General features: G+C 42.1%; 2 protein-coding genes and 1 long non-coding RNA gene across 3 annotated transcripts; 2 read left to right on the top strand and 1 right to left on the bottom strand.

Annotated features, from left to right (window-relative positions):
• Nucleotides 1-126642: 126642 nt before the first annotated feature.
• ASCC3 (activating signal cointegrator 1 complex subunit 3) lies at nucleotides 126643-796778 on the top strand. The gene is made up of 42 exons (XM_044289192.1): nucleotides 126643-126762; nucleotides 155223-155372; nucleotides 163309-163456; nucleotides 163813-164387; nucleotides 211932-212052; nucleotides 215952-216159; nucleotides 218393-218531; nucleotides 218615-218740; nucleotides 268596-268796; nucleotides 270899-271039; nucleotides 378365-378529; nucleotides 405480-405656; nucleotides 416758-416829; nucleotides 482575-482709; nucleotides 575251-575442; nucleotides 580993-581217; nucleotides 601366-601485; nucleotides 601833-601997; nucleotides 604646-604732; nucleotides 608370-608546; nucleotides 608786-609011; nucleotides 613809-613963; nucleotides 629250-629348; nucleotides 629898-630066; nucleotides 637294-637514; nucleotides 637849-637934; nucleotides 642412-642578; nucleotides 642660-642805; nucleotides 643627-643747; nucleotides 649343-649485; nucleotides 673180-673317; nucleotides 673402-673522; nucleotides 679981-680113; nucleotides 685125-685250; nucleotides 703671-703782; nucleotides 718446-718580; nucleotides 746357-746581; nucleotides 776770-776921; nucleotides 781448-781598; nucleotides 789591-789797; nucleotides 794534-794709; nucleotides 794797-796778. The coding sequence occupies exons 2-42, from the start codon at nucleotides 155283-155285 to the stop codon at nucleotides 794942-794944; spliced, it is 6621 nt and encodes a 2206-aa protein (XP_044145127.1). The 5' UTR covers nucleotides 126643-126762; nucleotides 155223-155282; the 3' UTR covers nucleotides 794945-796778.
• On the bottom strand, nucleotides 269521-277872 carry LOC122934047. Its single transcript, XR_006388628.1, has 4 exons — nucleotides 277810-277872; nucleotides 277291-277668; nucleotides 276462-276612; nucleotides 269521-270502 (listed from the first exon to the last, which is right to left on the bottom strand). It is a non-coding gene; the product is annotated as an uncharacterized LOC122934047 (long non-coding RNA).
• A 56211-nt stretch (nucleotides 796779-852989) lies between the features above and the next one.
• On the top strand, nucleotides 852990-947016 carry SIM1 (SIM bHLH transcription factor 1). Its single transcript, XM_044290282.1, has 12 exons — nucleotides 852990-853051; nucleotides 854047-854419; nucleotides 879204-879286; nucleotides 880047-880136; nucleotides 880464-880572; nucleotides 880677-880762; nucleotides 881082-881281; nucleotides 881491-881597; nucleotides 885115-885262; nucleotides 936155-936317; nucleotides 943571-943976; nucleotides 944731-947016. The coding sequence occupies exons 2-12, from the start codon at nucleotides 854245-854247 to the stop codon at nucleotides 945447-945449; spliced, it is 2286 nt and encodes a 761-aa protein (XP_044146217.1). The 5' UTR covers nucleotides 852990-853051; nucleotides 854047-854244; the 3' UTR covers nucleotides 945450-947016.
• Nucleotides 947017-1099557: the final 152541 nt, after the last annotated feature.

The raw sequence follows: 1099557 nt of genomic DNA, 5'->3' as shown, positions 1-1099557 counted from the left end.
GATATTGATTCCACTTTGTCATCACTGCTTACTGACCATCACCCAATTCTCTCATCTCCAGGTATGATTGCATTGAAGCTTACTGCTACACCCAGCTTTTCCAGTCTGATATTGTCCACCCCCTCTCATCTCTCCTTCTAAATCTTGGTATGATTGCATTGAACTATTAATGTCTCTTATCCTGCTGGATTTATTGAGTATTTGTTTACATTGACTATTTCACCCCTGTATCTGGTGCTATCTTGATAAGGCCATATGTAGCCCCCTCCCCTCTTGGTCACACCTGATTGATCACTGAGTGGTATAAATCTAAGGTCTTAGGTCTTTTCAGACCTTGGTCTTTCTACATGCAACATCTCTCAAGTGCAACTTTTTAAGTGCACAGACTGAATTATACCAGAATGTAATATTATGGATATTGATTCCACTTTGTCATCACTGCTTACTGACCATCACCCAATTCTCTCATCTCCAGGTATGATTGCATTGAAGCTTACTGCTACACCCAGCTTTTCCAGTCTGATATTGTCCACCCCCTCTCATCTCTCCTTCTAAATCTTGGTATGATTGCATTGAACTATTAATGTCTCTTATCCTGCTGGATTTATTGAGTATTTGTTTACATTGACTATTTCACCCCTGTATCTGGTGCTATCTTGATAAGGCCATATGTAGCCCCCTCCCCTCTTGGTCACACCTGATTGATCACTGAGTGGTATAAATCTAAGGTCTTAGGTCTTTTCAGACCTTGGTCTTTCTACATGCAACATCTCTCAAGTGCAACTTTTTAAGTGCACAGACTGAATTATACCAGAATGTAATATTATGGATATTGATTCCACTTTGTCATCACTGCTTACTGACCATCACCCAATTCTCTCATCTCCAGGTATGATTGCATTGAAGCTTACTGCTACACCCAGCTTTTCCAGTCTGATATTGTCCACCCCCTCTCATCTCTCCTTCTAAATCTTGGTATGATTGCATTGAACTATTAATGTCTCTTATCCTGCTGGATTTATTGAGTATTTGTTTACATTGACTATTTCACCCCTGTATCTGGTGCTATCTTGATAAGGCCATATGTAGCCCCCTCCCCTCTTGGTCACACCTGATTGATCACTGAGTGGTATAAATCTAAGGTCTTAGGTCTTTTCAGACCTTGGTCTTTCTACATGCAACATCTCTCAAGTGCAACTTTTTAAGTGCACAGACTGAATTATACCAGAATGTAATATTATGGATATTGATTCCACTTTGTCATCACTGCTTACTGACCATCACCCAATTCTCTCATCTCCAGGTATGATTGCATTGAAGCTTACTGCTACACCCAGCTTTTCCAGTCTGATATTGTCCACCCCCTCTCATCTCTCCTTCTAAATCTTGGTATGATTGCATTGAACTATTAATGTCTCTTATCCTGCTGGATTTATTGAGTATTTGTTTACATTGACTATTTCACCCCTGTATCTGGTGCTATCTTGATAAGGCCATATGTAGCCCCCTCCCCTCTTGGTCACACCTGATTGATCACTGAGTGGTATAAATCTAAGGTCTTAGGTCTTTTCAGACCTTGGTCTTTCTACATGCAACATCTCTCAAGTGCAACTTTTTAAGTGCACAGACTGAATTATACCAGAATGTAATATTATGGATATTGATTCCACTTTGTCATCACTGCTTACTGACCATCACCCAATTCTCTCATCTCCAGGTATGATTGCATTGAAGCTTACTGCTACACCCAGCTTTTCCAGTCTGATATTGTCCACCCCCTCTCATCTCTCCTTCTAAATCTTGGTATGATTGCATTGAACTATTAATGTCTCTTATCCTGCTGGATTTATTGAGTATTTGTTTACATTGACTATTTCACCCCTGTATCTGGTGCTATCTTGATAAGGCCATATGTAGCCCCCTCCCCTCTTGGTCACACCTGATTGATCACTGAGTGGTATAAATCTAAGGTCTTAGGTCTTTTCAGACCTTGGTCTTTCTACATGCAACATCTCTCAAGTGCAACTTTTTAAGTGCACAGACTGAATTATACCAGAATGTAATATTATGGATATTGATTCCACTTTGTCATCACTGCTTACTGACCATCACCCAATTCTCTCATCTCCAGGTATGATTGCATTGAAGCTTACTGCTACACCCAGCTTTTCCAGTCTGATATTGTCCACCCCCTCTCATCTCTCCTTCTAAATCTTGGTATGATTGCATTGAACTATTAATGTCTCTTATCCTGCTGGATTTATTGAGTATTTGTTTACATTGACTATTTCACCCCTGTATCTGGTGCTATCTTGATTAAGGCCATATGTAGCCCCCTCCCCTCTTGGTCACACCTGATTGATCACTGAGTGGTATAAATCTAAGGTCTTAGGTCTTTTCAGACCTTGGTCTTTCTACATGCAACATCTCTCAAGTGCAACTTTTTAAGTGCACAGACTGAATTATACCAGAATGTAATATTATGGATATTGATTCCACTTTGTCATCACTGCTTACTGACCATCACCCAATTCTCTCATCTCCAGGTATGATTGCATTGAAGCTTACTGCTACACCCAGCTTTTCCAGTCTGATATTGTCCACCCCCTCTCATCTCTCCTTCTAAATCTTGGTATGATTGCATTGAACTATTAATGTCTCTTATCCTGCTGGATTTATTGAGTATTTGTTTACATTGACTATTTCACCCCTGTATCTGGTGCTATCTTGATAGGCCATATGTAGCCCCCTCCCCTCTTGGTCACACCTGATTGATCACTGAGTGGTATAAATCTAAGGTCTTAGGTCTTTTCAGACCTTGGTCTTTCTACATGCAACATCTCTCAAGTGCAACTTTTTAAGTGCACAGACTGAATTATACCAGAATGTAATATTATGGATATTGATTCCACTTTGTCATCACTGCTTACTGACCATCACCCAATTCTCTCATCTCCAGGTATGATTGCATTGAAGCTTACTGCTACACCCAGCTTTTCCAGTCTGATATTGTCCACCCCCTCTCATCTCTCCTTCTAAATCTTGGTATGATTGCATTGAACTATTAATGTCTCTTATCCTGCTGGATTTATTGAGTATTTGTTTACATTGACTATTTCACCCCTGTATCTGGTGCTATCTTGATAAGGCCATATGTAGCCCCCTCCCCTCTTGGTCACACCTGATTGATCACTGAGTGGTATAAATCTAAGGTCTTAGGTCTTTTCAGACCTTGGTCTTTCTACATGCAACATCTCTCAAGTGCAACTTTTTAAGTGCACAGACTGAATTATACCAGAATTGGACCAGAAGGGGACCACAGGTAATTACAGACATAGTCAATGCAAACAATGTTTAATTTTTTCCTCGTACTCCTCCTACTTGTCCATAACCTCCTGAAATACCCCCACATCCATTCACCCAGCAAGGAACTATTCATCTCTTCGTCCATCTTACCTTCTCATCTGACCGCTTGCACAAACCTGTTTGCCAACATAAAACACTTCCTTCCCAAACACACACAGACACCTCATGCCCTCTCCTATTCTCATCTATTAACACTTTCTCTGCTTCTCCTTACTGCTGGTGATATCTCTCCAAATCCAGGACCCCCTCAGCAAATCCCCATTATCACCTCCATGTCCCACTACAAATCTCCGTCTACAAATTTCTACAACCCCTTAAACCTAATAACCATTCCTCTGACCCCTGTGCCTTTAGTTCCTCTTGCAGGAGCATTATGGAACGCGCGCTCCGTCTGTAACAAACTGTCATACATCCATGAACTGTTCATCTCTCAAAACCTTTCCTTTCTGGGTCTCACAGAGACATGGCTGACACCCTCAGACACCACCTCCCCTGCTGCACTCTCTTATAGTGGATTTCAATTCACTCACACCCCCCGCCCTGGCTGCAAACATGGTGGAGGAGTTGGTCTTCTCCTATCAGACACCTGCTCCTACAGCCCAACTCCACTGCCACCCTCCATTACGCTCACCTCATTTGAAGTACACTCTGTTCGCATCTACTCTCCCTCCAACCTTCAAGTAGCAGTCATTTACCGCCCCCCAGGCCCAGCCACCATATTTCTTGACCACTTTAACACCTGGCTACTACACTTTCTTTCTGCCGACATCCCCACTATCATCATGGGTGACTTCAACATCCCTATTGACACATGCCACTCGGCCGCCTCTAAACTCCTGTCGCTCTCTTCCTCCTTCGGCTTATCACAGTGGTCTTCAGCTCCCACCCACAGAGATGGTCACACTCTGGATCTGATCTTTTCCCGCCTCTGCTCCCTATCTAACCTTTCTAATTTGCCTCTCCCCCTATCCGACCACAATCTACTCACCTTCTCTTCATTGGTCTCTTCTGCAGCTCCCCCGGTCCACACACTAGCACACCCCCGCAGGAACCTCAAACAGCTTGACTTTTGCTTGCTTTCTGACTCTCTTCTCCCACTCTCTACCATCTGTTGCCTCCAAGACCCAGAAGCTGCTACCACCCTATATAACACCACATTAAGTACAGCTCTGGACACTGTTGCCCCCCTCACACACAACAAAATCCGGAAAATCAACAGACAACCCTGGCACACCAACCTGACCAAAAAACTCAGACAAGCTTCCAGGGCTGCTGAGCGGCAATGGAAGAAATCCCATTCTAAAGATCATTTCACCGCATACAAGCAATCCCTCCTCATATTCAAATCCTCACTCGCTGATGCAAAACAGGCTTACTTCTCATCTCTCATATCTTCCCTGTCCCACAGCCCTAAACAACTTTTTAGCACTTTTAATTCCCTTCTCCGTCCCCCAGCGCCCCCACCCTCTCCTCTCTTCTCAGCTGAGGACTTTGCCAAATATTTCAAACAAAAGATAGTCCACATCAGAGAAAGCTTTACTACACAGTCCCCACAGACCCTCTACACAACTGCTCGGTCCTCTTCTCCCAAAACCCACTTCTCTACCATTACAGAAGGTAAACTCTCCACTCTACTCTCCAAATCTCATCTGACCACCTGTGCACTTGACCCAATCCCATCCCACCTCATCCCTAACCTCACTGCAGTGTTTATCCCAGCCCTAACTCATCTCTTCAACCTATCACTAAACTCTGGTGTCTTCCCCTCTGCTTTTAAACATGCTACCATTACACCCATCCTCAAAAAACCTTCACTTGACCCATCTTCCTTGTCCAGTTATCGCCCCATATCACTTCTTCCGTATGCCTCAAAGCTACTTGAACAACATGTCCATTCAGAACTGTCCTCCCACCTCTCCTCCTGCTCCCTCTTTGACCGCCTACAATCTGGCTTCCGACTCCACCACTCGACCGAGACTGCCCTTACCAAAGTCACCAATGACCTACTCACAGCCAAAACCAAGAAACAATACTCTGTCCTCCTTCTCCTTGACCTGTCCTCTGCCTTCGACACTGTTGACCACTCCCTTCTGTTGCAAACTCTCTCATCTCTTGGCATCACTGACCTGGCCCTCTCCTGGATCACATCATACCTCACAGACCGGACATTCAGCGTCTCCCACTCCCGCACCACCTCCTCGTCTCATTCCCTCTCTGTTGGTGTCCCGCAAGGCTCTGTCCTAGGACCCCTGCTCTTCTCTATCTACACTTTTGGCCTGGGACAGCTCATAGAGTCCTATGGCTTTCAGTATCACTCCTACGCTGATGACACACAAATCTACCTCTCTGGTCCAGACATCACCACCTTACTATCTAGAATCCCACAATGTCTATCTTCTATATCATCCATCTTCGCCTCTCGCTTTCTTAAACTTAACATGGATAAGACAGAATTCATAATCTTTCCCCCATCTTGTTCAACCCCCCCAACAGACCTATCTATCACGATCAATGGCTGCACATTATCCCCAGTCAACAAAGCCCGCTGCCTTGGAGTGATCTTGGATTCTGCCCTTTCCTTCCGACCGCACATCCAAGCCCTTTCCACCACCTGCCGTCTCCAACTCAAAAACATCTCCCGCATCCGCGCTTTCCTTAACTTTGAATCTGCGAAAATACTTGTACATGCCCTCATTATCTCCCGCCTAGACTACTGCAACATTCTCCTCTGTGGCCTTCCATCTAGCACTCTCGCACCCCTCCAATCTATCCTCAACTCTGCTGCCCGACTAATCCACCTCTCACCCTATTATTCCTCTGCCTCTCCCCTTTGCCAATCCCTTCACTGGCTCCCCATTGCCCAACGAATTCACTTCAAAGTACTTACAAATACATACAAGGCCGTCCATAACCTGTCCCCTCCCTACATCTCTGAGCTAATTTCCCGATACACCCCCACACGCACTCTCCGATCCTCACAAGACCTCCTTCTCTCCTCTCCTCTTATTGCCTCTTCCCACAATCGACTCCAGGATTTCTCCCGTGCATCCCCCATACTCTGGAACTCGCTACCCCAACATATCAGACTCTCACCTACAGTGGAATCCTTCAAAAGAAACCTGAAAACCCACCTCTTCAGACAAGCCTACAACCAGTGACCCTGCTGCCTCTATACCGCCATGACCAACTTAACCCGCACCTACTGTGTCCTTCTCCCATACCATGTAGATTGTAAGCCCTCACGGGCAGGGCCCTCTCTCCTTCTGTACCAGTTTGTAACTCATTTTGTTTATGATTAGTGCAATTGTCTGTATTATGTATGTGCACCCCTTATCATATGTACAGCGCTATGGAATGAATGGCGCTTAAATAATAAATAATAATAATAATAATAATATATATATATATATATATATATATATAGATGTGCCCTCCTGGATGTCCAATTGTGTCCGGGATTGGATCATTGACTACCAATTTATCACATTATATTGATGTTTTGTTACAACCAAGAGTCAAAATGATTCCCTCATATACTAAAGATTCTACACAGATTATTAAGATTCTAGAAGACTTAGATTTTGAATCTAATTGGATTATGGGAACCCTGAATATTCAATCTCTGTATACAGTTATTAATCATGAACAGGGCAAAGCAGCAGTAAGATCTCAACTTCTTAATAATGAGGAACTTCCACAGAGACAAATTGGATTTTTAATTGAAGGTATTGATTTTATACTTAATTATCTTAATTTTAATGAGGATTTTATTTGCAAATGAAAGGAACTGCAATGGGTACCAGGTTCGCCCCCAGTTATGCTAATTTATTCATGGCGGATTGGGAGCAACAATTTATTACCCCGAAACTGGTGTCAGACCTGGTACTACGGCATAGATACATCGATGATGTTTTCTTAGTTTGGAAGACAGGAAAAGAAAAATTGGAACAATTTCTAGTTTATATTAACGATAATAATTGGAACCTCATCTTTTCGGGCACTACTAGCCAGACAGTATTGGAATTCCTGGACTTACAAATTAACGTCCAGGGTAACCAAATTAATTGTAGCACATTTGTTAAACCAATGACCGTAAGAGTTACATTCTCTACAGCAGTTGTCACCTCCCAAATTGGCTATTGAATATTCCACAAGGCCAATTCCGAAGAATTAAAAAGAACTGTACTATAGACTTGCAGTTTGAAATAGAGGCAGAAATAATGAAAAAACTATTTTTTAGAAAAGGACTAACCTGTGGAAGTATTAGATGTGGCAATTAATAAAGTTAGAGGAATGGATAGAGATTCCTTCTTTATAGACAAAAATTAAAACAAGGATAAATTTAGAGATGAATCATTGAGGATAATATTACCTTACCTTTTAGTGAGGAATAAAAAAAAAGTACAATTTGTCATTAAAAAAACATTGGCACTTGATTAAAAAAGATAAAATAATAGGATCTATGATATCGCCACATCCAAAAATCACATTTACTAGAGCTCCAAATTTAGGGATCAAAGTAGCCCCATCTATTAAGAATGTGCATACTAAAACAACTACTATTCAAAATTGGGCTAAAATAACAGACTTTTTTAGATGTGGAAAATGCAAAAATTGTAAACTGACCTCTTTTCCTAAAAAAAAGAAAGGAAATAATTTCAACAACAAATAAACACAAACATGGTTTAAAATAATTCCTTACCTGCAGTTCAGTAGATGTGATATATGTTATAGAATGTCCATGCTGACGTCAGTATGTGGGCAGGACAAAAAGACCCCTAAAAAAAGTATTGCGGGACGTGTCAAATATTAAAAAGGGTTTCGAGAACCATCCCTACCCAATCATTTTAAATTGGCACATGGTCAGGATCCATCTGGACTGAAATTTGCGGCAATTTATAGAATACATAGGGATTGGAGAGGAGGGGACCATATAGAGAAGATGTAAAGATTGGAGACAAAGAGAATTTTCTAATTCAGTACCCTTCTACATATGGGATTGAATGCAGAATTTGAACTCTTTGGTTTCTTGTAGACAGTGGGTGGGCGCCATTTGCCGACAGCAGACTGTCATTTTATATGGCCGGTCTGCTGTTGACAATAGGCCCCCACCCACTATATCCTCATTTAATCATCACCAGAAAAAGTGAGAGAAGATTTCCCTCTGCCTATTTTTAGCAAAATGTCCCCATACTAATTTTATATATTGAATTCCATTTTTTATAATGTACATGTTTTATCTATATTATGTAAAATCTGGCAATGCATACTTTGTAACTTATTTCTTGATGTTATGTATATTTGATATTTTTGCTATGAAGACACTGTTTATTAGTGAAAGAAAGGGTCTATAAAAGCCAATACAGGAGTTTTTACCCAAAATGCATCAAAAACGCACCGGAACCGCACCTTGAGGTTCCATATGTTTTTTGCGGATTTAGAAACTATACTTTATGGTATACAACTGTATGTCTTCTTGACTAATTTTAAGATTGCTATAATGTTTGTTTGAAAGATTATTTTTGACAATTTGAATCCATGCCATGGTTTGAGGATCACTGAATTTCCTATAAATAAGGAGGTATCATGGGAAGGAAATAACCACTGAGGAAGGGACCGTAGTCCCGAAATGCATTTGGTACAATCACCCATGAAAGTTTAAGAAGACTCACTCTTCAAGTATTGCTGGTTTTATTCACTGATGACTCTCTGCGATTGAAAAATGATAGAGAAAAAATCTTCCTTACTTCTTCAATACAGATCCACCTACGTGCAAGAGAGCTTCGGTCCTAAGTGAACCGGCACAGGAACACAAGACAAAGTTCAGAGTGCGGTGCTAGCTAAGCGTAGGAAAAATAAGTGGTGTGGACGCCAAATCGTGAGTTGAACGAGCGCATTGAAGTGTTATATATTTCTCACGAAAACTACATATATCGCATGCCTTTTTACCTAAGAGTGTTCTCGATATTACATGAGAATGAAACCAGAAAATAGAATTTATTAAATAGAGCACTTGAAAATCAGGACGTTACTTATATACTTAGAGTAGCGGGATGCCGCTAACTCATACAAACATTTTCTAACCATACGAACCTATAACCATGTTTTAACACTCTTGAATGTTGAAGATATTTTCGTGGAAACTTTCTTTAAGGACTCGAATATTATTTTCTATGTACCCAGCTACAATTACTCAGCTTTACACCTTATGATTGGGAGGATACTGCGACCCTGACTTTCATTTGATTGTTATTTTCGAACTGTTCCATATAGCAACTGATTTTATGTGACTATATTTTTCGATTTTTATCGATCGATTTTTCTAAGATTGTTGTATGCTGCTAACCACTTTGCACTTTAGAAACCCTCCTCTTTTACACAGGATTGCTGCTATATATTGTACTTATTTTATTTTACTTGCGTACCAAAATATTTTACTGTTTAAATAAATTGCTCTTAATTTTTCTCCATTGTCAGTGAGTGCCCAGTTTTTACTTTATATTTTAACTTATGTAGAATGGGTGATTCTATATGACTGTGAGCACAACATTGTAACATCATGATTCTTGACACATTGGTGCAGCCTCATACCTATATTATTATTATAATATATATATATATATATATATATATATATACACACACACACACATTTAAATGTATATATTCTGGGGGAACATAAATGGGCAGCAATGAGCATAAATTATATATATACAGTACAGACAAAAATTTGGACACACCTTCTCATTCAAAGAGTTTTCTTTATTTTCATGACTATGAAAATTGGAGATTCACACTGAAGGCATCAAAACTATGAATTAACACATGTGGAATTATATACATAACAAAAAAGTGTGAAACAACTAAAAATATGTCATATTTTAGGTTCTTCAAAGTAGCCACCTTTTGCTTTGATTACTGTTTTGCACACTCTTGGCATTCTCTTGATGAGCTTCAAGAGGTAGTCACCTGAAATGGTTTTCACTTCACAGGTGTGCCCTGTCAGGTTTAATAAGTGGGATTTCTTGCCTTATAAATGGGGTTGGGACCATCAGTTGCGTTGTGGAGAAGTCAGGTGGATACACAGCTGATAGTCCTACTGAATAGACTGTTAGAATTTGTATTATAGCAAGAAAAAAGCAGCTAAGTAAAGAAAAACGAGTGGCCATCATTACTTTAAGAAATGAAGGTCAGTCAGTCCGAAAAATTGGGAAAACTTTGAAAGTGTCCCCAAGTGCAGTCACAAAAACCATCAAGCGCTACAAAGAAACTGGCTCACATGCGGACCGCCCCAGGAAAGGAAGACCAAGAGTTACCTCTGCTGCGGAGGATAAGTTCATCCAAGTCACCAGTCTCAGAAATCGCAGGTTAACAGCAGCTCAGATAAGAGACCAGGTCAATGCCACACAGAGTTCTAGCAGCAGACACATCTCTAGAACAACTGTTAAGAGGAGACTGTGTGAATCAGGCCTCCATGGTAGAATATCTGCTAGGAAACCACTGCTAAGGATAGGCAACAAGCAGAAGAGACTTGTTTGGGCTAAAGAACACAAGGAATGGACATTAAACCAGTGGAAATCTGTGCTTTGGTCTGATGAGTCCAAATTTGAGATCTTTGGTTCCAACCACCATGTCTTTGTGCGACGCAGAAAATGTGAACGGATGGACTCTACATGCTTGGTTCCCACCGTGAAGCATGGAGGAGGAGGTGTGATGGTGTGGGGGTGCTTTGCTAGTGACACTGTTGGGGATTTATTCAAAATTGAAGGCATACTGAACCAGCATGGCTACCACAGCATCTTGCAGCAGCATGCTATTCCATCCGGTTTGCGTTTAGTTGGACCATCATTTATTTTTCAACAGGACAATGACCAAAAACACACCTCCAGGCTGTGTGAGGGCTATTTGACCATGAAGGAGAGTGATGGGGTGCTGCGCCAGATGACCTGGCCTCCACAGTCACCGGACCTGAACCCAATCGAGATGGTTTGGGGTGAGCTGGACCGCAGAGTGAAGGCAAAAGGGCCAACAAGTGCTAAGCATCTCTGGGAACTCCTTCAAGACTGTTGGAAGACCATTTCAGGTGACTACCTCTTGAAGCTCATCAAGAGAATGCTAAAAGTGTGCAAAGCAGTAATCAAAGCAAAAGGTGGCTACTTTGAAGAACCTAGAATATGACATATTTTCAGTTGTTTGACACTTGTTTGTTATGTATATAATTCCACATGTGTTAATTCATAGTTTTGATGCCTTCAGTGTGAATCTACAATTTTCATAGTCATGAAAATAAAGAAAACTCTTTGAATGAGAAGGTGTTTCCAAACTTTTGGTCTGTACTGTATATATATATATATATATATATATATATATATATATATACTCACCTAAAGAATTATTAGGAACACCTGTTCTATTTCTCATTAATGCGATTATCTAGTCAACCAATCACATGGCAGTTGCTTCAATGCATGTAGGGTTGTGGTCCTGGTCAAGACAATCTCCTGAACTCCAAACTGAATGTCAGAATGGGAAAGAAAGGTAGGCTACAACAGCAGAAGACCCCATCGGGTACCACTCATCTCCACTACAAATAGGAAAAAGAGGCTACAATTTGCACGAGCTCACCAAAATTGAACTGTTGAAGACTGGAAAAATGTTGCCTGGTCTGATGAGTCTCAATTTCTGTTGAGACATTCAAATGGTAGAGTCCGAATTTGGTGTAAACAGAATGAGAACATGTATCCATCATGCCTTGTTACCACTGTGCAGGCTGGTGGTGGTGTAATGGTGTGGGGGATGTTTTCTGGGCACACTTTAGGCCCCTTAGTGCCAATTGGCAATCGTTTAAATGCCACGGGATACCTGAGCATTGTTTCTGACCATGTCCATCTCTTCATGACCACCATGTACCCATCCTCTGATGGGTACTTCAAGCAGGATAATGCACCATGTCCCAAAGCTCGAATAATTTCAAATTGGTTTCTTGAACATGACAATGAGTTCACTGTACTAAAATGGCCCCCACAGTCACCAGATCTCAACCCAATAGAGCATATTTGGAATGTGGTGGAACGGGAGCTTTGTGCCCTGGATGTGTATCCCTCAAATCTCCATCAACTGCAAGATGCTATGCTATCAATATGGGCCAACATTTCTAAAGAATGCTATCAGCACCTTGTTGAATCAATGCCACGTAGAATTAAGGCAGTTCTGAAGGCAAAAGGGGGTCCCACACCGTATTAGTATGGTGTTCCTAATAATTCTTTAGGTGAGTGTATATTATAGTGCATTTGTATTGTGCAGCAGTTGTGTAGATACCACAGCTATATAGAGGGACAAGCGCTATTCGAACTATTTGCAACAGGTGTGATATACCTGTTGCCCCCCAAAAAAGACTGATTGAGGGGTGTGATATACCTTCTTTTAAAATACTGATTATGGGGTTCGATGTACCTGTTTCCACCAAATATTGATACCTGCTTCCACAAATACTGCTCTTCTCTAGGGACTTAGGCACAGGGTCATTTTGAAAGTGACAGGCACAGGAAGAGGCAGGCCATTCCGCAGGGGTGGTAGGGGTCGGGCAGGTGCACAAGGCCGGAGCTTAAGCGGGAAGTTGGAGAAGGCGCGTGCAATTACTTCAAAGGGCGCACCAGATTTGGTTGAGTGGCTCACTCAACCTTCCGCTTTTGCACCCTCCTCATCTTCTGTATCTGCACCCTCCTCACTATCTGCTGTGTGCATCTCCAAATCCACCACCAACATAGCCCCTCCACTCGATTCAGAGGAATTATTTTCCCATACATTCGCAGACCTTACCGATGCGCAGCCATTCTTGACATCGGATGAGGAAGAGGAGGTAGCAATGGCCGCCACCTAGCGGTCTAATGACAGTACCCAGATGAGCCCAAGGAGGGAGGTCCCTGCTGTTGCTGCCTACTCCGAGATTTCAAATGTCAGTGGTGGTGAAGGTGACTATGATTACGTCCACAAAAAAACCCCAATAACCTCACAAAAAAGGAGGAAAACACTCTTATAAAATATATGTAGCTTTATTAATACATGAGATAATTATACAGTAACATTAGGCACCTGGTCATAGGAGAAAGGGACTCCAAGTGTATCGGAGCAACAGTCCCCCACCCTCACATGCACCGCACTGACAGGGGAACAAACCAGAACATCCAAAGTGTTATACCACACACTGGTAGATCTTATATAAAATTAACCAGAGTAACATATAGCAAAATGCATATCGTAAGTTGATATTATATAATCTGCCACCCGTGCTTTGTCTGTCAGCCCATAAAAATGATAGTGGCCAACCTGCAATGATAAAAAGAAGGCTAAGTCATGAGTATAAGGTGTAAACTGAGCCAGGACACGGCAATGGTAGCATATCAACAAAATGACCACCATATAAGAATACTATAGATAAAAATAGGAGTGCACTAATTACCCATAACTTGTGGAAGCACCGGATGGCTCGACAGGACTATACCTCGACACACGTTTCACCAGGAATGGGCTTTGTCAGGGTGCCGACAAAAGAGGAAGAGGGGAGTTCAGGGGGAGAGACAGCAGTAGAGAAGGAGGAGAAAAAAGCAGAGCTCACAGGGCACAGGAGTAAAAAAGCAGACTGCAAATGTATCTGGAGCGAGCCATCCACCATGCACTGGCACTTCTGGTGCTACCAAGAAGCCGGCACATGGCTCCTCAGTGTGGGCTTTTTTTAATGTGTCCGCTGTTGATAATAGTGTTGCCATTTGCAGCCTGTGCTGTCAAACGCATAAGTCGCGGTAAGCCCAACACTTACCTAGGGACGACCGCCTTAAGAAGGCACATGGCCTCCCATCACTGAGCCCAGTGGGAACAACGCCGTCAGAACCCACAAAGCCACACTCCTGGCGCTCCACATCCTGCCTCTTCTCCTTCTCTCTCCTCCCATTTCTCCTCCACTCCACCTTCCACCGTGCCGTCGTCACGTTCATCTGGCAGAAGGCAGGCTTCTGTGGCCCAAATGTTCAAGTGTAAAAAGTTGATGACGCCGGATAACCCTCTTGCCCAATGGCTGACCGCTGGCTTGTCGGAACTGCTAGCCCGCCAACTACTGCCAAATAAACTGGTGGACTCGGAGGCTTTTAAAAAATTTGTGCCCATTGGCACACTGCAATGGAAGGTCCCCGGAAGGACATCCCAGAGCTATATGGCTATGTTCAGCGGCAAGTCAATATTTCTCTGGCACACAGTGTTGGTGCCAAGATTAATCTGACCACAGACACGTGGTATAGCAAACATGGGCAGAGAATGTACATAACTTTTACTGCCCACTGGGTGAACCTTTTGACGGCCGTCCAGCATGTAACCCATGGCTCCCATGTAGATTTGGTGTTACCGCCAAGGATTGCATGCAGGCCTGCCTCTTCTTCTACTCCTCCTGCTCCATCCTCCGTCGTCTCTTTGGCTGACTCCTCCTTTTCCACTGCTACTGCCTCTTCCGCTGCATCCCCCAAGCTCCCCAGAACCTATTTGATGTGCCAGGTACGACATTGCCATGCTGTGCTGCGGCTGTTGTGCCTGGAAGCCAAGAGCCACACTGGTCCTGCACTGCTTTCAGCTCTGCGGTCACAGGCTGATCAGTGGCTAACCCCGCTCAATTTGACAGTTAGTAAAGTGGTGTGTGACAATGGTACCAATCTGCTAAGCATGCTGAAACAGGGCAAAATGACACACGTGCCGTGAATGGCACACGTCCTGAACTTAGTCGTGCAGAGATTTGTTGCCAAATACCCCGGGGTCTAGGACATCTTGTGGCAGGCCAGGCAAATCTCTGGCCATTTTAGAAGATCTTACATGACCATGGCTCACCTTGCCTGTGCTCCAATGTCCTCCCCCCTCCTTCTCTTCCAGTTCAGCCCCCACAGGGCTCATGTGGCCATGAGATCAAGGCACCACGTCTCCTGTCCCTTGACCAGCCATTGTTACCAGCATCTGTTCCAGGACAAGAAGCAGTGGAATGACGTTGTTCATTCCGTAGTCCTGGTGACTGACAAATAACGTGGCCTCCTCAAATGGCCGTTGTCACGCATGAGCTGCCACTGGCTTACATCGAAGTTACACAGTGGAGTACTCCTATTCGCTTGCATCATCAAGAAATCGTTAATGGCATTTCTCTGTTCGTATAGTTGGTATATGGAGGGTGGAATTCCAATGGGTGGAAACCTTGCATATCAGCCTATGTTGGGGAATGCTGTTCTGCCACTGCAGCTCAAGGAGGGTGTGTTTTGTGGTGTATGAGTGGCCGAAGTGCATGCAAAGTTTCCTGCCCATTTTTAGGATGTCTTGCAGATTGGTGGAAGACTTCAGGAACCGCTTCAAAACCAGATTGAACATGTGTGCCATGCAGGGCACATGGCTCAGCCTTCCTTGACGTAGTGCCGACACCATGTTCTTCCCGTTGTCGGTCAGCATGGTTCCGATTTTCAGTTGTCGCAGAGAAAGCCAGGATTGGATTTCTTGATGCATCACACAGAGCAGTTCCTCCCCTGTGTGACTCCATTCTTGTTAAGAAGGCTTCAGGGCGTCCAAGAAAGTCCAGCAAGCACCAGGATCGTCTCCTAAAGAGGATTCAGCTGCGGGATCGGAGTGCCACAAGTGCAGAACTTGCTCAGGAATGGCAGCAGGCAGGTGTGAGCGCATCTGCACGCACAGTGAGGCAAAGACTTTTGGAAGATGGCCTGGTGTCAAGAAGGGCAGCAAAGAAGCCACTTCTCTCCAAAAAAAACATCAGGGACAGATTGATCTTCTGCAGAAAATATGGTGAATGGACTGCTCAGGACTGGGGCAAAGTCATATTCTCCGATGAAGCCTCTTTCCGATTGTTTGGGGCATCAGGAAAAAGGCTTGTCCGGAGAAGAAAAGGTAAGCGCTACCATCAGTCCTCTGTCATGCCAACAGTAAAGCATCCTGAGACCATTCATGTCTGGGGTTGCTTCTCATTCAAGGGAGTGGGCTCACTCACAATTTTGCCCAAAAACACAGCCATGAATAAAGAATGGTACCAAAACACCCTCCAACAGCAGCTTCTTACAACAATCCAACAACAGTTTGGCGAAGAACAATGCATTTTCCAGCACGATGGAGCACCGTGCCATAAGGCAAAAGTGATAACTAAGTGGCTCGGGGACCAAAACGTTGACATTTTGGGTCCATGGCCTGGAAACTCCCCAGATCTTAATCCCATTGAACACTTGTGGTCAATCCTCAAGAGGCGGGTGGACAAACAAAAACCCACTAATTATGACAAACTCCAAGAAGTGATTATGAAAGAATGGGTTGCTATCAGTCAGGAATTGGCCCAGAAGTTGATTGAGAGCATGCCAAGTAGAATTGCAGAGGTCCTGAAAAAGAAGGGCCAACACTGCAAATACTGACTCTTTGCATAAATGTCATGTAATTGTCGATAAAAAGCCTTTGAAACGTATGAAGTGCGTGTAATTATATTTCACTACATCACAGAAACAACTGAAACAAAGATCTAAAAGCAGTTTAGTAGCAAACTTTGTGAAAACTAATATTTGTGTCATTCTCAAAACTTTTGGCCATGACTGTATGTCTATATAAAGGGTTATACAAATTTCTTATTGAGCAGTGTATCCTGTCTACACTGCTCAATAATCATACGCCCACAGAATCGAAGAGGTAATTGTCCAGATTACCAGTTACATGACCCTTAGGATCCCAATGTGGTATTACCCCGGTTCTGACAACATTTTTGGAACCAATGTAATGACACAGAATGGGTGGATCCTAGATCTGGCAAATGGTATTGTATGGAAGGGTCCCAGACAATCCAAAGTGTTTGTCATCCAACGCCAGTGTCTGGGACCGCCATTGCCAACAGTAGAAAATTCTACTGAAGTCCTCGAACACAAATGGCCGGAGATATCGCATAATTCAGACCTTGAGCCTATTGTGTATGAGTACCCCGATCTGTGGGTCCAGAGCAAAAATTATTGTGGAAGACTGATTGGAGTGTGGTCATAGAGGGCAATTCTAAATGCAACAATGCCCTTTGGCCAGTAAAGAAGGACACCAATGCATGGAGGCTCACCATAGACCACCGGGTCCTTAACAAATACACCCCAATGTCCGCTCCAGTGGTGGCACAGACTCCCGACATCATGGCCAGAATAAGCGGCAAAAGTCGCATATTCTCGACCATAGATGTTGCCAATGGGTTCTTCTCAATTGAACTCACAGAAAACTGTAGGTACAAATTTGCCTTGAAAGTGGATCTTAACCCCTTCACGCAATATCACGTACATGTACGTGGGGGAATGTGGTGCCTCACCGCATCCCCACGTGCATGTACGTGATCGGCTTTCACTGTCAGCGCAGGGACCGAAGCGCTGAAGGTTCAGTGAAGCCGGCGTGCTGGGGTTGCTAGGCAACCAGAGAAGCCGGAAGTAACTGTATTGTAGCCCTGACCCGCCCACGATCGCTGTGATTGGTCCAATACTGCAGAGGGACCAATCGCAGCGCATCGGGGCAGGTAAGGGGGGGTTAGGGAGGGACTGTGTGCCTCTCCTTCTCTGATCGTCCCCATTCCTGTCAGGGAAGCGATCAGAGAAGGAGAGTGTGACAAATATACTGTACCTGACATATGTATACTAGTCATGGAGCACTGCTACTTAGCGCTCCATGACTAGTATACTCCTCATCGCATTTAACTGTCACCATGTCTGCAGACATGGTGACAGCGCTGAGTGCCGGCTGTTACACACAGCCAGGCACTCAGGCTCAATGCCGAGGGGGGTCCTGTGACCCCCCGTATCGGCGATCGCTGCAAACCGCAGGTCAATTCAGACCTGCGGTTTGCAGCGCTCTATGTAGTTTCTGATCCCTGCGGTCCCTGACCGCAGGAATCAGAAACCTAAAAATTGCCCAAAATCTGTATTTTTCCCGTTTTTTTTTAACCCCCCTGCACCCCTGAATTCATTTATGTGGCGGGGTGCAGGGGGGCGGTTTGTGGGCGGTGCGGCAGTTGCGGGAGGCGGGCGGTGCGGCAGTTGCGGGATCGCGATCCCCCGCCCGCCTCCCATTATAATCATCGTTGGCTTCTAGTGGGTATACCAGGGTGCCAGCACATTGCTGGCACCCTGGTATAAACGGCTGACATCGGTGATGCGATGTCAGCTGTTTAACCCTTTCCATACCGCGGTCCATACGGACCGCGGTATGGAAAAGGTTAACAGCTCAGGGAGCTCCCTCCCTCTCCCATCGGAGGGCTGCTGTACCTTTGCAGCCCCCGATGGGAGAGGGAGAGAGCCCCCAGACAGCCCCCCCAGAGCCCCGTCCTTACCCTTCCCCGTCTGCGCAGTTTTAAACATAACTGAGCAGACGGGGAAGGTTCCCATGGCAACAGGACGCCTCTCAGGCGTCCTGCTGTCCATGGTGCTGAACAGATCTATGCTGAAAGCATAGATCTGTTCAGTGTAAGTAAAATATAGTACAGTGCAATATATATTGTACTGTACTGTATTATACAGACATCAGACCCACTGGATCTTCAAGAACCAAGTGGGTCTGGGTCAAAAAAAAAAGTGAAAAAAGTGAAAAAAATGTAAAAATCAAAAAACACATTTATCACTGATTAAACATGAGAAAAATAAAATTCCCTACACATGTTTGGTATCGCCGCGTCCGTAACGACCTGATCTATAAAACGGTCATGTTACTTTTCCCGAACGGTGAACGCCATAAAAATAAAAAATTAAAAACTATGATGAAATTGAAATTTTGCCCACCTTATTTCCCCAAAAAAGGTAATAAAAGTGATCAAAAAAGTCGCATGTACGCCAAAATTGTAACAATAAAACCGTCATCTCATCCCGCAAAAAATGAGACCCTACTTAAGATAATCGCCCAAAAACTGAAAAAACTATAGCTCTTAGACTATGGAAACACTAAAACATCATTTTTTTGGTTTAAAAAATGAAATCATTGTGTAAAACTTATATAAATAAAAAAAAGTATACATATTAGGTATCACCGCGTCGGTATCGACCGGCTCTATAAAAATATCACATGACCTAACCCCTCAGGTGACCACCGTAAAAAAATAAAAATAAAAACGGTGTAGAAAAAGCAATTTTTAGTCATCTTACGTCACAAAAAGTGTAATAGCAAGCGTTAAAAAAGTCATATGCACCCCAACATAGTGCCAATCAAACCGTCATCTCATCTCGCAAAAAATGAGACCCTACTTAAGATAATCGCCCCAAAACTGTAAAAACTATGGCTCTTAGACTATGGAGAAACTAAAAAAAATTTTGTTTTAAAAATGAAATCATTGTGTAAAACTTACATAAATAAAAAAAATGTATACATATTAGGTATCGCCGCGTCCGTGACAACCTGCTCTATAAAATTACCACATTATCTAACCTGTCAGATGAATGTTGTAAATAACAATAAAAAAAAACGATGCCAAAAAAGCTATTTCTTGTTACCTTGCCGCACAAAAAGTGTAATATAGAGCAACCAAAAATCATATGTACCCTAAACTAGTACCAACAAAACTGTCACCCTATCCCGTAGTTTCTACAATGGGGTCACTTTTTTGGAGTTTCTACTCTAGGGGTGCATCAGGGGGGCTTCAAATGGGACATGGTGTCAAAAAACCAGTCCAGCAAAATCTGCCTTCCAAAAACCATATGGCGCACCTTTCACTCTACGCCCCGCTGTGTGGCCGTACAGTAGTTTACGACCACATATAGGGTGTTTCTGTAAACGGCAGAGTCAGGGCAATAAAGATACAGTCTTGTTTGGCTGTTAACCCTTGCTTTGTTAGTGGAAAAAATTGGTTAAAATGGAAAACTAGGCAAAAAAATTAAATTCTCAAATTTTATCCCCATTTGCCAATAACTCTTGTGCAACACCTAAAGGGTTAACGAAGCTTGTAAAATCAGTTTTGAATACCTTGAGGGGTGTAGTTTCTTAGATGGGGTCACTTTTATGAAGTTTCTACTCTGGGGGTGCATCAGGGGGCTTCAAATGGGACATGGTGTAAATAAACCAGTCCAGCAAAACCTGCCTTCCAAAAACCATATGGCGCACCTTTCACTCTACGCCCCGCTGTGTGGCCGTACAGTAGTTTACGGCCACATATGGGGTGTTTCTATAAACGGCAGAGTCAGGGCAATAAAGATACAGTCTTGTTTGGCTGTTAACCCTTGCTTTGTTAGTGGAAAAAATTGGTTAAAATGGAAAATTAGGCAAAAAAATGAAATTCTCAAATTTCATCCCCATTTGCCAATAACTCTTGTGCAACACCTAAAGGGTTAACGAAGTTTGTAAAATCAGTTTTGAATACCTTGAGGGGTGTACTTTCTTAGATGGGGTCACTTTTAGGGAGTTTCTACTCTAGGGGTGCATCAGGGGGCTTCAAATGGGACATGGTGTAAATAAACCAGTCCAGCAAAACCTGCCTTCCAAAAACCATATGGCGCACCTTTCACTCTACGCCCCGCTGTGTGGCCGTACAGTAGTTTACGGCCACATATGGGGTGTTTCTGTAAACGGCAGAGTCAGGGCAATAAAGATACAGTCTTGTTTGGCTGTTAACCCTTGCTTTGTTAGTGGAAAAAAATGGTTAAAATGGAAAATTAGGCAAAAAAATTAAATTCTCAAATTTCATCCCCATTTGCCAATAATTCTTGTGCAACACCTAAAGGGTTAACAAAGTTTGTAAAATCAGTTTTGAATACCTTGAGGGGTGTAGTTTATAGAATAGGGTCATTTTTGGGTGGTTTCTATTATGTAAGCCTCGCAAAGTGACTTCAGACCTGTAGTGGTCCCTAAAAATTGGATTTCTGAAAAATTTCAAGATTTGCTTCTAAGCTTCTAAGCCTTGTAACATCCCCAAAAAATAAAATATCATTCCCAAAATAATTAAAACATGAAGTACACATATGGGGAATGTAAAGTCATCACAATTTTTGGGGGTATTACTATGTATTACAGAAGTAGAGAAACTGAAACTTAGAAATTTGCTAATTTTTCCAAATTTGGGGTAAATTTGGTATTTTTTTATGCTAAAAATTTTTATTTTGGGACTTAATTTTTCCAGTGTCATGAAGTACAATATGTGACGAAAAAACAGTCTCAGAACGGCCTGGATAAGTCAAAGCGTTTTAACGTTATCAGCACTTAAAGTGACACTGGTCAGATTTGCAAAAAATGACCTGGTCCTTAAGGTGAAATAAGGCTGTGTCTTGAAGGGGTTAAAAAAGGAGGATATAGGGCGGCTCTCCCTTTGGTTGGGGATGGCAAGGTGCTCCAAACTGATGTCGCACTCTATTCCCCAAAAATATAGTCAAAAGGAATTGAGTGGGCACTCATATATCTGGATACACATAGACTCAATATAACATCACTAAATATTTTTTTATATAGATGCATGTATCAAAGGTAACTGGAGATATAGAAATATAAAATATATATAATATATAAAAGATGTCCGTTCAGATATCTTCAAATGTTATAGGACAAGTATATCAAAGGCAAAAAATTATGTATAAAATTAGCAGTACTGCGCATATTCAAAACAATATAATAAAATATACATATCAGTTTAAAACTTAGAAAGTAGCTACTGGGATGCAGGTTTTGAAATCCAAGCAGAGTTCATTCCAATCTCAGGCAGAAGCAAGTGAATGAATCATCCTATATTGCAATGCACAAATTATTGAAATAGTGTCTGAAAAAAGTTCAAACTGTGACCTGTAGGTAAAAGAATCCAAGTCTGTGTGAAGTATATATAAATGTGAAAAAATATAACCAAAATTGCAACAAAAAAAATGCTAAGCGTGTGACAAAAAATTGTGGACGTGAACTCACAGAAAACTGTAGGTAGAAATTTGCCTTTACAGTGGGGGACAAACAGTACATGTTCAGTGTACTCCCTCAGGGGTTCCACAGTAGTCGCACGTATTTTCACCAGGCATTGGCTGCCGTTCTGAGTGTGTTTTCCCAGCCATACGTGGACGACTTGTTTTTCCACACAGAAACCATAGAAGAACACTTGGTTCTGTTGAAAGACTCCTGGCCAGGTCAGTCAAGTTGAGTCCCCACAAGGCAAATTTGTCCAGAACAAAGGTGACTTTCCTTGGGGTCTAAATTTCTTTTGGAGCCAAAGGATTCGTGGCAGCCAAAGAAGCCATGGTAAAGTTATCTAGTCCTGGCACTCTACAGAATTTGAGAAAATTCCTGGGAGTCGCCAACTTTATGAGGGAGTTCATAGAGGATTTTGCTGCCAAAGCGAAACCCCTCTATGAACTCCTCCAAGGAGAAGACCCTTCGATCAAAGGTTGGTCTGATGCACAGGAAGAGGCCTTTTCTACTTTGAAAAGGGACCTCTCCTCTGCCCCTGTACTGGCCACTCCCCATCCTAAAGGGGAAATAGCCATACAGGCGCATGCAGGGACGGAGTCTATCTCAGCGGTCCTCCTACAGCAGATAGGGTATGACACTAGACCACTGGGATACTTCTCCAGGTTACTTTCGCTCGTTGAACGAGGGTTCGATGAGTGTGCCAAACAACTGGTAGCCATACACTATGCTGTCAAAACCACCGAGCATATTGTAGGCTTCAGTCCCCTAACTTTGCAGACTCCACACTCTCCATTGGCCATCTTGCCCCATGATACACTTACTGGAGTCTCCCACAGAGATTCGGGAGGTGGATTATGGATCTCAGTGGCCGGAGTCTGCAGGTGAACCACAAAGCCAAGTATGTTCTGTCCCAGTTACTGAACCTGACTGGAACCGAACATGACTGTAGCCAACCAGCGCATATCATTCTACAAATAGAAATTAATGAGCGGCACTCACCATTCGATGCAAATTTATCTTTAATGATGAGTGCAAAGAAGGGGAGAATAAACAGTACAATCACAGGAACATGGCGACGGCCGTTTCGCGTATCACTGCTTCATCTGACATAACTAAAAGTCCCTTGGCGCAAATTACATAATCTTTTATGCGCCACATGCGCTAACTTGGGTGCATAATGCTGGTGTGAACTGTTGCAAATTATTGCAAATACAGACCACGTCAGCAACTGGAGGGGGTGTCAGTGTTCGAGTGAAGTGTCAGTAAAACATTAAAAGCAATAAAAAGACATACATATAATATTGAGTCATCACAAAAAAATATCATATCAAGATTTTCATTCAGTCCCAGGGGGCGGTGGCATTTGAGCGCAAAATCCATCCGCCTTCTTTTCTTAGTAATTCCCATTCTCTATCGCCACCTCTTGGTGGATTCTGGACAACTTCTAAGCCTGCAAATCTGAGGACTGAACTATCCCCGTTGTGTGCGGACTGTATGTGTTCTATGAGGCGCGAACAACTTTGCCAGTGATAATTGAATGTATATGTTTGCGAATGCGTTCAAAAAGGCAGCGGACCGTCTTGCCAATATAGAATCTGCCACATTTGCACAGAATCAGGTAGACTACGTATTTGCTCCTGCATGTAATTAGTGTGTTCACTTTATGGCTAATACCTCCGAAGGATATGTATGACCATTGTGGGTTAAACCTGCAAAAAGAGAAGCTGCCGCACCTCTTATTGCCTTTGGGTGACCAACCATCTAGCCAAGTGTAATTTTTGTTTCTTGAAAACGGCTGCGGACCAATTTGTCACGCAGGGTATGGCACCTCCTGAATGCAATAAGCTGCAATGAGCATCTTTTATATCTTTCAGATTAGTGTCACTTGCTACAATGTTCCAATTGTCTCTGATAACCTTTTTAATTATATCGGCCATTGGACTATCAGAGGCAAAGACTGTGTCCTCTTGGTATTGCGCCATTTCTTTGTAGATCCGAAGACCTCTGTGAACCCGGTTACTTTCTTTATAAGATTTGAGGTAGCTTATAGTCTAATACAGTCGGACTTCTCTTTCGGATAATTGTGTTACCCTCATTTCTAGTGCTTTTGTGCTCAATATTTCAAATACAACTTTCTGATTGCACTGTAAAAAATACAATATTATATGTATGTCTTTTTATTGCTTTTAATGTTTCACTGACACTTCGCTTGAACACTGACACCCCCCCAGTTGCTGAAATGTTCTGTATTTGCAATGATGTGCGACAGTCCAGACCAGCATTATGCGCCCAAGTTAGCGTGTGTGGCGCATAAAAGATGATGTAATTTGCTCCAAGGGGCTTTTAGTTATGGCCAGATGAAGCAGTGATACGCGAAACGGCCGTCGCCATGTTCCTGTGATTGCACTGTTTGTTCTCCCCCTCTCCCCTGCCTGTGTGTGAGAGACTGCAGGCTCAGTCACAGACAGCACTGTGTGCACACCATTCATACAGGGTGTGACAGAAAATACCTTGCAGATAAAAAAAAATTATATTTAATATTTTTCTGTGATATAATCCCAGTTGCAAGCCAGTGTGTGTCAGGCCCACACAAACTGTATTGTGGCCACTGTCTAGGCCTCCACTCAAACCATTACAGGGTGTCACTCACTCAAATACCTTGCAGATAACAAAATGCTATTTAATATTTTTTTGTGATATAATCACATTTGCAAGCCCATGTGTGTCAGGCCCACACAGACTGCATTGTGGCCACTGGCTAGTGGCTAGGCCTCCACTCATACCGTTACAGGGTGTCACTCACTCAAATACCTTGAAAATAAAAAAATTATATTTAATATTTTTCAGTGAAATAATCACATTTGCAATCCAGTGTGTGTCAGGCCCACACAGACTGTATTGTGGCCACTGGCTAGTGGCTAGGCCTCCACTCATACCGTTACAGGGTGTCACTCACTGAAATACCTTGCAAAAAATATATATATATTTAATATTTTTCAGTGATATAATCACAGTTGCAAGCCAGTGTGTGTCAGGCCCACACAGACTGTATTGTGCCCACTGGCTAGTGGCTAGGCCTCCACTCATACCACTACAGGGTGTCACTCACTCAAATACCTTGCAGATAAAAAAAAATCTATTTAATATTTTTCTGTGATATAGTCACATTTGCAAGCCCGTGTGTGTCAGGCCCACACAGACTGTATTGTGGCTACTGGCTAGTGGCTAGGCCTCCACTCATACCATTACAGGGTGTCACTCACCCAAATACCTTGCAAATAAAAAAAATTATATTTAATATTTTCCAGTTATATAATCTCAGTTGCAAGCAAGTGTGTGTCAGGCCCACACAGACTGTGTTGTGCCCACTGGCTAGTGGCTAGGCCTCCACTCATAACGTTACAAGGTCTCACTCACTCAAATACCTTGCAGATAAAAAAATTCTATTTGATTATATCACAGAGAAATATTACATTTGCAAGCCTGTGTGTGTCAGGCCCACACAGACTGTATTGTGGCCATTGGCTAGTGGCTAGGCCTCCACTCATACCGTTACAGGGTGTCACTCACTCAAATACCTTGCAGATAAAAAAATTATATTTAATATTTTTCTGTGATATAATCACAGTTGCAAGCCCCTGTGTGTCAGGCCCACACAGACTGTACTGTGCCCACTGCCCACCACTTATATAGGGTGGCACAGTACCTTGCACGCATGGTACCACTTATCTAAAAAAAAATGGCAGGCAGAGGCAGGCCTCCCCGCAGGGGCCGTCGTGGTCCTGGTGCTATGATTTCCACTGGCCCTGGAATAATGCCCAGTGTTCAGAGGCCACGTACCCTGAACCCCAAAAATTCTGAGAAAATAGTTGTCTGGTTTACATAGGACACCCAATCTTTAACAGCTTCCAGTGTTTTCTGTGTACCGGCCTTGTCCCTGCCATTAGATTCCAGCAGTATTCCACTAGTATCGTTACAAGGCTCAAGGTCTGAATTATGCGAGATCTCCGGTCATTTGTGTTCGAGTACATCAGTAGAATGGTCCCAGACACTGACGTTGGATGACAAACACCTTGGATTGTCTGGGACCCTTCCATACAATACCATTTACCAGATCTAGGATCCACCTATTCTGTGTCATTACATTGGTTCCAATAATGTTGTCAGAACCTGGGTAATACCACATTGGGATCCTAAGGGTCATGTAACTGGTAATCTGGACAATTACCTCTTCGATTCTGTGGGCCTTCACCTCCCTTTGTTGGTGATCAAATCCGATCACCACACACTGAGGGCTGTTGGGATGTAAATCATGTTTGACATTGGTAATTGAAATTTCCGCACCAGTGTCAAGCATGATTTCAGCGTCCTGATTCTTTTTTTTTGGCTTTTATGTGGGGTCTCCCTGAAGAATCCAGTATGATGGGACATACTGGTGCCAGATCTTTTGGGACCCCTGATCTTCAATCTTTCTACCAGACTCCCAGTAGGTACCTGTGAGGTACATACTGCCACTTGTGGGTTCTTGCCTTGGACACTTGGTGTGGATTCCTTGGATTCCACACCCCTTACACTGGGGCATTCACCACAGCCATTTTGGTGTATGGACCTGTGAATGTCCCAGATTTTTGTCAACATATTCCCCCACTGATTTGGCATAATGAGGTTTCATTTTGAAACCATTATTATTGCCTGTTCTCTCAGGATTTGTCTGGTTATTACGTTGCCACTGTGGACAATTCCTCTTTATGTGCCCGTATTGTAAACACAGGAAGCATTAAATGCCTCCTGTCTTTTCTAATGGCGGGGCCGTGGGGCGAACAGCTGAATTAGCCTTTGTGTGCTGTACCCGTTCATCTTGAGATGTAACATGTACAGGCACACGCTCTGTCCCAGATATATTGGCAAGACCGTCGATTTGCAGGCTTAGAAGTTGTCCAGAATCCACCAAGAGTTGGCGATAGAGGACGGGAATTACTAAGAAAAGAAGGCAGATGGATTTTGTGCTCAAATGCCACCGGCCCTCTGGGACTGAATGAAAAACTTGATATGAGTGTTTTTTTGTAATGACTCAATATTATATGTATGTCTTTTTATTGCTTTTAATGTTTCACTGACACTTTACTCGAACACTGACACACACCCCAGTTGCTGACGTGGTCTGTATTTGTAATAATGTGCAACAGTCCACACCAGCATTATGCGCCCAAGTTAGTGTGTGTGGCGCATAAAAGATGATGTAATTTGCGCCAAGGGGCTTTTAGTTATGGCCAGATGAAGCGTGATACACGAAACGGCCATCGCCATGTCCCTGTAATTGCACTGTTTGTTCTCCGTCTCTCTGCACCCATCATTAAAGAAAAATTTGTATCGAATGGTGAGTGCCACTCGTTCATTTCTATTTGTGGAATTATATTCGTATCTTACAAGCTGTGCACCAACAGATTGCGAGAGTACCGTGACCCCCGTTTTCTCAATGTGACCGGTGGTGAAGTGATAGTCTGCTGTAGTGTCACCAATTTCTGGACTCTATATCATTGTTTGCAACCAGCGCATATCAACGCGCCACAAATGTTCAGGACCGATAGACATCCAGAAGACAGAGTCATCTTTGTTGATTGCTTTTGATTCTACATGGAAGGGACCTATATCACAGGTTTTGCTCTGCTGGATGAGACCACAGGTACCCAGAGTCTCATCAGGTTACCAGGTCACATGTCGGCACAGCGGGCAGAACTGGAGTTGGTCAAGGAAGCATTGCTTCTTCAACCCCCAGGGAAACAAACTATATATAGCGACAGTTCATATGTAGTTCGTTCTCTCACCCTGCACCTGGACACGTGGAAAAGAGGAGGATTTGTGGACAGCCAAAACAAACCTCTCGCTCATTTGTCGGTCCCGAAGGAACTATGGGAATGGGGCATGACGGTAGCAGCCATCATTAAAATCCCTGCGCATCAGAAAGAGGACAAGCCTTTGACGCTAGGTAACAACAAGGCGGATGAATTGGCCAAACTAGCGTCAGTTTCTGGGATCCTTCGGGAAACAGACACTGAGCCGCTACCAGCTTACCGGATTGCAGTTTGTACCAACCTAAAAAAAGGCCCCTTGTAATTTGAGGAGGAACAGACCAAAGATCCTCTTCTAATGACACACCTCACATTTCCACAGCATCCCTGGTCAACACAGCAAGGGATCCTGTGTTACGATACTGGTACACAGCAACTTCCTCTTCCCGTGGTTCCGCAGCATCTGCAAGCAGAGCTAACGAGATTGAACCACCAACTATTTGGACACCTTGGTCGGGATAAACTCTTGTCTCTCCTGAGAGACAAATTGTACTGGCCTGAAATGTCCAATACAGTAGAGGAAGTTACATAACAGTGCCTGGTATGTGCTCAGGTTAACCCAAGGGCGTCAGCTGTGAAGCCGGTGTTGCAGCGCGTTCCTTCTGCAGATGGTCCATGGTCCGCAATACAAATTGATTTTATCGGACCTTTATCAACAGGAAGTCGTAACTGTCCTTATGCACTGGTGGTAGTGGATGTCTTCTCTAAATGGGTAGAAGCCATCCCCACAGTCAACGATTCATCTACAACCACTGCCCGTGTTCTCTGGGAACAGGTTCTGTCACAATGGGGTATTCCCAGAGTGATAGAGTCATACAGAGTAACCCATTTCACGGTTAAGGTAATGAAAGCGCTTTGTGGTCTTTTAGACATATAGCAAAGGTTTCATGTGCTTTACTACCCTCAGTCTGCGGGCATCGTGGAGCGGATGAATCGGACCATTAAGACACTACTTTTCCAAAGCACTACTGGAGAAAGGTTCCTCATGGGTAACCTCTCTTCCAGCTGTGCTAATGGGAATCCGAGCTACCGAGGCTACCAGTACCGGTATCACACCATTTGAACTCATGACCAGAAGCAAAATGCCCCTATGCCTGCCCAATGAACCTCTAGTATCAGAACACGTGAAGAACGCCATCGCTAGAAACATGTTTCTCCAACAGGTTCAATAGAACCTGAAGGAGTTATTGCCTCATGCAGCTATACGGCTGCACAAACCGTATCTACAGGGGGAGACACGGATGCCCTCTGTAGGAGAGCTCGTGATGGTAAAAATCTTCAGTCGGACCGGTCCGTGGGACGCAAACTGGGAATGACCCTATCAGGTCCTTGAAGTAATGGGTGACACAATGTTGAAGGTGCAAAGGCCGATGACAACCAAGAAAAAATCATGTAGACGGCAGGAAGTTTTGTGGATCCATATCGACCAGGCCAAGGCCACCCGATCCTCCCCAAGTCAATAGCGTGTACTCGCTTAGAGTTGGGTGAAGGGGGGGGTTTGGTGGGTCAATGGTGGATCCATAAATACTGATTACATTTACATTGAATTAACAGATTCATAGTTTTGATGCCTTCAGTGTGAATCTACAATTTTCAAAGTCATAAAAATAAAGAAAACTCTTTGAATGAGAAGGTGTGTCCAAACTTTTGGTCTCTACTGTGTATATATATAGATATATATATATATATACTGTATATATAGATTATTTGCATGTGGGTTAATTGTGTACCCATGGACACTCTAGGTGCAAATGTGTGACAGCCCATACTACAATATGGCTGGAAACACACACATTTGCATCCTATAGTTGTTTCCCATTGACACGGGGGTCTCTGACCTACCTGTGTCTTTGGAAGTGTAGAGAGATATGCCAGGTTGCATGAGTCTTTATGGGTACACACTAAATCAAATTTGTTGGGAGAGATGTGACCTGTTTGTGTGAATGGGGAACAGTAGATTCCCTACAGACAGGCCCCTCCTTTACCAAGTTATTTGCAACCTTAACCCTAAAAACGGTGACGTTTGTAAGGGTTGGACTGAAGGTTAGTAGTGTGGTGTTCTTTCCCGCAGTTAGAATTTAGGTACTATGACCTCACCTCTTACTCATAAATTCTGACCTGCATTGTAAAGACCTATGTATCTGTCCATGGGAGAACCTCTTTAACAACTGATTCTTCAATCAAGATGGGAGTCGTACTTATGTTGAAAAGAGGCCAGCCTACAGCCGACCGTACCCAAGAAGAAGGTGCTACATGGATTGAGGGTAAAGTCATTCCAGAATCATTGGAAGTGACTGACACGAAAGATTGGCACTGACATTGGGGGTGGCTGACGTCAGAAGAGTAACACTGACAAAGAGAAAGAAGGACAGTCCACGGTTGCTGCATGGATTGACCTAAAGACTGCGAGGATGAAGCCATTCCGGAGTCAGGCATAGACTACATTGGGAGTGGCTGTTGCCTGAAGATCAAAACGAAAGATGTCAAGAAAGTTCTAAGATCCAGAGGGAAGAAGACGGTGTATTCTATCGATGGAGAAGTCTGGCTACGGTGAAGGGCAGGTCGATGATGTAGGTCGCGATAGGTGATGTCTAGGTACCTAAGGACCAGATCATACTTCAGTTCTTCCTGAACTATCACCAAGAGTGGGGTTGAGGGAGGCAAATACGTCACAACCCTTCCCCCCAAAGTTTATTGTCGTATTTCCGACAACAGGGGGATTGTTGAGGGAAGGGTTGAATGTAAATATACACTCACCTAAAGAATTATTAGGAACACCATACTAATATGGTGTTGGACCCTCTTTTGCCTTCAGAACTGCCTTAATTCTATGTGGCATTGATTCAACAAGGTGCTGATAGCATTCTTTAGAAATGTTGGCCCATATTGATAGGATAGCATCTTGCAGTTGATGGAGATTTGAGGGATGCACATCCAGGGCACGAAGCTCCCGTTTCACCACATTCCAAATATGCTCTATTGGGTTGAGATCTGGTGACTGTGGGGGCCATTTTAGTACAGTGAACTCATTGTCATGTTCAAGAAACCATTTTTCCAGTCTTTAACAGTCCAATTTTAGTGAGCTTGTGCAAATTGTAGCCTCTTTTTCCTATTTGTAGTGGAGATGAGTGGTACCCGGTGGGGTCTGCTGTTGTAGCCCATCCGCCTCAAGGTTGTGCTTGTTGTGGCTTCACAAATGCTTTGCTGCATACCTCGGTTGTAACGAGTGGTTATTTCAGTCAACGTTGCTCTTCTATCAGCTTGAATCACTCGGCCCATTCTCCTCTGACCTCTAGCATCAACAAGGCATTTTTGCCCACAGGACTGCCGCATACTGGATGTTTTTCCCTTTTCACACCATTCTTTGTAAACCCTAGAAATGGTTGTGCGTGAAAATCCCAGTAACTAAGCAGATTGTGAAATACTCCGACCAGCCCGTCTGGCACCAACAACCATGTCACGCTCAAAATTGCTTAAATCACCTTTCTTTCTCATTCTGACATTCAGTTTGGAGTTCAGGAGATTGTCTTGACCAGGACCACAACCCTACATGCATTGAAGCAACTGCCATGTGATTGGTTGACTAGATAATCGCATTAATGAGAAATAGAACAGGTGTTCCTAATAATTCTTTAGGTGAGTGTACTTTCTATGTTAAAAAGTATATTATAAGTATATCAAACCCCTCAGTATATCACACCTCTCGATAGCACACCTATACCTTAAAAGGACTTTTGTGGCCTTATTAGCTAGCGTTTGGTGTCCCTAACAGCCTGTCCCTGCACCACAAAGCAACCTCTCCCTATTAATGCCCCCCACGTAGTAATTTTTGCCTCTTTGCGCCAGCACACAGTAGTAATATCCACATTGTGCCCCCTTCACAGTAGCTATGGACAGATATGTGCCCCCTCACAGTAGTTATGCCCAGATGTGCCCCCTCTCACTAATTGTTTCCAGATATTGCCCCCTCAGAGTAGCGATGCTCAGATATGTGCTTCCTCACAGTAGTTATGCCAGATGATGTGTCCCCTCAGAGTAGTTATGCTAGATATGTGCCCACTCACAATAATTATGCCAGAGATGTGCCATCTCACAGTAGTTATGCCCAGATATACAGTGCTGCCCATAATTATTCATACCCCTGGCAAATCTTGACTTAGTTACTTTTCATTTCTCAGCTTTTATTTACATTTGAGCAAAAAGTGTCCAGTCCAAAATTACTCATACCCTTCTCAATAATCAATAGAAAAGCCTTTATTGGCTATTAGAGCAATCAAACGCTTCCTATAATTGCAGACCAGCTTTTTGCATGTCTCCACAGGTATTTTTGCCCATTCATCTTTAGCAATGAGCTCCAAATCTTTCAAGTTTGAGGGTCTTCTTGCCATCACCCTGATCTTTAGCTCCCTCCACAGATTCTCAATTGGATTCAAGTCTGGTTAGGTTCCCTGCTCCATTGACTGAAAAACACCCCCAAGCATTAGGGTCCCACCACCATTTTTGACAGTGGAGATGGTGTTCTTTGGGTTGAAGGCTTCTCCTTGTACATCGTCATATTATCTTTTGGGAGACACCTATGTCATTTCCCATAAAAAAAAATTACTTGCTGGTTGAATAAAAGTAACTTTAAGTCAAAATTTGTGTGGGGTAGGAATAATTATGGGCAGCACTGTATGCCCCCTCATAGTAGTTATACCCAGATTTGTGCCCCCTTACAGTAGTTATGCCAGATATGTGCACCTCACAGTAGTTATGCCAAGAGATGTGCACCTCCACCAGTAATTATAACAGATAGGTGTCACTCAAAGTAGTTATGAGACATACAAGCCCACCACAGTAGTTATGCCAGATGTGTGCCCCTAACAGTAGTAATGCCAGATTATGTGTCCTCCTCACAGTGGTTATTCCCAGATATATGCCCCCTCACCGTAGTTATGCCAGCTTATGTGTCCACTCGCAGTAGTTATGATGCCCGATTATGTGCCCCCTCACAGTAATTATGCTCAGATAAGTGCCAACTTCGCAGTAGTTATTCCAGATATGTGCCCCCTCACAGTAGTTATGCCCAGATGCATGCCCCCTCACACATACCCATTGAAATGAATAGGTCAGGATTCAGTCTGGATGATATACATTTAGAACTGGTGCTGGATGCGTCGAAGTTATGGAGAGGCCTGCAACTCTTCATAACTTCGGCAGAACAGGTGTCTAAAACGCCGGTCTAAATAAATGTGCCCCTGAGTGTGTGAGTAACACTTAACTCATCCATATCTTGCCGATTCGTGGAACGCAAAATACTTTAGATCTTGTGAATGTAGCCTCACAGTATGTGGGTAAGGGACAGTCACAGGAGGGCCAGAGGGGGACAAAAATGGGGTAAAAATATTAACATACCAAGTCATGTTCAGTGCCTGGCAGGGACAGCGGGCACTGGGGCAGGCTCTGGTCCTCCCTTACTTCCTCCTAAGTTGCTGCAGTCCTCACACATTAAGTCAGAAGCGATAGAAGAGATGGGGGTGGGGCTACCACCAGGGGGTGGAGCTACCAAAATTCTAGACAGGGCGGAGCTTCTGACATTGCTAAACGGGAGTCGGAGCTAAGACACTGTGAAGTGGCTCAGCACAAGCCTGGCTGAGCTGGTGTCAAACTCTTCAGGATGCTGCCCACCACACAGAAGGACTGAGCTGTAAGGAGGCGGGGCCATCGTAGATGCAGCTCAGGACATGCAGCCCAGGCCCTGCTCCTCAGAGATGTGGATATGGTACCTCCTGAGACTGAAGTCAGATAGTGAGATGGGCCCCTTCTACATGCTGGATGGAGTGATGAATGGTGAAGTATTGAGCCTGCACAAGAGCAATTCCATTGCGGGAATTACGCTCCGTGTGTGAGTGTGATCCTCTGCTCTGGACTTGCAGGAGCACACGGCATTATCATGATTTATAATGCTATGTGTCTCTGCATGGCCTTTTTTCCACAGAATCATAGTGACATAAAGCTGTCAGTATGATTCTGTAGAAATAAGGTCAAGCAAAGGCACATAGCATTATAAATCATGATAATGCCGTGCGCTCCTGCAAGTCCAGAGCAGAGGATCACACTCACACACGGAGCGCGATTCCCGCAATGGACTCGCTTGTGTTATACAGCCCTTACAAATCAGCTGTCTGTGCGTCCACAGGATGCATAGACAGCTGAGCTGGAGGGCCCCCTCCCACGCTGGGCCCCTGTGCAGCTGAACCAGCTATACAGGCTGTGTTTCTGCCCCTGATCTCAGGCATTCCACGTCCAACTTCCTGACCTTCAGCACTAACTACTGTTCTGTATGCCCTTATATGTCAGGGGCTGCATACAAGCTGCATTGAAAGGATCGTTGTGTGTCTACGCTTTGCTATAAGGTGCGGGTTACCTTCACAACATCGTTAGTCATAGGGATCGGGGATACTGGAGCAAATTTATCTGGTAAAAGACTAATTTATTTGCTAATGGACAAATATATTCTCTACCAGACTAATGTTTTCACTAAAAGACAAATTTTTCCGATAAAAGAATAATGTTTCCGACAAAAAGTGACGATCAACTTGTGGGCAACTCTGCTGCTTATTTGCACTACCCACAGTGTGTTAAATAGGACTGCTCAGTAGCACTAAATCACAGTAACTGTTTGGCTAATAGAAGCAGTTAAATATCAGTGTGCACACACCATGAACAGTTAGAATGAGACAGGCGTATCACCCCAATTTATGAATCAGGACCTAATAGAATTGCTTATCTTGTAGACTGACAGGGCAGGACACAAGTATTGAGGCTGGAATTAGAGGGAGATGCTTATTTGCAGCTCTCCTCCATACCTTCAGAGGGTCAAGGACCTGTCATGATGTTATCACAGATCCTGTACTGTCCTAACCTCAAACTGCACTGATAATGTCAGTGCAGTTACTGTACTCTCTTGAAAGTTAAGGACCTGTGATGATTATGTCATCACAGGTCCTTGAGATTTCCTAGGCTCGGAACTGAACTGATACTGCTAGGTTTGTACTATTAGTGCAGTTTCTATGTAATTATGTCAGAAAGCTCCCTGACAGACTGGCCCACTGGTATTCTGCCCACTAAACTGGCTCACAGTGACTGGGTATCAGTAAGATTTAATATGTCTAGTGTGGGGGTTTAGCTCTATCTCCAGGGTCTCAGTCATAGAATTCTCGCTGACAGTGCATTGATTTTTTTACACCAGCACCAACAAACACTGTGCAAAATGAAAACCTACCCGTCAGGGCTCTACCTAAACATATAACATAAATCCCTGACTCGCCTATACAGAGCGCATTTCACACACTGTCTCTGGTGCGGCTTTCTCAGCCAGTAGTCCACCAGCCCCCAGGCTGTAGCACGGTCAGTCCAGACTATCTCCCAGCCTCATGGTCTCTCAGCCTTGTCCAACTGTGACCACACTCACAGAGCCTCCAGCAGGACTGGGTTTCACAAAAACTCTGTCTCCTTCACCAGACTGGGAGCCACACCCATGCAACAGGATTAAATACCATCCCTGGACATAGGCATATTCCAAAATCCAGGACTGGAGAATGGGGAACAGGCACCCACCCAACACATTGCCTGTTCCCAATAAAAGCCCGTCCCGGACAAGCTGGAGCCAGCTAAGCTAACTGTCCTGGTGTCCACCAACTAACTTGGTGGCCACCTACATCTAGGGCCTTTACTCCACCAAGGCCGGGCCCCTTGGTGACACGTTCCTGGTGCAAATAACACCCCTTTTTAATGCTTCCCGGGACTTTACTGCACCCATCACTAGTCACATTGCCACACTAGTCACAATTCAATGATACTATACAGAATGTCACAGGGCGCCGGATTCGCGCTCCATCTCTCCAGTGCCGCACCGCGATAAGTTCGGAGTGTGGCCAACGTCCTCCGCTCCCATAGTTACTGTGAAGAGTCTGAGCGCCGAACTAGGCACTCTGCGCTCAGCTGCATGCAGGGGGATGAGTCATGTGCAGCTGGGCATGTCACATGACTCTTTCTCTCCCCTATTTAACAGGCAGCCTGCTGGCCACAGGTTGCCTGTGATTAAGGTCCTACACCTTGTGTATATTACCTTTGACATTTCTACTTGGTATTAGTATTTTGGCCCCTTTTTTTACTTTATCCCTTGCTTGCTCCTCTTGTACTGTTGCTTCACTTGATATTTGTGTACTGTTGCTTGACTTTGACGTGTCCTCACCTGCTCCCTGTGTCTTACTTGCTTCGCCTGGCATTTACTCCGGGTTTGTACATTGACACTTCTTTTGCTTGTCCCCTGGTACCGCCTTGACCTCCTGGTTTTGACCTTGCCAGTTTGACCTCTCTGTGTTTGTCTGTTTTTGTTTGTCTCTCCCGCACTTACTCAGGTTAGGGATCGCCGCCCAGTTGCGGTCCATTGCCTAGGACGGTTAAGTGCAAGTAGGCAGGGACAGAGGTGTGGGTGGAGTCAGTTTGCACCTTCCCCACCCCCTTCTCGTGACACAGAATTAATAAAAATCAACATGCAATGGAATAACAGTAAATAAAACATAATAAAAAATAAATTGTTAATAATCAATAAATAACACCCTTAAAGAGCCAAATGCGGGGTCCATGCAACAACAGCTAAGATTACTTAGAAAGTGCCAGATGGTGGAGTAAATCCATGCTCAACTGATTATATTGATAGCCCTTTGGTATGTAGTATATACAGTACAGACCAAAAGTTTGGACACACCTTCTCATTCACAAGAGTTTTCTTTACTTTCATGACTATGAAAATTGTAGATTCACACTGAAGGCATCAAAACTATGAATTAACACATGTGGAATTATATACATAACAAAAAAGTGTGAAACAACTGAAAATATGTCATATTCTAGGTTCTTCAAAGTAGCCACCTTTTGCTTTGATTACTGCTTTGCACACTCTTGGCATTCTCTTGATGAGCTTCAAGAGGTAGTCACCTGAAATGGTCTTCCAACAGTCTTGAAGGAGTTCCCAGAGATGCTTAGCACTTGTTATAGAAAAATCTTCTCACATGCACCCCAATGATTCTGGATGCTGACTCCTCATGGCATATAGCTCCATATTGCTTCTTTGTGGACCTTGCATATTAATCTACAAATACCCAAGGGAAATGCTGAAATAAGAAGGAGGTGATTGTACACAATCAGTGCCGACTCCACTTTATAGTCACAATGCCAAATGCATTTCAGATGTCAAATGGATGTCAAAATATAAAAAGCCAGTTATATGTTAGCTACATTGCCTACATAGGGACCGGGGCATTATCCAACATCCGAACCAGACGGTGTTATCTTACGTCACACATTTTCATATATTTTACAGATTAGAATCTATACATAAAAATAAAATATGTTAAAACAATACCAATAGTACAACCAATACAATGTTCTACCTTCCAAACTCCCCCCCCCCCCAAGAAAATAAATAAATTATAAATGAATAAACATAAATCCATACACATCGTAACATGAGGATGTCAAAGCAGATAATTGGTGCTCTGGCGATGTTACATAGATGGCTCAGTGTTACAGATCCAATGTTACGAATCAAGACATATCAGTGGTAATATGGAACCACTGTGCCAACTTTGACATTGGGCCAAACAATAAGGATGTTATTATGGCGTCTCCTTGGTATTCACCCTTTAATCCCTATACAGGAATGCAGACGTCGCTGTGGATTAACGACCACACCTCAACCTCCTGTATATTTGGCAGGTGACCATCAGACTCAGGATTTCTGGTGCAAGCACCTAGAGAAACTGGAAACCGAAAATGTACCAAAGCCAAAGAGAGAGTCTGCACAGGAACCAAAACTAGGGTGTAGGACTCTGGAATACCAGACTGGATAACAAAATGCAAACAGAAACCAAACAAGCAGGGTAACACAGACAGACTATGGCAGTTACACAGGCATGATCAGGTCAGACACAACAATGGACACAGATCAGATATACACACTGACAATGACTGGACAGGCAAAAAGAGTAACAGAAGCAGATACAGGAACTGTATAGCAGAGCTGATGAGTCCAGAACACAAGGGTTCACATGAATAGAAAGAGGCAATTACCCCTACAATGCACACAGAACACATAGCAAGCAACAGGCGATTAACCCCTGCCTACTGAACAGAGACAAGATACATACACAATGGTCATATTCACACCCAAAGTATCCGTGTCAGTATGCACAAGACAGCGGTGGATGTGCACTGCCACACCAACACACCGACAAGTAAGAACAGAAATCGCAACACTCAGTGGTTAACACGTTCAAATCTAACCATGGGCAACATCTGCATGGAGTTTGTATGTTCTCCACATGTTTGCGCTGGTTTCCTCCCACACTCCAATGACATACTGATAAGGAACTTAGATCGTGAGCTCCAATGGAGACAACAAGCAATGAAAACATCTGTAAAGTGCTGGGGAACATGTCAGAGCTATCTATAAATGAGTAAATAATCCTTTTTTGGACAAACCATATGAGGATTTGGTTCATTTTCTAAAGATGATTAATTCTAGCAAACTTAACTTACAGTTCACATCATATATTAGCTCACAATCAGTAATTTTTTTAGATCTGTCCATCAACATTGAGGGGACAAGGTTTATACGCAGCACATACCAAAAATCAACTGCCCAAAATAGTTTTATCTTCAGTTTATGACTGAAACTTTTAAGTATGATTAAACTTCTCTTACAAGAGCAGACATTCTACCGTGTTTCCCCGAAAATAAGATCTACTTCTAGTTTTGCCTCTCGCTGTAATATAAGGCATCCCCCCGAAAATAAGACCTCCCCGATAATAAGACATCCCCCGAAAATAAGGCATCCCCGATAATAAAACATCCCCCGAAAATAAGGCCTCCCCAATAATAAAACATCCTCCGAAAATAAGGCCTCCCCGATAATAAAGCCACACCAGAATATAATGCCCCCGAAGCTACGGTACCGTAAGGCGTCTGACTCCTCTGGACCCTACGGGCGCCGCCACGCAGCTCATTGATTGGCCGCAGCGCAGGCGGTGCGAGGTCTCTTTAAATCAGAGAGCCCACGCCGCCGCTAGGACAAGCTGGCGCCTTCTTCCGCCCATTGCTCGCTCTGCCCGGACGGAGTCTGGCTGACTCACAACTTGGATGGCACAGACACACAGGGGTGACAGGTAGATGGGGGGAATATCTGATGGAAGGTGGGGGGTATGTCTGGTGAAGGTGGGGGGGACTAAATACGGTAATCCACTGTCCACTGGCACAGGGGAGGGGGATCATTTAAAATGACACAGGGAGATCAGGGTGGGGAGGGAGGTAATTTAAAATGACACAGGGGGATCAGAGGGGGAAATCAAAATGAAACAGGAGGATCAGAAGGGGGTACTAAAATGGTACGGTAATCCCCCTCTGATTCTCCTGTGCCATTTTGATTCCCCCTTCTGATCCCCCTGTGTAATTTTAAGTGATCCCCCTCCCCACTCTGATACCCCTGTGCCATTTTAAGCGATCCCCCTCCCCACCCTGATACCCCTGTGCCATTTTAAGTGATCCCCCTCCCCACCCTGATACCCCTGTGCCATTTTAAGTGATCCCCCTCCCCACCCTGATACCCCTGTGCCATTCTTCTTCATGGAAAAATAAGACATCCCTGAAAATAAGACCTAGCGAATCTTTGCGGGCAAAAATTAATATAAGACACTGTCTTATTTTCGGGGAAGCAGGGTAGTAAAATTTGCGTATGAAACAATGGTCTTAGCAAATCTGGCCCATTGTGCGATAAACACCACCAAACATGCAAGAAACCCCCTGGGGGTTAACACAGAATTTCTTTGTTATTTTGCAACATAAAGAAATATATTCTAACATATTCACATGAATGACCCCAGGGCACAACCTACAATATCTCCATGCACAAGTAACACATTGAATCTTATGATCCAGATGAAACACAAAAAAGAACAAATAAACCTTGTTCTGGGGAAGGAGTAAAGTTCTAGGGGTCCATACAAGATGATTGTCAGCAATGAACATAAATATTATAATACGTAGCTCATCAGTGAAATTTGTAACAAGATTATGATCTGATAAAGTTTCCCTTATGCTAACTCTTCATCATGGGTTCTACTGGGTTTTTAGATTTTGGCCCATGCATCCTGTGGATTTCATCTGCAGAAATGACTGCTGTTTCCAATAGAAATATTGTTATGATAGGAACTCTGCAGTGTAGTGAATTTATGTCCCAACCAGTGAGGGATTGAACATCTCTGCTGCCTGGAGGCTGTTTAAACAATAACTATAAGTCTGTATTGCCCCTAGAACATTTCCCCCCAGTGAATCACAAATACATCTTTCAAATTATTGCGAGAATCAATTTAACATAACTCAGAATTCAGAACAGCTAAAATAGAAGTGCTCGGAGAGCTACAGAATCTGAAACACCATGGGTATGTTTAATGCTTTCCACTGTAAAACTACATTTATTGTCCTAGTGTTGTGTTATATCATTTCATAAAAAGAAAGTTATTAAAAATAAGATGTTCACCGGGGTTTTAATCCATAAAGAAATGTTTTTGCTCAGGGACTTCACCAATAAAATATGAGCAGAGAAGTAAAGAACACAAAGCAGGCATGTCAACTAGCATTTTAGAGGCCACATACAGAACACTGTGATCCCTGGCTACTTCTGTGACTTAGGGCAGCTTCAAGCTTGTAAACTGTGCTGTAGGTTCTGGAATATTTAGTCTTAGTTTTTTAAATAAAGTTGAATTTATTTAATGAACGCAACAAATCTTCCTTAAAGTAACACGATGAACGTCTACTCTGTCACCTCTGCCCGCAAGAAAAATCTTCCAGTGAGATACTACAAATGTGTGTAAACCTACCAATCTGGCAGAATATGAAGTTTACAGCCACACGTGGCAGGTCCACTGTGGATTTTCTGCAGAAAATCAGGCTAAATGAAAATCTGCCCAAAAAGGGCTGGCTTTTGCAGCGACGTTCGTATTCACAGCAGACCTGCAGCATAAATTCACATGCTGTGGATTAAAAAAACTCATCCATTTCGTTTGTCATATTTTTCTCTCTAGATGCCGCTGCGGAAAAACCTCAACTTCTATCTCACATGCGGCTGTAGCCTAAAACATTATTTATGGTCCCATGACCTTCATATATATGCAAATATATGCATATATGCAAATGCAACTATTCAGAATTCTTTCTGGAAATAAATGTCAGGATAAACACCTTAAAAAATTTAAAGTGTAAAAAAGGAAAATAAAGCCAAACTAATCTGAGAATGCCAATTATATTCATGTAAATTTTGCACAATATTTTAAGCAAGCTGCTCTTGATATGAATGATTTTTTGTTTAGGGTCTGTTCACAACTACATTACAAATTCTGTCCGATTGTATGGAAAGAATAGAGCTGCATGCATCTCATGTCATGACCCCAATGAACCTCACTGTCTTTAGTGGGGCCTGTCAGGGAGTCACACAATGGATTTGGAACTACATAGTAACCTCTGTTATAAACAAAAGTGATATGAACAGATGTTAACCGTTTTAAAATGCGGTGGTACATTTTTTAAACTTGAGAAAATCTACCATCACAACTTGTTCATATGACACTTTAAAGTAACATAAACTGGACAGACAACATGGAATTTCACCTTGAGATGATTCCTGTGGATAAATCATTCATATACATTAGCATAAAAAAACATCAAATCTGTTTTGTCAATTAAGGGGTCAAAGCAGTGGCATAACTAGAACTGACTAGGCCCCCCAGCAAATTTTTGAACGTGCCTGCCCTGACCTCAGTCTATCCCTGAGTTTGGTTGTTGCCTGTTCTATTGGTAAGATGCACCAGTTGACCCCTGTGAGTCAGCGGTCACTTGGACAGAGAGTACTCCAAGAGGTAGAGGCCTGGTGGTTTCCTCCTTCTTCCTTCACTACACTAATCATTTAAGGTGTTGCCCCACCATAATAATTAATCAACTAATCACATATCCATATTTCTAATCAGTAGTGTTGATCACAAATATTCGAATTGCAAAAAATTTTATCGCGAATATTGGCACTTTGAGAATTCGCGAATATTTAGAATATAGTGATATATATACATAATTTTTAATATTCAAGATTTAAATCAGTACACAATATCTTTGACTTTAGGAGTAGTGTTTCGTAATGAGAATCAATGAGATTGTGAAAACTCAGATCCGATGATATATTCAAACCCCCAGGCGTTCCCATGGTGACGGGGACGCTTGTCGGGGAGGAGTATGCCAAAGTGGAACAACTGTACAGATTTTTTTTTAAAAGACAAATATTCTAAAAAACAAATATATATTAGTTTTTTAGAATATTCGTAATATTCTAAAATAAGAATATATAGCAATATAGCGAATATTAGGGGAAAAAACGAATGAAGTACAATTTAGCTAATATAGTGCTATAATTATTTTTTCATTCGTAATTTTTTCCAATCTGAACTTCAGATGAAAAAAAAAAATTACAACTATTAGATAAAGAAGATTATAGCACTATATTAGCTAAATTTCTCTATATTCGTTTTTTCAAATATTCGCTAGATTGCTATATATTCTTGTTTTAGAATATTACGAATATTCTTTAGTCATCTTACCTACAAAAAAACTGAACAAGCAATCAAAAATGCTACCAATAAAAATGACAAGTCGTCCTGTAAAAAACAAGCATTCTCATGGTTATCTCATTAGAAAAATAAAAATGTTCTGGGAATGTAGCGACACAAATTATTTAGCAAAAATGTGTTTTTTAATGTTTTAGTAATACAGCATAATGAAACTATATAAATTTGGCATAATCATACTGAGTGATCATGTTTTTATAGCAGGCCTCAGACCCCCACCAATCAGATGCTGATGACTAGTGTTGAGCGAAGCATTCAAAGCAGAACTTGGTCCAAACTTTAGGAAAACTGATTTGCAATGTATACAAATTACCTCACGCTTCGTGGTAACAATTAACTTTTTTCAAAAATGGGGGTTGCATGTATTACAAAGTGAAAGTAAGAATCCAGGAATGCAAGATCACCCATAATGCCATGCAGCCAGCTAATCCGCAGATCCCCTGTAATGTCACAGACCCATAAAATCCTTATCCTGCGCGCTCTCAGTCATTGTCCTGTGAGCTGAACATAGGGAGAGATGTGGCTAGTGCTCATGCGCTAGGGATAGTGTTGCTGAAAATGATTAATAGAAGAATATTGAAGAGGAAGAGTGCAGGAAGAGTACAGAGAGACTGCATTGAGAGTGAAAGGAAAGTGTAAGGAGAGTGAAGGGAGACTTATTCTGCGTCAGTTTTATTTATTTATTCCTACATTTACTTATTCCTGCATCAGTCGTAAAACTAAGATATGTAATTCAATACCAATAAGATGGAAGCCTTTATTTTTCCAATGCCAGCGTGCCAACCAATACCTTCCAGTCTGCACCCCTTTGGGGGCCAGGTCTTAATGAACACCATCCTCATCTATTGTTGGCTTTACTTCTTCCAAATCATCCTTCAAAGTCTCCATATCCTATAAAAGTCAACAAGATGCAGAGAGAGGAAGAGCTGGATGTTCCTGGTGACATATTCTTATCCATATTAGATTATGTGGAAAAGAAGGAAAAGCAGATGGCCGAAGAAGGGCTCTTACCTGTAGGGCAGTAGAGCGCTGGGGTCGGAGAAGTGGGTATGACAGAGCTGATTAATATTCTGTGTTTATCATCAAATAACCTGCAGAAGATTGTAGGCTAGAACAGCAATAATATGCATATTGTTCCCCCAACCTAACCAGCCAAAGCCCCCGTTTAAAGGTGCCACGTGGCCATTAACAATGAAGGTAGAAAATACAGTGCAGTCTTCATTAATAAATGAAAGGCTGCTGGGAGCTAATTGGTCACGTGGTTCTTCACCGCAGCATAGCTGCAACCCACCCGCAGCACAGCCCCTCCGTGTGGCTGTTCCCTAAGGCAGAGTGGCCTGGGTCGACAAATTAAATTTCTTGGCTAACTTCGGCAAAGTTGCTGAATTACATTTTTCAAAGCTCCGCTAAACTCTACTAATGACCTATCCAGAGGATAAAATGAGTCATTTGACTAAGGGTTAAGTCACCCTATTGTGTACCAACAATATTAACTTCAGACATCAATTCAAAATCTAAAATAAAAAAATACATTTTTGAGAGGGTTTTTCTAATTTTAATGTGACCGTGGGTTAACAAGCCACTTTGATGCTCTCATCCCTATGTCTAAATATGTTGTAAACATATTTAAAAAAACATAACTTATTTTTCACTTTATATATGATTTTATATATTTTTTTAAAACTACTAGTTTTTATACAGGAAACTAGAAATAAATACCCTTCTAGATGCTTTCATGCCATCACAAGAAAAGCATAGCTAGTAAGGAGGTGTACATCTTAAACCTTGTAAGTGAATGTAATTTACCTAGCTGTATGTATGTTTGCTCAGTCACAATGAACACATTTTCATTGTTTGCTGCATGACGGCTCACCCTCAGTGAAAGTATTGTATGTTGGACTAATAATGAAAAGAAAACAGGAAGAATAGTGCTTCAATAACCAACGCAGAATAAAAGCAGTAAATGGAAGACACATTCACATAAATTACAACTCAATTTATGAAACTTTGCTTTCTTTTGCAATTGTTTTCATTCAGCTATTATTTGTCTTTTCCCTTTTATCCTGGAGTAGCTTGTGAAGTATGCCTAGTTCATGTCTTGGCAGCAATTGCTTTGAAAATAAGTGAGTTATAATTCTGTCTTCACTTGGATGTCTCAATTGTCTGGTTGGCAAAATCACAAAAAGTTTTTTTGTATATACGAAATGACTTTGTGAAATGCCTTAGATATGGTTATATATATATTTGCCTTTGACATGCTACTTTTTGTGTCACTAAACAGGTGTTTTATATTTTACATTTTTTTCATTTATTCTCCTAAGCTCATTATTTTGACCTAAGAGAACAACCACAGTTCCCACTTTCAGCTATATGGATGGAGTGTATGTCACCTAATCTTACACAAGTGAGGACATATTGGGTGGGTGTACAAAGATTGGGGGGGGGGACACGCCACTCATGGGAAATTTTACAAGACACAAATGCTCCTGAGAGCATTTGCGGTGGTGTTCAATAGTTCCTTTTGCGCAAAAGCGACTAAGTTGCAGCCATATTGGTTGTCTTCTTACTTACTGTTACTTTGCTCTTTTTTATTTTACTTCAATTATTTTTTGCCTTCAATGAAAAAGATCATAGAAATAAAAAAATAATAATGCACTAAGAAAATAGATGCAAGCATTATATATGGACTAAGCCCTCATTCTCATGTAATAAAATCTGAGACTCTTAGCCAATATATTTTGATCAAAACACATCTGTGCCCACCTACCCCCGCCAAGGTGGTCTCCGGTCAGGCAGGCCCTACACTAAACCTACCTATTCGATTGGGCTTCTATGTTCAGGAGCGCAGACGCCGCACATATGGTGCGCTGCTCCTAGTCACCTCCATGTGCATTCAGCAACCAATGGGAGGAGCAGCAAGCACACCTATATGTACCACCTAATCAAGGAGGTTTGTTTGATAGGAAGGGCAATGGTGCACAGGAATGCTACTCCCAAGATAAAATAGGAGCGCATTCACACTTGAAGGTGGCACTCCCTCAAGCACATACTGCAAACAAAAAAAATCACAGAAAATGCATAAAAAACAAAGATAAGAACATCCTGCACAATATGATAAACAAATATTTGGATGTCCCCGGCTACATTATTGAAAAAAAAAACATCACTGAAAAAAAAGTTAATATTGCACTAACAAAATAGATGCAAGCATTTCAATAATGTAGCCGGGGACATCCGCATATTTGTTTATCATATCATGCACAATATTTGTATCTTTTTTTTAATCTCTTTTCTGTGATTTTTGACATTTACCTTCAACTGCAGTGTGTCATATTTCTATATGGGACTACATTATTGCAATGAAAATGCAAAGGGATCTCTTAAGCCATACATAAAGACTAATAGGCATTATTAAAGTACTGAACATCTTAGTAAAATGAGAAACATTGGGGGGATCATTTATCAAAGACCAGTATTTAATGTCGGTCTTTGATAGCCCCTGCACAGCCAGAAGGTGTGCCTAATTTATGACGAGACACATGCGTCCATAAATTTGGCGCATCCTGCAGTAGTCTGTGCACCAAATTGAAATCTTCTCCAGTCCCTGATTAGATTTAAATCGCCATTTAAGCCTCTTTCCAGATGTAAATGTTAGTGTATTTGCCAAGCCAATTTCCCAGCCCTCGCCCCTGTCACTGCCCAGTACTGAGCACCCTGTGAAAACATTGCATATACACCTAAATTTAGGGGAACTGACATTTATAAAGTCGCTATAAGAGTGGTTGTTTCAAGAAGTCAACTCCATTTTTACCCCTTACCCTTTACCCCTTTGACTAAAATTTTAATAAGATGTCCGTAATGCCTTAATAAAACTTTTTCTAATATACTTTATTAATTAATTTTGTATTTTCATTAGACTTTTCCCTACCTAAAGCGCATTCGCTGTTCGCTTAAAACTGACAATTCTGTACACTACTGACCAGGGGCGGACATACCGCATGTGCAGCCTGTTCGATTGCACAGGGGCCCAGAGCAGGAGGGGGCCCCTTCTTACTGGCTGCAGGGGGAGGTAAGCACCTGGGGGGCCCAAGCAGGGGCGTACAGGCCTGGCGGGGGGAGGGGGCCCGCTGCACTCCCATGTAATGGGAGCACTCTGACCGGGCCCAGCATGAAGTACAGTTAGAATGCCGGGCCCAGTCAGAGCGCTCTTCAAACAGGTGACGCAAAGGCGAGGGTGAGGGGGGGCGCACTTACCCGGCCCAGCAGTTCTTGTCACTGTCGGGCTGTTAGTTTCTATAGTGAAGCAGGGAGACCTCTATGTTCCCTGCTTCACTGATATTCAGAGCTCAGGCGCTCCCCCTGCTGGCCGCACATTGCGCTGCTGGCTGTGGGAGGAGCGCTGAATGCCCGGGAATCTGCCTCCAGCACAGCCAACAGCACGATGTGAGTGTGGGAGCTTGTCATTAGGGAAGAAGGTAAGTAATAGTTTTTTTTTTTTTTCTCCCATAAAGCTGCAAAAAGGGGCAACCACTAAAGTGAGGGGGCACAAAAGAGCCACTGTGAGGGGCACATATCTGGGTAAAACAACTACTGTGAGGGGCACAGATACAGGGCTCGAGTCCTGCAGGAACGCGTGGGAACGGCGTTCCTGCACTTTTTTCTTAGCAGGAACGCCGTTCCCTTTCAGCAGGGCAGCGCATTGTGCCCCTCAACACTGCCGGCGCCTCGCTCTGGCGCAGGATGAGAAGAGGGACTGATAGGAGGTAAGCGCCTCAAGTGTAGCGTGGCCGAGCTCTGTCCGGTCCTTGGTACAGGAGCTTTTGTTTCCTGTACCCGGCCGGACTGACAGGAAGTGCTCACTTTCAGTCCGGCCGGGTACAGAAAACAAATGCTCCTGTACCAAGGACCGGACAGAGCTCAGCCACGCTACACTAGAGGTGGGTGGGGAGAAAGAAAGAGTGAGAAGGGAGGGAGGGGGAGAAAGAGAGTGACAATGGGGGAGCGGGGAGAAAGAGAGTGACAAGGGAGGGAGGGGGAGAAAGAGAGTGACAAGGGAGGGAGGGGGAGAAAGAGAGTGACAATGGGGGAGCGGGGAGAAAGAGAGTGACAAGGGAGGAGGGAGAAAGAGAGTGACAAGGGGGGAGGGGGGAGAAAGAGAGAGTGACAAGGGAGGGAGGGGGGAGAAAGAGAGTGACAAGGGAGGGAGGGGGGAGAAAGAGAGTGACAAGGGAGGGAGGGGGAGAAAGAGAGTGACAATAGGGGAGCGGGGAGAAAGAGAGTGACAAGGGAGGGGGAGAAAGAGAGCGACAAGGGAGAGGGGAGAAAGAGAGTGACAAGGGAGGGAGGGATTGAGGAGAAAGAGAGTGACAAGGGAGGGCTGATGGAGAGGCACTGGGGGCTGCTATGAGGCTACTGGGGGCTGATGGAGAGGCACTGGGGCTGCTGGAGAGGCACTGGGAGCTGCTATGAGGCTACTGGGGGCTGGTGGAGAGGCACTGGGGGCTGGTGGAGAGGCACTGGGGGCTGCTATGAGGCTACTGGGGGCTGCTATGAGGCTACTGGGGGCTGATGGAGAGGCACTGGGGGCTGCTGGAGAGGCACTAGGGGCTGCTATGAGGCTACTGGGGGCTGCTGGAGAGGTACTGGGGGCTGCTGAAGAGGTACTGGGGGCTGTTATGAGGCTACTGGGGGCTGCTTTGAGGCTACTGGGGCTGCTATAAGGCATGGGGCTCTTATCTGAGGTCTGATTGGGGGTCATTCATATTGGGGTCTGAGCTGAGGTCTGATCTGAGGTCTTATTGGGTTCTTATTAACATTGGGGATCTTATTGGGGCTGTTAGCTGAGGTATAAAAAATATTTTTTTCTTATTGTCCTCCTCTAAAACCTAGGTGCATCTTATAGGGCGAAAAATAAGGCACTTGCTTGCTCCTCCTCCGGACCTTCCCTGCCCTTTGCATACGCCGCGTGCCGTGACGCGGAGGCACTGAATCTTGGGTGAGTTCCCACACTTTTTTTCCCAGGACTTGACCCCTGCACAGATATATAGGCATAACTACTATGAGGGGCATATATTTGGCATAACTGTTATAAGGCAGCTCATATCTGGCATAACTATGGGCACTGGGCACATATATGGCATAACCACTGTGAGGGGCACATCTGGCAAAACTGCTGTAAGGGGGCTCATATCTAGCATAACTAGGGGCACATATCTGGCATAACTGCTGTGAGGGAGGCACATATCTGGCCATAACGACTGAGGGGGAGCATATCTGGGCATAACGACTGAGGAGGCACATATCTGGGCATAAAGACCAAGGAGGCACATATCTGGCTATAACCACTGTGAGGGAGGCACATATCTGGCCAGAACTACTGTGAGGGGCACATATCTGGCATAATGACTGTGAGGGGGCACATATCTGGCATAACTACTGTTAGGGAGGCACATATTTAGCATAACGACTGTGAGGGAGGCACATATCTTGGCATAACGACTGTGAGGGAGGCACATATCTGGGCATAATGACTGTGAGGGAGGCACATATCTGGGCATAACCACTGTGAGGGAGGCACATATCTGGGCATAACGACTGTGAGGGAGGCACATATCTGGGCATAACCACTGTGAGGGAGGCACATATCTGGGCATAACCACTGTGAGGGAGGCACATATCTGGGCATAACGACTGTGAGGGAGGCACATATCTGGGCATAACCACTGTGAGGGAGGCACATATCTGGGCATAACGACTGTGAGGGAGGCACATATCTGGGCATAACAACTGTGAGGGAGGCACATATCTGAGCATAACTACTGTGAGGGGGCACATATCTGGGCATAACAACTGTGAGGGAGGCACATATCTGGGCATAACAACTGTGAGGGAGGCACATATCTGAGCATAACTACTGTGAGGGGGCACATATCTGGGTATGACTGCTGTGACGGCTTATTTACTGTGAGGGGCCACAATGTGGGCATTAGTACTGTATGGTAGCACTAGATTACCCTGCTATACATTGGCATGGCTCAGTCTTACAAAACCAGCACAGCGCCCCCTGCTGGCGATTTCACAGGGGCAGTCACCATCCCTTCCTTATGTGATTATTCTTTTTCTCTATCACCACAGGGACCTTGTGCTGGATCCAGCGGACATCACACCGACGCCAGCGACATCCTGGATGAGGTAGGACCAGATTTTATTAGGACTCGGTGAGTGTAGCCATTCATTGGGCTTAGAGCTCTTTCACACGAGCGCATCCTGTGCAGGTAATCCGCTGCGTAAAAGAGAGCCAAGCCCCGCACCGGACAGCAGAGACATGGAGCATTAACATGATTGATAATGCTCTTTGCCTTTCTGTGACCTTTTTACTACAAAATCACAATGACACTGTATGTTTTGTATTGCTATAAGTAATCTTAGGACAGAATTGGTTATGTTGAGAACTTGGCTTGGAGGGGAGGGGGCCCAGGCACATTCTTTGCACAGGGGCCCTCTGCTGTCTGTGTCCACCCCTGCTACTGACTACTCAGCAGCGTACGGAGTATGGACTGTGAGTGGAGCGGGCTGTTGCCTGTGCCTGCTTCACTAAGCTAAGAAAACTGCATGTCGGCTCTTAGCTTAGAGCAGGCAGAAGCGGGAGCCCGCTCTGATCAGCTAATCAAGTGTACTCATGTGCTATGCCAAGAGTTAGTAAACCTCCGGGGGGGGGGCAGGAGCAGCAGTATGCGCTCCTGCTCGTACGCACTGCTGCCGTGGCCCCAATCATAAACGTCACAGTCTGTGCTTCGTAAACCGCTGAACAGTCAGCAGTGTACAGAATTGGTAGTTTTATGCGCATAGTGAATGGTGCGCTTTAGGTAGGGAAAAGTCTAATTAAAATACAAAATTCATTATTAAAGTATAGTATAAAAACTTTTATTAGGGCATCAGAGACATCTTATTAAAATTTTAGTCAAAGGTTTAAGGACCAGACCAATTTTCATTGGTCCCCTCCTGCATAACGGAAATGGGACGGATCCATTATGCAGACCATAGACTTCTATTATGACGGAGTGAATAACGGAATGCCTCTAAAGGCCTTCCGTTATACATTCCATCATAGAATTACATTATGATCCATGATAACGAAATCCATAACACAATTAACCTCCTACCAGTAAACCTGAAATTCGCTCATCTCTAATTTTAATAGCTCAGACATGTGCACAGCAAGGCCTGTTATGTTTATTTTTATATGTAAAGTGATGTACTCCCAGTAGAGCATTTGCGATTCCTATTAGAGTCACTTTTTGTGGTCATTGCATCAGAAGGTCTATCTGTTTTAGATTTTAACTATAGAGTAAAGTGGCAGGAGTCTGTATTGTAGGGGGGTTTAGTCTGTATTTATTTCTGGGTCTATATTTACTCATGCAGCTACACAGGGTATGGATGATCTGCAGAAGTGAGAAGAGTTACAACCAGATGGTTTTTGCTTGCTTTGTTGTTTTCTCCTGTTTCTAAGTTTCTTTGGGGCGACTGCTAAACTGACTAACATCTGATCTACTACTGTGGGTGAGCTGATCATATGCAGGTCAAGCTCATTTGGGAAGGAATTTCTGACTGGATAGCCTTGCTTTAAATATTTGTGGTCTCTGTTATGAATTTACCAGAAATATTATACGTTTTGCGCATTTATATCCAGCCAATTCTTGCATCTAGTATCTAGTTCCTCGTCTAGTTGCTCCATGTCTGTGTATTTTGGATCCTATGATTATGATTAGCTATGCTCACTATGGTTTTCTTGTCTGTAGGTCCTAGCATCCCTTTGGGGGTTTTTTCTTACAGGTATCTTCAAGTGCGCTGAGGGGCAGTTGCATTTGATTTGAGGGTCAGTTTTCAGGGATAGATCTAGGGAAAGATTCTGCTTCATTACTTGACTGCCATCGTCAAATGTCTGCTTCATTATCTGACATCTTTCATCTAGTCACAGGTTAACAACCACAGCGCCATACCTTGTATAGCAGCTGTGCTTGGTATTGCAGATAAGCCCCATTAAGCTGTGCCTAGGCCACGTGACCGAAGAAAGCACTCCTCTGCGCCTATTCTAACAGCTGATCCTGAGGATAGGCCATCAATATTAAATTCCCAAACCCCTTTATTAGTCACTGAACTGAAGCGAATACTAAGGTTGGTGGGCCCCTGACTCCAGTACCGCCCTGATGGCAGTCTTGTGTTCAACTTCTGGCTTTGACTTACAATTATATGGATGCAAAATATTGACTAAAAATATGTGAGAGTGATTGAGCCATAAAAATATACATCTAATTGAGGAAAGGTGGTAAACCAGCCAAACATGGTTAGGTGGCTATTATACAGAACCATGTAGGTTCATAATGACTGCAGATAATTCATGAACTTAAATGAACTATGAGCAGAAAAGAAAAATAATGAAGACATAATAGTAATAATGGTGCTTTTCCTATTTAATAATGCAAATCAATTTCAAATTGCTATCACATAAGATGCATTATGTTGAATCCTGAGTCAATTGCAACAAATCAAGCTCATTTTATGGCAGTAAAATTCTACATTTCCTACTGTTAAAGTATAGTGGGTGACCTTTAATGGATTATGAGCAGGACACATTTACTTTATAAAGAAGAAAGAAATGTCTGCAGATTTAAGGAGCAGTAAGGATATATGCTGGAGTTTAGAGACTACATAAATGAATGTCATTTAAACTATGTTCTTCAGAATCCCTTGTATTTCAGTCTATGTAACACTGGTGGCTTAGCCTTAGATCCAAAAGCTGGCAAACCATAACTCTGTAACGTAGCTCTAATGCAATTTAAACAGAACAAAACGAGCAGGACAACATATTGATAATGCAACATGTGCTTAAGAGTTACAGTAGAATGACAAAGGCAGAAAAGAACTGATAAGCCTGGTATAAAAGGTACTGCTAGTCCTTTACCAAGAATAGTCTCCGTAACATTTCACGCAAGGTAAACTTGAACAATGCCTTTGTTACTATATACATGCTCCCTAGTGTGCATGATATATTACAAACAGCAATAGAACACATTCAGCAAACAGAATATGACAAAAAGCCCGTAAAAAAGCAAAGCAAATTACCACGCAGACCTAAAAATACAGCGTTAGTTAAACTGTTTCTTGTTTTTACATCTCATTTCATTTGCAACACTACTTTACATATTCATGTAGAAACCTGCAAATTCCAGTAGGACTGTATCTGATGTTTTTCATCGCCAGTCTTATGGTAATACTATAATAGTGTAGAAATTTATGAATATTATATTCACAGAATGTTCAATTCCTAAACAGTGCTTTATAAGTAAATCAAACTACTAAATACTACTATAGTATAAGGTCATTTTAACACTGTATTTGGTCAGTATTTTGCATCAGTGTTTGAAAGCCAAAACCAAGATACGAATCTACAGAGAAAAATTACCATGGAAATATTTGTGCCTCTTCTGTGTTTTGGACCACTCCTGGTGCAGTTCATGACCCACCAGCTTTCTAGTGTACCAAGATAGATAATGTAGAAATATCAGCTGTGACAAGCCACTTATCTTAGAGGGGTTGTCCAGCTTTGAAGTTGTTTTGGGCGGCTCCCCCTCCCCCACCAGACCTGTGGAAGGAAACATACTTACCTGCTTCCTGCTGCTCAGTTCAGGCTCATTCAGTCCTCCATTCTCCAGTTCCTTGCTTGTCAACTTCCGGAGTGGATGGGGTTTACATGTGCTGTTGCGGTCAATGATTGGCCACAGCAGTGATGTGTCCCCCAAGAGGCACGGGACCCAGTGACATGTCACTTGTGGACACATCACCACTAAGGTCAGTCGTTGACTGCAGCTGAACACATGACTGTGATCCACTCCAGAAGTTGACAAACAGGGAACTAGAGCACGACGGACTGAAGGAGCCAGAATCAAGAGGCAGGGAGCAGGTAAGTATGCTTCCATTCACATGTCTGGCGGGGAGGGGAGCTGCAAAAAAGAAATGGAGAAAAGGCCATGCACTAGATTACCCAATACCACTGACCCACAGAAAATCCCATGTCTTCTGGTCTGAAAATGGCAAAGTTAGCATAACAAAGTCAAGGTTATGCATACAAATAATAAAAGGCATGTATGTGACACAGCAATTAGATCATATATTATATTTTCTACATAAAGAGTAAAAAAGGCTAAAGAAATCCAAGAAGGTAATGGAGTTGCATTAATATATTTATTATTCTACTTAGGCCAAGAGGTTCCAAGGTTTGTAAAGTATGGATCCAAAATGCCTCATGTTTTGAAAGAATGTGACATGGTCACTTCCTGTGCATAGGATTGATACTTGTTCAATCATTTTAAATCTTAATTGGAAAATCCTATGTCCACATAGATTGAAATGAAATGGTATTGGAAGAAGATTCTATTATCGGTGGATAGTAGTTAATGTTGACATATCCTGTCATGTATACATTGTTTGGTCACACCCATCGACACTTGATCATATTGGTCACAAAACTTGAAACGTACATGAAAAAGTCCTTAATGGGATGTTAATGTCCTGATCTAGGATGTATGAAGTGATCCCCTCATATAATAGATGAACATTGTCCAAAGTGTTGGGGACAAATCTTGGGGCTATAATGCGGGTACTTGTGTACCAATTGGGATACATTTGGTATTTGTCTAGGTCTTATCTCATTTGATCTAAGAGGTTGAGCTAACTTATGTTTAGTGTAACGGCAAAATAGAAAACAGTAAATCATTTTTTCTGTATGTTTTATACGTACCGACAGATCGGACACAAGGTGTCCAATAGGGCGGAAATGTAATAGTAGAAGTAATTTCTTAATATTAGGTGAGTGACAACTAGAATGGTGAAGTAGATCTTTTCTGTCAGCAGATTTGTGGTAGACATCAGTGGTAATGAGACTGTTGTCATCTTTAACAATAAGGATGTCCAGAAAATTAATCTTATTGATTGGTGCAATGAAAACTAGTTCCCGGTAAATACTACTGAGAAATATGTGGAACTGAAAAAGGGCTCTCCCAAAGGAAAAATATATTGTCAATATACCGATGCCAACTAATGAAGTGTTGCTAAAACAAAGCAGTATGAATAGTCTTCCTCAAAGATAGTCATGCATATATTTGCATAAGTGAGGGGGGCTACATTCAACCTCATAGTGGTGCCCTGTTTCTAGACGGATAGTTGGTCCCCAATCAAAAAGAAATTATTGGTCAAAACAATCTCTAAAAGGTCTAAGCAAAACTTTTTATCTTCCTGAGAGAAAGTAAGTGAGTCCAGATATCATTCTACTGATAAAAGACCCTTCTCATGATGTATGGATGTGTACAGACGACACATGTCCCACGTGGCTAAAATGGTATGTGGAAGAAGGGGATTAAGGTCATTAATAACTTGTGTGGTATCAAGTAAGAAGAATTGCGTAGTTCCAACCAATGGAATAAAAATTTTTCCGAGAAATATGGACAGGGAGATAACATGGAGTCCATGGATGCCACAATAGGTCTCCCTGGGGATGTTGTAAATTCCTATGTAGTTTTGAAAGCATTGACAGTTGTGATAGGGCGCTGTTTAATTTGAAAATTAAAGGTTTTGGAATCTATTACATTGGACTGCAGGTAATGTAATGTCGTTCTTGTAGTACACCTAATCGTCAAGGTAGGGTATGTGGTAGTATCAGACAGTTGTCTCATAATCTTGGTGATATAATCAGCCTTGTCCATGATGAGCAAAGGAACCTTTTCTAAAAGGGGGTTAAATGATCAAGTTTTTAGACTGCCTGAGAGACTGTAGAGCTTGATGTTCCTTTTGTGTGGTATTAGAATGGTATTTTAATTTTAGCTCTTTCTGCTTAGCTTAAAATTGTTTCAAGTCCCTGTCCACCAGGGAGACATAAGTCTCTATTGGATGTTGGGTCCTAGGTGGATGTATATTTTACTATTATTTAGATTTTTGTGTTAAATTAAAATCAGATATAGAAAAAATAGGAACAGTGTCACTATTTTTGTCAGGAGTGGGGTATGGTGAAGTGAAAAAAAATGCGTCCTAAGTCTAATCTGTTGACAAACATGCGGTATTATCTTCCAATGTAAATGTGCCTAATGGGGGGGGGGGGGCAATAAGATAGGCCTTTGTTAAAAATATTTATTTCTATCGGTGTAAGGTTATGTGTCCAAGTATTGATAACTATATTGAGCCTACCCTGGAATCATATCAGTCTGTCTTTGTCCAGCAGTTACTCTGTTTTACTCTTGTATCACTTGTTCAGCATTTCTTCTACAAAACAGAGAAGACTCTGCACTTTCAGAAGCAAAGCAGCTGACTCAACACACCAGTGATTCCTCCACATACTTGAAGGAGCAAGGCTGAGCATGTGTGTATACCTTGGGGAAGTTACTGAGGTGGACGCAGAAAAGCCTGTTCCATAGAAACAGCGGGTGGAGCCCAAATGACTATACACAATGCAGTCATAGTTAGTCTTTTCTTCATTTAGGGAAAAAAAGTATTCATTCCCATAGACCTGTATCTAAATACCCTATCTGGAAAACTATGTTGCTACAAAATAAAACTTTAAAAGGGGCACTTTTGAAATATTTAGATGGCATATGAACATCATAGAGGGTTGTCATAAAGAAGGTGGCTCTTGCTCTGGTGGACCTGTATATCTAAACAGTACATGGTCGACCATTCATATATGGTTGATTGTAGCATCCTCTGGCCATACCAGTTAATTGCAAGTTTCTGAAGCCAGACCAGGCTTAAACCTGAAACGGAGCCATATTTGACTAGAGATACAGTCGATGACAAAAATAAATCATTAAATTGAACATTTATTGGAATAGAAATTCTATTAGCGTGTCATGTAATATATAAAAGCATTAGTATCTTACCACTCCAAAAACTGTGCATAAGAGGCTTTCCTGTAAATAAAGTATATATTGCAATTAGGGTAGATTTCGATGTGTTTTATTGTACATTTATCAAAGCAAAGTAAAACCATACATTTATTGGTTAAGGGGTTATCTGGATTCAGGGCTTAACCCAGATATAAGCTATTCTTTATTCTTTTACTAAATACAGTATGAATGGAGTATTTCCTTGCTTTGACGCTGTCTTTCATTGCGCTGAAACGCAAGTTCTGTTTGTTTACTACTGGTGACGTACTGGACTTCTCCTCACTATGCTAGAAGACTTCCGCCTAGCAATGAGCCCGGCACAGATGAGCAGTCTGTAGCGCTGCTCTCGGGTGATTTGGAGGTGAGTTCTATGCTACTTTTTATAGTACCTGCCTCCAAAGCAGCCTCTGACAGAGCTATAGACCGCTCATCTGTGCCAGTGACATCACTGGGCTCACTCCTAGGCGATGCTTCATTGCTCCACTCATATGTAGTTAAACAATAGCTTATATCGAGGTTCAGCCCTGAACCTGGACAACCTCTTTAACTGCGTATATATATATATATATATATATGTATATATACAGTACAGACCAAAAGTTTGGACACACCTTCTCATTCAAAGAGTTTTCTTTATTTTCATGACTATGAAAATTGGAGATTCACACTGAAGGCATCAAAACTATGAATTAACATATATGGAATTATATATATAACAAAAAAGTGTGAAACAACAGAAAATATGTCATATTCTAGGTACTTCAAAGGAGCCACCTTTTGCTTTGATTACTGCTTTGCACACTCTTGGCATTCTCTTGATGAGCTTCAAGACGTAGTCACCTGAAATGGTCTTCCAACAGTCTTGAAGGAGTTCCCAGAGATCCTTAGCACTTGTTGGCCCTTTTGCCTTCACTCTGCGGTCCAGCATACCCCAAACCATCTCGATTGGGTTCAGGTCCGGTGACTGTGGAGGCCAGGTCATCTGGCGCAGCACCCCATCACTCTCCTTCATGGTCAAATAGCCCTTATGCAGCCTGGAGGTGTGTTTGGGGTCATTGTCCTGTTGAAAAATAAATGATGGTCCAACTAAACGCAAACCGGATGGAATAGCATGCCGCTGCAAGATGCTGTGGTAGCCATGCTGGTTCAGTATGCCTTCAATTTTGAATAAATCCCCAACAGTGTCACCAGCAAAGCAACCCCACACCATCACACCTCCTCCTCCATGCTTCACGGTGGGAACCAGGCATGTAGAGTCCATCCGTTCACCTTTTCTGAGTCGCATAAAGACACGGTGGTTGGAACCAAAGATCTCAAATTTGTACTCATCAGACCAAAGCACAGATTTCCACTGGTCTTATGTCCATTCCTTGTGTTCATTAGCCCAAACAAGTCTCCTCTGCTTATTGCCTGTCCTTAGCAGTGGTTTCCTAGCAGATATTCTACCATGAAGGCCTGATTCACACAGTCTCCTCTTAACAGTTGTTCTAGAGATGTGTCTGCTGCTAGAACTCTGTGTGGCATTGACCTGGTCTCTAATCTGAGCTGCTGTTTACCTGCGATTTCTGAGGCTGGTGACTCGGATGAACTTCTCCTCCGCAGCAGAGGTGGCTCTTGGTCTTCCTTTCCTCGGGCGCTCCGCATGTGAGCTAGTTTCTTTGTAGTGCTTGATGGTTTTTGTGACTGCACTTGGGGATACTTTCAAAGTTTTCCCAATTTTTCGGACTGACTGACCTTCATTTCTTAAAGTAATGATGGCCACTCGTTTTTCTTTACTTAGCTGCTTTTTTCTTGCCATAATACAAATTCTAACAGTCTATTCAGTAGGAATATCAGCTGTGTATCCACCTGACTTCTCCACAACGCAACTGATGGTCCAAACCCCATTTATAAGGCAAGAAATCCCACTTATTAAACCTGACAGGGCAAACCTGTGAAGTGAAAACCATTTCAGGTGACTACCTCTTGAAGCTCATCAAGAGAATGCCAAGAGTGTGCAAAGCAGTAATCAAAGCAAAAGGTGGCTGCTTTGAAGAACCTAGAATATGACATATTTTCAGTTTTTTCACACTTTTTTGTTATGTATATAATTCCACATGTGTTAATTCATAGTTTTGATGCCTTCAGTGTGAATCTACAATTTTCTTAGTCATGAAAATAAAGAAAACTCTTTGAATGAGAAGGTGTGTCCAAACTTTTGGTCTGTACTGTATATACATTTTATTATTTTTTACAATATAATTATGGGGGAAAAGCATTCATAAATTAAAGACTTATGAGAGATACTCAAGCGAGTGGTCTAAGATCAGCTGATATCCAAATAATTTGCATACATGGTATACATTTCTTAAAATTTAAATAGGAAAAGGCTACAGAAAATACAGCTATATTTGCTTTTAAAACAGCTTAAAAGATACTAAAAGTATTGCAAGGAAAATGGGAGGAAGGGTGAATTGCTGTGCACATCACGTAAAACCTAAGATTGAAAGGCACCCTGAATCGCGCAGTATGGTAAAATAGAACCGGACAGTTAATTACTGCCCGTGTGGTATTAAGGATTATAGATTTTATTATTGTTCCATCCACTGCTGTGAGAACACACATTTCTTATCTCTACAGAAGCATGCAAATTGCAATTGTGCTTCTAATGATTATCCAATTATTTCTTATATTTCACATAGTAATATCATGCTCGGGGGTACAAGTCTTTAATATTGAGACTTGAATAACTGTGGAGTAATAATACTTTATTCCAATCACTCAGTGACCAATATGATTCACAACTGTTCAGGCATGATAGACATGCAAATACCTCTAGGGAGCATTAACTATACTATAGTAATTAAAAGTATTTCAAAGTACTACAATAGATCACCCATAAATGAATTATACTTGGAGGAACAACCTTAGATTAAAATTGAAACTTTAAATATGAAAAAAAACTTTTTTAGAATGAAGCCATCCTGACAATAAGTTGATCGATGTGAGTTTGGCTTCTCCAACCCATGCCTCTAAACTGTTATCACTAGGAGATGCTCCATGCAGCTGCCATTTCCCCTTTGTTGTAGAATGTGATATACGTATGATCACATGGAGTCTATCAGAGCGGGAGGAGGTCTGTATAGCAGCAATCCACATTATCTCATAGAGAAAATTCCCAAGTGGGGCCCCACCATGATGTCCATATAGCGCAATAGGGGATATGTAAAGGAGCATCATGATTTTGTATAAATTCAGCTTAATTACTACATGATGCAAAATGTTGTAATGTTATGTAAATTTTTAAGATTGCCGTCATGAATGGAAATGTACTAGTTTACATCTGAAGACTGAAAACCTGTTCTGATCAATTCCAACTGACAGATACACAAATGCCACTTGGTAAAGCAAGGACAACAAAATTTATACCTAGAATTACAGGGACTCGGATATGCTATGAAAGTCTGATAGGTGTTCAACGACCAGCAGGGGGAGAGCCTGGAGGGGAGTAGTAGGTGTGGCACTGGTAAGAGTGGTGGTGGTTCACGGTGGCTGTTTTCACTACGACGCTCCCTGGGGCTGTGCAGTGAATGGAGGGTGCATCAATTTTTTCCACAGAGCATACCCTGGACTCTTTGGGGTCCTGTCTGGTGCTAGCTGGGGTGCCCTTGATGATGGGTAGATGGGGGAAAGGCTGGAGGGAAGACGTAGGAACCTGCAGATGGATGGTGGTCAATGACCATGTCCATTTGACTACAATGAATTAAGTTATCATTAACACTTTCTGCAATTCCCAGGCTGTGGGGTGCAGATCTTAGATTGGATGTCCAGTTTGTCTCAAAGTGTGGTCGGTGCTGAAGCAATATACCCTTTTCCACAAGCAGTAAAGTATTCTGCCATAAACGAGCATACCTTACTGTCTTTCCGAGCTTGGCCTCTACAGTGGCTCTCAACCATCACAAAAATGTCAGTTCTGTTTCTGTCAGAGGTAGTCATTCTCTTTCTCTCAGGGGATAAGTTGACCTCTTGCAGTTTTTCAGTCTCGGGAATGGTGTTTTCCTGGATGGGATTTCTCTCCAGTGCTCGGGAGCTCACACATGCACGTTTTACCTCTAGCTTTGATGACTAGACACTGCCTCTATTCTACAAGCTGGGTGAGGGGGTGGGACAGGACCTGCCTTTTTCCTGGCAACCAAACTAGAACTGTCAGTGTTGTTTGTTGCCCATGCATAACCATTTGGGATATACATAATGCACAGAAAGGAGTACTTTAAGAATAAATCCCAACAATTAACTCTTTAGGAAAAGGTTAACTCTTTAGGATTAAATTAATCCTCTCCAGTGATCTACTCAGTCACTACAGGTACAGGTCCAACCTATGTGGAGAAAAGGGGTCCCATCTAATTAGGTGACTGATGGCTATCACATCCAAACAGAGAATATAAAGGTGGTTGTGCATGTGAATGTCTCTCTCCATTCACTTCTATGGAAGCTATGGATTTTCCTTTATTTTTATTTTTTTTGGTTGTTTTTCACTCCCTGCCTTCATGGAGCCATAACTTTTTTATTTTTCCATTCATATAGCTCTATGAGTGCTTGCTTTTGTGGGACAAGTTGTACTTTCTAATGGCTCCTTTTAATATCACATATGATATAGTGGAAAGCTGGGAAAAAATTCCAAATGGGGTGAAAAAAAAATTTCCAATGTTTTTACTGTGTCGTAAAACTCACCTATTATCTTCATTCTCCGAGTCAGTACAATTACAACAATACCACATTTATATAGTTTTTATTGTGTTTTAATATAAAAATAAAAAAAACTTTGGGAAATGTTTTTTTTTCTTTTCATCACCATATTCTGACCCCCAAAACCTTTTTATAGTTATGTCTACGGACTCATTTTTTTGCTAGCCAATCTGTAATTTTTATTGTCATTTATTTTATTGTAGAATATGTACAACTTTTTGATTACTTTTTATTATTATTCAAGCAATGAAAAAAGGCAAATTTGCCATTTTTCTTTTTTCTATTACAGGCGTCACCTTACAGGATAAATGCTTTTATACTTTTGGGATTTTGGGATGCAGCAATGACTTTTTTTTTGAGTTTATTTTTATTTTGGGGAAAGAATGGGTAATTTTAACTTTTATATATTTTTACATTTTTAAAAACTTTTTTAAAACTTTTTTTATCCCATGGAGAGGACCCGAACATGCTATCTTCAGATCGCTTCTTACATTGTAATGAATTAGCAGTGCAAGGTATTGCATATTCTCTAGGTTCTTATGGTGTCCTGACACCTACAGGCCTCAATAAGAACTACAGCTGTAATAGCATGGGTTTCTTCAGAAAACATCTCCACATCGGGGAGCCATTTGGGCCCCAGGAGCGCAGTTCTCCAAGGGAAAGTCACCTCAGATTCTGTGGTCACAATAGACCATAGCATAGTTTTTTACCAATCACAGACAATAGCCCAATGGCTATGGTGCTCGCTGCACTTGTGAGCTGTTGCCATCTTTAAAGACCAGACTTCTGCCATAAATGTACAGTGGTGGCCAGGAAGGGTTAAACAGGTTGGCCACTTTCTGGTTACTGTTGATTAATGGGATTGTAAGTTGGTTATATGGCACTTACTTATATAGTCTTTGCCATTTTCTATATTTTATAAGGTATGCCCTTGTGTTGGCCATCTTTTGTGCTGTCTACACAGAAAACCTGTCTATAACATGGCTGCTGATGTAACCAAACAAATAGGCCTCCTCTATTCAAATACACTTCAGCTACTATCTGCACTTGCATTGTTAGGAGTTTAGTGCAGTGAGTTTGAACAGAAAAGGCTGACTAATGTCTCTGGTCACATGACCCTCTATCAGCAGCCATCTTGTGGACAGGACCTCTATGCAGACGGCAAAGAAGATTTGACCAACAAGGGGACATAGCTTATGAAACATAGCAAACAGCACAGAATATTAACAAAGGCTCTAATATTAATAGTCAATAGTCATAGTAACCGTACAAATACATTGGTCAACAGAAAGTGGATATCCCCTTTAGTTATGCTTACTTGACGGTTTCCATAATTCCTATAGAGAAGAATGAAGAAAGTCATACATACAGTACAGACCAAAAGTTTGGACACGCCTTCTCATTCAAAGAGTTTTCTTTATTTTCATGACTATGAAAATTGTAGATTCACACTGAAAGCATCAAAACTATGAATTAACACATGTGGAATTATATACATAACAAAAAAGTGTGAAACAACTGAAAATATGTCATATTCTAGGTTCTTCAAAGTAGCCACCTTTTGCTTTGATTACTGCTTTGCACACTCTTGGCATTCTCTTGATGAGCTTCAAGAGGTAGTCACCTGAAATGGTTTTCACTTCACAGGTGTGCCCTGTCAGGTTTAATAAGTGGGATTTCTTGCCTTATAAATGGGGTTGGGACCATCAGTTGCGTTGTGGAGAAGTCAGGTGGATACACAGCTGATAGTCCTACTGAATAGACTGTTAGAATTTGTATTATAGCAAGAAAAAAGCAGCTAAGTAAAGAAAAACGAGTGGCCATCATTACTTTAAGAAATGAAGGTCAGTCAGTCCGAAAAATTTGGAAAACTTTAAAAGTGTCCCCAAGTGCAGTCACAAAAACCATCAAGCACTACAAAGAAACTAGCTCACATGTGGACCACCCCAGGAAAGGAAGACCAAGAGCCACCTCTGCTGCGGAGGATAAGTTCATCCGAGTCACCAGCCTCAGAAATCGCAGGTTAACAGCAGCTCAGATTAGAGACCAGGTCAATGCCACATAGTTCTAGCAGCAGACACATCTATAGAACAACTGTTAAGAGGAGACTGTGTGAATCAGGCCTTCATGGTAGAATATCTGCTAGGAAACCACTGCTAAGGACAGGCAACAAGCAGAAGAGACTTGTTTGGGCTAAAGAACACAAGGAATGGACATTAGACCAGTGGAAATCTGTGCTTTGGTCTGATGAGTCCAAATTTGAGATCTTTGGTTCCAACCACCGTGTCTTTGTGCGACGCAGAAAAGATGAACGGATGGACTCTACATGCCTGGTTCCCACCGTGAAGCATGGAGGAGGAGGTGTGATGGTGTGGGGGTGCTTTGCTGGTGACACTGTTGGGGATTTATTCAAAATTGAAGGCATACTGAACCAGCATGGCTACCACAGCATCTTGCAGCGGCATGCTATTCCATCCGGTTTGCGTTTAGTTGGACCATCATTTATTTTTCAACAGGACAATGACCCTAAACACACCTCCGGGCTGTGTAAGGGCTATTTGACCATGAAGGAGAGTGATGGGGTGCTGCGCCAGATGACCTGGCCTCCACAGTCACCGGACCTGAACCCAATCGAGATGGTTTGGGGTGAGCTGGACCGCAGAGTGAAGGCAAAGGGGCCAACAAGTGCTAAGGATCTCTGGGAACTCCTTCAAGACTGTTGGAAGACCATTTCAGGTGACTACCTCTTGAAGCTCATCAAGAGAATGCCAAGAGTGTGCAAAGCAGTAACCTAGAATATGACATATTTTCAGTTGTTTCACACTTTTTGATATTTATATAATTCCACATGTGTTAATTCATAGTTTTGATGCCTTCAGTGTGAATCTACAATTTTCATAGTCATGAAAATAAAGAAAACTCTTTGAATGAGAAGGTGTGTCCAAAATTTTGGTCTGTACTGTACATGTGCCTACCTTTTCATTCTTTTTCTGCAGAGATACAGCATTCAGTGTCGACCTGATAAGGTGAATGGAGTACAGTACCAGAGGTAGAACCTGCACATATATCAATGTGACATAAGTTTGGAAATACCATTCAAGTTTGAGTACTGATGTAAAAAAATAAATCTGAGAGAAAAAAAAAAAACAGAAAGACTTTCAGTTACTGCCACCAATATAGAGTCTTCATGTCATAGATATCATAGAGGTGAATTGGGCCTCTACTGTTCATCTCTATATAAAGTTTTTTTCTGTCTGACAAAAAAACGTGTGGCACATTCCATCAAACTTTCATATACGTAGGTACTATCGGATAGAAGCATCACTATAGAGGAGAGTATCTCAATCATACCTCATCCACCAGAGCCTGGAAAGCACTACAGAGACCCTGCGGCTCCAAAGTATAGACCCTCATGATGAACATTTCTGAAGATGTACAAAACATCTATTTAAAATAATATTGTTTGTAAAAAGAACTAAGTGAAATTTAAGTCTCCTATTTCCCCCGCTTGTAAATTAAAATGGACATCTGCTGGTAACAACTACACAGATTGCTTTGCAGGGTAAATCTTGTATCTTCAGTTTTCATAACTGGAATAGATAAATATTATACAACTACATGAATAAATGTGTTACAGACACAGCTCCAAATAGAAACACAAATTTTTTTTTTTTCTGTTTTTCGAGTGCGAATAATATTGGAAAAAGCATCAGTTCTTTTTGTAAACTGAGTGATTCTTAAAGATGTACTGTAGATAGCTGCAGTATTACAACATTATGGGGGGAATTTATCATTAGGAGAATATTTGAAGTCAGTTTTGCTTGAGTCTGTGTTGGAGTACTTTGTGCCACATTTATCAAATGGCGCATGTTGTTTGATAAATTTGGCTTGTCCTTAAACCTAAGACCTCTTGCAGACAAGCGTTCCTCCTGCAGCGAGTCCGCAACGCAGCTCCCGACCTGACCTCCCAGCGCTGCCGGGGGTCACATAGCATTATATTGATTTATGATGCTATGTAACCCTTACAGTTCTGGAATGTATTGGATAACACTGGCATAATGCTGCCAGTGTTATCTAATACATTCCAGAACTGTATGGGTTACATAGCATCATAAATCCATATAATGCTATGTGAATCCCGTCAGTGCTGGGAGGTCAGTCCGGGTGCTGCGTTGCAGACTCTCTTCGGGAGGAACGCTCGTCTGCAAGGAGTCTAACAATTCTGTCTAGAGAAGCTACTCCAGTTTTCCTACTCCACCCTCCTCCTGGAGTGAGATTGCGACTTATTTGTGAATTTTTATAAAAGTCTCAATGATAAATCTAGAGTGAAATTGATTAACATAACTAACCGTACCCACTTTTCCACCCAGATTACAAAACTGGAGGGAGTGGTGTACACATGAAAAAAGTCATAAAATTTTGCGCAAGTGAGTGTAAAAAGTCAAAAAAAAAATTGCGCAATCGCATACATTTTGCACAAGCGAGTGCAAAAAAGTCACAAAAGCCTTATTTTGCAACCCTTTTGATGCCAGAATTCTGGAGTGTAGGTATGATAAATCAGGGCCTATGAATTTTATGATAACCAACTTTTTTAAACTGAACAATACATTGTGAGACTGTTTGACTTTCCTCCTTATTCCTGTCATGTGTTTGCTTTTGTCCTTTCCCTCTGCTCTTCATGTTCTTGCTTGCGTTCTTCTTGGCCATTTGGTTTTAACAACTATCAGGCTGTTTCTAACCTTGCTAAGTCCACTCCATTTTCCACGAGGATAGGTAATAAGTATAAAATGCCACAAAACCCCTTCAAGCTGTTAATAATCCATTACACAGACACCAGAAACATATCCTTCCATATGAATAGTGTGCCTTTTAGTACTTGCTCTGTGACTTCTCACTTCTAGGTCAGTTCAGATACACTAACAGCTCACCATAAAATTGATTTGGTCGTGGAACCAGTGGTATGGTAATTTCTCCAGAGTGTCCCAGGAGCCATTTTTCAACAGGACAGCGCCAGGCCACACATTTTTTGTGCTACTCCGAACAGCCTGTATGGCCTACACATGCAACCATGACCTGCACATCTGAGACATCATTGGTTGACAACTGCAAAGGGAGCTGCCAGCAATGGATTTTGAATATTTGTATACCCAAGTGCATTCAGAGTGGCAGAGCTTTCCTCATACAACCGTTAGTAACCCCATTAATAGCATGACAAGGCATGCAAGTGTGTGTATTTCTGCTTGTGGTGTTTCTACTCAATACTGAATAAATCTAAATGTTTTGTTTCCATTTTTTATCATTTGCATATCACTAAGGGTCCATTCACACGTCCGCAACTTGGGTCCGGATCCATTCCGCACTTCCAGATCCGCAGTTCCGCTCCCGAAAAAAAATAGAACATGTTCTATTCTTGTCCGCAACTGCGGATAAGAAAAGGCATTTTCTATGATAGTGCCAGTGATGTGCGGTCCAAGAAATGCGGAACGCACATTGCTGGTGTCCGTGTTTCGCAGATACGCAATTTGCGGACCCCAAAACACCTACGGATGTCTGAATGGACCTTAACATGCCTATTGTTCCCGTGGTTTCCATAATTCCACAATTTTTCCTTCTTGGTGTTGCAATTTCAATGTTGAGGAGTATAGATTGCATCATTAGAATATTATATTGTTTTAGATTTTCCTTAAAGGGAACCTATCACCAGTTTTATGGTGTCCTAACTAAGGGCAACATAAATAAGTGACTGATTTGCTTAGCAAAATGCTGGGTCACTTTCTTTAATTGACCCAGTCAAACTGCCAACATCTTGTATTGAAAAGCTCCAGCTGATAATGATGAGTCATGAATATTCATGAGCTCCTGACACTGCCCGCCTACCTGCTGCTGATTGACTGAAATTTTCCATATGAATCAGCAGCAGGTGGGCAGGGGAGGGGCTATAGCTCTGAATTAAATATACGCTGGACTCGATGACCTCACGCCGGACTCGAAACAGCTCATTAGCATGCGGCATGTGGCATCTTTGTGTGTATATTATGAAGTAACCATCTGTCACACCAGTAAGTGAATACATCTAAGGCACTTTTTAGTAGTTAATGATTGTATATAATTAGTTAGATTATAATCAAATATCCACATGACAGGTTACCTTTAAATGGGTTGTCCCACGAATAATATTCTACAATTTACAAACCAGCACCTGAATACTTTTGCAAATGCATGTCATTAAAAATGTATTCTAGCTACTGAGTTATTCAATTAAATATATCTGTATATTGCAGCACATGCTCAGTTCCATTCTTCAACTGCCACTAGCTGCAGAGACAGGACATGTCCTGTGAGAAAGGACACACTTCCCCTAAGCTACCAGCTGGAAATAAATCTACCAAAAACTGTGGGAGTAATGAATGGGGAGATCTCAGGGTCCACATGAGTTACAGGGATGATTCTAGCTTTGTTATAAAAAGGTTGTCATGTACTAGATTATGTATGATTTTCATTTTTTACATTAATGATGGGATAACCCTTTTAAGGTAAAGCCCATTTACTTGCGCCAATGATCTAGCAAATGACAGCATTTTCAAATGCTGGTTTACGGTCATTGCCCATATAAACTTGCACAACAATCAGCCAACAAACATGTAAATGTTCATTGGTCATTGACTGTATCTTTTATGAGGCCATAAAAATCATTGGCCATTGGCAGCACATCGCATCATGTAAACAGGGGTATGCTGCCAACAATCAAGAACTTGTATATTCTGTAATGATCAAATGCTCCATATAAACAATTGCTGATTGCTATATTTTTGATTGGTGCTCATTGGTGGCAAAAAATATTCCAGTGTAAATGAACCTGCCCAAAAATGTTTGTTTTTTTACTCTTTGTATATGGTTACAGGTTAAGGTTACATTCATACAGTATATTTAGCAAAAGAGTAAGGTGTCCAAACCCTTCTCAATATTTGTGATAAGTCCTGGGGACTTACATTTGTAAAGGTTCCACATTGTAGGTGAAGTCACAGAGCAAGTGCTAAAAGGCACACTATGCATATGGAAGGATATGTTTCTGGTGTCCGTGTAATGGATTACACGCATTAAAACTTGTTATATGTTTGACCAAATGTAGCAGTCACATTTTTAAGTTGAGAATTTTGTATGGCCCGCGAACGATGTTACAAATATCCAAAAAGGTTCCCCACCCCTGTTGTACAGAGACGAATCTCCATAGAGCATTGGAACAAAGTTTTGACCGGTTCGCTCAACACTATTCACATCAACTGGTCTTTGTAAAGCTCAGTACTATGCAAGTGAACAACAAGCACAGCTGTTTGTACAATGTACAATGCTGTGCCTGGTATACTGCGAGGAGAGCACAGCTCTTCAAATGTTCTAAATTACTTCAATATTTACATATTGCATATTAAGACCTATTTTCAGCAACCTTTACTCCTGTGTTCCAAGTTATCACGTCAAAATCCCACTTCATCATCAGAAACTGTAAATCATTGTGTTGTTTTAAGAGAATATGTCACCAGGAAATGTACTAATAAACCTGGCACAATGCCTTGTAGGGTTGGCTCAGCTGAATGTTAAGTGTAATCTATCATTACAATCTGATCCGTCATTCTGTAGTGTGGCAAGGGCTGGCCAAAGCCATTCTATGCACCCTTGGTCCTCCTGCTTTCTCTGACAGGCCCTCCCTTTTTGAATGACAGGTCCAGGCGAGATGACTATGTAAGAACTTGGCATTGTTAATAAAAGGAGAGGGAGGGGGTGGCAGAGGAAGAAGGAGGAGCAAGGATGCACAGAGTGGCGGGGTCTGTCTTTCATAAACTTAGCTGCTCATCTACATATGGGTTAATAGCTCTTTTTCTCCACAATGAACAACAGATTGCTAAATTAAAGATAACCTTACATTCAGCTGAACTGGCCCTACAAGACACAGTGCTTGGTTTAACAGTGAATTTTCTGGTGACAGATTCCCTCTAAAGACGAAATAAAACTGACACAATTTTGGCTACTTGAGTATCTAAAGAATTAGTATGTCTGGGATTCTTTATGGCATCAATAGACCCAAAAAAGTACTCTCACAAAACTCAGTCTATTATTGCTCTGATAAATGATGGCTATTCCAGGCAACAAATTGCTAAGAACCTGAAAATATTTTAGAAAGATTTGCACTACTCCCTTTGCAGAATAGTACAAACCAAATCAAACCAGGATAAAAATGTGTGGCCCTGATGTACAACTGTGCAGAAGCATAAACACATTAAAGTCTCTAATTTGAGAAACTAGCACCTCACAGGTCCTATTAAAAAGTACCTGCAAATCATCAATCTCATCTTCAACAGTTAAAAGTCAACTCCCGGATATTTGCCTCCTAGGTAAAGTTTCAATGATACGGATATAGCTAAGAATGACCAATAAAAAGTGAATACAATTGGCAAAAGAATGCAAACTTTGGAGAGTCGGTGATAGGAGAAAAGTGGTAAGATAAATCACAGTCAATCACAGAGTATTGAATCACAGAGAAGAACAGCTGTGAGACAAACGGAAAGATGTTGGAGGACTGCATGCAGGAAATTTGTACACGATAAAAGAAATCCTAAACAAGGAAGGCTATAAGGAAAGTTTTGGATCCTCCAAACCATAATCTGATTGGTGCAGGCTAGACTAGGCTGTAGAGAGTAAGGGATTATTTGTTCTCTACCATATACCCCCCACAAGGATGGTAGACTTTCCTACAATGAATCTACAGGGTACACCAACCCGAAGTAGTCTTGGATTGATAGTGACAATGTAGCAATAGCAAACATAGTTCAGCAGGAGGAGATCAGCAGAATTACCAGGGGAATGAAAATATCAGAGTCCAAAGAAGAGAAGTTCAGAGCTATAGAACCACAAGTGTCACCAATCCAAGAGCAAAAAAAGTAACAAGGTGTTGAGCAAGCTTAAATCAAAGCTATAGGACCATAAGGTTTTTGAAATCTAGGAATAAAATAAACAGTGCAGAGAGAGGTCCAAGAGCCAGCAAAAAATGAGGCAATCAGGGAACAGCGGGGCTCAACTGAGACTAGCATTCAGTGGCACTAGCAAAAGACTAGCACTAAAGCTATAATTACACAATCAAACCAGGTAGAGACTTTAAACCTGGCAAACCAGTGCCACCGTAGAGCCTGACAAAGTCTGGCACTGGCAGAAGTAGAAGTAGAGTTGGTACATCCAGATAGATTAGTAACAATAGTACTTGATTGGAGCCAGTTAAATGCCGAAACTGGACAATGGCCCAATGCACTTATCTAGATAAAGCAAGATCCATTTAGGAAAAAAACAGCCATCTGATATTGTCTATAATGGTTTAACCAGCACAATCATCAGATCTCAGCCCTAATACTTTAAGTTCTGGAGATTGGTTTGACTGGTAAGAAAAAGTGACAATCACGCTAATGCAAAGTGTGGGAAAAGCTTCAGAAAGTGTGAGATGAAATTTCTGTAGTGTACCTCAACTTCACAACTATTATGCCAAAGGTCTGCAAAGCTGTAATTGGGTGTAAATCATTTCTTATTATATCAAAGTTTGACAGTACTAAATATACAGTGTTTAATTATGAGTTTTCATAGAAATTGTAAAGTTCAGATACACTTGAACAGTAGTGTATTTGGCACTAGAAACAGAAATTGATCCCTCTAAAGATGAAGCAGATGTTTTCACCAAGAGAAAAAGGTCATACTAACTCCATACCAACATAACCCTCTTGTTTTTCCTACCAGCAGAAGCTGCTGAAGCAAGAATCTTGGTGTGGATTTTCACCTGGCTTGGGCACTATACAGAGGCTTGATATTAATGCTCTGGGTAAAGCTGCATATGTGGAAGCAAATGGTGAATACAGCGAATACACGAATGCAGATACTGCAGGATCATAAACTCTGACTCACTCTAAAGTCTATAAAAATGAAGCATCCAAATGACAGAAACCTTGTACATTTGACCCTGATCTGCCATTTTCCATGCCTAGTCCACATTTTAATAAGCCATTAACAGCTTCCCATTGACTTCAATGTAAAAAAAAATCAGCCATATGCACAACTTATGCTCAATCGTATGTTTTTTCAGCATTTAATTTGAAAGATGCTTGAGAAGTGTCATGTTACTTCTTTTAAGCATATTTTATGGTGTTTTCCAGAAAAGTCAATAGGGAGCAGAAAAACCTCAATTAAGAACTCTAAAACAAAAAAACTACCATAAACAAAAGAAGCTAACCTTACTTTGACAGGAAGCACAGATCTTCATAATATCTGTTTAATAATTTTTGCCATTTAACCACCACTTGCACTTGTTTTGACTGTTGACATTTTTAGTGACTGTGGCACAAAGCCTATTTTCAGCAAAAAACTTTGACTCTTAGCAATAATCTTGTACTGTTATGGTGGCAGTGCCCACCACCACTCCTGTCCTCCTGATTGGCACAGCTGCCACTTTGCTCACCTGCTCCCAGGCTCCGGGACTTCGACCATCTGGTCCCACTGGTGTCCCTCTTCTCCCACCTGGTGGGCCCAGCCATCAGAGCAGTGCCTTCAATATTGCACGGCCACTAACAAAGAATACCTACTATACAGTGCGGTATTTATTAGGTAAATTAAAGGAAGCTGCGGTCCAATTGGCAGCATGGTTCATGACTGCAGCACGGCTACAACCCGACCGTATCACGTACATTGTATCAAATAAGTGGCATAAGTTCTATAAGTATGCGAATATAAAATAATGCAATACCTTCCCAATAAAGTAGAGTATATTTCACCATGTCATCCAGAATTACCTATTTAAAAAAATTCCACAATCCATAGCGACTCATTCCAACAGCTGAACATATCCATTCTCTTCAACAGAAAGAGAGGTCTTAGCAGTAAAACAATGTTAGTAACCGGTATATCAGTAGCAAGTCAACTTTTAGGGGGAACCCTCATACTCCAGCACCTGGTTTCAAGTGTGTGCTTCACTACCTGGTGATCCCCTGGTGTTCCTTCCTGTGCAGCACATCTGGCATTACACCAAGTAAGACCAGTGGGTTTGCATGTCTCATGGTTGCTAAAGAAGTCACTTGTGGTTTAAAGGGGTTTCCAAGACTCCTGGCACCCCCACCAATCAGCATTTTCAAAGCTTCAGAGTTGCAACCTGACGCCAGAATTGCACAGCACTGTCCATGTTTAGTGGCCATGCATGCTCCCATTCACTTGAATAGTACTTTTGGTACCGGGTAGCAGTGCTGGAGCTTGTGAAAGTAGCTGAGCATTGGGAGATTCTGAGAGTTGATTTGATATTGTTCACAAAAAAAAAAATATATAAGTATTAGAAAACCCCTTTAATATTCATGCATACACTGAAAAATGCAATCTACTTTAAAATATAACTTTAATAATCCAAATATACAGTATGTTACAAAATAGACAACGGAATGATATTTACAAACAGTAATACAAAATAAAAATAATTTGTATATGTATGCTGTTCTTGTGTGACCAGTAATAGACATTAAATCAATGTAATGTCAAGTCTTTATAGGCATCTGCATCTTATGCAGGATGTCTAGATATTAGTGACATACTGAACAGATGCAAACATAGTAACATAAAAGCAATAAGGAGGTGGTATAGGAAGTGAAGTAACAGCTCAAGATATACATATTAGGCCTCTTTCACACTTGCGTTGTCCGGATCCGGCGTGTACTCCACTTGCCGGAATCACACGCCGGATCCGGAAAAACGCAAGTGTACTGAAAGCATTTGAAGACGGATCCGTCTTCAAAATGCTTTCAGTGTTACTATGGCAGCCAGGATGCTATTAAAGTCCTGGTTGCTATAGTAGGAGCGGGGAGCGGGGGAGCGGTATACTTACAGTCCGCGCAGCTCCCGGGGCGCTCCAGAATGACGTCAGAGCGCCCCATGCGCATGGATGACGAGCCATGTGATCACGTGATCCATGAGCTTGGGGCGCCCTGACGTCACTCTGGAGCGCCCCGGGAGTCGCGCGGACGGTAAGTATGCTGCTCCCCTGCTCCCCGCTCCACTTTACCATGGCTGCCTGGACTTTAGCGTCCTGGCAGCCATGGTAACCACTCTAAAAAAGCTAAACGTCGGATCCGGCAATGCGCCGAAACGACGTTTAGCTTAAGGCCGGATCCGGGTCAATGCCTTTCAATGGGCATTAATTCCGGATCCGGCCTTGCGGCAAGTCCTTAGGATTTTTGGCCAGAGCAAAAAGCGCAGCATGCTGCGGTATTTTCTCCGGCCAAAAAACGTTCCGTTCCGGAACTGAAGACATCCTGATGCATCCTGAATGGATTTCTCTCCATTCAGAATGCATTAGGATAAAACTGATCAGGATTCTTCCGGCATAGAGCCCCGACGACGGAACTCTATGCCAGAAGAAAAGAACGCAGGTGTGAAAGAGCCCTTAGGCTCCAAGATGCACCAGTGTGTGACCTTTGATAAAGTGAGCACAAATTATAGCAACACAGACACCTGGAAAACAGAGTTTCAAATTTTTCCTCATGATAAATGTTCCCCAATGGGTATATTCATGTCTCAGTTTATACTAATCATCTGTGAGTCTATTTTCCTCAGCTCCTCACACAGAACTGGCCCATTCAAGTTCATGGGTCAGGAAAAAAAACGGAAGCACATAGATAGGGCTCATGCACACAATCGTATGTATTTTACTCTCTGCAAAACCCGGATATGAAAAATGGACAAGAATAGGACATGTTCTATTTTTTTTTGGAGAACGGACTTGCAGACATATGCACACGGAACGTTATTTCCGCTTTTTTTTCATGCCCCATTGAAGTGAATGGTTCCGCATACGGATCTGTAAAAAAAAAAATATATATATATATATGTTTGTGTGCATAAGTCCATAGATGTTTTTGTGGAAAACTGATGAAGACTGCTGCCAACTGATGTCACATGAATGGAAAATACTTACAAAACGCAATCACAGAACAAAAGTGAAATAAATATGAAGCAAACTCGAATTTACTGACAATTCGATGAGTTTTGCATTGTTTGCCGGAAAAATCCATATTAGTGATTAGCGAATGGGATACATTACGAATTTTATATACATTTGTCTGCCAAGCGAATCTGAAGTTTTGGCAGTTTGCTTCAGACAGATCAAGCAAAAACTGTGAAAATTGGTGGGGTAAATAGGAAGGAAGAGGAGGACTTGTCCTGACTGGCTCGGATTCTGACAAACAGCATGATCGGCCAGTCAGGGGCAGAATTCTGCAACGTCCTTCTGCTGACAATGTCATTACACACCATACTGTTCTCAGCTTGTGTTCTGATAGCATGAGTTGTGGCTGTGCCTGCCAAAAGGCTATAGCAGACACAAGCCAGTAATCTAGCTGTACTAGGGTTACTGTAGGGAAACAGAGATATAACTAGGTAGATTTTAGGGTTTTATCAGGGAAAGCTTAGCAAAGAGAGTGAGGGAGGGAATCTTCTATATGAACAGCCAGACAGCTTTTTTTTTTAAGTGTTTTTACAGTTTTATACGTTTTTTATACATTTTTCTGCAATACTGAGCAATTGCCCCTTTAAAAAAAAAAACTCAATATACTGTTTGTAAATGGGCATTTTCAGTGCATAAATATATTCATGTTACTGAACGCATTGTACTACTGCAAGATAATGTTTATTTACCGCAAAACAATTTTAACAGAACAACATCATTAGTATGTCCATGTTAGTGAACGCATTGTAGTACTGCAAAATAACGTTCCGTTACAGCAAATGAGTTTTACTGCAATAACGCCATTAGCTTACCCATGTTAGTGAACACATTGTATTACTGCAGGATATTGTGTAGGTACAGCAAAAACTGCATTACTTTACCTGTAATGGACAGTAAGTGCAGACACGCTATGCCAACTAATCAGTTTAACTTTGGGCTAAACCTAACAGTGTTGTCCCTGGTGTTCACCCTTTAACTCCTGTACAGGGATCTGGACTTCGCACAGGTGACTAACCAGGCCGCTACCTCCTGGAGTAATCCTGTTGACCTACAGGGAACAGAGACACCTGTGCGAACGTCCACAGATCAGGGAAAAAGGCATAGTCTGAACATAGTCCACGGTCAGGGTGGGCTGCGTATGTTGTAGTCCAGGTAGGAATTCCCAGGCAGCAAGGAGCAGAATCTGTAGACAGGCAGGATACAATACACAGGTAGTCAGACAAGAGATCACACCTTCACTGGTTACTATATAAAAAATAAAAATAAACTCAAAACTGAGGCAAGGAGGTGGATCCATAGCCCAGCTAAATAGGGAGGCTTATCAGAACCTTAATCGGCAGCTGGACATAAAGCAAGAAGAGGAGGATTAACTCTCCCAGTGCTGAAAGGAAGTTCACTGAGCGCTGGTTTCAATGCACATAGGGATAGGGTAGTTACACCCGAGCCTGTTTGTGACAGTAGGACAGCGGCAGGCACAAACTGTTGATGTGACAATACCCAGTGTACCCATACCCATACTAGCGTTATTTTCTTCCGGTATTGAAATCCGGTAAAGGGTCTTAATACCGGAAAAAAGCGCATCAGTTTTGTCCTAATGCATTCTGAATGGAAAGCAATCTGTTCAGTATGCATCAGGATGTCTGTTGTTCCGTTCCTTGTACGGTACTTGAACAGACAAAATACCGCAACTTCCTGCAGTATTTTTTTTCTGGCCAAAATCCCAGAACACTACAGCACTTGCCGGCATGTATTGATGCCGGATCTGGTACCAAGTGTTACGGAAATTGACGTGTTGCTGGATCCGGTTTTCCGGTCTGCATATGCACTGGGACATAGGAAGAGCTATTTTTGCTTTTGATCTTTGAAAAAAAAATGTATAGCGGATCCGTTATTAAACATATTTCAGTTTGCATACGGTTTGCCTGATTTGGTAGGCAGTTCCGTTGCCTGAACAACGCTAGTGTTAAAGTACCCTTAGTGAACACATTTTACTGAAAAAACTAAATTACTATACCCACCCTAGGGCTCTTTCACACAAGCAAGTTTTCTGTCTGAATGCAATTAAAACAATAAAACCTGGACCTGGATCAGTTTTCTTTTATTAAATAGCGCAGTAGATTTGTTAGCAGTGAAAATGGAAGATTTCGGCAAAGTCCAGATCTCACCAGATCAGTCAGGGTGGCGTAGTTAGATGTTCCCAGTAAGGGCTCATGCACACAAACATATTTTCTTTCCGCTTCCGTTCCATTTTTTTGTGGACCGTATGCAGAACCATTCACTTCAATGGGTCCGCAAAAAGAATGTAAGATACTCCGTGTGCATTCTGTTTCCGTATTTCCGTTCTGCTAAAAAGTTGTGGAATGTCTTATTATTGTAAGCAAATCACGGTCCGAGGCCCTATTCAAGTCAATGGGTGTGCAAAAAATACAGAACGCACAAGGAACACATGCGTATGTCATCCGTATTTCATCCGTATTTTGAGGATCCATACAGTAGAAATGCTATACCCAGCCCATATTGCTCATGTAATAAATACGATAAAATGAGTCACTAGGTTTAAATGGTACTTGCGCTGCTGGTCTCCCAGGATGAAGTGGGCTCTTCACGATTGTAAAGTGTCAGTATAGTGGGACCGCGCTGCTCCTCATTCACACAGAGCGTTTTTCCTCAAATGCAGGTATTCACTTTATCTGGCTCAAGACAGACACCCTTGGATTGAATCGCAGTGTGCTTCTACGCAGATTGAAAGACTCAGCATGTCATCTCTGTATGGTTCAGAAACGCCCACACCTCTATGCTGGATCGTCGTAAGCTCCTCTGCAAGATGTCATAAACCGCACAATAGGGAGAGTACATCCGGCACAGGTAAAACATTCTGTTTTATTATACGCACAGACATAAAATAATTTTTCATCATATCAATACAGCAATAGTCTGTACAGCAATTGTCTTTCGCACAGCCCGACCCGGGTTTCGCATGTAGCTTTGTCAGGGGCGAGAATCTGACACACCTAGGGTAGGAGGATATTTAACCCCCTCCCCCCCCCCCCATGTTACACACCTGATAATTGCATTATCCATCTAGTTGCAAACAAAGTAAGTTCTCTAAAAATGCTCACATTACAAATAAAATCACATTTCTATTCCTATTCCAAAATCCAAATAAAATATTTGTCAATGATAAAACCTTTTCATGCTGGCTTCCCTCACTGGGACTTGTACGACAGACACGTATTAGTCAACCAATGGCAAACTTCCAAGCACTTTTCATTCATAAAAATCACACATCCTGTAACAGGGTACCAAAGGCGCACTCGGTCTCCCATCAGCCGCAGACCTGCTGCTTAGCTTCGGGAGCGAGGATCTGTGTTTGACCTCGTTCCCAGGGCACCTTTGCTAGCTGGGAGGCTCCCTGCTCCTAGGTCTGCCTTGAGTGCCAAGCTGATCACTTGGTGCTCGACTGGTCGGTCTGTCGGTCATGTGATGCTGCCCATGTCACATGACCCCCACTCCCCACTATAAATACAGGCAGCCTGCTGCCCAAAGGTTGCCTGTTCATTTAGGTTCCTGGCGTTTGTTGGTCACCTGTATACTTACCTGATCCTGTTCCCTGACGATCTTTTGCCTACGCCTCCTGTACTGCACACCTCTCCTGGTATCCTGACCCCGGCTTCCACCTGACGATTCTTTGCGGACTCCTGTTGTACTTAGTTTCTCTCCTGGTATTTGACCTCTGCTTTTCCTGACTATTCTCAGCTCATTCCTTAGTACTGCGTAGCTCTCTAGGTATTGACCAGGTCCGTTCACTATCCGTTATTTGTCTTGTCTGTCCTTCCCGCACATATCGTAAGTTAGGGACTGCCGTCCAGTTGTCCCCTGTCACCAGGACTCTTGAGGCAAGTAGGCAGGGCCAGGGGTGAGGGTGGAGCGCAGTGGTCACTATCCTCCCCCCTGTGTTTGTGTGTACATGACCGTTACAGATTAACGGGCCCAAAAACCACTGTATAATGAATCCTTTGGTGACCCTGACTGACCATGTCTCTAATCTGACGCAGATGGTGCAGGAGCTAGGGGGAAAACTATTTTCTTTTGAGTTAGGGCAAGGTTCTTCCACTCCTCAGGCCTCCAGTCCGCATATTGAGCCCCAGATTAGGCTCCCAGAACCCTTTTCTGGAGACCGGAAGAAGTTTCTCTCTTTTAAGGGGAGTTGCAGACTTTACTTCCGTTTGCGTCCCGTGTCCTCTGGCCCCGAGAGTCAACACGTGGGCATTATAATTTCCCGACTACAGGGTGATCCCCAGGACTGGGCGTTCTCTTTACCTGCTGGCGCCAGTTGTTTAACTTCTGTGAAGGGGTTCTTTCAGGCCCTGGGTACCCTCTAAGATGAACTAGACAGGGTTCTGATAGCCGAGACGGCTCTAAAGGCACTGGTTCAGGGCAATCTACCTGCAGAGGATTATTGCACCCAATTCAAAAGGTGGTGTGTCCCCTCAGGATGGAACGAACCAGCCCTGAAGAGTCAGTTCAGGTCTGGTCTGTCCGATAATTTAAAGGATCTTCTGGTCAGTTATCAACTTCCAGAGACATTAGAGGATGATGGCCCTTGTTGTCCGACTTGACCAACGGGTTAGAGATAGACAAAAGGAACGACAGCTCTCTTCCCAGATGGTGGTCCAGCCAGAGGCCTATCCCAGAGACAACGGTTGGCATGATCCGAGAGAATCCGTGTCGGTGCATTTAACATAAAAATTCCCATTAAACCAGAAGTAGTTGTGGTCTAGGCAGTAATCCAGCTGATTCTCTATAGCTTGCAGTCCTAGGACCTTCGGGATAACTGTGTATATTGATGTCACATGGACTGTCGCAAGCCATACATCCACTCGATGCATGTCTAGTTTTTGTATCAGATCTAATACACTGCCCATATCCTTCAAATATGAAGGAATTAGTGTGACATTCTTTTGTAGATGAAAATCTATGTATTCTGTAATCCTGCTTGTGAGGGAGTCAATGCCCGAAACAATAGGCCTGCCGGGGGGTTTTGAGAGACATTTATGTATTTTTGGTAGATTGTAAATCACTGAGGTTACTAGATATATTACAGTTAGGTACTCATGTGCTTTCTTATTTAAGATCTCATCCCTTAGGCCTTCTTTTAATAATATATCCAATTTCCTCTTATACTCTTTCGTGGGGTCACTCTTGAGTTTCCTATAGGTGGTCTCATCTGCCAACAAATTACGCATTTCCATCTCGTACTTATCCTTATCCATTACAACTACTCCCCCCTTCCCCTCCTTTATCCGCAGGTTTTAATACAATCAGGGGGTTAGCTTCCAGATCTTGTAGGGCTTTTTTTTCTTTAAAAGAAAGGTTGTTATATTTCTTTTTACTCTCCATCTTATCTAACTCATTCAAATGTCCCCTCTTAAAGGCTTCTATACACTTATTACTGGTGTTTTTCGTGAAAAATTTGGATTTTTCTTTTGCAGACGCACCTAATGGTGTATTCACTGCATTCTTCAAGGGTGCACCCTGATTACTCATGCAATAGTTCGCAATGTTCAGTTTGTTCACAAATCTATGTATATCTAGAAATGTCTCAAATTTATTTAGCTGTTTGGTGGGTGCAAATTTTAAACCTCTCCCTAATATTTGTTTTTCCTCCTCTGATAGGTTGTGTGAACTCAAATTAAAAATGCCTCTTATAGTCCCCTGATTTTTTGTGGGATCTGGACTTATTTTTTCTCTTTCCATTTCCTCTCCTACCTCTATGTGGTTTCTTTTTTGTGGGGTCATCATTGTGTTCTTTTCGGGCTCTTGCTTCCCCATCATATTCCTTTGTACTCCTTTTGTTGCCTGATGTGGAAAATTTTGGTTATTGGGTATGGTTTTTCCTTTCTGTATCTCCACTTGCGGGGATTCATCCCTAACTCCATAGCCCTGTGTTTTATATTTCTCTTCATTATCAAATCTGTTACGTCCAGAATACTGGTCGGGATGGTAGTTGTGGTGCCTCCCATATCCTCCCTTTCCCCTATAATTTCCATAGTGTGGTGGTCGTCTCCCTGGTGTTTGATAATATCCTTCCTGTCTATTCCTATTCCACCAGTTATTCGAATTTCCCTGTCTCCTGACATTTTCATTTTGGTAGTGGTAATCATTGGTATACCCTCCATGTATGTTTGCTCTATAATTTCCTCCTTGTTGGTGAGTTCCTCTATAATTATTTTTATTTCTCCCATAGGATTCAAATGTGCCATTTTTCCTCTCTGTGTGATTGCCCTGATTTGGCAAACCTGAGTCAGCTGTTCCTACCTGCATTTCACTGGGAACTATGTTCTCTCTATTTTTATTTTTCCATATATACACTCTGTTGTTTTCATATTCCTCACACACTTTAGCAAACCTCTTCTGTTTTCTCATTTGAATATCACTCTCATATTTTTACATCTATCTCCTTACATTTAATACTCAAATCCTCTTATTCCTTCTTATTCCCAATTTTAAACGGCTGAATTTTCTGTTGAAGTATTTCTATATTTTTGTTGATCTGTTTTAGTTTATTTCTGCTCATATATTTATAATAAATCTCAAGACCTTAAGGCCACACTCATTCATTAGTTGTTCCCATTCCAATAGATCCCCCTCATCTTCAGAATTCAGGGGTAACTGCCATTTTAGACCATCTGGGATTTTGCATTCAGCCAGATAGCGTTCTAAAGACGCAACATCCCATATGGTTCTAACCTCCCTAATTAGCTCTTTTTCCAACTCTGCAAACAAATTCATTGAACCCTTATCTTCTTCAACACATTTCACTAATAAAAAAATCAACATCACACTTGAAGTTTACTCGAAAATCATATAAAATAAATCATATAAATTTAATTAAAATAGAGAGAACATAGTTTCCAGTGAAATGCAGGTAGGAACCGCTGACTCAGGTTTGCCAAATCACGGCAATCACACAGAGAGGAAAAATGGAAATTATAGAGCAAACAGACACGGAGGGTATACCAATGATTACCACTACCAAAATGAAAATGTCAGGAGACAGGGAAATTCGAATAACTAATGGTATAGGAATAGACTGGAAGAATATTTTTAATCACAAGGGAGATGACCACCACACTATGGAAATTATAGGGGAAATGGTAATTATAGGGGAGAGGGAGGATATGGGAGGCACCACAACTACCATCCCGACCAGTATTCTGGACGTAACAGATTTGATCATGAAGAGAGATATAAAACACAGTACTATGGAGTTAGGGATGAATCCCCGCAAGTGGAGATACAGAAAGCAAAAACCATACCCAATAACCAAAATTTTCCACATCAGGCAACAAAAGGAGTACAAAGGAATATGATGGGGAAGCAAGAGCCCGAAAAGAACGCAATGATGACCCCACAAAAAAGAAACCACATAGAGGTAGGAGAGGAAATGGAAAGAGAAAAAATAAGTCCAGATCCCACAAAAATCTGAGGCATTTTTAATTTGAGTTCACACAACCTATCAGAGGAGGAAAAACAAATATTAGGGAGAGGTTTAAAATTTGCGCCCACAAACAGCTAAATAAATTTCAGACATTCCTAGATTTGTGAACAAACTGAACATTGCGAACTATTGCATGAGTAATCAGGGTGCACCCTTGAAGAATGCAGTGAATACACCATTAGGTGCGTCTGCAAAAGAAAAATCTAAATTTTTCACGAAAAACACCAGTAATAAGCGTATAGAAACCTTTAAGAGGGGACATTTGAATGAGTTAGATAAGATGGAGAGTAAAAAGAAATATAACAACCTTTCTTTAAAAAAAAAAAAAAGCCCTACAAGATCTGGAAGCTAACCCCCTGATTGTATTAAAACCTGCGGATAAAGGAGGGGAAGGGGGGAGTAGTTGTAATGGATAAGGATAAGTACGAGATGGAAATGCGTAGATTGTTGGCAGATGAGACCACCTATAGGAAACTCGAGAGTGACCCCACGAAAGAGTATAAGAGGAAATTGGATATATTATTAAAAGAAGGCCTAAGGGATGAGATCTTAAATAAGAAAGCACATGAGTACCTAACTGTAAAATATCCAGTAACCCCAGTGATTTACCATCTACCAAAAATACATAAATGTCTCTCAAAACCCCCCGGCAGGCCTATTGTTTCGGGCATTGACTCCCTCACAAGCAGGATTACAGAATACATAGATTTTCATCTACAAAAGTATGTCACACTAATTCCTTTATATTTGAAGGATTTGGGCAGCGTATTAGATCTGATACAAAAACTAGACATGCATCGAGTGGATGTATGGCTTGCGACAGTCGATGTGACATCATTATACACCGTTATCCTGAAGGTCCTAGGACTGCAAGCTATAGAGAATCAGCTGTTGGAAGATCCACTAATGACAGATACACAAGGTACATTAATTTTGAAGTACGTGGATTACTGCCTAGACCACAACTACTTCTGGTTTGAAATGAATTTATATGTTGAATGCACCGACATGGTGATGGGGGCGAAATTCGCCCCCAGTTTCGCAAATATTTTTATGGGGGCATGGGAGGAGGTAAAAATCAACCCAATATTAGTAAAGAAAATTTATGGCGGTAAATTGCGGTTATGGAGGAGATTCATCGATGACTGCCTTCTTATCTGGGTGGGAGAGAAAGGGAGGCTGGAAGCACTCATCCAAAATTTAAATGAGAACAGCTGGAACTTACACTTTACCAACAGTATTAGCAATGTTGACGTTAATTTCATAGATCTATGTATTTTTGTGGAAAATGGAAAGTTGATCACGAGAACTTATTTCAAAGAAACAGATGTGAATGCATATATTGATAAGACCAGCTGCCATTATGATGTATGGCTAAATAACATCCCAAAAGGATAGTTTAAAAGAATAGCACGTAACTGTACGAAGGTAGAAGATTATAGAAAGCAGAGTACAGTGATTAAAGAAAGGTTTGTGGAAAAAGGGTCTGATGAGGAGGAGCTGGAAGGGTGCCCAAAAAATTTGGAAGTTTTCAAAATAGAAGGTTGTTGTGAAAAAGGAAAGAAGAAAGAAAGGGATTTCCGCTTCATGTTCATGACACAATATAATGCCAATGTAAGGTTCTTGAAAAATGCGATTAAAAGAAATTGGGCAACGCTGAAGAATGACCCTATCCTGGGGAAAGAGATACCTAGAAGGCCAGAGATCATATATAAGAAGGCTCCTAATCTAAATACACGTTTAGAACATAGTGCAATTTCGACTGCCCCCAAAAAGAGCGCTATGCAATTTACATGGTGCGGCTTTTGCATAGGTTGCAAAAATAGAATTTTGAAAGGGAGAACTCAACATGTGGGGGTAGTGAAGTCAACAGTAAGTGGACAAGAGTTTAAAGTGAAGGGGGGCTTGTCCTGTAAGAATGAGGGGGTGATATACGTACTGGAGTGCCCTTGTGGCCTCCAGTACATGGGAAGAACCTTTAGAAAACTGGAAGTTAGGATGCAGGAGCATATACGGAATATCAAAAAAGGTTTAACCACACACAGTGTCTCAATGCACTTTAAAGAGCACCATGAAAACCCCCCGAAGGGTTTGAAATTCATGGGAGTGGAACTAGTCAAGCCTCACTGGCGAGGTGGGGATCCAGATATGCAAATAAATAGAAGAGAGATTGAATAGATATAAAAACTGAACACCCTTCAACCTAGAGCAGGCATGTCCAAACTGCGGCCCTCCAGCTTTTCCAAAACTACAACTCCCAGCATGCCTGGATAGCTTACAGCTATTAGAGCATGCTGGGAGTTGTAGTTTTGCAACAGCTTGAGGGCCGCAGTTTGGACATGGAAAATCTGCCAAAAAAGTGAAATTCAGAAATGTCATCTACATTTTCCTTTAATTATTGCGGAACACCTAAAGGGTTAAGAAAGTTAGCAAAATCAGTTTTGAATACCTTGAGGGTGTACTTTCTAAAATGGGGCCATTTATGGGTGGTTTCTATTATGTAAGCCTCACAAAGTGACTGCAGACCTGAACTGGTCCTTAAAAAGTGGGTTTTGAAAATTTTCTGTAAAATTTCAAGATTTGCTTCTAAACTTCTAAGCCTTCTGTCATCCCAAAAAAGAAAATGTAATTTACAAAATGATCCAACCATGAATTAGACCTATAGGATATGTAAAGTAATAATTATTTTAGGAGGTATCACTATCGGTTTTAAAAGCAGAGAAATATAAATTTTTAAAATTGCTAATTTTTCCAAATTTTGGGCAAAGTTTGTATAAAAAAATAAAGAAATATCTTGACTCAAATTTACCACTGTCATGAAGTACAATATGTGACAAGAAAACAATCTCAGAATGGCTTGAATAAGTAAAAGTGTTTTAAAGTTATCACCACATAAAGTGACACAAGTCAGATTTGCTAAACATGGCCTGGTCCTTAAGTTGAAAAATGTCCTGAAGGGGTTAATTATCTCTGTGCCTAAATTACAGATAAAAACACTTGTAATTTTGCTAGCACTGTTTAATCAGTGTATTAAACCAGTGACTTTTCGTTTACAGGCCTCAAAATAAAATGTCTGGTAAGCGAAGATCGGAAAGATCCAGGCCTTATCATCTGAAAGTCAGAAGGTGGGTATTAGTGCAAACAGCAGTAGCAGCACCAGCACTCTGGCTAGTAGGAGTAGTAGGCCAAAGTTCTCCCTGGCTTCAGATAAGTTCCACACTATTATTGAAGACAAGGAGGATGACATTCTGGACTGGATTGTTCACTCCTCCTCTCAGCCACAGGAGGATAATGTTGATATCATCTCTGAGTCATCTCTGACACATTGCCTTGGAGCCAGGGGTCACCACATTTCTCCTGCTCCCCCTCCTTATGGTCCCAGAAAGTCGTTTTGGTTGCATCATGTATGTCTTCACTTTCCACTCCTAGTGAAGTGCCTTTATTTTTCCTTAAGAAAATGCAACAAAACACTATGTACTATGGAAGATCCCTTTTGATAAGTTGTGTGAGTTGTGTCAGCTTCAGCATTTGGACTAGTATGAGAAGGAGATTCAGGCAGAGGCGAGAGATCCCATACATGGGGTTTTAGGGGCACTGGTAGTGAGCATTGCACTCGAGGCAAATACAGAGCAGAGAGGAGGAGAGTGGTGGCCACTTTGACAATAAAAGGCAGAGGCAACGTATGGCCAAGTCCTCCAAAATAACTGGCAGGGCCAGATCTACTTCCATTGTGGTCAACTATGGAAAGGTCACTGATAATCTGGGCACAGGCTCAAAACATGTCAGACCTAGGCCAAGCTCAGGTGCCACCAGCTCTGTGCAAGTAGTTTCTCTCCATAAGCCTGGCACACAAAATCATAGCCTTGTGAAAGATCTGCAGGATTAAAATAAGCCATGGACATTCAAACACAAACATAGGTACCAGTGCGCTATTGAAGTAGATCCTGTGGGGAAAATTGAACTTGCCAGCATTCCGAATCGGAACAAGTCTGTCCTTTTTCTATACAAACTCAAACATTCAACATTTACTATATAAACTGAAAAAATGTTTGAAGATTTTGATTCCAGCCCAGGATGATTGGACTACATTCCACAGTTCTTCTCTATTTCTTGGTTTTTGCCTCGGAGACTGCATTTTTTATGCCACCCCACAAGTTTTCTATTGGATCAAGATTCGGAGATTGGGCTGACCACTCCATAACATCAACCTTGTTGGTCTGGAACCAAGATGTTGCACGTTTACTGGCGTGTTTTGGGTCGTCGTCTTGTTGGAACACCTATTTCAAGGGCATTTCCTCGTCAGCATAAGGCAGCATGACCTCTTCAAGTATTCTGATGTATTCAAACTGATCCATGATCCCAGGTATGTGATAAATAGACCCAACACTGTAGTATGAGAAACATCCCCATATCATGATGCTTGCGCCACCATGTTTCACTGTCTTCAGAGTGTACTGTGGCTTGAATTCAGTGTTGGGGGTCGTCTGACAAACTGTCTCCGGCCACTAGACCCAAAAATAACAATCTTACTTTCATCAGTTCACAAAATGTCTCTTTAGGCCAGTCAATGTGCTCTTCGGCGCGTCTTTTTTTCAACAGTGGGACTTTGCGGTGGCTTCTTGCAGATAGCTTGGCTTCACATAGGCGTCTTCCAATTGTAACAGTACTCACAGGTAACTTTAGACCTTCTTTGATCTTCCTGGAGCTGGATGTTGGCTGAGTCCTTGCCATTTTGGCTATTCTTCTATCCATTCGAATGGTAGTTTTTTGCTTTCTTCCACATCTTTCAGGTTTTGGTTGCCATTTTAAAGCATTTGCGATCATTTAGGTGAGCAGCCTATCATTTTCTTAACTTCTTTATATGTTTTCCCCTCTCCAATCAACTTTTTAATCACGGTACACTGTTCTTCTGAACAATGTCTGGAACAACCCATATTCCTCCAAATTTCAGAGAGAAATGCACTGTAACCAGCATGTACAACATTTGCTGCCTTCCTTCCTTCAATAAATCCCTGTTTTTCAAAGAATGAATGACTTCACTCATTGAACTTCCCACTGCTATTATTTTGAACATGCCCCTTTCAATTAGTGATTCAATTACACAGAATCAGCAGCATGCATGTCATGACTGTTGGGTCTGTTGGATTTCATTTACTCTACTACACCTGCTAGTAAATCATTTGCCATGTAGAAATATAATTTCTACCAAAAACAGTCATTGATCAGGTTAGTGATGTCTGACTGCTACTATTTTGAACACAACTGTACATCTATTCCACTGCCTTGTATTCCATGCTGTACTGTTACTGCTGCCTCTACTATTGCTGTCACACCCTAAATAGTCACACACACATCTATTGTCTTGTCTGTGCTGCGAATTCTGCTGCTACTATTGCTGTTACATGTCACTATTACCCTAATCTTTCCACATTCACACAGTAGATGTGTGTACTGCTGCTCCTCCAAAAATGGAGCACTGTTCAGAACAAGCCACGGTTTCTTCTGATACTAGCATGTGTGTACAGACAAGGGCAGGCATCTACAAGGAATAATTTTGAATGCTTGTGCAGAAGAAGCCACTGTTTCTTCAGACACTACCATTTCTATGTAAAAATACAGAATGACATAACTATTGAAACTTTTTATTTTAAAAAGCATAGCAAATACAATGGCACATTGTGATATTTAAACAGGTTGTTAACACTGTCAACCAAGTGTTTACCCATAGTTATATATGTTAGTGGCATTCATAATTAAAAAAAACACAAGGTCCTTGGATAGTCTATGTCAGAGTGAGGGCAGGTCACTCTTCACACAGTCATATATATTAAATACCAGATTTGCGCCGCTTTCCAAATATAGTGGAGTTCTAGTGAAACAACAATTCAGACAGATCAACCAGATGTTTCACAGTTCACTTTACAGGTTTCCACCATCCATGCAATCAGTCACTGTTCACATTTCTAGATGCCACTTCTTCAAGCCACTCAGCTCAAGTGGAAAAAAATAAAGGAATTCAATAGTAAAACACTATCACAGCACTGTTCAAAACTGTAAGATTTGTTATACTTACAAAATAGATCAAATCAGAGTAAAATATAATAAAATCGCTTTCAGTTGCTGTAAAACATCATAGCTTGCCCGTTATTTTTTTTTTGACCCAGGGTTTCGCTGCGGAGCATACATCCTTCCTCTCAGCTTCTAAAATGTATACTACTCCCTTCCCATCACATATAAATTTAAAGAAAAACACATTTCACTTTCTATAATTCTTCTGACAAACTCATCACTCCATAAAAACATTAATAATAAATAAAAAAACTTCACAAAAGAAGAGATTGCACATTTAAGTATATCGCTTTCCAGGGTTTTAAAAAAACATGTGATCTCCTAAGCCAATGAAGTTGGGAATACCCTCTCTCATTACATGTCACATGTTGTGGGAAAGGATTCAGTAAAACCTGTATTTTAGACATTTACGTATATTTTAGCTTTTCCTAACAGCTACTGGTATAGGGAGGAGGTGTTATCAGTGACAGCTATCTCTGTATGCACACTTATCAATGCTATCCGTCACTGATAACACCTCCATCCTGTAGTGATATTCACAGGAGGTGTAAAAAGCAAAGCAGCACGATCTGGCGCTGGGAAACGATGATCTTTTGTGCTGCACAAAAGATACAATTACCCGATGAACAATCGTTTTGCTCGTTCATCGGGTAATCGGCAGTGCATTTACACAGTAAGATCATTGCTAACCAGCACTTTTTTTTCACTCAAAAGTGAGGGGAAAATGTCAGTGTCTTATAGTCTGAATTCTAATGATCTCTTACATAATGGATGATTAGCATTCGGGAGGTGCGGGGAGCAGTGAGGGAAGTGATGCGCTGGCTCTACTCACCGTTACCTGGTCTTCCAGGCATCGGTCTGCACTGTGTCCTGAGTACAGAGTCAGGACATAGTACACATAGGTGCGCACCATAACCTGAGGCTGTCTATCATCAGGTCACAGTGCAGTGCGGGCTGGAAGAAGACCAGGGAGCGGGGAATCCTGGATCTGAAGAGTGGCAGCGCCATCTGGAGCAAGCAAAGTAATTGTATTTTATTTTATTGAATGTCTGATAGGGGTATGATCTGAGGCTGATGGGGGTCTGATCTGGGGCTGAAGGGGGACTGATCTGAGGCTGATGGGGGTCTGATGATGATGGAGGCTGGAGGGGTGTGATAGGGGTCTGATCTGAGGCTGATGAAGGATGGTGGCGGATCTGATCTGAGGCTGATAGGGGAATGATTTGAAGCTGATGGAGGCTGGAGGTCGGAGGTCTGATTTTGGATTCCGATCTGAGGTCTAATGGAGTTTGTGGGTCTGATTTTGGGGTCTACTCTGAGGTCTGCTGAAGAATGGGGGTCTGATTTGGAGGTCTGATGAAAAATATTTTTTTCCTCCTCTAAAACTTAGGTGTGTTTTAAAGTCTGGTGCATCTTATATTCCGAAAAATACGGCAAATGTATAAATTACAAGTTTTACTGAAGCTTTTCCTACAAAACTGTTCAGCTTATCCTGCTCTATAAAATGCTGCTTTCACATTGCATTGCACTTTGTGGTGACAGGTTTTATTTAGCACTTTCAGATTTTTATTATGTTTTCTTAAAATGAAGAGAAATGCTACGCATTTCCAATCAATTTTCATTGTTACAAATGTGTTCCTGGATTCTAGCTTTCAATTTGTGTAAAGTGTGGTCCACATACTGGAGGCCACAAGGGGACTCCAGCATGTAAATCACACCTGCCAGTTCACACACAATGTTCCCCTTTATATTCAACTCCTGTTTGTGGCTTTTGGACACCCCACTTTGTACTCTAATGTTCCTTTTTTTCAAATTCTGTGATGTTTGATAGCAACTGAAATAGATATTACTATATATGCTGATTTTATCAGCAATTTTGAAAGTATAATAAAACATACAGATTGGAACAGTGCTGTGACAGTGGAAAAATGGAGTAAAAAAAATTCATTTTTATTTATAAAAAATACCAAATTTCCAAGTTTCAATTTCTCTACTTCTATAACACATAGTAATACCTACAAAAATAGTTATTACTTTACATTCCCCATAGGTCTACTTCATGTTTGGATCATTTTGGGAATGACATTTTATTTTTTGGGGATGTTACAAGGCTTTTTAGTTTAGAAGCAAATCTTTTTAGTTTAGAAGCAAATTTTTTCAGAAATTTTCAAAAACCCACTTTTCAAGGACCAGTCCAGGTCTGAAGTCACTTTGTGAGGCTTACATAATAGAAACCAGGGCGCAGAAGGAAAGGAATGCCATACGGTTTTTGGAAGGCAGATTTTGCTGGACTGTTTTTTTGACACCATGTCCCATTTGAAGGCCCCCTGATGCACCCCTAGAGTAGAAACTCCAAAAAAGTTACCCCATTTTAGAAACTACAGGATAGGGTGGCAGTTTTGATGGTACTATTTTAGGGTACATATGATTTTTGGTTGCTCTATATTACTCTTTTTGTGAGGCAAGGTAACAAGAAATAGCTGTTTTGGCTTAGTTTTTTTGTTATTTACAACATTCATCTGACAGGTTAGATCATGTGGTATTTTTATATACCAGGTTGTAACGGACGCAGTGATACCTAATATGTATTTATTTATTTTTATGTATGTTTTACACAATGATTTCATTTTTTAAAAAAAAAAAATCATGTTTTAGTGTTTCCATAGTCTGAAAGCCATAGTTTTTTCAGTTTTTGGGTGATTATCTTGGGTAGGGTATGATTTTTGCGGGATAAGATGACGGTTTGATTGGCACTATTTTGGGGTGCGTATGACTTTTTGATCACTTGCTATTACACATTTTGTGATGTAAGGTGACACAAAATGGCTTTTTTACACTGTTTTTATTTTTTTACAGTATTCACCTGAGGGGTTAGGTCATGTGATATTTTTATAGAGCAAGTTATTACGGACGCGGCGATACTTAATATATATACTTCTTTATTTATGTAAGTTTTACACAGTGATTTCATTTTTGAAACAATTTTTTTTTTTTTTAGTTTTAGTGTTTCCATAGTCTGAGAGACAGTTTTTTAGGTTTTTAGGCGATTATCATGGGTATGATTTTTGCGGAATGAGATGATGGTTTGGCACTATTTTGGGGTGCATATGACTTTTTGATTGCTTGCTATTACACTTTTTGTGATGTCAGGTGACAAAAATTGTTTATTTAGCACAGTTTTTATTTTTTATGTTTTACGGTGTTCATATGAAGGGTTAGGTCATGTGATATTTTTATAGAGCCGGTCAATACGGACGCGGCGATACCTAATATGTATACTTTATTTTTTTATGTAAGTTTTGCACAATAACAGCTTTTTTAAAACAAAAAAAATTATGTTTTAGTGTCTCCATATTCTGAGCCATTGTTTTTTATTTTTTGGGCGATTGTCTCAGGTAGGGGCACATTTTTTGCGGGATGAGTTGATGGTTAGATTGGTACTATTTTGGTGGGCATACGCCTTTTTAATCGCTTGCTGTTGTAACTTTTGTGATGTAAGGAAATTTTTTTTATTTAGCACAGTTTATTATTTTTTACGGTGTTCATCAGATGGGTTAGGTCGTGTAATATTTTTATAGAGACGGTCAATACGGATACGGCAATACCTAATGTCAATTTTTTTTTAACTTTATTTGGGGAAAATGATGTTTTTGTTTATTTTTACTTGAAACTTTTAATTTTTTTGGGGGAAATTTTTTTTTAACTTTATTTTTTGTCCCACTTTGGCACTTCAAGTTTTGGGGGTCTAATCCTTTACAATGCATTCCAATACTTTTGTATTGGAATGCATTGGCTGTATGAGTAATACAGTGTGTATTACTCATACAGCTTCCTGCCTGTGAGATCCAGGGGGCTGGATCTCACAGGCTCGTCACAGGAAGGCAGCGCCGATGCCTCAGGAAGGCATTGCGCTGCCTTCCATGCCATCGGGTCCCCCCTACAGCCCCACGGGGACCTGATGGCACCTGCGCCCGCCGCCCCACCACAAAAAGCTGCAAACCGCAGGTATGAATTGACCTGCGGTTTGCGGCGATCGCCAACACGGGGGGTCACAGGACCCCCCCGCGCATTTAGCCAAAGTGCCTGCTCAATGATTTGAGCAGGCACCTTGTTCCAATCACCGCCAGCCGGGCGGCGGTGATCGTTAATACACATGGCGTACCGGTACATCATGTGTCCTTAGCTACCGGGACAACATGCCGTACTGGTACGTCATGTGTCCCAAACAGGTTAACAACTTCCTTACCAGGCCAATTTTTCTGTTGTAGCAATAAGCCTATCAAATAACTGATTTATTTCTTTGAAATTATTTTTTATATTTTTTATATTATTTTTCAAGTGACACCTTAGACCTTTCTTTTGTGGCATTAGATAATTTATATATATATTTTTTTTTTTAATTAAAGAAAAACTGAAAATTATAAATAAATAAAAAATTCCTTTCATAGCAAAATCCATCCAAGAATAGCTTCCGTCTTTTCAAAATTATTCATTTCAGCTACAGCACATGTATAAACCGAAAGCTTCTCACTTCTACATACAATATTGGTCAGCCTTAAACTATTTTATTAGAGTCATTTGTTTAATCAGCATTTTGCTACTTGCATACAGAATAACTATAGAGTATAAAGTCAATGATTTTTCTGTCATAGTCTGTTCCTGAAATGTGTTTGCTTGTGACCTTAGTGGATAACTATTATTAAGAAAATAGCTTAAATAACAGATGTCTGATATACTGTAATGTATCTGCGTCTTTTAGCTGCTGGTGTGATACTGTATGTATGTAGCAATTTCCTTTAACACGTTCCCCTACCTAAAATGAATGAGGCAGAAATAGCCTGTAGTCTGTGAACAGGATATAGACTGTAAGTAAAACAAACTATACTTGAAGCTGTATCTTGAGCCCATCTTTGCCTACATGGGAATAGCCAACTTAATGAATAATCTTTGTTTATTCCATCCATAAGTATATGCACTGGATAACGAGGCAGGGGCGGACAAATATACCACACAGGCAACCACAAGTGGCGATGGCCGTTTTGCACTAGTGTGCTTCCTCAGGCCACTGATGTCATGACGTCATTACGTTCTACTCTTTCTATATCGGTTCATCGGGTTGGCATGTTGTTGCCAAAGCTAGTGAGCAACATCAGTTTGAACTATATCAGAATCAGCTACCGATTGGCAACCTTTTAGGTAACAATGTGAAATTTACACATTTGCTGGAGATTGCCGCTGTCTGCCGACCGCATGCGGAGGAATTGCTCACCCTGTTATAGACGCGCTACAGTGTCTGAGTTTGGAGCATTTCCACCCGTTTAGGCCACTTTTTTCAGTGAGTTTTTGTCTTTATGTATATGGAATGTGCCACTTTATTTTGTTGGTAACATTCTTTTGCACCTGGTGGCTTCTGCGGCTCACAGCTTTATCCTACCTCACAGTGCATTGGTGATACCACTATGGAGGCATGTGAGAGCCTGGCTGTGAGGTAATTTCTAGCATTGTTCAGACCCTGTTCACACACCACAGGTGTTTTAGTGGTAGGACCCCATGCGTGCTGAGACACCGTGACGTGGTGCATGAGGGGCTCCGATATGTTCCTGACTGGAAGATATTGGCAAAGTTCTCAGCTTTTAACATCGGCCTGAGGAATTAGCTAGTATTGTCAGTTGCGTATCATTTTGGTGCATTTTCTGCAGTGATTTGTGTGTATATATATTTTTTCATCTGCACAGTGTATCATTTTGTGTAAGATGTCCTTGTGGTGCATGCGGTCCGCACCGGCATCCTCCGTTGTACGCATTTTTTGCTGGGGATTGCCGCTGTCTGCGGACCGCATGCGGAGGAATTGCTCACCTGGCTATGGACGTGCTACAGTGTCTGGGTTTGGAGCATTTCCACCCATTTTCAGTGAGTTTTTAACAATGTGAAATTTACCACATGACAAAATCAGTTGGTTCTAAGCTGTTGGTTACCAGAAAAAAAATAGCACTATAGATAGCATCCACTAAGAACCATTAATGGTGATTGGACAGCACACGTACAAGAGATGCTTATTTGTTGACCAAAAAATGGAAATCTGTAGTGCTTTATGTATTTAATGTACACACTTGTCAAGGGTATGATCGTTGTGATCGTGATGAGATTTTTTAAAGCGTGGAAAAAATTTGTCTTTAGAAAATGACATTGTTTAAATCCCATTTTTATGCTAAACATCAGTGTTGATCGAGCACCAAAGTGCTCGGGTAGAACACTTTGCGATGCTCGGGTGCTCTACAGCGCACCCGAGCACAATGGAAGTCAGTGGGAGAAACCAAGCATTAAACCAGGCACCCCCTGCACTGAATAGGAGAGGGTGTTGGTTCCCACTGAGGTCTATGCAGAAGATTGCTGTACAGTGAGGGGATCCCCCAGTGTGAGTCCGCGGCTTAGGAGTCCCTGCTCTGACTCCATATATAGCTATGTCCTTATATGGAGTCAATGCTTGGGGACACCTAGTGTATTTAAATCTAATTTAGCCTCTATTTCTGAAAAGTTTCTGCTGGGATTTGAACTCACAACCTTCTACATTAGAGGCAAGGACTTATATACAATTCTGCAGTTTTCACAGAATCATTTGGTTGCATTGCAGTAGCGCCATTCGATTCATACTTTTCCTCATCAACATCCTCCCTAACATCATAAATCTTACATGAAAAGGTTATATTCTTTCAATACCATATAAGACTGGTTATATTGATTGATCATCATTAGCAAATGTAATTTAAAGGGGTTGTCCCACAAAAAAGTCTACATTTTTCAAACCAGCACCTAGATCTGAATACTTTTTGTAATTGCATTGATGGACATGAAAATGGTGCATCCTATGTGTTTTTGTCCAGTGTTAGGAGATATCTGGCATACATAAATTATCCCACGAAAAACTAGGGGAACAGTACCTTCTCTGTTTTCTTTTTTTTTTTTTATTCTTTATTTAAGCAAATATCAAAGTCCAAATATGCATTCGTAAGGACATACAATCCTCGTAACAGAAATATAGCACAAAAATATTATTACACCATACATCAATTCCCATAATAATATCTTATGGCACTTGTGGTATAATGGAAGGCACCTCGCCCGAGCAAGGACCCTTTTTAACTGGCCCATAACCAACTCAGACAAAAAAAAAAAAAAGAAAAACCAGATAAGGACATAATCCTAGCCATAAAACAAAATTACCAGAATGAGTAAAATGCATAAATGGACACAGACTAGGAAGAGCCACCTTAAGCAATAACAACAGGAGAAGGCTGACAATACACACAAACAATAGACATTAAAGGGGGGGGGGGGATGGGTACCACATATGGGATAAATAAAAAGTATCAAGTGGAATCCACCGCTTAGGCCAGAAGGTCCTGGAACTCCTGAGACTCCTGAAAAGAAAACCAGGGAGCCCATGAATCAAGAAAGGCTTTATGTTTGGCTCTCAGCTGAGAGGTAAGTTCCTCCATTCTCCGGATCTCCTCTACCTTTTGGATCCAAAAACCGATAGTCGGAGGCACCGAGAGCTTCCATCTCGCGGGGATACAAGACCTAGCCGCTATCACCAGGGAGCACAGACAGGACTTCCGGAGCACACTCATTGGCAGATCCGAGAAAAATAATAAAAAGAAACCAGGGGTGAATGGGATCGTAAATCCCTTCTCTGTTTTCTGTCTAACATTCTGTACTAAGCTGGAGTGAAACTCAGAAGAATGTTTGTGTAAATGTGAACAAGACTAAAATCATGCACATCTCTCAACCATCCACATGATGTTATAGTGTTACAGTAATTTCAATTGTCTTTTATTTTAACGTGTAGAGACAGAGATTTTAAGTGATTTTGTACTACACTTCATTAGAAAAAGAAGTATGTTAACTCTTATTAAAGGCCCCCAACTGAACACTAATAAGGAGAATCCATCTTCAGCACATAATGCATGCTCAAGATGCGCAACTGTAAGATGCAGAGGCAGGCTTCTTAGCCTGCCTCTCCTCTCCCTGACCCTGATCATGGTTATTAATAACAGGTAGAAGTTTTGGGAAACATTACATGTTACCTACAGAAAAATCACAAGACAACTAGAAAAGGACAGCCTTTGTAAGAGGACAGATAGACCTCTCCCTAAAGAATGGGCATGTTCAGAACATTTAAGGGCATGCAGGAGACACCAGGATGTTGAACGAGTGGGAAGTAAGTACAGTGCATCATCTTGCTACGTCTCACCACCCACTCTGGCAGAGTGATTGAAGGTAGCTGCAAATGCAAATATAGGGAAGAAAGGAATGTAGAAGACAGTGGGGTGCTTAAAAGTACATCCTTTCATTAATATCAATTTTTGGGTTTGAATCCTGGAGGGTGATTTAAAAGATAAATTGTTATTATAACCATGTAGTACCTATGTGGATTGTTGATTCTGAAAAGGATGGTGGGTTCATTTAGATATCTTCTGCCTATAAATTGGCTGGTGGTAGCTATTACTCTAATAGAAACATCCAACATAATGAAGTTCAGTTGCTGATGTTGCCCTTTTATTTTTAGACTACTTTATAATTTTGAAATATTTATGTGTAAGAATAGGGTTTGGCTAATTACAATGAGATATGAGTAGACATGCCTGTGTTTCTTTAACAAATTGACTTATTCATTACTAAGTGGAAAATATAGAAATAGTACATATTTCATGGCATTAAGGGTCCATTCACACGTCCTGTTTTTTTTCATCCTGAAAAACGGTCCGTTTTTTGCGGATCCGTTGTTCCTGAAAATGTTTCCGTATGTCATCCGTTTTTTGCGGATCCGCAAAAAACGGGAACATGTATACATTTCAATAATCAAATAAAGTTGTTTGGATTTCTTTGAAAAAAAAAAAAATTAAATAAAATAAAAAAATTATTTGTTATGTGTTTCCAGGAACGGAATCCGCAAAAAACGGATGACATACGGAATGACATCCGAATGTCATCCGTTTTTTGCGGATCCATTGACTTTGTATTGTACCAGGATCCGATTTTTCAGGACAAGAATAGGACATGTTTTATATTTAAACGGACATGCGGAACGGAACAACGGAAACGGACAGCACACATTGTGCTGTCCGATTTTTTCCAGGACCCATTGAAAATGAATGGGTCCAGATCTGGTCCTGATCTGTTCCTGAAAAAACGGAACAGATCAGGAAAGAAAAAACGGACGTGTGAATGGACCCTAATTCTATGCGTACTATGTGCAATGTGACTTAAAACACTACAGATTGGAACATATTCTTTAATGATAACATTATGAGCACAATTCATCAGCACAGGAATGCCATGTTGTAATTCCTATGTTACTCTATATTCTTGGAGTTTTTTCAAGGTAAAATAAAGATGCAAATATTCTCTGTGATTATTTAAAATGCTTAAAGTTAATTTCTGATATTTAAATAGAAGTGAATGGGGCTGAGGGCAATACCCAGCACAGCTGTTGTTCAATGTACAGCACTGTGCTTGGTAAACTCACAGAGGCGCCAGTGCCAGTGCCTTCTCGAACAGTTGATCGGTGGGGGCAGGGGTGCACCCAGCCTGTCTACTGCCGATCCTTCCATGGGGCCACTTCTCATTCTAACTCCTTAGCCCTAATGTTAAATACATTTATGGACATTACATACAGAGCTACAATACAAGAGAGTACAGCGCTACATATACCTTTTCTTTCTTCTTCTCCATTCGGACCTTTCAGCTGCATCTTGGCTCTGCAGAGTTTTTCACACAGACAACTTAGACTCCTCACTTTTCTATCATTCTCCCGACCTGGTCCTCAACAATATTATCCTGCTGCTTCTCCCAATGAGAAAAGGTACACGTCACCATGTAGACCTACCCTTAATACATATTACCGTTATTAATATTTTCTGATTAGGATGTATGAAATCATAACCCTATTTAATGGAAAACCTATTTATAACCATTACAAGGAAGACTCTGTATACACCAGGGTCATGGCTTTCATCCTTAATTCTTAGAGGACCTGGCGATTTGCAATTTTTGCATTTTTGTTTTTCACTCCCCGTTTTCCCAGAGTCATAACTTGTTTTATTTTTCCATTCATATAGCCTTATAAGGGCTTATTTTTTGTAAGACAAATTGTACTTTCTAACAGCACCATGGAATGGCACTTTTTCTGATAATTATATGACTTATATCCCACATTTGTAGTAGTTTTGCCCTCTGCAATGTCAGTAATTAGTTTCTGAGCTTGTGGGTGAAGAATAGCAGACTCATGTCTGCTCATGCACTACATATGAAGAAACAGGGGATCCTGCTTCCTAATTCTCTGCTGTACTGTACAACCTAAAAAGCCTTGTCATTACTGGAAGACATTACAGAACAGAACTAAGCAGTATTGATGTAAATAAAGTATTTACTTAAGACAATAAATTACTTTCAAGTAAACAGGGTTCTCTCTGCTTGTCTCTGTGTCAGTCACCAGTAGCCCCTACCCTCTTCATATACTTCTATGTAATTGGATCCTTGAGTGAGCAGGCAGCCAATCTTAACTGAAGATGAATTTAAGCAGTGAATTGAGAATTAATGACGAGGAAAGAGAACAGGAGAGGAGTCTGATAAGAAGAGAACATGACATCTTTCTCTGATAAGCTATATTACAAAGTTTCTTATGTTCACCTACATTTTTTTATGAAAAAGATGAAACAACAGTTAGGCCTCTTTCACACGGGCGAGATTTCCACATGGGTGCAATGCGTGAGGTGAACTTTTTGCCAAAAACATTTCCCAAACTGTTACCTAAAAAATTTAAGATTTAAATGCATTACTTCTTTAAATGATTTCTATTATATGATGCAAATGTAAAACTTTAGTGCAACATTTACTGCCACTTCAACATTGAAGTCCCATCAATCACCATCACTGTGAACTTAATCAAACTGACAATGGACTATGGTCAACGTTATACTGTAAATCACAGGGGATTTTAAGGGGAATTAAATATAGCTCTTTCATGAATTCCCTGAGATATTCTTCGATAGACATTTCCCTAGCAATAAAAAAAAGAAATTTTAACTACTAGATCCTGAAGTCAATTAGATGAATTACCAGTAAATGTAGTACAAACAGACAAAAGTGCAATTTTTAAAGTGATTTTTGTAAATTATACATTATTCATATTGATGGCATTAAAGACATTAATGTGGCTTTTATCCTTTCTACGTTGGAAACTGATCTTAGAGACCACATAGGTCCATATACTCCTCAACATTGAAAATGCAACACTAAGAATGAAAAGTTGTTGAATTATAGAAATCACAGAATCTATAGACATGTTGATGATATGCAAATTGTAAAAAAAGTAAAACATCTTGCGTTATTGAGTATCAAGTATGAGTGTCACATGCAGAAATACACGTACTTGCAAGCCTTGGCACGCTACTAATGAGGTTATTAATAGTTGGGGAATGCTCTGCTACACTAAATGCACTTGGGCATGCAAATGATTAAGATGCTGCTGGCACCTCCCTTTGCAATTTCCGACCAATGACATTCCATGGTATAATTTTTAGGTCACACAGGCTACACACAGTAGCACTAGCAACATGCATCATGCCAGAGAAATGGCTCCTACGACATTTTGAAGAAAGGCCATGCCACTGTTTCCACGACCAAATCAATATAATCTTGAGCTGTCAGTGCACCTGAAATGAAGATTAGTGGTGTCCAGCTACTGTACATTATGCCACCCCATACCATAATCCCAGGAGTAGGATTGGCATGATGTTTCCTTGTAAAGGCCTCTTCATGACATTGACCACGTAGTCTCCAGGCCAATCTCAGGCTATCATTGCGTTCAAGACAAAAGCGGGACTCATTGCAGAAGAGGACAAACTTTGGCTCCAGCCTCCATTGCTGTGCTCCATGATAGACTTTGAGAGCTGTGGCGTGAGGTCAATAGAAGAGGTGCAGCTGGATGTCTGGATCATATCCCAATATTGTGCAAATGGCCTCTGATGGTTTGTATAGACTCTGTTTTCCACCCTGGGTTTGGGATGTGACATCCAATTTCACTTTTAGTACAGAATGGATCACTATGTGTCATTCTTCAAATCAATCTGTCCATGCAGAGGTTTGCCTCTGTGCACCTCTTGTTGTCATTCCAGTTCGTCGTTGTTATACAATCCCCCAAGACATGCAAGTTTGAACACTGCTGACATCTCAGCCTAGGCATGTAGATATCTGCCAGAGAGATAAACCAAGGCCCTTTGGTTCAAGGATTATGTCCATCTCAGTTTGTAACAAGTGGTGATAACTAGTGTTGATCACGAATATTCGAATTTCGAATTTTTATCGCGAATATAGGTACTTTGAAAATTTGCGAATATTTCGAATATAGTTATATATATTCGTAATTTTGAATATTCGATTTTTTTCCGATTATTATTTTTTTTTTTTTTTATCAGTACACATGATCCCTTCCTGCTTCTAGCTTGTGGGCCAATAAGAAGGCTGCAATATACTTGACTTTAGGAGTAGTGATGAGCGGCAGGGGTCATATTCGAAAATGCACAATTTTTTTTTCTTGAAAAAATCGGCAAGGTAATGATTGTGTAATATGCGAATTTTCGTAATTCGAATTTTCGGATTCAAAATTGTTATTGCGAATTTTTCTACTTTTAGACAAAGATTATAGCACTATATTAGCTAAATTGCTCTATATTCGTTTTTTTCAAATATTCGCTATATTGCTATATATTACGAATATTCGAAAAAACTGTTATAGCAATATAGCGAATATTCAAAAAATCAAATATAGAGCAATTTAGCTAATATAGTGCTATAATCTTCTTATAGAGTCTAATAGTTGTAAGTTGAACAATTCGCAATAAAAATTCAAATCCGAAAATTCGAACTATGAAAATTCGCATATTACACAATCATTACCTTGACGATTTTTTTTTTCAAGAAAAAAAAAATCGCGAATTTTCGACGAATATTCTAAAAAATATTCGCGAAATATTGCGATTTCGAATATGACCCCTGCCGCTCATCACTAGTGATAACTGGCACCTCACAAACAGGAGACTACGCACAATCATCTCATACAACTTGATCCTATCTTTGAGGTTTCATGTTGCTAAAAGACTTTCAATTTGGCCCCTGCCACATTTAGGCGCTCTTCTGTAAGTGATCTGTTCAAAAAATGTTGTGGTATTGCCACTTTAGTAAAAAAATATAAAAAATAAAATATAAAATGTATATAGATTTTATGTTTTTTTCAACTATTCAAGATCTTGCTACGAGCATCAGGGGGTCCCATATTCACTTAGTTAATAATTTTGTTTAGGCAATTGCTATGGAATTGCATCTGAATGTGGGTTTTACTTTGTTTTCATAGTGCCGGAGGCTCTACCTTGCTGCATGCACGCCATCAGAGGCGTGCAGTGTCTACTAGATTAAGATTTGTAAGGTCTGCTTGCACGATATCAGAGGCAAGCAGGCTTGATATATGATCTCACAACTACACACTCACCATCAGAGTGATGTAGTACATCTTCTGAACAACACTTTCTTTGTTTGGGTGCTGTATGCTCCTGAGGAAAGACCGACTGATATCGGCAGAGAAACGCGTCAAGCTAAAAAATGTGCCCTCTTATGTTCAGTGTCTATAGATCTAAACCAGTGAAGAGCCGCTAATTCAGTGGATAGGGGACTCAGTTAGGGGTCCATTTAGGCGACACTAGGGGTCTAGTCTTCTACTCCAGGTTTGAATTGCTGGAGGCAATAGACAAGGCAGACCTCACATATCCTGGTTTGGACCGCACTGAAGTTACCCCACTACCCATGTGGGTTTTAACTGTGCTCCCACATATCAAAAGGGAGAAGATTCATGGTGGTGAGAGCAGAGAAGGTAGTATATATGTACAATTTCTACACTCCGGTTCTCACCACCAGCTTGATTGCTATGTCTGGTGTAGAACCTATCTTTTAATCGTCAATTCAATAAAGTGTTTTTTAACGTACTTTGTTCGCAGTTAATATTTTGTTTTAATAAAGACAGAGTTACTAATTGTATAAACTTTATATATTCTGGACTTATTCCATTCTGGTTGCAAGGTACAGTGCTTGCTAAGTGCATTCCATCTAGACAGTTTGCACTTTGTTCTGTGATCTGTAGTTTCTTTTTGTAGACTGGTGTATTTGCTGTGTATTTTGGTATCTATAGTTACACTGTCTACCTACAGTATATGCTTTTCATCTGCCATCCACTTGATTACTGGATCATCTTCTCCACATTCGATTTGAGTCATCCACCAGTAAATTTGTCAACAGTGTCTTGTTTTGTGCTAGTGTTAACATGTGCTTCATATATGTTGTATTTGTGACTGTCCTGTTGTTGTGCGATTCAGCTCAACTGTAACAAATGGAGATATCTGAATACCAAGATACTAATAGATATAAGGCCTCCCCTAACTAAAGGGCCAGGAGTGCAGATATATAGTGTATACAGATATATAAGTATATACAGTGAATAGCAGCAGTAATATAAACCTCCTGAATCTCCAGTGTAGTTCTAAGGGATTTAGCTTCACACTGGTCTCCATGCCTCCTGCATGTAAGAGCTGATAGAAGAGAGATGACAAGGCAGACAGGCTCAAGCTGCATCACATAGGAAAACATGGAGTCCCTGCAGTGTAAGGCCCCTTGCAGATGAGCGTGAGCGGATTAGGTCCAGATGCGTTCAGTGAAAAATGCGCGATTTTGCAAGCAAGTTCATTCAGTTTTGCATGCGATCGCGTTCAGTTTTTATTGCGCAGGTGCAATGCAATTTAATGCGTTTTGCACGCCCGTGAAAGTATACAAACAACATCCGTGAAAAATGCATCGCATCCTCACTTGCTTGCAGATGCGATTTTTAACGCAGCCCCATTCACTTCTATGGAGCCAGTGTTGCGTGAAAAACGCAGAATATAGAACATGCTGGGACTTTCATGCAACGCACAAGTGATGAGTTAAAAAACATCGCTTATGTACACAGACCCATTGAAATGAATGGGTCCGGATTTAGTGTGGACGCAATGCGTTCGCATCACGCTTTGCACCCGCGCGGAATACTTGCTCGTCTGCAAGGGGCCTAAGGGGACCACAGTTCTCTGTCACAGATCTGTTTTGGCTGCCCAGGAGTCAGAGCAATGCAGTGTGATGAGACTCTGCCCCCTCGGTCCCTGCAAAGCCAGGCATGATGGGAAACGTAGGATTCATTAGGAAAACCATATCTGAGGGGAAGAAGGAATCAGGGTGGTAGACAATTGTTATACATGTATACATAAGGCCTATACAAGAACCTCTATCTTATTCTTTAACCCCTTAACCCCTTAAGGACCGGGCTCATTTTCACCTTAAGGACCGGGCCATTTTTTGCAAATCTGACCAGTGTCACTTTAAGTGCTCATAACTTTCAAACGCTTTGACTTACCCAGGCCGTTCTGAGATTGTTTTTTCGTCACATATTGTACTTCATGACACTGCTAAAATTGGGTCAAAAAAGTTATTTTTTTTGCATAAAAAAATACATTTTTTACCAAAAATTTTGAAAAATTAGAAAATTTCAAAGTTTCAGTTTCTCTACTTCTGTAATACATAGTAATACCCCCAAAAATTGTGATGACTTTACATTCCCCATATGTCTACTTCATGTTTGTAGCATTTTGGGAATGATATTTTATTTTTTGGGGATGTTACAAGGCTTAGAAGTTTAGAAGCAAATTTTGAAATTTTTGAGAAATCTTCAAAATCCCACTTTTTATGGACCAGTTCAGGTTTGAAGTCATATTGTGAGGCTTAGATAATAGAAACCTCCCAAAAATGACCCCATTCTAGAAACTACACCCCTCAAGGTATTCAAAACTGTTTTTTCAAACTTTATTAACCCTTTAGGTGTTCCACAAGAGTTAATGGCAGATGGAGAAACAATTTTGAAATTTCTATTTTTTGGAAAATTTTCCAATATAATACATTTTTTCCAGGAGTAAAATAAGGGTTAACTGCCAAACAACACTCAAAATGGGTTGCCCTGATTCTGTAGTTTGCAAAAACACCCCATATGTGGTCGTAAACTACTGTTTGGCCGAACGGTAGCACATAGAAGGAGGGGAACACCATATGGGTTTTGGAAGGCAGATTTTGCAGGACTGGTTTTGTTTATACCATGTCCCATTTGAAGCCCCCTGTTGCACCCCTAGAATAGAAATTTCAAAAAAGTGACTCCATCTAAGAAAGTACACCCCTCAAGGTATTCAAAACTGGGTTTACAAACTTTGTTAACCCTTTAGGTGTTCCACAAGAGTTAATGGCAGATGGAGAAACAATTATGAAATTTCAATTTTTTGGAAAATTTTCCAATATAATCAATTTTTTCTAGGAGTAAAACAAGGGTTAACTGCCAAACAACACTCAAAATGGGTTGCCCTGATTCTGTAGTTTGCAAAAACACCCCATATGTGGTCGTAAACTACTGTTTGGCCGAACGGTAGCACATAGAAGGAGGGGAACACCATATGGGTTTTGGAAGGCAGATTTTGCAGGACTGGTTTTGTTTATACCATGTCCCATTTGAAGCCCCCTGTTGCACCCCTAGAATAGAAATTTCAAAAAAGTGACTCCATCTAAGAAAGTACACCCCTCAAGGTATTCAAAACTGGGTTTACAAACTTTGTTAACCCTTTAGGTGTTCCACAAGAGTTAATGGCAGATGGAGAAACAATTATGAAATTTCAATTTTTTGGAAAATTTTCCAATATAATCAATTTTTTCTAGGAGTAAAACAAGGGTTAACTGCCAAACAACACTCAAAATGGGTTGCCCTGATTCTGTAGTTTGCAAAAACACCCCATATGTGGTCGTAAACTACTGTTTGGCCGAACGGTAGCACATAGAAGGAGGGGAACACCATATGGGTTTTGGAAGGCAGATTTTGCAGGACTGGTTTTGTTTATACCATGTCCCATTTGAAGCCCCCTGTTGCACCCCTAGAATAGAAATTTCAAAAAAGTGACTCCATCTAAGAAAGTACACCCCTCAAGGTATTCAAAACTGGGTTTACAAACTTTGTTAACCCTTTAGGTGTTCCACAAGAGTTAATGGCAGATGGAGAAACAATTATGAAATTTCAATTTTTTGGAAAATTTTCCAATATAATCAATTTTTTCTAGGAGTAAAACAAGGGTTAACTGCCAAACAACACTCAAAATGGGTTGCCCTGATTCTGTAGTTTGCAAAAACACCCCATATGTGGTCGTAAACTACTGTTTGGCCGAACGGTAGCACATAGAAGGAGGGGAACACCATATGGGTTTTGGAAGGCAGATTTTGCAGGACTGGTTTTGTTTATACCATGTCCCATTTGAAGCCCCCTGTTGCACCCCTAGAATAGAAATTTCAAAAAAGTGACTCCATCTAAGAAAGTACACCCCTCAAGGTATTCAAAACTGGGTTTACAAACTTTGTTAACCCTTTAGGTGTTCCACAAGAGTTAATGGCAGATGGAGAAACAATTATGAAATTTCAATTTTTTGGAAAATTTTCCAATATAATCAATTTTTTCTAGGAGTAAAACAAGGGTTAACTGCCAAACAACACTCAAAATGGGTTGCCCTGATTCTGTAGTTTGCAGAAACACCCCATATGTGGTGGTAAACTACTATTTGGCTAAACGGCAGGACATAGAAGAAGGGGAACGCCATATGGTTTTTGGAAGGCAGATTTTGCTGGACTGGTTTATTTACACCATGTACCCTTTCAAGCCCCCTGATGCACCCCTAGAGTAGAAACTCCATAAAAGTGACCCCATCTAGGAAACTACGGGATAAGGTGGTTGTTGTTTTGGGACTATTTTTGGGGTAAATTTGATATTTGGTTGCTCTATATTACTCTTTTTTGAGGCAATGTAACAAAAAAATTAAAATCTAAAATTGTTTCTACATTCGCTATTTAGTTTTGTGGAACACCTAAAGGGTTAACATAGTTTGTAAAGTAACTTTTGAATACCTTGAGGGGTGTAGTTTCTTAGATGGGGTCACTTTTTTGGAGTTTCTAGTCTGGGCTACATCAGGGGGGGCTTCTAATGGGACATGGTGTCAAAAAAAAAACTGTCCATCAAAATCTGCCTTCCAGAAACCGTATGGCGTTCCCTTCGTTCTATGCCCTGCCGTGCGGCTATATAGCCATTTACGACCACATATGGGGTGTTTCTGCAAACGACAGAATCGGGGCAATAAATATTTAGTTTTGTTTGGCTGTTAACCCTTGCTTTATTACCGGCAAAATGGATTTAAATTGAAATTTTGCCCAAAAATAGGTGTTTTGGCACCGTTTTTATTTTATATTTTTAACACCGTTCATCCGAGGCGTTTGGTCAAAAGTTATTTTTATAGCGACGACTTTTACGCACGCGACGATGCCCAATATGTATGGCTCTCAGACTTTGGAGACACTAAGCAGGCATCCTAAAACTGCGGCCCTCCAGATGTTGTAAAACTACAATTCCCACCATGCCCTGCTGATGGCTGTAGGTTGTCTGGGCATGCTGGGAGTTATAGTTTTACAACATCTGGAGGGCCGCAGTTTGAGGATGCCTGCACTAAAACTAATATTTTTGGGGGAAAGAAAAATAGTTTTCGTGTCTCCAAAGTCTGAGAGCCATAGTGTTTTATGTTCTCTAGTGAACTGTTGGGGATTATAAAAATTTAGTACTCCATGGAAGTGTGATACTCCCTGAAGCAATCGATAACGCAGAGGCCCGGATGATCGGGGCACGTGTCGCACTGAGTGGTGGTGTCCTTCCGTATCCCCCTCCTGCGACACACTCTGCACTTTTTTGGGGTTCGTCCCTTCTTTCCAGTATGGGGGACCACACCTGGAAAGTGTTGGCCAGGGACGATCCGGGCGCCTCCAGTTCCCGAGGTACTCCGGCCTGCTCTTTCCCGGTCCGAAAAGATCAGGTCCTTGAGGACTGCCTCATAGAATTGGAGGAATGTCCCTGTGCTGCCAGCGCTTCGGGATAGTACAAAAGAGTTGTACATGGCAACCTGCACCAAGTAGACCGCAACTTTTTTGTACCATGCCCGGGTTTTGCGCATGGCGTTATATGGCGTGAGGACTTGATCCGAGAGATCAACTCCTCCCATATACCGATTGTAGTCGACGATACAATCGGGCTTGAGGACCGTTGCCGCGGTACCTCGCACAGGGACTGGGGTGGTGCCGTTACCGTGGATTGTGGACAGCATAAGGACATCCCTCTTGTCCTTATACCTGACCAGCAACAGGTTTCCACTGGTAAGTGCACGGGTCTCACCCCTGGGGATAGGTACCTGGAGGGGGTAGGCAGGGAGGCCGCGCTGATTTTTCCGCACGGTCCCACAAGCGAACGTAGATCTGGCGGCAAGGGACCTGAACAAGGGAATGCTGGTATAAAAGTTATCCACGTACAAGTGGTAACCATTATCCAGCAGTGGGTACATAAGGTCCCACACGAGTTTCCCGCTAACACCCAGAGTGGGGGGACATTCTGGGGGTTGAATACGGGAATCTCGCCCCTCGTACACACGAAATTTGTAAGTGTACCCTGAGGTACTCTCACAAATTTTGTATAGCTTCACGCCATACCTCGCTCGCTTTGTGGGAATATATTGGCGGAAACTGAGTCTCCCCTTGAACGCAATGAGCGACTCATCAACCGCGACCTCCCTTCCAGGTACGTAGGCCTGCTGAAATGTGGCCCCAAAGTGATCGATGACAGGCCGTATCTTATACAGCCGGTCATAGGCAGGATCACCTCGGGGTGGACATGCTGCATTATCGGAATAATGCAGACATTTCCGGATGGCCTCAAACCGGGAGCGTGTCATGACCATACTGTACAGTGGGGTCTGGTACAGGACGTCCCCACTCCAGTATTGCCTGACACTGGGTTTTTGGACTAGACCCATATGCAGCACGAGTGGGGGGGCTGGTGGTGGTGGGGGGCTGGTAGGGGGGGGCAAGTGGCAGGGGGGGATCTGGGGTCTGATAGATGGATCAAAAAAGTTTTGTGTAAAAGTTAAAAGTTTTTTTTTTTTTTTTTTTTTTCCTAACTAACTTTTCCCTTCTTTCCCTGCCTAACGATGCCTCTCCCTCACTGACCCTAACCTACCTGGGTGGCGATGGGTGCAGGAGGGTGATGGATGGCGATTAGGGGGACACAGGAGCTGGTGCTGGACGATGCTGCACGGTCAGGGTGCTGGACAGGAAGAGGAGGGGAGAGAGGAGCGCAGGAAGTTTGAATCTCGCTCCTCTCTCCCCTGCACCAATCAGCACCCTGGACAGCAGTGTTCAGCACCAGGGCCAGCACCGCCTCCTCAAATCCTCGGACTGCGATTGGTGGTGTATAATTATGCCACCGATCGCAGTCTTTTTCCGGTTCATCGGGTCACCGGACACCCGAATGGACCGGAAACGCAGAAAACCGCAGGTCTGAATTGACCTGCGGTTTTCTGCGATCGCCGATACGGGGGGGTCAAATGACCCCCCCCTGCGTTGTTACGGGATGCCGGCTGAATGATTTCAGCCGAAATCCCGTTCCGATTAACCCCCGCGGCGCCGGAATGCCGATTTTAAGTCAGGACGTACCGGTACGCCCTTGGTCCTTAAGGACTCGGGAAATAGGGCGTACCGGTACGCCCTGTGTCCTTAAGGGGTTAAGGATCATTGCTAGGAGATGCTTGTGAAATTCCCTTTTCAGCCTAGCACTGCACATGTACAACAGATGACTTATGGAAGGCCTAAAACAGACGTCTCATGGACGCTGTGAGAGATGAAACACTGACCGCTTTTTGACTGACATTTGAATAAAGCCCACCATGTGCAGACGCTGCCATAGATTTCCCTCCAATCTGTGGTAGATAAAACAATCTGTATATGAACATCGACTAACGGATCCCCAAATCTAGTCATCTGGTCTGCTAACAAACAGTATAAATAATAAAGTAGACTCCCGCACTTCAAGTAGTGTTTTCTTTTATTGTGTGGACTCCCAGTAAATATGTTATTTTAAAGGTTTCTAGCCCATAAGGCCTTCATCAGAATAGTGGAAGAGATACATATAAAGTTTCATCAGTGCCAAAATAAATATACGGGAGGTAAGTATCAGATGTCAATAATGTAAATCAATATATGTTACAGCAGAGAATACATAGTATAACACAGGCTCTTGTAAAGGCATCCCATCCAGGGTGTCCGGATAAATCATATTATATACAGGTATATAACAGAACATCAATATATGACATTAGATGCAAAGAAACATATTGAAAACCGTGGTAATGTAGGATATCAGGAGTTACTGTAGCTAGAATGAGAGAGATGCTGATTCAAACAGGAAACCTCCAAGATTGTAAAAAAGGACTACTCCCTCAGTCTATAGAAAGATCCATAGTCCTGTTAGAAGTTAATGCCTAGAAATAATGTATTACGTATTTTACTCACTTATATAGTGCTGCCATATTCCAAAGCACTTTACAGACATTATGATCACTTGCTGTCACCAGTGGGGCTCACAATCTAAGTTCCCTGTCAGTATGTTTTTAAAGTATGACAGGAAACTGAAGTACCTGGAAAAAACCGAGGCAAAAACACAGGGAGAACATACAAATTCCATGCAGATGTTGTCTTTGGTCGGATTTGAATCTGGGACCCCAGTGCTCACCACTGAGCCACTATGCCTCCATCTATTTTCAAAATTTCATCAAAACCTCCCAGTTTTTTCCCATAAAATGTTAGCTTATTTATACTTTTATTTATCAATTTTTATTTTATTTATTTATTAAGATTTTTGGGGTGGGAAAAAAGGAGGAGCTATCATGGGCTCATGGAAAACAGATTACCGGTAAGTCTAATCTCCATATTCCCATTATGCCACATGATGGCACCTGTGAGAGAGAAGCCTAGATAATCTAGGGTGGGTCCACAGCCTGAAGAACCTTCCCAGCAAAGGCCAAATCATCAATAGACAGTTCTAGTCTTTAATGTCTAAAACATGCTTTCCGAGAACTCCAATTACAGTAGCTGCCCTACAGATCTGATCAATAGAGGTGAATGGTCTCTTAGCCAAGAGGTAGAAATGACCCCAATCCAGTGAGCTGAGAAGCCAAAGAAACTTCTAGAAGTATGCTAGCCCAACTGTTCTAGTGATCCCCATAGCAGTCGTATGGCTGGTAACTTTTGCCCCTTTCCTGGAACCCTGAAACTGCACAAACAACTAAGAGGCTTTGCACATTGGTGCAGCAAATTACAGAACATGTCCTATTCTTGTCCATTTTGCAGACAAGAATAGGCATTTTTACAATGGGGCCAGCAAAAACTTTGAGCTACACATGGACTGCATCCGTATTTAGTTGACCAGCGACTTGAGGACTTCCAAACGGATATGGTCGTGTAAATGTAGACTAAGTCTGTGATCTCGAATTTTTCTGGCCTGACGTTACTGCTGAGTGTTATTTTAGGACCGACGTTGGGACTTGAAAAGAAGACCCCTTTCCCAACGGATTGATTTTGGGGTAAAACCACTCTTATGAAAACCAAAGTACTGTGCTATTGTCATATCCCTGCTCATGGTGGTCAGCACACTGGGTGCACTCTCCCTTCTCATGCACAACTGCTTGGAGAGTCTCTTTTTTAGGGATGGATAACTTGCACTGAAGGCACTGCCTCCTTCCCTTGGCAGCTGGTTGGAGTAACATCCTGTAAGGCACTGCTCCCTCTGCTGCCAACCCCTCCTCCTCCTATCAGGTCCACTTTGAAATGCAGATGTTATTTATGCTGTGCCTCTTCTAGTGCTTGTCCACGCTGCGGCCCCAAACACAGTGACACCTCCAGCTCCAGAGAATAGTGCCTCGCAAGCCCACAACCTAGAAGACAAATGACCGTCCTGCACTCGAAAGACCAGACCAGGATGCAGAAGAAAGAAAACTACCCACAACTCCCCTCCTGAAAGGATCACTGTGCGAGGTAGGGGAGCACAGAATCCTCTGCAAGGCAAGAAAGAAACATCCTGGTTACACGGTGGCTTCTAGTGGAAACTTATGCTGATAGGTAACCTAGTGCAGCCAGCAGTAATAAGGCTCTCTACAGTATCACTAAGGCCCACCTGTAATGCCTCCAGTAGTATTAAGGTACTTTTATAGTGTCCCCAGTAGTTATAATGTCCCCTATAGGACCCCCTGTGGTTACTGTCTAATGCCTTCCTATACTGCCCCAGTAGTTATCATGTCCACTGTAATGCCCCTTCTAGTACTCGAAATAATGTGGATAACAAGTATCCACATCATGTAGTTATGTATTTTCCTGATAAAATTGTATCAATGATTCTCATAGATACAATTTCATAAATGTGACGATTTCCCCTTTAGACGGGGTGAAAGTGCAGAGCAGTAAAACCTGCAAGCATGTACTATATGAGCACGATATTGGCATGTAGGACCTGAAAATGAATCATTGGGCTGGTCTGCGCAGGGCATAAAGGGGGGAGGGAGATAGAATATCATAAAATATCGTGGTTTTCACATTATTTGTATATATGTAAAAGATAATAGTAAAATAAAATATAAAAATAAAAAATACGAATAAAAATAAATATGAGTATGAAGAAAAAAACCTTATATATATATATATATATATATATATGAATAAAAAATCTTTCTATTTTTTATTTTTTTTTATTATTATTATATCCTAGATGACTAAATAGTACCTAGGGAACTGTAGCTAGGTGATAAAGACGGTTAATATATCAAAAAGTTCGGCTGGTAAGGAACACCAAGAATAATGACATGTAATGTGGCCATGTCACATTCATGAAATTGTATCTATGAGAATCATTGATACAATTTTATAAGGAAATACAGAACTACATGATGTGGATACTTGCGATCCTCTGCACCTTGCAGTGGACATTGTTTACTACATTTTTTCCTTCTCTTCTTTCTCTTTTCTTTCCTTTTTTGAAACAAACCAGTTTCAAATATTGATTAGCGTGAAAAATCAATGATAAAAACTACCATATTTATACTGTAGATCACCCTTGGTTCTGTCCCCCTGACATACCAGTATGAGATTAATATACTTTTAGATATGGCATAACATAGTCACGTTTATTACATCAGTATCGGCATACTCTACAGTATGTTCCGCAATGAATATCGCCAATAACAAACCAGGATAATTACCAAACAGGTTTGTAGGGATTATTAAGGCTATACGAGGAGGTCACGTTTCCCAGTGTTCCCGATATGCAATTCCTATTAACACACGCCTACATATCCGCCCCCCTTCCTCCCCCTGCTCCACCTCCCCCAGGTCTCACGAGCCAAAAAATTGGAGTTTAAATAACAGCTACATGTGAATGTTGTCTCATGTTATATATTGACCCGATGAAGGGGGCCCTCCACCCCTGAAACGCGTAGACTGTAAATAAATAGTAATGTTTTACCAATACTTACCTGCTTCCGACTCCTGCTGACAGCGCCACCACAAAGGTTCAGTTTTTTTGTCTTCTCCTGTACGGACTATCTCATCCCGACGAATGCTCTCATAGCACGGGCTGGAACCTATGTCATAATGCGTCCCTCGGTATAAATAATGACCCCATTAGTGCCCCCCGGTAATATTAATGCCCCCATAAGTTCCCCCCAGAATTTATAATGCCCCAAATAGTGCCCCCCAGTAATATTAATTCCCCCCGGAATTAAGTGTGCCCATTAGTGCCCCAAGTAATAGTATTGCCCCATTAGTTTCCCCCAGTAAAATGAATGCCCCCATTAGTGCCCCCAGTAATAGTAATGCCCCCATTACTGCCCTCCAGAATTACTAATGCCCCCATTAGTGCCCCCCAATATTAAAGGGGTTGTCCGGGTTCAGAGCTGAACCTGGACATACACATACTGTATTTTCACCCAGGCAGTCCCCCTGACAAGAGCATCGGAGAATTTTATGCTCCGATGCTCTGCTTTGCCCTGCGCCGAATTGCGCAGGGCAATGGCATTTTCAGGAGATCCGATGACGTACCTCCTCAGGGCTGCCAGGCGGAGGCTGTGCTAAAGCCGGGCCCATCAGAGCTGGTGACGTCATCAAATATACTGCTGGGCGGAAGCCTCTGCCCAACATTATATTATTGTAAATAAAAAAGCCCTTGCCATGCACGATCCAGCGCAGGGCAAAGGAGTGCATTGGAGCGTGAGATGCTCTGATGCTAACTAACATCAGAGGGGCTGTCTGGGTGAAAATATGGGTATGTACTAAACCCGGACAACCCCTTTATTAATGCCTCCTTCTCAGCTTGCGTAATAAAAAAAAAGAACTCACCTCATCCATATGATCACGCTGCTGTGAATACTCGCTGCTCACTGGAAGCTCAGGACAGGACCTGCGCTCCAGTGTGCTGACATCTTGCAGGTCCTGTTCAATGATGAGCGGCAGGGGCAATATCCGAACTCGCGATATTTTGCGAATATTTGGGCGAATATTCGTCATATATTCGCAAATTCGTGATCTAAAGTCATTATTTTCTTGATTGCAAAAATCAGCAATCTGAAAATCTAAAGTCAAAGATATTGCAGCAAGAAGCAGTGAGGGATCATGGGTACTGATGAAAAAAAATCTAGAATATTCGCAATTACGAAGATATAGCATTATATTCTAGATATTTGCGAATCTCGAAGTGCCAATATTTGCGATTAGAATATTCGCGATCAACACTAGTTCTGTTGCTTCCAGTCAATGCTGTGAAACATCATCACGCTGGAGCAAAGGTCCTGACCCTGGCGCCATCAAGTGGATGAGGTGAGTTTTTTGTTTTAGGTTTTTTTTAACAGAAGAAGAATAAAATCCCTTTATTGTCTCTCAGTTGGGAAATGTTGGCATAACAGCAGCAATCACATTCACAACAGGAGCAAAATAAGAGTAATTAGCAATTAAAGAGTGAAAGTGGGGGAGGTGGTGGCAGGAGTTAAAAGCTGTACTAATATGCGCTTCACAATGGAAAGCGCTCATTGGTAACAGTCCATATAGGAATACTGGCAATTATTATTGCCGGTAGAATAAAAATTACAGGCAGCGGCAGGGGCACTAAAGTAGTAGCTTGGCCGCTGAGTTACCTGCCGGATGGCAAACCTACCAGGAAGACCTAGAATGGACTATTATTGATTGTCATCAGTTCCTCAATAGTGTCTATCTGGAGTTGTATTTTTTCTTCAGCGTAGAAAGATTTAAATAATTCATTTTCTGGATACACTAGTCAGAAGGGACAGAGGGGAATCACTGACTTAAAGGGGTTGTCCCACTTTGCTGTTTCAATCTTACCAGCAGTAAATGTCCTGATAACTTCCTGCTTCTCAGGCAGTTGAGTGAAGGCCACGCCTCCTCATGACTCACCCTCAGAGCTCAGTCCGTGCTCGTTCATGTGGATGAGTCATCCACATGGAGCCTGCAGAGTAATGTAAAGCCCATCCCCCTGCTGGGGAATCACTCAGTGACCACTGACCAATGCTAGTGAACTAATGGAGTAACTTGTGGCTGTCCTGCATTCTAATACACTTACACATAAAACCTGTGTTACAAACCCATTCTGTGCAGCAAAAACAATAAATCACTACAGCCCAAATGCATGTTAGCTAGTAGCCATATGATCTGTGCTAGATATAGATAGATATATTCACTGACTTATTACCCAGCTTTCCCGATGTCTGATATTATCACTGACTTATTACCCAGCTTTCCCGGTGTACAATATTATTACAGACTTATTACCCAGCTTTCCCGGTGTACAATATTATCACTGACTTATTACCCAGCTTTCCCGGTATCAGATATTATCACTGACTTATTACCCAGCTTTCCCGGTGTACAATATTATCACTGACTTATTACCCAGCTTTCCCCGTATCAGATATTATCACTGACTTATTACCCAGCTTTCCCGGTGTACAATATTATCACTGACTTATTACCCAGCTTTCCCGGTATCAGATATTATCACTGACTTATTACCCAGCTTTCCCGGTGTACAATAATATTACAGACTTATTACCCAGCTTTCCCGGTATCAGATATTATCACTGACTTATTACCCAGCTTTCCCGGTGTACAATATTATCACTGACTTATTACCCAGCTTTCCCGGTATCAGATATTATCACTGACTTATTACCCAGCTTTCCCGGTGTACAATATTATCACTGACTTATTACCCAGCTTTCCCGGTGTACAATATTATTACAGACTTATTACCCAGCTTTCCCGGTGTACAATATTATCACTGACTTATTACCCAGCTTTCCCGGTGTATCAGATATTATCACTGACTTATTACCCAGCTTTCCCGGTATCAGATATTATCACTGACTTATTACCCAGCTTTCCCGGTATCAGATATTATCACTGACTTATTACCCAGCTTTCCCGGTGTACAATATTATCACTGACTTATTACCCAGCTTTCCCGGTGTACAATATTATCACTGACTTATTACCCAGCTTTCCCGGTGTACAATATTATTGTACACCGGGAAAGCTGGGTAATAAGTCAGTGATAATATCTGATACCGGGAAAGCTGGGTAATAAGTCAGTGATATTACCCAGCTTTCCCGGTATCAGATATTATCACTGACTTATTACCCAGCTTTCCCAGTGTACAATAATATTGTACACCGGGAAAGCTGGGTAATAAGTCAGTGATAATATCTGATACCGGGAAAGCTGGGTAATAAGTCAGTGATATTACCCAGCTTTCCCGGTATCAGATATTATCACTGACTTATTACCCAGCTTTCCCAGTGTACAATAATATTGTACACCGGGAAAGCTGGGTAATAAGTCAGTGATAATATTGTACACCGGGAAAGCTGGGTAATAAGTCTGTAATAATATTGTACACCGGGAAAGCTGGGTAATAAGTCAGAAGTCAGTGATAATATCTGATACCGGGAAAGCTGGGTAATAAGTCAGTGATAATATCTGATACCGGGAAAGCTGGGTAATAAGTCAGTGATAATATCTGATACCGGGAAAGCTGGGTAATAAGTCAGTAATAATATCTGATACCGGGAAAGCTGGGTAATAAGTCTTATAGACTTATTACCCAGCTTTCCCGGTGTCTGATATTATCACTGACCTATTACCCAGCTTATATGGAACTCGGCCACATATCAGTGTATTACCCTATCTCTTCACCATTCTTTATATGACATATATTGATAATCCCCACCTCACCAATCACTGAGAATGTACCAGCGCATACCTAGCTCTGCTACATATCCATTTTATGTCAGTCCTACACCTGTACTATCTCTCCACCATTCTTTATATGACATATATTGATAATCCCCACCTCACCAATCACTGAGAATGTACCAGCGCATACCTAGCTCTGCTACATATCCCTGTTATCTCAGTCCTACACCTGTAATATCTCTCCACCATTCTTTATATGCCATATATTGATAATCCCCACCTCACCGATCACTGAGAATGTACCAGCGCATACCTAGCTCTGCTACATATCCCCGTTATCTCAGTCCTACACCTGTAATATCTCTCCACCATTCTTTATATGCCATATATTGATAATCCCCACCTCACCAATCACTGAGAATGTACCAGCGCATACCTAGCTCTGCTACATATCCCGGTTATCTCAGTCCTACACCTGTAATATCTCTCCACCATTCTTTATATGACATATATTGATAATCCCCACCTCACCGATCACTGAGAATGTACCTGCGCATACCTAGCTCTGCTACATATCCCTGTTATCTCAGTCCTACACCTGTAATATCTCTCCACCATTCTTTATATGCCATATATTGATAATACCCACCTCACCGATCACTGAGAATGTACCAGCGCAGACCTAGCTCTGCTACATATCCCTGTTATCCCTGCTGTCCATAGATATAATATAGTTGCCCCCAGTCTGCATAAAATTCATATAGTTGCCCCCAGTGTCCATTCATATAATATAGTTGCCCCCAGTGTCCATTCATATAATATAGTTGCCCCCAGTGTCCATAGATATAATATAGTTGCCCCCAGTCTGCATAAAATTCATATAGTTGCCCCCAGTGTCCATACATATAATATAGTTGCCCCCAGTCTGCATAAAATTCATATAGTTGCCCCCAGTGTCCATAGATATAATATAGTTGCCTACAGTCTGCATAAAATTCATATAGTTGCCCCCAGTGTCCATTCATATAATATAGTTGCCCCCAGTGTCCATAGATATAATATAGTTTCCCCCAGTCTGCATAAAATTCATATAGTTGCCCCCAATGTCCATTCATATAATATAGTTGCCCCCAGTGTCCATAGATATAATATAGTTGCCCCCAGTCTGCATAAAATTCATATAGTTGCCCCCAGTGTCCATACATATAATATAGTTGCCCCCAGTCTGCATAAAATTCATACAGTTGCCCCCAGTGTCCATAGATATAATATAGTGGCCCCCAGTCTGCATAAAATTCATATAGTTGCCCCCAGTGTCCATACATATAATATAGTTGCCCCCAATGTCCAAATATATAATATAGTTGCCCCCAGTTTGCATAAATATAATATAGTTGCCCCCAGTGTCCATAGATAGAATACATTTGCCCCCCCAGTGTACATAAAAATGCCCCCATGGAATTTCCTATGAAACCCCTTTATTGCAGAATATTCAATTATCGTTGGTCGATTAGTGGTTCAGCAGATATTATACTTACAGTATCCTGTTCCTCCGACGTCCGTCCGCTCACTCCGCTGACTCGCCCGAACTGTTGTGACGCCCGCGCATGCGCAGCTTTATCCAAGACGCGGCGGATATACTGCGCATGCGCGGTCGTGCGCGTTCATGTAGTGGAGAGGGCGGACGATAAATTTACTCCACTGTAGTGCGCAGGCGCGGCAAAAGGATGCGGCCGGCGAAAAGCGGCCGTATCCAGGGGAGATCCTAGTAAACAAAGGATAGTAATATAAGCTGTTTTAGGGTGAAGGAAAGTTTTTTTTTAAACACATATATAGGAAGAAATGTTCACTGGGGGACAATAAATTAGGATAAACCGATTTAATGAAGTGGGACAACCCCTTTAAAGGGGTTGTCCGGGATCAAAATTATTTTAAAAAAAAATAGTTTACTCACTATTACTAGCTGAGATGTTTTTAGGTATTTCTTACACTTCTGCATGGCTCCTACAGTCCCCAACTGATTGTTGACATTGATGTTTATGTGTGTGATGACTTCCTGCCGCACTGCACTGTGGGTCCCTTCTGGTTTCTACTGTCTATCTTCTCGTCCCTGCACCCACCCCCCTCATACATATTATGCCCTATTAGCCAGTATTTTACATGGAAGGAGTTTTCTATGCTAAGTAGCATAGTGATTTGTCTCCTTTATTACAAAGCGCCATGCCCGGTGACGTCACCGGACCGGAGGGGCGTGGCTTAGCACAATGTCTTCCAGCCTAGTTACCGCCCCTCCGTGCGATCTGCATAATTACTTAGGCTGACGGTGACGTCACCGGGCTCCCTGAGCAACAGAAGAAGAGGCTACGCTCGCCTGCAAGGGACCCGATACGTAACGGTCTATAAGAAAATAGGCACTACCGGCTAAGAATTTCCTATATCAAAACGGGGCTTCAGAAATATGTGGCTAAGGAAGGACATGAATGTATGTTATATGTATGTCACTCTGTTACTATTACACCAAGGTCCCCAATCCCGGACAACCCCTTTAAATAACAAACCCAGCGACTGAAATAATTTGCTGCGATTTGAAAGCTGTCATCCATGTGCAACTAAAAACTCTCTCCCCCGGTCACAATTCAAGCAGGTCACCAAGATTGTAACTGATCCGGAGACTCGTCGGGCACAGAACGAGGACTGATGTGCCTCAAACATGCTAACACGGAGGTCATCCGATTTCATTGCCTGACTCTGATCCTCTGCCTGTGTAACCACATACCAGTGGCGTAACTACCGGGGAAGCAGGGGAAGCAGCTGCTTCGGGGCCCGGCGCCCCAGTAGCGTGTGTAACAGTTTATTTTCAAGTTAGTTAAATATCGTGTTCAGGGCCCCTTCACAGCCGCTAGTGTGATCTAATTTTACTGTCTGCTAAAGTCTCCTGGTCTGGGATTCAAACCCACAACCTCCAATCTATCAGTGAATCAGTGGCAAAGCATTTACCCTCACAGCCATAAAGGCTGCATTACAACTGACTGGGGAAAAAAAAAATAAAAATACATCTATACATATGACAGCTGCCCAAACACACCTAGCACTGCTATATCTGTATATGACAGCTGTCCCTGCACACTCAGCTCTGCTATATCTCTATATATGACAGCTGCCCCAGCAAACCCAGCTCTACTTCATCTATACACATGACAGCTGCCAAAACACAGCCAGCTCTGCTACATCTATACACATGACAGCTGCCAAAACACAGCCAGCTCTGCTACATCTATACACATGACAGCTGCCAAAACACAGCCAGCTCTGCTACATCTATACACATGACAGCTGCCCCCAACACACCAGACACTGCTATATCTCTATATGACAGCTGTCCCAGCACACTCAGCTCTGCTATATCTCTATATATGACAGCTGCCCCAGCAAACCCAGCTCTACTACATCTATACACATGACAGCTGCCGAAACACAGCCAGCTCTGCTACATCATTACATATGACAGCTGCCCCCAACACACCAGCACTGCTGTATATCTATATGACAGCTGTCCCAGCACACTCAGCTCTACTACATCTATACATGACAGATGCCCAAACACACCCAGCTCTGCTACATCTATACACATGACAGCTGCACCAGCACACTCAGCTCTGCTATATCTCTATATATGACAGCTGCCCCAGCAAACCCAGCTCTACTTCATCTATACACATGACAGCTGCCAAAACACAGCCAGCTCTGCTACATCTATACACATGACAGCTGCCAAAACACAGCCAGCTCTGCTACATCTATACACATGACAGCTGCCAAAACACAGCCAGCTCTGCTACATCTATACACATGACAGCTGCCAAAACACAGCCAGCTCTGCTACATCTATACACATGACAGCTGCCAAAACACAGCCAGCTCTGCTACATCTATACACATGACAGCTGCCCCCAACACACCAGGCACTGCTATATCTCTATATGACAGCTGTCCCAGCACACTCAGCTCTGCTATATCTCTATATATGACAGCTGCCCCAGCAAACCCAGCTCTACTACATCTATACACATGACAGCTGCCAAAACACAGCCAGCTCTGCTACATCTATACACATGACAGCTGCCCAAACACACCTAGCACTGCTATATCTGTATATGACAGCTGTCCCTGCACACTCAGCTCTGCTATATCTCTATATATGACAGCTGCCCCAGCAAACCCAGCTCTACTTCATCTATACACATGACAGCTGCCAAAACACAGCCAGCTCTGCTACATCTATACACATGACAGCTGCCCCAGCAAACCCAGCTCTACTACATCTATACACATGACAGCTGCCGAAACACAGCCAGCTCTGCTACATCATTACACATGACAGCTGCCCCCAACACACCAGCACTGCTATATATCTATATGACAGCTGTCCCAGCACACTCAGCTCTGCTATATCTCTATATATGACAGCTGCCCCAGCAAACCCAGCTCTACTACATCTATACACATGCCTAAACACACCCAGCTCTGCTACATCTATACACATGACAGCTGCACCAGCACACTCAGCTCTGCTATATCTCTATATATGACAGCTGTCCCAGCAAACCCAGCTCTACTACATCTATACATGACAGATGCCCAAACACACCCAGCTCTGCTACATCTATACACATGACAGCTGCACCAGCACACTCAGCTCTACTATATCTCTATATATGACAACTGCCCCAGCAAACCCAGCTCTACTACATCTATACACATGACAGCTGCCGAAACACAGCCAGCTCTGCTACATCTATACACATGACAGCTGCCCCAGCACACTCAGCTCTGCTATATCTCTATATACAGTCATGTGAAAAAATTAGGACACCCTTTGAAAGCATGTGGTTTTTTGTAACATTTTTAATAAAAGGTTATTTCATCTCCGTTTCAACAATACAGAGAGATTAAAGTAATCCAACTAAACAAAGAAAACTGAAGAAAAGTCTTTTCAAGATCTTCTGTAAATGTCATTCTACAAAAATGCCTATTCTAACTGAGGAAAAAGATAGGACACCCTTGCCCCTAATAGCGAGTGTTACCTCCTTTGGCTGAAATAACTGCAGTGAGACGGTTCTTGTAGCCATCTACCAGTCTTCGACATCGGTCTGAGGAAATTTTACCCCACTCCTCAATGCAGAACTTTTTCAGCTGTGAGATGTTTGAGGGGTTTCTTGCACGTACAGCCCTTTTCAAGTCACCCCACAGCATCTCAATGGGATTCAAATCTGGACTTTGACTTGGCCATTCCAGGACTCTCCATTTCTTCTTTTTCAGCCAATCTTTGGTTGATTTACTAGTATGTTTTGGGTCATTGTCATGTTGCATGGTCCAGTTCCGCTTCAGCTTTAATTTTCTAACTGATGGTCTCACATGTTCTTCAAGCACCTTCTGATACACAGTAGAATTCATCGTGGATTCTATGATGGTGAGCTGACCAGGTCCTGCTGCAGCAAAGCAGCCCCAAACCATGACACTTCCACCTCCATGCTTCACAGTTGGTATGAGGTTCTTTTCTTGGAATGCTGTGTTTGGTTTACGCCAAACATGTCCTCTGCTGTTGTGTCCAAATAATTCAATTTTGGACTCATCTGTCCAAAGAACATTATTCCAGAAGTCCTGGTCTTTGTCAACTTTATCTCTGGCAAATGTCAGTCTGGCCTCGATGTTTCTCTTGGAAAGCAAAGGTTTCCTCCTTGCACACCTCCCATGCAAGTTAAACTTGTACAGTCTCTTTCTGATTGTAGAGGCATGTACTTCTACATCAACAGTAGCCAGAGCCTGCTGTAGTTCTCGAGATGACACTTTAGGGTTTTTGGAGACCTCTTTTAGCATCTTGCGGTCTGCTCTTGGGGTGAACTTGCTGGGGCGACCAGTCCTGGGCATGTCGGCAGTTGTTTTGAAAGCCCTCCACTTGTAGACTATCTTCCGGACAGTGGAATGGCTGATTTCAAAATCTTTTGAGATCTTTTTAAATCCCTTCCCAGACTCATAGGCTGCTACAATCTTTTTTCTGAAGTCCTCTGACAGCTCTTTTGCTCTCACCATGGTGCTCACTCTCACTTCAACAGTCAGGAGCACACCAAACTAAATGTCTGAGGTTTAAATAGGGCAAGCCTCATTCAACATGCAGAGTAACGATCTACTAATTATGTGCACCTGGTGTGATATACCTGTGTGAGATCTGAGCCAATTTAAGAGGGAATACATGTGAGGGTGTCCTATCTTTTTCCTCAGTTAGAATAGGCATTTTTGTAGAATGACATTTACAGAAGATCTTGAAAAGACTTTTCTTCAGTTTTCTTTGTTTAGTTGGATTACTTTAATCTCTCTGTATTGTTGAAACGGAGATGAAATAACCTTTTATTAAAAATGTTACAAAAAACCACATGCTTTCAAAGGGTGTCCTAATTTTTTCACATGACTGTATCTATCTACTGTATAGCAATACTTAGAGATATATAGATGTAGCAGGGCTGGTTGTGCTGGAGCAGCTATCATATATAGAGATATAGAAGGGCTGAGTGTGCTGGGGCAGCTGTCATATAGAGATATAGCAGTGCTGGGTGTGTTTGGGCAGCTGTCATGTGTATAGATGTAGCAGAGCTGGGTTTGCTGGGGCAGCTGTCATGTGTATAGATGTAGCAGGGCTGAGTGTGCTGGGACAGCTGTCATATAGAGATATAGCAGTGCTGGGTGTGTTTGGGCAGCTGTCATATGCATAGATGTAGCAGAGCTGGGTTTGCTGGGGCAGCTATCATATATAGAGATATAGCAGAGCTGAGTGTGCTGGAACAGCTGTCATATAGAGATATATCTGAGATACTGCTATATCTGTATATGACAGCTGTCTCAGCACATTCAGCTCTGCTACATCTCTATATATGACCAGCTGCCATGTGTATAGATGTACACTTAGCCAGCTATAACAGTAGAAGTCTCATATTTTTTCAGTCAGCCTCAAGGCAGCTCGTATGGTCTAGTGGTTAGCTGCTCTGCCTCTAAAGCAGAAGGTCGTGGGTTCGAATCCCAGCAGACTCTTTTCTGAAATACAAGCACTGAGTCCATATAAGGACATACAAGGCGGGACACAGGAAGAGGCTGCATCGCATCGCTGACATGGAGAAGTGTTTATTATTATTTTTTAATACCCGACTGTTACTGCCATGGGGGAGCGGAAGGCACCTGATACTGGCACATGGGGGGGGGGGGGGGTTGGCACCTGATACTGGCACATGGGGGGGGGGTTGGCACCTGATACTGGCACATGGGGGGGGAAGAGGCACCTGATACTGGCACATGGGGGGGAGTGGGGTTGGCACCTGATACTGGCATGGGGGGGGAGGGAGAGAGGCACCTGATACTGGCATTGGGGGGGGGGGGAGGGAGAGAGGCACTTGATACTGGCACTTTTTTTGTGGTGGTGGTGGGGGGAGATGGCACTATGATACTGGGACATAGGGGGGGGGGCACCTGATACTGGCACCTGGAGGGGAGAGGGGGGGTTGGCACTTGATACTGGCACATGGGGGGGGGAGGCACCTGATACTGGCACATGGGGAGGGGGGAGGGAGAGAGGCACTTGATATTGGCACTTTTTAGTGTGGGGGGGGGAGATGGCACTATGATACTGGGACATGGGGGGGAGGAGAGAGGCACTTGATACTGGCATGTGGGGGGGGGGGGTTGGCACTATGATACTGGCACATGGGGGGGGAGAGGCACTTAATACTGGCACTTTTTTGCGGGGGAGATGGCACTATGATACTGGCACATGGGGGGAAGAGAGAGGCACTTGATACTGGCACATGGGGGGTGGGAAGGAGAGAGGCACTTGATACTGGCACATGGGGGGAGATGGCACTATGATACTGGGACATGTGGGGGGGGAGAGGCACTTGATACTGGCACATGATGGTGGGCACTTACTGGCACATTATTGGGGGGCATTATGGGGGACACTAGGCCGGCAGCCTATCAGAGGCCGGACACTGAGGGGCATCTACTGGGGCACTATATATGGGGCATTTTATACTGGTACATTTTGGGGGGCACTAGCAGGAAGGGGGGAGAGGAGCACTATGGGGGAATTTACTGGGGGCACTATATAGGGGTATTTTATACTGGCACATTATGGGGGCACTATGGGGACATTAGTTCAACTGGGGGCATTACAAGGGGGTATTTTTTGCACTGTCACATTATAAGGAGAATTATTTCTACTGGGTGGGCATTATGGTGGGTTTTATTACTGCCCCATGGTATGACCCCCTAGTAGCAGCACCAAAGCGCCAAAGTGTGGAAGTGGCGTCCGAGATCCCCAAGGGCAAAGTAACTGTAAGTGTTCATGTGGAGTATGTTTATGTTATGCACATATAGCCTACACTGTGCCCCACAATGTACAGTATACCTCTATATTGTGCCCCACAATGTACAGTATACTGCTACACTGTGCCCCACAATATACAGTATACCTCTACACTGTGCCCCACAATATACAGTATACCGCTACACTGTGCCACACGATATACAGTATACCTCTACACTGTGCCACACGATATACAGTATACCTCTACACTGTGCCTCACAATGTACAGTATACCTCTATACTGTGCCCCACAATATACAGTATACCTCTATACTGTGCCTCACAATGTACAGTATACCTCTATACTGTGCCCAACAATGTACAGTATACCTCTATACTGGGCCCCACAATGTACAGTATACCTCTATACTGTGCCCCACAATATACATTATACCTCTACACTGTGCCTCACAATATACAGTATACTGCTACACTGTGCCCCACAATATACAGTATACCTCTACACTGTGCCTCACAATATACTGCTACTGTGCCACACAATATACAGTATACCGCTACACTGTGCCCCACAATATACAGTACACCTCTACACTGTGCCCCACAATATACAGTATACCTCCACACTGTGCCTCACAATATACAGTATACTGCTACTGTGCCACACAATATACAGTATACCTCTACACTGTGCCCCACAATATACAGTATACCTCTACACTGTGCCTCACAATATACCGCTACACTGTGCCACACAATATACAGTATACCGCTACACTGTGCCTCACAATATACCTCAACACTGTGCCACACAATATACAGTATACCGCTACACTGTGCCTCACAATATACCTCTACACTGTGCCACACAATATACAGTATACCGCTACACTGTGCCACACAATATACAGTATACCTCTACACTGTGCCACACAATATACAGTATACCGCTACACTGTGCCGCACAATATACAGTATACCTCTACACTGTGCCACACAATATACAGTATACCTCTACACTGTGCCACACAATATACAGTATACCTCTACACTGTGCCTCACAATATACCTCTACACTGTGCCACACAATATACAGTATACCGCTACACTGTGCCACACAATATACAGTATACCTCTACACTGTGCCACACAATATACAGTATACCTCTACACTGTGCCGCACAATATACAGTATACCTCTACACTGTGCCACACAATATACAGTATACCGCTACACTGTGCCAAAGGAGTGGGGTTTACACAGGAGGAGGGAGGTGCGAAGCGCGCTGAGGGGGGCCCTTACAAATATTTGCTGTGGGGCCCAGTCACTTCTAGTTACGCCCCTGCCACATACCATCCTCTGCCTGTGTAACCACATACCATCCTCTGCCTGTGTAACCACATACCATCCTCTGCCTGTGTAACCACACACCATCCTCTGTTGCCTAATATTCACCTGGTCACCCGGCAGCACCGGCCATCGCTAGAACATACCTGTCCCTCCGTTGAAGAATTGAAATCACCTCCTCTGACTGATCACAAGAGATTATTGGTAGTTTGTTACTCAGTATGTCTCATCTACAACACATACATATATACAACAGATGTCATTATTTTCACCTCATTTCATCCTTATACTGTGATTATTAATGCTTTATCTTCCCCTCTGCTTTTCTCTTCGCTTTATACTCTTTATCGTTAACTCTTTGCTTTCATTTCTCCCTCCATTCTCGGTTTACACCTTCTCACCACCCTCCCTTTTCTTTCATGCTGTCCTCATGTAACCATAGCGGGTCACATGGCCCTGCCTTTCACCTACGATAGGACGCTTAAACAACGACCAACATCACCATAGTAACGAGCGTCGTGGCTTCGCGGCACACTCGCGTTGTGACATCATGACGCTTCGTCGTCCCCCTCTCACTCCACGTTAGCGAACGTCGTGCGGCGTCTGCGCCGTGACGTCATGACACCACGCTGTCCTGGATGCATGCAGATGTCATAGCAGTGGCCAGTAACGTCCAGGTGTGCCCCCTCAGCTCCGTGTACCTCAGGTAACATCCTCCCTCTTGGCCTGCTCCTGGCTGTGCAGAGGACTTAGGCAGTCTACATGATGTCATTACAGTTAACTGCTGCCCATGTGTTTCATTACCACAGTCATTACTTTCTATTTAGCCAGCTTTCCTCTGGAACTGCTTCCTGCCTTATTCTGGAGGACTTGCTCCCAGCATATGTATTCTGCTATGCAGATTTTGGCTACATATGCTATTTTTCACTTTGTCTGATAATTAGTATTTTTCGTTCTGTGCATTTTCAGGTTTATTTTTTTAGTTCACATTGTTTTAGGTTTGATTACTTTTGTGTTCTTCTCTTACTTTACATCTTATGTAACTTTTTTTATTTTGATCCTATATATGGGATTTCTTCTTTCTCTTTTCTGTTGATTTATTTTGCTTTATGTGTATTTTTATAGCCAGGCAAGTTCTATTCCGTTATACAGTCCAGTGTATTTTTAAATGTTTTTTTTTTTTTTTTATACATGTGGCAATAAGCTAAGGGTACTTTAACACTTGCGTTGTTGGATTCCAGCAGGCAGTTCCATCGCCGGAACGGTCTGTCGGATCTGGCAATCTGTATGCAAACGGATACCATTTGTAGACAGATCTGAATGCGGATTCGTCTGACAAATACGTTGCAATACTGGATCCGTCTCTCCGGTTGTCATCTGGAAAAATGGATCCAGTATTTATCTTTTTCACATTTCTATAGATTTTCCGGAACACTTGGGGCAGGATCTGGCATTAATGCATTTCAATGGAAAATAATGCCAGATCCGGCATTCTGGCAAGTGTTCTGGAATTTTGGACAGAGAAAATACCGCAGCATGCTGCAATATTTTCTTCATCCAAAAACCGTACAGTGACTGAACTGAAGACATCCTGATGCATACTGAACTGATTGCTCTCCATTCAGAATGCATTAGGATAGGGTTGTTGCGGGTATCGAAATTATGATACCCAAGCGATACCGGGATTATTATTTTTTTCGATACTAGCCTGCGCTGCTGCACAGTCTCGTATCTCTGAACATGAGCGCGCTGCTGTCAGCGCGCTCATGTTCTCTCAGCAGCACAGGAGAGAAGGAAGCAGTCTCTCCCTCCCCCCCGTGCTGCTGCTGCTGCCACCAATTAACGGAGAGAGGGGTGGAGGAGGGGCGGGCGTACTGCGCCACCAATGATACGACTTTTCCTACACAGAGCGGCGCCCAGCGATGTCCCATCACTTACTATTATTTCTGGGTGCCGCTCCGTTCGCCTGCTGTGCCCCATTACTGTCTCCTCTCCTGCCCCACATGCTAATTACTATCGGAGCGATGGGGAGGAGACATCAGCTTCTCTAGTGGGCGTTCCTTCTCCCCGCGCTGCGATTGGACAGCGCTACAGCCAGGGAGAAGGAACGCCCACTAGAGAAGCTGCTGTCTCCTTTCCATCACAGTAATGGGGCACTGCGGGCGAATGGAACGGCGCCCAGGAATAATAGTAAGTGCTGGGACATCGCTGGGCGCCACTCTGTGTAGCCTAATACTTAGTCTGGACTCATATAAAGTAGTCTTTAACACATAATACAGTAGGCGGGTGCCGGCAGCAGAATCGCATTGCCGGCACCCTTCCCCTGACAGGGAGCAGCGATCAGCGGCAGTTAACCCCTCCTGAGGGGTTAACTGCCGCTGATCTGCCAGTACCCACCTCCTGTTTTAAGGGGTAATTATCATTGGTGGCGCAGTGCGCCCCCCCCCCCCTTAAAATCATTGGCACAGTGCCCCCTCCTCCCATTATTAAAATCATTGGTGGCAGTGGCCACAGGGTCCTCTCCCCTCCCCCTCATTGGTGGTGCAGTGGCAGCTTCTGATCGGAGCCCCAGCAGTGTAATCCTGGGGCTCCGATCGGTTACCATGGCAGCCAGGATGCTACTGAAGCCCTGGCTGCCATGGTAACATCCCTGAGGCTGTGTGCACAGAGCAGCAGGGACAGTGTGAAATCCTATTCACCCTGATAGACCTCTATCAGGGTGAATAGGACAAGGGATGAAATATCCCAGGTTCTAGAAGGCCCCTAAGGGGGGAAATAGTTTATTAAATAAAAAGTGTAAAAAAAAAAAAAAAGTTTAAAAACTCCCACACCAAAATATTAAGTATGAATCACCCCCTTTTCCAATTTCACATATAAGGGCTCTTTCACATCTGCGTTCTTTTCTTCCGGCATAGAGTTCCGTCGTCGGGGCTCTATGCAGGAAGAATACTGATCAGGATTATCCTAATGCATTCTGAATGGACAATCCGTCCTTCAGGATGTCTTCCGTTCCGGAACGGAACGTTTTTTGGCCGCAGCAAATAGCGCAGCATGCTGCGCTTTTTGCTCCGGCCAAAAATCCGGAACACTTGCCGCAAGGCCGGATCCGGAATGAATGCCCATTGAAAGGCATTGATCCGGATCCGGCCTTAAGCTAAACGTCGTTTCGGCGCATTGCCGGATGCGACGTTTAGCTTTTTCTCAATGGTTACCATGGCTGCCGGGACGCTAAAGTCCTGGCAGCCATGGTAAAGTGTAGTGGGGAGTGGGGAGCAGCATACTTACCGTCCGTGCGGCTCCCGGGGCGCTCCAGAGTGACGTCAGGGCGCCCCAAGCGCATGGATGACGTGATCGCATGGATCACATGATCCATGCGCATGGGGCGCTCTGACGTCATTCTGGAGCGCCCCGGGAGCTGCACGGACTGTAAGTATGCCGCTCCCCCGCTCCCCACTACTACTATGGCAACCAGGACTTTAATCGCGTCCTGGCTGCCATAGTAACACTGAAAGCATTTTGAAGACGGATCCGTCTTCAAATGCTTTCAGTACACTTGCGTTTTTCCAGATCCGGCGTGTAATTCCGGCAAGTGGAGTACACGCCGGATCCGGACAACGCAAGTGTGAAAGAGGCCTAAAATGTATAAATAATAAACATATTACATATCGCCACGTCAGAAAAGTCCATACTATTAAAATATAAAAAAAATCTATGCGGTGAACGCCAGAACAGAAAAAAATAATAAAAACTGTGCGATTCGCCTTTTTTGAAAATGTGGAATGCACGTGGCTTTTTTGGTTTATTTTTTCGCGTGGTATGGAATGTTATCGAGTATCGCAATACTTTTTTATGGTATCGAAACCGAATAAAAAATTTGGTATCGCAACAACTCTACATTAGGATAAAACTGATCAGTTATTTTCCGGTATTGAGCCCCTAGGACAGAACTCTATGCCGGAAAAGAATAACGCTAGTGTGAAACTACCTTAAAACGAAACTGATGCACTTTTACCTGGATTCGCACTAATAAAATCCTAGATTAAATTTCAAAGGCTATTCTGGAGTGCAGTGTGTTCTCTACACTAGCCAGGCTGTCTAGACATGGACCGTACCTCACTCTCGTGTCTGTGAAGGGTCCAGGTTTGGTCTGTGTGTCCGTTTTTGCCCTCCATGTGTCATCTGTATTCCTGGCCACACCACTTCTTTAACTGTCTGATACACACTGTGCATTGGTTACCCAAGACATTTCCTACTTGTCCAGCCCTGCTCTTTGAATTGGCCAGCACTGTTCACATTAGCCCTGCTGGCCAATCCAAAGTCAGCAGGTAGTGTCTTGGGCTACTAAAAACAGTATACAACAGGCTGTATGAGAAGCCTCATACATGTAAATGTATGCCAGATGTTTTGGTCTATAAAGATGGTGCCTGCTCAGCACTCAAGCGGGCACCATAGCCACAAATGAGACACCCAGTGGCAGTATCCGTGATTGGCGGTAACACAAGTCATAAACTTTTAACCTGTCAAGGTCAATTGTGACCATGACATCTGAGGGGTCAATTACCGGGAGTGCTGCGCCCCTGGTGTCTGAACGGCTCCCCTGCAGTGAGATTGTGGGAGCCTTCAGTTGCTATGGCAGCTTTGGTCCTTCTGAAGGCTCTGAGGCCTGTCATAGCAAAGATCCTATGAAGCCTGGCCTGTGAGAGGGCTTTATTGGGCTACACTCAGTCTCCCATAGACTACTATGGTAAATCATTGCAGTCTATGGGAGAGGCAGAGGCAATCGGACAATCTCATGTTAAAGTCCCTTAGGAGGGACTAAAAATTCCCCATTTTACAAATAAATAAAAAACACCATTATTATCGCCACTCCCAAGGTGCCCGAACCATTAAAATATAAATGTATTTATCCTGTATCAAAATGACTGAGTTTCTGTTTTATTGTGTAACCTCTAAAAATGGAATAACAAGCAAAAAGTCATACACAGTCCAAAATGGCTTTAATAAAAAAAATACAAAAGATGAGTTCTTACACAGTTCTGTAGACATAAATATAAAAAAGCTATGGGGGTCAGAATATAGTGATGCAAAGAAAACGAATAGGGAACGCCTTAATGACAAAACCCATAAAACAATGGCAGAATATTTATTTTTTTCCAATTCCACCTCATTAAAAAAATAAATAAATTCTAGATTCCCTCTGCATTGCATGCAATATTAAATGGTGCCTTTAGAAAGTACAAATTGTCCTGCAAAAAACAAGCTCTCGTACGGCTATGTGAGTGGAAAAATCTAAAAAGGTTATGGCTCCAGGAAGGGTGGGAATAAAAACAAAAATGGAAAAAATGGTAAATTGCTGCACCGGGAAGGGGTTAATAGTGTGCACCGTTGGTATTGTGAAATCTGGCGATAGATCCTCTCTAAATCTTGACATTTGTGCTGCTTTTTCAACCATATATGCATTTTATCATTTACCCAATATGTACACGTTTGCACACAAACTGTGGCGAGATTTCTGAAATCTTAAAGGGGTTGGCCACCATAAGTATAAAAGATAATAACTGAAGCCAAGAGGTATTTGTATCATGACAGATATACTGTGTATATATCATTTTTCTACTGCATTCAGCATAGCATGCTCACAGTGATGAGAAGCTGTGTGGGCGGAGCAAAGTGAAAGTAAAAATCCCAGCATGCATCACAGCAAGCATCTTCAGAGGAGCAGTCACATGACCTCTCTGCCTACTTGTGATGCCATAGTGACAACAGCACCTCAGGTGCCATCTCACCAGTCAAACAACTACATAGAGAAATCAACAAAATGATAGCAATCCTACATTCCCCGCGTTGAATAAAGGTTACTGCTTTTCCCACAATGGGATATGTATATATATATATATATATATATATATATATATAAAATACATACATATGTGTGGATGTGTACAGGGTGTGTGTGTGTATGTATGTATATATATATATATATATATATATATATATATATATATACATACATACACACAAACCGGATTCCGAAAAAGTTGGGACACTAAACAAATTGTGAATAAAAACTGAATGCAATGATGTGGAGATGGCAAATGTCAATATTTTATTTGTAATAGAACGTAGATGACAGATCAAACGTTTAATACGAGTAAATGTATCATTTTAAAGGAAAAATATGTTGATTCAAATTTTCACGGTGTCAACAAATCCCCAAAAAGTTGGGACAAGTAGCAATAAGAGGCTGGAAAAAGTAAATTTGAGCATAACGAAGAGCTGGAAGACCAATTAACACTAATTAGGTCAATTGGCAACATGATTGGGTATAAAAAGAGCTTCTCAGAGTGGCAGTGTCTCTCAGAAGCCAAGATGGGTAGAGGATCACCAATTCCCGCAATGTTGCGCAGAAAGATAGTGGAGCAATATCAGAAAGGTGTTACCCAGCGAAAAATTGAAAAGACTTTGCATCTATCATCATCAACTGTGCATAACATCATCCGAAGATTCAGAGAATCTGGAACAATCTCTGTGCGTAAGGGTCAAGGCCGTAAAACCATAGTGGATGCCCGTGATCTCCGGGCCCTTAAACGACTCTGCACCACAAACAGGAATGCTACTGTAAAGGAAATTACAGAATGGGCTCAGGAATACTTCCAGAAACCATTGTCAGTGAACACAATCCACCGTGTCATCCGCCGTTGCCAGCTGAAACTCTACAGTGCAAAGAAGAAGCCATTTCTAAGCAAGATCCACAAGCTCAGGCGTTTTCACTGGGCCAGGGATCATTTAAAGTGGAGTGTGGCAAAATGGAAGACTGTTCTGTGGTCAGACGAGTCACGATTCAAAGTTCTTTTTGGAAATCTGGGACGCCATGTCATCCGGACCAAAGAGGACAAGGACAACCCAAGTTGTTATCAACGCTCAGTTCAGAAGCCTGCATCTCTGATGGTATGGGGTTGCATGAGTGTGTGTGGCATGGGCAGCTTGCATGTCTGGAAAGGCACCATCAATGCAGAAAAATATATTCAGGTTCTAGAACAACATATGCTCCCATCCAGACGTCATCTCTTTCAGGGAAGACCCTACATTTTTCAACAAGATAATGCCAGACCACATTCTGCATCAATCACAACATCATGGCTGCGTAGGAGAAGGATCCGGGTACTGAAATGGCCAGTCTGCAGTCCAGATCTTTCACCTATAGAGAACATTTGGTGCATGATAAAGAGGAAGGTGCAACAAAGAAGGCCCAAGACAATTGAACAGTTAGAGGCCTGTATTAGACAAGACTGGGAGAGCATTCCTATTTCTAAACTTGAGAAACTGGTCTCCTCGGTCCCCAGACGTCTGTTGAGTGTTGTAAGAAGAAGGGGAGATGCCACACAGTGGTGAAAATGGCCTTGTCCCAACTTTTTGGGGATTTGTTGACACCATGAAATTCTGATTCAACATATTTTTCCCTTAAAATGGTACATTTTCTCAGTTTAAACTTTTGTTCCGTGATTTATGTTCTATTCTGAATAAAATATTAGAAGTCGGCACCTCCACATCATTGCATTCAGTTTTTATTCACGATTTGTATAGTGTCCCAACTTTTTGGGAATCCGGTTTGTGTATATATACACTCACCTAAAGAATTATTAGGAACACCATACCAATATGGTGTTGGACCCCCTTTTGCCTTCAGAACTGCCTTAATTCTACGTGGCATTGATTCAGCAAGGTGCTGATAGCATTCTTTAGAAATGTTGGCCCATATTGATAGGATAGCATCTTGCAGTTGATGGAGATTTGAGGGATGCACAACCAGGGCACGAAGCTCCTGTTCCACCACATCCCAAAGGTGCTCTATTGGGTTGAGTTCTGGTGACTGTGGGGGCCATTTTAGTACAGTGAACTCATTGTCCTGTTCACGAAACCATTTTTCCAGTCTTCAACAGTCCAATTTTGGTGAGCTCGTGCAAATTGTAGCCTCTTTTTCCTATTTGTAGTGTAGATGAGTGGTACCCGGTGGGTCTTCTGCTGTTGTAGCCCATCTGCCTCAAGGTTGTCCGTGTTGTGGCTTCCCAAATGCTTTGCTGCATACCTCGGTTGTAACAAGTGGTTATTTCAGTCAACGTTGCTCTTCTATCAGCTTGAATCAGTCGGCCCATTCTCCTCTGACCTCTAGCATCAACAAGGCATTTTCGCCCACAGCACTGCCGCATACTGGATGTTTTTCCCTTTTCACACCATTCTTTGTAAACCCTAGAAATGGTTGTGCGTGAAAATCCCAGTAACTGAGCCAACGGCCCGTCTGGCACCAACAACCATGCCACGCTCAAAATTGCTTAAATCACCTTTCTTTCCCATTCTGACATTCAGTTTGGAGTTCAGGAGATTGTCTTGACCAGGACCACAACCCTACATGCATTGAAGCAACTGCCATGTAAATGGTTGACTAGATAATCGCATTAATGAGAAATAGAACAGGTGTTCCTAATAATTCTTTAGGTGAGTGTATATGTGTGTGTGTGTGTGTGTGTGTGTGTGTGTGTGTGTGTATGTGTGTGTGTATATATATATATATATATATGAGATATCTATCTATCATCATTTACCGTATCTATTTACATCTCTATATCGATCTATATCTACTGTGGTGGAAGGTGAGTGTATCTCACCCAGATACCTCAGATGGGTGAGATAACTGAAATCCAGAAAGCTGCAGTGCTGTCAGCAGGTTTGTTTAGATTCTGTTCTGGATTTCTGCTGTTTTAAAGAGACCCAATGCTAATGTCTGTGATTGACCATAATGCCGATCGCAGACAGATGCCATGGTCTTTTGTAACTGCAGAATCTGAGGTGGGTTTCCCATAGAGTGCTGCACCACATATAGTGAGATGCAATGCACAGATACCAGCCGAGTACACGCAGTTTGCAGATGTGAACCCATTCACTTCAATGGGTCTGCGATCCGCAAGATACGTTCCGCACCACAAAAAGATAGAACAGGTTCTATTATTTTGCGGTGCAGAAGCACGGAGAGAAATCCTTTTGAAGCACTATGTACTGCTTCCGTGGGCTTCTGATCCGTGCCTCTGCTCCATACCACTCTGTATCTTGCAGATTGCAGACCCATTCAAGTCAGGCCTCATGCACACGACCGTTGTGTGCATCCGTGGCCGTTGTGCCGTTTTCAGTTTTTTTCCGCAGACCCATTGACTTTCCAATGGGTCAGTGGAAAAATCAGAAAATGCACCGTTTTGCAGCCGCATCCGTGATCTGTGTTTCCTGTCCGTCCAAAAAATAGGACCTGTCCTATTTTTTTTGACGGACAACGGTTCACGGACCCATTCAAGTCAATGGGTCCGTGGAAAAACACGGATGTACACAACATTGGCATCCGCGTCCGTGGACCGTGGCCGTAGGTTACTTTCATAAAGACGGATCCGAAGATCCGTCTACATAAAAGCTTTTTGAGAGCTGAGTTTTCCCTTTGTGAAAACTCAGATCCGACAGTATATTCTAACACAGAGGCGTTCCCATGGTGATGGGGACGCTTCAAGTTAGAATATACTACGAACTGTGTACATGACTGCCTCCTGCTGCCTGGCAGCACCCGATCTCTTACAGGGGGCTGTGATCAGCACAATTAACCCCTCAGGTGCCTCCCCTGTAGTTAACACATTGGTGGCCAGTGGGGCCGGCCCCCCTCCCCTGTAGTACAGTAGATTCATTGGGGCCGGCCCCCCTCCCTCCCCCTCCTAATTAAAATCTCCCCCCTATTATTGGTGGCAGCGGAGAGTACTGATCGGAGTCCCAGTTTAATCGCTGGGGCTCCGATCGGTAACCATGGCAACCAGGTTGCTACTGCAATCCTGGTTGCCATGGTTACTTAGCAATTTTTCGAAGCATTATACATATCTGCGAGCTGCGATGTCTGTGACCGGCCGGCAGCTCCTCCTACTGGTAAGTGACAGCTCTGTGCTATAAGCAATGCGCCGCACAGACCTTTCACTTACTAGTAGGAGGAGTGGCCGGTCACAGACATCGCAGCTCGAAGGTAAGTATAATGCTTCTAAAAATTGCTAAGTAACCATGGCAACCAGGACTGCAGTAGTGTCCTGGTTGCCATGGTTACCGATCGGAGCCCCAGCGATTAAACTGGGACTCCGATCGGTAATCTCCACTGCCACCAATGATGGGGGGGGGGGGGTGATTTTAATTAGGAGGGAGGGGGAGGTCCACTGGCCACCAATGAATCTACAGTACTACAGGGGAGGGAGGGGGGGGGCCGGCCGCACTGGCCACCAATGTGTTAACTACAGGGGAGAGAGGGGGGCCGGCCGCACTGGCCACCAATGTGTTAAATACAGGAGGGGGAGGGGGCAGTCATGTACACAGTTCGTTTAGTATATTCTAACCTGAAGCGTCCCCATCACCATGGGAACGCCTCTGTGTTAGAATATACTGTCGGATCTGAGTTTCATGATCTAACTCAAATCCGATGGTATATTCTAACATAGAGGCGTTCCCATGGTGATGGGGACGCTTTAAATTCAAATATATCATCTGATTGGAGAAAACTCTGATCCGATGGTATAAAAGGGACTCCTGACTTTACATTGAAAGTCAATGGGGACGGATCCGTTTGCAATTGCACCATATTGTGTCAACATCAAACGGATCCGTCCCCATTGACTTGCATTGTAATTCAGGACGGATCCGTTTGGCTCCGCACGGCCAGGCGGACACCAACACGACTTTATTTTTTATGTCCGTGGATCCTCCAAAAATCAAGGAAGACCCACGGACGGAAAAACGATCACGGACCTACGGACCCCGTTTTTGCGGACCTAAAAAAAAAACGGTCGTGTGCATGAGGCCTCAATGGGATGTTTGCTGTCCGCAATACAGGAACGGGGCACACACACTAGTGTGCATGAGCCCTTAGCCTGAAAATGCTAATTCACAGCAGTCTATATGAGAATCAATCTAAAGATCGCATGTTCAGATCCCGTAGGAGGGCTTTTTAAAATATTACGGTAACATTAAAATCATCCCTCTTTCTCCAAAATAGAGATAAAAATAAATATAAAGTAAAAAAATTAATTCTTTGGCATCACCACTTAAAAAAAAAAAGCTATCACTATTAAAATATGTATCCCATAGGGTGGACGGTATAACAGAAAAAAAAAAAAAAAATTGCCAATTTGACTTTTTTTCATTGCTTCATAAAAAAAAAAAAAAAAAAAAAAAAAAAAAGTGATTCAAAACCCACTCGTCCACACACTCCAAAGTGGTATAAATAATAAAACTACATCACAACGCAAAAAATGAGCCCTCAGTAGATATAATTCTAAAACAGAAATGGGGATCAGAATATGGAGATGCAGAGAAAAGAATATATTTTTTTTGAAATTATCTTTTTCAGTATTAAAATAAGAAAATTGCTAATGTGGTATCATTGTAATTACACTGTGGCAGATTTTACAGCTTTACACCACATCAAATTCAAAAGTAGATGGTGCCAATAGAAAATACTATTTGTCCCGCAAAAAAAACAAGCCCTCATACAGCTATTTGAATGGAAAACTACAAGCACTGGCTCCATTCACCTGAATGGAGTGAGTACTTTTATTACACTGCACTTGTGAGACGGCAATCAGTGTAAGGGTAGATTCACACGTCCGTAGTGTATTGTGGATCCGCAATACACCCGGCCGGCACACCCATGGAACTGCCTATTCTTGTCCGCAATTGCAGACAAGAATAGAACAAGTTATATTTTTTTCCGGAACCGCGGACCGGAAGATCAGGGGCACGCTCTGCAAATGCCACAAATGTCCACATCCATTCCTGCCCCATAGAGAATGAATGGTTCTCCAAGTTGCGGAACAGATGCGGACCCATGCTACGGACGTGTGAATGGACCCTAATAAAGAGCAAACTGTACAAACTTTAACCTTTTAGGTGCTCCACAAGAATTAAAGGAAAATGGAGATGCAATTTCAGAATTTCACTTTTTTGGCAGATTTTTCCAGTAACAAAGCAAGGGTTAACAGCCAAACAAAACTCAATATTTATTGCCCTGATTCTGTAGTTTACAGAAACACCTCATATGTGGTCGTAAACTGCTGTACGGGCACGGAAGGGTGCAGTAGGAAAGGAACGCCATATGGTTTTTAGAAGGCAGATTTCACTGGGATAATTTTAAGCTGACAAGTCACATATGAAGTCCCCCTGATGCACCCGTAGAGTAGAAACTCTGGTTGTTTGTTTCATTTTACATAATAAAGCATTTTTGAAAAAAATGATTTTTTTGTGTCTCCATATTCTGAAAGCCATAGTTTATTTTTTATTTTTTGGGCGACTGTCTTATGTAGGGGCTCATTTTTTGAGGGATGAGATGAAGGTTTGATTGGTACTATTTTAGGGTGCGTATGACTTTTTGACTACTTGGTATTACACTTTTTGTGATGTGAGGTGACAAAAATTGCTTTTTTGACACACTTTTTATTTTAGGTCATGTGATATTTTTATACAGCAGGTTCTTACGTACACGGCGGTACCTAATATGTGTACTTTTTTACATTTATTTTACACAATAACAGCATTTTTGAAAAATGTTATGGTATCATTTTTTGCAGGATGAGATGACTGTTTGGTATAATTTTGGGGTGGGTACGACTTTGATCGCTTGCTATTACAGTTTTTGTGATGTAATAGCAAACTTTTTTTTACGGTGTTCACATACCTAATATGTCAACTTTTTTTATTTATGGAAGTTTTACACAATGAAATCATTTTTGAAACCCAAAAAAATCATATTTTAGTGTCTCCATATTCTAAGAGCCATATTTTTTATTTTTTGAGCGATTGTCTTAGGTAGGATATCATTTTTGCGGGATGAGATGATTGGTACGATTTTGGGGTGCGTACTACTTTTTGATCGCTTGCTATTACAATTTTTGTGATGTAAAGTCACAAAAAATTGCTGTTTTTACACCGTTTTTATATATCTTTTTTAAATTACGGTGTTCATCTAAGGGGTTAGTTCATGTGATATTTTTATACAGCAGGTTCTTACAGATGCGGCAATACCTAATATGTCTACTTTTTTTATTTATGTAACCATCGGGACACTGCCACAGCAGCGCAGCGCTCGATGGGGGAGAGAGGGAGCTCCCTCCATCTCTTAACCCCATTTCATACAGCCGTCCCTATGGACCGCAGCATGGAAGGGGTTAAACGGCCTACCGATGTTGGTCGTTACATGCAGAGAGTGAGCTGTATATTATAGCTCACACTCTGCTAACCGCTCGGCCATCCTGAAACAGATTGAGGCGGAAGTGGGAGCAGCAGCGCTGCCGCCAGCCATCCTGAAATTAAGGGGGCACAATGAGGGCTGGAGCCCATGGGGGAAGGGAGGAGAATATTATATAAACATAAATTTTAGAAGGTTCTGATCCCAACAGTCACGGACTGTGGGGATCAGAACTTTTCAGCCGGCATTAGGATTCTGTGATTGACTAGCCTGTGTAGACTAGCCAATCAGAGCGATCTGCCGGGGACCGCCCTCATTGTAGGCAGGACATCAGACGTGCTCTTACTAGGCTCCCCGCTCCGAAATCACCCTGTCCCTGGCTGTGACGTTCTGTGCTTGTATAGTACTACAGCCAGGGAGAAAGAACGCCCAGGGAAAGAAGCTGATGTCTCCTCCCTGGTGTTCTGATGCTGTTACTTAGCATAAAGCGCAGGAAAATGTAACGGGGGGCCACAGTGGTGCAACGGAGGGCCACAGTGGTGCAACGGAGCAGCGCCCAGAAATAGTAAGTGCAGAGAGATCCCCCATGTATGCCCTACATGTCCTGCTACTTAGTTAATAAAGTATGGACCCATGAAACAACTGCCCCTTTTGCCCCGCGTTAAAGACGGCCCTGGTCACGTATAGATCCTATACGTAGATATGTAAGCCTGCATTGCAGCTGCTATCACTCCTCCTTTGTCCTAGTGGTGGTATATATTCCTCCCCCCTATAGTGGTGAGGTGTTGAATGAGATTATGGCCTATGTTGAGGAGCTTCCTCCATGTTCCATCTTAATAGTGTGTGATTTTAATACTTGTCCATCTGCAAAGTTGGACAGGATGGGAGGATCGGGGCTGGAAAGAGACACTAATTTTGCCAATGTAATAAGAGCTGGATCTACATGAAATGTAAGGAGTGAGGAATCCGAATATACGTCGGTTCTCCTGTTTTTCAAGCTCTCGTCACTCCCTCTCTAGGATTGCCTTGGCTATAGGATCCCCAGATATGTTGTCTTTAGTGGTGAATGCTGATTACCTGCCAAAAAGCTTGTCCAACCATTCCCCTATAGAGGTAGTGCTCCAGTTGGGTGAAAGGAGACCTTTTGGAGTGGGTACAAGGAGGCTTAACCCTTTTTGACTGCAGCTGGTGGATAGGGGGAGGGTATCACGGAGGAGGTCCGGGAATTCTTTACTAACAATACAGGGACGGCACCTATGGGAGTAGTGTGGGATGCATGCAAGGCATTTATCCGTGGATTATACATCCTGCAGATTAGCCGCCATAAATCAAGGTCCAGGAAAACTCAAAAAAGGCTCCAGGATCTAGTCATGGAAACGGAAAAGAGATTTTTTGAACACCCTTCACGTGAGCATGAGGCGGCATTGGTGACGGTGCAGATAGACTTAAAGGAACATCTATTATCGGCTGAAAGAAGTAGAATTTTTTTCCTTAAGCAAAAATACTTTGAGGCTGGAGAGAGCTTTGGCAGACTGCTAGCAAGGGTCGTTCGGGCACAGGATGGATCATCCAAAATCTTGTCCATCCAAAGTCCTGATGGATCTTTGGTTATGACAGATACGGGTATTTTGGCAGTATTACATACGTACTACAAAAAGCTATATCAATCCCAGTCTGTGGCGGGCTCCCAAAATATTGCAGACTACCTTGCCGGGATCACTACCCCACGGCTTTCAGTGGAAGATGCGGTCTATCTAGATCAACCTATTTCACTGAAAGAACTAGAGGTGGTGCTTAAATCATTCCCAAATAAAAAAGCCCCCGGGCTGAATGGTTTACCGGCGGTAAAATTATAGCTCTCTATTATTACCATAGTTGCTATCTGTATTTAATGATTCCCTTCAAAAAGGTGAACTACCCGTATCTATGAAAGAGGCAATAATAGTAGTATTGCCAAAGCCTGGGAAGGACCAGATTCTCCCCGAATCGTATAGACCAATCTCCCTACTAATTTCTGATGTTAAAATACTAGCAAAGGTCTTAGCGAATAGGTTACAAATAGGGATGAGCGAACTCGAACTGTATAGTTCGGGTTCGTACCGAATTTTGGGGTGTCCGTGACACGGACCCGAACCCGGACATTTTCGTAAAAGTCCGGGTTCGGGTTCGGTGTTCGTCGCTTTCTTGGCGCTTTTGTGACGCTTTCTTGGCGCTTTTTGAAAGGCTGCAAAGCAGCCAATCAACAAGCGTCATACTACTTGCCCCAAGAGGCCGTCACAGCCATGCCTACTATTGGCATGGCTGTGATTGGCCAGAGCACCATGTGACCCAGCCTCTATTTAAGCTGGAGTCACATAGCGCCGCCCGTCACTCTGCTCTGATTAGCGTAGGGAGAGGTTGCGGATGCGACAGTAGGGCGAGATTAGGCAGATTAACTCCTCCAAAGGACTTCACTTGATTAATCGATCGATCTGCAGCTGTGCATCATTGAGCTGCTGAAATTCAAATGCTCACTCACTGTTTTTAGGCTGCCCAGACCGTTTGTCAGTCACTTTTTTCTGGGGTGATCGGCGGCCATTTTGTGTCTTGTGCGGTGCTGCGACCAAGTGCATCTAACCCTCAATGGTGTGGTTGTTTTTTGGCTAAAGCCTACATCAGGGTGAAGCTGTCACACCAAGTGCATTTAACCAGCAATAGTCTGTTCATTTTTTGGCCATATACTAAATCAGGGGCAAGCTGCGCCTGTCACCAAGTGCATTTAACCCTCAATGGTGTGGTTGTTTTTTGGCTAAAGCCTACATCAGGGTGAAGCTGTCACACCAAGTGCATTTAACCAGCAATAGTCTGTTTATTTTTTGGCCATATACTACATCAGGGGCAAGCTGCGCCCGTCACCAAGTGCATTTAACCCTCAGTAGTGTGGTTGGTCAAGCTATCACACCAAGTGCATTTAACCAGCAATAGTCTGTTCATTTTTTGGCCACATACTACATCAGGGGCAAGCTGCGCCCGTCACCAAGTGCATTTATCCCTCAGTAGTGTGGTTGGTCAAGCTATCACACCAAGTGCATTTAACCAGCAATAGTCTGTTCATTTTTTGGCCATATACTAAATCAGGGGCAAGCTGCGCCCGTCACCAAGTGCATTTAACCAGCAATAGTCTGTTCATTTTTTGGCCATATACTACATCAGGGGCAAGCTGCGCCCGTCACCAAGTGCATTTAACCCTCAGTAGTGTGGTTGGTCAAGCTATCACACCAAGTGCATTTAACCAGCAATAGTCTGTTCATTTTTTGGCCATATACTAAATCAGGGGCAAGCTGCGCCCGTCACCAAGTGCATTTAACCAGCAATAGTCTGTTCATTTTTTGGCCATATACTACATCAGGGGCAAGCTGCGCCCGTCACCAAGTGCATTTAACCCTCAGTAGTGTGGTTCGTCAAGCTGTGACACCAAGTGCATTTAACCAGCAATAGTCTGTTCACTTTTTGGCCATATACTACATCAGGGGCAAGCTGCGCCCGTCACCAAGTGCATTTAACCAGCAATAGTGTGGTTATTTTTTGGCCATATCCCAGTCTAATTCTGTCACTAAATCCATACCGGTCACCCAGCGCCTAAATACTAGGCCTCAAATTTATATCCCGCTAAATCTCTCGTTACCGCTGTCCTGTTGTGGCTGGGAAAGTTATTTAGTGTCCGTCAAAGCACATTTTTTGTTCTGGGTTGAAATACAATTCCCAATTTAGCAATTTCATAATTTAGTGGTTTCTGCTATATCAGAGCTATTTGAAATCTATCCCTAAAAGGGTATATAATATTCAAGGTGCACATAGGGTCATTCAGAATAACTTCACACGCACGCTACTGTGCATTTCCAAGTCTAATTCTGTCGCTAAATCCATACCGGTCAGCCAGCGCCTAAATACTAGGCCTCAAATTTATATCCCGCTAAATCTCTCGTTACCGCTGTACTGTTGTGGCTGGGAAAGTTATTTAGTGTCCGTCAAAGCACATTTTTTGTTCTGGGTTGAAGTACAATTCCCAATTTAGCAATTTCATAATTTAGTGGTTCCTGCTATATCAGAGCTATTTGAAATCTATCCCTAAAAGGGTATATAATATTCAAGGTGCACATAGGGTCATTCAGAATAACTTCACACACACGCTACTGTGCATTTCCAAGTCTAATTCTGTCGCTAAATCCATACCGGTCACCCAGCGCCTAAATACTAGGCCTCAAATTGATATCCTGCTAAATCTCTCGTTACCGCTGTCCTGTTGTGGCTGGGAAAGTTATTTAGTGTCCGTCAAAGCACATTTTTTGTTCTGGGTTGAAGTACAATTCCCAATTTAGCAATTTCATAATTTAGTGGTTCCTGCTATATCAGAGCTATTTGAAATCTATCCCTAAAAGGGTATATAATATTCAAGGTGCACATAGGGTCATTCAGAATAACTTCACACACACGCTACTGTGCATTTCCAAGTCTAATTCTGTCGCTAAATCCATACCGGTCACCCAGCGCCTAAATACTAGGCCTCAAATTTATATCCCGCTGAATTTGAATACAATACATTGGGCCAAATAATATTTTTGTTGTTGTGGTGAACCATAACAATGAGAAAAACATCTAGTAAGGGACGCGGACGTGGACGTGGACATGGTCGTGGTGGTGTTAGTGGACCCTCTGGTGCTGGGAGAGGACGTGGCCGTTCTGCCACATCCACACGTCCTAGTGTACCAACTACCTCAGGTCCCAGTAGCCGCCAGAATTTACAGCGATATATGGTGGGGCCCAATGCCGTTCTAAGGATGGTAAGGCCTGAGCAGGTACAGGCATTAGTCAATTGGGTGGCCGACAGTGGATCCAGCACGTTCACATTATCTCCCACCCAGTCTTCTGCAGAAACCGCACAGATGGCGCCTGAAAACCAACCCCATCAGTCTGTCACATCACCCCCATGCATACCAGGGAAACTGTCTCAGCCTCAAGTTATGCAGCAGTCTCTTATGCTGTTTGAAGACTCCGCTGGCAGGGTTTCCCAAGGGCATCCACCTAGCCCTTCCCCAGCGGTGAAAGATATAGAATGCACTGACGCACAACCACTTATGTTTCCTGATGATGAGGACATGGGAATACCACCTCAGCATGTCTCTGATGATGACGAAACACAGGTGCCAACTGCTGCGTCTTTCTGCAGTGTGCAGACTGAACAGGAGGTCAGGGATCAAGACTGGGTGGAAGACGATGCAGGGGATGATGAGGTCCTAGACCCCACATGGAATGAAGGTCGTGCCACTGACTTTCACAGTTCGGAGGAAGAGGCAGTGGTGAGACCGAGCCAACAGCGTAGCAAAAGAGGGAGCAGTGGGCAAAAGCAGAACACCCGCCGCCAAGAGACTCCGCCTGCTACTGCCCGCCGCCATCTGGGACCGAGCACCCCAAAGGCAGCTTCAAGGAGTTCCCTGGCATGGCACTTCTTCAAACAATGTGCTGACGACAAGACCCGAGTGGTTTGCACGCTGTGCCATCAGAGCCTTAAGCGAGGCATTAACGTTCTGAACCTGAGCACAACCTGCATGACCAGGCACCTGCATGCAAAGCATGAACTGCAGTGGAGTAAACACCTTAAAACCAAGGAAGTCACTCAGGCTCCCCCTGCTACCTCTTCTGCTGCTGCCGCCTCGGCCTCTTCTGCTGCTGCCGCCTCGGCCTCTTCTGCTGCTGCCGCCTCGGCCTCTTCCTCCGCCTCTGGAGGAACGTTGGCACCTGCCGCCCAGCAAACAGGGGATGTACCACCAACACCACCACCACCACCTCCGTCACCAAGCGTCTCAACCATGTCACACGGCAGCGTTCAGCTCTCCATCTCACAAACATTTGAGAGAAAGCGTAAATTCCCACCTAGCCACCCTCGATCCCTGGCCCTGAATGCCAGCATTTCTAAACTACTGGCCTATGAAATGCTGTCATTTAGGCTGGTGGACACAGACAGCTTCAAACAGCTCATGTCGCTTGCTGTCCCACAGTATGTTGTTCCCAGCCGCCACTACTTCTCCAAGAGAGCCGTGCCTTCCCTGCACAACCAAGTATCCGATAAAATCAAGTGTGCACTGCGCAACGCCATCTGTGGCAAGGGCCACCTAACCACAGATACGTGGACCAGTAAGCACGGCCAGGGACGCTATATCTCCCTAACTGCACACTGGGTAAATGTAGTGGCAGCTGGGCCCCAGGCGGAGAGCTGTTTGGCGCACGTCCTTCCGCCGCCAAGGATCGCAGGGCAACATTCTTTGCCTCCTGTTGCCACCTCCTCCTTCTCGGCTTCCTCCTCCTCTTCTTCCACCTGCTCATCCAGTCAGCCACACACCTTCACCACCAACTTCAGCACAGCCCGGGGTAAACGTCAGCAGGCCATTCTGAAACTCATTTGTTTGGGGGACAGGCCCCACACCGCACAGGAGTTGTGGCGGGGTATAGAACAACAGACCGACGAGTGGTTGCTGCCGGTGAGCCTCAAGCCCGGCCTGGTGGTGTGCGATAATGGGCGAAATCTCGTTGCAGCTCTGGGACTAGCCAATTTGACGCACATCCCTTGCTTGGCGCATGTGCTGAATTTGGTGGTGCAGAAGTTCATTCACAACTACCCCGACATGTCAGAGCTGCTGCATAAAGTGCGGGCCGTCTGTTCGCGCTTCCGGCGTTCACATCCTGCTGCTGCTCGCCTGTCTGCGCTACAGCGTAACTTCGGCCTTCCCGCTCACCGCCTCATATGCGACGTGCCCACCAGGTGGAACTCCACCTTGCACATGCTGGACAGACTGTGCGAGCAGCAGCAGGCCATAGTGGAGTTTCAGCTGCAGCACGCACGGGTCAGTCGCACTACAGAACAGCACCACTTCACCACCAATGACTGGGCCTCCATGCGAGACCTGTGTGCCCTGTTGCGCTGTTTCGAGTACTCCACCAACATGGCCAGTGGCGATGACGCCGTTATCAGCGTTACAATACCATGTTCCATGTCTCCTTGAGAAAACACTTAGGGCGATGATGCAAGAGGAGGTGACCCAGGAGGAGGAGGAGGAGGAGGAGGAGGAGGAGGAAGAGGGGTCATTTTTAGCACTTTCAGGCCAGTCTCTTCGAAGTGACTCAGAGGGAGGTTTTTGGCAACAGCAGAGGCCAGGTACAAATGTGGCCAGACAGGGCCCACTACTGGAGGATGAGGAGGACGAGGATGAGGAGGAGGTGGAGGAGGATGAGGATGAAGCATGGTCACAGCGGGGTGGCACCCAACGCAGCTCGGGTCCATCACTGGTGCGTGGCTGGGGGGAAAGGCAGGACGATGACGATACGCCTCCCACAGAGGACAGCTTGTCCTTACCCCTGGGCAGCCTGGCACACATGAGCGACTACATGCTGCAGTGCCTGCGCAACGACAGCAGAGTTGCCCACATTTTAACCTGTGCGGACTACTGGGTTGCCACCCTGCTGGATCCACGCTACAAAGACAATGTGCCCACCTTACTTCCTGCACTGGAGCGTGATAGGAAGATGCGCGAGTACAAGCGCACGTTGGTAGACGCGCTACTGAGAGCATTCCCAAATGTCACAGGGGAACAAGTGGAAGCCCAAGGCCAAGGCAGAGGAGGAGCAAGAGGTCGCCAAGGCAGCTGTGTCAATGCCAGCTCCTTTGAGGGCAGGGTTAGCATGGCAGAGATGTGGAAAACTTTTGTCAACACGCCACAGCTAACTGCACCACCACCTGATACGCAACGTGTTAGCAGGAGGCAACATTTCACTAACATGGTGGAACAGTACGTGTGCACACCCCTCCACGCACTGACTGATGGTTCGGCCCCATTCAACTTCTGGGTCTCTAAATTGTCCACGTGGCCAGAGCTAGCCTTTTATGCCTTGGAGGTGCTGGCCTGCCCGGCGGCCAGCGTTTTGTCTGAACGTGTATTCAGCACGGCAGGGGGCGTCATTACAGACAAACGCAGCCGCCTGTCTACAGCCAATGTGGACAAGCTGACGTTCATAAAAATGAACCAGGCATGGATCCCACAGGATCTGTCCGTCCCTTGTCCAGATTAGACATTAACTACCTCCCCTTAACCATATATTATTGGACTCCAGGGCACTTCCTCATTCAATCCTATTTTTATTTTCATTTTACCATTATATTGCGAGGCTACCCAAAGTTGAATGAACCTCTCCTGTGTCTGGGTGCCGGGGCCTAAATATATGCCAATGGACTGTTCCAATGTTGGGTGACGTGAAGCCTGATTCTCTGCTATGACATGCAGAATGATTCTCTGCTGACATGAAGCCAGATTGTCTGTTACGGGACCTCTCTCCTCTGCCTGTGTGTGTGCTGGGCCTAAATATATGCCAATGGACTGTTGCAGTGGTGGCTGACGTGAAGCCTCATTCTCTGCTATGACATGCAGACTGATTCTCTGCTGACATGAAGCCAGATTCTCTGTTACGGGACCTCCCTCCTCTGCCTGGGTGCTGGGCCTAAATATATGCCAATGGACTATTGCAGTGGTGGCTGACGTGAAGCCTCATTCTCTGCTATGACATGCAGACTGATTCTCTGCTGACATGAAGCCAGATTCTCTGTTACGGGACCTCTCTCCTCTGCCTGTGTGTGTGCTGGGCCTAAATATATGCCAATGGACTGTTGCAGTGGTGGCTGACGTGAAGCCTCATTCTCTGCTATGACATGCAGACTGATTCTCTGCTGACATGAAGCCAGATTCTCTGTTACGGGACCTCCCTCCTCTGCCTGGGTGCTGGGCCTAAATATATGCCAATGGACTGTTGCAGTGGTGGCTGACGTGAAGCCTCATTCTCTGCTATGACATGCAGACTGATTCTCTGCTGACATGAAGCCAGATTCTCTGTTACGGGACCTCCCTCCTCTGCCTGGGTGCTGGGCCTAAATATATGCCAATGGACTGTTGCAGTGGTGGCTGACGTGAAGCCTCATTCTCTGCTATGACATGCAGACTAATTCTCTGCTGACATGAAGACAGATTCTCTGTTACGGGACCTCTCTCCTCTGCCTGTGTGTGTGCTGGGCCTAAATATATGCCAATGGACTGTTGCAGTGGTGGCTGACGTGAAGCCTCATTCTCTGCTATGACATGCAGACTGATTCTCTGCTGACATGAAGACAGATTCTCTGTTACGGGACCTCCCTCCTCTGCCTGGGTGCTGGGCCTAAATATATGCCAATGGACTGTTGCAGTGGTGGCTGACGTGAAGCCTCATTCTCTGCTATGACATGCAGACTGATTCTCTGCTGACATGAAGACAGATTCTCTGTTACGGGACCTCCCTCCTCTGCCTGGGTGCTGGGCCTAAATATATGCCAATGGACTGTTGCAGTGGTGGCTGACGTGAAGCCTCATTCTCTGCTATGACATGCAGACTAATTCTCTGCTGACATGAAGCCAGATTCTCTGTTACGGGAGCTCTCTCCTCTGCCTGGGTGCTGGGCCTAAATTTATGAAAATGGACTCTTACAGTGGTGGGTGACGTGAAGCCAGATTCTCTGCTATGGGACCTCTCTCCAATTGATTTTGGTTAATTTTTATTTATTTAATTTTTATTTTAATTCATTTCCCTATCCACATTTGTTTGCAGGGGATTTACCTACATGTTGCTGCCTTTTGCAGCCCTCTAGCTCTTTCCTGGGCTGTTTTACAGCCTTTTTAGTGCCGAAAAGTTCGGGTCCCCATTGACTTCAATGGGGTTCGGGTTCGGGACGAAGTTCGGATCGGGTTCGGATCCCGAACCCGAACATTTCCGGGATGTTCGGCCGAACTTCTCGAACCCGAACATCCAGGTGTTCGCTCAACTCTAGTTACAAACAGTTATGTCAACCATTATACATAGTGATCAATCTGGTTCTATGCCTGATAAATCTACCTCTATTAACCTTCGATGGCTATTTCTTTATATTTAGAGGTGGTCGGAATTGGTAGGAGCTCGGGCCATATTATCCCTAAATGCTGCCAAAGCCTTTGATAGCGTTGAATGGAAATATTTATGGAAGGTGCTGTGAGTCATGGGTTTTGGGAACACCTTTATATCTTGTGTCCAACTATTATATTGCGGTCCCAAACCTAGGATCAGAGCTAATGGTGGTACATCAGAAGTCTTTGAGTTGGGAAGAGGTACACGTTGGGGAAGCCCGCTGTCCCCCCTTCTATTTGTCATTGCATCTGAGCCACTTGCATGCCTACTCCGATCTTCGGTTAGAATTGTGGGATTCCCCATGGGAGCCAGAGAGGAACACATGTCCCTGTATGCAGACGACATGCTCATATATGTGGGAGATGTGGAAGGGTCGTTGAGCCTGTTGTGGAAATTTTATTATTCAGACATTTTATCTTAGGATGTGTGTGTGTTTTATAGATTGTCATCATGTCTCTTAGTGGTAATGGTAGATTATTGTATACATGTGTTTTTCAGCTGGCTATGTTATACAAGGATGGGGTGTGTCCATTGTCTGCACAGCCACATTGACTGCCCCTCCCTGTCCTTTGATATTTCATCACTTCCTGTATCCTTGTCTTGGGCCAGCCCCTTTTACACCTTTTGTTTAGTCAATAAAGGACGGACACTGGGCAAGGAGGAGGAGGAGGAGTTGCTCAGAATTTTCAATCAAGATGGTAGCACCTGGGTCTTTCTCTAACTGCAGCTGAGGGAAGATGGACTTACCTTTTTCCTTACACAAACTTTGATGCGAGCTGATTACAACTATTAATAATTTGTCTACAACAAGCCCCATAATGTCCCTTATGCAGGATTTTGGAGACAGGTGTGGTCTTCATATAAATTGGTACAAGTCCGTTCTGTTTCCGTTAGACCCAGCCCCTGCTGGCCTCTCTCTCTTGTCCACCCAGCTACAGGTTGCCCGCAACTTCAAGTATTTGGAAATTGTGGTTTCACCAAACATTGGGCATTACATGAAAAATACCAATGTCTGAAATGGGTAGGATCCCTTAATGGTCAAACAAAAAAGGGAGGGGGAGGTTGGCTCTATCTCAGAGGAACAATGGAAAGCACTATTGGCACTGACACCTCAGTTATCATTGTGTGAGCGCCAACGAATGTCACAATTGTTTCTAGTTCACCGGGTGTATCGGACATCCTTTCTGTTCATGATTGGGGTTAGATATGGGGCGAGTCTGGCGTCCCTGCTACACGTTCTGGGAGTGTACGGAGTTTAGGACTTTTTGGACAGGTGTGCTCACTTGTATTATGGACGCATATCATATTGCGAACCCGCCTGGTCCGAGGACATGTGTGTTTGGGAATATTGGACATTAAAAAACGGAATTCTTGCCTGGGAGTGCAGCGTCTGCTCTGCCACGCCAGGAAGCTTGCTAATTGCTAAATACTGGCTTAGACCCCAGCCCCCATCTAGGGCTGAATTGTTGAACAGAATGGCTGAAATCTTTTGCTTGGAGAAAAGTGTATATACCAAAAGGCGTTGGGACAAAAGGGTAACATATAGGACCATGGTAATATAGTCTGACATATGAATCTTGTGGTTGTGATAGGAGGAGTGACCTCAGAGAGATTTGTGCGATTCTGGAACAGACCTACATGAAACTGGAACAGGGATGAGGAAGTGGGGGTAGGTGATCCGGAGAAAGGGTGCTTAATGCATGGTTTATCTTGGACTGGTTAGGTGTGGAACCTATAGGGAGAGAGTTGGCAACAGTCTTCTTGGCGTTCTGTCATATTATACCGGACTTGGTGGGGTGGTGCCCGTCTCATCGCTGGGTGGGTCTCATAGCTGGGTGGGTGGGGGGGGGGGGGGGTGTTTTATGCAATGTTATTATATACTGCATATGAAGGGGTATTCTCCTGTATCATGCACTTTGTGTATCAAAAGTGGATGGGATATATGAGAATGTCTTGTTTCTTAATGTCCAATAGGAATGTATGTACCCATTCATGTATTTTTTTTTGATATGATGATTTATTAGGGATTTATTTATTTTATTTATTTTTTCTATTGTTTATGTACACTGGGAAAAAAAATTGTAAAAAAAAATTATCTGATAAAAAAAAAAGAAAAAAAAGAAATATACCTCCCTACCATTGAAGTCAATAGGGAATTTTTGTAAGAAATTGGGGATGTATCCGCAAGATAAATTTGACAGTGTGGATTTAAAAATCCACACCACAGGTTAGTTTATGCATGGAAATTATCTGCAGTCTTTAGATGCGATTTTGAACTCGTTGACTTCGCTGATACTGTGTACATATTTTCCTCATAGAAATCTATGATATGCAATGTATACATATGCCTAATTAAAAAGAGCCATTGGGAAAAGTGTACTTAATGGGGTTTTGATGAAGTTCTTCTAAGGCTACTTTCACACCCACGTTTTCCCTTTCTGCTATTGAGATTTATCATAGGATCTCAATAGCGGGGGGGGGGGACATTTCCATTTTGTCCCCATTCATTGTCAAAGGGGACAAAATTTAACTTGCGTCCTCACAGAAAAACGCAAGCAGCATTTTTCTGTCCATGATGTGGTGTGCAGCAAGACAGATCCGTCATGACTCACAATGTAAGTCCATCGGGACGGATCTGTTTTCTCAGACACAATAAAAAAAACGGATCCGTCCCCCATTTACTTTCAATGGTGTTCATGACGAATGGCTATTTTATAGATAATACAACCGGATCCGTTCATGACTGATGCAGAAGTTTATATTATCGTGACAGAAGCATTTTTGAGGTCACGTGTGCCACTGCAGCCAATGATTGGCCTCAGCGGTGATGTGTCCCCAAATGGCACATCGTTTGTGGACTGTGTGCTGTTGGGGACAGGTCACTACTAAGGCTACTCATTGACTGCAACAGCACACATGATCCTCAAAACAGAGGGGGTCCTGCAAACCCCCTTTAATTACTTTTTACTTGGGTTCATGAAACCATGTGAATGAAGCCATGATGATATAGATGAGCAGGTGGAGGTGCTTGTTGATGACCGTCTTTTATGTGTAGACAGCTTTCGGATGGACTGTCATCTGCATTTCCCTTTATCAGTGTCTTCTGCACATACAGGATTAATAATACCAGCAGAGTTCCCATGTTTCCCTTTGTTCACCTTTTGCAGGTCAAGGCTCATATTTCAGTCTTTTCTCCGTTCCTGCTGGATTAAATCCAGCTGCCAGACGCTTAATGTGACAAAAACTGAAATCCAATTTTACCACCCTTCACTCTGTCACTAACCTTTCATTTCCCCTCTTCTCAATTGCTGACAACACATGCATCACCAGCGCCTCAGTTGCCAAAAAGTCCCGTCTTTACTACGGGCCGCAAACTTTTCTCACGCTTGTTTGTCAGCTAAAATCCCGAGCTCTTCAAGGTTTCGCATTATAAATGTGTGTGTGTGTCAGCTGATCTCTGCAAGCCGCGGTATGATGTATTGGAGGGGAACGGCTGCTGCAAAAACACCTTCAGACCTCCTAAGAAATCATTTCCTGAGTGCAGGGTTTACTAAGCGGTGGTCCTGGTATCCAGTCATTGCTTAGTCTCCATACTACCGAGCATCTCCCATGTTTGATATATGCCCCTAGCACTATTCCATCTCATCAGTAGTTTATAATGCGAGCCACAGCACAGTGGACGCCAGCAGTGCCCCACAGAGCCCATGGACTTATAATGGGGTGCATCGGTGAGGTGGCCCCACTGTCATTGACTGCCGAGCAGGTCTGCATGCTTCTGAATATCTTTGTCATTTACATACCTAGAACCGCTGGCACTTCAGCTTCCGTGAAACTACAACTCCCAACATGCACACTTGCTCAGCTGTTCTAGTATCTCCCACAGGAGTGAAAGGAGGAGTGTGGGAGTTGTACTTTCAGAACAACTGGAGTTCTGGAGGTTGCAGTTTGCTGGCCACTGGATTTAAGCTACCGGCACTGTTACGGGTCAGCAGCCCAGAGAAGAAGAATACGGCATAGTACTTGGCGCTGGAGCAAGGTTAGGCCTCATTCGCAAGTCCATTTTTTAGGCACAAATACTTGGACAAATACTTTGCATGCACAAAGGTCCGAGGTCAGGACAGTAAAGAACTGCATTTTGATAACACACTGGTGTGTTTATAACCGGGGGAGGAAGATTCCTCTGCATGTGGTCCGTTGCTAACGGCAATCCCCAGCTAATAAGATCAGAGACAAAAAAAAATTATTAACTTGCTCTCCTGCTTTGGACACCGCTGCTCCTGAGATCCAGCTTACTGCTGCGCCGTGCTGTGACCAGACATTGCACAGCGTAAGGTCACAGAGCGCACCAACAGCGTGCAGCTGAGGAAGACCAGGAAGCGGTATGTACAGAGCCCGCACAGGGAGCACTGCTTTAACCGCTCCCTGGTCCTCCTGTACTAATGACCACTTCCCCAATAGAAGCACTTTTTAGTATTCGCCCCACAAGACTCACTGACATTTTTCCCCCCACTGGTCTTAATAAAGGCCCATAGCGGGCAGTGGATCTTCCGAAGTTGTAAATGTAAGACTGCTTCCTAGCTGTCTTACATTTAGACCATTTTCTATGCTTAAAACAGATGTGGAAAATAGTGAATGAGACGGGCCTAGCAGCCCATCCCCTTCCATACCATGCCCACAATTTTAGACTTGGCGTAAGCTGGATGAAGTTGCAGATTGTGGCGCAATTAACCGTTTCCTCGCCATCTGCGTCTGAAATACATCTAAGGCTACTTTCACACTAGCGTTCGGTGCTCCGCTTGTGAGTTCCATTTGAAGGCTCTCATAAGCGGCCCCGAACGGATCCGTACTGCCCCAATGCATTCTGAGTGGATGTGGATCCGCTCAGAATGCATCAGTCTGGCACCATTTGGCCTCCGTTCCGCTCAGCAGGCGGACACCCAAACGCTGCTTGTAGCGTTCAGGTGTCTGCCTGGCTGTGCGGAGGCAAACGGATCTATCCAGACTTACAATGTAAGTCAATGGGGACGGATCCATTTGAAGTTGACACAATATGGCTCAATTTCAAACGGATCCGTCCCCTATTGACTTTCAATGTAAAATCTGGACGGATCCGTCTGACTTACTTTCACACTTAGAATTTTTTCAGAAATATAATGCAGACGGATCCGTTCTGAACGGATCCCATCGTCTGCATTATAGGAGCGCATCCGTCTGGGCAGACACCAGACGGATCCGCTCCAAACGCAAGTGTGAAAGTAGCCTTACCCTATAAAATAGTTGAATGGTCCTTAGCACGCATGCTTGAGAAAGTGGGCTTGGTTTCCGAAACATCTCAGGGTATGTGCAAGGAGTTACAGCAGTTGTCTGTAAAGTAGCGCGTGGGAATTATTTTGTGTATTTTCTGGCACCACTGACTGCATGAAGCAGCTTATTGGTTTTCTTGTGTGTTAATACTAATAAAAAAAAAACTAAAAACATATTTATTTTTTGTTGCTTAGACGAATTATTATCTGAAACCTCAGGGTCATCATAGAGCTTTAGCTTTATTTTCATATACCAACCATTAAGATTCCAATCTTCATTTGTCTGACGCAGTTGAGAGAATGAAAGTAGAAAACCGATTGAATACTATGAAGCCCTCTTCCTTTGAAATTAAGAAAGTTACTTTTTTTTTTGTAATCTACAGAGTATATGTTTTAGACTAGACATTTTTCACCTTAATGATATTAACATCCAAATATGTTACAGTGCAATCTCTCCACAGGAAATCTGGTCTGGACAAGGGGTGGTCTTCTCAAAGAGGTCCTCTTTTGGAGAGGGTTAACGCCTGTAGATTTTTACGCATTGTTGCAGTTTATTGACACTATGCTTGTTTTCTTAACTGTATTTTTAGCTTATCAAATATTTTCCCCGTTTCATTTTAGGCGTTACAAGTTGCAGCGAAATCCTATTTTTCATCCTATGGATCACTGAATAAGAAAGAGATGGTTTTACCTCGTCTCACAGGAGCGCTGCGCTCCTTTTCAAATGTCACCAGACAAGATGATTACAGGGGAGACTCGACAGACTTGATGGTAAAATGTTTTATCCAAGATGCCAAGTGTCAAACATTCAGAATGACTCATGATAGTAAAATGCTTTATATTTTGTGGTAACTGGTGGTTAAGGCTGTTGTGCCAGCATTCGCACAAACTGCACTTTGTAAATGTAAAGCCACCATAACGTCCCCAATGTGTGTTTGATCCAATTGCTGTACCTGGCCGAGTGCTGTATTCCATGCACTGCAGTTAGAATCCATGACAATATCGTTTCTGGGATTCTTGCTGGCTCCAAAAGACAATATTGTATATGGACTACAGTGTCTACAATCTATGTTTAAGAGACCTCAGCTTAAGGGCTCACGCAAACACGACTGTATGTATTTTGCAGTCTGCAAAAAATACGGAGGACGTCCATGTGCATTCTGTATTGCGGAATGGAACAACTGGCCCCTAATAGAACAGTACTATCCTTGTCCGTGATGCAGACAATAATAGGACATGTTCTATATTTTTGTGGAACGACCATAGAGAAACGTAATGCACACAGAGTAACTTCCGTTTTTTTTGCAGACCCATTGAAATGAATGGTTCTGCTTATGGTCCCCAAGAAAAATGGAACGGACACGGAAAAAAAATACGTTTGTGTGCATGAGCCCTAAAAGGAATGTTTCATCAGAAAATGAGGCTACTTTCACACTGCCATTTTGGTTTCCGTTTGTGAGATCAGTTCAGGGATCTCAAAAGCGGTCCAAAACGGATCTGTTTTGCCCTTAATGCATTCTGAATGGAAGGATGGATGAAAGGATTCGCTCAGAATGCATCAGTTTGGCTCTGTTCAGCCTCTATTCTGCTTTGGAGGTGGACACCAAAACGCTGCTTGCTGAGTTTTGATGTCTGTCTGATGAAACTGAGCCAAACGGATCCGTCCTGTCACACAATGTAAGGCCTATTGCACACGACCGTATGGCTTTTTCGTTTTGTGGTCCGCAAAAAACGGATCCGCAAAAAATACAGATGACATCTGTGTGCATTCCGTTTTTTGCAGAATGGAACATCTGGCCCCTAATAGAACAGGGGCCAGATGTTGCGGATGTGCTAGCGGCGGTCTAGCAGCCAATGTCCTCAGCTCTATACCCAAAACCAGGTGACAGGTTCCCTTTAAGTCAATGGGGACAGATCCGTTTTCACTGACACAATCTGGCACAATAGAAAACTGATTCGTCCCCCATTGACTTTCAATGGTGTTCAAGACGGATCTGTTTTAGCTATGGTAAAGATAATACAAACGGATCGGTTCTGAACGGATGCATGAGGTTGTATTATCTGAACTGATGTGGTTTGTGCAGATCCATGAGGGTTCGGCACTAAACGCGAGTGTGAAAGTAGCCTGACCTACTGTTTAAATCAGATTTTTATATAAATAATTTTTTATGAATTTCTGGCCATGTTTTTTCTTGTCAATATCTATATTAAAAATATTTCTAAAATCCTCCTTCTTTTCTGCACTGCCCAAAGGCTTCCTGGTCTGTACATTTTCAGCAGTCATCTCATTATCACTTAATCCAGGAATACGATGAAAGAAAACCCTTCACTCTGAAATAAAACTGTCACTTCTTTACACCAAACAATTAAAATTCACCCCAGGGGCATATTACATAACTGTCAACGCGTTTCGATCAACAAATCTTACTCATGACACCATGACGTCAACAGTAAGCGCTGTTGATTGAAACCTGTTCACAGCTATGTAATATGCCCCTGGGGTGAATTTTAATTGTTTGGTGTAAAGAAGTGACAGTTTTATTTCAGAGTGTTGGGCAACGTTGTGCGGATTCACTACACTGCTGGAGTGCTACACATTCTCGCTCGGTCTCTCGCTCAGCTATTTCATTGCTCTCGTTAAGCCCTCATGCACATGACCGTGTCCGTATTGCAGTCCTCAACCCACGAATCCACAAAATATGGACACCTTCTTTGTGCCAGCCACATTTTTCTCTCTCCCATCACCAGAAATGACTGTTCTTGTTTGCAATACGGTTATATAATTTGCCTAACAGATGAGGACAACACACGGATGAATATGTCTGCTGCCCGTTTTTTTTTTGCTGACCCATAGAAATAAATGTTTTTTGTGCAATCTGCAAAATGTGTGGTTGAACACAATGCAAAATATCAGGCTGAGTTATTATGTGGCAATGCCACGATCCATTGGCGCTACTATGTGTCAGCAAAGCAGCAGTGTCCCAGGCAGCTCCGTACCTACGCTGCAACAGTGAGTGACAAAACTTCAAATTGGATATGGGGGCACCGCGCACATGTATAAATAAAGTGAAAGGAGATAAATTAGGATAAACAGGAATGCAAGTGCTTTACCTTATTTTATGGATATTCTTGATGTCCTCCTTGCGGCTATGGATAGCTCAACTTATGGAGTGGTTAGAGGTATGACAATATCAGTTGAACACTTGTTCGGCGGGCTTAGAGGGTTCTCTCCGCCGCTGATTGCATACAAGATTCTACTGGAGTCTTTTTCCCAAAAAAGTGCTTTCCAAGGCTGGCCCCGGCCGGTGGCACGGCCTTTTACTGTCAGATTGGAATTTTACTCGTGCTCACTGAGGAGAGCGGGTGACAGTCACCTAAGCTACAATTCCTCACAGACACCAAAAAAGAGAGGGAGTTCATCCAACGCGTTTCTAGCACTACGGTGCTTTTCGTCAGGGATTCCTCCAGGTGTCTTCTTCATCTGTCTTTTATCAGCTGCGGTGTTTATCTGTTTAACCCCTACCCTGCTGTGACATATTCAATCAAAGCCAAAGAGCTCAATTTCTTTATTCAGGCCCCTGGGCTCCATTGAGTCCATATTAAAAATCCACTGTGTCTCTTTTTTAGACATATGTTTAATATAGTCTCCGCCACGTATGTCCATCCTGACTATTTCAACCCCATAAAATGAGGAGCCTTCAAATTTGCCTCTATGACGGTTTTTGTAATGCCTGGACAGGGGGTGATCATCATTCTTCTTTTTTATATTGTATAGATGCTCGCTAATTCTTTTTTTCATAGCATTTTGGTGCGGCCTACATAGATCTGCCCGTGCGACAATGTGCAAAGAGCAAATCGCTCAGAGATGTGGCAAAGTACATTATGCCCTTTGTCCCAGGTTTAAAGGAGAGGTTTGCAGCAGCTCTGTGTGAATGGGCCGTAATAGCCCTGTGTGCCTGTCCTGTCAGATGCAATCCATATGCTAAGTGTACCTGTGTGTGGTACTTCCGGAAACACTCCCCTAAGCATAGGGCAGGGTGGTCAGGGCAGTCAGGACAGAAATAGCGGGTGTCACGCCTTATTCCACTCCTGCTACAGACACAACATCTTTTTCGGAGTGACGGTTGGGTTGAGGTACCAGGAACGACATTGGGGGAATGTCGCTCGTGTAGACGGCTCACTACACTGGTGGTTGGGGCCACGGAACCTCCTGGATACAGGAGGTTCTCGATGATCTCTTCCTGAAAGTTGAGGAAGGATCCTGTTCTCCCAGCCTTACTGTAGAGAACAAAACTATTATATACAGCCAATTGAATCAAATATACAGACACCTTCTTATACCAGCGTCTGGTGCGTCGGGAAACGAAATAAGGAGCCAACATCTGGTCATTGAAGTCCACCCCTCCCATGAGCAAATTATAGTCGTGGACACAGAGGGGCTTTTCAATGACACTGGTTGCTTGTTCTATTTGTATTGTCGTGTCTGCGTGAATGGAGGAGAGCATGTAAATGTCACGCTTGTCTCTCCATTTCACCGCGAGCAGTTCTTCGTTACACAAGGCAGCCCTCTCCCCCCTTGCAAGACGGGTGGTAACGAGCCGTTGGGGGAAGCCCCGCCGACTAGGTCGCGCGGTGCCACAGCAGCCAATCTGTTCTAGGAACAAATGCCTGAAGAGGGGCACACTTGTGTAGAAATTGTCCACATAAAGATGGTACCCCTTGCCAAATAAGGGTGACACCAAGTTCCAGACTGTCTTCCCACTGCTCCCCAGGTAGTCAGGGCAACCGACCGGCTCCAGGGTCTGATCTTTACCCTCATAGATCCAAAATTTGTGGGTATAGCCTGTGGCCCTTTCACAGGGCTTATACAATTAGACCCCATACCGGGCGCGCTTGCTTGGGATGTATTGTTTGAAGCCAAGGCGCCTGGTAAAATGTATAAGGGACTCGTCTACGCAGATTTTTTGCTCAGGGGTATACAAATCTGCAAATTTGTTGTTGAAGTGGTCTATGAGGGACGAATTTTGTGGAGCCGGTCAAAAGCTGGGTGGCCTCTGGGACGAGAGGTGCTGTTGTCGCTGAAGTGCAGGAAACTCAGGATGGCCTCAAATCGTGCCCTGGACATGGCAGCAGAGAACATGGGCATGTGATGAATTGGGTTCGTGGACCAATATGACCGCAATTCATGTTTTTTGGTTAGACCCATGTTGAGGAGAAGGCCCAGAAAAATCTTTAATTCGGAAACTTGGACGGGTTTCCACCGGAAAGGTTGGGCATAATAGCTTCCCTGGTTGGCAGCTATAAATTGAGTGGCATACCGATTTGTTTCTGCCACGACTATGTCCAAGAGCTCCGCAGTCAAGAACAGCAAAAAAAAATCCCAGTGCCGAACCGATCTGAGCTGTCTCAACCTGAACTCCAGACTGGGCGGTGAAAGGGGGAACTAATGGTGCGGCTGAAGTTGGGGACTGCCAATCGGGGTTTGCCAGCACCTCAGGGACTCTAGGGGCTCTACGGGCCTGTCTGTGCGGTGGCTGCGACGGGGTAACTACTGCACGTGCCACCTTCAACTGCCCTTCTGGTGCTCGCCACTTCACCATGTTGAACGGCAGTGCTGGTACTAGGTCCAGGGTGGGCTGCGCTGCTGGTGTATGCCTCACCACGTAATCCGACAGCGCCAGCACCACTCTGCTGCCCTTGAAGCGGATCCTGCGCAACCTGTGGTGTAGCAACACAGGGCCGGGTACGCCTGGTGGTATCAGGGACCTCAACCTCCTCGTCCGAACTTTGTGTCAGACTGCCACTGCTTTCTACAGGTTCATATTCTGACCCGCTGGATTGATCAGATGAGGGTTCCCACTCCTCATCCGACTGTGTCAGAAGCCTGTAGGCCTCTTCAGAAGAATACCCCTTATTTGACATTTGGACTACTAAATTTAGGGGGTATTCCCTGAGACTACCCAAGAAAAAAAGCAAGCCTGTCTTACAAATGGGAGGATAGCCGAGTACCGGAAGCCGTTGCGATTGATAAAAATATCAAAACTGATTTTTATTATCGCCTCAGCGCTTGTGAAGTGATTGTGCAGTGATAAAAAAAAAATTATAATTTTTTGGCACTGCGGCGGGGCGGGTGTGGGTGAACGCACGTGTGGGCGACCGATCAGGCAAACACTAGGTTTTGGGTGGAGGGCGAACTAAGTTGACACTAATACTATTATAGATCTGACTGTGATCAGTTTTGATCACTTACAGATACTATAAAAGTACAAATGCTGATTAGCGAATCGGTGACTGCGGTGGGCTGGGCGCTAAATGATCGCTAACTACCTAATCAAGGGACCTAAACTATCCTAAAACCTAACAGTCAATACCAGTGAAAAAAAAAGTGACAGTTTACACTGATCACTTTTTTTCCCTTTCGCTAGGTGATTGACAGGGGTGATCAAGGGGTTAATTGGGGTGATGGTGGGTGATCTGGGGCTATGTGTGGTGTTTGGTGTGTACTCACTGTGATGTCTGCTCCTCTACTAGAACCAACCGACCAAAAGGACCAGCAGAGGAGCACACAAGCCATTTAACACCTTATATTTATAAATATAAAGTGTTAACTAGCTTCTGATTTGGTTTTTTGAAAACCATCAGACTGCCGGACACTATCATTGGCTGGCAGGCTGATGATGAAATACTCCTCTAACTTTTGCCAGCCCGCGATGTGCATGCGCGGGCCGGCTGTGAGCGTCATCTCGTGTCTCGTGAGATGACGCGCCAATGCGTGACTCTGCCTGAGACAGCCGCCTCCGGACCGCGATCCTGCGTTAGGCGGTCCGGAGGCGGTTAATATACAAATGTATTTTATACATTCCTTGAAGGAAAAAAAAGGCAACATACATGTCATTGCCACAGAACTACTGGCTAGGAAGCCAACAGTCTACTGTATTGAACAGTTTAAGCAAAAGACAAACACAATGAAAACAACAAAGTTTTATTTTATATTTTTATCAAGTGGCTGATGAATAGTAGCAGCAGGCAGAAACATCAGGAACAGGAACTTTACCATTTCAAAAATGGTGCTGCTGCCGCTGCCTTCTCCTTTGTGTGCTGATCTTCTGCTGAAGATAGAGCAGTGGGAGAATCCATGAAGGGGCATTTATTGTAAAACATGATTTCCCTAGTAGAATCCCATAGTCATGTTTAAAGTTTAAGCTAAAAATCTGAGTTTACAAGTTTTTATTGCCTTAGCTGAATGACAGCAGTTTTTCAAATGGTTTACAGCTTCTGTCTTGAACTATTGACTATCTATTCCCGTCACTTATACAAGTGTCTAGTCCTGCAAAAAACATATTTACTTAATCAGTTTGTAGTGAGAGGCTGGGTTAACCATGGGCGTTGCGTTCCCTGTAACAGCGGAACACAACCCAATGGAAAGTATAAGTATTGCTGCTCCTTAACTGTGTGCTGCGTGCCATATAGTGAAGCATATGGAAAGCATGCCTCTTCACGGTCACTTAATGTGTTCGTTTTGCGGTAACGTGACGCACTGCATGCATTGGCCTTTATTCTTACTGTAGAGAAGTAATTAATTTTAACTTTTTGTGAATTGGGACATTTAAACTTGCTTTTTTTAACTTTTTATTCCAATTTGAATTTAGTAGGAGTCGGAGTCGGTTCATTTTTGCCGACTCCAGGTACCCAAAATTTCCTCTGACTCCTCAACTCCGACTCCACAGCCCTGCATATGCACAGGTCTTGGATATCAGGAACCCACTGTGCACTGTGTTTCAGTGGAGAAGGCATGATGACGTATTCGTTCACATGCCCCTCATTCTGCAGCCATCATGGATGGTGGTGCGATCCACACCGGACAGAAGGTTGGTTGAGCTAGGAAACTTGGATTCAGTAATGAGGGAAACAGTGCCGCCACTGAAAAAAGGATATACAAGTCTGTGCCATTTAAAGGTGTATTAGACTGGCAGATAGTCTGCCAAAATATCGCTAACAAGCGATGATCTGGCAGTGCAATACTGCCACTGATTACCTGATGAAGGAGCAAATGCGCATTTATCGGTCAATCCCAATCTTTCAACAAGTTTAAAATTTAGTTTGCCAGCGGCAGATCATGTTGTCTAATTACGATCTGCTGTCAGCAAACAATGATTCAGTATGGGGACAAGCGATGGCATTAGAGATGACTCCTCCCCATACTGAGGAGGAGATCGCTGCATGTTATAACTTCCTTCCTGACAATAACCTGCATAATCTCTGTCTAATATAACCTTTAGTCACCATTAATGCTCATTGGTAAACAGTACCAATAGAGTGGCCATATCCACACCATAGTAAAGTGGATTTGATGGCAAAATTTGAAATCCACAGCAAACCCATAAGTCCCGAAAGATTTCTGATATTCTTCCCATTTACATGCATTGTGCAGGAGTTTGTGGCAGAATCTGTAGAACAGTTTCCCCATTTTGGCCATTATAAAATAAATGACAATCACGTGGCTTCTTGTTTTATATCAAGAATTAGTTTTTCTGCAAAATTTGGTGATCTTTTAGACTTGAGCTGAGAGGGAGAAAACGAATCTTTTTGCGTTTGCTAATCTGTAACACTTATTATGTTCTTCATTTGTACATTTTTCTCTTTTGGACGTTTAGTTTGACGTTCTTTCAGATACGTTTCCGCTAACCATACTGCATTAATTTTACAGAACAAAAGATCGAAGTTGCGTGAGCAAGTTTTGGAGTCTGACCTTACTTGGAAGAAAATAACTCAATTTGTCACTGGCATTGTGGACAAGGAGCATGAAGCAATAAACGAGGGCCTAAAAGAAATATTACAGGCTGCAAAACAGATCGGTAAATTACTTTTTGTTAAAGACAAATTCTTTGAAATTCATGATGTGCTGTGAATTCAACTTGGTAATTTTTCACCTGGCTAGTCAGAGAAGAGGAGAACCTCACTTGATTGTTGTGCCGCGAGTGAATTTCAATCTACTGATCCTTGGTTCAATAATTCAGTCTTAAATATTTACATAAGGGTGACTTTGGGGGCTGTAATTCTCCCAGGTTGTCATTTTTATTGTGGTGCTCATGATTTGGAGTGAAAGGTTTAAGCTATTACAGGGGAGATAGCAGGCATTTATTTAGAGGCCGTTTAAATCAAACACATGTAATATGCCAAAACCATTGTTTTTTCTTCTTCTTTCTTACAGTTGGAACGGACCATGGACAAGAAGCAATCGAAAGTGGAGCTGTGTTCCTTTTCAAGACTTTCTATGATAAGGATTTTGTCAGCCAAGAAGCAACCAAAGCTATCAAACAGATGTTTGGCCCGTTTCCATCGACATGTGCAACCGCAGCTTGTGATGCCACCTATAAAATTGTATCGTTATTGTCTGATGAACAGCTAAAGAAACTTGCACTGATGTTTCAGCAAGACACAGTTGAAGAAACAGTGTCTTTTGGGAGGAATGTGAAATTCTCTCTCGAAATGTATGAACTAGAGGAGACTGAAGACCTACCATTAAATGGTGAATTGGAGATGAATGATCACATCAGCTTGAGCTTCTCAAAACTTGGCCCCAAAGACTGCTTTCTAGACACATCCAAACCAAATCAAAAAGTCGGCAACAGCGACGATGATGGCTATTTTCTCTATGATGAAGTAGAAAAATATGTCTTCCAGAGTTTAGAGACTTCTGTTGGAGGTCCTACGGTTGAAGACTTGTGCAGCACTATATTCGAGATGTTGGCCTCCTCCAAGAGCAACGATGCGCTTCAGAATGAGGTTTGTGAATCTCTTGTGCATTTTCTCTCTTCTCTGTACTTTTTCTGTACTTTCCCACTAGAACCTTAAATTGAGTTACGTTTTCAGAATTTATTATGGGATTATTTAAAGGGATCCATCAACATGAAACTGCAATGCAATCTACACTCAGTGTGTGTAATCTATTAATTTAACCCCTTAAAAGGGTATTGTGGTTATGGCTACTTTCACACTTGCGGCACAGTGATCCGGCAACTGCCTGCCGGATTCGGCAAAACTTATGCCAACTTGATGGCATTTGTAAGACTGATCAGGATCCTGATCCTTCTTACAAATGCATTGAAATGCCGGATCCGTCTTTCCGCTGTCATCCGGAAAAACAGATCCGGCATTTATTTTTTTTCATATTTTTTTTCATTCTGCGCAGACCAGAAGGACTGATCCGGCATTCCGGTATTTTGAATACCGGATCCAGCACTAATACTTTCCTATGAAAAAAATTCTGTCATTTAGAAAAGTGTTCAGTTTTTTGGGCTGGAGATAATACCGCAGATTGCTACGGTTTTATCTCCATCCTGAAAAGTAAAAAAGACTGAACTGAAGACATCCTGATGCATCGTGAACGGATTGCTCTCCATTCAGAATGCATGGGGATAACACTCTTAAGTTCTTTTCCGGTATAGAGCCCCTAGGACGGAACTCTGTGCCAGAAAAGAAAAACGCTAGTGTGAAAGTACCCTAAGTTATCCCCTATCCACGTGAAGACATGGAGGCGGTCCTATCATAGATTGACAGCTATCTCTAAATGCTCACCCATAGGCCCCTTTCACATGAGCGAATTTACCGCGCAGGTGCAGTGTGTGACGTGAACGCATAGCACCCGCATTGAACCCTGACCTATTCATTTCAGTGGGTCTGTGTACATGAGCGTTTTTTTTTTCCACTCATCACTTCTGCATTGCGTGAAAAACGCAGCATGTTCTATATTCTGTGTTTTTCACGAAGTCCTGGCCCCATCTAAGTGAATGGGGCTTTAGTAAAAAACACATTGCATCCCAAGCAAGTGCGGATGCAATGCGTTTTTCACTGATGGTTGCTAAGAGATGTTTGTAAACCTTCCGTTTTTTATCACGCGCGTGAAAAACGCATTGCACCCGCGCGGGGAAAAACTGAACGCAATCGCAGACAAAACTGAATAAACTTGCTTACAAAATAGTGCGAGTTTCACTGAATCCATCACGCTCATGTGAAAGAGGCCATAGAGGGGATGTTGTCAAGGACTGCCTCCTTGACTTCAAAGCCAAGAATAAGCAGGAATTTAAATGAATGACTTTTACTGAATCTTTTCCCATAAAACTGTTTAATAATTTGCTCAGCTCTTCCCGCTCTATAACATGCTGCCTGTAGCTTACATTGCATTTTCATGATAAGTTGTTTACTTTTCCATTCACCACAGCTTTATGAGGGCTAATTTTTGTCGGGACAAGTTGTTTCAATGGCACCATTTTAAGGGGTTGTCTCATCTAAGGGTACTTTCACACTTGCGGCAGAGAGTTCCATCAGGCAGTTCCATCGCCGCAACTGCCTGCCGGTTCCGGCAATCCAGACGCAAATGGATGGCATTTATCAGACGGATGCAGATCCGTCTGACAAATGCATTGAAATACCGGAGCCGTCTCTCCGGAAACACTGATCCGGTATTTATTTATTTTCACAGATTTAAAGGTCTGCGCAAAAGCGGACCGGAAGAACTGGATCCGTCAGTGCGGCAATTTTAATACTAATAGATTTCAATGGAAATTAATGCAGGACCTGGCATTCCAGCAAGTGTTCAGGATTTTGGGCCGGAGAGAAAAATACAGCATGCTGCTGTATTTTCTCCGGCCATAAAACGTAAGATGGACTGAACTGATGCATCCTGAATGGAATGCTCTCCATTCAAAATGCATTAGGATAAAACTGATCAGTTATTTTCCGGTATAGAGCCCCTGTGACGGAACTCAATACCAGAAAAGAAAAATGCTAGTGTGAAAGTACCCGAAGACATTAGGGGCTAGGAACAGGGGCCCCCAAAGTAAACGGGAGAGGAACTTGCAAGAGATTTCACCATTCATTAATCTCTGTGGCAGTTCCGAAAATGGCCTAGGGTTGGCTCGACTATTTCCGGCAGGAATGGAGACGTGGTTTTGCATGTGCAGTGTGTTCACTTCTATGGGACTTCTGGAAACAGCCAAGAGCACTCGTTCAGCTATTTTTGGAACTCCCACAGAAGTGAATAGAGAGCATGCTATGCGTGCGCCATGCAATCTCATTCACTTTGGGGGCTCCATTTTAGAAATAGATGTTGGACCCACACCTATCAGACATTGGTGACATATCCTAGTAATATGCCACTAATGTCTCAGATGACACAACCTGTTTAGTTTACCATTGAAAAACGGGGAAAAAAGTTTGTTATTGAAATAAAAATACATTTTATTTCAATACATTATACACTAAAATTGACATGAAGACCTCATTCTATTGCTCAGTCCAATTCAGACATAACAGTTTTATGTAGTTTTCATTATGCTTTGCTACATAAAAAACAAACAAAACAAAAACCTTTGGGGGAAATTTTTCTTTGTATTTTTTTTCTTTCCATTGTCATAACTTTGTTTTTGTCTGTGTGAGGACTTGCTTTTTTGCAGGTTGAGCTGTGGTTTTTATTGATACATACAACTTTTTCATTACTTTTTATGATTTTGTTTTTTGGCTGGGCAAAGGGACCAAAAAATGGCACGTCACACATTTAGTTTTTAATTTCGCATAGATTTTCCGGTTTTTCATTACAGCAAGGAAATATTCTGCAGCTGGTACTCGTCACTTATGGAGTGAGATCAGCTCATGATTCCACTCCGTACACCTCTCGCGATCCACTGACTTACAATTACGTCAGGAGGCGCAGAGAGGTTAAACTTCTGCTCTTTCTGTGCTTAGGAGTCAAGGGGGTGGTTCTACTTAGTAGTCTACTTCATATATTTTTTTTCTTTTTTGCAGCCCATATGCGGAACCATTTACCTCAATGGGGCTGAAAAAAATAGACTCATTCCGTGCCTGCATGGCCGTTCTGCAAAAAAAATAGAACATGTCCTATTATTGTTTGCATTACGTGCAAGGATAATACTGTTCCAGTAGGGGCCATTCGTTCCATTTCGCAAAATGTGGAATGTACATGGCCGGTATCCATGTTTTGCACACCGCAAAACATCCAACGGTCATGTGCATGAGCCCTTAATCATAAAATCCAGTCTTCATGAACACACTGAAGAACTGCAGGTGATACTTCTTCACAGCAGTGAAGTATGGCTCACCTGTAATGGGAAATCCTACAGTGCTGTGAAGTATCACCTGCGGTTAAATTATACCAGTTAAAAGGGGCTGTTGTACTGCTGCCTAACCCTGTATAGTATGTAAGGCAGTCTTCTTGGGTGATAATCCAGCCTTCTCAAGTGGAGTATTAGGGAACCACACATGGTTACGGCATCCCAACCATGCTGTGTGGTCGGCTGCATCATACACTTCCTAACCGGATCATGACCTCGATATGACAGCACTGTGTGGTCGTACCCTTAGGCTGGTTTCACACGGGTGTTGCGGGAAAAGGTGCGAGTGCATTGCGGGAACATGCACGATTTTTCCATGCGAGTGCAAAACATTGTAATACGTTTTGCACGCGAGTGATAAAAATCGGCATGTTTGGTACCCAAACTTCTTCACAGAAGTTCGGGTTTGGGATTGGTGTTCTGTAGATTGTATTATTTTCCCTTATAACATGGCTATAAGGGAAAATAATAGCATTCTTAATGCAGAATGAATAGTACAATAGTGCTGGAGGGGTTAAAAAAAATATATAATAATTGAACTCCCCTTAATCCACTTGCTCGCGCAGCCCGGCTTCTCTTCTGTCTTCATCTTTGCTGTGTACAGGAAAAGGACCTGTGGTGACGTCGCTCCAGTCATCACATGGTCTTTTACCATGGTGATGGATCATATGATGGACCATGTGATGACTGGAGTGACGTCACCACAGGTCCTTTTCCTGTACACGGCAAACAAGAAGACAGAAGAGAAGCCGGGCTGCGCGAGCAAGTGGATTAAGGTGAGTTAAATTATTATTTATTTATTTTTTAACCCCTCTAGCGCTATTGTACTATGTATTCTGTATTAAGAATGCTATTATTTTCCCTTATAACCATGTTATAAGGGAAAATAGTAATGATCGGGTCTCCATCCCGATCGTCTCCTAGCAACCGTGCGTGAAAATCGCACAGCATCCCCACTTGCTTGCAGATGCTTGCGATTTTCACGCAGCCCCATTCACTTCTATGAGGCCTGCGTTGCGTGATAAATGCACAATATAGAGCATCCTGCGATTTTCACGCAACGTGTGAAAGAGGCCTTAGAGTTCATTACTCCATTTGCATATTTAGAAAAACCAGCAGCTCCCGCTGATGCAGAAAACTGGGTTAGAGGAGGGAAGGGGAAGGGGAAGGGGAGACAACCGAGACATGACAGGACATACTGGTCATCTAAAGGGTGCTGGCTGAAAGTCTGTCACCAAATGTTTACGATGGTGGCATTGCCATGTCAGTGGCAGGGAATATTTGGTTTAGATGACCAAATATAGCCCATTGAGGCAAGAGGGATGTTAGTAGATGTCTTAGTGAGAATGACCTGACTTGTAGCCAAAAGGTTTTAATAATGGGGCCGTCACAAGCAATGGAACAACGGTGGCAGGAATTGGCTGTTATAGTATAGCTTCTTTATTTTATTTTTTTAACCTTTTCCACTACCTATCTAAAATAAAAATAAAAATAAATTGAGCCCATTCTACAACAACTAGCCTTGAACAGTCCAATTACTTCAATTGGCTCCAGGGTCAGTGGGTACCAGGAGAGTATGAATCTCTTTCCAGACCTTGTTGAAGGGCTGGTGTCACGGCGGTGTCACGGCGGTGTCACGATCTTGTTGCTTTGTGTCGTGACACGTTTGCTGTGCTTGCTGGATGCCAGGGGCAACGTGTCGTTTATGCAGCATGTGTGTGCACTGGTTCCTTCCCTATCTGGTGCTGGAGGGGTTAACTACCTGGCTGGCTGTGGCCACTTGGTTTATACTGCATGTGGCCCGTAGGCTGGAGTCAGTTGTCCTCCAGCCTTTGTTGGTGCTGGAGCTTTGCTCATGTCCGGCTTATTCCTTTCTTTTAAATCTCTTTTTATTGCATTAGAAAATAACACATGAAACAGGGGATTACATCTGATATTCCATAGTCAAAAAAGAACGTCACGCAGGGCGTAAATGCATAGTACAGACCGTAAATTACTTTTAGAACAGTCAATGACATATTGGCATTGCTAAACTAGCTGTTGGTAGCCTAGCGATGGAATACAATAATTTTAATCACCTGCATTTGTGCTAAAATGCTTATGAAAGCAATATGAACTTTTTTTATTTTTTTTTTATTTGACACAACCTGTATATAAAAGCTAGAGATTGTGCCTAGAAGTTGTAAGTAAACATAAATAAAAAACTATTAGATACGGACAGGTGGGGAGGGAGAAAAAGGGAAGAGAGGGATGGGAAAGTGGGGGTATGGTCAATGTGCGTCCTGATACATAAATATAGAGGCTACACTGCATATAATATTTCCCTTAAGACTGGGTTACTGTTTCCTCTGTCCGGAAGCTCCTAAAAATCTTCCATGAGTGCCAGATAATATCAAATTTTGTATGATTGCAGAACTCCCAATGGGATATTTTTTATAATCTGTAAATTTGATCCACTTTGGCAATCCATTCAGCAATGGACGGTTGTTTGGTTGACTTCCATGACATTGCTAAGTTCAATCTGGCAGCTGCTATCAGAGAGCGGAGGAGAAGCTTAATATTACTTGGGAGTTCCCCAGGCAGTAGGAGCAGCAGGAAAACCTCAGTTTTTTTTTTTTTGTAGTGATGTAACGAAAAACTTTGTTTATGGTATCTCTAATTTTGAGAAAGGGGAAACTTTGCTACATGTCCACCACATATGAAAGTAGGATGCCGGGTCTGACTTGCATTTCCAACATATGTCAGGCAGGGTATGAGGTATCTATTTTGTGTATTCTTGCTGGGGTCATGTACCACCTAGTAAGAATTTTGAAACCAATTTCTTGAGTGCGTACACATCTTGAAGTGACCTTAGGTGACTTCAGAAGCAGTTTGAGTTGGTTCTCATTAAACTTTGTTTGTAGGTCAGATTCCCAAGCTTTGATAAATGAGAGGTCCAGTGGATTCAGTATATGCTGCGTTAAGAGGTAAAAGAAAGAGAGAGTGTTTTTTTGGGAGGTTTATTTTGATGGGTCATGGATTCAAAACGAGTCAAGGGTCTATTTAGGTCTTCTGTTTTAATAAGATTTTTAAGGGTGCATAGGAGCGTGGAAGAAGACAGAAAGTTAATTGCAAGCATATTTAGAAGAGTCTTAGGTTAGCTTCCTCCATGTTTAGTAAAAGCCCTTGCGAGAGAAGTGAGTGCATAGGTGAGGTAGCAGTGGTTAATTGACCTGTGTCAGAGTTGGCTATATCTCTAACCTGTAGCTGAGGGGTATTTTTTGGTACACATGTATGTATATTGTTGTGATGTTGCCATATGTTCCAGGAATGTAAGGTGAATAGTTTAGGCAATTGGCTAGTTGGTTTAGTGTGTAGTGCGCACGCGCGGGATTTCAAACAGGTTCAGGTATTACGTCAGCGCGGACCGAGGGGTGCGGCTGGGCACCAAGTTAGGAAAGGACATCCCCTTGGGCACCTTATCCACTTCAACCCCCCTAGCTGAAACCCCCTTAATGACCAGGCCACTTTTTACACTTCTGCACTACACTACTTTCACCGTTTATAGCTCGGTCATGCAACTTACCACCCAAATGAATTTTACCTCCTTTTCTTCTCACTAATAGAGCTTTCATTTGGTGGTATTTCATTGCTGCTGACATTTTTGCTTTTTTTGTTATTAATCGAAGTTTAACGATTTTTTTTGCAAAAAAAATGACATTTTTCACTTTCAGTTGTAAAATTTTGCCAAAAAAAACGACATCCATATATAAATTTTTCGCTAAATTTATTGTTCTACATGTCTTTGATAAAAAAAAAGTTTGGGTAAAAAAAAAAAATGGTTTGGGTAAAAGTTATAGCGTTTACAAACTATGGTACAAAAATGTGAATTTCCGCTTTTTGAAGCAGCTCTGACTTTCTGAGCACCTGTCATGTTTCCTGAGGTTCTACAATGCCCAGACAGTACAAACACCCCACAAATGACCCCATTTCGGAAAGTAGACACCCTTAGGTATTCACTGATGGGCATAGTGAGTTCATAGAACTTTTTTATTTTTTGTCATAAGTTAGCGGAAAATTATGATATTTTTTTTTTTTCTTACAAAGTCTCATATTCCACTAACTTGTGACAAAAAATAAAAACTTCCATGAACTCACTATGCCCATCACAAAATATCTTGGGGTGTCTTATTTCCAAAATGGGGTCCCCACAAGTGACATACTGCCCTGGCATTCTAGGGGCCCTAATGTGTGGCAAGTAGTTTGAAATCAAAATGTGTAAAAAATGACCTGTGAAATCCTAAAGGTGCTCTTTGGAATGTGTGCCCCTTTGCCCACCTAGGCGGCAAAAAAGTGTCATACATGTGGTATCGCCGTACTCAGGAGAAGTTGGGGAATGTGTTTTGGGGTGTCATTTTACATATACCCATGCTGGGTGAGAGAAATATCTTGGCAAAAGACAACTTTTCCAATTTTTTTATACAAAGTTGGCATTTGACCAAGATATTTCTCTCACCCAGCATGGGTATATGTAAAATGACACCCCAAAACACATTGCCCAACTTCTCCTGAGTACGGCGATACCACATGTGTGACACTTTTTTGCAGCCTAGATGCGCAAAGCGGCCCAAATTCCTTTTAGGAGGGCATTTTTAGACATTTGGATCCCAGACTTCTTCTCACGCTTTCAGGGCCCCTAAAATGCCAGGGCAGTATAACTACCCCACATGTGACCCCATTTTGGAAAGAAGACACCCCAAGGTATTCAATGAGGGGCATGGCGAGTTCATAGAATTTTTTTTTTTTTTGGCACAAGTTAGCGGAAATTAATATTTTTTATTTTTTTTGTATTTTCTCACAAAGTCTCCTTTTCCGCTAACTTGGAACAAAAATTTAAATCTTTCATGGACTCAATATGCCCCTCACGGAATACCTTGGGGTGTCTTCTTTCCGAAATGGGGTCACATGTGGGGTATTTATAGTGCCCTGGCATTTTAGGGGCCCTAAAGCATGAGAAGAAGTCTGGAATATAAATGTCTAAAACATTTTATGCATTTGGATTCTGTGAGGGGTATGGTGAGTTCATGTGAGATTTTATTTTTTGACACAAGTTAGTGGAATATGAGACTTTGTAAGAAAAATAAAATAAAAATAAAATATCTATTTCCGCTAACTTGTGCCAAAAAAAATGTCTAAATGGAGCCTTACAGGGGGTGATCAATGACAGGGGGTGATCAGGGAGTGTATATGAGGTGATCACCCCCCTGTAAGGCTCCATTCAGACGTCCGTATGTGTTTTGCGGACCCGATCCATGTATCCGTGGATCCGTAAAAATCATACGGACGTCTGAACGGAGCCTGACGGGGGTGATCAATGACAGGGGGGTGATCAGGAAGTCTATATGGGGTGATCAGGGTTCATAAGGGGTTAATAAGTGACAGGGGGGTGGTGTAGTGTAGTTTTGTGGTACTTTACACAGCTACCTGTGTCCTCTGGTGGTCGATCCAAACAAAAGGGACCACCAGAGGACCAGGTAGCAGGTATATTAGACGCTGTTATCAAAACAGCGTCTAATATACCTGTTAGGGGTTTAAAAAATCGCATCTCCAGCCTGCCAGCGAACGATCGCCGCTGGCATGCTGGAGATCCTGTCTCTTACCTTCCGTTGCTGTGAACGCGCGCGCCTGTGTGCGCGCGTTCACAGGAAGTCACGGCTCTCGTGAGATGACGCGTATATGCGTCACTCTGCGCAGAGCTGCCGCCTCGGGACCGCGGATCTGCGTTAGGCGGTCCGGAGGCGGTTATGTAAGTCATTAGCATATCACTAAAATCTATTTTATAAAGAAATAAATCAAGACTATTAGTTAATAAGGGCATAATTTAATACAGCCCAGGGAGACCTACAGGTAGCTATGTTTTACTGTAGGGGGTAAAATGTGGTGACAGAATCCCTTTAAGTCCTCAGATAAAGGTAGTTTTTTGTGCTTTTGTGAGAGCTTTATCTAGAGACACCTGCAGAAAAGATCTTGATAGCTGAAGATCTGAATTCGCCATGGTTTCCTATTTCACTAGCACCTTCTTCTGCTGAATCCTCTCTAGAAGAAGTCCCCAGTTTATTTTCATGTACTCCCGTATTTTTAGAGTTGACATATTTTTACCATTTTGGCAGGCAGACTCAAGAAGTGACAGTGGGAGGTAGCAGGTGGGGAGATCTTTTACATTCCCTCCTGAGGTAGATTTGTCATATTCACCTCTAGGAGGTTAAAAATTGGGCCGCTGGCTCTTCAAGGTATAGAACCTTGTAAAGTTCAGTGTAAGATTGGAAATCTCAAAGTTAGTCCTATACAAAATCTTAACATTTCAAGGTAGATTGCAGTGAAAGTGTGCCTACTTACAGGTGGGCCTGCGGCGTTTATAGCAGAGATGTGCCTCGTGGTGCTCAGGGCATGGATGGCGAGTATACCTTAGGCTGATCGCTTAGTTATACTGGAGGTCCACTGATGGGGACAGCAGGGCGCAGTGCAGGTGAGGAAGTAGGTTATACCCCCAGAGTGCGCACTACGTTTGGTCCTGGCTTTACGGCGTGGCTTGTAGGTCTGTTGCTCGGCAGCAAATCGAGGCCACGGCTTGAGGCTTTTGTAGGCTGTGGTTTGGGATGTTCTCTGATGTGGCCAAAACCTGTCTCAAAATGTGCAGCAGCTCACGCAGTGATGTTTGACGAGTGAATGGCCTGTTTCAAACTTGGCTTTACTGATGAAAATCATTGAGAAAGCAGGCTTTCTGAGGAGCACAGAGATGTGCGTCTTGTTCAGTCAGCAGTTAGCTCTGCCCCCTCCATGTCCGGCTTATTCCATCTGCCGAGTGCTTGAGGGCCACCTTGTTTCACCTATGTCTTCCTGGTGTCTCCTTCCCTTCTGTACCCTGCTTTATGTGTGGTGTAGTTTGTAGGGGTAGGTGTTATGTTTGGTTGTTGTTACATGTCTGGTGGTGTTTGTTGTCCAGCATGTTTGCTAGACATAGTCCTGTCTATCGGTGATTCCTCCGGACAGGGTAACAGGGTTCCACGGAGGAGGAACTACAAGTTTGTATGGAGCTCTGCCTGGGGCCGCCATGCGTCCTGTTTGTATGGGGATCCAGGCAGTAATTGGTGTGCTGGATACCTGGGTGTGGTTGTTTGTACTGTCATGTATTCTGTGTGGGCACCTGTATTCATGCTCTGGTTCCAGTCATTGTGGCTGCAGCAGGTAAGTGTGTTCTGTGTGCTTACCTGCCGATCCAGTAGCTGTATACGGTCTTTACCTTTTCCTTGGCATTTAAGCCGGTTAAGACTCCTGTACTTCAGTGTATTGGAAGAACAGGTCATCTCAGCCCCTTCCCTATTTTTGAAGGATTATCAGGGCGACTCTGGTTCCTGGGTATGAGACTTCCTACCATCCAGGTCCACTCATATGGGTAGGAGTTAAGGCGAGGGTTAGGGAAGCAATAGGAGGTGACCTGCTCTCTTATACCAGTATCTGGCCTAGTTGCTTGTCGGTTTGCCTTACATTGTACGGTGGAAGGAGCAGATTTAAAAATAAAAAAACCTGGGCAGCCCCTTTGAGCAACAGTTCCATGATAGAGACTGTGCTGGCATACTGCATCTCTGCTGCTATTCACTTGAATGAAAGATGAGCTGAAATACTCTGGACTGGCCATTACACCATGGATAGTCTTCTGCTTCTGGCTCTATCCACCTTTGTTTCTAGTGCTGACGGTTGGAAAAAACAGCTGATTGCTAGGGGTGTGGGTTGTCAGGCCCAAACAATCTGAACATCCCCCTTTAATCCCCGTATACATAATTGCAGCACAGTCCAGGTAGAGGAGAAAGTTTCTGTAATATTTCCTCACGGAAAGTTTGCACTCACCCTTGAAGTTTGTTGCCGTGGTCTTCCTTTTGAAATAACAGGACAAATCTCCATTATGTGATATAACGGGCCTTTTTTGTACTCTGCAGGATACAGGATAAGTAACAGAATGCATTTGTGCTGAGAATCTTCTTTGATGACTTGTTTAAGGTGTTATTATTGCTTAGCACATTTCTTCAGCTTAGAGTTATGCCTCTTGGAGTGTGTGACTTTGTGTCATTTTAGAGCGGGATATGATATATGACGGCACGCAAGTGAAATGCAAATGTTGTTGCTTAAGCTTCTGCCAAACTCATTAAAAAAAAAAAAGCCTGTCCTAGAAACAGTCAAGATTTAGGGGACATTAGACTTTGAAAACGACATCAATAAATTTGAAGCATCACAAGTCGAACTTTTTGACCTGCTAAATTTTAGTTTATGACAGTGTGCATGAGATGGTTCAGAAAGTGAGTTGTAATAGGACGTTATGATATGCTATGCTTTCAATTAGTGTTGTCACGTTACCACAATTTTGATTTGGTTTCGATACCAAGAAAAAGTATTGCGATATTAGATATTATTTAATACCACGCACACATGCACATTGTTTGTTTCCGTGTTTTTTTGCGGATAGGATGGGGACCCATTCATTTCACCGTGTGCTGTCTGCATCAGTATGTCCGTTCTGTAGCCCTGCAAAAAAAAAAAAAAAAAAAATAGAACATGTCCTATTCTTGTCCGTTTTAGGCATTGTTACAATGGATCCGCAACAAAAAAAAAAAGGATCTCAATTTGCAGACCGCAAAACACAAACGTTCGTGTGCATGTAGCCTTATTTTCATGTTGCTGGCTCAGCTTTTATTGTGGATAGGGGATAACTTCTAACAACTGCAATACCCCTTCAAAGCGGTTTTCCGAGTTTTTACTACATAATACTCAAAACAGCACTGCTGCCTTCTCAAAACAGCTGATCTGCTGGAGTCCCTGGTTTCGGACCCCCACTGATCAGATACTGGAAAACCTCTTACTCTTTATCTGTTGTTTGCATTTTATAATACTGGTTTACCTGTAACCTTTTCATCATGATAATCACACATAGGCCTATCAGGGCTCCAGACAAAAAAAAATATCAAGGAGCCATTGGCTCCTAACCTCAAAAATTTAGGAGCTAAATTTAAATTTTGTCGCCAAATTAAAAATACATATAATTACAGTATAATAAAAAAAAAAAACACACGTGTTACTGAGGGTTGTCACGATACCAAAATTTTGACTCTATTTCGATACCATAAAAAAGTATTGCGATACTCGATACCACTTGAAAAAAATAAAACGCCAAAAAAAGCTGCGTGCATTCTAGATTTTATGGAATGTCTGGACCATAATAGAACAGTCCTAACCTAATTTTTGTTGGGACAAGGTGACAAAAAAATGGCATATTGCACGTTTAACTTTTCTTTTTCTCTGTCACGGCGTTCACCTTATAGGAGATATTTTTAAATATTTTAATAATTTGCACTTTTTCGGGCGTGGCGATATGTAATTTTTTTTATTGTTTATATATTTTATATGTAAAATCGGGCCAGGGGGGTGATTTAAACGTAATATTTTGGTGTTTTTTTTTTTTTTACTTTTTATTTAATTTCTATTTCAGGGTGATTAGGATTTTACACATCCTCCCTGCTGCTCCGTTCTCTGTGCACACAGCAGCAGGGAGCCGACTATGGCAGCCAGGGCTTCAATAGCGTTCTGGCTGCCATGATAACCGATCGGAGCCCCAGGATTACACTGCTGGGGCTCCGATCGGAACTGCCACCAGTGACGAGGAGGGGAGAGGGGACCCTGTGGCCACTGCACCACCAATGAATATAGTTTATGCTTAATACAAACGCAGGCTGCGGTGCGGGTGCCGGACATATCCCATACCCGACACCCAGCCTCTATGACTGCGTGCTGCGATCTGCCGCTATTAACCCCTCAGGTCCCCCCCCCCCCCCCCAATGTAGCGTGAAAATGTCAGTGCATCCTATGGGGTGAATACTAATGAGTGCTCATTAATATAGGAGGACTGGGAAGCGGTGAATGCAGTGCTCCCTGGGCTCTGTACTCGCCTCCTCCTGGTCCTCAGCCACTTTCTGTGGTGTGATTGTGCAGCGTCAGCGCTCTTTGACCTCACGCTGTGCGAAGTCAGACAATGCAGCGTGCGGCAGGGAGGACAAGGTCTGATCAGAGGTCTCATAAAATATAAATATATATATCTTTTTCTTATTTTCCTCCTCCAAAACCTAGGTGCGTCCTATGGGCAAAATGCAGTAATTTCTTTCAGGCTTAAGAAGTTGCTGTACTGTTCATTTTAAGAAAAAGTGTGTTTACAAAAGATTGTGGAATCTCGATACAGTTATAATAGGATGAATTCTTATTTCAGATAGAGTCTGTATTCAGTAATATAGAAAGTATATAGAAAATAGAGATTTTGTATCATCTCTTTGAGGCTCTGCTTCCATTTGGCCATTGGTGAGATCAGGGAGTGACGTTCGACTTCCTACCGATCCCTGTTCCAGTTTGTTTAATAGGTGATGGAGGGAGAGGAGGTTATTATTTATTTTTCCATAAACTTTGTTCATGGGGCCTAAAGCTGGAAGTAATCCATTCTCTAGACAGCGTATCTTTGTATTCTGTAGTATTACATTTATTATGTAAATTGTCGTGTCCATATCCTCTAATGGGGTCCTCCACCAAACAGTCTGTGAGCCAGAGCTGAGGCCCTGTGCATACCTGCATTGTATTAGCAGCCATTCATTCGGATGGCCACCATGTAGACTTCGCAGCACTGTAATTTAATCACATGCTGATTGCCAAACAGAAGCTGGACTTGTTGAGCTGTACTGGTTATGTTTAAAAGGAATTGTGAGATCTACACTGTCATATATCTTGGTCTAATGAAATTACACATGACCCGTCATTTATTTATTTTTTTATCCAAAAGTTTAAATCGCTGATATAATTCCTATCGAAGACTTTTCCGTTGTGATACAGAAAGGTCTGAGGGCTTCCAGAACACTGTTGGATTGTGTGCTCTCCTGCTTCCCTGAATTCTCACTTTAGTTAGTGACTTTCTCCTTCCACTTTGGTTCAGCAGGGTTAGACTGCAGTGTTATCCTCCATCCCATTCCCAATCCTGCGGGAATCCATTTTTCTTTAGTATTTTCACTTTGTCCTTCTTGATATGTGTATTTTCCTTTCCCCTACTTGCACTCTTGTGCAAATGTTTATCTTTTATTTATATTAGAATAGTTTCAAAAGGCTTTTCATCATGAATGGAGGAAATACTGTAGACGTTATACCTCAGGGGTGTAGAAAGTACTGTAGACTTTAGGAGCCAGTGAGACCAAGCTGAGAGCCAGTAGTGAAGTTTTCTTGTTTTGAGGTAAGAACTTTCATGGACATCAACATAAAATAACACAAAAAAGGGAGTTATGAAAAACAGATCCCAAGAAGTGTTAGCCATTTTATACATCCTCCACCAATTGTTAAGTTTTCTCTTGTGCATTCAGATAAGATATGTAGTTGTAACTCCCACCAAGCCAAGATTATATTTTTCTGCTTTATAGGGCAGTAGCACTGTTCTTTTCACAGCCTTTCCTTGTGCTTGGTCATAAACAGTGATCTCATGCCTATGTGCAGCTGCTAGGCAATGGAACCCAATCTGTCAAGCACCCAACAAACAGTTCCTGTGTTGATATTGCATTATTAGGTTGTTACTATTTCAGTGAAAGTGATCATGGAAGAATTGAAGCTGGTTTGACATTGCCTGCAGCCAATTCATGGCTGCAGTGGTGACCAGATCCCCTTGCGTCATGTGACCATTTATCATGCCGTAAGGGGAGTCGGTCACCTCCGCAGCCAGTGATCGGCTTCAGGCCGTGTTGAACCAGATGTTTTCTGTGAGGATCATCACAGGTTGGGACAGGAATGTGTGGGAGCCAGCGCTAGAAAGCAGACAAGTAAGCTTCCCTTTACAGGTCTTGGCAAGTGGGGAGGGGTTTGTGGAAAGCTTTTAGATCTTCCTATCCACCCCCCATGAATCCGAATAAAGACAAAACGGCACAGTAAAGGGAGCTATGGTGTTTTCATCTCACAAGTTACAGGAACAACAGGGCTTGTTGTACTACACTGTTCCACTCAGCTTTTTCCATAGTTCGGACCACCTTTGGCTGCCATATCCATGTTGGGAATATTCTAGAGATAGGTGCAACCCATATGCTATGAATATTTCATAAATTTTTGGCATGGGAATACTTCTTTAAATGGGTTAGCCTATAATGCCCTCCCCCATATGCCCCGGCCCCTCGTCCTGGTCTTATCTTGCTTCCCGGCACCAGCGTCACTTCTGATGCCGGCACAGCCGCCGCTGCATTGCGACCAGGGGTGGGGGACAGCAAACAGCAGGCCGTGATGGGAACGAGCCTCCCTAGCATTACGGGTGACGCTAGGGAGGCTCATTCCCATTGCTGTGCTGGGACACTGTCAGACACATAGGTTATTGATATTGTGCGATGTGTGCTATGTTTTGGTTGTTATTATATTTATAGTTATTTAAAACCTACTCTTTCACACACATTTTAGTTGTTATATGTGTTGTATGTGTTTTCAGAAAACCAGATGGTACTCTTTGTAATGCCTTCAAAATGTGTGAATAGCTATTTTTAGGGAGCAAAATGCAAGTCCTAGTGATGGACAGCTATCCCTGTGGATTAATTATCCGTCTTCTCTCCAAATCCAATTGACTGATTAATCAAAGACAAAAAAATGCAATAAAATAGAATTCTTAATGCGGTATAACTGCATTTCCTTTATTCTGGATGCTTCCCATTAACAATAATAGATAAACAGCAGTTTTACATGTATATGAAACGCTGCAGAATCGAGCCCCATAGGTCTAAAAAGCAGTCAGAATCTATTAAGATAACAGCCCACAGAAGAGCAACTTGTGTGCATCACGTAAAAGCTGCTGAAGCTCTAAATGCTACTGTAATAGATGTTTTACAGTATCGCCAGCCGGTTTTATTGGACAAACTGTAATTGGGAACCCAGTGCACCCAATTTTATGACATGAAAGCTGTGTATATACAAGCGTGGCTTTTTACTGAGCTGGCTTCATTTCATATAAGAAGACGGCTTTAGCATTTTTAGTTACCAGTACAAACACATACCAGCCAGACAGCTGTTTTTAATCTTTCCGTATAAAAATCATTTGGTGTCCTAGTGTTGGTATTTTTTTTTTTGCAGAAAGCCAAGACTGCATTTCCACATGCACAAGTATTTCCATAGATAAAGGACATAATGAATATACAGCCATCATTAAGCACAGTGGGAGCTGTATAAGGTTAGGTTTACAGGACGTATATAGTATACTTCTGGAGTGCCAATTATGGAGAACTGATTAACCCCCAGTCGCAACTTAAAAGTATCCACAGGGTGTTCTTGCCATTAAAAATATGGAAATTTAACACACACCATTTTGAGTTTTTAGAAGTTATCTGTTGGGAAACGGATACAGCACAGCTGTCATGGCTCCATTATAAACTAAAGCCATGATGGTAGTGTGAACAGCTCTAAAAGCCATCTTTCACGAGTAGCCTGTAGGCATAACCTATCTACAAAAAGCAAAATGTGCCAAAAAATGAATGAAAGGAGTAAAATATTGATTTCCTGTCCTCAGGATAGGTCATCAGTACCAGAACGATGGGCAGTTCAGTTGCTTGACAGGGATGCAGCACTGTACGTTACTCTAGGTGCACATCTGCGTTGTGAAATCCAGCATGCATGACATTGTGTGGCTGAAAGCTGGCATTTATGCCAGGAAGTGGTCGGATCCCATAAGAGTTTGAAGCGTAATCTGGCTATGTTGGATACGGTGAACTGATACGGTGGCAGGCTTTCACAACTCAAATGTGAACGTAGCCTTGTATAGTTCCTTGAATTTACAGTTGTGTTCAAAATAATAGCAGTCAGACATCACTTACCTTATCAATCACTGTTTTTGGTAGAAATGATTTCTCTACATGGCAAATAATTTACTAGCAGGTGTAGTAGAGTAATAGAAACCCAACAGTCATGACATGCATGCTGCTGATTCTCTGTAATTCATTCACTTATTGAAAGGGGCATGATCAAAATAAAAGCAGTGTGGAGTTCAATGAGTGAGGTCATTCATTCATTTGAAAAACAGTTGGCAATTATTGCTCTTATTTAAGGAAGGAAGGCAGCAAATGTTGTACATGCTGGTTACAGTGCATTTCTCTCTGAAATTCTGAGGAAAATGGGTTGTTCCAGACATTGTTCAGAAGAACAGCATGCCTTGATTAAAAAGTTGATTGGAGAGGGGAAAACATATAAAGGAGTGCAGAAAGTGATAGGCTGTTTAGCTAAAATTATGGAAAATGCTTTAAAATGACAACTAAAACCTGAAAGATGTGGAAGAAAGCAAAAAACTACCATTCAAATGGATAGAAGAATAGCCAAAATGGCAAGGCCAGCAATCCGCTCCAGGAAGATCAAAGAAGGTCTAAAGTTACCTGTGAGTACTGTTACAATTAGGAGACTCCTATGTGAAGCCAAGCTATCTGCAAGAAGCCCCCCACAATGTCCCACTGTTGAAAAAGACGTGCTGAAGAGGTTACAATTTGCCAAAGAGCACATTGACTGGCCTAAAGAGACATTTTGTGGACTGATGAAAGTAAGATTGTTCTTTTTGGGTCTAGTGGCCGGAGACAGTTTGTCAGACGACCCCCAAACACTGAATTCAAGCCACAGTATACTGTGAAGACAGTGAAGCATGGTGGCACCAGCATCATGATATGGGAATGTTTCTCATACTACAGTGTTGGGTCTATTTATCGCATACCAGGGATCATGGATCAGTTTGAATACATCAGAATACTTGAAGAGGTCATGCTGCCTTATGCTGAAGAGAAAATGCCCTTGAAATGGGTGTTTCAACAAGACAACGACCCCAAACACACTAGTAAACGTGCAACATCTTGATTCCAGACCAACAAGATTGACGTTATGGAGTGGCCAGCCCAATCTCCGGATCTTGATACAATAGAAAACTTGTGGGGTGACATAAAAAATGCATTTTCTTAGGCAAAACCAAGAAATAGAGAAGAACTGTGGAATGTAGTCCAATCATCCTGGGCTGGAATACCTGTTCACAGGGGCCAGAATGTTGGTTAACTCCATGCAACACAGATGTACAGCAGTTCTCAGAAACACTGGTTATACAACTAAATATTAGTTACGTGATTCAAAGGAAAGCAAAATCTTCAAACATTTTTCATTTTATATAGTGAATGTTTGAGTTTGTAAAGAAGAATACAAACTGCAATTTTTTTGAACAGTCTAATATTAACTTTTCTTCAAATTATTATTTTTCTTTAGAGGAACAACACAAATTTGATATATTTTTCTTCATGTTTTGATTTGGAATAGAATGTGGAGTGTTCCCAATGCATTTGTGTGTATGGAAATTAAAGCTATTAGAAGGATTTTGAGCTTTAGTCACTTTTTTAAACACACTGCTATTATTTTAAACACAACTGTATCTGAGCTGAACACAGGCCATATAACTGACAAATCTTCCATCACTGGCCTAGGGACTGTTACTCTCCCCGGAGTGCCATGGCCTCTGCAAACAGCCAGTCAGTGAGGGTGCCAAGAGTTGATTCCCACACTGATCTGATATTGATGACCTGCCCGAGAATAGGTTATCAATATTTTACTCATAGAAAACCACTTCAAGTTCGGCTGCTTTTCTGCCTTTTTGTCTTGTGAAAGTGCATTTCACTTTGTAATTCTATGTTGTATTATTTAATACTGTGTTTAATAGATTTTTCTGGGATAAGCATGGCCATCAATAACACATTAGTAGGGGTCTATCTGGCTGGGGCACTCGTGCCAGCGCTGTAGCCTCTTCAGTGTATATCTTCGTCCATCTGTGTTCACACAGTCCACTTAGTAGTTGCAGTGCATGATATTGTAGCCTTGCCCCCTTCCCTTTAATGGGACTAAAATGCAATACACTTCACAGCTGCTCCTGTATGTGTGATGTGCAGGTAGAGGAAGACGTTGTTTATGGCTTGAGATGCCCCTGTAGCATGTGGTACATAGTACAAAGAGAGAGATACGGATAAGACTTAATGAACAGAAATCAAATATAAAGAGAGATATGGAATCTGCAGATGGCAAAAAAGAAGAAAAGGATAAAAATAAGTATCAAGAGACTACATTGTTGCAACACTGTCAAGAAAGGAAACCTAAATGAAATGAAATGGGTAATATTAGCATATATGAAGCCTAGAGAAACTCCTGAAGATAATAAATGTAGATTATTGCAACATGAGATTAGGTGGATTATAAAAATGGAAACTTTAAAACCAAAGGGGTTAAATGACATCTGTAATTTTAAAGTATTTTTGTGATATGGTCATTGTGTAACTAAATGAATAGTTTTTAAATAAGGATAGAAACTTGAAACAGACTACGCCCATACCTTGGAATATTTAAGGTCTGTGGTTACACCTGATCTTCACGCATGAGTAAGGGGACATGACCCCCAAAACGTTTAAAAAAACAAAATAAAACAAAAAAACTGAAGGAAATAGACTGGAGTCTAGGCCTCAAAGTTAAGGGAAAGGGATGGTGACCTCCTAGAAATCCCTAGACCTCTCCCTGACTCCTGCCAATATGAGTAGACCCTTTAGGTGGAAATACTCATACACCGGAACCTTATCCCTGGAGACCCTGGAAATCCCTAGGAGTGGTGGCAGGGAATGAGACTACTGGTTCCTTACCAGATGAAGGAACTAGCGTCTCCCTGAGGCCTAGAAAACCACAAACGCAAGTGAACAACAAAATGCAAAACAAAATACACTTAGCTTAAAGAAGAATGGAGGAGCAGGAGATCCAAAGGAACAACCTACCAGCTCAACCAACTCCAGCAGGAAATATCATGGGAAGCAGTGTGAGTCAGAACTAAATAGAGCCTCAGTAAGCTGCACGTGACAAGGGGTGTGGTCATTGCCAAACCACAACACTGCAAGATGAAAACCGAGAAACTGTCAGATACCTTCACGTGCCACCAGTCTCTCGGATCTTCTCACCTCTGTCATGGAAGGGACCTTGACAGTACAGTATTCTAACAACGTTTTATGCGAATCGACTTTGGATGTTTCATCCGAAGTAGATTCGCTCATCCCTAATTATTTACATATAATATCACTTTCCAGTCCAATAATGATAAATTTAGACGACATAGAGAGACATGTAATTATAATATTGATAGTGATAATACTAGTGATCCCTCTCGTTGCCTTCTGCACCATGGGGTTTCATACATATATGATGAAGGGTCACTCAGACAGAGAAGGTACCGTACTCGCTTTATGGCAGTGATTGCCTTTGCTAGACATGCTCAGTAACTTGGACTTGGCTAAGAAGTAAAAAAAAAAAATTACTTGAGCTCTGAACCTGCCACCACACTGCCTCAGTAAACTGGATGTAGTAGTGACATGGCAAGAAGACAGCAGAAAAAAAATAATAATAATATATATATATTATCCAGAAAATCTGCGGCACTCTGGTAAGTTAAGAGCAATTGATTCCTTTAATCACCCGTGCGGTGCAATGTTTCGGCTCAGAACTAGAGCCTTTTTCAATATACACACATATATACGGGCAGCTGGACACCTCAGAAGTACACAGTGCCCGTTTTGGAAGTGGTCAGTGTTGTCAAGTGCAACCACTCCTATGACATCACTAAAATACAGCAGAAATTAAGAAACTGTAATATCGCCATATTGATGATTTTTAATACCGCGGGTATATGGTAGATACCAGTATATTGCCCCACACTAGCAGTTTTGGGATCCCATGGGGAACTTTTCAGTATGCATTGTTGATTTGATTTAATATTTTATATGTTAAACAGAATTAACAGATTTCTGACTATTGTCACAAATCACCCTTGTAAAAAACTGTAATATTCTTGGCTCTTAATTTCTATCCCGTGTTCTCTTGCGGTGTCGTGTTCACGTGGGAGGCCTGATGGTGTGGCTTTGGAAGCTCCTTGTTGACCACATCAGTGATGCCCCAATCAATGTTGTCACTGGTACCAGTGATTGCCTCTGTCGCCATGTGTCCATTACAGGCTTATGTAAACCTCATGTAAAATCTGCATCTTCTAGTCTCCTTTCGATTCCCTTTATAAAGAAATAGAAAATGTAAAATTTCCACCATTTCAAATACATCTGCCGGACAGAGTAGAAACGAAATTACAAGCACATTAAATAGAAATATTAACTATACCTAATTAAGAAGAGATGGAATGGCAACAAATGACTGCTCAGAACCCTGAAAGTAATGAAACAATACTATGAAACGTGTAAGTGAAATGTAGCTTATAATTGAATGTAATTGCTTATGTGTTCCCTTCCCTTTCTGATGTGTCAGAAAACAAAGCCTTTTTAATTTAGGCACTTGTTTCATTGATCCCCAGAGACACTGCATAAATCATTCAGCTTTTGAAGCGTCTTCAAGAAACATTGGATTTTAGGGTCTTTTTACATTTCACTTAAGTACACAATACACTTGAGAGCAAAAGGAAATGCCAGCTAAATGCACTGCTGATGTAGCTATGCATTGAAATCTGTCCACTAGAGTCTCTATTGGACGGACTGAAATGCGTAAGTTATAAGAAAGGAAAGTTTTGTACTAAAAAGAAATTACCATTGGAAAGATCATGGCATGGCCGGTATTTTGGAGTAAAAGTTGTGCAGAAAGTGTTCAGTATTCTAAACAGTGTCTACCCATTTCTGTCTTTTTTGCGGTTTTCGGTGGAAATGGTGCACCTTGTTTATAAAGCACATGCACCACTTTCTTTGCCAAAATGTCGGCTAACTACAGCTCAGACCCGGAGAATGTTTAAGAAACAAATTGCAGGAAAAATATCCACAGATCATGCAGCAAATGTTCAAATCTGTGGTGTGATGTGAACCACTGTGGTACGGCGGTGGGGAGGAAATCTGCATCAAAATCTGCCAAATAGTGACGCCTTTCCTGTGTTTATTGTGGATTTGTTGTAGAATTCTCTGCGGCAAACTGAACTTGTGTGAACATAAGCATAGCCTAAGGTGAGACGTCTCAGTCATCATGAAAGAAGTAATATATGGTGTATTTCTCTGTGACCGTGTGAGGAAAGTACACTAGATGGCCTTTAGATTAAATTAGTGGGTGCCAATTCTCTGGTGGCCATGCACATTAGATAGCTGTTGAGTGAGCGACCCCTACGCATTCATATGTTTCCATAGGGGTTAGTGGAGTACTCCTTGAAATCCAATATACCCTACCCTTCTGTCCCTCAATATCTGGTATCAAAGGAACTTTTAACATCCCATACAGTGTTCCCCAAAGTGTCTTTCCAGCTATTGCAACACTACAACTCCCATCATACCCCAGCAGCCTGTGATTATCCTGCATCATGGGAGTTGTAGTTTTGCAACAGCTGGAGAGCCACTTGTTTGAAATCACTGACATTTACGTTAGATAGTCAAATGGTACTGCTGAAATATGTAGGTTCAGCCAACATTCATCTTGTGTGTGGCCACCTTTGAGATAGGCCATCAACGTTTTATTGGTGGGGGTCTGTGGAACCATGCTGATCGCAATGGTTTGCAACGATCTTGCCAGCATATCTGCTCCTGCATTGGCTCCACAGGTTGAGAGAGGTTTTAATTCTCGGAAAGCCCTTTAAGGATGTAATATTCATACGTCTCGTCAATTGGCCTGACATCTGCTTTGTTCCTTCACTACATGACTACTGCCTTGTAACCTGTATCAGAAGTGAATACAATGTGTCAGTGTTCACTGGTTTATATTACTTCAAATCGGAAAGTAAAGTTGACATCGAAATGAATTATACTTTCTGCCCCCGAGGAGCCCATTTTCTGTACATGTTTCATTAGAAGCACCATGTGGATCTACATGTATGTGGATGTACCGCACTGTTGTGCTTCATCTTTGCCTTAACAAAATACTGTTGGCGCGGTTTCTTCCAGGTAATGGCTTTGGGAGTAATTAATAGCTTTTATTTTGAGGCACCTTATTTGTTAACTACTTTAACAATGCCAAAGCCAAGGTCACTTTACAACTTAATTAAGACTCCTTGTAATGGGAGGATTATTTATTTCTGTATGCTATAATTAATTCAGTGGGCCGTACATAAGGTTAAAAGCAGGTACTTGAGGATTTAAAAGCTCACTCGACATTTTGCTTTCACGAGCGAGCACATTAATTGACAGGTTACCAATGCTGCGGGCAGATGCTAGTTTTGATTGCATCGCTGCAGAGAAGCAATTTCTCGGTTGTAATTTCACTGGGATAAAGTGTTATTATTGAAGCTTATAACTTGTTTCAGTACATATTAGACAAGTAAATTGATTTGAAAAGAAACCACAAGACAGTCTTCCTCTCCGCGTATCTATCACTAATCACAAGGCTTATACTTGGCCTCCCAAGGGGAGGTCTTGTAAAGCGTGTTCAGATCATGCCTCAGAAGCGTGGCGTGTTGCTCTCTTTTAATTTGTCTGAAGTGCCTCCTTCATTCTATGTTCCCATATCTGGATTGATATGTCTGTGCACAGTAATGCATATGGATATGGCAATAAAAAATAATTTTATTTCAAGTGATATAGCACCAGGAAATTCACTGATAAACCAGGCACGATGCCTTGTAGGGCTCAGCTGAATGTAATCCATGACTTAATTTTGGAGGAAAATAAAATGAGCATTTAAGTGCCCCGAGGGCAGGCCCAAGCCTCTCTGTGCCCGGTTGCTCCTCCTTCTGGCACTGTCAATCAAGAAGAGGGGGATGGTAGAGGAAGCATGGGTGCACAAAGTGGCTTTGACCCTCCCTCTCTGCACTTAACTGCTCATTTGCATACAGTGAACAAAAAGGGTTAATAGACCCCAAATATTCCCTCTATTGTGTCCCCCTATTGCAATTCAAACATGGCTTTTATTAAATCCAATAGAAATCTAAACGAGAAAAAGGCCCCGCAAACACTTAAAGCTATCAGATAACTGCAACAGTTGTTGGCGAAACACGTCAGGAGGGTTAGTGTACGTATTTTTACAACATATTTTGCGACAGTGTGCAAGCACGATCACCACTGTTGGATTGCAGGGTGGTAAGTGCAGTAGGCGGGGACAGTTCACTATTGAACATCAGGGAGAGCGTGTGTGAAGAGGTGATTGCAACCTCCCTGTCCCCGATCCATGTGTGGAAGGGATATATTACACGAGTAGATGTTGCAGGACATTGTCGGGAGGGAAGCATTCCTTCCCGGCAATTGCCTGCTCGCTAGCAGAAGAGGGTAATGGGAGGAGTGATTGCTAATGCCAATGCTCGTCCAAATAAAGAATCATTGTTTGCTGGCCGCGGATCGTGATTACACGCGCGATCATCTGCCGGCCAACAAGGATTTAAACCTGCTAGCATTGGCTCATTTATTGGGTAATTGGCGGCAGTATTACACTGCCAGATCATGGCTAACGAGCGTTCATACGAACGCTTGTTAGTGAAGATCTGAAAAATGTTCTGCTGGTGTAATAGAAGCTGAGGAGTTTCTCTCTGTATGTGGAGCAGTTGTAATCTCCAGTAAGGTCTGATAAATGAAACTGTTTTCTGTGTACAGCGCTCTCCCTATTCGATATAAGCTAATTTCTCTGTAGCATGGGTCCGGATGCAATGTGTTCACCTCACGGATTGCACCCGCACGGAATTCTCACCCGTGTGAAAGGGGCCTAAGCGCTTTAGTCAGCGGAAAGAGACAAGTGCTGTGAGCTCTTTAACTGCAGTATGTAACACATCACCAGTCTCATCCAGGTGGCTGTGTCTAGTACTGCAGCTCTGTCTCATATGTGGCCTCATAGACATGCATGGCACTAACTCTGGTATTGTAGTCAAGGGGAAATGTCCATCAAAGCCCTCCTATGTGCATAGTGGTTTGTCTGCGCAAGTGACTAATGGTACATGTATGATATTCTGCAAAAAGTACAGGCTGCTAATGTACCTCGTTTTACGTTAAAGGGGTCCTGTAACCTCTCCTGACACATCTGTTTTAGTAACTGCTTGCATTCCCCATGTAATGGCAATTGTGGAGCATCTATTCTTATAGCGGTTTGCATATGGGTGTCACCAGTTGGGAGTGTGTCCCTCCACAGTCTGACACTAGTCGGTACTAATTAGATAGTGGCAGGCTGTTCAGATTAACCCCCCCCCCCATCTGGTACACCCATCTGGACCCTCATTGCAGACTGCTAGCAATGAAGGAATGCAGTAGAGCAGTGACAAAACACAGAATTATAAGAATTGATGCTCTACTGACCTATCAGCAGATGTGACATCTTCTCCCAAAGTCCCCTTTAAAGGGTTGGTCTTGCTTCAGAAAATGCATTTATCATGTATAGGAAGTTAATGCAAGGGACTTACTAATGTACTGTAATTGTCCATATTGCTTCCTTTGCTACCGTGATTCATTTTCCCATTATATTATACACTGCTAGTTTCCATGGTTACAACCACCCTTCAGTCCAACAGTGGTGGCCATGTTTACATACTATTGGAAAAAACATAGGCCTATCATGCGCACTTTTGATGCCCTGGCCACCAGAGAGCTTGGCGCTATTTCCTATAGTGTGCAAGCGTGGCCACCACTGATGGACTGCAGGGTGGTCATAACCATGGAAACGAGCAGTGTATAATGTGATGGAAAAATGAATCCAGCCAGCAAAGGAAGCAGTATGGGGAATAACAATACATTAGTGAGTGCTTTGTATTAATTTTCTCTACATGATAAATGCAACTTATTGAAGTGAGACAACCCCTTTAACAAGTTACAATAACTGGTACACTTTAACCATATTGTCATAATTCTGCAGTATTACTACGGTAGCTACTTGAAAAAATGACTGTGGCTCCGGGGTGTTATTAGTGAAGCATTGTTAGTTTACTTATATGATGGATAAAGAACATGTGGAGAAAAAACCTGTATAAGAAATTCACCAATCTAATAAACTATTAACAGGTTCTTTGCAGAAGAATCAGAATGTGCTCATTTTGAGCTTCATTTTGGTGGCTTTGGCATGTGTAATGCATAATCCCGTCTCCCTGGTGGCTTTGTGAATAATCAGATTTCTCAGTTCTAAGGTTTAAGTACACTGATTTAGTATACAATTGTAATTTCCAATTTTTTTCCTTCAAACTTAATTAAGATGAGAATAATATAGTAGTAGGATTTGTAGTGGTGACTCATTGAGGGAAATGTATGGAAAACTGATTTTAAAGCAAAACTGGCTTAGCTGCCCATAGCAACGAGTCGCATTTCAGCTTTCATTTTTTAGAGCTCTTTTAGAAAATGAAAGGTGCAATCTGATTGGTTGCTCTGGGCAACTAAGCCAGTTTTCCTTTGCACCTGTTTTGATCTCCATTGTATCTTACTGCAGAAGCCTAAATAAAATGCTAGATATTTCCATGTTTTTTTGTTTTATTTGGTAGGTCATTAATGGTGGATTATTTTGTTTGATGGTCAGGTTTCTTCTTAAAGGCAATGGACACCTGTATTTTTTTGTATTACTGTATTGCACTTATTTTGGGCAAAAAATCCCTTTTTTCCCAGTAGCTCTTTATTAAAAATAAAGTGCCTTGTGTAACTTGCGTATGTTAACATAAAGTGCAGGCTGCTCTGCCTCCTTCTCAATGAAATCTGTCTGACGGCTTCATCTGTAACCCTTATGTCTGCGTAAGGCTACTTTCACACTAGCGTTGTTTAAATCCGGCGTTCAATTCCGACACCGGAACTCCCCGCCGGATCCGTGAAAACGGATTACATTTAAATCCTGATCAGGATTTTGATCACAATGAAAAAATGCATTGGAAAAAATGGATCCGCCATTTATGGACTTTAACTTTTTTTTTTCACATTTTTCGGGTTTAACATGCAAAAGCCGGATCCGGTTTGACTGAACACATGGCGCCGGCGTTAATGCAAGTCAATGGGAAAAAGGCCTGATCCTGCGTTCAGTCAAAGTGTTCAGGATTTTTGGCCGGAGGTAAAAATACAACATGCTACGGTTTTCTGAAAAGCCTGAGCAGTCAAAAAGACTGAACTGAAGACATCCTGATGCATCCTGAACGGATTAGGGCTCTTTCACACTTGCTTTGTTCTGTTCCGGTATAGAGTTCCGTCGTCGGTGCTCTATGCCGGAAGAATCCTGATCAGGATTATCCCCATGCATTCTGAATGGAGAGAAATCTGTTCAGGATGCATCAGGATGTCTTCAGTTCCGGCCAAAAATCCTGAACACTTGCAGCAAAGCCGGATCCGGAATTAATGCCCATTGAAAGGCATTAATCCGGATCCGGCCTTAAGCTAAACGTCGTTTCGGCGCATTAGCAGATCCGACGTTTAGCTTTTTCTGAATGGTTACCATGGCTGCCAGGACGCTAAAGTCCTGTTTGCCATGGTAGTGTAGTGGGGAGCGGGGGAGCAGTATACTTGCCGTCCGTGAGGCTCCCGAGGCGCTTCAGAGTGACGTCAGGGCGCCCCACGCGCATGGATGACGTGATCGCATGGGGCGCTCTGACGTCATTCTGGAGCGAGCCGCACGGACGGTAAGTATACTGCTCCCCTGCTCCCCACTACTACTATGGCAACCAGGACTTTAATAGCGTCCTGGCTGCCATAGTAACACTGAATGCATTTTGAAGACTGATCCGTCTTCAAATGCTTTCAGTTCACTTGCGTTTTTCCGGATCCTGCGTGTAATTCCGGCAAATGGAGTACACAACGGATCCGGACAACGCAAGTGTGAAAGAGCCCTTACTCCATACAGAATGCATTAGGATAAAACTGATCAGTTCTTTTCCGGATTTGAGCCCCTAGGACGGAACTCGAAAAGAAAAACGATAGTGTGAAAGTACCCTTAGGCTACTTTCACACTGGCGTTTTGGCTTTCCGTTTGTGAGATCCGTTTGCATTCTGATGTTTTCTGAATGGAAAAGGATCCGCTCAGAATGCATCAGTTCAGTCTTCATTCAGCTTTGGAGACGGACACCAAAACACTGCTTGCTTGATGAAACTGAACTAAACGGAATCGTCCTGACACACCATGTAAGTCAATGGGGACGGATCCATTTTCACTGACCCAATCTGGCACAATAGAAACCGCATCCGTCCCCCATTGACTTTCAATGGTGTTCAAGACTAATCCGTCTTGGCTATGTTAAAGATATTACAAACTGATCTGTTCTGAACGGATGCAGACTGTTGTATTATCTGAACGGATCCGTCCAAAACGACAGTGTGAGTGCAAGTAACGTTACTGAGAGATCGTAAAACTTAATTAAAAGGGTTGTGTCACTTCAGAAAATAGCATTTAATGTGTAGACAGTTACTGCAAACCACTTACTAATATATTATTATCCATATTGCTTCCTTTACTGGCTTAATTCATTTTTCCATCACATTATACACTGCTTGTTTCCATGGTTACGACCACCGTGCAATCCAGCAGCGGTGGCCATACTTGCACACTATAGGAAAAAGCACCAGCCTGTGTGCACTTCCACACTCCTGGCCACCAAAGAGACCGGCTCTTTTTCCTATAGTGTGCAAGCACAGCCACCACTGACTTATTCTAGGGTGGTCGTAACCATGTATAAAGAGATTCTTTGTTTTGTTTAGTTTTTAGTTGTTTTTTTTTTGTTAAATTGCGCCCCCTTAAATACCCACTTACAGGTGAGGTTGAATGGTGCCCTAGGAAAGTGACTACTTTCACCTACCCCTTATCCTGGCCTTGCTCAGTACTGCGGTATAATGACGTGGTACTACAGAGAGACGGAACCAGGATCTCCATATCTCTACGTGCAGTGTATAGGAGACATTCCAGCAGCTTTTCTCCAACCACTAGCTCAGGGAAGACTAACAATTAACCAAGAGAGCCTGTAGATGGGATTTTTGGTAATAAATGCATATCGTGGTCAGAGATAGTGCTACACACATGACGGCTTATTCTGAAAAGTCACCAGAAACTACAGGAATAATTTCAATATTTTTCTTTGATTCACGGGTACCATAATGCCCTACATATAACTGGAGCCGTAGATACTCATTTTATTGTAAATCAGTTCCTTGTAGTGAATTGGGAACAATTCACACAGCTGCATAGTTTATTTAGCATATTCTGTATAGGCATTTTAACAGTGTTTTGCCGAAAAGCATTTAATCAAATCAAGATCCTTTGCAGGTGCCTCATTTCTTATTGTCACATAGTACAATATAAGACTGCATTCCAAAGCAGTACAAACTGACTTTGCAGTCAGATGTAGATATATTACAGCAATGCTGAAGAGCAAGCGAGAAATTGCTTTCTGTTTTGGGAATTTTCATTGTCCATCCTCGCTGGAGCTAGCCCACAGAGAAAGAAAAAAAAAGATTTAAATGAACAGTGAAAGTAGAGCCCCGCCGTGCGCCTGCTGCTTCAGTAAACTTTAAAAAAAAATAAAAAATTAGTTTCAGTTTTCCTCAAAACATTGCTTATCACAAACTTAACAGTAATTTACACTTCTCATCTTGGTCCCCCCTTCCGTCCTTTTTCCACCCCCCATTCCTTCCCTTTCTAGATCGGTCTTTCTCTCTTACGGCTCATGCACACGGCCGTTGCGTGCATTGGGGACTGCAATTTGTGGTCCCCAATGCACGGGCAACATCCGTGCAGATTCCGCAGACTGATCCAGATCCATTCAACTTGAATGGGTATGTGATTTGTCCGCACCGGACACTTCAGATTGCGGACCCATTCAAGTGAATTGGTCCGTATCCGTGATGTAGTGCAAAAACGGCCCGCTGTTTGTGGGCCGCAATACGGGCACGCGTTTGTGTGCATGAGACCTTAGGCTACTTTCAAACGGCCGTGAAAAATGAGTGGGTCTGTTTTTAACAGTCATTTAGAGGGTTTAGAAAAAGGAGGGGGGGGGGGGGGGTAAAAAAACGGAATCCACTTGCAGCGACACAGGGTACTTATTAGAGGCAGCAGGAGCTGACACACACAGCCTAGTGACATCACGATGCTGGGCACATTATTTCCTGATGCCTCCAGGGAGGAATAGGTGTCTGTGTGTGAGTGCAAGTGGATGATGTGAGTATGTTTTTACATTTTAGTTTTTGGCACTAATGGGGGGGGGAGGCATTATTATGGCCACTATGGGGTTATTATAGATACTGGGGGCACTTCAGAGGGGAATTATATATACTCAAGGTACTGTTGGGGTGGCAAAATACATACTGCAGGAGCTGTGATAAAAAAAATAAAATAAAAAAAAAAGCCTATGAAATGCATCCGTTTTTAATGACCATTTTTAAAAAGCTGTTAAAAACTGATATAAAACGGCTTTTAAAAAGGGAAAATGGATGCGCACACTGATGGAAAATGGCCGTGAAAAACTGACAGTAGTTCCATTTTAATGGCTCTGTGAATGTAGCCTTACTTTATTTCCCCATACAAAGGAGAGAAGGAAAATCCAAATTGATAAGAATTCCTCAATATAAAGTCCCTTTATTTGTCTCGGAGTATAGTGGGGAGGTTTTTAAAGCTGGTGCAGAGGAAAACTGGCATAGTTGCCCATAGCAGATAGTGCTGGTGGAATCCAATGCCATGGGCAGTAACCAGCCTGCTCTCCGGGAAGCACTTCCGTCTGAAGACCCAAAGCTTGTGGAATTTCTTTAGCCACCACTTTCCTCAGCTCTTTTGCAGATACGGTTTCTGTCACTCCAATTATCTGTATATTATTTTGTCTTGATGGTCATTAACCCTCTCATGTAGTACCTAATTTTCTTTTATTTTTGGGTATCCTATAGCTTTATATACAATTCCTCAATTTCATCTTCCATAGTTATCATTTTTTTGCTGTAATTGTTCAACTTTTCTTTTTGATCTTTCACTACTGATGGTATCTTTGAAGAGCTTTTTGTACTGCACTTTCTATATTATCCATTAAGATAGGGAGGATTTCCTTTGCGACAGCTTCTTCTAAGTTTCTTGTGTGTTCCTCGGTAAAAGCTGGTCTACTTCTCTCACCCCTTTATGATGGAGCTGGTGAGCCCACGTTTTAATTGAGCCCCTCTTGTACAAAGCAGTTACTTCTACCTATGTAACAAATAGCAATTGGAAATACTCTTTCCCCCACTCCTTGACCTTCGGATAGTTCCCGATATATCAGGTTTTTTATATTGTTCCCCACAGGCCTTATTACACCTGGTTCAGAGGGATGTAATTACCCTGCGCCACAAACTTCAATACACCATCTACTCATCTTATTGCATGGACCACAGATCTTTTGTAGGGGCCTAATTCCTTATTGTCAGTACAAGCTGACACTGCAGGCAGATGTAGATATATTACAAGAGCAGGCGGCTGAGAAATTGTGTTCTGTTTTGGGAATTTTCACTGTCCTCCTTACTGGAGCTAGCCCATGGGGGGAGGTTTAAATGAACAGTGAAAGTAAAGCCCCGCTGTGTAGACTGCTGGTTCAATAAACTATTAATACAGGTTTTTCTTAAAAGAAATCCCAGGCACAATACCTTAGAGACCATCTCTCAGAATACAGATATTGACATTGTTTCTGTGTTATTTTTAAGGGCTCTCTTCTGGGTTGCTTCATTTTCATATATGGCATTGGTTAAAAAAAATAATTCCTGTAAGATGAAAGATTCTGTGTTGAGTTAAAGCGGTTATTCCATGAATAATGTAAAAAATGAAAATAATACATAATCTAGAACATGACATCCTCTTGCTAACAAAGCTAGAACCGTGTACCTCACATGGATCCAGAGATCTGCCCATTCATTGCTCAGATTGTCCTGCTAGATTTATTTGAAGCTGTCAGCTTAGGGGGCTTGTCCTTTCTCCGATGTGTCCTTTGTGCTGCAGCTGTTGGCAGTTGAAGCATGGAACTGAGCATGTCGTCCATCTCAGTTAGCAGGACGGAGAAATTAGAAAAAGAGCAAACAGCAGGTGGCGCCATACAGAATAAGGGTGCATTCACACAACCGTATAAATGGATCCGCATCCATTCCGCAATTCAGCGGAACGGGTGTGGGCCCATTCATTTCAATGGGGCCACAAAATATGCGGACAGCACACAGTGTGCTGTCCGCATCCGTTGTTCCGTTCCGCGGCCCCGCAAAAAATACGGAGCATGTCCTATTCTTGTCCGCGGTTGTGGACAAGAATGGGCATTCTCTATATAGCGCCGGCCATGTGTCGACTGCAAAACACTTACGTCGTGTTGTAGCTGTAATAATTTGGGAATCTCAGCACCCCCATTGATCAGCTGTTTAAAAGGCCTGCGACGCTGTTAACCTGCATGCCATCTACATTGTAGTGATGGTGCAGTGTAATGACGGCTTCCTCTTCCATTTAAATTTTTTTCAGTATGAGATGACTGGTACAATTTTGGGGTGCATTTGACTTTTTGATCGCTTGCTTTTACACTTTTTGTGATGTAAGGTGACAAAATGGCTTTTTGACACTGTTTTTATTATATTTTTTTTTACGGTGTTCACCTGAGGGGTTAAATCATGTGGTAATTTTTATAGAGAAGGTTGTTACGTACGTAGCGATACCTAATATGTATACTTTTTTTTATTTAAGTTTTATACACAAATTTATTTTCTGGGCGATTCTCTTAGGGTGTCATTTTTGCGAGATTAGATGACTGGTACAAATTTGGGGTGCATATGACTTTTTGATCGCTTGCTATTACACTTTTTGTGATGTCAGGGGACAAAATGGCTTTTTGACCCTTTATTTTTATTTATTTTTTACAGTGTTCACCTAAGGGGTTAGGTCATGTGGTATTTTTATAGAGCAGGTTGTTACGGATGCGGCGATACCTATTATGTATCCTTTTAAAAAAAATTTTTTTTACATTTAACACAATAAAAGCATTTTTGAAACAAACAAACAAAAAAAAATCATGTTTTAGTGTCTCCATGGTCAGAGCCATAGTTTTTTTTTATTTTTTTGGGGCGATTGTCCTATGTAGTGGCTCATTTTTTGCAGAATGCAGTGACTGTTAGATTGGTACTATATTTAGTCGCTTGGTGTTGCACTTTTAGTGATGTAAGGTGACAAAAATTGCTTTTTTTGGCACCGTTTTTATTTTTTATGGTGTCTATCTGTCGGGGTAGAGCATGTGATATATTTTTAGAGCCGGTCATTACGGACGCGGTGATACCTAATATATGCGTGTTTGTTTGTTTTTCTTAAAACTATAAAATCGGGGGAAAGGGGCGTTTTTGTTTTTTTAAATATAACTTTATTTCTGTCCCACTCTGGGACTTCAACTTTTGGGGGTATGATCCCCTCTGCAATGCATTACAATATCTGTATTGTAATGCATTGCCTGTTAGTGTATGACACTGATTCATTCACTAACAGGTTGCCTAGGAGACCCAGCCTGAGGCTGGATCTTCTCGGCACCCGTAGAAGGCAGGTCCTGATGCCGTGCAAGGCATTGGGCAGCCTCTGCACGGCATCGGGCTGCCTTCTGACACATCGAGTCCCCGCCACAGCAGTGTGCGTTCTCTCACCCACCGGAAACAACTTCTATGTTGCAGTCAGCGTGGACGGCAGTTTAGAAGGGGTTAATCCACCGGCATCGATTTAAACAGCGATGTCGGCGGATACAGCAGGGGCCCGGCTACCAGGGACTGCCGGACCCCTGCAGTGATCGGGGTCACCGCTCCGGTGCCCGCCAAATCAGTCCGCCGTGCATGTACGGCGGAATGCATTCTGGCAATGCATCCCCCACCATACATGCACATCGTTTTGCGTTAAGGGTTTTAAGGACTGAACCTATTTTCATTTTTGCTTCTTTGTTCCCCCTCCCAACACTCTTAATTCCATATAACCATATGAGAGCTTATGTTTTGCAGGACAAGTTGTATTTTTTAATGGCACCATTTATTTCCATGTCTTCTATTAGGAAACTGGAAAAAAGAAAATTGTGGAGTGAGACCTCACAATAGCACCAGTTTTTTTTTTTTTGGTGTTTTGATACTACGGCGTTCACTGTGCTCTAAAAATAATGATGTCCTTGCTGATTAATACGATTACGTCAATACCAAATTTATATATATATATTTTTTTTATATTTTTTTTTGGTTTATACTGCGACTTTTCAGGCAGTTAACCATGACAGGTCTGAGAACCTTTAGAAGGCCACAGGCTGTCATGGTAACTGATCAGGTCCTGCAGTTTTGCCACGGATGCTCCCATCAGAAGGCAGAAGAAGCCCCCTCCCTTTGCCTAACTCCACAGATGCTGCAGTATTGACAGTATAGCGATATCTGAGGGGTTAAGTCCGGATTTATTATACAGCCAGCACCCACCATGTATGGATCGAGGTCAGTGTGTGAGCTTACAACCTCTTAAAGGGGTTATCCTAGGAGTAATGTTAAAAATGCTAAATCAGATATTATACTGTACGTGACAGTGTCTATCTAACAATCGTAGATATCACATTGATCCAGAGATCTGCCCATTCATTGCTGCAATTGATCTGCCAGATTTTTCAAGCTGGCTTGTACTTTCTCAGAGGGTGTGACCTTTCTGCTGCAGCTGGTGGCAGTTGAAGGATGGAACTGGGAATGTATGTCAACCTCAATGAGCTGGACAGGGAATTGATAAAAAGAAAAACAGCAGGTGGCGCTATACAGATACATTTTATTGAATAACTCGGAGGCTATACTAAATGTTCAATTACATGCAATTACAAAAGTATTCAGATCCAGGTGCTGGTTTGAAAAATGTAGAATATTTTTTTGTGGGACAACCCCTTTAAGCATAATGACATACATGTACATGATTATGCATGAAGGCTTTAAAGCAAGGAATTTTCGCTTTCAAATGATCGCTGGGTAATTATTTTGTATATGCTTCATTGTGTAAAGGGGGGAAAAGTGCAAATGCCGGATTCTCATCTGCGTTGTGAACTCTGCTTGAGCGTATTGACCTTAGATCCGAATTCAATTCATTCAAATACTTTGATTTTTATTCGGTTTCCGTACAGCATCAAAATGTATTGGCTCCGTGGAGCCAAAGTTAATTTCGCCCGAAGTCGCTCTGTATATAGATAAACAATTTCAAATAAGTGGTCTTTGGTACTGGCTGGTACCTCAGTATCAAAGCCCAGTTCAGATTTCGATTTTAAATTCTTTCAATACGCAGATATGAATACAGTAGGACTTGACCAGAGTCTCGAGTGACTTCGGCCGAGAAGAACTTTGGCTCCACTGAGCCAATACATTTTAATGTTGTATGGATGCAGCATTAAAATGTAAGTATTTGAAGGAATTGACTTGGGATCTTTGATCCAAAGGTCAATTTGCTGAAGCCTAGCTCTAACCTCCCAAAAACATAAACTAAGTAGGGTGTCTTACCTTCTGGGGAGCTACTGTTTGGGTTTTCAGTTAAAGAAGTTCAGCAATGCCTCCCTTGTTTCCTTTATGTTCATTATGAAACTTCACGCAAGAAGTGAAGGTTTCCTTGTGCATCGTCCGATCTGAAGTTATCTGTTGCCAGCCATTTAAAACTTTTCAAAAATCGCTGGAAAAAAAAAAAGTTTGTCATCTCACTGATTTCATGCCACCAAGGTCGTCTTCCAGTTTCCACTTCCTCAGCAAAGACTTGTGACCACTGCAGTCAGTCACTTGCCATAGCCAGTCAACCCTGTGGCACTCCATGCCTGTGCCTCGAGTGACCAGGAAACATCAGAACAGAGTTTTAGATTGGTGAGGTGTATATTACTATTTTTTATTTAAAGCATTCTCTTTTTTTTTTTTTTTCTTTTGTTCAATGGCTGGACAATCATGTTATGATTTGGGGCTCCTAGATCTCTAGGTAGAGGTTTGTCGGTAACTATGCTTATGTTATATTCCAGTTTTTCCAGTCCGTTCTGAAAATTGACATGGGATCATGTAGAGATGCGCAGGCGAGGGTTTATCCGTTGATCCCACCTGGTTTGTTTTCCATTACTGGTATCTCACATTGTATTGCTTTTTATGAGGTAAACTGCTAGAAGAACATGCTAGCTAGCACTAAACCTGATTTTTATTTGCGACATTTAATCTTCATCTCTGGCTTGTTAGATTTACAGTTACAGTTGTCCATTTTTTTTATCCAAAAGGTAAAACATTGGACTCAGACAGATTACACCATTTGGGGAATGTCAGAAGGCCATTAGAAGTAAATTTATCTTGACTAAAACTATTAAGAAATCAATTGGATTTGTTATCTCGTTCCCCAAGCTGTAGCTTGGTTGCGTATCTTGTTGCAGCGTCTCCCTATCACTTTTGTCACGTGAATATATATGCCGTTTATCACACGGAAAATAAGGTTAGTGTGATGCTCCCGGACAAAACTGTCTTTAGATTTTTCTTTGGTGAAAAACATACCAGAGAAAGAGCTTAAGTTATCTGAAGAAGATAGAAAAGACCTCTTGCTACTTTACCCTCCTCGTGCCAGGGATACGGAGATCTCCCGAACCACTTGGCACATCACCACGTCATGCTTCTGTAGCCAATATATTCCCATGTACAGAGCTTTTTTCTCTTTTGTTACATCTGTGCTGTTCTTGTGATTTAAAATGAAAAATTAGTTTTGCTGTTGTAAGATAATGAGCTTAGTATTCATTCATCTTCTGCCATGGAAATCTATAGTCCTAATCATACATATTGTGAGGTTATACACGTGTGGTGGATGTGAGGTCACAAGACATGGTTCTTGGCTACCAGGTGAAGGAGGTATGTGTATTTGTAATATGTAGGCATGTGAGCCTATTGTGTATACATAATTACAAGAACAAATGTAATGAAACTTCCAAAGGCCACTTTTTCTAGACCATCCTTCCTTTAGAAGACCACCCCAACAACATTTTCTGATCACTTCCTAGCTGCACCCCCGTTGACACAAATGTCTGCACTTGGATGTAGAGTACTTGTCTCTGTTCATACTGGTCATGGTTTAGCACATTGGATCCGGCACAGCATCCGTCAGACCCCATTGACTTAAATGGATCCATTATGGTTCCATCAGTTTGAAGTAAAGAACAACACTGCTGCGCTGTTCTTGCTGTCATAGGCGACTGTTACCATGAAGGAACCCCTGATGAAATGCTGTAGTGAACAGTGCCTATAAGGTAATCCACAAGGTAATCGAAGAGATCCTTTTATATGATTTTTAAGCACATCAGCCCTTTGGGTATGTAACATAGTTTATAAGGCTGAAAAAATAGATGCCTCGATCCAGTGCAGCCTGTGGAGGATTTTGGGCATGCGTTTCACTGTGTATTCTGTGCGAAAACTAGGGGACTAATCTATCCATTGTTTTCAATTCAATACCATGCGATACCCCCACAGAATCCTCCGTCTGAACATACCCTTTAGCTGGTTTACACGTTCAGGTTTTTATATGCAGTCCAGCGCAATGGCTCCCATTCTGAAGCGGACTGGGGGAGTGACATCCTGTCTGTGACCATGTGTACCTCTGCAGCCGTTCACTGACCTCAGTGCTGACCGATCCCCAGGTGGCACGTGACAACAGAGCTTCAGAAGTCACTTATGACTTGGGGACACATCACCACTGAAGACAGTAAATGGCTGCAGTGGTGCACATGGCCCCAGACAGGATTTCACACTACTGCAGGGGACTGGAAGGAGCAGGGACAAGAGCTGCAGCGGTGAATAAATGTGATAAGTGACTTTTTTCAGGGCCTTAACAAAAATTATTCTTTGGGGCTGGCCAACCCATTTAAGGAGCCTGGTGCCCTTTGTCTTTGCCTTAAGTTAGGGGTGAAAAGTACACGTTGGGTTTTAAGAGACCAGGAGCAGACACACTTGCATGAGATCCATGGGCCGAGCATCAAGATGCAGTGGTGGTGGAGAGCACTGCACCTACCATTGGATAGATGAGCTGGTGAATCATTTCAAATAGATAGTACAGAATCTATACCTGCTAGCTGGAAGCAGGGATATTATTTGTGTTAATGATGATGATGTTAAATTTAGTAGCATCTTATTTTTTTTTGCTTACATTTTTTTATATTTAATAAATAATTTTAATTATATGTTCTCTGCCACCATCCACTGCTCTATAAACCTGCAGCTGTATAAAGGTGTCTCGTCATGTTGTTAAATTATCCACATTGACTTTACATACAATGTAACTGAAGGATGATCTGTTAGCAGGTTGTGGGTTAAATATAAAAATGTACTTCTTCTCACCTTTTAGGCCTTGCACTTATGAGTAAATGTGTGTCTAATCTTGTTTTAATGGCTTTGTGCTGTGCCTTGTTCAGCATTTGCTTATTTGTCCATTTCATTTACGTCAATGCCCAGTCCAGTAAATATTTTTAGTTGCTTTTCAGCCACTTTCTTTTAAGAAATAGTAACCACATAAAACAATATGCATCTAATTCAACTGCCCATCACATTTGAGATCCATAATTGGAATGCTTTTAGGTTCAGTGCATTCATGAAAACAGCAAATACCTCATCCGATTGACTGTAGTGCTGGAGGTTCTGTCTGTTCTCCATATAATTGGGCATATTTATTTCATAATTGGCTGTGTTGGAGGTCTCAGAGTGGAGCTGACAAGTAATTTACCAGTTTAATGTAAATGCAGGTAGAGCGGAGGATGAGTGCTGCTCACCTACATCTCTCACTTTCAATAATTTCCGGACAATAGCAGCTGCCTTTGCAAAGGTTTATTTGTACATGTACCTTTTTTATCTTCATTTTATATTGTTGGTGTGCTGATTTAAAAAATAAAAATAAATGGACAAATGCTGTGAAGGTAGCGATTTTGAGGAGTGGGCTGAATCATCATGGTGTATTGTAACAAGCCCAGATTGTGTTCTACGATTTGTTTCATTTTACGTTTAGACAACAGAAAATAAGAAAAAATAGTTTCTAGGTCTTCTTTGAAGGTATTGTGGTTAACTGGTGTTTTACTGAAGTGGAAGGGTCAAGGTCAGTAATTTTAGGGTGTAGTGTGGAGGAGGGGGGGGGGGTAGTTTTTGTCAGCTCCTGCTGCCCCTACTGTGTCATCTGCTGACCATTATAACACCCAGCAGTGGTGCATGTGGTCACCTCATTAAATGTACCTAGTTCTGTTGCATACATAAGGCTCTGCTACACCCATACAGTTCTGCTACACACATACAGCTTTACTACACATGTACAGCTCTGATAAATAAGTAGTTTGCTACACACATACAGTTCTGTTATGTACATACAGCTCTGCTACACACGCATGTACACACTTATCTTTAATAAAACCTTTCATTTCCCTGCACTAATGCCGGCTGTATAGATATCCTGCTCTGGCTCCTCCCATTGATGACATAAAAAAAAAAATTCCTTAAGCTGTACTTGGAGTTTTCATTTCCTTCCCATGCTGGATCTCCCTGACTGCCGGTTATAAGATGCAGGGACTTTTTAGAAAGATTTTCTCTTGCTAAAAAAGTGTGTCCTATAAAGCGAAAAATATGGTAATGCACATAATAAAGTTGTCATCCTGCAGATTAAAATTTCTTTGGAAAAGGCAGAATCTGTTGAAAAAAAAAATCTAGCAACACTCACTTCACTGATTCTCTGTTCTGACTCTTTTGGATCCCTCACTGGTCTATATTTCCCTGGTCCCTCTCGACACACACACACACACACACACACACACAATGAGCTCTCAGTCAATCATTGGCCACACTGGTGGCCAGCCTCAGCTAGTGATTGGCTGAGAGGGACCAAGAAGCAGAGACCAGCAGGGGACTTGGAAGGCATCAGAATGGAAGTGGTGAAGGATCGGTGAGGTATCCCCTGCTTTATTTATTTTTATTTTTGTATGCATTCTGCTGTCCAAGAAATTTATATTCGCTGGACAACTCTTCTAAAGGGGTTGTCCGGGATTTTATCTTTGAAATCATAGACATTCTTGCTTCTAATTAGTGCATAAATCCTGTGCCTATTAAGTCTTTCTTACACTGCTGAAGATTTGTTACAGTTTACAGCATCAGAGTAGGTAATAGCTTGCAGTCTGGCTTCATGGAGAGCAGAGAGATTTGTGCCGCCGTGGTGTTTAGCGCATAAAGGACTTCAAAAATTAGATATACGCTAACCTACGGTAACCCTAAGCTATTCATAAAACCAGTTAGAATAGGTTTTCATCCTTTGAATATAATAATGGAATTGGTCATGTCGTGAGGTAGACTGCTAAGCTGCTTTAAGTGCCCCAATTGCGTGTTTCTATGTGCAACCTGGGAAGCAGGGACTTTCTGTTCAAAACTAGACTAGGAATTAATCTAATGAATTCATCTTTCCTATGTAGATAGATGGAGAACTTCAATTCCTGTCTTTCAAAGTGTTGAAATGACCACAATTTGTTATAAATGAGCAAAAAAAAAAAAAAACTGTTACAGAAGGCGGTGTGAGATTGAAAAGAACAAGACAGTACACGAAAGTTCGGATGCCTGTACTTTCTTAATTTCTCAACAATATGTAGACTCTATGTAGAAATTTGTAATGATGATCTAATGACTTAGAAGATAAGGAGAAATTCTATATTGGAATATTGTCCACTGTATTGACCCTTTCTGCAAACTGCATTGATGGGATTTTTTTGGGGGAGGGGCGCATTGGGTTATTTTTAGGGATCAGCGATAGACTTCGGATGGTACACTCGAAATTGATTCGCTAAAAAGTTTGTTGTAATACTGTACGGAGTTCCCGCTCCGTACAGTATTAGAATGTATTGGCTCAGATGAGCCAAAGCGAGACTTTGTGTAATAACTTTGGGAATTAATTATTACTGTAAAAAACCTTGTAACCGAACTCTGGTTTGGTTTCGAGTGGTACCTTGGAACCGAACCTGAGTTTGGTACTAAGGTTAGCGAACTCTTTTTCAATATATTTAAATGGCTTTTGTCACAAGATGGCACGAGATTACACTGTGACTTGTTATCAGAGTCAATTTTACCTCTGCTCCATCTGTATGTAATGATTTTCAGTGATATGTCACAAGTGCATATACTACAGAAACTGCAGTCTACACCAGCTAGGGGTTTCATATAACTTATGCCAGTTTCTGATATATGTATGTGTATATGTATATATATATAGATTCTCTGTCTCTCTCTGTCTCTCTCTCTCTGTCTGTCTCTGTCTCTCTCTCTCCCACGCCTGTTAAATTAATTCTTTTGAAAATGCCCCTAATACATTTATGCTACTACTTTGCCTATGGCTAGGCCATGTGACGTCAGGTTCATCAGTCACATGGCCTAGGCGCGGCCCAGCCCCATTGAAGTGAATGAGGCTGATCTGTGATACCACACACAGCTGCTATACAATGTACAATACTGTGCTTGGTGAACTGAGAGAAGGCTGCGGCACTCCTGTGAGCATCAATGTTTTCTCAAACAGCTGTTTGGCAGGGGTCCCGCGTGTTAAACTCCCACTGATCAGATACTGAAGACCCATCCAGAGAATAAGTCATCAATAAAAAGAAACTCTTGTAAAACCTCTTTAAGAATTCCTTAAAAATGATTTTTGTGAAAAAGTTGAATTATTCCAATGAACTAGTAAATTGGAGGTGACCGCTTGCCATTATGTTTCCAGTGTAAACGCTTATATGTCATTATACAAGGCCGGTAGGAAGTTGATATTGATGTGTATGAGTGATTTGTCCATAACAATATGTCTTTACCTGACCAAAAATAAAGGGATAAATTAACCCTTTCATGACCAAGGGTCATTGATGCCCCAATGTCCAGGTCAAAATTTACAAATCTGACATGCGTCACTTTATGTGGTAATAGCTTTGGAACACTTTTACTTATCCACGCCATTCTGAGATTGTTTTCTCGTGACACATTGTACTTCATGATAGTCATATATTTGAGTCAATATATTTCACCTTTATTTATGAAAAAATCCCAAATTTACCAAAAATTAGGAAAAATTCACAATTTTCCAAATTTCCATTTCTCTGCGTCTAAAACAGAAAGTCATACCTAATAAAATATTTATTACTTAACATTCCCCATATGTCTACTTTATGTTGGCATCATTTTGGAAATGTCATTTTATTTTTTTAGGACCTTAGAAGGCTTAGAAGTTTAGAAGCAATTCTTACAATTTTTAAGAAAATTTCCAAAACCCACTTTTTAAGGACCAGTTCAGGTCTGAAGTCACTTTGTGGGGCCTACATAGTGGAAACCCCCATAAATGACCCCATTATAGAAACTACACCCCTCAAGTTACTCAAAACTGATTTTTACAAACTTTGTTAACCCTTTAGGCGTTCCACAAGAATTAAAGGAAAATGGAGATGAAATTTTAAAATTTCACTTTTTTGGCAGATTTTCCATTTTATATATTTTTTTTCTTTAACACATTGAGGGTTAACAGCCAAACAAAACTCAATATTTATTACCCTGATTCCGCGGTTTACAGAAACACCCCACATGTGGTCGTAAACTGCTGTACGGGCACACGGCAGGGCGCAGAAGGAAAGGAATGCCATACGGTTTTTGGAAGGCAGATTGTGCTGGATTGGTTTTCTGAACGCCATATGTTTTTTATTTTTTTGCCGATCGTCTTGTGCAGGGGCTCGTTTTTTGCAGAAAGTGTTGAGGTTTTTATTGGTATCATTTTTGGGTACATAGGATTTTTTGATCATTCATTATTACACTTTATGGGGCAAGGTGACCCAAAAATTGGCTGTTTTGGAACAGTTTTCATTTATTTATTTTCACAGCGTTCATCTGAGGAGTTAGGTCATGTGATAGTTTTATAGAGAAGATCGTTACGGACGTGGCAATACCTAATATGTATACTTTTTCTTATTTATTTAAGTTTTACACAATAATAGCATTTCTGAAACCAAAAAAATGATGTTTTAGTGTCTCTATAGTCTGAGAGCCATAGCTTTTTTATTTTCTGGGCGATTGTCTTAAATAGGGTATCATTTTTTGCGGGACGAAGTGATGGTTTGATTGATACTATTTTAGGGGTCATAAGCCTTTTTAATCGCTTGCTGTTGCACTTTTTGTGATGTAAGGTGACAAAAATAGCTTTTTTGGCACAGTTTTTTTTAAATTTATTTTTATGGTGTTTATCGGACGGGGTCCATCACGTGATATATTTATAGAGACGGTCGTTACGGACGCGGTGACACCTAATATGTGTATTTTATTTTATTTTTTCATTTTTTTATAGGAAAAGGCAATGTCTTTTTTTTTTTTTTTACATTTTTATTTATTTATTGATTTATTTTTACTTTTATTATTTTCACTTTTTTTTATCAGTTCCCTCTTGGACCTTGAAGATCCAGTGGGGCTGATAGTTGTACTATACTTTGCAATGCTCTTGCATTGCAAAGTATAATACTTCCAGACTGCCTGTAGGTGGCAGCACTGGACGCCTTTGCCATGGCAACCGGACGCTTTTGCAAAGCGTCCGGTTGCCATGGCAACCATCGGGCGCTGCAATCACAGCGCTGCAGCCCCGATGGTGGAGAGGGGGAGCCCCCTCCCTCTGTTAACCCGATGGATGCCGCAACCGCAGCATCTATGGGGTTACAGGAGAGTGTCAGCATAGAGCTGACACTCTCTGCTGATGGCGGCGGCTCAGGAATGGAGCCGCCGCCATCGCACACAGAATGGGGAATCGGGGGCAGCGCTGGGGGGGGGGGGATGCCGGCGGCCAGAAAATGAATGCAGGGGGCGGACCGCATCAGGGCAGGAAGGAGATCAGCGCAGCTGCGCAGGAGGCACAGATCTCCGTGGCACAGGTCAGCGGGGCACAGATGGGGGGACCACAGAGGGGCACACCAAAGGCTTGGAGGATCGGGGGGCACGAGGACACCTTACCGATTTCAGGCTCTGATCTGCAGAGCGCAGATCAGAGCCTGAAACCGGCATTTTAATGCTGCCGCGATCCGATTGGTTAGTCTGCACAGACTAACCAATCGGATCGATTGCCGGCAAGGGGCCACTCTGATTGGTCCCTTGCCGGCATTACTGCACTGTATGCTGTCCGTGACAGCATACAGGGCAGGGGCAGAAGCTTTAATCCAAGCGCTTTGCAGCGCTTGGATTAAAGAGCTGCCAGAACGTATATATACGTGGTAGCTGCACGGGGTATGTGCAGCTATCACGTATATATACAGATTGCAGACGTGAAAGGGTTAAAGAGGTTGTCCAACCTTGGAGCACACAACCCCTGGGGTACTTTCCTGTTCCCATAAACGTATAAAAAAACTAAAAAACACTCACCTGTCCAGGGCACTTCTCTACTTCTCTATGTGGCCACAGCAGTCACGAGACGAAGTCCGTTCCTTATCAGAAGGGCTTGCTTAGGTCGATATCCGAAACCCAACCCCTATAGCATAAGCCCTCCTCCACCAAACTTTACAGTTAACACAGTGCAGTCAGGAAGGTAATGTTCTCCTGGCATCCACAAACACCAGACTTATCCATCACACTGCCAGATAGAGAAACATGGCCGTCACTCGACCGTAGACCTTTTCACTTCCCCAGAGTTCAGTAGCAGTGTATAAGGCTTGCGTTCAACTGCTCGGCCATAAGTCAGCAGAGCAATGGCAACTTTTAAGCACAATGTACCTCAGTACTTGGTGACTCTGCTCTGTAACTTAACTTGGTCTGCCACTTCAAGGCTGGTTTGCTGTGCTTCGTAAACACTTCCATATTGCAATAATGCCACTCACAGTTGATTGTGAAATGACTTCCCTCCTAGAATTTCCACAAATTGACTTTCACAATAGTGGCATTACTAGACTACTTTGCTGAAATTTAGTGAACTCTATAGAGCAGGGATGGCCAACGCGTGGCTCTTGAGCTTCTTCAAGTGCAGCTCTAGCTGTGGAGCTAGGAAGCAGTCAGGCCAGCTCACTCTCCACCCCATGCTCAGATCTCTTTTACTGACCGGGCACTGTTGCTACTTTGCAGCTCCAGCTCACTCTCTACTATGTCCTGATGCACACAGTGTGAGAATGTAGTACATGGAGACACACACTATGACCTGACGTTGTGCTCATCGGGTCACAGTGGAGAGGGTGTCAGACCAGCAGAGTAGCAGGTGCCCGAGCAGGATCCCAGTGCCTGTAGAACTGAGCATGGGGGTCTGATTTAAGCATGGGAGGTTCTCATCTGAGCATGAGGGGGGGTCCTGATCTCGGCAATGGGAGTCTTGATCTCGGCAATGGGAGTCTGATCTGAGCATGGGGGGGTCAGATCTGATCTTGGGTTGGTCAGGTCTGAGAAGACCCTACTCTAGAGTGATCCATTCTTTCACAAACCTGTAAATAAAGCCATCAGCAGTGACCTTGTGCGTCTGAGTCTTTGGATGGATGCCTACAGCAGCTCTCCTCGCCACAGAATTCTATGGGAAATATGTAACCTGATCTCTCAGTAAGCTCATAGACCATCTCATCTCAAGATAGATTTTACCTCTTAATTTGGGTTGAATGATTAGTTCAAGAGGCAGCTAGAGCAGAAGCATCTGATAAGTGTAGAAAGAGACATGTTTGCTAATGAGATCTAGTACAAAGTTTTTCTTATATTCGGTTATATTATTTATTTTAAGTTTGTAGGTTTTCAGTGAAATGTAACCTACTAATCCCTTTGTGTTTTGGCATGCATGCTCCTGAATATTTATTACAGCTAATTGGCGAAGCTGTATTGTGAAATGACTATTTCTGGTATTACTTAGAATTGGAGTATTAATTTAGTTTATATGCATATCATGATTATCAACTTTCATAGAATTAAGATTTTATGGAATTTATTAATTCCATGTAGATTTTAGTTAATCTCAGGGATTCAAATGGTGGCGTTAAGGTGGAGTTTTAAAAACAGTGTGTTATATAGTTAGAGTTGAATATATATTAAAATTGTTATGTTATAATACTTTTTAGTGCTGTCTTTGTGTTTTCCTGTACAACATCAAACTGAAAAGAATAAGAGGAAGATATGTATTTTTGTCTACAATTGAAGACAGTGGCTAATGTGTGCAACTGGATTTGTTTATTTTGAGTTGCATACATGTGCACCGTCATGCATCAGTATAAAAATAAAGCAGACAACCCCTTTAAAAACATCCACACTTCTCAGTTTATCAATACCACCATCAACTATCCTGTGTTAAGGGTGCTTTACACTGCATGATAGTCGGGCAGATTATCACTAGAAAGTGTTTGTATGGATGCTCGTTAGTGGTAATCTGTCGGTGTAAAGGTGCTGCCGAAATGCTCGTTCATCGGTTAATAGGATCGTTAATGTGGTCACATAAAGCTTAATTTGCCGGCAGCAGATCATGTTGTCTAAACAGCACTCTGCCGCCGGCAAATAATGATTCTGTATGGGTATGAGCAATGGCTTGCTTCCAGGCTGCAGCGCGAATACAAAGTGGCCGAGAGAGGATGCCACTTTTTTTCTATAGTATGCTAGATTGCAGTGGTGGCCTCAACCCATGGAAACAAGCAGTGTATAATGCGATTGAAAAATCCAGCAAAGGAGGCAATATGGACAGTCACAATACATTAGTAAGTGCCTTGTATTAACTTTGTCTTCATGATGCTTAAGTGAGACAACCCGTTTAAGTGACTATGCATTCCTGTGTATGCAGACAACAAATATCAGCAATCTAATGGTTCTTGACCTCTAGATCGCTATTATCACAGATCTGCATGTAAATAAAGGCACAAATGTCTTCCTGGCATTCTCTACTCTTAAGGGCTCATTCACATGGCCGTAGTGTTTTGCATATCTGCAAAACATAGATGCTGGCCCATGTGGGTTCTGCATTTTGCTGACCGCACATGGCCAGCTCTATGATAGAAAATGCCTATTGTTGGCTAAAATTGCGGACAAGAATAGGATATGCTCTATCTTTTTGGCTGCGCATGGAACAACACCATGTCCTGTCCGCATCTTTTGTGGCCCCATTGAAACAAATGGGTCTGCACCTGTTCAGCAAAATTGCGGAATGGATGAGGACTCATTCATATGGTCGTCCTAATGAGCCCTAACACTAGGATAACTGTGACATTATTTTGACTATGCAAATAATTCAGTAAAATATGAAATTTGTGGGTTCCGTTGTTTTCAAAATTGTTTAATATATCTTACCTTTTTTGCAGCTATTTGAATTACTTGGACCTGAAGGTATTTCAGTCATAGAAGTTCTCCTGCAGCAGAGGCAGAAAATCGTGGCTAAGTCCATTAATTGGCAAAATGAGAACGGGCAGTATAATTTGCAAGGTAGGAAAGATATAGAAATGTGTGTAACCTCGCCTGACATGTCTATCTTACTCACTACTTGCATTCACCATGTAATAAAGATCCTGCAGCAGGTTTTCAGCACGTTTATCGGCATTCACCCCGTTTGTAGTCAGTCGCACGGCCTGCAGGAGAGTGCGACAAATCTGAGAGGCCAGCAGCTCCATGCCATGGGAAACCGCCTTTGTTTTTCTGCTGCTGCCCTGCCTTTAGTATCAGGAATTCTGCATTTATGAATGCAATATATGGCTAGATGGTATTTGCATAGCTATGGATTCAATTTGATAATGTACAAGAATAAGCTCACCAAAGGAACGCATTAGCACACTGTATCATATAAAAAAAAAAAATGGATCCACATTCCCACTGCATGTGTTTCAGCCTTTGTATTTGGCAAGGAGCCGTATGAGGTTCCGTTTTACTATGGCCAGATGATCAATCAGATGTGCTTTGTGAGCGCCTTTCTCTAATCGCTGCGTTTTAATGGATGAAGACTGCTTTGCATTTGGATTACAGTTAAGAAAGCCTGTTTCCTTCTGCCAGCAAGTGTCAACAATCAATCTGAAGCTATCAGGCCTACAGTATATCATGTCTTCTTGATTTCCCATTAGGATGCCTTTCTACCTATTGCCGTCAGTTATCCTTTGTCTTAATAAAGCTGTCGTCTTTCAGTTTTACCCTTCAGGTAGAGATTCACTTCCTCCTTTGCACTAATTTGATTGTACATGCTCTTCTTCCTTCTGCCATTCTTCTGATTCCCCTTCTCTCACCCTGTCAGTCTGTCTTATTTTATTTTGTTCTTGGCCTCTCTAGTTCTTGTCATGTTTCTTTCACTTCCCTAGCCCTTTATTCATATTGCTGGAGAAAGGTGAGTTGTTTGTATTGCTTCTAAGGGTATTTCCGCTAGCCCTGTCCAGCCTGTAATTATCAATAAGAAATGCTACAGTTTAATTGATACCGCAGCCAGAGAAGGTTGTGCAACTCTGACCTGCAAATTGGATTGAAACTTTTCTCTTGCTCTCATATTTGTTCGCCTTTGACTCTACTCTTTGACTTCTGCTTGTCTGTGAACTACATTGTACCTCTGCTCATTGTGTTGCTCCTGGTATTATTCTTACAGAAGCACGGCTGTATGAGGCAGTGTTCGGTGCTTTCATCCCCTTTTCTGTACACCACCCCCTGATGTTGCACCTCGTAGCTTCCTCCGCATTCTCCCTGCTCTGCGCCCAATCAAAGGTCATCTTCGCTGATCTTACTGTGTAGTCTTTTTGTTTGTTTTTTCCTCTCAGAAGCAGTAAGTTCCGCAACACAGTAATGAAATGGTGCCCGTTGGAGAAATATCTCCATCCACATAAAAATAAAAATCCACAAACTGAAAAGAAATCGATTGCAGATAACATGTATTCCTGTCTTAGCATGAGGAGAACTGTAAAACTGGCATAGAAATCTGCACCGAAACCGGCAAGGATGCACGCATGTTTTACTTGTGGATTTAATTGCTCGTGTTTATGCAGATTTTGTAGACTTCGTTCATTGACTTGCAAGAAACTAAATCTGCAATGAAATCCAGACGATAATCCAGGGAAAGCTAAAAACATTATTAAATATATCACAAAATATATAATTGCTTTCCAGATCTTAACCCCCTATTTGCTTTTCAGTATATGCTCATGTGTCGAGCTATTTCACCTTTGTTTGCATGAGTCCTGAGGTCTAATGCGGGATTTACATTCTTCAGCCAGCCACCAACTATCGGGAGGGAAGCGTTCCTTCCCGACAACTGGCTGCTTGTTCAGTGCTGCGATCACCTCCCCAGAATGAGGACGAGTCATGGCTACTGCGATCGCTCATCCTCATAGAGCTGCAATGTTTCTGGGCAGCTGAGTGCCAATTAAACAGCACGATCTGCTGCCCAGAAACGATGATTTACTTGTCTGCATCAATGACTGTTTCACCAGATGGAGCTCATCTGCTTTCCTTTCTTCCAAAAATTCCAGAGGAGCATGTACAGTATGGCAGATAAGTCTCCTCACAACTATTAAGACACAGTCTCCCCAAGGAGAGATGGTACCCCTAAATCCTGACTTAAGCCTCTTACCCAGTTGAATCAGTACTCTCTGCTCTGCACTGATTAGGGGCAATCACCCCGAAACAGCTGTCTGCAGATGAGGTGCTGACTTACTTATTATCAGAGTCATTTCTGAAGGCCTATTTAAAGGTTCGAACATTGACTTAGGGCTTATGCACATGACCATATGTATTTTGCGGTCTGCAAAAAATACGGAATGCACACGGACATCATCCGTATATTTTGCGGACGGCAAAATACATATGTGTGGAACGGAACATCTGCCACCTAATAGAACAGTACTAGGACATGTTCTGTTTTTTTATGGAACGGGCATATGGAAATGGAATCAGTTTTTTTGTGGACCCATTGAAATGAATGGTTCCGTATACGGTCCGCAAAAAAACCCCGGTACAGACACTAAAAGAAAATACGTTCATGTCCCTTATAGGATAGCTGCCTTTTGTCTGGTGGCATTAGAGGCAGAGCTTGTTAAGAGCTCATTTGCGTCCCTTTCTTACCAGATGGATTAGCATTTTGCTCATTCATCGGGTGATCTTTAGACAGATTATCAGGAATGAGCATTCGTAGGAACCGTTGTCCCCGATAATCCGCCCAACAATCAGACACCTGTCAGCGTTCCTCTCAATGTTTGGTCAGTGATTGTAGCCAAAACCAGGTGCGGGTCATATCCTTCCATTATACCTTCTGTCTGTGGATGCTTCACTCCTGGTTTTGGCTAAGGCCTCTTTCACACGGGCTTCGCGTTTTGACTCCGGAGGCCCGGGTGCAATGCGGCAAACCCACACAAGTAGGTACGCGACTGCTATTGCGTTCCTTTCAGTTTTTATCGCGCGGGTGCAATGTGTTTTGCACGCGCGTGATAAAAAACTGACTGTGGTCACCAGACCCGAACTTCTTCACAGAAGTTCAGGTTTGGGTTCAAGGTTGTGTAGATTGTATTCTTTTTCCTTATAACATGGTTATAAGGGAAAATAATAGCATTCTGAATGCAGAATGCATAGTACGATAGGGCTGGAGGGGTTAAAAATAAATAAAAATAAAACAATTATTTAACTCTCCTTAATCCACTTGTTTGTGCAGCCGGCATCTCTTCGGTCTTCATCTGTGAGGAAAAGAACCTTTTTTGACGTCACTGCGTTCATCACATGGTCCATCACCATGGTAACCATGTTATAAGGGAAAATAATAATGATCGGTTCCCCATCCCGATCGTCTCCTAGCAACCGTGCATGAAAATTGCACCGCATCCGCACTTGCTTGCGAATTATTGCGATTTTCACACAGCCCCATTAATTTCTATGGGGCATGCGTTACGTGAAAAACGCACAAAGAGGAGCATGCTGCGATTTTCACGCAACGCACAAGTGATGCGTGAAAATCACCGCTCATGTGCACAGTCCCATAGAAATGAATAGGTCCGGATTCAGTGCGGGTGCAATGTGTTCACCTCACGCATTGCACCCGCGCGGATATCTTGCCCGTATGAAAGGGGCCTAACAGTTGCAGACTATGTGTATAATTTACCCCAGTCCAAAATTTTAAAAGTATATTCTATTTTTTAAGTTAAGGGAGATTACCATTTAGACAAATTTTGCTGCTCTTGCAGACATGGTCACCCAACTTCCCTAGTCGTGAAGGGCAAATCTTCCTAGCTAAGAAGTCACAGGTTAATATCAGATGTAGCAGTGCATAATCCAGTGCCAGTGTCAGATCCGTAATAGTGACCATATTTTTTCACTCATCTTTTTCCTCATTTAAGGAGTGTGTAATTTTTTTTATTTATTTATAGAATACCGCAAAAGAAATGCCCCGGATAGTGCAAAGCCCAATTACGGGTGTCAAGTCACTGTCCAGTCTGAGCAGGAAAAGCAGCTCATGAAGCAGTATCGACGAGAAGAAAAGCGCATTGCCAGACGAGAAAAACGAGTAGGCGAGGATGGGGAGATTTCTGGTGAAGGACTAATAGGCTTTGATCCGAAGGAACTGCGGATGCAAAGGTAATAAATGCCAAAAGCTGAGAAATGTTTCAGCTGTAATTGGTACTTTAATGTTTCCTAATCATTTATTTTCTTTAAGTTCAGCTTTTGGAGATTACACGATTTCAACTTCAGGTCACGTCTTAGCACAAGTATAGAATTTTTTTTTCCCTCTATGAAAACCTAATTTTCTAGGATAAGGAAGCAGTGATCTGCTTAATTAGAATCTGCTTGGTCGCTTTCATGCGGTTTAGAAATGCAGATTAAGGAGGTAAGCTATCTTCCTTAGGTGCTCTGTACACACCACTAGTTTAAGATTTATGAAGTCTCTACTAAATGCATTGAAACTATCTGTTTTTCCTCTGGAGATTAATGGTTGCTATTTTCTATGTTGTCATCTTGAAATATAGGGAAAAAAGGGAAAGCAAATAAGGCGTTGCATTGCTGCAGTGATGGGAAAAAAAAAACTAGCCTTGTTGGCGTTTTAAATATTGGACCCATAAAACGTGTGATCTCTACATTGTTAGTGGGGACAACAGCACTGTAAATAAGAGCGTCTCTGCGGTTATTGAGTTGCCGGTGCCTACAAATTATGCCTATAATTTGCTGCAATAGTGATTGGGAGAGCGTTTTCAGACTCTCTCGCTGACCTCTTTGTTTTAAAGCAGGTGAATTGCTAAATTGACTGTGACACTGACACCGCACTACTGCATAAACGTCCACCTCTTCCCTGTGCTTTATCTTGTTAGGGTCACCCCAGAGACTTCATTCTAGGGAGCCCTATGCAGAAATATATCTCTGCCTTAAAGGGAACCTGTCACCTGGATTTTGGGTATAGAGCTGAGGACATGGGTGGCTAGATGGCCGCTAGCACATCCGCAATACCCAGTCCCCATAGCTCTGTGTGCTTTTCTTGTGTATAAAAAACGATTTGATACATATGCAAATTACCCTGAGATGAGTCAGAGCTTGAAAATATGACTCTTCTCTGGTCACACAAGTAAGATATGACTCTTTTATGTTAATTTGCATATGTATCAAATCGGTTTTTTTTACACAATAAAAGCACTCAGAGCTATGGGGACTGGGTATTGCGCATGTCCTAGCAGCCATCTAGCAACCCATGTCCTTAGCTCTATACCCAAAATCCCGGTGACAGGTTCCCTTTAATATCATTCACAATTTTATAGGGTTTCTGTCACCTGAAAAATGGGTATTAAGCTGGCTGACATAAGCAATGTGCTAACATAACTATATTAGTGCCGTCTCACTGCCTGCCGCCGTTATTGAGAAAACCCAACTTTTATAATATGCTAATTAGCCTCTAAGAGACGTGGGGGGCGGGGGGGGGGGGGTGTGCATTGAACCTGCTCCTAGAGGCTCCGTTTGCCCACCTCTTTTCACGCCCTTCTCTTGATTGACAGGACCAGGGCAGCGCTGCTCTCCTCCCGCCAGCCGTTTTCGTGCAGTTCGGTATTTGGCCCAGGCGCAGCAAGGAAGCCAGCAGCCGCCGAGCGTCCTTCCCTGCCTGCGCCGAATACTGAACGGCACGAGATTTACACTGCAGACACGGCTGGTGGTAGGAGAGCAGCCCTGGCCTAGCCCTGTCAATCAAGAGAAGAAGGGCGTGAAAAAAGGTGGGCAAGTGGAGCCTCTAGGAGCAGGTGCAACGGCCCCCCCTGCTCCTAGAGGCTAATTAGCATATTATAAAAGTTAGTTTTTCTGAATAAAGGCTTTAGGCAGTGAGATGGCACTAATATAGTTATGTTCAGCTGACATTAGCACATCGCTAATGTAGGCCAGCTTAATACCCATTTTTCAGGTGACAGAAACCCTTTAAGTCTCATTGTGAATCCTAGAGTTTGGCACCAATGTAGCTAAAAATGGTCATATACTATAGACCTTTGTAGCTCAGATTATTATTATTTTTTTCTACCTATTCAGATGTACTCTGAGTGGCCTTGTAACTCACTACAGAGAATTCAGTTTTACTCTTATGTACCATCATCAATATTGTGTGTGCTTTGCAGTTGCTATAAAATCTTTTATTTTTTTGGGGCTTTTTTTCTAATACATATTTTCAAGGATTCGTCTAACTCACCACTGTCCTAAATTAGTTTATTATGCTTTCTTTTTTCATATATATATATACACAATTTGTGCAGATTCCTTTGTACGTGTTTGATTATTCTCACGGTACAGCAATAGTTTGCCTTGATTAAAATAACTTTATTCCTTTTTTTTTTTCCTACAGAGAGCATGCCCTTATAAATGCACGGAATACTCCAGTTTTGGGTAGGGAAAGAGACTACGGTGAAAGAGTTGTGTATCCGCATGTTTATGACTCCTATGCTGAAGCCTTGAAAGCGTCTGCGTTTGTTGGTGGAGCAAAGGTATTTTTACAGCGGTCTTATTTTATTGCTTCATAGTAAAGGAAATATATTTGGCTAATAATTTAATACGTTCACTGTTTTAGCTGCTTCTGCCAGAAGGTATTCAAAGAGAAAACAACAAAATGTATGAAGAAGTTAAGATCCCTGCGACTGAACCAATGCCTATTGGTCTGGAGGAGAAGCCAATCTACATCAAAGACTTGGATGAGGTTTGCATGGTTATTTGCATCATCTGTATCTTATTTGTATGGGCAATAATACTACCACATTCTGAGATAATAGAGGGGGAGGTTCCCCTATTCAGACTCTTCCTTTGGAGGACCCAGCTTGTTCATATATTGCTGGGGGATTAATACTGGGTATAAAAATATCCCTGAACTTTGCAAGGGTCTTATTTAACGAAAAGACAATAAGCAAACATAACCCCTTAAGGCTACTTTCACACTGGCGTTTCTGGGTACGCTTGTGAGATCCGTTTCAGGGCTCTCACTAGCAGCCCAAAACGGATCAGTTCAGCCCCAATGCATTCTGAATGGATAAGGATCCGCTCAGAATGCATCAGTTTGGCTCCGTTCTGCCTCCATTCGGCTCTGTAGGCGGACACCAAAATGCAGCTTGCAGCGTTTTGCTGTCCGCCTGACGATGCAGAGCCAAACGGATCTGTCCTGACTTACAATGTAAGTCAATGGGGACGGATCCGTTTTCACTGACACAATGTGGTGCAATTGAAAACGGATCCGTCCTCCATTCACTTTCAATGTAAGTCAGGACGGATCCGTTTTGATACAGCAGACACCTGGCCATAATGACGAGAAATGGTGATCACGCCGATCCCCATCATTTAGCCCTTCAGTCATTGCTTTCAACAGAATCTCTATTAGGGTTAATGGGACAAGGGATCAAAAGATCCCAGGTGCTAGACACTCTAAAGGGGCTAATTATAAAAATAGTGATTTAAAAAAAAAAAAAAAAATATTAAGTTTAAATCACCCCCTTTCCCATTTTTTTTAAAATATAAGCAACAACAAAAAAAACATTTTTAAATATCGCCATATCCAAAAATGTCCAAACTATTAAAATATTTTTAAAACATTTTCTGTGTGGTGAACGCTGTAACGGGGAAAAAAAAATTATGTGCCATTTTTTAGTCACTTTGTCCCCCCCCCCATCCCCCCAGAAAAATGTAATAACAGTGATCAAAAAGTCATACGTAAAATAATAGTACTATTAAAAACTGCAGTTTGTTCCCCTAAAAAACAAGCCCTCATACATATATGTATAAAAAATGTATGACAGTCAGAAAATAGTGATGCAAAGAAAATGTTTTAATTAAGCTAATTAATTAAAATAAAAACTACAATTTTGGTATCGTGGTAATTGTATTGAGCCGCAGAATAAGGACATGATGTCCTCTTTAGCACACAATGTCAAAACCCCAAACACCTCGTTGCAATTGTGGCGTTTTATTTTCAGTTTCACCTCACAAAGAATTTTTTTCCTGTTTTGCAATACAAGAAATGGTAAATTAAATTAGTGGCATTAAAATGCATCTTGTCCTGCAAAAAATAAGCCCTCATATGGCTGTGTGAATGAAAAAATGAAAAAGTTATGGCTATTGGAACATGGGGAGGAAAAATAAAAAGGGCAAAAATGAAAATAAGCCCAGTCTTTTCATCAAAATGCTATGGGATCTGCAGGCTATAGGGCAGGAGGAGCAGAATGATATACGTATAGTTTTATGAGAAAAGGAGAGGGGCTTATCAGAGACCGATAGTGTTTCCTGCCTGAATACAGAGAGCTGTCAGTCAGTGTGCACTGGGTGTAGTCTTAACCCCATCACAACCATGTAATTTTCCATAAAAAAAAATATTATTTTACTTTACTATCCCAAAGCCATAACTTTTTTTATTTTTTCATTCACGTAGCTGTGTGAGGGCTTCCTGTTTGGGTAACAAGTTGTACTTTCCTTTGGCACAATTTAACATTGCATATGATGTAGTGGGAAGGTGGATAAAATGTTTAAATGGGAGGACATTGGAAAAAAACACAATTCTGCCACAGTTTTATGGGTTTTGTTTTTGTGGCCTTGCCCATATGGTAGCACTGATCTGTTACCTTCATTCTCTGGGTCAGTACAGATACAGTGATAGCACATATATATAATTTTTCACATGTTTTCATAAAATTTTTATTTTTTTTAAAGCTGCATTCTCACCCCCATAACCGTTTTCATTTTTACATCTATGGAGCTGTGTTTGGGCTCATTTTTAATGATACCATTTTGGAGCAGGTATAACTTTTTGATCACTAGTCAGTTCATTTAAACATAGTGCATATAATGTAATGCCTTACACAGACCTTACCCTGGCAGACCCAGAAGGGGTTAAAGAGAACCTGTCACCATGAAGTGTTTCTTCCCAACAATTGCCTGCTTGTAGATGTGGGTGAAGCGCTGCGTTTTCATGCAGTGATCACCTCCACAGTATGGGGACGAGCAATAGCTACACTAGGAGAGTTCATCCCAGATAAGCTTCCCAACAATCGGTCACTTTATCAACTCCCTACACATCTTTTTGGCTTAAAAACACAGACCTTGACTTCATGACTTTAAACGCCACATTGATACAAATTTTGTCACAAGGCATGTTTCTGCTCCTCCCTCGCCACTTTCTGAAAAGAGGGCACAAATAAAGACAGAAATCTATGGCAGGTCTGATCTGCCAAGGCTTGCGCCTTGTCATAAATTAGGGGGGTGCGCACTGCACCACCAATGGTAACGAACGTTTAATACATTACAAATGCAGGCGGTGGCTGAAACACATTGCCGGCACCCGGCCTCTGATAGGGCGCTGCGAACCGCAGCAATTAACCCCTCAGGTGCCGCAGTGGTGGCAGTGGCAGCTTCTGATCGGAGCCCCAGCAGTGTAATCCTGGGGCTCCGATCGCTTACCATGGCAGCCAGGACGCTACTAAAGCCCTGGCTGCCATGGTAAGCTCCCTTCTGCTGTATGTACTATGCACAGGGCAGCAGCGAGAGTTTAAGATCCTATTCACCCTAATAGAGCTCTGGGATTAAAAGATCCCATGTTCTAGCCCTTAAGGGGGGGAAATGGTTATTAAATAAACTGTAGGGGGGAAAAAAAAACATACCAAAATATTAAGTATAAATCCACCCCTTTCCCAATTTTACATATAAAATATATAAACGATAAATAAAATATTACATATCGCCACGTCCAAAAAGTCCAAACTAGTAAAATATAAAAAATATCTCCTATGCGGTGAATGCCATAAAAGAAAATAAAAGAAAATCTGCGCGATTCACCATTTTTATATATTTTTTGTCACCTTGTCTCCCCAAAAAATAGGATAGGACTGTTCGTTTATGGGCCCGGACGTTCCATAAAATGCAGAATGCACGCAGCTTTTTTTGGCGGTTTTTATTTTTTTCGTCTGTTATCGAATGGTTTTGAGTGTCGCAATACTTTTTTTATGGTATCAAAACCGAATCAAAATTTTGGTATTGAAACAACCCTACTCATACGTATTTATCATCTAAGTAGTCTCTATCTTCTTCTGATGGAATCTATTTGTAGAGTAAAAGATTGATCTTATGGGTAAAAAATCCTCCATTGACCAAGTAGAGTCTGGCCTTTCCACATATGTTTTCACAAAGCATGTATAGCTTTTACGGTTGTTTTCTCTGTGCTCAGTGCGATTAAGCAACAGAACTGTTGAGGTTCAGTAATTCATAAAAGCTCAGGCCAACAAAGCTCTCTGAGATATTCGCAGTGTGTAATGATTCAGGCTTTCGCTCTTGCTTTTTTGAATCAGATGAGCTCTCTGCGAGTACAGATATTACAATGTCCTTGAGCTTGAAAATGACAGTATAGGACTGCTTGAGATTTCACTAAACATCCGCAATAGCGCTTTCTCTGACAGACTTCCTCTACTAAATCCATTTGCAAACCATTGATTAGGAGCGTAGAATGGAATAACACGCGTGGACAGAAGATTGCCTAGAACATTTTAAGGAGCACACTGAAATTGCTTTGTGTGTGCAAGAAATTTGCTCATACACGGACGTCAAACCAAATTAGTAGAGCAGTTCAGTCGTCCTCTTTATAATACCGCATTTATGATGTCTCAGGAGACCTATTGAAATTCCTACTGACCCACATTCTCTCCATCATTTCAACCCAATCTAAAAGGGTAAACTGTTTTTACAATGCTAAATTTGGTCTCCCTGGCTCACTATCTACCACTTGTCCTGATAGCAAAATTTTACTGCATGACAGAATAACAGGGTTATTGCTTTAATGTAGCGCTGGGCAATTTTGGCAAAAAAGAAATATATATATTTCTTGATATTTTTTTCCCTTGCAATGTAATAGAGAGGAGTGCACATATCTATTAGAGGGAGTACTGGAGGAGGCTATATAATGTATATAGATGGAGGACTGGAGGAGGGTGCTGATTTTGTTTTTGTTAGCCATCTTGTTGCCTAACTATTGGGATCGTGGTTGTCTCTTCCGAAGAAATAGCTTTTAAAACGTGGTTCTGGAGTGATTGGGTGTGAGAAAACAATTATAACCAGCATGAATTTGATTATATTTCTTGCAGAAGTAAGTTTTAAGGTTGTTCTTGAAAACTTGGATGGTGGAGGAGAGTCTAATATGCTTCGGTAGAGAGTTCCAAAGAAGCCTATGAGAAATCTTGTGTGAGGAGCAGATGAAAGGGGAGCAAAGAAGTAGGTCTTTTCCTGATTGGTGATTATGTGTTGGGTTGTATAGGGAGAGCAGGCCAGAAATGTAAGGTGCGGAGTGCAGACACTTTGTGGATGACTTTGTATGTCAGGTGGTATTTTGAACTGAATTCGCTAGGTAATGGGGAGGCAGTTAAGGGATTGGCAGGGGAGGCAGAAGTGAAACAAGGGAAAGGTGGATTAACCTGTTAGGTGGGAGGCCACAGAGGTTGAAATAGTTTAGGAGGGAAATGATAAGGGTATTCAGTAGCATTTTGGTTGACTCTAGGTTAAGGAGTGGATCTGAGAAAGCAAATTATTTTCTGTCTGTATTTAGCTGCTTTTAGAGAACTGTCACTACAAAATGTAGTAAAATTTTTCTTATTTTTGCAGATTTTTTTATTTAAATCACTGATAAAAATGATAAAACCAGAGGGGTAATTTTATTTGGCCACGTGTGTGCGGCCTACAGTATGTACTGTAGGTAAGACGATCCGGGAGTTCCGGCGATGAATTGGGGGAACACCTCAATGATATCCAGAAGGGCTCGGATACTCCCATCGCACGCCATGTGACCTTGACTCATGACCGCAAAATGGATGCCATAAAGTTTCAAGGGATAGAGGTGATTAGAAGACCTCCTAGAGGTGGCGACTATGACAAAAAAGTGTTACAAAAAGAGGCATTGGATGGGAGATATCACGGCCAGTATATTTAACACCGGGGACCCCTGTTTCTCCTATGAATTTTTGGTGGGTCATATTCCTATGGCTCTCCCTTCTGTGCCCTGCATCGCTAGAGATGTATCATGAAATGACATTCACTTTTGGTCACCACTGACCCCCCTCTATGTTGTCGCACTCATTTCCCCTAGATCCAGAGAGATGCATCATGAATTGACATTAATTTTTGGTCACCACTGACCCCTTTGACATCTAAAGTACAGTACAACTGAGTTTATGCATATATATGTGGATAACAGATATAATTTTCTGTGTCCGCACACACAAGATATCCATCTTGGGAGGTATGGATCCCTTACTCACGGTTTCGCACACAACATAGTTCATATATGCGTGCGGTTATGTGTGTGGGGGGTATCGATGCTATTCAGTTATGTCTAAGCGCAAGCACACTGTGTGCGCTTGATCCTCTTACCTACTTATGTATGTCGCCTCATAGATGCCGACATCACCTAAAATCACCATAATATCCCTGCTACTCTATGGAGTGTTTTGACACCCACTGAGTATGCGGATGATGAAGGCAGTGATCAAGAGCGTCTGAGCCGCACCTTCAGTCTCTCCATTCGCCCGCACAGGAGCTGGACTTTCTTTATTTAAACAGCTTTGGCAGCCGCGTTACGGCCATTCTAGCGCCAATGCCACTGCCTTACCACACAAGACGGGCGGCGTTATATGTTTGTCTGTCTTCAGTTTAACGATCCTTAGCTCCTGATGAGCCCTGCACCGAAACGCCTAGAGCTATAGATAAGATCTGAGTACAGACTCGGTGAACTCTCTATATATAACATGTATAGGGCGCTTAGCCGCTGTAACTGCCGGCAGTAGTGAAGGTGTTTGAGCATATGGGGGGACGGGGTTGTTTACACCCAGAGTGGTAGAAAACTAGACCACTATCAAATGGTGCTCATGTTGGAGGCCCCGATCCCTGGCTCAACACATTCCGGCAAAGAGTGGTCATTGGCTATACAATACATAGTAGCTACTCCCCCTCCAACTATTAGAATGCGCTACAGCAGACGTATATAGTGCAGGGCCAGCTTTACAGCTACATTGTGTCTTTGCGTGCAGTGTATTAAAGGATAACTGTCACACCTTAGACCCTAATTTCAGTTTTCATATATGTAGTTTCTAATAACATGATATTCCAGAATCAGTTACTATTAGACTTACTTACCCCATATTTAATAAGATTCAACCCTTAGCAACCAGTCTGCATAAAACTGCAATTTCACTATTCAGTTAATATGGCCGCCACTGCCCTCACCCTGAGGCTAATCCAGCCTGCCCTCACTAGCCAGTAACAATAGCCTCCCAAAAGTGTCAGTAACCAGAGCCCTCCCCCCTAAAGGGTTAATCTCCTGCAGCACAAAGGGGTCCTCTTACCACATGTTGCTGTCATTTATACACTGAGCAGATGGCAGGTCTCCCTTCCCTGGTCTGCGCTGCTTCAACTCTGCATTGTCCCAGTCTGCTGAGTGAGGGAGCGTCTGCCAAGCGCAGGGACAGGGAGAAGTGCACACAGCCCAGGCACTGTTATCAGCTGCTGGGGAGGACCTGGCTTTAATCATTTACTTACAGTCCCTGGCTGTCAGTAATCTGACCTTGCATGCTTCTGCGTCCTCCGTCCTTCAACAGATAGACGGACCCTGCATAGCAACCTGATTTTAAGCACAGGTAAAAGTAGGCAGTTTAGGGAACAAAACTGTGGAATTAAGGGGTAATTGAATACACAGTGAAAAGTTGAAATAGGGCAACTAAGGAGATATTAATCACCACAATCCAATACTCCAAAAAAAAAAAAAAAAAAAAAAAAGATGACAGTTATACTTTAAATATCTATACTGCCACCCATAACACATTGTAGCCATTGGTCCCCTACATGTCAGTAGGCGCTACAGCAGGCAGACTGGGGAGCTGGATCAAACATTTGGCTGCAATGTGTAGTAGATGTTTGTAGGTCAATAGCAAGTTCTTTTTTTTTTTTTTTTTTTTTTTGATTTGGATGTGTAAAAAAAAAAAAGTCCCTCTGATCTGTTTATTTTGAACACATACCTAATAACATTTAGTGTTTTAATTTAGATTATTTAGTAGTATCAACTGTATCTAATCAATTAAATCAAGGTTTTGCGGAGTACCCTAGGTGTCCAAACTGGTTAATACAGAGAAGTTTTTACATCTTATTGTGTCCTGTTCATATGACCTGACTTTGCATGATTGCATTTCTTTTTCTGTTTACCTTGACAATTAATAGTCAACATTAATCAAGTACCGTTATGTCTTAAGTTCTTTATATGCATTGCTCCGCACTATAATAGTGCGCTTTAACCATGGAGAATAATCCTATTAAAGATTATAAACAGGGACGTGGCTCAGAATTCTGCCACTCGTGATGCCAACTGAAGAGGCACCATTCACCTCCTCCAACAAATAGCCTCAGGTGAATTGTACTGTGTGTGAGGAGACATTATCATGCATTATTAGATATACAAAATATGTCTAGTCTTTTGGCAGCCATTTCAACATGAGATTGATTGAGTATACTAGATGTTATGCACACTCCAATTACAAACTACATTTAGGACCCTAAATCAGACTCCACATTTGAAAAGCACTCCTTGCTTGCCTGTTGTAGTAAATACTTGTATTCCCCATGAAATAACATTACAGACAGTAGATGTGGATCCACTGCGGCAACCAACCAGTCTGACTTTTTGCTAGTTCTAAGGGTGTTATCCTGGTGGTCCCCTGGTTTTTACCTTTTAACCCCTATACAGTGATCTGGCCTTTGCTGCAGGGGAGCCATCAGGCCACTATGTATTGGAATAGTCCCGGTGTAGTTGGCTGCTGACCCATGGGGGTCAGAAACACTAATGCACAGCGCCAAGGGATTATGCAAAGCTTGTTGTCAGTGGCAGGCCAGAGTCAGGGCAGGCAGAGTTCATACAGATCTGAAAATAAATCCAAGGTCAGGGCAGGCAACACTGGGTCATAACGGAGAAAAAGTCAGGCAGCTGAGGGTCAGAGTCAGGAAATCAAGCAGACAAAGCAAATGGATTATAGCACCTTTTGCAGGATCTAGCTAGCAAAAAAAAACACTGTTGCTCCGGTACCTCTCTTGGGAGTCTAACCATTGGCTGGTGAAGATTGATGTATAGGTGCTCTAGCCTATAAAGATCCAAAGAACCACACTTGTGCGCCCTACGGATCAGGGAAAGAATTCTAACAGCAAAGCGCAGGCTGCAGCCTCCAACAAGGGATATAGGATCCCGGCGCCCGACCCTGCTACTGGAAAGCATGGAAGGATTAGATTGACTCTGGCATTGTCAGGATGAGTGATGTGGTGCCCATGTCTGCCCTGGATGGTGGGGCGGCAACGGGCACAGGGCGCTGCCATGAAATAATTCCGGAGTGCCTTCTCACAACTCTGCATTTTGCTGTTCCATTGTTATTCTTCCCATAAATTCATAACAAATGGACAACTGGGTGCCACCTTTCGCCTTGTCAAATAGATGTCTACCTACATAGTCTAGCATAGTTGCTAATGGAAGTGACCACAGTGCAGGGCCACGGCCTCAAGTGGTAGCACCTATAACGGAGGAGATGCACAACCCAGGGCTCCACAAAAAGATGCTAAGGAATTATTATTTTATGAAGAATACAAGTGATTAGTATTGATGTGTGAGACATGTTCCCCAGATTAGTGTTGTGCAAGCATGTGCTTTTGGTACTTTGGAACCAGATATCTATTATTATTATTATTATTATTATTATTATTCAAATGATTATAATCTTTAGATGTATAGCCAACATATTCCACAGTGCTTTACATCTGTATAATCACACATAATTACTACAAATGAACAAACAATGAGACAAAAGGAGAAAGGTCCCTGCCCATAAGACACTTGTTATTAGCTGGTCTGCTCGCATACAAGCAAAGGGAGCACGGCACGCAGCAACTTTCACAGAGGAGGATTACACTCACTACATCTAGGGATCAAAAGCAGAGAATTAGAAAACATGATGAAGTGCTAACCTTATAAATCTATAAAATATTACATATTTAAAAGCCAGAAATAAAAATGTAAAATGAAGCAGTAGATACATTGTAAAAAAAATCTCTCCTTACTGAGATGTATATACAGTGTGTGGCTTACAGGGCCGTTTCAATAAAGACACAAATGGCCAAACATAATCACATGTATTTGTTCATATGGTGAAAAGACGCAGGTATATACGACCACAGATTTCATGAAGAAACTCTTGAGAAATGTGACATCTCAAATTGTACAGAACATGCTGGAGAGCTACTGTCCATGTAATCTATGGAGTCAACCATACTATGAGAGCAGATGAGTACTTTACAAGAAGTCACGACAGCCTGAATGTAGTTTTCAAGATTTTTTTTTTCCTTCCTGTTTTTGTTAAAGGGAACCTGTCATCAACTTTATGCTAACCTCACTGAGGGCACCATAAAATAGCAACAGAAATGCTGATTTCAGTGGTGTGTCACTCATGAGCTGAAAGTAAGTGATTGCCGAGAACCAGCATCATAATCATTGCTGATTAGATCTGGAAAAGAGTCACATCTACCTGAGAAGAGTCATGGTTATACATAATCTCCTGCTCTCCCGCCCACCTGCTGACGATTGGTAGTTCTCTCCTAGAGAGAAAGAGAGAAAACTAGGTAGAGGACTGTCAGTCATCAGCGGGTGGGCAGGAAAGCAGGGATTTTTTGAATAACCAGGACTGTTCTCAGGTGGCCGGGACTCTTCTCCAGCTACAGTCTGCAATGGTTGTGATGTTAGTTCTCTGCAACCACTTACTTTTAACTATTAAATGACAGACTGCTGAAACCAACTCACCTGTGTCTACTTTATACTGTCGCTAGTATGGGCAGCATAAAGTTGATGACAGGTTCCCTTTTTTTTCCTTTGTGCTATTTCATATAAGTACATCTTGGTACCATCAATGCTTAGCAGATGTATTATTGAGTCCCAGACCTCTGCCCTATAGGAATTCCATCCTTCCTGGCCATGCCTGTATTTAATATACTTACAAGTGCTTCATTGACTGCGCTGAGGCAGGTTCAGTTTGCATATAGCAGAAAAAAACGTCACTCCTACGATTCACTATCCCTGATAAATGGCCTGAGCTTTTTACCTAAAGTGGGCTCTCGATGTAGGATTTATTTCTTTGTTACATGCCATTTCCATTTCCTTTTACTTACAGTCCATAATTAATGGCCTAAATAAAAAGTGGATTCCTCTGCTTAATGCATAGGAATTATTACAAAATCAATAAACCCCTTTCTTTCAGTAATGTTTTGTTGCTTTTATAATTTTACCAAGTAAGCAGGGCTGGGTGAAGTGAAACACATTAGTGCATAAATTACCATGTTTATACTGCCCTTTGGAAAGCTTAGCAGTTAATACAACTATGCTTCTGTGGTCATAATTTTCTCCAAGATCTGCAGAAATATTTCTCATTTCTGCACTTATTATCCTCTGACTTTTCTCTCACAACAGTTAGTTGAGTTCTGCTTCTGGGGATCCAACTTGTTTGTATGCAAAATGCCACAAAGAATAATGCAAACCCTCGCCTTCCTTGAAGCTAGTGGTGTTGGATGGCAGGAATTAAAGGGAACGGATCACTTAGGTATTTTCTTATTAATACCAGATAGTGACACGTGTCCTTTTTTTAAAATTATTTTTCATTTTCTGACTGTAGAATTTTAGAACTCTGCTTTTTTGTTAAGCATGATTATGGGGGAAGCCATCTTGCCCGAGCTGCTGTAAACAGCATTTAGAGAAATTAATTTCAGCAGGCACATGCACTATAGGCCACATGGGATATTCCATGACTTACGGTATACGAGAGTGTTTTCTAGACCTGCTCTGTGATCTGTGCAGAGGTCACTGTGCAAGGTGAGGGAGTAGATAAACTGTGGCATCACTTATTATGAATGGTGGATCTACTGTTATCTATACCAAGGTGGTATCTGTCATTGTAATCCTGCCCGTGATAATGAGATTATAGCTGAAGTGTGATTCCCTGCAGAGCAGGGCCTAGTGGCCAATATAATATATTTGAATAAAGATGGTGACATGGAAAATGTAACCCTTTCCCGACAACCACCGTACTTGTACAGAGCATGTCGGATCTTTAAAGATGGAGCCTGCTCTGGAGTGGAGCAAGTGCCATACCAACCATGTACTTGCTGTTTCAAACAGCAAATGCCCAGGGCTAATTTCTGCGATCAGTGATAATGCCGAACCCAGACATTTAACACCTCAAATGTGAACTCTGCATCTAAGAGGTAAAAAAAAAAAAGACAGAATAAAACGAACTATCATAACCATCATCGTCGCATCCCAAAATACCTATACTATTAAAATATAAAAATATTTATATCGAACTTCAAAGATTCACTCTTTTTTTTTTTTGTCACTTCACTTTCCCTAAAAATTTAATAAAAAGTGATGATCAAGAAGCCATACACATTCCAAAGGGGGTGTCAATAAAATGTCTAGATTGTCCTGCAAAAAAAATGAGCAGCTGCATAGACGTAACTATAAAAAAAAATATGGAGGTCAGAATATGGCAATGAAAAGAAAAAAAATGTTTCCAAATTATTAGAGCATGAAGCTAACAGGTCAGTTTTACAGTATAGGGAACACCATGAAAACAAAACCATTTTGGAATTTTTTTTCCAGGATCCCACTACATTCTATGCAATATTATAATAAATGGTGCCATTAGAAAGTGCAACTTGTTCCACAAAAAACAAGCTTTAATACAGCCTTGTACACAAAACAAAAAAACATTATGTCTCCGGGAAAGCAAGGAGTGAAAAACGAAAATTCAAAAATGAAAAATTGCCATGTCAGAAACTGCTTAAAGAGAAAAAAAATCTTTAGTGTAAAAAATTCATAAGTCCCGTCTTGATGACGCATTCCCTTGCAACCAGCTGAGCAGATTGATATATAGTTTTGTGGGGAACCAAAAAATCTGTAAAACGTTATAATACATTCAAATGTCAATTTTAAAAAAATCTAAAATGGGTTGGGCAAGAATGAGGGGTGGGGGTGGCAAAAATTCCCCCGCACACAAACACACACTTACACTTGGAAGATTACCTATTTCCTGGTGCTGGCTCCCTTCTTCTTCAGGCCTGTGATGCTCTGCTTGGCTTCCTCACTAAATATCAGGTTTGACATCTCTGGTTTGTCACAGTGCGGCAGTGACTGGCTTCCCTTATTTCTGGACAAATGGGCACATGACGCAAGGGGATCTGGGCTCCACTGCAGCCAGTGATTGGTTGCGGCGATGTCAAACTGGATGTTTACAGTGACTGAGCCCAGCAGAGCATCACAGGCCTGGAGAAGGAGTAGGGAGCCAGCACCAGGAAGTAAGCTTTCATTTACAGATCTAGACCATTTAAGGTTGTTCTATGCACAACCATAAGTGACAGCTATGTTTACACACTCATACAGGGAACATTATTAATCACTAATATGATTGTTCATGGGTAGAAAGTCACAGAAAATAATGCACTAAAACATCCGATGCAAACATAATATATGGACTAAGCCCTCACTCTAATGATAAAATCTGAGACTCTTAGCCAATATATTTTGATCTAAACACATCTGTGCCCACCTACCTGCGCCACGGTGGTCTCAGTCAGGCAGGTCCTACTCTAAACCTACCTATGCCGTATGGGCATCTATATTCAGGAGAGCGGACACCACACATATGGTGTGCTGCTCCTGGTCACCTCTGTGTGCACCAAGCAACCAATGAGAGGAGGCGCACACACAGCCATATGTACCACCTAATCAAGGTCACCTTGAAGTCGAACTTAGGTTGGTAAGGGCAGAGTTTTAAATTTATAAATTACAAGTTTTGTTAAATAATTTTCAATAAAACTATATATCAACCTGCTCAGCTTCTCCTGCTCTATAACATGCCGCCTGCAGATTACACTGCATTTTGTGGTGGCAGATCCTCTCTGAAACTGAAATTCTTCACTGAATCTTTCATTGTTATTGTGTCGCAGCAGCTCAATGGAATGGCTTTAAATGGAAAGGATGTGATATTTATGGAAAAAGCCTGCTTCAGTCATGGAGAAGTAATAATCTGCAAGTCATTTTAGTCTCAGATATTGTTTTAGGCAGATTTGCTGGTCACCATTTTTATATTCCCTTCACAGCAACCCATCAAATATTCATAGCTGTAAAATGAGGATTTCTTACAGCATTTAGTACATCTATATTTTCCGGTTTCAGGCTAGGAATTCTTCATTCATTTCAGGACATACATAGTCTGTTATAAATGATTTTATGAACTGAGGGAATGCTGTTCCCTCCATTTAAAAACAAACAAACTATATGCCAAATTATGCACCCTATAAGACACACATGCCCATAAGATGCACCTAGGTTTTAAAGGAAAATAAGAAAGATCTTTTCCATCAGACCTCAAGATCAGACCCTCAATGTTAATTAGACCCGAGATAAAAAAATAAATAAAAAAAATCGCCACTTCTGTTCGGGGTGGCGCCGATCCTTTTCCTGCTGCGCTGTGTCCCGACATTGCAGAGTGTGAGGTCACAGAGCGTGCTGACATCCTCACACTATGCACAGATCAGCATGCGTGTTCGGCAGATGAAGACCAGGGAGCGGTAAGTACAGAGCCAGCATAGGGAGTGCTGTGATCACCGCTCCCTGGTCTTATTATACTAATGAGTGCTTCCATGACAGAGGTGCTCATTAGTATTCACGATATAAGATGCGCTGACATTCCCCCCCCCCCCCCCCCCCGCTTGTGTGTCCATATATTTATATACACACAGGTATAGAAGCACACTTCTGGACACTCAGCAGGAAAATTAATTGTGAAACCACTGACCTTTCTGCCCTGTGCAATCGACTGTATAAATAGGGGCCTGTACTCCCTGTAGGCCAGTCTATAGTCATAGCAGGCTTGTCCGTTCATGTAGATAAAGGGGAGTGATATTATGTAAGTTCAATGCAATTGAGCAGTTTGGTAATATATTCTACAAATACATAGCTTCAAGCATGCAAGCAAATTAAGAGTTGATGACAATGCAACCTGTCAGGAGATATACGTTTAAAAACACTGCAGTTAAAGCATGTATAGCATTGAATGATTTGCGCTGTATTCAGGACCCAGTTCATATGTTAGCATGGTGTATGACCAGTTCGCAGTCCCTTTAACTGCATGCCACCTGCAGTCTTTTTTTTTTCATTTTTTTCCCCTTGCTTTTTCAACAATACAATGGGGTCACGCTGAACTTCTCAGTTTCCCTGCCGTGTGGACTAAGAGAGCCTCGAGCAAAGCTAGTAGCGCTCTGTGCTTGGGACTGTCAGATTGCACGGTTCATTGAAAAAGAAATGTAAAGGAATTGATCACAAACTCTTAAGTTCTGAAAAGCCCGGCTGGTGGCAAGGAAATTGAACTCTAGGGCTGGTTGTGTTGACTCTTTTAATTTTCTGCTGGTTTGACAGTGAATCCCAAATGCAAATCTTTTCCAGCTACTTATTCTACGAAAATAATACATAGCAGCTGCACAGTGTAATAAAAGTGGGCCGCTTTGAAAGCTTGAAATAGCTTTGTCACGTAAGATAATAAAATACAATATAAAATAATATATCTTTTATTGCTTCCTATGGAGGAACATATTTTAGTCTTTCTATATTTCATGGTCGCTGTTCAGCTACAGCGGGTTTCTTTTTTTTTTTTTTGCCAGCATTGAAGCTTTGTTCCTTAATATGTGACTTTTAGCAAGCCAGTAGCTGCTTCATTCTATTAATAAAGTGTAATACTTTAATCAGGATTCGTTAGTATCCTGTAATACTATACAATACGGAACCGACTAGCAGGGCTGTGGAGTCGGTAGAAAGAAAAAAATATTATTAGTATTGCGTAAATAAATGTATTAACTTTCATGTCAATTTAGAAATGTGAATCGTAAATACCGTATTTTTCGGCCCATAAGATGCAGTTTTCTTTCCTCCAAAGTGGGGGAAAAATGCCGTTTTGGAAGCGCTTCATTAGTACCGGAGGACCGGGAAGCGGTGAAGGATCTGATCACTGCTTCCTGGTCCTCCGCTCGGCTGTCTGCTGTGCAGGGCTGCGCGCCATGTAACCTCGCTGTGCGCAGCCTTCACAGCTGACAGCCGAGAACCAGGAAGAAGAGAGAGACCGCTGGTGGTGAGGAGCGGCGGCGTCCAGGAGCAGGAGAGGTAAGTTATTATTTTATTTTTTTGCGCTGATGGCTGACATGGGGGGGAGGGGGCAATGATGGTTCAATAGGGGGGCTAATGGATGATGAGGGCTGATGACTGAAATGGGGGGCTGATCTGAGGTCTGATTAACATTGGGGGTCTGATTGCTGGTCTAACCTGAGGTGTAATGGAAAATATTTTTTCTTATCCTCCTCTAAAACCTAGGTGCGGCTTATGGGCCGGAGCGTCTTATAGGGCAAAAATACGGTATATTTTACTTTTCTATCAATCTAATGCCCTAAGTAATTTTTCACTGGTGCCCACAGCCTAATCTTGCTATAGAAAGTATCACACTTACCTACACCGTACGGCTCTGGTTCTGTGTGCTAGAAACTGTGTGTCCTCCTTCTGGTCCGCGGCTTGTTTAATTCATCCCAGCCACAGGCACAATCATCTGCTCCGCTGTAGCCAATAACTGGCTTCAGCGGTGATGTGTCTCTTGATGATTATGCCCGGACCGTATACTGAACCATGCATTCAATGGATCCGAAAAAAAACGGAAGGTACTCCGTATGCCTTCCGTTTCCGTATTTCCATTTTTTGTTCAGTTCAAATATGGAACATGTCCTATTATTTTCCGTTATGCGGACAAGGATAGTACTGTTCTTTTAGGGGCCAGCTGTTCCATTCAGCAAAAAACGGAATGCACACGGAAGTCATCCGTATTTTTTGCGGATCCGTTTTTTTCGGACCGCAAAATACTGAGAAAGCCATACAGTCCTGTGCAAGAGGCCTAAGGGCTCATTCACACAACCGTATAAATGGGTCCGCGTCCGTTCTGCAATCTTGCGAAACTGGAGCAGACCCATTCATTTCAATGGGGCCTCAAGAGATGTGGACAGCACACTGTGTGCTGTCCGCATTGGTAGTTCCGTTCTGTGGTGCTGCAGAAAGTATACAGCATGTCCTATTCTTGTCAGCAATTGCAGACAAGAATAGGCCCTTTCTGTATAGGGCTAGCCGTGTGTGTGATTTGTGGACCGCAAAACACAGCTGTCTGAATGAGCCCTAAATATAGTTTACGTTTTGTCTAAGTAGCCTGATTACTTGATACAATTTTACTACAGTAAATTTATTTGTTAATTGCCAATTATGAAGGCGCCAGACTGGTAGTGTGATAAAATGCTGGAGTTGGTGTTGGAGTCAGAACTTTGGCTCATCAACTCCACAGCCCTGCCAACTAGTATATTTCCAAGTTGACATCCTTGTAAAGCAAAAAGGAAAACATAAGGGTCTATTCATATCTAGCGGTGAGATTGAATTTTCTGCTGCAATTTTAAAAAATCACCAGAGACTTATCACCAGAATCTTATCTTTCTGCTTCTCTAACATATCAATGGCACTAAAACTGGTTCAAACATAATGGTGGACTCCATCTCACCTGCTTCCTTGGAAGTAATTGTGCATGGTTCTGGGCTGATTCATGACCTCTTAGAACAATAAAAAAAGGACGAAACCAGCCCTGATTAAAAATCTTGATAGTCCTTTATTGGATAATGCAGCATTACACACACAAGCAAACACGGCACCCGACTGTAGACACGTTTCGGACAAGTTGCATGTCCTTAGTCATAACCAAGGACATGTAACTTTTCGTTTGTGTAATGCTGGGTTATCAAGATTTTTTTATTAGTGCAGGTTTCACCCTTTGGTTGTCTGCTGTTATGGCCCAGGCATGCTAAAGAACAAGCACATTAGTTTGAGCACCAGCGTTCTATTCGGCTGAAATTTGTTGCGAGTTATTTTCATTAACTGGATCCCTTTTTTTGTTTTTTCTTTGATCACGCCATTCTCTGTAGATATCTACACACTGATGTATGTGAAAACCCCGCAAAGTTGCCAGTTTTTGAAATATTGACCATGTTCGTGTATTGCCGATGACCATGTCTTGTTCAAAGTCAATCAGATTCCTTGATTTCCTCATCATAAGGGCTCATACACACAAATGTATTTTCTTTCTGTGTCCAAAAAAAGCAGAAGTTACTCCATGTAGATTCTGTTTCCGTATGTCCGTTCCGCAAGAAAGTCGAACATTTTTTGCATTACGGACAAAGATAGTACTGTTCTTGTAGGGACCAGCTGTTCTGTTCCGCAAAATACGGAATGCACACGGACGTCATCCTTATTTTTTGGCGGATCGCAAAAGACATACGGTCATGTGCATGAGCCCTAATGAAGATTCACAGTGAAATCTCTGATGCTGTGGGTTTGGATCATTAAACCTGCAGATGGTCTCCAAATCATGTCCGGAATGCAAAAATGTGAATCTAGCCACCTCTTGGGTGGTTTACTTTAGACTAGTATAGTGCACCAAAAACATATGCACATTAATGAATTTGGGGCATTTTACTACTTCACAAAGCCACACTCTCATGCTAAAGATGTTTGAAACAAAAAATAAATATGCCGTTTATGACCCTTTTTGGTGTATTACAAGCCAGTGCTAGCTAGCCTGGGGCCTAGTTCTTATTCAGTGATTTCCATCAATTATTGTGAGCCAAACCAAGTGCCGATCTTTCCATTATGCCTTATCTCTGTGTAGGCGTCACTTCTGGTTTTGGCTCACAAACACTGACCCAATTACTGAAGTGTGAACTAGGCCTCATTAAACCTGAAAACTTTGCTTCCCTAATTTTTCTTGTGTTGGTGCTCAATAGGTGCTCATGGTTGGAGCTCACATATTCAGCTGGTGAGAGTTGCTCTGTTTTTTACAGAATATTTACAAATTGAACATGGCTGACTTCAAATAAACTGTAAATCATGGTGTAATCCGTCTCTTTCTATTGTTTTCTCCTATGCTAATAGCAATGGCTTTGTTTTTCTTGCCCATTAATGGTGTTTGCTGTTTTGTTTCCGGTCTGAAATACCTTGAGTCTAGTTCTTGTAAAGCACAGTATTAATATTTTTAACAAATATAATAAGCGTGTTCAGCAGTTGGCGAATTTGTTTAGAAATCCAATTTTCGCATCATTTGCATAGCAAACATTGAGCTGCTCTTTGCAAAACTGAATACAAAATATGTAATCAGGCAGATACTTCCATTATCTTCAGATTAAAAAAAAATACATTTTACTTTTATTCTCCACTATTAGAGTGACTCATTAAATGCGTCCAGTGCATGTGTTCTCTGCATATAATTTTCTATTTTTATCCCAGATTTCTCAAATAAAAGCGATATGTGGTAGTCCCTAAAATACATGATCCGTGCCTGCTGTGTTGGTAATCTTTGTGAACAATAAAACTCCTCATCAGGGAGCAGTACCTGGGGAATAAAGAGAGATAAATTACCCTGCCATATTCTTTATCTCCTCTTTCCAGCCGTCTGTATACTTGAGGTTTGCTGTTACTACTCTCTCGACACAATAACTTTTTGGTCTTGATTGCTTTCGTTTTTTTTTTTCCTTTTGCTAAATTCACTTATCAGTGCTGTTCATCATGGGCTGCAAACCGCTTATGATATATCAGATCATAAACATTGCAAACCTTAAAAGGCAGAGGGAAAACTGACTCTTCAATGACATTTTTGAGGAGTTTAGGCTACTTTCACACTAGCGTTAATATTTTCCAGTATTGAGATCCGTCATAGGGACTCAATACCGGAAAAAAACGCTTCAGTTTTGTCCCCATTCATTGTCAATAGGGACAAAACTTAACTGAACAGAATGGAGTGCTCCAGAATGCTTGGTTGCGTTCTCATACCGGAGAGCAAACCGGAGCAAGCTGTGGTTTGCTTTCCATCCTGGGATGCGGAGCAAGACTGATCCGGCATGATCCACAATGCAAGTCAATAGAAAACGGATCCGTCCCCTATTGACTTTCAGTGGAGTTCATGACGTCTTTGCTATGTTAAAGATAATACAACCGGATCCATTCATAACAGATGGTTGTATTATCAGTAACGGAAGCGTTTTTGCTGAACCCTGCCGGATCCCGCGAAAACGCTAGTGTGAAAGTAGCCTTAGACCTCTTCATTTTACATGAAATAGTTTTCTAGTGGTTCCAAAGAGATATGCTGCTGATTTATAGCTTTTTAAGTGAAACAATTTCCATCTCCTTTTGTATAGAAAAGAAGCTAAATTATCATTAAATAATGATGAACTAGAAAAACGTACATCCCAACAAGAAATGCTTGGGTCTGTGCCATAGGATTTGAGCTCTGATCTATTTATCCCTTTGGTATCTTGTTTACTTAGGACTGGTTTGTTTGGCGGGCAATAAACAAACCATGACAAAAGAAGGGTTCGGTATATGCTGAAATAAAGCAATGTGTGCATTAACCCCTTAGTGACCAAGCGAAAAGGTTCATTCTTGGCGCAGTCCCCTCACAAAGCCGCAGAGGGAGCCTGCTCACAGGTTTATCCCCCTTTCAATGCAGCTAAACCTAGATCGGGGCCGCATGAAAACCCATGGCACCTCCTTTGAACATTCCCTAAATGGGGGACACCAGCCCCTGTTCTTGTGATTGGTGTGGGTTTCTGTGAATAGCTGATACATGTTTATTCTGGGAAAATGCCTTAAAAAGGACCTTTTACCTGGATATCCCTAATCTAATTATTATCCTACCCCCACTGATGTATTGGCACTTTATTTATTTTTCATCCGCTGTGGTCCCCGTATCTTTTGGCGCCTCATATGCTAATGAGGCGAGTCGGTTATACTAGGCGTGGGGTCAGATTGTCTTTTATTCTCAAAAGGACATTTAAAAAATGTGATCTGGAGTCTGGTTGCTCCACTTTTCTATTGTCCTAGTTTTGATGCATCTGTTCCATGAACTCTTTGGTGGTTGCAGAAAGCTTTCACATTTCCCCATTGCAGACAATCTCTTATCTAATTTGTATATTTGTTCAGCCGGACTTATCATACTGTATGTGATTATGGTGATTTGTAAAATCTCATGATCTAAACTTTGAATTTTCAGATGAACAGAAGTGCTTCTTTTCATACGTACCTGTAGATTCTGTCAGGTCTCTGAGAGCTGATTATAAATGAGTATTTGGTAAAGGTTAATGGAAGGGTTGAAGGTTGATTTCAGTTGATTAGAGAACTTCTTACTGGACTGTTGATGAAGTGACTTTTGTTGGCGGAGTCCAGGTTTTTCATTTCAAGGTGTTACGGTACAAACCTGCTATTCGTTAGCCACTGTAAAACCTAAGTGTAGCTTTTTTGGCCATTATCTGATGTCTGACCGGAGCAGCTTATTCATTGCAAAATAATTGCATAGATGAAGAATGGTAATATATGTACCTGTTATTGACCAGAAGACACCGATTTTAACATTCATAGGTTGTGTGCAGCTAGAATGTTATGTTGCTGACATTTTAAGTAAGTTTTCTTCGAAGTTTAGAAAATAACTAATTAAAGCCACAAACAAATAAAATGTTGTTTATCAGCATAATAAAGCCACGGTTTAATGGAGCAACTGTAATTGCAAGCTTTTTATTGTATTTTTTTTCTCTTTTTAAGTATCCATATATATTTTATTTATTTTTGCGCCTAACAAACTTTATATTTCTTAGACAATTCCAGTTACGGACTGACAGATTATAAACTGTGGAGAGATGCATCGTTTTATTACGTTGCTTTTCCCTGCAATTGTGTTTGTACTTGCATAAGCAAAAAGTCCAGGGCTACATCTACCACCTTAATAGGTTCAGTATGTAAGTTGTATACGTAGCAAGCTTTAATATGCGTCCCTGTGAATTCCTATAAGTCCTGCTGAAACAAGAGGTTAAAGAAAGTGTTACATTTTCCAACCTTTCTCGCTTTGCTTGAAATGCTCAGTTTAACAAAGCTAAATTGTGATCCGTTTTAAACAAGTCAACTTTCTTTGGTGCAAAGAACAAAATCCTTTTATCCGGGTGGATTTGCACAACACATAGCAAGGTATTTTTTATAGACTCCAGTAAAGTTAAGGCAAAGAGCAACACTGCAGACACTAGGGATTGCCACGCTTTGGAAGCATAACACAATTCATATGTATTTTGGCATGCACAGTTACTGGACAGTGATAAATGTTACATTGTGCTTGCTTTTTGGTGTTTTCAGACCTTTTGCAAATAACGGGGTTCATGGGAGACTGCAAGGGCATACTCTTACAACATGTCCGCTATGTTAAGGAAGAACAACAATTATTTTCTTTCTTTCAAAAAAAGGAATGTGTCATCAGCTATTGTTTTAAATTTGTGTTTTTCTATATTAAACACATTTTAAAAGAATGACGTTGGTGACATTATTTTTAAATTTCAGTGTAAAAATCTATATTTTAACAAAACCATAAAATCCAGCAGTTCTGGCATTGGCTGCTAAGAATAATAGACGCCACTACTTGGTCTGTATAGATCACTTACAGATCTGCTTATCATTACAGACAGGATTACCACGACAGATACCACCTCTGTGTTTAGATAATGAAGGATCCACCATTCACAATAGGTGATTGTCAAAGCTTATCTACTCCCTCCTGACCTCTGCACAGGTCACAGAGCATGCCTAGAAAGCTGCTTTATAGACATCAATAGGATTCCCTCCAGTCCATTGTGGCTGCTGTAAAGCAGTTCTCTAAATGCTGTTAAGGACAGCTCAGGCAAGATGGCCACCCCCATAATCATGTTCAGGAATAAGAATAAAAAAATCTGCAATCAGAAAATAAAAACAGATTAGAGAAAAAGGGATGTGTCACTATCTGGTTTAAACGGCCAGAGAAAAAACGTCAGTAACACATTCCCTTTAATATAGAATTTCTGTGTATTCCCAGGATACTACAATTTCTAAAAAGTGCTGAGACCTAATGGAATTAGACTCCAAGTAGGAAAGGTCACCAGCAGCTCTTGGGAGGGTGAATCTGAGCTGTTAAAACAGAAAATATGTACTGTATTTTGTCACCCGCTTTATTTATTAGCAGCGATTTGCAGAGGAATACTGCTTTAGCATATTACATGTTTTTATACTACAATCTGCTTGTTACAATATGCTATCTGTAGTTTATGTCTTTAGTTTCTGACCTATGTTTGAACTTTGGATTTATGGTGCAGTTAATTTTTTTGAAACTGATTTTTTATTTTTTTATTGGTGTAAATTAATCTACATGGGCCTGCATATACTGATGTTAGCACAGATACCATTTTTATAACAGCAGGGTTATGTGTTGGCAGTAATTATACATGAATGTCAGGAGTAGGGTGATTTATTTTGTTGTAAACAAGATGTGCCACTCATAAACTAGCTTGCTTTCAATTAAAGAATGCACCTATGTTATACTAGTTCTGGCTGGTATGTTGCTGGATATTTGTTAGTTTATTTCAGGGGGTCTAAACTTGAAAATGAATGAAGACACTCCCTCTCCCCCAATAATCATAGATTAAGGTAATGGGATGTGGCTTGCCGATCTCCTTGTGAAAGTAGGTGGTGGAGGGGAGACCTCTGCTGTGGTAAACTGCCTCCTATCCAGAAACCACCTTGTCATTCTTTTAACTGTTGGTTGTAGAAAAGGGAGGGGATGCACATTTTGTTTTTTTTAGGACCCTTAAAGGGGTTTTGCAGTTTGTTTAAACTGATGATCTATCCTCTGGATAGATCATAAGCATCTGATCGGCGAGGATCCGAAACCCAGGACCCCCGCCGATCAGCTGCTTGAGAAGGCAGGAGTGCCGCGGGCTTCTCACTGTTTACCGCTGGCCCAGTGACATCACGACCAGTATCAACTTGCCTGGGCGCGGTTAATCTCTGTTCACTTGAATAGAGCTTGGCCCTGCCCAGGAAAGTTGATACTAGTCGTGACGTCACTGGGCCTAAGGGGAAAACAAGAGAAGGCCGCGGCGCTCCTAGAGCGCCGCTGCCTTCTCAAACAGCTGATTGACAGGGGTCCCGGGTGTCGGACACCCGTGTATCAGATGCTAATGATCTTTCTGGGATGATCTCTTTGGGAACATTCTTTTGAAGAAAGATTTTTCGTCCATGAATGATCTTTCTTTTTTTTTTTTCTTTTTTTTTTTAAGATCTTTTGTCCAACTATCAGATGAAAATATTAAACACAGCCTACTTTTCAGATGATAATAGTCTGTCATCAGAAGCTAAAATGATCACTTATTGTTAAATTTTCCCTTGGTTGAAATTGTCTATTAGACTAATGTGTATGGCCATATTAACAGAAGACTACCTTCAGATTAGTGATAACCCTGCATTTTTATCCACCCATTTTCTTTTATAATCATTTTCTTGCCTTCCATGCCTCCTTATTTTTCCTCACTTCATGTTCTCTAACTCATTTCAGTTTATTTTCTGTTAAAATATTTCCAGCTTTTCTTTTCCTGAGCCAGATGACTAACATGAGATAGACTGATTTCCAGGGACAAGCTGCCTAGCTGTGACACCATTTTAATTGGGGTTGTCATGATGTGTATCCATCAGTCAGCCTAAGATTACTCATGTCTTCAGCTTAAAGCTGGCACTCGTGGCGTTGAGTTGAGGTCAGAGCAGGCAGAGGAGTCTTGCAAGTATTAAAATCAAAGTTTTAAATCTACTTTACATATACTTCTCATTGCCCAATTAATTTGTTTTTTGTAAAAGGTAAGTTTGTGGAGAGCCTCTTTAAATTATTGTACTTTTTCTTCAGATGTGCTTAAGGAGTAAAATGGTACAAGTTAAAAGGGTTGTCCTACAAAAATATTCTACAGTTTTCAAACCAGCACCTGGGTCTAAATTCTTTTGTAATTGGATGTAATTAAACATTTAGTATAGCCACTGAGTTATTCAATAAAATGTATCTGTATAGCGCCTGCTGTTTTTTTCCCCTTATTTCTCTGACCTGCTCACTGAGATGGCCGCACATGCTCAGTTTTATCCATCAACCGCCTCCTGAGCTGTGATAGGGAGAGCTGAGACACGCCCCCTTAGCTGCAGCAGAAAAGACACTCCCACTGAGCTGCCAGCTTGATATAAATCTAGCAGAGCAATGCATGGGGAGATATCTGTATCCATGTGAGGTACAGGGCTGGTTCTAGCTTTGTTAGAAAGAGATTGGCATGTACTATATGATGTCTGATTTTCATGATTTACATTAGTCATGGGATAACCCCTATAAGGCTAGTTTGACACCACCTTTCCTTTTTCCATTCTTCTGATCTGTCAGAAAAACAGTAAAAAAAAACGAAAACAAGATCCTGTAAAAAAAAAAACCTGCATCCTGTTGCATCAATTTTGGACATTTGACATCAGCTTTAGCCATTTCCATCTGAGGCCCTTTTTTCATTTTTATTTTATTTTATTTTATTTTGTGGGGGGGCTGTTCTTCTGACGGATCAGAAGAATGGAAAAAGAAACGGTGGTGTGAAACCAGCCTTAACTTGTCTTATTGACTGAAATTACTGAAAACAAAATCACTGATTCCATTTACATTCCTTTCTTTCACAGTGGAGGTTTAGTTGCTTGTACTGCAGTTTATAAGCATTATGTCCTTGATGTAATTGAAATCTGTTCTCAGTGCATTGACATTTTGCTGGGCTTGTGGGAGGTATCAGGTGAAAGTCTAAAGAAAATACATTTTCACTATTTAGTGTTTTATATCTGTGGTTTCATTTTAGCCAGTAACATTAATATGGTCGTTGCTTCTTTGAACATTAATGTGTTGTTAGGCTACTTTTACACTGGTGTTTCTGGGTCCGCTTGCGAGATCCGTTTCAGGGCTCTCGCAATCGGCCCAAAACGGATCAGTTTAGCCCCAATGCATTCTGAATAGATAAGGATCCATTCAGAATGCATCAGTTTGGCTCTGTCGCGCCTCCATTCCGCTGCTTGCAGCGTTTTGGTGTCCGCCTGATGATGCAGAGCCAAATGTAAGTGAATGGGAACAGATCCGTTTTCCCTGACACATTATGCTGCAATTGAAAACTGATCGGTCCACCAGTGACTTTCAATGTAAGTCAGGACGGATCAGTTCTAAACGGATACAAGCGTTTTCATTATGGGTGTGGATCCGCACCGAACGCAGGTGTGAAAGTAGCTTTAGTTTTATCAGAAGTATAAACATTTCTCATACATACAGACTGCATCAGCAAATATAGTAAATGCAAATAGAAAACAAAAAAGTAAAAAAACAGTACCAGTGAGTGTGACGTATAATAATCCATTGTAGACTGATGGGAGTTTTGTTGTCTGAAAGTTAGAAATGAACAAAAATTCTGTTATATAAGTTGTATGTGTACATTGCTTAAAAGGATTATCCTGTGAATAATGTAACAAAATGAAAATCAGACAATATATGACCCATCCCTGTACGTCACTTGGATCCAGAGCTCCCCAATTTATCTACTAGATTTATTTCAAGATGATAGCTCATACAGTGTGTCCTTTCTGCTGCAGCTCTTTCCCCTTTAAAAGGAACCTGTCACCTAGAAAATGCACAATAAACCGCCAGCAGTACCTTATTGCAGCCTGTAGCATGATTATAAAGGTGTTTGTGTCTTTTCTGTACAATGCGCCAAAAGTCTGAAAAGTCTTTTATTCAACTGGCCACGCTATGTAAACCATAGTCTTGGAGTCAAGGGGGCAGGGGGCTTCTCGCCTGAAGTCAAGCGTGCCCCGTCCCCTTTTTCGCCCCGTTAGTATTTGATTGATAGTTTGTCCAATTCCTTCACTGCTGGGCACTTGAGCGTAGTCTCGCGCATGCGCAGGCCCTCATGTGCGAGTACCTTATCATTGAGCCTACCTCACAGCAGAGTGGAACAGTGCGCAGGCGCCAGCACTGCATGGACACAGCGCACGCGCATGACTACGTTTGAGCGTTCAGTGGTGAAGAAATTGAAATTCCTATCAATCAAACGCTAAGGGGCCAGAAAGGGGGCAGGGCACGCTTGACGTCAGGCGAGAAAGCCGCTGCCCCCTTGACTTTAAGACAATCGTTTACATAGCGCACCCAGTTAAATAGAAGTATTTTTTCAGACTTTTGGTGCATTGCACAGAAAAGGCACAGACACCTTTTATAATCCTACTACAGGCTTCAATGTGGTACTGCTGGCGGTTTAATATGCATTCTCTAGGTGACTGGTTCCCTTTAAGGCTACTTTTACACTAGTTTTTCACCATGGTAATGGACCATGTGATGAGCTCAGTGACGTCACCACAGGTCCTTTGACAGGTCCTGAAGAAAGAACAGGAGACCGGCAGCTACGCGATCAATTGGAGGAGGTGAGTTAATTTTTTTATTTTTTTAACCCTCATTGGCACTGCGCCACCAATGAAGATAACTGACCTGTTAATACAAATTCAGGAGGCGGGTGCCGGAATCAAATAGCCGGCACCCGACCTCTATGACAGGGAGCTGCGATCAGCGATAGTTAACCCTTCAGGTACCGCACCTGAAGAGTTAACTCCAGCGGATCGCAGCTCCCTGTCATAAAGGTCGGGTGCCGGCTATTTGATTCCGGCACCCGCCTCCTGTATTTGTATTAACGGGTCAGTTATCTTCATTGGTGGCGCAGTGGCCACAGCCCCTCCCCTCCTCCTCCTCGTCTCTCTTCTTATTGGCGGTGGCAGCAGCACAGGTGGGGAGGGAGAGACTCCTCCACTGTGCTGCTGAGAAGAACATCAGCGGCAGGGCAGAGAACTATCATCTCCTGTGCCCCGCCGCTGTATTCGACTGCAGAGCTGCGGCGGCGGGTCTAGACGCAAATGGCGACAAGACTAAAAAGTCTTGTCGCCATTTGTAAATTCTAAGTCGCATTGGCGACCATTTTGGTTGCCATCTGGAGCCCTGCATGGCTTAACCAGATGGAAAACCACTTAGCAGCCGGTACCCCCCAGGAAGAATTATCCCCTCTTCCAGTTTTGAAACAGGCTTCAAGTTTTCTGGCAGATTCCTCAGCAGATCTGGTGAGGCTCTTTAAACGTTGCCCGTAGAGCCTTCTGGTTAAGGTCCTGGTTGGGTAATGCGGCCTCAGTCGCCTTTATTCCCTGTGAGGGGGATAGGGTCTTTAGGTCCACATTAGACAATATTTTAGATAAAGCCTCAGACAAAAAGAAGGGGTTTCCATCTGAATCCCGTTTTTTTCCATCAAATATTTTTTTTTCGTTCCTTCCCAAGCCAGGTTTAATCAAAATCGGATAAAAAAGAGAGTCATCATGTAGATGGCAATCCTCCAGAGGCCAGGGGAAGGGATTTTTATTCAATCCTGATTCCCCTTTCAAGAAGTTCCAATGACGAGAGGAATTCTGGTAAGGGCAGGCTTTCAAAATGTTGCCAAACTTGGGAGTCTATAGGAGCCTTCCCCTGGGTCTTAGAACTAATAAGATCAGGTCACAAATTAGAGTTCCGTTCCCTTCCACAGAGGGGTGCTGTAAGATTCCTTACAAACAAGATTTTTTCAGATCCTGTCAAACAGAAGGCTCTAGATTCAGTGGTCCCTTCCCTTTTAGACCAGAGGGGTCAGGTGGTCTATTCTCCCTTGTTCCTGATTAAAAAATAAATAAAATAGAAAATCCAGATGGGAAGTTCAGGACAATCTTCAATCTGAAATACCTAAATCTGTTTGTAATTTGCAAAAATTCAAAATGGAATCTATAAGGTACACAGTAAATCTCCTTTTTCAGGATTTTTACATGGTAACAATCGATCTGGCGGATGCCTATTATCATGTTCCTATCCACAGCGAAAGTAAAACATTTCTCAGATTCGCTGTCTACATAAAAGGAGAGCTCGGTCACTTCCAGTATCGGGGTTTACCCTTCGGCCTCTCCAGTGCGCCACGTCTTTTCACAAAGATCATGGCAGATGTGGTAGGATACTTTTGTGAATCGCCCCAGATTGCTATTCTTGTCTTTTTGACCATCTCAGAATTTTGAAAGAAACCCTTGGTTCCTTAGGATGGATCATCAACCAGGAAAAGTCAAAACTAGTCCCAAGCCAGCAAAGGTTATTTCTTGGAGTACTTCTGGACACCCAGCATCTATCTTCCTTTTTGTCCCAAGAAAAACAAATCAACCTGGTAATTCAGGTAAAAATCTTCTGTTCCAAAAGGACAGCATCGACAAGAGACATCATGCGCTTGCTGGGACTTTTAACGTCAACAATACCCTCTGTGAATTGCGCTCAGGCCCACACCAGAATCCTGCAGTCTTTCCTTCTTTCATCTTGGGACAAGACACAGAGTTCCTTGGAAAATAAACTAAAGGTCCCTCACCAAGTGAAAAAAATCACTAAGCTGGTGGACGGTGGAGAAACATCTACAAACAGGAGTGCAGTTGCGGCCGAGGGACCAGATTACAGTGAACACCGACGCAAGCAGCAAATGTTGGGGTGCCCATGATCTACAAGAGCTGGTACAGGGGACATGGAGTCTCCAGATGTCTAGAGAGCCTTCCTAAGTCTGAAACCAACTATCCAACACCACCATATCAAAGTTATTTCAGACAACGCGACGACCGTGGCATACCTAAATCGTCAAGGGGGTACGAGGAGCAAGTCCTTGGCGGCTGTCTCAAGGATGCTACTCAAGTGGGGAAAGGAGAACCTAAAGTCCATCTTAGCGGTTCATTTAAAAGAAGAAGAAAATACCTTAGCGGATTTTCTCGGCAGACAGTCTCACGGATGTGGGGGCTTCCAGTTCTCTTCGCGTCAAGGCAGAACAGGAAGGTAGAAAATGTCTATTCCATCTGCTCCCGGGAGAATCTAAATAAAATAGATGCTCTCTCGTTACCATGGCCCAAGGGTCTGCTCTACGCATTTCCACCTTTCGCTCTAATATCAAGGATTCTGATGAAGTTACAAGAAGAAGAGGCACACAGGTCATAGTGATTGCCCCGTTTTGGCCGAGGAGGTCTTGGTTTCCCCTACTTCAAAAGCTCTTGGCAGGGGAACCCTAGATTCTGCCTCAGGTTCCAGACTCCATACCTCCTCCATCAGGGTCCTGTCCTTTATCCCATTGTTCAGCAGCTAAATTTAGCGGCCTGGAAGTTGAATGGGGCTTGTTAAAAAAAGAGGTTTTTCCGAGGCTGTTATATCTACCCTACTACATAGTAGAAAGCAGATTACTTTGAAGATCTATCTGCGGACCTGGAATGCCTTTTTGTTATTTGCAGGTGACCGTTGGGATCCTCAGAGTAGTTTGGATGTAGGCCTGACTTTAGAGTTCTTGCAATCAGGATTTGATAAGGGGCTTAGAACCATTATCTTAAAGGTTCATGTTTCGGCTCTTGGTGCTTTTCTCGATATCAAAGTGGCGGAGATTACCCTAGTTGGTAGTTTCCTAAAAGGTTCAAGCAGGTTACGTCCTTCTTTTTTTCTGAAAGTCCCCCCTTGGGATCTAAACTTGGTCCTTTCGGCTCTCATGTCATTGCCCTTTGAGCCTCTTTCAGATTTATCCCTAAGAATTTTGACTCTAAAAACCACCTTTCTTATTGCTATAATTACGGCCAGGAGGGTGGGGGAGATCCCCGCCTTCTCCTGTAAACAACCATGCCTCCCTGTTGTGGATGATAGGGTGATTCTTAGGGACTCCCCTGCTTTTCTGGCAAAAGTTTTTTCTAAGTTTCACTGACAGCAGGGAATTGTATTATACCATCCTTTTGTGCATCTCTATCTTCAGATCAGGAAAAAAATGCTACACCATTTAGACGTCAGGATGTGTCTTCTAGCATACCTTAGGGCCACAGATTCATTTAGGAAGTTAGACCATCTCCTTATACAATTTCAGGAAAAAAACAGGGGTCTTGGAGCTTCGAACCATTTATAGCCCATAGGATAAAAATGACCATCATCCTTTGTTATAAAGAAAAGAAAGTCTCTCCTCCCTTGGGGTTGAAAGCCCGTTCCATGAGGGCTTTATCCACCTCTTGGGCTTAAAGGGGTGCGGCCTTGGTGGATCAGATATGTAGGGCTGCCACATGGTCTAACCACATGACCTTCTTCAGGCATAATAAACTTGATGTTATGTCTAATCAGGAATATGACATTTGGACATAAAGTCCTTTCGGCTATGGCCTCTCCCTAAGCAATCTATTCTCTGAAAATCTCCTACCGGTGTGGAGACTTTAGGGAAAGATAACAATTACTGTTACCGGTAATTTGATTTCCCGTAGCCTCCACAATGGCACTGGGGTTCTCTTCCCCCCCCCCAAACAAAAAAAAATAAATTGTGTGTAGTCTATATTTGCATATTTTGTGGTTAAAAAAAATAATTGTGTGTTTATAAGATGTTCTGCTGTTATGAATTATCTTCGGTTCTCTGTTATTAACTGGAGTATGTAGGAGGAGGTGTTTTTTTATTTTTTTATTTGGGCTTCCGCTGTTCTTTCCGGTCCCTGGGAGGCGGGATCAATATCCTACCAGTGCAGTTGTGGAGGCTACAGGAAATCAAATTAGAGTAATTGTCATCTTTTGTAGCTTGTGTTTGCGGCTACAAAAATAACTTTTTTTTTTCTTCAATATTATCACACTCCATACTGGAGCATGGTAATATGTCAATTGCTAATTTCTTATGTTGGCCTTCCCTGCTGGCCGAAATAAGAATTGCAGCTTCAATTCCCTGGGTCTCTTCAGAGAGACCCAGAATATTGAATTAAGTTACCGGCACCCTTATTGGCTGCAGAGGATGCCGTTAAGAAGTCCAGAAGAGCGAGCTTCCGCGTTTTTCACCCGTGATCATTTATAATGGCATCTAAAGGCTTTAATTACCGCGATCGGCATTATTGCTGGTCGCAGTCATTAGCCGTGGGTCTCCGCTGTATGAAACAGTGGAGACCCGCTGTCCATGGTGCCTGCTGTACGCACGAGTGGGCACCATATTTGCATGTCGCTCCAACACCGTACATGTATGGTGCTACATGACTATACTTTTGAGCAAAAGTGTGATTTACACAAAGTACACATAACACATTTCTGTGCAAAATATTTTTGAACTGTTTACAGCAAACTGTAACATTATTACGTAATTACAGGTGGCATTTACCAGTTGGTTTAAGTTATTTTTCCTCTGGCGGTATTGCTAGAAGCACATAAAATTTTAGATGCAACGTCAAGCTCAAAATTATGGTTCTGTCACTTCAGCATAAAAGGACATTTAAATTACATTCTCAGAAAATCATGGTTTATTATGTGTGCTTACAATTCTCTGAAGAGAACATGATATCACTGAAAGGCTTCATCTTGGATAAGAAAAGTTCTAATCTCTGACCATTATGGTAGCATTGAGCTTGGAATTGTGCAGCTGCATAGCTTTAGTATGCTCCAGTTCTGTCCGGTATCTCATTGTTAATGAAACCTTACAAATTGTATCAGTAAACATTCTGGGAAGGCTTCAAGATGGATTAAATAACTATTTGTTCGTATTCTTCTAATTACAACCTCTACAGAACATGTAAAATATATATTGAAGCAGCTGTATGTACCATCAATGATAAAATGCTAACTGTTGGCTTGGAAACCTTTTTATCCTTTTGTTTGTTTTTGTGCTCAGAGGTATGTGTAATCATTAATAATACCTAATTAAAACTGGAGTGTAAATTGCGCAGGAACTAAAAGTACTGTAGTCAGGCAAGGGACCTCAGCTCTTAAAGGAATAATTTTTGTTTTGGCTTGTTTTTCCTTTTGTGAGAATTCTACAGAAATGTTTAATTTCCTCGATTGCTTCACATACCTCCAAAGTGTCCTTTTTTAGTTGGACAGTCCCTAATTTTGAGGCAAGTTCCTCTGTCCCTCTTTTCTCTATAGGGCATTTTACATGGGTGAGTTATTGACCAAAGGACAATTGTAGAAACATTTATTTTTTGATCATTGTCTGGGTCAACAGTCCACAGATCAGACGAGAGATGGGCAAACTCATGTAGGGTGATCAGGAGGACAATCAAGAGAAAGCTGTACATATCACAAAAATATATAATTAACAGTAAAACATTTATGCCAAATTTATAAACATTATTATGACTATATGTCATAATACCAGTGCTTGACTAGGTATAATTTAAAAGATAACTGTTAATATATCAGGTTCAAAAACTACACAGATCAAGAGCAACCAGGTTAGTACTACCACAATAGCATCCAATACCAATACAATCCCTAGAGTCAGATAACCACAACCAACAAGAATCAAATGGTTTTAGGCAGACCAGTTCATTGTTGCCAATGACATAACCACCCTCAATCTTGCTAAGGTTACCCTCTGTCTAGTGGACCAGTGGTGTTTCTTCGTCTGTTCATCCAGTGATCTTGCCTCAACACTTTGTTAATACAGGATGCTTAGTACAAGGTCAATTGAGGGTTAAAAAAATTAAATAAAAATTAACTCACCTTCTCCAATTGATCGCGTAGCTGCCGATCTCCTGTTCTTTCTTCAGGACCTGTCAAAGGACCTGTGGTGACGTCACTGAGCTCATCACATCGTCAAATCACATGGTTTATCACCACGGTGATGGGCCATGTGATTTGACTATGTGATGTAACGTCACCACAGGTCCTTTAGCCGGCAGCTCATAATTAAAGAAGTAAGAAGAGATCGGCAACTACGCGATCAAGAGGAGGAGGTGAGTTAATTAATTTTTTTTAACCCTTGTTAATCCACATTGTGGACACTCATAGCTGTTTTTGTGTCAAGAAGTGACATGCTACTACTTGAAACAGATCTGTACTGCTTTTTATTCAGACGTAGATTTATTTTTTCGGGACATGGAAATAGCTTGGCCCGGTATTCCTGCCATTTCCACGTGGATTTCAGCATGGAATACACCATGTTGATTTTAAACCTTGTGACCATACCCTTGTTTGGATGGTCCTATGCATGACATGGACCACACACAGCTGTGTTAAAGCAGCCTAATGCTGCTCTGATCCTGTCTGTATTAAAAACTTTTAAGGAAGTGATTTTCAGTGATTATATTATTGATGGATTGATGGATTGTCCTGACCGGCCAGTAAGGGGTCCGACTCTCGACATGATTGCTAAGACCTCCTTATTGTTTTTACTACTTCGTTAAGATTGGCTATCAATATTATAATTGCAGAATACCCTATTAATAAACGGGAAGCCACAGCGAGTTTAAAGAGAGCCTGACAATTCTGCCATTGTATTATACAAGCAGAGAATAACAATTATATTGCCCCCTCAAGAATGTTTGAAATACATTTTTCAATATTAATTATTAATCCTAATAATAATGCACATTTCTGTAAGTTAAATTGTCACATATTTAAGCCCCTAACTATGTTGTAAAAAAGGGATAAATGGTAAGAACAGTATTGTTTTTTTTCCCATAAGTTTTGTTTTCTTCTGCAACCTTTCACTATGAGTTGATTATGATTCTGTTGAGATGCTTCACAGTGCTGTGTATTGAATGACTTCATGTTAACAGCAGGAAATCCTACACCAAAGTTATGACTCTTTATATTGAATGGTCACTATTGACTCTTTAGAACTGGATTTCTTACTGTGAATTGGATTTTTCACCTTGTAACTTGAAAATGCAAAGTGAATAGCCTTAAATTATGGTTTATGGAATATATATTCTTTATTTTTATTCTTTAATTCTGTAAGCAATTATTATCTGTAACAGGAAATGCTCAAGGAGGTTTGAGTACATACATATACAGTGATATGAAAATATTTGCTTGCTTACAGATTTCTTTGGCTTTTGCACATTTGTAACCCTTAAATGTTTCAGACTATGAAATAAATATCAGACAAAGATAACCTGAGTAAATAAAAAATGCAGTTTTTAAATGTTTATTTAATTTGAGGTAAAAAAAACTATCCCAAACAACCATGGCCCTATGTGAAAAAATAATTGCCCTCCCATGAGTTAACTGTGATTAACCACAGTTTTTGGAAAGCTCGAACGTTCAATTTTATTAGCCACACCCAGGCCTGATTACTGCCAAACCTGTGGAATCGAGAAATTACTTAAATAGAACATGTCTGACAACATCAAGTAGGCTACAAGATTTCAAAAAGCAACACATCATGCCCCAATCTGAAGAAATTTAAGAACAGATGAGAAAGAAAGTCATTGATATCTATAAGTGTAGAGAGGTTATAAAGCCTTTTTAAAGGCTTTGGGACTCCAGAAAACCACAGAGCTATTATCCACAAATGAGAAAACATTGAACAACGGTGAACCTTCCCAGTAGTGGCCAGCCCAGTAGAAGTACTCCAAAAGCGCATTGATTACTCATCCAGGAGGTCACAAATGAACCCAAAACAACATCTAAAACAATGCAGGCCTTACTTGCCTCATTTAAGGTCGGGGTTAATGATTCAACAATAAGAAAGAGCTTAGGCAAAAATGCTATCGATAGGAAAGTTCCAAGACGAAAACCACTGTTGACCAAAAAGCAACACAAAGGCCCATCTCACATTTGCCCAAAAAAAATCGTAATATTCCCCAACTCTTTGGGGAAAATATTCTGTAGACTGACAAGTTAAAAGTGTGACTTTTTGGAAGGTGAGCATCCTATTACTTCTGGCATAAAACTAACACAGCATTTCAGAAAAACATCATCATGCCAACAGTCAAACATGGTGGTGGTATTGTGATGGTCTGGGGCTGCTTTGCTGCTTCAAGACCTGGACGACTTGCTGTAATTGATGGAACCATGAATTTAGCTCTCTATCATAAAATCCTGAAGGAGAATGTCCGGCCATCAATGTGCGACCTTAAGGTCAAGTGTACTTGGTTTCTGCAGCAGGACAATGATCCGAATCACACTAGCAAGTCCACCTCTGAATGGCTGGAAAAAAATGGAGGTTTTGGAGCAGCCTATTCAAAGTTTGGACATGCTGTGGCATGACCTTAAACAGGCCATTCTTGCTTTCAAATCTTCTAGTGTGGCTGAATTAAAACAATTCTGCAAAGAAGAGTGGGGCAAAATTCCTCCACAGAGATGTGAAAGACTCATTGGCAGTTAACGCAAACACGTGATTGCATTTATTGCAGGGGCAATTACTTTTTCATATAGGACCAGATTAGTTTGGATAGCTTTATTCCATTAATACATTAAATCATCATTTAAAAACTGCATTTTTGTATTTACTCAGGTTACCTTTGTCTGGTATTCAAATTAGTTTGATCTTTAACATGTAAGTGTGACAAATGTGCAAAAACAAAAAGAAATCTGTAAGGTGCAAATACTTTTTCACAGCACTGTACATAAATACATACTTACTGTGTGTATGATGATAGTGTGAATGTATACTGTATACGGTATATTGTTTAACACTATTATACAAATGTACAGTGACATGCAAAAGTTTGCATATCCCTGGTCAAAATTACTGTTATTGTAAACAGTTAAGCAAGTTGAAGATTAAATCATCTCCAAAAGGCATAAAATTAAAGATGACACATTTCCTTTGTATAATTTATTTTCATCTTTTACATTTTCAAAATAAAAAAGGACAAGGGCCCAAAGGAAAACTTTGGGCATCCTGCATGGTTAGTACCTGGTAGCACCCCCTTTGTCATGCATCAAAACTTGTAATCTCTTTCTTTAGCCAGTGAAGAGTCTGTCAATTCTTGTTTGAGGGATTTTCATCCATTCTTCCTTGCAAAAGTATTTCAGTTCTGTGAGATTCCTGGGCCCTCTTGCATGCATTGCTCTTTTGATGTCTATAAACAGATTTTCAATGATGTCTGAATCAGGGGACTGTGAGTACCATGGTAAAACCTTTATCTTGCACCTTTTGAAGTAGTCTGTTGTGGATTTAAAGTGTGTTTAGGATAATTACCCTTTTATAGAAGACAATCTTTCAACTTTAGCTTTTTTACAGTTGGTGTTATGTTTGCTTCTAGAATTTTCTGGAATTTCATTGAAACCATTCTTCCTTCTATCTGTGAAATGTTCCCCATGCCATTGGCTGCAACACAACCTGAAATAAAAAGATAGCAAAGTTGTCTATCCGGACAAAACAGTGCAGTCGCTCCTCTCCCTGGGTACCGGTCAAAGTGTGAATACAGAAAATCAGTGGAGGGGCAGTAACATAATAAAACTAAACTTTTAATATTACTAAGTAAAACCAAATTCTCAAGAAGAAAAACCCCTACAAACATAAACATAAACTGATACAGGACCTCAGACCATTCTCTACAGTGGTGAAGCAGGGTCACATTAACTTAGGTCCGTACGCCAGAATCCTATTGACTTATTTGGGGTCTGACAAAGCCCTCTTCCAAGTAATAAGGAATTGTCTTACTAGTTTAGGTAGATAATCAACGCTGTTCGCAATGAAAGAAATGCAAATAGAAAGGGAGGTCACATTTAGACCCTAATTTCAATTTTCATATATGTAGTTACTAATAACATGATATTCCAGAATCAGTTACTATTAGACTTACTTACCCCATATTTTATAAGATTCAGCCCTTAGCAACCAGTCTGCATAAAACTGCAATTTCACTATTCAGTTAAGATGGCCGCCACTGCCCTCACCCTGAGGCTAATCCCGCCTGCCCTCACTAGCCAGTAACAATAGCCCCCCAAAAGTTTCAGTAACCAGAGCCCTCCCCCCTAAAGGGTTAATCTCCTGCAGCACAAAGGGGTCCTCTTACCACATGTTGCTTTCATTTATACACTGAGCAGATGGCAGACCTCCCTTCCCTGGTCTGCGCTGCTCCAACTCTGCGGGAGCGTCTTCCAAGCGCAGGGACAGAGAGAAGTGCACACAGCCCAGGCACTGTTATCAGCTGCTGAGGAGGACGTTGCTTTAATCATTTACTTACAGACCCTGGCTGTCAGTAATGTGACCCTGCACCCAGCGTGCTCCATCCTTCAACAGATAGACAGACCACGCCCAGCAAACCTATTTTAAGCACAGGTAAAAGTAGGCAGTACAGGGAACAAAAATGTGGAATTAAGGGGTAATTAAATACACAGTGAAAAATTGAAATAGGGCCACCAAGGTGATATTAATCACCACAATCCAATACTCAAAAAAATAAAAAATAAGTAAAAAATACGACAGTTATACTTTAACCACTTTAGTACCACAGGTTATACCCCCCTAGTGACCAGGCCCTTTTTTTTTTTTTTTTTTTTTACAAATCGTCACTTCACAACTTTAACGGTTTATTGCTCGGTCATGCAACTTGCCACCCAAATAAATTTTACCTCCTTTTCTTCTCACAAATACATCTTTCTTTTGGTTGTATTTGATTGCTGCTGAGATTTTTTCGTTTTTCTGATATTAATCAAAATAGACCGCAATTTTCTCAAAAAAAGTGTATTTTTAACTTTCTCTGGTTAAATTGTTCAAATATAATTACATTTCTATTCAAGTTTGTGTCAGAATTTTTTGTGCTACATGTCTTTGATATCCAATAAGTGTATATTTATTGGTTTGCGCAAAAGTTATAGCGTTTACAAACTATGGTACAAAAAGGTGAATTTCCGCATTTTGAAGCAGCTCTGACTTTCTGAGCATCTGTCATGTTTCTTGAGGTGCTAGAATGCCAGGATAGTATAAATACCCCCCAAATGACCCCATTTTAGAAAGAAGACACCCCAAAGTATTTGCGGAGGGGTATGGTGAGTTCATGCATGATTTAATTATTTTTTCACAAGTTAGCAGAAAATGACACTTTCTGAGAAAATAAATAAATAAAGTTTCCATTTCTGCTAACTTCTGGCAAAAAAATAAAATAAAAAAATCTCCCACGGACTCGCTATGCTCCTCAGTGAATACCTTGGGGTGTCTGCTTTCCAAAATGGGGTTATTTGTGGGGTGTGTTTTACTGGCGAGGCTAAATTGTGAGCAACCCTGTAAAGCCTAAAGGTACTCGTTGGACTTTCGGCCCCTAGGCTGCAAAAAAGTGTCACACATGTGGTATCGCCGTACTCAGAAGAAGTAGAGCAATGTATTTTGGGGTGTATTTTTACATATACCCATGCTGGGTGAGAGAAATATCTCTGCAAATTGACAACTTTGTATAATTTTTTTTTTAAGTTGTCATTTACAGAGATCTTTCTCACACACAGTATGGGTATATGTAAAAATACACCCCAAAACACATTGCCCTACTTCTTCTGAGTACGGCGATACCACATGTGTGACACTTTCTTGCAGCCTAGGTGCACAAAGGGGCCCAAATTCCAATGAGTACCTTTAGGATTTCACAGGGCATTTTTTACACAGTGCAGTATAAATACCCCACAAGTGACCCCATTTTGGAAAGAAGACACCACAAGGTATTCCGTGAGGGGCATAGCGGGTTCATGTAAAATTTTATTTTTTGTCACAGGTTAGTGGAATATGAAACTTTGTAAGAAAATAAAATAAACAATAAAATCATTTTCCGCTAACTTTTGCCAAAAAAGAAAATCTTCTATGAACTCGCCATGCCCCTCACAGAATACCTTGGGGTGTCTTCTTGGGGGTCACTTGTGGGGTATTTATACTGCCCTGCCATTTTAGGGGCCCTAAAGCGTGAGAAGCAGTTTGGAATCCAAATGTGTAAAAAAATGCCCTGTGAAATCCTAAAGGTACTCATCGGAATTTGGGCCCCTTTGTGCACTTAGGCTGCAAAAAAGTGTCACACATGTGGTATCGCCGTACTCAGAAGAAGTAGGGCAATGTGTTTTGGGGTGTATTTTTAGAGAAATATCTCTGTAAATTGACAACTTTGTATCATATTTTTTTTTTAAGTTGTCATTTACAGAGATATTTCTCACACACAGGATGGGTATGTGTGAAAAGACACCCCAAAACACATTGCCCTACTTCTCCTGAGTGCGGCGATACCACATGTGTGACACTTTTTTGCAGGCTAGGTGCGCAAAGGGGCCCAAATGCCAATGAGTACCTTTTAGGAGGGCATTTTTAGACATTTGGATTCCAGAATTCTTCTCACGCTTTAGGGCCCCTAAAATGCCAGGGCAGTATAAATACCCCACGTGACCCCATTTTGGAAAGAAGACACCCCAAGGTATTCCGTGAGGGGCATGGCGAGTTCATAGAAGATTTTTGTATTTATTTTTTTTGGCACAAGTTAGCGGAAACTTTTTAATTTTTTTCCTCAAGTCTCCCTTTCCGCTAACTTGGGACAAAAAGTTCAATCTTTCATGGACTCCATATGCCCCTCAGCGAATACCTTGGGGTATCTTCTTTCCAAAATGGGGTCATTTGAGGGGTGTTTGTACTGTCCTGGCATTTGAGGGTCTCCGCAATCATTACATGTATGGCCAGCATTAGGAGTTTCTGCTATTCTCCTTAGGCTCCATTCACACGTCCGCAAAATGGGTCCGCATCCTTTCCGCAATTTTGCGGAAAGGGTGCGGACCCATTCATTCTCTATGGGGACGGAATGTGCTGTCCGCATCCACATTTGCGGATCCGCACTTCCGCATCCGTGCTTCCGTTTCCGCAAAAAAATAGAACATGTCCTATTCTTGTCCAAAATTGCGGACAAGAACAGGCATATTCTATTATGTCGGCAATGTGCGGTCCGCAAAATGCGGAAAGCACTTTGCCGCTTTCCGCGTTTTGCGGATCCGTGTCTCCGTGTATCCGCAAAACACATTGCGGACGTGTGAATGGAGCCTTATATTGAGCATACGGGTAATGAGATTTTTTTTCCGTTCAGCCTCTGGGCTGAAAGAAAACATGAACGGCACAGATTTCTTCATTCGCATTGATCAATGTGAATGAAAAAATCTCTGCCAAAAAATGTGCAAAAAAAAATGAGGCGTCTGCCGGGACATAGGAGCTCCGCCCAACATCCAAACCCACTCAGCTCGTATGCCCTGGCAAACCCGATTTCTCTATTCACATCAATCGATGTGGAGGAATAAATTATTGCTGGAATTTTTTAAATTTTATTTATACAAAGTGCCAAAGCATATGAACACTGCCCCTCAGCTCATAAGCCTTGGCAAACGTATCTTTTTTACTGCAGAGGAGAAATCTCGTCTTGCAGGGCCGCATACACCGACTTTTGTGTAATCTGACAGCAGCGCAATGCTTCTGTCAGAATGCACATCAGTGCTGCAGCTGGTTGATCGCTTGGTCCACCTGGAAGGTAAAAATAAATAACAACAGGCAGCAACGCAATACATTTATTAACATTAACTTTATATAACATTTGAAACAGAACATTAACTTTTTTGTTTACCTGTGATTTTATTTATATTTTTTTGTACCTTTAGAGGATAAACCTCTCCTTCCCATGGGGACAATGTGCAAAGCGCAAATCACCCAGAGATGTGGCGAAGTACATTATGCACTTTGTCCCAGGTGAAAGGAGAGGTTTGTGGCAGCTCTGTGTGAAAGGGGCCTAAGACTCCTGTGTGCCTGTCCTGTGTCACGCAATCCCTACACTAATATTGTACCTGTGTGTACCCCTATGCATAGGGTAGGCTAGTCAGGACAAATAAACCTTGGTGTCACGCCTTATTCCAGCCCTGCTACAGACACAACATCTTTTTCTTGGGGAACAGTGAGTTGGGGTACCAGGATAGACACTCGGGAAGTGTCTGGCATGTAGCCGGCTCACTACATCAGGGACTTGGGGCACGGACCCTCCTGGATACAGGAGTTCCGAAATGATCTCTTCCTGGAATTTTAGGAAGGATCCTGTTCTCCCAGCCTTACTGTAGAGAACAAAACTATTATAGACAGCCAATTGATTTAAATAAACAGACACTTTCTTTTACCTTCGTCTGGTGCGGCGGGACACTAAATAGGGAGCCAACATCTGGTCATTGAAGTCCACCCCTCCCATGTGAAGGTTATAGTCGTGGACAGAGAGGGGTTTCGTAATGACTCCAGTTGCCCTTTCAATTTCTTCTGTCGTGTCTGCGTGAATGGTGGACAGAAGGTAAATGTCCCTCTTGTCCCTCCACTTCACCGCGAGCAGTTCTTGGTCACACAAGGTAGCCCTCTCCCTCCTTGCAAGTCGGGTATTAATGAGCCGTTGGGGGAAGCCCCGGCGACTAGGTCGCGCGGTGCTACAGCATTGAATTCCGACTAGATGTAAGTACCGAAAGAGGGCCACACTTGTGTAAAAATTGTCCACGTATAAGTGGTACCCCTTGTGGAGTAAGGGTGACACCAAGTCCCAGACAATCTTACCACTGCTCCCCAGGTAGTCAGGGCATCCGACCGGCTCCAGTTTTAAGTCTTTTCCCTCATAGACCCTAAAACGATATGTATAGCCTGTGGCTCTTTCACAGAGCTTATACAGTTTGACCCCATACCGGGCGCGCTTGCTGGGGGTGTACTGTTTTATGCCAAGGCTCCCGGTTTGATGTACAAGGGACTCGTCTATGCAGATGTTCTGGTTGGGGGTATAGGCATCTGCAAATCTGGATGACAAATGGTCTGAGGGGCTGAATTTTGTGGAGGCGGTCATAAGCAGGGTGGCCTCTTGGATGACAGGTTTTATTGTCAGTGAAATGCATAAAGCACATGATGACCACAAAACATGCCCTGGGCATTGCAGCAGAGAACATGGGCATGCAATTTATTGGGTCTTTAGACCAATAGGACCACAATAAATAAAATTTAGTTAGACCCGTGCTGAGGATAAGGCCCAAAAATATATTTTCAATTCAGAAACTGTGACTGGTTTCCACCGGAAAGGCTGGGCTTTCCAGATTGGCGGTTATATAGTCTGTGGCGTAGCGGTTGGTTTCTGCCACAACTAATTTATAGAGATCTGCGGTGAAGAACAGCTAAAAAAAAAACTGAAGGGACAATCCTAAATGAGCTGTCTCCATGCGAACTCCAGACTGGGTGGTGAAAAGGGGCAATACGGGTGCGGCGGAAGCAGGGGATTGCCAATTAGGGTTTGCCAGCACCTCTGGGATACTAAGGGCTCTACGGGCCTGTGAACGTGGTGGTTGCGACGGGGGAGTTAATGCACATTCCACCGTTCCAGCTTGAACTGCCCTTCTGGGGCTCGCCACTTCACCAGGGAATACGGCAGTGCTGGTAGAAGGTCCAGGATGTGCTGCGCTGCTGGTGTGTGCCGCACCATAAAAAAGATCAGCGTTAGCACCACTCTGCTAGAAATGAGGCTCATCACGTGGGGTATGCAGAATACTGACATGGGATCGGGTACGCTTGACCATAGCAGGGACCTTGTCATCTTCACTAGCGGTTAGAGTGCCACTGCTGTCTACAGGTTCATATTCTGAACCACTGGTTTCAGTGGGTGAGGCGTCCCCATCGCTTTCATCAATCACTGCCAGAATCCTGTAGGCCTCTTCAGCGGAATACCCCTTGTTTGACATTTTGGGCTAACTAAATTTAGGGGGTATTCCTCTGAGACTACCCAGGAAAAAGAGCAGACCTGCCTTGTAAAAAGGAGTGCTTGCGAAGTAAAGCTGCGATCGCTAATAAAGATCCAAAAAGCTCAAAAATGATCTTTATAGCGGCGCAGCAATTTTACGGTGTTTTTGCAGTGATCAGAAGAAAACAAATTCTGTCACTGCGGTGGAGCGGACTGAACGCAAGTGTGCGCACAAGATCAGGCCTGATCGGGCGCTGCGTTTTTTGTAGAGCCTAAGGTGACCCTAATGTACTTATATAGATCTGATTGCGATCAGTCTTGATCACTTACAGATACTATATAGTACTAGTGCTGATTAGCGACAGCGATGACTCTAATCAGTGACTGCGGTGGGCTGGGCGCTCACTACCTAACAAGTAGCTAACTACCTGGCGGTGATGAGGGACCCTTACAGGGGGGTGATCAATGACAGGGGGGTGATCAGGGAGTCTATATGGGGTGATCAGGGGTTAATAAGGGGTTAATAAGTGACAGGGGTGTGTGTGTAGTGTATGTGTGGTGATTGGTGCTACTTACAGAGCTGCCTGTGTCCTCTGGTGGTCGATCCAAGCAAAAGGGACCACCAGAGGACCAGGTAGCAGGTATATAAGACGCTATTTACAAAATAGCATCTGATATACTAATTTCATTGGATCTTTTAAAAATCTACACCCTGCCAGCTAATGATCGCTGCCGGCAGGCTGTAGTTAAACTTGTTCCCGTGGTTCTGACGTGAACGCGCGCTCATTATGCGCGCGCGTTCACAAGAAATCTCGGGTCTCACGAGATGACGCCTATTGGCGTCATTGAGACCTGAGAGCACCACCGTCCTGACGCCAATCGGAGTTAGTGTGACGGGAGGTGGTTAATCCTGCGAGCTCAATACCAGGTATCCATACTGGAAAAGATGCTTTGGCTGTGAACTCGTCAAGTAATCAGTCTTGGAAGTGGGCAAGCCTCAGGGAGGGAAAACTGACCCTGTTGCGCCCTACTTGACCTGTTGGACCCTAGTAACCTCCTAACGCGGGGTCTGTACCCTGCAACAGGTGGCCCCGTCTGGAACCTTACCCTAATCTAGGATCCCCTGGAAAGCCCTACCGGAAGTTATGCCCGGAAGCTAAATAGCGGGTACCTGATTGGGTGCTAGTAAAATAAGTGTAGTCAATTCGTCATGATACATTCATGTGTCCCAACGCGTTTCATCAAGAGAACGCATTGAACTATGTATATACAGTGGATATAAGAAGTCTACACACCCTTGTTAAAATGTCAGGATTCTGTGCGGTAGAAAAAATTGGACATAGATAAATCATTTCAGAACTTTTTTCATCTTTAATGTGACCTATAAACTGTATCACTCAATTGTAAAACAAACTGAGATATAGGTGGAGAGAAGAAAACTGGGGATGTAGCTGTGTTCAGAATTACGCAATCACATTTAAAATCATGTTAAATAGGAGTCAGCATACACCTGCCATCATTTAAAGTGCCTCTGATTAACCACAAATAAAGTTCAGCTGCTTTAGTTGGTCTTTCCTGAAATTTTCTTAGTCGCATCCCTTAGCAAAAGCCATGGTCTACAGAGAGCTTCCAAAGCATCAGAGGGATCTCATTGTTGAAATGTATCAGTCAGGAGAAGGGTACAAAAGAATTTCCAAGGCATTAGATATACCATGGAACACAGTGAAGACTAAGAGGCCTACAGCAACATTAAAGGAGCTGCTGAATTATCTTGCAAGTATTGGCTGTGTGGTACATGTGACAACAATCTCCCATATTCTTCATATGTCTGGGCTATGAGGTAGAATAACAAGACAAAAGCCATCCAAGCCAGGCTACATTTTGCAAAAACACATCTGAAGTCTCCCAAAAGCATGTGGGAAAAGGTGTTAAACCTTCCTTTCTATTGTCATTTTGTTTATTGCGAACAGCGTTGATTATCTACCTAAACTGGTAAGACCATTCCTTTTTACATGGAAAAGGGTTTTGTTAGACCCCAAATAAGTCAATGGGATTCAGCATACGGACCCGAGTTAATGTGACCCTGCTTCACCATTGTAGAGCATGGTCTGAGGTCCTGTATCTGTGTAGGGGTTTTTCTTCTTGAGTATTTGGTTTTGCTTAGTAATAACACAACCACAAAGCATGATTGATCCACTCCTATGCTTAATCGGGTTCTTTGTGTGGAGAGGTCTTCTTTTCATAAAATTCTGTACACTTTTTTTCTCCAAACATACCTTTGTTCTATTCTAACCTCATTGGTCCACAGGACTTGTTTAGATTTTCCTTCATGTGACGTTGAATTTTGTGGTGAGAACGCAGGAGAGGCTTTTTTCTGATGACTCTTCCATGTAGACCATATTTGTGCAGGTGTCGCTGAACAGTAGAAAAATGTACCACAACTCCAGATTCTACTAAATATTCCTGAAGCTCTGTTGCAGTCAACCGGGGTTCTGATTTGGCTTTCTAGCAATCCTATGAGCAGCTGTCTGAAAATTTTCTTGGTCTTCCAGAGCTTCTCTTGACTTCCACTCTTCTTGTTAACAGCCATGTTTTACTTACATTTCAAACTCAGAAAATTAAAACCTGAAACTACCTCAAAATGCGCAAGCTAAAGGTTTTACCGTGGCCCTCATAGGCTACTTTCACACTAGCGCTTGATCAGATCCGTTCTGAATGGATCCGATCATATTAATGCAGACGGAGGCTCCGTTCAGTACGGATCCGTCTGCATTAATAACTTAGAAAAATTTCTAAGTGCGCAAGATGCCTGAGCGGATCCGTTCAGACCTTCAATGTAAAGTCAATGGGGGACAGATCCGCTTGAAGATTGAGCCATATGGTGTCATCTTCAAGCGGATCCGTTCCCATTGACTTACATTGTAAGTCTGAACGGATCCGCTCGCCTCCGCACGGCCAAGCGGACAGCTGAACGCTGCAAGCAGCGTTCAGCTGTCCGCCTGGCCGTGCGGAGGCTAGCGGAGCGGAGGCTGAACGCCGCCAGACTGATGCAGTCTGAGCGGATCCGCTCCATTCAGACTGCATCAGGGCTGGACGGAGGCGTTCGGGTCCGCTCGTGAGCGCCTTCAAACGGAGCTCACGAGTAGAGATGAGCGAACTTCTGTTTTAAGTTCGGCGTCTAAAGTTCGGGGGCGGGTTACCGGAGAATCCCGATCTGGAACCGGATATGGATTCCGACTTCCGTTGTGGTCCGTGGTAGCGGAATCAATAATGGCCGATTATTGATTCCGCTACCACGGACCACAACGGAAGTCGGAATCCATATCCGGTTCCAGATCGGGATTCTCCGCTAACCCGCCCCCGAACTTTAGACGCCGAACTTAAAACAGAAGTTCGCTCATCTCTACTCACGAGCGGACCGACGAACGCTAGTGTGAAAGGAGCCATAGTCTGTTGACCTGAACTACATTCAAAATCTGTGGATATACCTCAAAAGAGCAGTGCATGCAAGATTGCCCAGGAATCTTACAGACCTGGAAGACTTTTGCAAGAAAGAATTAATGAAAATCCCTCCAACAGCAATTGAAATATCCCTGGATGGCTACAAAACATGATTACAAGCTGTGATTCTTTCCAAAGGGGGAGCTTATGGGTACCAACCATGCATGTTGCCCAAACTTTTGCTTAACCTTTTCTTTTTTTGAAAATGTAAAAGATGAAAAAAAAAAAAAGAAAAATGTTTTGCTTAAAGGGCTTCTGTCACCCCACTAAAACTTTTTTTTTTTTTTTTTTTTTTTTTTTTTTTTGCTTACTTATTAATCATTTTGGTCCAGTAGATTTTGTTTAAAACATGCTTTTAAAATATGCAAATTACCTTGCTACCAGCAAGTAGGGCGGCTACTTGCTGGTAGCAGCCGCATCCTCCGATCCTAAAGACGCCCCCCTCCGCATTGTGATTGACAGGGCCAGGGAACGGAATCGTTCTCTGCTGGGCCTGCCTGTTTGCATTCAAAATCTGGTGCCTCCGCGGCCGTACCTGTCTTCAATCGGCGCAGGCGCACTAAAAGGCGGCCGCTCCATCCTCAATGCGCCTGCGCCGGGTGTAGATGTGACGTCATCTGCGCAGGCGCATTGAGGATGGAGCGGCCGCCTCTCAGTGCGCCTGCGCCGATGCAAGACAGGTACAGCCGCGGCGCAGGCGCCAGATTTTGAATGCAAACAGGCAGGGCCAGCAGAGAACGATTCTGTTCCCTGGCCCTGTCAATCACAATGCGGAGGGGGCGTCTTTAGGATCGGAGGATGCGGCTGCTACCAGCAAGTAGCCGCCCTACTTGGTAGCAAGGTAATTTGCATATTTTAAAAGCATGTTTTAAACAAAATCTACTGGACCAAAATGATTAATTAGATTATGTAGGCATAAATCGCAGTGTAGGGATTATAAGTAAGCAAAAAAAAAAAAAAAAGGTTTAGTGGGTGACAGAAGCCCTTTAAAGTACAAAGGGAATGTGTCCTCCTTAAAGGGGTATTCCCATCTTGCTACTTCATCCTCACCTGCAGCCAGCTATGCTGTTCACTTCCTGGTGTCCTGCAGCTAAGGCTGTTCGGGCTTAGGCAGTTTGAGTGAAGTCCGGCCACGCCTCATTATGACATCACACTGAGAACTGAGTTCTTATGTGCTCCTTCATGTGGATAGTATGACTCATCAGTCTGGCAGCCTGCAGTATCTGTGAGACCCCTCCCCCTGCTGGGGAATCATCAGAGAGCCATGTGAAGTGAGCTCAGTGTACAGTAACACGCGGCTGTTCTGCATGGTTTTACACACAAAATCTCCCTCAGCCCCCCCATGTGCCTCCCTCAGCCCCCCCATGTGCCTCCTTCAGCCCCCCCATGTGCCTTCTTCAGCCCCCCCATGTGCCTCCCTCTGCCCCCCATGTGCCTCCCTCTCCCTCAGCTCTAAAATATCCCCCCAAACTAGAATAAACAATGTATTGTGTAAGTGATGTCGAGTCCGATTATGTAATTTTTATCCTTATACTCGCTTTTGTTCTGACACTGTGCTCCCACAAACACTCAGAAAAATGCATTGTTAATTTAAATTACATAACCACAACCATAAATTACTCTAGTTTGGGGGTGTTTCCGAGCAGATAGATTCCCTTTAATGCATTAATATTATAAATGTCACTGTTATCATTACTGCCCTCATTGTACTAACAGCAGTGTCAAATAATATCTAGCTGAACAATTCCTAAAAGTGCTAGTCAGATTACCCCATGATTTTCAGTCAGACTACCTATTTCCATATGGAGCAATTGCAGTACCCCGGTAATTCGAGCAGCATAATTACTTTGAGTCCAGTGGGCGGTGCTACTCAGTAAATGACAGTCTTCTGCTTTTGCGCAAGCATATGCAGTAATAGCGGTCAGTCATGGAAAAGGATCTGCCACTGGTCTCATAAGACCCAATAGACAGGGATTTTAATAAATACATTTGTGAAGTTCTGATGCTGCTTTTATTACTTGCGGTTTGCATATAGGACAGAATGTTCCAGTGCCCTGGAGTTAATGGTGTTTTAAAGTAAATGTCATTAATAACAACATAACAGGTTACTTTAAAAAAGCTAGGGACACTTGACATGTGAAAAATTGAGTAACAAAAAAAAAAGAGGTTGTACTGAGTTTCAGCCTAAAATCTTCATTCATTTTCAGACCCCCTGATAGTCCCTTTACAACCTTCCCCTAGTTTAGACTGTGTGCCCTGGATGCTGTTGACTTCTCTAGATAGCACGATCATTCATGGATTGATTTCCCCTTTTACAGGTAAAATCAGAATTGTGTTATGGATTCGATTACCACGGACAATAACGCAATTCTATGACGGAATGCATAACGGAAAGCCTTTAGAGGCATTTCATTATTCATTCCGTCATAATAGAAGTCTATGGCCTGCATAACGGATCAGTCCCGTTTCCGTTATGCAGGAGAGGACGAATCTGTTTTTCAGCCCATAGACTTCTATTATGACGGAATGAATAACGGAATGCCTCTAAAGGCATTCCGTTATGCGTTCCGTTATAGAATTGCGTTATGGTCCGTGGTAACGGAATCCATAACGCAATTCTGCTTTTACCACCAAACGAAGTATGGACGAATTTCAAAATATGAAATTTGTTCATCTCTACTGAGATTATGTTACTGTTATACAATACATTCCAGATCTCTATGGGTTACATGGCATCATAAATCAATATAATGCTTTGTGTCCCTGGCAGTGCTGGAAGTTTAGGCCTGCACTGCGGACTCGCAGCGCGACATGCGCTCGTCTGCAAGGGGCTTAGGTGTATTCATAAACAATTTTTGAGAATTGAATTGTTTCTCCTGTTTGGGTTTTTAGGGAAGTGATGGCCCTTCCTGTGTACCAGACTCATCCAGGAAAAACTGTCAGTCATTCTTTGTGGGCAGGGGTAGCAGGAGGCACAGACTTTCTCTATAAATATTTTAGATTTTTTAAGTATCTTTTTACATGAAGATGCAGAGTATAATTATAAAAAAAAACTGAGCTCAGCACCTCCTTCTCTGTCAGATCCTATCTGATATTTTAGGAGTACTGACAAATCCACTTTAATATAGTTTATTAGGAGTTTATTTTTTTTATTCATAACTACTAATGGTAATGTTAGTTGCAGTAGTCTTGACTTGGTGCTGGTTTTATATGTAAGTGCAGTGTTGGCACCATTTCTTGTCTGTCCCCAGCATGACAACCACAGTAAATTGAATGAACTTCTGTTTCTTGTACATTTAGTGTAGAATTGCTAGGACACACACAACCAGCTTAGCATATCATTATATTTTAATATAATTAGCATAACTTTTTTTTCCTGTTGAGGCTTAATGTCACATTAAACTCTTTTAATTGGATTTGCAACGTGGATTAGCTTCTCATCCTATTTTTCACAGCTCCATTCTTTAGACTTTTATTGAACTACAGTGTTGTATGTTACTTTATAACTTGAAACTATAATATTTCTAACTTTTCTGTATTTTTTCCACATCAGATTGGACAGCTTGTCTTCAAGGGTGTGAAGCGACTGAACCGCATCCAGTCCATAGTTTTTGAAACGGCTTATAATACAAATGAAAACATGCTTATCTGTGCACCAACTGGAGCCGGCAAAACTAACATTGCCATGCTAACGGTCATGCATGTAATTCGACAAAATATTCAGCAAGGTGTCATTAAAAAGGATGATTTTAAGGTAAGCCATGGCTCTAGTGCGGTCTTTAATGCCTGTTACACTACTTGGACCACTGTATAAAAAACCCCATTTATTTACAGGGCAGAATGCATGGTTAAGAGGGTATTTCCATTTTCGAACATCGTGACTCCTGTGTCTCACATCATAAAAATGCCATATTTGCTGTTTTTGCTTATCCTGCTTTAAAAATACCATAAAAAGGAATAAAAATGATGGAAAAAGTCATATATATATATATATATATATATATATATATATATATATATATGATGAGCTGAGTAGATTGATACAGTTTGTAGGAAAATAATCAGTGTAAGGGTCCATTCACACGTCCGTTTTTTCTTTCCTGATCTGTTCCGTTTTTTGCGGAACAGATCAGGACCAGTTCTGGACCCATTCATTTTCAATGGGTCCTGGAAAAAAATCGGACAACACAATGTGTGCTGTCCGTTTCCGTTGTTCCGTTCCGCATGTCCGATTAAATATAACACTTGTCCTATTCTTTTCCGCAAAAATCGGATCCTGGTACAATAAAAAGTCAATGGTTCCGCAAAAAACGGAAGACATTCGTATGTCATTACGTATGTCATCCGTTTTATGCGGAATCCGTTCCTGGAAATTAAATCCTGCCCACAGAAATCACTTATTCACTTTTTTTTTTCTTTTTTTTTTCAAAGAAATCCAAACAACTTTATTTGCTTTGTGAAATTTATACATGTTTCTGTTTTTTGCGGATCCGCAAAAAACGGATGACATACGGAAACATTTTCAGGAACAACGGATCGCAAAAAACGGACCGAAATTCGGGATATAGAAAAATACTGACGTGTGAATGTAGCCTTACCTGTATTTCATTCATATAGATTCCTGCTTATTATAGTCCTCGAAGTCAAGAAGTAATCGGGGATTAACAGCCGTCCCTCTATGACTGTGTATACAGAGAGAGCTGTCAGTCACTGATAGCACCGCCTCCTGGAAGTCAAAGCCCAGAATGAGCAGGAATTTATATGAATGAAATACAGGTTATACTAAATTTTTACCACAAAACTATATATCAATCTGGTCAACGCCTCTTGCAATATGACCTGCTTCCCGCAGATTGCGTTGTGTTTTCAAGTTGACAGGTTCGCTTTAAAGTATGTCAACTTATGCTGCGAATAACCCTAGGCAATGTGTAGTGTGAAATCCACAACAAATCCGCGGCATATCCATCTTGAAAATTCCACTGAAAATCTGGTACCATACCCTTCCAATTGGCGCTCTTGCAGGATCATGGGGAATGCTAGGCACTAGTTGGAGAAATGTATGTTTTCCTGTATGGAGAGAATATAACGTTTTGTTTTATTTATGTCAGTGTTCCCCAACTCCAGTCCTGAGGGCCCACCTACCGGTCAGGATTTGAGAATATCCCACAGAAGGAATGCCTGAAGTATCACCTGCTCAATACTAAGGAAATCCTGAAAGCATGACCGGAAGGTGGGCCCCGAGGGCTGGAGTTGGGGAACACAGGTTTATGTGACAAAATCTGTTGTCATCACAACACAATATAGCGGTTACTATAAAATGTGGTGTGTAAATCCACTCGGCGTCCTCTCATCGTAATGTAAAACCAGGACAAGGCCAAATCGGGCAGGAATTGCGTTAGGCTCGAGCTGCTGTACGTCTGATGGAAGCAGTTATGCCTTGTAGAGAAGTTCTGGTGTCTCCTACAAGTAGAGAAAAGGAAAAGTTTTTCCAGGGTGTTAGTCATTTCTAATTCACACAAAGAATTCTGCTTAATTTAGTTCATTAGTATTACAGCAATTGGTGTTTGTGTCCTGCAAATCTTATTACCCATGTGAAAAGCTATGAAAATGCGTTTAGCTTTGATGCAGAACCAATTTTCAAAGTGATGAGGCTACATAAACAGAATCCATTGTCCTCTAAACAGCTGCACACTTATCCAGGGAAGATAACGACTTTTCATATATCACGATTAAGATTTTTCACTGGAAGTGCCTCCAATCATATTTCACAATAAATTGTGATTTGTACTGGTTGCTTTGGGACAAATGACATTGTGAGTTTTGCTCATTTATCAACTTGGTGTCGTTTTTGTACAGATTGTGTATGTAGCTCCTATGAAGGCCCTGGCAGCTGAGATGACAAATTACTTCAGCAAGCGTCTAGAGCCACTGGGTATCGCCGTGAAAGAGCTGACTGGTGATATGCAGTTGTCAAAAGGTGAAATTTTACGCACCCAGGTAAGTTCAGTTAAGGTTAAATGTGTGGTATTTGCTTTATGCCGTTTTTATATCTTTCCTTTCGCGTTATTCATTTTACTTATTGGAATTGAATTTGCAATTTATTATTAGGATAAATGAATATCGTGTTTGCTTTTGAAAAATTCTTTTAGTTGAAAACAGTAAAAAAAAATTGACTTTTGCTGATAATTGATAACTGTTAAAAGTTGAAATACTCTTCCTTGTTGTGTACGGTATAAGTGTTGCTCTTCGATTTATATAGACTCACCCCAAAACACTTTATGGCTGCTTTTCTTTTTTTGGCACAGTGAGGCAGATAAGCTTGTAGATGGCATAAACATGTACCAAATTTTTAACAGAGGCTCAGGCTGGATGATAAATATGGTGCATAAACAGATACTCTTCTTTAACTGTGTACCAACTATTGGTTATTTTAGTTTGAGGCAGACTTTTATGCCAGATTTGTGACACAATTTGAGCCCAAAGCGTCACATCTTTGGCCACACCCATGAAGCCTTGTTGTTTTTTTTTTTTTAAGCCACATCTCTTTTTCAGACCAGGTGCATAATCCTCCTCTAAACCTAGATGTGCCAGATTGTGGCACGCTTTGATACAATTTGCAGTAAAATCTAGTTGCACTAACATTAGTAAATATGTCCCACTGTGTCTCTAGTAGAGTTGTTGCAATACCAAATTTTTTATTCGATTTCGATGCCATAAAAATGTATTGCGATATTCGATACCACGCGAAAAAATAAACCAAAAAAGCCACATGCATTCTGCATTTTTTTTAAATGGCGAATCGCACAGTTTTTTTTTTTTTCTGCTCCTGCGTTCACCACATAGATTTTTTTTAAAAATATATTTTAATAGTTTGGACTTTTCTGACGTGGCGATATGTGATATGTTTATTTATATATTTTATATGTGAAACTGGAAAAGGGGGTGATTTATACTTAATATTATATTATTTTTTTAAACTTTTTATTTAATAACTATTTCTCCCCTTAGGGGCCAGAACCTGGGATCTTTTGATCCCTTGTCCTATTCGCTCTATCAGGGGTGATAGGACTTCACACTGTCCCTGCTGCCCTGTGCTTTGTGCACAGGGAAGCAGGGAGCTGACTATGGCAGCCAGGACTTCAGTAGCGTCCTGGCTGCCATGGTAACCGATCGGAGCCCCAGGATTACACAGCTGGGGCTCCAATCAGAAGCTGCCACTGCCACCAATGAGGGGGAGTGGAGAGGGGACCCTGTGGCCACTGCCAGCAATGATTTTAATACTGAGGGGGTGGGCGCACTGCGCCACCAATGATAATTACCCCTTAATACAGGAAGCTGGTGCCAGCAGCAGGTCAGCGGCAGTTAACCCCTCAGGTGCGGCACCTGAGGGGTTAACTGCTGATGATCGCAGCTCCCTGTTAGAGGCAGGGTGCCGGCTACGCGATTCTGCTGCCGGCACCTGCCTTCTGTATTCAAGGTTAAAGACCACCTTATATGGATCCGGACTTTAAGTATTAGGCTACACAGAGCGGCGCCCAGAAATGTCCCTGCAAATACTATTATTCCTGGGCGCCGCTCCGTTCGCCCCCTGTGCCCCATTACTGTCTCCTGCTCCATATGCTAATTACTATGGAGCAATGAGGAGGAGACATCAGCTTCTCTAGTGGGCGTTCCTTCTCCCTGCGCTGTAGCGCAGTCCAATCGCAGCGCAGGGAGAAGGAACTCCCACTAGAGAAGCTGATGTCTGCTCCCCATTGCTCCCATAGTAATAAGCATATGGAGCAGGAGACAGTAATGGGGCACAGGCGCACAGCGGGCGAACGGAGCGGCGCCCAGGAATAATAGTAAGTGCTGGGACATCTCTGGGTGCCACTCTGTGTAGCCTAATACTTAACGAAGTCCGGACCCAGGAAAATTCCTTATCATTGGTGGCGCAGTGTGCCCGCCCCTCTCTCCCCATTGGTGGCAGCAGAGGCACAGGGGGAGGGAGAGACTGCTTCCTTCTCCCCTGTGCTGCTGAGAGAACATGAGCGTGCCGACAGCAGCGCACTCATGTTCAGAGATACCAGACTGCGCAGAAGAGCAGCCCAGTATCAAACAAATGGAAATCCCGGTATCGATTGGGTATCGAAATTTCGATACCCGCAACAACCCTAGTTTCTAGGCACAGAGGAAAAACAGAGGATGAGATTTTTCAAGGTTTTTAGGTGGCATAAAAAAATTGCAAAGTATGGTGCATGCGCAATTTGCGACTTTTGGCACTTCTCACCACCTTTCTAAAGTGGCAAGAAGAGAGTGGTGGTGCGTCAAGCTTTCCGCTGGGTTACTATCATTTATGTCAGAAACGGGCGTAAATTATTGCTAAAGTGTACATCAGCCCTTGGCTTGCATAGCTTTGAGTTTCTGACGCATGCAGGGTCAGATATGCGCAACATTAATTAAGAGGCATCTGTTTCTTAATAAATTAGGTACATCTCACTCCAGTTCAGATGAGATCAAGATTGGTGTGGGAAACGTCAGTCTTAATTCTCATCCATTGCCTTTTCATAGCTCTATCTGACAACGGCATTATGCCAACTTCAATTTAACCGCTTGGCTAAAATTTATACCAGAAGAAGCCTTGATGCTTGTTAAAGACTATGTTTTAAAATATAACTGTCGTATATATATATTTTTTGGAGTATTGGATTGTGGTGATTAATATCACCTTGGTGGCCCTATTTCAACTTTTCACTGTGTATTCAATTACCCCTTAATTCCACATTTTTGTTCCCTGTACTGCCTACTTTTACCTCTGCTTAAAATAGGGTTGCTAGGCATGTTCCGTCTATCTGTTGAAGGACGGAGGATGCACAAGCACGCTGTGTGCAAGGTCAGATTACTGACAGCCAGGGACTGTAAGTAAATGATTACAGCCAGGTCCTCCCCAGCAGCTGATAACAGTGCCTGGGCTGTGTGCACTTCTCCCTGTCCCTGCGCTTGGCAGACGCTCCCTCACTCAGCAGACTGGGACAATGCAGAGCCGAAGCAGCGCAGACCAGGGAAGGGAGATCTGCCGTCTGCTCAGTGCATAAATGAAAGCAACATGTGGTAAGAGGACCCCTTTGTGCTGCAGGAGATTAACCCTTTGGGGGGAGGGCTCTGGTTACTGACACTTTTGGGGGGCTATTGTTACTGGATAGTGCATGTGAGGAGCTCAATGCATTGGGGGTAGTGAGGGCAGGCGGGATTAGCCTCAGGGTGAGGGCAGTGGCTGCCATCTTAATTGAATAGTGAAATTGCAGTTTTATGCAGACTGGTTGCTAAGGGCTGAACCTTATTAAATATGGGGTAAGTCCGTCTAATAGTAACGGATTCTGGAATATCATGTTATTAGTAACTACATATATGAAAATTGAAATTAGGGTCTAAATGTGACGTTATCCTTTAAATAATTTTTATTGTATTAGCATATGCACACACAACATGCATACTTTATTTTGTAGTTCTTGGTTGCTTCCTGTATCTAGTAGGTGGATGTTTATGCCACAGTTTCCATCTGAGACGGGGCAGATTTACAAAAAGAAATGTCTAAAAACTTTGTTGCCCAAAGCAGCCAGTCACAGCAGCACTTTCATTTTTTGAAGACACTTTGACAAATGATAGCTTTGCAATCTCAAATTATGTTTGTGTTTATATATTCTGTGTGTGTGTGTGTGTGTGTATGTATGTGTAATATATATATATATATATATATATATACACAGTGCCTTGACTTTTTTCGGGTTTTCTTACATTACAGCCTTAAATTCAATGTTTTGTTAATCTGAATTTTAACTGATGGCTCAGAACACAATAGTCTAAGTTGGTGAAGTAAAATGAGAAAAACATATAAATAAAACTGTTGTTTAGAAATAGAAAACAGAAAATTGGCATGTGCGTATGTATTCACCCCCTTTGTTAGGAAGCTCATAAAAAGCTCTGGTTCAACCAATTACCTTCACAAGTCACATAATTAGTGAAATGATGTCCACCTGTGTGCAATCTAAGTGTCACATGATCTGTCATTACATATACATACCTTTTCTGAAAGGCCCCAGGGGCTGCAACACCTAAGTAAGAGGTATCACTAACCAAACACTGCCATGAAGACTAAGGAACTCTCCAAACAAGTAAGGGGCAATGTTGTTAAGTACAAGTCAGGGTTAGGTTATAAAAAAATATCCAAATCTTTGATGATCCTCAGGAGCACCATCAAATCTATCATATCCAAATGGAAAGAACATGGCACAACAGCAAACCTGCCAAGAGACGGCCACCCACCAAAACTCGCAGACCGAGCAAGGAGGGCATTAATCAGAGAGGCAGCACAGAGACCTAAGGTAACCCTGGATGAGCTGCAGAGTTCCACAGCAGAGACTGGATTATCTGTACATAGGACGACAATAAGCCGTACGCTCCATAGAGTTGGGCTTTATGGCAGAGTGGCCAGAAGAAAGCCATTACTTTCAGCTAACAACATAAAGGCACGTTGTGAGTTTGTGAAAAGGCATATCGGAGACTCCCAAAATGTATAAATGAAGGTGCTCTGGTCTGATGAGACTAAAATTTTACTTTTTCGGCCATCATAGGAAACGCTATATCTGGCACAAACCCAACACATCACATTACCCAAAGAACACCATCCCCACAGTGAAACATGGTGGTGGCAGCATCATGCTGTGCACATGTTTTTCAGCAGCCACGACTGGGAAACCGGTCAGAGTTGAGGGAAAGATGGATGGTGCTAAATACAGGGATATTCTTGAGCAAAACCTGTACCACTCTGTGCGTGATTTGAGGCTAAGATGGAGGTTCACCTTCCAGCAGGACAATGACCCCAAACACACTGCTAAAGCAACAATTGAATGGTTTAAGGGGAAACATGTAAATATGTTGGAATGGCCTAGTCAAAGCCCAGATCTCAATCCAATAGAATATCTGTGGTCAGACTTAAAGATTGCTGTTCACAAGCGCAAACCATCCAACTGGAAGGAGCTGGAGGAATGGGCAAATATCCCAGTGGTAAGATGTGGCAAGCTCATAGAGACTTATCCAAAGTGACTTGGAGCTGTGATTGCCGCAAAAGGTGGCTGTACAAAGTATTGACTTTAGAGGGGTGAATAGTTATGCACATTGACCTTTTCTGTTATTTAGTCCTATCTGTTTTTTACCTTGTGCATAGTGAATTGAGATCTACCGCAACACAATGTATTGATATAGTTTGACAATGCTAGTTATTCACAAGACTGTAGAACTGGACTTCATCTATAGTGGGTAGTATTAGTGCTTTCCAGTACTCATATACCCCCAGGACTTGCAGAAGGGCTGGGCTGTCACAAGAATATTATGAAGCATATAGCAATGCTCTCAGGCAATAATCGTTCGCCGGTAAACTCACCAATAGATGACAGGAACTGAATGATGATGGCATATGGATGACAGCGCAAATAGGTGAAGGAGATGACAGTCAGGCAATACAGCACCCGGAAGATTGTGATGGTATACAGACTGAGGATGGATGGATGATGGTGAACAGAAATAAACGACCACTGAAATGAAATGGACTCTGATCTGAATAATACCCAGCGAAACAACAAGAAGGATCTAGGATTTAGAGCCAAATCAAAAAACAACTCAAAAACAGGCAATTAAAGGATCCACAGGGAAATAAAAAAAAAACTCAACCTTCAATGCTGGTAGCAGTTAAGGGCAGAGGGACTACAGATACCAAGCAACACTGATTCAACTCAACATACTAGAATAGGTTACAAAGAATACAAGGATTCTGGATACAAATGCACACACAGTGCTTATGCTTTCCCCAACCAAAGAGCAAAAGGCATGAACATTTAAAAGAAGGCTAATCAAAATTGAAATCCAATCTGAAACTATACTCTAAATTAATTAAACTGAGGAACTGGAAGATCCCTGATGCTCATAATGTTATTTGCACATAGTGTGTGCCGAGTTTACAAATACAAAGGAAATGGCATAAAATATTACAATGTGTAACAATCACTGTATCTGACCTGAAAATCCCTGCAATTTATTGGCTGTGCAATTCAGGGGATGATCTTATTTTTATTTATTTTTTACATGTACAGCTAGGAAGGTTGACCAGTTAAGTATGTAGGTTCAACAAAGTGGAAATAGCCACTGAAAAATCAAATATGCCATTTATCAAAAGAGATTAACTCTACCTAGTGAGTAAAACCAAGTGCACTTACATTTTCCGAGTGCTCAGAAATTGTCTGCTTAGCCTGCTGACATGTACAAACGTCTTGGAAGAGCTGTTATATTGGCAGGAGATCTCATTTCCACGAGCCAGATATAATAAAACATCTCTATAAGCAGCAATAACATTGGTGCCTTAGGTGATGAGATTCACAGAGTAAGCAATGAGACTTGCATTATTTGTGAACGTAACAAAGCTCTTTATCTTATAGAAGAATCTTTGTGTATCTTATTGTTTCCTTTAAGCTGTGTTAACGTTTCCAAAAACTCCTTCAAATGTTTTCATATCTTCAGCTGTTCAGTTTCTTCTACTTGAGTTTCTCAGTGTATGAAATAGTATGTGACATGATGTAATCTTCTTGGCTACATATCTGACATTAAAAACAAAATATGGTGACCTTTTTTAAAGGTTCTACAAAAATCTTGAGATATAAAGTGTGAGAAAGGGATTTATTAAAAAAAAGTTAACCTCAGTCAGCACTTGTGGTAAAATACGGAAATAACATACTCACTTATTATATTTTCCAATGTTTCCAGCACTGCTGTTCTGATCCTCCCTGCAGGGTTGAACTTTCTTGGCTGCACTGATGACATAATTGTATACTCTGTGACCGCTACAGCAATTTATTGTCTTAGCGTTTGTGCCATATAACACTGAGGCCAGTGATTGGCTGCACTGGTATCCAAGGTACATGGACACATCATCGCTGTAGCCAAAAATGGCTGCAACAACAGGGAAGATTGAACGGTAGCAGAAATATAACTTGGACGACCTCTTTAATAGTCTATATTAAAAAGTTTCAGAATGTAGTATTACAGGCTGAAAATATTGTGACTGTAATAATAAAACCTGCTGTGTAGACTAGTAGCATATGATAAAAAAGCACAAACAGTCCATACTGCATGGTTTACTTTCAGAGGGTGAGAAAATGCTCTGGTCATTTAGAGCCCTATCATTCTGCCTCATGGTAATCACTGACCACTAAAGATGAGTGAATTTCTCAAAAATTTTATTTGTCCGGTTTGCCAAATTTTCCAGAAAGATTTGATCCGATCCAAATTTATTCGCGGCAAATCGCGTTAAAAACAGCTATTTCCTGGCTGCAACACTGTGCCTTACAGTAACACGCATAGTGAGTCTGCTGTGGTAGTGAAACAATACTGTGAGTCAGTATGACATGCAGATGACAGGCGTCGCTCTTAGAATCACTGCACACGTCTCTTATTTTGGCAGTTACGGGGCCAAAACTGACCAAATAACTCAAGTGTCAACTCTGCCTTGCAGGTCGATGTTAGCGCCAGGTATAAAGAACCATGCAGAGGCCCAGTATCCTACTGTAGCGTGCAAGAGTGCACTCCTTTTACACAGTTGTCAGCTGATTCTACATAGATGTCTGCAGAACCTCTTCTATGAAACGCTTGTACAAGTAGAGCCCCTCACAGAGTCAAGGGGTGTCAGCAATAGGTTTATATTGATGTCAGTGATTATTTTGCCCTTCCTCTGATCCGTTAGAACAATAACCCCCCCCCCGAAAAAACGGATCCTGTCTGTTGAGCATCTGCCTTCACTCGGTCAGCATTTGATCAGTAATCAATCAGTATTGCTAAAGCCCCCAAAAAATAATAATATAGGAGTGGATCCAAAACAGAGATGACACGTGAATGGAATATTTTCATGTCTTCTGTGTTTTTTGTACCCACTCCTGCTTTTGGCTACAAAATCATAAGCCAGTTCTGATGGGACCATACAGGCCTTACAGCTACTACACAGACAGGATCCGTTGTGAGTCTAATTTTTCCTTCCTGCTGACAGATCAGAAGAAGGGTTAAATAAAGATGTCAACCATGCCAAAAGGCAAAATAGTGACCCAGTCATAGAGTGGGGAGGGTGGGAGAACAGCTTGAGAAGTCCACAGAGTGGCCCAATGACATAGTGGGGAGGTGGCAGCAGCAGCAGCATTAGGAGACCACAGAGTTGCCCATTTACATAGTGTTGAGGTGGCAGCAGCATGAGGAAGCCACAGAGTGGCCCAATGACATAGTGGGGAGGTGGCAGCAGCAGCAGCATTAGGAGACCACAGAGTTGCCCATTTACATAGTGTTGAGGTGGCAGCAGCATGAGGAAGCCACAGAGTGGCCCAATGACATAGTGTTGAGTTAGCAGCAGCATGAGGAGACACCAGAGTTGCACAATGACAGAGTGTGAAGGTGGCATAAGCAGCATGAGGAGGCCACAGACTGACAAGGTGAGATAGTGTGGAGGTGGCAGCAGCATCAGGAGGCCACAGAGTGGCACAATGACATAGTGTGGAGGAAGCAACAGCGGCATGAGGAGACCTGAGTGGTGAGGTGGCAGCAGCATAAGGAGTCTACAGAGTGACCTGGTGACAGAGTGGGGAGGTGGGTGGCAATAACAATACCTGCTGACGATGGTGGGTGTAAGAAGGAGCACTTGGCATCAGATGTGTGGCATCAGGCAGGTGGCAGCATAAGAATAGTAGCTGAGTCAGGTAGCCAGAGGAAACCGGTCTCTTTTGTCAAGGTTTGGGTGAGGCAGCATGGATGATCTAATCTGATGCATCAGGCATTGGTGAGTGAAAATCCTGTCTGATCCACGCCTGATTCATCTTGACAAAGGTCAGTCTCTCCATGTTTTGGGTGGACAGGCGAGTTCTCCTTGGAGTAACTATGGCCCCGGCCGCACTAAACACCCCCTCTGATCCCACACTGCTGGCCGGGCAGGACAGCTTTTCCAGGGAAAACTCAGTTGCGGCCTCCAATCCAATTTGGCTTCCCAGTAGTCCAGCGGATCTTCAATGTGGGGTGGCAGGGTGCTGTAAAAGTATGCCTCCACCTGCTGGTTCCGGTTCTGCTCCAGGTCTAGCTGCTGCTGTTGGTGAATAGTTTTTTTACTAAGTGGGTTAAGAAAGCTGCTCCTCATCGACTCTAGACTCAAGCTTCTGCTAATGCCGCCCCCGCCCCAGAAGCCATGACAATGGAACGTTCAGACCTGCGAGAGGATGAACGATGGCGCAGTTGGCAACTGACTACATAGGATGTCTCTTTAGTAGTTCAGTTTGTTCTCCTTCTCAGCAGTTGTAAAAAAGGCCGCCATTTTAGACCGGTAGCGAGGGTCCAACAAAGTGGAGAGCTAGAAGTCATCCCTCTGTCACTACCAAAGCAAGTGAGCATGCAGCGGGTCATTTGCGCAAAGGACTTCCTGCCTCCATCTCCACTGCATGCTGCCACGGTGTGCCTGGGTCCTCTGCCTTGTCTTCATCATCTCCCTCTTGCTCCTCTGGCTGCTCCTGCTCCTCCCCTGACCAGCCATATTTACCAGCATCTTTTCCAGGATATGAAGCAGTAGAATGACGTTGTTCATCCCGTAGTCCGGCGACTGACAAATAACATGGCATTCTCAAAGGGCCTGAGCAAACGGCAGTTGTCACGCATGAGCTTCCACTGGCTCACATCGAAGTTACACAGGGGAGTATTCCTGTCCGCTTGGATCATCAAGAAATCGTTTGTCTTTTCTCTGTTCGTACATTGAGGAACAGAAGTATTTGAACACCCTGGGATTTTGCAAGTTCTCCCACTTAGAAATCATGGAGGGGTCTGAAAATTACATTGTACGTGTATTCCCACTCTGAGAGACATAATTTAAAAAAGAAAGATCAGGAAATCACATTGTGTGATTTTTAAAGAATTTATTTGTCTTGCACAGCTGAACATAAGTATTTGAACACCTGAGAAACGGCAAGAATTCTGGCTCTCAAAGACCTGTTACCGTGCCTTTAAAAAGTGGACCTCTACTCCACTCATTAATCGAACTTAGTAGCACCTGTCTGAGCTCTTTAAAGGCATCTGTTCACCCCACAGTCAAATACTTCTGTTACTGACTGTATAGTGGGTCTAACATATGGAGGGTGGAATTCCAACAGGTGGAAATGTTGCATATCAGCCTATGTTGGGGGATGCCATTCTGCCGCTGCAGCTCGAGGAGGGTGTACGAGTGGCTGAAGTGCATGCAAAGTTTCCTGGCCATTTTTAGGATATCTTGCAGATGGGTGGAAGACTTCAGGAAACGCTTGACAACCAGATTGAACACGTGTGCCATGCAGGGCGCATGGCTCATCCCTCCTTGATGCAGCACAGACACGATGTTCTTCCCGTTGTTGGTCACCATGTGTCAGGAATCATCCTGCTATGTCTGTTTAGTTCAGATTGTCTTGCCCTCAAGTTCTCCCTCAGTTAAAATGGTGGATTGTGTCTCAGCTGGGTGCCATCTTACTTCCTGTTTCATATTTAACCCTCTCAAGCCTGTTACTAATTGCTTGAGTATTGTGTTCAGCTTCTGCTCGTGGAGTCCTCTTGCTTGGAACTAGCTCTCTGGTCTGTTCCTCCTACTTGCGGTTTACCATGCTACTTTGACATCTTGCTACCTCCTGTTGCCGACCCGGATTGCTTGACTACATTCCTGTGCCGCCTGCCCTGACCCATTGCTCGTCTGACCTCGGCTCTGTGGCATCTTTCGGTCCTGCACGGTTGCTACTGGTAACAGCTCAGCCTGTCTGGCTCTGCTGCATCTTTCGATCCTGCACCATTGCTACTGGTTACGGCTCTGCCTGCTTGGCTCTGCTACATCATTCAGTCCTGCAACCTCCTATTCAAAACTTTGTTGTTTCCTGTGTACAGGCCTTGTCCCTGCCATTGGATTCCAGCAGCATTCCACTAGTATCGTGACACCATGGTTCCGATTTTGAGTTGTCGCCGCGACAGCCAGGATTCGATTTCTCGATGAAGGCGAGGGAGCAGTTCCTCCCCTGTGTACTCCATTTGCCCAGGCAAACTATGTGAGAACAGTGTGACACAGCCGTTCCCTGCACATGTGGTATGCTGGTGGGGAACTGTGAATTGTCCCTGCAGTGGAGGCTGAGGACACGGTGGAGGATGAGGAGGCAGAGGCGGACATTGTCGCAGGACCAACGTCGTGCAAACGTAGGTGCGTAATCGGCATCACCTGGTCAAGTTGCTGGTTTGGCTGGGCAGGAACCACATTTACCCAGTGGGTCATAAAGGACCTATATTGGTCTTGACTGTAGTTACAGTTCCACATGTCGGCACACTTTGACAGACATCAACAGGCTCAAGGACTGGCCCACCTTCTGTTCTATATATTTGTGCAGGTCTGGTACTGCCTTTTTGGCAAAGAAATGATGGCACAAACCATCAGTTCTCTGAAAGGTGCAGAGTCCACCACTTGAAAGGGAGGGACTGCAGCACCAGCAACTTGGCCAGGAGCACGTTCAGCTTCTGCACGGTTGGATGACTGCATGCATACTTTTGTTTCTTAGCAATCGCTTCAGTGATCGATTGCTGACTGAATGACTGACGAGGAGTAAGAGAGCGATGGGCAGGAGCATCAGGACCGATAGCTGATGGGAAGAACAGACAGCTCCCTTCGGCTGAGGTGGAACATTGCCTGAAATCGGGTGTGTGCTACTGGGTGATGCACATTGGAACCACGGTTCTTCCAGGCTACTTTATGGTGACGCTGCACCCTGGCCACACTTCACCTTCTGCCCACAGATTCGGCAAATGGCCATGTTCAACTTTTCCGGCGGCTTAACAAAAAACTTCTTTAGAACATATATTTGCACCGCTGAACGGCCAATAAGCCCTTTTTCTCACTAATATACCCCCCCACCCCAAAAAAAAAAAAAGCTTTAGAACATATAACTGCACCTCTGAATGGAAAATAAGCTATTATTTGTTTCCACTTATACACGCCCAAAAAGGCTGTAATTTTCTCACTTCACCTCACAACGGCTAATAAGCCCTTTTTTCCCCCAGTAATACACCCCAAAAAAGGCTTTAGAACATATAACTGCACTGATGAACGGAAAAAAAGCCCTTATTTTTTCCACTTATACACGCCAAAAAAGGACTTATATGAACATATAACTGCATCGCACAAGGGCTAATAAGACTTAGAAATATTTCCTAGTAATACACTCTGTTAATGGCTGGATCACACAGCACTTTCACGCAAATAACAAGAAAGGTTTGCTGGAATTACAGAGGTATTATCTATTGCAAACCTGAAAGCAGCAGTATAATGGCAATCCAGATCCCCAATTAGTGCAGCAAGGTGTAATAGGATTGTTCCTATTACCCAGGCTGTAAACACCCCTATTGGACCCTCTTCTGGTTCAATACTGTGGAATAATTCCTCCCTATCTTTTCCCTACACTTCTAATGATATTTCCCTGAACTTCTAGTCAGCAAAATAAACGTTTTTAAGTCTTTCCTAGCACTGTCCCTAGCACCTGCTAACTTCTCTCCCTGCACGAAGTACACTGGAAAATGGCTGAATCCACAATGGCTGAGACTATTTATTTATAGGGCTGTGACATCACAGGGCTGGCTGGCTGCTGATTGGCTGCATGCATGGCATTGTTTTGTGGGTGATCCCTTGTTCCCAGAGTTCTTCGCCCTAACATGTCCTAACATGTACAGCAGCCATTAGGAAAAAATGCCTCGGGAAATTCGCATTCAGTGCAAATTGAATTTTTCCTGAAATTCAGATTGAATTCCACATCGTCAACTACGATTCGCTCATCTCTAGTGACCACCCTTGTGCATTTGCTAAAATGCTGCATGGTAATTAATATCTGGTCACCCAGTCAGATTTCGTTTAGGTGGAGGATAGGATTTGAATTGTGAACAATTTCCCTACTTCGCATCTCAGATGGCTACAGTATAGCTCACTGTGGACAATTATTCCTAGTCTAACAATCATATAAAGCAATTGCCAAGTCTTGTTAAAGTGTGCTTTGAACAATGTGAAACTACAGCTCCCAATATGACCTGAACAGTGGTAAATATATGCTAGATTTGTTATTTCAAAAGCTAGAAAGGTGCTAGATATCCTCTCACTGCAGACCTGATTAGTGATTGCAGATTGCTGGTCAGATCAATTCAGAAGTGAAAAACATCCAGTGACTCGCAAGTTATTTCTTTGATTGGAGTTGTTCTTTCCTTGTTCTCGCCAAACAGTCCAGGCCACCATGGCATCTTATGTTCATACCCTCTATAACAGATTTGAAGACTGCCAACAAAAAAATATTCACACAAAGTGTGCTCCTTGAGTATAATAATGGTGCAAGCTGTGCCCTCATAACCAGTAGTTCCAAACACTGTGGCCAAAAGAAAAAACACAACTTAAAGGGACACTGATAGGCCCAATAACCATAATTAGCTGTACATATCCATGCACAGGTCTTCTAATGTGCATTTAAAACATATAAGTATCCCCCCTGTCCACATTATGAATACTGCAAACTCGTGTTTTATAACCTGAACTAATCCCTGTTCTTTCTGCCCAAGGGGCGGGGTTTCAGCTTCTCTTGTGCCCAGAGAAGCTGAAACCCCGCCCCTTGGGCAGAAAGAACAGGGATTACTTCAGGTTATAAAACACGAGTTTGCAGTATTCATAATGTGGACAGGGGGGATACTTATATGTTTTAAATGCACATTAGAAGACCTGTGCATGGATATGTACAGCTAATTATGGTTATTGGGCCTATCAGTGTCCCTTTAAAGGGCTTCTGTCCCCCCACTAAACCTTTTTTTTTTGCTTACTTATAATCCCTACACTGCGATTTACGGCTACATGATCAAATTAATCATTTTGGTCCTGAAGATTTAGTTTAAAACAAGCTTTTTAAATATGCTAATTACCTTGCTACCAGCAAGTAGGGCGGCTACTTGCTGGTAGCAGCCGCATCCTCCGATCGTAAAGACGCCCCCTCCACATTGTGATTGACAGGGCCAGGGAACGGGATCGTTCTCTGCTGGCCCTGCCTGTTTGCATTTAAAATCTTGCGCCTGCGCCGCGGCCGTGCCTGTCTATAATTGGCGCAGGCGCACTGAGAGGCGGCCGCTCCATCCTCAATGCGCCTGCGCCGGGTGTAGATGCGACGTCATCGGCGCAGGCGCATTGAGGATAGAGCGGCTGAGCGAGCGGCCGCCTCTCAGTGCGCCTGCGCCAATTGAAGACAGGTACGGCCGCGGCGCAGGCGCAAGATTTTAAATGCAAACAGGCAGGGCCAGCAGAGAACGATCCCGTTCCCTGGCCCTGTCAATCACAATGTGGAGGGGGCGTCTTTACGATCAGAGGATGCGGCTGCTACCAGCAAGTAGCCGCCCTACTTGCTGGTAGCAAGGTAATTAGCATATTTTAAAAGCTTGTTTTAAACTAAATCTACAGGACCAAAATGATTAATTTGATCATGTAGCCATGTTTGCCCCTACTAATGCGTAATAATAATCTGCACTGCAAGTATGGCCAAGATGATGCATGGTTCGTACATTACACATTTGTTTTACATACCTTATCCCACATACTGTGTTTTACAGATGAAATAACAATATAAGGACTCAAGTGCTATTGAGTGCCACAGTTTTTTAGTTTTTGTTGTTGTTTTACAGGGCACCACTAGGGGGGGGGGGGGGGGTCCCAGATTTTTGTGTCCCCTGCTATCCAAGGCTGCACTCGTTCGGTCTTGGACAGTGGGTGATGATGTACACCATGGGTGTCAAACATGCGGCCCGCGGGCCGCATGCGGCCCGCAATGAATATTTTTGCGGCCCGGCAAGTATTTCTGAACATGAGCGCGCTGCTATCGGCGCGCTCATGTTCTCTCAGCAGCACGGGGAGAAGGAAGCTGTCCTCCCTCCCCCTGTGCTGCTGCCGCTGCCACCAATGAGAAGAGAGGGGGGGGAGGAGGGGCGGGCGCACTGCACCACCAATGAGAATAGAGGGGGGAGGAGGGGCTGGCGCACTGCGCCACCAATGAGAATAGGGGGGGGGGGCGCACTGCGCCACCAATGATTGGACTATTTCCATACAGAGCGGCGCCCAGCACTCACCATTAGTCCTGGGTGCCGCTCCGTTCGCCCGCAGTGCCCCATTACTGTCTCCTCTCCTGCTCCACATGCTGCTTACTATCGGAGCGATGGGAGGAGACATCAGCTTCACTAGTGGGCGTTCCTTCTCCCTGCGCTGCGATTGGACAGCGCTACAGCCAGGAAGAAGGAACGCCCACTAGTGAAGCTGATGTCTCCTCCCATCGCTCCGATAGTAATCAGCAGCATGTGGAGCAGGAGAGGAGACAGTAATGGAGCACTGCAGTCGAACGAGCGGCGCCCAGGACTAATGGTGAGTGCTGAGACATCGCTGGGCGCCGCTCTGTGTGGCCTGATAGTGAAAGTAGTTTAACACAATACAGGAGGCGGGTGCCGGCAGCAGAATCGCATTGCCGGCACCCTGCCGCTGACAGGGAGCTGCGATCATCAGAGGCAGTTAACCCCTTAGGTGCCGCACCTGAGGGGTTAACTGCTGTTCTGCCAGTACCCGCCTCCTGTATAAAGGGGTAATTTATCATTGGTGGTGCAGTGTGCCCCCCCCCCCCCCTCAACCCCCCCATCCCATTAAAATCATTGGTGGCACAGTGCGCCAGCCCCTCTCAACCCCCCCAGTATTGAAATCATTGGTGGCAGTGGCCACAGGGACCTCTCCCCTCCCCCTCATTGGTGGTGCAGTGGCAGCTTCTGATCGGAGCCCCAGCTGTGTAAGCCTGGGCCTCCGATCAGTTACCATGGCAGCCAGGACGCTACAGAAGCCCTGGTTGCCATGGTAACATCCCTGATGCTGTGTGCACAAGGCACAGAGCAGTAGGGACAGTGTGAACTCCTATTCACCCTGATAGAGCTGAATAGGACAAGGGATGAAAGATCCCAGGTTCTCGCCCCTAAGGCTACTTTCACACTTGCGTTCAGAGCGGATCCGTCTGAGACGGATCCGCTCATATAATGCAGACGGTGGATCCGTTCAGAACGGATCCGTCTGCATTATATTGTAAAAAAAATTCTAACTGTGAAAGTAGCCTGAACGGATCCGTCCAGACTTTTACATTGAAAGTCAATGGGGGACGGATCCGTTTGAAGATTGAGCCATATTGTGTCATCTTCAAACGGATCCGTCCCCATTGACTTCCATTGTAAGTCTGGACGGATCCGCACGCCTCCGCACGGCCAGGCGTTTTTTTTTTATGCGGCCCACATAAACTTAAATTATTTTTTTTTGGCCCATGTTAGCCTTTGAGTTTGACATGCTTGATGTACACCATGTCCCCTGACACTGCGCCTGGCTCAGTTACTGCGCTGTCATCTCCCTATGTAGGTGTGGCTTCTTTTGGACTTGGCTGATTACTGCGGAACAACCCAGGCAGTGTGCGCTGACATTAAAGATTAATTACTATATGACAAGATAGGAACCAGGGAGCTTCCTTGAACACCACTGCCTGATTATTAATTTACATCAATACTTAAGAACTTGGATGCAACAAGGGATTCCAGGTCTGGATCCCTCCTCTTCCTGGACTGTTATTTTATCAGCCTATTCAGGGGAAACCTTCCATATCCACCCCTGCTTAAAGGGTTTCTGTCACCACAATTTTTGCTATTATACATGTGCAAATGTCACCTTTAATTTAACTCAGTTTTTATGCAATTATAACTTTTATTATATTCAAATTAGCCTCGGGAGGGGGGTGGGGGGGGGGGGTTGCACCTGCTCCTAGAGGCTCAGTTCTCCCACCTCATGTCACGCCATTCTACTCTTGATGAGGCAAGGACGCTTGCTGGCTTCCTCACTGTGCCTTATAACAAAGGCACCATTACATTTGACTTTACTCTGTTGGCTGTTGTTTATGCTATAGGTGTCTGCAAGAATGTATCAGATTTTTATCGACAGAGATTGGAGTCCTTTTTGAAATGGTGGACACATCTGTAGTATTTTGTTTCCCCACGTTATAAGCCTGTATTGCCTTACGTTAATAAATGTCCTTACTCGTGTGAGGGTGATTTTATTTATTTTTTATATTTTTCCTTTTTTCGGGCTTTAAGAAGTAGAGAGGTCTACATTGCTTACTTTAAGCAAGTGCGTGTATACCATGTTTTCTATGTATTTTCTTAAACTCTGGTCTTCAGAGTATTTTATTTTTGTGGTTTTTCAGTCAAATTAGCTTTGCACATGTTGTGTTGTGTTGTGTCAGAAATCTCAGGATGCACATAATCTCTCAGACAAAAGGTTTCACAATCCAGCAACACAATGGGACTAATTTAAAAAACTCTGCCTTTGTCCTTATTCTAGTTGTTTCATAATGCTCTTTGCTGAGACATACATTTTCAGGGTGAAGAAGAAAAAAAGAGCGTTGGTTTCATTTATCAGAGCATGGCAATATATTTCCTAGGTAATAAGAGTCACATTTTCTGTTTGTTCTATGTGGCAACGGATGCAGCCAGGTCCATTGTTTTACTTCCAAATATGTGTTTATTAAAAATGAACCAACTGTAGTTTACTGCCAACTTTTACGGCGTGCCTAGTTTTGAAACAAATGACACATGTAAGCAGACAAAAGACATTTTACCAGAACAACCTCACTATTTCATTTTGTGCTATTTGGTAAATTTCATTATTCTCAATTGAGTGAAGAGCTTTTACATTTTTTATGGCATAGTGGCAGCATGCAAAATTGCCTTCTAGAAAATGGAATCTATTTTGTACTTTATGGGAGAAAGGTTCCCGACTCCGTCTCATAATGCAATGGTCCGTGCATGTTTTATTCCCTTACAGGTATAAAATTGCTAAGCAGCATTCAAGTAAAGGCACAGTGTTAACAAATGTAGCCTCTCTGCAAACCAAACAAGACCATTCCCTGCTTTCAAAAATAAATCCTAGTGTTCCGAGCTTTCGGAAAAGTGTGCCACGCTGAGGGGTATGATTATTTAAAGTGAGTGGCTTCGGCTCTTCGTATGCCATTAGGGTATTAATGTTACTACAAAATGTAATGTATAGTGATCTCCTAATGGCTGCAGTCACCAAAGTGATTTTCAAGAGGCAAGTAACGCTTTCAGAACAGAGGATCCTTGCCCTTTAGAAACTTTTAGAATTATTTCTATCCCCTTTGTCTGATAGAGTATAATGACATTGTCATTGGGATATTTGTAGAAGGGACTTTGCACTCATGGCATGTTTCATTTAGATGATGTATAGAATATTTTTGCTATAGAACACTTGGTGAAAAATTGTGACGCCATGAAGCTGCTAAATTCTCAATGGAGTAGACTCTGTATTACAAGATTTTTTTTTTTTTTTTTTTTTTATCAGTGCAATGTTCTCTCCGCACAAAGACTGCTATAGTACTTCAAATGCTAATCCGATGCAGGCCTTCCGTGCTCGTTCTTCAATAAAGCATGACTTTCAGCTGACCTTCTGCTTACCCACATCTAAATGTGTTCATCTGAAGGGAAATCTCTTATAAAACCAGGATTACCGCGCTAAAACTTTTGGAATCTATATTCGGAGACCATTTTTTTTTTCTTTCTTTTTCCACATTCCGTCTCTGCTTCTTTTTAGCATAATGAGGCTTTAATTTCCAGCATGCATAAAATAGCCATCTTATTTCCCCATGAAATTGCAGCTTCAGTTTTTTTTTTTTTTTCTTCTTCTTAAAATATCATTTGTTTGAGCTGATGATCTTTTTATATTTGCAGTGAAGCAGGTTCGCTGAAGAACTGAATAGTTTCCGTTCCAATGTGGAGCTCAGATGAAGAGTGTCTAAGCATGTCTTCTCTTGGCTGGTTTTGTTTCTCGGTTTATCGCTGCGCTTCCTGCTGATCAACTTCTTAATCTGTTTTAAGCCTTTTAGATGTGATTTCAATTACTTTTTACATTCAGCCAGAAGAATTAACACATTCTTCTCCTTCATTAATATCTGGCTTAAACCATTAATTAGATCTCTATGCGGTCTTAATGCTGACAGTTACAGGAAGCTTGTGTATTTTACGTGTCCATATGTTTTCAGCTAATCTTATACAGCTGAGGTTAGGGATTGAATGATTTGAACAGTAAGCACCCGTCATCAATTCTGCCGTTTGTGGCCATGTTCTTTGTCTTTCCTTTTGTGTTGCTCTCTGCTGCATATGATGTATGTGCTCAGAGTATTTGTTATTTCTGAGTTCTGGGTCAGTCACTGGAGTCTGAGCTTCAGAAAATACAAAGAAGGATTTCATAAGGACTTTTGTATGTGGCACTAGATCAGATTGCGAAAGAAAGCAATGTTTACTGTAAATAAAGGATGACGTTGCCATTGACCTTCATGGTATGTCGTTTTTTTCCTTAATTCATGGTTTTCTAAATGCTAAAATTTCCTAATTGATATGCCCTTTTTGAAGAGTTTGTGTCACCTTTTTATCAGGAGCTTATTAGGAACTTACTTTACTGTTCATCCTTGATATGCCATTTATGTCCCAAGCACTGTTACCCCTCTTAGAACTAAGTAGTGATGGTTCTGGGAAAGCGTTATGCAACTTTGTCTCTTGTTGGATCTGCTTGGCTATTTCTGGTCATCCACATAACTTAACAAATCTAGTGGGCAGGGCCATCTTTAATGTGGGGCAAAAGGACCCCGCTGGCCTCTTGAGCCCTGCTGGCCACTGCCCACAAATTATTTTTCATCCCATAAGATGCTTTTTTCCCCCCAAAAAAATGCGCCTTATGGGGTGAATATGGGGAGTACTGATTTGTACTGGAGGACCGTGAGGCAGTTAAAGCTCTGTACTCACCGCTTCCTGGTTCTCGGCTGTGCAGTAGCTGCGCACAGCGTGACATCACGCTGTGCGCAGCCTTCACAGCCGACAGCCGAGGACCACGGAGAAGAGAGGGAGTGCTGGTGCTGAGGAGCGGTGTCCAGGAGCAAGAGAAGTAAGTTGTTAGTTTTATTTTATTTGCGCTGATGGCCTGGGGGGCTGATACATGGCATTGGGGGGCTGATATGAGGTCTGATTGAGGGTCTTATTAGCATTGGGGGGCTGATTGGTGCTGTCAGCAGAGGTCTGATTAACATTGGGTGTCTGACTGGTGGTCTGACCTGAGGGGTAATGGAAAATATTTTTTTCTTATTTCCCTCCTCTAAAACCTGCGTCTTATGCGCCGATGTGTCTTATAGGGCGAAAAATATGGTACTTGCTTGCTCCTCCTCCCGACCTCCCTGCCCTTTGTGTTCACCACGACGTCACTCGGAGGCACTGCATCGCTAGGGTGAGCCGATCCCCAGTCTCCTTCCTAAACTTCAGAGCAAGTATTTACAGTAATTCACTGTAAGCTATATTATATATATTACCTTTTTTTTTTTTGTGTGTGTGTTGTAGTGGAGGGTGTGATTGCATGCTAGGGTCTGGGAAGGTGGGATCCAGGGCGCCCAAGTTAAATTCTTGCCCAGCGTCCAATCAATATTAAAGACGGCCCTGAGATGGTGTATCGATTACACGTTCTAGTAATATGCTTAAATCTCAGCCTGATTAGAACATTAAAATGAAAACTGAAAATACAGATTTTTTTATTTTTTTTTCATTTGTTCAATTAGCTTAAAGAGGACCTTTCACCGATCCTGACATTGTGAACTAAGTATTCAGACATAAAGAGCGGTGCCCGGGGATCTCATTGCACTTACTATTATCCCTGGGCGCCGCTCCGTTCTCCCGCTATGCCCTCCGGTATCTCCGGTCACTATGTTATAGTAGGCGGAGTCTGCCCTTGTTCTGCTGTAGCGCTGGCCAATTGAATTGCAGAGCTCACAGCCTGGGAGAAAATAACCTCCCAGGCTGTGAGCTCTGCGCTGCGATTGGCCAGCACTACAGCAGAACAAGGGCTGACTCCGCCTACTGTAACTTAGTGACCGAAATCTCTGCCTACTATAACTTAGTGGCCGGAGATACCGGAGGGCATAGCGGCAGAACGGAGCGGTGCCCAGGGATAATAGTAAGTGCAGTGAGATCCCCGGGCGCCGCTCTCCATGTCTGTATACTTAGTTCACAATGTCAGGATCGGTGAAAGGTCCTCTTTAAACCAGGGTCAAATCAGCCCTAAGTCAAGAAAGGGCTATTAGGGTGCACTAAATGGTGAGAGGTTAGTGATATCAATGTCGCCTCCACCACTTACACACCTTATCGTATAGCTTAGATGTGCAATGTTATGATCAAATAAACTCACTATTGTGACAGTCAGTGTGTAACTGTATCAATTGCACAATGTGGATAACCTAGCCCAGTGGTGGCGAACCTATGGCACGGGTGCCAGAGGCGGTACTTAGAGCCCTCTCTGTGGGCACCTGTACCCTTGAAAAGTCTATAGCATATCAAAATGCCTTACACTTTTCCTGCTAGTCATCAGCGCAGGGCGTACTCTGAACAACACAGGCAGCGCATTAACTGTATGCAGGCTATTATAGCTAAATGATAAAGTACATGGAAGATATACTATATTGGACTGTAGTATTCAGGTTAAATTGCCATGTTGGTACTTTGAGATAAAAAAAAAAGTGGATTTTGGGTTGCAGTTTGGGCACTCGGTCTGTAAAAGGTTCGTCATCACTGACCTAGCCACTAAGAACTGGATCTTCCCAATGAGTTAGCAGGTCCAGTATTCACATGTCAGCCGATTAAATAAACTTTATGGCTGACATGGATATACTGGACCTGCTGATACCTCCGTACCGAAGCCGACTTCGGAACCACGGTTAATAATGGTTTTCAAGTTTAAAAGTCAAAGTCTGAAGTTCGGTGATAACGAATTTCCCAGGCTGGAGCCCATACATTTCAATGCTGTACAGAGCTTTGAACGAAGTGACTTCGGATCTTGGATCCGAAGCGCAATTCGCTAAACACTAATCATAAGAACAATCGTTTGTCCCTCTTTCACTTTACATCAAGCTGGGTGAAAAACACTTTAAACGAACAGCAATCGAAGCTCATACTGCCTGGCATCAGCCTGATTAAAGGTCACCTTCAGCAGATTTGTAACCTATGCAGCTGGATGACCTGTTGCATGTGTGTCCTACACCTGAAGGCATCTGTGTTGGTCCCATGTTCATATGAGAAAAATGATGTTTTAATGTATGCAAATGAGCCTCTAGGAGCAACAAGGGTGTTGCCGTTACACCTAGAGGCTTTGCTTTCTCTGCACCTGCAATGCCCTCTGCACTTTGATTGGTCTACTCCCTGGGGTAATCATGTTTTAACTGCTTGGACCTTTCAATCAAAGAGCCTCTAAATGTAATGACATTGCCCCAGTTGCTCCTAGAGGCTTATATACATATATTAAGCCATTGAGTCCCACCACAGTACATGTATGGTGAAAAGAGAAGTGCAGTGGATACCATAACCATCAGGTCTCTGCTGTTTCAAACAACAGAAGCACAGGGCTAATGTCTGTGACCGGCAATAATGTCAATTGCAAACATTTAACCCTTTAGATGCCGTGGTCAAATCTGACAACAGCATCTAAATGCTAAAAACTGGAAGTGCATGCTTCCAGGTTAGAACCAGCTCCCCCATGCGGCTGTGGAGCTGTTTCCTCTCTGATGTGTTGTGTCTCTCTGAAGAGACCCAGCTTATCAGAGCTGCAGCTCCTATGGAGGCCTTCCCCCCTGCAGGATAAGCGCAAATGGAGCTTAGACTGTAGTTCTATTGAACTACAGTCTAAGCTAAAATAAAACAGAATGTTGCATATTGTAGCATCAAAGGGAGGCAAAAAAATAAATAAAGAATTAAAGATTAATAAAAAATAAAAATGATCTGATGCTTGAAATATTTGTCCAATTGGCGAATTACAATTCGCTTAGTCATAAAATTGAATATAATGTGATCAAAAAGTGATCAATAAAATCTACAGATCATCCTGCAAAAAATGAGCCCCCACACAGCTGCGTATAGTTATATGGGGGTTAGAATATGGCTGTGAAAAGAGAAAAATATTTATTTTCAAAGTTAATTTTTTCAGTATTAAAACACAAGAAAAAGTATAGAAATGTGGTGCCATTGTAATCATACTGATCCAAAGAATGAAGGGCATGGGCCAGTTTTAGCTCATAGGGAACACTGTAGAGACAAAACCCGTAAATCTGTGGTGGAATTGCAGTATGTTTACAATTCCACCCCGTTTGGAATTTTTCCCCGCTTCCCACTACATTTTATGCCACATTAAATTGTGGAATTAGAAAGTACAACTTGTCCTGCAAAAAAAAAAAAAAAATAGCAGAACAGAAAAATAGTTATGGTAAGGCTACTTTCACACTAGCCGTCATAGGATCTCAATAGCGGGAGAAAACTCTTCCGTTCCCCATTCATTGTCAATGGGGACAAAACTGAACTGAACGAAACTGAATGCTCCAAAAGGCATTCCATTCCGTTTGGTTGCGCTCCCATCACGGACAGAATAATGTTGCAATCAGCGTTTTTCTGTCTGTAATGTGGTATGGAGCAAGACAGATCCGTCCTGACACACAGTGTACGTCAATGGGGACGGATCCGTTTTCTCTGACACAATAGAAAACGGATCCATCCCCCATTGACTTTCAGTGGTGTTTATGACGTGTCCGTCATGGCTATATAAGACATAATACAACCGGATCTGTTCATGATGGATGCAAATGATTGTATTATTGTAATGGAAGCGTTTTTGAAGATCCATGGCGGTTCCACAAAAAAACGCTAGTGTGAAAGTAGCCTAAGACGGAGAATAAAATTTAAAACGCAAAAAAGGAAAAAACCTTAGTGACTGAAAGGGTTAAAACGTCATCTTGCTTAGCAATCTGGGTACATATGAACATGGGACCAACACAAATGCCAGGAACAGGTCAACCAGTCTCATAGGTGCAGATCTGCTGACAGATGCCCTTTAATAGGACCCGAGAAGAGAATGTTGTTTATTTATTTTATTTTATTTTTGGAAGGGGGGGGGGGGGGGCGGGAGGAGACCTAAGTGAAGAAAGTGTCATTTTTCACTGATAACACATATTACAAAGTTTACAGTGCCCTTTTAAACCTACTAAGGTAACATTTCTCCTTAATGTGAAATTATGGAGCATATCACAGTTCAGTAACATTCTCTGTATGCTTCCATATGATATCAGAGACTAATGGATGACTTTATAATGTTTTCTTACTGTTCAGTAACTGGTGATGTTATTTACAGTAGATGGTTTAATTTAAATAATTTATATGTGCAATTATTTCTCTGTGTTCTTTGAATAGTCCACACATTGCTCAGAAATTGTCCTTTTGTGAAGGCGTTTTTACTTTGTGTTTTTTTTTTTTTGTTATAAGAGGAGATGCCAATCATAGAATATATGAAATCTTTCCGCAGTGAACAAGATGCTGGTTGAGGGCAGCAGTCACAGAAAATAAATATTGCTTGGCACAACTATTAAAAACTAGTAAAAGGGTTTTGGGCCTACATACTAATTTTGCTGGTTTTCATAGCAATATAGTGGATGGTATTGGTTTATTTTTTCTTTGTGATTTGTGACTGAATCAAATGATTGTGTAAGCACTCAATTTCAGCATTTTCTTTTTTTACTTTTCCTTTCCTGTTCAGTTTAGAAATTAAAATGTACCTTCAACCAAAGATGTACTTTTGACAGTTACCGTACTTTGATCTTGCATATGCAAGAACTTTGTGCAACTTTTTGCTTAGTATAGTAACCGTTTTTTGCTTGAGTTTCTGATATAAGATGCATCATGTCAGCCATATAAGCTCTTTTACATGGCCTGAGGATCGGGACAAACCTTCATAAGGGCTCTTTCACACTTGCGTTGTCCGGATCCGGCGTGTACTCCATTTGCCGGAATTACACGCCGGATCCGGAAAAACGCGAGTGAACTGAAAGCATTTGAAGACGGATCCGTCTTCAAAATGCGTTCAGTGTTACTATAGCAGCCAGGACGCTATTAAAGTACTGGTTGCCATAGTAGTAGTGGGGAGCAGTATACTTACAGTCCGTGCGGCTCCCGGGGCGCTCCAGAATGACGTCAGAGCGCCCCATGCGCATGGATCACGTGTCCATGTGATCACGTCATCCATGCGCGTGGGGCGCCCTGACGTCACTCTGGAGCGCCCCAGGAGCCGCACGGACGGTAAGTATACTGCTTCCCCGCTCCCCACTACACTTTACCATGGCTGCCAGGACTTTAGCGTCCTGGCAGCCATGGTAACCATTCAGAAAAAGCTAAACGTCAGATCCGGCAATGCGCCGAAACAACGTTTAGCTTAAGGCCGGATCCGGATTAATGCCTTTCAATGGGCATTAATTCCGGATCCGGCCTTGCGGCAAGTGTTAAGGCTTTTTGGCCGGAGCAAAAAGCGCAGCATGCTGCTGTATTTTCTCCGGCCAAAAAAACGTTCTGGTCCTGAACTGAAGACATCCTGATGCATCCTGAACGGATTTCTCTCTATTCAGAATGCATTAGGATAAAACTGATCAGGATTCTTCCTGCATAGAGCCCCGACGACGGAACTCTATGCCGGAAGAAAAGAACGCAAGTGTGAAAGAGCCCTAAGGATGCTCATTCACGATAATTACCCCATGTATTTATGCTTTTTGTCTCTCAATGACCATGCAGACACGGCACCTCGAATCATTATTTGTCGGCAGCACATTGCCCTATGTAAAACGGGATGTACTGCCAGCAAACAATTAACAGATTTTTCGCTTTTGTAAGATGCCCCCAGGTTTTAAAGTAGGAAATTAAGATTTTTTTTTTCCATCAGACCCCATGTCAGATCCTCAAATTAGACCCCCATATCAAATTCTCAGATCAGAGCCCCATATCATATTCTCAGATCTGACCCCAAAGACATTAACTCAGACCCCCATAACAGGATATCACATCACATCAGTCCCCCATATCAGGGCATTACATCAGACCCCCATATCAGGACATTACATCAGACCCCCATATCAGGAAATTACACCAGACCCCCATATCAGGACATTACATCAGACCCCCATATCAGACCCTCATCAAAAACCCATCAGATCTCATATTAGCCCTCCATTTTCAGACTCCCATACTAGACCCCTTTCAGACCTCACATCAGACCTTAAAATAAAAGCTTCTCTTACCTCTCTTGCACCGCAACTCCACTGTGGGTCCTGTGGTCTCTTTAGAAGTCGTTGTCCCCTGTCTTCTCCGGCTTGCGCTGAACAGTCACCTAACTGCTGTACGCTGTCAGGAGAGTGCGCGATCTGCCCCAGGAAGGAAGACCAGGGATGGTGAGTACAGGAAGCGCTCGCAGCACTTCACTGCCCTCTCCAGGCACTTAATGCATACTAGTGAGTGCTTCCATCATTAAAGCGCTCACTAGTGTTCACTTTATAAGATGCACAACCATTTTTGCCACTTTTTTTTTGGGGGGGGGGGGGGGTGCGTCTTATAAAGTGAAAAATAGTCATTTGTATGTGGATGAACAATTGCATTAGTAATCCTTTTCCCACAAACGGAGGTGATGATTGCTACTTGTAAATGCAGTTGAACGAGAGGGCAGTGATTAGGAACGAATGGTTAGTTCCTAGTTATTGCTCTGTTGCATTGACCATTTAAATAGGCTTTTGTGTGGGGCTCATCTTGGTTTCCAAACTACAACAGTCACCTCTGGCTTTTCTTATCTCATTCTCTCTGAGCTCACCACTGGAAGCCATGCTATGATATAATCATTAAAAATAAAAGGACTATAGAGTAATATCAAGCACCCAAGCAAAAAAAAACTATTAAAACTATTAACTGTATAATGCATACTATTAAAATTTCCTGGAAACTGATATAGTGAAAAATAAAGGTTCATTCATTGTTCAGGAGAGCTGCCCACACACATTGGAAACTTACTGGCCAGTAAGTGTCAAATATTTAAAAACATGATAAATATAATTTAAGTATACAATAATTCACAGTATTTTGACCATAAGTCCCAACAATAAGCAGAAAAATTTCCTAACTGAGATGTGTAGGGGTATACCGTATATTAACCTCACTTTATTATCCATGCGTTACACATATAGTCACTGGTTATCCACTAAATATGAGAAAGCTGGAATGCAATATAAATTGCGGCATGATATATAGTCAGGTCTATAAATATTGGGACATCTGCACAATTCTAACATTTTTGGCTCTATACACCACCACAATGGATTTGAAATGAAACGAACAAGATGTGATTTAACTGCAGACTGTCAGCGTTAATTTGAGATTATTTACATCTAAATCAGGTGAACGGTGTAGGAATTACAACAGTTTGCATATGTGCCTCCCAATTGTTAAGGGACCAAAAGTAATGGGACAATTGGCTTCTCAGCTGTCCTATGGCCAGGTGTGTGTTATTTCATCATTATCCCAATTGCAATGAGCAGATAAAAGGTCCAGAGTTCATTTCAAGTGTGCTATTTTCATCTGGAATCTATTGCTGTCAACTCTCAAGATGAAATCCAAAGAGCTGTCACTATCAGTGAAGCAAGCCATCATTAGGCTGCAAAAACAAAACATCAGAGAGATAGCAAAAACACCTGTTTGGAACATTCTTAAAAAGAAGGAACGCATCGATGAGCTCAGCAACACCGAAAGACCTGGAAGAGAAGACCACGGAAAACAATTGTGGTGGGTGACCGAAGAATTCTTTCCCTGATGAAGAAAACACCCTTCACAACAGTTGGCCAGATCAAGAACACTCTCCAGGAGGTAGGTGTATGTGTGTTAAAGTCAGCAGAGAAGACTTCACCAGAGTGAATACAGAGGGTTCACTAAAAGATGTAAACCATTAGTGGGCCTCAAAAACAGGAAGGCCAGATTAGAGTTTGCCAAACAACATCTAAAAAGCCTTCACAGTTCTGGAACAACATCCTATGGACAGATGAGACCAAGATCAACTTGTACCAGAGTGATGGGAAGAGAAGAGTATGGAGAAGAAAAGGAACTGCTCATGATCCTAAATATACCACCTCATCAGTGAAGCATGGTGGTGGTAGTGTCAAGGCGTGGGTATGTATGGCGGCCAATGGAACTGGTTCTCTTGTATTTATTGATGATGTGAATGCTGACAAAAGCAGCAGGAGGAATTCTGAAGTATTTCGGGCAATATTATCTGCTCATATTCAGCCAAATGCTTCAGAACTCATTGGACGGCGCTCAATAGTACAGATGGACAATGACCCAAAGCATACTGCAAAAGCAACCAAAGAGTTTTTTTATGGGAAAGAAGTGGAATGTTATGCAATGGCCAAGTCAATCACCTGACCGGAATCTGATTGAGCATGCATTTAACGTGCTGAAGACAAAACTGAAGGGAAAATGCCCCAAGAACAAGCAGGAACTGAAGATAGTTGCAAGAGAGGCCTGGCAGAGCATCACCAGGGATGAAACCCAGCGTCTGGTGATGTCTATGTGTTCCAGACTTCAGGCTGTAATTGATTGCAAAGGATTTGCAACCAAGAATTAAAAAGTGAAAGTTTGATTTATGATTATTACTCTGTCCCATTACTTGTGGTCCCTTAACAAGTGGGAGGCATATATGCAAACTGTTGTAATTCCTACACCGTTCACCTGATTTGGATGCAAATACCCTCAAATTAAAGCCGACAGTCTGCAGTTAAATCACATCTTGTCCGTTTCATTTCAAATCCACTGTGGTGGTGTATAGAGCCAAAAATGTTAGAATTGTATCAATGTCCCAATATTTATGGACCTGACTAGTCAGTGGAACAGGCAGGCCCAGTCCTATTCATGGACTACGATACACATAGTGCTCAAATATGGTCCCATCAGGAGACCGTTAATAGAAAGAATACATGAGCCATGATACGCTTTTACTACAAATATGCTTACCTCCTATGAAGTTTCATTTGTCACAGGTAAAATGTCAAACCAGCCAAGTGAGAAGAAATCCACTCCAAACAAGTAATTAAAATCCCAAACAGCAAATTTATATACTCAGTGCAGTAGTAATCTCTCAGACAAGTTCAATGAGATCCTACAGATAGTAGCCTTTTATCAAACATATTTATCTAGTTACGCATAATACCCTCTGTCTAGTTGTCTGGCATATCCCTATACGAATTGCAATGTACCGGTAATCCTTGTGTTAAATAGCTGAACAAGAGCAGCAGCAACAAAACATTCCTCCACATTGGAATAGCACCTTTAGTCATTTCCAACGCATTTCATCCAAGACCTGACTTCATCAGGTTCAAGGTATGAATCTAACCTTAAAGTTTTCATATATTCAGTGCTCATCATTACATATGTTTAGAAATGCTGTGCAGTGGAATTTTGCAGGGTTGTGATTGCTCCTGGTCCATTTGCCTCTTTGCCATTTACACATAAGTTTGCCACTGATCTGCCCAGTGGGGCAGATTTACTAATCCGTCTAAAATGTAGACATCCATTGATACATGTCTAGATGCTTTTGTCTAACTGGATGCCATCTAGTGGTTGGCCTACCTTGTGATAGTAATAAGCCACCCTCCCTTAACAAACAAGACACAGTGGATTTTATGAATTTGGCAATAATTCTACCCTGTCTTAATTTTTATTTTTTATTTCAATTTTTGTTTTGGGTTTGCAGAGATGATGGTATATTGCATGTAGCGTACTCAGTTGCTTCCATAATTCTCTTAGAGTTTATATGGAGTTACAGTGGACATGCTCAATGATACAAATGTCTACTTATCTCTTATGAAGCGGAAGTGGATCCACTATGTCACGTCAACAGATTTGACTTGGCTCCCGGTCTTCATTCTTTAACCCCTGTCCAGGAATCTGGACTCAGGCACAGGGGAACCACCATGTAACATTTAAAGGGGTTCTGCAGTTTTTTTAAACTGATGATCTATTCTCTGGATTGATCATCAGCATCTGAATGGCGGGGGTCTGACACCCGCTGTTTACCGCTGGCCCAGTGACATCATTGATTACCGCAGGCCATTGATACTAGTCGTGAGGTCACTGGGCCTGCTCAAACAGCTGATAGGCAGGGGTCCTGGATGTCGGGACACCGACAATCAGATACTGATGATCTATCCAGAGGATAGATCATCAGTTTTAAAAAACTGCAGAACCCCTTTAACAGCTGACCCACAAAAGTTAAGAGACACTGGTGAGGAGCACAGAGGGGTCAGGCAAAACCATAAGCAGGATCAGCCAAGGTCAAGGCAGGCAGAGTTTGTGTGTTAAAAATATACAGGGGAGCTCAGAAATGAGATCAGGCAGGGGTCAGGTCCTGAAGTGAAGGGTCATATCTGGTAAACAGGTAGAAGTTTGTATGCAGGAAGACAGATGTTATCAGCACATCTTTGCAGGAACCCAGCCTCTTGGAACCTGTTGCTCAGGCACTATCCCATAAGTAAAATTGCCTTAAATACCCCAGGGTTACCAGCCATTGGCTGGGGTAGAATAGAGTGCACAAACCTTCCCTTTAGGAGCCGGAGAATGTACACACTTGCACCCTAGGGTTAGAAATAGGAAGTACCAGTAAGGAGCAGGCTGCAGCCTGCAGGAAGGAGCAGATCTACTCTGTGGCAGGGCCCGCCAGGTAGTCGGAGAGAGATGCCGGCAGATCTGAGCATAGTGCTGGCCGTATCCCACCATGGATAGCGGAGTGGTGGCTGACATGGGTGATTGCTGTGACATCTCTGTTCTGCTGATGAAGAACAATGGGTATCTGAGACATCATACATAGACACATCATAGGTGGATTACCAGCAATCTAATATTTGACTTATCCTGTAGTTTCGTGATAAATATTTTTTAACCATTTTTTTAGTGTAATGTGGTTACACTAAAAAAGTGGTTGTAAATGAAGAACAGACGATATACAGCTGTCCAGTTGTTTCTTCCTTTTACAGAATTAGTTTTTGCATACAGATATCTGCATGTTCTCCTGTTATATGGCAGAGCAAGTGGAGTCAAGATATTTGAATGCAAGAGCATATGCAGCATTCGTTGTCTTTTGAATGATCTTGAATAAAGCCTCCAGTGTACTTACATATATCAGTGGATATTTTTCCATCAGTGAAGATATTTAGAAGAATTTGACTGCTGACATTATTTCTTTCCTCAGGTGACCTCTTTGGTGTGGCAATGAAATGCAAATGCTTTGGCTCATTCGTTTTTAGCTACAAATGAGAGATTTAGTTCACATGGAGGAGTCATAAAATATGTATTAACTGCTCATTTTGTCTTAAATCCACAGCTGATAAGTACTCAACAGTCTGAGTGTTTTCAGCTTCCTACACTCCTACTTATTGTGTCTTAACTTTCCTTTATATATGTACTTCATTTTCTAACACTGTATAGTTTCCATGTAATTCTTAAAGGGAACCTGTCACTGGATTTTGTGTGTAGAGCTGAGGACATGGGCTGCTAGATGGCCGCTAGCACATCCCCAATACCCAGTCCCCATAGCTCTGTGTGCTTTTAATGTGCAAAAAAACCTGATTTGATACATATGCAAATTAAGCTGAGATGTGTCCCGTATGTGAGATGAGTCAGGGACAGGACTCAGGATAATTTGCATATGTATCAAATCGATTTTTTTCCACATCAAAAGCACACAGATATAGGGATTGGTTATTGCGGATGTGCTAGCGGCGATCTAGCAGCACAAGTCCTCAGCTCTATACATAAAACCCCGGTGACAGGTTCCCTTTAAAGGGGTACACTCAATTGGGACAACTGCACTATCCACAGGCTATGCCATAAATGTTTAATAGGTGCCATCCTCTCCTTTGGCATCCTCACCAGTGTAGAGAACAAGTATTTGGAGACCATTATTTGCTGGTTCCGGACTGTCACATTTTCTGTAAAGTACAAGGGCAAGTTGGCTGGATTTGTATGTTGCTTTCTCCATTGAAGCCTTTGGCGTTACTGAAGTGTCAAACATGTCCAGCTACGAAATGGCAATAGAGGCCATCAGATTTTTCCAGTACTGGAGGGCCCCAGAGTTTGAACCTGTACTATGAGTGTGCCATAAATGCTTAAAGGGCATTTGTCAGCAGATTTGTACCTATGAAACTGCGTTTGGCAGCTGAAGACATCTGTTTTCGTCCCATGTTCATATGTGCCCATGTTGCGGAGTTTGAAGTTTTAAAATATACAAATTGGCCTCTAGCAGCAATGGGGGTGTTGCTGTTGCACCTAGAGGCACTGCTCACTCGACACCTGCTGCACCCTTTGCATTTCGATGGATAGGACCAGGCAGTAAGAACAACATCACACCTGTCCCTGTCAAAGTGGAGAGGACGGAGCAGTCGCAGAGAAAGCCGAGCCTCTAGGTGTAATGGTAACGCCCTCATTGCTCCTAGAGGCTCATTTGCATATATTTAAGCATCATTTTTCTCAGCAACGCTGGCACATATGAACATGGGACCAACACAGATGCTTTCAGCTGCCAAGTGCACATGTAAGCAGTCTGCCAGTTTTATAGGTACAAATCTGCTGAGAGATGCCCTTTAAAATGGAAACACTCCAAAATGTTATACTAAAGTTCTCATGACAGGTTTATAGCCCCAATAGTATTATGGTTTGCAGGCTCTTAACCACCACAGGCCAACTTAAGATGGTACCTTTCATCTATAAATAAGGAAGACTCATGTTTACAATGAGCTTTTTCACTAAAATGAACAGTCGGAGTAGGTCAAGTCTAGCAATTTGATCTGTGCCAGTCTCCAGAGTTTTAAGTAAATGCAATTTTCTCCATGAATCCGGGCTGAATGTATTTGTGTGCCTAATGCTTATCTCAATATTTATCAGAGTCTTTACTCTTTGAATTGCTCCCTGCCTTGCCATTTCAGAGACATAATGTGATTTTATTACTTTTTTGGTAAGCATTGGTAGTAAGTACAAAGCTAGTTACTGCACAAGAGAAGTATAGCAGAAAAGCGGGGGCTTAGTAATTAGGCTTGTGGACATACTTGTGTTTGTCCTGGACAATGTGGCCGATTTTTAGAGCACATTCACCTCACCGTATTGTGACAATGTACAACCACCAAATTGTACGGAAATGTGCCTACCTGCTGAATCCAGTATAAGGCTACTTTCACATTTGCATTTTTGCTGTCCGATTTTAAGATCCAGCATGCAAAAAGCTTCCGTTATAATAATTTAACCAGCTGCATCCCATCAGAACGGATCTGGGTGTATTACATTGAAAAAGAAGAAACCAGATCCGGCACTAAAACCATTGTACGTTAATGGGCACCAGCTCCAGTTTTTTTCATGCCCAAAGCACCATTGACTTGCATGTTTTTTTGGTGCCGGATCCAGCTTCTTCAGTTTCCCATGACGCACACAAAAACGCTTCTTGCAGCAGTTTTGTGTGTAGCATGGAACGCATGAAAATGGGGGTCAGTCAGCACATCCCAATGCGCAAGTGCACGCTGCCATGGCTAGAAAAACGAAGAAAAAAGACTGCAAACACAAATAAAGTACAATAATGCCAAAATTATAGAAAACATTCTGGCGCTAATGCTACACTTATCTTGCCAATTTGAGATTCTTGGCAAATACATTTTGTACAAAATTATTTGGGCCCGTCTGCCAAACGTCAAAGATATCTCTGTAAGACTGGAATCTAACACTGGGCGCGCGCGCTCACAGGAACGGAAGGTAAGCGAGTTGATCTCCAGCCTGCCTGCGGCGATCGCTCGCTGGCAGGCTGGAGATCCGAATTTTTTAACCCCTAACAGGTATATTAGACGCTGTTTTGATAACAGCGTCTAATATACCTCCTACCTGGTCCTCTGGTGGTCCCTTTTGTTAGGATCGACCACCAGAGGACACAGGCAGCTCAGTACAGTCGCACCAAACACCACACTACACTACCCCCCCCCCGTCACTTATTAACCCTTTATGAACCCCTGATCACCCATGATCACCCCATATAAACTCCCTGATCACCCCCCTGTCATTGATCACCCCCCTGTCAGGCTCCGTTCAGACGTCCGTATGATTTTTACGGATACATGGATCGGATCCGCAAAACACATGCGGACGTCTGAATGGAGCCTTACAGGGGGGTGATGAATGACAGGCGGGTGATCACCCATATACACTCCCTGATCACCCCCCTGTCATTGATCACCCCCCTGTAAGGCTCCATTCAGACGTCCGTATGATTTTTACGGATCCATGGATACATGGATCGGATCCGCAAAACACATGCGGACGTCTGAATGGAGCCTTACAGGGGGGTGATCAATGACAGGCGGGTGATCACCCATATACACTCCCTGATCACCCCCCTGTAAGGCTCCATTCAGACGTCCGCATGTGTTTTGCGGATCCGATCCATGTATCCATGGATCCGTAAAAATCATGCGGACGTCTGAATGGAGCGTGACAGGGGGGTGATCACCCCCTGTCATTGATAACCCCCCTGTAAGGCTCCATTCAGACGTCCGCATGTGTTTTGCGGATCCGATCCATGTATCCATGGATCCGTAAAAATCATACGGACGTCTGAATGGAGCCTTACGGGGGGGGGGGGGGGTGATCAGTGACAGGGGGGTAATCACCCTGATCACCCCCTGTCATTGATCACCCCCCTGTAAGGCTCCATTCAGACGTCCGCATGTGTTTTGCGGATCCGATCCATGGATCCGTAAAAATCATACGGACGTCTGAATGGAGCCTTACGGGGGGGGTGATCAGTGACAGGGGGGTGATCACCCTGATCACCCCCTGTCATTGATAACCCCCCTGTAAGGCTCCATTCAGACGTCCGCATGTGTTTTGCGGATCCGATCCATGTATCCGTAAAAATCATACGGACGTCTGAATGGAGCCTTACAGGGGGGTGATCAATGACAGGGGGGTGATCAGGGAGTCTATATGATTGATCACCCCCCTGTCATTGATCACCCCCCTGTAAGGCTCCATTCAGACGTCCGCATGTGTTTTGCGGATCCGAACCATGGATCCGTAAAAATTATACGGTCGTCTGAATGGAGCCTTACCAGGGGGGTGATCAATGACAGGGGGGTGATCCGGGAGTCTATATGGGTGATCACCCCCCTGTCATTGATCACCCCCCCCCCCCTGTAAGGCTCCATTCAGAATTTTTTTTGGCACAAGTTAGCGGAAATTTTTTGTTTGTTTTTGTTTTTTCTTACTAAGTCTCATATTCCACTAACTTGTGTCAAAAAATAAAATCTCACATGAACTCACCATACCCCTCACGGAATCCAAATGCGTAAACATTTTTAGATATTTATATTCCAGACTTCTTCTCACGCTTTAGGGCCCCTAAAAAGCCAGGGCAGTATAAATACCCCACATGTGACCCCATTTCGAAAAGAAGACACCCCAAGGTATTCCGTGAGGGGCATATTGAGTCCATGAAAGATTGAAATTTTTGTCCTAAGTTAGCGGAAAGTGAGACTTTGTGAGAAAAAAACAAAAAAAATCAATATCCGCTAACTTATGCAAAAAAAATTAAAAATTCTAGGAACTCGCCAGGCCCCTCATTGAATACCTTGGGGTGTCTTCTTTCCAAAGTGGGGTCACATGTGGGGTATTTATACTGCCCTGGCTTTTTAGGGGCCCGAAAGTGTGAGAAGAAGTCTGGGATCCAAATGTTTAAAAATGCCCTCCTAAAAGGAATTTGGGCACCTTTGCGCATCTAGGCTGCAAAAAAGTGTCACACATCTGGTATCGCCGTACTCAGAAGAAGTTGGGCAATGTGTTTTGGGGTGTCATTTTACATATACCCATGCTGGGTGATAAAAATATCTTGGTCAAATGCCAACTTTGTATAACAAAAATGGGAAAAGTTATCTTTTGCCAAGATATTTCTCTCACCCAGCATGGTTATATGTAAAATGACACCCCAAAACACATTCCCCAACTTCTCCTGAGTACGGCGATACCAGATGTGTGACACTTTTTTGCAGCCAAGGTGGGCAAAGGGGCACATATTCCAAAGTGCACCTTTCAGATTTCGCAGGCCATTTTTTACAGATTTTGATTGCAAGGTACTTCTTACACATTTGGGCCCCTAAATTGCCAGGGCAGTATAACTACGCCACAAGTGACCCCATTTTGGAAAGAAGACACCCCAAGGTATTCCGTGAGGGGCACGGCGAGTTCCTAGAATTTTTTATTTTTTGTCACAAGTTAGCGGAAAATGATGATTTTTCTTTTTTTTTCTTTTTTCCTTACAAAGTCTCATATTCCACTAACTTGCGACAAAAAATAAAAAATTCTAGGCACTCGCCGTGCCCCTCACGGAATACCTTGGGGTGTCTTCTTTCCAAAATGGGGTCACTTGTGGCGTAGTTATACTGCCCTGGCAATTTAGGGGCCCAAATGTGTAAGAAGTACCTTGCAATCAAAATGTGTAAAAAATGGCCTGCGAAATCCGAAAGGTGCACTTTGGAATATGTGCCCCTTTGCCCACCTTGGCTGCAAAAAAGTGTCACACATCTGGTATCGCCGTACTCAGGAAAAGTTGGGGAATGTGTTTTGGGGTGTCATTTTACATATACCCATGCTGGGTGAGAAAAATATCTTGGTCAAATGCCAACTTTGTATAAAAAAATTGGAAAAGTTGTCTTTTGCCAAGATATTTCTCTCACCCAGCATGGGTATATGTAAAATGACACCCCAAAACACATTCCCCAACTTCTCCTGAGTACGGCGATACCAGATGTGTGACACTTTTTTGCAGCCAAGGTGGGCAAAGGGGCACATATTCCAAAGTGCACCTTTCGGATTTCACCGGTCATTTTTTACACATTTCGATTGCAAAGTTCTTCTCACACATTTGGGCCCCTAAATTGCCAGGGCAGTATAACTACCCCACAAGTGACCCCGTTTTGGAAAGAAGACACCCCAAGGTATTCCGTGAGGGGCATGGCGAGTTCCTAGAATTTTTAATTTTTTGTCGCAAGTTAGTGGAATATGAGACTTTGTAAGAAAAAAATAAAAAATCATCATCATTTTCCGCTAACTTGTGACAAAAAATAAAAAGTTCTATGAACTCACTATGCCCATCAGCGAATACCTTAGGGTGTCTACTTTCCGAAATGGGGTCATTTGTGGGGTTTTTCTACTGTCTGGGCATTGTAGAACCTCAGGAATCATGACAGGTGCTCAGAAAGTCAGAGCTGCTTCAAAAAGCGGAAATTCACATTTTTGTACCATAGTTTGTAAGCGCTATAACTTTTACCCAAACATTTTTTTTTTTATCAAAGACATGTAGAACTATAAATTTAGCGAAAAATTTATATATGGATGTCGTTTTTTTTGCAAAATTTTACAGCTGAAAGTGAAAAATGTCATTTTTTTGCAAAAAAATCGTTACATTTCGATTAATAACAAAAAAAGTAAAAATGTCAGCAGCAATAAAATACCACCAAATGAAAGCTCCATTAGTGAGAAGAAAAGGAGGTAAAATTCATTTGGGTGGTAAGTTGCATGACCGAGCGATAAACGGTGAAAGGAGTGTAGTGCCGAAGTGTAAAAAGTGCTCTGGTCATGAAGGGGGTTTCAGCTAGCGGGGCTGAAGTGGTTAAAGAAGTTCTCCGCTTCTCCTATATTGATGACCCATCCTCAGGATAGGTCATCAATATCAGATCAATGGGAGCCCAACTGCCGCCATCCCCGCCCATCAGCCATGTGAAGAGAAGGCCATGCCATCATTTGGCACATTCTAATGATAAATTTGGCCCACACGTTTTGGAGATTGCTTGGATTTTTTGAAAAGATGACTACTGTATGTTTTCATAAAAAATCTAAGCCTTAATAAAATGTTCTGTTATAGATTATAAGTACATTTAACTTGAACCCACAAATTGGTTGAACTGTTTTTATATTTTAGGCACCTTTTACATGATGATGCATATGATCTGCATTTTGTTCACTCAGTGGGGCAGCAAAAGATGCAGAAAGCTCCCCATATGCTGTCCGCATCCATATGTTTGTTCCATGGCAACTGCAAAAAAATAGAACATATCCTAAACTTGTCCATTTTACATACAAGGATAGGGCTGTTCCATAGAGGCTAGGATGCACATGGCTGGTATCCTTGTTTTGTGGACTGCAAAACAGGCTATGGTAGTGTGCATGAGCCCTTAAAGAGGACCTTTCACCACTCCTGACCTGCCTATTTTAATAGCTCCATACATTCCCCACATACTAACAATTCTGGAGCATCTATTCTTATGGCTCTATGTTGTACCATTCCTGTATTATTTGCACTAGAAGTTATGAATGAATTGCTAGCAGTCTGCAGTAAGGGTACAGAGGTAACCAGTTGGGGCGTGTACCTGCACAGTCTGAAAATGGCAGCACTGATTGGATAGAGTCAGTCTGGATAGGTACACACCCCCAACTGGTTACCTCTGTACCCTTACTGCAGACTGCTAGCAATTCATTCATAACTTCTAGTGCAAATAATACAGGAATGGTACAACATAGAGCCATAAGAATAGATGTATCAGAATTGTTATTACATGGGGAATGCATGGAGCTATTAAAACAGGAATGTCAGGTGAAAGGACCTCTTTAATCTGTTCAGCTTCTGTAAGCCCCAGTGATGCTGAAAAATGATGATGTCTTGGTACTTCATAGAGAAGTGTCTGAACATGTGGGAGTAACTACAAAAATAAAAGGGAATTTTTAAAACAGATCTTTCGTTACTGGGGCATGCACATTCACTTTTCCCTTAAAGGGGTTGTCCGGGTTCAGAGCTGAACCCGGACATACCCTTATTTTCACCCCGGCAGCCCTCCTGAGCCTGGCATCGGAGCATCTCATGCTCCGATGCGCTCCAGTGCCCTGCGCTAGATCGCGCAGGGCACAGGCTCTTGTGTTTTCAATAACACACTGCCGGGCGGTAACTTCCGCCCAGCAGTGTGTTCGGTGACGTCACCGGCTCTGAGGGGCGGGCTTTAGCTCTGCCCTAGCCGTTTTACTGGCTAGGGCAATGCCAAATCCCGCCCATCAGTGCCGGTGACGTCACCGGGCTGCCTGTCAGCCCCATAGAGAGCCCGGTATGTCACCGGAACTCAGAAAAATGCCTTTGCCCTGCGCAATTTAGCGCAGGGCAAAGGAGAGCATCGGAGCATGAACTGCTCCGATGCTCCTGTCAGGGGGGCTGCCGGGGTGAAAATGGAGGGATGTCCAGGTTCAGCTCTGAACCTGGACAACCCCTTTAATTACTTTCATATCTTTTAGGACTGGCATATCTTAAAATTCATATTTTTGGAGGAACCCCTTAAAAATAAAAACTAGGCATCATATACTACATGACAATATCTTTCTAGCCAAGCTAGAAGCAGCTTTGTACCTCACATGGATCCATAGCTCCCCCCATTAATACTCAATTTGTTTTGCTAGATTTTGTGCAAGTTGACAACTCGGGGAGTCTGTCCTTTCTACTACAGCTCTCCCTATAACTATCACAGCTTCTGACAAAAGTTGTAGGATGGAACTGAGCCTGTGAACCCATTTTAGTGGACGGAGAAATAAGGAAAATAACAAACAGCTGGTGGCATTATACAGATAGATACATTTTATTTTATTGTTCAGAGGCTGTACTAAATGTTCAATTACATGAACCTTTCCAAAACTATTCAGATCCAGGTTGCTGGTTTAAAAAATGGAGACTATTTTTCATGGGACAACCCCTTTAAAGCCTCTGATTCACAAAAAAGTATTTTCTGTCTGTGTGCTTCCCCCCCCCCCCCCCCAAAAAAAAAAAAATTGTGCAATTCAGATTTTCACTTCATTTTTCCTCCTGGACCTTTGAAGATTGTCCAAAGAAGATTGCTGCATGCTTTGATCTCATCAGATTTCCATCTGAAACTCATTCATTGAAATAGGTGGCTCTAGAAAAAAATGGATGCCGTCCAGGGGCGATTTTGCCATAGACCCTACAGGGAATTTTCTTGGTGGACTGATGCCCATAGGGCCACCCTAGCCATCCTCACTGCTGCTCGCCTGGGTACATACTACTAGGGGAACAATGGAGGTCATTATTAGATGAAGTCCAAGCGGCATGCTGATGGTTGGGTGCTGTGACTCACATCTTGCCTCCCAAGCACCCTGCTCCATATCCATATTAGAGATAATTGGAGGAGGACAGAACATGACAGCTATTGATGGCCACCGACAACTTCTGAAGAGGTATTTTGTGCTGCACTAGGGTATTTGGGTCTGTGGGATAGTATTCTGAGCACCACCTTCTGTTGATTTGGACCCACCTACAACATTGGGGCCACTTTTAGTTTTTTTTTCCAGGGCCACTTTAAGTTCCCTATCCGCCCCTGAAGCTGTCTGAACATCCAGATAAGTCTTTATTTTGCCATCTTAATCAGGCCTAAAATGTTCATTCATGTCTTTCAGATAGACAAACCTTGTATGAAGACTAACTTATTTGATTCACCACCACAGACATCAGGGTATACACAGGCCTCCATTGCTTTACTTGAACTATAATAGGGTCTTATTGGTTGTTTGTAATTTATAAAAGTTATAGATCATCTCATTACTAATAAGCCGAAACAAAGCCACACATCTAAACCTAGCTATTTCAATGTAAATGTGTTGTATCCCTTGTGCTGGCAAGGGAAAGGATGGAAAGGATTATGCGCTCATTCTGTATACATGAGATCATGCCTTAGATTACCGTTTTGTGATACGGATGTGTGCATAGGAATGTCGATTGGTTAGATAGGCACAGCTCAGTAAAAGAAGTAATGACTTAAACCAGCCAAGTCAGAAAACATTCCATTGGACTGTAGGGTTAATGCTTAAATGAGTTGAAATTCCTTGTGTTTGGCTGGATGTTGTTTTCTGGGCTTTAGCTGCTGAGGATTTTTACTGTGTAATACACGTACAAGGCTTCACCGCTTTGCCGTTCACTTGGGATTGCTGTTCTAGAATGGAAGAAAAAAAGCTTAGAAGGCTGAATAGATTCTGGCGTCCAAAAGATTACAGATGATTAATTGTAGCAGCGATGACAAAGTAGAAGTGAATGGTGAGACAGAGACCATGATAAGGGTGTCAGACTTGAATAAGGTGAGCAGCGCTGAGGATGGCAAGCAGCATCAGGACCTCTGAGTAATATGGATGACCGTACTGATGGTTTTTGTCAGCTGATGGACTGTAATATTGAGTCGTGAGTCTTCAACTCCCAGTTGCAATCTGCTGCGAATAAAATAAAATAATAGTTCTTGATACTTAGTCTCCCGGATAAGTGTAATGATTAGGAATGTAGCGGCCATGTTTATAGCACTCACACTTTAGGTATAGTATACCGAAAGTGCGCGCGTGTGTGTGTGTGTGTATATATATATATATATACAGACGTGGACAAAATTGTTGGTACCCTTTGGTCAATGAAAGAAAAAGTCACAATGGTCACAGAAATAACTTTAATCTGACAAAAGTAATAATAAATTAAAATTCTATAAATGTTAACCAATGAAAGTCAGACATTGTTTTTCAACCATGCTTCAACAGAATTATGTAAAAAAATAAACTCATGAAACAGGCATGGACAAAAATGATGGTACCCCTAGAAAACACAGAACATAATGTGACCAAAGGGACATGTTAATTCAAGGTGTGTCCACTAATTAGCATCACAGGTGTCTACAACCTTGTAATCAGCCATTGGGCCTATATATATGGCTCCAGGTAATCACTGTGTTGTTTGGTGATATGGTGTGTACCACACTCGACATGGACCAGAGGAAGCAAAGGAAAGAGCTGTCTCAAGAGATCAGAAAGAAAATTATAGACAAGCATGTTAAAGGTAAAGGCTATAAGACCATCTCCAAGCAACTAGATGTTCCTGTGAGTACAGTTGCACATATTATTCATAAGTTTAAGATCCATGGGACTGTAGCCAACCTCCCTGGACGTGGCCGCAGGAGGAAAATTGATGACAAATCTAAGAGACGGATAATCCGAATGGTAACAAAAGAGCCTAGAAAGACTTCTAAAGAGATTCAAGGTGAACTTCATGCTCAAGGAACATCAGTGTCAGATCGCACCATCCGTCGTTGTTTGAGCCAAAGTGGACTACATGGGAGACGACCAAGGAGGACACCATTGTTGAAAACGAATCATAAAAAAGCAAGACTGGAATATGCCAAACTACATGTTGACAAGCCACAAAGCTTCTGGGAGAATGTCCTGTGGACAGATGAGACAAAAATCGAAGTTTTTGCCAAGGCACATCAGCTGTATGTTCACAGACGAAAAAATGAAGCATATCAAGAAAAGAACACTGTCCCTACTGTGAAACATGGAGGAGGCTCTGTTATGTTCTGGGGCTGCTTTGCTGCGTCTGGCACAGGGTGTCTTGAATCTGTGCAGGGTACAATGAAATCTCAAGACTATCAAGGAATTCTAGAGAGAAATGTACTAGCCAGTGTCAGAAAGCTTGGTCTCAGTCGCAGGTCATGGGTCTTGCAACAGGACAATGACCCAAAACACACCGCTAAAAACACCCAAGAATGGCTAAGAGGAAAAAATTGGACTATTCTAAAGTGGCCTTCTATGAGCCCTGACCTCAATCCTATTGAGCATCTTTGGAAGGAGCTGAAACATGCAGTCTGGAAAAGGCACCCTTCAAACCGGACACAACTGGAGCAGTTTGCTCATGAGGAGTGGGCCAAAATACCTGCTGAGAGGTGCAGATGTCTCATTGACAGTTACAGGAAGCGTTTGATTGCAGTGATTGCCTCAAAAGGTTGCGCAACAAAATATTAAGTTAGGGGTACCATCATTTTTGTCCATGCCTGTTTCATGAGTTTATTTTTTTTACATAATTCTGTTGAAGCATGGTTGAAAAACAATGTCTGACTTTCATTGGTTAACATTTTTAGAATTTTAATTTATTATTACTTTTGTCAGATTAAAGTTATTTCTGTGACCATTGTGACTTTTTCTTTCATTGACCAAAGGGTACCAACAATTTTGTCCACGTCTGTATATATATATATATATATATATATATATATATATATATATATACTTTTCGTTCGCGCAGTAGACCATTTTATTTCTGTACTGAGAGTACTCAATTCATGACACTTGAGTCTCATGTGGTGCCACAAGTGATTTCTGCTTCAAGACCTTGGTATTTTGGGCCTGTATAGTTGCTGCGGCCACATGACTGCACATACAAAATCAGCCCCGTAAGTCTATGTATTTCAAGGGAAGATCTTCACACAAACTGTAGTGAGCTGAAACTGAACAAGCTAGTTGGACATAATGTACTGAACGAATATTACTTACCTTATTGTGGGTTTCTTGCATTGGTATAAAGGATTGTGTGACAATAAGCAGTAACGCATTGGAAGTACAAAATAAGAGGCAGACGCTTACAGGCAGGAATTGTGAGCGCTTTGCTTTTAGTGGTTTTTGAGGGGGGGTTTAACGCAAGACATAAAGCTGTGATTGGAAGCGGCACATTTTACAGGAGATTACAGATATCAGAAACAACTCCCTTTTTATAGTAGATATTTCCATTGTGAACCAAGTGACTTTTACTACATAAGTATTTTCCTCTGCAGAACTGTCTTTCCCAGGCTGAGATTTTGTTTCAGTTGACTTGCTCTTTTCAACATTTGCATCGTCTAAGTCTCTGGACTCATCAAAAGCAAATAACTTCTTTTTGCGCGCAAGTTTTTCTTTTTATTGCTAGAGAATTCTGTTTTTGCACCGAAAAGTAGAAGCAATAAACATTAGGTTGTTGCGACTATAACTGTGCTAAATGAGGGCAGAGAAATGTAGAAAATAATTGTATTTCTTTCAGATCATTGATCCATGCACGGCATACAAATATTGCGGATAAGCCCAACGGTGTCACCTGCAGGTGAATAAAATGGCCTTGTAAATTCTCCATCTGGCAAATGGAAAAATCCGTCTTTAGGGAAATATCATTTAGATTATGCTCAATCTTTTGACATCTCGAAGCGACATTTTTTTTTTACAGCTTTGTAATATTTGTAGCAAAAGATTTTATTGTTATTCAGTCCTGATTAATAATGGTAATTAATTTCCTGAAGTACTGGAGGGGTCTTTAGCAGTGGTGCAAATACTTTTCGTCATCGACTCTGAACAACTTTTAGGAATAAAATCACCATTTTAAATAGTTGGCCAGCACAAATGTACAGCATATGGACAAAAGTGTTGGGGCACCTACACATTATATCTGCAGGAGCTTTTCTGACCTCCCATTCTAAATCCATAGGCATTAATGTGGGGTTGGTCTTCCCTTCGCTGCTGAAACAGCTTCTTCTCTTCTTGGAAGGTTTTCTGCATGGGTGTGCCCATGGGATTTTTTTGCCTATTCACCCAGAAGGGCATTTGTGAGGTTAGATACTGATGTTAGATGAGAGGGCCTGGCTTACAATATTTATTCTAGTTCCTCCCAAAGGTGTTCAATGGGGATGAGGTCAGTACTTGTGCATTGCGGCACAGTCATGCTGGAACAGAAAAGCACTTCTCCCAAACTGTTCCCAAAAAGTTGAAAGCATACAGCTCTCCAAAATGACTTGGCATGCTGAAACATTAACATTTCCCTTCACTAGAACTAGGGGACTGGGACCAACTACATAGCATTGTCCCTCCTTCACACTAAATGCAGCTGGCACAATGCAGTCAGGCACGTGATGCTTTGGCCTTTTATAGTATCAGTTTTTTGAGAAGTACTGGTACAAGTATACCATATACAGGCTAAGGCTACTTTCACACTAGCGTTCGGGTGTCCGCTTGTGAGTTCCGTTTGAAGGCTCTCACAAGCGGCCCCGAACGGATCCGTCCAGCCCTAATGCATTCTGAGTTGATGCGGATCCGCTCAGAATGCATCAGTATGGCTCCGTCTGTCCTCCGCTCAGCAGGCGGACACCTGAACGCTGCTTGCAGCGTTCGGGTGTCCGTCTGGCTGTGCGGAGGCAAACGGATCCGTCTAGACTTACAATGGAAGTCAATGGGGACGGATCCGTTTGAATTTGACACTATATGGCTCAATTTTCAAACGGATCCGTCCCCCATTGACTTTCAATATAAAGTCAAAACGGATCCGTTTGCATTACCATGAAGAAGAAAAAATATATTTTTTTTTTTTTTATTTATTTTTTTTTGTTCATGGTAATGCAAACGGATCCGTTCTGAACGGATCTAAGCGTTTGCATTATAGGTGCGGATCCGTCTGTGCAGATACCAGACGGATCCGCTCCAAACGCAAGTGTGAAAGTAGCCTAACCAGAACAGTTGTACTATGATAAAATGCTGTTTTTGAAGGGGGTTGACCAGTTCTTAAGCTGCAAATGTTAATAAAGTAACAAAAAAAGCATTACTTACCAAACAACAACAGGATATAGTCATCAGGAGCAGTAGTAGTCAAGAAAATATTTGCCTGGAGTAGATTTACTGTGTCTGTACTAATAATTATTTGCCTCAATATTGTTTACTATAAAGTTACTATATCTACTATCCAAATTGCCTCTTACCCTGATATTACTAAATGATTTACAGAAATCAATGCATTGACTTGATAGAGATGTTTTTTTTTTTTTTTTAATCTTCAAAGGTGGTTATAAATAGTTAAAGGGGTTGTCCGGTTTTAGTTATATTGATGACCTATTCTCCCCCCCCCCCCCCCGATCAGCTGTTTGAAGGGAACACAGCGCTCATTCTCTCTGTTTAAATGCTTGCCCTTGACATTCCAGCAACTCCACCATCCCCATTCATTTCATTTGGAGGGCATCCACAGGCATCCTACAATTGCATTTCGGGGAGACATGGGGTCAGAGAGGGAGCTTCTATTGTCTGTAACCCCTAGGTTCGGCAGTCAGCATTGACTGCGTAATCTGAGGGGTTATCTGCCAGCATCTGAGGTTTCACTAATGCTGGCGTATATATACAGGAAGGGCCTGGTTGTCAGTAACAGCCAGCCCTACCGCTGATCGGGTACAACTCCTGTGCCCACCCGATCAGTGTGTCATACTATTACGGCGCTGGTCAGGAGCTCACTTCCAGCAGCACTGTACATGTACAGCACTGGGCGGGAAGGGGTGAAAAGAAATGTCACCAGTGACCTTCCTATGTGCGTTAGACACTTGACTAAAATGCTGTTTTCCTTTGTTGATCCAAGGCTCCATTCCTGAGTTATGATGCTATTTCTTAATATGTAAAGTAGGCCTTTGGTGCAATGAGGGCTTCACAATTGCTCTTGTTGCACCCACGCTCCACTCATTTCTGTGGAAGATCCTACCCTCGCCGCTTAGATTGACACGGCCAGGCAGTGGCAAAGCAGCAAGGCATGGGCTGGAGTGGAGCTTTGGTGCAATAAGAGCAATGATGATGGCCCCATTGCACTAAAAACCTAATTTGAATGTTAAAAAGTATCATAACTCGGTAACAGAGCCTCAGATCAGCAAAAGAAAAACAGCATTTTAATCAGGTAAACCACAGCTATGTGTCTATGCAAAAGGTTGGATAGGGAGGTCGCATGTGACAGATTCCCTTTAAGAGTACACTAAACAATTAGAAGATGTTAAATGAGTTTTCCAGGACTGTAATTTGATGATCTTTTCTTATAATCCACATCAGATTGGTAGCTGTCCAACTCCTGGCACCCCCACCGATCATCTGTTTGAATAGTCTGCTGTGCTCCATTGAATGGTACTGTTAAGACTCTCCCATTTGCTTTAAAGAGGACTGTAACCTCTCCTGACATCTCTGTTTTAGTAGCTACTTGCATTCCCCATCTAATAACACTTCTGGAGTATATATTCTTATCACTCTGTGTTATGCCATTCCTGTATTATTCCTGCTTGAAGGTTACAAAAAATTGATAGTTTGCAGTAAAGGTACTGCTGGGTGTTACCAGTAGCGGGTGTGTAAGCTGCTGATAATTCCATTCATAATCTTCTAGTAGAAATAGCAAAGGGAAAGGCACAACATGGAGCCATAAGAATAGATTCTCCAGAACTGTTATTACATGGGGAACGCAAGTAGTTACTACAACACACATGTCAGGAGAGGTGACGGGTCCTCTTTAATAAGGTGCTGCAGGACCTTTCACAGCCACTACCTATTTTATGGAGCGGTGTTGTTTCGGCATCTCCTGTTCAAACAGCTGATCGGTAGGAGTCCTGGCAGGCACACTCCCTCCTCCCCGATCTGATATTGATAACACATCAGTATTGGAGGCTAAATTCTGTTTAATGTTCTGATCTCTCCTCTTATTCAATCATGCTTTAAGCGGCTCTCTAGGATTTATTAAAATTAAACTGGGAACAAAGGGCTTTGGTAAATAAAACTTACCTTTAAAATGTCATTCCACTCCTGCTCCAAACTCCACTAGCCCATACACATGCGACTGTAATTGGCTGCAGTGGTCACGTGAAGTATGAATGTGGAATCATCAGAGTCCTAGCTGGGATGGGAGCAACAGGAATTTTTTTTAAGATGAGTCCTATTTTTTTTAATTTATTTTTTAACACAACTTCCTGCCTAATTTCCAAACAAACCCCTTTTAGAAAAATCCACAGACTTTCTGGTCCCTTCTCTCAAGGAGGTACTTACTGTTTGTCTGATCCTTGTATGACCATCTAGCAGGTGTTTTCTAAGTTGTCAATGAGAGTACTTTCAGTAATGTACTATAATATTGCAGGACATTTTTGGGTTGTCAAGCAGCCCAATCCATTTGATACTGGTCGATGGCTCAGTTCTGTGATAACACCTCAACACAGTTTCTAGTACGTGGATTGTTTCCTTCATTGAGATATCTTGGTTGGATGAGTTAAGTCATACTGATAGTAGTATGACATGCTTTTATTTATTGTTGTTCATGTACCAGTCATTAGTTAGCCACATTGTTGGAGGAAGATGTATTCTCGTTTTCAGAAATGTTGTCCAAGTAATTGAAGTTATGATGTTAGTCGGTTCAATAAGTTTTCTCATCCAAGAAGCCGTTTAAAGCTAGATTAGAAGACAGCGGGGATTCTCTTTCTACATTAAGCTACCTCAAACTTATTAGCAAAGATAATTAAACATTACTTCTTTATAACATTTACTTTTTTAGCAGTCAAACTAATTAGTGAAATTACAGTAATTGGATTTTGGAACCAACAACAATATTCTGTAGGAAGTGTTAACTACTCATAGACGGAAATGGATCTGAAACTATAGGAACGTTCCCGTTAAATAGCTGTCCACGGGCCACTTTTATTTTTATTTTTTATTAAGTATTACTTTTTTCACTAGTCCCCACTGTTAGATTTTGATGCTTCCCAGTTTGCCTGGCCATCTCCACTTCCACATCACTCTTGACACCCAGAAAGTGTGACCGCTCAGCCTATCACTGACCGCAGTGGTGGTTCACCTCTTACACACTATCCCATACTTTCCTTTCACATTCCACCATGGCATCTGAGGGGGTTAAATGTGGTTAGGAACCAGCAGAAACCAGGCGGCTATGGCACCTGCTGCATACGTGAGTGGGCACCATTTTTAAAAATGCATGTCGGAGGTCGCTTCACCCCTCTCCATAGACTTTTATAGGAGCTGGTTTTCTGATCCTTCAGTGAGCTGGCAATCCTCTCATCTCTCAAGACGAGATTATTAAAGAATTCAGAGTGAATAGTAATTTAGGAAAGGGTGGGGTGGATAGCAGATAAGTGGATAAAAAGGCATTTCTCTTTGAAGTTATATTTCAGAGTTTCTTTCCTTTTCCTATACTTATTAGGTCAGCAGTTCATGCCCATCATTGGCCTGCAACTCTCCATGCTGTCTGGCATTCTCTAAAAGCTGTTGCCTCTATTGCTACAGTCTCTGTTCCCTTTTGGATTTGCGTGTGCTCACCTTAAAGGACATGTACATTAATCTACAAATACTTTCCCAGCCATTGGTCCCTGGGTATAGTAAGCACTCTCCAGGCAGAGGGTGTTTGAGATTTAAGGTTTCCTTTGACAAGCAAAGATATTTGGAAGGGCTTGTGTCACGAAAAATATTCTGCAGTTTTTGAGCCATCATCTGGATCTGACTACTTTTGTAATTGCATGTAATTAAAAATTTAATATAGCGCCTAACTTATTCAATAAAATGTGGACACACCTCCTGAGCTGTGATGGGGAAAGTATGGACACATCTCCTGAGCTGTGATAGGGAGAGCATGGACACACCTCTTGAGCTGTGATGGGGAAAGTATGGACACACCTCCTGAGCTGTGATAGGGAGAGCATGGACACACCTCCTGAGCTGTGATAGGGAGAGCATGGACACACCTCCTGAGCTGTGATAGGGAGAGCATGGACACACCTCCTGAGCTGTGATAGGGAGAGCATGGACACACCTCCTGAGCTGTGATAGGGAGAGCATGGACACACCTCCTGAGCTGTGATAGGGAGAGCATGGACACACCTCCTGAGCTGTAGCTGAAAAGACAATCCCCTTGAGCTGTCAGCTTTATATAAATCCAGCAGAGTAATGAATGAGGGGATATCTGCGGTACAGGGCCGGTTCTAGCTTTGTTAGAGATTGTCATGTACTATATGATGTCTGATTTACATTTTTTGCACTAATCATGGAATAACTTTTTTAAATGCTTCTGCAGTTCTCTTACAATTTGCCTGTGTTCTTGCTGTGTACCCATCCTGCCTGTATACTCCTGACCTCACAGTTCAGCTTTCGGTTCAGGTTTGTGTTTTAGTTCTCCAAGTCTGTCTGCCTGTCTGTGCTACAGTGTTGGTTCCTACCTGCCTTGTCCCTGCATCCACCACTACCCCGTGTGCAAGCTCTCCTAATGTCTTCAGTTCTCTGTTGCCATTATCTACAGTTCCTGTATAAGAGACTGTCCAGACTGGTTCTGTGATTGTGATGCAGTTTCCTCTGCATCTCAGCCATCCAGTCAACTTTCCTACAGTCTAGTCCTGCCAAAAACGACGTAATCAGTATAAGTAACTGTTTATTGGTGTGTTTTCTGTGTCTAGAGGTTCTTGTGCCTGCACCAGAGTCCCAGACCCCTGTGGGTCAGCTGCCACCTGTACTGGGAATATTTCAAGAGGTAGAGGCCTGGATACTCCAATGCAGCAAAGTCCAGATCCCTCTATAGGGGTTAAAGGATGAATGCCAGGTGAGCGCCGGAATAATGCCTTTAAGATTTAGCCCAAAGCTAAATCAGTTAGTTGACACAGCCGGTCCACTCTCCATTGATCCATGACAATAATATTAATTTTTAAATAGTATTCCAGCACGTGCCGATGAGTCCTCATATTCATGAGCTCTCCTTGCTTACCTGCCACTAAGTGACAGTTTTTTCTCCTACTGCGGTCAGCAGCAAGTTGGCGGGGAGAGCCCTGATGTCATGAATGTCAGGACTCATCAGCATGTGCTGGAGCTGTTCAGTACAAGATTTTAGCAAAACGGCTGGGTCAGAGTACCCCTTTAGTAAGTACAGCATAAAGCTATTAGCAGATTAGCCTTAAACAATTAGAAGATTTTAGAAAATATGTCTGCTTTTGGTTCTTAAACCTCTTAACAATGTTCAAGGGCCTTTCTGCAATTTTGCGGAACAGGTGCGGACCCATTCATTTCAATTGGGCCACAAAAGATGCGGACAGCATGCCGTGTGCTGTGCACATCCGTAGTTCCGTGGCCCCGCAAAAAAATAGAGCATGTCCTATTCTTGCTCTTGTCTGCAATTGCGGACAAACATAGGAATTTTCTATGATAGTGGCGGCATGTGCCATCCGCAAATTGCGGAATGCACATGGGCCGGTATCCGTGTTTTGCGAATCTGCAAAACACTACGGTCGTGTGAGTGTAGCCTAAGTAACTATAGCAGTAGCAAGGAAACATTGTAAACTAATTATGTACAGTGTTCCCACATTTATAGATACATAAACATTTAAAGGGGTTGTCTGGGTTCAGAGCTGAACTTGGACATATCCACTTCTTTCCCTCTCAGCCCCTCTGACATGAGCATTGGAGCATTTTATGCTCCTTTTTTTTTTTCTTTTTTTTCTTTTATATTTTTACACTGCTTGGCGGAGGCTTTAGCACTGATCGACTAGGGCAGCGCTAAAGCCCAGCCATTAGTGCCGGTGATGTCACCAGGCTCACTGCTAGGTGGAAGCCTCTGCCTAGCTTACCCATGGAGAGACCGATACATCACCGGTTCTCCAGAAAAAGTCCTTGCCCTGCTCTATTCAATGCAGGGCCAGGGAGAGCATGGGGCGTGAAATGTCGGGGGGGGGGGGAGAGAATATATCCCTTTTAAGTATATATGCAGATAAAGTATATAAGGCAGAAAATCAGACAGACTAGGTGTAATTCATAGCCTGAAAAGCACACAATATAAAGGGGAGGGCGGGTTGTTAGGCCATTAAGTAAAAATAATGAATTGAGGTAACATTTCATTACTGGAATCTGATAAAATGGGAAAGCTTTTGTGTTTTGGAGGGGAAAGGGGGCTTGGGATTTCCATTTCAGGGGTATTAATAATTTTTCAGCCATAATTATGTGAGTGATTGAGGGTGGAAAGTACCTGAGGGAACCCAGAGAGGAATAAGAGAGGGACCAAGACTTGTTGATAACTTTAGTATTGTGAACAGTTTTGTCGACCAGAGTCATATTCGCCTGTTGAGAATTTACAGTGCCAGAACTGACTGTATTAAAGGGCTTCTGTCACCAGGAACATGGTTATTAAACTGGCTGACTTTACACATGTGCTAATGTCAGCTGAACCTAAGGCCCCTTTTACATGACGTGAATGCTTAGCACCCGCACTGAATCCTAAGCCATTCATTTCAATGGGTCTATGTCCATGAGCATTTTTTTTCTCCACGCTTCAGTTCTGCGTTGTGTGAAAAACGCAGCATGTTCTATATTCTGCATTTTTCACGCAGTCCTGGCCCCATAACCACGCAAGCAAGTGCGGATGCAATGTGGTTTACACTGATGTAGTTTGTAAACCTACAGCTTTTTTATCATTTGCGTGAAAAAACGCATTGCACCCACGCGGAAAAAACTGAACAACTGAACGCAATCGCAGACAAAACTGACTGAACTTGCTTACAACCTCCTCTGTCCACAAGTTCATCATGTTGATTGAGTGTTCACGTGATCCTGCCTGCCCTTGTCAATAAACATGATGAGGTTGTGGCCAGATGAGGGAGAACGGAACCTCTAGGAGTAGGGGAAACACCCTCATTGCTCCTAGAGGATCATTTGCATAAAATAAAAGTTTATTTTTCAGAAAAACAGAGGCACATAGAAAGAAGGGACAAAGACTGTTAGCTTCAGTTGACATTAGGACAGGTCTAAAGTCAGTCAGCTTAATAACCTTTTTCCTGATGACAGAAGCCCTTTAAATTGACCTTAGATTGGAAATCAAGGTTTCTGTATCATTTGGCAACTGTCTTAAAGGAATTTCTTGTATTTTAACATACCTAGAGAAACCATGTGTTTCAATATGTGTGTCCCCTACCTTAAAGCTAGAAGATAGCTGGGTTTATTAGGAGTTCCTTTTAGATTCAGCCTTGGATTGTTCTTGTTTGATAGTTTTCTTCTGCGTCCTCCCCAGACCAGAATCTGTTTGGTAATGCTTTTATATGGTATCAGCAGACCTCTCAGTTTGATTTAAAAGTCATGATGTAGTCATTTATTGGTAGCAGAGCTCTGATTTCTTTGGGAAGTTCTCTAGTAAAGGAGGTAATTAGACTTCTCAAGCAACTACTATTAATAACAACATTTATATTCAGAAACAGTTCTTAGAATATTATTTACATAGACTACAAAATAACTTGAATATAAAATGAAATTTAGGAAGTGTGTGGGCATTTTTTATTTTATTTTTTACTCCATAAGGCTAGGTCTACATGACGACATTTGTCGCACGACATTTTGTTGCACCAATGTCGCGCGACAATTTTTATAATGGCAGTCTATGGTGTCGCACTGCAACATGCGACATGTTGCGACTGCGACGCGACAGTCGCAGAAAATCCATTCAAGATGGATTTTTCTGCGACTGTCGCGTCGCAGTCGCAACATGTCGCATGTTGCAGTGCGACACCATAGACTGCCATTATAAAAATTGTCGCGCGACATTAGTGCAACAAAATGTCGCGCGACAACTGTTGCGCCCTATCTGTCGTGCGACTTTTTGTCGCGCGACAAATGTCGTCGTGTAGACCTAGCCTAAATTGTTAACTTAAGATAGGCTGCTGGGTACGATTCTCGGATCATAACTGGCGACTACAATTTGCATCAACTTAAGGCCTCTCAGTGGGACATATACATGTGACGGCAGCAGGGATTATTCACAAATGGCAGGTTTTGTGAATTGTATGAATGGAATTGTTTCTGCAGTATGTGCATGGATTTCTATTTGCTTTATTCTAATAAATGGGACAGTCATGGAAACTTCTGCAACAAATCAACCCATGTGATCATAGAGTACCATTAAATGGGGTTGTCCAGCCATCAGGACTGTGTTAAAAAATGAGAAAAATCGCACAAAAATGTTAAAGTGCTGTCTGTCTTGGAACCAAGAACTGTTCCCAGTCCAGTCCGATAGAGACCACCGCATTGCTGGAATAAAGGGCCATTTCAGAGGTGAGTGTTTTGTTTTTTAACCCCTTTCCGACCAGCGCCATACTATTTAAAGATGGCATCCGCTCCTGAGCGCTGCGGGCGCCATAGCCGCGGGTGGCTGCCTGCTTCTTATAGCAGACACCCGCGGCTCATATCCGCAACCGTAAGTAATGCTGATTGTGGACATTTAACCCCTCAGATGCCGTGGCCAATCCTGACCATGATATCTGAGCGTGCAGAAAACCGAAAGCGCGCACTTTCAGTAGTGCTCCGGCTCCCCTGTGTGGCGATCGGAGGAGCCGGAGCGTGTGTGCAACACCCCCCTGTCTTTGGAAATACTATGCAGCAGCCTCCTGTCATTCACAATGTAGCCCTTGCCTGTAATAGGGCTCCTTGGGAAACTAGTAAAATCATCATATATTCCAATGCTAGTGCATTGGAGTCTATGATAATAGCAATCTAATGATTGCATGTTATAGTTCCCTATAAAAAAAAAAATGTAAAAAATAAAACTAAAATAAAAATTTTAAAAAAACATAAAAATTCTAATCGCCTCCCTTTTCCCAAAATAAAAATAAAAGAACAAAAAAAAAAATTAACTGCACATCATGGGTGTCGGGATGTGCGAAAATGCCCATAGTATAAAAAATATTTTTCCCAAACGGCAAAACGGAATCAATGTGATCAATGAAAAGTTCAGATCGCCCCGCAAAAAATGAGCCCCATACAGCTCCGTACACATAATTGTAAAAAGTATAGAAGAATAAAAGTAACCTACATCGAACGCCTTAAATAAACCCGTAAAACTGTGGTGGAATTGCTTTATTTTTTATTTATTTTTTGCAATTTCATCCCATTTGGAATTTTTTCCCTGCTTCCCACTAAATCATATGCAATATTAAATGGTGGCGTTGGAAAGTACAACTTGTCCCGCAGAAATCAAGCCCTCATATGGCTATGTGAACAGACGAATAAAAAAGTTATGGCTCTGGGAAGACAGGGATCGCAAAAAAACACACACAAAAAACAACAACCTCTGGGGCTAGTTGTTTTTAATTAGCTGACAACCCCTTTAACCCCTTTAGTACCAAGCCACATTTCACCTTAAAGGACATCTGTCGCGATGTGCGAAAATGCCCATAGTATAAAAATATATTTCCCATACGGCAAACAGCAAAACAGAATCAATGGTATCAATGAAAAGTTCAGATCGCCCCGCAAAAAATGAGCCCCATACAGCATTTTTGCAAAGAAGTGCAAAAAAGTTACAGGGGTCAAAATATGGCAACATATAAAAAAAAAAATGATCACAAGAAAAACTATACATATAAGGTATCGCCAGATTTGTACTGACCTGTAGAATAAAAGTAACCTACATCGAACGCCGTAAATAAACCCGTAAAACTGTGGTGGATTTTTTTTTTTTTTGCATTTTCACCACATTTGGAATTTTTTCCCCCGCTTCCCACTACATAATATGCAATATTAAATGGTGGCGTTGGAAAGTACAACCTGTCCCGCAGAAATCAAGCCCTCATATGGCTATGTGAACAGACAAATAAAAAAGTTATGGCTCTGGGAAGGCAGGGAACACAAAAAAAAAAAGAAACAACCTCCATGGTTAGTTGTTTTTAATCAGCTGACAACCCCTTTAACCCCTTCAGTACCAAGCCACTTTTCACCTTAAAGGACATCTGTCACTAGTTTTATGTTGCTAGGTTCTAACAGCTCCAGCACATGCCAATGAATCCCCATATTCATGAGCTCAAGGCTCTCCCGGTTCACTTTTCCCCAACAGAATTAGCAGTAGGTGGGCTGGGAGAGCCATGAGCTCATAAATATGGGGTTGGCATACTCTGGTGCTATTTAGCACAAGATTTTAGCAAAATGGCAATGTCAGTTAACCCCTTAAGGACCAGGCTCATTTTCACCTTAAGGACCAGGCCATTTTTTGCAAATCTGACCAGTGTCACTTTAAGTGCTCATAACTTTAAAACGCTTCGACTTACCCAGGCCGTTCTGAGATTGTTTTTTCGTCACATATTGTACTTCATGACACTGCTAAAATTGGGTCAAAAAAGTTAATTTTTTTGCATAAAAAAATACATTTTTTACCAAAAATTTTGAAAAATTAGCAAATTTCAAAGTTTCAGTTTCTCTACTTCTGTAATACATAGTAATACCCCCAAAAATTGTGATGACTTTACATTCCCCATATGTCTACTTCATGTTTGAATTGTTTTGGGAATGATATTTTATTTTTTGGGGATGTTACAATGCTTAGAAGTTTAGAAGCAAAATTTGAAATTTTTGAGAAATCTTCAAAATCCCACTTTTTATGGACCAGTTCAGGTTTGCAGTCATATTGTGAGGCTTAGATAATAGAAACCTCCCAAAAATGACCCCATTCTAGAAACTACACCCCTCAAGGTATTCAAAACTGTTTTTTCAAACTTTATTAACCCTTTAGGTCTTCCACAAGAGTTGATGGCAGATGGAGAAACAATTTTGAAATTTCTATTTTTTGGAAAATTTTCCAATATAATCAATTTTTTCCAGGAGTAAAACAAGGGTTAACTGCCAAACAACACTCAAAATGGGTTGCCCTGATTCTGTAGTTTGCAGAAACACCCCATATGTGGTCGTAAACTACTGTTTGGCCGAACGGTAGCACATAGAAGGAGGGGAACACCATATGGGTTTTGGAAGGCAGATTTTGCAGGACTGGTTTTGTTTATACCATGTCCCATTTGAAGCCCCCTGTTGCACCCCTAGAATAGAAATTTCAAAAAAGTGACTCCATCTAAGAAAGTACACCCCTCAAGGTATTCAAAACTGGGTTTACAAACTTTGTTAACCCTTTAGGTGTTCCACAAGAGTTAATGGCAGATGGAGAAACAATTTTGAAATTTCTATTTTTTGGAAAATTTTCCAATATAATCAATTTTTTCCAGGAGTAAAACAAGGGTTAACTGCCAAACAACACTCAAAATGGGTTGCCCTGATTCTGTAGTTTGCAGAAACACCCCATATGTGGTCGTAAACTACTGTTTGGCCGAACGGTAGCACATAGAAGGAGGGGAACACCATATGGGTTTTGGAAGGCAGATTTTGCAGGACTGGTTTTGTTTATACCATGTCCCATTTGAAGCCCCCTGTTGCACCCCTAGAATAGAAATTTCAAAAAAGTGACTCCATCTAAGAAAGTACACCCCTCAAGGTATTCAAAACTGGGTTTACAAACTTTGTTAACCCTTTAGGTGTTCCACAAGAGTTAATGGCAGATGGAGAAACAATTTTGAAATTTCTATTTTTTGGAAAATTTTCCAATATAATCAATTTTTTCCAGGAGTAAAACAAGGGTTAACTGCCAAACAACACTCAAAATGGGTTGCCCTGAATCTGTAGTTTGCAGAAACACCCCATATGTGGTCGTAAACTACTGTTTGGCCGAACGGTAGCACATAGAAGGAGGGGAACACCATATGGGTTTTGGAAGGCAGATTTTGCAGGACTGGTTTTGTTTATACCATGTCCCATTTGAAGCCCCCTGTTGCACCCCTAGAATAGAAATTTCAAAAAAGTGACTCCATCTAAGAAAGTACACCCCTCAAGGTATTCAAAACTGGGTTTACAAACTTTGTTAACCCTTTAGGTGTTCCACAAGAGTTAATGGCAGATGGAGAAACAATTTTGAAATTTCTATTTTTTGGAAAATTTTCCAATATAATCAATTTTTTCCAGGAGTAAAACAAGGGTTAACTGCCAAACAACACTCAAAATGGGTTGCCCTGATTCTGTAGTTTGCAAAAACACCCCATATGTGGTCGTAAACTACTGTTTGGCCGAACGGTAGCACATAGAAGGAGGGGAACACCATATGGGTTTTGGAAGGCAGATTTTGCAGGACTGGTTTTGTTTATACCATGTCCCATTTGAAGCCCCCTGTTGCACCCCTAGAATAGAAATTTCAAAAAAGTGACTCCATCTAAGAAAGTACACCCCTCAAGGTATTCAAAACTGGGTTTACAAACTTTGTTAACCCTTTAGGTGTTCCACAAGAGTTAATGGCAGATGGAGAAACAATTTAGAAATTTCTATTTTTTGGAAAATTTTCCAATATAATCAATTTTTTCCAGGAGTAAAACAAGGGTTAACTGCCAAACAACACTCAAAATGGGTTGCCCTGATTCTGTAGTTTGCAAAAACACCCCATATGTGGTCGTAAACTACTGTTTGGCTAAACGGCAGGACATAGAAGAAGGGGAACGCCATACGGTTTTTGGAAGGCAGATTTTGCTGGACTGGTTTATTTACACCATGTACCCTTTCAAGCCCCCTGATGCACCCCTAGAGTAGAAACTCCATAAAAGTGACCCCATCTAGGAAACTACGGGATAAGGTGGTTGTTGTTTTGGGACAATTTTTGGGGTAAATTAGATTTTTGGTTGCTCTATATTACTCTTTTTTGAGGCAATGTAACAAAAAAATGTAATACTAAAATTGTTTCTACATTCGCTATTTAGTTTTGTGGAACACCTAAAGGGTTAACATAGTTTGTAAAGTAATTTTTGAATACCTTGAGGGGTGTAGTTTCTTAGATGGGGTCACTTTTTTGGAGTTTCTAGTCTAGGCTACATCAGGGGGGGCTTCTAATGGGACATGGTGTAAAAAAAAAAAACTGTCCATCAAAATCTGCCTTCCAGAAACCGTATGGAGTTCCCTTCGTTCTATGCCCTGCCGTGCGGCTATATAGCCATTTACGACCACATATGGGGTGTTTCTGCAAACTACAGAATTGGGGCAATAAATGTTTAGTTTTGTTTGGCTGTTAACCCTTGCTTTATTACCGGCAAAATGGATTTAAATTTAAATTTTGCCCAAAAATAGGTGTTTTGGCACCGTTTTTATTTTATATTTTTAACACCGTTCATCCGAGGCGTTTGGTAAAAAGTTATTTTTATAGCGACGACTTTTACGCACGCGACGATGCCCAATATGTATGGCTCTCAGACTTTGGAGACACTAAGCAGGCATCCTAAAACTGCGGCCCTCCAGATGTTGTAAAACTACAATTCCCACCATGCCCTGATGATGGCTGTAGGTTGTCTGGGCATGCTGGGAGTTATAGTTTTACAACATCTGGAGGGCCGCAGTTTGAGGATGCCTGCACTAAAACTAATATTTTTTGGGGAAAGAAAAATTGTTTTCGTGTCTCCAAAGTCTGAGAGCCATAGTGTTTTATGTTCTCTAGTGAACTGTTGGGGATTATAAAAATTTAGTACTCCATGGAAGTGTGATACTCCCTGAAGCAATCGATAATGCAGAGGCCCGGATGATCGGGGCACGTGTCACATTGAGTTGTGGTGTCCTTCCGTATCCCCCTCTTGTGACACACTCTGCACTTTTTTTGGGTTCGTCCCTTCTTTCCAGTATGGGGGACCACACCTGGAAAGTGTTGGCCAGGGACGATCCGGGCGCCTCCAGTTCCCGAGGTACTCCGGCCTGCTCTTTCCCGGTCCGAAAAGATCAGGTCTTTGAGGACTGCCTCATAGAATTGGAGGAATGTCCCTGTGCTGCCAGCGCTTCGGCATAGTACAAAAGAGTTGTACATGGCAACCTGCACCATGTAGACCGCAACTTTTTTGTACCATGCCCGGGTTTTGCGCATGGCGTTATATGGCGTGAGGACTTGATCAGAGAGATCAACTCCTCCCATATACCGATTGTAGTCGACGATACAATCGGGCTTGAGGACCGTTGCCGCGGTACCTCGCACAGGGACTGGGGTGGTGCTGTTACCGTGGATTGTGGACAGCATAAGGACATCCCTCTTGTCCTTATACCTGACCAGCAACAGGTTTCCACTGGTAAGTGCACGGGTCTCACCCCTGGGGATAGGTACCTGGAGGGGGTAGGCAGGGAGGCCGCGTTGATTTTTCCGCACGGTCCCACAAGCGAACGTGGATCTGGCGGCAAGGGACCTGAACAAGGGAATGCTGGTATAAAAGTTGTCCACGTACAAGTGGTAACCCTTATCCAGCAGTGGGTACATAAGGTCCCACACGAGTTTCCCGGTAACACCCAGAGTGGGGGGACATTCTGGTGGTTGAATCCGGGAATCTCGCCCCTCGTACACACGAAATTTGTAAGTGTACCCTGAGGTACTCTCACAAATTTTGTATAGCTTCACGCCATACCTCGCCCGCTTTGTGGGAATGTATTGGCGGAAACTGAGTCTCCCCTTGAACGCAACGAGAGACTCATCAACCGCGACCTCCCTTCCAGGTACGTAGGCCTGCTGAAATGTGGCCCCAAAGTGATCGATGACCGGCCGTATCTTGTACAGCCGGTCATAGGCAGGATCACCTCGGGGGGGACATGCTGCATTATCGGAATAATGCAGACATTTCCGGATGGCCTCAAACCGGTGACGTGTCATGACCATACTGTACAGTGGGGTCTGGTATAGGACGTCCCCACTCCAGTATTGCCTGACACTGGGTTTTTGGACTAGACCCATATGCAGCACGAGGCCCCAAAATGTCCTCATCTCGGCTGCACTGACCGGCGTCCAGCCACCGGGTCTAGCCAAAACTGAGCCTGGGTTTTGAGCGACGAACTGTTGGGCGTACAGATTCGTCTGCTCCACCATCAAATTCACCAGTGGGTTACTGAAAAAAAAACTAAAAAAGTCTATTTCAGTAAACCCCACTGTGGGAATCTGGATTCCAGGATTGCCAGCGAAATCCGGAATCTCAGGCTCAAAGTCCACTGGGGGACACCAGCTAAGTTCATCGGCAGGGGGCTCCGGTGAACTTATTTGGTGGGCCGGGAAACCAGTACGAACCCCAGGGCGGCTCGTACTAGGGTGGGCCACAGGATCCCTAGCATGTGTGGCCCCTGGCTCCGCCTGGCGGCGTCTCCGCTGCCTTGGTGGCTCATCGTCATCCGATGATGATGAGGAGGATGCGGATGACAAAAGGAACGTGGGGTCATCCTCATCCTCACTGGGGCTCTCAGAGTCGGAGGCAATCTGGGCATATGCCTCCTCGGCTGAGAACACCCGGCGGGCCATGGGTGTGTGTGTGTGCGTGTGTATGTGCGTGCGTGTAAACCTTTATTCTATGTGCGTGTGTGTGGGGGCACGGGTGTTCACGTACTAAAAAGTCCAGGCAAAAAAAATGTGTTAGGAAAAAAAAAAAAAAAAAAAGTTCAAACTTGCTGATCTGCGGTTCAACGCTGATCAGCGGTCGGTGGGGTGGTGGGGCGGGCGATGCGCTAACAGTGGACGGACGCTAAAAAGTGCCGGCCAGTCAGCGCACGCAGAAAAAAAAAAATGTGGTGGTGGGGGAAGGGTCTGGTGGTGGGGGGAGGGGGTTGGTGGGTGGGGGGGGGGGGGCTGGTGGTGGGGGGGGGGGGCTGGTGGTGGGGGGGATGCGGGGGGGGCAAGTGGCGTGGGGTCTGGGGTCTGAAAGTTGTAAAAAAAAAAAGTTTGGAATAAATGTGTTTTTTTTTTTTTTTTTTTTTCTAACTTTTCCCTTCTTTCCCTGCCTAACGGTGCCTCTCCCTCACTGACCCTAACCTACCTGGGTGGCGATGGGTGCAGGAGGGTGATGGATGCCGATTTAGGGGGACACAGGAGCTGGTGCTGGACGATGCTGCACGGTCAGGGTGCTGGACAGGAAGAGGAGGGGAGAGAGGAGCGCAGGAAGTTTGAATCTCGCGCCTCTCTCCCCTGCACCAATCAGCACCCTGGACAGCGGCGTTCAGCACCAGGGCCAGCTCCGCCTCTGCAAATCCTCGGACTGCGATTGGTGGTGTAAAATTACGCCACCGATCGCAGTCTTTTTCCGGTTCATCGGGTCACAGGACACCCGAATGGACCGGAAACGCAGAAAACCGCAGGTCTGAATTGACCTGCGGTTTTCTGCGATCGCCGATACGGGGGGGTCCAATGACCCCCCCCTGCGTTGTTACGGGATGCCGGCTGAATGATTTCAGCCGGCGTCCCGTTCCGATTAACCCCTGCGGCGCCGGAATGCAGATTTTAAGTCAGGACGTACCGGTACGTCCTCGGTCCTTAAGGACTCGGGAAATAGGGCGTACCAGTACGTCCTCGGTCCTTAAGGGGTTAAACAAAGTGACCTAGCATTTTGATAATCTGTCACTAGTTTATGTTGCCCTTCGTTAGGACACCATAAAACTGGTGACAGATTCTTTTTAAATCCCAGGCCGATTTTTGCAAATCTGACGTCAATTTGTGGTAATAAATCTGTAATGCTTTTACTTACGCTAGCCATTCTGAGACTGATTTATCGTGACACGTTGTACTTCATGTTAGTGATAGATTTGAGTCACTATGTTTTACATTTATTTATAAAATCTCAAATTTTCCGAAAATTTGGAAAAATTTACATTTTTTTAAATTTTAATTTCTTTGCTGTTAAGGCAGATAGTGAAGCCTCATAAAATAGGTATTACTTTACATTCCCCACATGTTTATTTTATGTTGGTATCATTTTGTAGATGTCATTTTTTTAGGACATTAGAAGGCTTTGGATTTTAGAATGAATTCTTTAACATTTTTGAGAATTTCTAAAACTCACTTTTTTATGGACCAGTTCAGTTACCAAATCACTTTGTGGGGCTTACATAGTAGAATTACCCATAAGTGACCCCATTTTAGAAACTATACCCCTGATTTTACCAACCTTGTTTTTTTTTTTTATTAAATTTTTTTATTTCAAATATTTTATTTTCGTATAAAGAAAATACAGTGTAAACAAACACCAACAGTGGTGTGAATCGGTACCGGACACAAAAGCAGGCATAAGCATTACAGAATCATGCAGATTTAGGAAAGAAAGCATTGACACTACAATGGTTGATGATTCATAACAGAGGATATGATTCCTGGTAATATAGTACTAGCACAAAGCGAGCAAGGTATAAACTGGCTATCCATTGTGAACCAGTTAGAGGTAATGTCGTAAATTATGGGTAAAGGGCCCCTAAATTATTTGTTAACTCCTAACCCAAGGGAGGAAACTGTTGGGACAAAGGTAAATTGATTAATTCCTCTAGTCTGATGATGGGGGGGGAGGTGGGAACCTGTATTTTGTCCATAGAGCCCATCTTTTCACGGAAGCTATGTGTGTCCGCGATTCCCATGATGCCAGTTCCTCGAACCGATAGATTTGATCCACCTTAAGCCTCCATTGTTCTAACGTAGGTATAGTCGTTTGTAACCAAAATTTGGGAACCATAAGGCGTGCCGCCAATAGGAGTTGCTTGAAGAGAAAGGAGGGAGAAGGTGTAGGTCGATCATTGGGATTGGTGAAAAAGGAAAGCAGTGCACCAAATGGGGACATAGCTACGTTCGAGGAACATATATGATTACTTGTTTGAAAGATCTCCTTCCACCAATTGTTTATGGGGGGGCATAACCACCAAATATGGAGGAAGGTGCCAACTTCTTCGTGGCATCTCCAACATTTATCAGAAGAGGGTCTAGTGAAGCGTGCTGACTTTACTGGCGTGATATACCATTGCGACATTATTTTGTAGCCATTCTCCTGAGCCCTGACACACCTGGACGACTTATGAGGGGATTCGAAAAGTGTAGGTAGGCTTTGGAAAGGGAGGTCCAAGCCTGTTTCCTTCTCCCAGTGGCGGATAAAGGCCGGTTTGAAAATTAATGGGGGGGGATCTCAGTTTATTATAGATGAGTGAGATTGGCTTTTTCGGGGGATTCGGATCGGCTATTAAGGCTTCAAACCAGGTGAGAGGCCGTAATAGATCACCATTGGCGTTGTTTTTACGGATGAACGCCATAATAAGTGGGATGAGAGTGAGGTCACATGGTTGCGGGTTTAAGATAGCTTTGATAGATTCAGGCAAGGGTATTAGGCATTGGGGCTCCAGAAAACGTGAGATTGGCACTGAAGCTGACCTGATTGATTTAGAAAAGGTGTTACGAGGTCCCGAGGAGGCAGAGCCCATAATGTCACTGACTGTGAGAAGAGGAGAAGGAAAGGGGACCGAGCAGTGGGAGCGGTTCCACCATTTCCAGGCCTCAATAGTAGCCCTAATTATTGGGTATGATTGAAGACTAAAGGGAGGAGGGATACTATAGCCCAAACAAGCAGCACGAGCTGGCATGCCAATAATGCTTTGCTCCAAAGCCACCCAAGACTTGTTATTTGTATTCCTCAACCAGTCGATGATTCTGGACATTAGTATGGCCATCCCATACAGTTCAGGGTCTGGGAGTCCAATTCCGCCTGTCATGCGAGAGCGAGACAGGAAGGAGTAGGAGAGTCTAGCCTTCCTGCCATTCCATACAAATGAGCTGAATCTTTGCTTTAGGGAAGCATAGTAAGATTTTGGGACAGGAATTGGGAGGACTTGTTGGAGGTAAGTGAGACGAGGAATAATAAGGGAAGAAAGGAGATTTTTCCTACCAAACCATGAAAGGGTCGGAGCTGATTTGTTAAGTTTATCCAGGGCTGTGAATAAGGAGGATTTTAGGGGAGTGAAATTGAGTGAGAAAAGATCAGAAATGTTTGGGCTGATTTTTACTCCTAAATAGGTGATAGTCGGGGAGGACCAATTAAATGGGGAATTCTCCCCTAAGGATAATTTGAGTTGCGGGGAAAGGCCAGTGCTTAAAATGATAGATTTATTTTCATTAATCTTAAAGTCAGAGACTTCACTGTAACCTTTTAGATGTTCCTGGATCAAAGGCAGGGAGACTCTGGGATTGGTGGTCATGATCATGACATCATCTGCAAAGGCAGCAATTTTATGGCATCTGCCCCCCAAAAATACTCCCTCAATCCCAGAGTCTGCCCTAAGTTTCGCCAGAAGGGGTTCCATTGCTAAGATGAATAAGAGGGGAGATAAGGGACATCCCTGCCGAGTACCATTGTGGATTGGGAAGGGAGGTGAGAGATCACCATTGACCATGACACGTGCAGTAGCCTGTTCATACATAGCAAATACTGCTTGAATATATGGACCAGGCAGGCTGAAGTACTCTAAAACATGACGTAGGTAATTCCAATTGATGCGATCGAACGCTTTTTCAGCGTCGGTGCTAAGCAAAACTAGAGGAGAGGAGGTGTGTTTGGCATGGCAGAGTACATTGATGACTCTGGCAGTGTTGTCTCTGCCCTCTCTGTTTCGTACAAAGCCTACCTGGTCCACATGCACCAAAAGAGGAAGAAGGACAGCCAAGCGATTGGCCAAAAGTTTCGCTATGAGTTTAAGGTCAATGTTAAGTAGAGATATGGGCCTATAGTTAGCACAAAGCTTGGAGTCCTTCCCCTCTTTAGGAATCAGAGCTACAGACGTGGACAAAATTGTTGGTACCCTTTGGTCAATGAAAGAAAAAGTCACAATGGTCACAGAAATAACTTTAATCTGACAAAAGTAATAATAAATTAAAATTCTATAAATGTTAACCAATGAAAGTCAGACATTGTTTTTCAACCATGCTTCAACAGAATTATGTAAAAAAATAAACTCATGAAACAGGCATGGACAAAAATGATGGTACCCCTAACTTAATATTTTGTTGCGCAACCTTTTGAGGCAATCACTGCAATCAAACGCTTCCTGTAACTGTCAATGAGACATCTGCACCTCTCAGCAGGTATTTTGGCCCACTCCTCATGAGCAAACTGCTCCAGTTGTGTCCGGTTTGAAGGGTGCCTTTTCCAGACTGCATGTTTCAGCTCCTTCCAAAGATGCTCAATAGGATTGAGGTCAGGGCTCATAGAAGGCCACTTTAGAATAGTCCAATTTTTTCCTCTTAGCCATTCTTGGGTGTTTTTAGCGGTGTGTTTTGGGTCATTGTCCTGTTGCAAGACCCATGACCTGCGACTGAGACCAAGCTTTCTGACACTGGCTAGTACATTTCTCTCTAGAATTCCTTGATAGTCTTGAGATTTCATTGTACCCTGCACAGATTCAAGACACCCTGTGCCAGACGCAGCAAAGCAGCCCCAGAACATAACAGAGCCTCCTCCATGTTTCACAGTAGGGACAGTGTTCTTTTCTTGATATGCTTCATTTTTTCGTCTGTGAACATACAGCTGATGTGCCTTGGCAAAAACTTCGATTTTTGTCTCATCTGTCCACAGGACATTCTCCCAGAAGCTTTGTGGCTTGTCAACATGTAGTTTGGCATATTTCAGTCTTGCTTTTTTATGATTCGTTTTCAACAATGGTGTCCTCCTTGGTCGTCTCCCATGTAGTCCACTTTGGCTCAAACAACGACGGATGGTGCGATCTGACACTGATGTTCCTTGAGCATGAAGTTCACCTTGAATCTCTTTAGAAGTCTTTCTAGGCTCTTTTGTTACCATTCGGATTATCCGTCTCTTAGATTTGTCATCAATTTTCCTCCTGCGGCCACGTCCAGGGAGGTTGGCTACAGTCCCATGGATCTTAAACTTATGAATAATATGTGCAACTGTACTCACAGGAACATCTAGTTGCTTGGAGATGGTCTTATAGCCTTTACCTTTAACATGCTTGTCTATAATTTTCTTTCTGATCTCTTGAGACAGCTCTTTCCTTTGCTTCCTCTGGTCCATGTCGAGTGTGGTACACACCATATCACCAAACAACACAGTGATTACCTGGAGCCATATATATAGGCCCAATGGCTGATTACAAGGTTGTAGACACCTGTGATGCTAATTAGTGGACACACCTTGAATTAACATGTCCCTTTGGTCACATTATGTTCTGTGTTTTCTAGGGGTACCATCATTTTTGTCCATGCCTGTTTCATGAGTTTATTTTTTTACATAATTCTGTTGAAGCATGGTTGAAAAACAATGTCTGACTTTCATTGGTTAACATTTATAGAATTTTAATTTATTATTACTTTTGTCAGATTAAAGTTATTTCTGTGACCATTGTGACTTTTTCTTTCATTGACCAAAGGGTACCAACAATTTTGTCCACGTCTGTATATGGGCAATGGTCATGTCTCTGGATAGGGGGGTGTTCAGCAAGGTTTGATTACAAACAGTAAGCAAGTGAGGCAAGAGTTGTTCCTTAAACGTTTTGTAATAAGAGGCGTTCAGGCCATCCGGCCCTGGACTCTTACCCTGGGGCATTTGAGCTAAAGCAGTAGATAACTCATCAATGGTGAATGGGACCTCCAAAGATCGTTTTTGAGCAGAGGACAATTTGGGACAGGATGTGGAGTCCAGGAATGAATTGACTAATGAGGAATGGGCTGGGGGGGGGGGGAGGGGGGAATATTGTATAGGGTATTATAGAAATCTCTAAATTGGGCAGCTATCTTTGATGAAGCGAAAATTGGTTCACCTTTTGGAGAGGAAAGCTGGTGTATATAATTGTCCGCCCTTCTGGCTTTGATTCTGCTTATTACAAATTTGGTGGCTTTGTCTCCATGTGCAAAGAATTTATATTGGGAGTTAAGGTAATATTTTGCAGAGTTGTTCTGCAATAGGGCTCTCAATTCGGCTCTGGATTTGGAAAGTTCCTGGAGTTGGGCTTCTGATAGGGATTTTTTGTGGGTAGTTTCTAGTTTATTTATCCTGGAGAGGAGCCTATTAATATTGCCCTCTCTTAGCTTTTTCAGGTGGGAACCAATGCTAATGAACTCTCCTCTTATAAAAGGTTTGTGGGCGTCCCATACGACTTGGGGGGATAACTCAGGAAGGGAATTTAGTTTAAAGTATTCGTCTAACAATGCGGCTACTTTTTTTGTGGAGTCGGTGTTACCTAGGATGGATTCATTCAATCTCCAGTTAAAACTTTTGGGCTTTCTCATGGGCGAGGCAACACTGAGATATATAGGCGCATGGTCTGACAGATGTATAGACCCAATATTGGCCTTTTGGCATAATTGTAGATGTTCTTTGGAGATGAAGAGATAATCTATGCGGTGATACGAACAATGAACATGCAAGTAAAATGTGTAGTCTAGGGTGTTAGGATAGAAGGAACGCCAAACATCCACTAAATGGAGGTCCCAAAAAATGTTCCTTATAGATTTCAAGGAGCGTCTAGAATGTGGGGACTTATGCGAGGAGGAGTCTATCTGGGGATCGAGGGCTACATTGAGATCCCCTCCCAATACAACTATACCTTCCTTAAAAGAGGAGATTGTTTGAGCAATGGAAGAGAGCCATCTTGCTTGATTAGTGTTAGGGACATACAGGTTAATAAAAGAGTACACCTGAGGACCTATGTGACCTTTAACCATAATAAATCTACCCTCTGGGTCCTGGAGGTGGGTAGTGGGTTTGAAAGGTATTTTCCTCTTAAATCCAATGCTTACTCCTCCGGACGAGGCGGTGGCCCCTCCACAATGGAACCATAGGGGGTACTGAGAGAACTCCATATTGGGGTAATGATTGAACCTAAAGTGTGTCTCCTGGAAAAGCAGCACATCCGCACCCTCCTTACGCAGAATGGAGAAAATCTGGCTTCTCTTTGAGGGTGAGTTGAAGCCCTTCACATTGTAGGAAGCTACGTATATGTCAGCCATGATCAATTGATATTAAAGGCAGAGGAATGTAAAGTGTGCTGGTCCCCCAGGAAAAAACACTCACGATCATGGAAAGCTCCACCCCGCCCGAAGGAGAAGTCGGATCCCCATCAACCTGCATGTCCCTCAAAGAAACCAAGGAAGGCTGTGCCAGGTACCTGAAAAGAAACAACGAAAAAAGGGAAACAAAGAGAACAAAACAAATAGTCATAACAAGACAAAATGTGGGATCTAACCCACTAGTGTAAAGCATGGGGGAAAGTTGGTCGAAGACCAGTGTACTTTACGTTCAGCACTTATATTTGCAACCTGGAAAGGGGTTCATATTTAAACTAGTGGCTAGCGAGACCCTCAAAGGGAGGGAATGCAAAAGCCTAATCAAGCCAATAATGGATAGCCCCTGGGCAAATGAGTCAGAGGTGACTCAAAGGGTAATGAGAAATTAAATGGGAGAAAGGCAAGTGAAGCATGTAATACAAAAACCTTAACTAGAGAGGGATATCTAATAACATGACTTCAAGTAGGTTATAATATGGATCTACGAGCAGTATGGGACTAATCTAAACAGACTATAGCCAAAGGACACTTATTTTAAAGAAGCAAATACTCTGGAAAGACCCATATAAGTCCAAGAGAGGAACGTCACCCCTATCCATGATTGAATCTGGAGAGTCGAGGGTATCAATCTTGGGCTAGTCTCTTGGGAGTCAGTTGTATGCTCTTCTTCCCCACTTTATGAGCTTTAGGAGTATGTTGTAAGGTGAAGGTTGCCACTTCTGGAACTTCAGGTAAGGCAAAGAGATCTTGGAACTGCTCCCAGTTATCTATTTGCAGAGGAGAGATTTGAAGATGATCATAGACAGCGTCCAAATCTGCATAAGAAGTAACATTGAAACGGCGGCCTCCTTGCGAAAAAGAGAGTCCAAAGGGAAAATTCCACTTATATAGGATTCTGTTAGCCCGCAGCCATTCTGTTAATGGTTTAAGGTGCTTGCGTTTCTTCAAGGTAGAGGGGGCAAGATCCTGGTATATCGACACGTGAGCACCTTCAAACAATATGTCAGGTGTATTTCTGGCAGCCTCCTGTACTGCTGATTTGACCTGAAAATTCAGGAATTTGCAGATGATGTCTCTTGGGGGCTCATCCGCTTTAGGCTTGGGCCGCAGCGCTCTGTGAGCTCGTTCAATCGTGATTTCCAGAGCGAATTCAGGGCCTAGGAGAGAGGAGCATAGGGAGATAACTGCAGCCGGAATGTCACCAGGCAAAACAGATTCAGGGATCCCTCTTATACGCAGGTTGTTCCGGCGGCCCCTATTTTCCTGATCTTCTAAAGCAGTCTGCATCTCATTCAGGTAGGTGCCGCATTTTCGGAACGAGCTTGTTGTAGCCCTCTGATGCTCCAATATCTGGGCTTGGTTGGACTCGAGCATTTCAACTCTGTCACCTACTTGCCGCATATCCTGACGCATGGCAGCTACTTCACTGAGCAGGGGCTCCAAAGCCTTATGTAAGGTATTTTTCAGATAATGCCTAGTAATCGGGAGAGCCCCCCTACCTTGCAGCTCCTCTGTATCGCTATCGTCATCCGACTTGTCTTGCTGGCAGGCCTTCTGTTGTTGAACCGGCGCCATCTTAGAATCTCTAGCGACGAACGCTGCAGCCGCTTTCTTGACAAATCTGTCCATGTCTCCACCTTGAATGCTGCTCCTGTTGGAGCTTTGGTGTTCCCCTGCCTTGGGGTTGCCTATTTTGACCATTTTCAGGTGTAGGGCTGAAGATTGCTGGTGCTATGAACGCTCTGTGACACGGAGCACAGAATCAAGCGGCCATCTCAGACCGGCGCTGGCTCCGCCCCCCCCCCCTTTACCAACCTTGTTAACCCTGTAGGTGTTCCACAAGGATTAAAGGAAAATGGAGGTGGAATTTCAAAATTGCACTTTTTTGTTCAGATTTTTCTTGTAATATGGCAAGCGTTGACAGCCAAGCAAACCTAAAACATTCATTACCCTGATTCTGCAGTTTATGGCAACATCCCATATGTGGTCATAAACTACTGTATGGGCACACTGCAGAAGGGACAGAGCATATGGTTTTTGGAGGGCAGATTTCACTGGGATAATTTTAAGTTACCATGTTACATTTGATGACCCCCTGAGGCACCCCTACAGTAGAAACTCCCCAAAAAGTAATCCCATTTTGGAAACTACAGGATTTATTGATACTATTTTGGGATACATATGATTTTTTTTATCATTCCATATAACACTTTTTGTGAAGCAAGATAACAAAAAAAAAATGGGTGTTTTGGTACAGTGTTTTCCATTTTATTTTTTATTTTTTACGGTATTCACTTTACAGGATAGATCATGTGTTATTTTTATTGAGCAGGTCATTACGGACGTGGCAATACCAAATATGTACATTGTATATTGTAATGTATTGCCTGTTAGTGTATTACACTGACATCATGCCTATGACACCCAGATTGGGGGTTGGATCTCATAGGCTTCTGTAGGATGCAAGCCCCGATGCTTGTGTAAGGCATCGGGCTGCCTTCCCAGCCATCGGATCCCTGTTGCCGCAGCACGATGACTCGATGGGGTTGGGGAGGATGCCCATACCCTCTACAAACCATGAACGTGGCATACAATGGGGTTAATACGCTGGCTTGGTTTATTCGCAGATGCTGGCGTATACAGCGGGGACTTGGCTGTTCTTTCAAAAACACAGCATACTGAAACGGTTGGTGTTGTTTTCAGGCATTTTCACATCACCTTCTCTGTAGGGGAAAAAACGGCACCAAGAAAACTCTAGCAGGGAAACACACTGTAAGCAAGAAGCACCTGAAATAATGGGCATAAATGTGAGTGTCCAAAAACATGCCTGCATTTATTCTGGTGTTTTTACTGGTAGAAAAAAAACTTCAGACAGAATTTGTGTGTAGAGACCCTAAGCCAAAGAATGACAGTAAATTTAAGGCTCCAGCACCACATCTTCCTTCTCCTGGAGGCAGAAGTAGGAATGCTGGGAAGTATGGTGCAATTCCCAGAAGCTCTGAGTCAATTATAGGTATTACTGTCATAATTAGGCTTGTGTTTGCTGCTTAATACTTCAATATGATGTTTTCTGACCTGACTATACAGATTCTTCCTTGTACCAGATCCTGATCCAGTTTGACCACACTTAGGTCTGGTACGACATCCTAGTACTGCCTGACCTGAGTTAGGGTCCAGTCACGTGGTCGTGTCTGTGTTTTGCTGATCCACGGTTGGCGGTCTGCAAAACGGACACAGCTTTGTGAAAGCATCCTTAATACCTGATTTCTGGCCTGTTTGTATTATACTCTGTGCTCATTGCAACTGTACCTCAAAGTCTTTCCCGGTTTATCCAGATCCACTTCCACTAGGGATTACCTGGAAATGTATATAACAGACTTGTTTATCACATCTAAATCCTGTGGCCAGTTTAGTGTCTCAACCCAAACCAAAATCATGGTAAAAGGGGACCTATGGAGGACATCATAGGAACCAGATCATCACACAACCATATGTCCAGACCTGCGTATATTGTATCTCAGTAGGACCACAGACCTTGTAGGACCACATTTTCATGCTGAGTGATAGGTGTTCATCTATTGGCTACCTACTTAAATCCTATATAGAATAATGTTTAATTACGTGAAGTTGTCAGGATCAGTCATCCAGTGTCTCTATATCATATCTTGATATCGTAGATTATAAACGATTTACCGTGCTTTTCAGGTCTGAATGACCCTGTTTACACCTTCAGTTCTTCTTTTGACTCTGAGTATATCTAATGTACCCCTCACACATACACACACAAAGGACACCATAAACTCAGCAAAATAAAAAGCAGTCCTTATCATTAATGCAAATGATGCATTAGGCAAGACCCTTTTCCCAGAGTACAATTTAAAGATACTCAGAAGCCTAATTATCTTTGATTTAGCTGTAAAATAATCCGAATAACAGCTGTGCCTGCTGAGTATTCTTCTGTAGAATGAAGGATCACTGGCACAAAGTATGAAAAAAGGCATGTTCTTCTGATAAGTTATCTCCTATCAGGCTACTCAGAAAGATTTTCCTGTTTTCGTTCTCTAATATCTGTGGGAGAGATTTAGCAAACCTGGTATAAAGGAAACTGGCTTGGGGTACTTTCACACTTTGGGCAGGACGCATCCGACAGACTGTTCACCCTGTTGGATCCGCCCTTCCTCTATTTCGCCGTGCCGCCGCTCCGTCCCCATTAGCTATAATGGGGACGGGGGCAGCGCTCCGGCGCAGTACGGCAGTGCAGGGCGAAAGGCCTGCATGTCCGACTTTTTAGTCCGGCGGCCTCTGACCGCGAACTGCCGTACTGCGCCGGAGCGCCGCCCCGTCCCCATTATAGTCAATGAGGACGGAGCGGTGGTCCGGTGGCACGGCGAAATAGCGGAAGGAAGTATTCGACAGGGTGAACAGCCTGTCGGATCCGTCCTGCCGCAAGTGTGAAAGTACCCTTAGCTGCCCATAGCAACCAGTCAGATTCCACCTTTCATTGCTCAGCACTCTCTTGGAAATCTGGTGGAATCTGGTTGCTATGGGAAGCGAAGCCAGATTTCCTTTATACCAGTTTCAGTAAGTCTCCCACATTGGCTTTTTCACGGTGACCAAAGATCGGCTGATCTACCTTTTGTGGTAATAAAATAATGATCACTTGGCCGACATAGTGCACAGTGTATAGGGGATCTGAATACTTTTGTAATTGCATGTGATAAAAAAAATTGTATAGCCCCAGAGCTATTGAATAAAATGTATCTGTATCGCGCCACCATCAGTTTGTTAGTTTCCTTATTTCTTGTCCTTCTCACAGAGGTGGTCGCATGCTCCCAGTTTAAATGTTTACCAGCCACCAGCCATACCTTCTGTCAGTTAAAATAAAGAGCAAAGAGCAGAAAGGACATGCCCCTGCGAAAGCTACACCCCCTGAGCTGCCAGCCTGAAGAGAATCTAGCAGAGCAGTTGACGGAATGAATGGGGAGATCTCTGGATCCATGTAAGGCTGGTTCTAGTTTTGTTACAAATATATTGGGGGTGATTTATCAAACTGGGGTAAAGTTCCCCATAGCAAACAATCAGATTCCACATTTCATTTCCGACAGCAATTTGATTGGTTGCTATGGGCAACTAAGCCAATTCTATTTTACACCAGGTTGATAAATCACCCCCATTGTCTTGCACTGTAATTTTTTTTACATCATTGCATAACCCCTTTAAGTCAATTTAAACAGAAAGGAAATGTTGATCGGCTTTCATTATGGAGAGAAAATCTAAAAGGACCTTGTCAATTTTTCTTTTATTTTATTTTTTACTTAAAGGGACCTTCCAGGTTCAAGATATTGATGGCCTCAGGAGGGCTGGTTGTCTCCAGCCACAATATGTCTGCTTAGTACCACTGCAGTCTTGGATTTTGTCTACTACATCTTCATGTACAATTGCAAGAAGAACCCTTTGGAATTATATAGATTTCTGCATTGAATACTAATAAAATGCAGTCTGGTCTGATTCTTATCACAATGATAGATAAAAACCCAATCTAAACTAGTAACACTAAAACAGTTGTACCATTCATGTCTTTTACTGAGCACATTGAGTATACAACCATAGTGCAGGGGAGAGTAAGTAAGTGAGTCTATGTATTAAAGGGGTAGTCTCACCATTGCAGATCATTAATTTTATAAATTTATAATAAATGAAGCATATTGGCCATTTGCGTTCAGTCAAAAAATGATCCAATAAATAATTCTGACATTTATTTACATATGTCACCGCCTAGTGTCAGAGTGTGTCACAATGTTCATATGTATCTTCTGAGCTGGGTGCTGCTGGTCAGGCCCCACACCGAGGTCTCTACATATTGAGCCTAATGGAAATAACTTTCCGAAGGGATGAGAGACATAGCTCCTCAGCAGTGAACACAGGGAAGAAAGCTATATCTACCAGCTGCTCTGCAGTAAACAGGGGATCAGTATGTGGAGGGTGACTGAGCATGTGTGACCAGCACAGTAGACGGATGTGCACAGAGCTATATACTATGAACACCAGGTAGCTGAATACTATGTACGTAAATGTAGAACTCTTCACTGGATCATTTTAACAGCATGTAAATGGCAGATATGCCTAGTTTATTATTGGCTATAAAATGACTATTATTTCTCGAAGAGCTAATTGGCAGACTGTATTTCAATTAAGGAGATGAGATTGGAAGTGTAGGTTTCACTGTTGCATTGTCCTTTAAATTAAAGCTTACAGATCTGTACTTCTCAAAAAAGACTGGTTAGTGTGAACCCTGCCCCCAAACAACTTTCAGAATGACGTGTGATTTTGGAAAATGATACCTATGTGGGTGTACCCTACCCCAGTTACTTGGTGTTACTATAATATCAAGCACCTGTGTTATACATAGCCGAACCACAACATATGGTAAACGTTACATAGAGACAAGAGCGCAGTCAGTAGGGAGCCTGGAGAGAGAGCTGTTTGCCTAGCTAACATTCTGCCAGCAGCTCTTGAAGGTGTATGGCTATCTCAAATGCTTATGTGAGTGGTGGTTTAGGAATGTGCAAAATGAGAGGCACGTTGACGATGACGAGTCCCAGTTCGATCTTTTCTTTCAGACTCATAACTCAGGTTTGTTTGTCATTTGTTGCATCTAAGGGCACATGCACACCACCAAAGTACAGATCTGTACTGCCTGGGAATGAATGGAAGACTAATTGGCAATGTCTGTACTTGAATAGTTAAACAGTACCCATGTTATCTTACACGATAGGATTAAGACTTGTTTGAAGTAATTAGACTTTATTCAATTTATATGATTGAATCAATACAACCAGGTGTCAGTACAAAACCTGTTTGAAAATATGTGTACAAGAGAGTTGAGCATTGTCTGCATAGTCTTGAGATTTTGATTTCTGAATATGAGAATTGGTTATTCTAGGGTTCATAATAGATGAACAAGTGACATGTATAGAGATTTTGTGTTGGCTATTCTGTATTCAACTGGTAGGTTGGGACTCTCTCCAAAAGCAGTTGTTGGTCACCTATGGGGGGAAGGAGCCCCTGTGTTTTCCAAATTGAGTCTCTGCTTTCGCTGAAAAGGATTTTCCAGCTGATGTGTGTTGCTGTCAGATGATACTCAATTGGTGATGTATGTACCTATATTCTGGATGAAGTGTGGATGTAATTAGTAATAATGTGCTATATTTTATCTAACCTTTACTATTTGTAAGAGTTCGACTCTTTGGGAGATGTAAGTTCTTTTTCCTTTCTTTATATAGAAATGCAAAAGAAGGCCCTACATTTGCCTGATTATCACTATTACCTTAATAAACTTACCTGTATATTTTACTTTTCTTGAAGTAGTGTGTTTAGTCTCTCTCTAAAGAGTATCTGAACCTGAAATGGTGAATTTTTTAGCAAAACAGTTAGCAAAAAAGTGTCTGGGAGTTTGCAACAGGTAACCGTTAAGGAATCCATGTGCCACCGTAGAGTTTTTTTTTTGCATGTGGCACGCATATGCATAAGCCCCTTTCATACTTACTGTGGAATCCAGACATTTTCTGGATTTCACCCAGAGGGGGCTGTATATGTGAATGCCAACAGCCACAATATCATTACCCAGACTTTTTCTCTCCAGAGCCCTAGTACTAAATCCGAGTTTTGTCCGAGTGAGCGCATATGTGAAAACTGCAGTAAATGTTCCACAAATTCACAGTGGGCCATGCCTACAGTTTCCGTGCCATGCCTAAGCACCTGGAACATTTCTTATGTAATGAGAACACACCCGTCATGGAGCATCTCCGGGATGATAGCTACATGTGTGAAAGGCCGATTCCAGTAAATCTCCAGACGCGATAATCCAGAAATATTCCAGAGTTTCGGGTTTGAAAACAGCTTTAGATATAATACCCTATAGTTACTTCAGACATGGGGGGAGATCTATCAAAATTGGTACGAAGGTAAACTGGCCATGTTGCCTATGGCACCCAAGCAGATTGTTCCTTTTATTTTCCAAAGTAGCTTTGAAAAATGAAAGGTGGAATCTGATTGGTTGCTTTGGCCAACTAAGCCAGTTTTCCTTTACACCACTTTTGATAAATCTCCCTTATAGTGTTTAGGGTGTTCATCTTGATGTATTTTAATACCTGTTTTATTATTGCCTGTCTTGAACATTTTGATGTGTGATAACACTGTAAATTAAACTCTTTCTGGTCTTGCAACGGTGTATTCCCAATCAGTTGCACGGTGTCAAATTATCTTTGTGTGTGAAGTCTTTCCAATTAATTTTTACATTCTGGATCTGTAATTGAAACCTGTCAGCCTTGACCTAAATATAATTAACTGGATTTGAATCCAGAACGCTTATTGCTTTACAATAACACGTATATGCTTCATGCATTGTGCCAATCATCTATTTCTGTTAACGGAAACACTGAAGAGAAGAAAGAGGGGAAAAGAAAACTCATCTGTAAGGAAATACTGTCGCAAGTTAAGCTAGCAAGTTAAGCTAGACATCTCCAGAGACTAACACTTGTAGAAAGTTGTCACATCTGATTAAAGGAGCCATTGGCAACAATAAGAGCTGACATTGTTATATCAGGGGTTAGCATAAGCATAATTAGCAAAGTGATTAACGACAAAAGAAATGCTGTGTAATGTTCTGGGATCAATTTTCCATTTAAAACACCAGCGCCATTATTTAAACTTACATGTGGTTAGTTAATTATCTATTTTACAATATTGAAAAGCTGGATTTCTCAAGGCGCGCAAGCTGTTCTGTCCCATCTGCAGTCCAGCTATTAAAAATGTGATTTGCACTGACTCCAAACAGACTGTTTTTACCTTTTGGAAGATCCATGGAGCAGGTGTTCTTGTGATATTACTTTGCAGTACAGTTAATACGACCCCACTGCTGAAATTGCTTCTCTCAATTGGTTTCTCCTTGGAGTATATGCAACTGTTGTGTGCATAAAGTAGTATGCTTGCAAGCTAGAAGCACAGTACATGCTGTAAGATGAATTATTACGGTCTCTAAGCCTATTTATTTGCTTTTAAGTCTCATTCTCTTTCTTTACCAATATTGACAGATCTCATTGAGCCACTCATGCTTAGTCTTACATCTGCCATTAGAAATGTGTTAAAAGCATTTTCATTTTTCTATGTAATTGCACATTTATTGCAACAAAAAAAACTGTACTCTAAAACCAAGCGAGTCGCTTTTCCAAGGCTTACTTATGGTTTATCAAATTTCACAATCTTTTCTGCTGTACATTGATTGTATCACATGAGCTGTCCCCATATGTATCCAAACACATGCTCAGCATGTGGTGATTTTTTTCATTTTATATATGTCTAAAGGACAAATCACACATGGAATAATAAGTTATTACATGCAAATTTACATTTACCTATTACATGTTAATTCAAAGTTATGTCTGTTTTCGGCAGCACAATTTCAAATTGTGGGTCACATCTGAGGCCAGCTGATGGAAGGAACCCCTCTATCAGTTGTGCGTGCACCAAGGGGGCGCTCATAATTGAAAAATGACAAATGCCAGAGTTTGAGAAATCAACTTTTTGCCTTTGAAGCTATCTTTGATAAACCCTACAGCATATGGCCTCCTGTTTTACCATCATCAAAATCCAAAGACAGAAAATAGTCTGACGCCTTCATCAAAAGTGGCTTCAATTGCCCCTTTACAGCTAAACTATTTGTGCTTTCCAATATTTTGTAAGGATTGTATGCAATATTAAGAAAAGTTACTTTGCAAATTAGATTTTTAACAACGCTATGTAGTGATTAGACAGTAGGACCTGGAACACATACTTTATAGGGTTAGACCCATGAACAACATTTATCAGCTGTCCATGAAATAGGTGTTTGATTAATGATCACTGGGAGTCTGACTGCTAGGACCTCCACTGATCATGAGAGCAGGGTCTTGGAGTTCCCTGAGTGAGTGGAACTTCCAGAGATAGCCACGTACTCTGTTCAGTAGTTCCATAGACTGTGAGTGGCGTAGTGGTCACCATTCAAGTAGAGGACTCCGGGGACTCACATTCTTTTGGCTGAACCTTTAGAGATCATACGTAAAGTGTATAGGTGATACATTCTGCTTATGGGATAACCCTTTGAAAGTGTATGTATTCTACTAACAGCTGTATTGATTCATTTCTTATTATAGCTTTATACTGATTTGAGCTTAAGATCCACTGTTAGCAGCCATGATACCTCTCCTAGTGAAGATTATGAGATCTGCACACCGTGTATATCAGTTTTTTAGGCGCTCATAGAGGATAGGTGTCACATCAACTATATATAAAAAAAATCTGTGGCTCACCAAATAAGGGCTCTTTCACATCTGCGTTATTGTCTTCCGGCATAGAGTTCCGTCGTCGGGGCTCTATGCCGGAAGAATACTGATCAGGATTATCCTAATGCATTCTGAATGAACAGTCCGTCCTTCAGGATGCATCAGGATGTCTTCCGTTCCGGAACGGAACTTTTTTTGGCCGCAGCAAATAGCGCAGCATGCTGCGCTTTTTGCTCCGGCCAAAAATCCTGAACACTTGCCGCAAGGCCGGATCCGGAATGAATGCCCATTGAAAGGCATTGATCCGGATCCGGCCTTAAGCTAAACGTCGTTTCGGCGCATTACCGGATGCGACGTTTAGCTTTTTCTCAATAGTTACCATGGCTGCCAGGACACTAAAGTCCTGGCAGCCATGGTAAAGTGTAGCGGGGAGCGGGGGAGCAGCATACTTACCATCCGTGCGGCTCCCGGGGCGCTCCAGAGTGACGTCAGGGCGCCCCAAGCGCATGGATGACGTGATCGCATGGATCACATGATCCATGCGCATGGGGCGCTCTGACGTCACTCTGGAGCGCCCCGGGAGCCGCGCGGACTGTAAGTATACCGCTCCCCCGCTCCCTGCTCCTACTATGGCAACCAGGACTTTAATAGCGTCCTGGGTGCCATAGTAACACTGAAAGCATTTTGAAGACGGATCCGTCTTCAAATGCTTTCAGTACACTTGCATTTTTCCGGATCCGGCGTGTATTCCGGCAAGTGGAGTACACGCCGGATCCGGACAACGCAAGTGTGAAAGAGGCCTTAGTTGATATGCTTTTAATCCAGAACATATATACAGTTAATTCATGTCCAGGGATTTGACGTAAATATGAGGCCTTTTTTTTTGTCCCAACGTTTCGGTCATAGAGATCTTTTTCAAGGGATCTGAGTCCAGGAGTGGAGCCATAACTTTTTTATTTTTCCGTTCACATAGCTGTATGAGCGCTTATTTTTTCCTGGACAAGTTGTACTTTCTAATGCAAATCACTGTCGTTTGGAACGCTACATTTCTGTTAAAACTGTTACTTTATTAATCAGAAAAACAAAAGGGAAGGGGGACTAACCTATATTAAAAATTCTAGGACACCATCCATTCAGTATAGGGTCGATATGAGGACCTATGAGCCGCATACACGGTAAATGCAACTGCGGGTGGGGTCACTAGAAATGCCGCAGGCTAGTGCTATACTGCAAGTGAAAGCAGAGGGCCATGGGGCCGTGCTAATTGATTCCACAGAAGTAAGCACTATGGCGCGGTCAGAGTGCTCTGAATCACTGCCAGCTCATGGATCCCTCGACTAAAGTTATGGATAGACTAATCCAGTGATAAACATCTGCCTGCAGAAGCCGATCTCAATTGAATCCATCCGTTCATGTGAAACGGATGTCTAAGAATCGGCCCTGCAGACACGAATCACTGGATCTAAGCTAAGCTGGGTGAAACAGACAGATCTGGATTGCTGTTGCTCATCTACCTGCAGAGGGCTGAGAGCCGCAGACCTCAACTGCAGTGTGAGCGCAAAGCAGATACATATGAACATTAATTCATCCCCACTGGCCACCTCGTACTTACAGCTGCAGCCTCTGTAATGGAGGCTTAGCAGCTTTGAATATTTATCCTGTTAACCACAGATACACGCTCCTGACGAGCCTTATGGCGAAACGCGTCGAGTGTGGTGTGGGGATGAATTAATGTTCATATGTATCTGCTTTGCGCTCACACTGCAGTTGAGGTCTGCGGCTCTCAGCCCTCTGCAGGTAGATGAGCAACAGCAATCCAGATCTGTCTGTTTCACCCAGCTTAGCTTAGATCCAGTGATTCGTGTCTGCAGGGCCGATTCTTAGACATCCGTTTCACATGAACGGATGGATTCAATTGAGATCGGCTTCTGCAGGCAGATGTTTATCACTGGATTAGTCTATCCATAACTTTAGTCGAGGGATCCATGAGCTGGCAGTGATTCAGAGCACTCTGACCGCGCCATAGTGCTTACTTCTGTGGAATCAATTAGCACGGCCCCATGGCCCTCTGCTTTCACTTGCAGTATAGCACTAGCCTGCGGCATTTCTAGTGACCCCACCCGCAGTTGCATTTACCGTGTATGCGGCTCATAGGTCCTCAAATCGACCCTATACTGAATGGATGGTGTCCTAGAATTTTTAATATAGGTTAGTCCCCCTTCCCTTTTGTTTTTCTGATTAATAAAGTAACAGTTTTAACAGAAATGTAGCGTTCCAAACGACAGTGATTTGATTTTGACAGGTGGAACGTATACCATATATTAGTTATACCAGTGAAATGTACTTTCTAATGCCACCATTTAATATGGCATACAATGTAGTGGGAAGAGCAAAAAAAAACAAAAAAAAAAACAAATGGGGTGGAATTGGAAAAAAAATAAAAACGCAATTCCTCCACCGTCTTACGGGTTTTGTTCCCACGGTGTTCTCTTTGCAGCAAAACTGACCTGTGCCCTTCATTCTCTGGTTCAGTACGATTACAACGATACTACATATGTTTAGGTTTTTTATATTTAAATCGTTTTAAAATAAGGTGAGAATTATATCTACTGAGCTCTATGGGGACTAATTTTTTGCGGGACAATCTGTAGATTTTATTGATACCATTTTGGAGTGTGTGTGACTATGATCACATTTTATTATATTTTTTGGGGCAAGAGAAGCAATGAAAAAATGGCAAATTTGCAAGTTGGACCCTTTTTTCCGTTAGACCAGGCATGCTCAACCTGCGGCCCTCCAGCTGTTGTAAAACTACAACTCCCAGCATGCCCGAACAGCCTACAGCTATCAGCCTACAGTAGGGCATTGTGGGAGTTGTAGTTTTACAACAGCTGGAGGGCCGCAAGTTGAGCATGCCTGCGTTAGACCATTCACCGTATTGGAAAAATATTTTTATGTTTTAATAGTATGGGCGTTTTCAGACGCTGTGATGCCCATGATGTTTATATTTCATAAGATAGATCATAAGATGAATCAATTCATCTTCCACATTTAGATCACATTAAAAATATACAAGTTGATCAACTTGGAAAAAACGCTTAAAAAGACAAATAATCAATAAAATTGGAAAAATAAAATAGACATAAAAATTGTTTTCAGTTCCATAACGGGTGTTGCATAAATATATATTTTTTTTGAGTGGTTGATAAATCGCTCAGATTGCGTTATCCAAATGGAAATGTCACTATAATAATATATATAGCAATGCAATACGTTTCATATATTCTCCCAGAGGGATAAGAAGCCTTCCAAATTATATAATGTAGAGGGCGTCCTGTTTGATAATTTATATCAAATGGCAATAATGGTAACCTGGTATATTATACACTGTTTTCTCAAAGTTTGATGCGTAAGAAATTAGTTTCTAGCAGTTGGAGCATAGATGGGAGGTTTCCACTATTTCCTAGCCAGAGAAGTAGCAGCCTAAGTTCTGCCCCTTTTCCCAATAGAGGAAAGAGGAATTAATGTAACATTAATTTGCACTATTGAACTTTGATTTGGTAATAAATCAGCTTAGAGCAATGTGCAACTGAACCATCAGATGATCTCTCAAATTTATCCTAAAACAGCATTCTGCAGCCTGCTAAGTACTGTGAAACATAGAAGCTGCAGAAGCCAACCAGTGCAATTTTTTTTAATTAAAAACCTATTAGAAAAATGTTGTAGACCAAAATACATGTAATTCAGTAACTAAACAAGATTGTTCTGAAGGTGTCCGTAGCATTTAAGTTCTATAATTACCAGGATTTGTTTGTGACTTTAGAAGCAAAACATATACGGCATTGTGTGGATTAAAAGTAATGGGCGCCAATAAAACTCAGCAGTGACATCACAATTATGCTATATTGTCTCTGTAATTTTTTCAGGGGATTCAGACTCAAAACTTTGTTAAAATATTTTTTTGTTGAAATTCTTTATGCATACAAGTTCAGAATCCATAATATCCCATTTAACTTTCCCTCAATATCTGTGTTCGCCAGTATCTTGTATGCTGGGAGGGTGGCTGGTTATCATTTTACTATGGTCTGGGTATTTTTGTGTAATGTAGGAATTATTACATATAACATAGGAATTATTATTGTAATGTTGACAAGTTGTGTAGCAGGTACCACATATATGATAATTGCTGGGTATGGAACATGTTTGATACCTGTGCTCAATCTATGTTTCCAAATTTTCAGTTTTTCTTGAATAGACTAAATAAAGCAGAATCAATTCATTTTTTTAAGTTGAAGTTCTTTTTTTCACACTGCTCTAACAACTGGTAATTTTAGAAAGTAGGATTTTGTATTCTAGTACTTGAAATCGTGCAGAGAGCCAGAGGTTTGATTTTGAATGTAATGTTCTAGTACCACTAAAGTGATTAAACACGATCTCTTTATTCTGCTGAATCGTTTGAGAGTAGTCAGACATAGATTTTCTTTAAGAATAATGTTCAGTGTCCTTTCAGGGAAATCATTGTGAGGTGTATTGTTGGAGTGTTACTGCGGACATTTACAACATCATTTTTCTCATTTTTGTTAAAATGTAATCAGCTTAGTATTTGAAAGGAACTGGCAGTACAGTGCCTTTAGTACCAAAAATAAATGTGAATGACGGCCAATTAACCTCTCCAATTTTTCTATCAGCAACTGATAAATTGCAAACTACTGCAATCTGAATAATGTTAAAGTCTTTCATGATCCTAGGAAAATGGAAAGTTACATAGTTAGTGTGGTGGAAAAAAGACAAGTGTCTGTTAAGTTCAGCTATATCTAAAAGCGATTCCCTTTGTATGACTGATCAGTCACACTAATTATTCTTTGAGATTTTCTCTTAGTAGTCCCAAATGCTTTTGTAGCTAAAATGCCTAAAAAAAGGACAAAGTCCACTTAATTTTAATAAGTTTTATAATATATGAGAGCTACTCTTAAACAGCTGATTGGTGGGGGATTGCCAATCAGTTATTGATGGCCTATACTGTAGACCACCCCTTTAAGGGTACGTTCACACTTGGCTGACATACTGCACGTTTTTAGGATGTATTAGACTGCCTGATTTTCTGTCTGTTCCTGTGATCTCTGCCCAATGAATGTGCAGTCGGCGCTGTGTAAAAGCAATCTGCCGCCAGCACAGCGCTGCCCTGCATGGGGATGAGAGATGGCATAGCAATTGCTACTCCCCATGCCACGGAGGACATTGCTGCCTGTAATAGCAGTGATGTCCTCTGCTAGCTATCTGACGATTGCCGGGAGTGAACGCTTCCCTCCTGACAATCGTCTGCGGCATCAGGATCTCTAATACACCCTTAAGTCACAGAATTGCAGCTGGAAAATCTGATGCCTACTAAATCTCATCCTCATACTGCATAAAAATATATGCAGCAAATCTGCCTCTGTCCTCTCCTGTTGAACGCAACAGTATAAATTTACAGCAGGGATGCTCAACCTGCGGCCCTCCAGCTGTTGTAAAACTACAACTCCCACAATGCCCTGCTGTAGGCTGATACCTGTAAGCTGTTCTGGCATGCTGGGAGTTGTAGGTTTGCAACAGCTGGAGGGCCGCAGGTTGAGCATGCCTGATATACAGGATTATAAATTATCGGTAATAAGCAAAAAATGTTTAAAGTTATTTCAGCATTGGCTTTAATGTAGTAGCTATGAAGAAATAAAAGACCTATTTAGTTGTCATTTTTTTTCATGGAAAAGAACTAAAAATCACGAAAAATACAATTATACAAGTCACACATACTAATATAATGCCTTATACAGACAACTCCAATTTGCGTAGAAAACGTCTTAAAGTCCCTTTACACAGAATGACAATTGGTCTCATTATTGTGAATGAGTGTAATAATGCATCATTTAACAAGTTATCGTATCTTTAGGCCAGCTCCAAAAATCATTGCTTCTGTGCAGCACCTTCACCTGTGTAAGGGTATGTTCTCATCTCCGACCTGATCTGGCCCAGCTGGATTCTGCCATTCACCTCTGGAACTCGTTCATTATAATGGGATCCAGCAGGTTTCTGGCATGAGTGCCGCGTTTCAGCAAGGGGAGGTGTGAATCTATCCTCCACACAGAGCTACTACCCCAAACAATGACAAGTGATCATAGTAGCTATTGCTAGTCCTCATACAGAGGAGAGAATTGCTGCATGTAAACGCAGCTTTCACCTCCTCTGACCAGCAGATGGAAACGAACAATGCATTCCTGATGATTGCCCATAACATTGGTCTACGTGAAAGGACCATAAGTGAAGTTGCTTCTCTGACCCCAGGAATCGGCTGTCATGGAGGCATGCTGAGGTGCTGGTTCATTGGATTTTTCTTTGCCTCCTCCTAGTCAGACATGTGTCCCTTAGCTGCCCATCCTGGCTACTCAAAAGTGGGAGCTGCTCTGATCAATATATGTTTTTTGGTATATAGACATCGATTTGAGAGGCCTTGATATACCAATGTTAGGTAACTTTGTGAATCCTTTGCCCGGTCTAACACTTTTGAGTTGATGTTTAGTAGTCTAAGGCTTCAGTCACACATATGAGCAGTCTGTGTGATAGTTGTAAGTTTTTTGTATAAAGTGTATCTAACAGACTGTTTTAAATGGCTGGTTGAATAAAACCAAAAGCTAAATTGAGAATTCTGCCAGGTTCATATTACTAGGGAGTAATACATCATGGGAGATAATAGTTAAACAGTTATTGGTGTGAGTTATACTTGCAGGTTGAATTTTCAGCTGAGAAATGTATGGAAAATTCGCAACCAAATCTGCGTTTTAGAATCTTTACAGTACTCAATGGATTTGACCAGAGGTTTCAGTCTTTGCAATAGCAAGTGTGTAATCTGTTACCTGTCTTCAGCGTAATAGAGCATGCTGCAGCTTTGAAAATATGCAGCAAGCCCTGAAATCCACTTGCATGATCAAAATGTTCAAAACTCATTTGCAAAACTCTATAGTTTGATGAGGATTTCACAAAAATCTGCGTTGTGAAGCCCTGTGTGAACCAATAGACCTGTGTGAAACAGTACTTAGACCTAGGTTTTACAGTACATTTTTTTTCCATCCCTGATCTGTAACACAGTGTACCCTTCCCATGTATAAGTACTTATGTAATCTGTATCCCCGTACATCATGTGACAATCCCCTTTGTTCTTTATTATAGACCAGTAAATATACATACACTACTCAGTTACTAAAGTTAGGGATATTTTGGCTTTCAGGTAAAATTTATGGAAAATGTAAAAAGTTCATGCTACAGTGATATTATATCATGAAAGTAGGGCATTTAAGTAGAAGCATGCAGTGGTGATCTCCTCATCTCAACCCATTTATTGAAACCAAAGCCAACAGTGGTGGGTATACCCCTTAAAAATGTCAGGGTCTCAATAACTTGTCATGTGGCTTTGAGCATCAATTACAGCTTGACAACGACGTCTCATGCTGTTCACAAGTCGACTTATTGTCTGCTGAACCATGGCACCCCAGTCTTCTTGAAGGACAGCTCTCATGTTATTGAGGTTCTGGGGTACAGAGTTATGAGCATCTACACTGCGACTCAGCTGATCCTATAGGTTTTCAATGGGATTCAGGTCTGGAGAAAGGGCAGGCACTCCATTTGAGATACCCCAGTCTCCAGCAGCCATTCCCTATTGATGCGACCTCGATGAGCTAGTGCATTGTCTTCCCTGAAGATGAAATTAGGCCTGTGTTGTGCAGATATACTCTAATCAGAACATCATACCCCACAAAGAAATACAGCTTAACAAAACTTTATTAATTTACTATGAAATGTCATATAAAATAAATCACAACAGCAGCATAACCATAAAAAGAAAAGGAGGGTACAGTGCATATGAGCCCCAGAAAAATAGCGAGTTAAATCAACAAATCATATGCATATAAAATGAAAGAATACAGCCCTACATGATAGTCAGATACAGACCAGTGTGCCTCCGCCCCGACGTACGTTTCTCTGTTCAGCTTCCTCAGAGAATAATGTGGTGTTGATGCCTATGCCTATTTATATCATGTTAATGACTATTTGATTAAAACCAGATGGCAGTGGTGAGCTGTGATTGGAGTGAAGATACCAGGCCAATTATTTGTCATGCGTTCCACAATGGAACACATGATGTCATATCCTCCTAGATTACCAGAGCTGAATACATTTATTTTTTCACTTTATACAGATAACTTGGGGCCAAAGGGTATATAGAGAACTCCAGAAAGTCTGGTTCCCCCCTAAATGAACAAATAAATAGGGGAAGCCGGAATGTGTATCGGACCGCGCTTAGCATTGAAACGCACACCCGAACTTCCGGGAGCGCTCCACAGCAGCGCGCCCGAAATATCGCGAGTGTTAGTCCGGGACCAACATATTACCATCCTCCATTAAGTGCACAGCACGGAGGTTCATCGACTGCACCAGTAACAAAACCATTGATTCCTTATACATGTATTGTAGTGTCATGCGCCATAAAAAGTGTACATATGATTAATTTGATTCTAAATAATACATGAAATAATAGATTGATGTGAAGGTGCTGATGATGCAAGTGAATCAGTGAGTGAACATGCTAAACAAAAAAGTGAAAAAAAGGGTTTATTTAATAAGTACATATCATCGCTACTCTATAGGCATTAAATATTGTCAGTATACATAAAAGTATGGGTCCACTATAAATGTCTCTTAGGTAGAGGATCGTTCACAAGCAGTTACTCTTCCAGAGGCCGTTCCTTTTTTAATCCCTGGCTTCCAACCTCTTCAGTCACTGAACCAACCGGCAGCAGAAACCTTTTTTTTTTTTGTCCCTTCAAAAGGAAACTGATATAGTGCAGACACGCAAGTATAAAACTTATCTGTATTTTTATTGTACTTTAAAGATAATTTCTTGCAACATCGCATATACAATTAGTATCGGGCAGATATGTAATAAATGATATGTATAGGGCATATAGCATAGGGGAAACGGAATATGGAGACGGTCCTAAGTCAATCAAGGAGGATTGCGAGGCATTACAATACATGCATATGAGTCACCGAATTTTCAAATCTCCCTAATAAGTGCATAAAAACAGACATTTAGAATACAAACCGGATTCCCAAAAAGTTGGGACACTATACAAATCGTGAATAAAAACTGAATGCAATGATGTGGAGGTGCCAACTTCTAATATTTTATTCAGAATAGAACATAAATCACGGAACAAAAGTTTAAACTGAGAAAATGTACCATTTTAAGGGAAAAATATGTTGAATCAGAATTTCATGGTGTCAACAAATCCCCAGAAAGTTGGGACAAGGCCATTTTCACCACTGTGTGGCATCTCCCCTTCTTCTTACAACACTCAACAGACGTCTGGGGACCGAGGAGACCAGTTTCTCAAGTTTAGAAATAGGAATGCTCTCCCATTCTTGTCTAATACAGGCCTCTAACTGTTCAATTGTCTTGGGCCTTCTTTGTTGCACCTTCCTCTTTATGATGCGCCAAATGTTCTCTATAGGTGAAAGATCTGGACTGGCCATTTCAGTACCCGGATCCTTCTCCTACGCAGCCATGATGTTGTGATTGATGCAGAATGTGGTCTGGCATTATCTTGTTAAAAAATGCAGGGTCTTCCCTGAAAGAGATGACGTCTGGATGGGAGCATATGTTGTTCTAGAACCTGAATATATTTTTCTGCATTGATGGTGCCTTTCCAGACCTGCAAGCTGCCCATGCCACATGCACTCATGCAACCCCATACCATCAGAGATGCAGGCTTCTGAACTGAGCGTTGATAACAACTTGGGTTGTCCTTGTCCTCTTTGGTCCGGATGACATGGCGTCCCAGATTTCCAAAAAGAACTTCGAATCGTGACTCGTCTGACCACAGAACAGTCTTCCATTTTGCCACACTCCATTTTAAATGATCCCTGGCCCAGTGAAAACGCCTGAGCTTGTGGATCTTGCTTAGAAATGGCTTCTTCTTTGCACTGTAGAGTTTCAGCTGGCAACGGTGGATGGCACGGTGGATTGTGTTCACTGACAATGGTTTCTGGAAGTATTCCTGAGCCCATTCTGTGATTTCCTTTACAGTCGCATTCCTGTTTGTGGTGCAGTGTCGTTTAAGGGCCCGGAGATCACGGGCATCCAGTATGGTTTTACGTCCTTGACCCTTATGCACAGAGATTGTTCCAGATTCTCTGAATCTTCGGATGATGTTATGCACAGTTGATGATGATAGATGCAAAGTCTTTGCAATTTTTCGCTGGGTAACACCTTTCTGATATTGCTCCACTATCTTTCTGCGCAACATTGTGGGAATTGGTGATCCTCTACCCATCTTGGCTTCTGAGAGACACTGCCACTCTGAGAAGCTCTTTTTATACCCAATCATGTTGCCAATTGACCTAATTAGTGTTAATTGGTCTTCCAGCTCTTTGTTATGCTTAAATTTACTTTTTTATTTACTTATTGCTACTTGTCCCAACTTTTTGGGGATTTGTTGACACCGTGAAAATTTGAATCAACGTATTTTTCCTTTAAAATGATACATTTACTCGGATTAAACGTTTAATCTGTCATCTACGTTCTATTACAAATAAAATATATATATATATATATATATATATATATATACACACACACACATATATACATAGAGATATAGACATACGCATATGCATCACAATATATCACAGTATATCAAAATATGAAACCTATGCACATATTTATCAGAGGAGGAAGGCATTGGAAACCTCAAAACAGAAAAAACAAACATAATGTGCTGTATAGCCATGTACTGTATATTTGCAAACTGCTACAGGAATGGGGCAAAACTTAAATTGTCATTCAGACCTCGGGGGTTTGACCGTATCCAATCGGAAATTCCATTTGGCTTTTTTTTTTGTGCCAATAGGCATTTCCAATCGCCTCCCCTCTTACTCACAAGCACTCTGTCGATCCCTCTTACCTTAAGTAATGAGCTGTTACAGTCATGATGGACTTTGAAGTGACCAGGGATCACTGTGTTGTGCAGAGGCACAATGACTGGATTAATGATGTTATTCAAGTAGTATGGGCTTGTCACTGTACCATACACAAAGTGTAGGGCAGTTCTGTATTGACTAGACACATCTGCCCACACTGTAACCCCACCACCACCACCAAAGGCTAGTCTGGTGACAGCAGTGGCTGATGCATAGCACTCTCCTTGACGTCTCAGACATCGTTGGTGGCCAACATTTCTGCTCGGCGTGAATCGACTTTCAGTGAACTTCACTGAGGCCCACTGGTCCCTCGTCCAGCGTAGATGCTTCCTGGCCCATGCAAGACTATGATGCCTGTGGCTGGTGGTGTGGTCAGGTACCCTTGCAGGTCGTCGACCACGCTGATATAAATGGTTTCATTTGGTCTGACGTGACACTTGGGTACCTCTCACCTCCCTTAAATGTGCCTGGAGTTGTGTGGCTTTCATCATCCAGTTCAACAGGGTGTTGTTCACAATGGAGCAGTCATCAGTTTGGGATGTGGCCAAAGGACGTCCACTTCTATGCCTTTCTGTGACTCTTCCAGTCTCTGTATCTCTGTTGCAAACTGCTGAATGACACTTTAAGCTCCGTGGCCACTTCCGTCTGAGAACATCCTGTTTGAAGCGTCGAATTGACGAGGTACTGTTGATCAATTGTTAGGTGTTGTCTTGGTCTCATGATGTCAAAATGTGAACAGCATGATGAGAAAGACATTTATTGGGCGATTCATGGATCAAACACATGTTGTGAATTTTGCCATTAAGCTCCTTGTTAGAAAACAGCAAGTTGTGCAAAAAGTACTGAAACATTTAACAGTTGGACATGTGCATTCAAAAGTTTAGAGAAGGTCACATTAAGTTCACCGGTAAAGGTTAGAGTTTTAGGTTCATCCTGAAATTTCAACCAACTTTTTGTGAGTAGTGTATCTAAAATTACAATACAAAGGTTTAGTATTTCCACATTCCTGCAGCACCATCCCAACCACCCTGGGAAAAAAAAAAATGATAGGATGATATAACTGACATGCTGTTAGGTCTGAGGGGCCTCATAAGAAATTTTTACTGATGGGTTGTTTCATCGTAAATTCCATTTAAGGCTACTTTCACACTAGCGTCAATATTTTCCGGTATTGAGATCAGTCATAGGGTCTCAATACCAGAAAAAAAAAAACGCTTCCATTTTGTCCCCATTCATTGTCAATGGTGACAGAACGTTGGTTGCGTTCTCATACCGGAGAGCAAACCGCAACATGCTGTGGTTTGCTTTCCATCATGGGATGCAGAGCAAAACGTCATGACCCACAATGCAAGTCAATGGGGATGGATCCGTTTTCTCTGACACAATATGACGCAATAGAAAACTGATCTGTTCCTCATTGACTTCCAATGGAGTTCATGACTGATCCGTCTTGGCTATGTTGAAGATAATACAATCGTATCCGTTTATAACGGCCGCAGATGGTTGTATTATCAGCAACAGAAGCGTTTTTGCTGAACCCTTCCGGATCCAGCGAAAACGCTAGTGTGAAAGTAGCCTAAGAGACAAAGCTGTGATAACACAAAATGCTTTTTCTAGATTTATATAGTTTCAGAGCTGTATTTTCCATCACTCAATCCAAGGAGAGACTTCTAAAATCCAGTGCTTAAGGATCTGCTTCCTAGCAATATATAAGGCTCTTTATGTCTATTTTCATCTTTATCCATTCTACCAAAATCATCTGAACATAAAATACAAATGTCAGGGTTCCCTGCTCCAATTATTTTATCTGTTGAATGAGAAACTCCCTTCCCCCGAAAACTGTGGTAATCTAGGAAAGTTACCCAAAAGATTTATACCTCTAGAATTTTAACATCTGCAATGCTCATCCCAGCTAATGGATCCCATTCTTTTCATATTAGAAAGACAGCAGTCAGACTTAAAAGTGACGAACATCTTTGACATACAATAGCTAATACTCAGAATGATCTTCCATTTCTTCTTGGAGACATCCCCAATATTATCCTCCATTTTTTTTATCATATATATTGGGGGAACAAGGCTTCTAGTGTTCTTGAGCATATTAGGTACTTGGGAAACAGTTTCCCTGAGACTTCTGGTTTAAAGGGGTTATCCAGGAATGTATAATGACGACATATCCTCATGATTTGGATCAGACTGACAGGGGTCCCGGAGTGCACCCCCCCCCCCCCCTTTCCAATCTGTTACAGGGAGCTGCTTCAATCGCCAGAGCTCTGATGAGCACGGCCGGCCCTTGGCAGGTCTCTAAGCACAGTGTAGAACGAGAGAAAACAAGGTGGCACTCATCCTTCGTGGTTTCTTCTTTATTCAAGGCAGATGATAACTTGCATGTAGTAGTGGCTGTGCTTGGTATTGCAGCTCAGTCCCATTCACTGTGCCATGTGATGTACGCCCTGCCCCCACCAATCTGATATTGATTACCTGTCCTGAGGATCATTTTCATCTGCAAAACACGCATCCAGAAACAATACTGATGACGTCCATGTGATGTCTGTGTTGCATCTGTTTTTTGTTTTTGTTTTTTTGTGGACTGATTGTAACAGTGCCTATTGTCCACAAAAGAACAAGAATAGGACATGTTATATATTTTTTCTGTGGGGCTGCAGAATGGACATACAGGGTGTGCTGTCCGCAGTTTTTGCAGCCCAATTGAAAAGAATGGGTCCGTCTCCGGACCAAAATATACGGTCGCCAGGGCTTTTTTTCTCAGAGAAAAGGTGGTGAAACTCACCCCTTCCTCCCCTGGCCACGCCCCTACCCACCCCTAGGACCGCCCCCTAAAACCGCCCCTTTAGAGAACAGGCATGCAAGTAAAATTTGGGGGGTCACGCGCTGCAGGACGGCATTGCACACTGAAGTGACTGAACTCATGCCCGTGCAGCCCACAAGTAGCGGAACAATTACAAGAGGGGTGGGGAATAGCCAAATTAAAAAATATTTTGAACCAAAAGGTGTGCTTTTGGTGGGTTTTGAACTAATGGTGGTCTGTGGATGGCACTGTTATGGGGGCTCTGTGGATGGCACTGTTATGGGGGCTCTGTGGATGGCACTGTTATGGGGGCTCTGTGGATGGCACTGTTATGGGGGCTCTGGATGGCACTGTTATGGGGGCTCTGTGGATGGCACTGTTATGGGGGCTCTGTGGGTGGCACTGTTATGGGGGCTCTGTGGGTGGCACTGTTATGGGGGCTCTGTGGATGGCACTGTTATGGGGGCTCTGTGGATGGCACTGTTATGGGGGCTCTGTGGATGGCACTGTTATGGGGGCTCTGTGGATGGCACTGTTGTGGGGGCTCTGTGGATGGCACTGTTGTGGTGGGGGGGGATCTGTGGGTGACACATATATATATATATATATATATATATATATATATATATATATATATAGCACCTTATGCTATATATGTGTCATCCACAGATCCCCCCCCCCCCCCCATAACATTGTCCCTGTGAGGTAATGATCCCCAATACAGGGTCTGGGGGCCCTGCTCACTGTAATATTGAGGCATTAATGTAGGCAATGGGCATTTTAAACAAGAGAAATCCTCTGCGATCCTCTCCCTCTCTGTACTCACAAACTCCCGTAGCAGGCAGGCCGGGCAGCAGCGTAACTCACTGACGTCACGCGCCTGCTCCTCCCACTTTATGAATGAAGCAGGTGGAGCAGGCGCGTGACGTCAGTGAGTTACGCTGCTGCCCGGCCTGCCTGCTACTGAGTTTGTGAGTACGTAGAGGATCGCAGAGGATTTCTCTTGTTCACATATCTTAACTTAGTACTGGGTTAGTTTGTGGCGGCGGGCGGAGCGAGTCGGAGAAAATAGGAGTCGGAACACCGTTCCGCCAGAAAAAAAGGCCTGACGGTCGTGTGCATGAGCCCTAAATCTGAAGATAGTGATGTTTAAGTAAGCCGTCTGATTCTAAGAGCAACTAGCAGAGATTTGAAAATATTGTGTATAGTATATGAATGGAGAAATCCTCTTGCAACTAACACAAAATGATTTCATCTTAATTTTTAGGATTCTTTCAATGCAGATTTCAGTGTGTATTGTGTGTGGAATTTGGTCCCCATCCACCCCAGTTTGTTTTGCGAAATCTGTTCCATGGTTTATACTGTGTTGATTTTTCAATGCATACTTCATTAGCCATGTCATAAGAAATGAAAAAAGTCTTAGTGCATTTTCTGTTCATAAACTGTAGTGTTCACGTGTGGATTACCCCATGAAATGGGGCATTTGGATCCGCAGCATAATATGGGCACGGAGGCTCACTGGTTAGCACTGGCGCCTTGAAGCACTGGTATCCTAGGTTTGAATCCGTACAAGGACAACATCTGCATGGAGTTTGTATGTTCTCCCCGTGTTTGGGTGGGTTTCCTCCGGGTACTCCGGTTTCCTTCCACACTCCTAAGACATACTGATAGGGAGCTAACAAAATGCATATCCACAGCAGACATTTAAGGGTCAGCCTTGGATTTCTATGCGATGACACATGGGATTGTTCCAGCATGCATTCCGCTATGTGATTGTACCCTTAGCGAGTTTGCCCAGATGAGATTCCTGTTCACGATACATCATTCGTTTGCATTGTAGCTATGTAGCACAAGCGCTATGTATATTAGGGAAAATGAACAGTTTAATTTCTGTACCCCAAGGGCAGATTCTGTTTTCGGTGGCATTATCAGATTAAACTTTGAAATGCTGAAATGGTACACGAGTTTTAAAACATTAGTAATGCAGAAGCTTTGCCTTATAGAATTCCCAGGCTGGATTTTTCATGTTGATTAGTAATAGAATTATCCATTTCATGTGATGCAGTTTAAAGGTTGTGCATATTTCCCAGGTGTGTCATGTATTTGCTGTTTCATTGGGTAACTGTAAATTCTATCTATAAAGATACTATTAGGACTTTTAAAAGTTAGGTTTAAGAGGTTGACATTTGTTCTTGCGGTCATTTTATCCATACTATATCAGAGTAAAGTATTTTATTTTCTCTGTGATCTTTGTTCCTTTTCACTGCCAGCACTATATTATCCATTTAATTAGAAGGCAAGTAAATTGGATATAACTTAGAAGAAGCCCTTTAATTTTACGTTGAAGGTCCAAAATAAATTTTCTTTATATTGTGTTAGCAGATCAACCCAGTAAAAGTAGAAAAGTGTGGGATAGGACGTCCTATCACAAGGAAATGCCTTTGATACCATCTAAAGGAGATCTGTCGGCAAGAAATTCACGGAACAATGCTGTGCAGGGTTAGCTCATCTGGATAACACCTTTCATTTTACAATCCATTGCTTAATTCTGCAGTAAACGTATCTTTAATCTGTATGCAAATAAGTTAAGTGCACTGAGGGAGGGCCCAAGCTAAGAGTGCACTTTGGGTATACTTATATATTATTTATACCTTTTTTCTTTAACTCTATTGAAAACAGTAATTGACTATGCTTTTCATTACAAGGGAATCCAGCCAAAACCAATACAGTTTAAAAAAAAAAAAAAAAAGGAAATCTTCAAAGGCATCTGCATTGGCCTAAAGTTTTATACACCAAGCACATTGCTGAACACAAGCCCTGAACATGTCCATTGCATTACAATATTTTAGTAACTTCATTGTATTTTTGCGAACGTATTAAGGAGTGGATGTTTTATAAAAAGACAATTGTGGAGACAAATAGCTAAACTATAAAGTGTAAGTAGCTGATTGTAGCTTTGGGCTTCTAAGTATGGCGCCCATTGAACTCATTTTGATGACTGACTGGTGAATACACTGGGAAGATCTGTATAATACAGGAAAGGAAACCGCCTATTGCTGCTGTTTGGTGTATATTGTCAAGCTTTTGCATCGGCATACTTTATGGCGTAGTTATGTAATGTATTTCTTTTAAATTGATTGCTCCAATCTAGTGTCCTCGGTACTAGTCACATGACCATGTCCAGTATTTCCTGTCAATAGGCGTGTCAAAGCAACAACAGTGACCGTGATAGGGTAGTGTGGTAACTGGGTGGAAGGACCTATAAAAAGGAGAAGTACATTGTGGGTTTGGTTGGATATATCAACAGAAAGTGCTACATACATGATGTAAACCAAAAAGAGGGGTTTATTTGCCTAGTGCAAATGGGATAGGAGTCCAATTTGAAAAAATAAAATAAAAAATCTGGCACAGGGAAGATTACATGGGGTACACAACTACATGAGCTTTTCTGTGAAAAGCCACAGTAATACCAGAAAACCTCTTTAAAGCAAGAAAAGTAATGGACCATACATAGCCTAAAATAAGGGCCATTGAAATACCTACAATTAAAGAGAATCAGGAGGTGTCTGTTGCAGTCCACTTATGGCGAGAGTTGTATTGCATGGAAGTCTCATCATCTTGTAAAATCAAGCTTGAGATGCCTTAACAGAACTTATAAGGAGTTGTCTCTAGCAGTAGTCCTCTTAACTCAGGACAGAACTCACAACCTGCAGCCCACAATTATGTTTTTTTTTTTTTTTTTTCTGAGCTCGGTGCTGAGATACACAAAGATAAGCTTCATCCTACTGATGCAGTGAACATGAGGCGGTCATTGCAGTTTGCTGTAGGCTTTTACGGATTCTGTGAATATATGCGGCAAGTCAAGACAAATATGAACATGCCCTTAGACCCAGGCTACATGTTTTACAGTGACATTTTAGTAAAATGTTTCTAAATTAGCCAGCAGAGTTTTGAATACAGTTAAGCATACATATTCTCCCTTTGACGCTGCTCTCGGCATAACTCTTAAGTTTTACCCAAAGTGACCCTTTATTCACAGGATATTCCATTAAAATTTGAAAAGCGTGTGAACTTCTGAGACAAGGTGAACAGGTGACCACCTTGATGGATGCTGCTCTTTACTGTAGTTTATGGGAGTAGTGAAATGCTCGGTTGTTAATGCTTTATACGAGGTAGACTGGAACCCCAGTTTATCAGACATTCATGGAATATATGGCTCAGGTGGGATGCCCTTGAAGTTTTATTGCAGTCAGTAGAAGTGCTACCATCTTTGATGACCATTTCCCTGTCGAAGATATGTATGTGGTGGAGGAATCAATGATCGTATTAAACTCCTGATTATTGTATAATATAAATGTAAGTAAGCGAGCGCCTATAGACTTGCTATATCATTGATTGACACTTGATAAGGACAATTTGCCGGCATGAAAGGATATGATACTTGTTTTTAGGTGAATTATGATAGCCCTAATGGATAAATTAGTGTTTGGCCCAATGTATTTATGAATACATCATTTCAGCTTTAAATTAATTCTGACCCACTCTATTCTCATTTAAATATGACCGTTTTGGATGCTAATGTTTGTAATTTTAACAAGTAAAATCCATATTTATTTGTGTTTTTTGGAAAGCAGTGTAATGCTTCTAAACGTAACCTTCAGCGAGATTTAAAATGTAAATGCTTCTCGTCTACACTTTTCCCTATGGAAAAGATAAACCTGTAGCGAAATCTAATATTAATTCTGACTGAGTTTAGACATAGAAAAAAGGTTACATGGGCTGGGAGAAATTTAGTCTGACAGCAAAAATATGTATCGTTAACCCATTTTTATTCTGCTGTGCCCTTGTAAGCATTCAAGATTGAAATGGCTTTTATGCGTTTCATATTTATTAGACTTGAACTGTCACTTCTTTTATATAAAATACATTTTATTTTATATATTCATTATGTAGTAAAATGTATATGTATAACAGATCTAATTAGCCTCATCCATTACAAGCATTTACCATATGTAAAATCAGGCATAGACCTCATTTAGACAACCTTAATGTGGAACACCCGTATTGAAGATGCAAATTCTGGTCCTACCGTTGGTATAATGATCCAAACTCACAGAATAATCGATGCTTATGATATACAGACGTGGACAAAATTGTTGGTACCCTTTGGTCAATGAAAGAAAAAGTCACAATGGTCACAGAAATAACTTTAATCTGACAAAAGTAATAATAAATTAAAATTCTATAAATGTTAACCAATGAAAGTCAGACATTGTTTTTCAACCATGCTTCAACAGAATTATGTAAAAAAATAAACTCATGAAACAGGCATGGACAAAAATGATGGTACCCCTAGAAAACACAGAACATAATGTGACCAAAGGGACATGTTAATTCAAGGTGTGTCCACTAATTAGCATCACAGGTGTCTACAACCTTGTAATCAGCCATTGGGCCTATATATATGGCTCCAGGTAATCACTGTGTTGTTTGGTGATATGGTGTGTACCACACTCGACATGGACCAGAGGAAGCAAAGGAAAGAGCTGTCTCAAGAGATCAGAAAGAAAATTATAGACAAGCATGTTAAAGGTAAAGGCTATAAGACCATCTCCAAGCAACTAGATGTTCCTGTGAGTACAGTTGCACATATTATTCATAAGTTTAAGATCCATGGGACTGTAGCCAACCTCCCTGGACGTGGCCGCAGGAGGAAAATTGATGACAAATCTAAGAGACGGATAATCCGAATGGTAACAAAAGAGCCTAGAAAGACTTCTAAAGAGATTCAAGGTGAACTTCATGCTCAAGGAACATCAGTGTCAGATCGCACCATCCGTCGTTGTTTGAGCCAAAGTGGACTACATGGGAGACGACCAAGGAGGACACCATTGTTGAAAACGAATCATAAAAAAGCAAGACTGGAATATGCCAAACTACATGTTGACAAGCCACAAAGCTTCTGGGAGAATGTCCTGTGGACAGATGAGACAAAAATCGAAGTTTTTGCCAAGGCACATCAGCTGTATGTTCACAGACGAAAAAATGAAGCATATCAAGAAAAGAACACTGTCCCTACTGTGAAACATGGAGGAGGCTCTGTTATGTTCTGGGGCTGCTTTGCTGCGTCTGGCACAGGGTGTCTTGAATCTGTGCAGGGTACAATGAAATCTCAAGACTATCAAGGAATTCTAGAGAGAAATGTACTAGCCAGTGTCAGAAAGCTTGGTCTCAGTCGCAGGTCATGGGTCTTGCAACAGGACAATGACCCAAAACACACCGCTAAAAACACCCAAGAATGGCTAAGAGGAAAAAATTGGACTATTCTAAAGTGGCCTTCTATGAGCCCTGACCTCAATCCTATTGAGCATCTTTGGAAGGAGCTGAAACATGCAGTCTGGAAAAGGCACCCTTCAAACCGGACACAACTGGAGCAGTTTGCTCATGAGGAGTGGGCCAAAATACCTGCTGAGAGGTGCAGATGTCTCATTGACAGTTACAGGAAGCGTTTGATTGCAGTGATTGCCTCAAAAGGTTGCACAACAAAATATTAAGTTAGGGGTACCATCATTTTTGTCCATGCCTGTTTCATGAGTTTATTTTTTTACATAATTCTGTTGAAGCATGGTTGAAAAACAATGTCTGACTTTCATTGGTTAACATTTATAGAATTTTAATTTATTATTACTTTTGTCAGATTAAAGTTATTTCTGTGACCATTGTGACTTTTTCTTTCATTGACCAAAGGGTACCAACAATTTTGTCCACGTCTGTAGTTTGGCTCGTAAGATATGCAGTCAGGCTGGGATTTGCAGCTGTAATACATTTTCAATTTTTTTTATTTTAACTCTTTATTGAGCAAAATCAAAATGTACAGAAACATAGGTACATATCAGAGGTGGAGTCAACAGGTCTCCAATGAAGACAGTGGGCTTGAAATTAATAATTTGTCATTAGAGGAAAGATCAACAAGTCACATCTTAAGTTTAGTCTAGAAAGCAAAAAATATGCATTCAGGGTATTAGCTCAAAAGGTACCTTAGTCAGGGGTCTGAGGCGGATTGGATGGAGTATGTCCAAAAGCTGTGACATAGGACAACCGAGAATAGTAAGACTATCAACCTCTCGAGCAAGCAGCTCAGACACTGAGGGATTGTTTAGCATTTTGAGAGCAATAAGTCTCATATCCTCTGAAGGATTTCCAGCCCTTCCATGTCTTATCAAAAGTATGATGTGATCTCGACGCCCAGGAAGATATCTCCTCAAGCCTGTATATCTGGTCTATTTTAAGGTGCCATTGTTCAATAGATGGGACTTCAGGGGACAACCACAGGGACAGAATCAAGAGTTTGGCTGCACTTAATAAATATTTAAACAGTCTCAGGTTGGAGGTTTGTGAACCTCGAGGGAATAAACCCAGGAGGGCGGTTTAGGGAGAAGAAGGAAATGTGGTTCCACATATCTGGTTTCCAAGTTTAAAAATGTCCTCCCACCAATGCAGTATTTTGGGGCAGCTCCACCAAATATGAAGGTATGTACCCCTATCTTTAGAGCATCTCCAACACACGTCCGACGCCGAAGCAGAGGAAAGACAGGTCTTGTCTGGGGGGGTTTTGTACCACCGCGTGGCTGTAATACATTTAAATGTGCTGTGACAACTCTGGGTCACTTAGCTCTCCAGGATCGCCATCTTCTCATCTCAGACGGTTGGCACACCTCAACAAGCCACTCCAACACTGCAGATTTGGGTGCAAACTGGCCACGACCAGCTTTATTGTAACTTCTAGAGCAGTCCAAACAAATCATAAACATAAATCCAAGGCCGTCCTGCCACTGACTACACAGTAATTCTCCCTCTCTATCGGCATCTGGGTCTACCACCCAGCTCCCCAAAACACAACACTGTGCTTACCCTACACAGGGTTAGAGGGTCCTGGCTCCCAGCCCACATTTACCAGAGCTCCTCTGCTTGCTGCTAATTATCTTATTTACCAGCCTAGCTGCTGCAGACAGTGGGAAAAACCTATTTTCACCATTTTAATGGCCCTCTGGCAGCTCCACTGCCACATTGCTCACATTATGTCTTTCTAAGCAAAGCCATAAAGTGATACTATCCTTATAGACAAACAGTAGTAAACAGGGTCAAATGGCAGAGTGGTAGCTTTCAACATGCCACTGTTATGTAAACTTGTCTAATTTCTGGTTTGCTGTAGGTGTACAGCCATATTTACTTGGTGTTTTTATGAAGTGGAAACGTCTAGGGGCAACAGCAGCTTAGCCTTATAGTAGGCCCCTACTATTGCATTTATGTAACCCTAAGTGCTAAAGTATATGGAATGTACAATTTCTGACCTGCATATCTTATATCTGGGTTCCACACTGTCCTTGAAGTCGGCACACATGTTTGGTAACTTATGATATATTGGTTGTGGCCCACACAAACCTTAGATTCACTTTGCAGTCAAGCCTTACTTTTGTTGTATACTCTTGAAATGCTCCTGGCATATACAGTTGAAACCAGAAGTTTACATACACTATATAAAAAGACACACATGCACGTTTTTCTCAATGAAGAACATGAAATCAGAATAAGATTAAAGGTACAGATTGTTCCGCAAATAATGAGCCCCTAAACAGCTCAGTAGACATAAGTATAAAAAAAAATTGGGGGTCAGAATATGGTGATGTAAAAAATTAAATAAAAAGTCTCAAAGTTTAAATTTATTTTTACACTATTTAGACATAAAGAATCTATACATATGGGGTATCGTTGTAATTGTACTGACCCAGAGAATGAAGGGCATTGGTCAATTTTGCTGTACACGAAATGCCGTTGGAACAAGGGATTGCTTTTTTGTTTCCAATTCCACCCATTTGGAATTTTTTTTCCTACTTCCCACTACATTTTATGCCATAATTAATGGTGGTTTTAGAAAGTACAACTTGTCCCCGAAAAAATAAGCCCTCATACGGCTATATGACCAGAAATATAAAAAAAAGGTTATGGCTCACGGAAAATAGGGAAGAAAAATAAAAACGAAAAAACCTTAAGTAATCAGAGGCACTTTAAATGATGACTCCTATTTGACATGATTTGGAATGTGATTGCTTAATTCTGAGCACAGCTACATCCCCAGTTATAAGAGGGTGTGCACACTTATGCAACCACGTTATTTTAATTATTTTGTTTTCTTCCCCCCCACCTAAAAGATTTCAGTTTGTTTTTCAATTGAGTGGTATAATTTATAGGTCACATTAAAGGTGGAAAAAGTTCTGAAATGATTTATCTTTGTCTCATTTTTTTGCAGCACAGATTCCTAACATTTTAACAGGGGTGTGTAGACCTTTTATATACACTGCATGTAAATTTTTGACATTGCAGAAAGTAATAAAAATGCCTTAAACATTCTCGCTCTCATTATTCTGGCTTTTGGCAAATAATAATAATTATGGTGATCCTAACTGACCAAAAACAGGAAAGCTTTATTCTTATTTCATGTCAGATATTGAGAAAAACGTGCATATCGTATGTGTCTTTTTATATAGTGTATGTAAACCTCTGGTTTCAACTGTACACAGCTGAGGCATGTTATTAAGACCGCCAGATAAAATCCAAAGTAACGGTCATGTGCAGAATGGACAGCCGTTAGACGGGCTAGAAGTGACTCAATAAGGTCTTGGTAGGTTGTCACGGACAGCAGTTAGACAGGCTTTGGATGTTGTCACCTCTAATGAAAACAATTATTGAGATAGTCCTCAGATACCTAACTCAGTTCATGTCTGGGAATTAGGGGGCAAGGGTAGTACTTGGAAGTTCTTGTCATGCTCTTCAATGTCTGGCATGTCTAGCCATATGAAATGTGGAATTGTCTTGCGGTCAGATCCTATGCACCCCAAGAAAGACATGAGCATGTATGGGTGTACGTGATCTGCAAGAATAGATTCCTACCTAAATCGGTTGAGAGTGCCTTCCACATGGATGAGTGGTCCTTGAGAATGTCATGAATACATTCTCCAGACTAGACTGCAGCCACCACCAACTTGTTTTCTTCCTGCAATGGTTGCTGGGTGTTTGTTTTCTAATGTTCTTTGCCTGACAACGTCCATCTGTTCAATACAGCAGAAACCGTGACTCATCAGAGAAGGCAACCCTTTTCCAATCAGCAGAGGTCCGATTCTCATGCTGCTATTAAACTTTAATCATTTTCTGCAGATGCAACTTTGTTAGCATACGTGCAGTAACCATACACAGTAGAGTTCACTAAACGTTTGGTAATCCCCTTGTTCATTTTGGTGATGAGCTGCTCCACTGTAGCCTTTTGGTCTGCTCTCACACACCTTCATAGACTGTTTACCTCACTGGTATCAATGGTACATGGTGCTCCATAGTTTCCACGTTGCTTATTTGCACTGGTGCCATTTGTCCACTCATAATACACTTTCACCACAGCAGCACGCAAACCGTTCACTAGCTGCGCAGTTTCAGAAATACAGACACCCTGGGCTCAAAAGCCAATAATCATTCTTTTTTGGAACTTTACACATGACAACAACGAAGGTTATGTGTGCAGACAGCCTATTGCACACACTATATGCCAACCAAACCGCTCACGACACGCCGCTTCCTTCATGAGCTATGAGCTGCTGTTGAAAATAGGAAGTGGTCATAGTAATGTTACTCGACTGTGTATATAAGCAGGCATCCTCAACCTGCGGCCCTCCAGCTGTTGTAAAACTACAACTCCCACAATGCCCTGCTGTAGGCTGATACCTGTAGGCTGTTCGGGCATGCTGGGAGTTGTAGTTTTGCAACAGCTGGAGGGCTGCAGTTTGAGGATGCCTGGTATATAAGGCTACTTTCAGACTCGTGTGTGGTGCGGATCAGTCATGGATCTGCACAGACGGGACCCATTCAGATAATACAACCGTCTGCATCCGTTCAGAACGGATCCATTAGTATTATCTGTAACATAGCCAAAACGAATCAGTCTTAAACACCATTGAAAGTCAATGGAGGACGGATCCATTTTCTATTGTGTTAGAGTGTGTCAGTGAAAACGGATCCGTCCCCGTTGACTTACATTGGCTCAGTATCATTAGACGAACACCAAAGCGGAATGGAGACTGATCGGAGGCAAACTGATGCATTCTGAGTGGATCCTTTTTCTTTCAGAATACATTAGGGCAAAACTGATCCGTTTTGGACCGCTTGTGAGAGCCCTGAACGGATCTCACAAACGGAAAGCCAAAACACCAGTGTGAAAGTAGCCTTAGTGTACTGCTGCAAGCAGCGTTTTGGTGTCCGCATCCAGAGCGGAATGGAGGCGCAACAGAGCCAAACTGATGCATTCTGAGCGGATCCGCAGTGCTAGTGTGAACCACATGACAATGACTGTATCCCTGCAAAGAAAGCAAGGTTGACAGCAAAAATAAGTACTCGATATGGAATGGTCGGTGAAACATGACTTGTCTAGCTTCAGCGCTCTCACGTGGGATGGAATGAAACGCTAAATACAGGTCGGGCCTTATGACTGTACCTCTTCACCCATGTTGCACAATGTAATAATGTGTAATGTACAGCAAATTACATTTATTCATGTTTTATTCATATACTTAGCATTTTGTTTTAGAGGCCTAAAAAACATAATTTATAGCATAAGTATTTTGATATATGTAAGTATTAGAAGTGAAGATGGCCTAATGAATAACGCTCGCATTCTATTCATCCCACTACTCAGATTGTAATGCTTATTTCATGCTGTTAATTCTACTGAAGGTATGCCCGCGTTATTAGTGGTCACTCATTTGCATTTAATAGAATTTGTTTTCTGTTTCATATTCTATCTTCCCGGATTTCATGTTCATGTCATGAATATTATTTGGTAAATGCAGCATAGCTCCAACAAATTACTTAAATAGCAGGGATTACTTGTTTTTCACACCTTGAAAATTGTATTATGCATTGCTAAATGTATTCCATTACAGTTTGCTAATTAGTCTTGTGTCGAAGTACAGCTGCTAATCTCAGTGGCTGATGTGGTTAATTTCCAAATGATAACTGTTCCATCTGCACCATCTAGGCCCAGCTTTGTGTAAGGCCATGCTGTTGATGCATTTCATGTAGTCAGCTAGAAGTGATCAGACCAAATGGACCTTATGGCCTCTCTTTAAAGGACCATTAAGCCAAAAATCCAGATCGTTATCAGTATGCCTCTGTGTTTAGGAAGCATCGTCTCCGGACAGCTAAGACTATAAGATATAAACCTGATTTCCCTAATCGTTAGAGAGACTTATTTCAAAATTCCACACACATTATCATTTCATATAAGGTTTAATTTTAAACTTGTGTGGTAAGGTGATAGTACTGTATGTCACTGTATATATCCTAGCATGCAGGGGACCTTGAGGGTGACTGTTTCTCCTTGTGAAAAGCTTCTAGTCTTATGTAATGTTCCTCTAGGACCAAAAGATATAAATTAGATCTTTAAAAAAAAATGGAGAAAGCTGTCCCTGTTTAAATAAAAGGTTGGACATGGACCTCTCTGTGGGCACCAGCACCCTGGAAAAAGTCTAGGGTACTTTCAGACTAGCGTTATTCTTTTCCGACACGGAGTTCCATCACAGGGGCTCTATACCGGAAAAGAACTGATCAGTTTTATCCTAATGCATTCTGAATGCAGAGCAATCCGTTAAGGATGCATCAGGATGTCTTCGGTTCAGTCTTTTTTACTTTTCAGGACAGAGATAATACCGCAGCATGCTGCGGTTTTATCTTGGTTCAAAATTCCAGAACACATGCCGGATCCGGGATTTTCTTCCCATTAACATGCATTGATGCTGAGTGTTCCGGCATAACCGATCCGGCATTGCGTTCTGTGCATGCTCAGACCGCAAAAAATTCGAAAAAAATGAATGCCGGATTTGTTTTTCCGGATGACACCGGAGAGACGGATCCGGCATTTCAATCCATTTGTCATACGGATCAGGATCCTAATCAGTATGACACACCATCAGTTTGCATACATTTTGAGGAATCTGGCAGGCAGTTCCAGCAACAGAATCCTCTGCCGCAAGTGTGAAAGTACCCTAAGACGTACCAATATGCCTTAGACTTCTCCTGCCATTCATCAGTGCAGGGCGCGCTATGAACGGCACAGTGTAGGCAGGATAATATAGCTAAATGATAAAGTACATGGCAAATATACTGTATTGGACTGTAGTATTCAGGTTACATTGCCGTTTTGGCACTTTGTGATAAATAAGTGGGTTTTGGGTTGCAGTTTGGGCACTCGGTCTGTAAAAGGTTTGCCATCTCTGCACTAGAGGCACTGTTTTCTGTTTTTCTTTTTTAATAAAGAAAGCTAATTTGTATTGCTATTTATTATTAAACAGGCATTCATTCCATGGCACTGTGCGTATGAGAAGGGTTATACATACAGTGCTGCCCATAATTATTCATACCCCTGGCAAATTTTGACTTAGTTACTTTTATTCAACCAGCAAGTAATTTTTTGACGGGAAATGACATAGGTGTCTCCCAAAAGATAATAAGACGATGTACAAGAGGCGTTATTGTAGGGAGACACCTATGTCATTTCCCATCAAAAACTACTTGCAGGTTGAATAAAAGTAACTTTAAGTCAAAATTTGCCAGGGGTATGAATAATTATGGGCAGCACTGTACATGTTACAGACAATTGCTCTAAGCATGGACAAGACGAGTTACAAAGCTTACAATCTACAATTGTATACCTATTTTCCCACTGTAGCATTGCATGCCCTTAGTACTGCCTATGCTTACTAATCACTCACCATAATGAGAAATAGTATGCCTGAGATCCCCTAAAAAGACCTTTCACCCCGCCAAACCAGTGCTCTGCTCTGTACTGTTGAAGGGCAAGCATTCGGAAAAAGCTCTCTGTAGATGAGCATCTTGGTTTGGCTTACATCTTAAGCCATGTTTCATGGCCTGTTTATAGGATAGGTCCCTTCCAACAGGTGGCGCTAGAGGCACCTTTCTAGTAAACTGATCAGCTACCAGCCACATCGAGCACACTAAAAACTGATCCAGATTTTTGTGTTTTTGTCCGCAATTGCAAACAGAAATGGGACAAGTTATATTTTTTGCTGAGCCGCGGGCTGGAAGTTCGGGGCTGCAGCACGGAAATGCGGATGCACACTCTTTTCTGTCCCCATAGAGAATGAATGGGTCCGCACCCGCAAAATTGTGGAATGGAGGCGAACCGATTTCCGGACGTGTGGATGGAGCCTTAACCTGAGTACTAGAAAAAATGACTCATGGTCTATATAAAATATAATATATTTACCCATAATCTGTGAATTTGTCTCTTTTCACCTTAGAGCCATACTTTCCCCAGGAGCAATGGCTGAAAGGACAGACCTGTTCTGATATGTTTCCTCGTTAACATATAATAGGTTCATTAGAGCTGACCTCTTGGTGTAACGGCAACGCCCTTGTTGCTCTCGAGGCTCATTTACATTTATTAAAACGTCATATTTGTTAGCAATGCCTTCAGCTGCCAAACACACGTGGAACAGGTCAGCCAGTTTCTTAGGGACAAATATACTGACAGATGTCCTTTAAAATATAGAGTGACAACAAACACATTAAAATGAATCCTTCGTACTATTATTTGGAGATCCCGGTTTTAATTCAGAGTACAAATAATTTGAAATTTAGATTGTGAGTCTCAATGGGGACAAATACTGATCTGAATGATCTCTTAACAGTGTCATGAAATATGCTGGCACTATATAAAAGAATAAGAATAATCCCTCTGTAATTTCTTCACACAGATGCTTGTGACTACCCCGGAGAAATGGGATGTTGTCACCAGAAAGAGTGTCGGAGATGTGGCACTGTCTCAGCTTGTGAGGCTCTTGATATTGGATGAAGTACATTTACTGCATGAAGACAGAGGTCCAGTGTTGGAAAGTTTAGTGGCAAGGACGTTGCGACAGGTAAGCACATGTCATCCAGTGTAGCTAAGAAGCTATACAATCTAAAAACTTTCAGTAATGCTAAAAGTGGCGGCAAACTTTATATCGCAATTCTTAGCTTTTTTTTGTATGTACTGAGCCAGTTCTACGTTACACCATTGTGATAAATGTCCCCCTATGTTTGTAAGGACCCATTCAGACGGCCATAGTGCTTTGCGGATCCACAAAAAACATATACCGGCAGTGTGCGTTCCGCAATTTGTGGACCGCATTTGTCCGCATCCATAATAGAAAATGCCTATTATTGCCGCAATTGCAGATAAGAATAGGACAAGCTCTTTCTTTTCTGCGAAGCTGCGGAACGGAACCAGGGATGCGGACAGCACATGGTGTGCTGACCGCATCTTTTGCTGCCCCAATGAAATAAATTGGTCCGCACCCATTCCACAAAATTGTGGAACGGTTGCGGACTCATTTATACGGTCATCCGAATGAGCCCTAAGATACATAGGGGGAGATTAATCATCTCCCTTGCCTCCTTAAAAGCGACATTAAAAAGTAGTAAAGTGTGTGCTTGCAAATTTTAACTGCAACTTTTTCTGCTGCCCTTGTCACTTTTCTGAATGGGTGGTGGCAGGAGAGGAAAGGGAGCGTGGCCAGCAGGAATGCTACATTTATCTTTATTTACACCAGTTTGCTGGCAAAAATGAAGCCAGAAATCTATGGCATCTCAGAGCTGCAGTAGATTTCTGTTCAGGTGCACAGACTGCCGGAGAATGCATCTAAGGCTACTTTCACACTTGCGTTCAGAGCGGATCCGTCTGGGGTCTGCCCAGACGGATCCGCTCATATAATGCAGACGATGGGATCTGTTCAGAACGGATCCGTCTGCATTATATTGTAAAAAAAAAATCTTAAGTGTGAAAGTAGCTGCAGACGGATCCATCCAAAAGTCAATGGGGGACGGATCCGTTTGAAAATTGAGCCATATAGTGTCAACTTCAAACGGATCCGTCCCCATTGACTTACATTGTAAGTCTGGACGGATCCGTTTGCCTCCGCACGGCCAGGTGGACACCCGAACGGAGTCTCGTTATAAATTCGATGTGTCCTCTGGCAGTGCAATGCATAAAGTGCTGGTTTTGATAAATCTCCCCATAATGTTTTATTATAAAGTGATTACCATCTTTCTAAAATGATGGGGTAGAATTAGATCAATCATACAATGCACTGAAATAGTTTACTATTGCAGTCTATGGCAAAATGACTGCATTCTTGAGGCAAGACTTTACGGGAAGCTTTCACTGGAATGGTGAAGAGGGCCCTTCGGGCTTTGGAGGTAGTCCACTCTCCAAATAAATGTCAGTTATCTAGATTGTCTGTCTCCAATTATGGACACTGCCAGCGGGATTGTGGCAAGCGCCACAATCAGTTACAAATAGGTTCACATTCGTTACTGAATATACTCGTGGAAACGATGCATGTGCAAGATTAACGTCTTCTCACAAGACCCGCAGCCATTTAATATGAGGAAATCATAAGGAAAAATGCAGTTTACCGGCAGTAGAGAGACAGTCCTCCTACCACAGATAGATTACTGTGATGTATGTACAAACTGATTCGCTTGCCACTAATAAGAACTTATATTTGACCGTAAAGTATGTATATCACAAAATAGGACAACCTGTCTCTCTAAAACCTACTTATGGAAAGTGACTGAGGCCCAGAGACTTAATAAATAGAGCTCCTATCAAGAATATTTAAAACATTACATAGGTTGAAAAAAGACACAGGTCCATCAAGTAAGACTTTGCTCAGAATAATTGTATGACATTATTATATTAACCTTTTCCTGACACAGCAATTTTCCATTTTTAAATTTTTTACATTTTCACTCCTATTTTCACTCCATTCACATAGTCATTTGAGGGCTTGTTTTTTGTGGGGCAAGTTATACTTCGTAATATTGCATATGATGTATTTGGAAGCTGGAAAAAAATTCCAAATGGGGTGCAACTGGAAAAGAGAAGCAATTTCACCACAGTTTTAGGTGTTTTGTTTTTATGGTGTTACCTATGCTATAAAACTGACCTGTTACCTTCATTGTCTGGGTCAGTACGCTTACAGCGACGTGTATAGTTTTTTTTTTTTTCTGTTTTAATACCTAAAAAAAGAAAATGAAAAATAGTTCTTTCTTTTCATCGCCATATTCTAACACCCATTTTTTAAAAAATATTTACGTCTATTGAGCTGTGTGAGGGACCATTTTTTGCAGGTCAATTTTGGGGTGTGTATGACTTTTCAATCATCTTTTATTAAATTTTTTGGGGAGGTGAAGTGATGAGAAAACTGGCAATTTTTCTGGTACAGTGTTCACTATACTGGATCATTACGCTTAATAGTTTGAGAATTTTGGGACACGGCGATGCCTATTATTTTTATTATATATTTTTTTATTTATTTATCCTCTATATATTTATTAATGTGAAAGGGGGTGATTGGAATGTTTGTATTTATTATTTTTTTTACACTTTTTTTTTTTTTTTTTTTTACTTCCATCCCAGCCCAGTGGTCTTGAACATTCACAACAGATTATAATGAATTCAGTATTTTCTTATGGAGCCCTGCCACCTGCAGGCCTCCATGGTACCTGCAACTCTAATACCATTAGGCCCCTTTCACACAAACGAGTTTTCCGCTCGGGTGCAATGCGTGACCTGAACACATAGCACCTGCACTAAATCCTCACCCATTCATTCCAATGGTTCTGTGTACATTAGCGGTTTTTTTCACGCATCGGTTCTGTGTTGCGTGAAAAATGCAGCATGTTTTATATTTTGCGTTTTTCACGGAGCCCAGCCGCATAGAAGTGAATAGGGCTTTAGTGAAAAACATATTACATCTGGTAGCAAGTGCGGATGCAATGTGTTTTTCACTGATGTTTGCTAAGAAATGCTATTTGTAAACCTTCAGTTTTTTATCACGGTGTGAAAAACGCATCAAAACGCATTGCACCCGTGCTGAAAAAACTGAACGCAATCATAGAGAAATCTGACTGAACTTGCTTTCAAAATGGTTCGAGTTTCACTGAAAGCATCCTAACCCAATCCATCACGCTCGTGTGAAAGAGGCCTTAGTTTTTTCAGAGAGACCCAGCAACCAATTGCCACACCACGCAGGCATTAGCCCTTGGAGTCTGCTGTGTACAGATGTCGGGAAGGGTTTAAATATAGCCCTTAATGCTGTTTGCTATATGCAGTATCTGTCTTTACTTACTAAGGATATTCCATAGTTTAACTATAATTATGGATTTACATGGCACTTTTTTTTTTGGGCTGATAACAGGAAAAAAGTTCATACGAACGTTCCATTCCTGCTAATCGTCCGGTGTAAAGGTGCCGCAGACACCTGATGAATGAGCATTGGGTGAAATTATCTTTAGGGCGTACAACTCAGTCTTCCTTTCTGGTCAGCAGATCACGCTGTGTAAACAGCACTTTGATGTCCAGCAACCATTACCGTATTGGTTTGGATTATAAGATGCACTTTTAGCAAGGAAAAATCTTGTTTTTTTGCATTTTTGTTTTGCGCTCCCTGCCTTCCCAGAGCCATAACTTTCTTTTTTTCTTTTTTTTTTCTTCGTTCACATAGCTGGATGATGGCTTGTTATTTGTGAGACAAGTTGTACCTTCCAAAAAGTAATGTGTGTATAATGTCCATACTGCAGATCTGTTTGTGTATTTCTATAATTTCATGATCATGGTGAGTAAAAAAATGTAATGGTATAGCAGAACAAGCATGGCAGGACACTACAAAGCAAGGACAGCAGGCACTTGGATAAGTACATTTAATAAGGGGGCCACACGTGCTATTGTCGTTTAATTAATAGAAAATATTTTCTTCTGATTTTATGTTGTCTAATCCTAGGGTGCATCTTATAGTCCGGAAATTTTTTATTTTATGAGGACGAGTGATAGCAGTAACTATTGCTCGTACAGTGGAGGTGATCGCAAATTCAGGTGCATGTAAATGCAGTGCTTTACCTCCACTGAATGAATAGCTAATTGTCAGGAAGAAACGGTTCCTTGCTGATAATTGGCTCCTTGTTCAGTGGAGGTGAAGCAGTGCATTTACATGCACCTGAATTTACGATCACCTCCACAGTGTTAGGGCAAGCGATAGAAGATCATCAGTATACAGATTTATTGTTTCTAGGCAGCAGAGAGTTTTTAAGACAGTACAATCTGCTGCCAAGAAACAATAATTAAGTCATCGGCATATTATTTAACTCCTTAATGACACAGCCATATTTCACCTTGAAGACCAGGCAGGCATTTTTTGCAAATCTGACCAGTGTCACTTTAAGTGGTGATAACTTTAAAATGCTTTGACTTATACAGGCCATTTTTTTTTGTCACTTATTGTACTTCATGACACAACAAAAAATACCAAATTTACCAAAATTTTGGAAGAAATTTGCAAATTTCCAAGTTTCAATTTCTCTACTTCTATAATACATAGTAATACTTCCAAAAAATAGTTATTACTTTACATTCCCCATATGTCTACTTCATGTTTGGATCATTTTGGGAATGAAATTTTAGTTTTTGGGGACGTTAGAAGGCTTAGAAGTTTAGAAGCAAATCTTGAAATTTTTCAGAAATTTTCAAAAACCCCATTTGTAGGGACCAGTTCAGGTCTGAAGTCACTTTGTGAGGCTTACATAATAGAAACCACCCCAAAAGACCCCTCAAGGTTTTCAAAACTGATTGTACAAACTTTGTTAACCCTTTAGAGCAGGCACCCAGTTCCGATCATCGCCCGCCAGGCAGCAGTGATCGGAACTATACATGACGTACCGGTATGTCATGTGTCCTTAAGTACTGGGACATCATGCCGTACCGGTACGTCATGTGTCCGGAACAGGTTAACCCAATGAACAAGTATTTTGCTCTTTCATCAGGTGATCTGCGGCACCTTTAGACGGGCAGATTATCGGGAACGAGAATTCACACAAAGGTTCAAAAGGTGTCGATAGAACTTACATTTTTTAATCAATAATACATTAAAATGACAGACCAAGCATAAAATCAGACAACACAATGGTATGGTGGCACATAAAGGTCAGCCTGCATCTGTTATTATAGACGGGCAGTCTCAAGGTCCATGAGCAGGAATGAATAATAAGAAAATTCTCATCCAGTCCATTGTCTCTAATAATCTGTGCTGCTTGTATGCATCCAAATGAAGCTAGAGGGCAGGAGCAGGTATATTCTCTATAGGTAGCCCATTTCACAGGTGCGCACCCTACTCCCCCATCTATTTATAACTCAGACCCATCCAAATCTAAAATAAGTTTCTATGGATATAAAGACCAATATGTCTTCTAGGGTCTGCTACATGTCATCAGAGGGATGTAACAACTGTCTATAGGGAACATTTATGAAGGCCCTGCACTGGCAGTGGATCCACCACAGTTATGTAGAGGTGACTGCCTTTACATAATTTCTGAGCGGTCTTACATTTAGACCATTTTCTATGCCTAAAACAGGCGTAGAAAAAGGTAAGCTAGATAGGCCTGCCAGGCCATCGCCTTCCCCACCCACGCCACGCCTACTTTTTAGACTTTCTGTGAGCGGGGAAAAGTCGCAGATTTCAGCGCCACAATCTATGCCAGAAATACGCCTTAGGCTTCTTTCACACTAGCGGCAAGGAACTCTGGCAGGCTGTTCCGGCGGGTGAACAGCATGTCGAAACCGTGCTGCCGCTAGTGCACGCGTGTTCCCGGACTACCGCTCTGGCCTCATTGACTATAATGGGGACGGGTCGGAGTTCTAGTGGCAGCACGGCGAACATGCCGAGAGGCGGCCGGAATAAAACTACAATATGTCGTACTGGCAGTGGAGAGTAGATGAAAAGACTTGTCTCTGAAGCTTAAACACTCCAACTCACTGGAAGGAGTGAGAAAAATGGAGCGGCACATGGCAGGAGTCCTCAAAATAGGGCTAAAACGATAATTGAGGTACATGGTCTTCTTACTGCAAGACCAGGTGTAATGATGAAGTGTTGTGTTTTTATTTATTCCCAGATAACCCCTTTAACCAGTGGCATTCTAAGAAAACCCAAATGGACAGCCCATCTCTACAAAGCTGGCTTGTCACCAGTTTTATGCTGCCCTAATTTTAAAATCCCAACAACTCCAGTGCATGCAGATGAACCCTGATTAGGGGTTAGTGAATTGATTCCTATGAATCGATTTGCTCATCAAATAGAGCTATGAGTAGCTGCCCACGTGGCTGAACAATCTACCCCCTGCTGCTTGATTGACGGGTTCAGACATCTCGCCCAGCCCTGACGATCTCACCTCTGTACTTTTGCTTTGAGTTGGGATGCAAGCACAGAGGCTTTGATTCCGATGCCGGAGTAGTGACTGTGCATGCACTTAAACACACTTTTGTCGTGGTACATGAACAGTCACTGCTCTGATATCGGAATGAAAACCTCTGCTCTTGCACCACTACTTGGAGCAGCACCACCTGTGGGAGATTGTCAGGGCCAGGCAAGACGTCCAGCCCTGTCAATCACACGGCGGGTGGAAATTCCTCATCAGCGCGGATAGCCAAACTCTATTTTTTAACAAATCGCTTCACTCGTCTCTAGTCCTGTGATTCATGAGCTCCGGACTCTTCCTGTGCCTTGCCGTTGACTGTTTTGTTCCAACTGAAATCACCAGCAGGTCGGTGGGGAGAGCATAGGAGCTCATGACTATCGGGACTCATCATTACGTGCTGGGGATGTTCAATACGAGATTTTAGCAAAACAGCTGTGGCAATTAGAAGAACTTGCCCAGTACTTTACAGAGAAGATCTGTCACTAGATTATGCTTCCCTTAGGACACCATAAAACTAGCGAGACTTTCCCTTTAACTGCCAGTGTCAGTTGATTAACAACAGAGCAGGTAAAAACTTCTTAATGCAAATCCACAATATGTCTTTTGTAAACTGAAAAAATATGGATTTCTGCTCAGATTGAAAACTAACATTCCAAACAAGTATAACAGTATGAAGTTAAAACAGAGTTGCACGTCATCACTTTACGTAGACGTATCACAAGCTCAGATGGGTTTAAAGTATCACAAAAGCCACCACAGAGCAATGAAAGGGCAATCTCTCTTCAAATATCTTCATTCCTTATGTTGGATAGCAATCACAATATCCACAATGTGAATGCCACTTAAAAGCCCAAGCCCATTGTGGAAAATATGATAGCTGTGAACAGAAAGCGGAACACAACAGTCTACCATAATGTGATGTCTCTGCAAGAAAGGGATGTTTAATATACTCACAGGATAAACGTAAAAACTGGGCTTCTCATACATGCCCCCGACAAAGGGGAAATTCATGGTCAGGTAGCTCCAAGGCTTACCGCATATTTTTGTATTTATGAAAAGCACTATGTTAACCTTCTTCTGCGAGCAGAACTTTCCTGGCTTTCCTAGCATGTCTAGTTCAGACCAAGACATAGAAACCTGCAGAGTCGGAACAACAGTGGCAGGGGGTTGGTTTAGGGGAGCATGACTTCAGCCATATATATATATATATATATATATATATATATATATATATAAAAAACCTGTAATATTGCTGACAATTCCTTAAAGATTTCAGTGATAAAAGTATTTTCATCATATTTTCACATCCAAAAATGTGTATCTCTTTTACAGTCCATTTATCACCTCAGTGTCCAAGAAGTACTTCTTTGCTTTTGTTAAACCCTTTAAGGACATAGCGATTTTCGTTTTTTGCATCAGTTTTTTACTCTAGTCTTTCCCGGAGCCAAAACCAAAACTTAATTGTTTCATTCACATAGACATATGAGGACTTGTTTTCAGCAGGACAAGTTGCACTTTCTAATGGCACCGTTTAATATTGCATACAATGTAGTAAAAAGCTGGAAAAAAAAATTCAATATGGGATGGAATTGGAAAATGAATGCAATTCCACCATAGTTTTATGGGATTTATTTTTACAGGGTTCCTTATTTGGTAAAACTGACCTGTTTCCTTCATGCACCAGGTTAGTACAATTACAACAATACCAAATTTGTATAGTTTTTCTTTTGCATATATCTAATAGTTATCCCTTTTCCTGTGGATACCCCTTTAAGTCCCCTGAGGGGACTTGAATATGCAATTGTTAGATTGCCTGTCCCATAGACCGCAGTGAATTACCATTGTACCCTATATAACATTCAGTACGTTCCTAGGGAACCCTGCTCCATAGGAACTATTGCTATGGTAGCCTCATATCCTTCAGAGGGATCGAAGGTGCTACAGGGAACGAGCGGCTTTGCTGATCGATGTGCTGGGAAGGTGTTTGGGGTCCAGGAGCACAATGCTGCCAGAGAAAACCTCCTCAGATGCCGTGATCGCAATTGACCACAGCATCTGAGGGGTTCACTGGCTGCGATTGGCGTTGTCACCAATCGCAGACATTAGCCCCTAGTGTCTGTTGTGTGAAACAGCAGAAACCCAGTATCTATCTTTAGATGCCATCAGACATCCTCTGTACAGGTACAGTAGATGTCTTGAATGGGTTAAATTGGGTTTTATGAAACCAAACGCCTGAGTTTGGTTGCCTTTTTACTAAGCACTCCCTGTGTGGTATATGCTACACCTACAAAATCTATAGTGTGTTTTTCTCCTTTCATTGCTTGTATAAATCTTTTAATTATCGTTTGAATTTGACAGAAACGGCAATATTCTTATGAGTGCCAGCCTCATTTGTTTCTTTTGTATTTTATATTTAGCACATTTTATTGTTAGTTATGATAATGTCCTCACAACTTGCGGTAACTTAAACTTTTTGGTGACAGTATGAGAGCTATCAGATGATAGGTTTGTCATTTACAGCCAATGATTGATGTCAGCACAATGACAGTGCAGGTTAAAGAGAAAATAATCCCTTTTAGCTTTTCATTTTCAGGATCACCTTTTGTAAATTTTCCATTTGTAATGCTCAATGATGAACATTTTATTTTAGAATTGCCCGTGGTTGTTTCGTTCTCTTCTAAGGCTCTAAATGAAGCTATCTCAGAAAATATGCTGGAAGCTTTGGTACAGGGCTGTCACCTATGATCCATGGATTTCCAATTACTTCAAGTTTTTTTTTTCAATCCCCTAGGCAAACAGGAATGTAATATTTCATTTTCATAGTAGTATACAACATGGTAGAGCAGAGCATAAAACAATATTGCCGGACAGCCGATTCATAAAAGTATAACCGTAAAATGTGTTTTATATACTAGCTGGTTGTTTTTATTATGGGGTACTTTCCGACTAGTGTTTTTCCTGGATCCGGCAGGGTTCAGCAAAAACACTTCCGTTACTAATAATACAACCATCTGCATCCGTTATGAACAGATCCGGTTGTATTATCTTTAACATTGCCAAGACGGATCCGTCATGAACTCCACTAAATGTCAATGGGGGACGGATCAGTTTTCGATGGTGTCAGAGAAAACGGATACATCCACATTGACTTGCATTGCGGGTTATGCTGGATCCGTCTTGCTCTGCATCCCATAACAGAAGGCGGTTTGCTGTCCAGTGTGGGAACGCAACCAAACGGAACGGAATGCATTCTGGAGCACTCCGTTCTGTTCAGTTAGGTTTTGTCCCCATTGACAAAGAATGGGGACAAAATGGAAGCGTTTTTTCCAGTGTTGAGACCCTATGACGGATCTCAATACCTAGTTTATGTATTTTTCTTTTTATAGACTATTGGTTAAGATACCCCCTGTGCTGCCAGAGGATGTGCTTAATTTATGATGAGGCGCAGTCATCATAAATTAGGAGCCTCCTCTGGCAGTTTGTGCACCTAATAGAAATCTAGTGCTGCCAGAGAGACACTTGTTTTGCGAGTACTTTTTTTTCCGCGAGTGCTACACTGTGGGCTCTTGCTGAATGAAGCTAGGACAGCCACTGATGTTTCTTCATTAGTGACAGATTTCATGCGTCCACATTTTGGCAAATCCAACACTGAACCAGTTTCACGAAACTTAGCAAGCAGTTTGCTAACTGTAGCATGGGAGATGGGTGGTCTCGTAGGCTGTCTTGCATTTAAATCTGCTGCAATTACCCGGTTACTGCGTTCACCAGACATCAACACAATTTCTATCCGCTCCGCATGTGTAAACCTCGGCGACATGTCAATGGCTGTAAACAAAGAGAAACTTGTAAATAACTCATGAAAGAATAAAGTTACGTTAAAACTAAGCACACCATTGTTTTTCTTGTGAAATTCCCAATAAGTTTAATGTGTCACATTACCCTCTTCCTATTGAAAAAACAAAAGTTGGATTCAAAATGGCCGACTTCAAAATGGCCACCATGGTCACCACCCATCTTGAATAGTTTCCCCCCTCACATATACTAATGTGCCACAAACAGGAACTTAATATCACCAACCATTCCCATTTTATTAAGGTGTATCCATATAAATGGCCCACCTGGTACATGTTTGCTAATTTTGGCACTATGCACTTGCTCTTTGTTATTTATATGTGGATATTATATTGATTCACTGCCCTTGTGTCTTCCTCCTGTGGATGTCGCCTTTCTCTGCACTTTTTCTCTATGTGTTGATTTTTTGCTTATATATTGTATTAATGACCTATATCTTATGCAGTCTGGTAGTTTTTTTGATAGGTATTTGTAGTGCGCTATACCATAGGCATATGTGTAAATTTCTCTACATGGTGTTTACATATGTGAGCATTGGCTCACACTTTACATTTTTATTGGCTTACGGTTTTTTGGTGGCATTTTATTCGTAGTTCCGGATGAAAAGTGTTATAGTTTAAAAACTGATAGCATTTGAAAATGTTCTTGAAATATATGAACTAGTGAGGAGACAGAGAAATAAATGGAATTGAAAAAGTAATATATTCTTGCTGGAATGCGAACATTGGATTCCCGTGTTGTTATGCCTTCTGTTCCAGCACCCAGTAAGATAGATTGAACCGTACATTTTAACATTATATTTTTTAGATTTTGAAATTTTTCTAAAAATTATTTTGAACTTTTTCATTTAGCATTAATTTATCTTCAACAAGTTATGGGGGCCAGAATAAAACTTCTAAAGTAACTATACAGGCTATAAAGTAACTATGAGCTGAGCGCTGTGATTGGCCAGCGCTGCAGCAAGGGAGAAGGAGTCGCCGGCAGGTTCCCCTGGGTGGAGCCTAACTATGAAGTTACCGGAGGCAATAACGCAGAACGGAGCAGCGCCCAGGTATAACAGTAAGTGCAGGGGGGTCCCTGGGCGCCGCTCTACTTGCCTGTATAGTTACTTTAGAAGTTTTATTCTGGTGAAAGGTCCTCTTTAAAGAGGTTCCTAAATTGATGTCATTGAAACCCTGTTGTAATAGTGTTTTATGTGTGTTTTATTTTCTTGCTACATTTTTATGAATGCACATCCGAGGCACAGAGCATGGCATGGTCTGAAAAGAAACTCACGAGCACTAGAAATTTATTTTATTTATTTTATGCACTTATATAGTGCTACTATATTCTGTTTTAGGCCTCATGCACACGACAGTGGTTTTTCACTGTCAGTTATTTGGCTTCAGTGGTCCGTGACCGATTTTGCTTCAGTTGTCTTCCTTTTTTTTGTCTGACAGAGGGAAAAAAAAGGAAGGTTAATGAAAAGTGTAATTTTATTGCACCAAGGTCTTGTAGAAAAAAACGGACGCGGACACGGATGACATACCAGTTGTGCATCTGTTTTTTTTTTTGCCGGACCCATTGACTTGAATGGGTCAGTCCTCCGTTTTCCATTGACAAGAATAGGACAGGTTATATTTTTTTGGCGGACTGGAATCACGGACGCGGAGAAAAAACTGAGGACTATCAGTTTTTTTTCACAGCTCCATAGAAATAAATGGGACCTCTGCTAAACTGTGAAAAATGACGGAACGGACGCGGATGCACACAACGGTCGTGCCTTACAGACATTAGCATCAGTGTGTGGGAGGAAACCAGAGTACCTGTAGGAAACGCATGCAAACACAGGGAGAACATACTAACTCCATGGTATCTTTGGTCGGATTTGAACCCAGGACCCCAGCACTGCAAGGCAAGAGTGCTGATCACTGAGCCACTTCTATTTAATACACAAGAAGGGTCCAATTCACCACCAGATATTTTTCAATGATTGATTATAGAGAACTAAAACACATGACTGTGACATTTTGTCATACAGACCTTCCTCAAGGTGCCTCACTTTTATCTCATCTCTGTTTGAAATCTTAATGCTGCGTGTATGTGGGCTTAGCCAATACTCTTAGGTCTCATGCACACGACCATATCTGTTTTGCGGTCCACAAAAAATACGGATGACATCCGTGTGCATTCTGTGTTTTGCGGGACAGAACAGCTGGCCCCTAATAGAACAGTACTATCCTTGTCCGTAATACGGCCAATAATAGGGCATGTTCTATTTTTTTGCGGAACACAACTTCATTTTATTTTTTTTTTACAATCTGCAAAAAACAAAAACGACCGGACACGGAAAGAAAATACGTTTGTGTGCATGAGCCCTTACATAGAATTTTAGCTAAGTAGACCAAATAAGTCATTCAGGTATATCAGGAGAAAGAGAAACCATCCAGGTGTTCTCATCATTGTCTTACAGCGGGAGCCTGCAGTAAAGTAAAATGCAATATTCCTTCAGACAAGGATGACAGATTTCAAAGTCGTCCAGCATTATTAATGCAAGACAGTTATGACAAACTGTAGAGAAAAAGACATAGATCGCCTTAAAAAGGACGCAGTTTCTTCCACTTGAAAATTAAGTTTTCCATGATATCATCAGTATCTCACCAAATTTTATATAAAAATCCACAGGAAACTAAGCTTGACCTTTTTTTGTAATTTCATTTTGTTTGTTTGTTTTTTGCTTTCTAGCCACCTATTCTTTATTTTTTTATACTGGGCATACTTTTTTTTTTGTAACATAAAAAAATCAGACCCTCAAAGGCTACGGACAACTTTGCACAATTTTTTATTATTGTTCATTTGCCTCTTAAATGGAAGATTACCCAACTTTCTAAATTGTCTCCAGTAAAAAAATAAAAATAAAGAAATCCTACCATTTTGCTTCTGCAGAGTGCGTGTGTAAATCTGTTGCCTGGTGGTGCTGACAAGTCTGACATAAATCCGTCAGGGCACTGCTCCTGTTTCTGACTGATCTCTTTACACAAGCGGAATGAAGGCGGTTGTACGCTGCGGATCAGAATGTGGATAGGAGGAAAAAGCTTCTGGGGGATGAAAGTTCATACAGTGTAGTTTGCAGGGGGAGAATCACGTGTACGAGTGTAGAGAGTATGCAGTGCATAAGAGGAGCTCCCTTGTGGATTGTAGAGGGGAACCCAGTCTAGGAATTAAGCTGTGTTTGTGCATGAGAGCTAATGGAGGCAACATCACCCTGGACATAGACCTCACATTCGGCATTCATTATTGGGACTTGGCGATATGAGAAAAGTCTGAAACTAGGATCTCGTTTCAAACTGAATATCAAGGGGTCTAAAAATGAATAAAGCCTGCTGATTACATTCATTTTGTCTGCACAGATTTTTCGGGGGAAAACCGCAGCCTAAGGGCTCATGCACATGACTATTTGTTTTTTTACAGGTTCATATGCAGAACCATTAATTTAAATGGGTACGCAAAAAATGCTGAAATTACTCCATGTGAATTCAGTTTCCATATTTCCACATGTCCGTTCCGTAAAAAATAGAACATGTCTTATTCTTGTCTGCTAACAATAGGCATGTCTACAATGGGCCTTCGGTTCCGCAAATTGCGGAAGGCACGCGGACGGCTTCTGTTTTTGTTTGCGGACCTAAAAAAAACTGCACGGTCGTGTGCATGTAGCCTTAGGCTGAAAAAACAAAACAAACCCATCAGAGAGATGGCAAAAATATTAGGCATGGCCAACCAACATTTTGGAACCTTCTTAAAAAGAAGGAATGCACCAGCAACACCAAAAGACCCAGAAGACCACGAAAAAGAACTGTGGTGGATGACCGAAGAATTCTTTCCCCGGTGAAGAAAACACTATTCACAACAGTTGGCCAGATCAAGAACCCTCTCCAGGAGGTAGGTGTATGTGTGTCAGTCAACAATCAAGAGAAGACTTCACTAGAGTGAATACAGATGGTTCACCACAAGATGTAAACCATTGGTGATCCTCAAAAACAGGAAGGCCAGATTAAAGTTTGCCAATCAACATCTAAAAAGCCTTCACAGTGTTGGAAAAACATCCTATGGACAGATGAGACCAAGATCAACTTGTACCAGAGCGATGGGAAGAGAAGACTATGGAGACGAAAAGGAACTGCTCATGATCCTAAGCATACCACCTCATCAGTGAAGCATGGTGGTGGTAGTGTCATGGCATGGGCATGTATGGCTGCCGATGGAACTGGTTCTCTTGTATTTATTGATGATGTGACTGCTGACAAAAGCAGCAGGATGAATTCTAAAGAGTTTTGGGCAATATTATCTGCTCATATTCGGCCAAATGCTTCAGAACTCATTGGACGGCGCTTCACAGTGCAGATGGATAACGACCTAAAGCATACTGCAAAATCAACCAGAGTTTTTTTATGGGAAATAAGTGGAATGTTATGCAATGGCCAAGTCAATCACCTGACCTGAATCCGATTGAGCATGCATTTCACTTGCTGAAGACAAAACTGAAGGGAAAATGCCCCAAGAACAAGCAGGAAACTGAAGACAGTTGCAGTAGAGGCCTGGCAGAGCATCACCAGGGATGAAACCCAGCATCTGGTGATGTCTATGCGTTCCAGACTTCAGGCTGTAATTGAGAGCAAAGGATTTACAACCAAATATTAAAAAGTGAAAGTTTGATTTATTATTATTCTGTCCCATTACTTTTGGTCCCTTAACAAATGGGAGGCACATATGCAAACTGTTGTAATTCCTACCCAGTAAATGGATGTAAATGCCCTCCAATTTAGGGTCCATTCACGCGTCAGTAATTTGGGTCCGCATTCGTTCCGCAATTTGCAGGACCCATTCACTTTCAATGGGGCTGGAACGAATGCAAATCCACATTTCCTGGATCTGGATCCGTTTTTTCGTTCCTGAAAAAAAAATAGAACATGTCCTATTCTTGCCCGCAATTGCGGGCCAGAAAAGGCATTTTCTATTATAGTGTCTGTGATGTGCGTTCCACAAATTGCGGATCGCACATTGCAGGTGTCCGTGTTTTGCTGATCCGCAATTTGCGGATCCGCAAAACACTTACGGACGTGTGAATGGACCCTAAAGCTGACAGTCTGCAGTTAAAGCACAAAGCTAAAGCTTGTTTGTTTCATTTCAAATCCATTGTGGTGGTGTATAGAGCCAAAAATGTTAGAATTGTTGATGTCCCAATATTTATGGACCTGACTGTATGTGCTTGCACTGCTCTCCTTTAGATTGACTGCATTCCTACAAAGCACAGGACCTTACAGATTGATCATCCCCATTCTGTTGTTTCAGCAGAGCAGCAGGAGTTCTGCTTGTTATTTTACATCTGTCATAACAAGGCTCAATTGTAATGTCTGTTTCATAACATCTTGGTGTGCAGTCGGCTACCTATATAATTTGGATGGAAAGATATTGCGTTGACAGAGCACTTCTAAAGAAGGTTTCTTTGCGTTTTAAAGTACAGTGTTACTTTTATATCAATAAAATAAGAAAGAAAGCAAAAATTCAAGTGGTACATTTAAACACATGTTGATTTCGGACATTTCCAGCTATCCAGGTACTTCAATAAGACATTTCCTGATACAGTGTAGAAGTGATTGGTTTGCATTTGTTTTGAGCATTTTACTGAATGCAGTTTTTCTATAAATGCTTTACTTTGTGTTTATGCAGTATAATCACATAATATTAAAGTTTTTGGGGGACTTTTATACGGACAGTCTATTCTTATGACAGGTCATCATTATCAGATTGGCAGGGGTCTGACTCCTGGCACCCCTACTGATCGCCTGCTTGAAGAGCATGCATTATGCAGACCCCGCCAATCGGCTAATTTCACACAACAGAGCGCACCAGAACCAGGCTCGACTCTGCACACTCTGTAGTGTTCCTGCCTGGTTACTGCAGCTCTCTCCATTTGCTTGCATGGGACTGAGCTGCAGTAACCAGACACGGACACTACACAGTGTACGGGGCTGAGCCCGGTTCTTCTGCACTGTCTACAGTAAAATTAGCTGATCAGTGGTGGTGCCAGGAGTTGTGTGTCCAGGCACCGTAAGACTTTAAACTCCTTGGCACGGGGATATTGAGGCTAAAGGTCCTGATCAGACAGCAGTTCTCAGACCTCACCACACAGCCCCTTGGCATCTGGCATACTCCTTTTCAATAGCACTAGAGCTGTCTTCCAGCTAATTGAGCTCCTTTCACCAGACTAGGTGCAGCTAGACTGAACTAGATTGGGTTAGACATGACTCCTTCTCCCTTGGGAAGAGGGTCAACAGCCTCATCTAGTGGGCTGGAGGTTATAGCCTGTGAACTCCAGACTGGTCTTTAACATGAAAATGCATACATTATACAGCAATACACATTTAATCACAGTTTTGACCTTATAACAGCATGTACATAAAAGATCACATAAAAACCTAATTTTAGTGTACTACTTGCTTGGAGTAGGACGCTGTATAATTAAGTGTGCAAAATTTTTAATTCCACAATCTCAGTATAGTTTGATTTTTAGAAAAGAGAACATCCAGGAAGTAAAATGCTAATGCAACATACAGAACCTTAATTTTTTTTTTATTATAACGTTTCATTATTTTTGTTGCCAGGTTAAAAGATGTAAAAAATGTTTTTCTTAAAGGCATTTGGGCTCAATCCAATATAATTTACAGAAAGCACCTGTCGTCATCACTAGCACTTCAGTCTCGAGGTTACATGTGTATAAATGGAAGATGCACGTTTACTGTATCAGGGAAGCGCTAGCAAAGTGGTTCATAACCAATTGAACTTCTTGATTGAACTTGGTGGACTTATGTCTATTTTTTTCAACTGTATAAACTATTTAAAGGGGTTGTCTCACTTAAGTGGCATTTATCATGTAGAGAAAACTGATACAGGGCACTTACTAATGTATTGCTGTTATTCCCCATATTGCTTCCTTTTCTGGCTGGGTTAATTTTTCCATCACATTATACACTGCTCGTTTCCATGGTTACGCCCACCCTGCAATCCAGCAATGGTCATGCTTGCACTCTAGAGGAAAAGCGCCAGCCTCTCTGGTGGCTGGGACTGTGGGAAAGCACATAGTTTAGTGCTTTTTCCTATATTGTGCAAGCATGGCTACTAGGGATGAGCGAATCGACTTTGGATAAAACATCCAAAGTCGATTCGCATAAAACTTTGTATCAATATTGTGTGCATGCATGACCACAGCTCCAGTCTGAGACTGATGGTCATGTGCTTGGCCGTCCCATGGACAGTGAATTGAGCTATTAGACACTGCTCTAGGGGCTTGACGTGGAGATTCCCTGGACAAAACTCATACCCCATGAGGGGCATTTAATGTGAAAATTGCATCAGTACCCTAACATTCCACTTTCTGATGGGTGGGGGTCTGACTACAGTACTAAACCTCCACCTACATTTTGCCTGTATAATCCCATTTAGTTGATGATTTTGCGTGAAGTCTATCATCTCTGGCCTTAGATATCTATGATGTGCTTATTCATCTAATGGTGACATAATGGCTCTATCATCCTGTCTAAAGGCCCCACCATTACATTTATTAATAGACGACCATTTGTGGAAATCCTATTGAAAGAAAACTAATCTCGCATTTTTCACTAATTGCCCGAGTTGCAGTCAACAATTGCTTGACATTTTCTGTGGTAATGGAGATTGTACTTTACATGTAGCTATTTCTTAATTCTGCAGAATTGATTCTTTAAAGAGCTGTTCTGTAATTACAGCTAAGTGTATAGCTTTGATTTATTTTGATGATATGAAAGAAGACGTATGTGGTTTACACGGGGAATGTGTTATTTGCATCTTTTCCACTGTTCGAAAATACCAGGGCTAGTTAGTGGAAACTGTTTGGGTGCATAACGGGAATTTGTTACCCTGCACATTTACATGCAGGAAAACTGCAGAATAATACAGGCCCAACAAAGTTGATGAGTTGGGACAAATCTCATGTACGCTTTGCTTTTTCTTAGGTGCAGCGATTGACCTGTTGTGTAAATTTTGAAGTTTGTAGCATGTCAATTATCTTTGCGTTTTCTTTGAGCGGCTTTCACCTTTTTCAATGGAATTGTGAGATCGCCAGAAAATCCAGATCAAATCTGTGCTAAAATCAGCATAAAACCGCAGAGAAAAAAAAACTAAAGTGATAAATAGTGCAGACCTAATGTGCATTTTTTTTAATGTGGTTTGGTGTGCATTCCATGCGGATTTTCTGCACATAAATCTTTAGATTGAATGTGTTGAGTCTCTGTTGAATATCCTGCAGGTTGTTGATGTTCACTTGGCACAGAATAAAATATATGTCCTATATATGTATTTACATCATGTTTGCACCATACATTTGAGGTATGATAATGCAAATCTACAGCTCAAATGTAGAACTGACCGTAAAGTAGTAATTAAAACCGTAACCGTAGTTTGATGATTGTCTACACCAAGATATATTGCCATTTCTCTTTTCTTGTGGTGGCCATTTGTTCAAATGTACTAGCAGTACAGCCAAATGAGCTTGATTTTCACATCTCAGCAACTGATGGTAAAACATAGTAATTGATTGAAAGTGCTGACCATCGTTTCTGAGAAGCTAAGTTTAAAGTGCCAATGAATATATCTACTCTTTATGTTGTCAATTTTGCGACAAGTCTCCATCAAATCAACAGAAATATGCTATTATGTCTAGAGAAATTTTACAAAACAATTTGCTTTCTCACGAAGCACATTTCTTTGAAGATAGCAGGTGCAATGACAGGGAACCCCTCAGATGCTGCGTTCATCGCCGATCATGGCTTCTGAGATCCATATTAAAGCATTTTAGTATTTTCAATTTCAGGGGAAATCTATTTGTTATCATGAATTGCGAGGAAAATCGGCTGCACAGCGAATCAAATTTTTCCTGAAATTTTGATCAAAGTCCACTTAGTGAAATTCTAATTATTTAGGTAATGCAGTTTAAATTGATCTGTCGCCCAGTTGTGCATTGTAAGCTGCATACCTTGTTAAATAGATATCTTAGACCTGGTGAGGCTGGTATACGTTGAACATTTGTGCCAGAACAGCTGTATAATTCATTTGGAAATATTTGCCGCCTTAATATAGGTTTAAACTGGAACTGATGAGTTAAAGTATATTCATGAGTTGAAGTCCATCTCCGCCCACTCAACCTGATTAATGAGCTGTAACTTGTGCAGAGCAGTGTGAAGTCTCAGCAGCAGCAGGGGAGGAGGTACACTGGAAGGAGCTGGTCAGTTAGAGGTTTGTGGGTGGAGATTGACCTTAGCTCATGAATGCATTGGACTCGTAAGTAGTGTTTAGTTCGGCGTCTAAAGTTTGGGTTCGGGTTATCGAAGGATCGCGTTATGGAATCTATATTCCGTTATGGTAGGTAGGAGTGGAATCCATAACGCGATTCTTCTATAACCCGAACTTTAGACACCAAACTTAAAACACAAGTTCACTCAACACTACTCGAGAGCTATTTCACACTCTACCAGGGCTCATCCCAATTTTAATATCAAACTGGAAAATTTAAAGAGGCCCTGTCACCAAAGCAAAAAAAATATGCTGCTTGTATAACTAGCCATGCTTCCTTGAGCATGGCGTACTTTACTCTGTTCCGGCATCCCTCTCGTTCTTCAGCTATTTCCCCCTAAAGTTCCAGCTTCACACATCAATCTGAAGTGATTGTCCACAGAGGTGTGGCTAACCATTTCTCTTCTTTGCAAAGAGAGGTTTCTCCTCTCTGTGACCATCTGTCACCCACTCCCTCCAGCTGCAGCATGATCTCATGAGACCAACTATTTTTCACAAGACCATGCTGTATACTATCTCCTGCCGGGACAGCGTCTCGCTGGGACCATAGTGAGAGGAGCCCAGAACCAGTGCTGCCGAGAGGTGGTTCCGGTCAGAGTGAGATGATATGATATGAAGAAAAGCCAGAAATGCTCTGATGCTCACCTCAGAGGGGCTGGAGGCGTGAAGAATGGGTTATGTCCGGGTTCAGAGCAAACCCCTTTAAGACTGACGTGGTGCTAGGGCCGAGGGGGTGCAGGAACATGGGGTAAAGTATGGTATGCTTAGGGAAGCATGACTAGTTAGATTATACAAGCAGCACAGTTTTTTTGCTTTGGGGAAAGGTCCTCTTAATCTACATTTACACAACTGTATGTGTTTTGCAGTCCGCAAAACACGGATCCGCCAAAAATACGTATAGCATACATTTGGAAGAGGTACATTTGGCATCCGTTTTGCATCCTTTTTTTTTTCTTTTTCTTTTTTGTAACAATGCCTATACTTGTCTGCAAAGCGGACAAGAATAGGACGTGTTCTATCTTTTTTGCGGGGCTACAGAACAAACATGTGGATGCAGACAAGACATGGTGTGCTGCCTGCATTTTTTGTGGACCCTTAGAATGTGGACCCATTCATTTCAATCTGCAGAAAAACTGATCAGACACGGAAAATAATAAGTTTGTGTTCATGTAGCCTTAAAAGAAGGATTATTCAGCCATTCTGACATGGGTTTTTAAAGCAAGTACACCAGTCTTGTCAGCTCCCAGAGATCTATTTAATAATGTATGCAACATTTATTGTGAAAGATGGTGATGGATACCCTTTAGGGACTGCTCTAGCATCTGATTTTGTAAAATATGGCAAATTTTACATTCTGAGCTGAAATTCACTAACTGATCTGTCAATTAAATTGTGCAGTTAGTATACGTTCAGTACCAGGTCAATATGTACGTTTTCTAAAAGTGCACTCCTAGCCTGTTTGCCCTATAGCAATGTAATGTAAAAAAAAACCTGCACTAAAACTAGTGTGTATTGTATAAATATGTCCATGTAACAACCAGCTATTGTAGTAAACTGTATTGTGTTATGTAGAACTGAAATATTACATTATCTTGAGTTGACATGGAAATCTGCCTTCCTTTTTGTATATTAGTGGTAATGAATGAAGCCAAATATTGTAGTAGGAATGCCAAAAGTATTTTTTATTTGCTATTGAAATAGTGTAGAGAATAAAGGACTGTCTAAAAATCAAACTACAAAACCGGTGGGCAAGCACGGTGGCTCAGGGGTTAGCACTGGTGTCCTAGGTTCGAATACGACCAAGCATCTCCGTGGAGTTTGTATGTTCTCCATGTGTTTGCGTGGGTTTCCTCCTACACTCCGAAGACATACTGATAGGGAACTTAGATTGTGAGCCCCATTGGGGACAGCTTGATGCTAACGTCTGTAAAGTGCTGCGGAATATATATATATATATATATATATATATATATCATCGCTATATAAGTGCGTTAAATAAATTGCTGCCCAGAAACGGTGATTGAGGTGTCCGCATGAAAGATTGTTTCACCCAAATCCATCTTTAAAATACACACTGAAGATATTCCCTGCAGTCATCTAATCTGAGTGACTGAAAACTGAAAGGAAGACTGCATTTAGACAATAGTGCAAAAGCAAATGCACCCATGTAATATTGAATCTATAGCATGAAGAATACGTTAACCTAAATCCATCCAAATTTTTAACTCTCCCGGATTTTCAGCTACTAAGTGCAAATCTGCTCTTCTTCCTGGATGACATTCTATCCAAATCCATCTATTCGTTATGTTTCTAGATTTGTTTGGTTCTTGTACGGGCTTGGCTTTTACATTCTCTGGTCTATCTGGAATTTTCCCTTTAAAGGGGTTGTCCTCTTTGTTTTCTACTGATGACCCATCCTCAGTATCAGTGAAGAGAAGGCAAAAAAAGAGGGTTAGTCAGCACCTCCCAGTGCGCAGGTGCACGCTGCCATGGCAAAGACCTAGCGGAAAAAAGACAATGCAGGAGCACCCTGCAAATCAGATAAAGTACAACAATGCCATAGTCACAAAAATTATAGTGCTAATGCTACGCTTATTTATAAAGTGAGATGTTTGGCCAATGCATTTTGTACAAAACCATCTGAGTCTGTCTGCCGTACATCAAGGCGATCTCTGTTTCTTTTGTCTTTTTCCTCTAGGTCTTTGCCATGGCAGCGTGTACCTGCGCACTGGGAGGTGCTGACTAACCCTCTTTTTTTTTTTGCAGATTTACAGTGCTGGAGATGTGGCACTCCTGATTAGCCTGTCTGCCCCATTGGCTAATTTTAATTAGTTTCAGTATAAAGCTGTAGCCTGCTCTCACTACATTCATTGGAAGCTGTCTGGCACAAGGAAAAGTATAGAGTGGGCTCAGCATGCATGTTGGTACCTGCATCCCTTGTAATGGAGGCCATTATGGCACCAAAAATGGTAAAAGGCAGAGTGGACCCAGCATGCATGTGGCTCCAACACTCCCTGAATTTTATGGCGGCCATTGTGGTGCATAACAGGTAGTATTTAGTGTTAGGACCCGTCTAACAGAGATCGCCTTGACGTACAGCAGACGGGCTCAGATGGTTTTGTACAAAATGCATTGGCCAAGCATCTCACTTTATAAATAAGCTGTAGCATTAGCACTATAATTTTTGTGACTATGGCATTGTTGTACTTTATCTGATTTGCAGGGTGCTGCTGCATTGTCTTTTTTCCTCCAGTGGAGAGGGTGCTGGAAGTCGGACCCCCACGATCAGCTGTTTGAAGAGAAAGCAGTGCTTGTATGAGCGCTGCCTTTTCTTCACTGTTTACCTGCTCGCTGCTGCAACTTGCAGCGACAAGCAGTGTATTTACAACTATGATGTTCCCATTCACTTAAATAGGAAGGCTCCCGTACGAGTGCTGCATTCTCTTCAAACAGGTGATCAACCCCCGCTGATCAGATATTGATGACCTATCCTGAGGATAGGTCATCAATAGAAAATAAAAAGCAGAGAACCCCCTTTAAGGCCTTGTTCACATCTCTGTCAAACAGATCCAGCTGCTTGATATGGCTCAAATGCCGGCTGTCAGCTGGACAAAATAATGTTGCATGTAATGGTTTTTGTCTGCCAGAAACCTGACATATATAATGGAAAGTGGCCAGGTCACCGCCGGACATCATTATTGTGAATGGGGATCTAGTGGTGAACTAGAGAATCGGGCAAAGCCAGATCCATCCAAATCTGGCAGGCTGTTCTGTATTTTTTTTTCTCTCTTATATTATTTTTTCTTATTTTTCATTTTCATTTTTATTACTGTATTTCTCCTGCTGTTAGGAGATCCACTACATGATCAAAGAAACTATTGGTGTTCTTTTAGGGCTATTCGTATGCAACATATAGACAAGCGAAAAACACTAGTGTTGTCTGAATATTATTAGTATTAGCATTTCATTTGGCCTCATATTTTCCTTCATTTACACACTGTAACAAGTTTGCATAGCAGGAATGCTGTGAGTCTGAACCTTACTACCAACGGGGAGCTCTGATTAATTTTTCCACTCACTGGGAACCCCTGCTCCCACTCTTACTTCAAAAAAGGATATTGTAGGAGCAAGTAAACAATCTACAGTCGTGGCCAAAAGTTTTGAGAATGACACAAATATTAGTTTTCACAAAGTTTGCTGCTAAACTGCTTTTAGATCTTTGTTTCAGTTGTTTCTGTGATGTAGTGAAATATAATTACACGCACTTCATACGTTTCAAAGGCTTTTATCGACAATTACATGACATTTATGCAAAGAGTCGGTATTTGCAGTGTTGGCCCTTCTTTTTCAGGACCTCTGCAATTCGACTGGGCATGCTCTCAATCAACTTCTGGGCCAATTCCTGACTGATAGCAACCCATTCTTTCATAATCACTTCTTGGAGTTTGTCAGAATTAGTGGGTTTTTGTTTGTCCACCCGCCTCTTGAGGATTGACCACAAGTTCTCAATAGGATTAAGATCTGGGGAGTTTCCAGGCCATGGACCCAAAATGTCAACGTTATTGTCCCTGAGCCACTTAGTTATCACTTTTGCCTTATGGCACGGTGCTCCATCGTGCTGGAAAATGCATTGTTCTTCGCCAAACTGTTGTTGGATTGTTGGAAGATGTTGCTGTTGGAGGGTGTTTTGGTACCATTCTTTATTCATGGCTGTGTTTTTGGGCAAAATTGTAAGTGAGCACACTCCCTTGGATGAGAAGCAACCCCACACATGAATGTTCTCAGAATGCGTTACTGTTGGCATGACACAGGACTGATGGTAGCTGTAACGGATCTCCTGGCACACCGACCGGGTACCTCCGAGTGCTTCCCAAGGACTCCAAGCACTCCACTTGACACCGTAAGCGCTGCAGACCCCTCGAACCACTGAAGCTTGGTTGAGGTCTCACCGTCTCCTACCCACCCTGGACCTACGACCAGGTTTCCAGTGGGTGAACCTCTCCTAAATCCAGAGAGCAGGAACAGCTCTTACAAGAGCTAATAGTATAGCCAGGGGAGTATAGCAAATCTTCAGTGTATAGCAATCCCCAGTGTTGATCAGTTACCCAAACACCAGCCTCAACATGATGAAGGGTTAAACAGGAACTCTTTATTGAACACACAAGCATTGACTTATACACATTTTCCAACAAGGTTACCACCCACAGGGTTTTGTAAATACCACCAATAAACACGTACAATACACTCAGACACTCCCACACAAAATCCTCCCCTCTGCCTGTGATACAATTACCCCACACAATGGGTTGATGCTATTTTATCACAGGCAGGAGAATACACAGTGTCTTCTGTCCTGGAGACAACCGAGGGTAATTCAATTATCTCTCAGGACAAAAGGAAAATCGCCAATACACACGTGGGGACAATAGGACAGACATCACTACTCAAATATACAATGTCCCACCCTTTACAGTACACATAGACATTTAACATATCCCAAAATGGCACGAATTAGACCAGGGGTTCAGAAGTTAGTAAAAGTCCTTTGTGAAGAAAGGAAGCCTGGCTGATGAGAGGGGCAAGAGGCTGGTAGCCAAGCTTCTCCCACCACCCAGTGGCGAGGTTGGTTTCGTCACAGTAGCGCTTACCTTTTCTTCTCCGGACAAGCCTTTTTCCTGATGCCCCAAACAATCGGAATGAGGCTTCATTGGAGAATATGACTTTGCCCCAGTCCTCAGCAGTCCATTCACCATATTTTCTGCTGATCAATCTGTCCCTGATGTTTTTTTTTGGAGAGAAGTGGCTTCTTTGCTGCCTTTCTTGACACCAGGCCTTCTTCTAAAAGTCTTCGCCTCACTGTGCGTGCAGATGCGCTCACACCTGCCTGCTGCCATTCCTGAGCAAGCTCTGCACTGGTGGCACTCCGATCCCGCAGCTGAATCCTCTTTAGGAGACGATCCTGGCGCTTGCTGGACTTTCTTGGACACCCTGAAGCCTTCTTAACAAGAATTGAACCTCTTTCCTTGAAGTTCTTGATGATCCTATAAATTGTTGATTGAGGTGCAATCTTAGTAGCCACAATATCCTTGCCTGTGAAGCCATTTTTATGCAACATAATGATGGCTGTACACGTTTCTTTGCAGGTCACCATAGTTAACAATGGAAGAACAATGATTTCAAGCATCACCCTCCTTTTATCAGGTCAAGTCTGCCATTTTAACCCAATCAGCCTGACATAATGATCTCCAGCCTTGTGCTCGTCAACATTATCTCCTGAGTTAACAAGACGATTACTGAAATGATCTCAGCAGGTCATTTAATAACAGCAATGAAATGCAATGGAAAGTTTTTTTGAGATTAAGTTAATTTTCATGGCAAAGAAGGACTATGCAATTCATCTGATCACTCTTCATAACATTCTGGAGTATATGCAAATTGCTATTATAAAAACTTAAGCAGCAACTTTTCCATTTTCCAATATTTATGTAATTCTCAAAACTTTTGGCCACGGCTGTACATTTTTGTCCACCACCATAATGTGGCTTTACTGTGTTAAGTATCTACTGAAATCAGCTTGCTACCTTTACTGTTATAGTGGCAGGTCTAGCTGCTGCCTACTAGGAAACCTCTACCTCACCATTGTAGAATTTTTGTATTTTAGTTATTTTAGTTTTTAGTTAATATTTACTAGTAAATTACACTCTTTGTTTATGTGATTTTGGAATACCCATGAATGGCTTTCTTAGTAATACACCCAAATGATATTTTTTTTTCAAGTGTGCATGAATGTTATGTAGGAAAGTGTACATTTGTTCACAGAGAGCTTTGACCACTCATACCAACTGTAAGCAGTAAGGCTAGGGCTACGCCTCAGCATTTGTCACATGGGTTCTTGATGCAGAAAAGTTGAGCAACATTTTTTACAATGATAGCCAATGGTGCGACATGACAGTCGCAAAAAATCCATCCAAGTTGGATTTTTGTGCGACTGTCGCGTCGCAGTGTGACACCATTGACAATATTTACAAAAAATGTCACAGTGTAGCTATAGCCTTTTTTGTCATGCGACTTGTCGTGCAACACATGTGGCCGTGTAGCCCTAGCCTAAATGCGAGACAGTCCATTAGGACACGTCAGCTACCGGACATCATCTAGAGATGATTTATGAAACCCAAATGAAATTAAGAAGGCTAACAATGTTAGCTATATGCAGAAAATAAGTTCAATGCAGTGCAAAAAAAAAAATGCATTATTGTAAAGTAATAAAAAAACACTTGAAAAATTTACCATTTGATGCATGCTGGTATATTTAGTTTATAATTTTCATACATCTGTTATCATTTTTTATTTTTATCGTTCTTTAAGGTGGAATCAACGCAGAGTATGATTCGAATCTTGGGCCTTTCAGCTACTTTGCCCAACTACTTAGATGTTGCTACATTTCTTCATGTCAATCCTTATATTGGCCTTTTCTACTTTGATGGGCGATTCAGACCTGTTCCACTTGGACAAACTTTTATTGGAATAAAGTCGACCAACAAGGCAAGTATAAATGTTACTGACTATTGTTGAATTTTTTTTCTTAATAAATAGTACAAGTGGCAAACAAGGAAAAAACACCACTGCATGCAGCTTTATTTTGTTCTGCAAAATGCCAACTTTCACCCTGGACATGTGACAGACCCTATTATATTGAATGGCATCCATTCCAGTATTAAAGCAGAATACCAGAATTAAAGTATAAATAATAACATTGCCTTAAGCGCCCTTTACATGGGCCGAGAATCCCACAGACCATCGCTAAATGCCTTCTGTGTCATCCCGTGTAAAGTGACCTTTAGAATCTTTGTAATATATTTTATCAGAGAAAGATGTGTCCTTCTCTTATCAGGCTCCTCTCCTGCTCCTCACTAAATTTAGTGTTTACTAAAGACTGGCTGCCTGCTTACAGAAGGATTAGATTACATAAATCTGTGGAGAGGGGAAGAGGGATTGGGGAAGGGAGGGACTGCTGGATATAGTCAAAGAAACTGACAAAAAGACCACTGATAGTTTGTAAGTGCTTGTAAAGTTAATTTTACTTGGACTGAGTTAGCAGGCAGTAAGCAGGACAAATGATCCCGATAATTGCCTGATTGTCTGTCATATGAGAGAGCATTTACATGCAGCAATCATCTCTTCACGGGGAAGGGCCATCTCTACAGCAATCAATTGTCCCCATAAAATTTCCTTGTTTCTGGGCAGCAGATTTCTGGTAACACACACCCAGTCTGTTGCACACTAAATGTGATTTTAGGTGATAGCCGAAAGGCATGATCACTCAATGAGCAATCGGTTGATTGTCAATACCTTTTACCAAGACCAATTATCGGAAAAGAGTATTTCTATGATAATTGCCCAAATTGTCATTGTATGTAAAAGGACTATTAGGGAGCCAGAACCCCTGTTTCTCCATGTCAAGTGTATGGGCACACACAAAACCAGCTACTCACTAGAAACAAAATTACAGATCGCACTCGGGAAAACGGCAAAAAAAGAAGCAGATAAGAAGTCATATAATATCCAGAAATAGTTATTCCTCATGTGCACACAGCAGCTTATTCAAAAAAATTAAATGAGTCACACTTTGATGTAGCGGTATATTCACCTGATATTGAGTCTTTGGAAGGGGTGTTCCCATAATCCCTAGCTAAAAAGTTAATGTAACTATATAGATGTTTGCAAATACCTTTTTGTTTCAATTGTGCATTGCTATGGAGATCTAGAATCTTGTGCACCCTTGTCCTCACAGTTTTGGATATCCACTATCTCCTATGGTTATTTCCACCACTGTGTGCTGCTCTATACATTTTGCTATGAGGATGGCCCAGTCCTCAGGATTGCACATTGCTGAGGGAGCCCAGTTACTCTCTCTAGCTCTGTGCCTATGAATAGGAAGGCTCCCAGGCATGCGCAGTAGTCAGATAGTCTACCTTTACAGCCGTTCTCAGGATGTAGACACAGATCACTGGTCAGCTTACATGCTGCTAATCATTGCCCACAGAGAGATTGTCTTAAGGGCGGATACAAAGTCTAAATTAATTTTATTTCTTCCGCTGATGTGGGAGACCGGACTGTTAGGGCTCATGTGCACAAACGTATTATCGTCCTTGTCTGTTATGTTTTTTTGTGGCCGTATGCGGAACCAATCATTTCAATGGGGTTGTAAAAGAAAACGGAAATGACTCTTTTTGCATTCCATAATTGGATGTCCCCAAGTCAGTTCCACAAAATAATAGAACATGTCCTGTTCTTGTCCATTTTGCAGACAAGGACAGGCATTGTTACAATGGATCCGCAAAAAAAATAAAAAATGATGTAACACGAACGTCACCCGGGTATCATATTCTTTTTTTTTCGTGGATCCGTGTTTTGCGGACCTCAAAATGCATACAATCATGTGCATGAGCCCTTCCGGTAATTTCACGCTTGCGGCAGAGGATTCCGGCAAGCAGTTCTGTCACCAGAACTGCCTGCCGGATCCGTCAAAATGTATGCAAACTGATGGCATTTGTCAGGCGGATCAGGATCCTGATCCGTATGACAAATGCATTGAAATGCCGGGGCCGTCTCTTCGGTATCATCCAGAAAAACGGATCCAGCATTAATTTTTTGAAATTTTCTGCGGTCTGAGCATGGGCAGACCGCATTGCCAGATCTGTTTTGCCAGAACACTCGGGCCGGATCCAGCATTAATGCATTTCAATGGGAGAAAATGTGTTCTGAAATTTGGGATTGAGATAAAACCGTAGCATGCTTCGGTATCATCTTCGTCCTGAAAAGGCATAAAGACTGAACTGAAGACATCCTGATGCATCCTGAACGGATTGCTCTCCATTCAGAATGCATTAGGATAAAACTGATCAGTTCTTTTCCAGTATTGAGCCCCTAGGACTGAACTCAATGCCGGAAAAGAATAACGCTAGTGTGAACGTACCCTTACAGAGTCTAATATACCCAGGAGTGAAGGAAAGCAGAGTTTCTTGTAGTAAAGCTGGATTTACACGTCCTGATGTTCGGGTCGATTATTGCGAACGAACATTCCTGTGAAGCGCATTCCTGATAATCTGCCTGTCTGGAGGTACCGCAGATGTGACCTCATTCTTTGTTCCCAAGCAGCAGATCGTGCCCTCTAAACAGCACTCTTCTGCCAGGGGATGAGCAATAGCAACAGCATCGCTCGTCCTCGTACCGTGGAGGGGATCGCTGCATGTGAATCCACTTAACGATTAGATGACCATCGCGAACGTTTGCTTCCTTCCTAAATGTGCCTTAACAAGCTACACATGTACAAGAATAAACAGTAGAGTCAGTGACTTAAGATAAATACTGAGTTATACAGTTTTGAGATCCAGCAGTGGATCTCAAAACCACAGCAAAACGCTTCTGTCCTAATGATACAGCCATCTGCATCCGTTCAGAACTGATCCAGTTGTATTAGATCGAAAATGAAGAAATTGGATCTGGCACTAAAACCATTGTAAGTCAGTGGGCTTGTGTGAAAGGGGCTTTAAAGGGTATCTCTGCAGCCCTTTTTCTTTTGTTCCATCAATCCATATTCACTGTACATAGAACCCTTGGACCTGAACATGTGCTGTAGACATACTGAATACAGATTACAACCCACTTGGAGAAATTGGGCAGCAGTGGAGGGCGAGTTGAGCCCAACGTGTAAATTTGGTTCGAATACACATGCTTATTGCAGAAAAAAACGCACCACTCTCAGAGTAGACAGCGTAAATGTCCTCACAGGTCCCTGTTCCTAAACTAGACTCACTGTTTTTTAATCAGTGTCGCAGAACACGTCCATTTGTTCATCTAATCATTGTGCTTTGAAGGCATCTCATTTTACAGGATACCTGTTCCTTGGTGTGATATTGCACAGGCTGATTTACCAATTATTCAGAACAGTTCAAGTAAATGACTCTTACAATAGCTTAGAAAATATTTCATTCTTCCAAAATGTTATAGAATAAATAACAATAAGGAAAAAAAAAAAAGAAAGAAAGAAAACAATGGCAAAAGTAATGGCATCGGAAATAAGACCACGAACAGTTAACCTACTACAGGTTAACTGTTCGTGGTCTTATTTCCGATGCCATTACTTTTATTTGCCATTGTTTTCTTTATTTTTATTCCTTATTGTTATTTATTCTATAACATTTTGGAAGAATGAAATATTTTCTAAGCTATTGTAAGAGTCATTTACTTGAACTGTTCTGAATAATTGTTAATCAGCCTGTGCAATATCACACCAAGGAACAGGTATCCTGTAAAATGAGTTGCCTTCAAAGCACAATTGCATCTGAATACATTCTTGTCTCATTTTCTTTTATGAAGTTTCGTCGTGTCTGTCATATACACATTGCAAGTCTCATTAGTCTTGATATTATTGCACTCACCGCTTTAAACAGTACTTGCTTCCAATAAAACTACTTACATGCTGCTATCCATTTGTGCCATTGTGTCATCAGTTTTCCTGTAAACCCAAGCACTGTTTTATACACAATCTCTTCATTTCTCTGCCAGTGTTAAGGGTTAAGTAGCCTTTTAATTCGCATTTCTATAAAGTTAGATACCTGCTAACTGTAGAGAACATTTTCAAGTTTATACACAAAAGGATAGTTTGCCATATGGCACTTATTGCAATGTGCATATTTTAACCTTCATTAATTGTATCAAGTATCTGTCTATAAAGCTGCCATTGCCTTTCTTTAATTATCCTTACAGATTGCGATTTGGCTGCACATTGGAATTAAAATAAATAGCTTGATAAAGACATGTAGTTGGTTGCTTAATTGTATGTCTGAAGGTTGACCTTGTTTTACAGGACACACAATGACAACCAAGCTTGGAGAAAAACAAATACACTGTTGTTTGTACTTGGTTATGGTAGGCAGTTCAGACATAAAAAGGGAGATTTATCATTTAGTTTGCACCAGGAAAGTGGTATTAAAAGTCACAAATATATATTAGGCGCATCCTCCGACAGTGCAGGGGATATCAAGCTGTCTCCCCTATACTCAGCCACAAAGTGACAGACCATGTAAAGTTACAGAGCAGGGTCCACAAATGCTAAGGCACATATGGGGTATATATTAGGCGTATTTCTGGCGCAGATTGCACCACAAAGGTCATTTGTGCCGCAACTAGCTACTTTTCCCTGCTCACACCAGGTCTAAAAAAGTGGCCATACGAGGATGGTCTAAATGTAAGCTAGGAAGCTGTCTTACATTTAGACCGGCACTGGATACGCCGAAGTTATGTAGAGGCCGGCGCCTCTTTATAACTTCGGTGGATCCACTGCAGCTATAGGGCTTAAGACTGGTGTCTAAAATGCCAGTCTTAATAAGTGACCCCCATAGTACATAAAAGTCACCAATGCTCTGATGACATTTTTATTTATTTTTTACATTTTTTAAGGAAGTTTAATAAGCTTTAAGGCAATGTAATGAGAAAACAACTGATTTAAATGGCATTTTTATGTTAAGATTATTTTTTATTTTATTTTATAAAGGCTTTATTGAAAAGCTTTGCATCATACATCAGATTTTTTTATAACAACATTAATAACCAACATATGAGTTAACACATGAGTACAGTGAATATTTCAGAATAGATTGATATGCATTAATAGCAGTGTGACAGAATAAGGTATTTATAGTTCAAGGCATTGTTCGACTAAAATTCCTGAATTGTTCCCAGTTTTTCCATATAGCTTTAAATTTAGGGTAATTGCAATTTTCCCAAGCTGCTATTTCTTCAAATCTGTAGATATTATCTACCTTCCCTATTCACTACTCCATGAACTCCATGAAAGGCAGCTCTTGCTTAAGCCATAATCTAGGTACTAAGAGATGAGCACTGATTAAAGAGAAGAGGTACCTCTCCTCTAGAGCATCAGGCAGAAAGGCTCAACAAAGCTAATTGAGGAGAAAGAAAGATTTTAGTTTTGCACACTTCATTGCTTCTATTAAAAATCTCTCTCCACCACTTCTGTATCAGTGGGCATAACCATCACACATGGTAAAAAGAGCCTCTTTTCACTGTAACACCAGCACATATCAGTGTTTGACTTGTCTTATCTACAAGTGATATCAAGTAAAGGAGTGTCCCAAATCCTGTTCCCATAGACCCACAAACGCCAATTTTGCTCCTGGGAGCCCAATCTGTAACCCCTGATCCTTTCATCCTGTCTGACAGCCTGGAGTAGTGGTTCCATGATTAGGACAAAGACCAGGGGGGAGAGGGGGCAGCCTTGTCTAGTGCCATTCCTAATGGGGAACGAGGAGGATAAAGTATCGGTAACTATGATGGCGGCTGAGGCATTAGTATACATCGGGAAGACGCATAAATTCCCAATTAACCCTATCAAAAGCCTTCTCAGCCTCAGTGCTCAAGAAGCCTAGGGGATGGGAGTGTTTTTTAGCGTGAAATGATACATTTAGTATTCTTGCTGTGTTGTCTCAACCTTCCCTCCCTTTTATAAACTCTGTTTAGTTCCCTGTGTATCAGAAAAGGCAGATAGGTAGACAAAATGATAGCTAACATTTTTGCTAGCAGTTTTAGGTCTAGATTTAATAAAGAGATGGGGTGGTAGTTTGCACATTGCTCTGGATCCTTTCCTTCTTTTGGTATAATTTTTATGTGTGCTCTGGTCATATCTGTAAGAGGGGATCCCTGTAATGACTGGTTACAAATGGTCAATAGGCGAGGGAGTATAGATTTGCCGAAGGAGCGGTAGTATAGGGCTGGAAGGCCATCGGGCCCTGGGTCTTTCCCTTTGGGAAGACTTTTATGGCTGCTAAGAGTTCCTCCTCAGTGAAAGGGGATTGCAGAGATTCCCTCTGGGTATTATTTAATTTAGGGAGTGCTAGAGATTCAAGAAAAGTATCAATGGGACTCTGGGCTGAGGTTAGGTCTTTCTCTGCGTCGTGGTGGAGAATGTTATATAGCTCTAGATAAACATGTTGGAATTGATGGGCTATTTCTTTCGTTGTTACTGCTATATCTCCATCTGGTTTATGGATTTTACAGATGTAGTTATGGGCTTTCCTCTGTTTAATACGGCTCATCATAAACTTAAACGCTTTACCCCCATGGGCAAAGTATTTGTATTGGGAGTGCAGATTATATTTGGCAGAGGTAGTGTTTAGGAGGTTCCTAAGCTCTGACCTAAGATCTGTCAATTTGGTTAAGTGGGAGGCAGATAGGGATTGTTTGTGGAGAAGTTCTAGTTTTTGTATCTCTTCTAATAGAGCATCTACCCGTGCTGCCCTTTCCTTCTTAAGTCTAGATCCTATGCTAATGAATTGGCCTCGTATGAAAGCTTTGTGGGCATCCCACAGCACATGGGGTGAAGTTTCTGGGAGGGAATTTAGTAGGAAGTATTCGTCAAGCAGTTTTTGTACCTGGTCCTTCTGGGTTTCAGTGGATATCAATTGTTCATTGAGCCTCCACTTAAAAGCTCGAGGAGCTCGTTGGGGTGTGGAGCTCTTCAGGAACACAGGCGAGTGGTCAGATAGATGGATAGATCCAATTTGAGTTCCTGGCACAGTTGTAAGTGTCCCTTTTGAGATGAACAAATAATCTAGCCTTTGGTAGGATCTATGTACATTGGAGAAGGTGTAGTAACGGCTGGAGTGATTTAACATCATCCAGGCATCAACCAGGTGGATGTTTTGAAGTTTTCTGCCTTTGGGTTTGAGGGCTCTCTGGGACAGAGCTGATCTTTGGGAGGATAAATCCAAAAGAGGTTCTAATGTAATATAACAATCTCCTCCTAGGACGACCACACCTTCACTAAAGGATTCTATAATGGGGAAAATAGAGTTGAACCAGGCGATTTGATTAGCATTAGTGGCATAGATGTTAATAAATGTATATATCTGATTGGTTAATTTGCCTTTCACAAGTATATATCTACCCTCGGTATCTTGGATATCGTTACAATACTGGAAAGGTGTATCTTTGCTGAATCCCACACTTACACCTCTGGAGGCTGATGAATCTGATCCACAATGGAACCATATAGGGAACCCTGAATAAGAGAGGTTCGGGTAATGGTTGAATCTAAAATGAGTTTCCTGCAAGAGGAGGACAGAACAACCCATTTTCTTCAAATGTGAAAGCATCTGGCACCTCTTGGAGGGTGAATTAAATCCCTTCAAATTGTAAGAAACTATCTTCAGATTAGCCATAATAAATTGGTTTTACTGATGGATGGTGCTCTTGTTCTATATGACATGTCTTAAATTGTAGATCTAGAATACATATACTCAGCCTCCCTAGGTGAAGCAAAGGGGTTCCACAAGAGTCCCACTGCATCGTTTCTGCAGATTCACATGTTAAGAAGCATTCACTGCAATAAAACAATATCAGAACAAAATAACAGAAAACAGGTTGTAAACCGTGAGGCCAAATTCTTGCAACTGTATATAAGCACTCCAGAATTGCCAGGTTAAAAGTCCTTTAGAGGTTCTGGATGTGTACCTACAATGTAAAATAGAAATTGAAGAAAGGCAGCACTCTGTTCTTGACGAAAATTGTTGATCATTAATATGCCCAATGCAACGTTTCAGCTTATCTCAATGGAGCCTTTGTCAAGCGACAAAGCTCCATTGAGATGTGCTGAAACGTTGCATTGGGTGTATTAAAGAGACACATTTTTTGTTCAGCAGTGATCTCATTATCCTCAAAGGCAAGACAACCATGACAGTACCTCTGTATGTATAACACAAGATGCACCATTCACAGTAGGCGATAGAACTTATTTAATCCCCCTCCCTGTACAATGACCTCTGCACAGCTCACAGAGCATGCTGAGAACATTCTCTCGCAGAAGTCAGTGAGTCTTCTACTGACCATTGTACTTATGGCCCATGTGGCTGCTGCCAAGTATATATCTTAATGTTAACAGCAGTTTAGACAATGTGGCTGTCCCCCAAAAAATAAAAACTGATTTAGCGAAAATGAGTTTTTCAGTATTTGGTCTCCACAGTGTCACCTTCTGGAAACTTTTTAAACAAGTCTAGTTACATGACAAGAGAAAAGAACCAAGTCTTATATCCACCTGCCAACAGCTTTTTCGGTAAGTTCTACCCCTCGCTAGTTTGAAGTCTGATTCTGGCTGGTTTACTGAAATGCCTTGGGTGCAGTTTAGAGAGGTACTGTCCTTAACACCCCAAAACAGCTCTCTGTCAATGGTTATATGACTTGGCTATTTGCCTTTGTCATGTTCCAAGCTTTTTAAAGGGAATCCGTTGCCACTTTTGTGCTGCTCTAACGAGTCCTAACAGCTCCAGCACATGGTTATCAGTTCTCCTGTTCTCCTAAACCCTGTTGCTGTTTCTCTTTTATGGCAATAAGCCACACGTAGTCAGGGAAAGTCAGAAGCTCATGAATATATAATGACTTATTGGCTTGTACTATGTATTGAACAGCTCTAGCAATGGAGCTGTTCAACCCAAGAAAGTGACCCAGCATTTTGCTAAGGGGATCTGTGACTAATTCGTACTGCCCTTAGTTAGGACAGTATAGAATTGGTGACTGATTGCCTTTAAAAAGGCATCTCACTAAGCCAGCCTGACTCCTAATACTTGCTTATCCAATTTCTTTTGTAGTGTTCCAAGGCTTGTTAGAAAGTCCGAGCCACTTACAGAAGGTGAACTAGCCAATGGTCCATCCGGACCTATCTACGTCTTTAGTCATGTGCTGTTGTGTTTCTATAAAATATCACTTTTATTTATCATTCCCTTTAAAAACACTCATACGTTAGTGCTAATCTGTCTGTTTGATTAGCACTATCAGTGGCCTGGCTCGCTCCCTCTTTGGCTCTATATACCAATGTTGGTGTTACTTCACAGCAGGTGAATTGTATCAATGTCAACTACAGCCTAGTGTCACGGCTTGCAGTTCTCTTATTTCTATTTCTATATTGGCGTTAATTCACTCCTAATATGGAGCACCCTCACCGCCACTGAGCCTAAAAACACAAACACTTATACACCCTGCATCCCTATATCCCTAATATAGTTAACGTCGACATGTGCTGTGAGGTCACCTTAAACTGTAGTTGTTGACTTACAAAAGGTGGCACTAGTTCTCTGAGAGAGACCTCTTTGCATATTATTTCCCCATGGAGTATTTCCACCATACGCACCTCATCTCCACAAGGGAAGCCAATACCTGCCCTGAGCTACTGTCTGCTTTTAATTAATTAAAAAAAAAATATCTTCCCTGTAATACGCCAACGTATTACCATTGGCATAATTTTTGTTTTCCTCTCTGAATTATCGACATTAGGCAGTAGCAATTTTAAATATTAATTTGGCCAGAATATTCTATTCGTTCACACTTTTTTTTTTTTCCCTTTTAAACTAAATTATAAGCATATGGCAGCTTTTTCACAAAATGTGTTCGCTGACAGCTGAAAACATTGATGCTGATGATCATATACAATTTCAAAACTGATTTAAGACATTAAAATAAATAACACTATAGCACACAATGCGACAGCTATGCAGCATATAAATCAATTTCCATAGTCCTCTGCTCGTGCATGATAAGGTCTGTGTAGTGTGGCATATTAAGTATATGAGGATGGGAATATTGCCATTCATTGGGGATGTTTACTTTTTTAATATGCCAGAATGGCATTTTACTTGTTTAGTTATGGAAATCACTTTTGTTCATCATGCATTAAATTATATCCTGTTTTCTAAAAATTGCATTAGACAGCCCTATAAGTAAACATGCATATTTCCCTAAACGTTTCTACTATATGAGACCTTGCAGAATCCCTGGATTAGCATATGGCACAGTCAATGCTGTATCTAGGTTATGATGAGAAATATGTTCAATAAAGCGACAAAATGTAATGTTTAGTGTTTGGTCCCAGTTATTGTCAGTGTTATAGTCCTATCTGGTCGGGTCTCCATTTAGTTTATGTTGATCGTTCCTGGTAGTTCTCCATGTAAACCTGACTCTATTCCCCTGTGTTCTCTATGGAAGGAATTAAAAAGGACCCATCAACTCTCCCAAGTGTTTGTTTTAGTAAATATTTGTATTCCCAATGAAACAATTGTGTGGCACTTCTTATAACAAATGAGTCTTGTGATAAAAAATATTAACATTTATAAAAAAATTTTTTTTATCCCTGCAGCCCCATCGTTTTTTGGAGCCATGGGGGACCCGGCAAGCAACACCCCCTCTCAATGTCAGAAAGTGATAGCATATCCTAACTGTATGCTTTGTGTTCTGTGATGTAAAAACCACCATGACCTTGCCAGAGGGGGAAAAAAGTGTTTACTCTTTTAGCTAGTACATATTAATACCCTCACTGAGTTCTGTGGATAAAAAGAGTCCTTCTGTTTGAACACATTTTTGTTTGGGAGATTTAACTGGAATTATTTTGGCATTGCGCCCCTAAATAAGGTATTCCAGTACTCTGATAAACACTGATTGCCTGCTTTCATATGTTTTTATTGTCCTTTATATTTCTTCAATTTATAAATTTGGGTAATGTGAAATCTACACTATCAGATTATCTATTATGTATCTATTATGTTTTTCTGTATGTAATTGTTTATCTTTTTTTTTTTAGACACAGCAACTTCATGATACGGAAGAAGTCTGTTATGAGAATGTTCTTAAAGAAATCAGGGCTGGTCGACAGGTATGATCAGCAATTTACACAGTGTTTTCTTAGAGAAGCACTCTAGGTTTAAGTGTTTATTTTTTTTTTTTTTTATATACATATAATGCTAACTCTCCACCAGTATTCTAGCAGTGTAATTTGTTACACCCATAGGCTACTTTCACATTGTTTTTGCTGGATACGTCATGGATCAGCAAATATGCTTCTGTTAGGATGTTTACAGGCTCCTTTGTTTAGATGAACACACTGCCGGGCAGAAGGTTCCACCCAGCCGTGTGTTCGGTGATGTCACCGGCTCTGATGGGTGTGCTTTAGCGCTGCTCTGACCGTTTTACTGGCTAGGGCGGCGCTAAAGCCCACCCATCAGTGCCGCTGACGTCACAGGGCTTTGTGGCAGCCCCATGGAGAGCCCGGTACGTCACCGGAACTCTTCAAAATGCCTTTGGCTTGAGCGATTTAGCGCAGGGCAAAGGAGAACATCGGAGCATGAACTGCTCCGATGCTCAAGTCAGCGGGGCTGCCGGGGTGAAAATCGAGGTGTGTCCGGGTTCAGCTCTGAACCCGAACCCCCTTAAATGTATACATTGATTAGCTGCAGTTATATAAAACGCTTGACTCACACTGCCTGTCTATGCAATCTGTGTAGTTCTATGGGATGTAGCTTCACACCTGTCTCCCTGCCTCCTGCAGGTAACAGCTGACAGGTGAGAGAGATGGCAGGGCAGAGAGGGGAGGTGAACTCAAGCTGTGTTACATAGAAAAACATGGAGATCCTGCAGTGTGAGGGGATGGCAGCTGAGTCACTTATCTGTCAAGGCTGCACGTCAGAGGATTGAGTTTAGTGTGGGAAGACTCAAGCCAGGCATGATGAGAAATGTAGGATTCATTAGGAAAACCATGTATAAGCGGAAGAAGATGCCAGACAACCCACAAACTTCACACAAAGTAAAACAGGTATACACAAGAGCTTCTATTTAACAATGTCCTATCCTGCACTATATAGGTAAAGAAAATAAATGCTGGAGTTCTTCTTTAATCCAGAACAAATTGTGTAGAGAACACTGTGTATATAGGGTTTTACCTATATACATTTTCAGCAAAGTGTTTGAGGGAACCTGTCAGCAGCTTAATGCACCCAAAGCACAGAAGAAACATAGGGGCAGATTTCCTAAGCCTGTTTCATAATTCAGTCAAAATTTTGTAAGATGTACAAAATTTATTAAGAGTCAGATCTTGGGCTGTCTTTGCGACAAAATCACGTCCGCTATGGGCTGCCATAGATTTCAGCTATAGGTTCAAACAATTTTCTAGCGTAAATAATGATAAATATGTCTGGCCGAAGCTCTGCCCACTTTTGTAAAAGTGGCATGAGTGGCAGAAAATCCCCAAAAGTTGAGCAGGAAGCTGGTGTACAGCATTGATAAATTTAGAAAAGACTGGCCAGTCTTGATAAATCTCAAACCATATCTTTTATGGCCGAGTAATGAGTCTATCACCTAACATTCCTTAAAATATCCAGGCCTAGTAAAACACTTCAAGTCTCAGAGAATTTGGTTTATTGAAGGCGCCTAACTTTTCCTGGACTTTGTCTCACCCAGTTAAAAGCAGGGCGAGACATACACTCCCTCGAGCATTTTCCCAGCTGCAGGCTAAAAATAAGCTGAGAAGTTATTTTATGTTACACATCAGGATACTCGCCTAAAGCCAACTGTGGTCATTGAAACTACTTTCAAACTGGTCACATGTAGATAATATTTGTAGAGATACAAATATATCTGTATTGAAATATTCCAACGCTTTTCAGACTCTGATTACGTATAATTGTTAATTGCTAATATATATAGAACTTGAGGCCTCCTTTAGGCCTTATTCACACATACGTGGACCACGGTTCATGAAAACCCATCCTGCTGAGTGCACGAGCGCATGGCATCATTGGTTGCTATGACACTGTGCGCTTCGTGCCACCGCCTCTCTACAGTAATACATTCGTCTGATCTATAAGAGTTTATTACTGTGCAGTGGTGGCAGCACGAAGAGCACGATGTCATAGCAACCAATTTTGCCGTGCACTTAGCTGGACGGGTTTTCACGGACCGTGGTCCATGTATGTGTGAATGAGGCCTTAAATGGGTTTTCCGGTCGGGTGTCGGACCCTCACCAATCTGATATTGATGACCTATCCTGAGGATAGGTCGTCGATATTAAAATCCCGGAAAGCCCCTTTAAGATCTGTGCGCACAATTCCTCAATAAGAAACACAGAAAATTACAGCTGTTGGAGAGTTACAGGGCACAAATCTCTGCTCACCAAAAAGAAAACAAAGGTTTTTCTTGCATTTTCCAAAAAACATTTAGTGGACTGCAAAGACTATTGGGATAATCTTCTGTGAACTAGTTAAAGGTGAAACCTTTTGGAAGATATAGGTTTCGACACATCTGGCATAAAGCTTTTGCTGCATTCCACTATACATTCTAACATGCAAATATGGTGGTGGTCTGGGGCTGCTTTGCTTCTACAGGACTTGGACAACTTGATGGAACCATGAATTCTGCTTTCTATCAGAAAAATCTTGAAGTTGATTGTCCATCTATCAATTTATGACCTAAAGTTCAAGCATAGTTTGGTTATGCAGCAGTACAATGTTCCTAAGCACACAAGCAAGTCCACCTCTGAGTGCTCAAATGAAACAAAATTTGAGCCATTAACATTCTTTGAAAACCAACCAATGTACTAGAACTACAACAATTTTACAAAGAGGAGTGGGCCAAACCTCCACCACATTGATGTAACAGTGGGGTAACTGGTTTCAGGGTGTCCAGATCCTATAACATTTTAAGGTGCACCTCAGATACACAACTGCTAGCTGTACTCATAGATCCCTGTTCTTCTTCTGGGCTCCACGCAGTACTGACCAGGGAGTGGTGAGTGCAGGACGAGTGTGCCGTTATTTTTTTTTTTTTATGTCTGATGAGGATTGGGTCTGATCTAAGGTCTGATACAGATTTGGGGTTTGATTGGGGTGGTCTGATCTGAGGTCTGAAAAAGATTGTTGGTCTGATGAAGAAAAAGGTGGTCTGATCTGAGGTCTGGTCTGATTTTTATTTTATTTTTTATAAATTATAATTTTCCCTCCTCTAAAACCTACGTCTTATGGACAGGGTGAAAAATACATATTTTTTTGTGCCTTTTATTTTTTGGACAAGGAAGAATGGATGCCTCCAACCCATTAGACTAGAATAGAAGTATGATAGCTCACCCATTGATTAGCTATCAGTTTTCTGGCACAATATAAAGTTTCATCCAAGAGGGTATATTCAAGTCAGGATAAGCCAAGTAGGCACAGTTTAATGCATAGGCTTTGTATGATGTTCTTTCTATCAGTACTGCTGTATTACGGTACTGTATTGTAGTACATTAGTAGCTATAGCATGTAGCAGTGTATGGAGGCCAAATTCTAGTCACAATTCATAATGAATAAAAATGTTACTATTAAGTGGAAATGTAGTCGGAAAAGAGTGGTGTAATATGAGCTTTGCATAGCCAGGGAAGTGCAGATAAGAACAGCGGGTATCTCTCTTGATTTATTCTGTACATGGAGTACTTAGTAAAGCATTATTTTAAAGGCAGGACAGGGCCATGGCTGGAAGTTAATTTAAGTGCCAAGTTCTTTAGTGGAGCATAAAAATTAACTGAATGCGACTGCTGCTTTGCATTGAATTTTATATTGTAAAAGGCCTATTACAGAGGTCACTGGCAGCAGTTCACTTTTATTGTTTTAAATATTTGGAATGCATATATCTCCTATGTAGTAGGTTAGGAACAGCATCTCGTGAAAGTATAGAAATAATGCAACATTCATATACACATTTTCAATTCTGTCCCACTGGGACAAGTGACAGTAATGGTATTATGTACATGTGATATACTACATTGCATAAAATAAACCATATGGGACCAAGAAAGTGGCTTCACACCTCTTTTATTGGCAGCTGAGTGAAATGGAAGAGGTTATTTTTCATTCTTCCCATGACTGCACTTATTGGGTCTTGGCATAGATTTATACGCTACTGGAATTTTGAACCAATAAAGTGTATGGTATTAAGTAGATAAAGCCATAAAACTTGTCATGTCACACTGTCAATTACGAGAATTTGAAATATAGGTGATGAAAATGAAAACCTATCGTGCATAAGATCTCAAAGAAAGGAAAACATATCACTAATGTGTGTCCGTAGTATGTGTGTCCAGATCACCGGGAGCCCTCCTCCAGTACCTCTGGAGTTCCTTCAAAAGGCAGCGCATAGTAAATATGGGCAAAGAATTGGAATAAGACATCCGTTTATTGTAAATCCGTAACAACATGGCCAATGTTGTTCCATATTGATGTCCTTTTTTTTTTTTTTTTTTTTTTTTTTAAATGTGAGATACCGGATGGTTGAAACCCCCCAGCGGCAGCAGGTATTGCCTGGAAGAGCAGGTGGTTAGACACCAGTTTTTCAGGGGCTGTGCAGAGCAGGTGATTCAAATGACTAGCCATGCCTAGTTAATCGGAAGCTGTTCTTGGTCTTACTCCCTGCAAGCTTAAAGTGGTTATCCAACCCCAAAAAATCCCCCCCCCCCCCCCCCAAATGTCCAGGCCCTTCACACAGATTGTACTTAACTCACTCCCTAGCACAAGCGTCGCTTTTGCTGCCGTGTCGATCAAATTATCTGGCAACAGGAACGAGCCTCCCTAGCGTCACCCGCGATGCTGGTTAGCTGTCACTGAATGACACCGCCTATATGACTCTGAAGCATAAAAGATCAGAGGTTTAAATGACTATGCTAAATCTTTTCCGATAAAACTATCAATCGGTTTGCTTAGCTCCTACTGCTCTGTAGCATGCTGCCTGTAGATTGCACTGCCTTTGTGTAGGGGCGGCTAGAAATGTGACAGGCATAAACAGTTTGGTCACAAATGCCAAAAAGGGCTCATGCGCACAAACGTGTTTCAGTGGGGACAGAAAAGATGCAGACAGCTCACTGCGTGCTCTCCACATCCATATGTCCGTTCAGTGGCCTCACAAAAATATAGAACATGTCCTATTCTTGTGCGCATCATGGACAAGGATAGGACTATTCTGTTCCGCAAAATGCAGACTGCACACAGCTGGTATCCGTGTTTTGTGGACTGGAGAAAAAGCAGACAACATTGGTGTATGAGCCCCTCAGTCTAGGTTTACTCATGGTTTGTTTTCTACAGTTTTTAATATGGGCTCTGTACCAAAAACGTTTAAAAGTACAACTTACTGTATATATGCAGTACAATGTGTATATATTGGGTTTAGAAAATGGAAAAAAGGGAAAATCCACAGCATAGTTTGTTCTGTAATGGATCTTATCTACTTATTGGTAATTGTGCCAGATTTGCTGCAAAATTGGCTCTATGTGCAAATTTTGAAATTTATTATGGATATTTAAAAAACACAAGAGGGAATTTATCATGAGGTGAATATTTGAAGTCAGTTTTGCTTGGTTGTTTAATAAATTTGTCGTAAGAATACGTCTGTCTAGAAAAGCTACTCCAGTTTTCCTACTCCATCCGCCTACTGGAGTGAGATTGGGATAAATCTGAAGTGAAACTTCTTAACATAATTAAGGCTACTTTCACACTTGTGTTCGGGGCTCCGCTTGTAAGTTCCGTTTAAAGGCTCTGACAAGTGGCCCCGAATGGATCCGTCCAGCCCTAATGCATTCTGAGTGGATGCGGATCCGCTCAGAATGCATCAGTCTGGCACAGTCTGTCCTCCGCTCCGCTTAGCAGGCGGACACCTGAACGCTGCTTGCAGCATTTGGGTGTCCGCCTGGCCGTGCGGAGGCAAACTGATCCGTCCAGACTTACAATGTAAGTCAATGGGGACGGATCCGTTTGAATTTTACACTATATGGCTCAATTTTCAAACGGATCCGTCCCCCATTGACTTTCAATGTAAAGTCTGGACGGATCCGTTCTGAAGCTACTTTCACACTTAGAATCTTTTCTACAATATAATGCAGACGGATCCGTTCTGAACGGATCCCATCGTCTGCATTATATGAGCGGATCCGCTCTGAACGCAAGTGTGAAAGTAGCCTAACCATACCCACTTTTCCACCCACATTACAAAACTGGAGTGAGTGGTGCAAAAATGCAAAAACTTGCAAAAGATTTGTACAGGTGAACCCAAAAAGTTATAAAAGCCTCATCAAGCCAGAATTCTAAAGTTGTGAGAAATCAGGGCCAAAGTCCACAGAGTGTGGATTCAGTCGGATAGTGCTAAGTAAACTATCACAGGGCTGCCATTTTGACTTTTTCTGAAACCATTGCTGTTCACATTGAAAAGTGACTTATGGGAGGGATATGGATTTTATTTTAGTATGCAGCCTAAGGGTGCGTTCACACAAACGTGTGACAGCTGTGCCCGTTTTGTGGACCGTGCTTCCGGGTCCGTGCCTCTACGTAGCAATAGGATATGTTTTGCTACATCTTGCAGATAGCGGACCCAGTGAACATAAATGGTTGCACACGGCCGGTGACCATGTTTTGCGGATTTTGTAATCCTGCTGTTTATACACTGGCCACTACAACTAATAATAATTTACTGTACTGTGCATTCAATTTTCAGTAGCTATATCATTATCACCACAGGCAGAATTACAATGTCAAGTAACACCTCTATATAGATAACACTGGATCCATCATTCACCATTGGAGATATCCCAGCTTGTCAGCTCCCTTATGACCTTTGCATGGGTTACAGAGCATGCCTAGAAAACGCTCCCATTTTTACATTAAGATAGACATTGAAAAGTTTAAAAAATCAACAAAACTTCAACAACAAAAAAATATTGAAAATTTTTTGGGCGATTTAAAAAATTCCCTTTAAACTTAAAAGCTGCGTGGCCTTTTTATTGTTACAATACCTATGAAACTTGTTTATTTAGCTTTGGTTTTGGCTCCATACTTAGGCTACTTTCACTCTCACTTTTGGTATGGATCCGTTTAGATAATACAACCACATGCATCTCTTCAGAACGGATCCATTTGTATTATCTTTAACATGGCCAAGACAGATCCGTCTTGAACACCATTGAAAGTCAATGGGGGACGGATCCTTTTTCTTTTGTGCCAGATTGTGTCAGTGAAAACGGATCCGTCTCCATTGACTTACATTGTGTCAGAACGGATCCGTTTGGCTAAGTTTCGTCAGACAGACCCCAAAACGCCACAAGCAGCGTTTTGGTGTCCACCTCCTAAGCGAAATGGAGATAGAACGGAGCCAAACTGATGCATTCTGAGCAGATCCTTATCTATTCAGAATGCATTAAGGGCAAAACTGATCCGTTTTGCACTGCTTGTGAGAGCCCTTAACAAATCTCACAAACGGAAACCAAAACGCCAGTGTGAAAGTAGCCTTAGTGTCCATTCACTCGTCCGCAAAATGGGTCCACATCCATTCTGCAATTTTGCGGAACGGGTGCAGACCCATTCATTTTCAATAGGGCCGGAATGTGCTGAATGGATCCACATCCGCATTTACAGATCCACGCTTCCGCAAAAAAAAAATAGAACATGTCCTATTCTTCAAAGAAACAAATGTGGGGGGTTCAGTCAGCACAGCCCTGTATGCAGGTGTACATTGCTATGGCGAAATACAGATACAAACGCAAAAACACAAATGCAATCGCACTCTGCAACCAGCACTCTGCCCTGCCTCTATGCTGGATGTTGAATGAATCATTAGTGTACATTTTGGCCAAAGCGTAATAAGCAACTCACCACGTCAAGGTCGCCTTCATGAGTGGTCCCTAACACTAGTTCCTACCTGTTATGGGCCATGACAGCCACACAAAGTCCAGGGAGTGCAGGTACAGCATGCACGCCAAGCACACTCTGCTTTTAACCCCGTCCGGTGCCATTACAGCTTTCATCGGATCCAGGGATGCAAGTACCAACATGCATGCTGAGCCCACTATTTACTTCTCCTGGAGCCAAATGGCTACTGGTAGGTGCTATATAAGCAGACTCAGTTTTATACTGACTTTAAAACCAGCCTCCAGGGCAGACTAACTGGTCAGGTGTGCATGACTGCTTGGAGATCGCCACGCCTCCAATATATACTACAAAGAAAAAAATGTGGGGGGTTCAGTCAGCACAGCCCTGTATGCAGGTGCACATTGCTATGGCGAAATACACATATAAACGCAAAAACACGAATGCAATCGCACTCTGCAACCAGCACTCTGCCCCGCAATTGCGGACAAGATTAGGCATTTTCTATTATAGTGCCGGCGATGTGCGGTCCTCAAATTGCGGAATGCTCATTGCTGGTGTTTTGCGGATCCACACAGACGTGTGAATGGACCCTTAAAGTTGGGTGTGCAGTTTTGATGTATTATTATTCCCATTGCTACTATTCTGTTGGGCTTCTGTCCTTACCCATTCAGTTTTAATCCCCTACGGGTGGGATTGTTATACAATAGAGCATGCAATTAATGCTTACATGATTTTTTTTTTAAGCCTTTTGTCTTTTCCAGTGTATGGCAGTCCCCTGCTGCTGATTTATAGCTAGGATCATCTTTTGTGTACTGTTCATTTTCTTGCTGTTGCTGCTCATTATGTACCTGTTTCATCAGACACTATCAATGTGTCTATTTCTTTATATACAGACATATCACAGCACTGAGATCCCGTATATGTTCCCCTTTGAACATCTTATTGTGCTTTTATGTAGTTACGTTCGCAGTGCAGTTCTGACTCGAGATGCCAAGTCACGCTGCAACTCCGTTTAAAATACTACCGGCTACTGCAGTAACATTTCCCACTATCTCCTGCTGACTCAGTGTCTGCAGAGAGATTCTTTAGAAATTTGTATTTGGGGGAAGTATTGTCTTTCAAACATTGTTGTGTATTTATTTTACTTTTATTGCTCCTGTTGTGGGCTGTGGTCACATGACCATGTCCATGCAGCTCTTTCTTATTTCCTGTGATCTTATGTCAATGGGCATGTGAAAGTAGCAACACAGATACTTATATGGGAATAGAGGACATATAAAAGTGCATCATGGGTTTGGTTGGATACAGCAACAGGAAGTCCTACATACAGGATGACAATCAGATTTATTTACATGGTGAACATTGGTGAGGAGGCCACATTGGGGAAGATTTACATAAAGTAAGCAACTACATAAGCATATCTGTTAAAAGCCATAGTAATCCTGGAAAACGCTGTTATGACATGTATTTACAAAGTTACAGATCTAGCACATAGCTAAGATCTCATTGGGATGTTGTAGTCTTTAGGACTTTTTTTTGTCCAATATTTTTGTCAAAATCTGTGACTAACTGGATGGAATTTCTGCCACTAATCAGGAACTTGTGTTTCTATACTCGCCCCTATTACCCCCCGCTGTGCGCCCACAGACCAGTCATGTAATGCATAGAGGCTTATCCTGGAATCCTTTTTATTGTATGCGCACGCTCATGAGTGATCTTAATGCATTACGCTACTGGTTTGTGGGCACACAGCAGGGAACTGGGGTGAGTATAGAAATTCATATTACTGATCAAGTTAGTGCCAGCAGTCATGTTCATGTAGTACTATAGTTAGTGGAGTTGGTCAGAAGTCACACATTCCCTTATAGGAGTTGTCCGAGTTTTGAAAATAAAATATATATACAGCGCTGTAAATCTGATGGGCAGCAATATATATCTAAGTTAAGCAAGTTTTAGGCAAAAAATATATATATATATTTCCCTGGTTCTCTTCTGACCCTTTGTTTACCTGCAATAACAACAATTTATGCCCCTTTCCCTGCTCTGCAAAGGGAGTGAATAAGTCTGCCCTGAGTGACATGTCTTACTGCTGGGAGACTCAGCAGGAAGTTGTATTTGTAGGACTGCAAGTCCCAGCTGTACAATGAAACTGCTGATACACACAGAATCTTCCCCCTACCTGTTTTTGTGCAATGCTCTGCAGAACTCCTTTGTCAGCTCCTGTGCCCATTTGTCTCCTCACTGCCTGCAGCTACTCAATAAAGCCTTCAGCCCTCAGTCTGTGCAGCTGAAGGGGTTAATGTTTTTCCTCAAGAATCCAGGGAGAGAGCAATAAGCAGCAGCCAGCAGTGTAGGGCGGAGGGGCGTGGCCAGCACAGTGACATCTCCTGTACAGGCACATATCTGCTCTCTCAGGCTTGTGCACAAAACATTCAGAGCCGGGAGAGAAGCTGACATCACAGGTCATGTGACCCTCAATGAAATTTGAGAAAGCAGCAACTGGAGATAAAGTAAGTGAATTGTAAAGTCCTTACATTTGCCTAGCTAGAAACATACAAAGAACAAAAAAATAACTCAGACAACCCCTTTAAGGCCTCATGCACGCTACCGGCATTTTGGTCCATGTCTAATCTGCATTTTTGGAAGATTGTCCCATTTAATGTTATGAATACACATTTGTGTGGCTGTTCTGAAAATTACAGAACATGTCCCATTCTTTACTGTGGACAGGAATAAGCATTTCGGCCGATATCCAGTTTTTGCAGATCTGTGCTTTTGCTGACTGCAAAATGGATACAGTTGTGTGCATGTGAGGCCTTAACTGAATAAAAGCAGATTTTAATTTCAAACCTCAATGCTGAATTTGTCCTAAAAAGTTAATAAATTGGCATTCAATGGTAAGTATAACATTTTAAAGAAAATAATTTGTACCATAGAGGGTAACAGGCTAGGTATAAACAAATATAAAATAAGCTGTCTATGGGCAGAGGTGGCCGTTTTAGATGTATTTAGTGGTAATTTTAGATGTCTTTTTTACACACTATTAAAAATGAATCCTTTTCTTCTAGAGTGGTAATTGGGTATCTGCTTAGGTTTGTCCGCTCTTGTTCGGAAAGGATAGAAATATTTCCACTGTTAGCAGAGCAGGGCTTACAATGCTGTAGTGTTTAACAGTAAAGCTAGCCTAGCATGTACTGTAAAAGCATAAGCAGCATGTACCAGCAAATTATTAAAGGCTTGTGTCCAGAAACTGAATCCGCTTCTTCCAAATCTTCCTTGGGGAGATGTCAAGAGGTGATTAGATTCATTTCAAATATTTAGATCTACAAGTCGGCAATCTTGTTCCATAGCTGTGGTTGCCTCACATCTTACAAGCAGTGTGATCGTGGCAGAGTTTTCTAGAAGCTAGGCATGATATCTTCATTTTCATCACTTAAATGCCAAGTGTCTCGATGTAAAACCAGTTTAAATGATTATATATGGGTACAGCTCTATATTCATGTGTTTAATACACATGCCGCATATCCTTGCCATTTGCAGAAGAAAGGACAGTGGGAGGTAGTTGTATTTCACTCCGGCATGTGTTATGACAGATGGAGAAAATCTTTTCATGTTGGTTTTTCAACAGTCGTACTCTGCAAGACTCCACGCTCTTCCTGGCTACTGGGAAATTAAAAGTTGGCGATTCAGCCTTTAATTTTTATCCATCTGCTCCAGCTAATGAGACGTCTCATTTGTAGGCTTCACTTTGAATTACCAAATGCGTGTGCAGCTTTATCATTCTTCCTCCCAGTGTGCCACCTCCTCCTGTGTAACTTACAAAGATGGATAATATTAATAATAATAGATAGCTTGCTTAGACTTGGGGCTTTTGATAGACTTCTCTAGGTTAGGCGTCTAGAATTGATCCTTAGAGCTTACCTTTTCTGCAAATTTCTCACACCAAGAAATGTCTCACCTTCCAAGGTTTTTGAATAACCTCCTCCGAGTGCATTCGCATTAGATGCCATAATGCGATCATTTTCTAATGCCGCTTTTTGAATAATGTAATTTGTCAGTATCATCAGAGATGTGGCGATTGCACCCGTGCAATCGCATAAATAATACTCTGCTACAGAGGTTATCTCTATTGGGTCTGTTTCTAATGAGAAGACCATGCCTGACGCTGTTAGTAATGAATATATTACAGGAGACCGGTGTTAGACTATGAAGTCACTTTGTAGACCAGGCTCTAGGGATAAATCATAGTCGCTTTCTTGTCTCTGTCAGGTTTCACAAACTGGAAACGACTCATCTGGTCTACTGTCTCAACCGTATTACGAATAATCTAACAATCACATTGAGTTAGGAAAACTACCCAAAATGTATAGCGCTATCATGCCGATTAAAGCCCATAGGTTTGAATGATAACATTCTAAAGTCTATTGAGGGAAGCTTTTAACCTTCTGCATTGTCTACATTACCTAAGGCTACCTGCAGACCTTGCAGTTTGTGTGCGGGAAAAACCATAGCATCATACGGTACCAGCAAAGTGTATAAGACAAATTTCACGTGTGCTTTGCTTATTTTCTTTTTTCTTTTGGGTGGAAATTGACCTCTTGTGTTGATTTTGAAATCTGCAGCATGTCAGTTGTGTGATTTTTGGTGCAGATTTCACCTTTTCAATGGAAGACTGAGACCTGCAGATCAAACCCGCAAGTAACACATGGTTTTGGCTGTGGAAATGCACAGAAATTCCGCACGGAAACTTGTGCGCATCTTCAGGTAGCCTAACACTTCAGTAGGTTTACTGTTGCTCACATTCTGTATTATTGCTTTGCCTCTGACAAGCTAGTTTCAATTTAGAATAAATTAAAAATTTGGAGCAGAGATGCATAAAAATGCGGCGCATCAGTACGTGCGCCACTCTGCACCTGATCACCATCCAGTGTGAATTATGCTAACGGGATGTGTTTATATAAAATGCGCCTTTGTTTGCGCCAAAAACATAGCACTGCCATAAAGGTGTCTAATTGTTACATTTTAAACACCAAAGCGTTGCGAGTGTCACCTGACCTGCATTAAAAAAATGCTGAAAAAAGTCACATAAAAGGCAAAAACTGGTACAAATGCAGTAATAATTCTGCTCCATTGTGTTCCTACAAACAGATATTGCCTTGGCTCTCTTGGAGCCAAGTTTTCTGTTTCTCCTCTCGTCTTCTTTAACGATTCAGCCTGCTGTTTGTTTTTCATTTACTGTTTTATATTACTTCTGGGTCTCTTACGCTGTCAGAACATTGTTATAGTGTAATATGTGATTATGCTGCTACTAATCTTACACCCAAGGAACAGATTTGGTACTGAGCAAGAGCCACTATTTCTGAGATGGTTAGGTTAGGTTAAATATCCCTCCATTCAGCAGTATATAATAGCAATGGTTGTTTTCCTAGCGTGCTGCTCAGTTTCTCCATGCACTTATGATGTGGTGCAGGCAGCATAGCAGCTACAATGGAAAAGCATATAAATAGCAAAAATACAAACAAAATAATAAAGTCCCCCCTTTTCTGACCTTTGAGAAACTGCATAAACATTTAAGTATAAAAAGATCAAAAATAAAATATAGAAAAAGTAACCCACTGCCTTAAAAAGGTTCCTTCCTGCTAAATGCTTTTATACCAGACCCATCACCTTAAAATGAACATGTAATACATAAAAATGTACAGCTGCCCATGATGAACACTAATAAATGTCTGTTTTAGACAGACATAGTGCCACAAAGTAATTTGCTAAAATATAAAAAGGTTTATATTTTTATCATTTTTTCAAACCATAAGCCTAACAAGTCTTAAAAAAGCATACGTTATGGGGGAAATGTATCATTTGAGATTGTTTTTATGCCACTTTTAAGGCTACTTTCACACTTGGGATCATATAACGATCTGCATCCATTATGAACGGATCTGGTTGTATTATCTTTAACATTGCCAAAATGGATCCGTCATGAACACCATTGAAAGTCAATGGGGAACAGATCCGTTTTCTATTGACATAGAAAACTGGTCCATCCCCATTGACTTGCATTGTTCCCCATTGCTCCGCATCCCGTGGTGGAAAGAAAACCACAGCTTGCTGCGGTTTTCTCTCTGGTATGAGAACGGAATGCATTTTGGAGCGTTTTGTTCAGTTACGTTTTGGCCCCATTGGGTATTGAGACCCTATGATGGATCGCAATACCAGAAAATGTAAACGCTAGTGTTAAAGTAGCCCAAGTCTTGTTTTGCATTGTGTGTTTGCACCAAATTTATGAAATTGTACACAGTTTTCATGTGTATGATGCAACTGCATTGCGGGCTGCCTTGCATAGGATGCTACTTTTCTGTGAGATTTCAAGTGTCACAGATAGTACATATGCCATGATCCAGGTCAAATCTCACTTTTCTGCCTTAAACATAGACTACTTTGAAAAGTGACTTGTTTCCTTAATGTCACAATTGGCATGCCATGCAACATTTTTTACACCCAAAAAAAAAAAAGTTGTATCTGGATTAATAAATGTTCCCCTATAGGTTTACAAATGACAAGAAAAAAAAGCTGCAAACATCCAGTCATTAGCCCAAACAGTCAGGCCAAGTTCACATCACTATTTTGTTTTCTGTTCTTCTGATCCATCAGAAGAACAGAGCGGAAAAAAGCAACATAAAAAAAAACAACCTTTAGGCCCACACTAAGTGCTGTCCGCATCCATACTTCCATATTCCGTAACTCCTCAAAAAAGATAGAATGTTTCCTTTTCTTGTCCATAATTGCGGACAAGAATAGGCATTTCTATCATGGAGAACGACAGTCCGATCTCCAAAATGCAGAATGCACACGGCTGGTATCCATGTTTTGCGGATCCGCAATTTGAGGACTGCAGAATAGATACGGTTTGTGAATGAACCCTTATTTTAAGCATCCTTTGTGCTCATTTTGCAATCGTTTCATCAGTTTTTGTCAGTTCCCTCAGAAATCAGTTATTTTAGATGGGAGAAAAAGTTCTTCATGCAGCACTTTTTCTCCCTTCTAAAATAATGAATCTCTGACGGAACTGTCAAAAACAGATGCAAAATGAGCACAACGGATGCTCAAAATAAACTATCCTTTTTTTGTTTTGATGGATCAGAAGAATGAGAAAAAAGGGCATATGAACGCGGCCTTATAAGCTGTTAAACCGATATGTACTAAAAACTGCTCATCGGTGTCTGGCCCTGAAGACCCAAAATACCTTGTAATATGAACTGGTTAAAGGAGTTATCCAACCCCTATAATGCCCCGTGCCCCTCACGCAGATTGTACTTACCTTACTCCTCAGCACCTGTGCCCCTTCTGATGCTCAAACAGCCACCGCTACATCTTCCGGTCATGTGGGACAAAATATACAGGGGCGGGGGAAGGCGCATCGGGGTCGCAGCCAATAGCAGGTCGTGACGGGGATGAGCCTCCCTAGAGTCACCCGCGATGCTAGGGAGACTCGTTCCCACCAGGGCCTGTTATTGGCTGCCCGTCTCGGCAGGTGCCGGGGAGCGAGGTAAGTACAGGTGTCAAAGGCGTGTGCATTATAGGGATTGAATAACCCCTTTAAGACATAAGCATCCATGAAGACAGCAGTTCCTGGATGCCAGGTCTTTTTTTTTTTTTCTTTTTTTTTTATACTAGCATTAGTCATTTGACATTTTTTGAACTACTTTCTGTGAACTCAGATCTTCAGCTCTGTGATGGGTCTCTTTGTCAGAATTCCTTTTGATGCCTTTCAGTTGTCACTATTCAGCAGAGTCTAGAAGAAAGTATGTTTTTGCATTTCCAGGAAGCTTTTCATTTGATATAGTAATACCCTGTAGTAACAGCTTACTTTGTTAGGAGTCTAATTATAAAAAGGCACATAATAGCTTAAATAGATCAATTACTAAGAAGCATCTGAGCTGTATCTGTTCAGTTTGTCCAGGTTTCACAAATGATGTTCCCCATGTAAAGAGCTGGAAATGCATTCTCTGCTGATGGACACGCAACATGATGAATAGCTGTTATGTTAACTGTGAAGTGCATTCATTGGGATAATGCACATATATTGATTGTGAAGGTAACTCTAGGTAAGACTCATAAAACCGTTCCACAGAGTGCACCCCAAATAGCTTGGCTGAGTATTCAGGCCTGATTAATAAGCATCTGTCTCTATGGTGTTCAGCCATGCATACAAGACACGGAAACGAATAGCAATGTATCACAGATTAAAAAGTGATGCTAGTGTATTGAGTAAATGACAGATGCATCATGGTTTTCTCCGATATTATTGATGGATTTAAATAAAAGCATTACGGAAGAGTAGTAATTTACGGTATATGTGTGTTTTACAATTGATCATCAGTAAAGGTTTCCAATGTTTATGGTTGACCAACTGAATCTTCTCTTTGTCAAGTGTGTGCCTTCATTTTACTTTCAATTATACAGGTCCTTCTAAAAAAAATTGCATATTGTGATAAAGTTCATTATTTTCTGTAATGTACTGATAAACATTAGACTTTCATATATTTTAGATTCATTACACACCAACTGAAGTAGTTCAAGCCTTTTATTGTTTTAATATTGATGATTTTGGCATACAGCTCATGAAAACCCAAAATTCCTATCTAAAAAAATTAGCATATTTCATCCGACCAATAAAAGAAAAGTGTTTTTAATACAAAAAAAAGTCAACCTTCAAATAATTATGTTCAGTTATGCACTCAATACTTGGTCGGGAATCCTTTTGCAGAAATGACTGCTTCAATGCGGCGTGGCATGGAGGCAATCAGCCTGTGGCACTGCTGAGGTGTTATGGAGGCCCAGGATGCTTCAATAGCGGCCTTAAGCTCATCCAGAGTGTTGGGTCTTGCGTCTCTCAACTTTCTCTTCCCAATATCCCACAGATTCTCTATGGGGTTCAGGTCAGGAGAGTTGGCAGGCCAATTGAGCACAGTAATACCATGGTCAGTAAACCATTTACCAGTGGGTTTTGGCACTGTGAGCAGGTCGTGCTGAAAAATGAAATCTTCATCTCCATAAAGCTTTTCAGCAGATGGAAGCATGAAGTGCTCCAAAATCTCCTGATAGCTAGCTGCATTGACCCTGCCCTTGATAAAACACAGTGGACCAACACCAGCAGCTGACATGGCACCCCAGACCATCACTGACTGTGGGTACTTGACACTGGACTTCAGGCATTTTGGCATTTCCCTCTCCCCAGTCTTCCTCCAGATTCTGGCACCTTGATTTCCGAATGACATGCAAAATTTGCTTTCATCCGAAAAAAGTACTTTGGACCACTGAGCAACAGTCCAGTGCTGCTTCTCTGTAGCCCAGGTCAGGCGCTTCTGCCGCTGTTTCTGGTTCAAAAGTGGCTTGACCTGGGGAATGCGGCACCTGTAGCCCATTTCCTGCACACGCCTGTACACGGTGGCTCTGGATGTTTCTACTCCAGACTCAGTCCACTGCTTCCGCAGGTCCCCCAAGGTCTGGAATCGGTCCTTCTCCACAATCTTCCTCAGGGTCCGGTCACCTTCTCGTTGTGCAGTGTTTTCTGCCACACTTTTTCCTTCCCACAGACTTCCCACTGAGGTGCCTTGATACAGCACTCTGGGAACAGCCTATTCGTTCAGAAATTTCTTTCTGTGTCTTACCCTCTTGCTTGAGGGTGTCAATGATGGCCTTCTGGACAGCAGTCAGGCCGGCAGTCTTACCCATGATTGCGGTTTTGAGTAATGAACCAGGCTGGGAGTTTATAAAAGCCTCAGGAATCTTTTGCAGGTGTTTAGAGTTAATTAGTTGATTCAGATGATTAGGTTAATAGCTCGTTTAGAGAACCTTTTCATGATATGCTAATTTTTTTAGATAGGAATTTTGGGTTTTCATGAGCTGTATGACAAAATCATCAATATTAAAACAATAAAAGGCTTGAACTACTTCAGTTGGTGTGTAATGAATCTAAAATATATGAAAGTCTAATGTTTATCAGTACATTACAGAAAATAATGAACTTTATCACAATATGCAATTTTTTTTAGAAGGACCTGTATTTACTACGGTACTGCTCCTTTCAAGCAAAAAATAATAATTTTTACAGTCTTGTCATTGAGCTTTCTCAATCCAAGTCCCCCAGACAATGACTCCTCCACAACATTTTTGGCATCTTTAGGACCTGGCTACATATGTACACTCCTCAACATTGAAAATATTCGTCAACATCTTGATTTATTCAGTATTGAGTAGAAGCGTCACATATAGAAATGCCCACCTTGCCAGGCTATTAGTAAGGTTATTAATGGTTGTCTGAGGATTGTTATGCCACACTAAATACACTTGGGCACACAAATTTTTAAGGTTCACTGCTGGCAGGTCTCTTTGGTGTTGCTGACCAATAACGTTCCTCATGTGCTCCATAGGCCACACAGACTGCTTACAGTAGCATGAGCAACATGCGTTTTGGTATTGTCCTGTTGAGAAATGGCTCCTGGGACACTAGAAAAATGACTGTATGAGGGCTTATTTTTTGCTGGACAAGTTGTACTTTGTGGCATAAAATGTAGTGGGAAACGGTAAAATTTTTTACAAATGAGGGGTAATTGGAAAGAAAAACGTAATTCCTCCACTGTTTTACATTTTTTTTTTCACACAGTGTTTTGTTTACGGCAAAACTGACCAATGCCCTTCATTCTCTGGGTCAGTACGATTACGATACCCCATATGTATAGGTTCTTTATGTCTAAATAGTTTAAAAAGAAATGTAAACTTTGATTATTTTTTTATTTTTTTATTTAAATCACCATATTCTGACCCTCATAACTTTTTTTTATACTTATGTCTAGTGCACTGTTTAGGGGCTCATTTTTGGCGGAACAATCTGTAGTTTTTGATACCATTTTGGAGTGTGCATGACTTTTTGATCACGTTATAAAAAAAATTGCGTAAGAGAAGCAATGAAAAAAATGGCAAATCAGCCATTTTTACCCTTTGTTTTCCATTACACTATTCGTCGTATTGGAATTTCTATTTTAATAGTATGGGTGTTTTCGGTCGCGGTGATACCCATAATATTTATATTTATTGTTATTTAGGTACGGTATTTATTTTTTAATTATACGGAAAGGGGGGTGATTTAAACTTTTATATTGTTTACATTAAAAAAATAATTGTGATGATTTTGTGGCTCATATGTAAGCCTATAAATTATGTTCTTTTATTTTGGTCTATCAGGGATTTTTTAAATGCCATTTAAACTCAATTTTGTTAATTTCTTATCCTGTCATGCCATCTGGTGGCCAAAATAAGAATTGCAGCATGAACACTTTCAACCTCATTAGCGAGGCTGAAAGTGTTCAGCGCAAGTACCGATGACCGAATTGGCCACACGGGGCATCGATAGGAAGCACATTTAGATGCCGTGACCTCACTCGGTGACTGCATCTATAGAATTTAATTACCACGATTGGCATTATTGCTGATCACACATTGTACATGTATGGCACTAGTAGCAAACGGGTTAAAGACTCATTACCACACACTCCTTAACATCCTGGAGGGGATGCTGAGAAATATGACTGCTGAGGGGAACAGAAGACGTGGTGCCCACATCTCACGGCCACTTGAGCTCTGAGATGGATGAACTAGCAGAGGAGGAGGACATAAACGCCCCAGAACTTTATACATATCTAGGTGGTTTATCTGCCCAAGGGAAAGGAGGGGAGCTGGAGGAAGATGATGCAAATGACTCGATAGACCATGGCAGTATTCAGTGGAGATAGAGACAAAGAGGCCCACTGAATCCTCTGTGCAAATGGCCAGATTCATGCTGTCATGTTTGCGTAGTGCCAGTCACATTGTCAGGATTCGGAAAAGGGATGTCTACCGGCTACCCACATTGTTAGACCCTCGCTACAGGTCAAAAGTAGCTGTATTTTTAGACCTTCTGAGAGGGATGCAAAAATGGACTACTATAGTGACATGCTGTGTAGTCGGTTGATTGCTGCCTATGAGCGCCATCTTCCTCCCTCAGGAAGGACTGGCCGGGGAACCTCTTTGCTTACTCCACTGTCATGACTAGGGGAGGGGTATTGGGTTGATTTGCACAGGAGCAGCAGCGGGACATCCAGCAGAACCTCAACCAGCAGGTGGCATACCTGTCACCCAAGATCCCGTGGACTAGCAGGCATGCGATCTCGATGTGGCTGCAACTAGACAAGTTTGCCATGGGCATGCTTTCCTGCCAAGCTAGGAGTGTAGCATTAGAGTGGATGTTCAGTGTGGCGGGGGCATAGTTACCCCTAAAACAGCTTGCCATTCCTCCCAAAATGTTGAGAAACTAAAGATGATGATGATTTCCAGACACCAGTGCTTGATGCAACAATAGATCATTCTGCCACTAATCATACTGTAGTGTGCTGGCACACTGAAATATTCTGAAAAATGGGCCATTACTTCTGGCCACATGCTGCTGCCACCCACCTGATTCCTCTATTGCCATTTTCCTACAATGTGGCTTCTTGGCCTTCTGATATGTACACGTAAAATAAAAAATTAAAAAAGATATGCATGCCACTGGGCCACACTTTCACACTGCTACTACTGTCATCTGCTGCCATATTGTGATACACGCCACTGCTGCTGCCGCCTCCCCCACTCATGGGACTATTACTTTATAATACTTTTAATAAAATTTATTAGACACTTGGCCAGGCTGTAACTTCCAAGCCTTCACACCGAGATTGGGCCACTAACTGGGAAAATAATGCCTTACGGTGGTTTCACATGAGCGTTTTGCTGGTGTACAGTCCTCGGTCTGGCCTATAATCCATTGGTGGGGGTGTCATTGCATTGAGATCAGTTTGCTCCAATTCCGTCTGAAATCGTTTTTTATGCCTGACTAGCTGAAGGACCCGGGTTCTCACGGGTATATTTTAATCTATTTCATTTAATGTTTGTATGTGTCGTTAAGATATCGACAGTATCCACTATAACGGTGACATCCACGGCACCCCACCCCCTTAGCAGTGACCTCCACAGCCCCCCACCCCTTAACACTGACCACCCACCACATTGCCCCATCTCCTTAAAATGGGACCTCCATAGCAGCCCACCCCCTTAACTTTGACCTTTACAGCAGCCTGTCCCTTTAACAGCAAGTTCGACAGCACCCCACCACCTTGAGAGTGACCTCCACAGGGGCTTGTCCCCTTAATAGTGACCTCTACAGTACCCGCCCCTTAAAACTGGCCATAGGTTACAGTCCCCTTAACTGACCACCATTTCTGGCCCCCTTAACCGAGACCTCCACAGCAACTGCCCCTTTAACAGTGACTGCCACATTACCCTGCTCCCTTAACAGTGACCTCCACTGTACCTCGCTCCGCTAACAGTGACCTCCACAGTGGCCTGCCACCTTAACAGTAACATCGGAAGCGCCCTCCTCTCTAACAGTGACCTCCACAGTGGCAGCCCCTTTATTAGTGACCTCCACAGTACGCCGTTTAGTTAACATTGATTTCCACAATAACCCGCCCCTTTAAGTGACCTCCACAGAGCTCCGTTCCCTTAAAATGTGACTTTCCCAACACCCCACCCCCTTAACATTGACCTCTACTGCACCGCGGCCCTTAAGGGTCCATTCACACGTCCGTTTTTTCTTTCCTGATCTGTTCCGTTTTTTGCGGAACAGATCAGGACCAGATCTGGACCCATTCATTTTCAATGGGTCCTGGAAAAAATCGGACAGCACAATGTGTGCTGTCCGTTTCCGTTGTTCCGTTCCGCATGTCCGTTTAAATATAAAACATGTCCTATTCTTGTCCGCAAAATTCGGATCCTGGTACAATACAAAGTCAATGGATCCGCAAAAAAACGGAAGACATTCGGATGTCATTCCGTATGACATCCGTTTTATGCGGAATCCGTTCCCGGAAACACATAACAAATTTTTATTTTTTATTTTTTTTTTCAATTTTTTTTCAAAGAAATCCAAACAACTTTATTTGATTATTGAACTTTATACATGTTTCCGTTTTTTGCGGATCCGCAAAAAACGGATGACATACGGAAACATTTTCAGGAACAATGGATCCGCAAAAAACGGACCGAAAATCGGGATATAGGAAAATACTGACGTGTGAATGTAGCCTAACACTGACCTTGATAGCTCACTGTCCCCTTAACAGTGACCTCCACACCGGTTGCCCCTTTATTAGTGACCTCCACAGTTCCCCATCTCCTTAACAGTGATTTCCAAAACACCCCGCCCCCTTAACAGTGGCCTCTACAGAAATCTGCCCCTTAACACTGACCTCCGTAGTGGACCGTCCCCTTAACTGTGACCTCCACAGCAGCCTGCCCCTAGGGTAGCCAGAGGTCCAGCTTTCAGATTCCCTGTCCTCCGTCTGACACAGGGCCTGGACGGACACAGGCATGTCCTTTTGAACAACTCACTCTCCGACAGCACATGAGCTGCAGGGAGAAAATCACCCTCCCTCCCACCTCTGCAGCTGACAGAAGTTGACTTTTACCTTCATTTTTTCAATTCCTGTCAGCTGCGGAGTGAAGGGGGCACGTGGCCTAACCAGTTTGTGGCGTCACTTAGCAGGACCTGGGGGTGGGGTTTTTAAGTCCGTCTTTTGAGGGTGGCCTGAATAGCCACCCTACCTGCCCCCTTAACTGTGACCTCCACAGCACTCCGCTCCCTTAACAGTGTCATCCACAGCTCCTTGTCCCTTTAAAGCTGACCTACAGCAATGAAGAAAAATGGCTGGGTTGTTATTGAAACCTTGTAGTAAAACTGTGTGTATGTTGAGACTAAGGACTTGCAAGCGTCTATTGGCTGATAAGGGACATTTGTATGGCAGTTGGGATATGAAGAGAAAGACCCGCAGGCTTCTATTGGCTAATGTATGTTATGTGATGTGCCATATTTGTATTTTTTTTTGTGTGTGTGAATATCTCAGGAACTGTACGTCCTAGAGAGCTGAGACTCGGTGTAAAACCTTCCCAGACACCTGATGTACCTGTGTGCCAAATTTTGTGATTGTAAATGCTACGGTGCAGATTCCTTTAGCGGACATACACATACATGCACGCACACACATACACTCAGCTTTATATATTAAATTTGAAAACGCTACTTTTAGGCAGATTGTCCTGGGTCTACCCGATTTCTATTGATTCATGACAAATTATTTCGTAATGAATCCACTTTATTGTCGAACTTCAATAAAGCAGCTGAATCGAGTTTTTCATAACTTCGCTCATCTCTAGTTATAATGCATATATTTTAGTGGCATACTTTGACTCCAGGAAGATTTTATCTTCCTGTTTGTATCATGGCTTTTCCTTTTTCTTTTTTATATATCATGTAAAGCCGTAGTTTGCTATTGTATCTAACAGCAGTCTTGGCTTTCATAAAATATGACTTTAGTTACACAGCTAGCGGTCACAATGCCACAGCTTCTTTTTCAAAATTGCATTACAGTTTGTATCGGCATAACTGAATTCATCCAGCTGTGGTACACCATCACCTGTTTAAAGTGTCATTCTAGCGTCATTGAAATTTTCAACAATTTAGCAATGAAGCTCAAAGTACCTTTGTATCATAAACTTTCTCTGTTGTGCACCTTTTTTTTGTTCTGTGAATACAGTCACCAGTATGAAGAATTTATGGTTCTAATCTAGTTACTTTAGCATTTATTTTTGTTTCTTTAGTTTTCAGATATTTGATATAAATATATCAAAAACCGCAGGCCTACTTTCACACTTGTAGTAGGGTGACATAAACCAGTGTGCTAAACACTGTAATGCAATACAAAGAAATAATATTTTTATATTTCCTGAAAATTATTATGGGAGCTGTCATCTTGTCTGGGCTGTTGATAACAGCCTTTAGAGATACAGTATCTCACAAAAGTGAGTACACCCCTCACATTTATGTAAATATTTTATCATATCTTTTCATGGGCCAACACTGAAGATATGCCACTTTGATACAATGTGAAGTAGTCAGTGTACAGCTTGTATAACAGTGTAAATGTGGTGTGCCCTCAAAATAACTTAAAGAGGACCTTTAACCGATTATGACACTGTGAACTAAGAATACAGACATGGAGAGCGGCGCCCGGGGATCTCACTGCACTTACTATTATCCCTGGACGCCTCTCCGTTCTCCCGCTATTCCCTCCGGTATCTTCTGTCACAAAGTTACGGTAGGCGGAGTCTGCCCTTGTTCCGCTGTAGCGCTGGCCAATTGCATTGCAGAGCTCACAGCCTGGGAGAAAATAACCTCCCAGGCTGTGAGCTCTGCGCTGCGATTGGCCAGCGCTAGAGCAGAACAAGGGCATGACTCCGCCTACCATAACTTAGTGACTGAAATCTCCGCCTACTATAACTTAGTGGCCGGAGATACCGGAGGGAATTGCGGGAGAACGGAGCGGCGCCCAGGGATAATAGTAAGTGCAGTGAGATCCCCGGGCGCCGCTCTCCAGGTCTGTATTCTTAGTTCACAGTGTCATAATCGGTGAAAGGTCCTTTTTAACACAGTCATTAAAGGGAACCTGTCATCAACTTTTTGCTGACCTTACTGAGGGCAGCATAAATTAGTGACAGAAATGCTCATTTTTAACACAGTCATTAAAGGGAACCTGTCATCAACTTTTTGCTGACCTTACTGAGGGCAGCATAAATTAGTGACAGAAATGCTGATGTCAGCGGTGTATCACTCATGAGCTAAAAGTAAGTGGTTGCTGAGAATCAGCATCATAATCATTGCAGCCCAGGCCTTGAAAAGAGTCAAATCTACCTGAGAAGAGTCATGGTTATACATAATCTCCTGCACTCTCACCCATCTGCTGATGATTGTCAGTTCTCTCCTAGAGAGATAGGGAGACAACTAGTTAGAAGACTGTCGATCATCAGCAGGTGGGCAGGGAAAGCAGGAATTCATGAATAACCAGGACTCTTCTCAGTTGGCCGTGACTTTTCCAGGCCCAGTCTACAATGATTGTGATATTGGTTCTCGGCAGCCACTTACCTTTAACTTTTAAATGACAGACCTCCGTTAGTATGGGCAGCATAAAGTTGATGACAGGTTCCCTTTACTCAAATTCACTGAAAACCTAATCGTGGTTTACGTTCCACTATAGACTACCACACCAATGCGACTGTGTACGCTGTGTCACGTGTGCTCCAAGCAGATCAGCTGGCTGCTTAGATGGTGTGGACAGATGTTTATCAACTAGGAGGGTTTTAAGTTAGTTAGAGTGTATCCTTCCTTAAATTTTTTTAGAGTGTATTAATAAAGATAGCTTTTTAGCTTATTCCTTATAATGTTCCTTTTGTCAGTGATTGGCAGGTTCCCTTTAATGTCTAAATCGCTGGCAAGAAAAGTGGTTGCACACCTAAGTAAAAATGGCCAGATTGTGTCAAAATTGTCAATATTTTGTGTGGCCACCATTATTTTCCATTACTACCTTAGCTCTCTTGGGCATGGAGTTCACTAGAGCTTCACAGTTTGCCACTGGAATCCTCTTCCACTCCTTCATATCGACATCACGGAGCTGGTGGATGTTAGAGACCTTGTGCTCCTCCAGCTTCCGTTTCAGTATGCCCCACAGATGTTCAATATAAATGATTTAAGCAATATACAATGTAAATTCGGGCAACAATATAGAGTTTGTCTATATCGCGATAGATGACCATGGAGCGGTAGTGAATTGAAGAAGCTTCTCACTCACCAGTCCGTGGCCTCCTGACTCTGCACTGCGATGCAGTGGCCAGGGCCTTGCATGCACACATCTTCAGCGCGCTGGCTGGCGCTGTGTGTGACGTCAGGTCCTTCCCAGTGCATGTGGACTCAATTAGCCAGCCGCGCACCCTGCAGGAAAGGTAAGTATATTTGCAGGGGCTCGAATCTACCAGGGGGGGTGGGGGGGGCGGGACATGGATGATGGCAAATGGCAGTGGCCTGGGGCTGATGGCGCTGGCTGAGGGGGACATGGATGATGGCAAATCTGCACATGCTTCAAATTATATTGCCATATAGATTTTAGGCCATATCGCCCAGCCCTATTCAGGAGACATGCTTGGCCAGAGTACCTTTACCCTCAGTTTATTTCTTAGTCGTCTTGAAGCTGTGTTTGGGGTCGTTATCATGTTGGAATACTGCCCTGTTGCTCAGCTTCCGAAGGGAGGGGATCATGCTCTGCTTCAGTATGGCACAAAACATTGGTGAGTGAAATTGGACCGGCACTCAAAACACCCAGAGAAATGTGGATCTAAACTTATTTATTTAAGTACAATAAAATAAATTGAGTGTGTATATTGACATCAAAAATACAATTTTATCGATAGAATATCGATTATAAAAAATCGACAACAATGAATCAATCCAATAAAATCGAATAGGTTAAAATACATACATAAAATTGCAAATAAAATACAACATCCTTAATCGATTGATACTCGATTTTTCTGGAGACCTGAGTTTCTTTTCTCAGTTGAAGTCCCAGTGCAATAAACCCATATATATGGGTGAGTCCCAGTGGAAATAATCAAAGCTGTGTCCTCAGAGCTTTATATAGGGAACATGGTTTTGCCTTTTCAGGCCTGCATAGTTAATAAATGCAACCAGCTTTCACGATTAAGCATATATTTTCAGTTACTCACAACTTTTGGCGCTGATCGAGAGGTTCTTTTGTATGGGAATTATTTCAGGTGGCGTCCCACCATTCACATCCCAGTCCAGCAGTGTTGGTTCCCTCTGCAGCAGCTCTCAGGATCTCGTCACAGAATATCACAGGACTTGGTCCGGTCATGATTTGAGTAATACCCCACAGAATGAATACCTGTGGTAAGTCCTGATGCACTGACACAAACTATATCATCTGCTCAATACTAAGGAAATCCTGAAAACATGACCGGTAGGTGGGCCCTGAGGACGAGTTGAGTAAGGCTAGGTCTACACAACAACATTTGTCGCGCAACATTTTGTTGCACTAATGTCGCGCAACAATTTTTATAATGGCAGTCTATGGTGTCGCACTGCAACATACTGCGACGCAACAGTCGCAGAAAATCCATTCGAGATGGATTTTTCTGCGACTGTTGCGTTGCAGTCGCAGCATGTTGCATGTTGCAGTGCGACACCGTAGACTGCCATTATAAAAATTGTTGCGTTACATTGGTGCAACAAAATGTTGCGCGACAAATGTCGTCATGTAGACCTAGCCTTACCCTGCTTTAAAGCAGCCACCACAGGCCATAGATGCAATAAACATGAGAAGCTCATTACCATCTGTGGGGGAGCTTTTTAGACATGCTCTCTGACCTGTAGAGAGGTCATGGTGTAGGAGTGAGGTTAGATCAGCTGTGGCATCACTGATTGTGAATGATGTGCTCTTGTGTTATCTATATAGAGGTTGTATCTGTAATTGCAGTCCTGCCTGTGATGATAATGAAATGACTGCTGAAAAATGATCATAGAGAACAGTAATGCTGCATTTGCAACTTTCTGCTTATTAGTTGAGACGAAGAACTGCATTTTCATGCAATGGTTACAAGCATTGGCTGCTGCCATCAGTCATCCCCATACGGCTGTATTATTTCTGTGCAGCGGAGTCCTGTTTAGATAGCACACTCTGCTGCCTAATGTTGGTGTCTGCATGGAAAATAGTTTTACCTGATAAACGAGACATCTGCGGCACCTTTAGATGGGCAGATAATGGCGAAAGAGCGTTTGTAGGAACGTTCCTTCCTCATAATCTGCCCAACAATTGGGCAGTGTAAACCCGCCTTAAGTGTCACAATATAAATACCCAGTGTAAAAACTAGGATTATTTGTAATATAGTGGCATAGCAATAAATTTTTTTTTTTTATTCAATTTAAAATAAAGACTCAATTTACAGTTGTATTAATTTTATAGATACCTATTCCCTTGCACCCTGCACTTTTTTTTCTCCTGTCTCTTATTTCTCAGTATTGCATCTCAATGTACAATCTAATATATAAATCTGAGTGTATGTATGTGTGTATCTATGTCCGCTAAAGGAATCCGCACAGTCGCATTTACACTTTGATATTTGGCACACAGGTACATCAGGTGTCTGGGAAGGTTTTAGACCTGATCTCAGCATCTCTAGCATGTACTGTTCCTGAGATATTCCCCAAAAAATGCATTAGCCAATAAAAGCCTGTTCACATGACCCTTATCAGCCAATAGAATATCGCAGGTCCTTAGTCTCCACATACACACAGTTTTATACCAGGTTTCCATAACAACATTTTTCTTCACTGCTGTAGGTCACCTTTCAAAAAATTCTGTCACCAGGATAATCGCTATTGAAGTAAAGCCTTGGCCTAATAGCACTTAGTACCTTATTTCCAGATGTGCCTTTGTTCCAGCAATGATGTTTTTTTATCCTCTGAAAATCCAGTTTATTTGGTATGCAAATGAGCCAGTAAGGGGCTTCACTCTTGCAGGAAGGAGCCCAGGCACCGGACCTCTGGCCACCCTAGGGGCAGGCTGCTGTGGAGGTCACAATTAAGGGGACAATCCGCTATGAAGGTCAGTGTTAAGGGGCAGATTGCTGTAGAGGCCACTGTTAAGGGGCAGAATGTTGTGGAAATCACTGTTAAGGAGACGAGGTACTGTGGAGGTCACTGTTAAAGGGGCAGGGAATGGTGGAGGTTACAGTTAGGGCTGCTTCACACGAGTGGATGCCGTGCGTGACATTTGCTGCGTTAATGACAGTCAAGACCCGCTGCCGACAGCAGAAGCATGGAGCAGTAACATGACTGATAATGCTCCGTGCCTGTGATCTTTTTACTACAAAATCACATTGACAACTTTATCTCACTGTGATTTTGTAGTAAAAAGGTCACAAAGAGGCCTGGAGCATTATCAATCATGTTAATACTCCGTGCTTCTTCTGTCCACAGCGGGTCTAGGCTGTCTTTCACACAGCAGATGTCATGCACGGCATCCGCTTGTGTGAAACAGCCCTTAAGGGGGGCGGTCCGCTATGGAGGTCAGTGTTAAGAGGCGGGGTGCTGTAGAAGTCACTGTTAAGGGGGCGGATTATTGTGTAAATCACAGTTAAGGAGACAGAGTACTGTCACTAATAAAGGGGCAGGCCACTGTGGTGGTCAATGTTAAAGGGGAGGGCACTGTGGAGGTCACTGTTAAGGGAGGAGGGGACTTTGGAGGTCACTATTTAAGGGGCAGTGGGGAACTGTGAGGTCACTGTTAAGGGAGCGGGGTACTGTGGCAGTCGCTGTGGAGGTCTCTGTTAAAGGGGCCGGGAATGGTGGAGGTCACAGTAAAGGGGACTGTAACCTATAGTCATTGTTAATGAGTGGGTGCTGTAGAGATCACTGTTAAGGGGGCGGGCCCCTGTGGAGGTCACTGTCAAGCGGGTGGGATGCTGTGAAACTCACTTTTAAAGGGGCAAGCTGCTGTGAAGGTCAATCTTAAGGGGGTGGGCTGCTGTGGACGACCCGTTTTAAGGAGACTCGGCACTATGGGGGGGTCAGTGTTAAGGGGTGGGGGGCTGTGGAGGTCACTGTTAAGGGTGCGGGGTGCTGTAGATGTCACTGTTATAGTGAATACTGTCGACATCTTTTAACGACACACACAAACATTAAATTAAATAGATAAAAAATATGACCGTGTGAAGCCGGGGGCCTTCAGCTAGTACTGTATATTAGTCCACATCACCATAATAAAAACAGATGTGTGTGTATGCCCCCTTACAGCTACTATGTCATTTACCACAATGCATGAACCATGTGAATAAAGCAAACATTCTGAATATGAATATGTTGACTGCAGTTAAAGGGTTTGGCTAGTTTCCAATATCAGATCAGCGGGGGTCTGACTCCTGGCATGCTCATGCGTTCGCTGTGTTTTCTTCACGGTTTACTTACTCACTGCCGTAACTGCAGTAGCTAGCAGGTGTAATTGTGTCTCCTCCGCCCCCATTTACTTAAATGGGAAGGAGCAGATGGAGTGTAACGGGGAAGGAGGAGCTGCAATTACACTTCCTTGCCACTGCAATGGCAAGCAGGTAAACATGCATGAGCACTGCATTCTGTTCAAACAGCTGATCGGTGGGTCTGCCGGGAGTCGGACCCGCTCCAGTCTGATATTGAGGATAGGTCATCAATACAGGAAACTGGACGGCCCCTATAAAAATAAACACATCTAGGCACATGCTTATATGCTCTAGCATATAGTGCATTACCACTGGGCCCCTGACAATGAAATGGTGAACTGCTTTACTTAATTTTTTGCCTGTGACCAGATACACTTTGTAATGGGAAGAAGCCCTCAGGCACTATATTGACCTGAGCTGCTGTGGCTACTCAGTTCCACCGGTCTATATTATCTCATATTAGCATATTGGCCATAACCTCTGGACACAAGCAGTATATAATGAGATGGAAAAAATAAATCCAGCCAGCTAGGGAAGCAATTTGGACAATCACAATACATTAGTAAGTGTCTTGTATTAACTTTCTCTACATGATGAATGCCATTTGCTTTCATCATCCTTTTAAAGCGTAATACGTAATGGTAATCTAGTGCAGAGATTAAAGTTGTCTGCATACGTGGTTAGACCACCACCTACCCTCACCTCCTGTGAACATGCTGGTTTATTAAGTATTAAAGGAGGAGACCAGGCTCTTCCAGCAATTCAGAGTTATGTCATTGAGCAAAGAATTGTACATGTTGAAATCCAGCTCATGATTCCTGTTTTCTGCAACATCTTGGACCCTGATACACATTGTATATCTGTAAAGAATAAATCAAGGCAACTGGACGTACTGTAGATTAGATATACCATGACCTGGATAAATGAGAACCTTCATACACATCGGATTGTCAGCACATTACATCAGCGACAATCCAGTAGAACACTCATTTTATATATGATGTGAAACTGAATAACTATATTCAGTCCTGAAATCACTAATGACCGCCATGACCCCGCTAATGGTGCTGGTGACAATATTGTTGTAATGGAGAAAGCCATAGACGGTAATTTGATCAGAGGCATCCCCAACCAATATGTCGGCCTATACATAGAGTATATGTGCGTATTCCAATTCAGTCTATTGTTCACTTATTTTTCTTGTTCCCTTTTTATTTGCAATTCATCCATTCTTCTTTTATGTCTCTATTCTCCGCTGCTACTGAACAGGAATGATTGCATTATACTAAACTAAAATATAGTTTAATTTCGTTTTAGGCAATGATGCTAAAACAAGCACCGTTGCATAGCCTGCTTCACTAGATTCAATACAGAAGGTTAGATTGGGAAATTAACATCATTTTGTTAAAGCAACATCAACGTGCTCCGTTCAGTTTGGAAGATTGATATGCTTTATTGGATATTTTAGCAGAAACAAAGGCGCCATGCTTCACTGCTTATATTTGTTAGAATGATGTTCTCTATGGTTCACACTAAAGTGAAATGGCCATGCTTGCTTAGATGTAATAGAGCAAGACTGTCGAATGAATATCTGTAATGTTCGTGTCATTTACAGAAGTCGTCCCCTTGATACTTGTACTTTTTGTTTGCTGCTTCAGAGCAAAAATAAAATAAAAAATCCTTTAGACTAAAAGGCCACATTCCTTGAATTTGAAAGTTAAAGGAGTTCTGTGGGGTTTCGCAGTACATAAAGGATAAGCAGGCTTTCCAAGTACCTGTGTTTGAGAAAGTTTCCTCACTCCCTCCAATGCCCACTCACTGGCATGTCACTGTATGTAATCTTTGCAGATGCTCTCAGGACCATAGATGCCCACCTCACGTCAGTACATTGGACAGATATGGTGTCCCTGCTGCGGCCATTCACAGACAGGCATGTGTGCTCCTGAGCGCCTCTGCTGTGTTTAGATCGTAGGGGACTGGGCACGGCTTGATTGACATATTTCTCCTTATATGCAATAAGAGACCTGTCCATGAAGAGAAGTCCAGAAGTGAGACACCATCATACATTTCTCCCTATGTCCTGCTCACCCTCACACATAGTTCTTTGTAATGAGGAAGACTGCCGCTGTTTCATGTTGTCCTTAGTTAGGCCCGTATAACGCTGATGACAGGTGTTAAACTAAATTAACACCTAAAAGCATCCAAACATGAAGGTCCAAATTCCATTCCAGTCACAGTGCTCTCATCAGTAGATCACCAGACACGGTCATTTCTGGGACCTGGTGGGCCCAGGCTCTTATATCATAATTGGCCCCAAACATATCTGCTAGCGTCTATTTCTTTGATTCAAACTCTTTTAAACATTATTGATGGATGATATAGAGGTTGGGCCTCCAGAATAATTTTCTCTGGTGGTCCCCAAGAACCTCAGTCCAACATTGATTGTATCACGCAGCATCACATACAGCAGGCATAGTAGATTAGCAAATATTCTGGATTTTTGAACAGTTCAAGAAAAGCATAAATGTCCACAGCAGCATGACGGTTCCACGAGTAGAATGTCTCTGAAATGCTGTATGTCAGGGATGCTCAACCTGCGGCCCTCCAGCTGTTGCAGAACTACAACTCCCATTGTTCCCTGACAGCCTACAATTATCATCCTACAGAAGGGCATCGTGGGAGATGTAGTTTTGCAACAGCTGGAGGGCCACAGGTTGAGCATCCCTAACATACAGCATTTCAGAGACATTCTACTCGTGGAACCGTCATGCTGCTGTAGACGTTTATGCTTTTCTTGAATTGTTCAAAAATCCAGAATATTTGGTAATCTACTAAATTTCCTTTTGATGCCAGATTAAAATATTTTCATTACATACTGTTATAAATGGATAGTATAATCACTGCAAAAATAAATTGTTCATAAAGTTTTCCACAATGCATAAAAGTGTCTTTATTGAGTACGAATCTGTTATATATATATATATATATATATATATTTTTTTTTTTAAGAAAAAAAACATGCTTTTGTATATTGACAATTTTCTTTATAATAAGGCCAGGAGGGAAATGTACATCACGTATAAAGATAAAAAGAAATCTATGAGACCAAATGCTGTGTCTTGCAGGAGAGAGGGGAAAAGAGAGCATGCTAGCTTATTAGCAAAAAGTGAAGTAACAAAGGGCATAAGGCAAAGCTGTCTATTTTCATTGTAAAAAAAAAATAAAGGAAAAATAAAGTGATAAATTTCCCCGTTGGTTCCGTGGTACAGCATGATGTGAATGTAAAGTTATGCTTGATGCTTGACAAGCAGAAAATATGCAGTGCTTCTAACCTTGAAAACTAGATTAATTGACTAAAAAGTAGTTAACTATTTTATTACTAGTATATGTAATTCTTCAGTCATATTTATGCTTTTGGAGTATTTAATGATTTGTACCTCAGAAGGCTCCAATGTATTCCACTGTATAGTCATTCAATGGCATGCTGTATATTTCCCATAGGCCCTGTTAAAACTGTATGCAGTGATTTATACCCTTTGACACGTAACTAGTGGCCCACATACTGTAGTTCACTGGGTAGATCTATATCCCATACCCATAAACATCAGTGTTGGTTGCATATGAGCCATCTTCTTAGTGGCATGACTAGAGCCCTGCAGGCCCCAGAACATACTTTGTACACAGAAATATTACTACGCCAGTCAGTCCGCAGCCTATTATAAAGGCTGCTGCCCGTAAGCCCCCAGTCTACTGTAGATGCTGCCACTGGTCAGTTTATAATACAGTGTAAATGCTGTTACTGACCAGACCCAGTCTTTTGTAAACCCTGCAGTCAGTCAGACCACAGTCATGTGTAAATACTGCCACCAATTAGTCAATATGAACACAGTGATGTCAATTGCATCTTAGTTTTTTTTTATTTTTTTCTGGCAAAAGAAAAGTTTTGTTTAGTTTTTTCTAATATTTTTAAACTTTTTTTTAAATCACTTCTATAACATACTGTCTGGATTACAGACTGGTAGTGGATGGGGAAGGTGATGGTGTGACAGAAAGGTCTCTTCATCCTGTTAAACCACTTAGATTGACTGCAGTATCCATGGGGTTAAACTGATGGCACCTGAGTTATCTTCGATCCTAGCTGTGTATTACAGTCCCTCTTCTGCCTCAAAGGAGAGCCCACTGCTTGTCACTACTGTTTGTCTTCTGCCTGCAAGCACAGGTCTTTGCTACATTACTAAGCTGTTCATTAGGAACCCCATTCTCCTGGTTGATGTGGGTTTCAATCCTGGTTGATGTGGGTTTCAATGGTCTGGCCACCACCCATCAGACACTTCTCACCTATCATGTGGCTATGTGATAAGTTTTAATCTTGAATCAACTGGTTTGAAGGAAAAACTTCTCACTGTGTTGCGAAAACCAAAATTCTGTGCTGATTGATTTCATGTATGTAATTTGCATTTATTGTGATCTGAGCTTCCCCTCCTGATACATAGGCCCATGTTCCTTGCAGAGATTTAGATGATATGCTTACTGTTTACAAGCTCATTACATACTGTTATACATTAAATTCCATTATAACAACATATTCAATAATCTCCCTCTAGAGGGGGCCGCAGGGCTGTGACAGCTATAGATATATTAAGTAACTGGGACAAAATTATGAGCAAGTTAAACAAAAACAAAAATGGGATACAAGACTAGACATTTTATTTTCTGGTATATCTCCAGTAAAAAATAAATAACAAAATAATTGCTCTTTGTGAAGCCTTTCTTATAAGTTTCACACTAGTGGCAGCCTTCTCCGGCAGGCTGTTCCGGCGGGGGAACAGCCTGCCGGAACCGTGCTAGTGCACCGTACAGCCGGAAGTCCGCTGTGGCCCCATTAACTATAATGGGGGCAGGCCAGAGGTCCAGCCACAGCACGGCAAACAGCTGCCATCCCCTCATACTACATGGTCTCCATGTTCTCCTATGTGGTGCAGCTTGAGCCTGTTATCATCCTCCTATCAACTTTTACATAGAGAAGGCAGGGAGACCAGTGGGAAGCTGCACCTCAAAGAACTACACTGGAGAGTCAGCACACATGGCATAGACAGGCAGTGCCAGTTAGGAGGTTTATATAACTGCAGCTAATCAAATTATACACTCACCTACTATATATCTGCACTCCTAGTCCTTTAGATAGCGGAACCATTATATCTTCAACAGAATAGAGGGAAGGGGCCTTCAATGGAGGGAAGGGGCCTAAGGGCTGCTAGGAGGGATTTGATTGGTGACTATGTGATCCTGTGCTTCACAGGAAGTCAGCCGGATGGCGGAGACAGAGCAGCTGTTTACACGTTGAATAGAGCAAGGAGACAGCCTTGAGATCACATGACCAGGCTCCCATAATGAAAAGGTTCAAAACGTATGGATGCAACTGAGTTGGGGTGTAACCAACTACATTGCTACAATACTAGTGTGTTAGTAATATATGTAAATACCCGGAGTGCTTCTTTAACTAGTAAGTTATCTCTGCCCACACGCACAGACAAATGTAATTTCCTGATTGAGTAAGATATTCTATTTATTTTAGCTGTATCTTTATCTTTCTGACCCTCTTTTTCTCAGTCTAACCATCTAATTTGCAGGGAGAAATTAATGGGCTGTCGTAATTTGTTTCCTCCTACTCATCATATTTAAATGGCTGTTGCAGATTGCAAGGGGTGAAATTACCAAAGAGCACAGAGCACAGAGCACAGAGCACCCATCTTTTTTTTTTTTTTTTTTTTTTTTTCAAAGCAACAAATTACACACACAGTTTTTTTAACCCCTTAAGGACCGAGGACGTACCGGTACGCCCTATTTCCCGAGTCCTTAAGGACCGAGGACGTACCGGTACGTCCTGACTTAAAATCTGAATTCCGGCGCCGCGGGGGTTAATCGAAACGGGATTTCGGCTGAAATCATTCAGCCGGCATCCCGTAACAACGCAGGGGGGGGTCATTGGACCCCCCCGTATCGGCGATCGCAGAAAACCGCAGGTCAATTCAGACCTGCGGTTTTCTGCGTTTCCGGTCCATTCGGGTGTCCTGTGACCCGATGAACCGGAAAAAGACTGCGATCGGTGGCGTAATTTTACACCACCAATCGCAGTCCGAGGATTTGCAGAGGCGGAGCTGGCCCTGGTGCTGAACGCCGCTGTCCAGGGTGCTGATTGGTGCAGGGGAGAGAGGCGCGAGATTCAAACTTCCTGCGCTCCTCTCTCCCCTCCTCTTCCTGTCCAGCACCCTGACCGTGCAGCATCGTCCAGCACCAGCTCCTGTGTCCCCCTAAATCGGCATCCATCACCCTCCTGCACCCATCGCCACCCAGGTAGGTTAGGGTCAGTGAGGGAGAGGCACCTTTAGGCAGGGATAGAAGGGAAAAGTTAGAAAAAAAAAAAAAAAAAAAAAGCACATTTATTCCAAACTTTTTTTTTTCAACTTTCAGACCCCAGACCCCCCCTGCCACTTGCCCCCCCCGCATCCCCCCCACCACCAGCCCCCCCCCCCCACCACCAGCCCCCCCCCCCCCACCAACCCCCTCCCCCCACCACCAGACCCTTCCCCCACCACCACTTTTTTTTTTTTTCTGCGTGCGCTGACTGGCCGGCACTTTTTAGCGTCCGTCCACTGTTAGCGCATCGCCCGCCCCACCACCCCACCGACCGCTGATCAGCGTTGAACCGCAGATCAGCAAGTTTGAACTTTTTTTTTTTTTTTTTTTCCTAACACTTTTTTTTGCCTGGACTTTTTAGTACGTGAACACCCGTGCCCCCACACACACGCACATAGAATAAAGGTTTACACGCACGCACATACACACGCACACACACACACCCATGGCCCGCCGGGTGTTCTCAGCCGAGGAGGCATATGCCCAGATTGCCTCCGACTCTGAGAGCCCCAGTGAGGATGAGGATGACCCCACGTTCCTTTTGTCATCCGCATCCTCCTCATCATCATCGGATGACGATGAGCCACCAAGGCAGCGGAGACGCCGCCAGGCGGAGCCAGGGGCCACACATGCTAGGGATCCTGTGGCCCACCCTAGTACGAGCCGCCCTGGGGTTCGTACTGGTTTCCCGGCCCACCAAATAAGTTCACCGGAGCCCCCTGCCGATGAACTTAGCTGGTGTCCCCCAGTGGACTTTGAGCCTGAGATTCCGGATTTCGCTGGCAATCCTGGAATCCAGATTCCCACAGTGGGGTTTACTGAAATAGACTTTTTTAGTTTTTTTTTCAGTAACCCACTGGTGAATTTGATGGTGGAGCAGACGAATCTGTACGCCCAACAGTTCGTCGCTCAAAACCCAGGCTCAGTTTTGGCTAGACCCGGTGGCTGGACGCCGGTCAGTGCAGCCGAAATGAGGACATTTTGGGGCCTCGTGCTGCATATGGGTCTAGTCCAAAAACCCAGTGTCAGGCAATACTGGAGTGGGGACGTCCTGTACCAGACCCCACTGTACAGTATGGTCATGATACGTCACCGGTTTGAGGCCATCCGGAAATGTCTGCATTATTCCGATAATGCAGCATGTCCACCCCGAGGTGATCCTGCCTATGACCGGCTGTACAAGATACGGCCGGTCATCGATCACTTTGGGGCCACATTTCAGCAGGCCTACGTACCTGGAAGGGAGGTCGCGGTTGATGAGTCTCTCGTTGCGTTCAAGGGGAGACTCAGTTTCCGCCAATACATTCCCACAAAGCGGGCGAGGTATGGCGTGAAGCTATACAAAATTTGTGAGAGTACCTCAGGGTACACTTACAAATTTCGTGTGTACGAGGGGCGAGATTCCCGGATTCAACCACCAGAATGTCCCCCCACTCTGGGTGTTACCGGGAAACTCGTGTGGGACCTTATGTACCCACTGCTGGATAAGGGTTACCACTTGTACGTGGACAACTTTTATACCAGCATTCCCTTGTTCAGGTCCCTTGCCGCCAGATCCACGTTCGCTTGTGGGACCGTGCGGAAAAATCAACGCGGCCTCCCTGCCTACCCCCTCCAGGTACCTATCCCCAGGGGTGAGACCCGTGCACTTACCAGTGGAAACCTGTTGCTGGTCAGGTATAAGGACAAGAGGGATGTCCTTATGCTGTCCACAATCCACGGTAACAGCACCACCCCAGTCCCTGTGCGAGGTACCGCGGCAACGGTCCTCAAGCCCGATTGTATCGTCGACTACAATCGGTATATGGGAGGAGTTGATCTCTCTGATCAAGTCCTCACGCCATATAACGCCATGTGCAAAACCCGGGCATGGTACAAAAAAGTTGCGGTCTACATGGTGCAGGTTGCCATGTACAACTCTTTTGTACTATCCCGAAGCGCTGGCAGCACAGGGACATTCCTCCAATTCTATGAGGCAGTCCTCAAAGACCTGATCTTTTCGGACCGGGAAAGAGCAGGCCGGAGTACCTCGGGAACTGGAGGCGCCCGGATCGTCCCTGGCCAACACTTTCCAGGTGTGGTCCCCCATACTGGAAAGAAGGGACGAACCCAAAAAAAGTGCAGAGTGTGTCACAAGAGGGGGATACGGAAGGACACCACAACTCAATGTGACACGTGCCCCGATCATCCGGGCCTCTGCATTATCGATTGCTTCAGGGAGTATCACACTTCCATGGAGTACTAAATTTTTATAATCCCCAACAGTTCACTAGAGAACATAAAACACTATGGCTCTCAGACTTTGGAGACACGAAAACAATTTTTCTTTCCCCAAAAAATATTAGTTTTAGTGCAGGCATCCTCAAACTGCGGCCCTCCAGATGTTGTAAAACTATAACTCCCAGCATGCCCAGACAACCTACAGCCATCATCAGGGCATGGTGGGAATTGTAGTTTTACAACATCTGGAGGGCCGCAGTTTTAGGATGCCTGCTTAGTGTCTCCAAAGTCTGAGAGCCATACATATTGGGCATCGTCGCGTGCGTAAAAGTCGTCGCTATAAAAATAACTTTTTACCAAACGCCTCGGATGAACGGTGTTAAAAATATAAAATAAAAACGGTGCCAAAACACCTATTTTTGGGCAAAATTTAAATTTAAATCCATTTTGCCGGTAATAAAGCAAGGGTTAACAGCCAAACAAAACTAAACATTTATTGCCCCAATTCTGTAGTTTGCAGAAACACCCCATATGTGGTCGTAAATGGCTATATAGCCGCACGGCAGGGCATAGAACGAAGGGAACTCCATACGGTTTCTGGAAGGCAGATTTTGATGGACAGTTTTTTTTTTTTACACCATGTCCCATTAGAAGCCCCCCCTGATGTAGCCTAGACTAGAAACTCCAAAAAAGTGACCCCATCTAAGAAACTACACCCCTCAAGGTATTCAAAAATTACTTTACAAACTATGTTAACCCTTTAGGTGTTCCACAAAACTAAATAGCGAATGTAGAAACAATTTTAGAATTAAATTTTTTTGTTACATTGCCTCAAAAAAGAGTAATATAGAGCAACCAAAAATCTAATTTACCCCAAAAATTGTCCCAAAACAACAACCACCTTATCCCGTAGTTTCCTAGATGGGGTCACTTTTATGGAGTTTCTACTCTAGGGGTGCATCAGGGGGCTTGAAAGGGTACATGGTGTAAATAAACCAGTCCAGCAAAATCTGCCTTCCAAAAACCGTATGGCGTTCCCCTTCTTCTATGTCCTGCCGTTTAGCCAAACAGTAGTTTACGACCACATTTGGGGTGTTTTTGCAAACTACAGAATCAGGGCAACCCATTTTGAGTTTTGTTTGGCAGTTAACCCTTGTTTTACTCCTGGAAAAAACTGATTATATTGGAAAATTTTCCAAAAAATAGAAATTTCTAAATTTTCTCCATCTGCCATTAACTCTTGTGGAACACCTAAAGGGTTAACAAAGTTTGTAAACCCAGTTTTGAATACCTTGAGGGGTGTACTTTCTTAGATGGAGTCACTTTTTTGAAATTTCTATTCTAGGGGTGCAACAGGGGGCTTCAAATGGGACATGGTATAAACAAAACCAGTCCTGCAAAATCTGCCTTCCAAAACCCATATGGTGTTCCCCTCCTTCTATGTGCTACCGTTCGGCCAAACAGTAGTTTACGACCACATATGGGGTGTTTTTGCAAACTACAGAATCAGGGCAACCCATTTTGAGTGTTGTTTGGCAGTTAACCCTTGTTTTACTCCTGGAAAAAATTGATTATATTGGAAAATTTTCCAAAAAATAGAAATTTCAAAATTGTTTCTCCATCTGCCATTAACTCTTGTGGAACACCTAAAGGGTTAACAAAGTTTGTAAACCCAGTTTTGAATACCTTGAGGGGTGTACTTTCTTAGATGGAGTCACTTTTTTGAAATTTCTATTCTAGGGGTGCAACAGGGGGCTTCAAATGGGACATGGTATAAACAAAACCAGTCCTGCAAAATCTGCCTTCCAAAACCCATATGGTGTTCCCCTCCTTCTATGTGCTACCGTTCGGCCAAACAGTAGTTTACAACCACATATGGGGTGTTTCTGCAAACTACAGAATCAGGGCAACCCATTTTGAGTGTTGTTTGGCAGTTAACCCTTGTTTTACTCCTGGAAAAAATTGATTATATTGGAAAATTTTCCAAAAAATAGAAATTTCAAAATTGTTTCTCCATCTGCCATCAACTCTTGTGGAAGACCTAAAGGGTTAATAAAGTTAGAAAAAACAGTTTTGAATACCTTGAGGGGTGTAGTTTCTAGAATGGGGTCATTTTTGGGAGGTTTCTATTATCTAAGCCTCACAATATGACTGCAAACCTGAACTGGTCCATAAAAAGTGGGATTTTGAAGATTTCTCAAAAATTTCAAAATTTGCTTCTAAACTTCTAAGCCTTGTAACATCCCCAAAAAATAAAATATCATTCCCAAAATGCTACAAACATGAAGTAGACATATGGGGAATGTAAAGTCATCACAATTTTTGGGGGTATTACTATGTATTACAGAAGTAGAGAAACTGAAACTTTGAAATTTGCTAATTTTTCAAAATTTTTGGTAAAAAATGTATTTTTTTATGCAAAAAAATTAACTTTTTTGACCCAATTTTAGCAGTGTCATGAAGTACAATATGTGACGAAAAAACAATCTCAGAACGGCCTGGGTAAGTCGAAGCGTTTTAAAGTTATGAGCACTTAAAGTGACACTGGTCAGATTTGCAAAAAATGGCCTGGTCCTTAAGGTGAAAATGAGCCTGGTCCTTAAGGGGTTAAGAGACATGCTTTACATACTACATTGTACGTCATTGTGTTCTGTACCGTACTAAGTAATTTTGATTTGGTTTATATACCTTTAAATATAGTAATGTGGATTTGTTTCAATCATTTACTGTTGAACAGCGATAAAGTGAACATTCCTGGTAGAATGGTCCATTTTACAGTAATGCTTCATGCCGAAGAAAAATCAAATTTTGACTTTGGATGTCCTTTAAATGTTTCATAAAAATGTCAGAGACTCATAAAAACTGCAGCTTATGCCTAAAAAATACATGTTATATAAATAGTTTTACTTCTTTAAACGCTTGACTAAAGAAACACATCAATTTTATCTTCTGGTTACCAGTAATATGCATACTGTATTATTGAAAGTCCATAGAGACTGCCAAGTTCTCAGAAATATCCAAAGCTGTTCAGGCTGTATAATTGCTATGTGAAGCAAATTAAATATTGGAGAAGAGACCTCTGCCATCTTTTGTGCCTCGTACTTTATTATATGGCAATGTTAGTCACTTGTAACATTACAACTTGCATGCTGTATTGGGCGGTATGTTAGATTAACTATGATCAGGTCTCTGTTTATTCTCTACGGTCCTGTAGTAGCGGATATCACTTTGATCAGGTTCAAGACACGTTTTATTGAATATACATAGTTTAAAAACAGTCGAAAGAATGCCTGGTTGCTATGTATATATAGCCTTTGTCAGGCAGCGCATTGGTACTAATTGGCACTGAACTAAAGGCAAAGAGGCAACCTCAGACCATGTATTTCTCTTTTTCCTATTGTCTCTACAAGTCGTAGCTAAGCTTTTAAAGCTTTCTCTGGGACAGAGATTCAGCTCTTTGCCCTAGCCCTGTATTTAAAGAGATTATCCACTTTTGTAATATTGATGACCTATCCTCAGGATAGGTCATCAATATTAGATCACTGCGTTCTCTTCAAACATCTGATTGGTGGTGGTTCTGGGAGTCCCGTCCCCGTCTATCAGATATTGATGCACTATCTTGAAGATAGGTCATCAATATTAAAGAGTGAAAGTTAGGATTTAAGTATTTTAAATAAACCACCAGTTTTGCTCAAAATATACTGAAAAAAGTGATCTGTAAAACTTGGCTTTTAATAGTTGCCTTCTAATAAAATAGTTACTGATAATGCATATACTCAAACAAAGTACAATATATGGAGCTTCTGTCGAAGTAAATCCCCACTATATAATCAAATCCTGGAAGTCCTGAAGTGGCTCGGGTTGGCTAATCTAATAGGAGGGGGAGGAGGGGACAGTAGATGAATGCCCTCTTCCTCCTAACAGGGAATTGCAGTCATCCGTGGGCTCCATGTAGCTACTGTCCCCTCTTCCCCCTCCTCTTAGATTAGCCAACCCATGCCACTTCAGGACTTGGGGCTCATCATTTTGATTTCCAGGGTGCACAGTTAGTATCTTATTGTTTGCACCTCGGCTAACCAATTCTCCTTTTGGTGATTTGCCTAGCTCCCCTATGTTTCCTCTGATGAGCTTTGTACTCATCTCAAAGGGAAACATGCATGTAGGGATCCAGAGCGCTAACCAGGGTCAATCAATTCCAGGGTTAGGTTCCGGACAGGGTCACCCTTGTCAGGGCGGGTGCTTTGTGGTTAGGCTATCAGGGCCAGTATAGCACCCCCTTGTAGGGCATTATTAGGGAGATCTAGTCCGGACCCCTATCCTTTTGCAGCAATTCCACTTTTCCGAGTATTATTCACATCAAGTCTCCGAGAAAAAACTGCTTCACACAGGATTCAATCTACGGAGTGGTAGGACAAGCGGTTTTCCATCCAAAGTGCCACCGTGCCCTTCTATTCCTATTCCACAAAATTATTTTGTATTCCAGGATTTGATTATATAGTGGGGACTTACTTCGGCAGAAGCTCTATATATTGTACTTTGTTTGAGTATATGCATTATCAGTAACTATTTTAAGGCCAATTATTTTATTAGAAGGCAACTTTTAAAAGCTAAGTTTTATTAAGTAACTCCAGATCACTTCTTTCAGTATATTTTTAGGTCATCAATATTATAAAAGTAGACAACTCCTTTAAATTATCTGGCTAAGGCTACATGCACACGAACATATTTTGTTTCCATGTCCGTTCCATCTTTTTAGCGAATTGGTTGAGGACCCATAAAAAAATATAGAGCATGTCCTATTCTTATCCCGTTTGCAAAATGGATGCAATACGGATGCCAAAAGGACGTAATCTGAATTGCGGACCGCAAGACACATACGGCCGTGTGAATGTAGCCTAAGGCAGATTGGTTCCGTTGAAATCTTCACCTGAAAATTTTAGCATTTAGCATGTATGCACTGGAGATTTTGGGTAGCTAAAAAGGCGTAATTTACACCGTTTTCTGCTGAGTGTGAGCAGCTTTTGTGACACAAATTATAGTGCCCGATGCTTATCGAAACCAGATATTAGTGGTAAAGTTGACTGCCGTGTAGGATTTATTTCTTTTGTTGTCGGGCGCAGGCATTGGAAAGTCATTTCTTCCAAATGACAGATCTACATCCCATCAATGGAATCCCAGACCAGGCCACAGGATGTGGTAGAGATTGTTCAGCAGTTTGCTGTTCTAACCAGTGGCATTGTCATCTGAAGGCACAACTTTTACGAGCATCAATATATGACAAACTTATGCACTTGGCTAGGGGATAAGTGGTGGAGTCCGACCACTGGGTCCCCCACCAGTAACAGATAGGTTGGGTCCTATGTTCCCCGTTTGAAATTGGTAGCATTCAAGCATTTGCTCTCCCACTCTGTTCAAATTCTAAGGTCTGTCATCTCAAAATTTCCTGTTGACAGACTCCCTTTTAAGCACAATATTCTGCTATCTCCAGCAGTTCAATAGAGTTTGAATGAAGCAGAAGTGTGTATTGCTTGCCCACTGCTCCATTCATATGGGGGACACAAAAGCCCCTGTGCTTCTGATCAGTGGAGGTCCCAGTAGTCAGAATTTGTTTGTCTAATAGTGTGGAACCCACACCCCAAGTTTCCAACTGTCCATGGCATAGGGGATAGCTTTTTACAGGAATACCCCTTTAACAAAACAGCCATATGAAATCCCTAATGTATGACCAGCTTTAAACTGAGGTTACAGGAGATGTAAATCTTCCCCGTCTCCTGGGATGTATTAGCTCTGAGGACAAATTCTATCTATTTTTAGCTACCTAAAAGTGCTTAACAGCATTCTTGGATTTGGAAATGAAAGACTAAAATAGTTATTTCATTTAGAAAATGTAATGTCTTATCTATTTTTTTTGTTCTCTTATTACTATTTTGGAAAAGAATGTACAGTACTTTATAATCTTAACTGGAAAAAAGGGATACTACATTGTTCTGAGGTTGATCACTTTAATGGATAATGCTTTGCCACATTTTCATGGTAATAGGTGCCTATTATGTAGAAATGATGTATATTTCCTTTGATTTAAACACAGCTCTTAATCTGACATGTTTCGCGATAATAGAAGATTTGAACAGAATTCCCGCAGTCTCTGAATTAGAGAGCAGGAGGCTTAACTTGTATGTAGGTAACCCTTATAGGAAAAGAGGTGAATCGTTTAAAGCAAAGTAGATTTAGACTTCGGGGAAGAAACTTATTTTGCTGTTATTTTTCTCTTGGATTTTAAATGAGGTGTGTCAAAGGGATTTAATTAAAGAGAACTGACAAAGAGAATGGATTAGTATGAACACAACCTAAGTGATAAAGAATATTGACTTTGGAGGTGTTTAGAAATCTGTTCCAAGTACTTGATAAAAAGGAAAAGTAGTAAATGGACCCGATTACTTTTCCCTCATGACACTGGGTCAATATTGGATGAAGTTAGCCAATGAGATGTAATTGACCATAATAAACCACCATGCTGCTGTTTAGTTGATTTTCTAGAGTTTGTTGGCCAGTGTTTTTAGGATTTTCTTTTTGTTATATTTTACGTCTGTGTCAGTTTTTGTGAAGAAATTTCTAAGGTTCATAAACTTTGTTATATGCTCAACAAGAGGGTTAACAAAAGGAAAGTTCTTCAAGTGCCTTCAAGAGTTGTAGTGTTCTTTACTTTACTAAATTGTTGGGCTTTATCCCCCTCTTTGAATACGATCTTGGCAGACCCTTTTTCAGGGCGATCACTCAGCAGGCACTTTTTGGGCTCATGCATGTAGCAATGTGTGAACAGAGCCACAGACACTCCTTTTACTGTGTAAGGCATTGTATTCCAAAATTATTCTCCTTTAGTGTTAGAATACCCTTGTAATACTGCATGCAGTGGCACATGCATTTATTTTATTTTTTTAGATTTTGTATGAATTTGACTTGTACAAAAACAGCTCAGAACTTGTAAGGAACTGTGATATATGTACTTGAGGGTTTGGACAGTATTTAAACTTATAAAAGGAATCAGTCACCAATTTTATGGCGCCCTAAGAAACCCTAGATTAGTTACCTCCCCTAAGAAACCAAAGGATATCATTAGTAAAACGTGAGGTCACTTGACCTATCCATTTTGCTTAATTCCTTATTGAACAGCTGCAGGACTGGAACTTTTGAGTATCCAACGTGCATTGGTGAGCCCTCATATTAATGAAGTTTTGGCTCCCCCATTCCTGATTACTACAAGAAAGGAAATGTCAATCGGTGGCAGCGTACAGATTTGTAATTGCACAAATAAAGTAATGCTTTAGTTATATGCTTTTTTTTTTTTTTTTTTTTATGACATTGCTTTTCCTTAGTGAAAACAGTAACTCTCTCATCCATGATGAATGATGCTTGTACTGCAACTTTTAAAAGTATATTTTAAATGGCTTTTCTGTTTTATACTAAATCCCTTTCATATAAGAGTTCAAGTGCACACTTGTAGTCAGCTCTCCTGGCTTCTTAATCATAGTTATTTGAGTGCACAAAAAATAGCTGGAAAGCTACAAACATGAAGAAAGGAATATCTAGCACTCCTGTGAGCGGTATAAAATCTTCTATACTTTATTTTATATCAGCATAGATACATCTTAAATATCTTTGCTTATGCGTTTCGATCATAAGATCTTAGTCATAGCTTGGTCATAGATTGAAACGCGTAAGAAAGATATTAAAGAGGTATCCATGTTGTTTTGAAATAAAGTATAGAAGATTTTATACCGCTCACAGGAGTGTTGGATATTCCTTTCTAAATCTCTCTAATGTTATCCAAAACCAAGACCCATGTCAACAACACATCTTTGATAGGAAGTATACTGAACCACTGTATTTTTCAGTTGGGTGCTGTGTAATTTTTATTTTTTTTCCTGCAGTAAAAATAAGCATTTTCATTTCATTCTCCCAGTTGATAGCAGCTGATCTGGATGGGTTTCGTGCAGCACTGAGCCTTTTGTCTCAGGGGGACCTCCGATTTGAATTTGGGTTATACAGATCTTTCAGTTGACTACAAGCCTGATTGATTTAGCCTTTTAAATAGATTAAATGATGATTTCTGCCAGTAATTATATTTCACGCAGATGAGAGCTTGTCACAAAGTACCATGTTTCATAACTTCAAGACAAAATAATGGGGATGCTGGATCTCATAGTGTAAGGACCATTGATCTCAATTTTCCTGCACAGATAATGCCATTAAATGTCATTTAATATCCTGATATGGTGGCAGTTCAGAAGCGTAGACTTACATATTGCATAATGATAAGATTTGTTCTGGATACAGGCAGTTTCAGATATTCATTGCTCGAAAACTTCTAGAGATATTTATTTAATTTGATTAGGTTAATTATATCAAAGAGAAATGTTTTTATTTTTGAATGTAGTAACTGTTCATTATTTTTTTTTTAATGTTTCAGGTTCAGCCATAGAGCAGATTGTGTGTGCTTTATAAGCAGGTGCAGTAAATGGAATTGATGTCATAGATTATTACAAAAAGGGATGAGTTACAGCTCTCTTGCCTAGTGGCCAGGAGCGACAGGGTAGATGTGTATATATATTTATAGTGTTACCGTCCTGTAATTTCTAGGTCAAGCTGTCATTAGGGTCTGTTCACATCACCTTCTGAACCATCCCTCCCCCTCTTTAGCAGCCCCACCTATGAACAGCAGGCTCCCAGTGCACTGCGCAGAGATGAGTCACCTGACTATCCTTGTCACATGCCTACCGCTAAATACACTATGTGTCCGGCTGCTTCCTTTAGTTACCCTTTCCTCAGGAAGTTCTGCAGCTCTCATAAGCTGACTTCAGGCTTTATATCACCCCTCATGTCAACTAGCGACTCCCATCGCAAACAGCCTAACATGAGGATTTATATCTCCTCATCCTACTAATGGTGCGATCTGAGCATCTGTGCCCGTATTGATATACTGTATCAGATGCCTCAGATGTATCAGGTCCCAGAAGAAGAAGGACAGAGGTAATGCAAATCCTCAGACTCCTACACAGCCCTGCCAACAGTAGAACAGCAGATCACGCCTCTCCTTGCCGGCAGGGTGGCCACTTTATTGAACACTAGAGGGTCCCCTGAGCTGTCTGCCTAGGAGAGCTCTAGGGATGAGCGAATCGACTTCAGATGAAACATCCGAAGTAGATTCGCATAAACCCTAGTTCTAATACTGTATGGAGCATGATCTCCGTACAGTTATTAGAATGTATTGGCTCCAATAAGCCGAAGTTACTTCCCATAAATTAATTTGTACTATAAAAAAAAACATTTCCCGAATTCGATTCGCTCATCCCTACAGAGCTTCTTTGACAACTGTACATATATGGGCAGTGACATCACAGGAGCTCCCTGGGGCATCTGGCTAGTGGAGGCTAATGATAGATGCCATATAGAGGCTTCTATACTATTGCTAGCTATATAAAGCTGTATGTTATGCAGCTTAATATATCTAGCAATAGTATGGAAGAAAGAGCTATAAAATGAACTAATTATATGTGATTTCCAGTCCCCTGTTGAAGGTAGAACAGCGGAGTAAAAGAAGAGCACAAAGTGTTGTTTTAAACATCCGTAACGCCTAAACAATGATTTTATGGCAATATAATGACTTGTACACAATCATTCTTCCTGTGTGTTCCCCTCCTTTCATTTCCATGGATTCTGAGTAGAGCATTTTCTGTAGATCTAAGAGAATAATGATGCATAATTTTACTCACTGAGCATACGGCCTAAGAATCCAAAACTGTTTAAAAACTTGATGCGCAAAGCTAAACTTCTTTTTTTTACACCTCATTAAACCAAACTGCGTGCAAATTAAACCACTGTTTACATCATTAAGACAAACCTCACGTTAAACCTTACTTTGAAAGTACTTTGTTTTTGTTCCTTACAATAGTCGTATTCTGTTATAGCTTCATTTTCCGAGTATACAAAAACTTTTGTTTGTGCCCAGTTTGTATTCTGTATGCTCCATTTACACATATAGGTGCATCTCAATAAATTAAAATATCATTGAAAAGTTAATTTATTCCAGTAATTCAATTCAAAAAGGGAAACTGATATATTCTATAGGTTCATTACACACAGAGTGACCTATTTCAAGCATTTATTTTTTTGTGATGTTAATGATTATGGCTTACAGCTAATGAAAACCCCAAAATTTGTAAAATTAGTAATTCAGAAAATTAGAATATTGTGAAAAAGTTTAATATTGTAGACTCATGTTGTCACACTGTAATCAGCAAATCAAGATAGGAACATCTGCAACGGTTTCCTAACCCTTCAAATGGTCCCTCAGTCTGGTTCAGTAGGCTACACAATGATGGGAAGACGATCATTGGCACCTTCCACAAGGAGGGTAAGCCACAAAAGATCATTGCTAAAGAAGCTGTCTGTTCACAGAGTGCTGTATCCAAGCATATTAATGGAATGTTGAGTAGAAGTAAAAAGTATGGTAGAAAAAGTTGCACAAGCAACATGGATAACCACAGCCTTGAAGGGGTTGTCAGGAAAAAGCCATTCATGAATTTGGGGGAGATTCACAAGGCGTGGACTACAATTGTCGTATCCCTTGTGTCATTACCCAGAGACGTCACAGCTGTCTTACCTGGGCTAAAGTGAAAAAGGACTGGACCACTGCTCAAAGTCCTGTTTTCATATGAAAGTAAATTTTGAGTTTCATTAGTAAATCAAGGTCCCAGAGTCTGGACAACAAGTGGAGAGGCACATAACCCTAGTTGCTTGAGGTCAAGTGTGAAATTTCCACGGTCAGTGATTGGGGAGCCATGCCATCTTCTGGTGTTGGTCCACTGTTATATTGAGTCATTGTAGCTATCTACCAGGAAATTTTGGAGAACTTTGTGCTTACCTCTGCTGACAAGCTTTATGGAGATGCTAATTTCATTTTCTAGCAGTACTTTGCACCTGGCCACATTGCCAAAAGTACCAGTACCTGGAATTACTGTGTTTGATTGGCCAGCAAACTCATCTGACCTAAACCCTATGGAGTTCTGAGAACAGCCAAGCAAGTGTGAATCTTGGGAGTTGTAGTTTTACCACAGATGGAGTGCCGGAGGTTAGCCATCACTGCCCTATGGGGTATTGTTAAGAAGATGATGAGAGACAACAGACTCAAAAATGCAGACAAGCTGAAGGCCACTATCAAAGCAACCTGGGCTTCCATAACACCTCAGCAGTGCCACAGGCTGGTTGCCTCCCTGCCATGCCACATTCATGCAGAAGGCGCCCCGACCACGTATTGAGTGCATATACTGCACATACTTTTCATTAGGCCAACATTTCAGCTTTTTTAATTGGTCTTATATATTCTAATTTTCTGAGATACTGACTTTTAAGTTTTCATTAGCTGGAAGCCATAAATTGTCAACATAAAAACAAATAAGCGCTTGAAATAGATCACTCTGTGTGTAATGAATCTATAGAATTTATGAGTTTAAATTTTTGAACTGAATTACTGAAATAAATTAACTTTTCAATTAAATTCTAATGTATTGAGAAGCACCTGTGTATAGTTTAACTATGTCAACTATGAGATAGATTTTTTATTACTGTCATAAACTTAGCTTAAGCCTACACCAGGCAGGCAGACTGTGTGGCAAATTGATCACAGTGGTTCACCCTATCTTATAGTACATCTTGCTAGACACGTCAAACATTGTTCTCTTCCCTATAATGCCTCTTACATGGCTTCCTTTAGACTAACATTTTGCACCAAACTTTGAGGTTGAATTCTCCCCCTATGTCATTATGCTGCCCTGGCACTGTGAATTTACATCCTTTCTAGAGTACAAGCATAGCGGTTGAGATTTTACAAAGTCTCATCCTTAGGCCTTTTGCACACGACCGTGTGGCTTTTTCAGTATTTTGCATTCCGCAAAAAATACGGATGATGTCCGTGTGCATTCCTTTTTTGTGTGGAACTGAACAGCTGGCCCCTGATAGAACAGTACTATTCTTATCAGTTATGCGGACAATAATAGGACATGTTCTATCTTTGAATTGAACGGAAAAACAGAAATACGAAAACGGAAGGTATACGGAGTACCTTCAGGTTTTTTTTTAAGGATCCATTGAAATGAGTGGTTCCGTACACGGAACGCAAAAAAAAAAATAATAATAAAAGTTTGTGTGCAAGAGGCCTTATACTGCAAAAAAAATATATACATTGCCTTGAGGTATAGATATCCACCGCAGATTGCACCCTTTGCAAATCACAGGGTGAGGTCCCTGGCAAACCCGCGCCAAAATGTGCAACAAATCTACAACTACTTGTGACTATAACCGACAAACTGTCTAGAAGGCAAATTCCTCTATAAGAGTGTTTGTTGTACCAGTTTAGGTGCTTTAGTTTGCACGGAGTATTAAATGTGCTTATCCTCCATACATAGTGTGAAAATGAATCCAGACCAAATATGCAAGGATGGTACATATTCAGAGGTGGACTGGGCAGCTAGTGTGACACTCATGAATGATAGTCACCTCTGCCTAGTCATTGGGATAAACATCCTCCTTCACAGGCACTGGAATAGTAGCAAACAAGAGGACATTTGAAGTGGCCTGATGACCTTTCTGGCTAAATACTAGTGTTGTTCCCTATTGTATTGGGATTGGGCCAGTATTTCATGGAGCATGAAGAAGAAACCTTGTTACGTGCTGTGATCTGTGTTTTGATACATTTGGCTTCATTTTACTTACAGGAAAGAAAGATAATTGGTTGTCGTATCCATAAAGGACACTCCCCCTGAGATAGCACATGCCCTTGTGTGCTGCTAGCTTTAGATAAACCTAGCAAAGCTCGTGATCTGGATGTGAAATACAGTGCTGGCTCTAGCTTGGTTAGAAAAAGATTATGATATTGTCACGGTCGTATGGTTTGACCATGACGTGGTTGTGTGCAGACTGATTGCCGGGGGCAGCGAGTAGTTTTCGGTTTGCACGTGCACTTTCCCTTTAAGGTGAGTCTTCTCATTTGGGAGCTGAGATACCGCTTCCTCCAAAGTATCCTTCAACATAGATAGAGAACAGGCAGCACTTATATAAAGCCCTGCCGCAGCAAAGGTGGAAAGACCACAACAACCTGGACCCCCATGCGGACACCGAAGCAAGGTGGCTCCAGGCAAGGCTGCTAATGTCTTTAGGTTCACCCCTCCAGGAAAACAATGGGACCCCCTTTCGGAGGAAAAACACACACGGGAGATGTCTTGCACACATGCAGGGACAAACACCAACGACATCCCAGACATGCAACCACAAACAAGATGTACACCGTAAATGACACACCAGGAGGGAAAGGAAGACAAGGAGGAAACACTCAGGATGACATCGCTAATAAACTTGATGTCAAACTTGGATGGCCCTCAGATCTAATCCAAGTACAGATCAAGCATCTCACATGCAAGGCAGACAAACCAAACTGATCTCAGTCTCCAAGCCAGAGTATATAAGGAGACCTGAGACCACACCCAACTCACCACTTTGCTCCAGCCAGAGTATTAACCCCACACACACCACACAGCAGGGAGACACTACTTAAAGGGGTATTGCACACACAGGAAAAAGGCAACAGGTTGCCGCAGACAACAACATGCGTGGCCAGCAATTCACGGCGCACACAGCAAAACCCGTGACACTGCCACAACATGCCAAAACAGCAACATGTTGCGATCGGCAACAGCAAGCGTGGCAACAGTGTCACGACGTACATCATAGGCCATGACAGATATGTTGCCTGATTTTCATTTTTTAGATTAATCATGGGATAACCCCTTTAAAGAGCACTTATCCCCCAGGGGCAGCCTTGACCTGCCACTCATTTCACCTGGAGTGACTGCCGCAGTGATAATGCAGAATTCAAATTAATGGCTGACCATTTAATACAATGACAAGCCCCCTCTCGTGTGTCCATATTTCCTAATAGGGTATGCAGAATGCTGTTTTAGGAGACCAGACCTATAAGTGCAGTATCTGCAGGGTTGTCCAAGTTGCTTAATTTTATACTAGGCTCCTATATGTATTTATAAGAAAGCTGAATCACAACTAATAAGGCGGCCATTAATGTTTCAAAATGAGTTAGTATCCAACTTTGTCAAACACTGGCTCTTCGGGAGTGGTACTGCTGTGCTAGGCTGATTTAAGAGTATAGAACAGCCACTATCAAAGATTTAGGGTGCCATCACAGGATTTTTCTCAATAAAAGTTCTGCCACGGAAAACTGGTTCCGTTCACCGGAATGGGGCATGCAAAAATCCATGTGCTTGCTCCCCCATCCAAAATGAATGGAATTGGTTTTCAGTTGCAGAAATTTGTGCAACAAAATCTGCAGTGTGAAAGCATCCTTAAGGGTGAGACCCCACAGTGTGCGTCACCATATGTGGTCAGGCCATGTCCACCTCTCAACAACCAATGACTGCACAAAGTTTGCGGCAAACACGGGCTGCTCGTAGTGCTTGGGGTTTAACTCTAATGGTGGGTATTAATGGGAAGAAGGAAGAAGTACATCTAAAATATATATTGGTTGAATTTAGTTTCACACATTCAAAAAAACACTGGGGCACATTTACAGTGGCGTTGCTAGGGCTGGTGTCAACCGGTGCGGTAGAAAATGGTGTCACCCCAACCTGCGCCCCCCCGGAGCAATAATCTTTTAGTCATATAACCAAAAATATGTTGAAAGAATGAAAGAAATCAAAGTTAATGCTTTTAAAAAATAACGTTAATTTTAAATCCAACCCCTTTACTGAACAAATAACCTTTTACAACACTAAATTTAACAGGATAAAATTATAAATAATTAAATAACACAAAATTCAACATGTATAATTAATAAATAAATAATTAAATAACACAAAATTGAACAGGAACAAATACAAGTGCACTTAAAGAACATCTCAATTAATTCAGAACTTTGCTTTCCTGGCCTTCAAAGCTGCAAAACTATTAATTGCTTCATCGAAATCAATGGTTTGCACTAATTCGCTTTCAACTGACAACAGTGCAAGATCGGAAAGCCTAGACTCTCCCATTGTAGATCGCAGATAATTTTTGATAAGTTTAAGTTTTGAAAAGCTCCTCTCGCACGAAGCCACAGATACGCAGATTGTGAGAAATAATTTCAGACATAGTGAAAGGTGTGGGAGAGACTCAATAAAATCCCATTCAGCTATGAAGGTCAAAACTTGTAAAACTGCCCAATCTTTGACTTCTTCTAGGTCCAACTTTGCTGCTTTTAGGTGTCTTCTGAACCTTGGTATCTCCAGTAACAGCTCACTCTCAGATACCTCATCATAGAAATTGGTGAGTTTTGGAATGGACACCTTTAATTCTCCTTCAGTGGCAGATATGAGACTCTTTGCTTGAACAGCCTCAAACATGCCTTCTACTTCCATGATGGCTCTTAATCTGGTCTGGAGTTCCAAATGAAAGCGATTAATGCACTCAAAGATCGCCCTCTTATTTTCTTCTTGGAGACTTGGGCTTCCAGCATCTCTTGCCAGTTCCCCTGCCATCCTCTTCTTTAACCTGGTTCTTCTCTCTACTGCAATTCCATATTCATCTGCTTTTAAAAGTGCCTGCTGAATTGCATTTTCGACTAGGTGACTGCGCTCCTCACACAGAAAAAGTCTTAGTGTCTCAAGCTTTGTCACCACTTTATCGAGACTTAAGCCCTTAGTCTGCAGGTACTGCTGTGCATCATTAACTTCCCTCAGTACATCAGACCAGAAGTGCAGGTAGCATAGAAAAGTAAAGTCACAGACAGCAGGTAGAAGACCTTGTGCTGCTCCTCTTGTGTCCATATTTTCACATGGTTCACAAAGAGCTTCAAGTGCCGACACAAACATGTCAAATTTTTCTTTTACTGGCTTAACTGCAGCATAATGAGCACTCCAGCGTGTTGTGGATAGTCTTTTTACTGACACTCCAGCATGGTCAATTAACACATCCCATCGATGGGTGGAAGCAGCAAAAAAAGAAAACATTGTCTGCAGAGTTCCAAAAAAGGTCACGCAAGATGCATTTTGAGCAAAAGTGCTGACCACACAAGTTAAGGGAATGGTCCACACATCCATTAAAAATAGCCTTCCTGTTTTTCCCCTTCAGAATGGATTGTACACCTCCATGGATTCCAGCCATAGTAGCAGCATTATCATAACCCTGAGAGCGGCACATCATTATGTCGAGTCCATCACTTTCTAATTTTTGAAGAATGTCAGAACTGAGGTCAGCAGCTTTTTTCCCCTTTAAAGGGAAAAATCCTAAAAAAAACTTTTTACCTCAACTTTCCTGTTGGTGATGTGTACATATCTGATCACTTCAGACATCTGATCAGTATGCGATATGTCAGGCGTGCTGTCAAACATGATGCCAAAGTACTTTGCAGACTTTATGTCCGTTACAATCTTTGTCTTCACATGATTTGCCAGGACACTTATAAACTCATTCTGAGTTTGTGGAGACAGATAGGAGACAGACAGGTTAAGTTTACAGGTGTGCCACTTTAACCTAATTAGGTGTTCCTTCAGTACCGGATCATACTTGGAAAGCATCTCAACCATCTCAACAAAGTTCCCTTTATTCAAAGAAGACTCATCTTCCTTGTGACCACGAAATGCCAGATTCTGCTTGGCAAGAAACAATGTAATATCCAGCAATCTGTGCAAAATGTCCCTCCACTTTTTCTTCTCAGTCTCCATCCTAGAAATAGTTTGGGCATCAATGGTTTCATGCAGCCTCAGTCCTGCTGCCAAAGTTTTCCACTTTTCCAGACAGTATAAGTGCTCTTCGGATGTCTCATGATTATATACCTTTGGGCTCAGTTTCCACCACTTCTGAAATCCAGTGACAAATTTGGATGTTGTATCTGTAGTACAGCTGGTAAAGAGTCAGCAACAAAGGCAATATAAATTCCCGCTGACAGGTGAGTAAACCATCCGTGTCCTCAGAATTTTCTCTCCTTTGGCATGACCTTGTAAAACCACACTTTTGAAAGTTGGCGCACTTCTCCCTTTGATGCAGCTTTTTCATCTGGTCTTTTGGTGACACTAAAAGGACCATCTTGGTTCTGGAAAGAAGCACTTCCTCTTTTCACAATTTCTACCCGAAAATGATCTGGAACCGGTATCTCCCAGAAGGACACATCAGATGAAATTTTGCAAATCTTTCTCCGTAACTGCAGTCATGTCTTTCATAGTATACGGACTATGGCTTGAGTCACTTTCAGCACTCTCTTATGCTTCAGAGTCTGTCATTTCCATTCCTTGCTCTTCTGCCTGAAATTCTTCTATTTTCCCTCCTTCTCTTCTTCAGATTCTGCCATTTCCACTTCTTGCTCCTCTGCAGAAAGCTTTCTAGCAAAAGCATCAGAAGAATCTGCTTGATCAATTGGCGGAGTGTCTTTTGATGAACACTGGCCATCATCTGGTCTTTTGACATACTTGAGCATGGATCTAGCAAGGGTTTTGATTGCTTGAATTTTTGCCTCTTTTGTTCTCCTTTGCTGGAATCCACTTGGCCTCTTTGACTTATGCACTCCATGTGGCATGGTGGAATATTCGCTTAGGAGTTCAGACTTTGCTTTCTGAAATCCATTTGAAAAAAGGACAGCATGAAAACATATAATTTGTCTCTTATGCTTCTCATATTTTGCTAATGGTATGGATAAATCATATAATACACCGTCGTTTGGTTTAACTTTGTGGGGGGGGGGGGTGTTGGAGGTGCTAGCAGACAGATTGCCGATGGGAAGGGTGCTAGTGGCAGGTCTGGTGGAAGTATTTTTGCCAACACAAGCAAAGCTACAAGGGCAGCGGTGCCCTTAATGGAGTAGGTTCAGTCTCCTCAATGACAAAGTAAAACAGTAGGTACGGGAACCATGCTATGTATTGGTGATTTATGTCAGTCGTTCGAATGGAATCCTATAAAGATGGGGAACTGTATTCGCATCCAGCTTTCAGAAGCAACAGTCACAGGTACGTATTTCACATACAGGGGAACCGTTATACACCTCCAGCTGGTCCTCAGATCCCGCCATGAGCCACCGACCACTGAGTCCAACACCGCGTCAAAATACCTTCACAGAAGGACAGAAAAGATGGTGCAATACCCTCGATATCTAAAGGTAACAAGGTTTTATTGTACTCACAAATTCAAAGTTGTTAGCATGCACATAGAAATGCTCAATGTGCATGCTAACAACTTTGAATTTGTGAGTACAATAAAACCTTGTTACCTTTAGATATCGAGGGTATTGCACCATCTTTTCTGTCCTTCTGTGGAGGTATTTTGACCCGGTGTTGGAATCAGCGGTCGGTGGCTCATGACGGGATCCGAGGACCAGCTGGAGGTGTATAACAGTTCCCCTGTATGTGAAATACGTACCTGTGACTGTTGCTTCTGAAAGCTGGATGCGAATACAGTTACCCATCTTTATAGGATTCCATTCGAACTACTGACATAAATCACCAATACATAGCGCGGGTCCCGTACCTAGTGTTTTACCCACTCCAATCTCACAAACTCCCTACTGCCGCCCGCCGCCTCGGCTCCAGTCACACACCCCTGACCCCGTGTGCTGCTCTCTGTGTGAGTGAGGGGCTGCGCCGCCGTACGGCACATGTAGCACACAACACACCTGTCAGAACACCCACCCGCAGTGGCGGATCCAGAGCCTGGGCTCAGGAGGAGCACTTCCAGATCGTTTTGTGTCGGCAGACAGAAAATAATAGCAGGCTCAGGCTGGCAAGGCAACTTGAATTATGCTAAAATCATTGGGCTAGGGCCATTTTAATGAACTCTTTTAGTATGGCAGTCGATTTGCATGTGGTCATCACAGGACTGTCGTGCCGGCCATTAGGCCATAGTAGTGTCACTATGACACTATGGCCGGTGTGATGGTCCCGTGATGACCACATGCAAATTGACTGTCGCACTAAAAGATTAACTGTAGGCTATATTACAGAAGGCTGGTCCTGGTTGTCAGTGGTGTGGCCTGTGTTCTACAAGGCTAATTTACATTACTGAGAAATACAGGGCACACTACAGCATAATATACTGGAATCTATAGTATACACTGTAAATATATCAGTCCTCCAACCAATAATAACACCGCCATACAATGACCAGAAAACACCTACATACAGTGACTGGATAACACCTACATACAGTGACTGGATATAGGATATAAGGGGGCACAGTATAGAGCAGTGATGGTGAACCTTTTAGAGACAGATTGCCCAAACTGCAACCCAAAACCCACTTATTTATCAAAAAGTGCCAACATGGCAATTTAACCTGAATACCAATATGGTCTTTATCATTTACATAGCTATAATATCCTGCCTACAGTCAATGCGCTGCCTGTGCTGTTTATAGCGCGCCCTGCACTGATGAATGGCAGAAAAAGTCTAAGGCAAATTGGTACACCATAGACTTTTTCCCAGGGTGTGGGATGGGTGCCCACAGAGAGGGCTCTGAGTGCCATACATCTCTCCAGGTCCAACCTGGAGTCCAGGTTAAAGTTTGGAAATGCCCCCTGCCCCCAAATATAATTAAGTAGGCCGCAGAGCGGCACAATGACAGAGTGTGGATGAGGCATCAGCATGAGACCACAGAGTGGCCCAATGAGAGAGTCTAGAGTTGTCGTCAGGAGAAAGCCAACAAGTGGCCCATTGACCAAGTCTGAAGTTGGCAGCATCAGGAGAAGGCCACCGAGTGGCACAAGCACAGAGTCTGGAGTTCAGGGCAGCAGCATCAGGAGAAGGCCACCGAGAGGCAAAATTACAGAGTGAGGAGTTGGCGGCAGTATGAGAAGGCCAAAGAGTGGCACAATGATAGAGTCTGGAGGTGGCCACCCTGCCTACCTCCTGACTTTGGCAATAGCAATATTTTTACAGCACAGTACGTGTCCCCTATATTTTTATATGATAAATAAAGAATCCCACAGTACATAATGTGGGCAAAATATACCTAATTACATAACATTCCCAATACATAAACTTATTTTTATGTGGAAAATGGTGCCAGGTGGTGCACCATAATAAAAATGCCAGGGTACACCCCCTGGCACCTAAGAGTATCACTAATAAAAATGTAAAATAGCCTTTTTTCACAAAAAATAAATGTATTTATTGGGAATGTTATGTAAGTAGGTATATTTTGCCCACATTATGTACTGTGGGACTCTTTGCACCGGCCCTGTCAAGTGGACGTGACCAGGGCCTGTGCAAGGATTTTTTGGCAACACAAGCGAAGCTACATCTCGGCGTCCCCCCCCCCCGCCCGCAGCTCACCTGGTCCTGGGTCCTGGTTCTGTCTGCAGCAGCTCCTTTGTGTGGTCCTGATATCTTCGCTCTACTTCAATCTGGTTTGAGGACTGTACTTTTCGCCCTATAAGATGCACATAGGTTTTAGAGGAGTATAATAAGAAACAATATTTTCCATTATACCTCAGGTCAGACCACCAATCAGACCCCCAATGTTAATCATACCTCAGATCAGCCCCCCATATCAGCCGTCAGCACCCCATGTCAACCATCAGCATCAGCCCCCCATGTCAGCACCCCATCCATCATGCCCATGTCAGCTGTCAGCACCCCATCCATCATTCCCATGTCAGCCGTCAGCCCCCATCCATCATGCCCCCATGTCAGCCATCATGCCCTCATGTCAGCCATCAGCACCCCATGTCAGCCATCAGCCCCCCATGTCAGCACCCCATCCATCATGCCCATTTCAGCCATCAGCACCCCATCCATCATGCCCCCATGTCAGCCATCATGCCCCTATGTCAGCCATCAGCCCCCCATGTCAGCCATCAGCCCCCCATGTCAGAACCCCATCCATCATGCCCATGTCAGCCGTCAGCCCCCATCCATCATGTCAGCCGTCAGCCCCCATCCATCATGCCCATGTCAGCCATCAGCCCCCCATGTTAGCACCCCATCCATCATTCCCATGTCAGCCCCCATCCATCATGCCCCCCATGTCAGCCATCATGCCCTCATGTCAGCCGTCAGCACCCCATCCATTATGCTCCCTAATGGAGGACAATGTTGGAGTCCGCACCATCGGGGGGGGGGGGGGTGACATGATGAGGGACAATGTTGGAGTCTGTGCCAAAGGGGGGTGATGGTGACAGGATGTCACCCCCTTCCCCATGGCACAGACTCTAACATTGTCGCTCCCTTCATCATTGTCCCGGGTCCCCTCATCATGTCATCCATGATCCCCTCCCACCATGGGTGGCACAGACATTTCTTCTCTTCCCCTCCAGGCTCCATGGGCACAGACATGTTTGTACATTTTGTCCCCCATCTCCCCCTCTCTGTTACAAGTACAATCCACTTACAGTGCCTGATATATCGCTGGGGTCTGGCTGGAGTGGGGTCGGTCTGGTCCTGGCTCCAATCTCAGCTGGCTCTGCCTTAAGGTGTCTTCTCCAGACTAGAGTCCAGCAGGGTCGGCCAACAAGTCGTGCCTCAGTGTCACTCTGTTCTTCTGCTGCCAGCCTGGAGGGGCAGCTTTTACAGGCCACAGCAGACAGAGCAGCTCCGCCTCCACACCTCCCTCCGCCGCAGCCCCAATGACAGTCAGTCACGCCTTCTTTGGCCTGAGCACCGCACGACACACATGTAGGCAGGACAGCCGCCGCCCGCCCGCCAGACAAGACAGTAGCAGCCGCAGGCCCGCACTGTAAGTGAGTAGTAAGTAAGGCCCCCGGACTTACTGCAGTGCAATTTCAATGTTCAATGTGTCGGGGGCGGGTGACACCCCATTGTAGCAGCAGCCGCCAGCCAGACCTACCTAGGTGATTAATTAAATTATGTAACACATTGAAATTGCACTGCAGTAAGTCAGTCCGGCGGCCGGGTGACACCCCATCAGACTGGTGTCACCCGGTGCGACCCGCACCCCCCGCGCAATGCCACTGCACATTTATAAAAATTGTGTAAAGTAGAACTGGCTTAGTTGCCCTTAGCAACCAATCACATTTCTCCTTTCCTTTTCCAAAGGAGATGACCAAATTGAAAGGTGAAATCTGGTTGGTTGCTATGGGCAACTAAACCAGTTCTACTTTACACCAATTTGATAAATGCCCCCCACTGTGTATTTGGTCATACAAAATGGGCATCTTGCACTGTATAATATATTTTGAAAACAATACAAGTCAGGTTCCCATCGATTTCTATGAGAATTAAACGCCCTAGTGCACATGGGTGTGAATTTTTACTCATGTATTTAGAAAAAAAAAATGGCATGTACTTTGAAGTATTTTTGGTGCTGCTTTCTGCAATGAGGTCAGTGGGAAAGGGGTAAAATACATTGAGTAGGTGTATATACATCTGGAGTGTATTTGGTGGTGTTTATGCCACCAAAAAAGACCTGTTTTTAACTACTAATTATGCTACTCATCTGCCACAGATTTTTCTGCTTCATATTTTACCATGTGAATATATCCTTTGACTGAGAAAGAAAACTCCAAGACTTCTGGGCTGCAACCACACAAACAGGTTTCCTGATGCAGTTTTGGAAGCCAAGACCATAAGGGAATAAAAATAAAAGAGAGAGAGAAATCATATATGTCCTTTTTCTTTTCTTTTATGATCAACTCCTGATTTTGGCTGCCAAAACTGCAGAAAGAAATCAAACTGTGTGGCCGTACCCATAATATTACTTTTTTCAGGTTTGAGATGGATTTACAGGGCCCCCAGCTTGTTCAACAAGATCTTCCTTACTCTTGCCAAAGCAACTTGCACATTATTAGAATGGAGTAAATAAGATTGGGTAATTTAGATTGGGTAAATCATCAAGGATTTTGTAAGTATTGTATCTGTGCCGCATATCTTTAGTGTATTAACACTACACCCATGTGGTACCTACATAATCATATGGGAATGGCAGTCAGTTTCCTTGGGCAAAGTAGTACATACATCATTTTGTGATAAGAATAAAAAAAGAAGTTGGATCCTCTGTATCGGCGCTGTCAGCAGGGATATGCAGTACCAGGTAAGTATTGGAAAAAGCAGATAATGTATTTGTGGTCAACGCGTTTCAAGGGCGAACAGCCCCCTTCCTCAGGACTATTACTTTTAAAAGAACATATGCTGCATTTTTAAAGAGAGGCTTTTGGCGCGCAGGCCATAGTTGGGGGAGGAGAAAAGGATGTGCCCTTTTTTTTTAATGGCATAGTTAAAGGAGTCCTTTGTTACGAGCTGCTGTGGACTTGACTTAGAGTATCCATTACTCTGGAGAGTAACAACAATGTATAATTTGTTTTAGCATGTATCTTATTCAATATTATTATAGAAGATAATCATCACATAGAATAAAACATGCAACACCAGAAACTGTGTTTAGCACTTAAATGTGAATAAAAGATTAAACGGAAGTAAAAGCAAAAATAAAAAGAATGTCTATATGAATATATGATATTTATCTATTTTTGGTCCATTTTTGGTATAGGTAGCTAGAAATTTAAATTAATTAGAATTAGAAAAACAAGTGATATGAAATCATTTTTGTTTCAATATCGATGATTTTCTGTATATGTACATAATGGTTCATCTTATAGTATCAGCAAACTATAATAAAAGACAAGAAAAAAAAATTCCGTCAGAATTATACTGATTACAAACAGGAAGCCCAAAATATCCTCAACGATACAACATACTACGAAAATATTTCCGGTAATCCGTTCCCTGATATAAATAAGAAGCTGAGAAATCTAATAAAAAATGCTTATGATAAACAATACATAAATAAAACTGAAAAAAAAAAAAAGTTTTACTACCTAGATCCATCTCCATGTACCTCCTACTTCTACCATCTCCCAAAAATCCATAAGAGTATGGAAAATCTGCTGGGTAGGCCCATAGTTTCAAATACTAAATGTGCCCTAAGTAATCTGTCACACTATCTGGATCTTTTCTTACAACCATATGTGAGCGTACTACCCAGCTATCTTCATGATTCCAGTCAATTAATTCACAAATTAAGGGACATCACATGGTGGGATACATATGCCCTACTCACTATGGACATTCCTGCCTTATACTTGAATATACAGCACGAATTGGGGATGCAATGTGCGAGAACCACCCTTAAGAATGATATAACACTAAAACCACCCCAGGTTGATGTCCTCTTAGAAAGCTTACGATTCATCCTTGAAAACAACTTCTTTATATAATAATGCTACCTATCATCAATGTAAGGGGACCACAATGGCGACGAAAGTAGCACCGGCCTTCGCAAAAAAATTTATGGGGGAGTTCGAAAAGAAATATATCCTAAACTACCTACCCCAAAGACAACAGATTATTTACTATAGAAGATATATTGATGATATCTTCATTATTTGGGATGGAGATGCTCATTCAGCAATAGAATTCCGTATTGTTTTAAATAATACTGACTGGGGGATTTCCTTCACCCCAAACTACAATAGGACTGAAATAGAATTTTTGGACATTATTGTTACCAATTTGAACAACTGTCTCTCAACAAAAACTTTTAAATCAGTTGATACAAACAGTTAAATACACTACTATAGTTTTCATCATAAGAAGTGGTTACACAACATTCCTTACAGCCAATACAATCAAAGACATTCCTTACAGCCAATACAATACGTATCAGATGGAACTGCACACACCATGAAGACTTTAAACCACAAGCGAAAATCCTGAAAAAAAGATTCACTGATAAAGGGTATCCAAAGAAGTTCATTAAAAATGGATAAACACAAAGAGCACCTTGTGTACACAGGAGAACTGCTTACAAGTCACAAAGAAAGAAGGAACACAAATAGAAACCAGTATAAAATTTATTACTCAATGTAATACATCAAATAAAACTATACGTGCAACGTTGGTAACACATTTTACTCCAGGACCCCTATTTGGCAAAGTATCTGCCCTGTATTCCCAAAATGATCGATAAAAGGGCTCCAACTATTAGAAATATTTTGGCCCCTAGTAAACCAAAGCAGAATAATAAGGCCCATCAATAAGGTATATGCAGACAGCCCCAAAATACAGGGAGCTATAAATGTGGTTCCAAACGGTGCCTATGTTGCAAAGTAATCACACATAATCAGACGACTTTCTCTTCCAATAAAAAACGGGACCATCTTTGCTATAAAACACCCTATAACATGTAAATTCCGCTATGTAATTTACCTTATTGAATGCGGGTGTGGCCTTCAATATGTTAGGCGCATGACAAAAGCATTACATTGTCTTGTGAACCAACATAGGTATTAACATCCAGAGACAATATCGAAAACGTGTCTCTAGACACTGCACGTCCATGGCCAACAAAGAGAAACATCTGTTAAAATTTACTCCCATCGATTATATACCCGAAAACCCGTTCAATAGATTCAGTAACCTCCTAAAACGAAAGATATACTGGATCTACAAATTGGATGCCCTTACGCTACATGGGTTGAATGAAATCAGCAAAACTATTTCTTAATGTAATCTAATTATTATTATTACGTACATTTGCAGAAAATCTGATATTGAAACAAAAATTCTTTCATATCACTTGATATTCAAATTAATTTAAAATTGATTTAAATCTCTAGATACCTATACCAAAAATATTCATATTCTTTTTATTATTGTTAATTACAGACATTCTTTTTATTATTGTTTTTACTTCCTTTTAATTAATCTATTATTCACATTTAAGTAGTTTCTGGTGTTGCATGTTTTATCCTCTGTAATAATAATCTTCTGTAATAATATTGAATTAGATATATGCTATAAACAAATATGATACGTTGTTGTTCCTCTCCAGAGCAATGGATACTTGAAATCCACAGCAGCTCGTAACGAAGGACTCCTTTCACTATGATATTCAAAAAACTGCAAATCCTTCTCCCCTTCTCCCAACTATGGCCTGCGCTCCAAAAACCTTTCTTTAAAAATGCAGCATATGTTCTTTTATATGCAATAGTCCTGAGGAAGGGGGCTGTTCGCTCTTGAAACGCGTTGACCACAAATTAGCTGCAATACTTACCTGGTACTGCATACCTGCTGACAGCGCTGATACAGAGGATCCAACTTTTCTTTTATTCTTCTCACTGACCGCTTCATCCTGACGTCCGCATCCACGCCACAGGTAGGAACCCAGGCAGCAGCGCAGGCACTCCGTAGGCTGGTCGGAAAATACCAGCAAAGTGAAATATAGCTGTTGTGACTTCTCACAAAGGCAGAGGATAAGCGCAACTATTTTAAATACCCTATTTCAATTCTATACAGCAGTGCACCACACATGAGGCGCTGCCTCCTGTCTCTTTTTTTCTTTTACGTACATCATATGTCAAGACCACTACTGGTCAGCAGGTCTTCTGCTCATTAGTAGGCATCTCAGAAGAAGAATGGGGATCTTGTATAGCACCTGCTATCCTCACTTTCAGCAATGTGTTGGAGGCTCTGTTTAAACTATTTAAAAAATATATAACACTTCGTGCTGTGCTATGTGCACCATGACACCAATGTAGTCATTAGGCTCAATGAGTTTTGTTTTCCTTCGAGTGACAGGATCCATTTCTGGGTTTGAAATCAGTTTTTATGTTCCTGTGGCAGAACAGAAAAACAAAGTTATTAATACAATTAATAATCCATTACTCAAGTCGAATTCCTACAAAATGATGCAGCAGTAATGCACCAAAAAGTTAAGAGCCTCATCCATGTGCAGACCATTTAAAAAGTTGGCCATGCTCATCTCTCTGGAACACAAATGAGTTCCAGTTGTCCGTCTGAATTGAGACTAGGGGCAGGAAATGAAAACATGGCTAAAAATGGTGCGGTCATGCAAGGCACAACTGTGTTCATTAAAAATCGGTTATCAGTGGCTTGCTTACTGTCAACATGGTTTTGCGGTCAATCTGCCAGCATTAACAATAAAAAAAGCATTAACTAATTTAATGAATAATATTAAGAAGTTTCGGCTTGCGTGGGCACACTGTTTTCTTTTGCATCTCAACTGCCTCCTGGCCAACGCATCTGTTCTTGCCGTAGAGGATGTGCTTTCACCTTCATCTTCTGTGTACAGGTATACAGTGTACAGGTATACACCTTCATGAACTTTTGCACATTCAGTTACGCCACAGAATCCTTGAATTCTCTTAACATTCAATCTACGCGTGTTGTAAAAGAAAAAAAAGTAAATTTTTCTTGCAGATCATTTTGCTGTAAATTGCACAGTATTTTGCTTGGTATGGTATATGACTAAGCCACATGCCCTGTTCTCATTTCCCTTAATGTTTGTGCTGTTTTTTTTTTCTTTTTCTGAAGGTAATGGTCTTTGTTCATGCCAGAAATTCCACAGTGCGGACAGCAATGGCCTTGAGGGAGCTAGCAAAAAACAATGGCCACATTTTATATTTTTTGCCAAACCAAGATTCCGATTATGGTCACGCTGAAAAACAGGTAGGAGCTGAATAATCTACCTTTAACTTGTTCTTGAACTTGTCAGACCTGCAAAATGTGTTCCCTTGATAAAACAGGAGTTTATTTTTGAATCAGTTTAACTCTTGAGAAGCAGCAAGGGACAAATATGCTGTAGTTCTTCTCAGGTTTTTTTTTTTTTTTTAGGTTGCTGCTAGTTTGCAGAGTTGAATGTGTTTTCATCTGAGAGGTTGCAATTAGCATGGGGCTTCATGCCCTACTTAGTGCCACTTGTATCTCTAGCCTGATTAAAGATTGAGTGTATTTCCTTATCTCTCCTGCCAGTTTAGCCATATAAGCATGTTAACGTAAAATTACATCTATAGCAGAATCCAATTTAACTCTTTCAATCCTACAGCGTTGTCGCTGCTATACTGCTAAACATGATTTTTGGACATGTTGATTTATTTGGCATTGACATGCGATTAACACATTTGCTTAATGTCTAGATAGGCTCTATTGAACCTTGGGTTTGGAATCGTATTAAGGGTATGTTTACACAAAGCAGATTTGTTGCAGAAAATCTGTTCCGTACATATGAATATGTGGTTGTTTGTGTCACGTGTATATGGTTATATAGAGTCCTAGTGTTACAGGCAGTGAGTGTGGATTCACTGTACCAACCAACCAGTTTGACTTCGGGTCAGTCCTAAAGGTGTTTTCCTGGCTGTCCTCTGGTTTTCACCCTTTAACCTCTATACAGGGATCTGGCCTTTACTGTACAATATCACTACCTCTTGAAGTAGTCCTGATATGGTTGGCAGCTGATCCACTGGGCTCAGAGATAACGGTGCCAAGCACTGAGAGATCAGGCAATACACGTTTTCAGGAAACAGGCAAAGGCCAGGACGGGCAGAGTACATGTGAATCTGTGAAACTGTCCAGAGGTCACTACTGAGAACAGGCATGGGTCAGATCAGGGAGGCAGAAATTCAGGATCCAGAAAACAGGCAAAAGTCAGTACTTGGACAAACAAATGGATTATAGATTGTTAGCAGGGCCTTGAAAGCAAGTGAAACCAAAAGGAATCTATTGCTCAGGCAAGGTGTGGAACAAGCAGCCTAGCATATATAGGTGGGCTGCTGAGCTCATTAGTCAAACAGCTGAGCACAAAGCAAAAATAGGAATTAACCCTTGCAGTTCTGCAGAGAGTTTTAATGAATAGACACTAATATACCGGTACACACAAAAAGAGACTTAGCGGCCAGCCTGTAGCATGGAAGACATGAGTCTGGCAGCAAGCCCATACAGAAGTTAGGGGCGTTGTACAGCACTCATGCCCATCCCAGATAGCGAGATGGTAGAAGGCACAGAGTGTCTCCATGACACCCAATGAACAGTGACATATCTTCAAAGGAGGCAGACTGTGTGACTGCTTACAAGAGTCCTGCTTACACTCATCCTGACATTAAAGCACCTCATTTTCATTCAGCTGTCACTAGATGCAAATATATTTTTACAGTAACTGTATAAATAATCATTCACTGATCTCCCCCTAGTGGTGTCTGTGGTCAGTTTTTGTATTACAGTTGTCTGGTGTATATACATTGAGAAATATGCTATTCAGAATGAGTGACATGTTTTTGGAGAACTTACTCCACTTTTTCCAACACTAAAAAAGTAGATTCGTTTTTTAATTATTTTTTTTATTAACATTTTTCCTCTCAGTTAAAAAAACTGAACATAAATTCATCAGAAATCTGGGGCATTGTGCTTTGCAATTCGCATTGCCTGAGACAGTTTGATGTGGAAACTGGGTGGGGCAGAAGGGCCCATGGTAAATTTTGCTATGAGGACCTGTGAGATTTGTGTATACTCCTGCCAGTGAACTCTACCACATCAAAAAATGCTTTTGCAGTAAATATATAAAGGGAAGAATAAATCAATCTAAACTAGAACACTTTCCCAATTAAAATATACCTTTTATTATTTGTCTATTAAAAATTACATGTAACATGTAACAAGAGGGTCAGGAAAACACATATACAGGACATATTATGTGGTCATGCTCAGAATCAAGAAGGTATTTTTGCAGTACATGTGAATATACTCAATTGGGATTACTCAGTAGTAATTTACGAATAGCTGAGAAATAAATCAAATACAATAAATACACTCACCTAAAGAATTATTAGTAACACCTGTTCTATTTCTCATTAATGCGATTTTCTAGTCAACCAATCACATGGCAGTTGCTTCAATGCATGTAGGGTTGTGGTCCTGGTCAAGACAATCTCCTGAACTCCAAACTGAATGTCAGAATGGGAAAGAAAGGTGGGCTACAACAGCAGAAGACCCCACCGGGTACCACTCATCTACACTACAAATAGGAAAAAGAGGCTACAATTTGCACGAGCTCACCAAAATTGGACTGTTGAAGACTGGAAAAATGTTGCCTGGTCTGATGGGTCTCGATTTCTGTTGAGACATTCAAATGGTAGAGTCCGGATTTGGCGTAAACAGAATGAGAACAGGTATCCATCATGCCTTGTTACCACTGTGCAGGCTGGTGGTGGTGGTGTAATGGTGTGGGGGATGTTTTCTGGGCACACTTTAGGCCCCTTAGTGCCAATTGCCCATCGTTTAAATGCCACGGGCTACCTGAGCATTGTTTCTGACCATGTCCATCCCTTCATGACCACCATGTACCCATCCTCTGATGGCTACTTCCAGCAGGATAATGCACCATTTCACAAAGCTTGAATCATTTCAAATTGGTTTCTTGAACATGACAATGAGTTCACTGTACTAAAATGGCCCCCACAGTCACCAGATCTCAACCCAATAGAGCATCTTTGGGATGTGGTGGAATGGGACCTTCGTGCCCTGGATGTGCATCCCTCAAATCTCCATCAACTGCAAGATGCTATCCTATCAATATGGGCCAACATTTCTAAAGAATGCTATCAGCACCTTGTTGAATCAATGCCATGTAGAATTAAGGCAGTTCTGAAGGCTAAAGGGGGTCCAACACCCTATTAGTATGGTGTTCCTAATAATTCTTTAGGTGAGTGTAGATGTTTTCAGCTCAGTGATCACCTGATATTATAAAGACCTTTTTTTTTTAAACTCGTTTTATTGAAGTTTAACAAAAAAGGCATGTTACATCATCAAAAAAAAGAATGAATCAAGGGTAAATCCCACGCAGGGGATACAGTACTAGCTCAGTACCACATGACAGTTCTGCAATAGGTCCGATACAGAGAAAAAAAGGTTTTCCAAATCAGATAGCGTCGGGAAGCCGCATGAAAGAGGAGACATTGCCTCAGTACGCACGATTTACATAATATCATACATCAGCTACTGAATACATGCAAGCATTATGTACAGTCAAAGGGGAGGCACACCATTCACCCCACACTTTGTCAAACTTTTGTGGACACTTCCTATGGATAAAGACAACCTTTTCCATGCTAACAGCCTGATTAACCAACGACTTCCATTGGCCTAACGTAGGCGTTCTAACATCCATCCATCTCAGGGCGATAGCTTTCCTAGCAAAGAATAAAGTTTCACTCAGAAGGATCCTGTGGTGATGGCCCCAGACCTCCTCATCTAGGATGCCGAGTACACAGCTTTTAGGGCATAGCGGCACTGCATTTGGGACTATAGCGGACAGTACTCTGCTACCCAGAAGCTTTTCAAATATGTGCAATCCCACATGAGATTCCAGAAATCGCATGTCTCAGCTGTAGATATCTGAAAAAGAGAGTGCGAGGCAATTTAAACTGCTCTTGCAGCTGAGAGAAGGAGCACAGACTACTCCCAGCATATAAACCACTCAATTTACTAACTCCCTGTGTCTTCCACCATCCAGCTCCCTCCAGATCTTTTAAGTGGGCAAACATGGGATTATCCCACAGTGGCATGTCATCTGGAATATCCTTAAACGACTGCATCTTCGCAGCATTCCATACCTGATGGGCCATTCTATGAATGGGGAGCAAGCGCATGGAAATAAAGTGCAGTCCTTCCAGAACAGGCCACAGGGAGGACAATCCCAGATACTCCCTAAGATAGTATTCTGCATTAGGCAAATCAGACGTTTGAACCCAGGGAGATAGAAATTTCAGCTGCCCAGCTAGATAATAGAGAAAGAAGTCAGGCAAGGCAGCACCACCTTCTAGCTTGGGTCTCTGTAGGACTTGAAGGGACAGCTTCCGTCTGGATTCCCCCCATACAAATTTAGTCACTAATGAATGGATACGAGCAAAGATATATAATCCTTTAGGTAAGAGAGTCATTTTGACCAAGTTTAATCTTCCCATAATAGAGAGTGGTAGGGTTCTCCATGTCCTGAATTTATCTATGAACAGGGATTCCAGAGGTGCAATGTTTAGGGAGTACGCCGACTGGGGATCCCTAGTGATAACAACCCCGAGATATTTGAAACAGTCTACAACAGGCAGATTACAATACTGAGGGGGCCACGTGTGTGTCCATAAGGGCATAAGTGCTGATTTCGTCCAGTTTATGTGTAAACCCGAGAACTCTCCAAACTTGCCAATTATGTCAATTGCTCTAGGGAGTGTAGTCTCAGGTTCATCCTTAAAGAGAAGGAGATCATCCGCATAAAGTCCGACCTTGTCCGTTCTGTCACCCATGGACACCCCTTTAAAGACCTGATACTGCCTGACTCTTAAAGCAAGGTGCTCTATTGCTATGGCGAACAAAAGTGGAGACAGGGGGCATCCCTGCCTAGTGCCCCTGTGAAGGCTGAAGGATTCGGATAGCGACCTATTCACCAGTACGTTAGCTTTAGGGAGGTGGTACAAAATCTCTACCCACTCGATAAACCTAGGGCCAAAACACCGTAGCACTTCTAATAGATATACCCATTCCACTGAGTCAAAGGCCTTGGCAGTATCCAGAGATGCCAGGGCCCAGTGCTTATCCCCTGCCACTCCCACCTGTGCTATGGCCTGTGCCCTTCTGATGTTATCAGAAGTCGACCGTCCCGGTATGAATCCAGACTGGTCTTTGTGTACAACTGTGGCTATCACTTTATTCAGTCTGGAAGCAAGCAATCTCGGGAGTATTTTATAATCCAAGTTCAGGAGTGATATCGGTCTATAGGACCCACACTCCAAAGGATCCTTGTCTGGCTTCAAGATCACCACTATAGTGGCGTCGTACATCGAATCCGGAAGCCTCCGCCTTTGCTGCGCCATCTGATAAAGTTTAAGAAGTTTGGGCCCTAGTACATCAGTATATTTATTGTATACTTCTACTGGAATCCCGTCAGGGCCAGGTGCTTTACCAGTAGGCAGCTCCGTCATTGCCATCTGAATTTCCTCTAGTGAGTTGTCAGCCTCCAATGAAGTCCTATCCTCATCACTAAGCTGCGGATGTGTGACCTGCTCTAGATAAGCCCCCAACTCTCGAGCGGAGTATTGAGCCGCTGATCTGTAAAGATCCTGATAGAATCCCTTGAATCTTTCCAATATATCACCAACTGATTCCACCACCTCCCCAGCTGTGTTCTTTATTCTAATAACCGGGGGAGACATACTGTTATTGCACACAACATGGGCTAGCAGTTTACCTGCCTGACTACCTGACTCAAAGTTTTGTTGCTTCAAAAAGAACAGCTTGCGCTCGCTCTTTTCCTTGAGGTGCGTCATATACAGCCTTCCTTTTAACATCCAGTCCTGCCTATTTGCCTCAGTGGGATCAGACCTGAAGGAGTTTTCAGCTGCCTTGCAACTAGAATGCAGCTCTAGTTCCTTGCGCGCAGAATCCTTCTTAATATAGGATATGAATGACTTGAGGCACCCCCTCAGATAAGCTTTTAACGTCTCCCAAAGCAGCAGTTCATCCGTCATCTCATCCTGCACTTCAAGGAACATCTGAAGTTGATCAGGAACTCTATCATTAGAGGACATCAGAGACAACCAGAAAGGGTGCACACGCATCTTAACACTCTGTTTGATGCCATTATATAGTGTAAATTGAGCTAGAACCGGAGCATGATCCGAGGGCCCCTGTGATCCATATGCAATATTACCAAGGTCCGTGTATACTGCAGCATTACCAAAAATATAATCTATTCTGGACAGCGCGCTCCTGGCGGGGGTGAAGCAGGAATATTCCCTTTGAAGGGGGTTACGCAGCCTCCACATATCCAGCCACCCAAGTTCAGATGCAATTCTAGCCATATTAGTGACACTCTGAGTGTGGTCTCCCTCTCTCACCCCTGGGCGAAACCTATCCAAATCCTCATGCATCACTAAGTTAAATTCTCCCATGCAGAGAAATTTGGCATTGGGATATTGTGCTGCGAAACTCATCACCACCTGGAGTATGGTTATAGTAGCAGGGGGGGGGGGATTGTATATATTAACTACAACATATGGAGCGCAATTGATAAAAGCATACACCAGGATATATTGGCCTTCAGGATCCACAACTGTATGTTGGACCTCCCATCTGATATTCTTATGAACAAGCATAGCAACCCCTCTGCAATGTGTAGACCCAAACGCGTTCAGTGACCATTGAACCCAAGGTTTCTTAATCCTGTTTCCTGTCTCTGGAATCAAGTGGGTTTCTTGCAGACCCAGGATATGAGGACCGTACTGCCTGATATGAGCGAATACAGCAATCCTTTTTCTCGGGCTGCCCAAACCCCTCACATTCCATGGCATAACCTTAAAGTCAGCCATTTTGACTTAATGATCTAGTCTCCCTGCAATTCAGCCAACCTCCTACATGGAAACCCAGACTGCTGACTTCAGACCGTCTAAAAGACCTTTAGCACTGATGAAATCCGGGGAGGTCCAGAGGCAATAGTAGTGATGGTAAAACTTTCAAAAATAATATCCAGAAAAAAACTATCCTATATATTTCCCTCCGTAACCCTAAATGGACTCAGGCCCAGGGACACCCCTTAACGGTAGGGGCTCCCTGTGCCTAACCTGGCTCACCCTGTATTGCCCTACCCTAAATGACACTAAGCAGAGAACATAAATGTAACAAATAAAGAAAACAAGAAAAAAACACAGATCCCAACGTTACGTTTTCCCAGCCAGTATGAATTCTGACTGGTTTGTCAGGGGAAGAGGAGGATGATGCTCCAGCAACAGTGTCTCATAATAGAGATTTTCTATATTGTGTCCCTCAATCGAGACCCTCCAGGAGTAGGAGCCCAGATGAAGGCTATAGATGACCAGTGTCCCAATCAGAAGATGACCGGTGTCCTCCATTGGTATCTCAGCTAACCGTGAGTAACAACAGGATATTCCTGAAGTGGACTGACCATGTTATATATTTGTTGGTCTCGATAATATCAGGTGATCACTGAGCTGAAAACATCTATTTATTGTATTTGATTTATTTCTCAGCTATTCGTAAATTACTACTGAGTAATCCCAATTGAGTATATTCACATGTACTGCAAAAATACCTTCTTGATTCTGAGCATGACCACATAATATGTCCTGTATATGTGTTTTCCTGACCCTCTTGTTACATGTAGTCCGGCTGAAGGCCAATTTTTAATAGACGAATAATAAAAGGTATATTTAATTAGGAAGGTGTTCTAGTTTAGATTACTCCTGCCAGTGAAGCTGCATGGAACAGAAATGTCTGCAACAAATCTGCTGCATGTGAACATCCCCTAAGTTTATGGCCAGATATGACGAGTCCGCTGTGGATTGTCTGCAACAGTAAATCCTCAGTGGGTTTGCCGTCATTTCGTAGCAGCAAATTCCCTACCAAGTGTGTAGTGTGTTATATTGTGTTATTTATCATGGATATGCATTGCAAATGGTGAAATCTTCACCAGGTAGCTGCATAATAAATTGACAAGCTACGGGTTTAAAAATCCAGAATGCAGAATGTGAATGAGATATTTTTTTTCAAATCTCCTCCAGTTCTCTGCTTTTGTACAACACTGTGGATTTGTGACATGCAAATTTTCAGGGTTTATGCCACATGGGAGCATACCCTTAGGGTACCACCACAAAGCTCAGTTGTGTTGCACTTGCTACGTGACTGCACTGTGGTTGATTATTCCGTGGCCATGCAAGCCACAGTAGATTCTAATTAAACTTATTAGGGCCGCATTGTTTAGTGAATCTGTATTGTTAGTCCCCACGGGCCACCTGTAGTTCCATGCACCTAATTAGTTTAGTCCACTGCTGCTCATATAACGCATAATAGTCGACCACAGCGTAGCCAAATTGCACTCTTCACACCACTGCTCTGTGTCGTAGTACTCTCATGATAATTATTATCCAGGACAGGAACAAGCCCTTTTGATGCCCAAAATGTTAGTTTCAGAAATTGTGTGGTAGTTTCGCCTGGACAGTCATTATTTAGATATCCCCTGTTGCATCCTTACCAGCGTTGTATGCAAGGAAACAGTTTGGTAAAAAGTGTGAAGGCAGAACCTTGTTTTTTCCTCATTTTCTCCTCATTTTCATTGCTTTAAATCCATATATTGCATCCACTTCTTCAGTGATGCCCTACGTAACTGCCCAGTCTGTCTACCCCATGTAACAGTTGAATACATTATTTTTATACCAACTCCACACCTGTCCATGGGTTGTCTAGTATTGGATGTCAGCGCCATTGAGGCGAGTGTGGCTGAATTAGAATTCCACACACTAGACGTGGACTGGTATGGCACTGGTTTTGAAGGAAAGTAGCAATGCTTGATATACTCTTGATATACTCTTTTAGGTTAATTTCACAGACGTGTGTTAGATCTGGGAAACAGTGTGTGGTGGCTGCATTTCTCAGGCCAAACACTACTTTTCCGACCTAAACTTGTGTGAAATTAGCCTTAAAGGCTATGTACATACTTTCAGAGCAATTTATATTTATTATTGCATTCTACTCATTTTGAGATAAAAATATTTTTTTCAATTGGACTTTATTAAAAATGTTGAACCATTGTCTGTGCAGCCTTGAGTTTATCTAGTAGCAGGGTCTGAATTTTCATTCTGTTCCATCAGGCAGCTCAGCTGATGGGCTCCTCATCTCTGCTCTCTGACCTTATAAACACTCATTATAGCTCAGTTCTTATATTACTGATAAGAATGTGGCTTAAATAAGCGTTTATGACCTCTTAGTAATTTAGAGATAAGGGTTATTAGATGACTGGCACAAAGTAAAACTAAAAAGGTACGATTCACACAGCTAGAAAAATGGTTAAACCTTCATGACATAATTGCTCAATATTTTTAATAAAGGCCAATTGAAAAAAAAATTGTTTTAGCCTAAAATTTGTAAAATGCTATCATGAAAGAAATTGCCCCCAAAGGTGTATATAACCTTTAAGGGGTTTCACCAGGCTTTGCAGAAAAACTTGTAGTGCTCTGTAACACTCCATCACGCAGCTGTTTCTGCTGCGCCTAGACTCCAAAATATGCCACTGAACAGGAAGTCAGAACACTCCATTTTTTATATATTTTTTTCAAATCCTGGAGAACCCCTTTAAGGAAGGAAAATCATACTGCATGGGGTTTAGCTTTCTGAAGTTTGCGGGCAGACTAGCATGCTGTCTTATGCCTTGGAGTATGTGTTGCTGAACCAGGTAATTGTTTTCCGTGTATGAGATGCTTCCAAGCTTCTGTCTTTAAATTGGTTATTTCCTGTGAGAAATTGCAGGCTTTCACTTAGAAAGAAAACATGATTGCTACACGAAAATATATGTATAAGTCTGAGACTGCGTATTTCATGCATGTTAAGAGGAAAATAATATTTTAATTTTGGCCTTTTCAGTTGGAAAATGGTTTTCATTTTTATCCATTAGCCGTGGAATTAGTGTTGAAACTGAGCTGCATATATATTACTGCTCCTTATTTATTACTTACAAATTAAAACCTTCCTTTTTGCATCATTACACACGTCGGCTAAATTTGGTAGCACTCTCTGTCTAAATATTACGTCCCAGACTAAATCTCTCTCCTAAAAGTGAATGCAAGCTTTGATCTTAGGCTAGGGAGTGGTGAAATAATTATGGTTTAGAGCAGCTTTAATTGTAATTTTCGAAATTTCATTACTCCCATTAATGTTAGATTGATTGATCGCTTTTTAAGTTTCAGATTTCTTGGCCCATGCAGTATTCAGTAACATGAAGCTGTTATATTGCAGTATAATGGAATTATTTCCCCAAAAAAAAAAAAGACTAAAAGTTACTTGTGGTGGTGTTGCAGCAATTTGGATTTGTGGCCACAAACTCTGGCATGCAATGTAGACCTATATCATGTTAAAGGGGTTCTCTGGGCTCTCCTATATTGATGACTTATCCTCAGGATAGGTCATCAATATCAGATTGGTGGGGGTCTGACGCCTGGCACCCCTGATCAGCTGTATGAGCCATAGACAGCAGCGGTGAGCAGGAAGAGAGAAGAAAGATGGCACGTGTGCACTGTGCGCCGTCTCCTCATACAGCTGAAAATGCACTCTCATAGAAAATGTCCAATAGGACATGATCTATTTTTTTGCGGAACAGAAGTGCGGTTCCGCAAATGCGGATGCGGACAGCGCACTCCTGCCCCATTGAAAATGGATGGGTCCGCACCTGTTCCGCAAAATTGCAGAACGGATGCGGACCCATTTTGCAGACATGTGAATGGACCGTTAAGTAGTTTTCCTCAAAGCCTGAGCAGAGCTTGTGCAAAACTGTTAGGTGATTAATGAGCATTGACAGACTATTGCGATCACATAGCCCACTCGTGCTGCTCATAATAAATACTACCCGCTTTTAATCACTGTAGTACTGAAAAAACAAACGAAATCTCGCCACTCCCGAAAGTGCACCCTAATTACACTGGAGGCCAGGCTGCAGTGCTTTAGGCAAACCCTACCCTCTGCTGTACAGTTACTCTGTTACAGCTGATCGGATCAGATATCAATGACCTATCCTAGAGTCAGTATAAATATCCTAGAAAACCCCTTTAACTATTATTGTCCAATTTCTCTATGGTGGCAAGTACAAACATTTCAAGAATCATTATTTTATGATTGCATTGTTTTTGGGCATTCTTTTCTTAGTCATGAAGTCACTGGTATATTATATTATTGTTTGTGTAGCATCAACATATTCACCAGTGCTGTACGCTCAAATGCTTGTCATGAACTTTTATAAAATACCCTTTTTTCCACATCAGGGATTATATCCTTTTCTAAAAAAAAAAAAAAAAAAAAATGGTAACTATAAATAGTTATCTAAATTGCTATATTGAATAATCTCTAATACAAATTACCAAAATGTAAACTGCACATTTAAAACCCCAAATGAATTGAGCTTATCTAATGCGGCTTGGAAATATTTACATCTGTCGTGCCAGGTATTTATCATACTAAAGTATAGAGAACAATGGGATGATTTATTAGACAGTTACCCCACTGTTCTGTGTGCTAGCTTTTGCATTGTGCATTAGCTTGGACCCAGTCCAAACATCTGTTCTTAAATAAAATTCTCAATTGTTGGAGACAAATACTCTGAATGGTAATTTGTGCATATGATTTGTACATTTATAATTGGAAATAAGTAGCGTGAAGCTGAAAGTTTGTAAGAAAACGGAAATGTTTTGGCATTGATGCGAACCTGCCCCGCGCCTGACTGTGCAGTTTCCCAGCATCACAGCATGAGCCGTTACATTAATTCCATTATAAATGGCGTGTGCTATTTGTATTTGGTCTGATCATTTCCACGAAGTAAAGCACAATTACTTGGCCATTTCCTTTATATGCCACTCTTCGCAGTTAGTTTTTTCATTATCTGATGTCTATGGTGTACACATATATGTTGTCTATGCTCAATAACTTAATCATAAATGTATGTAGATACTCAGAAATTACACTTGACATGAAATGCATGATCCTGCTGTGAAGTTGTTTGTCCGGATTTCCTTATCTGAGACGTTAAAATGAAATATTTTTAGTTTTAAGTAGAGCAGCATCGCCCTGCGGCAGAAAGATAATCAATGAGAACATTTGTCTGCCAATAGCTAGTTATAGTTGTCCTCCACTGTTGTAACCTCAACCTACAAAAGACCAGAGGGACCACACAAAATTGTCTTGAGTAACATAGACCTAAGGCAAAGATTCATCCATTGATTTGATCATGTGAATCCTGTCCATTTTTGTGCATCTGTATTTTTCTCTGTTTGTTTAATGTGTGTACATGTGTATTAGGAGAGGACTGATTTGTAATAGTTTTACTTTATGTGTATTTATGTTAGACTTTGCCTTGAAAATCAGTTTAAGATGATCCAAATCAACTGTGGACCTTGAAGGTCATTGGACCCAACCTATTATAAAATCACAGGTAGTACAGTGAAACCTCCCCAGAGGACTTCCTCTTTGAGAGGACCACCAATATGTTTTACATCATCACCATTGACCGACCATTTCAACAATTTTTTACTGAAAAGACCTGCCTTACATACATAGGAATTCTCCATACTGTCCCATGAAATTATTAATGTATTGGGGCACAGTTAGGCATAGCGGAGGACGGGAGGAAGCTGCAGTAAAGTAAGGTACTGTCAAGCTTTAAATCTGTTTTCTAATGAGATAGGAGGCTATGCCAGGGACTGAGAGGGGATCCATAGTGGGGTGTCACAAGCTGTTGGAAGTCATTCTTAACACTAATAATAAGGGGTTTGTCCTGGGAACTGAGAAGGAGAGTTGGACCATGCTGTTGAGTGAGTAGAGTGGAGCCATCCTGGGAGCTAAGAAAGATCTGTGCAGTAGTATGCAGTGCTCTTAAGTATGGCTCTCAAGCTGTTATGGAACCTAAACTCCCATCATGTGCGGCAAGTCTCTTGTAGTGTGAAAGGAGTACCCACAGGTACAGCCAAAAATTGGCATGCATGCTTTTGTATCACATTTACCTAAGCATTTTACGCCTCTTCTAACAAAGTGCGTAGCTTTGTGGGGAAGGGGTGTGGTGTCTCTAGAAAGGGGACGTGGTCTGCATGTGCTTCCATGTGCCAACATTTTTTATTTAATTTTTTAAGTAAAACTATGCCTGCTTGGTGTAAACTTTGACTAGACAGTTTTTTTTTGCTCCATAGAGAAATGGGATTTCGGGCTGAGGTCTAAGAGGGGGCCATTTATATATAGAGAGAGAGAGCGCGCAAATATATATATATATACTGGGAGAGCACTATGAGGGCATTATGCGAAATGGAAGTTAAAAACTGATAGCTGGTCAGAAAATGGATCTGATGCCAAATGGCCATGAAAAACTGTCGGTGTATGCAATTCTTATTCTTAGACTGTTCAAAGTACGACACCTTTAGTAAATCTGCCCCAGTATGCCTTATTAATTTGATTCTATGCGTTATATGGTTCTCTTGGCAGCTGTACCACCCAGCATGCTGCATTTCTGTCCACACCCAGTGGAACATCAGGTGGGGGAGCGGGGATAAAGCTGCCGTTCACTAGTTAGATGATCTGATAATCGTTCACCTATAAATAATGTTATTTCATTATTAACATAATGCATTTACATACATATAGAATAGTGATATTATAAAATTAACATTTACTTACTTTTGAGTTAATCTAATTAAATGTCCTAAACAATATTTTTTTTATTTTTTTGCATTACTAACGGCAAGCACTAAAAATTTCACAGTAACATCAGTATGTGTAAATCGCATATTTTAGTTCATGACTTATTAAAAACCTGAAAGTGGGACATATACTCATGGTAAATTCAGTGAACATCCTTTTCTGCCTCTTGGCTAAAATATTGATACATATTTGCTTGACTGAGCACTGTATTTGTATTCCTAAGAGTCTTCCAAGTTCAACACCTATTAGTACAGTTATTATTCATTTCATGTTAGAAGAATGTAACCTTGTTTTATAAAAATTTGAAATCAGGATCACTTCATGGTATTTGCTGTTTTCAGCTTTAGAAAAAAAGTCTACTGACAACTGCTTATGTTATATAGAGTCAAAAAGTCAAATCTGCATATTCCTACTTTTCAGATCCCCACGGTACGCCAACATTTTGTGTTATATTGGAGACCATGATGAGTGTGCCGGATCTGTCACACTGTGAACACCAGTGACAGCTGATGGGCCACACTGACCTATAATGGGGTCCATTGGAGCTCCATTGTGGCTTCCATGATTTTGATTGGAAGAATAGTACAGCATGTTGCACGTTCGTATGTTCTAGCCTGACTAAACTGCTGCCAGTCACACAAGTTAGGGTACTTTCACACTAGCGTTTTTCTTTTCCGGCATAGAGTTCTGTCCTGGGGGCTCTATAATGGAAAAGAACTGACAGAGCAATCTGTTCAGGATGTCTTTAGTTCAGTCTTTTTGACTGATCAGGACAGAGATAAAACTGAGATAAAAACTACGGTTTTATCTCCGGACAAAAAAAAACTGAATACTTGCCTGAATGCTGGATCCAGATCCAGACCAAAAAAGATTTTTTTAAAAAAATGCTGAATCCGTTTTTCCGGATGACACCAGAAAGACAGATCTGGCATTTCAGTGCATTTGTAAGATGGATCAGGATCCTGATCAGTCTTACAAATTACATCAGTTTGCATACGCTTTTACGGATGCTGTGTTCACATGAAATACCTTTGAATGTGAAAAATGCTAAGTTGCTTGAGGGAGCAGCCGGCCTCTAAAATCCAGGAGTTTTCTGCTTTTTCAGCAGCGTAAATGCCTGCAAAATACTAAATAGCAATCTGTGTGTATTTTGGAGAAATCAACTTGTACAACACTTCATGGAAGTGGCATGCTAGGTGTTTTTTGATAGCCGTGACATAAAAATACCCCTGTGAACTAAGGTGCATATTTCCTGTTGAAAACAAAAGGAAGCTGTTTTCAAGTGTATGTAAACATATTAAGGGCCAGTTCACACTGAGATTTTTGGCGCAGATTTTGTAGCATTTCTGACTGAAAATCAGGATAAAAAAAAAACACATCCCATTCATTGCAGTGGAAAGCAGCACTTGCTATTTTTTCTACGTGAAAAAAAGAAATGTGGAAAAAAGAAGCAACAATACCCTATCTTGGGGCGGAATCTGCACTGAATCTCCCATTGAAATGAATAGGAAGCATTAAAAAACAGCTCCATGTAAGTCCGTGCATTTTTTGGGGGTATTTTCCACCTGTTTTTTGTTGCGGATTCGTGACAAAAACCTTGAGCTGAAAATGCAGCTTTGTATTGAACATAGTAAAAAAATAAAAATAAAAAGACTTGTCAAACACCACATGAAAGACTGCATGGAAAAATGTGCTAAAAAATGCATGGATTCTGCGCTGTCTTTAAAATCCGCCTTGTAAACATCCCCTTAGGCACATAATATGCTGCTTAATTTGCTGTGTGAACATGGCCTTATTTTTTATTATTTATATAGCTATATAAAGTGCATGTTTGATGTGCAAGGCCGAGTGTACACTGTCCGGTTTTTGCTGCAAGCTTATGTCAGATTGTAGCAATAACTGTTTTGTGGGCATGTCCATCCTTCATTTTCCAAATCTGTTTTCACATTTGTACTGTGCTAAGTAGGGTGTGTCCAAAAACATGTAATAAAAATTTAGTATAGCGCCAACATTTAGTATAGCGTATCTGTATAGCGCCACCTGCTGTTTGTTAGTTTTTTTTCCCTTATTTTTATTTTTTTGTCATTCTCACGGAGCTGGTCGCACGTGCTCAGTTTAAATCTTTAACTGCCACCAGCGATATGTTCTGTTAGAAGCTGTAGCAGCTAGAGGGAGAGCGCTGCATCAGAAAAGGCACACCCCCTGAGCTCTTAGGCCGAATATAATCTAGAAGAGCAACTGGAGCAATGAATGGCGAGATCACTTTGAGGTACAGGGCTGGTTCTAGCTTTATTAGAAAGGTGTTGTCATTTACTATATTACAGTCCTGATCAAAAGTTTAAGACCACTTGAAAAATGGCAAAAAAATCATATTTAGCATGGCTGGATCGTAACAAGGTTCCAAGTAGAGCTTCAACATGCAACAAGAAGAAATGGGAGTGAGACGAAAAAAAATTTGAGCATTTAATTTAATGAAAACAACAAATAAACTGAAACAGGCAGTTTTTCATCTGATCAAAATTTTAGGACCACATGCCTTTAAAAGGCCAAATCTGTGCAAAGATGTGGATTTATTGTCATTTTCTGTCAGGTAGTCACACATTGTGATGGCAAAGGCAAAAAAACTCTTCCTTTTTGAACGTGGTCGGGTTGTTGAACTGCATAAGCAGGGTCTCTCACAGCAAGCCATCGCTGCTGAGGTGGGACGCAGTCAGTTGGAATTTCTTAAATGATCCTGAGGGTTATGGAACAAAAAAGTCAAGTGGGAGACCCCAAAAAATTTCAGCAGCACTGAGCCGGAGTATCCAATTGGCTGTCCGTCAAGACACTGGACGATCCTCGTCCCAAATGAAGGCCCTTACTGGTGCTGACTGCAGCCCCATAACCATCAGACGGCATCTGAGACTGAAGGGCTTCAAAGACCTCGTCTCCTTGAACGCCACAGAACTGCTTGTTTGGATTTTACAAGAGCGCACTAAACATGGGACATTCAAAGGTGGAAGAAAGTTTTATTCTTTGATGAGAAAAAATTTAACCTTGATGGTCCTGATGGTTTCCAACGTTACTGGCATGACAAGCAGATCCCACCTGAGATGTTTTCTACACGCCACAGTGGAGGGGGCGCCATAATGGTCTGGGGTGCTTTTTCCTAAAGTGGAACATTGGAGCTTCAGGAAGTGCATGGGGCGTCAAACGGCCGCTGGCTATGTCCAGATGTTGCAGAGAGCGTTCCTCATGACTGAGGGCCCTCGTCTGTGTGGTAACGACTGTGTTTTTCAACAGGACAACGCTACAGTACACAATGCCCGCAGGACAAGGGACTTCTTCCAGGAGAATAACATCACTCTTTTGGCCCATTCTGCGTGTTCCTCTGATCTAAATCCAATTGAAAACCTTTGGGGATGAATGGCAAGGGTAGTTTACAAAAATGGACAACAGTTCCAGACAGTAGATGGCCTTTGTGCGGCCACTTGGAGAAATGTTCCCACTCACCTCATGGAAACACTTGCATCAAGCATGCCGAAACAAATTTTTGAAGTGATAAACAATAACGGCGGAGCTACTCATTACAGAGTTCATGTTTGGAAGTTGGATCTCTGTTTTGGGGGGTTTAGTTTTTATTGGGAGGTGTGGTCCTAAACTTTTGATCAGCTGAAAAACAGCCTGTTTCAGCTTATTCGTTGTTTTCATTAAATTGAATGCTCCAAAAATGTTTTGTCTCACTCCCATGTCTTCTTGTTGCATGTTGAAGCTCTACTTGGAACCTTGTTGAGATCCAGCCATGCTAAATATGATTTTTTGCAATTTCTCAAGTGGTCTTAAACTTTTGATCAGGACTGTATGTCTGATTTCAATTTTTTTTCATCATTCATAGCATAACACTTTTACTTTCAGTAAATATCGATGGCCTGATCCTCAGGGGCGATCATTAATATCAGATAGGTGGCGGCTGGGCACCCCATACCCTTGCCAGTCAGCTGTCATCAGCCGCAGAAGCCGAAAACTGTATAATGGACAGAGCTGGAAACACAATGTTTCTGTCCACTGTATGGTGGCCATGTTGGGGTACTTTAGCCATTAGCTGCAATACACCAAGTAATTAAACCATCTAATTTATCATTTTTAGTGTCATTGGCTGCCCAAACCATCTGATCGGTGCGGATGTGGGGTGTCGGACTCCCAACTATCTTATATTGATAACTTTTAAGGGTGATCAGAATACATATTAGTGTACTCATGGATATATCTTATATCTACACATTGCATCTCAATAGAATGCCCTGTTCTGGGGGCAGAGATTATTGCTGTAATTATAGAATGTTTTTTTTTTTTGCCATCATGTTACATCCTAGCGTAGTCTTTGCTAGTGTTCAGCTGGTATTTTTTCCACTGTTCATTTTTCGTGGAGGTTCCATTATCTATTTTTTGCTGTCCATTCTTTGTGTACAGTTTCATTCTGACTTCTTTCTACTTTTTATTTTCAATTTGATCCCCTGCCTTTTAGGTATTGTGTATTCCTATTTGTCCTCTACAGTTTTTTATTTTTTCTTTCTTCACGTTCTGCTGCTCGCTCGCCTCACACCAATTTACTTGCTATCTGATCTCTAAGACCCGTGCTCGGCTTCTAACAGTTTAATAGTCAACAGCACTGCACCCCGTGTGAGTGGAAAGCAATACGGCTCGTAGATACTGCTGGAAAAATTGCTTAGCAGCAGAAACAAATGATAATATTAGGAGTCTGTCCTTCAAAACTTGGAATGTGCGGGTAGCCAGTGGCAAATCTGTTCTACCGTATGATCATTGTCACATCGCTGGACTAGGATCTGAGCTCATTGCCATGAAAACATATTATGGGATATAGTGAAGACTTGTGAAGTACCATACAGAATTGCCGTCTACAAGACAATTAAATCAAAGGCTGCAGGTTAGAGATTTCAGAAATGAATTAATGTCACTATACAATATCTTTGAAGGACAAGGCTTATTGTAACTGTTTTCCTAGACTTAGAATTGCAGAATAAAACCCAGGCAGAATTAAAAAAAAAAAAAAAAAAAAAACTCCCCTGAGCTTTAAAAATGCCAAATGCCTTCCGCTTGCATACATATTTCATGTTGGCAGTTGATTAATTCAGAAAAGCGTCATTTTAGAACAGCTCTTTAACCCATCATTGCTTCTCTAGGACCCTGCATTTCTCTAATTAATGAATGGTCGGATGCTCCTCTGTAGTGCAGAGACCCCAGCCGTGGCTTGTAGTATAGAGGACTAGGTGCTTTGTATCGACGCAGTGCCGGCCCACAGCTGGTTAACATGATGTAGCTGCTGTTTGCAGAGTCAGGGAGAGAAACTCGTGCTATCTGGTGCCAGCTCTGGCAGTTCCAGTTAATATTTGGAAGAAACGGCTTGAGGAGATTTTACCGTGAAGCTGCTGGACTGGCAGTCGTTCCTGTTTTGCAGTCATTTGCACGGAATTTGTGAGACTTGTTTAATGCCAAAGAATTCTCTCTTTGAGCTCATTTGCAAAATTGGGCATTTTGTATTTTCATGTAACGTCCATGTCTAGACACCGCACCATGACTACCGCTTGGATTGATGTGACATTTGAAGAGCAAAGCAGAAGCATTAGTGAATTAAATAATGCATTGAGGCTTAAAACACAAGTATGATGGGTAAATATTGAGGCGTTCTGCAGCTGTATATAAAAAAATGGATATTGTAATTTGGTGTAATGCCAACATTATCAGTCAGTCTCGGATTATTAGTATAAAGATTAGTCTCCGTTATGTAGAATAAAATTGACATGTATTTATATAAGGGATGAGCAAATCAACTTCGGATGAAACATTTAAAGTCGATCCGCATAATAACTCGTTTGAATACTGTATGGAGTGAGCGCTCCGTACAGTATACGAATGTATTGGCTCCAATGAGCCAAAGTTTTTATATAATATATATATTCCTATAGTTCTTTAAGTAATACATATTCTTTTGTGCTATTATAGATAAAATGGTCTTTTATTGGGTTGCCCTGGGATGGGACATATTAAAGTAAGACTAAGAACCACATCATAACCAGATTGTCCAATCTGACTCCATTCATTTAATCCCTCAGATGCCAAGGTCAATAGCAACTATTGCATCTGAGCAGGGGCTGACTGGTCATAGACCCTACAGGGGGATTTCCCAGTGGGCCGATGTCCAGGGGGAAGGCTGAGCCCTCCTTATGGCCGCTGACCAGGTACATAACAATCTGATGCTCTCATATTAATTAATGCTAGGAACATCACGTACTTATTCTCCTAGTATGCAGCCGCACATGCCCTCCTGAATTCAACTGTATCGCCGCCCTCAGGATGCACTGTGGCGTTTGGTTTTGGTAGGGCAATATTTTGTGCTGCACCCTGGCTCTGCCTACTTGTGTTGCTCTGGCTTCTGTCAGTTTGGACTATCCTATATGAGGCCACTATTAGGTTCTAAGTTCTCAGTCCGCCCCTGCATCTGAGCAGTTAAACAGAATGAGATCTATCCCCCGAATATAGAGCCATTAAGATATTTTTTTTTCCCCTAAGGGTTTTAAAAATATTTTAAAAAATTGTGACAATAAAATTTTAAAAAAATGTATTGTGGTAGTAACAAATAAAAGCTTTGGTTGGATTGCATTTTTTTTTCTAGTTCTAGTGCATGCAATTTTACCCTACGCATGTACAGTATGTGGAAAAGTTGGATCAGGAGCTTCAAAAATATCCCGAAATGCCATATTTTTCAATGTGTTTTCATTAATAAACTGCCAAAATCATTGATAAGTATTCCCCATTACTTAAAGGAGTTGTCTGGGCTACAAATGTTGCTGACCTATCCTCAGTTTGACTCACGGCACCCCTGCCAGTGACCTTTATGAAGGAATCTCTGCGAGCAAGCGAGTGCTGCACCCTTTGTGTTTTCCCCCACGTTGTCTAGATTGTATCCGGGATGCAGTGTAATTACAGATTCCTCTCCCATTCACTTAAATGGGACAAACAGATGTAATTACACTTCACCTCTGCTTCAAGGGGTGAGCAGATAAACTTTGCAGAGGACTCTGTGCTCATATGAACACCATGTCTCCATCAAATAGCTGCTCAGTGGAGGTTCTGGCAGTCTGGACCCCCCCAACCTGATATTGATAACCTACTCTGAGGATAGGCCACTAATATCTTTAGCCTTTACAACCCCTTTAATTGTAGTCATGTGTCTTACCAAGAAATAGGAATGAACTGTGATGCAGGGAGTAGATGGTCAAACTCATCTACAGTACGTTATACTTATAAAGGCAACATGAAGTACTTAGAAATACCTGTCACACTCCTTCTTGCAGTCGGAGAAAGTGTTGGTCTAAAGCACGGGTGCCACATGCGGCCCTCAATACCATTCTATGCGGCCCCCAGCCGTCTGGTAGCAGACATGTATGTCTATATCTTGTGGCTGCTCACATTAATCTTTCATGTATTGTCCCATTAGATGGGAGTACTAGAAGTGTAACTAGACATTTATAATATATACTTTATGTTCAATATGCCATAAATGTAGTATTTCACTTGGTAATACCCCTTTTAAAGTTTATTTTTGGCGCTTGGAATTGGTTCAGGTTGACAATGTGGCCCCCAACCAGAAAAGGTTGTGCACCCCTGGAAAGGACCCAGCCTGCGAGGGCTTACAATCTTCAAGGGATGATAGAAGGATACGGTAGGTAAGGGTAAATCTGGTTATACTGCGGCCTATTGGCAGCAGGTTACTGTAGGTTGTAGGCTTGTCTGAAGAGGTGGGATTTCAGGTTTGTTTTGAAGGTTTCCACTGTAGTTGGGGTAGAGAGTTTCAGAGTATGGGGGAAGCACGGGAGAAATCATAGAGATTATTGTGAGAAGAGGTGATAAGAGGAGAGAAGGACGTCTTATGATAATCAGAGATTACGTGTGGGGATGTATGGGGAAAGTCGCTCAGAAAAAGTTGTCTACTTAGTTTAGGTTCCCTTCGGTATGAGGCTGCCTTATATTGGCAGGTGGGCTCACATAGTTTTCGCTAAGAGCCTCACATTTAAAAGTAAGGCTACTTTCACACTAGCAGCAGGACAGATCAGACAGGCTGTTTACCCTGTCGGATCCGTCCTGCCGCCATTTCGCCGTGCCGCCGGCAAGTCGGGCATGCAGTACTTTTAGTCCGGCGGCCTCTCGCCGTGCTGTGCCGAAGCTCCACCCCCTTTCCCATTAGAGTCAATGGGGACGGAGCGGCACGGCGAAATAGCAGCAGGACGGATCCGACAGTGTGAACATCCTGTCGGATCCGTCCTGCCGCTAGTGTGAAAGTAGCCATAAGCAAATATAGTGGTTATGTAATAAAGAATCCATATATTCAATGTTTACGTCCTGTACATGCACATGCAAAGTTCTGCTACATCTTGTGTTTGTTTGCTTGTGCGGAGTTCACATGCATCCAGTCATCCATTGTATTTTCCATCTGGCGTAGTACAGAAACACTAGGGAAAAATCGACGCCGGAACTGATCCCATCATTTTCTGGACTATCATGTCTGCCATTTCCTGTGCATCAGTTTTGTTGCCGGATGTCTGTCGGCACCAGACAGAGAAAGGTAGCATGCAGCGTTTTCAGTCTGGCACTGTCAGGTGGACACTGTACTTACTATACATTGATCCTTTTGGGTCATCACATGGTGCGTTTTTAGCGTTTGTATTTCATATTGTTCATTTTACAGGTTATTGTTAAAGACGTAAAAAATTCTAATCATTCTGCAGTACCCTTGTGTTTATATTGGTGAAGCAGGACTTCAGTATTCTTCATTTGAAGCACCTTTACTTTCCATGAGTGCAGTTTATGCTGATGTTGTGGCCTGGAAGGGGTATTGGTCGCTACGGCAGGGAATCGTGGGTAAAACTATTCCAGCTATTGTTTTTATGATCAGCTATATCTTTTCTACTTTTTCTCCTATTATGTCCTTCTAGCATACGTATTCTCTAGTATAAGTATTCTCTGTATTTTCTCTGAAAACATGGCAGACTTCGATGGACTGCCGTATTAGGGTACTTTCACACTAGCGTTTTTGCTGGATCCGGCATCGCTTTAACATAGCCAAGACGGATCCGTTTTGAACTCATTGGAGAGTTAGGCTGTGTTCACATCTCTGGTGAATGCTTCCGGCAGGCTGTTCCGGCAGAGGACAGCCTGCCAGAGTTCACCGGATCCAGCATTGCCGGATTCTACAAATCACTGCCAGATCCCTATAGACTATAATGGGATACGCCCGCTGTCCGGCATAAATGTCGGGTTTTGGCCTGGCATAAACCATTGCAATCAGAGGTTTTTGGTCTGACTGACAGCCAGCATTTGTTCAGGATCAGACAGCCGGATCCCCTTGTGTCCTTATTCTACTGCACATTATTATAGACGCTCATAGAAACATTTTTTTTCCCTCTCCTCTCAAAAGAATGAAAGTAGATCATACAAGCCCTTCTTGAACAGATGCGGAATGACACCGTATGAATATAAAGTCGCATGATTTGAGTGTAGTCAATGTGTGATCAGTTCATGTTGTTCCATGCATTGTAGACCTCTGCCATCGAGCACTATGAAATATCAGTCACCCTGCACTATTAGCCATTGTGCTGTTCTCTACTATTGTTAGCCCTTGTCTGCTGTATCTCCCTTTTATACTTTTTAAGCTGAGAGTAAAATACTCAAGAGGATCTAAGTGGGGGGAAAAATATAATGTAGATAACATTTTTCTGCGATTTAGGAATATGAATGTGCACGAGAAAATTGCTTCTTTTTGTCATTTCATGCTCCAATTCATACATTAAACTAAATGGAATGGTTTCTAGAGTGGCCGATTATATCATTTCCAAACTACCTGCCTAAAGCACCGTGCCACGTGCTAAAATGGCAGCATAAGACCGCTCTCCATTGTAACAGGAGGCACAAAAAGTCCACAACATTTTCGGCACGTTTTCCATTTAAGATCCAGCTTGCGATACCTACACTGTGTACTCGGTGACTTTGCAGAAGAGAACATCAGGCTTTTTTGCCTGCAGTGGCTGACTTGTCAACTAGCTCCAGTTCACAAGTAATGAACACAGCAATTCCCTCTTCGCGTTTTGTCGTATATTTGTAGTGTAACGTAATCTGCTGTTACCTGGCTAATGGCCATAACCTAGACCATTTTCTAAGTGATGATCTGTGAATAGTTAAGTGAGGAAACAACTGCTCAAGTGTGAATTGGCAATGAAGCGTCAATTATTTACATGTAAACCCTGGGAAATGGACACGTGAGTAATAAAGTGAGAATTGTGCAGCCTAATTATTCTTTGTATAAATGTCTCATTAGGTATGCATGCACATTATTCTCCCCAGCCTCCCTACCTGTTACACTCAGCTGTTTTATCTCTGTGGTTGGGAATTTTATTAAAATTTAATGCAAATCAAACTCTCACTATGGTATATACTGTATTTCCCAGGCAGATGTGACAGACAGTAATTCATTTTGAAGAACAGGAGCGTTGCACCTCCCTCACTGCTTCACCTAACACCCCCCACTCAATTGTCACCACTCCTGACTTCTCTAGATTACTAAATAATTCTGCATTATCCTTCCTATTAGTGTTGCTGATTGACAACTGGGTGTCAAAGGGGACAGTGTCAGACTGTGTAGAGACACGCCATATCCGTAAAACACAGCAACTTCTTTGCAACCTCCCTCTCCTGCAGCTAATCAAGATCACTCTCTCAGACGAGGCCCGGCAGCCGCTACATCCGTTTCTACACGTATATACTGTATGTCAAGTCACTTTATACACTGTCAACGTATATAATGCCATTGTATAACACTGTTGAAGAATAGCTTCAAATGTCAGTCTTGCTCAGAATATGCCAAATTTATGAAGGGGTACAGGTCTCTAAATGAGTTTGGCGCATTTCCAGGCAGGCTGTGTGCCAGAAGTTGAAATTTACACCAGCTATGAGCTGGCATAGATTTGAGCTATAATTCACATAAGTTTCCGGAATATATGATAGTAAATCTGTTGGGCCGTGTGAGGTCTTACCTGTTCCTGCTAACCTCCGCTCAATTCTGAATCAGATCAGTAGACTGTTTCTATTCCGTCAGAAATCTGTGTCTAAACGGTCTTAGGCTTCATGCCCATGACTTTGTGACCTGAATTGTGTGGAGTCCTAGTACAGGACCTCTGTAAGTGTTTGGGCTCTTACTATACTTACGTATGCTTCTGATATCATATGGAACCTGACAAATAACCTTGGTGTGTTTTATCAGATGCCCCATGTGTTGAGGGATTCCACCCTAGAAGTAATGCTTCCAGGAGAAAATACCTCCATCTTTTCCACTGCCAGGCATGGTATGACAATGTACAGACCATACAAGCCCAAAAGCTGCCACACAGGCTCCACACACGGCTTTCTGTGTGCATGAGGCCTAAAGTAGCTCATATACGTCAAATGTTTATGGGGGTCTCATGAATGTCAGTGAAACGTTTATCTGACAGCTATTTAATAGGTTAGGTTTTAGTAAGGCTTAATTTTTATTTTATTTTTGTTTCAGACTTTTTTAAATATAGGTATAGAAGTTCTGACACTAGGGGGCACATTTACTAAAGGCTGACCTTTCATGTGTCTGTCTTAAAGAGGTTATGTCATCTCAGACGTTGGTAAGGATATGCCACCAATGTCAGAGAGATGTGACTCCCATTGCTAGGACCCACACTTATCTCTAGAATGGGCCCCTTACGGTCCATTCACACGTCCGTAATTTCGTTCCACATTTTGCGGAACGCAATTGCTGACCCATTCATTTCTATGGACACGGAATTGTGGACCCGCACTTCCGGGTCCGCAATTCCGTTCCCGAAAAAAATAGAACATGTCCTATTTTTCTCCACAATTGTGGACAAGAACAGGCATATTCTATTAGTACCGGCAAAATGCAGAACACACATTGCCGCTTTCCGTGTTTTGCGCATCCGTGGATCCGCAAAACACGTTGCGGACCTGTGAATGGAGCCTTAAAGTGAAAGAGAGCGCAATGCGCATGTTTGGCATGCTCTCCATTCACTTCTATGGGAGTCCCAAAGAAACGAATGCAAAGTACACTGCGCAAGCACGGCCACTGCTCCATTTACCTCAATAGGACTGCCAGAAATAGCCAAGCCTGCGCTCAGATATTTTTGAAACTCCCATAGAAATTAACAGAGTGCGGTCATGCATGCTTGTCTAATCACTGTTCGCTTTGGAGGTCTCGTTCTGGAGACTGGAGTGGATCAGAAAGGTGGGACCCACACCTATGTGACGGTGGCATATCCCAGCCCTGAGACAACCCCTTTAATAAAAAGTCAGTTGGAGTGAGAGGTGCACTGCTTGTAATAGATGTGCTGCATTTTGTTTCACAAACTGAAATCTACGTCAGCCATGAGCCGGAGTCACTTTTGCTTTGGCTAACCCTGCGGTTATGCCCGTAGCACAGGAAACATGTGACTTTTCTATGTCTGCATAAATGCAAGATGTTCACCTGTATATTAGAATCATTTCATATACTTAACCAAAGCCCACTTGTCAGTAGCTCGTTCTCCACAATCGTATCGAGAAGACATTTTCGGGAGGGACAGGACATGAAAAGGCAGCAGCTGTTCTTTGCAGATGAAAATGCTAATGGTTCATTTTAGATTTTACTCTCATCATTACACTGAACTTTAACGCGGATGACAGTGTATCACATCTTGTGTAAAGGGCGACCCCTGCTGGATTTACTGGGGAGTGTAGTGGAAACATCCTGCTGCAGCATTTTGAAATATCTATTTTCTCTCTTTTAGACTTGGTTTGGTTATTTTTGGTCTATTCTCATTCTCATACACATACATATACCACTATATCATGCCAGCATAAATACTGTTCTCTTCATTCAGCAACCATTCAAATCATAAACAGGCTGCATTTGGTGCAGATATACATTTTTCAACTTTTAGTGAAAGAAGTTATTTATTTTTATATTTTTGTCATTTATTGAAAATACGCTTAAAAAGCACTCTGTTTGGGAGAATGTACAAAAGGATATGTAGATGCAGCTACCTAGCAGAAATTTACAAATGTCTTTTTTTTCCGGAATGACAAAAAGTAGCTATGAATTGCAGTTTATATGGTTACTCTGTAAGTGAATGTGAGCACTCTGTTCAGAACGTAATCTTGACAATGGAACATATCCTACATCTAGAGGAAGGAGGTTTCCCCATTATCATTGATGGAGTTGTTGTTTTTTTCCACTGTATGTTGTCATGGTTAGTTTGTTGAGCATTTAAAAGGTCTGGATGCCTTTTTGAAAGATTTTATATTTCAGTTTATGTGAACTTAGGATGGTTGCAACGACTGGGCACCATAGACACATGCCCCCCCAGGTCTTTTGCTCAGTGCCCTAGCCAGCAAGTGCGACTTTAAGTTGAAAACTAGCAGGCAATTCAGCTGCGTCCCCATTTTTAGGTGCTGTAATTCATGTTGGCAGGTAGATGTAGGGAGAAGCTCTGAGCTTAAATGAGAGAGACGCACAGTGGCTGGCATGAGAACAATATGGCTGTCATGGGAGCTTTGTGGCAGGCATTGGCACTAGCACATGTTCCTTGCAGCATGTGGTACTGTAGCCATCAGTGGGGTAAAAGGTCTGGCATTTACATAATTGTTGTTGGCATAAGTGGCATTGTGGCTGTCCTTGGGCAGCATGTGGTATAGAAGCCAGGAGCCTTAGCAGCAGAGGGAACTAAATGCTGAAAAAGCTTTGATGTCTGCCGGGGTCAGATGAAAAAGTAGGGCCAAATAAACATCACCTATTAAGTCCTTGAATATAATGACTGTCAATTCTCTCACTGTGCCTTTCATCAGTTCCACCAGGTGTCTTCAGAATTTATCATATTTGACCAAGGCACCTGAGGGGTTAAATGTCTGCTATCAGTGTTCTCACCAAACACAGACATCAGCCTCGGGTGTCTGGAGTGGGCGCTATCTTTAAAGGGAACCTGTCACCAGGATTTTGTGTATACAACTGAGGACATGGGTTGCTAGATGGCCGCTAGCACATCCGCAATACCCAGTCCCCATAGCTCTTTGTGCTTTTTTTATGTAAAAAAACAAAACGATTTGATACATATGCAAATTAACCTGAGATGAGTCCTGTCCCTGACTCATCTCACGTACAGGACTCATCTAAGATTAATTTGCATATGTATCAAATCAGGTTTTTTTTACACAATAAAAGCACACAGAGCTATGGGGACTGGGTATTGCGGATGTGCTAGCGGCCATCTAGCAACCCATGTCCTCAGCTCTATACCCAAAATCCAGGTGACAGGTTCCCTTTAAAGAGACAACATATACTGTACATGTATGGCCGATGTTGTCAAAGGGTTAAAAAGTGATAAAAACAAGTATGTATGTGTCATGGCGTGGTGTGTGAAGGGAACTCCACACCAAACACAAAAGGGAGGGAGAAGGTACCAGGCCTGCAAACTAGAGAAAGGGAAAAGGTCACCACCTAATAAATCCCAACCCGAGCCCTGACTGCTAACAGAATGAACAGACCCCGATGGTAGGACTGTTCATCCGCAGGAACCTAAGCCTGACTCACCCTAGAAGGCCCTGAAGATAGTGATAGGGCCACAGATGACCTGGTCCTTTCCAGCTGAAGGAACAAGAGTCTGCCTCAGATCTGGTACCAAGAGACAGGGAAATAAACACAATACAAAAAGGAAAGACACTTAACTCCGGATAAATGGAAAGCAGGAACTCAGCCAAGATCCAGACACCCAAAGATCCACAACCAGAATGAGCGATCAACAAGGAGTGATGGGTAAAGCCAGACTAAGAAGGGAGTAGTAATGGTCACATGATCTACACCTGAAAAGGAGGGGTGGACATTCCAGCAACACATAGACAAAGTGAAACCAAAAGAAGCTGTCAGATCACTGACGTGCAGCCAGTCTTTCAGATTTTCTACCACCTGTCACGGGTGTAACAGTATGGTACCTGTGCATTTGTAAAATAAATGTAAAGCGGTTCTTTGGGATTCACATATCCTCGGGATAGGGTCATCAATATGAGATCTGCTGGGGTCTGACTCTTGGTACCCCCTCCTCACAGCTTACCAAGCGCGGCGGCATACATTGTATAGCAGCTGTGCTTGGTATTGCAGCTCAGCCCCATTTACTTGAATGGGACTGAGCAGCATTTGGACCATGTGACATCACATGGCCTACGAAGGGGCCCTAAGTGCCCACAGAGTGCCGTGGCTTCTTCGAACAGCCGATCAAAAGCATTATGCACAGCTCATTTCCAGGTGCTACTGCCACTGCTGCAGCACAGATACGAGATTCTGGGGTGGGAGTTGCTGCTCATGTATACCTAGGCCTGCTCCCACAGTCCCGGCTACCAGAGAGGCCGGCGCTTTTTGCTGTAATGTCTAAGCGCAGCTACCACTGCTGGATTGCAGGGTGGTCATAACCCCTGGAAACGAGCAGTGTAGGAAAATTAATGAAGCCAGCAAGGAGGCAATATGGACAATCACAATATATTAGTAAGTGCCCTGTATTAACTTTCTCTACATGATAAATGTCATGCTGAAGTGAGACAACCCCTTTAAGGACTCATTTCTATCTCTTATAACTGACTGTGCTTTACCAACCTAAAATATCTCTGCCTTGGAACAATCTAGTTGCCATGTCTTTCCCTCATGCGCCTAGTACATGTTTATTTCAGTAGTCTTATTTATTCCATGCATGTTGCTTTCCTTCTTTTGTCATTAGATGAAGATAAAAATTTGTTCTGAGGCTGGAAGTCCTGCAATGTTATTGACTGATAAAAGTATTGGTTTTTATTTTATTTTTACCAATAAAGCGCTGATGTCTTCCTCAGCAAATAATTAGGTAATCTTTTTTCATTTACTTTGCAAAAAGGACAGGTACATTTTTTAATGAATCACCTTTCCGTATAAAATGTGCATATAAGATTGCACAGGATGTATGTCCCATAGTTGAGGCCATTCCAGCTGAATCGATTGCTGCATTAATAGTAATAAGAATCCTCATAGCATGTAGTTAAAAGTGTAATTGATCAGTTTTACCGTAAGGGAAATCATTAGGTAGATAATCCAATGAAATGTTCCCACTATTTGCTCTCTTCTTAATGAGCTACTCATTAACTGTCCATAAAACCCAATACTTTAAATAGACGATTGGTACAGTGGAACCTTTTTTCATATTTACAAAACCTACAAAAATTGAAGCTCCCGGGTACCAATACAAAAATATCTTTATTGAAATTAAAATTGAACATACATAAAAAACGTAATTAAAAAAGGTAGTGGCAAAGAAACACCATCCCAGTGGGACACTGGCTTCATATTGTATTATAATAAACAGCAATTTATAAACATATATCCGTGTGGCTGAGTGTCATGTATTACAGCAATATATGCATAAGGGACAAAAAAGTCTCCAAAAATGTTCCCAGCAGTCCTCAAAAAAAGGTTGTCAAGACAGGATGTACTGCCCATAAAACAGGGACAAGAAATATATAGACTGCTAACGGCAAGCAGATAATAATCAGGAACCAAGTGGGAGACTCATCTACAGAGCGCAGTGTACCCAAACCAGGATGGCGCTACCCCTACGCGCGGTTCGGCATGCTTTCGTCCGCGTACCCAGGAAAGATATTTTTGTATTGGTACCCGGGAGCTTCAATTTTTGTAGGTTTTGTTTTTTGTTGTAGAAGCTGGTACTCTCATATTTTCTTTCAATCTGTTGGCCCCCTGAATTTTCTGCAATATGTTTTGCATATGCTAATTTTAGTTTGGGCATGTGGGCCTCCGTTGGTCTTGTGTTTATATTAACCTTTGTTCATATTTGTAGTATAGTTTCAGAAAGTCAGATATTTCAGCTAAAGAGGTATTTGGGTATGTTGAAATTTTATATATATATATATATATATATATATATATGTATATATATATGATATTATGTCATTGTCTGTGTAGAAACCGTTCTGTGTGTGTGTTGTTTTTTTGTTGTTGCACCAAACTTTATTAACAATATGGCATCACCTTGAGACAAGCAGCCATTTTACAACATCATCTAGAGACAGGTGGACATTTTTACAAATCACCTACAGAAAGACTGTAGTCTGTAGAAAAGTGAGGAACCGCACTCTGTTCAAGGAGTATCACCGGTGCCGATCAAGGGCTGTTAGGCCGTGTCCAAGTAATAAAATATTGAGGCACTCAGTTAGGAAGTTTTGCAATTCAAATATATTTTTTACTTCATTTTTCTGCATCATCCATTTGCCCGAGGTATATTTAGAAATGACAGACTATTTCTGACCGGGACGTTTCGGTCACGGTGGACCTTCATCAGCGGTCAGGTTATCTGGAATAGTATTGAATACATATTTTAAGTAGGTCTTTTATAGATGGCAGAGCATGAAGTTAAAGACCTTTCACCGATTATTACACTGTGAACTAAGTATACAGACATGGAGAGCGGCGCCCGGGGATCTCACTGCACTTACTATTATCCCTGGGCACCGCTCCGTTCTGCCGCTATGCCCTCCGGTATCTCCGGCCACTAAGTTATAGTAGGCAGAGATTTCAGTCACTAAGTTATGGTAGGCGATGTCTGCCCTTGTTCTGCTCTAGCGCTGGCCAATCGCAGCGCAGAGCTCACAGCCTGCGAGGTTATTTTCTCCCAGGCTGTGAGCTCTGCAATGCGATTGGCCAGCGCTACAGAAGAACAAGGGCAGACTCCGCCTACTATAACATAGTGACAGAAGATACCGGAGGGCATAGCAGGAGAACGGAGCGGCATCCAGGGATAATAGTAAGTGCAGTGAGATCCCCGGGAGCCGCTCTACATGTCTGTATACTTAGTTCACAGTGTAATAATCGGTGAAAGGTCTCTTTAAGTAAATAATAATATAACATAACAATAAATAGTTTACAAGCAAAGTTTGATAAAGTTGTAGCAGCAGAGTAGATAGGAGTCCAGGGCTTGGTAGATACATATAAATATAAATACATGGAGAAATTCATATACTCATAGTAGTAGAATGATGGTTTGTGGAGCATGATTTGGATATACATAAAGAAATACCGTGAAGGGCGAACGATAAAGGGAAAAAAAAAGAAGAAAAGGTGGTGATGGATACAGTAGACATGATTCTGTGGGGATTTGATATGGAACATGATTGTACAAAACGTGATCATATCGTCTGTCAATTGCAGCCAAATATATCTCATCTGTGTCAGGTGTGGTAATACTAGTAGAGATTGCTCAATTTGCATACATCTAATTCCTTGCTCAAAATCCATAAATGCTTGTTCAATTTGCATAGACGGTTGACCACGTGATCATAGTATTAATATCCAATATGACAAAGCATGTTGAGAGGATGTACTGGAAAAACACAGGGTATAAATCTCACAGGGGATGTCATATAAGCAAGCATATAAACATACACAGGTATGGAGGCAAACATGACATAATGGCAACATGATAGGTCAGTGTAGCTTGAAAACGGAACTTCATATGTACTACCTGTGGAAAGAAGATTAGAATTGGTTAGCTACCTGTATAATGGGTAGAGGTATTCCTGGGCGCTGGATGCAGGAGTGTCGGTAGTGTAAACCGCCGTTTAAATAGTGTGCCTCCTGGTAATTATGGTCATATGACCGAAAGTCACGAGCCGCGTGGAACGCACGTGTGCGTTCCATAGGGTGGAAGTCTTGATCAATACTGTGGGGCACGATAATTCCAGTCACATGACCGGATGTGGCATGGTGTTTGGAGGGCATGTGTGCGTTCCATATATCGTCACATGGGCGGAATTAGTATGAGTATGCGTACCACTGTGTATTGGACTAGATCTATGCCCATATCAACGTTATCTCTCACTGTATGTAGTTGGATCTGCACTACATTATATAGTGTGGGGTGTTTGGTGTCCGGTGAAGTAGAGCATGATGAGGGGAGAGTGTGATTAAATCTGGAAGTAGAATGATGTTAATGTGGAGATGAAAATGATTGGGGAGAGTGAAATTTAATCTAGGAGCATTAATGTAAATACACACTGTAATGTAGTTACTGTAGTAACCACTATAAAATCCTGATTGTACCACTAGTCCTATTTATTTATAACATGAATGTGTTCTGTGTGCTGATCCAGCACATGTATGTCATGTGACACTGATGCTTACTGAATGTCAGGGATTATATGATGTGAGGGTTGCCACATGCCTGATTCCATGGTCACTTAGACTATAGATACATTACACTGGACTGATACGTGGACTATACCCTTCTACTGCTTATATGGGTCAACTGCCTGATATAAGAAAGGTCTGTATGCAGATAGCTGTCAGACATCGATAAAACTGTCACTGTGTACAACTATGTTCAGAAAGAGCAGATCTATAATGTATTCCCTCTTTTATGAAAGTGTCGCAGTGACTTCTGTTCCCTTACTTTCCACCATGCTTGTTTTCATCTAAGGAGCGCAGAGGAGGGAGAACACACAGACAGGATAGAGGACACCTATCTACTGCAAGTAGGCAGTGCTTTTATCAGGGCTCATGAACTCCGCTAACTCTGACATGTGGGAGGCAGGCTATGCCTAACAACAGTCAGTAGACTTCAAATTAGGTGGAAGTGAGCCCCCTAGTGGTCAGGACTTTACAGCTTTTTTTAGGTGGATGCAGGCCACTCTCTATTAAATTGTGTGAAAGTACAGTAACTTTTTCAATGTATAAATAACCATTTTTATTCAATTATTTTCTATACAACTATATATCAATCTTCTCAGCTCCTCCTGCTCTATAACATGCTGCCTTCAGGTTTCATTAACTTTTCAACGTGATTGGTTCCCTTTAATAAATTCACCTGAGTAATACTTAAAAAATGAAATTATTCATTCATTATGTATTTTGAAATCTCCAGGATTTAAGAAACTGTTCTTCCAGTGCGTCTATGGATCACCTCAAAGCTGTGATAGCATTTGCAAAGGAAGATGCAATATGGACTGTATTGTCTACAAATTACATGGTACAGACACCCACTAGTGAGACAGAGTTCACAAACCTCCAAAATAGCTCTGTACGTATTTCATACCAGAACCTTTCCGACAATGAATTTTGTCTAAACTGTTAAAAGTTGCCATTTCTTTATTAAACAGGAGACTTTATAGTTTGGTGTGGTAATCCAGACTTGTTGAATACGTTCGGCACATCAAGTACATAGAGGTGCTTGCCTTGGCGCTTCTAGGTCCCTTCATTAGTGCTTGGATCGTTATCAAGTGTCCACTATCAGCAATAGGTTTGGTATTTTTAGCCAAGCTTTACAAAGGTTATCACTTTTGCTGCTGTCACCTACACACCACGCTCTGTACGCGCAACTACTCCTGTACTGTTTACTAAAATGAATGCTTTGACCTCGTCCTTTACAAATCTCATTATTGATCTGTTCTAACAGATGGTGCTGGAGTGGCATGCCCATTCATTATGCCTGAGACTGTAGGAAATATCCACCAGTGTAGCAGTGCATATTGCTGCCATGGAGTCCAATCAGCATTGTTTCAGCCTCTTTTCTGTCTTTGCCTAAGCTGACGATTATCTCTTATGGGATCTGGGAGACCGAAATCATTTTTAATATCATGTCATATCATGTAGATTTCTTCCTATTGCAGGGCTATCTTGCATTTGCAATTATCTGGTAAATTAAAGTAAGTAATCTACTAAAGTAAGCAGTGTATAGTGTAAGTGAGGCTGAGTCCGAATATGTCCTTTTTATCTTCACGCTCTCTTGCAGTCTGACACTGTGCGCCGACAAACCAGCAGTAAAATGCGTTGACAGGACTCCTCTTGGAGTCTTCTCCATTATGTGTGTGAGGGTGGGGTTTACTGCTGGTTTAGGGGAGCACGGTGTCAAACTGCGAGTGAGTATGAAGATAAAAATGAGGTAATCAGACTCTGTGTCACACTATTCACCGATTACTGTGGTTTGGGGGGCTTTTAAGAGCTGACCGATTCCCTTTAACATTAGGTCAGAGATCTCAGATCTCCATTCTATAGGCCTAGTACACAAGCAGTGCCTTTATCCCAGTGATCAGTAAGTCTTGAATAAACCTCTTATGTGTCACTGAGGTGTCAGCTGCCCTCTGCTTCCTGCTCCCGGGCTCGGCATACAGGAAATGGCTAGGACCGTCTGCTACAGCCATGAAGTGTCTCAGCCTGTGATTGCCGAGTAGGCGGTCCATGTCATTTCCTGTGTGTCAAGCCTGGAAGCAGGAAGTGAAGAGCAGCAGGAACCAGAGCTGCATCTGAAAAGTGTGTGTGGGGGGGTTAGGAATCAGTGAGGTGCACTATGATGATTTTTTATTTTTAAAGCCATTTGGCCCCATTTATTTTTTTTAAACCCTTTTTAGTTGAATACTTCTAAGAAATGATGGTATAAGCAGACATTCATTGTAACCATGACACTGTTGGTGGTCCATAAATTAGTTTTTATTGAAGGGAGGACAAAGAGCTTTTTTATTTTTTAGCTGCTGTATGGATGCCTCCTTTAAACCGTTCAGGTTCTAGACAAATGCATTGCCATTCAGTTGTGGTTTGCAGTCCTAAGAGAAAACAGCAGTTCTAGAAATGTTAGCTGGCCACTATGAGGCCAATGTCAGAAACACGAGCGCATTACATGCTGGCCTTCGCTGCTTGCTTTTATAAGTGTTCTTGGCAGAACAGTAAAGGTCAAAGCTATGCAGTCTTAATCATATACAGCTAAAGAGAAGGTCAGGTATTATGAATGGTAAATGTAACGCAGCACAATCCAGTTGCGATGTTATGCTTAATTTAAGGCGGTGATTTTATAGGTAGAAATGTGAATTTTTTTGAAGCAACAATAGCTTGCTGTCATTTCAAGTATGTAACCTTGAGCACAACCGCGTCAAAAAGCTTTTAACCAAAAAAAGTGATTTGAAAGCCTATGTTAAAACAATGTCATTTTAACTAAATAGCAGCCTAGAGAAAATGGATAACGGGAACAACACTAGCATAGCAAAGTGATCTTACTAAACAGATACTGAACAACATAGAATAATGTTCAGTTACTATTTGGATTTTACTTAGTAATCTGTCATTTGATGAAACATCTCGTTAGAATAAAAATCCTAAACAAATGGTCTCTGATTTCTACAAAAAAATCTGCTGCAGACTACAGGTTGTATCTAAACATGTCTTTAGAAGACTCATATTAAATAAGGGTCCATTTCATCTTCCTTTACTTCAGATCTTTGGCAAAACATATTTAAGGATTTCATACTTAAATTGAAGTTAAAAGTCGACATGATCAAATGTTCTTATGTGATTTTGAATGCTTCTGATTGAGTGAAGCACTCAACTGGCAGAGGTGCTGTATACATGAGGAGCTTTTCCAAATGTATACTCCAGTGTAAGGACCCCTAACAGGTATATATTTTGATAACAGCGTCTAATATACCTGCTACCTGGTCCTCTGGTGGTCCCTTTTGTTAGGATCGACCACCAGAGGACTCAGGTAGCTCAGTACAGTCGCACCAAACACCACACTACACTACACCCCCCCCCCGTCACTTATTAACCCCTGATCACCCATGATCACCCCATATAAACTCCCTGATCACCCCCCTGTCATTGATCACCCCCCTGTAAGGCTCCATTCAGACATCCGCATGATTTTTACGGATCCACTGATACGTGGATCGGATCCGCAAAACGCATACAGACGTTTGAATGGAGCCTTACAGGGGGGTGATCAGGGAGTCTATATGGGTGATCACCCCTCTGTCATTGATCACCCCCCCCTGTAAGGCTCCATTCAGACGTCCGCATGTGTTTTGCGGATCCGATCCATGTATCCGTGGATCCGTAAAAAATCATACGGACGTCTGAATGGAGCCTTACAGGGGGGTGATCAGGGAGTCTATATGGGTGATCACCCCTCTGTCATTGATCACCCCCCCCCCCCTGTAAGGCTCCATTCAGACGTCCGCATGTGTTTTGCGGATCCGATCCATGTATCCGTGGATCCGTAAAAAATCATACGGACGTCTGAATGGAGCCTTACAGGGGGGTGATCAGGGAGTCTATATGGGTGATCACCCCTCTGTCATTGATCACCCCCCCCTGTAAGGCTCCATTCAGACGTCCGCATGTGTTTTGCGGATCCGATCCATGTATTCATGGATCCGTAAAAATCATACGGACGTCTGAATGGAGCCTTACAGGGGGGGTGATCAGTGACAGGGGGGTGATCACCCTGATCACCCCCTGTCATTGATAACCCCCCTGTAAGGCTCCATTCAGACGTCCGCATGTGTTTTGCGGATCCGATCCATGTATCCATGGATCCGTAAAAATCATACGGACGTCTGAATGGAGCCTTACCAGGGGGGTGATCAGTAACAGGGGGGTGATCAGGGAGTCTATATGGGTGATCACCCCCCTGTCATTGATCACCCCCCTGTCATTGATCACCCCCCTGTCATTGATCACTCCCCCTGTAAGGCTCCATTCAGACATTTTTTTGGCCCAAGTTAGCGGAAATTTTTTGTTTGTTTTTGTTTTTTCTTACAAAGTCTCATATTCCACTAACTTGTGTCAAAAAATAAAATCTCACATGAACTCACCATACCCCTCACGGAATCCAAATGCGTAAACATTTTTAGACAGTTATATTCCAGACTTCTTCTCACTCTTTAGGGCCCCTAAAAAGCCAGGGCAGTATAAATACCCCACATGTGACCCCATTTCGGAAAGAAGACACCCCAAGGTATTCCGTGAGGGGCATATTGAGTCCATGAAAGATTGAAATTTTTGTCCTAAGTTAGCGGAAAGTGAGACTTTGTGAGAAAAAAACAAAAAAAATCAATTTCCGCTAACTTATGCAAAAAAATAAAAATTTCTAGGAACTCGCCAGGCCCCTCATTGAATAACTTGGGGTGTCTTCTTTCCAAAGTGGGGTCACATGTGGGGTATTTATACTGCCCTGGCTTTTTAGGGGCCCGAAAGTGTGAGAAGAAGTCTGGGATCCAAATGTCTAAAAATGCCCTCCTAAAAGGAATTTGGGCACCTTTGCGCATCTAGGCTGCAAAAAAGTGTCACACATCTGGTATCACCGTACTCAGGAGAAGTTGGGCAATGTGTTTTGGGGTGTCATTTTACATATACCCATGCTGGGTGAGAAAAATATCTTGGTCAAATGCCAACTTTGTATAAAAAAATGGGAAAAGTTGTCTTTTGCCAAGATATTTCTCTCACCCAGCATGGGTATATGTAAAATGACACCCCAAAACACATTCCCCAACTTCTCCTGAGTACGGCGATACCAGATGTGTGACACTTTTTTGATGCCAAGGTGGGCAAAGGGGCACATATTCCAAAGTGCACCTTTCGGATTTCACCGGTCATTTTTTACACATTTTGATTGCAAAGTTCTTCTCACACATTAGGGCCCCTAAATTGCCAGGGCAGTATAACTACGCCACAAGTGACCCCATTTTGGAAAGAAGACACCCCAAGGTATTCTGTGAGGGGCACAGCGAGTTCCTAGAATTTTTTATTTTTTGTCGCAAGTTAGTGGAATATGGAACTTTGTAAGAAAAAATCATCATCATTTTCCGCTAACTTGTGACAAAAAATTAAAAGTTCTATGAACTCACTATGCCCATCAGCGAATACCTTAGGGTGTCTACTTTCCGAAATGGGGTCATTTGTGGGGTTTTTCTACTGTTTGGGCATTGTAGATCCTCAGGAATCATGACAGGTGCTCAGAAAATCAGAGCCGTTTCAAAAAGCGGAAATTCACATTTTTGTACCATAGTGTGTAAACGCTATAACTTTTACCCAAACATTTTTTTTTTATCAAAGACATGTAGAACAATAAATTTGGTGAAAAATTTATATATGGATGTCGTTTTTTTTTGCAAAATTTTACAGCTGAAAGTGAAAAATGTCATTTTTTTGCAAAAAAATCGTTACATTTTGATTAATAACAAAAAAAGTAAAAATGTCAGCAGCAATAAAATACCACCAAATGAAAGCTCTATTAGTGAGAAGAAAAGGAGGTAAAATTCATTTGGGTGGTAAGTTGCATGACCGAGCGATAAACGGTGAAAGGAGTGTAGTGCCGAAGTGTAAAAAGTGCTCTGGTCATGAAGGGGGTTTCAGCTAGCGGGGCTGAAGTGGTTAAAGGGGTTGTCTGAGTTATGAAAAAAAAAAATAATATAGCACTGAAAATCTGATGTATAACTAAGCTAAGCAAGTTTTATGCAAAAAAATAAAAATATATATTTCCTCATTTCCCTGGCTCTTTTCTGGCCTTTTGTTTACATGCAATAAAAACAATCTCTGCCCCTCCCCCTGCTCTGCTAAGAGAGTGAATACAAGTGCTGCCCTGAGTGACTTGTCTGACTGCTGGGAGACTCTGCATGGACTGTATGTGTAGGACTACAAGTCCATGCTGTATAAAAACAGTGCTAATGGTGTGGATACAAGAGCTGCCCTGAGTGCTGGGAGAATCAACCGCAACTTGTAAGTGTAGAACTACATGTCCCAGCTGTATATTGACACTGCTAATACACACAGGATCTTCCCCCTACCTGCTTGTGCAATACTCTCTCTAGTATGTCAGCTCCATTGCCCAGCATTCTCCTTACTGCCTGCAGAGCTGTGCAGCTGAAGGGGTTAAGCATCCTAGCAGAGAGTAGACGGCAGTGAAGGAGGGGGGGGCGTGGCCAGCACAGTGATCTCATTTACAGGCTTGTAAACGACCTTCATCAGAGCAGGGAGAGAAGCTGACATCCCAGGTCATGTGACCCTCAGTGAAATCTGAGAAACCAGCCTCTGGAGATAAAGGGAGTGAATTGGAAAGCTGTTACATTTGCTTAGTTAGGAACATAGAACAAAAAAATAACTCGGATAACCCCTTTAATGCTTTCTAAATGCTGTTAAGAATAACTCAAGCAAGGTGGCCGCCCCCATAATCATGTTCAGGAAATACTGTACAATAAATAAATCAGCAATTGGAAAATAAAAACAAATTAGAAGAAAAGGAGATGTGTTACTATATGGTTTTAACTGACAGAAAATATATTTGGTAAAACATTTCCTTTAAAGACACATAACAGTATTTGACTGCATGCAGTCAGTGAATGATATTGTGCTGGGACTCTTTGCTGTGAGAGAGAACTGCATGGTAGTAGTTTGTTTATACTAGCATCAATCCAATAAAATAGCCCTTGCAAACGTCAACCAACATAATGCTGTATGAGCCCTAAAAAATAAAAAAGTTCATAAAAGTGAGGTAAAAGCTGAAGAATGAATTAGAGGTTGTTTTTATTTTTGTATTTTTTCCCAGCTATACAAGCTATGCACAGTGACTGTGTTTGGCTAGCACGTCCATGTTTCTTTGGCTTTCTATTTATCAAAATTTGTATATTTTAGTGGAAATCATATAATGCTGTGCCTCAGTAATACATTTTATTCCAATCCTATTATCAAATTTCCACTCAATACAGCTATTTTAGCTTTGTTTTTTTAGGTGTATAGATTTTAAAAACTGAAGGTGTAAAAAGACTTTCGGAGCATAAAAATGTAATTTTCGCCCTTTTTAATATTTCTGCAGACATGTTTAGATATCTAGCACTACTTGAAGTGGAACTGGGAATTCTGGGCAGATGAAAAGGCATATATCTTTCAAGATTAGTAGCCTTTTCTTCTCATATAAACACCAGGAGCGCAGAACCATATCCGATTGCATTTCAGTGTCTGTTCATCTTAGGAGGTATTCTGTAACCAGAGACCTCCCTATACAACTGTTTGCATAGACACGTAGCTGTGTTTTTTTTTGTTGTTGTTTTGTTTTTGTTTTTTCCTGTTGTTGATCTGAGGCTCCATTCCCAAGTTATGGCATCACATTTGCTCTTGTTGTACCCAAGCTTTAGGCCCCTTTCACACGAGCGAGTTTTCCGCGCGGGTGCAATGTGTGACGCGAACGCATAGCACCCACACTGAATCCTGAGTATGTCTGTGTACATGAGCGTCGTTTTTCCACGCATCAGTTCTGCGTTACGTGAAAATCACAGCATGTTCTATATTCTGCGTTCGCATCCGCAAGCAAGTTCGAGTGCAATGCGTTTTTCACTGATGGTTGCTAGAAGATGTTTTGTAAACTTTCAGTTTTTTATCACGCGCGTAAAAAACGCATCAAAACGCATTGCACCTGCGCGAAAAAAACTGAACGCAATCGCAGACAAAACTGACTGAACTTGCTTGCAAAATAGTGCGAGTTTCACTGAACCCACCCTGAACGCATCCGGACCTAATCCGTCATGCTCGTGTGAAAGAGGCCTTACTCTTTTGTGTGGCCACCCCTCCCCCACGATTCTGCCACTACGTGGACCTGTCTGTCAATCAAAGCAGCCAGGGAGGGGTTGACTACAGAAAGGTGTGGGGCTTGGGTTAAAGTTGTAATGCCTTCATTGACCAAAGGTCTCATTTGGATATTAAGAGAAAAAAGCGCTTTAATCAGGTGAATTACAGCTATGTCTCTATGCAAACCGTTTGATTGGGAGGTCGCTGGTGACAGATTCTCTTGTTAAAGAGCAGTACAAAGTCAAGTATTTAAGCGCTCATTGAATGTTTTTTACCACTACATTTACATGGAGCTTACATTCCAGTTGGTGCATTAACACGTCTTATAGATGTGGATTCAGGTTGAGATAACGAGAAGTGGCCAATTTATGCCCGCACTGCATCCTTGGCAGGGTTAAATAAAATATCTCCCATATAGTTCTTCCAGTTGCACCTATTCAACTGTTGCAGAACTTAATAGTGGAGATTCATGAATGTGTTTGAACCAAAAAATTATTTGATGCCCTTAGCAACCAGTCGCAAATGCATTGTGAGAATTGTGCTGATCGGTTGTTGGGGCCCAGAAAGACAGTTCTTCTGTTAGGTAGTTTCCATGAATCTCCCCAACGTCTCTAGGTCATCGGTATCTGATCGGTAGGGGTCCAGCTCTTGGCACCCCGATGATCAGCTGTTCATCAGCAAACAGCCGATCAGAGGGATGTAGGGCAGCAGACCCGATAACCTGTCCACTTGGACAATTCCTTTAAGAAATAAATGAGCTGCTATGCTAAAGTGTCTCTGTATAGCCCCTGTCTAAAGGGATACAGTATTCACAATTAAAGACGAACTTTAAAAATAAATAAATAGCATGACTTTTCATAGCAGTCCCAACAAAAAATTACTGTGTAGCCCAGGCCCAAAAGTTATTAATTTAATTTTTTTAAAATTATTTGTTATATTTCATACCTTACTACTAACCCACGAATGATTAATCTGTACTGTATGGTACTTTGTATATATATATCTATGCAATATTGTGGAAGTCCATCTCGTGCTCTCAATAAGACTGGCCGGACACATTATCCTGATGAAAATAGGCAGGCAGTAGGAAATTCCATTACCATTAAAGGGATATTCCAATTATAACAAGTTATCCACCACAAGATAGGGGATGACTATTATATTGGTGGTGGTCCGAACACTGGGACGCCCACCAGTGGGACCCTGGAAAGGAAGCATTTCCACTGCTGCTCCATTCATCTCTATGAGGCTGCCAGAAATTGGCAAGTACAACTTCAAGAACTGTTCACTGGATGGATGGCTAATATTTCTCAACCCTTGACAGGTTCTATTTTCAAAGCATTACATTATTCACCTTTCTTGTCCGTGGTGATGTCTTATCGAGGATGGGGTGTGAATATATATATATATATATATATATATATGATAGATGGATATGTTATTTTCAACATAAATGTATGTGTAAGTATGGATTCTGCACCAATATGATTGCACTTTCATTTTTCAATACAAACTCCAAGTACCACGTATAGTTATTAACGGATGCCATTTGAGAATATTCCTTTCCTAGTGAATTCTAATATTTCAGTCTGAGGTTTTGGTTTGGTATTCACTGGGAGAATATAATCTGCAGTCAAGTGTTACAATTTAGATTCCAGGCATCGCTTGCCTAGCCCTCCTAACACTGTAGGATGTTTACTACATGTTAATCGGTTTATTTTGAAGCTATAAAATTTCATCATCCACAGAGATGGGAGAGAATTTTATTGCTCCTCCTATTCAGCCTACACAATTTTGAACTCCTACTAATCTGTCATTATGCTGTTGACAGGTCCAAACCAACAGACAAGATATCTGGCCTACATGTAGAGTTATTGACCATATAAATTTTCACACACAAGCTTCAAATAAGCCAGGCAGCAAAATCTCATTCTGCTGAACTGATTTATCGGAAAAAAATGGCTGAAAGTTTATGAGTTGTGTTTGGACTAAAGTCAAACTCTCCGTGTGTGAAATTGAGAGCAAGCTACAGACAAAATGGTCTGTGTTGGTAACTTGAGAACCACTTATATTTTAAGCCTTAATATTATAGTAAAAGTATAGTAGAGTAGTAAATCAGATCTGATTTTCTTATAAGTGAACCTATCATATCTGTGAAAATAAATTGGAGTGTTTTTTTTTTTTCTCAGCATTACAGACAATATGCCTGTCCTGGGGTGTATACTCATTGCAAAGTCAAAATAGTATTCCTAGTGTACACCTACCTCTTATTGGCTTCAGAGTTGTGAGCAAATATGCTAAAACCCCACCAGACATCCTAAAACTATGGCAACACGGCACTGCCGTATTTAGGACGTGACTGAGGACCACACTGCCATACAACTGAGGACCACACAGCCATACAACTGAGGACCACACAGCCATACACTGAGGACCACACAGCCATATTAGCCAAGTTGAACCAAGTTGTTGTTTGGATTCATTGTTAATGGCAGCTTGGTAAACCGGAAAGCATTTGGTTTTAATTTGTAAATATGATCTTGCTGCAGCTTGCACGGCCATGTGGTACTCAGCTGCAAGCAAGGGGGAACTGGCCATATACGCTACAGGGACATTTTCTGGTAAGCCGATCCCCAAAGGGCTGCCTGAGCCATCCTCATGACCACTATCCAAATGCATAATGCTCTGATGCTTTCAATCCCAATGCTAGAAGCATCAGGTGCTTATGCCCCTGGCTAGCAATTGCAGGTGTCCTCCTGACTTCAATTGCATCGTCATTCTCAGTGTGGTGATAGAGCAGTACTTTGTTACACTAAGGTACCTACTTATGTTGTCCCTGGCTACTTGTGGCTTGTGTTGGTCCTACCTACTTGTGTTGCCCAAGCTTCTGTCAATTTGGACTCTCCTACAACATGGGGCCACTTTTAGGGTTTTTCCAGAGCCACTTTAGGTTCTTAGTCCGCCCCTGGATGCAAGGTAGTGCTGTGTGGTCATACCCTATTTGTGTACATTAATATTAATGAGGATAACTTAATTTGCAATTCACAGCCAAGGTGAGTTTTTTCCCAGGGAATTTGGGCATTTAAGGCCTTCCCTTTTATAAATGTCATCATCTTGATGGACTTATTTCTTTACCAAAAAAGAACAGTAATGTTACGAATATCTCCCAATAATTCCATTGTAATAGGGGCATGGTGTATGCAAGTTTGCACCTACATAGGCATTTCTGGGAGGCTTTCTGCACATGTAGGACAATATAAGCCTGGCTCTAAGTGGGGATTCAGATGTTAGCAGGTATTAAAGTTACCATTTACGAACCATCCAAAAGGGGATGCACTGCGTGAGGAAACGGTTGGCTATGTCCCAGGTTTGCAACTATGAAGCAGTATTTTGTTGCTGGAGAGGGAACAGCTTGTCCAGATCTCTAAAACAGCTCTATTCTACTACGTCTTTCTAATTAGTAGGTGGTATTTTAGAATAGAGACTTTATTATAACTTGGGGAGTCCCTTATTGGAAACAGTAGAGAAGGGTTGTGTTCAACACACACGGATTATTCTAAAAGATTTCTCACCAAGATAATCCTCTTTTTTTTTTTTTTTTAAGTTAATTTGATCACCATAACTAAAGTACGGGCTCATGCACGCGACCATAAGCAGTTTATCCAAACGTAGATACCAGCCATGTGCATTCCGCATGGTACAAAACGGAACGTCCGGCCCATAATAGAACAGTCTTATTCTTGTCCGTAATGCGACAAGAATAGGGCATGTTCTGTGTTTTTGTGGATGTCACGGAACAGACACATGGATGCAATAGGACACTGTGAGCTGTCTGCATCTTTTGCGGCTCCATTGAAGTGAATGGGTCCACATCAGCCGCAAGGCCGGATCCGGAATTAATGCCCATTGAAAGGCATTAATCCGGATCCGGCCTTAAGCTAAACGTCTTTTCGGCGCGTTGCCGGATCCGACGTTTAGCTTTTTCTGAATGGTTACCATGGCTGCCGGGAGCAGTATACTTACCGTCCGTGCGGCTCCCGGGGCGCTCCAGAGTGACGTCAAGGGCGCCCCACGCGCATGGATGACGTGATCGCATGGCACGTCATCCATGCGCATGGGGCGCTCTGACGTCATTCTGCAGCGCCCCGGGAGCCGCACGGACGGTAAGTATACCGCTCCCCCGATCCCCACTACTACTATGGCAACCAGGACTTTAATAGCGTCCTGGCTGCCATAGTAACACTGAACGCATTTTGAAGACGGATCCGTCTTCAAATGCTTTCAGTTCACTTGCGTTTTTCCGGATCTGGCGTGTAATTCCGGCAAATGGAGTACATGCCGGATCCGGGCAACGCAAGTGTGAAAGAGCCCTTAAGGGGTAAAAAAAATTCCTTCCCGACTCCAATCAGGCAATCAGAATAACTCCCTGGATCAACGACCCCTCTCTAGTAGCTATAGCCTGTAATATTATTACACTCCAGAAATACATCCAGGCCCCTCTTGAATTGCTTTATTGTACTCACCAGCACCACCTCCTCAGGCAGAGAGTTCCATAGTCTCACTGCTCTTACCGTAAAGAATCCTCTTCTATGTTTGTAAGACTAAAACACATTCATGAGTTCTAACTCTCAGCAATCAACTGTCTTTTCTGAGATATTTTCCAGTCAGACCACTTAGACTACTTTCACATTGCGTTCAGGACTCCGCTTGTGAGTTCCGTTTAAAGGCTCTCACAAGCGGCCCTGAACGCATCTGTCCAGCCATAATGCATTCTGAGTGGATGCGGATCCGCTCAGAATGCATCAGTCTGGCAGCGTTTGGGCTCCGCTCAGCAGGGGGACACCTGAACGCTGCTTACAGCGTTAGGGTGTCTGCCTGGCTGTGCGGAGGCAAACGGATCCGTCCAGACTTACAATGGAAGTCAATGGGAGCGGAACCGTTTGAATTTGACACAATATGGCTCAATTTTCAAACGGATCCGTCCCCCATTGACTTTCAATGTAAAGTCTGGATGGATCCGTCTGCGGCTACTTTCACACTTAGAATTTTTTTTTACAATATAATGCAGACTGATCCGTTCTAAACGGATCCATCGTCTGCATTATGTGAGCGGATCCATCTCAGACGGATCCGCTTTGAATGCAAGTATGAAAGTAGCCTTACTTGTCATGGAGCAGCTACTGCAGGGGAAATGTACTGTAGCATTTTGAAATGGCCATGCAGACGAATGGACCACCATGTAATGTAATGTTTAGCCGGGTCCATACAAATGGGAGCTGTTCTCCATGTAGCGCAGTTCTCCATACTAACTCATAGAGGAGTTCTGATGCCACTAATAGGATTGGGCTTTGGGTTTTTCTTTTTAAAATTACCCTTTTATTGGAAACTAGATGTACTTTTGTTCAAATTATTAATCCCCCTACTGCATATTAATTTGTCATTTGGTATCCTATTTTAATCTAGAGTAAGGCACAAAAAAGGAATTGACGCATAACTAAATAGACACACACACTGATATCTACAAATTTTGCAAGTGTCCTTGCCATAAACAATTTTTATTTAAAGTAATTCATTATTTCAAGACTTTTTAATGCAGTCAGCATGTCAGTTGACCTGTGTGTCCTTTTCATGGTTGTACCATTTTTTTTATTTTTTTTTCAGAAACCATCCCTATATGAAGAAAATCTCACTGATTTTAGAACATTGGTCAGCCAGCTAGTTATATGATCATGTCAGGATGGGTGAAAGGTCCTCTTTAATCCAAATAGATCCAGTGTGACCAATTGCATTTAGAAGTCACCTAATTAGTAAATAGAGTCCAATTGTGTGTAATTTATTCTCCGTAAAACTTCAGCAGTTCTCTGAAGTCCTCAGAGGTTTGTTAGAGAACATTAGTGAGCAAGTAGCATCATGAAAACCAAGGAACACATCAGACAGGTCAGGGATAAAGTTGTGAACTACCGTAAAGCACTTAGAGAATAATGTTTTTTCTATGCAGAGCATAAGGGGGTGTTACAAAAGCAGTGTTCCAAGGATTTAGCCTAGCCTTTGCTGCCTAAACTTGCTCATTTGCATATAAATAAAAATGCAGATATTTCTGCAGCTGTTTGGCATACAGACTAAATAAAGGTATAGTTTGAATAACCATGATGAGCCCTACAAGGCAGTATGCATGGTTTTATAGGCTTGACCATGATGACAGAGCCTCTTTAAGCTATGGCTTTTCTATGACCGCTCTTCCATAAATTCCTACTCTGTGGAGTGTACGGCATGTAGTGGTCCTGTGGACAGATGCTTCGATCTCAGCTGTAGATGTGTGGAACACTTTCGATGTTATCATTGGTGTCTTTGTTGAATCTCTAAATAATGCCCTCCTTGCCGTGTCTGTGAGTTTTGGTGGACAGTCTTCTCATGTTTGTAGTTGTGCCACTTTCAGTTTTGTTACAATTTATTTAAAGAGGTTTAGTTATGAAATAAATATAGAGCACTGTAAATCTGATGGTAAGCAATATATAACTAAGCTAAGCAAGTTTTAGGCAAAAAAAATATATTTTCTCATTTCCCTGCTTCTCAGGCCTGGCCCTTTGTTTACCTGCAATAACAACAATCTCTGAGGTTTTGCTCATGAATATTTGTGCCCCTCCCTCTGCTCTGCAAAGGTAGTGAATAAAAGTGCTGCCCTGACTACTGGGATACTCAGCAGCATGTTGTATGTGTAGGACTACATGTCCCAGCTGTACAGTGACACTGCTGATACACACAAAATCTTCCCCACACAGGATCTGTTCTTGTGCAGTGCTCTGCAGAACTCATCCAGTCTTTCAGCTCCTGTGCCCAGCATTTGTCTTCACTTCCTGCAGCTGCTCAGCTAAGCCTCCAGCCCTAAGTCTGTGCTGCTGATGGTAGAAGGGGTTAATCTTTTCTGAAGAATCCCTGAAGAAGGCAGACGGCAGTGCAGGGAGCGTGGCCGGCACAGTGACATCTAGTGCAGAGACACAGACCTGGTCCCCAAACTTGTGCACAGAACATTGTCGGAGCAGGGAGAGAGACTGACATCACAGGTCATTTGACCTTAAGTGAAATATGAGAAAAGGGCCACTGCAGATGAACTAAGTGAATTGTAAACCCCTTACATTTGATTAGTTAGAAACATACAAAGAACAAAAAAATACAAACTCGGACAAACACTTTAATGCTTCTCTGTGGCATGTTGGACATTTGGGACATATATATATATATATATATATATATAAATATATATATATTTTTTTAACTCTCATCACATGACACTTTGCACACAGGATGACAATTCAATTAATGATGGGACTTTAGAAGTTAATTGGTTGAATCAGTACTTCACTATCATAGCAATGGAAGTGAATACATATGCACTCACAGTTTTACATGTTTTAATAATTTAACGAAGACCTTTCACCGATTATGACACTGTGAACTAAGAATACAGACCTGGAGAGCGGCGCCCGGGGATCTCACTGCACTTACTATTATCCCTGGACGCCTCTCCGTTCTCCCGCTATGCCCTCCGGTATCTTCGGTCACTAAGTTATAGTAGGCGGAGATTTCAGTCCCAAAGTTATGTTAGGCGGAGTCTGCCCTTGTTCTGCTCTAGCGCTGGCCAATCGCAGCGCAGAGCTCACAGCCTGGGAGGTTATTTTCTCCCACGCTGTGAGCTCTGCAATGCGATTGGCCAGTGCTACAGAAGAACAAGGGCAGACTCCGCCTACTATAACTTAGTGAGCGGAGATCCCGGAGGGCATAGCAGGAGAACGGAGCGGCGCCCGGGGATAATAGTAAGTGCAGTGAGATCCCCGGTCGCCACTCTACATGTTTGTATACTTAGTTCACAGTGTAAAAATCGGTGAAAGGTCCTCTTTAAGGTAATTTTTATATTTCATTGTAACAATTTTAACTGTTTTGTCAAGTCTTTTATATAAAATCTAACATCCATTTGAATTCCCGGTTGTAATGCAACAAAGCAGGCAAAACAACAAGGGGGTGAATAATTTTGTAAGGCACTGTATCAGCTAAAAGAGAAGTAAAATATCAGGGATATATTTGTCATGTAATGTTTAGTATATTTTTGTTTTAGCTGAAATTTCCCTTTGACTCATTGACTCACAATTTTGCTCAGACCTATAAAAACCATGAACGTATTGTGAACTTGAAATTTCGACCTATTCTTCAAAAATGCACATCTTAGCTATCTTTTATTTTCAGCCTGCAGCATATTAAGTGTAAAATTTCAAGTTGTTCATGGGTGCAGATAAGTACTTTTGTGCTTTAAAGATTTAATTATGTAATGCGCTAACCCTTTCAGATATTTTTTTCAGTATTAGCGTAATTTAAAGCACTTTTGAGATGCAGTGGAGCTAAGCTATCAAATGTTCTAGTCTGTAATTTTACTAGTAACTTGCTTGTTCCCTGTGATCATTTACTCAGTAGATTTGGCAGTTAAGTTCTCTCTTGGGGATGGTTAAAAGATTATGTAACAAGTTTAACAGAAACTATGTTCTGTGTGGCAAGGATCCTGAAATATTTGATGCATTAAAAGTGTATCTCTTATTTCAGCTTTAAAGGCTTTGTCTAGCTTAGAAAACACTTTTTAAATACCTGGGTATATGATTCTGCCATGATAAGACCCAAGACCTCCCCATGCAGAGCCTCATCTATGAGCCATGAGAACAGCTCTCTGTAGCACCTCTCGATCTATCACATCCGTGCTCTACATAGGATTGCGACTACACAGCAATTTGTTGGCGCAACATGTGTCACTTGCCCATGTCACACCTAATTATTGCAATGTAGCAGGGCACCCATAGGAATGAATGGGGTTGCAGTGTGACACGCTAATCACAAAAATTCCAGCAGTGTTGGATTTTTTCCAATTCACGTGTCACGGTAAAACTACGATCTCATTCAGTCCTAGTGCTTTTGTGTTACACCCAAAATGGGTTTGTAGCCATACCCAAAGACAACCTCATTTTCCTTGTGGTGGTCCTGTAGAGGAATTAAAAACGTTTTGCTATATTTCCCCACGGATTACAACTGATTGCTGAACTTCCTTGTGCAAGACAACCCGTGCTCACGGCTCAAGCATTATTATTTATTTAGTAAGAAAGAGATAAACCCGTCCATAAATTTTGGAAACAGCTTATCCCCCAAGGGTGGTTGAAAAGGTTGGCCATGTTGAAATCCAGCATATCCAGATTATTATTTTTTATCCAAAATCTGCCATCATTGGGACTGCCCTATATTATTAAGCTATTGGGCTGCCCTGTACACATAAGAGCATCAGGAGACCTTATTGAGTATTGCTGCTTCTGCCAGTGGTTTTCTGATTAATCATAGGTTTAGTTATCCATTAAGGTAAGTGTGGATACCACAGTACCACTTTCTTTAGAAAATAAAATGCCTTAGCAGTTAAGAACATGTTTAATTGCAGAAGACCATAATTAACCCCTTAACCCCCCTCGTTCCCCACGGTTTGACCACGGCATCTGAAGTGTTAAATGTCCGTGACTATCATTATCGCCAGTTGCGGACATTATGGCGTCTGCTTCGCTCAGGAGTGGAGAACGGAGACCTCTACAGTGCCTGCCCCTTTAACAGTGACTTTCACAGTGACCGCCCCTTTAGTAGGGACCTTCATTGCGCCCGCCCCTTTAAAAACAGTGACCTCCACCGTGACCGCCCCTTTAAGCAGTAAATAAAAATGGCTGGGTTGTTATGGAAACCTGGAGTAAAACTGTGTTTATAGCAGTTGGGATTTTAAGAGAAAGACTTGCAGGCTTTTATTGGCTAATGTGGGTAATATTTTCCTGGCTCATGTAGGAGATCCCTACCGTGGCTAGGTACTTTGCTTAGTAGACATCCTATACAGCCAACATCTATGTAATGAATATGAATGGAACCATAGGGCAATCTGCCCTTAAGCAAAATGGCGGTTTCAGTTTGGCTCGACAGAATGCATGCGTCACACCCTTGCACTATGACTCACATGGTGACGTTCGTCTGGCCATGCGCAATGAAGAGATTGAGACGCTCAATGAACGCGATGGTCTATGAGGGCTCCATAGCTTCCTAAGGTCTAATTTCTATGATCCTCATTTACCACATTATCACTTCTTTTCAATTATGATTTTAATCGATGTAATGTTTTGTATATGTTCTATTCTACACTAAGGGATATTATCCTGAAGTTGTAGATCATACGGCACATGTCACTTTATGCACATGCACTTTGTTTATTTACCTGCATCAGATGTATTTAATTCAATTTGATTGTAACCTCATTGTGATTGGTTTGACACTTATGATATGCCTTTATATGTCTTCACTTTCACTGTCTCTATGCTTGAGGAAGACTCTTGTGAGCCGAAACGTCGCAAGTTTGCCACATTATGATTGATTAAAATCCTTTGTTTCACCACTAATTTGGAGTGCAGTCCTACTTTTTCGTCTCTCTCTCTCTCTCTCTCTCTCTCTCTCTCTCTCTCTCTCTATATATATATATATATATATATATATATATATATATATATATATATATACTTTTATGAATAAAAAAAGTATAAAAATTTATATCCCCCATCTTTCCCCAAAATGAAAAAAACTAAACAAAAACATAAAAACATTCATCATAGGTATCCCAGCGTGCAAAAAATGGCTGTACTATGAAAATATTTTAAAAAAATTGAATCCCATCCGGAAAAAGACGAAAAGTGGGCGATTTGTCGTGGCCATTTTTTGGTAGCTTCTCCTCACACAAAAGAAATTTAAATAAAATGATGAAAAAGTCAGACCCGCCCAAAAATGGTATTGCTGAAAAGTATAAAAAATATACACATATGGTACTGCTGGATTCGTACTGACCTGGAGAATGAAAGAATCTGGTCAGTTTTATGGTATAAGGGACGTCGTAAAAACAAAACTCCCCAAAAACTGTTCTGGAATTTTCTTTTCCGATTTCACCCCATTTATAATTTTTTACAGCTTCCCACTAGTGTTGATCGCAATATTTATTGCAAATTTTTATCGCGAATATCGGTACTTTGAGAATCCGCGAAGATTTAGAATATAGTGCTATATCTTCATAATCGTGAATATTCTAGATTTTTTTTTTTCATCAGTACCCTCCTGCTTATTGGCCAATGAGAAGGCTGCAGTATCTTTGTCTGAGCTTAGCAACATCCCTAGCAACCAATAGGAAAGTTGCCTACCCCTTACTATATAGGAAACTCCCCAGCAGCCATTGTCTTCTGTTTTATTGCAGTTCTGAGAGAGAGAGAGAGAGAGAGCAGTGTCATTGCTGTGCTCTGTGCTTTACTGTGTCATTACATTAGATAGTTAGCTCATATATATATATATATATATATATATAATACAGATACTTAGTGGGAGATAGTCAGTGTAGGTTAGATAGTGATATAGTGTACCTGATGAGGTTCCAGTGCAGGGTGTTAGGTAGTGTGATAGGAATTACTGTACTGTGCATTTTCTCCAGTCTCAGGAAACTTCTAGCAGCTTGAAAAATTTAGCAAAAGTGACCCACCTCTGTATTGCACGTGCAATATGCGCATATTACATTGAAAATGACTGGAGATCACGAATTCTAGAATTTGGTGCCTTCCCTAATCCCTAGTTCTATTGTTTGCATGTGTAATGGTGTGCTGCCTTAAGTTTTTTGTTTGCTGTCTGCATGCTAGCTTTATAGATGTGCACCTGTGACTTCTGATGTGGTAGTCTAAATTATATTGTTGAAAAATAAAAATGTTATGGCTTTGGGAGGGCTGGAAGTAAAATAAAAATAAAAAGAGAGAGAAAATTGCCCGGTCATGAAAGGGTTACTATAACAACTTGTATACTGCCCAAGAACATTCTCCCAATGTCTGTAGCAGTAAAGAAGGATACATTATATAATTATCAGTCTGACACCTAAATATTACCAGTAAAGCAGACCTGACCTGTACTAACAGTGCAGTAAAGCAGCAGTGCTTTATAACATTAGAGGTGTCACGCTCGTCTACCTGCAGGCTCGTGACTCATGCTCTTTGAAAAACTGACCAAGAGAGCACTTATTACCATCATAAAGCACAAAATGAAGGCCTGCTGAGATAACCACATATATGCAGACCGAAAAGAAATGCTGGATCAAGTGAAGATTATGCCCCCCTGGGTCATTTATTTAAATTTATTTCAGTAAATTTCCTAACACCTTCCAATATTTTTAGTGCTAATTAATTATTGATGTACATAGTTTTCTGCTTGATTTACATTTCATTAAGAAATGTATTGAAATGAATTAAATAATTCAGGGGGATTGATCCAAAATGCGTTGAGGTAGCTTTATGAATGGTCGGGGGAAATGACTGATATGTTATTATCATATTAGAGCAAACCATATCATATTCACTTGATTACTACGTACAGTAGCCTGCAGTAGTAATTGGCATATCTGCAAACAACATTTTTGCCCAATGGCTACTACATATTTTTTTTTATTTGCCTTTGCGCACCATGTTCAGTTTTACCTTTTAATGGTAATGATGATATGGTTGTATAAATTGAAGAGGGGTGAATGCATTCTGCAATGACTGCATATATACTCTGAGATTGTCGTGGATGATTTATATACTATATTCTGTTCACAGAGTGCTTGTGTCTGCTTTCACTTGTATCATTAGTGCAAGAGTTTGCTTTGATGCCTTCATACCCATGCCATCATACCAGACAAAACCTGAGATACTGAAAAGCCGATCATGATTGTTGAATGTATAGAGTGTATAAAGCACCCCTTTGCCTTTGTTACCATATTCACTTGCTGTGGTACACCATAAATCATGGAATAAAATGTCAAGCACCAAACTCAGATACACTTTAGAAGGTTCAGCCATTGTGTTAACACTTTCACAGTGTAATAACTATGAGCTCCTGATGCTGATGAAGTTCTTTTTTCTATGTATTAACCCCTTAGAGCAGGCATGTCCAAACTGCGGCCCTCCAGCTGTTGCAAAACTACAACTCCCAGCATGCCTGGGAAGCTTACAGCTATTAGGGCATGCTGGGAGTTGTAGTTTTGCAACAGCTGGAGGGCCGCAGTTTGGACATGCCTGCCTTAAGGACCCATGACGTACATGTACGTCACTTCTGTGCGGGACTTAAAGACCTTTGATGTACATGTACTTCATGGTGATCTGGTGAGTACAGGAGCTGTGCCCGCCCAATCAGCGGCAGGGGGCCAGCAGTCACTGATTGCCAGACCCCTGCTGCATGTGCCAGCATCGGTGAAATCACCAATGCCGGCACATTAACCCTTGATGTGCTGTGGTCAGCACTGGCCGCGGCATGTGCGATGTCAGGGGGGATCGGAGCCACCATCGGGTCCCAGTGCTGCTGTGACAGGGACCCGATTAGCACTGCCTTCCGGCGGAGAAACCTGTGAGATACAGCCCCCTGGATCTCACAGGCAGGAAGCTGTATGTGTAATACACACTGTATTGCATTTACAGCAAATGCATTCCAATACAAAAGTATTGGAATGCATTGTAAAGGGGATCAGACCCCCAAAAGTTGAAGTCCCAAAGTGGGACAAAAAAAAAAGTTAAAAAAAAAAAAAAAGTTTTTGGGGGGAAAACTTTATTTTTTTAAGTTTCAAAAAAAGTTATTTTCCCCAAATAAAGTAAATTATATATTTTATTAAACATATAAAAAAAAAAAAGACTACTAGTAGGTATCGCCGCGTCCGTATCGACCGGCTCTATAAACATATCACATGAGCTAACCCCTCATATGAACATCGTCAAAAAAACTGTGCTAAATAAAAAAAAATTGTCACCTTACATCAAAGTACACCAAGCGATCAAAAAGGCGTATGCCAGCCAAAATAGTACCAACTAACGGTCACCTCAGTCCCACAAAAAAATGAACCCCCTACGTAAGACAATCGCCCAAACAATACAAAAAACGATGGCTCAGAATATTGAGACATTAAACATCTTATTTTTTTTTTTTAATACTGTTATTGTTTAAAACTTAAGTAAAAAAAAAGTATTCATATTAGGTATCGCCGTGTCTGTAAGAACCTGCTCTATAAAAATATCGCATGACCTATTCCCTCAGGTGAACACCGTAATTTATTTTTTATACAAACTGTGTAAAAAAGCCATTTTTTTGTCACCTTACATCACAAAAAGTGTAATAGCAAGCAATCAAAAAGTCACACGCACCCAAAATAGTACCAATAAAACCGTCATCTCATCCTGCAAAAATAATACCCTACCTAAGATAATCGCCCAAAAAATGAAAAAACAATGGCTCTCAGACTATGGAGATGCTAAAACATGATTTTTTTGTTTAAAAAAATGAAATCATTGTATAAAACTTACATAATTAAAAAAAGTTGACATATTAGGTATGGTCGCGTCCGTAATAACCTGCTCTTTAAAAATAGCACATGACCTAACCTCTCAGGTGAATACCGTAAAAAATGATTAAAAAAATACGGTGTGAAAAAGACAATTTTTGTGTTCACCTTACATCACAAAAAATGTAATAGTAAGTGATCAAAAAGTCATATGCACCCTATAATAGTACCTATCAAACTGTCATCTCATCCCGAAAACAATGAGCCCATACACAAGACAGTCGCCCAAAAAATAAATAAAACTATGGCTTTCAGAGTGCTTTGTAAAACTGAAACAAACGTCCAAAAGAAGTAGTCATATTTGGTATTATCAAGTCCGTAACAACTTGCTCTATGAAAATACCACACAATCTAACCTGTCAGATGAATGTTGTAAATAAAAATAAAAACGGTGCCAAAACAGCCATTTCTTGTTACCTTGCCTCACAAAAAGTGTAATATAGAGCAACCAAAAATCATATGTACCCTAAAATAGTACCAACAAATCTGCCACCTTATCCCGTAGTTTCCAAAATGGGGTCACTTTTTGGGATTTTCTACTCTAGGGGTGCAACAGGGGGGCTTCAATTGGGACATGGTGTCAAAAAAACAGTCCAGCAAAAATCTGCCTTCCAAAAACCGCATGGCGTTCCTTTCCTTCTGTGCAATGCCGTGTGCCTGTACAGCATTTTACGACCACATATGGGGTGTTTATGTAAACTACAGAATAAGGGCCATAAATATTGAGTTTTGTTTGGCTGTTAACCCTTGCTTTGTAACTGGAAAAAATGGATTAAAATGGAAAATCTGCGAAAAAAGTGAAATTCTGAAATTTCATCTCTATTTTCCATTAACTATTGTGGAACACCTAAATGGTTAACAAAGTTTGTAAAATCAGTTTTATATACCTTTAGGGGTGTAGTTTCTAAAATGGGGTCACTTTTCTGGAGTTTCTACGCTAGGAGTGCATCAGGGTGTCTTCAAATGTGGCATGGCAGCTTAAAATTATCCCAGTGAAATCTGCTAAAAAACATATGGCGTTCCTGTCCTTCTGCGCAATGCTGTGTGCCCGTACAGCAGTTTACGACCACATATGTAAACTACAGAATCAAGGCCATAAATATTGAGTTATGTTTGGCTGTTAGCCCTTGATTTGTAACTGGAAAAAATGTATTCAAATGGAAAATCTGCCAAAAAATGTCTTCCCATGAACCCATGCTGCCTTCAGCTCACCATGTTTGAGGCTTCTTTCACACTAGCGTTTTGGCTTTCCATTTGTGAGATCCGTTCAGGACTCTCAAAAGTGGTGCAAAATGGATCAGTTTTGCGCTAATGCATTCTGAATGGAAAAGGATCCGCTCAAAATGCATCAGTTTGCCTCCGTTCAGTCTCCATTCCGCTCTGCCTGCAGCGTTTTGTTTTCTGCCTGGCGAAGTGGAGCCAAACTGATCCGTCCCCATTGACTTACATTGTGTGCCAGGACAGATCCGTTTGGCTCCACTTCGTCAGGCGTTTTCACTGACACAATCTTGCACAATAGAAAACAGATCTGCCCCCCATTGACTTTCAATGGTGTTCAAGACGTATCCGTCATGGCTATGGAAGACATAATACAATCGGATCTGTTCATAACGGATGCATGCGGTTGTATTATTGTAACGGAAGCGTTTTTGCAGAACTATGACGGGTCTGCAAAAAACGCTAGTGTGAAAGTAGCCTAACATGACAGGTTCCCTTTAAAAGGTCTATTTTTCCCCTGTAAAAGCATCAGTCTTGAGACCCAGGCTCCATCTGATGCTAAACCACATCCTGTTTCAACTTAAGTGTGCTGCAGTACCAGACACAGGGCAAGGGGAACTATTTCCTAAGGTTTTGAGAAAAATGTTTCCCGTCTCCCTTGAAGTACAATATGATCCTCATTTCAATCCAAGAAGATGTATGAGAGACTTGATTATAAAAGGGGCATTTGAAGGTAAAGGACAGTAGTTTTTGAACCTTGATCAAATGCCAAGTATTGGAAAAGGTTGTGTTTATTTTCATTTGAGGTACTAATAGCAAATTATTTTTCTAATTTTCCATGCAGTCATCCATGTAGAAAAAAAAGATGCCTAACCAGGATCCCAACATTAAGTTATCATATGGCGTGTTTGTGAGGCAGTATGTAAATGGTTTAAAAATACATACAATTCATTATTGGAAATCTATATTTGTGTAATTGCGGTGGAGAAAGGTTTTAACCTTCATGTATCAAGAGGGTATTTTGTTGATTATTGCACGAACGATTTTATGTTGGGCAAAGTAAAATTATATTCTACCTTTATGAACATATTTTTAGTTTTCCTTGTGTTGCACCATTACATCATTTTACTTGTCGTTCATCAGAAATTGTATTTTGTTCAGGCCATAGGTGAACGTTGAGTGAAAATTTTGCAATTGGAATCTAGATCTTTTAATTACACAGTGCAACGGCCAGAAACAGTTTGGCCCAGAGTGTATTTCTGTAGGGTAGTTTGATACCCTGCATTTCATTTTCTGTGGTGCTTTTTGCAAGTTTTGTTTGCATTTTTCTCCAAAAAGCTGCATTCAGATGACCCTTCAAACGGGTATTCCAGGATTGTATTATTTGGGGATGGGGGCTAAGTGTTGTCTTTTTCTAACTCCTAGTCCTACAAAATAGAAGCAAACGCACTTCATAGGGCTGAAGCGTCTGAACCTTAAATCGGTGGCAGACGCCAGAGAACACAAGCTTATCTGCTCACCTTGCTCAGTTGTGCAGAGGTCCAACTCTCATTATGCATTGGACAGTGGATAATTTGCTGAAGAGGCTGTATACTATGCAACAGGTTCTGAAGATGAAAAATCCACAGCCATGCTTTCACCAGAAGGATGGAGTCTTTATACCAGTGTTTCCCAACCAGTGTGCCTCCAGCTGTTGCAAAACTACAACTCCCAGCATACCCGCACAGCCAAAGGCTGTCCAGGCATGCTGGGAGTTGTAGTTTTGCAACAGCTGGAGGCACACTGGTTGGGAAACACTGCTATATAGCATGTAGGAGAACAATTTGATTACCGATCCTTATAATGTATGACCGTGGATTTTGTCTTCCATACCCAATATGTCAAAATGAAGCATGCTCTTGGTAAGAAATGGAAAATTATTGAAACACATCCATCATCGGTGTGTCTTGTTTTTTGTTTTTTAGGCAATTGGTACCTAAGCAAGTTATTTTGTTTGTAATTATTTGTAGTTATAATTTACAGTTCCTATTTAATATGGGTAATGCATTCTTATCAGTATATTGCGGTATAGACCTGTGTGATTATGGTTTTCCATTTTGTCCATATAAAATGTTGGATATGTTGTCAGAGAAAAGATCCTGGATCAGATTGGTATACAGCAGTTATAATCAGAAGCATTGATTGTTGGGGAGTCTAATTAACATTGCAGGTCTGACCTGAGGTCTAATTAACATTGGGGGTCTTTTTTTTACTGAGTTCTGTGTTTTAAACGCTCTGATTACCATTGGGGCTCTGAACTAAGGATTGATTAATATTTAGGGGTCTGATTAACATTGGAGGTCTGATCAAAAACATTTTTATTTTATTTTTTTGCATTACCCCTGGGGGCCAGAACTCTATATCATTATAGAAGCACTCCCACATTTATTTATTTTTATTCTCTGACTTGTTAAATTATGTAAACTGAAGTGAAGGTAATCTTCTTACTAGTGACTGGATTTGTGAGTTATAACCTCCCTTCTGATCCTTAGCTGTGTCATGTGACCAGCACTCTGATCTCCAACTGACACAGGACAGGAAGTCAGTGACTTCTCTATTCATTCCTATGAGACTGACATTGAGGCTCCCATAGAAACTGGCTTCCTGTCCACACATAAGATCATGTGTTATTTGGATAGTCTGGTTGCTGGTCACATGAGACAAATACAGACACTGGTAAGAAAATTACATTCACTACAGATTACATCATGTACATTTACATGTATTATATATATAAGATTCCTGTCTGGCCATCAGCTTTGAAGGTTAAGATGTAACTTCTACATAACTATGGCCCATTCTGTGGCAAATACTGTCACAGATTCCATGGCAACTACTCGTTTTTCTTCTACTTGTATTTCCCCTACGTGAACATACCCTACGGGGGTAAATAGCTTTATTTGTAATTTCACAATGTTGGATGTAACAACTTTTCATCGATTACAGTTTTTAGTGTTTTTCAACGTGGAAATTTGCTGTAAATGACACTCTTGTAGAAGGACATAGTTAATTGTCGCTTGCCTTTAATCCACTTTCCTAGCATATTGATGAACAGCGCTGTGTACTGGGGAGACTACAGCTTATTCTGCTGAATATCATATGAAAGATAAATGTGGAGCTAAATCACATTCACACGCAGGCTGTGGATTTATTCTCTTTTCAGAGTGAAATATCATTTTGTCGGTTTTGCTTACAATATTCTTACCTTATATACTTCAGCAGTGTTTAGCAGGAACGACTGTGGCCTCGATTGAACTGTTCATTTTCCAAGCTCAATATAGATAACAGGAGAGCAGTCACCTCTGGTGATTTGGAAAGTTTACCAAGATTAATGGACAATCAACAGGAAGACTAGAAATTGTCTATGGCCATGCTCAATATGTCTCTCTTAATCAGGTCTCTCGTACAAAGTTACTAATCAATATTCCCAATAATGAGATATGTGCCAGCCACTCTGTATTATAATGAATGGAAATTGTCTAGGACAGCAAATAAAAGAAGACATCACAAGCCTTCTATTCCCTGTCTATGACATTGTATTTTTCAGTGTAGAAGAGCGCTTGACTCTCTGAGGTTTACAGATGCCTACACTTTGACAGCTTTACCAGCAATTATAGCACACGGGGCAGACATATTACCTGTACAGCACAGAGATCCAAGGGTAGCTCTCGCCACAGGGGATTTTAAATGAAACCTTTCATCAGGTTCATGCTGCCCTGACCATTGACGGCATGAAGTCTCTACAGGAACCATGACTACATGGAACTATGTTTTATTCTGAAGTGCTGCAGATTTTCAGAGAAGGTATCGTTTTAGTAAGTTTTGGGCTCAGGGAGAAGTGTCCACTGGACGGCTTCTCCCCACTAGGTTCCACGTGATTGATAGATATCTTCAATCAAACAGAGCTGGGCAGCAAGAGGATGAAGGAAACTGCCCAGCTGACCCTTCTTCCTCAGCCCAAAACTTTAAAACATTTATATCTATTTTTTTAAGTAAAAGATAGTTCAGTGTGTTAAAGGCATCTCTCGCTGGCCTGCTCTATGACTGCCTGATATTTGATAAGCAGTCTATAGTCACAGATAGAAGAGCCAGAGTCAGACGTTCTGCAAGCTTCATTACTGGTCGTTAACCTTGTCACAGGAAGTTAAAGTTTTTTTTTTCCATCTTAGACAATGGGGGCATATTGCTAGGATATGCCCCCATTGTCTGATAGGTGCCGGTGCCATTGCTGGGACCCGCACCTACACTGAGAGCGGAGCCCCGAAAATTGTGGAGGCAGCCACCCTCCATTCATTTCAATGGGTCACTGAAAATAGCCGAGCACTGGCTTGGCTATTTCCATCATCCCCATAGACATGAATGGGAACGGTAGTTGCGCAAGCGCAGTGTGCTCCAATTGAGTGCTACGGGAGAGAGTGCTTGGTGGGGGGGTCCTCCTGCAACCACCTTCCCCGCTCCGTTCTCGGTGTAGGTGCAGGTCCCAGAGGTGGGACACAAACCTATCAGACATTAGGGACATATCCTAGCGATATGTCCCCATTAGCTCAGATAGGGACGCCCCTGTAACTCATTAGTGGACCAGACTACCAGTGATGTTGCTGCTTTATGGAGAGATAGCAGAAGTGTGTGTGTGTGTGTGTGTGTGTGTGTATGTTTCTCACTGCTTGAGAAAGATCCCAGGAGGAGGATCGAAACATAGCTGTCTGGTGAATAAAAGTTATTCCTGATTTTACGCCTTGGATGTGCCGTGGAATTTTTCCTGTTAACTATTTGAAGGGGGATTGCCTTTACAGCCGCTGGCACTCCGTTGATACTTGTATGCAGCAGTGCCGCTCCTACTCTTCTTATTTTTTGCCTATATATATATATATATATATATATATATATATATATATATATATACATATATATACATATACATATATACAGTACAGACCAAACGTTTGGACACACCTCATTCAAAGAGTTTTCATTATTTTCATGACTATGAAAATTGTAGATTCACACTGAAGGCATCAAAACTATAAATTAACACATGTGGCATTATATACATAACAAAAAAGTGTGAAACAACTGAAAATATGTCATCTTCTAGGTTCTTCAAAGTAGCCACCTTTTACTTTGATTACTGCTTTGTCTTCCAACAGTCTTGAAGGAGTTCCCAGAGATGCTTTGCACTTGTTGGCCCTTTTGCCTTCACTCTGCCTTCCAGCTCACCCCAAACCATCTCGATTGGGTTCAGGTCCGGTGACTGTGGAGGCCAGGTCATCTGGCGCAGCACCCCATCACTCTCCTTCATGGTCAAATAGCCCTTACACAGCCTGGAGGTGTGTTTGGGGTCATTGTCCTGTTGAAAAATAAATAGTGGTCCAACTAAACGCAAACTGGATGGAATAGCATGCCGCTGCAAGATGCTGTGGTAACCATGCTGGTTCAGTATGCCTTCAATTTTGAATAAATCCCCAACAGTGTCACCAGCAAAGCACCCCCACACCATCACACCTCCTCATCCATGCTTCACGGTGGGAACCAGGCATGTAGAGTCCATCCGTTCACCTTTTCTGCGTCGCACAAAGACACGGTGGTTGGAACCAAAGATCTCAAATTTGGACTCATCAGACCAAAGCACAGATTTCCACTGGTCTAATGTCCTATTCCTTGTGTTCTTTATCCCGAACAAGTCTCTTCTGCTTGTTGCCTGTCCTTAGCAGTGGTTTCCTAGCAGATATTCTACCATGAAGGCCTGATTCACACAGTCTCCTCTTAACAGTTGTTCTAGAGATGTGTCTGCTGCTAGAACTCTGTGTGGCATTGACCTGGTCTCTAATCTGAGCTGCTGTTAACCTGCAATTTCTGAGGCTGGTGATTCGGATGAACTTATCCTCCGCAGCAGAGGTGACTCTTGGTCTTCCTTTCCTGGGGCGGTCCTGCATGTGAGCCAGTTTCTTTTGTAGTGCTTAATGGTTTTTGTGACTGCACTTGGGGACACTTTCGAAGTTTTCCCAATTTTTCGGACTGACTGACCTTCATTTCTTAAAGTAATGATGGCCACTCGTTTTTCTTTACTTAGCTGCTTTTTTCTTGCCATAATACAAATTCTAACAGTTTATTCAGTAGGACTATCAGCTGTGTATCCACCTGACTTCTCCACAACACAACTGATGGTCCCAACCCCATTTATAAGGCAAGAAATCCCACTTATTAAACCTGACAGGGCACACCTGTGAAGTGAAAACCATTTCAGGTGACTACCTCTTGAAGCTTATCAAGCGAATGCCAAGAGTGTGCAAAGCAGTAATCAAAGCAAAAGGTGGCTACTTTGAAGAACCTAGAATATGACATATTTTCAGTTGTTTCACACTTGTTTGTTATGTATATAATTCCACATGTGTTAATTTATAGTTTTGATGCCTTCAGTGTGAATCTACAATTTTCATAGTCATGAAAATAATGAAAACTCTTTGAATGAGGTGTGTCCAAACGTTTGGTCTGTATTGTGTGTGTGTATATATATATATATATATATATATATTACACACACACTTTTTTTCTTTTAAACATTCAATAATTTTCAGTATAAAATGGCACTGTTGTGCTGGCAGAAGGGGGTCCATTTGTTGTTTTTGCACAGAGGCCTTTGGATATCTGTTTCCACCACTAGTATACATGTCACGCCCATTGAGTTGTTAGGGGCTCTGGCAGTTAAATACTGTAACAGAACATTTCAAAATGATTATTGATGCAAATGGAAGCTTATTAGGCTCACCCTGTGTAAATCACACTACTGTATCCCAGGGACTGTGCAAACAATTACTTGCTAAAAAACAGAGGATGAATATCCAAATGTTATTCTTACAGTACATTCATCAAACAGATGGTAATATCTCACATGAGATAATATCTCATTGCGGGCAATATTATCCCGTAGCCCTGATCCATCATTGTCTGAAGTAGCTCAATGTTTGATAAATTGACCAAATAAAATAACACTGTGAAGTGGGCTTATCTCATGTGCGATTATATCCCTTGTTTTGATGAATATACTCAATTGTAAGTACAGTATCCTTAGCATTTCAGTGCCCAGCAGCTAGCATATGTTAACTTGCCCATGCACATTTGCCAGAGACTTAAAGGGCTAATAAACAGTTGGCAGTATATTTTACCTTCTGTCTTCTATCCTACTTTTGAAACTGGACATCGGAGAAACTAAGCAGTTTATTAAACTGGTCTTCGTGTCCAGGTGGCACTTTCACTGGAGGGTATCTCTTCTCATACAATTGAATTCTTAACATGGCCAATAATTTTGGCATTTGTGTTATGGACACAAGACCTGTCTATGCTGGAGTCTGTTTTAAACAAATTGTAATGTCTATGGACAGAATAGGATTACGAAATACGTAAAAGTAACATTTATCTTGAAAACGAACATTTACAACTGATGAAATGTCCCGGCGGTTTACTGAATGCAGTGAGCACTTGAAATGTCAGACATGCTGAGTCTCGCAATGTCTGAGCCTTGTGGGTGCGAGCAAAGTCTAAGCCTCTACTGACAAAATCAATGCAGCCCTCGCAGTTGTTTGTTTTGGACAGAAATCCCAATAAAATATCCATCAAGTCAGCTGGATTAGTCAGTGGTGTAGCTTGGTTTGGTCTTTTATATGCATCAATTACCAGATAACCATATTTTGCATGTTGTGGTCAAGAAATGGATATACTTGATTTTTTTAGTGGTATTTTATTTTATAGTAATATTATTGTATTTTTTACTAGTATTGTTGTATATATTTTTCTTTTCTTTTTTTGCAGTATAGTTGATTTTTTTTTGTAGTATTATTATGTGATACTGAGCAATGCTAATATTATCCTAAGTATATGTGAGTTATTTTTATGGTAGTAAATCCAGAATGAACAGTACGTGGATGTAAAGAGAAAACATTTATGTGGTTGTTCCAAAACAAAGATTTTCCAAGAGAACATCTCAAAGCAGATCTGTCTCTTTAAAATAGTCTAAACAGGTATTGGGGTCATGTATCAAAACAAGTTCCAAACAAAAGTGGCTTAGTTGCCCATAGCAGCTAATCTCATTCTACCTTTCATTGCTTTTGGAAAATGAAAAGATCAATATGATTGGTTGCCATGGACAAGTAAGCCAGTTTTGTTAAATGCTCCCCTTTGTGTTCTAAGGATGCCCTACTCTACCTTCGTTACTACTGAGCTCAGGGCTTCCAGAGAACAGACAGACAATCTATGAAAAGCATCCTGACTGGGCGGCGGGATTGCGAACGAGCGGCACTAACACTCCCCAGTTATTGGGACGATTAACAAGAAGCTGAAGAGTCTGGAGAAGGGCACAGTCAGCATGGATGGGCCGTATGTAACAAACGCCGGGGTGTGAGCTGCAGGCTCAGCAATAATAGAAATGGAAACTACTATAGGGAGACCCTCATAAATCAGTGCTCAGTGATGAAGTCCTCATCACAGGCGGATTGTGACTGAACCTGAGAGAGAGTGCCTTCGTGATCAGAATGCCGGAACTACAGTAAAGACTGACACATGTCAGGGGGTGTCACCGCTTCTTCTCTGTAATATATGTCACCGAGTCATGCTCTATGGCTGGATGACTTGCCTCCTGCTGTCTGGGCCACTCTGGACCGCTGCCGCCTGGTTCATCACTCGGACTGGATCTTAGGGGGGCAAGCTGATGGCACTTAAGGGGGCAAGATGATGGCACTGGGGTGGGGGAGCCATGATGGCACTGGGGGGAACTGATGCACTTGGGCTGATCACACAGGAAGGAACGAAGGCTGTTGGGGACTGATTAATTTTTATAAAGGAAAACAGTCTATTAATTTTTTTCTTGATAGAGTACTCGATTAATTGTAAAAATAATTGGTATAATACTCGATTACTAAAATAATCGTTTTCTGCAGCCCTAGTCTATTCAGACTAACCAATCGGATCGCGGCAGTGTAAAAATGTTGGTTTCAGGCTCTTATTTGCACTCTGCAGATCAGAGCCTGAAATCAGGCATCAGCTGTGCCCCCCCCCCCCAATCTGTGCCCCCTGATGTTTCCTGCCTTGCCCGTTCTGTGCCATCTGTGCCCCCTCCATGCTGGCCGTACCTGCTCCTTTCCGGCCCTGCCGCCTGCACCTGATGCGGTCCCCCTGCTGTATGTGATGGCGGTGGCTTAGGAATGGCCATCAGCAGTGAGTGTCAGCAATATGCTTTTAACCATCTGGATGCTGCGCTGCGATGGTAGCGGCCCAATGGTTGCCATGATAACCAGACACCTTGCAAAGGCGTCCAGTGTTGCCATCTATCAGTGTAAGGACTCTTGCACACGACTGTATTCCTTCCGAGACATACGGACCGTGAGAGGGCCATATGTCTCGAAGTGGAATTGATTGTGCGCACAGGAGCACACAGCATCATAGATTACAATGATGCTGTGGACGTCTGGCCTCCCGCAGGACTATTGTCCCACACTCACAAGATCATATAAGTGCGGGACAATAGCCCTGTGGGTTATTTTCACAGCCAAGTGTTTCTAAATATTATGAAATGCCTGTGATGTCAAAGTGGTCAGTAAAAACCCCTCAATGAGTTATTTGAGGGGTGTAGTTTCCCAAATCGGGTCACTTTTTGGGGGTTTCTGCTGTAGGGGTGCCCTACTGTGCCTTCAAATATGACACAACACCCAAAAGCTATCCAGCAAAATTTTCTCTCCAAAAACCATGTGTTGCTTCTTTCTTTCTCAACCTTGCTGTGTGCCCATACAGCTGTTTACAAACATAATTGGGGTGTTTTTGTAAACTGCAGAATCAGGGTAATAAATATTGAGGTTTGTTTTGTTGTTAACCCTTGCTGTGTTATAGGAAAAATTGGAATTAAAATTTAAAATCTGCACAAAAACTGAAAATTTTAAATTTCACCTCAATTTTCCTTTAATTCTTGTGGAACACCTAAACAGTCAACATAGTTTGTAAAACCAGTTTTGAATAATTTCAAGGGTGTAGTTTCTAAAATGAGGTCACTTTTGAGTGGTTTCTATTATATATAAGAACCTCAAAGTGACTGAATTAGTCTTTGAAAAAGTCGGTTTTAAAAATTTTATAGAAAATTAGAAAATTGCTACTTAAATTCGAATCTTTCTAACCTCCTAAAAAAATGAAATGTAATTTTCAAAATGATGCCAACATATAGGGAATCTTAAGTAAAAACTATCTAATGAGGTTCACTATCTGCTTTTAAGGTGTAGAAATTCAAATTTAGAAAATTTAGCTTAGGATTTTTTATTATATAAAGGTAAGACATATCAACCCAAATTTGCCCCTAACATCAAGTACAAGATATCACTAGAAAACAATCTCAGAATTGTTTGGATAAATAAAAGCATTCCAAAATGAATGGCACATAAAGTGACACATGTCAGATTTGCTAAATTAGAGGTGGTCACGAAGGTAAAAAATTGCTTGGTCTTGAAAGGGTTAAATAAGTGTTTATGACCTCTCAGTAGTTTAGAGATAAGGGTTATTAGATGACCAGCACAAAGTGAAAGTAAAAGTACCAGTCACACAGTTAGAAAAACAGTTAACCCTTTGCTACTGAACAGCTCAATATTTTTTATAAAGGCCAATTGAAAATATGATTTTTAGCCAAAAATAAGTTAAATGCAATCATGAAAAAAGGTGTATATAGCCTTTAATGCTAAATAATAAAACTATCATCTATTATTACTCTTCATTAATAATGCAATCATTTTTATTGGTGGCAAAATTGGTTGACGTAAGTTCCCCTCATGGAAGCCTGTACAGAAAGTCGTGCTGCTCAGCATGTTCTGCTAGTCAAGATTGATGCTTCTCACCTTTATGGTAGGAATTTTTACATCCTGATGGAGACTACCATCCAAACCTCATACCATAATTTTTCCAACAGCTGATTGTTCTTTAGGGGTTTCAAAAGTTAGCCAAGTCCACTTCATAAATTAGTATACAGTATATCACCTAGTATTTTATGGCATTCTATCACATGAAGTGGTTTGTGCAAAGAGTAACCAAGACCCTCGCTTCTAATGTTCACCAATACATGATCATGGTGTGGCATATCTTCCTTGTAGAAAAATGCTTAGGAATTGAAAGGAATCTAACGTTAGGATTTTGGCAGTGTTACTATGTAGCAAGAGCTGCTTACTGCCCTCTTGGACTTTAAAGGGCATTGGTCATCAGATTTGTAGCTATGAAACTGGCTGACCTGTTGCATGTGAACTTGGCAGCTGAAGGCATCTGTGTTGGTTCCATGTTAATATGTGCCTGCATTGCTGAGGAAAAGGATGTTTTAATATATGCAAACGAGCCTCTAGGAGTGTTGCTGTTACATCTGCAGGCTCAGTTTTCTCTGAAACTGCTGCCCCCTCTGCACTTTGACAGTGCCAGATCTAATGATGTTTTCACTGCCTAGTCCTGTCAATCAAAGTGCAGAGGATGCAGCAGTTGCAGAGAGCAGAGCCTCTAGGAATAACTGCAACACCCCTGTTGCTCCTAGAGGCTCATTTGCATATATTAAGACATAATTTTTCTCAGTAATGCGGGCACATATGAACATGGGACCAACACAGATGTCTTCAGCTGCCAAGCACACGTGGAACAGGTCAGCAGTTTCATAACTACAAATTTGTTGACAGATGCCCTTTCACCTAATATCCTTGCAGCATCTATTACCATTTACTAGTTAGTACTATCTTATTGTCTAGTGACATTACCAAGTCCACATAGCTGAATTCATATTGAGCACTAGTTTTGTACTTATGTGGCATATGCAAGAACTGGCTATTAGATATGTGAATTGAAGAAAATCTGCAGTCTGTGCTGTATGTCTGCAGAAAGTGTTATTTACCTTCATAAACGGTACTATAAATGAGCTGCATTGATTTTCCCTCTCTACTACTGTAGACTTGATTGATTTTTCTTCTGCATTACTGTCTATGTAGATTTCCATTGCACTTGGGGTTTGATCCTGAACTTATATGAAAACACTTGACACAGACGACATAAAATACACAGAGACTGCTTAATATTTTTCTTTCATCGTCTGGTGTTAAATGTTTTCAAGATTAACAGGGAATTTACCAGGGGACTTGTAGAGAGTGAACTATTTTCAACCAACCTGTTAAGATAAAGAAAATACAGTTTCATATGTGCAGGATCTCAGAAATTCTGCTCTTATGCATGGAGGATTTTTTTTTTCCCTCAAAAAACAAACAAATAAAACTGACACCGAACTGGAACCAAACCGACCCAATTATGGTCAAAGTGGTCTGTTGGTTTTAATTATTTGCCACAGCAGGCACTTTTGTTATTTTCATTGTTCTGCTTCTCTGCCTGAGCAGAACAATGGAAATGAAGAGTGGAGATGTGAACTTGGCCTTACACTAAAAGTGTTTGGTCATCACAACTAGTCAACGATTATTCTGGCAATACAGAATAATCGTGACACATTTGAGGTGATATTGGCTGTTTGTTACAGTTGTTTAGAGCAGCCATCATGTTCAGTGGCAGACAATTTGTAGCCACAAGTGACCTACTTTATGGAAGCACGAATCTTTTACACAGAGATCTTTCACGAAGCAATCGCTTGTGTATGAGCTGAAATATTCGAACACAGCCAACTTTCTTTCAGATGATGACGGTGTGTCATTGCTTGGCTAAAGTGATCATTTGCTGTGAAATTCAACCTGTCAAATCTTTTGTTATACTTGTTATACTCCATTTTTGTCAACTTTAGTATGTGTGTGGACACCTTAAGAAGATCAGCACAAATATGATGTTCATTAGACTACCGGCACACATGCAGTGAAAAGTCTCCTCCTTTTTTTTATTTTTTTATTATTGCAGTTTTACAAAACGATGACTCAAATTTTGAAGTATTTTTAAAACCTGTCTTATGTGTGATACAATATCAGTTAATATATCAGAGTGGCGCAACTTGTAAATCCATTGGTAACCATCGGAAGTGGTACTGAGTGATGCATGCTGAAGTTGGAGATTGATGAGTGACAAGTGAGTTGTAGTTTTGCAGCAGCTGGTGAGCCATCACTCTTATAGAGGTTGTCACTTTAATGGTAGGAGAGGGCTACTTGAATTTGGTTTTGCAGAACTTAAAGGGAATCTGTGACCTAATTTTATTATATTTAACCCAAATACAATGTAGTGATGCCTAACATAATTAAAACTACTCCTTTGTAAGCACATCCTTATTTGTGAACTTCAGAAAATGAACTTTGTTTGGTATGCTAAAGTGCCCAGTGGGTCGTCGACAACTGTTCAAAGCGGCCAAGACCGCCTTTCCAGAGTGCCCAAGTCCACATCTTTATTTGTTCCCAGTACCTCTACTTTGCTACTTCCATTCCTCCCCCCTTCTGCTACATCACTATTGTCATTCAAGATATTAAATCATGTCTGTAGTCAATCTCATGCAAAATGTACTTGAGGAGTGTAATTTAAAGGGATTCTGTCATCAGATTTTACCCCTATAACCTAAAGATATCCTCACGTCCGGACTAATAAGAAGAATCCTAAGCTGGCCTTATTAAACCTCACTGAGGCTCTATTTGTCCAAAGAACAGGTTTTTATAATCTGCCAATCACTTACTTAAGGTGCCCAAGGGGAGGTCCGTTAATACAGGGTGCCCGTCCGCACCCCTCGCCGTCCGGTGCCCAGCACCGCCTTCCGTCTTCATCGCCGCCTTCTACAGCTCAGCGCCGCCTCTGCAATTTTCCCGTCCCTTTGCCAGATCCCGCGCCTGCGCACTAGGCTCGGCCTGATGCGCCCGTGCGGACTCCTGGCAGCGGCTTCATTGAGCGAAGTGCGCATGCGCCGGCTCAACCCTAATATGACCTGCAGATTGGCTGAGCTTAGTGCGCAGGCGCGGGATCTGGCAGAGGGACGGGGAGGATTGCGGAGGCGGTGCTGAGCTGTAGAAGGCGGCGCTGAAGACAGGGAAGGCGGCGATGAAGACGGAAGGCGGCGCTGGGCACCGGACGGCGAGGGGTGCGGACGGGCACCCTGTATTAACGGACCTCCCCTTGGGCACCTTAAGTAAGTGATTGGCAGGTTATAAAAACCTGTTTTTTGGACAAATAGAGCCTCAGTGAGGTTTAATAAGGCCAGCTTAGGATTCTTCTTATTAGTCCGGACGTGAGGATATCTTTAGCCTCAGTGAGGTTTAATAAGGCCAGCTTAGGATTCTTCTTCTTAGTCCGGACATGAGGATATCTTTAGGTTATAGGGGTAAAATCTGATGACAGAATCCCTTTAATCCCCCATGTTTTGACATCTAAGTCAGATCCACAGGAGCCTCCTTAGAAGTAAATGGAGGAAGGAGTGAATGCGCTGCCACTTCTCCATTCATATCTCCTATGGGCAATGATTCCTGCCAAACAAGGGGCCACTTATGTTACCACATTAATGTTCTGAAGGCACAGCACCAGATAATGCACAGGCTTGTTACACTAATGCACTGGATCTGCTGGTGGAAGCCATAGTCTCTGTGTTATAGTCAGGCATACTACAGAACAATGTGACATCTATGTGACCGTTTCTCGATTGCTTTCTTAAAGGGGTTCTCAGGTAATTAAGACAATTAAAATAGTTTAATATCACTTTATTAGGCTACATGCACACAAACGTTGCTTGTTTCCGTGTCCGTTCCATTTTTTTTGCTGATAGGTTGCGGACCCATTCATTTCAATGGGTCAGCAAAAAATTTTGACAGCACACCGTGTGCTGTCCGCATTAGTATGTCCGTTCCGTAGCCGTGCAAAAAAAATTGAACATGTCCTTTTCTTGTCCGTTTTAGGCATTGTTACAATGGATCCGCCCCCCCAAAAAAATCTGGGCTTTTGAAGTCACAGAGGCGGTAATCTTGACTAGGCGGTCTTATTAGTGATTGACAGCCATCTCTGTATACCCAGTTATAGAGCTGTCAATCACTGACAGGACCGCCTACTTGACTTTAAAGCCCAGAATGAGCAGGGATTTAAATGAATGAAAAACTGGTTTTACTGAATATTTTCCCACCAAACTATACATCAATCTGCTCTGCTCCTCCTGCTCTATAACATGCTGCCTTCAGCACAGACACTATGTTCATCATGACAGGTTCCCTTTAAAAAGTATTTGCAGACATGTATTTGCTCTTCACTAAAAGCTGGCAGTACCATATATGAAGTTACATTTTGCCTTCAGTTTTACCTCTTTGCCATTCAGTGTTTTACTAGAATGGGTGTTTTTTGTTTAGAGAGTTGTTAGGCGTTGCTGTATTTTGTTATCTTTGTTCTGCCGATTTAACCAGCTGAGTAGTGTAGCAAGAGGAGAGTCCTGTCTGTTGGTAGCTTTCCTCAAATCACTGCTGAACAGAGCTCCTTGTTTTAGACTTTTTCATCTTTTTAATGTTCCCATGTCACAATTTTAGTGCTTTCTCAGTAACAATATTTTATAGTTTTGTGGAAAGAGCAGCAGTGTGCCTGTGGACCTGTTATTGCTAACACAAATATTCAGCATCTCCCTGCCTCCGTCACATTCCTTACATATGGGACTAGTGCTACATCTTATCTGAAAAGCTGTCTCTGAAGATGAACAGGGATGCGTCTTCAGCTGTATTTTGGTGTAATAACTTTGTAAGCATTACAAGATTGCATCTGTAGACTTTGCATATTATGGAGTCGCAGACTCTTGTCTTTTTCATGTAATTATTCTGATTGTATTTAGTATTTCCCTTTTAAGTCTTTAATTTTAGAAAATATATATTTCTGAAAGGCGGCAGGAATATTAAGCTTATTGTCAGTCTCCTCGATTGCTGGTATAATTACTCACAAGCAGCTCATACAATGCTTAGCAAACAATTCACTGCCACTGCATTGTAAAAGCTTTTCTTCCTCCACATTTATTGGAATATATTTATAATTCTACTTTTTCCATAGGAATATAAAGGGCCTTTTCCATCAATGTTAGTGCATATTAACAACATATTAGGGCTGAAACGATTACTCAAATTAATCGATGAACTTGACACAAAAAAAAATCCTCTAATCGATTGAATCGATGATTCGTTTGTGCCATGCAACCACAGAGTGTGGGTGAAGAGCTTGCTATTACTCATGCTCCGTGGTCACCCGCCTGCTCGCACAATGCTGCTTTGGATCCTGACGTACACACATCGTCAGGACATTTTAGATGGCTAGGAGGGGGAGTGGGAGAACTGATGCCAGTGGGGGGAGCTGGTGGCATTGGGGGAGGAGCTGATGGCAGTGGGAGGGGGAGCAACTGATGACATGGGGGTGCTGGTGGCATTGGAGGGGGAGCTGATAGCACTGGGTGGGGGAGAGCTGAAGGCACTGGGGGAGTGGAGCTGAGGGGACTGGGGTGGGGGAGAGCTGAAGGCACTGGGAGAGTGGAGCTGATGGCACTGGGGTGGGGGAGAGCTGATGGCACTGGGGTGGGGGAGAGCTGATGGCACTGGGGTGGGGGAGAGCTGATGGCACTGGGGTGGGGGAGAGCTGATGGCACTGGGGTGGGGGAGAGCTGATGGCACTGGGGTGGGGGAGAGCTGATGGCAATGGGGTGGGGGGAGAGCTGATGGCACTGGGGGAGTGGAAGGCACTGGGGTGGGGGAGAGCATAAGGCACTGGGGATAGTGGAGCGGATGGCACTGGGGGAACTGGTGCACTTGGGCTGATCGCACAGGGGGGAACGAAGGGTGTTGGGGTCTGATGACAGGGGTTCTGATGAGTTTTTATAAAGGAAAACAGTCTATGAATGAATTTTTTTTCTTATTACAGTATTTGATTTATTTTAAAAATAATCAGTAGAATACTCAATTGCTAAAATAATCGTTTACTGCAGCCCTACAACATATATGTGATGTATTTTACTTTATAAAAAAACTGATAAATGTTATTCTGGATATCATTTTGTGAAGTCATTCCCTGTATTCTACTTCCTGTCCTGACTCTTAACTTCTTCCTTTGTTTTCACTTTTTACATAGCAAAGTGTCTCACTTCACTTTCTCAGTCAGGCCATCATTGCGACGAGAGAGCTCTCCTGTAGTGACTCCATTAGAGAATAACACATTGCACTAATCCATGCAATGCCTTTCTGTGGGCATGTTTATCTAGGCCTATCAAGAGAACAGAGCTTTCATACCGTTATCTTAATGCTACACCTACTGTTATGACAATTACCCTTTAGATTACATATTCCCTCACAGCAGCAGTAAACTGGTAATGGATTCCCTATCTGTTTTGCAGGTCCTATCATTTGTGATGACTGCTACAGAAAGACAATATTTTGTATTCACTTTTCATTGGAATTGTACTGCCAAAAGAAAAAGAAGGCAAAGAGGGGCTCTCCATCATACAAAAACCTTTTAAAAAGATCAAATGAATGCTATATATATGTGCTCACCAGAGGTAGTTGTCCTAATGCCAGGCACAACTCTGCTGTTAGTTTGTAGATATTCTCCGGTGAAGTTTGTCTCTTGCTCCTGCTAGACTTCCCACGGGTCCCAGAGGCACAACTCTGGAAAGTGCTTGTGTGGATAAATAATTTGATAGCCTGCAGGTGGAGCTGCAGCTATCTTCTGCATGACCCCAAGAGAGAGATTTTTAAAGTTAACTTTTTTTTTATATATACGGTATATCGGGCCAACCAATTCTGCAGCACATTACAAGATAGAAAAAGTAGGATGACTGTGCATGTTACTTCAAGACTGTTAAAAGGTTGTTTAAAAAAAAATGGCAGTGCATTTAAAAGAGTTTTACGGCTAATCCTAAAAATTGGGACCTGAATCTAACCTGTGGACAGAAGATAAGGACAGCCATCAGCCAGCATCAGCATTACTTGAATCCTCTTCACCTGACCCCTCTGTCTGCATTTTCAGTTCTTCCTGTCCCTTGCTGTCTTCTCTTCTGCAGGAGACAATGCGTCATTGCTGACCTCAGTCTCCTTCTGGCCTTTCTTGGTTTTGATGCCTGTACACTAGTACGTAGGCGCTGGGACCGTCGGCCGTCTACTCATTGTACAGGCTTCTGTGTGAAGCCTGTCCTGACTCATGTGCAGTGCAATGTAAGCAATTGTGTATGAATTACAGCATAACGTTCAGCCTCTGTGTTGTCGTTATGCTGTGCAAGTCACTGGGGTGCACTATGGATGGCACTTGGGGGTGCTGTGGATGTCACTGTTATGGGAGCGCTGTGGAATCATGGTCCATGTGTCTGCAACATTTTCTAGGCCGACTGTGGCTTCCCTGACTCACACTGATTGTATGATAGTAATATATGATACAGCCAGTCTTTATCTGTGTTCGGGGAAATTGTAATATACTAACATAATCATGTGTATATACCCCCCAATCAGATAGAGAATGGCTATATCCTATATTAATGTGGTATAGTCAGTTTGGGTCAGGAGAGTATGGTCGGCCTCAGAGTTGTGGCCTGCACACAGACCATGTTTCCCGAGCTGATAGTGGTCATGATAGGCCAGGAAAAACACTACAGCAGCCAGTACTAAAAAAGATGGGATTAGGCCTCATGCACACAACCTTGTCTGTTTTGCAGTCTGCAAGTTACGGATACAATAAATGGAGGATACTGTGCACGTCTGAGCCACATTTTTTTTTAATTTTTTTTACAGTTTCATTGACTTCTATGGGTTTGAGGTCCACATTTTGAGGACTAGCATAGGAGATGTTCTGTCTTTTGCAGAACTGACATATGGGTGTGCAAAACATAGAGGCACTGTAGACAGTATCTGACATAAGCTTAGATACACACCATGCCAGACAGTATCATACAAGATAGCATTAGATACACAGATTATCAGGCAGTATCGTACGCAACAGGCTATGTATCTGGCTAAGCAGATTGTATTGTACATGATAGGATTAGATACAGATATATTTTGATGTGCTTGCTGATTCCTGCTGTTTATTACATTCCTAGATGCGGACGGAACAGCCTGTGTTGTTATTTAGAAACTAAGGATTAGCCTCACAGAGGTCTTGTGTGGGTATATTAAGATGGCCGCAGTAGGTGTAGTAGGCATGGCTCTTGCAGTCTGATTAGCGTGAGGGTAGGGTCAGCCTGTGACTCATCATACTGCAGAGCAGCCATATAAACAGGAAGCGGTGAATGCAAACAGATCTGCCAGGACAGTCTGATGCCCAGACAGGGGAAGGAAAGCACAGGCATGAAAACCAGGTATTGGGGAATATGTATGCATGGTGAGGGTTGTTAGGAGCACATAAGAATTTTGATTATGGAACAGGACAACCTCTTTCATTTTGGAAACATGCTGTTCCCTTCCACAAATACAAGATATTTATACCTGAGGAATGAGACATCTCAGAAATGTGTTGTCTAATTTTGCAATTAAATAAACCCTTTAACAGTTTTGAAGTAGCAGCTCCCAGTCATTTTTGTTTTGCAATTTATTTATTTTATCATTTGAAATGAAAAAAGAAAACCACAATTTTTAAGTCGTTTCTATGAATATTGAATTTAAAAAATACCCCTTTCTGATGGCAGTGTTCCTTTAACATAGTGTCAGCTGTAATTTGCAAGCACAGTGATCACCGTACAAGTAAATTAGCAGATTTTACAAAGTTTGACTCCAGCTTCCCAGCCTCCCAACATCCACTAAATAATGTAAATTAAAACCAAACATTAACAGATTCTCATTTATGTAAGAGGCTGTACTTAGAAATTAAGAGATGAATCTCAGTGTGTCTCCTGATGCTGATGGTTATGGTTGATACTTGTCGCAATTCCCATGTGCACTGCGGTTTTGAGTCTGAAAGTAATGCATTCACTAGCTCCTCGACCTACTATAACGGCTCGTAGAAGTACATGAAAATGCTCTAGCATGCAAGGGAATAGGAGTGACGCTTCCATAAAGTCTAAGGTTTTAATAATAAATCAAGCTCAGTCAAGGTTAACATTAAAGTGAACCTAAACCTTCACACCCAGTTTATTAAAACCTGTTCTAAATGTGATGGAAATATATATATTTTTATGTACTTTATTATTTTTTTACTTTTCCGAGCAAAATAGGTGTATGAATTCGGGTGCCTATTGCGCTTTAGAATCCGTACTCTGCTGTGTATTGGGAGTACAGATTCCCCTCTGGTCGCACTCAGCGCTGTACAGGCCGGAGCGGCATCCCTGCGCCTACCTTACCAGCCCTGCTCTTCTAAAGCTTGGCTGACATACATGGGTCTGGAAGTGTTTTTAGACATAACAGCTAACATGTATTTTAGTCTGTTACTGAAACCACTGGTTCCCTGGTAAAATCCATAGCATTTGAGGCTTTAGCAGAACGGGTGCAGTGATGTGATCTGGGAGCTCCTGGCCTGTGACCGCTCTGCTAATAGCCTGCAGGCCACATCAGAGGTGTGTGTGAAGGTTTAGGTGCACTTTAGTTTTCTAAAAGCTTAACTTTGAGATTCTGTTAGTGTCTTGGAGTCAGTGCGGCCAGGTATCACTGTTTGCAGATCATGCATGTGTACATGTCAGAAAAAGGTCAACTATTTGGCATATAAGAAACCTCTGGGATATGGGGAAAAAATCAATTTTAATTAGGACTCTGGTAGCAGACCTTATATACCTCAGTACACCTCCAGGCACTCAGGGACATTTAAGATAAATTGCCACAGAAGTATTTTCAAGCGGTGAAAAAGCTTGACAAGGATCTGATCAGATCAAATCATTTAATAACAATCTCGCAACCTGCAAGACCATGTCAGAGAGGGATTTTTTGTAATTTTGATTGCACAGGAGCAACCTTTCTTTCTTTCTTAATTTTCTTTTTTCTCTCTCTTTCTTTCTTTCTTTTTTTTTTCTTTCTTTCTTTCCTTCATCCACGGAATGACACATTTGTTTTTTACATTTGAAGTATAGATATCTATGCCTATAGCAAGGTGAAGCCTGACATTGCTCATCGATGACTGTAAGAATGTGTTCCAATAGATCTGGCTGTAATCTTCGGTGAGATAAGCCACACCAAATTTATTTTGTTTTGGAAATGCTGCAGATTTCACCCTTTGCAATCCGTTGCAGATATCTACAACATAAATTGCGGCCTATAGACTTGATGTCCCCATGGATGATATTGCTGCTGCAGTCTTGTGATAAGCTTTCCATATGGTGAACAGTTTATTATTGCACATTGGAGTCTGCAACTAGTCTGGAGACTGCTGCTTAGTTTATACATATAATCACATAATAGATCTATATACATATAAAAGTAGATGTCTCAAAGAAGAGGCAGCACTCCAAGATAAAGTGAAAAAATGGCCCGCTTTATTTCCCCTGTGCAACGTTTCAACTGCTCATTGCAGTCTTTCTCAAGCATAACAATTGGTGTCTCAACATCTCAATTTATACCCACAATGCTTAGTGAGTCAATTAACAAGGTGATTGGCAATAACATATTCAATAATGTATAAAAACGTGAATTACATAAAAAAAAAATCATACTCATATGTGGATTCAATTACATAACACGTGTCACAATCACATACACAGTGAATTTCATAGATTTTCAAAGTTCACAAATAAACACTGTCTGGTTCATAAAGTGCCTTGTGCTTTAATTATGGTGGTCACCTGAAAGTGCTAATTACGCGGTCGATAGCCGCATGATTAAAAAAAAAACATACTAACTTACATAGTGGCGTATCATGATGGCAGCCGTCCCGGCGTCCCTGAGGTCCCACCGCGCATGCCCGGTATCCTGGAAACCGGTGTATACAAACAGAGACCGCGCCTACAAGTGACGTAGGTCCTGATGCGCACACCGGCAACCTGGCACCTCCCCCGAAGCGTGACGATCCGGAGAGCAGCGTCTTCCTGTTCGGCCTCCCGGTCACATGACTAAGTCACATGAACCATTGCCTGACAACCAGGAAGCGCTTACCCTCAACGCCTCGCCATCTCCAGGATCAGTTAGAGCACGGCAATAAGACCTGTGTCGGGAAAAAAATATAGATAGAGAATGATCGGGTTGTAGATACTATCCACACGATTATTTATAGACAATTATGTTAAATACTTAAGTCAAGAGGTCAAATCATGAATATCGGAGGATAATAGTCCTAAAGGGGACATAACATATATTGAATGGAGAAAAGGGGGTGCGGTATATGAGGATGCACCACTTCAGTGATCACCCCCATACACCAAAAGGGTCATAGGTTTACAGAGTGTTGTCCACACCCCGCATCCCCACATTCCACTTCCACTCCCTATACATCTCCTATAGCCTTAGCTTCCTCCATTCACGACTTATCCATTTTTCTTTTAAGTGTGAAGCCATGATTCCAACCCCATTCTCTTGTTCCGAACCTAAACCGCCCAGACGATTGCCACCATTCTCCTCCACCGTGAAAATAGCTTGATGAATAGCTGAATCCCTTTCGGATCCCAAGAATTCTAAATGTAAAAAAGAAAAAAAGATGATTAAAATAGACACCAAAGGTGATCACATAACCAAATTAGTATATGAGAAAAACAAGCCCCCATGGAGGCGAGAGAAGTGCAATAGCACTGAATAGGAAGCGCTTCCTATTCAGTGCTATTGCACTTCTGTCCTGACACCGCAACTTGGATATTCATCTAACAAAGCAGCAAAAGTCTGATGAAGGCCAATGTGTGGCCGAAACGTCACTTTGTATACAGCCGCAACACCAATTAAAAAATCCTTTTCTTGCGTCATAATCGCTGACGTTTCTACGTTTATTATTATAAAAGCTGTAATGTAATTGGCTGATATGGGAAAAAATTAAAGCTTTGTTGTGATTGGTTGCTATGAGCAAAAAACTGTTTGTCTTATAGACAGCACATACAGGGAGATGAGAGGCGGACTAAAATGCAGGGGATATGTAAGATCCAACAAATTATGTGCAAAGGGGCCTTCCCAAAACAGGTGCACAGATTTTTCTTGTGTGAGTAAGCACCGGAGGCACTAGCGTTTTTTTTTATCTATCTCTCCTGACTCCCTCACAGCTCCCCCAGTCTGCTCGACTAAATGTGTATGTGTTTTTAATTGGGGGGGGAAGGCACGGGGTAGAAAGCCTCTGCCGGCAGTTTATCTCCCGGGAGAAGCAAAATATCAGGTGAAAATAATCATTTTATACAGTCCTCATCTCCCCCAACATCATCTGTCAGCAGAGAGTAGGTAACTCCCCACATAAAATGCTGGCCCAACCACTGAGAACAGCAAGTTTAGCCAACAATACACTAATGTGTGTGGAGAGCTTTAGCGAGAAAAACATAAATTATACATTTTTTTTGTGAACTTTTTTTTACCTCACTAATTGGACCAAAGACAATGATTATTTTCTCATTTAGGTAAGCAACACTAGGTGTCTACTCTAATATTTATTGTAGTGCATATTTTGGGGCTTTCACTTAATATCTACGTTCTATCCCTGTACTTATGTTCTTTACCTGCCTTTTTGTCAGTCTTGACATTTAAAAAATGGAAAGACGTGAACACAATGTCATCGTTAAATTATGATTTGTGTGATATATATATTTTTTCTTTTAACCTGGGTAAATTAATCTTAAGCATTAATAATATTTTGTATTTCAATGAGGAGATTAGTTTATATTTAAATGGAAAGACGTTTAAAGTGCAAACTTAATCAGTTTGTGGTGACCTACCCTTAGAATGATAAGGAACTGCCTAGCACACCATATTCTTTATACATGAGCTGAAGCATTGTACTGTATTATCAAATAAATGCCAGGTCACTTTGACCCACTTAAATGTAAAAATGGCATATGAAGCACGACTGATATGATGAACTTATGTTTTGTAACCTATGTGACAACCAGCTTGTCTCATCATTGTTGAACTATTTCGTTAATGTAACATATTATTCTTAATAATAAAACAATAAAGGAAAATAATACATCCAAGGTGCGTAGAAAGCACAATGTTATTAAAGAGTAACTGAACTTTTAATTAATTTATTTTTGTAAAGTGTCCCAAATGCCCTGATAATACTTTTTCTAATATACTTTATTTATGGATTTTGAATTTTGAATAGAGATCAGTTTGCATTGTTCGCCCGCGAATTTATGCGGGCTGCCATCTTTTTTCGCAAGTCTGGCGAGGCACAGGTAAGCCCTTACTTGTGCCTGTGCGCGAGCCGGTCTGAAAACAAGTCCGGTCTTTATCCTCCGGGGGCTGTTCTCGGAACTGCCTGCTCCCGGTGACCGCATTTGTTTTCAGACCGGCTCGTGGCACAGGTAAGGGTTTACCTGTGCCTCACCAGACTTGTGAAAAAAGATGGCACCCGCATATGTTCGCATGCGAACTGGCCATCACTGATATTCCCCCCTAAAGTGCACCTTTCCCTGTCCGCTTTAAATTCACTTTTCTTCACACCGCTGACTTCTCAGCTGTGTATGAGTCTACACTTGGAGAATGGCGTACAGGCAGAAGCACAGATGGCTGCTCCTGCCTTTGCCCCCCTGAGGTTTACTAAATGCTGGCATAGCACATGGGTACCCTGTAACCATGTGCTATGCCAGGATTAGCTGAGCGGAGTTGGCTCCTGCAGAAAGAGCAATATGTGCTCCTGCCCGTACTCCGAGCTCTGTGACCCTATTGATAAAGTGTAGACTCCCTACACCACGGAGAAAAGTTAATTTAAAGCGCACAGGGAAAGGTTCTCTTTAGGGGAGAATATCTCTATTAAAAATTCATAAAGAAAGTATATTAGAATACGTATTATTAGAGCATTTGGGACATTTTACAATATTTCAGGTACCATGTAGTGCAAGGACATATCTGGCCTCAGTCATTTGACACATCGTATTGCCTAGTACATTTCATTGTACATGACTTTTGGGCATAGCCTCAGGCCTTAAATTTGAGGTTTCCTTTAAGATAAATGAACAACATTGGGCTTGTGCAGTTAGATCGCACTGCCAATTAATTTCCACTGTAGATAAGTTCACAGTCCAGTTTATTGTAACAATGAGTTTTTGGAGCAGAACACTCCCTTCATCAAGTCCAATTCAGCATTTTATGGTGAACTGGACCTGATGCAGGGAATGTTCCTCTCCAGAAACACACTGTCCCAGTAAACTGGTATGCTAGAACTTATCTACAGTGTGAATTTATCAGCAGTGCGATCCAACTGCACTGTCTCAGCTTGCTTCCACTTTTGTTAATTGCTCAATGAGCCGTTTCTTCTGGCCTGAGGACACCGGGATACACAGCAGCCGTTTCAACACCTCATTCCCATCCATAGAATGGTGCCTATCTGCACAACCACCTCAGATGAGCTCTCCTAACATACTACACCATGGGCGCCTCGTTTTGGGTTCTGTTTTTCACAGCACTTTTAGATAAATAGCAGATCTCTAATTTATTCCTATTGCCTGAATAACTCCATGTTTGTGTAAGAATTCTGATATTGAAGTGTGATTTCCATCTTAAACATTTAGGGAATATCCACAGTGCATGCTATAAACGCATGAGGGGAGATCTGGAGTCCCATGGTCCAGTTTTCCTAAATCGTAGCAACCACTTACCCCATAGAAGTTAGAGAAGAAGCTCTATGGGAAAGCTCTGGATGCCAGTGGTGGCTACAGGCTGACTGCTTTATAATACATTGTATGATTGGCTGCAGTGGTATGCAGCCACCCTTATACTGGTATACAACTGATGCACTATTGCAGGGAATAAAAAATGGGACGGCCTGTGGACGGCATATGCTAATATAGCAGAATATATCAGAGGTACAAATCATGAAATCTTGCCCTCCCCACCGACATATACTCTGACATATCCTGCAAATGCAGTGTGAATAGATCCTTATAGAGGTTTTAGTAGCCAGAATTTTCAAAGGTTGCATGGTTCATGATGTCTTTAGTACTACAGACTTTTCTAAAATGTTTCAAGCCCTGAGCCAGCTCTGACATGTCATTTGTGTTTCATGGCTTTTGCAGAATGTGCGGTGCCAATGATGTGGACCCAAGGGCTGTATAGCCCCATAGGAAATCCCGTCATATAAGGAATGCAGCACATTAAAGTGGTTTTCCAGGATCGATCATTAATATCCAATCTGTGAGGGTCTGAAATGTAGTAGCCCCATGATCAGCCTCTGTCCCTGGAACTAGCACTTCAAATGGAGCAGGAAGCACAGCTCCGTTCAAAGTGTAGTGGACCATGGCCATGCATGTTATACATGCTAGAAGTACCGCATATTTGGCAATATTCAGAATTGGGGAATATTATTATAAACCTTGAATATAATTAAACGTTGTAGAATTAGTGATATGTCCCCATTACTCTCCTTTCTCGTAGCCTATAATAATCAGGGTGCTTTGAGAAGTTCTTGGTAATAGCTATAGGCTTCCTTTGTCTTTATTATTTCAGTTTTTGAATGAATTCTCACCTGCAGTTGGTTTTGCACATTTCCTTTTCTTAGATCATTGCACCTATCATTTTTTGTCACATTTTGACTTCATATTATCTGCTTTGTGAATATTGTAATCTATAAAGAGTAGAGAGGTTATAATTGAAAGGTTTTTTGTTTTTTCTATTTTGCATGCATGCTTTCATGTCTACAGTCTGCTTGGCAATAAGAATAGTCTTGTGGTTTTGATTCTGTTGAGATACATGTGTTAAATGCTAAGAGCATATTATTTATCTTTCCTCCTCTTTGCTTTGTGTAACCAGACAGTTTATGAATCACCTGTAATAAAAATAGCTATAGTATTGTAAAAGAAAATGGTTGAATGGAACTTTGTGTTGTTGGTGTGTGCAGTGTGCTTGTAACTGCTTAACATAATTTAGCAACCTCATAAATTTAAAAAAGGTTTTCCAATAGTTTAATATTGATGGCCTATCCTCAGGATAGGTCATCCAGTAGCTGATTGGTGGAGATCCGACACTCTGCAACTGTCAATCAGCCCTTTGTAGAGGCAGAATGCTGTGCTTCCACACATCTTAGCAAGCCCGGCGCCATAGATTAAATAGTGGTTGTGCTTGGTATTGCAACCCAGGACCATGCAGTTAAATGGGACTGAGCTGCGCCTAGGTCATGTCACCAATGAACATGACATCACTAGCCTAGGAAGAGACCTCAGCATCCATCACGGCCACTTTAAACAGCTCAATCGGGGGGACGGGTGCCGGGAGTTAGACCCTCACCTGGTGATAAAATATCAGTATTAAACTTTTGGAATCCGCCTTCAATTATCAGAAAATATTTATTTAGCCAACCTTGTAACCTCAACTGAGCAGACTTGCCTTCACTTTCGAAACCTTTCAAACCCACCTCTTCAGAAAAGGCTACAGTAACCCTGCTGCCACTACATTACCATCTGGGCTGCTTATGCCCTCATCTACCTTTTTCCTCCTTCCCTTGTAGATTGTGAGCCCTCTTGAGCAAGTCTTTCTTTTGCTTTGTCATCTCCCAATCACAGGATAAGGAATAACTATCAGATGAGTGGAGGTCCTACCACTGGGACCCCCACCGATCACAAGAACAAGGGCCCTGTATCCCTTGGAGCCCCCTTGAAATGGATGGAACGGCTGGTTAGAAATGTGCGCCTATGCTCTTATTTTCTAAGGGAGCACTGGAGGTAGACGATTACAACAGCACTGTGATTAGAGGATAGCTTTCTATAACCAAAATACCCCCTTTAATGGCACTTTCAAGTAAAATGCTAACAGTAATGTGCATTGATTGAACTTCCTCCATGCCTTACTCTATTATAATCAGATGTCCATTTCTTAGAACAGAGATGTGAGATATTTAGTTGCTGAGCAACCATTAGTTTTCCTCTAGAACAAAACCTAAAATATTAAGTTTACATGAAATCAGATATCCCAATATATTTCCTAGATGTCTTGAAAACACTCGGACCATGACCGCTCTCAAGCTATAAAAGTGGGCAGTACAATTTTTTAGTGCAATCAGAAATCTGCTATGTTAGTATTTGTGCTGTTACCGAGTGCTTCATCATGTGGTGGCAACTTGAACTTTTAGTTTAATTTTCCTTAGATCAACTCTACAACCTGATATGTGACTGAAATCTCAATGAAAAGGCTAGACTTTTTAAGTACTTGACATTAACCCACGCAAATTTTCTGCACACTTTTTCAAAATTCCGTTTTACCTGTAGAATTCCTAAAATTGCATTTATTTTTAAAAAAAATTTATAAGAAAATAAACCTTGGAAAAAGACAAAAAATAATAATGTTCAGGCAAAAAAGTAGGATCCCTGGGTAGAAGTTTTGTAAACCTCATTGCATTCAGTTTGCTCTAAGTGATTTTGCAATGACCAGATGTGAAGCAGTCTGATAACTGACAAATTATGGTAGGGAAATAAATCTTCTGTCACTACTATACATTTCACCAAGCTTGGCTATTTTCCCATGTCATGTTCCAAGGCTTGTTGAAAAGTTCAACATAGACTAATATTGGGTGCCACAGTGCCACTTCCAGTAGGTGACACTAGCAAGACGGTTCTCTTTCTCTGGGAGTTACCTCTTTGCACAGCAGTAAGTCTTCTTGATATCTGATGTTGACCTTATTTTTGTACTGACTATTATTAGTAGTCTTTCAATTTTTGGTTCCACTTCTGACCATCCCCGAGAGATCTCTCCAGTGCTTGAACTTCTATTTTTAATTAATTGTAGGACAGTGCTTCAATTGCAGTGATATTGCTTAGCAATCTTGCGATTTTCCACTCTTCTGTTCCTGCTAATTAATGTTATGATTGTTAACTATTGCATATAAATTTTTACATGTGTTTCTAAAAGACTGGGAGCATGTGTCATGGCGAATTATGCAAAAAAGATTTCTTTTAAATTGGTACTGTAGTTTCCAGAAACATTGCATAAATCAATAGTGCAAATGATTGTAACGCATTTTGTAATATTTCTAGAGAAAATAATTTTTTTTATCCCCTTATGAACCACTTCTTCTCCCCCTGCCTCCTGAACTGATCATTCAGCCTCAGTCCAGTTGCATAAAATCGAGGATGAACAGCACTATAAGCAGTATAAGAGTAGTAGGTGCTCGTCTTCAAGGGGGTGGTAAAATCCCCCAAAGGTAGTGTGAACAATAAAGATGAAAAACGTTTTGGCTTAGCGAAGCCTTTGTCAAGCTTGACAAAGGCTTCCTTAAGCCGAAACGTTGCATCTGGATTAAATTCCACAAGTTTGGACGTGCTGTCTCGGTTTTTTCATTTTTATTGTTCAACCTCAGTCCATTGATAAAATCCATTTTAAGAGATGAAAGGGGACTATCAGCTTGCTGAGGGATTAGGTTACATGATGCTCATAGACGTTTATGAAGAGGGTAGAGCAGTGCTGCAGTACCAGAAAGAGAGAAACACAGAAAAATGGAACATTCACACGACCGTATGTATTTTACAGTCTGCAAAATACGGATGATGAACTGTCTGTGAACCGCGTTTTGCAAGTATAGGATGCATTCTATCTTTTGTGGAATGGACATACGGATGCGGAAAGCATATGGATATTTTCCGTGTTCTTTCCGCATCTGTATGTCCATTCCGCAAAACAAAGAACTGGACTGCAAATGCTGACCACGTCGGTGGGTCCACAAAAAGAAAGAAAAGTGACAACACAGGGGTAACTGGGATATCATCTGTATTTTGTGGATCCATCATGTGAATGTCCCCTTAGTCCAGGGGTAGGCAACCTCTGGCTCCCAGCTGTTGTGAAACTACAATTCCCAGCATGCTCCATTCATTTCTATGAGAGTTCTTAGAAGAGCAGAGCAAGTATGCATACTGGGAGTTGTAGTTTCACAACAGCTGGGAGCCGGAGGTTGCCTACCCCTGCCTTAGTCTGTGTCTCTCTCTTTCTGTTACTACAGGACTGCCCCCTCCTATACATAAACATCTATGGCAGCATGCAACCTAATCCTGAAGAAACACTTGTGGCTCAAGTATGTGTTTTACTGACTCACTCCAGTGCTGCATTCATACAGCTGTACTCCATGCTGCTGCCACTTCTAAAAGTGTGCCACAGATAGACAGGGGAACTGGATCTCCTTTTCTCTTTGTGTTCTGTTTACAGGAGACATCATAATTGTAATCAAACGTAGTGATACTCCCCACAAACACAAAATGGCTGAAAAGTTACCTGAAATGACAGGTACATTTTAAAAGTTCAAAAAGTCAAAGAGACAAAAGTATTTTGTGTAATCTTAATGTTACTACTGTAGCTACTGTAAACCCTATATCGATGTTATGTAAAAAAAAATCCAATTATACAAAACACATGCTCTATATGTGTGTGATTTACAATATATTTGCAGCATCTCTCCTCCCGCCGGCCGTGTCTGCAGTGTAAATCTTGCGACGCTCAGCAGCTGCTGGCTTCCTCACTGTGCCTGCGCCGAATACTGAACGGCGCGAGATTTACACTGCGGACATAACCGACGGGAGGAGAGCAGCACTGCCCAGGTCCTGTCAATCAAGATAAGAAGGGCGTTAAGAGGTGGGCAAACGGAGCCTCTAGGAGCAGATGCAAAGCGCTACCCCCCTGCTCCTAGAGGCTAATTAGCATATTGTAAAAGTTAGTTTTTCTTAATAAAGGCTTTAGGCAGTGAGATGGCACAAATATAGTTATGTTCAGCTGAGATTAGCACATCGGTGATGTCAGCCAGCTTAATACCCATTTTTCAGGTGACAGAAACCCTTTAAAACCATGTCAGCCAGTTGCTTTCAGCCTGCACTTATCTCGGCACAATTCGTAGTAGATATGCAGAGTGAGGAAGATAATGAATAATTGTTACTATCAATGTCTCCCAAGCATGCGACTCCGTTTGCTAGTAGAACTGATTGTATGCTGCTGAGCTTCTCTGGTTTCACCGCATTGTTGTCTAGATGATTACAGCAAGCGGTTTGCCATCTACAAGGAATCCTGTGAATCTTACTGCAGTATTCAGTACTGCGGCCACTTTTTTGTAGCGATTTGCTCCACCGTCAAAAGGATTGAGTGTACTTCCTATGGACAAACGTGCATCAGCAGATTCCTCCAAATCCTGTGCTTTGTCCTCTCATTTAGCTTCAAGATCTATGCGACATATTTCTGTTCAAAATTATTAGCATGCACTAAGCAGCACATAGTTTTACACATATTTGCTAATTATTAAACGTTAGGCAGAATAACTGCTGCGGTGAGTGTGCATTGCTGTCGTGTTATTCCACCTTGTTGCCTTGATAAAGATACCGGGCAGTTACTCTGAGCTCAGTTCAGCAAATTAGAAGGACTTCTGCAGCCCCCAAACACCCTTAATAGATTGCCTATAGTTTTGTGTTAATCTCGCACATAAATTGGGAATTCATGCTACAATGAATATCTTCCAAGATTCTGCCAAGAAATGTTAATGCATTGTTTTTTCGATTACTTCTGGACAGTGTAGAATATTGAAATCTGGCATCTGTGTTTCTTTACAAATCAATGGCCAATGTACTTTATAAGTGGAAGGATGTGGCACGTAATAGACCAGGACCTATTAATTATTATGTGTCTTGTGCTTTCAATGTCTGTATATTATGTCTAGGCTGGCTTTACATGCTACTATTCATGCAGAGATTTGTCAATAGGATGAAGATATTTTCTTTACAAAACAATGATCGAATTTGACAATGGGAGGTGTAAGGTGTAAGATAAAGTACAGTACATGAACCTTTTGGAATTACTTGGATTTCTGCATTCATCACTAAGACAATGCGAGCTGATGGTTTTCTAAGTCACAATGATAAAAAAGCACGATGTAGCCAAGCTAATAGCACACAAACAAACACATCGTTATTTGCTTTATTGAACACATTAAGTAACCTTCCACTAGTAGATCCCCTTTTACTAGCAATTACCTCCACTAAATATTTCCTGTAGCTACAAATAAGATTTGCACAATGTTGAGGAATTTTAGACCATTCCTCCCTGCAAATGTATCTCAGGTCATCAGTATTTTTCAGATACCTTCTGTGCGCTGCCGCAGCATCTGAATGGGTTTAAGGTCAAGAATCTGACTTAGACAGTCGTATTTGCATCTACAGGAATGGTTTAGTATAGGTAATTGTGGCTAAATGAATAATTAAAGGTTTTAAAATTCAAGGGTTCACTTAGTGTTTGTCTCTAACTATGAATGGTATCTCCATGCTCACAGAAATATCATAAAATAACTGTAATTGATAATTAAAATAATTTAACAAAACTTTAATAAAAAGTACATATATATCTTTAAAATTGTGCCGAACTATCAAGCCTATTTTCTTTATTGTGATAAGTACACAGTCTTGTACATAATTAAAGAATACGTCTAAAACTGTGTCCAACATGTCAAGGATCAGCGGATGTGAACCCACTGTGCCACTGACTAGCAATTCTCTGGAGGGGAGTAACTAAGCAACTCCCCGGATTTCACTAGAGTCTCAGATGGTGAGGATAGGCTTGACCGTAATTGCCAGGGGCTACTCCAGAGCGTAAACCAGTCAGTGTCAGGTGGTCCAGGCAGACCAGGAAGAAACCTGTGAAGGTACCGACAGTACAGACGTGGTCAGGCACGCAGGGTCGTTACCAGGAGCAATAAGACAGGAACCGGAGGAAGAGGCAGAGACGTAGTCAGAACAAACAATGGGTCAGGGCAAGGCGGCACAGGAACAAGGTCAGACAATCCGAGTCGGCAACGAAGTCCAGGAACGAAATATGAAGTCAGGAACAGGAGTGGGTAAGCAAGCTCTTTAGCACAAGATTAGGACCTTGACTCTGAGGGCCGAACCACTTAAATACCTGCAGGAGAGCCAGGATAGGTTAACGAAATCACATGACATGACTCAGCCCCGCCCAGGGAGTGATGCGTACTGCCACATCAGCAGCTGAGTACAAGCAGTGTTCAGGTTAAATGGAAGTTGTGGAGTGGAATCCACATAGGCAATACCAGCCGCAAAGGCAGAGTCCAGAGCTGCAACAGAGGCTGAAAGTAGAGATCACAGATGAGCACGGAGCCCGGGGCCACGGTGAAGAGTGGGGGAACAGCATTGCACAGAGGTCGCTGTTAGACAACATCTCACAATTGGCCGAGTAGAACAAAAAATGTAGGTGAACACATACAGTGATAGCAGCCAGATATTTTTCATTGGCCGTTAGATCTCCAGGATCGCATAATCCTGACTAAAGTAGCAACCAAGTGTCAGATATATTTAATTGGCCATTAGATTAGGTCATCTCTATAATCCTAACGTGTTTCCCCAATACTATTGGTTCATCAGGGGATAAATATAAAGGATAAAAATAGAAATATAACACTGCCATTAACAGGATAAAAAAAACAATCCAAAATTCAGACATTACCTGAAGATACAGAAAAAACACCTCCATATACACCCTATATAGTGATGTGGGTACATCCATAGTAAATGTTAATACCTGTTCCACCTTGTGGTAAATTCTTAGCACATCGACAAGGACTAATAAATATATACACATATGGTATGGAGGATAGAATACTGAATATTAATACTGCTGTAGGTGCCATACTAGACGATATCCCAAAGAGATGAAAATTACCAAGGAGATGGGTATGCTCATCAAGGATGAATATAACCAGAAAATCTCTTCTATGTAATTATCTTATCATTAGAGGTGCAGGATACTTCTCCTAAGTAAGGTACTTCTACTATGGAATTCCCTACACCACATGTCACCAAGTAAAAGATATAATAAGACAAAAAGGAGTCGGGTGAACAGGGATGTAGGACGGCAAACGAGGGAATAGCATATGAGGCGCCAATGGATATTTGCAATGAATGGTAGTGAAAGGTCTAGATGTGATGACTCAAAGGGACTAAGGCAGCTCCCCAAACCATGAACATTAGTGCACACCAGTGAACTACTGAAATGATAAGAGATGAGATAGAAAGGTGGTTATACAGTGCTGTTCCAGGTAAATCCTGGGAGCACAGTGGGGGCACCAGAGGGCCAGACACTGGTATGCATTATTCAATTATCGTCCAATGCCAAAGTGATGAACAAAATTAACTCTTAATAGAGTAGTAAGGTAAAAGTGTACCAGGAAGTGAATAAAAAGTCTCTAAGTGGCAAACAAATAGTCAGTATAAAAGTAGTAATTGCAGTATAAAATACATAGTACATAAGGCCGAAAAAAGACATTTGTCCATCCAGTTTGGCCTGTCATCCTGCAAATTGGTCCAAAGGAATGCAAAAAACAACAACTGTGAGGTAGAAGCCAATTTTCCCCACTTTAGGAGAATAAAAAATTCCTTCCCGACTCCAATCAGGCAATCAGAATAACTTCCTGGAGCAACGCCCCCTCTTTAGTAGCTCTAACCTGTAATATTATTACACTCCAGAAATACATCCAGGCCCCCCTTGAATTCCTTTATTGTACTCACCATCACCACCTCCTCAGGCAGAGAGTTCCATAGTCTCACTGCTCTTACCGTAAAGAATCCTCTTCTATGTTTGTGTACAAACCTTCTTTTCTCCAGACGCAGAGGATGTCCCCTCGTCACAGTCACAGTCCTGGGGATAAATAGATGATGGGATAGATCTCTGTACTGACCCCAGATATATTTATAAATATTAATTATAACAATTTTTTATACTACAATTACAAATTTTATACTGTCTGTGCTTGTCACTTAGAGACTTTTTATTTACTTCCTGGTACACTTTTTTTTACCTTACTACTCTATTAAGAGTTAATTTTGTTCACCACTCTGGCATTGAAGGATAATTGAATACTGCAGACCAGTGTCTGGCCCTCTGGTGCCCCCACTGTGCTCCTAGGATACACCTGGAACAGCACTGTATAACCGCCTTTCTTATCTCATGTCACCAAGTGGAGAGAGAATGTGGCCCTGTATACATGTGCAGATGAAATGCAGGGAGTAATTGATATACAACAAGCAGACGATAGTCGACCCCCAATGCCTCAACCACCGGATCGTGAAAATCAGGTAGGCAGCAGTCGCCATTCCATAAAAATCCAGCCCATAATACAATGTAAAAAAAAGTGCCTCATCAAACTACCCTTTGCTGAAACAACCCACCTTTCTGGATTCTTTTTTCCTCATCCATCTGGGCATTCTGGGTGAGATATACACCCCCTCCAGTACTCTTCCAGACACTGCTGTATTTACTATACTTGTATATATGTGTGTACAGCAGGAGGCGTCCCTCTTACTTCACTTGTACCCAATTTCCTAGCCATCCTTTCAGTAAGCTCTACAGTCCATTGACATTGACTGACTCCATATTCTGACATGCTCACAATGTTGAGCGTCTGGAGGAATTATTGATCTAGTACTGCAATCTTTCTGAGTTCTTATTAATAGGGCAACCTGAAAAATCACTGCATTGTTACTGTTAATCTCAGTTATGTGAGTTTTCTCAGTTGTCAGGATTTTCTTGCATAGCTCAGTCATCATATCATAATTTGACAGCATGCGAGAATTAAAAGGATGCATAACCTTTTACATGAAGTCGGTGGTACAACATTAATATGTGGCAAGAATATTGATTGGTAGTGAGGTATGAAACAGAGATGTCTACCGTTTCGATACTTTGTGTTCGGCTTCAGTGCAAACAATGGGAGTATTTAGAATATCAAAAGAAGGTGCCTTAGTCGTTTTTGTGATTGCATATTTCCGCTACACATGAATGTCTTCTCATTATGAACTAATCAGTCATTTACCAAATGCTTTTGTCTTCTACAGGTGCAAAGGTCTAGAAATAAGCAGCTAAGAGAGTTGTTTCCAGATGGATTTAGTATTCATCATGCAGGCATGCTGCGGCAAGATAGGAGTATGGTGGAGAACCTCTTTTCTCAGGGACATATCAAAGTCCTGGTTTGTACAGCCACATTAGCCTGGGGTGTCAATCTCCCGGCTCACGCTGTTATCATTAAGGTAAGAGATTATTCTGCAGAACGGAATAACATTGTCTGCTTCTTATTCTGCAGTAGAAATTAGAACAATTGAAGCAGTGATACATTTTTTGTTAATACGTCGAGGTTCTTTCTGGCACATATTCAGCTGTGATTTATAACCGTGCGAGTTTTTCATAGTACGTTCCCGCTCACTATTCATCAGTGGATAATAAAGTCATATAATAAAACGTTGCCCAGTATCTTGCCATTCCCCAGCTGCAGCAAGAGAAATCACCTGAAGCCAGACCTGGCAGTTCACTTCGGTACAAGCACAGTCTGGGGAACAGCAGTTTGCCGTGGGATGTACACAATGCAAATGACCTGTTGGGTTAGACCTCTTGTGCTCCATTTAATTGAATAGCAACCTACAACTTGTCTGCATGTAAAAAGACAAATCATGCCTTAGGAATTGCAGAATAGGGCAACAGAGGCCTCGAAGCAGCTCTGAAGCCTTGACTAAAAGCACACCCTCGCTTGTGTTCTGTTGCTAATATGACATGACTAGGAGGACATGTAAATGTTACTCTGATTTGTCGTCTTTTGTTCCGGTTCTGCAGGTTATATTCTTTCTTTTTTTGCATAGATATGTTTATTTTTATTATGGAACACATTAACTTTTTGCATCGCTGTTAGTCATTTATAGTTGATATATTATATGTATTTATTTCTACTTTGTGACATTGAAAGGGGTTTTCTCATTCTCAACATTTTGTGATATTGCTAGGATATGCCACAGTGAGGCTTCTGAACCTAAGGGAGTGCAGCCACCCAAAAATCAACCACTATGGAAGTTTTGAAAATAGGCGGGCGCTGTAACTCTCCAACTCACAACAGTGATTAGAGAGGTGGCGCAGTTTCTCCATTAGGGGGAGAAGATGGCTAGAAGGTTGGAGGAATGTTTAAACTAGGGACTGGGGAGGGTAATTATGTTATAGGATGGGAAGATAGTGCAGATAGAGACCAGGGGCAAGTTAATGGGACTGGGGGAGAAATGGAAGGTACAAAATATACATAAACCTCCTAAATGTATGTATACTAATGTCAGAATCCTGACTAATAAAACTGGTGAACTGGAATTAGTGGTGTGAGAGGAGAACTATGACATAGTGGGAATAACCGAGACATGGCTGGATGATAGCTATGACTGTGCAGGTAATGTACAGTCTGTTTAGAAAGGATCGCCCAAACCAGTTACCTTTCCCAACTGTTTCAGGACCCGACTAGAGGGACGGCCTTACTGGACTTAGTATTAACCAATAGACCTGACAGAACAACAGATGTGCAGGTTGGGGGACACCTGGGAAATAGTGACCATAAAGTAAAAACCTTCCAATTATCATTCAAAAGAGTGTTTCTTCAGGAGGAACAAAAATACCAAACTTCAAAAAAGCTAAATTTAGCCAACTAAGAGAGGCCATAGGTCTAACTAACTGGGACAAAGTCCTCAAAAATAAAAATACCGCCACAAAATGGGATATCTTTAAAAGCATCCTAAAATCTAATTGTGAGAGGTACATACCTTATTGTAATAAAAGGTTAAGGAACAAAAAAAACAATGTGGATAAATAGAACTGTAAGGAAAGCAATAAATGACAAAAATAAAGCATTTAAATCACTTAAACGGGAGGGTAGCGAGGAAGCACTGAAAAACTTTAAGGAAAAAAATAGAATATGTAAAAAACAAATAAAAGCAGCCAAACTATAGACCGAGAGATTAATTGCCAAACAGAGCATAACTAACCCTAACATTTTTTTTCAATTATATAAATTATAAAAAGTATAAATCTGAAGGTGTCGGCCCTCTACAGAGTAATGAGGGGGGAGTAGCAGAGAGCGATGAGGAGAAAGCAAGTCTATTAAAAAAAAAAAATTCCACTATATTCACTTTAGAAAATAAACTGTCAAATGAAATGCAGAATGTAATAGTTAATTCCTCATTAAAAGTGCCCTGTCTGACCCAGGAAGAAGTACAGCGGCATCTTAAAAAGATTAAAATAGACAAATCGCCAGGACCAGATGGCATACACCCCTGTATCCTAAGAGAATTAAGTAATGTCATAGCCAGACCCTTATTTCTAATATTTAAGTACTCTATACTGACAGGCAGTGTTCCACAGGATTGGCGCATAGCAAATGTAGTCCCAATATTCAAAAAGGGTCCAAAAACAGAGCCCGGAAACTATAGGCCGGTAAGTTTAACATCTGTTGTGGGTAAACTGTTTGAAGGTTTTCTAAGAGATGCTATCTTGGAGTACCTCAAGAAAAATAAGCAAATAATGCCATATCAGGATGGCTTTATGAGGGATCGGTCATGTCAAACTCATTTAATCAGTTTCTATAAGGAGGTAAGTTCTAGACTTGAATAGCGGCGAATCAAGGGATGTTGTATATCTGGACCTCTCCAAAGCATTTGACACTGTACCACATAAAAGGTTAGTATATAAAATGAGAATGCTTGGACTGGGAGAAAATGTATGTTTGTGGGTAAGTAACTGGCTCAGTGATAGAAAACAGAGCATGGTTATTAACAGTACCTACTCAGATTGGGTCACTGTCACTAGTGGAGTACCTCAGGGGTTAGTATTGGGCCCTATTCTCTTCAATATATTTATTAATGATTTTGTAGAAGGCTTGCACAGTGAAATATACATTTTTGCAGATGACACTAAACTGTGTAAAGTAATTAACACGTAAGAGGACAGTATAAAGCTACAGATAGATCTAGATAGATTAAGGGCTTGGGCAGATAAGTGGCAGATGAGGTTTAACACTGACAAATGTAAGGTTATGCACATGGGAAGGAATAATGCAAGTCACCCATACATACTAAATGGTAAAACACTGGGTAACACTAGGAATTTTAGTGAACAGCAAACTAAGCTGTAAAAACCAGTGTCATGCAGCTGATGCCAAGGCCAATAATATAATGGGTTGCATCAAAAAGGGGCATAGATGCCCATGATGAGAACATAGTTCTACCACTTTACAAATCACTACTCAAACCACACATGGAGAACTGTGTACAGTACTGGGCTCCTGTGAACAAGGCAGATATAGCAGAGCTGGAGAGGGTTCAGAGGAGGGCAACTAAAATAATATCTGAAATGGGAGGACTACAGTACCCTGAAAGATTATCAACATTAGGGTTATTCGCTTTAGAAAAAAGACGACTGAGGGGAGATCTAATTACTATATATAAATATATCAGGGGACAGTACAGAGATCTATCCCATCATCTATTTATCCCCAGGACTGTTTCAAGGGGACATTCTCTGCGTCTGGAGAAAGAAGGTTTGTATACAAACATAGAAAAGGATTCTTTATGGTAGAGCAGTGAGATTATGGAACTCTCTGCCTGAGGAGGTGCTGATGGTGAGTTCACTAAAAGAGTTCAAGAGGGGCCTGGATGTATTTCTGGAGTGTAATAATATTACAGGCTATAGCTACTAGAGGTGTCGTTGATCCAGGGAGTTATTCTGATTGGAGTTGGGAAGGAATTTTTTTTCCCCTTAAGTGGGGAAAATTGGCTTCTACCTCACTTTTTATTTTTGCCATCTTCTGGATCAACTTGCATGATAACAGGTCAAACTCGATGGACAAATGTCTTTTTTCGGTCTTGTATACGTATATATGTTACTGTTATTGGCACGTAGCTAAGCACAATCACATAGCAGTAAATGGATACATCGTGTGTGCTCCTTCACTTTAGGGGTCTGTGTTCTGGAGATTGGAACAGATCCCAGAGGTAGGACCTGCACCTATCTGACATTTGTGGCATATCCTAGCCGTGTGTCACAAATGTTGAGATGGGAAAATCTCTTTAATAGAACTTGACAAGGCTAAGCTGATCTTCAGGGCACCATAGCAATAGGCAGAAAGTTAGAATACCCCCCCCCCCCCCAAAAAAAAAAGAAAAAAATGAATATATTTATTCAGCATAAAGAATGTCCCACATTTCTGCTGTGATACCAAGTAATAGTAATAATGTTTTAGTTTTTTTTTTTATAGCGCCAGCATATTGCATACCATTTTACAACTGAGAGGTTAAGTGTACAGACAAAATCAGGCATTATAAAGTAACAAACTAATCAACAATTCAAGCAAGAGGAATAAGGGTCCTGCTTGCAAGTGCTTACAATCTGTGAGGAAATGGGGCTAACGGCAGGAAAGAATGCTTGTAATATAAAGTATTACATATAACCAAACCTTGCCAGACACAGTGCATATATATTAGTGCCATATATACAGTACTACATGACTATATTATAGCGCAGTTTATAGTGCATATAAAACAAATCCCACTGTCCTTGATACAAGCCTACAAATACAACAAATCTGTCTATATCTGCCTTAAAGGGGATATTTAGCCCACAGTGGCCTTTTAGGCACTGCCTCCCTCCCCATCCCCTAAAGTGGCAGGACCTGTGGAGGGATGTTACTCGCTCCCTGCCACTAGGTTCAGACTTCTTTATGCTCCTGCTGCCACTGATCTCTTCAGTTTGCCCATGTCAACATCCAGTTTGACATGGCTCATCTTGGGCGCTTCGGCAAAGACTGGCCACAATGGTGACATGTCCCTCATTCTTCATGCCACTGGGTCACCTGCCACAGCAAGTGACATGTCAAACCACATGTTGACACGTGAAGACCACAGAGGTGCAGCAGTGGCAGGAGAACTTAGTTGGGGGGTGAGTGGCACCTAGGCCACGTGACCAATGATTGCAACTTCACTGCCCTAAGGTAAGTAGCGAGAAGGCCATGGTATTCACAAGAGTATCAGGGTTTTCTCCTACAGCTGATCAGCGAGGGTCCCGGGTTTCGGACCTTCACAGATCAGATGCTGATGAGGTCATCAGTTACCAAGAAGCAGGATAACCCCTGTAGTGGAAACTAGTCCAAGACTGATCCCCAGTGGCATCTGATGTACGTACATTTGTTCATCTGAAGCAGCGGACAGTATAGCTTGCATCACTGTGTATGCATATTCAGGTAAGGTAGGTGTACAGTAGTCGTCTCCATATGAACAAAGCGATTTATGCCCGATGCTACTGGAGATGATTCCCAGATTCATCTATAGCAAGTTCACACTTCTTTTTGTAGCTAATCCTGAAATGGCTGGTTTTCAAATGTGCATCTTTAGAAGGCTAAAAACCAGCTGCCCAACTTAGCTGAAGTCTCATGTGAAGCTTATCTCTGATCTCCTAACCTCATAAACTCTATAGCTCAATTATTATCTTCCTGATAAGAATATTGCTTTAATAAGTGTTTATAAGCTGTTAGTAGCTCAGAGATGAGGGCTATACATGAAAGCAAGATGCTCGCAGCTAGGCTAAAACTTAACCCTTTATGACAAAACCTTTAATACCAATTGAAAATATGATTTTTAGCCCAAAGTGAGTAAAAAGCTATAATAAAAACATTTCTCCAAAAGTGTTCATAGCTTTTAACTAAACCAATAAAGCACTTTAAAAGGGAAAATCGTACTGCTTTGTTTTGCACCAGTTAAGTTCTCTTAATGTCTTCAATACAGGGGACACAGATATATGATGCCAAACGAGGTTCATTTGTGGATCTGGGAATTCTAGATGTTATGCAGATCTTTGGACGAGCTGGACGGCCACAGTTTGATAAATTTGGAGAAGGCACCATCATTACAACCCATGATAAACTCAGCCATTACCTGACACTGCTTACACAGCAAAATCCGATTGAAAGTCAGTTTCTTGAAAGCCTAGGAGACAATTTGAATGCAGAGGTAACTGTAATAACTAACCGTTTTATGTCAATTTTATGTTATATTTATTTTGTCTGCAGTAAATTACTATTTAAAGAGACACGAGTTTAAAGGGAACCTGTCATATTGAAAATGTCTATAGAGCAGTAGAAAATGAGCATAATAAATACACAAATATATAGAGAGGCGGTTGGCACTACCCAGAGTGGACCATATGCATATAAGGACTACTCCTGCGTACATTTGTTTGTGATCTCTGGTGGTGCTCAGCTGACCCGCAGCTTCAACTCTTGAATCAACACCATGTAGATAGCGGCACTCTTTCAGCAGTTTTTATTGTTCCATTAAAACACGATGGATGTGGGTACAGCATAGCAAAAGGCAACAGCCTCTTCGAGCTTCCTGCGCTTCCTCCGGCCTCAAGGAAAGCCTCAGGAAGTGCGAAACGCGTTTTGCTGTGCTGTACCCACATCGATTGTGTTTTAATGGAACAATAAAAGCTGTTTTCTTCTATCTACATGATTTTGAAACTGAGCAGATTGATATATAGTTTTGTGGGAAAAGATTCTGTGTAATTTATACATTCTATACTTAGGAGTCCAGTGGGCGGTCCTACCCAGTGATTGACAGCCATCTCTGTATGCATAGTAATGCAGGGAAGTTATGCTGAATATTTCCCCAACAAACTATATACCAATCTGCTCACCTCCTGCTCTCTAATATGCTGCCGTCAGATAGGACTGCATGTACAATTTAACAGGTTCCTTTCAATACTAGCACCACATAACATAATATCATCTTGATTTGGTGAAATCCCACATGGAATGCGAAATACTGATCAGAAAAAAAAATTCAAATAAATTCCTTATGTGCCTGCAAGTGAAATCAAAACTTTGGGAGAAAAGGACATGCTTACAGTTCCTTACTGCTAGACAAGCTATGCTCTGTCCTAAACTACTTTTAATATTAGGCAAAGATAACCTTACCCAAGTTGACACAAAGGGAGAGATTTATCATCTCCTTTGTGACATAAATGTGGCCTTAAAAAGTCGCATTTGCGACTTTAAAAAAAAATGGTCATATCTGCCACTTTTCTCCATTCTCTCCTCGCGGTGATTGGGGCATGGCGAGCCACCCAAACAAAACAGTTTTCTGCCACACATGAAGCCAGAAATCTACGGCAGCTGTGAGCTGTCACAGATTTCTGGTTAGGCGCACAGACTGGGGGAGGATGCACCTAATTTATGACCAGATATGTCATCATAAATTTGGCGCATTCTACTATTCTTGCTAGAAGTTTTTGAATATAGGTACCGGTGGTTGTTACCAGCTGGGCGTGTGTCCCTGCACAGTCTGACACTAATCAATCAGTGCTGCCAATGCCAGACTGCATAGAGACACATCCCCAACCGGTAACTGACATCTGTACCTCATCCATAAAATTCTAGCAGTAGCAATAAGAGAACATTGGCACAACATATAGCCCTAAGAATAGATGCTCCATAATTATTATTACACGGAGAATGCAAGTAGCTACTAAAATAGTCTCAGGCGAGATGAAAATAGTAAATGTGCATAAATCCACAATAAAACCTGGACATATCCCCTACTTCCCCCACTCAGCCCCTCTGACATTTCATGCTCTGATGCTCTCCCTTGCCCTGGGCTAAATCACGCAGGGCAAGGGCCTTTTTTGAAGATCCAGTGACATACTGGGCTTTCCATGGGTAAGCTAGGCAGAGGCTTCTGATGTTACTAATGGAATACAGCACAGGGTAAGGGAGAGCATCGGAACATTAAATGCTCATGACAGAGGGGTGGAAATGGGGATATGTTTGGAGGTAGGGCTAGTCTACGTACGCTATATAGATTCCAGTATTTTACACTGTAGTGTGCCCTATATTTCTTGGGAAACACAGTCCACAGCACTGATCACCAGGACCAGGCAGTGTGCTAGATAGCTGGGAATCAGTTTTAACTTTTATTAATTGTGCCAGCAATAATTATTTTTACGTTATCACCATTTACAGCATCACCATAGATCTAATGTTTTGTGAACGCTGAACATTTTATTATTTCACTTGTGCAGAAACTAGCGGATCATGACGGTAATTGCAAGTGTAACTGTGCCTTTAATGGGGGAGTATTCAACCACAGTGCCTAGGGCAGCATGATCTCAGAATACGGCCCTGGATACAGAGTGGGTGTTTTGCCTTCTCATCGTATTCTTCTGACTTGGCTGGGTTGGCTCATGTGTCTTCCTTCCCCATTCCCCCTTTTATTTGTCTAAGGCTTTGTTCACATCAGCGTTCAGACTTTCCGTTCTCCTGCTCCGTTATAGGAGCAGGAGAACGGAAAGGATGAATTCGGCACATAACTCAGTCGAACGGAGCCTACGGACCCCATAGGCTATAATGGGATCTGTTAAGTTTCCGCTCAGAAGATTATTTTGTAGCGGAGACAAAAGTCCTGCGTGCACAATTTTTGTCTCCGCTCCAAAATAATCTTCTGAGCGGAAACCTAACGGACCCCATTATAGCCTATGGGGTCCGTAGGCTCCGTTCGGCTCAGTTATGTGCTGAATCCGTCCTTTCCGTTCTCCTGTTCCTATAACGTAGCAGGAGAATGGAAAGGCTGAACGGTGATGTGAACCCAGCCTTACTAGTTTAGATTCTGAAAATGCAGTTTCATACTGTGATGTAATTATCGCATGATTCATGTTTTCGCTTTCAGTGATGTGTTTGGAATAATGTCTATAATCTATGGAGAAATGATGTATGTTATTTGTTCTGCATTGTACAACTGTTAGACAACAGTCTATCACATTACCTTATACACCCCCCACTTATTTTCTTGTTTATGTCATTTGAAAACTAAAGCATTTAAAGGTAACATGTCATCAGAAAATGACTTATTGTTTAAATCATGGGGGTCATTTACTAACTGATATACGCCAGAAAACTGGTGCATATCTGTTCCAGATTGGGGCACAAAGGTTATTTGCGCCGCAATCTGCGACTTCCCGGCTCACGCCAGATCTAAAAAAAAAGGGGGCGGGCCACCAATCCTGTCTCATTTATCATTTTATACACCTGTTTTATGAGTAGAAAATATTCTAAATCTGCTCCAGCAAGGGTGCTGGTGTAGATTTAGCGCCCTTGCACACGACCATATGTCCTTAGAGACATGCGGGCCATATGTCCTGGAGCGGCATTGATTGTGTGCAGGGAGCTCCCAGCATCACAGGTTACTGTGATACTGTACACGTCGGGTCGTCCACTGGACTATTGTCCAGCACTCATAATATCGTATGTCTCGGAGGGCATATGGTCGTGTGCAAGGGCCCTTAGACCGGCGGTGGGTGTGCCGAAGTTATGTAGAGGCCGAAGCCTCTACATAACTTTGGTGGATCCACCTCCAGCACAGGGGTTACTAAGATTGGCAACTAAAACGCTGGTCTTAATAAATGACCCCCTCCATGTTTTATCATATTTAAAGGGATTCTCCAACCCCTGCTTGAAATTTCTGCTTTAAAATAACCTGTGGAGTCTTGGTTATTACGGTAATACTTGGCCTCCGCAGCGCAGCAGTTCCCACAATCCTCTTCACGGTCACCATTATAAAAAAAAACACAGTCGTATGTTTTAAATAGCTGTACATCCAAAACCATGATTATAATATATGCAAATCTTTATTAAGAACTGACTAAAAACAATTAAAACCAAAACAACAGAATTATAACTAGAGATGAGTAAATTTCATATTCACGCTTCGTTTGATGGTAAAAGCAGAATTGTGTTGTGGATTCCGTTACCACGGACCATAACGCAATTCTATAACGGAATGCCTTTAGAGGCATTCCGTTATTCATTCCGTAATAATAGAAGTCTATGGGCTGCAAAACAGATCCGTCTCGTTTCCGTTATGCAGGGGAATCCTCTCCTGATTCCGAGTCCTCCCCTGCATAACAGAAATGGGAACGGATGCGTTTTGCAGCCCATAGACTTATATTGTGATGGAATGCCTCTAAAGGCCTTCCGTTATGCATTCATCATAGAATTGCATTATGGTCCGTTACCACCAAACGAAGCGTGAACTCATTTCAAAATATGAAATTCGCTCATCTTTAATTATAACTATTATAATCAAGGGTTAAGCGAATTAATAATAATCACAATTTTGTTTGTTTTTCACCATCATGTTAACATATTCTTTTATGAACTGGGCATATTATGTTATATCATAAAAATCATAGATTCTGAGTAAATGTCTGACCTGTGACTTTGCTGCATGTGGAAATTCCTCTCTTTACCAGGTTGAGGAACTACTGCTGTTCTGGTATTAATTGTTTTTGTTGGTTAGTTCCTAATAGAGATTTGCATATATTATAATCTTGTTTTTTGTTGAGCGTCTATTTAAACATACGCTTTGTGTTTTGTTTTTTTCCATAATGGTTATTGTTGGATGCATGTGGACTGCACCCAGCATTAAATTTAAATCTTTCTGTCTACCTTGGCATGGTCATGTGACACCATCACCTCCTGCCATCCTTCCTTGGTCCCAACACCTGCACACTACTGCGCATGCGGCGGGACTGCCGGCCGTCTTCCGAGTTGTACAGGTTTCCATGGCACTTTAGCTGGCACATGGGTATGGCACTTATAGGGTTGCTGTGGATGTCACATATGGGTGTGCTGTAGATATCACTTATGTGAGCACTGTGGTTGTCACTGTGGGGTCTCAGTATGAGTAATAGGGCTCATGCAAACAACCGTAATTGGCCCAGGAATCACGGCCCATGTGTCCAAACAGATAGAGACCGGCTGCATCATAAATTACTGTCATACCGTCAATTTGGGTCAGGAGAGTGCGGTTGGCCTGGGAGATGTGGCGACACACGGACCGTGTCCCCTGGGCTGATCATGGTTTAGATAACAGGTCTAGATAAACCCTTCAGCAGGCAGGACCAAAATAGATTAGGGTTAGGCACACAACTGTATCCATTTTGCTGTCTGCAAGATGCACATCTGCTAAATAAGGATACTGTCCGTGTGCGACCCACATTTTTTTAATTCTATGGTTTAATTCTATGGTTTTAATTCTATGGTTTAATTCTATGGTTTCAAGGTCTGCATTTTTAGGACCAGAATAGGACATGTTCTATGTTTTGCAGATCTGATGTATGGATGTGGAAAACACAATGGGCCAGATTTATCATGACTCTGACGGCTCACTCCACTTTCACATATGGCTAAAGTCAGTTTTAGCCAAGTCAGATTTATGATCGCCCCTTTAAGACTGTAATAAATGTGGTTTGACGGTAGCAGTTTATCCGTCAGTAAGCAGCTTTACAAAAGTCGCAAGTTTTTATGAAAAAGTCGCATGTTCCATTAAAAAGTCTCATAAGATAAGCATGGTCCTCACTGGAGTGAAATTGCGACTTTTTTGCGACTTTTTAAATAGTCCCAATAGTAAATCTGTCTAGAGATTCATTTACATAAGAAAACACACCCACTTTCATAAAACTGGCGAGCATAGTGCAGAGCAGAAAAAAATTTGTGCGCAGTTTTAGCGTTTGGGACTTTTTTGGGGGACTTTTTCACTCCATTATTCTGACCTGAGCTAAAGATAAATCTGGCCCATAGACTTTTCCACACCCGTATGTCAGTCCCACAAACGATAGAACATGTTTTATTTTAATCCTCAAAATGCAGACCTCAAACCCATGGAAGTGAACAAAAAATGTGGTTTGCACACAAACAGTATTCTTATTTACCAGATGCGCAATTTGCAGACTATAAAATTGATACAGTCGTGTGCATGAAGAGTATACACACTTCAGCAGGCAGTACCATACAAGATAAGATTAGATACAGACCTCAGCAGGCAGGAGCATACAATTTAGGATGAGATACACAGCTCAGCAGGCAGGAGCATACATTATAGGATGAGATACACAGCTCAGCAGGCAGGAGCATACATTATAGGATGAGATACACAGCTCAGCAGGGCAGTATCATACAAGATACAATTAGATACACAGCTCAGCAGGCAGTATCGTACAAGATACAATTAGATACACAGCTCAGCAGGCAGTATCTAATTGTATCTTGTACGATACTGCCTGCTGAGCTGTGTATCTAATCTTATACGATACTGCCTTCTGAGCTGTGTATCTAATTGTATCGTAAGATACAATTAGATACACAGCTCAGCAGGCAGTATCGTACAAGATACAATTAGATACACAGCTCAGAAGGCAGTATCGTATAACATTAGATACACAGCTCAGCAGGCAGTATCGTATAGGATTAGATACACAGCTCAGCAGGCAGTATCGTACAAGATACAATTAGATACACAGCTCAGCAGGCAGTATCATACAAGATAAGATTAGATACACAGCTCAGCAGGCAGTATCGTACAAGATAAGATTAGATACACAGCTCAGCAGGCAGTATCGTACAAGATACTGCCTGCTGAGCTGTGTATCTAATTGTATCTTGTACGATACTGCCTGCTGAGCTGTGTATCTAATTGTATCTTGTACGATACTGCCTGCTGAGCTGTGTATCTAATCTTATACGATACTGCCTTCTGAGCTGTGTATCTAATTGTATCGTAAGATACAATTAGATACACAGCTCAGAAGGCAGCATCATACAAGATACAATTAGATACACAGCTCAGCAGGCAGTATCGTACAAGATAGGAATAGATACACAGTTCAGCAGGCAGGATCATACAAGATTCAGTTAGATACACAGCTCAGAAGGCAGTATCATATAACATTAGATACACAGATGAGCAGGCAGTATCGTATAGGATTAGATACACAGCTCAGCAGGCAGTATCGTACAAGATACAATTAGATACACAGCTCAGCAGGCAGTATCATACAAGATAAGATTAGATACACAGCTCAGCAGGCAGTATCGTACAAGATAAGATTAGATACACAGCTCAGCAGGCAGTATCGTACAAGATAAGATTAGATACACAGCTCAGCAGGCAGCATCATACAAAACAGGATTAGATGCACTGCTCAGCAGGCAGTAAACACGTGACAATCTTTAAAACAAAAACAGTTGACCGTATCACAGATGATAGATTTAGATATAGAGGCACAGCGGACAGTATCTGAGATGATAAACTTAGATACACACCAGACAGTATCATACAAGATGGGATTAGGTACACATCACACCAGTATTGCACACAACAGGCTGTGTATCAGGCACAGCAGGCTGTATTGTGCAGGTTAAGATTAGATACACATTAGCTGTTTATTGCACTCCTGAATAGTGAGAGAAGAGCATGTGGACTGTCAGTGATGTGATTGAGACACTGAGTGAGAAAGACTAGCAGGATTCATGAATGGCTGTAGTAACATGGCCACATGTAGTGGGAGTAGCTCCTACAGCCTGAACAGTGGAGCCAGGCTTTATCATTAAAGTTACGTATTCAACAAAACAGGAAACTAGGAAAGTAAGCAGATCTGCCAGGAAAGTCTGATGCTCATATGGTGGAAAGAAAGCACAGACATGAAAAACAGGTATTGGGACATATACAGTACAGACCAAAAGTTTGGACACACCTTCTCATTTATGACTATGAAAATTAGTAGATTCACACTGAAGGCATCAAAACTATGAATTAACACATGTGGAATTATATACATAACAAAAAAGTGTGAAACAACTGAAAATATGTCATATTCTGAGTTCTTCAAATTAACCACCTTTTGCTTTGATTACTGCTTTGCACACTCTTGGCATTCTCTTAATGAGCTTCAAGAGGTAGTCACCTGAAATCGTTTTCACTTCACAGATTTGCCCTGTCAGGTTTAATAAGTGGGATTTCTTGCCTTATAAATGGGGTTGGGACCATCAGTTGCGTTGTGGAGAAGTCAGGTGGATACACAGCTGATGGTCCTACTGAATAAACTGTTAGCTGCTTTTTTCTTGCCATAATACAAAATCTAAGTAAAGAAAAACGAGTGGCCATCATTACTTTAAGAAATGAAGGTCAGTCAGTCCGAAAAATTGGGAAAACTTTGAAAGTGTCCCCAAGTGCAGTCACACAAACCATCAAGCGCTACAAAGAAACTGGCTCACATGCGGACCGCCCCAGGAAAGGAAGACCAAGAGTCACCTCTGCTGCGGAGGATAAGTTCATCCGAGTCACCAGCCTCAGAAATCGCAGGTTAACAGCAGCTCAGATTAGAGAACAGGTCAATGCCACACAGAGTTCTAGCAGCAGACACATCTCTAGAACAACTGTTAAGAGGAGACTGTGTGAATCAGGCCTTCATGGTAGAATATCAGCTAGGAAACCACTGCTAAGGACAGGCAACAAGCAGAAGAGACTTGTTTGGGCTAAAGAACAATGGAATTGGTCTGATGATTCCAAATTTGAGATCTTTGGTTCCAACCACCGTGTGTTTGTGCGACGCAGAAAAGGTGAACGGATGGACTCTACATGCCTGGTTCCCACTGTGAAGCATGGAGGAGGAATTGTGATGGTGTGGGGGTGCTTTGCTGGTGACACTGTTGGGGATTTATTCAAAATTGAAGGCATGGCTACCACAGCATCTTGCAGCAGCATGCTATTCCATCCGGTTTGGGTTTTAGTTGGACCATCATTTCTTTTTCAACAGGACAATGACCCCAAACACACCTCCAGGCTGTGTAAGGGCTATTTGACCATGAAGGAGAGTGATGGGGTGCTGTGCCAGATGACCTGGCCTCCACAGTCACCGTACCTCAACCCAATCAAGATGGTTTGGGGTGAGCTGGACCGCAGAGTGAAGGCAAAAGGGCCAACAAGTGCCAAGCATCTCTGGGATCTCCTTCAAGACTGTTGGAAGACCATTTCAGGTGACTACCTCTTGAAGCTCATCGAGAGAATGCCAAGAGTGTGCAAAGCAGTAATCAAAGCAAAAGGTGGCTGCTTTGAAGAACCTAGAATATGACATATTTTCAGTTGTTTCACACTTTTGTGTTATGTATATAATTCCACATGTGTTAATTCATAGTTTTGATGCCTTCAGTTTGAATCTACAATTTTCATAGTCATGAAAATAAAGAAAATGCTTTGAATGAGAAAGTGTTTCCAAACTTTTGGTCTGTACTGTATATGGTGAGGGCTGTTAGGAGCACATGAAAATATTTTTAATTTTGGGACCGGACAACCTCTTTAATATACACTACTCGTAAAAAGTTAAGGACATTTGGCTTGTGGGTGAAATTTTAGGATGAACTTAATGTGACCTACTGTATACTTTTGAATGCACATGTCCAACTGTTTAGTGTTTTAGTACTTTTTGGACAACTCGCTGTTCTCTAACAAAGAGCTTAACGGCACAATTCACAACAGGTGTTTGATATATGAATTGCCCAGTAAGTTCCTGGTTCAATTAAAATTGGTATTTAAACAGTACTTCTCATCATGCTGTTCACCTTTTGACATTATGAGACCAAGACAACCTAACAATTGATCAACCATTGCGAAGCAGGATGTTCTCTGACGGAAGTGACCACTGAGCTTAGAGTGTCACAGAGTGTCATCAGCAGGTTGCAACAGAGATACTGGAAGAGTCACAGAAAGACATAGAAGTGGATGTCCTTTGGCCACATCCCACACTGATGTGGCCAAAGGAACCGGATATTGAATGCCACATAACTCCAGACACATTTAAGGGAGGTGGGAGGCACCCAAGTGTCACTTCAGACCATTCAGAACCGTTTACATCAGCGTGGTCTGCATGGTAGATGACCTGCAAGGGTACCTGACCACAGGCGTCATCATCTGGCATGGGCCAGGGAGCATCTATGCTGGACGAAGAACCAGTGGGCGTCAGTACTGTTCACTGATTAAAGTCGATTCACAGAAATGATGTCCTCCAACGTCGATAAGCAGAAATGATGTCCTCCAACGACTTTGGAGACATCAAGGAGAGCGCTATGCATTAGCCACTGGTGAGCCTTTGGTGGTGGTGTTACAATGTGGGCAGGTGTGTCTAAATCAATACAGACTTGCCCTAAGGTAAATTGACAAGCCCATACTACTTGAATAACATAATTAATCCAGTTATTGTGCCACGGCATGAACAATACAGGCCTAATTTCATCTTCATCTTCTTTACGGTAAAAGCAGTGAGCATATGGAACTCTCTGCATGAGGAAGTGGTGAAGGTGAGTTCACTAAAATAGTTCAAGAGGGGCCTAGATGTATTTCTGGAGTTGGCGTCTACCTCACTTTTTTTTTTTTTTTTTTTGGCTGAACTGGATGGACAAATGTTGTTGTTTTTTCAGCCTTATAAACTGTTACTATGTTCATGGACGACAATGCGCCAGCTTATTGAGGTCGCATCATTAGGAAACAGCTGCTGGAGACTGGGGTACCTCAAATGGAGTGGCCTTCCACTTTTTCCAGACCCAAATCTAATTGAAAACTGATGGGATCAGCTGAGTCAGTGTGTAGAGGCTCATAAGTCTGTACCCCAGAGCCAATGACCTGAGGACTGCCCCTTCAACAAGAGTGGGATGCCATGCCTCAGCAGACAATAAGTCAACTTGTGAACAGCTTGAGACATAGTTGTCAAGCTATAATTTTTGCTCAAGACCACATGACAAGTTATTGAGACAGTGACATTTTTTGTGGGGTATACCCACCACTGTACTTTTGTTTCAATAAATGGGTTGAGATGAGGCGGTCACCACTGCATGCTTCTACTTAAATGCCCTACTTTCATGATATAATATCACTTAAGTGTGAACTTTTTATGGTTTCCATAAATTTCACCCCAAAGACAAATATCCCTAACTTTTTGTGAGTAGTGTATTTTTAGAGAATTTTCCTGGTCAATATCTACATTTTAACAAAAACCATAAAAAGCCTGTCGTTTTCACACTGGCAATTAAGCCTAATAATAGATTGTACCTCTTAGGCCTGTATTACACCTGCAGATTATCTGACCAATATCTGTCCAATCATACTAATAGTTGCTGTGTATAACAGATCACTTTACTGCAGTTATCTGTGCCCTCCTGAAATTAAGCTGCTGATCATACATGCATGTGGCATCTCCATTAATTTTTATGGGAATTCCAGAGGTAGCCAACTACAGTACTTGGCTATCTCCGAAATTCCCAAAGAAAAGAATGGAGCCGCCGCACGCATGCCCAACCGACCACTCTTTTAATTTCAGGGGGGCTGCAAGGGGTAAGAGGCCTCAATTCTCGTGATCCGTGGGGGTCCCAGCGTTAGGACTCCGGCCAATCTAATAGTTCCCCACTGGATAGGGTATAATATCAAACAACTGCAATACCACTTTAACACTCGTCTAGATTGCAACTTTTTAAAAAGTCACAGTTGGTAAATCTTGAGTGCACCTCATTAATATAACAAACCCAGCCCACTTTCCACGCATTTATCAAAAGTGGAGAAAGCGGTGTAGAAATGGTGACATTTATGCACAAACATGGCATGCACCAAAAATTGTGACTTTTTAACTCCAGCTTTCTGTCGTAAATGGAAGGATATGTGTTAATTTTCCATGTGTTTTTTTCCTGATTTCAGAGCAAAATTTTACAGAGTGTATAGAACGCAGTAATTTATGGCTGTAATAATTTGTGCTGTATTTCAGTTATATATGGATGTGACTGAGTCGTAGTTGCTGAAATAAAATCCACAGACACCTGTATAAGGACAGTTTACAGTATTTTATTATCGTGTGATGTGACTAGTATATCAGAGATTTTATTACTCATCTGAAATAGATGGCAATTCCCCTGTGATAATTTTTTTTTTAAATTACAAACTGGACTAGAGAATCCTGTTGTTCACAAGCACATGTACAGTGTGGCCACATGATGGCGCCAAATACCTAAGATTTAATTTAGAGTTTCACCACCAGATGGCAGTCTCAGACCAGATATGCAGTGATCTTCGGTATATTTCTGTCAGCAGGAAAGACTGTAAGGCGTATGATGCTCATGGTATTAAAGTGGTTTGATCTGCTGAAAGAATGACACTGGAAAAGTGATTTTAGAGTCTCTGCTTACCCGTCCATGTAGCTTAGCGCCATCACTGATTTAAGATTTTAGCACTTTGCCAACTTGTTCCTTGATGGCTGAGACCCGAAAATGCAAGCTAATCTCATTTTAAAATTCTGCTTCTACTTCTACCTTTACATCGCCACATAGAGGTAGGTTAGTCACTAGTAAAGATTTTACAGTAGGTTGGCCAGAATACATGCAATATCAAAGGATTTTCCAGTTTTAGATAAAGTTAGGTTAGTCACTGAATTAACAAGTGCTAAAACTTTCTAGAGTCATTTTTGTCTTTCAATTACTTGCTGTTTTCCAGATCTCTGATTGCCTGCAGTGACTAAAATTAGGGTTATGTTCACATCTGCATTTACTTTTCCATCAGCAGGTTCATCTTTTCTTTTTAATGACAAGAATAGAGCAGCATGCAGCACTTTTCTTACTGTTACCATGATGCTAACCTTGATAGAAGCCTGACGGACCTTGTTTGACGCCATTTGACAGATTCGGCATACTGCTATGCTATTAGCACAGGTGTGAACACAGCCTCATACACCTCGCAGGCTGCATGTTCTGCAGCTATATCACTTACTGGAATCTGTGCCACAGCGTATTGCCGAGTCTGGATACAAGTATAGAAAACTCAGAGCTGTGAGCTATTAGGTGACAGCAAGCATGTATCTTGAAAATAGTCAGATTTGTAAACACCAAGGGGGAGAGTTATCAAAACTGGTGTAAAGAAAAACTGCCCCAAAAGAATATTAGGAAGTTCTGGAACATTTGCAAAACACTTTAAAGGGAGTCTTTCAGCAGTGATGGCCAGTTCGCATTGTTCGCCCGCGAACATATGCAGGCTGCCATCTTTTTTCACAAGTCCGCGAGCCGGTCTGAAAACAAGTGCGGTCAGCAGGAGCAGGCAGTTCCGAGAACAGCCACCAGGGGCCTTCATCGGGCTGTTCTCGGAACTGCCTGCTCCCGGTGACCGCATTTGTTTTCAGACTGGCTCGCAGCACAGGTAAGGGCTTACCTGTGCCTCACCAGGACTTGTGAAAAAAGATGGCAGCCTGCATGTGTTCGCGGGCGAACAATGAGAACTGGCCATCACTGCCTGTCAGCAGTTTAGACTGATGACAGCACTAGAGAGATAGCTGGAACTTCCAACCACTACAGCCGTCACGCAGAGGGGTGCACAGAGTACTACAGTGAAGCTCCGCCTCCAGTGCACTTGCAGGGGCAGTATCGAAGAATAAAACTCTGGATAATAAAAGCTCCACGAAAGGTTCTGCATGGTCAAAACTGCTGACAGTCTCCCTATAATTGCGTTTTCTTTTAGCTGTTAGGTATTTTTAAAGGTGTATATGATAGTACTTTTTAGAATCTTAATTTTATCTAAATTGCATTTAGCCCCAGGTTTAGGATTATCCTGGCAAGTATGATCACCCAGCTGCCCTCGCCTATGGTTATCCATATTTGTTAAAAATTGAATTACATACATTGCACACTTTTTTAAAAATGCCATGAGCGTCAAGCATTATGTTGCATTTAGTTTTTTTAGTTTTTTTTTACATTCTGCTGTTTCTTTGTCGTTTAGAGAAGCCCAGGGTACCTGCGCACGTTCAAATCTCATGTACACTTTGCTTTTTCATTCTGTGCAGAAATCAACCTGCCGTGTGGATTTTGAAATCTGCAGCATGTCGGTTATTTGGGCTGTTCTTTAGTGCAAAATTCACCATTTTCAATGCAAGGATGAGATCTGCAGAAAAAACGCATCAAATCTGCACCCAAAACCAGATGTATCACATGCAGTATTTGGTGCGGAGACACACAGGAATCCATACTGAATGTTGTGGTTTTGAAAAGAAGCCAGCAAGACAGAAATGCCACCTAATTAACAAATAAAAAAATGGCAGTAGCAAAAAGATGGTACGCAGGTGCAATGCGTAAGCCTGTGTGTAAGCACCGACGTGCCAGTTTTGATGGAGGATGCATCAAATTTATGAGCAGGTGCACGTCCCCTCATAAATGAAATGCCTCCTCCGGCAGTCCTTGCACCTGTCTGAAATCTACTCCAGCTGGTGGCTCCATGCACATCCCACTATCACCATTTCCCGTTTTTGGAAACTGGTGAGGGCAGCGTAAAAACGCAGTTTGCAACCAAGATTTTTACTGGCGTCTAAAAAAGTCACAAAACTGGATTTTATAACTTTTTAAAGCCTAAACAAAGGTGTAGGGCAGGGATGTCAAACTCGTGGCACTCCAGCTGTTGCAAAACTACAACTCCCATCATGCCCGGGCATACTACAGCTATCAGGGAATGATGGGAGTTGTAGTTTTGCAACATCTGGAGGGCCATGAGTTTGACATCCATGGTGTAGGGGATTATAAATTTCCCGCATAGTCCCTCATTGGGTTCATGTTTTTCAGACTGGATGTATTATTGATTATTTTATAGGACACAACTTGTAGACTACAATATTGTCTCCACACGTAATGCAAGTGTCTACATGTATTGGAAGTGCTGTGGATTTTCCAACAAATTTTTGGCCAGAGAATCCACAGTGACATACAGTTTCAGCAAAGTGCAGAGGATGTGGAAAAGTGCTGCAAGTAATTTAGGCAGTGGTGCAGAATGGACAGCATGCCAGTTCTTTCTGTGGCTTTCCATTGTGAATTTCACCCTTGCAACGGTCGGGGTGAAATCCATGGGAAATGCACAGCAAAATTAGGGGATTCGTCTCTCCAAGTGACTGGTAAGAGAGCATTATAAGTTGTTGGGTTGTCACCACTTTACTATCACCTTATCTGGACATACCTAGGGTGACAACGTTTTGGTTTCTTCTATGTGATGTGTGTCTCGTACTTTAGAACAGTTTTCTACAAATCAATTATTCGAAATATTTTCCCTGTTTGGCAGGTAAACGAGAGCAGGGTTATACCCTAGGTTGTGGCTAACTCTGAGTGTAAGGGCTGATTCACACGGGCAACAATTCCACGCGGGTGCAAAGCCTGAGGTGAACACATTGCACCCGCTCTGAATACGGACCCATTCACTTCAATGGGACTGTTTAGATGATCGGTGATTTTCAGGCATCACTAGTGCGTTGCGTGAAAATCGCAGCATGTTCTATATTCTGCTTTTTTCACGCAACGCAGGCCCCATAGAAATGAATGGGGATGGGTGAAAATCGCAAGCATCTGCAAGCAAGTGTGGATGCGGTGCAATTTTCATACATGGTTGCTAGGAGATGATAGGGATGAAAGCAACCCCGGACACCATTAAAGTGTATTCACTGTATTATTTTCCCTCATAACATGGTAATAAGGGAAAATAATAGCATTCTTAATACAGAATGCTTACTAAAATGTGGATTTAGGGCTCTTTCACACTTGCGTTCTTTTCTTCCGGCATAGAGTTCCGTCGTCGGGGCTCTATGCTGGAAGAATCCTGATCAGGATTATCCCCATGCATTCTGAATGGAGAGAAATCCGTTCAGGATGCATCAGGATGTCTTCAGTTCAGGACCGGAACGTTTTTTGGCCGGAGAAAATACCGCAGCATGCTGCACTTTTTGCTCCGGCCAAAAATCCTGAACACTTGCCGCAAGGCCGGATCCGGAATTAATGCCCATTAAAAGGCATTGATCCGGATCCGGCCTTAAGCTAAACGTTGTTTCGGCGCATTGCCGGATCCGACGTTTAGCTTTTTCTGAATGGTTACCATCGCTGCCGGGACACTAAAGTCCTGGCAGCCATGGTAAAGTGTAGTGGGGAGCGGGGGAGCAGTATACTTACCGTCCGTGCTGCTCCCGGGGCGCTCCAGAGTGACGTCAGGGCGCCGCACGCGCATGGATGACGTAATCGCATGGCACGTCATCCATGCGCATGGGGCGCTCTGACGTCATTCTGGAGCGCCCCGGGAGCCGCACGGACGGTAAGTATGCTGCTCTCCCACTCCCCACTACTACTATGGCAACCAGGACTTTAATAGCGTCCTGGCTGCCATAGTAACAGTGAACGCATTTTGAAGACGGATCCGTCTTCAAATGCTTTCAGTTCACTTGCGTTTTTCCGGATCCGGCGTGTAATTCCGGCAAATGGAGTACACGCCGGATCCGGACAACGCAAGTGTGAAAGAGCCATTAGGGGTTAAAAAAATTTAAAAAATGAACTCCCCTCATCCAATTGATCGCTCAGCTGGCAGCTTAACTCTTCAATCCTCATTTTAGTAAGCATTCTGTATTAAGAATGCTATTATTTTTCCTTTATAACCATTTTATAAGGGAAAATAATACAATGAATAGAACACCAAACCCGAACTTCAGTGAAGAAGTTCGGGTCTGGGTACCACACCCACGCGCGTGCAAAACTCATTGAACTCGCGCGGAAAAAACTAAACATCGGAACGCAATCGCAGTCAAAACTGACTGCATTTGCATGCCTACTCGTGTGGTTTTTCAGCAATGCACACGCGACGCATCCTGGGCGCCTGTGTGAAAGAGACCTAAGGGCTGATTCACACGACCGTGATTGGCTCGGGAAACAAGATCCATGTGTCGGGGCATCTTACAGTCCGACTGCAGCTCCCTCCACCCAAACTGTCATATCCTAGTGATTTATGATAGTCAGTTCCTATGTGATTGTGGTTCTATTGTACTGTGCTCACATGATGAGTCTTGTACAGTAGAAGCTGCACATCCCAAAGCGCAGGGGCACGTTGCTATGGCTGAGAACAAGACTGTTAAACAAAACATGCAATGTAACAGCTCACTGCAAACCAAATAAAGTGCAAAATTGCATCATAATTGCAAATGCTATACTAATAAGTTAGAGATGCTTGGCAAATCGTTTTGTACAAAATTATTTGAGCCCGTTTGCCACACGTCAAAGCATGTGGAACCTGCACTTTCTGAATTGTATGATAGCCGTCATGGCACATAACAGGTAAAATTTAGTGTTAGGAACCCGTCTAACTAGAGATCGCCTTGACGTGTGGCAGACGGGCTCAAATAATTTTGTACAAAACGATTTGCCAAGCATCTCTAACTTATTAGTATAGCATTTGCAATTATGATGCAATTTTGTACTTTATTTGGTTTGCAGTGAGCTGTTGCATTGCATGTTTTAACAGTCTTGTACAGTAGACCCACGTTCACCATACACTGTATGATTTGACTGTATCATAAATCACTATGATACAGTCAGGTTGGCTTAGGGGCGCTGCTTTCAACTAGTGAGATGCAGTCGACACACGGACCCAGTTTCCTGGGCCAACCATGGATGAATCATCCCTAGGCTTTGTTATTGAGGGAAGTGATACTTTATGAATTACCTGGGAAACGTAAATGTCAGCAATTGCTGAAAGCTGTGACCTAAGAGTATATGAATAACTCCTTTAAGATATAAGATCGGGGAAGTTCCAGTCGTATCTTTTATGTTAGGAGTACACATGGCCAGAGAAGAGCTCTTTTTACAACTATCTAAGGAGGGAAATAGCAGTAGATGGGATAGAGTGAATGCGACCCTGTTGCCAATTGACATGTTTCATGTTGGCTCTCCAAGTTTTAAAGCCTTGCTGGTTACAGGTGAGCGATTAACAGTTTGTTTTATCCACCACTTTAATGCGGCTCTTTCCCCTATCATATCTGGAGATAGCATTAGTGGACAGGTTTCCATTATTTTTATGTGTAACAGTTGTGAAGAATGTTGGCAGACTTAGGAGTCATTTGAAGAAATAAAGAAGTCTATCTGCTGATATACGATGTCTTCTACTTTCAGCTGGTGCTTTAAAAGGGATAAATGGGAAACATACTGCTGGCATTGTAACCACTTTGGGTCTTAGAAGTACAACAAAATCCACTGCAGTATTCCCATATAACCTAAACCTATAGTAGATATGTGGAGATAAATGTATGGTTATGTGGCTTGTTACTCAAAATTTACAATACATTTCAAGATAAGTATGGCCAGTTAACCAGTATAGGCTGCATTAAATATTCCTGGTGATCAGCTTGGTCATTTTGACCTTATATTTAGTATAGACATTTTTTAAAAGTTATTCCCACCTAAAATGTTATGGCCTACTGCTGGGATATGCATTAAGATAAGCAGGTTTCTGACCTGACCATCCCAAGACGAAAAGGTCAGAAGTGCATCCGGCTTTTTCCCTACTCACTGACATTCCCATTCATCCCCTGGACAGGTAATTGCTGTCTTCAGACTATAGTTCTGGTCCTGGTAGTGAGATCTGCACTGATATACCATCACCTATAATAGTGCGAGAGCCCCATTAATGAGTAATTATAGTAACTAAAAACTTTGACGCTAGCAGATGGGCAAAAAGCAATCTTGTATGATCTTCTATGATTTTTTATGCTGCCAAATAGTTCTTTTTAGCATTCTGCCATTTACGTGCAATTTCATGGGACAAACCAAGCAATTATTTTTTTCCTTCTGACAATAACCTGGAGATCATTTTTTTTCTAAATGCAGCATTGAATTTAGGATAGGGTGACAGATTGCATAGCTGGAACCTGTATGTGAGATGTAGACGGCAATTAACCGAATTATGTACAGGTCAAATGTAGCATACGCAGGGTTTTTTTTATATCCTTTGTTTTATGCTCGCAAGAAGCACCCGATGCAACCACATAATGCAGTCCACACGTAGCCATAGATGGTGCTCAGTCTGCTACTTGTTTTCTCTTTTAATTGATGTTAATCTTAACAGTGTTAAGGATGACACAAATATATTTAATTGTCATTTTACATCTCCTACTTTGAAATATGTACAGTGTTTTCTGTTGAAATCCTTTGCATGACCCTGATACATTATATGGATAATTACAGGAATGTTAGGAAACCTGCAATTATGCTTATAGGTGTCTACTACAACATTACAGATTTACGGAAATCCTTTATTTATTTATTGTATTCAGAAACATACCATACTGTGATAAAGGCGAGTTGACAATGGAAATGGATTTTTAGGTTATAATGTGTGAAGATACATAAGAATAGTTGTGCATATTATTCTAATCACATTTATTACATCATTTCCTTAGAATATATGATGCAAAATAAAAGCAGACTTTGGCAAGTCCTTTGTTTTCACTTGTTCTAACGATAACCCTGCAGAGGATAGATTAAATTTGTCTTTACCATGTTAAACTGACATCTATATGTCTGTCGTAATCTGCATATTAATGCTTTTTTATTGTATATCGGTGCAGAATAAGGCTACTTTCACACTAGCGTTCGGGGCTCCGCTTGTGAGTTCCGTTTGAAGGCTCTCACAAGCGGCCCCGAACGGATCCGTACTGCCCTAATGCATTCTGAGTGGATGCGGATCCGCTCAGAATGCATCAGTCTGGCAGCGTTCAGCCTCCACTCCGCTCAGCAGGCGGACACCCGGACGCTGCTTGAAGCGTTCGGGTGTCCGCCTGGCTGTGCGGAGGCAAACGGATCCGTCCAGACTTACAATGTAAGTCAATGGGGACGGATCCGTTTGACGTTGACACAATATGGTGCAATTTCAAACGGGTCTGGACGGATCCGTCTGACTACAAATTGGACTTTTTGCTGAAATATAATGCAGACGGATCCGTTCTGAACGGATACCATTGTTTGCATTATAGGAGCAGATCCGTCTGTGCAGACACCAGACGGATCCGCTCCGAACGCAAGTGTGAAAGTAGCCTGCATAGATGACCTATCGGTCATCTATCTCTATTATTATTCAACCTTTTTGTATCTACCATCTATCCACTTAGCTGTATATATATATATTTATTATCTATCATTGTTCTATCGCTATGTATATCTATGAACCATCTATTTATATGTCCATCTATCATTTTTGTCTCATATCTACTTATTTATCTATATGTCTACCATCTATCTACTATATCTGCCAGTCTATCATGTGTCTATATCATTTGTCTATCTACCGATCTGTCCATATATGTATCTATCTATCTCATATATAACTCCTCTATCTACTATCTATCTTTCTACTAGATCTCTCCATCTGGGTCTATCAATAATAGATAACATATTGGCATCTGGTTTCTTCCTCTCTAGTAACCAATATCATGAATGTGTGTACCATTCATTGCAGATCGCCCTCGGAACAGTAACCAATGTGGAGGAAGCAGTGAAGTGGCTGAGTTACACTTACCTTTTTGTACGGATGAGAGCAAACCCATTAGTATACGGCATTAGTCATAAGATGTTTCAGGTAGGAAATCCATTTCTTATGAATATCTAACCCCTATTCTCCAGTCAGTAATGCCAGGATAAATATTTGCTTTTGTTTTTCTGACATGATAGCAACCCTGCTTTTAGCTCATTTAGTTTAGTTCAATTTGTTTAGGCCTTGGTGATTTAAAATGGGTTTTAGCCAAAAGCAAGCAGTGGTCCTTGCAGAGTTTAACTCTTCGAGTTCTGTGTATGATACAACAGTGAAATCAACCTATCACTATGTCTGAAATCATAAATGGTTTTGCAGGCAGTATTAATTCTGTATGTCATGAAACTCAATAGCATTGATAACAGAAATGGTGTTCTTTCTTGACTGCCCAACAGATGGATCCCTTATTGGAGAAACACCGAGAACAACTGGTAATAGAAGTGGGACGGAAACTTGACAAAGCTCGTATGATTCGCTTTGAAGAGAGGACTGGATTCTTTTCCTCTACGGACATGGGAAGAACTTCCAGCCACTTTTACATTAAATATAATACGATTGAGGTAGGAAATATTCTCGTTACCACTATGCAGTGTTGAGACCAAGCAGTTCACTGCATACTGGCAGGAGAACCAGCAGTAAACAGACCGACGGTGGGCCTGTTAGTTGTTTCAAACAAGGACCTATGTGAGAGCGTATGGTACCAATGTGGTGCTCAGAGACATGTGTAAAGTGCTATGAAGTTGTGCTGTGGCATGAATATGCTGCCAGACTGACTGGCGGAGGTCCTAATGTGTAGTCAGAAGTGGAGCTTCGAGGTAAGGAGATGAATAATGCCATTGAAGTGGCTTGGCTTGTGCGCAGCAGTTGTGTGCCAGAGTCAACTGGATTAATTCCAAGTCAAGCAAAATGGCTTTAGGACAAATTTGGAAACTGGGCATCTCCTCATATTGTTTCTCTAAACAAAGTATTTTTATTGTAATAAAATAAAGAGGAGCGTCAAAAGGTACCGAATGAAAAGTAGGATGCTTAATGAGATGAAACTATACATTGTGGTACTTCAGTTTTGGGCTTAAAGGAAATTTTTGGTAATTTTTTTTGTAGATTCCCTCACATTGCCCATTAATTCTGAGACCCCCACATTTGTTACTTTTTAATGTTATGTGAAGGAATTAAAGATACCTGTTTACAAACTCCTCTCAGATCCTTAAATGATCATTATACGTTCAGACAGCTTGGAATAAATCAAAGTACAGGTGACTGTAAGAAACTTTGTAATATATCAGGAAAGAAAGTCTTGTTCTAGAGGTTCAGAAATCTCTCTTGGCAAGAAGGGTTGCTTGCTTACTGGAGGTTGATATGACATCATCCTACTGAAGTGTATGGAGAGAATGGGAGAGGTGGAAACAGGAAGTGTCTAGAGACCAGACTACACAGGAATGCTTAAGCACATTCAGCAGCTAATAGTAAGTCTTCTATCTCACCCTCTGTGATTTATTCACATCTGTACTGCTCAGAACGTCTCTATAATGCCCCATGTGCCACTTCTGATTCCAAGTTGGGAAGCAAAATCTGTGTATTCTGTGGCCAGACATGAGAAGCAGCTAATCTCCACGCACCAACTCAGAGCCAACTGATAATTATAGATGCAGCCTGCAAAAGAGAAAACTTCTAAAAAGATGCAAGTCATATAATGGTCAGATATAATGCTGTAACTCATGTATACTGACATGGCGGTTTTTTCTGAAAAGTTTTCTAAAAGTTTAGGTAAGCTTTAAAGTGCCAATGCTTTTTCAATAGTTGTCAGCCAAGCACTTGTTTAGTCAACAGCTGTTCTTCCAAACCCTTCTATACACCTACACACTTAGTTAAGCAGTTTTTTATTTCTTGAGAACAAAAGTTCTGGGTGTTGAAATTGAAAATACCTGATCCTCTTTTCCCCTGACCTCATCTTTTTAAGATGAGACTGAGAAGGCCTCCATAAAAATTAGATAGTGAGATGAATTTGGCAGGTTTGGCCTACTTTTCTCTTATGCGTATAAGTACCTTTAAGGAGACATACTAATTACATTCTCGTGGATTTCGGACATCAAGTTAAAAATCCAGCCTGTAGCCGCCATGCAGTGTGCAAAATAGAAATATTTAAAATACACAATATAATATGTATAGGGTCAGAAAGCAAGGTCCCACTCAACACTACCTCAAGTGTAATCTGACATGTGTGACTCCAGGTCCAAACCAAGAAAGTAGGCTACATAAATCAGTCCTTGAAGGGGGTTCATGTTAGAGCACCAGGTGTGGGGTGTCCCAACCAGGTGATGAGGGTTATAAAAATAAAATTCTGATTTACTGATCGTTTACTGTACTAATCCCAATTAACAATTATCTCCAAAATCCTGTTGAGTGTTCAGAAGTTCAGAGATAAGAGCTATAGATTGAGCCATCAGAGCAACAACATGACTGATTCAGTGTGAGGCAGAGAGCAATAGTCTGTAGTGAAAATGAAAGCTGTAGAGGAAAAACTGTTGACTTATATTATTTTTTTTATATAAAGATCAGTTCAAAAAATTACTTTTAGCCCAAAATTTGTATACTGCAATGATAAAGAATTTCTCCCAGAGGTGTCCGTAGCTGTTAAATAATATTTACCAGATAGTTTTGAATGTCTCCTTCTTGATCCAGAGCAGAGTGTAAACATTATTCTAACTACTATCCAAACCTGTACTTTTCCCTTAAGTATTTTAAAGGGAATCTGTCACTAGCAACCCCCATATCTGTCTGCATAGACACATACCTGTGGTTCACCTGATTTAAATGCTGCTTTTTCTTTTGTTGATTTAAGGCTCCGTTCCCAAATTATGATATCTCTTCTTAATATGTAAATTAGGCTTTTGGTGCAATGAAGGCATTAGCATTGCTCTTGTTGCAGGGAGGAGAGAATACAAGACCATCTAGTACCACAGGCCCCAAAATTTTTACAGATCATCCACCATTGATATTTAACTGAACAGTAGATTGGCATATAGTAGTCCAAGCATAATCCTTACTGTACCCTGTCAAATTCCTTAGTGTCCAAGGACAGGATGGAGCGAGAGACACCACCAACCCCCCTCCCAGTCTTATGTTCCATTGGTAATTGTTATCATAGATAAAGTAACTATATAGCATGTGTTCTTATTCAGTTCACTTTTTTCATTTTATTATTTGGCAGACTTTCAATGAATTATTTGATGCTCACAAAACTGAAGGGGATATCTTTTCTATTGTCTCTAAAGCTGAAGAATTTGAGCAGATCAAGGTAAGATATTGTTCAGAAGTGGCAGACGTTTTGTGAAGTTTATTTTACAGTTACAATTAACATAATCATGCATAGAACTGTTGTGTGTGTGTGATTTGTTTCAATGATTTGAGCCTAATTCTAGCCATGCTGCAATATGTCCAATAAAGTAATTGGTCCCAGGAGAAACTTGATGTTTAACTGGGAACTTTCCCTTCAGCAAACTGTCAATACATGGACTTTTTAAGTAGTGCTATAGTATCGATCTTACTGTTCTGTGAGATTTTCTCCTACAGTGATTTATTTCATACTCAGAGGAAACAAAGCAAATACATATTCAGAATAAGTAAACCAAAATATACAGAAAATTCTGAATTTCCTAATTACTTTTTAGCTGTATATTGTTTGGTTGTTCATTATTTGTACCATTATATTTCTTGGATTACTGTGGACAAAGTTTATGAAAAGAACAGATTTTCGACACTGCAACAAGGTTTTCAATCCTCCCCTTTCCTTTATATAGTATTGTAAGGGATTACAATATCTGAAAAATGGGTTCCTGCATGAAAGTGTAACGTGCCCCATTGGACACCCTTTGTGACACTCAAACCGTAAAAATGCTGACTATAATGTCTGTAGGGGAGGCACTGTATGATTTCAGTGATGCAGTCCTTTAAATGACACAGAAGCACAGTTCTCTAGTTCACAACATTTTCTAAAAAGTTTTGTTATTATGGTACTACAGTACACCATATTTTTAAAATTATATATATTTTTTTTCAGTATGGTACTTGGGTGCACTGTGTAGTCCAAATATTCTAATCCTAAAAGTGACATAGACTCTCTAGACCGACCCCAGATTTATCACAGGGGCTCAGGCTGGATAAATGTGATGCAGGAATAGACACTCTTTCTCTGACTGTGTACCAACTATTGGTTGACTTACTTTGAGAGAGAATTTCAAGCCAGAATTGTGGTACAAAATGGTGCTTCTTAACCCACCACCCCTTTTCTTGTTCAGCATGTAGGGAAAAAATAAGATTTTTTATTTTTTTTGCACAGACACATATTTTTTTACTATGGTGCTACAGTGCAGTTTTTTAGATGCCACTATGGTATACATTATTTTACTGCTGTACAGTTTATTTGTAATATGCTAACCATTTTAAACTCTGTATTCACTGTACAGTTTTTTTTACACTGATATTACGTTGTAGTATTCAGTTTTATATTCATTATTATGGTTCATGGTTCTACAGTACAATGTTTTTGTACCACAGCTTACATTTTTTTCTTTTTACACAGTTTTTTTACTATATTTCTATAGCACACAGTTAACCATTTTTCTTTTTACTGTGGTATTAGAATACACTGTATTTTTTATGATATATATATATTTTTTTTACAATGGCTAATTCTTCCACTATGATTCAGTATTATTTTTGTACTAAGGCACTGGTATGTACAGTTTGTTTTTACTGTCGTACTATGGTGCGCACTCTTTGTCTTCTTATTTTGAAGTATACTTTTTATACATAGCAGTCAGCTCTTTTGCTGATCCCTACACAGTGGTCTTTCACACGGCAGAACACTTCAGTTTATCAGTTTGTTGTACAGATATTGGTATAATGGTAATAATTTTAACAATACTACTGCAATGTTCTGTATAAAGAGACAAGATGAACAATAGTCGTACATGACATGATCTGCTTGATTGTAGCAGGATCTGCACAGCCATTGTGTTAACTGTGGCATCCCCATTCAGCATATTTGAAGATATGCCAACATGCCATTATTTATTGGTTTTCTATTTCAAGGGAAATTACTTTTTACTCGCGTGACAGTTTACTACTTTGCATCGTAGCACTTGGATTATGAAGATATGCATGTATGCATTGCACTGACCATCAGCTACATACCAACATTATAACTGTAATGAACACATTCAAAGTTAATTCAAGATTGTTCTAATCTGGATGGATAGACATTTTCTTTTGGTCAAATTGAAATGAAATCTCATCATTTGCAGGACGGTGGGGTTAGCAGGCCAATTTGTTTAGCATAGCAATTTTTTCTGTGTCAATGACAACCTTAATAATAGTGATGAATAATAAAATGTAATTGTGTCATTATTAATATACTTTCAATTAGATTGCTTTAGTTACAGAAGAACAATTTTCTCTGCAGAGAGAAATTGCTTTGACATAGATATTGGGTGGAAGTGTATAATAATTATATGTATTTTTTGTAAAGGTCCAACACTATGAAATATGTGGAGACATAAATTTAACAGGTAATTGTCTCAGAGGCAATTTAATCCCATTTCTTGTCATCTGTGAAGATTATTAGGATTAAAAATATTTTTTGTAATAATTCTCAGTGGAAATCCACACTTATTGAGCGTAGTGGTGTAGGCAAAATAAGTTTAAAAAATGTTGCCTCAACAGCAACTTATTCTTGTATACTTGGATTCACTTTTCTTATTTCCCGCTGGACCAGAAGAGTTTGAGGAGTCCAAGTATGGCATTTCCAACTGCTCTGTGCAGGGTTCTAGGCAAGATTTTGTAAACAGTGGGATCAAGGTCATTCTATAGATTCACACATATACATGAACACGTACACAGACACATTCACATAAATACTGTATACTGTGGTCCCTCAAGATGCAATCTTTTTACCTTATTTTCAACTTTCGATGTTGGGCCTCTGTACACACTGATACACCTAGATGGATACTGTATATTCACAAATATATACATTGAGATGCATACTGTACATTTTCCTTCTCTGTTGAAAGGGAGCAGGTTACAGTATACCTGACATGCTCCTCCCAGCTGTGATTAGGAGATGCTGGAGCCTTCTTTACCTCCTCCTCTTTGACACAATTGCTGTCTGCCATCTGCTGGTGAATGCTGAACATCTCCCGTACAATCACCTTTCACCAGCACATGGCAGATAGCATTACATAGAAACTGAACTATGGAGGTGTCAGCTGGACTTTTAACCCAATAACACATCCCACTCCACACACTCCTACCCGGTTCCTGCAGAATGGGCATTAGGGGAGCAATGTGGTCAGCGAACTTGATTTCCTTCCTAACTAAATTTCTCCTGTAGGTTAGTTTTGGTTTCTTGTGACATATTCATTGATGAGTTGTTTGAATTCACAGACACATTTGTTGCATTGTCTTACACGGCTCCTATTACCTTGGCCTTTCCAGTGCTTGTTTTCTTTTCCTCACATAGTGGCAATGTAGAGTTTTTTATTTATGTTTATTTTTATTTATTTTTAAACCATAAACAGGTAGATATCCCACCAAAACTAGCAGTCCATGACCTGCCTGTATCTGGACTTTTCTCAAAATTAGTTAATTTTTAAAAAAAAAACAGATGAAGGGCTTCTTACCATTGCATTGGGTTGTATATGACCTGTATTATAAATAAATTGACTCCTTCAGTCACCATAGAAAAATAGATTACTACCAAGGCCTGTAATATGTTAGCAGCATGACATTGCAAATGTGTGACAGTTCATTGCCCTGGAAATAAACAGAAGTAAGCATATTTGGTTGCACCACTTTTTCATGTGCTTTATCACCCCTTCAGTATTATATTGCCTTTTTATACTTCATTTTAATGTGTTGTCTTTCCATGATAGGTACGTGATGAAGAGAGTGAAGAATTGGAGCACTTAATTGATAATTATTGTGAACTGCCTGTTGCCGGTGGAGTGGAAAATGGCTATGGAAAAGTAAATATTCTTCTTCAGACATATATTGGGCGTGGAGAAATTGACAATTTTTCCCTCATCTCCGATTCAGCATATGTTGCACAGGTAATTTTAAAATGTCTAAATACTCATAAAATACACTGATCATTTGACATTTTTTGAAATGTTCTATATTTATTTGTTAGAAGGTTTATGTTTTACTCTTTGCATGCACTAATGCATCACAGAATTGTATTTTCCAACTTGATATGTAAGATCGGAGATGATTATTAACTGGTTTATTCCTTCCCTGTAGGTACTGTATTGTTTTTCAGGTGCTTCACTTTATAATTGTGTTTTTACAGAATGCTGCACGAATCGTAAGAGCTCTTTTCGAGATAGCCCTCAGAAAAAGGTGGCCAGCTATGACTTACAGACTCCTAAACCTTAGCAAAGTCATCGACAAGCGTCTCTGGGGCTGGGCTAGCCCTCTTAGGCAATTCTCTATTCTTCACCCTAGTGTGTTAACAAAGCTGGAAGATAAGAAACTGACTATTGATAAACTGAAGGATATGAGGAAAGATGAGATTGGTAATAAAAAGAACCTAAATTATTAACAGCAGTAAAGTATATATGATATAGTGCTTGGCATGGTGGCCTTATGTATTACTACACCAGACTTGATGTGTATTAGTGTTTTATGCTTTGACACTTACTCTTTGGCTATATACAGTCTTTGGCCATTTATCTTTCTAGCCCTGAGTAGCACTTTTCCCTTTGAACTGTGTGAATCCATTGCGGCATGGACTCGGCAAGGGGCTGGAAGCATTCTTTCCCATGTTAACATGATTGTATTACACAGTTATTGCAGATTTTTCAGATGTGGAATTGCTGCATGTGTTTATTTGGTCCTGCATCATTTTTATATCCTGCTTGCCTTTAAAGGAAACTCCATTGGAAAATTGAGTTTCCCATTGCAATTATTTTTTTTATTGTCAGCTCAAGCAGAAAGAACTTTATTGTTTGGGAAAATAGGAATATTTAGCACCAGTCCCCAACCACCAACAACAAAGGGAACTTATTTTTTATATGGACCCTTTGTTCTCTAGCAATTGGACCTTGTCCTCCACCAGTCTGCAGAAGTACTGGTGATGTTTTTCATGGCATGTCCTTGAGATTTCTATAGACATTGTTGCCGGTGCTCACCAAAGCTGCAACCAGGAATATTAAAATAGCATCAAATTTATTTTCTACATGTAAGTGGAAATTTATAACTAGTACCAGGAGACATTTTGTGAGTTTTTCTTTAAAGGGGTTCTCTGGGATTTAATAAAATAAAATTACTTAAAATATCAAAATATTACTATATAATAAACACATTCACAAATAGCATTTATTATAAATATTAGCTCATTTCCCCTAGGGGACAAACATGAGGAGAAATAATAATCCTAACATTTGTATAGCGCTTTTCTCCTGTCAGACTCAAAGCGCTCAAGAGCTGCAGCCACTAGGGGCGCGCTCAAGGGGCCATCCTGCAGTGTTAGGAAGCCTTGCCCAAGGACTTCCTACTGAATCGGTACTGACCCTACCTAGCCAAGATTTGAACCCTGATCTCCCATGTCAAAGGCCGAGCCCAAATAAAATGGTTGCTGCCCTATTAGCACTCAAAACCAATAATAACACAGCAGGACGAGTTACTTCAATGCAGTGAGCTGTCTTAGCTCTCCTCTGTCATGAATTATGATCCTACACCCAGCTGATAACATCTTCAGCTCTGTGTGTAGGAGCTAACGAAGTGAAAGCACAGAGAGGATGGACTGGTGGGGTTGTGGGTAAGGAGCAGCAGCACTTGTATGCACTCTGCTACATTACTACAGCAGTCTCATCTGTCCTGTCTGCACTTTCACTTTGTTAGCTCCTACACACAGAGCTGAAGATGTTATCAGCTGGGTGTAGGATTATAATTCATGACAGAGGAGGGCTTAGACACCTCTTTAGTTCCCTTCTTTGAAGTACACTGTCCTGCTATGTTATTAGGATGGGTTTTTTGTGTGCTAATAGGGCAGCTGCCATTTTATTTCCCCTGATGATTGTCCCTAGAGAAAACGAGCCATTATAAATAATAAATGTTATTTGGGATTGTGTTCATAATAAAGTAATATTCAGGTATTTTCAGTAATTGTATTTTATTAATTCCCGGACAACTTACTTTAAAGGGGCTGTCCACTATATAAGTACTTTGCACAACATTGTTGGAGGCAGGGTAAAAATATACTTAATTAAAAAAATCGGTCTGCAAATTTTTTTCTTAGTAAGCCACGCCCCCTGAGCCCCACTCTGCCGTGTAGCCAGTTCGTCCATGGCTGCACGCGACATGGAGAAAGCTCGTCCATGCCTTTATTGTAACTGCACATGCGCTGCTCTTCTAATCTGCCTAAGAGCAGCGCAGTCTGTTCCTGCCACTTGTGCGCTCCCTGTTCCATCTCTGACAGCAATCCGCTGTGTGTTCTGTCAGTACAAACAGCTTATTCCTCTCAAGAGTTCGGAGCGGGGAGCCTAGTAAGAGCACTTCTGATGTCCTGTCTACAATGAGGGCGGTCCCCTGCTGACTGCTCTGATTGGCTAGTCTGTACAGACTAGTCAATCACAGGATCCAAATGCCGGCTGAAAGGTTCTGATCCCCACAGTTTTTGGCTGTGAGGATCAGAACCTTCTATAATGTATGTATATATTAGGGATCGACTGATATTGATTTTTTAGGGCCGATACCGATAATCTGTGAACTTTCAGGCCGATAGCCGATAACTTATACCGATATTCTGGGAATTTTCATTTTTGAAAAAAAATTCCCACAAATCTGCTGAAAATTAATGTTTATTGTTAATGTGTATTTTTTTTTTTGTAAATCTTTCTTTTTCATTTATACTTAATATTTTGGTGTTTTATTTAATTTTTTTGTAACTTTTTTTTAATTTATGTTATTTATTTATTTTTACTAACTTTTAGCCCCCTTAGGGACTAGAACCCTTGTCCTATTCACCCTGATAGAGATCTATCAGGGTGAATAGGAGCTCACACTGTCCCTGCTGCTGTGTGCTTTGTGCACACAGCAGCATAAAGCTTATCATGGCAGCCAGGGCTTCAATAGCATCCTGGCTGCCATGGTAACCGATCGGAGCCCCAGCATTACACTGCTGGGGCTCCGATCGGAGGAGCAGATGAGAGGGGATCCTGTGGAGGGGCGCACTGCGCCACCAATGCTTAATACTGGGGGGGGGGGGGCGGGGCGCACTGCGCCACCAATGCTTAGTACTGGGGGGGGGCGCACTGCGCCACCAGTGCTTAATACTGGGGGGAGAGGGGGGCGCACTGTGCCACCAATGTCCAATACTGGGGGGAGGGGGGCGCACTGCGCCACCAATGAAGATTAATCTATCATTTATTCATATACTGGAGGCGGGAGCTGGCTGCAGAATCACATAGCCGGCTCCCGAGGGGTTAACTACCGCAGATCGCAGCTACAGCTCATAGAGGTCGGGAGCCAGCTATGTGATTCTGCAGCTCCCGCCTCCTGTATATGAATGAATGAGAGATTAAGCTTCATTGGTGGAGCAGTGGCCATAGCTCCTCCCCTCCTCCTGTCCCCTGCCCTCCCATTGGTGGCAGTGGCAGCAGCAGCAGCACAGGGGGATGAGACACTGCTTCCTTCTCCCCTGTGCTGCTAAGGGGAACACGGAGAGCGCTGTCAGCAAAATAAATGCCGATACCGATAGCGTTCAAAATCCTGAATATCGGCCGATAATATCGGTAAATCCGATAATCGGTCGATCTCTAGTATATATAATATCACCCCCCCCCCCTTCCCCTGTGGGCTCCAGCCCCCATTGTGCCCCTTAATTTCAGAATGGCCAGCGGCAGCGCTGCTGGTCCCCCTTCCACCCCCTCCCCTCCCCGATCTATTTCAGGATGGCCGAGCGGTTAGCAGAGTGTCAGCTATGATATACAGCTCACTCTCTGCTTGTAATGGCCGACATTGGTGGTGGCACCGATGTCGGCCGTTTAACCCCTTCCATGCAGCGGCCCGATGCTTGATGGGTTAACAGAGGGAGGGAGTTCCCTCCCCCATCGGGCGCTGAGTAGCTGTGGCAGCGTCCCGATGGTTACCATGGCAATCGGACGCCTGCACAGGAGCCTGATCAGGCTTAAGCCTCATGCACCCGACTGTTGTATGTTTTGCGGTCCGCAAATTGTGGATCCGCAAAACACGGATGGTGTCCTTCTACATTCCGCAATTTGCGGAACGGAGCGGACAGCCATTAATGTAACTGCATATTCTTGTCCGCAAAACGGGGGCCTGACAACCGGCATCCCCACCAATCAGCTGGATAAAGAGGAGGCAGTGCTCCATGCGAGTGCTGCTTCCTCTTTATTACACTGCTTGTCGTCTTGTTCCTGTATTGCGGACAGCAAACATCCCATTGATTTGAATGGGTCTGCAATCTGCAAGATACAGAGTGGTATGGAGCGGAGGCACAGATCAGAAGCCCACGGAAGCAGTACATAGTGCTTCCAAAGGATTTCTCTCTCTGCTTCTGCACCGCACTGTGTCATGTGACTGCTCCTCTGAAGATGCTTGCTGTGATGCATGCTGGGATTTTTACTTTCACTTTGCTCCGCCCACACAGCCTCTCATCACTGTGAGCATGCTATGCTGAATGCAGTAGAAAAATGATATATACACAGTATATCTGTCATGATACAAATACCTCTTGGCTTCAGTTATTATCTTTTATACTTATGGTGGCCAACCCCTTTAACCATCTACTTTTTACTTGTTACTACTTTCAAGGTCAGGGGTCAGTAACCACCATCTCTACTGCTTTTGTGAAACTACAACTCCCAGCGTGCTCCACTCCCTTCTATTGGAGTTCTGAGAACAGCTGAGCATATGTGCATGCTCGGAGTTGTAGTTTCCCAACAGCTGGAGCGTTGGAGGTTGCTGACCCTTTGTATATTTCCGATTCTCCTTGTTGTTTTGATCAGTCAGGAAAAGTATGTAAACTCCATATCCTTAACATGCATGCATTTTCCATTTCTAATGTGTCTAATATCTGCTCGCTATTTTTAACTATAGTGTAGCGAAGTCATTGATTGGGTTAACACTTATTATTCAGAGTAGCTAATACTAAAACCCGCACTTTACTAATTCCAGTTAAGTATTACAAAACATTAGAACATGCCAGGTCAAAAAAGTCAGTCATTTGTACACCACAATGCAAAGCATGCCGGCTGTAATATGCTCATCTAAAAGCTGATTTACAAGTCTGATTGCATTAGTGTTCCTGTATATGCAAACGTTTTTAACCTAATGTACCTTTTTTTTAGGTCACATGTTGCATCATGTGAACATTGGGCTAAAGGTGAAACAGTGCGTCCATCAAATTCCATCCATTACAATGGAAGCCACCATCCAACCCATTACCCGCACAGTTCTAAGAGTTCGATTAAGTATCAATCCAGACTTTAAGTGGAATGATCAGGTATTACCTGTGTATAGCAAATGATTACCGCATTATCTTGTGTCACAATATTCCGCTGTAAGCACTTCAACTCTTTAATCAGAGCACTTGCCGGAAAGGTTCTACATGTTCGGGGTTTTCCTGTAGAGCATTTCTTTTTACTGTATAATAAAGTAATAATTAAAGGGGTATTCCCATCTTAGACAATGGGGGCATATCACTAGGATATGCACCCATTGTCTGATAGGTGCAGGTCCCAGCAGTGGTTGGGGAACGGAGCAGGGAGCGCTGTCGCTGGAGGACCCCAGGGGTCCTGTTTTCCCGGGGTCCGTCCACCGCCAAGCGCTAATCCCCGCCTCTCCCATAGAAGTGAATGGAAGCGTGCGGCCCATGCTCCCTTTTTTTTCTATGGGGCAGACGGCAATAGCCGAGCCAGCGCTCTGCTATTTTCGGCAGCCCCATAGAAATGAATGGGATTAACTTTTGGGGCTCCGTTCTTGATATAGGTGCGGTACCCTCACCTATAAGACAATGGGGGCATATCCTAGCGATATGCCCCCATTGTCTGAGATGAGAAAACCCCTTTAAGAATATATTCTAACTCTTCTAGGGCATATCCATGTGTCAGAAACAACTTATGTATTGCAAATCCACATAGATAATGGATATGCTGCAGATTAAAAAATAATAATTCTACACCATATGGATGAGATTTTTTTAAACTCTCATCCATTTATTCACTGCAGATATTCCTCCCGCAAATGTGCTGGAAAACTTGCAGTCTGTTCACAATGCATGAACATACTCCTGATGTTGGAAATGTGCATATGATTTATTATGTTCACCACATAAAGTGTGATCTGTATCTGGTGGATCCGTGGTAAGCAGTATTGCCTGACCAAAGATTTGTATGTTCTCTTCGTGTCGGAGTCGATTTCCTCTAAATTCTTAGGTTCCCAAACTCCTATACTGTACATATTGTTAGGTTAATTGGCTTTCTACCCAAGTGACTTGGTGTGAGTCAGATTAGCTGGGAGAGTGATATTATATTGTGACCCCCATTGGGGACAGAGTGAGAGCGAGTGATTTAAATCTGAGTACACCACTGCCGCAATTGTTGGCTCTAGGAAACAAATGCCGCAGTACTCATTATGATTGATCTACTATAGTAAAGCTGTGATCATCGTCTAATACAGGCTTTAGGGACATCCCTCACAGTAACTCATCATGAGAATGCTGAGGCTATGGTGTGCCTGCAGTGTTGTATGGTGCATCTGGCTTCTACTTTTCCATCTCTTAAATTTCCTGCTGCTGGGATATAAGAAGTCTACACCACCAGGCGACATACACATTACTTTGTGCGAAGGAGTAATTTGCCCAATTGGGTGGGTAGGGACATGGCCTACACAGCCTGACAGATTTAATATTCCTTAGGTTAGGTTCTTCAGACATACAAAGGAAGGGCACACACGTCTTGTTCCTGCTGGATCCATTTCTGGCTTTGACTGAAAACCTGCAGGAAAATCTGCCCTAAAACCTTCTCTAAAAAAAACTCTGCGTGAACTTTCCCTTATGGGAGAAGGCTGGTGTAAATTACAGCTGAAATCTATGCCAGCTCTAAGCTGGTATAGATTTCCGTCTCTGGTGCATGGACCTCCAGAGATGTGGCAAAATTATTAAAGAGGTTATCCAACCCTCATAATGCCCCCCAAAATGAATAGGCACCTCATACAGGTTAATACTTACCCAGCTCACCGGCACATGCATCGCTCCTGATGACCGCACGTCCGCCACTGCATCTGCCCGTTGGGCGGATCAAAACATCCAGCGATTGGGATGGGGGAGGCAGCCAATAGTAGGCCCCTACAGGAATGAGCCTCCCTAGAGTCACCCGCAATGCTAGGGAGGCTCGTCCCCGTCGTGCCCTGCCATTGGCTATCCCCGCCACCCCCCAGTACCGGATGTTTTGATTCGGGCGACAGGGGGATCAGGAACGACGCAGATGTCTGAGCGGGTTAAGTATAACCTGTACGAGGTGCCCGGGCATTAGAAAGGGGGGTCATTATAGGGGTTGGATAACCCCTTTAAGAGGCATAGTCATCTCTTGATAAATTGGACACATCTCACTCCAATCCAAACTAGATTAAAACTGGTCTTTATAAATACCCCCATGATATTATAAATAATCAAATAATGAAAGAAGAATCTAAATATATAATGTATCTTTACATATATCTCTAGATATAGATATGTATAGAAATACTATAGACTTGAGGAGGTTTGCTAGTTATAAATAATTAGTCATGATGGCTTTAAATTCATTATGTAATTCGACTAAACAGATGTTTAATTCATTATTGGAACATGATAGAAAAATAACAAGGCGGAAAAAAGGAAACAAAGGGAAAAAAATGTCTGCCCAAGTGATGAGGTGGTTACAGTTTTGTCATGTTCGGCAGTAGTACAAAGCTTATTAATGCCTGCTGTTGGATTTAACCTTTAGGTCAGCTCACTGACTTGCCAATCTTTTGTAAACCATAGACTGAACATGAGGAGAGGCACTCGGTCACCCAGTATGTGGTGACCCAAACAGTTCACAAGGTCAGCCCCCTGTAGCTCTTTATCTCCAGTGCAGCCTTTATGTGTTACGTGTTCATTATCCTGTCTGCTTTTTACATCTCTCGGACAATCCAGCCAGATTCGCTTTCCTCCGAAAGTTAATTTTCAGAAGTTACCGTCATAAGCTTACGGTTAAGTCCCATAGCTAGTGGTGAATTTATTAGAGTCTATTTTCCATATTACATTTGGTGTCACCGTTGAGTGAGAAATATATAAATGTTGATTTAAGTTTTATGAAGTAATCTTCATTTATCTCATATTACGGAGCATCACTCAGGCGACACAATAAATGAGGGAAATGAATTGTTGTTGGACAGCATCTAGCTTGCAATTAATCTAATATTTTTCCTGACTGAACCTGCTTGTACATTTATTTATCCCATCTAGTTTTAAGGAAACAAGATAATCATGGTGTTTCTAAGTAACATTACAGATTTCATTTTTATCTGTATGTGGCAGGGAGTTTTCTTTGCTCGATACGAGATGTCAGAAAGTCTACAGATCTTAAGCGGTAAATAAAAACCACAGCATTTTGACAAATCTATGAGGCATCCCACCATGTCACTACAGTGTGCATTTTCAGGAACAGTAATAATGAAATAGTCCATAAATTGTGGGGGAAGCATCTGCTTTTATTGAGTTTTATGTGAACTATGGGGATACTGGGTTTAGTCATTACAATCATATTTAAAGGTCTTCATGTAAATCTCACTAATGTAACTATCCGCAATGGCCATCAGAACATTATAAAAGCATTATAACCATACTTTTATGCCATCTGGGTGTGTATTCCATTTAGAGAAAAAGCACTTTTATTCCTATAAAAAACGGCGACCAAGTGCCCAGCTGGGCAGACTTTTCTTTAAACAAAGTGCCCAAGCCTGCCGCATCACTTAGACGCCCATCCGATGCGTCTTTTGCCTCCCTGTTGCCTCCTCCTGTGTGTGTGTGTGTGTGTATACATATATATATATATATACAGTACAGACCAAAAGTTTGGAAACACCTTCTCATTCAAAGAGTTTTCTTTATTTTCATGACTATGAAAATTGTAGATTCACACTGAAGGCATCAAAACTATGAATTAACACATGTGGAATTATATACATAACAAAAAAGTGTGAAACAACTGAAAATATGTCATATTCTAGGTTCTTTAAAGTAGCCACCTTTTGCTTTGATTACTGCTTTGCACACTCTTGGCATTCTCTTGATAAGCTTCAAGAGGTAGTCACCTGAAATGGTCTTCCAACAGTCTTGAAGGAGTTCTCAGAGATGCTTAGCACTTGTTGGCCCTTTTGCCTTCACTCTGCGGTCCAGCTCACCCCAAACCATCTCGATTGGGTTATGGTCCGGTGACTGTGGAGGCCAGGTCATCTGGCGCAGCACCCCATCACTCTCCTTCATGGTCAAATAGCCCTTACACAGCCTGGAGGTGTGTTTGGGGTCATTGCCCTGTTGAAAAATAAATGATGGTCCAACTAAACGCAAACCGGATGGAATAGCATGCCGCTGCAAGATGCTGTGGTAGCCATGCTGGTTCAGTATGCCTTCAATTTTGAATAAATCCCCAACAGTGTCACCAGCAAAGCACCCCCACATCATCACACCTCCTCCTCCATGCTTCACGGTGGGAACCAGGCATGTAGAGTCCATCCGTTCACTTTTTCTGCGTCGCACAAAGACACGGTGGTTGGAACCAAAGATCTCAAATTTTGACTCATCAGACCAAAGCACAGATTTCCACTGGTCTAATGTCCATTCCTTGTGTTCTTTAGCCCGAACAAGTCTCTTCTGCTTGTTGCCTGTCCTTAGCAGTGGTTTCCTAGAAGATATTCTACCATGAAGGCCTGATTCACACAGTCTCCTCTTAACAGTTGTTCTAGAGATGTGTCTGCTGCTAGAACTCTGTGTGGCATTGACCTGGTCTCTAATCTGAGCTGCTGTTAACCTGCGATTTCTGAGGGTGGTGACTCGGATGAACTTATCCTCCGCAGCAGAGGTGACTCTTGGTCTTCTTTTCCTGGCGCGGTCCGCATGTGATCCAGTTTCTTTGTAGCGCTTGATGGTTTTTGTGACTGCACCTGGGGACACTTTTAAAGTTTTCCCAAATTTTCGGACTGACTGACCTTCATTTCCTAAAGTAATGATGGCCACTCGTTTTTCTTTACTTAGCTGCTTTTTTCTTGCCATAATACAAATTCTAACAGTCTATTCAGTAGGACTATCAGCTCTGTATCCACCTGACTTCTCCACAACGCAACTGATCCCAATCCCATTTATAAGGCAAGAAATCCCACTTATTAAACCTGACAGGGCACACCTGTGAAGTGAAAACCATTTCAGGTGACTACCTCTTGAAGCTCATCAAGAGAATGCTAAGAGTGTGCAAAGCAGTAATCAAAGCAAAAGGTGGCTACTTTGAAGAACCTAGAATATGACATATTTTCAGTTGTTTCACACATTTTTGTTATGTATATAATTCCACATGTGTTAATTCATAGTTTTAATGCCTTCAGTGTGAATCTATAATTTTCATAGTCATGAAAATAAAGAAAACTCTTTGAATGAGAAGGTGTGTCCAAACTTTTGGTCTGTACTGTATATATATATATATATATATATATATATATATATATATATATCTATATATAGTAACCCCTGTACTGCCCTTCTATGTATGTGTAGTAAGCCACATGTAACAGCGGCTGCTGTGCGCCGCTGTTCCCCTGATTACCACCGCGGTCCCGGGCACCGTGCTCAGCGGTGATCTGTGGCCAGAGCTTCCCATTCACCGCTGCAGCTCTGGGTTCTGTTTGTGTAGGTGCTGTGGTTCTGAGAATCCGCTCCACATTTTCATCTCAGCCCTGGCCACAGCATGCTTGCTGCTAGTTTTTTGCAGCACTTCCTTAAGGGCCAGCTCGCGTAACTTCCTGGGATTTATGGCTTAGGTCATGTGACCTTGCTGACCAATCCTAGCCCTCATGCACACATATAAGAGGCTCAGCCCCCTTCCCGGATGCCTCAGTGTCAAGGTCCTTGTGCTCTGCTAAGGCTCCTGATAACCACTTGTGTTTGTGTGTTCCTGACTCATATTTGTGTTATTGGATTCTGCTACCCATCTGATCCCTGCCTGCTAGCCTTGCCTCTCCTGTTTCCAATCTGGATTGCCTGACCTGTACCTGTGCTGCCTGCCCTGACCTTTCGCCTGTCTGACTACGCCTCTGCCTCATCCTTCGGTCCTGCACTGTTGCTCCTGGTAACGACAACTCCTGCCTAACTACGCCTGTACTTCTGGACCAGCTGCCTCGTGTGCCTATCCTCCTCAAGAGGTAGCGACCTAGCGTTCCCCTCGGGAAAGTCTATCCCCACCATCAGGGATACTGTGAAGAATTGAGGGGTTCACTTAGACAACGCCATTAGAGGAGGTAGAACACGTGGCACAGTAGGTTAACATCCGCTGGTTCGTGACACCCTGCACTGCCACTCTTATATAGTCTTGGTATTTTTTTTTTTCAGTTTAATTAACAAAAATAAGAAGGTTGAGATTCAAATCTAAAATCATCCATAGGGTTAAAAAAATAGATTTTTTTTTTTTTAGCAAAATTGCCCAGCCCTAGTTATAATCCTAGGTTTTAGAGAAGGAAAATAAGAAAAATATTTTTTATCTAATCTCAGAACAGACCCCCAGTCTTCATCATACTTCAGGTCACACCCCCATATCAGAGCTCAGATTACACACCCATGTCAGACTAGGGTTGGGCGATATACCGGTTTTTCGATATACTGCGGTATTAAAAAAACGGCGATATGGCGATATCGCCGTTTCCTAATACCGCGGTATATTTCGTTACGTCACAGCTTTAAAAACAGAGTCCGCGGCACCGCTGCGCTGCCCCCACCCATCATTAGCTATATCTCCTCCTGCTTGTTCTGAATGCGCTTTCTTCGACTCCACCCACCGACCGACGTCTACTCTAACGTCGGAATCAGCACGCCCCCAGGCCGAGACTAGCAGAGCTGAGCGCAGTACACTTACAGACTTACAGCAGCAGCGAGTGGCGGGAAAGTTAGTCAGACTCAGAGAAGAACCTGCTACGCTCAGTCCGACTCCCGTCCCACCCACCCCCTGCGGAGAGAAGAGATTCGAGTGACTGTCGACGGGCAGCTATTAAAAGGTGTAAAATGTCACTCCACTTAGTTCTAACTTCTGCCTATTACCCCAGTTATATGACTTGGCCCAGGCCCAGTGCCCACTCAGTCGGTCCTTCATGCCTGGCTGCGCCGCCTACCAGTGCCACTAGCTGCATGCTCCTGAGCCATCATGAGTCCCTGCAATCCTGTCTCCCTCCAGTACCTCCCGGCTCCCCCATGACTGTTTGACATGATGAGCATAACGGTTGACCAACAAGAAGGAATTATGGTGGGCACTGGGCACCCGGCACACTGGCCAGACAGGTCACCGGTGACAACTTATGTCACAGTCACACAGGTAGCCATAAGACATGGAGGGGGCAGCTGCTGCCCCCCTGCCCCATATACTCTAAGTAATGTCTCCTTTTGTGACTGCTGCACCCCATTATAACTGTATGTAATGGCTCCTTGCGGCTGCGCTCCTTGTGACCCCCCATACAGTATAACGTCTCCTGCTGGCCCCCCATACAGTATAACGTCTCCTGCTGGCCCCCCATACAGTATAACGTCTCCTGCTGGCCCCCCATACAGTATAACGTCTCCTGCTGGCCCCCCATACAGTATAACGTCTCCTGCTGGCCCCCCATACAGTATAACGTCTCCTGCTGGCCCCCCATACAGTATAACGTCTCCTGCTGGCCCCCCATACAGTATAACGTCTCCTGCTGGCCCCCCATACAGTGTAACGTCTCCTTGTGGCTGCCCCCATACAGTGTAACGTCTCCTTGTGGCTGCCCCCATACAGTGTAACGTCTCCTTGTGGCTGCCCCCATACAGTGTAACGCCTCCTTGTGGCTGCCCCCATACAGTGTAACGCCTCCTTGTGGCTGCCCCCATACAGTGTAACGCCTCCTTGTGGCTGCCCCCATACAGTGTAACGCCTCCTTGTGGCTGCCCCCATACAGTGTAACGCCTCCTTGTGGCTGCCCCCATACAGTGTAACGCCTCCTTGTGGCTGCCCCCATACAGTGTAACGCCTCCTTGTGGCTGCCCCCATACAGTATAACGCCTCCTTGTGGCTGCCCCCATACAGTATAACGCCTCCTTGTGGCTGCCCCCATACAGTATAACGCCTCCTTGTGGCTGCCCCCATACAGTATAACGCCTCCTTGTGGCTGCCCCCATACAGTATAACGCCTCCTTGTGGCTGCCCCCATACAGTATAACGCCTCCTTGTGGCTGCCCCCATACAGTATAACGCCTCCTTGTGGCTGCCCCCATACAGTATAACGTCTCCTTGTGGCCCCAAGTGGTTTTTTCTTCTAAATGGGCATTTATCGCGATATATATCGTTATCGCGATAAATTTCTTAATATCGTTATCGTGGGAATATTTTTGATATCGTCCAACCCTATGTCAGACCCCCATCATAGATAAAATAAACTAACTTACCTCTACTGCTCCGCTCAGCACATCTGGTGGTCTCTCCTGCATTTAGCACTCCCTGGTCTTCTGGCCACGCTGCACCGTGACCTAACTGTGTACAATGTTAGGTCAAAGGGTGCACTACGTCTTAACACTGTACCAGGGGCGTAGCTAAAAGCTCATGGGCCCTGGTGCAAGAGTTCAGATTGGGCCCCCGTCCCTCAGTGCTTGTTGGCAAGGGGCAGGGGAGCACATATCCTTCCTGCTGCCTGAGGCAAACATTGAAAGGGCACCCCCCTCATGCCAAATTCTTAACCTAACCCCTTCCCTTCAGCCAGAGGTGTAAATTGACCAGTATGCACTTTCCATAATGCCAGTGTCTTATGTGACACAAGGGTCTTTGGGCCCCCTCAGGCTCCTGGGCCCGGTAGCGACTGCTACCTCTGCACCCCCTATAGCTACGCCCCTGCACTGTACGCAGTCAGGACACATACAGTGTGGCACCTGTAAGACCAGGGAGCGGTGAGTACAGCAAGCGCTAGCAGCTCTGCAGTCACCGCCCCCAGTGCCTCCTGCACACTAGTGAGCCCTTTTATAATGAAAGGGCTAACTAGTATTCACTTTATAAGATGCATTGCCATTTTTCCCAAACTTTTAAAGCAAAAATATGGTATATAAATCCTCATAAAGCAGCCAAGTGAAAAAAAAAAACTGTTCATATATCGCCAAACTACAATTTTTAAGTAACCAGGTCATACATTCGAAGAACATTTTTGGTATGGACTAGAGATTAGTATAGACTAGAAAGAGATTGAACAGTTGAAGGCTACAACCAAAAACAGTGGGTAAAAAGAGGTATGAAGCACAAGGAGGTGTGTATAAATATAGATACTAAAGCTGAGCAATTCATCCTGAATTGTCCAAAAAATTTAAATCTAACAAATACTAATAAAAAAAATTGGGGGTTGTTGGCATTAGAACTTTTTGGGAAATTCAGTACAAATTCTAAACCTGTAGAATCGATTAGCTCATCATTTGTATAGACTGATTAAAATTCTTATCATATCATTAGCTTTTTCATCATATAACATCATCCTTTTAGGATCAAAATTCTGAGCTGATTCATTTCTTAACCCCTTAGTGACCACCCATACGTGTTTTTACGGCGGTCACTAAAGAGCCTTGGGCTGAAGCGGCCACCTTTTTACGGTGGCACTTCAGCCCAATTTAGCGCTTAAATCAAGCGCTGGAGCTCCGTGCCCACAGCTACTCAGGGCAGTGATCAGAGACCAAGACAAGCAGTCTCTGATCACGTGATCGCTGTGATACACTGTATCACGGCGATCACCGAAAATGAAGAGAGGAGGGAGAAAGTCTCTGATGCAGGGATCGGGTCCCCCAGCTTCCCCATAAGGGAAAGCTGGGCCCCGATTCTCACCTTCCCCCCCTCCACCCTCAAGAAAGATGGCTGCCCGGTGCATGCGCACACTATAAGCTGGGCGCCCCTGCAGTATGTCTCTAACTAATAATGGCATAAGTAATAATAATAGATAAGTAATAATGCCCCGATTGGGTCCCGCAATATGGCCCCTTAAAAAAACAAAAGGGCAGACATGCGCACTGGTTAGTGTGCTGAAGATCTGCCTTCAGCACAGTAACCATCAAGGACCAATCATAATGGTCCCTGATCATGTGGTCTCCATGATAAACCTATCATGGAGATCACATCCATTATATTTACTAACACAGCCAGGACATGGGCTGTGTTTCTCTCTCCCCTCAGTGCAGTTGTTCTGTGAGGAGAGAGAGAGATCATATATAGTAAAAGAGACCACGGCACTCGTTTTTCGTATATATGAAAATTAGTTTATATTTTCATTATTTTCATTCCATGATATTTATATCTTATTTCATTGTTCATAATTCATAATTTCATTATTTGTAAGCATCCAGGAATGCATAGACTTGGCCAAGTCTATACATTCCTGGATGCTTACAAATAATGAAATTATGAATTATGAACAATGAAATAAGATATAAATATCATGGAATGAAAATATAAACTAATTTTCATATATACGAAAAACGAGTGCCGTGGTCTCTTTTACTATATATTGTTTCAAATTACCACTGAGCACCGTACAAAAAAGGACTCTAGAGGAGTGCCGTCCAATCCAAGTACTTCAAGAGAGAGAGAAGTACGTGAGCATATTTGTGCCATTTACTGTGAAAAAAAAAATCTATTTATAAACTGTCCGTCCGTAACTGGTGGTCAGTGGGTGTCCGTCATTAGGTGTCCGTCAGTGACGGTCAATTATTTTCATTAGGGACCCTGTGTCCGTCTGTTACTGGCGGTCAGTGGGTGTCCGTCATTAGGCGTCTATTAGTGACGGTCAATTATTTTCATTAGGGACCCTGTGCCTGTTATTGGCCGTCAGTGGGTGTCACTAGTCTATTAGGGACGGTCAGTTATTTTCATTTTAAAAAAAAATAATGGCTCAGAGATTATTCAGTGCAGAGCAGGCATATGAATTTCTATGCTCTGGCCACTCTGAATCTGATACCTGACCCTGCCTACGACTGCCTAAATAAATTGAGACCCCTTATTTCCCTCCTTACGGATTTATTCTTAAAATGATATACCCCTGAAAAAAAATCTATTTGTCGATGAATCCCTTTTTAGTTTTAAAGGCCGCCTTTCCTTCCGTCAGTTAATTCCCTCCAAGCGTGCCAGATATGGGGTAAAATTATATAAGATGTGCGAGAGCACAACCGGCTACACCTGCGGTCTATTTGTATATGAGGGCAGAGACTCCCAACTTAACCCCCCAGGCTGCCCCGAAAATATTCGGACATAAGGAAAAATTGTGTGGCATCTATTGGCGCCATTCCTACACAAAGGGTACCACGTGTACACCAATAATTTTTACACTAGTATACCCCTTTATAAATCCCTCCATTCTGAAAACACAGAGGCTTGTGGGACAATCCGTAAAAATAGAGTGGGATACCCACAACCGCTGGTGTCCAAACATTTGGAGAGAGGAACATCCTTCGCCCTTGCAAGTGACCAGCTGCTTGCAGTGAAGTGGAAGGATAGGAAGGATGTCTACATGCTCACCACTGTACACGCAGACACCACAGTGGCAGGGAGAGGGGGGCTGCTGCTGACTAGCACAAACCGGTCTGTGTGGCAGACTATAATAAATATATGTAAGGTGTAGACCTCTCGGACCAGGCGCTTCAACCCTACCTGGTGAACTGAAAAAACAGGGCCTGGTATAAAAAGGTAACAATCTACCTCATTCAGATTGCTACCTATAATAGTTTTGTTTTATTTAAAAAGTCCCAAGGAACCCTCAGCTTCCTTGAGTTCCAGTAGAAGGTGGTTGAGAGTCTCCTGTTTCAGTCCCCCGCACCTGGGCAAGCCTTTGAACCTGAGGATGTTCGAAGGCTTTCAGAACGCCTTTTCCCTCACCCTGTCCCTGCCACTACCAGCAAGACATATCCTCAGAAACGATGCCGAGTGTTTAGCAAACACGGAAGGAGGAGGGACACCCGAATTTACTGCCCCAGTTGCCCATCACAACCAGGCCTCTGCAATTACCCCTGTTTTGAGATGTACCATACGGTTGCTAATTATTAATTTTATTTAATACCAAAAAGGGTGGGTGGGGGGTCTTTTCACGAAGTCAATTTATTCTCATTTTCTGTTTAGTTTGTGGGCTTTACAGGGAAGGAGGGAGGGATCCTTTTGGCATGGGTTGTGGAGCTAATTTTTTTTTCACTTTTGTGTAAAAAATGAAAAAAAAATGTTTTTGCCTGCTTAGCATTAATTTCTACAAAACACTAGGGTGTAAAAAGCTCACTGCCCCCCTAGATTAATACCTTAGGGGTTCTAGTTTTCAAAATGGGGTTATTTATGGGGGTTTTCTATTGTTTTGGCAGCTCAACGCCATTACAAGTGTGCAATGTGGCCTAAAACATTTTCAAGCTAATTTTGTGTTCTGAAAGCCACTGGGTGCTCCTTTTTGTTTGGGCCCTGCCGTGTGTCAAGAGAAAGGATTAGGGCCACAATGGGGATATTTCTGAAGGCAGGAGAAATGGGGTTATACATTTTGTGGTGTAAAACCTGTCTTTAAATTGACAGTAAAAAATGAACATTTAATTTCTTTTCACCTTCTTAGCATTAATTTCTAAAAGACTAGGCGTTCAAAAAAAATTCATTACACCCATAGATGAATACGTTAAAGGGTCTAGTTTTTAAAGGGTCACTTTTGGGGGGGTTCTATTATTCTGACACTTATAAGCCTCTGCAAACTTGGCTTGTTGCAGGAAAATATATGTAGCCAAATTAAAGTAAATATGTGGAAATATATTTCTGATAAAAATATTGAATAGTATGTATGTGAAATATTGCAGTTGAAAATAGGAAAATATGCCAATTTGTACACATTTTCATAGATTAAGTTTTTTTAATAAAGATAGGCATATTTTATCGGTAAAATTTTACCACCTAAGTAAAGTACAATGTGTGACAAGAAAACAGCGTCAGAATTACTTTGATGTGCAAAACATTTACGAAGTTATTCTCTGCTAAAGGGACACGTCAGATTTCCAAATTATAGCTTGGTCATTAAGGCCCAAACAGTCATGGTCACTAAGGGGTTAATATATCTTTATCGTAATCTGTATAGCTGTAGATTTAGAGGGGTATCCTATTGTGTAATGCTATGGCATATCCAAACCTCTTGAAATTCTGCTTATATGAAACTGAAAGGTCCTTTGCCATCTTTCCTGGCCATCAATGCTTATGGCCACCGATTTCATAGGAATTAAAACTGTCCAGCACACGATTTTCCCCATACAGCATGTCAATCTGCACTGGTTAAGTCCACTTAATGGGCTAATCACAGTGTTTAATACTGATGAACTATCCTCAGAATAATTCATCAGTATGTGATTGGTGGCAGTCTAACACCCAGCACCCCCTTCAATCAGCTGCATGAAGAGGCTCCGGTGAGAGCTGTGGCCTCTTCACAGCTTACCAAGCACAGCACCGTCCATTGGATAGCAGCAGTACTTGGTATTGCAGTTTAGTCTCATTCACTTAAATGAAACTGAGCTGCACCTAGGCCACGTGACCGATGAATGTGATGTCACTGGCCTAGGAAGTACTCTTAAAACAGCTGATCGACAAACACTTGGACAATCCCTTTAACTATAGCTATCATTCTACGGTACAGGGACATATATGCATGAATACAAATATTTGGCTCCAGTTTGTATACAGGTCCTTCTAAAAAAATTAGCATATTGTGATAAAGTTCATTATTTTCTGTAATGTACCGATAAACATTAGACTTTCATATATTTTAGATTCATTACACACCAACTGAAGTAGTTCAAGCCTTTTATTGTTTTAATATTGATGATTTTGGCATACAGCTCATGAAAACCCAAATTTCCTATCTAAAAAAATTAACATATTTCATTGAACCCATAAAATAAAAGTGTTTTTAATACAAAAAAAGTCAACCTTCAAATAATTATGTTCAGTTATGCACTTAATACTTGGTCCGCAATCCTTTTGCAGAAATGACTGCTTCAATGCAGCGTGGCATGGAGGCAATCAGCCTGTGGCACTGCTGAGGTGTTATGGAGGCCCAGGATGCTTCGATAGCGGCCTTAAGCTCATCCAGAGTATTGGGTCTTGCGTCTCTCAACTTTCTCTTCCCAATATCCCACAGATTCTCTATGGGGTTCAGGTCAGGAGAGTTGGCAGGCCAATTGAGCCCAGTAATACCATGGTCAGTAAACCATTTACCAGTGGTTTTGGCACTGTGAGCAGGTGCCAGGTCGTGCTGAAAAAGGAAATCTTCATCTCCATAAAGCTTTTCAGCAGATGGAAGCATGAAGTGCTCCAAAATCTCCTGATAGCTAGCTGCATTGACCCTGCCCTTGATAAAACACAGTGGACCAACACCAGCAGCTGACATGGCACCCCAGACCATCACTGACTGTGGGTACTTGACACTGGACTTCAGGCATTTTGGCATTTCCCTCTCCCCAGTCTTCCTCCAGACTCTGGCACCTTGATTTCCGAATGACATGCAACAGTCCAGTGCTGCTTCTCTGTAGCCCAGGTCAGGCGCTTCTGCCGCTGTTTCTGGTTCAAAAGTGGCTTGACCTGGGGAATGCGGCACCTGTAGCCCATTTCCTGCACACGCCTGTACACGGTGGCTCTGGATGTTTCTACTCCAGACTCAGTCCACTGCTTCCGCACGTCCCCCAAGGTCTGGAATCGGTCCTTCTCCACAATCTTCCTCAGGGTCCGGTCACCTCTTCTCGTTGTGCAGCGTTTTCTGCCACACTTTTTCCTTCCCACAGACTTCCCACTGAGGTGCCTTGATACAGCACTCTGGGAACAGCCTATTTATTCAGAAATTTCTTTCTGTGTCTTACCCTCTTGCTTGAGGGTGACAATGATGGCCTTCTGGACAGCAGTCAGGTCGGCAGTCTTACCCATGATTGTGGTTTTGAGTAATGAACCAGGCTGGGAGTTTTTAAAAGCCTCGGGAATCTTTTGCAGGTGTTTAGAGTTAATTAGTTGATTCAGATGATTAGGTTAATAGCTCGTTTAGAGAACCTTTTCATGATATGCAAATTTTTTTAGATAGGAATTTTGGGTTTTCATGAGCTGTATGCCAAAATCATCAATATTAAAACAATAAAAGGCTTGAACTACTTCAGTTGGTGTGTAATGAATCTAAAATATATGAAAGTCTAATGTTTATCAGTACATTACAGAAAATAATGAACTTTATCACAATATGCTAATTTTTTTTAGAAGGACCTGTATTGTTGGCAGCACATCTCCAGTTTACATAGGGCAGCATGCTGCTAACAAAAACAGATTTCCATCCACTATGATGGTATATTAAGAAATCAAACTTCAAAAAAATGGTGTTTAGGGATGGTGTTTTACTTCAAGCTTCAGATGAACCAAATTATTGAAATTCTGCATTATCATTATCATCTTATAGCCATTAGCCCATACACCAGGAATTTAGATCATTTGGGCAACTTTTTTTTTTTTAGCACTTCAATTATATGTTCTGTCCTTCAGGTGCATGGATCTGTTGGAGAACCTTGGTGGATTTGGGTTGAAGATCCCACTAATGACCATATTTATCATTCGGAATATTTTCTTCTTCAAAAGAAACAGGTATAATGCTTTACTATTCGATGCAGTTTTATGACTGTGACTTCCTTTGCTTTGCCGTGTGCATAAAACATTTCTGAACTGTAGGTCTTATTGATTTCCATATGTTATGGGGATAGAACCTTGTATGTATTTAAAGGGGTTTTCCAGGATTTTAATATTGATGACTCATCCTCGATAGGTCATCAATATCAGATCGGTGGGGGTTTGACAGCTGTTTGAAGGGAAGGCTGTGCTCACATGCGCATGTTTGTTTACCTGCTCGCCAGCGCCGCAGTGAGTATGTGTAACTACCAGCCGTCCCATTCATTTTAATGGGACGGATCGTTCCTATTCAAGTGTATATGAACGAGCCGTCCTATAGAAGTGAATAGGACAGCTTGTAATTACACCAGTTGACGGCAAGCGGGTAAACAAATAGAAGGCAGCGCTTGCATGGAGCGTGGCTTTCCCTTCAACCAGCTGATTGGAGAGGGTGCCAGGTGTCAGACCCCACCGATCAGGAGAGGGGATTGTCAGGACAGTCTCTATAACGTTTCCTCAAATCTACAGGTGGTCATAAAAGAAGAGCAATTTCTTGTGTTTACGATTCCCATCTTTGAACCTTTACCCTCCCAATACTACATCAGAGCCGTTTCTGATCGATGGCTAGGAGCTGAAGCTGTGTGCATAATAAATTTCCAACATCTAATTTTGCCGGAGAGGCACCCTCCACACACAGGTAGGAATTTACTGTGAATTCTTATTTTTTGGTATATTTATTTGCAATATCATTGTTTCTGACTATATACAATGCATTCGGAAAGTCTTCAGAGCCTTTCACTTTTTTCACATTTTATGTTCGGCCATAAAATAACAAAATTCACCTGACCAGTCTGCACTCAATTCTGCATAATGAGAAAGTGAAAACCGAATTTTAGACCTTTTTGCAAATTTATTAAAAAGGAAAAACTAATATTTCACATGGACATACAGTGGATTTAAACAGTCTACACACCCCTGTTAAAATGTCAGGTTTCTGTGATGTAAAAAAAATGAGACAAAGATAAATCATTTTTCCACCTTTAATGTGACCTATAAACTGTAGCACTCAATTGAAAAACAAACTGAAATCTTTTAGGTGGAGGTAAGAAAACAAAACAAAAAAACTATAATAATGTGCTTGCATAAGTGTGCACACCCTCTTATAACTAGGGATGTCGCATCCCACAGCAAAAGCCATGGTCCACAGAGAGCTTCCAAAACATCAGAGGGATCTCATCAATCAGAGGGATCTCATTGTTAAAAGGTATCAGTCAGGAAAAGGGTACAAAAGAATTTCCATGGCATTAGATATACCATGGAACACAGTGAAGACAGTCATCATCAAGTGGAGAATATATGGCACAACAGTGACATTACCAAGAACTGGACGTCCCTCCAAAATTGATGAAAAGACTAGAAGAAAACTGGCCTGGGAGGCTACCAAGAGGCATACAGCAACATTAAAGGAGCGACAGGAATATCTGGCAAGTACTGGCTGTGTGGTACATATGACAACAAATTTCCATATTCTTCATATGTCAGGGCTATGGGGTAGAGCGGCAAGATCTGTTTGGCGCAAAAACAATACTGCACATCACCAAAAGAACACCATCCCCACAGTGAAGCATGGTGGTGGCAGCATCATGCTTTGGGGCTGTTTTTCTTCAGCTGGAACTGGGGCCTTAGTTAAGCTAGAGGGAATTATGAACAGTTCCAAATACCAGTCATTATTGGCACAAAACCTTCAGGCTTCTGCTAGAAAGCTGAACATGAAAAGGAACTTCATCTTTCAGCATGACAACGACCTAAAGCATACATCCAAATCACCAGAAGAATATAAAAGTTTTGGAATGGCCCAGCCAGAGCCCAGACCTGAATCCGATGGATAATCTGTGGGGTGATCTGAAGAGGGCTGTGCACAGGAGATGCCCTCGCAATCTGACAGATTTGGAGTGTTTTTGCAAAGAGTGGGCAAATCTTGCCAAGTCAAAATGTGCCATGCTGATAGACTCAGACCCAAAGAAGACTGAGTGCTGTAATAAAATCAGAAGGTGCTTCAACAAAGTATTAGTTTAAGGGTGTGCACACTTATGCAACCATATTATTTTATTTTTATATTTTTTCTTCCCTCTACCTAAAAGATTTCAGTTTGTTTTTCAATTGAGTGGTACAGTTTATAGGTCACATTAAAGGTGGAGAAAGTTATTAAATGATTTATCTTTGTCACATTTTTTTACATCACAGAAACCTGACATTTTAACAGGGGTGTGTAGACTTTTTATATCCACTGTAAGTATTCAGACCATTTTCTATGACACTTGAAATGTAGCTCAGGGGGCCTCCCATTTCTCGTGATCATTTTTGAGATGTTTCTACACCTTGATTGGAGTCCACTTGTGGTAAATTCAGTTGATTAGATATCATTTGGAAAGACACACCCCTATCTATATAAGGTCTCACAGCTGACAATGCATACCCACACAAAAACCAAGTCATGAGAAGGAAAGAACTGCCTGTAGAGTTACAGATTTGAAGACGGACACAGAAGCATTTCTGTTGCACTAAAGGTTCACAGGAGCACATTGGCCTCCATAATTCTTAAATAAAAAGAAGTCTGAAGAAGCAGGACTTTTCCTAGAGCTTCCGACTTCACCAACCTAAGTTATCCCGGGGGGAGGGGGGGGGGGCGGTTTTAGTAAGAGAGATTACCAAGTGGTAATTTTGTTTGGTTGAGCTCCAAAGATCCTGTGTGCAGATGGGAGAAACTTCCAGAAAGTCAACCATCACTGCAATATTTCTTCAATCTGGCCATTATGGCAGAGTAGTCAGAAAAGATAATTTGTTTTCACTCCTCAGTAAAAGACACATGCAAATTTGCAAAAACAAAACACCTAAAGGACTTTCAGGATTTGAGAAAGAGAAGATATTCTGGTCTGATGAAACCAAGATTTAACTTTATGGTCTCAATTCTAATAGTTATGTTTGGAGGAAACCAGGCACTCCCCAATACCATCCTTCCCATCCCTGAAACATTGTTGTGGCATGCTGTGGGGTGTTTTTCTGTGGTTCGGGCAGGGAGACTTGTCACAGTTGAGGAAAAGCTAAATGGAGCAAAGTACAGAGATATTCTTAAAGTATAACTGTCATATTTTTTTTTTTTTTGTATTGGATTGTGGTGATTATATCACCTTGGTGGCCCTATTTAAACTTTTCACTGTGTATTCATTTACCCCTTAATTCCACAGTTTTGTTCCCTGTACTGCCTACTTTTACCTGTACTTAAATTAGGGTTGCCAGGGACTGTAAGTAAATGATTAAAGCCAGGTCCTCCCCAGCAGCTGATAACAGTGCCTGGGCTGTGTGCACTTCTCCCTGTCCCTGCGCTTGGCAGACGCTCCCTCACTCAGCAGACTTGGACAATGCAGAGTTGAAGCAGCGCAGACCAGGGAAGGGAGATCTGCCATCTGCTCAGTGTATAAATGACAGCAACATGTGGTAAGAGGACCCCTTTGTGCTGCAGAAGATTAAGCCTTTAGGGGGAGGGCTCTGGTTACTGACACTTTTGGGGGGCTATTGTTACTGGCTAGTGAGGGCAGGCGGGATTAGCCTCAGGGTGAGGGCAGTGGCGGCCATCTTAATTGAATAGTGAAATTGCAGTTTTATGCAGACTGGTTGTTAAGGGCTGAATCTTATTAAATATGGGGTAAGTCAGTCTAATAACTGATTCTGGAATATCATGTTATTAGTAACTACATATATGAAAATTGAAATTAGGGTCTAAGTGTGACGGTTATCCTTTAATGAAAACCTGATCCAAAGTGCTCTGGACCTCAGACTGACAATGACCCTAAGCACTTGGCCAAGACAACACAGGAGGCGGGGCTTAGGGTTTTGTTTTTCTGTTACGGCGCTCACCACATAATTTTTAAAAATATTTTAATAGTTTGGACTTTTCAGACGGGGCGATATGGAATATATTTATTTATAGTTTATTTATTTTATATGTAAAATTGGGAAAGGGGGTGATTTATACTTGGACCTAGGATCTTTTCATCCCTTGTCCTATTCACCCTGATAGAGCTCTATTAGGGTGAATTGGACTTTACACTGTGTCTGCTGCTCCCTCTGCATAGTACACACAGCAGCAGGGAGATTACCATGGCAGCCAGGGTTTTAGTAGCGTCCTGGCTGCCATGGTAACCGATCAGAGCCCCAGGATTACACTGCTGGAGCTCCGATCAGAAGCTACCACTGCCACCAATGAGGAGGAGGGGAGGTGACCCTGTGGCCACTGCCACAATTATTTTAATACTGGGGGGTGCACTGCGCCACCAATGATAATTAACCTTTAATACAGATACAGGAGGCGGGTGCGGCAGAATCACATAGCCAGCACCTGATCTCTGACAGGGAGCTGCGATTAGCGGCAGTTAACCCCTCAGGTGCTGCACCTACCTCCTGGGTCCATACTTAATTTAATTAAGTAGCAGGTCATGTAGAGCGGCCCAGGGATCTCCCTGCACTTACTATGTAATTCGCCCGCTGTGGCACCCATTACTGTCTCCCGCGCTGTATGCTAATTACTACTATCGGAACACCAGTGAGGAGTCATCAGCTTCTCTCCCTGTGCGTTCCTTCTCCCTGGCTGTAGGGCTGTCCAATCACGTGCGCAGAGCGTCAATGCCAGAGAGAAGGTGAGAAGGAACTCCCAGGGAGAGAAGCTGATGTCTCCTGCCGAGTGTTCCAATAGTAGTAATTAGCATACAGCGCAGTAGCTGCAATTTAGTTTTTAAATAGTACGGCTTTGCTCTGATGTGTCCGCATCTTTGTGCACTGCAGACGCATAGCATGCGGACACAGGCGACAGGGTAAATAACTCATAGGGGAAGAGCAGTAAGCATAGGGATAGGAATGCAGGCACCGGACAACAGCCCCCTCTAATTACAAAGTATAGGGAAATATAGTAAAGATCCCAACAGAAAAGGGGCAGGTAGCCAGAAAGTTGAGGTCTTTAAATAATACCTATTATCACTTTCTTAAATTAAAACAAATAAATGTTACGTTTTAATTCAGACCACAAACGGGAACCTATGTTCCACAAAATGGTACCTCATTCAGCAAAAAATGAGCCCCTGCATAAGAAAGTCGCAAAAAAAAAAAATATATATAGCTCTCAGAACATGGAGACACTAAAACATAATTTTTTAGTTTCAAATATGCTTTTATTGTGTTAAAGTGAAATAAAAAAAAAATATATATACATATTAGGTATTGCCGCGTCTGTAACAACCAGCTCTATAAAAATATCACATGACCTAACCCCTCAGCTGAACACTTTAAAAAAAATTAAAAAAAATAACAGTGCCAAAAAAGCAATTTTTTTGCCACCTTACATCACAAAAATTGCAACACCAAGCGATCAAAAAGACGTATGCCCCCCAGAATAGTACCAATCAAACAGTCACCTCATCCCGCAAAAAATGAGACCCTACCTAAGACAATTGGTCAAAAAATGAGAAAGCTATGGCTCTCAGACTATGGAGACACTAAAACATCATTTTTCACCTTGCCCAATAAAGTGCAATAATGAATGATCCAAAAAATCATATGTACCAAAAAAAGGTACCAATAAAAACGTCAACTCTTCCTGCAAAAAAACAAGCCCCTGCACAAGACAGTCGGCAGAAAAATATAAAAATAAGGTGTTCAGAAAATGGAGACACAAAAACAGTTTTTTTTTTCAAAAATGCTTTATTATGTAAAACTGAAACAAACAAAGAAAGTAGACATATTTAATATCATTGCATCCGTAACAACCTGCTCTATAAAAATAGCACATGATTTACCCTGTCAGATGAATGTTGTAAAAAATAAAAACGGTGTCAAAACAGCCAATTTTTGGTTACCTTGCCTCTCAAACAAACGTAATATAGAGCAATTAAAAAACATATGTACCACTAAATAGTACAAAACTGGCACCTTATCCCCTAGTTTCCAAAATGGGGTCACTTTTGGGGAGTTTTTACTGTAAGGATGCATCAGGGGGCTTCAAATGGGATATGTCATCTAAAAACCAGTTCAGCAAAATCTGCCTTCCAAAAACCATATGGCGCTTCTTTTCTTCTCTGCCATGCCGTGTGCCCTTACATCAGTTTACAAACATGTGGGGTGTTTCTGTAAACCTTTAATTCTTGTTGAACACCTAAAGGTTTAACAGAGTTTGTAAAATCAGTTTTGAGCAACTGAAGGGGTGAAGTTTCTACAATGGGGTAATTTATGGTCCTTAAAAAGTCGGTTTTGGAAATTTTCGTAAAAATTTTAAGAATTGATTCTAAAATTCTAAGCCTTCTAACGTCCTAAAAAAATAAAATGACATTTACAAAATGATGCCAACATAAAGTAGACATATGGGGAATATATACATCATGTAAATATTTTATGAGGTATCACTTTCTGTTTTAAAAGCAGAGAAATTGAAATTTGGAAAATTGTGAATTTTTCAAAATTTGGGGTAAATTTGGGATCTTTTCATAAATAAAGGTGAAATATATTGACTCAAATTTATGACTATCATGAAGTACAATGTGTCAAGAGAAACCAGTCTCAGAATGGCTTGGATAAATAAAAGTGTTCCAAAGCTATTACCACATAAAGTGACATGTCAGATTTGCAAAAAATGGCCTGGGCAGAAGGACGAAAACTGGCCTGGGGTAAAAGGGGTTAACGAGATTGTGTTCGCCAGGAAGAGTCCAGCGAATTCAAGCCTTCAGCCTACTGACTGATTTACTCCTTGTCTCCTGGATTCATTCTTTGAAATCCACTAGAAGCACAGGTTTTTGACAAGGCCATGAATATGCCAGTGTTCCTGATACGAATAAACACATCTCATATAATTTCCATACTTGAAAGAAGGTATGCAAATGAGCTCTTAACAAGCTCTGCCTCTAATGCTGCTAGATAATTTGGATAACAATTAGGCCATCATGTCATGTCTCAAGGCCTATATAAAGTGTTGAACACTGACTTATAGAATAGCTACCTTACATCTGGTGGCATCAGAGGCAGAGCTTATTAAGAGCTCATTTATGTCCCTTTCTTCCCAGAATTCCAGAGGAGCATGTACGGCCTATAAGCCTCCTCGCGCCAAGAAGAGATGGTACTCCCCAAATCCTGACTGTAACCCAGTTAAGCCATTACTCTGCTCTGCACTGATGAGGGGCAATCACCCTGAAACAGCTGTCTGCAGATGAGGTGCTGGCTTACTTATTATCTAAATCATGTTTCAATGCCTTTTAAAAGGTTAAACATTGACTTATAGGATAGCCACCTCACATCTGGTGGCATTAGAGGCAGAGCTTGCTAAGAGCTCGTTTGCATACCCTCTTCCCAGATTTCCAGAGGAGCATTGCCTGACCTATGAGACTCTTCATGTCTTTTAAAGCTCTTCCCAAAAGGAGATATTGTATTCTCCAAATCTATATTGTGCTTGAGAACTTCATAATATAATTTTCAGACGTATTCTGCTTGATTATATAGAATCACTTGTGAGGGTTGACTTGAATTATCATCATGTGCATGGTAGTGTTAGCTGTTAGAAGGTAGAAAGGAGATGACAAGTTCTTTTACAAACATTGCTGGCAAGTTATACTTGGATAAAATAAATGTATATACTGGAAACTAGAGCGAAAGAGCCACTATGATACTGTGACTATACATAGGATGTCTCTCGTAGTAAACTCGTTCTTACTATCCTGACCTTTGTTGCTGTTGACAATACCACTAGGGTGTTTGTATGTCTACTTTTTTGCTTTTAGTAAACTGAAATTTTGTTGATGTGCATCTCATTAGGTACTGACAGACTGTTACACATTTGTTACACTTTATGGGAGGTAAACTGATCTCATCATTGATGATTCTGTTTCAGAATTGCTGGATTTGCAACCTTTGCCCACCACTGCCTTGGGTCATAGAGAATATGAAGCCCTTTATAAGTTTACACATTTCAACCCAGTTCAGACTCAGATCTTTCATACTCTCTATCACACGGACACAAACGTTCTCCTCGGGGCCCCAACAGGCTCTGGTAAAACAGTAGCTGCCGAGTTGGCCATCTTCAGAGTCTTCAACAAGTATCCAACATCCAAGGTTAGAAATCAATATGTTTATATATAGATTTTTACTTTGCTTTGTTACTTAGATGTTTTATGTCACTAAAATAATTGTAAACCTCAGACACACCCTCTACTAGCCTATAGACTCTCATGCCCTTCTCCAGTGCTATTCTCTCTTGAGTTTTTCCAGTCCTCCTGCTGGTTTAATGTATCGCAGTAGATTGTGTGGGGTATAAATAATATATGTATAACCCCCTAGGACATGTATATTCCATTCTCTGAAGCCTCCCCCGTTTCATTTGTATCCTAATGCTTGTCACAAAATCTAAAAGCAGCATAAACTTTTTACATTTATCTTGCATTTCTAGGCAGTCTATATAGCTCCACTGAAGGCTCTAGTCCGTGAAAGAATGGAGGACTGGAAAGTGAGGATTGAAGAAAAACTTGGCAAAAAGTACGTTTCAGCTTAATAGATGAGTTAAAATCTTTTATCCTTTAACCTGTTTCTGACTCCTGAAATGTACATCATGGGAAGTTATCAGTACATCATGATAAGCTCATGGGTATGGTAAGCGCACCTACAATATAAGCAGCAGGAACGGGGCTTTGATACAATGGCGTGATCCCAGCAATTCACCCTGCAGCACTGCACAAAGGAAGGAGCCTTTTTGTCATGAGAATCACCAGTCCTGGCAGCAAAATCCCTGGCATCACCATGGAGACAGCCCGGGACACGATAGAGGCTGCCTATTCGGGCATACTTGTATTATGCTCTTACAAGAGATCAGTGCATGTTTCTGTGATCAGACACAGGATGTTGGCACACACAAGTATGAGAGCATATTTTTAATAGGAAAAAAAAAATACAAAGTTAATATCCCTATGTAAAACTAAAAAGAATTGAAAAGTTTTGAATAAATGAATGCAGTCATCAAAGTGCAGGATGAAACCCAGTGGGCAGATTTTGGGCGAAACTTATAAAAGTAGTGTAAAGTAGAACTGGCTTAGTTGCCCAGAGCAACCTATCAGATTCCACCTTTCATTTTCCAAAGTAGCTGTCAAAAACGAAAGGTGGAATCTGATTGGTTGCTATGGGCAACTAAGCCAGTTCTACTTTATACCAGTTTGATAAATGACCCCATTTGTGTTTAACAACGTCATGTAAAAATTGTAGATTATAAAATGAACCTGAAATATCTGCCCTGCAGGCAGCCTGGTATAGAGCAGGAGGAGCTGAGCAGATTGATGTAAAGTTTTATGGGAAAAGATTATGTATAAATTGTCTTTTTTATTCTTTTGTACTTTGTAATTTCTGTTAATCCTAACTGCGGATTGAATGGAGCCACAGTTCACGTAACCAAAGTCCTCCTTCATCTCACTTGTGTAGTGAGCAGGACCGTGGGATTCGGGATCCACAGCTTTCATAAATTTGTCACCTAGTCTTGAGCCTAGAGTGAGCAAGGATTTAGATAAATAAATGACAGGTTTTACTAAATGTTTTCCCTTTAGATCTAAATATTAGGGTCCATTCACGCATCCGAAACTGTGTTGTGGTCCACAAATTGCGTATCCGCAAAACACGGACACCGGTCATGTGCGTTCCACATTTTGCCGGCACTATGACAGAAATGCCAATACTTGTCCATGTCTGCGAAAAAGAATAGGACATGCTCTATTTATTTATTTTTTTGCGGGGTTGCAGAAACGAAAGTCCGGATGCGGACCCCACGCAGTATACTGTCCGCATCTTTTGCGCCACATTGAAAATGAATGGGTTTGTGCCTGTTCTGCAAAATTGCGGACCGGATGTGGACGTGTGAATGGATCCTTAGGGCTGTTTCACATGAGCGGATGCCGTGCGTGGCATCCGCTGCGTGAAAGACAGCCAAGACCCGATGCAGACTGCAGAGTCACGGAGCAGTAACATGACTGATAATGCTCCGTGCCTCTCTGTGATCTCTTTACTACAAAATCACGGTGACAACTTTATCTCACTGGGATTTTGTAGTAAAGAGATCATAGAGAGGCACGGAGCATTATCAATCATGTTACTGCTCCGTGACTCTGCAGTCTGCATCGGGTCTTGGCACTCTTTCATGGAGCGGATGTCACGCACGGTATCCGCTCGTGTGAAACAGCCCTTAGTGTGCTCAGCTCCTCCTGCTTTATAACATTCTGCCTGCAGCTCAGACACCTCTTTCTACAGGTTCCCGTAAAGCACAGTGAAACTAGTCATGTGGGGCATATTCTGCAGGGAGCAATACTATTCGTACGCCTCTAGTCATGACCATTCTTCCTTTGGCTTGGCATATATAATGACCATTGGCTCTCTAGTACACACAATGGAGTGTGAAATACCATGCACAACAGGATTATATAGTGTATAACTGTGCACATTGATTGAGCTAAAAGAGTGGAAACTACTGAAGTAGATTAATATCAAAGATGTAAATGTAGGTAGTCTACAGATGCACCAGATTTGTAAAGGTGGCTGATGCTGGATGATACATTTGGTGCATCTTTAAGAACTCGAGTCATCAGATAAGGCCTTATTGTTTAAATCAAGTTTTTATGTTAAACATATATTTTTTTTAATTATTTTTTTGTGATTCTTTTTTTTTTCCATGTCCCTATCTATAGTCAAAAATAATAGAAAAAATAGCGCTAATATCATGCAGTTTTCACACTAGCCACTAGGTCTAAAGACTTCCTATACTTTGAGATCAGACACATGGGACATAGACTCAATGGACAGGAGGTCCTCATTAACTACTTTGGGAGAGTTTTCTAGGCATGCTTTTTGACCTGTGCAGGGGTCAGGAGAATATAACCTCTAATATGGTGGATTTTGTCTGGTCTATATAGAGGTGATACCTGTCTTTGTAATCCTGCCTGTGATAATGAGATGGCCTCTTAAAAGTTGCCTATACAGAACAGGTAGTCAGAGCATATTAGGCTTAGGGGCAGGTGTCAAAACTTATTGGTTTTATTTTGTTTCAATACAGGTAGAGTCATGGAAAATGAAACAAAAAACAGCAAAAATTCTAAACACAATATAAACAATATGACATTTTCAGATGATGCGTTAGGTGCAAAGGAGGCATTGCCATTACTCCTAGAGGCTCAGCTATCTCTGCAACTGCCGCGCCCTCTGAACTTTGACTTTAGGAGAAGTCAGGACCAGGTGTGATGATGTTTATAGGGCCCGGCCCTGTCAATCAAAGTGGAAAGGACATGAGATTTGCAGAGAAATCTGAGCCTCTACTAGTAATAACAACGCCCCTGTTGCTCCTAGAGGCTCATTTTTATATATTAAAATATAATTTTCCTTTCCAATGTGTGCATATGGGGCAAACACAGTTGCCTTCAGCTGCCAAGTGCAAGTTGAACAGGTCAGTCAGTTTCTTAGGTGTAAATCTGCTGACAGATGCCCTTTAAAAAAAAAAAATAGAAGAAGGGACGCACACTGATCACCCATTGCTCCCATTCCCACACTTACCAGCTCTTGACACACAGTAATTGGCAAGAAATGCCTGCTCGGCCAATCACAGAGTTGGGTGGGTCACTGCTGCAGCCACTGATTGGCTGAGCAGCATGGTATTTTGTGTGTCGAGACAACCAGAAAAACAGATTTTGTCCCTATAGGGCCCTCAGGATATTGTAACAAAAATCAAAACACGGTCAACTGACCAAACACCCCTTTTAGGGGTCCTATATGTATGTTAAAACCTCAAACTTTATTGTTTGCTTTAAAAAAATATTCAGAGATAACAATACTATAGGGTGATTTAAAAATATCAGGTTGCAGTATTGGACCAAGTCAACTGCTAAATGTCTTTTTGTGGTCGCTGTCCCTGGCTCTGCACTCTGTTTGAGAGGTGATTTACCTCATGGATACTCTGTAGCCATTTCTGGCACTTCATTAGATATCAGGTGCATGATACTATTACTCCACTAGGGGGTGATGGTATTGCTCCGGGGGGGGGGGGGGGGGGGGGGATATATATTATATCACCACAGCTCCCCAGGTGTGTTCTCAATGGTGAATTGTTTGCTGTCCCTATAGGTCCTAAATATAGGAGTTTCTGTTATAATTAGAGGAGGTGTATTCCTATATCCCTATATACCAGATCCATCATACATTCATACCATCTCACACGCAGGGAGATTAAGCTGTTAACCTCCGGACAATTGCCCAATTTGTACTAAGCTGGACAGTAATTGCGACCCTACTGGCTGTTGGTTTTGCCCTGTACTGCAACCTGCCTAAAACGTGGAAATTGTCACTACCCCGCCCGACATGTTTCGCTGCGAGGCGGCTTCGTCAGGTGAGTTGGGGTGATAGCCCAATAGCCGTTCCCCTGGAGCAATACCATCACTCCAGTAGTGGAGTAATAGTATCATGCACCTGATATCTAATGAAGTGCCAGAAATGGCTACAGAGTATCCATGAGGTAAATCACCTCTCAAACATAGTGCAGAGCCAGAGACAGCGACCACAAAAGGACATTTAGCAATTGACTTGGCCCAATACTGCAACCTGATATTTTTAAATCACCCTAAATTATTGTTATCTCTGAATAAATAAAAAAAAGTAAACAAAGTTTGAACTTTTAACATGCATATAGGACCCCTAAAAGGAGTGTTTGGTCAGTTGACAGTGTTTAGATTTTTGAGACAACCAGGCACCCAATAAGTGTTGAAAGGGGGAGGACTGGAGAATCAAAATGTTGTTGTTTTTAGCCCTTTGTCAATAACTTTTCACTGCTGGGCAATTCCTTTAATTTAAAATAGTCATAATATGGGTTTCAATGACATCAGCATAGTTAGACTTTCTTCATCGTTAAAAAGTGTTCTGGTCCCTGCCAGTCCTGGAATGTGTGTGGTTATGAAATGTGATGGACTATACACCCACATTTTCTCATTGGCAGAGTGGTTGAGCTGACAGGAGATGTCACTCCTGATATGAGAGCCATAGCAGAAGCTGACCTCATTGTCACTACCCCTGAAAAGTGGGACGGTGTCAGCAGGAGTTGGCAAAACAGGAGTTACGTGCAGAAGGTTTCCATTTTAATCATTGATGAAATCCATTTGCTTGGTGAGTAGTGCTTTAAACATTGTATGGACATATTGGCATATTTGATATATCAGTGTATACATTGTTATGTTTGATTTTTAGGGGATGAGAGAGGACCAGTACTGGAAGTCATTGTGTCTCGGACCAACTTTATTTCCTCACATACAGAGAAGACGGTGCGAGTTGTTGGTTTATCAACTGCTTTAGCAAATGCCAGAGATCTTGCAGATTGGTTGGGCATTGGTCAGGTAATTTAAGATTTTATTTTATAAGCATAAGCGTTATGCATGATGCTTATTATAGTTGGGAAACGACAAAGTAATTTCATTCACAAAGACATGGATTTAAAGGGGTATTCCAGTTTTACCTTATCCACTGAATGGAACCGCCGGTTGGGCATGCACATGGCCGCTCCATTCATTTCTATGGGAGTTCTGGAGATGGCCGAGTACAGACTTTGGATAGGGGATAAATTTACATAACCAGAATACCCCATCAAATTATAAAATGTATTGCTGCCTGCTGCCACCACTAGCTGGAGATTAGGAGCATGCTGCTTCCATGAACAATACTGAATTGGCACCTTTGCTTCCCCTAATGGTGACTACAGAAGCTACAATTGTATGCTCTTTAAAGTGTGTTTGTAATACACTTTACTAGGGAAATATGTTCATTTTTATTGGAAACCGGTATGCAACATTCACTTCAAATATATTCTAGACATGTTTAGATGTTGCAGTCATATTCATTATGGAACCAATTTCACTTTCAATGTTATTTTAATAATCATAGATGTATTCAGTGGGGGAAATCTGGCTGAACATGCGTAAAAAATTGGTATGCCTGCTTTTTGCCAGATTCATTGTTTTTAAATACTTTTTGCACTAGACAGCCTTCAAAAGTGTAGAGGAAAGGGTATGGTATAGAAAAAGGGATTAGGCGTAAAACCTTTTGGCACAGAATTCTTAAAACAGAACCTTTAGTCACTTTGGGAAAATTTTTGAATAATGTATGTAACACACTTTTTATTTTATTTTATTTTTTAACAAGGAGTATTTCTTTATCACAGATGGGTCTGTTTAACTTTCGTCCATCTGTGCGACCAGTACCGTTAGAGGTCCACATTCAGGGCTTTCCTGGACAACATTATTGCCCTCGTATGGCTAGCATGAACAAACCTTCATTTCAAGGTAAGTGTCTAAAGAATCAAACAAGACTATCAGCTTTGTCATAGTGCACTCATTTACTCAAATTGTCACTGTACTTTAACACAAGTTTGCATAAATCAATAGCACAGGCAAATGTAAGACATTTTCTAATATATCTTATCGGAATAAATTGCCTTGTTTTAGAACTAACTTTCTCTCTGAAATCTGTGTACAGCACACAACACAGGAATGATTCAGTGCTTTATTCACATCACTGCCGCTCAGTACTTATCTAATAATGTCCTATATGGTGCTAGTTAGTGAGCGTTAGGTAGCAGAATCTGCTGTCTCCATGTACCTTGTATAGGCAGACTTAATGAGCTGCTAGCAGTGTTGGACCGCGGTTTCTTGGGCCCACCAGAGAAAATTATTCTCAAGGCCCATCCTCTGTATCATCATTGAAGTTTAATAGGTTTCGAATCAAATATGTAGCCCCTAGTGGCAAGAATATAGAAGAGAACCGCAGCACTCTCAAGTCTTTAAAAAAAAAAGCTGTGATTTATTCACCAAATAGTGCAGCGTTTCGACCTTACATGGTCTTTTTCAAGCAATGAGTGAGAAGTGCATGTCCAGATATATATACCATCCTTAAAAAAATCACATGACCGTCTGCATAATTAATATGTAAATAACATATGGTTCTCTGCATAGTTACATATACTTAATGAATAAATAGATAAATGTGCAGCCATAAATACACCAGTGTTATCACAAGGTAGGCATTCATGAGGTCATATCGATATATGTTGCAAGAAGATCACTGTTTCCATTGCGCTTGCGTGGAGGAGCGCGGTAAGCCTGATGTTCCTTAGCTGCTAGTGCGCCTGCGTCCCGGAAGTCTAAGAGAAGCAGGGCGTCCCCGTTTGGCATCGGGGTCCAGTGCGCACGCTCATAGACTTCATGTTTAGCTACATCTTGGCATAGCTAGTCCATCTCTAAATCTGGGTGGCGATTTTCATAAATATAGCAGGGTCTATGGAACACTATATCTTATATTAAACTTATGACTATAAGTAGAATATCCATAGGATAATATTATATACATTATGTTTTGACACTCATGTCTATAATAATATCCCATAGTTATAAGTTTAATATAAGATATCGTTTTCCATAGTGCCCATTTATATTTATGAAAATCACCACCCAGATTTAGAGATAGACTAGTGATGCCTTGATGTAGCTAAACATGAAGCCTATCAGCAGGTGCATGTACACTGGATCCTGATGCCAAACAGGACTCCCTGCTTCAGCTCTGCCTCTAGTGCCACGAAATGTAAAGCAGCTATCCTATAAGTCAGTGTTCGACCCTTTAAATAGGCCTTGAAACATGACTTGGATAATAAATCCCTGATCAGTGCAGAGCAGAGAGTACTGACTTAACTGGGTGTTTTATAACATGAATTGGAGAATTTGAGAATTATTAAGCTTATGCAGGCTAAGTGAATCAATATATTTACTAAGTGTGACTAAATATCAGGTAAAATAGACAAACAACATACAGAATAAATAATAATCACATGCCCTGCCGGATACAATATGGGGGAGGGGGGGGGGTCTCCAGCCACCATACCGTAGCACATGGCTGACACCCCATGGTGATACAAGAAAGAAAGAAAAGTGTTTCAATCAATCCTACGTGGATGATTTTCTTCAATGGAGTGCCAAATAACTGTCTGTGTGCAGCAGGGTTCCTTGTGCCTATGAATAAACCTGTAATAGGTTTTAGGTTTCTAAATCATATTACAGCAAATCTAAATATAGTAAGGCCTTTCATTATTATAGTATTTTATTACAGGTTACATGAGAGACAGAAAAAAATAACTGAAAAAAAATTGAATATATTTCTCCTGGGAATTAAATCTTTACATACAAGGCAGTGTACTTATCACTAAGCTATAGTCTTTCTACATAGAGAAGGATGTTTTTCTATGCTTAGAAGCTAACACATATTACTGATGTCTTTATAATCATATATTGTGCTTGAGAGTAAAGCAGTGATATGTATGTATATTACCTTTTCTGAGCAGATCTCAATGTGGTAATGCAATAGTACAAAAAGTACATGATATGTACATGCTGGGACACAGCTCTGCCCTCAGCAGGCCTATATCTAGCCCTGACAATCAAGTGGGGGGAGTGTGCAGAGCACAGGCGGTGTTACAAAACACTGCTCAAACGATTCATCCACGCCCGCGGGTGCTCAAACCCGCTCATTTGCATGATCAATGCTTCCAGGCTGTATGCCTGGTTTAATAGGGTTGATCATGCTGAAATAGCCTCTTTAAAGGATTAACTGCCTAGCATCCCTAAAATGTAAAAAATAAATAATAATAATATTAATAAAAGAATATATACTCACCACTTGGTCCCCCAAAGTTTCCAGCTCTGCCACTTCGGTAGGCTGCAGTGGTGACATAGCTGTGTACAAGTACGTCACTGTTCACACCCTGTAAACCAGAGGTGACTACCAAAGCAAGAGCGCTAGAAATGACGGAAAAGTCAGACAACTCCAAATCTATTTACAACATACACGTAATTATAGCGCCAGGCAAGGTTGTGAAGGACCTTAGCAAACATACCTTTATTGATGTGCACTGTGGTCTAATTACACATGAACCAAAGTTTTGAACAACGTGCAAATGAGGCCACAAGTGCCCAGTGGGTTGTCCCCATCTCAGCAAGTGTCCAGGCTCTTGGCTATAATCCCTATCTCATTCCTCATCGACTGTCTTGACTGATGGTTCCTTTGCTGTCCATTGTTACCTACTCCAGCGCTGAAACCCAGTGTATGTGCTGTGCAGTAGTGGGGCGGCAAATGCACAGTCCTCTCCAGGCTGCCGGCAGGAATTATGGCCAAGAACTTGCCACAGCGGGCACTGTCTGCTGGTCATGTGCCACCTCATTTGCATATTGATTTGTCCCTTTAATGTGACAGTTCACAAATTTAGCCATGCTACGTATGTAGACCCCGAAGGCCCGTAGTAAAGCAGTTGGTTGAATTCTGCATAAAACTACATTATTAAGATTAGATGGCTATTAGCATTTATTTATGGACCAGCAACATATTCTGCCGCACTGCACAAAGGACATTAATAAAATTGTGGCGGGAATGTGACACGCGTTAAATGCTTTAACCACAGATGAATTGGTTCTTGTGTGGGTATTTGGGTGGTATTTATGATATCTCACTCTTAGAAATAAAATTTACATCAAGGCCTGTAGTGGCCTGTGAAATGACTGTTTAGCTTTTCTAATTAGCCTTGTGACAGAGCCGAAGTATTGATGGCAATTTTCGACTGGTCCTGACTATTTCTGTTATTTATAGGCTGCAGAAACGCTATGTAAAAACCACTAATGAGCAATAAATCAGACTCTTGCTGTTTAATCGCACCTGTTGTAGGGGGAGAAAGAAGCCATTACATCTTGTGTCTCCAGATTCTTCCAGGCTGTATGTGTATATAATGATGATGTATTCCTGCCATCTCCACAGACTCATTTGTAGCATAACCCGGCAATCTCCTATAATTCAGGAGCCGTAATCTTTGTATTAGACACCTCCTGATCAGTTACCCTGGAACAGCCTTTTCAGATGGCTAGTCTATTTCATTATTGACTTTCCCTTGGGTGCACCATAAGTATTTATTCTTTAAATGGTGGAATTTTTTACCCCATGTTACACATGGTATCTAGAGACAGACATCTGCATTAGCTGTAAAAATGTCAAATCCATTTGTGTGTCTAGTAAAGTAAGCATTATAACAATTTTCCTGAGAGGCACCTTCATAGAGAAAGAGAAATGATGAACCGAGCTGCCCTTTTCCATAGCAAATGTCCTGCAAATTTCAGGGCTCAAAAAACTGCAGGACATTGTGCTCATCATGGAAGACTTAGGGCTCATTCAGACAGCCGTATGCTGTACGCAAAAATGCAGATCCATTTTTTTGCGGATTAGATGCTGTCCCATTCATTTCTTATGGGCCCTTTTCTTCCATTGCACGGCTCAGTAAAAAAATGAAACGTGTCCTATACTTGTCAGTGAAAATCAGGACATGGCCCTATTGAAGTCTATGAATCAGCAAAAAAACTGAATGCAATCCATTTTTTTACAGACATGCTGAACTGCAAAAAAACGGATCTGCATTTTTGCGGACAGCATACAGCCGTCTGAATGATCCCTTAGGCTGCTGTTCTACAGAAAATGCCTCGCCTTGTGTGACAAACAATTTGGTTGTACAGATTTATTATGGACTGGTGCCATTTTTGGTGCAAAATATTGTACCAAATACATCCTGCAGCATCTTAATAAATTTGTCACTGTTGCAATGAAAATTCTCTTAAAATTTTCTGACAAATGACTTGTTGATTTGTTATTCAGACAGGCTGGCCGGGGTCTTGCAGTGAGAACCAATACCATTTGGTGGATGCCATTATCTTTTTGCAGTGTAGAAGTGACTGCATGTGTGTCCACTCCATGTTGAATTGGCATTACTGAAGCCTGAATGGAGTCAGAATTAAGCCTTATACATCAGTGTTTTGATCAGTGATTTCCATCGCACCTGGTTTGGGCTAAAAAACACTAATGGAAACCGCTGACTGAACACTGGCTGTGTGAATGAGGCCTACGAGGTATGAAAAACAATAAGGCCGTATTCACATGTCTATGTCAGTGATGACATCCTTGATATGGTGGTCAGTGTTTCTTTCCTGAAGATGTCTGGGAAGAGTCCATGTGCCTATTTTTACACTCTATGTGCCATCAGTATTCCATATGCACTGCTAGGCTGAAAAAAGGATTTCCAGAACATCTACTAATGGTCAGTGATGCTATCAGTGTTCTGTCAGTGGTTTTCATGGAACCATAGACTTCAATGGCCATGTTTTGTCTTCGTCATGGACCAAAGTCATGCTTGTCTCCGTTGATTTTCCACTGACCCACGGTCTCTGGGATGTGCAAGTAAACACATGGACCTGTGTGCAGTCCAGCTAACGTCTGTGAGCAGTATGGTTCTGTAATGCCCATTTACTTCACTGAGCTATATTCAGCCACTCTCCATTTGGAAAGAGTACACCCACGTTTTTAAAATTGGTGTTGGCACTAGCACATGATGTTTCACAACATGAGGAATATTAGAAAATTGCATTATATTAAATGACCTAATATATATGTGTAGAACCAAATGTGAATCAACTCTTCACACTTAGTTTCTCATTGGGGATCTTTATGTGCTATAAAGGCTTTTAAGGAATAACTGAACGTCCCTCTCTAAACATGTCCATCGAAACTCATTAGTCATTGATGGCACCCTATATGTGGAAATAAAAGTCGTACTTTGTCATCCGCACGTCATCCCGTGGAAACAAATTGTTAGGAATGAACAATCATGTGAAGGATAGTTCCTATCAAAGCCGCACAATAATACGAGCACAGATCGACGTGCTATACTTCATCCATTGATGCACATTATCTACTATGTAAATGGACCTTAGTCTTGAACAATCAGTGCTCTGGTCTTGACGATAACGAAGCATGTAAATGGTCAGATAAAGCATTACACTGTGTTACTATTGTTACAGCTATAAGAAGTCACTCCCCGGCAAAGCCTGTACTCATCTTTGTGTCGTCCAGACGGCAAACCCGCCTCACCGCTATAGATTTGATTGCATTCCTCGCGACTGAAAATGACCCAAAACAGTGGCTGAATATGGATGAACGGGAGGTATGTACTTATGATTTTCTGTCCACGTTGTCGTGAATTGTGGAACCTTGTGTGATGTTACGGATGCTGTATACGCAGCAGTATACTTACACCACACATGGTATAAGGACCTGCATGGCTTACTTTGTCGAATCCGTTTTCAGGAAGTCTCTGCGTAAAGGAACTGACCATCTTTCTGCATGAATCCCCTGTGGTTGCTCGTCCTACGCTAAATAGAGAACACTTTCTTTCAGCTCAGCCATTTTATTAAAAGAAACATCAAACTGTTACAAATTCTTATATTTTAAAACAGCAACACAACATATTAATCATCGTTAGCGGGATGGTGGCAGCATATTTCAGTATTGGCGCTCGTAGGCTTGGTACTGGCCCCTACTGTAAGTAGTTTTTACTGCTTACAGCTGTGCATGTACAGTCATTAGCATTAGTGCTTTGTGCTTATCTGCTCATAAATGATGGATTTTGTATTCCATGGAGTATTTTATTAACTTGACTGAATAGCTGTTTTCTTTTCTCTTGAATATTATGAGATTTGGCTTCTGGAGGGATGTGAACACTGTGCAATTGGAAGAACAAAAAGTTACAGTATATACATTTAAATACAGAAAGTATTTCAAACGGTCATACAATTATATACAAATGTATCCATGTATAAATGCATGACAAATGTCAGGGTCATGTTGTTCCATTCAGACTTTGAAGGGAACCTACATGCAGTCCTCTCTGTGGGTAGTATATTGTAGAGCAGGAGGAGCTGAGCAGATTAATTTGTCAGTAAACATTCAATAGACCTAGTAATATATTCCTTTGCATCCCTTCTCTTTCTTCACTTAGGAGTCCAGTAGGCTGTCCTACTCAGTGTTTGACTGTTTTATCTGTGTGTATAGTCATACCGGGAAGGCTGCCATCCCTGGATTAGGACCACTCGCTTATACCTGTGTGCATAGTCATACTGGGAAGGCTGACAACCATGGATTTGGACCACTCGCTTATACCTGTGTGCATAGTCATACTGCGAAGGCTGCCAAACATGCATTAGGACCACTCGCTTATACCTGTGTGCATAGTCATACTGGGAAGGCTGCTAACCATGGATTAGGACCACTCGCTTATACCTGTGTGCATAGTCATACCGGGAAGGCTGCCATCCCTGGATTAGGACCACTCGCTTATACCTGTGTGCATAGTCATACTGGGAAGGCTGACAACCATGGATTTGGACCACTCGCTTATACCTGTGTGCATAGTCATACTGGGAAGGCTGCCAAACATGGATTAGGACCACTCGCTTATACCTGTGTGCATAGTCATACTGGGAAGACTGCCAACCATGGATTAGGACCACTCGCTTATACCTGTGTGCACAGTCATACCGAGAAGGTTGCTAACCATGGATTAGGACCACTCGCTTATACCTGTGTGCATAGTCATACTGGGAAGGCTGCCAAACATGGATTAGGACCACTCGCTTATACCTGTGTGCATAGTCATACTGGGAAGACTGCCAACCATGGATTAGGACCACTCGCTTATACCTGTGTGCACAGTCATACCGAGAAGGTTGCTAACCATGGATTAGGACCACTCGCTTATACCTGTGTGCATAGTTATACTGGGAAGGTTGCCAACCATGGATTAGGACCACTCGCTTATACCTGTGTGCACAGTCATACCGAGAAGGCTGCCAACCATGGATTAGGACCACTCGCTTATACCTGTGTGCACAGTCATACCGAGAAGGCTGCCAACCATGGATTAGGACCACTCACTGGACTCCTGCACGTTCAAGCAGCAGAAATATAAATTACTCTTTCCCCATAAATGATCCATCTTCTCAGTTTCTCCTGCTCTATAGGACACCATATTAAATTTCACAGGTTTGCATTTAAAGACATTGTCAAAGATTTTGAATATCAGATCAGTGGGGGTCTTACTCCCAGCACCACTGCCAATCAGTTGTTTGAAGAGACCGTGGTGTTCCCGTACAGTGTACGTTGCTGTGCCTGGTAAGCTGCAAGGAGACTGCAGCCTCCGTAAACAGCTGATCCTTGGGGGCGTCAGGACCTCTGCCGAATCTCAGAAAAATCCTTTGAACTTTTTTTTTAGTGTATGGATGAAGGAAACCACTAGCTGCCCACTGTGACCTATATCTTCGGAGTCTATAGTCATCTGGAAATGGACTGAATTCTTCCAGTCTCATATGGTCATCATAGAGGTGGATTACCCATTACTCCCCTTTATCAGCTGGAAGTGAGCCTTGTTTTGTGATAGTGACTCCTACAATGGAGTACCCAATCTGTCCATTTACTGAATTCTTCCTTTGTATTGGCCACTGCAGGGCAAGCTTCCACTGATGATAACCCGATTATCAAGGGTAAGAAACTGGACCTGCAGTGATCAGCTTAAAAAGGGTCTGACTTGGCGAAACAACCCAATTAAAATTACATTTGTTTGAATGCCAGTCAAAAAACTCCCACATTCAAAAATTAAATGCCATCTGAGTGTTCCTGGAAAGGTCTAAAATGATAGAAATAAATGAATACACCGTCATGTTTTGTAAGTCTTCCATAATTGTTTTTATGCAGTGCTGTTAACCATAAAAGTCACTGGTTGCCAATAATGTCACATATCCAAGTGCTGATCTATCAGAGCAGCTTGCCTAATGTATTAATTCTGTTTTATTGCCAGTGTTTGCGTTCAGCAGTTAGCAGGGAACGCCAACATGCCTGGGCTCTCCTGAGAGCTGGGATTTTATGACAGAAAAGTGCCTCATAAAAAGTGAACACTTAATTATGAGAGAGAAGTTTTTACTTCATTTAACATCTGTAGCAGATGTGATGTTAGTAAATCTCCATGTTAAAGACTTGTGTTTTTTGGCACATCTCTCTTTCGCTGGGCACTGCAGACAATCAAGGGGCATTACTCAGTAGCATATGGTAAAAATCGGATGTGCCCTGAAATTAGAATGCTAATAATTAGTGTTCTGCAAAAATAAAGAGAAAAACCAACAGCGGCAACTGCAGATCTGCCCAAAAAAAGGCTGTGCACTTAGCATCTTGAAGCAATATATCACACTCCAAGGGACAGAACTGGGCTGCACAATCTGTTAGCTTATTCTTGTCCAATCTGGTCTTGTCTTTTCATTTTGAGCCAGCATTGTCATCATTGTGCTGAATTATACCCTGCCTCAAATGGCTTTCAGACACAGGGTAATGTATCTACTCAGATGGAATCCCATCCTTTACAAAGGCTTTTTTTTCTGCACCAATAAATTTTAACACGTTGGGAAGCAGGTATCAGAACCATATGCAAATGATTTAACATTTTACCCATGCTGCAAGGAGGGGCTTTGAAAAAGATTAGACCTGTCATGAAGGAAACACTGGTTGTAAGTGTAAAAAAAAATCCTTATTGTCCCCCAGAATGGGAAGATATGTTTTTAACAGCAAAAACTTTAATTTCTCTCCTCTGTGCTTTATATGTGTGTGTGTATATGTATAATATATATATATATATACACACACACACACCATATTTTCACCCTATAAGACGCAGAGGTTTTAGAAGAGGACAATAAGAAAAATATATATTTCTCGCCCATTTTCCTTGGGGGACACAGACCTTGGGTATAGCTCAGCTCCCTAGGAGGCGTGACACTAAGTAAAACTGTTAAGCCCCTCCTCCATCAGCTATACCCTCAGCCTGGAGATAGAGGCTACCAGTTTTAGCTTAGTGTCCAAGGAGGCAAGACACTCCCTGCTACTGCAGGGCTGTTTTCTCCTTGTTATTTTTACTTTTTCTTCTAATTTTGTTATTTTATTTTTTCCTAGGGATACCAGAGACGCATTAGACCTCTCTGCTCTCCCGGGGTTGAGCTGCGCCAGTGCCAACTTATCTGCACTGCTGCCTCCCCCACAGAAGCAATAGGAGGATCTGGGCAGCAATGACTCCCCTACATCCCGCCAGCTAGGGGGTCGCCCGCACGCCAAGCCCCTCTTCCAGCTTCCTGCCACTGCGGTGCCAGTGGCTGAAGGGGCGACCCTGCTGGAAAGGACTGAGGGTGAAGACGTCGGACGGTGAGATGGCTATTCCAGCCCATACCCCGTCCCTATCTGCAGCATCTACCCCTCTGGGTAAGGGGGGCACCCGTGGTCGCTCATTCTGAGCGCTCATCTGCAGGACAATGCAGCACAGCAGCATCCTCAGCACCCCCACGCCGTTCCCCCCCACGCTGCTATCTTTCTCCCCCCCCCTCCCCCTCATTCAGGGCTGACTCCATTTTTCTCTTCTCTCTCTCCCCCTTCCCGCCGAGAACGGGGGGCGGGGCTTAGCGGTCCCGGTAGGGGCGGGGCTTACGCGCGCGTCATTTTGGGGGCGGAGCTACGTTCTCCTTCACAGGAGACATTTCAAGCGCTGGAGGGGGCGGAGCTTGTTCCCCGTGCTTTCTGCTGAGGTTTCCCGCGCTTCCTCACTCCTGACAGGAAGCTGGGACACGGTGGGGGACTCTAACCTCCTGTGTACATCGCTCGGCTTCTGTGGGCGCTCTCTGCTGCTCTCTGCTGCTCACTGCTGTTCACTGCTTCTCTGCTGCTGCTGATCTGGGCCATCTCCTGACGTTCTTCTGAGGCACTGGTAGGACAGTTAACCCTCTCCTAACCCTCCTGGTCATAGCTGCTATAACCCTTTGTGGTCTCTATATTAGAGTACAACCACACTTCAGCATGTCAGATCCCACAGGTGCCCCCAAACCCTGGTACCATGCCTGTACCGCCTGTAAGGAACTTTTTCCGCGTGGGCAATCTGAGCCGCATTGCCTTGCATGTCAGGCCCCGGTGCAGGGCCCGCTTCCCGCTGCGCCCCCCGGTGCCTCTGAACCCCCTGACTGGGCTAGGTCTCTGTCTCAGGCGGTGGAAAGCCTTACACACGTAGTGGGCCGTCTCGTGGATAGACCGCCTCTCCCGCAGGCTGCCACAATCCCTGTCGCACCCGCTGGGACTACCGTTTCTGCCGCCCCCACTGGTTCCCTGCCTCGCAGCGAATCTTCCAGGGCCCGGCATACTCAGAAACGTTCAAGGGTTGAGCGCACATCTTCTCCAGATGCTTCGCTCTCTCCGCCATGCGTGCGAGCTCAGTCAAGTCTATCCTCTCAAAGGGATACGCTTTCTGAGGGAGAACTGGCGGATTCGGACGTGGACATGGACTCAGAGCTTCCGTCCAAATTGGCGTCCGCGGTGGGGCATCTTGTCACTAGCATCCGTGATACCTTTCAGCTACACGATGACCCCCCCAGCTCTGAACAGGCCGGCGTGTCCTTTCTCCGCCCCAAACAGGCCTCCAAGGTTTTTCCCATACTCGCTGATTTTTCTTCTGTGGTATCCAAGGCTTGGACTTGGCCTAACGTCCGCTTTATTACACCCAAAAAGCTGGACATTTGTTATCCCTTTCCAGCGGATTCTGTGACCACGTGGACATCCCCGCCTAAGGTTGATCCTCCCGTGGCTCGCCTGTCCAAAAGCACTACTATTCCTGTACAGGACGGATCTTCCCTCCAGTCTGTTGAGGACCGTCGTACGGAATCCCTCTCCAAGGCCATATTTACTGCCTCTGGTTCGGCCCTTAGACCGGTCTTTGCCTCCGCCTGGGTTGGCAAAGCGGTCTCTGAATGGGGTTTGCAACTGGAACGGGAGTTAGGGTCGGACGTCCCTGTTCAGGACCTCCGTTCCTTAGCCCAACTAATTGTTCAGGCCGGAAAATTCGTCTGTGAGGCCTCCCTTGATGCGGGTGCCCTCATTGCCCGTTCCTCTGCCCTGGCAGTTTCTGTCAGGAGGGAACTCTGGCTGAAGGTTTGGGCGGCGGACGCCGCTTCCAAACGCTCTTTGGCCGGCCTACCATTCACGGGTTCCCGCCTGTTCGGAACCCGTCTGGACGAACTTATATCAGAGGCCACGGGTGGGAAGAGTACTCACCTCCCCCAGTCCAGGCCAATGGGCGCCCCCCGTGGTCGCGCTGGTTCATCCCGTTTTCGGTCCTTTCGCAAGCCCACCGGGTCTAGACCCGCGGCCAGTTCTTCTTCCTCTGGCCCAGCCCAGGATAGACGCAAGAAGCCGTTTTTTCGGACGCAACCTACCTGGCGCAAGTCCCAGCCTGCACGGGCTCCCACAGGCCAGCAGCCCTCTGCTTGAAGGTGCGCCCCCACCCACCCGGGTGGGGGGCCGCCTTCTCCTATTCAGGAACGTATGGCGGGCCCACATCTCAGACGCATGGGCGCTCGAGATTGTATCTTGCGGATACAAAATCGAATTTGCGTCCATTCCGCCAGACCGTTTCTTCCGATCCCGTCCTCCGCGAGATCCCGTACGAGTGGCCGCCTTCTTCGCGGCCATTCACTCTCTAATGGACAAGGGTGTCGTCGCCCCCGTGCCTCCGACGGAAAGGTTCAGGGGGTTCTACTCGAACCTCTTTGTGGTTCCCAAGAAGGAAGGCTCAGTGCGTCCGATCTTGGACCTAAAACGCCTGAACCGTTTTCTCCGACTGCAGAGATTCCGGATGGAGTCTCTCAGGTCCGCAGTGGCCTCCCTGGAAAGAGGGGATTTCATGGCCTCAATCGACATTCAGGATGCATACCTCCACGTTCCGGTTGCTCCATGTCATCACCGCTTCCTGCGCTTCGCGGTGGGGGACGATCACTTCCAATTCGTCGCCCTTCCCTTTGGTCTGGCGACGGCTCCTCGAGTGTTCACCAAGGTCCTGGCCCCTGTCTTGGCCCTTCTACGTTCAAGAAGTGTTTTTCTTCTCCCATACTTGGACGACATCCTGGTCAAGGCACCCTCCTTCTCTCAGACATCCCGCAGTGTGGAACTCACTCTGGAGACCCTGACGCGGTTCGGTTGGATTATCAACCACCCCAAATCTTCCCTTACCCCCTCCAGACGGCTGATCTTCCTGGGGATGCTCCTGGATACAGAGTTGGCGGAGGTCCGCCTTCCGTCGGACAAGCGTCTGGTCCTTCGCGGGTCGGTTCGCAGTCTCCTCCGTCATCACCGCCCTTCCCTCAGATCCAGCATGCGGTTGTTGGGAAAGATGGTTGCCTGTTTCGAAGCGGTGCCGTTCGCACAATTCCGATCCCGCACCTTTCAGAGGGCAATTCTGTCGGCCTGGGACAAATCACCGAGGAGTCTGGACAGGACCTTTCTTCTGCCTCCCCTGGCTCGGGCTTCCCTCGGCTGGTGGTTGCATATCCCTCTAAGGGGGAAGTCCTTCCTTCCACTGAACTGGCTGGTGATTACCACAGATGCCAGCTTACGGGGGTGGGGGTTTTCCCTCCCCGGTCCGTCCAGGGCGTTTGGTCTCTATCGGAGTCCAGACTTCCAATCAATATTCTGGAACTGAGGGCGATTCTTCTGTCCCTCAGACACTGGACCCATCTGCTGAGGGGCCACCCTGTTCGGATCCAATCGGACAATGCCACGGCTGTGGCATACATAAACCATCAGGGAGGCACTCGCAGCGCTGCAGCGATGCAAGAGGTGACCCTCATTCTCCTCTGGGCGGAGACGCACGTGCCGGCCTTATCTGCGATTTACATCCCGGGGGTGGACAACTGGGCGGCGGATTTCCTCAGCCGGTCCACCATCGACCCGGGAGAATGGTCCCTGCACCCAGAGGTGTTCGAAGCCCTTTGTCTTCGCTGGGGTCGCCCCGACGTGGACCTCATGGCCTCCAAATTCAACCACAAGGTCCCCCTATACCTGGCCAGGGCACGGGACCCGAAGGCATACGGCGCCGACGCGCTCGTCCTTCCGTGGCGCGAATTCTCCCTTCTGTACGTCTTTCCTCCTTTTCCCCTCCTGCCACGGGTTCTTCGGAGGATCGCGGCAGAGGGCGTCCCCGCGATTCTAATCGCCCCGGATTGGCCCCGCCGGTCTTGGTACGCCGACCTAATGTTGCTGTTGGCAGACGCACCGTGGCCACTGCCCTCCAGGGAAGACCTTCTCTCTCAGGGACCGATCTTCCACGAGCATTTAGGCTCGCTACGTTTGACGGCGTGGCTATTGAGACCGCCGTCTTAACGCGACGGGGTTTCTCCGCGGACGTAGTCCGCACCATGATCCGGGCTCGTAAGCCCGTATCCTCTAGGATCTACTATCGGGTTTGGAGGTCCTATCTGGGGTTCTGTGAGTCCCGGAGCATCCCACCTCTCCGGTTTTCTCTTCCCACAATCCTGTCCTTCCTCCAGTCGGGTCTGGACCTGGGGCTGTGCCTCAGTTCTCTGAAGGGTCAGATTTCGGCGCTGTCTATTCTTCTCCAGCGTCCCCTGGCCCCTCTAGGGCCAATTAAGACCTTTTTACAAGGGGTGGCTCACTCTGTTCCGCCGTGCCGCCCTCCAGTTCCTTCCTGGGACCTGAATGTGGTGCTCTCGTCGCTCCAATCAGCCCCCTTCGAGCCTTTACGGGAGGTCTCCCTTCGCCTTCTGTCCTGCAAGGTCATCTTTCTTGTGGCCGTCACGTCTCTCCGACGGGTGTCGGAGTTAGCGGCTCTTTCTTGCTCCGAACCTTTCCTGATCTTCCACCAGGATAAGGTTGTGCTTCGGCCTGTCCCGACTTTCCTGCCAAAGGTGGTCTCCGCCTTTCACATCAATGAGGACATCGTCCTTCCGTCGCTCTGTCCCTCTCCTTCCCACCCCAGAGAACGGGAACTGCACCGTCTGGATGTGGTCAGGGCGTTGAGGATTTACTTGGAGGTCACCGGGTCCTTTCGGCGCACGGACTCCCTGTTTGTGGTTCCGGAGGGTTCGCGCAAAGGGTTGGCGGTCTCCAAGGTGGCTATTGCCCGTTTCATTAAACTGGCGGTGTCTGAGGCTTATCGAGCCAAGGGCAGACCTCCGCCTTTCGGCGTCACTGCTCATTCCACCAGAGCAGTCGGAGCTTCCTGGGCGCAGAGGCATCGGGCCTCGGCTGAACAGTTGTGCAAAGCAGCCACTTGGTCCTCTCTGCACACTTTCACAAAGTTCTATAGGGTGCATACGCATGCATCAGCGGATGCTGCTTTGGGCCGCCTGGTTTTGCAGGCAGCGGTTTCCTGATGCTCTGGTGGTGTTCCGCCTTGGGTTTGTGGTCCCTCCCTTCTTGGACTGCTCTTGAACGTCCCAAGGTCTGTGTCCCCCAAGGAAAATGGGCGAGAAAAGGAGATTTTTGTATAACTTACCAGTTAAATCTCTTTCTCGCTCTTCCTTGGGGGACACAGCACCCACCCTTCTGTGTTTGGTTACAGGGTTATGGTCTGGCGCCCCGTTGGGTTGCTGGCTGGTTGTTTCCGTTATTGGTTGTTATCCTTTCACTACTTGGACACGCAACTGGTAGCCTCTATCTCCAGGCTGAGGGTATAGCTGATGGAGGAGGGGCTTAACAGTTTTACTTAGTGTCACGCCTCCTAGGGAGCTGAGCTATACCCAAGGTCTGTGTCCCCCAAGGAAGAGCGAGAAAGAGATTTAACTGGTAAGTTATACAAAAATCTCCTTTTTTCATTAGACCTCTGGTCAGACCGTTAATCAGACCTCAGCTGACAGCCCTAATAAGACCCCCAATGTTAATAAGACCTCAGATCTCATATCAGCCCCCATGCCTCTCATCAGCCTCCATATGCCTCATATCAGCCCCCATTCCTCTCATAAAGCCCCATATGCCTCATATCAGCCTCCATGCCTCTCATCAGCCTCCATATGCCTCATATCAGCCCCCATATGCCTCATATCAGCCCCCAGCAGCGTTAGATAAGCCCCCATTGCCTCTCACCAGCCCCCAGCAGCATTATATCAGCCACCATTGCCTATCACCAGCCCCCAGCAGCATTATATCAGCCACCATTGCCTATCACCAGCCCCCAGCAGCGTTATATCGTCTTCATTGCCTCTCACCAGCCCCCGGCCATGTTATGTCAGCCACCAGAAGCCTTATGTCACCCCCCATCAGTCTCATATGGAATAAAATGAAAAATCACTTTTCTTTCCTCCTCCAGTGCGATCCTCTTCATCCTCAGATTTCAGCACCCCCATTAATCTGTTTAAAGAGACCGCAACGCTATGGATAGCACTGTGGCCTCTTCCTAGGCCAAAAACATCACGTACATTGGTCATATGGCGTATGACCCCCAAAAAAAAAATTTGAAGAACTTTTTCCACTCGTACAATTCAATTGGAAAACAAACTGAAATCTTTTAGGATGAAAAAATAAAAATAAAGAACTAAAATGATGTGGTTCCATAAATATGCACACCCTTAAACTAATACTTTGTTGAAGTGCCCTTTGAATTTATAAAAGCATTCAGTTTTTTTAGTAGGAGTCTATCAGCATGGCACATCTGACTTGGCAATCTTTGTCCACTCTTCCTTGCAAAAACGCTCCTCATCTGTCAGGTTGCGAGGGCATCTCCTGTGTATGGCCCTCTTCAGGTCAACCCCATATTTTCAATTGGATTCAGGTCTGGGCTCTGGCTGGGCCATTCCAAAACTTTGACAATATGTAGTTATGCTTTGGGTCATTGAAATTACTCTTCATATTCAACTTTTTAGCAGAGGCCTGAAAGTTTTGTGCCAAAATTGACTTATTTTTGGAACTGTTCTTAATTCCCTCTATTAACTAAAGCCCCATTTCAAGCTTCAGAAAAACAATCCCAAAGCATAATACTGCCTCCACTATGCGCCCTTTGTGTGTATGGTGTTCTTTGGTGACGTGCAGTGTTGGCTGGAATCATGGCCACAAAGTTCAACCTTGGTCTCATTAGACAATACCATGTTTTACTATATACGTTTGGCAGGCTTCTTTTACTTTGTAAGAAAAGGCTTCCGTCTTGCCCTACCCCATAGCCCAGACATATGAAGAATACGGGAGATTGATGTCACATGCAGTACACAATCAGTACTTGCCAGAAATTCCTGCAACTCCTTTAATGTTGCTGTAGACCTCTATGCAGCCTCCTCGACCAATTTTCTTCTTTTTGCGTTTTCATCATTTTTTTTTTTTTTTTTTAGCAAGTTGATTCCCTTGATGTGTTGTAAGCGGTTTACAGACCATGGCTTTTGCTGTAAGATGCACCTCAGCTGAACTTTATATGGGGTTAATCAGAATCACTTTAAATAATGGCAGCTGTGTACTGACTACTATTTAACATGAGTTTAAGTGTGATTGGCTAATTCTGAACCTAATCACATCTCCAATTATACGAGGGTGGTCACACTTATGCACCCACATTATTTTAGTTTTGTTGTTTTTATTTTCTCCTCTGAATCAGTTTGTTTTTCAGTGGAATTGTACATGTTATGGGTTACATTGAAGGTGAAAATAAATCTGAAATAATTTGTCTTAGTCTGATTTTTTTATATTACAAAAACCTTGCATTTTAACAGTCACACTTCACAATCAGGGACTCCACATACACTACTCCAAAAAAGTTAAGGATATTTGGCTTACAGGGGAAATTTATGAAAAATGTAAAAAGTTCGTGCTCCAGTGATATTATATCATGAAAGTAAGGCATTTAAGTAGAAGCATGCAGTGGTGATTTCCTCTTCTCAAACAATTTATTGAAACAAAAGACAACAAAAGTGGTGGCTATACCCCGACAGAAAATGTCTCAATAACTTGTCATGTGGCCTTGAGCATCAAATACAGCTTGAAAATGACGCCTCATGCTGTTCAGAAGTCGACTTATTGTCTGCTGAGTCGCGGCATCCCACTCTTGTTGAAGGGTGGCCCTCAGATCTTTGAGGTTCTAGGGTACAGATTTACGAGCCTCTACATGGCGACTCAGCTGATCCCATAGGTTTTCAATAGGATTTGGGTCTGGAGAAAGGGCAGGCACTCCATTTGAGGTACCCCAGTTTCCAGCAGCTGTTCCATAATGATGCGACCTCGATGAGCTGGTGCAATATCTTCCATGAAGATGAAATTAGGCCTGTGGTTTTCATGCAGAGGCACAATGACTGGATTAATGATGTTATTCAAGTAGTATGGGCTTGTCACTATACCATTCACAAAGTGTAGGGCAGTTCTGTATTGACTAGACACACCTGCCCACACTGTAACACCACCACCAAAGGCTCGTCTGGTGACAACAGTGGCTGATGCATAGCACTCTCTCTTTTTGACGTCTCTAACATTGTTGGCGGCAATCATTTCTGCTTAACGTGAATCGACTTTCATCAGTGAAAAGCACTAAGGCCCACCGTTCAGAGTAGATAGTCCCTGGCTCATGCAAGACGAAGACGCCGGTGGTCAGGTACCCTTGCAGGTTGTCTAGCATTAAGACCACACTGATGTAAACGGTTTGGGCGTGACACTCGGGTGCCTCTCACTTCCCTTAAAAGTGCCTGGAGTTGTGTGGCATTCGTCATCTGTTTCCGCATGGCATTGTTCACATTAAACCGGACATCAATGTGGAATGTGGCCAAAGGACATCCACTTCTATGCCTTTCTGTGACTTTCAGTCTCTCTTTATCTCTCTTGCAACCTGCTTGAGTACACATTGTGACACTCTAAGCTCAGTGGCCACTTCCGTCTGAGAACATCCTGCTTGAAGCCTTGTAATGGCAAGGTACTGTTGATCAATTGTTAGGTGTCATCTTGGTCTCATGATGTCAAAGTGTGAACAGTATGAGGAGGACTATTAAGTTCACCTGTAAAGGTTAGAGTGCATTTTAGGTTCATCCTGAAATTTCACCCAAAAGCCAAATATCCTTAACTTTTTGTGATTACTGTATATATCTCTCTCTGAAGAACTCCTCCACCACAGCACAAGCTGTCCACCCTCCACCTAATAAAATCATGAAAAAAATTGGTCATTGTTACATATTACTAACAAAAAAATATATAATAAAAATACCATATATACAGGTAAAGCTTCCAGTATGATTTCCGCAGCAGCCATTAATTTTACCAATTGCTCACATTAAATTCAATATTTAATCATCGAGGTTGAAGTGACAGTAGGTTGTAAATCCATTTTAATTCCTTTCTGCACAATAACAGAATATCCTTTTTCTACAAAGTGTTTTACTACTTGTTATAACACCATCACTTTACAAATTGTACTCTTATGTTTTTTAATTCTTTCCCTGATCTCCATCTTGGTTTCACCCACATAAATAAAGCTGCATTAACATAGCAGCATGTATACAACAAAACTAAAGCAATCCTTAATCATATTACCATAATTGCAACATCTTAAACGGGGAAAATTACCCATACTTGGGGAAGCCAAATATGTCTGGGTCTTTCTTTTTGGTTACAAACTTACACCTATCCTGTAAGACATGACGGTGGGTGTTTGAAAGCCAGGGACATTTGGAATCCTTTCTGTAGGATTTTCCAATGGGTCATCAATATTTTACACCCAGAAAACACCTTTAAGACAGTTGATTTCTGTCATGATCTGTAGCTTGGTTTGATTTTCCAATGATGGGTTGCATATTTGTCCTTCAGCATGAACAACTCTTTGAAGGGATTCTGTCATCTGGATTTTAGTGACAGAGCTTTTAACATCATCACATTAGTCTGCTCGTTTTGTATTGTCCTTTGTCTAGAAAATCGCTTTTATTAATATGGTAATTACCTGTGTAAGGTACCCAAGGGGCTTCCCCTCCGTCCGTTGGTGCCCTGGCGCATGTGCAGTGCGTCTTGTGAGGCCGATTCCAGGTGCTGACATGTGTATCCATGGCGCATGCACAAGCCTGATCAGGCTTAGTGTGAGTTCAGTACACGATATAGTGTACTGCAGTGTATTGTAAGCCATCAGACCCACTGAATCTTCAAGAGCCAAGTGGGTCTGGGTCCAAAAAATGTAAAAATAAAACCTTCCTATATCCACACATAATTGGTTTAAAATTTAAAAAATAAAAAACACTAAACATGTTTGGTATCACCGCCTCCGTAAGGATCATGTTACTTTTACCGCATGGTGAACACCATAAAAAAAAAAGAAGGAAAATCTATGATGGAATTGCAATTTTGCCCACCGCACTTCCCAAAAAAGTCATATGTATCCAAAATTACCACCAATCAAACCGCGACCTCATCTTACAAAAAATAAGGCCCTACATAAGCCAATCGTCCCAAAAATAAAAAAAATATGGCTTTCGCAAAATGGAGACACAAAAACGTGATTTTATTTTTCAAAACATGCTTTTATTGAATAAAATAAAGTTAAAAAAGCACATATTAGGTATCGTCATGTCACGGCATGTGATCCAACCCATCTGGTGAACACCATAAAAAAAAAAAATTAATCACCTTAAAATAATAGACTTAATAGGTATCGCCGCATCGTTACGACCTAAACTATAAAAATATCACATTATCTACTCTGTCAGGTGGACATTGTAAAAAAACTAACATCAACTGTGCTGGAACAGCCATTTTTTGGTTAGCTTGCCTCATAAAAAGAGTAATAAATAAATAAATATATATATATATATATATATATATATATGAAATTGATGGCGGCACTGGAGACACAAACACTGGCGGGTGCTAGATCCAGGGATGTAGCTGCTTCCCCCGAATGGATAACGATGAAAAACGGACAGCACCCCAAATAAAAAAGCAGTGGTGTTTATTCACACATGTGGAAGGCAACGTTTCAGCTCATACATTGAGAAAGGCTCTTGTATGAGCTGAAACATATATATATGGTGTGTGTGTATGTGTGTGTGTATATATATATACATACAGTACAGACCAAAAGTTTGGACACACCTTCTCATTCAAAGAGTTTTCTTTATTTTCATGACTATGAAAATTGTAGATTCACACTAAAGGCATCCAAACTATGAATTAACACATGTGGAATTATATACATAACAAAAAAGTGTGAAACAACTGAAAATATGTCATATTCTAGGTTCTTCAAAGTAGCCACATTTTGCTTTGATTACTGCTTTGTACACTCTTGGCATTCTCTTGATGAGCTTCAAGAGGTAGTCACCTAAAAATGGTCTTCCAACAGTCTTGAAGGAGTTCCCAGAGATGCTTAGCACTTGTTGGCCCTTTTGCCTTCACTCTGCGGTCCAGCTCACCCCAAACCATCTCGATTGGGTTCGGGTCCGGTGACTGTGGAGGCCAGGTCATCTGGCGCAGCACCCCATCACTCTCCTTCATGGTCAAATAGCCCTTACACAGCCTGGAGGTGTGTTTGGGGTCATTGTCCTGTTGAAAAATAAATGATGGTCCAACTAAACGCAAACCGGATGGAATAGCATGCTGCTGCAAAATGCTGTGGTAGCCATGCTGGTTCAGTATGCCTTCTATGTTTGAATAAATCCCCAACAGTGTCACCAGCAATGCACCCCACACCATCACACCTCCTCCTCCATGCTTCACGGTGGGAACCAGGCATGTAGAGTCCATCCGTTCACCTTTTCTGCGTTGCACAAAGACACGGTGGTTGGAACCAAAGATCTCAAATTTGGACTCATCAGACCAAAGCACAGATTTCCACTGGTCTAATGTCCATTCCTTGTGTTCTTTAGCCCAAACAAGTCTCTTCTGCTTGTTGCCTGTCCTTAGCAGTGGTTTTCTAGCAGATATTCTACCATGAACTCCTCTTAACAGTTTTTCTAGAGATGTGTCTGCTGCTAGAACTCTGTGTGGCATTGACCTGGTCTCTAATCTGAGCTGCTGTTAACCTGCGATTTCTGAGGCTGGTGACTCAGATGAACTTATCCTCCGCAGCAGAGGTGACTCTTGGTCTTCCTTTCCTTTCTTTGTAGCGCTTGATGGTTTTTGTGACTGCACTTGGGGACACTTTTAAAGTTTTCCTAATTTTTCGGACTGACTGACCTTCTTTACTTAGCTGCTTTTTTCTTGCCATAATACAAATTCTAACAGTCTATTCAGTAGGACTATCAGCTGTGTATCCACCTGACTTCTCCACAACGCAACTGATGGTCCCAACTAGGGTTGGGCGATATACCGGTATCACGATATACCGCGGTATTAAAAAAACGGCGATATGGCGATATCGCCGTTTCCTAAATACCGCGGTATTTTGTGACGTCATCAAAGAGGTCAGCGCACATTGAGCGCTGACCTCTTCTAAACGTGCGTCCGCCCGCTTCTACCAACTCGCCTTCAGGAACTGACTGATCACTTACCGCCCGCCCCTGCACCTTGCTCTTCCTCTCGCTCCTGGCCTGCCTCCTTCTTGCTCCGCCTCCCTTAGTCAAGTCTCCACCCACCATCTGACATAATCACCGTCGTCACCCACCAGTGCCGGGCGCCGTGTGAGTACTGTGTGAGTACTGTCTCTGGAGAGACTTTTCCTGCGGCTGCTTCACTAGTGCGTTCTGTCTGATGACAAAGTTATAAACGTACTACTTCCCGCAGCGGCCGCCCCGGCTCTCCCTCCTCCTCGCTCCCATAAGACCTTATTATAACGCTCCTTGTGGTCCCCCCATACAGTGCAACGCCTCCTTGTGGCCCCCCATACAGTGCAACGCCTCCTTGTGGCACCCCATACAGTGCAACGCCTCCTTGTGGCCCCCCATACAGTGCAACGCCTCCTTGTGGCCCCCCATACAGTGCAACGCCTCCTTGTGGCACCCCATACAGTGCAACGCCTTCTTGTGGCCCCCCATACAGTGCAACGCCACCTTGTGGCCCCCCATACAGTGCAACGCCTCCTTGTGGCCCCCCATACAGTGCAACGCCTCCTTGTGGCCCCCCATACAGTGCAACGCCTCCTTGTGGCCCCCCATACAGTGTAACGCCTCCTTGTGGCCCCCCATACAGTGTAACGCCTCCTTGTGGCCCCCCATACAGTGTAACGCCTCCTTGTGGCCCCCCATACAGTGTAACGCCTCCTTGTGGCCCCCATACAATGCAACGCCTCCTTGTGGCCCCCTATACAGTGTAACGCCTCCTTGTGGCCCCCTATACAGTGCAACGCCTCCTTGTGGCCCCCATACAGTGCAACGTCTCCTTGTGGCCCCCCATACAGTATAACGTCTCCTTGTGGCCCCCCATACAGTATAACGCCTCCTTGTGGCCCCCCATACAGTATAACGTCTCCTTGTGGCTGCCCCCATACAGTATAACGTCTCCTTGTGGCTGCCCCCATACAGTATAACGTCTCCTTGTGGCTGCCCCCATACAGTGCAACGTCTCCTTGTGGCCCCCCATACAGTATAACGTCTCCTTGTGGCCCCCCATACAGTATAACGTCTCCTTGTGGCCCCCCATACAGTATAACGTCTCCTTGTGTTTTTTTTTCTTTTAAACGGGTATTTATCGCGATATATATCGTTATCGCGATAAATTTTTTAATATCGTTATCGTCTGAATATTTTTGATATCGTCCAACCCTAGTCCCAACCCCATTTATAAGGCAAGAAATCCCACTTATTAAACCTGACAGGGCACACCTGTGAAGTGAAAACCATTTCAGGTGAAGCTCACGGCACTCCTCATGCCGCCTGCACTCCCCACACCTGCGCGCTGGCAAGCAAGTCGGAGCGCCACCATTTCCAGCCATCATTTCTGTTCGTCAGTCACAGCACTATCAGCCATATAAAGAGGAGCCCCCAGTCAGCCAATTGTACAGCCACCAGTCACAGTGCCAGCCACTAGTCAGTGCCAGCAATCTCATCCACAGCCCCCAGTCAGGGCCGGCGCCACCCATAAGCAGAGTAGGCCACCGCGTAGAGCTCTGCTTGGGGGCTCCGGCAGGAGTCCAAATCCCAAGCAGTAGCTCCCGCCACCGCCTGCGCCCCGCCCCCTACTTGTGATCCATCTGACATAATCTCCTTCACTTCACTCCTTCTGTTCCTGTACTTGCCGGCCAGATGCGCTGCGAGTATGAGTTTGTTCAGTCACTTCGGGCAGAGCTAACAGCTGACACAAAGCTACGAGACCCTGGTGTATTTAAATCTCATTTAGACTGCCTTTCAGAAAAGTTTTGTCCTGGGATTTGAACTCACGACCTCTACACATGAGAGGCAAGGCATTTACCCTCACAGCTATGAAAGCTGTCTAGCTAGTTACTTAAAAACATCCATACACGGTGTGTACTGGGGCAGCTGTCGTGTATGGATCAAAGTTACCTACAGTAGAAGTCTTATATATTATTTTTTTTTGTAACTAGCTAAACAGCTTTCATAGCTGTAAGGGTAAATGTGTAGAGGTCGTGAGTTCGAATCCCAGGACAAACTTTTCTGAAAGTGTTTTTTTTTTTTTTTTTTTTTTTTTTAATACCGGACTGTTACTTTACTGCCACTGGGGAGGGGGGCTATTGGCGCCATGATACTGGCACATGGAGGGGGGAGGAGAGAGGCACTTGATACTGGCACATTAGGGGGCAGGGGGAGAGGATGGCACTATGATATTAGCACATGGGGGGCAAGAAATGGACATGAATCATGAGGGGCAGAAATGTGAAATAATGGGGGGGGGGGGGCAAGAAATGGACATAAATCATGAGGGGCAGAAAATGGACATAAATCATGACGGGCAGAAATGTGAAATGGTGGGGGTGGGGGCGCCTGGCAGTGAATAGGTGGCACTGCTCGTGTTTAGTGTGCCAACCTGCTGAACAGCGCAGATTCATTGGCATCACTGGGATGGTACTAGGTGGCAGACAATGGCTGGATATTATATATACATGACCATAGTCAGACTGCCATAGGGTACGCGACCATAGTCAGACTGGCACAGGGTACACGACCATAGTTAAATGTTACATGCAATAGGTGGCTGAAAAAGGGGTGGGTAAAGGGGTGTGGTCAATGGGTGGAGTCAAGGGGGCGGCAAAATTAGCTTTTGCCTAGGGTGGCAAAAATCCTTGCACCAGCCCTGTCAGTGCCAGCACTCTCAGCCACAGCTACCAGTGTCAGCAGTCTCAGCCACAGCTGCCAGTCTCGACCACCAACCACAGCCACCAATGTCAGTCAGTGTGGTCAAGTTCCCTTGCCATTTAATATAGACTGTTCCTACTAATGTTTATGCACTACTGTTCTAGCACCCGTTATTGTAACGGGCTTAAAGGGAACCTGTCACCGGGATTTTGTGTATAGAGCTGAGGACATGGGTTCCTAGATGTCCGCTAGCACATCCGCAATACCCAGTCCCTATAGCTCTGTGTGCTTTTATTGTGTAAAAAAACACGATTTGATACATATGCAAATTAACCTGAGATGAGTCCTGTCCCTGACTCATCTCACGTACAGGACTCATCTCAGGTTAATTTGCATATGTATCAAATAGGTTTTTTTTTACCCAATAAAAGCACACAGAGCTATGGGGACTGGGTATTGCGGATATGCTAGCGGCCATCTAGCAACCCATGTCCTCAGCTCTACACCCAAAATCCCGGTGACAGGTTCCCTTTAATGTCTAGTCTATTAATAAAGATAGAAATGAGCTTGTGATGATAATAGAGGTAAAACAATATTTTCTATTTATGCATAACAGAATTGAAACAATGTAGAAGATATTTATAACAAGAAAATGGCATCAAACAAAAAAATCCTCATTGTAAAACAGATTCATCACGAGAACTGTAAGCCCCAAGATTTGTGCCAATAGGTAGAATAGTTTTGTTTGCTGAAGTGATTTATGTGAAAGTTAAAGGGAGGTCATTGAGAAGTGACCAGGGTTTCCAGCTGCTAGCCTGACAGTATATTAGAACATTCTCCTGCAAAGGGCTCTATCCTTTTTCCCAGCTAAATTACTTTGCTTCGCAGAACATGACTAACTGCACCACGGGGCATCAAACCCATGCTAGGCAGCATGCCAGGAAACAAAGAGAGATTCACTATTAATTTGTTATAGAAACAATATCTCTGAACAGAGGATTAGCTGAAAAATAGTGTTGCCATATTGCTATGAAATTGTGCAGGAAAAATTAGATGCAAGCGCTTGGTCGCTAAGGTTGGAAATGATCCCAAATTATTTTACTTCCACCCTTTCTGTGACCTTTCCATCCAGTAAAATCCTCATTGTTGTGTTTTTTTTTTTTTTTGTACTTGACAAATTCAGTAATGCTACTTTCACACTGGCGATTTGGCTTTCCGTTTGTGCGATCCGTTCAGGGCTCTCACAAGCTGTCCAAAACGGATCAGTTTTGCCCTAATGCATTCTGAATGGAAAAGGATCCGCTCAGAATGCATCAGTTTGTCTCCGATCAGTCTCCATTCCGCTCTGGAGGTGGACACTAAAACGCTGCTTGCAGTGTTTTGCTGTCCGCTTGACAAAACTGAACCAAACGGATCCGTTTTCTCTGACACACAATCTGGCACAATAGAAAACGGATCCGTTTCCCATTGACTTTCAATGGAGTTCATGACGGATCCATCTTGGCTATGTTACAGATAATACAAATGGATCTGTTCATGACGATGCATGCGGTTATATTATTGTAACGGATCAGTTTTGGCAGATCCATCATGGATCCGCCCAAAACGTGAGTGTGAAAGTAGCCTAAATTGTACAGAATTTTTTTTGTTTAGATTCTGAATGAATTGGCTGTTATATAGCGCATGATAGACTACGTATTATCAGAAGTGGATGGTAAATTGTGGTAACTATGCTTCATGTCATCACGTAGGAAATAACGTTGAGATCATGTGTTTTTGGCATGTCTACAAACCCACGAGTAAGCAAAAGATTGGTATTTGAAAGGCCATGGGATTTTTCTGTCATCACCATTGTAAAAAGTTTGTTATAATGGAATAATATATCAGTAGATGAGGACTGATGTTACTTTGCCTTTGTGGTAGCAATGAAAATCTGAAATCTTGTTTCAATAATGTGAGAGATGATGCAGAGTAATATCAGCAATCTCATCATAGATTATATTTAATTATATAAATGATAAATTTTTCTGCAAACAGTGTATACAGGGAGTGCAGAATTATTAGGCAAATGAGTATTTTGACCACATCATCCTCTTTATGCATGTTGTCTTACTCCAAGCTGTATAGGCTCGAAAGCCTACTACCAATTAAGCATATTAGGTGATGTGCATCTCTGTAATGAGAAGGGGTGTGGTCTAATGACATCAACACCCTATATCAGGTGTGCATAATTATTAGGCAACTTCCTTTCCTTTGGCAAAATGGGTCAAAAGAAGGACTTGACAGGCTCAGAAAAGTCAAAAATAGTGAGATATCTTGCAGAGGGATGCAGCACTCTTAAAATTGCAAAGCTTCTGAAGCGTGATCATCGAACAATCAAGTGTTTCATTCAAAATAGTCAACAGGGTCGCAAGAAGCGTGTGGAAAAACCAAGGCGCAAAATAACTGCCCATGAACTGAGAAAAGTCAAGCGTGCAGCTGCCAAGATGCCACTTGCCACCAGTTTGGCCATATTTCAGAGCTGCAACATCACTGGAGTGCCCAAAAGCACAAGGTGTGCAATACTCAGAGACATGGCCAAGGTAAGAAAGGCTGAAAGACGACCACCACTGAACAAGACACACAAGCTGAAACGTCAAGACTGGGCCAAGAAATATCTCAAGACTGATTTTTCTAAGGTTTTATGGACTGATGAAATGAGAGTGAGTCTTGATGGGCCAGATGGATGGGCCCGTGGCTGGATTGGTAAAGGGCAGAGAGCTCCAGTCCGACTCAGACGCCAGCAAGGTGGAGGTGGAGTACTGGTTTGGGCTGGTATCATCAAAGATGAGCTTGTGGGGCCTTTTCGGGTTGAGGATGGAGTCAAGCTCAACTCCCAGTCCTACTGCCAGTTTCTGGAAGACACCTTCTTCAAGCAGTGGTACAGGAAGAAGTCTGCATCCTTCAAGAAAAACATGATTTTCATGCAGGACAATGCTCCATCACACGCGTCCAAGTACTCCACAGCGTGGCTGGCAAGAAAGGGTATAAAAGAAGAAAATCTAATGACATGGCCTCCTTGTTCACCTGATCTGAACCCCATTGAGAACCTGTGGTCCATCATCAAATGTAAGATTTACAAGGAGGGAAAACAGTACACCTCTCTGAACAGTGTCTGGGAGGCTGTGGTTGCTGCTGCACGCAATGTTGATGGTGAACAGATCAAAACACTGACAGAATCCACGGATGGCAGGCTTTTGAGTGTCCTTGCAAAGAAAGCTGGCTATATTGGTCACTGATTTGTTTTTGTTTTGTTTTTGAATGTCAGAAATGTATATTTGTGAATGTTGAGATGTTATATTGGTTTCACTGGTAAAAATAAATAATTGAAATGGGTATATATTTGTTTTTTGTTAAGTTGCCTAATAATTATGCACAGTAATAGTCACCTGCACACACAGATATCCCCCTAAAATAGCTAAAACTAAAAACAAACTAAAAACTACTTCCAAAAATATTCAGCTTTGATATTAATGAGTTTTTTGGGTTCATTGAGAACATGGTTGTTGTTCAATAATAAAATTAATCCTCAAAAATACAACTTGCCTAATAATTCTGCACTCCCTGTATAACTGCTTTGTGTATGAGTACACAATATATACCGTAATACTATATGTAAAGGAGCTTTGAATACTCCAAAATTCTCTCCGAACTCCAAGAAGTACAACCAGTGCAGTTTGCAACCAAAGGCCCCATGCACACGACCGTGTCTGCAATTCGGTCATGCAGATGTTGGAGTAGGAAGCCCTTTGAGAAGGCAGAGATGTGTTTTACAGGCCCTGCCTTCTTCATAGCTGTATACACTGTGCCGAATAAGAGCTGCTTATTCAGTTCAGGAAGCAGCACTGATGTTTTCTGATCTGGTCCTAACAGGTCCAGGGTAACTGGGTGAGAGCAATTCCAGACCAGCTCTGCCATGCATGTCAAGAGGCTGTATTTCCCCTGCAACTGAGGCTAATGTGTTAGCCCCAGTTACAGGAAAGTTCAGCAATAAACAAAATACAATATAGCCTACACCACAGCTACTAGCCAAACCTCAGGCAAACTTAAACTATGTATCTCCTTTATCAAAATTACCTTAATGAAAACAGGACATCAAGTTGTACTTTGCTATTAAAAAAAATGTAAATAAAAAATCGGAAAAACAAAAAGTTATACATTTTTTCCATTTTTTTTTTTCATTTTACTGGGTATAGAAAACAAAAAATACTAATATAAAAGTGGCATAAAATTAAAACCCCATGTATCACTGAAATTAAAAAAAACACAAATTTAAAGGGAATACAGTGTAATTTGCAGGATAGCGCAGGAGGAGCTGAGCAGATTAATGTATAGTTTTGTGGGAAAAGATTCAGTAGCTTGTATTTCACTAAAATAAATTCCTGCTCATTGTGGGGTTTGAGGTCAAGGAGGCGGTGCTATCAGTGATTGACAGCTCTCTCTGTATACACAGTCATAGAGGGAAGACTGTAAATCGCTGATAGGACCGTCACCTTCACTTCAAACCCCACAATGAGCAGGAATATATATGTATAAATTACAAGTTGTTACTAAATCTTTTCCCATAAAACTGTTTCAGTCTGCTCAGCTCCTCCTGCTCTATACCACACTGTCTTCAGCTCAGACACCATGTTCAAAAATTCAATGGGAAAAAAAAGTTATGGCCGCATGTACTGAAAAAATCGAAAATGTGTCTGGTCAGGAAGGGGGTAAGGGACTGGTCTTGAACTGGCTATGAATAGACCAGTGTATTGTATCAGTTAACGTCAGTTTCAGCACAGTCTCAACTGCTCACTTTTCTTGTGTTTGGGCAGATGGATGACATCATTGCCACCGTGAGGGATTCTAACTTGAAGCTCACACTTGCGTTTGGAATTGGAATGCATCATGCCGGCTTACATGAAAGGGATCGTAAGACAGTGGAGGAGCTGTTTGTTAACTGCAAAGTCCAGGTATGTTGTCTCCTGAGATTATCCCGTTATCGACTTGAAAGTCATCTTTTTATTTTACTTACTATGTATTTCCAAATCCTCCAGGTTCTTATTGCTACCAGTACATTGGCATGGGGTGTTAATTTCCCTGCTCATCTGGTTATTGTGAAGGGAACTGAATTCTATGATGGGAAAACAAGAAGATACGTGGATTATCCTATCACAGGTATACAACATAACCTCCCACTGCTGCCCAATACTGTTTGTTGGCGGTGTTTAGCCATTTATACTAATCCTGTAATCATGCTACATACTGCTAGCGTCCCGGACACCTAAATGTGTGCTTTCTGGAATATATCCAGACCATACACCACCTTAGAGAATATTAAGTTGAAAATCTAGACAAATAAAAGTACTATAAAATAAAGGTATATATGAGAACATCACATGTGTGAAGTCTGTAGTCTTAGACCCCCATTGTAAACTGTATTTCAGTTTGACTGCCATTCGTTTAAAGAGAACCTGCCCTCCCTGAAAGCAGCCTAAAATAGGGGCAGACGAGCTGATTTCACCGGTGCGTTACTCCTGAGCTAAAAGGAAGTGGCTGACCAGAACCAATATTATAATCATCGCAGCCTGGGCATGGAGAAGAGTTATGGCTGCCTGCGAAGAGTCCGAGGGTGAACAGACATCTGGTTTTAGGCCGGACATTCCGGTTTTCTGACTCCTTGTCCTCTGGATGCAGGAATCTTTTCAGTAGCTCACGCTCAGACAGCAGCACTGCACTGTTTGAGTGTGAGCTGCAGGAACAAACTTGCCCTCCCCCTGCAGCTCATCCAACGTTATTCCAGTTGTTTATTTTATCTTTTTCGACAGCGTGGCGTGGCCCAGTAGAGTTGGCCTCCCTAATTATCCCTGATCCCCTAGTGCAGGGATGTCAAACTCGTGGCCCTCCAGCTGTTGCAAAACTACAACTCCCATCATGCCTGGGCATACTACAGCTATCAGGGAATGATGGGAGTTGTAGTTTTGCAACATCTGGAGGGCCATGAGTTTGACATCCATGCCCTAGTGTCTCCACCCACCTGCTGATAATTAGTAGATTTTTCTTTAGTTCTCTCCCTAAGAGAAAACTGGCAGACATCAGTGGGCAGGGACAGAACGGGAACATAAATTAGGCCTCCTGCACACAACCAGATTTGCAAAATACAGATGCAGGTCCGTGTGCATCCCTCAATTTTTGCGCAGTTCCTTATATAAAATAAAAAAAAAAACAGACAAAAATAAGAAAGGTTCTATAATTTGTGGCCTTTATGCACAGATTACATCAGTCTGCTGTCTGGAACCATAGAAATGAATGGGACCATGTACAATCTGCAAAAAAATGTGGATCGGACACATACCAAAAATATACAGTCGTGGCCAAAAGTTTTGAGAATTAATTAAATATTGAAAATTGGAAAAGTTGCTGCTTAAGTTTTTATAATAGCAATTTGCATATACTCCAGAATGTTATGAAGAGTGATCAGATGAATTGCATAGTCCTTCTTTGCCATGAAAATTAACTTAATCCCAAAAAACCTTTCCACTGCATTTCATTGCTGTCATTAAAGGACCTGCTGAGATCATTTCAGTAATCGTCTTGTTAACTCAGGTGAAATGTTAATCAGCACAAGGCTGGAGATCATTATGTCAGGCTGATTGGGTTAAAATGGCAGACTTGACCTGTTAAAAGGAGGGTGATGCTTGAAATCATTGTTCTTCTATTGGTAACCATTGTGACCTGCAAAGAAACGCGTGCAGCCATCATTGCGTTGCATAAAAATAGCTTCACAGGCAAGGATATTGTGGCTACTAAGATTGCACCTCAATCAACAATTTATAGGATCATCAAGAACTTCAAGGGAAGAGGTTCAATTCTTATTAAGAAGGCTTCAGGGCATCCAAGAAAGTCCAACAAGCGCCAGGATCGTCTCCTAAAGAGGATTCAGCTGCGGGATCGGAGTGCCACCAGTGCAGAGCTTGCTCAGGAATGGCAGAAGGCAGGTGTAAGCGTATCTGCACGCACAGTGAGGCAAAGACTTTTGGAAGATGGCAGAAAATGGTGAATGGACTGCTGATGACTGGGGCAAAGTTATATTCTCTGATGAAGCCTCTTTCCGATTGTTTGGGGCATCAGGAAAAAGGCTTGTCCGGAGAAGAAAAGGTGAGCGCTACCATCAGTCCTGTGTCATGCCAACAGTAAAGCATCCTGAGACCATTCATGTGTGGGGTTGCTTCTCATCCAAGGGAGTGGGCTCACTCACAATTTTGCCCAAAAACACAGCCATGAATAAAGAATGGTACCAAAACACCCTCCAACAGCAACTTCGTCCAACAATCCAGCAACAGTTTGGTGAAGAACAATGCATTTTCCAGCACGATGGAGCACCGTGCATAAGGCAAAAGTGATAACTAAGTGGCTCGGGGACCAAAACATTGACATTTTGGGTCCATGGCCTGGAAACTCCCCAGATCTTAATCCCATTGAGAACTTGTGGTCAATCCTCAAGAGGCGGGTGGACAAACAAAAACCCACTAATTCTGACAAACTCCAAGAAGTGATTATGAAAGAATGGGTTGCTATCAGTCAGGAATTGGCCCAGAAGTTGATTGAGAGCATGCCCAGTCGAATTGCAGAGGTCCTGAAAAAGAAGGGCAAACACTGCAAATACTGACTCTTTACATAAATGTCATGTAATTGTCGATAAAAACCTTTGAAACGTATGAAGTGCGTGTAATTATATTTCACTACATCACAGAAACAACTGAAACAAAGATCTAAAAGCAGTTTAGCAGCAAACTTTGTGAAAACTAATATTTGTGTCATTCTCAAAACTTTTGGCCACGACTGTAGTCATGTGCCAACCTGTGACTTCTCAGGCACCCATGATTTTGCGATGATTATAAATAATACTGGTTCTCAGCATCTTCCTTTTAGCTCATGAATGATAGACCACTGAAATGAGCATGTCTATCATTCCTTTATGCTGCCCTCAGTTCCCTTATAAAGGGGTTATCCCACAATTAATGTAAAATGTAAATCAGACACCATATAGTACATGACAATCTTTCTAACAAAGCTAGAACCAGCCCTATACCTCACATGGATCCAGAGATCTCTCCCTTCATTGCTCTGCTAGATTTATATCAAATTATAGATAAAAAGACTGGGCACACCTAGGATATGAGGACAAATGCTTTAATTAGTAAATATTCTGATAAAACAAAGTTAAATAAAATACAATAAAATAAAGTTGAATTACAATAGGGTATGGACCACAGTCTAGATTAATTTAGGACATTCAACACCAATACTCTAAATTGTGAAAATAGCAGCAATATGCAAAACAAAGTGCATTAGTAACAGTGGAGGTGGTAGCGGTTAAAGATGGTCTATAGCTTCTGCAATAATAATATATCTACTTGAAGGAAAATAGATAGACTCTGTTACTTTGTAGCATACATAATGTTTGTGGATCCACCTGTGGAGAATAAGATAGTTTCTAGCCAGCACAGTCCTAAGTAAACCCTCGATGTATCCAAAGAGAGGGGGATTTAAAGTGCCGTCTGTAGAGTCCTTCAATATAGCATTTGTTGAATACTAATACACTGTGCACTTCGTAATCAGTAGATGTTTGTAAATGTGTCCTCGACACTAAGTGCACACCATATACCTAACCCGGCGGCGTCCCGCTAGCAATCAAGGTTTAGGATAGGGTGGTGTGCCAACTTTGGCTGGATTACTGTACCGGGTTTATAAATGAGAACGGTCTTACCGGTCTGTTGGATCTCCGTTCTCGACTGCGGATGAGTTCTTCTGTCCAGGAGAAGCTTGCTCAGGTTAGTTTTTTCAGTTAGGGAGATATCGTCTTCACCGCGTTAGATGTTTGCTCCACGTGGGTTAGCTTGTGCCAGCGGTGACGCTTTACTCCCTTCACCTTACGAGCTAGAGCTTCTCACTGGTTTGTCGCAATGTCCTTAGGTAGGTCCGGAGATGTGGTGCACTCACATAGGTTCGGGGGTCTGACCAGACGCGTTTCGGGGTTGGGGTATCCCCTTCCTCAGTGGTAACCAGACCACCCGAACCAGCTCTCTTTTATATCTCAAAAGGTGTTGGTTGCAAGACCCGAAATGGATTCCGTTCCGGAAGTCAGCTGATTTTCTTTATCATGTGTAATTATTTGGGTTTTCATTTTATTTAGTCTGGCTATAGTTATCTACACAGGTCATTGCACTAATGTTTTCACTATGTCACTTATAATAGATTTATAATTGTCTTCTTACTGCAACAACCGCAATTGTGTATATTCTTGATATTTTTACGTTTCCATTGCGTTATAGTATGCCGCTTCACCTTCCACAATATATTAGGGTATAGTCTATATGGTGTAGTATATTATTTATCAGTCATGAGCTTTTGTTCACTGATACCAAAAATTGGCTAATGCACATAGTGTGGAAGTGAACATATAGGGATAGACAATGAATATAAATAGTGGAATAAAAAATGATAAATGTCTAAAAATAGTGACAGATAAAATATTAAAATATTAAAAATAACAATAGTGTTTCTAATATAGGTAATATCAATTAGAGATGTAGCCTAAAAATATTAATATTAATGTAGCCTAAAAATATTTTAGGCTACATTAATATTAATATTTTTAGGCTACATCTCTAATTGATATTACCTATATTAGAAACACTATTGTTATTTTTAATATTTTAATATTTTATCTGTCACTATTTTTAGACATTTATCATTTTTTATTCCACTATTTATATTCATTGTCTATCCCTATATGTTCACTTCCACACTATGTGCATTAGCCAATTTTTGGTATCAGTGAACAAAAGCTCATGACTGATAAATAATATACTACACCATATAGACTATACCCTAATATATTGTGGAAGGTGAAGCGGCATACTATAACGCAATGGAAACGTAAAAATATCAAGAATATACACAATTGCGGTTGTTGCAGTAAGAAGACAATTATAAATCTATTATAAGTGACATAGTGAAAACATTAGTGCAATGACCTGTGTAGATAACTATAGCCAGACTAAATAAAATGAAAACCCAAATAATTACACATGATAAAGAAAATCAGCTGACTTCCGGAACGGAATCCATTTCGGGTCTTGCAACCAACACCTTTTGAGATATAAAAGAGAGCTGGTTCGGGTGGTCTGGTTACCACTGAGGAAGGGGATACCCCAACCCCGAAACGCGTCTGGTCAGACCCCCGAACCTATGTGAGTGCACCACATCTCCGGACCTACCTAAGGACATTGCGACAAACCAGTGAGAAGCTCTAGCTCGTAAGGTGAAGGGAGTAAAGCGTCACCGCTGGCACAAGCTAACCCACGTGGAGCAAACATCTAACGCGGTGAAGACGATATCTCCCTAACTGAAAAAACTAACCTGAGCAAGCTTCTCCTGGACAGAAGAACTCATCCGCAGTCGAGAACGGAGATCCAACAGACCGGTAAGACCGTTCTCATTTATAAACCCGGTACAGTAATCCAGCCAAAGTTGGCACACCACTCTAACCTAAACCTTGATTGCTAGCGGGACGCCGCCGGGTTAGGTATATGGTGTGCACTTAGTGTCGAGGACACATTTACAAACATCTACTGATTACGAAGTGCACAGTGTATTAGTATTCAACAAATGCTATATTGAAGGACTCTACAGACGGCACTTTAAATCCCCCTCTCTTTGGATACATCGAGGGTTTACTTAGGACTGTGCTGGCTAGAAACTATCTTATTCTCCACAGGTGGATCCACAAACATTATGTATGCTACAAAGTAACAGAGTCTATCTATTTTCCTTCAAGTAGATATATTATTATTGCAGAAGCTATAGACTATCTTTAACCGCTACCACCTCCACTGTTACTAATGCACTTTGTTTTGCATATTGCTGCTATTTTCACAATTTAGAGTATTGGTGTTGAATGTCCTAAATTAATCTAGACTGTGGTCCATACCCTATTGTAATTCAACTTTATTTTATTGTATTTTATTTAACTTTGTTTTATCAGAATATTTACTAATTAAAGCATTTGTCCTCATATCCTAGGTGTGCCCAGTCTTTTTATCTATAATTTTTTACTCTATTCAACAGTGGGGTGACACTGTGGGACTGTGAGCACCCTTGTTTGGAGGATCAGCATTCCTGTGCATCTCCTTCACTATCGTTAGATTTATATCAAGCTGGTCAAGGGGATTGTCATGTTTTTTCTTTCCCTATCACCGCTCATGAGGCAGTTGAAAGATGAAACTGAGCAGGTGCGGCCTTCTCAGTTAGCCGGACAAAGAAATAAGTTTAAAAAAAAACTGCAGGTGGCGCTATACAGATACATTTTAGTGACTCGGTGGCTATACAAAATTTTTAATTATATACAATTAGAAAGTATCCAGATCCAGGTGCTGGTTTGAAAACTGTTAAATACTTTTTGTGGGACAACCCCCTTAACTACATATTGCTAACATTGCTTCAATTTACCACAGATTACAGCTAAGAGTAACATTGATTTAATTCACTGGCTGATGTATTTAGCCGTACAGTTCTTGTATTTCTGTAATCTAATTAAAAGACACATTTATTGTGTATTGGTTTGTTATTAGATGTACTGCAGATGATGGGCCGAGCTGGAAGACCTCAGTTTGATGACCAAGGCAAAGCTGTGATCCTAGTTCATGACCTAAAGAAAGATTTCTACAAGAAGTTCCTTTATGAACCGTTCCCTGTTGAATCTAGGTACAGAAAGTCATATACAACAGTCTTATTTTTTTCTGAAAAGTTAATTTAATTTGTATAATTTTTTTCATGATATTAATATAGCACATACTGGAGATTTATAAGGTGTGCCATTCTATAGATTTATCACAATGCATAAGATTACCCATGTGAAACTGTGTAATTCTACTAGTGTGTGTGTGTGTGTATATATATATATAATATCTCTCTCTCTCTCTATATATATATATATATAGAGAGAGAGAGAGAGAGAGAGAGAGAGAGATATACTGTGTGTGTATATATTATATTATATATTCACAATTTTCCCACCTATAAAGAATGGACAGGTCTGTAATTTTTATCGTAGGTACACTTCAACTGTGAGAGGCAGAAAAAAATCCTGAAAATCACATTGCATGATCTTTAAATAATTAATTAGCATTTTATTGCATAAAATAAGTATTTGGTCACCTACCAACCAGCAAGAATTCTGGTTCTCAAAGACCTGTTAGTTTTTCTTTAAGAAGCCCTCCTACTGTGCAATTATTACCTGTATTAATTGCACCTCTTTGAACTCATTACCTGTATAAAAGACTCCTGTCCACACACTTAGGCCTCATGCACACGACCGTTGTGTGCATCCGTGGCCATTGTGCCGTTTTCAGTTTTTTTTCGCGGACCCATTGACTTTCAATGAGTCCGTGGAAAAATCGGAAAATGCACCGTTTTGCAGCCGAGACCGTGATCCGTGTATCCTATCCGTCAAAAAAATAGGACCTGTCCTATTTTTTTGACGGACAACGGTTCACGGACCCATTCAAGTCAATGGGTCCGTGAAAGAACACGGATGCACACAAGATTGGCATCCGTGTACGTGATCCGTGGCCATAGGTTACTTTCATACAGACGGATCCGAAAGTCCGTCTGCATAAAAGCTTTTTCAGATCTAAGTTTTCACTTCGTGAAAACTCATATCCGACAGTATATTCTAACACAGAGGCGTTCCCATGGTGATGGGGACGCTTCTAGTTAGAATACACTACAAACTGTGTACAAGACTGCCCCCTGCTGCCTGGCAGCAGGGGGCAGACTTCCCCCTCCCCAGTTTGAATATCATTGGTGGCCAATGCGGCCCCCCCCCTCCCTCCCTCTATTGTAATAATTCGTTGGTGGCACAGTGCGCCCCGCCCCCCCCCCTCCCCTCCTCCCTCTATTGTAATAATTCATTGGTGGCACAGTGTGCGCCCCCCCCCTTCCTCCCTCTATTGTAATAATTCGTTGGTGGCACAGTGTGCGCCCCCCCATCGGCCCCCCTCCCTCTATAGCATTGACAACATTGGTGGCAGTGTGCGGCCTCCCCCCCCCCATCCCCCCGATCATTGGTGTCAGCGCAGTTCCGATCGGAGTCCCAGTTTAATTTGCTGGGGCTCCGATCGGTAACCATGGCAACCAGGACGCTACTGCAGTCCTGGTTGCCATGGTTACTTAGCAATAGTACAATAGTAGAAGATTCATACTTACCTGCTGCGATGTTCGTGACCGGCCGGGAGCTCCACCTACTGGTAAGTGACAGGTCTGTGCGGCGCATTGCTAAATGAACTGTCACTTACCAGTAGGAGGAGCTCCCGGCCGGACACAGACATCGCAGCTCGCAGGTAAGTATGAATCTTGTACTATTGCTAAGTAACCATGGCAACCAGGGCTGCAGTAGCGTCCTGGTTGCCATGGTTACCGATCGGAGCCCCAGCGATTAAACTGGGACTCCGATCGGAACTCCGCTGCCACCGATGATCGGGGGGGGGGGAGAGATGGGAGGCCGCACACTGGCCACCAATGTTGTTAATGCTATAGAGGGAGGGGGGCTGATGGGGGGTGCACACTGTGCCACCAACGAATTATTACAATAGAGGGAGGAAGGGGGGGGCGCACACTGTGCCACCAACAAATTATTACAATAGAGGGAGGAAGGGGGGCCGGGGGGGGCGCACACTGTGCCACCAACAAATTATTATAATAGAGGGAGGAAGGGGGGGGGGGGGGCGCATACTGTGCCACCAACGAATTATTACAATAGAGGGAGGAAGGAAGGGGGGGGCCGATGGGGGGTGCATACCGTGCCACCAACCTAGTATTACAATAGAGGGAGGGAGGGGGGGGCCGCACTGGCCACCAATGATATTCAAACTGGGGAGGGGGGGGGTCTGCCCCGGGCTGCCAGGCAGCCCTAATTTCTTACAGGGGGATATGATAGTACAATTAACCCCTTCAGGTGCGTCACCTGAGGGGTTAATTGTGCTGATCACGGCCCCCTGTAAGAGATCGGGTGCTGCCAGGCAGCAGGGGGCAGTCATGTACACAGTTTGTAGTATATTCTAACCTGAAGCGTCCCCATCACCATGGGAACGCCTCTGTGTTAGGATATAGTGTCGGAAATGAGTTTTCACGATCTAACTCATATCCGACAGTATATTCTAACATAGAGGCGTTCCCATGGTGATGGGGACGCTTCAAGTTAAAATATACCATCAGATTGGAGAAAACTCCGATCCGATGGTATAAAAGGGACTCCAGACTTTACATTGAAAGTCAATGGGGACGGATCCGTTTGAAATGGCACCATATTATGTCAACGTCAAACGGATCCGTCCCCATTGACTTGCATTGTAATTCAGGACGGATCCGTTTGGCTCTGCACGGCCAGGCGGACACCAAAACGACTTTTTTTTCATGTCCGTGGATCCTCCAAAAATCAAGGAAGACCCACGGACGAAAAAACGGTCACGGATCACGGACCTACGGACCCCGTTTTTGCGGACCGTGAAAAAATATTGTCATGTGCATGAGGCCTAAATCACACACCAAGCTCTCCACCATGTCCAAGACCAAAGAGCTGTCCAAGGACACCAGGGACAAAATTGTAGACCTGCACAAGGCTGAGATGGGCTACTGGACAATAGGCAAACAGCTTGGTGAGAAGGCAACAACTGTTGCCACAATTATTAGAAAATAGGAGAAACACAAGATGACTGTCAATCTTCCTCGGTCTGGGGCTCCATACTGTTCCAACTCTGAAGCATAGGGGTGGAAACATCATACTTTAGGGGTGCTTTTCTGAAAAGGGGACAGGACAACTTCACCGTATTGAAGGGATTGATTGTCCAACAACCTCCTTCCCTCATTATGATCATTGAAGATGGGTTGTGGCTGGGTCTTGCAGCATGACAGCCAGGGCAAATAAGAAGTAGCTCTGTAAGAAGCATTTCAAGTTCTTGGAGTGGGCTAGCCAGTCTCCAGACCTGAACCCAATCGAAAATCTTTGGAGGGGAGCTAAAACTCAATGTTGCCCAGCTACAGCCCCGAAACCTGAAAGATCTGGAGAAGATCTGTAGGGTGGAGTGGGCCAAAATCCATGCTGTAGTGCAGGCATGCTCAACCTGCGGCCCTCCAGCTGTTGTAAAACTACAACTCCCACAATGCCCTGCTGTAGGCTGATAGCTGTAGGCTATTCAGGCATGCTGGGAGTTGTAGTTTTGCAACAGCTGGAGGGCCGCAGGTTGAGCATGACTGCTGTAGTGTGTTCAAACTACAGGAAACGTCTTACCTCTGTAATTGCAAACAAATGTTTCTGTACCAAATATTAACTTCTGTTTTCCTATTGTATCAAATACTTATTTCATGCAATAAAATGCAAATTAATTATTTAAAATTCATACAATGTGATTTTCTGGATTCTATCTCTCACAGTTGAAGTGTACGTACGATAAAAATTACAGACCTCTCCATTCTTTGTAGGTGGGAGAACTTGCAAAATCGCCAGTGTATCAAATACTTATTTTATTTTGCCCACTCTATATATGATTGCCCAAAATGTATGCCCTGCCCCCTTAACTGTGACCTGCAAAGCACCCCTTAGGGTCCATTCACACGTCCGCAAATGGGTCCTCTTCCGTTCCGCAATATCGGGAACGGCTGCTGACCCATTCATTCTCTATGGGGCCGGAAGAGATGCGGAGAGCACACTGTGCTCTCCGCATCCGCATTTCCGGAGCGCGGCCCCGGGCTTCTGCCCCGAACTTTTGGGCCGCAGCTCCGCAAAAAACATAGAACATTTCCTATTCTTGTCCGCAATTGCGGACAAGAATGGGGAGTTCTATGGGGGGTGCCAGCCGGGTGTATTGCTGATCCGAAATACACTACGGATGTGTGAATGGGCCCTTATCCGTTAACTCTACAGTGCCCCACCACCTTATTAGTGCCCTAAATAGCGCTTTGACTCCTTAATATTGACATCCATTCTGGCCTTAAAACAGTGAAGAAAATGTAAGTTGCTAAGAAAACCTAGTGTAAAATTGTGTGTATGTCAGTGAGGCAAAGACTGGAAGAATGTGTGAGCTTCTATTGGCCAATAAGGGTCATTTGATCATGTGTCAGGATATGCCGTAAGCTTTTATTGGCTATGAGATGGTGCCATATTTGCATTTTTTTTGTGAAAATCCCAAGAATGGTATGTCCTAGAGAGCTGAGACTTTTTAAGCACTTGATTTACCTATACATCCCAAATTTGGTGCAGATTGGTTTAATCATTTGGCTGCGCATAAAGAACAGTCAACAGAAATTCATATACAGTGGGGCAAAAAAGTATTTAGTCAGCCACCAATTGTGCAAGTTCTCCCACTTAAAAAGATGAGAGAGGCCTGTAATTTTCATCATAGGTATACTTCAACTTTGAAAGACAGAATTGGAGGGGGGGGGGGAGAATACAGGAAATCACATTGTAGGATTTCTAATTAATGAATTGGTAAATTCCTTGGTAAAATAAGTATTTGGTCACCTACAAACAAGCAAGATTTCTGGCTCTCACAGACCTGTAACTTCTTCTTTAAGAGGCTCCTCTGTCCTCCACTGGTTACCTGTATTAATGGCACCTGTTTTAACTTATTATCAGTATAAAAGACACCTGGACGGCATTGGTTTGTGTTATAGCAGATATCTGCCTATCATTTATGATGATTTATGTCTCTGTTTTTAGTTTGCTGGAGGTCCTGTCTGACCATTTAAATGCAGAGATTGCAGCTGGAACCATTACGTCAAAACAGGATGCAATGGATTATATCACGTGGACCTATTTCTTCCGCCGTCTTTTGATGAATCCAAGGTGAGATGTTTTTTAGTTAGTTACACTTATTGAATGGTGGGATCGGGGATTCATTTTAACAGTTTGTGCCAGTAGATTTTGCCTTGGTAGGAAAAATTAATTGCCAATTTTTTCCTGTTTAATTTTTTTTGTCTTTATTTTTTATTGTTTGACAGTTCAAATGTGGTAGGTGACCTAGAATTTGAAGTAAGGCTACTTTCACACTTGCGTTCAGAGCGGATCCGCCTGAGACGGATCTGCTCATATAATGCAGACGGTGGCTCCGTTCAGTACGGATCAGTCTGCATTATATTGTTAAAAAGTTTCTAAGTGTGAAAGTAGCCTCAGACGGATCCGTCCAGACTTTCAATGTAAAGTCAATGGGGGACGGATCCGTTTGAAGATTGAGCCATAGTGTGTCATCTTCAAACGGATCCGTCCCTATTGACTTACATTGTAAGTCTGGACGGATCCGCACGCCTCCGCACGGCCAGGCGGACATCCGAACGTTGCATACAGCGTTCAGGTGTCCGCCTGCGGAGCGGAGGCTGAACGCTGGCAGACTGATGCATTCTGAGCGGATCCGCGTCCACTCAGAATGCATTGGGGCTGGACGGAAGCGTTCGGGTCCGCTTGTGAGCCCCTTCAAACGGAGCTCACAAGCGGACACCCGAACGCTAGTGTGAAAGTAGCCTAAGTTAAATTTTTGCAGACTTTGCTTATGCCCCGAGTCTCAGTGATGTGTATATATATGCCAAATTTTAAGAAGATTGAAATATATTTAGAGGTTGCACACTTTGATCAGTTTTGTAAAAGTAGGCAAAAAATAAGATTTTTCATCGTTCATTACTTTTATTGGAAAAAACTAGAAATCACAAACTTAAAATAATATTAAAACTAGACAAGAAGATTAATAGGTAGTATGATAGGCAAAACGTGTTATTTTAATCAACTTTGAACGATGCAATCCCTTCTTTTGTTAGCTTGGTGACGACTTTTCTGTGATGCTCGACTACCCTCAACAAGAATGTTTTTTGTTGTTTGTCCCTGACTGATTCGTGAAACTTTTTTATTAGAGCGATTCCTCTTTCTTCGATATCATTGACCACCTTAAGAGCGTTCATATGGCTTCTTAGAGAATCACTGCAGTATTCTGTCACGTCGTGGATCCCAAACAATTCAAAGAACATCTTTGTTTTATTAGTAACAAAATGGCTCAGGTCTATCCCTTCAAAAACTAAGTTTTTACCCTCTAATCGTTTCATTTACTTTTTCTTTGCAGGTTTGGTTTCTAAATTTTTTGTCATATTTTCCTTAAAGGGGTTGTCCAGGTTCAGAGCTGAACCTGGACAGCCCTCCATTTTCACCCCAGCAGCCCCCCTGACATGAGCATCGGAGCAGTTCATGCTCCGATGCTCTCCTTTGCCCTGCGCTAAATCGCGCAGGGCAAAGGCATTTTTCAGAGTTCCGGTGACGTACCGGGCTCTCCACGGGGCTGACAGGAACCCCGGTGACGTCACCGGCACTGATGGGCGGGATTTGGCTCTGCCCTAGCCAGTAAAACGGCTAGGGCAGAGCTAAAGCCCGCCCCTCAGAGCCGGTGACGTCACCGAACACACTGCTGGGCGGAAGTTACCGCCCGGCAGTATGTTATTGAAAACACAAGAGCCTGTGCCCTGCGCGATCTAGCGCAGGGCACTGGAGCGCATCGGAGCATGAGATGCTCCGATGCTAGGCTCAGGGGGGCTGCCGGGGTGAAAATAAGGGTATGTCCGGGTTCCGCTCTGAACCCGGACAACCCCTTTAACAGCCTGAGTAATACGTTTGTCCAAAAAAGCCAATACTACGTTTGTTTCTGACAGATACCAAAGGTGTCTCTTAGCAACTGTGAGAGCACTTTTTTACGTCTGCATCTGGGTAAGTGCTCAGAAGCTGTAGCATATCCAAATCATTCTTTGGAGCCCATCGACTTATAATTGCCTCGTGCAAAAAGCGAACATATATGAGGCTGACCAAATGTGCAGCCTGTTTCATTCCTTTCAATTCTCTTTGAGGAATATTCAACTGTTTAGTGAAAAGGACAATTTTAAGTGCATATATTGCCTTTGCCATCCACCTTGCTCGATGCAGAGCCTCTGGGATCCTGAAACTGAAGTTGTTTTTAGACCAACCTCCTTGGTACAGGAGTGAAAGTAGTAATAAAAGTGATCAATGTGTGCAACCTCTAAATATCATCCAATCTTCTTAAAATTTGGCATATATATCTTTTACATCACTGAGACTCGGGGCGTAAGTTATATGAAAATCAAATTTTTTTTGGGGGGGGGGGACACCCTATTGCAGCTTTTTTTAATTTTTTTATTTTATTTCATTAGTTATTTTATGAGTACCTTATCTTTAATGATAAATGATTATTTCCAGAGCTATAGTACAGCACCTCTAGACATCACACAACACTACAGCAAGCCTCAAATTTTATACAAAACTATTTCTAACATACTCTAATGCATTTACATATTTTTCTTATCCTTCCTTGTGAGACTAACTAACAAACTGATAAAAAAAAAATGCTGACAAAACTGATCATACTGCAGTCATTGGTTTTAACACCTAATAAACAGACCAAAATGAAAGCAAACCGATGACCATAATAAGGCAAACAACATAGAAATAAATAGCCTAAAGAGTCTTTCCTGAGGTGGAAATTACTGGTTAACAGCTCAGATTAGGTTTAAAAAAAAAAAAAAGAAGCTATACTTAGCTCTCCAATCCCCCAATGCCTACCTAGTCCTGTCTCGACACACAGGAAACACCACTCACCTAGTCATTGGCTGAGGTGCGTCACAGCTAGACATCCTCTTTAACAGACATTCTTTGCAAAAAAATTAATATAATAACAATGTAATATAAAATCCATAAAACTGCATGTTATAAAAGAAATCCTAATTATGTAATGTACAGTTCCCATATTCACATCGCCCTTTAAAGTTCTACCATCACCACACTTGATTAGCCGGCTAAGCAATGTTCCAGCATATCATTCTGCTTGTATGTTTGCTATGTTAGGGTACAGTTATTGTTTCGCTCGAGCAATGATTGTCAACAGTGTTGCAATAGGATACGCGACATAATGTGCACAACAGTCGCAAAAAATCCGGACATGCTGGATTTTGTATCGTATGTTGCACATCCTTTACTCCATAGGCTTTAATATTAGTCACACGCGTATCGCCTGCGAATCACAGCTCTAAGATAGTCTCTGTGACTTGCTGCGAGACATATAGCCGTGCCTTTAAAGCGGCTGACATTAGGATTTTGCTTGATATAAAAACGGACATGTCGTTGATTTTATTTTACCGTGACAGGCATCTAAGGGTTACAAGTGTAGCATTCGCTATGCTTTCCCTCTAATAAGGGGATTTAAGATACATTGTTGGGAATCTCTAAGTGACATATCCCTGTTTGCTCTCCCGGCTTTGTTGATTATTTTCCAAATCTGTTGAACCACGGCACACTATTGTCTGTGAAATGGATTCTGAAGGGAGTAATTGAGCATCTGATTTGGAGGGTGTGGCTGCTGGCAGGTGGCGGCATCTATAGGAATGCCAGAGCAGCACTTGCTGAATAGGCGACTAATGAGGCGCACAGGAGGAAAGCTCCATAACAGTGATTCCATTAAGTCACTACATGATTGGCTTCTTAGGAATAGTTCATTTACTTGTCATGTCGTCTTTGTAGAGCTGACAACTTTCTGCTGTGCGAGTTAATGTAAGCAGCATAGCGGGGTGTATGGTCATTAGCGAACAATAGTAGTTGAACACATAGTAGTTGAAGTGTTCTGAAAAATATATTTTTATTCCTGTGTTAGGCTGCATGTTTAGCAGTAAGGTTTGTCAACATATGAAAATGATTTACAATATTTTCCCCTCCATATTACCAATATCACCTACGTATTTGGAGCTATATACGCATACGGTAATTATCAATGGGGCTCAGAATTTCCTCTTCTCTTATGGGAGGTGGAGGGCCTAAAAAATCTGCAGTACTGGAAGGAATCCCATACAAACTCATGGAAACATGCTAATATTGCATAGTAGTCTACCATTCAATGGGGTATTACAATCTAAGACTTTTATGGTATTTCAAGAGGTCATGTCATTATTGCCTTCTAGACACAGACATTCTCTGGACCCCACACCTATGTGGAGGATGGGAATCCCTGGACCCGCCTGGTGAGGCAACCACCGGCCGCTATATCCAGGCAGAGACTAAATGGAAAGGTCATCAAGCATGTGCACAGCTATGGGAGCCAGGAAAACAGCTAAGCATTCTTGCATGTGTGGCCACCACTCCATTAATCTCCGCCTGGATGCTGCAGTCATTGGTCGCCTTACCAGGTGAGACAAGACTCAGGGGACCCCTGTTCTGGATATAAATTTGGGAACCACATCAATCAGACATATACATCTTTAGACCCACTGACCAAGTACAAAAGTTGCAGCCAGTATTTATGTTGGTTTCTGCAACATTGTGCAAGCAATACCAATATGCCCTCTTAAAGGGGTTATCTGGTAATTAATCCAATATCAGATCGGCGGGGGTCCCACGCGTCAGCTTTAAGGAGTCCGGCGTCCTCTTTTTATGCCTTGTGATGTCACTGTACATTGGTCACATGGCCTAGTTGCAGCTCAGCCCCATTGGAGTGAAGGGGGCTGAGCTGCAATACCAAGCACAGCCACTGTGCAATGTACGAAACTGCTTGGAGAGCTGCCCTGAAACTCAGGGCAGACTTATTCACTCGCTTTGCAGAGTTGGGGGAGGGACAGAGATTGTTCTTACTGCATGTAAACAAAGGTCCAGAAGAGAACAAGGGAAATTAGGAAATATAATTTATTTTTTTTGCCTAAAACTTGCTTAGCTTGGTTATATATTGCTAACCTTCAGATTTACAGTGCTATATATATTTTTTTCCATAACTAGGACATCCCCTTTAATCATGGCGAAGAAAATACTGCAGATTGCAGGTAACTATGTATCCCCATGCCACCAATCCAAAAGGTTGGGGCGGGGCATACACACCTGCAGCCTGACATGACATGCAAATAAACCACACAGTGTTACAAAAGAGAAAAAAAATAAAATTAACAATGATAAGAACGTACTGTAATAATGTAAAATCAGGTTGTGTCTTTTGTTTAACCCCAGTGGTGTACGAGTATTCATCTGAAAAACCCAATAAGGCTTCCCTGTTGAGAAGCTTGCGTTTGCGATCACCCTCCGTGCAGGGAGAAAAACACGCTCCACCCCCTGAACCCGGAGGTTAGAGGTATTAACCCCATGTACTTCTTGCGAAATGAAGACTGGCCGCAGGAAGATTTCTAGTCTGATGAGGTATATCAGATAAGTGCTTCGAACTTTTAACTGATTAGTAGTACAACCTTTATATTGTAGGTTATAGGCAGGAGATACAATACACAACATAATTGGTATTACAATTATTAGTTTATTATGAAAGATCTGACCATTAGCGATGGACTGTATCTGCCCTGGACCTGCATGTACTGACAGCATATACAAATGCGATGTCCGCACTTAAAACTATCTGGATGCTGCAACTACATAAGTGGCTTTTCCTTTTTCTCAGTGAATAAACTGGGACTAAGCTTCTGTCCTAATGTTGGAGCCCGACTGCTACACATTTGACCCCACAAGAGGTAACTTATGACCAATATGGATCAAGTTGTAATAAAGCAAGATTTTTCTTGATTATTTTGCAAATCTGGGGGTCCTCACAGCTATATCTAATGGTAAACACTGGCATGTCAGTGTTGCTAGACCCCATGTTGCTGTTTTTTGGAGTAGTGAGATTTATTCTTAACCTGAGCTGTGCTAGACGACTGGCTCGTTCTAAAGTTACGCCTAGCTCGTACAAATTCTCCCAGAGGAATATTTTGTTTAACATGAGGGGGGTGACATGACGATGCTAATAGAATGGTATTGCCTGCAGCATCTTTTCGGTGAGTAGTAGTGGAAATTTTTTACGTTGCAGGATCCCTTCCCTTAAGGCAAAGATCCAAAAAGATAATGGTCGACACATCATGGTGCAAAGTGAATTGAAGATGACATTTCTTACTGTTGAGGAATATATCAAAACATGGTATGGTCATCGGATCACCAGACCATATAAAGATAAAATCATCTACAGTACCTTGTATTCAGCCCCCTTGACTTTTTTCCGTATTTTGTTACATTATAGCCTGAAGTTCAATGTTTTGTTAATCTGAATGTGATGGATCAGAACACAAATAGTCTAAGTTGGTGAAGTGAAATGAGAAAAATATATAAATAAAACTATTGTTTAGAAATATAAAACAGAAATTTGGCCTGTGCGTATGTATTCACCCCCTTTGTTAGGAAGCCCATAAAAAGTTCCGGTGCAACCAACTACCTTCAGAAGTCACATAATTAGTGAAATGATGTCCACCTGTGTGCAATCTCAGTGTCACATGATCTGTCATTGCATATACACACCTTTTTTGAAAGGCCCCAGAGGCTGTAACACCTAAGCTAGAGGCATCACTAACCAAACACTGCCATGAAGACCAAGGAACTCTCCAAACAAGTAAGGGATAGGGTTGTTAAGAATTGCAAGTCAGGATTAGGTTATAAAAAAAATATCCAAATCCTTGATTATCCCCAGGAGCACCATCAAATCTACCATAACCAAATGGAAAGAACATGGCACAACAGCAAACCTGCCCAGAGACCGCCACTCACCAAAACTCACGGACCGGGCAAGGAGGGCCTTAATCAGAGAGGCAGCGCAGGGTCCTAAGGTAACCCTGGAGGAGCTGCAGAGTTCCACAGCAGAGACTGGAGTATCTATACATAGGACGACAATAAGCAGTATGCTCCATAGAGTTGGGCTTTATGGCAGAGTGGCCAGAAGAAAACCATTACTTTCAGCTAAAAACAAAAAGGCACATTGTGAGATTGCAAAAAGGCATGTGGGAGACTCCCAAAATGTATGAAGGAAGGTGCTCTGGTCTGATGAGACTAAAATTGAACTTTTCGGCCATCAAAGAAAAAGCACAAAGCAAACACATCACATCCCCACAGTGAAACATGGTGGTGGCAGCATAATGCTGTGGGGATGTTTTTCAGCAGCTGAGACTGGGAAACTGGTCAGAGTTGAGGCAAAGATGGATGGTGCTAAATACATGGATATTCTTGAGCAAAACCTGTACCACTCTGCGCGTGATATGAGGCTAGGACGGAGGTTCACCTTTCAGCAGGACAATGACCCCAAACACACTGCTAAAGCAACACTTGAGTGGTTTAATGGGAAACATGTAAATGTGTTTGAATGGCCTAGTCAAAGCCCAGATCTCAATCCAATAGAAAATATGTGGTCAGACTTAGATTTCTTTTCACAAGCACAAACCATCCAACTTGAAGGAGCTGGAGCAGTTTTGCAAGGAGGAAAGGGGCAAAAATCCCAGTGGTAAGATGTGGCAAGCTCATAGAGACTTATCCAAAGCGACTTGGAGCTGTGATTGCTGCAAAAGGTAGCTCTACAAAGTATTGCTTTAGGGAGATGAATGGTTATGCACATTGCTTCACAATAAATAAATAAAACATCTTTAAAGTTGTGGGCATGTTCTGTAAATTAAATGATGCAAATCCTCAAACAATCCATGGTAATTCCAGGTTGTAAGGCACCAAAATACAAAAAAAAGTCAGGGGGGGGGGGGGTGAATACTTTTTGCAAGGCTCTGTACACTCACCTACAGAATTATTAGGAACACCTGTTCTATTTCTCATTAATGCGATTATCTAGTCAACCAATCACATGGCAGTTGCTTCAATGCATGTAGGGTTGTGGTCCTGGTCAAGACAATCTCCTGAACTCCAAACTGAATGTCAGAATGGGAAAGAAAGGTGATTTAAGCAATTTTGAGCGTGGCATGGTTGTTGGTGCCAGACGGGCCGGTCTGAGTATTTCACAATCTGCTCAGTTACTGGGATTTTCACGCACAACCATTTCTAGGGTTTACAAAGAATGGTGTGAAAAAGGAAAAACATCCAGTATTAGGCAGTCCTGTGGGCCAAAATGCCTTGTTGATGCTAGAGGTCAGAGGAGAATGGGCCGACTGATTCAAGCTGATAGAAGAGTAACGTTGACTGAAATAACCACTCGTTACAACAGAGGTATGCAGCAAAGCATTTGTGAAGCCACAACACGCACAACCTTGAGGCGGATGGGCTACAACAGACATTGAACGACATTCAAATGGTAGAGTCCGAATTTGGCGTAAACAGAATGAGAACATGTATCCATCATGCCTTGTTACCACTGTGCAGGCTGGTGATGTAATGGTGTGGGGGATGTTTTCTGGGCACACTTTAGGCCCCTTAGTGCCAATTAGCCATCGTTTAAATGCCACGGGCTACCTGAGCATTGTTTCTGACCATGTTTATCCCTTCATGACCACCATGTACCCATCCTCTGATGGCTACTTCCAGCAGGATAATGCACCATGTCACAAAGCTCGAATAATTTCAAATTGGTTTCTTGAACATGACAATGAGTTCACTGTACTAAAATGGCCCCCACAGTCACCAGATCTCAACCCAATAGAGCATCTTAGGGATGTGGTGGAACGGGAGCTTCGTGCCCTGGATGTGCATCCCTCAAATCTCCATCAACTGCAAGATGCTATCCTATCAATATGGGCCAACATTTCTAAAGAATGCTATCAGCACCTTGTTGAATCAATGCCACGTAGAATTAAGGCAGTTCTGAAGGCGAAAGGGGGTCCAACACCGTATTAGTATGGTGTTCCTAATAATTCTTTAGGTGAGTGTATATAGTGACCATACCATCTTATTGATTGTCTATAATGATTCCTGTCTGAAAAAAGGTACAGATTGTACACCAGGCCATAAATATATTCGCCAAGGAGGGCGAGAATTTTGAGCCCATTGAAACTCCTGTTAACTGAAGAAAAAACTGATTATCAAACATTAAAAAATTATGTTTGAAAATAAATAAAATAGTGTGACAAATGAACGCTTGAAAATCCAATGAAAAATTTGAATATCTTGACAGGAACCATTTAAAGAGGACCTTTCACCTAAAAAAAAAAATTAAACTAAGACCATAGCTTAACTTACATGCCCCCATGAAGTCTTGATCGTTTTTTCTTTTTTCAAACTGTGCCCCCGTTTGTCCGCTATGCCCTCCGGAATAATTCCCGCCGTCTATGCTAATGAGCCAGCCTCAAATGGGCTGGCTTTAAAAGTTCTCCTCGGCGTGCCTTCTATCTTCTCCCTGGCACGGAGCGCATCCAATCAGCGCGCTCCGCTCTTAGCCAGGGAGAAGACGCTCCAGTTCTCGCGAGACTTCAGAGAACTGGAGCGATTTCGTCTATCCGGCTAAGAGCGGAGCGCGCTGATTGGATGCGCTCCGTGCCAGGGAGAAGATGGAAGGCACGCCGAGGAGAACTTTTAAAGCCAGCCCATTTGAGGCTGGCTCATTAGCATAGACGGCGGGAATTATTCCGGAGGGCATAGCGGACAAACGGGGGCACAGTTTGAAAAAAGAAAAAACGATCAAGACTTCATGGGGGCATGTAAGTTAAGCTATGGTCTTAGTTTAATTTTTTTTTTTAGGTGAAAGGTCCTCTTTAAGGGCAATAATGGCTAGATCATGTGGGATAACTGTATAAAGCGATGTAACATCTGCTGTTATCCACATTGAGTCTGCTGTCCAAGGAAAGTTATTTAGCACAAAAAGGACAGCCTTAGTGTCCTGTAAGTAACCAGGGATAAGTTTGACCAGAGACTGTAGTAGACTGCTTTATACAGTTATCCCACATTATCGAGCCATTATTGCCTTTAAATGGTTCCTGCCAAGATATTCTGATTTTTCATTGGATTTTCAAGCGTTCATTTGTTCATTTTGATAATCATCTTTTTCTTCATTTAACAGGAGTTTCAATGGGCGCAAAATTCTCGCCCTCCTTGGCGAATATATTTATGGCCTGGTGTATTTTTCAGACAGCAATGATTAGAGACAATCAATAAGATGGTATGGTCACTATAAAGATGATTTGATGCTTATAAAGTTGCAAGAAAAAGTATGTGAACCCTTTGGAATGATATGGATTTCTGCACAAATTGGTCATAAAATGTGATCTGATCTTCATCTAAGTCACAATAGACGGTCACAGTCTGCTTAAACCAGGCATCCTCAAACTGCGGCCCTCCAGCTGTTGTAAAACTACAACTCCCTTAATGCCCTGCTGTAGGCTGATACCTGTAGGCTGTTCGGGCATGCTGGGAGTTGTAGTTTTGCAGTTTAAGGATGCCTGGCTTAAACTAATAACAAATAAAGAATTAAATGTTACCATGTTTTTATTGAACACTCCATGTAAACATTCACAGCGCAGGTGGAAAAAGTATGTGAACCCCTAGACTAATGACATCTCCAAGAGCTAATTGGAGTGAGGTGTCAGCCAACTGGCGTCCAGTCAATGAGATGAGATTAGAGGTGTTGGTTACAGCTGCCCTGCCCTATAAATAAACACCAGTTCTGGGTTTGCTTTTTACAAGAAGCGTTTCCTGATGTGAATGGTGCCTCACTCAAAAGAGCTCTCAGAAGACCTATGATTAAGAATTGTTGCCTTGCATAAAGCTGGAAAGGGTTATAAAAGTATCTCCAAAAGCCTTGCTGTTCATTAGTCCACGGTAAGACAAATTGTCTATAAATGGAGAAAGTTCAGCACTGCTGCTACACTCCCTAGGAGTGGCTATCCTGTAAAGATGACTGCAAGAGCACAGCGCAGACTGCTCAATGAGGTGAAGAAGAATCCTAGAGTGTGAGCTAAAGACTTATAAAAGTCTCTGGCATATGCTAATATCCCTGTTAGCGAATCTACGATACGTAAAACACTAAACAAGAATGGATTTCATGGGGGATACCGCGAAGGAAGCCGCTGCTGTCACGTTAAAACATTGCTGCACATTTACACAGCAGTAGTGGCAAAATATTCTGTGGACAGATGAAACAAAAGTTGAGTTGTTTGGAAGAAACACACAAGACTATGTGTGGAGAAAAAGAGGCACAGCACCAACTGTGAAGTATGGTGGTGGGGGCATCATGGTCTGGGGCTGCTTTGCTGTGTCAGGGCCTGGACGGATTGCTATCATCGAAGGAAAAATGAATTCCCAAGTTTATCAAGACATTTTGCAGGAGAACTTAAGGCCACCTGTCCACCAGCTGAAGCTCAACAGAAGATGGGTGTTGCAACAGGACAACGACCCAAAGCATAAAAGTAAATCAGCAACAGAATGGCCTAAGCAGAAGAAAATACGCCTTCTGGAGGGGCCCAGTCAGAGTCCTGACCTCAACCTGAATGAGATGCTGTGGCATGACCTCAAGAAAGCTATTCACACCAGACATCCCAAGAATATTGCTGAACTGAAACAGTTCTGTAAAGAGGAATGGTCAAGAATTACTCCTGACCGTTGTGCACGTCTGATCTCCAACTACAGGAAACGTTTGGTTGAAGTTATTGCTGCCAAAGGAGGTTCAACCAGTTATTAAATCCAAGGGTTCACATACTTTTCCACCTGCACTGTGAATGTTTACATGGTCTGTGCAATAAAAACATGGTAACATTTAATTCTTTGTGTGTTATTAGTTTAAGCAGACTGCTGATTGTCTATTGTTGTGACTTAGATGAAGATCAGATCACATTTTATGACCAATTTGTGCAGAAATCCATATCATTCCAAAGGGTTCACATACTTTTTCTTGCAACTGTATGGTCTGGTGACCCGACGACCATACCATATTTTGATATATTCCTCAACCGTAACATACAGTATGTCATCTTCAATTCACTTTGCACCATGATGTGTCAACCATTGTCTTTTTGGATCTTTGCCTTAAAAGGGAAGGGATCCAGCAACAAAAAAGAATTTCCACGACTACTCACCAAAAAGATACTGCAGGCAATACCATTCTATTAGTATCGTTATGTCATCCCCCTCATGTTAAACAAAATATTCCTCTGGGAGAATTCGTACGAGCTAGGCGTAACTTTAGAACGAGCCAGTCGTCTAGCACAGCTCAGGTTAAGAATAAATCTCACTACTCCAAAAAATAGCAACATGGGGTCTAGCAACACTGACATGCCAGTGTTTACCATTAGATATAGCTGTGAGTACCCCCAGATTTGCAAAATAATCAAGAAAAATCTTGCTTTATTACAACTTGATCCATATTGGTCACAAGTTACCTCTTGTGGGGTCAAATGTGTAGCAGTCGGGCTCCAACATTAGGACAGAAGCTTAGTCCCAGTTTATTCACTGAGAAAAAGGAAAAGCCACTTATGTGGTTGCAGCATCCAGATAGTTTTAAGTGCGGACATCGCATTTGTATATGCTGTCAGTACATGCAGGGCCTGGGCAGATACAGTCCATCGCTAATGGTCAGGTCTTTCATATTAAACTATTAATTGTAATACCAATTATGTTGTGTATTGTATCTCCTGCCTATAACCTACAATATAAAGGTGATCTGATATACCTCATCAGACTAGAAATCTTTCTGCGGCCAGTCTTCATTTCGCAAGAAGTACATGGGGTTAATACCTCTAACCTCCGGGTTCAGGGGGTGGAGCGTGTTTTTTCTCCCTGCACGGAGGGTGATCGCAAACGCAAGCTTCTCAACAGGGAAGCCTTATTGGGTTTTTCAGATGAATACTCGTACACCAGTGGGGTTAAACAAAAGACACAACCTGATTTTACATTATTACAGTACGTTCTTATCATTGTTAATTTTATTTTTATTTTTTCATGTTGGGTTGCAGGTGTGTATGCCCCGCCCCAACCTTTTGGATTGGTGGCATGGGGGATACATTGTTACCTGCAATCTGCAGTATTTTCTTTGTCATGAATAAGGTCACTATCTGACCCGAAACGCATAGCCTTTTTTTTTGTGATTTGGATTTTACATCTTGGAATAGTAAAAGCTGCATTTTATATTTCTGTGAGCTGGACTTTTTGAACTGTTTCTATTTGATCAATGCTCTGTTCCTGGCACCGCCCATGCTCTTAGTTTGGACTCAGGTGAGCGCAGCCTCCTTTTCTCTGTCTTCAATTGTTATAACTGAATTAAACAGAATTTGTGACAGAATGGACACCTCTGTCAACGGGCTATCCTACAGGAGAAATTACCAAGATTGGCGATAACTCAGATACAAGTCATGTAACGCCTTAGATATCAAGGTCAAATATCAACCGCAGCATCTGGGCTGTTAAACAGGGGAAGTGAAATCTCAAAGTTCTAATTGATTGTTATGGCAGCCTTGGGCATTGTGAAGGCTCCCAGGACTGCCATAGCAATCTTGACAGGCAGCCAGTAAAAATTTCACTAAATAGTATACTGTTGCGATGGCAGAAACAATCAGAAGATCACATCTCAAAGTCCCCTAAGGGGACTAAAAAGTACAGTTTAAAGAAGTTTTAAAAATATAGTTTTTTTAAAGTCACACACCTTTCACAATTTTACGTTTTAAAATAAACAAATAAAAATTAACTTAATTGGTATTGCCGCATCTATTTTGGTTCAAAACATAATAAAATTGATTGATAATATAGGGGTTGGACCTCAGGAATAATTTACTCTGGTGGGCCTAAGAAGCCCCAGTCCGACACTGACCTCAACCGAAAATGTTCAAACTGTAAAATATATATATATATATATATATATATATTTGTATGGTGAATGCTGTAATGAAAAAAATGCCAAATTTTTATCACCTTAAATTTTTTTTTAAAGTCATATGTATCCTAAAATGTTACCCTTTAAAACTACAGATCATTCCACAAAAATGTAGCCCTCGCACAGTACTGTAGATGGAAATATAAAGAGATTATGGGAGTTAGGATATGTTCATGCAAAGAAAAATATTTATGTTTAAAGGATTTTGGGGGTCATATATCAAACTGGTGTAAAGTAGAACTGTCTTGGTTGCCCATAGCAACTAATCGGATTCTACCTTTAAATTTTTTTACAGCTCTTTTCTGATTGGTTGCTATAGGTAACTAAGCCAATTCTACTTCACACCAGTTTGATAAATGAGCCGATTCTTTTTTTTTTAAGTACTAAAACATAATCCAAACTACTAAATATGCATATTGTTGCAATTGTACTCACCCACAAAATTAGGTTATCATGTGATTTATAGCACACAGTGAAAACCATAAGAACAAATCAAAAAAATCATGGCGGAATTGTAGTTACTTTTCAGTTTCACCCCACAAAGAATGTGTTTTTTTGTTTTGTTTTGTTTTTCTGTTTTATAATACATGATATGATACATTAATTGGAGCCATTAAAAAGTGTGATGTGCCACTTACATGCACATCACTGCTGCCGGACAGTCAGTGGTGGTAATGGTGACCTTGATCATTCTCCATTCTTGCACACGTGACTGCTGAAACCATGGACTAGCCAACAGTCAGGTAGACAGGGCATTTCCAGCAGGGACTAGAAGCTGTAGAGATGGGAGCTCAGTGCTGGACCTGGAGCTCTTGTGACAGGTGAAAGCACAGAGATGACAGACTGGTGGGGGATGTGATTAATGAGCGCAGCGTGTTCCTTTGCTACATTACAGCAGCCCCACAGCAGCAGTCTTGTCCATTCTGTCTGTACTTTCACTTCATTCGTTCCTACACGCACAGAATCAAAGATGTTATCAGCTGTGTGTAGGATTGTAATTCATGATAGCCAGAGCTCCCTCCTTTGAACTAACCCATCCAGCTGTAAGTTAGGACAGGCTTTGTGTGTGCTAATAGGGCAGTGGCCATTTTATTGCCTCTATGGATTGTCTTTTAGTGAAAACAAGCCATTATAAATAATAAATCTCTTTAGGAATGTGTTCATAATAAAGTAATATTTAGACTTTTTCAATTATTTTATTTTATTAATTCCTGGAGAACCCCTTTAAATTAAGCTGACTTTATATTACACTCTGGACAGGTATTTTTGTTATTTATTTTAAGCATTTTATAAAGCGATACAAAAAAATATAAAAGCAAGCAGTTACCCTACATGGTTAAAAAGTATCTGCTAAAACAGAAATCGGGTATTTGTTCTTCTATGATTGCAAAGTGACTTTGCCACATTTTTAATAGTCTTATTAAAAAGAATACTGTTGACATCTTTGCTTTGTCATGTGGCATCTTTGGCTCCATGCACACTGATTTATTAGAATGCATTCGGGGGTCCTCATTCTTATTCACGGGCCGGAGAGATTTATTTATTTATTTAATGTGGTCTTTGGCATCAATCTTTAATTTGCATTTTGTCCCTACTCCACTCTAATTCTTGCTACATCAATTTAGAGCAAGTGAGAAAAAGCTGACATGTTTGCCACTTAATGGAATAATACAGGCAACAAATCATATTTTTCTGGACTGCTCAGATCTATTGTGTTAGTCTTTCCAGCTATGGTTCTCACTATTCAGGACGTGGTATTCATAGGTTTGTGGAATATTGCACATTATTCTGGCCTGGATAATTTTGAGGTTATGATCTATACATCTCTAACTCATGTTGAGCCACTTATGTAGGTTGCTACCTTAAGCCTATTTTTCCGCTTCATTAAAAATTCTTACTCTAATTTTTCTTAAGTGATGGATAAAACAATCAATTAATCAACCTTTAGTGTTTCCCCAAATACTGTCTTCTGAATCTGTCTAATGCACCTATAGTATAAGTATAGGCACGTAGTGGGTCATTTATCAAACTGGTGTAAACTAGAACTGGCTTAGTTGCCCATAGCAACCAATCAGATTCATTTTGAATAGCTTGTTTAGAAAACAAATCTGGAAACTGATTGGTTTCTATGGGCAATCTACTTTACACCAGTTTGATCAATGACCCCCATAGTGCCCAAAAAGATGTTTTGTGAAACCTTGTAAACTATTGCTGCAGACACATATCTTATGAAAATCAAATACTAAAATTTAATTTTCAAGATATGAGAACAATACAAGTGATCCCTCGAGATAAAGTGGCCCCAGTATACACTATTTTCAGTCTTTTCTGTGCCATTGTAACTTGAAACCAGACTCAACGTACAATTCCTCAGTCTCAAAGCCAACCAGAGGGGCTGGTAAACACAAGCCCCTCTGCGGTATTAAATGATCTCGACTGCCTCCGCCACGGTGAGCTGCTCCTTTGGAAGCAGGTGAGGGAGGCTCCATTGTGTTTCCCTGAAGTACCCTGACGAAGCCCATGTTCTCATCATAGAATGTAAGTTGCAGCATTCAGCATATATTCCTGACTCTTATATGAAAGGACTTACTTTGTCTTGGTTATCTACTTATTTTTCTTAAATCTTTATTTTCTTTTGAATCTAATTTTCACTTAGTTTGAGATATTTGGGGGCTTTGGAACCAATTACCATTTTTCCATTGAGCTTTGGAAGTAATGGTTTCAACTTACAATGGTCATCCTGGAACCAATTAATATTGTAACTTGAGGGACCACTGATTGTGAAAATTATTTTATTTGCTGAAATTGATACTCCAAAAAAAAAAAATATAGAGAAGAACTAAATTCTATGTTTCACCAGCGGGAAGGAGCCCACATCCAAATTTATAGTTATCTGGTCTGCGGTTTCCAAGGTTCATAGGCGTCTTTTGGGCAGTTGTTTCATGGCCGTTGCATGTTGAGTCTTTTGCAGTGGTGGCTACTTGATGGCTGTAGAGCACTGCCACTTTAAATACCTACAACCACACAAATTGACCGCCAGCAACTGTATGCACTGATTTTGTGAAACAGCGTTAGTGGTATCATTAATAAAGGAATAATATGACCATGCAAAAAATGTAAAAAAAAAATGCCTTCGGCATTCAAACATACTACTAAACCTACAAGAATTGCCAGTCCGCATAGTTATCATGAAAAGTGCTTTATTAAACAATTAATCAAGACAATGTAAGGAGTTAAAAACAGCCGTGCAGGAACAAATGGCGACATCACTGGAGGGGACTACAATGGCAGTACCATATATAAAATAATTATAAAGATGCCACAAGTGCAGGTAGCGGCCATAATAACATTAAAGAGCCGAAAGGTTATCCATAGTGTATCTCCATCCAGAATGCCTCCAACCCCAACACGCATTTTGGCGTACTTCATCCAGGGTTTTTTTTACTCCTTAAATCGTCTCCCATTAATTGTTTAGTAAAGCACTTTTCATGGTAACTATGCGGACTGACAATTTTTGTAGGTTTTAGCACTTTTACCTGATGTCCTATAAATTAAAGAGGTTTCCGCTTGTCTTATATTTATGACCTATCCCCCGGACCTTATTTGGGAAGTCTATAACGAAGCCAGCCGGCACTCGCTTGTTTATACACACTGCCAAGAGAAGGGGCGAACCCCACTCACGCCGTATGAAAGATCCCAGCAGTTGTGTCTTCATAAATATAAATGCTTTATTCCCATCATATGTCCAAACAGCCAGGACGCGTTTCGGCTTTCTCAACCTGTTGATGAAGGCATATAGCCGAAACGCGTTCTGGTTGTTGGGACACATGATTGGAATAAAGCATATATATTTATGAAGACACGACTGCTGGGATCTTTTGTTTAGGAAGTGGCTGAAGCACATCTTTTGACATGAGATTTTTAGGCTACGTTAACCCTCTCTACTACATACAATAAGAAATTCATTTTCTGTATTTGCAAAAGTTGCTTGCATTTTCTACTCTTCCATATCTCATGGTACAGAAGGCCTTGTTATTTTGCTCCCATTGGAATACTAATAGAAGTTTGACTGTCTAGCCCATGTGCTAGATGCTGTTAGTATGAAACTGCCTTTGACTTTCACACCTCTCAGGGGACGAGTAATTGTTGTGTTCAAACAGCCTGTAATTGTGATCCCGCTGGCTTTCTCAGTACGCTTCTGGCTATTAGAGTCATTAAACAACTCGGCACCTGTTAACAGCATTGTAAATATTCAACCCTGCTTGTATGCTGCTTGAGACCAATATCTGGAAGGCTGGCGGAGCCCAGCTTTATAAATTAGAGCTTCTGACAAGTCAATTATTGTAAAACTGGGTTTCATTGTGAACTAAATGAAATGACATGCTGATAACATGGCAGGCTGTCTGTTTACAGCAAGGCAACCATGATGAGCGGATGATTCAGTGCAGTTAGCATGACACCGCCATGTGCTAATTGTTGAGCTGTAATTACATTTGCAACTTTATGATCCCAAGTAAATTTTCTTTTTGTTTGTGTTTTTTTTTATTTTTTTTATATAGTGTTGTTTAGGACTGAATTTACAGTGACAGAACATCACTTTACTGCTGCTTCCTGATTGTAATATGTATATATATTTTTATCATTAGCTACTACAATTTGGAAGATGTTGGACATGAATCAATGAATAAATTCCTTTCAAATCTTGTGGAGAAATCCCTCACTGAGCTGGAATGTTCATACTGCATAGAGATTGCTGAGGTACCCATCAGTTGTGTTTACATGCATTGTTTTTATTGTTAAACCTTCTACAACTATTTTTCAGACATGTAGTTTAGGATTGCATATTCAGCTCAATCTCCAAAATAAACAAAACATGTTAAAGAAGCACTCTAGAAAACATTTAATTCTCTGTCCTGTTAGAAAGGTACAGGATGTAAATTGTAGTGAAGTTAAAGGGATGTCTGTCATGACATTTTAGCCCTATAACCTAAACATATGGCCAGGTCTGTCCAAATACCCTGAATCCGAGACTGTACTTATTAAATCTTCCTGTGGTTCTATTAGCACATAAAACAGGTTTTTATAACCTGTCATTCACCTACCTAATGTGCCCAAGGGGACGTCTCTTCATACAGAGAGCCCAGCTGCAGCCATCTCCGTCTGGTGCCCAGCGCCACCTTCCCACTAGAAATGGCCGCTCTCCCTTTCAATAGAGCCGCCTAACTCACCTGAGTGCCGCTCCCTAACCTGATGCGCCCGTGCGGACTCCTGGCAGCGGCCTCGTTGAGCGTAGTGCGCAGGCGTCGTCCGGCGCACTTCTCTCAAACCAGCCTTGATCGCCCTATTGCAGCCATCCTCTCACAGCCGCACGGGATCTGGCTGAGGGAGTGGACTATTTCGGAGGCGGTGTTGAGGTGAGAGAGGCGGCGCTGAGGTGAGGAAGGCGGCTCTATTGAAAGGGAGAGCGACGATTTCTAGTGGGAAGGCGGCGCTGGGCACCAGACGGAGATGGCTGCAGCCGGGCACCCTGTATGAAGCAACGTCCCCTTGGGCACATTAGGTAGGTGAATGACGGGTTATAAAAACCTGTTTTATGTGCTAAAAGAGTCACAGGCACATTTAATAAGGTCAGTTTCGGATTGATGCTATTTGGACGGACCTGGCCATATGTTTAGGTTATAGGCCTAAAATGTCATGACAGAATCCCTTTAATCTTTTACCAGTGGCTGCAGTTTTGAGTTATCTACTTAATTCTCAGCTATGTCATGTCATATAACACTGACTCTCCAACTGAAATGGCGCGTCCATTGTGTGGACGGCAAGTCCGTTTCTCTGTTTATTCCTGTGAGAGTGTCCACACATAAGATTCTGTTGGGACAATTTAGGCATAAATCTGTCTCTGTGTCAGTTGGAGAGTCAGCATTTAATGACTTAGAAATTCAGCTCAAGTCAATCTCCAAAATGTTAAACAAGGCCTCCAACAAAACATTTTATTCTCTGGCATCTTAAAAAGCTACAGTTAGGTCCATATATATTCGGACACTGACACATTTTTGTTTTTATTACCTGTTTACTAAAACGTATTCAAGTTATAGTTATATAATGGATATGGACATATAAGCCAGACTTTTAGCTTTCATTCGAGGAGATCCACATTAAAATTGGATGAAGGGTTTAGGAGTTTCAGCTCCTTTACATGTGGCACCATGTAATTGCGGACAAGAATAGGACATGTTCTATTTTTTGCTGAACCGCGGCCCGAAAGGTCACGGAAATATAGAGAATAAATGGGTCCACAAAATTGCGGAACGGATGCGGACCCATTTGCTTACGTGTAAATGGAGCCTTATCAACACATTAGGAGCCTTGCTAAGAAGACTCTTTACACCCTGTTTTCTAGCCCAAAGAAACACTTTCCCTTTTGAAGTATATTACAAAAATGTTTAACATCCCTGTCTCTATGTTATATGAAAAATAGGCTGAAACTACAGTTACACATCTAACAATTTATAAATGCCCAAAAAATATTTGAAAGAAATGTTACTCTAAATCTCCCTATGTGGGCATAATAACCCCACAGGTGCAACTTTATTAAGGAAACTTTACAACAATATATCTTTTCACCAGATAGAATCACCCAGAATTCTGTTTTCTGTTGCAGTCATATTGAGTCTTTTTTTTTTAATTATTTTAGTGTTTTAATAGAATGAACACATTTGTAGGAAGATTAAAAAAGTCATCAAGTGACTGTTTCCAAGTGTTGATGCAGGTCTTCAGGGTGAAAATTGAGAACCACAGGACTAGAGCACAGAATAGGGGAAATGTATCGGAAAATGTTCTCTCTAACTTGGCTCTATTATGGCAGAATCGGGCAGATAAACTAAAACTTATCAGTTATCAACATAGTATTTTGTGAAACCTAATAGACAGCAGTGTATTACTATTCACGTGTGAAACTCACGTTTTATGGTAGGTGATAGAGATAGAATTCTCTCTTTCGATCGCACATTTTGACTTGGGTGCTTTAATTGGAGGTTGTTGTTCATAATGACTATTTGTCACCGTCCATGTGTTGCATAATTTTTTTGAATTCTTATTAAAGAGCATATTCTTTCCTTTCTAATAGTTACATTAATGTAGCCTTTTTTTTTATAATAGTATGGGGGTGATGAGGTTCTAGTAGTTAAAGACTATGCTTTGTATTAGAACTTGACTTTTTCCTTTCAACTCTTCAAGTTTTATTGGTTGAAACTCTTATTTTCTTCCAAACCAAGTGCCGCGAGAGGCATATGTGGTAGTCCGTGCCTAATTAGGAGCATCTGAAGACCGCACGCAGTACAGTACTGGTAGTTCCACAGAGAGATATAATGGGGAGTGTTAAATGTCTCAGAGGTACAAATTAAAGATAGGCAATTTGTGCTGCAGAATATGAAGCCTGCAAAGGTGTTAAACTGTCATATAGCACAAGGCAGCCAGCCATACACGAGAAAGCAAGTGAAAACTTTGAAAATATTTTGTTATTATGGAAAGTTCTTAAGAAGCTATTAGGAAATTTGAAAATACAGTCCAGCTTTGACCATTAAAGATTAATGTTGCGTAAGTATAAAGCCCACATTGTGTGCTCTCCTTAAAATGGATCACACAGTTCTCTAACGGCAGCTTTGGTACTTCCCAGTCTTATCTTTGACCACTGAAACTTCCCATGAATAAATAGATCAAGTTTGAACATGAGGGAGTAACATTCTAATTTGTAACGGCGCAGATTGACAGTTCAGTCTTCCCTAAGGATATGGCAGATGTGGCAGCATTAGCATTGAGGGAAATGGATTTCCTCAAGCATTGATTTCCCTCCAGCTTATCCGTATTTTTCACCCTATAAGACGCACCTGCCCATAAGGCTCACTTAGCTTTTTTTAGGAGGAAAATAAGAAGAAACATTTTTTGAATCAAAAGGTGTGCTTTTGGTGGGTTTTGAACTAATGGTGCACTGTTATGGGGAATCTGTGGATATGCACTGTTATGGGGAATCTGTGGATACGCACTGTTATGGGGAATCTGTGGATACGCACTGTTATGGGGAATCTGTGGATACGCACTGTTATGGGGAATCTGTGGATACGCACTGTTAGGGGGAATCTGTGGATACGCACTGTTAGGGGGAATCTGTGGATACGCACTGTTAGGGGGAATCTGTGGATACGCACTGTTAGGGGGAATCTGTGGATACGCACTGTTAGGGGGAATCTGTGGATACGCACTGTTATGGGGATCTGTGGATACGCACTGTTATGGGGGATTTGTGGATGACACATATATAGCATCTTATCCTATATATGTGTCATCCACAGATCCCCCCCCATAACAGTGTCCCTGTGTAAATAGTGGATGACCCCCAATACAGGGGCTGGGGGCCGGCAACTGATATTGGAATGGCAGCGGGGCCCGGTGCAGTCACTGTATTCTATTATACTGGACCCCGCTCACTGTAGTATTCATATCTAGCGTGTAGGCATGGGTGCTTTGTTAAACTATAGCAATTCTTTGCAGCAGTAGAGAAATCCACTGTAGTACTCACTTGAAATTCCTGTAGCAGGCAAGCCGGGGAGCAGCGTAATATCACTCACTACGTCATGAGCCTGCTCCGCCTGCTTCATTCATAAAGTGGGAGGAGCAGGCGCGTGACGTCAGTGAGTGACATTACGCTGCCGCCCGGCCTGCCTGCTACGGGAATTTCAAGTGAGTACTACAGTGGATTTCTCTACTGCTGCAAAGAATTGATATAGTTTAACAAAGCACCCATGCCTACACGCTAGATATGAATACTACAGTGAGCGGGGTCCAGTATAATAGAATACAGTGACTGCACCGTGCCCCGCCATTCCAATATCAGTTGCCGGCCCCCAGCCCCTCCTCTCTCCCCACTGAAACATTGCCGGCCGCGATGCATCAGTGTTAAATGGCAGCATTCGCCCCATAAGACGCCCTGTCATTTTCCCCCCACTTCACTTTTTGGGGGCAGGTGCGTCTTATAGGGCAAAAAATACAGTAAGTGAATAAAAAAATTTGGCACTGTTATAAAGTCTTCATGGTGCTGAATTTCAGGTCCAAAACTAGTCTTTAAGAGCATTATATTGTCTAGTTTCCCCTAATACATGAATGGATTAGGACTGCATCTCGCATTTTTTGTTTTAGTGGAATTGATCTCCAGTTTTCGTTCCTGATTTCTAAACAGAAATCTGAAGAAAGTATAAGACCTGCTTTGATATCAGCATAAATGTAATATTGTAATGAGATAATTAAATAAAAATACAGTTAGACAATATTTTTGTCCTTTTGTTATACACTGTACATACACAGCAGATCGTTAGTTGATTAAAAATGCTAAAGATTTTTAATTAATTTTAGAATTAATAGCTCACATCTTAATGAAATGCTTCACTGGACACACATGTATCAGTGTGCACATACAAAACCTTTCATAATTAAAACTGAGCAAATTAACAAATACATGTATTTTTTATTTTTTATAAAACCCTACGGATTATAAGATGCACCTAGGTTTTAGAAGAGTGAAATAAAAAAAATATATATTTTTCATTACATCCACAATCTTCATCAGACATTAGATCAGACCCCCATATAAGACCTCAGATCAGGCCAAAAATGACTGCAGTAATTGAACTTGGGCTACTTTCACAGTTGCAGCAGAGTGATCCGGCAAAACGTATGCCAACTGATGGCATTTGTAAGACAGATCAGGATCGTGATCCGTTTTACAAATGCATTGAAATGCCGGATCCGTCTTTCCGGTGTCATCCGGAAAAACGGATCTGGCATTTATTTATTTTTTTCACATTTTTTTTCTGTCTGCGCATGCGCAGACTGGAAGGACGGATCCGGCATTCCGGTCTTTTGAATGCCGGATCCAGCACTAATACATTCCTATGGCATTCAGGCAAGTGTTCGGGTTTTTTGACCGGAGATAAATTCGGAGCATGCTGCAGTTTTATCTCTGTCCTGAATAGTCAAAAAAACTGAACTGAAGACATCCTGATGCATCCTGAACGGATTGCTCTCCATTCAGAATGCATAGGAATAAAACTGATCAGTTATTTCCCAGTAAAGAGCCCCTAGGACGGAACTCTATGCCGGAAAAGAAAAACGCTAGTGTGAAAGTACCCTTACCTCTCCGGACCAGCCACTCTGCACATCCAGCCACTCTTCCTGCATTCTGTCCTCCCTGTTCTTCTCTGGCCCATGATACCTATGACATGATGTTGCACGGGTCATAGTATGTGCACTACGTTCTGACTCTGTACACAGGGCCGTCTTTAATATTGATTAGACCCAGAGCAAAAATTTACTTGGGCCCCCTGGATCCCGCCTTCCCACACCCTAGCATGCAATCACGGCCTCCACCACAACACACACACACACAAAAACAAAATCCACACACCTGGTAGAGTACAGTGATATAAATACTTCCAGTTCTGAAGACTCCAGCGGCTCAGGATCAGGATCAGTGCTCTGGGCTCACCCTAGCGTTACAGTGCACCCCAGAGTATACAGCACCCCACACTATGCAGTATAGCACCCCACACTATACAGTATACAACACCTCACAGTATACAGTAGAGCACCCCACAATATACAGCACCTCACAGTATACAGCACCCCAAACTATACTATACAGCACCCCACACTATACAGCACAGCAGTATAGTACTCCACAATATACAGCACCAACAGTATACAGCACCCCAAACTATACAGAATACCGCACCTCACAGTATACAGCACCCCAAAGTATACACTATACAGCCCCCCAAAATATACAGCCCCCCAGAGTATAAAGCACCCCCACAATATACAGTGTACAGCACCCCCATAGCACACAGTAGAACAATATAGCACCCCACTATACAGTAGCTTACATTACATTAGCATTACAGCCCCTGTCACCTTTTCCTGATGTAATCGTCTCAAAAAAAGCTCCACAATTATGGGAAAATTCTCCTGCAGCAACAGACAGGGCCTGTGATGACATCATAGCCATGTGACCAGTAATTGGTTACTGGTCGCATGGTGATGATGTCATCTAAGGTCCTAGAAAATCGCAGCTCTCAAAGTACACTGCCTGGAGTGCCGGCAGGCAGGCATGGCATGGCAGCACCCCCTGTGTAGCTGATAGCCTGATACTCAGGCTCAAGAGGCAGCTGCCTTGGGCCCCCCAGGAGCAACTGGGCCCTGGGCAGCTGCCCCTTTTGCCCCTTGTTAAAGACTGCCCTGTCTGTACACAGTCAGGACAATGCAGCGTGGGCCTGGAGAAGACCAGGGAGTGGTGAGTAAAGCCACAACTAGCAGCGCTTTACTCGCCTCTCCCTGTGCATACTGCATACTAATGCGTGCTTCCATAATGGACTTTTTGGGGGGAGGGGGAGGATTGCAGAAACACACAGAAATCCACATGGACTCTCTATTTTGAACTCTGCTCTTGTGTGCAGGTACTCGTATAACTCAGGAGTTAAAAGCAGGAGTAAGTACCTGTAAGTACAACCATAACTGCTCTCTGTTGTAACTTGGAGAATAGTTAGCCAGATTGGAGGTTTTCTTCAGTCCACAATTTGCCAGATGTATCTACAGCTGCAGCAGGAAGTCCAGAGTGTGTAGCACAGTGTTATTTCGAGCATATTGCCTACCTGAAAACTCATATTAGAGATCTGGAGGAGAAAATGCAACAATGAGGACAATTGAAAATCTTGAGAGGAGCATAACTCACTAAGCAATCAGTTAGTGGGATAGAGATAGTGGATGGAGATAAGAGTCACAAGGAGCCAGTAAGCAACTTGGTTAATGTAGCCAGGGGGTAGAATTGGTTCCCAGAAAAGGAAGACAGCTCCTGTCACTGTGCTCCCAAGCAAAATTATCAAGATGGGTGATGATGCAAGTGTGTCAGAAAGAGTGTTTTGGATCTGGTCAAGATACCAGGTAGGTTGATGTACTGCTCCAAATTTGTAGATACTGTATTGCACAGAGAAATTAAGCAAAGACACACACGCTGGGGTCAAAGCAAAATCTCTAGTTTATTGTCAGTGTACACAGAGAATATACCCCTCGGTGGGAGGTGACTAAATGTGGTGCATTTTTATTGGTTACTGAGAAATAATAGCAAACATTTAATGGGTCAATCTTACACTTCTTTTCCATCAGGCTGACTTAAGATATCAGCTTCATAGCGCAGGTCCGCAACCCCCTCACTGTACCGAGGACCTTGAATGTGCTCCTTCCACCCTCTCATCTCAAGATAGTGGAAAAGCTGTGTGCGCCTGGTACATTCAGAAAGCAGGATTTTTCTGCTAAGCGGTGGCTGAGCAGCGTATATAGAACACGCAAGTATCCATACTGTTTCAGTAGTCCATAACAGTCCCCCCTTAGAAACTTGATTGTAGGCTATCCCTACCTAACGAATCCACTGGGCATACCCTTCGTATCCTCTTCACCTACAGTGGCGACAACTTACCTCTGATAGATAAGCTCCCAGTTTCAGGGCTTATGGTAGTACCCCAGGATTCATCTTACCCTATCTCTGCACGGCATCATAGCTGGGAGGGGGGACAGTGTTGAATGGCGTTTCCGTTTGTTCTTCCTCATCGTAGAGAAGCATGCTAGGTTGCTCATCAGTTTTCTTAATTCTTTTTGAAAGACGGGTCACACAAGTAAGAACAAGCTTAATTACCATGTTTATCACCAATAGTATTAGGGCTACTTGTAATATTCCTTGGGCAATTCCCATGAGCCAACCCCCAATACCTTTGAACCAGTTGACTGGGTTAAGGAAGCCAGCCATTTATCCCTTAGATCCGCCATTTTCTCTAGACCCACCTTAACTTGCAAATTACCCTGCGGGTCTATGTAATGGCAACAAGCAGGTCCCAGAGCCTGGCACATACCTCCATCTTTAGTTGTAACATAGTCTAGAACTAATGTGTGTTGGTTGGTGACAACGATTAACTGGTTCTGCATGATGTTCGAGGTATTCATAAGTCTCATCACTTCCCATATTTGATCATCTAGATAATCAGTTGCTACACCCAAATGATCCCACATCTGCACTATCATGGGATATATGAAAAGGTTACTGAGAACTTTATTGGGAATGCTCATTTCTACAACGTGTGTCTTGCCGTTTGGTCTGGGTGTGTTCTCTTCGGCCCTACGGTACAAGGTGTGTTTAGGAATAGCATTTATGTCAATTTTAGAGTGTGGTACTATAAAGGTGGCAGGAGTAAGCCTGGTGATGGTGCACAGTCCTGTGACATTCTCGGATAGCCATTTGTACGCTTTGTGTGCACAGACTAAATTCATGTCCTCTGGAACTGCCACTGCTGTGCTATTGAATAATTTGGTAATTAATTTGGCTAATTGTTCCTTTTGCCAGCTCATATCCTTTTAACTGATAAGGTCCTGTACCGTACGGTGGATACAGGTTAGGTCTTTTCTGTTCACGGCTTCTACACCAATACACTGCACGTGGCTGTCTGTTTTTGAGTCATTGCAACCTGAGTGTATGTGTGGACTAAATGACATGCCTTTGGTTTGTACTTTGAGACAATAAAAGTGTGTCCAGCTAGGAAAACATGTGACATTAGCCCAGTATCCATCTTGCCAGGGGGTAGAGCTATGATCTATCAAGAGTTCTGATCTGTTTATTATGAGCCATGGGGTATCTGCCCACCCTGCGACAGGCAAGGGCACTTCTCTGTCCTTGTCTTTACTGGATTTACCTTAGTATATGGGTCAAAGTCATGATAAGTAAGTGGATCCTCATGGCTTATTGTTCTGGGGTCGTCAGGACAGCCTTTACTCTTTTACAATGTGAGGCGTGAATCCAGGTGGGTCTCCCTTTGAGTTTCACGGAAGTTGGGGTGGTCAACAGCACTTGGTAGGGTCCCTCGTATCGTAGCTCAAAGGTGCTTCTGACGTGTTTCTTGACTACCACCCACTTTCCAGATTTCAGAGTGTGGCTTCCTTCTGGGGAGTCAGGATCTGGAATGGAAGATAGATCTTGTGCATATATGTTAGTCAATTGTTTGCTCAATGCTATCACATGTTTTTGCAACAGATTTATAATGCATTTGTAGCTGCTGCGGATAATACTGTCCCATTCTTGGCCCTGTCCCAAATAGGATCTCGTATGGGGTCGGTAAGGGGTGTGAAACACTAGGTGTGACCCTACCATCTTCCAGACCTCTTGAGTTAGACTAGCAGTGAATGCTGGGCCCTAATCACTCTGTGACCTCACGTACAAACAGTTTCCTGCATTAGTTTCTTAGCCATGGTGGTGGACAGGGTAGGCTTCTGGCCGCCCAGAGAACAAGTAGTATCACTACTAGCCCATATTGAAACCCTTGGCACATTGGCATCTGGATGTGGTCGATTTGGATCCTTTGGAATGGGTACAGAGCTCTGAAAAGGCACTTGGTGGGCGTGGGTTTAGTCCTGCCTGGGTTGCACTCGGCACAAATGAGGCAAGACTGGGTATGTCTTACTAGGATCGGGGTGATTCCTGGGGCCACCCATATTTTGTCAATTATTTCTTTTTTTTAATGATGGTTTTTGATTGGTGGGTGGGCCCATGGACCACTGAGGCTTTTAAGGGATAGAGGGCTCTAGGTAGGCACACTCTTTCCTTGTGTCCAGAGTCCAGATTCTTCTTCGAGGGCTGACTCTTTCAACCAGGTTTCCTTTTCCATGGGAGTGGCCTGTTTCTGCATTTGTTTCAGTAGGTCCCATGTGACTTCTTTTTGTTCCAGGTCTTCCTGTGCTCTTTTCTCTTCCACTGCTGCTTTCTTGGCTGCTTGGTCAGCTAGGGCATTTCCTATGGCGGTGTCAGCTCAAGTATGGGCCTTTACCTTGATCACTGCCACTTGGGTGGACAGGAGTACTGCTGCCATTAGAGCCGCTACTGCTGAAGCATTCTTGATTGGGGTTCCTGCGGCTGTGATGTAATCCCAGGCTTTCCATATTACTCTGAAGTCATTAACCACTCCAAAGGCATATCTAGAGTCTTTTGCCATGAGGCAGGCTTCAGTGAGGGCAATGAGTTCAGCCTCCTGTGCTGACTGGTCTGTGCGCAATTGTCTTGCACACAGCTCACTAGTGACTGCAATGCCTGTATGGAATTTCCCTTTGTCATCTGCATACCTTAAGCCGTCCACAAAGAGAGTCCAATGTTGGTTTGTCAGAGGAGTGTCTTTGACTGATGGTGGTGTCCCTACTTCAGCTTCCATCATTGTGATGTAATCATGATCTTGTTCCTTGTAAAGATAGTCTGTTGAGGCTCATAGTTCATCTTCCTGAAGATCCTCTTCAGCATGTAGATCAATAAAATCTTCAGAATCTCCAGTGTACTCCCCCCTTGGAAGAGGAAGGAGTGCAACAGGTTTGAGGATGTGGCATCTCTGAATGGTGACATTATCTGGCAGGAACAGACTACATTGGAGCCGGAGGTGGCGCTGTGCAGTGAGGTGTTTAGTTTGAGTCTGCTGGAGGATGGCAGAAATGTCATGGGGAGCCAGAATAGTGAGAGGGTGACCAAGCACAATGTCAGATGTGACGTCCAGAAGAGAGCTGGCAGCATGGACATGGACAGCTCTAAAACAGGAAGGGGCGGTTCTGGCTACAGGGTCAAGGTTCTTAGAATAGTAACCCAGGGGTCTCTTTCAGCCACCATGAGTTTTAGTAAGGACTCCAGTTGCGTGGCCCTGACGTTTCATGATATACAGTCGGAAAGGAAGGTTGTAGTTGGGGATGCCAAGAGCAGGGGCAGATGCAATGGCAGCCTTCAATGTCTGAAAGGCTTCTCCGGCCTCCATTGTCATCTGGAAAGGAGTAGTAGCATTGTGGGGATTGCACTCATATAGGGGCTGCATTAGGACTGAAGCATCAGGGATCCAGGGTTTGCAGTAGGAGATAAGTCCCAGACAGGTTCGCAGTTGATGAGGAGTGTCCGGGATGGCCTTTTTCCTGGCATCATTTAGGTGCTTTCTACTTTGAGAGATACAATGACCTAGGAAGACAACTTTGGGGAGACACAGCTGGGTAAAGGGGCGTGTTACAGGGAGAGGTAGTGATTTTGATTGCCCCATTCTGCAGGAGGGCCTGCACTTGGAGTGTAATAGCATCCTGTTGTGAGACAGAAAGTAAATTATTACTTAAAATGTTTTTATTTTCACAAAAGCCAGAAGTCTAGCAAGCAAAATTGGAGAGCTGCAGTCCACATAGATGTAGTTGGTTTGGCTGAGACATGGCCGGACGTTTCGCATGCCTGGGCTGTTATTGGTTTTTACACTTAGGAAAGACAGGGCATGTAGGAAAGAAAGTATAGTGTGTGTGTGTATGTTAGGAGTAATATGAAGGCGAGTGTGAAAGAGAAATTGTGGGTGAGAATATTAAAATCATATGGGTAGAATTACAAAGGAAAACAGACACTCAGAAAATAATACCCTCAAAATCACTGAGGAGATAGAAGTTTTGCTGTATAACTAAATAGAGTGGGCTGCACAGAGGGGTACAGTGGCCATAAAGGGACATTTTAACATCAAGGATATTGACTGATTGGCGTCATGATTCTGCCTCAACTGCAAAGCGGATAAAATTCCTAAACTTGCTGCATGTCCTCTTTATGGGACAGTTTGTAGATGCTCCTACTAGGGGTGATGCTCTGCTGTATCTGGTAATTTTTAACAATGCAGATCTTGTTGGGACTTTCACTGATCATGAAACACTTGGTAATCATGACCACTATATAATTATCTTCTCCCTAAACTGTAAAAAAAAAAATCTTCATTTTAAAAAGGGCAATTTTCCTGGGTTTAGGGCAGCTGTTAAGGGCAGCTATTGTCACTCAGTGAGGCCTCATGCATGGGTTTGTATGTATTTTGCTGTTCGCAAACTGCATATCCGAGAAAAACAGTGCATGTGTGCACGCAGCAATTTTTATTTGGACCCAATAAAATTAACGGGCGACATGCATACCGCATAAATTGTGGATCAGACGCAGACCAAAAATATAGTCGTATATACAGACGTGGACAAAATTGTTGGTACCCTTTGGTCAATGAAAGAAAAAGTCACAATGGTCACAGAAATAACTTTAATCTGACAAAAGTAATAATAAATTAAAATTCTATAAATGTTAACCAATGAAAGTCAGACATTGTTTTTCAACCATGCTTCAACAGAATTATGTAAAAAAATAAACTCATGAAACAGGCATGGACAAAAATGATGGTACCCCTAACTTAATATTTTGTTGCGCAACCTTTTGAGGCAATCACTGCAATCAAACGCTTCCTGTAACTGTCAATGAGACATCTGCACCTCTCAGCAGGTATTTTGGCCCACTCCTCATGAGCAAACTGCTCCAGTTGTGTCCGGTTTGAAGGGTGCCTTTTCCAGACTGCATGTTTCAGCTCATTCCAAAGATGCTCAATAGGATTGAGGTCAGGGCTCATAGAAGGCCACTTTAGAATAGTCCAATTTTTTCCTCTTAGCCATTCTTGGGTGTTTTTAGCGGTGTGTTTTGGGTCATTGTCCTGTTGCAAGACCCATGACCTGCGACTGAGACCAAGCTTTCTGACACTGGCTAGTACATTTCTCTCTAGAATTCCTTGATAGTCTTGAGATTTCATTGTACCCTGCACAGATTCAAGACACCCTGTGCCAGACGCAGCAAAGCAGCCCCAAAACATAACAGAGCCTCCTCCATGTTTCACAGTAGGGACAGTGTTCTTTTCTTGATATGCTTCATTTTTTCGTCTGTGAACATACAGCTGATGTGCCTTGGCAAAAACTTCGATTTTTGTCTCATCTGTCCACAGGACATTCTCCCAGAAGCTTTGTGGCTTGTCAACATGTAGTTTGGCATATTCCAGTCTTGCTTTTTTATGATTCGTTTTCAACAATGGTGTCCTCCTTGGTCGTCTCCCATGTAGTCCACTTTGGCTCAAACAACGACGGATGGTGCGATCTGACACTGATGTTCCTTGAGCATGAAGTTCACCTTGAATCTCTTTAGAAGTCTTTCTAGGCTCTTTTGTTACCATTCGGATTATCCGTCTCTTAGATTTGTCATCAATTTTCCTCCTGCGGCCACGTCCAGGGAGGTTGGCTACAGTCCCATGGATCTTAAACTTATGAATAATATGTGCAACTGTACTCACAGGAACATCTAGTTGCTTGGAGATGGTCTTATAGCCTTTACCTTTAACATGCTTGTCTATAATTTTCTTTCTGATCTCTTGAGACAGCTCTTTCCTTTGCTTCCTCTGGTCCATGTCGAGTGTGGTACACACCATATCACCAAACAACACAGTGATTACCTGGAGCCATATATATAGGCCCAATGGCTGATTACAAGGTTGTAGACACCTGTGATGCTAATTAGTGGACACACCTTGAATTAACATGTCCCTTTGGTCACATTATGTTCTGTGTTTTCTAGGGGTACCATCATTTTTGTCCATGCCTGTTTCATGAGTTTATTTTTTTACATAATTCTGTTGAAGCATGGTTGAAAAACAATGTCTGACTTTCATTGGTTAACATTTATAGAATTTTAATTTATTATTACTTTTGTCAGATTAAAGTTATTTCTGTGACCATTGTGACTTTTTCTTTCATTGACCAAAGGGTACCAACAATTTTGTCCACGTCTGTATGAGGCCTAATGCTTAAATAAATGTGTGCAAGTCTGGTTGTCCCTCCCATTTTCTGAATTCCCATCGCTACTCATCCCTCTTATTTGAACTTGATGGACTTATGTCTTTTTTCATATATACTAACTGTGTAACTATGTAAGGCTAGTTTCACACTAGCCTTAAAATCTTCCAGCAGAGGAACAGCCTGCCGGATTTCATTGTATCAGGCATAGCTGGATACTGCCTTTCACCGCCAGAGCCCATTAACTATAATGGAATCCGGCCTGTTTCCGGCATTAGTGCTGGGATTCGGCCGGACAAAAAACACTACAAGCACCAGTTTTTGTCCAACTGAATTCCGGCACTAATGCTGGAAACAGACTGGGGCCTGGTGGTAACCAGTGGTCGATAGCCATACCATAATTATAAATGTCCTTCACTTTAACTTTCATTAGCCTTGTAAAACCAGTATAACCGTAGAATTGACAAAAAACTAGTCACATCAATTCTGTTGCTAAACTATGGATTGCCGCAGGCAGAGAAGGACCGGTGTATGATCACTTCTGTCACTATTCACCTGCAACTGTGGAGCGCCTCAATTTAGAACTATTCATTGTATATTCTCCCACTTAGTCAATTTTGTCATTTAAATCTCAATACTTTAGGGTAAAAGGTTTTCAAAGTGAAATATTGATAAAATTGTCATTATTTTTTTTAAAGGACAATCGTACGATTGAGCCTCAAACCTATGGACGGATTGCTTCATATTATTATTTGAAACACCAAACGATTCGGATGTTCCGGGACAGACTAAAGCCTGAATGTTCTGTTGAAGACTTACTTTCAGTTTTGACAGTAAGTAAAAAAAGTTGTTTTGTGTTTAATTGTAGTGCTTCTGTCGCACAATTCATTTTGTGTGATTATTTCAGTATTTTTTTCATTACACTTGTTTTATGCAAATGGTACATATTTCATGGCAGTATCGTGCAGTTGTTGATCCTTAAAGGGAACCGGGATTTTGTGCATAGAGCTGAGTACATGGGTTGCTAGATGGCCGCTAGCACATCCGCAATACCCAGTCCCCATAGCTCTGTGTGCTTTTATTGTGTAAAAAAACGATTTGCTACATATGCAAATTAACCTGAGATGAGTCCTGTATGTGAGATGTGTCAGGGACATGACTCATCTCAGGTTAATTTGCATATGTATCAAATCGTGTTTTTTTTACACAATAAAAGCACACAGAGCTATGGGGACTAGGTATTGCGAGCCATCTAGCAACCCATGTCCTCAGCTCTATACACAAAATCCAGGTGACAGGTTCCTTTCAAAGGGGTGGTCTCAGGATTGCATTTGGAGCATTTCAAGGTCATGATGGGTATGTCTGTGCAAGATTTGGAGAACCACTAAAGCAGACCCAATGTTACATCTATTACATAGACGACCAATACTTGAATGGCTGCCATGTAATTCTTAATTTCTAGCTTCTGCGGGGAAAATATATGCCTAGATGTAATTTTTCCTGGCAGTAATCACTGATCAACAATCATGAGGGGAGCCAGATCTGTGTCGGATCGACTGTTCACCTTGTTGGCTTCATTTTAAAAAGGGTTTGTCATGAAACAATTGTTGTAAACCTGAAATAGAAAAAAAATTGGTTATTCTGTATAAAAACTAGCCCTTGATCAGTTTTATTTTACTTTTTTTTTTTGTCTGTTTAGGATTTATTTTTTAGATATGTTTAATCTGTCTGCATTGGGTGATAGATAGCACTTAGGATAGGTTTTCAGCCAGATGTAAACAGGCATGTTCCTATTCACCTGAAACAAAAATGTATTAAAAGCATATAGTAGAGATGAGCAAATTGATATTCTTATCAGGAGCACTTTTTCATATTTGGGGGGATATCCACGTAGGTGAAGAGATGCCCACCTTAAAGAAAAGCCTGTGTCCTTTGGAGCAGTGACGCGGGCAGGAAATTGTCAGGGTTGGGCTAAAAGTCCTGCCCTGGTAATCTTGAGGTAGGTGGGCGATTCTTCACCTATGAGGACAGCTCCCCAAAGGTGAAGAAGCCCTGCTAAGACAAATCGGTTTGCTCATCTCTAGTATATATATGTTATTATATATGTGTTATTTTACATAGTTTATATAGAGCTGGCAAACCCCTCTTTGTGGATGTTCATACAAATGTAAGCTTCTATCTACAGTATCTATCTAAGAAATACCACAGTATCGTTAGCTTCAAGTGTAACTTCAAGTCATTTTATTTAGACAGTAATGACCACCACCATTTTATGTGGTAGGAAATACTGTCTGGTGGTCACAGGCTCAGTAGGCAAAAACTTTTGGTGCTCTCTCTATATATATATATATATATATATATATATATATATATATATACACACACATATTCTGTTGTCTACTTTATTGTGTTTTTATATGTATACAGTATCATTTAATACAAAATGTAATGTGGCTGCTGTAACATTTGGTGTGCAGTCTGTTGCCAGATACAGCTAGGTGTAATCTAACCATGCCTCTTAAAAAATCACAGAATATAAATCTAGAGATAATTGGTAATTAAGTAACTTTTCTGGAAGTCCCTATTAAAGGTGTAAATTGCAGGTTTCTGAAGGCCTGCTATTCATAAAAAGAAAACTACAGCATTTTGGAACTACTAACATTTTGCATGTTAATAAGCTTACTAATTAAGCCAATTGCTCCACACCTCCATTGTGATCCAATAACATTACATCTGTCTGATGCTAATGCTTTCTCTTCACTTATGGAAGCGTTTAACAGTTTTGCCAACAGGGAATAACACGGCATAGGGTAAATGTGTTAATTACGTCTAAATGAAATCCTCCAGGGAAAATTTGCTGGTAAAGTAACACGCCAATACTCGAAGGATTAAAACACATAACAGTGTTTTGTATAATCCTGAATTTATGATGGATAGATGGATAGATAGAGGGAGAGATAGAGGGATATATAGAGTTATAGAGAGAGATTCACACACATATTAGCTAATTGACAAAAAAAAGAAATAACGCACCAAAAAGGTGTTGTTGGAATCAAATGATACTTTATATGTTAATGACAGTTGGAAGCACTGCCATACAGTGGCGGTTTGGCCATAGACATTACAGGGAAATTTCCCGCAGGGGCACCCAAGCCCTACTGGGGGCCAGGTACATAAGGCTTAACAGCTGCAGGTGCCCTCCTGAACTCGACTGTATTACCGTCCTCAGGACGGTGATACAAGTTGGATAATGTGGCGAGTGCTGCAGTATGTTGTGCTGTCCTGTGGTATTTGGTTCTACCGGGACGGTATTTTGTGCTGCACTATGGTATTGCAGGTCTTGGCTACTTCTGTTGTTCCTGCCTACTTGTGTTGCTCCATCTTCTGTCAATTTGGACCCTCCTACAGCATGGGGCCAGTTTTTTTCCCCAGGGCCACTTTAATTTCACAATCTGCCCCTGCTGCCATAAGCACCTCCTGCACATAATGCTGAGCTGTTAGTGCCCAATGAATGGGAGCGGCCTACTGTCGTATGTGATGGCTCCCCAGATCATCACACGAGCAGTTGGTGCAGTGTGTCTCTCCACAACAAAGGCAGGGTTGGAGCACTGACCACAAAAATGGCTAGTAAAGGTCTCTAAGTAACCTACAACAGTTAATAATACAAGTTATAGTGTTATATAAAAAAAAAAAATATGGTTTACATAGTTAATACAGTTTATAATTCAGTTTATTATATGCTACACAAAATGACCACCATATATAATTTTTTTTAAATTCTGTAATATTGGTAATTTTCCTCTTGTTTGGGGCTTAGTCTTAAATCCACTGACTGGACAGCTGCACTAGACTAAAACCCTATCAGCTAACTAAGCATGACTGATTGTAGAAAGCCATGTATGTAGATGTTTGTGTGCGATAACAAGTGCTGTGAAAAATCATATACGTTACCACAACTGGTTTCTTTCTTACGCTCCGTGCACAATGTGCAAACTGCAGGTCCGCAAAATGGACTAGAATAGGACATGATCTTTTTTGCAGGCCAACGGCATGGACAATTGGATGCGGTCAGCATACGATGTACTGTCTGCATTTTCTAAAATGAATAGATCTGCATCCTATCAGCAAACAAATGCTGTACTACTACTACTCTATGCAAAATGCAAACTCCAAAAGCTATAATAACAACACCTTGCAAGACTATGGGAAAATGCATCTTCATTGGTATATTTTTAAAGAAAAAAAATCACAATAAATATCATGTAGCAGACATCCACCCATATAGACATAAGAGGGGGCCGTCATAAGTTGGTAGTAATTTAGCAAAGCTGCTGTAACTGGTAGCACATCTACTGAAAATGCACAAGCCTAAATGATATGCAAGAAATTGTGATGAAAATATATCAGAGAACAGCTAAACAAAGCAATGAAATAACACCCTCCTCCCAAACGCCGTTTCATCAGAGGCTTCTTCCTGGGTTATTATTAATGCTTTAGGAGTTTTTAGTTTTTTATTATATACTTCCTTTGATACGTTTTAGGGTACTTTCACCCTTGCGGCAGAGGATTCCGGCAGGCAGTTCCATCATCGGAACTGCCTGCCGGATCCGTCAAAACGCATGCAAACTGATGGCATTTGTCAGATGGATCAGGACCGCAATGCTGGATCCGTTTTGCCGGAACACTCGGGGCCAGATCCGGCATTAATGCATTTAAATGGGAAAAATGTTCTGGAATTTTGGACGGAGATAAAACTGCTGAAGACATCCTGATGCATCCTGAACAGATTGCTCTCCATTCAGAATGCATGGGGATAAAACTGATCAGTTCTTTTCCGGTATTGAGCCCCCAGGACGGAACTCAGTGCCGGAAAAGAATAACGCTAGTGTGAAAGTACCCTTAACAGTGAGCCCACTGTATTTGGTGTTTTAAATTAGCAGAATGCAAAGTGAATGAACAGGAGAAATGTAAATCAAATCAATATTTGATGCCTTCAAAACAGCATAAGTTCTTCTAGGTAAACTTACACCCAGCAGTGAGGTTGTTCCATACATCTCGGAGAACTAAGCACAGGTCCTCTGGGGATGTAGGCTACTCAATTGTTCATTCCCTTTGCATTTTGTTAATTGATAAAAATAAAGAATTAACTCTCATATTATTGAAAACATTAGCAGTTCTGCAGATGGAAGCGTAGGATCCTAACATGTATTACCTCCACTTCAATTGCAACTGAGGTCACATGCACACTTCTATTAGCTTCTCTGTTTCTACCATTTACCTCCTGCAACTGTGCATTGGCCGGACATAGTAAAATATCTAAAATCCAGTGAAGTCTTTATGTGGAGTTAGGGCTGGGCAATTAATTGAATTAATTCTGGCGATGTCTGTAACAGGGAAAAAAATGAAAAACACAGAATTTTTATTTATTTTTTTGTCATCCCCCTCCCCCCCCCCCCAAAAAAAAAAATTTGAATAACAGTGATCAAAAAGTTGTATGTACCACAAAAATGCCTGCCAATAAAAACTACAGTTTATCCCAGAAAAGGCAAGTCCTCATACATCTATGTGGATTGAAAAATAAAAGTTATGGCTGTCAGAAAATGGAAATGCAATGAAAAAAATTTTTTTAAAGGCTTTTATTTTTTTTTAAGTAGTAAAACAAAAAACTATACAAGTTTGGTATTGCCATATTCGTATTGAACCATAGAATAGAACGTCATGTTATTGTTAGCGCACAGTCAATGCCGTGATGTCAAAGCCCCAAAAAATTGGTGCAGTTGTGTTTTCTTCTTTTCAATTCAACCCCAAAAAGAATTTGTAATGTGTTGAAAAGTTATTTAATATAAAACAAAACTGTTTAATGATTTGTATATTGGTATTTTTTTTTTCAGTTTAATTAACAAAAATAAAAAAAAATCAAGATTTAAATTGAAAATCGTCCATAGGGTTGAAAAGTAATCAAGATTCATTTTTTGGGCAAAATTGCCCAGCCCTATGTATAGTTTTACTCATCATATTGCAAAGATCACTTTGTTGTTGGTGGCATCTGACCCATTGACTAATCCTGTGAATGAAGGGACCAGTGCACTGATTTAGCACCCCCTCCGTTCACTTTTTTGCTGCGCTTCCATCCACGTGAAGTGCCTTAAACAATAGCATGGTCCCATTGACGTGAATGGCACTACAATTCCCATCACAGCCAGGGGAGACTGAAGGTGCCAAATGAGAGATTCCTGAGATTGGATCATAAAGTGATCGAATATCCTAACAAAATGCCTTCAATTTTTGAAATAGGAATAGTCTTTTACGTTGAACATGGTGTCTGGTCTGCAGGCAGTATGTCATATTGCTGGAGGAGCTGAACAGATACTCAGCTCCTTCTGCTCTAGAACATGCTGCCGCAGCTCAGGCACCATGTTTAATGTGACAGGTTCACTTTAAGCTCTTCTTAGAAATGGGCGCAAACACATTTTTATCATTTAGCTCTATTACTGTAAGGCGGGCATGCTCAACCTGCGGCCCTCCAGCTGTTGTAAACCTACAACCCCCACAATACCCTGCTGTAGGCTGTCCGGGCATGCTGGGAGTTGTAGGTTTGCAACAGCTGGAGGGCCGCAGGTTGAGCATACCTGCTGTAGGATAGTGAAGATGAGGATTTGGAGTTCTGGTGGGGCCCTCTTCAGTACTTCAAGTGATGCATGTGGTGAGACCTCATAGGCCATTTAGAACATTCCTGTCTAGGTATAGCACTGTGTACACGTTTTGGATACTGGTATTATATATACCGTAGTTTAGCATACATTTCTAGACTGGAGTTTAGCCCTGAATTTCAAAATGGTAAAATGATATGCAGATGTACAGCGCAAGTACGGTAATTTACTAATGAAATAACAACAATGGGATGTTTTTACATGATTATATTACATGGACATATGATTTCTTTGATTGCAATGTTCTTTTTCTTTAGGTAATGTTATTACATGTGAAAATAGACACGGTGGCAGTTTTTTTTATTACAGGTTTGCGCTAGTAAGACACAATACTATATATATATATATATATATATATATATATACTTTCTGTGATCTTTTGTTTTGACTATAAAGCTATTTAATAGTATTTTATGACATCACTGATTTGATCATTTTACCAGATCCAGCCATGTAAGCCTGCGTTTTTGTACCCTGTCATGGAGAGCAGATGGATGCTTGACTGACTGCTAATCCACAGCTGGATTGGTTTCAGCAGCCCCTACATTTCTAGGTTAGAGTGGCTTTTCTGTCGGACTGAGAGGGCAGCTAGAGAGGGATATCATTATTCATTAGGGTCCCAGTGGGAGCGCTGCCAGCAGAGATTAATTTTTTCTGTTATGCTTGTAAAACAAGCTCAGGTGGAGTCTGTAATCCTCAGGGCACGAGTGGCAGATCAAGGAAGATGCTACAAAGCTAGTTAATTTTCTGATTCCAGAGGAAACAGAAGCTCAGTTAGATGTATAAAAACCTGATTGCAAATCTAAGTAGCTAAAATCCAAATGGGATCTTTGAAAACATGTGAACATCTGGCACCAAAATCATGCGGCAAAGTCATTGAAAGTTTAGCCTCAAGCCAAGCAATTTGCAAACAAAGTTGATTTACTCCCCTGACATACAGCACATATATAAAAAAAAAAAAATAGTATATATATATATATATATATATATACATACTATACACACACACACAGTACTGCTGTGTAAAAATATATAGTTTGTGTGTGTGTACAGTCATTGAAAAAAAATTATAATTACAATTCACCCAGGTAAAATTGTCAGATTGCTGCAAAACCCTGCATGCAGTTATGTCTCAGGCAGATTACACCTTGGGTTGTTGAAAGATTGACTCTTAGACCTGCCTCTACAACGCACTGGAAGACCTTGTGACCAGTTGACAGACTTTGAGAGGGGGCACATATTTGGACTGAGTGAAGCAGGATACTCATTTCGACTAATTACCCTCCTGCTCTGACCTAACTGTTAGAAAATTGGGAGTAGTGGTTATGTGAGAGCATGCTAACATGGCAAACAGGCTCTTGATGGCCCAGACAGACCAGCAATAGAGAGGATTGTTTGATCCACCAACAAGCATGAGCAGCTCCCACCGTTTTGTTGTCCACAAGCTAGACACACAGGACACCTTGGTGAGAGCTTCAGGTTTGCCTTTTGTGTGCAGTTGCACACGGCCCCAACTGCTGATGTGATGATTTGGGGAGCCATCACATACCACAGTCAGCCACCCCAGCAGTGATATGTGCAGGATTGCCTGTGGCCTCATGTGTTACCTCTGATAGCAGGGCTTCTGACTGGCATTTTTCAGCAGGATAATGCTCACCCACACACAGCAAGGGTTTCTCAGGAATGTCTCCACCTGGTTTGTCTTCCCGGTTGCCAGATTTATCGCCAGTCGAGCATTTATGGGACATCAGCTTCGTTGACAAACAAGTGTGCAGGACCTACAGCTGCAATATCTGTTGACAACTGTGTCGTAGAATACCATATAGAACCTACATGTCTCCATGCCCAACCGAATCTCTTCCAGGACAGAGTACTAGAGCCTCCTTTCAATTGTATAGTTTTCTCCAATCAACATGTGCTTTCACTCTAATATTGTAACCGCTTACATATATCGTTATTGCATTGACATAGGAAGTTTCATTTCATTCCAACAACTCCTTGGTGCGTTGTTTTTCTTTGTCAATAAGTGTATTTGAATATTTTACAGGTTTGCAGGTGCAAACATTTAGCCACTCAACATCATGAGTTTTTTTATTTCTACATGTTTAGCTCTTAGCAGATTTATTTTGGCTCTGGCAATCTAAAGTGAACTAAAAGTACTTTTAATTCTAAATCTCACACAGATTCTAGATGTGGATGACTGCTGGCTTGTTGGTAGCAGCGCGTGACCTCTTATTACTCTGTAGACAGTGGCAAAGGTCATTGAGCTCTTGACCCTTGATCACCAAGAATGCCATCTACAGTGTTTGCCATAGTGATTTAAGTAAAAAGGTGAAATGGTGAAAACTATGCCCTTCAGAATTTTTTAAGTGATCACTGACCTGTTTGACTGCCCCTGACCTGAGTTTCACACTGGTTATCAAGTCGTGTTTTCCCAAAAGCTGTAATCCAAATAAAGTCCGGCATTTTCCACTGGAAGGTGGAGTCATTTGTATTCATTTTGCCTTCATGTTATGTTGGCTTTTATTTAGTACGTAAATACTCAGTCACTTGCAGGCTACTCAGAGACAGAACAATACCGAGGATTTCTTTTAAAAGTTTGGACATGAAGAATATGCTCATGATTTTCTGAAGTACAAATATAGACTAGGTTATGTCTGTATGCATAAAGGAGCTTCCTAAATATGACTGCAGAGTGCTAACAAGTAGTAAATGTAGTTTAATACTAATATGTGTACGGTTATGCATAGGGGTAGGGAAGATACACTGCTCCAAAAAATTAAGAGAACACTTAAATCACACACTGGATCTTGATGAACGAAACCTTCAAGTTGAAAATGTTTCCTGATATAAATTGTGAAATTTGTTGAGAACAAAGTCATGTCAGTGTCAGTGGAAATCAAAATTATTAACCAGCTGGGAGCTGAACTCAAAATCATCCCAAAAATCTAAGTAAAAAATTCAAATCACAGTCAGATCTAATTTGTGTGAATTATATCACGACAACTCATAAGGTAACTCCGTAGTGTGCATCACCCCCACATGCACTCCCGACACATCCAGGGCCTGCTCATAATGAGCTAACAGGTGGTGTTCTGGGCCCTCATACCACCCTCATGAAGTCTGCTTCTAACCCTAAGTTCACACCTGAGCGTTTTACAGCGCGTTCAAACGTGCTGTAAAACGCTCAACACATGAAAACCAATGCTTCCCTATGGGAATGGTTCTCACCTGGGCGTTTTACAGCGCGTACGATCGCGCTGTAAAACGCCCGACGCATAATCAAGTACTTGAGCTTCTTTGGGGCATTTTGACGCGCGTTTGTGGCCATAGGACACTACAGTCAACGACAAAAACGCGCGTAAAACGCGCGTTTGAGAAACGCTTAGGTGTGAAAGCAGGGTAAGAGTTTGGTCAACAACATGCAGACCAGTAACCTGCTGGAGGTCAGTTTGTAGGATACTTGACCACCTATTCCTCCTTGCACAAAGGAACAGATACTGGTCCTGATGGCAGGTTGATGCTGTTCTACAGCCCTCTCCAGGTCTGCTTGTACAATGGCTCTTCCCTGGTATCATCTCTATGCTCTTGAGATTGTGCTGGGAGACACAGCAAACCTTCTTGTGATGGCATCTATGGATGTTCTATCATGTTTGGGCAGAAATACCCATGCAACTAGATTGGGCTGCGAGTACCTCCTAATGCAACCAGTAGTGTCTACACTAGCAAATCACGAAAGTGAAGAAGGATCCGTCAGGAAGGATAAGGACAGAGTAAATGTCTTTAAAAACTTCCTGCAAAACTATTCCCTTTTTTGGGGTTGTCTTGCTGTTGGTTCTCCAGCACACTTGTCACTTTTATTTGCACCGAAACAGGTGAAATTGATTCACAATCACTTATGCTTCCTAACCGGACAAATTGATATCCCTGAAATTTAAATGATTTGGGGTTATACTGTGATGCCTAAGTGATCCCCTTAATTTTTGTGAGCAGCGTACATGCCAAGCTTAGGCCTCGTTCACATCAGCGTTCAGCCTTTCCGTTCTCCTGCTCCGTTATAGGAGCAGGAGAACGGAAAGGACGGATTGGGCACATAACTGAGGCGAGCGGAGCCTACGGACCCCATAGACTATAATGGGGTCCGTTAGGTTTACGCTCAGAAAATGATTTTGGAGCGGAGACAAAAGTCCTGCATGCAACTCAGTTATGTGCCCAATCCGTCCTTTCCGTTCTCCTGCTCCTATAATGGAGCAGGAGAGGCCTTGCATATTAAATGGAAAACTTTGGATAAAACTGGCATGGAAAAGAACATTGACATGTTGACATTCAACAGTAAACGTAACTGTGGCAAACAGTGTCAGGCAGTGACAAAGACAAATAAGATCATGCAACAAAAAGGGCAAAAATGCACGGGGCATCCTGTGAATATAGTACTACTGTACCACTTTGAACATCGCTAATTATACAGCAAAATTGTGCGCAGTATTTGGCACCTGTCCACAGTTCATACATACTAGAACTTGCGTTGGTTTAAAGTCAGATGACCAAAGTAACAAGTATGATGGGTGGCTCCAAATATGCCTGTACTCTATAAATGGAATCCGTCACCATGGTTTTGGGCTATTATCTACAGTAATATGAGTAGCACTACAAAGTCCATATCACTACAGTAAGAAAATAAAAACTAGTGATCTGGGCAGTACTACTCATGTAACGCTGGAGGTAATAGTCCAACATCTTTACCACATCAGTATAGGTTTTAGACAAGCTTTCTACTAGTAACTAGTGTAAAACATGAGCTGAAGTGGAGGCCTCAATATCCTTTCTCTTTGTTATATTTTAGCAAGTATTATTTTTATTTTCAGCTACTAAGTAGTGGTAGAAAAGACATCTTTCTAGTTTCCCATGTCATCTGAATGCTATATTGTTGCATAATATGCAGAGGAAGGCTGGATGCAAGCCTGTGAGAGCATGCATAATTTCTGCTACTGGAGCTATTGTTACAGGCGAGATGTGTTGATATGTTTATGTAGACAGGTTTCTCACTTGCACTGAATATTAATGCACCACCAGCAACTTGAAGTCTTGCTTACCATGGAAACACTGACTGACTGCTATCCTTGGCTTATTTGTATATGAAGCACATTTCTCCAGTATGCTAATAAAACCGTCTTTAAGGAATTGTGAACTCACTTTACATGTATGTATATCACCACACCAGTCCTGTCCAGCTGTTGGTTTGGAGCTAGATGGGGCCTTCTCATCTTGACCTTGCTTCTTCTTTCAATTGCATTCTACTGAGGATTGCCAGATGATAGTTTTGCTATAGATCATACATTACTGGGCCTACTAGGGATGGTGGTGCCAATAATAAGACTTAAAGGGGTTGTCGGAGATCAAAATGATTATTTTTTAAATAGTTTACTCACTATTAATGGCGAACACTGCGAACTGACCATCACTGTGTAGGAACCATGCAGAAGTGTAAAAAATACCTGAAAAACATTGGGGGGGGGGGGGCCTTGACTCATCTATTAATAGTGAGTAAACGATTTAAAAAATAATCATTTTGATCCCCGACAACCTGTGCATCGCCGGACGGGTGAGTCAAGATGGCAGCCCGCATGTGTTCGCTGGCATCGATGTTTATGTGTGTGATGACTTCCTGCCGCACTGCACTGCGCAGCACTGCTTCTTCTGTTTTCAGCTGTCTATCAACTCGTCCCTGCACTTGCCCCCTCTTACGTATTCCTAATCCTGCCACACATCGTCCACTCCTCCATGTATCCGCACTCCTCATTCATACTCCGCCTCCAGCCGCACATATTCCTCCCCCATATTTACGCCCATAAACTCCTCCTAGCTCAGTCTCTCCCAAATATTATGCCCTTTGTGTTTGCATGCAATAAGCATGGCCAAGTAATCCTATGAAACGTGCTTTGGTGAAAGTAATTGCTTCTTTCTCCAGCCTTCCGCCTCATTAGCCTGTATTTTACATGGGAGGAGTTTTCTATGCTAAGTAGCATAGTGATCTGCCTCCTTCATTTATTAGAAAGCGCCATGCCCGGTGACGTCACCTGACCGGAGGGGCGTGGCTTAGCGCGATGTCTTCAAGCCTAGTTACCGCCCCTCCGTGCACTCTGCACAATTACTTAGGCTGACGATGATGTCACCGGGCTCCCTGCAAAGCTGAAGAAGAGGCTTCGTTCTCCTGCAAGGGACCCAATACGTAACGGTCTAAAAGAAAATAGGCACTACCGGCTAAGAATTTGCTATACGAAAACAGGGCTTTAGAAATGTGTGGCTAAGGTAGGACAGGCATATGTGTAATATTTATGTCACTCTGTTACACTTACAGCAATGTCCCCAATCCCAGACAACCCCTTTAAAGCACTATATATGGCCTGCAGTTGACTAACTAATGAATGCTACCATATAGAAGGACCTTTTTGTTCTTTATGGAACATTTTAAACCATTGGCATCAGAGTCCTGCATCTAGTATTTGTCATATGGTGTTTTGGGTTCAGTGTTTAGCACGGGGGCATGGGTTTGACTTTAGACAGTGCATATCTTCATGACATTCTTATATTCTTGTCTAGTAGTTCTGTGAACTGAAAACGGTGGTGTCTGTGAATCACAAATTCACCATTGTAAAAAAAAACAACTAAAAACAACAACAAAAACTGAAGTGCTTAGTTCCAGCACCTTCCGTGCTACTGTTTTATTGCTTCTGAAGAAATGTAGCAAAGTATGGTTTACTGTTATTTAAGGACTGCCAACCCCCAGCTGTTCACCATGTGGTCTGCTCCTGTGTGTGGGGGAGAGAGCTTTCCCAATGCTCTTATTTGTTTTCCCCACATAAATCTGAGCTTGCGTAAACCCTTCGCATATGCCATGAAGCCATCTGCGAAATTGCTGGCTTTCTTTTGATTTTCACTGAACTGAAGTCTAAACTGAGAGTTTACCAGAGGAGATTTTACAAAGTCGCAAACAATGAATGCTGCTGAGTCAGTGTACAATAATGCAGTGAACATGAATGCTTGTGTGGAACTTAGAAGATGACTACTATTAAGCACCAAGTGTGTACTTGTGAGGAGGTAGTAGTATATGACTTTTAGGGCTCATGCACACAACCATATGTATTTTGCGGCCTGCAAAAAATACGGCATGCACACAGACGTCGTCTGTATTTTTTGCGAATCCGTTAAGCCGAATTTCCTCGTACTTCAAAAAATTATTAAAAAAATTCATACATACCTTATCCATTTGAGCTCGAAGAGGCCACCGTGGCCATCTTGCTTGAAGATCCTGCGAGAAATCTTGTGCCGCGCAGGATTTCCCTCTGGATTTTCAAGCAAGATGTTTGCGGCAGCCTCTTCGTGCTCAAATGGATGAAGTAAGTAAAAAACTTTATTATTTTTTTTTTTTACCTCCAGTTCAGGGAAAATCGATTTGTTACTACGAAGCACGAGGAGGTTCTAAAAAGCTAGTCTTAATAAATGACCCCCAAAAAAGGTTACTTGCGTCTGCAACTTTTCGACGCTCACACCAGGCCTAAAAAAAGTGGGTGGGCCGCTAGACCCGTCTCATTATTTTCTACACCTGTTTTAGACCTATAAAAAGTACTAAATCTATGCCATTATGGAAGCTTGCGTATATTTAGACTGGCGGTGGATGCACTGAAGTTATTTAAAGGCCAGTGTCTTTACATAACTTCGGCTGATCAAGCGCAGGGGTTATTAATAATAAATGACCCCCTAAAAGGTTATTTGCACCTCAATCTGGGACTTTTTCCCGCTCACGCCAGGTCTAGAAAAAGGAGCATGAACGGTAAGGGGTTAGACCGCTAGGCCTGTCTTAATTATCATTTTTTATGCCAGCAAGAAAGCTGGCCAAGATTTAGATCAGCGTTGGATGCGCCAAAGTTATATAGAGGCTGGCACATCTGTTTAACTTTGGCAGATCCACCGTCTGCACGGGGGTTAATACGACCGGATCTAAAACGCCGGTCTTAATAAATAATCCCTAAATGTTTAAAGGGGTTGTCTCACTTCAGCAAATGGCATTTATCATATAGGCACTTACTAATGTATTGTGATTGTCCATATTGTCTACTTTGCTGGCTTGATACATTTTTCCATCACATTATACACTGCTCATTTCCAGGAGTTACGACTACCCTGCAATACAGCAGCAGCTATGCTTGCACATTATAGGCTACTTTCACACTCGCGTTTGGTGTGGATCAGTCATGGATCTGCACAGACAGATCTGTTCAGATAATACAAACGTCTGCATCTGTTCAGAACGGATCCGTTTGTATTATCTTTAACATAGCCAAGACGGATCTGAACACCATTGAAGGTCAATGGAGGACGGATCCGTTTTCTATTGTGCCAGATTGTGTCAGTGAAAACAGATCCGTCCCCATTGACTTACATTGTGCGTCAGAACGGATCCGTTTGGCTCAGTTTTGTGTCCACCTCCAAAGCTGAATGGAGATGGAACGGAGCCAAACTGATGCATTCTGAGCGGATCCTTTTCCGTTCAGAATGCATTAGGGCAACATATCTGAACATATCTCACAAATGAAAAGCCAAAACGCCAGTGTGAAAGTAGCCATAGGAAAATAGGCTGGCCTCAGTAACTGTCGTCCCATTTACCTCGTATCTGCGCTGCAAAGGTGGCTGCAACCCTGTCAGAACTGCCTTCCCTCACTTTATATACATTCTTGTTTTAGCCAGCAGCTCCCTGCCAGCCAATCAGATTGGATTACTGAGAGACACGCCTCCTCACTCTGAAGCCAATACAGGTATGCAGTGTTGAGGAACGCCCCTCTGTCTTCAGTTTATACTAAAGGAAGACAGACAAGCCCTAGCAACTGTCGTTTAAGGGAGAAGTGGAAAGGGACAGAGGACATTAATAAAAGCTGTTATTATAAGGTAATTACAGATATTTTGACAATCATTGACTGACACTCAGGTATGCATGCCTAGCTCTAATAAACTAGCAAAAAGACTAAAATAAAAAAAATGACAGTTACACTTTAATTACCCCCAACCCCATTGGTGATTTTCCTATTTTGTTGCATTACAATCTGGAATAAAAATTGAATTTCAGGTGGTTTGCATCATTTGATTTACACAACATGCAATAATTAGATAAATACAGAAGAATATTTTGCACATTAGTATTCATCTCTGACAGTCAATACTTTGTGGGACAAGTCTCTATCCGTTTAGCACATATAGACATTGGGATTTTTGCCCATTCTTCCTGGCAAAGCTGCTCAGACTCGTTAAAGTTAGATGTGTTGTGTTGATGTACAGCAGTCTTCAGGTCATGCCATATATTATCCATTGGATGGAGATCTGGGCTTTGACTAGGCCATTCCAAGACACTTAAATGTTTCATCTTATACCACTGCAATGTAGCTTTATGGAGTATTCTTAGGGTCATTGTCCTGCTGGAAGGTGATCCTTTTCCCATTCTGGCAGACTGAAACAGGTTTACTCATGAAATGCCTTGTATTTCGTGCCATTCAGTTTTCAAGTCCCTGCCTGATGACAAATATCTAGTGTTGGGCAAGCATGCCCGGCCCAACACTAGTCCGAATACCGCATGTGCTCGAGCGCGATGCTCGAGTCTCCTCCCCGCACGTTTCTTGGCTGCTACGCATCCAATAAACGTGCAGGTAAGTACTGCCATTCATTGTAATGCCGTAGCCATGTTGGCTACTGGCATTACAGCGATTGGCTGGCCGGAAACGCGTCAGTATTAGGGAGTGCTGGAGAAGGAAGAGATAGTGTAGGGATTGAAATAGCAATATTTTAGTTTTATACTTGTTATAGACCTAAAAGTCCTTTTAAAGGGGTTGTCCGGGTTCAGAGCTGAACCTGGACATACCCTTATTTTCACCCTGGCAGCCCCCCTGAGGCTAAATCTTGCAGGGCATGGGTTCTTTTGTTTATCAAGCTCTGAACCCGGACAACCCCTTTAAGGACTATATTATTTTTAGTGCAGCGTGCACTAAATTGCTAAAACTTGTTGGAGACCCAAAAGTCCTTTTAAGAACTATAGTTGTATCTGGCAGCAATATATATGTTAAGCGCAACCTGACTGCGCTAAATAGCTTGCAAATGTTTGGCCGCTGCAGACAGCGACATTATCTGCGCTACATGTCGTGTCTAATGTGTGTGCAACCTTAAAATATCTGTGATATCCAGTGTACTTTTTCCGTAGAAGGTGTCCGCTGCGGACAGTTTCATTACCTGCGCTACATCCCCTGTATAATGTTTGCGCATCCTAAATATCAGTGACATTCATTCAGTGTAATTTTTTATTAGGCAGGGGTGACAGCGACATTAATGCGCTATACCTCCTGTTTAACGTGTGCATATTCTAAAAATATCTGTTACATTCTTTGTACTTTATTTGCGCATACACTTACAAAACCTGCGGTACTGTACGTGTGACATACTTGCAAGCATATATACCATTTAATATGCAGAAGGCGAGCAGTAAGGGACGGGGAAGTGGCCATGCTGCTGATGGTGCACGCAGAGGCCGTGGCCCTGGGCGTGGTGAAACTGTGCCTGCTGCCAGAGCACAAGTAACACACTCATCCACGATACCTAGCTTTATGTCCCAGTTTGCAGGGCGGCGCAGGACACCACTCTCGAAGTCAGACCAGTGCGACCAGGTGGTCGGTTGGATTGCAGCAGATAATGCTTCTAGTCGTTTAAGCACCACCTTGTCTTCCACAAAGTCCAGTCTCAGTAGCCAAGAGTCTGGCCAACAGAATCCTCACTCTTATGCTCCTTCCACCCACCATGGAGAGTCTTAGCAAACAAGTGATCCCACACTCAGATATTCTGAGGAGCTGTTTTCATCGCCATTCCTTAATTTGGGTCTCTCGCCCAGTCCGCTTGAAGAGGGACATGAGGAGATCTTGTGCCCAGATTCCCAAACTCTGCAGCATCCACAGTCAGAAGAAGATGACTGTGGGGAACGGCAATTAGTGTTTCACAAGGTGGATGATGATGATAAGAGACAGTTGCCAATAAGTCAACCTCAATTAGTGTCTCAAGAGGTTTATGATGAGGGTGAGACACAGTTGTCAATAACCGAGGTGGTTGTTAGGTTAGCAAGTCAGGAGGATGACCAGAGTAAGGAAATGGAAGAGGTAGTGGACAATGAAGTCACTGACCCAACCTGGGAAGGTGGCAAGCCGAGCGATGACAGCAGAACAGAGGGGGAGGGATCTGCAGCATTGCAACAGGCTGGAAGAGGCAGTGGGGTGGCAAAAGCAGAAGGCTGGCCACACCAAACAGGCCCACAACTGTTCCCCGGAGCACCCCCTTGCTGCAATCTCCCTTGCCAAGGGGTAGGTGTTCCGCAGTCTGGCGCTTTTTTGAGACAAGTGCAGACAATAAAAGAATTGTCATTTTCAACCTGTGCTGTACCAAAATGAGCAGGGGCGTGAACACTAGCAACCTCACCACCACCAGCATGATCCGCCACATGGCATCAAAGCACTCTTATAGGTGAGCAGAATACCTGGCTCCACAACCAGTGTCTGCGGGTCATACCACTGCCTCCAATTCCCCTGTGTTTCACGCTGGCCAATCCCCTGTCCAAGACGCAGGCCCGGATGACTCCCACCATGCACCTGGACCTTCGCAAGCATCAGCTAGCACATCCACTTCTGTGTCCCAGTGCCTTTGAACGAAAGCGCAAATACACAGCCACCCACCCACAGCCAATAGCACTAAATGTGCACCTTTCCAAATTGCTGGCCCTGAAAATGTTCTATTTAGGCTTGTGGACACTGAAGCAGTGTAGCACTTCAATGGGGAAGCGGCAACAGGCCGCGCTTAAACTGATCTGCTTAGGTGACAAACAGCACAATGCTGCAGAGCTGTGTCAGGGGATAAGGGACCAGACTGAGCTGTGGCTCTCGCCACTCTACCTACAACCAGGCATGGTTGTGTCTGATTAATGGCCGTAACTTGGTGGCGGCTTTGGAGCTCGGCAAGCTCACATACATATCATGCCTAGCCCACGTGTTCAACCTAGTGGTTAAGTGGTTTCTCAAAACCTACCCTAATTTGCCTGAGCTACTGGTGAAGGTGCGCCGCATGTGTGCCAATTTCCACTTGTCATCGACAGCTTCCACCGGTCTGGCAACCCTGTGGCAGCGTTTGCAATTGCCAGCACGCCGACTAATGTGCGACGTGAGCACGCTTTGGAACTCCACATTCCACATGTTGGCCAGGCTTTGTTAGCAGCAGAGGGCAGTAGTGGAATACCAGCTGCAACATGCTTCCGCTCTTCTCAAGCGACGAGTGGGCATTGATGTCTGACCTCTGTGAGGTTTTACGCAACTTTGAGGAATCAACACAAATGGTGAGCGGCAATAACGCTATTATCAGCGTAACCATCCCACTTCTGTGTCTACTCAAATGCTCGTTGCTCACAATTAAGGCGGACGCTTTGCACGTGGAAGAGGTGGAAATGGGGGAAGACAGTACACAGGGTGATAGCCAGACCACCCTCAGTTCGCCTTCTCAGCACAAATTGGATGATGATGAGGAGGAGGAGCAGAAGACTGTTGCCTCCGCTACAGAGGGTAGTACCCATGGAAGTTTTATTCCATCTGTTTAGTGTGGATGGGTAGAAGGGGAGGATGAGGAGATTGAGAGTCATCCTCCTGATGAGGACAGCGAAGTCTTGTCTGTTGGGACTCTGGCACACATGGCTGACTTTGGTAGGCTGCCTTTCCCGTGACCCTCGCGTTGTATGCATTTTGGCCGACACCAATTACTGGTTGTTCACCCTTCTCGACCCCTGCTACAAAGAGAACTTCTCATCTCTCATTCCTGTGGTGGAGAAGACAAGCAAAATGGTGCAATAACAGAAGGTCCTTGTGTAAAAATTGCTCCAAAAATTTCCAGCTGACAACGCTGGCTGCAGAGTATGTAGTTCCTTAGCCAATCAAGGAGGGGAGACGAGAGGAACACACAGCAGTTCCAACAGAGGCAGGGCAACACTCTCCAAGACCTGGGACAGTTTTATGACACCCCGCCAACACCCTCAACCTGATGCGCTGCCTAGTGTCACAAGGAGGGAAACATTTTTGAAGATGGGGGAGTATGTAGCAGACCGTGTCAGCGTCTTCGGAGATGCCTGTGTGCCTGGCTCTCTACGCCTTGGAGGTGCTGGCCTGCCCCGCTGCCAGTGTATTTAGTGCTGCTGGGGGCATAACTACTGATCATCCATGTGTCAACTGAAAATGCTGACCGGTTGACTCTTATAAAATTGAACAAGGTCTGGATTGCCCCTGACTTCTCTACTCCACCAGAGGAAAGCGGCTGAACATAAAGGCACTCTAAATGTGGCTTTTATGGTGTATTGAATACATTGTATTCCCATGCCCCCCTTCCACCACTATAAAGGGTACATGATTCAGTCTCCCTTTTCTCGTCCTCCTCCATCATATAAACATGCTTATTAGGCTGCCGTCGCTCCTACTTTTTTAGAGGTTCAGCTCAGCAACGGGCCCTCAACCATATTGTTTTAGAGGGTCAGCTCAGCAGCAGACCCTCAGCCCTAAATTTTTAGATGGTCATCTCGGCAGCAGGCCCTCGCCCACAAATTTTTTAGATGGTCAGCTAGGCAGCAGGTCCTTGCCCACAACATTTTTTAGATGGTCAGCTTGGCAGCAGGCCGTCGCCCACAAATTTTTTTAGATGGTCGGCTCAGTAGCAGGCCCTCGCCAACAACATTTTTTAGATGGTCAGCTTGGCAGCAGGCTCTCACCCCTAATGTTTTAGATGTTCAGCTCAGCAGCAGACCCTAACCCTTAATGTTTTAGATGGTCAGATCCGCAGCAGGCCCTTGCTCCTAATGGTACACCAGCAGGCCATCAATCATAATTTTTCAAGGATGTGTATGATGCCCTCCTGTAATAAAGGGTATATTGGAGTGCCGGTTCCTTGTAATTTTTGGCAGCCCTTTCCCTTAGTGCATAGGCTTTATGAGTGTAGGAGTCCCACTACCTGAACAATTGTACCACAATTTACATTCACCAGCAGGCCATCAATCATAATTTTTCAAGGGTGTGTATGAGGCCCTCTTTTATGTGATATACAGATTGTATCGGAGTGCCTCTTCCTTGTATTTTTTGGCAGCGCTTGCACTTTATATACAAGTAAATATACAGGAAAGAATGTTTCCTAACAATTTTTCCTCTAAAATCGATTTTACCAGTTTGGTGCGCATTATTTATTGTCAGTCTGTAAAAGTGGCGTACTAGTGCAACATCGTTCCCAGCGACGACCTAGGAGTCCAAGATGCATCCAGACAATCCTCCCCATGCTGTTCCCGGACCATTTTGGTGGTGTTCACATCAATTTCTGATCTTTTCCTATGAACCAGACATCCTCCCCTCTTCAGAGCAGGGAGTTCCTGGTTTAATACTCGGGTTCTCCCATTGACTTCCATTGTGCTCGGGGGCTCGGTAGAGCCCCCGAGCATCCCGAGGTGTTGATCGAGCACCTGAGCACTTTGGTGCTCGATCAACACTACAAATATCCCAACAGCATGATGCTGTCACCACCATGGTTTTCATGGGGTGATGGGTAGTGTTAGCTTAGCACGACACATGTTTTTTTTCCATTATGGATATGATGTTGAATTTTAGTCTCATTTGACTAGAGAATCTTTCTTTTTCATGTGCTTGGGAGTCTGCCATATGCTGTCTGGCAAACTCCAAACATGGTTTCTTATGTTTTTATTTAGCAATGACATTTCTCTGATAACTCTTAGATAATACCCTTAGAGGAGGTAGGACACGTGGCACAGTGGGTTCACACCCGCTGTTTCGTGACACCGTCAAAATGGGAAGGGTTGTAAAGCCATTTCCAAACTATTTGAAGTCCACCATTCTACAGTGAGAGAGTATTTACAAATGGAAAGCATTCAGCAGAGTTGACAGTTTTCCCAGGAATGGATGACCCAGCTAATTTAGCCCAAGATCAGACTGGGCAATTGTCAGAGAAATTGCAAATATCTCATAAGTTACATCTAATACTCTGCAGCAGGGATGCCCAACCTGCGGCACTCCAGTTGTTGTAAAACTCCCACCATGTCCTGCTGTAGGCCAATAGCTACATGCTGTCTGGGCATGCTGGTAGTTGTAGTTTTGCAACAACTGGAGGGCTGCAGGTTGGGCATCCCTGCTCTACAGGCTTCAGTTAACATATTAATTGTTCAAATTCATGATAGTACAGTTAGAAAAAGACTGAACAAGTATGGCTTGTTTAGAAGGGTTTGCCAGGAGAAAGCCTTTTCTTTTTAAAAATAATATAGCAGCATAGCTAAAGTTTGCAAAGTTACATCTGAACAAACCACTAGACTTCTGGAGCAATGTTCTATGGACAGACAAGACCAAAGTGGAGACATATGGCCATAATGCACAGCACCATGTTTGATGAAAAACTAAACACAAACACTTCATACCAACTGTGAAGCATGGTGGCAGAGGGGTGAGGATTTGGGCTTGTTTTGCATCCACAGGATCCGAGCACCTTGTAGTCATTAATTCGACCATTAACTCCTCTGTGTACCAAAATATTCTAGAGTCAAATATGAGGCCATCTGTCCAACAGCAACATTTGTCTGAAACCGGTTCATTCCACAGGGAAATGATCCCAAGCATACCAGCCAATCTACAGCAGAATGGCTGAAAACGAGAAGTATGAAGAAATTGCACTGGCCCAGTCAAAGTCCAGACCTCAACCCACTTTAAAGCCTGTGGCTGGACCTTAACCCTGGGTTCACACCTGAGCGTTCTGAAAGGAGCGCTCTGTATGCGCGATTGTACGGGCGTTTGCAATCGCGCATACAGAGACAAGCGAACGCCCATTGTCGCGCGTTCCTGAAAGTCTATGTACGGTAACGCGCGACAAAACGCCCCAAAGAACCTCAAGAACTTGTTTATGTGTCGGGCGTTTTTCAGCGCGTTCGAACGCGCTGTAAAACGCGAAAATGTGAACCGGTCCCATAGGGAAGCATTGGTTTGCATCGGTTATGCGTTTTACAGTGCGTTCGAACGCGCTGTAAAACGCACAAGTGTGAACTTAGAGTAAGTGAGCTGTGCATAAATGATTGCCCACAAACCTGAAGGAACATTATAAAGAGGAACTGGCCAAAATTCCTCCAGAATCACGTGAGAGACTGATAAGGTTATACAGAAAACCATGACTTTGAGTTATTGCTGCTAAAGGTGGTTCTACAACCTATTGATTTATGGGATGTACTTAGTTTTTAACATTTTGACTGCTTTTTTGTTAAATAATGAAACTGTAATGATGTTATATATTGCTGTTCATCTGAGGTTGCATTTGAAGGGAACCTGTCACCTAAAAAACACCTCCCAAACCACCAGCATTACCTTAAAGTAGCCAGCAGTATGTTCCTAAAGATCCTTTTCTTCCTCTGGCCAGATGCACCAAAATCTTGAAAAACGAACTTTAATCCCCTGAACGCGCTATGTAACAGCAGAGTTTGAAGTCAAGGGGGCAGTGGCCTCCTCGCTTCGTCAATATAACCACCCCCTCTTTCCCTGCCCCTTCGCTTTTGATTGACAGCCGTTAGCTTTCGGCTGTTCAGCAAAGCCGGCCAAGTGTGTGTGCGTCAGACATTCACGTGTGCAGCTGTCAATCAGAGCTGAAGGGGCAGGGAAAGGGGGCATGGTTATCTTGACTTGAAGTGAGGAGGCAAATCTGCACCAATTGATGCAGCTTGTCTGCTCGGATTTCCCTGCGAACACCTGCGGATTTCAATGTGGATTCTCCGCACATAAATCCTGAACGTGTGCGTTTACCCTAAGATTTTCTAAGGTTGTACTTTGTTTTTACAGATTATACAAGCTAGGAATATTTTTCTTTTTGTGACATTATCTCTTACTGTGTTACTTATATGCACTTTCCTATTTGTATGATAACATTTCACAAATTTGCATCTACATTAATTCCTCAGTAAATTCTTTATCTCATGTTTAGGGATGTTCAACCCTCTCATGACAGGGCCCTTTGGTGGTTTAGTGACCTTAACTTTTTTGACTACCAAAATCATTTTTGCGATGTTTTTTACTTGACACTTAGGAATTTTTATTAGCATGTTTTTTTCCCCCCCATTTTGTAGGTTTATTTGAGGAAAACCGCTAATTCTTATTAAAAAGTAATTGTTTTCAAATTATAGCTTTTTATTTCTTAAATATAAAACTTACGCAAAAATTAATTATTGCAATGGGTTCCCTATTTTGTGACAATTGTTTTGATATATAACATGTATATATCAATATATAGGTTTATAGGTTTGAGTGAACGGGGCAACTATGGCGGCTGTTTCCTTTAGCAACAGGAATTTCTGCTTATTTTTTGACATTTTTTATTTGTATTTAATCTTTTTTTTTTTTTTTTACTTTTTTTTTTGGCACATAATATGTCCCCCAAGAGGTCATTAAAAAACATATTTTTTAACTTTGCATTGTTTCCACTGTAACTGGTGCGTCCACAGGAGCCCCAGTTTTAGGAGAAAACAGCCCCCAGTGGGGACATTAGAAACACCTGGTGGTCACGTGACCAACGGGCCCAATAGAGGAAGCGGCCCGTGTTAGGCTACTTTCACACTGGCGTTTTGTCTTTCCGTTTGCGAGATCCGTTCAGGGCTCTTACAAGCGATCAGTTTGCATTCTAATGCATTCTGAATGGAAAAGGATCCGCTCAGAATGCATCAGTTTGCCTCTGATCCGTCTCCATTCCGCTTTGGAGGCGGAAACAGCGTTTTGGTGTCCGTCTGACAAAACTGAGCCAAACGGATCCGTTCTGATACACAATGTAAGTCAATGGGGACGGATCCGTTTTCTATGAAACAATCTGGCACAATAGAAATCGGATCCGTCCTCCATTGACTTTCAATGGTGTTCAAGACGGATCCGTCTTGGCAATATTAAAGAAATACAAACTGATCCGTTCTGAACTGATGCAAACGGTTGTATTATCTGAACGAATCTGTTTGTGCAGATCCATGACGGATCCACACCAAACACGAGTGTTAAAGTAGCCTAATATGCACGGGATATGTGTAGATAGGACGTATATAGGCAGTCGTGAAAGGGTTAATTGATTTTCCATATAGCAGTATGAACTGAATATTTTTCTATATATCACGCACCATTATTTTTGACATAACTTATTCATCTTTTAAGTTCTTTGTGTCTAACATCTAATACCTAGTATTAAGCTAAAGATTTGAGGAGCCATTTTTACCCTTCTATTACACAAGCGGCATATTGTGTCCAATTTTATTGGCGCTCTATAGAAAGCACACAGACAGAATGTGCTCGGGTAAATTCATTCTTCTTTTGGTTGCTACTGTTGAGTCCATGGCATTTGCAGAACAGATTGTGGTTTGTAATGAAAAGGGAAACGAAAATGAAAAATATTGAGTGAACAGCAGGGCCCATTTGATGTGATTATGAAGAATGTTTCTTTATTCCGTCTTTTCTGCTGCAATCTGAAAACAGTAGCAGGGGGTTACAGGCAGACTTCATCGTATGATTGTCACTCACTGTCATTTAACATTTGCAACGGGAGACATCTTTATGCTGGGCCGCCTGGTCAAATCACAGGAACAGATTTGCAGTTAGTAGTCCATCCAGCCTCCACTAAACAAACAAGGACAGGGCAGTCGCACCAGCATTTCACATAAGAATATAATGGACTCTGCTGACCCTGCTGCCCTTCATTCATCTCCGCTCCAAGCTGAATCAAAGCTTCACTTGCTTTTCTCAATTTCCTTTAATTGCCGTGTGCGCGAAGATAAGAAAATTAACAATTTGCAGTTAAGAGTCTCGAACAGGAAATTAATCCAGTGTGAAAATACTAACTATACAGAACAGGACCGAGCTTGTTAATGTGACCAAATGATTTGTGTAAACCGCGATTGTCTTTTCATGTTGTGCTCTACATTTCCAATGAACTGTATCCTGGATTGTGATTGTCTGGCAGTTTAGACGTTGTATGTAGTCTAAGGAGAAAATGTAAAATGGGGTTTCCCAAGAGTTAAACATATTCCCTACCTGGATTTCAGTGATACAGAAATTCAATATTAGTACAAGATAAATAATGTATGTACACAGTCTCTCCTCCGGCAGACATTTTGCAGCTCTTATTATATAATGCAATATGTGGGGAACATTTAGGGAAGACTATATGATGAGGGCAGTAAAAAAAAATTGAAATTACTGTGGTACAAAAATGCATTGGGAGTATCTGTCTGTCATCTACTTATTCACTCAGTATCTTTGTTTTTCATATCTATCTGCCCGCTATCTACTTATTCTCTACCTTTTCTCTGTCTTACATATTTTTTCTTTACCTATCTATCTCTGTCTCTATCTCTCTATCTATCTCATATCTATCTACCTACCTCTTAACAAATCTACCTACCTACCTATCTTCAGTCTATCTAAATTGAGGTAGTGATTTAAGGGATTAATGTGGGGAGCTCACATTCAGTTCATGTACAACTGAAAATCAGCCATATGGTCGCACAACTCAACTCATTTAGCAAGCGCCCTGCTAGGTGCTAATGCCCAGAGGACCATTTACCCTCAAGTGTGAGAAAAACTGTCTTTACTGCTGGCTGTAAGAAAACAAGAAGTGTTACCTCGCACACCGCATTGTAGCATCAATGTTACTCTGATGCATTATTACACTTCTACATGCTATGCATTTTACTGGACATTTTATACACTGCTATTGTCAGTCCCTATATAATTTTTATAGTATGATATCCAACTAGCTTTTAGTAAAATGAAAAATCAGCTCAAATCTAAAAGAACTTGGAATCGATTTACAAATCCTATAGATGGTTTAAGCTTATCATCAGATTTATCACAGGGGCTCAGGCTGGATGATAGATGTAGTACAGTATTCTCTGACTCTACTGACAACTATTGGATGGCTTACTTTGAATTGTAGCACAATTTTGGCATAAAACAGCACCTCCTAGGCCCGTGCCCCCTTTCTAGTGAAGTCTTTCCCTTTCCTACTATGCCCACCCCCTTTTCAAATGAGTCAGAAAGAAATGTTGAAACCCTATTTGTGCCAGATACGTTAGTAAATCAGGGCCGTTGTCCTTGTGAGTCTATATAGTGTTTCAGTCTTTAGATACTTTAAGTCTGTAAGGCCCAAAAACTACCTGGACCCAGGTATATGAGAAGACATGACAGAATTGTAATGCCCCAAGCAGGTCTATCAGTCGTCCAATAAACAAGAAAAAGCTTGTTTGCCACCATTTATGAGAACATTAAAATTATCTTTTGTTGACAGCACATCCCATTGTGTCAATGGGGATATCCTGCCGACAGCATGCAAACTGCATAGGAACTGAATGATTGCATTAAAAAGTTGTAGGATAATATTCTGTAGACTGAGTCAAAGTTGAAACTTTTTGGAAGACATGGATATATGTGATGTAAAGCTAATACTGCATTCCACCATAAAGACAATATAACAACACTCACTAGGGTTTAGATAACCCAAACTGCAAAGTTTAAATTCGTACTTGCGAGTCCGGGCACCCGAACCCAGACTTTTTCACTGAAGTTTGGTGTTTTGGTGATTTTAGTATTTTCCATTATAACATGGTTAGATCGGAAAATAATAGCGTTCTTAAGACAGAATGCAAAAAAATATGGACATTTACGGGTTTAAAAAAAAAAACTCATCCACTTGATTGCGCTGCAGCAATCTCTTCTATCTTCATTCAGAAGGACTTGCGATTGAGTTTTTTTTTTGTTTGTTTTTTTAAAGCCCTATATTGCTATATTCTTTTGCATTCTGTCTTAAGAATGCTATTATTTTCCGAAATAACCATGTTATAATGAAAAATAATAAAGTGAAGTTTGGGTCCCCATTGACTTCAGTGGGGTTTGGGTTCGCGGTCAAGTTCAGGTCCTGAACCCAAACTTTCACCTGAAGTTCAGCCGAACTCTAACTTCCACAAGTTCGCTCACCTCTAACAGTCACACAAAGTGGTAGTGTGATGCTGTGGGGCTACTTTGCTTCTGTAGGATCTTGATGACTTGTCATAACTGATGGAACCTCTAAAGGAGAATGTCCACCCATCAGTTTGTGACCTAAAGCTCATGAGCAGTTGGGTTATGCAGCAGGACAATGGTCTGAACCACACAAACAAGTGCACCTCTGAAAGAAACATAATGAAGGTTTTGGAGTGGCCAAGTCAAAACCCTGACTTGAATTCCATTGAGCTGCTCTGTTGTGCTAATTCTTAAGAGCCCTGAAGAAGAGTGCACCAAACTTCCTCCAGAGGGACGTAAACATTTGATTGCAGTTGTTTCTGTCGTGGATGGTATGACCAGTTATTAGGTGTAGAGGACAATTACTTTTTCACATGGGGGATACAGGTTTTGAATAAATCTTTATCTTCTATAAATTGAAGGATAATTTAAAGAATAATTTTGTGTGTGTATGGGGGGGGGGGGGGTTATTGTTATCTTGTGTTAAAAGTAATCTGACACATTCAAGTGTTACCAATATGCAAAAATAGAAGAAACTTGGAAGGGGGGGGGGGGGATACTCTTTCACATCACTATATATAAACCTAACCTATCTTATCTGATATTTGTAGTTTTATCGCAGACTGATGTGCGTGTTCCGTGGTGCCCTCAAATTTTTTTTCTTATTAAATAGACTACTTCTGTTGCTGCTGTACACTCTAGTAATCCCCCATTGCCTTAAAGTGGGTGTACCTTGTGTAAAGTGTTTATCTGATAAAAAATGACAAACTCTTTTTGTTTTTGAAGGATGCTGAAGAATACACTGATCTCCCGGTCAGGCACAATGAAGACCAAATGAACAGTGAGCTGGCAAAACACCTTCCTATTGAACTGAACCCCCATTCCATGGACAGTGCACACACCAAAACACATCTGCTGTTGCAAGCCCATTTCAGTAGGGCCACATTACCTTGTCCTGATTATGGCACTGACACCAAAACAGTTCTGGATCAAGCCATAAGAGTGTGTCAGGTAAGCTTTCAATTCTCATCAGTTCTTCTGATCAATTTTACACCTATAGTAAACTCATTCCTTTCTATATGGGTGCGTGGATCTAAATAAATGTCTTCCAACTTCAGTGGGACCTGATATGTACCATATTATCAGGCATTATAGATTATCATACGTATGAGAAACTCAAATGTGATGGTAGAAATCTTAAGAAAGAAAGCATGTTTTATCCTTCTGGATTGTTGTTCATTGGGATAAATTTTGTTATATATGGTGCAGATTGGGTTAAAAAAAAATAGAAAGAAGGATTACTCACCTAGAATTGCCTAGGGATGCCTTTTTTCACATCTCTGGAATATGCACAGAATCCAGCTGATATACCATCCAGATTGACTTCCGTAATTCATCTGGATTTACGTGTGTTTTCCATCCTTCCTGCATTTTTTATGCACTGCCAGACTGTAATAGGCATTTTTGGAAACAAGTATTCACAAAACTAGGTCTTGCTGTGGTTTTTAAATACTGATGGGAATGAAACACCCATGGAAATAGTACTATTCATTAACATTACCAGGGGATTCCCGTACAGAAAATACGCACCATATATCAGTTGCAAATGCGCCCATGTATCAAAAGGAAAACTGGTAAAAACCGTAACTTTTACAGACAAGGAGCAGCAGTGAAAAAGGACAGAAGACACCAAGGTATCATAAGTGTAAACAGTCCTGAAGAAGAGGGCATTCCAACCCTCGAAACGTGTTGACTACCCTGCAAATAAGTTAATCCCTTATCTGCCCGATGATTTGGGTCTGAATCCTTCCAAGCAAGCGCAAATACGTTTTTTATCAGTTTTCCTTTTGATATTTCCACTGTGTACACCTCATCTACTGGGGCACCATAGAGCGACCGCGGCTGCAGCCTGGAACAAGCTGGTGTGCTGGTCAGTGAACTATAATTACCAGCAAGGCTCTCTACAGTGGTTGTGACTCCTCACAACCACAGATGGTAAGCGTACCCTAACCTTTATGAAACCACTCTCTACAAAGTGACACCGCACATGTGGCGCTGCCTCCCTCTTTTCTTGTTTTACAAATGCGCCCATGTGAAAGAGGCCAGGTCAACACTCTGATGAGTGATTGGCTGGGAAGGCCTCTCCTGCTATTTCCTGTGTGTCAAACTAGGATCATGAATCGGAGACTAAGTAAGCATTGGATTGGAAGTAGCAGGAGATTGGTGAGACTGGAAGTCTTTTTTTCAATGTTTTTTGACTCATCTGCCACATATATATATATATATATAAGAATTATTTATTTTATTTTTGTCTGTGCTAAAATAAGCCCAGGATTATCTGACTGTCAATGATGATTAAATGTATGAGCACAAACATCTGCCTTTCTTTCTGGCATCTGTGCACAGTAAAGTTTCATTAATCCAGCAGTCAATGACTCTCCTGCTAGTCCAGCATGGGGAAAATGCTGGATTAATTGGTTTGCTAGAAAGAGTCCCAGGCTACAATAATGGAAATTTACCTGAAGCAACCTGGTTTACCACTGGATAGTGAAGGTTTTGTATGTATGTGCAAGGCAGACCTAACATAAAGACATATAAAGTCAGATCAATTAAGTGTCAGTGACTATACCAAGTCCTCACTATAAGTAGCTCACCACCCTCATGCAACCTTCCCATCTATTCTTCCATCCAGTGGTGCTGATAATCAGGCTGGTTTGTGATCAGGTTTGATTATCCAAACCTCCAGTATTCAATAAAACACTGCATCCACTTTTTAGGAAAAAAATTGACATTTTTCACAGAGCTTAAAAAAAGAAAAGAAAACGACCCCATCCATTTTTGGGATTCGCCTGTTCACTGCATCTTCCCTTCCAGGTTCAGCGTTTCTAAAACATTCCACATATAGTTACATTAAGTTCACATTTTTTATTTTATTTTTTATATAAAATGAGGTGAACGCAAGGAATAAAGAATAAAAATGTACTTGATGTTAGTTGGCCAATGAAAATGTTTCTTTCTCGCTGCACGTTAACCGAATAAACAACTATTTATATTGAATATTGAATACATTTCCTTTTAACCTTAAAAACATGAAGCTGTCTACTATTCACTTCCCTTCGTCCAGCACTGGAGTTCGAGAGGTAAAACCCGATTACAAAGAAGTACAATTCTCGGCACCATTGGATGGAAGAATACATGGAAATATTGAACATGCATTGATTATAACGTGATGACATTATTTCCCTGTGTGTGGATGAGGGTGTTGAGTTACTTCTGCTGGAGTCCTTGTGCAATCTCTTTAATTCAGCGTGTAGCCTCTTAGGCTACTGAACGAAGAAAAATTTTGTGTGGCTTCACTGGATTCCAGACAGCGGCTGTTAATACTTATTATTTGTGCAATGCTAACATAAAGACTAACATTTGGCAGATTTTACATTAGAAAAAATGTTAAATTTTCCAGGCAAAATAATATCAATTTAAATGGGTTTACATAGGAATATTGTTGGGCAACATATTACCCTACTGAAACACTGGTGTACTGACTTTTCTCTGTGTAGGTTTTATTTTTATTTTTTTATATCTTTAATTTGTGCACTACCTAGATAATTGTAAATTGACATAGTTGCCATGACGACCATATCATTGTGCATAACTAATGTAAGAAAACATGGTAAGCCAAACAAAATAACAATAGTCGTGTTATTCCATTACATTGTACTATTCTGGAAGTTTTTTTATTTTTTTATATAAATGACTTTATGCAGCATGACAGAAACATTGATTGATAATAGAGGATATATGTATATACATTCTAAAGACTAAGATAGAGAAATAAATAATCTTTAACCCTACAGGTTAAATACCTTAAGGGTGTCTTAGCAGGTGTCGGATTTGATACAGAAAGCTCTGCATACCGTATGTCTGTTCATCATAATGCTTCAGAAAATATATTTTTTTAGATGCAGAAATTTTTACAGCTGCAGCCTGGATAAAAAAAAAAACAACAAAAAAACAGAGCTACTTTACATCTGGTGGCATTAGAGGCAGAGCTTGCAAAGAGCTCATTTCCATAACCTCTTCCCAGAATTCCCGAGGAGTGCTGCCGGGCCTATAAAATTGCTTACTCCATGTAGGCGCTCTCTATAAGGAGATATAGTATCCCCCAAATTTCTCACCAGAAAACTGGCATATAAGATGATAACTGTGGCAGGGCCACCAGTCCCGTCATCGTCACACCACTTTTCAGGGACTTAGCAATGCCAGTGGAATAATGGCATTTGCACTAAAATCTTTGCGCTAGTTCTTTTGAAAAAAGTCACAAACGCGGTGTATTTTAATTCTAAATTTTGCCCGTAGATTATAACTGTGTTACTTCATGGACATTGAGGCTTTAGAAGATAGGTTTACTAACTTGCTGATGGGTGAAACAACTCCTGCATGGAGAAGCAGGGTACTGGACCAAGACCTGCAGGTGCTGTAACAGGCCCTTCACTGCATGTCTAATACAACCTGAGTAAGAAGCAGTGAAGAGCTGGTTAATAAGGATTGTTGTGTACTTTGCTGAGGGTATGAGAATGGGATATAGCTAGTAAAGAGCCATGATAATAATCTAGTCATAGACATAGCATAGAAAGCTTTTAGGTCACTATTACTGTTGTCTACTAACAATCATGGTTTTAATGAGGTTTTTCAGGACTTGCATATTGATGACCTATCCTCAGGATCAGTTGTCTATGTCAGATCAGTGAGGGTCCAACAGCCAGCACTGATTAGTTGTTTTGGGAAGCAGCTATGCTGTGGGCTGCAGGCGCCGTCACTGTGTCATTACCTACACCAGTGCACTGCATTTCGGCTCCTATTTAAATTCGAAAATGGCTTCCAATTTTTGGTTAATGTGGGATTATATGTTTGAACTAAGGGATACAATTCAGATAAGTAAGAAAAAGAATGTGTGTAGTGCAAGGGTTTTTTCTAGACTGGTAAAGAATTGTGGACTGGGGAGGCGAGCTATGGTTATGGCCTGCACTACTGTTTCCTTAAAACTCCAATAGCAGTGAATGGAAGCTACACAATAGGAGCTACAAAAACAGCTATGATGTTTCCGTTACTACGCCATGTGCTATGCTGTTTCTGTCCATTCACTTGCATAAGAGCTACCAAAGCAGCCTAGGCAATTTTATAGTCCCAATTCCCTTTGGCCCCAACATTCAAGGGAGGACAAAGTTAAGAGAGGGCCCACGTTAAGATTTGACTACCTCTTTTAGGAGTTATTAACATTCAGGTAGTTGTTTCTGGCTTGACCTTACTATGCTAAATTTTTAGTACTATTGAACACATCAACACAGTTCCATCACACAGCTAATGCACCTTAAGGGGGGGCTACTAGCTCTACTTAAAGTGGCTGACCCACGAAAAATATAATTTATAGCTAAATCTAACCAGGTATTAAAAACCATTTATACATTTACACTTATTAATAAGAAAGTTCATATCCCCAGATATTGTAAGAATAATTTTAGAATTGTACCACCTGCTTTTTCTAATTAACAGCCTTTCAGTATCCACCTCAGCAATTACTGTAAAGCTGTCTCACTATCTTATCATTGCTCAGCATTATTTCTTACAAAGAAGACACCACTCCATGGAGCACTCCACATACCTGAAGAAGCAGGACTGAGCATTTGCATCCACCTTGGAACACTTACTGAGGTGGACACAGCAAAGGCTGTTCAATAGAAACAGCAGGTATTCTAAAATTATTCCTATATCTGCAGATTTATTATTTTTTTTTTAATAAGTGTAAATAAAGAAAATAATAACAATGATAATTATAATTACGGGCTGCATTTTACTATAACCAATATTTTTCCTGGAATAGCCCCTTTAAGGAGCCCAGCTGTGTAGAGACTTAGGGAAAATGCTGCATGGGAAAATAATATACAAAGTGGTATCCCTCAGAAAAATGGAGCAGTCTTGCTAAATCTGTATAATTGGGGCGGCTCCCTATGAGTTAAGCCTCATGCAGACGTCCGTGGAATACGGTCCGTGAGATAACGGACTGGCATTGCAGGAGCGCACGGCATCATTGGTTGCTATGACGCTGTGTGTTCCTGCAATGCTAGTCCGCTATCTCGCGCACCGTGTTCCACGGACATCTGCATGAGGCTTTAGTGTCCCACTTCCAATAGGTGTCACTAGCTTTCTCTATGGGATATACCTCTTTACATTCAGCTAATGCAGGGTTGCCAACCTGGACAACTTATTCAGAAATCACTGACAGCCAACATTTTTTACGGACAAATTGGAAAATCCTAATGAATTATATAAATTATAAGTAATACATGTCTATAGCTCACTGTACTGATAACTCATTATTAGCATTTACTGTGAGCTGTAAAATGATGATAATTACCAACAAAATAATGTAGTCTCGTAACACCTGCCTCAAAAAAAATCATGGACACATGGCTATTAATAATTTGCATTGTTTGAATTTTTTTTATAACTAAGCCTTTAACTATATTTCCTACAAAAAGCTAAAAGTTGCTATATATTAGTAGATAATTAGGTAACGGCCAAATATTTTAAAATGGCCTCTGTAACGGAGTAGAAAACATATATATTACTTTGTGAATTTATGCATTGCAAATTCCACTGTACAGGTCCTTCTAAAAAAAATTGCATATTATGATAAAGTTCATCATTTTCTGTAATGTACTGATAAACATTAGACTTTCATATATTTTAGATTCATTACACACCAACTGAATTAGTTCAAGCCTTTTATTGTTTTAATATTGATGATTTTGGCATACAGCTCATGAAAACCCAAAATTCCTATCTAAAAAAATTAGCATATCATGAGAAGGTTCTCTAAACGAGCTATTAACCTAATCATCTGAATCAACTAATTAACTCTAAACACCTGCAAAAGATTCCTGAGGCTTTTAAAAACTCCCAGCCTGGTTCATTACTCAAAACCGCAATCATGGGTAAGACTGCCGACCTGACTGTTGTCCAGAAGGCCATCATTGTCACCCTCAAGCAAGAGGGTAAGACACAGAAAGAAATTTCTGAACGAATAGGCTGTTCCCAGAGTGCTGTATCAAGGCACCTCAGTGGGAAGTCTGTGGGAAGGAAAAAGTGTGGCAGAAAACGCTGCACAACGAGAAGAGGTGACCGGACCCTGAGGAAGATTGTGGAGAAGGACCGATTCCAGACCTTGGGGGACCTGCGGAAGCAGTGGACTGAGTCTGGAGTAGAAACATCCAGAGCCACCGTGTACAGGTGTGTGCAGGAAATGGGCTACAGGTGCCGCATTCCCCAGGTCAAGCCACTTTTGAACCAGAAACAGCGGCAGAAGCGCCTGACCTGGGCTACAGAGAAGCAGCACTGGACTGTTGCTCAGTGGTCCAAAGTACTTTTTTCGGATGAAAGCAAATTTTGCATGTCATTCGGAAATCAAGGTGCCAGAGTCTGGAGGAAGACTGGGGAGAGGGAAATGCCAAAATGCCTGAAGTCCAGTGTCAAGTACCCACAGTCAGTGATGGTCTGGGGTGCCATGTCAGCTGCTGGTGTTGGTCCACTGTGTTTTATCAAGGGCAGGGTCAATTCAGCTAGCTATCAGGAGATTTTGGAGCACTTCATGCTTCCATCTGCTGAAAAGCTTTATGGAGATGAAGATTTCATTTTTCAGCACGACCTGGCACCTGCTCACCGTGCCAAAACCACTGGTAAATGGTTTACTGACCATGGTATTACTGTGCTCAATTGGCCTGCCAACTCTCCTGACCTGAACCCCATAGAGAATCTGTGGGATATTGGGAAGAGAAAGTTGAGAGACGCAAGACCCAACACTCTGGATGAGCTTAAGGCCGCTATTAAAGCATCCTGGGCCTCCATAACACCTCAGCAGTGCCACAGGCTGATTGCCTCCATGCCACGCCGCATTGAAGCAGTCATTTCTGCAAAAGGATTCCCGACCAAGTATTGAGTGCATAACTGAACATAATTATTTGAAGGTTGACTTTTTTTGTATTAAAAACACTTTTCTTTTATTGGTCGGATGAAATATGCTAATTTTTAGAGATAGGAAATTTGGGTTTTCATGAGCTGTATGCCAAAATCATCAATATTAAAACAATAAAAGGCTTGAACTACTTCAGTTGGTGTGTAATGAATCTAAAATATATTAAAGTCTAATGTTTATCAGTACATTACAGAAAATAATGAACTTTATCACAATATGCTAATTTTTTGAGAAGGATCTGTATATATCCATTATAAAGTTTTGGGTTGTTAATGCTCTTTAAAGGGAACCTGTCATCAACTTTATGCTGCCCATACTAACAGCAGAATAAAGTAGAGACAGGTGAGTTGATTTCAGCGGTCTGTCATTTATAAGTTAAAAGTAAGTGGTTGCAGAGAACCAACATCACAATCATTGCAGACTGGAGCTGGAGAACAGTCCCAGCCACCTGAGAAGAGTCATGGTTATTCCTGCTCTCCTGCCCACCTGCTGATGACTGACAGGCTTCTACCTAGTTTTCTCCCTTTCTCTCTAGGAGAGAACTGACAATCATCAGCAGGATGGGCAGGGAGAGCAGGAGATTATGTATAACCATGACTCTTCTCAGGTTGATTTGACTCTTTTCAAGACCTGTGCTGCAATTATTATGATGCTGGTTCTCGGCAACCACTTACTTTTAGCTCATGAGTGATACACCACTGAGATCAGCATTTCTGTCACTAATTTATGCTGCCCTCAGTGAGGTTAGCATAAAGTTGATGACTGGTTCCCTTTATGTCTGATTTTTAAAAAGTATTTATAAAATACATGATCATAAACTGATCCTTCTGCTCATTCAGTGCACGTTCTGAGAGCAGGGATGGATAGATGGATAGATATTAGATAGATAGCTATGAGCTATCTAGAGAGATACTGTAGATATGAGGTAGATGGGTATGAGATAGAACATAAATGGAAACATAGATATGAGATAGATTTAAATAGACATATATAATAGATATTAGGTAGGAGATAAAATAGATTAGATATAAAATTAGATAAATACTAGATAGATATAAAATTAGATAAATATTAGATTAGATAGATATGAGATTAATAGAAAGACAGATATGAGATATAGATAGACATATGTATTAGATATATATCAGATAGGCGATAAGATTGAGATTAGATATTAAATTAGATACATATAAGATTAGATAGACAGACTGAAACTTTCTGTTTTTATCGGTCATGGCTTGAAAGTTCATGTAGTCCCACTGAGAGGGCCCCACGGGTTTTGGAATGATTGTTGACAGGGGAAGGGGCAATCCTACACATTGATGTACCGCAGCCTATCCATTAAAAAAAATGTCCATCTCATGTCAAAACCACACGTGGAGAGGCACAAGCTTTGGAAATAGTTGTTAAACGTGTATAATTTATCTAAGCGTTTCATTTAATACCTCCTTGAAGCAATTTGCTTATTAGTTACGGTTGGTGAGCAGAGGTTACATTTTTGGAAAGTTAAGGCTATAGTAAATCTCTTCTCTCACCCCCCACTGACCGATGGGTGAACTCAGAACAACAGAGGGAAATGAGCAGCTTGCAGTTTGCTATAATGTGGTACTTTATTGGAAAGCAAGGATCATTATTTTGTGTCACTACAAGTTACCACTGCAGCGCTGCCAATGTCGGCAGAGGAATAATCTGATCTGCCTCTGTGTAAATTACTCGTAAATTGTTTATTGTTAAAAGCCTTTTGATTAAACTATCGGCTACATCCAAGTAGAAGGAGATGTGAAAGCAGCAAGTCGTTGCCACCCACCTTTTTGTTGTATGGGAGTGGATAACATGATTAGTGCTTAACCCATTTGGTGTGATCATTTCACTTAAGCATTAGCTGGGAAATGTTAATCACAACTTTAATTCATCCTGCATTAGCATTTTGATTAACTCGGCACTAGCTGGTATACTTGAAGCTCTTCGAGCCCCACATAGTGCCTGGAAATGACTTTTTCATTAATTAGGTTTGTTAGATGGCAGCTGATCTTAGGAACAACTGTTGCACAGGAAATGATTATAGAAACACATATTGTGTTATATAGTGAGAAATGTAGATTTTCACTTCTAGAGAACATTATCAACAGATGGTAAAAATTGGTTACACTTAAGGATGAGCAAATTGATTCCAAACAAATTGGATTTGTTATAAACTTCACAAAAATGTATCATACAAATCCAAAGGGCTTGCGATTTGATTCCAACTCATTGTTTAAAAACACTGCTCAGCGCTATTTTACTGTTAATATTGGTGGGGGAAACCATGAGGGAGGAAGAAGAAAGTATCACATGACACTGGGAGGAAGAAGGGGGAAGGCTTGCCTTGATTGAATCAGAGGCTGACAGTCAGCCTCGATCAGGTAATCGGGACGGCAGTAGGCAGGGATATCCATTTGCTAAACCAGCAGAGCCAGGACCAACTACCCAGGCCAGTAGAACCTGCTTTGGGCAGGCACCCACCAAGAGAAGGTAGTAGCAAGCTTAGGGAGACGGCCGTGCACAGCGAGGCATGTGGTCAGGTGACCCAATTGTCCCAACCTGGACTCTCCAACTGAACCCGTAGGCTTGAGGTTGGGCAGAAGAGCAGTTGTGAAGTCCACCAACTGGAACTATAGTCCGTGGGCTAGTCCTGTAGAATAGCTGCTGATGACAGGGGCAGCTCCCCTTTTATTTCCCTCAGCTGTCATTTTAGTGCATTGGCCCATAGGATTGGTGGGAGATAATTGTGGCTGTTCCATCATTGGTTGTCAGTTCAATCCGACTGCTTAATGTCATTCTGATGACACAGCTTTTCCACTTCAGCTAAACATGCTGAACGGTTCCTAATACACAAAAGGGGGGCTTATGCAATGCAATGCAATGTGACATAATTAGCAGGTCCTTTCCCATACATCTGCTGGCTTGGTTGTCAGACCAAAAGGCACTACATAGTTGATTTAAGTTGCTGTGGAAGTCAGACAGCTACAGGAAAGACACATTCAACAATAGCTCATGTCCCTTACTGCCTCTCCAAAATGATAGACAAAGAAACAGTGCACCTGGCATAAATTAAGAACAATCCACCCCCAAATGGTCAGGTGTTATCATCAGTGAGCATGATGTCGTCACTATCACTTTTGTCAAAATAAATGAGGCATAGATCCGTTAGGATTTGCACACTTCTCTGTCTGAGGCAGATGAATGGGTCAGCCCTTGATGATGCTGCCATCATGCCATTGCCACTGTCCGCTTGCTTACCAACATGTTCTGTACCATTTGGATGCCTCTGCCACCGTCAAGTTTCTGCCTGCCTGCTTAGCATCATGTCTTGTACCCTATGGCTGCTGCCACATTGCTGCTGTCTGCCCACTTACCATCATATCCTGTACTGTATCGCTGCTGCCACCATCATGCCACTGTCTGCCTGCCTACTAACATGTTCCATAAACATATGGCTGCTGCTACACAGCCACCACTACTACCACTAGACAGCTGCACACACATCTACTGCTATTATTGCAGCCACAAGCCACTATTACCCTACCCCTTCCACATCCACACTGTGCTCCCAATTAAAAGGGAGGTTTTTTTTCCAGGCTCGGTCAGAACAAGCCACTCTTTCTTTTGAAAGTTAACACTTGTGCGTATATAAATATGGGCAAACATTCTCCCCACATTAAGGCATGATTTTTGGACGCTTGTGCAGATCAAGCTACTGTTTTTCATAACATTAATGTGTGTGTGTATAAACAGGGGCAATGAGACAATTTTGACGCTTGGTCCCAAAAAGCAACAGTTTCTTTCTAAATAAGTATGTGTTTAAACAACATCTGCCCATTATAAGGAACAATTTTTGAAAGCCTTATAATATGAAAAAGTATAACACATGTTTTTAAATGCTATTTGTTAACACTGTCAACCATACGTTTACCCATAGGTATGTATATCAGTGTTACTTTGACATTATTTAGTATTGCTGTCATTGAGTTCAAGAGCTTAAAAGAGGCAGTGGAGGAGAAGAGAGAAAAAAAATAACAAAGATAACATCTTTTAATTAAAAATCAGAGTCCTAGTATATTAGAGGGTGTTATATACAAATTTTTCCTTACATTGTGCTGCAATAAATCTATTCTGCTTATATTTACTCTTCTGGCATGGCTTGAAGCTCCTAGGCCCCAAGGTAATGCCCTCTGTGCATATGTCTGGCACTCCAGTTTTTTGCAGCCTGGTACAGAAACACCAGAGTGAGACTGATGCCAGAACTAAGACCCGGTTTCTTATGAAACCAGTGTTGGAATCCAATATATCAGTTGTTGCACACTATAGACGAACACTGCATCCCTGTCAAGTTGAATGTAGGATCGGTGCACAAAGCACACAAAAATATCATCAGTTGTAGTCGGCTCAGGAAAAAAAATATAGTTGGACACAATTGACCTAGTGTGATGGGGTCCGTCACCTACCAAGTACCATTTATATTACTGCTATTGACTTGTAATAAAAGTGAATTTGGGTCCCCTTAGGTACAAAGCCACAGGTACCAATATCTGGTTCATCACCCCTATACAGCTTTGCTCCTGATATCCCTATTGCTTTAGGTCATCTTATAATATTTTTATGATGAGATTAGTTTAACTGTAGAATGTCCACTCTATTAAGCAAGAGCAATGTGTACCATGCTATTCATGAGGGGCTCCTGAACAAACTGAACTGTGGGATGCCCACTAGAGATGGCCTTGCGGTTCGCCCGGCGGTTGTTTCGCAGCGAACTTTGCTCGTTTGCCGAACATGCGAACATATGGCGATATTCGCATGCGCCATATTCTTTTGCATTGCGCTGAACTTTGACCCATGACACATCCATCAGGTGGGACAGGACAGTCAATTGAGACTCTTTCAGCACATGGACACACCCCCACCCTATAAAAGAACCCGATCTGGCAGCCATTTTACATTCTGTGTTTTGCCAGTGTAGGGAGAGATTGCTTTGTGGAGCAGGGACAAACTGTTAGGGCCACAAAAGTCCCTTTTAAGGACTGATATAGGTGTGCTATCGATAGGTCTGATATTCCTGAGGGGTGTGATATACTTATACTTATTATATACTTTCTAGCATAGAAAGTATAGTAAAGTGCATCAGTTGTGTGCGGTTCTGCTGCGATACCGCAGGTATATATTGGAACAACTATTTGCAACGTGTGTGATATACCTGTTGTCCCCCAAAAAACTGATTGAGGGGTGCAATATACCTGCTTCCACAAAATACTGATTTAGAGGTGCGATTATACCTGCTTCCATAAAATACTGATTAAGGGAATTGATATACCTTCTTCCACGAAATATTGATTAAGGCCTGTGATACACCTGCTTCCACCAAATATTGATTAAGGGATTCTATATATCTGCTTCCACGAAATACACATTGAGGGGTGCGATATACCTGCTTCCACAAAATATTAATTAATGGGTTCTATATACCTGTTTCCACAAAATACTGATTGAGGGTGCAATATACCATCCTCCAGAAAATACTGATTAAGGGGTTCTATATACCTGCTTACACAAAATACAGATTGAGGGGTGCGATATACCTGCTTCCACCAAATATTGATTAAGGGGTTCTATATACCTGCTTCCACAAAATACTGATTAAGGGGATTGATATACCTGCTTTCACCAAATATTAATTGAGGCCTGCGATACACCTGCTTCCACAAAATACTGATTAAGGGGTTTGATATACCTGCTTCCACAAAATACAGATTGAGGGGTGCGATATACCTGCTTCCACAAAATACAGATTAAGGGTTTTTTATATACCTGCTTCCACAAAATACTGCTTCAGCAGTGCAATATACCTGCTTTCACAAAATATTGATTAAGGGGTTATATATACCGGTTTCCGCAAAATATTGATTAAGGGGTTCTATATACCTGTTTCCACAAAATACTGATTGAGGGGTGCGATATACCTGCTTCCACAAAATACTGAATAAGGGGTTTGATATACCTGCTTCCACAAAATACAGATTGAGGGGTTCGATATACCTGCTTCCACCACGCAACAATAAAAACATTTTTATCTGCTACTGGGCAAAAAAAACATTTGTCCTATACTAAATCGAGTGTGCGGATTACAAATCCGAAGTCAGAATTGTTGTAACACGTCCCAAAATTTTGCTATGCATAAGTATGCCTAAATGAATTAAGAACTTGGAAAGCATTGAATAATTTAGAACAAAACGAGTTTTACTCCCAACAATTACCTGAGCTACATCAAAGTTTGCATAGTAAACAGTGTATGAAAATGTAATGGAAAAGCAACATTTCAAAAAGTCTAGTTTTTCAGTTGAGTCTTACTTGAGCAAGGCCCAGTACTGTTAAAAGTGCTTCAGGCATCTGCTTTGGCATTTGTGAATGGCCATATTTTCCCGTTGCAAAAACCAGCAGTAGTCCCCATCGTGTTGGGATTCCAGCTACTTTGATACCTGTATACCATTGTAGAAATATCTTTATGGAATCTCTCTCCATGTTCGCCACTTACGTGTTCCAAATTGGGTGGGAAAAAGTCAAGATGGGAATGTAAGAAATGCACTTTCAATGACATTCGGCAGCCAAGTTGTTCATATGCTGTAAGCATGTTGTCTACTAATTCAGCATGGTTTGCAGTGCGTCTGTTCCTAAGGAAGTTCTGCACTACTAGCACAAATGCATCACAAGCTGCAAGACGCACTCGCTTTGTCAGATTTTTGCGCTGATCATAAGTAGTGTATTTGCCACATATGTAGCAGAAATTGTCTGGGTCGTCAACACATTTGTGTTTATCCATCTTAACTTTCAAAACTGATAGCACTATAACAGATCACTTTATCAAAATCTGTCCAGCTTGCCTTATATACTTACTGCTGACATCAGCCTGAGTGCGTCCGGACAGGTCTGGACATGTCCATTGGAATATCTCCAATATAATGCATTAATTTTATAATTCAATAGGCTTTTCATGTATAACTTAACCCCAAACATGGCACCTGCTAGCACGTGCAGCGAGCACCATAGCCGCCGGGTTTCTGCTATTTTAAATAGCAGAGACCCGCTGCACATGTATGCGATCAGCCATAAGGCTGCTCGCATACATGTTCCCTTTCAGGTGCAGTGGTCAAATGGGACCACGGCATCTGCGCAGTCCGGAAGCGGAAGTCGTGCAACTCCGGTATCGAGGAACCTGTTACATTGATCTAATTGGCTGAAGCCTCAAGCAGGCTTCGGTGCCTATTAGATGACTATACCAATACAGGCCACTAGGTGGCGGCATTGTATTGGTATATTGCAAATGAAGTGTTCAATGGTGTCTATATAGACATCAATGAACACATTAGGCAATCTAATAATTGTCAGTTATTGTCACCCAAGGTGACTTAAATTTTTTTTTTCAAAAATTGCAAATCTAAATAAATGTAAAAAAATAACATTTTAAATCACTACCCTTTCCTTAAAATAAAAATACTTAAACAATAAAAAAATAAACATCATGGGCATCACCGCATGCGAAAATGCCCATACTATTAAGATATAACAATATTAATGGCTCACGGCAAATGACGTAATGGGGGGAAAAATAACAATTTGCCATTTTTTTTCACAAACTACCCAATAATTATTATTTTTTTTAATTATCAAAAAGTCGCAGACACTTTAAATTGGTATCACTGAAAAGAACAGACCGTCCCGCAAAAAATGAGCCCTGACACAGCCTCGTACACATAACTTCAAAAAAGTTATAGGGGTCAAAATTCCCTCAAAGGTTTTAATGTTTTTTTTTCTGTATTAAAACGCATGAAAAATTATACAAGTGTGGTATCATTGTAAACGTACTGACCTGGAGAATTAAGATAACAGGTCAATTTTACCACAGTGTACAGTGTAAAAAATAAATAAAATACCTCTATCAGAATTTCATTTTTCCCCGCTTCTTTGTACATGGTATGCAACTGTAAATGGTGCCATTAGAAAGTACAACTTGTCCCGCAAAAAATAAGCACTCATAAGGCTATGTGAATGGAAAAATAAAAAAGTTAGGACTATGGGAAGGCAGGGAGTGAAAAAAGAAAACGCAAAAATGAGAAATCCCAGGGTCCTTAAAGGGTTAAAATCTAGAAGTGTCAGGCAAATTTTGAGTTCATATTTGGAATCAGCACGCTCATTTTACTATAAATCAAGTTTTTCTCTCAGTAGCAAAATCATTCTTGCGCAATTGAGTAAGGGGTTCTATATACCTGTTTCCACAATATACTGATTGAGGTGTGCGACATACCTGCTTCCACAAATACTGCTCTTCACTAGGGACTTTGGCACAGAGTCATTTTGAAAATCACAGGCAGAGGAAGAGGCAGGCCGTTCCGCAGGGGTGGTGGGGGTCAGGCAGGTGCACCAGGATGGAGCCTAAATGGGAAGTTGGAGAAGGTGCCTGTGATTACTTGGTGAAGGTGACGATGATGACGTGTCGATGGGCGTCACGTGGGTGCCCACAAGAGAGGAAGTAGAGGGGAGTTCAGAGGGAGAGACGGAGCAGCAGATAGGGAGGATCAGGAGGAGAAGCATGCAGAACTTACAGTGCACCAGATGCAAAAAACAAATTGCAACTGTATCTGAAGCGAGCCATCCACCATGCATGGTCACATCTTGCGCTTCCAGGACGCCTGCACATGGCTCCGCAGTGTGGGCTTTTTTTAACATGTCAGCTGCTGACAATGGTGTTTCCATCTGCAGCCTGTGCTGTCAACGCATAAGTTGCGGTAAGCCCAAAACTCACCTAGGGACGACCTTAAGGCACCTGGCCGCCCATCACCGAGCCTAGTGGGAGCAACGCAGTCAGAACCCACAAAGCCATACTCCAGGCGCTCCACATCCTGGTTCTTCTCCTCCTCTCCTCTCTGGCTTGTCGGAACTGCTAGCCCGCCAACTACTGCCATATAAACTGGTGGACTCGGAGCCCTTTAGTAAATTTATGGCCATTGGCACAATGCAATGGAAAGTCCCCAGAAGGAAATATTTCTCCCAGAAGGGCATCCCAGAGCTATATGGCCACGTTCAGCGGCAAGTAAATATATCTCTGGCACACAGTGTACCCACTGGGTGAACCCTCCGACGGCCGTCAAGCATGTAACCCATGGCACCTGTGTGGATTTGGTTTTACCGCCAAGGATTGCATGCTTCTCCTCCTCCTTGACTGACTCCTCCTTTTCCACTGCTACCACCTCTTCTGCTGCACGCCCCAAGCTCCCGGAACCTATTCGACGTGCCAGGTGAGACGTTGCCATGCCGTGCTGCGGATGTTGTGCCTGGAAGCCAAGAGCCACACCGGTCCTGCACTGCTTTCAGCTCTGCAGTCAAAGTCCGATCAGTGGCTAACCCCAGTCAATTTGACATCTGCTGAGCGTGCTGAAACAGGGCAAAATGACACACATGCCATGCATGGCACACGTCCTGAACTTAGTCATGCAGCGATTTGTTGCCAAATACCCTGTTGCCAAATATCTAGGACGTCTTGTGGTAGGCCAGAAAAATCCCTGGCCATTTTAGAACATCTTACATGGCCATGGCTCGCCTTGCTGAAGTTTAGAGGCGACACAACCTGCCCCTCAGATGTCTGATTTGTTCCAGTGTTTGAAGAGGGACCCCCGTATAAAAAGCATAAAGGGCAAGGACTAGTACTGGGTGGTAACGTACTTAGACTCCCCGATACAAACACAAAATGGCGGACATGTTGCCAGCATCACAGAGGGCTGTCAGAATGCAGCATTCCAGGCCTTGCTGCAAGAGATGCTGCAATCTGCTGTTGCGGGCACTGGCAGAGGAATTTGCCAGCCCACACATATCCGCCACAATCCAGAACAAAGAATCGGTCCTTGTCTTATATATATACATCGGCATAAAAGGCCTTTTCCGTCAGATGAATGCCTAATTTTTGGGGCCTGTACTCCCGTGGCCTAAAATAAAAATGTATAGGCTCCAGCAGGGCACATTTTTGAGAGTTTTCCCTTTAAGACGCATAAAAATGGCCCCTGATTAAAATACATATTTTTGGGGGAAATTTTACCATTGATCCCTCACTGGTATGTCACTGTCCATGTTGTAGGACTATTTGTGCACTTCTAGTAAGTATTTGGTGGCTGCAAATATGACCTGAAGGTTTTTCCGGTGCGGCTGTGATTAAAGTTAATAGGGTCCGCTGCATTTAATTGTCCCGGCCGATGTTCGTCCATCACTAATGCCCACATGACTTCCTTTGCACTAAACAGAATATAAGTTGGAGGATAGCACAGTAAATCAGTGGTTGGAACAGTTGCCTAGCGGCACTGAGGTTGTGGGGTTACATACAACAAAATACAACATCAGCATGGAGTTTAGATGCTTAGGCTTGGACAGGGGTACAGGTGAATCCCCCAGTGGGCCTCTGAGCAAGGTGGCCCCATAGTCTACCACCCCCTGCACAAGATGAATATGATACAGTAGACTGCACTTCATTTACAGCATACAGCATCTCAACCAGCCTTTGTTATAAAAACAGCTGGGTATATTATTTGACAAAGTACCCAGTTTATTATTATTATTATTATTATAGATGCTTCAGGTGGCTGAGATGAGGTAGAGGCAGGACAGCCAGTATATTCGTTTCCTAAAGACCCCCCTTTTTTTCACTGCAGGAACCCCCATAATCAATCATCATGTAGTATCTTGCTGCTGTCAAGCGCTGTGTGAACAGGTGATATTGTGCTTGCTTGTGTTTCTGCTGGATACTTTGTTGCATTACTAGATTATCATGGGATGAAAGGGATGCAAATGAGCTCTTAACAAGCTCTGCCTCTAATGCCACCAGATGTAAGGCAGCTATCCTATAAGTCAATGTTCAGCTGCCTTACATCTGGTGGCATTAGAGGCAGAGCTTGTTAAGAGCTCATTTGCATCCCTTTCCTCCCAGAATTCCAGAGGAGCATGTACGGCCTATAAGCCTCCTCACGCTGATTAAGGCGCTCTCTTCCTAAAGAGAGATAGTACCCCCCCTAGATTATCATAATTTATTTTATTTTTTTCAAATTTACAAAAAAATTGTGGGTTCTTTTAGAAAGTGATTGTCTTAATGGTCATTTTGAAAACCACACAATAAAGCTCATTTTTATGGAGAGAAATTTTGCACTACCACCACTTTGCATAGAAAATTGTTCAAATATTTCTCCTAGAATCTGGAGCTACATAAAAATTGGACATGTGATATATTTACCTTATTTATTGCCAAGTTAAATTGTGATTATGTATGTATGTATGTTTTGAATGTAATTTGTACAGGGGAGCTTGAAGTGCTCACCTCTGCACACTGAGTTATCCAAAGATTTGGAAAGAAAGAAAAAATAATATCCTAAAGATCTTACCAATTCCATAAAGAGGGGAAATTGAGTCACTCACCAGTTGATAGCTCCCCTACACGTTCCCTTTCTGTAGGCATAGTTGGACTGTAGTCCATCTCATGAGAAGTAACATGGGCTGTCTCATGAAGATCATAGACTTACCTCTATGGGCCAGGCCTATGAGCCACTCTGTAGGTACTGCCCCCTTTTTGGTGGACGGACTGAAGCTGTCCTTGTACGGCAAGGACGGCCATTCATCTGAATGGCCGTCCTGTACTGCTACATTTTCCCTGGAGCAGCCACAGATGTGTCGGGAGTAGACGGACACATTTTTAAAAAGTTGTCTCTATGTTTCTGATATAAATTTAAATTCTATTTATCTATGGTTATTTATGGTTACTGTGCAAAATCCACCCTGATCTTTGTAAAATACCTGTACTTAGCCAGTTGTAATTTACAATCAGACTGAAATCTTGCAAATCTCCACAGATGTAAAAAAGTTCTCAGTCTCAAACAGGAGCAGCTCTTTTTATAGAAGGTGTTTAGCTCATGCCCTCCAGCAACTTTTTATTCCAGCTTTTCAAGTGAAAGTAAATGTAGTCAAATTGCTCATGGAAACCCAGTGTAATTTTAAACACTTGACTCCTGAGTTATAAAATAACCTGGAAGATTTATCGCACAAAAGCATCAATTATTAACCTCATTAATGAAAAGTCGAATATTGCTTGTAAGTTAGATAAACACATACATACAGCACAAACCATTGGACTGAGAAGGTGTGAGCAATAAATGCTAATGTGCAGAGCCAAACATGTCCAAAAGTCATGACTAGAATGGCGTACTATACATGCTGCAGCCTTCAGATATTGATTTGAAGTGTCCCCCAAAGCTGTATTACAAAAGCCTGCTCCATGTAAAACAGAGCCTCATGGAAGCTGTGTTACTCTTAAAGAAATGAGTATGACGTGTGTGCAAGTCTAGGGTTGTTTCTTCTCGTATGGAGTAGTGGCGTGGTATAGGAACATGATAACCCTAGAGGTATGAAGGTTCACACGTGATTGTAGTAGTGCATACACAAAAGTGGAACACTTGTACTTGAAGACATCATACAAATGTGCACAAATCTCATCTTGGTGGACTACTGCATATATAGTGAAGAAGTGTATCAGTGTCTTTAAGGGATAATACACATGTCTGTATTTTTCTTCGGTGGATCACACTGACCCATTTATTTCTTTGGGGCCATGCACACATCAGATTTTTTCACGAATAGCACAGTGACCCATGCACACATTTGTTTTGTTTTCACGATTCTTTGGGCTCAATCTGCAGATCTCAGTGCAAGATCCTTCAGATTGAAAATCCAATACGGCAGTGTGTATGTGGCCTAAAGAGGTTGACTATTTTGTGAAATATTTAGCTAAAGCCACTGACCTACTGCTTTTTTCACGTGACATACATCTGTATGCCAGACAATAACTTACCACCACCTTGCCATAGAAGGACTCTGAATGTCCATCAGTGGGGGCTGTGTAAACTGGAACACTCTTTGCCCACTGTGTACATAAGTTTCAAGATGGCGGCAATGATGTTGTTTTGTGCTGTTCCCGGATGGATCCACTTCTGCACTAGCACTGAATATGTGCCTTTAGAGAGATTCTGTAGTATGTTGTATGTCATTTTTAGCGCTCCATCATGTTAGAGACATTCTTCCCCAAAATCATATGCAAATGTTTCTAGTGGGGAATATCTCTACATTACAGCTTCTTATGGAGTATTCCACAATTCTTTTTTTCTAGATTCATACTAAATCCGCCAGAAAAGAAGCTTTTGTATGCCTCTGATTAAAATTGGCGTAGAGCTCCTATTGATCTCTATGTGTCCTATCACATGTCTATAAAACATGGCTGTTTTCAGAACTCCCGTAGAAGTGAATGTAGACCATCATCTCTCTGCTCACAGTGGCCTAGCACCAGACAGAACGGTTCTCGAGTGAGATGTGTTCTCCAGAGGTGAAAAACACTTCTATTGGACATTTATGGCATATTCTGTGACTAAGATCAAAGTTCCTCTTTAAGCGAATCAATCAAGCCCAGCAATATTTGTTTTAGAGCAAATGTATGTACTCAGTCCACGCAGTTGGACTTGCTGGGAGTTGTAGTTTTGCAACAGCTGGAGGCACGCTGCTTGGGAAACACTGTTGGATGCCCATTTATTAATTTATTAACCCTTGTACAAAGGAAAAGTAAAGCAGTTGTCCATACCAACCAAATTCCAGCAACTATCAGCAACTGCTCCGCTATTTCTTTGTACAAGATTTGATAAATCTCCCCTATGACTAAATTAAATTGAAATTTGCTGTAAAAACATTACCACACCATAACTGGTATCGGTAATTGGTATCGGTGAGTACTTAAATAAAAGTATCGGGACATCCCTAGTCTCAGCACTTGGTGACCCCAATGCCATAGAGTACACATGTATACTTATGAACTATCTGAATACATTTAAGGGAGAGTTCACATCACTGTTATTTTTCTGTTCTTCTGATCTGCCAGAACAACAGAAAAAGAAACATAATCCTGACAAAAAAAAAACGATCCTTATGCACATTTGGCATCCGTTTGAGTCATTTTCGTCTGCGTGAAGTCCTTTTTTTTTGCCTTCTAAAAAAAGGAATTTATCTCAGATGCCAAATGTGCATAGCTGATGCACAGGATCCGTTTTATTTTTTTACAACATCGTTTTTTTCTTTATTTTTCTGATGGATCAGAAAAATAACGGTGATGTGTACTCCCCCTAACAGGTATTTGAAATGAGACTGACCATGGCATGAGACACGCTTACCATCGGGTTCTGGCATCTATTTGTATTGAAATGTGGCAAGATTCGGGGTACATAAATACCTATATGAATCCTGATCACTGTATCATTTTTAGCTGTCCCTATGTACATGTTTGTATAGAATGAGCTTCCAGTTAATAGTACTATTCTTTTTAATTCCACCTAATGCCATATGTTTTTGTTCAATGTAGAGGTTTTTAATATTGTATTCTTGTAAGTGTCAAAGTATGCTTGTAAATTTGTATGAACGGGTGGATTTGGATGAAGGGTTAAAAGCACTCCAAAAACCTTGCCTGAAATCCCAGGTTAATAAACTTAGCCCTATGGCATTATAAGAGACTTACTCACCAATGATTCTGTTACCACAGCCGTTAATTAAGAACAAAAGCCGACACTGAAAGAGAATTACCTATTACATAAGGGATTTGCTGCCGGGATGAGAAATGTAAAAAAGTAACCTTTATTATATAGAAAATTGAAAGAGACCAAACTTGTTCATTAAAATAGGATGCTTAAATGCAATTTGCTTGATGGGGATATAAACGTATGTTTCCATATGGAAAAAATAGCTAGTAAATAGTAGTGCAGAAAAAAATCAACAGCTTCTTCATTGATGCAGTGCAAATAACTGTTATTATCCTCATTCCTAAGAAAAACTGTGGATCTGAGTTGTCAAGGGAAACCTGCTGATTTACTACAGCCAGGCTTGATCAATTCTGGTATCAGCCGGTGTCCTAATGAATAGCAGGGAGTGTCGTGAACTTCTGCTTGATTTACAATTAGCTTCCCTGCTACTGTCCTGCTAACTTCACTCTGCACAGAAGAAAGGCTCAGCTGCAGTCTTACTTACTTTAATAGACAACAGAATGCATACAAGGGACTTCATTTTCCTCTGTTTGGAAATTAGTGGGGTTTTTTTGTCCAAAGAATAATAGCCATACGACAAAGTGAGTGGTAGCATCATGTGGCAGTAGCAATTAAGTTACCAGTTACTATTCACAAGCCTATTTGTGTATCTGAAATACAGTAATAGGCTGTTTTCACACAGCCGAGTGTGGACCATGAAATGCACTCCGTGTGATGTCCACATTTCCCTGTTCAACCACAGCTCATGTGAGCCAAACTCTGCTCAAGTGAGCCGTGATTGGATTGGGAAATGCGTCCGTCACGGATGCTGTGAGTTCGGCTCACATGAGCTGCAGTTAGTCCATGGAATGCCACAAGGTTGTCACGGACCGCATTTTATGGACCACACATGGCTATGTCAAAGAAACCATAGTTAGAATATGTATTTTTGTATATGTAAAGTGTTGAAAACAAGTAAACTCCTGATACAGAGCACGACATTACTAAGAGGGAGTTAAGGAGCTACTTCCTCCTAATAAACAGTATGCACTAAGCTCCCCTAGTGGTGTGGAGGACAGCTAGAACCCAGAGAGTCTTAGAATGAGGGTCCTGTGCCCCCTGGTGTGAATGGAGCTGCAGTTGAGCATGTACATTGTACTCCATTAATCTCTATGGGACTGCTGTAGATAGCCAAGCACTGTTTTTGGCTATCTCCAGGACTCCCATAGGGATGAATACAGTGACAATGTGCATGCTCGACCACTGCTCTATTCATATGAGGGGACACAGGTCTCTCATGATCAGTGGGCGTTTCAGTGGTTGGACCCCCACCAATAAGTATTATGTATCCTATTCTGTGGATAGGCCACAGTGGTTTTGCGAAATAAAATAATCTGTTATTTTCAATTTAAAGCTTACCCAAGTTTTCAAAAATAAAAAAAAATGCATAATGACTGTTCTGCTTTGTACAGTCGTATTTGTGAAGGAACTTTTTTGGGCTTACCTAATCAATAATTAATTCATAACCTCTAGCAGAAATAATAAAGGAATTACATAACATAGAATTATAAGAGTAAATGCTTCAGAATTGTTACTAGTGGGATGCAAATAGTTACTAAAACAGACATGTCAGTCCTGTTCAAACTGTACATTCTCCACAACCCCATAATGATAGCAGAATAAACGACTGAACACTGAAATCTGCATGTTTCTCATTGCTTTATGCTGCCCTTAGTGACTATAAGAGTAATGAAAGGTTCCCTTAAAAACAGTGATGATTTGTCCACTTTCTGAGACTTAGCAAGTCTTCTGCATTTATACTCTTGTGTCTGTTTCCGTGTACAGCCAGGTCCATAAATATTGGGACTCTCTTTCAGCCATATTATTCCCTATTTTAGTTGCACAGCTAGATGCATTTCACTCAGAAGCAGGGGCATCTCCCTTCTGTGGAATCTACCAGCAATGTACTGCTATGACGCCCTTTCTCTTACTTCCCACTATGTTTGTTTTCAGCTCCGTAGCACACAGAATAGAAGAGGGGGAACTCACACTTAGAGACACATTGGACTCTCCTATAATGTTCAGATTATGTTCGGATGCTTCAGTATTAGAATGTATTAGCGACGATGAGTTGAAGTTATTACTTTGAGAAGTCTCGCGAGACTTCGGGTTATAACTTCGCAAATTGATTTTTACTGTAAAAAACCTTGCTACCGAACTTTTTTTTTTTTTTTTTTTTTATACGGCATTCACCGTAAGGAATAATTTACATGATATTTGTGTAATGCAGGTCGTTACGGATGTGGTGATACCAAACATGGGGGAGATTTTAATTTTGTTATTTTTTTGGAATTGAAAGGCATATTTTTTTTACTTTTTTTTTTTAACCACTTAATAGTCCCACAAGGGAACTATAACGTGCAATCTTTTGATTGCTTCTAAAATACAATGCACTATCCCTATATAGCATTTTAATATCAGTGCTATACTGATATTGACAAGCAGGCTGCGCCAGAGAAACACATGATTGCTTAGGAACACTCAAGGCATGCTTGGGGCCTACATCAGGTCCCAGCCAGCCTATACACACATTGGCACCTGTGATTACATTTGCAGGGTGCCAATGGAAGACAGAGGGAGTCCGCTCCCTCTGTCACCGCTTAAATGCTGCCGGCGCCATTGCCCATGGCATGTAAGGTGTTAAATAGCCTGGATCTGTGGTACTACTCATGTGAGAGCCGAGCACTCACTCTCCGCTGCGATGGTTAGACTGGACTGCTGTGAAAATGTGGCGGTCCAGCCTAAGGCCCCTTAGTGACTGTCATAAAAAAAGCATATGGGTAGTCACTAAGGGGTTAATAAAAAACGCTTTCCTTAATTTCCGCCAGAGAAAGGTGTTCCTGCCTCGGAATCGTGTGCTTGCGGCTTTTAGCCTTTTCGGACACCATGGTCACATTTGACCACATCTGAGGGTTTAAATGCGTGGTAGGAATTACCGCCGGTCGCAGAGATTAGCTGCTGGTGCCTGCTTTAAAGACTCGGCAGATGTACAGTGGATGTTGGGAAGGGATATAATATACTTTATAATACCTTGCATACCTGTGCATTATAGCCTATAACTTTAGCAGTGACATAGACTTACAGTCATGGCAGGCCTTTGTTAGGTTCCCAGCTTCCATGGAAACGCGTTGGAGCCCCACAATTGTGTTGGAAGACGGGGCCGATGGTGAAATATGCATCGCCTGTCCTTTCCTAACGATGATTGTGAACAAGCCTGAACGCTAACAGGCTATTTAAGACCTGAGACCTCGGTCAAAGTTATCTGAGCGCTCAAATTTCCTTGGGTTCCTTTTCCTTTTTTCACTCTAAAATTGTACAAAACCAAAATAATACATTGATATTGCTTAAAATGTTGAAAAGTATGTTTCATCTTTATGCCTTTTGGAGGTCATTTCATCTTCAACTTGCTTAACTGTTCACATCAACAGTCATTTTAACCAGGGGTGCCCAAACTTTTGCATGCCGCTGTAAATAGAATAATATAGATGAAGGTCATTTTAAAATTCTCAACTTACCCAGCAAATCTTTCACCGAGAATACAGGATGTTGTGTTGAAGCTGAAGGGACTTTAGTTGCTCATTCTAGTAGATAGCAATAAACCTTTATGAGGAAACTGCAGTCATTGTAATTCCCTAATAAATCAGTGAAGATTTAGCAAAGGTAAAACTTTATTTTAGTTTATGCACTGAACTTCGGGAACTGTTTTGACTAAATTGCCCTACAGCAATGATGTTCCAAGTAAGGCCTCATGCACAGAGCCATGTCTGGATTTTAGTACAGCTTCTATGTGGGCTCTGTGTTTTTCGGGCTCCCAATAATTGAAATACTGGTCTCATCCGCAGATTTGGACAAAAATAGGACATGTTCTATCACTTGTGGAACATCCAGACCGATCTGCAAAAAAACACCTGTGCATGGCTCAATAGAAATTAATGGGGAGTAAGATATTTGCAAATAATTCATAATGAGGTTGCTTTTCTATTTATGGACCCAGGATTGGTGTACAGTTTTTGATGAATACTGTAAATATTAATATTCTCTCTTTCCACTGAACATGTAGTTTCTTAGAAAGCTGTAGTTGTTAAAAACTTGGGAAGCTGGTCGGTAGCATGGGGCACCTAAGTGCCTCTTTTACATCTCTGACCCGATTCTGCGCTTAATTGGAATTTGTCTAATTTAATTGAAACTGTGTGTAAACAGCCGGTTGTTGAAGGAAGTTTTCAAGTGTGTAAATTGTCTTAAGTCCACACCCCTCTATTTGTCTGTAAAGCATTGGACTCAAGGCCACGATTAATAGCGCTGGTCAGTAACACACAGAACTATAACGGTCTTATGGATGCTTTATTAAGCGGGGTGATTTGTCACATGTTCATATGACATTATAGTTCTTATGTTGATTAGACAGGTTCTTTAGCTAAACACTAAACTGCATCTTCAGATGGGCACAGTGCCTGCTGCCTTACCCTAGAAGAAAACTCTCAATCTGTGGGGCAACGATTCTGGAAGTGAGCGACTCTTTTCCTGTAACCTCTCCAGGCATGTGAGTTTTAGTACCTACTTGCATTCTCCATGTAATAACAATTCTGGAACATTTATTCTTATGACTCCTTTTTTATTCCTGCTAGAAGTTATGATCAATCACTGCACAGTCTGACGCTATCCAGTCAGTGCTGCCAGTGGCAGCCCATGCAGGGTCACAACCCTAGCTGGTAATGCCCAGCTGGACCTTCATTGCAGCCTACCGGTAATTAATTCATAACCTCTAGCAGAAATAATAAAGGAATTACATAACATAGAATTATAAGAGTAAATGCTTCAGAATTGTTACTAGTGGGATGCAAATAGTTACTAAAACAGACATGTCAGTCCTGTTCAAACTGTACATTCTCCACAACCCCATAATGATAGCAGAATAAACGACTGAACACTGAAATCTGCATGTTTCTCATTGCTTTATGCTGCCCTTAGTGACTATAAGAGTAATGAAAGGTTCCCTTAAAAACAGTGATGATTTGTCCACTTTCTGAGACTTAGCAAGTCTTCTGCATTTATACTCTTGTGTCTGTTTCCGTGTACAGCCAGGTCCATAAATATTGGGACATCGACACAATTATAAATATTGTGGCTATATACATCACCACAATGGATTTGAAATTAAACGAACAAGATGTGATATAACTGCAGACTGTCAGCTTTAATTTGAGGGTATTTACATCCAAATCAGGTGAACGGTGTAGGAATTACAACAGTTTACATATGTGCCTCCCACTTGTTAAGGGACCAAAAGTAACGGGACAGAGTAATAATCATAAATCAAACTTAACATTTTAATGCTTGGTTGCAAATCCTTTGCAGTCAATTACAACCTGAAGTCTGGAACACAGACATCACCAGACGCTGGGTTTCATCCCTGGTGATGCTCTGTCAGGCCTCTACTGCAACTGTCTTCAGTTTCTGCTTGTTCTTGGGGCATTTTCACTTTAGTTTTGTCTTCAGGAAGTGAAATGCATTTTCGATCGGCTTCAGGTCAGGTGATTGACTTAGCCATTGCATAACATTCCACTTCTATCCCTTAAAAAAAACTCTTTGGTTGCTTTTGCAGTATGCTTTGGGTCATTGTCCATCTGCACTGTGAAGCGCCATCCAATGAGTTCTGAAGCATTTGGCTGAATATGAGCAGATAATATTGCCCGAAACACTTCAGAATTCACCCTGCTTTTGTCAGCAGTCACATCATCAATAAATACAAGAGAACCAGTTCCATTGGCGGCCATACATGCCCACCCCATGACACTACCACCACCATGCTTCACTGATGAGGTGGTATGCTTAGGATCATGAGCAATTCCTTTCCTTCTCCATACTCTTCTCTTCCCGTCACTCTTTGTTACAAGTTGATCTTGGTCTCATCTGTCCATAGAATGTTGTTCCAGAACTGTAAAGGCTTTTTTAGGTGTGGTTTGGCAAACTCTAATCTGGCCTTCCTGTTTTTGAGGCTCACCAATGATTTACATCTTGTGGTGAACCCTCTGTATTCACTCTGGTGAAGTCTTCTCTTGATTGTTGACTTTGACACGCATACCCCTACCTCCTGGAGAGTGTTCTTGATCTGGCCAACTGTTGTGAAGGGTGTTTTCTTCACCAGGGAAAGAATTCTTCGGTCATCCACCACAGTTGTTTTCCCTGGTCTCCCGGGTCTTTTGGTGTTGCTGACCTCACCGGTGCATTCCTTCCTTTTAAGAATGTGCCAAACAGTTGTTTTGGCCACTTTGCTATCTCTCTGATGGGTTTTGTTTTTTCAGCCTAATGATGGCTTGCTTCACTGATGGTGACAGCTCTTTGGATCTCATCTTCAGAGTTGACAGCAACATATTCCACATGCAAATAGCACACTTGAAATGAACTCTGGACCTTTTATCTGCTCATTGTAATTGGGATAATGAGGGACTAACACACACCTGGCCATGGAACAGCTGAGAAGCAAATTGTCCCATTACTTTTGTTCCCTTAACAAGTGGGAGGCACATATGCAAACTGTTGTAATTCCTACACCGTTCACCTGATTTGGATGTAACTACCCTCAAAATAAAGCTGACAGTCTGCAGTTAAAGCACATCTTGTTCGTTCCATTTCAAATCCATTGTGGTGGTGTATAGAGCCAAAAATGTTAGAATTGTGTTGATGTCCCAATATTTATGGACCTGACTGTAAATAAGCAAAGAGGTATCTCCCAAGGAACAGAACCATCTCACCAACACCACCTCTTGGAAGTGGCTTCCTATGAGTCACAATTTCCAACAAGCTTTGGGATTTGACAAGGGTATATAGCCAAGCTCGATAGAATGCTGGCTGTTCTTATTGACTCAAATATGGCGACTTATGAACTTACAGTGCATTCGGAAAGTCATCAGACCCTTTCACTTTTGATTCACATTATATTTTGTTGCAGCCTTTTGCTAAAATAAAATAAAAAATCATGTTATTCCCTCATAATGAGAAAGTGAAAACAAAATGTCTGAAATGTTTGTTAATTTTTTCAAAAGGAATATTGCATTGACAGAAGTATTCAGACCCTTTACTAAGTATGCCGTTGAAGCACCCAGTGGCGTACCGCCAATATAGGCAGACCACGCCGTTGCTATGGCGCAGGGAAGGCCCGCCCCCTCCGTTTATTTTAGCCAGTACAAGTAGTACACTACACACACTGTGGCGCAGGCGCAGCGGGCCCGCAGCACTTTCCTTTGACTTTGATCGGCGGCACCACCCACGGTTCTGAGTCGTCGTCCCCCAGTCCTCTATGAGCCTCCTAACCCCTAATGCCCCCATTACTCCAAAATGTCCAGGGGGGTGGGACTAGGAGGAAAGCACACTGTCCTCTATGAGCTTCCCCCTGAGTCCTCTATGAGCCCCCCAACCCCTGATGCCCCCCAAAATGCCCAGGAGGGAGAGGAGTAGAAGGAAAGCACACTGTCCTGAGCATTTTGGGGAGTATTAAGGGTTTGGGGGGCTCATAGTGGACAGTGTGCTCTCCTACTCCTTCCCCTTGGGCATTTTGGGGGGTATTAGGGATTCTTTAATGGGGGTGTGGCATGGGAGGAGCCAGGACAGGTGGTTGGTCGTGCCATGGGTGGGTAGTGGGCGGGGTTAGGGGGCCCAATTCAGATTCTTGCTATGGGGCCCAGTGAGTTCTATGTACGCCCCTTGGCAACAAAGCCTCCAGTCTTCTCGGGTATGATGCCTCAAGGTTTTCACACCTGGATGTGGGTTCTTGATCACCTCTTTTACCAAGGTCCTTTTCCGCCTTTTACTAAGTTTGGAGGGGCAGCCAGCTCTAGGAAGAGTGTGGGTTGTTCCAAACTTCTTCCTTTTAATAATTATGGTTGCCACTGTGCTTTTGGGAACTTTAAGCGCAGCAGGATTTTTTTGTATCCTTCTCCAGATCTGTGCCTCCACACAATCGTGAGCTCTACAGGCAGTACTTTCCTCCATATGGCTTGGTTTTTGCTCTGATATGCATTGTCAGCCGTAAGACCTTATATAGGCAGAGGTATGTCTTTCCAAATTATGTCCAATCAACTGAATTTACCACAGGTGGACTCCAGTCAAGGTGTTGAAACATCTCAAAAATATTTGAGAAGTGGAAGGCCACCAGAGATAATTTCAAGTCTCATAGTAAAGGATCTGAATACTTATGTCCATGTAAAATGTTAAGTTTTTCCTTTTTAACAAATTTGCAAACATTTCTAAAATTCTATTTTCACTTTCTCATTGAGGGGGATTGAGAGAAGATTGATTATTTTAGCACAAGGCTGCAACATAAAATGTGAAAAGGGTGAAAGGGTCTGAGGAGCCTTCAGATGGCACTGTATATTGTACTTCTATTCATTTTATATAAGCAATTGAAGCTATATTTCTTCTGCATTAGCAATAATAACATCTTAGAGGTTTATTATGCTGAAAACTAATAGCTTTAATATATGTTTGACCATCTTCCATAGGCAATGCTGGATGTTGCAGCTCATCATGGCTGGCTTGTCACTGTCCTAAACATCACAAATCTAGTGCAAATGGTAGTCCAAGCTCGATGGATACATGACTCCTGTTTACTCACTGTGCCCAATATTGAGAAACATCATCTTTATCTCTTCAGGTATGTACATGTAATGTACCAGTTGGGCAACTTGGCACACAAGTGAAGCCGAATAGTCCCGCTATGGGACTTTGGAACTTTTCAGACTGTTCTTTACTAATGAATGAGGGGGTGGGGCTGTCCATTCATTGCTTTGAGACTTATGGGAAATAGCTGAGCGTGCTAGGTGGGACAACCCCTTTAAAGGGAACGTATCATCAGAAGAGGACCTTTTGTCTCTTTTGGTAACTACTTGCTTTTCTCATGCAATAATGGTTCTTTAAAGGGAACCTGTCACCAGTTTTATGGTGTCCTAACTAAGGGCAACATAAATAAGTGACTGATTCTTTTAGCAAAATGCTGGGTAACTTTCTTTAACTGACCCAGTCAATCTGCCAACATCTTGTATTGAAAAGCTCCAGCTGATAATGATGAGTCCTGAATATTCATGAGCTCCTGACTCTCCCCGCCCACCTGCTGCTGAATGACAGTTTGTTTCCATATGAATCAGCAGCAGGTGGGCAGGGGAGTGGCTATAGCTCTGAATTAAATATACGCTGGACTCAATGACCTCACGTCGGACTCGAATCAGCTCATTAGCATACAGCATCTTTGTGTGTATATTATGAGGTAACCATCTGTCACACCAGTAAGTGAATACATCTAAGGTACTTTTTAGTAGTTAATGATTGTATATAATTAGTTAGATTATAATCAAATATCCACATGACAGGTTCTCTTTAACACGTTTTATTCTAACTGTGGGTTGTGCCTTTACACATTATTCCTACTAGAACTTTATGAATAAAAGCACAATTGGGTTTTTACCAGTTAGACATGGGTAACTATACAGTCTGATACTGGTGGCACTAACTGGATAGTGGAAAACTGTGTGTGGAAATCATCCCCCACTGAAAGCCCCTTTATTCATAAACTTCTAGCAAGAATAACAGAGGAATGGCTTCATAGATGTGCAATCTTGCTATTTTCACTTTGGCCATTGATCCATCACAATAGACCTACATTTTAAGTTCTGTAGAGATCGTTTTTCAGTCATTTCATTATCATCACAAGTAGGAGTACAGTGACAGATAACTGTTAACAGTAGGTATGGCCACAGTTCTTCCATGCACAATGACATCTGCACAGGTCACAGATCATGCCTAGAATACTGTCTGATATAAGTCAGTGAGTCATATCCAGACATGTATGTATATAAATGTGGCTGCTGTAAAGCAATTGACTGCACTGCTGTTCACAGAGCAGGGCAGCAGCTCAGACTAGATGGGTTGCCCCAAGATCTTGTATAGAAAATACAATAAATAATTGTACAATCAAAAATTAATACAGACTATTTATCAGTATCTGAAGTAAGCACTCTAAAGGGCCCTTTACACGGGCCGAGAATCCTAAAGATAATCGCTAAAGAATGTTCATAGGAATGGTCGTTATCGTAAGTAAGGCCACCTTCACACAGCCTCCCGGAGTTCACCGGATCTGACCCTGCCAGATGCGGATGGAATTAAGTATTACGGGGTCTGGCGGAGATCTGTATGCTGTTCCAGCAGAAAAGTGGAGAGTCGGCTGGACAAGCGGTTTGTGTCTGGACAATTCTCTGTCTGCCGGAACAGCGTGCTAGCCTTAGGCCGATGCCACACATTAAAGTGTTTTTTTTTAATGCCATTTTTGAAGCCAAAACCAGGAATGGATTTTAAAAAAGAGGATAAGTTGTATCTATCCTTAAAGGCTATGTACAACTTCTCAGGCAATTATTTTTATAGCATTTTACTAATTGTGGTCTAAAAATCATTTTACTAAAATAAATTCAGCCATTCTCTCACAAAGAGTTGATAGATTTTCTTGTGCTGGTCATCTTATAAACCTTATGTCTAAACTACAGATGGAGCCGAGCTAAAATTGACTCTGATCACACATGTCACAATGTTATCTCGTGCCATCTTGTGACGAAAGCCATTAAAATACATTGAAAGAGTTAAAGGGGTTCTGCACTTTTATTTAACTAATGATCTATCCTCTGAATAGATCATCAGCTTCTGATCGGCGGGGGTCCGACACCCGGGACCCCCGCCGATCAGCTGTTTGAGAAGGCAGCGGCGCTCCAGCAGCGCCGCGGCCTTCTCACTGTTTACCGCCGGGCCGCCCGCCCACTGACGTCACGACTTGTATCAACTAGAGTGGGCGCGGCTAAGCTCCTGTTCACTTGAATGGAGCTTAGCCGCGCCCACTCTAGTTGATACAAGTCGTGACGTCAGTGGGCGGGCGGCCCGGCGGTAAACAGTGAGAAGGCCGTGGTGCTGCTGGAGCGCCGCTGCCTTCTCAAACAGCTGATCGGCGGGGGTCCCGGGTGTCGGACCCCCGCCGATCAGAAGCTGCTGATCTATCCAGAGGATAGATCATCAGTTAAATGAAGGTGCAGAACCCCTTTAAAGTATAACTGCCATATTTTTTTGGGGGGGGAGTATTGGATTGTGGTGATTAATATCTCCTTGGTGGCCCTATTTCAACTTTTCTCTGTGTATTCAATTACCCCTTAATTCCACATTTTTGTTCCCTCTACTGCCTACTTTTACCTGTGCTTAAAATAGGGTTGCTAGGCATGGTCCGTCTATCTGTTGAAGAACGGAGGATGCAGAAGCACGCAGCGTGCAAGGTCAGATTACTGACAGCCAGGGACTGTAAGTAAAGGATTAAAGCCAGGTCCTCCCCAGCAGCTGATAACAGTGCCTGGGCTGTGTGCACTTCTCCCTGTCCCTGCGCTTGGCAGACGCTCCCTCACTCAGCAGAGCTGGAGAATGCAGAGTTGGAGCAGTGCAGACCAGGGAAGGGAGATCTGCCGTCTGCTCAGTGTATAAATGAAAGCAACATGTGGTAAGCGGACCCCTTTGTGCTGCAGGAGATTAACCCTTTAGGGGGGAGGGCTCTGGTTACTGACACTTTTGGGGGGGCTATTGTTACTGGCTAGTGAGGGCAGGCGGGATTAGCCTCAGGGTGAGGGTAGTGGCGGCCATCTTAACTGAATAGTGAAATTGCAGTTTTATGCAGACTAGTTGCTAAGGGCTGAATCTTATTAAATATGGGGTAAGTCAGTCTAATAAGTAACTGATTCTGGAATATCATGTTATTACAGATATGAAAATTGAAATTAGGGTCTAAGTGTGACGGTTATCCTTTAACCTTTTTGTGCCATTTTTTACTTAACGCGTTAACCATCAAGTTTAGCTCAGCTGCATCTGTACTAAAAAGTCATAAACACTTATTTTAGCCACATTCAGAATTGAGCTATAATGAGTGTTTATAAGGTCAGAGATCAGTAGTCCAACTTATCTGACAGAACAGAGTGAAAGTTCAGATCCTGCTACTAGAGAAACTGAAGACTGCACAGTGGTTCAATACTTTTAATTAAAAAAACAAAAAATGTTTTTAGTTCAAAATAAGTACAATGCAATAATAATAATAAAAAAAAGAACCCCCCAAAGGTGTAAATTGCCTTTAATGTTTTCTCTTCCTTTATGATCAACTCCTGATTTTGTCTCCAAAGCTGCATAAAAAACCTGAATGTGTGGCAGCACCCTTAGAGATCAGGGTAATGGCTGGCAAAATGAGATGCCTTAGCTTCAACACAGGAGGGGTATCCTGCTCTGCCCTGATGAATGGCAGGAACACCAAAACCCTTTTGTCTACCATTTGGCTGATATCTAATAATTTGCATATTTTTTCCCCCCATAAAGCATTGTCTAAAATGTATTCTCCATATACTGGAGAGTCTATTCAAAGATGGTCAGTTCCCCCACTGAGCTATGTCTAATGCATCTCAGTCAGCTAGCAAGTACTCTGCAGAACCACAAAACGGCTATCTGCAGATGAGTTAGATTTTGCTGATATGAGCTAAATAACAAGTGGGGATTGTCCAAAGTGGAGACCCCCTTTAATGTCAGTAGTCGCGTCCTTGTAGGATTATACTTTAGCTTGTTTTTGAGACAATGAATCTTAAGGGGGTTATTCTGACAATATTGATCCTGAGGTTAGGTGATCAGTGTCAGATCATGTGGTGCGACTGCCAGCACTACTGCCGATCAGCTGCCTGGGAGTGACGCCTCTTCAGTGTTTACCAGCACGCTGTCTTAATAGTAGTGATTACATCTTCTTCCCATTCAAGTGAACAGGATTTACCTTGCTCTGCTGGTATTATGTAGCCAAGCAGCTGCTCTGCTCATACAGCCTCTGCAGACCGCAGCTGTGTAGGGGTTCCAAGGGTCAGACACCCCACAATCTGATAATGACCTGAGGATAGGCCATCAATATTTGGAAGCCACTGGAGAGGCAAGGGTTATTTTTGTCTCCGGTAACTGGCATGTTCACCGGAAAGCTTATAAAAGAATGGTAAGTGTATTTTATTACTATACCTTGTTGGAGCACAGATTTCATTTTCAGAATTCTTGTATTCACAGCAGTATTCCCTCATTACTGAGCTGACATGCAGTGTGTAAATACGTGTGTTTAACTCTTTGTGCTCATTTTCCTTTAAGAAAATTGAAGTCAGGAAGAAGTCTTAGTAATTCTGCAGACATTACTGGACCTATTGAGTGTCTTCCAGAGCTGGTGGCTGCATGTGGAGGCAAAGAAGAAATCTTCTTTTCATTTGTAGAAAGGGAGCTCTCAGCTGCACATGTGTCACAGGTAATTATTTTATTTTATGTAATAAGTATTTCCATCAGCCATTACATTATTTGGTTACAGTGGCATCTGTCATGTGATGGGATGTAACAGCAAGTGAACAGTCATTTCTGGAGGTTGATTTGATGAAAGCAGAAAATATGAGCAACTTTGACAAGAGTCCAATTACAATGGCTAGATGACTTGGTCAGAGCATACGGGTAGATGTTTTGCTGACATATAACAAGCCACAAGGACATTTGTCGGCGAAACATGTACCCGTATGGCTTCATTCACATCACCGTTCAGCCTTTCCGTTCTCGGGCAGGAAAACGGAAAGGACGGATTCGGCACATAACTGAGCCGAACGGAGTCCACGGGCCCCATAGACTATAATGAGGTCCATTTGGGTTCCGCTCAGAAGAAGATTTTTGAAGCAGAGACAAAAATCTTCTTCTGAGCGGAAACCTAACGTACCCCATTATAGCCTATGGGGCCCGTGGACTCCGTTTGGCTCAGTTTTGTGCCGAATCCATCCTTTCCGCTTTCCTGCCCCTAAACGGGGCAGGAGAACAGAAAGCCTAAATGGTGATGTGAACGAAGCCTATGAAATACAGATTTTGAAAACATAAATCTACGATTAGGAAGGGAAATTTACTTTTACCTATCCTGTATCACTTTCATAAAAAGAAACATACCATTGCGCAATTGCACTTTTAGATAATTGAGAGTGTAGCACAACCACGCCGTGGCGGTGATCAACACAAATTACTAATGAAACGTGAGGCTTTTTGGATCCACCAGTTCCAAACTTTGGAGCCACTGGGTCTGAATCGCAATTACGAATTGAATCGTTTTTCTATAACCCTTTTTCACAAGGTTTATTCTTATCCTGTATTATTATTTTCAACAGCGAAATTTAAGTTATTTGATGTACATTATAAAGAAGAATTCGACTTTGGTAATGGAGATACTTCATAATTCTATTACGCTTTTGCTTTCATTTTTTTCCATTTAATTTGTTTGTCTAGGTTGTCATGACTACATGACTTCAGCACTTGGTTGTTAGGCGGGCTATTTAACTCATTGTGTATTGTGATTTCTTCACTGTTTGATAAAGGCACAGATTGTGCCGAAACGCGTCACAGATATACAGGTCCTTCTCAAAAAATTAGCATATTGTGATAAAGTTCATTATTTTCTGTAATGTACTGATAAACATTAGACTTTCATATATTTTAGATTCATTACACACCAACTGAAGTAGTTCAAGCCTTTTATTGTTTTAATATTGATGATTTTGGCATACAGCTCATGAAAACCCAAATTTCCTATCTCAAAAAATTAGCATATCATGAAGAGGTTCTCTAAACGAGCTATTAAACAAATCATCTGAATCAACTAATTAACTCTAAACACCTGCAAAAGATTCCTGAGGCTTTTAAAAACTCCCAGACTGGTTCATTACTCAAAACCGCAATCATGGGTAAGTCTGCCGACCTGACTGCTGTCCAGAAGGCCATCATTGACACCCTCAAGCAAGAGGGTAAGACACAGAAAGAAATTTCTGAACGAATAGGCTGTTCCCAGAGTGCTGTATCAAGGCACTTCAGTGGGAAGTCTGTGGGAAGGAAAAAGTCTGGCAGAAAACGCTGCACAACGAGAAGAGGTGACCGGACCCTGAGGAAGATTGTGGAGAAGGACCGATTCCAGACCTTGGGGGACCTGCGGAAGCAGTGGACTGAGTCTGGAGTAGAAACATCCAGAGCCACCGTGTACAGGTGTGTGCAGGAAATGGGCTACAGTTGCCGCATTCCCCAGGTCAAGCCACTTTTGAACCAGAAACAGCGGCAGAAGCGCCTGACCTGGGCTACAGAGAAGCAGCACTGGACTGTTGCATGTCATTCGGAAATCAAGGTGCCAGAGTCTGGAGGAAGACTGGGGAGAGGGAAATGCCAAAATGCCTGAAGTCCAGTGTCAAGTACCCACAGTCAGTGATGGTCTGGGGTGCCATGTCAGCTGCTGGTGTTGGTCCACTGTGTTTTATCAAGGGCAGGGTCAGTGCAGCTAGCTATCAGGATATTTTGGAGCACTTCATGCTTCCATCTGCTGAAAAGCTTTATGGAGATGAAGATTTCATTTTTCAGCACGACCTGGCACCTGCTCACAGTGCCAAAACCACTGGTAAATGGTTTACTGACCATGGTATTACTGTGCTCAATTGGCCTGCCAACTCTCCTGACCTGAACCCCATAGAGAATCTGTGGGATATTGGGAAGAGAAAGTTGAGAGACGCAAGACCCAACACTCTGGATGAGCTTAAGGCCGCTATCGAAGCATCCTGGGCCTCCATAACACCTCAGCAGTGCCACAGGCTGATTGCCTCCATGCCACGCCGCATTGAAGCAGTCATTTCTGCAAAAGGATTCCCGACCAAGTATTGAGAGCATAACTGAACATAATTATTTGAAGGTTGACTTTTTTTGTATTAAAAACACTTTTCTTTTATTGGTTGGATGAAATATGCTAATTTTTTTAGATAGGAATTTTGGGTTTTCATGAGCTGTATGCCAAAATCATCAATATTAAAACAATAAAAGGCTTGAACTACTTCAGTTGATGTGTAATGAATCTAAAATATATGAAAGTCTAATGTTTATCAGTACATTACAGAAAATAATGAACTTTATCACAATATGCTAATATTTTGAAAAGGACCTGTATGTATGTGGCATTAAAGAGAATATTTGTAAGATTATGAACAGCGAGTGCCGGTCCTTCATTACTATTATTTCTATGGAACGTCAATCCTAGGACACGTGCACCGCCACGCTACACCTGCAGTGCCGACTGATTTGCAGCGTATCAGATAGAAAGGTGTGAGAACACACAGTGCATCCCAGCTTGCTGTGTATATTGCTGTCTCATTGCAAACTGGTCCAAGTACCCATGCTGACCCCTGCCCACCACAAAACCACCTAAAATGGGCATATGAGCATCAGAACTGGACCATAGAGCAATGGAGGGAGGGCTGGTCTGATAATTTACATTTCTTTTAAATTATGTGGACGGCCGGGTGCATGTGTATCAGAATATGGAGGAGTGGAGGAGAAGAAAGGTACTGCTTTGGAGCACAATGATCCAAGACAACTGCAAGATTTTTTCAGAGCTTCCCTTTGTTGGAAGTTGAAAATTAATAAATAGAATAAAATAAAACAACGCGTTTTGGGCATCTGCAAGTCCCCTTCTTCAAGTTATAGTTGCAACTATAACACTGAAACGCGGTTTTATTTTGTTTATTTATTTTTAACTTCCAATAAAGAGAAGCTCTGAAAACACCCTCCAGCCATCTTGGATCATTGTGCGCCAAAGCAGTACCTTTCTTCCCCTTTATACCTATCCTCTGAGGGGGACTGGGCATCTCCACCAGCGGCATCAGACCAGCGCAGCTCTCCTTGGCATACTGGACTTTAACTTTGACAGGTCTACAATAGAATTGTGCCTATCCTAGCACAACTCAAAAAGGTGAGCCTCCATTTTGGAGCCCCCCTTATTTTTTCCCCAAATGTTATTAGCCTTTTTTTTATTCCTTCATTAACCCAGTGCCTACAGTACTACAAGGATAGCCAGTGCAGACAGTTTAATGCTTTCTTTAATTTTCTTCTCATATTCATGTGGATGTTACTTTGATGTGTTCCACTTACCTAAATGTTGCAAACCCAAGTACACCCCTTCATGGCAACAATGCTCCATAATGGCGGAGTCCTCTTTAACCAGGACAGTCTAACCTGCCACACTGCAAAAGATGTGCTGAAATGGTTTGAGGAACATGACTTCAAGGTGTTGATTTGAACTTTAAATGGGGATGGGGAAATATTGGAATAGCAAGTCAAATCGGAGACAAACTTTTTTTCTACAGAGAAGATCAGACACTCCGAATGCCCCAACCATTGACCATAATCAGGCAGCGATTGCTCCACATTGTTCCAAATTAGTCATAGGTAATTTAAATTAGATAATGTTGCCTGTAATATTTCCAGATCTCTGGTTCAAGTCTAATTTCTTAAAAATAAAATATGAATTACTGGATGATAAGAATGAAGTAAATAATATTGTATGAAGAAATAAGGCTTGTTCTAGAGCCATTCTGTTGTATCGGTATATTTTCTTTGCATCCGTAGTTAGGAATGTAATGGTGCTCAGGGTCCTCATCACTTTTATTCCTTTGCCTACCTAGACGTTCCTGTTTAATATGCCTTTAAGGGTACCTCCAGTAAATGGATTCCCCCAAAATTTCCAGGTTCTATGTGCTACTGTATTGTATCGCTGTACAGCAATAGAGATATTTTCTCCTGGAAGCATACATTAGTTTTTTTGTTTTAAAGTAAATCTGTCAACCCAATTTTGGACCATCATCTACAGTAATACAGTAGTACTGCAGATATGGAGCCCAGGTCACAATTTTTTTTTTTTTTACTGGCCCCCATTCCCCTGCTGTCTGCTCTCAGAGGTACATTGAAATACATTGTCAGGACTGCTGTGCATGGACACAGAAGTCCTTTCTATTATGTTAGAACATCACAGCAATCCGGACTGTGCAGGGGAAGGAGGGACAGTATAGTGATCTGCACTCCTTATCTGCAGTACTACATTTGTATTAGTGTAGACAATAGTCCAAAATTGGGGTGACAGAGTTCCTTTAAGAGAAATCTTTTATTTATTTATTTTTTTGCGTGTTTGTAAGTTGTATCATTGATAGATAATGAAAATAGTACTGGTACTTGTAGAGCCAATTTAAATAGCCTTGAGTGCAAATACAATGATTTTGAATGTATTTATTTGAATTTCCGATGGAAATGACATTCATACTTAACTAAACTTGTTAACCAACAAAGATCTGGGTTTATGGCTATCCACTTCATTAGATGCTTAATATGATATTTCTTCTACTCATTAAGCTGTTGCTACACATGGAAATGTTTTCTACGCAGACTATTATGTGCTCTCCATTAGGAGTGAGCATTTTAATCCAGACCCTCTTCGTCCCTTGAGTGTATATAGTGTAATTCTCAGTGGCGGAATACATTGTACACCTTTTATTTGTGTTTATGCCATTGTCTCATTTAATCTATTGTTAGTGACTGCTTCCACCTATTCTCATTTCATTATTTTCTCCCAGGTATTTTAGTGTATATTCAAAGAGGTAACTCCGTAGAAAGATAACCATCTCACTAGCGCCACCTTTTGGAAGTGGCTCCCTAAGAGTTAAGGTCCACCTTTCCAATAACCCTTGTGATTTTATTTTTTCAACCCTTGTGATTTGACAAGGGAATATAGCCAAGCCAGATATCTGCCTGTAGACAGCTGTTTCGGGGTGCTTGCCCCTCATCAGTATGAAGTAGGATTCTGGCTGGCTTAGTGCTATTCCATGGAATCTCCTTTAAACGATTAATTCCTTTAGAGACTTACTGAAAGCACTCCATGGTATAGAGACTTATTGTCAATGCTCCATCGGAAACAATTATTAAAGGGGTATCTCTAAAGAAAAAGAACCTTCTTGCTAGCGCCACCTGTACCCTACAGGTGGCGCTAGCAAGAAGGTTCTTTTTCTTTAGAGATACCCCTTTTATAATTGTTTCCGATGGAGCATTGACAATAAGTCTCTATACCATGGAGTGCTTTCAGTAAGTCTCTAAAGGAATTAATCACTTCCAATAGTTTGTGCTGTCAAGATTGTTCTCTTTCTTGGGAGATACCTCTTTGGATGTTTGTTTCCCATAGAGCATTGCCAATAAGCCCCTGTATAGGACTTGAGTTTTTAAGGGAATTCAGCACCCTGTCTAAGCTGCATCCATCACACTGAGCCAGCCAGAATCCTACTCCACAGTAATGAGAAGTACCCTGAAACAGCTGTCCATGTGTGGATATCTGACTTTGCTATATTCCTTTGTCAAATCCCAAGGCTTATTGGAAAGTTGGGGCTTGACTCATAGGAAGCCACTTGGCACGTTTTCTTCCATGGGAGATACCCATTTGCATATGTGTTTCCCATGAAGCATTGCAAGTAATCCTCCATTACCATGGAATGCTTCCAGTAACTTTCCATACAGGACTGGTCTCTTTAAGGAGATTCAGCACCCTGCCTAAGCCTAGTTTAGTGTATGAAATACTTATACATAAAAGTACAGTATAATAATTAGAGAATAGGTTATTTAAAGGGGTTGTCCGGGTTCAAGTAGGGATGTCAGGTGCAGTGTATTTGAACAGAGGATACATCACATGGAGGTAATTTGCCTGGTCACATGACCCTCCATCAGACGCCATCTTATGGACAGGACCTCCCTGTGGACAGCACAAAAGACTTTGCAAACAAGGGGGCATACCTTTTGAAATATAGAAAATGGGGCAGAATTTCAACAAAGGCTATATTAGTAAGTGCCATATACTAATCTTACAAACATATTATTGATCAACGGTAACCAGAAAGTGGCCAACCCCTTTAACTGATTAAATGTGTAGTTTGTTGCATATTCATTTTCATAGGAATTTAGGAACATATAATAATTTGAATCATGCAAATATGTTTTATTAATAGTAGGCCCCAATTTATAAAACAAATAGTGATAAAGCAATTGGGATATTCTAGCAGTGTGATGGTGATAGAAGGCCTGAAGTTATTGTCAGTAATAACTATATATAACTGTTATTATTGACTTTTGTTACTTTTCTCCTCTATTAAGGCTGACAGCTGCATGGCGCTCTATGAGAGAGCTCTGTGCAGCCATTTATAAGACTTCTTTATTGTATCATATTGTATCTTTCTAATTGACAGCACAGTTAAGGGTTTGTCATTAACATTACTATTGACATTCTGTGATTGATTGTTCAATTTCCTCGTAATCCATTTTATTGAACCCAGATTTCTTACAACTAAGGAGTGTGAATGAATAACATTTCAATAAAAATGTAATGTCTACTTGAGGAACTCAATTACTATAAAACAAAACAAAAGAATCAGAGTAAAGGTAATTTGTACAAATTGGAACAAGCTTTCACTTACCTTATTTCCGTCGTAATGGAAGTTGCGCGCAAGTTTCAGATGCGATGGAAGATTATTAGGACATTGTTATAATTAGCTCGGGGAGAACTCAGAAGTAAACTTACCTAATTTATTTGCATAAATTATCATTCTGTTATCTTTTAAACCAAATGCAAATTGGCTCTGTCTGATACGATGATGGTTATTTGGCTGAAAAGCACTTCAATTTGCGTAGCAATCTGGTGCTGACTCTACTGTGAGGCGATCCCAGGTAACATCAAAATTCTGAATTATTCCAGAAATTAGCAGGTTTAAAGCATCAATTTAAGTGCTAATTGCAGTAGTAATGATAAAAAGCAGTACTACTGCGAGATTTGCATCTTTTGCCACATCAGTATGCCTGCAACGGCTGCTAACTGGAAGAGGATTTGGCTGCTAATTAAATAATTGTATGCATGGTGGTGTCCTTGTCTGATTCAATAGATGAAGATTAATCCTCAGATAAATATGTTTGGCTGGTGTTCCTGGTACCTGCGAAGATATTGTGAGCATATCTGCCCCCTTTCTACATTTCCACAGTCTATCTGTATATGTACACAAACAGATAGATGTATATGTGTGCCGTGGGCTTCCTTATTACACAAGCAACCTCATGAGCAGAAATAATAAACAGGCGTCAGTATTTGATCAGCTTGTAAAGAACTGAAATGCGTGGCAGCCGCTTGTACAGGGATAGTATACACGATACTGTTTGTTTTATTCCCCAAGCCTCTGTACATTTCTGCATAGCAGCCAGATAAAAATACACAACAAATCCCTTAGAAAACTCAATGGATTGCATCCCTAAGGCATGAATTGTCTTCAGACCCTATAATAGCTCTCATTGTGACAAAAACGTAGGAAGCGCTCTTAATACGTCTCTAGTGTTTGCTGAATACAGTGTCTTACTATTATTATGCTTTCCTGTCTCATTTTAGGCATGGAGCTTTGTGTCAAATCTTCCAATGATTGACGTCCAGATGACCATTAAAGGATGGTGGGAGGATCCAGTTAAAGCATACAATGAACTCTCCGTACCGGTCATTTTTCCAGGCGCACAGGAGAAAAAATGGATTGCATTACATGCTGATCAGGAATATGTGCTGCAAGTGAATCTGCACAGGATCCGGACAGGATACAGAAAGGTCAGTGCGTCATACAGATCATTGGCTTCATATAGTAAAGGGAGTCTAAGAAATACCCCAGTGTCCAGTGTAAGGTTTGCACAGAATCGCTGGGAAAGCAGTGCATCAGACTGAAAGATACGATTCCAGTTTTTCCTTAAAATATTGAATTATTGTTCAGGCCAATAAAATCCAAAAAAGACGACACGTGCACAGGCTAACAAGCTTGCGCTTAAATGGGTATTCCGGTTATAACACGCTATCCCTTGTCCACTGGGTAACGGATAACAATGGGGGTCCTACAGCTGGGACCCCTGTAACCTTTGGAGCTCCCCTGAAATGGAGCTAAGCGCTAACTTAACGCGTTATCTTTGTGCATGTGTCGTCTTTTGGGGATTTTACTGGCTATAATAAAAGTTCAATATTTTAAGGAAGCTGGAATCTTATCTTTCAAATAAAGGGAATCTGTCCCAAAATAATTCACAGTTAAACCTTGCACAATGCCCTGTAGGGCTAGCTCAGCTGAATGTAATGATACATTTCTCTTAGCGATCTGAAAAAGTACTTTTTATCTAAATGAGTAGGTAGGTGCCCCAGGGTGGACCAATCTGTGCACCCTTTTCTCTGCTAGTTCCTCCCTCTGTTTCTTGATTGACAGTGCCAGGCAAGGTGACTATGGAAGAACTTGTCCCATGGTTATCAATTTATTATTTATTTCTTTATTTGGGGCGGGGGCACTAGGTTTTTAAATGTGTCAGCTGAAATATGTTGGGGGGAGCAGGGTCAAAAACCTCACAAACTACAGAGGATCATTACAAGTAGGTGGGGTGAGTAGAAGAACTGAAATATTCATATTGTAAATATGTACACATTAGGGCACATTTATTAAGACCGGTGTTTCATACACCAGTCTGAAAGAAAGGTTTATTGGCGTGAATAGCGCCATATTTATTAAAAGGCATACTCCTTTTAACCCCTTAGTGACCAGCCTGTTTTGGGCCTTACTGACCAAGCGTTTTTCTTCCTTTTTTCATCGTCTCATTCCAAGAGCTATAACTTTTTTATTTTTCCGTCTATATAGCTTTCTGAGGGCTTGTTTTTTTGCGGGACAAGTTGTAGTTTTTAATGGCGCCATTTTAGGGTACACATAACATTCTGATTACCGGTAACTTTTATTAACTCTTCCTGGGAGGGAGATGGAAAAAACAGCAATACTGTCACTGTGTTTTTACGTTATAAATTTTACGGCATTCATTTTTTGGTATAAATAACATGATACCTTTATTCACTGGGTCCGATAAGATTACAGTGATACCAAATACATCTAGTTTCTTTACGTTTTACAACTTTTTTTTTTGCAATAAAACCCTTCTTTTTTTTGCAATAAAACCCTTTTTTTTTTTTTTTATGTTTTTGCATTGCCACTTTCCAAGACCCATAATTGTTTTATTTTTCTTTCTACGCAGTTGTGTGTGGGCTTGATTTTGGGGGACGACTTGTATTTTTCATTGGTATCATTTTGGCGTAAATGGCGCTTTTTGATCGCTTGTTATTATTATTTTTTTTTACGGCGTTCACAATAGGGGATAATTTATGTGATAATTATGTAGTCAGGGTCGTTACGGACATGGCAATACCAAACATATGGGGAGGATTATTTTTTTTTGCACTATTTTTCATTGAAAAGCGTATTTTCAATGGAAAAAAGTGTAATTTTTGAATGGGATTTTTTGTATTGAATAAATGAGGGGTTTTTTTACATTTTTTTTACCACTTAATTGTCCCTCAAGGGGATTATAACGGACAGCTTTTTGATTGCTTTTAAAATGCAATGCACTATCCCTATAGTGCATTGCATTTTAATGGCAATGCTTTTCTGACATTGACCAGCAGGCTGCTCCAGAGAGGCACAGCCTGCTGGAAATTACTCAAGGCTGGTCTGCGGCCTACATCAGACCCCAGGCAGCCTTCACACATACCGTAACCCCGCAATCGCATTTGCAGGGTGCCTATGGCAGAAAGAGGGAGTCTGCTCACTCTGTCAGCACTTTACATGCGGCAGGCGCCATTGCCTGTGGCATGTAAAGTGTTAAACTGCCCGGATCGGGATTCCTGGTCCGGGCTGTTAGAGCAGGGCCGCGGTTCTCGGGACCCGTGCAGCGCTTAGACTGTGCCGCCGTAAAAAAGCGGTGGCCCAGCCTAAGGCCCCATATTGACCGCTGTAAAAAGGTGTATGGGTGGTTACTAGGGGGATAATGAATTTGGCACATTTTGAATTGTAAAGGTGCCCATAGACATTAATCTAAAGTTGATCAAAATGGATGATTTCAACCAAAATGATTGCTCATCAGGTGAACTTTAACAACAAACAATAGTTTTAGGCGACTGATGACAGACCATTATTGTTTTAAAAGTCGGCTGTGTTTAATATTTTTGAGCAACTAGTCAGATGGAAGATTTTTCATTTTTAGAAAGATCGTTCTAAGATCTTTCTTTGAAAGGATGTTCCCAGAAAGATCTTTTGTCAATCACTTGCTTTCATAGGATGTGTATGGGCAACCTGAAAAGCCAGTATGGACTAAAATGTGTATGGCAATGTCTGTGAAGATATTTGTTTAACTGCTTTTCAACTATCAACCAACTTATATCTAATGTGTACCTTTAAATGGATTCTGTCACCAGGTTTCACCCCTGTCAGCTAAACATATGCTGATGTTTAGGAATCCTGATGAGGCCCTGATGTGCTCTTCTAAATGTGGTCCGTAGCCTTATTTTGCTAAAAAACAGGTTTTACTAACCTGTCACTCAAAGAAATAAGGTGCCCAAGGGGATGTCAAGGAATGCAAGGTGCCGGCCGCACCCACCGCCGTTCTTGCCCAGTGCCGCCTTTCCAGACTTCTGCACCGCCTCCTAATCCTCTGTGCCGCCTCTCGCTCTCCCTCCCTCCCCCCTCCTCCTGTAAGATCTCGCGCGTGCGCACAGGGCTCTGAGAGGCTGGCGCCAGAGTGCAGGTCATACCTGAGTTGAGCGAAGTGCCGGCGCATGCGCACTTTGCTTTAAGAAGCCAAATCGAGACGTCCGCACGGGTGCATCAGGCAGAGCCCTGTGCGCACGTGCGAGATCTTACAGCAGGAGGAGGGGGGAGGGAGGGAGAGCGAGAGGCGGCACAGAGGATTAGGAGGCGGTGCAGAAGTCTGGAAAGGCAGCGCTGAGCACGAACGGCGGTGGGTGCAGCCAGCACCTTGCATCCCTTGACATCCCCTTGGGCACCTTATTTCTTTGAGTGACCGGTTAGTAAAACCTGTTTTTTAACAAAATAAGGCTACGGATCACATTTAGATGCCCACATTAGGAATCCTAATGAGGCCCTGAACATCAGCATATGTTTAGCTGACAGGGGTGAAACCTGGTGACAGAATCCCTTTAAAGTAAGAAAAGGAAATGCCATGAGCAGGCATAGATTTGTATCTAAATTTGAACCATGTTAGGCCATATCCCCTTCTGTTAAGCTATGCCCTCTTTTCTAAATTCAGTTCTAAGCAACGTTTTGTGCAAATTTCAACTTTTTGGTCCTCAGTTTATGCTAAAAACGAGTGTAAACTGATTAAAGGGGTTGTCCGAGTTATGAAAAAAAAATATATAGCAACGTAAATCTGATAGGCAGCAATATATAACTGAGCTAGGCAAGTTTTAGGTAAAAATAATCTATTTCCTCATTTCCCTGGTTCTCTTCTGGCCCTTTGTTTACATGCAATAACAACAATCTCTGACCCGCCCCCTGCTCTGCAAAGGGAGTGTCTACAAGAGCTGCCCTGAGTGACATGTCTGCCTGCTTGGTTACTCAGCAGCATGTTGTATGTGTAGAACTACAAGTCCCAGCTGTACAATGACACAGCTGATACACACATGATCTTCCCCCTACCTGTTCTTGTGCAATGCTCTGCAGAACCTCTTTTGTCAGCTCCTGTGCCCAGCATTTGCCTCCTCACTGCCTGCAGCTACTCAGTAAAGCCTTCAGCCCTGAGTCTGTGCTCCTGAATGGATTAATCTTTCCTGAAGTATCCAGTGGGAGGGAGACACAGGGCAGACAGCAGCAGACGGCAGTGCAGGTGGCATGGCCAGCACTGTGATGTCTCGTGTACAGACTTATATCTGCTCTCTCAGGCTTGTGCAATAAACATCATCAGAGCAGGGAGAGAAGCTGACATCAAAGGTCATGTGACCCTCAGTGAAATCTGAGAAAGGAGCAACTACAGATGCAGTAAGTGCATGATAAAGCTGTTACATTTGATTACAAAGAACATACAAAGAAGAAAAAAAATACTCGGACAACCCCTTTAATAAATGCAATTTCACATTTGTTTACTGACTGAGTGAGGTTCACATCTGCGTTACAGTATTCTAGTAATCAAATGAGCAGACTACCGGAATTACTATATCTTGCATCGCCTGACCACGTTGGGGCCTACTGGATTTCAATTCACTATTTTGGGATCTGTTGGGTTTCCGACATGAATGCCGATTTCTGCCAGATAAATACTGCTGTGCTGGATATAACTTCAGTGATCTGCTCTACTGCCGGAACAGACTACCAGAATACTGTAATGTAGATGTATCTTGATGGGTATTCGTTTAATAGTCTAGCGGTAATTTTCTTTCTTTTCTTTTATTGTCCGCCTGAAAAGACATTAATATAAAAAAAAATTAACAAATCAATACATTAAACTGTCAATTTGATTGTGTTGTATTCAATTCAGGGAAAGCAAGACAGTAAAGCAATTGCTCCCAGATTCTCGAAAGCAAAGGATGAGGGATGGTTTTTAATCCTGGGAGAGGTGGACAAGAAGGAGCTTGTAGCACTTAAGAGAGTGGGCTATGTAAGAAACAGAAGCACGGTGTCCATTGCGTTTTACACTCCAGAGAACACTGGAAGGTAAGTGGCAGTGACTATTACAGATTGCATTACCAACAATTATTATGGTGATATTGAAATGTTTCCTCTTTTACTTCTGTTTATCAGGTGCATCTACACACTGTATCTCATGAGTGACAGCTACCTGGGCATGGACCAACAATATGACTTGTATCTCAACATTATTCCAGCCAGTGTGTCTGCCCAAGTGAATACTGAGGTCTCTACATCTCTGAGTGACCTTGTCTTGAAGTAACCCGACCTTTACAACTCTACCAGGGGAACTTTCTTTGTAAAAACAGCTGTTAAGTCATTCTGAACTGTAAAGGAATTGCCTTATGTTTCCCGGAGAGGAGTCAAGTTTCCATCACAACACGCTTGTACATTTAACTGGGTGCACTGGAAATTCAGAGCCACATTGGCCTTATTTCAAGTTGCCTTTTGTGTGATTACCATTGATTCTTGATTTAATTGCACTGTTCAATGTAAAGTGTTAAAAAAAAAAAAAAAAAACATAATACTACATAGGAATTGGATGAGAAACAATAAATAGTACGATTTACTGTGTAGGAATGAATAAAAACCTTTACGAAGTATCCAAAATGTCTGAGCATTCAGAATTACCCTAGGCCAGTGATGGCTAACCTCCAGCACTCCAGCTGTGGTGAAACTACGACTCCCAGCATTCTCCATTCATTTCTATGGAGTTCTGAGAACAGCCAAGAAAGTTTAAATCTTGGGAGTTGTAGTTTTACCTCAGCTGGAGTGCCAGAGAAATAAACATCACAGCCCTAGACTCTGTTCACATTAGTGTAAGTCTCCCGTTCACCAAATTGTTGTTGCAGGGATAGCATTGCTTGCAACACTATGGAAAAAAATTTTTTTTACTCATTAAAAGTCAGTGGGATTTGCCAGGATTCATTAACATCTGTTTCAAAATGGTTCTGACACAGTCGTCAAAGCACCGATATGAACCTCTAGTGTGAACAGAGCCCTATGCAGGTAACATCAATCAGACATTCCTGTTAATGTTTACATTGGAGATATGTGTACCAATTTACTGAGGAATTTGCACTACTTGACGGAGATAAGACTGCAGTGTTTGGTGTCTATATTAGGACCCAGCATTCTCCTGGGCCTTGTATGTTCACAACACCTGCCAAAACATGAACTACAAGACCATGCGCTTCATGGTGCCTCAATGTTTACTGTAGGTAGTGGTGTGTAAAAACTATCATTCGCCAAATACACTTTACAATCGATTCTATAGACAGTTGTAACTGTGACCACTTTAACTGTAATTTACCACAGTGAAGACTTTGCCAATGATCTTTTTTCCCTTCTACATAGGAAACATAATACACATTTAGTGTGACCATTGATGAGCCTTATCTTTGCCAGTTGCCACTGTCCATCAAATATAATTTAATTAAAGACTTAAAGGTTTTGTCTCATCCTTGGCATATGGCACCAATGTCTGATAGCTGTGTGTCCCACCTCTGGGACCCGCATCTATCCTTAGAACGGAGCACCAAGCATACGCGATCTCCCTCCATTTATTTGTATGGGAGTGCAGAAAATTTCCGTTAGCCCCATAGAAGTAAATTACCCTAGGCCATTGGCTGCATTTTCATGGTGCGCTTCCCATTCACTTCAATGAGACCTCCAAAAATAGCTAAGCCCGCCACTCTGCTATTTTTGACACTCCCATAGAAATAAATGTGGAAGGTGGCCACTCATGCACGATTTGCCCTCCTTCACTTTGCAGGCTCTGTTCTAAGGATAGGTGCACATTGGTGGCATATCCTAGTGATGTGCCCCCAATGTCCAATATGAGACAACCCCTTTAAGTAAAGTGTCAGTACACTTCTATTGTAAGAGCTGATTCATATTGGTCTTTTGTGCACAGCCATTTGTTCTCTGAATTAGTTTAACACAACTGATCACAAAGCTCTAAAATCTGGTCACCTTTTCACCAGCCATAAGTTGGACAGAGAAACAGTGATGGCCAGTTCGCAGTGTTCGCCAGCCTTCTCGACTCACCTGTCCAGCGATGCACAGGTAAGCCCTTACCTGTGCCTGTGTCGGGAGCCAGTCTGAAATCAAATGCGGTCCCCGGGAGCAGGCAGTTCCGAGAACAGCCCAATGAAGGCCCCCAGTGGCTGTTGTCGGACCTGCCTGCTCCCGGTGAGCGCATTTGATTTCAGACCGGCTCCCAACACAGGCACAGGTAATAGCTTACCTGTGCATCGCCGGATGGGTGAGTCAAGATGGCAGCCCACATGTGTTCGCTGGCGAACACTGCGAACTGGCCATCACTGCAGAGAAATACTGCATGCAGCATTCCTCTGTCTGGGAAGGGGAGACGTCCAGAGGCACACCTGATGCCACCATTGTCCATTTCTATCCCGTAATTTGTATAACTTGTACGGTAATTGGTCCTCATAATATCGGGATCATTATCTTTAATTTATTAACATTGGTATTATGGTTATTAGCCAACTACTGCAGTCTACAATCTTTGTTTCTGTGACTTTGGCCTGAAGGTGTCATGTTATAAACTTTGATATGATTTTTAGGTGGTTTTACCATAGACCTTTTGTTAGTTTGATTTATGAAGCATCTGTTTCATCTCTTAGACTGAATGGTCATCAAATCTTTGTTGGAATTTCAAAAAATTTCCCATGTATGGCCAATTTTACAATTACTAGGCAGTGGCCTCCGCAATGAAAGTTCTGTAAAATTACTTGTGCCTTCTTTCTTCTATTTGACTTGTTCTTGCATTTAAATGAAAAGTCCATATAAATCAAATACATTTATTATGTTGATTTTTCTCAATTTGCTGTGATTGTTGCACAGAACCACATACATGAGCACTTTTCTGAATAACCTTCTCTTACGTTCATCCAGCTGCTTAAGTTTGATCTTGGGGAAAAGCAATGACAACCAGCATCGGACTGAAGTCCTTTGGGTCCACCAGAGAAAATGATTGATGACCCTTCCCCATGTTTATATCAGACTTTAAGGGTCCTTTTTTTTATTTATTATGGGTCCATTATTGTCAGAGCTTGGGCCCACTGGAGGATCCTCTGTTACTCTGGTGGGCCAGTCCGACCCTGATGACAAAGGCTCTTTCTGTATAGAGTTTAGGGGTAAACTTGGTGCTCTGAGCAAATTTCATATCCCTTTTACGTAAATAACTGTGTGCCTAACAGCACATGATTGTAAGATCCCAGGAAAATCACAAGCAAAGCAGTTATCTGCAATAACATATAGGCAATGTCTCTTATGCGTAAATTTCTAAATTGTTTCCAGATAGATTTTTGCTGATTTTTGAATATTATACATATTCATGATTGTGAGACCGAGGAGCTGTATGCAAATAAATAGTAGTGATATCTGGGCTGCTGTCAGTGTCTTTGCGTGCTGTTTTCTTATGACACAAGATTTGCTGCTGAATTAATCGCAGACAAGAATAGGCATTTTCTATTATGGTTGTGGCCATGTGTGGTCCGCAAATTGCAGAACGTACACGGCCAGTATCCGTGCTGTAATGTGTGATTAATTCGGATCCGCAAAGCTCTATGGCCATCTGAATGGGACCTAAAGGGAAAATTGTCAGTGGCATATTTGAGAAGCTATTTTGTGACAAATAACAGGTCAGCCTCAATAGAATGATGTGACAGTCGTGAACTCTTCAATGCTCAACTGCCTCCACACAGGTCACAGAGTAGGGCAGGGATCGATCTGTGCATTGCTGGTGATTGATTGATGTGACATATAGCGATGTCTTCAACCTTTTCAACTATTAAAGGGCATCTGTCATCAGATTTGTACCTATGAAACTGGCTGACCTGTTACGTGTGCACTTGGCAGGTGAAGGCATCTGTGTTGGTCCCTTGTTCAGATGTTCCCCCATTGGTGAGAAAAATGAAGTCTTAATAAATGCAAATGAGCCTCTAGGAGCAACGGGGGCGTTGCTGTTACACCTAGAGGCACTGCTCTCTCTGCAACTGCCGCATCGTCTGCACTTTGATAAGGCCAGCCAGTGAAAACGTCATCACACCTGGCCCTGTCAATCGAAGTGCGGAGGGTACTGCAGCTGCAGAGAGAGCAGAGCCTCTAGGTGTAACAGCAACGCCCCAGTTGCTCCTTGAGGCTAATTTACGCACATTAAAACCCAGCATTGTGGGCACATTTTTCTCAGCAGTGCGGGCACATACGAACATGGGACCAACAGATGCCTTCAGCTGCCAAGTGCATAGGTACAAATCTGCTGACAGATGCCCTTTAATGACAAGTTATGTACAGCCACATAAAATCAGATAGAGTATGTTCAGCTTTATCCTTTCTCTTTCATCTTTTCCTCTCTGAGACAGCAGGTTTTAGAAGGTTTTTGTCTGAGGCATTGGACCATTCCAATGGTGTTCCTTTATAATGCATATGATGCCACTATTGTTTGGTCAGATGATCTCAATGGTTTTATTTTTGCAACGGTATACAATATTACTAGCTCATAGCTGTACAGTTGTGGCCAAAAGTTTTGAGAATGACACAAATATTAGTTTTCACAAAGTTTGCTGCTAAACTGCTTTTAGATCTTTGCTTCAGTTATTTCTGTGATGTAGTGAAATATAATTACACGCACTTCATACGTTTCAAAGGCTTTGATCGACAATTACATGACATTTATGTAAAGAGTCAGTATTTGCAGTGTTGGCCCTTCTTTTTCAGGACCTCTGCAATACGACCGGGCATGCTCTCAATGAACTTCTGGGCCAATTCCTGACTGATAGCAACCCATTCTTTCATAATCACTTCTTGGAATTTGTCAGAATTAGTGGGTTTTTGTTTGTCCACCCACCTCTTGAGGATTGACCACAAGTTCTCAATGGGATAAGGATCTGGGGAGTTTCCAGGCAATGGACCCAAAATGTCAACGTTTTGGTCCCAGAGCCACTTAGTTATCACTTTTGCCTTATGGCACGGTGCTCCATCGTGCTGGAAAATGCATTGTTCTTCACCAAACTGTTGTTGAATTGTTGGAAGAAGTTGCTGTTGGAGGGTGTTTTGGTACCATTCTTTAGTCATGGCTGTGTTTTGGGGCAAAATTGTGAGTGAGCCCACTCCCTTGGATGAGAAGCAACCCCACACATGAATGATCTCAGGATGCTTTACTGTTGGCATGACACAGGAATGATGGTAGCGCTCACCTTTTATTCTCCGGGCAAGCCTTTTTCCTGATGCCCCAAACAATCGGAAAGAGGCTTCATCGGAGAATATGACTTTGCCCCAGTCCTCAGCAGTCCATTCACCATATTTTCTGCAGAAGATCAATCTGTCCCTGATGTTTTTTTTGGAGAGAAGTGGCTTCTTTGCTGCCCTTCTTGACATCAGGCCATCTTCCAAAAGTCTTCGCCTCATTGTGCATGCAGATGCGCTCACACCTGTCCTGCTGCCATTCCTGAGCAAGCTCTGCACTGGTGGCACTCCGATCCCGCAGCTGAATCCTCTTTAGGAGACGATCCTGGCACTTGCTGGACTTTCTTGGACGCCCTGAAGCCTTCTTAAGAAGAATTGAACCTCTTTCCTTGAAGTTCTTGATGATCCTATAAATTGTTGATTGAGGTGCAATCTTAGTAGCCACAATATCCTTGCCTGTGAAGCCATTTTTATGCAACACAATGATGACTGCACACATTTCTTTGCAGGTCACCATGGTTAACAGTGGAAGAACAATGATATCAAGCATCACCCTCCTTTTAACAGGTCAAGTCTGCCATTTTAACCAGCCTGACATAATGATCTCCAGCCTTGTGCTCGTCAACATTCTAACCTGAGTTAACAAGACGATTACTGAAATGATCTCAGCAGGTCCTTTAATGACAGCAATGAAATGCAGTGGAAAGGTTTTTTTTTAAGTTTTTTAAGTTAATTTTCATGGCAAAGAAGGACTATGCAATTCATCTGATCACTCTTCATAACATTCTGGAGTATATGCAAATTGCTATTATAAAAACTTAAGCAGCAACTTTTCCAATATTTATGTAAGGCTACTTTCACACTTGCGTTCAGAGCGGATCCGTCTGGGGTCTGCCCAGACGGATCCGCTCATATAATGCAGACGATGGGATCCGTTCAGAACGGATCCGTCTGCATTATATGGTAGAAAAAATTCTAAGTGTGAAAGTAGCTGCAGACATATCTGTCCAGACTTTACATTGAAAGTCAATGGGGGACGGATCTGTTTGAAAATTGAGCCATATTGTGTCAAATTCAAACGGATCCGTCCCCATTGACTTACATTGTAAGTCTGGACGCTGCCAGACTGATGCATTCTGAGCGGATCCGCATCCACTCAGAATGCATTAGGGCTGGACGGATGCGTTCGGGGCCGCTTGTGAGAGCCTTCAAACGGAACTCACAAGCTGAGTCCCGAACGCTAATGTGAAAGTAGCCTTATTCCCAAAACTTTTGGCCACGACTGTACATGTTGTGTCACTGATTGAAAAAATATTAGCTCAAAGCCAATCATTGGTTGCAGTGGTACGTGTGACCCTGACAGAGACTGAAAGACGAATGAAGTGACAGCTGACTGTTCGGCAAAGGCAGCCGAACTCTCGTGCATAATCGCTGTCAGTCACAGCGAAGGTTCTGGGAAGGGGGCGTGGTTACCGTACCTTGAAGCAAGGAGACCGCTGCCTCCTTGACTTCAAGCCTGTGTGGAGAAGCTCGCCGGGCAGGGGATAAAATAAAGTTTTCAGTACTTTTGCTGCATCTGCCTTCAGAAAGAAAGGCATCATCAGAAACACGCTGCTTGCTACACACAGGTACTGCTGCCAGCTTGGGATGGTTTGGGGAGGTGACAGGTTCCCTTTAAACCAGTAAAAAAAAAAAAGCTGGACAGCCCTTTTAAAGAGCACCTGTCACCACAGAATGCTGTGAAATCTGCAGGCAGCATGTTACAGAGCTGGAGGAATGAGCAGATTTGATATATATCTACATGTCCATGTGTTTTCCACATCCGTATGTCCATTCTGCAATAAGAACATGTCGTATACTAGGCTGCAAATTGTGAACCAGGAATTCATTGAAGTCAATGAGTCTGAAAAAAAAAAAATGGATGCAACACAGATGTCACATGGACGACATATTTTGAGGATCCACAATTTTTTATGAGCCCTAAGACCCTTTTCTGACCCAAGGTAGTCAAAATGTTGATCTGCCATTCAATCCTTGTGGGGATTTTGAATAAATTCACTCCTGCTTGTAAGGCCTATTGCACACAACGGTATGGCTTTTTCAGTATTTTGCGGTTCGCAAAAAATACGGATGATGTCTGTGTGCATTCCGTTTTTTGCGGAACGGAACAGCTGGCCCCTGATAGAACAGTACTATCCTTGTCCATTATGCAGACAATAATAGGACATGTTCTATCTTTGAACGGAAACAGAAGGCATATAGAAGGCGTATAGAACGGAAACAGAAGGCATTTTTTTTGCGGACCCATTGAAATGAATGGTTCCGTATACGGAACGCAAAAAATGATACGTAAACATGTGCAAGAGGCCTATAGGAAAGAATCTTGAAAAAATGTATTTACGGAATTACTAGTCCTGCAATTCACTAATACTTTGATCAAAGTTCACCAATGTAGACAGAATGATTTTCTAAAACTGAATGGCTTCATCGAAAACCTCAGCCTGTGGTTGAAGTTAACATTTTAAACAGTATGTTGAAGTATTTAGCAAAGGATGATTGTAATAATATTAAAGTTTGAAAAAATAAATCTCTTCACAGCGATCCCTTGCGCTTTGTGTGTGTGGCGATGCATTAATTACTGTGTCAGTACTTTACACTGCTGTGATTTAAGCCCTAAGTATTGTCAAGGCTGGTGTTCAGGTTGAAGAAACAAGTAAAGGAAATCTTTTTTGGCCACAGGAAGGATTCATTAAAGGGTAAAGATAAAGAAGTAAGATAAGGAAACTGCTATAAAAATGGATCTAAAGACAGAATTAGTCATCAAGGGGAATAAAGCTGTGGTTTTACGAGGTGGTTATTTCTACTAAATGTGGAAGTCAGTCATTTGTGTCCATATCAGGCGTGAAATAAAGATCAAAATGTTACAAGAGTTGAAAACCTTCATCAAGGGATGAAGGTAATGATATCTTGGCGTTCTGTGTCATACTGCTCAGAACAGTCAGTGTCTGTGAAGTTGATATATTATGGATTACATTGTTCAGGATTACTGTATTATACAGTATCTTCCAAAAAGTTTCCAAAAAATACATTTTATTGCTACATGTGCTGTAATGTGTGATTAATGATTATTGCGGAGCCCCCTTCCCTGTTAGTGACACTTGATTACTGTCTATTAAGTAGAATAGGAGGTATAGAAACAGCCATGTCTACTATATTCTCAGAATTTGTGGTTGCCCCGGTCACACTATGATGACTGAACCCCCCACCCTCTTGCACCTTTAAAAGTGATACACTTATATGGGCAGAATATGGTTATGTATCACTGTTTTCTCCCTCTCAATCGAGTTTAAACATACTGATTTACAATATGACTCAATTGATGCCTATGAGAATATGGATGAAGTTTTCCACTTTCTTAATGGAGTTAGCCATTATTTAACTATTTTCCAAAATATGCTGGAAACAACACATAAAGCAGTTCACTAACGTGATGTATGTATAACATCTGTGCCAGTTCCCTGCCTTGAAAACAGCCTCTTGATGATTAACATGTCTTCATCCCTGCCCGTGCAGCTTTCCTGCCTCAAGATGGCTGCTGCAACGAAAACTTGTCCATGCGCAGTGCTGTACACAGCACAGTTTAACAGATGAATCGGGTCACATGAATCTCGAGTAACAGTCATGTTTTGGTCTGAATGTCACGTAGTCAAGCATGCAGACCTGTGCAAAACCATACGTAGAATGTTTTGAATATTCCCCCCCCAAAAAAATAATAATATGTAGGCGGTGTATGGTGTAAGTGATGTGGAGTCCGGTTATTTAATTTGTATCTTCATACTCTCTAGCATTCCGAAACTGTGCCCCCACAAACCAGAAGTAAAATGCATTGAGAGGACCCCTAAGCTCATGCACATAATGGAGAGGACTCAAAGAGGAGTCCTATCAATGCAATGGTTACTGCTGGTTTGTCGGGACACAGTATTGGAATGCAAGTGAGTATGAAGATAAAAATTACATAACCAGACTCTGCATCACTTACACTATAGACCGCTGTCACTAGTTTAGAGGGTGTTTTGGAGCTGACAGATTCCCTTTAATAGTATAATACTGTCACCAAAAACAAGCTCGCCATCTTGATCTCCAAGTCACACCTCACCATCTGTGCCCTTGATCCAATCCTATTCCACCTCACCACTATAGTTATTCCTGCTCTAACCCACCTCTTCAACCTATCACTAACCACTGGCATCTTCCCTTCCTCATTTAAACATGCAACCACCACGCCCATACTCAAAGTCCTGCCTGAACCCATCCTCTTTATCCAGCTATCGTCCCATCTCACCACTCCCATTCACATAAAAACTCCTAGAACAACATGTCCATCTCGAACTGTCCTCCCACATCTCATTTTTTCATCAGCTGCAATCTGACTTCAGACCCATTCACTCCACTAAAACTGCCCTAACCAAAGTCGCCACGATCTTCTAGCTTCCAGTGTGAAACATCATTACTCTGTGTTCCTCCTCCTTGACCTGTCCTCTGCCTTTGATACCTAGGTTTTAGAGGAGTACGATTAGAAGAAGAAATATTTTTCAGTAGACCTTTAGTCAGACCACCAATCATACCCCCAATGTTAATCAGATGTCAGGTGACAGCTTCAATAAGACCCCCAATGTTAATAATACCTCATATCAGACCCCCAATCAGACCTCTGCTCAGGCCCCAATGTGAATGACCCCCAATCAGACCCCAGATAAGAGCCCCATGCCTCTTATCAGCCCCATATGCCTCTCACCAGCGACCATTGCCTCATATCAGCTCCCATGCCTCTCTTCAACCCCCATTGCCTCTCATCAGCCCCCAGCATCCTTATATCAGCCCCCAGCAGCCTTATATCAGTCCCCATTGCCTCTTAACAGCCCCCAGCATCATTATATCAGCCCCCATTGCCTTTCACCAGACCCCAGCAGCATTATATAAGCCCCCATTGCTTCTCACCAACCCCCAGCAGCATTATATCAGCCCCTATTGCCTCTCACCAGCCCCCAGCAGCATTATATCAGCCCCCATTGCCTCTCACCAGCCCCCAGCCACGTTATATCAGCCTCCAGAAGCCTTATATTAGCCTCCATCAGCCTCATATGGAATAAAATAAAAAAATACTTACCTTTCCTGCTCCAGCACGATCCTCTTCATCCTGCTGCCGGCTGTGCTGTGAACGCCCTCATGCAGAGCGCACTCACGCTGTGTGCAGCCACTGCACAGCCGAGGACCAGGAAACAGTGAGTACAGAGCCTTCACAGCTTCCTGGTCCTCCTGTACTAATGAGCGCTTCCATAATGGAAGCGTTCATTATATTCGCCCCAAAGGACGCCAGGGCATTTTCCCCTACTTCTAGGGGAAAAAATGCGTCTTATTGGGCGAAAAAAAACCCGGTATATCTATATATTGTATGTGTAACCCCCTCTTAATGTACAGCACTATGGAATTAATGAAGCTTTCAAATAAATACAGGGAGTGCAGAATTATTAGGCAAATGAGTATTTTGACCACATCATCCTCTTTATGCATGTTGTCTTACTCCAAGCTGTATAGGCTCGAAAGCCTACTACCAATTAAGCATATTAGGTGATGTGCCTCTCTGTAATGAGAAGGGGTGTGGTCTAATAACATCAACACCCTATATCAGGTGTGCATAATTATTAGGCAACTTCCTTTTCTTTGGCAAAATGGGTCAAAAGAAGGACTTGACAGGCTCAGAAAAGTCAAAAATAGTGAGATATCTTGCAGAGGGATGCAGCACTCTTAAAATTGCAAAGCTTCTGAAGCGTGATCATCGAACAATCAAGCGTCTCATTCAAAATAGTCAACAGGGTCGCAAGAAGCGTGTGGAAAAACCAAGGCGCAAAATAACTGCCCATGAACTGAGAAAAGTCAAGCGTGCAGCTGCCAAGATGCCACTTGCCACCAGTTTGGCCATATTTCAGCGCTGCAACATCACTGGAGTGCCCAAAAGCACAAGGTGTGCAATACTCAGAGACATGGCCAAGGTAAGAAAGGCTGAAAGACGACCACCACTGAACAAGATTCACAAGCTGAAACGTCAAGACTGGGCCAAGAAATATCTCAAGACTGATTTTTCAAAGGTTTTATGGACTGATGAAATGAGAGTGAGTCTTAATGGGCCAGATGGATGGGCCCGTGGCTGGATTGGTAAAGGGCAGAGAGCTCCAGTCCGACTCAGACGCCAGCAAGGTGGAGGTGGAGTACTGGTTTGGGCTGGTATCATCAAAGATGAGCTTGTGGGGCCTTTTCGGGTTGAGGATGGAGTCAAGCTCAACTCCCAGTCCTACTGCTAGTTTCTGGAAGACACCTTCTTCAAGCAGTGGTACAGGAAGAAGTCTTCATCCTTCAAGAAAAACATGATTTTCATGCAGGACAATGCTCCATCACACGCATCCAAGTACTCCACAGCGTGGCTGGCAAGAAAGGGTATAAAAGAAGAAAATCTAATGACATGGACTCCTTGTTCACCTGATCTGAACCTCATTGAGAACCTGTGGTCCATCATCAAATGTGAGATTTACAAGGAGGGAAAACAGTACACCTCTCTGAACAGTGTCTTGGAGGCTGTGGTTGCTGCTGCACACAATGTTGATGGTGAACAGATCAAAACACTGACAGAATCCATGGATGGCAGGCTTTTGAGTGTCCTTGCAAAGAAAGGTGGCTATATTGGTCACTGATTTGTTTTTGTTTTGTTTTTGAATGTCAGAAATGTATATTTGTGAATGTTGAGATGTTATATTGGTTTCACTGGTAAAAATAAATAATTGAAATGGGTATATATTTGTTTTTTGTTAAGTTGCCTAATAATTATGCACAGTAATAGTCACCTGCACTCACAGATATCCCCCTAAAATAGCTAAAACTAAAAACAAACTAAAAACTACTTCCAAAAATATTCAGCTTTGATATTAATGAGTTTTTTGGGTTCATTGAGAACATGGTTGTTGTTCAATAATAAAATTAATCCTCAAAAATACAACTTGCCTAATAATTCTGCACTCCCTGTACAAGTAATACAGATGAAAATTGACACCTTTTAATGTTTCCTAATAATGGATGCTTAGTATTCTGAATGCTTGCATTTTTTTCTAGTTTACTGTTGTATGACACCTTTTGGTTGTCCTGGGCATTTCTCTTATTTCAGACATTCATTTAATTTCTCTCCTTATTATACTTATGTTATTTTAATAGTATAATGTATATATATTTATGAAGCCTTATAGATGCTTCTGATTTGAATTTCATTTTGATTTGGATTCCATTGACATGGATGTAGGAGCAGAAATGTTTTTAGTTGCATACAAGTTGCTTTTTTGAGATGTTCTAGCTTAAAATGCTACTCTAGAATCCCCCTGCTGTGGGTGACATGTACCCCTAACATCTGTATTGACACATACAATACTATAGTCATTGATTGATGAGATGTCACAAGCATGATTTCACTTACAGTAAGGCTGTATTACACCAACAGATTATCTGACAGATTTTCTGACCAATCATTGGTCATATGGCTGTTTACACGCACAGATCTTTTGTTATACACACCAGCTATTGGTCTGATTGGACAGATATTGGTCCTATAATCTGTTGGCGTAATACAGCCCACACACAACACCACAGCGTCATTGTAGATTTTTAGATCGGAAAACGGGCTGGTGAAATCTACAGTAGCTTTGTTTTTAAAAAAAAAAAAAAAAACGGTCGGCTGTTAGGACGCAGCTCTGTTCTCCACTTCCTGTCCCAGATCGACACATCAGAAATTACATTAAAAAAGGTCATCATTGGCTAAGATGGGTCTCTGCTACAGCTAGTGATTAGCTGAGTTGATTTTTAATGTCTCCATAGAAAATCAGATTATGCTGCTACCACAGTGTGTGCTACGCTGGTCTTGATGGATCCTGTTCTGCCAGAGGAGGCACAAGTTATGATGAGGAGCTGGCCTCAAAATAAATTAAATGTCTCTGCCAGTCCGTGCACTAGACTGAAATCTACTCCAGCTCGTAGCTGACATAGATTTTAATCATCATTAAAGCAAATATCTGATAATAAAATGATAATAAATGTGCCGGGACTGATGGCCCTGCTCTCATCACTCCCCCATTTTGGAAATAGGTGTGGACAGCATAAAAATGCCAGTTGTGACCAAATCAAGTGGCAATGGCATTTATAAAGTCGCAAAACCGCATCTTGCGACTAGCGCCAAATCCATGGCATAGGGGTGGTGATGTCCCGAACTATTCGCTGGCGAACAGTTCACGGCGAACATAGCTTGTTCGCGTTCGCCGCGGCGGGCGAACATATGCGATGTTCGGTCCGCCCCGTATACATCATCATTGAGTAAACTTTGACCCTGTACCTCAGTCAGCAGACACATTCCAGCCAATCAGCAGCAGACCCTCCCACCTCCTGGACAGCATCTATTTTAGATTCATTCGGAAACTGCATTCACAGAGAGAGGAGGGAGAGTACTGCTGCTGCTGCTGATTCAATAGGGAAAGTGTTAGCTAGGGCATTGTTCACAGACTCATCTGCTGTAAGGACAGCATCCAGACAGCACCCCAAAAAGCCCTTTTTAGGGCTGGTACATCAGTCTGCTATATATATATATATATATATATATATATATTGCAGTTGCCTGCCCGTGTGTACGCACACCATTCATACAGGGTGTCACAGACAATACCTTGCAGATAAAAAAAAAATATTATATTATTTATCTGTGATATAATCGCATTTGCAAGCCAGTGAGTGACTGTGTGGCCCACAGACAGTACTGTGTGCACACCATCCATACAGGGTGTCACAGATAGAGTTGAGCGAACACCTGGATGTTCGGGTTCGAGAAGTTCGGCCGAACATCCCGGAAATGTTCGGGTTCGGGATCCGAACCCGATCCGAACTTCGTCCCGAACCCGAACCCCATTGAAGTCAATGGGGACCCGAACTTTTCGGCACTAAAAAGGCTGTAAAACAGCCCAGGAAAGAGCTAGAGGGCTGCAAAAGGCAGCAACATGTAGGTAAATCCCCTGCAAACAAATGTGGATAGGGAAATGAATTAAAATAAAAATTAAATAAATAAAAATTAACCAAAATCAATTGGAGAGAGGTTCCATAGCAGAGAATCTGGCTTCCCGTCACCCACCACTGGAACAGTCCATTCTCAGATATTTAGGCCCCGGCACCCAGGCAGAGGAGAGAGGTCCCGTAACAGAGAATCTGTCTTCATGTCAGCAGAGAATTAGTCTGCATGTCATAGCAGAGAATGAGGCTTCACGTCAGCCACCACTGCAACAGTCCATTGGCATATATTTAGGCCCAGCACCCAGGCAGAGGAGGGAGGTCCCGTAACAGAGAATCTGTCTTCATGTCAGCAGAGAATTAGTCTGCATGTCATAGCAGAGAATGAGGCTTCACGTCAGCCACCACTGCAACAGTCCATTGGCATATATTTAGGCCCAGCACACACACAGGCAGAGGAGAGAGGTCCCGTAACAGAGAATCTGGCTTCATGTCAGCAGAGAATCAGTCTGCATGTCATAGCAGAGAATGAGGCTTCACGTCAGCCACCACTGCAACAGTCCATTGGCATATATTTAGGCCCAGCACACACACAGGCAGAGGAGAGAGGTCCCGTAACAGAGAATCTGGCTTCATGTCAGCAGAGAATCAGTCTGCATGTCATAGCAGAGAATGAGGCTTCACGTCAGCCACCACTGCAACAGTCCATTGGCATATATTTAGGCCCAGCACCCAGGCAGAGGAGGGAGGTCCCGTAACAGAGAATCTGTCTTCATGTCAGCAGAGAATTAGTCTGCATGTCATAGCAGAGAATGAGGCTTCACGTCAGCCACCACTGCAACAGTCCATTGGCATATATTTAGGCCCAGCACCCAGGCAGAGGAGGGAGGTCCCGTAACAGAGAATCTGTCTTCATGTCAGCAGAGAATTAGTCTGCATGTCATAGCAGAGAATGAGGCTTCACGTCAGCCACCACTGGAACAGTCCATTCTCAGATATTTAGGCCCCGGCACCCAGGCAGAGGAGAGAGGTCCCGTAACAGAGAATCTGTCTTCATGTCAGCAGAGAATTAGTCTGCATGTCATAGCAGAGAATGAGGCTTCACGTCAGCCACCACTGCAACAGTCCATTGGCATATATTTAGGCCCAGCACCCAGGCAGAGGAGAGAGGTCCCGTAACAGACAATCTGGCTTCATGTCAGCAGAGAATCAGTCTTCATATCATAGCAGAGAATCAGGCTTCACGTCACCCACCACTGTAAGAGTCAATTTTCATAAATTTAGGCCCAGAACCCAGGCAGAGGAGAAAGGTCCCGTAACAGACAATCTGGCTTCATGTCAGCAGAGAATCAGTCTTCATATCATAGCAGAGAATCAGGCTTCACGTCACCCACCACTGTAAGAGTCAATTTTCATAAATTTAGGCCCAGAACCCAGGCAGAGGAGAAAGGTCCCGTAACAGACAATCTGGCTTCATGTCAGCAGAGAATCAGTCTTCATATCATAGCAGAGAATCAGGCTTCACGTCACCCACCACTGTAAGAGTCAATTTTCATAAATTTAGGCCCAGAACCCAGGCAGAGGAGAAAGGTCCCGTAACAGACAATCTGGCTTCATGTCAGCAGAGAATCAGTCTTCATATCATAGCAGAGAATCAGGCTTCACGTCACCCACCACTGTAAGAGTCAATTTTCATAAATTTAGGCCCAGAACCCAGGCAGAGGAGAAAGGTCCCGTAACAGACAATCTGGCTTCATGTCAGCAGAGAATCAGTCTTCATATCATAGCAGAGAATCAGGCTTCACGTCACCCACCACTGTAAGAGTCAATTTTCATAAATTTAGGCCCAGAACCCAGGCAGAGGAGAAAGGTCCCGTAACAGACAATCTGGCTTCATGTCAGCAGAGAATCAGTCTTCATATCATAGCAGAGAATCAGGCTTCACGTCACCCACCACTGTAAGAGTCAATTTTCATAAATTTAGGCCCAGAACCCAGGCAGAGGAGAAAGGTCCCGTAACAGACAATCTGGCTTCATGTCAGCAGAGAATCAGTCTTCATATCATAGCAGAGAATCAGGCTTCACGTCACCCACCACTGTAAGAGTCAATTTTCATAAATTTAGGCCCAGAAACCCAGGCAGAGGAGAAAGGTCCCGTAACAGACAATCTGGCTTCATGTCAGCAGAGAATCAGTCTGCATGTCATAGCAGAGAATCAGGCTTCACGTCAGCCACCACTGCAACAGTCCATTGTCATAAATTTAGGCCCAGCACCCAGGCAGAGGAGAGAGGTCCCGTAACAGACAATCTGGCTTCATGTCAGCAGAGAATTAGTCTGCATGTCATAGCAGAGAATCAGGCTTCATGTCAGCCACCACTGCAACAGTCCATTGGCATATATTTAGGCCTAGCACACAGGCAGAGGAGAGGTTCATTCAACTTTGGGTAGCATCGCAATATAATGGTAAAATGAAAATAAAAATAGGATTGAATGAGGAAGTGCCCTGGAGTCCAATAATATATGGTTATGGGGAGGTAGTTAATGTCTAATCTGGACAAGGGACGGACAGGTCCTGTGGGATCCATGCCTGGTTCATTTTTATGAACGTCAGCTTGTCCACATTGGCTGTAGACAGGCGGCTGCGTTTGTCTGTAATGACGCCCCCTGCCGTGCTGAATACACGTTCAGACAAAACGCTGGCTGCCGGGCAGGCCAGCACCTCCAAGGCATAAAAGGCTAGCTCTGGCCACGTGGACAATTTAGAGACCCAGAAGTTGAATGGGGCCGAACCATCAGTCAGTACGTGGAGGGGTGTGCACACGTACTGTTCCACCATGTTAGTGAAATGTTGCCTCCTGCTAACACGTTGCGTATCAGGTGGTGGTGCAGTTAGCTGTGGCGTGTTGACAAAAGTTTTCCACATCTCTGCCATGCTAACCCTGCCCTCAGAGGAGCTGGCCGTGACACAGCTGCCTTGGCGACCTCTTGCTCCTCCTCTGCCTTGGCCTTGGGCTTCCACTTGTTCCCCTGTGACATTTGGGAATGCTCTCAGTAGCGCGTCTACCAACGTGCGCTTGTACTCGCGCATCTTCCTATCACGCTCCAGTGCAGGAAGTAAGGTGGGCACATTGTCTTTGTAGCGTGGATCCAGCAGGGTGGCAACCCAGTAGTCCGCACAGGTTAAAATGTGGGCAACTCTGCTGTCGTTGCGCAGGCACTGCAGCATGTAGTCGCTCATGTGTGCCAGGCTGCCCAGGGGTAAGGACAAGCTGTCCTCTGTGGGAGGCGTATCGTCATCGTCCTGCCTTTCCCCCCAGCCACGCACCAGTGATGGACCCGAGCTGCGTTGGGTGCCACCCCGCTGTGACCATGCTTCATCCTCATCCTCCTCCACCTCCTCCTCATCCTCGTCCTCCTCGTCCTCCAGTAGTGGGCCCTGGCTGGCCACATTTGTACCTGGCCTCTGCTGTTGCAAAAAACCTCCCTCTGAGTCACTTCGAAGAGACTGGCCTGAAAGTGCTAAAAATGACCCCTCTTCCTCATCCTCCTCCTCCTCCTCCTGGGCCACCTCCTGTTCCATCATCGCCCTAAGTGTTTTCTCAAGGAGACATAGAAGTGGTATTGTAACGCTGATAACGGTGTCATCGCCACTGGCCATGTTGGTGGAGTACTCGAAACAGCGCAACAGGGCACACAGGTCTCGCATGGAGGCCCAGTCATTGGTGGTGAAGTGGTGCTGTTCTGTAGTGCGACTGACCCGTGCGTGCTGCAGCTGAAACTCCACTATGGCCTGCTGCTGCTCGCACAGTCTGTCCAGCATGTGCAAGGTGGAGTTCCACCTGGTGGGCACGTCGCATATGAGGCGGTGAGCGGGAAGGCCGAAGTTACGCTGTAGCGCAGACAGGCGAGCAGCAGCAGGATGTGAACGCCGGAAGCGCGAACAGACGGCCCGCACTTTATGCAGCAGCTCTGACATGTCGGGGTAGTTGTGAATGAACTTCTGCACCACCAAATTCAGCACATGCGCCAAGCAAGGGATGTGCGTCAAATTGGCTAGTCCCAGAGCTGCAACGAGATTTCGCCCATTATCACACACCACCAGGCCGGGCTTGAGGCTCACCGGCAGCAACCACTCGTCGGTCTGTTGTTCTATACCCCGCCACAACTCCTGTGCGGTGTGGGGCCTGTCCCCCAAACATATGAGTTTCAGAATGGCCTGCTGACGTTTACCCCGGGCTGTGCTGAAGTTGGTGGTGAAGGTGTGTGGCTGACTGGATGAGCAGGTGGAAGAAGAGGAGGAGGAAGCCGAGAAGGAGGAGGTGGCAACAGGAGGCAAAGAATGTTGCCCTGCGATCCTTGGCGGCGGAAGGACGTGCGCCAAACAGCTCTCCGCCTGGGGCCCAGCTGCCACTACATTTACCCAGTGTGCAGTTAGGGAGATATAGCGTCCCTGGCCGTGCTTACTGGTCCACGTATCTGTGGTTAGGTGGACCTTGCTACAGATGGCGTTGCGCAGTGCACACTTGATTTTATCGGATACTTGGTTGTGCAGGGAAGGCACGGCTCTCTTGGAGAAGTAGTGCCGGCTGGGAACAACATACTGTGGGACAGCAAGCGACATGAGCTGTTTGAAGCTGTCTGTGTCCACCAGCCTAAATGACAGCATTTCATAGGCCAGTAGTTTAGAAATGCTGGCATTCAGGGCCAGGGATCGAGGGTGGCTAGGTGGGAATTTACGCTTTCTATCAAATGTTTGTGAGATGGAGAGCTGAACGCTGGCGTGTGACATGGTTGAGACGCTTGGTGACGGAGGTGGTGGTGGTGGTGTTGGTGGTACATCCCCTGTTTGCTGGGCGGCAGGTGCCAACGTTCCTCCAGAGGCGGAGGAAGAGGCCGAGGCGGCAGCAGCAGAATAGGCCGAGGCGGCAGCAGCAGAAGAGGTAGCAGGGGGAGCCTGAGTGACTTCCTTGGTTTTAAGGTGTTTACTCCACTGCAGTTCATGCTTTGCATGCAGGTGCCTGGTCATGCAGGTTGTGCTCAGGTTCAGAACGTTAATGCCTCGCTTCAGGCTCTGATGGCACAGCGTGCAAACCACTCGGGTCTTGTCGTCAGCACATTGTTTGAAGAAGTGCCATGCCAGGGAACTCCTTGAAGCTGCCTTTGGGGTGCTCGGTCCCAGATGGCGGCGGTCAGTAGCAGGCGGAGTCTCTTGGCGGCGGGTGTTCTGCTTTTGCCCACTGCTCCCTCTTTTGCTACGCTGTTGGCTCGGTCTCACCACTGCCTCTTCCTCCGAACTGTGAAAGTCAGTGGCACGACCTTCATTCCATGTGGGGTCTAGGACCTCATCGTCCCCTGCATCGTCTTCCACCCAGTCTTGATCCCTGACCTCCTGTTCAGTCTGCACACTGCAGAAAGACGCAGCAGTTGGCACCTGTGTTTCGTCATCATCAGAGACATGCTGAGGTGGTATTCCCATGTCCTCATCATCAGGAAACATAAGTGGTTGTGCGTCAGTGCATTCTATGTCTTTCACCGCTGGGGAAGGGCTAGGTGGATGCCCTTGGGAAACCCTGCCAGCGGAGTCTTCAAACAGCATAAGAGACTGCTGCATAACTTGAGGCTGAGACAGTTTCCCTGGTATGCATGGGGGTGATGTGACAGACTGATGGGGTTGGTTTTCAGGCGCCATCTGTGCGCTTTCTGCAGAAGACTGGGTGGGAGATAATGTGAACGTGCTGGATCCACTGTCGGCCACCCAATTGACTAATGCCTGTACCTGCTCAGGCCTTACCATCCTTAGAACGGCATTGGGCCCCACCATATATCGCTGTAAATTCTGGCGGCTACTGGGACCTGAAGTAGTTGGTACACTAGGACGTGTGGATGTGGCAGAACGGCCACGTCCTCTCCCAGCACCAGAGGGTCCACTAACACCACCACGACCATGTCCACGTCCGCGTCCCTTACTAGATGTTTTTCTCATTGTTATGGTTCACCACAACAACAAATATATTATTTGGCCCAATGTATTGTATTCAAATTCAGCGGGATATAAATTTGAGGCCTAGTATTTAGGCGCTGGGTGACCGGTATGGATTTAGTGACAGAATTAGACTTGGAAATGCACAGAAGCGTGTGTGTGTGAAGTTATTCTGAATGACCCAATGTGCACCTTGAATATTATATACCCTTTTAGGGATAGATTTCAAATAGCTCTGATATAGCAGAAACCACTAAATTATGAAATTGCTAAATTGGGAATTGTACTTCAACCCAGAACAAAAAATGTGCTTTGACGGACACTAAATATCTTGCCCAGCAACAACAGTACAACGGTGGGTAACGAGAGATTTAGAGGGAATTAAATTTGAGGCCTAGTATTTAGGCGCTGGGTCACCGGTATGGATTTAGTGACAGAATTAGACTTGGAAATACACAGTAGCGGGTGTGTGTGAAGTTATTCTGAATGACCCTATGTGCACCTTCAATATTATATACCCTTTTAGGGATAGATTTCAAATAGCTCTGATATAGCAGAAACCACTAAATTATGAAATTGCTAAATTGGGAATTGTACTTCAACCCAGAACAAAAAATGTGCTTTGACGGACACTAAATATCTTGCCCAGCAACAACAGTACAGCGGTGGGTAACGAGAGATTTAGAGGGAATTAAATTTGAGGCCTAGTATTTAGGCGCTGGGTCACCGGTATGGATTTAGTGACAGAATTAGACTTGGAAATGCACAGAAGCGTGTGTGTGAAGTTATTCTGAATGACCCAATGTGCACCTTCAATATTATATACCCTTTTTGGGATAGATTTCAAATAGCTCTGATATAGCAGGAACCACTAAATTATGAAATTGCTAAATTGGGAATTGTACTTCAACCCAGAACAAAAAATGTGCTTTGACGGGCACTAAATAACTTTCCCAGCTACAACAGGACAACGGTAACGAGAGATTTAGAGGGATTTAAATTTGAGGCCTAGTATTTAGGCGCTGGGTGACAGGTATGGGTTTAGTGACAGAATTAGACTTGGAAATACACAGTAGCGGGTGTGTGTGAAGTTATTCTGAATGACCCTATGTGCACCTTCAATATTATATACCCTTTTAGGGATAGATTTCAAATAGCTCTGATATAGCAGAAACCACTAAATTATGAAATTGCTAAATTGGGAATTGTACTTCAACCCAGAACAAAAAATGTGCTTTGACGGACACTAAATATCTTGCCCAGCAACAACAGTACACCGGTGGGTAACGAGAGATTTAGAGGGAATTAAATTTGAGGCCTAGTATTTAGGCGCTGGGTCACCGGTATGGATTTAGTGACAGAATTAGACTTGGAAATACACAGTAGCGGGTGTGTGTGAAGTTATTCTGAATGACCCTATGTGCACCTTCAATATTATATACCCTTTTTGGGATAGATTTCAAATAGCTCTGATATAGCAGGAACCACTAAATTATGAAATTGCTAAATTGGGAATTGTACTTCAACCCAGAACAAAAAATGTGCTTTGACGGGCACTAAATAACTTTCCCAGCTACAACAGGACAACGGTAACGAGAGATTTAGAGGGATTTAAATTTGAGGCCTAGTATTTAGGCGCTGGGTGACAGGTATGGGTTTAGTGACAGAATTAGACTTGGAAATACACAGTAGCGGGTGTGTGTGAAGTTATTCTGAATGACCCTATGTGCACCTTCAATATTATATACCCTTTTTGGGATAGATTTCAAATAGCTCTGATATAGCAGAAACCACTAAATTATGAAATTGCTAAATTGGGAATTGTACTTCAACCCAGAACAAAAAATGTGCTTTGACGGACACTAAATATCTTGCCCAGCAACAACAGTACAGCGGTGGGTAACGAGAGATTTAGAGGGAATTAAATTTGAGGCCTAGTATTTAGGCGCTGGGTCACCGGTATGGATTTAGTGACAGAATTAGACTTGGAAATACACAGTAGCGGGTGTGTGTGAAGTTACTCTGAATGACCCTATGTGCACCTTCAATATTATATACCCTTTTTTGGGATAGATTTCAAAGAGCTCTGATATAGCAGGAACCACTAAATTATGAAATTGCTAAATTGGGAATTGTATTTCAACCCAGAACAAGAAATGTGCTTGAACGGACACTAAATAACTCGCCCAGCTACAGCACTAGGGACAGATTTAGCTGGATATAAATTTGAGGCCTAGTATTTAGGCGCTGGGTGACAGGTATGGGTTTAGTGACAGAATTAGACTTGGAAATACACAGTAGCGGGTGTGTGTGAAGTTATTCTGAATGACCCTATGTGCACCTTCAATATTATATACCCTTTTAGGGATAGATTTCAAATAGCTCTGATATAGCAGAAACCACTAAATTATGAAATTGCTAAATTGGGAATTGTACTTCAACCCAGAACAAAAAATGTGCTTTGACGGACACTAAATATCTTGCCCAGCAACAACAGTACAGCGGTGGGTAACGAGAGATTTAGAGGGAATTAAATTTGAGGCCTAGTATTTAGGCGCTGGGTCACCGGTATGGATTTAGTGACAGAATTAGACTTGGAAATACACAGTAGCGGGTGTGTGTGAAGTTATTCTGAATGACCCTATGTGCACCTTCAATATTATATACCCTTTTTGGGATAGATTTCAAATAGCTCTGATATAGCAGGAACCACTAAATTATGAAATTGCTAAATTGGGAATTGTACTTCAACCCAGAACAAAAAATGTGCTTTGACGGGCACTAAATAACTTTCCCAGCTACAACAGGACAACAGTAACGAGAGATTTAGAGGGATTTAAATTTGAGGCCTAGTATTTAGGCGCTGGGTGACAGGTATGGGTTTAGTGACAGAATTAGACTTGGAAATACACAGTAGCGGGTGTGTGTGAAGTTATTCTGAATGACCCTATGTGCACCTTCAATATTATATACCCTTTTAGGGATAGATTTCAAATAGCTCTGATATAGCAGAAACCACTAAATTATGAAATTGCTAAATTGGGAATTGTACTTCAACCCAGAACAAAAAATGTGCTTTGACGGACACTAAATATCTTGCCCAGCAACAACAGTACACCGGTGGGTAACGAGAGATTTAGAGGGAATTAAATTTGAGGCCTAGTATTTAGGCGCTGGGTCACCGGTATGGATTTAGTGACAGAATTAGACTTGGAAATACACAGTAGCGGGTGTGTGTGAAGTTATTCTGAATGACCCTATGTGCACCTTCAATATTATATACCCTTTTTGGGATAGATTTCAAATAGCTCTGATATAGCAGGAACCACTAAATTATGAAATTGCTAAATTGGGAATTGTACTTCAACCCAGAACAAAAAATGTGCTTTGACGGGCACTAAATAACTTTCCCAGCTACAACAGGACAACGGTAACGAGAGATTTAGAGGGATTTAAATTTGAGGCCTAGTATTTAGGCGCTGGGTGACAGGTATGGGTTTAGTGACAGAATTAGACTTGGAAATACACAGTAGCGGGTGTGTGTGAAGTTATTCTGAATGACCCTATGTGCACCTTCAATATTATATACCCTTTTAGGGATAGATTTCAAATAGCTCTGATATAGCAGAAACCACTAAATTATGAAATTGCTAAATTGGGAATTGTACTTCAACCCAGAACAAAAAATGTGCTTTGACGGACACTAAATATCTTGCCCAGCAACAACAGTACAGCGGTGGGTAACGAGAGATTTAGAGGGAATTAAATTTGAGGCCTAGTATTTAGGCGCTGGGTCACCGGTATGGATTTAGTGACAGAATTAGACTTGGAAATACACAGTAGCGGGTGTGTGTGAAGTTACTCTGAATGACCCTATGTGCACCTTCAATATTATATACCCTTTTTGGGATAGATTTCAAATAGCTCTGATATAGCAGGAACCACTAAATTATGAAATTGCTAAATTGGGAATTGTATTTCAACCCAGAACAAGAAATGTGCTTGAACGGACACTAAATAACTCGCCCAGCTACAGCACTAGGGACAGATTTAGCTGGATATAAATTTGAGGCCTAGTATTTAGGCGCTGGGTGACCGGTATGGATTTAGTGACAGAATTAGACTGGGATATGGCCAAAAAATGAACAGACTATTGCTGGTTAAATGCACTTGGTGTGACAGCTTCACCCTGATGTAGGCTTTAGCCAAAAAACAACCACACCATTGAGGGTTAAATGCACTTGGTGACAGGCGCAGCTTGCCCCTGATTTTGTATATGGCCAAAAAATGAACAGACTATTGCTGGTTAAATGCACTTGGTGTGACAGCTTCACCCTGATGTAGGCTTTAGCCAAAAAACAACCACACCATTGAGGGTTAAATGCACTTGGTGACAGGCGCAGCTTGCCCCTGATTTTGTATATGGCCAAAAAATGAACAGACTATTGCTGGTTAAATGCACTTGGTGTCACAGCTTCACCCTGATGTAGGCTTTAGCCAAAAAACAACCACACCATTGAGGGTTAAATGCACTTGGTGACAGGCGCAGCTTGCCCCTGATTTTGTATATGGCCAAAAAATGAACAGACTATTGCTGGTTAAATGCACTTGGTGTCACAGCTTCACCCTGATGTAGGCTTTAGCCAAAAAACAACCACACCATTGAGGGTTAAATGCACTTGGTCGCAGCTTGTGCTGGCGCACCACAAGACACAAAATGGCCGCCGATCACCCCAGAAAAATGAGACTGACAAACGGTCTGTGCAGCCTAAAAACAGTGAGCAATTGAGGATCAGCAGCTCAATGATCCACAGCTGCAGATCGATCAGTTAATCAAGTCCTTTGGAGGAGTTAATCTGCCTAATCTCGCCCTACTGTCGCAGCCGCAACCTCTCCCTACGCTAATCAGAGCAGAGTGACGGGCGGCGCTATGTGACTCCAGCTTAAATAGAGGCTGGGTCACATGGTGCTCTGGCCAATCACAGCCATGCCAATAGTAGGCATGGCTGTGATGGCCTCTTGGGGCAAGTAGTATGACGCTTGTTGATTGGCTGCTTTGCAGCCTTTCAAAAAGCGCCAAGAAAGCGTCACAAAAGCGCGAAGAAAGCGACGAACACCGAACCCGAACCCGGACTTTTACGAAAATGTCCGGGTTCGGGTCCGTGTCACGGACACCCCAAAATTCGGTACGAACCCGAACTATACAGTTCGAGTTCGCTCATCCCTAGTCACAGACAATACCTTGCAGATAAAATTAAATTCAATTTATATTATTTCTCTGTGATATAAAAACATTAATTTTCTTTTCTTTTTTTAAGTTGTATGGGTTTTTAATACATAAAATAAAAAAATCATAATAAAGTCTCTTAATAGTTTATTACAAATAATGCAGACAATTTTAAAAAAAATCCCCATCAATTCTAATACAAATCAAGTACAAAGCTCAGAACTAAATTATTTCAGGATGTCGTAATTGTTTGTTAATTCGACAATGGTTAATCAATTTGACACACGTCCCCGGATAGGGGACGTAACAGGGATTAAACTGATAGGAATAGTACTAGTTAAGACACCACTCATATAGGGTCAGGGTGTCACAGCACATTGCTCCGTGCATGCGCAGTGCCCCAACTTGGGAGTAAGAGGACCGACCAAGCTGCTTTTTCCATCTCCCGGTTCCTAAAATCAATTCAGCTTGGTGTATCAGAGTTTGGTCTGTCACTGTGAAGGCAGTCGAAGGTACCCGGCCTAAATTTTTTTTCGCAAAAGGCAATCCCTGATATGGGACGTAACAGGGATTAAACTGATGAGAAGAGAACTACAGAAAATACCACTCATATCGGGCGTGACAGTAAATTGCACGGCGCAGACGCAGTGACCGTAGATTCAAACAAAGGGGAAGGGAGCCAGCGTTTTTTTAACCATCTTCCCGTTCGAAAAATCAATTCAATAAATGGACCCCAGATTGGGGACGTAACAGGGATTAAACTGATGAGAAGAGAACTACAGAAAATACCACTCATATCGGGTGTGACAGTAAATTGCACGGCGCAGACACAGTGACCATGGATTCAAACAAAGGGGTGGGAGCCAGCGTTTTTTTTAACCATCTCCCCATTAGGAAAATCAATTCAATTCACCTTTCGGGAACCCTTGGTGTTGTACGTGCCTGGGTGGAGGAAGAAACCTTCAATGACATCAACGGAACATGGCTAGCTTGGTATCCAACCTTGTGCAAATGGGGAGTTTACGGTTGGGCAAATAGACTGTTTGCGGTGCATTAAAAGGGGAGTTTGGTCTGTCAATGTCTGTGAAGCGGGCGTAACCCTTACACTACCTGATCGATACAACATCATACCAGTTCGTATACACACACTGGATGTTTTAAACCACGTTCAAAAAAATGTAGGATTGTTAGGTGATTTATGCCCTTTATGGATTAAAATCCAACTCTGCGTCAACTATGTAATTTTCCATGGGAGTTTTGCCATGGATCCCCCTCCGGCATGCCACAGTCCAGGTGTTAGTCCCCTTGAAACAACTTTTCCATCACTACTGTGCAGGGGCGTACCTAGAGCATTTGGCACCCGGGGCGAACCCTTTGTTTGGCACCCCCCCCCCCACCCCCCCCCCCCCCCCCAAGAAAGTTAAGAAAACATGCACAAACTTTTTTCAATGTTTTCAATAATATTTATTACAAAACATTCAGACATCCGCATGTGTTTTGCGGATCCGATCCATGTATCAGTGGATCCGTAAAAATCATACGGACCTCTGAATGGAGCCTTACAGGGGGGTGATCAGGGAGTCTATATGGGGTGATCAGTGGTTCATAAGGGGCATCTCCTCTCCTACATAGCGCCACATACCTCTTACATCCAGTGATGTCACCTTTGATGTAGACGTTCTCTTTCCTCATCTTCTCCATTCAGACCAGACCGCCATGATGATTTTTCTGCCATCTCCCGTCTCTGCAGAGATTGAGAAAACAGACATTAGTTTCCTGCCACCCCCAATACTATACTGCAGAAACAGTCCCCCTGCGAATACTACTATAGTGCCCTAGTAATCATGTTCCTCATCGTAGTAGTAAAGCTCCCCATAATACCCCCTAGTGGTACTAATTTTCCCTATAATATGACAGTACATGAAATACCCCCACTTAGTGCCCACAGTTGAGCTAATGTCCCCATAATGTATGCCAGTATAAAATACCCCTATATAGTGCCCCAGTAAATGCCCTCATACTGCTCCTCTCCCCCTTCCCCATAGTGTCCCCCATAATATGCCAGTAAAAAAATGCCCCTTAGTGCCCCCAGCAGATGCCCCTATAGTGCTCCTCCCCCACAATGTGCCAGTAAAAAAATGCCCCTTCTTAGTGCCACCATATGCCTCAATAGTGCTCCACTCCCCCATAGTGCCGCTCTCCCCTATAGTGCCTCCCATAATGTGCCAGTAAAAAATGCCCCCTTAGTGCCACCAAATGCCAGTGCCCCCCATAATGTTCCAATACAAAAGACCACTTTAGAGCCCCCACTTCCCCATAGTGCCCCCAAATAATGCTCCTATAGTAACACCAGATGCCCCATAGTGCTGCTCTCCCCTATAGTGCCCCCAGAATGTGCCAATAATAAAAAAAAAAAGCCCACAGATACCCCCATAGTGCTCCTCTCCCCCATGGTGCCCCCCCATAATGCCAGCTCCCCCCCCATAGTGCCAGCTCCCCCCCATAGTGCCAGCTCCCCCCCATAGTGCCAGCTCCCCCCCATAGTGCCAGCCCCCCCCATAGTGCCAGCTCCCCCTATAGTGCCAGCTCCCCCTATAGTGCCAGCTCCCCCATAGTGCCAGCCCCCCCATAGTGCCAGCCCCCCTATAGTGCCAGCTCCCTCTATAGTGTCAGCTCCCCCTATAGTGCCAGCTGTCCCTATAGTGCCCCCCCCCCATAGTGCTAGTTCCCCCATAGTGCCAGATCTCCCCCCATAGTGCCAGCTCCCTCTATAGTGTCAGCTCCCCCTATAGTGCCAGCTGTCCCTATAGTGCCCCCCCATAGTGCCAGATCTCCCCCCCATAGTGCCAGCTCCCCCCCATAGTGCCAGCTCCCTCTATAGTGTCAGCTCCCTCTATAGTGTCAGCTGCCCCATAGTGCCAGATCTCCCCCCATAGTGCCAGCCCCCCCCTATAGTGCCAGCTCCCCCTATAGTGCCAGCTCCCCCTATAGTGCCCCCTCATAGTGCTAGTTCCCCCATAGTGCCCCTCCATAGTGCTAGTTCCTTCCCCCATAGTGCCAGCTCCCCCCCCCCATAGTGCCAGCTCTCCCCCCCATAGTGCCAGCCCCCCCCCCCCCCCGCAAAGAGGGAAAAAAAAAACAAAAAAACGAATACTTACCTCCATCAGCTCAGCAGCGATGCAAGCCTTTTCCAGCCTGTGTCCCTGCTGTGTGCTGCCGGAGTCAGGCGTCGCGATGATAATGACATCATCGCGCTTCAAAAGTGGAACAATGGTGCTTCAGGAAGTGCAGAGAGCATTCCTCATGACTGAGGGCCCTCGTCTGTGTGATAACGACTGGGTTTTTCAACATGACAACGCTACAGTACACAATGCCCGCAGGACAAGGGACTGCTTCCAGGAGAATAACATCACTCTTTTGGCCCATCATGCGTGTTCCCCTGCTCTAAATCTAATTGAGAACCTTTGGGGATGGATGGCAAGGGTAGTTTACAAAAATGGACAACAGTTCCAGACAGTAGATGGCCTTTGTGTGGCCGTCTTCACCACTTGGAGAAATGTTCCCACTCACCTCATGGAAACGCTTGCATCAAGCATGCCGAAACAAATTTTTGAAGTGATCAACAATAACGGCGGAGCTACTCATTACTGAGTTCATGTTTGGAAGTTGGATTTCTGTTTTGGGGGGTTTAGTTTTTTTTGGGAGGTGTGGTCCTAAACGTTTGGTCAGCTGAAAAACAGCCTGTTTCAGTTTATTCGTTGTTTTCACTAAATTGAATGCTCAAAAAATGTTTTGTCTCGCTCCCATTTCTTCTTGTTGCATGTTGAAGCTCTTCTTGGAACCTTAAGATCCAGCCATGCTAAATATGATTTTTTGCCATGCCATTTGGCTGGCTCTGTACCAAATATATTTTATACTATTAGTGTGACAAATTCCCCTCTTTTGAGTTTGCCACAAGTACTTGGAGAGGACTACTTGCCTGCCTCTTACCATGTGATTACGGTCCCATGTTGAATGTACCTGTTTTATGTAATAGCTGCATAGTTATATAAGTTCATGTATTTTGCTGTCTTTTGCTACCATGTGGCTAATGGAGTCTGGCCTCTGTCCCTGGGAGATAAGTGGATCACTTCTCAGTTGTCTCCAGGACAAAAGACTGTGTAGGACCGGTTTTAGGCAGAAAAGCCATGAGTACAGCCAGGCCAAAGAGACTTTTACTAACTTTTGAACCCCTGGTCTAATTCGTGCCATTTTGGGATGTTAAATGTCTATGTGTACTATAAAGGGTGGGACATTGTATATTGTGTATGTTCCTGCCTGTGATAATTATGTTAACCATGGTGTACGATAATTATATCACAGGCAGAGTGGAGGATGTTATGTGGGTTGTAACCTTTGTGTTATTGGTTAATGTATATTGGTTGTGGGTGTCTCCCTTGCATGGGAGCAGGGCAAAAAGGAAAGTGTAGTTTTGAATGCCTGTGTTGCTTCCAGTAAAGTCTTGTTCCAGCATTCAGCTTTGGCTCATGTATGGACTTATTTAGCGATACCAGTGATACTAGCGATAATAGCGATTTATTGCTCTGCAGATTATTTGGCTGTTCTATTTCAAGGGAAGAAGGGAATACTAGGCGGTGACACGGATGATACTGTCACAATTAGTAACTTGGAAATTCCACCCAATGAAAGACAATCAAAAGTTTTTACACAGTGTATATAATATATAGTGTCTATATACTGTAGGTCTGTACTAGGGATCGACCAATTATCGGATTTACCGATATTATCGACCGATATTGAGGATTTTGAACGCTATCGGTATCTATTTTGCCGATATTCCGATAGCGTATGGGGAACACAGATCGCGCTGCTGTCAGCGCTCTCCGTGTTCCCCTTAGCAGCACAGGGGAGAAGGAAGCAGTGTCTCCTCCCCCTGTGCTGCTGCTGCCGCCAATGAGAGGAGGGAGGAGAAGAGAAGGGGAGGGGCTGTGGCCACTGCGCCACCAATGAAGCTTAATTTCTCATTTATTCATATACAGGAGGCGGGAGCTGGCTTCAGAATCACATAGCCGGCTCCTGACCTCTATGAGCAATAGCTGCGATCTGCGGTAGTTAACCCCTCAGGTGCCGCGGATCGCAGCTATTGCTCATAGAGGTCGGGAGCCGGCTATGTGATTCTGCAGCCAGCTCCCGCCTCCTGTATATGAATAAATGAGAGATTAAGCTTCATTGGTGGCGCAGTGCGCCCCCCCTAGCCAAGTATTAGACATTGGTGGTGCAGTTCCGCCCCCCCAACCCCAGTATTAGACATTGGTGGCGCAGTGCGCCCCCCCAAGCCCCGCCAGTATTAAGCATTGGTGGCGCAGTGCGACCCCCCCCCAAGCCCCCCAGTATTAAGCATTGGTGGCGCAGTGCGCCCCCCACCCCAGTATTAAAAACATTGGTGGCGCAGTGCGCCCCTCCACAGGATCCCCTCTCCCCTGCTCCTCTGATCAGTGTAATGCTGGGGCTCCGATCGGTTACCATGGCAGCCAGGACGCTATTGAAGCCCTGGCTGTCATAGTAAGCTCCATGCTGCTCTGTGCACAAATCACAGAGCAGCAGGGACAGTGTGAGCTCCTATTCACCCTGATAGATCTCTATCAGGGTGAATAGGACAAGGGTTATAGTCCCTAAGGGGGCTAAAAGTTATTGTCACGGCTGAGGATGGGGGAAAATCCTCAGCCGTGCGATGCCAGATGATGGTATGGCTGCTCGGCCAGGACAACAGGATTAGGGAGCAGGTCACCTCCTACAGCGTCCCTAACCTGACCCTAACTCCTACCTGCATGGGCCGACCTTAAGGGTAGGAGGACCCATGCGCAGGAACCTAGGAGCCCTGACTTACCCTCCGTCCGGTCCCTAGCTAGGAGTCAGGGTAAGACAACCTACTCCTCCTAGGCACGGAGGAGCAGGAGTCTCAATAGCCAAGCTGCTGGAAAAGGGGGAACATAAACAGCTCTATGGATATGGCAGGTGAACAAGGAGTTCCACCTACCTGCCACAGCCTTGCTGACTGGATCCCTGTGCTGGCAAGGTGAAGATCACAACGCATCCACACACAGGGACCCAGATCCATAGCTGCACAAAATCACAAGGAAACATCAAATAGACATCACACATAACTGAACATAAACCTACTTAAATGTGACATAATGGTTATGACCACAGGGGTGGCTCTCACTGGCAGGTAGAAAATACAGGAGGCTGCTCCAGCAAAGCATGGCTGAAGCAACATCCAGACCTGGGAAAACAGTGAGGCTTTATAGGCCAAGAAGCCACACTCCACAGTCGGACACACCCAGTGACACACACACTGGGAAGGGAGTTAACCCTTCCAGCACCAGAGAAGGGAAACACACATTAAAGGGAAAGTGTCCAACTAATTAACACACACTGTGGCTGTTGCAGCAGGCAACGACATGGGTGGCACTCATGTCCTGGGAGTCAGCCCGAAGGCCGAGACACTGCCACCACATGTACAACAACGACCAAATGTTGCCACGGACAACCACAGTGAAGGGAAGGGTCAGTGCACACCACACATACTACACAGAGTGCACACAGACAAACAGTGCATACATACACACGCACCTAACAGAAAGGTTGCTAGGTGCAACCGCATGCCACTGCAGCAAGCTGCCTAGCACCGCTCAGGCTGCTGCTGACACATACACATGAGACAACTAGTTGCCCGCGGCAACCACAAGTTAGGCCACACACCAACGGCCCTCACCTGTGGTTTAAACCCAAACTAAACCGCAGGCAACCGCATGCGGTTAAGGAGTCACGGTCATGACACTCCCACCCCTCAAAGCCCCTCCACCGGAAAAAAAAAAGAAAACTGGTGAGAGACTAATACCAGGGGATAGGAGAAGGGAACGTCCACTCACAGGACATGGTTCCCAGGAAGTCGCTGGCAGCTGCATCCTCTCCCAGCACACACTCAGCCAGTCCAGCGAGGCCTGCAGCCCGACACAGCGACATGGGAATGGAACCACTGAGAGTGGACGAGGGGACTCTCCACTCACGTCCCCACTCCAGTCGCTGCCAGCAGACACTCCTAACCAGCACGCAGCCGGACCACTAACGGAGTGCTGACAGCAAACGACCAGAGATGGGAACATGGAGAGGGACGAGGGATCACGGACACGGAAGGTAAGGTGGCGGGGAAAAGCCACCAACCGTGCCGTAAACGGTGATCCCCCTTAACGGTCTCCCTCCGGAGAACGTGCATGCAGGCCACAAGCAGATGGCACTGCATGCTGCACCCTCTTTCGAAGGTATGCATACCGCACACCAAAGAAACACCACCGTGCAATAAAATCAGGGGGACGCCAAACGAGGCAACGGTGAAGGGATGGCGGGGAACGCCACTCACCGTGCCGTCAAAGGCGAAACCCCCAGAACGCTCTCCCTCCGAAGAGCGCGCATGTACCCCTTCCGCAGACGGCGGTACATGCTTCACCCTCTTTCGAGGGAGGCCACGTGAGAAGCCTCTGTGGTCATACTGTCACGGCTGAGGATGGGGGAAAATCCTCAGCCGTGCGATGCCAGATGATGTTATGGCTGCTCGGCCAGGACAACAGGATTAGGGAGCAGGTCACCTCCTATAGCGTCCCTAACCTGACCCTAACTCCTACCTGCATGGGCCGACCTTAAAGGTAGGAGGACCCATGCGCAGGAACCTAGGAGCCCTGACTTACCCTCCGTCCGGTCCCTAGCTAGGAGTCAGTGTAAGACAACCTACTCCTCCTAGGAACGGAGGAGCAGGAGTCTCAATGGCCAAGCTGCTGGAAAAGGGGGAACATAAACAGCTCTATGGATATGGCAGGTGAATAAGGAGTTCCACCTACCTGCCACAGCCTTGCTGACTGGATCCCTGTGCTGGCAAGGTGAAGATCACAACGCATCCACACACAGGGACCCAGATCCATAGCTGCACAAAATCACAAGGAAACATCAAATAGACATCACACATAACTGGACATAAACGTAAATGTGACATAATGGTTATGACCACAGGGGTGGCTCTCACTGGCAGGTAGAAAATACAGGAGACTGCTCCAGAAAAGCATGGCTGAAGCAACCTACAGACCTGGGAAAACAGTGAGGCTTTATAGGCCAAGAAGCCACACTCCACAGTCGGACACACCGAGTGACACACACACACTGGGAAGGGAGTTAACCCTTCCAGCACCAGAGAAGGGAAACACACATTAAAGGGAAAGTGTCCAACTAACTAACACACACTGTGGCTGTTGCCGCAGGCAACGAAATGGGTGGCACTGATGTCCTGGGAGTCAGCCCGAAGGCCGAGACACTGCCACCACATGTACAACAACGACCAAACGTTGCCACGGACAACCACAGTGAAGGGAAGGGTCAGTGCACACCACACATACTACACAGAGTGCACACAGACAAACAGTGCATACATACACACGCACCCAACAGAAAGGTTGTTAGGTGCAACCGCATGCCACTGCAGCAAGCTGCCTAGCACCGCTCAGGCTGCTGCTGACACATACACATGAGACAACTAGTTGCCCGCGGCAACCACAAGTTAGGCCACACACCAGCGGCCCTCACCTGTGGTTTAAACCCAAACTAAACCGCAGGCAGACGCATGCGGTTAAGGAGTCACGGTCATAGCCATGGCCGTGACAGTTAGTAAAAAAAAAACTAAAAAAATAAAAATAAAACACCAAAATATTAAGTATAAATGAAAAAGAAAGATTTACAAAAAAAAAAACTACACATTAACAATAAACATTAATTTTCAGCAGATTTGTGTAGGAATTTTTATTTATTTTTTCTTCAAAAATGAAAATTCCCAGAATATCGGTATAAATTATCGGCTATCGGCCTGAAAGTTCACAAATTATCGGTATCGGCCCTAAAAAATCAATATCGGTCGATCCCTAGTCTGTACCCCAGATACTAATATGAACACAGCCACTTTGGTTCAGGTAGAATCAATTTGGCTCCAAGCCCAAAAAAAATTTTTTTTTTCGCAAAACTGAACTGAACCAAAAGACAACCAAAAGTTTTTACACGGGGTATATAATATATAGGGGGAAGAATTATCAAAGCTGGTGTAAAGTAGAACTGGCTTAGTTGATTATAGCAACCAGATTCTAGTTTTCATTTTCCAAAGGAGCTTTGAAAAAATAAAGGTGGAATCTGATTGGCTGCTAAGGCCAGCTCAGCCAGTTTTCCATTACACCAGTTTTGCTAAATCTCCCCCATGGTGTCTATATAAGTCTATAGCTCAGATGCTAATATGAACACCGCAGCATCTACTGTGAATTGATAATTACAATCACAATAACCTGCGCAAGTTCCTGAATAAGGAAAACATGTACGTATTTATTATGGTGTAAAATTTGGCAAGTGCAGTTTTTGCTAATCAGCAGGGCAATTCTCAGTAACACCAAGTTGCAGTAATCACAGTCTCAAAACTTACTAATTCATTCAGAAATATTCTTTGTATTTTTTGCACAGCATGTGCGAGATCTGTCACACATTTTCATTGATCAAATCCGTTGCCTCTGAAGGTCATTGCAAAGCCTAAAACTTAGATTTCTTAAAGTAGTACACTTGGTTTTGAGGAATTTATTTATTTATTTATTTTAAGTATCCAACAACTTTTCAAATTAATTTACTTCATTTATTGGGATAATGGTTTTAAAGGTGTTGTGGAATTTCTGAAAATATGAAATTAAACAACCTGTGATAGACAGGTGGACTGTCACCTCTTACAAGAGCTAGTAGTTATGCCAGGGGAGTATAGCAAATATTCAGCGTATAGCAATCCCCCAGTTTTGATCAGTTATCCAAACACCTGTCTCAACATGATGAAGGATAAAACAGGCACTCTTTATTGAGGGCTACCCGCCCATATTTATGCAGGTCACCGTCTGGTGGACACGCCCCTAGGGGACCAAAAGGGAGACTGTGACACAGGACAGATATGCAGCAATTCAGGATACACAGACACAACACATCCCCACAATGCATCATGGTTTCCTCCTCTCTGCCCTGGAGACACCCGAGGAGCAATTCAATTATCTCTCAGGACAAAGGGAAATCGCCAATATACATGTGGAGACAACAGGACAGAAATCACCATTTAAACACACAATGGGACAATAGAAACACACCCAGCATATTCCTCCCCTCTGTCTAGGAGATAATGGAGTCAATTTCTGTATCTGCTCAACTATCTCCTACGCTGAAAAGTTACACTTCTTATAAATTGTTACAACTTTGTGAGTTTACATTGTACATACATATAACTTATATCAATTTAACCAGTATAACTTGGGGACAAACCTATCCAAAATTCACTTGAAGAGGTTAAGGGGTTTAAAAGTTAGTAAAAGTATCTTAAAGGGCCGTAATCCTGGGGCAGGAGGCTGGCAAACAGCCCCCTCCAAAACAGGTTGGTTTCGCCACACAGTGCATATATTCACAAGAATAAAGGAGTGAAAACCATAGAAAACAAATCAGATTGCAATACATATAGATAGGCAGTGTATATCATCTCAACCAACCATATAAAAACTGTGTCAATTATGTAAAAGACTTCCCAGTTTATTAATATACACTCACCTAAAGAATTATTAGGAACACCATAGTAATACGGTGTTGGACCCCCTTTTGCCTTCAGAACTGCCTTAATTCTACGTGGCATTGATTCAACAAGGTGCTGATAGCATTCTTTAGAAATGTTGGCCCATATTGATAGGATAGCATCTTTCAGTTGATGGAGATTTGAGGGATGCACATCCAGGGCACAAAGCTCCAGTTCCACCACATCCAAAAGATGCTCTATTGGGTTGAGATCTGGTGACTGTGGGGGCCATTTTAGTACAGTGAACTCATTGTCATGTTCAAGAAACCAATTAGAAATTATTCGAGCTTTGTAACATGGAGCATTATCCTGCTGGAAGTAGCCGTCAGAGGATGGGTACATGGTGGTCATGAAGGGACGGACATGGTCAGAAACAATGCTCAGGTAGCCCGTGGCATTTAAACGATGGCCAATTGGCACTAAGGGGCCCAAAGTGTGCCCATAAAACATCCCCCACACCATTACATCACCACCACCAGCCTGCACGGTGGTAACAAGGCATGATGGATACATGTTCTCATTCTATTTACGCCAAATTCGGACTCGAACATTTTTCCAGTCTTCAACAGTCCAATTTTAGTGAGCTCGTGCAAATTGTAGCCTCTTTTTCCTATTTGTAGTGGAGATGAGTGGTACCCGGTGGGGTCTTCTGCTGTTGTAGCCCATACGCCTCAAGGTTGTGCATGTTGTGGCTTCACAAATGCTTTGCTGCATACCTCGGTTGTAACGAGTGGTTATTTCAGTCAACGTTGCTCTTTTATCAACTTGAATCCGTCGGCCCATTCTCCTCTGACCTCTAGCATCAACAAGGCATTTTTGCCCACAGGACTGCCACATACTGAATGCTTTTACCTTTTCACACCATTCTTTGTAAACCCTAGAAATGGTTGTGAGTGAAAATCCCAGTAACTGAGCAGATTGTGAAATACTCAGACCAGCCCGTCTGGCACCAACAACCATGCCACGCTCAAAATTGCTTAAATCACCTTTCTTTCCCATTCTGACATTCAGTTTGGAGTTCAGGAGATTGTCTTGACCAGGACCACAACCCTAAATGCATTGAAGCAACTGCCATGTGATTGGTTGACTAGCTAATCGCATTAATGAGAAATAGAACAGGTGTTCCTAATAATTCTTTAGGTGAGTGTATATGCATCAGGTGGCTGAGATGACTTATAGGTACGGAGTCAGACTGGCCTATATCCTCTTTTTCCAGGGACCTGCCATCTCAGAGTCACTGCCGGGCCCCATAATCAATCACCTTGTAGCATATTGCTGTTTCAACTGTGTGGTTTTACAGGGGGCCTCCAGAATCAATTTTGCTGGTGGGTCCTAGATACCCCAGTTCAACATTGTCCACATATACCCAACCACCCATTTCAGTTTCCCTCCAGCTTAGTCAGGACCGGCCTTAGGTTACATGGGACCCTATGCAAGAAGTCTTTTTGGCACCCTTCCCCCCGACAATCACACACACACACACACACACCTGCAAAATTGGTAGCATACATTTTATTGAGAAAAGAATACAAAACTAATGCTTAAATGGAAAGACATTGCATCTTACGCCATGCCCTACTTTCAGTGAAGCCATGCCTTTTCTTATTAAGCCACACCCCTTTTCAGACTAGACTCACAAACCTTCTCTAAACCTAGGCACATCAACGTGTGTCACTTTTTGGAACAATTTATGGCAAAATCTAAGTACACTCACATTAGTAAATGTGGGCCAATTCTTCCTTCATAAGTGTGAAAGAGTCACACACTTGTTACAGTATATGACTGTCTAGATAGATAGACAGATTGAGAAAAGGAGGCAACACCCCAGAGTTTCTGAAAATAAGATGACCAGTTTATTCACCCAGATCTATGTTTTAGACAAAACTCAATGAGGCCTCAAGCTCAAGAGCATGAAAAAGGCCTTGTTGGGTTTGGGCTGCAATGTTGCTTTTGGTGAATAAGCAGGTCACCCTATATGCTCTAGCTCCGGTGTACTGCCTAGTTTCCTGTATTTATTTTTTAGAAGATTTTTGAATTGGTCCTTTTTACACCCATTGATTATTTTTTGGGTGCTGATCACATTTTCTTTTATTGTTTAGATAGATAATTGACTGATAATCCCCCTTAATTCTTGCAAGTGGTACCGCGCGATGCAACACTATCTATAATGTGCTCTCAGCAATGAGAAATGCTGCAACTGTAATACCAGAAATGAGAAAAGCTGTGACTGCAAGCGGTTGGGGCAATAGCAGATACCTTACTTCTCTTCCTGATCACCATGTCACGCTGCTATCCTCTCTAAGGTGCCGATACTTGCATCAGGGTAAGATAAGTGTGCAATGCGTTATATGGGACCGCGCGTTCCCTATCCAATCAGGAGAAAGCGTCTTCAAGCTCAGATCATCCAATTTCATAAACATAGGCAAAACATCAGGTCCCACCAATATTCGCCCCTGATGAAGCTTGGAGCGAAACCCGGTTCGGGCAGGATCGTTGGATTGGTTTTATTGTATTGCCTGTAACCTTTTTATGCTTGTGAGTATAATAAATCCATTTTATACTGTTTTTTGAAGCGGTGTATTGGAGCGATTTAAATATTTTATACAGCTACACTGGATAAAAGAGAGGAAAGCAAGGAGAGTGAGGCCTCCGGATTTGTTTGATGTGCCTGCATGTTAATTTGCGCTCGTGAGTATAATCTTTAGCATTGGATTGCAGTGCTTCACTATCAGTGCATTTTCTGATATCCCACAGGAATATCTGGTGGAAAACAATATTGGTGGGACCTTACGTTTTGCCTATGTGTATGAAATTGAATGATCTGAGCTTGAAGAGGCTTTCTCCTGACTGGATAGGGAACGCGCGGTCCCATAGAACGCATTGACTGAACTGTGAATTGTTCCCACTTCACCTTCGGGAATCGCTGTGGTAAATCCTGGTAACAACGGACTGGAATGTAAAATCTTTGTTTTATTTAAGATAAGTGTGCACTTGTCTGGAGTGTGCTCCGGCTGAACGCTCAACTCTCTCCTATATTGTATGTTCGTGCTCACATGGAACGCTAAGTGACGTCACTTAGGGAACTACCGATGCTCAGAGGAGCCAAAATCCAAAGCGTTTCGGATAGATAGCTATCCTTCGCCAGGGAAGATGGCTTGGCTAATCTCCCTCTCACTTATGTAGCCTGACCTGGCACCTTACGTAACCCTTTCCTATAACCTTACATCAGAATTCGGCTCCCTTCATCACTGCCTGTTCTGTCTTTCTTAGTCAATAGCAAGCAATTCTATTTCTGCATTAAATCCTACTGGAATTAATGTATGCATATTAAAGATCCACCTCATTTTTGCTCTGCAGACTGCAGAGGCACGGAGCATTAACATGACTGATAATGCTCTGTGCCTCTCTGTGACCTCTTTACTACAAAATCACAGTGACAACTTTATCTCACTGTGATTTCGTAGTAAAGAGGTCACAGAGAGTCAAAGAACATTATCAGTCATGTTAACGCTCCGTGCCTCTGCAGTCTGCATCGGGTCTTGGCACTCTTTCACGGAGCGGATGCCACGCACAGCATCCGCTCGTGTGAAACAGCCCTTAGACATCGTTTAAATGTTATCTCCCCCTCTCCTATCACTTCTCTCTATTTCTAATCCCATAAAGCTGGTTCCTCTACCTTGTCCTTCATGTTTCTCCTTATAGTGTCTAGATAGGGGACGACCCTCATATTTCCTGCATATATTATAGGTGTTCCCCCTGTCTTTTACGTCAGGCTCTTTTTGTACACCCTGTATACCTCTATCCCCAGAAATAATCATGCAGAATAAAACTCATATAACTATACCGACAAGTAATAGATTTGACCCCCTAATTGAGGGGAGTGAGGGACAATTAGTAGGAGAGGATGCAGGAGGTAGAAGTCCCCCCCCCCCCCTCCTATAAACAATGTCAAAAGATGCAAGAGAGGTGACTATAAGGTCAAATAAAGCAGGAGCTCAAATAGGGAAACATCCAAATCATAATGGAGGTGAAAAATATGATAATAATAATAAACATTGGATTTTGGCTCCTCTGAGCATCCACAGTTCAAGTGATGTCACTTAGAGTTCCATGTGAGCTCGAACATACAATATAGGAAGGAGTTGAGAAAGAGGATGGCAGCGTGACGTGGTGACCAGGAGGAGAAGTAAGGTATCGGCTATTGCACTAACCGCTTGCAGTCACAGCCTTTCTCATGAATGGGAGCAGGGGCCGTGCGTGCGCGGTGCACTCCCATTCACTTGTATGGGAGTAGCAAGGAGCAGTGCTTGGTGGTGGACAGACCCCAAGAAACCTTGGGTCCTCCAGCCACTGCTCTCCCCGGTCAGCTCACCTTGTAGGTGCAGGTCCCACCTATCAGACAATCGGGGCATATCCTAGCGATATGCCCATTGTATGTCATTAGAATACCCCTTTAAGGGTGAATATATTTTATAGTAGTAGCGAGCTGCTGCAGTACCGCAGCGTTAGGCTAGGAAGGAACATACAGAGGTATATGAGCGCTAGTGACTGCACTATCTGCAGACATAGAAAGATATCTAGAGAAAATAAAGATGACTACAAATGAATAGAAAGTAAATTAAGGTTAAGAATAGGTGGAGATTCTGTGACTTGTAGATAGATAGATACTGTACACTAGTTGCCAAATTTGTGAACGAGACTGACATTCTGCAGGAAGTACAGGGATTAGATTGCAGAGGACTGGGGTAAAGTTGTTTTCTTTGATGAAGCCCCTTGTAAACTATTTGGAACATCTGGGAAAATGGTAAATCCGAGAGTGCTACCATGAATCCTGTGTCATGCCAACAGTAAAGCATCCTGAAACCATTCATGTGTGGTGTTGCTTTTCATCCAAGGGAATGGGCTTGCTCACAATTTTGCCTAAGAACGCTGCCATGAATATAGAATGGTATTGAAATATCCTCCAGTAGCAACTTTTTCCAATGATCCAGGAGTAATTTAGTGATTTAAAATGTTTTTTCCAGCATGTTGAAGCACCATGCCACAAGGCAAAAATGATAACTAAGTGGCTCAGTGAACAAAACATTAAAATTTTAGGTACATGGCCAGTGAACTCCCCAGATATCAATCCCATTGAGAACCTGTGGTTAATCCTCAAAAAGTGGGTGCACAAACTAAAACACAGAAATTATGATCAACTCCAAGCACTGATAAGGCAACGGGTTGCCATAAGTTAGGATTTGTCCCAGAAACAGATTTCCAGCATGCCAGGGCAAATTGCAGAAGTCTTGAAAAAGAAGAGTCCATGCAGTCTTTGCATAAACTTGAAGTATTTGTCAATAAAAGTTCAAATCAAAATGTTATGATATGCTTATAATTGTATACCATAGAAACACCTGAAAAAGATCCAAAGACGCTGAAGCAGAAGGGTAATATGATTACCCTGAAACCACTCTTTGCAAACAGCAGCATCATGACATGGAGCTAAGGCTACTTTCACACTAGTGTTTTTGCTGGATCCGGCAGGGTTCAGAAAAAACGCTTCTGCATCCATTATGAACGGATCCGGTTGTATTATCTTTAACAAAACTAAGACGGATCCGTCATGAACTCCATTGTTTTCTATTGTGTCAGAGTTAAATGGAGTGTGAAAGTAGCCTAAGTCTGGATGTAAAGGCTTCATTTTCTTTGAAAAGATCGGCAGCGCAAGGCTTCAGTTTGGGTTTAAGTTCATTATTTCTATATTTTTGGGGCATTTACAGTCCCATTTACATTCTGTCCACACCTTTTGCTGTCATACATCCCCAGATCATAACACCAACTGGGTGCCTCGTGTTAGTGAATTGCAATCCAGAGGCAAATCTTCTCCAAGTCTTCTCATTAGATACTTAATGCCATCTCTACAGAATAGGGAGATTCTAGTCTCATCAATCCAGTCCAGACGATTTTGCAGCATTGTACCATTGTTCCTTTGTCCAGTTATGGGCTCGTTCAAATCTGCACCATCATCTTCTGTTCTTCTGTTCCATTATAGAAGTGGAAGAATGAAAATAATGGACGTGCCAGATTCAGCACATAACTGGCATGAACAGAACCTAATAGATTCCATTGACTAATTTTTTCTAGCAGAGAAAAAAATCCTGCATGCAAGACCTTTCTCTCCGATATTTTCAACAAACTATCATTTAGTTTAGTATATAACAAACAGAAGCTCCAACCTGAGCTTTCGGCGCAGATGTAAACATACCCTTGAATAAGTGTAGGCCCACTATAATCTTTTCAATTTTTGAGCAACACAAATAGCTTTGTCTTTGGAATTCTAACCTTTAGACCAAATTCTTTGTCTGCATAGAAGAGACATTGCACTCAACTTCAAACCATGTTGAGACCGCTTGCTTTGCATAGACACAGATAATTTTCTTCTGTTACCTAGACACAGTCTTTTAATTTGTTTATTGTTCTACTTTCATTAGTAAGTATAGTTTTGTTACTGCAAAATTACTATTTCCTATTTCACATTGTTTTCTGGGTGACCAATCAACTCTTTTTACCTTTTCTTTTTCACTTTACCAAATTCTACAAGCTCAGTACACAGAGGAAAAAGAAAGAAGCAACCAACTTCATAGCAATCACACAACTGCTATCAGCTCGAATACATGACCTTGAGAGCAGCATGTGACCGTAGCCTCATTGGCTCCCTTCAAAACATAACGCTGCATTACATTCTACATGAAATTATCTTTCCTAAGATACAGTTGAAACCAGAAGTTTACATACACTATATAAAAAGACACATATGCACGTTTTTCTCAATATCTGACATGAAATCAGAAAAAAACGTTCCTGTTTATAGTCAATTAGGATTACCATAATTATTATTTGCCAAATGCCAGAATAATGCAAAGTCAATAATTTACATACATTTCATTAATATTTGATACCATTGCCCTTAAACTGCATGACTTGGGTCAAACGTTTTGGATATCCTTCCACAGGCTTCTCACAATAGTTGGTCGGAATATAGATTGATAATAGATAGATATGAGATAGATAGATAGATAAATAGAGATGACTTAGATTTAGATGCATGAGAAAGATATATATATATATATATATATATATATATATGATATAGATAGATAATAGATATATATGAGAGATAGATATGAGATAATGAGATAGACAGATAGAGATGACCTAGATTTAGATATAGATATGAGGTAGATTAGATAGACATGAAAAATTGATAGATTAGATAGACATGAGATAGGTAGGTAGATGGATATTAGATCAATAGATATTACATCGATAGGTAGATATAGCTTAGATAGATAATGGATATTAAATTGATAGATGATAGGTAGATATAGATTAGATAGATATAGATAATGGATAGATATTAAATCGATAGATGATGGGTAGATATAGATTCTAGCAGCTGGAAGATAAGAGACAGCTGGAAAATGTTGCTCTGTAGGGATTCTGATTATGCAGCTACTAATTGACAATGATGACTACTTTTCCAGTAAAGGTTACAGTAACTCGTCTACTCCGTGCACTGGAGCTTCGCACACTAATTATACTCATTTACACATCTTTGCAGGTGATCAGCCATCCCTCGTTTATTCAATTAATCCTGACAGCCCACGTATATTTGCTCTAATACTGCCCTGTCCTTGTTATTATATGTAACCTGTATATAATGTCTATATATTCTGCGTTGTAAGGAACTGTATCACTGCACTTTTTGTCTGCCTATAACACTGTGGGGCCATCACTAATAATTAGACATTTACTAGCATCAACCTCCCACACACAAATGAATATTATCTTAAGCATTAAAAATTGTCTGTCACTGATATGCATTAATCATAATTCCAATTATGCAGAAAAGAAACAGCATGTCCCTAATGGACACATAGGAGATCACTAGCTGACTTTCTCTAGTACATGCGAAAGTATGACTTTATTTTTAGGTATTAAAAGTGGTCTTGCTGTCATTGTTGTACAGAGGTGCAAAATATCCCACCCTCTACAGTTATTTGCAAAGGTTTGAGACTGCCTGTTATGGTTTTTAAAAATCACATGTCACAAACTCCACTACTTGTTTGTCACAGATATTACAGAAATTACATTTCGTATTACGACCTTCTTTTTCTAACAGACAGAATGCGCTGGTAGTCACACAAAATATCTTTGCACCAGGGGCGGGCTCCGAACTTAAAGTGGCCCTGGAAAAAAACTAAAAGTGGCACCATTTTGTAGGCAGGTCCAAATTAACAAGGTGAGGCAACACAAGTAGTCAGGGTCAACAATACCATAGTGCAAACTATCCCAGCAGAACCAATTAATGCAGTATAGCACAACATACTGTGCCAAAAGCTGGCCCTGTGTGGTGGGCATCAATAACTACATTCTTCTGTCCTCCTCAAGTTGTCTAAGGACTAGGAGGCTTTGGTGCCGGCCACAGCAGTTAAATTCAGGAAGGCATGTGTGGTTGTTGGCTAGGCATATGAGTACCTGATTATCACAGCGTTAATTACTCTTGAGAGCTCGTTATTAGGAGAACTTCGTGGCCCCCTGAGGCATCGGTCCACCAGGAAATTTCCCTGTAGGGTCTATGGCCAATCTTCCCTGCTTTGCACCTACCTCCTTATTGCAGTAACCAAAGTTTAAGAATTTGATGTTGCATTTCTGCAATCTTGTCCTTAATTTGGTCCACAAATTATCTATGGGGTTTAGGTCAGGAAGGTTGATGTTGTTTCTCTGCAAGTAGTTAGCTCTCCATCTTCCCATAGTGCAACGTTTCATTAGAGGACATAGCACCCGATATCTGACTTGGTGGATGTTACACAGTGCTGACAATGCATTTTCCATCAGTCTTTTGGTCATCGAACATGAAGTAAAGTTGCTTCATCAGAAGAGAACCCTCTACTCCAATTTTTAGCAGTGCACTGTTGATGGTGCTTGACAAAATCAGGACTCTTTTTCATGCCTGGGGTTAGTCTTGGTTTACGTACAGGTTTACTCAAAGGCAGTCCAATTATTGCTAATACTAATATCCAACCCTTTTTAACATAGATGAGCTTTGATTTTCTGCAAGTAATTCTTTGGAGACCACGTAACAATATGCTATCATCAAGTATGCTAGTTTCCCAGCATGTCCACTACTGTTTCCTTCACTCAAATCACCTGAATCCCAATATTTTGTGATAGTGTTACGGATAGCATTCTTGCTCACACTCATCCTCCTGCTTATGTCAGGTTCATAGTATCCTTCGCTGTTTAAAGTCTCTATTTGTGCCCTTGGTATAACAATTGATGTTCTTTTTTTCCCCATAGCAACAATGTATATACAACCTCTCAGCCTAAACACTAGAAGCAAACTGTACTTGAAAGCTCCCACTTACTCTATCAACACCATCAGATGATGCAATAGGAAGGTGCGCGATACGGACACCATATGGTGCAATTTGCACAAATCGCCTAATACGGACAGGTGGTCCTGAACTTTTGCAAAAGACTGGTCAGGAGATAGATGATTATAAAATAACAGTTTGTTCTACTGACATCCAAAAGTGGAATAGACCTATATTACAGTGTGAAATAATGTGCATTGTACTACAAGATACTGGAGGAGTCTATTAAAGGCATGGTGTACTGAAGCAATGTTCTACAACACATTGTCAGCTGGTAACTAATGTGGAAGTAGAAAGTGCTGTAGTGGGTTTAGGTGCATAATGGATAATTTCATCTATCTTCTTTGGTTCTCTCCAAAAAGATAGAAAATAATATCAAGATGCAAGTCTCCTTTACTATTCACTGTTCTATCCTTGGGATTTAAATACAAACCGGATTCCCAAAAAGTTGGGACACTATACAAATCGTGAATAAAAACTGAATGCAATGATGTAGAGGTGCCAACTTCTAATATTTTATTTAGAATAGAACATAAATCACGGAACAAAAGTTTAAACTGAGAAAATGTACCATTTTAAGGGAAAAATATGTTGAATCAGAATTTCATGGTGTCAACAAATCCCCAAAAAGTTGGGACAAGGCCATTTTCACCACTGTGTGGCATCTCCCCTTCTTCTTACAACACTCAACAGACGTCTGGGGACCGAGGAGACCAGTTTCTCAAGTTTAGAAATTGGAATGCTCTCCCATTCTTGTCTAATACAGGCCTCTAACTGTTCAATCGTCTTGGGCCTTCTTTGTTGCACCTTCCTCTTTATGATGCGCCAAATGTTCTCTATAGGTGAAAGATCTGGACTGCAGACTGGCCATTTCAGTACCCAGATCCTTCTCCTACGCAGCCATGATGTTGTGATTAATGCAGAATGTGGTCTGGCATTATCTTGTTGAAAAATGCAGGGTCTTCCCTGAAAGAGATGACGTCTGGACGGGAGCATATGTTGTTCTAGAACCTGAATATATTTTTCTGCATTGATGGTGCCTTTCCAGACATGCAAGCTGCCCATGCCACACACACTCATGCAACCCCATACCATCAGAGATGCAGGCTTCTGAACTGAGCGTTGATAACAACTTGGGTTGTCCTTGTCCTCATTGGTCCGGATGACATGGCGTCCCAGATTTCCAAAAAGAACTTCGAATTGTGACTCGTCTGACTACATAACAGTCTTCCATTTTGCCACACTCCATTTTAAATGATCCCTGGCCCAGTGAAAACGCCTGAGCTTGTGGATCTTGCTTAGAAATGGCTTCTTCTTTGCACTGTAGAGTTTCAGCTTGACTCTTACGCACAGAGATTGTTCCAGATTCTCTGAATCTTCGGATGATGTTATGCACAGTTGATGATGATAGATGCAAAGTCTTTGCAATTTTTCGCTGGGTAACACCTTTCTGATATTGCTCCACTATCTTTCTGCGCAACATTGTGGGAATTGGTGATCCTCTACCCATCTTGGCTTCTGAGAGACACTGCCACTCTGAGAAGCTCTTTTTATACTCAATCATGTTGCCAATTGACCTAATTAGTGTTAATTTGTCTTCCAGCTCTTCGTTATGCTCAAATTTACTTTTTTCAGCCTCCTATTGCTACTTGTCTCAACTTTTTTGGGATTTGTTGACACCGTGAAAATTTGAATCAACGTATTTTTCCTTTAAAATGATACATTTACTTGGATTTAACGTTTGATCTGTCATCTACATTCTATTACAAATAAAATATTGACATTTGCCATCTCCACATCATTGGATTCAGTTTTTATTCACAATTTGTTTAGTGTCCCAACTTTTTTGGAATCCGGTTTGTAGTTTGAAAATCTTAAAGGCTAAAAAGGAGCTCCACACAAAAGTTATTGTCAGAAATTGGATGTCGATTGAACTGTCATTTATATCAAAGAGGGAAAACTTAACATATAAAATGAAAGGATCTGAAAAATCTTTATACGCCAATAAGAAAAACCACAATAAATGCCTAGTCTAATATCCTATATGTAAAGGTACATATAGTAACACTGTGAAATACTCTTAACAATGTTCCATATCAATGTGCTGTAACTGTACTGTGACAAGGTAGTGTAGCGTAGTGTGAGATTGTACCTCCCTAGCAGAAATATCACTTGTCCTGTAGTGTGTCCTATGATAACCTACAGCATTGCGCTGTAAAATGGTACCTGTGTAATCTAACCTAGGTAGGCAAGGTACTGAGGGGTTGTAACACTGTAATAATTAACTGTAGTTATGTACTGTAGTGTTCTGTGTGACAGAATGTAGAACTAGCAATATAATGTATACTGACTGTAATACAGTACTAATTATTGTGAAATTGTGTGGGGCAGGTGCTACCGTTTACAGTGGGCTGTTGCTTATTGTAAGATTGTACCTGTGTATAATGTATTGCAGTATTTAACTGTCTGTACTATTTAAGCTATTATATCATTGTATGTGTAATCAAGTACTGTAGCAAAAATGCACTACCGCTAATCAACTGTAAGATTGTGAGACTCCTTGATGCTCTCAAATAGAGAAGCAATATAAAAAATTGTATGTATATATGCTTGATAAAGACTGCATTGAGCGGTTTAAAAATGTTGCAGAGGGGTCAATAAAGGGTCCACTGTTTTTCACTTTATCTACTGGAGTGCTGCCTCATCTTTTGGATAGATAGATACATATATATATATATATATATATATATATATATATTTGATGCCTTTTAATGGCTAACTAAAATAAATGATGTTATAAGGCAGGCTTTAGAGACTATTGAAGAGAGCCTTAGAGTCTCCAAAGCTTGCCTTATAACATAAATTATTTTAGTTAGCCATTTAAAAGTACCATATTACAATAGTTTATATTGTTTCTCTATTTGAGGGCATCATGACTTCTCAATTCTGGTTAACATGGTACCAAACCTTTTTCTTATTGTGAGATTATACTTTTGCATTTATGTACATTATCAGTGTATTACTACTGTAATATAGTGGAAATGTTTTGTTCTTGTGTAGCTATGTACATCTACAGTATATCAATGTGCTGTATAATGGAGTATCAAAATTCAGTAGTAACATTCTGTAAAACTTAAATCTGGAATAGTGTACAATGTCATACTGTAATTATACTGTAGGTAATGTATTTGCTGTGTTGCTGTAATAATGCAGTGCGTAATAATGTACTGTAGCACACTGTACTGTACTTATTATAAGTCTGTAATATACAGTGCAATAATATACTATATCACACTTTAACTGTTGTACTGTATTATAACTGTAAATTACTGTGCAATAATATCCTATATCATACTGTGACTCTTGTGCTTATGGTCCTTCTGTAATAAGTGTACAATATCATACTGTGACTCTTGTGCTGTATTTATTATACCTCTAATGTACTGTGTGATAAAGTATATACTGTGACTGTTGTACTATACTTATGGTCCTACTGTAATAATGCAGTGCACAATATACTACAATATCATACTGTGATTGTTGTACTGTAATTATTGTACCACTGTAATAAAGTACTGTATATTAATGTACCATATCAGACTGTAATCGCTGTATTGCACTTATTCTACCACAGTAATATACTATATCAAACTGTTGTACTGTATTATACCTCTGTAAATTACTTTGTAATAATGTACTATATGATACTGTGACTCTTGTGCTTAAGGTCCTTCTGTAATAATATGTGTACAATATCATACTGTGTTTTACTGTACTTATTATACTTATACCTCTGTAATGTACTGTGCAGTGCAGTATTATATACAGTGACTGTACTGTACATATGGTTCTACTGTAATGCAGTATACAATAACATACAATATAGTGTGGAACTGTACTTATTGTACCACTGTAATAAAGTACTGTACATTAATGGACCATATCAAACTGTAATAGCTGTACTGTACATATTCTACCACTGTAATGTAATATGTAATAATGTACTATCATACTGTGACTGTTGTACTGTACTTATTAAACCACTGTAATAATATACTGTGCAATAAAGTACTATATCATACTGTGACTGTTGTACTGCAATAATGCAGGGTACAATAAAGTACAATATATTGTGATAATTGCACTGTATTGTACCACTGTAAAAGTACTGTACAATAATGTAACATAGCAAACTAATCACTGTACCAATGTACTGTGTAATGTACTATAACATTCTGTTTTTGTTGTTCTAATGATCCTACTGTAATAATGTACTATATCAGATTGTAATCGCTGTATTGTACTTATTGTACCGCTGCAATATTGTACTGTGTACTAATTTATTATATCATATTAAAATTTGCACTGTACTTATTGTACCATTATAATATACTGTGTAATCATGTTTAGAACATGGTGTGATGGTTGTACTGTACTTATTGTACCACTATAATATACTGTGTAATGTATATAACATGCTGTGATGGTTGTACTGTACTTATTGTACCACTATAATATACTGTGTAATAATGTATATAAGGCTACTTTCACACCTGCGTTAGGTGCAGATCCGTCTGGTATCTGCACAGACGGATCTTCACCTATAATGCAAACGCTTGTATCCGTTCAGAACGGATCCATTTGCATTATTCTTTTAATAAAAAGTCTAAGTCAGTGAAAACGGATCCGTCCCCATTGACTTACATTGTAAGTCAAGACGGATCCGTTTGGCTCCGCATCGCCAGGCGGACACAGTGCTTTGGTGTCTGCATCCAGAGCGGAATGGAGGCGGAACGGAGCCAAACTGATGCATTCTGAACGGATCCTTATCCATTCAGAATGCATTGGGGCTGAACTGATCCGTTTTGAACCGTTTGTGAGAGCCCTGAAATGGATCTCACAAACGGAATTCAAAACGCCAGTGTGAAAGTCTCCTAAGATGATGTGATGGTTGTACTGTACTTATTGTACCACTATAATATATTGTGTAATGTATATAACAGACTGTGATGGTTGTACTGTACTTGTTGTACCACTATAATAATATACTGTGTAATAATGTATAGAACATGCTGTAATAGTTCTACTGTACTTATTGTACCACTATATTATACCGTGTAATGTATATAACAGACTGTGATGGTTGTACTGTACTTATTGTACCACTATAATATACTGTGTAATGTATATAAGATGCTGTGATGGCTGTACTGTACTTATTGTACCACTATAACAGGCATGCTCAACCTGCGGCCCTCCAGCTGTTTAAAAACTACAACTCCCACAATGCCCTGCTGTAGGCTGATAGCTGTAGGCTGTTCGGGCATGCTGGGAGTTGTAGTTTGGAGGGCCGCAGGTTCAGCATGCCTGCACTATAATATACCATGTAATAATATATATAACAGACTGTGGTTGTACTGTACCATTATAATAATATACTGAGTAATAATGTATAGAACAAGCTGTGATGGTTGTACTGTACTTATTGTACCACTATAATATGCAGTGTAATAATGTATAGAACATGCTGTGATGGTTGTACTGTACTTATTGTACCACTACAATATACTGTGTACTGTATAGAACATGCTGTGATGGTTGTACTGTACTTATTGTACCACTATAATAAACAATGTAATGTATAGAACATGCTGTAATAATAGTGCTGTACTTATTTTACCACTATAATATACTGTGTAATGTATATAACATGCTGTGATGGTTGTACTGTACTTATTGCACCACTATAATATACTGTGTAATAATGTATAGAACATTCTGTGGTGGTCGTACTGCACTTATTGTACCACTATAATATACTGTGTAATAATGTATAGAACATGCTGTGATGGTTGTACTGTACTTATTGTACCACTATAATATACTGTGTAATGTATATAAGATGCTGTAATAATTGCACCACTATAATATACTGTTTAATGTATAGAACATGCTGTGATGGTTGTACTGTACTTATTGTACCACTATAATATACTGTGTAATGTATAGAACATGCTGTGATGGTTGTACTGTACTTATTGTACCACTATAATATACTGTGTAATGTATAGAACATGCTGTGATGGTTGTACTGTACTTATTGTACCACTATAATATACTGTGTAATGTATATAAGATGCTGTAATAATTGCACCACTATAATATACTGTTTAATGTATAGAACATGCTGTGATGGTTGTACTGTACTTATTGTACCACTATAATATACTGTGTAATGTATAGAACATGCTGTGATGGTTGTACTGTACTTATTGTACCACTATAATATACTGTGTAATAATGTAGAGAACATGCTGTGGTGGTTGTTCTGTACTTATTGTACCGCTATAATATACTGTGTAATAATGTATATACGATGTTGTGATGGTTGTACTGTACTTATTGTACCACTATAATATACTGTGTAATATTGTATATAACATGCTCTTGTTCTGTACTTATTGTACCGCTATAATATACTGTGTAATAATGTATATAAGATGCTGTGATGGCTGTACTGTACTTATTGTACCACTATAATATACCATGTAAAGTATATAACAGACTGTGGTTGTACTGTACCATTATAATAATATACTGTGTAATGTATAGAAAATGCTGTGATGGTTGTACTGTACTTATTGTACCACTATAAAATACTGTGTAATAATGTATAGAACATGCTGTGATGGTTGTACTGTACTTGTTGTACCACTATAATATACCGTGTAATAATGTATAGAACATGCTGTGATGGTTGTACTGTACTTATTGTACCACTATAATATACTGTGTAATGTATAGAACATGCTGTGATGGTTGTACTGTACTTATTGTACCACTATAATATACTGTGTAATGTATATAAGATGCTGTAATAATTGCACCACTATAATATACTGTTTAATGTATAGAACATGCTGTGATGGTTGTACTGTACTTATTGTACCACTATAATATACTGTGTAATGTATAGCACATGCTGTAATGGTTGTACTGTACTTATTGTACCACTATAATATACTGTGTAATGTATATAACATGCTGTGATGGTTGTACTGTAGATATTGTACCACTATAATATACTGTGTAATAATATATAGAACATGCTGTAATGGTTGTGCTGTACTTATTGTACCACTATAATATACTGATTAATGTATAGAACATGCTGTGATGGTTGTACTTTCCTTTTTGTACCACTATAAAATACTGTGTAATAATGTATAGAACATGCTGTGATGGTTGTACTGTACTTATTGTACCACTATAATATACTGTGTAATGTATATAAGATGCTGTGATGGCTGTACTGTACTTATTGTACCACTATAATATACCATGTAATGTATATAACAGACTGTGGTTGTACTGTACCATTATAATAATATACTGTGTAATAATGTATAGAAAATGCTGTGATGGTTGTACTGTACTTATTGTACCACTATAATATACTGTGTAATAATGTATAGAACATGCTGTTATGTTGTACTGTACTTGTTGTACCACTATAATATACAGTGTAATAATGTATATAACATGCTGTGATGGTGTACTGTACTTATTGTACCACTATAATATACTGTGTAATAATGTATAGATCATGCTGTGATGGTTGTACTGTACTTATTGTACCACTATAATATACTGTGTAATGTATAGAACATGCTGTGATGATTGTACTGTAGATATTGTACCACTATAATATACTGTGTAATAATATATAGAACATGCTGTGATGGTTGTGCTATACTTATTGTACCACTATAATATACTGATGTATAGAACATGCTGTGATGGTTGTGCTTTCCTTTTTGTACCACTATAAAATACTGTGTAATAATGTATAGAACATGCTGTGATTGTTGTACTGTACTTATTGTACCACTATAATATACTGTGTAATAATGTATAGAACATGCTGTGATGGTTGTACTGTACTTATTGTACCACTACAATATACTGTGTAATGTATAGAACATGCTGTGATGGTTGTACTGTACTTATTGTACCACTATAATATACTGTGTAATAATGTCTAGAACATTCTGTGATGGTTGTACTGTACTTATTGTACCACTATAATAATACACTGTGTAATATTGTATCTAACATGCTGTAATAGTTGTACTGTACTTATTGTACCACTATAACATACAGTGTAATAATGTATATAACAGACTGATGGTTGTACTGTACCATTATAATATACTGTGCAATAATGTATATAGAACATGCTGTGATAGTTGTACTGTACTTATTGTACCACTGTAATATACTGTTTAAATAATGTATAGAACATGCTGCGATGGTTGTACTGTACTTATTGTACTACTATAATATGCAGTGTAATAATGTATAGAACATGGTGTGATGGTTGTACTGTACTTATTGTACCACTATAATATACCGTGTAATAATGTATAGAACATGCTGTGATGGTTGTACTGTACTTATTGTACCAATACAATATACTGTGTAATAATGTATTACTGTGATGGTTGTACTGTGCTTATTGTACCACTATAATATACTGTGTAATAATGTATAGAACATGCTGTGATGGTTCTCAGTACTGGTTAACATGGTACCAAACCTTTTTCTTATTGTGAGATTATACTTTTGCATTTATGTACATTATCATTGTATTACTACTGTAATATAGTGGAAATGTTTTGTTCTTGTGTAGCTATGTACATCTTTATCAATGTGCTGTAAAATGGAGTATCCAAATTCAGTAGTAACATTCTGTAAAACTTACCTCTGGAATAATGTACAATGTCATACTGTAATTATACTGTAGGTAATGTACTTACTGTGCTGGTGTAATGCAGTGCGTAATGTACTTGTAGCATACTGTACTTATTATAAGTCTGTAATATACTGTGCAATAATATACTATATCACACTGTTATATCACACTTTAACTGTTGTAGTGTACTTTTGTGCTTATGGTCCTTCTGTAATAAGTGTACAATATCATACTGTGATCATTGTACTGTACTTATTATACCTCGGTAATGTACTGTGTGAAAGTATATACTGTGTTGTACTATACTTATGGTCATACTGTAATAATGCAGTGCACAATATACTACAATATCATACTGCGATTGTTGTACTGTAATTATTGTACCACTGTAATAAAGTACTGTATATTATCAGACTAATCGCTGTACTGTACTTATTTTACCACTGTAATATACTATATCACACAGTAACTGTTGTATTGTATTATACCTCTGTAAATTGCTGTGCAAAAATGTATTATATCATACTGTGACTCTTATACTTAAGGTCCTTCTGTAATAATGTGTACAATATACTGTGTTTTACTGTACTTATTATATCTTTGTAATGTACTGTGCGGTGCAGTATTATATACTGTTACTGTACTGTAATGCAGTGTACAATAACGTACAATATAGTGTTGTACTGTACTTATTGTACCACTGTAATGTACTGTGTGGTGCAGTATTATATACTGACTGTACTGTACATATGGTTCTACTGTAATGCAGTGTACAATAACATACAATATAGTGTGGAACTGTACTTATTGTACCACTGTAATAAAGTACTGTACATTAATGCACCATATCAAACTGTAATAGCTGTACTGTACATATTCTACCACAGTAATGTACTATGTAGTAATGTACTATCATACTGTGACTGTTGTACTGTACTTATTATACCACTGTAATAATATACTGTGCAATAAAGTACTATATCATACTGTGACTTTTGTACTGTACTTATAATACCACTGTGATAATATACTGTGCGATAAAGTATTATATCATACTGTGGCTGTTGTACTGTACTTATTATACCACTGTAATAATATACTGTGCAATAAAGTACTATATCATACTGTGACTTTTGTACTGTACTTATACCACTGTAATAATATACTGTGCGATAAAGTATTATATCATACTGTGACTGTTGTACTGTATTTATTATACCACTGTAATAATATACTGTGCAATAAAGTACTATATCATACTGTGAATTTTGTACTGTACTTATAATACCACTGTAATAATATACTGTGCGATAAAGTATTATATCATACTGTGACTGTTGTACTGCAATAATGCAGTGCACAATAAAGTACAATATACTGTGATAATTGCACTGTATTGTACCACTGTAAAAGTAGTGTACATTTATATAGTACAAATGTAGTGCTGCACTGTAGCAATAGACGGGCAGGCTGTGAAATTGCACAGTACGGTAAAATACACTACCTACAGTGCTCTGAGATCAGTATCAGCCTGTACCACTGTACTTGTGTGATCATCTACTGCAGTAATTGTCCCTTCACGTGGTACAGCAGTGAATGGAAAACTGCCGGCTGTGGCAGCATATTGCACTGAAGTATGGTACTGTAGTGTGTAATGCTGTGATAATATGCGACGTCCTTATATTGTACTGTAATCTTGTAATGCCCTTGTCCATTCCACGTCAGGTACGGAAAGGGTTAAAGCCTGTGAGAAATGCCGCCAGGCATGGTGTGGCTTGGAGTAATGTGGCAGCCAGTGCCCCTTGGTTTGGTGGGTTACAGGCGGAGATCAGGCAGCAGAAACAGGGGCTGGCATCACCAGGCCGCCAATTACAACAGAACCCATTTAATGCGACGAATATTGTCACTTATTTCAATTAGATTCACTTTATGTGAGACAAGACCCAAGCAGGTCAGGACCAGAGCTAGCTGCCATCCACCTGAGCTACAGGAGGAGAACCCTCATCATCCTCTACCAGTAGCCGGCTGAGCAGAGAGCGCCCGAGCAGTGGGTAACATGTGCGACATTTGCAGGTTACAGCTACACTCAGGGAACAGGCGCAGTGAGGGAGGCAGACACCCTGCTGGTCACAGGACCCTGTTCTCTACCTGCACTCACTTTATGTTCATCTTTCTGTTCTCCACAAATGTCTGTTATCTGTCTGACATCTATCTATCTATCCTATCTATTATCTATCTATCTATCTATCTATCTATCTGTTATATATCTAATCTATCTATCTATCATATATCTAATCTATCTGTTATCTATCTATCTGTTATCTATCTAATATCTATCTATCCTATCTATTATCTATCTATCTATCTATCCTATCTATTATCTATCTATCTATTATCTATCTGTTATATATTTAATCTATCTATCTGTCTAATATATATATATATATATATATATATATATATATATAGATATATCATATCTATCATATCTATCATATCTATCTGTTATCTATCTATCTGTTATCTATCTATCTGTCTAATATCTATCTATCTGTTATCTATCTATATATTATCTATCTATCTATATATTATCTATCTATCTCCTATCTATCTATCATCTATTATCTATCTATCTATCTATCTATCTGTTATATATCTAATCTATCTATCTATCATATATCTAATCTATCTGTTATCTATCTATCTGTTATCTATCTAATATCTATCTATCCTATCTATTATCTATCTATCCTATCTATTATCTATCTATCTATCTATCTATCTATCTATCTATCTATCTATCTATTATCTATCTGTTATATATCTAATCTATCTATCTGTCTAATATATATATATATATATATATATATATATATATAGATATATCATATCTATCATATCTATCTGTTATCTATCTATCTGTTATCTATCTATCTGTCTAATATCTATCTATCTGTTATCTATCTATATATTATCTATCTATATATTATCTATCTATCTCCTATCTATCTATCATCTATTATCTATCTATCTATCTATCTATCTATCTATCTGTATGTCTATCTATCTAGCTATCTAATATCTATCTATTATCTATCTATCTCCTATCTATCTATCATCTATTATCTATCTATCTATCTATCTATCTATCTGTATGTCTATCTATCTAGCTATCTAATATCTATCTATTATCTATCTATATATTATCTATCTATCTATCTATCTATCTATCATCTATCTATCTATCTATCTAATTATATATCTATATATTATCTGCCTATATATTATCTAATATCTATCTATATATATTATCTATCGAATTATCTATCTATATATTATCTGTCTACTATCTATCTACCTAATTATATATCTATATATATTATCTATCTAATTATCTATCTGTTATCTATCTACTATCTCATATCTCTCTCTATCTAATTATATATCTATATATCATCTATCTATATATTATCTGTCTATCTAATTATCTATCTGTTATCTATTATCTATCTCATATCTATACCTAATTATATATCTATATATTATCTATCTATCTCATATCTATCTAATTATCTGTTATCTATCTCATATCTAGCTATATTTCTAAGTATCTATCCATTGTCTATCTATCGATCTATCCATATATCTCATATCTAATATCTGTTATCTATCTAATATCTATCAATTATCTATTTATTATCTAACTCATTATCTATCTTCTTCCTGTCCGCCCGGCCAGCACGGTCCACCACACGGACAGTTCACGGGGTCACCGACAGACGGTACCGCTCTGCTGACGTCACCTCTGCCGACAGCCAATCAGTGCGCGGCCAACAGGGAGCCGGCCAATGGGCTGCAGCCTGGCTCTGTGAGTGGCAGTGAGGGAGGATACACGAGCGGCTGCGGGATGAAGTTGTACTAAGTACAGCGCTGAGACAGGAACAAGTTAATGGGCTTCCTGAGCTCCCAATTATCGCCTGCACGGGACCTGCTCTCCCCAGGACACAGCAGCAAGTGAGTGCTCTGCCTGCAGGGTGAGGGTGGGGGAAGGGACTCTGTGTGGGCAGAGGGGCACTGCCAGCTCACTGCTAACTTATGGTAACTTGCTAAATCCTGACCAATAAATCTATCTATCTTTCTATCTATCTATCTATCTATCTATCTATCTATGCATTATCTATCTATCTATCTATCTATCTATCTATCTATTATCTATCTATCTATCTAATATCTACATCTATTTTCTATGTATTATCTATCTCATATCTATCTATATCTATTATCTATCATCTATTTTCTATTTATTATATGTCTTCTATCTATTAATCTAAATATTTTCTATATATTTATTATTTATCATCGATCTCATATCTATCTATTATCTGTATATCTACTATCTATGATCTATTGTCTATGTATTATGTCTTCTATCTATTATTCTAAATATTTTCTATTTATTATTTATCATATATCTATCCAATATGTGTCTATTATTTATCATATAGCTATTTATTATCTATCCATCTATTTATCATCTATTTTTAGCTATCTATCTTTTATATGGTTTATATACACCATCTCCTTATTATACCTTATCTCTGTATAGCTGGGCAGATAGAACATTTTATCTTTAACACGTTCGTCGCCGTCCATTCCCCCAGTTCTCCTATACACTAATAATGGAGTGACAGATGTAACACATATAACAGGTATAATAATATACTATAATATATAACATATACATAATACACGATAGACATTAGAGCTATAACGACATAATAGAAGACTTGGTCATTAGATCTATATACTGGAAAGATAAAATGCTCCTGTAAAAGTTCCCTAGTAAACCTGAGGCTGCCCATCCAGTCATGCGACATTTCAGCCCCGCTAGCTGAGAAGGCCCAGATGAGGTGAATAACCATCTTGTCCAGGCTGGGACTAGTGGGTGCTGCCTCATTGTTGGGGATAGATAATTGTAGTAATGAGATGAATGTGTCCTCTGTCCACAGGTGACTTGTGGGGCCCCCTGATGTGTCGCCGGAGCCACCCTTCCCCTGTCCTGGAATGACACAGGTTGGCGCACTGGACACAAGAATTTGTCGCACTGCTCCTGAGACCTGGTCTGCATCGGTGGATATGTGTGCTGTCCGCAGACATTGCTGAGGCTATCCCTGGCGGCAGGAGCTGTGACCAAGGCTGAGGCCGCCATGAAAGAGAAGTCCAAGAACGCTGCCCGGACTAGACGGGAGAAGGAGAACAGCGAGTTCTATGAGCTGGCCAAACTGCTGCCCCTGCCCTCTGCCATCACCTCCCAGCTGGACAAGGCCTCCATCATCCGCCTCACCACCAGCTACCTGAAGATGAGGGTGGTCTTCCCTGAAGGTAGGTCAGGCGTCTGCTGCCTGAAATGTAGATGATGGGCACCTGGTGCCCAGGCAGTGCCACATGTGCCATGGTTATTTTATGTAATATCATCTCCATTTATGTCATGTGGATATGACAGATATATAATCCTGACCATTATGGCAGATATATAGATAGAGGGGAGGTTTATATGCAATGCCCAAAACTGTTAAATTATGCGAATCTACCTATTTATCTGTCTAGGGAGGCGGTAGGTACAAAGACAGATATATATATAGAGAGAGAGAGAGAGAGAGAGAGAGAAATAGTTATATAGTAGCTAGCTACATATTACAAATGATAGATAGTTAGAAAAGAAAATGTAAGCAGCACCAACAAAACAGGCAGTGGGTCCAAAGGACTGGTCACAAAGTCAGCAGAAAGCTATCCAGACGAGGAGACAGCATCCAGAATAGTGAGAGAGCAAGGTGCTGGGAAGGGGAATAACGGGCTCACCTGTCTCACACTGTTCTGGATGCTGCCTCCTCTTATGGATTTAGATAGCTAGATAATAGATATATATGAGATAGATATATATGAGATAGATAGATAGATAATAGATATATATGAGATAGATATATATGAGATTAATAGATAGAGAGATAGATAGATAATAGATAGATATGCGATTAATAGATAGAGAGATAGATAATAGATATATATGAGATTAATAGATAGATAAATATGAGATAGATATGAGATTAATAGATGGATAATAGATATATATGAGATAGATAGATAGATAATTGATAGATAGAAAAGGAAATAGATAGATAGATACTAGATAGATAGATAGATAATAGATAGGAGATAGACAGAAAGATAATATATATATATATATATATATATATATATGTGAGATAGATATGATATTAATAGATAGAGCGATAGATAAATACGAGATAGATATGAGATTAATAAAGATAGATAATAGATAGATCTGAGATAGATAGAGAGATAAATAATAGATAGATATGAGAGAGAGAGAGAGAGAGAATAGATAGATAGATAGATAGATAGGAGATAGATTAATAGATAGGAGATAGACAGGTAGATGATAGATAATACATAGACAAATAGGGGTAGGTAGATGATAGATATTAGATAGATACACAGATTTGGGGGGTCCTGGCTTTGTGGTTTGCCCTGGATGTGCCACCCCCGATGTTGCTCTGTGGTCTCCCTGGGCTTCTTTTCTCCGTGATTCCAGCAGATCAGTCCAATTATTGGCGCCTATGTAGCTGCCTGTGTGATCAGAGGAAGCATATGGCGGTGCCCTGGGAATAATGCTGCCAGCCTGGCACAGCGCGACCCGGCCCAGCAGTCACTATGCTAATGCCACTGCAGCAAATTCTCACCCCCCAGCGCTGAGGGGATCTACAGATCCCTCATTGTCCGAGTCCTGATCCCTGTATACCCAAGAAGTAAGCGCTGGGCAAACACTGGCCTAACACTGTCCAAATACAGGAATCAGCCCCGAGCGGGAATACCGTGTCTGTACATATACATGTTATCATTATAGTACAGTATTAATAGTACTGCTACTAATATAGGTGGCATACTAGCAATGCTAGATGTTATGATACTGATGCTAATAATAGGAGTAATCGTAACAATATTAGCAGTAATAACAGTATTAAAATTATACTGCTACTAATAATACTGTCCCTAATAATAGGACTAATAATAATACTTCTACTAATAATAAGTGTAACAATAACAAAACTAGCAGTAATAATAGTACTAAAATAATAATACTGATAATAATACGTGTAATTATAACAATATTAGCAGTAATAATATAATACTGTTGCTAATAATAGGAGTAATAATACTAGCAGTTATAATAGTACTAAAATAAAAGTGTAATAATAACAATACTTGCACTGACAATAGTACTGAAATAACAATAATGTTACTAATAGGTGTAATCATAACAATACTAGCAGTAATAATAACACTAAAATAATAATACTGCTACTAGTAATAATAATATCAATAATATGTGATTATAGTACAAAATTAATAACACTGCTACTAACAGTAATACTAGTAGTAATATAATACCACTGCTACTAGTAGTAACTAATAACACCACTACTAATAATAGCTATAAGAATACTAGCAGTGATTATACTAATTATAAAACTACTAACAGTGATACTAACGGTAAGAACACTGCTACTAATAATAGCATAAATAATTACAATAAGCAGTGATAATAGTACTAATAATTACACTATCACTGATAATAGCAGTAATAATAGCACTGCTACTAACAATAATTATAGTGCTAATAATGATACTGCAACTAATAGCATTAATAATTACAATACTAAGCAATAATAAATCTGGCTCTAATAATAATAATAATCATAATAATAACCCTACGAAGAGTAATATTTGTGCCAAATATAATACTACTAACAGTAATAATTGAATTAATAATAACACTAATATCAACAGTAATAGTAATACTAGTAATAACAATAGTAATATCGATAATAATTGTACTAAAAATAAAACAAAAAATTATGAATTGCTTTATAAAAAAATCTATGGCTAACAATCACACCACTGCTTAGTAATATTTGCATTAATAATATTACTGCTAATACTAATACCTCCAGTAATAATGACACTGATACTTAGAGTAATGCTAGTAATAATACCACCGGTGCTAGTACTACAAATAGCCGTAGTAATACCAGTACTAATAGTGATAATAGTAATAACGCGGTGCCCTGCTGGGGGAGGTGAGGAGGGCAGTGTCGGGTTGCACTGCTGCCCCCCTGGGTAGGTTTCACTGGCCACTTTCATTATTTATGTCACATGTGGGTTCACACCCTGGTGTCCTGGGCTCAGACACTACTAGAAGCTCTCCTGTATGTACAGCACAGGATAGCAGTGCACCCTGTACCTGAGCAGCATGCCAGGAGAGCACTGCTCCTACTGCCGTATACAGGCTGTGTGCAGAATACCGGCTGCTGCTCCAGCAGGACTGTACTAATGAGAGGCAGCTTATCTCCGGAGTTATATGCTGCTGCCTGGAGATCTCTGCAGAGTACAGGAAAACACTATCTATCTATCAAATGATATATATTAGATAGATAGATATTAGATAGATAAATGATCGATATTAGATAGATATTAATCTATCTAATATATATCTATCTAATAGCTATCTATCTATCTATCTATCTATCTATCTATCTATCTATCTATCTAATATCTATCTATCTAATATCTATCTAATATCTATCTATCTAATATCTATCTCTGTATCTATCTCTTTATCTTCCTATCTACCTACCTACTACTATCTATCTATCTATCTAGCCATCCGCCTGTCTCCCCTGGTGAGGTTACTCGGTCTGCGGTAAATGGATGCTATTGCAGCACACAATATATGGATAAACCTAATATTTATGTACATGAGATACATGAAATATTTCCTCTCCCACAATTTATAGAAATGTGTGAAGAATATGAGATAAGACATTGAAGAGACTAGCGACTTCTCTACATGTTCTCACCAGTGATGGATATCATTTCTTTACATAATAATTATTATGTGTCATTAAATAATGACACCCTTCACGTTTCTTGTAGTGGCAATGGCTGTCTTATCTGATAATGTATTATACAATAGGAAGATATGTGTCACCTATCCTAGTATTCTCTGGGAATTGTGACGATAATGCTGTATCTATAATATATCTATTATCTAATAATCTATCTCATATCTATCTACCTATCATCTATTTCATATCTATCTATCTATCTATCTATCTATCTATCTATCTATCTATCTATCTATCTTCATCTATTTCATATCTATCTATCTATCCTTCCTGAAGGCTTAGAAATATTGGAGGATTCACAATTACATTATCTATTATTAACACCATAATTACTATGAATATAAACAATTATACCAATACCTCTCTATATATATCTAACATTCAAATGATATCATCCATTCTGCCTCATATCTGTCTGGGGAATTGTAAGAACACGGTTTATTAGGAGTACTATTGCTGGCTGTAGACGGTATATCTATCTATAGGTATCTGGCCTCCATAGGGTGCGGTGAGTACCTCTCTGGTCACCTGCTCTGTTATATTCAGTATTAGGTCGGGTTGTGTATGTCGCACGTCCCTTTGTTTAGCTGGCTTGCTGTCATCAGGTGACTGCTTACAGCTGCCCGTCCTGTTCTCCCATCTATTATCACATGTCGCCGACTTGCTTTGTTTAGATCAGTTCGTGTTGCTTCCACATTCGGGGCTACTGTTACTGTTGGCGACATTATGCTTAGTAAATCGCATTTATTTCCCTTCTGGTGCCTGTAGATTCACATGTAAGGGCTGAGTGAATAATTAACCCTAAAGTCACCCCTGTATGCAGAACAGTTGAATTTTCATATTATTTCCAGGTTAAAAAACAAAACAAATCAATCTCTTAAAACATAGCAATACTGTCCCTGAAGTACCCAGCTTTCCCAGGATATCTGTATGTTTAGCCTTATATCTATTGTTTGTTTAGTGTAGACTAATAAGTTCTAGCCACAGCAGGACAATATTGCAGCAATGGTGGCCTGTCATTAGCAGCTTACTAGTTTTATACCTGACCAAGCCACACATGGGGATGGGGGGGGTTAGGTTTCTAGATTGATGTTACTTTCCCAGTTTGAAAGATATTGTTTCCTTTACTTCTTACCTAGGACACCAAACCAGTTCCACCTGTCACAAGGAAGCTTCCAGTATGATGAACATGTAGCCTGTGTTATGGCTCCTTCATATGTGGGTAGAAGCCAGGCTTTGCTTCCTCTTTTTATATATACCTTGTAAGGAAATTGATGGAAAAACTCAACCCATATATTTTTTATTTTATTTCACCTGGCATTAAAGCAGAGCAGCTTTAGGGCCCCCTCACATGTATCCAGTGATCCGGTTCAGTTCCCCTCCGGCGTAGTGCGGAAACTATGAGATAAACCGATGCCGGAACTGACCCCATTATTTTCTATAGGATCGTTCATATCATCTGGCACATCAGTTTTGATGCCGTGTGTAAAACAACACCGGACAGAAAACCGTAGAGTTTACAGATGCCGGACTGGTGGTGGTTTACATCAATTTTCAGTCCTTATTTAAGGACTTATTCAGTCCTTATTTAGATTTAAGGTTACTTTCACACTAGCGGCAGCCTTCTCTGGCAGGCGAACAGCCTGCTGGATCCGTGCTGCCGCTAGTGCACGTGTGCCGCCGGAGGTCCTCTCCAGCCCCATTGACTAACATGTCGTAGTTTTATTCCGGCCGACTCTCGGCATGTTTGCCGTGCTGTTGCGACGGGTGAACATCCTGCCGGAGAAGTCTGCCACTAGTGTGAAAGTAGCCTAAGGGTAGGATCACATCTGCGTCAGGTAAATCTGGTAGTGTGTTTCAGCAGAGTTACCGTATCCAGCATAGCCAGACACTGCCAGACAGCGCCAGGCACCCATTCACTAAAATGAGATCTGATGGGGATCCGGGGGGGGGGGGGGGGAGTTACATAATGAATGCAGGCATTCTGCGGGAAAAATTCTGCTGCTTGCATGTGAGTCTGGCCAGTTTTATATGTGTGATGACATTTTTTGTGCGCTTTGTGCCCCAGGCAGACTATCTCTGTGTGCAGTGCTTTACTGTCATCGGGTTCTTACTGTGTCGGATGGAATCATGACAGTTGTCCGAATATTGATTTTATTGCCATACGCCAATTTTCCCAATTGCCTTTAATGAGACAGAAAAGTTCTTACTTTTTTCATACATTTCAGGATACAAGAGCATGTTACTTTTTCCCAGGCCAGTCCCTGCTACCCCTGTGGGGACTAATGGCTGCTCCGCCGGAGAAAGGAGTCCATGCTGATGTTTCCGAACCTATTAGTTATGCCGGATCTCATGTGGCAGTGCAGAGAATGGTGCTGCACCCTGTAACTGATCAGATTACAGCTTTCATATTTCAACCTGGTTCTGAGACAGCTTGAGACATGGTTTCTCAGATCTCAACACCTTACCCTTGTGGTCATTGCTTTCTCCCAGAAGATTCATATAGCAGGCTGTCTGCAGCACACTCACAGTGACAGTGAGGCCACTGGATGCCAAAATTGACTGAAATAACAAAATATCCCAAATTTGGCTGTCCGCACAGGAAAATAATAAAAATAAATGAATGAATACAAATTGCGACAGCGTCCAAATCTATTCAGTGAGGAAGTTTACTCACATGTCCCACAGACAGACACTGCAACGTTTCCAGCATGCTTGAGAAAGACCCCAAGATGGGTCAAAGCGTCCCATTTTCTGTGTGCGAGACGGGAATAAACCTGGTCCCAAAGTCATGGCTCTGACGAGTGTCCAGTAATGCTGGGTTCACATATTTCACACGGTAACAGTTTTTATTTCTTTTCGCTCGCCTGGTCCAGACACAAATGATGACCAAGTTGGGGCCTCCTGGTACTAAACAATGACTTTCCTATTCAATGACTACAAGCAGAGATTTAAAAAAAGAATTTGATGTGCAAATTCTATTAGAAAACGGAGTGCAATTAATCATTTTTATTTTCTGAAACTTGAGAAAAAAAACATAAAAATGTAGAGTAACTTTGCAATTTGTTTTCAAAAGTACATTTGAATGAGTTCACGTTATCGTCTTCATTCATTTCCAAAGTTTCTTCACAAATTGTACTGGTTGCCCCTGGAAACAGACAGTGGCTTATTTCCACGTTGCTTCTGACATCTGTACACTGTGAGCGCATCCAATCAGAGCGCACCGCTCATAGCCTGGGAGGAGCTCATTCACCCTGGCTATGAGCGGTGCGCTCTGATTGGTTGCGCTCACAGCCAGGGAGAAGAGGACCGCTCCAGTCTCCGCCTAGTATAACCAAGTCGGCGAATTAGAATATAAGGCGCAGAAATCAACGGGGGACAACAGCGGGTTTTAAAAAACAAACAAAAAATAATAATGCGATGACATCAGTGGGGACCGCCCTATAAGGTAAGACCCTAATTAGACTAGGGTTAAACAGATGAAAGGTCCTCTTTAAAGGGGTTGTCTCACTTCAGCAAATGGCATTTATCATGTAGACAGTGCTAACACAAGGCACTTACTAATGTATTGTGATTGTCCATATTGCTTCCTTTGCTGGCTGGATTCACTTTTTAATCACAATATGCATTGCTCGTATCCAGGGGTTATGGCACAGATGCAAGGTGGTCGCGATGGGAGCTGCTGTGCATGCGTGCCTATGTGCACTCCCACAGTCCCAGCCACCAGAGAGGCCGGCACTTTTTCCTATAATGTGCAAGCACGACCACCACTGCTGGATTACAGGGTGGTCACATACGATTTTTTTACTGCAAAATCATAGCTCGAAAATAGTCATGCCACAGCAAATGTTTTTCGTTGCACTTTCTGAGACTTCAAGCATTCATGCACTTGAAGCCGAGGTATATACATGTCAGGTCTCGTCGGTGGAAGAAGGTCTTCTTCGACTGTGTGAGATTTCACACGGCCAGGTGCTGATGTAAAGGAGGAAAGGGGAGGCCTGTGAGAGCGAGGTGGGCAGGGTAAGAGGAATGAATCCATGAGTCCCCAGTGCAGCGATACGCCCCAGTGACTCCAGCAAGTATGTTTTAATCACTTTAAGTACATTTTCTAAATCGATTTTTAACACTAGAATTGTGCTTCTGAAAGAGCGCAGCTGTGACAGTGGGGACATGGAAATCTTTTGATAAGCCTGTTCGGATGACAAGTTCCCTTCAATGAGATCCATCAAATCCATCTTTTTACAGGAATACTTTCAGAAAAGGGTTTATTTTTTAAACTCAACATTCATAGAATGCAAATTTATTTACAATTTTTGTCTAATTTTCTTTTTCATTTTGGTACCATTGAAAATGAAAAATAAACCTTGTCTTTCTGTAGCAGTCAGCACAAACGATTAAGCCCTGTTAATAGATATGTAATCCATTGTCAGTCATTCGACAGTTTACTGCTGATGTGAAGGGAAGATGTTATCTGAAGGGTAATCCTCGTGATAACAGTAGGTGTAGAATTGGGATAACAGTATGACAGTTCTTTTCTTCTCTTGATAGGCCTAGATAAATAGTCGCACAGAAGAGAATTACATTGATTAGTGTAATGTGTGATGCTCTTACTGATTGACTACAGGGGACTCTCTGTGGTCACAGTGATGGCCTGAGTGAAACATAAAAGCAAGACTATTGGCTGTGATTAAAGCAAAAAAATAAATAAAAATAAAATAGAATAAGTAAAATGGAATGTTTCATTGGAAAATGAACTATTGTTTTTTAGTAAGGTTTTTATGTAAAACATAGATTTTTAGAATTTTGGGTTTTTATATTTTTCCATCTCACTATCCATTTTAAAACATTGTGTGCAATCCTGCAATTTTCACACTGGCCACTAGGCCTGTGTTTTGAGAGCAGCTACATGGGGCATAGACAGGAGCTGACCCAAGTGACGTCTGTGGGAGAGTTTTGTAGGCATGCTCTGTGACCTGTGTAGAGGTCAGGAGGGAGGAGATAAGCTGTGATATCACCTATTGTCAATAGAGGATCCTGTATTATCTGTATAGAGGTGTTACTTGTCATTGTAATTCTGTATGTGGTGATAATAATAATAGCTACTGAAAAGTTACCTGTACATAACAGGAAATCATGACCTATTTTTAAGCCTAGTGGCCACTGTGGAAATTGCAGCATTATATATCTATATCCAGAAAGCCATGCATAGCATACTTTTTGTAATGAAAATATATAGATTATGCACATAGGCTGTTAATATGTGCCCATTTATAGTTTATTTCATATTTCCTTAAACGCACAAAGAGACATATGAACCCAGCATAATTTGCCAGATTCTTGGAACTATAGCATACTTTTTGAGTCAGGTATAGAATTTCATTGCTACTTCGCACCCTCCCTCTCAGGTGTTCACATCCCCCTGCACTGGTCTTAACACAAAGCACATATATCTCTATCAATTACCAAAAGTCTGTCACATTTATCTTCTCAAATAGGGCCCCCCGAGCAGTTATGGTATTATGGAATCTTTATTATGCTGGTATGCCTATGATGTGGAAACCCATTCAACCACACTGGCTAGAAGTGTTGTGTGTGCATGGCCTCCAGGACAAATTGCTGCAAATGAGTCAGTATTGTTACTGCTCAATGTGTTTGGAGCAGGTTGTGGAAGCATGAATGTGTCCACCTGATGAAAGGAAATAATACATGCTGGAAGGGGACATTTAGTATGAGCTCCGAAAAATGGTTTATGTCTGACAATTATTCTTAAAAGAAAATCTATGCTTTACAAATGTAAACACTTAAAGGGGTATTCCACTATGTTGATCAATTTTAACTCTAATGGTGTCCATAAGGGTTTCAGTGATTTTGACCAAAGAATATCGCAGCAGATTGCAGGGCCGAGTTGCTCCCTTTTTATACGTTATCTCTTTTACTTGCTATCCTGCAGAAGGTCAGGTGAGACCTTGAAGAAATCCAGGTATCATTGCAGAGATGGTGTTAAAGCTGGGAAACTCTGCCCTGATATTGATCCGAATTGTTTTAGACCCCGCAGCTCTGACCGCGCTCTAGCGTCGCAGGGATCATGTGATCTGTTACACTAATGCTCTTTGTACTTCATAGGCAGCACTCAGTGTGCATACAGTGATCAAAATGGTGAAGATAGTAGACCGCTTTTCTGGCTACACAATTTCACGCCCCACTGTTTAACCCCTTCAGGACTGGCATATATATATATATATATATATATATATTATTATTTTTTTTTATTATTATTTTTTTTCTATTGTCACATTCAAACAGTTGTTATGTTTTTAATTTTCTGTCGACTTAGCCATAGGAGAATTACCGGTATTTTTTTTTAAATCTTAAATTTTTTTTAATAACTTTTACTTCTTTCTGAGGAGAGTGGAAAAAAAAATATATACAATTCTGCCATTGTTTTTTTTGCATAATAAATTTTGATGTGTTTACTCTGCAACATTAATAATGTGCTCCCTTTATGATTACGATTTGCGAAAACAAAATTATATAGTGTTTAATGTTTTAGTACTTTTGCACAAATATACTTTTTTTTATTTAAAAAATGTTTTTGAGTCATCATATGCTGAGAGCCATAACTTTTTAATTTTCACATAGACACGTATCTAAGGATTTGTATTCATTGATACAAATTTGGGTTAAAAGATTTTTTTAGCACTTTTTATTCTACCTTAGGGGAGGCAAAATGAACAAAAATTCTGGAGTGCATTCTTTTTTCACAGCGTTCACCGTGGAGTATAATTGACTTAATTACTTGATTCTGTGGCCCTAGATGATTATGGTGATACCAAATTTGTATAGTTTTTATCACGTTTGTACAAAAAATTATCACACATTCATAACTTTATTTTTTCCTTGATGGAGCTGTGTGATGGCTTGTTTTTAGTGGAATTCATTGAAACAATGAATATGACTTTTTGATCGCTTTTTATGCTTTTTACTCTTACCACACAACTGCTATATGAAAAACAGCATTTTCATGCAGCCACCACTATGGGAGCTCATGGCAAACACATTATTACCCACGTCTAATTCAGTCAGTTGTATCTGCATATATTCCTGTGCACTGAGCTCCCCCTAGTGGTGACAGCCAGTCAGCTTTTTAATGGATAGGAAGCAGGAGATTTTTCAATATATGCCAGTTGTCTGATGTGAATACATGGAGAAATGAAGTGGTCAGAATGAGCTCCGTATTTTTGAAGAACCTGTTCCACTTTTTCTGACATAGAAGTCGGATAAAGTAGGTGAGGCCAGGTGTGACCTTTTTTTTTTATTTTTACAATTTATAATGTAGATTCATCTGAAATCTGGGGCATTGTGCTTAGAGTGACTGACACATGTGTATGGGGAAACTAGATGGGTCAGGGAGACCTAAACTAACCTTTGCTATGGAGCCCTATAAGATCTGGGTTCACCCCTGGCTCAGTATAAAACTCCTGGAAAGAAGATGATGACAAAACGGATCACTTAGTATCATTTGGGAACAGCATTGTTCTGAGTGGCTTCAGTTGTGACGCAGGGAGACTCCCTCTAAAGCATAGCCTATGCAGTGTTTTACTGTCTGGCTATGTTGAGTTATGGGCTAATGCACAATTTGCACAACTTTGTCATTGGTTATGTATAAAACATCTGGTGAACTTATCTGATACATGTGAACCCAGCTGTATTTAGCAACTGAGTGGTCCAAAAGTCCTCATAGATGATAAGGTTATATGCTTGACAGTAATATATCATGTGCGACTATTGGTTCTAGTAACAAAAAGAAAAGCTGATTGAAGAATAAACTTGTGTTTATGCTGGTAATGATTGCCTCGCTCCAGACAAAGGAAGCATTGATCTGGCTGGTGTAAGAATGCTGTCACATTGTCAATGGGTCAGACCTGCAGTGTGATCCTTTGTTGTCCTTTTAATAAGCAGTCCATTAAATGTCTTTGTACCTTGGCTTCGGAGAGCGTGCTTAACCCTTCTCTTCTTCACCATTTTACTTGGCAGCAAAATAGTCAATTCCACCTCAAGTTATCAAGACAATTTGTGGAATTGGGGGAATAATATAAATATCTTACTAAGGATAAATAGCAAACAAACAAGATCATTTAGCAAACCTCCAATCCCTTCCCTGGGAGAATGTTATTCCAAAAACGCCCCCATAGTTTTTAGCATGGAACATTCCGTTCATGGCATTTACTTCCATAATGCATTGTGTAGTACTGGAACCCTGATTTACGGAACTGACAATTCTTTATTGCCATTTCACAGCTTTTATAGTACCTTAGGTTCTTTCTGTTCCTTTCTTTCCTTTTTATGTTATTTTATATCTATCTACAGTATCTACATAATCATCTATTCATCTGTTAATTTATAGTTATATATTAGTCTAATATTTTTAAGCAGTATTAGTATATTACTGTAGGTTCAAGCTAGCTAGCGTTTTAAAGAGCAGCCCTGTTGAGAAATATAGTTCTTATGTTATAGGACCAGAAATGCAAGCAGACAGAGAGTATATAGCAAGCTCAACTATTCCAATGTGACTTCAGAGTGGGACTGATATGCTTGGACTTGTAGTTCAATAAGAGCCATATATTGCACATCTGAGTACAAATTGTACGCTGGTCCATTGATGCGTGTGTGAAATTGCAGAGAGCACAGCCAGAGCATCAGCAGTATGCTGGAGACACAAGTGTCTATGAGATCCTAATGAATTGCCTTCCAAGGGTTAGCGACTGGGGATGAGATATATATTGGTAAAGTAGCTGCAGCAATTTCTCCACTGCACAGAGCAGCCAGGCTCTCTCGCTCTCCAGGACCTGGCCTAAATGATGCCTTTGGGATTAGGGCAATTTCACTGGATCTGCTCCGCCTCATTTGGTTACTAATTGCTTTCTTGTTTTATAAATCGAAATCTCATTTTCAGGAAATTACAAAGCCTGTGAAGCTAGTCCATCGAGGTAATCCGAGGGTCACACTGTATTTACAAGGGGATGTAATACCATGTCTGCACATTGCTGCTGTGTAGTATAGTGTACGCATGCATGTTATATATATATATATATATATATATATATTTAATCTGTATAACAACAAGAACATATTTGACAGAAATATGTGAGGATTCAGTCCTGATAGGGGAAGGGGGGAGTGATTACTGAGTGGCCCCCCTCTTCAGTAAGCTGCTTGATTCTATTTGTAGCTCATTATTCCTGCAGCCTCTCCAAATTACTAAGGGATCTTTAGATCTAGTTTTCAGTGTAATCCTGATGAAAGGGGCGGTGAGTTTCCATTTATTTTTTAAAGAGACTTAATCAAAGGATTTTCAGAATTTGCTGCGGTAGGTCAAGTGCAAAAATCACAGTGTGAAAAGGAAAAACCATAACATGCAGTTCACCAGGGCCCACTGAGGAGCTGCACGTACACCTTGCAATGTGTGCCAGTAGTGTATACGGGGGGCTTCTTACTGGCCCTATTGTCATCATATGATATGAGAAAGCCTGGCAGCACTGTATTAATGACGGTGCAAACTAAAGTTGGTGTTAAACTCTAATGTGACCCGGTTACTGATTAACACCAAGTACTCTCTTCATTTCCTGAGCCACAGCTTACCTAGGATTAATAAGCAACTATGGTCCCACACGATTAGACTGATATTTATCTTATATAGTGCCATATATGGTTCAACTAGTATATAGAACTATAGATATCTCATCAGTGGTATCATAAGAGTAGCACAACTAATTCATTGCTTGACCCGTTATTCTCCCAGTACAGTAGGGGAAGGCGGCATTTACTGGCATAGGATTTGCACAATATCTGGATAGGTGGTCTTGCACCCAAATAGAGGAGAATATTCATAGGGGGCAGGGATAAAGAAAGAGCTGGAGATAATAGTGGTAAGCTGGGGAAGGTATGAGGCAGATGGCAATGTGAAAAGAAGCATGTTTGGATAGGGCTATCGGGAGCCTCTGCAGGATAAGCCCCTGTGAATGTAGTGAAAGGGACAGGAGACCAGGCCACCTCTCAGTGATCAGGCTTTATCCCCTCAGCAGTATTATAGTGATGTGAATAAAGATTGAGAAAGACTTAGACATAAGCACCTACTATAGAGCTATCAGCTAGGGCTGCAGGCCTGTAGCCGGAGCCGTCATGCCCCTTACTCTTGCCTTCTCAGTCTTAGCACAGTGGAGTGGCACTGGCACAGCACACTGGTGACATCTCTACACCATCTCTACACCTCTGCTAGGCCGAGCTGCAGATGCTGACTACTCCTTTTAGCTTATGACTTGTATAATGACTGGACACTGCTTAATAAATAACTGTGTGGCCCAGGAGAGATCTGCGCACAACAAAATGATTCCCATACTGCTCATCCTGGTTCTTGACTTATTGCACTATACATCAATGCTACTACATGTTCCTTATAGTACTACAGCAACTGAAAACTGAGGTTAAAAAGTACTCTTAAGTGGCTCTGCACCTGGAATGTGGACAGACAAAGATTATTATGTATGATTCAGTGTTCTGTCCACAGCCCAAAAAAAGTTTGGATGCATTTTCATTATTTTAGTATTGTACTGTACTTATGTTTACTATATCTAATTGATAAGAATTCAGCTTTAATAAGGAGTCAGGAGTTCAGAGATAAGGGATACTAATCAAATCAAGGCATCAGGCTGCTCTGATGAATTAATATATATATATATATATATATATATATATATATATATATAGATGTATATAAAAATAGCATTTTTATCTTTGCAAATCATACCTGTTTATCTCATCTTCCCAATGATGTCTATTTCATTTCTGGATAATTACAACATATGAATTTCAGTTGCCATAGAATGGTAATCCTGATTCCAGTGTGTCTTCAATATTGTGGTTGTCCTGTAGATGTCATACACCTGTGTTTAATAGTTGAGTACTTTTAGTCATTCACTTTGGAGCCTAAATATGCTGCATATGTAACTAGCATTATGTTTAAAATAGTGAAGAACTTTCTTTCCAAGCCAATGAGTTAAAACTATATGGCGTTAGATAAAGTATTCTGAGATGATAACTTCATTGGCTGCACAGAAACTTGTAAATTACTCTTGTGTCTTCATCATGCTGGTTTGGAAATTAAGAGCTGCATACTACTAGAAGGGGTTTTCCAATGACATTTATGACATATCAGTGACTCACATTCTACAAGGGTCTGACAGAAGAGACTCCCCCCTCTTGACGCCCAGTGTTCTTCAGAATAAATTAATAAAACCAATGGGTGAGAGCACATTATTAAGATCAACCCCTCCCTATAAAACCCTTCCTATCGCATATATGTAAATTTTCCCAAAACATCTTCAAAATTAGTGTATAGAAACAAGTATTTTAATGCTACAACTATAAACATATGATACCAAATGATGTAAATCATAACATGTCATGACTGGGTCACACTTATCAGGTTGCACATGGCCATGTTCACTTTTAGTTAGGCAGCTCTGTAATTCTGCGATCTAAGTTATTAGTGATATGTTGCACTCTCAAGCTTTAACCAGTGAAGAACCCACTCTCTTCTATTACTGTAATATGCAGACACATATTTGGAACACGGTGTACTGTGAATTGCCTCCCTGTGACCCATGATAAATGTATTTGATCTGAATTACTATATAATCCTGTTTTAATAATATTTTGAATTAGAACTCTTTTATTTCCAGGGAAAAGTAAAATAATCTCTAAACTATCTTGATGTGTGTATTCTGTTTTTGCTCATTATTGAAAGACACTTTGTTGTTGCTGAGGCCACTGGATAGTGATGTTTAGCTGGTTTCACAGCATGTGTGTAGGCTATTTTGGGAAGATATAGCTGCATTCAAAAAGTGCTGTATATGAAAATATGCACTTGAATGTACTCATAGTACTCAATAGATAGATGTATGCCAAAAGGGGGACTTTTAGGTATATGTTTGACATGTAAATATTTGGATATTTCAAATTTCAACCCCCTCAAATGTTGCTGCCACCACAGTATATAAGTGGTTAGACTGAGACATGGGGCTGCTCCAATAACCCTATCTGCGCTAGTGAGGCAGTTGCAGGGAGCCAATGGTATGCCATGTATATATGCCTATTAGGTCCTGCTGAAATACGTCATTATGAAAAAAAAATAACCTAAAAAAATACACATAGTAAATCAAAAGCAATATCGATTCCACATAATTCCTTAAAATTTGCATATTTTGTTCCTTCCCCTCTCCAAAAAATAAATAAATCAAACTTAATAAGTCCTAAGTACCTCAAAATTCACATACAAATTGTCCTGCAAACAATAAGTGCTCATGAAGCTTTGTACAGACTAAAAAACAGTATGGTTCTCCTCGCAACACAAGGAAAAAATGTTTAGGTGTTTTTATTGTGCAAAAGTAGTAACACATAACAAATGTATAAATTTGGGAACGTCTTAATTTTAATGACCCTCAGAAGTTGTCATCTTCTTTATATCGCACTGTAAACAAAATACCTCAAAAACAATGCCTTTTCCATTTCCCCCAAAAAAAGAAACTTAAATTTGTCCATTAAAGAACAAGCCTTCATTTGGCTACGTTGACAGAAAAATGTAAATGTTATTCACTGAGTCCTTAAGGCCCATAATAGCTGTGTTCATATGGGGTTAACCCATTCCTGACATCCGCCATACATGTGCAGCAGAAGTTGAGTCTTTAAAGATGGCACCCGCTCAGAAGCTGAGCAGAGCACCATAGCGATAACCCAATCACAAACTTGCAACCCCTCAGATGCCATGGTCAATTGTGACCATGGCATTTCAGTGGTCTTTTCCTGGGAGAGCATCACTCCCAAGGGACAAATGGCTCCCCCCCCACCCCCCCGCTGAGATTGCAGAAGCCCCCCACCCCCCCGCTGAGATTGCAGAAGCCGTTCAGCTGCTATGGCAGCCTTGGGCCTTCTGAAGGTTCTAAGTCCTGTCATTGCAATGGTCCTATCGATCCCTGATGCATCATAGGATCAATGTTAAATTATTGTAGTCTATGCTATAAGCGTTTAGATGATCGAATATCAACATACCCTAGGGAGACTTAAAATTAAGTGTAAGAAAAAGTAAAAAAATTTTTTTTTAAATGTAAAAAAATAAAAAGATATAAACATTTTAATCACTCCACCTTACCTATGTTAAAAATAAATTATAAAGAAATAACAATCATTAGTTTTGTCACATCCCAAAATGCCCAAACTATTAAAATCTAAATGTATTCATCCCATGTGGAAAACAGTGTAACGGAAATAAAAATCAAAATGGCCAATTCACAGTTTTTTTGTTTTTTTGGTTGCTCAACCTTCCCCCAAAAATTAATAAAAAGTATCATACACACTCTAAAAACTACAGATTGTCCTACAGAAAATGAGGTCTCTCATGGCTCTATATATGTAAATATGAAAAAGTTATGGGGGTCAGAACATGGAGAAACTACAAAAAAAATTGGCATTGTGATCAAACTAATGCGCAGAATGAAGTTAATATGTCACTTTTGCCAAATAATTTAACATCGTAAGAATGAAACCAATAAAACTATGGCGGAATTTATTTTTTTCCAATTTCACACATTTCGATTTTTGGGGGAAAAAGTTATGGGGGTCAAAACATGGAGAAACTACAAAATAATGGGGCATTGTGATCATACTAATGTGCAGAATGAAGTTAATATGTCACTTTTGCCAAATAATTAAACATCGTAAGAATGAAACCAATAAAGCTATGGCAGAATTTATTCTTTTCCAATTCCACACATTTAGATTTTTTGGGGAAAATGTTATGGGGGTCAGTACATGGAAAAAAAATAAAAAAATATGGTATTGTTGTGATCATACTGATGCGCAGAATGAAGTTCATATGTCAGTTTTGCCAAACCATGAACGCTATAAAAATGAAACCAATAAAACTAGAGCGGAATTTATTTTTTTCCAATTCCACACATTTGTTTTAGTTTTTTTCCAGCTTTGCACTACATACTATGCAATATTAAATGGGGCCATTAGAAAGTACAACTTATCCTTCAAATAACAAGCTCCCGTATGGAAAAATTAAAAAGTTATGTCTCCGGCAAGTCAGGGAGTTAAAAACAAAAAAGGAAAGAAATGGAAAATCGCTGCTGCAGGAAAGGGTTAAGGTATCACAGTAATTTGGGCATGTGGAATATCCATTAGTGAACTATTTTTTAACATGGTGTGAACTATTTCAGATACTTGGGTTTATTGGAAATATGTGTTTGCACCATATTCAGATATACACAGTTATTGTGCTTTGTACTGAATCATTGCTCTATGAATGGCCCAGTGACTGATCACAATACACATTTACTATTTGGCATATGATAACTCACATTTTATTTTTGTATTCTATTAATTTCACAAACTCAGATTGTGACAATGAAGGGATATGCAGCAAATGGATGATACTGTTATTTTCTCTACTAAAAAGATTTGCTAGAGGAAACTAACAGTGTGACTGAAATGTTTGTATGTCTGTCCTCCCAATTCAAATGATGCTGTGCTTAACTATTTAGCTTTGTAGAATGCTGTCATGATAAATTATTCAATGATATACTAGTAATACCATAAAAACAATAAAGATATTACTACCGCTGCTAATTTTTTTAATAGTAGGGTTGTAGTATAACATTAATACCAAGAAATTATAAAATCAATAAATAAATGCTTTCATCTTAACGCAGTAAACCACGTTGTTCTGAGTATTTTAATTTGTGTCATCATTTATTTTCTTTGAATTAATTTAGAATACAAAAGAGCAAAACATGAAATAATCATTTTACATGCTAAATTATTTAAAAGGGGAAATAGAAAATATTTACATTAAACATTACTTAGCAGAAAAAAACAATATTTCTTTTTCCATGACTTGAAAACCTGTTGTTTAATTTCATTTGATTAAACTGAACATATTTAATGGATTGGCTCTAATAGCAATAGGAAAAAATGAAATCCTTTGTATCCGTTATAACTGCGTGTGGCTTGTAGTAGTGGACTTATTACTGTACGTTTTAGAGTGAATTCACATGCAGATTTATTGCAGAAATTTCTGTGTTTGTCCCGATCATCAGAAATCCATGTGCTTGCTGCCAAAACAAACTAATTCAGATAAATGCAACTGATTTTCAGTCATGAAAATTTCGGCAACAGATCTGCTGTGTGTGAAGCATAAGTCAGCTGTGTACTAAGTGAGTGAAGCCATACTGTGCTTCTAATTATCCTGTTACCATTTGGACCGTGTGCTGTATAAGCACCTTTAACTAGAATAACACTTGCAGTTGTAATTTACAACAAAAATTATGGTAAAAAATATTTGTGGAGTGCTTAAAAAACTAAATGGTGGTCACTTGAAATGACTGGTTCACCTGCCTCCTGTGAGGTACCCAATACATATATCAGTTATTATTTCTAAACTGTCATAGCGCGGGTTGCAGTAATCATCCAAATAATTCATGACAATAATTAGTACCTTTAACTCAAACTTTGAATTGAAAAGCAGCACCATAAAAAAATTGCTGTGAAGTCTATTTATTGAGATATTATTATTATTATGCTCCAAAAAGAGAGCAAAATGTTGCACTTTTGTTAGTCAGTTAGTGGTACCTGTTTGCCCGATAGGAATAATTTGTTATTTTTATTAATACGTGTACATTATTTTGTGTTTCTAACATTATCATGGAACACCTAGAGTGAGGGATTTAAACTAGACTACAGCATTTAGATGGATTATTGTTCTATACAGAGAATTTCCTTGTGATTTTTTTTTTTTAAAGGATAATGTACAAAAATACAAGTCTGAAGGTTTCACGGACTCCTATTAATATTTATGTTAGGGTCCTGTTTTCAAAACTATGATTTTGCTTTGGAATAAAGAGGCATTTCCTCTCAGCGAGGTTTCCCAAGAAAAAAATAATAAAAATGTCCAGGCTGCTTTGCCTCTACTTGTAAAGCGTTTGTGTAAAGGTGTCCATAAGAAGCACTGGCAGTACACTATAATGTAATGTACAGTATTTAACACTTAATAGAGTAACTATCACACAGCTGCAGTTTGTTACACTGTATTGGTATAGCTAAGAACTATAGGGTGTAGTAAGGTTTTCTGCCATTTTACTGCAATTTTTGTTGTCTGCCAACTGGTAGATAAGCTGTAATTTCTACTGTTATGATGTTGTTACCTTCACAATTCTACAGTTCTTCTTGGATTTATAAAGAACCAGTAATATACATTTGGAGTGTTTAGTAACTAAGTTGTCTCACTTCTGTGTTCCAGCCCAGTGCCTCAAAATCAGGTTTTCCAGTTCCTTGTCATTCGGATGTCACTCATTTCATTAAACCATTTTGCACAATCTATTACTGTAAGGATGGTCCTGCAAAAATAAACTGATCAGTAAATGTTCCCATTGTAACCACTGATATTTTCCCTAACATAAATCTAAAACTTGAGTCAAGTTACTTAATTCATTTGAATGGGAGCTGAGCTGTAGTACCCCAGCATAGCCTCTACACAGCCTTCTCCTTCCAGCTTTGTCTACTGTGTAGTTTCAAGCATTGGTGGTTGCCCGAAACATCTGATCAGCGGGGGTGCTGGGAGTCAGAAGGCCAGCACCTCTGGTGGTTGCCCGAAACATCTGATCAGCGGGGGTGCTGGGTGTCAGAAGGGCAGCACCTCTGGTGGTTGCCTGAAACATCTGATCAGCGGGGGTGCTGGGTGTCAGAACGCCAGCACCTCTGGTGGTTGCCTGAAACATCTGATCAGCGGGGGTGCTGGGTGTCAGAACGCCAGCACCTCTGGTGGTTGCCTGAAACATCTGATCAGCGGGGGTGCTGGGTGTCAGAATGCCAGCACCTCTGGTGGTTGCCTGAAACATCAGATCAGCGGGGGTGCTGGGTGTCAGAACGCCAGCACCCCTGGTGGTTGCCTGAAACATCAGATCAGCGGGGGTGCTAGGTGTCAGAATTCCAGCACCTCTGGTGGTTGCCTGAAACATCTGATCAGCGGGAGTGCTGGGTGTCAGAACGCCAGCACCTCTGGTGGTTGCCTGAAACATCTGATCAGCAGGGGTGCTGGGTGTCAGAACGCCAGCACCTCTGGTGGTTGCCTGAAACATCTGATCAGCGGGGGTGCTGGGTGTCAGAATGCCAGCACCTCTGGTGGTTGCCCGAAACATCTGATCAGCAGGGGTGCTGGGTGTCAGAAAGCCAGCACCACTAGGGGTTGCCTGAAACATCTGATCAGCGGGGGTGCTGGGTGTCAGAACGCTAGCACCTCTGGTGGTTGCCCAAAACATCTAATCAGCGGGGGTGCTGGGTGTCAGAACGCCAGTACCTCTGGTGGTTGCCTGAAACATCTGATCAGCGGGGGTGCTGGGTGTCAGAATGCCAGCACCTCTGGTAGTTGCCTGAAACATCTGATCAGCGGGGGTGCTGGGTGTCAGAACGCCAGCACCTCTGGTGGTTGCCTGAAACATCTGATCAGCGGGGGTGCTGGGTGTCAGAATGCCAGCACCTCTGGTGGTTGCCCGAAACATCTGATCAGCAGGGGTGCTGGGTGTCAGAAAGCCAGCACCACTAGGGGTTGCCTGAAACATCTGATCAGCGGGGGTGCTGGGTGTCAGAACGCTAGCACCTCTGGTGGTTGCCCAAAACATCTAATCAGCGGGGGTGCTGGGTGTCAGAACGCCAGCACCTCTGGTGGTTGCCTGAAACATCTGATCAGCGGGGGTGCTGGGTGTCAGAATGCCGGCACCTCTGGTAGTTGCCTGAAACATCTGATCAGCGGGGGTGCTGGGTGTCAGAACGCCAGCACCTCTGGTGGTTGCCTGAAACATCTGATCAGCGGGGGTGCTGGGTGTCAGAATGCCAGCACCTCTGGTGGTTGCCTGAAACATCTGATCAGCGGGAGTGCTGGGTGTCAGAACGCCCGCACCTCTGGTGGTTGCCTGAAACATCTGATCAGTAGTGGTGCTGGGTGTCAGAACGGCAGCACCTCTGGTGGTTGCCTGAAACATCTGATCAGCGGGGGTGCTGGGTGTCAGAATGCCAGCACCTCTGGTGGTTGCCTGAAACATCTGATCAGCGGGGGTGCTGGGTGTCAGAATGCCAGCACCTCTGGTGGTTGCTTGAAACATCTGATCAGCGGTGGTGCTGGGTGTCAGAATGCCAGCACCTCTGGTGGTTGCCTGAAACATCTGATCAGCGGGGGTGCTGGGTGTCAGAACGCCAGCACCTCTGGTGGTTGTCTGAAACATCTGATCAGCAGGGGTGCTGGGTGTCAGAACGCTAGCACCTCTGGTGGTTGCCCAAAACATCTAATCAGCGGGGGTGCTGGGTGTCAGAATGCCAGCACCTCTGGTGGTTGCCTGAAACATCTGATCAGCGGGGGTGCTGGGTGTCAGAATGCCAGCACCTCTGGTGGTTGCTTGAAACATCTGATCAGCGGTGGTGCTGGGTGTCAGAATGCCAGCACCTCTGGTGGTTGCCTGAAACATCTGATCAGCGGGGGTGCTGGGTGTCAGAACGCCAGCACCTCTGGTGGTTGTCTGAAACATCTGATCAGCAGGGGTGCTGGGTGTCAGAACGCTAGCACCTCTGGTGGTTGCCCAAAACATCTAATCAGCGGGGGTGCTGGGTGTCAGAACGCCAGCACCTCTGGTGGTTGCCTGAAACATCTGATCAGCGGGGGTGCTGGGTGTCAGAATGCCAGCACCTCTCGTGGTTGCCTGAAACATCTGATCAGTGGGGGTGCTGGGTGTCAGAACGCCAGCACCTCTGGTGGTTGCCTGAAACATCTGATCAGCGGGGGGTGCTGGGTGTCAGAACGCCAGCACCTCTGGTGGTTGCCTGAAACATCTGATCAGCGAGGGTGCTGGGTGTCAGAATGCCAGCACCTCTGGTGGTTGCCTGAAACATCTGATCAGTAGTGGTGCTGGGTGTCAGAACGCCAGCACCTCTGGTGGTTGCCTGAAACATCTGATCAGCGGGGGTGCTGGGTGTCAGAATGCCAGCACCTCTGGTGGTTGCCTGAAACATCTGATCAGAAATCTGATATTCATTACCTATTCTGAAGATGAGGCATCAATATCTAATTCACCTTTAAAGTGCACCTTAGGTAGCTGTAGGCCTAATGACAGCAATTCCTCCTGGCTCCCCCATACTCATAGCTTGTGCATTTATTTTCAATGAGCAGAGAAGATTGCTCTGGCAGTGGCTTATCTTCTACAGAAGCAAAGTATATGTATATGGGTGGAGTTGGTTGCACATTAGATAGCTGGCCAGTTATGCCAAAGTCTGCCCGGTCAGCTGACTTACATCTAATGTGTATGGGTACCTAAAGTGTATATCAGCTATTTCATGTACAGCATATTTTTTTTTAATTCATTTTGAATTCATATTTTCTACTGGATTCTATGGCATTTTTCTCCGAGGTTACTATGAGGTGACTTAATAAGATATCCTAAAAGGAGGAGTTTACATCAGCTGCTTACAGTATGAATGCGACTATTTAATATTTCAACCTCTTGTATTATATGCCCTCTTTTTGTGCTATAATGCAAGTAGCCATGTACCTGTATAGAGAGATGTACGTGACTGAGGACTTAGAATGCTTACATCCATACATTCAAAATGGTTCTCTACCGTTGCAACTTCCTCTCCCTTGTTACAGAATGTTAGCAGACTTTTTTTAAGGGTCCATTCACACATCCGCAAAATGGGTCTACATCCGTTCCACAATTTAGCGGAATGGGTGCGGACCCATTCATTTTTAATTTGGGCGCAAAAGATGCAGACAGAACACTGTGCGCTGTCCGCATCCACACTTCCGTTCTGCTTCCCCGCAAAAAAATAAAACATGTCCTATTCTTGTCTGCAGACCCGGAAAAGAAAAGGCATTTCTATTATAGTGCTGGCTATGTGCGGTCCGCAAAATGCGGAACGCACATGACCGGTGTCCGTGTTTTTCAGATCTGCAATTTGTGGACCACAAAACAGTTGTGGACGTGTGAATGAACCCTAAAGGGGATCTGTCACCAGTTTTCTGGTGCTCTCACTTTAAATCCTAACAGCTCCAGCACATGTCAACAAATCCCCATATCCATGAGCTCATTCATTCATCTATCTATCAATCAATCATATCTACTGATTTATCTCTCTCTCATATCATCTCTCTATCATACTATTCTGTATGTCTAATTTATGGTTATGTATTATTATTATTATTATTGATGTAGTTTTAGTATATTACAGTATGTTCAAGATAACTAGTAGGAAGTTTTTCAGTAGATGTAGGATTTGAAAGCCTTTCTTCCATCACCTGTTGTGTATATATTAAAATTGAGACTGTGAGTTATACATTTATGAGGATTGGAAAAAGATAATAGAGGGAATTTATCATTAGGGGAATATTTGAAGTCCGTTTTCCTTTAGTCTGTGTTGACAGACTCTATGCCCCATTTATCAAATGTCACACGTTGTTTGATAAATTTGTCCTTATCCTTAAACCTAAAACTTTTGTCTAGAAAAGCTACTCCAGTTTTCCTACCCCACTCTACTACTGGAGTGACTTTTTTTGTGACTTTTTTTTGTGTAAAGTCTCATGATGAATGTGGAGTGAAACTCCATTAACATAGCTTTACCACGCCACCTTCCCACTTATTTCAAAATTAGTGTGAGTGGTATAAAAAAGCAACAAGTTGTAAAAATTTTGAGCAGGTCAACCCAAAAACTCGAAAAAGCCCTACTGTGACTTTTTGAAGTCAGAATTCTGGAATGAATGCGTAATAAATCATGGTCAATGTATCAATGAAAGTTAATGTAAGTCGTTGCTTTGCACACATTCCTTTTATACTCTCATGCTTCTGAATAGATCCTTCTAATGCAGAGGTTTATAGAACCTGTTTTATTTGTCCTGCTTTCATGTGCCTTGTGCTTATGTGACAGTCAGGAATTACCTTGTGTCTACGTCCCATGGTATTTGAAATGCATTGTAATTGGAATCAAACGCTGCTGTTTGCAGTGAGATAATGTAGCAGATGACCTCTGGTCCAAGAGTCCACATCAGCTTTCTCACCAATTCTTCTGTTTGTTTATGCATACAGGGCTCGGAGAAGCCTGGGGCCATTCCAGCAGACCTAGTACCTTGGATAATGTTGGTCGAGAACTGGGATCTCACCTATTACAGGTAGAACATGTGGGGAAACTGTTACTTGCAATTAATGATTAAAGAATACAGAGACCTTTCAGTGAACATTTAATTATCCCATGGTGTAATACACCTCTGTGTGCTTTACTTCTAACCATATTGGCATAGAATAATTGTACCATTATGCTACAGTTTTAAGGCGGTATTAACATGTATTAGTAAATTTACATTTAAAATCTAGTAAAATGGGGATTGTTTTCAATTTCCGTTGATGTAAAATGTAGATGCTTTGTACTGATTCCGTCTATGTAATAACTTCTTCCACAAAGGCAGGAGTTCCATTTTACTATGTTATTACTGAATATTAAGTCTGGAAAATAAGATGGTAATGGAATGAGTATTGTTGTGTTTAGGAAAATACATATCTAATCCCCTGTTGTTACTTGTATAAACTGTTTATCAGACACCAGTGAAGTGAGAGGCAGAACAATCTGGAAAGTCGATTTCTGCATTGCAGTAGCTTAAAGCCACTTTCCCTGCTGAGAGTCATATATCTTCACAGTGTTTACAGGTGATAAGCATCTGACATGTTAAACAACAGAAGATTAAACCCATTTCCCATATAGCACTCTCTTGTAAGACCATGTTTGATTCAACAATGAGATGTAGAGGTGAAGGGACATTTGACCACCCAAGTGCTTTCAAAATGTAAATGGCATTTAAATTGCTGCACTCTAGGTATTCAGATCAGGGAGTCTGACTTTTCTGATTATTCGATTTTCCTTTCTCATCTGTTTAGACCTTAGATGGTTTCATCTTTGTGGTGGCACCTGATGGGAAAATCATGTATATCTCCGAGACTGCTTCGGTTCATCTGGGCTTATCACAGGTAAGGTATTATGAGTGACTGTTTGTACTTGTACGATTATTAACACTTGCTGGTGTAAACGAGAGTATCTTATCACCAAACAAGTATTGAAGGACTATGTGTTGACATGCATTGTGTCAATATTCCAAGATATGGTGGGAACTCAGTTACATTTACGATTGTGTTTGTGTCACTACCCTACTTTACCTTATTTTCCCATATGAAAACTGCATGCATTTCCTTTAACATAATAAGTTTTATCTTTAAATCTTCCCTTCCCCCAAAGTATTATGCATTTTCTCCATTTGTATTAGATAACGATAATACTGAAATCCTCTGTTTCTGTAGGTAGAATTGACTGGAAATAGCATCTATGAGTACATTCACCCTGCTGATCACGATGAGATGACTGCAGTGCTTACAGCCCACCAACCATATCATTCCCACTTTGTCCAAGGTAATTCACCGCCCGTCTTAACTATGTGTGTATGGAAGCCCCGAACTGTGTCATTGATTCAGATTCTGGTATGGAGCACTAATACCAGTTAACGTGTCTTGCAGAATATGAAATTGAGCGTTCCTTCTTCCTGCGAATGAAGTGTGTGCTGGCAAAGAGGAATGCAGGCCTAACATGTGGGGGTTATAAGGTAGGTGACGTCAACAGTGAAAAACCTGAAGATATTTGTTATTTCTTAAACTAATTTTAGAAGATTTAATTATAGAAGTCTTGAGAGTGACAGACTCTGTAGTTAGTGAACATGTAGTTAGAAGAGTTCATCATGTATCAATGTGGCGTCCCTAACCAGCAATTACCTAATATTGTAGACATCCTTCCTTAACCATCTATTACCCAAAGCGTAGACATCTGGAAACTTGAATCTCTGTTTTTGTGAATGTAGCAAATATGAATGGAAGTAATATCTCAAGTGAGAAGGAACATGAGGCTTTCATTCTTGTGTCTTACAGGTCATCCATTGCAGTGGATATCTCAAGATCAGGCAGTATAGTCTGGACATGTCTCCATTTGATGGCTGTTACCAAAATGTAGGCTTGGTGGCTGTTGGTCATTCCCTCCCTCCCAGTGCGGTCACTGAAATCAAACTCCATAGCAATATGTTCATGTTCAGAGCCAGTCTTGATATGAAGCTCATATTTCTAGATTCCAGGTAGGTTTGTCATAATTGAATATTTAGTGACAGGATATATGATTTGAATAATTACTTTGTTTCACTATTCAGAAAAGCTTATTTCAAGTAAGTTTTTTGACCGTTATTGTTTCCATAATCTCAAAGTGTCAGTTAAAGGATTTCAAGTAGGAAATTACATACAAACTACTGATGTGACTTTGGGATGTCATTATGTGTTTTCTCTTTAGAGTTGCAGAGTTAACTGGGTATGAACCTCAAGATCTTATCGAGAAGACATTGTATCATCACGTTCATGGATGTGACACATTTCACCTGCGGTGCGCACATCACTTATGTAAGGATTCCATTTATTTATTAATCATCTTTTTTCTATGATACTAATTGGATAATGGAATACTATGGAACATGTTTTATTTCAAATTTTTATGGTGCATGTCATAAAACATAATCTTGCTGACATTTCACATAATTTGAGTTTAAAGAGGTTGTCCGGGTTCAGAGCTGAACCCATCCATATCCCCATCTTCACCCCTCTGGCCCCCCTGATATTAGCATTGGAGCATTTCACGCTCTGATGCTCTCCTTTGCCCTGTGCTGAATTGCGCAGGGTAAAGCCATTTTTTGGAGATCTGGTGATGAACCAGGCTCTCCATGGGGACTGCTAGGCGGAGGCTTTCACCTAGCAGTGAGCCCGGTGATGTCACCAGCACTAATGGGCGGGCTTTATCTATTGGGAGAATGGGGTTCCTCTGATTCTGTAAGACTAGATAGAAGCTAAATGGATGGGTGGCCACCACATGCACTGCCCTCTCAATTGAAAAAGTTTATGAACTTTATAGAAACAATAGAGAAATGTCTATATTGATCAAATAGTTCAAGAGGCTCCTATGTATTTGCACTATGATTTAACAAAACAATAAAAATATTAGTTGTCTTATTGTCTGTATTAGATCATGCCATGGTCATTCACAAGTTTGCTATCACAGTGGAGTTGAAACATTATAATTTATAATTAAGATGAAAAAATGAGATCAGTCAAATACAAGTATATCAAGGGTGCACATATGAGTTCAGTTATCAAACTGGTGTAAAGTAGAACTGGCTTAGCTGCCCATAGCAACCAATCAGATTTCACCTTTTATTTTCCAAAGGAGCTGTCCAAAACGAAAGGTGGAATTGGATTGGTTGCTATGGGCAACTAAGCCAGGTACATCAGTTTGCTAAATCTACTCTGTAGTTCTCAGGTCCATGACTATGATTTTGAAATATTGATAATACATTTCAATGTGGTAACAGTAATTAAATACATTTATTTATAACATATTATATATTAGATTTATATAAAATTGTGTAATGTAAGCAGGGTCCATCCACATGGAAGGCAAATGCGATCCATTTGGATTTTGCTACGGTTTATTTGTGGTGGATTTTCCCATCCTGTATCATTCTACCCTTACTATGAAGTGTTCGCTAGCTGTAGATGGCATGATTCCAATCTGGCCATAGAGACTGTAGGGAAAGGCCATTATAAACAATGAGAATATATTAGAAAATCTCCATGTGATGAACACAATGATATTCACTGCACATTTGCCCCAGCAGGATCTATGAGCTGTGGCTGGCAGATCATAGGGTGTTTGAGGACTGCCAGATGTGTCACTGACTGGCAGTGTAGAGAAAACCGTAAAGCACCAGATCGGCTCTAAACTGCTAATTGATGATGTGCTGCCCTATTCAAATTGCCAGTTAACACTTTGCCACAAGGAAGGATGAAAAAAATCAAGAAACTAGTGAACCAAGTTGAATAAAATAGTATTTCAAACATTTCTCCAGTATATTATATTAGACTATTGTAACCAACTATTTTATTTGATTGCCCCCACTCACAATCCTAGGTGCTGGGTTGGTATCATGCATCTACACACACAGGTCATCTTTGCATTCATAGACTTGTCACTACACTTGCTTTTGTACGATTTCATTAGGAGAATAGTCAGTCAGGCGTGTCTGCTTAGCATTGTTGTTCTTGTGCTGCTGAGTCCCATACACACTTTGGTTCAGTGTCCAACATTGTCTCTTTTGATTAGTTGGATTTCAATGGCTTTTGTCCCTTGAATCTCTGTGTACAAAGTGACAAAAAGGAAAAATCGTGTCAAAGTACAACCTTCTTTTCGTCCACCATTATTTACATGCTGGGTATCCAGGTTTTTATTGCTGTATGGTATATGCAAAGCTCTTACATGGCCTTTCCATTGGCCTATATGTAACTCCTTTGAGCTTTGATATACAATACATTTGGTAATTTTATTTTATTTTATTGTAGTTTTATGTTTTCAACATCTTTACCGCATTTAATACCCAAATGTGATAATAATTCTCAGTCTCAAAGGACATTCTGATGATGTGTCTGCCTTCTGCACAATTCAGTCCCTGAGACCTGCTCTGCCACACTACAGGGTTAACACATTTTCATGAGGTATATATATACATTGTACTTTGTTACTTTGTGTACATCGGGATGAAAATACATTAGAAGATACAACTAGAGCCAATGTCAACAATGGAAATACCACCCACATGTTATCGGTGGAAAGCTAAGCTCAGTTACCGTAAGGAACAAAACTTGTAGGCACTCTAGCATCGTCAGTTCATTTTAACTGCATAGAGGAATAAGGAGGGAGGATCTACAATGCTTTGCAGGCTAATGTGTCTCTCATTTATATCACCCATCGGACAATAATATATTTAATATATGCATTGTGGCTGATGTGCTGGCATTGTCCACCTAAAGGTGGGGAACAAATTCCCTGACTTCTCAACTGGCAGACAGAATCACGACAGTTTATGTTCTTGATAGATCATAACATACCGTTTCAGGTAATTTTTCAGAATAAGCGGCCTTATAAGGAATAAGACTATTTCTACCATTATATGACTCGTATCTTACATTTTTTGAATTTTTCTCTCTGCAATCTGTCCGTGATTTTTTATTTATTTTTTCTGAGCTAGTTGTTGGAGACTAGCAGGAATCATGCCTACCCATACACTACACATGTAGAGACAGGGGATTCTACTTCCTTACTGCACACCCTCAGAAGCAGCAGCAGTAAAGATGGAGGTTATTACACAGCAGTACTGAGCAGTTTAGATGTGAATCCAGAAGGTAAAGGGTACCTTAACCTTCACGCAAGATGTAGTGGCCCTTCTCAGAGCAATCTTCACCTTCCACTTGTATCAGCTTTTGCAGCATGTGGACTACAGATCCTATATACTTTCTATTGATCTATATTCCACATACTGCAAAAGCAGAACAGAGCAGAAAGAGCAAATCAATTTGAGAAGCACCACTGCACCTTCGGTGCTTTGTAGAAGCTTTAGGTACCCTTTAAAAAATCACAGACAAACCAGCAGCAGTCTCTGTAGCAGTCTCTTTGCTGCTGTCTCCAGCAGCCCCTCCTTACCTCTCTATAGACTTCTATGCAATCTGATCCTTCAGTGAGCAGGGACCTCGTCTTCAATGGAGAAGATTTGAGCAGTGAATTGATCGTTGGGGAAGAGGAAGGGGACCAGGAGAGGAGTCTGATAAGAGGAGAAGGAAGCATTTTTCTCTGACAAGATATTTATATAATCACGTGTACTATTTATAAAAAAATGAAATGACAGTTACTCTTTGATTCATTTCTTATTTACCTATAGCCATATGCACTCTGTCTTAAGTAGTGTGTGTGTGTGCACATGGATGCTGAGTACTGTAATTTTTAAAGAAAATATAATACTTACATTACCCATTATTTATAATACCTTATAAAATTGGACATTAAGAGAACGTGTCTTTGTTTTTCTCTTTGCAGTGCTGGTAAAAGGTCAAGTCACCACTAAGTACTATCGTTTCTTGGCGAAACATGGTGGTTGGGTGTGGGTGCAGAGCTATGCTACAATTGTGCACAACAGCCGCTCATCTAGACCCCACTGCATTGTCAGTGTGAATTATGTTCTCACGTAAGTAAACCTGGTTGCTTTAGTTTTCCATTAGGACTGATAAACAGTGTCTTTGCTAATGTTCTGCTGTTTTTGGCTGACATTACTGAGGGAAAAATGCCTTTGTTGGTTCTTCATGGTTCACACATTAAATGTATTGGGATATTTATATAGCACTTAAATGGGACATCTGGTTTTCTTCAGTGCAAAACAGTCTGAGTCTCTTAATTTCATCCAGATTGGTCAATAAATCCCTAAAAATAAAAGTGATGGGATGTCTTTTTAATCCATTGGTTATTTATTGCAAGAGACTGAAGTTGGATGCTATTGATGTGCACTTTAAAAGAAATCTGGCTCATAAGAGAATAGCAGCACTTTGAGTAGGATGGTTTTCCATGGGAATAAAGTATCTCTATACTGTCATACACATCCCTGTTCAACTATTGTAAGACCATGCAGAGTCCATTGACACAAGTATAGGTCTGCCCTATATTTTATGATTAGTGTGGAGCGAATCAAAATATCCGAAGTGGACTTGGATCCGAATTACAGGAAAAATTAGCCACGAATCCCAATTTCCTTGCACTTCACTATGTAATTTGTAATGAATCAATTTGTCCTAAAATGGTGGTTGAAAGTAAAAAATATTTATACTTACCTTATTTACTTGATCGCGGAGAGGCCATCCACTCCTGTCTTGAACTTGAAGAAAATCTGCCAAAGTACCTGCAGCAAGCTTTATGATGTCACCACGTGATCATGCTGGGCACACATTAACGTGATTAGTGGACGGCCTCTCCGCAATCAAGTGGATGAGGTGAGTATAATTTTTTTTAAACCCCTGAGCAGCTGAATGTGAGTCACAGAGGCTGCGAACAGCGTTGAACACGGCATTTAAGGAGTTAAAGGGGAGGCTGAGCAATCACTGTTCCCTGTCATTGTGCCCACTCCATACAATGGAAAGTAATGAAGTAATTCGTAACAAACCGAATTTCTTGTCAAAATTCGGCAAAGCTGCTGAATCGACCTTTTTAAAAACGTTGCTTATCTCTAAATATGATATTAAATCTATTTCTTATACATATTTATAGAATATTTATCATGCCAATTAGCATTGTTGTATTCAATCTTTACATTCATAAATACATTTTGTTTAAGAGTTAGTTTCAGAATATAAGACATCATATCATGATTTAACTGGTTCAAGACCAGGGCAATTTCGGTCTTCAGGACCAGGCAAGATTTATCCTTTTTTATCCGTTTTTGCTTTGGATAATGATACAGGTTTCTTTTCATATACTATAAATTTTATACAAATACTTTACACTTTTGAATAATTCTTAAGGCTTATAAATTGAAGAATTAGTAAAATATATATACATTTTTTTAAAGTTTTTTTTCTCGTAATAATATAATATTACCCCAAAATAGACTTCTAATCGTGGTCATCACTACTACAAAATTTTGGTTTACAGTATTACATGTTCCAAATTTGAGTAATTGGGTCTTGTCTAGTATTATTATTATTATTATTATTATTTTTCCTCTGTAACTGGGGCTGCAATCCTGGGGATAATGTGACCAGTCTCGCAGTCACTGGGACGTTGCCTCTGCTGTATACACAGCACTCATTAAATGCTCATGTAGCCAGCTAGTTGCACACTAGCGGTGTTGGTCCAGCAGGCTGCTCTGGCATAGAACAACATGCCAGATCTCTGTGCCCTCTAGCATTGCTGGAGGTTTGTAAGGCTCCGTCCGGCCCCTTTCACTAATATGGGGACCTGCGGACATCCAGCTGCATTTCGGCAAATATTTGCCATAATGCATCAGGATCTCTGCTCAGTTCATATTATAGTGAATAGGCCCAGACCCAGCTTTACAAACTTCTAGCCATGTCGTAATGCAGATCGATTTGACAGGCTGTTCCCTGCCGGATCACCGCAGCTAGTGTGCAACTATCCATTACCAGATAAAGTATGTCGAAATATATATATTTTAAATCTAGTCCAAAATTCTTTGCTGATAGAATTAACCTCTGAATGCATATCTTTAGTTATAATCCTATTACAGAGCACCAAACTTCCTGCTCAGCCATGGAGTTAACTTCCCAACCACTTGGGGAGCTTATGAGTTTACTGACTATCAACATCAAGATCACTTGTTCCTCCTAGTTAGAGAGAGTGTTTCTTAATTATTACAGGATATCTTCATCCAAATTAGAGCATCCTGAGAGAACCATATACAGTACATTAGTTATGTGACGTTAATCTGGCTATATGGCAGAGGAAAACTGATGTCTGAACTGACCCCATAGTTTTCTATAGATTTATTTATGGCATCCGTTGCATCAGTTTTGACACTGGATGTCAGATAGCGCCAGATAGAAAAATGCGGCATACAGCATTTTTTTGTCTGGGTCCATGAGGCTATGGATGTTGACCTGTGCACTAAAGTACATACAGTACATTTAGAAAGTCTTCAGACACTCAGTCCCCCTTAATTAGAAAATGAAAATATAATTTTAGAAATGTTTTCAAATTTATTAAAAAGGAAAAACTATAATCTTGCAGGAACATAAGTATTCAGACCCTCTGCTAATATAGTGCTGGGGGCCTCACTTTTCTCTTAAATATGTGTCTACACCTTGACAGGAGTTCACCTGTGGAAGATTTAGTTGAATGAACATGATTTGGAAAGACACACCCCTGCTTATATAAGGTCTCACAGCTGACAATGTATATGAGAGCAAAAACCAAGCCATGATGTGGAAAAAACGGTTTGTAGAGCCCAGAGACATGGTTGTGTGGAGACAAAGATCTTGAGAAAGGTACAAAAAATTTCTTCTGCACTGAAAGTTCCCAAGAGTGCATTGGCCTCTATAATTCTTAAATGTAAGGTTTCAAACAACCAGGACTCTTCCTAGAGCTGGCCGCCCCACCAAACTAAGTAATCGGGGGAAAAGGTCCTTGGTAAGAGAGGTGAACAAGAACCCAATGGTCACTCTGGCTGAGCTCCAAAGATTCTGTGTGCAGATGGGAAAAACTTCTAGAAGGTCAAGTATCACTGCAGATTTCCACCATTCTAGGCTTCATGGCAGAGTAGTCAGAAATAAGCCTCTCCTCATTAACAGACAGATAAAAGTTTGACCCCCCCCCCACTAAAGAACTCTCAGACAGTGGGAAGCAAGATTTTCTGGTCTGATTAAATTAAGATTTAACTTTTTGGCTTCATTTCTAAGGGTCATATTTGGAGGAAACCAGGCACTGCCCAATACCACTCCTGCAGTGAAGGATACTGGCGACAGCATGCTGTGGGGTGTTTATTTTACATGGTTGTGACAGGGAGACCTGTCAGAGTTGAGTGAGAAAGCTGAATGGAGCAAAGTACAGAGATATTCTTAATGAAAACCTGATCCAAAGTGCTTTAGACCTCAGATTGGGCCGAAGGTTTGCTTCCAACAAGACAATGACCTTAAGCACACAACCAAGACAACACAGGAGTGGCTTAGGACAACTCTGTGAATGTCCTTGACATTGTGAGAGCCCTGACTTAAACCCAGTTGAACATCTCTGGAGGTACCTCAAAATGTATGTCCACCGACAGTCCCCATCCAACCTGACAGAGCTTAAGAAGATCTGCAATGAAGAATGGCAGATAATCCCCAAATCTAGGTGTGCAAACCTTGTGGCATCATATCCAAGAGGACTGGAGTTGGTAATTTTTGCCAAAGTAGCTTCAACTAAGTATTGAGTAAAGGGTCTGAATACTTATATCAATGCAATATTTTAGTTTTTCCTTTTTCAAGAAATTAGCAAAGATTTTGAACATTCTGTTTTCACTTTTTCATTATGTGATATTGAGTGCAGAATGATGAAGAAAATGTTGAACTTAAAAATAAAAAATAATAAAAATATATCTTTTTTTAGCCCAGGGCAGCAATAGAACAAAATGTGAAAAAAAAGAGTCTGAAGACTTCCCAAATGAACTGTATATGATCTGGATGCCATGTGTAGCTCTGGCAAAAATAAAATAAAATGCCCAGATGTAACTGATGTATGTGTTCCCAGCCTTATCAGATTTGGCTAATAATCTAAATATGTCTGTAGAGAACTAGGCTTTTCTGGAGGTTTGGCCAATAATCAAGCCTGTTTATAAGGCATATTGGGCAGAGGTGGTATGTGGAGAGCAAACTGGTGACTCCTCAGTTGTTGTATTACATAGTAACATAGTTTATAAGGCTGAAAAAATGACATCTGTCTGACACGTTCGGCCTGTTATCCTGCAAGCTGATCCAGAGGAAGGCAAAAAAAAAAATATGTGAGGTAGAATCCAATTTCCCCCACTTAAGGGGAAAAAAAATTCTTCCCGCCTTCACTCAGGCAAACAAAATAACTTCCTGGAGCAACGACCCCTCTCTAGTAGCTATAGCCTGTAATATTATTACACTCCAGAAATACATCCAGGCCCCTCTTGAATTCCTTTATTGTACTCACCATCACCACCTCCTCAGGCAGAGAGTTCCATAGTCTCACTGCTCTTACAGTAAAGAATCCTCTTCTATGTTTGTGTACAAACCTTCTTTCCTCCAGACTCAGAGGATGTCCCCTCGTCACAGTCACAGTCCTGGGGATAAATAGATGATGGGAGAGATCTCTGTATTGACCCCTGATATATTTATACATAGTTATTAGATCTCCCCTCAGTCGTCTTTTTTCTAAAGTGAATAACCCTAATTTTAATAATCTTTCAGGGTACTGTAGTTCCCTCATTCCAGTTATTACTTTAGTTGCCCTCCTCTGAACCCTCTCCAGCTCTGTTATGTCTGCCTTGTTCACAGGAGCCCAGAACTGTACACAGTACTCCATGTGTGGTCTGACTAGTGATTTCTAAAGTAGCAAGACTATGTTCTAATCATGGGCATCTATTCCCCTTTTGATGCAACCCATTATCTTATTGACCTTGGCAGCAGCTGCCTGACACTGGTTTCTACAGCTAAGGCTAAGTTCACACTGGCGTTTTGGCTTTCAGTTTGTGAGATCCGTTCAGGGCTCTCACAAGCGGTCCAAAATGGATCAGTTTTGCCCTGAATGGAAAAGAATCCGCTCAGAAGGCATCAGTTTGCCTCCGTTCTGTCTCCATTCCGCTTTGGAGGCAGACACCAAAATGCTGCAAGTCTGACGAAACTGAGCCAAACGGATCAATGGGGACGGATCCGTTTTCTATGACATAATCTGGCACAATAGAAAACGGATTCGTCCTCCATTGACTTTCAATGGTGTTCAAAACGGATCCGTCTTGGCTATGTTAAAGATAATACAAATGGATCCGTTCTGAACAGGTGCAGAAAGTTGTATTATTTGAACGGAACCGTCTGTGCAGATCCATGACGGATCCGCACCAAACGCGAGTCTAAAAGTAGCCTTAGTTTGCTGTTCACTAAAATAGCCTAAGTCTACTTTCACACTGGCGTTTTGGCTTTCCATTTGTGAGATCTGTTCAGGGCTCTCACAAGCTGTCCAAAACGAATAAGTTTGCATTCTAATGTATTCTGAATGGAAAAGGATCCGCTCCGAATGCATCAGTTTGCATAAGTTCAGTCTCGATTCTGCTTTGGAGACGGACACCTAAACGCTGCTTGCAGCATTTTGGTGTCCGTCTGATGAAACTGAGCCAAACGGATCCGTCCTGGCACACAATATAAGTCAATGGGGATGGATCTATTTTCACTGACACAATCTGGCACAATAGAAAACGGATCCGTCCTCCATTGACTTTAACTGGTGTTCAAGTCTTGGCTATGTTACAGATAATACGGATCCATTCTGAACTGATGCAGACGCTTTTATTATCTGAATAGCTCCGTCCATGATGAATCCGCACAAAACGCGAGTGTGAAAGTAGCCTTAGTTTGCTGTTCACAAAATTTCCTAGGTCCTTTTCCATGTCATTGTTACCCAGTATTTTACCATTTAGTATGTACGGGTGACCTGCATTATTCCTTCCCATGTGCATAACTTTTGTCAGTGTTAAACCTCATCTGCCACTTATCTGCCCAAGCCTCCAATCTATCCAGATCCCTCTGTAGCAGTATACTGTCCTCTTCCGTGTTAATTACTTTACACAGTTTAGTGTTTTTCATATGTTCACGATTTGCATGATTTAATAAAGATTTAGATTTTTGGTATTTGATTGTTCTTTATTAGTGGTGGGACATTTATTCTTTTTGGTGTAAAATTTAGTGTCATCTGCAAAAATTTATATTTTACTGTGCAAGCCTTCTACAAGATTATTAATAAATATGTTAAAGAGAATAGGGCCCAATACTGACCCATGAGGTACTCCACTAGTGACAGTGACCCAATCTGAGTGTGTACCATTAATAACCAACCTCTGTTTTCTATTACTGAGCCAGTTATTTACCCACATACAGACATTTTCTCCCAGTCCAAGCATTCTCATTTTATATACTAACCTTTCGTGCGGTACAGTGTCAAATGCTTTGGAGAAGTCCAGATTTACGACATCCATTGATTTGCCATTGACATGACCGATCCCTCATGAAGCCATGCTAATATGGCGTTATGTGCTTATTTTCATTGAGGCACTCCAAGATAGCATCTCTTAGAAAACCTTCAAACAGTTTCCCATGACAGATGTTAAACTTACCGGCCTATAGTTTCTGGGCTCTGTTTTTGGACCCTTTTTGAATATTGGCACCACATTTGCTATGCGCCAATCCTGTGGAACACTCCCTGTCAATATAGAGTCCTTAAATATCAGAAATAAGGTTCTGGCTATGATATTACTTATTTCTCTTAGGATACGGGGGTGTATGCCATCTGGTCCTGGCGATTTGTCTATTTTAATCTTTTTAAGACGCTGCTATACTTCTTCCTGGGTCAGACAGGGCACTTTTAATGTGGAATTTACTTTTACATTCTGCATTTCATCCGACAGTTTATTTTCTTCAGTGAATACAGTGGGGGAAAAAATATTTGAGAGCTTTGCTTTCTCCTCATTGCTTTCTGCAACTCCCCCCTCACTCTGTAGAGGGCTGACACCTTCAGATTTATATTTTTTACCATTTTTATAATTGTACATTTTAGGGTTAGTTTTGTTCTGATTGGCAATAAATCTCTCGGTCTCTAGTTTGGCTGCTTTTATTATTATTTTTTACATATTCTATTTTTTCCTTAGTTTTTCACTGCTTCTTCGCTACCCTCCTGTTTTAGTGATTTAAATGGTTTCTTTTTGTCATTTATTGCTTTCTTTACAGTTTTATTTATCCACATTGTTTTTTTCTTGTTCCTTAACCTTTTATTCCCATAAAGTTTTAGATTTTTTTTATTCCCATAAGGTTTTAGATTTTAGGATGCTTTTCAAAATATCCCATTTTGTGGCTGCATTATTATTTTTGAAGACTTTGTCCCAGTTAGTTAGGCCTATGGCCTCTCTTAGTTGACTAAATTTAGCTTTTTTGAAGTATTTTTTTCCCTCCCTGAAGAAATGGAGGAAAAATTTAACGACAATTGGAAGGTTATTTACTTTATGGTCACTATTTCCAGTTGTTCCCCAACCTGCACATCTGTTGTTCTGTCAGGTCTGTTGGTTAATACTAAGTCCAGAATCTCCGTCCCTCTAGTTGGTCCTGAACCAGTTGGGAAAGGTAATTGTCTTTGGCTATTGCCAATAACCTGTTTCTTTTATGAGATATACAGGTTTCAGTTTTCCAGTCTTTATCTGGGTAGTTGAAGTCACCTATAATATTGACCTCATTATGATCTGCTACCTTATCTATCTCGCTTAGTAGCAGATTTTCTGTGGACTCTGGTATATTAGGTGGTTTATAAAAAAACTTTAATTCATATTTTATTATTGGTTTTGCCTCTATGTATTTCTACCCACAGTGACTCCACATGCTCATATCCCTTACTTATACCTTCTTGGACTGTGGGATTTAGACAGGACTTTACATAAAGTTAGACTCCTCCCCCTCTCTGATTTTTGCGATCCTTTCTAAACAGACTGTAACCTTGTATGTTAATCACCCAGTCGTAGCTATCATACAGCTATTTATTTCCACTATGTCATAGTCCTCCTCACACATCACTAATTCCAGTTCACCAGTTTTATTAGTCAGGCTTCTGGTATTAGTATACATACATTTGAGAGGTTTATGTATATTTTTTACCCTACACCTTTCCTTCTGAACTGTTCTAATCCCTCCTTCCATTCCTCCCCCAGTCACATTAACATGCCCCTAGTCTCTATCTGCACTATCTTTCCATCCTATAACGTAATTAACTCCCCAGTCCCTAGTATAAACACTCCTCCAACCTTCTAGCCATCTTCTCCCCCAACACAGCTACCCCTTCCCCATTGAGGTGCAGCCCATCCCTATGATAGAGCCTGTAACCAACAGAGAAGTCGGCCCAGTTCTGCAGGAACCCAAACCCCTCCTTCCTACACCAGTTCTTGAGCCACTTGTTAACCTCCCTAATTTACCGCTGCCTTTTTTGTGTGGCTCAGGGTAAAGGTAGTATTTTGGAAAACACTACCTTTGAGGTCCTTGCCCTAAGCTTGTGACCTAAATCCCTAAAATAATTTTTAAGGACACTTCACCTACCTCTAACTTTGTCATTGGTTCCGATGTGGACCATGAATGCTGGATTTTCTCCAGCCCCTCCCAGTAATCTGTCAACCTGATTTGCAATGTGTCGAACTCAAGCACCAGGAAGATAACACACCGTTCAACGATCCCGGTCTTTGTGACAGATCACCCTATCTGTACTCCAAATAATTGAGTCTCCCACTACCAGCACCTGTCTGGCCTGCCCTGCTCTCCTGGTCCCCTGCTTATTGAAGGTGACATTCTCCTAACTGGCAGAGGAAGTGTCTGGCTTCAGCAGTGCTCTCCCTGAACTGACTTCCCCCTCATCTTCCAACCTTGCAAACTTGTTGGGGTGTGTCAGATCAGGGCTAGCCTCCCTGGCACTCTTCCCTCAATCCCGCTTTCTAATTGTTACCCAGTTAGCTACCTCACTTTCCTGAGCCTCCTCTCTACCACTCTCCCCCACATCTATTCCATAGAGTGCTTGTTCAGTGAGCAGCAAACTGTTTTCCAAATTGTCAACGCTTCTCAGTGTTAAAACTCGTCCGGTTAGATACTCGATGTGTGATTTTCAAATTTGCTCACATTTTGAACAAAGATATGCACCCTTAAATGGTTGTTCCAGGACTGCATACATTAGAAAATATGTGCACTGGACTGTGCTTTAAGGCACATTTAGCTTGATGTATGTGAGTAATTGATCCTTTTAAAGTCATTTTCTCGCCCAGTTTCCTTGGGGGACACAGAAGACCTTGGGTATAGCTCATCTCCCTAGGAGGCGTGACACTAAGTGAAAACTGTTAAGCCCCTCCTCCACAGCTATACCCTCAGCCTGGAGAGAGAGACTGCCAGTTTTTGCTTAGTGTCCAAGGAGGCAAGACACTCCCTGCTCTGCAGGGCTCTTTTCTCCTTGTTTAAATTTTTAGATTTTTACTTTTTTCTTTCTTTTTGTTCCAGATCATCAGGGACAACAGAGACGCACTAGACCTCTCTGTTCTCCCGGGGTTGAGCTGCGCCAGTGCCGGTCACCGCACTGCTGCCTCCCCCACAGAAGGCAAGGTGGACCAGGGCAGCCCAGCTCCCCTGCATCCCGCCAGCACAAGGGTCGCCCGCACGCCAAGCCCCTCTTCCAGCGTCCTGCCACTACGGTGCCAGTAGCTGAAGGGGCGACCCTGCTGGAATGGACCGAGGGTGAAGACGGCTGTGGTAAGAGAGTGGCTTCTCCAGCCCTACGTCCCCCACCCAATGGTCTCCTGCGTGCCTGACCCCCATACTGGGCCTCTGGACCCTTCCCCTGCTGGACATAGGCTGGCCCCTGGGGTGCCGCTGTGCGGCAATCTGCTCCTCTTTTCTCCTGGCCTCATGGGACATGCTGCTAGTGAGGGGACTATATCCTGAGCTCTCCGTCTCTGGGTCCCCCCCTGGCATCTGGGCTTCCCCCCCATTTCGCCTGATCACATTGGGCTTACCGGAGGGGCAGGACGCTGCAGTGGAGTAAGGAGGACCCCTTACTCTTCCGGCCGGCGGGGTGGGCTCCCGCGGCCAGCGAGCCGCCATTCCGGCCCTCCTGTCTTTTCTGGCGGCGGGGTGGGCTCCCGCGGCCGGCAAAACCGCATTTTGGCCCCTGTCTATTCCGGCCGGCCGGGTGGCTCCCGCGGCCAGCAGAACCGCCACTCCGGGCCCCTGTATCTTCCGGCCGGCGGAGGGGCCCCCGCGGCCAGCGAGCCGCCATTCCGGCCCTCCTGTCTCTTCTGGCGGCGGGGTGGGCTCCCGCGGCCGGCAGAACTGCACTCCGCGCCCCCCTCTCTTTCGGCCGGCGGGGTGGGCTCCCGCGGCCCGCATTGGGCTTGACTATGCCCCAGCAGGTGCCGGTCGGCGGGGCTCCGCTAGTTGGTCCCAGGCTTCGGGCCTGCTGGGCCGCAATCCCGACCGGCCTGCGGGGTGGGCTCCCGCGGCCGGTTTGAACCGCCATTCCGCCTCAGGTCCCGGCGGTATGACGGGCCGGACGCCGCAACTTTAGCCCCCGGCTTCGCGGCCTACTAGGCCGCAATTTTCCGGTCTCTGGTGGAGGGGGCGGGAACTTCTCCAGGCGCGATTTTTTCCCGCCTGGAGGTTCCTCCGCCCCCAGGGGATCGCACGCCGCCCTCCAGGCCGGATCCCTGTTAACCCTTTGGGTACAGGCCGGCTCCCACAAGTGGGTCTGTATAGTTAGCCCTCCTTTTTTTCTCCTGGTCTTCTCAGGGCCCCTATATAGTGGCTCCCCTTTAGCCTCAGAGGCTGGGTTTTAAATTAGATTAAAAAAAAAAAAAAAAAAGTTTTATAATGATAAAATAATTAATAATTGATCATGATTTCTATTGGGCTGCGCAGGACGCTGCAGCCTCATCAGTAATGCTGCATGTCTGCATGTCCTCTTTCCACAGGCGGCATGGTGTTGCGCTCCCAGCCTGCGTCGCTGCTAGGGCATTTCCCCTTTTAGGTGGTTTTTTTCTTGCCTCTTCCAGGATACGGCGCTGGCCAAGTGCATTCGGACCTTCTGTAGGCAGCATTCATCGTCTCTCCGGTTATGGTGCCTGCCATGTGCATTCCCCCCCTTCCTAGGCGGGCTACTGCACTCCCCCTGGCTGGCCATGTGCATAACCCCCTTCTTAGGCGGAATACTGCACCTTCACCGGATACGGTGCTGGCCATGTGCACGACTCCCTTCCATAAGCGGAACGCTGCACTCTCTGGTTTTGCTGCCGGCCCTGTGCGGGACCCCCTTCCTGGGCGGAACGCAGCACTCACTGGATTCGCTGCCGGCCATGTGCGTGACCCCCCTCCTGGGCGGAACGCGGCACTCTCACTGGATCTGTTGCCGATCATGTGCATGACCCCCTTTTTTAGGCGGAATACTGCACTCTCGCCGGATACGGTTTTGGATATGTGCACATCCCCCTTCCATTGGTGGAATGCTGCGCACTCGCTGATGTGCTATGATGTACTATGTTCTTATGCTGCACTCACTGGTTTCGCTGCCGGCCATTTCTTAGGCGGTATGCTGCACCCTTGTTGGATTCCCTGCCGGCCTTAGGTATGCCTCCTTCCCTCAGGCAGCATACATACTTCCCTCTGTCGTTGGTTGTTTCCTCGCAGGTACGTTGCTGGCCACGTGCATGTATCCCATACATGGCAGGGTGCTTGCGCTCTCGCTGGATCCGCTGTCGGCCATATGCATGGCCCCTCTTCCGTAGGCGGTGTACGCACTCTTGCTGGATTCTCTGCCAGCCCGGGGCATGCCTTCCTTCCTCAGGCGACATGCACGCATCCTTAGTGACTGTGTTTGTCTCTTGCCAGTACATTGCTGGCAATGTGTATGACTCCCATGCATGGCGGTGTGCTCGCACTCTCCCTGGATGAGATGCTGGCCATGTGCTTTACCCTCCCTTTTTCTGGGCGTTGTGCTACACTCTCACCGGATACATTGCTGGCCAGGAGAATGGCCCTCTAACATGGGTGGGACGCTTGCACTTCCATTGGTTACGGTGCTGGCCTTGTGCATGACCACCTCTCACTTCAAGGGCAGAATTTGGCACGCTCATGAGATTCACGGCTGTCCTTGTATGGCTGTGCTGGACTTGTACATGTCCCCCTTCATTGGCAGAGTAGTTGCACTCTCGCTGAGTTCAGTGTTGGGTGTATTATTGCACACTCATTTAATGCTAGGATATCCCTGTGCATGTTCCCCTTTCGCTAGGTGGACCTCCTGCGTTCCTGCTGGAATATAGGGTAATGTCCTGCTTCTCTGAAGTAGGTACGGCCTTAGGCATCACTCCCTTTTGGGACGGGTCTTTGCACTCTTGCCGTCTGCTGTTGGCCAGGTACAATTTCCCCCCTTTCGGGGTGGGCTGATTGCGTTCCTTCGCATGCTATGCTAGGTTTGTGCATAACTCCCTTTCAGGTTGCACTTTGCAATTCCGTACATGCTGGGGCACTCTGGGACGAGCCCCCCCCCCCCCCTTTTTTTCTAGGTGGGTTGGCCTTCTCGCTGCTTACGGGGCTGCTCGTACGTATGCCTCACCTGCTTCCTGCGGCATACCTTTGTTTCTTGGGAGACGATGCTTGCCGCCAGCCTTGCACTCGTCCCTAGGGAGTTCATTCTGTCCTCCTGACCGGACAGACTCTTTTGCTCTCTGCTGCACCGAGCTGACAGGGAGTGTTCGTGGGTCCTAGATGCATGCCCATGCGTCCTTCTGCGGCATTACTTCCCTGCGCTAGTGGTCACATGGTCGAGAGTGCTGTTGTCTGCGGCGCCTCTCGAATTCTTCGTTGACTCTGGCAGGACTGTGGTTCCCTTGCCTGCTGCAATTTCCTCCTCTTCGGATGCAGTGTGGTATGAGTCCTTCCTCTTGGCGCCTCTACGCTCCTGTCTGATCTGCTACCGGGTTCGGGCTGCTCTTCTCGGGAAGGTCACCCGACTTCTCTTGGGTGCTGGATTACCCAGGTCCGGGGACCTCCGCCTTGGGTTCTTCAAGGTATTCGCCTTCTGCGAGACGGTGGACTGGGCGTCTCACAGTGTAGCGGATTCTGCTTTTGAGCTGTCCTATGGCTTCCCTGTTGCCCACTCCTCCTTTCGGTTGGAGGGTGTGTTGTCGGCCTCTGTCTCGACGGCCTTATCTCGCCGGCTTTGTTCGGCTCCCGCTCTATACGAATCACTCCGATGTGGCTTCTCGCCAGCCTTCGGAGGCTGTATTTTCACGGTCCTCCCCTCTGGGGAAAGCATGTTTGTTTATGTGGATGGTTCCGGTGTTCCTTTTGGCCTCGTACCGTCTCCCTTGTTCACGCTGGCTGTATTAGCTGTGTGCCTATTTACCGAGTCTACCGCGTTCTGTCCCCCCACTGAGTGCAGATTGCGTGGCCCGTTCTAAGACGATGGTCCTGATGTAGACTTACCTTCTCGATGTCTTGGGGGGACTACCTCGGTCCAGGTTGTCCTTTGGTCTCCCTCACCGGGACTGTACAACGTGGTTGCATCGGCATGGACTTTAGCCTGCCTTCCCCTGGCGTCTGGTGGATCCTTTGGGTTCTTTCCCTCTGTCCTCTGCTCCTCCACTCGGGTGGATACGGGACAACGTTGTTTGAGGGCCGACGGGGCTAGTTTTGTCGACCCTTCTGCCCGTGTTACTGGTCTGCGCCTGATCACATTGGGTTTTCGCCTGCTTGCCAGGCGACTGTCCGCTCCTGGCTGTGTTTCGTCCAGGATCTGTCGTAAGACTTAGGTTTTTTTTTGACTGGGGTTCTGTGGGAAGCTGTGCATTCCCCACACTGAAGTTCTTTCCCCATGGTTCTGTCTTTTCCTTGAGGTGTCAAGTGTCGGCGCTGTTCTTCCTCTTCCAGCGTTCCCGGCCCTCTGGCCTGCCAAGTCCTTCTTCCTCGGAGTGGCTCTTTGGTTCCTCTGTACTGTCCTTCGGTACCGCCCTGGGGACTGTATTCTGAGCTCTCGGCGCTCCAATCTTGTCCTTGGAGCCGTTACAGGAGTTCTCTCTATCCCTTCTGTCCTGTACGGTCGTGTTCCGTATCGGTCGTGTCTCTGACGGGTGCCAGATTGGCCTTTTTTGTTGTTACGAGCTTTCTGTCTTTTCCAGGTCAGGGCTGTTTCTGCATCCCGTTTCTTCCTTCCTTCTGAAGGTGGTGTTTGCCTTTCGCTTCAACACCTCACCTATTTGGTCGTTGTTTGGGCCTTGCCGTTTTTACTTGGAGATCTCCGACTCTTGCAGACGTTCGGCCTCTTGGGTTTCCAGGAGGTCTGTGCATAGGGTTGACAGACTCCAGGGTGGTTTTCCTCCGCTTGATCAGATTGGCTATTGCTGAGGTTACCGCACCTAGGGCAGGATTCTGTCGTTGGTGTCACCGTTCCTTTCACCAGAGCGGTCGGTGCCTCCTGGGCTGGAGGCATTGGGCTTCGGCTGTGCATTTGGGCACGGTGGCCACGGGTCTGCCTTGCACGCCTTACTGAGTTTCTACAGGGTGCATGCTCTGACTTTGGCGGATGCTGCCTTACCCCGCCTGGGTTTACAGGCGGCGGTTCATTGATGCCTTTCGGGTGCTTCACCTTGGTGCTGTGGTCCCTCCCCCTTTTGGACTGCTTTTGAACGTCCCAAGGTCTTCTGTGTCCCCCAAGGAAACTGGGCGAGAAAACGAGATTTTTGTATAACTTACCAGTAAAATCTCTTTCTCGCTCTTTCCTTGGGGGACACAGCACCCACCCATTCATTGTTTTTTCTCTGTGCGTTTTCCGAGTTTTTGTTACCCGTTGGGTAGTTGGCTTTTTGGTTCCTTGTTGGTCTTTGCCTTTTCTCACTGCTTGGACACGCAACTGGCAGTCTCTCTCTCCAGGCTGAGGGTATAGCTGTGGAGGAGGGGCTTAACAGTTTTCACTTAGTGTCACGCCTCCTAGGGAGATGAGCTATACCCAAGGTCTTCTGTGTCCCCCAAGGAAAGAGCGAGAAAGAGATTTTACTGGTAAGTTATACAAAAATCTCGTTTTGTCCTTCTTGTGATAGAAATCAGCTCTTCATGCACTGACTTCTATTGAGCCTGTGATACAATTGTGTTTATACACAGTAGCCAATCTGGGGAGACAAATTCTAAGGGAGTAGCGAGAGAGCGGTAGCCTGCACTGTTGATGAGATAGAAGATATGACTACCTCAGACTTTGTGTAGGCACTGTAGCTAAACTGTATTCACAAATTTAAGCTTTGTCTTTCTGGAGATGAACTAAAGAGCAGCAAGATTATCCATAGATCCCAAGAGAATGTCTCTATTTGACTACAAATGTGAAATGTCCATGCAATTCATAAATGAGTCATTGGAGACCTTATGATATCCACCAAGAGAACATAAATTGCAGTATCATACTTTTTTTGAAGATCCATTAATTTACTTGAAAAAAGATGCTTGTCGTTTAGTTTTATTTCAACTATATTAAGCCACAATTCCCATAATGGCAGAGATAAAAGTAGCATGCTATTTTGAAGTGTCAGATGCATGTGTAACCATTAAATACTATTAGTCACATGTGCACTCAAAATGAAGTACAACTGAATGGAATAATGGAATCCTGACTCCCATCACATATTTTGTAGCATTTTTGGCTGAAATTTATGTTTATTTTAGGTAATTTTTTTTCATAAAGCCAACTTCTAATTCCTATTTTTAAAATGTTAGAATACCGTACTAATTTACCGAAGTCTCGCGCAACTTTAGGCAATATGAAGTTTGCCACACGGAGCCAATACATTTTAATGCTGTATGGAAACAGCATTAAAAACATTTTTGAACCGATTGACTTTGGATCTATGATCCGAAGCTCGATTCGCTCAAGTCTACTTAGGATGCATTCACATCTGTGTTAGCGACTCCATTACAGGCTGCCATCTAAGAGCCCATCCAAAAATTTGGAAAAAATAGTATAGCATGCTGCACTATTTTGTCCAGTAAAATTCCGGAGTCCAGAATAGAAACCAGGAGGTATATAGTCAATGGCCTCAATCTGGTGCAATTTATTCCAGTCATGTGTCTATAATAGAGCAGAACAACAGAAATAACAGCGCTAGTATGAACTCACCCTAACCATCCCTCTTTAAAGGATGTTCTATGTGTGTTATTGAGGACAATGACCAATTATATGATCAGGAAGGAACTTTACCTCTCTTTGTGACCATCGCAAATGTAACCTTACAAAATGCTGCTTTATGAACTACTTCACTATATAATAATTTATTTTGCTGGGGAAGGTATGTCTGGTGTGGGGACGTGATATGAAAAATGATTGACTGTAAGGCTGCTTTCACACAAGTGTATTTGGTATTCGTATACAGAGCGGATTTTATGTTCCAGAATCCGCTGTTAATAAATAGAGCTATTCTCATGGGTGTATAATTTCCGTCACTATTTGAAATCTGCAGCATATCCTTTTTTCCGGATTGCACATTACAGTCTATGGGAGTGCATAAAAAGTGCAGGGAGGAAAGAATACGCCTGTAAATCCTGCTGAAATCCTGAAGCAATACTAATAATAATACTGATGGTATATCATCAGGAATCCGTGCATAATCCAGAGCCAGAATACTGAAGGATTTCAATACGCTGTTGTGAAAGAGGCCTAAAACAAGAAAAATCTTTAAAATATGTTAAATGATAGTAATTAAAATTAAGTATTATAGCTTGTAAATATTCAAAGCAAATATGGCAATTTGAATCGAAAATTAACCCCTTAATGACCAGGAAATTATCCATTTTTTCATTTTCATTTTTTTCACTCCCAGCTTCCCCAAAGCCTTAACTGTTTTCCCCCATTCAAATAGCCGTATGAGGGCTTGGTTTTTGTGGGACAAGTTTTACTTTCTAATGGCACTATTTACGGTTCCATACAAAATAGTGGGAAGCTGGAAAAAAGTCCAAATGGGGTGGAATTGTAAAAAAAACACAATTCTGCCACAGTTTTATGGGTTTTGTTTTGACAGCGTGGTAAAACTGACCTATTACTTTCATTCCCTGGGTCATTATGATTATAGCGATATTTCACATGTACATATACTTTTTCTTGTATTTTAATACTGAAAAAAAAAAAACGTTTTCTTTGCATCACCATATTCTTACCCCCATAACTTTATTATTTATATGTGTATAGAGCTGTGTAGGGGCTCATTTTTTGCGGGGCAATCTATACTTTATGAGAATTACACTATAGTATGTTCCTATGGAGCCCATGCTTGATCACTCATATAATACACTGCAATACTTTTGTATTGTAGAGATTTAACACTAACAGGCCTGGATCTTTTTTTTTAGCCCTTATGTTGCCATGAAAACCTATGTCACAGTTAATATTGACTGTAGGATCTAAGCGGCTAAATGGTCAAGATCAGATTTATCTCTGTTCCTAGCCACTACTGCAAGCGTCAGTTGTAATATACAGCTGCCACCTGCTGGATCTCTTGAACAATGAGCATGAACCATCCCGTCACCATTAATATACAGTAGGCTGTGTGAAGTACTTCCATTAGTGCCCTATACAGAATTTTATAGGCTCACGTTGACATATGTCAAAAATGCCATTTGATTAACCATAACATTTATTTATAGTTAAAATATCTTAGCAACGTACATAAATAACAGTAAAAACGGTCTTATATAAACAGAATTCTCTACTATAAAATAAAATTGAAATAACTGACCAAGTAAAGTCATAGCTATACGAACGTAAGCTTCTTCTTACTTTACCCAGAGAATGTGCGTTGTTTGCAGCATATTTTCTTCAGTCTTGGGAGTCAGATGGCACTTATTTAAAGCAGTGGGAGTTATGATCTTCTCTTTGCTCGTGACATCATCACTCATCACCCTATTACAAGATCTTATGATGAGCAGAGCCAAGAGATGGAGCTGAGCAGCTAATTCATTGAAAGCATCTGTGATTAATAGTGAGTAGAGTTGAGCGAACACCTGGATGTTCGGGTTCGAGAAGTTCGGCCGAACATCCCGGAAATGTTCGGGTTCGGGATCCGAACCCGATCCGAACTTCGTCCCGAACCCGAACCCCATTGAAGTCAATGGGGACCCGAACTTTTCGGCACTAAAAAGGCTGTAAAACAGCCCAGGAAAGAGCTAGAGGGCTGCAAAAGGCAGCAACATGTAGGTAAATCCCCTGCAAACAAATGTGGATAGGGAAATGAATTAAAATAAAAATTAAATAAATAAAAATTAACCAAAATCAATTGGAGAGAGGTTCCATAGCAGAGAATCTGGCTTCCCGTCACCCACCACTGGAACAGTCCATTCTCAGATATTTAGGCCCCGGCACCCAGGCAGAGGAGAGAGGTCCCGTAACAGAGAATCTGTCTTCATGTCAGCAGAGAATTAGTCTGCATGTCATAGCAGAGAATGAGGCTTCACGTCAGCCACCACTGCAACAGTCCATTGGCATATATTTAGGCCCAGCACCCAGGCAGAGGAGAGAGGTCCCGTAACAGACAATCTGGCTTCATGTCAGCAGAGAATCAGTCTGCATGTCATAGCAGAGAATCAGGCTTCACGTCACCCACCACTGCAACAGTCCATTGTCATAAATTTAGGCCCAGCACTAGTGTTGAGCGGCATGTCCCATATTCGAATTCGCGAAATTTTGTGAATATTCGAAAGAATATTCGTAAAATATTCGCGATTATTCAAATTCGTTATTATTTCGCATATGCGATAATTCGAATTATCGCATAATACATATGCTATGCAAAATTCACATGTGCGCTAATGAAATCGCCTTACGAAGATTCGCAACTCAATTCAATCACTAATGTATGAATGCAATGCCCTTTGCCTCTGTTCTGGGACAAGTGTAGATATTCGCATGTGCGCTAATAAAATCGCCTTACGAAGATTCGCACCTCAATCACTTTCTAGGGAATGTGAGACTTTTGGGAATCAATCGAGATACAGTGGGGGGTGATGACAGTAGTTGACAGAGTACAGATCAATGTAATCTGTAAGGTGGAAAGTAAAATAAAAAATACGAATATTCGTAAATCGAATTTTACGAAGTTCTACGTATTCGCGAATATGGTGCTATACTATATGAATGCACAGGCCTTTGCCTCTCTGTTCTGGGGACAAGTGTAGATATTTGCATTTGCGTTAATAAAATCGCCTTACGAAGATTCGCAGCTCAATTCAATCACTAATGTATGAATGCAAAGCCCTTTGCCTCTGTTCTGGGACAAGTGTAGATATTCGCATGTGCGCTAATAAAATCGCCTTACGAAGATTCGCAACTCAATTCACTAATGTATGAATGCAAAGCCCTTTGCCTCTGTTCTGGGACGTGCCGATATTCGCATGTGCGCTAATAAAATCGCCTTACGAAGATTCGCGCCTCAATCACTTTCTAGGCAATGTGAGTAAGATCTGAGCTGTTGGACCTTTGGGAAACAATCAATTATATGTGTACTGTAATTTTGTGGGGGGGGGGGGGGAAACAAAAAACGAATATTCGTTTTTACGAATATATAGCACTATATTCGAAATATTCGCGAAATCACGAAGTTGCGATATTCGCGAAAAAAATTTGCTTTTCGAATATTCGCGCTCAACACTACCCAGCACCCAGGCAGAGGAGAGAGGTCCCGTAACAGAGAATCTGGCTTCATGTCAGCAGAGAATCAGTCTTCATATCATAGCAGAGAATCAGGCTTCACGTCACCCACCACTGTAAGAGTCAATTTTCATAAATTTAGGCCCAGAACCCAGGCAGAGGAGAAAGGTCCCGTAACAGACAATCTGGCTTCATGTCAGCAGAGAATCAGTCTTCATATCATAGCAGAGAATCAGGCTTCACGTCACCCACCACTGCAACAGTCAATTGTCATAAATTTAGGCCCAGCACCCAGGCAGAGGAGAGAGCTCCCGTAACAGAGGATCTGGCTTCATGTCAGCAGAGAATCAGTCTGCATGTCATAGCAGAGAATGAGGCTTCACGTCACCCACCACTGCAACAGTCCATTGGCATATATTTAGGCCTAGCACACAGGCAGAGCAGAGAGGTCCCGTAACAGACAATCTGGCTTCATGTCAGCAGAGAATCAGTCTGCATGTCATAGCAGAGAATGAGGCTTCACGTCACCCACCACTGCAACAGTCCATTGGCATATATTTAGGCCTAGCACACAGGCAGAGCAGAGAGGTCCCGTAACAGACAATCTGGCTTCATGTCAGCAGAGAATCAGTCTGCATGTCATAGCAGAGAATGAGGCTTCACGTCACCCACCACTGCAACAGTCCATTGGCATATATTTAGGCCTAGCACACAGGCAGAGCAGAGAGGTCCCGTAACAGACAATCTGGCTTCATGACAGCAGAGAATTAGTCTGCATGTCATAGCAGAGAATGAGGCTTCACGTCAGCCACCACTGCAACAGTCCATTGGCATATATTTAGGCCCAGCACCCAGGCAGAGGAGAGAGGTCCCGTAACAGACAATCTGGCTTCATGTCAGCAGAGAATTAGTCTGCATGTCATAGCAGAGAATCAGGCTTCACGTCAGCCACCACTGCAACAGTCCATTGTCATAAATTTAGGCCCAGCACCCAGGCAGAGGAGAGAGGTCCCGTAACAGACAATCTGGCTTCATGTCAGCAGAGAATTAGTCTGCATGTCATAGCAGAGAATGAGGCTTCACGTCAGCCACCACTGCAACAGTCCATTGGCATATATTTAGGCCTAGCACACAGGCAGAGCAGAGAGGTCCCGTAACAGACAATCTGGCTTCATGACAGCAGAGAATCAGTCTGCATGTCATAGCAGAGAATCAGGCTTCACGTCAGCCACCACTGCAACAGTCCATTGTCATAAATTTAGGCCCAGCACCCAGGCAGAGGAGAGAGGTCCCGTAACAGAGAATCTGGCTTCATGTCAGCAGAGAATCAGTCTTCATATCATAGCAGAGAATCAGGCTTCACGTCACCCACCACTGTAAGAGTCAATTTTCATAAATTTAGGCCCAGAACCCAGGCAGAGGAGAAAGGTCCCGTAACAGACAATCTGGCTTCATGTCAGCAGAGAATCAGTCTTCATATCATAGCAGAGAATCAGGCTTCACGTCACCCACCACTGCAACAGTCAATTTTCATAAATTTAGGCCCAGAACCCAGGCAGAGGAGAAAGGTCCCGTAACAGACAATCTGGCTTCATGTCAGCAGAGAATCAGTCTTCATATCATAGCAGAGAATCAGGCTTCACGTCACCCACCACTGCAACAGTCAATTGTCATAAATTTAGGCCCAGCACCCAGGCAGAGGAGAGAGCTCCCGTAACAGAGGATCTGGCTTCATGTCAGCAGAGAATCAGTCTGCATGTCATAGCAGAGAATGAGGCTTCACGTCACCCACCACTGCAACAGTCCATTGGCATATATTTAGGCCTAGCACACAGGCAGAGGAGAGGTTCATTCAACTTTGGGTAGCCTCGCAATATAATGGTAAAATGAAAATAAAAATAGGATTGAATGAGGAAGTGCCCTGGAGTCCAATAATATATGGTTATGGGGAGGTAGTTAATGTCTAATCTGGACAAGGGACGGACAGGTCCTGTGGGATCCATGCCTGGTTCATTTTTATGAACGTCAGCTTGTCCACATTGGCTGTAGACAGGCGGCTGCGTTTGTCTGTAATGACGCCCCCTGCCGTGCTGAATACACGTTCAGACAAAACGCTGGCTGCCGGGCAGGCCAGCACCTCCAAGGCATAAAAGGCTAGCTCTGGCCACGTGGACAATTTAGAGACCCAGAAGTTGAATGGGGCCGAACCATCAGTCAGTACGTGGAGGGGTGTGCACACGTACTGTTCCACCATGTTAGTGAAATGTTGCCTCCTGCTAACACGTTGCGTATCAGGTGGTGGTGCAGTTAGCTGTGGCGTGTTGACAAAAGTTTTCCACATCTCTGCCATGCTAACCCTGCCCTCAGAGGAGCTGGCCGTGACACAGCTGCCTTGGCGACCTCTTGCTCCTCCTCTGCCTTGGCCTTGGGCTTCCACTTGTTCCCCTGTGACATTTGGGAATGCTCTCAGTAGCGTGTCTACCAACGTGCGCTTGTACTCGCGCATCTTCCTATCACGCTCCAGTGCAGGAAGTAAGGTGGGCACATTGTCTTTGTAGCGTGGATCCAGCAGGGTGGCAACCCAGTAGTCCGCACAGGTTAAAATGTGGGCAACTCTGCTGTCGTTGCGCAGGCACTGCAGCATGTAGTCGCTCATGTGTGCCAGGCTGCCCAGGGATAAGGACAAGCTGTCCTCTGTGGGAGGCGTATCGTCATCGTCCTGCCTTTCCCCCCAGCCACGCACCAGTGATGGACCCGAGCTGCGTTGGGTGCCACCCCGCTGTGACCATGCTTCATCCTCATCCTCCTCCACCTCCTCCTCATCCTCGTCCTCCTCGTCCTCCAGTAGTGGGCCCTGGCTGGCCACATTTGTACCTGGCCTCTGCTGTTGCCAAAAACCTCCCTCTGAGTCACTTCGAAGAGACTGGCCTGAAAGTGCTAAAAATGACCCCTCTTCCTCCTCCTCCTCCTCCTCCTGGGCCACCTCCTCTTCCATCATCGCCCTAAGTGTTTTCTCAAGGAGACATAGAAGTGGTATTGTAACGCTGATAACGGTGTCATCGCCACTGGCCATGTTGGTGGAGTACTCGAAACAGCGCAACAGGGCACACAGGTCTCGCATGGAGGCCCAGTCATTGGTGGTGAAGTGGTGCTGTTCTGTAGTGCGACTGACCCGTGCGTGCTGCAGCTGAAACTCCACTATGGCCTGCTGCTGCTCGCACAGTCTGTCCAGCATGTGCAAGGTGGAGTTCCACCTGGTGGGCACGTCGCATATGAGGCGGTGAGCGGGAAGGCCGAAGTTACGCTGTAGCGCAGACAGGCGAGCAGCAGCAGGATGTGAACGCCGGAAGCGCGAACAGACGGCCCGCACTTTATGCAGCAGCTCTGACATGTCGGGGTAGTTGTGAATGAACTTCTGCACCACCAAATTCAGCACATGCGCCAAGCAAGGGATGTGCGTCAAATTGGCTAGTCCCAGAGCTGCAACGAGATTTCGCCCATTATCACACACCACCAGGCCGGGCTTGAGGCTCACCGGCAGCAACCACTCGTCGGTCTGTTGTTCTATACCCCGCCACAACTCCTGTGCGGTGTGGGGCCTGTCCCCCAAACATATGAGTTTCAGAATGGCCTGCTGACGTTTACCCCGGGCTGTGCTGAAGTTGGTGGTGAAGGTGTGTGGCTGACTGGATGAGCAGGTGGAAGAAGAGGAGGAGGAAGCCGAGAAGGAGGAGGTGGCAACAGGAGGCAAAGAATGTTGCCCTGCGATCCTTGGCGGCGGAAGGACGTGCGCCAAACAGCTCTCCGCCTGGGGCCCAGCTGCCACTACATTTACCCAGTGTGCAGTTAGGGAGATATAGCGTCCCTGGCCGTGCTTACTGGTCCACGTATCTGTGGTTAGGTGGACCTTGCTACAGATGGCGTTGCGCAGTGCACACTTGATTTTATCGGATACTTGGTTGTGCAGGGAAGGCACGGCTCTCTTGGAGAAGTAGTGCCGGCTGGGAACAACATACTGTGGGACAGCAAGCGACATGAGCTGTTTGAAGCTGTCTGTGTCCACCAGCCTAAATGACAGCATTTCATAGGCCAGTAGTTTAGAAATGCTGGCATTCAGGGCCAGGGATCGAGGGTGGCTAGGTGGGAATTTACGCTTTCTATCAAATGTTTGTGAGATGGAGAGCTGAACGCTGGCGTGTGACATGGTTGAGACGCTTGGTGACGGAGGTGGTGGTGGTGGTGTTGGTGGTACATCCCCTGTTTGCTGGGCGGCAGGTGCCAACGTTCCTCCAGAGGCGGAGGAAGAGGCCGAGGCGGCAGCAGCAGAATAGGCCGAGGCGGCAGCAGCAGAAGAGGTAGCAGGGGGAGCCTGAGTGACTTCCTTGGTTTTAAGGTGTTTACTCCACTGCAGTTCATGCTTTGCATGCAGGTGCCTGGTCATGCAGGTTGTGCTCAGGTTCAGAACGTTAATGCCTCGCTTCAGGCTCTGATGGCACAGCGTGCAAACCACTCGGGTCTTGTCGTCAGCACATTGTTTGAAGAAGTGCCATGCCAGGGAACTCCTTGAAGCTGCCTTTGGGGTGCTCGGTCCCAGATGGCGGCGGTCAGTAGCAGGCGGAGTCTCTTGGCGGCGGGTGTTCTGCTTTTGCCCACTGCTCCCTCTTTTGCTACGCTGTTGGCTCGGTCTCACCACTGCCTCTTCCTCCGAACTGTGAAAGTCAGTGGCACGACCTTCATTCCATGTGGGGTCTAGGACCTCATCGTCCCCTGCATCGTCTTCCACCCAGTCTTGATCCCTGACCTCCTGTTCAGTCTGCACACTGCAGAAAGACGCAGCAGTTGGCACCTGTGTTTCGTCATCATCAGAGACATGCTGAGGTGGTATTCCCATGTCCTCATCATCAGGAAACATAAGTGGTTGTGCGTCAGTGCATTCTATGTCTTTCACCGCTGGGGAAGGGCTAGGTGGATGCCCTTGGGAAACCCTGCCAGCGGAGTCTTCAAACAGCATAAGAGACTGCTGCATAACTTGAGGCTGAGACAGTTTCCCTGGTATGCATGGGGGTGATGTGACAGACTGATGGGGTTGGTTTTCAGGCGCCATCTGTGCGCTTTCTGCAGAAGACTGGGTGGGAGATAATGTGAACGTGCTGGATCCACTGTCGGCCACCCAATTGACTAATGCCTGTACCTGCTCAGGCCTTACCATCCTTAGAACGGCATTGGGCCCCACCATATATCGCTGTAAATTCTGGCGGCTACTGGGACCTGAGGTAGTTGGTACACTAGGACGTGTGGATGTGGCAGAACGGCCACGTCCTCTCCCAGCACCAGAGGGTCCACTAACACCACCACGACCATGTCCACGTCCGCGTCCCTTACTAGATGTTTTTCTCATTGTTATGGTTCACCACAACAACAAATATATTATTTGGCCCAATGTATTGTATTCAAATTCAGCGGGATATAAATTTGAGGCCTAGTATTTAGGCGCTGGGTGACCGGTATGGATTTAGTGACAGAATTAGACTTGGAAATGCACAGAAGCGTGTGTGTGTGAAGTTATTCTGAATGACCCTATGTGCACCTTCAATATTATATACCCTTTTAGGGATAGATTTCAAATAGCTCTGATATAGCAGAAACCACTAAATTATGAAATTGCTAAATTGGGAATTGTACTTCAACCCAGAACAAAAAATGTGCTTTGACGGACACTAAATATCTTGCCCAGCAACAACAGTACACCGGTGGGTAACGAGAGATTTAGAGGGAATTAAATTTGAGGCCTAGTATTTAGGCGCTGGGTCACCGGTATGGATTTAGTGACAGAATTAGACTTGGAAATACACAGTAGCGGGTGTGTGTGAAGTTATTCTGAATGACCCTATGTGCACCTTCAATATTATATACCCTTTTAGGGATAGATTTCAAATAGCTCTGATATAGCAGAAACCACTAAATTATGAAATTGCTAAATTGGGAATTGTACTTCAACCCAGAACAAAAAATGTGCTTTGACGGACACTAAATATCTTGCCCAGCAACAACAGTACAGCGGTGGGTAACGAGAGATTTAGAGGGAATTAAATTTGAGGCCTAGTATTTAGGCGCTGGGTCACCGGTATGGATTTAGTGACAGAATTAGACTTGGAAATGCACAGAAGCGTGTGTGTGAAGTTATTCTGAATGACCCTATGTGCACCTTCAATATTATATACCCTTTTTGGGATAGATTTCAAATAGCTCTGATATAGCAGGAACCACTAAATTATGAAATTGCTAAATTGAGAATTGTATTTCAACCCAGAACAAGAAATGTGCTTGAACGGACACTAAATAACTCGCCCAGCTACAGCACTAGGGACAGATTTAGCTGGATATAAATTTGAGGCCTAGTATTTAGGCGCTGGGTGACAGGTATGGGTTTAGTGACAGAATTAGACTTGGAAATACACAGTAGCGGGTGTGTGTGAAGTTATTCTGAATGACCCTATGTGCACCTTCAATATTATATACCCTTTTAGGGATAGATTTCAAATAGCTCTGATATAGCAGAAACCACTAAATTATGAAATTGCTAAATTGGGAATTGTACTTCAACCCAGAACAAAAAATGTGCTTTGACGGACACTAAATATCTTGCCCAGCAACAACAGTACAGCGGTGGGTAACGAGAGATTTAGAGGGAATTAAATTTGAGGCCTAGTATTTAGGCGCTGGGTCACCGGTATGGATTTAGTGACAGAATTAGACTTGGAAATACACAGTAGCGGGTGTGTGTGAAGTTATTCTGAATGACCCTATGTGCACCTTCAATATTATATACCCTTTTTGGGATAGATTTCAAATAGCTCTGATATAGCAGGAACCACTAAATTATGAAATTGCTAAATTGGGAATTGTACTTCAACCCAGAACAAAAAATGTGCTTTGACGGGCACTAAATAACTTTCCCAGCTACAACAGGACAACGGTAACGAGAGATTTAGAGGGATTTAAATTTGAGGCCTAGTATTTAGGCGCTGGGTGACAGGTATGGGTTTAGTGACAGAATTAGACTTGGAAATACACAGTAGCGGGTGTGTGTGAAGTTATTCTGAATGACCCTATGTGCACCTTCAATATTATATACCCTTTTTGGGATAGATTTCAAATAGCTCTGATATAGCAGAAACCACTAAATTATGAAATTGCTAAATTGGGAATTGTACTTCAACCCAGAACAAAAAATGTGCTTTGACGGACACTAAATATCTTGCCCAGCAACAACAGTACAGCGGTGGGTAACGAGAGATTTAGAGGGAATTAAATTTGAGGCCTAGTATTTAGGCGCTGGGTCACCGGTATGGATTTAGTGACAGAATTAGACTTGGAAATACACAGTAGCGGGTGTGTGTGAAGTTACTCTGAATGACCCTATGTGCACCTTCAATATTATATACCCTTTTTGGGATAGATTTCAAAGAGCTCTGATATAGCAGGAACCACTAAATTATGAAATTGCTAAATTGGGAATTGTATTTCAACCCAGAACAAGAAATGTGCTTGAACGGACACTAAATAACTCGCCCAGCTACAGCACTAGGGACAGATTTAGCTGGATATAAATTTGAGGCCTAGTATTTAGGCGCTGGGTGACCGGTATGGATTTAGTGACAGAATTAGACTGGGATATGGCCAAAAAATGAACAGACTATTGCTGGTTAAATGCACTTGGTGTGACAGCTTCACCCTGATGTAGGCTTTAGCCAAAAAACAACCACACCATTGAGGGTTAAATGCACTTGGTGACAGGCGCAGCTTGCCCCTGATTTTGTATATGGCCAAAAAATGAACAGACTATTGCTGGTTAAATGCACTTGGTGTGACAGCTTCACCCTGATGTAGGCTTTAGCCAAAAAACAACCACACCATTGAGGGTTAAATGCACTTGGTGACAGGCGCAGCTTGCCCCTGATTTTGTATATGGCCAAAAAATGAACAGACTATTGCTGGTTAAATGCACTTGGTGTGACAGCTTCACCCTGATGTAGGCTTTAGCCAAAAAACAACCACACCATTGAGGGTTAAATGCACTTGGTGACAGGCGCAGCTTGCCCCTGATTTTGTATATGGCCAAAAAATGAACAGACTATTGCTGGTTAAATGCACTTGGTGTGACAGCTTCACCCTGATGTAGGCTTTAGCCAAAAAACAACCACACCATTGAGGGTTAAATGCACTTGGTCGCAGCTTGTGCTGGCGCACCACAAGACACAAAATGGCCGCCGATCACCCCAGAAAAATGAGACTGACAAACGGTCTGTGCAGCCTAAAAACAGTGAGCAATTGAGGATCAGCAGCTCAATGATCCACAGCTGCAGATCGATCAGTTAATCAAGTCCTTTGGAGGAGTTAATCTGCCTAATCTCGCCCTACTGTCGCAGCCGCAACCTCTCCCTACGCTAATCAGAGCAGAGTGACGGGCGGCGCTATGTGACTCCAGCTTAAATAGAGGCTGGGTCACATGGTGCTCTGGCCAATCACAGCCATGCCAATAGTAGGCATGGCTGTGATGGCCTCTTGGGGCAAGTAGTATGACGCTTGTTGATTGGCTGCTTTGCAGCCTTTCAAAAAGCGCCAAGAAAGCGTCACAAAAGCGCGAAGAAAGCGACGAACACCGAACCCGAACCCGGACTTTTACGAAAATGTCCGGGTTCGGGTCCGTGTCACGGACACCCCAAAATTCGGTACGAACCCGAACTATACAGTTCGAGTTCGCTCATCCCTAATAGTGAGCCCTTCGGCTTATTTACAGTACTGTGAGAGCACAGGGGCTCGCTCCAATGTACTACACTATATCATTATTAGATGGTTGTTGACAATCGTCCTGTGCAATAGCATATTTTGCTAATCCAAAGATGTTATATATCTGTGAAAATCTCATTAATAAAGAAAGCTTGCCACACCAGTGTGGATTTGATAAATTGTTTTGGGTAAAACAACTGCTTTGAATGATGATGCATCCTTATGTTTATATATGACATACCTGAAGCTATACCGTTTATGTGGTATGTGAATTTAGGGTGACATAAGGGTCCCAATATGAATCTATCTGCCTGTCTATCTATCTTTGTTGTACTCCCATTAGATTTTATCAGCCTTCTGTCTGTTTGTGCAAGATCTCAGTCTGTCTGCCAGCTTGTAGAAATATAACCACAGTTTGAAAATCATTCCTCAGAGACCTGAAGACCACCATATTTTTAGAATAATTGATGAACTCATAAGCAAACATGAATTCACTTAGTTTCCATATAAATGGGAATATGTTATCTGTCCCCCAGACTTGCTTTCACCAATGATCCCCAAGGATATGTACTGAAACCATTGTATTACATTTTCTCCAAGACCACCATGTGAAATATCTGTATATGTTGTGATAAAATAATGCAGAAAGAGAATTCTTCTGGGATCATTGTCCTGGAATTGAAAATATGCAGCAGAAAAAGTTGATTAAAATAAAAAAGGAAAAAGGAAACCGGGTCCATCAATCAAGGAAACATAATGGCTGAACAACAAAGACAAAAATAAAATAATAAAACACCAGGAAAGAGTTATTGTTGTATAATTGTAACATAACTCATACAGCACCAATACAGTGCTTTGCAAAAGTATTCACCCTCCTTGGTGATTTTCCTTTCTGTTCCATTACAAATTGATTATTTTGGGGTGGGTGTCAGGGTACTATTTGGTTTACTTAAAATATGTTATACTGTGACACAATAATTAAGACAAAAAGTAGAGAACTTGAATGCACCTAAGCATTCACTCTCAGAAAGTGAATGCTGTGTGGAGCCACCTTTTGCTGCAATTACAGACACAAGTCTCTTGGGGCATAGCTTAGCACATCTAGACATTGGAATTTTTGAAGTCTTCAAGTCTTGCTACAAGTGGATAGAGGTCTTGGCTTTGATTAGGCCAGGGATGCACAACCAGCAGCCCTCCAGATGTTGTACAACTACGACTCTCAGCATGCCTGGACAGCCTACTCTTGGACGTTTTAGTTTTGCAACAGCTGGAGCATCCCTAGACTAGGCCATTTCAAGACATTTACATGTTTCTCCTTCCAGTGTAGCTTTAGGAGTATGTTGAGGGTCATTGTGTTGCTGGAAGATAAACCTCCATCTCAGTCCCAAATCTCTGGCAAAAATTGCCCTGTATTTACTGCCATCCATTTGCTCCTCTATCCTAACACGTTTTTAAGTCCCTGTTGATAAAAAGCATATCCTCAGCATCATGTGCTTCACTGTGGGAATGATGTTTTTGGGGTGATGGGAAGTGTTGGGTTTGCACTATACACAGTGTTTCTAATGATGGATAAAAAGTAAAATTTTAGCCTCATCTGACCAGAAAGCATTCTTCCATGTGTGTGGAGACATCCACACGCCTATTTTCTTATTTTTTATTTTTATATTTTTATTCAATGGCATTTTTTTCTGGACACTCTTCCATAAATTCCCACTCTGTTGAGTGTATGGCTTATAGTGGTCCCATGCACCAATACGTCCATCTCTGCTGTGGATCTTTGAAGCTCCTTCATAGTTATCATTGGTGTCTTTGTTAAATCTCTCCTTTCAGATGGCAACCTTCTCTTGTGAGGTTTATAATTGTGCAATATACTATCCATTTTGTTATAATAGATTTAATTTCCACCTATCCCTTGGTTGAACTTGATGGACTTATGCCTTTTTTTTCCGACCAAATTAACTATGTAACTATGTAATGGTGCTCCGTCGGATGTTTAAAGTTTGAGATATTGTTTTAGTAATTCACCTCTGAGCTATACTTCTCCACAGTATTCTCTTTGACCTCTTTGGAGAGCTCCTTAGTCTTCATGTTGCCTGCTTAGTAGTGTTGCAGACTCAGGGGCCTTTCAGAAGATGTGTATTTATACTCACATCATGTACCACTGACTGCACATAGGGCATCCTTATTCAACTAATTATATAACTTTGAAAGTTAAAGGGAACCTGTCATCAATTTTATGCTGACCTCACTGAGGGCAGCATAAAATAGTGACAGAAATGCTGTTTTCAGCGGTGTGTCACTCATGAGCTGAAAGTAAGTGGTTGCTGAGAACCAGCATCATAATCACTGCAGCCCAGGCCTTAAAAAGAGTCAAATCTACTTGAGAAGAGTCATGGTTATTCATAATCTTGTGCACTCTCACCCATCTGCTGATGATTGGCAGAAAACTAGGTAGAAGACTGTCAGTCATCAGCAGGAGAGCAGGAGATCATGAATAACCATGACTCTTCTCAGGTGGCCTTCACTCTTTTAAAGCCCAAGTATGCAATGTTTGTGATGTTGGTTCTTGGCAACCACTTACTTTTAACTTTTAAAAGACAGACCGCAGAAATCAACTCAACGGTCTCTACTCTATGCTGCCATAAGTATGGGCAACATAAAGTTGATGACCGGTTCCCTTTAATTGTTTGGACCAGAGCTTATTTAGGGGTTGTATAGAAAATGGGATGAATACATATGCACTCACAACTTATCTTTTTTTTTTTGCAGGACAAGTTTTACTGTCTAATGCTAATATTTCATATTGCATATAATAAAAAATTCTGTGTAATTGGAAAAAAAAACTATTCCATCACAGTTTTATAGGTTTAACAGCGTTCCCTAAGCAGTAAAACTGCATTCTCCTGATCAGTACTAGAGATGAGTGAATTGAAGCTGACGAAGTGAAATTTGATCCGAAATTTCAGGAATTATTCGTTTCACACCGAATCCGAATTCCCTCACGATTCGTGGTATCGAATCACATTTTTTCCTAAAATGGCTGCTGTACATGCAGCCAATTAGCAACCAGCCATCCCTGTGATGTCACAGCCCTAGAAATACCCTCAGCCATCTTGGATTCTGCCATTTTCCAGTGTACTTAGTGCAGGGAGAGACGTCAGCAGGCACTAGGGACAGTGCTAGAAAAAACTTCATTGTGTTAAAAAAACGATTTTCAAGTGCAGGACAAGATTATTCAAGGTGTAGGTAAAGAATAGGGAGGAATCATTCTGCAGCATTTATGTTGAACAGGGTTCAGTAGAGGAGGTTACAGCCTGGGTAATAGGAACAATCCTATTACACCTTGCTGCACTGACAGGGCACCCAAATTGCCATTATAAAGCTCTGTAATTCCAGCAATCTGTTATTGTTATTGGGGTACAAGTGCTGTTTGATGCAGCCATTAATAGGGTTTATTACAAGGAAATATTTCTATGTCTTATTTGCCCTTGTGCGGTGCAGTTATATGTACTAAAGCATTTTTTGGCTTATATTAGTGGGAAAAAGGGCTTATTAGCCGTTGTGTGGTGAAGTGTGAAAATTACAGCCCTTTTTGTTGTGTATTAGTGGCAAAATAAAAATATATTTGCCGTTCAGCGGTACAGTTATATGTTCTAAAGCCCTTTTTGTCGTGTAATAGTGGCAAAAGAAAAATATATTTGCCTTTCAGCGGTGCAGTCATATATTCTAAAGGCGGATGCTCAACAGACAGGATCCGTTTTTTTGGGGTTATTGTTCTGACAGATCAGAGGAAGGGCAAAATAATCAGTGACGTCAACACAAACTTACTGCTTATACCATCTCCACTCTGTCCGGGGGGCTCTACTTGTATAAGCGTTTAATAGAACAGGTTCTGTAGACATCTATGTGGGATCAGCTGATGACGGTGTAAAAGGAAAGCACTTCTTCTTGAAGCTAACATTGACCTGTAAGGCTGAGTTCATACTTGAGTTATTTGGTCAGTTTTGGCCCCGTGACTGCCCAAATAAATGAAGTGTGCAGTGATTTTTAGAGCGACGCCTGTCATCTGCATGTCATACTGACTCACAGTATTATTTCACTACCAAAGCAGACTCCCTATGTGTTACTGCAAGGCACAGTGTTCTATACCACTATAAAGGCTCTCTGCAGGCAGGAAATAGCTGTTTTTTTTTACGTGATTCGCCACAAATATATCGAACCGAATTTTTGCAGAAGATTCGGCAACCCGGCCACATGGAATTTTAAAAAAAATTTGCTCAGCTCTAATCAGTATGATTAAAGCTTTATCCCTTTTATATATTTGTTCTTGTTTTAATACTAAAAATACAAAAAAAAATATATATATATTTTTTATCTTTGCATCACCATATTTTGAACCCAATAATTTTTTACTTAATTCTACGAAGCTTTGTGAGACTCATTTTATGCGGGGTGATGTGTACTTTTCAGTGATACTATTTTGGAGTTTGTATGCCTTTTTGCTCACTTTTTGTTAAAAAATTTTTTTTGGGGGGGGGGGGGCTTTCAAAGAAATAAAAAAAATGGTGCATCAGCCATTCAGATTTATTTTCCATTACAGCTTTTATCGGATGGTATAAATATCTTTATATTTTAATAATACAGGCATTTTGGGACACGGCGGTAATTTTTTATAATTTTTTTTATATTAGGGGGAAAGGGGGGATTTTTTTAACACTTATAAGTTCTATTAGGGGACTTGTGTGTGCAATCGTTAGATCGCTTGTCCTATAGATTGCTATGAATTACTATTGCAGCCTATGGTAGGAACTATTGGTATGGTAGCCTCTGATCCCTCAGAGAATGAACGCTCTCAGCATGGGGAAGCCGCTCAGGCCCAGGGGGTTCAGTGCTCTTGGGGAAAAGCCTCTCAGGTGCCATGGTCATAATTGACCATGCTATCGGAGGGGCTAAATGTCTGTGATCAGAGTTATTACCAATCACAGACATTAGTCCTGGGTGTCTGCTGTTTAAAACAGCTAAAACCTGGTGGCTATGGTGATCGCTGCACTCTGGAGTGGGCGCCATCTTTAAAGACTCGACATTCGCAATACATGTACAGTTAAACCAACTGTAACAATTTGGACTGTTTTGTCATCAATTATATAAAATATTTGTATTTATTTATTTTACTCACTTATATAGTGCTGCTATATTCCGCAGCGCTTTATACATGTTAGCATCAAGCTGTCTCCAATGTGGCTCACAATCAAAATTTCCTATCAGTATGCCTTTGGAATGTGGGAGGAAACCAGAGGAAACCCACACAAACACGGGGAGAACATGCAAACCCCATGCAGATGTTCATAGTCAGATTCAAACCTAGGACCTGCTGCAAGGCACCAGTGCTAACCACTGAGCCGTCCCATTTTAGTGCAGGCTCTAATGCAACAAAATATGGAAAACACCAAGGAGGGTGACTACAAGGAGGGTGACTACTTTAGACTACGTTCACATATCCATTTGACATTCCGATTCTCTGTTCTGGCAGAGGAGCAGACTATCAGAATTACTGTATCTGGCATAGCTAGACACCACCAGATCCCTATTCACTGTAATGGTATGCAGCAGTATTTTTTGGATTTCGACATTTATGCCATATTCCCGTCAGTTCCCGTTCAGACAGTAAATGGGGAGCTGTCAGAGCCTGGCAGTGTCTGGCTAGGCTGGATATAGAAATTCTGGTTGGTAGTCTGCTCCTCTGCCAGAACAGACTACTGGAATGCCAAACAGAGATGCAAACCTAGCCTTAGCAAGGCACTATATGTGGAGCGAAATTTAAGAATGCTAGAAAATGTGACGATGTTTTTCTAAATGTTATCTGTTCTTATCTCTTCTTTATACATTTAAACAAAAAATGGTGTAGATGGTGGGAAGGTTATTACGTAGAAAGGAAATATTAATAAGGCTACATTTATACAGTGGCAAAATGGCCTGTTTTTATTGACTATTTATTTTAACAGTTGCTTTCTAAAAGACGGCTGTTAAAAATGTCCCCCTTTAATTGTATGGGGGCTGTCAGTCTGTGAAAACAGCCAAAATAGGATATTTGCTACTTTCACAGGCCATTAAAAAACGGTCATGTGAATAGGCCAACAAAGATTAATGGTTTTGAAAACATCCGTGCAATGACCGTTAAAAAAAATGGACGTTACATGTAGGAATGTAGCCTTAGAGCTAAAGCCAAAGTCATTTGTGCTTAGTGTGTGTAATTTGGTTTGGTGTATGCTATGAAGGCACTTCTGTGGATGGTCCATAATGATGTTGTGTGTCTATGCTAGCATGTCATTTATTATGTATGGTACAAGCAATGCCATTTGTTAGAGTGTTCAAACATATTGAATTGGGTAAAGGAAAAATATCATCAATAATAATCCTTAGGAACCTTGCCTTACACAGCCCTTGATTTATGTTGTATCAATTTCTTCTCCAGAGATTCTTTCATTTAAACTTCTCATTAACTTTATAATTGAAGAGAGCATGAAGTGAAAAAGCCACAGATATTGATGATTGTGACCTGCTTCACAGGCTATGGTTGGATCACTTAATTACCATTTTCATGTCTAATGTTGTCACTGGATGGACTGCTGATAACTATATTTGAAGGCATTTGTGTTTATGGAGGTTAAGTAATAAGCTTTCGAAATATATTTATTCAGATATACTATCAGCCTTCATGCATAAATGAAAGCATGATATGTTGTGGGCCCACATTAAAACCACAAACAGGCTATTTGAACGGTGATCCACTTAAGTGAAGTGTTTTTACCATTTCAAGATTGGTTGGTTGTCATTTCAGATCTGCACTTGCATTTCCTGAGTAACCTGCTCTATAGAAAGGGATATGGTTTTTAAACTCAATATTTCTGGAAAGTATTTTTTTTAGCTTTTTATTTGGCATTTTTTCTTTTTCATTGTCCTTCTGTGGCAGTCAGCAGAGAGAGATACAACTCCTACACAGATAGGTAATCCATTATCAGTTTACTGCAGGATAATGCTCAATATAATAGTGGGTATACAACTGGAGCAACAGTATGACAACACTCTTGTTTTTGTGTATAGACCTACTGTATGTTTAATGTATGATGCTCTAATTGAGCTAGTCACCCCCCTTCCTTTTCTGGACACAGTTAGATAAGATAAGATGCCTTTATTGTCACTGTACAATACAATGTAATACAATGTACAATACAATGAAATGTTGTTTGGACCAATCCTAGATGCCATGGATAGAGGAACAAGAACTGACATTTAAACTAAAGCATTACACTAGAAAAAAAATAAAAACATTGCACTAGAAGGCATTACTATTCACAGCTCACAGCATATATATAGCAAGAGCAAAGTAGGAAGTGCTTATGAGTATATATACACACTGATTCAGACACCACTGCAGACAAGAGGTCATCATGGGTTCATGAACGCAGCAGTTTAATGGTCTGAATGATAAAGCCAATCAAGGAAGCTGTACCTCCAGAGATCTTATCCACAAGATAAAGGTTTAGGGGTACAACCCCTTTAATTTCAGTCAGCAGATGATAACTGTTAGTATGTGTCACGGCCACGGTTATGGCCGTGACTCCTTGGGAGCCGCATACAGTTGCCCGCGGTTTGTGTAGTTGTTTCAACCGCAGCTTGAGGCATGTTGTTGTTTGCCTCAAGTGCGGTTGCCGCGGACAACAGTGATGTGTGCGGTTCCCTGGGAGTTGTGTGCGTGTGTGTATGCATGTTTGTATGTCTGGTGTGCACTTTGTGTTGTCTGGTGTGCACTTTGACATCTTCCTTTCTCTGTGGCTGCCCGTGGCAACGTTTGGAATGTTGTACATATGGTGGCAGTGTCCCGGCCTTCGGGCTGTCTCCCAAGACGGCTGCCACCCATGTCATTGCCTGCGGCAACAGCCACAGTGTGATCTTAGTTTGGTCACTTCCCCTTTATGTGTGTTTCCCTTCTGTGGTGCTGGAAGGGTTAACTCCCTTCCCAGTGTGTGTGTGATGTCACTGGGTGTGTCTGACTGTGGGGTGTGGCTTCTTGGCCTATATAGCCTTGGTGTTTGGCATGGCTCAGTTGGTTGCTTCAGTCATGCTTGGCTGGAGCAGCCTCCTGTGCATATTACCTGCCAGTGAGAGCCACCCCTGTGGTCATAAAGATATTGTCGTTATGTTTATGTCTTCTTGTATGTCATGTTGTATGTGATGTTCTGTTGGGACCTTCCTTGTGACTTTGTGCAGTTTACGGTTCTGGATTCCTGTTTGCAAAGGGATCCAGTCAGCAAGGCTGTGGCAGGTTGTTGGAACTTCTAGTTCGCCTGCCATACCCGTAAAGCTGTTTGTGTTCCCCTTTTCCCAACAGCTTGGCCATTGAGACTCCCGCTCCTCCGTACCTTGGAGGAGTAGGTCGTCTTACCCAGCTCCTAGCTCAGGGATCTGCGGAGGGTAAGTCAGGGCTCCGAGGTTCCTGCGCATGGGTCCTCCTACCTTAAAGGTCGGCCCATGCAGGTAGGAGTTAGGGTCAGGTTAGGGATGCTTGAGGAGGTGACCTGCTCCCTATCCTGTTCTCCTGGCCGAGCAGCCACAACATCATCTGGCATCGCACGGCTGAGGATTTTCCCCCATCCTTAGCCGTGACAGTATGTATATGGTTATACATTTCTGAGAAGATACTTTATTTATATTGGAGTAATCCGATAACATTTTCCTCTTATAAATCATTGAAAGACACAAAAACAGAATAGTATATTATTTTCACTTGGCATTTGACTCCTAAAACTAGAAGCAGTTCACTTCACAGTAATTACTAGATATTAGATTTTAGATAAGTTGGATAAAACCACATCAGAACATTGAGGACAGGATACGCGCACAATTGAATTTTTACAAAAATCAGCTGCTCTTTCTCTAACACTTTGCCTGTTGGCGGCCATTATGCCAGAGTCATAACCTGTGGGAATTAGAAGTGTTAGATGCAAGCATAGTGCCATTTTATTTACTATTTCTGCAGGTATGTTCATTTCTTCTGCAGTTTTCTCTGTTTGGCTAGTTTGTACTGTTGTAATATTACCAGGAACCTTGTGCTAAGGTAACATAGGCATGGCTAATCCCCAAATAACAGAAAGACTCCATACATGGGAAAGCAATTTAAAGGGAACCTGTCACCAGTTTTATGGTTTCCTAACTAAGGGCAACATAAATAAGTGACTGATTCTCTTAGCAAAATGCTGGGTCACTTTCTTTAATTGACCCAGTCAATCTGCCAACACGTTGTATTGAAAAGCTCCAGTTAATAATGATGAGTCATGAATATTCATGAGCTCCTGACTCTCCCCGCCTACCTGCTGCTGATTGACAGAAATTTTCGGCTCATTAGCATGTGGCATCTTTGTGTGTATATTATGAGGTAACCATCCGTCACACCAGGAAGTGAATACATCTAAGGTACTTTTTAGTAGTTAATGATTGTATATACAAACCGGATTCCAAAAAAAGTTGGGACACTATACAAATCGTGAATAAAAACTGAAAGCAATGATGTGGAGGTGACAACTTCTAATATCTTATTCAGAATAGAACATAAATCACGGAACAAAGGTTTAAACTGAGAAAATGTACCATTTTAAGGGAAAAATATGTTGAATCAGAATTTCATGGTGTCAACAAATCCCCAAAAAGTTGGGACAAGGCCATTTTCACCACTGTGTGGCATCTCCCCTTCTTCTTACAACACTCAGACGTCTGGGGACCGAGGAGACCAGTTTCTCAAGGTTAGAAATAGGAATGCTCTCCCATTCTTGTCTAATACAGGCATCTAACTGTTCAATCGTCTTGGGCCTTCTTTGTTGCACATTCCTCTTTATGATGCGCCAAATGTTCTCTATAGGTGAAAGATCTGGACTGCAGACTGGCCATTTCAGTACCCGGATCCTTCTCCTATGTAGCCATGACTGTTGTGATTGATGCAGAATGTGGTCTGGCATTATCTTGTTGAAAAATGCAGGGTCTTCCCTGAAAGAGATGACGTCTGGATGGGAGCATATGTTGTTCTAGAACCTGAATATATTTTTCTGCATTGATGGGGCCTTTCCAGACATGCAAGCTGCCCATGCCACACACACTCATGCAACTCCATACCATCAGAGATGCAGGCTTCTGAACTGAGCGTTGATAACAACTTGGGTTGTCCTTGTCCTCTTTGGTCCGGATGACATGGCGTCCCAGATTTCCAAAAAGAATTTCGAATCGTGACTCGTCTGACCACAGAACAGTCTTCCATTTTGCCACTCTCCATTTTAAATGATCCCTGGCCCAGTGAAAACGCCTGAGCTTGTGGATCTTGCTTAGAAATGGCTTCTTCTTTGCACTGTAGAGTTTCAGCTGGCAACAGCGGATGGCACGGTGGATTGTGTTCACTGACAATGGTTTCTGGAAGTATTCCTGAGCCCATTCTGTGATTTCCTTTACAGTAGCATTCCTGTTTGTGGTGCAGTGTCGTTTAAGGGCCCGGAGATCACGGGCATCCAGTATGGTTTTACGGCCTTGACCCTTACGCACAGAGATTGTTCCAGATTCTCTAAATCTTCGGATGATGTTATGCACAGTTGATGATGATAGATGCAAAGTCTTTGCAATTTTTCGCTGGGTAACACCTTTCTGATATTGCTCCACTATCTTTCTGTGCAACATTGTGGGAATTGGTGATCCTCTACCCATCTTGGCTTCTGAGAGACACTGCCACTCCAAGAAGCTCTTTTTATACCCAATCATATTGCCAATTGACCTAATTAGTGTTAATTGGTCTTCCAGCTCTTCGTTATGCTCAAATTTACTTTTTCCAGCCTCTTATTGCTACTTGTCCCAACTTTTTGGGGATTTGTTGACACCGTGAAAATTTGAATCAACGTATTTTTCCTTTAAAATGATACATTTACTCGGATTAAATGTTTAATCTGTCATCTACGTTCTATTACAAATAAAATATTGACATTTGCCATCTCCACATCATCGCATTCAGTTTTTATTCACAATTTGTTTAGTGTCCCAACTTTTTTGGAATCCGGTTTGTAATTAGTTCGATTATAATCAAATATCCACATGACAGGTTCCCTTTAAGCTTGGTAGAAGCTATAAATGCAGTTGGTGGTAATCAGTTTTCTGGGGAACCCTTCAGTCTTTTCATATAATAAACTAGCAGAGCTGGCAAATATGATGTTTGGCCATCAGGTAAGGTTGGAAAACTGACTTGGATCAATTTGATGTTGAGATAATGTTTTTCTCTAATTGTGATCTATAAACGAAGCTAAATAACTCACATAATTACACTATTGTGTAATATATAAAACCCATAAAAGCTATTTTTCTATGCAGATATATTCTACTTATTTTACAATAAAATGTCATGTCGAATAGCTTAATGGGTTTGTTAATTATTGTTCAAAAGTAAATTGATATGCTGATATTTCAGCCCCAGCTTTAGCTAACAGTTGCGAAAGATCAGGCCTGTATGTATGCAGCCCCCGTAGACAAAAATTTGCATTCAAATTGGTAAACATTTGAGAAACCATGTTTTATTAGGAAAAAAAATGAAATGATGAATGATGCTTAGGCTACATTCACATCTGCATCGTAGGCTCTGTTTGGGGCCTCAGTCAGAGTTCATAAAAATAAATAAAAAATGGGTCGAATCAACTTGCAGGATGACAGGCCAAACTGGATGGACAAATGTCTTTTTTCGGCCTTATGTACTATGTTACTATGAATCCAGCACTTCTATTATTTTCATTCTTCTGCTCCTATAACAGAGCAATTTTTTTTAAAATAATGCTGATGTGAAAACAGCCTTACTCTCTAGTACTCTGACACACAAGCATGTTTTCCCAACTATGTAATGCCAATTGTAAAGTTTGGTGGACGAGCAATGTTGGTCTGGGTTGTTTTTTGTGGGTTGGAATGGGCTCCCATACTTATAATAAAAGGTTACATATATTAAAATTCAAGATATTGCATTCTTCATTTGGAGAAGACCTTTTCCATTTTTGTTGAGCAAATGCTTCCAAGAATAAAAAAAGCCTATAAAATGTGTTTGATATGGTGTATCTCACTTGCCCAGAATCAAAAGGGATACCAATTCCATATTGATGTTCTAAGTTTTGGAAAGAGATGTTTGACTAGCACATATGGATGTAATATTTTGCTCATGTTTGAGTCTATTTGTTTCAGCCTAAAAGTGCACATACACCTTCAATAGCTTTAACCGAACAATTGGAAAAGGTCTTCTCCAAATGAAGAATGCAATATCTTGATAGTTATCTCTCCCAGCTCGCTCTCGGTTGCACTGTACACATACACGCTCAGTTCACAGGAGAATAAGTGTGGGGAGAATTTTTTTTTAATTTGCCAGGTCCTTCTTTTCCCTGATGGAAATGAGAGCTCCCCATACTCATTAGATTGCCGGTCAGTCACACCAAATGGAGGGTTCAGCTGATACACTAATGTGTACAGGGTGCTAAGGGTAACTGCAAATAATGTGGATTAACTCCTTTTTTTTGCGCCTAGTTTTTTGTGTGGAAAAACTGAGGCGTAATGCATTATGAGCAAAGTGAATGCAATTTGACAAATGTACACTTTGCTTTTTTTTTTATCCATATAGAAATTAACCTACCATATGGATTTTGAAATCTGCAGTATGTCAGTTATGTGTACTATTCAGAACCTTATGTAGAGTGGTTTTCCCTAGTCTTCAATGGGGTTGTTAACATAAACAGAAAATCCACACCAAAATCTGCAACAAACCACATAAAACGTGCCTAATCGCAATAAATAGTGCAGATTTATAAGCATTTTTAATGTGGTTTTGGTGTGAATTTCATGCAGATTTTCTGCTCCAAATCTTCACTATCGGTAGGTACTCTTAGGCTTCAGCATAAGCAACTATGGCTGTGATTATGAGAATGTTTTTTTTTTTTTTTTTATTGAGGGACAGACAGATTGCATAAAATAGTGATAATAATTCTACACTGTCCAAGTCAGTGTCTGGATAAATGACATTTAGATTATTTAATAGATTTAGAGGGAGTTAAGCAGATTAGTGTACATCTCTGCTAAGCTCATTGATTTTCCCAATCAGAATAAACAGGTCAGTGAACTAATCATCTTAATTGATCTGTTGAATGTTAACATGGAGAAAAGAAAAGACAATTAAACCTAATTATTCAAAGCTTTTAGCCCATTAGTTGGGACAAGTATTGTTAGATACTGCCATGTGTGTCACACATTAGGCTACTTTCACACTCTTGTTTTGTGCAGATCCGTTCAGATAATACAACAGTCTGCATTTGTTCAGAACAAATCCGTTTGTATTATCTTTAACATAGCCAAGACGGATTCGTCTTTAACACCATTGAAAGTCAATGGAGGACGGATCCGTTTTCTATTGTGCCAGATTGTCAGTGAAAATGGATCCGTCCCCATTGACTTACATTGTGTGCCAGGACGGATCCGTTTGGCTCAGTTTCATCAGACAGAAACCAAATTGCTGCAAGCAGCGTTTTGGTGTCCGCCTCCAAAGCGGAATGAAGACTGAACTGATGCAAACTGATGCATTCTGACCAGATTGTTTTCCATTCAGAATGCATTAGACTGCAAACTGATCCATTTTGGACCGCTTGTGAGAGCCCTGAATGGATCTCACAAATGGAAAGCCAAAACACGAGTGTGAAAGTAGCCTTAGACTGCGTTAAATCAGTTCCATTGTAAATGAGTTATAATAATATATTTGCTTTTACTGTCATATGTATTTTGAAAATTGGCCTTCCTGTGATTGGTTGCTATTGGCAAAAAACTGTTTGTCTTTTAGACAGCACATACAGGGATATGAGGGGTAATCTGAAATTCAGGGGAGATGAGAGGCAGAATGAGAAGCAGTGCCTCAGCAGGTATAATTAAAGGGAATGTGTCATCAGAAAATGACCTATTGTTTAACTTATGTTTAACATATTTCTAAAGAATTTTTGATGATGTTAATTTTAATTTTCCATGTCAATATCTATATTTAAACTAAAACCATAAAATCCTACAGTTTTTGCACTGGCCACTAAGCCCAATAATAGGCGCCATTTTTTGGTCTGTACAGATCACTTTACTGCAGTTAGGTAAAGTAGGTGATTGTCAAATCTTATCTATTTATTTATTTTTTCCTTGTAAAATGACCTCTGCACAGGTCACAGATCATGCCTAAAAACTTTCCTATAGAGGTCAATGAGGCCCCTTCTGTCCATTGTGTCCATGGAGCATGAGGCTGCGCCGTAAAGCGATTTTTTTTATGCTGTGTAAATGTGGTTAAGAACAGCTCAGGCAAGATGACCACCCCCATAATCATGTTCAGGAAACAGAATAAATCTGCAATCAGAAAATAAAAATAGAATAGAAAAAAGGATACAGTGCCTTGCAAAAGTATTCACCCCTTGACTTTTTTCGGATTTTGGTGCCTCACAACCTGGAATTAACATGGATTGTTTGAGGATTTGCATCATTTAATTTACAGAACATGCCCATAACTTTGAAGATGTTTTTTTTTTAAAAATTTTATTGTGAAGAAAAACTAATAGTAGGACAAAATAACAGAAAAAGTCAATGTGCATACATATTCACCCCCCTAAAGTCAATACTTTGTAGAGCCACCTTTTGCGGCAATCACAGCTCCAAGTCACTTTGGATAAGTCTCTATGAGCTTGCCACATCTTACCACTGGGATTTTTGCCCATTCCTCCTTGCAAAACTGCTCCAGCTCCTTCAAGTTAAATGGCTCAAGAATATCCCTGTATTGCGCACCATCCATCTTTGCCTCAACTCTGACCAGTTGCCCAGTCCCGGCTGCTGAAAAACATGTGCACAGCATGATGCTGCCACCACCATGTTTCACTGTGGGTATAGTGCTCTTTGGGTGATGTGATGTGTTGCGTTTTCGCCAGACATAGCGTTTTCTTTGATGGCCAAAAAGTTCAATTTTAGTCTCATCAGACCAAAGCACCTACCTCCATACATTTTGTGAGTCTCCCACATACCTTTTTTCAAACTCACAATGTGCCTTTTTATTTCTAGCTGAATTTAATTTCTTTCTTCTGGCCACTCTGCCATAAAGCCCAACTCTATAGAGCGTACTGCTTATTGTCGTCCTATGTACAGATACTCCAGTCTCTGCTGTGGAACTCTGCAGCTCATCCAGGGTTACCTTAGGTCTCTGTGCTGCCTCTCTGATTAATGCCCTCCTTGCCCGGTTCGTGAGTTTTGGCGGGCGGCCGTCTCTGGGCAGGTTTGCTGCTGTGCCATGTTCTTTCCATTTGATTACGATAGATTTGATGGTGCTCCTGGGGATCATCAAAGATTTAGATTTTTTTTATAACCTAACCCTGACTTATACATCTCAACAACATTGTCCCTTACTTATTTGGAGAGTTCCTTGGTCTTCATGGCAGTGTTTGGTTAGTGATGCTTTTGCTTAGGTGTTGCAGCCTTTGGGGCCTTTCAAAAAGGTGTGTATATGTAATGACAGATCATGTGACACTTAGATTGCACACAGGCGGACATCAGTTCAGATTATGTAACTTCTGAAGGTAATTGGTTGCACCAGAGCTTTTTAGGGGGCTTCCTAACAAAGGGGGTGAATACATATGCACATGACAATTTTCTGTTTTCTATTTCTAAACAATAGTTTTATTTACATATTTTTCTCATTTCACTTCAACTTAGACTATTGTGTTCTGAGCCATCACATAAAATTCTGATTAACAAAACATTGACTTTAAGGCTGTAATGTAAGAAAATGCAAACAAAATCAAGGGGGGTGAATACTTTTGCAAGGCACTGTATGTGTTACTATCTGTTGGTTTTGACTAGAAGATAAAATATTTCCTTCAAATTAGCACACAAAGCATACTGCATTATTGGCTGCCATGCGGAACAAACAGTTTGCCTTTTAGAAAGCATATGTAGGGAGATTATCCCCTAGAAACACAAAGGACCTTATTTTCTGTCCGCATGCATGGAGAGGCAGATTGAGAAGCGCTGTAGTGATTGGTTGCTATGGGCAACTAAGCCAGTTCTACTTTGCACCAGTTTGATAAATGACCCCCAGAATTCATGACTGTGTAGTAAAGTCAGTGACAAGATAGAAAACCTTAAATGGGATTATGCCATGATTGATGTAAAAATGAAAATCAGACATCATATAGGTCATGACAATCTCGTTCTAACAAAGCTATAACCATCCCTCTACCTCATATGGAACTAGAGAGCTCCCTATTCCTTGCTTCAATTGTTCCGTTAGATTCTCTGGCAGCTCATGGGGCGTTCTTTCTGCTGCAGCTTTCTCCCTGTAACTGCCACAGCTTATAACAGAAGATATGGCTTACGGCAAGCGAAGATTTAAACAGCACGTGCAACCACCTCAGTGAGATGGACAAGAAATAAGAAAAATAGCAAAACAGCAGGTGGCACTATACAGATACATTTTATTTAATAGCATTGTGAGCAAGCCCACCAGCCGTAGCCCCACCCACATCATATAATCCATCTTCATCTTCCCTGCCCTGTTTCCCTTGCTAGTTTGCAGAATTTTTAAAACAAAACGGTGTTGTCCAAGGCGAATCGCCAAAACTTTAGATTCGTTTCGGAGACACTTTTTTCTGAAATTCATGATGAATCCGATTATTTTAGAATTAATTCCATCATCTCTATTAATAGTCCATTGCCAATTTACATATATAGAATTTCATTGAAACATTGCTTTGAAGTGTATGGAAATTTTGCATTGATAGCTCCCTGAATGCATATGTTATGTGAGTATTGATACCTCAGCGTAGGAGTGTCTTCCCTTTATGTGCTAATCCAGAGGTGCGAATATTGGAGTAACATACACAAAACTAATAGAAATGGCAGAGAGGAGAAAGGGAAAGCAAGGAAGTTTGTGCGTATTTTGCTGAACAGATGGTACTGTGTGTAACAAAGACAGTGTTTCAAAAGCTTTCAGGAGAAACCTATATTTAAAGAGAGAGAAGAGCAGCTGTGAAGTGCAAACTGCAGCTTTACAGAGTGAAATAATAAGAGAATAAAGGAACAGCGACGTTCATGTACATTTTTATTATTTACATGGAAGTAGGCAGTTGAAAAAGCTACATTCATATCTAAATAATATAAAGACCATAATGTTCATAGGTTTACATGTTCAGCGTGCCAAGGTCTTTTTTACAATTCTGTTTTTAATTACAATTTTAAAATATACATCGACAAATAGGAGAAAGAAAAAAATAGGACCAAGCAACGCTTTCACAAACCAGTAGGCATAAGAAGAGAAGATGTAAATTGGAAAAATTTGTGGATAGCTCACCACCCTCCTCAGTCGGGTAAGGGTGCTCTAGACGAAAGACTGCTCACTCAATCAGTCTAGAAAATGAAGAGTTAAATGGAAAACACGGCTGGCACTCACTATGTGGTTCACATCAAACAACTATTTTATTAATCCTAGTTCACAATGGAACAGAAGCAGCAATAAATGTATTAGTATATACAATACAAATTAAAAAACGTTCAGAAAACCCCTAAAAATTGGATAAAATGTGATAAAACTGTATAAAACACTATTATATAACTGTAATAATATTGCACAGTGAGAAAATTGTGAGGTTCTGTGAATCACAGTATTCTTTTGCTTGATAGCAATTGATATCCAAGTCTCTTATATTTGGGAGCTTGTATCTTTAAATGTGGTACGCTATAGCGTCGGTTCAATGTCCGCTGTAGGTTTAGAATACTCAATCCAGAAGCTGCAGTAGCTTAGTATATCAAATGCTAGGAGGGTGCCGTTGCCTTTTACACAATTCGATATAGCAGTCCTTATATTGTGGCTTTTAATGTTTTTGCCTATAAAGGAATGTCGCTTACCCTTCTCAGGGGAGTCTTCAGCAGTCAGATTCGGCCGCTTGTTGCACCGCTCGCTTTCGGCGTCCTCGCTCTCTGGTGTTGGTCACGTGATGTCTCAGAGGTATCGCGGGACTTAGAAACTATGTTCTTACGAGCGGTGTTGTTTTGAATATATCAGATGGAGCGCTCCACTTCTGAAAAGATGATTCAAATCTTGTCGGTCATGTCCCAAATGTTGCTGTATTCAGGGATATAACGCTAAACGCGTTTCGAGGACTTCAGTCCTCTTCCTCAGTAGCTAACTAGCTACTAGGGTTTTCTGAACGTTTTTTAATTTGTATTGTATATACTAATACATTTATTGCTGCTTCTGTTCCATTGTGAACTAGGATTAATAAAATAGTTGTTTGATGTGAACCACATAGTGAGTGCCAGCCGTGTTTTCCATATAAGAAGAGAAGAGTTTACGTTGAAAATCAAGCCTATATGCGCCATGACCACAGTGATTATAGGCCAGGACACATGGTCAAAAAACTTTTCTGCATCAGTTGATAAAATGCATATCAGAAAGAGCTCTATGGATGACAGTGAGAACATTGGTGGTATTGTCATGGGCTTCTTTAGAAGGGAGAAAACCAACCTAAAAGGAATGGTTAAGGTTAGGGAAGTAAGGAGCAAGATTTAGGGCTTTAGGAAATATTCAACATTAAGAAAGGATATTAAGAGTAACATTGTAATGGGTCCGTCCTTTTCTTCTGAATTACAGACAAATGGACATAAAGCATATCAAAGTATATATTACATGCAAGGCTGTCCACAACCTGTCCCCTCCCTACATCTCTGAGCTACTTTCCCAATACATCCCCACACGCAATCTCTGATCCTCACAAGACCTTCTTCTCTCCTCTTCTCTTATCATCTCGTCCCACAATCACCTACAAGATTTCTCCAGTGCATCCCCGATCCTATGGAACTCACTACCCCAACATATCAGACTCTTACCTATAGTAGAATCCTTCAAAAGAAACCTAAAAACCCACCTCTTCAGACAAGCCTACAACCAGTGACCCTGCTGCCTCTATACCGCCATGATCAGCTTTACCCTCTCCTACTGTGTCATTCTCCCATACCATGTAGATTGTAAGCCCTCACAGGCAGGACCCTCTATACTTCTCTACCAGTTTGTAACTCGTTTTGTTCATGCTTAGTGCAATTGTCTCTATTATGTATGTATATGCCTTATCTTATGTACAGCACTATAGAATGAATGGCGCTTTATTAATAAATAATAATCAGCAGGCATATAAAAACCATAAATGCAGATATTAAAAGGAATCTGTTATGTTGAACATGGTGTTTGCTCTGCAGGCAGCATGTTAGAAAGCAGGAGGAACTGATCAGATTGATATATAGTTTTGTAGCAAAAGATTCTGTATAACAACCTTCCCTCTATGACTGTGTATACACAGAGAGCTGTCAATCACTAATAGCACCGCCTCCTGGAAGTCAAAGCCCAAAATGAGCAGGAATTTAAATGAATGAAATGCAGGTTATACTAATTCTTTTCCCATGAACCTGTATACGAATCTTCTCAGCTCTACCGGCTCTATACATGGTGCCAGGCTCCCTTTAAGTGCCAGAGCCAAGGGGCATGAAAACTACGGACAATCGGTCTTAGATAGAGTTGAGCAGACGCCTGGATGTTCGGGTTCAACGGGTTCGGACGAACTTAACAAAAAAGTTCGAGTTTGGGACCCGAACTTGACCCCAACCCCCAACCCCAACCCCATTGAAGTCAGTGGGGATCGGAACTTTGGAGCACTAAAATGGCTCTAGAAAAGTAATGGAAAGGTCTAGAGGGCTGCAAAAGAATGTGATTAAGAGCATGGCAAGTGCTCTGTAAACACATGTGGATAGGGAAATGACTTCAAATAACATAAAATATGTAAAAATAAAAAATAATCTTGATCTAGGAGGAGGAAGTCCACATGGAGTAGGAGGTTGCGGAGGCGGTGGATGTGGCGGTGAAGGTGGAAGCGGCAGTGGAGGAGGAGATAGCCAACACCTGGTTTTTGTTTTTGTTTATTTTATTTAAATTTTATTTTATTTTTTTTCAAATTTTGGTAGACCCCAAAACATTGGGAAATATAAAAAATTAAATAAAGAGAAAGTGCGCTGGAGTACAGCAATGGCTGGGTGAGGCTGATATACATGTCTATTCTGCACAAGGTACGGACAAGTCCTGTGGGATCCCTGCCTGGTTTATTTTAATGAGCGAAAGTTTGTCCACATTGGCTGTGGACAGGCGGCTGCACTTCTCTTTGATAACCCCCTCTTGCCGTGCTAAACAAACGTTCAGACAATACACTGGCTGCAGGGCAGGTCAGCACCTCCAAGGTATAAAGGTAGTCCTCCCATGTATTCATCCTGAAACATAAGTGGTTGGGCATCTCTTCCACTTCTGGGGCAAAAAGTGTCCAGTCCTGGATGCCTGCACCACCTCCACCTCAGCAAAAATTAGGCACATCCTATGGCAGCACAAAGGATATCAGAAAGTGCCCGCTAGTCTTAATAATTCTCTCCCTAAATTCCTCTGCTGCTGCATGGGAGTCTTGGAAAATAGATTTAGCGGAACAGGTGATAGTGGGGACAAAGTGGGGTTTTCTCGTCACATAGAGCTAAGCTAAGCTATTACTGCTTTTATAAATATATTTGTAGAAGCGGCCTCGATCTAATAATTTAGTTTTAATGTCCAGTACAGACTATAATTTTTTGTGCGCTGTCAAAGTCTTTTGAAACGTTGAGATAAATCAACCACAGACGGGATCTAAAATATAATTTCAAAAATGTCATAAACAACACAATTGATGTAAACCACTTTTTTTTTAAATGGCCTGTGTTATATCTGCAAAAACGCCAAATAAAACTGCAAAGCGATGAAAAATATTGTTTGTAAATTTGTCTAACAATGATGTTTTCTTTTAAATGAGAAATAAATTCTCGACATCTGTGCTCTTATTCATAGCACCATGGTTTACTGTGTGTATAAGAAGTGTTTGCATTTGGCATAGCAGAAAATTGTTTTAGGAGTTTAAATAAGAGAGCATAATGCATATTTAGTCAAGCATTACTCTACTAAGCCATTAAGTAGATTAGAAATAAATGAAAGTAATTAAGGGAGCTGTCTAAGAAATGTATTATATCAGCGACATAAATCAACTGTTTGCACAAAACATTATGACTGGCTGCAGATGAGATTTAATCAAGCATGCGTGTTATACAACAATTGTGTCGCAAAAAATATTAATAAACATAGGCACAAAGCAATCCCGTGAATTTTAGAAATATATTATCCCTAAACTTCATGTGTATGGGATACAGGGAAGAATTGTCATCGTTGATTAGTCACTGAGATGAGAATACACCTTAGTGAGAATGAAGACAGGAGGACTGATTTTTTTTATTTTTATATGGAGAGATAACTATCACAATAAATATATGTTGTATATAAGGATATCTCACCCACTTATACAGGTAATAAAAAATCATTGCAAAACAATAAAAACAAGGAGCACACATGCAGCCACAGGCACTCTTTCTTTTTACAGGCATGCTCACTTATACACAGTGATTACATGCATACATTCACTAGCATGCTGGCATGCACACACACACACACACACACACACACACAAATGCACACATTTACTACATGCATTTTTTCCAATTGGTTGTGATATGTAATGCTTGTGTCTACCAGTCATTAACTCACATACACAAGGACATATGATGCTGTTAGTGCATGTGTTCATCCTGTAGGTTTGTATGAAATTAGCCTTACTACAGACAGAAATTGAGGAGCATTATCACATTTGCGCTCAAACAAATATGGTATAAAATATAGAGAAATGCACTCCTTGGATTATTTGGTGTGCCCCCTGTCTCTTTTAATAATAAAATATAGAGAAATGTATCAGGCAACAATGGACATGAAATAACTATATTTTTACTGTGTCTATAATCGTTCTTCAAATCACATATCTGTGAGACTTAAAGGCTCTGGTATCTGCATTTCTCCCTACATATGAACCTTCTTAAGAGACGTGGAAAAGGTCACCACGACTGAACTCTTGTCATCATCATAATGTTGGGAAAAGATTCTTAAAACCATGAATGTTCTTTCTTTTTTTTTTTTTTTTGCTGAGACAATCGAAATTTTGTACAAATATCTCGATCCACATATTTTGATCCACTTTTGCATGTGCACTGAATGTCTAGCTTACTCGAATTGGATTGGAGAACCCTTCCCTAGTTGCACCGCACCTTACTTATGGTGTGCTTCTCTAATATATGTCCAGACTTGAAGGCCCAGTCATAATGTATACTGTTCTTCTTTGTATTCTTTGAAACAAACTTAACATATACATTATTTTTTAAACAGAGATACCGAATACAAAGGGCTTCAGCTATCTTTGGATCAAGTCACAACAAAACCAACATTTTCTTATGCAAATCCTAATCCAGCCATAAATGATAATCGGAAGAGTAATAAATCCCGTCTACCTAGCACAAAGTCTAAATCCAGGACATCCCCGTATCCTCAGGTAAGTTTCATTTACTATAGCACAGTACCATTTTTGATTCTGGTTTACAACTTTCAGACTTAAATTAGAACCTAAGAAAACATTGTATTTTATTTCGTAGATACCACCCCTTTATATATTTAACTGTTGGCCACAATATGCAGCTTCTTATATGTAAATTTTTAAGCATTTTAAAAACAGCAAGAAGGACTCATGGAATTGATATTAATGGCCATTAATGAACACAATGAATTACATAGATCAATTATCATATCACTGTAAGGGGCCGTGTGACTGTGTGTAGTAGTCTAATAAGAAAATTAGACTGAATACAAAAATAGATGCAAATTATAATAATAATTTGAACCCAGCATTCTGCACCTGGAAAATGAATGTGAGAACATTGTGTCCTGAGTAAATGGGTCATGTTGGTGGGTGGTAGCTGTCTATTTGTATAACATTTATTTCCTTGCTAGCAAATACTAAGTGTTATAAATAGATCATGTAGTGTATATATTTCATTGCAGGATCAGATTCATATCTAAGAAGAGAGCGTGAAATAGCAAGATGCTATGATGTCAATTTCATTAGTTTGAATGAAAATACGTAATTCATTCAAATGGTTTCACAGGGATTTCAGCTAAAATACACAAATGTGACTTTAAATGAGAATGAGTTGGAAGGGACAGTCAGAAAAAGAAACACTTCACAGATTACACAGGGTTAAAAGGAGAGGAATTTTCATTTTTCATATTGTGCTCTGTAATTATAAGTGCGATTAGGTTCTTGTTTATGATATAAGCATATGAAAAGGGTAAAGTGATGACAGTATATGAAGCCATGTATGTCAGTTTTCTAGTGTGAATTTATTTTTTATTTTTGCACAAAACATGTTGCACTTTCTGTGATTTTACACTGCTCTCGACATTTTTTTAAAGTGGGTATTGATAAGTTGGCAAGTAGGTTTATGCAAGATTTCAGAATTGTGTTTCAAAAATTGTCACACTCTAACTCCAGAGGTGGCACAAAAATTGGACTAACATCTAGCTCTAGATATAGTTAAAGATACATCAAGTTTATGAAATAAACTACAAAGTTTGATAAATTGGGGGCATTTTGAAACACAGATTTAACAGTTCCCCTCATGGTAAATTATCTAAGTATTAGTTTCAAAGCATTCAAACCACATTTCTAAGCACAGTATAATTAAAGCAGATAATTCTAATTTTACAATCATACTTGCAGAACTGGTTTCAAATGTCCATACCTTCTCCTTTCCACTCAGCACCTTGACAAATGCAGAACAACAATAAAAGAAAATTATGTTCTTCTTCATTACAGTTTAATTTTCATCTTCATTTTTATCTTTCCAACAAATGATACACTGCAGAGCGCTGCAGGGCATGACTTCCATGTGAATTCTTTAACTATTAGGATAACCAGTATGATAGACTGACATGTCACTTCAAATATAGATAAAGAGTGGTGCAAAATGAGGCCTTAATCGTTTCCATTTGTTAGAGAATTGGCACCGTGCAGATCCTTTCCAATTACCAGTTAGTGGAAGCGGAACATTTAATCAAATGTTATGATTTCACTGGTAAAATTAGACTTTACTACATTTCAGAAATCTGGTCACTGTCATCTATCTAGATATACACACATGAAAGTCGGTATAATTAAATAATTCAAATATAAATGTACATACAACATGACTTTATACATGACTTTCTATTATTATGTCTCTTAATATGGTCTTCTTATGAATGATATATATATAATTGGGGAGAGATCACTAAGTGAAAATCATTTTGATTGGCCTTTTCTTTTAACACAGACTTTAGAATTATGAGGATGACAATAGGTTGCGGACGATGATAAGTCTATCGTCAATTTTTTTTTTTTACATTTCTAAATAGGGAATTGAACATAGTTTTGCATCCCTACCGCATACAGAAATGATTGTGACCTGGACACAGTACAGTCTAATTTATTTATGTGTATGTATTTATTTATTGAATATTAGATTTATTATTATTTATAAGTTTAACATCTCTACACATGCGTTCAGCGAAAAACGATACAAGTGAAAAAAATGTAAAGGTTTGCTTATACTGGAATATCCTAACGAATGCATGCATGTAATTGTAGAGAGCATGGTAGTTTTCTTTCTTTCTAGTCCAGGGATCAGCAACCTTCGGCACTCCAGCTGCTGGGAAACTACAACTCCCAGCATGCAACATGCTTTCTAATTCCCACAGAAGTGAATGGAGCATTCTGGGAGTTGTAGTTTCAGAACAGCTGGAGTGCCAGAGGATGCTGATCTCTGATCTAGTCAGTCATCTTAGATTTGCCTCTGAATTTGTGTTCCAATTTGTTTAAAACATTTATAGGAATAATTACACAAGGCTTACTATGTCTTCAGAAGTCTTTAATAAACTGTTCTCTACTTCAAGCATATGTTTTATGTGATACTCATTTCCAAAGGTTGTGACTTCATATTAATATTCTGATATACCACAAATGTCACCTTCAATCATTACATAAATTACATTTAGCAAGATATTCATGGTAATCTTTTCTCTAATGTCAGTTTAAATTTTCATGGTGGATTGCTATTACCCAGACATTTCTATGCTTTTACTTTATACAATTAAAGGGAACCTGTCACATAAAAAATGCAGTCCAATTTGTAGGCAGCATGTTATAGAGCAGAAGGAGCTGAGCAGATTAATCTATAGTTTTGTAGTAAAAAATGTAACTAACGATTATCTCATTGATCTAAACTTCTGCTCCTTAAAGCCCTATGAGTCCAGTGGGTGGTCCAGTTCATTAATCACCAGCATTCCATGTATGATAGCTCGCTCGCTCATGTTCCCTCAGCAGCACTGTGGAGATTGAGTCACCCTCTCCCTCCCCCCTGTGCCGCTGCTGCCAATTAGAAGAAAGAGTGACGGAGGAGGGGTGGTCGCCCTGCACCACGAATGAAAGTTAAAAGGAACCTATCACCTAAAAAACACCTCCCAAACCACCAGCATTACCTTAAAGTAGGCAGCAGTATGTTTCTAAAGATCCTTTTCTTCCTACGGCCAGATGCACCAAAATCTTGAAAAACGAACTTCAATCCCCTGCATGCGCTATGTACCAGCAGAGTTCAAAGTCAAGGGGGCAGCGGCCTCCTCGCTTCAAGTCAAGATAACCATGCCCCCTTTCCCTGCCTCTTTGCTTTTAATTGACAGCCAGCCTGTGCTCTGTGCACACAGCAGAAGGGAGCTTACCATGGCAGCCAGGGCTTCAGTAGCGTCCTAGCTGCCATGGTAACTGATCGGAGGTAACTGCTGGGGCTCCGATCAGAAGCTGCCACTGCCACCAATGAGGAGGGGACCCTGTGGCCACTGCCACCAATGATTTTAACACGGAGGGTTGAGGGGGCGCACTGCGCCACCAATGATTTCAATACTGGGGGGCGCACTGCGCCACCAATGATATTTAATCTTTAATACAGGTGCCGGCAGCAGAATCACATAGCCGCGATCACCGTCAGTTAACCCTTCAGGTGCGGCACCTAAGGGGTTTACTGCCACTGATCGCAGCTCCCAGCTATGTGATTCTGCTGCTGGCACCTGTATTAAAGATTAAATATCATTGGTGGCGCAGTGCGCCCCCCCCAGTATTGAAATCATATGTGGCGCAGTGCGCCCCCTAACCCCCCGTATTAAAATCATTGGTGGCAGTGGCCACAGGGTCCCCTCCTCATTGGTGGCAGTGGCAGCTTCTGATCGGAGCCCCAGCAGTGTAATCCTGGGGCTCCGATTGGTTACCATGGGGGAAATAGTTATTAAATAAACAGTAAAAAAAAAAAAAAAGTAAAAAAAACGCCACCAAATTATTAAGTATAAATCACTCCCTTTCCCAATTTTACATATAAAATATATAAACAATAAATAAATAAACATATCACATATCGCCACATCCGAAAAATCCAACTATTAAAATATAAAAAAAAACTCCTATGCGGTGGACGCAGGAACAAAATAAAAAATAACTAAAAGCTGCACGATTCAAATTTTTTTTAAATACGGAATCCACATGGCTTTTTTTGGCGTTTTCTTCACGTGGTATCGAATGGTATCGAGTCGCAATACTTTTTAATGGTATCAAAATCGAATCAAAATTTTGCTATTGCAACAACCCTATACTGGTCTACCAAATATGTGATTGCATAAAAATGTATTCTGAAAATGAAAAGTGTAGTTGCTGGGCATACATATTCACTGAGCCATGTGCCTTTAGTTTTCTGACATTTTCTAATACCGCACTTTAGTTATGTTCAATAAGATCACATTTTGTATTTTATTTTTATGGTTATATTATGTTACTGTAGCGAGGGCTTCTTCCATCTGTGTAAGGCTATAATAGTCAATGCAAAAACATATTTTAACTTTCAGGTTTACTTCAGAAAACCATAAGATAAAAGTGATTTAATAGCCACCATCTGGCCAGAGTATAAGACATCTGTGGCATTTTCTTGAGGTACACATTAGTATCAAGAATTTAAGTGCTGTTTGTATAATCCCTGATAATGCAGTGTTATTTCTTACTTTTCACATGGTAGAATTGTTAAAACAGTGTCTAAAATTTCGGGTAAATTTTTAGTTATATACTTTATTTTTTTTACTTTTTCTAGTGAAATAGGCAACAAAATTTCAGGTGCCTATTGTGCTTTAGAATCCATTATCCACTGTGTATAGGCATATGGATTCCCCTGTGGCTGCACTGAGCGCTGTACTGGCCAGAGCATACATTGCTCCTCCTGCCTGTATCAGCTCTGCTGTCCTAAAGCCTGGAATTGATGGTCTATGTTAGGCTTTAGCAGAGTGGGCACAGGCAAGGGAGTGATGTGTTATGGAGCTCCTGCCCTGCATTTCACATTGGTACAGGCTATTAGCAGAGTGGAGTTAAAGGGTTTCTACCACTTCGGTTTCACATATTTAGCTGTCAGACACTAGCGATCCGCTAGTGTCTGCTCTGCCCAACCATCCTAATATAATTGCTTTTGGGGCAGCCGTTTTGCTAAAAAAAGAACTTTTATTAATATGCTAATGAGCCTCTAGGTGCTATGGGGGCGCCATTAGCACCTAGAGGCTCCGTCTACCTTCAGAAACTGCCGCCGCCCAGCGTGTCCCTCCAGCCCGCCCATCTCCTCCTGAATGCGATCCTCCTTGTGAGCGCCTGTATTCGGCGCATGCGCAGTGAATGTCTGACAGCTTCCCTGCTCAGACATCTCCACTGCGCCTGTTCCTCGGAGCACTATGGCATCATCGCGCAGGCGCAGTGGAGATGTCTGAGCAAGGAAGCGGTCAGACATTCACTGCGCATGCGCAGAATACATATATATTTTTTTACAATATCATGCAGACGGATCCGTTCTGAACGGATCCACCGTCTGCATTATATGAGCGGATCCGTCTCAGACGGATCTGCTCTGAACGCAAGTGTGAAAGTAGCCTTAGGGGCGAGAAACTGGGATATTTCATCCCTTGTCCTATTCAGCTCTATCAGGGTGAATAGGACTTCACACTGTCCCTGCTGCTCTGTGCCTTGTGCACACAGCATCAGGGATGTTACCATGGCAACCAGGGCTTCTGTAGCGTCCTGGCTGCCATGGTAACTGATCGGAGCCCCAGGCTTACACAGCTGGGGCTCCGATCAGAAGCTGCCACTGCACCACCAATGAGGGGGAGGGGAGAGGTCCCTGTGGCCACTGCCACCAATGATTTTAATACTGGGGGGGGGGTTGAGAGGGGCTGGCGCACTGTGCCACCAATGATTTTAATGGGATTGGGGGTTGAGGGGGGGGGGCACACTGCACCACCAATGATAAATTACCCCTTTATACAGGAGGCTGGTACTGGCAGATCAGCCGGTAACCCCTCAGGTGCAGCACCTAAGGGGTTAACTGCCTCTGATCGCAGCTCCCTGTCAGCGGCAGGGTGCCGGCAATGCGATTCTGCTGCCGGCACCCGCCTCCTGTATTGTGTTAAAGACTGACTTTCACTATCAGGCCACACAGAGTGGCGCCCAGCGATGTCTCAGCACTCACCATTAGTCCTGGGCGCCGCTCCGTTCGCCTGCAGTGCTCCATTACTGTCTCCTCTCCTGTTCCACATGCTGCTGATTACTATCGGAGCGATGGGAATAGACATCAGCTTCACTAGTGGGCGTTCCTTCTTCCTGGCTGTAGCGCTGTCCAATCGCAGCGCAGGGAGAAGGAACGCCCACTAGTGAAGCTGATGTCTCCTCCCATCGCTCCGATAGTAATCAGCAGTATGTGGAGCAGGAGAGGAGACAGTAATGGTGCACTGTGGGCGAACGGAGCGGCGTCCAGGACTAATGGTGAGTGCTGAGACATCGCTGGGCGCCGCTCTGTGTGGGAAATGGAAATAGTCCTATCATTGGTGGCTCAGTGCGCCCGCCCCTCCTCCGCCCCTCTCTCCTCATTGGTGGTGCAGTGCACCCGCCCCTCCCCCCCCCCTCTCTTCTCATCGGTGGCAGCGGCAGCAGCACAGGGGGAGGGAGGACAGCTTCCTTCTCCCTGTGCTGCTGAGAGAACATGAGCGCGCCGATAGCAGCGCGCTCATGTTCAGAGATACTAGACTGCCGGGCCGCAAAGATATTCATGTTTGACACCCATGGCTTACATACTTTATGTGCTGCATGTTCAACAGTTGCGCTTACGCCTTCTACATTGATTAAAGAGATGGGTTTACATGAGATATGATTTAGGCCTCTTTCACACTTGTGCTTTTTATTTCTGTTCTGATTTGATATAGGAGCAAAACAATGAAAATAATTACAGTTGATTGAACCTGCAGGTTCGAGTTCTGGGTTTAAGTGAATTACATGATGGATTACGTTCTCACAGAATCCATCACGTAATTCAATGCCGGCTTGTCGCATAATATAAGTGTATGCCCAGCTCCTAGGGTTCTGTTCTGCTGGCCATACACTTGTGTTGTGACGGCATGCCAGCATTGAATTATGTTATGGATTCCATGAGAATGGAATCCATCAAGTAATTCACTTAAACCCCAAACCAGGTTCGCCCAACTCGGCACATAACTGACCCAAGCAGAGCCAAACAGATGCCAGTTACTATAATAAAGTCCTGATGTTTGTTCAGTTTCTGTTCAAGAATCCACTTTTTCTACTGAAAAAAAATTACAAATTACATGGTATGGTTTAATATTTAGAAATGTATTTGTATTTTGCAGTATTCTGGATTCCACACGGAGAGATCAGAATCAGATCATGACAGTCAATGGGGTGGCAGTCCATTAACAGACACAGCTTCACCACAACTTCTAGACCCAGTAGAAAGGCCAAACTCCCAGCAACATGATGCCTCATGTGCATATAGACAGTATCCTGATCGAAGTGCTTTGTGTTTTGGATTTACCCTTGACCATTCAAGATTTAGTGATGAAAGGCATCATCATAGTCAGTCTTGTGAAAGTGGCAGATGTGAAGCTGGTAGATACTTTCTAGGAAGTCCACAAGCTGGAAGAGAGAATTGGTGGGGTTCTCGATCAACCCTTACTGTGCCCAAGTCATCTCCTGAAAGCAGAGATGGATATGAGAACTCAGTGCCACATATAACTTCTGTTCACAGAGTGCATGGTAAGGAAATTTACTTTATTTGGATGAAAGTTAACATACAGATGTAATAGAATAACATACAATATTAACCTAAAGAAGCATTTAAAATGTTAAAATAAAACATGCTTACTTTTCAATAGAATATATTGCTAGTGGCTTCCTTACTTGGAAAATAATACATATTATTAATATTTATTTCAGATTTTTTTCTTCAATTTTGGAACTATTTGTGACATATTATATAGAACAGAAATATATTATTAAGTGACCCTATATTAGAATGTACCTCCAGTCATATATGTAAAATAATTTGCTGCAGTGCTTACTATAAACCTTAACTCCCTTCTAAGCTCTAACAGCACCCTCCTGGAATTGAGTAGTTTCGACAGCAGACTTTTGTATATTTTCTTCTAGGAATCTGTAGATGGTAGGAAGTCTCTGCCGCAAAGCTCATATTGATTGCAACAGCAGCAGTACAATGAGGCTTACTTCTGGTTATGAATGCCTTGGAGACAAAGCACAGAGCTCTGCTGCTGGAGCTTTACTGTCCCTTGTAGGAATGTGCAGCATGGGTGCTTCTAATGATCTACAAGCTAAAGTTAAAGGTTATAGTAAATACTGCAGCAAATCTATTTACATTTATAACTGGAGGTACACTTTATTAAGTATGAATTACGTTGGGTTTCCTTGCTGTTGTATTTGATACACAAAATATTAGTTATAAAGACTTTATGAAATGTTACAGAACTGACTGTTGCTTCTCTTCCTTATTCAGGAAGAAATCATTGGGATGAAGACAGTGTTGTCAGTTCTCCTGATCCTGGTTCTGCAAGTGAATCAGGGGATCGTTATCGTTCTGAGCAATATCAAAATAGTCATCATGAACCAAGTAAAATTGAAACACTAATCCGTGCAACTCAACAAATGATAAAAGAAGAGGAAAATAGGTTACAGCTACATAAGCCTAGTCCAGATCAACTAACTCCTATCAACGGAGCAGCAAAAAGAAATTCTATTTGCTTTGTCAATTACCAACAATCCCAGTTAACTGGAGTTGTGTGTCGTGGCCCAGCTGCCTCGAATACCTCTCCTTGTGACCATCTACAGCAAAGGGATGGTAAAATGTTGAGTCCAAGAGACAATGAATATGAAAACAGCCCTACCACCCTATCCAGGATCAGCAGTCCAAATTCGGAGAGAATTTCTAAAGCTGGAGTAACTAAGGACTATTTACATACAAATGTGTCTCCTCAACAAACAGTGGACCATTCCACCTCACCAAACTACTACAATGCCCACCGTCCTTATTTTGATAAACATGCTTACACATTTACTGGATATGCTCTTGAGCACCTATATGATACGGAATCTATCAGAAACTATTCACTGGGCTGCAGTGGATCCCATTTTGATGTGACTTCTCATTTACGAATGCAACAGGACCCAGCACAAGTGCACAAGGGTACATCAGTAATAATTACAAATGGGAGTTGATATTTAATATGATGCATCTTATGCTTTGTACCCTTTACAGAGAAAAAAAAAAACATTTTTCATGTCATTATTGCCAGCATCTTATGAATTACGGCACACTGGATATAACAGCAGGGGAGACTAGGCTTGGCTTTTGTATTTGTAAAATTTAGTATGACATTTTGGCTGAAATAATGAAGCTCAGAGGACTTTTACTTTACATATCACATGTCTATGGTAACCAGTTGTGCAGTCTTGCAAAACAAAGTACAGGAATTTCAGTGTTACAGGCTCTGTGATGTTAAATACTTTTGCATAAAAAAGACAAAATTATTTCTGTTAGCCAATAAAGGTATTACTGGTATAATGCTTTTGTCTTTTTTAGCGCAAACACATTTAACATCACATAGTTTCTTCTGGCTAACACAGTACTTTTTGCTATACAGTGTTATAGGCTAAAACATTTTGCTAATTACACTTGCATGTAAATAAAAACATTTTAAGAAATAAAATAAAAAAATAGGTGAAATAAAAAATAAAGAAAAATCCCTGAAACTATGCATATAGGACTTGAAGCAAAAGTTGAATGTACAACTTTATGCATACACAGGCACAAATGCACACATTTTTGTATGTCTGTGATGGCAAAACCAGAATTACTTACTTTTCAGCACAGTAATACCTTTGTTTAACCTGCATTACATTTTCTGTCTTCTAGTTACTTGAAGAGCACTTTTCACATATACTATATACACATTGCTAGTTTCAACAACCCCTTAATCACATTATAGTAACTCAGTCAGTGCCCAGAATGAATATATATTAACCTATTATAAGTTAACACAACCAAGATATGTTTATTGCCTTTTTTTTTTATATATATCCTGGATTTCCTAATTTTAAGAGTATTTGCATCTCTAATATATCTTATCAACCAAGCTACTTCTGCTACTCTAAAAATTCAGCAAATTTCTTTTATTTGAATTACATTGTTTTCAACAACCACATTATCCTGAGTACAAATATCACACAGTTGTATGCATGGAATTCATATATTGCAGTATAACTTTTACAAGAAATCATAAAAGAGACAAATTATATTTGTTTCCATTATTGGTAAATAGGGTTCACCACTAGATTTTAGGTTGTTACTATAAGTATTGGAATATTTATCTGGCATTTTTGTTATTCAAATGTTTTATTTAATTTCCATAAGTTCTCCAAAAGGTTGGTTCCAATTTATAACTTCAATTTCTTCTAGCTTGAAATATATTCTATATGATTTTTCATGAAAACAGTTCATATCTTTCAACACAGCAGATTGATGGACCTGGCAGTTATACTTGTAATATTAAAGTTTCATGAAAAATAATAGCTTTAGTTTAAGAACAATCTTATTAACTAGTTTGGGGAAGTTGACTACATGATTTGAACATCTGCTACATCAGTTTCCATTGCAGCATGTGGACAGAAAATCTAGGTCATTCTAGGATTGCATATAGAAGGGTCCATCAACTATACAGGGTGGGCCATTTATATGGATACACCTTAATAAAATGGTAATTGTTGGTGATATTAACTTCCTGCTTGTGGCACATTAGTTTATGTGAGGGGGAAAACTTTTCAAGAAGGGTGGTGACCATGGCGGCCATTTTGAAGTCGGCCATTTTGAATCCAACTTTTGTTTTTTCAATAGGAAGAGGGTCATGTGACACATCAAACTTATTGGGAATTTCACAAGGAAAACAATGGTGCGCTTGGTTTTAACGTAACTTTATTCTTTCATGAGTTATTTACAAGTTTATGACCACTTATAAAATATGTTCAATGTGCTGCCCATTGTGTTGGATTGTCAATGCAACCCTCTTCTCCCACTCTTCACACACTGATAGAAACACCACAGGAGAAATGCTAGCACAGGCTTCCAGTATCCGTAGATTCAGGTGCTGCACATCTCGTATCTTCACAGCATATACTAATGTGCCACAAACAGGAAGTTAATATCACCAACCATTCCCATTTTATTAAGGTGTATCCATATAAATGGCCCACCCTGTATATCATTCATCTTCAATGGACTTCCAAAAGTAAATTTCCCTGAACTAAGCAATGATTACACAGAACAGTCTGCATAATTACTATCACTGTTAGGCTAGGCTCAAGCTTCTTAAGGTTCCTTTTTTTTTTTCTGACTGAGAGTTGTGTTGATGGAGCTACAGTATCCAGTGCAGTTTCCTTCCTGTGGGTGATATAAATACAACTGGTCACCAAAGATGGATTAAACCATTGCAGCTGATGCAATTTTGTTACTTAGATTAGATCAGCTTTACAAAAATGAATAAAAGATAAAATCAATACTAATGTGAACTGACTAATAACTATTATTCAGGTTTTTTTTTTATATAAAAGGAACCTTTCAGGAGGTTTGTGCTGCTCGAACTACAGGCAACATAAGATGCAAACAGACTCCATCATTACAAACAGACTCCCTGTGCCATTTCAGAGAAATGATATGGGTTGATTTATTGGGCTTGAGTTACTATGCACATCTGCAACAAATGTATGAATAGGGTGCATAGTAATTGGTATTGCATTTATATTCTATAGGGAGGAATACGGTTCGTGGTTTGTTTTTAGAGTACCGCATGTGTTAAAAAAAAAAAAAGAACCTTCTTACTATAGGATACTGCAAAATAAGATGTTGATAAGATGCATTAATCAATCCATGAGAAAACAAAATATATTTTTTCCATTCATTGTAGTAGAACCCATATATACATTATGCAGTGTATATTGTATTCAAATATAAAAATCTTCCACTATGTTTATGGGCCTAGTTATTAATATCAATCTCAGCTTTCCAGGGTATAAAAATACTACCTACAATACTAATGGTATAAGGTTGACTTATTGTAAACAAAATATTACAAATATTTGCCTTTCGGATAAAACAAATAACGTGCATAGTTTTATTATATTATAATATTTTATGATGCACCTTCCAACATAGAAATGTGTTTATTCTATGTTATTATGTATCTTTTTCATTGCTGACAACATCATGTTATATATGTATATTCCTTTTCTGGAGACAAAAACCGTTGCGGAAAAAAAAAATTACATACATTTTTATTACAGTTTAAAACGATATAAATGTTTTCTCCAAAACAGTGGAGACTGCACTTTAAAATCAAAGGTGTGTTTATGTTGTGAATAGAGTGCTGTCTGATTATTAGAAGATGAAGGCCAGTTATGATAGGTATTATCTGGTGCCCTTAAATAACATTGAAAAATCTATGAGGTCCGATGCTCAGCCTCAAATGTCTGATCAGACATGCCTTGCAATGTATATTTCTAGTGACATTGTATAATATTATCTGTAACTTGAACTATCCTTTTGGAATTTCATGTAGGAAACATTGCAAAACTGTCAACATATCTTGCAAATTGTTCCCATTTATAATTATTTATATTGTAAATAGCTTTCTGAGGTCAATTTCAATTTAATTGTGCATAAAATGTATTTATTATGTGAAGATCTTTTTTTGGTTTAAAATATAGTTAAAAATACTTATATTGTGTTTTCTGTCTTTCTGTCTGCGATTATTGGTGCTAATATTGCACACGAGTGATAAACAAAAAAATACATGTACAGTTTTGTTCAAATATCTATCTATCTATCTATCTATCTATCTATCAATCAAATCAGAGCAGCTTTATTGGCAGGACTAAATACATTTTAGCATTGCCAAAGCAAGTGGGGAATAATTGGGTAGGGTTGGGGGATGGGGACACATCCAGGGTGGGGATCTATCTAGCTATCTCTCTATCTAATATCAAACCTATCTAGCTCATTGTCTGTCTATCTATCTATCTATCTATCTATCTGATATCTATCTATCTAACTATCTCATATCTATCTATCTATCTATCTATCTATCTCTGTCTGTTGGTCTATTACCTATCTAACACTATTTATATAACAAGGAATATCTATATAATAAGGATAAAGAGGAATACCTGCTCACTGCCTTTAGCACACCTTCAGATGTAGAGAGAGAGAGAGAGAGAGAGAGAGAGAGAGAGAGTAACGTAGGCATGTTACACAACAGAACAGAGCAGTTTAGGTGTGAATCCAGCAGGGAAATAAGACAGCAAATCACAAGTATCTCAATATTTCTGCCTTGTGGCTTCAGCAGCCCCTCCCCTCTCCATAGACTTTTATGTAATCTGATCCTTCATTAAGCAGGCAGCCCTTCTTCAATGGTCTTCACTGAAGACCTATCTAAGTGAATTGACATTTAGGGGAAAGGACCCTAATAGGAGAAGGAATCATCTTTCTCTGGTAAGATATATTACAAAGTTCATTGTATTCACCTGTACTATTAATTTATTAAAAAACAGTTACTTTTTAAACATGAGTTCATAACATATACAATCTACAGCATTCATTTTAATTAATTTTAAAGCATCATGTCAATGGTGATATTGGAAGATCCTGGTGGTATGGATTCATATGACTCTAAGTAATATATGAGCTAATTCTTTAGATATAAAGATGTGACAAAAATTGTGTATTATTAACATATATTTCTCTAGAGCAGTGCCTCCAGGCACCATCAGTGCCAGGCAATGGCACAAATAATTCCAGCCGTGGAGTATTGCTGGTCGATTCTGTTACTTCTTTCAAATTTCTTTTTATTGAAAGTGAAAACAGATAATACAGCATCAGGTTGAACATTCTGTTTTGCGTGAACATCCATGAATAACCGTCGACGGTATACATATATGAGATATACATAACAGTTCACACATAGTGCATTAAGTTATTGCATCTGGCAGTAACTGTACTGTACATATCAATATAAGATTGCACTTCGTTCTCAGGCATAAAGAACATGCAGGGATATGTACTGACAAAAAGAAGGGGAAGGTAGGGGAGAGAGGGGACACGCAGGAAAAACGGGGGAAGGGGGGGGAAGGGAGGTAATGGTGGAAATAACAGGATGAGAGTTGATTCCACTGATAGAGTTCATCAATAGAACACAAGAGAACTAAAGACTCCAATTTACATGAATAACCTGCAGCAAACAAAAACTGAGAGTATCGGCAAGAGAAATTGAAGAGCATGGAATCAAGCTGGACGGGCTTGAGTCCTATATTTTTTCCAGGGAGCCCAGAACTTCAGAAACCCCTGGTGTTTCCGTAATTCCCAACTCACGAGTTGGATTAGTTGTGTCGCGAGATCCTTCTTGCTCGGGCACCATGAATCGTTGGGGAGCCATAGCAAAACGGATTCAGGGGACAGCAGCAATCGTTTGCCTATAATACCCTTTTGTAGCCACTTTACGCCAGAATTCAACAATTCTAGGACAGAACCAGAAAATATGACTCATTGTGCCTGAATCTTCCCCACATCGCCAGCAATTTCCTGACTCAGCAAGACCTATTGTAAATAAATGTTGCAGGGTTTTATACCAATGTGTTAGTACCTTGTAGGAATGTTCCTGAATTCTAACGCATCGCGAAAACCCATGTGAACATGAATGCACCCTTACTATATCTCTTTCTGTGAACGTTCTACCTAACTCTTTTGACCAGTGGGCTATATATGCAGGTATACTTTTACTTTGCCCAGTTAAAAGGGAATTGTAGAGGATTGAGACCAGTTTCTTGGGCAGACCTGTCTTGGCTAAGAGTTTTTCAAACCAAGTAAGTTCACCTATCAACCGTTTATTGGAATAAAGGGTCTTACAAGTTGACAATAGTTTTGCCCTTTCCAGAAAATTTGACGTAATCGTGTCAACATCTGGGGATTGAGGTACCCCATCCTTACAAACCATATCAGCATTAAAAGTGTCCCAAGTCCGGTCCCTAAATTTATTCCAAATCTGAGGCGCATTGAGGGACTGCGGCCTCAACAGGAAAGGAATCTGGCGAAGGCAAGCCCAGGATGTCTCTATCATTTGTTACTGAGCGCATCATCACTACTATGCCCTGAAGTATCGGGTTAGTAAAGGAAGGGATATTCTTTTTCAGTCCCCATAATCCTGCTAACTGAGGAGGAGTCATAGAGATGAGTTCCATATCTACTCCATACATTTGCTTGCTTTTGGAGTTGAGTTGGAGCCATCTCTTCATGAGTATTACCTTGTTATACACATACGGGTCTGGAAGCCCAAAACCACCATGCTCCTTCCTCATAGCTAGTCTAGCATAGGGCAATCTTGCTCTTTTCTTATTCCATAGGAATTTCGAAAAAGGAAGATTTGATTTATTGAAAGAAACTCTTGGGGATGAAAATTGGGAGCATTTGTAAGACATACACTACGTGCAGAATTATTAGGCAAATGAGTATTTTGACCACATCATCCTCTTTATGCATGTTGTCTTACTCCAAGCTGTATAGGCTCGAAAGCCTACTACCAATTAAGCATATTAGGTGATGTGCATCTCTGTAATGAGAAGGGGTGTGGTCTAATGACATCAACACCCTATATCAGGTGTGCATAATTATTAGGCAACTTCCTTTCCTTTGGCAAAATGGGTCAAAAGAAGGACTTGACAGGCTCAGAAAAGTCAAAAATAGTGAGATATCTTGCAGAGGGATGCAGCACTCTTAAAATTGCAAATATTCTGAAGCGTGATCATCGAACAATCAAGCGTTTCATTCAAAATAGTCAACAGGGTCGCAAGAAGCGTGTGGAAAAACCAAGGCGCAAAATAACTGCCCATGAACTGAGAAAAGTCAAGCGTGCAGCTGCCAAGATGCCACTTGCCACCAGTTTGGCCATATTTCAGAGCTGCAACATCACTGGAGTGCCCAAAAGCACAAGGTGTGCAATACTCAGAGACATGGCCAAGGTAAGAGAGGCTGAAAGACGACCACCACTGAACAAGACACACAAGCTGAAACGTCAAGACTGGGCCAAGAAATATCTCAAGACTGATTTTTCTAAGGTTTTATGGACTGATGAAATGAGAGTGAGTCTTGATGGGCCAGATGGCTGCATTGGTAAAGGGCAGAGAGCTCCAGTCCGACTCAGACGCCAGCAAGGTGGAGGTGGAGTACTGGTTTGGGCTGGTATCATCAAAGATGAGCTTGTGGGGCCTTTTTGGGTTGAGGATGGAGTCAAGCTCAACTCCCAGTCCTACTGCCAGTTTCTGGAAGACACCTTCTTCAAGCAGTGGTACAGGAAGAAGTCTGCAAGGTAAGAAAAACATGATTTTCATGCAGGACAATGCTCCATCACACGCGTCCAAGTACTCCACAACGTGGCTGGCAAGAAAGGGTATAAAAGAAGAAAATCTAATGACATGGCCTCCTTGTTCACCTGATCTGAACCCCATTGAGAACCTGTGGTCCATCATCAAATGTGAGATTTACAAGGAGGGAAAACAGTACACCTCTCTGAACAGTGTCTGGGAGGCTGTGGTTGCTGCTGCACGCAATGTTGATGGTGAACAGATCAAAACACTGACAAAGTCCATGGATGGCAGGCTTTTGAGTGTCCTTGCAAAGAAAGGTGGCTATATTGGTCACTGATTTGTTTTTGTTTTGTTTTTGAATGTCAGAAATGTATATTTGTGAATGTTGAGATGTTATATTGGTTTCACTGGTAAAAATAAATAATTGAAATGGGTATATATTTGTTTTTTGTTAAGTTGCCTAATAATTATGTACAGTAATAGTCACCTGCACACACAGATATCCCCCTAAAATAGCTAAAACTAAAAACAAACTAAAAACTACTTCCAAAAATATTCAGCTTTGATATTAATGAGTTTTTTGGGTTCATTGAGAACATGGTTGTTGTTCAATAATAAAATTAATCCTCAAAAATACAACTTGCCTAATAATTCTGCACTCCCTGTATAGTAGCTGAGGCATAATAAAAGTCTTGAGAAGATTTTTTCGACCCATCCAAGAGATATATGGGACTGCTAGGGACGCAAGCTGGTTCTGAATTTTAGCTACCATAGGGGGGAAGTTAATTTTGTAAGTATTTAAAAGTTCCCGGGGAATTTTTATTCCCAAGTAAGTGAGGTAGGATGACTGCCATTTAAAAGGGGTAAGTCCCTGTATTTTGGTAATTACCGAGGGGTGGGCCGAAACATTCATAGCCTCAGACTTTTTTGCAATTTACTTTAAAATTAGAAAGCGCACCAAACTTGTCAAATACATCCAATAAATGCGGGAATGCTTCCAGGGGATTAGTGATGAAGATCAACAAGTCGTCCGCAAAGGCGGCCGCATGTTGTTGAGGCAAGGGGTCTGGTAGTTTCAACCCGTGTATATTAGGATGTTCCCATATTGCTTGGAGTAATGTTTCCATAACAAGTACAAAGAGCGAGGGTGATAGCGGGCACCCCTGACGGGTTCCATTGGTTATGGAGAACGGTGCTGAGAGAGTGCCGTTCACCCTCACTCTAGCACCCGGCAAGGAATATAATGACACAATCGCCGTAATAAATGTTGCGGGTATGCCAAAACGACCAAGTGCCTTCTGCATAAATTCCCAGTCAACTCGGTCAAATGCTTTTTCAGCGTCGACACTAAGAAATACTAGGGGCTGAGAACATTTTTTAGCATATGCCATGGCTGACAGGATTCTGCACGAGTTGTGATTGCCTTCCCGCCCCGGAACGAAGCCGGCTTGCTCAGGGTGTATTAATCCAGGTAGGAGTCGGCTCAATCTGGAAGCTAGAACTTTCGCCCTAACCTTTATATTGACATTCAGTAAGGATATCGGTCTGTAGCTTCCACATTGCTCCAAGTCCTTACCTTCCTTTGGCAATATGGTTATAATAGCCTCAAGGGATTGGGTATGTAGGAAACCCCCTGCTAGTAATGAACCACACCATTTAGACATATGAGGAAGGAGCACGGGGAGGAACTTCTTATAGTAGCCTATAGGAAATCCATCTGGTCCTGGACTTTTCCCAGATGGCATGGAATTTATAATTACTCTGAGTTCCTTCTCCGAAATAGGCTGGAGAAGTGAATCACGATCACTGGCATTAATAGATGGGAGATGTAGTGAGTCAAGAAACTCATCCATCATTTTGACCCTCTCACGCCCCTTTCCCACCTCACTGCCCCCCAGATTATAAAGCTGAGCATAGAATTCTTTAAAGGCCGCTGCTATCTCCGCTGTTTTAGCTACCCTATCCCCAGTCGAGGTCCTGATCCCTTGTATATATGCAGCATCCTTACTTTGTTTAATAAGGCGGGACATATATTTTGAGCCCCTGTCTCCATGAGCGTACATTTTAACTTTAGCATACTGGTAAGCTTTTGCTGACTGCACGTTAAGTAGGTCTTTTAACTGACCCCTCAAGAGTGTGAGATCTTGCTGGACCTTGAGAACCTGAGCTCGTTTGTGAAGGGTCTCTAAACTGGTGATCTGGGATAATAAGGAATGCATTTGTTTTTGCCTATCTCTTTTAAGCTTACATCCTAGAGAGATGAGTTCGCCTCAAATTACAGCTTTGTGGGTCTCCCAGACTGTCATCATGGAGGTGTCTTCCGGGGGGTTTTCCTGAAAAAATAAGGGAAGCTTTTGATGTAAGGACTTGCAATGGACTTCCCTATCCAGAAGGGTTTCGTTTAAGCGCCAGGTTTTCACCCTTGTAGGTAGATTAGTAAAACACATAGAGACAGATACTGGTGCGTGATACGAGATAGTTACCGGACCTATGGTAGCCGAACGTACTAGATCTATATGCTGCTCGGAAATAAACATAAAACATAAAAATCAAGTCTCTGGAAGGTGCTATGTACAGCCGAGAAAAACGTAAAATCTTTAGTCGTGGGGTGTAATAGCCTCCAGACATCTGCTAGGCCCATTCTCTTCAGCGTACCATAGACACCTCCCAGAGAGCGTTGAGAATGGCTGGATGAACCAGATGAAGTGTCCAAAACTGGCGACAGGGCTAGGTTGACGTCCCCTCCTACAATCTTAACACCTTCAGTAAAGACGTCCAACTTGGACAGTGTCCTTTTAAGCCAGAGCCCCTGACCTTTGTTGGGAGCATACAAGTTCACTAGGGTGACTATATTTGACCCTAACATTCCTTTAACAAACAAGAACCTCCCCTCTGGGTCTGCTTGCGTCATAATATGGGAAAAAGGTACGGTTTTTGCAATGGCAATGCTTACTCCTCTTGATGATTTCTCATAAGTGCTGTGGAACCACGTTTTGAAATGATGTCGCGTCATGCACTGGAATGCGACCCACTTTAAAATGTGTTTCCTGCAAAAAACATATGTCAGTTTTGGACTGACGTATCAACCTACAAATTTGGGAGCGTTTTTCTGTGGCATATTCATGCCTCTAACATTAAAAGTAGTGCAGTTTACTTGAGTCAGTGTGCTAAATTTCTGGTACCAAGTGCGGTAACGCACAACCCTTATACTGCAATTAAGGGGTGGAAAGGCCGGGGAAGACGGGGGGGGGGGGGGGGGAGAGAAACAAAGTCACAAACAAACATAAAATCCACATTTGTGAACCACTACATAAACTAAATGGTAATATGGAGTGGAAATAAAGTGAGGTTTGCCCAGAAGTTGAGATCCACACCTTCACCATGGCATCATCTGGGAATGGGGGTGATCAGACGAAGCAAGTAGGAGAACAACATATGAGCCTGGTAGAGGTCTATCAGGCCCGTGGCTCTCGAGCACAGTAGAAACAGTAAACCAAACAACATAACTGCAGTCAGGCATGTGATAAGCATAGGCAGTATAAAATACATTACACCGGAGATGGAAACGCAGGGTAGTGTGGCCAAACACCTGCTTGCATTACTACTACACGCCATGCGTTTCTATTCCTATATAAGGCATCTCTCGTGGTAAGACGAAAACCGCCATACTCCCTTGCCTCCACCACTCGAACAAATGGAATATGCCTCATATAATCGGGTTGCAAAAACCTGCGACCACTAACGAATGGCCATTTAACTCGCAATAGTAGCACATACAGCACAAATAAAGGCTGAGAACTCTCACTGGTTGGCAGTGTCCCGGCTGGTGGATTTCTTTTTCTTCGGCTGTGACCAGGATCCCGATTCCGGTAAGTCCGGCAGTGAGTCCTCCGAGGTATCGATTTGGATCCAGGATGGTATCTCCATTGGCGCGATCTGGAGGATAAACCAAGCAGCAGGTAAGTCAGCCGGGTTCCTAATGATACACCTCCGACCATTGCTGGAAAACGCCAGACCGAACGGAAAATGCCACCTGAACATGATATTATTGGCTTTTAAATGATATGTAAAAGGCTGTAGCAATCTCCTCTTATTGAGGGTAGCAGGAGAAATGTCCTGGAACAGTTGGATACGTTCTCCGCCATGTTGCAGGTCAGTGCGGCTTCTGGCCTCCTTGAGACATGCAATGTCCCTGGGGGGCTCGTTCGGCTTAGGCGCAGGCCTCAGCGCCCTGTGGGCTCTTTCAACTACTATTGTAGCCGCTCTTTCATCCCCCAGGAAAGCTGAAAAGATAGAGGAAACAGTCTCCTGGATCTGGTCAGGGAGGACTGATTCAGGGACTGCTCGGATCCGAACATTCCTCCTCCAACTGCGATTCTCCTGGTCTTCCAAGAGGGTGAATGCGGTATTGATGGATTCTGCTTGCAGGGCAGATCGCTTCTCCCGGTGGGAGCTGAACGCAATCATTTTGGCTTGGTTGTTTTCCAAGGTCTCGACCCTGTGCCCTATTTGTTATGGCGTGGGATAGCGCTTGCTTGAGGAACCGCTTAGTGATTCGGTCCTGCGTCCCATTACCACTGGCGACAGTAGAGTCAGAGACGCTGCCTGCGTCTGATTCAACCGACTGGTCTCTCCAGTCTTTCAGGCGCCATCTTGCGCTTGGTCTCCCGCCGTGGCGGCCGCTTTGCTGAGATATTTCTCTATGTCGGTGCCTCTCAAATCAGGCTTCGTGAGGTCTCTTGGATCTCTGGCTTTGTCCTTGCCGGTTTTGACCATTCTTGTAGCAAGTACAGCTAAGGTATGAGCTGTGCACGGGCCTAGTGTGGTAGAGCGAGCTAACACACGTCCACCATGCTCTCAGTCCAGGCTCCGCCCCCGATTCTGTTACTTCTTTGTCATCAATGCTTAGTGTAAAAAAGACTAAATTCTATGGGGGTAGACTCTTAGAGGGTTTGTGCAGCAGGTACCTATTAATGACCTATCCTCAGGATAGGTCATCAATATCTGATCAGTGGGGGTCCAATTCCGATGAGCTGTTTGAAGAGGAGGCGGTGGCACCCTTATGAGTGCTGCTTCCTGTCACGGATGATCCGCGAGAATATTGAACTGTCCTCCCAATATTATCAATATTACTCTGCCTTATTGATCAGTAGGTCTATTAAACAGTAATTATTTCCCTAGGCCCCAGAACCTACAATTTGATTATTCAGAGCGTCTCCTTCTGTCCTTCTGTTGTACCCAGAGAACAACATAGTCCTTTTGTTCAAGTCAGTCAATAGATGCCCAGCAGATAACGCAATTACAGCTGGCTTCCTCAGGTTGACAAAAGAGCTTCCCTGTCTGCAGAGATATCACAGCTAGGTGTGAAGACTGTACCTGGGGGGGAGACATTTGGTGTCGCTGCCATAAGGGGTCTGTAAGCTAGCTTGCTGCAGACAGGCCGGCACCAAGGTTTCCCAGACTGCAACACGAATCTGAGATATGATTTTTACCTTTTTAAGAGAGCCCATGCATCTTACGGACGTAAAAATTACATCATCGTGTCACTCAGAATTCACTGGACGTTTACATAGGACAAACATAACTCTAAGATGTACCCAGGTAAAGTTATGGTGTTACCCCATCATAGAACCAGTTATAATAGTAATATTTGGTATCCCTGAACTCCATATTTTGTGGGGAATGTGAATATGTGCTTGTTACTTGTGTACAGCGGAGACATCCTGCGATATGGCACATGCCATATTTCAGAACTGACATTCACCTCAGGAATACAGCCTGCCCAGTAGGCGGACTCTCAATTCCCCGCCTTGATTCTGGGACCCTTTATAACAAAGACCTAGAATCTGCTAAAGGAGTTCTCCACTTTTAACAACACCTAAAGAGGGCCTCAGTCAGAGAACCTGTGGGCTGTAGGCATATTACACTGGACAAAGGTTTCTTGGACTTTATCCCTGCAACGGACTATTTCACCAACGGACATCTTTTCTGCGGAAACTAAGTATTTTCTTTCTTTTCTCCCTTTTGTTTATTGGACTATACTTTCCTTGATTATTGTGTTAATAATTACTGTGCATCGTGATAATTTGTATTGTATATAGATATATAATAAATGACCTCCAAGTCATTTCTCTAGCCATATGCCTGTTTTCAAACACTGCAAAAACTTACCCTAGCCTCTCCGAAGGGAAAGCTACTCGGTTGTGTTATCTAGATAGTGGGTTCCTTGCTCCCATAAATTGCAAGGTGGTGGCAGTTAAACTACCCTGTGTGTAGTTCCGGTCCAGTTCGTCACACGCTTACTTGCGGTCGGTCGGCGGTCCACTCCCTGCGCTTTCAGCCTATCGACTGTACGGACTCAAGTTAGACTGTCGGTGTGCTGAAAGTGGCTGGGAGGCCTGTTCGCGGATTGACCACTAGGGGCGCTGTGACGGTTTCGTGACGTATTGTGGCCGCTGCGGTCGCAGTTCGTCACACTTCCTCTTTTAGATTACACTGCATGTTGTCTTGCTTGCAGAAGTGGTGCAGTGTAATTACAAGTGGTCTACAGACTCAGTAGAGGTCATTTACTAAACACTGGCATTTCACATGCCAGTAAAGAGACTACAGCAGTAAGATGTGGCCAATGAATTAAAAGGCACATACCTCTCAATAGATGTGTCTCATCTCTGCTGTCCCTATGCCAGAGAGTAAAATCTAGACCAGTTAGGAGCTGGATTAGATTTCAGAAGTTATTTATGCCAGCTTTTCTGGCATAAATTATTATAATTGTGCCAGGCTACAGTAACCCCACCCCTTTTCATTAATCTCCACACACTTTTTTGAAAAGTGGCGAGAAGAGACAGAAACAAAATGCAGTTTGTGCCAAGTTTTATGACTTTTTAATGCATTAAATCTAACTTAAAGCCTTTGTAAATAACCCCCTCTGTGCAGTACATTAAAATACTGCAGAATACCGTAAACAAGGCCTATATTGTACGCCAGTGCTGGGGTCCCCCAAATCCTACCATTATTCAGATGCATGGAGAGATTTACTTAAATGCCCACCACATTATTCACCGCTGCTGCAAGGTAGAAAACTAACAGTAAAAGCTCTAGAACAGCTTTTTAAACTTTGGCTGCTGTATCTGGGGGAATACACTTATGCAGAAAGATTTTCTATAGGATTCATTGTAATTTCAGCTCTACTGTCATAAAGAGGGCTTTAGTTGCTTTAGGGAATGTTACTCAGCAGAACATAAGCAAACTGTAGGATGATAGAAAATGTGTTGAGCTCTCCTAAAGTGGTTCTATAGGATCATATAAGAGTGAAAACAGCTAGGCATACATAATGCTCCATAATGTGGCAGCTGGGTAGCAAATTGTATCACATCTTTCTTGACTTGTACCACCTACAGGACCAATCAACCAGTCAGGTTTCAAAGATCCAGTGGACCATTGCAATGTGTGGACCAAAGCTATATGAAAAGTTAGTAATTGATTCTAAACCACTGAAAATGTTGACCCAAAATTAGAAAAATGAAATGAAAAAGAACAGGTAAAAGAAGAATGTTTGTTCTTATTGACATATTAAAGTACAATTTGTGGGGTCTTTCCTTTTCAAGAATCAATATTATTTTTTTGTTTTCAGTGGCAATGTGACCATTTATAAACAGTAAACTCCATATATACAGCTGTAAGGCCTCGTTCACACTTCAGTGTTTGGTCAGTGATTTCCATCAGTGATTTGTGAGCCAAAACCAGAAGTGGAGCCTCCACAGACATGAGGTAGAAGGGAAAGATCTGCTCCTGTTCTGTGTTTAGAGTTGTACCTGGTTTTGGCTCACAAATCACTGATGGAAATCACAGACTAAACACTGAAGTGTGAACGAGGCCTAAGAAAAAGTAAATGAACCCTTTTAAGGTCTTCTGGAAGTTTATTGCATTGAGGCCTGGTTCAGCCTAACCAGTCTTTCTTGAGTAGAACAGATTTGTTAGTAATTAGACATTATGCGTCTTTATGTTAATAGGGAAAGCACCCATGAAGCCCATGGAGTGGCTGGGTTTGAGGTGGCTCCCAACGCTATGCTGGGTCCCCCTGACACCGCCAAAGTGGCACCACATGCTGCTGCCCTCTGGAAGGATGGTAAGGTGTGGTGCATTCCAATGGGTGCTCAAATGCTACTGTAAGGGTGAATAAAGGGAGCCTTCTTTTTTCAGTTCACTTTTCCGTGCTGCTTCATTTTGTGTCATTTAGATTTTTTTAAATAAAAATATTAAAGAAAAGGGATATGTTTATTGGGGTAAATTGTACAATTGAAAAGAGGCTTTAGTACCCTGTTCAGCCACCTCTAGCAGGGATACAAGATTAGATATGTCGACGAGACTAGAAAAAAACAGAACACACAGATCAGGTGATACCTCAGAGGCACACACTAATAATACAGTGAAGAACTGCTCACCTATTAATGTTGTGAATGGTCACAACAGCTATATCATATATTATACCCATGAACACGAGGCTTGCCAGCTGTATCCTAGTCATCTACACTGGAATGGAGCTTGAACCAGAAGGTGGAACGATATGCAGAACAGGAATCCAGAAAAAAGACCAGTATCCAGCTCTTCCTCTAAAAGCCAACATTTAAACTCTGCAACCACAATATTCCTATTCTACAAGATGAGATGGTTGGGCATGGAGACATACATGTTCCATATGCTATCCTGCAGCACATTTGCCCACTGATCTTTTAGCTTGGCCTGTACATCCTGCATACTTGAAAGTTGCCAAGGCTGGCATCCCAGCTGGTCCCATAAATGCTTAATTGGCGATAAATCTGGCAACTGTACAGGGCAAGGAAGTGTTGCAATCTGGCAGGAACATTCCTGGGAATCCGTTGCTGTGTGTGGGGAGCATCATCCTGCTGAAAAATGCCAGTTGGAGGCTCTGCCATGACACTGACATTTCTTTCTTGGTGCATTATTTTTGTTTACATTTTTTTTATAATGGCTATTCCATAGAACAGCAGCTGCAGGTCGGATGCATGACTGAGCAGCAGCCAGACACCCAGAAGAGAATACACAACCATTGAGTGTTGTGTATGCAACAGAAGACACATCACTGCAGCATTCTCAATTGGTGCTGGTGATCACATGATCTCAGATGTCATTCCAATGAATTCTAGAAGAAAACAATTGTGATGAAGTTGCTGCCTAGACCCAGTATATATCTGATTGTGTCAAGACAGATAAACTCAGCTTCTCTCCGGCCTCAGATGAACTATGAAAGGAGTTCCCCTCAATGCAGAAGATATGCTCTGGAGAGTGTGCAGTCTGTGTAGACAACTGGACCACCTAAAGAAGTAGAAGCAGGAGTGCATTCTGGAATTAAGTGGTTGACTAAGCAAGAAGGCAGCCTGCTCTTGAGGTTGTATCTTGTGCCATGACTTTTAAACTTATTGTGACGTTCATCACATCTCCTTGGAAGTACACTGGAGGTAAAAATAATAGGGAATATTGAATAACATAATACAGATGAGGGAATACAGATAAGGGAAATATATTCTCACATGTATCGTTATCAGTCATGGCTTGATCAGGGGTAAGGTCTCTTTTTTTAAGTGTTTAAATAGCCATATTACAAAATTAAAGGGGTTTTCCAGGTAGGCCTAAAAAATAAAGCTGCAACATTACTAACCTAACCTCCACTGATCCTCTGCCGATTCCGTTCTGATGCTGTTCTAGTTCCTGTTGTTCACCACTTCCTTGTTCCAAGTTGACACATCAGAAACATCAGGAAAGACCAACTATTGACTGAGTGGGCCTTCAATAGTATTTTTAGCATGTCAAGCTAGGCCGAGGCAATGTAGAGCAGCGAAAAACACTGCATTGGAATTGCAGTGGCAGAGCAATATGTATCTGTGGTTGGATACTGCTGATGTTCACCTCCATGGCATTGCCCACCCCTCAGCTCCTTCTTGGCTATTCCACCTCATTCACAATTTCGTTTGACGTCCGTAAAGATGTCTGCTAAGAAACCATGTTTGGTCCGTGTGTTTTTTGCTCTTTGTTTGTTGTCCGTACCCGACAGAAACTGCTCAGCTGAAAATTAATTTCCAGAGCAACTCCTACCAATGATTTGTGAAAAAGCACTGACAGAACACAAATGCCATCTTTGTTGTGCCAGTGGTTTTTCATGGACCCATAGACTTCAGTGGGTGTGTTTGGACCACATTACAGACCAAAGTAGTGTATGCTTCCCAGATTTCTCCACTGACCCATGGTCAGTGAAAAACTACTGATGTGTGAACAAACACATTAAAATGAATGCACGTTATGTCTGTGGAGAACATGAACAGCCCATGTCTGTGAATCACTGAAGTGTGAACGAGGTATAACAAAGAGAGAACCAGGCCAGCGTGTGCCAGGATCAGTACTCTTAGTATCAGAACTCTTTACTTAGAGTTATGTTAACATAGGCACTGACTCTCCCCTTTCCAATAGGTAGAGCTGCCTGGGGTGACAGTTGCCACATCCTATAAAAGGTTATTTATCCTCCTTTTAATACTTGTATAGTTGCTTCAGGATTAGTGAAAATAGTGTTAAAACTTCTTAAAATAAAAGTAATAAATTACTATAACAAAGCAGATGTGGACTCACTGTATCACTTGAACGGATTTGTTTTGGAGTTACTTCTAAGGTCCTTATCTAAGTGGCTACCCAGTTATTCATTCCTTTAAGGCTACATGCACACGACCGTATGTGTTTTGCGGTCTGCAAATTGTGGATCCGCAAAAAAAAATAAGGATGACATTCGTATGCCATCAATTTTTTTTTGCGGATCCATTGTAACAATGCCTAAAACGGACAAGAATAGGACATGTTACTTTTTTTTTTTTTTTTGCGGGGCTACGGAATGGGCATACTGATGACATGGTGTGCTGTCTGCATTTTTTGCAGACCCACTGAAATGAATAGGTCCGCATCCTATTTGCTAAAAAAAATGGAACGGACACGGAAACAAACAACGTTCGTGTGCATGTAGCCTAACAAGGATCTGGACTTCAATGCAGGGGAACCACCAAGCTGCTACATCTTGAAGTAGTCTAAATTCAAGTGACTGGTGAACCACATTGGACAAGAGACGCAGAGGGATCAGGCACCAACCATGGTCAGGGACAGATTCAGGTCATGGCAGACAGAGTAAGTGCAAATTGATAAACAGGGTGAGGGTGAGGCAGCTCAAAGTCAGAACAGAGAACCGGCAGAGGTCAGGTACACGGAACAGGCAAAAGAGTATGACACACCTTAGCAGGAAACTAGAAAACGAGAAGCAGGGGAAGTTGCCTAAAGTACTACAGGGATACAAGCCATTGGCTGGGGAAGATTAGGATGTGTGCTGATCCTAAAGTGTCAGAGGTAGCGCAATAACATCCTATTGGCAGACAACATCATTACTGGCAGGAAGCAGGCCTCAGTTTGTGTGGACACAGCTGCAATGGGTCCCGTGGAGGAAAGGCCCCACTCCTTAATTACACTTGCATTGCTAGCTGTGAGAAGAACAATGAGTACCTGGAATTATCAGAGCACGAATACAGAGCTTAGCAGCTTTGCAGGTGAAGGACCTGAGATGATGTCATCATCATGTGACTAGTGCAAGAACACAGAACTCAGCCGTGGAGAGAAAAATGGTGAACAACCTGGGGAGGAGCTTCTATGCTGTGCCTGGAGAAGAGGTTAGTGGTATTCTGGGATAGCCCATAACATCCTAATACTGGGAGTTGTAGTTTTGTCTTACTGTATCCCTTTCTATGTAATGTTCACTGATTTCCCCACAATAGCAATCTGGACATACTGGGAGTTGTAGTTCTATCCTCATACTATCCACTGATGCTGTATAGTAACAGTCTGGTAATGCTCGGGGTTGTAGTTCTCTCCTCTTATACCCTCTCCCAGTAATGTCAACTTAAGTTCCATAATAACTGCCTGGACATGCTGGAGTTGTATGTAGTTCTCTCCTCTTTTACCCTTCCATGTATTGCCCATTACTTTTCAGCATTAGGGCCTGTTTTACACTGCTGGAGGTAGTTCCAGCAAGCTGTTGCAGCCACCTGCAGCTCTCTGGATCCACCATTGCTGGGGGTTATTGGAATGCCCACCAGCCCTATTGTACCCAGAGACCTCTGGCAGGGTGCTCTCTGCTGGAACTACTGTTGGCAGTGTGATAGACTTTTAGTTCGCTTATCACTATTATGATGTTCTGCAGCAGCTGAGGTATATATTAGGCTTTGTTCACATCTGCGCTAGTGATGTTCGCTGTTCTGCCATGTCATAGGAGCACAATGAAAATCACGGTAGTACCAGATCTGCTGCATCTGAACATGGGGGCCCATTCAGATTCTTCCTATGGGGCCCAGTGATTTTTATGTATGCCTCTGGGTAGTGGCCATGCCCTCCAACAGGAGAGGAGCAGCGATGGGTATGAACCATTGCCATAACAATTGCTATAGATTTTCTGCTAGACCCTGATTGACCATGATTGTGACAAATTTTAAGTTGTATGGCTCTTTTACTAGGACTTTGGCAGCTTCCGTGCATCAGGGAAAGAAGAAAATCTAGAATTATATAATACCACAAAAATCTTTTCTGACGTTTTAAAGTGATACATGATAAAATGTAGCACAATTACAAAAAAATAACTTCCAGTCATGCAATTAAATTTGCACATAAAAAACAAAATAAAACGTTGATAAAATTGTGTTCATTACATGATTAAAAAATTGAACTTGATCTTAAAAAATTAGAAAACTCCCTAAAAAACATTTTTTTTGGGGAAAATTGTTATATTTGTCTTGCCATTAAGAAATTAAATAATACAATCAGTAGATCACAGTATTTTTTAACTGATGTGCAAATGAATAATAAAGGTATCAGGTTTTCTTAATTATATGGAAAGGATTCTTCATCAAATAAATGTATTGCTCTATTCAGCTCCATAGAAAATCCTACATTTAGGCTGGGTTCACACTTGAGCGTTGCGCAAACGCGCGTTTTACGCGCGTTTTTGACGCGCATTTTTATGCGCGTTTTTGTAATAGTAAACGCGCGTTTGACGCGCGTTTGTGTGATTCACTACAGTGTCCTATGGCCACAAACGCCCCAAAAGTCGCTCATGTACTTTTTGGAGCGTCGGGCGTTTTACAGCGCGATCGTACGCGCTGTAAAACGCCCAAGTGTGAACCATTCCCATAGGGAATCATTGGTTTCTCCTTGTTGAGCGTTTTACAGCGCGTAGGAACGCGCTGTAAAACGCTCAGGTGTGAACCCAGCCTTAGAGTTGGCAAGTTTGTGAAAAAGCATTTGCCACATACAGTAGTGCAAATGCTTTCCAGCGGTATCTCAATTTCTACAAAACACAGTAAAAAGCTTTTAATGAAAGTAAGAAGAAGGGCAGATTAGAACTCTGATCAGCAATATGTGGTCAAACAGAAATAGCTATTTCAAGCTGTATTGATTTTTATCCTCCAGAGAAATAGGCAGATAGCACCAATTTACTTGAGGAGGAAATAAATCAAACAAAGAAAGTATTCTTCTACAAGTGTAAATAACAGTAAAACCATAAACAGAAAAATGACTTATCCTGAAATAAAAATAGCTGAAAGTTATTTTCAATGTATTTTGATTGAGCTGGGCTTTACATGAGGAAAAACTCCACCATAATAAGAACTAAATGTAAAATGAGGAAAAAGCGACTTTAAGGCTAAATGCACACAATCAGGATTGCATGCAGATTTTACAAGGAGATTTGCACGCGGAAAATCCACACAGTAGGTCATGTATATTGTGTTCTATGAGAATTGAAATTCTCATGCACATGATGCGGATTTTGATACGGTGCAGATTTATTTTAAAATCTGCAGCATATCAATTTATTTTATTTTTCCTCACCGGATTTTCTCCATTCACTTCAATGGGGAGAGTAAAATCCACATGCAAATTCGCATGTAAATCCGCACCAATTGATGTGGATTGACCGCACGGATTTCCCTGCAAACACCTGCGGATTTCAGTGCGGATTGTCCGCACCTAAATCCTGAACAGGTACATTTACCCTAAAGGGTCAGTAAGCTTTCACAAAACTTTTCATAGCGACATATCAAAGGTTTTGATCTTTGCGGGGTCTATGTGCTCACTAGAATGAGGATAAAGAAACACTCGCAGAGTGTACTCCTTCTCCCTGCTGCAGGAGAGTCTATGGGCCCATGTTGATTCAGTTTCATGCAGAGAGCAGAGAGAGTGCATAAATGCATACATTACAATTTGAATCTATTCCTGCAAAGCTGTATATAAATCTGCTCAGATCCTTCTGTTCTAGAATTCCCTTTAATATTTTAGCTTTTTTTTTTTACATTTTTTTAAAACCTTTTTTATTCTTTTTTTTTTTTTTTTTTACTATAATGCCTTGTACACAGAACACAATACAATACTATTACAGCCTATGGGAGTTTTAGAGGCTGACCATCAGTCTGTGCCTTTGCAGGCATCTCTATGACAGCACTTCACAAGGCCCTAGGCTGGCATAGCAACCGATCGCAGGCTCGCAGTTTTGATGCAGGGGCTCTGATGTGTGGCTAACCTCACAGATGCCACGGTTGCTATTGGTTGTGCCATCTGAGTGGTTAAACAACTGGGATCAGAGTAATCTTCAATCCCGAACACTGTCAGTGGGCGTCTTTTTTATATTCTGCCACTGACGGGTTACGTGCTATATTTAGAGATGAGCAAATTTCTTAAAAGTTTGATTTGCCTAATTGTCCGAAACTATTCAACCCGAATTAATTCATGGCGAATCACGTTAAAAAACAGCTATTTCCTGGCTGCAGAGAGCCTTTATAGTGGTGTAGAACACTGTGCCTTGCAGTAACACGCATATGGAGTCTACTGTGGTAGTGAAACAATAGTGTGAGTCAGTATGACATGCAGATGACAGGCGTCGCTCTTAGAATCACTGCACACTTCACTTATTTGGGCAGTTACGGGGCCAAAACTGACCAATTAACTGAGTTCAATAAGTGTGAACTCAGCCTTAGAGGTCAAGGTTAGCATCAGGTATAAAGAACCGTGAAGAGGCCCAAGATCCTACTATAGTGTGAAAGAGTGCACTTCTTTTACACCTTCATCAGCTGATTCCACATAGATGTCTACAGAACCTGTTCTAGTAAACGCTTATACAAGTAGAGCCCCCCTGACAGAGTGGAGAGGGTGTCAGCAGTAACTTTGTGTTGACGTCACTGATTATTTTGCCCTTCCTCTGATCTGTCAGAACAATAACCCCCCAAAAAATGGATCCTGTTTGTTGAGCATCCACCTTCACTCTGTCAGCATTTGGTCAGTAATCCATCAGTATTGCTAATGCCAAAAAAAAACAAAACAGGAGTGAATCCAAAACAGAGATGACACGTGAATGGAATATTTGCATGTCTTCTGTGTTTTGTACCCACTCCTGCTTTTGGCTACCAAATCATAAGCCAATTCTGATGGGCCCATACAGGCCTTACAGCTGCTACACAGCTGATCCATTGTGTGTCTCATTTTTCCTTCCTTCTGACAGATCAGAAGAAAGGTCAAATAAATGATGATGTCAACCAGGTCAAAAAGGCAAAATAGTGGCCCAGTCATGGAGTGGGGAGGGTAGGAACAGCATGAGAAATACACAGAGTGGCCCAATGACATAGTGTGGAGGTGGCATCAGCATCAGGAGACCACATAGTGGCAAGGTGATATAGTGTGGCAGCAGCACGAGGGGGCCACAGAGTGGCACAATGACAGTGTGGAGGTGTCAGCAGGAGCATGAGGAGGTCATAGAGTGGCAAGGTGACATAGTGTTGAGGTAGCAGCAGCATGAGGAGACCACAGAGTGACCCGGTGACAGAGTGGGGTAGTGGGTAGCACTACCAGTACCCGCAGCATCAGCATAGTAGCTGAGGCAGGTAGCCTGAAAGAAATCAGTCTCTTTTGTCAAGGTTTAGGTGAGACAGCATGTATGATCTAATCTGATGCATCACGCATTGGTGGGTGGAAATCATAGCTGATCCACGCCTGATTCATCTTGACAAAGGTCAGTCTCTCCACATTTTGGACAGGCAAGTTCTCGTTGGGGTAACTATGGCCCCCGCAGCACTAAACACCCACTCTGATGCCACACTACTGGCCGGGCAGGATAGCTTTTCCAGGGCAAACTCTGCTAGTTGCGTCCACAAATCCAGTTTGGCTGCCCAGTAGTTCAGTGGATCTTCAGTGACAGCTGGCAGGGTTCACTCCAAGTATGCCACCACCTGCTGGTTCAGGTTTTTCTCTATGTCTAGCTACTGGTGAGTAGTTTCTTCACTATGCGGATGAAGAAAGCTGCTCATCAGCGACTCTAGTCTCAGGCTGCTGCTGATGAACCTGGTACTGCTCCTGCCACCCCCACTCCCCCCAGCAGCCATGGCAGTAAAAGGAGCGCAGAGGGCCCCCCGGTCAGACCTGCGAGAGGATGGACGATGGCATAAATAGGCAGCGGCCAACTAACTACATAGGATGTCTCTATAGTATTTCAGTTTGACCTCCCTCTCAGCAGATGTAAAAAAAGCCCCCATTTTGGACCAATAGCAAGGTTCTAACATGGTGGAGAGCCAGTAGTTATCCCTCTGCCGAATGGTGACAATTCGGCTGTCACTACGCAAGCAAGTGAGCATGCATTGGGCCATTTGTGCAAGTGACTTGGAGGGACTCCCTGCCTCCATCTCCACTGCATACTGCCACAGTGTGTCTGGGTCATCTACCTCATCTTCTTCATCTCCCTCTTGCTTCTCTGGCTGCTCCTGCTCCTCCTCTCCTGTCACCTGTGTAGAAAAATGACCCATTTCGCTACACATTGCTTGTGCTCCAATGTCCTCCATCTCCTCCAGTTCAGCCCCCACAGGGCTCACGTGGCCTTGAGATGTAGGTGCCACGTCTCCAGTCTCCTGACTAGCCAGATTTACCAGCATCTTTTCCAGGATATGAATCAGTGGAATGGCATTGTTCATCCCGTAGTCCTGGTGACTGACAAATAAAGTGGTCTTCTCAAAGTGCACGAGCAAACGGCAGGTGTCATGCATGAGCTGCCACTGACTAACATCGAAATTACACAGGGGAGTACCTCTGTCCGCCTCTATTATCAAGAAATCATTTGTGGCCTTTCTCTGTTCATATAATCGGTCCAACATATGGAGGGTGGAATTCCAATGGGTGGAAACGTCGCATATCAGCCTATGTTGGGGGATGCCGTTCTGCCGCTGTAGCTCAAGAAGGGTGTGTTTCGCGGTGTACAAGTGGCTGAAATGCATGCAAAGTTTGATGCCCATTTTTAGGATGTCTTGCAGAGAAAGTGGCAGATCTCTCCTCTGGATCTTGGCTGGGCACTAGCTGCTGATTGTCCTCTAGTAGCTCGTCCTTGCTGTATAGTGGAGCTAAGCCCACAGCATATAGTACTTCTGTGGCTGAGGGAACAGAAAAGGACAGAGGCAGGTTGAGGACAAGTGAGGGCACAGGGCCTGCTCCCGGGCCATGCCAACTAAGGGTTGTGTCTGACAAACCCACCGACTCTTTGCTTGGGGTGTCTGATGTCAATTTCAAGAACCACTCGGTTGCTGGTCAAGACACGACTGCTGGCTGACACTGGGAGCTCATGCCTCTTTAAGTGACCCCTGCTGCCACACCCCCTTACTCTGCTGTGACCTGTGCCTGTGCCAGAAACATTTAGGCCTGTGCCCCTCATCTGTGCAGGGCCTGTTACTGTAATTCTGTCTGACATACTTGTAACGCTCCAACGGGTGTGGAGCCGCTGTGCCACTTACCGGTTTGGCTTTGGGCCAAACTTGGGAGCGGAATCTAAGTGTTCCCTGGTCTTCACCCTTCATCCCGCTCCAAGATGCGGAAGCCAATCTTAGCTGCAGGGGAGACACCAGGTCGCTACCACAAGAGTGGTCCTGGTTAAGTGGCAGCACTGGGGATACAGCCAGGTGGAGCGAGCTGTCACTGGATGGAAGAAGCGCAGAAGTAGAGTCAGATGAAGGAGAGCTGAATTAGTGATTAAGCAGAGCTGGAGCTGTTAGAACAGCAGAGCTGAATAGCTCAGGTGTAGCAGATGTAACAAGCTGAACAGCAGACAGAGGCGTGGTCGACAATCCGAATCATACACTTCAGTGCAGCAAGGTACAGGAGGATCAGGCAGAGACGAGGTCAGGATACAGGCTAAGGTAGGAAGCAGGATAACAACACAGGAACTACAAGCTGGAAGCTTCGCTGTAGAAAACTACAATATTGCTCATGCATCACAGGAAGGGGGAAGCACCCTAATAAAGGTGGTGCCTGGCCGGGATTGGAGAGAAGGCGGAATCAGGGGCGTGCACAAACCCTTAAAGAAACAGGACGCGTGCGGCTCCTACAAGGTGCAACTGAAGCTGTCGCCGCCTGTGACAGTGCAGGAAAGCAGATCCGGAGCCTGCAGCAGAGAGGAAGGATCTTGTGTGCAGTTCAACTGAGGTACATAGCAGGATGTGTTGCACGCTGGCGGCTGCCAACAGCCATTCTTACAATACTGTTAGATCAAATAAGTAAATAAAAAGGAAATTAATACACGCCAAAAAGGGCTTTAATTTTCTCACTTCACCACACAACGGCTAATAAGCTCTTTTTCTGTTTCCCCACTAATACACGCCAGAAAGAGTCTTTAGAACATATAACTACGGCCGTAAATGGCACATAATGCTTTTTTATTGCCACTAATACACCCCAAAAAGAGCTGTCATTTTCTCACTTCACCACAGAATGGCTAATAAGCCCTTTTTCTTTTTACCCATTAATACTTTCCAAAAAAAGGCTTTAGAACACATATATAACTGCACTGCACAAGGGGTAATAAGACCCCAATAACAAGAACGGCTGGCTGGATTTACAGAGATATTGCAAACCTGAAATGAGCAGCAGTATAATGGCAATTTGTATCAGCAGTCAGTGCAGCAAGGTGTAATAGGATTGTTCCTATTACCCAGGCTATAAACTCCCCTACTGAACCTTGTTCTGCTTTAATACTGTGGAATAATTCCTCCATATATTTTACCTACACTTCTAATGCTCTTTCCCTGAACTTCTATTGAGCAAAACATACGCTTTCAAGTCTTTCCTAGCACTGTCCCTAGCGCCTGCTGACGTCTCTCCCTGCACTAAGTACACTGGAAAATGGCTGAATCTAAGATGGCTGAGGGTATTTATAGGTCTTTGACATCACAGGGCTGGCTGGCTGCTGTTTGGCTGCATGCATGGCATTGTGGGTGATCCCTCGTTCGCAGAGTTCCTTGCTCCATGTCCTAACATGTTCAGCAGCCATTTTAGGAAAAAATGCAATTCGTTACCAAGAAGCATGAGGAAATTTGGATTCATTGCAAATTAAATAATTCCTGAAATTCTGATCGAATTCCACTTCGTCAGCTTCAATTCACTCATCTCTAGCTATATTATATAGCCAGCACCGGCCGCATATGGAGTGGGCTCAGTTCATGAACCCGCTCCATACAACCATGGTGATGGTCATGTGGTTTTCCCACATCTGTCTGCCTACGTCCTATACTCTGCAGGCACTAAAAGAGCTGTGGAGGAACCACATCGGTAAATCACATAATCACAGCTCTCTTGAAAGCTATGGATCCAGTACCCTGTTTATACTTAACGTCCATGAGCATTGGGTGCTTCTGGGCAAGTCCTCTGGTGTGCAATGAATCATTTTAGCATTTTATTCATTTTATTTAGCATTTCATTCATTTCATTGCATGTCAATGTATGACATTTCACAAATTTCAGCAAAAAACAGACAATCTCTTTCTCAAATACAGTATTATAAGTTGAGTTTCCTAAACAAAACAAATTCTTCAGTTTCAAAGATTTTAGTTTCAAATTCTTTAGTTTCAAAGATTTTTCTTATATATATATTTTTTTTACTTTACTAGCCATTTGCCAATATTACCATGGCGGCCAAAACTTGACTCACAAAGTTTTTTCTTATGGCTTGAAGTTAAATAAGTGTTAAAGGTTTTGTGGTTTTCAGGAATCTAGAAACTTCTTGAATTGAATTCTCTCATCCTTTCTGTAGTGAATAACGTTAAAAACTACTACCTTAAAGTGGCTGCTGTTTGGCTGCATGTAAATTCCCTTTAGAAGATCAGAGAGCATTAAAGGATCATGGAAGAGAGATGTGTCTTGTGTTATAAAAGCGCTGTTGCAGACACAGTGGGCATTGGCATAACTCTGAAACTGCTGTAGAAGTAGTTGAATAATTTTCTGGCAGAATATTAGGGGTACGCCTATCGTGTTGTAGCTGTTCCAGCTAAGCCATGCCCTTGTCCTGACAAGATACACCCCTCATTAAATGATACACAGTGGGTTATACTTTTTGGTGCATTTGCTTCACAAACTGATCTGAACCTTGATATGACATTATGCATCAGAAGTGCACCAAAATGTTATGCATTTTATGCCAAATTGCACCAAAGGTGCAAATCCATTAGTTCATAAAAGTTAGTTAGCTGCCCACTCCTTAGGTACAATATTGAAATTGTACTTGCATGCTCTGACACTTTTTAGAGGGCTGTGAAGAAAATCCAGAGACACCTATGGTTAACTCCGTTTACCTATTCAGACAATTAGTAATAATTTAAGAAAAGCTCTAAAATAAATTTGCACATATTTTAACATATGTATATTAAATTAATTGATAAAAAATAACAGGAAAAAATTGATCTGATTTGTCTAGATTGTGAATTATAGAACACTCTTTAATTTCTTAGAGCATAGACTGAACTATTATACTTGTCTTACACATCCTCCAGTAAGATATATAATGCTTACAGAAAGCATGAATTTTCAATCCATATCTTCAATGCATTTTAATAACCAATATCTGCACACCCTGTTCTATGAAAATGTGCTCAGTTGTTTATAATATATTTGGCATGAGGCCTAGCGGGATAATAGTTTCTCTGAGTTGCCACAAATGGAGGTCAGCGCCTCTGGTGTGGGATCCATGAACAACAGATTATATGAGTAGAAACATAGGTTCATCATAGGAAAAGCAGGAGAGGGAAGTAGTAGTATGCAAGGAGCCATAGAGTTCAGGACTGATTGCTGAACTGGGTGTGGTCAGGTGACATAGTACAGTGCTTGCAGCAGTCCCATAGACTTGACTGGAGTGGAGGATGTACACTGGTCCATTCTCATAGTGAAGTTCAGCAGCACTTACACCTCCCCCCCATTTTTGTTATCCCTGGGAGTCCATGCCATCTTTATCACAGACCAATAGTTATCAATTCCAAAGAAAATTGTAAGGCATTTAGTCCAGCTAAGGCAAGTTTCCCATTTGAGGCAAGAGATCTGGCAGACACTGTTTTTCATCTAGCTTATTCTCTGCATATTTGCCAGGTAGCGGCCAGTCTCCGCAGGACCCCAATATAATTAATGAGCGAACTGGTATTCTGGTACCATCCAGCAATGCTGGATCCAGAGAGCTCTGGCAGGCTGTTCTCAGCTGGAACAGTCTGCCAGTTCTCTTGCCACAAATGTGAAACTAATCTAAGTGTAAAGATCTATATAATTTCACCAAAATATTGTGTGTCAATAATGTAGATCACATTATATTTATGGAAGGTCTTACCTTGTTCTTTAAAGGTTACAGAACTACATTTGCTAAAATACTCCCATGACACTCACATTTGCTTTCAAGGTTTGTGCTGGTTAAAAAAAAATACTAAATTGTCAGCTCTTAGCCGAGGACAAGAAAATGGCAAAATGAATTAACTATTGTAGTAAATGTAAAGATCCCATGAAAGAGGTGTGGGGACCCACATGTATAGAGGACTAAGGACTGGAATTCATAAATATAGAACTTATTGAATTTTTCAGGGAAAATGTAGTGCAGATAAAAAAGATTAGTTTTCGCGATATTTTGTGAATTTTTAGCCTGTGATCTCCAGTCATTATTTTCTTGATTGCGAAAATCGGCAATGTAATATGCGCATATTGCACGCACAATACAGGCGTAGGTCACTTTTGCTACATTTTTCAAGCTGCTAGAAGTTTCCTGAGACTGGAGAAAATGCACAGTACAGTAATTTCTATCACACTACCTTACACCCTGCACTGGAACCTCATCAGGTACACTATATCACTATCTAACCTACACTGACTATCTCCCACTAACTATCTCTAATATATATATATATATATATATATATATATATATATACAGTACAGACCAAAAGTTTGGACACACCTTCTCATTCAAAGAGTTTTCTTTATTTTCATGACTATAAAAATTGTAGATTCACACTGAAGGCATCAAAACTATGAATTAACACATGTGGAATTATATACATAACAAAAAAGTGGGAAACAACTGAAAATATGTCATATTCTAGGTTCTTCAAAGTAGCCACCTTTTGCTTTGATTACTGCTTTGCACACTCTTGGCATTCTCTTGATGAGCTTCAAGAGGTAGTCACCTGAAATGGTCTTCCAACAGTCTTGAAGGAGTTCCCAGAGATGCTTAGCACTTTTTGGCCCTTTTGCCTTCACTCTGCGGTCCAGCTCACCCCAAACCATCTCGATTGGGTTCAGGTCCGGTGACTGTGGAGGCCAGGTCATCTGGCGCAGCACCCCATCACTCTCCTTCATGGTCAAATAGCCCTTACACAGCCTAGAGGTGTGTTTGGGGTCATTGTCCTGTTGAAAAATAAATGATGGTCCAACTAAACGCAAACCGGATGGAATAGCATGCCGCTGCAAGATGCTGTGGTAGCCATGCTGGTTCAGTATGCCTTCAATTTTGAATAAATCCCCAACAGTGTCACCAGAAAAGCACCCCCACATTATCACACCTCCTCCTCCATGCTTCACGGTGGGAACCAGGCATGTAGAGTCCATCCGTTCACCTTTTCTGCGTCGCACAAAGACACGGTGGTTGGAACCAAAGATCTCAAATTTGGACTCATCAGACCAAAGCACAGATTTCCACTGGTCTAATGTCCATTCCTTGTGTTCTTTAGCCCAAACAAGTCTCTTCTGCTTGTTGCCTGTCCTTAGCAGTGGTTTCCTAGCAGATATTCTACCATGAAGGCCTGATTCATACAAGCTCCTCTTAACAGTTGTTCTAGAGATGTGTCTGCTGCTAGAACTCTGTGTGGCATTGACCTGGTCTCTAATCTGAGCTGCTGTTAACCTGCGATTTCTGAGGCTGGTGACTCGGATGAACTTATCCTCCGCAGCAAAGGTGACTCTTGGTCTTCCTTTCCTGGGGCGGTCCGCATGTGAGCCAGTTTCTTTGTAGCGCTTGATGGTTTTTGTGACTCATTTCAGGCGACTACCTCTTGAAGCTCATCAAAAGAATGCCAAGAGTGTGCAAAGCAGTAATCAAAGCAAACGGTGGCTAGTTTGAAAAGCCTAGAATATGACATATTTTCAGTTGTTTCACACTTTTTTGTTATGTATATAATTCCACATGTGTTAATTCATAGTTTTGATGCCTTCAGTGTGAATCTACAATATTCATAGTCATGAAAATAAAGAAAACTCTTTGAATGAGAAGGTGTGTCCAAACTTTTGGTCTGTACTGTATATATATGAGCTAACTATCTAATGTAATTGAATAAGGATCCAGATAATTCAGCAAAGCACAGAGCACAGCAATAGAAACATAGAAATATAGAATGTGTCGGCAGATAAGAACCGTTTGGCCCATCTAGTCTGCCCAATATACTGAATACTATGAATAGCCCTTTTAGCAATGACACTGCTCTCTCTCTCAGAACTACAAAAAACAGCAGAAAATGGCTACTGGGGAGGTTCTTATATAGTAAGGGGTAGGCAACTTTCCTATTGGTTGCTAGGGATGTTGCTAAGCTCAGACAAAGATATTGCAGCCTTCTCATTGGCCCACAAGCAAGAAGCAGTGAGGGTACTGATGAAATTTTTTTTTTAATATTCACAATTACGAAGATATAGCACTATATTCTACATCTTCGCATATTCTCGAAGTGCCGATATTCACGATATAAAAATTTGCGATTTAGAATATTCGCGATCAACACTAAAAAAGATGTGCCAACATGTGCCATTTCCTGAAACTCTGTTAGAAAAGATCTCAAAAACTGATGGTCTGTTATTTTACCCACCAACATTACAATGTAACATATTTTTTCATTTTTTTGTCCCCCATGTGTTTAGTCAAAGGGGGAGAGGCGTTTATAGGGTGATATGTATAGTTAGGGAGCAGTTACTTAAGATAATTAGGCTCACCTTGTGTGGTTGTGCAAACATAGGCACAACCCTAGTGTGCGTAGGGTTTTGTTATATATCGGAGGTCGGTGGTGCCAGTGTCGTCTGGTCCTCACTTGGGGGGGTTGCCAACACCTGGGAGAAAAGTGACGGATTTGAAGCAGATGGGACCCACGTGGAAGTCCACACCCTCAGTGGAGACACTTCGAGCCTATCAGCGCAGAAAGCAGTCCAGCGCCTGCAACCGCTGGTTATCAGCACCTTGAAAAAGGAGCCCTGTTCGCTCCGAAACGCGTTGTCATCTTCAAAATAAATAAACGTTTTTATCCATACCCGCCTGCTCGTTCAGTTGCGCAGACGACGTGTCTCCACTGAGGGTGTGGACTTCCACGCGGGTCCCATCCGCTTCAAATACGTCCTTTAGTCACCTGTCATGTTATGCAATGCTTTTTCTGTAGTGTAAGGTTTTACACAGTGTATACAGTTTTGTGTATTTCAGAAGTTTTTAGGCAACTCAGGTTTAATGTTCTGTGTAATCTTGTTCTATGTAATGTTCCTTTGATACTTAGAAAAAGGAAATATGGGAAGAAATTGAATTTTTTCATGTTTATTAAATGCTAAATAATCGGTTGTTAAACTAAGTCAATTTCGTTTCAGTCACATTCGTGTATAGTCTGGTCTAGAGCATAGAGAAATGCTGTATTGATGGTGATAAAGGTTAAGAGGTAAAGCACATGTATATTAATCTTGTTTTTCTTCCTTTACAAAAGGTCAACTGCAAATAGTAATCTGACATTAGTAGATGCCTGAAACATCTGCATGCAGTGAATCCTGGTGTAAGATGCAGACATATTGGTAAAGCATGTGGTTTGACGAGACTTATACTTAGGGTCATACCCCCCAACAGCAAGAAACACTTGCTTTTTTTAAAGATCAATGCATCTAGCTTGTAATATGTAACAACAGCTGTACTTGATTACATTATCCCTACTCATTTTCAACTTGTCAGGGTTGTCAAACCTAAAGTAAGTTATGTGAGGAACAGAGAAGTATGGCATTTATATGCAGACATTGGTTAAAATTTTATGTTTTCTGATGAATCACAAATCTGAGAATATTTTTGCTAAAATAACATTTTGAGCCTTACCTACCTAAAGAACCCTACTGTTTTTTTTCTGGTTTTCTTTTAATACAATTTAATAATTATTTAATGAAAACTTTTGCAATTGCTAATGCCATACATTGGTAAAAAGTATAGTGCAACTCTATGCCTGCTTATAGCAAACATAGATTTCAATGTCTGCCCTAAGATGCCAAAGATTCACCACAATTATTAGAATACAATCCACATTGTTCTCCAGTGCACTTTAGGTTACGAATGGCGTATGAAATCCCAGTCTTATTAAAACCCCCTTTGTGTTTCAATACTTCACAATTTTTTAGTTATTTTTGCAGGCAGTAAATGCAAATAGCTCTTCTTCAAAAGGAAAAAAGCTGCTTGCTAGTGCCATCAATGGCTACCCTTTTATTTGACCTTTTCAAGGCAGTAAACAGAGCATCTCAAACATCCTACCAGAACCCTTATTTGTACTTATGAGCAGTAACAACTTCATAATGAAGGCCTCCGAGGTTTGTTAGTGAACATCATGAAAACCATGGAACACACCAGACAGGTCAGGGATAAAGTTGTAGAGAAGTGTAAAGTAGGGTTAGGTTATAAAACATATGTCATGCTCTGAATATCTCATGGAGCACTGATTACCTACCTAAAGAACCCTACTGTTTTTTTCTGGTTTTCTTTTAATACAATTTAATAATTATTTAATGAAAACTTTTGCAATTGCTAATGCCATACATTGGTAAAAAGTATAGTGCAACTCTATGCCTGCTTATAGCAAACATAGATTTCAATGTCTGCCCTAAGATGCCAAAGATTCACCACAATTATTAGAATACAATCCACATTGTTCTCCAGTGCACTTTAGGTTACGAATGGCGTATGAAATCCCAGTCTTATTAAAACCCCCTTTGTGTTTCAATACTTCACAATTTTTTAGTTCTTTTTGCAGGCAGTAAATGCAAATAGCTCTTCTTCAAAAGGAAAAAAGCTGCTTGCTAGTGCCATCAATGGCTACCCTTTTATTTGACCTTTTCAAGGCAGTAAACAGAGCATCTCAAACATCCTACCAGAACCCTTATTTGTACTTATGAGCAGTAACAACTTCATAATGAAGGCCTCCGAGGTTTGTTAGTGAACATCATGAAAACCATGGAACACACCAGACAGGTCAGGGATAAAGTTGTAGAGAAGTGTAAAGTAGGGTTAGGTTATAAAACATATGCCATGCTCTGAATATCTCATGGAGCACTGATTAATCTATCATCCCAAAATGGAAGGAGCATGGCACAACTGCAAGCCTACCAAGACGTGGCTGTCCACTTTAACTGACAGCCCAGTCAAGGAGAGCACTAATTAGAGAAGTAGCGAAATGGCCCATGGTCACACTGGAGTAGCTGCAGAAATTTACAGCTCAGGTGGGAGAATCTGTCCACAGGACGACTATTAGTTGTGTACTCCGCAAATCTGGCCTTTATGGAAGAGTGTCAAGAAGAAAGACATTTTTGAAAGCAAGCCATATGAAGTCTTGTTTGCAGTTTGCCACAGCAAACGGGGAAAAAAGTGTTCTGGTCAGAGCTAAATACAGGACAATCCAGGAGGAAAACCTTTTAGAAGCTGCAAAATACTTGAGACTGGGGGGGGGGGGGGGGGGGGGGGGTTCACCTTCCTGGCAGAACAACAACCCTAAACATACAGCTAGAGCTTCAATGGAATGGGCTAGATCAAAGCATATTCATGTGTTAGAATGGTCCAGTCAAAGTCCAGACCTAAATTCCATTGAGAATCTGTGGTAAAACTTGAAAATTGCTGTTCATAGTCACTCTTCATCAGATCTGACTGAGCTCAACCTATTTTGCAAAAATAGGGCAAACATTTCAGCCTCTAGATGTACAAGCTGGTCGAGACATACCCCAAAAGACTTGCAGCTGTAATGACACCAAAAGGTGGCCCTACAAAGAGCTTACTCACTTCACACGTACTTGCTACTTTGTATTAGTCTATCACATAAAAGCCTAATAAAATACATTTAAGTTTGTGGATGTAACCAGGGCCGGTTCTGGGTGAAATGGGGCCCTGGGGCGAAAAACAATAAGGGGCCCCCCACCCATGACATTTGATGACTTTTACATAAGAAACTGTATATTGTGGGGCACGGTGTATGCTATATGTGTATAACAAACATATTTCATATGAAAACTTACAGTTACTTGGCTTGGCCCTTGGGGATCTCGGACACCACTTCCACACTTTGGCTGGGGGGCTCGACGGAGCTGATGTGTTTTATCCTAATGAGAAAGATTTCATAATAAGGATCAGGGAGCAGGGAGAGGCTGGTGCTGCTACTAGGGGCTCATACCATGGAGGAGTAATAAAGCCCACCATAATGACCCCCCAGTAGAAATAATTCTCCTTATAATGTGACAGTGCAAAAAATACCCCCTTGTAATGCCCCCAGTTGAGCTAATGTTCCCATAGTGCCCCTATAATGTGCCAGTATAAAATACCCCTATATAGTGCCCCAAGTAAATGCCCCCATAGTGCTCCTCTCCCCCTTCCTCCTAGTGCCCCCCATAATGTACCAGTATAAAATGCCCCATATATAGTGCCCCAGTAGAATCCCTCAGTGTCCCCCATAATTTGTAAATATAAAATACCCCTTCTCAGTGCCCCCCGTAGATGAACCCATAGTACTCCTCTCCCCCCTTCCCCATAGTGCCCACCATAATGTGTCCCAGTATAAAATGCCCCTATACAGAACCCCATATAAAAAAAATGTTAATTGTGGCCTCAGTAGATGCCCCTATAGTGCACACCAATAATGTGCCAGTAAGAAGTGCCCCCATAGATGTTCCCCAATAATGTGCCAGTAGCCAGAGCCCCCATATCATGTGCCAGTACCCAGAGCCCCCCCTATATCATGTGCCAGTAGCCAGAGCCCCCGTATATCATGTGCCAGTAGCCAGAGCCCCCCCTATATCATGTGCCAGTAGCCAGAGCCCCCTATATCATGTGCCAGTAGCCAGAGCCCCCTATATCATGTGCCAGTAGCCAGAGCCCCCACTATCATGTGCCAGTAGCCAGAGCCCCCCCAATGTGCCAGTAGCCGTAGGCCCCCTTATCATGTGCCAGTAGCCTGAGCCCTCCCATCAACATGTGCCAGTAGTCATAGCCCCCCCTATCATGTGCCAGTAGCCATAGGGCCCCCCTATAATGTGCCAGTAGCCATAGCCCCCACTATCATGTGCCAGTAGCCAGAGCCCCCCTATCATGTGCCAGTAGCCATAGGACCCCCTATCATGTGCCAGTAGCCATAGGGCCCCCCTATCATGTCCCAGTAGCCAGAGCCCCCCATCATGTGCCAGTAGCCACCAGTATTGACAACAAAAAAAACAAAACACTTATACTTACCTCCTTGGCAACGATGCGATGCAGGCCTCTTCCAACTGGTGTCCCGTGCTGTACGGCTCAGGGCTCAGGCGGCGCGATGACCTCATCGCACCACCTGCGCCGGACTCTGATAGGCTGCCGGCCTAGTGCCTGCAGCCTATCAGAGGAAGGGGAAGGGACACACCTCTCCCTCCCCTGCCGTGCTGAACTTCCATCTGCATCACTGTCCTGAGGGCGGCGATATAGATGACTGGAGATGAGCGCTTCCACAATGGAAGCGCTCATCTCTGTGTCCGTGTGACTGTCACTGTCTTGCCTATAATTAGTTGCCGGCCCTGGATGTAACAGGAAAAAATGTGGAAAAGTTCAAGGGGTATGAATACTTTTTCAAGGCACTGTAGATAGATAGATATATAGATAGACAAATTTATCTATCTAGCTACAGGGTTGAGCAAACACCTGGAAGTTCGGGTTCACTGGGTTCGAACGGAGTTAGCCGCACAGTTAGGGTTCGGGACCCGAACTTGACTCCGAACCCGAACCTCATTGAAGTCAATGGGAACCCGAACTTTGGGGCACTAAAATGGGTCTAAAAAAGGGCTAGAGGGCTGCACAAGGAAGCAAAATAGGGGTAGGAGCAGAACAATTGCCTTGCAAACAAATGTGGATAGGGAAATGAATTAAAATAACATAGAATTAAAAAAAAAAAAGTAAAAAAAAATGATCTTGAATAGGGTTGAGTGAACACCTGGAAGTTCGGGTTCGCTGGGTTCAGCCAACTTCGCCACAAAGTTTGGGTTCGGGATGCGAACTTGACCACTTGCCCTGCAAACAAATGTGGATAGGGAAATAAATTAAAATAACATAGAATAAAAAAAAAGTTAAAAATAATGATCTTGAACTAGGACGTGGAGGTCAAAGTGGAGTAGGAGGTTGAGGAGGTGGTGGTGGAGGAGGAGGAGAGGTAACCAACACTATTTTTGTAGTTTTTTATTTTTTATAAATTTGGGAAGGCCCCAAAACATTAGGAAATATGAAAAAGAAAGCAAAGAGAAAGTGCGCTGAAGTATAACAATGGCTGGGTGCGGCCGGTATACTTGTCTATTCTGCACAAGTTACGGACAAGTCCTGTGGGATCCATGCCTGGTTTATTTTAATGAATGTGAGCTTGTCCACATTGGCTGTGAACAGGCAGCTGTGCTTGTCTGTGATCACCCCCCCCGCCGTGCTGAACACATGTTCGAACAATACACTGGCTGCAGGGCAGGCCAGAACCTCCAAGGCGTAAAGGGCAAGCTCAGGCACACATACTGCTCCCCCATCTTGCTGAAATACTGCCTGTAACGAGTCCCTGCTCGCTCTATTCTGCTCTCACGGCACTCCCTGATGTGACCACAATATCTGCTGGTTCCGCCGTTGAGGATCCGGCCTCAAACGACCGCTCTTGTCATTTTAATTCTCACAGAACTAACACCAGTCAGGCTGTATGTGAGTTCAAACTGACAAAATTATTTATTAAATGCAGCACATATTTTTATATTGGCAGTTGGAACACCTCTTTCAATTGGCAAATTGTAAGACCCCCTCTGATTGGCTATGCAAATGAGGTAAGCAGGGATTAGTTCAAGAGCTTGGCTGGGAGGCAGATGGGTGTGGCCATTGTCACAGAGAGATTCAAACCATGACATTACCCCACCCCCCGGGAAACAGTCCAACAGCCACAGTGGGACCCTCACCAAGTCAACTCGAGGATGTTGGAAAAGTAGTCTTAAGATTCCAGGTCCGTTTGCCGGGATAATCCATCCGCATTCCCGTTTTGAGGCCATGGCCGATATTGTATGGTGAAATTGTAGGGTTGCAAAGCCAGGCTCCACCTTAGTAATCGGCCATTCTCTCCCGCCACTCGGTTTAGCCATATCAAGGGATTGTGGTCCGTCATGACGGTAAAAGAGCGTCCATACACGTAGGGCTGCAATTTCTTTAAAGCCCAGACTAAAGCCAAACATTCTTTTTCCACGGCAGCATATCTAACTTCATGGGGTAACAACTTGCGGCTGAGATACGCCACCGAGTGCTCCTTCCCGTCGTCACCAACTTGACTTAGTACAGCTCCCAGTCGGAACATGGAGGCGTCTGTATGTACGACAAAGCGTTTGTTAGGATCAGGTGCCGCCAGTATGGGAGCTTGTGTTAGGGTGTTTTTCAACTGTTGAAATGCTGTTTCGCACTCCGGGGACCACAGGACCTGACTAGGGAGATTCTTTTTGGTCAGGTCCGTCATTGGTTTGGCTATGTCACTATAGTGGGGTACAAACTTTCTGTAGTACCCAGCTGTCCCTAAAAATGCAAGTACCTGGGCCTTGGTTCTGGGAGCCGGCCAGTTTAGGATGGCCTCGATTTTTGTAGGCTCCGGCCTCTGCTTCCCACATCCCACTCTATGTCCCAAATATTGTACTTCAGACATCCCGATATTACACTTGTCTGGCTTCAGGGTCAGGCCTGCAACTCTGATTCTGTCTAGCACTATGCTCCTCCCACGTCTGGCTATAGATTGCGATGTCATCAAGATATGCGCATGCAAAATCCTGCAGACCACCAAGGAGTTGATCTATCATTCGTTGGAAGGTGGGCGGAGCATTTTTCATCCTGAATGGCATTACCTGGAACTGGCCAAACGGGGTTATGAAGGCCGACTTTAGAATGGCGTCCGCCTCCAGGGGAATCTGTCAGTAGCCCTTACACAGGTCAATAGTCGTCAGATAATGTCCCTGAGCTATTTTGTCCAACAATTCGTCCACTTGGGGCATGGGATAGGCGTCTATCACAGTACAGTCATTCAGTTGCCTATAGTCCACACAAAATCGGGTCGTGCCATCCCGTTTTGGGACTAATACTACCCAGGGGCTTGCTGATCGTTCGATCACCCCTAACTCAAGCATCTCCCTAATCTCTGCTTTCATCCCTTCTTGCACAGCTCCGGGAATCCTATAGGCTGATTGTCTCAGGGTCTTCTGCCCGAGGGTCTCCACCTTGTGCACTTCCAAGTGAGTGTATCCAGGGAGTGTTGAGAACATCTCTTTCCGGTCCTGGAGTAATTCCCTGACCTGTTCTTGTTCCTGGGGTCCTAATCCATCTCCTAACTGAACATCTTCCACCCCCCCAGAACGGTGATTGCAGGAAGCTCCAGCATCGGCAGGCATTCAGAGTCCCCGCTGGCAGGAGCGCATATGGTGGCTACTGCCTCAGCCCTCTCATGATAGGCCTTCATCATATTGATGTGGAATGTCCTCTTAATTCTTGTGTCTGCACAGCTGGCGACCACGTAGGGGCCCTGCCAGGAGGCCTGTAATTTATTTTGCTTCAAGGGTTTTAGTACTAGGACCTTCTGTCTGAAACAAAAAGTGTGATTCCGAGCAGATCGATCATACCAAACCTTCTGCTGACTCTGGCCTGATTGCATATTAGTATATGAATGTGCAGGGTGATATTCTACAGTGTTGAACAGTCAATCACTTGCAGTATAGACCCCAAAGACAAAAATGAGGGAAAAAGAGCGCCAAACCCTGTATCAAGTACAGTTAGAAATAAAATGAAATAGGAATAGAAAGCACCACTACACAGTGATAACTACTATATAGCACAGAATGTGTCATAAAGCATTAGCGTAGAGTCAAGATAGTGGGTACACCGGGTAGAAGACCCTGAATAAACACAGCTATGCAGATAGGACCGACTAAAACCCTATAGTAAAAATAAGAATAATATAGATGGTATAGTTAGTAAAGATAGAAATGATAAAAATGATAAAAGTGTGAAGTGCCCAACAGGACAATATCACACAAATAAATAACACTCACTTCATCAGGATAAGCATAAAACACCTGTGACTTGAACCCCCCCGGCCAGGATCGCATGTAGAGTCGTAGTGATGGAAGGCAGCAAAAAATCCAGTGCTTCTGATCAATCACCTTTAATATACATATGTGGCTCGACGCATTTCAGGGACAACAATTCCCCTTCTTCAGGAGCATTACATAACCAAATAACAATGGAATCAAACAATTTATACCCTGATAACCCTAAAAAGGGCGCGTTTTTCAAAAGACCGGAAGTGGTATGACCGCACTTCCGGTATTTGGAACGCATATGCGTTCCACAATGTAATTACAAATAAATAAAGCATCTTGAATAATATGACAACAAGTAATAGAGTATATATATAAAATAAGCCAAACAAACTAAATGCATATGGCTGAATACATATAGCAAGGGAACTATGTTAAGCAACTCAGGCATATCGGACCGGAAATGACCCTGACTTCCGCTCCGTGGAACGCAAAGTGATGCGTCCCACCACGGGCGAGAGTCAAGGGGTCCGGTGAGTGGCGGTAGCATCCACATAACCTAGTTAGTCTAACTGATAATTCAGGTCACTTGCCAGAGTCCTTGAGGTGCTGTCGATCGTTGCACCATGTCAGGACGTTTTGGACCGGAAGTGTATCCGACTTCCGCTCAGTGGAACGCACCTAATGCGCTCCAACAGAGACAGGACTCTTGAGGTACCTCCCTGTAGGCGAACAGTAGGTGGGGAAGATATTTCATTTGGGGGTGGTAGGGTGCGCTCTGGAGGGTTTTAATACCACAGAGGCACCAGAGCTGCTTGGTCAGCTCGCGGTGAACTGATTTCCTTGATCAGAAAATATCTCCTGGGGAAATCCTACCCTAGTAAACACCCGCAGTAAGGCATCAGCTACCATGTCAGCCTAGATATTAGGGAATAGCGTCCGGGTAGCGGGTGGCGTAATCCACCACTGTAAGAATATACTTCTTCCCAGTGGCACTGGGGCGGGCCAGTGGGCCAATAATGTCTACTGCTATCCGGCTAAAGGGTTCCCTAATTATCGGCATGGGGTGCAGAGAGGCTTTTGGATGATCCCCCGCCTTTCCTACCCTCTAGCAAGTCTCACAGGTCTGGCCGTATTCTCATACCTCTGCATATAACCTAGGCCAGAAGAAAGCACTAGACAACCGACTCCTGTCTGTACTTCTGGGGTACGACCAGCTGTTTGTGGGGGCCCTCACGCTTCCCGTTGCCCACCCCTTCAGTGTAACGATAAAGAAACCCTCCCTCCCACTCTATTCTGTCTTCCCCTAACCCCCCTGGATCCTTGCCCGCCCTGTCCCAATAGCACGCTAAAGTAGGGTCTCTCTGGGTTTCTTGCCTAACGTCGAAAGGAGAATCCCAGGACGTGGGGTTGTCAAGTTGGGGTAACGTGGGAGGATTTGGTCTTACCTGGGTCCCCATAGGAGTGGAGTTGCCTTGTAGGTGGCTTTGTTTTTGGGTGGTCACGGCCATGGCGGTCTCTGGTGCAAATGAAGAAGTCAAATGCCCCAAGTCGTTCCCCAAAAGTACTTCTGCGGGTATCTCACGGAGTATCCCTACTCGCACTTGTTGCTTCCCTGAGCCCCAATCCAGGTGAACTCTGGCGGTGGATAAACACAGCACCTTGCCCCCTGCTACCCTGACTGCCACAGTCTGGCCGGTTCGGGCTGACTGAGGAACCATGTGAGGCTGAATAAGGGTAATCGTAGCCCCGGAATCACAAAGTCCCTGGGCCGGCTGCCCATTAACCCATACCGCCTGACGATGGTGCTGCCATTATCTTCAGCTGTGGCCTGGACGGGATCAGCCTCGAACAGCTCACCAAACTCTTCCTGAACGTCTAGAGGGTTGGCCTCGTTCTGGAGGCAATAAGTCGCCGACCTGGATAACTGGGCAGTCTCTTGGTACCTCGGGGATCGGTTAGGGCAATAACGCTGCAGATGACCCGTCTGATTACATGTATAGCACTTAGGCCAGGTACAAGGTTTTGATTGGGATAAGGGTCTAGAGGCAGCCCACTGAGATACTGGAGTTGGGCTCGAGGTCGGTACACTGGGCCGCGGTAGTGGATAGCGCCGGCCCACAATGGATCTCCGAGAGTCCAGATATTCATCGGCCAAAGTCGCTGCTTGCTGTACCGTCTGTAGCCGCTTTTCTCGCACCCAATCCCGTACTATCGGAGGTGTGTGGTCAAAGAACTGCTCTAAGAGAACTAGCTGGGTGATGTCCTCTATGGTATGAGCATGGCTTCCCTGGAACCAGCCCTTGAGGTTTCGCTGCAGACGATGTGCCCACTCCACGTAGGTTAGGTTGCCTTGTTTCCGGGAAACTTAATCCGGCTGGCTTCAGGGGTAATGGCAAATCGGTCTAGCAGGGCTTCTTTTGCCCAGTCATAATCCATGGCGTCCTCATCCTCCATGGCCCGATACGCATCCGCAGCTTTGCCAGTTAGGTTACTCGCCAGTAAGGCGACCCGATCTTGGGAAGGCACTTTATGTATCTGACAGTCTCTCAAAGTCCTGGAGGAACTCTTCTATTTCCTCCTCTCCTTACTTAAATAATTTGAATGCACGAAAGGGCAACTTATGGACAGGTGCTGTATCTCTAGGTGCTGTCTCTGATAGTCATATTTCCACCATTCTCCACTCATGTTGTCGCCCCAATTCTCTCTCTTGTCGCTCTAGTTCTCTCTCTTGCTGCTCATCCTGCAGCTGGATATCTCTGATGGCATTCTGTATGGCGGTCTCGGATGGGTTGGCACCATATAATCCCAACCGCTCTTTAAATCGTTGCTGAAACAAGTCTTCCACAGACCGAGGTCCAGCATTACCATCCCTCTGATCCATCTCAGCTAACTCACTGATCAAAGTGGCCTTGTTCTTTGTCCCAGCGATCCCTCCTCAGCTCTCAAGTAAATCTTTCAGCGTGTCTCTCCTGCAGGCTGCGTAGCTGGTCATTCCTAGTTGTGATTTGGAGTGTCCCAGTAACTGGAGAGCCAATCCCACAGCTGCCACCAATGTAACAAGCCCCTGCTCGCTCTATTCTGCTCTCACGGCACTCCCTGATGTGACCACAATATCTGCTGGTTCTGCCATTGATGATCTGGCCTCAAACGACCGCTCGTGTCGTTTTAATTCTCACAGAACTAACACCAGTCAGGCTGTATGTGAGTTCAAACTGACAAAATTCTTTATTGAATGCATCACATATTTTTATATTGACAGTTGGAACTCCTCTTTCAATTGGTAAATTGTAAAACCCCCTCTGATTGGCTATGCAAATGAGGTAAACAGGGATTAGTAAGCAGATGGGTGTAGCCATTGTCACAGAGAGATTCAAACCATGATATTGCCTCCTGCTAAGATGTTCCATATCAGCTGGTGGTGCTGGTTGTTATGGCGTACTGACATAGCTTTTCCACATTTCGGCAATGCTACCCCTCCCTTCTGGTGGTGCCCCAGCTGCATTGGCGACTTCTTCCTCCTCCTCTGCCTTCGCCTTGTGCTTCCACTGAGCCCCCAGTGTCAGGTGGGAATGCCATGAGCAGTGTGTCTACCAGGGTGCGCTTGTACTCGCGCATCTTCCAATCACGCTTCAGTGACAGAATTAAGGACGGCACGTTGTCCTTGTAGCGGGGATCCAGCAGGGTGGCCACCCAGTAATCAGCACTGGTTAGAATGTGGGTAACTTGGCAGTCGTTCAGCAGGCACTGCAGCATGCAGTCGCTCATGTGTGCCAGGCTGCCCAGAGGCAACAACAAGCTGTCCTCTGTGGGAGGTGTATCGTCTGTGTCCTCTGTATCCCCCCAGCCACGCTCAAGTGATGCCCATGAGCGGCTTTGGGTGCCACCCTGCTGTGAACACGGTTCCTCCTCCTCCTCATCCTCCAGAACTGTGCCGTGGCTGGACAATTGTGTACCTGGCCTCCGTTGGTGCAGGAATCCACCCTTCGAGCCACTTGTGAATGACTGGCCTGATAACTATGGAAATGATCCCTCCTCCTCTTCCTCCTCCTCTTCCTCCTGTGCCACATCCTCTTCCATCATTGCCCAAAGCGTTTTTTCAAGGAGACACAGAATTAGGATAGTAACGCTGAGGACTGCTTCATCGGCACTGGCCATGTTGGTGGAGTACTTGAAACAGCTCAACACGGCACACACGTCCTGCATGGAAGCCCACTCAGTGTTGAAGTGATGCTGTTCCGCAGAGCAACAGGTACACAATTGTCCAGCCAATGCTGCAGCTGAAATTCCACTATCGCCTGATGCTGCTCGCACAGTCTCTCCAGCATGTGCAAGGTGGAGTTCCACCTTGAGGGCATGTCGCATATGAGGCGGTGAGCGGGAAGGCCGAAGTTACGCTGCAGCGCAGACAGGCGAGCAGCAGCAGGGTGAGAATTCCGAAAGCGCGCACAGATGGCCTGCACTTTCTGCAGCAGCTCTGACAGATCGGGGTAATTTTTCAGGAACCTCTGCACCACCAAATTCAGCACACGCGCCAGGCAAGCGATGTGCGTCAAACTGGCTAGACCCAGAGCTGCTACGAGATTTCACCCATTATCACACACCACCAGGCCGGGCTTAAAGGGGTATTCTCATCTTGCTAAATCATCCTGAGTTGCAGTTACAGCAGAAATCACTTCCTGGTTTGAGGCTAGAGCTGGGCTGGCTTAGAAAGCTAGAGTGAAGGCTGGCCACACCTCCTTATTAGCTCACACTGAGAGCTCATTCATGTGGATAGTATGATAGTATTGCCCCAGCATCCCTGCCCTACATAACATTGTGCCTAGCGTCCCTGCAAAATATGACATTGTGCATGGCATCCCTGCAATAAATCACATTGTGCCCAGGGTCCCTGCAATAAATCACATTGTGCCCAGCGTCCCTGCAATAAATCACATTGTCCCCAGCGTCCCTGCACTACATAACATTGTGCCCAGCGTCCCTGCACTACATAACATTGTGCCCAGCATCCCTGCACTAAATCACATTGTGCCCAGCTTCCCTGCTCTATATATTTTACCCTCTTTGATAGTTCTAATAAATAAAATCGTTGGTGGATAAGTGGTTGAGATTCTCCTGGCACTTACATATGCTGTCTGTGCACCTCCTTGCTCCTATGGGCACCCTCTCTCTCTCTCTCCAACGCTCGCCTGGAAGGCCGCGCTGCATACAGAGCAAGCGGCTCTGTATCAGACACGGCAGAGAAGAAATTAGATCAGCAAGTTGGTGGTGAAGGTGTTACGCTGACCAGATGAGGAAGCAGTAGAGGAGGAAGCGGAGTAGGAGGCAACAGGAGGCAACAAGAGGCAAAGAGAAAAGGCCTGCAATCCTCGGTGGCGGAATGACATACGCCTAACTGCTATCTGCCTCAGGCCCAGCCGACACTGCATTTACCCAGTGTGCAGTTAGGGAGATATAACCTCTCTGACCGTGCTTACTAGTCCACGTATCGGTGGTTATGTGGACCTTGCCACAGATGGTGTTATGCAGTGCACACCTAATTTTGTCTGCCACTTGGTTGTGCAGGGTGGGGATGGCTCGCCTGGAAAAGTAGTGGCGGTTGGGAACCATGTACTGTGGGACAGCCACCGCTGTAAGTTTTTTAAAAGTCTCCGTCTCCACAGGACTGAATGACAGCATTTCAAAGGGCAGGAATTTTGAAATGCTGGCATTCATGGCCAAGGATCATGGATGGGTAGGGAGGTTCTTCCTCTTTCTCTCCAGTGTTTGGGAGATGGACAGCTGAACGCTTACATGGGACATTATGGAGATGCTTGGTGACGGATGTGGTGGATTTGCTGCCACATCCTCTGTTTGCGGGGTGGCAGGTGCCACTGTCACTCCAGAGGGGGAGGAAGAGGCCAAGACAGCAGCAGAAGAAGGACTAGGAGGAGCCTGAGATCTTTTGTGGTTTTTGAAGTGTTTACTCCACTGCAGCTCGTGCTTTGCATTTAGATGCCTGGTCATGCAGGTGGTGCTCAGGTTTAGAACATTTATGCCTCGCTTCAGGATCTGGTTGCACAGTGTGCAAACCACTCGCGTTTTGTCGTCAGCACATTGTCTGAAGAACTGCCACGCCAGGAAACTCCTTGGAGCTGGCTTTGGTGTGCTCAGTCTCTGGGTGCCGTGGGCAGTAGCAGACGTACTGGCTACGGGACGGCTACTCTGCTTTTGCACCCTGCTCGCTTTTTTGCTGTGCGGCTGGTGCTGTGTGACCACCACCTCTTCCTCTGAACTGCACACGTCACTCGCATGACCTTGATTCCATGTGGGGTCTAGGACCTGATCATCCTCCACATCATTGTCCACCCACTCTTCACCCCTGCCCTCCTTGCATTGTCTGCACACTGCAGAAAGCCAAAGCAGTTGGCACCTGTATTTTGTCATCATCAGAGATGTGCTGGGGTGGTCCTCCCATGTCCACATCCTGAAACATAAGTGGTTGGGCATCAGTGCACTCAATCTCTTCCACTTATGGAGCAGGGCTATGTGGACGGCCCTCGGAAACCCTGCCAGCAGAGTTGTCAAAAAGCACAAGAGACTACTGCATGACTTGGGGCTCAGACTGCTTGGCTGATTTGCCAGGGGGTGAGGTGATAGACAGATGCCCATGGGTTGCTGGTGCCAATTCTGCGCTTTCAGCAGGGGACCAAGTGGGAGACAATGTGAAGGAACTGGAGGCACTGTCAGCTACCCAATCCAACTACCGCCTCTACTTGTTCTGGTCTCACCATTTGTACACCGGTATTTGGGCCTACAAAATAACGCTGAACGTTCTGTCGCCTACTCGCACCTGAGGAATGTGTTTAATTTGGGCGTGCAGCTGGCACAAATCGACCACTTCCTCTCCCTGCAACAGGAGCTCCAGCAACCCCAGCAGCACCACGACCAGGGCCAAGTCCCTTATTTGATGCTTTCCTCATTCTTTGAGGTCACCCACTGAACTAACAGACAGATTAACTATATTATTTTCCCTGTCACGTATGCAGTGAAGGTGTACGTCACGCAATAAATGGGTATATGACACGCACCTAACTAACAGACGGATTAACTATATCAATTCCCTGTCGCGTATGCAGTGCAAGTGTCAATGGGTATATTACGTGCACCTAACTAACAGATGGATTAACTACCGTATATCAATTTCCCTGTCAAGTATGCAGTGCAGGTGTACATCACGCAATAAATGGGTATATGACGTGCACCTAACATAGTAACATAGTACATAAGGCCAAAAAAAGACATTTGTCCATCCAGTTCGGCCTGTTATCCCGTAAGTTGATCCAGAGGAAGGCAAAAAAAAAAAAAAAACCCTGTGAGGTAGAAGCCAATTTTCTCCACTTTAGGGGAATATAAACTTCCTTCCCGACTCCAATCAGGCAAACAGACGGATTAACTATATCAATTTCCCTGTCACGTATGCAGTGCAGGTGTACTTCACGCAATAAATGGGCATATGACGTGCGCCTAACTAACAGACGGATTAACTACCGTAATGCTTGAATTTCAGACATACAGATGCAGCAAGGGCTGTAAAATTGAGTATTTTGCCCAAAGTGTGTATTTTTTAATTCAGAAAATTATAGCTGCATTTCTAGCTAAAATTGCACATAGACTAAGGCTACTTTCACACTTGTGTTCGGGGTTCCGCTTGTGAGTTCCGTTTGAAGGCTCTCACAAGCGGCCCCAAACGGATCCGTCCTGACTTACAATGCAAGTCAATGGGGACGGATCCGTTTGACGTTGACACAATATGGTGCAATTGCAAACGCATCCGTCCCCCATTGACTTTCAATGTAAAGTCAGGAGTCCCTATTAATATACCATTGGATCGTAGTTTTCTCCAATTCGATGGTATATTTTAACTTGAAGCGTCCCCATCACCATGGGAACGCCTCTATGTTAGAATATACCATCGGATTTCAGTTAGATCGTGAAAACTCAGATGCGACAATATATTCTAACACAGAGGCGTTACCATGGTGATGACGTTTCAAGTTAGAATATACTAAGAACTGTGTACATGACTGCCCCCTGCTGCCTGGCAGCACCCGATCTTTTACAAGGGGCTGTGATCAGCACAATTAACCCCTCAGGTACCGCACCTGAGGGGTTAATTGTTCGTATCATAGCCCCCTGTAAGAGATCAGGTGCTGCCAGGCAGCAAGGGCCAGACCCCCCTCCCTCCCCAGTTTTAAATTCATTGGTGGCCAGTGCGGCCCCCCTCCCTCCCCAGTATTAAATTCATTGGTTGCCAGCAGTGCGGCCCCCCTCCCTCCCCTGTATTAAATTCATTGGTGGCCAGTGCGGCCCCCCTCCCTCCCTCCCCAGTATTAAATTTGTTGGTGGCCAGTGCGGCCCCCCTCCCTCCTTCCCCTGTATTAAATTCATTGGTGGCCAGTGCGGCCCCCCCTCCCTCCCCTGCATTAAATTCATTAGTGGCCAGTGCGGCCTCCCCTCTCCCCCCCTAATTAAAATCACCCCCTCCCCCATCATTGGTGGCAGCGGAGAGTTCCGATCGGAGTTCCAGTTTAATCGCTGGGGCTCCGATCGGTTACCATGGCAGCCAGGACGCTACTGCAGTTCTGGCTGCCATAGTTACTTAGCAATTTTAGAAGCATTATAATTTACCTGCGCTGTCTGTGGCCGGCCGGACGCTACTCCTACTGGTAAGTGACAGGTCTGTGCTATAAGCAATGCGTCGCACAGACCTTTCACTTACCAGTAAGAGGAGCGACCGGCCGGCCACAATTAGTGGGGGAGGGGAGGCCGCACTGGCCACCAATTCATTTAATACAGGGGAGGGAGGGACGGGGGCCGCACTGGCCACCAATGAATTTAATGCAGGGGAGGGAGGTAGGGGGGCCGCACTGGCCACCAATACATTTAATACTGGTGAGGGAGGGGGGGCCGCACTAGCCACCAATGAATTTAAAACTGGGGAGGGAGGGGTGGCTGGCCCCTGCTGCCTGGCAGCACCTGAGGGGTTAATTGTGCTGATCACAGCCCCTTGTAAGAGATCGGGTGCTGCCAGGCAGCAGGGGGCAGTCATGTACACAGTTCTTAGTATTTTTTAACTGGAAGCGTCCCCATCACCATGGGAACTCCTCTCTGTGTTAGAATATACTGTCGGATCTGTTTTCACGACGTGAAAACTCAGATCTTAAAAAGCTGTTATGCAGACAGATCCGTTCTGAACGGATACAAGCGTTTGCATTATAGGCGCGGATATGTCTGTGCAGATACCAGACGGATCCGCACCGAACGCAAGTGTGAAAGTAGCCTAATGCGGCAGAGGCCCCAGATGGAGGGTATTGCAAAAAATGTGTGTTTTTTAAAACCCAGAAAATTATTTAAGTATTTCAAGCTTGTTTTAACAATCTCAGATGCAGCAAAGGCTGCAATATTAAGTACTTTGTCCAAAAAGGGTGTTTTTTTTAATAACTGAATATGACAGCAGTATATAACGCTTGAATGTCACACTGACAGATGCAGACAAGGCCAAAAATTAAGTATTTTGCCCAAAATGTTTTTTTTTTATAACAGAATATGACATTAGTATATAACGCTTGAATTTTGCACGTACAGATGCAACAAGGGCTGTAAAATTTAGTATTTCGCCCAAAAAGTGAGTTTTCTAAAACTTAGAAAATTATAGCTGTATTTCTAGCTTAAATTGCACACTGACTAATGCGGCAGAGGCCCCAGATGGAGGGTATTGCCAAAAATGGGTGCTTTTTAAAACTTACAAAATTATTGAAGTGTTTCAAGCTTGTTTTTAACAATCACAGATGCAGCAAAGGCTGCAATATTAAATCCTTTGCTCAAAATGGGTGTTTTTTTTACTAACAGAATATGACAGCAGTAAATAATGCTTGAATTTCACACTGACAGTTGCAGAAAGGGCTGTAAAATTGAGTATTTTTTCCAAAAAAGGGTGTTTTTTAAAACCCAGAAAATTATTACTGTATTTCTAGATTAAATTGCACACTGACAAATGCTGCAAAGGCACCAGATGTAGGATATTGTCCAAAATGGGTATTTTGTTAAACCCAGATTATTCTTGTAGTATTTTAAGCTTGGATTTGAATTTCACAAAAGCACATTTGCTGTGCTGGTGCACTGAGCTTGCATAAAATTGCCGCCGCCGCCGCCCACCTAACTAACAGGCGGATAAAAGTTCTTTTTCTGTGTCACTGGACTCAGGGCAGAGTTTACAAGCACTTCTGATTAAAGATTCTTTCCTATTCTCTCCCTAACAGCAGCAGCATCCTCTCCCTACACTAGTAACAGCAGAGTGACACGCAGAGCTATGTGACTACAGCTTATATTGATGCTGGGTCACATGCTTCACTGGCCAGTCACAAACATGCCATTAGTAGGCATGGCTGTGATGGCTTCTAAGGGCACAGTGTTAAATGCTTGTTGATTGGCTACTCTGCAGCCTTTCAAAAAGCGCCATAAAATAGCTGAACACCAAACCCGAACCCGAACTTTTACTGAAATGTTTGGGTTCAGGTCCGGGGTCCAAAAATCCTAAAGTTCGGTACGAACCCGAACTTTGCAGTTCGGGTTCGCTCAACCCTAATCACGAATATTTAGCGAAATATTAGTGAACTATCGTGAATTCGAATATGGCACCTGCCGCTCATCACTAATTATCAGACACAACCATGCCTGGTTGTAGGTTGAGCGGCTTGAGCCACAGCTCAGTCTGGTCCCTTATACCCTGCCATAGCTCTGCGGTGGTGTGCTGTTTGTCACTTAAGCAAATTAGTTTCAGCATGGCATGTTGCTTGTTGCCGCTTCCCCACTACAGTGATACACTTGCTATTAGCTACCGACTGATGGCTGACTGGTGCTGCAAGATGAGAATTCAGAGGTGGAAGTGGAGGAAGAGGTGGTGGAGGAGAAGGGGGGGTTGCAGCCACAAATGTAGGTGGTAATCCTGATGGGAAATGAGGTACACGAAAGGGGGGGGGGTCGATCGACCCCCCCTTTTGTGTACCTCATTTTTACACAGAGTGCCTTCATTGGACACTTTTATAGCTGCCTTTCTAGCGTTACTCAGACCTACTACACCACCACTGTCGGCGCCTACCTTCACACACTCAGTTTTTTTTCTAAATCCTTGAATGGTTGAATAAACTTCCCTCTTTTTTTCTTCCTTTTTCCTAATCCTGATGGAAGCAGGGCCCGCAATCCTTGACATCGTTAGCACAGGTGCCCTCCCAGGGTATGACTCGTTCCTGGCCTCCACAACGTTCACAGCGTTCACCTAGCGTCCCTGGCCAAAAGCACTTGTCCATGTGCTATTCGTTAAGTGGACCTCCCCAATAACTGCGTTGGTCAGGGCATGTTATAGGACACATGCTGGTGTAAGGCGGGAACGACACACCGGGAAAAATAGTGGCGTCTGGGGACTGAGTAATGAGGGACGGCTGCCACCATCAGGCTGCGAAAAGCCTCAGTGTCCACAAGCCTAGATGGCAACATTTTCAGGGCCGGAAATTTGGAAAGGTGCACATTTAGTGCTATGGCCTGTGGGTGGGTGGCTGGGTATTTGCGATTTTGTTCAAATGCCTGGGTTATGGACATCTTTACGCTGCCCTGGGACACAGAAGTGGATGTGCTAGCTGATGGTGCTTGCGAAGTTCCAGGTGCAGTTTGGGAGACATCCGGGACTGCGTCTTGGACAGGGGATTGGCCAGCACGTAACACAGGGGAAGAGTAGGCAGTGGTGTGACCCGCAGACACGGTGTGGACCCATGCTTTCGGCCAACTTATTAGAGTGCTTTGATGTAATGTGGCTGATCAGGCTGGTGGTGGTCAGGTTGATACTCTGTTCACGCCGCTGCCCATTTTGGTACGGCACAGGTTGCAAATGACAATTCGTTTATCTTCCGCACTTTCCTCAAAAAAGTGCCAGACTGCGGAACACCTCATCATTTACAAGGGAGATTGATGCAAGGGGGTGCTGCGGGGAAAAGTTGCGGGCCTGTTTGGCGTGGCCCGCCTTCTCCCTTTTGCAACCCACTGCCTTTTCCAGCCTGTTGTGGTGCTGCGGACCCCTTCCCCTCTGTACTGCTTTCCTTGCTCGGCTTGCCACCTTCCAAGGTTGGGTCAGTGACTTCATCTTCCACCACCTCATCTTCCACTTCCTCACTCTGGTCATCCTCCTGACTTGTTGACCTAACAAGAACCTCACTGATTGACAACTGTGTCTCATCCTCATCATCAACCTCTTGAGACACTAATTGTCGTTGACTTATTGGCAACTGTGTCTCATCATCATCATCCACCTCGTGAAACACTAATTGCCATTCCCCACCGTCATCTTCTTCTGACTGTGGATGCTCAAGAGTTTGGGAATCAGTACACAAGATCTCATCATGTCCCTCTTCAAGCGGGCTTGGCAAGAGGCCCAAATCAAGGAATGGCGCTTAAAAGAGCTCCTCGGAATATGCGAGTGTGGGATCACTTGTTTGCCAAGACTCTCCATGGTGGGAGGAAGGAGGATCAGGGTGAGGAATTTGTTGACCAGACTCTTGACTACTGAGACTGGACTTTGTGGAAGACAGGGTGGTGCTTAACTGACTGGAAGCATTATCTGCTGCAATCCAACCGACCACATGGTCGCACTGGTGTGACTTTGAGAGTAGTGTCCTGCGCCGCCCTGCAAACTGGGACATGAAGCTAGGTATCGTGGATGAGTGTGTTTCTTTTGCTCTGGCAGCAGGTAGAGTTTCAACGCGTCCAGGTCCACGGCCTCTGCGTGCACCATCAGCAGCGCGGCCACTTCCCCATCCCTTACTGCTCGCCTTAAGCATATTAAATGGTACATATGCTTGCAAGTATGTCACACATACAGTAGCACAGGTTTTGTAAGTGTATATGCAAATTAATTTCACTGAATGTCACAGATATTTAGGATGCGCAAACATTATACACGAGATGTAGTGCAGGTAATGTCGCTGTCACCAGCGGCTAAGAAAAAATTACACTGAATGTCACAGATATTTAGGATGCGCAAACGTTATACAGGAGATTTAGAGCAGGTAATGTCGCTGTCACCAGCAGATAAGAAAAAATTACACTGAATGTCACAGATATTTAGGATGCACAAACGTTATACAGGAGATGTACCGCAGGTAATGCCGCTATCACCAGCGGCTAAAAAATTACACTGAGTTTCACAGATATTTAGGATGCACAAACGTTATACAGATTTAGCGCAGGTAATGTCGCTGTCACCAGCGGCTAAAAAAAAATTACACTCAATGTCACAGATATTTAGGATGCGCAAATGTTATACAGGAGATGTAGCGCAGGTAATGTCGCTGTCACCAGCGGCTACAAAAGAAATTGCACTGAATGTCACAGATATTTCGCTTGCGCAAACAGGAGATGTAGCGCAGGTAATGTCGCTGTCAACAGCGGCCAAACAATTGCGCTGAATATCACAGATATTTAGGATACGCAAATGTAACACAACTGATGTAGCAGAGTTTGTGTCACTGTCAGCAGCGGCCTAATAATTGCACGCAATTTAGCGCAGTTTGCGCTAATAATATATATTGAAGCCAGATAAAACAATAGTCCTTAAAAGGACTTTTGGGTCTCTAACACCTTTCAACACTAAACCCTGCCTAAAAATAAACAATTCCTGTCCCTACACTATCTGTCCCTTCTGCTGCAGCTCTCCCAAAGACTGAGCCGAACCACATACAGCACCCAATGACGTGTTCCGGCTAGCCAATCACTGTAATGCCAGTAACCAACATGGCTACGGCATTACAGTAAGTGCCAGTACTTCCCCGCCACATAGCAGCCAACAAACGTGCGGGGAGAAGACTCGAGCATCGCGCTCGAGCACACGTGGTGCTCGAGTCAAAGTGGTGTTCGGCTGGACATGCTCGCCCAACACTAATTGTATAACTAAGACATAGACATCTTAGGACTGACTGACTTAGGAATAACTAAACCCTACCCATTGATGCTGCCAAGCAATACCCCATTAGCCATAGCTGAAATCTAAACACCAAGCCATATGTACTTCATAGTTGTGCCCATGAAAAATATACCCCCACACAACTTCATGAGGAACAAAAAATAAATAAATAAACTATAGCTCTCAGTAAGTAAATGTAAGTTTTGTACTACATGGTGAATGCAGGGAAAAGATTTTTTTTAGAATTGCTGTTTATTTGTTATCAATAAAGTGAATAAATGATCAAAAAATCTGATGTACTAATGAAAACTACAGCTTGTCCCACTAAAAGCAAACCCTCACATCGCTCTGTTGGCAAAAAAAGCTAATAAGTACCATAGTAACATAGTAACGTAGTACTTAAGGCCGAAAAAAGACGTGTCCATCCAGTTTGGCCTGTCATCCTGCAAGTTGATCCAGAGGAAGGCAAAAAAAAAACCTGTGAGGTAGAAGCCAATTTTCCCCACTTTAGGGGAATAAAAAAATCCTTCCCGACTCCAATCAGGCAATCAGAATAACTCCCTGGATCAACGACCCCTCTCTAGTAGCTATAGCCTGTAATATTATTACGCTCCAGAAATACACCCAGGCCCGTCTTGAATTCCTTTATTGTACTCACCATCACCACCCCCTCAGGCAGAGAGTTCCATAGTCTCACTGCTCTTACCATAAAGAATCCTCTTCTATGTTTGTGTACAAACCTTCTTTCCTCCAGACGCAGAGGATGTCCCCTCGTCACAGTCACAGTCCTGGGGATAAATAGCTGATGGGATAGATCTCTGTACTGACCCCTGATATATTTATACATAGTAATTAGATCTCCCCTCAGTCGTCTTTTTTCTAAAGTGAATAGCCCTAATTTTGATAATCTTTCAGGGTACTGTAGTTGCCCCATTCCACTTATTACTTTAGTTGCCCTCCTCTAGACCCTCACCAGCAATGCTATGTCTGCCTTGTTTACATGGCACATAAGTCATTATATTTAAAAATCCTATTGATTGTGCAAAAGTAGTAGCAAAAAAATATATAATTGTGGTATCACTGTAATCGTACTAGCACACATAATAAAGGTAGCATGTAATTCATGCCACATTGTAAATACTGCAAAACTTCTAGTGCAAAACACAATGGTGGAATTGCTGTTTTTTTCCTACCCTTCCAGGGAAGCGTTAATAAAATTTCACCACTAAGTTACATGTACCCCAAAAAATTTTATTCTGAAAAAAATAAAAAAACAAACCCTCATAAAGTTGCATTGATGTAAAAAAAAAAAAAAAATGTTGCAGCTCTTGAAATACAGCAATGGAAAAAAAAAAATATTACTTTGCCTTAAAGGCCCAAATAGGCCTGCCTAGAAGGAGTTAAAGGGGTTCCCTGACTTTAACAAATTACATTTATCATGTAGATAAAGTTAATACAAGGCACTTACTAATGTACTGTGATTGTCCATATTGCTTCCTTTGCTAGCTGGATTCATTTTTCCATCTCATTATGCACTTCTCGTTTCTATGGTTATGCAGCAGTAGCCATACTTGCACACTATAGGAAAAAGTACTGGTCTATGGAAACTCCCATGGACCTGGCCACCAGAGAGGTTGGCATTGTAACTTATAGTGTACAAGCGCGGCCACTGCTGCTGGATTGCAGGGTGGCTGTAACCATGGAAACGAGCAGTGTAGAATGTGATGGAAAAATTAATCCAGCCAGCAAAGGAGACAATATGGATAATAACAATACATTAGTAAGTGCCTTGTATTAACTTTGTCTACATAATAAATGCTATTTGCTGAAGTGAGACAATTCCTTTTAAGGGCCTAGTCTGTTTTCTGGTTTAAAGAGAAGTCCTATTCAGAGGTTTCATATGGGCCCAGCATTTTATTGTTATGCTCCTGGATAGATCAATAGTAGAGATGAGCGAATCAATTCTAGGCAAATCAAATTGTTTATGTATTTCCCTAAAATTCTGATTCTAGCCAATTCAAAATTTCAGATAAATCAATCAAAATGAAAGCCACAATTTTATAGGTCATAAGTATAAAAAGAAGGAATTTGCCACCAAAAAGTGATAATTTTTGTGGAATTTTTTAATTGAAAAAAGAAAATCTGACAATGAGTGCAATTTGCTTTTACTGAAAAAGTGGCAATTGGGCCACTGTGTCGTGGCACCTATATATACTCCCAACTAGAACTCCAAAACACCCCCCCCTTTCCCCTGTTGCAATAAGTTAATATGAGTACTCTATACAGTTTCATTCCTCTTCCTACGTATATATGATGAATACATGTTGGTGTACTATATAGTGAAATGTGTTGTGGAGTATTTACCTGCGACTGGTTGCTGGTAAGCGCACCCCCAGAACCAAGGGGCATATTTTCCTGCATACTTGATCCCACTGGCGGGTGTTTGCATTGATAAAGGGAACTTTTACAATATTCCCAATTTTTTATTACACTAATGTAGTCTGGTTTATAGCCAACAGTATAGTCTCTTGTTCATATCCCCTGAAGAGTCCGGTACAGAGTGGACAGAAACGTGTCACGGTCGGGAGCAAGCCTTAGGGACTATGTTTAGGGAACTGGATGTGTACAGGGGCAGGTTTGCGGAAGGGGTCGCCCTTTTAGGGGTGGGTGTTCTGTGTAGATAAGTAGTGTATAACAGTGATCTTCCCCCTTATTTAGGGCCTATTCGGGGATAGATTTCTCCCGATCCAAGCACCACTACCACTGCACGGACATCTGGACCCCTATACCACTGCACGGACATCTGGACCCCTATACGGAACCAATTGGTCCCCTGTCCAGTACTGGACCCACACCAGTGTTTTCTACAGTAAGACCGCTCGGTTATATACTCACATTTAATCATCAACATTGATATCATAATATGGGTTACAGTTCGGTTCATAAGCTATACTACCAGCATTGGGGTGTGTATTTTATTTGTATTTTTAACTCCTTGTCCTTTGATTTGTGGTGTTTGTATTCATTATTCTTTTATTATACTTATTAAAAGTTAAGTTTTATTACACATTCCCCCTCCACTTAGTGAAGTTTTTTTTTAGCAATTTGCTTTTAAACAGGCTGTTTGTTAGCACTGCCTACCATCTGTTTATCTATAGACATATGTCACTGTCACTTTGTCATTAGTAATGGTGTCTTGGACCTAAACAACTTGAAAGGAGTTGGATACGATCATAAATGATCATACTTCATTTATAGCACTGATCTCCTCATATGGGGAAGACAGTACTTATGGGCCACCTCAGGGTCCTAGGCCCATGTGCAACTGCACTCTGTGCACTCCAATAGTTATGCCTTTGGATACAGTCCTAGGGGACTACACAGACTTTTCAGGGCCTGAATTGATTCTGGCGACCAATTTGTACGAATCTCTAATGAAGAATAAAGCTAAATGGAATTTGTCTTTTTGCACTGCTTTCAATTTTAGGTTTCATTTCATTGCATTTTAAATCTGGGCTATTTGGAAAATAGCCCACATAGTGGATTTAAAAAGATTGTCATTCGCCAGAATACATTTATTAAGAAAGAATTACCTAAAATCCTTGAGCAAATAGTCTTAGAACTATGCAAAGCATCTCCTTACCGGCAGAGCTTCTCTCTACAGAATTTCACTTTCCAAATACACTGTATGTTCTAAACATTTTTATCTTCTATCTAGCTCTAAAATTGCCACTGGTTGCCAGTAGTTCTGCCTAATTCCTACAAAAATATTTCCATTATGGTAACTTCACCGAGCTTGAGAGACAAAACCCCTTCTCCTGGTATTGGCTTCATTTCACCTCTTCTTAGCCTCTACTTGTTTTAATGTTTGCTAGAAGAAGAGACAGCCCAGCCGACTCAAAAGAGATATTCTTTTTGTCAACTATTGATCTCTGTCTCTGCTCCAAATCCAGCAGTATTGGCTCTTAGGATTACTATAATGCTGTAATCATTCCTGTTTAACATTCAGATTCATGGAGGACTTTAAGACGCTCACATCAAAGAAACAAAAATGTCCTTGAAACAATACACTTTTATTCACTAAAATATCAATTAGATTGTGCTGCTTTAAGCAGAATTTGGATTCCCTCAGCCTAAATAGCAAAGGATGTCATTCAAAATAATATGTTAAGGTTTCACAGTATTAGGTAACAAATTATAATTATGTTCATTGTAAGAAGACTTTAGTCTCCACTGGCTCAATTTTAACTAAAATCCTGGTGTGTCCTTCTACCTCATATACTATGTACTACATATCATAATTTTCTAAAAGAAAAAAAAAATATCCTAAAAGAATTTATGTTATGTGGATTATCAATATAGTAAATGAGGTCAGTGAGTGCATTCACACAATATTAACATTCTGTAGTCACAATATGCGATAGGAGTCTAATTTTCAGCATTTTAATACTGATAGGTTAAAGAATGAATAGAAGCCACCCTATAAGATTCGGGAACAATAAGCTAGTTATAATCCTATTTTGGTATGTAAATCCTATTCCTTTTCTTTAGGTTGACATGCATCCTGGTTCTCAAGAACTTCTTATAATCAGGGTTATTTTTAATTAAGTAATGAATTCATGAATGGTGCATTACAGGGTAAAAACCTGATGTCTTACTAAACAAGAATCTTTAGGTTTCTTTAAATTATTATATTTTAACATCATCATTATAATCATCATTAATTAAATCTGGTAGCTCTGCAGCCGAAACATATTTTTGGTCAGATCTACGGGTATATTAACAAATTTATATTGAACGTCAAGCATGTTTATTACATGTATAAATGTACATTTTTTTTAGGTTAACAATAGCAGAAAGAGTATAGGTGCGTTATTTGACACAACATTATAAGGCACTCGTTAAATCCATTAAAAAAAATCCTTTTTAACCTCCCTCTCTTTTTAACCACCATTTTTAACCTCCCTTAGTGCCCCCACAAAGTAAAATCCCCCCGCCCCAAAAAAAAAAAAAAAGCCTAACACTGTTCCAATAATAATCTTCAGCTGCCCAGGTGGGCACAATGACAAATGACAATAGTGCATCATGCTTGCCTGTATTGAGCTCCCAGGGCATTATATGCTTGAGGCATGAGGTGGCTAGTGGCCATATGGTTAAATTGGCTTATTGTCGTGCCAAAATATCCAATTGTACCTGTGTCTTGAGAACAAGCACATGCCTATGTTTTTAAGAAACTACAACCTTTTTATGTTTTCCTGAAAAATGTATTTGCATTTTTTGTCTATAAGATTTTGTAGTGCTTGTTACTCTACTACTTTATGTATGTTTTTACATTTTTGTTAATTTATGCTCTTTAATCTTTTTTGTTTTGGATTAGAATTCCAAATGAATTGATATGTGAGCAAAATAGTTTTACATTTTTTCAGAAAATTTGCTCTTGGACTTTGAAATGTATTTTTGCTCATGTGCAAACAACTTACACTTTGTTGACAAAACAATATATATGTAGGTTCACATTGTAACTCCAACTAAACAATAAAATATATGATAGTAAATATGACACACAGCAATTTATAGCTGCACTTAGAGCTGTAAAATAAAAACATATTTTTAACCTTATGAGCTTAAACATCTTTATACTTACTATAATGTCTTCCAGAATCGCAATCTGCATGCTAACGTATCAGTAAAATTTGTTGTAGGACAGAGCTCATGAATACCAGTGGCTGTATTGCAAAAGTATATAGTCATACTAATCCTTGACATTTTACATTCTTGGCATGTATTTAGAATAGGCCATCAAGGTGTAAATGGTTGGGTTCAACCAATATAACCCTACTTATAAGCAAAATGAGATGGCAGTTGTGTTGTTCTGCAGTACTTGACCCGGTGATATCCATATGAATGTTACTGTGTTTGGTACTGAAACTTAGTACATTCAGGTGTACAGGATCATATGTAGTACTATCAAAAAGGGCCTACTGTTTTTTAAAAAACAGGGCTATGTTTGTTAAAGCACGAACTGTTTAAAAGTCCCTGCAATCAGATGACAAATGAGCAAATACTCTTTTGATGGCTGGCCGTGTGTTTTATGCAGCAGTACAAATGATAATTTGTCTCCAGCAAATCTTCCTAAATGTGTTGCCTGCAATAATAGAAATGAATGGCTGCACAAATGATCTTAGTTAAAGATGAGAAAATTGATTCTGAAATTTGGAAATTCGAGTGAGAGTTTGTGCAGCTGACAATTGTACATTGTAAAAACTCTTGGTATGGACCTTAAGAATAGGTAATTAAAGAGTGTTTGGGAGTGGATAACTAGCTGATCGCTGGGGTCCAACTGTTGGGAACTTGTACGATCACAAGAATGGGGGCCCTGTTCTCTTGTGCTAATGGAGTAGCAGGTTATGCATGTGTACTGACACTCTATTCATTCCCTATAGGAGCGCCCGAGATAGTACAACCCCGTTCATGTAAAAACCTTGAAAATCCTTTCAACAAAATATGCCATTGCTCATATCTAATTAAAACAGAATATGAAGAAAATTACTGCGCTTTCATTTTGTTAGGTACGTAGCATACATTTCCCATTACATTTTTGCTTCATATAGATATTAAAAGTGTACCTATTCATAGCATAAATACTTGAAATGTTTCAGTACAAAGTATTAAGAAAGCTGAAAATGTTTTCAATATCCTTATTTGCATGATTATTTCAGCATGAACTTCTCAGGGAGCCCATACTTAATGATAACTGCTCAAATAAGCGCCACATTCTCCCAAACTACTGCATTACGTATGGAAAGCTTGCTATTACTATGTATCTTTTCTCTATTAATTGTAAAAACAATGTAGAAAAAGAAACCTAATTTGTTTTACTTTTAAAATCATTTTTTTTTTAAGATGTTCAAGTAAATATCAGCTGTATATCGAAAAAACATATATAAAAGCCTGACTACAGCAGAAGCAGACAAATAGGAAGCCAAAAAGTCAGCAGATATAGGAGAAATCAGTAGATTATTAGGATTAGAGATGAGCGAATTTCTCAAAAATTCGATTCGGCCGGTCTGAAAAATTTGCTTTGATCCAAATTAATCGCATTAAAAAACTTCTATTTCCGGGCTGCATAGAGCCTTTATATGGATGTAGAACACTGTGCCTTGCAGTAACACGCATAGGGAGTGTGCTGGGGTAGTGAAATAAAACTGTCAGTCAGTATGACATGCAGAGGACAGGCGTCGCTATTAGAATCACTGCATACTTCACTTATTTGGGCAGTCACCGGGCCAAAACCGACCAAATAACTCAAGTATTAACTCAGCCTTATAGGTTGATGTTAGTGTAAAGAAGAAGCACACTCCTTTTACACCCTCATCAGCTGATTTCACGTACAGAACCTGTTCTATTAAACTCTTATACAAGTAAAGCCCCCCCCCAATAGAATGGAGAGGGTGTCAGCAGTAAGTTTGTGTTGACGTCACTGATTATTTTGCGCTTCCTCTGATCTGTCAGAACAATAACCCACAAAAAACGGAGCCTGTGTGGAGCATCTGCCTTCACTCGGTCAGCATTTGCTCAATAATCCATCAGTATTGCTAAAGCACAAAATAATAATGTAATATTGTAAAATCTGGTGTCTCCATGATAAATCTGTAGCTTCTACACACTTTTAAAATAATCCTTCAGCGGGGCGAATAGATGCCGGATGACTGGGACGCTCTATGACTTTCCAAGCAGCTGTTATCGGAAGCAGCGGTTCATTTCTGTGACGTCCGTATAGTGCAGGTGGAATCCGAAGACCCTCTCCATCTCCGTGTACCACAGGATGCCCTCCTTTTCATTTTCATGATGACTGGGAATCTGTGATGTTTTCACTGGACGAAGGGACCAGGCCTAGTTGGTTGGTTTGAATCTTGACTAACTTCGCGACTCTTCCGTGCTCTAAGCTATCTTGAAGCTTTGTCTTCTCCTTGTCTGTAGCTTCTTGAGGCCTGTTCATGCGAGGCAGGTTTCCCCCAGAAGTATCTTGGTCGATGAGTAGCCAATACCGCACTTGCAGCAATCCTGACAGGATTCGTCTCCAGGTGGAGAAGAATTGTTTTCTTGGCTTGCTTTCTCCATTGTAACACCATGTCGTTGAATAAACAGAAGACTGGCCGATTCACTCCTGTCATAGACAAAATTAAAATTTTATAAGTAAATGTATTAAATATTTTATTATTAAATTAATTAGATATAATAAGGATGCACTCCTTTTCATGCTCATGAATGACTGGGAACACATGATGTTTTCACCGGACGAAGAGACAGGGGCCTGGTTGGTTGGTTGGAATCTTGACTAACTTCACAACGCTTCCGGGCTCTAAGCTATCTTGAAGCTTTGTCTTCTCATTGTCTGCAGCTACTCGAGGCCTGTTCATGCCAGGCAGGTTTACCCCAGAAGTATCTTGGTCGATGAGCAGCCAGTACCGCACCTGCAGCAATCTTGACAGGATTCGTCTCCAGGTGGAGAGGAATTGTTTTCTTGGCATGCTTTCTCCATTGCAACACCACGTCGTTGAATAAACAGAAGGCTGGCGGATTCTCTCCTGTTTTAGGCAACATGTAATTTTTATTAGTAAATTCATTAAATATTTAATATTAAATTGAACCAAAACCTGATTAAAATTATAAGAAAGCATGTTTAAATTTGCCAAAACTGACCAAATAACTCAAGTATGAACTTACAGGTCCATGTTAGTGTCAAGAAGAAGCGCACTCCTTTTATACCCTTGTCAGCTGATTGCACATAGATGTCTACAGAACCTGTTCTATTAAACACTTATACAAGTAGAGCCCCCTGACTCAGTGGAGAGGGTATCAGCAGTAAGTTTGTGTTGACATCACTGATTAATTTGCCCTTACTCTGATCTGTCAGAACAATAACCCACAAAAAAAATGATCCTGTCTGTGGAGCATACGCCTTCACACGGTCAGCATTTTCTCAATAATCCATCAGTATTGCTGATGCCAAAAAATCTAAAGCCAATCTAAAACAGAGATGACACGTGAATTGAATATTTGCATGTCTTCTGTGTTTTGTACCCACTCCTGCTTTTGGCTACCAAATCATAAGCCAATTCCGATGGGACCATACAGGCCTTAAAGCTGCTACACAGACAGGATCTGTTGTGCGTCTTATTTTTCCTTCCTTCTGACAGATCAGGAGAAAGGCCAAATAAATCATATAAATCATACCAGCCAGGTCGAAAGGTAAAAATAGTGGCCCAGACATGAAGTGGGGAGGGGGGGGGGGACAGCATGAGAAGTCCACAGAGTGGACCTATGACATAGTGGTGAGGTGGAAGCAGCATGAAGAGACCACAGAGTGGCCCAATGACAGGGTCTGGAGTTGGCAGCAGAATGAGGAGGCCACAGAGTGGCACAATGACAGAGTATGGAGTTGGCAGCAGTATGGGGAGGCCACCGAGTGGCACAATGACAGAGTCTGGAGGTGGCAGCAGCATGAGTAGGCCACAGAGTGTCAGCATGAGGAGACCACATAGTCCGAAGGCAACATAGTTTGGAGGTGGTGGCAGCATCAGGAGGCGACAGAGTGGCAAAGTTACATAGTATGGATATGGTGGCAGCATCCAGAGACCACAGAGTGGCAAGGTGACATAGTGTGGAGATGGCAGCAGCATCAGGAGGCCACAGAGTCGCAACAGAAATTGGTGGTTGTAAATCCTGGCTGATCCACGCCTGATTCATCTTGACAAAGGTTAGTCTCTCCACATTCTGGTAACTATGGCCCCCGCCGCACTAAACACCCGCTCTGATGCCACACTACTGGCCGGGCAAGACAGCTTTTCCAGGGCAAACTCTGCCAGTTGCTGCCACAAATCCAGTTTGGCTACCCAGTACTCTGGAGGATCTTCAATGTGGGGTGGCAGGGTACTGTCCAAGTATGCCACCACCTGCTGGTTCAGGTTCTGCTCTATGTCTAGCTGCTGCTGGTAAGTAGTTTCTTCACTATGCGGGTGAAGAAAGCTACTCCTCAGCGACTGTAGACTCAGGCTGCTGCTGATGGAGCGGGTACTGCTCCTGCCACCCCATGGCAGTGGAACGTGAGCGCAGAGGGCCCCCCGGTCAGACCTGCAAGAGGATGGACGATGGCGCAGATAGGTAGCGGCCAATTGACTACATAGGATGTCTTACGTTTGCGTAGTTAAGTTTCTCCTCCCTCTCATAGGGTGTAAAAAAAGGCCCCCATTCTGGACTGTAGCGAGGGTCCAACAAGGTGGAGAGACAGAAGTCACCCCCCTGCCGAATGATAACAATTTGGCTGTCACTATGCAAGCAAGTGAGCATGCATCGTACCATTTGTGCAAGTGACTCGGAGGGACTCTCTGCCTCCATCTCCACTGCATACTGCCATGTGTGTCTGGGTCCTCTGTCTCGTCTTCCTCATCGCTATAGCTCCTCTGGCTGCCCCTTCTCCTCCTGTCCTGTCAGCTGAGAAAAAACACCCATTTGGCTAAACATTGCCTGTGCTCCAATGTCCTCCTCCCCCTCCTTCTCCTCTTCCAGTTAAGCCCCCACAGAGCTCATGTGGCCGTGAGATCGAGGCCCCGCGTCTCCAGTCCTCTGACTAGCCATTGTTACCAGAATATGTTCCAGGACATGAAACAGTGGAATGACGTTGTTCATTTCATAGTCCTGGTGACTGACAAATTAAGTGGCCTCCTCAAAGGGCCTGAGCAAACGGCAGGTGTCATGCATGAGCTGCCACTGGCTGACATTGAAGTTACACAGAGGAGTACTCCTATCCAAATGCATCATCAAGAAATTGTTGATGGCCTTTCTCTGTTCGTATAGTTGGTCCAACATATGGAGGGTGGAATTCCAATGGGTGGAAACGTTGCATATCAGCTTATGTTGGGGGATGCTGTTCTGCTGCTTCAGCTCAAGGATGGTGTGTTTTGTGGTGTACGAGTGGCTGAAGTGCATGCAAAGTTTACTGGCCATTTTTAGGATGTCTTGCAGATGGGTGGAAGACTCCAGGAACCGCTTTGCAACCAGATTAAACGCGTCTGCCATGCAGGGCGCATGGCTCAGCCTTCCTTGATGAAGCGCCGACACCATGTTCTTCCAGTTGTCTGTCAGCATGGTTCCGATTTTCAGTTGTTGAGGAGAAAGCCAGGATTTGATTTCTTGATGCACCACGCATAGCAGTTCCTCCCCTGTGTGACTCCTTTTGCCAAGGGCAAACCAGGTGCAGAACAGCGTGACACCGCTGAGCCCTGCACATGTGGTATGCTGGAGGGGCACTGTGACTTGTCCCTGCAGTAGAGGCTGAGGATTAGAGATGTCGCGAACATAAAATTTTCAGTTCGTGAATGGCGAACGCGAATTTCTGCAAATGTTCGCGAACGGGCAAACTTCAATAGGCAGGCGAATGTAAAACCCACAGGGACTCTTTCTAGCCACAGTAGTGATGGAAAAGTTGTTTCAAGGGGACTAACACCTGGACTGTGGCATGCCAGAGGGGGATCCATGGCAAAACTCCCATGGAAAATTACATAGTTGACGCAGAGTTGAATTTAAATCCATAAAGGGCTTAAATCACCTAACAATCCTAAATTTTTTTGAACAACGTGGTTTAAAACATCCAGTGTGTGTATACGATCAGGTATGATGTTGTATCGATCAGGTAGTTTAAGGGTTAGGCCTGCTTCACAGACATTGACAGACCAAACTCCCCTTTTAATGCACCGCAAACAACCGCAAACAGTCCATTTGCCCAACCACAAACTTCCCATTTGCACAAGGTTGGGTACCAAGCTAGCCATGTCCCGTTGATGTCATTGAAGGTTTTTTCCTCCACCCAGCCATGTACAACACCAAGGGTCCCCGAAAGGTGAATTGAATTGATTTTTCGAACGGGGAGATGGTTAGAAAAACGCTGGCTACCTCCCCTTTGTTTGAATCCACGGTCACTGCGTCTGCGCCGTGCAATTTACTGTCACACCCGTGAGTGGTATTTTCTGTAGTACTATTCTCATCAGTTTAATCCCTGTTATGCCCTCAATCTGGGGTCCATTTATTAAATTAATTTTTCGAACGGGGAGATGGTTAAAAAAACGCTGGCTCCCTCCCCTTTGTTTGAATCCACGGTCACTGCATCTGCGCCGTGCAATTTACTGTCACACCCGATATGAGTGGTATTTTCTGTAGTTCTCTTCTCATCAGTTTAATCCCTGTTACGTCCCCAATCTGGTTTGCAACTGGGATTATATCACAGAAAAATATTAAATTGAATTTTTTTTATCTGCAAGGTATTTATGAGTGAGTGACACCCTGTAACGGTATGAGTGGAGGCCTAGCCAGTGGCCACAGTACAGTCTGTGTGGGCCTGACACACACTGGCTTGCAACTGGGATTATATCACATACAAATATTAAATAGATTTTTTTTAATCTGCAAGGTATTTTCTGTCACACCCTGTATGAATGGTGTGCACACAGTACTGTCTGTGACTGAGCCTGCAGCCTCTCACACATGGGCAGGCTACTGCAATATATATATATATATATATATAAAAAAAGAAAAAGCAGACTGATGTACCAGCACTGAAAAGGGCTTTTTGGGGTGCTGTCAGGACGCTGACCTTACAGCAGATGAGTCTGTGGACACAGAACACTGCCCTAGTTATCGCTTTCCCTATTTGATCAGCAGCAGCAGCAGCACTGTCCCTCCTCTCACTGAGAATGCAGCTTCCGAATGAATCTAAAATGGATGCTGTCCAGGAGGTGGGAGGGTCTGGGAGGGAGGGCCTGCTGCTGATTGGCTGGAATGTGTCTGCTGACTGTGAGGTACAGGGTCAAAGTTTACTCAATTATGATGTATAGGGGCGGACCGAACATCGCATATGTTCGCCCGCCGTGGCGAACGCGAACAAGCTATGTTCGCTGGGAACTGTTCGCCGGCGAATAGTGAGGGACATCACTACTGAGGACATGGTGGAGGAGGCAGAGGGGCGGACATTGTTGCTGGACCAATGACAACGTGAAGGCGGAAGCGGCATCACCTGGCCAAGTTGCTGGTGTGGCTGTGCAGGAACCTCATTCACCCAGTGGGACATAAAGGAAATGTATTGTCCCTGACCGTATAAGAGCTGCAAATGCCGGCAGTGCCGTGCACTTTGGCAGACACCGACAGGCTCAAGGACTGGCCCACCTTCTGTTCTACCTGTGTGTGCAGGGCTGGAACTGCCGTTTCGCAAAGAAATGACGGCTTGGGACTCTCCACCTCAGCTCGTCAAAAGTGAGCAGGAGCATCTGGACCAGCAGAAGATGGGATTGACAGACAGCTCCCTTCGGCTGAGGTGGTGGAGCCTTGACTGTCTGAAACTGGGTCCGTGCCACTGGGTTATGCAGCGGTAGCTGCGGCAGCCAGGACCACCACATCAGAGCCAGGGTTCTCCCAGGCCACTTTATGGTGACGCTGCATATGTTGATGCAGAGCCATGGTGCCAACATTTGCACCCTGCCCATGCTTCTCCTTCTGCCCACATATTCTACATAAGGTCATATTGACCTCCTCTGGTACTCAGCCACACTGCTGAGTACCTGATTAACCCCCCAACACTACTCACTGGCTGACTGCTATCATCGCTGCCTCCGTGAACCCCTGCACCACTTCTTTCTGGGCAGGTAGGCTGCTGCAAAGAGGGTGTTCTAGCCCATGCCTGTTTGGCTCCCGACCTCCCACTTCTGCCACCCTGCGGACTCCCGGCCATGCTATCGACTTGCTGGCTCTGCCGCTGGCTCACGGGCAAGCTGCCTCCCATCTTCTGCTAATGATGACGAAGCCCCTTCTCCACCCGACTGTCATGGAACCATGAACCAGACGTACAACAAGAGATAAGTGGAAATAAGAAGGCTTTATTGAAAATCAAGCTGTAAGGCAAAAGTCCAAATGGATGGCTAAACCGAAGCAGGGTCTTGCGAAGCCAGAGGTCAGGAACCAGAAGGGTAGTCAGACGAAGCCTGGATCAGGAACCAGCAGGGTAGTCAGACGAAGCCTGGATCAGGAACCAGCAGGGTAGTCAGACGAAGCCAGGATCAGGAACCAGAAGCAGCAGCAGTCTTAGAAGCATGTGAACACAGGAGGACCAAGCAAGGAACTGAAGCCACAGACCTCCTATATATATGAGCTAGGCATCCAGCTCCTCCCAGTGGGAAGGAGAAGCCGCAGGGTGGGAGGCTACAAGAAACCCAGAAACCAAGATGGCCGCCAGCACATGTCAAACGAAGGAGAACAGCAAGAAGGTAAGACCATGACAGTACCTCCCCCTCAAGGGCCCCTCCTCCGCGGAGTAAAGAACGGTTTCTGAGGGAAGCGTGCGTGGAAGGCTCGGAGCAAAGCAGGAGCATGGACATCTGCGGAGGGAACCCAGGAACGCTCCTCTGGACCATAACCACGCCAATGGACCAAAAACTGCACCCGACCGCGGACCAGGCGTGAGTCCAGGATATTGCTCACCTCATACTCCTCACGATTGCCCACTTGGACCGGACGAGGCCGAGGAACCGAGGAAGTGAAACGATTACACACCAGTGGCTTCAACAGGGAGACATGAAACACGTTGGAGATCCGCATGCCAGGAGGAAGCGCAAGGGCATAGGCTACCAGGTTTACCCTGCGAAGCACTCGGAAGGGACCAACAAAGCGAGGCGCCAGCTTGGGAGTGGGCACTCGAAGGTTGAGGTTGCGGGTGGACAACCATACGCGGTCTCGGACCTGGTAGGAAGGAGCGGGCGCTCGTCTGCGATCAGCCTGGAGTCTCTGGCGCTGCGCAGAGACCTCAAGGGACCTCTGGATCTGTACCCAAGAAGCACGTAGGACGGAAAGATGATCCTCCACAGCCGGAATATCCTGGGGAGAGAATACCTCCGGTAACACGGCAGGTTGGAACCCATAATTGGCCATGAAGGGAGACGTACCAGAGGAAGAGTTCACCGCCGTGTTCCTGGCAAACTCAGCCCAAGGCAGGAGGTCAACCCAATTGTCTTGGTGATCGGAGACATAGCAACGAAGGAATTGCTCCAAGGCCTGATTGGATCGTTCTGCGGCCCCATTGGACTGAGGGTGGTAGGCCGAGGAGAAAGAGAGATGAATCCCCAACTGGGAGCAAAAGGCGCGCCAGAACCTGGACACAAACTGACTCCCCCGATCCGACACAATCTCCTTGGGCAAACCGTGCAACCGGAAGACCTCCCTGGCAAAAATCGAGGCCAACTCTTGTGCAGAGGGTAACTTCTTGAGAGGAACACAGTGGCACATCTTGGAAATCCGATCCACAATCATGAGAATGACCGTATGGCCTCGGGATGCAGGGAGGTCCACAATGAAATCCATCCCCAGGTGTGACCATGGACGCTCCCCGGTGGCTATGGGTTGCAAAAGGCCCAACGGAAGGTGCCGAGGGGACTTACTCTGGGCACAAACGGAGCATGCCGCTACATATGCGGCGATGTCGGAACGTAGAGAAGGCCACCAGAACAGACGTGAAACAGCCCAGGACAGCTGATTCTTTCCAGGATGCCCCGCGGCCTTGGAGTTATGGTAGGTTCGCAACAACCGAGTGCGCAACTCCTCAGGCACAAAACATCTGCCGTTGGGTCTCCCAGAGGGAGCACCAGATTGAGCCGCCAAAATCTGCTCACCCAGGGGAGAGGTCAGGCTGGTGCGAATGGCGGCCAGGATCTGATTCGGAGGTATGACCGAAGTCGGAATCGACTCCTCCCCGGACAGCTCGGAGTACTGCCGTGATAAGGCATCCGCTCTGATGTTCTTGGAACCGGGTAGGTAGGAGACCACGTAATTAAAACGTGACAAGAACAGAGCCCATCTGGCCTGACGTGGTGTCAATCTCTTGGCCTCAGAGAGGTAGGTCAGATTCTTGTGGTCCGTCAGGATGAGAACCGGAACCACCGAGCCCTCGAGCAAGTGCCTCCATTCTTTAAGGGCCTGCACGATGGCCAATAACTCCCTGTCACCAATCTGATAGTTGCACTCCGCGGAAGACAGTTTCCGGGAGTAAAACCCACAAGGAAGCAGAGGACCCTCTGGTGTTCTACGCTGAGACAGGAGGGCGCCTACTCCCGTCTCAGACGCATCCACCTTGAGGACAAAAGGCAACCCAGGGTTGGGATGCGACAGAATCGGAGCCGACACGAAGGCGGACTTTAGAGCCTCAAAAGCTCGGATGGCCTCGAGTGGCCAGACCTGGGGATTACTGCCCTTCCTGGTCAGATCCGTGAGGGGCTTGGCTAGCATGGAAAAGTCCCTGATGAACCTCCGATAATAATTGGCGAAGCCCAAAAAGCGCTGCAGGGCACGAAGACCACTGGGCTGGAGCCACTGTAAGACAGCCGAAACCTTCTCAGGATCCATGGAGAACCCCTCAGCGGAAATGATGTAACCTAAGAAGGTTACCTGGGATCGGTGAAATTCGCATTTCTCAAGCTTACCGAACAGCTTGTTCTCTCGTAACCGTTGCAACACTCGTCTGACATCCAGAATGTGGGCCTCCATGGATTCAGAATATACCAAGATGTCATCCAAATAGACCACCACACACTGCTGCAACAGGTCACGGAAAACATCGTTGATGAATTCCTGGAAGACTGCGGGCGCATTGCACAACCCAAAGGGCATAACCAAGGATTCATAATGACCGGTCCTGGTGTTAAACGCGGTCTTCCACTCATCGCCCGCCTTGATCCTTACCAGGTTATATGCCGCCCTCAGGTCGAGTTTGGTAAAGACCGTGGCCCCTTTGAGGCGATCGAACAGCTCGGAAATCAAGGGTATCGGGTAAGCGTTCTTGATCGTGATGCGATTGAGACCCCTGTAATCGATGCAAGGCCTCAACTCACCGCCCTTCTTTTTCACAAAGAAAAATCCAGCCTCTGCCAGGGACGAGGATTTGCGAATGTGTCCGCGTGAAAGCGCCTCCCTCACGTACTCCTCCATGGCCTCATTCTCCGCTACCGACAGTGGATAGACTTTGCCACGAGGAGGAACGGCACCAGATTGTAACTCTATGGCACAATCGTATGGGCGGTGCGGAGGTAGGGCAACCGCACGCACCTTATCGAATACATCCCGATACTCCTCGTATTCAGGAGGCAACAGAGAGTCCGAGGAAGTACACAGCAACTTGACAGGCCCATGGATGCAACTAGCCCCACACTGCGGTGACCACGAGAGGATCTCGGCCGATCTCCAATCGAAAGTCGGATTATGCTTCTGGAGCCAGGGGTACCCCAAGACCACCGAGTAGTGTGGAGACGAAATAACCTGGAGACAAACCGACTCTCTGTGAACGGCACCAATGGCCATCCCCACTGGAAGGGTCTCCTGAGTCACGTGTGGCGGCAGAAGGGGTCTGCCGTCTATCGCCTCAAGAGCCAGTGGGGAACCTCGAGGCTGCAGAGGAATGGAATTGGCGGCAGCGAACACACTATCAATGAACAAACCACCAGCACCAGAGTCCACCAACGCCTAGGTCGTCACCGAGCCCCCGACCCAGGAGAGGACAACAGTAATCAGTGGTTTGTCAACACGGGAAACCGGGGACGAGGAGACTCCACCCAAGATCTGCCCCCGACAGGATCTCAGGTGCAAGCGTTTCCCGGACGGTTCGGGCATGCCAACCGAAAATGCCCACCGAGACCACAGTACATGCATCGGCCCTCGCGTCTCCGGAGTACCCTCTCCCCCTCGGACAGGCGAGCAAACCCCAGCTGCATGGGTTCACCCCCAGACAAGTCATCCCCAGGAGGCGTGGGAGGAGAGGGAGGCACGGGTGGGACAGCAAACGTAGGCGCCAATCTGTTAGAAGACCTCCGCAGGCTCTCCTTAAAGGAAGGTCTCTCCCTGAGTCTGGTGTCAATCAAAATCAGGAAAGAAATAAGAGACTCGAGCTCCACTGGTAGGTCCTTAGCTGCAACCTCATCCTTCAAGGCATCCGAGAGACCATGAGAGAAAGCAGCGACCAGAGCCTCATTATTCCAGCCCACCTCTGCTGCCAGGGTACGAAACTCAATGGCGTATTCAGCTACGGATCGTGAACCCTGTCTGATGGACATAAGGAGCTTCGCAGCAGAGGCAGCACGAGCCGGCACATCGAATACCTTCCGAAGAGAAGCAACAAAACCGGAAAACTCGGCAACCACCGGATTGTTGTTCTCCCATAAAGGGCTGGCCCAGGCCAAGGCCTTGTCCGAGAGCAGCGAGATCAAGAAGCCCACCTTTGATCTCTCAGTAGGAAAGGCATGTGGCAGCAACTCGAAATAAATGCCCACCTGGTTAAGGAAACCTCGGCACTGAGTTGGCTCTCCCCCAAAGCGCTGTGGAAGGGGGGCAGAACCGGTCATACCCCGAAACACCGCAGGCGCAGCAACAGGTGTCGGGGTAGACTCTGGCGCAACAACCGGAGCGGCAGTAGGAGCGGCCCCAGGAGCGACAATCGACCCATCGGCAACGGAAGCTAAATGAGCCGTGCGTTCAAGCAGGGTTTGCAACGCCACAGCGAACCGACCCAACAGGTGATCCTGCTGATCAAGTCTGGCAACCAGCGTAGGTAGCGAGGATGGCCCTGTACCGTCAGAATTCATGGCTTGGTCCTAATGTCATGGAACCATGAACCAGACGTACAACAAGAGATAAGTGGAAATAAGAAGGCTTTATTGAAAATCAAGCTGTAAGGCAAAAGTCCAAACGGATGGCTAAACCGAAGCAGGGTCTTGCGAAGCCAGAGGTCAGGAACCAGAAGGGTAGTCAGACGAAGCCTGGATCAGGAACCAGCAGGGTAGTCAGACGAAGCCTGGATCAGGAACCAGCAGGGTAGTCAGATGAAGCCAGGATCAGGAACCAGAAGCAGCAGCAGTCTTAGAAGCATGTGAACACAGGAGGACCAAGCAAGGAACTGAAGCCACAGACCTCCTATATATACAGTCATGTGAAAAAATTAGGACACCCTTTGAAAGCATGTGGTTTTTTGTAACATTTTTAATAAAAGGTTATTTTATCTCCGTTTCAACAATACAGAGAGATTAAAGTAATCCAACTAAACAAAGAAAACTGAAGAAAAGTCTTTTCAAGATCTTCTGTAAATGTCATTCTACAAAAATGCCTATTCTAACTGAGGAAAAAGATAGGACACCCTCACATGTATTCCCTCTTAAATTGGCTCAGATCTCACACAGGTATATCACACCAGGTGCACATAATTAGTAGATCGTTACTCTGCATGTTGAATGAGGCTTGCCCTATTTAAACCTCAGACATTTAGTTTGGTGTGCTCCTGACGGTTGAAGTGAGAGTGAGCACCATGGTGAGAGCAAAAGAGCTGTCAGAAGACTTCAGAAAAAAGATTGTAGCAGCCTATGAGTCTGGGAAGGGATTTAAAAAGATCTCAAAAGATTTTGAAATCAGCCATTCCACTGTCCGGAAGATAGTCTACAAGTGGAGGGCTTTCAAAACAACTGCCAACATGCCCAGGACTGGTCGCCCCAGCAAGTTCACCCCAAGAGCAGACCGCAAGATGCTAAAAGAGGTCTCCAAAAACCCTAAAGTGTCATCTCGAGAACTACAGCAGGCTCTGGCTACTGTTGATGTAGAAGTACATGCCTCTACAATCAGAAAGAGACTGTACAAGTTTAACTTGCATGGGAGGTGTGCAAGGAGGAAACCTTTGCTTTCCAAGAGAAACATCGAGGCCAGACTGACATTTGCCAGAGATAAAGTTGACAAAGACCAGGACTTCTGGAATAATGTTCTTTGGACAGATGAGTCCAAAATTGAATTATTTGGACACAACAGCAGAGGACATGTTTGGCGTAAACCAAACACAGCATTCCAAGAAAAGAACCTCATACCAACTGTGAAGCATGGAGGTGGAAGTGTCATGGTTTGGGGCTGCTTTGCTGCAGCAGGACCTGGTCAGCTCACCATCATAGAATCCACGATGAATTCTACTGTGTATCAGAAGGTGCTTGAAGAACATGTGAGACCATCAGTTAGAAAATTAAAGCTGAAGCGGAACTGGACCATGCAACATGACAATGACCCAAAACATACTAGTAAATCAACCAAAGATTGGCTGAAAAAGAAGAAATGGAGAGTCCTGGAATGGCCAAGTCAAAGTCCAGATTTGAATCCCATTGAGATGCTGTGGGGTGACTTGAAAAGGGCTGTACGTGCAAGAAACCCCTCAAACATCTCACAGCTGAAAAAGTTCTGCATTGAGGAGTGGGGTAAAATTTCCTCAGACCGATGTCGAAGACTGGTAGATGGCTACAAGAACTGTCTCACTGCAGTTATTTCAGCCAAAGGAGGTAACACTCGCTATTAGGGGCAAGGGTGTCCTATCTTTTTCCTCAGTTAGAATAGGCATTTTTGTAGAATGACATTTACAGAAGATCTTGAAAAGACTTTTCTTCAGTTTTCTTTGTTTAGTCGGATTACTTTAATCTCTCTGTATTGTTGAAACGGAGATGAAATAACCTTTTATTAAAAATGTTACAAAAAACCACATGCTTTCAAAGGGTGTCCTAATTTTTTCACATGACTGTATGAGCTAGGCATCCAGCTGCTCCCAGTGGGAAGGAGAAGCCGCAGGGTGGGAGGCTACAAGAAACCCAGAAACCAAGATGGCCGCCAGCACATGTCAAACAAAGGAGAACAGCAAGAAGGTAAGACCATGACACCGACTCCCAAGTGCGATCGGCTTCATCATCATCGAGTAGTGTCTGCACATCACTGATGTCCTCCTCAACAGTCTCTGGGTCAGGAGCCTGACCACTCACAGCACATGCTCCCGCACCACTCTCCTCATCACTACTTGCCCGCCTAGCGGAGGAAGCGGCGGATGTCTCCTCCAGATCTTGGCTGGGCAGTAGCTGCTGATTGTCCTCTAGTAGCTCTTCCTCGCTGAAAAGTGGAGCTGAGTCTACAGCATATAATACTTCTCGCGGTGAGGGAACTGAAAAGGATAGAGGCAGGTTGAAGACAGGTGAGTGCACAGGGCCTGCTCCCGGGCCATGCCAACTAAGGGTTGTGTCTGACGAATGCACCCAATCTGAACAGCGTCTATTTTTCTCGTATTGTACTGAACTGACCATTCACATTTGGTGTGTATTTTTTTTCTCTAGAAATAGCACAAGAAACGCTTATAGCGCAAATAACACCAAATCTGAACAGCGTCTATTTTTCTCGTATTGTACTGAACTGACAATAAATGGTTTTACCGCAAATAACACCAAATGTGAACGGCGTGTCTTTTTCTCTAGAAGTATGACAAGAAACGCTTTTAGTTTAAATAACACTAAATGTGAACAGAGTCTATTTTTCTCGAATTCCAAATCAAAACATGAAGACAAATATATCAAATTTGTGTTGTTCCTCTAAAAAAAATTGTGTTTTTATTCTTTACAAACTCCAACAATCACCATATAAATGAAAAATGTTTGAAGATTTTGCTTTCCTTTGAATCACTTAACTAATATTTAGTTGTATAACTACTGTTTCTAAGAACTGCTGTACATCTGTGTTGCATGGAATCAACCAACTTCTGGCAACTGTGAACAGGTATTCCAGCCCAGCATGATTGGACTACATTCCACAGTTCTTCTCTATTTCTTGGTTTTGGGTCAGAAACTGCATTTTTTATGTCACCCCACAAGTTTTCTATTGGATTAAGATCCGGGGATTGGGCTGGCCACTCCATAACGTCAATCTTGCTGGTCTGAAACCAAGATGTCTTTGTCTTGTTGGAACACCCATTTCAAGAGCATTTCCTATTCAGCATAAGGCAGCATGACCTCTTCAAGTATTCTGATGTATTTAAACTGATCCATGATCCCTGGTATGCGATACATGGGCCCAACACCTTAGTATGAGAAATATCCCCATATCATGATGCTTGAGCCACCATGCTTCACTGTCTTCACAGTGTACTGTGGCTTGAATTCAGTGTTTGGGAGTCGTCTGACAAACTGTCTCCGGCCACTAGATCCAAAAAGAACAATCTTACTTTCATCAGTCCACAAAATGTTGCGCCATTTCTCTTTAGGCCAGTAAATGTGCTCTTTGGCAAATTGTAACCTCTTCAGCACGTCTGTTTTTTCAACAGTGGGACATAGGTGTCTTCTAATTGTAACAGTACTCACAGGTAACTTTAGACCTTCTTTGATCTTCCTGGAGCTGATTGTTGGCTGAGTCCTTGCCACTTTGGCTATTCTTCTAGCCATTCGAATGGTAGTTTTTCACTTTCTTCCACATCTTTCAGGTTTTGGTTGCCATTTTCAAGCATTTGCGATAATTCTAGCTGAGCATCCTATAATTTCCAGCACTTCTTTATATGTTTTTCCCTCTCCAATCAACTTTTTAAGCAAGGTATGCTGTTCTTCTAAACAATGTCTGGAACAACCCATTTTCCTCAGAATTTCAGAGAGAAATGCACTGTAACCAGCATGTACAACATTTGCTGCCTTCCTAAATAAGGGCAATAATTGCCACCTGTTCAAAGAATGAATGACCTCAATAATTGAACTCCACACTGCTATTATTTTGAACATGCCCCTTTCAATAAGTGATTGAATTACAGAGAATCAGCAGCATGCATGGCATGACCGTTGGGTCTGTTGGATTTCATTTACTCTACTACAACTGCTAGTAAATGATTTGCCATGTAGAAATATCATTTCTACCAAAAACAGTGATTGATCAGGTTAGTGATGTCTGACTGCTATTATTTTGAACACAACTATATAAATATATCAGGGAACAGTACAGAAATGTCTCCCATGATTTACTTATACTCAGGACTGTGATGAAGGGTCATCCTCTGCTTCTAGAGGAGAGAAGGTTTCTACACAAACATAGAAGAGGATTCTATATGGTAAGAGCAGTGAGACTATGGAACCCTTTACCAGATAAGGTGGTGATGGTAATTAAGAGTGGTCTCGATATATTTCTGGAGTTTAGTAATATTACAGGTTATAGTTATTAGATTTCTGGAGAAGTTGTTGATCCAGGGAATTATTCTGATAGCCTGATTTGAGTCGAGAAGGAATTTTTCCCTCTAAAATTAGGAAAAACTCCTGGAGTTTTTTGCCCTCCTCTGGATCAACTTGCAGGATAAGAGGCTGAACTGGATGGACAGATGTCTTTTTTTCAGTCTTACAAACCATGGGGGATATTTATTAAACTGGTGTACGGTAGAACTGGCTGAGCTGCCCAAAGCAAAATTCCACCTTTGATTTTCCAAAGGAGCTGTCAAAAAGGAAAGGTGGAATCTGATTTGTTGCTATGGGCAACTAAACCAGTTCTACTTTACACCAGTTTGATAAATCTCCCCCTATGTTACTTTATTGTGTTATCAAAAAAGGCCCCCAGATTCCAGGCCTTTTTACAGCACTTTACACTGTAACACATACAAAATCCATATATCACAGCCATGTATGTGGTGTACGGATCCTACAATAGGCACTGCAGTGAGCACAGGACTCCACTCCTCTAAAAGCTCTGCATGGCACACTGGTACATGAAACGCTTCATCAATGTGCTACGCAGAACTCTGATCGGAGCAGATTAGGCACCTGCAGGAGCAACAATGTCGCTGTGGCACCTATTGTAGAATACGTACATTACATACCTGACTAGGGTGTGTGGATTCTATATGCATTGCTGTGAAAAGCGCTGTAGACAGGACCAGACTTTAGAGGCCCATTTTAATAGTAACACATACAAATCAATTAATGTAATATATTACAAAAATGATTTTAGGGGATTTGTAACAGTTTTAAAGACAATTGTTTGAAGGGTTAGGTGCACTCTAATTGCTACAGTGACTTTAAAATAATCTAAAATTGCATAAAGCAAAGAAACATTGACAAAAGGCAAAAATATATCTATGCATAAATATATAGGAAATTATGTCACAAACAGAAATCAAACAAGCCTAAATAATGTCATCTAATAAATCACAAAACTAAATATATGCAATGTAAACCTAGACTTGATGAGGCAAAAAAAAAAATAAAGTAAATAAAGAAGATAATTTCACATAGCGAAAACTTAAAACATGTTTATGATCTGGCCAAAATATGAGTCACTTGGGTTCATGGAACATTCATGCTTCACTGGGTATCCTGCTTCCTTAGGGAAATCTATAATTAATCAGAAGAGGACATTTATATTCACATTACATTTTGGTATAGTGATAAAACATAACTTAAAACAAGTTGTCATGCCTAAAGAGCTCATCTTGTGATGAGAATCTTGTGAGTAAAAGCTGGAAGCGGATTTACTTACATAATATGGGCCATTGGAAGCAATGTGTTAGCATAGTATAGCATTGTATAAGTCATCTTGACAACTAAAGTGTGACAGAGACAAAGATGACTTTGGTGTCTAATTAACCATACCCAACTGCACTTTGTAGTAAACATACAATGAATATATTTGCATTGTAGATTGTCCAATTCCACTAACTCATTGACTTCAAATGCCAAAAAGTTTTTTTGTTTCTTCTCCCAGCCATAAGGTGATGACAGAATTTGTAACGTTGACTTAAAAGTAGGACATTAATCATAGAAATTGTCAGGAGGAACAATGTTTACATGTGTAGAAAGAGAGAATTAATGGAATGCCTCAGTCTCTTTATTGAGGCTGGTGACAGCAGACCTCTGGCAGTGAATAGGCACAGGATTTGGGATATTAATGAAAGCGTTTAAGAAGCAATGTAACAGATTCATAGGTAAACATCTAAAGTATGTGCAGGGAATTGTCAACTTTTAACATTTACTAGAATATAATTTATTTGAGGAGTTTGATACATTTTAACTTGTCTTATAGCAAGAGGCCGTATTAATGGTGACGAATGTCAGACTGGAACATTGTTATCATATTCCTTCATGGATATGGATTGTTACTACTATTACTAACTGATGATATGTGTTGGTACTCTGGCGATGACATCACACTGTGTTACTATGTGTCTACCACCTCTTTGCTTGATTAACTACTAGTTTTGTTCTTAGGTAATACTGTTCCAATAGCTCTATACTTCCCTCTTCACTGTGTAGCTGCGGTATTTCAGCAGGACCGCGACGTAACTGCCGCACTAATGTAGTCAATAGGCCAGAAAGAAACAGTGAACCACGCTCTAACTGTATGAACATTAACTGCAATCACCACTTTTCCACCCCCTGGTTAGAGAGCTCCCGCAGGGCTAAGGTCAGGCTCAGTTACCTTGTGGGTCAGCTACACATTCCACAGGTTCCTGTGACTTTTGCAGGGTATTCTTTAGGTTGCTGCAGGCACAGGTCAGGTGTCTAGAACATGGAGTTGCACCCTGGCCGGTGGCACATCTCTTCTGATACACTACTGTGGTTTGCCCTCGCACAGAGTCAGTGTGACGTCACTACTATCACTACGGAGAGAGTCACAGGTACCACTAGACCTCTCTACGCGTTTCGGATAGAATCGTCAGGAAAGATTAGTGGTTGTTCCAGGATACGCCCCCTTTTGTATGTGCCTGCTGCGCCCCGCTGATTTAACCATTTAGTCGCTACTGCCTGGTGTGTATTACCTCTTCTGATATCGATACAGTTCATTTTATATTCTCACGCAAATGTGAATAGTTCTATTTCCATGTTTAAGCCCCATGGGGCCTGACTATATCTATCCCGCAAAAACTTAATTCTGTATATTTTCCTAGATGTTTTTCCCTATAATGTCGCGATAATCGGTGCCCTTTAATTTTCTTTCAATGTTATATATATATATATATATATATATATGTTTTCCTATTCTTTTTTTTTATGTCTTTTAGTTCGGCCGATGTATATTTTTTCACAGGGGCAGGTTATTGCATAGATTACACCTTGACTATTACACAAGATGAATTCTTCTATATCATATATGTATGAGTCTTCGGTATTTTTCATTTGTGTTTGTTTTTCATTTTTTGCATGGAAAAAAAACTTTTAATTTGCCATCTGTTTTGTGATCCCTATTTGCCTTGTTATCCATACTTATGTATTAGCTGGTAGGTGCTATGGTATTACCAATATTTCTTCCTTTGCGATAGACAAATCTTGGGGCACTGGGAACAAGTTCTCCTATTATCTTGTCTTCTTTTAAGATTTCCCAATATTTATTAATCACTTTTTTGAACTTTGGGACTTGTCTATTGTAGGGAGTGATTATTTTTCATGTTGCTTCTTTTTTTTTTCTACCATCTTCTAATAATATCTCTGTTCTGCATTTTATGAGTTTCCCCTGGTCATGCCCCTTCATTTCAAACCTCTTTTGCATGCATTCTGCTTCTTCTTCATAATGTTCTGTTTTTGTGCCGTTTCTCCTTATACGCATGAACTGGCTCCTTGGCACATTCTCAAGCCATCGGGGTAAGTGGCAACTCTCCATAGAGATAAAACTATTTGCATCAGTAGGTTTATTGTATGCTTTTGTGCATATTTTGCCATCTTCAATGAATATTGTCAGATCTAAAAAAAAATATTTTTGTCTTACTGTATGTTGGGGTGAATTTTAGATAAAAAAATCATTTTTATTTAGATCATAAAAAATTCCTGCAATTCATCTTCACCCCTTCCCATATAAAGATTATGTCATTTATAAAACGATGCCATAGTGCGAGGTTTGGCTGGAGTCCACCGCTGCAGTGGATGAATTAATGTTCCCATTGTCCCACATACGGATTAGCGAACCCCGGTGCGAACCTTGTCCCCATCGCAGTCCCCCATAGTTTTTTCTAAAATAAACATAATGCACTCCCCCAGATATTTAATTTGCTCTTTTGTCATTTCACTTTTAGTGGTTAGAAAAAATTGAGTTGCTTCACATCCTTTATGATTTTCAATAATCGTGCCCATAATGTAGGTGTTCTTCCATTCTACATCGTTAAGTAAAAAGATATTTTATAAAAAAAAGAAATGAAAAAAGACATACACAATGATCTAAAACACAAATCAAAATATCATCCTTTGCAAGAATACTCATCTGCATTTAACACTTTCATGAATCAAACAACTAGGGAAATAAGGAAATTAAAATTACCAAAAAACCCGCAAAATATGAGTAACATGTCGCAAGAGGAAAAAAAGGCCATTACTTTTATGCAGCAAAAAAATTATGTTATTATATTATATTGAGGGGGGATTGTCATTATGTGCAAAGAACAATATCATAATGAGGCCATGAAGATACTGAATAATACAAGAACTTATCAACGTCTAAAGCATGATCCCATGCAACTGTTACGGACACAGGGCGTACAGGTATGCCCTGATGTCCTGGTACTTAGGGACACAGGGCATACCTGTACGCCGCCATTTTTGGCAAATTTGGTATTTTTTATAAATAAAAGTGGATTTTTTTACTCCATTTTACCAGTGTCATAAAGTACAATATGTGACAAAAAAAAAAAAAAAACAATCTCAGAATGGCCTGGATAAGTAAAAGCGTTTTAAAGTTATCAATTCACCACTTAAAGTGACACTGGTCAGATTTGCAAAAAATGGCCTGGTCCTTAAGGAGTTAAAAAGCAACTAAAGGACCTTGTCCAGAAAGGGAGAAATTTAGGTATTCTGCAAAAGAAAGAAGCTACCTTTATCTATATACAACATCCCAAAATTGCTTCGTTTTACCATAACCCTAAAATTAATTAAAATTCCCTAAATCCGCCAGGCAGGCCCATCGTATCCGGGATAGATTGCCTGACGAGTACATTTTCCAGATACGTAGATCAGTTTTTACAGCCATATGCACAAGCCCTTCCTGCATACATGAAGGATACGAAAAACATTTAAAAAATTCTTAACGATGTAGCATGAAAGGACACCTACATAATGGGCACATTAGATGTTAAATCCCTGTTCACGACTATTAAAAATCATAAAGGATGTGAAGTAACTCAATTTTTCTAACCGCTAAAGGTGAAATGACAAAAGAACAAATTAAATATCTGGGGGAGTCCATTATGTTTATTTTAGAAAAAAAATATTTTATGTATAACAACTTTTACCACTAGACATGGGGGACTGCGAGGGGGACGAGGTTCGCACCGGGGTTCGCTAATCTGGATGTGGGACAATGGGAACATCAATTCATCCACTGCAGTGGCAGACTCCGGCTGAACCTTGCCCTATGGCATCGTTTTATAGATGATATAATTTTTATATGGGAAGGGGTGAAGATGAACTACAGGAATTTTTTAATGATCTAAATAAAAATTTGTTTTATCTAGAATTCACCCCAACATACAGTAGATCTGACAATATTCATTGAATATGCACAAAAACATACAATAAACCTACTGATGCGAATAGTTTTATCTCTATGGAGAGTTGCCACTTACCCCGATGGCTTGAGAATGTGCTAAGGAGCCAGTTCATGCGTATAAGGAGAAACTGCACAAAAACAGAACATTATGAAGAAGAAGCAGAATGCATGCAAAAGAGGTTTGAAATGAAGGGGCATGACCAGGGGGAAACTCAGAAACTGTAGAACAGAGATAGAACATTTGGATAGGCACATATTATTAGAAGATGGAAGAAAAAAATAAAATAAAAATGAATCAACATGAAAAAAAAGAAAGTTGGACTATTCCACCAATAATCATGCCCTACAATAGCCAAGTCTCAAAGTTCAAAAAAGTGATTAATAAATATTGGGAAAAAGAAGACAAGATAATAGGAGAACTTGTTCCCAGTGCCCCAAGATTTGTCTATCGCAAAGCAAGAAATATTGGTAATACCATAGCACCTATCAGCAAATGCATAAGTATGGATAACAAGACAAATAGGGATCACAAAAAAGATGACAAATTAAGGCTACTTTCACATTTGCGTTCAGAGCGGATCCGTCTGAGACGGATCCGCTCATATAATGCAGACGATGGATCCGTTCATAACGGATCCGTCTGCATCATATTGTAAAAAAAAATTCTAAGTGTGAAAGTAGCCGCAGACGGATCCATCCAGACTTTACATTGAAAGTCATTGGGGGACGGATCCGTTAGAAAATTTTGCCATATTTTGTCAAATTCAAACGGATCCGCCCCGATTGACTTACATTGTAAGTCTGGACTGATCCGTTTGCCTCCGCACGGCCAGGCAGACATCCGAACGATGCAAGCAGCGTTCAGGTGTCCGCCTGCTGAGCGGAACGGAGCCCAAACGCGGCCAGACTGATGCATTCTGAGCGGATCCGCATCCACTCAGAATGCATTGGGGGCCGTACGGATGCGTTCGGGGCCGCTTGTGAGAGCCTTTAAACGGAACTCACAAGTGGAGCCCCGAACACAAAGTGAAAGTAGCCTTAAAGGTTTTTTTCCATGCAAAAATTGCCCAAGATGCAAAAAAACACAAATAAAAAATACTAAAGGGTCATACATATGTGATATAGGAGAATTCATCTTGTGTAATAGTCAAGGTGTAATGCAGTCAGGTCCATAACTATTGGGACATTTACACAATTCTAACATTTTTGGCTCTATACACCACCACAATGGATTTGAAATGAAACAAACAAGATGTGCGTTAACTGCAGACTGTCAGCTTTAAGTTAAGTGTATTTACATCCAAATTAGGGTGAACGATGTAAGAATTACAACAGTTTGCATATGTGCCTCTGACTTGTTAAGGGACCAGAACTAATGGGACAGAATAATAATCATAAATCAAACTTTCACTTTTTAATACTTGGTTGCAAATCCTTTGCAGTCAATTACAGCCTGCAGTCTGGAACGCATAGACATCACCAGACGCTGGGTTTCATCCCTGGTGATGCTCTGTCAGGCCTCTACTGCAACTGTTTTCAGTTCCTGCTTGTTCTTGGGGCATTTTCCCTTCAGTTTTGTCTTCAGCAAGTGAAATGCATTGTCAATCGGATTCAGGTCAGGTGATTGACTTGGCCATTGCATAACATTCCACTTCTTTCCCTTAAAAAACTCTTTGGTTGCTTTTGCAGTATGCTTTGGGTCATTGTCCATCTGCACTGTGAAGTGCCGTCCAATGAGTTCTGAAGCATTTAGCTGAATATGAGTAGACAATATTGTCCAAAACACTTTAGAATTCATCCTGCTGCTTTTGTCAGCAGTCACATCATCAATAAATACAAGAGAACCAGTTCCATTGGCAGCCATACATGCCCACGCCATGACACTACCACCACCATGCTTCACTGATGAGGTGGTATGCTTAGGATCATGAGCAGTTCCTTTCCTTCTTCATACTCTTCTCTTCCCATCACTCTGGTACAAGTTGATCTTGGTCTCATCTGTCCATAGGATGTTGTTCCAGAACTGTGAAGGCTTTTTTAGATGTCGTTTGGCAAACTCTAATCTGGCCTTCCTGTTTTTGAGTATCACTAATGGTTTACATCTTGTGGTGAACCCTCTGTATTCACTCTGGTGAAGTCTTCTCTTGATTGTTGACTTTGACACACGAACACCTACCTCCTGGAGAGTGTTCTTGATCTGGCCAACTTTGTGAAGGGTGTTTTCTTCACCAGGGAAATAATTCTTCGGTCATCCACCACAGTTGTTTTCCGTGGTCTTCCGGGTCTTGCTGAGCTCACTGGTGCATTCCTTCTTTTTAAGTTATTTTGGCCCCGCCAAATAACAGTTATTTTGGCCACGCCTAATGTTTTTGCTATCTCTCTATCTCTATCTGGGTTTTTTCTTATTTTTTTTTTTGCCTAATGATGGCTTGCTTCACTAATAGTGACATCTCTTTGGATCTCATCTTGAGAGTTGACAGCAACAGATTCCAAATGCAAATAGCACACTTGAAATGAACTCTGGACCTTTTATATGGTCATTGTAATTGGGATAATGAGGGAATAACACCCACCTGGCCATGGAACAGCTGAGAAGCCAATTGTCCCATTACTTTTGGTACCTTAACAAGTGGGAGGCACCTATGCAAACTGTTGTAATTTCTAAACTGTTCACCTGATTTGGATGTAAATATCCTCAAATAAAGCTGACAGTCTGCAGTTAAAGCACATCTTGTTCGTTTCATTTCAAATCCATTGTGGTGGTGTATAGAGCCAAATTTTTTTGAATTGTGTTGATGTCCCAATATTTATGGACCTGATTGTACGCCATCACCTGCCCCTGTGAAAAACTAAAAGACATTTTAAAAAAAAGAAAAGGAGAACATATATATAACATTGAAAGAAAATTTGAAAGGGCACCGATTATCGCGACATTATAGGGAAAAACATCTAGGAAAATTTACAGGATCAACTTTTTGCGGGATAAAGATAGTCAGGAAAAACAGAAGAAGCGGTGACTACATTAAAGATATGTCGAGATCAGAAACGAGATCTTCAATATGGACACATTGGCCCCATCGGCTTAAACATGGAAATAGAACTATTCGCATTTGAGTGAGAATACAAAATGAACTGTATCGATATCAGAAGAGGCAATATACACCAGGCAGCAGCGACTAAATAGTTAAATCAGCGGAGGTGCAGCAGGCACATACAAAAGGGGTCGTATCCTGAAATAACCACCAATCTTTCCTGACGAAGGATAGCGATTCTATCCGAAACGTGTAGCGAGGTCTAGTGGCTCTCTGTAGTAATATTAGTGATGTCACTCTCACTCCATGCGAGCGTGAGCCACAGTAGTGTATAAGAAGAGCCGCGCCACTGGCCGGGGCAGACTCCATGTTCTAGACACCTGACCTATGCCTGCAGCAACCTAAAGAATACCCCACGAAAGTCGCATGACCCCGTGTAATGTGCAGCTGATTCACAAGGTAACTGAGCCTGATCTTAGCCCTGCGGGAAGCTCTCTAACCGGGGGGTGAGGGAACTGGTCATTGCAGCTAGTTTTGTTCTTAAACATTTGGCTAGGTCAATTAATATGCTATTATTTTATGTTACATAGAATCATATTATTTCTTTTCTAGCAATTTTCTAGTACATTTGTTAAACAGTTGGCAAAAAGACATGGATTTTGAGGTTTGGAATACAATCCAAGTAACATTATTCTGCTAATGTCTCATTGATATGTTTTTGCACTCTGTGCTCTGTAACCATACAATGGCATTATTTTATTTGTGTTTTATAAATTGGCAGCTCAACTCCCAGGTTTGATGTGTTATTGGATCAAAAGCCATTAAAATGCAACGCTCTATTTGCTTCAATCTGAATGGAAAATATGTTTGCAGTAGAAAACACTTTGTGGTTGGATTTTATATGGCAAGTGGAACTGATCGGTTCATTTCAGAATGTGACAGCTTGTTTGTAAAATGCCAGTGCACAGCTATAGCCCCCAAACCTGGTATTACCTATAATGAGATTTACCTCTATTTTTTATTCTTTTTTGATCTTTCAAATGCATATGGTATTTAATGTGCACTGAAACATTCACTCACATCATTCGTAAATATATTTAGTAAAAGAAAAGAGAAAACAGGTGTAGCCATTTAAGTGATGTGTTTTGTGCTCCATAAGTGTAATTTAAGGAAAATGACTTGGTCCAGTTACAGCAATGCTTTAGGCAAAATATGTAATTTGCCGGTCATATAGAGGAAACCTTTTCACTGAGCTGGGATTATTACAGACAGAACATAAGTAAAAAATTGCAGTCAGCTATTTTGCGCCATGTCAAATGAATATATAAGACATATAGAACATATATCATTTATCAAACTGGTGTAAAGTAGAACTGGCTTATTTGCCCATAGCAACCAATCAGATTCCACCTTTCATTTTTTGCAGCTCTTTTGGAAAATGCAAGGTTGAATCTGATTGGTTGCTATGGGTATCTAAGCCAGTTCTACTTTACACCAGTTTGCGAAATCTTCCCCTATATGTTTGTCATTTATAAGTTGCCATAGTAGCTGCACAGTTGGAAGAAAAAAAAAAAAATTAAGCTTTTGAAATAAGTTGGATATCTGCATTTATTACTAATAAAATATGGTCTGGTGTGATTGTTTTTTAAGTCATACAGTAGTTATAGAGAAACAAACACAATCTAAACTAATACAAAAACAGTTGTAGTATTTTTGTCTTTTTCATCTTTTTAAATGTTATTTCCATATTATCACGTATTATCAAGTTCAAAAATGTTTCAGAAGATATCATACAGAAATTAATAATTCAGCTAGACCTGTCTTAACCCCTTACAGTAACCTCTTCCAGAGATACATGACCATGCATATCATTTTCCAATGGGGCATTGCCACTAAGTTGCCATACACAGCTGGATCTGGTCTCCTTAATGGGGTTGTTTGGGTTCAGAGCTGAACCCGGACATACGCTTATTTTCACCCAGGCAGCACCATTGGTGTTGGCATCGGAGCTTGATCGCGCAGGGTATGGGATCTTTTGTTTACAATAACACACTGCCGGGCGGAAGACATCACTGGCTCTGTTGGGCGTACTTTAGCGCTGCCCTATCCATTTAAATGGCAGGGCTAAGGCCCGCCCATCAGTGCTGGTGATGTCACCGGGCTTCCTGGCAGCCCCATGGAGAGCCCGGTACGTAATCAAAGCTCTTGAAAATGCCTTTGTCCTGCACTAAATCGCACTCGATGTTCAAGTCAGGGGGGCTGCCTGGGTGAAAATGGAGGTATGTCTGGGTTTAGCTCTGAACCTGGACAGCCCCTTTAAGGAGAGCCAGTACCTCCTTTAAACTGAACCCAAGGCATCCAAGGCTGGACTCTGCCAGGCAGAATTCTAACCTATTCACATGACAGGCAAGCACCCATGTTTCAAATGTCAGGGTTGTGTCTCTGACAAGTTGATCTGCAGTACGGGGGCACCACAGGGAACTGTGCTGGGACCGTTCCTCTTCACCCTCTACACTGCAGACTTCTCCATCAACTCCCCAGGCTGCCACCTACAGAAGTTCTCTGATGATTCTGCCATAGTCGGCCATCACAGGTGAGGACGACTCAGAGTACAGACAGGGGTCACAGGATATTGTGGACTGATGTGAGCGGAACCAGCTCCAGATCAACACGGGCAAAACCAAGGAGCTGGTGGTGGATTTCCGCAGACACAGGCCCCCTGCTTTGGTTCCGGTGAGCATACAGGGAACAGACATTGAGGTGGTGGACTCTTATAAGTACCTGGGTGTTCACCTGAACAACAAACTGAACTGGAGCCATGACACTGATGTTGTTTTTTAAAATGGTCAGAGCAGACTCTATCTGTTGAGGAAACTGAAGTCTTTTGGAGTGCAGGGGACGCTCCTAAAGACCTTCTTTGACTCAGTGGTGGCATCAGCCATATTCTATGGTGTGGTTTGTTGGGAGAGCAGCTTATCTGTGGCTGAGAGACAGAAATTAGATAAGCTTATTAAGAATGCCAGCTCTGTCTGAGGTTGTCCCCTTGATCCAGTGCAGGAGGGGGGTGACAGAAGAACTCTAGCAAAATTAACATCACTGTTAGAAAATGTCTCCCACCCCATGCATGAAGCTGTTGTAGAGCTGGAGAGCTCCTTCAGTGACAGACTGCTGCATCCCAGGTGCATGAAGGAACGTTATCGTAGGTCCTTTCTCCCAGCAGCGGTTGGGATTTATAACCAACACTGTTCCACGAAACCCAGTAGTGAAATTTTTAAGTAAATTCTGTTATGTTTTTCTTGTATTTTTACTTTGCTCCTGTTGTGAATGTGATTGCTGCTCTTATGCCAAAATTTCCCCACTGAGGGACAATAAAAGGATTTTCTTCTTCTTCTTCTTCTTCTTCTTATTATTAAGAGAGTAAAAGGGACTTTTCACCATAACCTAAAGTTCCCATTTACTTCAAAGGGGTTCATCAGCTTTTTTAAATTTATTTATTAGGTATAAAAACACAGCAGGCCGTTGTATTCTACATGTTAAAAAAACAATGCAAGCTTGAAGGAAATAAAAGCATTGTGCTCTTTTACACATATCTGTCGATCCAGTTCTGTTTCTATCTGATCTGGTGCAGTAAGTGCCGTAGAGAAGATGAAGCTGGAATTGATCACATAGTTTTCTAATATACTATTCTTATGGTACTTCAGTTGTGATGCTGGATGTCAAATACTGTTGGACAGACATATGTTTTTTGAGATACTATGATTTTAAAGCCAAGTTTATAGCAGAATTAGTTACAGATTTAATCAGTTAAATTTAAATAATTAACTAATGTAGTTATAATTATAACATTCAAGCTAAACTACATATATTTTAGATTGATAGTTTGTCTGTGCCAGGATTACTTTCAGTTTTTCACTTAAAATTTTTCAAAAGGCATAAGATAATGCTTATTCGGCATAAAATGAAACATTGCTAACCTTGTTGTATCGCACTTGAAGGTTTATGTTAATTTGGAGAGGTGAACATGCAGCAAAAAATTAAATCTGAAAAATCTTAAATAAAAAAAAGTAGAAATAACTACAAATGTCAATACAAATGTACTTTTTTTTTGCCTCCGTTTCATACTGTTTGGAGTAAATTACACATAGGGTGATTTATCAAACTGATGTAAAGTAGAGCTGGCTTAGTTGCCCATAGCAACCAATCAGATTCCACATTTCATTTCCCAAAGGAGCTGTCAAAAATGAAAGATGGAATCTAATTTATTGCTATGGGCAACTAAGGCAGTTCTACTTTATACTATTTAATAAATTACTCCAATAGTGTTTTATATTAAATCTTTTTTGCAATTTTTTTTCAAAAGTTAATAACTTTTTTTTTACAATATAGCTCAACAAAACAACAAAATATGCAATTGTTATGGTTTCAAACAATTGAGCTCTAATTTATACATAGAAAGTGGTTACCTTTACTATCATCTTAATTTTTAGTCAAGTGTTTAGAAAATTTGGCTCATAATTTATATGGCAAATAGTAGTGAGCTCATAGGTACCATCTGCAACATCCAGATATTAGCTGTCAGGAAAAATATGATTTTCTATGTACGCATGGTTTTTCTCAATATGTGCTTTTTAGGGTGTTTTTTGAGTATTGACCATTTACTCTTGGCATTACCTTAGCAAAGTACATGGTTTATATGTATACACTGACTTTCTTGAAATTCACTTTGTGTCTAATCTGGTGAATCTCTTAAAAATTATATTCAGGTTTAAATCAATTCTACCTAAATTAAGTATCCAATTGGTATATAACAGTCTCTGGTCTCCTAGAAGAAAGGATTCAGAAAATAAATATTATGGAATATCTCTCTCTCTCTTCTTTTTTTATGTCCCGCATTTTAAACCCATAACATAGCCACATGAGTTGTTTTATTTTTTATTTTTTTAGGACAAGTTATACAATCATTTTGGTGTATATCTAATGTATTTTAAAAAAATGTTAACCTTTTTTGTGGTGACAGCATGAAAAAACACAGAATTTACACCACTGTGTTTAGAGTTTTATCTTCATGGCATTCACCATGCAGTATAAGTGACACAATAACTTCATTCTGTTGTATTCTCTTTAAATGTTCTCTTTAAATATTTTTAGGCAAATAAATGTGTTTACAGGTGAAACAATGTTATTGTTCTTAAATTTTTTATTTATTTACTTTTTCATGTTAAACTAAAGGACTTGAACATACAATCTATTGATTGCTCATACAATGCACTGGAATTCAGATTCCAGTCTATTCTGTCAGTTAAGTCAGTTACTGAAATAATGGCTAAATAACAAGCAGTGGTATGCTTCAGGCTTATTGTTAGGCCCCTGGCTGACATAGCATCCGCTTGGCACCACATGATCACATAGCAGGGAGATGATGGGGTGAGAGAGGGAACTCCTGCTCTCCCTCTAACCACTTAGTTGGTGCTGTCAGCATTGACAACGGCATCTAAGTGTTTAAACTGCTAAAATCAGCAGAGACAGGAGTGTGCCAGCTATATAATACAGTTGGCACAGACACAGCTCCTGAGCCTGAGCTATGCTGTAAATGTATGATGCTATGTGGTAACTACCTACTTGTAGCACTGTAGCGTGCAGTGCAGGAAAGTTTTAATTATTTTGATGAAGCTTTGATTATCTCTTAATTTTGGTAGGTGGTGAAAATGAAGAATACAAGTCGATAATGATATCTATTTGGTTTTGAAGGAGTCACAACATTTTACTGTGCTCTTAAAGCAAATATTACTTGTGTATTATTATTGAATACCTTGATACCTGATATCTATATGAATATATAAAGGACTGTTCTATATATAACACATACTCTGTAATTTAGCTCTACATTGACTGTCACTTATTGCAATGACTTGACATTTTGTAAATGCTAAATTCTATAATAATAGCAGAAGCAAAAAATATATTAGTATGCACAGATGAAATATTTTAGCAGCATGCTTGTTAAAATCTGAGCACAACTCTGTAATAAAAAGGACCCGCATCAGTGAGTAATGTTCTGCATTTCAAATCTGGGTTTCCCCTAGAGAAGCAGTAGGTTTTATTCAACGCAAAGACTAAACTTTCTGTACATGTTGAAACAGTAATCCTTCTTGGGATTTAGAAAAGATTTTCACAGATGGAGTGTGTTAGCTATCAAATTTTAAACAGGTCTCAGATGGAGAGTACGCTTGTTCTGAATGAATGTATATTTAGACTATAATGTTCTAATCACAAAATATATCTTTGGAGCTTTATGGTGTTAAATTGGGTTTTCCAAAACATAACTAAACATGGGTCACCAACTTTTGCAAAAGTATAAATCATTAATTAGAGATTAGTTATTAATATCAGTAGATATAATTCTATAATATGTAGATTATACGGGATATAGGAGAGGTTTTGTTAAAAATACAGACTGGATAATGAATGCAAATATGGAGATATATTTTAAAATCATATTTTTGCTTCATATTATTAATGTGTAATTTACTACACATTTCTAAGTTATTTAAAATACAAAATATGAAAGATATTATGCAACAAAACAATTAATTATTCTAGGAAACCACTCTGAAATGACCAAATTTACAGAGAAAAATGATTTCCTAGATAGTTGTTCATTTCAAAGAACAGGATAGAAATGCATAGGATACAGGAGAACTGAGAATACATTGCTAGTCTAAGTGGGTGTTGTGATTTCAAAGAAGTAGCCTGTTAAAGAGTTTAACCGCATTACTTCTTGCAGATGTTTAGCATTAGTAATGGACGAACATCAGCTGGGACGATTTGTGATTGCATGAACGCGATCAAATGGTCGCAAACCGCGAGTTCGCGGCGGGCCCCATTCACTTTAATGGCAGGCGAACCTGAAAAACCTTCAGGTCATATTTGCAGCCAAATACTTACAAGAAGTGCACAAATCATCTCACAACATGGACAGTGACATACCAGAGTGGGGGGGTCAATGGCAAAATTACCCACAAAAAATATGTATTTTAATCAAGGGCCATTTTTATGCCTCTTAAAGGGAAACTCTCAAATATGTGCCCTGCTGGAGTCTCGAAAATTTGTATTTTAGGCCTCGAAAGTATAGGCCCCAAAAAATAGTCATTCACCTAACAGAAAAGAGCAAGTGATTATGTGTCTGGAGGTACATTAGACTGACACTAAATAAAATTTTTACTGTAGGCCAGTGGACTACAGGCCCCAAAAATTATTCATTCAATGTACAGAAAAGAACAAGTGATTATGTGGCTGGATGTATATTAGACAGTCAATGGATATCAATTTTACTGCAGGCCAGTGGACTACAGGCCCCAAAAATTATTCATTCACCGGACAGAAAAGAACAATTGATAATGTGGCTGGAGGTACATTAGGCGTTTACCGTATAACAATTTTACTGTGGGCCAGTTAGATTACAGGCCCCAAAATGTATGCCTTTACCGTACATAAAAGATCAAGTGATTATGTTGCCGGAGGTATATTAGATGGTCAATGGATATCAATTTAATAGCAGGCGAGTGGACTGCATGCCCCAAAAATTATTAATTCACTGTATAGAAAAGAACAATTGATAATGTGGCTGGAGGTACATTAGGCCTTCACAGTATAACAGTTTTACTGTTGGCAAGTTAGATTACAGGCCCCAAAATGTATGCCTTCACCATACATAAAAGATCAAGTGATTATGTGGCTGGAGGTATATTAGACGGTCAATGGATATCAATTTTACTGCAGGCCAGTGGACTACAGGCTCCAAAAATTATTCATTCACCGGACAGAAAAGAACAATTGATAATATGGCTGGAGGTACATTTGGCATTCACAGTATAACAGTTTTACTGTTGGCCAGTTAGATTACAGGCCCCAAAAATTATGCATTCACCGTACTTAAAAGATCAAGTGCTTATGTGGCTGGAGGTATATTAGACGGTCAATAGATATCAATTTTACTGCAGGCTAGTGGAATACAGGTCCCAAAAATTATTCATTCACCGGACAGAAAAGAACAATTGATAATGTTGCTGGAGGTACATTAGGCATTTACTGTATAACAATTTTACTGTTGGCCAGTTATATTACAGGCCCCAAAAATTATGCATTCACCATACATAAAAGATCAAGTGATTATGTGGCCGGAGGTATTTTAGAAGTTCATATGAATTTTACTGCAGGCCAGTACAAATAGATGTCAAATACATATGTTTAAAAGAACAAAAATATAAAATTGGATAAAAAACATGGCTAACGAAATCCCCCCTCTTGAAAAAAAACCAAATGCTAATAGTTGAAGTTCGATAACAGGTGGTCATCACAGTTGCTGAATTCCTCCGAGGTTCCAAACATTAGGCATTCACAGGACAGAAAAGGCATTTTATGCTGCTGTATTAGCATAAGATAGAGACCATTATGTGTTCTGTGTGGTGGCAGAGATTTGTGGGCTGGTATGAGGAAATTCTATTAAACGTTGTCATCACAGGTGTTGAATTCCTCCAAGATCCATGCCTCATTCATTTTTATAAATGTGAGGTAGTCCACACTGTCGTGAGCTAGGGGAGTGCGCTTATCACTCACGATCCCCCCTGCTGCGCTGAATGTCCTTTCGGACAGGACACTCGATGAGGGGCATACCAAGAATTCCATAGCAAATTGTGCTAGTTCTGGCCACAGGTAAAGCCTGCACACCCAGTAGTCCAGGGGTTCCCCGCTTCTCAGAGCGTCACATCGGCCGTTAACCCAATGTAGTCGGACATCTGTCGGTCTAGGCGTTCCCTGAGGCTGGATCCGGAGGGCGGCTGTTGATGGGTTGGCTGCAGGAATGATCTCATATCCGAAGTGACCAACACATCTTCAAACCGTCCTCTTCTTTCATGCGCTATAGCATTGGTACTCGCAACTGTTTCTCTGTGGGTGGAAATTTCTCTGCCAGGGTCTGCAACAGCAGAATGCAGCATCTCTCGAAGCAAAGCCTGGAAATGCTGCATTCTGACATCCCTTTGTGATGCTAATAAAATGTTCACCGTTTTGAGTTTGTACCATTGGTCTAAGTACGTTGCCACCCAGTACTGGTTCTTTCCCTTTATGCTTTTTATAAGGGGGTCCCTTTTCAAACACTGGAGCATGAAGGCCCCAATTTGCAGTAAATTGGAAGCGGTGGAGCGGCCTGGCTCCTGTTCATCGCCCATGAGAATGTCGTTTTCGGTCTCCTCCCCCCATCCAAAGACAACACCAGGAATCCCAGAAAAGTTTAAAGCCTGCTCTTCTTGCTTCTCATTCTCCTCCTCCCCCCAGTCACCATCCTCCTCTGACTCCTCTTCAGACTCCTGCTGACTTGTCTCAATTATTAATTCACCGGACAGAAAAGAACAATTGATAATGTTACTGGAGGTACATTAGGCGTTCACCGTATAACAATTTTACTGTGGGCCAGTTAGATTACAGGCCCCAAAATGTATGCCTTCACCGTACATAAAAGATCAAGTGATTATGTGGCCGGAGTTATATTAGATGGTCAATGGATATCAATTTAATAGCAGGCCAGTGGACTACAGGCCCCAAAAAATATTCATTTACTGTACAGAAAAGAACAATTGATAATGTGGCTGGAGGTATATTAGGCGTTCAACATATAACAATTATTACTGTTGGCCAGTTAGATTACAGGCCCCAAAATTTATGCATTGGCCGTACATAAAAGACCAAGTGATTATGTGGCTGGAGGTATATTAGACGGTCAATAGATATCAATTTTACTGCAGGCCAGTGGACTACAGGTCCCAAAAATTATTCATTCACCGGACAGAAAAGAACAATTGATAATGTGGCTGGAGGTACATTAGGCATTTACCGTATAACAATTTTACTGTTGGCCAGTTATATTACAGGCCCCAAAAATTATGCATTCACCATACATAAAAGATCAAGTGATTATGTGGCTGGAGGTATTTTAGAAGTTCATATGAATTTTACTGCAGGCCAGTACAAATAGATGTCAAATACATATGTTTAAAAGAACAAAAAATATAAAATTGGATAAAAAACATGGCTAACGAAATCCCCCCTCTTGAAAAAAAAGCAAATGCTAATAGTTGAAGTTCGATAACAGGTGGTCATCACAGTTGCTGAATTCCTCCGAGGTTCCAAACATTAGGCATTCACAGGACAGAAAAGGCATTTTATGCTGCTGTATTAGCATAAGATAGAGACCATTATGTGTTCTGTGTGGTGGCAGAGATTTGTGGGCTGGTATGAGGAAATTCTATTAAACGTTGTCATCACAGGTGTTGAATTCCTCCAAGATCCATGCCTCATTCATTTTTATAAATGTGAGGTAGTCCACACTGTCGTGAGCTAGGGGAGTGCGCTTATCACTCACGATCCCCCCTGCTGCGCTGAATGTCCTTTCGGACAGGACACTCGATGAGGGGCAAGCCAAGAATTCCATAGCAAATTGTGCTAGTTCTGGCCACAGGTCAAGCCTGCACACCCAGTAGTCCAGGGGTTCCCCGCTTCTCAGAGCGTCACATCGGCCGTTAACCCAATGTTGTCGGACACCTGTTGGTCTAGGCATTCCCTGAGGCTGGATCCGGAGGGCGGCTGTTGATGGGTTGGCTGCAGGAATGATCTCATATCCGAAGTGACCAACACATCTTCAAACCGTCCTCTTCTTTCATGCGCTATAGCATTGGTACTCGCAACTGTTTCTCTGTGGGTGGAAATTTCTCTGCCAGGGTCTGCAACAGCAGAATGCAGCATCTCTCGAAGCTAAGCCTGGAAATGCTGCATTCTGACAGCCCTTTGTGATGCTAGTAAAATGTTCACCATTTTGAGTTTGCACCATCGGTCTAAGTACGTTGCCACCCAGTACTGGTTCTTTTCCTTTATGCTTTTTATAAGGGGGTCCCTTTTCAAACACTGGAGCATGAAGGCCCCAATTTGCAGTAAATTGGAAGCGGTGGAGCGGCCTGGCTCCTGTTCATCGCCCAGGAGAATGTCGTTTTCGGTCTCCTCCCCCCATCCAAAGACAACACCAGGAATCCCAGAAAAGTTTAAAGCCTGCTCTTCTTGCTTCTCATTCTCCTCCTCCCCCCAGTCACCATCCTCCTCTGACTCCTCTTCAGACTCCTGCTGACTTGTCTCAGATGGAGTTGCCCCCCCTGGGAATTCATTCAGCATTGGGACTTCCTCATCTTCGTGCTCCTGCTCCTCGATGGCTTGATCAATGACATGCCCACTCCAGAAAGAAGGTGTAAGCTACAATGTCACTGAAGGCGTCCTGGCTGTGACTGACCAGTTTGGTGATCTCATCAAATGGCCGCAGAAGTCTGCATGCGTTGTGCATGAGCAGCCACTGGCACGGTGAAAAAAAAAACAAGCTCCGCAGAACCTGTCATGCCGCAGAGTTCGTACAGGTAGTTGTTAACAACACGTTTCTGCTGGAGCAGCCTAATAAGCATATACAAGGTTGAGTTCCAGCGCGTCGGGCAATCACAAATCAGACGTCTGTCGGGCAAGTGTTGTTGCCGCTGAATGTCAGCAAGGCAAGCCATGCTCGTGTAAGATCTTCTAAAATGGGCAGAGATTTTCCTGGCCTGCTGCAAGACGTCCTGGACCCCAGGGTATTTGGCAACGAATCGCTGCACGACTAGGTTTAGGATGTGTGCCATGCATGGACACATGTGTTATTTTGCACTGTTTCAGAGTGCTCAGCAGAATGGCACCGTTGTCGCACACCACTTTACCAATTTTCAAACTGAGCGGGGTTAGCCACTGATCGGCTTGTGACCACAGAGCTGAAAGCAGTGCAAGATCGGTGTGGCTCTTGGCTTCCAGGTACAACAACCGCAGCACAGCATGGCAACGTCTCACCTGGCACGTCAAATAGGTTCTGGGGAGCTTGTGGGGTGCAGATGAAGAGGCGGTAGCAGTGGAAAAGGAGGAGTCAGCCGAAGAGGAGATGGAGGATGGAGTAGGAGGAGGAGAAGAAGAGGCAGGCCTGCATGCAATCCATGGCGGTAACACCAAAATCAGAAGGCTGCATGGATTACATGCTTGACGGCTGTCAGAAGGCTTACCCAGTGGGCAGTAAAAGTTATGTACCTTCACTGCCTGTGTTTGCTAGACCACGTGTCTGTGGTCAGATGTAACTTGGCACCGACACTGTGTGCCAGAGATACATTCACTTGCCGCTGAACATGGCCATATAGCTCTGGGATTCCGTTCGGTGAGAAATATTTCCTTCTGGGGACCTTCCATTGCGGTGTGCCAATGGCCACAAATGTTCTAAAGGCCTCCGAGTCCACCAGTTTATATGGTAATAGTTGGTCGACTAGCAGTTCGGATAGCCGTTGGGCAAGAGGGTTATCCGGCGTCATCAACTTTTTACGTTCAAACATTTTGGCCACAGAAGCCTACCTCTTGCCAGATGACGCGACGACGGCATGGTGGATGGTGGAGTGGAGGACAAATGGGAGGAGAGAGGAGAAGGAGAAGATAAAGAGGCAGGACGTGTAACGCCGGGATTGTGGCGTTGTAGGTTTTGACGGTATTGTTCCCACTGGGCTCGGTGATGGGAGGCCAAGTGCCTTCATAAGGTGGTCGTCCCTAGGTGAGTGATGGGCTTACCGCGACTTATGCGTTGACAGCACAGGCTGCATATGGCAACACTATTGTCAGCAGCTGACACGTAAAAAAAATCCCACACTACGGAGCCATGTGCTGGCATCCTTGGAGCGCCAGATGTGACTGTGCATGGTGGATTGCTCGCTCCAGATACATTTGCAGTCTGCTTTTTGCCTCCTGTGCACTGCGAGTTCTGCCTGCTTCTACTCCTTTTCCTCCCTATCTGCTGCTCCGTCTCTCCTTCTAAACTCCTCTCCTCTTCCTCTCTTGTAGGCACCAATGTGACATCCATCGACACATCATCATTGTCACCTTCACCAACACTGACATTAGAGATCTTGGAGTAGGCAGCAACTGCGGGGACCACCCTCCTTGGGTTGATCTGGGTACTGTCGTCAGACCGTTGGGTGGTGGACGTTGCTACCTCCTCTACCTCATCTGATGCCAAGAATGGCTGCGCATCGGTAAGGTCTGGAAATTGATTGGAAAATAATTCCTCTGACTCGAGTGGAGGGGCTATGGTGGTGGTGGTGGAGTGAGTGGAGTGAGTCACTCAACTAACACTGGTGCGTCCTTTGACGTAATCGCACGCACCTTCTCCAACTTCCCACTTAGGCTTCGGCCTGGTGCACATGCCCCACCCCTACGACCTCTGCAGAATGGCCTGCCTATTCCGCTGCCTGTCATTTTCAAAAAGACCCCATGACAAAGTCCATATAGAAGAGCAGTATTTGTGGAAGCAGGTGTATAGAACTCCTTACTGAGTATTTGCGGGAAGCAGGCATATCAAACCCCTTAATCAGTTTATTTTGGGACAGCAACAGGTATATCACACCATTTGCAATTAGTTGTTCCAATAGTGTTTGTTCCTCTGTATAGCTGCGGTATCTCAGCAGAACAGCACACAAATGCTGCACAAGCACTATATATAAATTATATTATAGGTATATCACACCACTGCCTCAATAATTTTTTTTTTTATGAAACTGGTATATCACACCAGTTGCAATTAGTTGTTTCAATAGCGTTTGTCCCTCTGTATAGCTGCGGTATCTCAGCTGAACCGCACACAAATGCTGCACAATAGAAATGCACTATATAGAAATTATATTAGAGGTATATCACACACTTGCCTCAATCAGTTTTTTGGGGGGGCAACTGGTGTATCACAACACTTGCAATTTGTTGTTCCAATAGCGTTTGTCCCTCTGTATAGCTGCAGTATATCAGCAGAACCGCACACAAATGCTGCACATACACTATATATAAATTATATTATAGGTATATCACACCCCTGCCTCAATCATATTTTGAAACTGGTATATCACAACAGTTGCAATTTGTTGTTCCAAAAGCGTTTGTCCCTCTGTATAGCTGCGGTATCTCAGCAAAACCGCACACAAATGCTGCACATGCACTATATAGAAAGATTATTGTAGGTATATCACACCCCTGTCTCAATTAGTTTTTTTGGGGGGAAACTGGTATATCACAACAGTTGCAATTATTTGTTCTAATAGCGTTTGTCCCTCTGTATAGCTGCCGAATCTTAGCAGAACTGCACACAAATGCTGCACAATACAAATGCACTATATAGAAACATTATATTATAGGTATATCAAACCCTTGGCCTCAATTAGTTTTTTGGTGGGGCAACTGGTATATCATACCAGTTGCAATTAGTTGTTCCAATAGCGTTATCCCTCTGTATAGCTGCGGTATTTCAGCAGAAACGCACACAAATGCTGCACAATAGAAATGCACTATATGGAATGTATATTATAGTTATATCACACCCCTACCTCAATTATTATTATTTTTTTTTGGGGGGGGGGGGGGGGGGGCAACTGGTATAACAAACCAGTTGCAATTAGTTGTTCAAATAGCATTTGTCCCTCTGTATAGGTGCAGTATCTCAGCAGAACAGCACACAAATGCTGCACAATACAAATGCACTATATGGAAAGTATATTATAGGTATTTCACACCAATGCCTCAATTCTTTTTATTTGGGGGGCAACTTGTATATCACACCAGTTGCAATTAGTTGTTCCAATAGCATTTGTCCCTCTATATAGCTGCGGTGTCTCAGCAGAACTGCACACAAATGCTGCACATGCACTATATATAAATTATATTGCAGATATATCACACTCCTGCCTCAATATTTTTTGGGGGGCAACTGGTATATCACAACACTTGTAATTAGTTGTTCCAATAGCATTTGTCCCTGCAGACCGGGTTTATTTATAGCGTAGGGGGTGTGTCGATTTGTTGAAACATGTCAAGTGGCTGTCTTGTCCCACCTGATGGATGTGTCATGGGTCAAAATTCGTCAGAATGCCAAAGAATATAGCGCCGGCGGACATCGCAATATGTTCGCCTGTTCGGTGAACCTCGAACGAGCAAAGTTCACCGCAAAACTTTGTGTGAACCGCAAGGCCATCTCTATTTAGCATAATTACATTACATGAATATTATTATTATTTATTATTAAAGTGCCATTCATTCCATAGCGCTGTACATATGAGAAGAGGTATACATACATAATACAGACAATTGCACTAATCATAAACAAGACGAGTTACAAACTAGTACAGAAGGAGAGAGGGCCCTGCCCGTGAGGGCTTACAATCTACATATGATCACATTTATCTTACACATCAGCTGTTTGAGAAACGATAACAATTGAGAGTCCTCAGTTGATTGCGCCTTTTAATGGCTAACTAAAAAGATTTTTCCATTTTCCATCTTTCCAGTACTTAGGTCTCTACTCTCTTCACCAGGCACATTGTGATGGTACGCTGGGTTGCGCTCCAGCCTGGAACGCAGCGGCCGCCGGGCCGTCTAATAGCTCCGCCCACTCACGCTCCAGCCGATAAATAGGAGCCAGGGGCTGCACAGGGTGTTCCACTAATTGGAGTGCGCACCCTGTCAGCTCCATTCACCCAGAGGACTCCATCCCTGAATCTGGACTGGAACCCTAAACATTGTGGAGGACTCCCCACCATCATCTACGGGCTCCCCCACTGCTGGCTCCCTCTCGAAGGACTGCTAACTGCAAGTATATGCCTGCTAACAGGCTTTGCTGTTAATGTGGAAGTTAGAGTAGAGGGAACTCCCGGTGGTGAGAATTGGTATTGCAGTGTTATACCTAACCTGAGGAAATGCTATGAACTACCTCCTAACCTCTTCAATTAACAGGAGACCTTCCTCCCCATTAGTTAACCGTTTATTTTATTATTGCGGTACATGATTTTGGTAACCCCAACCTCTCCGCCTAAGACTGAGAGAGAGCCGCCTGGGGTTCAAACTGAGCAGCCGCAAATCACACAGCCAACACTCAGGCAGTGTGGTAAAAGTTGATGTCCAGTGACTCTGCAGTTGAGATCCTAACTAATCAACTTGGTGCGTTACATATTAGTGGAACCCCCCTTTCCAGAGGAAACAACACCATCATGGTGGTAGTAGATCTGCTAACTAAGATGGCACACTTCGTGGCCCTCAAGAAGTTACCCTCCTCCAGGGAAACAGCCGAGGCCTTCCTGTCCAACATCATAAAGTTACATGGAGTTCCTAGCCAGGTCATATCAGACAGGGGTTCGCAATTTATATCCAAATTTTGGAGAGCGCTCTGTTCCAGACTCCAAATCGACCACAGAATGTCTAGCGCCTATCACCCCCAAACTAACGGGCAGACAGAAAGGGTGAATCAGTGTCTGGAACAGTTTCTCAGATGTCACTGCTCATTTCTCCAAGATGACTGGAAAGGCCTACTTCCCCTCGCCGAATTCGCCTATAATAATTCTACGAATTCCTCCACTTTACATAGTCCATTCTTTGCTAATTATGGATTTCACCCTAGGTCTCTCCCTCAAACCAGCCTTCCCACAAACGTTCCAGCCACAGACGATTATCTGACTACTCTGCAAACTACCCTCAAGACGCTGAAAGACAACCTCCAACGGGCAAAGGAAAGACAAAAGATCTACTACGACCGTCGCAGAAGAGAAAATCCTCCCTACCAGGTCGGGGACTCGGTATGGCTGTCGACGAGAAACCTTCGGTTGGGAGTACCTTCCAAGAAATTGGGAAGACAATTCTTGGGTCCCTTTCTGATAGAAAGGGTTATCAACCCCAACACGGTGAGACTCACCTTTCCTCCTCGACTACAGGTACATCCCACATTCCATGTGTCACTGCTGAAGCCATTCAGACCTAGCCCGTCCCCATCACGGGATCCTCGACCCTCGCCCCCGATAGACGTCCAAGGTGAAGAGGAATTTGAAGTCAAGCAGCTCCTCGATTCCAGGAGAAGACGGGGGAGGATCCAGTACCTCGTTAGATGGAAGGGGTATGGCTCCCAGGATGACTCTTGGGAAGATGTGCAAGACGTTCATGCTCCCAGACTCCAAAAGTTGTTCCACTGGAGGTTTCCCGACTGACCCTCCCCTACTGGGGTACCCCGGAGGGGTCCCCTTGGGGGGGGTACTGTGATGGTAGCTGGGTTGCGCTCCAGCGTGGAACGCAGCGGCCGCCGGGCCGTCTAATGGCTCCGCCCACTCACGCTCCGGCCGATAAATAGGAGCCAGGGGCTGCACAGGGTGTTCCCCTAATTCTAGTGCGCACCCTGTCAGCTCCATTCACCCAGAGGACGCCATCCCTGAATCTGGACTGGAACCCTAAACACCGTGGAGGACTCCCCACCATCATCTACGGGCTCCCCCACTGCTGGCTCCCTCTCGAAGGACTGCTAACTGCAAGTATATGCCTGCTAACAGGCTTTGCTGTTAATGTGGAAGTTAGAGTAGAGGGAACTCCCGGTGGTGAGAATTGGTATTGCAGTGTTATACCTAACCTGAGGAAATGCTATGAACTACCTCCTAACCTCTTCAATTAACAGGAGACCTTCCTCCCCATTAGTTAACCGTTTATTTTATTATTGCGGTACATGATTTTGGTAACCCCAACCTCTCCACCTAAGACTGAGAGAGCCGCCTGGGGTTCAAACTGAGCAGCCGCAAATCACACAGCCAACACTCAGGCAGTGTGGTAAAAGTTGATGCCCAGTGACTCTGCAGTTGAGATCCTAACTAATCAACTTGGTGCGTTACACACATATCTTTAAAAGTTATTTGTCATAGTCTTTGTAGTTACACATAAATAGGTATTAACAACCAAATGCTCATTTTTTTTTGTCTTCTTTATACAATGGCGAATACATTGACGAATTTGACGTATGGAAAACCATTTACTGGATGCCAATTTAGAATTGAAAAGGGATTTCCAGGACTAGCATACTTTATTGATGATCTATCCATTGGCTAGATTATGAATATGAGATTAGTAGGGGTCTGACATCCAGCACTCTTGTCGATTAGCTGTTAGCAGCATCTATAGTTTTCAGAAGTAAACAGTGTACAAAGCCAGAACACCATAGTTTTCTATGTTGTGTAGTGGGTACTGCAGCTTAATTCCCATTCATTTGAAAGCGTATAAGGATGTGGTGTTACTACTCTATACACGGTTTACTTCTTTCTGCTGCCATCTTATCATAGGGGTGCCTAGTGTAGGACCCCCACAGATCTCATATTGATGACTGATTCTATAGATCAATATTTTAGTCCTGGAAAACCACTTTAAGATGGGAAAAAGCTCATTTAATTGTAAAAATCACCATTGTTAAGAAGATCGGAATACTTTTAAATAAAATTGTATCTAGTCTGTTTCATTTGATTATTTATGTATTTTTTAAATATTCTTATATTATCACATCATAACACACTAAACAGTATAGAATATAGCACATTGACCATGGAAGCAGGACCAGACTTGCCCCCCCGAGTACCAGCGGATCCTCTGGAGAGCCCAGACTCGGATACACTGCATGGAAGATCCTGGGTGCTATCCTTTGTGTGTTTTTTCCTTGAACACTTTAAATGGTATTTTATTAAAGGGGTTGTCCCACAAAAATATTCAAAAGTTTGCAAATCAGTTTTCAAACTTTTGAATATACACTCCATGAATCCTGTAATTAAAAATTTTGCATAGCCACTGAGTTATTCAATAAAAAGTATCTGTCTAGCGCCACCTGCTGTTAGTTTTTCATATTTCTTTGACCTACTCACTGAAAAGGCCACACATGCTCAGTTTCTCTGTTTCTGAGACATGCTCCCTTAGCTTCAGCAGAAAAGACATTCCCCTTGAGCTGTCAGCTGGATATGAATCTAGCAGAGCAATGAATGGGGAGATTCTAGCTTTTTTAGAAACATATTGTCATGTACTATATGACGTCTGATTTTCATTTTTTGTTTTTTATTTAGCTATTAAATTACATATTGAGAGAGCTCTGTTGTTTAAGTGTAATATATTGTATATAAGGATATTAGTATAATGTAAAATTGCTCTATTAGCATGTTTTGAATATAAAATCATTACAATGTATTGTGTCAATGTTATTCTAATAACCTACATTATACATTATAGAGAACTAAGCGGTGCATAGTAGAAACTGATAGACTAATATTCCAAATACAATAAGCTGAGCACTGGAACCAAAAGTCTAAAATACATATAGAAAGATAATCAGGATGACAAATTGTAAAATTAACCGGTTTTTAAGTTAGCTGCAGGAGGTTGCACATTGCAGGTCTTTTTCTGTCAGTGACCAGTTGTTTGATTTATGAATGGATAGAAAGAGGAGATTAACGCTTGTAAAAATGGTTTACTTTAGTTTTCTTGTGGGTTGTTGGTGACTTTCTAGTTTGTTGACTACTGTATTGTAAAATGATTAGCTCCTAGGAAGAAAAGAAGAAACAGTTACCAACATTATTTTTAGTATTAAATGGACATATAGACAACAGAGTAAAAGTAATTGTGAAATTAACACCTTAAAGGAAATGTGTCATCAGAAAATGACCTATTGTTTAAATCACTTTTTTATGTTTAAAATGTTTAACCCCATCTACCCCAGGCCAGTTTTCACCTTCCTATACAGGCCAATTTTCGAAAAATCTGATATGTGTCACTTTATGTGGTAATAACTCTGGAATGGTTTTACTTATCTAACCGATTCTGAGATTGTTTTCTGGTGTTACAGTTAGTGGTAAATTTGGGTCAGCTAAATTTATATGAAATTTGGAAAAATTTGCAATTTGGCATCATTTTGTAAATGTCAATTTTTCAAGCAATTTTTTCAACCCAATTTTAAGGACCAATTCAAAGTTATTTTGAGGGGCTTAAATAATAGAAACTACCCATAAATGACCCCATTTAAAAAAACTACACCCCTCAAATTTTTCAAAACCGAAGTTACAAACTTTGTTAACCCTTGAAGTGTTCCACAAGAATTAAAAGAAAATGGAGGTGAAATTTTAGTCAGGGGGGAGACCAGTCAGAAATAGAAATACATCTCTGACAGGTTTATGCCAGATCCTGTTGCACAAGCTGTGAGGTGGTGGAGGAAGGGTATACTGCAGAACCAAAATGTTAAGAAACATGGCTAATTTTGTATTTAGTAAGCAATTGAATAACATGTTCTATATTTTTATGTGATACAACATTATGATTGCTTATCTTTTGTGGAATTGTTTTTATGTTTAATGTCACCATTTTGGGGTGCATGTCATATGTATTGGAAAACTTACATTTACCTTTTAGAAGAGGAATTGAAAAATTAGCAGTTTTTGGGGTCTTATTTTTTTGGATGTCATTTTGAAGCATCCAGCATTCAGCACAAATGACATAAAACTTTGACAGTATGATTAAGGCGATAGCAAAGATTTTTTTTATTACTTTTGCCCAATAAAAACACTTACTTTTGTGTTTTTATTTTAAGAGAGTCAAGCAAGGGCTTTTTTTTGTGGGATGACGTGATATTAATTTGGGGATAGATGCAACTTTTTGATCATTTTTATTTTGGGAGATGAGACAAACAAAAACAATTTTGTTTGTTTTTTAAATATTTTTTATATTTTTTTCTTTTAGCTTTTTATTATAGTCTGACTTTGGGACTTAAACTTCTATGAGCTTCATTGCTCATATAATACATGGCAATATTTCTATAGCGCAGTGTATTATGCTCATCATTGGAAGGAGGGGCCATCATGGGGTAACAAATGGAGCCATAGTCGATGAGATTGTATATCACTCTGATTTATGCCATTTAACCCGTTAAATGCAGCAGTCAATACTGACAGCAAAATCTAAGTGTTTAAATAGCTTAGGACAGTTATCCAAGAAGAGCAGGGTGACAGCTGTAAAATACAGCCAGAACCCGCAAATGTTGGCATGGACACAGCTTCTGTTGCTACACCATCACTAAGAATTATATTTATATTCATTTGTGTAAATGTCACAGTTCCCATGACGTAAATGAACAGCATGGAGTAAGAATAGGTTAATGATCTGGTTTGAACAAATTTTACAGAAATACATTCTTCCTGGTATGATTGCTGCTCTGAGATGAAAATGTACTCAGAAAGGTTTTCACTTGCCTTTTGCCACCTGATGCTTAAAGTCTATCTCTGGGCAACAAATGAACAAGTTAGCTTTACCCCATATCTACTTAATAAAACGGTTTACTAAAGGGATTATCTCACTAAAAGTATTTATCACCTAGGCAACAAATGTTGGATCATGGACCCCCAATGATTCCAGTATCAGGGGGTCATGCATCTCCTGTTTGAATAAAGCGATAGTCCATCACTTTATTGTCTTCTTTGGGACCATAGAATCCCAAAGAAGAAAGTGGAATGGTGGGCCAAAATGCAGACTACTGTATCTCTCAGTTCAGAGAGGTGACTCAAAGACATTGCACCCTTGGGATTGCTGAAGGTTCCAGTGGTCGTATTCCATACAATCTGCCATTTATCACCTATTGTGTGCATTGGTGATATCTACATTTCTTGGGATAACCTCTCCTGAATGTTATTTCAGATATCCTACACTGACCTTTTTTGGTTGCAGAAGGGACAACATGACAACACAGCAGAACTGCCATGAACCATCTAGAAAACATATTCGGATAGATATGTCACATTGCTATCTACTAAGTCTGCTATTACTTTTCTGATTTAGAGAGCACTGCAAAATAATCAGTGTCTAGTTTTACAATTTATGGTTGTGTGCTCGACTAAAATGAACGTTTTTTTTTGTATTCTATAAAATACTGACAACATTTCTCCCAAATTCCATATAAAGTATTGGGGGAGATTTATCAATCTGTTGTAAAGTAGAACTGGCTTAGTTGCCCCAAGCAACCAATCAGATTCCACCTTTCATTTTCCAAATGAGCAGTGAAAAATGAGAGGTGGAATCTGATTGGTTGCTACTTTATACCAGTTTGATAAATCTCCCCCATGGTATTTTAGAAAATAACAACTGGTCAAATAACAAAACAGTTTCAGTAATATCAGATATCATATAATGTCTAGTAAAGAAGTTCATATTCATTTTTAAACAACACAATACAAATATTTTAACTTAGGTGGAGTCCCGAAGTCAAAATTTCATAGAATAACCCTGATTTTTAATCACAGTTTTCATATGTCTTAGCATACTTTTCACCAGTCTTTCACATTGCTGTTGGGTAACTTCAGACACATAAATTCACACAGCTCGACTTTGTTTCAAGGCTTGTGACCATCCATCTTTCTCTTGATCACATTCTAGGGGTTTTAAGTCTGGAGATTGGACTGGCAATGATCTGGTGGTCCTTCATCCATGTAGTTCTAGTATTATGGATAGAGGTGCTCGATCACCGGTACACCCAAAAACCATGTGGTAAGTATAGTTTGGTATATAGAGATATGATGGCACACTCACATGTGGTGAAACAATGGAATAGATGAGTATCTTTAAGAAAGAGAAGAAAATCCAGCTCTCTCCGGTGAAAAAATGAAAAACTTTAATCCAGCAGGTTTAAAATCCATACAGGTGTACAAATAGCAGTCAACGCGTTTCAGACCTCAGAGAAATATGGGTCCTTCCTCATGACAAACGTGGTTATGAAATGGGAGCTCCCTCTTAAGTAGCACATAGTAACTCCAGGTTGATAGATATCACCTGGGAGGTGGAGACCCAAGGGGGCGTTCCCATGCACATGACACAGAAGAAAACCCTTTTTAATCAAGGGCAAACACCAGCAAAAAGGAAAAAAAAGGAAAAAGGGAAAAGAACCTTACATACAGGTAAATTAAATCACTAAAACAGTGATCATATATAAAAATACAAATACAAAGAGAGCAAAAATATTAATGGCAAAGAATGCGTGTAAGAGAAAAGACGGCACGATCCCACATTAGTACTGTAAAATGAGATCATGGCATCTATTCAACCCACAAGGCTGGCGAGATTCTAACTGGAAGATCCAGAAGGCCTCCCTGTTAAGGAGTTTCCTCCTGTGATCTCTCCCCTAGGCGGCAAGAAAACTCTTTCTGTGCCCTTAACCTGTAGGTGGGATACATCACCAGCATGTACCACTGCAAAATGCAGGCTGACCGCAGAGACATTCCGGTCCTTATAATGAGGCACATCGGAAATGTGTCTGCGGATCCGATTTTTTAGAGGAGTAGTGGTGCAGCCCACATACAACAAAGAACACAGTGTACATGTAATAAGATACACCACATGCTTGGTATTACAATTAATATAGGACTGAATATTGTATACCCTTTCGTTGTTCATGGACTTAAACGTTTTCTCAGTAGTCATGTGTTGGCAACAAATGCATTTTTTGTGACCACACTTAAAATTACCTCTATGCTGTAACCAGATTGCTTGTGGTTTTTTGGACACTGAAAAAAAGCTGGGACTAATGATATTACCCAGAGTGGGTGCTTTCTTGGCTACACATTTAATTCCGTTAGACACAATATCAGACCATTCGTTATCAAAATTGAGTACATTCAGATATTTCTTCATAATTTTACATATGGCAGAGAACTCTTGGCTGTATTGTGTAACGAAATAAGTTGCTTGCTGACAGTGAGTGGAATTCACTAGTGGTCTGCGTGCCTGGGACTTTTCCGGAAAAATCAATGACTGTCTCTTGATTTGTGAAACCATTTTTTTTAGCATGTTGTATATCCTGCTGTAAATAGTCCCTGCGTAACAGTCTATTAGTAATATTAGAGGCTTCTATCTCAAAAGCTCTCTGATCGGAACAGTTACGACGAGCACGTATAAGTTCCCCCCTAGGAATACTATGGATAGTATGGGAGGGATGGCATGACTTGGCCAAAAGTATGGTATTACCTGCTAGTTGTTTGCGGTGATTTAGTGTATTAACTGCACTGGTGGAGGAGTCCCCCCTCAGGCACAGATCCAGAAATTGTATCTCAGTTCGGTGAGTATGAAAAACAAATTGTATATCATCCACCTTGGAATTGAAATATTCCATAAGCTCCGGTATGGACGTCACATCACCAGACCACACCACCAGCAGGTCATCAATGTAACGTCCATACCAGAGTAGGTGGTCCAGGAGTGGGAGGGTGTCGATGAGGAGAAAGCATCCCTCCCATCATGCCATAAATATATTGGCTATGGAGGGAGAGAACTTAGCCCCCATCGACACCTGAAGATAAAAATTCTCACCAAACAAAAAATAATTGTGCCTGAGGAGGAAATCCACCACTTGGACAACATATTCCCTCAAAGTCTGGGTGTAGTCACTGTAGTATTCAAAAAACCACCTCAGCGCAATGATGGCCAAATTGTGGGGAATATTGGTATATAGGGATGTGATATCCGCTGTTATCCACGAGTAGTTATCCTTCCACTTAAATTCAGCAAAGGCTTGTAGCACCGCCCTAGTGTCCTTAAGAAACCCTGGAATGTGTGGTATCAGGGGCTGTAATAGGGAGTCCACCCACTCAGAAAATCGCTCAGAATATGAGCCGATACCAGCCACAATGGGTCTGAGATGAGTATCTTTGGTTGTAATAAAATTATATTTATTATTTGCACAAAAATGGGATAGATCTTCTATGTCAATGAGAGTTGAAATGTCTAAAGAATATTTAGTGAAGTATGCTGTATGATCATAGATGGATGATATTCCTGAATGTGTAGGTAAGCCTTTGGTGGGATATAGCAGTATTCGTAGTGATATATTTGTAAGGTGCTAGCATGGATTGGACAGAGAATGTTCTGCGTAAGTTGAGTACATACGGATGTCACGTAGAAGCTGAATATACAAAGTGCTACGTGCAAGCTCAGTACATAAAAGTACTATGTGCAAACTCGATACATAAAAGTGCTATGTGCAAGCTGGATACATATAATATGTTCTGTTAATCAGCTCAATATACTAATGTTGCACAAATATTGTATGTTAAAATACATAAAAGTGCTATGTGCAGGCTGAGTACATAAAGTGCTGTGTACAAACTGGGTACATATAAATGAGCTGTACAAATAGGCTGAGTACACAAGGGTTAATATTTCAGGCACGCAAATTGTACAAGGGTTAATCCTTCAGGTACAAAATAAAATTAGTCCAAGTAAAAAAATGGGATCCGCAGACAGGTGAGTAAATAAAACAGGTTGTTAAATAGTATTGGGATATAGGCACTTATAGTATATAGGGTATGCTTGTTGTATCTGCATCGGAATATTTTGCTATGTTCCGGGATTGCTGCGTTTTCAGCTTTCATCTTATAAAAGAATTGATGTATCACAGTTCACCCATTACGCTGTAATTATGGTTCTTGATATCATCATTCTCACACTGAGTTGTTGGTGAGCAACTGGATAATTGGTATAACTGTATTAGGCTGTATCTGTTTCTAGATATCTTCCATTCAAATGTCAGCCTGTATAAAATAGAAACTGTGTACGTTACCACTGCACGTCGCTTTGTTCTTTGCTCTTTCCTGCAAGGACCTACGTGGCATCCTACGTGGTCACTTGCTTATATCACGTGGCGTCCCACGTGACTTGGGCGGGGCGATGCTTCACTTGTTCCGGGACTCGTGATTGGTCCTCCTTCGGAATCGCTGTAGGGAATGTGGTTGTTTTTTATGTAGTTTGCAATTAATATAGCAATGAACCGCAATTGTTTGCAGTTGTCTCAGCTCGTATAAAGACAGAAAAAACTATTTATAAGTGCAGGGAAAGGATAGGGAGGAATCATTCCAAAGCATCTTAGTGCAGGGAGAGATGACAGAAGGCGCTAGGGACATTGATAAGAAAGGGATTTACAAGTGCAGGGGATCCAAATAGTCATTAGACAGCTCTGTCAATCCAGCTTTTTGTTATTGGGCTGCAAGTGTTATGTTGAGAAGCCCTTAGAAGCTTATATCTTAGTATCTTATTCTGTACAACAAGAAAAATTTATATGCATTTCACTTCTGCAGTTATTTCTGGTGAAAGCATATGGGGCATATTTCAGTAACAAATTAAAATATATGCGCACTGCACTGTTGTAGTTATTTCTGGTGAAACCGTATAGAGGCATATTTTAGTAAAAAAAAGATAAATATATACGCACTGCACTGTTGTAGTTATTTCTGGTGAAAGCATATAGGAGCGTTTTTCAGTACAACAAGAAATATATTGCAGTTTTTTCCCGTGAAAGCGTATAGGGTCGTATTTCAGTAAAAAAAGAAAAATATATATGCACTGCACTGTTGAAGTTATTTCTGGTGAAAGCGTATAGGGGCGCATTTCAGTAAAAAGATAAATATATACGCACTGCACTGTTGCAGTTATTTCTGGTGAAAGCGTATTGGGGCAGAGTTCAATACTGCAATAAATATATATACACACTTCACTCTTTAATTTTTTTCTGGTCATAGAGTATAGTGGCCAATTTCAGTGCAGCAAGAAATATATATTCTCAGTAGAGATGGCCTTGCGGTTCGCCTGGCGGTCGATTTGCAGCGAACTTTGCTCGTTCGCGATTCGCAGAACCTGCGAACATATGGCGATATTTGCATGCGCCATAGTTTTCTTTTATAGCGCCGAATTTTAACTCATGACACATCCATCAGGTGGGACAGGACAGCCAATTGAGATGTTTCAGCACATGAAACCCCCCCAATCCTATACCAGTACCCGATCTGGCAGCCATTTTACATTATGTGTTTTGCCAGTTTAGGGAGAGGTTGCATTTTGGAGCAGGGACAGTTAGGGACACCAAATGCTAGCTAATAGGGCCACAAAAGTCCTTTTACGGACTGGTATTGTGTGCTATCGATAGGTGTGATATAGAGGGGTGTGATATACTTACAGTCAGGTCCATAAATATTGGGACATCAAAAACAAGATGTGCTTTAACTACAGATTGTCAGCTTTAATTTGAGGGTATTTACATCCAAATCAGGTGAACTGTGTAGAAATGACAACAGTTTGAATATGTGCCTCCCACTTGTTAAGGGACCAAAAGTAATGAAACAATTGGCTTCTGAGCTGTTCCATGGCTAGGTGTGTATTATTCACTCATTATCCCAATTACAATGAGCAGATAAATGGTCCAGAGTTCATTTCAAGTGTGCTATTTGCATTTGGAATCTGTTGCTGTCAACTCTCAAGATGAGATCCAAAGAGCTGTCACTATCAGTGAAGCAAGCCATCATTAGGCTGAAAAAAAAAATCATCAGAGAGATAGCAAAAACATTAGGCGTGGCAAAAACAACTGTTTGGAACATTCTTAAAAAGAAGGAACCACCAGTGAGCTCAGCAACATCAAAAGACCTAGAAGACCATGGAAAACAACTGTGGTGGATGACCGAATAATTATTTCCCTGGTGAAGAAAACACCCTTCACAACACTTGGCCAGGTCAAGAACACTCTCCAGGAGGTAGGTGTATGTGTGTCAAAGTCAACAATCAAGAGAAGACTTCACCAGAGGGTATACAGAGGGTTCACCACAAGATTTTAACTATTGGTGAGCCTCAAAAACAGGAAGGTCATATTAGAGTTTGCCAAACGACATCTACAGTTTGCCAAACGACAGTTCTGGAACATGAAGTATGGAGAAGTAAAGAAACTGCTCATGATCCTAAGCATACCACCTCATCAGTGAAGCATGGTGGTGGTATTGTCATGGCGTGGGCATATATGGCTGCCAATGGAACTGGTTCTCTTGTATTTATTGATGATGTGACTGCTGACAAAAGCAGCAGGATGAATTCTGAAGTGTTTCAGGCAATATTATCTGCTCATATTCAGCCAACTGCTTCAGAACTCATTGGATGGCGCTTCACAGTGCAGATGGACAATGACCCAAAGCATACTGCAAAAGCAACCAAAGAGTTTTTTAAGGGAAAGAAGTGGAATGTTATGCAAAGGCCAAGTCAATCACCTGACCTGAATCTGATTGAGCATGCATTTCACCTGCTGAAGAAAAAACTGAAGGGAAAATGCCCCAAGAACAAGCAGGAACTGAAGATAGTTGCAAAAGAGAGGCCTGGCAGAGCATCACCAGGGATGAAACCCAGCATATGGTGATGTATCTATGCGTTCTAGACTTCAGGCTGTAATTGACTGCAAAGGATTTGCAACCAAGTATTAAAAAGTTAAAGTTTCATTTATGATTATTATTCTGTCCCATTACTTTTAGTCCCTTAACAAATGGGAGGCACATATGCAAACTGTTGTAATTCCTACACCGTTCACCTGATTTGGATGTAAATGCCCTTAAATTAAAGCTAACAGTCTGCAGTTAAAGTACATCTTGTTCGTTTCATTTCAAATCCATTGTGGTGGTGTATAGAGCCAAAAATGTTAGAATTGTGTCGATGTCCCAATATTTATGCACCTGAGTGTATAATATACTTTATAATATAAAAATTATATTATAGTGTATTTGCATTGTGCAGTAGTTGTGTGTGGTTCTGCTGCGATACCGCAACTAGATAGAATGACAAACGCTATTGGAGAAACGAAATGCAACGGGTGTGATATACTTGTTGCCCCCCAAAAAACTGCTTGAGGGCTGCGATATGCCTTCTTCAACAAAATCCTGATTGAGGGGTGATATATACCTGTTTCCGCCAAATACCAATTGAGAGGTACCATATACTTTCTTCCACAAAATCCTGATTGAGGGGTGCTATATATCTGTTTCTGCCAAATACTGATTGAGGGGTGCTATACACCATTTTCTACCAAATACTGATTTAGGGGTGTCATATAACTTCTTCCACTAAATACTGATTGAGGGGTGCTATTGCTATATACCTTTTTCCACCAAATACTGATTGAGTGGTTATATATATCTGTTTCCACCAAATACTGATTGAGGGGTGCTATTTACCAGTTTTTCGCCAAATACTGATTAAGGGGGGCTATACAGCATTTTCCACCAAATACTGATTGAGGGGTGTCATAAACCTTCTTCCACTAAATACTGATTGAGGGGTGCTATTGCTATATACTATCTTCCACCAAATACTGATTGAGGGGTGCAATAAACCTACTTCCACAAAATACTGATTGAGGGGTGCCATTTCCTGTTTCCGCCAAATACTGATTGAGGGGTGCTATATACCTGTTTCTGCCAAATACTGATTGAGGGGTGCCATATAACTTCTTCCACTAAATACTGATTGAGGGGTGCTATTGCTTTATATCTTCTTCCACCAAATACTGATTGAGAAGTGCAATACACCTTTTTCTGCCAAATATTGATTCAGGGGTACTATATACCTGCTTCCGCCAAATCCTGATTGAGGGGTGCTATATACCTTCTTTCACTAAATACTGATTGAGGGGTGCTATTGCTATATAACTTCTTCCTCCAAATACTAATTGAGGGCTGCGATACACCTCCTTCCACAAAATACTGATTGAGGGGTGCCATATACCTGTTTCTGCCAAATACTGATTGAGGGGTGCAATATACCTGTTTCTGCCAATTACTGATTGAGGGGTGCCATATACCTTCTTCCACTAAATACTGATTATGGGGTGCTATTGCTATATACCTTCTTCCATCAAATACTGATTGAGGGGTGCTATATGCCTTCTTTCACTGAATACTGATTGAGGGGTACTATTGCTATATACCTTCTTCCACCAAATACTCATTGAGGGGTGGTATATACCTGTTTCTGCAAAATACTGATTTAGGGGTGATATATACCTTCTTCCACTGAATACTGATTGAGGGGTACTATTGCTATATACCTTCTTCCACCAAATACTGATTGAGGGGTGCAATACACCTTTTTCCGCCAAATACTGATTGAGGGGTGCCATATACCATCTTCATGTAAATACTGATTGAGGGGTGCTATTGCTATATACCTTCCTCCACCAAATACTGATTGAGGGTTGCAATACACCTACTTCCACAAAATACTGATTGAGGGGTGCCATATGCCTGTTTCTGCCAAATACTGATTGAGGGGTGCTTTATACTTGTTTCCACTAAATACTGATTAAGGGGTGCCATATACCTTCTTCCATTAAATACTGATTGAGGGTTGCCATATTCCTGTTTCCGCCAAATACTGATTGAGGGGTGTTATATACCTGTTTCCGCCAAATACTGATTGATGGGTGCCATATACCTTCTTCCACAAAATACTGATTGAGGGGTGCTATACACCTGTTTCCGCCAAATACTGATTGAGGGGTGCCATATACATTCTTCCACCAAATACTGATTGAGGGCTGCGATACACCCGCATCCACAAAATACTGATTGAGGGGTGTCATATACCTGTTTCTGCCAAATACTGATTGAAGGGTGCCATATACCTTTTTCCACCAAATACTGTTTGAGGGCTGCGATACACCTGCTTTCACAAAATACTGATTGAGGGGTGCCATATACCTGTTTCTGCTAAATACTGATTGACGGGTGCAATATACCTGTTTCCGCCAACTACTGATTGAGGGGTGCCATATACCTTCTTCCACTAAATACTGATTGAGGGGTGCTATTCATATATACCTTCTTCCACCAAATACTGAATGAGGGCTGCGATACACCTGCTTTCACAAAATACTGATTGAGGGGTGCCATATACCTGTTTCTGCCAAATACTGATTGAGGCTTGCAATATATCTGTTTCCGCCAATTACTGATTGAAGGGTGCGATATACCTTCTTCCACTAAATACTGATTGAGGGGTGCTATTGCTATGTACCTTCTTACACCAAATACTGATTGAGGGGTGCAATACACCTTTTTCTACCAAATACTGATTGAGGGGTGCCATATACCTTCTTCATGTAAATACTGATTGGGGGGTGCTATTGCTATATACCTTCCTCCACCAAATACTGATTGAGGGGTGCAATACACCTACTTCCACAAAATACTGATTGAGGGGTGCCATATGCCTGTTTCTGCCAGATACTGATTGAGGGATGCTATATACCTGTTTCCACCAAATACTAATTGAGGGGTGCCATATACCTTCTTCCACTAAATACTGATTGAGGGGTGCCATATTCCTGTTTCCGCCAAATACTGATTGATGGGTGCTATATACCTTCTTTCACTAAATTCTGATTAAGGGGTGCTATTACTATATACCTTCTTCCACCAAATACTGATCGAAAGGCGCAATACACCTGCTTCCACAAAATACTGTTTGAGGGGTGCCATATACCTGTTTCCGCCAAATACTGATTGAGAGGTGCTATACACCTGTTTCCGCCAAATACTCATTGAGGGGTGCCATATAACTTCTTCCACTAAATACTGATTGAGGTGTGCTATTGCTATATACCTTCTTCCACCAAATGCTGATTGAGGTGTGCAATACACCTTTTTCCACCAAATACTGATTCAGGGGTGCTATATACCTGCTTCCGTCAAATACTGATTGAGCGGTGCCATATACCTTCTTTCACTAAATGCTGATTGGAGGGTGCAATACACCTACTTCCACAAAATACTGATTGAGGGGTGCAATACACCTTTTTCTGCCAAATACTGATTCTGGGGTGCTATAAACCTGCTTCCGCCAAATCCTGATTGAGGGGTGCCATATACCTTCTTTCACTAAATGCTGATCGAAGGGGTGCTATTGCTATATACCTTCTTCCTCCAAATACTAATTGAGGGCTGCGATACACCTCCTTCCACAAAATACTGATTAAGGGGTGCCATATGCCTGTTTCCGCCAAATACTGATTGAGAGTTACAATATACCTGTTTCTGCCAATTACTGATTGAGTGGTGCCATATACCTTCTTCCACTAAATACTGATTGAGGGGTGCTATTGTTATATACCTTATTCCACCAAATACTCATTGAGGGGTGGTATATACCTGTTTCCGCCAAATACTGATTGAGGGGTGATATATATCTTCTTCCACTGAATACTGATTGAGGGGTACTATTGCTATATACCTTCTTCCACCAAATACTGATTGAGGGGTGCAATATACCTTTTTCCACCAAATACTGATTGAGGGGTGCCATATACCTTCTTCATGTAAATACTGATTGAGGGGTGCTATTGCTATATACCTTCCTCCACCAAATACTGATTAATGGGTTACAATACACCTACTTCCACAAAATACTGATTGAGGGGTGCTATTGTTATATACCTTCTTCCACCAAATACTCATTGAGGGGTGGTATATACCTGTTTCCGCCAAATACTGATTGAGGGGTGATATATACCTTCTTCCACTGAATACTGATTGAGGGGTGCTATTGCTATATACCTTCTTCCACCAAATACTGATTGAGGGGTGCCATATACCTTCTTCATGTAAATACTGATTGAGGGGTGCTATTGCTATATACCTTCCTCCACCAAATACTGATTAATGGGTTGCAATACACCTACTTCCACAAAATACTGATTGAGGGGTGCCATATACCTTCTTCCATTAAATACTGATTGAGGGGTGCCATATTCCTGTTTCCGCCAAATACTGATTGAGGGGGGCCATATACCTTCTTCCACTAAATTCTGATTGAGGTGTGCTATTACTATATACCTTCTTCACCAAATACTGATTGAAAGGTGCAATACACCTGCTTCCACAAAATACTGTTTGAGGGGTGCCATATACCTGTTTTCACCAAATACTGATTGAGGGGTGCTATACACCTGTTTCTGCCAAATACTGATTGAGGGGTGCCATACACATTCTTCCACCAAATACTGATTGAGGGCTGCGATACACCCGCATCCACAAAATACTGATTGAGGGGTGCCATATACCTGTTTCTGCCAAATACTGATTGAGGGACGCTATATACCTGTTTCCGCCAAATACTGATTAAAGGGTGCCATATACCTTCTTCCACCAAATACTGATTGAGGGCTGCGATACACCCGCTTTCACAAATTACTGATTGAGGGGTGCCATATACCTGTTTCTGCCAAATACTGATTGAGGGGTGCAATATACCTGTTTCTGCCAATTACTGATTGAGGGGTGTCATATACCTTCTTTCACTGAATACTAATTGAGGGGTGCTATTGCTATATACCTTCTTCCACCAAATACTGATTGAGGGGTGCTGTATACCTGTTTCTGACAAATACTGATTGAGGGGTTATATATACCTTCTTTCACTGAATACTAATTGAGGGGTACTATTGCTATCAACCTTCTTCCACCAAATACTGATTGAGGGGTGCATTACACCTTTTCCCACCAAATACTGATTGAGGGGTGCCATATACCTTCTTCATGTAAATACTGATTGAGGGGTGCTTTTGCTATATACTTTCCTCCACCAAATACTGATTGAGGGGTGCAATACACCTACTTCCACAAAATACTGATTGAGGGGTGCCATATGCCTGTTTCTGCCAAATACTGATTGAGGGGTGCTATATACCTGTTTCCACCAAATGCTAATTGAGGGCTGCCATATACCTTCTTCCTCTAAATACTGATTGAGGGGTGCCATATTACTGTTTCCGCTAAATCCTGATTGAGGGGTGTTATATACCTGTTTCCGCCAAATACTGATTGATGGGTGCCATATACCTTCTTACACTAAATTCTGATTAAGAGGTGCTATTACTATATACCTTATTCCACCAAATACTGATTGAAAGGTGCAATACACCTGCTTCCACAAAATACTGATTGAGGGGTGCAATATACCTGTTTCTGCCAATTACTGATTGAGGGGTGTCATATACCTTCTTTCACTGAATACTAATTGAGGGGTGCTATTGCTATATACCTTCTTCCACCAAATACTGATTGAGGGGTGCTATATACCTGTTTCCGCCAAATACTGATTGAGGGGTTATATATACCTTTTTCCACTGAATACTGATTGAGGGGTACTATTGCTATATACCTTCTTCCACCAAATACCGATTGAGGGGGGCAATACACCTTTTTCCACCAAATACTGATTGAGGGGTGCCATATACCCTCTTCATGTAAATACTGTTTGAGGGGTGCTATTGCTATATACCTTCCTCCATCAAATACTGATTGAGGGGTGCAATACACCTACTTCCACAAAATACTGATTGAGGGGTGCCATATGCCTGTTTCTGCCAAATACTGATTGAGGGGTGCTATATACCTGTTTTCACCAAATACTAATTGAGGGGTGCCATATACCTTCTTCCACTAAATACTGATTGAGGGGTGCCATATTCCTGTTTCCGCCAAATACTGATTGAGGGATGCCATATACCTTCCCACACTAAATTCTGATTAAGAGGTGCTATTAATATACACCTTCTTCCACCAAATACTGATTTAAAGGTGTAATACACCTGTTTCCACAAAATACTGATTGAGAGGTGCCTTATACCTGTTTCCGCCAAATACTGATTGAGGGGTGCTATAAACCTGTTTCTGTCAAATACTGATTTAAGGGTGCCATATACCTTCTTCCACCAAATACTGATTGAGGGCTGCGATACACCCGCTTCCACAAAATACTGATTGAGGGGTGCCATATACCTGTTTCCGCCAAATACTGATTGAGGGGTGCAATATACCTGTTTCCGCCAATTACTGATTGAAGGGTGCATTATAATTTCTTTCACTAAATACTGATTAAGGGGTGCTATTGCTATATACCTTATTCCACCAAATACTGATTGAGGGGTGCTATATACTTGTTTCCGCCAAATACTGATTGAGGGGTGCCATATACCTTCTTCCTCTAAATACTGATTGAGGGGTGCTATTGCTATATACCTTCTTCCACCAAATACTAATTGAGGGGTGCTATATACCTGTTTCTGCCAAATACAGATTGAGGGGTGCAATATACCTGTTTCCACCAATTACTTATTTAGGGGTGCATTATACTTTCTTTCACTAAATACTGATTACGGGGTGCTATTGCTATATACCTTCTTCCACCAAATACTGATTGAGGGGTGCTATATATCTCTTTTTGCCAAATACTGATTGAGGGGTGCCATATAATCTTTAATCAGAACTCCAATTGAACTCAGTGATCTACATAGATTTTGTTGTGTGGGTGCAGCGCACAATCCTTTTACCCTGCCTTGAGCCCAGTGACAGAGAAAAATAACTTTTATCCGTCTGTTAGTTATTACAAGCTCAGCGCACCAACACTGCGTTTGTGACATTCAAATCTAAGCTTGAAATATTGCAATAATAATCAGGTTTAAAAAAAACACCCTTTTTTGGCAATATCCTACATCTGGTGCCTTTGCAGCATTAATCATCAAGCAATTGAAGCTAGAAATACAGATATAATTTTCTGGTTTTAAAAAACACTCTTTTTGGGTAAAATATACAGTTTTACAGCCCTTGCTGCATCTGCACGTGTGAAATTCAAGCGTTATATACTGCTGTCATATTCCTTTATTAAAACAACACCCTTTTTGGGCAAAATACTTAATATTGCAGCCTTTGCTGAATCTGTGATTGTTAAAAACAAGCTTGAAATACACAATTTTTTGGCAATTACCTTCATCTTGGGCCTCATTAGTCGGTGTGCCATTTAAGCTAGAAATACAGCTATAATTTTCTGGGTTTTAAAAAACACCCTTTTTGGGCAAAATACACAATTTTACAGCCCTTGCTGCATTGCACGTGCGAAATTCAATCATTATATACAGCTTTTATATTCTGTTAGTTAAAAAACTGCCTTTTTGGGCAAAATACTTAATATTGCAGCCTTTGCTAAATCTGTGATTGTTAAAAACAAGCTTGAAATACTTCAATAAATTTCTGGCTTTGAAAAAACATGCATTTTTGGCAATAACCATCATCTTGGGTCTTTTCCGCATTAGTCAGTGTGCAACTTAAGCTAGAAATACAGCTATAATTTTCTGGGTTTTAAAAAACACCCTTTTTGGGTAAAAATCTTTAATTGCAGCCTAGTCACACCCTTTAGATACTGTGGTTCTATTCTGCTATTAGAAAAACACCCTTTTAGGGCAAAACAATAATAATTTCAGCCTTTGCTGCATATGTCATTGTGAGATACACAATTTAGATACTGTTGCTCTATTCTGCTATTAAAAAAACACCCATTTTGGGCGAAAATCTTAAATTGCGGCATAGTCTGCATCTGTACGTGTGAGATGCACCCTTTAGGTACTGTGGTTCTATTCTGCTAATAGAAAAAAAAACATTTAGGGCAAAAAAATAAATTTTTCAGCCTTTGATGCATATGTCATTATGAGATACACCCTTTACATACTGTTGTTTTATTCTACTATTAAAAAAACACCAATTTAGGGCAAAATAATTATTCTGCAGAATTTGCCGCATATATCATTGTGAGATACACCCTTTATATACTGTTGTTCTATTCTGCAATTAAAAAACCACCAATTTTGGGCAAGATCCTAAATTTGAGAAATATAAGGAGAGCGTCAAATAAGGGACATGTCCTTGGTCGTGGTGCTGCTGGTGGAGCTCCTGTTGCAGGGAGAGGACGTAGTCGATCTGTGCCAGCTAAACGCACAAGTGAAACACCTTCCTCAGGTGCGAGTAGGCTAAAGAACCTGAAGCAGTATTTGGTCCAGCCTAATGCGGCTCTACGAATGGTGAGGCCAGAATAAGTACAGGCGATAGTAGATTGGGTTGCTGACAGTGCCTCCAATTCCTTTACATTGTCTCCCACCCAATCTCCTGCTGAAAAATCTGAGTTAACACCTACAGCCGATGTCCATCAGTCTTTCACCTCACCCCCTTGCAAATCAGCAGTCTGATCCCCAAGTCATGCAGCATTCTTTTCTGCTTTTTGATTACTCTGTTAGCAGGGTTTCCGAGGGCCATCCACCTAGCCCTGCCCCAGAAGTAGAAGAGATGCCCAACCACTATGTTTGAAGATGAGTACATGGGAGGACCATCGCAGCACGTCTCTGATGATGATGAAACACAGGTGCCAACTGCTGGGGCTTTCGAAAGAGTGCAGACCGACAAGGAGGGCAGGGGTGAAGACTGAGTGGAAGATGATGTGAAGGACGATAAGGTCCTCGACCCCACATGGAAACAAGGTCATGCGAGTGACCTGTGTAGTTTGGAGGAAGAGGCAGTGGTAGCACAGAGCCACCAGCATACCAGAAGAGGGAGCAGAGTGCAAAAGCAAAGCAGCCGTCCCCTAGACAGTATGCGTGCTACTGCCCACGGCAGCAAGGGACCGAGCACACCAAAGCCAGCTCCAAGGAGCTCTCTGGCATGGCAGTTCTGCCGACGACAAGACACGAGTGGTTTGCACGCTGTGCAATCAGAGCCTGAAGCGAGGCATAAACGTTCTCAACATGAACACAACCTGCATGACCAGACATCTAAGTGCAAAGCACGAGCTGCAGTGGAGTAGACACCTCAAAAACCAAGAAAGGTGTCTGGGTCCTCCTGCTTCCTCTTCTCGGCCTCTTTATCCACCTCTGGAGCGACAGTGCCACCTGCCACCCTGCAAACAGAAGATCTGCCAGCAACACCACCATCTGGGTCACCAAGCATCTCCACAATGTCCCGCGGAAGCGTTCAGCTCTCCATCTCCCAAACACTGGAGCGGAAGAGGACGTACCCCCCACCCACCCGTGATCCCTGGCCCTGAATTCCAGCATTTCAAAATTACTGGTCTTTGAAATGCTCTCATTCCGTCTGGTGGAGACGGACAGTTTTAAAAGCCTTAAAGCGGTGGCTGCCCCACAGTACGTTGAGCCCAGCCCCCACTATTTTTCCAGGCGTCCCTTCCCTGCACAACCAAGTGGGGGACAAAATCAGGTGTGCAATGCCATCTGTGGCAAGGTGCACCTCACTACGGATACGTGGACCAGTAAGCACGGTCAGGGACGTTATATGTCTCCAACAGCACACTGGGTAAATGCAGTGGCATCTAGGCCTAAGATGGATAGCAGTTTGGTGCATGTCCTTCCACCACCGAGGATTGCAGGGCTCTTCAGTTTGCCTCCTGTTGCTTCCTCCTCCTACTTCTCATCCTCTACCGCCTCCTCATCCCGTCAGCGTAACACCTTCACCACCAACTTCAGCACAGCCAGGGGTAAACGACAGCAGGCAGTTTTAAAACTTATCTGTTTGGGGGACAAACCCCACACCACGCAGGAGCTGTGGACGGGCCTTGAACAACAGACCAATGAGTGGTTTGTGCCAGTGAGCCTCAAGCCCGGCCTGGTGGTGTGCAATAATGGGCGAAATCTCGTAGCAGCTCTGGGACTAGCCTGTTTGACGCACATCCCTTGCTGCCGCATGTGCTAAATTTGGTGGTGCAGAGGTTCCTTAAAATTTACCCCGATATGTCAGAGCTGCTGCATTAAGTGCGGGCCTTCTGTGCACGCATTTGGCGTTCCCACCCTGCTGCTCGCCTGTCAGCGCTGCAGCGTAACTTCAGCCTTCCCGCTCACCGCCTCATATGCGACTTGCCCACAAGGTGGAACTCCACCATGCACATGCTGGCCAGACTGTGCAAGCAGCAACAGGCGATAGTGGAGTTTCAGCTGAGTCACAGCAGGGTGGCACGCAGAACAGCTCATGGCCATCAGTAGTGCATGGATGGGGGGATACAGAGGACACAGACGATACACCTCCCACAGAGGACAGCTTTTCGTTGCCTCTGGGCAGCCTGGCACACATGAGCGATTACATGATGCAGTGTCTCTGCAATGACTGCCGAGTTGCCCACATTCTAACTTGTGCTGATTACTGGGTGGCCACGCTGCTGGATCCCCGTAATTCCCTCACTGGTGCGTGATCGTAAGATGTGCGAGTACAAGCTGGTGGCATTCCCACCTGACAGCGGGGGCACAGTTGGAAGCACAAGGCGAAGGCAGAGGAGGAGGAAGAGGTCGCAAACGCAGCTGGGGCACCGCCAGCACCCCAGAAGGCAGGGTTAGCATGGCTGAAATGTGGAAAAGCTTTGTCAGCATGCCACAACAGCCAGCACCACCAGCTGATATGGAACTTCTAAGCAGGAGGCAGCATTTCAGCAACATGGTGAAGCAGTATGTGTGCACACGCCTACACGTACTGAATGATGGGTCTGCCCCCTTCAACTTCTGGGTCTCCAAATTGGGCACATGGCCTGAGCTTGCCCTTTATGAATTGGAGGTGCTGGCCTGCCCTGCTGCCAGTGTATTATCTGAACGTGTGTTTAGCACGGCAGGGGGCGTTATCACAGACAAGCGCAGTCGCCCCTTGACTACTGGGTGTGCAGGCTTGACCTGTGGCCAGAGCTGGCACAATTTGCCTTTGCCTTGGTTTTCCCCTAGTCGAGTGTTCTGTCCGAAAGGACGTTTAGCGCAGCAGGGGGGATCGTGACTGATAAGCGCACTCGCCTAGCTCACATTTCAAAAAATGAATAAGGCATGGATCTCGGAGGAATTCAACACCTGTGATGACCACATGTAATTGAATTTTCTCATGACAGCCCACTCATATCCGCCATCACCCAGAAAAAAGAATGGTCCTTGCCTTATGTTTATACAGCAACATAAAAGGCCTTGTGAATGCCTAATTTTTGTGGCCTGTACTGGCCGACAGTTGTATTTTTATCCTGTGACTGCCTAATGTACCTCCATTTACCTTCTGTTATGTGTTGCCCTTATACTACAGCGTTACCATTTACCTGCTTACTTGTGAGTTGCGCCGCCGGCCACCCGCCCAGGCCTGCGTGTGCCATGCGGCCCTGGCCCTCACTCACAGAGCGGCACGGGCCCAGCAACAGGGTCACGGGGTCAAGCCAGGGGAACATGACTGGCAAGTGGCGCAGCGGCAGCAGGGACTGGACCTGACTGTCTGTAAGTCTGACTCACACACAGCCAGATTGCCATAGCAGCAGGACAGGTGGGTAGGTGATCACTGATTGGGGTGGTGGTGACCGTGACATAATGGGAGGGGGGACAATGTCTGTAGTCTATGACATGGGGATGGGGCCAGGGCCGGGGGGGGGGATGATGTGCCATGGGGCGGACTGAAATGTGACACAATAGGGGGTAATGATGTGATCATGATGTGGCACAAAGGTGGTGATGTGACATGGTTTGGAGGGGGAGAAATGTGACATTGAGGGGGAAAAATGTGACATGGAGGGCTGATGTGACATAGGTGATTTGATATGGTAGGGGAAAAAATATGACATTGAGGGCTTGAGGGGGAGAAATGTGACATTGAGGGGTGAAATGTGACAATTTGTGACATGGAGGGGGAGAAATCTGACATGGGGGTGATGTGACAGAGGGGATTATGTGAAAAGGAGGGGGAGAAATGTGACATTGAGGGGGAAAATGTGACATGGGGTGAGAAATGTGACATGGAGTGGAAGAAATGTGACATGGGGGGCTTATGGCTTACATGGGGGCATGATGGCTTACATGGTTGGGCTGATGGCTGACATTGGGGGCTAATGGCTGACATGGGGGGCTGATGGCTGACCTGGGTGGCTAATGGCTGACATGGGGGGCTAATGGCTGACATGGGGGTCTGATGGCTGACATTTGGGGCTGATGTCTGACATGGGGGGCTGATCTGAGGCATTGGGGGTCTGATCTGAGGTCTGATTAACATTGGGGCTCTGATTGCTGGTCTGACCTGAGGTGTAATGGAAAAAAATTTTTTCTTATTATCCTCCTCTAAAACCTAGGTGCATCTTAGAGGGTGAAAGATATGGTCCTCAAACTAGCGATTGTCTGAAGCAGAGAGAAGATACCAGGACCACACAGAGGAGAAGCCAGCTACTGCAGACGGGACCAGGGCCAGGTGAGCTGCGAGGTGGGGGGCACCAAAATGTAGCTTCCCTTGTGTTGGCAAAAATCCTTGCACCGGCCCTGCATATTGTTGTCTGCACATATTTACCCTCCTGGCGGGGGCTGGTAACCTCCTCCTCCTCCTTCTTCATCCTGAGCTGGGGCGGTGCTGGAGGGTCCCGCAGTTTCCGCCTCCATCGCCACCACTTCGCAAACCTCTGGTGGGGGTGGCGCATCCACATGACGGAAGGGTCTGGCCTCCTCTCCCTCCTCCTCCTCCTCCGCAGAGACCTCCACCACCTCCAAATCCTCGGTGGAAGGCCTGTGGCGGACTGAGGGAATGGGAACATCTGTAATCACACAATGTACAGAATTTAGACAAACAACAAAGAAATCATAACAACTTTAAATATCCAGAAATTGCAATATGGAGGGATCTGTATGGGATTAGGATTATCCCAATGGGGCCTTAGACTGGTTTTGGCGGTAAATTACCTACCAAAATAAGTGGTAAAGATGGCTAAAAATGGCCTAGGTAGGATGAGGTAGCAGGGGAATGGTTAGGAAGGTGACCTATAGTGTACTGTTGCTGGGTTATTAGCCTATTTTATCCATTTACATTATGTGTCCATCTTTCTTATTTTATTTTTGGTTTATGAAGTTTTGTTACTGGGGTGTGTATATATATATATATATATATATCTATATATATATGTATATATATGTATATATACAGGTCCTTCTGAAAAAATTAGCATATTGTGATAAAGTTCATTATTTTCTGTAATGTACTGATAAACATTAGACTTTCATATATTTTAGATTCATTACACACCAACTGAAGTAGTTCAAGCCTTTTATTGTTTTAATATTGATGATTTTGGCATACAGCTCATGAAAACCCAAATTTCCTATCTAAAAAAATTAGCATATTTCATCCAACCAATAAAAGAAAAGTGATTTTAATACAAAAAAAGTCAACCTTCAAATAATTATGTTCAGTTATGCACTCAATACTTGGTGGGGAATCCTTTTGCAGAAATGACTGCTTCAATGCGGCGTGGCATGGAGGCAATCAGCCTGTGGCACTGCTGGGGTGTTATGGAGGCCCAGGATGCTTCGATAGCGGCCTTAAGCTCATCCAGAGTGTTGGGTCTTGCGTCTCTCAACTTTCTCTTCCCAATATCCCACAGATTCTCTATGGGGTTCAGGTCAGGAGAGTTGGCAGGCCAATTGAGCACAGTAATACCATGGTCAGTAAACCATTTACCAGTGGTTTTGGCACTGTGAGCAGGTGCCAGGTCGTGCTGAAAAAGGAAATCTTCATCTCCATAAAGCTTTTCAGCAGATGGAAGCATGAAGTGCTCCAAAATCTCCTGATAGCTAGCTGCATTGACCCTGCCCTTGATAAAACACAGTGGACCAACACCAGCAGCTGACATGGCACCCCAGACCATCACTGACTGTAGGTACTAGACACTGGACTTCAGGCGTTTTGGCATTTCCCTCTCCCCAGTCTTCCTCCAAACTCTGGCACCTTGATTTCCGAATGACATGCAAAATTTGCTTTCATCCGAAAAAAGTACTTTGGACCACTGAGCAACAGCCCAGTGCTGCTTCTCTGTAGCCCAGGTCAGGCGCTTCTGCCGCTGTTTCTGGTTCAAAAGTGGCTTGACCTGGGGAATGCGGCACTTGTAGCCCATTTCCTGCACACACCTGTACACGGTGGCTCTGGATGTTTCTACTCCAGACTCAGTCCACTCCTTCCGCAGGTCCCCCAAGGTCTGGAATCGGGCCTTCTCCACAGTCTTCCTCAGGGTCCGGTCACCTCTTCTCGTTGTGCAGCGTTTTCTGCCACACTTTTTCCTTCCTACAGACTTCCCACTGAGGTGCCTTGATACAGCACTCTGGGAACAGCCTATTCGTTCAGAAATTTCTTTCTGTGTCTTACCCTCCTGCTTGAGGGTGTCAATGATGGCCTTCAGGACAGCAGTCAGGTCGGCAGTCTTACCCATGATTGCGGTTTTGAGTAATGAACCAGGCTGGGAGTTTTTAAAAGCCTCAGGAATCTTTTGCAGGTGTTTAGAGTTAATTAGTTGATTCAGATGATTAGGTTAATAGCTCGTTTAGAGAACCTTTTCATGATATGCTAATTTTTTTAGATAGGAATTTGGGGTTTTCATGAGCTGTATGCCAAAATCATCAATATTAAAACAATAAAAGGCTTGAACTGCTTCAGTTGGTGTGTAATGAATCTAAAATATATGAAAGTCTAATGTTTATCAGTACATTACAGAAAATAATGAACTTTATCACAATATGCTATTTTTTTTAGAAGGACCTGTATATATATAAAATCCCATGCAAATTAAGTGGGGGATGTACGAAATCAGACGGTTACATCATAAATCTCTACCTTGCTGTGTGTATAAATATATATATATATATATATATATATATATATACTCATGGCGAGGTAGAGATGTATGATGTAACCTGCTGATTTACTAAGTGTCACATCAGGCACTAACTAATGATTTGTAAAGTGATGAAATACTTATTTCCATAACTGTATATATACATTTCAGAGTGTTGGTGAGAGATACCAAGCCCTGGGAAGCGCTTTCAAACTCCCCTGCATCATCAGGCTGCCTCCATCCATTGACAACACAGGGAATTAAAGCGCGCGCTAAACTGCCGCACGTGGCAAGAACGCCAGACACAGTCAGCAGCCCTCTGACCAGAGGAAAAGACTGCAACATTCGCATCGACAGACCGATCCACAAACGGCATCCCTTTGCGGTCATCGCATCTATCTGCAACCGCACTGCCGGCCCCGTCTATCCATAACCGCACTAAGCATCCACAGCACACAGAGGATCCTGCGTGGAGACACCCACATCGAAGAACCGACGATCCTGTAGAAATGTAACAGCGATCAGATAGCCAATTTTAGGTGGGACGCCACCAGGCACTGGTTCACTGAAAATATTCGCATAGCTGTGTATACACATACATCGGATCTGGAATGCTGCTGATATATTCTTTTAAACCTGTCACAATTTAGATCTTTGTACTAACTTTTTAATTATTTTAATCAACTGAATCCATCTCAGACTATTGACTATATTTACGCAAAAACACAAATGCAATGGCACTCTGCAACCAGCACTCTGCCCTGCCTCTATGCTGGATGTTGAATGAGGCATTGGTGTACATTTTGGCCAAAGCGTAATAAGCCACTCACCACGTCAAGGTCGCCTATATGACTGGTCCCTAACACTAGTTCCTACCTGTTATGGGCCATGACAGCCACACAAAGTCCAGGGAGCGCAGGTACAGCATGCACGCCAAGCACACTCTGCTTTTAACCCTGTCCGGTGCCATTACACCTTTCATCGGATCCAGGGATGCAAGTACCAACATGCATGCTGAGCCCACTATATACTTCTCCTGGAGCCAAATGGCTACTGGTAGGTTCTATATAAGCAGACTCAGTTTTATACTGACTTTAAAACCAGCCTCCAGGGCGGACGAACTGGTCAGGTGTGCATGACTGCATGGAGATCGCTACGCCTCCAATATACAGGGAGTGCAGAATTATTAGGCAAATGAGTATTTTGACCACATCATCCTCTTCATGCATGTTGTCTTACTCCAAGCTGTATAGGCTCGAAAGCCTACTACCAATTAAGCATATTAGGTGATGTGCATCTCTGTAATGAGAAGGGGTGTGGTCTAATGACATCAACACCCTATATCAGGTGTGTATAATTATTAGGCAACTTTCTTTCCTTTGGCAAAATGGGTCAAAAGAAGGACTTGACAGGCTCAGAAAAGTCAAACATAGTGAGATATCTTGCAGAGGGATGCAGCACTCTTAAAATTGCAAAGCTTCTGAAGCGTGATCATCGAACAATCAAGCGTTTCATTCAAAATAGTCAACAGGGTCGCAAGAAGCGTGTGGAAAAACCAAGGCGCAAAATAACTGCCCATGAACTGAGAAAAGTCAAGATGCCACTTGCCACCAGTTTGGCCATATTTCAGAGCTGCAACATCACTGGAGTGCCCAAAAGCACAAGGTGTGCAATACTCAGAGACATGGCCAAGGTAAGAAAGGCTGAAAGACGAACACCACTGAACCAGACACACAAGCTGAAAAGTCAAGACTGGGCCAAGAAATATCTCAAGACTGATTTTTCTAAGGTTTTATGGACTGATGAAATGAGAGTGAGTCTTGATGGGCCAGATGGATGGGCCCGTGGCTGGATTGGTAAAGGGCCGAGAGCTCCAGTCCGACTCAGACGCCAGCAAGGTGGAGGTGGAGTACTGGTTTGGGCTGGTATCATCAAAGATGAGCTTGTGGGGCCTTTTCGGGTTGAGGATGGAGTCAAGCTTAACTCCCAGTCCTACTGCCAGTTTCTGGAAGACACCTTCTTCAAGCAGTGGTACAGGAAGAAGTCTGCATCCTTCAAGAAAAACATGATTTTCATGCAGGACAATGCTCCATCACACACGTCCAAGTACTCCACAGCGTGGCTGGCAAGAAAGGGTATAAAAGAAGAAAATCTAATGACATGGCCTCCTTGTTCACCTGATCTGAACCCCATTGAGAACCTGTGGTCCATCATCAAATGTGAGATTTACAAGGAGGGAAAACAGTACACCTCTCTGAACAGTGTCTGGGAGGCTGTGGTTGCTGCTGCACGCAATGTTGATGGTGAACAGATCAAAACACTGACAGAATCCATGGATGGCAGGCTTTTGAATGTCCGTGCAAAGAAAGGTGGCTATATTGGTCACTGATTTGTTTTTGTTTTGTTTTTGAATGTCAGAAATGTATGTTTGTGAATGTGGAGATGTTATATTGGTTTCACTGGTAAAAAAAAAAAATTGAAATGGGTATATATTGGTTTTTTGTTAAGTTGCCTAATAATTATGCACAGTAATAGTCACCTGCACACACAGATATCCCCCTAAAATAGCTAAAACTAAAAACAAACTAAAAACTACTTCCAAAAATATTCAGCTTTGATATTAATGAGTTTTTTGGGTTCATTGAGAATATGGTTGTTGTTCAATAATAAAATTAATCCTCAAAAATACAACTTGCCTAATAATTCTGCACTCCCTGTATACTACAAAGAAAAAAATGTGGGGGGGTTCAGTCAGCACAGCCCTGTATGCAAGTGCACATTGCTATGGCGAAATACAGATACAAATGCAAAAACACAAATGCAATCGCACTCTGCAACCAGTATTTCGATGAACCCCCCACATTGACTATATTTGTCTAATATTTAAAGTTCTACATACCATGATTCTGGACTTATAGCCCAATACAGGGTGTTTTATCATCACATTTTCACATAATTTTTATTTTTCTTTATTCATTTATCCATTAATCTATTTTACACCACCCACTCCTCTCCCTGTACACTGGGAGTGACCTATATTGATAACGTTTTTATTACTACCCAAATAAATATAGTTTTTATCATATACACACTATCCCTTGTCCTTTGTTGATATCTGCTGGTGACCTCATATAGAGTGCCTGTCTTCCTATGTTCCTATACAAAAGTAATGTACGCATTGTACCTGGGCATGTTCGGTCTCAGATCTCTCTGATCCACTCTGGATTCCTCTGCTTTTTAAATCGGACCATTTTTTTTATAAGGGCCATTCTATGGTGCTTAACTTTGAACTTCCACAACAGCTCGTTGCCTAGTTCACAGAGTATCCTCTGCTTTTCAGCATGGGCCCGAGTCAGATGATAGCCACGCCCCAAAATGCGCTGCAAGATAAAGATGCAAGCTTATAATCCCAATTCTAGTACTGAAAACAATGTCCTCAACAAAACAGCAAAAAGTATTTAAGTCTTTGAAGGGGAAATATTAGATTTACTGTTACGGTTAGAAGATCGGATTATATTGCGATAGTATGTGTGTGGGTTCTGAGTGAGCAAAGGGATATTGTCTCCAGCTCAGCAGAGATGTATCTGTCTAGTGAAGGGACGGTGTGGTATGGGGTGTAAAGCTGATTCGCCTCCTCGTGGTGCACCCTGGGTAACTCTAAATGAACCAGCAAATGCTGGCAGTCTGACAAATAAAGCTTCTCCTGAGTCCTGACCAACAGGACACAAATTATAATCTATAGACTGTGTGTGTATGTGTGTGTGGTATATAGTGTGCGGCAGGAAAATGGATGTGCAATGTGCATGTGAGAGATACAGTATTTCTCTGCTGTCCATACATACACGCTACAGACATAGTGCTGTGATGTTACAACAATAATTAGAGCACCAATCACTAATATCTACTTAGACCTTATAAAATGTGAAGTTCTGTGTACTACGAAAAAAATTGCATCATTAGGAATTTTCACAATGGCGCATTTTTTTAAAAACTCTATCTGCATATAAAGTGATTGTTCTGACATGCATGTGAAATGTAATCAAATACACTGCTTTAATGTCAAATTACTTACAGTGATCAATCTTCCTCAACGTCGCTAAAATTGCTGCCAACCATCTTTTCTGATGGCATACAACTTCGGGTCGGTGGAAACCAGTTGCTGTAGTAGGCCATGCCTATTTTGCGCATATGTGGAAATTACATTGCCGATATTTCGCAATGAAAAAAATTATGAATGGAGATTGTTAATTTGCATAATACATCTGGTATGACACTGTCCACGCGGGACAATTGGTGCACTTCTAGTAAGTATATGGTGGCTGCAAATATGACCTGAAGGTTTTTCAGGTTCGCCTGCCATTAAAGTGAAGGGGCCTGCCGCGAACTTGCAGTTTGCAGACATTTGATTGTGTTCGCATAATCACATTCGCAAATCGTCCCGGCCAATGTTCGTCCATCACTAATTCTCAGTTCACTGCTGTAGTTATTTCTGGTGAAAGCGTATAGGGGCGTATTTCAGTACTGCAAGAAATATATATACGCACTTCACTCTTAAATTCTTTTCTGATCAAAGTGTATAGTGGCCAATTTCAGTCCAACAAAAAAAATATATTCTCAGGTCACTCCTGCAGTTATTTCTGGTGAAAGCGTATAGGGGCGTATTTCAGTACTACAAGAAAAATATACAGGTGAAACTCGAAAAAATGTATGCAACTTAAAAGGTGAAACTAATATATGAGATACACTCATTATATGCAAAGCGAGATATTTCAAGCCTTTATTTGTTATAATTTGGATGATTATGGCTTACAGCTTATGAAACCCCAAAGTCACAATTTTGAGGTACTCTTTGCTCAAGGGGTAAGGATTAATTAGCTGACTAGAGTGTGACACTTTGAGCCTGGAATATTGAACCTTTTCACAAAATTCTAATTTTAAGCTGCATTAATACAATTTCTTTAAATTTGCATTACTGAAATAAATTGACTTTTGCATGATATTCAAATTTTCTGAGTTTCACCTGTATTCTCACTTCGCTGTTGCAGTTATATCTGGTCAGGGGCGGACACAGGCAGCAGAGGGCCCCTGTGCAAAGAATGTGCCTGCCCCCCCCCCCCCCAACTACACATATAGAAATAAACATATGCCATAGGTAAAGATTAATACAATGAGGTGTGACAGCAGAAGAGACCCCAATACTACAGGGAGAGGAAGAGGTGATCAGGGTCATCAAAGATAGTGGAGACCCTTCAAATACTGTGGTGAGTATTAATGTCCCCTTAATGCTCCTAAATTTTTGCCCCTTTGTGCCAGCACACAGTAGTAATATCCACATTGCGCCCCCTTCACAGTAGCTATGGACAGATATGTACCCCCTCGCAGTAGTTATGCCAGATATATGCCCCCTGTAACGGACCGTTTCAGCAGACAAGGGGTTAAAATCCATTTAGGCAATATGCCCCTTTCTGAGAGACAGGCACAGCTACTGCAGAACACCAAACTCCCGAACTGGATACAAAATAGCACTCCAAACTGGAACCTCGCGAATAGCTTCTAGCAGACGAACAGGAAAAGCATACAGTCAGCTTACGCTCCTGGCAATCAGTCTCCAACAGCATACAGGGAATCCCCCCAATGACAAGACAAGGCTCCATGTTCAGGGTCAAGCAGTGGTCTGACGTGCTGGCACACCCAGCCTGGTTTTTATTACAGTTGTTGCAAATACAGGACAGATACAACACATCCCCACAATGCATCATGGTTTCCTCCTCTCTGTCACGGAGACAACCGAAGGCAATCCAATTATCTCTCAGGACAAAGGGAAGTCGCCAATACACATATGGAGACAACAGGACAGACATCACCATTTAAACACACATTGGGACAATAGAAACATACCCACACAAAATCCTCCCCTCTGCCGGTGATGACTATTGAACACACTGGCGAATATAATTATCAAAGGCAGAGAAATACAGTTTTATAAAACATATCACAGGAACCCCAAAACATGCAATAACCCCATAACCAATATATCCTCGGAACCGGGGGATCTGGGTGAACCACATATCCAAAATTCACCAACATCCGTTCAGTAGTTTGGAAGATACAGTTACACTGAAAATATACAGGTTATACAGAAAATAGTCACTAATAAATGTGTCCCCTGTTTGGTAGTTTCAAACTACTGAATGATGTCTCTGTGCACCAAATACAGGCAAGATAGCACCGTGTTGAAAAGTCAGAACAATGTCTGTGAGTTAAAATGGCCGCTATCTATTGTTCTCACCATGGGGATAGTAAAATCCAAGCGAGTAAGGCAAATGATGCAATCCAGGGACAGAGGGCTCAGTCCCAAGTGCCTTAAGACCCAATAACTTAAGGGACCATAATCCCAGGGCAGGAGGCTGGCAAACAGCCCCCTCCAAAACACCGTGGCGAGGTTGGTTTCGCCACACATCTCCCCCTCCCAGGGAAGACTAACCAGATACCTGACCTCACACCGGTCGATACCTGAGTTAGTCTGGCAGCCCACCCACAACCCAATACTGGACCTGTTGAATTTAGTAGCCTGTCTCTGTCCAGTGAATCCACCAAGGTTATATTGGTAGCTGGTACTCCCGATCTCTGTGTTGCTCCCTGGCTTGGAGTGGAGGTTGCTTTGTGGGCAGGGATCAGCGGTACTCTGCCCTGGTGCCAGCGTTACCATGGAAGAAGCCTGGTTGGAGTCTGGTTGTTGGAGGGGGAAACCGACTGCAAAACAGCCCTGTTGCTGAGGGACAGGACAGACTGTCCCTACCCCCTGTGCTGTAAGTGCAGAGACCACGGTCCCATCTGCACTGTTGTGGGGCTTACTGTCTCCCCCTGGTGCGTTAAGCTGCCAGGGGACACATTTATTAGTGACTATTTTCTGTATAACTTGTATATTTTCAGTGTAACTGTATCTTCCAAACTACTGAACGGATGTTGGTGAATTTTGGATATGTTGGATATATTGGTTATGGGGTTATTGCATGTTTTGGGGTTCCTGTGATATGTTTTATAAAACTGTATTTCTCTGCCTTTGATAATTATATTCGCCAGTGTGTTCAATAGTCATCACCAGCAGAGGGGAGGATTTTGTGTGGGTGTGTTTCTATTGTCCCATTGTGTGTTTAAATGGTGTTTAAATGGTGATGTCTGTCCTGTTGTCTCCACATGTGTATTGGCGATTTCCCTTTGTCCTGAGAGATAATTGGATTGCCTTCGGTTGTCTCTGGGACAGAGAGGAGGAAACCGTGATGCATTGTGGGGATGTGTTGTATCTGTCCTGTATTTGCAACAACTGTAATAAAAACCAGGCTGGGTGTGCCAGCACGTCAGACCACTGCTTGACCCTGAACATGGAGCCTTGTCTCGTCATTGGGGGGATTCCCTGTATGCTGTTGGAGACTGATTGCCAGGAGTGTAAGCTGACTGTATGCTTTTCCTGTCCGTCTGCTAGCAGCTATTTGCGAGGTTCCAGTTTGGAGTGCTATTTTGTATCCAGTTCGGGAGTTTGGTGTTCTGCAGTAGCTGTGCCTGTCTCTCAGAAAGGGGCATATCGCCTAAACGGATTTTAACCCCTTGTCTGCTGAAACGGTCCGTTACAGTAATTATGCCCAGATATGTGCCCCTCACAGTAGTTATGCCCAGATATGTGCCCGACACAGTAGTTATGCCAAATTATTTGATCCTCACAGTAGTTATTGTAGATTATGTGTCCTTCACAGTAGTACAGTAGTTATGATACCAGATATGTTCCCCCTCACAGTAGATATGCCACATTATGTGCCCCCTCAAAGTAATTGTGACAGATTATGTGCCCCCTCACAGTATTGATGCCCAGATATGTGCCAACTTCACAGTAGTTATAGCAGATATGTGCCCCCCTCACAGTAGTTATGCCAGATATATGCCCCCTCAGAGTAGTTATGGCCAGATATGTGCCCCCTCAGAGTAGTTATGGCCAGATATGTGCCCCCTCACAGTAGTTATGGCCAGATATGTGCCCCCTCACAGTAGTTATGGGCAGATATGTTCCCCCCACAGTAGTTATGTCCAGATATGTTCTTTCTCACAGTAGTTATGTCCAAATATGTGCCTCCTTTACAGTAGCTATGCCCAGATATAGTCCCCCCTTCACTGTAGTTATGGCCAGATATGTGCCCCCTCACATTAGCTATGGCCAGATATGTGCCCCTCACAGTAGTTATTGCCAGACATATGCCTCCTCACACAGAACTATTGAAATGAACGGGTCAGGATTCAGTCTGGATGATATGCATTTACACTCGCACTGAAGTATTGGAGAGAGGGCGGCGCCTCTTCCTAACATCAGCAGAACCACTTCCAGTTTAGGGGTTATTAAGACACCGGTGTCTAAAACGCTGGTCTTAACAAATGACCCCCTGCATGTCTGGGCAATACTTTTAACCCATTTACACGACACGCACCATATGTATTTTATGATCTGAAAATTACGGATGACGCTCATGTGCCAACTCCATTTTTTTGCAGACCTATTAACTAGCCTGCATGTTGCGGACCAGTATAGGACATGTCATATTTTCTATCCTTTGCGGAACAGACATACGGATGCGGAAAGCAAATGACTTCCATGTACTTTCTGCATCTGTATGTCCATTCTGCACAAGATGGAAAATGTGACATGTCCTATATTTCTCTACAAAATGCGGACTGCAGACCCATTTAAGTTAATGTGTTTGCAAAGATATACAGATCGCATGTGGACGGCATACATATCTTGCTGATCTGCGGACCATAAAATGCATTGTTAATGTAGCCTCACAGTATGTGGGTAAGGGACAGTCACAGGAGGGCCAGAGGGGGACAGGTGGGATGAAAAAAACAACAACATACCAAGTCAAGTTCAGTGTCCGGTAGAGACAGTGGTCACTGGGGCAGCCTCCGGTCCTCATTCACTTCCTCCTAAGTTGCTGCAGGACTCATACATTAAGCACCATAAGCGCTAGGAGATGACCGCATGTGGGCAGGGATACCACCAGGGTGCAGAGCTACAACACAGTGAAGTGGCTCAGCACAGACCTGGCTGACGCTGCGCACCAGACAGCAGGACTGAGCTGTATGGAGGATGGGGGGTGGCATCTCAGGATGTGCTGCCCTGGCCCTGCTCCTCAGAGCTGCAGATGCAGAGCATCCTGAGATTGAAGTCAGATACTAAGGTGGGCCCCTTCTACATGCTGGATGTTGTGATGATGAATGGTGAAACAGGGAGCGTGCGGCTCTCTACTTCACCATTACAATCAGCTGTCTGTACGTCCTGTAGATGCATGGACAGCTTAATTGGAGGGCCCCCTCCCACGCTGGGCCCCTGTGCAGCTGAACCATTTTCGTTTTACACATTGCTCGCTTACGTGACAACGTCAATAGGAGCGGCGCACCAATACAGCTACATCCCGTTCACTTCAGATCACTCCATCTCATGCTCCTTTGTTTTTTTTAAACTGACAGCCTATAACCCTCTGTTGAAAAGCCTTTAGTGGCGTATATACATAGAAAAATAAAAATATACTCAGCGTTCACTGTTCCAGTTATATGTGGTAAGGCCTTTAGTGGCGTATATCAGTAGAAAAAGAAAAACATATTCGGCATTCAGAGCGGTAGTTATATGTAGTAAATTCTTTTGGGACTTATTTCGGTGGGAAGAAAAATAGTTTTCAGCGTTCAGCGCTGCAGTTATATGCAGTAAAATATTTTTTGAATTATTTTGGAGGAAAATAAATCTTGTATTCAGCATTAAGAACTGCACTTATATGCGGTAAAATCTTTTTAAAATTATTTTGGTGGACAAAAAATCTTGTATTCAGCATTAAGCGCTTCACTCATATGCGGTAAAATCTATTTTTAATTATTTCGGTGGACAAAAAATCTTGTGTTCAGCATTAAGCACTGCACTTATTTGCGGTAAAATCTTTTTTTGATTATTTGGGTGGACAAAAAATCTTGTATTCTGCATTAAGCGCTGCACTTATATGTGCTAAAATATTTTTTTAATTACAAACCGGATTCACAAAAATTTGGGACACTATACAAATCGTGAATAAAAACTGAATGCAATGATGTGGAGGTGCCAACTTCTAATATTTTATTCAGAATAGAACATAAATCATGGAACAAAAGTTTAAACTGAGAAAATGTACCATTTTAAGGGAAAAATATGTTGAATCAGAATTTCATGGTGTCAACAAATCCCCAAAAAGTTGGGACAAGGCCATTTTCACCACTGTGTGGCATCTCCCCTTCTTCTTACAACACTCAACAGACGTCTGGGGACCGAGGAGACCAATTTCTCAAGTTTAGAAATAGGAATGCTTTCCCATTCTTGTCTAATACAGGCCTCTAACTGTTCAATCGTCTTGGGCCTTCTTTGTTGCACCTTCCTCTTTATGATGCGCCAAATGTTCTCTATAGGTGAAAGTTCTGGACTGCAGACTGGCCATTTCAGTACCCGGATCCTTCTCCTACGCAGCCATAATGCTGTGATTGATGCAGAATGTGGTCTGGCATTATCTTGTTGAAAAATGAAGGGTCTTCCCTAACAGAGATGACGTCTGGATGGGAGCATATGTTGTTCTAGAACCTGAATATATTTTTCTGCATTGATGGTGCCTTTCCAGACATGCAAGCTTCCCATGCCACACGCACTCATGCAACCCCATACCATCAGAGATGCAGGCTTCTGAACTGAGCGTTGATAACAACTTGGGTTGTCCTTGTCCTCTTTGGTCCGGATGACATGGCGTCCCAGATTTCCAAAAAGAACTTCGAATCGTGACTCGTCTGACCACAGAACAGTCTTCCATTTTACCACACTCCATTTTAAATGATCCCTGGCCCAGTGAAAACGCCTGAGCTTGTGGATCTTGCTTAGAAATGGTTTCTTCTTTGCACTGTAGAGTTTCAGCTGGCAACGGCGGATGGCACGGTGGATTGTGTTCACTGACAATGGTTTCTGGAAGTATTCCTGAGCCCATTCTGTGATTTCCTTTACAGTAGCATTCCTGTTTGTGGTGCAGTGTCGTTTAATGGCCTGGAGATCACGGGCATCCAGTATGGTTTTACGGCCTTGACCCTTACGCACAGAGATTGTTCCAGATTCTCTGAATCTTCGGATGATGTTATGCACAGTTGATGATGATAGATGCAAAGTCTTTGTAATTTTTCGCTGGGTAACACCTTTCTGATATTGCTCCACTATCTTTCTGCGCAACATTGTGGAAATTAGTGATCCTCTACTCATCTTGGCTTCTGAGAGACACTGCCACTCTGAGAAGCTCTTTTTATACCCAATCATGTTGCCAATTGACCTAATTAGTGTTAAATAGTCTTCCAGCTCTTCGTTATGCTAAAATTTACTTTTTCCAGCCTCTTATTGCTACTTGTCCCAACTTTTTGGGGATTTGTTGACACCGTGAAAATTTGAATCAACGTATTTTTCCTTTAAAATGATACATTTACTCGGATTAAATGTTTGATCTGTCATCTACGTTCTATTACAAATAAAATATTGACATTTGCCATCTCCACATCATTGCATTCAGTTTTTATTCACAATTAGTTTAGTGTCCCAACTTTTTTGGAATCCGGTTTGTATTTGGGTGGACAAAAAAACTTAAGCACTGCACTTATATGCGTTAAAATCTTCTTTGAATTATTTTGGTAGAAATACAAATTTCCATCTCCTCCATTAACTTTCTCATCTCTTAGCATCGGACACACTAACTTTACCCCCCCCCCCCAGCTATATACAGTGCCTTGCAAAATTATTCACCCCCCTTGTTTTTTTTTGTATTTCGTTACATTACAACCTTAGGTTCAATGTTTTGTTCATCTGAATTTTATGTGATGGATCAGAACACAATCGTCTAAGTTGGTGAAGTAAAATGAGGAAAATATAGAAATAAAACTTTTGTTTAGAAATAGAAAACAAAAAATTGGCAGTGCATATGTATTCTCCCCCTTTGTTAGGAAGCCCCTAAAAAGCTCTGGTGCAACCAATTACCTTCAGAAGTCACATAATTAGTGAATTTATGTCCACCTGTGTGCAATCTAAGTGGCACATGATCTGCTATTACATATGCACACCGTTTTTGAAAGGCCTCAAAGGCCTTAGGTTATAAAAAAATATCCAAATCTTTGATGATCCCCAGGAGCACCATCAAATCTATCATAACCAAATGAAAAGAACATGGCACAACAGCAAACCTGCCAACAGACGGCTGCCCACCAAAACTCACAGACCGAGTAAGGAGGGCATTAATCAGAGAGGCAGCACAGAGACCTAAGGTAACCCTGGGTGAGCTGCAGAGTTCACAGCAGAGACTGGATTATCTGTACATAGGACGAAAATAAGCCTTACGCTACATAGAGTTGGGCTTTATAGCAGAGTGGCCAGAAGAAAGTCATCAGCTAAAAACAAAAAGGCATGTTGTGAGTTTGCGAAAAGGCATGTCGGAGACTCCCAAAATGTATAGAGGAAGGTGCTCCAGTCTGATAAGACTAAAATTCAACTTTTCGTCCATCAAAGAAAACGCTATGTCTGGCGCAAACCCAACACATCATCCAAAGAACACCATCCCCACAGTAAAACACACTACTAAAGCAACACTTTAGTGATTTAAGGGGAAACATGTAAATGTGTTGGAATGGCCTAGTCAAAGCCCAGATCTCAATCCAATAGAAAATCTGTGGTCAGACTTAAAGATTGCTGTTCACAAGTGCAAACCATCCAACTTGAAGGAGCTGGAGCAGTTTTGCAAGGAGGAATGGGCAAAAATCTCAGTGGTAAGATGTGGCAAGCTCATAGAGACGTATCTAAAGCGACTTGGAGCTATGACTGCCGCTAAAGGTAGCTCTACAAAGTATTGCTTTAGGGAGGTGAAAAGTTATGCACATTGACTTTTTCTGTTATTTTGTCCTATTGTTTGCTTCACAATAAATTTAAAAAACATCTTCAAAGTTGTGGGCATGTTCTGTAAATTAAATGATGCAAATCCTCAAACAATCCATGTTAATTCCAGGTTGTGAGGCACCAAAATCCGAAAAAAGTCAAGGGGGTGAATACTTTTGCAAGGCACTGTATATATAAGTGGTACAGGCCCCTCCTAGGGGTGAATAAAGGTAAATAACACTGCCAGCCTGTTAAAGGGAATTACAGCATGATACCACAATACATTTGATATGACATTTAGCAAGAGTTTAAAGTGCCCACATATAGCACATAGTGAGACACTGCATCAAGATGAAACAGGCATGGATCAGCCAGGATTTTCACACACCAATGCCTGATGCATCAGACTAGATCATCCATGGTGCCACACCAACAATTTGACAAAAGAGACCGGTTTCTTCTGCCTACCTGCCTCAGCTACTATTCTTATGCTGCAACCTGCCTGATGCCACATATCTGATGCCAAGTGCACCTTCTTTCACCCACCATCTTCAGCGGGTACTGGTATTGCCACCCACCTCCACAGTATGTCACCTTGCTACTCTGTGGCCTCCTGATGCTGCCACCTACAGACCCTGTCATTGGGCCACTCTGTGGTCTCCTGATTATGCTTTCACCTCACCACTATGTCATAGGTCCACTCTGTGGACTTCTCATGCTGTTCCCACCCTCCCCACTTCATGACTGGTCCACTATTTTGGCTTTCGGCTTGGCTGACATCATCATTTATTTGACACTTCTGATCTGTCAGAAGGAAGGAAAAACTAGACGCACAATGGATTCTTTCTGTGTAGCAGCTTTAAGGCCTGTATGGTCCCATCAGTATTGGCTTATGATTTGGTAGCTAAAAGCAGGAGTGGTTAGAAAACACAGAAGACATGCAAATATTCCATTCACGTGCCATCTCTGTTTTAGATTCACTCTTTTTTTTGTTTTAGTAATACTGATGGATTATTGAGCAAATGCTGACTGAGTGAAGGCCTATGCTCCACAGACAGGATCCATTTTTTCTGGGTAATTGTTCTGACAGATAAGAGAATGGGGAAAATTAATCAGTGACGTCAACACAAACTTATTGCTGACACCCTCTCCACTCTGTCGGGGGGCTTTTTATTTGTATAAGCGTGCAATAGAACAGGTTCTGTAGACATCTATGTGGAATCAGACAAGGGTGTAAAAAGAGTGAGGTTCTACTTGATGTTAACATCTACCTGTAAGGCTGAGTTGATAATTTAGTTATTTGGTCAGTTTTGGCCCTGTGACCCCCCAAATAAGTGAAGTATGCTGTGATTCTAAGAGGGACACCTGTCATCTGCATGTCATATGGACTCATAGTAATATTTCACTACCAAAACTCCCTATGCGTGTTACTACAAGGCACAGTGTTCTACATCACTATAAAGGCTCTTAGCAGCCAGGAAATAGACCTTATGTAATTCGACGCAAATTTATTCTGATCAAACCGAATTTTTCCCTGAAAATTCGCTCATCTCTACTTATGATCTTTTGCAAACTTCAGCCTGTCTCTTCTTTGCTTCTCATTGATGAAAGGATTTTTCTAGCTTTACACGACTTCCGCCTAATCTCTAGAAGCCTTTTTCGAACCGTTTTTGCCATGGATTCCAACCCAGCTCCCCCTTGCCTTGTCATTCTTTTTGTAGGTCACTTGACGTCATCCTACGATTGATATGTGAGATTTGAATGAAGTGGTGGTCATCACGTCGTCAGTAGAGAGTTGTTTCCTCCCTCTGCGAGTCTGTAGTTTCTGTCCCCAATGTTTGCTGCTTGACATTGCTCCTTTGAACCACCGTCTTTAATATTTTAAGGATGGAAGCAACCTTTACTAGTTCTGCCAGTAAAGCTAGAATAGAACCCTTCTTTTCCTCACTCAGAACTTTTATTTTTATCTCTTTTAGCATCGTTTGTAGTTATTTTTTTATTACATTTACTTTTTATTTACTACTATGACTGCTTTTGACATCCAGCTGATTGTACAACAAGAGAATAATGATGACTGCAGGACTGTTTTTTATACTATTGCTCGTTAAATAAGAATTGGTTTAGATAATCACCTAATTAGCACCTCAGTAGAATGGCTGCCATAAATGTGGAAATGCTGATTATATATATATATATATATATATATATATATATATATTTATTTATGTATATATTTATATATATATATATATATTTATACAGTATATATATATATATATATATATATATATATATATAATATATATATATATATTTTTTATATATATTTTTTTCCCTCCAAACCTTTAAGTTCCATTTTAGATATCAAAAGTGTGTTTTTGTAGTGCTGCTTAACATAATATGAAATATTTTACATGGAGAAAGACATGAAGCCTTAGAACATAGCCCATGAGTACTGTGGTTTGTCATCTTCTTCTTCTCCTCATAGCAATATGATGAAAAGACAGCTTCCCTTTTTATGTAGTCTGTGCTGACTTTCCATGTTTTAAAGATTAAAGCTGCAGGATCTGGTGTAATCCATCACAGCAGAGTGTGTGTATTTCTCACCCTTTGTAATATATGGATAAATAGCTTTCAATATACAAACATGTGGGATGCATAATGTAGATACAATAACACATAGTGATTTATATGGAGCTTGCTCTTTGGCAATACTTAAAACCAAGGCAGATTGGATCCATTTGTAGCCTTTAAAGCTTTTGGTCTACTGTCATATGTGCTATTTAGGCACTTATAGTAACGATAATACATTTTTATACAATACTAGGCTCACTACATGAAATAATCATTATTAAGGACGAAGCTGTACTTTTATTTTTGTTTCATCGCTTATTGATAATTTAAAAATATGGTTGACGCAAAGAGTTTTATATTGGAACTATTGGCCAATCAAGCAGAATTTTTATTGATCTCACTGAAAAGGATTACTCAATTTCATTGAACCACAGAACTTTAGGTATTTAGAAACAGGAAAAGTTGTGCACCTTTTTTGAAGAACAGGTTCACAAAGTTATTGTTGGTATTTTTTGCAATTTATTCTGGGTTATAAGTACAGATGAGAAAATCTATTTGGTTTAAATAAAGTTTAACCAGAGATTTCCAAAAATGTATTTGAAACCAAATCTGAATTTTTGACAGTTCAATTTGGAACACATCAGAAGACAGGAAAGATCACAAGAACCCATGTCTGTATATAAAAATTGGCAAGAACCAAAAAGTGAAAAGGTAAAAAATCTGAGAGTGCAGTGTGTTGTTAAACAGGCTGTTCATCACCAGTAGCCATGGCTTTTACTTATAGCTATGTATGTCACTGTCACTTTCACATTGCTAATTGCTCATCACTAGTTATAAACAAGCATGAGGCAAAATTAGTTATTCGTGATGTCTCATTGAATAACTTCAGTATCTGAAAAAACACTTTAAAACTTGGATTCGGTCTCAGCTCCGATGTACCAGTCTACATGCTTGGCTCCCACTGTGAAGCATACAGGAGGAGGTGCGTTGGTGTGGGGGAGCTTAGCAGGTGACAATGTTGGTGATTTATTCAAAATTGAAGGTACACTTTAACCAGCATGGCTACCACAGCATAATGCAGTGACATCTGGTTTGTACTTAGTGGGAGAAGCATTTGTATCTCAACAGGATAATGACCCCAAGGACTCCTCCAGGCTATGTTAGGGCTATATGACCAAGGAGGACAGTGATGGAGTGCTGCGTCTGATGACATGGCCTTTTTAATCACCAGACCTGAACTCGATAAATTGCTTGGGATGAGTTGGACCACAAAGTAAAGGAAAAGTGGCCAACAAGTGTTCAGCATCTCTGGGAACTCTGTTAGGGACTGTTGGAATAAATATACCTCATGAAGGTGATTGAGGGAATTCCAAGTTTGTGCAAAACTGTCATCAAAACAAAAGGGAGATACTTTGAAGAATCTGGAATATAATATATTTTCTGATATTTTTAACTTGTTTTGTCTACTACTTAAAGGGAACCTGTCACCAGAAATGCAAAACCAAATATAACAATAGCCATTAGACGGCAGCAAAGTACACAAAGTATAGTTGATAACAAATAATTAATTTGAAATCCTTGGATTTAACTATATAAACTGATATTAAGGGGTAATGTCTGTCTGATGTTTAACTGTTCTTGGCATACTTAAATAGATAACATCTTTATATGGAGAAGGTACACTAGGCTAGTTATCCAGTAGTCAAGGCTTGGGATAGATATCCAAGGATTAGCAGCTAAATTGAATGAATATTCTTAGAAGGTCCCTTCTGGTTGGCAGATAATAATTTCTCTATAGATAAGAGCAAGACAACCTCAGATATAGGCCCCTGCAAATATTTGGAGTCAACTTGTTTTGCAATGGTAACTCCTACCTTACAAACCTTGCCCCTCTCTGAGATACGTTAAGTCAAAATGGACCATGCATTTCTTTCCACTTTCTTGTCCTCAATAAGATCAAGATCTCTCTGTTGCAAGTTTGGTTTGGCCTGCTGCCACGTTCTTAATTCTTAAAGAAGAGTACTAACTTCTCTATCTACTCTAGATTTATCAACATATAAAACATGTTTCCATTGTCTCTGATACAGGTTACCAGAGGTAGAGTCTTCGGGTGGACTAACAACAGTTCCAAGTTTGAGTTAGAAAAGTTGCTGAAGTGAGAAAAATAGTGGATTCTGGATCCATGGATACAGGAGCAAGGAAAGGAAATGTGTCCCCAAAAATGTTTTCTGCCAGTTAAAACCAGATAGTGATCTGTTTTTATTTTCTGATTGCAGATTTATTTATTCCGTTTCCTGAACAGGATTAGGCTACTTTCACACTTGCGTTCAGAGCGGATCCGTCTGAGAAAAAAAATTCTAAGTGTCAAAGTAGCCTCAGACGGATCCGTCCAGACTTTACATTGAAAGTCAATGGGGGACGGATCCGTTTGAAAATTGAGCCATAGTGTGTCATATTCAAACGAATCCGTCCCCATTGACTTACATTGTAAGTCTGGACGGATCCATTTGCCTCCGCACGGCCAGGCGGACACCCGAACACTGCAAGCAGCGTTCGGGTGTCCGCCTGCTGAGCGGAGCCTTTGAACGGAACTCACAAGCGGAGCCCCAAACGCTAGTGGGAAAGTAGCCTTATGGGGGCTCCATCTTGCCTCAGCTCTTCTTAACAGCATTTACACAGCATTAAAAAAATTGCTTTACGGCAGCCCCATTGAGCATGAACACAATGGTTAGGAAGGGACCTCATTAACCTCTATGGGACAGTTTTCCAGGTGTGCTCTGTGACCAGTACAGAGGTGATTGTGTAAGTGAAGAATATATAAGCTTTGACAATCACCTATTGTGAAAGGAGGATTCTGTCTTATCTGTCATTCTAATCCTGCCTATAATTATATCACCTCTGCATATAGATAAGCGGGGAACTGCGGTAAAGTGATCTGTACAGACCAAAAAGTGGCACCAATGATTTGGTTTAGTGGCCAGTTAAAAAACTGCAGGATTTTATGGTTTTTGTTTAAATATAGATTGACATGGAAAATTAAAAATAACATCATCAAAAATTCTTTAAAAATGTTAGACATAAAAACATGACTTAAACAATAAGTCATTTTCTGATGAAAAATTTCCTTTTAGCTGCCAATAGTGGACACCTCAGTTAAGAAAGTGGTTAAAGTATCATGAGTCTCATCTTACAAGTGATGTCTATCTTCCTTTCCCATGATCCCCCATATGAGACATATGGGGATGGTTAAAGACCCATATGCAACCATTGTCAGCCAAGTCCATTTGCAATTCTCAGTAGGGACCTTTGAAATTGATTCCACAGTCAGATCTCAATACTTTTACTGTTATTTTGATGGCAAGAAATCATCTTAAGGCATTGATGAAACTGGAAGTGTCCATGGATTCTATCATTTCCATGTGTATAGCACCTAATCATGCATCTAAACAACACTGCCCACTGTCTGCTGTCTGCGTGACCACTCTGGTTCCATGTCCAGTGGCTGCCCATGGCCTAAAGATATCCAGACTGATATAAGTAAAAAGTGGCTAAGTACTTATGCTATATGCAGGCAAATCAGACATTTACTGTTGTTGCAATTTTCCCTTTGACTGGTGACACTAAATGCAATGGTGAATTAGGTAGACAATCTGTCTTTTTCCTCCTACTATCCAAAGCTCTTAGGACACCCTCAGTGACGGCCGGGAATAATGTGAGGATTTATAGGTCCTGTTTAAGCGACCATCAATTCCCAGCATGGTATAACTCTTAATTACTGGTTTTAGGTTTGCATCTCCGACATAGTTTCCATCTCCGCCCTCCTTAGACTCCACCATCTTATGATCCTCAGAACTGGGGCAACGTTAGCCGGGAGATATCCATTTGAAGCACGCATGTCTTCCACATACCCTCCTCTCCCATTCCTGGAAGAAAGTCCTAAATCACCCCTACAGGAAATTACCCACAAAGGAGCCCTCTCTTTCCAGAGGTTTGCAATATTTCTTTTCAAGAAGGAATTTGTTAAGAATATGGAAAAAGAGGCTGTAGATCGTCGCCCAGAAAGAGATCCTGGCAGGACACAGACACTGCCCAAGTGCAATAGTACAAGGATCAAGTAGGCCTTGCACAAGTGAACCCTTTCCCTAAGGGTCAAAGACCAACCCTTCCAGTGGTCCACCTTTTGTCCGACATCTTTTAGTCTGCTTTCCCAATTTTTCCGATGATAATCATCATCCTGGCCAAAATTGATTCCGAGAACTTTTACTGTTTTCTGAGGCTCTGGAAGAGTTTCCTGAAGATCAAAAGCAGGATCTCCTTCACCCAACTAGAGAGTTTCACTTTTGTACCGGTTGACTTGAGACCCAGAAACCTCTGAATAGTGGTCCACTTCAGACATCACCCACCCCCCTCCTCTTCCGAAGAGGCAAAGATAGTGACATCATCCGCATATGCTAACACCTTCCGAAATGGTCCCCTCGCTGGCAGTTCCATCCCCACCCCCACCAACGGTCCACGATCTACCCTTCTAATGAAGTGATCAATCGCAAACACATGCAGCAAGGGGCTTAAAGGACATCCCTGACGGACACCAGAAGGCACCTCAAAATGACGACCCAAGCAATCATTAACCAATAGGAAACTCTCCACACCCTTGCACAAAGTCTTCAGCCAATCTACAAACCTCCCTGGCAGACCATACCACAAAAGGACAGACCACAGGTACTCATGGTTCCCTCGGTCAAAGGCCTTGGCCTGATCCAATAATAGAAACCCTTTCCAAAGGCCCTCCCTGCCTCGCTCCACGGCCTCTCGGACACTGAGAATGGCACCAAAAGCACTCCGACCGGGAACTGAACAGTGCTGGACCTCCGAAAGAAGTCTCGGTGCAAACTTCACCAACCTACAAAAAAGGATCTTCGCCAGGATCTTTCTGTCTGTATTGAGAAGCGATATGTGTCTCCAGTTCTCAATACGGGATGGGTCTTTGCCCTTTGACCGAAAAATCAGGGCTGACTTACCCCTTGACTTTGGCAGAGTGCCCGAGGAAAGACACCTCGGTCAAGAGAGGAACCAACTGTTCCTTAAATGTCTTATACCACTCGGATGTTTAGCCATCCGGGCCTGGTGATTTATTGGGCCTAAGCCCATCAATGGCCAGTCTCACTTTCTCTTCCCTGATAGGTTCTGAAAAAAACATCAATAGAGGGGAACATCCTGCCCTGGGAACAGCCTCAGCCAAGAAAGCTGAAAAACTGTCTCGATCTAGTTCCTTCCTACCCAAGAGGCGAGAGTAGAAAGACCTGATGATCTTCAGGATTCCTGACTTGGACCTATTCAGGGAGCCCGTACTGTCAACCAGGCCTACCACAAGCTTACTTCTTACTGCCATCTTGCAGTTCCCGAAAGGGTCGGGCGAGCGGTACTACTCGAAATCCCTCTTGGCAACCAAAGAGGCATACCTATCATACTGACACCTCTTAAGTAAGGATTTCACACGAGAGATATCCTCACTGCTACCTCACGTCGAAACAAGTCTTTCAAGTTTCTCCCTCAGTTCCTGGTACAGACGGTATCTGTCCCAACTCCTGAGGCTAGAGAGCTCTCGGAAAAACGTTGCCGTCCTATTTTTAAACATCTCCCAACACTCTGACTTACTGTTACAAAGGTCCACCAACGGTTCCTGGCTCTGAAGGAATTCCTCAAAAGATTATCTTATCATCGCTTCTTCCTGGAGAGATGAATTCAACTTCCACATACCTCTTCCCATGCAGATAGTCTCTGCAACATTCAAAGAGAAATTAATCAAACAGTGAATTGAGAATTCCACTTCCTCAGCTTGTAAAGCCGAAAAAACAGCCTCCCCCTTTAAATAAAACCTTTCTATTCTAGACCTATTATTACCTTGATGAAAGGTGAAATCCACGTGATCTGGCTTATGCTGTAAATGGGCATCACTATCTAACCTACACTGACTATCTCCCATTAACTATCTGTATAATATATATAAGCTAACTATCTAATGTAATGACACAGGAAAGCAGAGAGCACAGCAATAACACTGCTGTCTCTCTCAGATCTGCAAAATACTGAATACAAGGGCTGCTAGGTATAGTAAGGGGTAAGCAACTTTCCTATTGGTTGCTAGGGATGTTGCGAAGCTCAAAGACATTGCAGCCTTCTCATTGGCCCAAAAGCAAGAAAGGAGGTTACTGATGAAAAAAAAATCTATAATATTCAAAATTACGAATATATATCACTATATTCTAAATATTTGCGAATTCTTGAAGTGCCGATATTTGCAATTAATATTCGCTATTCGAATATTCACGCCCAACACTACACATCACTGATGTCATCCTCACCTGTTTCACGGCCATGTGCCTGACCACTCGCAACACCAGGTCCTGCACAACTTTCATCATCACTACTTGCCTGCCTACTGGAGGAAGCAGTAAATCTCTCCTCCAGATCTTGGCTGTGCAGTAGTTGCTGACTGTCCTCTAGCAGCTTGCCCTCGCTGAAAAGTGTAGCCGAGCCGATGGCATACAATACATCTCGAGCTGAGGGAACATAAAATGACGAAAATAAAAAATAATTGTAGTCCCTCCGTGGAAGGGGTGCAAGCGCACCTAACCACGGTAGTGATCGACAGCTTAAATTACAGGAACTTGAGACGGGGCAGTGCCATAATAAAACGTAATATTTAATAAGGTCAATAAAAATCCCGTGATTGGGAAAAAACACTCCTTGCTGATGTCTGGCCAGATGTCAGCAAGCCGGCAGGAAGCTTCCCTTACCTTTCCGGGGTTCCTGGATTTAGGCCACACGTTTCTCTAGGATGCTGTGACGTGGCGAAATAGGGCCACATGCCCCTATGGTCTGTGCCAACACGATAAACAAGTTTTCCCCCCGCTCAGCTAGATCTGAGTCCTCTTAGCAGTGGGGGTATCCAATCTTATATTCCTGTGTCCCCTGATGATTTATGGGGTCTGTAGTTGTACAGGTACCTACCTTCAGATATATTCAGATTTGAAACGCGTTGGGACTTGTGAATATATAATTATTTATGCTTTTCCAGTCCACATATAACACTAGAGTAAACGTATACCCTTGGCCTTTAAGATATAGTCTCCAGCAGGGCCATTTAGAGATACCAGCTTAGGGTCAGGTTCCGGATGGGGCCACCCCTTGCGTGGCGAGGACCCCGTGTTAGGAGGTTATCCTGGGGTGCAACAGGTCAAGTAGGGCATAACAGGGACAGATCCACTCCCTGAGGCCCTCTCTACCATTAAGACCGTTGACCCGATGACCTCCTCACGCACAAGAAGGACACTCCATTTGGAACCTGCGTCTGGGTTTGGGTTGTCCACATACCTATAAGACCTGCCCATTTTTTGGCTGATTGGCATGCTACCAGACCCAGTACTGTACCTCGGGACTATCAAGACGAGTCCCTTCCTTAGGTGCAGCTCTGTTTGAGCAAATCTGGGTCTGGAGGAAAGCAGGTTTGTACGCAAACTTAGAAAAGGATTCTTTACGGTAAGAGCAGTGAGACTATGGAACTCTCTGCCTGAGGAGGTGGTGATGATGAGTACAATAAAATAATTCAAGATTGGCCTGGATGTATTCCTGGAGCGTAATAATATTACAGGCTATAGCTACTAGAGAGGGGTCGTTGATCCAGGGACTTATTCTGATTGCCTGATTGGAGTCAGGGAGGAATTTTTTATTCCCCTAAAGTGGGAAAAATTGGCTTCTACCTTACAGTTTTTTTTTGCCTTCTTCTGGATCAACTTGCAGGATAACAGGCCGAACTGGATGGACAAATGTCTTTTTTCGGCCTTATGTACTATGTTACTATGTTACATCTGTGGTCTTGCTTTTACTTATCTTTATTGGGTCCGGTCACCCACAAGGGGTGACGTCGTGGACCCAAGTAAAGGTGACCTAGTGTGTAACACACACCTAAGGTCCTTCCTTTTCCGTCTATTTGCTTGTTTTTTATTGACCTTATTGAATGTTAAGTTTTATTATGGCACTGCCCCCTCAGGTTTCTGGAACATAAAATGACAGAGGCAGGTTGAGGACAGATGGGGGCACAAAGCTTGTTACGGGCCATGACAACTTAGCGTCATGTCAGAGGAACCCACCGACTCCTGGGTGGGGGTGTCTGATGTCACTTGCAACAAAGTAGAAGACCGAGTCAACCATTCAAGGACTGCTGGGTTGCTGGTCAAACACGACCTCTAGATGACACTGGCAGCTCAGGCCTGTCACTGCGACTGCTGCTGCTACACCTCCTTCTTCTGCTGCTACTTCTGTTCCCTTAGAAGGGCCTGTCACATGCCTGTCTGACATACTGTAAATTAAAAGAAACTGCAGGGGTAAAAGAACAATACTATCGTACTGCAATTTCACCCCAGAAGCAAGGGTGAATGGAAGTACTATATACTGTATATGAAATAAATGCACACCAAAATTGGTTGTTTCAAACTGCAATTTCACCCCAGAAGCAAGGGTGAATGGAAGTATATATATATATATATATATATATATATATATATATATATGAAATAAACACCCCAAAACTGGTTGTATCAGGCCACAAATTCATCCCAGAAGAAAGGAAGAATGGAAGTAGTTATATATCAACTAAATAGACACCAAAACTGTTTGTATCAGACCTCACTTTCAGCACAGAAGGGTAAATGGAAGTAGTTACAGTTGCAAGAAAAAGTATGTGAACCATTTGGAATTATATGGATTTCTGCTCAAATTGGTCATAAAATGTGATCTGATTTTCATCTAAGTCACAATAATAGACAATCACAGTCTGCTTAAACTAATAACACACAAATAATTAAATGTTACCATGTTTTTTTTTTTTTAACACACCATGTAAACATTCACAGTGCAGGTGTAAAAAGTATGTGAACCCCTAGACTAATGATATCTCTAAGAGCAAATTGGAGTGAGGTGTCAGCCAATTGGAGTCCAATCAATGAGATGAGATTGGAGGTGTTGGTTACAGCTGCCCTGCCCTATAAAAAACACACACCAGTTCTGGGTTTGCTTTTCACAAGAAACATTGCCTGATGTGAATGATGCCTCACACAAAAGACCTACGATTAAGAATTGTTCACTTGCATAAAGCTGGAAAGGTTTCTAAAATTATCTCCAAAAGCCTTGCTGTTTATCAGTCCATGGTAAGACAAATTGTCTATAAATGGAGAAAGTTCCGCACTGCTGCTACTCTCCCTAGGAGTGGCCGTCCTGTAAAGATGACTGCAAGAGCACAGCGCAGACTGCTCAATGAGGTGAAGAAGAATCCTAGAGTGTCAGCTAAAGACTTACAAAAGTCTCTGGCATATGCTAACATCCCTGTTAGAGAATCTACAATACGTAAAACACTAAAGAAGAATGGATTTCATGGGAGGATACCACAGAGGAAGCCACTGCTGTCTAAAAAAACATTGCTGCAGGTTTTCAGTTTGTACAAGAGCACCTGGATGTTCCACAGCAGTACTGGTAAAATATTCTGTGGACAGGTGAAACCAAAGTTGAGTTGTTTGGAAGAAACACACAATATGTGTGGAGAAAAAGAGACACAGCACACCAACATCAACACCTTATCCCAGCTGCTTTGCTGTGTCAGGGCCTAGACAGATTGCTATCATCGAAGGAAAAATGAATTCCCAAGTTTATCAAGACATTTTGCAGGAGAACTTGAGGCCATCTGTCCACCAGCTGAAGCTCAACAGAAGATGGGTGTTGCAACAGGACAACAACCCAAAGCATAGAAGTAAATCAACAACAGAATGGCTTAAGCAGAAGAAAATACAGCTTCTGGAGTGGCCAAGTCAGAGTCTAGACCTCAACCCGATTGAGATGCTGTGGCATGACCTCAAGAAAACGATTCACACCAGACATCCCAAGAATATTGCTGAACTGAAACAGTTCTGTAAAGAGGAATGATCAAGAATTACTCCTGACCATTGTGCACGTCTGATCTGCAACTACAGGAAACAATTGGTTGAAGTTATTGCTGCCAAAGGAGCTTCAACCAGTTATTAAATCTAAGGGTTCACATACTTTTTCCACCTGCACTGTGAATGTTTACATGGTGTGTTCAATAAAAACATGGTAACATTT

Source organism: Bufo gargarizans, chromosome 4 (assembly GCF_014858855.1).
Source record: "Bufo gargarizans isolate SCDJY-AF-19 chromosome 4, ASM1485885v1, whole genome shotgun sequence".
Classification (NCBI taxonomy): domain Eukaryota; kingdom Metazoa; phylum Chordata; class Amphibia; order Anura; family Bufonidae; genus Bufo; species Bufo gargarizans.
This window is presented reverse-complemented; position numbering and strand designations above follow the sequence as displayed.

Bases quoted from the DNA above. Each gene is read 5' to 3' on its own strand.
- ASCC3 (XM_044289192.1), top strand. From the start codon at position 155,283: ATGGTTTTACCTCGTCTCACAGGAGCGCTGCGCTCCTTTTCAAATGTC. The intron at 218,532-218,614 runs GTATTTTTACAG...TCACTGTTTTAG, and splicing joins CGTTTGTTGGTGGAGCAAAG to CTGCTTCTGCCAGAAGGTAT. The intron at 642,579-642,659 runs GTGAGTAGTGCT...TTTGATTTTTAG, and splicing joins TGATGAAATCCATTTGCTTG to GGGATGAGAGAGGACCAGTA.
- SIM1 (XM_044290282.1), top strand. From the start codon at position 854,245: ATGAAAGAGAAGTCCAAGAACGCTGCCCGGACTAGACGGGAGAAGGAG. The intron at 880,763-881,081 runs GTAGGTGACGTC...TGTGTCTTACAG, and splicing joins TAACATGTGGGGGTTATAAG to GTCATCCATTGCAGTGGATA. The intron at 881,282-881,490 runs GTAGGTTTGTCA...TTTTCTCTTTAG, and splicing joins CTCATATTTCTAGATTCCAG to AGTTGCAGAGTTAACTGGGT.